The sequence below is a fragment of the Symphalangus syndactylus genome, chromosome X, assembly GCF_028878055.3.
Source record: "Symphalangus syndactylus isolate Jambi chromosome X, NHGRI_mSymSyn1-v2.1_pri, whole genome shotgun sequence".
Taxonomy (NCBI): Eukaryota; Metazoa; Chordata; class Mammalia; order Primates; family Hylobatidae; genus Symphalangus; species Symphalangus syndactylus.
In genome coordinates, this window is record NC_072447.2 from 21,891,159 (window position 1) to 23,044,591 (window position 1,153,433).

At 39.3% G+C, this 1,153,433-nt stretch overlaps 7 protein-coding genes and 2 pseudogenes across 19 annotated transcripts; 2 read left to right on the forward strand and 7 right to left on the reverse strand.

Annotated features, from left to right (window-relative positions):
- The first annotated feature begins 8,973 nt into the window (after positions 1–8,973).
- On the forward strand, positions 8,974–9,687 carry LOC129475731 (variable charge X-linked protein 3-like). Its single transcript, XM_055268006.2, has 2 exons — positions 8,974–9,090; positions 9,283–9,687. Exons 1-2 carry the CDS (start codon positions 8,989–8,991, stop codon positions 9,586–9,588), a joined length of 408 nt encoding a protein of 135 aa, XP_055123981.1. The 5' UTR covers positions 8,974–8,988; the 3' UTR covers positions 9,589–9,687.
- A 54,317-nt stretch (positions 9,688–64,004) lies between these two features.
- PNPLA4 (patatin like phospholipase domain containing 4) lies at positions 64,005–92,938 on the reverse strand. 6 transcript variants are annotated; one of them, XM_055267194.2, is made up of 7 exons: positions 92,874–92,938; positions 91,155–91,347; positions 87,233–87,327; positions 86,942–87,077; positions 77,268–77,333; positions 67,246–67,398; positions 64,005–65,947 (listed from the first exon to the last, which is right to left on the reverse strand). In XM_055267194.2, the coding sequence occupies exons 2-7, from the start codon at positions 91,332–91,334 to the stop codon at positions 65,816–65,818; spliced, it is 762 nt and encodes a 253-aa protein (XP_055123169.1). In that variant the 5' UTR covers positions 91,335–91,347; positions 92,874–92,938; the 3' UTR covers positions 64,005–65,815. The 6 variants fall into 6 exon arrangements, with proteins under 6 accessions (XP_055123169.1, XP_055123171.1, XP_055123170.1 ...); XM_055267196.2 differs by having other exon boundaries at positions 92,889–92,932; XM_055267195.2 differs by lacking the exon at positions 92,874–92,938 and adding an exon at positions 92,490–92,630.
- Positions 92,698–637,928, forward strand: LOC129475165 (variable charge X-linked protein 3-like). Of its 6 annotated transcripts, XM_063634964.1 has the most exons (6): positions 92,724–94,618; positions 391,394–391,468; positions 550,676–550,787; positions 600,127–600,232; positions 636,953–637,301; positions 637,494–637,928. In XM_063634964.1, the coding sequence occupies exons 5-6, from the start codon at positions 637,200–637,202 to the stop codon at positions 637,827–637,829; spliced, it is 438 nt and encodes a 145-aa protein (XP_063491034.1). In that variant the 5' UTR covers positions 92,724–94,618; positions 391,394–391,468; positions 550,676–550,787; positions 600,127–600,232; positions 636,953–637,199; the 3' UTR covers positions 637,830–637,928. The 6 variants fall into 6 exon arrangements, 5 of the variants coding, with proteins under 5 accessions (XP_055123175.1, XP_063491034.1, XP_063491032.1 ...); XM_063634963.1 differs by lacking the exon at positions 92,724–94,618 and adding an exon at positions 281,528–281,547 and having other exon boundaries at positions 636,953–637,928; XR_010119687.1 differs by lacking the exons at positions 600,127–600,232; positions 636,953–637,301; positions 637,494–637,928 and adding an exon at positions 553,405–557,538 and having other exon boundaries at positions 92,698–94,618.
- Positions 328,128–328,900, reverse strand: LOC129475166 (variable charge X-linked protein 3-like). Its single transcript, XM_055267204.2, has 2 exons — positions 328,725–328,900; positions 328,128–328,532 (listed from the first exon to the last, which is right to left on the reverse strand). The coding sequence occupies exons 1-2, from the start codon at positions 328,824–328,826 to the stop codon at positions 328,227–328,229; spliced, it is 408 nt and encodes a 135-aa protein (XP_055123179.1). The 5' UTR covers positions 328,827–328,900; the 3' UTR covers positions 328,128–328,226.
- A 70,964-nt stretch (positions 637,929–708,892) lies between the features above and the next one.
- Positions 708,893–912,285, reverse strand: ANOS1 (anosmin 1). 3 transcript variants are annotated; one of them, XM_055267192.2, is made up of 14 exons: positions 911,952–912,285; positions 879,050–879,097; positions 803,508–803,570; positions 777,006–777,228; positions 767,837–768,021; positions 765,358–765,487; positions 750,415–750,620; positions 748,091–748,235; positions 733,866–734,009; positions 719,619–719,713; positions 716,769–716,940; positions 715,591–715,811; positions 714,322–714,463; positions 708,893–713,064 (listed from the first exon to the last, which is right to left on the reverse strand). In XM_055267192.2, exons 1-14 carry the CDS (start codon positions 912,156–912,158, stop codon positions 713,006–713,008), a joined length of 2,040 nt encoding a protein of 679 aa, XP_055123167.1. In that variant the 5' UTR covers positions 912,159–912,285; the 3' UTR covers positions 708,893–713,005. The 3 variants fall into 3 exon arrangements, with proteins under 3 accessions (XP_055123167.1, XP_055123166.1, XP_055123168.1); XM_055267191.2 differs by having other exon boundaries at positions 733,866–734,012; XM_055267193.2 differs by lacking the exon at positions 733,866–734,009.
- A 28,510-nt stretch (positions 912,286–940,795) lies between these two features.
- LOC129475254 (draxin-like) lies at positions 940,796–945,303 on the reverse strand (annotated as a pseudogene).
- A 2,160-nt stretch (positions 945,304–947,463) lies between these two features.
- On the reverse strand, positions 947,464–957,574 carry FAM9A (family with sequence similarity 9 member A). The gene is made up of 11 exons (XM_063634957.1): positions 957,501–957,574; positions 957,302–957,399; positions 957,240–957,270; positions 956,124–956,252; positions 955,517–955,637; positions 955,307–955,338; positions 953,437–953,551; positions 952,234–952,594; positions 950,811–950,909; positions 948,438–948,537; positions 947,464–948,330 (listed from the first exon to the last, which is right to left on the reverse strand). Exons 2-10 carry the CDS (start codon positions 957,359–957,361, stop codon positions 948,469–948,471), a joined length of 1,017 nt encoding a protein of 338 aa, XP_063491027.1. The 5' UTR covers positions 957,362–957,399; positions 957,501–957,574; the 3' UTR covers positions 947,464–948,330; positions 948,438–948,468.
- A 52,061-nt stretch (positions 957,575–1,009,635) lies between these two features.
- Positions 1,009,636–1,010,310, reverse strand: LOC129475255 (anaphase-promoting complex subunit 15-like). The gene has a single exon (XM_055267412.2). It carries the CDS (start codon positions 1,010,178–1,010,180, stop codon positions 1,009,887–1,009,889), a length of 294 nt encoding a protein of 97 aa, XP_055123387.2. The 5' UTR covers positions 1,010,181–1,010,310; the 3' UTR covers positions 1,009,636–1,009,886.
- A 132,272-nt stretch (positions 1,010,311–1,142,582) lies between these two features.
- On the reverse strand, positions 1,142,583–1,144,673 carry LOC129476063 (nucleolar and coiled-body phosphoprotein 1-like; annotated as a pseudogene).
- Between the last annotated feature and the right edge of the window lie 8,760 nt (positions 1,144,674–1,153,433).

Below are 1,153,433 nucleotides of genomic sequence, written 5' to 3' on the forward strand. Positions count from 1 at the left end.
GCACACTCTGTAATGTTTGTACAATGACAAAATTGCCCAATTTCACATTTCTCAGAATGTATCCCCATCATTAATCAGTGCATGACTGTAAACATTTTTTGGGGGGAAATCAGTTTTTCACTTGTGAGCCATCTCCGATCAGCAGCAAAGTGTCCTGTTAGCTCCCATATGAAGGAGAGAAATGCTTGAGTGGCAAGCAGGAATGAAAGTGCATTTCACCTACCTGTCCCGTGTGCTCTCAGTCTCTCTTCCATCGGCAGCAAAGCCCTCCTCCCACACACACACACACACACACACAGAGTCATGCATGTACTCACACAAATTCACTCACATGCATACACACACAGGGTCATACACACACTCACACACACCTTCACTCACACATACCACCATGTACCAAGAGTCATACCTACCACCACCAAGGACACCACCCTCCTGGCAACATTAAAAAGAAAGAAGAGAGGTCTTGCAGCTCGCTAGAACTATTTCTTGATAGCCACACTTGGGCAATGCAGTATTTGACGTGTCTTCATAGAGGCATCACCTTTGCTGTTGTTATCTCATCCACATGGCCATAGTCATTGCTTCACAGAGGACTGGGTAAAAAGAAAAAAAAAAAAGCAAATAAATGACCACTCACAGGTTCTGAGTGGTGAGTGAGTAAATGTTGGTGCTGGCTCAGGATGGCTAACGGGAACTGCTAGCAAGTTAGCTGGGGCCAGACTGAAGGGCCTGGGGAGTGTGCTGCTGGCCGCAGTAGCCACTTCAGAGAAGCCTCTAACAGCAATGCCAGGAAGGGACAGATAACACTGGAGCAACTTCAGGGCATCAACTCCCAGATCGTAGCTTGGCTGCCTGTCTATTGTCCTGTTTCCTGAAAACACCAAGGAATGGAGTCATTCATTAACTCAACAAACACTTAAAGATTGCATTCTGGGTTCTGAGCAGTTTTAGGTGCTAAAAAGAGAATAATAAACAAAACCGCAAGGCTTTTTGTCTTCTGGAGCTGATACTTAAATTGGTGTGAGACAGATGGTACATAACACAAAAAACAGCTGTTATTGGTTAAAATTAGGAGCAATGAAGAAAATGAAAGAGGGTAATGGAACAGGAGATGACATTGGATGAGATGAGCCTCTATGAAGAAAAGGAGAGAGTAACAGGCCAACGGGTAAGTTGGGGGCAGGTACAGCTGCATAAGTTGGTGGATGCAACAAGTGAGCTGAAAATTGAGTGGCAAGAAGGAACTTACCATGAAAAATAAATGTGAGGAGTATGTATTTCTGGCAGTGCAACTAAGAACTGGCAAGGTGCTGAGATAAAGGTTCTAGAAAGGTGTGGTGTGTTCATGGCATAATGAACAGGAGGAGAGAGAGTTGTAAGAGGAAAACTCAGAAAGATAAAAGTGATGTGCCATGGGGAAAAGATGGGTTTAATTACATTTGGATGAAGAGCGATGGACAGGTTAGTAGCCTCTCAATAAGAAGGCCTGATTTACAATTTTATAGGACCATTCCAGTTACCAAGTAGAAGGTGGTGTGAAGGGGTAACGTGAGAAAAGCAGAATGACCTGGGAGCTCAGACAAGAGGTGAAAGCAGACATGGGCCAAAGCCATCAGATTCAGAGCACATTTGTAAGACACAGAATAAAACTTGCTGCTGGACGAGATGCAGGGTGTGAGCAGATTATTGAGGAAAACGCTCTTCCAAAAGAAGTAAACGATATAAATGATGGAACATATTACAAAACCCAACTCGAATTTATTGCCAGTATCAGAGCTAACAATTCTAACTTGAATGATCATCCATCTCCCTACCCCCTACAAAGAGTCATTCATGAGAGACCATGAGTCTAAAACATCACTATTGAATAGGACAAAGCCTGAGGTCTTTCTCAAAAAGGGTACTTATCCCAGACATGTTTCATAGCCTGCTTTGCTAAAATTGCCTCTTTGTTTAAAATTATAAAATCACATTTTGAACAAATGAATGAAATTGAAAATTCATATTCAATAACTCTATTGACACGGGAAAATAAAGTGTTTGTGTGAACATGATTCACTCACACTTCCTCTTCAGATATGAACAAATCATTTTGTAACATTGGTTTAATTCCATCTTTCTCTCCATATTGTAAAGATTATCTTTCCGACTTCACTTCAGAATAATGGTTTATTATTATTGTAAATTGTAGTTCTTCTCCCCTTTTTTCTTAGTCATTATATAGCAGTTGATTATCTCACTTTCTGCAGGGGTTGAGGTCCCCATTTTTGTTTCCAATTTGTGATTTCCAGCTCCGTATTTTACAATATTATATTTTGTGCACTTGGCTATTGTAAAATGATTTCCTATTGCCTTTTTTGGAGGCATAGATTTGTAGCAATTTAGCCTTTTTTATCCATTCTTCCCAGAAGGCAGTTTGCTGACATTTATGGAGTCTGAACTGTTACAGAGAGTGAGATGTGCTTTGCATGAGGACATTTCTGTCATTGTTCTTGAGGTTAATGCTATGTGGGCTCCAGTGGCCATGCTGAAATGGAGTGTGAGGTATGAATCATTTCATTTTGATTTTTTCAGTGTATCAGAAAAGGATAAAGATGTATTGCTATGCTGCTGATGGTACCAGAAACTCTTATCTGATGATAATGATGAAGATGATGATGATGATGATGATAATGTACTAATTATGTTCTGCGTTCAGAGACAGGGGAAGCTTTTGGGTGACTATCATTACTCTTCTAGCCCTGACAGAGACTATCAACAGGAATAAGGAAGCGTAGCCTCAGAGGAAGGAAGGAAGGCCCTCCTGCAATCATATGCAGTTGTCAGGAATAAGTCACCCCTCTAACTCTTTATATTGAGCCTCTCGATAGGGGATATGAAAACAGAAAGAGGTACTCAATGTCTACTCTGTCATCCTCCTTCCTCCCCGGCGAACTGCTTTCCCAAATACCAGATAGGGAAAGGTCTCAAAACAGCAGCAAGATTCATTGCAAAGTAAATGTGGTTCTCGAATCAATATAAATATCTGGAGACTCTGAAAAAGGCCAAGTGCTTTACTTCAGATTGTTGATGCTTGAGAGCAAACTGTATGCAGTCCTTTAGAAGTCAACAGTTTATCAGGGCATTACAGATACACACTTCTTGGGCCTTCGCGAATACACTCATTGAGAGGCAATTTGATGTTATATCCTTGTCTTCTCTAGAGAACGTATTACACAGATGTCGATTTGGGTAGTGTTTTTATAATTTTGCAAATGAATTATTGCACATTGCATCTACTGTCACTCATAAAAGCCCACACAATATTCCTTGAATTTTCATTCTAGAAGTATTAGGGGATCAGGGGAAGGAAGAGATTCATCCCTAGGAATAAATGTGTATGCTTTCTCTTATCAGCAAAAAGCATATCTATGTAGGTAAATAATGAAGAGAGAATTATACACTTTTTAAGAGTTATGTTTTTATTGTTGTTGTTGTCGTTGTTGGTTTTGAACACAGTCTCACTCCGTTACCCAGGCTGAAGTGCAGTGGCACTATCTCGGCTCACTGCAACCTCCGCCTCCTGGATTCAAGCTATTCTCCTGCCTCAGTCTTCCGAGTACCTGGGATTACAGGCGCATGCCAACACACCTGGCTAATATTTTGTATTTTAGTAGAGACAAGGTTTCACCATGTTGCCCAGGCTGGTCTCAAACTCCTGAGCTCAGGCAATCCGCCCGCCTCTACTTCCCAAACTGCTAGGATTACAGGCGTGAGCCACCACTCCTGGCTGAGTCATGTTTTCAACCCATAAGAGTTCATAGGTAAAGGATATATCTATATATATATAGCCATCAACAAATGTTGACCTAAATTTACAACCCAAGCTTCCCAAACTACTTAATATGAGCACTCAGGAGTACCAAATTCTTCAGGGTTTTCTGATGGACTTTGTCTTCATTTATTCTTTATGTTTTATGTTGTGCCTTGTCTTCATTTGAGCGTTGCCTCACAGTCTTTTGGTTTTCAGCTGATTCAAACATCAAATTAGTAAGAAGGAAAGTCTTTTGTTGGGGCTGTTTATGCCTTGTCTCTTTGAGAATCTTAAGTGTCCTGGGGTGTCCAGAAGCCATTTTCTCAGTTAGTTTCTCAGGACACAATTCTGAGACATAAGGAGGCCTAACTGCCAAACTCCTCTTTGGGCTTCCTGCCATGGATTGTATTTCATTTCTAGATAATACAGCGAAAAGAGAGCCATCCGTACATTGCAGTATCATAGGGCTCAATGACTCATTAGACCTATGAAGAAAAACGACACAAAAGGAAAAACGTAAATAAATGCAAAAACTATATTCTGAACCATTTGGTTCAGTGGATAACAATAATTAAAATGTGATCTCACTTGATGAATTTGGGGGAACAACCAAAAGATCATCAAAATTGTAGATGACTCAGAAACAGATTAAAAACAGACCTAACAGATCACAGAATCTGAATTTCTCCTCTCCAACTTCTAAACATGCCTCGCAATTTTCTTACCCACCAAATCTTTCTCCTGATCATAGACAACTCTCACCCAGATTGTCAACATATATAAAACTGGTTAAAATGATGAGAGGTCTTCAAATTTATTCAGAGTAAATGCTGCTTTAAAAATGGTCGGGCGAGGCCGGGCACAGTGGCTCATGCTTGTAATCCTAGCACTTTGGGAGGCCGAGGTGGGCGGATCACGAGTTCAGGAGATCGAGACCACGGTGAAACCCCGTCTCTACTAAAAATACAAAAAAAAAAAAAAAAAAAAAATAGCAGGGCGTGGTGGCGGGCGCCTTTAGTCCCAGCTACTCGGAGAGGCTGAGGCAGGAGAATGGCATGAACCCGGGAGGTGGAGCTTGCAGTGAGCCGAGATCGTGCCACTGCACTCCAGCCTGGGTGACAGAGCAAGACTCCATCTCAAAAAAAAATAAAAATAAAAATAAAAATGGTCGTGCGGCATTGAAAAACGATCATGTTGAAAAAACATACTTGGTCTGAAGTGAGACTATATAACCTGTCTGATTTGTGTACAAACCAGTCTCATTTCTTCCGTCTTGGTCACAGTGACAATGATAATATTATTATTTTATGGATTTTCTGGACATCTTCCATATGCACAGTTGGGTGGTTATTTGATGCACTTATTTTTCTGAGTAGCTGATATTAAGTCAATTCTTGTTCTTGCTACATGAAACTAAGAGCTTTTCTTGCACAATCACATACCACGGGCTCCGGCTAACCAGCATGCAGGGTCACAGTCATGTCAAAGAAGCATCCTAAACCCAATCGTGTTTTAAGTTTAGAAAATGGAAAAGATCAATACACTCCATGTAGAAGAATAGTGTATTAGTCTGTTTTCACACTGCTGATAAAGACATACCCGAGATTGGGAAGTAAAAGAGGTTTAATTGGACTTATAGTTCCACAAAGCTGGGGAAGCCTCAGAATCATGGTGAGAAGTGAAAGGCACTTCTTACATGGCAGTGGCAAGAGAAAAATGAGGAGAAGCAAAAGGAGAAACCTTGGATCTCACGTCAGATCTCATAAGACTTATTCACTATCATGAGAATAGCAAGGGAAAGACCGGCCCCCATGATTCAATTACCTCCCCCTGGGTTCCTCCCACAACACATGAGAATTCTGGGAGATACAATTCAAGTTGAGATTTGGGTCAGGACACAGCCAAACCATATCATTCCACTCCTAGCCCCTCCAAAATCTCACATTTCAAAACAAATCATGCCTTCCCAACAGCCCCACAAAGTCTTAACTCATTTCAGCATTAACCAAAAAGTCCACAGTCCAAAGTCTCATCTGAAACAAGGCAAGTCCCTTCTGCCTATAAGCCTGTAAAATCAAAAGTGAGCTAGTTACTTCCTAGATACAATGGGGGTACAGGCATTGGGTAAATACAGCCATTCCAAATGGGAGCAATTGGCCAAAACAAAGGGGTTACAGTGCCCATGCAAGTCCAAAATCCAGCGGGGCAGTCAAATTTTAAAGCTCCAAAATGATCTCCTTTGACTCCAGGTCTCACATCCAGGTCACGCTGATGCAAGAGGTGGGTTCCCATGGTCTTGGGTGGCTCCGTCCCTGTGACTTTGCAGGGCACAGCCTCCCTCCTGGCTTTCATGGGCTGATGTTGAGTGTCTGCGGCTTTTCCAGGTGCACAGTGCAAACTGTCAGTGGATCTACCGTGATGGGGTCTGGAGGATGATGGCCTTCTTCTTACAGCTCCACTAGGCAGTACCCCAGTAGGAACTCTGTGTGGGGGCTCCAACCTGACATTTCCGTTCCACACTACCCTAGCAGAGGTTCTCAATGAGGGTCCCACCCCTGCAGCAAACATTTACCTGGGCATCCAGGCATTTCCATACATCTTCTGAAATCTAGGTGAAACTTTCAAAACCTCAATTCTTGACTTCTGTGCACCTGCAGGCACAACACCACGTGGAAGCTGCCAAGGCTTGGAGCTTCCGCCCTCTGAAGCCACAGCCCAAGCTGTACGTTGGCTCCTTTCAGCCACAGCTGGAGTGGTTGGGACACAGGGCACCAAGTCCCTAGGCTGCACACAACACAGGGACCCTGGGCCTGGCCCATAAAATCACTTTTTCCTCCTGGGCTAGAGATGACTAGATGAAGCCAGTACCTGGAATAAACATATTCTTTGTCTTATTTTTTCTTATGTCTTAGTGACATAAAACTAGACATTTAGTGGTACCTAGGCAAACAGTTGAATAAACAACTAGCAATTAGTAGGAAAACTAGCTGAACATAGAAAGTTTAGTAACCATTCTAGTCAACTCTGTGTTCTTATTTTTTTAGGACTGTTTACTATGTACTGTGGATATGGTAACTAGAGTTACCTGGGTAAGAGTTAAATACAGAATCCTCCATAAAACTGGAATAACTGGTTGAAGATAAGAAGTATAAATTTTCATTCTTCTCAACATTTCTCATTTCTTGTTGGAATAATGAGTTAGTTCTGTTAATGTGTAGTAGTACCTAGGTTACTACAAATCAAGAACTAGGAAGAGATGACTAGACTAGGATAAGTATTTGACACCAGAATGGTGAAAAAAAAAAACAAAACAGTGTTTTCAAATAGAAACTCTTATTTCCTGTGTGATTAATGAGTTAGAATTAGTGCTGGAGATATCTCTATGAGATGTGGATTTCATTTTGGGGGGTGGTACATACTCAGCAGATGAACTATTGGGTCATATGGTAGATCTATTTTGATTTTCCAAGGAACCATTATACTGTTTTTCATAATGTACCAATAACATTTCTATCCTTTAAAGGTCCCCTTTTCTGCACACCCTAAAAGGGTTTCATTTTCTCCACACCTTTGCCATCATTACTTTTTATCTCTTGACTTTTTGATAATACCCTTCCTAACAGGTGTGAGGTGATAGTTCATTGTGGTTCATTTGCATTCTCTGATTATTAATGATGTTGAGCACATTTTCATAAACGTGTCGGCAAGTTGTGGGTTTTCTTTCGAGAAATGTCTATTCAAGTCCTTTACCTATTTGTAAACCAGACTATTTTTTTGCTATTGAGCTGTATGAGTTCTTTATATATTTTGTATTTTAACTCTTTATTAGATATATGGTTCACAAGTAGTTTCTCCCAAACCATAGCCTGCCTTTTCATTTTGTTGACTGTTGGCTGTGCAGAAGCTTTTAGTTTCCAGACTGCTCACTTGCCCTATATATTTCAGCTTCCCAGACTCCCACAATGTGTGAATGTGTGAGCCAATTGCTTAAAGCATATCATATATATTATTCATAAATAAATACCATACAATAGTAAATAGATGTTTATGACATATATTACACACACACACACACACACACACATACAAATATCCTGTTGGCTTAGTTTCTCCTTCTCTGAGGAACCCAGCCTGATACAAATACCCAGCTGAGCGAGTGTCTTTGCTGATCTTCACCGCCTGAAGCCAGTGCTTTAAACCATGAGAATGAAACATTGAGGGGCACTATGTGGACGCTGGGAGAAGGAAGTGAGATGGAAAAGTTCTTTGATTGCATCCAAGAAGTGAATGGTCCTCAAGGTGCAGCAGAGGAATTTGTAGGAGAAAGGGATGATTGAAGGATTTTTTTTTTATTTTTATTATTTATTTATTTATTTATTTATTTATTTATTTTTTTAGAGGCAGAGTTTTGCTCTTGTTGCCCAGGCTGGAGTGCAATGGCGCTATCTTGGCTCACTGCAACCTCTGCCTCCTGGGTTCAAGCAATTCTCCTGCCTCAGCCTCCCGAGTAGCTGGGATTATGGGCATGCGCCACCACGCCCGACTAATTTTGTATTTTTAGTAGAGACGGGGTTTCTCTATGTAGGTCAGGCTGGTCTCAAACTGCCGACCTCAGGTGATTCACCCACCTTGGTCTCCCAAAGTGCTGGGATTACAGGCGTGAGTCACTGTGCCTGGTCAATTGACATCTTCATATAGCCCTCCATTCATCCTAGTTAGCATGGAGGGATTTTAGGTAGGTCATAGAGAAACTGGGTAATGATGGCGGGTGTGGAGGAACAGAATGTACCACTGAATGGGAGGTCCGGGGAAAACATGTGGTGGAAATATCCTCCCTTGCCACATGATCTGCCAAAATTGAACATGGGGAGTTTAGGAGGGGTGACATGTCAGTTTGGGAACTATCTTTAGGGGTGCTAACCCAAATCTCCCTTTCTCCAACCAGAGCACCTTGCATTCCTCATCAGATGTCACCCCCACCCCGACTTCCTCCACCATGTCCTGATGGTGCTTTGTGACGTGTAAAGCCTTCCTTCCTGCCCAGGGCTACCATTGGCTGGGTAGTGGAGTGTTGACCAATCACAGCTCAGTGACGTGATCGCCTCATTGTCCTGGATCGCGGGAGGGGTATATATAGGGAGGCCAGGCAGCCTGGAGTTAGTCGACCGTTGGGAGACGTTGAGCGGCGGAAGATGAGTCCAAAGCCGAGAGCCTCCAGACCTCCGGCCACGGCCAAGGACTCACGAAAGAGCAAGTCCTCCCTCGAGCTGAGCCCCAGTCGCCCGAAGAAGAAGGTGAGTGACCCTCCCAAGCTCCTCCTCGTCTTCCCCTCGCCTCCTTCCTCACAAGAGTCCTCTCTGGTCCTCACCTGGCACAACCCCCCAACCCGGCCCGCACCGCTTCTGAGGACACGTCCCTGTTCCCAGCCTCCTCCACCCTCGTCCCTAAACCAGAGCCCTTCTGTGATCTCCCTGTTGTCCTTCCAGACTACCAAGGTGGCCACGAAGGGGAAAGCAGCCCGTGGAAGGAGAGGCGGGAAGAAAAGGGCCACAAAAAAGATGGCGGCTGTGACGGCACCTGAGGCGGGGAGCGGGCCAGTGACACCCGGCCCCAGTGACCAGCCCAGCCAGGAGTTCCTTCAGTACGAGCTGCCACTGGCAGAGCCAGTGAGCGAGGGGACCCAGCACGACCCACTGAGTCAGGAGACCAAGCTGGAGGAACCACTGAGTCAGGAGACCGAGCTGGAGGAACCACTGAGTGAGGGGTGGCCAACTACACCCCTAGCTCCCTGAGCAGCCACTAAGTTCAGGCCCAGCCGCCAGACCTCAGAAATCTCACCAGCAGGGTGCTTAGCTTGGTGAGAACAATAAAATGAATGTGTTGCAAACTGATCTGAGTGACTCCATGTTGTCTGGTGGTGGGGAGCGAGGGAGGGAGGAAGAGGAGGTGTGTGGGGAGGCAGGGAGGAAGAGGTGGTGTGTGGGGAGGGAGGGAGGGAGGAAGAGGTGGTGTGTGGGGAGGGAGGAAGAGGAGGTGTGTGGGGAGGGAGGGAGGGAGGAAGAGGTGGTGTGTGGGGAGGGAGGGAAGTGGGGTCCCGTGGGGTTTAGGTCAAAGGGACAGGTCACAGCCAGACAGGAGGATAAGGATTACGTCACAGCTGAGCACTGGAAACAAACTTCCCCTTCACAGGATGACTCCGCTTCTTGTAAGGTTTATTTCTTCATGCAATCTTGCTAGCACATACACCAAGTACCAAGAACTAGTTTCTACCTACTTAGGTTTCATTGTTAAAATATGTTTTCGTTTCTAGAAACCGATGGAAGAATCGTTTCCATCGTCTTTCAGCGTCCCCTCCCTACAACCTAATATAATTAAAAAGAAAAATTCAAAGTAGAGCAAAATCTATCTACTTGAAAAAAGTCTTTTTATTTTTGAAGTTGAGGAGACAGAAAGTACATTTCATATTTCCGTACATTAGAAATACACAGGTCTTTTCTATATGTAGTAGAATTTACTATATACAAATATATGTAAATTTTTATATAAATAAAATACACAACTATATTTACTATAGACAAACATACATTACATATTACATATAAAATGTATACATACAGACAAAATATGGAATATATATTATATATAAAATATATAAATATAAATATATGTAAACAGATTATATACACACATTAGAAATACACACCTTTTCTGTACATAGTAGAACCTACTATGTGTATTTATATATTAATATATCTATTATGTTTTTGTATTTATAGATTACATATATATTCTACATATAGTATATATAAAACACATTAAACATATATTTATATTTATAAATAATATATATAGACATCAAATCTATATATGAAACCTATCTATAAAGATAAATACATGAAAATAGATATATAAGTATAAATATATATAAAATATATATTCTATATGTGATCATTTATTTTAGAAGGTAAGGTGTTATGATTGTTGAAGCATCTTTCACAGATAAAAAGAGAAAGGAAATTATCATTTTAAGAAAAATAAAATAAACATAAAAAATAAAGTACAAAATTCCCAGTTGTCAATAATTACAATGTGAGAATAATATAGAACTTGCTATATATAGAAAAGACGGATATTACTAATGTGTATATATGTAATGTACATTTATATATATAATTATATAAAGGCACAGATCTTTTCTATATATAGTATAATTTACTGCTGTATTTCTAACCTGTATATATATAAAATCTATATATTTATATAAATACACAGATTATATATATTTATATAAATACACAGGTATTTCTATAAATACACAGGTCTTTTTTATATATAGTAGAATTTTATATAGTAGAATTTATGATACATTTAGAAAAGACCTGTGTATTTCTATATTTATATTTAGGAAAAAACTGTGTATTTCTAATGTGTATATATATAATTTGTATTTATATGTATATTTATAGATAAATATAAAATCTCTATATATATCTGGTTCTATGTATTTACATTTATATAGAGATCTATTTCACATATAGATTATACAAATATTTATATTCTATGTAAATAAATACATATATAAAATATGTAAGTATATTTATATTTATATATAATATGTAAGTATATTTATATTTATATATAATATGTAAATATATAAATATGTAATGCATAAAGATAAATATATAAGATATAAAATATATATTCTATATGTGATCATTTATTTTAGAAGGTAAGGTGTTATGATTGTTGAAGCATGGTTCATAGGCAAAAGGAGAAAGGAAATTATTATAAGAAGAATAAAGTACAAAATTATCACGATTTAATTTCCAGTTATTAGTAATTACTCTGACAGAATAACTCATGCCATTTAATCTTATAATGAATAACACGTTAAACTTATATGTGATGATGAAAATATGAATTTTCATATAATAAGGGTTTGAGATGTAAAGCACTAACTTTATAGGCAGTTTTCACTTGTTACATAGATTGTTCTGAAAGCTTTAAAGGTGTTAAAATTAATGGTGGCTTTGAAGAGATGGTAGCATCATTTGAGAAACAACAAATGAGTTCTGTTTCATCCTTTCCTTGGTGTGGTCAGGGCTTCACTTCATTAGCTTAGGAAGGGATTTCAGAGCTTTGCATGTTGAACTTGTAGCTTCCTCCTATGGAATCCTAAGAAACCTAGGACGCTATACCACAGAAACAGGGCATTGCCCATGTCCTGAACACCATCATTCTGTGGTATATTTCTTTTGTATTTCTTATATGGAAATACCGTATAAGGATGAGCATGCTTGGTATAACTCAAAGCCTGTTTATTTGCAAGGCTGTATTGACCCTGAACAATCAATATTTGTATGTTATGGATGGGAAACAAGTCAGAATGAAAAGCTCCTGCTGTCTTTTAGGAAAGCCTATTGGCTGTGGTTGTATATCTCTTTCCAAAGGGAAATTGGTGAACTTTCTGCTATGGTTTTTTCCATAATGACAGCATAAAACTAAAATAAACTCATCTTGTCAGTGGTCACTTTTGGGGTTGGTGTATATTAGGGAGCACTTTTGCAATGTGTTTCAAAATTACATTCAAGGATTAATTTCATGCACCTTATTTTAATGCCATATTTCCATTCAAGTGCTGCATGTCACAACAGTTTGTGATGATTCTTTTGGCATTGAAAAAATTATCCATGGCACTTAAACCGTGTTTCTTTCGTCATTTCATGGCAGTAGGAGCTTCAACTGTTATTTGTTGGGAACCCATCCTGACTAGCTCTTTCAATAGGGCTTCATGTTTTATTGCGGTGATTGGCAGACTTGTGTTTCAGGCATTTTCACATTTGGAAAGTTATTATGATTTTGAAATTATAGATGCAAAAATGTCATTGAATTTACTTTCACAAACTTTTAATTCATTATAGACAATAAGTGGTTTAATCAGAAATCAGGCCAGGTGCAGTGGGTCACACCTGTAATCCCAGCACTTTGGGAGGCCGACGCGGGCAGATCACTTGAGGTCAGGAGCTTGAAACCAGCCTGCCCAAAATGGTGAAACACTGTCTCTACTAAAAATACAAAAATTAGCCAGGCGTGGTGGTGTGCGCCTGTAATCCCAGTTACTTGGGAGGCTGAGGCAGGAGAATTGCTTGAGCCCTGGAGGTGGAGGTTGCAGTGAGCGGAGATTGCAAGATTGCACCCACTGCACTCCAGCCTGGGTGAGAGAGCAAGACTCCATCTCAAAAAAAAAAAAAAAAAATCAATAATTTAAGTAATCTTTTAATTTGTTGGAGCATTCATAAATACTACATCTTCCTTTAAGTCTTTCTTTATTCTACATGTTATATACACAGTTAAATTAGTTAATAAGAGTGTTAAATATTTTCCCTCCTTCTCCAACTACACACAAGCTCAGGCTTAAAATAAACAGTGGAATGAGTAAAGACCCAAAATAACATAACAGCAAAGGCGCAGTTGACTTTTATAATAAAATAATAGATATCAAAGCTTCCTGACGTTTTTAGGCAAATCTTCCTGTGTCCCTAAAGGGAGGATCCCCTTGACAGCAGTCATGAACAACAGGTGATCTTGAGATTCTCAGCTGTCAGAGACAGTTGGTGGGAGAATTTGAAAACACCTTGTACACATTAAAGAGCTAAGCATGAGATGATGTATACATACATATGTCTCTGTCTCATTAGACTACAGGAAATAGGACACATGGCAGGAAGGCCCATGTGGATTCCCCTTGACCATGCAGCTTCCTCTGCTCCTGACTCCTAAGAACTTTCTGACCTATTGGTCATTCCCAGCTTCAGATCCCCATGCATACAGATTGTTTTTGGCCCCACGTCAGTGATACTCAAGACATAGAATTGCTCTCAAAAAACACTCTGGAATTGAAAAATGACAGGGGAAGCTCAACGCCATGGCTGGGTACCAGAGGGAAGGCCTTCCGCTGTTTCGAACACTGATGCTAAGCTCTAGAATAACTGCAGCTGCAGCCTATTGGACCTGGGCATGTGTCAGGCAGGGTGTGAAATGCTCCCCATGCATGACCTCATTTCTCCCTCACATTATCCCTGTGGATTAATCGGGGCTCTGGAGAGACACCACCAACAGCCTATCAGCAAAGATAGATGAGAGGGGATTTATTAGGGGAATTAGAGGCTGAAAAGTCTCAGGGCAGACTGTTTGCAAGCTGGAGCCCCTGGAGGGCCAGGAGTGTGACTCAGGTCACAACCAAAAACCTCAGAACCAGGGAAGTGGGTAGTATAACTCTTAGTATAAAAAGAGCCTGAAGTTCTGATGTCCAAGGGCGGGAAAAGAATCCCAGCTCCAGCAGAGAAAGGGAGGAAAGTGCCTTCCCTCTGCCCTGTTTCTTCTATCTGGGCCCTCAGAGAATTGGACGGGGCCTGTCTCTATTGAAGGCATCTTCCCCACTGTCCAGCACCCCACGCCAATCTTCATGGGAGTATCTGCACAGGCTCACCTAGAAACAATGCTTTACCAATTCCTGACGTATTCCTTAAGGCAGTCACGTTGACACCTGAAATTAACCATCACACCCTGTAGAATGAGTAGTGTCCACACTGGACAAATGAAACAGACAGTTTGGGTACGTTTCTTATACTGCTTATAGGTTATAGAGCCAGGATTAAAACTCAGGTCTGCAAAGATCGAATTCTAAACTCCACCCTCTTAAGGACTGCTGCTCAACGCTGTGGAAGCAGCACTGTATTAGACACTGTACGAGGCATTCGAGACACATCCCCTGCTTAGGGACCACATCCTAGCCTGAATTCATGACAGGAGTCATGTTTCTGTGACTTTACTATAGACCCCGGAACCAAGTGTGAATTGGCACGCTTTAGGTGTGCATAAGCTCTGCAGAAATCCTAAGGAAGAGCAAGATAATTACAGGCTTAATTCATATAGGGAGGTTTTTATGAAACCAGCTTTTAGCCAATTCCTGAAAGAAAACATTTTTACTGGCAGAAAAATGTTCTGCTGGAGAATAACTAGTTGAAGGGCTTTGGGGGAAGGGGCTCTGGACACAGGTCCACGGAAGTGGGGAAAAAGGACACACAGAATAGAAACAGAATTGGGGGCCCTTCAGAAAGAGGAGTAAGGAAAAGTGCTAGCCCAGCAAGCTGATATGTAATTGTGAATCTTAACTAGATTGAGAATTTGGATACAACTCAAAACTAGATAAGAGTAATTGCACTAAAAAAAATGGCGCAGAGCAGGGTAAAATAAAATAAAAATTCATTAATAATGAATTAAATTATCATTCAACAAACATTTATTGGGCACCTACCATGGTCCAGGTAGAGGGCTAGATGCTAATCAAAAAACAATAATCGCTGCCATGACTGAGCAATGCCTATGAGTCATCCTTAGAATGGTGCTGGAAGATAGATGGGGCTGTCTTATTCCATCCTGAGTTTACAAGAGATGACCCTGAGGACCAGCCAGGCTAAGTAACCTGTTCCAGATCACCTAGTACTTGAACCGAAGCTTGTCTGACTCCAAAGCCCACACATTCTCTGATACACCATGCAGCCAGAAAAGGGCAGTGAAGTACTAAGGTTTGCTAAGGTGTTGAGTATATGGAATAAGATACTCAGGAGTATTTTTAAACTTGTGGTAAAACACACACGACACGACATATACACTCTTAACAAATGTTGAGGTGCATGGTACAGTATTGTTAACTATATGCCCATTGTGCTACAGTGGATCCTTACAACTTTCTGGGATGACTAAGATTGTCAACTTGATTGGATTGAAGGATGTAAAGTATTGTTCCCGGGTGTGTCTGTGAGGGTGTTGACAAAGGAGATTAACATTTGAGTCAGTGCAGTGGGAGAGGCAGACCAACCCTCAGTCTGGGTGGGCACCATCCAGTCAGCTGCCAGCGTGGCTGGAATAAAGCAGGCAGAAGGAGGTGGGAGAAGCCGACTTGCTGAGTCTTCCAGCCTCCATGTTTCTCCTGTGCCAGAAACTTCCTCGAACATCAGACTCCAAGTTCTTCAGCTTTTGGACTCTTGGACTTACACCAGTGTTTCACCAGGGGCTCTCTGGCCTTTGGCCACAGACAGACTGAAGGCTGTGCTGTGGGATTCCCTACTTTTGAGGTGTTAGGACTTGGACTGGCTTCCTGGCTCCTCAGCTTGTAGACGGGCTATCATGGGACCTCACCTTGTGATCATGTGAGTCAATACTCCTTAGTAAACTCCCTTCATATATGCATCTATCCTATTACTTCTGTCCCTCTAGAGAACACTAATACACTTTCTCATCTTGTATGACTGAAACTCCATGCCCATTGCACCTCAATTCCCCATTTTCCCCTCCCCCAGCCCCTAGCAATGACCATTCTACTTTCTGTGAGTTTAACTATTTTAGATAGTTCATAAAAGTAGAATTGGGCAGCGTTTGTCCTTCTGCAACTGGCTTGTTTCAACGAAGCATGATGTCCTCCGGTCCATCTATCCTGTAGGAGTGGTTTCTGACATCCTGCAAACTGAGAGGGTTTTGAAACTTGTCAGACATGCACAAAGGTGGAGAGACTACTATAGTGATCACCATGTTTTCATCATGCAGCTCCAACCACTACAAAAGTCAGCTAATCCCATTTCACCTGTTACCCTCTCCAAACCTGACCCGTCCCCTGCCCCACTCAGTTATTTTAGAGCAAATCCTAGATTACTTTTTAAGTAAACTGACTTGGGTGTGTTCAAGAATTTGCCTCAAGTCAGATGGTTTTGATTCTTCAATTTTTCCCTGGTGACCACAGTAATCCAAGATTGAGTAACAATTATTCAAGCCTTACAGAAGCACACAGAGAATAACATTTTTGGTAACCTCAGTGAGGATCTATATTAGCGATGTGATATATGCCACTGAAAAGCTCTTTCCCACCCTGTCCATGTGCAATGTTGACCTCACAATGGTGTGAGCTTCTGTTGCTCTCTAACGCTGTTCACTTAACAGTACAGCCAGACAATGATTTCATCATGGAACTGCAGCTGAAGATGCTGTTCCAACCTCTGCCTGTTACCCAGTTCCAATGTCGCTTCCACATTTTTCAGGTAACTATTCAGCAACTCCCCACTCTGTTGGTACCAATTTACCGTATTAGTCCATTCTCATGCTGCCGATAAAGACATACCCGAGACTGGGAAGAAAAAGAGATTTAATTGGATTTACAGTTCCACACAGCCGGGGAGGCCTCAGAATCATGGCAGGAGGTGAAAGGCACTTCTTACACGGTGGCAGCAAGAGAAAATGAGGAAGATGCAAGAGCAGAAACCCCTAATAAAACCATCAAATCTCATGAGACCTATTCACTATCATGAGAATAGCACGGGAAAGACTGGCCCCCATGATTCAATTACCTTCCTCTGGGTCCCTCCAACAACACGTGGGAATTCTGGGAGATGCAATTCAAGTTGAGATTTGGGTGGGGACACAACGAAACCATATCAGGTATTATAACATAATAAGAAATACATGTTTAGTCTGTGGCCCTCAGTTCCTTGCACAGGAACTTGCCAGGAATGCCTAACAACCTCTAGGTAGAGGTGCTAGGAGAATCTTTTGTTCTAATATTTTGTATTTGACCCTCAGTTCCTGACACAGAGCCTTTAAATCCCTAGGAATATTTTGGGTGATAGGAGCATCTTTTGTTCTCCTGGTGGGCTCCTGAACAGCCTCACGATGGAAGCAGATTGCCAGGGAAACCAATCATGTCATTAGAGGGTTAGAGCTCCCTCTAGGAAGGGGAGAGCAACTGAAGGTTGAGTTGATCACTTGTCTTAGTCCATTCAGGCTGGTATAACAAAATACCTTGCTGGTGGAGGAAGAAGATGAAGGAGGAGAAGGAGAAAAATAAGAAGAAAAGAGTGATGAGAAGGGAGAAGAAGAAAGAGAAGGATGAGGAGAAGGAAGCAGAAAAGGAAGAGTGGGAGAGGAAGGAGGATAAGATGAAGATGACAAGGAGGAGGAAAAATAGAATCTTAAGAGACATTAACAAATGACTATCTCTCAGTGACAACATTATAGTAACCTTTACTGTTTTTTATTTTCAAGATTTCCAAAATATCATTAACTATTATCTTAACTGGTACTTTATAAAATTAAGAGTGTGTAAGAAAGCTGAAACCCCAAATTTTGTGAAAAGCATGATGCATAGGAGTCAAAAGCTGCTATTAGGAAAAAAAAATTAGGGACAAGGCCCCAAGCATTACATGAGGTTAATGTTGGTTGTTTTCTGATGGACACAACACAGGAGAATGTGGGGATCAGGCTTGAGGCTCTACCCTTACTTTCAGTAATAGGGGACAAGAAAATGTCTGCATCGAAGAATCAAGGTTAAGGATAAAGAGATTTCCTTTTAAGCAATTCTGTGGGCTCACTGCATCCCCAGCAAGATCCCTTTATTTAGTCTCAAGGCATGGAAGTGTCAAACGGTAAGTTACCTATAGTGTAATACCACTCAGACTAAATTTAGACCAGGAAGCATAGTGCACTCAAAGCAAGTAAGCATTACTCTAAAAGTGATTGTCCTACCGACAGAAGACATGCTGTTTTGCTACCTTTTCCCCAGAAATTACTGTGGTCCTGTATATCAGTTGGGGAGAATGGCACTATTCGCTTAGGACAAGTATGAGGAAAATAATTGTTAAATTTTTAAATCCGTAGCTTTGGCACCCACCCAAAGAACTGTGCTTTTACACAAATGAACACGAATGAATACAACTTTTGAAAACAGCGTTCTTACTCCAAGGTAGTGTGTTAGTAGGAAACTTAGATGATCTTGATTGTACTTCAGCAAAGGCATGAGTGCCAGGCAGATGCCGTTCTGACTGCTCTGTGTGGTCTGACAGCTGGTCGAGGTGCCATTGGCACTCATTTGAGATGGTAGCCTGGGAAACCTAAATTAACATAAGATCCCTGAATCAGGTAATCATGCACCATCCTTTATCAGGTAGCCACTTTGGGTTTGAACCAAAGAAAGATGAGCTTGAAAGGTGTGGAGCCTGTAGTAGTGTTACTTGAAAAAGACCTTGTCCTTTATCTAGTTTTGTTGGCACAAGAAAATAAACATATTTCTTGTTAGATCTCTCTTTACACTAGCTATCAGGAGGATAGTTAAACTCCTCATGCAGCATGACAAAGATTTTTTTCAGACAAATTTCAGATAGCTGAGATTTCTTTATTTGACACACACACACACACACACACACAAACAAGTATACAAAGCATATACTTGTATATATTTTAATTTTATACTTTTGATTCCTATTATGTTAAATCTTGGAAATTTTTCAAAAAGCATTTTAAATTATTTAGCTGTTATTTTTGTTTTAATACTGTTATTAAACAATTTCTGTTATAAACACATTTTCTTATCTCCAAAGATAGCACACACTTAGTCAATGTTTCTTATCTTCTTGGTCATCTTCTCCTCTTCCAAATGTTGAACTCTCCCAAGACCCCATTCCTGACACCTGTTTTTCCTCCAGCTCTTCTGCCTCTGCAGACAATGTTATCCATTCCCATGGTTGTGTATAGCATTTATACCACGATGACCCCAAATTCTTATCTCCTGCTCTGACTTCTCCTCTAAAGTCCTAAATCCTAAATCTAACTGCCTAATTCGTATCTACATTAGGATGCCTACAAGGCAACCCAATATCAGCACTTCCAAAATAAAGCTATTGGTTCTAGATCCTACACAAACCCCAACTCTCTTCTTCAGTTTCTGTGTCTCAGTGAACAGCATGTGCACCCAGGCATATACACGTGATTCCTGTCTTTCCCTCATCTCACATCCATTAACAGGCCGTATTAATAACTCTTGTCAACTCTGCTTTTACTTTATATTCCACATCTGTTCAATTTTCTTCATTTCCACTAGTGTCACCTTATTCCATGCAGCCATCATCTTTCATCTTCATTCTTTCAAGAGTTTCCTAAATGGTCTTCCAGACACCATTAGCTGAAAATCCCCATACTTTGGGTTATAAAATATTATTCCTTGGATCAAAACTCTCCAGCACTTCCAAACATACTTTAAAATGGAAGTGAAACTCTTACCTAGCCTAGAAGTTCTTATGTGACTAGGGCTTATGCCCTTCTGCAACCTCATTCCCTCTCACTCTCCTCTCAATCATGATTGCTTCAGTTCTGTTAGCTCAATGTTTTAGTTCCTTAAACGCTCAAAGCTAACACTCAGACCTAAACACTCAGGCTAACCACTCAGGCGTACAGCCTGTTTTAGAAGCTGCTCCCTCTGCCTGGAATAATCTTCCCCAGTATCTTCACATGCCTGAGTTCTTCTCGTCTTTTAGATTGCAATTTATGTATCTACTCCAAAAAAAAAAAAAAAAAAAAAGAAGCCAGCCCTGACACTACAAAATGAAGCCATCTACCAGTCAGTCTTCCTAACATTTACCTGATGTATGTTTTTCATGTCACTTATTACTTACTATTTACTTGACTTTGAATAAGTCATCTTTTTACATTTCATATTCTCTGACTTTAAAAAGAGCATATTTCATAAAGTTGATTTCAGTATTAAAGAAGTTAATACACATCAAGTGCTGAGAGTAAATATTCACAGAAGCAATCAATTTATTCTTCCATACAGCAGTCAGTAGATGTTGGTGGACTAGTATTAACTATCATATTATTCAGGATATGAACTAACTTGTTTTAAATCGTAGATGATAATTAAGTATTAATTCTGCCATGAAGTGCCCTTATCCAATTTTCAAATCATCATTGCTACCTTCACACTCAAGCAGGTCAGATGGCAAAAGCCTTAAAAGTGTATAGCTAAAATTACTACACAATGACACTATAATCGTGCTTGCACGTGTCTTTGGTAAACACATGTACCCACTTATGTTGGATATTTACCTAGGAATGAAAAGACTGGGTCATAGAGCATGCATGTATTCAGCTTGTAGATACTTCTGAACAGTTTCCCAAAGTTCTTTTTCCAAAATACACATTTATACTATATTTTAGGTATAGTCAGAAGATTTTCAAATTAGCTATCATAAAAAAATTATCCGAGAATATAATCCATGTGACAAAACATATTCCTATTAGCTCAAAAGATTATTATAATTAGAAAGAAATGTATCAGCATAAAAATGATATAGGAATTACAAATTATATATCACTCTACATTTGTAATGCATATATCACTGTTTGGAATATCTCATTATTTTAATTGCAACCAATTACTCCAGTTGGAAGAGTCACAGCAAGCAGTATTATATATTTTAGGAATAAATTGAATATATCATCCAATATCTCATCCTAACATCCTACTTTTTCATTTATTAAAGTGTCAAAGTTCCCATTAATGCTCATAAGAATTTTGAATCCACATAAATATATAACTAAGCTGAAGGTGAATATCTTTCAGGTGGATTTACCAGCAAGTATGAATGTTAAAATGATAGCTAATATACATTTCTACTTTTAATTTATTCAGTGCAGTTATGATACTGCTACGATACTCATATTGTTGTGCCATCTATAAGGTTTAAAAATAATTAACATGAAGATGATGTTCTATAATTGTTTTATTGTTTTTTAATTGTGTGTGAATCTAATATTGCCTCACTATTGACTCCCTATATAAACAATTTTCCAATTTCTTACAGTAGACAAATATGCTTATTCAATAAGAGAAATCAATATATTGAAAACAATTTTGAATAATAATATCTTGTATCTTAAGACACAACTTCAAATATTGTGGCATAAAAATTGAATCTAATAATGTGCCTTTCTAGTGGACTTTGCTATCAAAATAAAAATTCTTAAAGTTAACCTTCTATGGTTTGGAGATAGCACTGTTATAAACTTTGTTACTTTGTTGTATTTTTTTAAGACTCTTTCCCCAGTCTATGGACACAACATATTTAATCTGAGTTGTATGTGATGTGTGGTGTGGTTAATTTATTGCCCCGGTTTATGTAAAGTGTGTTAATTATATTTAATTTGGCATTTCACTTTCACTGTCTAATCAGATTCTAACTATAGAAACTGACAACTTGTGGCTAAATTCATTCTCTTCTTGTGTTTCCAATTGTGTTTTCATTGGGCTCCTCCTTTGTGTCATTTTTTGTATGTCTTTTGATTTGCTCTTACTAATTTACCTAGATGAAGAAGTAAATCCTACAAAAGTACAAATACATTTATCACGGTCTTTATATGGGAGCACTAACCAACTGGGCTTCATTTTTTACAATTTGTGTTTTTCTTATTCAATGTGGATTTAGAAGTGGATAGAAAATAAACCCATTTGGAACATATACGAAGCCCAGTGTTGGTCTAAACTTCCTCGCAGGTTACTTGAGTCCTGATCCATCATAAATACAAACACATTTAAAAACATAAAGCATTATTTTGATGGAATCAAAATACCATGTCTAAATCCATTTTCCCATCACAATGTCATTTCTTAGATGAATACAAACAATGTTCATATTAAATAGCCATTTCTATCATGGATATGAGTTTCTGGTGTCTTGTCTTTGCATAATAAAAAGATCTCATTTTTACATAAGCAAAACGAACACCATAACTTTGCATAATTTATGTTTGTATCTTTGCTTTGCTGAGAGTTAGATACAATGGAAGGAACAAGGGCATCGAAACCAGGCAAATGTGAGTTCTAAACCAAGCTCTGACATGTGACTTCAAATTGATCATCATACCTTTCTGAACTGTGGTTCCATCTTATGTAGGATGGAGACAACAATACCTTGAAAAAACATTTGTAAGGCACTTAGCAGACCATAAGGTGAGTTGCCCCTCAAAATGCTTGTAGCAATTTACAACCTTCCATTACCATTTGATAATTCCACTGAATTCTCTACCCCACTGCCCATATCCAACCAGCTGTTAAGCTGTTGCTATTTGATCTGGAATAAAGTCAAGAGTGGCTGTATGGCTTTGAATGCCCAGGTGGCAAGGTGGTATATTAGTCAGTTAAGGCTGCTATAATGAAATATCATAAACTGGGTGGCTTATAAACAGCAGACATTTATTGCTCACAGTTTTGGAGGCTGGAACTCCAAGATCAAGGCATGGCAGATTCTGTGTCTGCTGGACGAAATTCCTGGTTCACAGAGATGGCGCCTTCTTGTTATACCCTCACAGGGTGGAAGGGGCAAGGGAGTTCTCTGGGGTCCCTTTTATAAAGGCACTAATCTCATTCATGACCTAATCACCTCTCAAAGCCCCCAACTCCTAATACCATCTGGTGGGAGTTAGGATTTCTTTTTCTTTTCTTTTTGTTTTTTTTTTTTTGTTGTTGTTTCTTTGAGACAGAGTCTCTTGGTTGCCCAGGTTGGAGTGCAGTGCCAAGATCATGGCTCACTGCAGCCTCGACCTCCCATGTTCAAGTGATCTTCCTGCCTCAGTTCCCCAAGTAGCTTGGACTGCAGGCACGCGCCTCCTCGCCTGGGTAATTTTTGTATTTTTAGTAGAGACAGAGTTTCATCATGTTGCTCAGGCTGGTCTCTAACTCCAGAGTTCAAGCGATCCACCTGCCTTGGCCTCCGAAAGTGTTAGGATTACAGACATGAGCCACTGCACCTAGCCAGAGGTTAGGATTTCAAGAAAGGAATTTTGGTGACATAAACATTCAGTCTGTTGCAGTGGGTGATAAAAGATGATGCTGACAGTCTTGCAGGGTCTATTTTATGGAGACCCCAAGTGTCGTATTTAATTAAAGCTAGTCTTTACTCTAAAGGGCAAAGGCCTTTGAATGTGCTCTTCCTTTGTCTGGATGTCCTGCTATTCTGCATTCATCCACTACCTCCCTATTCTCCTCTCTGGATTATCACATACGTAATGCCAACTCATATTTCAAGGAAACAACACATCTTTTCCAAGATGGAAGCTTTTTTAAAAAACATTTTCTGCCACATTTTATCTGCTCCCTTTCAAATTGCTGGTTCTTGATAGATGCCACTTTCTTCATAAAGTTTGACTTGCACCTGTAGCTGATTTAGGGACTGTATTAGTCCATTCTCACACTGCTATGAAGAACTACCTGAGACTTGGTAATTTATGAAGAAAAAAGGTTTAATTGACTCACAGTTCCACAGACTGTAAAGGAAGCATGGCTGGGAGCCCTCAGAAAACTTACAATCATGGCGGAAGGTGAAGGGGAAGCAAGCATGTCTTACCATGGCAGAGGAGGAGAGAGAGAGAGATAGAGTGAAGGTGGAAGTGCTACACAGTTTTAAACAACCAGATCTTGTGAGAACTCATCACTATCATGAGAACAGCAAGGGAAAATCCACTCTCATTGACCTTCCACAGGGTCCCTGTCCCCACATTGGGAATTACAATTCGACATGAGATTTGGGCAGGAATACAGAGCCAAACCATATCAGGGACCTTTCAGGTGAACTCACATGTACTTACGTCTTCAGATACTCATCATACGACGTTGTAGTAGCTTTTGAAAATGTGTCTGTTTCTCCCCATACGCCTGCCATCCCAATAAAGACAGGGATGGCTTTGCCATTGCTCACCATCATATTCCCATAATTCTACCATTCTCTCCAGTTAGTTCTCACCATTCTCACTTCCAAGACCCCAGTCCCACCAGCCTTGGACTTTCTCTTGACTAATTTACTCTCCTATTTGAGGACTCAAGTGTCATTCTTTATAGGTACAAGCCCTGACAAATACTGATTGGATGACACAAAAAATTGAGAAGTATTATATATAAAGGACGCAGAGGCGTTTTGGCCACACTTGGCACAAGCCCTGGTCACAACATAGTCTGTAGTTGTTTCTGTCATTGCTGCTTAGAATTCATTTCATTTTTCTTCCATTTCCTTTTCAGTGAGTTTTCTAGTTTCCCCCAAAAGACTTATTTAATCATGGACATTGGAGTACTTAATTAATTTCTATTGAGCATAGTTTCAAAATATCTAACACTTACATGCAGGTTCCACTGCTTTCTTTCACTGACTTCCCTGGTGAATATTGAGCTATTTACCCACAGAGCAGGAAATACACATGGTCTCATTAATCTCTGCTCTGCCTAACCCAAACCTACTCACCCACAAACTCAATGTGAAACAGATTGAGTATCCACTCTCATATATTATTTAGAGAGTACCATTGATTTATACAACTTTTCCTCGGTCAGAAGGGTAGTGATTCATTGGCCCAATACTCAATTTAACTGCAGGGAAAGTTTCTATTTGTTGAGAATACCATTTCCCAACGCATACAGCTGTCACAGGGGTGTTCATCTGGTTTAGCCACAAAAGGACTCTCTGCAGGTGTAACAATCTGAAACATAGGAGGACTATTTTGGGAATATTGTCTAGGAATAGGGTAATAGTTCAAAATAAATTGCAACAATTATTAAAGTGAAAACATTTACCCTAAGTCAGAAATTATGCTATTACCAATGTGAAGAAATTTAAAGGCAATATGGACCATATCTCCAGACTTTTCGACAATAATGATAAACAAAGACACATGATTAATTCAGAACTACCACCCAGTCTCTGTATAATTTTTCTATTAGACAAGTGCCTACTTCTTGCTAAGCAGTTCACAGCACACTTTTATTATTGTTTTCTTGTGTGCGTATCTTAAATATTGATATTAGCTCACCTAACTTCCTAAAATTATAGGAACACTCAAAATCTCTGCTCATATATTATGTTTTTTAAAGTTTAATTAAAAAATAAAATAAATATAGTTTAGAGAAAAAAATACCTTAGTGCCAAAATCTTAAAACCTTTGGTAAAAAAAGGGCTAAGGGCAGTTTAGGAATTCTTTTTCTTGTTTTACTGGGGACGCCAAGGAAAAGAAAGAAAGATGACTTGGGGAATTTACCTGTAAGCTTGCAAATGGCAGACCTCTTGGAAAACACTATAATTTTATCTCTTAGTGGGAGATACCATTACCAAGTTTTTATGATCCACTTCTAGCAGACTGTTGTAACTGGCCTGGTTAGTACTGTTTATAGACTTAGGGACATGGATTTCTGAAAAATGTTACATAAGCTACGTAACTGAGTCTAATTGGAAATGTCTCATGAAAGAAGCATCTCCCTTCTGCATAAAAGGTGCTCCCACAAGCACTACTTAGAGAACTCATAGTCGGAACCCAGAGGCAGAACGTGTCCTAATGAAAGAAGAGAAGATTCAAGGAGGAGTGTCGATGGTCCCAAACTTTGTTTTGGCTGTGTGAAATTATTAGTAGCATTTGACACTGGGCAAGATTTCAGAGTGAGGCTTATTTAATAGTCCAATATGTCTAAGCTCTATGCTGATTTTATTTTAGAAGATGTTCCTTACCTTTGTCCCTAAACATATGTATTTTATATTTTAATATTTTATGCCATAATATTCACTATCTTTGATATATTTGTTTGTAAAGATGGAAGTCTCAAAATTAATGTACTAAGCATCTAACATCAGAAGAAAAAAAGACAAAATAGTAGAGATATGCTCCTTTAAGGATAGTTTTCCTCTTTCTTCTGAGTCTCTTTTTTTTAATCTCTATTTTGTTTGCCTTAGTCTATATATCATGTTAAAACCTATGTCAACTATTTGGTCTTCCTGCACTGCTCATTCCACGTTGACAGAGACACACTAAAATGTCAATTGGTGGCTCCTGTTTTCTAATGGTGACCTTTACGGTACAATAACTCACTAGAAACCTTGCTATTTCACAAGATGACCATCACTCTCAGCATCTAATTTTTTTTCCTTTGGGTTGGTCAATTTCTTGAGAGAGGAATTCTGGCTGTCAGCAGTTGGTGAACAAGAGGAAAAAATCAATTAATGATTGTGTATAAAGAATTTAACCTAATTCAGACTTGCAAGGTTAAGAACGTTTACTTTGAAAAAAAATATTAATAATCGTGTTGATATGGAATTTTGCAATAAAAATGCTTGAGGGTGGGAGCCAATAAAGCAATTCCTTCAAAAAACTATGAGCAAGTTATTCTCCACCTAGAACATTATACAATGCCAGGTAAAGTTACCAATCAAATCTGAGCATAGAATACAAATATCTTCACATATTTAAAGTCTGAAAAATGTATCATCTTTTCTGAGGAAATTACTAAAGGGGCATGATTTACCAAAACAGAAAAGGACTGAGAGTAAAGAAGTTGTAGTGCCAACACAAGAGAGAAACTAAAGAAACTACAGGAGCAATGGTGGTAAGAAATTTCAATATCAAAGCTATGCAGCATGTCCAGAGGCAGTGAGTTCAGTGGTTCAAGAACATACAGATGTTTCTGGTTGTTTTGAAAACAGGTGTATATTTCTGTGGGAGAGGCAGAGACAATTCAAGAAAAGCGATATAAAAATTAGACAAGTAAACAAAAGGCAATTACTAACTCCAAGGAAAACCAAAGAGATGTACTAGAAGGGAATGCAATCATTGTTCATCATATGGTTTGACTGTGAATAATTGAAATATAGCCTTAATAACATAAACGAAGTATACTTGATTTAGCCAATTCCTGTGTTCATTATACGTGGAGAGGGAGTGAAAGAAGCAAAATGGTAGTGGAAGTGATAAGAGAGATAAATCAATAAGTAATAGGTGGATAATATCTAAATCCAAAAAAAAAAATACATAAGCTTGCTATTCAAAAAAAGGAAGTAAATATCTTGAGAAAACAACTAAAATAGTCAAAAATGCATGCGTTTGCAATGCCAGAAATGGAGAAGAGTGATGGAAAGAACTACTGGTTTTCATTATAGTCCAATTAGGACAATTTCATTAAAATATGCATACATAAATAATATTACATATATATATAATTTTGGTTATGTTGAAATTAAACATTTTTACAAAATTAAAGGTTGAGACTGCCCTGAGATTTTTTCCCCTATATTGCTAAAGGAATACACGCATTGTTACATGCAAATGTTGGTTTAATTTGCATAATCTTTAAACATTTTTCATCCTCTAAGCTTTCATATTATTGGGCAAGGCTGTGTCCTTTCATTCTAGCTAAACTTCTCCTTTGTAGAGAAAAGTGTCAAAATCTGGCCTTTTCTTTCTCAGATTTCATTCAACCATCTTCTCCCATTTCCTTCATCTTGGCCATGATGAAACCGCCCCCAATATTTTTTATGCTCTGCACCTTTTAATATCAAATTCCTTCACCTGCCCCCAGTAGAATAAAAAACTTGGAATAAGTTTTTTTTAAAGTTTTTAATTCTTCAAGACCAATGAAAACTAAGGCTCCTTTCAGATGAGGCAGTCAATTCCCCTATTACTTTCCTCTGCCCACAATACTTTATTTCCATTCTTTCTCCTTTCTCCTGAGAAAGAATACTTATTTATTCACACGACACTCTTTCTGAACCAAGATGTTCAAAGGTAGAGACCATGTCTTATTCCTCTTTACATCCTTTGGGCTGGACTAGAACACTAGCTGACTCCTAGCAGAAGTGCAGGCAATGAACACATTGTGAGTAAGTTAGTGGGGGAATGACCAGCAAAGCTGCAGTGTAAGTGTAAGTCATTCTTCCTCTTCTGCATGTAAAATCTGCCAGGAGCGACTGAATGCAGCGTCCCAAAACAAATATCAAAAACTAACCTACAACAATTCAAATCATTGTTTGAATACTACATTTTTATGAACTACAGAAGTGAATCAGCTCCTTTATCAATTTGCAAAACATTCAATTTTATGTACAAATATAATATCATTATAATGTGATAGTTTCACAGTAACTATGTCTCTCAGCAGAATAAAATTGTTGCTAGAAAGGAAATCAAACAAAATATTATAAGATGTGTGTTTGTTCACTCGGAATGAACTTTCTGAAATACTTCTCTTGAAATATCATTTATATCTCACATTTAATTTGTCTACACCATATCGTTACATACTATTCAGATGAAATATCAATAATAGAAGTTATTCCTGAATTTTACAGAGAAATTATGTGTAAAGTTCTTTGAGTTAGTTGTGAGCTATTTTTAAACTTTTGATTGGTAATGTCCAGAAGGGAATGCTAAGTGGCAGTATTTTCTAAACAGTGTCCACATGTTTACATGGAATTTTGGCTTCTCTTCACCTTATCACTCAATGCTGAATTGTTACCTTCTGTCTGTCCTCCAATGCTGAATTGTTACCCTTCTGTCTGTCTTCAGAAAAGATGAATGGAAAGAAAGGACAGAGAGCCCAATATTTCTGTGAAATCTCTGACCAGAAGGGCCAATTCTTCACTTATTTTATTTTTTATTTTTTTAGAGGCAAGGTGTTGCTCTGTCACCCAGGCTGGAGTGCAGTAGTGTGATTATAGTTCAGTGCAGCCTTGAACTCTTGGATTCAAGCAATCCTCCCACCTCACCCTCCCAAGTAGCTGGAACTACAGGTGCATGCCACCACACCCAGCTAATATTTTAAAATTTTTGTGGAGTTGAGGGTCTCACCATGTTTCCCATGCTGATCTCACACTCTGGGCCTTAAGTGATCCTCCTGCCTCAGCCTCCCAAAGCTCTGGGATTACAGACATGAGCTACTGCACCAATCCTCCCCTTATTTTTAGATACTCAGCATCCAATACAATACTTGTGTGTTGCATGGTATATCCTTGATACTTATTTTAATGAATAAATGCACTAAAGGAATGTGCAATCTCTACAGATGAAGAAAACCCAGTGATATTAAACATACTATTAGTTGTTATAAACTGTGTTTTATATCCCCATAAAATCATATGCTAAATCTCTAACCCCCAGTGGCTGATATTTGGAGGTGGGGCCTTTGGGAGATGATGAGATCATAAGGGTGGTGCCCTCAGGATGGGGTTAGTGCCCTTATAAGAAGAGACACAAAGTAGCTTCCTTCTTCTTTTCCTTCTTTCCAACAACTGAGGATAAATAGAGAAGACAGCCATCTACAAACCAGGAAGTGGGTTCTTTTCATCAGATCTTGAGTGTGCTGGCATCTCAGTCTTGGACTTCCCAGTCTCCAGAACTGTGAGGAAAAATAATTTGTTATTTAAGCCACTCTCTCTGTGACTTGTTATAGCAACCTGTACTGACCAAGACATACTAACAAATTATGAGTGGGTAAAACACAGATGATTTCTTTTTCTTCTTTTTACTTTTGGTATTTCTGTATATTACTAAAAGTTCTTGAAAATCCTCTGAGGACCCTCTACTCAAATTGTGGCAAAAAGACCAGCTGCATCATGGATATCACCTGGGCACGTGTTAGGAACACAAATCCTCAGCTGACTGTCCAGATCTACTGAATATGAATCTGCATTTTAACAAGATCCCATGGTGTTTTACATGCAAAATTCAGTTTGAGAAGTACTATTTTAAAAGAGTTTGTTGTAATAACTCGTAAAACGAATCTCTCCATTTTTTTAAAAAAGTACCTGATATTGCCATTAACTTTTTGTTTTCTTAATGTAAATTCCAAGTATTGAGAAATACTTGGGGAAGGATATTACTGCCAACTTGACTGACCCATTGAGAAGTTCACTTTTCATACAACCTTGATGATGGTGAAACGGCCAGCCATTTGGTTGTCTGGGGGAAGGGTATTCTGGGGACAGGAAGTGGAAGCAGGTATTGCCCTTGCCTTAGAAGGGCAATTGGAATGTTCAAGGATCAGCAAGAAGATTATTTTGGCTGGATTAGAATGATAAAGGGAGAAAGAGTAATAAAGCGGTGGGAGGGAAGTCATGTGGGGCCTTGCAGATCTTTGTAAGGACATTGATGTTTACTGCCAGGGAAATGGGGAATTCCTGGAAAGCTGGAGAAGACAGAGGCTGGCATGATCCAGTCTATCATAGAACAGTGTCTCTCTGCCTATGTGTTAATAGTAGTCTACAAGGGGAAACATTGGAATCAGGAATCCAGGTAAAATGTGAATGCAGTGCCTCCAGGGTACAATGGAAATGGCTTAGAGAAGGTAGGAGAGAAAGTGGGAAGAAGTGGCCAGATTCTGCTTGTACTTGGAAGACAGACTCTATAAGCTTTCCTGAAAGATCAGATATAGGTTGGGAAGGACAGAAAGAGCTCAAAAATAATTCCTGAGTCTTCAATTGAGTAATTGACATTAATCAACATGGAAAACACTGCAAGGGAAGAAGGGATTTTTACTTTCTTCTTTTTCCACTTTTGTTTTGTTTTGTTTTGTTTTAATTTTTGGTTGTGGTGATGATTTCTGGTTTTGACATGTTAGATTGAGGTGAATATTAGCATCTGTGTAGAACTATTAAGGAAGAGTTGGATGCACAAAATTAGAGTTCAGATGAGAGGTACAAATTGGAGATAAAAATTTTGTTATCAGCAGACAAATAGGATTGCAAATCATTAGTCTAGATGAGACCAGGATGGGAGTGTGTATGGATATGAAAATTGAAACATTCAAAGGGTAAGGCTGGACCACAATAACATTTAAAGGTTGTGTAGATAAGGATAAATCAATAAAGGAGGCCGGGAAGAAACAGCAGCGGAGGTAGAAGGAAAAGAATAGGAGTGTGAGGCATCCACACCAAGAAAGCTTCCTAAGGTAAGAAGAGCGATGATGACTCTGTCAAATAAATGATGCTGTAGGTCCAGTCAGCTGAGGTTTGAGGTTAGCATTGCATGCAGCAATGTGAAGATCATTGGTGATTGAGAAAAACAGCATATTCACTGGTCAGTTGTGAAGAAAACCTGGTTTAGAAGAAGAAATTGGGATAAGAAAGAAATTTATTTCCTTCCTTCCTTCCTTCCTTCCTTTCCTCCTTCCTTCTTCCTTTCCTTTCCTTTTCTTTCCTTTCCTTTCCTTTCCTTCCCTCCTTCCTTCCTTCTTCCTTTCTTTTCCTTTTTCCTTCCTTCTTCCTTTCCTTTCCTTTTTCCTTCCTTCTTCCTTTCCTTTCCTTTCCTTCCTTCCATCCCTCCCTCTCTCTTTCCCTCCCTCCTCCCCTCCTGCCCCCTTCCTCTCTCCCTTCCTCCTTTCCTCCCTTCCTCCCTTCCTCTCTTCCTTCCTTCCTTCCTGCCTGCCTGCCTGCCTTTCTTCCTGTTAGTATTGTAGAGTTCTGGCCTGCTTCCCAATGTAGTGATCTAGCCCTTGGTGAGGAGCTGATAATGACAGAGAGAGGGAGACTTGTCAAAGGGATAGAGAGGTCCACTCTGGTGTGAACATGGGGTGCTTTCATTAGATGGGAGCAAAGATAGTTTGAAATCACAAGAGTGAAGGGAAGAATGTGTGGGCATGATGGCATATAGGTGGGTAGAGTGGAGGTCAGAGCTTGTGTAATCTCCCTACTGATGGTTTGGATTGTCCTAGTAAAATGGGAAGCAAGGTCATGCATGGAAAGTGAGGATAGGAGAGAGAAGGTATTGCACTATTGGACATTTCTGAGGAGACAGGAACAGGTGAGAAATAAGACTTTAGATCTGTGCTATTCAGAATGTGGTCTATAGACCAGCAGCATCAGCCTGACTTGGGAGCTTGTTAGAAATGAAGAATCGCCCCAAAACAAACGAACCAGAATCTGCACTTTATTAAGATCTCCAAGTGATTTCAAAGCCAGCTTTTCTCAAATTTGCACCCTGGAATGAATCAGGACTATTCTAAAAATCTGCATGCCCAGGTCACACCCAAGACCAATTTCATAACAATATTTTGGGGGCTGAGACCCCAGCATCAGTAGTTTTTAAAACTACCTAGGTGATTTTAACATGAAATCAATTTTGATGACCGAATGCTCTGGGTATTTAAGCAAGTAAATAAACTCAGGATAGCCCCCTTGAGGATAATGATCCTTCTTTAAAGATACCAGTCTGCTAGGCTGTGAGTTTTTCTCCAGCTATATATGGCCGTTCAGGTGCAGGTGTGGAAGAGGCAATGAAGTGGATTTAATGAAGGTTGAGATTCTGCCAAGCAGCTGAGAACAGCAGATGATGTTCCACTTGCTGTCCCACCTTCTCTCCCACCCACAATTCTCCTTTCCAACTAGAACAGCTCCCTTTGTATCTGTTCTACATTTTAGCTTTCTGAAAAAGAGTTAAAAGCAAGTGTGCAAGAGTTAAATGCACTGAAATGTACGATGCCTGTCCCCTCTGTATTCATCAGATCAAGTGTCTGACAATACAATGGGTTCCCACTGCGTATGAGTGTGTGCACATGCAAGGCATAAGATTGATTTCTTTTATTTAAGCTAGAATATACTCATTAGTAAATCTGCGTGACCCCAGAGTCTTGAATATCATTTCCTTTTTTTTGTTTTGCCTTTCCATTTTTTCCTTTGTTGATTTATACACATTTCCAACTTTTCTTTAATTCTTCACTTAATTTTGATAATTTATATTTTCTAATGATATTTCTCTAAAATTTTCCAATTTGTCTTAGGGATTTGTACATAGTTTTGCCTTAAAATCCTTTAATATCTTTTCTCTGTCCTATTCAATTTATCATGTCTAATTTTTAAATTTTCTTTTTTTTGCCTTTTTGTTGTATTTTATAGAGTTTTGTCTATCTTGCTCATTGATTTAAAGACTAATTTTCTGGTCTTATGTATTTCAGTTTTCTCTTTTTATGAAATATAAACATACATAAAACTAACATTTATTATAGACAAATTAGACTGATCTGTAGGAAAAGGCAAAACTAGTCATCAGAGACAACCTAGGCATATTTTAAAATGTTAATTATATTTATTATTTTCTTTTTCAAAATTTGTTTTAAATTTTTGTAGATACATAGTAGGTGTATATATTCATGGGTACATGAGATATTTTGGTATAGGCATGCAATGCATCATAATCACATTATGGAAAATTAGGTATCCATCCCCTCAAGCATTTATCCTTTGTGTTACAAACAATCCAATTATATTATTTTAGTTATTTTAAAATGCACTATTAAATTATTGACTATAGTCACTCTGTTGTGCTGTCAAATACTAGGTCTTATTCATTTTTTCTTTTTCTTTTTTTTTTTTTTAAGACAGAGTCTTGCTCTGTCGCCCAGGCTGGAGTGCAGTGGCGCAATCTCGGCTCACTGAAAGCTCCGCCTCCCAGGTTCACGCCATTCTCCTGCCTCAGCCTCCCGAGTAGCTGGGACTACAGGCACCTGCCACCACGCCTGGCTAATTTTTTGTATTTTTAGTAGAGACGGGGTTCCACCATGATAGCCAGGATGTCTCGATCTCCTGACCTCGTGATCCGCCTGCCTTGGCCTCACAAAGTGCTGGGATTATTCATTTTTTCTAACCATTTTTTGGTACTCACTAAGCATCCCCATTTTCCCCTACCCCCCAACTACCCTTCCCAGCCTGTGGTAACCCTCCTTCTACTCTCTATCTCCATGAGTTCAATTGTTTTAATTTTCAGATCCCACAAATAAATAGGAACATGTGATAGTTATCTTTCTGTGCCTGGCTTGTTTCACTTAACATAATGACCTGCAGTTCCATCCATGTTGTTGCAAATGAAAAGATCTGATTCTTTTTTATAGCCAAATAGTACACCATTGTGAATAAATCCCACATTTTCTTTATCCTTGCATCTATTGGTGGACAGTTAGTCTATGCATATTCAATAGCTCTCTGTAAAGATGCTTCTATGCATTTATGTACAGACTCTGCCTGCCTATTTGTATTTAAAATGGTCTCATACGACAGTCTTGATTATATCCTTGACTCATTCTTTGTTTGACAGTATAGACAGTAATCAAGGTGGGGATGGAGTTACGGAGATTGGGATTCAAATGTTCACTCTGCTACTGCTTTGTGAGATTAAATGTAGAGTATTTTTTATCCACTCTGATGATCTTTCTTCTCATATATTTTCTGTAGAAAGCAGAGATGATCACACCTACCTCACGAGGATGATGAGAGTATTGTGATTGTAAGTACTTACCACCTCAAGAAATTTACACCACTGTCAATGGCCATGTTTTGATCTTTATTATCGTAAGCAAATTGTTTTTCAATCCCTCAGTATGGACTTTGTGTATTTATATCATACTTTTACATGTTTTGGAAGTACTTTCGGTGGATTAAAGGATTTAAAAGGATTTAAATAAATAACTCTCCTAAAATATAATAGTCGATATGATAAACAATACTCGATATTCTAATGTCACTTTTGCATAGATGAAAAATTCTATTGTTTTAATGTGAATTTACTTGAACCCTTTAGGGTTAAATGTTTATTCTTCAATGATATGGAAGAAGAATATACCCATGAAAAGTGGATAAGTCCATGTAGCTCCTTTCAACGCAGATTCTTGGAGAGAATTAATCCCTACGGCAATGACTTTTCTACTCTGCATCTGCCACTACTAGTTCTAAAAAAATTATTAAAATTATTTTTATATTATATGATTGAGGTAAAGACCCTTCATTAAGAAAGACTTAATGAGAAAAATTAATTCAACTTCATTCACTACATTTAAGATGAATTTTCCTTAAACATGTTTTTGGCAAATTTGGCAAACTGGGCATATGCAAAAGCAATAACTTGCCTTAGGAGAATTTGGCATTAGATGAACTGAATTGTGAAAAGTCAGTTATCCAATAAGTAGAGTTTATGCCACACGGTATAATATATAGTGATATTTATGATTTTCTTACATGTTCCTTGTTTATTTTTTGCTTTCTTGTGTCAGGAGCAGAGAAATAGGTTATATCTTCAGCTGTCACATTTATTTTAATTTGCGATTTATGGTTTCCTCTCAAAGATTCAGTTTTCTCCTAACTCATTAATTCACACATTTATTTATACTTAGTTCATTGTGCTTTTCAGTTTTGTCCAGTTTTCTTTTTCTATTTGTAACCAAGTAAGTTGAAAGAATAGTGAATGTATTTCTGTTTCTTTTTTTAATGTAGAAAACTTCTATGAGTATGAACTTGCCTCTGCATACACATTAACCATATTCTGTGCATTTCAATATTTAGTAATTTCTGATCATCAATGCCACCAAGTGCCACTGTCCTATTTGCCCAACACGCTCCAGTTTCAGCATGCTTCTAAATGGACATAGTTGCTATTTCCTTTTCCTCTTTAACCCTATTTATTTATTTAAAAATATTTATTTGTTGATGCACTGAACAAGATACAGTAGATAAGATTGGGGAACTAGTCAAAATCTAAATAAATACATGAATAAAAAGATGCTTTACAATTAAGACAGTGTGATATTAGCAAAAGAACAGACAAATCGATGAAGGAAACAGCACAGAGAGCTTAGAAATTGACCCCCATAGACACAGCCAAATGTTCTTTGACAAAGTAGCAAAGGCAATGCAATGGAGAAAAGATAGTCTTTCGACATTATGCATTCATCAAGACTCATAGAATGTACAACACCGAGAGTGAACCCTAATCCAAAGTGTGGGCTTTGGATGATAATAATGTGTCAATGTTGGGGTGGCTGTGCATGTGTCAGGGCAGGAGGTATAGGAAACTCTATTTCCTGCACAACTTTGCTGTGAACCTAAAACTATTCTAAACAATTTAAAACGATACTTCAAATAAGAGTTTTTGAAGGAAATGGCTGAGGGTAGTATAGTATGATACAAAAGAAGGAGAGGGGGCAAATTTTAATAGGCTCTGGTCTTCCTCTCTGAGGGTACTTAACATCCTCCTATTTGGGTAAGTGGGGCTAATTTCCCAGTTGTCAGAGTTTGCTGCTGCTCTTGTGGGGACAGTAATATCATTGCTACCAAATGTTATCAAATTTTGCCTATGTGTCTATTTCCATGTGTTTAGGTGAAAGAATATTTTCAAAATTATTATTATTATTTTAAAGCTTAGTATAAATTATTTATTGCGTAACATGATCCTTTTGGTGAAGCAACATGTATATACTTGCTAAAACGGAAAGAGCACTTTAATTAATTTGCATCTATTAACCAACATTATTGGTCATATTGCTCAAATTCTCCACATTTTTATTTATTTCTGCTGACTTGTTCTGTCAATTTCTGCTGACTTGTTCTGTCAATGACAGAAAAAGTATGTCAAACAATTTAGTATCTTTGTACTTCAAAAAACTTGTTGTGAGTGCATTTCAGATACATGTGGATGCTTTATCATTTGCCTCATAAATATTCATGATGGGAATAGCTCCATTGACATTTTATCTTAATTGAAGAGTGCTTTCAAATTTTGTCCTTGACATATTTTGGTATCAAATGTTTGAGCAAATCAAACTTTGTTCCATTTTAGAGGTTTTTGTTTTGTTTTGTCTTATTTTTAACTTTCTTTAGTCATATGAATTAGGCAAAGACTTGAAACATTCATTTTTATATGATTTCTATAAAGATGAAACTAAGTCAAATTACTTAAAACCAATTTCAGATTGTTAAAAAAAATATAAAGACTTCTTAGTAACCTTTCCTAGGGTGATTAAAACAATTCAAATATCAACCAAAACACTGAATGCAATTGTTATCATTCAATGTATATTAATTTTAACAGGAAGTTGATGAGATAATCCAGTTCAACTTTTAAAAAGAGAGAAAACTAGACAAAGAGAAAACATACTGGCATGCACATTCTTTGGTTGAAATACTGATATTTATTTTATATTCAAAGTGCTTTCAGTGTCTGATCAAATCATGGTTTCCATTTTACTATCTGATGCGCTTCAACCTTAGAGATCGTTGTATCATGACATGTCTTGTTTGGTTGTATCCATTTATGTATTTCATTTGGCACATTGGTAAGTGTTAATATTCATATTTTTAGAATCCACACAGCAACCTAGTAATGGGTGTGGTCAAGTAAAAAGAATAATTTTTTCAGGGTGGAATCACCACTTGTACAATGCAGCTGTATTGGAACTTCTTTGAAACCCACAGCACACAGTTGAGATAGTCCAATTTTTAAAAAGAAATTTACTATACCAATTTTGCAAGCTGAAGATTTTAGAATAATTTGAAAAGCTTTGAGTTCTACTCATTGCTTATTGTCATTGCTGGCTTAAATTTATTTCCCATCTAGATAGAAATAAAAGATAAAAAGCTTAATTATTTCGCATCATATTTCATTATTTTCTTTTGTTAGTGGTAATGAAATGAAACATGTCTGAAGTTCACAGAAAGACTCCTTGGTAATGACTTTTTTAGGCATCGTTGAGTTTTTTCATTTAATCAATAATTTTATTATTTTATGCAGTGCTTTGCAAAGCACTCCCTTCTGTGGGTTTACATATACATGGATACACAACCAGTCTGTTGTTTTAACACATTAGTTCCTGTCAAAACTATTTATGTAATTTTTAAATGTTATAAATCCCCATGTTTACTTCCTATTGGCATGCTGTCTTTATTATATTATGGAATATTATTATTTAGACCTGAAGTTTTGACAAATGACGCCAACAAATCTATTGATTCATTCCGTTACATTATAGGAAAAGTCCCTGTTGGTAGCAATGCTGCTGAGCTTCAAAACAGTGGCCTTGTCAGGTAATACAAACCGTGGCATTTTCTTCGCCTTTTTTGACACATGGTGTAGGATAGTATGCAAATTGGTACAAAATTGGCTGGAGGACAAAAGCAAAAATCAAGATTAAGCAGGGACATTTCCCGCATGTGTATTGCTAATACCCACCTAAAGGTAATACAAGACATTAACGGATTATGTGAAATCTCCACTTGTAAAATTTTTAAAAAATTTAAGGGAAAATGTGCTTTTACTTTCTCTGCCTTGTCAGAAACTTTTCACCTAAGTAAAGTTGCTCTTTTACTTCTTGAAATGTTTCTTGTATTTATGCTGAGTGAGTTTGACTAGTTTGCCAGCAGCTCCATCTACCTCCTGAAGCAACATTTGAAGACGTTTCTTGCTTTTATAAGAATATATGCTTATATACAAAGGTATGCTTTCTCTCTGTGATAATCCCTCATCCCTCATACCACTTGTAAATACATACATATATATACATATATTTTTTCTTTTTTTTTGAGACGGAGTCTCGCTCTGTCGCCCAGGCTGGAGTGCAGTGGCTCAATCTCTGCTCACTGCAAGCTCTGCCTCCCGGGTTCACGCCATTCTCCTGCCTCAGCCTCCCGAGCAGCTGGGACTACAGGCGCCCACCACCACGCCCAGCTAATTTTTTTACGGGGTTTCACTGTGTTAGCCAGGATGGTCTCAATCTCCTGACCTCGTGATCTGTTCGCCTCGGCCTCCCAAAGTGCTGGGATTACAGGCATGAGCCATCACGCCCGGCCTACATATATTTTTTCAAACAAACAAAGGCTTTAGAGTTTTTCAGGCTCACAAAAACCTCTGCTGTTATGAATCATGTTATATTTGAAAGAATTTTAAACCTATTTTTCAGTTCAGTTCTTCTCCTGTGGCTCTTATGCCAAGGTGACTTCAAGAGTAATATCTATAAGGCTAATCAAGTTCTGAAATAGAGATTGATTGGTGTTTTGGTCCCCACATGTTCACATGGCATTTTCCTTGACAAATCTACAAAGGCACTGATAGGATAATGGGTCGTGGATAAAGGAAACCAGGTCTATTGTGGTTGGTGTATCTGCTTGGGAGAAGAGCCTGAATCCAGTATTTTTGTAGGAAAGGAAACCGACATTTGCTATGCCACCATCATTCCCTGTGTAGGCAATCCTCTTAGTAACTTCAAGTAAGTTTTGTACTCATTTGAGTTCAGAAGGTTAAGTGACTTGTAAGTGGCTGAGATTAGGATTTGGTTTGTCTGGGCTCTCGTGACTGCTCCCTCTCTTATTTTCTATGGGAGAATAAATATGATTAATTGGGTAACCCATATGACCAGCCTGTTTGTAGCAACTGGCAGACAAGCCAATGAAACATATCTCTTCATATAGGAAAACTAGAGAGGATGGAGATAAAGACATAAAAATAGCATAGACATTTTAGAAATCTAGATGTAAAAGAGGAATAGACACACAAGGCGAGATGATGTTTGATTATGATACAGAACAGATTCCTAAAACACTTAAATGTAATTAAAGATATAAAAAGGATAGAACAGAACATAAAAAAGTTATGAATGTACAGCACTATAATTAGTTGCTTCTTTTTGAGACACAGCACTAGTTTCAGACTTGTCCATTAAAAAGTAAAAAAGAAAGAAGGCTGCTTATGAAGACAGAGATAATCTAAATGCAGAGCTTGGCAGGTGGCTGCCATTGAGGAAGGAAAAACACAGTTAGGATAGCCTTTGAGAAGATCCTCCAAGTGATAAAATATTGTCTAGAGTGCTAGGGAACTTTCACAATTTTATTGGCAATTTAATGTAATTCAATCGCAGTCTACATCATCAAGACTTAGTATATTCAGTTCTATTTTGCAGAGAGTAATGAATCTGAAATTTATGTTTGGCAGTACACTCCAGAAAGTAACATTTCCCTTGATGCATCTGCTCTGATAATTTGCTCATTTAACTGTACAAATGACACTGCAACTGACCTGGAAAGCCAGTTATACAAGATTCCAACACAGCAGAGACCCTGCAAGCTTCTAAGACTTTCTCCCACTTTCAAATGTCACAAAGACAGATTCTTAAGAGTGTTTCTGAAAAAAATAGCACCTTGGAATTGGTCCATCTTCAATTAAATGATGGTGGTGATCATCCCTATGAAGTTTTGAAAGTCACATCTCTTCTTCAGGAAGGCATTTTGTGAAAGGAAACCAGGATCATTGTATATGGTAAAAGAAAAAAAAAATCTTAAAGATAGACTCCTTTTCTTTTGAGAAAAAAGAAACATGCAATTTTAAATCTTACAAACACTACTGATTTGAACTTAATGTTGACTGTATTAAATTACATATTTTAAAATGTGGCTTCTTTTTTTTAATCAATTAATTTATGTTATTTATTTTGAGAGGGAGTTTCACTCTGTCGCCCGGGCTGGAGTGCAATGGCACGATATCGGCTCTCTGCAATCTCCTCCTCCCGGGTTCAAGCGATTCTCCTGCCTCAGCCTCCTAAGTAGCTGGGACTAAAGGCGCACGCCGCCACACCTGGCTAATTTTTTGTATGCTAATAGACACGGGTTTCACCGTGTTGTCCAGGCTGGTCTCAAACTCTTGAGCTCAGGCAATCTGTCTGCCTCGGCCTCCCAAAGTGCTGGGATTACAGGCATGAGCCACCACGCCCAGCCAAAATGTGGCTTCTTTTAGCCCCTTTAAATTAAACTTATAAATACTGTTTTTATTTATAAATCTAGAAAATCATATAAAATAAGAACGATTCTTTTCAAGGGATCATTTGAACAATATTTGTTAAATTCAAATTGAATAGTGTAAATAACAAAGCAGTGATACTATCTATATTATATGTGTGAGAGGGGTGTAATACCTACATGATGGGCTGATAGGTGCAGCAAACCACCACGGCACATGATTACTTGTGTAACAAACCTGCACATCATGTATATGTACCCCAGAACTTAAAAATAAAAATTAAAAAAGAGAGAAAGATCATTTACGTAAGTCAAGTGTGAAAGCAGAGTTTCTCCCACTCAGCACTACTGACATTTGTCTCTGGATAATTCTTTGTGGTGGGGGCTAACCTGTGCATTGGAGGATGTTGAGAAGGATCCCTGGTCTCTACTACCCACTGGAAGCCAGTGGTAGTCCGCTTCCAGGTATAACAACCAAAAATGACTCCAGACATTGTCAAATATCCCCCAGGGAGTGACACTGCCCCAGTTGAGAACCACTATGTTAGAATTTTTTCTTGTAATTCTGCCATTAGGAATATTTTTCCCCTTTTTTCATATTTTTTATCCTCTGAAATCTTCCTACCCTCACCTCTCAGAAAATGTAAGCTCCATGAGAACTTTGTTCATCTTGTTTAACACATGCAGACCCTAGCAACTTCAATACTTCTTGAATAAGTGAATACAAATATAATCAAATCTGCTCACTCTCTATTTGACTGGATAAAGGATGTGATTAGATTAATGATATATGTAAATCTTTGTGAGTTCTTCTTCAGCTGTGTATTAAATGGAATTTTATTTACCTTGGATAAGTGAACTTTACAAATAGTATCAATTGTTCACACTTGCCCTATCTCCCCTCTGCTTATTGGGTTACAAATTCAACTAATAGCCATTATAGGCAAGGTTGTGGAGAGATAAGTAAGAAACATATTATTTTATACTGTGACTGCTTTGTGGTTTATAAACTGGGAAAAACTACAGAATGTCAAGATCCCTTGTCAATTGAAAAGGAAAAACACAATTCACATAAACTGGTTGTTTGGCTTTGATTACTTTTCAATCGGATGTTCCAATAATGGAAATGATGTGTTCGTACTTGTGGGGAAAAATTGATGGTGGACAAGCTCATAGACTTCAAAAGAATGCAAATTAATTTAGGCAGGTTCAGGGCAGGCTATACCGGAAAACTGAAGAATGAAGCAAAATGAGGTATCTGCTTTTATTAAGGGAGGTGCTAGAGCGTGTGAGGATGTGAGTTCTAAGCTTGATCTGAAGCTAGACATGGGCCAGACTCAGCACAGAAGCAAAAATCTCAGCAACACCTGAAATCTAATGTGTTATTCAAGAAAGTGTGGATCCAGGGACTGGCAGAGATAAAAACACCAGGCAACTAGTGACAAAGGTCAGAGAAAGCAGGAGTCCAGTTCAGAGAAACTCTATCACTGGAGAACAGACATAGGGGTAGCAGGAATTCAGCCTGCTTGGATGCCAGAGCTTAAACCACCATCCAGATGTGGGAGCTAAGAGTCCAGCAGACTTAGAGAACTAGAAGGGGCTGCTGGTAATGTGTTCCTAGTCTTTTTGGTCCCGGTTTGAGGGACTTATTTCCTTGGAAGGCTCCTTCAACTGGGCTTCTAGTAGAGCCATCACATGAGAAATGTTTTGGGCTACAGTTGCTAGCAGGCATGCTCCAGCACCTCAGGCTGGACCATACCCTGTCCATCTCATTGTGGGGTTAGAGGAGGCATGTGCCGTCTGTTGCTACTAAGTGACTAACAGGAAACTTGGTCCTGTTGTACAGGAAGCAAGGTAGGGAGAGAAGGAGGCAAGCAGAGAGGGAGAGAAGAAAGGAGGGTGGGTGGGAGAATATGATGGGTAGTTATATAAAGATATTACATCATTCATGGATTTTATACAATATGCTTAAGTTAAAAGTATACTTTACAAAGCTGCAAATCCAGAGTGTGTGTAGAGTCCTTTCCTGTAATTGTTCTGTGGATGTCATCATGTTTTGAGATCTTCCCACAATTTTTCAGACAGACTTCCCTAGAACAAAGCATGCCCCCTCCGCCTGTTGCAATCAATACTCTAGTTCCTGGAACAGACAAAATGTGAGAAGCTGTAGCTCTTACAGAATGCTGTTTAATAAGAATGATTTCCAGTCTAAAAGTGTGAAATTTTGGGAAGCTTTCTATGCATGTAAGCTATTGCCAGTCTTCTTTGATGACAAACTGATATGGTTTAGCTGTGTCCCCACACAAAACTTACCTTGAATTGTAGCTCCCACAACCACATGTCATGGGAGGGACCTGGTGGGAGGTAATAGAATCATGGGGGCGAGACTTTCCCATGCTTTTCTCATAATAGTGAATGAGTCTCATGAGAATAATGGTTTTATAAAGGGCAGTTCCCCTGCACATGCTCTCTTGACTGCCACCATGTAAGGCGTGCCTTTGCTCGTCTTTTGCCTTCCACCATGATTGTGAGGCTTCCCCAGCCATGTGGAACTATGAGTCCATTAAATCTCTTTTTCTTTATAAATTACCCAGTCTTGGGTATGTTTTTATTAGCAGTGTGAGAATGGACTAATATACAAACATACTCAGGTGTCCTTTGTGGAGAACAATTCTTCCCAAAATCTCCCGTCAAGACAGAAATTTTGTGCCACTCCATTTCATGCTAAACAGTCCAATTGAAAGCTCTGTCTTGCTGTATCTATTTAAGAATTCTTACCATTTCTTTTGCCCCCCTTTTAAAGTCACTTTCTTCTCCCAGTGCTTTCCTGAAGCTGCTTTCTCTGAGGCGTCTTATGAATTTATGCTGCTTACATCATTCTCACATATTTGGTATCTCCAAGGAATTGATCATTCTGTTCCCTCCCCTTTGGCATCAAATGAGCCCACTCGATTTTCCTGCTACTTCCCTTATTATTTACCTGACACCATTGGTCTCTTTGTGTCCCATGAGCCCTGACTGTATTTCTGTGATTCCATTGCTGCAGCCTCCTCCTGATCAATCCCCTCATCTGGCAGTTGCTTGTCTCCTTTCCTTCCCTACTTGCCTCTTCATGATTTTGCCTGAGAAAGCTTCCTTGTTACATCCCTTGAACTTGAATCCCTGGGCTGGGGTGAGTTCTGCAAGAACCTGAGACAGACACCCTGTCTTCTTAGACCCCATCATTCCACCCATTATCACATCATTAGACTCTAGCTTTGCATTCACTATCACATCTTTAGGTCTATTTATTTCCTCCTGAACCACTCCCTTCTTCCTTGACCACCACCACCACTCCACTGGAAATCTGTTGCACTCTCATAGCCCTATCACCTCCAGGACAACACATACCAAATCGCCATCCTCAATGCTAACCTTTCTCCAAAGCTCCCAATTGGATTATTTTCAATGAAATGTCTACAATTCCCACATTTAATATACACAAAAGCAAATCCGTCTTCTCTAGGCCACACTGTCTCAAGGACTTGTTGTTGTTAATCATTTTCTTCCTCTTATCTTCTGCAAATAGGGTCAAAGCAGCCCTCTCCACAGTGCTGAGGTTGGAGCTGGGGGTAGAATGGCGACATTTAATTCTGGTTTGCATTCATGTAATGCCTATACTTAAAGTTATAGTGTCTCCCATAAGACCGCGATATTGGGGAGCTCTTGCACTCAGACATCTGTCCCCTTCACAGGGCAAGAGCTCCACCCAAATCCAAACCCATATTTGTGGTGTTAGCCAATCCTCTCTGAGCCAAAGCAGCTTGAAAGTCCCAATATTTACCTAATTCCTCTTGCTTTAGGTTTTTCTCCAAAACTACTGGTCTGGCAATTCTTCAGAGTCTTTGCAAACTCTTGAATCTTTTAAAGATACCTTAAAATGACATTTTATTCAGATTTTTAAAAATTACTTTCAGTCAGAAAGGAAATTGTTTTGAATGACCCAGCTAGCATTCCTGGAAATTCAATGATTTCTCTTTTCTCCACCATTACTTCAATTCAGAACCTTCTAATCCCATCAGAGAATGAGAAAATCATCTCTAAATATGATTTCTTAAGTCATTTCTTGTTCCCACTCAGTGAATTCATATTCGTCTTCCTGAAATACAGTTATGACACCTTCCTCCAATACAGTTCTAACACCTTCCTCCTTCCACGCTCAGAAATGGTCAATGTTGTTCCATCGCCAAAGGAGTCATTACAAATTCCTTTGTCACAGGAATGCAAGTTTGTTTCCAGGACATGCCCTCATCTAATCTCCCACTTTTCACCACTGTGCATTTAAAAGATGCTTCAAATAAATGAATTCCACATTAGCAAACCTTCTGTTTCTAAATATGTTTGTGCATACACCCCCTTTCTTTGGCACAGAGTGATCTTGATCTTCTCAGCTTCTTTACAAGGCATCTCATTGCACATAGTGCTTACCTGGCCTCCCATGAAGAGAAGCTCTCCTATTGCCTTGTCTCAAGACTCTTTTGCCTTCAATGATACTTGTATTACCACTTTGTATTCCAGGACTGTGTTTAATATAGCTCATCATTTTGAGTACTGGTATATCACTATTAGGGTACCCTCATCTCACCCAATTACACCTGATGTAGTGCATATTACATGTAGGGTAATCCATCCTTACCCTGAAGATTTATCTTTTTTAAATGTACACATGGCTTTTTAGCAATGAAGAAAATTTCAATACAGTTGGTGTCACTCTTACCCAAGTCAACTGGAAAAAGAAGTAACCAAGTCAGGTGTTGAATCACAAGAGGGGTAGGTAAAGAGTAAAAGAAAAGCCTGAACAGAAGTGGACTTTTAGAATAAAACTTGGAATAGGTATCACATGATAAGGTAAAGTAAATCCAGGTTTTAGAACTATCTTTCTATGCCTGGGAGAAGGGAAAGAGCTCAGACCCAAATAAGAGAGACTGAGAGTACATGTGTTCAGCACTAAATTGGCAGTGCTAAGCTAGGATTGCAGACTGAGTAGGTTAAATAAAGTTTCTGCTTGTTCATCCATTTTAAGCATCCACAGAACTCTTCTAGGACAATAGTAGGAATCAGCAGACCATAATTAACAACTGCAAGTCATAAAATCAGAAAGACAAGGAACATTTGGCTCAGGGGAAAACAGAAAAACAAACAAACAAAAACGTGTTCCACAGAAGAGCATCATTCCCCATTGATATGGTTTGGCTGTGTCCCCACCCAAATCTCATCTTGAATTGTAGCTCCCATAATCCCCACATGTTGTGGGAGGTACCTGGTGGGAGGTAAATGAATCATGGGCGTGGGTTTTTCCCATGCTGTTCTCATGATAGTGAATAAGTCTCATGAGATCCCACGGCTTTATAAAGGGTAGATCCCCTGCACATGCTCTCGTGCCTGCCACGATGAAAGATGTGCCTTTGCTCCTCATTTGCCTTCCACCATGATGGTGAGGCCTCCCCAGCCATGTGGGACTGTGAGTCTATTAAATCTCTTTGTCTTTATAAATGTCCCAGTCTCAGATATTTCTTCATAGCAGTGTGAAGATGGACTAATACACCCATAAAAGACACTAACTTCTAACCATTGACTTAAAGCTATAGGGAAAGAAAATTTGTAAATAGATCTAGTGAGCAAGAGAAGGCAATGATCATTGATTATAGAATTTTCTTAATTTCTAATTTAGTATCATTAACATGCTCTGAAGGAAGAAAGCTTATTTGTTGTATTTTAATGAAAAGAGTATAATTATCTAAGATTTTCTAAATTTGTGTGTGGCCTTGATCACTCTGTTTTCCCATCAGATCTTAAAAATTTGCACCCAAAACGTCCTCTACATGGTTATTAATTGCAGTTGGAATGCACTCCTGTGTTGGCCTTTCATTCATATATAGCAAGTGAGTGAATGAATGAATGAATGATTAGTGGAATATTATATGAATTTCTTGTTTGCCTTTCTGCCTCTTCAGATACTACCTTCACTTAGAATAATGCTTAAATTAGAAGTGAAACTGGGATTCTTATCTTCTCAGATACAGCATTGCTTTTCAATTTTGTTCATAATTTTCTCCATGAATTGTTCATTTTAGAAAAACCCTAAACAAATATCAAATTATTAGGCTGATTATTTATAATGTTGACTAATATTTAAATCCATATTGATAAAGTTTACTTGTGTGTGTACACCTGGCATATGGACTTTGCCTTCATTCTGAGTTGTGTGTTTTAGTATTATGCAGAGAGTGTAGCAAATTTACTGTAAGATTAGCCCATTCTGTGAGAAACATCTGTCTACATGGAAGTTTAGCATTCTTATCAAATGTTTGTCTTCAGATTTTACAAAAGCTTTGGAAACTTTGACAACTTTTCTGTTCCTTGTCATATAAAACTTATTCCTTATCCTCTTCATCTTAGAAATACAGTTCAAATTGGAAACGATAATTCAAATATCACATTGTACTTATAATTTTAGATTATATACATGATCTGTGAAGCAATGCTGCACACTTCCCCCCAGTCTGATATCCTTTGGAGAAGCAAAGAAATTCCATAAAGTAAAATTTACCAAGTCAAATTAATTTTACACAAACACACCAACTCTTTTTCTCAACACAAATAGTTTGAAGACTTGGAGTGCTACTTCAGCATATTTCTCTTCCTCTCTTAGTTACTTAGGCTCAGATGTAAGAACTCATGTAAAGATTTGCGTCAACTCTCTACCTACAAACTGTAGGTTGTGTTATGTGTTTGAGAATCAACTGGGCTTGAAAGGTCTTCTACCCTTGCAACTTCCCTTCTCCTCCATTTAGGCCCTAGAGTCCATCTTGGAGGAAATGGCACCAGCAAAGCAAGTTTCAACCCCAGTTAGCAAGCCGGACGCATGAAAAACTACAGCCTTCCTTTCATCTTTCATGAATAGAAAAGAAAACTGAAAGGAGGTAAGCCTTCTGTGCAAGAATTTTGAAGCCTCTGTTTGAACGCAAAATGAGATTCGAAGAGAAAGAAAGAACCAAGTCCAGGTCCAGGGCCATCTCGCGCATTGCCATCTACCTAGAGAACGCCACTGAGAAAACGTCCGCCTTCTCTCTTGCGTAGACGTGAATGAAGGAAGCAGAAAGATGTAGAGGGAGTCTTTTCCCAATGCTCATACCTCCTTAACCATGGAGAAGAGTTTTTCTTCTCTTGACGGGAAATGAGAAGAGGATTAATAAGACATAATTCTGGCGCCACTATCAAAGAAACATGTGAATAAGGACTCCAACTAATGGATATAGCTTAAGACATGAGTTTCTGAATATGGATGAAATCGATCCTTAAAATGATAAAAACCAACCCAACTTAAGATTAATATGTTTTCTAAATTAAACACGGTATATTTCTGTTTGTGTATTTCTGCCAACCTGTTCCTCAGAATTTGAAAATATTAACACTATCCACAGTTATTGAAGGTGTGGAGGAAAATGTTCTCAAAAAATGCTGAGGGAGTATATCTTGGTACAGCCTTATTTGAAGGGCAATTGCCTAGAATGTCTCAGAATTTTAATTGCGCATGCCTTTGGATTTATATTTGTAGGATATCCCTCTACAGCGATGCTACCTGTAGAGGGATATCCCGTGGAAATATTTGTAGTGTGCAAAGACAGATGCACAAAGATCAAAGAGAATCTAAGTGACCACATGTAGGAAATGATCATACGAGTTTTAGTGTACTCAGACATGGACAATCTATTAAAACTAATGGTTCCTGTGGTGTACTACCTAGTAGTAGGAAAAAACACAAGAGAAAGTTGCAAATGAATACATACCTTATAGAAAGTATGAACGAAATATATTTTTGTACTAGAAAGAAAAAAAGATATACTTTTGCATCTGTGTACCTACACACAAAGGAATACATACCAAACAAGAACAGTTAATACTCCTAACATGTGAATATGATGGACTGATTGGAAGGTGCTTTTTGTTTTTGTTTTTTAAGCACATATACACTTTGTTTTTCAATATGCATCACCATTTGGCATTAAAACATACACAGAATTTTTAAAATGTGCTGCCAGATGTGAAGTTTCTAAAAACATTCAGAATCCATGTAGTAGAAAATAGTTGAGTATTTGCCTGCCGCCCATTGAAAATCCAAATCTCAATGGGTGGCTTGACAGCCATATATAGACATATATATATCTAACTCTTGTCTTGCTTAGAAGAAGTAAACCCACCTGAAACCAATCTGCCCCATGTTGTCAGGCTCAAAAGCTTATTCATTCTAAAATAACCCTGAAAAGAAAATACTTCAGCTCAAATCACAATTTGGAAATGCTTTGCATGTAGAAAGCAATTGTAAAACGAAGTGACTTTTTCTGTATAAAATTTCAGGAATATAATATTTCTATGAATGTTGCTGCAGATTATTTGGTGTCATGAATGGTATAATAATAAGGCTGCTTATCTGACAAATCTGCCAAATGCAAACAGAGCTTTTAATAAGAGTATTCATCAAGAGTGGGGAGATATGTCAATTCTAAAAATGTCACCATAATCAAAAAACATTAGCAAGTACAAAAACTAAGTATAATATAAAAATTTAATGCCTATGTAGAGTAATTCAAGTCTTTGCATTAACTTCACTTCTATCATTATATATTCATTTATTTTCAACATTTCGTTATACACCATAAATAAAAGTTTGTTTCTTTCACTTCTCCATGCCTGTTTTCCCATAAATCACCTTCTACTGATTGTCGTAGATTATTCAGGAAGAACAAGATAATGGAGTCTTGTTTTCGAGTGTTTTTCTTTATTCTAAACATTCCATCTGTCTAACTATATTTATGGTATGTAAAACACCTGTTTTTATTTCCAAGGGACCAATATAGTTCTAAAGTCACAGCTGGTGATAGTCTGAGAGGGTGTTCAGATACTATTTCTCAAGCAGGGCAGATGGCTATCAAAAGAAACTTTGTAATTTTATTTTTTATCACCATCAAGAAATTTGGACAAACTCACAGAACTAGAACTGGGAATACTTCAACATGAACAGTACAGGACTACATGTGAGGAATAATCATAGGCATGTGACAGTGGAAGAGATCAAACACTAGGATTCCTAATCTCATAAGAATAATGGCAATAGAGTCAATACTTAGGACTAAATGGTGGATGAGCAATGATTTCCAAGAGCCATATGAACTAAACACTTAGATGTAACTAGCTTTGGCCAGCTCTCCTTCAGAACAAGCAATGGCAGAGAACACTCCCTCCAGTCTGAAAATGAAGGTAGGCATGAAACAGGTAAGTTTAGATTGATTTGTATTAGGATGAGATGTCCAGACCAATAGATGCTTTGGGATCAAAGGTAGGGCTACCAAAAAAAAAGAAAAAAAAAGATATTGACAAACTGTTGGAGACAGTGATATGGACAATTCCTTATGTAAAGGGCAAAGTTAACTCTAAAAGTAAGACTTCACCTGTTGTGTAACCAACTTGGGTAAAATCACCTTGGAAGGTGCAAAAAATTCTGATGACCCACACCATAAATTTGTTGGTAAACCAGATCTTTCAACCTTGGGCAATGTAAAATGCTTCTTCTTTGTCTCTAGGCTGCGTGAGTTTACTGAAACACTCCACACATGTAAAATTAGTAAAACTGATAAAAATGTACAAGAAAGAGAGCTCTAAAAATGAATGAGAGAGAATAAGAATATAGATAATGAAGAGACACCATGAAATTACAGGTATTAGCACTTTTGACCTCCTTAGCCTGAGTGAACCAATCTAATTATAACAATTGTAACATTACCTGTGCTTGTTTTGTCTGCTTTGTATGGAGCTTAAAGCATGAAGAAAATCAGATCTATCAGACTGTGATTTTAATGAAATGATTAAAATTATTTGATTAGGTGTGTACTCAATGTTTAAATGTCTATGGGAATCTAATTTGTTAAATTGATTAGCTTTTGCTTTATTGGCTACATAAATAAATATGGATATTTAAGAGAATGCTACATAAATAAAAATAAACCATATCAAAAAGTAAAAATGGTGGTGATCTTAATGCACATAAACTTTTGGGACATTAAGTAATTTCTCAACACTAAAAAGGGCAGATACCTCAGTATTTCACATTGTTTATAGCTTGCACAGATTAAACTCTGGAAATACTGGTAAAGGAAGGATGAAACTAAAGACGCAATGACCTCTGGAATACGGTAAATACATTATATAAATCTGAAGGATATAATCACTTGTTGAAAATATTGTGGTTTTAACATATTTAAATCGAGTGATAGGAAGCAAAGAAGATCACTCCATGGAAGCATTTATAGCTATTAGTAGAATTCATTCTTAAGAGAGATTTTGACACTGAAAGGAAAACTTGCAATATAACTCAGCAATTAAAGGAATAAGTTGAAAGAATTAAAAATCAAATGACAAAATGTAAAATGGGCAAATATATTATATATACTTATCATACATCTAGATGGGGTATGGGGCCACTTGAGAAAAAAACATTTTGAGGGTTTAAGAGATGGTGAGGATGAGATCAGTGTTTGGTTACAGATATGTCAAGTTTGAAGATGTTTCTGAGACACCCAACTTGAGGTATTTTGTGAGCAGTTGAATAAACCAGTCTGGGGCCATATGATGGTAAGTCTGGACCAGAGCTAGAAGTTGGGAGTCATCGACTGATGGATTGCACTTGATGCCTGCATTACTCAGCTTAGAAGAGTGAGTGGGAAAAGCAGAGGGTTCACAAGATCATCTGAAGAGCTCTGACATTGAGAGTTTGTGCAGAAGCAAGGAAGGTGACATTAGACACCTAAAAGAGCACCCAAGGACCTAGGAGGAAAATGGCAGGAGGGTGCAGGTGTTTGGAGACAGCATGCCAAATATTGCCAGGACATGAAGTAAGGTCAAGAATGAAAAATGTCCCCTGCATTTGTCAACTCACACCTCTTTGGTATCTCAGCAAGAGCAATCTTGATGGCATGTTGGGGGCATACCCTACACCAGGATGGAAGAAGTGTTCTAGGAAATGAGTAAACGGAGGTGGCAGTGGTACCACTCCTGAGAAGTTTGGCTCTGAAGGTGAGTAGAGAGATACGGTGGTGCCTTAAGAGGAAAGTGGGACCCTGGGAGGCTTTTATTTTTCACATGGGGGATATTGAAGCCTGTTAGTGGTGGAGGGTATGATGGAGAAAGGGAGAGGTTGATGATGCCGGAGAGGGTGTATACATGGTGGAAAGAGCTCCCTGAAAAGGTAAGAGGTGTTGGGCTACAAAGTCAACACACATTTCGGGCTTTGAGAGAGGGAGAGACATTTTCTCCATTTTGTAAAAGGGAAAAAGGGGAAGTTGGATATATTGACCATGAGAAGGTGATGGACTCCCCATTAGATGTGTTTCATTTCCTCCATGGTGTGGAAGATGAGGTAATATGCTGACTCTGAAAAGAATGGAGGTACCATGATAGATAAGGAGAAGAGAGGAAGAACAAAACTGTTATCCCAGTGGGGAAAGTGAAAGATGAATTTACTAGCAAGCACTGGTTACTGGCTCTTTTTAAGTGTTAAAATTAATAGAATTTGAAAAGTAAGATTTTTGCAAAATGTGGGTATAATAAAAATATAACCTATAAATTATTTTATAAAGCCTTAACCCTCAAATTATTAACAAACCCCTAAAATGATTCTATCATCTGAGGTAGAAAGACAAATATTATCATTACTTATCTTTTAAAAAGGTTACTACCGAATGCTCTATTAGTTATTAATAGTATTTTTCCTGGAATGGTAGTGGAATTTGTGTATTCATTTTCTATTAATGGCAATGGTAAAGCAATGTTCTCTAATGAGTTCAGAAACTTGCTCACCAACACTACCGTTCTATGTACAGAATCTTTCATAGAATTTCATACCGGAAATAAAACTTTTGATTGAGATATTTTCTGGTTTCTCTCCCAAACTCCCGCCCCTGATTTCTTCCATTTTCATCAACCTACCTAACCACAACCTAACCCAGGCAGCCATGGCACCAGCAGGCATTGTTGCCATCCTAGGTTTCTTCACTCCACAACCTTCCAGGCTCCCACCTGTCCGGCTCCCACTACCATCGTCCTTGTTCTCTGCTTGCAGTTGCAGACTATTTAAGTGTGGTAGGATGCTATAAAAACATGGTACTGTTTTCACTAATTGTCAAAATACATAATCTCAGCTAGTTTCTTGCATTTTCCCTGGTAGACCCCCACTTTTTCATAGCTGTTCCAAACTTAGATGATTTGCCTTTTATTCTGAAAGACAACAGACCTGCTCATGTTTCTCTTCTCCGTTCCCAAATCCCTTTGTTATAGCCAGCTTCTCTCTCTTACTAAGATTGTGCTTCTCTCGAAGAGTTCTGTCTCAGTCCTCCATCAGTGTTTTTGATCTGCCCTATGCCAACTTTCACCAGAAACTCGCTCAACAAATGGACGGCCTGTGTATTCTCTTCCTGTCTTCCATTCTCTGGCCCTTCTTTGTTTGCTGACAAATACGCCCCATTCTTTTTTTCCCATCATCCTACTGTCCCCAACCCAAACTAATTTCTATTCACACACCTAACTTTCAATTTTACAGCCCTCTCTGCATGTTTTTAGTATCACATATCTTGGGAAACGTTGGTTTATAAAATACAGCAGTTATCTGTATAATGTGTCACTTATTACACACTTAAAAATAAATTTGTATTCCCATCACCATAGAAACCACCATCTTAGCTTTGCTTCTCAAAACTTAATGTGCATACAAATCACATGGGATTGTAGTTAAAAACGTGGTTTTTGTTTAGTAGCTGGGAGATGGAGCCTGAGAGTCTTCATGTCTGATAAGCTCCCAAGGGATGCCCCAGGATTGGTTCACAGACCAGAATTTGAAATGCAAAGAGCCAGTGGATCATCACCCAAAGTCTTGTTAATTTTTTTTTTTTTTTACAGGCTGTCATTTGAAGATTAAACCTAAAATCGTGTCTATCTATTTTTATCTTTTCCCTCTTTAACTCATTGCTATTTGTCTTCCAAGTGCGTCTCTCCATACAATCCGTTCTCTTCAGTCATCTCCGCGGTGTCACATCCAATAGATTTTTCTTCATCATCTCACTGGTTGCCTCTGCTGAATTCAACACAGACTACTCATACAATGAAACAGTACAACTGTGGCTTCTATGGAGGAAGAGATTCCCCTTATAGCATTACTGGGTAACATTTATGTTGTGCTTTCGAAAAAACCAAGTCATAAAAAGGTTTAACTATTTACCTCTTTCCATGTTGCTTGAGCCACAGGCCAACAAACTGAACACATGATTTAAAACCGAACTGTCAGGATATCCAGCCCCTATGCCCACAGCAGGTCAGGGATGATACATGACTTAATCATGCCCAATCAGAATTCTCTCTTAGACTTTCTTTCAGGCCTATTTAAAAAACAAAACAAAACAAAAGAAAGCATATGCTCTGTGGCTGTTAATATGTTAGAATGTGAGCTTTGCTTTGAGAACAGCCATCTCACCCACCATCTGTAGATCTGTTGTGAAAACAGATGACATTTGAATGCCTTCATTTCAGCTGCTATGCCCAGGTGGCCAGGAGATAGCCCTAGACTGTACAGCTATATGTACTTGTAAATTCCTTTCTCTTTCTTTGATCTCTCTGTGGCTTGTGGTAATTTGTGTTGGGCTTCCTTCATATGCAACAAAAAGTTTTGACAATAATCCCTCATAAATAATCTCTTATCTATAGATTTTTATGAGAAAAAATAGCTGAGAAAATGACACATCTACAATAGATAGAAAAATTTGGATATAAACAATCTTAGTAACTGTTTTTAAGTTTTATAAATTACCAATTTATCAATTGGGAAAATAATAAGTTAGCTATGTTTTTATGGGGTTTTCTTCTGTTTGTTTGAGACAGGATCTCATTCTATCATAAAGGCTGGAGTGCAGGGGTGCAATCATAGCTCACTGCAGCCTAGAACTCCTTGGCTCAAGCAGTCCACCCACCTTAGACTCCTGAGTAGCTAGGACTACAGGTGCACGTCACCACCACACTCAGCTAATTTTAAAAAAACACATATTTTTTGTAAAAATAGGATCTCACTAGGTTGCTCAGGCTGGTCTTGAACTCCTGGCCTCAAGCAATCCTCCTGCTTTGGCCGAGTCACTAGGATTATAAGCCTGAGTCACCAGGCCTGGCCAGCTATGTTTTCAATGTCTGAAATGTTACTTAGTACTCTACATATATATAAGAATTAACACATTGGAAAAATTCAGCATTGTATTGCTCTTCCTGGAAAATTTTCAAATGGCTAAAATAAATGAAAAGAAAAAGAAAACGAAATTTCTCTTTACTCTGTTTTCCTAAAATAAAAATATCTCCAGCCAGGAGCAGTGGCTCATGGCTGTAATCCCAGCACTTTGGGAAGCTGAAGCAGGTGGATCACTTGAGCCCAGGAATTCAAGATCAGCCTGGGCAACATGCAGAAACCCCATCTCTACAAAAAAATAAAAATAAAAATTAGCAGGGTGTGGTGGCACACACCTTTCGTCCCAGCTACTTCTGAGGCTGAGGTGGGAGGATCACTTGAGCCTGGGAGGTAGAGGCTGCAGTGAGCTGTAATTGAGCCACTGAACTCCAGACTGGGTGACAGAGTGAAACCCTGACTCAAAGAAAAAACAAAAAACAAAAAACCTCTAATGCCTCTTTAGAAAAATAGGCAAAAGACAGTGAGAGAAAATTCACTGAAGAATTTAAGAAAGTGAATATTAAGAAATTACATATACAGCATGGAATAGTATACAGCCATTAAAAAGAAGGAAATCATGTTCACTGCAGCAATATGGATGCAGTTGGAGGCCATTATCCTAAGTGAATTAACACAGGAATAGAAAACCAAATACCGCATTTTCTCACTTACAAGTGGGAGCTAAGTACTGGGTACTCACTGACATAAAGATGGAGACAGTAGACACTGGGGATTACTAGAAGGGGGAGGGAGGAGAGGGGAAAGGGTTGAAAAACTGTTGGGTACTATGCTCAGCACCTAGGTTCTGGGATCACTTGTACCACAAACCTCAGTATCACACAATATACCCAGGTAAAAACCTGTACATGTACCCCCAGAATCTAAAATAAAAGTTCAAAAAAATTTTTTAAATAGATTTAAAAAATAGTTAATCTTTTTTGGCTATTACTGAGCATTTATTCTGTGAAATGAATTTTTTTTTTTTTTTTTTGAGATAGGGTCTCACTCTGTTTCCCAGGCTGGAGTGCAGTGGCATGATCAGGGCTTGCTGCAGCCTCTACGTCCCGGGCTCAGGTGATCCTCCCACCTCAACCTCCCAGGTAGCTGGGACTACAGGCCCACACCACCACACCCAGCTAATTTTTTGTATTTTCAGAAGAGCCGGGGTTCTGCCATGTTGCCCAGGCTGGTCTTGAACTCCTGGGCTCAGGCAATCCTCCCACCTTGGCCTCCCAAAGTTATGGGATTACAGGCATGAGCCAGCCCAGCACGCCTGGTCTGCCAGATGAACTTTAACATCTACTTGTCACATTTTGAAAACCAAGGTTCTGAGTGCGATTGGCATTTGTAAAATTTGTGGTTTAATATATGGATACTGAACACCAATACACAACATAATTTTCCCATTCAGCAACATAATATGTCTGATATCACATAAGCAGATTTAATGTGCAGAGTTTTTGAATGTATCTTGCACATTTTCTGTGTGTTGCCTTTTTTTGCTATTGTGATTTCATTTTTCTTACTTTTAAAATTTCTGCTGATATAAAGTATTATTAATTTCAATATATTCTCATAGACATTTGAGTGAATTCTTTAACTTCTCATATTACTTTTTCAGTTGATTATACTGAAATATTTAGGTATTCAGTTACTTATTTATTCCTCAATTATTGAGGACCAGTGGTGAGTTAGGTCATGTGCATAATGCTAGAGACAATTTACAAATATAATTGTTAGGTTATGAAGGGAAGGTGAGGGTTAAAAAAAGACACACACACAGAAAGAGGGTGGCTCAACAGCAAATGCAGGCTTTGTGTCCAGCATAAAACCTAAAGAAGTGGGGGACCAGCTTAATGCCAGAGCCCACCGCTGCTTACAGGCTGGGAGTACTTACAGGTATAGGCGGGAAGGGTTTGGGCAGTATGGCTTGCTGCCTGGCGGGATATTGATAAGATGTTCCCACGATAAGGTGGTTCTGGTCCTTGTTCTGGCGGGATGTCATCATGGTGTTCCTTGGATCTTTGCCCAGCAAGATATGACAAGGACGTTTCTCTAGTTGGGGCTTTGTCTGCCTTGTGATCAGGTGGTTAGGCAGGATGTTTCTCACAGCCCGAACCCCCATGAAATGTTTCACTTTGACCAATGTCAGCACAATAGTGGGGAGCTTACATAAACGTGCAGTTTGGACTCGCGTTCTTGAGAGGTTTGCAAAATAGCGGGGAGCTTACAAAATGATGAGTTTGGACCAACAATAATGATTCCAGTATTTTTTTTCATTTTATTGGTTTTTCTTTTTCTTTGTTGCTGCATTTTCCAAGTCTTGCAGAACGGTGTATGGAATAGCAGAGATGCCAGGCACACGAGCCTTATCCCTGATTTAATGGGAATGCTCCCATGCTTCATGACCCAGAATGAGGCTTGCCATTTGATTGCGAGTTTTTAAATGGTATTCTATTGAAACTTCTTTTTCTTCTTGAGTATAGCTATTTTATTAATCTATCATGCCCAGTGAAAGAAGAGAATTTTCAAAAGGATGGTCTGCTTTGACTGAATAAAACCAGAAAAGGGCAGTGTTCTACAAAAGAACTGTATGGGGATGATGCCAATCTCTCTGATACAGCACCTGGAGCATTACAAACAACCCTCACAACAACATCAAAAAAGACTTTTAAAATTTATTATTATTTTTATTATCTATGATTTTACATTATTTGTGCCAAAAGCATATTAAACTAATCCAAAAGGAAAAGCTAAAGATCAGTCCCAATGGCACTAGCACCATCAGACAAAACAAAACTACTGTGAGCTAATATCTCTAACAATGTCTTCAAAATAGCAGCTGGGCCATCATGGCACAATCCTGTAATCCCAGTACTTCGGGAGGCCAAGGTGGGACGACCCCTTGAATCCCTCCAGGAGTTTAAGGCCAACCTGGGAAACAGCAACACCCCATCTCTACGTTAATTAGCTGGGTGTAGTGGCATGCACCTATAATCCCAGCTACTCAGAAGGCTGAGGCAGGAGAATCGCTTGAGCTCAGGAGTTCAAGGTTACAGTGAGTTATGCATTCACTGCATAGTGTCACTGCACTCCAGCCTCAGTGATAGAGCAAGATCCTATTTCTAAAACTTAAAAAAAATAAGAAAAAAGGCAGCTGATTATGATTGAGCAGGTATCATTCATATCAAAGTCATTGAAGATGTGCATTACAATAGCAAAAATACAATAACTTCCCAGCAAATGGCAATAAATCTCTTGAGGAAATAAAGTCATTTTTTGAATTAATGCAAGGATACTATTGAGAGTAAGGATGGCACTGATCCTGCTACGCTTTTTGTGAGGCCACCTTCCCCATTAGTCTATAGCACCATAGACTATTTTATTCTATTTACTTTTGTAATTTAATAAAGTCCCCATTTTTAACCTTGTTTATTGATTCATTTACTTGTTACTGCTTTCTCACCCAGTAAAACAAATATTCCCTTAAGTCAGGAACCTACTTTATTTGTTCTCATCTACATTTCAAGTATGTAGCACAAATCCTGGCACATAGTAAATTCTCAATAAATATTTATGGAATAGACCAGAAAGCAATGATTAAATACCTTCTTTCTGACCCTTCTAATCCATAGAAATACTTTGCAAATCACTGATATTTTGAAATGTACATTAAAACTACATGGGTACCCTCTCAATCTTCCCAGTTATAGTCAATAATTTAATTACACCATTTAAGATGACATGGAGGCTGACCAGTAAATTGTAGCCACTAAGCAAATGTGATAGATCAAAATAGAACATGAATTGTAGAAAGATCTTTAAGCAAAGCATTTCACAATGTTGATTGCATATTCTAACTCTATATGCATTCTTTTTTTAACAGTAAGTTAATTATATTTCACTGACAGAGATAGTGAAGGTATTGTAAAACACAATTAAAAAGATAATATATTGTATATTGTTGTTATATAAAATAATAACAAATGAAAATGAAATCAATTGCACTTTTTCATGCCAGTGGCCTGGTGTACTAAATTGTTCAAGGACAATCTAGCCAACTGATTTTATGTTTATTGTTGCAAGGCGACAATGACCTATGTTAGATAAAAAGTATTTGCATACTTACAGGTATATTTACTTTATCTTAATGTCCACAATGTGGATAAAAAATAAGAATACTTTTTGGTTTATATAACTAATTGATTAAAGAATTTCATCATGGAATGACTATCACCATTTAAGTAGCTTTATATAGATGAAATACATAAACTAAGGAATTTTTATCCATAGCACTCATAGAAAATAATCATGCTTTTGAGCAGAAATAATTTCTATGAAATATTCTGTAGCCATAAAGTTAAATAAAACATATCTAAGACTTCAGAGGAGAAAGAAAAGGAAATTATTTTAAATAAAGTACTAATTATTTTTGGATGCCATATTTTTTGTAGTCTTTTAAACACAAGTTGAGAATTTCAGTGTCTGTGTTGTTCTAAGTTTGCATGAGAATGTTTTCAAACTGCAGATCGTGATCCATTAGTGATTGTGAAATTATTTAAGTGTAGCATGACAATTTTTACAAATCAAAATGGAATAAAAACCTCAAAAAACATTACACATAATAAAAGTGTTTCATAAAAATTATTTTTATTTATATGAGTAAATATTTACATATTTATATTTGCATATGTATACCTATATGCATATGGAAATATACGTGTAAAATATGTGCATATATGTATTGGATTACCTTATAAAACAGGTCATATTCAAGAAAGATTGGAAGTCATTGAAGAAAATGTTGTACCAAACATTAGAATACATAGGTGGCTATAACATGCAACCAAAATGTATTCAGTTCTTAGTGTGTGAGGAGGATTTTACAAAGACTGTCAGCTAAAAACAACTTCATGGTGAAATGTAAGGAATGATAATGTGATAAGCCATTTGATCTCCTTCAGCTCCTCCTCTCAGTTTCTGAGTGTTAAGGATGTTGTATTTGAAGGCGGACACTCCTACTCTTTTACCCCACACATAAGTTCCAGTTAAGCACCAGGTTCCTAGTTGGGAGACAGATGACAACCTCTCCTGTTTTAAAGACACATGTCAAAGCTGCACATTTGTAAATGACAACCTAATCAAAGCCCCTTTATGTTTCCTAACTTTTAATGCTTACTTTAGGAGGAAAGACCTAGGTACCCTAAAACAAGCACAACTGTGCTGCCCTACACAGGGATTTTTTAACATAAGAAATTAATAAAGAAATAATTAAGTTCTCATCTGCTTTTTCACCAGTTGTTGGGCAGGTATTTATACACAGTTCATCTTTGAACAATATGGGGGTTAGGGGTGCTGACTTCCCTGTCCACCACTCCTGTGGTCAAAAATTCACATGTAACTTTTGACTCTCCCAAAATGTAACTACTAAGAGCTTACTATTGACTGGAAGCTTTACCAATAACATAAAACAGTCAGTTAAGACATACCTTGTATGTTATATGAATTATACACTGTATTCTCACAATCAAGTAAGCTAGAGAAAAGAAAATATTAAGAAAATCATAAGGAAGATAAAATATACTCACTGTTTACTTAGTGAAAGTGGATCATCATAAGGGTTTTTGTCCTCGTCTTCACATTGACTGGGCTGAGGAGGTGGAGGAAGAGGAGGGGTTGGTCTTGCTGTCTCAGGGGTGGCAGAGGCAGAAGATGTAGAGGAAGTGGAAGGGGAGGCAGGCACACTTGGTGTAATTTTTACTGAAAAAATCCACATGAACCCTCATAGTTCAAACCCATTTTCTTCAAGGGTCAAGTGTACATTGACTCTAAGTGGGGTCCTTTAGCAGCAAGTAATAGACCCTGGCTGTGTTAAGTCACATAGAGCAGGTACTGGAAGGATATGATATGAACAGTTCCTACTATTGGCAGCTGGTAGGAGAACGGGCTTCTAAAACTCAGCTACTTGGCATCAGGTTGGCCATCCTAGGTCACTGTGGCTGCCACTGTTTCTGAGGTGACATTGACTTTCCTCAATTATTCTCTATTCCAGGTGGCTTCCTTTTCAGGCACAGGTCAGGTGATCAGAGTCCATTTTCCAGTGACATGACTCAAACCTTAGGTCCTCAGGGATGTGTACCCTTGCTTCTGCCATATAAGGTTGCAATGGTTTCCCACTAACTATTCCACTAGTGCTGGTTGTAGACTGGATAACCGGAGGGGTTACCCCAATTTCATGCACATTCCTCCCTATCCCCATCATATGGCAGCAAATCCATCTCCCCTTGACAAGTACAATAAGATCATCCATTACCATGATTCTGTTCAGCCAGTAGAAGGAGGAACCAGAAATGGCAAAGTAGAACAGATCATTTCCCTCACTGGGAGTGATTGGCACTAGTAACCCCCTTGGATTTGAAATTGTCAAGAGATAGTTGTGATTGAGGTTGATCAGTAGAGCTAAATTGCCTAGTATCATGACCTTGCCAGGAACCAAGTTTTGGGGTTGATGTGTCCACAATGTCAATAAGCCCAGTGATCACTCCTTCGAGCATTTTACCTTCTTCCTGGAGTAACTTCAGGATTTGAACATGTGTCATCCTGAGCCTTTCCTCTAGGGGGTCCTCTTGTGAGTGGTGGGTGTCCAGGTGAGTGGTGGGTGAGGGGGTAATAGTGAAGTCCGTGTCTTGGCTAGCAACAGACACCAGCACATCTCGCTGTTGGACAAAAGGAGAAGCAGCCACCATAAAACTTCCTCAAGCTTCCTGGCCCTTTCACATTGCTTGTGTGGCCTGAATTACCTACCTCACATGATTGTTTTCTTAGTTGCTCAGGTGAGCTCCGTGAAGGGAGGGATCCACAAAAGTGCCCAGTAGACTCATTGCACGGCCCAAGTCCAATCTTGCAAGGGACAGTTTATGAATCAAGGACCTACTTGCAGGGCCATGAGCTTGGCCATAGCTGGAAGGTCATGTTGCAAAGCCATTGAGCCCATCAAGGGAGGGCTGATATTCTTGGATTGGCTGGAGCTGTGGGGCTTTCCAAGAGTAGAGTACGCATACGCACTTTACTAGGTATGTCCACAAAAGTGAATCTGACTATATAAAGGTTAAAGAGCATTTATAAACTCAGTGAAATCGGGCATTACATAAATACTGCTTCATCTAGGCACAGTTAAAATGCAGCTGCTGTGACATGTTTTAGGTACGTGTATACGTGTATACATATATATGTGCAAGTATGTTTGTTCATATTCATGTTTTTCACAAATTATCTTATTTCAAGATTAAGTTGGATGTGATATTATGACTTGTACATGACTGTGTACTCAGACATGCATTCTAAAGTATGAATAAAGTTAAATCATATTTTTCCCCTCTAAGTCAGTCAAAATGGGGAAATTATACTGAGTTAGGGGATATGTGTGAGGAAAAATAAACATGTGTGTTAGCATTAAGTAAGCAGAGCTTTGAGTTGTGCAGTTAGAGAAAAATTGAAGTGCAGAACTAAGCAAATAAATGGCGAATTCTGCCCAAGGAAACTGTCAATTTGCAAATCAGAATCATGATAGCTGTCTAAAAATCTGTCCACTTTACATGAACTGCAATAACTGCCTTCCTTCCTACTTTGAGTTATTTAGATAATTACTTCAACTTCTGATTTTATTTTGCTATCATATAGACAAAATTTAGGCAAGAAAAATCCCAAAACACTGATCTTCCATAGTTAGGCTCCTCAATTGTAAAAGTAATAGACTGGATCCAAAAACTTTCTACAACTAATATTTATAAACATGTTTTTATGTAATTGTGTTTATCTTTTTTAATCCTCCAAAAAATTAAAAGCATAATCACTAATATCTGTGTATTTTGAGTGCTCATGTTTGTTTAGAATCAAAATTCAATGCCCAGAGTGGTGGGACTGTATCTTTGCAAGCTTCTGGTATACACACCCTGCACCTGATACTGAGAACCCAGAATTAAGTTTTTTTTCCTTTCTTTTTTTTAATATATGGCTTGTTCCTTTAGAGCACTACTTAACTTAAAAACCAAATCTATTTTCTCTAATTGTCAATGGAAGCAGTGGGTTACCACAGTTACAAAGTAAAGTGTGTTACTGAAAAGAAGAAAAGGAAGACTAATGACATTTTTAATGACAGATTCAAAGATATAAGGAAATTGCCCCCACCAGGAATTGGGAATTTATCAAGCTGCCAATCACAGTAATTACCCTGCAAACATATCAGTATCTGGGTCAGAAAGTCCTTTCAGATTTTCTATATGCCAGCTCTACAATGCCTCAAAATTTTGATCCCACAAGTGAGGCAGATCCTGTTGTGAATGCCTGTTTTCAATTAGTATGGCTGCATGAGCACACACTCCAGCAAAGGTAAGCAGAGCATGCTTGGTAGCGTGCTCACAGGAGAATTTGGTGCACCAGCCCCGGAGAGTGCCTAGTGTGTACCAAGTATGTGTTTCATTACACCGCTGTATTCCCCTCATGTAGGAAAGTTGCTGCAGACTGATATGTCAATGATCTTACAATGTTTTTAAAGAAAAGTACCAACACCTGGGTGATAAATTAATCTTTACAACAAACCCCCATGACACAAGTTTACCTATAACAAACCTGTACACATACCCCTGAACTTAAAATAAAAGTTAAAAAGAAAAGTACCATCCACCCACAGGGTCAAATATATATGTAGTCGACACAAGATACTTCAAAAAAGTCTTATACAATGAGATTTGGTTTTGCAGCTTAAATTTCTTCAATTTAAGCATACATCAACAAGGAATTTATTGAAATACAGTGTATCATACAAATAGAACATTCACATGAAACAGTCAAAGGAAGGGGTAAGGAGAAAAGTATTAAAGTTGAAAATTTACCTAGTGAATAAGTGGACATAACAATTGAGAATCTATCCACTTCATGTCGCTTATGGAAACAACACATTAAGATTAAACTACATGTTTGCTAGAGTAGGAGAAAGTACATACCACAGGGACCATCATTACTCTAGAGTGGGTCTGTGCAGAGCTCCTCAAAAAGAGGCCATCGTTGGTGTTTATGTGCTAAAAATTGTGTATTTTGGCTTCTGAGAACCATAAAATTGACTCAAAGAATAGTTTCAAAGGGTAAAAGAAGAAATGCGTGACAACTGAAGACATGGAATTAAATTGGTTTGTCTCTAACTGCCTCTTAGTAATCAAGAGTTCATGCTTGGCAAAATCTCATAAAAACAGATTTAGGATTTAAGACAGTGTGAGTAAATTAGTACAAGCCCATACACAAGTCCTCAAAGTGATGGACAACTCAGAAAGTAAAAGACCTGGGATCAGTACAACATGATTTAAAAATGAGAAGTGAATGATTATTCTGGATTTAATTCTTAGTTACTAGGCTACTTGGTTCTTTGTGTTCAGTAGTATTTTATCTGTTTAAGTTCCCATAATAGATGTATCCAGTATACAGAACAATAGCTAAATACTCAGAGAGGTATGGCCAGAGAGAGAGAGAGAGAGAGAGAGAGAGAGAGAGAGAGAGAATGAATGACAACCAGCTTGATAATCTCCTAAACTGGGGGGTGGGGTTTAGGGGAGGAAGATGAGAGGGGATAAGCCTCTTGAAAATCTCGTAGGCTTCTGGATATCTGCCCCTAACTGCACTGGGAGCAACTGCACACCCCTGTGGAAAGCAAACTGTTATGGTTGGGCTGTGTCCCCACCCAAACCTCATCCTGAAGTGTATGTAGCTCCCACAATTGCCACATGTTGTGGGAGGGACCCAGTGGGAGGTAAATGAATCATGGAAGCAGGTCTTTCCCATGCTATTCTCATGATAGTGAATAAGTCTCAAGAGATCTGATGGTTTTATAAAGGGGAGTTTTCCTGCACAAGTTTTCTTCTCTTGTCTGCTGCCATGTGAGACATGCCTTTCACCTTCCACCATGATTGTGAGGCCTCCTCAGTCATGTGGAACTGTGAGCCCATTAAACCTTTCTTTTGTAAATTGCCCAGTCTCGGGTATGTCTTTCTCAGCAGTGTGAAAATGGACTAATACATAAACCTTTGTTCCTCCAGTCCTGATCAAAGGTCTTTAACCATGAGTTGCCTATTTCTCAAATCCTTCCTCTCCTACCTAGTTCCCTCAGTTCCAGAGCTACAGGGACATAGCTAAGTCATGGAAACACCCATGTTTCATGTCAAGATCATGCCACATATTCTCCATGGCACCTAAGTGGTGGCTCTCCATTTTCCATGTTCCTCAATTTACCCAAAGAACCTATCCTCCTCCATTTTTTAAAGGACGCGACAATTCACCAAAAATGATTCCTTATCACCTAAGTGTGTCCTTCTTAATGACATTTTCAAATTCTAATAAAGTGCCTCTTATATCCTTGTGCTAAGTGATATTTCAAATATTAAAAATAAACACAAATATTGCAAGGAGTAATAAGATTGAGTCTTGATAGATTTTCTAAAAAGGATTTGATTAGAAACTTCCATCAAAAACTGTCTAAAATGTGTTTTGCATTATAAACTTTTAGGCATTTTATTCAAACCAATTTTCTTTAAGTAAAAACTTAACAGTGTCATCAAAACCACACTGATACAAAGATTCCATTTTCCTCTTGCTTGGGGGAAAAAGGGCTTGGTTGAGTCTCACCAGGTTTGCCAGGGACAACTAGAATAAAAAGACTGAAATTTAAGCTGTAGGATATTGCAGTACAGGTAAATATACATTATTTTTACAATCTAGGTTTTCTTATCACAGATACAATTAGTAGTAACAAAAAATCAGTAGGAAAAATTTAAACTTCAGAAGTTACCTCCACTGATACACTAAAGGAGGGTTTCTCAGCCTTGGTGCTGCTGACATTTGGGGCCGCGACATCTTAATTGTGGGACAGTCATGTGCACTGCAGGACGTTTAACATCATTCCTGGCCTCTACCCACTAGACGCCAGTAGCACCACTGGGACATGACAACCAAAAATGTCTAGGGACAATATCATCCCATGTGGAAAACTATTAGACTAGATAAAGGGAATCAGTATTTTTATGTCAATTATTCATTTGGGTCCCTAAGTTTTTCTCCACTATTTTTATATATTTCATTACCTCCATCTTTCTGAGCAAATAAATGATTTTATTTAAAATTGCTCTGGGCCAGGCGTGGTGGCTGAGGCCTGTAATCTCAGCACTTTGAGAGGCCAAGGCAGGTGGATCACTTGAGCCCAGGAGCTCGGGACCAGCCTAGGCAATACAGTGAGACGTTGTCTCTGCAAATAATTTTTTTAAAAAAGTAGTCGGGTGTGGTGGCATGTGCCTGCAGTCCCAGGTACTTGGGAGGCTGAGGTGGCAGGATTACCTGAGCCTGGGTGGTCGAGGCTGCAGTGAGACACGATCTTGCCACTGCACTCCAGCCTAGGGGATAGAGCAACACCCTCTCTCAAAGAAGAAAAAAATTGCTCTGATATCCTACCAAGTTTATTGATGTAAAAAAGAAGTGAAGAAAAAGAAGTGACAGTTAATAAGCATCAAAAATGGGTGGGCATGGTGCATGTCTGTAATCCTAGTGCTTTGGGCGGCCAAGGTGGAAGAATCACTTGAGCCAGGGAGTTTGAGACCAGCCTGGGCAACCTAGTGAAAACCTGTCTCTACAAAAGATAAAAAAATTAGCCCCGTGAGATGGTGCACACCTATAGTCCCAGCTACATGGGAGGCTAAGGTAGGAGGGGTGCTAAAAATAAAAAAAATAAAAATAAAAGCAGCAAAAAAGACTTAATGCTGACAGTCCATAGGAACCCAAGTTCCTATGGCTGATATATTTCGTAAAGTATTAAACAACACACTAAGGAGAAGATGCAACTTCTACCTACAATTATCAATGAACTTCCAGTGCTTGGGAAACACGTTGAATTCTGTGGGAATTTTTAGTAGATCAGAACTCTTCAAATATCACTGAACATAGTTACTCACCATGATATCCTGCTTGGCGATATTAACATACAGATCCAGCTGCCCTTTGTCCTGCGGGGAGATGTCCAGTCGTCCACTGAAGGGGGAGATGGTTACTGTCCGGCCGACGGGCAGGATGGGAAGAGCGTTGGTGAGGCCTCCATCCACCCACTTCTGTGGAAAGAAACATCTCACATCAGCACATGTCAACAACACATCCTGCACAAATAAAAGCAGCTTCTAATAATATGTGTGCCTTGGATATGCTTATAAATTGCTATTTTTGAGGACTAATCTCATTGGGGATCTGTTCTGGGGGTAAAACCAATCTTGGTACACATATTACTTACCAATATAAGAACAACTCTGGACAGAATTTCACTAGATTATTGTCTGTAAGACTTGAATTCTTACTGACTAGAGTGCATGCCTAAGAAGCCATGTGTAATTAGATTGGGGTTCATTATTTAATCAAGCTAAAAAGTCAAATTTACTGTGGATGCTGAACAAAACATCCCACCAGAGGAGGTTCCATTTTTATGATATGAATTGGAAACTGGCATTTTCTGTGGCAAACTTAAAAAGTAAATACAGCAACTAGAAATGCTTCTAATTCCAAAGTGGTTCCTGTGCTCTTGAAGCAAGGGGCATGTCCTGAAGCCATAAGGAATGGGAGTGCTGCATCAAAGCACACATTCCTCAGTAGGCACTCAGTGCTGTCAAGCCCACCCCAAAGGAGAGTGAGTGACGGAGAAGGCAGAGGACAGAAGCCTCCCAAGGAAGAAAATGAAACAGTCTTGGGGCAATGAGGACGGACAATGAGGTGCTCAAGGTGTGTGCAGCCTCAGCCCCTAGCTCTACAGAAGCGCACAATGAGAAATGGTGACTGAAGAGCCACACAGACAATATTCCTTCTGCTGTCTATTCCAAGGCCAAACAGTCTCAATGCAGCCATGATCTGATGTATTCACATGATAAGCTATAGCAATCAATAAACACAACACACATGGAAATAACGCCCAAATTGTCTAAGTTTATCTGTTATTAAAAATAGCCTTCAGATAATATACAAAAAAACAAAAAGTCTGGTAACAGTTGAAAGTCCTGTATGCAGGAATCTTTAGTGAAGTTTGTAAACTGAGTTTTACTTCAATGTGTAAAATGCAATGCAGATAAAACAAACCTTTGTTATTCAACATTAAGGTGGCAAGAGGAGGGAGAAACAGGCCAAAATAAAATGTTCTCAACTCACTTAAAACCATGCATTTATTTCTTCCAATGGGTCTTTTTCATGTTCTTCTTAATTGTGTTTATTTATTTATTTTTTTTTTTGAGACAGAGTCTCGCTCTGTCATCCAGGCTGGAGTGCAGTGGCGCGATCTTGGCTCACTGCAAGCTCCGCCTCCCGGGTTCACGGCATTCTCCTGCCTCAGCCTCCCAAGTAGCTGGGACTATAGGCGCATGCCACCATGCCTGGCTAATTTTTTGTATTTTTAGTAGAGACGGGGTTTCACCGGGTTAGCCAGGATGGTCTCAATCTCCTGACCTCGTGATCTGCCCGCCTTGGCTTCCCAAAGTGCTGGGATTACAGGCATGAGTCACCGTGCCCGGCCAATTGTGTTTATTTCTAAAGCTGATGACAAAATGAGTACTATCACATTATTCACAAAGGCTCTGGCCAGCCACAAACTCCTCCAAAGGAAATAAAAGTAAATAAATAAAAGATAAAAATGGGTTGAAAATTCCTTTTGAGAGAATTGCATTTTGGTGGAGGAGAGAGTATAAGTAGATTGGATTAAAATAAAACTGACCTGCATAATTTGCATATTGTCATTATTTTTAAAAGAATATAAAGATTATGATATATTATGTGTTATGTGTATTACACATACTTATTTATATGTGTAATACACATATTTATATGCATATGTGTATATGCATGTATACATGTGTTTGTGTGTGTTTATATATGTACCCATATGTATACATAAAATATAGCTGGTTATGTAATTGTATGATCTAAAAGGGAGGTTTGCAAAAAAAGGCTCCAAAATATCCGATTCTGTCCCAGAACTTGCTTTTTTTCCCTGATTGCTTTAGGTGTGAATATCAAATTCTGAAATAGGATAATACCCAGAAGGGAAAAGAAAGACAGCTTCCAAAATTATTTCATATTGTCAACAGAAGCTGTCATCAATGATGTAAAAATTCATATAGGTTTCATCAAGAAAAATTAAATATATGCAACTTTAAGTAACAGCTCTTGTGATTTATTCAACTTAATGAAAAGAAGGGCAATCTGGCTCATTAAATTGAAAAGTGTTCTAATTTACTGTGGGGTTAATGACTGCTGTTTCAGGGAATCGAAAATCCTTTTTCCAAATTTTGTTCACTCTTGTTAGCTTATTCTGATTAGATAAATGACAAGGGAAAATGTATAGCAGCTTATCAAATCACTTGATTAAACTTGCAATGATGCCAGCTCCTTCACAACCCTTGATGCTATAGCCCCACTGCTCAGACATGCTAAATGTGGTACCTCTTACTCCTGATTTATGCTCTCACAAGCTGTATCACTTAGGACAATCACGCATTCATTTGGGCATGCAGATTCCAGCAGTTTCTGGAAACAACCGTCACAACAACAAATATTCTTCAACCTCCAAATTAAAAGTAGAAACATTTTATATCTTGTGCTCTACTGATAATTTAAAATCTTGCATAGTAAACACTTCTGTCCATGAATTCTCTGGCTGTTCACAACATATGGCTGTGAGTCATTCCCACCTTCTTGCTTCATGGGCAGCATTCTACATGCTGGGAGCTACTTCCATGAGCTTCTGTGACTCCAAAATTGTCCTTAAGAAAAATAGCTGCTGGTCTACCCTGTTAGAGTTTTCTTGTGTGTTTGTCAGTTTTCATCACATATCACCATCATCCTCAAAGGAAAAGGGAGAGCAAGTACATAAAAATTCCAGGGCAAAATAGTTTCAAAATCATACTCATTACAGGCTGTACAGTGACCACCTCTCGGTCCCACTGCTAGGCCTACTATTCTTTTCTCTAATCTTTGGCCATATTCTAAGTGTGTTCCACATTCAAGTCAATGCCTGAGTCCTAAGACATAGAAATAAGCAACTGCTCAATAGAAAAACAAAAGCAAAACAAAAAAACTCATGCCCAATTGTGGGGCAGACATCTACTGTGATTGTTCTCTGGGTTATAGCACTGAAAACTAGAATTAATGGAATCACTTCTAAAGAAATAAGGCTACCCGTTACACCTAAACAGGCTAGAATATTCATCTGGCAGTACTTGTTAAACTTTGCTTTATACGTTGATGTGTTATGGGTACCTATTGAGAACATGCCTTATGAATTCAAGTAACTGCTATTATATAATGTAAGTGGAAAACTTAAGAAAGGACCTGATGAGTTAACCTCTACTGAAAGGGCCAGTTTATTCATTCAGCAAGTGATCCCTGAGCATCCAGTGTGTGTCTGGATGTGTGGTAGACTCTGGGGATATGTTTGTGATAGAACTTCAATGAAGGGCTCCATTTTCTTAAGGTATATTTTGCTCAAAAAACAAGTGAATAAAAAATACTTTGCTGGAAGAACGAATGTTGCTATCTATAATTATTATAAATACCATGGCACAGGGCCTAATAGTTTAAAAGTGATTTCACATGTATAATTTAATATGCAAACCCTATAAGGCAGAAAGGTCATGCTCGTATATTCAGTTCCCTCATGTTATAGAAGAGGAAACTGAGGCTTGCAGGTTTCCTTTCTATAGTTCACGGGGTGGTAAACTATGACCCACCATCTGCTTCAGTAAATACAATTTTATTGGCACATGACCAGGACCTTTTGTTGAGATATTGCCTGCGGCTGCTTCCCTCTACTATAGCACAGTTGAGTAGGTGTGTTGACAGAGGCAATGTTGAAAGTATTTGCTATCTGATACTTTACAGAGAATAAAACATCTATTGCTATAGAACATACAGGCAAGAAGGGATAGCTGTCTTTTCACTTCAGGTTTTTTTTCTCGCACACTGTAAAATTCAGGGATGCTCTACGGGGCAGGGCAAATTAGAACTGATTTCTGAGGGGTGAAAGAGAAGTAAATGTGCTTTGAACAATAATTTCTTATTTGCAAACATATCTGCATTGCTTTCATGAGATAGCCTACAGATAGCAATGCCCAACAATGCTTTTGATTAGCAATTCCTAAAATAGAAGGGAGAGGGAAAGAGACAAAGAGATACCCACCTCCTTAGACACAGGCGAGAATCTTCCATTTACGGTGGGAAGAAGAGACAGATGAGATTTTTTAATCAAAGAAAGACAAGTAAAAATACAATTCTAAAAGAGAGGCTGAGAAACCCGCCATACTAACCTCTACTAAGTATTGATTCTTGGTGCATTGCTTTCTTGGTTTTTGCATGTGTGAAGGATGATTAAAAATGATGACTCCAGATATCTACTTTTTGAGAAGGCTCTAAAGGGTTAACAGTTGACCATCTATAAACACCATATAGAAAATTTTTCCTAGAGGACCAACATGTTGTTTCAAAAATTAAACAGGCAGTGCAAAAAAATCTAAAAAGTGACTGAAGAATAAGAGCGTCTATTTCAGAATAACTAGAAATTGAGATCCAGGTTTCCATCCAGCCAAATCTAGCTGGTGGCAAGGCCAGCTACCACTGTTTGCTATGACAGTGACAGAGCTGCATTTCCATGTAAAAAGTCTAAGCCATGAGGAAATAGAAGCCTAAGGACCACAGTATCAACCTCATATAAAAGCACAGTTACATGGAGTATTCCACAATTCTCTTTCCGACACAAGTGTCAATAATGAAAGGATAAATGACCCATAATGCCAAATCCACACGGACTAGGGTAATACAAGGGTGCATTTTCACGTTCCTGTAATAGTATACACTTAATCTTAACCAAAAGGCCAAGAAGCGATCTTATAATACTACTCAGTCAAAATATTATTTGAATTCCAACTCAGATGAAAGGAAACAATGCAAAATCCTACAGCTTTTCTTTTCTTTTTTTTTTTTTTTAGACAGAGTTTCACTCTTGTTGCCCAAGCTGGAGTGCAATGGCATGATCTCTGCTCACTGCAACCTCTGCCTCCTGGGTTCAAGCAATTCTCCTGCTTCAGCCTCCCGAGTAGCTGGGATTACAGGCATGAGCCACCACGCCCGGCTAATTTTTTGTATTTTTAGTAGAAACAGGGTTTCACCATGTTAGCCAGGCCGGTCTTGAACTCCTGATCTCAGGTGATCCGCCCGCCTCAGCCTCCCAAAGTGCTAGGATTACAGGCGTGAGCCACCATGCCCAGCCAACCCTACAGCTTTTCTTCTGATCTGCATGTGCCAGTTCTGGAGATGATTTTATTCTGATATTTTAGTCACCTGCCAATGCTAATTCTATCTCTTAAAACAAATGAGTTAAGAATTCCTCTTGAAAATTTTCATTCTTATTCCAAATTGACAAGAATCTGTGAAAACATGGCCTAAATGTGTGAACATTCCTGTGGATTTATTCTACCATTGGAAAGAGTTCATATGTAGTAAAGAAAAATCATTAGTCAAAAATATAGGACTAAACTTCAATTTCTTTCCATTCATTTACTGACACATCTATTAATGAGTATGTACTATAAGTAAGGTACTAAAATAGTCATAAGATGAAGCCAGAGAAAGCTACAGAACTTTTTTAAATAATATTTTTTAAAAAGCAGTTTTTTTTTTTTTTGAAACAGGGTTTTGCTCTGTTGCCCAGGCTGGAGTACGGTGGTGTGATCATAGCTCACTGCAGCCTCAACCTCCCCAGGCTCAGGTGATCCTCCCACCTCAGTCTCCAAAGTCGCTGGGACTATAGGCACATGACACTATGCCTGGCTAATTTTTGTATTTTTTTTGTAGAGATGGGGTTTTGCCACGTTTCCCAAGTTAAAAGGAAAAAGCAATTTTCAAAGACATCATTCCACTTTAAACCACTGGTAGAGGGTTTTGAAAGGACTCATACTGGTATTTGCTGTGGTTGAAATTAATCTTAAGTCTTATTAAGGTATGATTCTTCTAAGCGATTAATAAAAACATTTTTTAATGCACATACTGGATCCACAGATATATCTTAATAAAATCCAGTAATACCCACAATGTAGAAATGAGGAGGTCTGTGTATTTAACAAAAGTCACAAGTGGAGAGAACAGACTCTGCCCCTGTTGGCTGAGTCCCACTTTCTCTGCCTTTCCTGACTCAGTGCCACAAATATAAGTAACACTAAGTCCCTTTTTCCCCTTCTGCCACCTCCACTTTTGTCACTTCAGAAAAATAACCAAAGACAACAAATACATCAAAACCTGAGCTGTATGAAAACATGAAAATCTAGAAAATGAGAGGTGTATTCAGCACAACTGAAATGTTTATGTAATTTAAATCACATAAAAAGCTTATACTCAAATTAAAACACTGCGTTTAAAGCAACATTCACGCTTCCCTGAAAATGGAAAGATTCTAGAAAACAACTGGGCATGGAAACCCTATTAGAATGTGGGAGGTGATCAGGCTTAAGGAGAGTTAGTGTTAAGCAGAGAATGGCACTTCTAAATTGTCGCTTTCTGGTGTTATAAACAATGCAAGGCCGCTGTGGCTCTCTGTCAGTCATGTGTATGAGGCCCCCTTATTGCGGACTCCATTAAACAACAGAGGAAAACTGAATGCTTTCAGGAGACATAAGGTTCAACTCTACAAGTAATTATGATGTGCCTCCTATGCACAGACACCACGTGGTCAGCAAGACACCATCCTGGGACATTGTCCAGGGTCAAGGGGCTTGGGTGGGTCGCTTTCCATCTTCCTCACAATTCTGGGCCTGTGCGTTCTCTGCTGTTTAATTATGGCTGTCACTCTGTGTTCATGTCCAAAGTACTCAATCACATCATGGAAAGTCCACTAGAAACTGATTCCTCACTCATGCCCTTTCAAACATTGTTAGTCTTCCTGTCACACACCCACGACATGGCTCTGGGGCTGGACAGGAAGAAAACAAGGAATGCATTGTTTGAAAAGAACTAAAGGGCAAAGCAGAGTAAGAGGCACAGCAAGACAGAAACATTAAGGACTACCTTGGGGAAGTTGCCCCCTTCCAAGCTCGGTGACTTCAGTGAAGCAGACTGACGTCTTTACATCTCAATTTCCTCACATGTAAAATTAGAAGTAAGAATCCCTACAGCAGATAGCACTGGATTCTGGTGTATACAATAATAACAAAAGTTTTAGGCTGGGCGCGGTGGCTCACGCCTGTAATCCCAGCACTTTCGGAAGCCAAGGCGGGTGGATCACGAGGTCAGGAGATAGAGACCATCCTGGCTAACATGGTGAAACCCCGTCTCTACTAAAAATACAAAAAATATGCCGGGCATGGTGGCATGCGCCTGTAGTCCCAGCTACTCAGGAGGCTGAGGCAGGAGAATGGCGTGAACCCGGGAGGTGGAGCTTCCAGTGAGCTGAGATCGCGCCACTGCACTCCAGCCTGGGTGACAGAGCGAGACTCCATCTCAAAAAAAAAGTTTTACTTCTTTTTTCTGGTAGGAATATCGAGGGCAAGCTGGCAAGGTAGACTCCTCAATCATTTAGGACCTGAGTATTTCCAGCTCACTATTTGGCCATCTTCAGGGTGTGATCCTTGACCTCATGATGAACAAGAGCTGCTGAAGCTCCAGTAATCATATCTAAGTTCTGGGCAACAGGAAAAATGGAAAGGTATACAACTTTCCTTGTACTGTAAGTCCCACAGTTATTCGGCTCACATGTCATTGCCCAACAATGAAATAAATGGCCACACCTAACTGCAAGGGAAGCTGCGATATATAACCTAGCTGCACAGCCATAGGTCCAGATAAAAATTGGGATTCTGTTACTAAGAAAGAAGAAGAAAGTGTATATTGGAAGAGAACCTGGAGCCTCTACCACCTGCCTCTCCTTCTAAGATAGAAACACTCTTAATTTGTAAGTGAGAGACTGGTGTAATAGGGACCTAGAGGAAAAATATTCTAATCTACTAAGTGGCAAAGTAATTTTACTTGTCAATTCAACATTTCATTAAGTATCTCAAATGACAGCATCTGAATATGTGGAATTTTACCACTCACTCTCAACCCATTACCTTCTGCTCTATCAAAACATACATTCTCCATATTACCTGAAGCCTATTATGATTTGCACCAGAGAGAAAAGAAAAAATTCCAAAGCTCAGCAAAGCTCAAGGAAAGACATTGATGAGGACCGATGATATCAGAACAGAGACATTGCCTCGATCCTATTAGCCAAAGGGTTTGTAAAACTCAGTTCTTTTGTTGAGAGACCATCAATTCCTTGAGCACAGGCCTGGTGCTGGGCCCTCAAGGTGAGTGGGTGAATGAATGAATGAAAGATGGTTAAAGCACTTTGTATGTACTCTTTTATTAATAAATAAATATATATTACATATATATAAAACAAATGTAATTTATTCATCCTGAATATATGCTTGATCTCTGATATATGCTAAATAGATACTTTATTAGATATATGCTAAATACTTTCTTTTATTATAAAATATGTATCTCTGATATGTATGAAATATCTACTCTATTTGATTATAAAACATATATCTCTGGCATGTGTTAAATAGGTACTATATTTGATTAAAAAATACATATCTCTGGTACGTGTTAGGCAGATACTCTGATTATAAAATACATATTGCTGGTATGTGCTAAACAGATACCCTATTTGATTATAAAATACATATCTCTGGTATGTGTTAGATATCTACTCTATTTAATTATAAATAGATATCTACTCTATTTAGATATCTAGTAGTTAGATATCTACTCTATTTAATTATAAAATATATATCTCTGGAATGTGTTAAACAGGTATAATATTTGATTAAAAGATACATATCTCTAGTACGTGTTAGATAACTCTGATTATAAAATACATATCTCTGGTATATGTGCTAAACAGATACTCTATTTGATTACAAAATATATATCTCTGCTATGTGTTAAATAGCTATTCCATTTGATTATAAGATGCATATTTCTGGTATGTGCTAAATAGATACTGCATTTGATTACAAAATGCATATCTCTGGTATGTGCTAAACAGATACTCTGATTATAAAATACATATCTCTGGTGTCTGTAAAATAGCTACTGTATTAATTATAAAATGCATGTTTCCAGTATACGTTAAATAAACACGTTAAACCAAATACTATATTTGGCTATAAAATACATATCTGTGACATGTGTGAAATAGACACCATATTTGAGAATAAAATGCTCATGTTGAACCTGTGTCCATGCGATGGAGGAGCTGCCTCGGTCGAATGGTGAATACTCAAAACAAACTCTGTGTAGATCACAGAAGGAAGCTGGGTCACAGTCAGCGCAGACTTTAGGTGGAAGCCCACGTCTAAATTTCCCTAAAAGAACTGGCATCCTGTCTTAAGTGCCAGCTCCAAGTGAGGAGCACTCTCCTCAAACAAAATGGGTTTTGGCCTTGCAGTGATCAACGTGTCTGGGTAAGTAGAGAGCCTTGGAGGGGAGTGGGTTGTCGCCTAGCAGAGGGGCTGAGGACAGGCTGGAAGGAACCTATGATGCGTTGTCTGGGGGAGGACAAGGTGTGGAGCCCTTAAGCCTTTTCTCACCCTGATGGTGGTACAACTCTGCTTAGAAGGGGCTGTAAGTAGGACTTTACTAGGTGGAAAAAAAATCGTTCACTGCTAACAACAACAACAGAATATATATATAAAGAGCATCACAGTCAATCATTCCCATTCACGAGATCTTGATGATAAGTTATCACTGGCCCTGTATTTTTTTTCCCTCTTAAAGAGAAACAAAGCTATTTAGGAGGAAAAAAACATAAACTGATTTGAAGCCACTAGAATAATTATAAAATTGGATGTTTCAAAATAAACATATTAATATAGGGAAGAGGGAAATTCCTCAGTTATAACAAGCTTACCTGCCCTTTGTATTCCACTGGCTTCAGTCCTGCATAAATGGGCACAAAACTGCTGGCTAGGAGGACCTACATGGATAAAATAAAGAAGCAGCTCATGACTACAGGCATGAACATTCAGACAATACAGTTGATGTAGTATTGACTAGCAAAATCTCAATAAATAAGCCCCACAGACTTCAAGTGCAGCACTGCACATAATTACATAAAAGATAACACTTTTAATATCGGAAAAGACTCTAAACAGATAGGTACAAGTTGACATACTCTGACTCAATCAACTTCACCTAGGTAAAAATCAGCATTTTAATAGTAGACACACAAGTTATTACAAAATGAAATTTAAGGTAAGTCTAACTTCCTGAGTATGTAAAGGTTACAGATAAATTATTTGTAATGTTCTATCATATACTGTAAAAATCATGTTACAGTTGCACTCCTGCTTTCTGGAGGAACAAAGCCCTCTGATTATGACAGGAGAGGTTAGTCCACAGCTCAGAGATGTTCTCATTTATGTCACCAGGATTTGCAAAGGGAATGACATATTTTATGTTCCAATGACGTGGTCAGGATATGTAATGGAACCCTGGCAAGCAGTGACATCAATTATGCTTTATCTCCCATTTAAACAGTTGAAAAAGATTGTCATTTAGGAAATTACCATTCCATACATCATAAGAAGCTGGGCTCTGATAGCTTTTCTGAAATGTAAATGTTTTATTTTGCAGTTTCCAAATCACTAGTGTTCTATTTGAAAACATACAGCATTAGATACTGAATATTTTTTAAGCTATAATCTTTCAACTGATAAGTGAAAGACTCTGGCTGTTTGTTGTCAAAGATTTCATGAGATTTTTTTTCATCATACATTATTCAGAAATGGATTATGGCTCAAATGCTGACTTGCAGATCATCCATTTACACTTATTTAGAACTCAAAAGGCATTTCCTCCAAAAATCAATGTTATAGGTATAGTTTTTGGGTCAGCTCTCAAAAGCCTATTTATTCTGAACTGCAAGTAAATTACAGACTCAGTCACCAGCATAACAGTTTCCATAGGAAAATCCTCTTTTGAGCTGTGACCCGACACAGCTGGAACCCACTCTTGCCATGTTTATTTCTGCACCAGGTACAGGGAACTTCCATAGCTTTCTTATGCAGTGGTTCTTCCTTGGACATGTCTCCTGTTTCCTCATTACCAAAAAACCCACTGAAAGGACAGGGACTTGTGTCTCTCCTGGTATGTCCAGCCCTGGCAGAGCTAGTACTCAACAAACATCTGTTGGGTATCTCTCTCCCTTCTCTGTGATGGGAATGGACCCAACACTCCTCCACCTACCTCAATAGTGGCACTAAAGAAGGTTGCCCAGTGCTGTTGGTGGCATGTTGGTTGCAAAGGCACAGGCCTGGTTCTAACAGCTCCTACAGCAACAGGCTCCTGACAAGTGCCCAAAGAAGCTTCTGGGGCCTCAGGTTTCAGCAGTGGCAAATTCAAGGGTAACAGCACAACATAGCGACTCCAGCAGGAAAGAAGGTAAGAAATAGCCATGTGTGAAAGGGTTCTATTGCACCATGCTGGCGCTAGGTGCCAGAATCAGTTATATAATTTCTGGGTCCTGTCCAAAATAAGATAAATGCAGGGCCCCCTGTTCAGAAAGTACGGAGAATATTAAGATGTTGACAGCAGAGCATTAAACCAACAGTGAGGCCCTTTGGATAGTGGAGCCACATGCAAATGCACAGGTCATACATTCATGAAGTAGACCTTGCCTCAAATATAATGTCTCATTTAATTATTTCTCGACCCTGTCTCAAAAAGATAAAGTTGCTCAAAGGTCTCTCTGCTAATACGTGGTTGAGACTGTCCCCAGAACCAATTTAATATAAAATGTATATTTTTACCAGAGCCAACAGACACATGTCAGATTTCTCACAATGGGTCTTTTTTTCATCTTTTGGTCAATTTTATGCACATCTATCTCAATCGCTTGTTTATTGAAATATTGAAAGCATGCTAATTTGCAGCACTGTTTCCCAAAGGAAAGCAGGCACTTCTATTTATTTTTTATGTGCTTGTTTATTTATTTATTACAAGGCATAATAATCTCATGCAAGGTCTGCCAATCTTCTACAAAATGTCAATGCGGACATGCCCGCACCACGACATTCTTCTCAAAATCTCAACTTTAAATGGCCCACATAATGCAATACTGTGACATTAGAGCAATCATGTCTCTTTCACAAAGAGGCAAAGCAGGAGTGAGTAGCACCTGGGGAGATTTGGTGAAGATCACTTAATAAATCAATAGGAGAGAGAGGACAGAAAGCAGGCATCTTCAACTCCAACCCTCTCAGCCCACCGGCAGCAATGACATCATTGGCTTCAGAGAAAGGTTGTTTACGGTTAAGGTAAGTGCATTCACCCTAACTAAACCTGGCCTTATCATCAATTGGCTACACTTTTAAAAAAATAATCACAGACCCTAGGTATGTTTCGCAAGCACAATGTAGCTATTTAATGAAGTTATTCAGCAAATGCAACACTGCAAAGCAATAACTAGAGCAATTTGTAGATAGCACACATATTGTGAAATTACAGTACTTAGAGGTCTTTAAAGAACCAAAGACACTACATAAATATAATGATTTATTTCATTATTCTGCAGAGAGACATGTGGACTGCAAAAAAATCACTAACCTTAGAATTATGTTTTTTTTTTTCTTTTCCCCCGTGTCAAAGTATAATGTAGAGTTCACAAGTTAATGCTTGGAACTATTTTGAGGTATTTGGATGAAAAATGCTATCCAATTACTTTCCTACAGATAACAACAGTAAGAATCCTCCTGAATGATATGAAAAGTGCAATGAACTGGAAAATACTTGTCACTCCTCCAAATCAATGTATTTGTTTTTGTCATAGCTGACTCTCCCTTTATATGGACTGATGATTTGTATAGCAAACCAAGTTTAGTTGGGAAATTAGCTTTAGATAGTTAAGAGCTAAGAAGCTTTTCTTATTTGTAGTCAGCTTACTGCCATTTTATTGCAGGCAAATAGGATTTCCTAAGAAAGGAGATAAACACTGACATTCTAAGGTCATGTAATAAAATATTATGCCTAAACATATGCTTTTAGTGTATCTCACCTCACAATATTCCCAGTGAAATTCACCTCGCCAATGAACCTCAATACATCTACAGTACTTGTTCTCAACTGGAGGTGATTTTACCCCCTAGGGACGTTTAGCAATGTGTCTGTCATAACCTGGGGTGGAGGGTGGGGGGCGTGTCCTGCTAGCATCTACTGAACAGAGACCAGGGATGCTGCTCAAATTCCTACAAAGGACAGACAGCTGTCACAAGAAATAACTATCTGGGTAATATTCTGGGCTCTTACTGCCAGGAGTGCAGTGTTTGTGGTTGAGAACGCTGATGTGGAAAGCAGGGGTGTACTTTTCACACCCTATCACTTGGTACAGCACTTTAAATGTTGGACATATGTGAAACCACTGATTTGTGTCCTTACTAAATACACAATGATAAAAATGAGAGCTAGTGTCTTCCTGTAGCAACAGTATAAAACATTGCCAGGTGCACATTCCCGAGACGTTCTGATTGACTCTCTTCATTTTGCATTTTATAGAAAAGAGGTGTTTAGAAAATTATGTGGCCTAGCTTCCTTAAGGATTAAATTCTCAGCAAGTTTCATTTATGCCTAAAGTTTACTGTGGACTTTAATGAGAATTAACTGTTTATACAGAACTTGCTGCTGTAGTTGAAATTCAAAGACAGGTTCAAATTTATCTTCCTCAGTTTTTCCAAGATAATGACCAATCTTAAATTCAGTTTTTATTTCACCTTCACAAGGCTAAATGTGAGAGGATCTTGTTAAGAGCATTCTCACACATGCAAAGAAATTCGGGACATCCCTGCAATAGAGACAGGGTAGAATTTTCTCAAGACGGCCAGGGACACTATGGTGCAGGAAAGGCTTCCTGGGTACCTCTACATTCACACGTGTCAAAAGACCCTTTCAGAAAACACTTGTGCATCAGTCTTAAACATGAAGAATTCAATGATTTGTACCAATTCAGGGAAGCAGTGGAACTCTGCCACGCCATTGCACTGTTAATTTACACATCATTTCAGCTCAGCCTTGGAGGTTGCATATGACTTTCTTTTAACCTAGGGGCTCACCTCCCTCGTTATGCTTTGCTGAAGGCTAACATTAAAATGTGTTTGGATTTCCTAGTTGCATGCATGCTTCTAAAGAAAAAGAGCCCACAATAAAATGTGGAACTCGAAATGAATGAGTTGGTATGCAAAATGCACACACTCGACACTCGGGGGATACTGTGTAGAGCGGCACACCAGGAGAGGAATCAGGAAGGAATCATGCTAAATAATGAACAGTATGAAGAGATGGATGTCTGGAGAGTGGAGGCACTTGAAGGTGACCATGCACATCTGGTGTGTACTTAAGAGTTGATGAAATACTTTCATACATACTTCATTTGACCTTGTTCTGAAGGTCTCCATCTTAAAGATAAAGAAACCAAGGCTCCAAGAAGTTGAGACTCACCAAGGGTCCCAGAGCCCACCAACGAAAGGGTTAGGTGGATGTGTACCACCCCTCCATGACTCTTTCCCATCCCCTAAATTATCTGTATTGGCAGGAACTGATCTCAGCTTGGTGTTGATCTGCTGGCGACCCACAGACATAAAGGGTCATCCTTGGAGGGAACATTTTTCTGGGTGTGGCACCTGGAAATAAATCTCTCAGATGGGAAATAAAGACATGATTTTGGAGGGGGCCTCCTGGGACTCTGGTTAACTCTATAAAGGGGTCTCCCCTCTGCAGGCTGCCTTCAAGCAGTTGAGTAGCAGACATCATCTATGTTTCCCTTTGTCAGTATAGTCACTCTAAGTGAGGAGGGGAATGGTTGGCACCAATAAATCCTGAAAAAAGGAATGCCTTAAGGCCTGCACCTGTCTTATAACAGTTTATAAAGTAGAAAAGACTGAGTTAAATCCTCATGAACATAAGATTCAAAATTCTGTGGAAATTCAACCCCAAATAAAATGAATAGTTGGACCACACAGTCCATAAGGGTTCCAAGAAAACAATCAACTAGCATTGCAGCTATCAAACGAGTGATTTTTCCATGCTACTAAAGGTGAAGCTCATTAAGATAAATTAAGTATGAATCATCACACAAAATTATTCATTTTAAAAAAGAAGGCTTATAATGATGAGCTGTAAAATCAAATGCCTAAAGGTGGCAAGAACTCAGTAGCAACCATTTCCTGAAGTATTACAGATACCGGTTAGCACATTGTTCATGAAGACAGGTAATAAGCAAGGGGTTAAAGAATAACATTGATAAGAAAAAGTAAGTCCTATCCAGCCTGAAGAAAAGAAAGTTGTGATTTAACATGGCTTTAAAATTTCATGACAGATTCATACAAGGGCGTTGAGCAGGGGTGTGTGTGGGTTATGATGTTATTCGTTCATTATTTATGAAATATTAGCTCCATTCAGCAGGCATAAAGGGCTTTATCATTTAAAACACACTTTCACATGCTTTATCTTATTTATTCTGCACAGTAACACTCGTTAGTATTACTGTGCAAATTACTCCATTTCAGAGATGAGAAAACTGAGACTCAAAAATAATCAGTCCAAGAGGACAAAGTCAGGAAACCACAGGCCTAGACATGATCACCAGGACACTCATAAAACAAGTAATCATTCTTGAAGAGATTCAAAAACACATCAAAATACACACATGGACACACGCACATAAGCACACACTCTCACATATTCTAAGCTACAGGTTTCTAGTTGGATTTTCAGGTACATAGGCACTCTGTAACAAACAGCATCAGTCAGCTAGTGGATAATGAAAAACTAGGCATTTTAAAAAAAATTCAACTATTAAGTAGCAGGAATAAATGAGTTAATGATAAAAACAGAAAATACAACATGGAGCAAAGTTTAAAGAAGGTGAAAATCACCAGTGTTTAGTATTTCATGCTCTCCCATGCTCTTTTACTCTAACTTGAGTTTTAATCAACCTCTCTCTTTCTCTCTGTCTCCCATCCCCTCCCATCTACAGAATATCCAGATACTGGGAAGTAGACCTGTATTAGTTCATTTTCACACTGCTGATAAAGACATACCTGAGACTGGGTAAATTATAAAGAAAAAGAGGTTTAATGGCCTCACAATTCCATGTGGCTGGGGAGGCCTCACAATCATGGTGGAAGGCAAAAGGCACGTTTTACATGGCAGCAGGCAAGAGAGAGAATGAGAGAGAAGCAAAAGCAGAAACCCCGTATAAAACCATCAGATGTTGTGAGACTTATTCATTACCAGGAGAACAGTATGGGATGGGGAAAACCATCCCCATAATTCAATTATCTCCCAATGGGTCTCTCCCACAATACATGGGAATTATGGGAACTACAATTCAAGGTGAGATTTGGGTGGGAACACAGGCAAACCATATCAAGACCCCAGGCTGTGTGTTCAGAGCCAGGTGTGCCAAGCCCTGGGAGACCCACAGCTACCCATCATCGAGCTGCTTCAATGCATGGCTTCAGAGCCTCCTGTCTCCACCTAAGGGGAGTGGGGTGACCTTTAGGCAGCCTCCCCAGTCCCAACCAAAAAGGTCAGAAGCACCATCCTCCCATGGCACCACCTCAGACAACATTCTCCCACCAGCCACTTCTTTCACCAGAACATATATACTTGATCATGTCCCTACCTGGCAGTGGGTTTACTTTACTTCCTCTTCACACTTCTTCCTTTGCTACACCATCCCTAGTCTTCCCGCACTCTCACTCTTTTCCACTAAATGCTTCATGAGTATTCCAGGCATAGGTTTCACAGTTTGATAATCACCATCTGCTATCAAGGAACTATTCATCCTTCCTTCTTTTTAGTTCTGAAAAATGTTAAAACATCCTCCTAAACATGTGGAATGTTTCTTGTAGAACCTAGAATAAATGTAAATTATTCCACATTCTCCTTAAAAAGTATTACACATTTGTGTCAATAATTTCTCTTCTGTTCAATGAACTCAAGTAATTACACGAATTCTCTGAATAGTTATTATCCAAAACAAAGGAACTAGAAAAACGTCATGTTTTCTTAACAGCAATAGTTTGCTACTGCCGTTATAACAAATTACTACAAATTTAACCGCTTCAAACAAGACACATGTATTGTCACACAGTCTGAGGGTCCAAAGTCTGGTATGGGTCTTACTGGGGAGAATCCAGGTGTCGGCAGGGCTGCATCTCTTTCTGGAGGCTCTGGGGGAGAATGTGTCTCCTTGCTCATTCAGATGTTAGGAGAATTCAGTTCCACAGGTTACAGGGTAGACGCCCCCTTTTCTTTGCTGGCTGTCAGTGAGGAGCTGCTTTCCTAGAAGCCTCTGTGCTCCCCGGCATGTGGTTGCTACATCTCCAAACCAGCCATGGTACACAGAATCCAGGAAAGGTGTCCATTTTTCAAGATTCATGTACTTAGTTTGGGTCCACTTGGATAATATGGCATCATCCTCCTATCTCAGACCTTTAACTTAATCACATCTACAGAATCCCTTTTGCCAGGTAAGGTTACATCTGGACAGGTTCTGGGGATTAGTGTAAGGACAGTTTCAAGTGTCATTCTTCTGTCTGCCACATAAAAGGGATGGATAGGGAGGATGAGCATTTTATCCAGCGTGGGGTATAGTTAGGGAAGAATGCTAGACACATGGACCACAGTCACAGCTGGGCCCCAGTCAGCTATGTGATTTTGCCCAGGTCATAGAGTATGGAGGGCCCAGCTTCTTTCTTTTCTTTTGTTTTAAATCGAGCCGGTGTAACAAATGCAACCTTGGTTCATATCCATTCGTTTCACACATATTACGGAGTGCCTACACAATGGCTGGCAGTGTGGCAGGTACTGGGCTGTGGCAGTGAGCAAACCAGAGAAACCCCTGCCTCTTGGAGCTTACATTCTGGTGAAGGAGGATGGACAATAAAAGCTAAACAGGACAGCAGTAAAAGAGGTAGCATGCTAAAGAGTGATATATAAATCAGGAGGGATGTGAGGAGGTCAGGGGCTGAGAGTTCTGTCATTGTAGACAGAAAAGCCAGGGATGGACTCCGTGAGAAAAAGAGAGCTGGGGGCAGAATCCCCCTCATTTTATGTCACAAGAGCACACAGTCTGTTCCTAGGTAAACAAGAAGACGCATGTCTGCCCACCGCAAGCCTTATCTGTCTGTACTGGACATTGATGACTTAGGACCACTTAGCATGGGTTGCCCAGCTCTTCCCTTGACACTGTCAAGTCTACATAATATTGTAATAAGATTATAGAATAATGTCATTTTATAAGATAGAAACTCTTGTAAGTGAGAGACTGACGTAATAGGGATATCGAGGAAAAATATTCTAATCTATTAAGTGGCAAAGTAATTTTACTTGTCAATTCAATATTTCATTAAGTATTTCAAATGACAGCATCAGAATATATGGAATCTTACCACTTACTCTCAACCCATTACTTTCTGCTGTATGAAAACATACATTCTCCATATTACCTGAAGCTTGTTATGATTTACACTAGAGGGAAAAACAAGAAAAAATTCCAAGAGAAGTACACCCTTTCCACCCGACAAATATTCATTGCATTACCACAGCAGGCACATTGGTATTTGGAAATCAACCAGCTGAAGTATTTCCCAGAGATAATGAATTCTCAACCAACCAACTTTCAAATGTGTTTGGATAGAAAGACATCAGAACAAAATGGAAGAAACAAAATGGAACATTAGATTGAAAAGTTAAGAGACCTGGGTACAAGAATTAGCTCCCACTGCCACGCAGGATAATCTTGGGTACATAGGTACATACATCACATAAAATCTTTCCTTTCACTTCTCTGTTAAAAACATAAAAGGGATCAGGTGTAGTGGTTCACACCTGTAATTCCAGCACTTTGGGGGGCTGAGGCGGGCAGATCATTTGAGGTCAGTAGTTCAAGACTGGCCTGGCCAACACAGTGAAACCCTGTCTCTGCTACAAATACAAAAATCAGGTGGACATGGTGGTACATGCCTGTAATCCTAGCTACTCAGGAGGCTGAGGCAGGAGAATTGCTTGAGAGACAGAGGTTGCAATGAGCCAAGATTGCACCACTGCGCTCCAGCCTAGGCAAAAGAGCAAGACTCCATCTCAAAACAAAAACAAAAACATAAAAGGGTCATAATAACACCTACCCTACCTGATTTACAGAAGGACTTGAAGGACTGAATAAGAGAGTACATGTTAAAAACCCTACATACACTCCAAAGTATTAGCCACATAAATTTCGGGAATTATTATTGCTACTAAACTGCATCAGCGACTTGCCTCACATCATCCTGAGAGATCCGAACATTGCAGGAAAACACTGAACAAGTACAGGGAGCTTTTGGATCACAGTGCATCACAAGGTGGCCTCAGGAGGGATCCTGGTGAATACTTTCATCAAACACGTAATTTACTGAGCACTCAACCATCTATCGGGCCTGATAAGAGACACAGGATCTAAAGAATGTGGTAATGCTCATTACTTTATATGAAGTATTGAAATCAGCACTTGCTGATTTCTTCAAATAGGAAACATGGCTTTGTTACCTTAATGAGGTCCTCCCTGGAGGAAAAAGTGGAGACTAAGTGATTTTCTCTGGTTTTGGTGTTGGTGATGGATACGTGCAGTCGGTTCTGGGCCAGCTCGTGAGCACTGGGAGGAAGAATCGACTCCATTCCACTTCTAAAGAAGAAAAAGCAATCTGAATTACTCACCTTTAATTATTGAACTCCCTGTAAATATTTTACAAGAGAGAATGCTGAGCTTGCCACAGTTTGTACAGAGAGTCGTCAACATTCTGTCTTCATGTACTTTTGGGCAAAATGTACTCTGTATACCTCAGTCGGGCCATGAAGTCATAACCGGGCGTTACTGCCCCGAAAGACTGCCTTCTGATTTCTTCGGCAAACTTGTAGGTAAATTGGTTACATTCCTAAAAAAAGAAAATTAAGAAGTGACCCTAGGTGTTGTAAAGAAAAAAATCATTCCACTTCTAAAACTTGGGATTCTATAGACCCAACAGCAAATGTAGGGTGTCACATTATTAAAGGTGTGCAAATTCCCCCCCTGGCTGGGGCCTCACCCACCACTCTCAGGCCCTTTGCAAGGTATACACTCTCAGAATCCTAATCTTTTTTTGTTTTTTCCTTTGTAAAGCACCTTAAATGGCCTTCGCCCCATCTGAAAATCCTTGAAGGCTCAATCTGAATTTTAATTGAGCACATTCTTCAAAAGGTTTCCTCAGCGCAATTAACCTTCTCTCCCACCCATATTTTGTGGTCTCAGCAGCAGTTTGATTACAAGCCTGCAACAAAGCTGATTACAAATGACAGCACCAGTGACAGAAATAGGAGTGGTGACGTCTACGGTTTGCACAGACTGAATCCGAGTCTTCGGAGATTCATCTTGGGCACTGGTATTTCATAAAGTCTTTCAGGGATGCTCGTGTCTACCCTGGACTGGGATCCACAGAGGTGACACTGTCAGTTCATCTTCACATCACCCTGCAGGGTGGGTATAACCATCCCACTTGACAGACAAGAAAACGGAGGATGGGAGAGTTTAAGTACCTATCCCAATATCTCATTAAAAATGAGTCTCAGAGCCAGGATTTACACCTAAGTCTGTTTTGTATTAAATAATGAATTAATTTGGCAACTAACTGGGCACCAGGTACTTGGCTAGGCACTGGGACTTGGAGAGGACAAGATAGAAAGAACTTGTGCTCATGAGATTCATAAGTACCTCCAACAGCAGGTCACAGAGGGCTATAAGAGCCCCCATGAGGATGTGTTTGGCTCCCATTTAGTGCAAAAAATAAATAACAACAAGTAAACTGTTTTGAGAATATGAGGACATCAAGTCTCAAATTCAGGTAAATCATTCAATGTCTTAACATTGCAGAATTGCAGTTAAGTGGCTATATTATTGCAGTAGTCTCTCCTCTCCCCACAAAGATGTCCACATTCTAGTCCCTGGAACCTATGACTAGGAGACCTTCTATGTTAAAAGGGACTTCGTAGATCCAATTAAGGACTTTGAGATGAGGAGATAATCCTGAATGACCTGGGTAGGCCCAATGTCATCACAAGGTTTCTTGTAAGGGAAGGAGGGAGGTAGGAGAGGCGGAGTTGGAGAGATTTGAAGATGCTGTGCTTATGGCTTTAGAAATCAAGGAAGGGGTCAGGAGCCAAGGAGTCTGGGCACCCTCCAGAAACTGGAAAAGGTAAGGAAATGGATTCTCTCCTGGAGCCTCTGGAGAGAGTGAGCATGGACATTTTGATTTTAGCTCAGTGAGACCCTTTTAGACTTAAGACCTCCAGAGCTGGAAGATGATAAACACATGCTGTTTTAAGCCACTAAGTTGAAGGTCCTTTGTCAAAGCAGCAACAGGAAATGAATACAGTGTGTGTCAACCTCCAACCTCGTGGGTTGCCAAAGGTTTCCCTCCAATTTGACACCCAGGCTGGGACTTAAATATAAACAGGAGTTGGGCAGAGGACGAAGGTGAAAGCAGAGGATAGTAAAAACAACAGCAAGAACAATTCTGAGAGGGGCACAGAGCTGAAATGTGTCCCTATGGCGAGCCACAAGTAGGGCTAAGTCACATGGAGCCTTGTGATACATGCTGAGAAACCTGGGTCACATTATCCTAAGTCCACAGACAGCCCTTGCCCCGGGGGTAATGAGGTGATCAGATGTGCCTTTGGGTGACATCACTCTAAGTGCTATGAGATAGGTGGATTGTAGGGAGCTTGAATTGATATAGGCTATGGGAAGCTCCTGGGTGAGAAATGGGGGTAGCCCCACAGTGTATGTTCATTCTACTGAGCTAGACTGACCATCTAGCCTATTTCTTTGTACTAATTTTAGTTATATTCAATACTCTCCATAGCCCGGACCAGACTGTAAACTTATTAAAGACGGACTTATTCATTTTTGAGTTCCCCACTGAGTCTAGCACCATGGCTTCCTCGCAAATTGTGAGGACTGAGGAAAGACTTGCAGCATTGAGCTCTTCCACATCAATGTCTAAATTTGCCTACCACTTAAAATATGCCCAGTATCAGGTGCTCCTCTTAATTATTTATGCATAAGCTCAGAAGATTAATTACACACGTATTTGTCACAACACTAAAAAGCTTGAGGAACTTACATCATCAGCGAGAACCGAGCGAATGCGAATCTGAGTAGGTAGAAACATTTGCTAAAAAAATCTCAAGGCTATCCTACAAGTGGATTATTTCAGATGCTAAAAATAAAGGAACTAAAATAACCTTAAGTCAAAGGGTTACTTTGGCTGGAAAATTATTTTGAAGAACAAATGAGGATGCCCTAAGGAAACTAAGAAAATTATTTTCTACCTTCCCATGGGAGCACCAGATAAAGACACACACCTTTTCATCATACCAGCACCATCAGACAACACAACCCAGTCTCTCATTTAGTGCAAAAAATAAATAACAACAGGTAAACTAATCTGAGAATATGATGACATCAAGTCTCCAATTCAGGTAAATTATTCAATGTCTTAACATGGCAGAATTTTAGTTAAGTATAAATGGCTGTACTATTGCAGTATTTCCAAATCAGGTTAATTCTAAATCATACAATACATTTTTTAATTTGCTGATAATTGGAAACCAAGTCTACATAACTCCAAAGCTTAGGATTTGCCACAGCTCAAGAAAAGACTGCAGTAAAAAGGAAGAAGTGACACCCTGAAAGTCCTCTGCTTCAAAAACGAAACACAGTTATGGGAAGGAGGTAGCTTGTAATTCAAAGCTTATGAATCTGCTAGTTTAGGGGGAATTTTCCCACCTTATTTATACCTTGCATGGCTTAAGGTTCTCATCCTGTTTAATCTCTGCAGTTTTTAAATCACTTTTCTAGCTCCCTGTAAATCAACCATATAAACACAGGAAGATAAGTGGATTTCTGAATGATTGGCCTCAAATCTAGCTTCCCTTTGATAAGCAGCTCACAAAAGATCTGAAATGAGATTCTGATGTTTAAAATAGCATAGTTTCGGAATTTTAAATGTGACTGAAATTCATTCTTGGGTATGAGGGTCTTAAATTGTTATTTCATTATTGTTCAAAGCTGCTAGAGTATGTAATGATTAACAAATATAATATTCTCCAACTACAGAATCCAGCTCTCACAGTCAGCAAATGATTGATCACTGTCTGGATAGCAGAAAACAGATTTTAAAACATAGATTGCATTAAATAAAATACTTAAGAATTATTTGTATTACTTCTGGATAAATTGCTTGGAACTCAGAGCTACCTCTTACTGTGAGAATTAAAAAAGAATTAAATTCCTATACCATTCCACTTAATAGAAACTGCATGCCCACATTTTAATTTATGTATCTATTTCTAAGTAGCAGTGAGTTAAGACTTGTTGCCCACATGTTCAAGGCCTTGAAAACAGGCCCCATGCTCTTCTCACGATCATAGAAAGAATATCCTTTGCTTGAAAGGAACAGAGCTGGAATCTTAAGGATAAATAAAAACTAAAGAGTAATATAAGTCATTTTATTTCCTTATTTCACTATCACCCAAAATAATCTTTTCCACAACCAGAGCACAGATCCCTAATAATTATATCTTAAGAGAAAAGTCCTAATCCTTTCTGTTTCCAAGCAAAGGATTATTTCTCTGCAGTGTTAACTTAGTATGAGTCAATGCTCATGTTTGCCTTTGGGTCTTAATTTCTTGATGACGAACACAGCCTAAGTTACTACTTAATTACCTCTATTTTTTCTGGTGCTGTTAGCAGAACAGAAGCAACCAAGGATCCCGCAGACGCCCCAGCGAAGGCTTTGACATCCTTCAGAAGTTTTTTGCCATGTCTGCAAAGTGCAGATGCTGCCCCCAAGTGGTAAATGCCCAGAAATCCACACGCTGCAAATGATAGGTTGATGTGCTTCATTCTAGCTGCAGCACTGGCAATACAAAAAACAAAAATGCTGTAAGTTGGAATAGTTTATTCCACGTACTGTGTAGTCTTATGTTGATCTTCGTTCCAAGGCTTTCTTCTAACATCATTGTCTGTTTTAAGCACAGTGGTTTCAATTCTACTTAAACACAAGAATCTTTCAAGAAAACCCTTTCCCTCCTCACCTTGACCCAAGTCTTATACATTAAAAAAAAAAAAAAAAAATTACAACATTCCACATTTATTCGGTACACAGATTATGCAATCTACGATTTAATTACTTGGCAGGAAACAGACGTATAAATTCCAGTTGACAAGGGCATTTGGTCTTTTCTCTTGACCCTTTGAAACGTTTTGCGGGTGGGGGCGGCACTACCATTATGAAACAGAAAATTATTAGAGACCGTATCAAATTCCAAATGAACAATACATTTGTTCTTGGTAAGTGTATCAGAAGATTTCAAATATAGTTCCCTACTCCCCTTCCCAATTTCTATTGTGAGCACCCATGCTTTTATGAACGCCAATTACTCAGTAACGCAATAAGCAATCACTCAACAATGCAATACATTTCTTTGCCAAGTATCTCAAGACAAACTGAGGTCATGACTGGTGAAGGCAATTCAAGGCTCCATGAAATGTCAGCCACGCCACTTTATACTCGCAACACATCTAAATACAAAATTACGTTTTCCTATGCCTCAGTGCGCGCAATTTGCCCACGTGAATGAAATCGTGCCTCCACAAGGCTGTCCATTCTGAAGGTCTCAGGGTTTCCTTGGGGCCCAAGGGCCCCATTCAGGTACCCCAAGATGAGGCACATTACAGGGCCTCGAATTTAGGGACCTAAGACCGCCTGTTCCTGATGCACCCGGCCAGGCCCTGTGAGGGCAGGAGGCTCGGCCGCCGCAGGCTGCGCTGGCGTCCCCGTAGACTGAGTCCCAGTCATCGATCCGGGGTCAAGCCCCAGTTTTGATTCCATTTCTGCAAATGAGGACGGGAAGGGGGTTGGGTGCTTAGCATCCAGGCGGCCAGGCCCAGCCAGCACAGGCTCAGTGCCCTCCGGCGGCTTGGAGGCCGGCGGGGCCGGGGTGGTCCCCGCATCAGTCCCGCAGGAGCACACCCTTGCTGGGCCCCAAGGCTCCGTACCAATGCAGCCCCGGGACACTTCCGTGTTGAACGAGTCCCTTTAACCAGATGGCGGGGCCGAACCGTCACTCAACACTATTCCACCACCAAGACCGCGCTACGCTCTCCGAGAGCCGGCCCAGGAAAGTCCCGCGGCATGGGTTGGTACCGCCTCCCGCGCAGGTATGTGACGTCATCGCCCGACGCAGGCGTCCGCTAGGCCCCGCCTGCTCTATTTAAACTTCTGGACTCAACCTGGCTGCTAGACCGGAGCGTCCTCCAGCGCAGGCAAGACTTACTCGTTTACAGTCATGTTATCTTCGAGTACCTAGAGAGACATTTTCACCCACACCCTAGAGCGGCGTTTTAATCCTTACGTGTCTTTTAACGCTACTTGGCCCTTACCTGCGAGCAACTGACCTTTAATAATCCTCATTTTTTTGTGCCCCGGAGGTGCCTTCCCGTCTTCGCGTCTGTTTCCCGGAAGTGGTTCTTCTCCCTCTCTACCCTTGCGCCCGCCTGGGCGGTCCAGCTGCCCCTAGGGGCCGACTCCAGCGGCTGTTTGGGGGCTGGGCATCCCGCAGCTTTTCAAGGCGTGCCTTTGGTTTTTTTAAGAAGTGCTATCTAAAGGAAAGACTGCATTATGGCTCTGGGGAACTTTCATATCCTCAGTTGACCTTAGGCTGTGTGACCTTGAGCAGGTAGCGTAACCTCTCTGAGTTTCCCGCGTGCCTTATGTGCAGATTGAGATGCTAAAATGAGAGAGCTAAATTGGAAAGCTTTCCACATAGGGGGCCGTGAGCAGGTGGCTGGTTTGTCTTCTGACACCAGTGGCTCAGACTTAACGCAGCTTCAACGACCGCCAAGATGCCTGCCATGCCCACCAAGATTTAAAGGACTCCGGTAATTCTTTCTCTCCCCAGTGTTTTCCCTATCCAATCCTAATAACCAAGCCTGAAGGAATCTCTGACTTGGTGATTGAAGGCTCTCCAGGTCCCCTAGTTTAAGGGCAGAGATTTACTTTTTCTCAGGCTACAAAGGAGCATCTGGGAGATGCGAGAATGTGTCTACCTTAGACAAAACAGGGAGGAGGGGTGGAGCTCTCCAAATTGCCTCTGGCTTGGGCTTTTTCTTTCTCTTTTGGTGTGTCGTCTCTGGCCAGCAACACCTGTGAGTCCTTGATGTGACGATTAGGGAAGATGTTTTTAATTCACATAACTATTCTTTAGAGAAAATTGATCCTGAAAACACCTTATTGCCTGTTCGTAGAATGACTGCATTACTCAGAATTCTTTACCTCCACCGGAATTTAGTGAAGGGAAGGCACAACGTACGTTAGGAAAATACAGGATACTCTCCAGTCCTTAAACCTTCCACAATCCTCTAACTCTTTAAGGTCGAGTGTGATCCTCCCCAGAACTGCATCTTCCAGGAAGCTCATGAGAAAGGAAGGATCCTAGGTGCCATCCCTGATCTCCTGAATCGGCATCTGCGTTTTAACAGAATCCTGAAGCAGTAGTCTAACTCCTTTGGTGGTGTTATGGTTTGAATGTATACCTCCAAAATTCACATATTGAAATACTGACCCCCAAGGTGATAGTATTAGGAGGCCTTTGGGAGGTAATTAAGTCGTGAGGGTGGAGCCCTCATGAATGGGATTAGTACTCTTAGAAAAGGGACCCCAGAGAGGTCTCTTTCCACCAAGTAAGGATAAAAGTACAAGGAGAAGATGGCAGTCTGCAAACTGGAAAAGGGCCCTCCTCAGAACCTGACCATCTTGGCACCTTGATCTCAGACTTCCATCTTCCAGAACTGTGAGAAATAAATTTCTTTTATAAACACTCAGTCATTGCTACTTTATTATAGCCGCCTGAATGGATTAAGACAGGTGGTCTGGTTTAAAGTGATGTAGTGGCATCACAAGTTTAAAGAGAGACTGGATTCACAGAACCAGAATCTGGGATGCTGTTTACAGAGCAAGTTATTTCCTGCATTTGGACACTGTCAGCAGGTCGATTCAGGAGACAGATGAAAACTTTATCACCAGGCAGCCTGGATGAACACCACAACTTTGAGATCTTTCACTTAAAGGAAAGATAAGGGCATCCACTATTTCTACACCTGGCTGGCAGAGTGAGAGCTCACCAAAGGTAAGTCTTTTTGGAGCAGCAAAATGCTCCATAATTTAACTCTTAAAATTTTAAACTTATTTCCTCCTTACTCCCTTCTATCTCGTATCATATCTGCATGTAACTAGTTAAAAGTTCGGCTCCCAGCTGGGTGAGGTGGCATGTGCTGTAGTCCCAGCCCCGCAGGAAGCTGAGGTGGGAGGATTGCTTGAACCTGGGAGTTCATCTTCAGCCAGGGCAATGTAGTGAGACCTCACCTCTAAAGAAAAAAAACAAAAAAAGTTCAGCTTTCTAATGTAAGGAAGAATATCATGTTATTCACATTTGTCTTTGTCATCTCATCGCCAAGCCTAGCACTTGGCACATAGTATGTGATAAAAAAATATTTGTTTTGGATGTTGGATTTATGTAAATTACCATTGTGATCTGAATATATAGTAATTTAATTGCCCTTTAAAACTTTTTTTCTGTAATTTGCTTATTTTTGCTCGTCTATTTTCCTTAGTAATTTAGTTTCAAATGGGTTTGTTTAGCCATTTATCATACAATTATTAATCATCTGTTGTATAGCAAGTGTTACATTGGTACAGGGCATACACAGTTGAAAGAATTCAGCACTTATCAGGGATGCAGAGTCCAGTGGGTAGGGAGACATCTGATACGTAATTATAGAAGTGTGATGATGTGGTATTGCAAAGCTATACACAGATGCCCTGGTTGTGCACACCAGCTATGGAGTAGGAAACCTTTAGCTTCGGGAGGTGCCTACAGTAGCACCCAGCACAGAAACAAAATGCCCTAGCTTGATGGCTCCTTTTCCTCTCCAGTGCTCCCTCTCAGGAATTTTATCCTTTATCCCATAAGGGAGGAGAAATGGACATGGATAAGGGATACTTGTCCACACCTCTGCTCCAGGGAAAGGACCGTATCTCAGAATCTTTGAGTCTAATCAGTTCTTTCAGACTACTCTCCTTGTGGTGTTATTTCATTTTCCAGTCTTGACATTTTTTTTTTTTTTTTTGAGTCAGAGTTTTGCTCTTGTTGCCCAGGCTGGAGTGCAATGGCGCCATCTCAGCTCACCGCAACCTTTTCCTCCCGGGTTTAAGTGATTCTCCTGCCTCAGCCTCCCGAGTAGCTGGGATTACAGGCATGTGCCACCACGCCCTGCTAATTTTGTATTTTTAGTAGAGACGGGGTTTCTCCATGTTGGTCAGGCTGGTCTCCAACTCCCGACCTCAGGTGATTTGCCCGCCTTGGCCTCCCAAAGTGTTGGAATTACAGGCGTGAGCCACCGTGCCCGGCCGGCATCTTAATACCTTAATACCTCTTGTCGGTCAATGTTACAAGCGCTTTGGTTTTTTAAAAAAACAATAAATCTCTTGTCATGTGTATTCAATACGCTTTGCTTATTCTGCCTCCTACTCGATAACTGCTCTTCTTTGTCACTTCCTCCCCAAATCTTGCAAACTGATCCCGATGAACTGTGGAGCTTAGATACACGCACTTTAATTTCAGGGGAGTGTGGCAACACTGCTGGAGCACTGCCCTTTCCATGGGGGCTTCAAAGTAATACTCATGGTAACATGCCCTCTGTGCCTAGTTTAAGCAATATCTTGTCTTGAGACCACCGTGGAGTTCAGAGAAAGGAACTTTTGCAATCTTGGAGTAGAACTCCCTATCCGAAACCATAGAAAGAGGGGCTACTTCCTTCCCATAGATCACCATCTCTAGGAACACAGTGAGGGAATAGATGAAGAAGGTCATGTGTGAATGCCACTATGTGGAGGGAGCCAGCCTGAAAACAAAGGCAGCTTAGACGGATCCAGAGCTGAGAATGAGGTAGAGAGAGAGAGAAAGAGAGAGAGAGAGAGACAGACAGACACAGATAGGCACCTAAGTGTGGTTGCCTCTCTTGAGCCTGTGGATGCAAATGTAATATTATACATTGAACTGAAAAATAGAGATGGTAAGGATTTCCTGAGTATTTCTGTTATTGTATTAGAATTCCTTAAGTACAGTGCTTGTAACTGGTATTCTAGATAAGATAGAGCAGGTAAGCTTTCAAAGGTTTCATGCATAAACAATATATTTTATATTCTTGACTCGCTTTCCCCACTGCACCTACCCTTTTCTATTTGTTAAGTTAGTTAGCATTGAGTTTCTAAAACTTGCAAACCAAGCCGTTCTTACTGATATAAGTGCTTTTTACATTGTGCATGGCTGTTTTCCATTAGAAATATGCTACAAAAACTGATTACTTAAAGGAAGACTGGGTAAATTCTTTCTAAATATAATATTTTCAAAAAATATGAATTTTATATATATACCATATTATATATATTACATTATTACATATTTCTGTTATATATATGTTTACATATTTATATAAAACAAAATAAGACTTTTCTTTGATAACATCTGTGTTTTAGGCTGTTCAGACTGCTATAACAAAATACTCAAAACTGGATGGCTTATAAACAATAGAAATGTGTTTCTCACAGTTCTAGAAGATGAACATTCCAAGATAAGTCACTAGCAGATGGTGTGTGTTGAGGTCCTATTTCCTGGTTCATAGATGGCACCTTTTTGCCCTGTCCTCACATGGTGGAAGGGGCAAGGGAGCTCTCTGGAGCCACTTTGATAAGGGCACTAAACCCATTCATGAGACTCCACCCTCAGGACCTCCTCCCCTCCCAAAGACCCCACATCCTAACACCATCACTGTGGGGGATAGGATTCAACAAATACATTTTTGGGATGGGACACAAACATTCAGACCAAGCAATCTGAAAACATAATTCAAAATAGCCATCCTTTGGAAATATAATTTATTTATGACTCAATATATCTGATAATATATGATAATCTTTAGATCTTTTAACATGCGGTGTTGAAACTAAATATCAAACTATTTCTATTAAAGAGAAACATTTTAAAAATGTGACATTTATTTTATAAGCTTCATTTTAATTTAATATGTGAAGAGTTCTGAATGTAATATTATGCATTGAGCTGAAAAACAGAGATAGTAAAGCAGGCAAGCTTTCAGAGTTTTTATACTTAAACGATATATTTTATAGAGAATGGGTTCAGATCCTTGATAGCCAGGTGGTGAGTATGTGGTACCAAATGTACACATAATCCTAAATATTTTTTAAAATCCCACTCAAAGAAAACTGGTATTCTCTGCTCTGTGTACTTCATCACAAAGCAACTATACAGTGGACATGCCTGCTAGGGGTCCACCAATTGTTCAGACATAAATAGTCCTTTCTAGCCTTCAAATATTTTTCTTATCATGGAGCCGATTACTGAGGAAATAATATCAATATCAAATAAGTAATATTGTTGGGTGACAGGTGGACAGCTTCAGTGCCTTATGCTCCATCAAATTCACCAAAATACTGTATTTTAATTTGGAGTACAAGATCTAGTCATTACTAGTGCTGTTATCAAACACCCTAACTACTAAAACATTTAATTATCTAATCACCTCATTTCAAAGAGACAAAATAAGGATTTTGGTCTATTCTTTGTTAGTAAAATGCCTTGCTTTCCTGAGCATCCACTCCTATTATTAGAATCTTATTATTAATATTTACTACACTTATTGTCTGCCCACGCCATGCCAGTCCTTTATATACATTGTCTCATATCACTTGTACAATGTTAAAAGATACAAATATATGGACCAGGTGTGGTAGCTCACGGCTGTAATCCCAGCACTTTGGGAGGCCAAGGCGGGTGGATCACCTGAGGTTGGGAGTTTGAGACCAGCCCGACCAACATGGAGAAACCCCGTCTCTACTAAAAATACAAAATTAGCCGGGCATGGTGGCACGTGTCTATAATCCCAGCTACTCAGGAGGCTGAGGCAGGAGAATCACTTGAACCCGGGAGGTGGAGCTTGCGGTGAGCTGAGATGGCGCCATTGCACTCTAGCCTGGGCAACAAGAGAAACTCTGTCTCAAAAAAAAAAAAAAAAAAATAGAAATATATAATAATATATAATAGATGACTCAAATAAAAAGAGAAATATATAATAGATGAAAGTTTAAGGTAGCCTCTCCATATCTGTGCAGAGGTTATAAGGCCAGGTCGCCCTGCTCTAAATCTTGTGCACAAATTAGTAAAATACTAAGCTCTTATGATGTGCCAAGCTTTGTGTTATTTGGCTACTCTGAGTCTCAGAATCTTTCTTCCTGTAATTCTTTCTCGGGTCAGAATTTGTGATTGGTTTCATATCTGGATATTTGTAATTTAAAAATGGCAAAACGCTTAATAGATGTTATATATGAGTTTATTTATAGCATTTAAAGAACTTGTTCACGTCTTGAAAAGAAAAATAAAGCAAGCCTAGCAATTAATTAAAACTACCCATCTCTATTGATCATTTGCAGCAGTAACTCTTTTTTATGTCTCCTTTTCCTGGAAGCTATGTCATAAAGTAGGTGATTGTAAAACAAACATAATTTCTATTAGGAGCAATGTTATAAAAGGGGATTAAGTTATCGGCTAAGGTCTTAACTACAAATAAATTATGTATCTATTCATTTGTCTTAACGCCTTTGCTCTCATTAGATAAATTTTTTGTCTAATATATGAAAAGAGCTGGGCTAGGCATTACAAATATATTTTAAAAGAATCTTAAGGTAAACTGTTCCTTTATTTCACTGTATTTTCTTGCTCAAATGTCCTTTCATACTTCTGTGTCCCATTAAGCCCTACTTTTTTTCAAGGCCTAAATCAAACTCTACTTGTGGAATACATTCAGCCACCTCTGTTAATCTTAGCCACACCGTCATCTTTGTTACTATGTGTACATTATTGCTGTAACATCTCTGACCTTTTATTTCAGTTAGAGATATGCTCGCCACCACTCTCTAGGTTCAGAGTTCATTTGGAGCAGGGACTATGACTTGTACTTTTTGGCTTTCTCCAGCACACAGAAGTTAGCTAAAGCATAGGAAATGAGTAAATGTTTATAATAAGAATCTTTAAACTGGGCTGGGTGCAGTGGCTCACGCCTGTAATCCCAGCACTTCAGGAGGCCAAGGTGGGGGATCACCTGAGGTCAGGAGTTCAAGACCAGCCTGGACAACATGGTGAAACCCCGTCTCTACCTAAAATACACAAATTAGCCAGGTGTGGTGGTAGGTGCCTGTCATCCCAGCTTCCCGGGAGGCTGAGGCAGGAGAATTGCTTGAATCCGGGAGGTGGAGGTTGCAGTGAGCCAAGATTGCGCCGTTGCGCTCCAGCCTGGGTGATGGAGTGAGACTCCATCTTAAAAAAAAAAAAAAAAAAAAATCTTTAAACTGCATGTTTCAGATATCTAACTAGCTTTAGCAGAGGAAAATATGCTACTTTAAATAATCAAGGAGCTAGAGGTAGTGCTAACTGCAGAATATGGCTCGGTCAGGCACTTAGTGAATGCTGTTAGGGCTATGTATTAGTGTGTTCTCACACTTCTATAAAGAAATACCTGAGACTGGGTAATTTATAAAGGAAAGAGGTTTAATTCACTTACAGTTCCCCATGGCTGGGAAGGCCTCAGAAAACTTGTAATCATGGCAGAAGGGGAAGCAGGCACCTTCTTCACAAGGCAGCAGGAGAGCAAGGAGTGAGCGAAGGGGGAAGAGCCCCTTATAAAACCATCAGATCTCATGGGAACTCACTTATAATCGTGAGGATAGCATGGGGGAAACTGCCCCTATGATCCAATCACCTCCCTTCCTTGACACATGGAGATTATGGGTCCCTCCCTCAACAGGTGGGAATTACAATTTGAGATAAGATTTGAGTGGGAACACAGAGCCAAACCATATCAGATCACCATTTTGCCACTTCCTCTCTATGTTTCTCTTCTTAGTCTCATTCTGCAGGCAGCCCCACATCTTCTTAGCTTATCAGTGGAAAAGTGCTTTTATCACTATCTCCCTCCCAAATTTAGAAAAAGACTCCTGTTGGTTCTGTTTTTATTACATGCATGTCCTTGCAATAATCAGTGTGAACAGCAAATTATGATACATGATGGTTTGAGCCCATGATGAGATGAGCATGGGCTGTGCAGACAGTGGGTAAATATGAATGGATGCACTGCAGGTCCAGAGACAGTTGGGTGGGAAAGCCCTCCTAGGAAGAGGCCTGGCAGACTCAATCTACCTGTCCACTGCAGTATTTGATAAATATTTGTTGAATTCAATGAAAGCAAAAAGGCAGCTGTAATCTCTGTATAAAATGGGACAATTTGCTTTACTCCTTTTGATACATAAAACTATATAGTACATATCTAATTGGCACACATTCCTCCAAGCAAATAGGAACACAAGTATGATGTTTAGTACAACCAAAAGTTAGTTGCAATATTAGATATGTTCAAATTAACAGCATGTTACTTGGCATCAATGTTGTCCAGCATTGAATTAACTATAGGGTTACTTGGCTTCTTTGAATTTTGTGGGCTATTTTGGATGTGAGAGGGGGCGTAAGACTTGCTCACCAAGTCAGTGTAAATGAATGATGTTTCACTGAGATAAATTTCCCCGTAGGGAGCCGTGCTACTTAGAGTGGTGGCAAGAATCTTATCTTACACATAGGATGACAGTAGATGCTAAGTAAATGTTTGTTTTTGACATCAGTGACAATAATGATAATGCTTTAATGCCAAAAATTTTTAAGGAGTAGGAGGAGATTCCAAGGTTCTCTCCATCATCTCTTACTTTAGAACATAGCATCATAAGGCATTTTGAAAAAGAGAATAGTCACCATTTAGTGGACATCCTTTAAGGTATCATATTTTGTGTTAAAGCCATAAATAAATATAGTATTGACATAAACTTTCAAAAATGTTCTTTACAACAACTTCACTAAATTTCTTTTTTTAAAATTTTATTATTATACTTTAAGTTTTAGGGTACATGTGCACAACGTGCAGGTTTGTTACATATGTATCCATGTGCCATGCTGGTGTGCTGCACCCATTAACTCGTCATTTAGCATTAGGTATATCTCCTAATGCTGTCCCTCCCCCCTCCCCCCACCCCACAACAGTCCCTGGAGTGTGATGTTCCCCTTCCTGTGTCCAAGAGTTCTCATTGTTCAGTTCCCACCTATGAGTGAGAACATGCGGTGTTTGGTTTTTTGTCCTTGCAATAGTTTGCTGAGAATGATGGTTTCCAGTTTCATCCATGTCTCTACAACTTCACTAAATTTCTAACAAAAGTAACATAATATCCCAAACTATACAGATGCATTCCCCATTTGGAAAACTACAAAAAGAATAGGTAAAAGTGGGCCAGGCGTCTGAGCTGGAAGTCACAGTGAAATTCCAGAAGGGCCCTGGCTGACATGTAGAAGGTGGCTGTAGTTTCAGGCTCTCTTATTATGACTTGAATTCTCAGAAAACCAGCAGAGAAGTAGGAGGCTAATAGAACCCAATAATATGTGGGACAATATTTGTTGAATTGTATGGATTGATTCTATTATTCCTGGTGAAAAAATTCCCAAGCTCTAATGAACTGTCATTGATTCCTGTAAGCAGCTAAATTTAAAATAATGAAAACACAGAATTCACCCTCTGTGAAGGAAAGAGATGGCAAGTTTAAAGTCATTCCAACAGCATTAATTACATGGGAAAGCCTATCCCCAGGTATACCTGCCTAAGATGTGTTTTGCATTTTTAAAATTCCCAGACGGAAGCTGGAGAGCCCTATTTATGTTGTCCTTTTAAGCATCAAGCTTTCTTTCCTATATTTTATTCTCTCTCCTCATCTTGAGGGAGCATGATCCCACTCTTAAGATGCACTAGAAATGTCATATTAAGACAGTAAACCTTTCATAATATAAACATTTGAGTAGCCACATAGCACCTTCACATCTCACTTAAAAAGCAACTGTAGAAGCCGGGCACGGTGACTCACGCCTGTAATCCCAGCACTTTGGAAGGCTGAGGCAGGCAGATCACTTGAGGTCAGGAGTTCAAGACCAGCCTGGCCATCATGGCGAAACCCCATCTCTACTAAAAATACAAAAAAATTAGCTGGGCGTAGTGGCAGGTGCCTGTAATCCCAGCTACTCGGGAGGCTGAGGCAGGAGAATCGCTTGAACCCGGGAGGCGGAGGTTGCAGTGAGCCAAGATCGCTCCACTGCACTTCAGCCCAAGTGACAGAGTGAGACTCCATCTCAAAAACAAAACAAAACAAGACAAAAAACAAAAAGCAACTGTAGAAAGCAGAACACACCATAAATATACCATAAGGTTAAGGTTCTTCAAAAGGCTCTTTATCATTCTGGAATTTAGTTTTCCTGTATCTTCATGTATATCTACACCAAAATTTAGAAAATTCACTGAGCACCAAAGATGAGGACATTTTTCTAGTTTTATCAGAGAAAATAATTCAGATTCTGTAGGATATAGAAACATTTATAAGATAATATTTTAAAGAGAACTGAGCTTCATTTCACCATTCTGTGAACCTAGGCAAAAGTTACATTCACTTCTGTTGGAAAAGAAACTGAAATGACATTTTTGCTTAATTGTTAAAAGAGAAGTACCTTCTGTTAATGCAGACAAACACATTGGTTCAATGACCCCAATTTTACTTACGCTTAACATCCACCCAAACTAAATTTTCATTAACTGTTGATGTGATTGTTGAAATTGCAGGTCATTTTCCATCACACATGTTTTCAAATATCTTTTCTTTTTTTACTTTCTATACTCATTTTGTTTTTTACTTTGTATACTAGAATGGCAAATTATTATGATACTGTATGCAACACAAAACCTCTCTGTATGTACTTTTAATTTACTTTATATTTTATATTGTTAGAGGAAAGAGTGTTAAGTTTATGTTTTTTTAATTTACTTAACACACACTTGCATGGTGTTTACTGTGTGTGTCTTCTAACCACCTTACAGATATCAATGCATTTAATCATCTTAATAACGCTGTGAGGTACGTACTGCGCTGGCACTAACATTTTAAGGGTGGCTAAATGATCTACAAAGAGACTAAGTAACTTTCTCAAGATCACACATTTGATCAGTAGCAGAGCCAGGATTCATTTCTTTACCATTTTGCCATGGTGCCTCCCCAATGCCAAAGTCAAAAGTAGCAAAGTAGAGCCATATTCACAGGTTGTTTATGGCAGGCATTTTCATAGACATTGATAAGTGAATTGAGAAAGGAGGCTGTCCAGCTGTACCCCAGCAGGATCTTGAGAGGCTCATCCTCCTCTACCAAGCTATTAAATGTCGAGTTATCAAGACTTAGACTTGGGGTCCATTTCCTTGTGCCAACTAGGGGACACCATTCCTGCCCAAAGCTTTGGTGTGGTCTCTCAGCCTCCGGCCTCCACATCAGGTAGTGTGGTAACACGAGGACTCCTAATTTGAACTGCCTACCTGTGCATAGGGGCCAACTCAGGATATAACTCAGGGAAAGCCCCTGCCTAGGTGAAGGGGGAAAGCCCATCCTGCCCACTAGCACAGTCGAGGTGTGGGAGAAGGAAAAAGGGCTACCGAGGCAGAAAATTAATGTGCTACTTCCCCCACCTTCATGGTTCTATGTTGGGAGTGCTCTTGTAGATGCACACGGGAGGGTAAAGGGCATGCCTGTTTTCCCACACATGGCCTTGGGGAGCTATAATACTCTAGTACAGTGGTTCTCAATTCTGCTGCTTTTGATGAGTTTAGAATGGAGCCCAGGCATCAATATTATTTTGGTGGTGGGGAGTCGGTGGGGTGGGGGTGGTGGGGGGAGTTGAGGGGACCTCTCAGGTGAATCTAATGTGTAGCTAGGGTTGAGAACCACTATTCTTAGAGAAGTTCTCTGGTTGGTCAACATGGCACCAGGGCTGTAATGCAGGTTTGGGAGAGGGATATGCCTAGATCCTGAGCTAACATAAGCCTCAGCCTGGTGATCAAGAGATCTGGAAGATTCTGCACACCCCAATGAGGAGTGACAGAATAGCTGAGCAAATCCAGGCCGGCCTGAGATGGAGATGCAGTCCTGGGGGTACAGAGAACAGAGTCAAAGACCAGGGCCATGGAGTCCAGCATCAGGAACATAGCTGGTGCCACACGTGTCAGGTGCAACCTCAGAGAACGCCAGTCCAGGAACCACCCAGACCAGCAGAGACAGCACAGAGCCTTCTGGTACTTGATCACACCTCCCATTTCTCCCCCGTTCACAAAGTCCTAGGAACAGTGCTTGATACACAATTTGCAGGGTCCAGTGCAAAAGGGAAATAAAGAACCTGTGCACAAAAAGCAGGAAAAAAAATTGCCATTACTAGCTTTTTCCTTATTTCTGTGGCCTATCTCCCTCAATTTGTTAAAGAGTTTTAAATTTGCTATTTGATGTCTAAGTAAAGAAAAAATGGTAAATAATTAGCATGAAACTTCACCATTCATGTTTATATTGCATGATGCCAGTTTTAAAGACAAATATCAGAGCATTTAAGTAGGATATGGGATTATCACAATCACACAACCCATGTTTTGTAGCCTACACGTGCACATGCGTTTCATTCTGGCCTGAATAGTGAGGATGCCGTGCAAGACTAGCCCAATTCTTCTGATTCCACTTCTTGATATGCACACATTGCACCAACACTCTCCACCTGCTGAGTGAGGAAAGCCTGAAAGGAAAAGAACTGTGGGCTCCTCTATCTTTTGCTTTCCTCTGTGTCATCATTTTGAGCTTAAGTGGGTGGCCAATCCAGGAGATGACATGGATAGATAGGAAAGGTTATAACAGGCTTCCTTGGTCACATGTGTTTCTTTAGTATACATTTGCATTCTCTCTGCTTTCAAAGAAAATTCTGGTTCAAATGGGAAAATGTGGCATCTGAGGCTGGCAGCGTTTCTCCTAACTCAGCCATGAGTATAACACTGTCCGTTTGTACTTGCTTTGAGACTGATCTCCCACGCATTGTGGGTCTATTGTTCTTCTGTGCTCATGAAGCATCACAGACCCTATGTGTACGAAGCAGGCAGCTGGGAACAGCAGACGTGCACATTGCCAGTATCTGCTCTGCTCATGTTTATACATCGGTGTCCCATCAGATGTCCCTTAGAAAACACAAGTTCAAACATAAAATTACTACAGATTTTAAGACGGCCACAGCAGAGCATTAATCCAAGTATGGGGTCCTTCTGAGCATGGGGCCCTGTTTGACTGGTGCCAGCTACCTCCCCATGAATCTGGTCCTGCTCAGGGATGCTTTCCAGTATTCCCAGTTAACATCTCACAGAAAATGGAGAGAGAAGAAACTTTCTGCTCTGCATGAAATGAGACTGTTGTAATTATTAGATACTAGTGATAACATGAAAGAACAAAGTAATTTACTCTTGGCTGTTTGTTTAAAATTTCTATTCCTGAGATTCATTGCCTTAGTTAAGACTGCTTTGGTTGCTGAGAGAAAAAGCAGAAATTATATGTGGATAAAGAAGATTACTGTTAGAATATACTTGCTAAAAAAAGTAGATTTCAAGTGTTCTCGTCACAAAAAAATGATATAGAGATAAGCCATGTTAATTAAGTTGATGTGGCATTCCACAATGTAAACATATTTCAAAGCATATTATACGTGATAGTTATGTAAAATTTTTGTCAATTTAAAAAATAATACAGAACCCAGGGAAGGGGGGATGTCTAGGGGATTGGCACTAGGAAGTGCAAAGCCACCGGAAACCATGTGTCCTCTTTGGATTTCCAGAGTCTTGTGGATTCTCACTTAGCATCTCTTGCTTCCATTCCAGGAGATCCACTTTCTCTGATTCTCAGTGTGCACACCATGACCAAACGTGGCAGCCTTCAGCTCTGGAGTTTACACAACCTCAGCTCAGGCAAACGGCACAGTGTAGAGTCTCATTTTTCCTAGTCCATATTTCTGGCAGAGAGAATGTGATTTGACAAATGTCCCTGGTCCTAGCAGTGATGAATGGTGAGGGCTGGGGGGCCAGGACTTAGAAGCTCATGGGATGGACAACATTCTTGAAGTTTTCTACTGCACCCTTTGTACTTGGTTAAATGTCCTGGTCATAAGTTAACTTTCTAATAGATAAATCATACATCTAGATCTAGATATCTGCTTTTTCTCTTACTATTGTTTACATTTCTTTTTTTGGTAACTGGATCAATACAGAAGATGAGCACAACATTTTATAAATAAAAGATAATAAAAATAATCTGGGAGCAGTTGCAGAGCCCACACTGTGTGCCAGTATCTTTGCTCATCGTGTTGTATTCATTGTGTCAGTGTCCACAATAAGCACCCTGGAGCTGGGTAAAGTCACTCACCCCAAAACGCCAAGGCACTTTCCCAGGGGCCTGGACAGGAAGGAAGCAGAGCCAGGAAAGAAATCCAGATTCAAATCAGTGCTCAGAGCCTGTACTCTTTTTACTAGAAAATAACAAACACGAGCTGGCTTGATGATATACTCTGTTGAGAAACTATCATCATTATCATTATAGCCCTCACTTTCTCCCTGGTTATTCATTGACTGCTGTCAGAGTTCAGAAAATTTCTGATGCTTGATTTTTTCAAGGAACTCAATTAAAAAGATAGTAGCAATTAAGCACAGCAGATTGTCAGAAATGTTTGCCCTTAGTTAATGAGTGACTTTCAGAATAGTGCTAGTGTGTCCTCCAAGATTACATGCATAATCCCACAAAAATTAATGCCAGGTGGGCCTGACCTGCGTGTGAAAGTAGATTTCTTGTGTCTTCGAGATGTTTTTCTATAACCGTTTCCAGTCTGCCCCCTGCTGGCTCATGAGAATTGGATATTGCAAATCACAGGCCCAGGCAAGTAAATGCCAGAGAGAAGCCTCAATTCCCTGGGTTGAAAGAGCCAGGGAGGTCTCAATCTCATAAGGCCTTAGTCCATTCAGAAACCAACTGACTCTCCCACTACCTGTATTTTACCCTTTCCCAAACCAACTCCAGGAAGGCGTCAGGAAGTTTTCAGATCAATGTTATCCTCTGCTTGCATTTACCTGTGCTGCATGGCAAAAGGCTGCTTTATGTTACTTATCTGAGTCATGATTGAAATCTCAGTGCAAAATTAAATTGATAAAGATTGAAAAGAGAATAACTTAGATTAGTGTTCATCATTTTTGTGTCTCTTGTTTCATGCATCCTTTACCTTGACTCTGCGGAGCTCTTACTGATTTTGAACATAGATGAATTTGATTTTGTCCAGAATTAAAAAATCAAACAGTCATAGAGTATAGCTACTTGTTCAGACTGTTTTTAATTTTTATTTTTATTTAAAATGTTCACTAGATTACCAAATAGTAATTACTTTATTAAGCCCACTTTATGGATTCATTTTATTTTTTTAGTGAGGCAAACTAAAGGTTAAAAGTGAACATAAGACAATTTCTACATTAAGTAGCATAATTATTCATTAGATCTTAAAATTAAAGCTACTGCTAATGTAACCTTTAGGATATGAAGCTAGGCTTTAGAATTATGTTTGTGTATGGATACACACAAACTCAATGGGGACTATTCATTTCACAAACCAAATATATGTTATTTCTGTTCTTGTTGGAATTTAGTTTTTAAAATTTTTTTTTTCTGATTTCCAAAGAAATGCATGTTCATCATAGAAAATTTAAAGAATACAAACAGGAATTAAAAGACTACCTATATAAAATCATATGTATGATATATTCACACACATATAGGTAAAAGCATTTTGTAATTTGCAGAAATTTCTATCTCAAATTTTAATACAAAACATTATATCAAAACCTACCAATATAAGTTATAACCTAATAAAAGATCTGCCAGTAATTTAAGTTCTTACATAGTAAGTTACCTAATATTATGAAATATACACGACTCCATTTTACATATTTTGTTTCCAGACATCAATAACCTAGACTCATGAATATCATTTTTGCACATAATAGTTATTGATAGGAGACCAAAGATTGTACTAGATGTTGGTGTTTGATTATTTACTAGGCTTTGCCACCACTGAAATGACTTCTCACCCACTGTTTTTAACAACGATGCTGGTGGAATTTGTGTCCTAATAAATTTATAAATTATGACATACCAGGGGCCTCAATACTAGAAACATTAAATGCACGAATGGCGAGGATGTCTATAAAGTAATAGGATATATTTTTTAACACATCTATCAGTACTCATACTTTCAAGCAAGTGTTTTCGTCAACATAGGTTAAGAGCTTACCAACTGTTTCCGTAATTGATGAATGTGTTTCCGTGAATCTATTTATTGATCAATATCAACTGAGAGTGCTCTGTGTTTTGCGATTTTCATAGGCACTGTGGACATAATAATGAATGACACAGGTAGTCCGCAGTCTAAGGAGAGGGGGAGATGATAGCCATTGCAATACAGGAATCTAAGCTGTAAGTGGAAGGTGGTACAAGACAATGTAGGATCTTACCCACTCCAGTCCCGGGGGTCAGGTCACATGTGAAAACAACATGATTCCTATGCTCAGTCTTGGCCATCGGAATTCCAGGGCATGGCTGAACAGTTGAGAAGGTACCTTAATCAGGATTGTATCATAGTCCCAGAAAAAGGAGAGAGCTCTTTTGGAATTGCCTTCAAAGGTTTAGGGTATTTTGTTGAATAGCCTATAGGGAAGTAAATGATAACATTTGATGTAATTTGTATTCTTTTTCTTTAAGCTAAAGTCTAACATGTAATACCTGCTGCTAGGTCAGTGTAGTATTAGAGTCACACTGACCTTTTAATAGCTCCAGGGTTTTAACAGAGGGCCAAGCATGCAGTAGATGCCCAATGGATGCTTATCAATAACTGACTACAAGACAGCTAACAAAATGATTGAAGCACAACTGGAAAATTCTAGTCTAAAACCAGATAGGTGTGAGTGCTGAGACAGATTTGCTTGTATAGCTTGCTAGTTGATTATATTGCTTCCAGGAACTCTCCTGCAGTAAGAGACTCATTTGAACAAGTGAGGGCAGGTTGCCAATCCGAGTATTGGCAGCCTGAATATGTCTTGACTATTCAAGTTGAGTACTTTGACAAGGGCTATAAGCATTTGGATTTTAACGTTCTGATACACTTTAAATCAAACAATTAAATATATATATGTAAATATATATATATATATAAAGTTCACTTTAAAATTACTCAGTTTGCAAGTGTGTTGATACCTTTACATATGTACACACATTCACAGACTGCAGGTTTAATTGATGTGACTTAAGATAAGTCAGCATTTGCTTTTCTTGATTCATGCAGATTACCTGGTTCAAATCCAGACTCTACCATCTATGTCTATGTTACCTTGGGAAGGTTACTTAACCTGTCTGTGCCTCAGTTTCTTTCTTTTCAAAATTTTTTTTATTTTCAATTTTTGTGGGTACATAGTAGGCATATATATTTATGGGGTACCTGAGATGTTTTCATACAGGCATGTAATGTGTAATAAGCACACCAGGAAAAATGGGATATCCATCCCCCCAAGCACTTATCCATTGAGTTGCAAACAATCCAATTACACTCTTTATTTTAAAACGTATGGTTATTATTGACTGTAGTCACCCTCTTGTGCCATCAAATATTAGATCTTATTCATTCTATTGGTTTGTACCCATTAACTATCCCCACCTATCTCCCACCCCACCCCCGCTAATTTTCCCAGCCTCTGGTAACCATCCTTCTACTCTCTATCTCCATGAATTCAATTGCTTTGATTTTTAGATCCACAAATAAGTGAGAACATGTGATGTTTCTGTGCCTGACTTATTTCACTTAACATAATTATCTCCATTTCCATCCATGTTGTTGCATATAACTGGATCTCATTTTTTTTTTATGGCTGAACAGTACCCCATTATGTATATGTACCACATTTTCTTTATCCATTCATCGGCTGTTGTTGGTGGACACTTAGGTACTTCCAAATGTTAGCTATTGTAAATAGTGCTGCAACATACATAGGGGTGCAGATACGTTTTCGATATACTGATTTCCTTTCTTTTGGGTATATATCCAGTAGTGGGATTGCTGGATCATGCAGTAGCCCAAATTTTAGTTTTTTTTAGACACCTCCAAACTGTTACTCATAGTGGTTGTACTAATTTACATTCCTGCCAATAGTGTACAAGCGTTCCCTTTTCTCCGCATCCTCCCCAGCATTTCTTATTGCCTGTTTTTTGGATATAAGCTATTTTAATTGGTGTGAGATGATATCTAATTGTAGTTTAATTTGCATTTCTCTGATGATCAGTGATGTTGAGCATCTTTTCATATGCCTGTTTGCCATGTGTATATCTTCTTTTGGGAAATGTCTATTTGAATTTTTTGCCCACCTTTTGATTGGATTATTAGATTTCTTTTCTTGAGAGTTATTTGAGCTCCTTATCTATTCTGGTTATTAATCTATTGTCAGATGGATAGTTTGCAAGTATTTTCTCCCATTCTGTGGATTGTCTCTTCACTTTGTTGATTGTATCCTTTGCTATGCAGAAGGTTTTAAACTTGATGTGGTCCCATTTGTTCATTTTTGCTTTTTTGCCTGTGCTTGTGGGGTATTGCTCAAAAAATTTTTGCCCAGACAATTGTCCTGGAGATGATGTTCCTCAACGTTTTCTTGTAGTAGTTTCACGAATTGAGGTCTTAGGTTTTGATTTGATTTTTATATATGGTAAGAGATAGGGGTCTAGTTTTATTCTTCTAAATATGAATATCCAGTTTTCCCAGCAACATTTATTGAAGAGACTATCTTTTCCCCAGTGTATATGCTTTGCACCTTTGTCAAAAATGAGTTCACTCTAAGTGTATGGATTTGTTTCTGGGTTCTCTATTCTGTTCCACTGGTCTGTGTGTCTGCTTTAATACCCGTACCATGCTGTTTGGGTTACCATAGCTGTGTAGTATAATTTGAAGTCAAGTAATGTGATTCCTCCAGCTTTGTTCTTTTTGCTTACTATAGCTTTGGCTATGCTGGGTCTTTTGTGGTTCCATATAAATTGTAGGATTGTTTTTTCTATTTTTGACAAGAATGTCATTGGCATATTGGTAGGAATTGAACTGAATCTGTAGGTTGCTTTGGGTAGTATGGACTTTTTAACAACATTGATTCTTCCAACCCATATACGTGGAATATTTTTCCATTTTTTTGTGTCCTGTTCAGTTTCTCTCATCAGTGTTTTATAGTTTTTATTATAGAGATCTTTCACTTCTTTTATTAATTCCTAGGTATTATATTTTATGTGTGGCTATTTTAAATTGGATTACTTCTTAAATTTCTTTTTCACCTTGTTCACTGTTGGCATATAGAAATGCTACTGATTTTTGTAGATTTTGTATCCTGCAACTTTACTGAATTTGTTTATCAGTTCTAATAGTTCTTTTGTACAGTCTTTAGGTTTTTCTAAATATGTTTATATCATCTGCAAATAAGGATAATTTGACATCTTCCTTTCCAATTTGGGTGCCCATTGTATCTTTCTCTTATCTGATTGCTCTAGCTAGGACTTCCAGTATTATGTTGAATTAACGGTGGTGACAGTGGTCTGATTTTCTTTTCTGCTGTAATAGAACAGCACTGAGTTCAGTGCCACTGCTGTGGGGCGTGGGGTGGGTGGCGTTGGTGATTCAGGACTGTTTTTTTCTCTCTCTTTAGTGCCTCTTTTAGTGATACGAAGTTAAAACCAGGCCCTATGAGTGCTCATCTGATATTTAGTTCTTATGAAGGTGTTTTTCTCCGTGTAAATATTTGTTAACTTGGTGTCCTTGCTGGGGGACAATCTGTAGAGCTTTCTGTTCTGCCCTCTTGTTCTACCTTGTGGAGTCCTGATAAGTAAGCAACAACAAGGAAGGGACTCCAGGTCGGGGAGGGCCCCTAGTGAGAGTGAGCAGTTAATTTGTATTGAGAGACAGCCAATCACAAACAACCCACTGACACAACTACTTCCCTGCACACATAACCCCAACAGCATGACCTCATTCCACCCATAGCCCCCTCCAGCACAACCCTGCAAGACTTCCCTCCACCCCCTGCCTCTTGGCAGACAGCCCCTTCTCTGCTGTGCTGCCTGTTGCACCCTTGCAATGTATTTTCATACTTTCTCTAATAAATCTACCTTTCTTTACCTACAGCTCTCTTGGTAAATTCCTTTACCTCATGCAACACTGGCCCCAGCCTATTGCACCCGCCACATGCCTCCCTCAGTTTCTTAATCTATGGACTGTGGATAATGATTATGCCTAAATTATAGAATGTTTATGAGGCTAAATGACTTAATATACATAAGGAGCACGTATTTGTCAAGTGTTCAGAACAGTTGAACTATTGTGTTGTTATCCTAAATCATGACAAGATTAACATTAAAAACATTTAACTTAGTAGATCAGAGTAATCAATAAAATGTGTGTTAAGAGGATAATGATTATACTTAAGCTTTAAAATGTATCTAAGGCTAAATGAGTTAATATATGCAAAGAGTATAGACTACTGTTTGTCACACAGCAACTATTTTGTTAACCTTAAAAATATTTATATTAAAAACATTTAGATTACCAGATCAAACTAATATTTTGAAATACTTTACTATATTTAGCATGAAGCTTTTTGATTATCTTTAATGTTTTAAATATGTTGAAAAATAAAAATTACTAAAACAAGAATGAAATTCAATGGTTAACATGAGCAGTAATTTAGAACACCTTTTCTCTCTCCAGATGAAAAATGTATCTTCAAGTAATCCAATTCCTTGGAACTAAATACATTTTGAAATTCTAATTCACTTTCCTATAATTTATAGCTCTAACATTATTAAAATATTCATGTCTTTGAGCTAATGTGGCTTAACAAATTTAATTTGCAAAACAAAGATGACATGAAAAGAGCATGATCCATAATCACTTTTTTCCTAAGCCATATGTGGTAGGCACTCCATTGAAAAGACAAGCTAGTCAACCTTATAACTCCATAGAACTGACAAAATAAACTATTAGAAAAGCAGGAAAAAACAGAATTTTGGAACAAAGTGTTTCCCTAGAATTTTTTTTCATTATTTCTCAAATAAGTAGAGTACAAACTTGGATAGGGTTGTTTAAGATGTGTGGAGATATTTGAGGCTGTTATTTTGCACCTGGGGGGCTTTTGACCACGATGCAGTCTGAAACCTGTGAAGGGAAGTGGGAGTGGAGGAAGATTGAATAAGAAGATCCTCAGGTGTCATTGCGTCTCTGAGGAAGGTTCAGGCAGCCCAGGGGTCTCCATGCGAAAATCATTCATAGGGTAGCAACACAGAAGACAGAAATGGGCATACCCTACTGTTGGTCACCATACTCCACCTTGGCTAGGAGCTCCCACAAGAAGAGTTTGACTTCCACATAAACACAGCAGCTGATCTTGAGGCATTGCAGCTGGAGGCTACCAGCCAACTGTAGTCCCTGAAGCTAGTAAATGACTTCTTTTCCAAAGAGAGCTTCTAGTGGCACATCTCCAAGGCTGCCAGTCATCTATGTTTCTAAATCCATTCAAGTATCTGTAGAGTCTGTTCCTGTGCTATAAATGCCAAGGATTGCCAGAGTTCGGTATTGCTACATTTCTGGGCGTTTGTTTCTCTACGGTGTCTTACTTGAAGACTGTTCATATGTGGTTTGTTTCGTTTAAGAGTGTGTGGGAGGAGGGTAAAGATGAGCACAAAGGGCTACATTGTAATTCAGCTTGTTTAGTTGAAGGGACACTTATTGATATTGTTTGGCTTTGTGTCCCCATGCAAATCTCATGTCAAATTGTAATCCCCAGGTATTAAGGGAGGGACCTGGTGGGAGGTGATTGGATCATGGAGGTGGTTCCCCCTATGCTGTTCTCATGATAGTGAGTGAGTTCTTAAGAGATATGATGATTTTATAAGGGGCTCTTCCCCCTTCACTCTCTTTCTCTTTCCTGCCACCTTGTGAAAAAGGTCCTTGCTTCTCCTTCTCCTTTTGCTGTGACTGTAAGTTTCCTGAGGCCTCCCCAGCCATGCAGAGCTGTGAGTCAATTAAACCTTTTCTTTATAAATTAGCCAGTCTTGAGTATTTCTTTTTTTTTTTTCGTTTTTCTTTCTTTTTTTTTTTTGGAGACAGAGTCTTGCTCTGTCACCCAGACTGGAATGCAGTGGCGTGATCTCGGCTCACTGTAACCTCCGCCTCCTGGGTTCAAGCAATTCTCATGCCTCAGCCTCTCAAGTAGCTGGGACTACAGGTGTATGCCATCATGCCTGGCTAATTTTTGTATTTTTAGTAGAGATGGGGTTTTGTCGTGTTGGTCAGGCTGGTCTCGAACTCCTGGACACAGGTGATCTGCCCGCCTTGGCCTCCCAAAGTGCTGGGATTTCAGGCGTCAGGTACTTATAGCAGTGTGAAAATGGACTAATACACTTATTCTGCCTATAATACTGTCTTCGTCTGTTCAAACTGCTATAACAAAATACCATAAAACTAGGTAGCTTATAAACAACAGAAATGTATTTTTTTTTTTTTTTTTTGGAGCTTTGGAGGCTGGAAGTCCAAGATTAAGGAGCCAGCAGATTTGGTGTCTGGTGAGGGCCTGTTGCTTGGTTCTGAGACAGCACTTTCTTGCTGTGTCCTCACATGGTAGATTGGGCAAGAGAGCTCTCTGAGGTCCCTTTTATAAGGACATTCATGCCATTTGTGAGGCCCAACCCTCATTACCTCATCACCTCCCAAAGACCCCATCACCTTGGTAGTGAGGATTTCAACATAGGAATTTAGAAGGAGTAGGGACACAAACATTCAGACCATAGCAAACAGGGATTATATTATGAGTTCTAATAGTAGTAGTAATGATAATAGTGTAGTAATTATGGTGGTAAAAGGAAGGAGAAAGAGTGGAGGAAGAGTAGTAATAGCACTAATAGCAGTGATTGTTAATATTTATTGGACATAGTACTAAGACCTTTCACGTAATACCTCATGAAATACTGGCATCACTGTGAAGCAAGGATTAATATTATTGTGACTTTAGAGATGTTTAGGTTAAATGACTTGAACCAATTTATTGAGCTAATAAAGAGAAGTAGAATTCAAACCCATACAGGAAGAGGGCCAGGCACCTTCTCTTATCTGCCACCATTTAGAATCAAGACATGGGCTTGATTATTCCATTTGCTCTTTGTATAACTTAAATCTGTATATTTACACTTTGTAAGCAATGATTTCCTCTCCTACAAAAAGTTGATAATAATAAACCAACCTGACTTTCTCACAGGGTTAAGGTTAGAACTTAAAAAAAAAAAAAAAAAAAGGATGACACTGAGAAAGTGTTTTTGCAAACTGCAAACTCTTCCTAAATGAATATTGGTTATTATCTTACTGGTATTCAGTAGTTATGTGTTCTAGATATGAGAATAGTTTGCAGTTACACAACTTTGCCAATAGCAAGTGCCATAAATTTATGCTCAGAAATTATGATCTCTGAATTTGAAAGCCAGAAAAGGTTTTAGAGATGATCCAGTTCAGTGTGTGTGTGTGTGTGTGTATGTATTCTCCCAAGATGATTTTAATGTATAGTCGGGGGACAAAAATGACTGAATTGGACCAACACACTTCTTTCTGATAATTACAGTAACCGTATATTTACCTAGGGCAGTCACAGTTGACACTTGTTGCTCAGTGTCCCATCTGATGGTCCTGCCCTCTTTCACTCTCAGGTGTCACAGTTTGGATGATAAATTGTGTAGTCCCTCTGCTGATAAGGAACTGAGGCTTAGAGAGGCCGTTTCCCTTCTAAAAAGGAACTAAATCTAGTGTCTGACCTGGGCTCTCAGAGACTCCTTTGGAGTCATGTTGAACACCATATGGGTATGCAGGATGTTTCTTGGTATTCTTAAGGTGAGAGAACTTCTTAATTTTTCTGTGACAATAAAACTGTTAAAAATAGAAATATGCTGTGTTTCCCTGTCACTCAACTAAGTAATGCAATACTGAGGTCTGTTATCTGACCCAATTCATTTATGAGGACATTTGATTATTGCTTACAATTGCTGGAAAAATCTTCTCATGCATGCTATCAATTGTTCTTTAGGAAATTCTGTTTAGAAAACAAATCAAGAGCTTTATCAACTGCCTTGACACTGGTTTTCTGAACATCATCATGCATAGCAATGTGGATCCTGCTGTATGTGACATGTCTAATGATGACATTTAATGAAACCTCTAATCAAAAGACTTGAACACGCAATTTGGACGTGGTGATGCAGTCTTCTTGGTTGAGAGTTTTGCAGCCAATGTCAAATTTAATTTTAGCATTTAGGTCATCATAATCCATTATGTGCATTTCTCAGAATAATGAAGATACTTTTAAGCTAGTATACAGGACGTTTGTATTCTGTATGCATCAAAATCTGTTGATATGGGCACATTTCTAGAGTAATAGTTAAGTGTTTCTTTTCATCATTGGGCATATTGTTCCAGTTTGACCCAATCAGAAATGTAGATCTTGAAAAGTGAAGGTTTGCCTCCAGAGGTGTTGCCATTGAAACCCATCAGAATGAAATTAAGGACAGAATAAGTTCTTTTCACCCAGCATTAATGACTTCACCTACTTGGAGAATCCAGGGATTGTATGATATTCCAAGGATCCAATGTGCATAACCCTGGTGAAGACTAGAGTATTCACCCATCTTGCTCATCGACGATTGTGGGTGAAAGTCAGAAACTGATTGAGTAGCAGAGATTCTTTCTATTACAAAGTCTCAAGAAAGCCTTTGCAAACTGCACTGAGACTTCCTTTGATGTAAACAGTTCCGTGGCCTCACTGTGAATGTTGGGAACTGTGTTATAGCTGTGCATATGGCCCCTCAACAAACTCTTGTTATTTGCCAAGTGTATTTTCTAATATTGAGATTTAGAGTCTAGGAAATCTATATTCATATAATTACCTAATTAAAAAAGAAAGATCAACACATTTCCCTAGACATAGAGGAAATGGGACCCTTGAAAGTGTTTTTCCTGGTTCATTCAAGCCTTGTTGAGTGCTTCTTCCCTGTATTCCTAGTGCAGTATGCACATCCCTTTATCATGATTCATAGCACATTGTACTGTAATTATTTGCGAGTCTTTCTCTGTTACTAGACTGGAGAGCAGAAATCAGGTCAGACGTATTTGCATCCCCCGCACTTAGCAACAAAATTGGAACACAATGGATATTCAAAAACTTTGAGTGAATTAATAACTGCTCACAAAATGAAGAGCACCTTGAGTATCCAGTCAAGCCGTGTGACCTCCTCCCACACACACTCAGGGAGCTATAATATTTAGGCTGAAGCCAAAATGGTAAAATGAAATTTCCTATGAATGAGACAGTTAAACTCATTCAATGTCTAGAGAGAATCACCGTCTTACCATACCTGCTTGGAAGAGCAAGGGAAGTAAGAAAAGCTTACCAAAATCTGTTTTTGCTCAAATGGATCAATTTATTTTAATAACTCTTCTGAGGATGCTGAAACAGTCATGCCCATCAAAATTCATTTTGAGTTAATCCAATCTGTGTGGAATGTCTTTCAACATGGAAATGCCCAAAGTTTCACTGATAAACTTTCTAGAACAATGTTATTATGAGATCAACTGAGGATGACCTAATGGGAAGATTTTAAGAAGGCTAGAAAATTCTGACTCACTATATGAGTGAAAATCACTGCATATATCAGAAACAAGGCTGGACACAGTGGCTCGCACCTATAATCCCAACACTTTTGGAGGCTGAGGCAGGCGGATTGCTTGAGCCCAGGAGTTTGAGACCAGCTTGAGCAACATGGTGAAAGCCTGTCTCTACCAAGAAAAAAATACAAACATTGGCCAGGCTGTGGTGGTACGAGCCTGTAGTCCCAGCTACACACGAGGGTGAGGTGGGAGGACTGCTTGAACCCGGGAGGGAGGCAGAAGTTGCAGTGACCGAAGATGACACCACTGTACTCTATCCTGACGGAGTGAGACCGGTCTCTGTCTCAAAAAAAGAAACAAAAGTGAGTTACTAATCCTACTATCACCTGCCTCATCAGTGACAGACCTTTCTAAAGAGGTGGTTCAGCTGTCAACTCCAAAATCTAAGAGCTCTGAGTCTGTTAGACTTTTGATGTGTTTTTCTTACATAAAGGTGCCACTTTTGAGCCACTGCATCCTCTACATGGTAAAGAAAAATTTTTAAAAAGTAGAGAGTTGGATTCCTGAACAGAAAGGTGCTTTTTGTAATGTCAAGCAGTTACTGATTTCCAAGTGTGTATTCAAGAGTATAAACCACCTGGCTGAGTTCAGTTGTGCCTATCCATAAAATGCCAGATGGCCCCGAGACACTAGTTTCGCTTACTAATCAAAAGCAATGTCATGTATATACTAGCATAATGTGTAGATTGATAAAGTTATGCAATTCTCCTGGGAGTAGGGGAGTTTTATAACCGAACCAGCTTCTACACCTTCACAATTTGTAATGTTTACAGGCTGCTTTGGGAATTTTTCTCCGAGGATAAGTCAGTCCGTTTAATATCGTTACCATCTATACATCACTGAGGTATTTTGCTCTGTGCTTTTGCCAGTTTGCAGGATGATGGGAACTCCTCCTTCTGGATGCCAAACCAGCTTATGTAAGGAACTACTGGGCAACCTCAGACTACTGGGAGCCACCTCACACACAGAGGTCTCTAATCCCCGAACCACCAACATTACAAAATAACAGGGATTTGGAACTGTATTGCTGTCCAGAAAACAGATTTAGAGAAAAATTTCCCTGAAATTAGCCCTAGCAGAGGTGGCAGAGTTGACTAATTCATCTCTCCTTTCTTCAAGTGTCCTTTGTTTGCCTGTTTGCTTGGGAAGGGTAGTTGATATTTGCTGCTAACCACCATCTGCTTTAAAGAAATCCTGCAAAATAATTAACTTCACAATTTACTGATGACAGAAACTATTTCATGTGACTTGGATAAAAGTGATTATGTTTCTGTTTTTCTAAAAACACAGGAGAGATGTTAAATTGTAATAACCTTGGACAGCAGTATTACTTTTAACAGGAATATATTATACATAAGCTGCAGTGAAAGAATAATTACCTCATATGTTCATATGAATATTGTTTGTCTCATTTCTATGTGTCAGTTCTTCATTTTTTTAATCTAATGAAATCATGTATTTTAGAACTAGGAGACTGTAGTTCTAATTTTCAGGACAGAGATTTCTGAAGATTATGAAAAAAATAATATTTTTTGGCTTTTTCATAAGCAATTGAATTACTCTTCCCAGGAATAAAACCTTTTTTCCATAAAATCTGCACTCTATAGTTGTGATAGTATTGATTCCAGTTTTCAAAATGATGAGGAAATCAGCATACTCAATTAATTTCTAAAGGTGTTACTATTAGAACTGCCTGCCACTGTATTAATTCTAACTGTGTGAACTCTTTCTGCAGTGGAGGTTAGATTCCATTTTTAAAATAGCTCGATAAGGGATCTAGGGCGAATGCAAGACCCAGAAATCCATTTATATTTTCAGCCTTTTAATACAGTTGTAGTAGAGAGATGCAGCTTCTCAGTCCTAGAGAACTAACTGTAAATGACCCAGAATACTTGTGTCTGCTTCATGCTTTTTCTTGCAATAATCATGAATATCCTTTTGTATTTTATAGACCTGCTTGCTCTGCTTAGTTTAAGATTTCAGACAGTGCCTAATAAAACTTTTTGCAGTATTTGGTGACTCACTGGGGCTACTGGCTTGTCCTTGTCCAAACTGTCAGGGAACCATCAGTGCCTCTTCAGATCAGAGCATTTCTGCCCATACTCCATGCAGGTGATGGCAGTTCCTGTCTGAGGTGGAGTCTGACTGGATTGCCACCCTTGTCTGGGAAGGTGATCTATCTGTTCTCAAATCTCATGAAGCCCAACATCCTAAAGAGAGCAAAATTCTGTAACTGCAAACACAGCTTCTTATCTCTCAAATATATCCAGATGTTTATGTTAAGCTGCAAGGAAACTCCATCAGTTAAAACTAGCAATTACATTCCAATGTAACATGACTGATGATTTCAAGAGATTAGGGCCGTACTTGATTGCATCTAAATGCAACTTAATTCTCTTCTTGTGCAAATATCCTATGTTCTCTATCTTGGTTTATTGCATAGTTCCTTTGCAGAAATTCTGACTCAAAGCCCTTATTTAATGTGTTATTTTGTGAAGCCACGCTGTATCCTAGGTTCAGACCCCTTTCTGTATGCTGGTATAGGGCAGTTATCTACAAGATGCCCTACCTTGCAGGCACTTATTTGAACTGATACTCCAGAATCCACTAGATCCCATATTTCTCTCTTTTTATCCAAATATGTGGAGTTTTAATAATTTTCTAAGTACCCACTATGTGGCAGGTATACACACTAGACAGCATTTTATCATTTATTCTACTCAAGAGCCTGAGTGAAAGATGGGCAGTCATTTGATCCCCATTTTAAGATCAGGCACTTAAAGTTTACTGAAGTTAAATGAATTTCTTACGGTGACATAGCTAGTGATTCGACCAACCAGAATCAAAGATCTGTATGATTCCAAAGTCAATACCCTTCACATCCACGATGTCTCCTGGTTAAGAACTTTGCTTCCATCACTTACTTTCTACCAGGTCTAATGAGGTCTGATTGGCTGGGGCACCTGGCCACATTTTCAGCAGCAGCACCCAGTGCCTCTCTCTCTGTGTGTCCTATGTTTCAGTCAGGATTGTGTTCTTTCATGCATTCCTTATATGCACACACAGCTCCCTGTGTTTTCCTGCCGGTTTCCCTCTGCCCTGACCATTTTGCTAACTCCTCCTCACCTGCATCACCCACATAAGCATTACGTACTGTGTATGACTTTCTTGACTTCCCTCCTGGCTTCATCATTCTAAGCTCCGTGGCATCCCTCCATATATTGAATTGTGGTGGCTTCGGGTGTGTATCTCTCTGTTCTACTATGAATTCCTTAAAAACAGTATCAGGTTTTAATCATCTTTGTGTTCTCAAGATCTCATACAGTGGTAAGACTGTAATAATGATGGAATATATACTTACTTATTTCATTTGAATTAACATTTCCTGCCACTTTGCTCCTACAGCCCTATTCTGACTCTGATTTTTAGTCACATTACCACAGGGTCTTACCAGCTAAGAGCATGCTTCCACTATATCTTCTCCACTCTTAAAATGGACCCATCAACATCTCATCCCTTCTGGCGTGGGGTGTGGGCATGTTATGAACAATCTGACCTCAAACTCTTGTTCACTTGATTTTCCTTGTCTAGAAACTCTTGTCCTCCTGTTTCACCCACCTCCATCAAATTCCACGTGTCCTACATTTACATCCATGTCTACCTTGACCTCATGTTTGCTTTGTGCTTCCCTGGGAATGGTTCTCAGTGATGCTTATGACTGCATGGTTAGTTTACTTGCATGGATGTAAGGCCTTATTACGCTTGACTTTCTGCTTTCCCAGAGGAATACAGGAGCTTTAAGAACAGAAACACCTGTGTGTTTTTCACCTCTTGGTGGAAGTCTTTATCAGGAATAATTATGTTCCCCATGCCACTCCTCAATAAGCCCCAATAACTGTGTATTCAGCACCTGGTTAGTTATTGTCAGATCTCTGTAATTCATCCTCTCTCCTTCTCTCCATCTCTGAGTCTCTTTCTCTTCATCTCTATATGTCTCTCTCTCCCCTTCTGTCTCTTTATCTCTCTTCCCCCATTCTTTCTTCTCTGTGTCTTCATTTTTCATTTTAAATGTTGATCTTACACCTTCAAATTAAGAGAAATGAGGAGGAGGAGGAGCAGGAGGCATTGCTGAGCACTTGTGAGAAGAGCTCCTTTTGTATGCCCCTCCCTGACTCTAGCACTGCCGAGACCAGCTTGGTCAGGGAGACCCTAACCCAGTGGTGCTGGAGGAATTAAAGACACACACATAGAAATATAGAGGTGTGAAGTGGGAAATCAGAGGTCTCACAGCCTTCAGAGCTGAGAGCCCCGAACAGAGATTTACCCACTTATTTATTAACAGCAAACCAGTCAGCATTGTTTCTATAGATATTAAATTAACTAAAAGTATCCCTTATGGGAAATGAAGGGATGGGCCAAATTAAAGGAATAGGTTGGGCTACTTAACTGCAGCAGGAACATGTCCTTAAGGCACAGATCGCTCATGCTATTGTTTGTGGCTTAAGAATGCCTTTAAGCGGTTTTCCTCACCCTGGGCGGACCAGGTGTTCCTTGCCCTCATTCCCGTAAACCCACAACCTTCCAGCTTGGGCGTTAGGGCCATTATGGACATGTTACAGTGCTGCAGAGATTTTGTTTATGGCCAGTTTTGGGGCCAGTTTATGGCCGGATTTTGGGGGGCTTGCTCCCAACATAGCACTATCTCTCTTCACCTGCCACCCTCCCATATGTCAAGTGCCTAATCAACCTATATTCTCAATTTGCAAGGATCATAAGTTTTCTTGTGCCTCTCTGCCTTTGTACAAGCTCTTCACCTCACTGAGGATGCCCTCATATTAGTCTGTTCTCACGTTTCTGATAAAGACATACCTGAGACTGGTAATTTATAAAGAAAAAGACATTTAATTGACTCACACACAGTTCCACGTGGCTGGGGAGGCCTCACAATCATGGTGGAAGGTGAAAGGCATGTCTTACATGGTGGCAGGCAAGAGAGAATAAGACCCAAGTGAAAGAGAAACCCCTTATAAAACCATCAGATCTCATGAGACTTATTCACTACCACGAGAACAGTATGGAGGAAACTGCCCCCATGGTTCCGTTATCTCCCACTGGGTCCCTCCTGCAACATGTGGGAATTATCGGAGCTACGATTCAAGATGCAATTTGGATGGGGATCCAGTCAAAGCATATCACTCTCCCTTCTCCCCTGTCTTGTTTGTTTGCCTGGAATCTCCCTACTGGTCCTTTGGACCAGCGAAATTTCTCTTTGTTTGAGTTGGCATTTCAAATTATGTCCTTCCTACATAAGGGAGAAATAGAAGTCTTCTTGATACTCTATTATAATGCTTATCAATTGGTTCATTACTGGTTATTTTCATATACATGATATTTATGTAAGTCACTACTGATTTGCATACATGAACCTGCCCAGATTTTGGATTTTATCTTGTTCCTCCTTGTGTCTTAATAGCATGCAGTGTACCTGGTACATCCTAACCACAAAATAATGATTGAAAGCACTTCCACTGCAGGCAGACTTCAGGGCCTTGACTATGTATTCAGCCTTGGGCTTCCTTTGATTCAAAGGAGGTGACCTTCCTTCATGAACAATAAGCACAGACATTAGCATCAATAATTTTTATTTTAATAATTGAATTGCTTATTTTTAAAATACGTCCTATTTTTATAAGCTTGTCGTATCTTGTAAACAAGCTAGTGGCTCTCATCCAGACTATCATGAGAGCACTGGTAATTTTCTTTAGGTGTGCTTTGAAAGCATTTCATTAGGATGGAGTTATACTGCTCTTTCAAAAGCAAGTATTATGAATGTGGAGTGCTGTGGAGGGTCCTGTTCTGAGCAGTTTCAGAGGGCCATGGTTTAGTGGAATCAGATTAGGCTAGTTTTGGGGCAACTGAAGTTGGAATCTCAGTTTTGTCTTTAACCCGATGTATAACCTGGTCATGTCCCTTGAATGTATAGTTCCCTCATTTGTATAATATAGTATCTCATGCCAGAATTTTACAAGAAATAATTTGAAAATGCTTAAGCATAAAGCAGAATAGAAACATAAGGGTTTAATATCAGGAGGTGGAGGTTGCAGTGAGCCGAGATCATGCCACGCACTGCAACCTGGGCAACAGAGCAAGACTCCATCTCAAAACAAAACAAAACAAAGAAACATAAGAGTTTAATAATATTGAGTTACTTAAATTTACTTCACTGTATTTTCTAATATATATGTACCTCTTCTTCTTATTATTGTCATCTTATTTTTGTTTCTTCTTCCTATTTCTTTTCACCACCTCCTCCTCTTCCCTTTTTTCTCTTCCTCTTCTCCTTCTTCTTTCTCTCTTCCTCCTTCTTCTCCTTGTCCTCTCATTTCTTTTTCTTTCTTTCCGCTTCTTCCTACTTCTTCTCCTCTCCATCTTCTTTTTTTACTCCTTTTCCTTCTTCCCTTCCTCCTCCTCCTCCTCTTCCTCTTGTCATTTAAGGTGATGCCTTGCATTGACCTGTGCTCCCTTGGATAGGAGGTTTCTGTTTGACAGCTCAGTAGTATGCTCCCTGCAATGAAGAACTTTAGGAATTTTTGTTTGAATACATTTTTCTCTAGAAAGGAAAAACAAAAGATAAAATAAAAGGCAAGCAGTGTTGATGGGGCAACTGTACGTCCCAGACACTGTTCCTGCTGCTTTCCACAGTGATTCATTCGATTCTGTCAATAGTCCTTATGGTAGACACAACCAATTTCCTTTTATAGGAAGTTATATAACCAGCCAGTGATGGGACAGGGTTTCCCCTATGCCTGTAAAACCAAGAGCCTGTGCAAAAGACTTTAATACATGCCTTTGATACACTTAACCATAGAGAGGTACTCAGAGAGCAGTTTGGGGGTCCTAGTTAAAGAAAACAAAATAAGACAGAACTCAGTCTGCACTTCTAACATCTGTACTTGGGATCTGTACCAATATATGACCTAGATGCACCCCTGGCTCTGCTGTATAATATTGGGTCCCAGTAATTTGTTCTGGCTCTCCATGTTGCCACCCCTGATAAGCTTAGTATTTAGTTAAAAGAAAATCCCTACCGAGAAAAGTATTACTGACAGTGGGTCTACTAATTTGTGTTCTTTCCTTTCTAATATCTTTGTTTTATTTTGACTGACATTTTCATGTGAAATATTCTTCTGTCTAAAGTAAAATATCTCTATTTAATTTCCTTCAAGATAATGAATTCTTTACAAGGAAATGCTGTTTTCTTTGGGGCCCTTTTTCTATTACTTTACCTTGCTGCTGCTTTGTAATTTATTTACAGTTCTGTTCTTTGTTTGAGAACATTGCTTTGCCATATGTTTCTTTGTTTTTCCTGCAGATGGCTTTTTCCCCTTCTGTTTAATTTCTCTGAGACAGTCGTGTCCTATATATTTTCACATGCACCTCATTGTTTTTTCATGGCACTTCATAAACCATGATTCATGTCACATTGAGCAGAATCACTACATGAATTTTCTAAATCTGTTTCTTGCATCACAAATGTGTGTATCCACTTGGGAATTCTGTGGAATGTCTGATACTGATAAGGTTGGTTGACACTTCAACAACACTGCTTTTCAATTTTTTTCCGTAAATGTTTACAAAAACTCATAAAAAACAATCATGCATAGCATAATATATTTTTATTTTTCTCCTTAAAAAGATTGTCTCGTCTACTGGATGTGACATGTACCCTCATGAGTCAGTTCCCTACGTTTAGGTCTTCTACAGCATTTGTTTTGAAAACAAAATCTACAGACTTTCAAAGATATTTAGTTGGGAAATAAAGCAGAGATATTGTGAAAATATGAGGATTTTAGCTATTGCAGATACTCAGCTACAAAGAGTAGTGGTTCTAAATTTTACCACTTTGCTGCTGCCCTGTTTTTCTCTGACTTCAAACTTTGTCCGTGCACCTCATTCTTCCCTAACGGCAGTCAATAAAGTGGGCAACTTTGAAAAAGTATTTGCTTTTCAGATAGGAGATGGGAAATACACACACATGCACATGCATGCACATATACATATACATGCACATGTGCACACACATATCCACAGATGAATGTTTCTGTGTATATACAAACATATATGTAGGATGGTAATGCATGGTTTGGCTGCAACTTGACTAATTTAGTTGACAGTAGGATCTGTGCAGAAGTGAAGAGAAACAGAAGAGCAGAAAAGTGAAGAAGCCTCTATCATCCCAGTTTTTGGCTAATTTGAGGGCAGGACCGAGCATGAACCTAGGGTGTTGGGCAGTGTGTAATAAGGGTTTTTTGGAAGCCTCAGTGGATAGAAGTTGCCATTGAAGGTTAGAGATTTCTATCAAGGTTTAGGCAGGAGAATAGAAATCAAGTCCTTCTGGGAGGTGGGAAGAATGCTAGCAGGATGAGTCCCCATGGTTTCCTTGCCGGAGCCATCTAGCCTGAAATTTGGGCTTATTTCCTATTTCCAGTAAGGAACTAAGTTGGAAAGCAGAAATTAAGGCAGAGCACGGCAGGAAGGCCCAATTGTAAGTGGCCCACAGCTCAGCAGTTTCTGAACTTTCTTGCTATCAAGGCAGTGCATATTCACTGAGAAAAACACATTTCTAAACAGATAATGAAATGGAAAATAAGTAACACTCAAGTAATTACCAAGATTTACATTCAAGTTTTATTTTTTCATTTATTAGAGACAAGTGGACATTTTCTCTTTGGGGTAATTTATAGATGTGCCATGTCAGAAAATCAGGGTTGTGTACCATTGAGGGAGAGCTACAGGATGCAGATGGACTCAGACCCAGGGACCAGCACATCATCAGCTAAAGTGTTTGGACTGGGCTTGTGAGCAGCAGGAGACATGTCACATGCATGAGGAAGGTGGGGATGAGGAGAGCTGAACTGGTAAAATGTTAATTGTGTGTGGAGGTGTCAAGGATTGTGTGAAGCAAAAGTACAGGGAGCTGACAAGTTAGCTGGTAGTTTGGGTCAGGGGGAGTTAAGAGCACCTGAACTAGAAAGATGAAGGTGGACATGAAGAGAAGAGAAGGACTTGAGAGCTCTCAGGAAGTAGAATGCAGGTAACGTGGCACCTGATGAGAGCTGTTGGGTGAAGGACAGACATTGCGAGAAATGAAGTTCTGTGTCCCATTGACCAAAATGAGTGGAAGCTGACAGTTCTCACATGGATTTGGCTGGGAGGCAATCATAGGCCTCAGTGTTGGGCATTCAGGGGAATGGAGAAGACATGGAAATAGGCTGTGGCAGGCTAAGGAACTGACTTCAGTTTGGAAATGGCTTCAAGGAAGGTGGCCCATAATATATTCCTATTGTTCATACAGGTACCATCGTTTATTTCATTTCTACCTACTCCTTATGATCAAAAATCAAGGCACAATGTCAAAATACTGACCTGGTTAATGAGATCTGTATTTTCACAGCTTTTCAGATTCCTTTGCCATCTTTCTTGGGTTCAGCATTCTTAGAGCAGTGTTCAAAAGTCTCAGGTTGGTAATTCCAGTTCATCAGGGAAAGCTGACATTACATCCACACTCCAGTCCAAGAAAGATGCTAGAGTTGAAAGCTATTATAAGAGAGTCAGAAAATGTCAAGAAGAACAGATCAATGTGCTTAAGTACAACATTAAGATGCATTCTGCATGGTGTTTCCAAGCAGCTCTTGGAAGTAACAGATGGCTTCTATAAGGGAATGATATAAGAAAAGTACCTAAGTCATTTTCACCTTTGGCATGCGGGGATTTTTGAGTCACTAAATATAAATTCTGTTACACTATGACAGATTATAATCTCTAACATCAAGCATGATGCTAGAAGGGAATTCGAAAGAAGGTCCTCCATTTCAACTCCTCTATTTTTAAATCCTAACCATACCTTTTAGACAGGATTTCAAAGGAACCTCTTAATTCAACCTGGTCTGTTATACAAGGCGCATTGAGAGAGTCATCCCCCAATTCTGTGGGGCAATGTAGAAAAGGGGTAGATCCTGAAATAACAGTGCTCGTTTGTTGGGTGTTTTATGCCCAGATTACACACAACACTACCCTGACAACTCATTCACCTCAGCCTTCTCCATCTTGCATTATGTTTATAATGTCTTTAGTTAGGCAAGCGTGGTAAATAGCCTAAATTTCTAAAGTCTCTGTAGGTGAAGATGAAAAAATTGGTAACTGGTTATAAAGTAGATTGCAAATATAATCAAGTACAAAATCATTACATCAAGTCCTTATGCTTTTAGCATTAAAATATAAGTGAACTAGCCATCATTTTTGAAGTTAATTCCAATAAACATTTTATGAATTTTAAAAATGATAGAAAAATGGGTACAATGATGGAGATAATTTGTCTCATGTATTTTCCACAAGAGAAATTTTTTGTAAGTTAATTTTTAAATGCTGTGTGAAAGGGCATAAAATTTTGAATTAGAGTCTTGGGTTTGTATTTTGGGTCTACCATTTAACTCTCATTCACAGAAAGTTCATTTCCATGTAGGACTTTCAGCTAAATCATCTGTAAAGAGGAACTGCTAATATAAACCCTTCTGTTGAGCCTTGCAGATAACTAATGTATATGAAAGAATGTAGTCAGCTGCAGAGCTCAGTGCAAATTTACAGATGTCATAAAAGTATATAGTCATTGCCTTAAATAGCAATATATATACATTTTTCTTTTAAAACTTTATTCATGAGAAATTAAGTACTCCATGAGTAGTAATTCTAACTCCTTGAATAGTAAAACTGAATGCACTTTCTTTTCCTGTAATACACCGTTTGATAGCAAGACAATAATATTTAAGACTTCCTAGGTTTAATGGATAATGGAGATTAGAGCTCTTTTTAAAAATGATCAAATTTGTCCTTGAATAGAAAGACATTGCAGCCAAATCACTATTCAGTTTGCTTGTCTTATTCCAACTTTCTAAGCTATTTCCTAGAGAATCATTGAATATTTGCCACCTCTTTTGAAATTCACAAATGATATTTAGGAAAGAATTTTCATTTTAGAAAGATAAATGGTAAGCAGCATTGAATGAGTACATCTGGTGTGCAGAATATCTAGATAATGCTATGTGACAGGAGGTCTGATGTGGCTGAAAATGAGAATAATAGAGAATTTTCAATGCTAGATAATGCTTTGACCTCCCCATCCACCTTCAATTAATTTGCATCAGCTGATTTATCTAAGGACCTAGGGACACTGGGGGCAGGACAGGAAGCCTCAGTTAGGGCCAACAATTGCAATACATAGACACATGTGTGGCGGCTTGCAGGGCAGGAGTCAAGGAGGGAGAAGATACCTTCAAGAGCCAAATCCCCACAGTGGAAGGTGTATGCCCTGAAGACACACTCATCCTACAAGGAGGAAGAACTCAGCAACACTGTAGGAGTGTTTTAAGGGAAACACAGGTTTACCCACTGTCCTGGCTTTTAGAAGAACTCAGGGAGTAAGAGATAAAACAGCTATTTCTGGTGCTAAGAGCCACTAGGAAGCAATTGTTCCTCTTCTCCTGGGTGATAGCCAGTCTGCCTGTGGTGTGTAGAATTGTGGTTGCTTCTCTTACACCATGAAAGATGAGGACGTCTCTGGGCTGCTGCAGTTGCTACAGCCTTTCCCAGGCATTTCCTGTTCTACAAAATTGTAATTTTCCTGACTTTGAAAGCTGTTTGGAGTTAAGATTTCTTGATATACAGTGGAAATCGTGCTGGATAATAAAAATCTCTCTTCTGGAGGAAGAGTCAGATATTAGAAGACCCAGGGAAAAACGACCAGGATCATTTAACATTGCTTGAATCATTTCCAGTGCTTTCTGTATTGAAGGAAAGATTGGGGGATAGAGGAGATAGGAATCATGGCATTGCTTCTCTTTGCCTTTCCTTTGGTCAGCCCCTATTCCTTGATTCTGTCTCATGTTCCCATTTTAAAGGTAAGCAATATTGGTTGCCTGAGGATAGTTTGTCCTATCACAAACCTTAGATAATTAATAATACATATGCAGAGAGAATCCATTGCGTGAAAGGTGAGACTCCAGATTCCTGGGAAGCCATAAATCAATGAGTAAATGTGACATCTTTTACCAAAAAGCTCAAAGGAAAAACAGAGAAATCTTATTGGGATGAGAATGTTCTTCTGAATGAATTTAATATTCTCAAAGGATTTTCTTGGAAGGATGGCTAGGGAAAGCATGCCGCATTGCTGGCACATGCTCAGAGGCATGGAAGAGATTTAAGAATCCTAGGAGAGGACAGGACTGGATTACTCTTAACATAATACTCATTCTGCAGGCCAGGAACTCATGCACATGCATCACATGAAAAATACAGACTGTCTCAAACACAAGATAAAACATTGCCAAGCATCCTAGGCCATCTTAGAATTTGCATGTCCTGGGAATGATTCCCTCCAGTTTCCATCCAGTGCTGCGATTCTCTGCTTGAACCTAGCTTTGGCAGAACTTTTTCTTATGCCCAGGGTGTCAGAATTAAGCTCAGGGCTGTGATGTTTGTCTTCCAGGAAGTCACTGGCACATGCCCACTCTTGGTTTGTTTTCAGATTTGTCGCTTGGCTGACGTGCAAGCCTGTCCATCAGCCAGAAATCAGGAAGCCTACAGGTCACAACTGGATCCATTGGTGAAACAAAGCTCAGCTGCCAGTCTCAGCAGAGAAAGCATGTTCTGCTCAGGAGTCACATTTAATTATGCAGAATTTATGCGTTTTATTTTTTTGTAACTCGTGAGTGTTAAACCATAAATGTGAGCTAATGAAAGATAATATGTGTGAAATACCTAGCAGGGTTTGGCAGAGAGGAGACACAAAATGAAATCCGTCTTGTTCGTTCCTCTTGTACTTCTCTCTCCCTTACTTTACAAGTAGAGTAATAACTTGTTAGAGGTGGTTAATTAATATAAACTTCCAAAAAAATGTATCAACACAAAATGGTGCACATATATTTGTGAATGAAGATAGATAGGAGGATACGATTAGAAAAATGTAATCTACTGTCCTCAAAAAAGCCAAGATGAATGTCCATTGGTACATTTTCTTTTTTATTATTTATTTGTTTATTTAATTATACTTTAAGTTCTAGGGTACATGTGCACAACGTGCAGGTTTGTTACATATGTATACGTGTGCCATGCTGGTGTGCTGCACCCATCAACTCGTCATTTACATTAGGTATATCTCCTAATGCTATCCCTCCCCCCTCCGCCCACCCCATGACAGGCCCCAGTGTGTGATGTTCCCCTTCCTGTGTCCATGTGTTCTCATTGTTCAAGTCCCACCTATGAGTGAGAACATGCGGTGTTTGGTTTTTTGTCCTTGCGATAGTTTGCTGAGAATGATGGTTTCCAGCTTCATCCATGTCCCTACAAAGGACATGAACTTGTCCTTTTTTATGGCTGCATAGTATTCCATGGTGTATATGTGCCACATTTTCTTAATCCAGTCTATCATGATGGACATTTGGGTTGGTTCCAAGTCTTTGCTATTGTGAATAGTGCTGCAATAAACATACGTGTGCATGAGTCTTTATAGCAGCATGATTTATAATCCTTTGGGTACATACCCAGTAATAGGATGGCTGGGTCAAATGGTATTTCTAGTTCTAGATCCTTGAGGAATCGCCACACTGTCTTCCACAATGGTTGAACTAGTTTACAGTCCCACCAACAGTGTAAAAGTGTTCCTATTTCTTTGCATCCTCTCCAGCACCTGTTGTTTCCTGACTTTTTAATGATCACCATTCTTACTGGTGTGAGATGGTATCTCACTGTGGTTTTGATTTGCATTTCTCTGATGACCAGTGATGATGAGCATTTTTTCATGTGTCTTTTGGCTGCATAAATGTCTTCTTTTGAGAAGTGTCTGTTCATATTCTTCACCCACTTTTTGATGGGTTTGTTTGTTTTTTTCTTGTAAATTTGTTTGAGTTCATTGTAGATTCTGGATATTAGCCCTTTGTGAGATGAGTAGATTGCAAAAATTTTCTCCCATTCGGTAGGTTGCCTGTTCACTCTGATGGGTAGTTTGTTTTGCTGTGCAGAAGCTCTTTAGTTTAATTAGATCCAATTTGTCAATTTTGGCTTTTGTTGCCATTGCTTTTGGTGTTTTAGACATGAAGTCCTTGCCCACGCCTATGTCCTGAATGGTATTGCCTAGGTTTTCTTCTAGGGTTTTTATGGTTTTAGGTCTAACATTTAAATCTTTAATCCATCTTGAATTAATTTTTGTGTAAGGTGTAAGGAAGGGATCCAGTTTCAGCTTTCTACATATGGCTGGCCAGTTTTCCCAGCACCACTTATTAAATAGGGAATCCTTTCCCCATTTCTTGTTTTTTGTCAGGTTTGTCAAAGATCAGATGGTTGTAGATGTGTGGTATTATTTCTGAGGGCTCTGTTCTGTTCCATTGGTCTGTATCTTTGTTTTGGTAACAGTACCATGCTGTTTTGGTTACTGTAGCCTTGTAGTATAGTTTGAAGTCAGATAGCGTGATGCCTCCAGCATTGCTCTTTTTGCTTACGATTGACTTGGCGATGCGGGCTCTTTTTTGGTTCCATATGAACTTTAAAGTAGTTTTTTCCAATTCTGAGAAGAAAGTCATTGGTAGCTTGATGGGGATGGCATTGAATCCATAAATTACCTTGGGCGGTATGGCCATTTTCATGATATTGATTCTTCTTATCCATGAGCATAAAGTGTTCTTCCATTCGTTTGTGTCCTCTTTTAGTTCGTTGAGCAGCGGTTTGTAGTTCTCCTTGAGGAGGTCCTTCACATCCCTTGTAAGTTGGATTCCTAGGTATTTTATTCTCTTTGAAGCAATTGTGAATGGGAGTTCACTCATGATTTGGCTTTCTGTTTGTCTGTTATTGGTGTATAAGAATGCTTGTGATTTTTGCACATTGATTTTGTATCCTGAGACTTTGCTGGGAAAGTACATTTTTCTCTAATAAAAAAAGACAAATCCCATTTTATCTGTGCATTCTTTTCTATTCATTCATTAGGTTAAAGAGGCAATTCCAAAGAAAGTATGACTTCAAAAAATTATATATAATCTATGGCCTTAATTATTAAAAGCACCTTAACATCTGTGTTCTTGAAAAGAAATAAACTATAAATGATTAACTGTGATGGTTAATACTGAGTGTCAACTTGATTGGATTGAGGGATACAAAGTATTAATCCTGGGTGTGTCTGTGTGGGTGTTGCCAAAAGAGATTAACATTTGAGTCAGTGGGCCGGGGAGGGCACATCCACTTTTAATCTGGTGTGCACAATCTAATCAGCTTCCATGGAATATCAAGCAGGCAGAAAAATGTGAAAAGAAGAGACAGGCCTAGCTTCCCAGCCTACATCTTTCTCCTGTGCTGGATGCTTCCTGCCCTCGAACACTGGACTCCAAGTTTTTCAGTTTTGAGACTCAGACTGGCTCTCCTTGCTCCTCAGTTTGGAGACAGCCTATTATGGGACCGTGTGATTGTATAAGTTAATGCTTCACACACACACATATATATGTATATATATGTGTATATGTGTGTGTGTGTGTGTGTGTGTGTATCTCCTATTAGTTCTGTCCCTCTAAGAGAACCCTAATACAGATTTTGGTACCAGGAGTGGTTCTAGAGGAACAGAATATTAAGGATGGAGTTCTTATGTTGGTTTTGGGGTTTCTGGAGTTGGCTGCCTAATATGATTAGACCCAAAAATGCAAAGGACTCTACTTCTAATAGTATGGAGAACACTGATAGTCCTTGGCATGAACTTTTTAGAGAGTTATGCAAAATAAATGCATTTGACACTCCTGATTCACTGCTCATGAGAGGCAAGGAGTTTAGTGACTCTATACATAATATCTTTGACCATATGTGGAGAACCAAGGAACATAATGAAGCTGGTTGGTTGCTCCTAAGTTCAGTGGACAAAGTGATGAAAGAGAATGGTGAACTTGGGGATTCTGTCTCCCGGCTTCAAAAGCAGATACTGAGCCTCAGATCTGCTAAGATTGCCCCAAGTGAAATTCTTACCTCCTGTAGAGAAAGAGCTGAAATTGTGGAAAAACGGACACAAGCTCTTATCATGCAAGGGGCTGACCTGCAATGGAAGATGCATGCACAGCCTCGCCAGGTGTCTACTGTTAAAGTGAGGGCATTGATTGGAAAAGAATGGGACCCTGCAACTTGGAATGGAGACGTGAGGGAGGACCGTGATGAAGCTGGGGACACTGAGTTTGTAAACTCCAGTGAACCTTTTTTGCCAGAAGGAACAGCTTCCCCATCCCCTGTAGTGGCATCATCCCTTCCCCGACCCATCTGCCATCAGCCATTCTACCTTTGTCTGAGGAGATAAACCCTGTGCTGCCTGAGGCAACAGTGATGGCCTCCCCCGAGGCAGTTGCCAGGCAAAATGTTGATTGTCCTCAGGAGAAATCTGGAGAACAGGCATGGGAATGGATATTAAGGGTATGGGATAATGGTGGAAGGAACATAGAGTTGGATCAGGCTGAATTTATTGATTTGGGCCCACTAAGTAGGGACTCTGCTTTTAATGTTGCAGCTGGGGAGTTAAAAAAAAAGGTTCTAATAGTTTATTTACTTGGTTAGCTGAAATATAGATTCAAAGATGGTGGTAAAGTCCAAATGGAAGCCATTAGAGCTGCTCCTACCTAGAAAAATAGTAAATAAAAACAATATCGAATCCCTGGAGGGATTGTGGAGATTAGTGCCACCATCAAGGACTTGAAAGATGCAGGGGTGCTGATTCCCAGCACATCCCCATTCAGCTCTCTTATTTGGCCTGTGCGGAAAACAGATGGATCTTGGAGAATGACAGTGGATTATCGTAAGCTTAACCAAGTGGTGATTTCAGTTGCAGCTGCGGTACCAGATGTGGTTTCATTGCTTGAGCAAATTAACACATCTTCTGGTAATTGGTATGCAGCCATTGACTTGGCAAATGCCTTTTTTTTCCATTCATGTCCATAAGGCCTACCAGAAGCAATTTGCCTTTAGTAGCAATATACCTTTACTCTCCTACCTCAGGGGTATATCACCTCTTCAGCTTTGTGTCATAATCTTGTTTGGAGAGACCTTGATTGCTTTTTGCTTCCACAAGACATCACACTGGTCTATTGCATTGATAATGTTATGCTGATTGGATCCAGTGAAAAGAAGTAGCAAACACCCTGGACTTATTGGTGAGACATTTGCGTGCCAGGGGATGGGAAATAAATCCGGCAAAAATTAATGGACCTTCTACCTCAGTAAAATTTTTAGGGGTTCAGTCGTGTGGGGCCTGTCGAGATATTTCTTCTAAGGTAAAGGATAAGTTGCTGCATTTGGCCCTTCCTACAACCAAGAAAGAGGCACAACGCCTAGTGGGACTATTTGGATTTTGGAGGAAACACGTTTTTCATTTGGGTGTATTATTGTGATTCATTTATCAAGTGACCTGAAAGGCTGCCAGTTTTGAGTGGGGGTCCAGAACAGGAGAAGACTCTGCAACAGGTCCAGGCTGCTGTGCAAGCTGCTCTGCCACTTGGGTCATATGATCCAGTGGTGCCTGAGGTGAGAGTGGCAGATAGGGATGCTGTTTGGAGCCTTTGGCAGGCCCCCATAGGTGAATCACAGTGGAGGCCTCTAGGATTTTGGAGCAAGGCCCTGCCATCTTCTGCAGTTTGACTACTCTCTTTTTGAGAGACAGCTCTTGGCCTGTTACTGGGCTTTGGTGGAAACTTAACCTTTACCTATGGGCCATCAAGTCACCATACAGCCTGAACTGCCTTTCATAAACTGGGTGCTTTCTGACCCACCTAGCCATAAAGTGGGTCATGCACAGCGGCATTCCATCATCAAATGGAATTGTATGTACAAGATCGGGCTCAAGCAGGTCCTGAAGGCACAAGTAAGTTACATGAGGAAGTGGCTCAAATGCCCATGGTCTCCATTCCTGCCACCCTGCCTTCTCTCCCCCAGCCTGCACCGACGGCCTCATGGGGAGTTCCCTATGATCAGTTGACAGAGGAAGAGAAGACTAGGGCTCGGTTCACAGATGGTTCTGCATGATATGCAGGCACCACCCGAAAGTAGACAGCTCAAGCACTACAGCCCCTTTCTAGGACATCCCTGAAGGACAGCGGTGAAGGGAAATCTTCCCAGTGGGCAGAACTTTGAGCAGTGCACCTGGTTGTGCACTTTGCATGGACAGAGAAATGGCCAGATGTGCAATTATATACTGATTCATAGGCTGCAGCCAGTGGTTTGACTGGATGGTCAGGGACTTGGAAGAAGCATGATTGGAAAATTGGTGACTAAGAAATTTGGGGAAGAAGTATGTCGATGGTCCTCTCTGAGTGGTTAAAAAACTGAAGATATTTGTATCCCACGTGAGTGCTCACCAACAGGCGAAGTCAGCAGAGAAGGAGTTCAGTTATCAAGTGGATAGGATGACCCATTCTGTGGACACCACTCAGCCTCTTTCCCCAGCCATCCCTGTCATTGCCCAATGGGCCTATGAACATAATGGCCATGGTGGCAGGGATGGAGGTTACGCACAAGCTCAGCAACATGAACTTCCACTTACCAAGGCTGACCTGGCTACAGCCACTGCTGAGTGCCCAATTTGCCAGCAACAGAAACCATCACTGAGCCCTCGATATGGCACCATTCCTCAGGGTGATCAGCTAGCCACCTGGTGTTGGATTGATTATATTGTACCTCTTCCGTCATTGAAAGGGCAGAAGTTTGTCCTCACTGGAATAGACACTTACTCCAGATACAGGTTTGCCTATCCTGCATGCAATGCTTCTGCCAAGGCTACCATCTGCGGACTCATGGAATGCCTTATCCACCATCATGGTATTTCGCACAGCATTGCCTTTGACCCAGGCACTCACTTTACGGCTAAAGAAATGCAGCATTGGGATCATGCTCATGGAATTCACTGGTCTTACCATGTTCCCCTTCATCCTAAAGCAGCTGGATTGACAGAATGGTGGAATGGCCTTTTGAAGTCTCAATTACAATGCCAACTAGGTGACAATACTTTGCAGGGCTGGGGCAAAGTTCTCCAGAAGGCCGTGTATACTCTGAATCAGCATCCAATATATGGTACTGTTTCTCCCATATCCAGGATTCATGGGTCCAGGAATCAAGGAGTAGAAGTGGAGGTGACACCACTCACCATCACCCCTAGTGATCCACTGGCAAAATTGTTGCTTCCTCTTCCTGCGACATTATGTTCTGCTGGCCTAGAGGTCTTAGTTCCAGAGAGAGGAATGCTGCCACAAGGAGACACAACAACGATCCCATTAAACTGGAAGTTCAGATTGCCAGGAGACTTTGGGCTCCTCCTACCTTTAAGTCAACAGGCTAAGAAGGGAGTTACAGTGTTGGCTGGGGTGATTGACCTGGACTATTAAGATGAAATCAGTCTACTACTCCGCAACGGAGGTCAGGAAGAGTATGCATGGACTATAGGAGATCCATTAGGGCATCTCTTAGTATTACCATGCCCTCTGATTAAGGTCAATGGGAAACTACAGCAGCCCAATCCAGACAGGACTACAAATGACCCAGGCCCTTCAGGAATGAAGGTTTGGGTCACTCCACCAGGAACAAAACCATGACCTGCTGAGGTGCTTGCTGAAGGCAAAGGGAATACAGAATGGGTAGTAGAAGAAGATAGTCATCAGTATCAGCTACTACCACGTGACCAGCTGCAGAAACAAGGACTGTAATTGTCATGAGTATTTCTTCTTTTTTTTTTTGTTAAAAACATGTTTGTGCATGTGTACACTTGTTCTAAGAAAATATCTTCATTTTTTCCCTTTCCTTTATCATGTGACACAAGATTTATTGACATTATATCAGCATTTAAGTATTGTTAACTTTACGTAATAGTATTTGGGTTGGGGATTGGTGTGTTTCCGGTTGTACAAAGAATAGTTGTATTGTGTTAGGCATAATTATGACCTCATTATTGTCTTTGTTTGAAGATTATGTATGATCTCAGGAGATGTGTTTGGGTTCAAGTTGACAAGGGGTGGACTTGTGATGGTTAATACTGAGTGTCACCTTGATTGGAGTGAAGGATACAAAGTATTGATCTTGAGTGTGTCTGTGTGGGTGTTGCCAAGAGATTAACATTACAGTCAGTGGGCTGGAGAAAGTAGATCCACCCTTAATCTGGTGGGCACAATCTAATCAGCTTCCAGTGAATATAAAGCAGGCAGAAAAACATGAAAAGGTAAGACAGGCTTAGCCTTCCAGCCTACATCTTTCTCCCGTGCTGGATGCTTCTTGCTCTTGAACATTGGACTCCAAGTTCTTCAGTTTTGGGACTCAGACTGGCTCTCCTTGCTCCTCAGCTTGCAGATGGCCTATTATGGGGCCTTGTGATCATGTAAGTTAATGCTTAATAAGCTCCCCTTTGTGTGTGTGTGTGTGTGTGTGTATATATACACACACATATATACATATATATATATATCCTATTAGTTCTGTCACTCTAAGAGAACCCTGACTAATACAACAACTGAGCAGGATATATTAATATCAGTGCTGGGCCACTGGTTTGTGGGTATGTCATTTCCACAAAGACATCAAAATGCCATTTAGTTTGTTTTGGTCCACCATTCAATGATACCTCCCTTTAGCATTGAATGAAAGTATTTTATTAACATTTATGTATGCTTACAATTATTTCACATCTTTGTCAAGGCAAATTATGCAGAGTGCTTTGTTTTTTAAGTTTAATATTTATAAAGTATGTGGAAGTTTAAATATACATGCATATAAAAACTTGAATGATGAATTCTCCTACCTTTCCTTTTGTAATGTGCAGTTTTTGCATGTAACAACATACAAAATGTTCATTTGGAAACACTTTAGTAAGTATGAAATTCAGAATATATTTAGAGTATGAAATTCAGAATATATTTAGAGTAAAGTCATTTAAATATATTCTTTTGCTGAGTTTCTGAAATTCCATTCATGGATCGTTCAAAACACCGTACTCCCATTGGGAGGAGAAGAGTGACTGCCTCTCATTTTTCCTTGTTCTTTTCATTTTAATTGGCTCCTATATACCACTCTTATCTTTTCAAGGTTTTCCACATTTAAGAAAAAAAACAAATTCATTCAGATTCTGTTTTTATGCCTGCAATCACCTATACAGGAATAAGTGAGTCCTTATGGGGAGCATTGAATTCCTAAAGCTTGCATTTTTCTAAAGGATTTTCCTTTTACCCAAAGCATGTGTTGATGTGTAAGTCTTAAGTACTACTTCAAGTTTCTAAGAAGATCCTTAATTGAGATCTCTTTCAGTAGTTACAGAGGCAAAATAAGCACTGCAGAGGTCCATGTGAGAGTTCTATTATACATACTGGGCTATATGACTATTTGTTCTATAGTGGAAGGAGGAGAAAGAGGCCATAATGTACTTAGTGATGAAACAGTTGATATTTATGCCACCCCTTACCTCAAGTGAGTAACTGTGTACTTGAAGTCACTTTGGCAGATATTATGAAGGGAAGAAAGTTTTTGCCCTTAAAAGTTATTAGGAGTGTGTGTATGTGTGTGTTTAAATGTGTGTATATGTATAAATGTGAGTGTGTATGTATGTGTATATGTGCATATACATGTATGTGTGTATACATATGCATACATGTATACTTCTGTGCATATATGTAATGTGAATATATGTAGACACATACATATATATGACTTTATTTTTTAGAGTTGTTTTTAGTTCACAAGAAATTGATCTGAAGGTCTAGAGCTTTCTCATTTACCACCTGTTCTTCCACCATGGCATTTCCCACTATCCATATCCCCCACCAGAGTGGTGCCCTTCTTACACCCCATGAACTTACATTGACACATCATTATCACCCCAAGTCCATAGATTATTTCAGGGTTCACTCTTGGTTCCTTTTTTTTTTTTTTTAGTGACTATTTTTCTCATGTCACTTGTGCTAGTAGTCCCTGTTTTATTTTTCATAAAGAGAACATTTTATTTATACTTTTTTGTGACCATGAAATGTTAGGTCAGAATATCAGAACAAGTCACACTAAAACAAATGTAAAGATTCACTTTTCTCCCGAAAATGGCAAGACAGATAACTTTTGTTTACATACATATGCTTGAAACATTGCAGTTAGTCCCTTTAAATTCTAGACCGAAGCACATATTTTCCTTTGTTCCATAATAAATATTCACTTTAAAGAATGGCTGTTATCAAGAGCATCATGTCTCGTAATATTGTCTCACTCAACAGCTGAATGTTGAAATGTACAGTCACAAAGCACTAAATATATCCTTAGAACAATGATGTACTGGGAAAATTCAGAGTTCAAACACAAAGACAGCTCCCAAGGAAGTTTACCCACAGACCAGTGGCAAGTCCTTTCCTTCAGCAACTGAAACCCAGGAGAAACAGAGTCTCTTGCCTCTGCCTCTTGGAGAGGGGTTCTCCTGACACCAGAGGGAAATGGCCGTCTTATCTTCCTGATGTTAGTTAAAATTTCGTCTTGGATTGACAGGTTCATATCTTTGTGAAAATATCTAAATTAAGGTGATCCAGTCAAATCACAAAATACTCGACTCACTCCTTAGGAGGAGCTTAACTCTGCCCTGATTTCTGTGTACACACCTCATTTATTGCACTCAGAGTACAAAAGCTCTGAGATGTAAAATTGAACCAGGCAGCACATTGCATTCTTATCCAAGTGAATCAGGGCTCTCTCAGTGCTACTCACCCAAAACACATTGAAATCAATTCTTCTTATTTATTTGTAAAACAGACAGTGATGATGGTATCTGTGTCAGAGGGTTACTGTGAGTGTCAGAGGAAACGATGGTGAGGTTAGACACATGGTACATGTTGAATAAATGTTAGCTATTAGTTACCAATATCTTCATGATTTTTATTGGTATGTAATAGTTGTAAATATATATGGGGTAAATGTGATATTTTGATTCATGAATATGTAAATATCAGATCAGGGTAGTTGGAATATTCATTATGTCAAACTTTTATCATTTTTTTGTGTTGAGAACATTTGCAAATCTCTTCTAGGTATTTTGAGATACAGGATAACTGTAGTTACTCGAGTGTGCTATTGAACACTTGAACTTATTTCTTCCCTCTAACTGTATGTTTGTACCCATTGTCCAGCATTTCTTTTTCCCTGACATGCCTCCTACCATTTCCAGCCTGTGGTAACCACCATTCTTCTCACTACCTCCCTGAGATCAATTGTGTCCAGGAATGAAAAGCAAATAAGTGGTAAAGATGGACTAGTTGATAGTTAATAACCATGACTGGTCTATTCTTTGCTACACTTTCTTTCATCTATGTGTGGCAAGTGCCTACTTACTCTTTTAAGGCTTGTGTCAAAGACCACCTAATTCTTCACCTTTTCTGGAATCTGTTAGTTCTCAAAGAAAATTGTGCCCCTTTTCCTCTCTTTTAGTGGTTCTGTACCTCTCAAACCCCGTATCGTGGCTGTTACTTAAACGTTACCCTTGAGAGTAAAACTTTTATCATAGTTTTGTTTTTGGAACCTTGCGTGTTTCCAGACATACAGGAGGTGCACAATACACATGTACTAAATAAATGAATGATTGGTTATTTGAAAGAGTAAATGTTGAATACACAGCAATTCTCCAATCTCTGTGTTTATGCAAACACAAGAATTAACTTTATTTGCCTAATTCAAACGTTATATTGAAATTTATTCAAACTTCCCATTTTCCATGAATTAAGCAGACATCCGTTATTACTAGATTTTCACTAATCAGTTAAATCTCTTTTGCCTTGTGTCATTTTAAAAGAGCATGTGGAACAAAATCAAACAGCTTAGGTAGTTTACATCTCTTGAGCTCACTATTTTAAGGAGTGAAGTTCACCCCGCCACTTGCCTACCTGTCTCAGTACTCACACAACACTTGCATCAATGTCCTGCTGATGTACATCAAGTCAAATATTCATACCTGCTTTTAAGTGTGCTACCATCAACAAACAGATCACTTGGTTAGTATTATCTTCCATCCAGGATCAAGATAAAATATGTGCCAGAGAAAGATGCCTTATAGAGATTCTCACAATGTACTAGTTACACATAAACAAATTAATTACTGGAGCAGACATTCCTACCTTTTAGAAAATGAAGACTTGTTAATAGGAGTTGAGAGTGAAGAAAATCAATCCTTGTTGAACTGATAAATGTTCCTTCTAGATAGTTTACATTGCCATTAAAGCATAAAGTTGCCATTTTTCTTTATCTGTCAGCTACTTATTGCACAAGCTATTCTGGCTTCTCAAATCATATCTTTTGGTCATTTGCCAAGTGCTTGGCAGTTGGGTACACACGGAATAAATTAGCCAGTAAAGGAATCTCAGAACTTTCCAGCTATTTTTGATCAGGTACACCTGTAAATCTTAAAAAGCCCATAAAGAAATACCTAACTAGCACATTGGATACAAGAAACAAAAATCTCACTTAGGAAAATAGTAACTGAAGTTCTGAATGTTGGCTCAACTTAGGAAATTGCAGGCATTAGGGAGAAAAATCCTTAAAGCTTAAAATTCTACTAGGTGGTAACCACTGTTAACACACACATGCATTTCCCTCTTCATATTTGGGAAACTGATGGTTGTGTTTTCTTTTTAGGGTGGAAGAAGGAATTTTCCCTTAAGGGAAGGAAAATATAGGAAAAAGAACCACTCTTTGAAGGCATCTGTTGTCCAAATCATGAGGAAGAGCTTGTAGTTCTGAGTTGCACAAATGTGCTTTAGTTGTTTTTCTGTAGGATACTTGGCGAGGTCACCTGTTTCACGTTAGCTGTGTCCTCAGACCCAGTGTAGGAGAAGGGTAAAAAAATGTTGATTGGATAAATATGTTACATTGCTAGTTCATACCTCTCTGAGCATCTCTTTTTTTAATTTTATTATTATATTTTAGGTTTTAGGGTACATGTGCACAATGTGCAGGTTTGTTACATATGTATCCATGTGCCATGTTGGTTTGCTGCACCCATTAACTCGTCATTTAGCATTAGGTATATCTCCTAATGCTGTCCCTCCCCCCTCCCCCCACCCCACAACAGTCCCTGGAGTTTGATGTTCCCCTTCCTGTGTCCATGAGTTCTCGTTGTTCAATTCCTACCTATGAGTGAGAACATGAGGTGTTTGGTTTTTTGTCCTTGTGATAGTTTACTGAGAATGATGTTTTCCAGTTTCATCCATGTCCCTACAAAGGACATGAACTCATCATTTTTTATGGCTGCATAGTATGCCATGGTGTATATGTGCCACATTTTCTTAATCCAGCCTGAGCATCTCTTGAAGCTGCCGCAGGGAAAATTCCTCTATCTTTTCTTCGTTCTGTCGCTTGCATATTGGGAGCCTTTCCTACTGCCCTTGTTATGTTGCTTTGGTTTGTGCATGAATTTTTTCCATTACATATGTTTATTTGTACTTCCAGGGTCTCACACATAACTGTGCTCAATAAATATCAAATGAATGTATGAATGACTGAACACATAAGTTTCAGATGTCCTTTGCAGCCTTTTCTCATTGAAGTATATGCTTGTTCTTTGCCTCTTAAAAAGGGGTAAAACTCAATGAAAATAGGGTTGCCAAATGTTGCAAAACTAAGCGTAGTCTTACAAAACTAAACATAGGCATGCCATACGATCTAGAAATTACACTCCCTGGTAATTACCCAAATGAAAACTTATGTCCACTCCAAAACTTGTATACAAATGTTTAATCAGCTTTATCTATCATTACCAAAATTTGGAAGCAATTAAGATGTCTTCAGTGGGCGAGTGCCTAAACAAATTGTGATACATTCATACAATGGAATACTGTTCAGCAATTGTAAGAAATGATCTAGCAAGCCATGAAATGATCGGAAGGAACCTGAAATGCATATTGCCGAAAGAAAAAAGCCAATCTGAAAAGGCTGCATGCTGTATGATTCCTGCTATATAGATGACATTATGGAAAAGGCAAAAGTATGGTGACAGTAAGATGATTAATGTTTACAGGGGCTGGGGACAGGGAAGGATCAACTGGTGGCGCACAGAGAATTTTTTAGGGCAGCCCAAATACTGTGTGTCATACTAAAATGATGGATACTTGTCATTATGCATTTGTTAATATAAAGAGTGAACCCTAATGGAAACTATGGACTTTAGGTTATAACGATGTATCATTATTGGCTCATCAGTGGTAACAAACCTATCAGTCTGATGTGGGATATTGAAAGCGTGCATGTAGATTTGTTGGGGAAGGAGGTACATGGGAACCTTGTGTACTTACTGCTCAATTTTGCTTTGAATCTAAACCCATACTAAAAAATAAAGTCAACCCAAAAAGTGTAGGGCACCCAAATAAATGCAAATTTCAGATACACAACAAATACTTTTTTAGTATAAGTGTGTCCCAGGTAGTCTTCAGGACATGATTATACAAAAAATGTTTCATTGTTTACCTGAAATTCATGTTAAACAGTCCCGTGTTTTATCTGGCAGCCCTACCTGAGAAAAGACATCTGATCTTACAGCTTCTTGGTGTTCACCACAATGTCAGGGGAGATGTTGGGGACTTGGGCTTTGCTTCTTGGAGAGCTGCATCAGATGACTTCAGGAGTACTTCTTCCAGCTCAAGAAACCACACTACTGAAAAAACTTAGATAAACTGAACACACTTTGAGGAGAGTAATGAGAAAGATGACTCAAAACCAAGTTTCAGGATGTGTGGTTGATGACACTGAGATTATTTAATCTGGAGAAGGGATGATCCAGGAGTAATGGGAAAGTTGTTGCTAAGGCATCTTTTTCATAAAGATTAATAAAGTCATTTTCTAAAGCTGCAAGGGGGTAACACCAGTGCCAGTGAATGAAGGCCGCAGCAAAACTTATTTCAGCTGGCTGGTGGGATTCTTTTCTAATAGCAAAAGTCATTCAACAATGGAAGGGGCTGCTTTGAAAGGTGGTGCCTTGCTCTATCCTGGGGGTATTTGTACATAATCTGGGTGATCCCATGGCAAGGGTGCTGATGTGAGCATTACCATATGAATGTGTAGACTGGCTGGTAACACGTGTGTGTGGGCACATGCACACAAAAGAACTTTAACATAGTACTGACCTTTTCGTTCATTTTTATTGAGATATTGCACATAGTACAAAATTTACCACTTTAAAGTATAACTATTCACTAGTTTTTAGTATATTCACAAGGGTGTACAGGTATCACCATCACCACTATCTAATTCCAGAACACTTCTGTCATCTCAAAAAGAAAGCCATTAGTAATCACCCTCCAATATTCCCTTATCCCAGCCCCTGGTAACCACTAATCTTTCTGTCTTTATGGATTTGGGACTGGTTAATATTTAAGGTAAGGTCCCCTGGAACTTGGAGATTCTGTCTCTATAAGGACGCCCTTGGGATCCACCACCCAAACACAAGGAGGTCATTCCCAAGGACAAAGGAATCTCAGCACACTGGAATCAGTGTTAAACTCAGACCCTCAAGAAGTTAGAATGCACCATCTTTAAATCCCACATTCTTATGGCGGCACTGTCTGTTCAAATAATGGGTATTTTTTTGTTGTTGTTCCATATAAACATGCACTAGTGAGCCTGAGACTTAAAGGAAATGCCGTGAAGTCAAAATAGTGAAAACTACATTTTACTTCGTCAACCTAAATAACAGAGAGTCTCTCCAAAAGAAAAGATGTTTATTTGTGAACAGGGTATTGCAATAGAAACACACATGCCATAGTAAACTATGCGCCTATTGAGGGAGGTAAAGGAAGATAAAAGTTTTTAAAGGGAAAAAGGAGGAGGATGATGTAATTGTTTTGAAATAATTATCTTTGACTACAAAAATCAGTAACAAAGGTGACACCAGTCCGAGTTTGGACAGGGAGTTGTTTGGCAGATATCCTTATAGAAGTATTTTTTCTGTAAGATTGCGATGACATTTGTGCGAGGTTGTGGTTTTTGCAGCCTTTTGTGATAGTTTTTGTTATCATACCTACAAGCATGTGAACCGTCTCCATGGTTTTCCCTGGCTCTGTGTGCCAGGATTTTCTTAACACTAGTCACCCCCACTTCATTCTCGCAACTTTCACAAATTGCAGCCTCGTTTGTGTGTACAATAAGCTTTCATTTCTATTCTTTTTTGAATATTCTACAGATGGGGTACAGTTGCTCTCTAGGGTTTTTTTCTTTTATTTCTTTTCTTCATTAGTAACTTGTGATTCTGAAAAGAGGAAGTAGGAAATTACAACATTGTGCTAAAACTTGACATAGCGTGATTAGAAAAACTGTCCTTGGGCACAATTGTGATGAAGACATGAGTGGGTTCTCTCTTGTTCCATCAGGACAGCTGGTAAACTCCCACACTTGTGCTTCTAGCCTTTCTTTTGGCGGGGCATGAAAAGCTCAGCTACAATAAATCATTGTCTAGCCTAAGACATTTATGAACAGATATGTTTTATGAGAGGAGCACATTCAGGATCTGATGAAGACATCTGCTTTTTATTCTCAATGTATCACATCTGGGTTAACTACTTTGCAAAAGTATAGAAATGTTATCATTAAAAATGAATTTGACGTCAATTGTGGCAAGAGCCACAGCTGAAAACATATGACAGGTTGACAGTTGGCTGAGAAAGCTGGGGCTTTTATTTATTTATTTTAAAGCTATGGCTAGGAGAGGGCTTAGGGGCCAAAGGAAAATACTCTACAGTGAGACTTGAACACTTTACTTAACTGTGATCCTGCTCCCGGGTCTGCTCAGGGCACTTTATAGGTATTTTGAGTTAGGGGGACGTTCACATGCTGTCAGTGTGTAAGGAAGGCTCTCTTTGATGAAATACAGTGTGGTGTTGACTTGATGAGCCCACTGTTTTTTCTTAAGGAAATACCTTTGTATTGAGTGCATTTGAGGACAAGTAGTGACTCATAAACCTGGAGCAATATGAGGATCTAATAAAATCAACCCCTTTACCTCATACATTCCTATCCACAAGAGTTCTGGGGCTACTCAGGGAAGGAAGCCATCCTCACAGGGTTCCCAAGAATTCCAGACAGAAACAGAGTCATCATTCAGCATTCCTCAGGCTGCACTTGCACCCACTTCCTTGTAACCACAAGTCCCATAGCACTAGATCCTGACCATTTGCATCCCCGTTGTTCCTATCGAAAGGATCTCTGATGTTAGAATCAGAGGCTTCTGTTTAAGAATTGCTTCAGCAGATCCTGAATTCCAGTGAAACAGCTGATGCCAACCAGTTTGAAGGCCCCCACAGAGGAACCCAATCAGCGTGAGAACACAGCTTCATCTCCCTGTCCCATGACTTCACCCTGCACTCTTCTACCAATCAGTGATCTCCATGCTTCCGCCCACTCCAAAACCCTTAAAGCCCCTAGCCCCAAACTCCTTGGAGAGATGGATTTAAGGTTTCCTCTCATCTCCTCATTTGGCAGCCCCATGGTTAAATCTCTTTCTCTGCTGCAACCCAGTGTCTCGGGGCAGTGACTTGCCACATGCATGGGGCAATGGACTTATTACGGTTACAGGAGAACCTTGACCTACAGAAATGTGGAAAAAGTTTACAAACCATTTAGGAACAGCAAAAGGGACTTGTGGCTACATCACTGGAAGGGCGTCCTATACAATCATATCCTCTCAAGTTGGCCTGACAACAGAACATCCATACCCCAATATACAGGCACCGGGGTCAGTTAACAGTGGAGGATGTGGAAGCAAAGGTGAAACCAAGCCAAGTGGCTGCACCACCCCTAAGCAGCACTGTGGCGGCCCCTGACAACTTGGCTTGCCATTGTCCCATGGATTTGGCTAGTAAAGAGATGATGAGCCAAGATAGATTCTGACAGTGTAGGACTTACACATACATGTGTCCTCCAAAGTTCATATGCTGGAACGTAGACCCCAAAGGGAATGTATTAAGAGATGGGGCCATTAGCAGGCGATTAGTGCCCTTATAAAAGGGCTCTGGGGACTAACTCATCCCTTTTGCCTTCTGCCATGTTGAGGACCCAGTCACAAGTTGCCATTTTGGAAGCAGAGAGCAGTTCTCACTAGATACTGACTCTACCAGTGCCTTAATCTTGGACTTTCCAGCCTCCAGAACTGTGAGAAATAATTGTTTGTTGTTTATAAATTACTACTCTCAGCTATTCTGTGACAGTATCACAAACAGATTAAGACATTCCCCCCTACCCACACTGCCAGTTATTTGCCACAGACAAACCATCCCTTTCTCTCTTTTGAGGGGAGTGTTGCATTGTTATCAACACCTAGGCACTTGGCAGCTCTCAGTTACTTGGGGACCAAGGTGAAAAAGACTTAAACTTGACAAGTGAGTGAGAAAGAGGGATGGAGAGATAACATCTCCCCACCATCTGGCTCAGCCAGCTGAAGAATAAGATAGAAGGTCTTATTGCAGCTGAACATCTGGTTGAGCTTGTGGACTCACCTGGAGATGGATGACTCTCCAGCAAGACCTGCATCAAAGCTGCTCTAATTGTTTTATTAGTTTTCTCTGGCTCAGCTTAGTGGGTTGGGTATTTTTTTATAATTGGGAAGCTCCTGCCTTAACTTCTGTGTCAGTCATAGTGATAAAATATGTTGAATATGCCTTACAATAATGATGTATACATGCTTAGGATGCAAATTGCATCTGTGTACATGAGATGGAGGTCAAACCCAAGGGTGTCCTCTCTTGAACTTCCACCATAAGATATCAGACCCCTAGGGCTTCCTCATGCTTGACCCCTGAGGGTTCACCAAATCATCGCAAGAAGGGTCTGCTTGGATTTTATCCTTACTTAGCTACTTGTAGATGCTTTATTATTGTTATTAGTTATTTATTAATCATTTTAGCATATTATTTTAATAATTTTTATATTGCTCCATTCTATTGCCATGTCTTCAAGAGATAAAGAGAGCATCAAAAGATAATTTGAATCTCTACATTGAAAAGGCACAGTGAGTAGCTATGAACATCAACCTCAACCCCAAACGATAAACACTGAGATATGCTGTGGCAATATTATAAGACTTTAAAGAAATTGAAACAAAAGTCCTCCCCTAAAGCCTCCAGAAAGGAATGCAGCCCCACCAACACTTTGATTTCAGTCCTGTGAAGATTGTTTTTGGACTTTTGACCTTCAGAACTAGAAGATAATTAATCTGATTTGTTTTCAGCCACTGAGTTTGTGGTCATTTGGTATAGCAGGAATAGGAAACCAACACAGTGTCCATTTTCTTTTCAGTTGCTTTGTGTAGTTTTGTGAAAAGATTTATAGAGATTTTTTTAAAAACCTCACCATTGTCATCTTGTTTTGTCTAGGATGTTTTCTAAATTACATTTTATTTGAGCTTTAGTGCACTGGACTAAGTTGACTGAAAATTATTAAATATATTTTCCTCCCCAAACTGTTATTGGAAGCAATATTTTATAGGAATGAACACAGGGTTCATGATGCTGGCTCTTAAACAAAATGTGTGTTTTTATAGAAAATATTCTGGGCTTGCTCATTGTTTATAGCAAGGGAAAAGGAAACTTGTGTTCCATTTTTCACTCCCTTTTACCGACACATTTTTTATGGATATTGAAGCTATTGCTGGTGTCTTCCCTGTAAGTGACACATTTGTACTTTTCAAAAACCGTTTTAGAGGTATCAAAGATATGAGCTAGTGAAAACCATCTGTTCATGAGCGAGAAGAAATGGAGCACATTTGCCTCCATTTTTTGGGATTGCAATGTATGGACCGTTCATTGAAACCATCTTAAGATGGGGATAAATATGGGGACTTCTGGAAAATGTCTTTTGCATGTAGTGACTGTGGATGCTCAATTGATGATGTAAAAAAATAGACTCATATAGTGAAATGAGCTAATTAAATATGTGACATTTATTGTGGCACAGATGTAATAGATAAAATCTTTTTTTTCCATGTTCTTCTTAACTTCTTTTCTTATGGTTAAGCCCGTTTTGCTTAAGGCTTAAAAATCAACACCTCTAAAACCTCTAGCCTGTCTTCTTATTTGCTGTAATAGGACACTGTCTTCACTACACCCTGTTAAAGTTCTGGTGCCTTAGAGAATTTTGGGGCAAGGATGGCCTGCTCTCTCTGACCTTCCCTTGTGACTCTCATGAAAAACATGTGGCTGACAGTGATGTCTGACCCATAGGAATAGTCATCTGGAACTGGGAAGTCTTCTGCACAATTCATGTCACTTTTCTAATTGTGATAGAAATCTCATATGTGCGTCAGAAAAATAACTTTAGGACATGGTGCTGAGCCTAGATTCTAAAATCATAACTCAAATCACACCAAATGCAGCTTGGGGACTAGAGTACAGATTGAACTCATGCCAGTAGAGCAAGCTTTGGGCATTGGGTTCACCACTGAAGATTCAATCACCATTGAAATGCTTACCCCTGAGTCTGGTCTCCAAAGTATTCTCAGATCTGAGACATTAACATGAAACATATTTCTCTCTCCCTCTCTCTTTCACTGCATATGTTTTTGCAGTGCTTTCTAAACTCATCCAAAGACTCTATCATTAATCCTTTTTCCATCAGTCCAATGGAGTAGGCATGCAAAGCCATCTTATTACAGTAGAGATTGGAGGAAGAAGGTCCAGGAAGGATTCAGAGTTATATTGTAGTCAATATATTGTGATATATGCATTCTCTCTCTCTCTCTCCCCCCCCCGTGTGTGTGTGTGTGTGTGTGTGCACGCATGTGTGTGTGTAATAGTAGTAGTAGAAGTAGTAGTAAATTAGTGATAGAATAATTGAAGCCATGCTGGGCTGATTCACCTCAATCCTCTGCAGAATGATACAGCCTTCCTTACCATAAAAAACATAACCCCTTTTTTTTGCCATACATTTAGGGCTCCATCAGTAATTATTAAGCAGCAAATAGACAATTGCCTGGAGAGCCCTCCCTAGAGCCCACCTTCCTGCCATTATTTCTCCCTCCCTTACTCCGTTCTCCATATGGGAAATGATCTGAGCTCTCCCAGCTAGCCTTCCTGGTTCCAGCTCTGTCCTCTGTCCCAACCACTACTTGTTGCTTCCCCTGCACATGCCAAGGCGTGCAGGCCCTGACTGCTTCTCTGTTCCCTTAGCACAAATCACTGACCCTCATCCAGTGTCTTTTGAGTTGAGATTTCATTTGCATAGGGCAAGTCCAGAAGGAAGCTCATTGTAAAATATTTGGGAGTCAGGTGTATGTGTCTCATACTTTGGTGCATCCTCATGGCATATCTGTTATGATACTTTGAATCTAGTAGATGTTTGAAGATTATGTATTAATTGGTCCCTTGAATTAGCACAACTAAGCAGTGAACACAAGAGGAAACCTCATCATTTCAAATATCGGCATTGTGGAGATCTTTTTGGGTTTTCTCTTGCTGCTTTGGCATGCTTACAGCTCACACTGCATGCCTTTGGACATGTACAACCCCTGAAACTGCTCACCAAGACATAATCAAACTGGTTGTGTGTTTAAGCACACAGCTGCCTAAATATCATGTGGATATTATTGAGATTTTATTATCCAGATGTAATGGGGAAATATCCTAATGGAAAACACTTCACTCATTTTCTGTGAAAGGTGTAACTGTTTTGAAGATTGATTGGGCTGACCAATAAGCTTAGAAGGGAATACAGAAAGGCAACCATTTGTAGAAACCCATACTGATAAGTACCAGGTGAACAACATGTTTATTAATCCCACTTTAAAAAAAAAAAAAACATGTAAACATGTATCCAGCTTTGGTCAGAGGTTTCCCAGTTTGTCTTCCCATCTGATGCTCAAAAGCACTATGTAAGATATAATTATAAAATAATTATAGTCACACTACAACTGGCAATGGTACACAGAATTGCCTTGCAGAAGGTCATGCAGTTAGTAATTCGTAGAACAAGATTATCACCAAGCCTTCTGACTCCAAATTCAGTGTCTGTTATATATCACCCTGGCTACCAAATTCCAGGACCCATGGAATCTCCCAGAACCTATGGATAGACATTAGGGAGGCTGTAAACACTCGGAAACTGTATGTGCACATCCATAATTACATTTTTCTCAGGGAACACACCTTGATATTTCAAATTTCTTAAAAGGTTTTATGACGTTTACGGACCATCAGAGATAAAAAGCATAGGAAATGAAAACTATAAAACTTAAAAGAGGCAGCTTTCCATCTTTTCTGTTAGAATACATGCTTATCACTCCCACAGAATTTACCCTCAGAAAAAATCTCTGTTTTACACTAGTGGCATATTGATATCTTTATTGATGGCAATAGGGGCAGTGATAATGAAAGGTGATGGAGTTTCTTTAGTTATATGCAAATATAATATATAAATTGTGTTGCATTTCCAGTAGCCAAATATTAGATAATGATTTGTCCTGATAAAAATCACTAATAAGATTCATTTGTCTGTCTCCAAACATCAGCTTCTCAATATGAAAAGGCATCTCTGAGCTACTGTTATTGACTTAGAGATATTCTTATTGTTCACTAGGGATGGCGTCATCATACTGCAACCAGTAAGAATGGCATCACTCCTAGAGGAACTGTTCATACAGAGGAATCCTGCACAAAGCGCACCCCTGGTATTGGGCAGTGCACAATTGCACAACTTCACACAGTGACCCTGACTCTGTGGGCAAAAATGGAAAACAATATCAGGGCAGGAATCTGAGAGCAGGCGAGCTCAGGAATAAGAAGCTAAACACTGGCTACATATCAGATAGAGACTGGACAATACACAAGTGTCAAAGGACAAGATAAATGAATGACTGACTAGACAGTTGTCAGGTTGCCTGTGAAGGTAGGATGCTCTCCTTCAGTGTGTGGTCTATACATTCAAAGATTGAATATGGTACCACGTCTCCAGTGAGAAGATTACATGGGTCATGAAGCGAAGAGATAAAAGTAGAAAGGTCCCCACTCACCATTGTTCCCAGTGACCCACTGAGGGACTTTGTGCTTCCTGTCCTTGCAACTCTTGGTTCTGCAGAATTAGAGGTACTACTAGTCCCCCAAAGGCAGCATGTATTTGCCAGGAGATAGGAAAGAACCCTGTTAATTTTATAAGCAACAGAGGCTGCTTGGGTACTTCAGGCTCATTGTTTCCAATACGCAAGTAGAAATGTTGCCATCTTGACCTTCATTATTAGAAGAGATCATGATGCTGTTACACAATGGAGCAGGGAAGAAGAAGGGTGTCACCTCAGGATTTACTGTGACCAAAATGAACAGGGACAACGACCCTGGATTTCAAAGAACATAGTGCCTGAGCTCAATGCCCCCCAGGAGTGAGGACTTGTGTCACTTCAAGTCATGACCAGCAGAAATGGTAGCCAAGGGTATGGGATCTAGAAGCATTTTGAGAGGAGACAGGAGATGAATGTCTGTTGTGATCCTGAGATGAGATGTTGCACTGGGGCTTCAGGTTTTTCTCTTAATCTTTTTGTACTGAGCTTTCCCCTAGAAGGAGAAGCCTGCTGGGATCCTGAAGAGAAGTGTTCCCCAAACAGAGATGGGTGCTTCGGATGGAGAGTGGTGGACTCATGACATGCCACCCAGATCATCCTTCAAGGATGGTCTAGGCCGGGCACTGTGGCTTACGTCTGTAATCCCAGCACTTTGGGAGGCCCAGGCAGGTGGATCACGAGGTTAGGAGTTTGAGACCAGCCTGACCAACATGGTGAAACCCCGTCTCTACTAAAAATACAAAAATTAACCAGGCGTGGTGGTGCATGCCTGTAATCCAAGCTACATAGGAGGCTGAGGCAGGAGAATCGCTTGAACCCGGGAGGCAGAGATTGCAGTTAGCCGAGATCGCACCACTGTACTCCAGCCTGGGTGACAGAGCAAGACTCTGTCACAAAAAACAAAAAACAAAAAACAAACAAACAAAAAAAAGATGGTCTTGCTGGCCAGCCACAGGTGTATGGTTAGGCGGCAAATCCTTTCGGGTTCCTTTGGCTGCAGAGAGACATGTGTTTCCCTGGGTGACCCACTTCCAAAGAAGGCATCATGCAGGGATGTAAAGCCCAGTCATTTGAATCCAGCATAGGACAACACTAACAGACATTTGCTCCCTAGCTCCTGTGGCTCAAGGCTGCACCACAGCTCATCTTTTCCCTGTACCCCATCCTATTTCCATCTCCTTTTCACGTGTTGATCCATAATAAATACCTTCCTCCAGGATCCATTTCAGTATTTGCAAGAATAAATACCTTGAGTGATTTTCAAAGTTTATATTGTCAATTTTTTAAAAGGCATACACTGTATAATTTTATTTGTATGTGGTATCTCGAGTGGGCAAACTCCTAGAAACAGAAAGTGGCCCCCTAGGGGGCTACTAGGGTGTGGGGCAGGGGAAATTTGGAATTGTTTAACGGGTACACAGTTTCATTTTTGCAAGATGAAAAAGTTGTAGAAATTGGATTTACAACAATATGAATATGCTAAATACTGAACTGTATACTTTTTTTTTTTGAGACAGAGTCTTGCTAATTTTTTGTATTTTTAGTAGAGGCGGGGTTTCACCATGTTGGCCAGGATGGTCTCGAATTCCTGACCTTGTGATCTGCCCGCCTCGGCTTCCCAAAGGCTAGGATTACAGGCGTGAGCCACCACGCCTGGCCTGAACTTATACTTAAAGATGGTTAAGAGGGTAAAAATGGTATGTTCATTTGTGATAAGATTAAATCAATTTAACAATAAAATAGAAACAAATGAATCAATAAATCGGTCTACATATTCGTTGTAGAGTTCCTGAAATATAAACTATTTATTATTCTTATGAGACCCAAAACCAGGTAAAATGGATTATATATACATATTAGTGTTATATAAATACGTATCATTGTAAGTTTTGTATATACATATAATTGTAAGTTTTGCACTAAGGTCACAGTTTCCTTGGAGGAATTTTTAATAATGTGGTTTAGTATTTTCTTAAGAAGAAACTAAAGATTTATTTTTGCACGTTACATGTCACCTGAATAAGTGTTGCAAATGTAATATGATTTCAACATGAAATAGCCTAACAGACTTCTCACCTGCCTATTACCTTAAAAATTAACCAAACAGAACACAAGAAAATTAGATTGCTGAAAACCTTCACTCTGAAGTGAAGAACCTGAGTTGTTCCTGCAGGTGGCACTGTCTGACAATAAAAAAGACCAATCTATGCCCTGCCCTGTTAGAAATTCAACACTAGCCTTCTTGAGCTAATGTTTAAACATATATTTTCTATAGTATAAAAATGAACTTTTGTGTTTGTGGTAATATTTATTAACAACTATTTTTGTCCTTTATTCAAATATAGATATTTAACTTTCACTATTGAACATTAGATTATTTTTAGTATTTTTAAAGGTATTCAATTAGTGAAATATCTTAGATTTCTGGAGTTTATATATTTATCATTATTATTAATTTTCACCAAACCAAAAAAATCCTGAATCATCCTGAATGCAGCTGAATTCTTCCTTTCTAGGTAAAGACGCTTGAGTGATACCTGACCACACATACTTGGTCACCCTGTGGGTGTGTCAGAAGCACCCCAGTCCTTCTCTTTGGACAGGCACTGGGGCTTTTCTTGAGTTAGATAAGAGGAAATTCCTTGGCAAATTGTTCACTTTTTAGCACCTCACAGGATTTAGGAGCTTAACTCTATGCCTGATACCTTGGCCCCTGTCCCCTTGGAAGAACCAAGGTGGAAATATTGTTGCCAAATTGACTATTCACTTCAAACAGAAAAATAATGCTTGTTACTGTCTCCTCTGTTGACATTCGTATTCAAAAATGACTTTTCCTGTTCAACTAAAGTAGGGAGAATGAGTTCTTCAGAGTTCCGAGATTCCACAAACTCAGGGAAAGCCTTCATTTTATTGACTCTTTTCAATTGTTTCTCAATGTCTTAATTCACTGGATCCATGCAAGGGTGTGTAATGTGCACTTTCAACAAAAAGCAGCCTGAGAAGCAGGCATCTGATGGCCTGGTGCTAGTGCTCCGTTGCGTTTTTACAACTGTGTCAACACAAGGCTTCCTCTACGCCCTCCAGCCTTCATTCTGAGCACCCAAGCCTTTGTGCTGGGTAGCTTGTTCTTTCCTCACTCAATATACATCACACAAATACTTCATGTGTCCAGGCCACTTTTGTGTTAAACTTACCCTCCCAATCCTCTTCTGCAATTTATTTCAAGATACAGACTCAATGAATTTAATGTATAGCATGCCTCCTGAACCTCATTTAAAACTCAGTCTTTTAAGAGTACTTGTGACTTGGTTTGACTCTTCTGAGCATTAGAATCTTGTCCCCCATTGTTGAGAAGGTTCATCTTTTCAGGTACTTCTCTCTATAATTAAAGAGCATTCTATAAAATCTAGCTTTACAAATACAACAAAATGTTGAGGATAATGAAGCCCACACTCTATAATAAAACTCAATAGCTCGCCAAATGGATATTCAGACACTTGTATCAATATTTTCTAGATATGCAACAGATTCTATAAGGTATACAACAACTTGAAATAAGACTCCAGGTTCCACTTACTGTTGAGATAGAGACAAACCCTGCCAAGCAACAAAAGTTTGTGCTTGCACTGCTTCCTGTTTGGTTGTGAATTAATATTGGTTAGGAGCAAACATTGGAGCACCTATTTGCACTGCATGAAGACATCGTAGGGAAACACCTTTAAAATTCCTCTAGAAATACTAGCTCTACTTTAATCAATTTATGCTTTTTCAATTTGCATTCAGTGCCCTCTGGCTTATAAAGGCAAATACTCAACAGCCATGCCTGTCATTTTCTAAATCATTTCCATGTAGAGGCTTTGGAAGGTACCAACCCACCCTCATTTATAACATGCAAGAAGGAAGTGTACCTCATATACCTTCCTGACCATATCTTTATGGACCCACAAAAAGGCCTTCATTGACCCAGAAATGGAAAAAAAATAATCAAACTAATAGCCATATATGGGTGCTTCAATTCAGACTCTAATAATGTGAACTTCTAGAACCATGTAGCATGTGAAGTGGGAAGTGTGGCATGGGTTAAGGATTAGAAAGGAAATAGACTCTCAGAAATAAAGCATTGTTATAGTCTGAATGTTTATGTCTTCTAAAATTTCTGTGTTGAAATCCTTATTCCCAGTATGATGGTTTCAAGAGGTGAGGCCTTTGAGGGTTGATTAGGTATAAGGGTGGGGCCCTCATGAATGGGATTAGTGCCTTCATATAACAGATCCCAGAGAGCTCCCTTACCCCTTCCACCATGTGAGGACACAGCAAGAAGGTGCTGTCAATGAATCAGGAAGTAGGTCCTCACCAGACACTGAATCTGCCAAGTCTCGATCTTGGACTTCCAGCCTCCAGAACTGTGAGCAATAAATGTCTTTTGTTTACAAGCCACCCAGTCTATAGTATTTTCTTATAGCAGACCTACTGACTAAAATAGGACCTTCCATCATTCTTTTTTTCCAGGACAGCAGATGGAAAAAAAAAAAAAAAGCCTATCAAAGAAATCCAAAAGATTAGAGATTATGTAATAGTTTGTGAAGACACTTCTGAAAGCATGGTCTGCATATGGCTGAGGTGCAGTGAGCTAAGTGTTTAACATGACTCTGACTGCCTTCTCTAGACTGCATTGACCCTGGGCCACCTGTAACCAGGGGACTTCTTCCCCTACCCTCTAGCAGGGAGCTGCATGCAAACTCAGCTGCCCATGACAGGAGGGCCTGTAACTACCCCTTGGGTTCCAGAGTCTCTAGGTGCCCAGCAGGTATAAATGGCTGCTGACCAGTTCCAGAAGACCAGACAGCCAAGAAGTTTGTGTGTCATTTCACTGATAAGGTTGCCCACATGCTTGTCCTATACACAAAGGAGAGCAATCAGGTGGCCGGGTGTCCAGCCTAGACCCTCATGGTGTGTCCAGCCATGCTGTCCTCTGCACACCTCTCTGAAGGATGAGGATAGACAGAAACAATGGTTTCTCTTCTCTCATTGACCTTGGATTTTGAATGTCCCCCAGTCTCCAATGAAAGCTATCCCTTCACCCATGCTGTGTCATTGTCGGATTTCTTGTAAATGCTGATGCAGCAGAGATACTGACCATGCAGTCACTCATCCTGCCCCAGTTACCTAAGTCAGAAGCAACCAGAGCTCTTCTAAAAGCACAAATTTCTAATGCTCAGGCACAACCTATTGAATCAGGATGGAGCCTGAATTTTTTTTTTTTTTAAGACGGAGTCTCGCTCTGTCGCCCAGGCTGGAGTGCAGTGGCGCAATCTCAGCTCACTGCAAGCTCCGCCTCCCGGGTTCACGCCATTCTCCTGCCTCAGCCTCTCCGAGTAGCTGGGACTACAGGCGCCCGCCACCACGCCCGGCTAATTTTTTTGTATTTTTAGTAGAGACGGGGTTTCACCGTGGTCTCGATCTCCTGACCTCGTGATCCGCCCACCTCGGCCTCCCAAAGTGCTGGGATTACAAGCGTGAGCCACCACGCCTGGCCTGGAGCCTGAATTTTTAAACAGGTTCTCAGGTGAGTTCTACACACAAAATGACTTTGAAAACTAGTGATCCAAGACATTGTTTCTCAAACCATTAAATGACCTGAAGGGCTTGTGAAACAGATTGCTGGGGCCTACACTCAGAGTTTCTGATTCCGTTGATCTGGGATGGAGTTCTGTAATTTGCATTTTATCCAAGCTTTGGGGTGATGCTTTTACTGCTGATCCTGGGGACTAAATTTAGATAACCACTAGCCTAAGTCTTAGACTCTAAGAGAAAAACAGTGCTAATGTAGTCACAGTAACCTTTGAGGAAGCTAAGAATTTTTTCTGGTGTCTACATTCTAAAATAAGAGAAGAAAAAAATGAAAATACATATTCTGAAGCAATATACTTCTGGCTTCCTTACCAATATATCTGGAAAATGGGGGAAAAGAGACAAAGATAGAATGGCACAGTCAACATTTTTTTGGGAGAATGTGACAATATGATACCGTAATCACCACAACTGAAAGTTTTGTACATGTGGCATAAACCAAGAACAAAGCAGTATTTAGTAGATTTCCAAATATTTCATACACTGGGAATGTGTAAATGCTATAAAACTGCAATCTAAAGGCACAAGTTATTTAGGAGTACACTACATTTTCCCCTTCAATAAAGATCTAAATACAAATGTAAATGTCAGAGTTATGTAATCCATGTACATAATTCCTTTTCCATTTATTAACTCATATTAATGAGGCTTGAGATGCATAACTTTTAAAAACATGGATAATGATGCAAAAATTAGCCAGGCATGGTGGCAGACACCTGTAAACCCAGCTACTCAGGAAGCTGAGGCAGGAGAATCTCTTGAACCTGGGAGGCAGAGGTTGCAGTGAGCCGAGATTGTACCATTGCACTCCGGCCTGGGTGGTGACAGAGCAAGACTCCATCTCCAAAACACAGACACACACACACACACACACACACACACACACAAACAAACCACACCTGGATAATGACATAGGAAGAGTTATTTAATAGCCACTTACCATGTCTGTTCCTACTTGTATTTAAGTTCAGTGACATTCAGTGGTAAGATATTTGTTCAATAAATGAACAAATGATTAACAGTGTACATTATGTAGTTTACAAAAATTGAAGGAATAAGGGGGAAGAAAAGGAGTACCCATCTCTCTTTTCTTCAAATGGTCTTATTGTGGTAGAGTGTATATGCCACTTAATTCACTCATTTAAATTGCACAATTCTATAGTTTTTGGTATTAGTCTGTTTTCACACTGCTATAAAGAAATATCCAAGACTGGGTAATTTATAAAGGAAAGAGGTTTAATTGACTCACAGTTCCGCACGACTGGGAAGCCCTTAGGAAACTTACCATCATGGTGGAAGATGAAGGGGAACTGAGTACCTTCTTCACATGGCAGCAGGGCAGAAAAGAGTGAGTGAAGGAGGAACTTGCCAAACACTTATAAAACCATCAGATCTTGTGATAACTCACTATCACGAGACCAGCATGGGGGAAACCATCCCCGTGATCCAATCACCTCCCACTATGTTCTCCCGCAATACCTGGGGATTATAATTCAAGATGAGATTTGGGTGGGGACACAAAGCCTAACCATATCAGGTATATTCACAGACATTGTGAATATTACCACGGTCAACTGTAGGATATTTTTATCCTGTCAGAAAGAAATCCCATCTCTTTTAGCCAACATCCTCAGTGATCCCAGCCTTCTCCCAGGCCCCGGCAACCACTAATTTACTTTGTTTCTATTAGTTTCTCTATTCAGGATATTTCATATGAATGTAATAATATACTATGTGGCATTTTTATGCCTTGCTTCTGTTAGGATAATGGTTTTAGGTCCATCCATGTTATAGCATCTATCAGTAGTTCATTCTTTTGTGGCTGAAAAGTGATGATTATGTAGTTACATGACATTTTGTTAATGGGCATTTGGGTTGTTTTCAATCATTAGCTGTTATGAAGTACCTCCCTTATTCAGTGGTAAGATATTTTTATGGTAATAATTTTAAATGAAAATATTTTCTATTAGTTTCTAAACTCTATAGTGTGGATAAATTGAACATCATTTTTTCTTGAGTCATGCGGTTTTATTGGGGTTGACTTGGTACCCCCTTAAAAATATATATGCATAACTTTGAAACAATAATTTATAAGTATATATATGTAATTTTGAAATGTCATACTATTCATATATTATTTTGAAGTAGTCACCAACTTACAAAAAATTTGAGTATAGAATACAAAGCTTTCTTTTTTCCTAAAACATCTGAGGGTAAGTTTCCACTCTGGTGCCTCATATCCTGAATATTTTAGCGTGCATTTCCCTAGAAGAGGATTATTATACACAGACACAGTCAAGACCTAAAAATTAGGAAATGGGCACTGATGTATTTCTACCTTCTAATGGTCAGACTGCCTTTAAATGCTTTGAGGCAGAAGGAGCCAGTTAGAATTATGCATTGCCGTGAGTTTTCATGTCTCTTAGTCTCCTTCAGTCTTATTTCTCATCTTTCTTTGACTTTCCTGGTCCTAGTGTGTCCGGAATTGGTGGGTTCTTGGTCTCACTTACTTCAAGAATGAAGCCGTGGACCCTTGCGGTGAGTCTTACAGTTCTTAAGGGCAGCGTGGCTAGAGTTTGTTCCTTCTGATGTTCGGATGTGTTCGGAGTTTCTTCCTTCTGGTGGGTTCGTGGTCTCGCTAGCTCAGGAGTGAAGCTGCAGACCTTCACAGTGAGTGTTACAGCTCTTAAGGCGGTGCATCTGGAGTTGTTCGTTCCTCCCGTCTGGAATTGTTCATTCATCCCAGTGGGTTCGTGGTCTCGCTGGCCTCAAGAGAGAAACTGCAGAGCTTCACGGTGAGTGTTACAGCTCATAAAGGCAGTGTGGACCCAAAAAGTGAGCAGCAGCAAGATTTACTGCAAAGAACGAAAGAACAAAGCTTCCACAGTGTGGAAGGGGACCCGAGCAGGTTGCCATTGCTGGCTCGGGCAGCCTGCTTTTATTCTCTTATCTGGCCCCACCCACATCCTGCTGATTGGTCCATTTTACAGAGAGCCGATTGGTCTGTTTTACAGAGAGCTGATTGGTTCATTTTGACAGGGTGCTGATTGGTGCATTTACAATCCCTGAGCTAGACACAAAAGTTCTCCACGTCCCCACCAGATTAACTAGATACAGAGTGCTGATTGGTGTATTCACAAACCCTGAGCTAGACACAGGGTGCTGATTGGTGTGTTTACAAACCTTGAGCTAGATACAGAGTGCTGATTGGTGTATTTACAATCCCTTAGCTAGACATAAAGGTTCTCCAAGTCCCCCACCAGATTAACTAGATACAGAGTGTCGATTGGTGTATTTACAAACCCTGAGCTAGACACAAGGTGCTGATTGGTGTGTTTACAAACCTTGAGCTAGATACAGGGTGCTGACGTAAAGATTATCCAAGTCCCCACCAGACTCAGGAGCCCAGCTGGCTTCACCCAGTGGATCCTGCACTGGGGCCGCAGGTGGAGCTGCCTGTCAGTCCCACGCCATGCGCCCGCGCTCCTCAGCCCTTGGGCGGTCGATGGGACTGGGCACCGTGGAGCAGGGGGTGGCGCTCATTGGGGAGACTCAGGCATGGCGGGCTGCAGATCCCGAGCCCTGCCCCACAGGGAGGCAGCTAAGGCCCGGTGAGAAATCAAGCGCCGGTGGGCCAGCACTGCTGGGGGACCCCGCACACCCTCCGCAGCTGCGGGCCCAGGTGCTAAGCCCCTCACTGCCCGGGGCCGGCAGGGCTGGCCGCTCCGAGTGCGGGGCCTGCCAAGACCACGCCCACCCAGAACTCTAGCTGGCCCGCAAGCGCCGCGCACATCCCCGGTTCCCACCCGTGCCTCTCCCTCCACACCTCTCTGGACGCCTAGGGAGGTGGCTCCGGCCTTGGCCAGCCCAGAGAATGGGCGCCGAGGCCGAGGAGGCACCGAGAGCGAGTGAGGGCTGCCAGGGCTGCCAGCACGCTGTCACCTCTCAGTAGCACAATTAAAACGTAGCAGCCAGTTATTTCACAGAATGTCCCTCCATTTGAGTTTGTCTGCCATTTCCTCCTGATTATATCTGGACTGCACATATTTGCCAGAATTATTGCAAGAGTGAGGCCCTGTTCTTTTCTTCACATTCTGCCACATTCTAAGCAAATGATTTTCAATTTGTCCTATTATTGATGAGGATTTGATTAAAATGTTCCCCAATTTTAACACTCTTATTTTAAACCATATGAAATCTTTACTTGATGCTAGCTCAATTAGCAACTAAGACTAGATTCTATAATAAAATAATTCTATCAAAATTTTAGACATGAGAAACATCAGTTCCTCTTTTAACATATGACAAGTACTCCTGATGTCTAGAATATAGAATGACCACTTATTCGTCTGTCATGTAGATTCCACTATTAATTTTGAAATCCATATGGCATTTTATAGGAAATTGAGTAAAACTCAAATGTTTCTGATTAAATTTTGCTTAACTCTTGAATCTTCTCTTTCCTGAAAACTCATCAAACTGAAATGCCTTTGTAAGAAACCCCGTCTCTACTAAAAAAAAATACAAAAAAATTAGCTGGGCGTGTTGGCGGGCGCCTGTAGTCCCAGCTACTCGGGAGGCTGAGGCAGGAGAATGGCATGAACCAGGGAGGCGGGGCTTGTGGTGAGCCGAGAGCGCGCCACTGCACTCTAGCCTGGGGGACAGAGCAAGACTCCGTCTCAAAAAAAAAAAAAAAAACAGCAAAAAAAAAAAAAACTTCTTGATTGTGTCTTTTGGAAAATAGCCACATTCTGTAAAAAGATATAAACAACATTACTTTCTCAAAAACTCTAATTCAATATATAAATAGTATATCTTCACATTCATGAATCCTACTGCGTTCAAAGTTTACTAGTTTTCTAGTTATTCTTATTCCTTTATTCATATTTATGTAGAATATTTCAGAATAAGTAATATTTAATTTTAAAGAATATATCTCACAAGGTATTTTCTGATGTTTTAAACTTGTTTTATCAACAGAAGATACATGCTCAGAGTAAACTGTGTGTTTTCAACCTCAGCACTACTGAAATGTGTGTTGGATTGTTTTTGTTGCGAGAGGGCTGTCCTTTGCATCACAGGATGTTTAGCAGAATCTCTGGCATCTACCCACTAAATGCTAGTCTCACCCCCACCCTCAATCCTGACAAACAAAAATATCTCCAAACATTGTCAAATGTTCCCTTCTGGGGTATGTGGGTGGGGTGTGTGTGTGTAAAATTGCCACTGGTTGAGAACAACTGAAGCAAATTTTAGAATATTTATGTAATTTTAAAGACTTCCAATTTAGTAACTATAGAAGTAATTATAGATTATAACAGATTTCTAGTGGAGTAGAATTGTCAACATTTACATTATTAGAAGTTAGAGTTGTTATAAATTTCAAAGAAAAGACCAGATAGGGTTACATTTTAAATATTTCTGAAGGTATGTTTTTACAGCATAATATATATTAAAATAGATGATATAGGACTAAGTGTTATTGTTAAATTCAATCATAGTTTGGACAAAATGTAGTCCTTTTTCATGTCAGTTAAGCAAGTTGACTTATCTATGAATAGATTTTGATAGGATTTCTTGTCAAATACAAGAATGAATCCTGGAACTGCAGTCATCAAAATTGCAGTTGTTATAACTGGTCAAAAAAGCATTCATTCCTGATAAGGATTTTTTTGTGGGAATATATATATATTTTTTACTCTAGGCAGTTTACAGTCAAATCAAGACCTGCTACAGCTATATTTTAATGTGCCAAGTTCATATATTTTTTCAATCCTTTTCTATTAGATTGCCACTGTGCATATTGAATTGTAAGTAACTGCAAATAATTTGATATGGGTTTATATTAACTACAAATATCCTCCTTTTGGCAAACAAAATATTTTTACTAAATTTTCTGTAGGTGGTAGGGAGAATTGGGAAACAAATAATTTCACACAATATCTACTGGGTTCTTGGTTAGGTCAAAAATTCAGCATAAGCAACACCAGTTGCTTAGAAAGGATTGCAAAAAACATATTTGATGTGTTTTTTTGTCCATTTTGCAGGTATTTGTTTTATTACCGCTATTGAAATGCTTTTAGAAATATTTTCTGGCAAAGCAAACATTTATTTTGGAAACATTTACTTGGCTTCTAAGGTTGCTATTATTCAATTGTTTGCTTAATCGAGGGGAAAAATGTTTGGGAGGTACCTGATGGTTCTTTTATTTCCTCTGAGAACAAATCTGTGGTCCGGGAATCAAATAAATATCTGAAGGAATTAGAATAAGCCAATCTGTTTGACACAGGAAGGGGAGAGGTCCTGGCAGAGGGTTAAGAATTTAAAAAAAAAAAAAGAATAAAAAGAAAACACAAAAAGCTTGAAGGTAAAAATTGGGTGACAACCACAGACAGAGACTAAAGGAAATTAGCAAGGGAATATGGAATTTCCCTTTGTTCTAGGTTTCTATTTTCTGCATTTTTTTTCCTCTGGCCCACCTTACTGTCAGAAGCTATCATGAAAATTCAGAAGCTAAGAGTGTGATGTAGGTCATGGTTAGGCATGAATATAAGTTTCTGCTAAACTGGATTTATGAATAAAGAAGAATTTGTCCTACAGACAAGAAAAAAATCAATTTAACAGATTCTATGGCGTGTCTGGAGAAAAGAAAATTTAGCAATTGCTATCTATCAATATATGGCAAGCTGAGTGTAAAAGCCAGGAGGTAAGGGGTAGTGAATTGAAACCCATGAGCAAGATACAAGTGTTGGTAGTCCCTGAAGGACAAGGAAAACAGCGTGATGAATTCTGAGTGACAAAGACTGGGAGGGTTTTCCATTTGGGGTTGGATTTCCTGTTTCTGCTGCTATGTAAATCAACACATATGGAATGACAAAACTCAGTACAGCAAAGGTCAGGAGAAAAAGAAATATTCCATCTAGAGACATATTGTAGAGACGTGGGGAAAAATACAAAGTTTTATTTTGTTAATAATCTTTATTGCTCACACAGTTGACTCAAAAAAAAAAAAATATCACCTTCTACCCACAGCATCTCAGCATCAATTTGTGGAGTCTGACAAGGAAACCCAGGTTATATACAAGTATGGATCTTAATACCTATATATTTTATTAGCTTTACTCAGAAAATTAACAAAACTTCCATTTTGAGAAGCTTCCATCTTATGACCTGGAGAGACATAAATATAATTAGTAAACTTTTGTTTCCAAAGCGAGATTGGTTGTGCTGTCCTTCCCTCCATCCTCTGAAAGAACAATCTGTTTACCCCCATTTTGCTTTCTTCCTTTTAATTTCCCTGCTCTTCTCTGGATGTCTCTAAACCTGAGTTCATCTGTATTCTCTTCTGATCCAGCTGGATGTCTTGGTTTCAGGGCCTTCTTATACTTTTGACCTTGTTTACAGCCCTCACTTGGCTGGATGTAATTAGCTTCTCGCCTGTGTCCAGGATTATTTTTTAACCCTTTTCCTGGTCAATTGCCATTTTGTTAGTTCTTTTTCCTTTGACCAGGATCGCAAATGCATGGCTGTGTTTAAGGGAGAGCTGCAGGAGAGAGAAGAGTTGACCTGAAGTCACGTTCTGTTCATTGTAGGAAAAGTAATATGACTGGGATGGTTAGGTCACACGATGTTTGAGAACCTAATGTTCCTCATTAGCATCAATTGGATGTTGACATTGGTTCAAGCTCCTTCTTGTTTCCAATCACATAACCACTGCCCCGAGCTAAAGACAACATTGCTAGGATACAGATGCTGTGTGAAAAGCCACATGCTGGAACAAAGTTCTGAATCTTTCAGCTGATATGAGTAATTAATCCAGCTTTTCATTGGACCATAAAACATGATTTTCCAGGAATACAGGAGAAAGCTCTTCTTTGCTCCTTTTGTTCCTTTATTCTCTTGATCAACCTGCCTCTTCTGTGGCTCATAAAAATGTTTTATTTTACACTCATTCAGTGGCTTGTGTTTTTCAGAGGTATTATGACAAGCCTAGGGGAAGGTACCAATCAAATGTGGCCATGATCATGAATACAAAGAAGTGATTTCTTCTCTTCTTTCTTATGCAACTCAGCAGAAGTACCCTCAGCTTACCTTTGAAAGATTTCTCCTTTTTTTCTGCCTGATGAGTGAAAATACTTTGATGACTCCTCATGAATAGCAATGTGCATGATCATTTCACATCCGTTTTTGTGTTTCCAGAGCCTTTGTGCAGTATGCACAGGGATAGTGCTAAAATGATAATGATTGAAATGAACTAAGCTGAGATTAAATTGCTCTCCATGAAGCTCATGGTGTAGCTAAAATTCAGGCTCTGAGAGAATGGATGGCATCTGTCATCATGGAGATTAGTATATCTAATAAAGTTTAAATTCTTGAGGGATTTGTCTTCATTCCAAGCCTTCTATTAGGACTTATTCATAGGTTGGGAGAAGTTGAGAAGTCTTGTCAACACCACATGAGGAGGGACACGGATGGGTCCTTTCTACCCTGAAATGTTATACATGGGCCCAGCAATAATAAATGGCTGTTGCTATCTAATAGCATTTGAAACCCCAGGTTAAGAAGGATCTATGCAATACAGGACTGATACAATCAGAATTTTATTACAGAATTTCCATCCTGGCAATACTATCACCTCAAGCAAGTAATGCAATAGTCACCTGTTTCTTAGATGAATGAGAACAAGTTCGTTCATATGAATAGCTCAGTGCTTTATGCCCATGGAACACAAAAAGCTAATGCTTTAAGTTTAACTTTTCTCATATGATGATTGAATATTCTGGCAATTCTGATATCTGGAATTATTAAATAATGTATTATGACACCAGATTATTTTAAAATGTCGTTGTTGTCTTTACCGTTTCACATTCAATAAACAATATATCTGAGCCTAACATTTCACATTTCTTTATACTTTCACCAGCTAAATTTCCTTTAATTCTTACCAAATCCATCAAACTAAATGCATGTTAACTTGGCTAATAAAAATGTCACTGATATTTCTTAAGAAAATGTAGCTATGTGTGTGTAGATGAAAATGGAGTTCGTTTGTAAATATTGACCCATACAAAGGTAAACACAGGTGTAGATGAAGGATTTATATGGGAGGAAATAAAAGCTGAGAGTGTGAACAGGTTGTGTTTCAGATGGTACAAATAAAGGAGAAAGAAAGATCAAAGGAAATAGCAACATTCTAAAATAGTGTTCAAGGACCTGGGAAGGAGTCAAAGGAGAACCAGTGGTTCTCAAATGGGGCTTCAGGGCTCCCTAAGCGGTATTTATATTGGGGTGGGGGCATGCTTGGTTGTCACAATTAGAGGGGGATTGCACAGGCAATGGTTGGGAGGGTTCTGTTCTACAGAGAAGTATCCATGTCACACATAAGTTTTGAATGACCCCCAGGAAATAGTTGTGTGTCATTCTCCAATGCTATCAACAAACTTCAGTTTATATAGAAACCCCAGGCATTCTATATATTGTTTTAACATATACTGCATATTCTAGCAGTGCAATGAGCAAGTAGCTTGAAGAAATTTGTTTGATTGCTTGTGCACTCCTGCCCTGTGACCCAGGCTGGAGTGCACTGGCACAATCATAGATTGCTGCAGCCTCGAACTCTTAAGCTAAAGTGATCCTCCCGCCTTAGCCTACCAAGTAGTAGCTGGGACTACAGGCAGGCATGTGCCACCAGGCCTGGCTAATGTTTTTTAAAAAAAATTTATAGAGATGGGCTCTCAGTATGTTGCTCAGGCTGGTCTTGAACTCCTGGTCTCAAGTGATCCCCCCACCTTGGCCTCTCAAAGTGCTGGGATTGCAGGTGTGAGCCATCATCCCCAGCCTATTTGTTTGTTTTTGAGATGGGGTCTTGCTCTATTGCCTGGGCTGGGTGCACAATCATAGCTCATTGCATCCTTCGACTCCTAGGCTCAAGTGATCCCCCAATCTCAGCCTCCCAAGTAGCTAGGACTACAGGCACACACCATCACGCCTGGCTAATATTTTTTATTTTTTGTAGAGATGGGGTCTCACTATGTTGCCCAGTCTAGGCTTGAACTCCTGGTGTCAGGTGATTCTCCCATCTTGTCCTCCCAAAGTGCTAGGATTACAGGCATGAACCACTGCACCTGGCCTTGAGGAAATATATTTCACTTTATTTTATTCAGTATGTCATTAAGAGTGTTTTTCTGCTTGAGAAAATCATATCACTTTTGACAGTGCCTCTTCTTGTTTGAATTGTTGGTCTATATTCATACATCAGGCTGCAGGTGAAGTTTATGTATTTATGGCACATTTACAACTATGCACAAGTACACTTTTGTTTTCAAAATATCCATTTTTTAAAAAAAATCATTATTCAGTTGAAGAGATTGTTCTTATTAATAGGAGCAAGCATATAACAACCTTATTCTGCATTTGAGTGCCATTGTGCCCTAACATTTACATATTTTAAAATGTAACTTATAAATCATATTGTCTTTATTTCTGCTTTATATTGCAATGGGCCTTATTTCCTGTAATGTTTATAATAGTATGTATAGGTCATCTATGCTCCCTATCGATTCCATTTCAAGAGTTAAGGAATGAGGAAATATTTTTGGTAAGGAGTAAAAGAGCCACTGATAAAAAGGCCTACAGGACTTGGGAGGAACTGCAGGGAGTGGAAAAGTCAGATCATTAGTGGTGCTCTAGAAAAAGCATTGGCGCTTAGGCTTCTTAAAAGATTCATATGCTGGTGTGGAGAGGAGGGCCTACTAACCAAGGCCTGAGAGAAAGAAGCAGGCTCCAGGAAAGCATAGGAATGGAGCTTCTCTGAGAGGGACTGTTAGCAAAACGTTAAGATAAATTTGAAACAAACAAACAAGAGATAAGGACTTTTTCTAAACCTAAACCGCAATTACTTTTGCACCAACCTAATAAAAATCACCTGTCAGGTACCAAGCTGTTTTTTTGCCTCAGATCCAAAGATGACCAAGACAGATCCCTCCAAGAAGGGTGTATATCCTAGTGTGAGTAAACTACACAAACATGACACAGGAAAAGACAACTGGTTCCCAAGGTTAAAAGTGCAATTCACTTTTGTGAAAAACATGCCTGAGAGTGTTGCTAGAGGTTCTTAACTCTGTTTTTTTTAATATTTTTAAAAAATCCACGTTTAAATTGACAGATAAAAATTGTATATATGTTGTCATGTACAACATGTTTCGAAATATGTATACAATGTGGAATGGCTAAATCAAGCTAAGATATGTATGATCTCACATACTTTTTTTTTGTGGTAAGAACACTTAAAATCTATTCTCTCAGTGATTTTCAAGTATGCAGTACATTGTTATATAGTGAGCATGATGTACAGTAGGTCTCTTATTCCTCCTACCTAACTGAAATTTTGAATCCTTTGACCAACATCTCCCCAACCCAAACCCTATCTTCCCCTTAACCACTAATAATGACCACTCTACTCTCTACTTCTATGAGTTCAACTTTTTAAAGATTCCATACATAAGTGAAACCATTCAGTATTTGTCCTTTTGTGCTTGGCTAATTTCACTTAGCAAAATGCCCTCCAGATTCATCCATATTGTTGCACATTACAGGAATTTCCTCTTTTTTTAAGGCTGAATCAGAATTTCATTACAGAATTATCCCATTGTGTATGTATACCACATTTTCCTTATATGTTCATTTCTGATGGACACATAAGTTGATTCTATATCTTGGTTATTGTGAAAAACGTGGAAATGAACATGGGAGGGCAGATATTTCTTTGACATACTGATTTTACCTCCTTTCAATATACATCCACTAGTGGGATTGCTGGTTAAGTTGCAAATTCTCAAAAGATTAAGATAACATTTATAAAGGTCTGGAAAACTTTACATATATTTATAATTACATATAAATATATGGGATAATTATATATAAGTATATAATTATGACAGAAAATGAATCTTTTTGTCCTATTTAAATGCTTAAAAATCATTCACCTCAAGAAGATCAGATACTTAACTATTTTTTTCTCCCATGGGTCATAGTTTTAATTAAATTCTGTAAACAATTTTGGGCTTAAAATTTGTGTTTGATATGATATAAAACTCTAAATCTGTTTATTTTACTCAAATTTTTAACCAAGTGTCCTGGTAACATCTATTGCAAAATTCTTTCTCTGTTGACTAAGGTAGTTTAATTAATCCCCACCTCCCACACTGAGTTATATTTAATGTATACTTCCAGTTTCACAGAGCCTAAACTTTATTCTTAATGAGAATCAGTGATTAACCTAGTATGATTCTACCAAGTAAGTTAGACTATTATGTTGCCTGCATGAAATACATTTTTTATGTTGAACACAGAATAATAGATTTATGCTATTTGCCTTAAAAGTATTTTCTCTGCTTCCATTTAATAAACAGTGGACAGATATTTAGATAACATATTTTGAAGGTACACCAAATTATTAGATTACCATGATAGCCACATGATTTCACTTGGCTTTGGGTTGATTGCACTGTTTTTTGTTTTTTCTTTTTAAAACCTCCATCATCCTTACTGTGAGTTGAAATTCTTCTTGCCTGCCCTGAGAATTGGAGTAGTCAAATCAAAAAGCTTTTATGAAAGAGGTTTTAGTGGTAGTGTGAGATTTTGTCTTTCTTATTTTTCAAAGACATTTTGCTAGGAGATAAGAAATTGCTGGAATCATTTCCAAGCCTGGCTACATTCTTTAGTAGCTCTGTAATTTTGGGCACATTGCTTTCTCAAACTTGTTTCCACATATGTAAATAAGAAATAGTGATATCTGCATTACATGGTTATTAGCACAGTTTCTAGCACTTGTAACCATTCAGTGAATAGTAGCAGCTATTTACAAAGTAGGGGAAAGTTGAATACAAAGTTAGTATCCAAAAGTATATTGGATACTAAAAGCCAGATGTTCTTTTCTGCAAGAATTCTCTCACAGATGACTTCAATAAGTTACTATTAAATGAATGATAAATGGATAAATGAGTGGATACCTTCATAAACAAACACAGATAACACATGGCAAGGCATGGATGGATCAGAACTGTCTACTTCCTTCCGGCCAATCCAACTTTTCTATGTGCCTTGCAACTTCTTGCCTATACAGGTGAATTTCAGATGTGCTGTCTTGTTGTCATCAGTTGCACTAGATGATTCCTCCTCTCCACCAATTCTCTTCCTTTAACCCCTTCTCAGGCAGTCCTTGAACCTCTGATCCAAAGTTCCCTGCCTTGAACCTGCATTGGGTCTTCAGGTTTGGAATTTTTACGGTAGTGTCTGTATTCTAACCTTTATTTTCCATGAAGGTCCTGGCCTTGGCTTAATCCTGGTTGTTCTCCATGATCTGAAATATAATAAATCATTCAGCAGAAATATTTGAGATCCAATTTGTCTCAAGGGAACAATATTTCTGAGTTAGATACTGTAAATTTTGGCAGATAAGCTATATTTAGTGCAGAATTATAGTATTGTAAGCAACATGTGATTTTTTTTTCTCTTCCGAGATGGAGTTTTGCTCTTTTGCCCACGCTAGAGTGCACTGTCACAATCTCGACTCACTGCAGTCTCCACCTCCAAGCTTCAAGTGATTCTCCTGCCTCAACCTCCTGAGTAGCTGAGATTACAGGTGCACACCACCAGGCCTGGCTAATTTTTGTATTTTTAGTAGAGAAGGGATTTTGCCATGTTGGCCAGGCTGGTCTTGAATTTCTGACCTCAGCTGATCTGCCTGTGTCGGCCTCCCAAGTGCTGGGAGTACAGGTGTGAGCCACCATGCCCGGCCAAATACGTGAATTTTTAAAGTGGCTATGCATCCAAAACCTATTATTTTGTACATGTTTAAGATAGAAATTAAATAATGGCAATATAATTTATTAGTTCATGTCAAGTAAAAACAGTTGGGGTTGCCTGAAGATGGGAAAATTAACACATTATAATAAAATCCTTACTATTTATTGAGAAATAAACAATGAACTAATTTTATTTATAAATTGTCCCTAAATTAGAATTTGCAACCCAAGTGCCTTTCCCAAACCTGTCAAAACAGAACCACCTTGCAATAATAACATCCAAAAAATTATCATTTACCCAGAAATCTTAGCTGATTTGCAGATGGAAGTAGCAAAGTCTCTTGTCCTCAGGATTGGTTGTCACAGGTTTACACTACCAAAGTGTCTTGGACAATGCCATCAGTGTTTTATGCCTTACTTTGCTGCCTTCTTTTCAAATGTTCTCTCCCTGCCTCGAAATGACTTCTGGTTCATGAAATGTATAGCATTTTCACAGCCTGAGAGACCTGGAGATCAGCATCACTCTGTTCACAGATTGTAGATTGTGCAGTTGTGGTGGCTTTGGCAGCCAAAACCCCAAAGATCACATTGTCAGTCACTGTGCGCAGTCCAGAAAATTAACTTTCCGTCATTATAGTTCTGTGGTTTTTGAAATTATATAAAAAATAATATCCTTTTAGAATACTTCTGTAGTATTCTGATTTTTTAACGGAATTCTTTATTCTCCTTTGAGTCACTTGGAATCTACTTCTAATCCAGTCGCTTGGACCATAGGATCCAGCACAGTGGGACCTGCCCATGCTAACCCTACCCCAAAGTGGGTGGTTTGCACAAGGACCAAGGTCAGTTGCCCTCAGCTGCAGCACTACTGACATTTGGAGCTGGATTCATCCTCTGTGGTGGGGTTGCCCTGTGCCTTGTGGATGTTTCGCAGCATCCTGGCCTCCACCCACTCGATGCCAGGAACATCACCCTCCGTGGTGACAACTAAAAATGCCTCCAGACATTGCCTAATATACCCTGGGGGACAATATCACCCCTGGGTGGGAACCACTGAGCTAGATTAATGCCCTCCTCATATCAAAGCTTACACCAACTCTTCAGTGTGGGAGACTTGGCAAATTATATCACAACAGTGTATCGAACCTGTGCGTAGAACAATCACTCTAACATAACTTTTATTGCCCAGTTAAAAATTCCTCCAGGGGTTGCTACAGATATGTATCTAGGCTGTTTGAACTCTACCTGATTAGGCACTCAAAATTAATGTGCCTCAACATGTTATGATCAAACCAACTTGTGTACTGATCATTGATGTAAAGCTATTTGGACTTGAATAACATGTGTTCCATACACATGCATGTCAATATTTTAAAATCTCCTTAATCAGATTAAACAATCTCACTCCGAAAAAATATTTTAAAGAAGATAATTGTCCCTGCAATATAGCTATTTATCCTTGCCTTTTTAAAAATAATGTAAAGAAAACGAGTAGTTTTTCCTGTGAGACAATATTTCTTTGTTCACACTCCTTAACAAATTCAATTTCTTTAAATAGTGAGTATTTTTTTTTTCTGCAGACATAAAGGTTTACTTATTTCCTAAGTTATTCCTAGTGACTATGAATGTGTATTTTCACCAATTTATTAACAAAATATTTCTAATTATTCAAAACTGATTAATCCCTGTATAATACATTTTTTAAAATTTTGAAATACTCTTAAGAATAATTTCAAAAAAATCCAAGAACTTTTATTTTTCCTAAGCTATTTGAAGACAGTTGTTGAAATACTTGTGTGTGTATTTTCTACAAAGAAGTACATTCTCTTATATAATCAGAGTACAGCCACCAAAATCAAGAACTTCAGCTTGGCATGTAGCTGCCACATATCCCCTTCAAAGTTTGCCAGTAGTCCTCATAATGTCCCTCACAGTGGAAAGATTCAATACAGAATCATGCATTGTGTTTAGTTTCATGTGTGTGTGTTTTTTGGGGGTGGGGGCTGCGGTCTCTTTCAATCTGAAATCATCCCTCAGCCTTTCTTGGACTGTCCTTTTTGGACCTTGATGTTTTTGAAGGTTTCATGCCAGTTAGTTTGCCTACTGGTTTTGTCTTATGTTTGCTCATGATTACATTTGGATTATGCATTTGTAGTAGGAACACTACAAATGTGACTCTGTGTTCTTCTCCCTGCATCCAATCTGGTGGTGGATTTTTCTCCTGGCTTGTTAACCTTGATCACTTGATTAAGGCAGAGTATTCCAAGTTTCTCTGTTGTAATCAATAAGAATTTTGTACAGAGGTACTTTGGTACTATGTAAATATTCCATTCCTCATCAAATTTATACCCACTGTTTTAAGCATTCATTGATACTTCTTTTTCTTTCTTTTCTTTTCTTTTCTTTTAAAGACAGGAACTTGCTCTCTTGCCCAGGCTGAAGTACTGTGGTACAATCATAGCTTATTGCAGCCTCCAACTCCTAGGATCAAGTGATCCTCCTACCTCAGCATCCCAAGTAGCTGGGGCTACAGGTACAGCCATCATGCCCAGCTAATTTTAAACTGTTTTTGCAGAGACCAGGTCTTGCTGTGTCAGGCTGGTCTTGAACTCCTGGCCTCAAGCAATTCTCCTGCCTCAGCCTCCAAAAGTGCTGGGCATTAATATTTCTTGAATGAATTATTACAGTTATCATTATGAAATAGTAATATTCTAATTCCACCATTTCTTCTACATTCTATCAATTGACAGTATACAGTAAGGAAGAGCTTTATGGTATCCCTATTCATTTATCTTAACCTGGACTCAGATTCATTTTTTATTAAACAGATTATAATCTATTTCTGTCATTATTTTTATTTGATGCTTATTTCCTGCTGAATCCATCCAACAATGTATTCATCCATCATTTCAGGCATTCACTCTTTTTTTAGGCAGTGCCTCTCTTAGATTTTTCCTGTCACTTTTTGGCCTTCACTTGTCTTTTCTAGATTTTAAACTTGTGTACCTTGCAAGATTAATGCAGTGCATCTCTTCTAATTCTGTGAGCCTTCCTTTATTCAGTGGGTGAATAAATGACCCATAGCCCCCCTGGGTTCTTCTGAGCAATGTGGTGCTGCCTTCAGAGCTGTTTCATGACCTGGCCACCCCAGCTTCAGCGTGTCACAAAAGTTCCAAGACATGAAGGAATCACATCACACGAAAGTTCTCACCTTGCCATATTCTAATTTTTTCTGCCACTTAAGCAACACAATGGTCACTACCAAGAGGCATCCAGTGTTCTGAGAAATCACCCCAGCCAGGCCAACCTTGGACTGCGTTGTCATGCTGTTAACGCAAAGATAAACGGGTGACAGCTGCCCTTCTTTTAACCTAGAGGTGTGCTTAAGTTCTATGTGTTTTTCTTTAAATGGTCGGAGGATTATCTAAAGCAAATACATTCCCATTCAGCTGCTATGTCTATGATTAAACTTTTTTTTTGATGACAAGCTTTTGAATAAAAGTGCTGCTAAGTTTCATGAAAACAGTTATGGTAACAGAGTTGGACATTTATTCACATTATTTCCAAATGTGCAAAAGAGAAGAGTAACTATCTATTCCTCTACCTCTCTTTGTAGCAGAGGAATTCACACTTATGTACCAATAATAGCTCATCATCCTCCCTGCTAAACTGTTGTATTCACTTAACTTGCATAGACTGGTTTTAAAAATATGACTTTTTAGTTTTCTGCCGAGAATCAAATCTTCTCTATAAACAGCACACAATAGCTAGGAAACCTAATTTCCAATTTAAAATATTTCAGTCTCTTGCTAAGCAAGTTCCTTTCAGTTTAGGTATCTGGTGTAGTAAAGTGGAATTGCTTATTACACCTGTTTTAAACAATCACTTATGGGCACCTTAGACCCTTTGGGTAGATGCTCAGCTGGTGAGAGCCCTACTCACCTTCCTCTTCCCCAAGATGGTGGATAAGTTCATGAGGGCATTACTTTGTACAATGGGATGGGGGCCCTGGGCTCTTGCTGGTCCCTGCATGTGCATGGCTCGCTTCCACTGGGTGGGGTTTGTCTAGATCGAGCCACAAAATCTCCACCATTTGATATGCAGTTTTGCCCCTGGAATATTTCCTGGTCTGGTCTCTTCCAGCTTGTTGGAGGCCTGCTGGTCTTTCCTATGGATTTTGCCCCACCTCAGCTCTTGCTGCTGCTAGATGTCTGGTGGGGACTCCTCTTCCATTCCTAGCCCCAGCATTCTGCTCTGCCTCCTGTTGCTAGTGGGCAACTCAGCCTGCAGCAACCCTGTGGGAAGTCCGCCAGCCTGTACTACCTTCCATCTGTACTCCTCCCCAGGGATCCAGGGAGTGGAATCTTCTGCTAATTCAGACATACATGCTGCCTCCACAGGTGGCCACCCTGGTTGCTCTGGGACACCTGTCTCCTCCTGCGTCCAAAAGAGCAAGAAGCACTAAACCCTGTCTTCTGTCAGCATGACTCTCAACCCATGTAAGCTCACCTTGGCTGTACCCCGAGGAGGGAGATCAAAGTATATGCTCCTACTGTCAGCTTTACTCACATCCACATCTTCTCCCTGCATGTCCTTGGGTTGGAAGGAACAGCTTATTTTTTGTCCTACATCAGTGGTTCTTAAACTTTACTGTACCAAGAAAGCTTTTAAAAAATGCTGATGATTGGGGCCTGCAGATTCTCAGTCACTGATCTGGATATGTCCTGCATGTAAGAGTGTTTTGCAGATCATTTCTAATGTGCAACCAGGATTACAAAACGTTATCTTGTATCCTGAGTTCTCTCTACTCTTGGCATAAAATTAAAATCTGTTATATCTTGTGTATGTGTGTGTCAGTGTATGTGCATGTAGAGAAAGAGATAGAGACTGTCCCGGTAGCCTCGTAATATGTTAAATGGTAACTGTTTCAATTTGGGAAATTTTGACTTAAGGAATCCTTTTGTCCCCTTCAACGAAGTATGGTCTGTACAGCTATTGTCTTGAAAGAAAGAAAAATCCCCTGTGCTTGTCAGTAGCTCAAAATGGCGTCTTTATTTCCCTTTGCACTTTGCTCAGTAGCTCAACATTTTGTATTTTGCAGCAGTAGTTCAAAAGCGCCCCTCTCTGCCTTAGGCCCCTGGATCCTTCAGAATGCTTCAGGATGCCTAGCGAGAAGGATATGTTCACAGAAAGGCAAAAATGGAAAGCACATTAGTAGAGTTTGCAAAATACAACCTTTGCATCACTGCTATTATCCACCCCACAGCAAATGAGGCACTTCTAGGTGAAGGGTACATTTATTTGAGCCATGTAAACCAAGAGTTATAAAGTTATGAAATATGAAAGCAATAGGGAAATAAATTTATTTTTAGAAAGACAAAGGGACTTGCCCAAGGTAGCACGATTATGTAAGGTTTTAACCAAAGGCACCATTTCTGTGGAAGCCAGGAAGAAGGTCTGCGGGAGTAGGGCCAGGAGGGTGAAATCCAAGTGGCTTAAAGGTGACATATGAGCTTTCAACAGAATATAGAAAGAATGAAGAGCTGGGCCTGTTTTCTCTCCTTCTTGATACTTCCATGAAGCCTATTATTTCACCAGCCTTCTGCAGCCTAATGATGCAGGGGGCATAAGAACAAGGGATGGAGTTTCTGCCAGTAGGTTCACCTGTGTTGTCATTATTTAGTCATTATTCACCAAAGTGCTGTTGATAACTATCTTTTGCAGCAATGGCTCAACAAACAACTAAAGCAGCCTGGGCGAGGTTGCTCATGCCTGTAATCCCAGTGCTTTGAGAGGCTGAGGTTGGAGGATCACTTGAGATCAGGAGTTCAAGATCAGTGTGGGCAACATAGTGAGACCTCATCTCTTAAAAAAAAAAAAAAAGGCCAGGTATGGTGGCACGTCTCAGCTACTTCTCAAGAGGCTGAGGTGGGAGGATTGCTTGAACCCAGAAATTCAAGGCTGCAGTGAGTCATGATTGCACCACTGCACTCCAGCCTGGGTGACAGAGCACGATCTGTCTCTAAACAAAAAACAAAGAACAAAAAAAAAGAAGAAAAAACAAATATAGACAGTTATAAGTATAAATGCTAATGATAAACTGACTTTTTAATATTTTGTTTCACATGAGCGATATTTTAACAGCCACTGGATTGCTTATCTATTAGTGATTCTAAACCAGAGGTGATTTTGCCCTTCCAGGGGGCATTTAGCAGTATCTGTAGACATTCTACATTTTATAGTACTTTTCATGTTTCCTAAAGCTTTTGAAAAACTGATCTTCTTAATTGATTACTTATGATGCTTTCAAGATTCGAATTGTTCTATGGTAATTCAACCTTCTCTATTTCATTGTTTATTTTCTCTTCTCGGACATTCACGATTTTGGCAAAGTTAAAAACTTATGTTGGGTCACAGACTACTGTGATAGAGGCCTGAGCCTAATTATTATCAGCTCAAGTTATAGAAACAGCTCTTGTATTGACACTAGCTGGATTTATTTTATTTAATTGTTTTGGAATGTGTAAATATTATGCAGTTGATTTGCCTCAGAGGCCATTTTCTTTCACTTTTTAAAGTACAACTAGAAGTTGATATTTTTAGCATTCAGTATTCTACACTTTGTGGACAGATGAACTTCATAATGAAGTATGAAGAGCAACTGTACCTTAAAAAAATAGCTACCTCAAAACTAGGTAAGAATGCTCTATAGTGGAATATTTTATGCTGCTCATTATATTTTACAAGTTACAGCAGTGCATTATGTGGAGAGATGTATCTTGCTGGAAATGCACTTTATGACTTATTTTGTTATTCCAAGAGGATATTCATACTTGATTATCTTCTACTCAATTGTGAAAACATTTATGCTTTCTGGTATGGTTTCACCCATCATGTGGGCTGGGCTGGTTTCACCATGCCTGGCTAATTTTTTTTGGATTTTTAGTAGAGATGGGGTTTCACCATGTTGGCCAGGCTGGTCTCGAACTCGTGACCTCAAGTGATTCACCTGTCTTGGCCTCCCAAAATGCTGGGATTACAGGCGTGAGCCACCGTACCCCACCAACAACTTACTCTCTTGTTCTTGTTTAAACGCTTGCCATAACTTGATCTTGAATTCCTTCCTGCAGACATTTAGAACAAACATCAATGTGAAATATTTGTCAATTACATCTGACCTTGTCAATCTTGAGCAGCTCAACAAATCTCATGCCAGGGTCCTGGCTGATATTTGAAGATGTTTGAGGTTCCAGTCATAGACTGTGAAAGAACATGGTGTCCATTAATACTTAGTTTTCCAAATACGTAAACAGTTCTTTGTATTTGCATACATTGATTTACATTTTATAAAATATGCTGTACCACCTCATTGGATTCTTCAAATAACCACAGTGCATTACAGTTATAATTTTAAACATGGATAAAATAGGGTGCAGCCATATTAAATCCAGTAGTTGGAAGTGGCCTTTTCCAGAATGTTGCCTAACATGTAGGGCATACTTAATAACTATTTTTTGAATGGATACATATTAGTGCTCGGAAGTAAGAAACATTGTATTGTTGTTGTTTTAATAATAGTTGTTTTTGCTTATGACGTAGACAGGTAGGCAAGATATATTAACTAGGTTTCAAAAGAGATTTAAATCCCAATTCTGTTGTTAACAACATTGTGACCCTGAAATTCTCTTAACTTTTTGGCACACACTTTACTTATTTTTGGAAAAACAATCTCGGGGAGGAAGTTTGAGTAGATACTGTGTAGGATCATTTTCTTTTCTAAATGTCCTGGATCTTACATTTCACTGAGTAGAACAAAGCTTTAATTCAAACAGTTTTGATAAAGATGTAGAAAGACAATGCAGTTTGTTTTTTGTTTGTTTGTTTGTTTGTTTTGAGACCGGATTTCTCTCTGTTGCCCAGGCTGGAGTGCAGTGGCACCATCACAGCTCACTGCAACCTCCACCTCTTGGACAGGCTCATGTCATCCTCCTGCCTCAGCCTCCTGGGTTGCTGGGACTACAGGTGCACACCACCACAGCCGGCTAATTTTTTTGTGGAGATGGGGTTTCACCACGTTGCCCAGGCTGGTCTTGAGTTCCTGAGCTCGAGTGATCCACCTGCCTCAGTCTCCCAAAGTGCTGGGATTACAGGTGTGAGCCACACAATGCAATTTTTTATTGGGTTTGTAAATTAGGCTTTCTTGTTCTTAACTAAAGTATTTACCTAACGATATCACCTGGCCGTGGAGCAGTTAGTGAAATTAAAAATAGTTATTATTCATCTAAAGCTCCCAGGATTACAATGTTCTGTCCTGGTATATGAAATATGTCAGATAATACAGATAATACAGCTTTATTGGGAACTCCCATTTATGTTATTTTTGGGAGTTCTGCTCATGGGCTTTTTATTTAAAGTGCAACATATTCACTTAGGTCTTACTGAAGGAGTTAATTATGGAAGAGCAAATGAGAATCTTATCATTTGATTCACAATTACTCAAAATTTAATTTATATTATTTATTAGACATCCCTTGAGTGCCTACTACAGATCTGACACTACATGAGGCCCTCGGACCTTAGAGACAAGCTAGACATGGCCCTTGACCTCAAGGAGTTACAAAGAGTGAAGAGGTCACTTCTACATGGTGCTTGAGATGATGTTTAGGAAAACCTTCACAGCAGAAATGATATTTGAACTGTGTCTTAACAGATAGATAAGGATATTCTAGGCAGCAAGGAAAAAAGTAATTTTGGTACAAGTTGCAATGTGAACACTGACATGGATGCATGAAATAATTGTGAATTTTGGCAAATGGAAATTGTCAGTATGTTACATGCACTAGTGAATAATGGTGCATCACAAAGGGAGGAGGTGGTGGAAGCTGGTGGGGAAAAACAGTAGAAAGCTGTGAAGACCGTGTTTTGTTCTTTGTCAAGTAGACACTTGAGAGCCATTGAAGAATTTGACTTGAGGAGACACATGGACAGTGCTAAATTTTGGAAAACCTCTATTGGCAATGTAGTGTGGTTGAGAGATAATATTTAGGGGATGATAGACAAGATTTTGAGAAGCTGAACAAACATGGTAACAGTAGGACTGGATTAAAGAGATGATGGAGGCACGTGTTAAGGAAAGTCAGTGGAACCCATTTGTTAATGGAGGTGAGGTTTAAGGAAAGGGAAGTGTGATGGTTTATTGTATGTGTCAACTTGATTAGATTAAGGAATGTCCAGATTGCTGGGAAAACATTGTTTCTGGGTGTGTCTGTGAGGCTTTCTCTGTAAGAGACTAACGTTTGAATCAGTGGACTGAGTAAAAAGCTGCCTTCCCCATGTGAGTGGGCATCTTCCAATCCATTGACTGCCTGCAAAAAGGGAGAGGAAGGAAAAGTTCTCTCTCTCTCTTCGTGAGCTGGGACATCCCTCTCAAGAATCCCTTGAGCTGGGACATTGGAGCCCCTGCTCAGGCCTTTGGACTTACACCAGTGTTCCACACCCTACTGCCCCGCCCCTCCTACCTAGTTCTCAGGCCTTCAGCTTCAGACTGAGAATTACACCATGGACTCCCTTGGTTCTGTTTCTCAGGCCTTTGGACTCCAGACTGAATTATACCTCAGGCTTTCCTGGTCCTCCAGCTTGCAGATGGCATATTGTGGCACTTCTCAACTTCTGTAATCTCATGAACCAATTAGTATAATCAGTCTCATCTATCATCTATCTATCTATCTATCTATCTATCTATCTATCTATCTACCTACCTACCTACCTACCTACCTATATCTATCCATCTATTTATCTATCATACATCTATCTGTCTGTCTGTCTGTCTGTCTGTCTATCTATCTATCTATCTATCTATCCATCCATCCTATTGGTTCTGGTTCTGTGGAGAACCCTGACTAATATAGGAAGACAAATGGCCAAGATTGTGATTTGAGTCACTGGGAAAAGAGAAGGAGAAGGATGTCACATGGAGGAAGTTAATGGTTTTAGTCTCATACCTCAGCTTGGGGTATTGCAGGACATTTCTTCGGGTAGATCTCGTGGGTAGTTGAACACAAAATTTGCACAGCACATGGAAACTTCCAGCTCTTCATATTTATGGAGCCATACTGAGATTCTAAAACCTTATTATGGAGGAATTAAGAAGGCACCAAGGATAGAGTGTTGGGCCGGACAGGATTGCAGGAGTACACAAAGGGAATTGAGTTTACTATTTAGAGCCCAGACTCTCACGCTATCAGGAAAAATCTTGGGATAAAATAGTACCTGGAACTAAAATTCCTGCTTTCCAGTTAAGTAAATTCAAATATAGTTTAGAAAAGGAAATGGCTGAAAGATAGGAAAGAATATGGTGGAAAGACCAACCTTGATTCTGGAACTGCTTTGGTTTTCTTCCTTCTGGTCTAGAAGTGGGCTGTGGCTTCCCGCTAGCCACAAAGTCAATACTTTCTGCATTCATGTCTCTGTCCTAGTGATATCTTACTTCCTGAGGGAGTAAGGGCTTGCCTTATCTTAATCCTGCTTCTTGTCCCATAAGTGTACCCAGTTATTCCATAAAGTCTATTCCACACTGTCCTAGAGCCAGGCTCCTCTCAGCTTGCACGTGGTCATGGTTTAGGCCACTGGCTGACCTGCCTGATATTGTGTGACTTCCCATGGGTTCACTTCTGCTAGTGTGAATTTACTGGATTATTTCTTACACTTCTCTTTTGGGTCTGGGCCTCCTTAGGTTGGTTTGTCCATTTCTAACTTTATACCCATGGCTTGCATTCTTTAGTCCTATAACACTCATAATCTGCATAGCTTCTTAGTATTTATCATATACATTATTATGCTATTCTTTTTTAAAAAGCTTTTGCCTTTAATTTCAAACACCTATTGTATTAGTCCATTTTCACACTGCTGATAAATACATACCTGAGACTGGACAATTTACAAAAGAAAGAAGTTTAATAGACTGTCAGTTCCACATGGCTGGAGAGTCCTCACAATCATGGCAGAAGGTGAAAGGCATGTCTTACATGGCAGCAGACAAGAGAAGAGAGCTTGTGCAGGGACCCCTCTCCCTTATAAAACCATCAGATCTCATGAGACTTATTCACTATCACAAGAATAGCACAGGAAAGACCTGCCGCCATGATTCAAGTATCTCCCACAGGGTCCCTCCCACAACACGTGGGAATTATGGGAGCTACAATTCAAGTTGAGGATTTGGGTTGGGGACATAGCCAAACCATATCACCTGTGAAGTCAGAGATGAGGTATTGCAATTCTGTTATCACTCTCTTCCCCAGTCCCCTGCATATATAGTATTTGCCAAGTACTAGTGAAGGTGGAGCTGATCTAAGTGCAGATCTAGGGGGATAAATTTATTTGTGGTCCCATCTGAAAGAGGAGTAGTAGCAAGATTCACTTCTGTATTAATTCATCAGGTGCTTTTGAGCTCCTAACATGAACAGGAGAGTGCTGGGCACTGTGGAAGATTCAGACTCGATCACATAGGAACACTGCCTTAAAGAAAGCTGTGGCCAAACCCATGGATTATTAGGGCTAGAAGTCATCCAAGAACATGATAAAACTTCACATTATTTTCTTTTTTTTTTAAATTAAATTAAAACCAAATTTGTGTTCATCCTTAGTTTAGACATGCAATTAAAGCAATAACTATAGGCTTCAAACAACAGTTACAAGAAAACCCCAAAAATAAAAGGACACGTGTGTACACTTGTGCTTGGAAATGGTAAGCACTCAGCCAGTGACTTACATTTTGTCATGTTGACATGGCAGAGGTCAGTAGTTACACAATGTTATAAAACATTAAAGATAAGCCTGTCTTTACTCTGAATTTCATCATCACAAAGTTGTAAGTCTGACTAAAAGAATGAAGGTAACGTTGAAAGATATTTTTCAGCATTTCCAAAGATCACTAACTCATAACCTTGATTCTAGAATATGCTTGTTATTGGCAATGACATCTTTTAGAATATTTGCTTTAGAAAACTATTTTTGTTTACTAAGATTTTGAAACACATTTGCTATAGGAGATGCAATTGCCCACTAACCTGAGAGATAATTAATTTTTGATAATCTTACTGATCTAGTTATACTCACAGTAAACATTTTTTTTTTTGGTAAAAAACAACTTTTTTTTTTGGTAAAAAAAAAAAACAACTTTTTTTGGTAAAAAAAACAACTTTTTTTTTTTAAATAAGTGACTGAAAAAGTAACTTGGAAATAAAATGCATTTTATTTATTCTTTCTTTCTTCCTTTCCTTTTCCTTTTCTTTTTCCTTTCTCCCTTTCTCCTCTCCTCTCCTTTTTTCTGACGGAGTTTCCCTCTTGTTGCCCAGGCTGGAGTGCAATGGCAGGGTCTCGGCCCACTGCAACCTCCGCCTCCCAGGTTCAAAGGATTCTCCTGCCTCAGCCTCCCAAATACCTGGGATTACAGGCACCCACCACCACGCACAGCTAATTTTTGTGTTTTTAATAGAGACAGGGTTTCACCATGTTGGCCAGGCTGATCTCGAACTCCTGACCTCAGGTGATCTGCCCGCCTTGGCCTCCCAAAGTGCTGGGATTATAGGTGTGAGCCACCGTGCCTGGCCCAGTTTCTTCCTTTTTTTAAAGTCAAGTCCCAAAACAAATGTGAAAAATTACATAAAAGGGAGTTTCCTGGCCAGAGGTAAAGTCAAAGCTGCATACAATCAGGTGTCCATTCATTGATTGGTTTATCCGTACATTCATTCATTTATCCATCTATCCAGTTGTCCTTCCGTCCATGTACCAACCCACACATTCATCCATCCATCCATCCATCCATCCACTCATCTTTCCATCTACCCACTCACTCATCCTTCCATCCATCCATCCACCCACCCACCCCCTCATCCTTTCACCCGTCCATCCACCCAGCCACTTACCCTTCTATCCCTCCATCCACCCACTCATCCATTCATCCATCTATTCACCCATTCCTCTTTTCATCTATCAACTCATCCATCCGTCCATCTACTCACCCATTCGTCTTTCCATTTATCCATCCATCCATCCACTCATCCATCCATGCATCTGTTCACCCACCCACTCATCCTTCCTTCCACCATCCATGCATCTACCAACCCATCCATCCATCCATCCATCCATCCATCTATCCATCCACCCACCCACTCATCTTTCCATCTACCCACTCACTCATCCTTCCAACCATCCACCCACCCCACCTACTCATCCTTCCACCCATCCATCCACCAACCCACTTATCCTATCCATCCACCCACCCACTCATCCATTCGTCCATCTATTCACCCATTCATCTTTTCATCTATCAACTCATCCATCCATCCATCTACTCACCCACTCGTCTTTCCATTTATCCATCTATTCACCCACCCATCCATCCATCCATCCATCCACCCACCCACTCATCCATCCATCCATCTGTTCACCCACCCACTCATCCTTCCTTCCACCATCCATGTATCTACCTACCCATCCACCCATCCATCCATCTATCCATCCACCCACCCACTCATCTTTCCATGTACCCACTCACTCATCCTTCCAACCATCCACCCTCCCACCTACTCATCCTTCCACCCATCCATCCACCAACCCACTTATCCTTCTATCCATCCACCCACCCACTCATCCATCCATCCATCCATCCATCTATTCACTCATTCATCCTTACATCTATCAACTCATCCATGCATCCATCCATCTACTCACCTATTCGTCTTTCCATTTATCCATCCATTCACCCACCCATTCTTCCATCTATCCATTTATCCACCCACTCATCCATCCATCCATCTGTCCACCCACCCACTCATCCTTCCATCCATCCATCCATCCATGCATCCACCCACCCACTCATCCATCCATCCATCCATCCATCCATCCATCCATTTATCCACCAGCCCACTCATCCTTCCTTCCTTCTGTCCATCTACCCACCCACTCATCCATCCATCCATCCATCCATCCATCCATCCATCCATCCATCTGTCCGTCCATCCATCCATCCATTCTTTCATTAGTTAATGAAAATTCTCGACCAAGAGCAGATATTATAACAGTGTGTCAGGAATTGTGTTAGTTTCTGGACATAGGAAAGATGCCTTTTTGGATCAATTGTTCTACAGGTAGGCTTTCAGAGGAGTTTCTGTATATAGCATAAAGAGTTCCTCAGTAGAATTTTTGAGACTTACGTATAATTCCACAGAGGCATTTACTAAATCTTCCTAAAGTATCTGGATTGCAAGGGTTAATCCACTCGCTCGTTTAAGGGTGTAACTGAAGATGGTAACTGCAAAAGTCATAAAATGAGCCTTTTTATGTCCTACTCTAAAAATTTTCACCCCTGGTCAGAGGCATCTGACCCAGTGAAGCCAGAGGCTCCTAAGTAACTGTTGGAATGATGTATTAACAGTTCATAGCTGCCAAATAGGAGACCCATATAAAAGGCCAAGCTTGAGGTTTGGGGCTCCCTAAGCCAAACATGTGACAGGAGTAATGAGGTGTTTAGCATTTGAAAGGGACTGACAGCCCTCTTCTGGGTAAGTGGAAGGAGAGGCACTGGATCCCATTCTTTAGGAGCTGTGCTTCTGTAAAATAGAAGTTGGAATCCAAAGCCAGTGAAATATGAATTAAAGAAGATGAGAGCTGCAGAAATTTTATGGGAAACAAAGATAATTTAATATTTGAAGTGAGTGGTGGCTTTTGGGAAAATGATGAACATTCATTAAATCGATAGTTCATTAAATTAACAGATTTGAATGTGTACTGGCATTTGTCCTTTTATTTATTTATTTTTAGAGATGGAGTCTTGCTCTGTTGCCCAGATTGGAGTGCAGTGGTGCAATCACAGCTTGCTGCAGCTTCAAACTCCTAGGCTCAAGTGATTCACCCACCTCAGCCTCCCAAGTAGCTGGGACTATAGGTACATGCCACCATGCCCAGTTATTTTGTTTTAATTTTTATATTTTATAGTGATAGGGTCCTGCTATGTTACCCAGGCTCATTTATCCTTTTAAGATGAGACATCTGTGTCTACATTTCTGTTCCTTTTACAACTTTCAAGAAAGATACAAGACTCCCTGTGTCTTTCAAATATGACAGCAAATATGTCCCAATATAAGGACTAAATAAGATGATAACTTTTAGAAAATTCGGTTTTCAGAGTAAACTTTTACGGATTTGTAAAATTTTCTTGCTCAGCAGTGTCAGTTCTCACATGAGTGGTTGGGAAATACTGTTGACTGATTTCCATGGTATTTTTAGGGCTGCTGGGGTGAGTTTATAAACTTATTCAACTCGTCTTATTGGAAACTCTCTTTTGATTGCTCTCAAATGTTTTAAGAAAACATTTCATGATTTTTAAAAAATAGATTTAAGGGGTAGAAGTATAGCTTTGTTCCATGGATATATTGAGTCGTGGTGAAGTCTGAGCTTTTAGTGTAACCATCACTTGAATAGAGTACATTGTACCCAAGAGGTAATTTCTCATCCCTCACCCCCCTCCCATCCTCCTACCCTTCTGAGTCTCCAGTGTTTATTATTCTGTTCTCTGTCTATGTATACTCATTGTTCAGCTCCCACTTATAAGTGAGAACATGCAGTATTGTACTTTCTGTTTCTGAGTTTTTCATTTAAGATAATGACCTCCAGTTCCATCCATGTTGCCGCAAAAGATATGACCTCATTCTTTTTTATGGCCAAATACTTTTCCAGGGTGTGTGTGTGTGTGTGTGTGTGTGTGTGTGTGTGTGTATCATTTTCTTTATCCATCAATGGATATTTTCTTTATCCATTGATGGACACTTGAGTTGATTCTATGACTTTGCTATTGTGAATAGTGCTGCGATAAACATAAGAGTACAGATGTCTTTTTGATATAATGATTTGTTTTCCTTTGGGTACATATCTAGTAGTGGGATTTCTATAGCAGTTCTAATTTTAGATTTTTTAATATTGAAAATTAAATTAGGCCAGGTGCGGTGGCTCATGCCTATAATCCCAGCACTTTGGGAGGCCTAGGTGGGCAGATCACGTGAGGTCAGGAGTTCAAGACCAGCCTGGCCAACATGATGAAACTCTGTCTCTACTAAAAAATAAAAAAATAAAATATAGCTGGGCATGGTGGTGGGTGCCTGCAATCCCAGCTACTCTGGAGGCTGAGGCAGGAGAATCACTTGAACCCGGGAGGCAGAGGTTGCAGTGAGCTGAGATCTCACCATTGCACTCCATCCAGGGGCAACAAGAGTGAAACTTTGTCTCAAAAAAAAAAAAAAAAAAAAAGAAAGAAAAGAAAAAAAGAAAATTAAATTAACTGGTTACTTCACCATATCTACTAGACTTTCTTTGTCCAGAATGATATTTAGTTGCATCAGAAAGTTAAATCCACCATAAAAGATTAAAGGGACACCACTTATCAGAGTTTTTAAAATGTCCTTCAGATGTAAGGACACTGAAGGAGGAGAGAATCCAAAAATGATGGAGGGAAGGGCAGCATTATTAAATAAGTAAAGCATTAAAGATGACTACTTGGATGGCTGTGACGGTACTCAATGTGTAAGATTCAGTGTGTTTGCCAAAAAAAAAATAACTGCCTCTTTCCTTAGATACACATATTGTAAATGATTTAATGTCTTGGGTTGTTTTGATGTCATGCTAGAGACATAAACAACAGCTTTTAAGAGGCAACACCCTCACTGACCATTTGCCAAGATTTATTCTCACCCTCTCCCATTCCTAGGTGCTCACTAAACTACCTTGAACAGCACCATGCACTTTCATGCCATTATCAATTGGGGAACATCTTCCCCAATCCTACGCCATTATCAGCTGGGGGAAGACCTACAATCAGTGCTTAAAGAGAAAAATACAAACATTTGCCAGACTGGAGAAATGTCCATTTAAATGTTACCGAACTAAACTAATTATGGAATGTTCTAACCATCCGATGCTGACATTCCCTACCTCAACATTATACAAATAAAGATTATGGTGTGTTTAATATGGTGCCTTGCAGCCAGGTGTTTAGTATTGCATTTGGTTTCTTGGTATTTGGAATTTTTATGATCGTCATTACAGTAGGAAATTTCAAGGGAATCATTTTATGGTATATATTTTACTTCTTACTCATTCCTTGGCTTCCAACTCTACAAGACTCACTTACCTTTACCTTTGTGAATTACGTGCAAATATTTTCAAACCCTTCTTTGTGTTCTAATTGTTTTTGGCTTCCATATGTTACAGCAGAGCCAAGCAGAATAGAAAAGTAAGTTTTAAATAAAAATCAGAAACTATTGGATTTGCCAAATGCTTTCTCCTTCATTTATTTGGGAAATAGTCTTGTATTTTGCCAATATTTGAAACAAAATTCTAATGACCTTTAATACATCTCCTTTTCATCACTTGGCTAAGTGTTCAACATTTTTCATGTGCATTCAAAGAGAGGGAAATGTTTTCATTATAAAAGTGGAGTTACTTACATACTCTGGTTTCTACACTTTCAAAGAGCTGTAACAACAGATTACGGAATTCTGTAAGTAGAAAAGCCGTGGATTCTCCTGGTCCATTCAGCCAGGGTATTCACTGTGCACAGACTAAAGTGGGGCCAGGATATTCACTGTGCACAGACTAAAGTGGGAGACAGGTGGTGAAAAGACGGAAAGAGAATAACACAAAAATTTAATTTTTAATCTTTGGAAATTTGGATCTCATAGAGGCAAAGATTACAGACTTTCGTACTTAGAAACGATGTAATTTTTCCAATTCATCCATCTGCCCCGTTCACAGACACTCTCACCAAAACCCCTACAGAGTCCTTCATTCAAGAATACAAGAACTCACTACCTTCTGAGATGGCCACTTCCATTTTTTAACAGCTTTAACGTTCCTGTTTGTTCTGAAATAAGATGCCTCTCTGGAATTATTCTTCTCTGTTTCTTGTGCTGACCTTTCCAGCAATAGTGAATATTTTTAAAAGGTTTCTGAATGAAACAGCTTCTGATGTTTTGGGTTTGTCATTGTGCCTCCACTCTTGGTTTTTCCTCTATTTTTCCAAATCCCTCTCTGAGTAGAGTGCTTCCCGTTCTCTCACAATTAGGCTTACCCTTTGGAACACCTACCCCGCTTGCCAATACTTATGCCAAGAGGCCCAGAACTGGATCCAGCACCCTAGGGGAAGTCTAAAGATGTAGAGTGGATTGGGTATACTTTTTTCCCTTGATGTTCATAGTTCCATAAGGAAGTCAGAATTGCAATAGCTTTTGAGACAATCATTCCACTGTTGAATTATATTGAACTTACAGTGATGTGTCTTTTCAGGTAATTTTTTATACCACTACCCCATATCTAGGATTTATGGATTTTTTTAAACCATAAATTTAAGACTTTATATATTTTGCTATTTTGTTAAAAATATCTATGGAAAATATCATGTTTATAAAAATCTAGTAAAAAAAAAAAAAATAGCCAGGCTTGGTGGCTCACACGTGTAATCCGAGCACTTTGGGATGCTGAGTGGGAGGATTACTTGAGGCCAGGAGTTCTAGACCAGCCAGGGCAACGTAGATCCCAGCTTTCAAATAAATTTTAAAAAAAAATAGCCAGGTGTGGTGGTGCATGCCTATAGTGCCAGCTGTGCTGGAGGCTGAGGCAGGAGGATTGATTGCTTGATCCTGGGAGTTCAAGGCTGTAGTGAGCTGTGATTCTGCCACACTTCAGCCTGGGTGACAGAGCAAGACCCTGACTCTTTAAAAAAAAAAAAGAAAAGAAACAAAAAGCGTAAAAAATAGTATGGTGTTAGCTGGGTGTGGTGGCTCATGCCTGTAATCCCAGCACTTTGGGAGGCTGAGGTGGGTGGATCACGAGGTCAGGAGTTCGAGATCAGCCTGGCCAAGATGGTGAAACCCCGTCTCTACTAAAAATACAAAAAAAATTAGCTGGGCATGGTGGTGGGCACCTGTAATCCCAGCTACTCGGGAGGCTGAGGCAGAGAATTGCTTAAACCCGGGAGGCGGAGGATGCAGTGAGCAGAGATCGCGCCACTGCACTCCAGCCTGGGCGACAGAGCGAAACTCTGTCTCAAATAAAAAAAATAAATTAAAATAAATTAAATAAATAAATAAATAAATAAATAAAATAGTATGGTGTTGGAGGATGGGGATAGGCTTCTTTATCCTTTTGTTGTTATTTTTGGGTATCTCAATGTTGATATAATAGTTATGCCCTTGCAGTAAGCCTTGCAGCCTTGAAGCCTTGAAGTCCTCGGCTTATTGCAATGCCTATTCTAGCTGCTGATATTCCAGGGAGCTCCTGATTTCATATTCTTGTTAGTCTTCGCCTGATTCCCCCTGTTTCAGGCTCTCCCTGCATTGTCTTTTCCCTTCTGTTTTTCCTCAGTCGGCACCTGCAGGTTTTTGCTTCTCTGAGGTTCCCATTCTCACACCAGATATTCTCTGTAAATATAGCCCATCTACTGCCAGGAGTGACTTCAGCTACCTCCCACCTGTGGCCAGTGGGACTCATGTGTCTAGCAGAGCTTCTTCTGGGATAAAACTTAACAATGGTCTCCTTCACCTGACTTCTGTGTATTCTCTCCGTGTGAATTAGTAACCTGAGACAAGAATTCCAGTACAAGTAGTTTATTTGGGATGGGTTCCTGGGGAAGAGTGGTGGGGGAGTGGGAACTGAGACACTAAAGAGGGTGGCCAGGAGGGTGTTTGTTATTCAGCAAGTTATCCTTCTGGGTAACTAGAGGGGAATCTTCCCTGGGAATTCTGGAAGGCAGAGTGGAAGATACCCCAGAATTAGCCTACCTGAGGGCACAGGGGATGGAGCATTTCTGCAGACTCAGCTTGCATCAGTCACCAGCTGAGAGCTCTTCTGGGTACATTCATTCCTCAGCAGGTCCACACAGGTATTACGGGCTCTGACACGGAACTAGCAACAAGCAGAGAAATTCAGTGCTGGCTGTTCAGTGAAGCTGAGAACTAATGAATGGGTTCTCACAGCTTGACCTCCTTTCCCATGTTTATTTATATCTCTTTCCAAATGTAATGACCTTTTGAAAGATGTTTATATGTGAGGTCTAAGTTTCCTTTCCCCTGTGGATCCTCTAGAAATTTCTGGAAAATTCTGAAGCTTGGGAGTAGGGCATGAATTAAATTCAAAAGACATTTCTGGAAAGTTTTGCGTCTTGGGGATTTGAATTGGATCCCAGGAAAATTTCTGAAAATGTCTGTGAGTCCAGGGTCTGAATCTTGTTCATGCACACATTTTGTTTTGTTTCTTAATCTGGTAATTTTGATGTGCTAGGAAACTTGACATGAGTTTCCCTGCCCCTGAATGATGAGCACTTCGCTTCTTCTTTGCTTTTAAATTTTGAATTCATTCTCTTTCCCATCACACACACACACACCCACACACAGAGACACACACACACACACAGCACAGCACACTCAACACTTCTCATGTGTTGGAAAGCCTTCCCTCCTCCTCTCTGATTTTGCTGCTCTCCCTGCCTCCTTTCCATTTCAGTTTCCCTACTTCACAATATGTTCTTGGACACATCTTGGGGTTAGTGGAAATGAGAACGAAGGGAACATTGAGCATGGGGAGTTTGAGACACTGTAAGACAGCAAGGGGTCAGGACCAGAAGAGCAAGCAGTGTGGGCTGGACACAGCTTCTCTGAATGAAAACCAGCGAGAACTGCATCAACAACCTAGTGGTGGGGACATTGCAGCTGTTTGCTCTGGACTCCACCACAGCATCAGAGCTCGAATAATTATGAAGCTCGGGTCTGTACCCAGCCCAGCACAAGCTCTGACGCCAGTTGTTCTTCTCAGCTTTAACAAATCCCTATGGACCCCTCCTGTGAAGACCCATCCTACAGAACCTCCCATCCCAACCCTCTTTGCTTGCCATTCATAGTGTCCCGCATTCTCCAAACTCGGGCTTCAATCCTTACGATTCCATTTGAATGGTTTTGGGTGGGGAGTTAACTAGAACTTCTCCATAACAACATTTAAATCTTTCCTTTCTGATATATATAGATATATATCAGAAAAGATTTAAGATATATATATATATATATATAGTAAGTGAACATTGTCACTTTGGGGACTTAGATTTTATATAAATTAATGTATAATATATAAATATATATTTATATATTATACATTAATATAAGTTAATAGAATGTATTAATATATAAATTAATATATGATTAATATAAATATATAATTATATATGTGTATGTATATATATTATCTAAGTGAACGTTGTCACATTGGGGGATACTGCATGGATGCAGTATAAACAACCAGAGTTGAATGGTTTGTTGAAAAGGAATGAGCTATGCTTTCTCCTTCACACTGTAGCACTACATTCCCGCATCTATCTTAATCTATTCATTATCACCACACATTCAGAGTTTAATGGGAAACATTTGGAGACATTTGGAAGCAGTAAGAATAACAGATATATATGAGCTAATAGTATATGCAAAATGTCCTTCACTACCCAAACTCTTGTTAACGCAATAGTTGCTATTTCAACTCATGAAACAGAATATTTGAGATAGGATTATTTGGAGATATAGGATCATATATATCTATATGCCTATATATATATCAGAAAGGAAAGATTTAAATTTTGTTATACTGAAGTTCTAGTATACATAAGTTTACATGTAAATGTTTACTTATAGTTAGTTAATTTTTGTTTATTTTATTTTTTTTATTTTTTTATTATTATACTTTAGGTTTTAGGGTACATGTGCACAATGTGCAGGTTTGTTACATATGTATCCATGTGCCATGTTGTTTTGCTGCACCCATTAACTCAACATTTAGCATTAGATATATCTCCTAATGCTGTCCCTCCCCCCTCCCCCCACCCCACAACAGTCCCCGGAGTGTGATGTTCCCCTTCCTGTGTCCATGAGTTCTCATTGTTCAGTTCCCACCTATGAGTGAGAACATGCGGTGTTTGGTTTTTTTGTCCTTGCGATAGTTTACTGAGAATGATGTTTTCCAGTTTCATCCATGTCCTTACAAAGGACATGAACTCATCATTTTTTATGGCTGCATAGTATTCCATGGTGTATATGTGCCACATTTTCTTAATCCAATCTATCGTTATTGGACATTTGGGTTGGTTCCAACTCTTTGCTATTGTGAATAGTGCCGCAATAAACATACATGTGCATGTGTCTTTATAGCAGCATGATTTATAGTCCTTTGGGTATATACCCAGTAATGGGATGGCTGGGTCAAATGGTATTTCTAGTTCTAGATCCCTGAGGAATCGCCACACTGACTTCCACAATAGTTGAACTAGTTTACAGTCCCACCAACAGTGTAAAAGTGTTCCTATTTCTCCACATCCCCTCCAGCACCTGTTGTTTCCTGACTTTTTAATGATGGCCATTCTAACTGGTGTGAGATGGTATCTCACTGTGGTTTTGATTTGCATTTCTCTGATGGCCAGTAATGATGAGCATTTTTGCATGTGTTTTTTGGCTGCATAAATGTCTTCTTTTGAGAAGTGTCTGTTCATGTCCTTCGCCCACTTTTTGATGGGGTTGTTTGTTTTTTTCTTGTAAATTTGTTTGAGTTCATTGTAGATTCTGGATATTAGCCCTTTGTCAGATGAGTAGGTTGCAAAAATTTTCTCCCATTCTGTAGGTTGCCCGTTCACTCTGATGGTAGTTTCTTTTGCTGTGCAGAAGCTCTTTAGTTTAATTAGATCCCATTTGTCAATTTTGGCTTTTGTTGCCATTGCTTTTGGTGTTTTAGACATGAAGTCCTTGCCCACGCCTATGTCCTGAATGGTATTGCCTAGGTTTTCTTGTAGGATTTTAATGGTTTTAGGTCTAACATTTAAGTCTTTAATCCATCTTGAATTAATTTTCGTATAAGGTGTAAGGAAGGGATCCAGTTTCAGCTTTCTACATATGGCTAGCCAGTTTTCCAAGCACCATTTATTAAATAGGGAATCCTTTCCGCATTTCTTGTTTTTGTCAGCTTTGTCAAAGATCAGATAGTTGTAGATATGCAGCATCATTTCTGAGGGCTCTGTTCTGTTCCATTGATCTATGTCTGTGTTGTGGTACCAGTACCATGCTGTTTTGGTTACTGTAGCCTTGTAGTATAGTTTGAAGTCAGGTAGTGTGATGCCTCCAGCTTTGTTCTTTTGGCTTAGGATTGACTTGGCGATGCGGGCTCTTTTTTGGTTCCATATGAACTTGAAAGTAGTTTTTTCCAATTCTGTGAAGAAAGTCATTGGTAGCTTGATGGGGATGGCATTGAATCTATAAATTACCTTGGTCAGTATGGCCATTTTCACAATATTGATTCTTCCAACCCATGAGCATGGAATGTTCTTCCATTTGTTTGTATCCTCTTTTATTTCATTGAGCAGTGGTTTGTAGTTCTCCTTGAAGAGGTCCTTCACATCCCTTGTGAGTTGGATTCCTAGGTATTTTATTCTCTTTGAAGCAATTGTGAATGGGAGTTCACTCATGATTTGGCTCTCTGTTTGTCTGTGATTGGTGTGGAAGAATGCTTGTGATTTTTGTACATTGATTTTGTATCCTGAGACTTTGCTGAAGTTGCTACTCAGCTTAAGGAGATTTTGGGCTGAGACAATGGGGTTTTCTAGATATACAATCATGTCATCTGCAAACAGGGACAATTTGACTTCCTCTTTTCCTAATTGAATACCCTTTATTTCCTTCTCCTGCCTGATTGGTCTGGCCAGAACTTCCAGCACTATGTTGAATAGGAGTGGTGAGAGAGGGCATCCCTGTCTTGTGCCAGTTTTCAAAGGGAATGCTTCCAGTTTTTGCCCATTCAGTATGATATTGGCTGTGGGTTTGTCATAGATAGCTCTTATTATTTTGAGATACGTCCCATCAATACCTAATTTATTGAGAGTTTTTAGCATGAAGTGTTGTTGAATTTTGTCAAAGGCCTTTTCTGCATCTATTGAGATAATCACGTGGTTTTTGTCTTTGGTTCTGTTTATATGCTGGATTACATTTATTGATTTGCATATGTTGAACCAGCCTTGCATCCCAGGGATGAAGCCCACTTGATCATGGTGTATAAGCTTTTTGATGTGCTGCTGGATTCGGTTTGCCAGTATTTTATTGAGGATTTTTGCATCAATGTTCATCAAGGATATTGGTCTGAAATACTCTTTTTTGGTTATGTCTCTGCCAGGCTTTGGTATCAGGACGATGCTGGCTTCATAAAATGTGTTGGAGAGGATTCCCTCTTTTTCTGTCGATTGGAATAGTTTCAGAAGGAATGGTACCAGTTCCTCCTGGTACCTCTGGTGGAATTCGGCTGTGAATCCATCAGGTCCTGGACTCTTTTTGGTTGGTAAGCTATTGATTATTGCCACAATTTCAGAACCTGTTATTGGTCTATTCAGAGATTCAACTTCTTCCTGGTTTAGTCTTGGGAGGGTGTATTTGTCGAGGAATTTATCTATTTCTTCTAGATTTTCTAGTTTATTTGCATAGAGGTGTTTGTAGTATTCTCTGATGGTAGATTGTATTTCTGTGGGATCGGTGGTGATATCCCCTTTTTCATTTTTTATTGCATCTATTTGATTCTTCTCTCTTTTCTTCTTTATTAGTCTTGCTAGCGGTCTATCAATTTTGTTGATCTTTTCAATAAACCAGCTCCTGGATTCATTAATTTTTTGAAGGGTTTTTTGTGTCTCTATTTTCTTCAGTTCTGCTCTGATTTTAGTTATTTCTAGCCTTCTGCTAGCTTTTGAATGTGTTTGCTCTTGCTTTTCTAGTTCTTTTAATTGTGATGTTAGGGTGTCAATTTTGGTTCTTTGTTTTTTTTTGTTTTTTTTTTGTTTTTTTTTTGTTTTTTTGAGACGGAGTCTTGCTCTGTCCCCCAGGCTGGAGTGCAGTGGCACAATCTTGGCTCACTGCAAGCTCTGCCTCCCGGGTTCACGCCATTCTCCTGCCTCAGCCTCCTGAGTAGCTGGGACTACAGGCGCTCGCCAACACGCCCGGCTAATTTTTTGTATTTTTAGTAGAGACGGGGTTTCACCGTGTTAGCCAGGATGGTCTCGATCTCCTGACCTCGTGAGCCGCCCGCCTTGGCCTCCCAAAGTGCTGGGATTACAGGCTTGAGCCACCGTGCCCGGCCATGCAATTTTGGTTCTTTCCTGCTTTCTCTTGTGGGCATTTAGTGCTATAAATTTCCCTCTACACACTGCTTTGAATGTGTCCCAGAGATTCTGGTATGTTGTGTCTTTGTTCTTGTTGGTTTCAAAGAACATCTTTATTTCTGCCTTCATTTCATTATGTACCCAATAGTCATTCAGGAGCAGGTTGTTCAGTTTCCATGTAGTTGAGCAGTTTTGAGTGAGTTTCTTAATCCTGAGTTCTAGTTTGATTGCACTGTGGCCTGAGAGACAGTTTGTTATAATTTCTGTTCTTTTACATTTGCTGAGGAGAGCTTTACTTCCAACTATGTGGTCAATTTTGGAATAGGTGTGGCATGGTGCTGAAAAAATGTATATTCTGTTGATTTGGGGTGGAGAGTTCTGTAGATGTCTATTAGGTCCACTTTGTGCAGAGCTGAGTTCAATTCCTGGATATCCTTGTTAACTTTCTGTCTCGTTGATCTGTCTAATGTTGACAGTGGGGTGTTAAAATCTCCCATTATTATTGTGTGGAAGTTTAAGTCCCTTTGTAGGTCACTCAGGACTTGCTTTATGAATCTGGGTGCTCCTGTGTTGGGTGCATGTATATTTAGGATAGTTAGCTCTTCTTGTTGAATTGATCCCTTTACCATTATGTAATGGCTTCTTTGTCTCTTTTGATCTTTGTTGGTTTAAAGTCTATTTTATCAGAGACTAGGATTGCAACCCCTGCCTTTTTTTGTTTTCTATTTGCTTGACAGATCTTCCTCCATCCCTTTATTTTGAGTCTATGTGTGTCTCTGCACGTGAGATGGGTTTCCTGAATACAGCACACTGATGGGTCCTGACTCCTTATCCAGTTTGCCAGTCTGTGTCTTTTAATTGGAGCATTTAGCCCATTTACATTTAAAGTTAATATTGTTATGTGTGAATCTGATCCTGTCATTATGTTGTTAGTTGGTTATTTTGCTCGTTAGTTGATTCAGTTTCTTCCTAGCTTCTATGGTCTTTACAATTTGGCATGTTTTTGCAGTGGCTGGTACCGGTTGTTCCTTTCCATGTTTAGTGCTTCCTTCAGGAGCTCTTTTAGGGCAGGCCTGGTGGTGACAAAATCACTCAGCGTTTGCTTGTCTGTAAAGTATTTTATTTCTCCTTCACTTATGAAGCTTAGTTTGGCTGGATATCAAATTCTGGGTTGAAAATTCTTTTCTTTAAGAATGTTGAATATCGGCCCCCACTCTCTTCTGGCTTGTAGAGTTTCTGCCGAGAGATCAGCTGTTAGTCTGATGGGCTTCCCTTTGTGGGTAACCCGACCTTTCTCTCTGGCTGCCCTTAACATTTTTTCCTTCATTTCAACTTTGGTGAATCTGACAATTATGTGTCTTGGAGTTGCTCTTCTCGAGGAGTATCTTTGTGGCGTTCTCTGTATTTCCTGAATCTGAATGTTCGCCTGCCTTGCTAGACTGGGGAAGTTCTCCTGGGTAATATCTTGCAGAGTGTTTTCCAACTTGGTTCCATTCTCCCCGTCATTTTCAGGTACACCAATCAGACGTAGGTTTGGTCTTTTCACATAGTCCCAAATTTCTTGGAGGCTTTGTTCATTTCTTTTTATTCTTTTTTCTCTAAACTTCCCTTCTCGCTTCATTTCATTCATTTCATCTTCCATCAGCGATACCCTTTCTTCCAGTTGTTCGCATCGGCTACTGAGGCTTCTGCAGTCTTCGTGTAGTTCTCGATACTTGGCTTTCAGCTCCATCAGCTCCTTTAAGCCCTTAGCTAATTTACTACTGACGCCAGTCAGTTAATCTGGGATTAATTCAGAACCATCCATTTTAATTATTCTTTGTTAAAAGCGTACAGTTCGGAGTAATAACTTGGGTTTTAATTTTCCACCCCCTTTCTGCAAATAAAACCTGATGATTTGAACACAGCTATCTTTCTTCAGTTGTCACATTATTATCCTGTTTTAATCAAGCTTAACTTGATTAAATCAAGTATTATTTGAAATACGCACACACACACACACACATACACACACATATATATATATACACACACACAATGCAATGGAGGATACTTAAATTGTATAGGCTGTGGTTTGTGATAATTCTAATGATTTCATTTATGACTAAGTTGATGGTATTTCAGCGCAGAGGTCAGCATGCATCCCATTGTTGTTAAGTGTGTTTGGTCTGTGTGTGTATGTGTGTTTGTGTGTATGTTTCTGAGTTTCTCTTGAGTTTACAGTCCAGTATATGGATCCATGCTGCAAATGCACGAGCCCATTCTCTCCTTTGTCTGCTTTCTCCTGTCAAGCCTAAGAAGTCTCCAGGGTGGTTGTGAAGCCATTCACTGAGCACCAGTCATGGGCCACTGCACCCATTGAGCCGGTTGCCTGCTCAGCAGGCACCAGTCTGGCTCAGAATACGGGGTGACAGGTGTGTGGTTGAGCACGCTTCCTCATTAGGTCCTGCAAGGACAGTGCCCCTTTATCGACAGCCGTTATCAGAGAGGGATCAGTAAACAGGCAGATCCCGTGGCTGAGCTGGGCAGCATTAAAGGCTCCATTGGGAGAGGACCGATGACACCTGCCCTCTTCTACAAAGAGCTCTTCTTGTGAAGGTGACAAAAGGATTGCATTTCAGGGGAATGAAGGCCTAGAGGGATGTCTTTCATCCCTTCCAAGCATTCTCTCCTGGCACATTCAGCAGTTCTTGAATATTGAGAGGAAACCATTGAAAATCATGAAAGAGCAAAGGGCCCCAAGGCCTCCTTCTGTCCTGTCCTGCCTTTGCTGATGAGACCTTCTAAGTTTCCATTGCTGACTCACTTGCAGTACCCATGTTCTCCTTAGGAGGCTGCATTCAGGAGAGGAAAAGAGGAAAAGGGTTAGTTCATAGCCCATCGAAGGAACAATAAACTCATCCACAGACAACTAGATTAAGCCCTGCACATAATATACCTGCTCTAATTTGGTACACAGTGAGTACAGTTCCTTATCCTAAACTAGAAAGAGCAGAATCAGAAAGGGCGCAGGGCCAAGTCATAAGGTGAAAAGAATGTAATACACAGGTTAAAATGAATAAGCCTAACTAGATTGCCAAAAACAATCTGGACCACTTAAGCTTCTGCGTTTGATAATGATGTATGGTTAATCTGGCAGTTTTGTCCACATATTGTGGCAAAATGTGCAATTTCTATAGTGAAGCTAAGTGAGATGGTTAACTTAATGACTGTCACTATTCAGAGATGTCATTTATTAGCTTCTGAACTCTTAGATGTTGGAGAACACAATTTGCAAAACAAGATATTGAGTTGATGGATGAAAGTGAACCTGAAGAAAATAGTCTAGAAAGGCTATATTCATTTAATTTCTTTTTACTTTTGATTTTCATAAGTTCTCATAGTTGAGGATGGAAAATTAAAAACATATGACACTGGTAACAATACACAGTTGTTGTGCAGCACCAAAATATTGTAGCATACCAGCTGTAACAGTATGAAGCCAGAGCTGCTTCAAGGAGTAGGGCTTTGATAGATTATTTTTTTTCTCACATAACAAGAACTCGGGATGTAAGTAGCCTGAGGCTGCTTTGCTGATCATGACTTGGGGCCTTAGAACTTTCCTACTCTGCCATTGGGAATTCTTGCATGATGACTCCTGTATCTCCGAGCTTAGGTATAAGATGTAGGTAGGTAGAAACTGGGTCTCAAGAAAAAAGACACACATCTGCAAGTCTGCCTTCATCTTCCTATGGCTACCCCCAGCTGCAAGGGAATCTGGGAAGCTGCATATTTTAATTGGGCACATTGTCATCCTCAACGTCATGGTTGTGAAATAAGGAGGAAGGGGAGGGTGGCTGTTGGGTGGCATACTAAATTCAAGTGCATTCAAGTACTATGGAGGGTAGTGCCATAGGATTTCAATAGGAGGACAGGAGAGTGTTCACCTAATCAGAAATGACACCCTCATGGAGTTGGAACTTAAAGGGCTTTGAAATATGTTTAGAGCTTCTGGAAACAAAACGATTTTTCAGAGCAGATGTTATGGGGACTAACGTGAGAGACAGGAAATTGCTTTATACCAAAGGCATGAGGCAACCTCTCTTCCCAGTATAAAAAGGAAGGATTGGCATTATAATGAGGAGAAAGCTGTCAATGGAATGGAAGGTACATTAAGGGAATCACAGGGAAATTATAAGAGCCCTTGAAAGACAAGCAGAAGTTCAGGGCTGGAGAGAAGAGGAAATGAAATAAGTTCTCATTCAAGCTTCCGGCATGAGTAGGTGGGGTAAGGCGGCAGCATCTCTAGACACAGGAAAAATGAATAGTCTGTTCAGAAAAATGGGAAAGAATCAATCAAAGGGATATTAGAATATCTTGCACCTTACTAGATAATGCAGCAAGTTTGTGCTCACGGAAGAAAAAGGAAATAGAACTATCAAAGATAGTCACACATTCTACGTTTCCTAGCAGCCCAGCAGAATTGTAGTGTGGCCGAGAACGTTGGAAAGAAGCAGCACATTTTTAGGAAAGAGGATGGTTCCATTGGCAATACACTCAAGTAGACAGAGTCAAGCAGCCTAGGAACTGAGGATCTAGGAGCAGCACACAGGGGAGGGCTGAGGTCTGCAGGTATTTGGATGGGATTTATTACTATTATTATCATTGTAGGTTGTTTTCTGATTACCTAGACATTTTTATTTGTTTATTTGTGATACATAATGTACATATTTATGTGGTGCATGTGCTATTTTGATACATGCATAGAATGTGTAATAATCAAATCAGGGTATTTAGGATATTCATCACCTTGGAAATTTGTCATTTTTTATGCTGCAAACATTTCAGATCTGCTCTTCTAAGTATTTTGACACATACAGTAGATTATTGTTACCTATACTTACCCTGCTATGGAGGTTGCCATCGCAGAAGGGACTGGATTTATTTGTAAAGGGATGAAGATGGAGAACCAGAGAGAAAACCAGAAACAGAGCCTCATAGACACTCAGCATTAAGGAATAAGATAGTGAGGAGAGAGAGCCATGATGCCAGGTCAGCAACACACAGCAAGAATGTGCTACCAGAGGTGCTGTCTTAGTCTGTTTTCACATTGCTGATAAAGACATACCCGAGACTGAGTAATTTATAAAGAAAAAGAGGTTTAATGGACTCACAGTTCCATGTGGCCGGGGGCTGGGGAGGCTTCACAATCATGGCAGAAGGTGAAAGGCATGTCTTACATGGTGGCAGGCAAGAGAGAGCATGTGCCGGGGAACTCCCCTTTATAAAACCATCAGCTCTTGTGAGACTTATTCAGTATCACGAGAACAGCATGCGAAAAACCTGCCTCCATGATTCAATTGCATTCCACCAGTTCCCTCCCATTACACGTGGGAATTGTGGGAGTTACAATTCAAGATAAGATTTGGATGGGGACACAGCCAAACCGTATCAGATGCCAAGAAAGCAAAAGCACAGGGTGGGCGGCCAACAGAGCTGAAAGAGAATGAAGAGGAAATGGCAGGAACAGGCCGCTAGATCTGAGCATGGAGCTTATCCTTAGCCCTGGGGAACTGGTGCCAGTGGGTAAGAGATGGAGCCATGCTGCAGGCCTCTGAAGAGGGAGGTGTGGGAGGGAAGGAGAGGTAACAGGCTCAGGACAAGAAAACAGAAAACATGCAGCCCAGCTGGAAGAAGTGGTAAGGTGGCAATTCTTTTTGTTTTGCTTTTCCCTTAAGGCAAATGTGATCTGAACACACCGAAGACAGACAAAAAGACCTGCACAGAGAAATTGAATAGACATATAGAGAAATGTACAATTTCTCCACATTTCCTACCAGCGAGGCAGATGGGTGATGTTTTGCATGTATGAATTATAGTGCCAGCCCTATGGAGCAGACAGTTCTTACTGCACTTTTTTAAAAAGTAAAGATGATTTTCCCCTTAAAGACAGGACACTATATATTTTTCAGAAATATGTTTTTGCTATTAAAAAAATTCCTCCTGAAGATTTTCATGGTTTTTCCTGTGTGCATAAATTAGGAGTAATGCCTTGTAAACTAGGAATATGGCATCATTTAAAAATGTGAGCAATTCATGGATACGTATTTAAGGGTGGCAAAACTCACTGTGAGCATGCCCATTCCTTTTTACCCCCAGTTGCATGCATGAGTATCATAGTGCAATTAGTTTTCCCACTAAGAAATGCAATTCTTCATAGATACTGTCTAATGCCATGGAGGCAGGTCAGGAATGGGCAGTATTTGAGGGTGTTTAGCAGCACAAGCATGTCCAGCAGGGTGTATTTGTGTGAAGTGTTTCTACATACAGAGAACGAAGCAAGTACTTTATCATTTTCAGAAGCTTTATTTTTGCTTATTAGTTTTATTGAGACAGGGTCTTGCTCTGTTGGCCAGGGTAGAGTGTAGTGGTGTGATCACAGTTCATTGTAGCCTCAACTTCCTAGGCTCAGGTGACTCTCCCACCTCAGCCTCCTGAGTAGCTGGGACTGCAGGTGCATGCCACCATGCCCAGCTAACTTTTTGTATTTTTTGTAGAGATGGGGCTTTACCATGTTGCTCAGGCTCATTTTCAGAAGCATTATGAAGGGAAAGGGAACATGTGAAATGGGAGAAGTTACCTTATCCCCTTTGCACGGCGTGGGACAGAGGTGTGGCTCACTTCTTCAGTGCCCCGACTCTCAAACCCCTTGGGAGAGCATGCAGACAGGCAGGTCCAGAGGTCATGGGGAGCGTTTTTGGGCTCCGACCCCGTGGCAGCATCTAGGGGTGAGTGTTTACAACTTCTGAAGCCCAAGTGGGTGTGTGTTACAGTGTGCTCTTTCAACATTGCTGTCTGCAGGCGGCTTGTGTTAATCAGCTCAATTAGACCCCCTGCCTTATTGCAAGGGCAGAGGGCTTTCTCTGTCCTGGGTTTTTGCCCTAGTGTACCGAAAAAAATTGGATCACAGGTGGGCATGGAGGATGAGTGCAAGGTTTTATTGAGTGGTGGATGTGGCTCTCAGCAAGATGAATGGGGAGCCAGAAAGGGTATGGAGTGGGAAGGCGGTCTTCCCCTGGAGTCTAGCTGCCCATTAGCTGTACTCTCCCCTGACTGCCCCCAGCTGATTTCCTCTCGGCATCCATGTCCTTCCACCATCCCTGGCCTACCGGTGTCTGCTAGTGTGTTCTTCTGCTCCTCTCGATGTCCAGCTGCTTATGTATGTGCCTGCTAAGGTCTCTTGGGTTTATATGGGTATAGGATGGGGGACATGGAAGGCCCGAGTAGTCTTGGAAAATGCAGCATTTGGGCGTGAAAACTGGAGTACCTGTTCTCACTTAGGCCTGAGGGCACAGACCTGAGGATGGAGCCATCACCAGGGACACTGCCTTCTTTACCAAGCACTTCCCTGTCCCCTCCTATATTAGATGTACCCAAATATTCATGTTTTTAAATATTTTTAGCTCTTAAGCATATATACTGTGGTTCACCAATACCAGTTAAATGGAAAAGAATAACTGAATCACTTAATTGTTCTGTTTAATTGGGGCCAAATCACATCTCTGGATTTTTTTATTGTTGTTGAAGCATCCTTCCTGTTGACTTTGCAAACAGCATTTTTATTTCACAGAACTGTAACACATAAACTTGACTGTGAAGTGGCATCAAACCTAGATGAGAATATAAGATGTACAGAGGTCTAGACTAGAACAAACGAACAAACAAGCAACAACAACAAATCCCAAGCTCCAAGACTGTAATTCAAATGAAAACAAATAAAAGCTGAAGAGGATCTAAACTTCATCAGAAAAAAGAATCGGGACCTGAAACATACATTTGAGTTTCTGCTTCATCACTAAAGGAATTTAGATTTTAGGATTTCATATATCTTCTGGGGACCTTTAGTGCTTTTTATCTGTAAAATAATGAGCTGGAGGAAACGATCTATAAAATCACTTCGAAGCAGCCCTAGAATTATGTGATGCTATGAAAATAAAGCCATCACTTGTTGAATGCTGCCTTTGGCAAGCTGTGTAGACATAAGAGAAAGATGTCAATCTGATGGATGAGAATATTAACTGGTAGATCTGCAGCCTTGATCTCTGTGAAACAAGTTCATATATGTAAGCAGCTAGAACATTATTTCTGGTTTCAACTTAGAACCATCACACAGCTGACTGGACACAGAACATTTGGGAATCAAAATCTCTGCCCATTTTCCACCTATCTTAATGAGCAGTTACATTTGATCCCAGTGAGCCTATAAATTGCTTCAATTTGGTCATAGTCCTAAAAACTCAAACTAGATATACTTATATCTAAATGTTTAATTCACTCACAATTCAAATATACTGACATTGCCTTCTGTAATGAAAGGCCATGTTGTTTGATAGTATAAACTTATGAAAGAAACTTACCTAATAGCAAGGCATGTTTGTGTAAATTCAGAAAAAGGAAAGTTAAGGGGTGACTATGCTGGCATTTTACATGGAGAAGATGTATCTTGTTCCCGGGTCAGGAGAGACCAATACCACGTTTGCTCCTTCAAATAGAAATGAGGCCTGTTTGGCAACTTGATGTGAGTGCTCTTCTTAACCTGGTTATTGTGTTCTTGCTGTTTGTATCTCAGCAGCAGTGGGCAGCTGGAGCCTCCTGGGAGAGGATTTCTCCTTAGCAATCTCTGAAGTTATACTTCCTACTAGCCAGGCATGAGGTTAGCAAAGGAAAATAGCTATAATGTTCTGGTAACTAGCTGAAGCATATGTGTTTATGTCCACATGGAGCTTATGTTGAGCAAAAGTCTCTTGCACATTTTTAAGGAACTTACAAATGGCTCAGCCAGGTTTGATTTGCAGAATATTCTGCTTGTTGTACACCACACTCTGAATTCTATGGTGACTATTTTTTTCACTGTGATATTTCAGTTCTTAACCATGTGTCTAGCACATTAGACCTGTGGTAAGTATCAATAAAAGGGAAAGGAGAAGAGAGAAAGAATACCACTTTCATGTGACTAGTCCTCTATATAGTCAACCACTTTTCTAGGACCTATACATGTCCACATCCCACCATGACTATTCCATTTCTCCCTTTGTTATTTCAGGCAGATGTAATAATTTCTGAGAAGTATCCATCTCCATTGCTGTTCAGGCCCTACAGTCCAGACTCTTCCCTCATTGCATATCCATGGCTCTGTTGTATTCTGATTAGCACCTGCACAAAAATATGCAATGCAGTATGTAAACAGGGGCGACCATCCATGTGTGCAGAATCAGAAACTCCAGCTACCTGCTGCAGCAAGGGAGTAGTTTCTTCTCTCTGTGCTCTGTTAGAAGGTGGAAGCAGAGGCTGAGATTAGGGAGATGAAGGATTTATAAAGCACCCTTCCTGTTCAGTGGGAAGAAGCAACTTAGAGGTTGAATGCCTCCTAAAAAAGCATTTCCTCATCGTATTTAAAAAATATATATGTTACAGCGTTGTTTGTGATGTCATCCCTTGCAAGTTGTCCTCTCTTTTCAACCCCAGTTGGTTTTATGAGCAGCAACCAGGGACACCTTTGTTGTTATTTTTGAAGAAAAAATGTAGAGAGTGGACTTGCAGCGCTCAGATGATGCATGGTTTGCATTCTTAATAGATATTAGAGCTTTTAACATTCAAATGCACTAAAGAATGGAGGCAAAGACCTTATCAGAATAATATATGTCTTATGTGCTCTTAAACATGACAAGTTTTTTTTATCATGGGGAGAAGAAAAAAAAGATGTATTTCTTAAACAAGATAATAGGTGCCATGTGGTTCATTTCCTCCTTAGCTTCCCAAGTCTCCAGTAATGATGGACAGGTAGCTTGTCAAAAAAAGCCTAATCAGTTTAATGTAACCAAGGCAGTCTACCCTACAGGATGACTTCTGCTGCGTCCATGAAGAATATAAATTTCTTTGGGGTTGGGAGAAAATAAAAATACCAATAACCATAACAAGGCTTAGAATATCTTATGAGAGTCACCCTTTCGTGAAGCAATTGCTTTCTCTTGTACTGGAAATTGACAGGAAATTTAGGGCTAAGTGCAAATGCCTATGGTGTGCAGATCTCTGCAAATATAAGCCTGACCGGAAGGACAAATTAGATAATTTTTTAAGGTAGTAGCTGAAGCTGGTGGATCAGAGCAGTGCACACAGACAGGTAGGGACGGGTAAAACTTAAGAACCTACAGCTAAGACAGGAGTACGCTGTGTTTATTTTGACTGCAGCTGTTGACCACCATACACACATTCAGAAGTACTGCCAACTCCTTAAAAAGTCCGGGAATGTGGCCAAAGACTATTCCTGTCTTGGCACAGATAGGTGATTGCTTGGGAAAATATCAGAAAAAGTCACCTCCAACATGTACCCTGTTGGGGGCCTTGTGATGTACAGGAGAGCTGGAGGGGGGTCCATGCTCTTGATGGGTGCTAACCGATGGATACTGTGCTGGTGCCAGAAAGCTCCTCCCAATCTGGGACTCACCTAATTTATATCCATCAGGAACAGAGTAGGGCAAATGCCCTATAACACAGAACTCCAAACCACACACTTTATTTTCCTTTCCTATATAGCGTTTACCCGTGAGGGCTTCTTTTGAGCCTATCTTGAAAAAAAATAAAAATTCAAGATAAATGTTTATTTATTTTTAAAAATATCTAAAACGCCATTCTAAGGCCCACTCTTAATATTTTGGAAGAAGGCTTTCTCTGTGCTAGTCCATGTAGTAGACTCTCTTAAATCCTGATTATTCTTGAATTTTGAGAACATCAGACACCAACTTTATGTGGCAGTGAAGTCTTTCCAAAATATATCTCTGTATATCTACACACACACGTGTGTGTGCGTGTGTGTATGTGTGTGTATAATGGTAGCAATGTTAATATAGAAGGAAAAGAAGGAGAAAAACCACATGGTTATCTTGGTGTATATTTAAAAAGCATAAGATAAAATTCAACATACATCATGATAGTAACTTTTTGTTAATTATAAACGTCAGAGGCTTGTTTTATTTATTGAAAATCGTTTATTGATGTCTCATCAATTTATTAAGAGACATCATAAAAAATAGAAGCAACCCACAGTTCTAAACTGTTTCTACTAAATATATTCTAAAAGAACATAATAGCTTGTAAACCCAGTGTTGTAGGAAACAAGAAAGAATATGCGTATGTGAGTCTAACAGACCTGGGAAAAATAGAATATATACAAAAGCATTGAGACTTAATAATATTCAATAAACGCTCCTTTACCTTATCTATCTCTATTCCTATCTATCTATCTATCTACCTACCTACCTACCTACCTACCTGTCTAGCTACTTATACTGTAATGAGCCACATAACCAGATTTTGGTCAATGATAGACCACATATTTGATAGTGGTCCCATAAGGTTGTAATGAAGCTGAAAAATTCCATTTTCAATGTCCATTGCTTGGTGACATTGTAGCTGTCTTAGTGCTGTAGCACAGTGTATTCTTCATGTGTTTGTAGTGATGCAAACAAACCTACTGCATGTAAACAAACTTAATGGTATAAACAAACCTACTGCATTGCCAGTCATATAAAATTATAGAACATATAATTATGTACAGGACATAATATTTGATAATACTATGTTATTGGTTTTGTATTTATTACACTCTGCTTTTAATCTTTGATAGTATATTCCATACACTTTTCTGAAAGTGAACTGTAAAACAGCCTCTGGCGGGTCCTTCAGGAGGTATCCAGAAGAAGGCCTTATTATCATAGGGGATGGCAGTTCCATGCATGATTATTGCCCCGGAAGACCTTCCAGTGGAATAAGATGTGAAGTTGGAAGACAGTGATATTGGTGATCCCAGCCCCGTGTAGAGCTAGCCTAAAGTGTGTGCTTGTGTCTTCATTTTTAATTAAAAGTTTAAAAGTAGTATATATTACACTGTACCATCTGGGTTTGTGTAAGTACACTCTGTAATTTTCACACAAGGACAAAATTGCCTAGGGACATATTTCTCAGAATGTATCCCCGTCATTAAGTGATGCATGACTCTTTGTGACATTTCTGAAGATACAATATGTTGTTAAAACCAAACTTCAGTAACAGAGGCACTGTCATATTTTATTTAATTTTTAATTTTTTAATTTTTGAGGGTCCATACTCGGTATATATATTTATGGGGTACATGAGATGTTTTGATATAGGCATGCAATGTGTAATACTCACATCATGGAGAATGTAGTATCATCCCCTCAAGCATTTGTCCTTTGTGTGATGAACAATCCAGTTATATTCTTTACTTATTTTAAATGTACAGTTCAGTTATTATTGACTACAGTCAACTTGTTGTGCTATCAAATAGTAGGTCTTATTCATTTTTCTATTCTTTTGTACGCATTAGCCATCCCCGCTTCCCCCTGACCCCGCACAGTCATATTTTAATGTCAGTTGGAAGTTATCCTTGAATTCCACAACTATTTAAAGAGTATCTATTTGAACAAAGCTCATAGCAGAGGTTACCAAATATTACCCCCAATTATCAAAGAATTACAGTGCACACATTTCCTAAAGTTATGCATCCAGAAAGCAACCCAGATTTTGTCATTGTTTTTCCTTGTTTTTTTTTTTTTACATAAATGTATTTTCTTTTTTAATGAACAATTGAACAAATGACTGAATTAAGGCAAGTATAAGAGTCACATAAAAATGGTATCATTGTTTTGGAGGAAAATCCATGCCCTAATCAGTCTCAAACGTGAGTCACATCACTATGGTTTTCAATAAAGACAGAGTCAGGATTTTTTTCTCACTGAATATGTTTGTTTGTTTTGTGTTAGTGTTCTATTTCACCTGTGTTGAGCAGCATGCTGTATTTTTCCCCACGTGGCATGATACTCCCGCTGTATGTAAAGACATCCAAGAGAACAACATAACCCTAAGTGTTTCTGTCTCCAGAGGGGCAAAGGTTTCTGCTAAATTAATCTCTTAAAGGCTGCTTTGGGAAGGTGAGCATGCCTTTTTAATCTGCATGCCCTGAACTCTGAGTTAAGGACTTCCAAACAGCTTCTTTGTGACAGTCAAGAGGGAGTGTAGCTTTGATTCCTCACTGGAGTAGAGAGCGAAGGGAGAGACCCGAGGAGGCTTGTTACAAGCTGCTGTGAGGTGAGGGTCAGCTGGGTCTCCCTAACAAGGTGACTGCCACGTTTCCAACAGGGCCCATCAATGCCAAAGTCTAATCAGAGCTGCTCAGCCTTTTAGGAATGCCTTTTAGATTTTTTATTTTAAAGAGAACTTTTGTATTAAAGGGACTTGACGTTCCCCAGGTAGCTTATAATTCAAGACAGTTTGATCCGTGAGATCATTGTGCGTTCTTTAATGGAGTTCAGTGAAGCATAACCTGGGAGAAAAGATGATAAAAATCACAGCTGGCTTTACTCAAATTCAGGGCTGGCATGACTACTTTCAGGAGAGTGCAAAAAAAATTTTTTTAATTTAATTTTGAAAATTGGCCTGGTGAGATGCTTATTTCATTGAATAAGTTGTGTTCCAGAAAGTACCATGAAGGGATCAAATATTAACTTACTGCAATACAGTAATTATCTCCTATTAACAGAAAGCATTCTGAGGAAATATGCAACAGTTTGTTCTCTGTATATGCCCCTCCTTCTGCACCTGGGCTCGGGAAACGATGGCCTGTGGGCCACATCTAGCATGCTGCCTGTTTATGTGAATAAAGCTTTATTGGAACGCAGCCATGGGCATTCATAGACAAGCTGTCTAGAACCTCTTTTGGATCACAACCACAGAGTTAAGTAATTGTGAGAGAGAGACTGGTCCACAAAGCCTGAAACATTTATTACCTAGTTCTTTATAGAAAAGTTTGCTGACATCTGAGGGACCTTCATACTAGCCAGGATCCCGACTGAGTTGTCTCTTCTGTTGAGTTCCTTCTTGGCAGAATCCCACCTGGTATCTCCTTCCCAAAATACCTTTTATTAGCCTCATGTGGCTATGGAGTCCTTGAAATGTGGCTAACATTACTAAAGAATGGAGTTTTAAGATTCTATTTAGTTTTAAATAATTTAAATGTAAATAGGTACATGTGGTTAGTGGCAACCATACTGAGTTAATGAAATTGTGCTTTGGTTGCACCACAAACCAAGGAACAAAGAAGTCTGGCAGTCTCTGATCACACGTGATATTTGTTTTCTAAATGTTTTATTGTGAAATAAAATACACACACACTACACAATGTACAGAAACACAATTATACCATTTTTATTCAATGTGTATCAGATTAAGGTTTCTATTTTTTGAATTTGTCTTAATGTTTTTAAAGAAATGTATATAATTTAAATTTTGAAATTTTTGACATAATGTAGTCACGTTCCCCAGTTTACTTCTAGTGTCAATTATGTGAGCTCTGTTTTTTCCTTTTTGCTGGATCCCCTTTTCTGATGGTTATCAATTTTATCTCTCTTTTAAAATAGTCAGTGTTTAGTTCTCTTCTGCTCTATTTTATTTCTTTGTTCTCTCTTGGAGTCATTTCCTTGAATTTATTCTATTTCTTTAACTGTTTGGTTTGAATTCATAGCACAAAAATCTTTAATGATTTTTCCCTAATATATGCATTTTAGACTGAAATTTCTGCTTCTTTTTCTTTGATATTATCAGCTTAACTAGCATGTAATGTGGCTTTCTTTTAACTATCCAGCTTGAAATAGGTTGATCTCTGTGATTCTATCAATTTATGTGTTTCATGAAAACTGAAAGATTCTAAACCATTTTATCTTTGAATATTATGTCTTGTGCATTCTCTTTTTAAAAATCTCCTTATATTTCATTCAAATATATTTTGCACTTTCTCATTCAATAGATTGAATATCAAACCTTTCTCTAATTTTTCTACATTTTTGTTGCTCTATAGTTATTCAGTGTTATTTCTACGTATCTATATTATAAATCACTAATATCCTCTAAGGCTATCTTAATCTGCCTTTAAACATTCCATTGATTTTTACATTTCAATTATCTTTTTTTTCTGTTTTAAAAGTTCATGCTGGTACTCTTTCAAAAATTTGCCTGGTCATTTTTATGGTATATTGCTTCTTACTCGTGTCACAAATTCCCTCTATTGTTGTTTAGACATTTAATAATACTTATTTTATATTCTGTATCTGATGATTCTAGTACATGATAGCTTTGTTCGTTTCTAATGACTATCACACATGGCAGGTAGAAGTCGTACATTTTGTAACTTTTTCGTTGTATTTTGTTTTCTATTTGGAGCTATCTCTCTGGAATTACTTGGAGGCTTGGATTGGGCCAATTTCCCCCAGGGACAATTATGTTTGCTGCAGATGCCTTGGAACATTTCAGAGTTGACACCCCTTTCAACACAATTTCTTCTTGATGCTTCTCTGGCCATTTGGAGAGTTTTCTGGCCACTCCCCCTTGGGGCCTGCTTGTCAGTTGTTTTCCTGGCAAAGCATGATGTTTATTTGTTCGAAATCCTGTGTGATTGCTGTGTCCCAGACTCAGGCACTGTGGGCACACAGACTCTAGGGAAAGCAGCTTGGGGCCAGAGCTGGAGTTTCTTCTGCTCATTGTCACTCCTGTCACTTAGTGGCAGAGTAACTTGGGGTAACCCTTGGAGTCTCATTTCCCTCTTCTGTAAAAATAAAGAAATGATTCCTACGTTATCATAATGTGGCGATATCAAAATAGAATAATTTGCAAAAATGCTTTCGTGGTGTTATAATAAGTACGCAAGACATGATAATGTCTCCCAGTGTTTATGTGAATATTGACATGATTTCTATGTCAGTGATTATGATTGTTATCATTAAAAGACATGGCAGTTGGCTGTGGGGATGACAGAATGGGGAAGAATATATTAAAAAGAAAATAAAATTCAATAGCATATTAGATGAAGCTTTTGTACTATGTACTGGGGTAGACAGCAAAGGGATTAATTTATGACACTGGAACCCATTGAACATCTTCTTTCCTCCCAGCAGAAACATTTTGTTATCACCCAACTTTGACATGTGTTAACCCATAACTTGCTCATCCTCAGTAACTAAATAATTTAGTAAACTAGGTTGATCAAGCTATTTAACCTTGTGTTTCAAAGAGATATTAAAAAGTTAATGACATAGCAACAGGAAAGACAAAAAGGTTTATTAACAAAATAATTAAGCATGCTAAAACTCTTATGTAAAAATGCATGAGAAAATACCCAAATTTGTCTTTTGCGTGTACCAGATAATATAGCATCAAAAACTGATTAAAAAATCAAGAGCAAACAAATGACATAAATAGTTTAAACACACATATGTAAAAACAATCAGATCACCCCACCTCTCTCGCGTGCTCTGTCTCTCTCTCTTTCTCACTCTGTCTCTCACACACACACATACCCACACACACACACACACAGTCTTACACTGTCTTTGATATAACATGAACTCAAAGAGACATGTGCACCAAAGTTCAGTGTTTATTTTTTTCACTTTTTTTGTGAAGGAGAAAAAAATAAACAGAAAAAAAAACTCAAATTCCTATTAATGGATAAGTGGTAAACTTGACGTATGTTCATTGTTTGTTACAATATAGCAGTCAAAAGCATATGAAAAAAAGCTCAACATCACTAATCATTAGAGAAATACAAATCAAAACCCCAATGAGATACCATCTCACACTAGTCAGAATGGCTATTATTAAAAAGTAAAAAAATAGCAGATGCTGGCAAGATTGTGGAGAAAAAGGAATGCGTATACACTTCTGATGGGAGTGTAAATTATTTAATTCAACCATTGTGGAAAGCAGTGTGGTAATTCCTCAAAACCGAAAAACAATACCATTTGACCCAGCAATCCCATTAACTGGGTATATACCCAAAGGAATATAAATTGTTCTCTTATAAACACACATGCACACATATGTTCATTGCAGCACTATGCACAACAGCAAAGACATGGAATCAACTTAAATGCCCATCAATGGAAGATTGAATTAAAAAATGTGGCACACATACACCATGGGATACTATGCAGCCATAAAAAAGATTGACATCATGTTCTTTGCAGGGACATGAATGGAGCTGGAGGCCATTATCCTTAGCAAACTAACAGAGGAGCAGAAAACCAAGTACCATATGTTCTCACTTATAAGTGGGAGCTGAATGATGAGAACACATGGACACATAAAGGGGAACAACACACACACCAGGACCTTTCAGAGGGTGGACGGTGGGAGGAGGGAGAGGATCAGGAAAAATAACTAATAAACACTAGGCTTCATACCTGGGTGATGAAATAATCTATACAACAAATCCTCATGACACACGTTTACCTATGTAACAAACCTGCACATGTACCCCTGAACTTAAAATTAAATTAAAGAACAAACAAAAAAACCAGTATAGCAGTTGAAATGAGGAAAGACCTGAAGAGCATCATGTAGAGGGATAAAAATGCAAGTTGCAAGACAGTATCTGCTGTCTACCAGTTGAGGTACATTCAAAAATGCAGAGAGCATTATAGTGTTCCTGGCAATTATTATTTAAGAAAACATTACTTCAGAGAAGTGATTGGTTGTGTATTACACGTTTGATAGTAGTCACAACTGGAGAAAGAGAAATAGTAATGAGACATGAGATGTTATCACAAATGGCTTCATCTTTACATGTTTAATGCTGTTTTAAAATATCCAAAACAAACGTGACTGTGCTATTGTTATTTTGGGATAACGTGTACATGAACTTTTGTCTTAATGTGTTTTATACTTTTATGTTTTCTTTCATTTAAAAATCATAAAGCAGATGAACAATAAATTTAGAATAGACTCCTAGAGCTAGGTGCAGTGGCTACCAGTGCATCTATAGTACCAGCTACTTGGGAGGCTGAGGTGGGAGAACTTGGTGAGCCCAGGAGGTCAAGGCTGCAGTGAGCTATAATCACACGACTGTACTCCAGCCTGAGTGACAGAACGAGATCCTGTCTCAAAAATAAATAAAGTAAAAGGTAGAATTAACTTAGATTTCAATTAATGCATTTCTGTTTATTTTTTTGCCTTATTTTGTCAATGTCTATAAATACAAAAATGAGAGCTGGGTGTTGTGGCTAATACCTGTAATCCCAGTGACTCAGGAGGCTGAGGCGGGAGGATTGCTTGAGGCCATGAGTTCAAGACCAGGCTGGGCAATATAGCAGGACCCCCATCTCTAAAGAAAAAGAAATTAAAAAAAAAAATAACCTCCAGAAGATAATGTTATTTAGAGGAACAGCTCCATTGTGCTATGAGAGAAAATCGTTTCAATTTGTTTAGACAATTTGGCTTTCTCTCTCTTTCTTTCTCTCTCTCTCTCTTTGTTTCTTTCGAGACAGGGCCTTGCTCTGTTGCCCAGGCTGAAGTACAGTGTTGCCAGTCACAGCTCACTGCAACCTCCACCTCCCCAGCTGAAGCAATCCTCCTGCCTCAGCCTCTCAAATAGCTGAGACTGTAGGCATGCACCACCATGCCTGGCTAATTTTTGTATTTTTTGTAGAGATGGGTTTCACCATGTTGCCTAGGCTGGCCTTAAACTCATGGACTCATGAGATCGGCCTGCCACGGCCTCCCAAAGTGCTGGGATTACAGGCACAAGCTACTGCCCCCAGCCTAAACTGATTTTCTTTTCTTTTCTTTTCCCTTCTCTTCTCTTCTCTTCTCTTCTTCTTTTCTTTTCTTTTCTTTTCTTTTCTTTTCTTTTCTTTTCTTTTCTTTTCTTTTCTTTTCTCTTTCTTTCTTTCTTTCTTTTTTTCTTTTCTTTTCTTTTCTTTCTTTCGTTCTTTCTTTATTTTTTTTTTTTTGAGACGGAGTCTCGCTCTGTCGCCCAGGCTGGAGTGCAGTGGTGCGATCTCGGCTCACTGCAAGCTCCACCTCCCGAGTTCACGCCATTGTCCTGCCTCAGCCTCCCGAGTAGCTGGGACTACAGGCACCCGCCACCACGCCCGGCTAATGTTTTGTATTTTTAGTAAAGACAGGTTTCACCATGTTAGCCAGGATGGCCTCAATCTCCTGACCTTGTGATCTGCCTGCCTCGGCCTCCCAAAGTGCTGGGATTACAGGCATGAGCCACTGCGCCCGGCCTAGACTTTATTTTTAATAATCTAGAGGGAATATATATCTTCTCATTCCCATACCATGTAAATACAATCAAAACACAACTAATTGAATTGTACAGGTGACTTTTTTTGCTGTAAAGGAATTGAACCATCAGAAATTTCCCAGCATATAGATTAGCAGCATGGGACCCTGAGCGTGGCTCCAGACTCCAGCAGGCTCCAGCAGCATTCGCAGAGTCGCAGGCATCTGCTCAATGCGCTTTGTTCCTATGCCCTGCCGTGATGTGAGTGCAGTCTGAAAGGAATGGGCACCTGGGAATACAGTTTTCCATCCCTCTTTACAATGAATAATCACTCAAAATTTTCACCAAACAGTAGGCAGTGTTATCCTAATATAAAATATCTCTTCATCTAGTCAGAGCAACAGGACTTGAATATTAAGAAAGGAGTAGAACTTTAACATTAGTATCATGAAAAACTTAAACTGGGCCGGGCACTGTGGCTCACGCCTGTAATCCCAGGACTTCGGTAGGCCAAGGTGGGTGGATCACTTTGGCTCATCAGTTTGAGGCCAGCCTGGACAACATGATGAAACCTTGTCTCTGCAAAAAATACAAAAATTAGCCAGCCATGATGGTGCGTGCTTGTAATTGCAGCTAGTTGGGAGACTGAGGTGGGAGGATTGTTTGACCCCAGGAGGAGGAGGTTCCAGTAAGCTGAGATTGCACCATTACACTCCAGCCTGGGCAACAGAGCCAGACCTTCTCTCAAAAAAAAAAAAAAGAATGAAAGAAAAAGAAAAATTTAAACTGAAAAAAAAGTTTAAATTAGCTTTGTTTTGAGATATTGCAAATTGTCATACGATGATGATATTGTGTCCAGGATAATCCCTTGATTTTCTTAGTTCTCTTTTTATTAGGAAGAATGATCACCAGCAACATATAATGTACAAAATAAAGTACACTCCTTTAGTCATTTACACGTTTATTTCATTGCAGTTGACATTTAATGTATAAGGCTATTTCGTTCCTTGGGGTCTTGCTCCTGAATCTCCATCTGCCTAGAGGGATTTAACCACATGTTTTGCATTTACTCAAGAGTCATCTCCTCTCTGCTGAGTTCAGGCACTCCACTCTACCCCCAGTTAAAATGGACCACTGAGTCCTACCATCGACTATGAGAAAGGAAACTTCATACTTAGTCACACACATCTACTGGGATATGCGCTTGTGTGCATGCCTGTGTGTACCTGTGCAGCCATTATCTGCTTGGGGACAGGAGTCATGTTGTATTACTTATTCTATCCACAGCACTTAGGACAGTGACAAACCCATGACAGATAATCAGTGTGAAATTCTAACATGCTGGAACAACACAATTAGTGTCATATACAAAACTTGACAGTGGAAATGGGCAACATCATCCAGGAAAAGTTCAACTTGTTGACTCAAGACATAAAAGCGTCACTAAATTTAGGTACAGGAGATACAAAAGGTTAGTAAAAAGGATGTGCTTGAATTTTGAAAAGGTTATTATTATGGTGAAAATATTTAAAGACATACAAAAGTAAGAAAATAGTGTAATAAACTTTCTATCGCCAGGCTTCAAAAAAGAAACATACTAATGGCCAATTTTATTTCATCTATACCTTTCCTCCTGCTACAGTTTAAATGATTGTGTTCCTTCCAAAATTCATGCTGTAACCTAATCTCAATGGGATGGTATTAGGGGGCGGAGCTTTGGGGAGGTGATGAGCTCATGAGGGTGGAGCCCTCCTGGATAGGATTAGTGCCCTTACAAAAGGGACACCAGAGAGCTCCCTTGCCTCTTCCACCACATGAGGACACAGAGAGAAGGTTCTGTCTATGAAGCAGTAAGCAGATCCTCACCAGCCACTGAATCTGCCGTGCCTTGATTTTGGACTTCCAGCCTCTGGAATTATGAGCAATAATTGTCTGTTGTTCATAAGCCACCCAGGTGATGGTATTTTTGTTACAACACACCAAGCAGACTGACTCCTTTTCCCCCTTTGGATTAGTTTGATACCAGCTGTGGAGCTCACATTATGTTTTCTGTAAATATTTCAGAATTTATCTTTAGAATGTAGGAATGCTTTGTTAAGAGTCATGTGAATGTGTGACTTTGGAGAGCACACTAGGGCTTTTGAGCGTTTATTTGAGAAGGGCACAGCATAACATGGTCAACAGACAGCAAATATGGCTCTTGAAAAGTATACCTTGAGTGGAAAGGTTGATCAGAGGAAAACAGTATATTGCGTTAATTAGCAGAACACGAAGTGCATCGTTTACTCTGTATTCCCTTGAAAGGCTTCTTCCCTTCTGGAGATACCTTTCTTAATGACACCAGACTTAGCTTGCAGGTGTGGTGGCTCATGCCTGTAATCCCAGCATTTTGGGAGGCTGAGGCAGGTGGATCACCTTAGGTCAGGAGTTTGAGACCAGACTGGCCAACATGGTGAAACCCTGTCTCTACTAAAAATACAAAAATTAGCTGGGCGTGGTGACACACACCTGTAATCCCAGATACTTGGGAGGCTGAGTCAGGAGAATTGCTTGAACCCAGGAGGTAGAGGTTGCAGTGAGCCAAGGCTGTCCCACTGCATTCCAGCCTGGGCGACAGAGCAAGACTCCATCTCAAAAACAAACAAACAAAAAGAACTTTTATTTTTCTGCTATTTCATCATTTCTGCCTCACTTCAGGAAACAGATATTTAGTAGATGCTTAGTAAAAATACTTCTAGATGACACACTCACTTAACTTTATGGGAACATATAACTGCGAAGTATTTTGAGTTTCTTTCAATACCCATCATGGTGCATTGAGTTTATCACATCAATTTATGATTTAGCTCAAAAGGTTTTATATTTATATATTCAGATCTCTCTATATGTCTGTAGACATTTATATGTATATTTCATATATGTATTTCAGGAATTTATAGTCCACACATTCATATATAGATACAGATATATATATATATATATCTGTATATCTATATCTATATATATATACACACACACACATACACACAGACACACACAGAGATACACAGAGATACAAAGAGTCTAGGGACATTTATTCCAGGAACACTCATGGAAAAGGAAAAATACCAGCCTTGTCAGATATTAGTATTAAAAAAAGAAAAACATGTTAATATGGAATTTCGTTATGGGAATTTTAAAAACACAAATATTTTCTGTCACTATCTCTGTACAAACACCCACCAAAAAAGAAAGCAATGAAAGCAAAGTCCAGCTTATATGCAAAATATGGTAAAAATCCTCTATACCAGAGGTCCCCAACCCAGAGATCCCCAACCCTCAATCCATCTGTGGCCTGTTAGGAACCAGCCCACACACCAGGAGGTGAGCAGCGGGCAAGTGAATGAAGCTTCATCTGTATTTACAACCACTCCCCATCCCTCTAATTACAGCCTGAGCTCCGCCTCCTGTCAGATGAGCAGCCACATTAGATTCTCATAGGAGCACAAACCACATTGTGAACTGCACATGTGAGGGATCTAGGTTGTGTGCTCCTTATGAGAATCTGATGCCTGATCTGTCACTTTCTCCCATCACCCCCAGATGGGACTGTCCAGTTGCAGGAAAACAAGCTCAGGGCTCCCACTGATTCTACATGATGGTGAGTTGTATAATTATTATATATTACAATGGAATAATAATACAAATAAAGTACACAATAAATGTAATGTGCTTGAATCATCCCAAAACTACCCCCACACCCCCTTGTCCACAGAAAAATTGTCTTCCACAAAACTAGTCCCTGGTGCCAAGAAGGTTGGGGATCACTGCTCTATACCCCAATAGGCAACATTTTCATTCTTCTGTGCTATGTACATTCTAAGAGCTTGCTCTGTAATCACAGTGGCCTGTGCCTAGATTTTTTTTTCTTTTTGAGTAAGAACTAGTAAGACAATGGCTAATACAGTGGAAGACTGTGATGAATTTTGTGTTTAATAAAGCAACAGATGGTTGAAATTCATTTTAATTCCTTAGCAAGAATGAGTAAAACCCAGGAAATTGTTAGTATTCACCTCTTTAATAGAAAGTCATAAAATTAGTCTTCTTCCTTCTGGATTTGGCCTCAATTACAGAGTGTGTTGGATTGGTGATGTAAAAGTTACTAAACACCATGGGATCGTGTAGGGTGCTTAATCAGTTATATTGTAGTCCTATAAAACAGCACTCCTGTGATAGAAATTAAGGCGATAAAATAGCTCAATTAGCTGTCTACGTATGGGTGTAGTAGAATGAAAAGTAGAGAGAGGATTCAGGCCAGACACAACCAGTGGACCTTCTTCAATCAGAAATGGAAGTTTGGGATGCTGGGGGGTCTTGGAGTCAAGCCAATTGTTTATGGTTCATGAGAGGAGATGGGGTGACATGAAAGAATCCTCAGAGCTTTTGGAAAATTCTTCAAAACAGTAAAAATTAGTGAACGTATCTGTAATATTTTACTAAGTCAAAGATGCATTCTTAGACTATGATTTTAAAGTAAAAGTGATCAAAGATGTTGATAAGTCACATATCCTTATTAGAAATAGAAGAGAACAATGTTTTAGGGAGAAAATAATGCGTGTCCAAGGTTATGTTGTTAGTTAATGAAACAAGGACTAGAAATAATTTTTTCCAGATTCTACTGAACATTCTGTACCATACCACCTCTTCTTTTTCTTTTTTTAAAAATAACTTTATAATGTTACTTTAAAAGGACTAAAGAAACAGTCACCTAGTCTCTATAATTTATTGCTTTTCAAACATCCACATATAAGTAAAATATGTTTTATAAGAAGAGTGAGCCGGGCGCGGTGGCTCACGCTTGTAATCCCAGCACTTTGGGAGGCTGAGGCGGGCGGATCACGAGGTCAGGAGATCGAGACCACGGTGAAACCCCGTCTCTACTAAAAATACAAAAAAAAAAAATTAGCCGGGCGTGGTGGCGGGCGCCTGTAGTCCCAGCTACTCGGAGAGGCTGAGGCAGGAGAATGGCGTGAACCCGGGAGGCGGAACTTGTAGTGAGCCGAGATTGCGCCACTGCACTCCAGCCTGGGCGACAGAGCGAGACTCCGTCTCAAAAAAAAAAAAAAAAAAAAAAAAAAAAAAAAAAAAAAGAAGAGTGTATTACTTTGAGTATATCAGCACACACTGTGGATCTCCTCACCATGTTGTCATGGCAAATGGTATAATTCATTCAACTCAACATAATTTAATGATGTCTTTAAACGTCTGGCCCTGTTCCTTACAGTAAGTGTGTTGAGCCGAGTTAAAAACATACATCTCAAATGTTTGGCAGTCTCTCTTTTCTCACAATTATTGAATAAATGAAGTATTTACAGATGCACAGTTTTTTCTACTCATTTTCTCTCTTATCCATTTCATCCAACAATTCTTGTTCATTCCATGATTTAATTGTATTGCCTGAAAGTAGTGACAACTTTGAATAATCATTCACACTCATGTTGAGATGAAAATACTATCTAGGAGTGAGTTTCATTAATCACAAATCTCTTTTTTAGTATACACTACTTTTTCTTTTCTACTTCTGTGTTAGGCCCATAATTCACACTCTCACTCAAAAGAGAGTAGAGCACCTTGGAAATTTCTGTTGGGTGGCATGGCAGGTCAACTTCTATTAATAGATGGTTCCTGTGACTTTCTCTCCCCAGTATTACTTTCAGAACTATGTTACATTTATGTACAAGGCAAAAGGGATTTTTGCAGATGTAGTTCAGGTTACTACTCAGTCAACCTTAAAATAGGGAGATTATCAGGCTGGAACTAATCCAACCATATGAGCCATATAAAAGCAGTGTTTTCTCCAGCTGGTGCCAGAAGCAGAAGTCAGAAAGATCTGAAGCATGAGAAGCTTTGGATGGGAGGGAGGCCTTCTGACACTAAAGGATGTGGACGGACCCAAGAGCAGCCACTAGGAGCTGAGAATGACCCCAGCCAACAGCCAGAAAGGATTTGAGGGCCTCTGCCGGGCACGGTGGCTCTCACCTATAATCCCAGCACTTAGGGGGGTCGAAGTGGGCAGATCACTTGAGGTCAGGAGTTCGAGACCAGCCTGGCCAACGTGGTGTAACCCCATCTCTACTAAAAATACAAAAGGTAGTCAGGCATGTAATGCACGCCTGTAATCCCAGATACTCAGGAGGCTGAGGCATGAGAATGGCTTGAACCCGGGAGGCGGAGGTTGCAGTCAGCCGAGATCGCACCATTGCACTCCAGATAGGGTGACAGAGCAAGATGCCATCCCCCCGCTCAAAAAAAATTGGGGGGACTTCAATCCTATAACCACAAAAAAATAGATTCTGCCAGCAATCCCAATGAATTTGAGCAAGATTTTTCCCCAAACCTGCCAGCACCTTCATTTTGGCCTTGTGAGATTCTGAGGAGAGAAATTTGCTCAAGTTGTAGTAATTGGTTATGCACCAAAAGAAAATTAATAGTTTTCTAGGGGGAGACAAGATTTTTACCATCATTTAAAATTTAAAAAAAAAAAAACAAAAGATGAAGAGGAGAAAGAGGGAGAGCGACTAAATGAAAATGTTCTACACTGTTAAGTTGTGCTATTGGAAAGCACTCTAATGGAGATGGGGGCTCCAAAAAGAAAAACGTGTTTGTGAGCAGGGGATAAAAAGGAAGAGAAACCTTTGGGAAGAAATAGGAGAGAACAAAGAGGCCCCTGCCCCCTGCCCAGGCCTTGCTGTAAGTCAGCTCTTGAAGACAAAGGAGGCCTACAGAAGAAGCCACGTCATCAGGGAAAAGCTAGGTTTGTGTCTGGGGGAGAAAGTGAAGAGAGTGTTCAGAGAAGGTTTCAGGGAGCAGAGGAGTTTGCTGAGGACACAAAGGAAGCCAGAGCAAAAACTCCCTGAAGGGTTTTAGAAGGGAGGACAGGGGAGGGGAATGGAGGCAGGTTAATGGTATGTACGAGTGGTATAAAGGTATAAATGATGTAAGTAAAGACGTGACCTGGCAGGCCCACTCCTGCTGGTGCCTGAGAGCACTTGTCCTGATGGCCCTTTACGATACAGTGAAGGAAGAGGGATTCTGAGAACACCTTAGTCCCTGCAGCTTCCGACAGTTGGGCTATAAAGTGCAGTTCGCTTAGATAATCACGAGTTCAACACCGCCCCCCTCCCACTCCAGTGTCAACTCCATGCAGGCAGATCACAGAACAATGTCTGGGACATCACGGGTGCCCAGGAGGTATTAGTTGAGTGAACTTCACGAAGACTTTCTTTTCTATGTCCTAATATTAACACTGCCTGCAGAGAGAGGAGTTTAGAAACTGCTTCTAGGCACGTTGAGTATGAACTAAATCAAATTACCAAGAAAGCCTCAAAAGCCCTGAATCCTGATGCTTAGATAAAACAGACATTTGGGTATATATTTTTATTTTTCTTTCTCTATAGAGAGCAACTGTTCATCTATGAGAATATTTTATTTCCATCCCTTCCCCATTCCTAGCCCCCAAAAAGAATCTCGACCCTCCTGCATCCTTCTGCATTTGATCAAATGCCATTTTTTTTCCAGTTGTTCAAACCAGATAGCTTGGATCTTTTTTTAGCTCTCTGTGGCCCTTACACTGTATAACTCCTGGACATATTTTCTAGGCTCTGTCTTTCAACTATATTCACAGTAAGCCAGTATTTAACACCTCTACGTTTACTCCCCCCCCCATATCAAGTTAGCAAACACACATCATAATGCATTGTGTGGGCTATGAAGTCTAACTGGTCTACCTGTTCCTACCCTAGTCTCCCCATATAGCAGCCACAGTGGTTCCATTAAAGTGTAAGTCATGACAGGGCCTTGCATTGCTTTCCTTCTCAATCCGAATGAAATCCAGTCCATGTCAGCATCTACTACATGATCTCGCTCCCGCTCTCTTCCAGGTGTCTTTTCCCATCTCTTTACCTGTTATTAAGAGATAGAGCCAGCCATGCTGTCCTCCAAGTATGACTGTGCTGGAGGGGGTTTCCACTTCCTGTTTCTCCTGTGTGGAATATTCTACCACCAGATATTTTCAGGGCTCACTTTTTTACTCCCACAACCAGAGAGATTTTTGTTTTCTTCTGATTGCTCTATTCAAAATCCCAACCACCTCATCATTCTTTATTCTTAAACATGGCATGCTTTTCTTCCTAGCTCTCATTATCACCTGCCATATTATATATATTTATCTCTTTGGTAGTTTTTTGTCTCTCCACTTTAGTGTGTAAGTTCCATGAGGGCAGAGGCTTTTTCCATTGTGTTCGTTGGTATTTTTCCAGCTTCTGAAACTCTGCCTGTTATTTAGTAGGTATTTAACAAACAGTAAATGAATGAATGGCTTTATTTCTTCCAATAAATAATGGCCATTAGAAACTTGGCTTAAAGATACAATCACACAGTAAAGAGTGAAGATTTTATTCATGAACAGGACCAATAAAACGGAGAAGAAACAAAGTGACCATGAAATAACCAAATGATAGGATGGGTAAAAAATCACCGAATATGGAGCTGATGTAGACCTTCAAGATGCAACTCCTCACTCTGAAGATGATGACAGTGAGACCACAGGATGTCTCATTTATGCCCTTTCAAGCTCAAACAACTACATTACCACCTGGCCATGACAAGAACAGTCTTTGAATTGTCCAACACAGAAGATTATCTCTAAAAATTAGAAGGAAAAGAGACGTGGAGGCAAATGAAGAGTAGAACTCTTTATTGATTGGCTATTTGCCAGTCACACAGTTATGCATTAGGTCTTTAAATGTGCTTATGCAAGAGAAGGTAAACACAAATATAGAGAATAGAGCAGATTATCAGTCCATTCTTATGGTTTTCATAACTGTTAAAGTATCTTTCTTTGGTTTTAACAAGGAATCCAGGGTTTGTTAATAGCTAAATTTGAAGAGGAAAAATACATTAATGTTTTCATAGCATAGTATTAAAGTAATAAACATAAATATTAAAAATAATAGCATAACATTAGGAAGAAAGGTTTATTTATTACAAAAAAAGAATAGCTAAAACACTGGATACACAGTGGCTAATTACTGCACCAGCACGGATAATACTTCATGAAGAAAGTTTTAAGTAAAGCTGAAGCAAACAAAAATACTTTAAGACTTACATCATAAAGCAGTAGAGAGAGAGATTAGTCAAGCCACCTTTTCAGCTAAGCCAGCCGCACTTGTGGTCACATCAGATGACATATTTACATTTGCTGGTCCGAAGCAAGGTGATTTATAGGGGTGAGTCATACTTGGCATCTCCTGACGATATATTGCCTCAGATTAAAATATAAACAGTTTTCACTGTAATTTTGAGGTATCTTGAGCTTCATCTAAAAACATATTTGGTGCTGAGCGAATGAAATCCCTACATGTTCTATTTAAACAATGTTTTAATAATATATCATGTTCAATGCATTCCCCTGGATCTAATTGTCAGATTGGATAAGCTAAACTAACTTTTGGGGCTTGGCCAGATCAAAGCTAAGTCTTCTATACATTAGAAAGATGTGTAGCTCCCATTACCACTGACATTTTGGACAGCTACTTGCTGTTCCAAACCTGCCTTATCTCTATCGCTGTCTCCACGCTCCACGAGCTTTAAATGGCCACTGGCTGGTCAGTGTCTCCCCATGTTGTCTACTTTTTCTTTTTCGAGTTTGAAGTAGTTACTTTGCTACTTGCCCCTCTCAAAACCTCAGAATTCTCTCAGTTCTCCTCTCCCTTACTCCCAATGCCTTCCAGTGGCAAAATCCTGGTAATTATATCTCTTAGATACATGTAAGGTATCTATAAAGAGATAACCTTCCTTCCACTTTTCCAAGTCACTGCCCGTGATGGTTAATATTAGGTGTCAACTTAATTGGATTGAAGGATGCCTAGATGGCTGGTAGAGTATTGTTTCTGGGTGTGTCTGTGAGAGTGTTGCAAGAGGAGATTGACATTTGAGTCGGTGGACTGGGAGGGGAAGACCCACCCTCAATGTGGGTGAGCACAATCTAATTTGCTGCCTGCATGGCTAGAAGAAAAGCAGGCTGGAGAAGGTGGGATAACCTTGCTTGCTGAGTCTTCTGGCTCTCTTTCTTCTTCCCACACTGGACCCTTGCTTCCACTCCTCTTGCCCTTGGACACCAGACTCCAGGTTCTTCCACCTTTCGACTCTGGGACTTGTACCAGTGGTTTCCAGGGGGTTCTGGTGCCTTCAGCCACAGACTGAAGGCTGCACTCTTGGCTTCCCTACTTTTGAGGCTGTTGGACTTGGACTGAGACACTGCTGGCTTCTTTCTTCCCCATCTTGCAGATGGCCTATCGTGGGACTTTGCCTTGTGATCATGGGAGCCAACTATCCCTAATGAACTCCCTTTTATATATACAGAGATACTATTGGTCCTGTCCCTCTGGAGAACCCTAGTATACTGTCCACACTTTATAACTTCTCTCTAGAGTAGTCACATCAATTTTCTGGCTGTTGTCTCCACTGCAGTCTTTCCCCACTCTAATCCACCTTGAATAGAACCCAAAGAGTGACCTTCAGAGAGCTCAGCCCTTTCATTGTTTCTCACTGCCTGGAGAGCAAGACTCAAAAGTTCAACTTGGCATTGATTCTGCAGACCAGCCTTAGTCTGTACTTTAGCCTCATTCTGCATCCTCCTGTCCCATCCCCAGCATACCAGCCCTATAGAAATCTGTCCACTCTCCAATTATACCTAACAAGTTCCTACTTAGGAGGCTTCCTTCCAGTAGGGCAACATCTTTTCAGGGCCTGCTCAAGCCCCATTCCTATATACAGTCATCAGTCAATCACAGTTCTTCCTCACTTTTTGCCTTTTTTTTTTTTTTTTTTTGGATGGAGTCTCACTGTGTCGCCCAGGTTGGAGTGCTGTGGCACTATCCCGGTTCACTGCAATCTCCGCCTCGCGGGTTCAAGTGATCCTCCTGTCTCAGCCTCTCAAGTAGCTGGGATTACAGGCACCTACCACCACACCTGGCTAATTTTTGTATTTTTAATAGAGATAGGGTTTCGCCATGTTGGCCAGGCTGGTCCCAAACTCCTGACCTCAAGTGATCTGCCTGCCTCAGCCTCCCAAAGTGCTGGCATTACAGGCGTGAGCCACCACACCTGGCCACCTTTTACCTTTAACTGAATTACAGCATCATCAAAATCTACCCTGTACCGTGTCCCATTATGTGTTCACCCGCATCTGCAGAGGGCTACTCTGTAATGTATTATTCATCATTGCAGTTTACCTGGTGTCTAACAAAATGCCCTGCACAAATGAGCTGCTCAATAAAAATATTTATGCTGTTTCTTTTTGATCCAGTGACTGAGGTTTATCCCAGAAAACAAAATGCCATATGTCTCTGTTCTGTCTGATGTTATCATGTCTTTAACTAATGACTAGTTTAATTTGGGACTAGCCACTCAGAGAAACCATTCATTCTAAACTCAACATCTGATAATGAATTCATATATTCTCTCTCAAATGGTTTAGTTCCATTCTAGTTGGTATTTTTACTAAATTAATTCAATAAGTTGCCAGTGAAAATATCAGACACTGAGACTGGGTGATGATGAGAAATTTGGGGTCTGGGGTACTTTTTGAAACCACCAAGCCACATCATATAGGTGGTTTCCATAGGTCGGGATAGCCATGAGTGACTGATAGTTTTCCACTTTTCATTCTCTTTGCTTCATGCTCTGAAAAAATGTATATATTGGTCACTTCTCTGACCCAGGTATACCCAAGGAGAGGCATATCTAAAACCTGCACAGATCTTAAGCACAGTTTTGAATACACAGTGAGTTCTTCTTGATTAATCAATTTTTGGCTGACATAATCTCAGTTAATCTTTGGGATCAAAGACCAGTCTTAGTCTTTGACAAGGCTAGTCTTTGACAAGTTAATTTACGAATCTTCACAATCAGTAATGCCCTGTTTTCATGAACCCAGGGACCACAGCTTTTACCTTGGTTTTAAAAGTCTTCCCAGTAAGGTACAATGTGACGTTTTGACATATGTAAGCAATGTGAAATGGTTAAATCAAGCTACTTAACATATCTATCACCTCTTCTAATGTTTTTTCATAATCACTTGTTCCTTAAATAGGGACTTGTATGAATGGCTTCACAGATGAGACATTTGAAATTTACTCTCTTAGTTATTTGGAATATATAATGCATTAGTACTGACTATAGTCACCCTGTGATGCCTTAGATCTCAAGCTATATTCCCCATGTCTTTCTGAAACATTGTACCCTTTGACTAACAACTCCCCATTCCCTCTCTCCTTATCCCCCCACACCATCATCTGGTACCCACAATTCTACTCTCCCTTTCTATGAGTTCCACTTTCATAGCTTCCACATATGAGATCATGCAGTAATTGTCTTCCTATGCCTGCCTTAATATTAATAAAAATAAAATTTTCAAAAGTCCTCCAAATGCACTAAAACCTATCACCTACTTTGAGCTTTCTTATAGCACCTTTTGTAAAAAGCCCATGTATTAGTTCATTTTCACACTACTATAAAGATACTACCTGAGACCAAGTAATTTATAAAGGAAAGGGGTTTAATTGACTCACAGTTCCACGTGGCTGGAGAGGCCTCGGGAAGCTTATAATCATGTCGGAAGGGAAAGCAGGCACATCTTACATGGCAGCAGGTGAGAGAGGGAGTGTGTGTAGGGAGTGTGTAGGAGGAAATGTCAAACACTTAGTGGCATGTGTACGTTTGATAAAGTAACTTAGTGGCATGAGTACCTTGGTAAAGTAACTTAGTGGCATGTGTACGTTTGATAAAGTAACTTAGTGGCATGAGTACCTTGGTAAAGTAACTTAGTGGCATGTGTACCTTTGATAAAGTAACTTAGTGACATGAGTACCTTGGTAAAGTAACTTAGTGGCATGTGTATGTTTGATAAAGTAACTTAGTGGCAGGAGTACCTTGGTAAAGTAACTTAGTGGCATGTGTACGTTTGATAAAGTAACTTAGTGGCATGAGTACCTTGGTAAAGTAACTTAGTGGCATGTGTACGTTTGATAAAGTAACTTAGTGGCATGAGTACCTTGGTAAAGTAACTTAGTGGCATGTGTACCTTTGATAAAGTAACTTAGTGACATGAGTACCTTGGTAAAGTAACTTAGTGGCATGTGTACATTTGATAAAGTAACTTAGTGGCAGGAGTACCTTTTTCTTCTTATCTCCTGCCTCCTGACTGTTCCTGGCAACTGTATTTGTTTAAGATGGTAAATACATAATTGAATAAAAATGTTAAAATATTGATGTTGGTAGAAAATATTCCCCATATATATGAAATAAAATAAAATGTTTATATTACATCTACCTTGATAAATACCTTTATCATGATTCAGTAATCCAATACCCTATAATTAGTGGTTGCTTTATGTTTAAGAAACTAAACTGCAGAAATTCAAGATAAGGGATTGGTCACTACATTGAGATTCTAGGTCCAAAGATTTAATTATCAAGAGTAGATTTGGGGACAGCATTTAAACTCTGCACAATTTCCCATCTCCAAACTTAGACAAAAAATGTATTAGAAAAAAAAGTATTAGTTTATCAAATTTTTATTCATATAATTCAGAGAGAAAAAAGTGGTTAATTTTAGATAACTGTTTTACCAAACATATTTTTTTCTTTGTAACAAAAATGTAAGGGAAATTTATTCTAAAATTATCTTGTATTAGTTTTCGATACCACATAACAGATTGTCACAAACTTACTGGTTGAAAATAGCACATGTGTATCATCTCATAGCTCTTGTGATCTGAGAATATGGGCGTGGCTTAGGGTCCACTGCACAGTCTTACTTGCTGTAATAGAGGTGTCACCTGGGCTGTATTTTCACCTTCGAGGCTTGACTGGTGGAATCAAGTTTAGGTTGTTGGCAGAACTCATCTTCTTGGGGCTGAGTGAACGAGGGCCCTGGCTTTCCACTGGCTCTTGGCTGGAGGCCACCTTTGGAACCTAGTGGCTGCCTCCAGCCCTCTGGGACATGCCTCTCTCCATCTGCAGTTCACACCATGTAAGTTTGCTGCCTCTGAGACTCTACGCAGTCTCAGTCACTCAGCTAAGTCTTACATAGTGTAGTCGACAGAGTGGTATTCCATCATCTTTGACTTATTCTTTGGGTTAGAAGCAAGTCAGGGATCCTGCCCACACTCAAGGGGAGAGGAATGCACAAGTCCTTACACCATGGGGGCCATCTTAGAATTCTGCCTAGGCCAAGTATATTATTAAGAAAGGTATCTCTCTCTCTCTCTCTCTCTCTCTGTCTCTCTCTCTCTCTCTGTGTCTTTTTCCATATATATACAATTGACCATTTAACACATGGGTTTGAACTGCATGAGGGTCCACTTATACACAGAGTTTCTTCCACCTCTAAGAACCCCTAAGAAAGCAAGACCAAACCTTTCTCTTCCTCCTCCTCCTCAGCCTCCTCAATGAGGATGAGGACCTTTATGATGAAGATCTTTATGATACATCATCTTTTTGATGATCTACTTCCACTTAATGAATAGTAAATATACTTTCTCTTCCACATGATTTTCTTAATAACATTTTCTTTTCTCTAGCTTACTTTATTGGAGGAATAATAATATGTATAATACATATAACATACAAATATGTGTTAATTTATCATTCATGTTATCAGTAAGGCTTCCTGTCAACAGTAGTCTGTTAGTAGTTAAGTTTTTGGGGGAATCAAAAGTTATATGCACACTTTCAACTGTACAAGGGGTCAGTGTCCCCAAACACCCATGTTGTTCAAGGGTCAACTGTGTGTATGTGTATGTGTGTGTGTATAAGATTATATATGTATATAATCTGTACTTACTATATATATATATATAATCTGAACTTCTTATACCTATATATAATCTGTATCATCCTCTTTTAAAATCTAGTAAAAACCTAGATTCTTCCTTGAGTCTTTTAGCATATTTCCTTTACCTATTTCCTATATCTATTACCTATACCTATGTGTAATGTGTATTACCCTATCTATCTTTAAAAAGTGATAAAAAATACATCTAATAAAAACCTTGCCTCTTCCTTGAGTTTTTCAGCCAGTAAATATTTCCCTGGCTAAATCTGTTGAAATCAAATTTATTCTCATAGTCAGTTTCATCTTTGGCTTTTCATTCCATGAGCAAGCCCCACATCAACCCTGCAATTTTGTGTATGGACTGCATATTACAAGAGCATTGTCAAATTACCTAGATGTTTAATGACTTAACAAGACAAAAGCAAACTTACAGAACAAAACAAAAATGATAACCCCCCTCCCAAAAAAGAGTTAGTAATTCAAACTACTACTGATAATTTCCTTATATGACAAAAACATTTGTGAGAGTTGAGCAGAATTGATTATTCATCTTGAAATCCAGACATTTCACAGGAATGAGCTGCATTAATCTAAATGAAAACACAAAGGAGGTTTTTGGTTTTAAGTTGACTGCATCTAGCCATAACAAACCCATGGAAAGTTCTTATGTGGAATAGTTCTTCTCAGTCAGACACTCCATTTATGGGCACAAGGTTTTAGATGTGATTTGGACCTGATGAGAAATGTGAAGTGATGTATATATGTTTGCCATGGGAGGATAACATGTTTTTTACAATATACACATAAAAAAGAGATAGGAATGTTGTATGTATCTTAGCTATAACTCAAAATTAGGAGACATTATCTCCAGGGCTCTTTGAACACTATTTTCAAAATATTGGGAATTTTTCAGGAACAGATTTTTCCCCAGCTTAAAACCAGGACTCACATCTTCGATGTTACACCACATCTTACTTCTGCTACTTGCTTCTGGCTCCTTTTTCTCCACCAATCACTCTTTCTCACTTTCTTTGTAGAATCCTCTTCCTCCTGCACCCTAAACATTCATCCAGAAACACTGTCTATATTCCCCTCATTATTCTGGGCAGTCTTGGTTTCTGCATCATTTTTGTTATGCATAATATGCTGTGGAGCTTCAAATTTGATGTCCGAGCCCTCATAGCTACCCCATGTTTCAGATACTCTGGTAGGCAGAATAATGACGTCCTCCCCAGAGATGTCCACATGCTAATTCCTGGAATCTGTGAAGATGTTACTTTAGATAGCAAAGGGGAAGGAAGGTTACCAGTGGCATTGAGACTGTAAATCAGCCAACTGCAAAATAAGGAGCTTATTCTGGATTATTAAAATGGACACAATGTAATTATAAAGATCTTTAAATGTGGATGAGAGGGTCAGAAAGGGGCTCAGAGTGATGCAATATGAGACGAAATTGACAAGCCATTGCCGCTATTGAAGACAGAAGAAGGGGTCGTGAGCCAGGGAAGGTAGACAGTCTTAAGAAGCTGGAAAGGCAAGGAAATGGATTCTCCCTTAGAGCCTCCCTAAAGGAACACAGCCCTGCTGGCACCACCATCCTGGCCCCATGAGGCCCATTTGGACTTTTCATTTCTAGACCTTTGTGTTGTGCTAAGACACTAACTTTGTGATGATTTGCTGCAACTGCCATCAGAACCTAGTACAGATGTCAGCTCTCTGATGGACACAGGTATCTGTTGCATTTCAGGCATCCAGTGAATTCTTCCATTACCTAAATTAAAAGCACTCTGTTGCCTTTGTGTCTGATCTAGAAAACACAGTTGTTCTTTCTTCCCTGGACCTCCACATCCAATCAGCCATCCATTGTGATGCTTTTTACCTCTTAACTGTTTCCCAGATCTGATTTGACTCATAGCGCCTCTTGCCTTGCTTTAGTATAAGTCATTATCATCTTTCATCTGGAGGCACTTATTAGACTAGCAGGCTTCACTGAATATACTTTTGACTGCCTTAAACCCATGCTGTATGTAGTGATTAGTAATCTGTCCCAATGTGTTGGTTCTCATCAACTAGAGAATAAAGAGCAGGCCCCTAGCTTGCATCTGAGGTGTTTAGTGATGCACAGAGCTCCATCTGTCTTCCCTTTTCTGCTTCTTAATGTTCTCCATGGCTGTCTCCATGTTTCGAAGAAAACAGTTTTTAATTCTCCTCATAGAATAGGCTATTTGAAATCTCCATTCAGTTTCCCAAATGGTTCCATTTTCTTTGAAATTCCCTTCTCATCCTTCCTCAACTGGATGATCCCCGTGATCCTTCAAGTAGCCCAGGCACTATTATCCTCAGGGAAACGCTCTTAACTCTACCACTCTGAGCTAGTATCCCTTATTTGAATTCTGGTGGCACCCTTTATGTGTCCTATCATCACATTTGCCATTTCAAATTAAAACTATTCTGAGAAAATGAAAAAGGTGTTGCCTTTGTGGATCAGAATTCGGAATCATTAAACTAAATTCATTTGCTAATAAAACTTCCTGACATTTCGAGAGGTTAGGGGGCACTTCAAGAGCATTAATGTATTGGAATAATAGCAGAGCAATATATATATACCTTTGTCCAGATAGCAGTTGACTTCATCTAAGAAGGGTCTCTTGAAGTTCGCAGCTTCCAACAATGGTTCTCAACCCTTGGGGAACATTGGAATCACATGGGTGGACCAATTAAAGCAAAATGACTGGAGATGAGAGACCCAGGTAGCAGAATTATTTCAAAGTACCTAGATGAATCTCATATGCAGCCAAAATTGAGAAGCACTGCAGGAGGGAAATGCTCGTTAAGTGGTAAGAGATGAAAGGAATTCCATCTAACTGGATTTAACACTCAAAATGTAGAAGGAGGTTATACTGTAGCCATAACGTCTTCCTTCCAGCTTTTGTGTGTGGTTTGCCTGTCTAAGCCAGTGTTCTCTTTGTTCCTGCTATCTTTTTGTAAGCTAGCTCATTCATTCTTCTCACATTAAGTGACAATTATGACTTAATAATGTCTGTGTTTATTGTTAGGATGGGTATCTCCTTTGAGCTCATATCTATCTTTTTTGACATTTTCGCTTAGTTGTGTCCCAAATTTGTGTCACAAACTGATCACTTAATTTTACCTAAAACAAAAACAACTCTTTTCACAGTTTCCCAGATCTTAACAAATGGTACCACTTTCCACCCAGGTTCTCAAGCCAAACATTTCAGAGTCATCCTGTCATCTTCTTCCTTCAACCCCCCAAGTGCTGTTTGCCCCCATCTCTCAAGTGTATCCCAGTAGACACAGTTTTTTCTTTTGTTGTTGTTGTTGTTGTTTGTTTGTTTGTTTGAGACGGAGTCTCTCTCTGTAGCCTAGGCTGGAGTGCAGTGGTGCTATCTCAGCTCACTGCAACCTCTTCCTCCCTGGTCTCGGTTCAAGCAATTCTCCTGCCTCAGCCTCCCAAGTAGCTAGGATTACAGGAACGTGCCACCAAGCCCAGCTAATTTTTGTATTTTTAGTAGAGACAGGGTTTCACCATATTGGCCAAGATGGTCTCGAACTCCTGACCTCGTGATTTGTCCACCTCAGCCTCTCAAAGTGCTGAGATTACAGGCGTGAGCCACTGCGCCTGGCCAACTTAGTTTTCATAATCTTTACCATATCTAATTCACACCTCCATCATTTGTTGCATAGACCCAGTGACAACTTCCTAACGTGCCCCCCAATTTCCTCCTGCTTCCCTACAATTCATTTTCCAACCAGCAGGCAAAGCAGTCCCTAAAATAAATAAATAACTACATTGGATAAAAAGCTCACCTCTTTTTAAAGCCTTTGAGGACTTTCTTTGGCCCTTGGAATAAATTAAGGCGGTTTAACCTGGCTTGCAGGACTGCAAATTCCAGTGCCTGCTGAGACATTCAAACCCATCTTGAGCTGCACTACTCAAGTAACTTATTTTTGTATTTATTGTAGATTTCTCTCATTGGCAGATATACTATGAGCACAAGGACCTTGTCTTTTCCAATGTTGTACCTCTTTCTGGGAAATAGCATTCAACATGACTTGTTTTTATGAAAAAGGAGAAGATGGCTCCTAGGTGCACCATGTGAGATCTGATGTATTTTTTTAGACTATGACACTGGCAAGTAGTTAATGAGCTTTAGAAAAACATGGAATCTTTCTAAACATTTCCATGAGGGAAAAATAACACAGTATGAAACTCTGAGAAGTACATTTTGATAATTTAGGAAATATATTAGAAATGTAAAGATGAAAGTTATCTGTCTTTTGCTTAAGAATTTACATAAGGGATAAGATTCTTCAAAAAAGAAAAGCACAATAACTGAAAATACTTAAGTGTTCTTAATCAAGTCAAAATCAAGGCAGGCTTCAGTCACAGCAAAAACTGAAGCTCAGGTGGAAGCTGCAGGTGGTCTCTCCCTGAGCAACCACCTAACTGGTTTTGCCAAATAAGATACACTGGCGGAAAGTTAGAACTGACATGTGGGTAAATGATAAGGTTTATTGAGAAGCTGTCTATAAGGAGGAGCTCTTCAAGAAGGAGATCTGGAAATATGTCAATCTAGGTGATATGGTTTGGCTCTGTGTTCTTACCCAAATCTCATCTCAAATAGTAATCCCCATGTATGGGGAGAGAGCAGGTAGGAGGTGATTGGATCCTCTGGGAAGTTTCCCCCATGCTGTTCCCGTTGTAGTGAGTTCTCACGAGATCTGATAGTTTTATGCGGCAGTTTTTCCTGCTTTTGCTCACTCCCCCCTCTCCTCCCACCATGTAAGATGTGCCTGCTTTGCCTTCCACCATGATTGCAAGTTTCTTGAGGCCTACTCAGCCATGTGGAACTGTGAGTCAATTAAACCTCTTTCCTTTATAAATTACCCAGTGCCAGGAAGTTATTCATAGCAGCATGAAAACAGACTAATATACTAGGATAAAAGAAGAAATTTCTATGTAGTGTAACTTTCCTCATCTCCCTATGAAACTCAGTAAACTCCATATTGTTGGTTTTATTTGAGAGAATCCTATGAAATGATGAATTTGCCTTAATGGAATTCCTTAAGGGAGCTCTAGTATTTAAAAAAATTCCATTTGGGAAGAGTTTCTCTTTTTTTAAAATATGGATTTTTTTTTTTTTTTTTTTGTAATGTGGACTTTTGAATGAGCGCAATGGAACGGATTTTGGGAATGTTACCCAACAAACTCCCAGCAGGAGGCAAACATCAAACCAGTAATCCAGAAATTTGAAGAGGGGAAATTAAACAAACAGAATTACTAACTACTGACAAAGACTACTACTAAGAAGAGATCAAAAAGGACTCTAAAGAATACCATAGAACTGGGGAAAAATACTGAAGGAGGAAATAAACTTGGAATGGTGGCCCTGCCCCAGGGATGGGATTTAGACCTCATTGGAGAGGCTGAGGTTGCAGTCTGCCAAGGAAATGGGTGGAATGAGGGGAAGGGGTTAGGTTTACTGGGATGTCCCAGAGGAGAACTGGTCCAGTTAGTGGGTTGAGGCTGGTACACAGAGATCCAAAACACAAAAGCCGCTGGAGGGGGGACTATTGGGTGTCCCACGCACACCCCCTTGAAGTCATATCACAGGAACAAAGGAAGAACCAGAACCAGGAGAGGAAGCCCCTTTCTTCCTGGGAAAGCCCTCTCATACTGTCTGCTGACAAAACTTGACATGTGCCTGATGCCAAAGGAGAAATGTTTAAAGGTTTCAGCTCTGAGCATGGGGAAGCAGAGCAAAGAAGGGTGCATTTGGAATTGAAAGACAAAACCTTGAGAACTGACACAGGGAGCAACCTACCTTCCGCTTCCAGGTGCAGCGCCTTTTAATGTCAGGAAGATCTCTTATGTTGTAGGGAGCTGCCTGAAATACATCCTCCTGTGTTGAGGTACTTGGGGTCATTGTTAAAATGTAAATATTTGGGGAGAGGTAGCATTAGCACTTCGTACTTTATAGTCAAAAGGGAATAATTAGTGATGCCACACCCCCATATGATGATTTTTAAAGATTCTTTTCATATAACCTATCTGCAGGTTTTCTGATGATCTCAAAGATGAGCATGGGGCAAATGGTGTAAGCATAATTTAAGGGTTCCACACTGCTATGCAAGTTATAAGGTAAAGGCAAAGGTTCCCTATGCTACAATTGCTTTCCTTTTGGGATTACTTGCAGCTTTTCTTTAGTATTTTTGCTACAATAAACCTTCTGATTGAACCTACTGGCATAGTTTTACCCCAGAAGGAGGGATTTTGGATTCTAAAACAGTATCCATATATTTATATACTTAAACCCCATAAAATTATTTGTCCCAATTATAAGTATTTTTAGGACACAAGTTTATAAATCTGAGAAGAACCAAATGCTCAAAATGAAATAAACATAAGCCAAATATTGGCCCATCTCAATCATTTTTGTCATGAAGTATTTAGTCTTGGAAAGGATGCATGAGACAGTTTGCTGTTGATATTGTTGTACTTATAGCTTAACTGTAGCTAGCTAGCTAGAGACATAGATACATTTTATATGTATATGTATCAGCATATGTCAATATTTATACATATGTAACCATAATATGTAACCATTATATATGTGTAGCTGTAACTGATAGAACATATTTAAATATATTTTGTATAGATGTCAATCTCTCATTTTTACATATAAAATTTAGTTTGGAACTAGTATGGTCAGGCCAAAACAGACTTGTTTCTTTTAGTGTTAAAGATTGCCAGCTGGGCACAGTGGCTCACGCCTGTAATCCCAGCACTTTGGGAGGCTGAGGCGGGCAGATACCTGAGGTCAGGAGTTCGAGACCAGCCTGACCTACATGGAGAAACCCTGTCTCTACTAACAGTACAGAATTAGCCGGGTGTGGTGGCACCTGCCTATAATCCCAGCTACTCAGGAGGCTGAGTCAGGAGAATTGCTGGAACCCAGGAGGTGGAGGTTGTGTTGAGCCAAGATCGCGCCATTGCACTCCAGTCTGGGCAACAAGAGCAAAACTGTGTCTCAAAAAAAAAAAAAGATTGCCATAACTTGTACATATTTTATTTCAGATCATGTGAAGGATCAGATTTGCAGGTGAATATTTATTAAATGCAACCAAATTAACATTAATGCAAAATAATGATATGTCTTTTAATATAGACTCCAAATTCTTGGACTTCAGAGTCAGGAAAAAAAAAAAGACCTTTTAAATTCCAAGTTTATAGGAAAAAATAACATTGCAGACACATCAAAGATTGGTAATTTGTTAACCTGAGTAAATTCTTTCTGCTTCTCAAGGATCAAAAACCCACACATTTTGCCAAAAACATGAGCTTCAGCTTCACCAGTCTTGTCAGCTCTTTAAGCAAAGAAATGCTGCTTCCTTCCTCTCCAGTTTCATAAGGGATTTAATAGCTGTTCTTATGACCTGCACCCCATTCTCATATATAACATTTTCTAATTCAAAGATTCTGGTAGACGTTTCTCTCTACCTGCATGTTCTAGAAGTTCATCTCTGTGCTTTGAAAATCTACACACTGTGCCCCTGTGCTTCACATTTCGCAAACATAATTATGTAGAAAAAAAAGAGGACTCTTTATTTTTCAGGCCATAAGTCTCCAGTATAACTCACACTTAAGAGGGGCTTCTCAGATTAGAATTCTCTCAAATGGGCTCTTGTCACCAATTTTACAGGACAGCTAATGAAAACATCCTAGTAATTTTCAGAACAAATAAAGAAAGCAAATGAATACCCTGTCAATGTTCTAATTGAATAGTTCCAACTGCGCCTGTATCTCTGGGCCATTCAAACTTTCTCAGTTGGACTTTTGTTTCTGTTCCCCCCACCCCGCCACCCCCACTCTTGTAGAGATTCAATGCCCGCCACACACGGTTTCTTTGCTGTCTGCCCGTAGGGTGGGTCTTCACAGTACGGACTTTGATCTGGCAAGGACTGGAAAATAAAAGCTTCTATCAAAGGTGACTTTACCTAGAGTGAGCTTCCTTTTACAGTAGAAGAATAGCTGCCCTTTGTTATGAACAAAACTCAGAATGAAAAATAGCTGTCACCTCCAACTCTGCACACTTGGAGGCTTTTTCTGAGAAATGATGTTCCTCTTAGTCTACTCCTAAGGACAGTGACAAGCAGCTGGGAAAGTGTACATTATTCATCGTTCCGCCTTCCTCACTGGAAGGAACCTGGGTATAGGATAAATAACATTATTCCCAGTGTCTAGGCCAATTTGGGATGCTTTGCATATTTTATTAATCCCCTGCTATTGAGAAAGATAATTCATTTGGACTCATGAGCACTGAACTATGAAAAGCCAAGATTTTCCTTTTGTTGGAAATTTTCCTGTATGTCAAAGAAACAAAGTAATAGAACTAAAGACATCATATATCTAGGAGGGTTGGATTCAGGTCTCAATTTATTTGAAGAAAGATTAGACAAGTGTCAACTACAGTATTGTTTTTTTCAGCAAACGTTTAAAAATAAGTGTGCCCATTTAGGCTGTTGGGGTCCTTTGGGAATGCTATAATGGTTCAATTCAGGAAGGAGCAACTAATGACACCCTGTAGTTCTCCGCACCCCAACCCCCGCCCCAGTTCCCGAATATTTACAATTAGTTAATCTTCCCTACAGGAAACCAAAAGTTTAATGATTCCTTACAGGTAATTCGGCATGGGGCATGAGTGAATAGGTGAGTTGAAATGAAGCACAAAATAGAAAACAGTGGATTCCCAGAAAATCCCACCACAGGCAAGGCACACAGCAGCATCTCACATCCCCAGGATGGGAGGAGTTATCAGGTTAATGTGTTTCTTGGGTCTATTTTTGTAACAGCAGCCTGCCATACTCAGCATGCATTCCACCTCTGAAATATAATTACCAGGATGTGAAAAATGATAGAATTCACTGAAATGATAATATAGCATCTGTTAAGATAACTTTTGGCAGGGTTCCCAGCTTTTCGTTACTTAAGAAAAATAATGATGTGTTAGTCACTGTGAGAAAAAGAAAACTCTGAGAAAATGTTAATAATGCCTACAGTGGAAACCATCATATACATCTGAGAATATCCAGTGACGAATTTTTTTGGCCTTTATCAGTTATTGCTTGTTCCTCTAAGGAACAATTTTACAGTGGACAAAAAAAAAAAAAAAAAAAAAGCTTTCTTGAGTACCTAGTACCTAGTTCACTGTTAGCCAGTAAATACCTTTATGGTTGACTCCTTATCATGTAGGGATACAACTCAGGGAAATCAATAAAAAGAATTTAAAAACTGGCAAAATTATATATTTTAAAGTAATGTGTACATAAAGGGCACAGTGGAATTAAACTAGGGGCTAAGAATAGGTAGGTAAATTTTCAAAATGTTGCTGATGTGCGGGCATCTGTCTACACCAACTCAAGATGTTAAGTTTCTATTATCATGCACTGAATGACATGGCCCTTTCATCGTTTCTTCGAAAATGTTTAGGATTACCACATACAATGCAGGATGCCCAGTTAAATTTGAACTCCAGATAAACTGGACATACATTTAGCAAAGAGAGATCTGTCATTTACCTGAATTTTAAATTACCGTGACATTCTCTATTTTTACTTGTGAAATCTGGTAACCCTAGAAGTGTTACATATTTATATGTATATGAAGCTTTTTGGTCAATAAAAACAAAGGAAGTTGAAGGATATCACAGCCTATCAACTGCTCAACATGCCAGAAAACAGTACAATGTAATGTTTGGGAGAAAAAAAAAAACATCATATAAGATTGGGAAACCGTGTATACTTTATTCTGTCCTTGATGATTCCAAATTCAACTTAGTATATTAAAATCTCTAAGAATCCCTACACTGGGAAAACTTTAATAAGTTGTCTTTAGCCCAGAATTGCATAACACTATTTTGCTAGAAACTAGAGAACCAAGTTCATTTGGGAGAGCGTGAACAGTACTTCTTCTGTGTGTCTGTGTGTGTGTACATATTATACCTCTAGGAAAGATTAGGAAATATAAATATGAATTTGAAGATTATAATTTCTGCACAGTTAATTTCAGCATAGCATTGAAAAATATCTCCTGCATTTTATTTCTGTTTAACCAAGTGTCTTCTGAAATATCTTAGCATTTATTATTGGTGAAAGGGAAGGAATTATTTCATCTACATTTTGAGTTATTCTCAGGACTCATACAAAATAATATTATTTTTAAATATTTTACTGGTAAATATTGAACCTTTCTGAAGATCATGCACAATATCTACAGTGAGAAATGTTACTATTGATAACTTAGGCAACCTTGAAGGTGATTCAAAATAGCAAGAAAGTGTCAACTTGAAGACTCAACTCAACCTTGCAATTTCACTAGTGCCTTAGACTTTTTGGTGTTATCATCTACACCTGTATATGTGCTGTATAATTCCAAGCTGTTGTAAATAAGTTTGCTCAAATAGCTTTCTCTACTTCTTCAGTGGAGTTTGAAGTTCAACAATTCTGAGCGTATCCTGTCTGGTTTCATTTTTGATGCTATAGTAGTTAAGGATTTGAATTCTGATTCTGACCTACATTCACAATTTGGTTTTGACGTGTGTTTGCTATGTGACCTTGAGCAACATATGAGATTGCTCTAACCCTTCAGCTCATCTGTGAACTGTATATAATAATGATACCTCTTCTCAGAGGCTTCTGTGAGGGTTCAGTGAAAAAAATACATTTAAAGCATTCAGCCTTAATAAAAAGACAGTATCATTATTATTGTGTTGCTAATTACTACTTTATTTTGCTTGTGTTGTTGCTGCTGCAGTTGGAGCTGTAGCAATTCAAACACTCTGTGGGAACAGCACTTTGGGACCTGAGGCATTTTTTCCAAGGGTTGCTCCAAGAATTAAATGAGGTGATGTAACACAAGAATATGCTGTGCTTTGACATCAAAGGTAGAATTCTTCCAAAGAATGCCTTTGTCCTGTATTCTCTCAAGTACAGGTTGTGGAAGGCATGGAGTTTAGAAGAGGGAGGACGGATGATAATATCATCCAAGGATAAGGAAAGGAAATGTGAAGACCCCTGAGGACAGACATTTTCTATGTGATTGTGCCAAGAAACAATTTTGCCTCCATGTAAGCTTTCATTTTCAGAAACCCTTATGAGAAGGTGTATTAGTCTGTTTTCACACTGCTATAAAGATACTACCTGAGACTGGGTAATTTATAAAGGAAAGAGGTTTAATTGACTCACAGTTCCACATGGCTGAGGAGGCCTCAGGAAACTTATAATCATGGCAGAAGGTGAAGGAGAAGCAAACTTGGACCCGCTCACATGGCAGCAGGAGAGAGAGAAGTGCCAAGAGAAGGGGGAAGAGCCTCTTGTAAAACTATCAGATCTCATGAGAACTCACTATCACGAGAACAGCATGGGGGAACTACCCTCATGATTCAATTACCTCTACCTAGTCTCTCCCTTGACACATGGGAATTATGGGTAGTATGGGGATTACAATTCAAGATGAGATTTGGGTGGGGACACAAGGCCTAATATCAGAAGGGGATGTCAACAGTCTCGGTTTAGTCCACCCAACATTTCATTTATAGCATCTACCCCTCAGCACCTGCCTGTCTGATACACTTCAGTACAGCAACCCATCTTGCCTTACCTTGTTTTATATTTTTCTTCTTCAGAGCATTTGTCGCTGTGTGGTTGTAGATTTCCCTCACAAGACTAAGTCCAATTTATGAGGTCCTTTGTTTTGTCCCTTTGCTATGCCCCCTTTACAATCATAGTGACTTGTACACAGTGGGCACTCAAGAAATAATTGTTGAATAAAAGATCAAATGAATGAATAATGACTGTATTGAACATTGGACTCAATTTACACATGAGTATTAGTGGAATAATTTAACCAAGAATATTCTATCATTTCTGAATCTGCACTTTTAAGTTTCTAGGGAAAAAGAAATTCATCTATTTGCCCGTGTATCTATCAACTATCTACCTACCTACCTATGTATCTACCTATCTACCTACCTGTCTATGAATCATCTATCATGTATCTACCTATTTATCTTTCATATCTATATCCATATTTGTATCTATACCTACTTCTACATATATATCTTATTTATATCCACATATGATATGTAAAACAGAATGAATACAGAGCAATTTATGGGCAATAGCCTTCAAAGAGTACCATTTTAAATTACTTGGGCACTTCATATTTACCTGTAAAATACTTAATTCTGTATGGCCTTGCCTGTTGTTTGGGTTGTGAAATAGGTTGAAACATAGCCTTAAGAGATACATAGAGTCCAATCCAGGGTCATTTATTTGGTTCTAAGAGTGGTAGTTTCTCTAACAGAAACTATCTGCAAAGATTTGAGAATAAAATTAAACAGTAAATCCATGAGTCAGATTATCCTAGTGAATCAACCAGAAAGGGGAGCTATAAATTCAAGTCAAGAGTTGGGAGATTTGCTAATTTGTAACTTGGATAAAGTAATCTGCAGACTGTGTGATCTCAAGATGTGGAGAATATGTACTTGGTCTTTAATTCCAGGAAGGATTAAAAAGAGAATAATTGCTCTGTATATCTGTACACCAGTTCTCAGATAAAACACCTGCTTGCCGGGAAGCTACACTGATTTGCTTAGGAAGATCAGTCCATTGTTTGAGTAAGCATGATTCCTTTTACAGTGGGTGTCCCTTACCCAGCAAAGCTGAATATCAAGAATATAGATGATGAATTATAAGAACCCATGGTACTCAGATGCATTGTGTTAATTTTGCTAATCAAAGCAATATTTAAGAGAATGATGCATGATTAAAAGCTTAGCACATTAGCTCTGTCATTCCGATGTAAAATATATTAGGTTGCTGCAAAAGTAATTGCAGTTTTTGCCATTACTTAATGTTGTATTAGGTTGTATTAGTTGTATTAGGTTGCTGCAAAGGAAATTGCAGTTTTTGCGATTACTTCTAATGTTGTATTAGGTTGTATTAATTGTATTAAGTTGGTGCAAAAGTCATTGTGGTTTTTGTCATTAATGGCAAAATGACTTTTTCACCAACCTAATACAACTGGGTAATGGATTTAAGATGAAAGATATAAAAGTATTTTACCAAGTTCATTAAAAAAATTGTAATGAGGGCAAACCTGACACTTCATAGGTTTATAAATTCTATTTAATTTATTAAGACGTTTAACTTTTAAGAGTTTTTCTTTCGTAAGGATATCAGTAATTCGAATGATTCAAATATTAATTTTGTAAATGTCGAAAATATTTTGGAGGTTTTTTTTTTTTTTTTTTTTTTTGGTTCAGAGAAAGCTGGCCCCTGACTCCTCAGATTCACATCAACAATCCCCATCCAGACTCTTTTTCTTTTCAAGGTTATCCGAGGTCACCATCTGCATCTTGCCAAAGCCAGGACAGGAAGATGCATTCTTGCCTGGTTCTTTCTTCCCCTTCACCCTTTCCCAACACACACCCATTAATTATCCTTCATTGTCCCATAGTAATTTCTCAGGGATCTAGTCCCATCTCTTTATTCCTTTACTCGTTCCCTGGGATATAATTACAGCCTGATAACCAGACTACAGACTTATCCTCTTCCCATTCATTGAGAAGCAGAGACAGGCAAGGCTTTCTGAAATACAGGTTAGACAGATCATAGGATCCCCAGTTTAAGAGCCCTCAGCAGCTTCCCATGAGAACACCAAAGACATCCAAATCTCCAAATGCCAGCCTGACCCTTCTGCAGTGGAAGCCTGGGTGTTCAACATTTGCTGTCTTTCCTATTCCAGTAAACTGTATGCCTTTTATGGGCTGGGGAGGGAAAATGTCTTGTTCACTTTTATACCATCTGTTCTTTGCACAGTGCCTGGCCCATGAAATGGGCTCAGGAAAAGTTGAATAAATTAATGAACTACTAACTAATTATTTGCCTAGCTGATAGATTTCCAACTTTGATCTTCCAGTTGTTTGTTTATTCAAATAGGCCAGTAGTTTTCAGCTGGAGGCGATTTTGCACCCCTGAGAGATATTTGGCAATATCTGGAAACGTTTCGGGCTGTCATGTCTGGGAGGAGGCACGCTACTGTCATCTTCTGTGTAGAGGCCAAGGACACTGCTAAACATTTTGCAGTGCACAGGACACTCCCAACAAAGAATTATTTGGTGCAAAATACCAGTACTACCAATGGGGGGAAACCCTGATGCAGACTAAATTGTAAAATAAAAACATATTTAGTATTTAGCAGATTATGTTCAATGGTTATTCCCAACAAAATATTTTATTGTGAGTTACTCAAGCCTGCTCCATATTTTATAAAATGATTGTTTAGTGGGACTTCCTTTGTGTAATGCATTTTTATGTCTAGTGGTGAGTGTAGATAATATAAGTTTTATGTCAATGTTCCAATTAGCTCCCCTTTAAACATTGAAATACAACTTGTGTTCTGCATTTATTCTCTAGATTTATAAGCAAAATAGATTTCATTTCTTTTTCATTTGTGATGTACATTAAAATTAAACCCGTGCAGAAATATTGTCATCCTCATAGTTTTCCTCTTTGATGAACATATGTATTTGAGGATTGTGAGTTCGCTTACAAAGCTTGAGGGGAGTTCAGCAATAACACCACTAAAATAAGCAAAAAACAACAACAACCAAAAAAACATGGTCGCTATCACCTTGGAATGTAGTGTTCAGTATAAATCCCTAAACCAACAGGTTAATTTGAAGTAATTGTTTTGCTTTCAGAAATGGTGTTCAGCAGCTTCTATCTATTTATCTGGTGCAAGTGATTGAGAATGAATGGGCTTGGAGAATGAACAGGTTCACATGTACCAGGTGATGGATGGAGAATCAGTTATTATTCAAACAGCATGTAGGTGACTTATCCCAGTTGATCCAAGATGTGTCTATATATATATAGATATATAGATATATATCGATACATATCGATATATATAGATATATATAGATATATAGATATATAGATATATATAGATATATAGATATATATAGATAGATATATAGATTTATATAGATATATATAGATATATAGATATATAGAGATATATAGATATATAGATATATATAGATATATAGATATATAGATATATATAGATATATAGATATATAGATATATATAGATATATAGATATATAGATATATATAGATATATAGATATATATAGATATATAGATATATATAGATATATAGATATAGATAGATATATATATAGAGATAGAGATATCTATATAGATATAGAGATATAGAGATATAGAGATATATAGATATATAGAGATATATAGATATATAGAGATATATAGATGTATATAGATATATAGATATATATAGATATATAGATATATATAGATATATATAGATATATAGATATATAGAGATATATATAGATATATAGATATCTATAGATATATAGATATATAGATATCTATAGATATATAGATATATAGATATCTATAGATATATAGATATATATATAGATTAGATATATAGATATCTATATATATATAGATTAGATATATAGATATCTATAGATATATAGATATATATATAGATTAGATATATAGATATCTATAGATATATAGATATATATATAGATTAGATATATAGATATCTATAGATATATATGTGAACCAGGAACATCTAACCAATAGTTCTCCTGGAAACAGAGGCATGCCTTACAAGGGTCACCCATTCAAATAAATGGGCTAGAGTGATTGATTTGGGATTTCTTTTCTATGAGAGCTAAACAAAACACAACTACTTTGTGATTTGTAAATTCCAAGTACAGATTTAGGCAGAACCCAGTTCTTGCTTAGAGCAGTCACTGTCAGGAGTATTAAAGTACTACTTGTGAGTAGAGGCCTTTGTCCATGATTTAATTATTTAGGCCTCCATTGGTATAAATTGATGCTTCTGGACTTTTCATGGTTTCTTCTCTTTGATTACTAAACCTCTGTTAAATCAGTAGAATAATTGCAGCCATTAGCCAGTCTTATAGCTAATATTGTTACCCAAGACATGAGTAATTAACAAGTTGAAACATTTCCATGGCATTGACTCATAAGTGATGAGAATACCACTGGTTAGCTCAGTGCATTGCTTTATATGCAGCAAAGTGGAATTCTGTAGATAGAGGCATATATAGGTGATAAAGTTTGGCTGTGTCCCCACCCAAATCTCATCTTGAATTGTAGCTCCCATAATTCCCACATGTTGTGGGAGGCACCCAGTGGAGGTAATTGAATCATGGGGGTGGGTCTTTCCTGTGCTGTTCTCATGATAGTGAATAAGTCTCATGAGATCTAATGGTTATATAAAGGGGAGTTCCCTTACACAAGCTCTCTTTCCTGCCACCATGTAGGATGTGACTTTGTTCCTCCTTTGCCTTCTAGCATGCTTATGAGGCCTCCCCAGCCTGTGGAACTGTGAGTCAATTAAACATCTTTCTTTTATAAATTACCCAGTATTGGGTATGTCTTTATTAGCAGCATGAGAACAGACTAATACAATAGGTATGCAGATACATATTTATAGAGGAGGTGGATTTACATTTCCTTTCTGTTGCCGATTTTTGTGAACTAGCCTAAACTCAACTAATGTTTTCCCTGTGTTATATACCCATATATATAAATACACACACACACACACACACACACACACACACACACACACACACATACACAACAGTGTTAACCTGACCTATCAACAAAGTAAGGCAGTCTACTGTTCAGGTTGTGGTTTTGCTGTCACTGTTCTTCTAGATATGTTATACTTTAAAAAAAAAATAAAAGTTTCGGCTGAGCGCCATCACTCCTGTGTTCATTAGTTTTAGAGAAAAGATAGATGATCTTCATTGGATCATGTAGGTTAATGTGCAGTGACTGTGGGTGGTAGGGTAATTACAACTTATGAACGCTGCACCATTTGGGAATTCATTAGACAAAACTATGTGGATGAGATCTTTTCATGCCTAATTCCTACAACTATTTTTGAATTTATCTAAGGAAATTGTCTTCCAACTTTAGGAAAAGGTCAGAAAGAATTAAGCCTCTGGAAGTCTCAGGGTGTGGTTTATCCCTGCCTTTTAGAAGTGAGATAAATCCCACTACTTCTCAGATGGAGTGAGAGCCAAAGTACGCAAACCAGAAAACATGGCACCAGATTATCTGAAAGGAGCCGGGTGCATACCAACTTTTTTTTTTTTTTGACATCACCATACATTTTTAGTTGCTTGTAAGTATCAAAGAGAGTTTTGGGAGAAAATCAACTGCTGAGGGTTAAGGACTGAATCCAGATTGAAGACTTCATCTAATCACCAGCACCTTGGATTACCAAATTTGTGTGCATCCTTTGGAGTTGAAAGTACTATGAATAAAGGCAAGAAAAAAGAAGGCAGTCAAATAAATAGCAATTGGAGATCATGTAGCCAAAGGTCCTCAAACCTATGTACATTTGGACTTCGAATTGTCAATGGGCACACCAAGATTTTTGAAGCTTTGACTGTCTATAAGGCTTGGTGGCCTCACCAGCATGCCTAGTTGCACTGCATGTTATAGATATACGGCAGCTGGGGCCATTCTCCTAAGCATGATGCAGAAGCATACATTTGTGTGAAGTGGTTTTTTAAGCAAAGCCCACACATGGGACATCTCTCCTTGTGGCTTTAAGCACTGATTTCCCTGCCACAGTCTTAGTCACAGGGCACGTCAGTGCTTATGTTGCGCATCTCCATCTTTATGTGTATTAAGATCATGTAGACATCTTCAAATGTAGACTCTGATTCCAGCAGTCTGCTACATTTCTCGGCAACTCTCAAATGTGCTGATGGTAGTAATTTTGTAACCAAAATGGGGTAGCCAGGCTCTACCCAGCCTGCATAGGGCTTTTGATTTAACCTAGGTTTAGCTGTTCATCTGCTATATTTCCTCTTTGCCTACATTCTAAAAGATCTCAGATGAGAATTTCTCCTACGCTAGTCAAGACTGTAGTTTAGGTTTTGCCATCAGTATTTAGGTTTCCCATACCACCCACAGTCACCCCACATTGGCCTACATCATCCAACAAAGATCATGTGTACACTCTACACATTTGCTAATAATTCATTTACAAAATGTTTTGTTATATAAAAATTGGGAGAAACTAAATTTACTTATACAGACCATCTGGCAATGCAGCAGTTTTGTAATTCTATTTCTCATAGCATGCTCAAATTAAGGATTAATTTGAGAGCGTTTCTTGCTATCACACTGCCACATCTCACTGCTAAAGGTAGAGCTACCGATTTCTGGAATTTTACTGCTATGTTTTTATTTATGTTGGACAGCAGAAGCAGATTTCTAAAGAGGTTATGATAACACATAAATTGGCCACCAGGATGCTCCCATGAATGCCTGGCACCTCATGATGCAAAGAAGCAGTGCATTTCTTTCTTTTGTTGTCTGTTTCCCTCTCCTTTTTTACATCACATAATTAACAATTACTATGCATCTAGTGCCTGCCAGTGACTATGATTGATATAAAGACAAAAAGACATAGTAATATCTTCCATGCCCTCAAAAAGCTCACTGTTTATGAGAAATTAAGACACATATAAACAAAAGCACAAAAGTGATACAGCATGATGAGGATTAGGATAGATATAATATTAGCTGACAGATACAAAAGAGAAAAAGGGAGGGAATAAAAGGGAGAGAAAGAGAGAGACAGGGCACTGATTCTATTGCAGGCACTGTGTCTCATTCTTTATGTGCTGAATGTTTTTATCCTTACAACAGCCCTACACGATAGGTCTGATTGCTTTCAGTTTTTATCACGTTTCATAAAAGAGGGAACTTGCTTTTATAGTCACACAGCAAAACAACAGAAATGCCGGAATTCAAATCCAGGCCTGTCTGATTTACAAGTCAGGTTTTTAATTGCTCAGGAACCTTACCTCCTATCATAAAAATCAGAACTCAAGGCAGGATGCCTGAATCTGCTTGGAGATGTCACGAAGGTTGGGTGAGGGTACAGAGATCACACTAGGAGGAAAACTGGTTAAGCCAACAGGACTCCAGTTGGACAGGAAGGGAGAGCTGAAAAGCTTTTCACCTTCAGAGAGGAGCCTGCAGCTTGCTGTGGTGTGGCGTTCGTTGATTCTACAGTATGATGTGATGTAGGGTGGACAGATCCAGGTATGCTTACAGGTCCACACCAGAACATTCCTTGAATCCTTTGCTGAGGAGCATGAACTTAGTCCCCCAGCAGGACACCTTAGGAGGTTTCACAATGAGAGATGCCATTGAAAGCTGAGTGTGGGAGTACAGTGAAAGGTTGAAGCTGCACAGACACAGTGCAGTTAAGCAGTGACCGCCACAGCCAGGCAAGTGCCGGGGAGGACTTGTACAAGGAGGGCTCTGGGTCCGATACAGCAATGCATGGAGAGACATGAAAGCCTATATATTTGTGACATTGATAGCAGATTCCAGTAGACTTAGGAGTTAATGAGGGTCAATGGATTGTTGTGGTCAATACATGAATGAGCGAAGTGAATTAGTGAATCCTTAATTTTTTTCCTGTTCTGAAATTGTAAATATATATTTAAAAACCCTAAACTAACTTGTAAAATGTGGGAAAAGAAGAGTTGATGAAATTGTTTACTTTTATCTGCATTTAGCTAAAAAGCATTAGGAATAAACAACATGTATTTTTGGAGAAAATATCTACAGAAATTAAAATGCAGAATTTTATGAAATTGTTGGAAACATTAAGATTGCATTTTTTTTTTTTTTTTTTTTTTTTTGAGACGGAGTTTCGCTCTTGTTGCCCAGGCTGGAGTGCAGTGGCACGATCTCGGCTCACAGCAACCTCCACCTCCCGGGTTCAAGCCATTCTCCTGCCTCAGCCTCCAGAGTAGCTGGGATCACAGGCGTGCACCACCAAGCCCGGCTAATTTTGTATTTTTAGTAGAGACGGGGTTTCTCCATGTTGGTCAGGTGCATTTTTTGTTTTACATTTAATCTAGACATTATTATCAGGTAGATATCTCATTGATACACAGCATTGAACATTTTTAGTAGTAAAATAAATAATTTTAAAAGTTGATATATATGGTATTACTGTATTTTATTGGTTTAGACATATTTGAATGCTGCTGTCAGAATATCTGAATAATTGGTGGATGGTAGTCAACATTTGATAAGACAGACTGTGGTCGGTTGTCGTTTCTAACATAAATCTGAGCCCAAAGTCTGTCATATGTAAGTTTTATAGTGCTACAAAGGAGCAACAACAAATGCTTGAAAGCATTTTTTATAATTTTTTTGGGAAAAATATTTAAGCAAAGGCCTATTCATGAAAGAAAAAAAATACCCCAATGAATCAAGAAATGTAAAATTAAAATAAAAATTTATTTGGTGATTTCAGTTTTGCTAAGAAAAATGGTATTAGCTTCAAGTTTAGGCTTAAAAGAGTTTCCAAAGTGCTGGAGTGGTAAAGAGGAGGCAGGCCAGTTCTCCAGACAGCCAAATTATTTTTCCAAATTAAAAAAGTCACAATTGGGGGTATTTTTACTCACTATAACGTAAAGTCTAGAAGTATTTCTCATGTATTTGTGCTTTTAATTACAGATGCTCCTTGACTTATGATGAGGTTATGTCCCAATAAACTCATTATAAGTTGAAAATGTCTTAAGCCGAAAGAATATATAATACAGTTCACCTACAGAACATCATAGCTTTGTCTAGCCTTCCTTAAACATGCTCAGGACACTTACAGTAGCCTACGGTTATGGTTGGGCAAAGTCATCTGACACAGTGCCTATTTTATTAAAGTGTTGAATGCTGAAAATCTCATGTAATTTACTGAATACTGTACTGAAAGTGCAAAACAGAATGGTCGTATGGGTGTGCAGAGGGTTTCTACTGAATGTGTGTCACATTGTAAAGTCAAAAATTTGTAAGTTCAATCACCATAAGTTGGGACCATTTATAATTATTTAGTGCTAAAATATTTATGAGAGAGCCACTCTGATAAATAGCACACAGAGTGTCTCTGTGTGCTTTCTCAGCATCTCAATTCTTAGAAACAGTGTTGCTAGAAATACGTGTGTGTGTGTGTATGTGTCTGTGTTCTCACATTTATATTCATAGATAGCCCAAATTCATTCCCAGCAGTTCTGCCAGTTTGAGGTCCAACCAGGACAGTGTGAGAGTGTACCAGTTAAGTGTATGTGTTGCTAAACTTCTAAAGATTTTTGCCAATATGATAGGTAAGAAATGGTGTTTAAATGCAGTTCATGTATTTTGCTCATTTCAAAAATTCATTTATTTGCAACTTGTTTTCTCTGTTTTCAGTGTTCTTTCCCCGTAGAGTTTTTTTTTTTTTTTAACATGTGAGGAATATTAACCTTTTATCTTTTATGTTGCAAATAATTTCACTCAGTCTGTTTTTTCTTGACTTACGGATATTTTTTTACCCTGAAAAATATTTCTTATCAAAAAATGTACCGTCAAGTTTATTGACTTTTCATTGCATTTGTATATTGAGTCATACTTAGAAACCATTTCCCCACACCAAGTTTAGAGAAGAATTAATTTCCTTTTTAGTATGATTGTATGCATATAGATATGTGTTTATGTATATGTGAATATATGTTTATATGCCTGATTCATTTGGGGTTTATTCTCATGTATGGTTTGAAGTATGGATCTAAATTCATCATTTTTCCAGATGGCTACTCATTTACACCATTCATTAAAACATCCAATGATTTCAGTTGTCACTTTTATCATATACTAAATTTTCTTAGGTACTTGAATCTATTTCTAGATGTTCAATTCTATTTCACTAGTTTTACTGTGTTTTCGTGCACCCATAATGCATTAGGTTCTTTATCAATGCTTTACTGTGTATTTAAAATCTAAAACAGCTTGACCCCTACCTGAGTTACCCAAACTCTGAGGTTAAGGGCACAGACCTTGACAATGCCAAGTCTTCCCAATATTTCTGACACCAGCTGCGAGTGTGAGGGTTTCCTGAAATCATCCTCAGGTTTGACGTTTGCTAGAAAGAGTCACAGAATTCACTGAGACCTTTTATAATCATGGTTACATGTAGCATGTTAAGGATACAAATTAGAACCAGCCAAAGGAAGAGACATGTGGGGCAAAGTCTGAGGTATGCAAACAGAGATCCTGGTAATCTTTCCCTGTGGAATCATCCACCTTGTTATCTCCTCTTGGCCACAATGTGTAACAACACATATAGAATACTGCCATCCTGGGAAGCCCACGGGCACTTCACAGTCCAGGGGTGTGTGTGTGTGTGTGTATTTTTTTTTTTTTTTTTTTTGAGACAGGGTCTTGTCTGTCACCCAAACTTCAGGGCAGTGGTGCAATCACAGCTCACCGCCATCTTGACCTCCCAGGCTCCATCAGTCCTTCCACCTCAGCCTCCTGAGTAGCTGGGATTACAGGTGCTTGCCACCACTCTCAGCTAATTTTTGCTTTTTTGTTGAGATTGGGTTTTGCCATGATGTACAGGCTAGTATCAAGTTCCTGGATGTCCAAAGTTTGTATTGGAGCTTATTGATTAATTGGCCAACTGGTTGAACTGAGTTTCACCTTCTCCTCACCCTAGAGATCAGGCCGATTACACATGATATGAAGGGTCCACTATGAAAAACAAAGACACTCTTATCACTTGAGAAATTCCAAGTGTTTAGAGTTTATGTCCCAGGAGCCAGAACTGTCTGAGGATGAGGTTGATTTCTTCCTTCACAGCCCCTTCTAGCTGTCCACACACTTTCTGCCAGGGGTTTTTATTGCTCTTCTTGAACATTGATTACTCCATATGAACTTCAGTCAGCTAATCTAACTCCCTAAAATATTTTGTTAGCCGGGTGCAGCGGCTCACACCTGCAATCCCAGCACTTTGGGAGGCCAAGGTGGGCACATCACGAAGTCAGGAGTTCGAGACCAGCCTGGCCAATATGGTAAAACCCCATCTCTACTAAAGATACAAAAATTAGCCAGGCATGGTGGCACGTGCCTATAGTTCCAGCTACTCAGGAGGCTGAGGCTGAAGAATTGCTTGAACCCAGGAGGCAGAGGTTGCAGTGAGCCGAGATCATGCCACTGCACTCCAGTCTGGGCGACAGAGCAAGAGTCCGTCTCAAAAAAAAAAAAAGGTTTTGTTGAGCCATCCTACTCAAGAAAGGGGATACTTTTTCATTTCTTAAATCTGTGTTTGTGTCTTTCAGGAGGATTTTTAGGTTGACCCATTATAGGTTTTACACATTTCTTGTTACATTTATTCCTAAGTATGTTACCTTCTTTGGTGTTATTGTATGTGGCACTTTTTCTAACATTATATACACTAAATTATTTCTTTAAGGATATATTAAGGCTCTTGATTTCTGTATGTTATTTTATTTTATTTTATTTTTGTATTTTTAATAGAGACGGGGTTTTGCCATGTTGGCCAGGCTGGTCTCGAACTCCAGACCTCAAGTGATCCGCCTGCCTCGGCCTCCCAAAGTGCTGGGATTACAGGCGTGAGCCACTGCACCTGGCCAATTGTATGTTAATTTCTTCCAGCTCCTTTATTGAATTATTTTATTGTTTTAAGTAATTGTGTTATTTGCTAAGGATTATTGTTTCTCTAAGGTTTTTCAGATTTAATCTACAAAATAATGGAAATGTTATTTCTCTATTTAATTTTTATGCCTATAGTTGGTTTATTTGTTCTGCTTTCAATAGCAAACACTTCTAGTTTAAGATTAAATAGCAATGGAGATATTTTGTATCCATACTTGCATTTATGGAATGAATCCTACTTGGCCATGGCATATTATTTTCTTAATGTGGTGTTGGATTATGTTTGATACTATTTTATTTAGTATTTAAACACCAATATTTATAGCTGATATTGGTCTGAAAAATTATTTTATTATTCACTGGCATACTATTTAGTTGGCATCTAAATTCTTTCATACGCCTATAGATGTATTCAATTATACCTTCATATGATAGTAACTTGAAACTGTTATCCATGTAGATGACCAAAGTCTCCTTTGGCATTTGGCCATTTGACATTATTGTTCTTTCCTGCTTGAATTAATATTTCCTTTTACTTTTGTCAAATAATGTTCATTTTAATATAATAAATATTTTGAAAATGTTTTTATGATATCAATATCCCTCTAAAATCATATATGGTTATAAACTGAAAATTAAATTTTTTCTAATTCCTAAAACAACATGTTCTTATATGTTAACCTTTTCCTATGACTTATTTAGAATTATATATTTTTTAATTATATTTAGTAAAAACGTAACTATATAATATGTCCTGAGACATACGTTTTTATGGAGGAAAATTGGGGACAGGAAAATAACAGGAAACGGCATAGGCCTCTAAATACCCAATATTCTCATGGTCCAATCATCTATTGTTTTACTAATCAATTGGGGACCAATCTATTGTGTGCCTCCTGGAATCAATGCTACTATGTCAGCCAGTCACTTGATCCAGAAATTCCACCACTGTTAATTAATCTGCAGTAGATAAGTACCATCTGGTAATTGCAACTCATAGGAGTTGAAGTCATAGATGCTTTTACTGAAGTCTAGTTCACTCATGCTTGCCTGGGACAAATGAGCTTACCTCATTTAAGCTCTGAATAACATGCTCCTACCACACCCAATTCATATATTTGATTTTTAAAATTCTGACTGCATTATAGTGCAGTTTTACTCATTCCCAGGAATAAATACATATATAATGAAATATGTTCTTTATATAGAAAAATATAGATTGTTGGAATGGATTTTAAAGTTTCACATGTGTTTTATTTTTGTGTGTATGCTTATATATGCATGTAATATACACCTAAAAGATTACAATATACACCTAATATGATTTAATATACAACTGAAATTATGGATCTATTAATATAAAAAGAAAGAACATTAGAGGAGAAATAATTGAAGGTAAAAATAACTTTGAAATTACTCTTAATTGATTCAATAGATAACTGCTCAAAATAATAATATCAACAGTATATTAAATTATCATAGCTTATGGGTAAGTGAAACGAATGATAGCAATATTATAAAGGATGGGAGGAAGGAATTGCAAATCCTCTTCTGAACTACCCATGAAATGGGATAATATGATTTTCAGGTATATTACTGATACCAGATTACTGTAACTCTGGTATAAATTCATGGTCAACCACTGCAGTTGTTTAAAAAGAAGAATAATTGGACTGGGTGCAGTGGCTCACGCCTGTAATCCCAGCACTTTGGAAGGCCAAGGCAGGTGGATCACCTGAGGTTGGGAGATCAAGACCAGCCTGACCAACATGGGGAAACCCTGTCTCTACTGAAAATACAAAATTAGCCAGGCGTGGAGGCGCATGCCTGTAATCCCAGCTACTCAGGAGGCTGAGTCAGTAGAATCCCTTGAACCCGGCAGGCGGAGGTTGTGGTGAGCCAAGATCACGCCATTGCACTCCAGCCTGGACAACAAGAGCAAAACTCTGTCTCAAAAAAAAAAAAAAGAAAAAGAAAAATTGATATATTCAGAGAGGAGAGAAAAATGGAAATATATAAAATGCTCAGTTTAAACCAGAGAAGAGAGAAAATGAGGGAGGATTAGAAACAACAACAAAGAACAAGTACTACAGATGCAAAACAGTTACAAATTTGGTAGATTTTAATCTCACTATATCATTAGTTGTTTTAAATGCAAATGGTCTAGATATAGCAATTAAATTCAGACACTGTCAGAATGGGTTTAAAAAAAAGAAGATCCAACCATATGGTGTCTACAAAACCCATTTTAAATATAGAGACAGATTGAAAATAAAGGGACAGAGAAAGATATGCTAATACTAATCAAAAGAAAGCAGGAGTAGCTAGCTATACATTAATTACAGACAGAACAGATTTCAGAGAAAGAAAAATTATCAGTGATGAAGAAGAACGTTACATTAAGATAAAGCGGCCAATTCATCAAGGAGGCATAACATGCTTAATATACATGGACCTAACTCACAATACATGAGACAAAATCTGAAAGCTGAAAAATATCAAAATATTTGCAGATTAAACACCACACTGGTAAATAACACATGGCTCAAAAAAGAAGTCTGAAGAGAAATTTAAAAATACTTTTAAGTATATGAAAATGAAAGTAAAACATCAAAATTTTTGACATATAGCAAAAGCACTATTTATAGGGAAAAATCATAGCATTGAAATACATATATTAGACCAGGCGTGGTGGCTCATACCTGTAATCCAAGCACTTTGGGAGGCTGAAGCAGGCAGATCACAAGGTCAGGAGTTTGAGACCAGCCTGGTCAATATGGTGAAACCTCGTCTCTACTAAAAATACAAAAATTAGCTGGGCACAGTGGTGCATGCCTGTAATCCCAGCTACTCGGGAGGCTGAGGCAGGAGAATCGCTTGAACCTGGGAGGTGGAGGTTGCAGTGAGCTGAGATCACGCCACTGCACTCCAGCCTGGGCGACAGAGCAAGACTCTGTCTCAAAAAAAAAAAAAAAAAAAAAAAAAAAAAAAAATATATATATATATATATGTATATATATATATATATATGTATATACATTAGAAAAGAAGACTCGAGTAGCTGAAGCTCTATTTTACGAAACTTAAAAAAAAAGCAGAAGAAAAAAGAGCATAAAAAATGAGAGCAGAACACACTGAAATTAAAATTTTAAAAAAAATAGAGAAAACCAAATGAAGGCAAAAGCTGGTTCTTTGAATGGATCAATACAATCGATAAGCCTCTAGCTAGTCTAACCAACGAAAACACAAAGAAGACACAAATTATCAATGTCAGAAATGAAAGGAAAGAATTACTACTAACTCCACAGACATTAAAAGAATAATGAAGGAATATTATGAACAACTCTATGCCCACAAATTTGGTAATTTGGATAAAATGGGCCAACTCCTTGAAAGGCAAAATCTACCAAAACCTGTACAAAGAGAAATAGATAATTTGAATAGGCTTATATATATATATTAAAGTAGTTGAATCAATAATTAATAACTTCCCAAAAATTACTGGTTTCCAAGTGTTCACAGTTGAATTCTACTCAACATTTAAAGAAGAAATATTTCAGTTTTCTACAGTCTCTTTAAAAAAGGGCAAGCAGAAGGAAATCTTTTTAACTCATTCTCTGAGGCCAGCATTATCCTGACACCAAAACCAAGTAAAGACATTACAAGAAAAGAAAACCAGATATCTATATTTTTCAAAGGCATAGATGCAGAAATTTCTAAACAAAGTATTAGGAAATTGAGTCCAATATTAGGAAATTGAATCCATTCATGTATTAACAGAATTATACATCGTGATTACCAAATGGAACTTATTCTAGGTATACAAGAATGGCTCAACATTTAAAAATTCATTAATGAAAAGAAAAATATCATATGATTATGTCAATATATGCACAAAAATTGACAAAATCCAAAACCCATTTGGGATAAATATCCTCAGCAAACTAGGAATAGAAGGGAACTTTCTCAATTTGATAAAGGGTATCTTAAAAAAAGAAAAACTTTTAGCTAACATCATGCTTAATGGTGAGAAAATATATTTACTCTTAAGATCGAAGCAAGCAAGATGTCTCCTCTTCTATTCAACAATGTACTGGAAGTTCTAGTTAATGCAGTAATACAAGGAAAGGAAATATAACATGTACAGATTAAGGGGGAAGAAATAAAACTGTCTTCACAAATGATACGATTATGTATAAAATCTGAAATTCGATGTAATCTTGTAACTAATAAGTTATGGCAAGGCCACAGACTACAAGGTTAAAATGCAAAAGCCAGTCAGTTTCCTATAGGCCAACAATAATTATTGGAATTATTGAAATTTGGAATTAAAAACCCAATTAGCACCACACAAGTGAAATATTTAGGAAAAAAACTAACAAAATATGTGTAAGAGCTACACAAGAAAAATACAAAACTCTAATGAAAATAAGAAGTCTAAATAAATGGAATGATATTCCATATTCATGGATAGAATGACTCAATGTTGTTGTCAGTTCTTCCAAAATTGATCTAGAGATTCAACACAATTTCCTTGATAATTACTGAGCTAATTGCTTCATAAGTCAAAGGTAGTGTTGGGGTGCAGAGAATAATACCCCAAAGTATGGGGTGCTTTGGCATGCTGAACATTTTTGAAATAAAGGAAATTGGAAGGCCTTAGAAGCTGCCTTAGAACCAAGGACTTTCTAACCCTCCCTGTTTCTCCCCACATCCTCAAGTGCAGGGAGGGGTTCTCTCTCGAAGCTCCTTCCTCTGACTGAGGAAAACTTCTTCTGAAAGAAATGCAGTTGTCTTAAGATGCCCTCCCTAGGAATCTCATCAACTAACTGGGAAAGTTTAATACTGGAGAAGAGAAAAAAACAAATGTAGTCACCATGCCAGACAGACTTTTCCTCTATTTTTCAGAGGACAGCTCCTAGAGATTACCTAAGAAACTTTATCTGCATAATAAAACAATCTTTGTTCACAGTGGATTTCTACCCCATACCTTCTGTCATAACTTATAGGTCCCATTTAGCTTCCAAAGACAATCATTTACAAACTGTTTTCTGCTCTTTGGGCTCATTCAATTCCCCAAAATTATTATTTACTACTACTGAAAATTGCCTACACCTCCCATTTCTGTCTCCTCATAAATAGGATATTTAAGCCTCAACCATCTGGCCCTTCTTTGAGTCTTATATTTTATATGGCTCCCATGCTTGTGTACATTAATACATGTGTATGCCTTTTCTCTTGTTAATCTGTATATTGTCAGTTGTTTAGCACCTTAGAGGGAAGGGAAAATTCCTTTTGCCCCTACAGTAGTTTCTTATCCCAAATGATGTGACCAAAAAAAAAAAAAAATTTTCACACAAAATCACTGCATCTTACAAGAGTCCACTGGGAAGAGAAATGGAAATGCAAAAGGCACTTGCTCCATTGGACAAAAAAATTGTCAGTTTCATCTCTTTGTCTACACATTTTGAATTTGTTCTCATGTTGAAGTAACAATATAGTAATTATTCGCTCTCATATTTATGCTATCATGTTCAGTCTTTTGAATATGACAGATGTCAGCAAATGGCAGCCCGTTGCCAAATTCAGTTTGATTCCTGTTTTTGTAAATAAAGTTTTATTGGATCATATCCCAGGATATTGATTTGTGTATCATCTGTGGATGCTTTTGTGCTAGTGGCAAGTTGAGTAGCTCCAACCGTGACCACGTGGCCTGCAAAGCCAAATACATTTACTATCTGACTCTTTATGGAAGATGTTTGCAGGTCCCTGGCATTTATAATTTTTAGAAAACCTTCAGCACTCACAGGAAATGTGTAAGAGAAGTACAGCTGGTTTGTTAAGTTCAGGACTGCCCTAACAGGGATACTATAGCTTTGTTTTAAGCTCTTCTAAAGAAAGTACAAAAAGTATATTTATGGTTGGCTGTGAAGAAGACTCAAAGTAAAACATTTTTATGCAATACATATCAATGTCCATTTCACAATGGTTTAATTTATGCTGTAACAGTGTGTGGTGCTAAAGTTGTTTCATAAAAATCATTTTATTGCAATTATAATTATATTATACTTAATGGATGGTTGTGCCAGCCAAAAAACCTACTCTACTAAAAATAGAGTTTTAAAGATAGAATGGATCTTAGACATAATTGGATTCTTTTTTCAAGAGGGAAAATCATACTATAGAAATTAAGATTTTTTCTAATGACCATACTGTGAATGAATATCACTTTACCTCTGAACCTGCCTGAACATATTCCTGAAAGAAATATGAAAGTAGTTCAATATTGGACCCAGTGTCATTGAACCCAACCTGAGGGTCTACAGGCAATTTTTTGATATTTGACTGATTGCCTACTATATTTTTCCTTGTTATTTTTCTTCTTCGTTTTGATGGTAATCTAATAAATAATGAAGCATGCCCTGCATCATCAAGATGGCTAACTTTCCATGTGACCCATTATGAGGTCTGCTACCTTTGTCTGTGTTTCCAATTGTTTGGTGCCAAGTAATGCCCTTTAATTGTTGAAGGTAGTAAAAAAAAGAACAATGGATGAGGGGTGCCAGACTATGCCACCTCAAAATATGCCTCTTTGATGTATGGATTATTTTGAGCTAAAGATCATTGAGAATCAGCAGACACAGGAAAACCTTTAGAAACAGGGCACAAGATTTCGTTTCGTATGTAAATTTACATGGATAAAGAAAATATCCATTTGTCAAAGATACCTCCTTCTCCCACTATCAGCAAGAGAATAATTCTTTTTTTTCTTTCTTTCTTTTTTTCGAGATGGAGTCTCGCTCTGTAGCCAGGCTGGAGTGCAGTGGCACGCGATCTTGGCTCACTGCAACCTCTGCCTCCCAGGTTCAAACGATTCTCCTGCCTCAGTCTCCCGAGTAGCTGGGACTACAGGCACGCGCCACCATGCCCAGCTAATTTTTGTATTTTTAGTAGAGATAGGGTTCCACTATGTTGGTCAGGATGGTCTCGATCTTTTGACCTTGTGATCTTCCCCACCTCAGTCTCCCAAAGTGCTGGGATTACAGGTATGAGCCACTGCTCCCTGCGGGCAAGAGAATAATTCTAAACAACTGTTATTTAAATGATTTAAATCTGCATAAGAAGCCTTACTAATCAACCCTTGCTTACCACACTTTACTTGATCATCTTTCCACAACTTGCCTCCCCTACTGGGAAACCCAAAGTCCTGTTTCTTTTGTTTAGCCTAAGGTGGTATATCAGCCCAAATCCGACCACACCTTAGAGTTAATCATCCCTGTGTGCTCCCTTGTATACATGTGTAAACTAGAAATACAATCTTAAGTGCTCCACCAATTGAATGGACCCCTTTTGGCCAAGAGGACCCCAGCAAAACCTTAAAAACTGAATTACTGGCCATGACAGGAAGGGAAGTCAACACACCTCATCATAACCCCTCCATTTTGGAGTTTAGGCACAGCAACTGACCAGGACTGATATTAAAATAGAGATCATAAGACTGACAAAGCAGACTCATTGTGGCAATAAGATACCAAATTATAAATAAGACCTATGGCCAGGCCAGACAATGGTTAAGTCATGCCTGTAGGGCATCAACCTTGTTACACAGCATCCTTATCTTAAAGATGCCTTTCTGCTGACTCCAAGTTTGAGACAGAGCCTTGCTCTTTAACCAATTACAAATTAAAGAATCTCTGAATCCATCTATGATCTGTAAGCCCCCTCTGTAAGCTATCTCACCTTTTGGGGCTGGAACAATGTATACCTTCTATGTACTGATTTATATTTTTCCCTTTAATTTATGTCTCCCTGAAGTGTTAAGTTGGTGCAAAAGTAATTGTACTTTTCGCCATTAAAGGTAACTGCAAAAATCATGATTACTTTTGCATCAACCTAATATAAAACCAAACTGTTACTCTGCCTCCCGGGTTTTTCTCAGGATTCCTTGAGACGGTTGCCTTGGACTGAATTCACTCATTGGCACAGAATAAACATCTTTAAAACATTTTAGTGTTTTCTTTTTCTGTTAACACATGCACAAGCCATGTGGTAATGAACTTTTGTTTTTCTCTTGTTAATCTGTCTTTTGCCAGTTCATTTTACAGGGCCCCACCCAGAGTTCCTAAGATGAGTAGAGAAAGAAGGTATTATTTTCTCCCCTACTCTGTCCAGGTACATAAATGATGCATTTATTTTCGTGAACACCAAATGGCCTCAACCCAGGTTGCTTGGGTGAACTTCACTGCGTGTATGATGAGCAGAGGTGGCCCCGATGGTTTTGTGCAACACTCTGCTGTTGGCTATGCCAGAACCAGAACACTTGCATGCGGTAGCTGCTTCCACAGTTATGTTCTGAGCAACCATTTAGTCTCAGCAAAGCAGCAGCTTCCATCATGTTCAATTACTGCTAATTTAGATTTTATTGTTCTGTAGTTTTGTTTGCTTTTAACTGACAAAATTGCTTTGATTTCATTGTCTTATAAAAGCTAAAGATGTATGAGTTAATCAATTTGTATTTGTATCTATATATATTATGTATATAAATGTATCTACATATATACATTATGTATATAAATGTATCTACATATATACATTCTGTATATAAATGTATCTACATATACACATTCTGTATATAAATGTATCTACATATACATTATATAGAAATACAAATATATATACATTATATAGAGATACAAATATATATATACATTATATAGAGATAGATGCAGATATATATGTTTTTATACATATGTACATATCAAGAAGGTAATTTAAGTCAACACTAGAAGTCAAGGAGAATGTTCCTTTTATCATTTTTTGATGTTTGATTTATTTTACAAAATTGTAGAACATATACATGACATAAAATCTACCATTATAACTATTTTTAAGTGTACAGTTCAGTCGTATTAAGTACATTCACATTACTGTGCAACTATCACTAGCATCCATCTCTAGAACTTTTTTCATCTTCCCAAATTGAAACTCTATACCCATTAAATACTACCTTCTGATTCTCCCCTCTCTCCAGCCCTGGCAAATATCATTCTGCTTTCTGACTCTGTGAATTTAATGTCTCGAAGTACCTAATATGAGTGGAATCATACAAGTACAGCATTTGTCCTTTTCTGACAGGTTTATTTTTCTTAGCATGCCTTAACCTTTGCAGGACATCAAAGCAATGCACATGTTTGAGAAAGTCTGTGGTCTCCTATAAAGCATTTACACCTGGCTCTTCTAAGTTACCTTTTGTCAAACATGCACAGGAATGTGTGACTGCCTGAGGAGGTGGATTGCAGATCACACTGGCGGTAAATAGTGGGAGTATTTCCATAGCCTAGCAATTTGTGGGGACACATCAAGTGAAGTAGCCCTGCCTTGCTGTTTTTACTTAATTTAGCAGGAGAGGTGGGGCTGCTGAAATTTAGCCCCTCTCAGGGTGGGCTATCAGGTCAGATTTCATATTTGTGTCATGTGTCTCTTTGTTCTATAAGCCTTTAGTTGGGTTTGGCTCTGGAAGCTCAGTTGCAGGCAGACTGTCTACTCCAGCTGCCAAAAATGAGCAGGCTCCCTTGTGTTGTAGCCTGGGCTCCTTACAGAATCTTGGTGTGATGTGCTGCCAGGGCTGTCCTGCTGAGAGACAATGGTGAATGCTTCCAGGGCACGATGTCTCATAATGTTCTAGACTCTCATTTCTGCTGACCTTCTATTACATATGATAATAATGATGGTGTTGCCTACAATAGTGATTGATACTTTCTAGAAGAAGTAATACACGTGGACTTATTCCTCCAGCCACAGAAGCATGCTTTCCTCTTTTTAGACTACTAGAGTTCACTCAAACAACATGTGATTGGGTCATGTATTGTGCACCAGTATAAACACAGCACTTATATACTCCGATTGCCTCTCTTCTTTTCTGGTTGCCTTGAGACAATTGAAAGAAACTACCTGGTACCAGGGCCATTGTAAACACTGGTAATGGCCAGGTACTGATTGATCATGATGGACCTTGCATAAGCTGTTATTACTTCTATAAACCTTAATTAAGAAGGGGGTGTATTAGTCTGTTTTCACACTGCTAATAAAGACATACCTAAGACTGGGTAATTTACACAGGAAAAAGGTTTAATGGACTTACAGTTCCACATGGCTGGGAAGCCTCACAATAATGGCAGAAGGCAAGGAGGAGCAAATCATGTCTTACATGGATGGCAGCAGGCAAAAAGAGAGAGCTTGTGCAGGGAAACTCCCATTTCTAAAACCATTAAAATCCTACAAGAAAACCTAGGCAATACCATTCAGGACATAGGCGTGGGCAAGGACTTCATGTCTAAAACACCAAAAGCAATGGCAACAAAAGCCAAAATTGACAAATGGGATCTAATTAAACTAAAGAGCTTCTGCACAGCAAAAGAAACTACCATCAGTGTGAACAGGCAACCTACAGAATGGGAGAAAATTTTTGCAACCTACTCATCTGACAAAGGGCTAATATCCAGAATCTACAATGAACTCAAACAAATTTACAAGAAAAAAATGAACAACCCCATCAAAAAGTGGGCAAAGGACATGAACAGACACTTCTCAAAAGAAGACATTTATGCAGCCAAAAAACACATGAAGAAATGCTCATCATCACTGGCCATCAGAGAAATGCAAATCAAAACCACAGTGAGATACCATCTCACACCAGTTAGAATGGCCATCATTAAAAAAGCAGGAAACAACAGGTGCTGGAGAGGATGTGGAGAAATAGGAACACTTTTACACTGTTGGAGGGACTGTAAACTAGTTCAACCATTGTGGAAGTCAGTGTGGCGATTCCTCAGGGATCTAGAACTAGAAATACCATTTGACCCAGCCATCCCATTACTGGGTATATACCCAAAGGACTATAAATCATGCTGCTATAAAGACACATGCACACGTATGTTTATTGCGGCACTATTCACAATAGCAAAGAGTTGGAACCAACCCAAATGTCCAACAACGATAGACTGGATTAAGAAAATGTGGCACATATACACCATGGAATACTATGCTGCCATAAAAAATGATGAGTTCGTGTCCTTTGTAGGGACATGGATGAAACTGGAAAACATCATTCTCAGTAAACTATCGCAAGGACAAAAAAACCAAACACCGCATGTTCTCACTCATAGGTGGGAATTGAACAATGAGAACTCATGGACACAGGAAGGAGAACATCACACTCCGGGGACTGTTGTGGGGTGGGGGGAGGGGGGAGGGACAGCATTAGGAGATATACCTAATGCTAAATGACGAGTTAATGGGTGCAGGAAATCAACATGGCACATGGATACATATGTAACAAACCTGCACATTGTGCACATGTACCCTAAAACCTAAAGTATAATAAAAAAAAATAAAACCATCAGATCTCATGAGACTTACTCACTATCATGAGTACAGCATGGGAAAGACCTGTCCCCATGATTCAATTACCTCCCACCAAGTTCCTCCCACAACACGTGGGAATTGTGGGAGTTACAATTCAAGTTGAGATGTAGGTGGGGACACAGCCAAAACATATCAGGGGGAATAAAAAGTCTCTTCTTTGTTGCATTTTTTTTTTTTTCTGCTCTAAGCTGATTTTGCTCTGAGCACTATGAGACTCATCATTTATTTCCCATTGATGCACATATAATATTTTGGAGTAACTTCTGACCGTTTTTCTCCTTGACCTCTCTTCTCCAGTTATTCACCAAGTCCAAAAGAGTCTTCCTGCTAAGTGCATCTTGTAGTGATCACTCTTTTCCTTCTCCTTACCTGTAGGCTAATCTTTTCATTAGGGTTTGGCAGTAGCTTCCTAGCTCATATTGTGTTCCACCTTCACCCTCCTCATTATACAACTAATGGGGTTATCTTCCTAGATTCAACTCTGCTCAAAACTTCCATTGGTCAGATATTGTAACATGTAATATTCAAGGCCCTATAAAATGTGGCCATTATGAGAATTTCTGTTACTTGCCACAAGAACACACTTACGTGATCTTTCTACTTCAAACCTCTCATAGCAAACTGTCATCTTATGTACATATATTGTCTGCTGATTCATAGAACCTCAAAGTTCTGTATGAAGCAGTCCTCCCTGCCTCCCTGCTTCCTCCTTTCCTTCCTTTTCAATCTTACCCCTCATTCTCTATGCACCAACAACACTATCTTCCTTTGTATCTTAATACACCAAGCCTTTCACTGCTCAGCATCCTTTGTAGACAGTGTTCCCTCTTCTGGCAAATGCTTCTCTAAACCTCTTCACATGGCTCCATGGCTACTGCCTTTTTATCTTTCCATTTGCAGATGAAATGTCCTTTCTGTAGAGAATTCATGGATTCTGTTTCTTGCAATGCCTTGGTAAAAGCAGCCTCCGAGAAGTTTCATGCAACAATTCTGTCTACAGCCCACTTGTAAACACAAGAACCTTCAGGCTTTTTCTGCTCATGTATAGCAAAAATTACATACTCCACATTTTTTGTCTACTACGTGTGACAAATTTACCAAATGTTTTTAAGGTCATCAGGTATCTAGCCTAAAATACCAGTTTATTTGCTGCCTGCTCCTAATATAAGCAATGCCACATTTTTGTTGTAATTGTTATTGTTATTTAGCACCATACTTCTGTTATCATTTTCCATAGAGGTTAGGACATAAGCTAAATTGCTGTAAAACTGAGATCCAAAAACATGGTAGCACAAACAAGATAAGAATTTTATTTCTTTCTGACCCAATTCAGCCCCAACTCTGTATATAGTTAGGCTTTGTTCTAGGAAGCCATCGAGAGATAGAGTTTTTTGGCTTGTTTTCTTCCTCACCAATAGGCTGCCTGCTGCAGAGTGGGTATTTTATTTCTCATTCAGCCTCATCTCACCTAGTATTTGTTGGTGCTTGTCCCCAGCCAGGGAGACTTTTGCATCCAACTTGACATATCCTGCCTGCACTGATTTCAACAAGAGCTCATTGTTTTAGCCCTTCATGGAGGACCTTCAGTTTTGGGGAGCTGATCTGTGCTGACTTAGCTGAGACCTGCAGATGCAGATGCCTTCTCTAGGCACGTTCCTACCACCCATTGACAGTTACTCCATATGATAGCCTTTCATTACACATTGCATTTTGATGTTACACATTTTTCCCTTCGTTTTACCAAAGATGAAATTTGTGTTTCTGCTTCTTATTTTCCTAATTTTTAAGGGGTGATTTCCAAGGAGCTCTCTGGAAGTCAGGTGATGGGGGTGTAAATAATGTGAAGTGCATTATTTCTCTGACATAAGGTAACTTTAAACATTGAACTCATTGGGGCACTGAGGCCATAATGTATAAAAGTTTAAGCTAAACAGGAACAGAGTACACATCCTAACAAATAATTTTAATTTTTCTTATTTCTACATATGGTGTAAGGAGCATCAATTATGCACCATTTTAGATGTGACCTGTTATTTAATCTGCTCCAGATATGAAAGACAAAAGGAAAAATGGTGACTTAGCAAAGTTAAGTAACTGCGATGGTTAATTTTATGTGTCAACTTGACTGAGCCACAGGGCTTCCAGACATTTGGCCTAACACGATTCTGCATATGTCTGTGAGGGTGTTTCTGGATGAGATTCTCACTTGGATCCACAGAGTGAGTAAAGCAGATTGTCCTCCTTGCTATAGGTAGGGCCTCATCTGGTCAGTTGAAGACCTGAGTAGAACACAAGGGCTGAGTAAGAGGGAACTCCTTCTGACTCACTACCTGAGCTGGAACATGGATCTGGAACATTAGTTTCTGGAGTTTAGACTCATAATGAAATATTGGCTGTTTGGGGTCTTGAACCTGTCACCTTGTGGACTAGAAATTACACCATTGGCTCTCTCAATTGTCTGGACTTGGACTTGAACTGGGCTCTCCTGAGCCTCAAGCTTGCTGACTGCAGATCTTGGAACTTCTAGCCTCCATAATTCCATGAGCTAATTCCTCATAATAAATGTCTTCATGTATAGGAATGGGATAGATAGGGGTGTAAAGGAATATCTTAAGGAATTGAAATGTCCAATATTTGTATCTGAGTGTTGGTTGCCCTGGTAGAAGCATTTGCCAGAATTGATTGAGTTCTACTGTAAGAGTCCTGTATTTTGTTGGATTCAAATTATGCCCCAGTAAAGCCTTAGTAACATATCAAGAAAATCACACAACTAGTTAATGGTAGAGATTGCATTACAGCAGATTTCTGTGTAATCTCCAAGTGCATACTCTGACCTGCACAGTGGGAGGTATATGCAGTGACTAATAGGGATTACCAATATGCTACTTAGAAACCTTTCAGGGTTCATGTTTTCTACTCCAGCATTTCTTATTAATTTGAATTATGAGTTCGTATTTAATTAGACAGGATGATCGATTGAGATTGGTGTTTTTCAGTGCATTACATTTATTACATTCCATCAAGGAGTAAGGAGATGGCACACAACCGAATTCTCCAGGTAACTTAAACTCCAGTGTAACTTTTTCATTGATCAAATAAATGAGCTGTTAGACTGGTGTCATGGGAAATCTTTTAACAAGAGTGATGTATATCCCCTCCTTCAGGGTATAATGATTATTATGGAGCCCTTTGCTTGACTGCCAGTGCTGTGAACTTCAGCTCTTCCCTTCTGCTGTGTGTCTTCGTATAGGCAGACAGATAGCTATACCATTACAGGCTTACATTCAGAGTCATAAGGAGGCAAATTTCTTTTTGTTCCCACACAAAATGGCAATGAGATAGCTGAGTTTTTTTTTTCCCCTCTGTTTTTTAACTGGCGGAACATCACTTCTCAGTTTTCAACACTGCCCATTTTTCTGACCTCCCTGCTTAGTTCTCCTTTCTACCCAGTTTATTATCTCTTATAGTTGCCTGTATAATATCAATGCATGCCATTACGGAAAATGCTCAGCAGTCATAATTAGAAGACATACACTGATGGAAGTCCTTGAATGGTGAGCATTCCTTTCTAAATTTGTAACAGCTATTTTACTTGAATGCATCATACGTTTTTGAGAACCAATAGGTTTGTTGGAGATCATAAATTTACCATGTATATCTAGTGGAAAATGGAGACGTGCAAGCGAATTACGGCATGCATCAGCTGAAAAAGCTTTTTGTATTTTGTGTGGCATGTTTTATTTTGTGTGTGGCATTTGGTGGTTTCCTATATGACTCTAAGCCAGATTCCCACTGGCTTTCAGACCCTTTAGGCAGGCTTGGTACGCAGTGGGGTCTTTTCCAGGAACAAGGTTGCATGATGGACTGATCTATAGGAACCTCAGAGAATGCAAAAATCAGAAAGAAATTGGGACCAATTCAAAGCCATAGTCTTTCAAGAGAGGGTAGTCCTCAGTAAATTAATGTTTCCTGATTCAAATCTGTCCTCAATCCGGGGAACTTGGACTTATTTCTTTGATTTTTAATTTTAATTTTAATTATTTCTTTTATTTTTTTTTTTAGAGGTTGGGTCTCACTTTGTTGCCCAGCCTGGAGTGCAATGGGGCCCCTGTAGCTCACTACAGCCTCTAACTTCAGAGCTCTAGCAATCCTCCCACCTCAACCTCCCAACTAGCTGAGACTACCTGTGTGCACCACCATGCCTGGCTAATTTTTAAATCTTTTCTGTAGAAACAGGGATCCACTATGCCAGCCAGGCTGGTCTCGAGCTCCTGGCCTCAAGTGATCCTTTTGCCTTGGCCTCCCAAAGTGCTGAAATTACAGGCATGAGCCATTGTGCCTGGCCCATGAACTTGTTTCTATGGAAGAGAAAGAATACAAGTCTAAACAAAACAACAGCAAAGTAAAGCAAAGCCTAGCATGGAAAGAACAAGGATCCTCGTTCCATTTCAGGGCAGAGTGAAGCTAGGCACCCCATTTCAAAGCCTCAGGGTGTGGTGCAAGTGCTCACTTGAACATGCTGCATAGTAGTGCCTGAGTCAGAGGTGTCTGCTATGGTGTTAGGAAGACCAGCATCACACCTTTGCAATGGAATATTTTAGTGTGTACAGCAGCATGAAGTGCCATAATGATAACCCATATTTATTTTTTGAAGATGATGGTGCTTTCTCTTGGTTTTACTAACTTCTTACAGAGTTGCATGCTGTGATTTCAATCAACACCATGAAATCTACACATTTTTAAGAAAGTTATTGTAAAATACTGGACTAATTGTTGGGAAAAGTTGGGAAAATCCTGCTGATTCCACCAAATACTGTTGACCTTTAGCAAATAGCTGGTTCACTTTAGATTTGAAATCATATCCTGCCAGCATAACTGAAAGTTTGTTGAAGGAGGCCAACACATTTGGCCAAAGAATCAGAAACCACTAGTGTAGCAGAAACAGAATGAAAGGCCTAAGAGTTAATTCCAAATGCTTGGCAACAGCACTACCAAAGTTGTAGAATGATGGCCAGAGTGTCTTGTTCTTGCTCTGAGGAATGGTTTAATTGAGGTATGAAGGCAGAGGCACAATTTCTTCAGGCACAAGGAATTGGGGGTACAATGCTCCGTTTTGTTTTTTTTTTTCCCTCTTTCCCTTCACTTATTGGAGGCAGCGTGCCTAGCGAGAGCATGTGTTCTAGTCTGACCCTCTATGCTCTAAGTTTTACAGGGTCACATTCCCATTTAATATGCAGGGTCTGGGATGGTTTAACACCGCTCTTGATTGGGTGGGAATATAAATTCTTCTGGGATTTGGATGTATTCTGTCATCGATAAGATACAATAGCAATAAAATGTCTATGTCTTCTTCTGTAAAAGGGTGTGAGAAGAGGGCTGCTCCCTGCATAAGTTTCAGATTTGTTAAACCTTCTTTAGTGGAGATGCTGTGTACATTGTTTACTTTTGGTTGTTGAAATAGAAAGTAATCATAGGCATATGATTTCCAATGTGAATTTCAAATAATTTTAAAGGTGAGTCATAAAAGGAATTTTGTTACTTTGTGGTAACTGGAGTGATCTAACAACAAGCAAACATTTGCTAAATGAAAAATGCATCCATTCATTTTGCCCAATGGGAATAATTTATTTATACAATAAGCAAAGATACTGCTTTTCTTGTTTTTAAATTTTGATATTAGGCTGATTTATTTTTTCGTCTTTGGTGTCTAAAAGTCTCAGAAGTTGACTGTAGTATTTATTTCAAAGGTCATTATGGTGGTTGTCTAGCCAATTTGGCATCTCTTGTTTCTTGTATATTCCCAGTTGACTCTATGATGTGAATTTGATTCTATGATGTGAATTTCTGGCTTATTTATATGGTTTTGGACAGTTTTTTTTAACAATGGTAATTCAAACTTATTTTTAACTGTGGATTTTGGTTTTGGAAATTTCCCATCCTGTCTTGACATTTGGAGATGGATTTTAATAATTTACATGTGTAAACAGTAGAAAATATAACCCATTTGTGACCACCAAGAATAATTCCAGGCACCAAGGAGACATTGGTGGGAATATGGAGTCTCCTGTGCACTCTCTTTGCATTTCCACAAGAACACCTATTAGCACAAAACTCCTGGTCACTCTGCTTTGCACTCACTAGCCCCCAGGTGGACAGACTCCTCGTACCTACTGTGAGCTTGGGACAAGCAATTTGGAGTACATAGCTCTTTCTTCCCTCTTAACCTTCACTTCCGGGATGCAGGCTGCCCAGCAAGATCATGTGTTCTCATCTGATCCTCTATGATCTATGTTTTACAGGGTCATATCCCCATATAATATGGGGTGGCTGGGATCATATAGCACTGCCCTTATTTGGGTAGGGAAATGAAATCTCAGATTTGGTTTTAGCCCATCATTGATAAGCATCCCATGCATATCTTCTAATCTAGCCTTCATCGGCAATAAAGGTGATAGTTAACCTTTATTGCCGATGAAGGCTAGATTAGAAGATATAGTTTAGATATATAATTTCTTAGTCATTTCCCCAACTGCTTTGCAGAAGACAAAGAAGTGTGATTTGAGAAGGGTCAAATACTAAATTCTAGCACTTTATCTGTGAGCCTTGAGGAATAGACATGGATTGGAATTTGGGACCACACCATGAAGAATTGAGGGAGGTTTTGAGTAGGGGTTCAGCTCATGGCTTCAGGCCTTGGGATGACCAAGTGGCCCGGCTAGAGTTGAACTTTTTTCCCTTCGGTGAGTCACTCCAGTTTTGGTCATACTGATCGTAGACAAATGTTTTCACAGTGACAGGTTACCTTAGGCAGACCTTCTAGAGAAAAAGAAGAGACTAGCCTGAGCATGCATGTATGGGATTCAGCAAAGATGTGAGTCTTAGGGTGCAGGTGGAGGCAGCTTCACAATGGATCACACAGGCCTTAAACATACAAATGTCTCCACAGCTACTGGGAGGCTTGAAGACTTCCAAGACATCATATATGAAGAAAGGACTTGATTCCAATAAATTATATATTTTTTTCATATACTGAATTCTCAGATCTTACGGGGTGAAAATTGGCAATCTTTTTTGTGTGTTTGTTTGTTTTTATTGAGGCAGGGTCTTGCTCTGTTGCCCAGGCTGAAGTGCAGTGGCATGATCAAGGCCCACTGCAGCCTCAACCACCCTAGCTCAAGTGATCCTCCTGCCTCAGCTTCCTGAGTAGCTGGGACTACAGATGCACACTGCCATGCTCAGCGATTTTTTTTTTAATTTTCTTGTACAGATGGAGTTTCCCTATGTTGCCAAGGCTGGTATCAAGCAATTTTCCCACCTTGACCTCCCAAAATACTGGGATTATAGGTGTGAGCCCCTGTACCTGGCCTCTTTTGCCTTTTTTTCTTTAAAAAAATAAGGTGTTTTATAGTCAGAATCTCCTGTCAGGACTTGAAATTGCATTGAGTTCAATTGTGGGACTGTCTGTGTTTGGAACCACATAAATATGTGAACTTTAAGGTTTCCTGAAATTTATTTTTTTGTCTTGATTTCTTAATTTTTAAATTGATATATAATAATTGTACATATTTATGGGGTACATAGTGATATATATGTTATGTACATATTATGTATAGTGATCAGATCAGAGTAATTAGCATATCCATCATCTCAAACATTTATCATTTTTTTGTGTTGAGAGCATTCAATGTCCTCTTCCTGGCTATTTTTAGAAACTATTAATAACAAGCTGTCATTAGCAGAAGAATAAAAAATAGCTGATCAACTCTACTGCATTTGAAGTTGTTAACTGCAGTTACCCAAGTAAAGTATGGAGGGAAAGTCTCTTGAATCATTTTCTTCAGGTTATTAAGAGCCTCTCAGCACCATATGGACTAAGTTAGTTTTAGGTTTGAATATTATTTCAGCTTATAAAATGTCTCTAGGTGTCAAAACCCAATTGTAGCATGACCTGTGGCAGAGTGGTAGATTTTAATAAGTGAATGCATGAATTGAAATGAAAGGACATGTCATTTCTATAAAATTACTATGTTATCATCTTGATTGAAGGAAATAAGAGAAATTATTCAACTTGGTCATTGCAAACCAGAATAAGGCAAATTACAGGTCTTTGTCTGAACAGTTCTCTGGGAATCAGATTTGCTCAGGAAACGAGGGAGTAACTGGAGAGTTCCAAAATGCATGCTTCTGTGGAAACTCTGGAAAACTCCTCAAAAATACATTCTAGAACACCTTAGACAGGTGGAAGCTGGGTCAGAAAGCACAAGAGAATAAAGGAACTCCAGTTCAGCACTTAATAATAGTTCCTTCTTGAAGGAAGATGGATTTCCATGCAAGCTGAGCTTTTAAAAACTCAGCCAACTTTTCAGAAAGGACATAGAAAGAGTAGAGGAGAATAAAACATTAGAATCTTATCCCACTAGCCGGGCGCGGTGGCTCACGCTTGTAATCCCAGCACTTTGGGAGGCTGAGGCGGGCGGATCACGAGGTCAGGAGATCGAGACCATGGTGAAACCCCGTCTCTACTAAAAATACAAAAAATTAGCCGGGCGTGGTGGCGGGCGCCTGTAGTCCCAGCTACTCGGAGAGGCTGAGGCAGGAGAATGGCCTGAACCCAGGAGGCGGAGCTTGCAGTGAGCCGAGATCGCGCCACTGCACTCCAGCCTGGGCGACAGAGCGAGACTCCATCTCAAAAAAAAAAAAAAAAAGAATCTTATCCCACTAATGGAGAAAAAGGTAAAGCCCAAAGAATTGCTACTCATGGTTTAGAACATTCAAATGCAGAAAAAAGTCAGTTATGAGTAGAACAAGACAGAGGATGCGGTTGTCCACAGACTGCTAGCAAAATAGCTCAAAAATGATTATCACTGGAGCCTATTTAGAATTCTGCTGAGAGTGATTCTCCAGTATGCAGTACAAGAAACGTGAGTCCAGGTTTGGGTGGGCTGAACTCTAAAACTTTTGGAGCCCACAATATGAAATTATTACAAATTTATATTTATTTATTTAGTTAGTTTTTTGAGACGGAGTCTCGCATTGTCACTCAGGCTGGAATGTAGTGGCAGGATCTCGGCTCACTGCAACCTCCACCTCCTGGGTTCAAGTGATTCTCCTGCATCAGCTTCCCTAGTAGCTAGGATTACAGGCATGTGCCACCACTCCCAGCTAATTTTTGTATTTTTACTAGATACGGGGTTTCATCATGTTGGCCAGCCTGGTTTCTAAGTCCTGACCTCAAGTGATCCACCTGCCTCAGCCTCCCAAAGTGCTAGGATTGCAGGCATAAGCCACTGCGCCCGGCCAGAAAATATTACAAATTTAAATACAGAAAATGAAGTAAGAAAATTGCACAGCTATGTAGACTCAGAAAAGAAATCACAATAAAACGCAAATTTTAGAAATCTGACAAATATCAGAAACATCAAATATCCAGAAAAAAAGAGACAATAATTTCTTAGTTAACTGCTAAACTTCCTTGTGTAACACTTTTTCATTTTATTGCTTCCTCATATGACAGAATAACATTTATAGTACCACCGTTCGTAAAGAGACTTGAACAAAAATTTATTCTTTCTTCTAGCATGGCTACTAACATTTAATAATTTATGGCTGCGTGTGGTGGCTTACGCCTGTAATCCCAGCACTTTGGGAGGCTGAGGCTGATGGATCACCTGAGGTCAGGAGTTCAAGACCAGGCTGGCCAACATGGCGAAATCTCGTCCCTGCTAAAAATACAAAAAAAAAAAAAAAAAAAATAGTTGGGTATGGTGGTGCACACCTGTAATCCCAGCTACTCAGGAGGCTGAGGCAGGAGAATTGCTTGAACACAGGAGGCAGAGGTTGCAGTGAGCTGAGATCACGCCATTGCACTCCAGCCTGGGCATCAGAGCGAGACTCTGTCCCAGTATACATATATATATATTATTTATAGCTTTAAATAGTTTCTTTTCTCTTCAAAAGTCATTATGAGTAAAGCTATTTAAATTTCAGAGATTGTGTCAAATTTAGGAAAACATGTAGCAAATTTCTTTTTCAACTGTGCTGTAAGAGTAGAAGAAACTTCCACAGATTAGATTCTAGTTTTATCCATTTCAAGTCTTGTTTCTTTTGTATTTCAAACCTACTTGCTGGAAACCATAGAACATTTTCACGTAGAGATGATGCAACACACTTTCATGTCATGTCCCCAAGAAAGTCAGCATAGTGGGTGACAAGAGGATTCCTGGAAGCCTCTCCTATTCTAGAATGTTGCTGTGGATAGAATAGTGTTCATCCATGTTCACCTGTCCTAGGCCTCAGAACCTGCAAATATGCTAACTTCCACAGCAAAAGGGCCTTTGTAAGATGTGATTAGGAATCTTGAAATGGGGAGGCTATTCTAGATTATCCAGGTGGGCCCAATATAATCACAAGGTCCTTATAAGGGGATCAGAGAAGGAGACATAAGGGTGAAAGCTGAGATTGCAATGATATGGGCCCACAAGCCAAGGAATGCAGGAAGTCACTAGATGGTGAAAAACGAAAGGAAACAGATTCTCCCCTAGAGCCTCTAGAAGGAAGATCAGCTTTGATAACCCAATTTGGACTTCTGAAATCCAGAAGATAATAAATTTGTGTTATGTGGAGTCATGACATTTGTGGTAATTTGTTACAGCAGTGTATTAGTTTGTTCTCATGCTGCTATAAATAACTACCTGAGACTGGGTAATTTATGAGGAAGAGAGGTTTGATTGGCTCACACTTCCACAGGTTGTATAGGGAGCTTGACGGGGAGGCCTCAGGAAACTTTCAATCATGGCAGAAGGTGAAGGGGAAGCCAACATGTCTTACATGGTGGGAGCAGGAAGAGAGAGAGTAAAGGGAGAGGTACTACATACCTTTAAACAAGCAGATCTCATGAGAACTCACTCATGAGACAGCACTGGGGGGATGAACTAAACCATTAGAAACCACCCCCACAATCCAATTACTTCCCACCAGGCCCCACCTCCAACACTGGGGATTACAATTCAACATGAGATTTGGGTGGGGATACAGAGCCAAACCATATCAAGCCTTAATAGGAAACTTATATAGCTGACTAGCATTACCTTAAGTATAGAAAAAATGTTGAGATCTAACAAAAATGTTCCACTAAATGGAAATTAAATATTATCCCAACTCATTCAACTCTTAACATGATTCTCAAAATGTACTTGGATAGTCTCCCCAACCTAATTTGAAGGGTAATACAATGGGAGAGATTTTGACAGCAAAGACACATAGAGGTCTTAATTGATTGCAGTGAAAGTCTCTTACTTTTGCAATTACTGCAGTAATATTGGCCAGGTAAACTGGACCAACCAATTATTAGTGCTCCTAGCCAGGATTACAATTAGGCATGTGAAGTGATTCACTCAAGTGCAAGGTTCCTATCCTTACTTAATATTTTAATATTTTGTTCATTGTGGGACTTTCTTGCATTAATTTAGATTTTTATTTTATTTTATTTTTATTTTTTTCTGAGACAGAGTCTGGCTGTTGTCCAGGCTGGAGTGCAGTGGCACGCTCTCGGCTCACTGCAACCTCCGTCTCCAGCGTTCAAGAGATTTTCCTGCTTCAGCCTCCCGAGTAGCTGGGATTACAGGTGCCCACCACCGTGCCCAGCTAATTTTTGTATTTCTAGTAGAGACGGGGTTTCACCATGTTGGCCAGGCTGGTCTCGAACTCCTGACCTCAGATGATATGCCCACCTCAGCTTCCCAAAGTGCTGGGATTACAGGCATGAGCCACTGCGCCCAGCCAGATTTTTAAAATAATGCATTAAAATAATACTTATTCAGGTTACTTTCCTTCTGAGCATGCTCTTAAATTTTGTGCTCAAAACAAGTGCCTCCTTTACTTCAGTTTTGCCCCAACTATAGAAGCGAAACCAGAGCTTCAGGTTTATTTAGCTGTACCATAAATCTGCCTGTGCACCAGTTAAAGAAATATGGGAAGAAAGCAGAATCTGTCCATAACAGGCAGGTTTTGAGGCCTCGGCATAGTGAGAGGCAACAACAGCAGCTACTGGGACAAAAGATTCAACTGGTGGACTCGCAACACAACGCGGGGTCCCATCACAATACAGAACCCATCCCAAAGGCAGCCTTGTCGTTCCAGAAACACAGGGCTCGGAGGGCAAAGTGGAAATGGAAAGGTAGTGAATGTGTTCACACGGAAGGGCCTCATGCCTGCCTTGACATCTCCATCAATTTGCAAGTTTTAGAAAACAGATCTCCTAAGATATGTACCCTTGAGAGAAAAAGCACATCAAGATTTTGAATATGATTAGAGATTCTTGCATTTGTACATCAGTGTGTGTTCCTGCACCCATGTTTGGATTCCTGGATCTTATGAAACACACACTCATACATATCACATGTGGCACATCCTTAGGAGCCAAGTTAAACTTTTTTTGTTGTTTGTTTTTGTAGACATAGGTTCTCGCTCTGTCACCCAGGCTGCAGTGCAGTGGTGCGATCATAGCTCACTGCAGCTTCGACCTCCCAAGCTCAAAGCGTCCTCCTGCCTCAGCCTCCCAAAGCTTTGAGATTACAGGTGTGAGCCACCACCCTCACCCCAAATTAAACTCTTGATGCTGTCACTATTAGGCATGCTGATCATGGGAAAGAGACAATAGTCTCTCAGCCTCCTTGGGATCTCCGAGGAGGCCAGACATATTGTCTCTTCCCTGCCCCTTCTCTCTGACATCTCCTTGTCCCTGCTGTGATACAGCATCCGTATCTGATGAGTGGTCACACAGTTGTTGTGGCACGTAGTCTGAGAAGAGGAGTAATGCGCATGCTGATTGCTTTGAAATAGAGAATTGGGTCTGTTTAGAGTTTTCCCTTCCTCCACTTTTGGATGCAGCCTTTTTACAAGACAGTAGGCATTGTGGACTCCTCTTCCTTACCATGGTATCAGGGGGCGTTCCTCACCCAGAGAGGCTGGAAGCAGAGGTCTCATGGGGGTGGGGGGCTATGAGGACGTCCATTTTCCTGCACATCGAATCTATATCTTTCAATCCCAATTTGCCAGGCACAAATTGTAAATTTTGATTTCCAACTGCTTGACTTCTCTCCCTATCTCTCAATTGTTTCCAAATTCAGGTAAGGGAAAGCTGATGTTAACAGGTTCCCTTGAGAGGTGACAGCATGCTGGCAGCCTTTGCTCGCTCTTGGCGCCTCCTCGGCCTTGGTGCCCACTCTGGCCGTGCTTGAGGAGCTCTTCAGCCCGCCACTGCACTGTGGGAGCCCCTTTCTGGGCTGGCCAAGGCCGGAGCCGGCTCCCTCAGCTTGCCGGGAGGTGTGGAGGGAGAGCCGCGGGCGGGAACCGGGGCTGCGCGCGGGGCTTGTGGGCCAGTGCAAGTTCTGGGTGGGCGTGGGCTCAGCGGGTCCCCCACTCAGAGCGGCTGGCGGCCTGCAAGCCCCGGGCAGTGAGGGGCTTAGCACCTGGGCCAGCAGCTGCTGGGCTTGATTTCTTGCCGGGCCTTAGCTGCCTCCCTGCAGAGCACGGGACCTGCAGCCCGCCATGCCTGAGCCTCCCCCGCCCCCACCGCCTCTGCCCCCCTACCCCTGCCACCCCCACCCCACCCCCGCCATGGGCTCCTGCACAGCGGATGAGCACTGCTCCCTGCTCAATGGCGCCCAGTCCCATAGACCGCCCAAGGGCTGAGAAGTGTGGGTGCAGGGTGTGGGACTGGCAGGCAGCTCCACCTGCGGCCCTGGTGCGGGATCCACTGGGTGAAGCCAGCTGGGCTTCTGAGTCTGGTGGGGACTTGGAGAACCTTTATGTCTAGCTAAGGGATTGTAAATGCACCAATAGGCACTCTGTATCTAGCTCAAGGTTTGTAAACACACCAATCAGCACCCTGTGTCTAGCTCAGGGTTTGTGAATGCACCAATCCTCACTCTGTATCTAGCTAATCTAGTGGGGACATGGAGAACTTTTGTGTCTAGCTCAGGGATTGTAAACGCACCAATCAGCACCCTGTCAAAACGGACCAATCAGCTCTCTGTAAAACAGACCAATCGGCTCTCTGTAAAATGGACCAATCGGCAGGATGTGAGTGGGGCCAGATAAGAGAATAAAAGCAGGCTGCCAGAGCCAACAGTGGCAACCCGCTCAGCTCCGCTTCCAGACTGTTCTTTCGCTCTTTGCAATAAATCTTGCTGCTGCTGCTCACTCTGTGGGTCCACACTGCCTTTATGAGCTGTAACACTCACTGCGAAGGTCTGCAGCTTTACTCCTGAGCCAGCGAGGCCACGAATCCACCAGAAGGAAGAAACTCCGAACATCAGAAGGAACAAACTCCAGACACGCCGCCTTTAAGAACTGTAAGACTCACCGTGAGGGTCGGCGGCTTCATTCTTGAAGTCAGTGAGATCAAGAACCCACCAATTCCGGACACACCCTTAATCTCCAATATTGGAAGGTCAGTGAGTCTTTGCTGAATCCATAAACAGCCTCATGTTTATGACTGCCCTTCCTTTTATGCATTTGGTTAGTTTCAAGAAAATATGAATCATTTAGCTAAGATTACCATAGGAGAGAAGGCTAAGAGTACTCACTAAAGTATATTTTACATTTGAATTTGATTAACTTTATTTTTTGGTGACTGCCATAAAACCACTTATGCATCGTATCCCTCTTCTTAAGAAACGTAATTTTCATTTAAAGCATCCCAGTGTATTTTGTGTGTATATGTGTGTTGGTAGGAGGAGAAGTGTGTGTGTGTGTGTGTGTGTGTGTGTGTGTGTGTAAATAAGGGCTTTAAGCATGTACTTTAGTTTGATTTGAATTCATCTGTTTTAAATTCAGGGTGAAATAAAATCCAAGTTTGACAAAGAAAGAGAACAAAAAGCATTATAAAAGTCACCAATTTTCAAACACGTCCTTCATTTGGAAACAAACTCTCAACCAACAATGATTCAAGCAGACAGATCTGAATTGATTGGTTTGGTTTTAGATTCCACCAGATTTTCCAGACTGGGAGCTCTTTGCTTATGAAGCCGCCTGTGTGCTAAGTGGCCAGGATATCAGACACGTTGAAAACCAGAAATGCTTTCACACTGTCCAGTTCAATCAGTGTGACAGAGCCATGTTCCATATGTGTAGGTCAATAGTTTTAACCTGGCATCCGTGGCTAAAATTTGAACCGAAGACCCAAGTGTTTTCCATTAATGCATTTCTAGTTCAGATATATCTTAAAAGTCTCTCTTCTGAGGCATTCTTCGGCCTCTGTCCACTCACAGCCAGTCCCCTAACCATTTGTCTGGGTCTTATCTGGCATGTGTGTGTAGTTCTCACTTCAACATCTTTAAGGGCTTCTGCATTTTTTAAAAAACAAGGATTTTTTTTCTTCAAAACATTCAGAACATTTAAACAGCTGTGAATCATCCAAATAACAATCACAGTTTATTTGAAAAGGTACAATTAAGATATTGAATGTTGTTATAAGATTGTGTGTGCTGACTGGTATGTTAAAGACCAAAGAGTGATACTATATTCATTTTAGTTTAGTGCCTCTTTCTGCCCCAATTCCTTGGCCAGGATTTACAGAAATTTTTACTAAGGACAGTGTCTGTGTGGCTAGCATACCATCCTGTTGTGTACAGGCAGAAATCAGACTTGTGACCCACCCAAATCCCCACCACCCTTCTTCTCAATACTCATCAAAAACCCCATTGCAACCATCTCCTGGGTGATACTGAGGCTTCTGCAAAACACACAAAAACAAATGCCTCTTATCCAAAAAAAGTGTTTGTGTTTCTGTGTGTGTGTGTATGTATTTTTCTCATCTTAACTTTTTCTTTTTTTTTTTTTTTTTTTGAGACAAGGTCTCACTCTGTTGCCCAGGCTGGAGTGCAGTGGTACAGTCACGGCTCACTGCAGCCTCTGTCTCCCAGGATCCAGCAATTCTCCCACCTCAGCCTCCCCAGTAGTTGGGATGACAGGTGTGCACCACCACGCCCAGCTAATTTTTGTATTTTTTATAGAGACGGGGTTTTGCCATGTTGCCCGGGCTGGTCTTGAACTCCTGGGCTCAAGCAATCCACCCACCTTGGCCTCCCAAAGTGCTGGGATTACAGGCATGAGCCACCGCACCTGGCCAGCATCTTAATTTTCACTGTAGCATTTCCAGTGTTTGTTTCATCATATCGTTCAGAATGTTTCCCTTTTTCTCTGTGATGTATGAGAAGTTGTGCCCCACCTCATATTGTCAAGTACAACACGCGATGAGGAATATTAGAACTATAACATCCTTCAGGCTGAAAGATAACTTGTTAGTGCCAACCACTGCTGTTATTATTCCTGCTGCCATTTTACTGTTGGGAAAACTGGCAATTAGTGTCTTTTCCCAATGTGCATAATCCCTTCTGAGAATGGGTTTTGAGAAAAATGAGGTTTGCATGGGATGTGGGAGGTGGAATGAAGTGGAAGCCATTATTTTCCAGAGGCCCAGGCTACTGGAAGCAGCTCTTTCAAAGACCTCTACCCCGTCTCCCACGTCATGGTTGTGATGAAACCCCAAATGCTGCCACACTTTTAGTGATTTTCCTTTCTGGTTTGAACCCAGATTCATCCACATGCTCGCAAAGCTCTGACGGTTAATTCAGTCACAGTCAGCCAAACTGTGGCCTCAAAGCTCATGAACCTTCTCCCTCAGAAAGGCAAACAAGAGCAAAACCCCTGCCTAAATAGTATTCTTAGTTCTCAAATTCTTTAGTAACCATCCTCACCCTCAAATGCACAATGGTATACATTTATTTGTTGGTTTACATGTATGCCCTTTGTCTGTCTACCTTACTGGACTAAAGTTGCAGAGGTGGCTGGCCAACAGCCCCATTTAGTCTAACAGTGCTATAAGGAGTAAGTCAGGTAGCCCCTGGGACAAGGTTGCCTGATAGGATACAGGTTTACCCATTGAATTTGTATTCCAGAAAAGCAATAAATGTGTTAAGTATAAGTATGTCCCATGCAATATTTGGGATATGCTTAAACTAAAAGTTATTTGTTATTTATTTGACATTCAAATTTAACTGGGTAACCTGTCATTTTACCAAGTCAGGCAGCCCTATCCCAGGAGCATTGTGACTGATTGCCAAGAGCACCAGTCATTTATCTTCTTGCTTCCAGCTTCCTTCCTACTTTCTGCTGCTATCCCCTGTGTCGTGGGGTGCTGGGATCCTACAAATACATTTCCCAGTCTCGAGCCTCTGAGTATGGGTGTTGGATTAGTGATTACCAAAGAGAAGAACTTGCCTGATTTTTGAAAGGGTCGGGGTGGGGATGAACTACGTGAGATTGGAATATGGGGCTCTTCCAGTGGGAAGCACAGGCAGGAACTGGAAGGCTTTTGGGTTCCCTCCCTTTGTCCAGAGCCTCCATAAGGGAAAGACTGGCTCCCACGTGGTTCCCAGGCAGTGTGGTCGCAGTGAGGCAGCAGCATCGAGCACAAGTGCAGCAGCCTGTGGGGCACGGCAGGTGCAGGCTCTGGCTCAAGCCATGGTGGTGATGGGCTGGCAGCTTCAGGCTCCCAGAGTCCTGAGACAGCATCAGGGCCCTGGGCTCGTGCATTCCTGCAAGGTGGTGGTCTTGGTTCTAAGGCTACCATGAATACTCTCAGAGCCTCAGTGGTGGGGGATTACGGGCTCTTGGTAAAACCGTTTTCTCTTTCACTCTTCAGCACAGAAGTGGTAGAAGCTTTCTGCAGTTCTTAACCTCTTGACCATCTTACCTTCCCTTTCTACCTTCTTCTGGATCTCCTACCCCTTTCTAAATGATTCATTTTCAATAGATTCCTTCTGTTGGAATGCATAGGGTGGTAATGACTTCTTACCAGACCCTGCCAGAAATAGTGAGCTAAGTCTTTTATTCTTATCCTCTGCAATCAACAAGAGCCTCTCATGCATCATTACATTCATCATTTCATCACCAAACACATCATTACATAATCAGACACATCATTACATCATCACACACATCATTACCTCATATGTGCACCTCCCACTCTCCACCTAGACACAGGGAAGAGAGGAAGGCACCAGAAAATCAGAGTGGTAAAGAAAACTTTTGGAAATCAGGTGGTTTAAGACCCTTTATTATGACTTAAATAAATTCTGAAATTAGTTTCTTTAAGGAAGGCCCCTAAACTGGGAATGAGCATGAATAAGAATTATAGTCATTTTAGCGACCATAGTTTCCCCAGGAATTATTGCACTAAGGCATTTAAATTTTTTTTCCAAATGCTAAAATATTTTGTCAGCTTTATTGACCATTCTTTCTAACCCCTCAGTAAATTATATCTCTATCTGAAGTGGAACATAGGAGATGCCCTAAGCTTCTCAAAGATGTTTTGTAACGATCTAGGTAAGAACTGTGTCTAATAGAAATGACAGGCATAATTTATTTGTGAAAGCAGAAATGAAATTCAACCTTGACGACAGATTGGGCATTTTTCCATAATGCCATGGAACTGAAATTCTTGTGATATAGATTAAATCATGGAATTTGACTTATTGTTCAAAAACATTAGTTCAACTCTAAACAGTTGAATTACTCAGCAGCTGTGTACAAATGTATGATACAGATAACAAAATATATTAACAATTCCCTAGATCTACAGAAATCTATCACTGCTTTTTAGGATAAGCTTGACTTTTGTTCAAATAAAAATGCAAAAGGAAAGTGTATCCTAAAAGGCAATGACAGTTTAATGTGTTTCTGACATGCAACCTTCAAGAGATCCATATATGAACCATTTTGTGTGGATGGTACCACTCTAAACATAATGATATGTGGAAATTTGTATACAGAATATTTGGCAAAGAAGAGTCAGGATGAATAAAGTGAAAGGAAAGACATTCCCAATGTTATTTTTTAATTGATATGAGATGCATCAAGTGAGATGTGTTTTACAAAACTTTATTCAACGTTGATCCTGACAGAAAAGAAGCAGGAAAAAACAATTAATACACATCCTATGTCTTGAAAAGTAGCAATTTTAATTTGATTGTGCATTTTGCTTGATAATTTTATATATGACTTCCAGTCAATATTTCATCTGGAGGACTGAGCAAGTATTATGATTCCCATTTTATGGGTGAGGAAAGGGCAGATTGGAAGGTGAATGTCACCTGCTCATCAGCGCATACATGGCCAGGGGCCACGTCTTCCAGATTCCAGCCCACACAGCATGGGTGCCAGCATCTCCCTGTTGCTCTTCTCCTCACACTGATATTAATGAAGCACATCTACTTTTAGTCAATAACCACTTTTACGTTACAGACACATAACAACTGGGAAATAAACATCTATATAATTAATCTCAACTAAGCCAGTTAACCCTTACTTTTTACCTAGGCTGTATGCTGAAATGTGTGCCTTTTCTATAAAGGGGTTCGTATTCATCTCATTATATTGTATCAGGAGGAATCACTCTAAGATAAAACAGTTTATCTCCAAAAGTCTGCAGAAAATGTTGATAACAACCTGCAACTCTGTTAAAGGACTGTGAAATGCAAAACAAACCAAACCAAGCCCCAAGACCTACTAATGTAAGATGATGCTATGATACACTGCATTCATCTTTAGCTCTTTAGCTGTCTAAATTGTGTTCTGTGAGAGTCTTAAATATTTTCCCCTTATCTCCTTAAGAAAGTCCTAAATTCTTAGCCCTTTTTTTTTTTTTTTTTTTTTTTTTTTAGAAAGGGTCTCGCTTTGTTGCCCATTCTGGAGTGCAGTGGCACAATCTCGGCTCACTGCAGCCTCCGCCTCCTGGGTTCAAGCAATTTTCTGCCTCAGCCTCTCGAGTAGCTGGGACTACAGGACTACAGGTGTGTGCCACCATGCCCAGCTAATTTTTGTATTTTTAGTAGAGACGGGATTTCACCATGTTGGCCAGGCAGGTCTCAAACTCCTGATCTCAAGTGATCTTTCTGCCTTGGCCTCCCAAAGTGCTGGGATTACAGGTGTTAGCCACTGTGCCCAGCCCTTAGCTGGTCTTTGAGGATGCAATACTGTCCTGTGCATTCTTTCCCAGACATGGCCTTACATCAACTGGAATCCCCAGCCAGTCACTGTCTTGCATTGTTTCTTAAATACATTATAGTTTCCACTTTCTGGTACTGGTTCTCTTCCTTCTAGTTGCAAGTACCTGATACCTCTGTCTATCGCAGCCTTTCTTCATGGCCCTGCTCAAATGCTCCATCCTCCATAAAGCATTCATTCATTCATTGCACCAGCCAGAAGTGAAGTCTGCATCCTAAGATTACATAACAGCTCTTTCTTCAAGCCCTTTATTCCAATCATATCCAGACTGCTTTGGATTGTTTTCATGAATGTCCTTATCTAATCTCTCCTGAGAGACCCTAAATTCCCTTGGGAGAGGGACATTATTTTAGAGCTAAGGCTGCCTTCAATCTTCTTTTAGTTATAGCTGCTATAAACCTTCTTTAACATTAGGAAAAGCACAGCAATATCTACCAATATTTAGTATTTATTAAGTTCCTGTTATATGCCAGGAATTCTGCAAAGGATTTTACATATGCTATTTCCATTTGCCTTGAGAATTCTGCAAGATAGTGTAAACCAAGAGGTATCTGAGACAGGTCTCAATCAATTTAGAAGTTTATTTTGCCACTGAGAAGGAAATAATCGTGAAGAAGGTTTGTGCCTTTCTCCAAAGATAATGTTGAGGACTTCAGTATTTAAAGAGGAATAGCTGGCTGGAGGGGAAAAAGGGAGGATATGGTCACATTACTGAATCCACATGCTGCAAGTGAAAGGAAGCAGGTTGGGGAATAGTCAATAATATATTTATCTCTTGCTCCATAAATCAGCACTTTACATAAGATAAGGTGAACACAGAGTAGCTACCTATGGAGACATTTAACCTTTTATCTTAGCTGTCTGCAGAGGAACAAGAGGAAAGGCAGTTTCTTGCACGACTCAATTTTCAGCTTAGTTTGTTTTCTTCTGGCATAGTGAGTTGGGGCCCCAAGTTTTTATTTTCCTTTCAGAATAGATATTACTATTCATATAAAAGGTCCCATAACTTATAAAAGAGTGTCATTGCTGGTGTAAGTCAAATCTGACCTAACTCTAGCCTACCGTACTGATATTACACTGTTGTGCAATCATGGTCTGCTATGATTTGAGTGTTTGTCCCTTCCAAAATTCATGTTGAAACTTAATCCCTGATGTTGAGAGGTGGGGTCTTTAAGCGGAGCCTGGGTTATAAAGGCTCTGCTGTCAAGAATGGATTAATCCACTTATTAATTAATGGATTAATCAGTTTAAGAATTAATGTATTGATGGGTTGTAACAAGAGTGGGACTGGTGGCTTTATAAGAAGAGCAAGAGAGACCTGAGCTAACACACTCAGCTTCCTCACCATGCGATGCTCTGTGCCTCCTGAGAACGCTGCAGGCTGCAGAGAGGTCTCCTCCAAACCCCAACTAGCAAGAAGGCCCTCACCAGATACAGCCTGTTGACCTTGGACTTCTCAACCTCCATAAGTGTAAGAAATAAATTCATTTTCTTTATAAATTACCTAGTTTCCAGTATTCTGTTATCAGCAACGGAACAGGGACTAAGACATGGTCTCAATAATAATCTCAAAAACTATTTCTGTCCTTAGAGGTCATCATTGCATTGAAGACTTAGGTTCCAAGCAGGGACATACCATAAAGTGGGACACTACACATAATAGAAGTAAAATTGCTCTTCTTTCAACCACAGAGGCAGAGCTCATTAATTCTGACTGCGGAGAGGGGTTTGAGGTAGGCTTAATAAAAGAGAGAATATTTGAGCTAAGCCTTGAAGGAGAAGGGTGATGTTGACAGAGGAGAAGATGGAAGGGCATTTTAGAGAGAGAGAACAGGTATGATTAAAGCCACAAGCTCCGTGAACAGGGATGAGTTGTTGGAAGAAAGGGGTGTAGGTTTGGAACAGGGAGTAAGTTATGAAGCTGCAACAAAGACTAAAGTCCAACTTGGAACAACGCTGAATGCAACAGAAAGGGAGTCAGCATTTTATCTTTTAAGAAGTGAGAAAGCATGGAGTGGGAAACTGACATGCTCAGAAATTTATTTTGAGCAGATGGATCTGTGAACAGCATGAGAGGATATATCTAAGTGTATCTTTTAACTGAGATACATATCTAGAAATGTGCATTTTTTAAAAATTCCTGACTTACTACCTAAAAGTCTACACATGTCTTCATTTGTACGTCCATACTGACCAAGTTGGAGGTAAAATATTTATATTGTAGAACATCCAGACTCATCTCACAGCCAAACTGCTGTGAGCTACTTTCTGTTTTATTTTTTCTAGTTACATTTTTTTTTTCAAAAATAAACCTTGTATTAAGGTGTTGGGGTTGATTTAGGGGAAAAAATAATCTCACATGTTTTCTGAAAATTACAACTTAATGTAAAATAAATAGAAAATATTTTCCATTAACCTGTTAGTTTCCTAGCTGAATATTTTTACTATCTTTTGCTTGCCTGTCTACTGCACAAATATTTTATCTTTTAACATGTCAAATGTCAAGGAAGTTATGACAGACAGGCCACATCCCCACTTCCATAAAGAAGAATCATAATTGTCCCTCTTAGTGCCTTGTGCATTTTAACAATTTGAGAGGAAACTCAATCTTTATGTAAAGAAGGTGCCAATTTAAGCATTTTGTCTCACCCATCTGCCCTCTGATGGCCTCTGTTTATAGATGATCTGCCTTTTAAGAATAAATTAGGCCAAGTGCAGTGGCTCATGCCTGTAATCCTAGCACTTTGGGAGGTTGAGGAGGGAGGATTGCTTGAGTCCATGAGTTCAAGACCAGCCTGGGCAACATAGGAAGACTCCACCTACACGGATCATCAAAAAATTAACGGGGCATGGTGGCATGCACTTGTAGTCCCAGCTACCTGGGAGGTGGAGGCAGGAGGATCAGTTGAGCCTGGAAGGTTGAGGCTACAGTGAGCTATGATGGCTCCACTGCACTCCTTGAATAAATCAGATCCATGAACACTTTATCCATTACTGGGGGAAAAAAGAAGTCTTATGCTATACTATACATTGTTATACATTGTTTCTTGACCAAATGAATCCATGTGACGCTTGTAAGAGCTCATATATATTAAAATAATTATTAAAATCTGGAGAGGTTCATGCCTGATATAATTAGGCTTTGTGTCCCCACCCAAATCTCATTTTTAATTGTAATCCCCATAATCTCCATGTGTTAAGGGAGAGACCATGTGGGGGTAATCGGATCATGGGGGCCGTTTTCCTCATGCTATTCTCGTGATGGTGAGTGAGTTCTCAGGAGATCTCATGGTTTTATAAGGGGCTCTTTACCCTTCACTTGGCGCTTCTCCTTCCTGCTGCCTTGTGAAGAAGGTGTCTGCTTCCCCTTTACCTACTGCCATGATTGTAAGTTTCCTGAGGCCTCCCCAGCCATGCTAAACGGTGAGTCAAAACTTCAGGTTTCCTATTCTTCCCTAAAATTGATAAATGTTCAACTGATTTAATGTAGCTAAAGGTCTAGCAATTAAGGGAATGATGCAAAAATTAAAGAACAGGAACAAAAAGGCTCTTCTTCTTGGTAAAATTATTTCCAAGATAAAATAGGTCAGAGTTCTTTTTAGTATTAGGTTGTCTTTATGTTTGGTGGTATGGCTGCAATAGAGTTCATAGCGTCAGGCCACTGTGGAACCATTCTTTCCTGCAAGTTCTGTATCATTAATATCTTTCTCTGAAATGATTTAACTTCTAAACTGGTAGAGATCTCAGTACTTACATGTGAAGGGGCTAGGCATGGTGGCTCATGCCTGTAATCGCAGCACTTTTGGAGGCCAAAGTGGGCTGATCGCTTAATCTCAGAAGTTCAAGACCAGCAAGAGCAACATGGCGAAACTTCATTTTTACAAAAAACACAAAATTTAGCTGGATGTGGGGGCACATGCTTGTCATCCCACCTACTTGGGAGGCTGAGGTGGGAGGATTACTTGAGCCTAGTTGGCCAAGGCTGCAGGGAATGAGCCTTGATCATGCCACTGTACTCCAGCCTGGGTGACAGAACAAGACCCTGTCTCAAAAATAAAAATAATACATGTGAAGGGTGAACTTAACATAAATAGACTGTGCTAGGGACAAAAAATGTTTAAAAACTCTAATCCAAAAGCTTTTGACGTTATTTTTTTCTTTTTTGAATGATTAGAAGTGTGAGACATTGAAAACATCAAGGATCACATGTAAGGCAATTAGAAAACATTCCACCAAAGGCTCTGGGGGAGCATGAAGTATCTATCAGTGAACCAGCAGGCAGGAGAGCTGATGTTTGCAAGAATGCAGCAGAAACTATAATGCACATTGCTATGCTAAGTTAGCTTGTTCTTACTCAAATCATTAAAACAATAACCTCATTTTCTGTCTCAATAGAATCCTTCTATTAAGAGTGTTATACGTTTTATAGATGTAGAAAGAACTTAACCTCATCTTCAGTGCTCCACCTGGGTGGGTGTGGCTGATGCATTTGCTTCATTTCAAACTCCGAAAAGCATATTGGTTTATATTCATTAGCTTTACTGGTTCCTTTTCTCTAAAGAACCCAAGGTGCTCTTGAGAGCTGCTTCATATAATGAGCATGTAGTGCCTCTTAAATCAGGAGAACAAAGAGGCAGTCAAGGAGAAAGACAAGTAAATGAGGAATGAAAGACCTTGGACATGAAAGTGGGTTGAGTTTGATGATGCCATACATTTGGCATTGCTTATGCAGTTTTCAGTAAACTAAAATCATTTTTTCGATGCTATTGGCTGATCAATAAGACCAAGAGGTGATAGAGAACACCAGGTATTCAATTCCTGTGACTTCAGAACATCAGTTATCTCCAAGTGCTGATAACATGATTGATAATGTAAATGATTTCTCAGGTGTTTAAATCTAGTGTTGACTTTCTTGAATCTGAAACAGTTTAGAATGTTTTCTCAACAATTAATGCCCTTTATTCCATCTTTCCATTCAGGTCCCTTCCCCACCGCCATGCTCACACTTGATTCTTGCCTGACCACTTCCCTGTTTTCTTTCTCTTCATAACCATTTTACTTTTTCAGTCTGCATTTTCAAAGCCACATCCTTCTGGTTTCTTGTATTCGCTTGCCTTTTGACCCCAGCCCCTTTTCATTCCTACAATTTCCTTTCTTTTTATCCTGCTTTTTCTCCAGAATGTGGCTTTTCTTCCACCTGTCTCTTTCTGCTTTGCATGTCCTGCTGAAGATTCCTCTCTCTGTCCTCTGTGTGTGCTAACTCCATGGAAGCCCTTTCTCCATATTATACTTTACACCAAATTGTTTGTTATCCCCCCAGGAAGGTTTTTTATTCCTTTACACTTTCCCCACTTTCCACGTCTAGGTGACCACATTGGACATACTTGATTCCAGTTCCGTCCCATTGGCGGGTGCTCAGCTGAAAGTGGCAGCTCTGTCTCCCTTCCCTGTCACTGGGACTCTTCTCTCCAAGGTAAAGGACCATCTGAAGTTTTGTTTATGGAATTATCAGGGGTCCTGAATAAAGACTGCCTTCCTTATTCAGGCACAATTCCCTGATTTCCAACCAGACACCAGGGAAGCTGAGGACTGAATTGTGCCACCCCCACCACCAAAAAGTCCATATGTTGAAGCCCTAACCTCCAATATGATGGTATTGGAGATGGGGCCATTGAGAGGTGATAAGGGTTAGATGAGTTCATGAGGACCTGTATTAGGGTTCTCTAGAGGAACAGAACTAATAGGATAGATATATACATAAAGGGGAGTTCATTAAGTATTAACTTAAACGATCACAAGGTCCCTTACATGATCGCGAGGCCATCTGCGAGCCGAGGAGAAAGGAGAGCCAATCCAAGTCCCATGCTTGAGGGCAGGAAGCATCCATCACGGGAGAAAGATGTAGGCTGGGAGGCTAAGCCAGGCTAGTCTTTTCACGTTTTTCTGCCTGCTTTATATTCTAGGCATGGTGGCAGCTGATTAGATGGTGCCCACTCAGATTAAGGATGAGTCTGCCTCTCCCAGCCCACTGACTCAAATCTTATTCTCCTTTGGCAACACCCTCACAAACACACCCAGGATCAATACTTTGCATCCTTCAATCCAGTCCAGTTAACACTCAGTATTAACCATCACAATGGGAGTGTAAGTTACTTCAATCGTTCTGGAAGACAGTGTGGTGACTCCTCAAAGACAAAGATAGAAATACCATTTGCCCCAGGAATCCCATTACTGGGTATATATGCAAAGGAATATAAATTGTTCTGTTATAAAGACACATGCACACATATGTTCATTGCAGCACTATTCACAATAACAAAGACGTAGAATCAACCTAAATGCCCATCAGTGATAGACTGGATAATGAAAATGTGGTACATATACATGATGGAATATTATGCAGCCATAAAAAAGAAAAAGATCATGTCCTTTGCAGTAACATGGATGGAGCTGGAGGCCATTACCCTTAGCAAACTAATGCAGGAACAGAAAACAAATTCCACATGTTCTCACTTATAAGTGGGAGCTAAATGATGAAAACATATGGACACAAAGAGGGGAACAACAGACACTGGGGCTTCTCAGAGGGTCGAGGGTTGGAGGAGGAAGGGGATCAGGAAAAATAACTAATGGGTACTAGGCTTAGTACCTGGGTGATGAAACAACCTGTACAACAAAGCCCCATGACAAAAGTTTACCTATGTAACACACCTGTACATGTACCTCTAAACTTAAAAGTTAAAAAAAGAATGCAGAGTATCTCCACTGCTATTCAATATGATGCTAAAGGTGTTTTTCTAAACAAGAAAAATAAGTAAACCAGTTAGAGGCATAAAAACTAGGAAAAATATTAATTCCTATTATTTTTAGATGATACCTGGAAAGCTTTAGATAATTAGTGATCAAACTAATTCACAAAGTACAATAATTCGTAAATTAGCAGTAAAAATAACATACAGAAGTCATTAGTATACATCCAAAACAAAAATTCATAGAGTATTCAGTATTAGAGAAAACTCTATGTACAATTACAGCAAGATGCATACCCTTAGAAATAAAGATAAAAAGAAATGTGCAAAGTGTATAATTTAAAAAACCTTTAAAATCTCCTGAAAGGAAAAAAACGTAGATTAAACAAAAGGCCAAACATCCTTGAACAAGATGGCTCAAAAACATAATGAAGTCAATTCTAAATGGGTGAATTTATAAAATTAATGTCACAATTTTTGAAAATTACGAATTGTCTTATGGATTAAGATTAGTTGACATGGAAGTTCATGTAGAATAACCAGCAGGCAAGAATAGCCAGAAAAACCCTTAGTAGAGTCAAGCCCTTTCAGATTTTAAACACATTATTAAGCATCTATAATGAAAATAATGTGTTACAGGTGCATGAGAAGACAGAAAGACTAGAGGAATAGAGGAGAACATCTAGAAACAGGTAGAAGTACAGAAGAAGTCAGTTTCGTATTTAATAAGGATGATATCTCAAACCACTGGGCAATAATAAACTTTTTTCTTGAGACAGGGTCACACCCTGTTGTCCAGGCTAGAGGGCAGTGGCTCAATCAAGCCTCACTGCAGCCTCAGCCTCCAGGCTCAAACAATCGTCCTGGCTCAGCCTCCCAAGTATCTGGGACTACAGGCATGCACCACCATGCCTGGCTACTGTATTATGTTTATTCTTAATTTAGAGACAGGGTCTCAATATGTTGCTTAGATGGGTCTTGAACTCCTGGGGTCAAGCCATTCTTCTGCCACAGCCTCCAGGAATAATGGATTTTTAAGCAAATGTTGGGACAAGCTGGAAAATGATGAATTTAGATCCATACTTCATTTGTATACAGGAGTAAACTCCAAATGAATCCAGTATCTAAACATACATGCACATACACATGCTTAGGTGTATGCATACCTACATAATACAGCCATGTAAGTACTAGAAGAAAAATGAATTAATTCTTCTATAATCTCGGTGTGGGGAAAGGGCTAAGTATCACTCAAAATCAAATGCAATCAAATATATATAACATTTGAATATGTAATTTTCTAAAAATTTGCTGGGCAAAAAATGCAATTAAAAAGTCATGAGAAATATAGACCTGCACCACATAAGAATATTTCAGTCAATGACAGACCACATATTTGATGGTGGTCCCATGAGATTACACCGTATTTGTAGCATACTTTACCTAAGTGTGGATAGGTTTAGGTACACAAATACCATGTGTAACATATGTTACAGTTGTCTACATTATTCAATGTGGTTGCAGGGTACACAGGTGTGTAGCCCAGGAGCAATGGGCTACAATATACAGCCCAGGTGTGTAGTGTGGGCTGTTCCTTCTGGGTTTGAGTATGTTCACTCTAAGATGATTGCACAAGGACCAAACAACCTAAAGATGCATTTCTCAGGAAGTATTCCCAGCACAGAATTGTATAAGTAGCCTCATAAAGGAGCTAATGTTAATCCATTTTTAAAAATTGAAAATTGAAGGAAAGAAATTTTTTTAAAAAAATATATGCTATGGGTACAGTCATATTTCTATTTAGGTACTTTCCATCATGAAAATATTATCCAAATATAAATATAAGATTAAAAGGTTTCTAAACTGAGTTTAAAATTCAATCAGATTTTAAAGGTAAGTGATATTCCTCTAGGCAAGGCCATGGGTCAAAGAGACCTTTAAACAGCACACTGGGCCTACAATGTAACCAATTTAAAAATAAACTTAATCTTTGTAGGGACATGGATGAAACTGGAAAACATCATTCTCAGTAAACTATCGCAAGGACAAAAAACCAAACACCGCATGTTCTCACTCATAGGTAGGAATTGAACAGTGAAAACTCATGGACACAGGAAGGGGAACATCACACTCGGGACTGTTGTGGGGTGGGGGGAGCGGGGAGGGACAGCATTAGGAGATATACCTAATGCTAAATGACGAGTTAATGGGTGCAGCAAAACAACATGGCACATGGATACATATGTAACAAACCTGCACATTGTGCACATGTACCCTAAAACTTAAAGTATAATAATAATAAATAAAAAATAAACTTAATTTACGTTTAGAATTTATCTGATAAGGCTTTCACTCAGGGCAATCTTAGCAAATTTGAGGCTCAGTATCTGCTTCGGAAGCCGGGAGACAGAATCCCTGAGTTCATCATTTTCTTTCATCACTTTGTCCACTGAACTTAGGAGCAACCAACCAACTTCATTATGTTCCTTGGTTCTCCACATATGGTCAAAGGTATTATGTATAGAGTCACTAAACTCCTTGCCTCTCACAAGTAGTGAATCAGGAGTGTCAAATGCATTTATTTTGCATAACTCTCTAAACATTTCACACCAAAGACTATCAGTGTTCTCTGTACTATTAGAAATAGAGTCTTTAACATTTTGGGGTCTGATCATATTAAGCAACCAACTCCAGAAACCCCAAAACTAATGAAAGAACTCCATCCTTAATATTGTATTCCTCTAGAACCACTCCTGGTACCAAAATCTGTATTACTTGGGGTTCCCTAGAGGAACAGAACTAATAGGATATATATATATATATGTATATGAAGGGGAGTTTATTAAGTATTAACTCACATGATCACAAGGTTCCACAACAGGCCGTCTGCAAGCTGAAGAGCAAGGAGAGCCAGTCCAGTCTCAAAACTAAAGAACTTGGAGTCTGATGTTCGAGGGCAGGAAGCATTCAGCATGGGAGAAAGTTGTAGGCTGGGAGGCTAGGCCAGTCTAGTCTTTTCATGGTTTTTTTTTTTTTTTTTTTGCCTGCTTTATATTCTAGCCGTGCTGGCAGCTGATTAGATTGTGCCCACTAGATTAAGGGTGGGTCTGCTTCCCCAGCCCACTGACTCAAATGTTAATCTCCTTTGGCAACACCCTCACAGACACACCCAGGATCAATACTTTGCATCCTTCAAGCCAATCAAAATGACACTCAATATTAACCATAACAGGGCCCAAGCTTCATGATGGGATTAGTGGCTGATACGTAGAGGAAGAAGATTTCTCTCTCTCTCTCTGTCTCTTTCTTTCTTTCTTTCCCCACCCCACACTAACCATTTGAGAACACATAGAGAAGTGGCTGTCTGCAAACTGGGAAGACAGCACTCACTGGGAACTGATTTAGGTGAAATCTTGATTTTGGACTTTCAGATGTCTGTTGTTTATGCCACCCAGTCTACAGTAGATTTGTTGTTGTTGTTGTTGTTGTTGTTTTAGTCATTCGTTTTTTTGTTTTTTTTTATAGCAGCCCTAGCTGACTAAGACAGATACCTCAAAGCCTCTGACCTACGCCTACTACCGTGGCAATACAAAGTCACTGTTTCGTAACACTGTGACCCAGGATAATATTTTCAGTTCCATAAACACATGTTTATAAACTGAAACCCCTTAGGTCTTTCTTTTCACAATATTCTAAAAACCAAGTGGATATGTTCTCAAATTATTTATGGTCAAAAGGGAAAAAATAGGAAGTGATTTATATTGTAAGGGACAGAAAACAGTACAGTGCAGGTTTACTGAGTAGTGTTGGTGTTTGAAAGATATTTTGTTGTTGTTGTTGTTGTTTTTGAGACAGAGTCTTGCTCTGTTGCCCAGGCTGTAGTGCAGTGGCGCAATCTAGGCTTACTGCAACCTCTGCCTCCCAGGTTCAAGTGATTCTCCTGCCTCAGCCTCCTGAGTAGCTGGGACTAAAGGCATGACCCACTGTGCCTGGCTGTAATTTTTTTGTATTTCTTAAATTTTTTTCAAGTTGTTAACAAAGTGAACTTAAGAATGAGGACACCATCATTTGTAAATACTGACTAATTCCATAGGCTGTAACAGAACAATTTATGCTAGACTGGTTTCCACATTTTTCAAGTCTGTCTTTAAGGCAGTGAAAACAGGCAGGACTCTACAATTAGCTTTTTAGTCATATGATTAAACAAAGAATGCATTGGGCCTGGTGATACAGGGAGACCTTTCCATTAGTGGTAGTAAAAAAATTAAATTCGTTTTTCATTTTTAAAAAAGTGATCATAATTGTTTGGTTTTCTGGTAGATTGAAAGATCCAAAAAGAGGATTGTGGTGCCACTGCCTGGTATTTGTTTTAAATTAATTTTAATACAAGTTGAAATTGTGATCAAAGATTTAGCTTTATCCAAGAAAAACAGTTCTGTATTCCTAATGCATTTCATTTCACTCCAACCAATTAAACCTGGCAAAGAGACAAGGGCATTAGCCGTTGATTAAACAGGGGAGCCCCAGAATGCAAAATTTAATGCATTCTACCTCTGTTCTACGCTCCCAAGTTACCACCACATTTTTATTCATAAACTCTTATAATCCCATAGGACATTTGGCATTCCCAGATATTTCTCCTTAAAAGTACTTGATGGGATTTTAAATATCAGTCAAATATTCGTAATTTTAAAATTGTATTTAGAAAAGCAGGAATGAATCCTAAAGTCCATTAGATTTCAGTAACTGTAGTTGTCTCTAAAAATACAAAACCATTTTCTTGACTTCTATTTCAGACAAATTAGAGTGACATATAACTTATTGTAATTATGTCTGAAGTTTGGCTCAACCATAGATAAGCTAAGAAAATAATTATTTTTAAACGTTAAAGTTAATGGAAGGCCGAATGACATTTGTTTAAAAGCCATTTTTAAAACTTCAGCTAAAATTCTCAAGGACTTAAGGAGAGTTGCTGCACAAACTTTCCTTGTGAAAGGAATTGAGAAAGATTCCAACCAACTCCTCTGGGTGCCATGAGTCATACTGTGTAAATGCAAAATATTTCAGACTCAAGTCAACCGATTTTGAAGTGCTTTTGAAGTTTAAAGTGTTTTACCAATGAGTACCAAACATCAAATGAAATCTTCCGGGCAAATCAAATCATATGTTCAAAACCAAATGCTTAGGAGAGCTCTCTGAGGTATTAGCATCTCAGATGTTAAGAAGAAAAAAAAAATTCATCAAAAAATGTTTCATCTGATGCATCTCCTACTTGCAAATAGCTATCACTGATACTTTTCAAAGGTGTTAGTCTTTTCTAAAAACCCAGTTGGGGATGAAAGTGAAAATGTATGTCTTAGACAGTATTCAAGTCATGTCTAAAGTGCTTTAGTCAAGTATACAAATAAATGCTACTCCCGTTCTGGGTGAAAACATCATGTCGGGCAAAAGATGAGGACAGAATAGGCCTTTTTAAAAAGATTTTTTTCCAGGTGTTTTTGGGCCAGTTATCAGAGAGCAATGAGGTTCACTTTCCATGACAGTATTATCCATGACAATACAACCTCCCCAGAAGGCATTTAGCAAAGCAATCTCATGCCTTTGAACTGTGAAGGCCAAGATCTTTGACCCCAAAGGTCTGCTGAAAAATCACTGCCATGCGGCAAATTGATTAGTAGGAGAAAAGGCATACAAATATATTTAATGTGTACAGACAAGAGTCTTCACAATGAAGACCCAACCTCTCAATGAGGTCGAAGCTTACGCACTATCCTGAGGTTACAGAAAGAGTGGGGGCTTGGATCCTTGTGAAATAGGTGATGGGAGGGGGAGAAGAAGAATTCTATTGTGGGGCAATAAATGATTACTAGGGAGAATGAATACATGGGAAACAGGGATTAACTTGTAAATAGTTTTCTTTGGAATTTAACTGATTCTTAGAGACAGTCATCTGGAAAAAGGGTCTGTTCAGGTGTGGTAATATGTTGGTCATCTTTCCAGCAATGGGTAAGGAGATAATAGGAGAGGAACAAGAACAATTGTTCTCCTTGGTGGGTGAGTCCTAGCCTTATGTAGATAGGAAAGAAGTTTTTTTGCAGCACTTGTTGATCTCTAAGGGCTTTTCGTTCAAAATACTCATTATATCAGGGAGCCCTATTTTTGGGTGAAATATTTTGATTTCCTTCAGAACCATAGTATCATGTGGCTGCACTTGTTGCAAGTTGATGAACTGGAAGAAAATGCCTGGGTGCTGAGTCTGATACCTGTAGGCTATGGGAGGTCCCCAAAAGCAGGTGGGACCTCAATCCTGGCCGGTGTCCAGGCTCTTGATACCATCAGGAGAAGAAATTCAAGGAAGAGTCAAAAAAATAGTGTAAGTGTGGAGATTTTTTGCATACCAGAAGTACACACTGAAGAAGGGTGAGTGCAGGTGTACTCAAGAAAGTGAGTCATACACAACAGAGTTTGGGGCTGCTGCCTTTATGGCTTTCTTAAACCAAGAGGTGGAATATTAATGAAGTTTTCTGGAAAAAGGTGAGATTTCTCAGAACTGTGGTGCTGCCCAGTTTTACACCAAATATGGGTGTTCCCAGATCTGTCATGGTGCTCGTGGGTGTATGGTGTAGTATGTTAATGAGTGTATAATGAGGTCCTATGTGAAACCGAGGTCAAATCCAGCATCATGTTGGGCCTAGGTGGTTTTAGCCAGCTTGGTCCACATCCTATTTTGTAGGTTCTTATCAGCCCCTAGCTTATGCAGCTATTTCAGCGGTTTCATTTTGCTAATCATGTGGGACTGCTGCCTGAAATTTCCTTTTCTCCTGCCACCACCCTGTATCATTCCTGTCTCAGGTCCATCAACTTTTCCACACTGCTTAGCCTCAAAGAGGTTACCTTCAAGAAGAGGAAAGGACCTGCACAAACAAATGCAGGAGAGACATAGGTGGGAATTGAGAGTCATAAATTGGAGGTCATGGGCTCCCTATGCAAGCAGAATCTGAATCCTGACGGTGTCAGTTTCTGCTTAGAGGGATCTATGCCAACTCGCTTGACCTCACTGGATTTCAGTGTGCTCACTATACAACAGGGATAGTAATAACCACCTAAAACTAATGGCATTTATTCATGCACAAGGGTGGAGGCACAGCATAGAGTGGTGGTTAGGATTATAGGGTCTGGAGGCTGACTGGGTGGGAATCCTCAGGCCTCCCCTCTAAGGCTCTGTGCTTTAGCATCTCTGCTCTAGAGGGTACATATAAATGGGGACAGTGACTGTTGTTACCCTGTGGGCCTTACTAAATCATGTGCCTGAAATATTTAGCATAGCAAGTCTCCCACTCTAAATTTGCAATGTATTTGATCTGAATGACAAATAAAAATGATTTCTGGCCGAGTGCAGTGGCTCACACCTGTAATACCAGCACTTTGGGAGCCTGAGGCCGGGAGATCACTTGAGGCCAGGAGTTTGAGACCAGCCTGGCCAACATGGTGAAACCCTGTCTCTACTAAAAATCCAAAAATTATCCAGGCAAATAAAAAATAAAAATAAACAAAAAATAAAAATGATTTCTGAAGGGCCATAAGGAAATGATGAGTAAGGTTTAAGGACATTCACAGGAACCCCCAATGTATTTCTCTATCAATATTCCAGAAGGAATTTATAATCAAAGGACTAAGAAATTCAGAGATGCTACCATTTTCAACAGATGGAGAAGTGGGAATAGTAAAAACAGACAACTGCAATAGATGCTATATGTTTAACTGTTTTAAAATGCTACCAGTATTTATTCAAGTGATTAGAGTTAGTAATGGAAGCATGTTCCATTAATTTAGGAAATGTAGATTAAGGACCTGCTTTGTGCTTCACCATTTGTGTATCTGTGTTAGAAACTAGGGTTATAAAAATAATGTGTTCTCTGTAAGGGAATGTATTTTAAATTGTAAGGGTGTTAAGACATTCAGAATAGTAGGGCAGGAGTCAAAGGAGAGCTGTATATTGACCTCTTAATAGATGCTCCAAGGTGGACTCTTCTGTCCTCTCTGCCAGCTCCCTGACTCCTTCCCTAGGCTGGAGGACATGGATAGGACGGGGTCACAGGCAAGGCTATGGCAGGGGTAAGGGGGAGCTGGAAGGCAAGGGTGCTCTCAGCCTTTGCTCTTCTCTTTCTGCTCTTGGCTTGTTTTTTTCTTGTCTTTTCTCCCAGTTGAATGAGGTGAGTATAAAGGCCTGTGGGGCAGAGAGAGCCCTCATAGGTGTCTGTGTCAGCCAAATGGTGTCCTCTCCATGTTACAGCCTAAATGAGCAGACAATGGATAGGATGATAAATCCAAACTCTTCTTCTCTTCCCAGACTCCTGTGTCCTTTTTGCTCTGATACAGCAAAGCAAGAAAGCTGATCTTGTAGTGTAGGTTATTCTGAGTTATAAAGGTTACTGTATTCATTTACTAGGGCTGCCTTGACCAAGTAACACAACAGAAATGTATTGTCTCACAGTTCTTGAGGCTTGAAATCTCCAGTGTTGGCAGGGGCTGGTTCCTTCTGAGGGGGATGAGAATGAATATGTTTCCCAACTCTCTCCTAGCTTCTCATGGTTTGCTTGCAATGTTTGACATTCCTTGGCTGGTACATGCATCAACTTCATGTCTGTCTTCATCTGCACATGGCGTTCTTCCTATCCCTTCACATCCTCTTGCCTCATGCATGTCTGTCTCAGTGACGAGATTTCCCCCTCTTAGAAGGACATCAGTCCCGGTGGATTAGGGCTCACCCTAATGACCTCTTTTTAACCTGATTGCCTCTGTCATGACCCTGTCTCCAAATAAGGTTACATTCTGAGCTAATATGAATTAGGACTCCAACATGTGGATTTTTGATGTGCACAGTTTAACTCATAACAGCAACCAATAGTAAAAGTCTAAATAGTGATATAATTATTTTTAAAAATGGGATAAGAAGAGAGGGAGGTACTGTGAGTACTTTCATGTATCATAACAGCAGATCATTATATGGAGTTGATAAAATTTTGAAAAGTATCAGTGGAAAGGTATCATTTGGTAATATGAAGGTAATTACTAAAGAAAACAGAAATGGTGGTGAGTTTTGCACTTGAGAATTGGTTGAGTTAAAAAAACCTTTGGATCTGACTCTAAAATCTGCATTATAGAGTTTATATTAGTGGACCTCATATATCTCTTCTCAAATTGTATGTGCCTTCTTGTTCAGAGAAATTTCATTTTTAATGAGAACTTAGACAAAAACTAAATCAATCAATTCATCAATTGAAAGTCTAAGGAAATTTATAGGAAAAGCAGCATGTTCAACTCTATAGCTAGCAGTGCCCAGTGTATCAGTGTCTCATTGTGTCCAGAATTGGTGGGTTCTTGGTCTCACTAACTTCAAGAATGAAGCCGTGGACCCTCGCGGTGAGTGTTACAGTTCTTAAAGATGGCGTGTCCGGAGTTTGTTCCTTCTGCTGTTCGGATGTGTTCGGAGTTTCTTCCTTCTGATGGGGTTCGTGGTCTTGCTGGCTTCAAGAGTGAAGCTGCAGACCTTCGCGGTGAGTGTTACAGCTCATAAAGGCAGTGTGGACCCAAAGAGTGAGCAGCAGCAAGATTTATTGCAAAGAGCAAAAGAACAAAGCTTCCACAGTGTGGAAGGGGACCTGAACGGGTTGCCACTGCTGGCTCAGGCAGCCTGCTTTTATTCTCTTATCTGGCCCCACCCACATCCTGCTGATTGGTCCATTTTACAGAGAGCCAAGTGGTCTGTTTTGACAGGGTGCTGATTGGTGTATTTACAATCCCTTAGCTAGACATAAAGGTTCTCCAAGTCCCCCCCCAGAGTCAGGAGCCTAGCTGGCTTCACCCAGTGGATCCTGCACCAGGGCCAGAGGTGGGAGCTGCCTGCCAGTCCCGTGCCATGCGCCCGCACTCCTCAGCCCTTGGGTGGTCAATGGGACTGGGCACCATGGAGCAGGGGGTGGCGCTCGTCGGGGAGGCTCGGGCCACACAGGAGCCCACGGAGGTGGGGGTGGAGGCTTAGGCATGGCGGGCTGCAGGTCCTGAGCCCTGCCCCGCAGGAAGGCAGCTAAGGCCTGGCAAGAAACTGAACACAGCAGCTGCTGGCCCAGGTGCTGAGCCCCTCACTGCCCGGGGCCGGTGGGGCCAGCCGAGCCCATGCCCACCTGGAACTCGCGCTGGCCCGCAAGCACCGCGTGCAGCCCCGGTTCCCGCCTGCGCCTCTCCCTCCACACCTCCCCGCAAGCTGAGGGAGCTGGCTCCGGCCTTGGCCAGCCCAGAAAGGGGCTCCTACAGTGCAGCGGCGGGCTGAAGGGCTCCTCAAGTGCCACCAAAGTGGGAGCCCAGGCAGAGGAGGCGCTAAGAGTGAGGGAGGGCTGTGAGGGCTGCCAGCATGCTGTCACCTCTCATCATCACTGCTGTAACAAAGTATCACAAGCTTAGTGGCTTAAAATAACACAAAGTCATTATCTTATGTTGCTGGAGGTGAAAACTCTCACTGTGCTAAAATCAAGGTGTCTGCCGGGTATAATTTCTTCTGGAGGCTCAAAGGGAGATTTCGTTTCCTTGCTTTTTCCAGCTTCTATAGCCATTTGCATCCCCTGGCTTGCGGCTCCTTCCTCTATCAAAGTAAGCAGAATAGCATCTTCAAATCTGTCTCTGACTTTCACCCTTTCCTGCCTCCTTCATTCACTTACAAGGACCTTATGATTACATTGGCACAATGGGCTAATCTAAGATCATCTCCTCTCTCAGGATCCTTAACTTAATCACATCTGCATGCTCCCCTTTGTCATGTAAGAAAACATACTTGCAGGATATAGGGATTAGGATGGGGACATATTTAGGGGTCTTTATTCTGCCTACCATACTCAGTAAAAGACAAAGGCTGTTTTAGTTTGGATGTACAACAGACAAAGACAATAGAGAACAGCAGATATTCTGGTAAAGAAAAGCCATGGTTCCCATAATTCCCCCAGCAATGCTAGTGAGCACCTTTTCCAGTGGGGACTATCAAGTCTCTTGACAAAAGCAAATAGGATGTGGCAAGGTTGAACTACTGATCAGTATGCCCTTGAAACTCTTGGAGGGTTATGCTCAAGTAATGTTAGAACAAGGTGGGAAGAGAATAATTATTTCTCTAAGCCAGAGGATGAATGGTAATTTGTAAAATTCCAAAAAGAAATTGTGAGCATGTGTAATTCGATTCGTTATTTTTAACTTTGCAAAACATTATTTATCTAACTTTGCAAACTTATAACTTTGCAAAACCTTACAAGGAAAATCTTTGAGTTTTAGTTTCCAATGCTATTAAAATTGAATAAAACGCAGACTCTGACAGAATAATTTAAGTGAAAGAAAAATAAAGTTATACAGAATTTATTTAATCAATAGATTTGAGAAGACAGGAAAATTTAATGTTGAGGGTATCAAATAGGCACCCAGTGGACAGAATTATCTATGTGGTGGAATGAGATATAGCACCACTGACACTTCCACCTGGAGGAATGCTTATTTAGACGGTAATACAAAGTCAGTGATTTTTCCTACTATTTTCAATGCTATCCTCAGGCTATAGATTTAAACTTTATGATAAGTTCAATTAAAAAGGCGATATCTAGTAATTTCTCAATTAAATGGCCTTTATGTGAGTCTTATATAGACACAGGGACAATTACATACAACTTGATATGAAAATAAGGCAAATCAAGAAGTTAAGTCTTATGGTTCATGTTTGTAAAATAATACATTGGAACATTTTTCCTAATTGAGATTTAAACAGAAAAATTATATGTGCTGACTTACTGCTTGCATATTTATTTCTGCAAGAGATAAAAACCTTAGGATTAATAATTAAAACCATTCTGGAGTTTTATATCAGCAGGTACCAAAGCTGTCAGTTGCATGATCTTAACCACAATTAAATTCAGGCATAACATTCCCTGATTATACCAATATAGGAAGAAAAAGATTTCTTCTCGCCCAGGTCAGTTTTTATAGATAACAAACATTTAACCATAAAAGAAAACATGCTCTCTATAGAGGGCTAATTAAACACCATAGTAATAAGGTAGGAAAGGTTGTTTCAGGTGAGTGAACCCAACTCCAGTCATGGAAGAAAGAAAAAGAAGCCCTTGATTTCCATGGTTGGGAGAGGCACAGGTGGCAGCAGGAATCCTCAGGATGTCCTAAGGAAAGGTTTCCTCTCCAGCTTTTAAGTCAGCCATGTTGGCTTCATATGTTAAAGCCCTTGCTGTTTACACAGTGCTGTTTACACTATTTATTCCTGAATGCTTTGCCTTGCGTTTATCCCCCTGAGAAAGGATCAGCCCTTCCAATCGAATGAGCCCCAATTCCTTGGTGGTTGGTCATCCTTTAGTGCCTCGTTAGCCAGAATTACTGAATGTCATTCATCAGCCTTGCAGAACTCACGTGGCATTTACTTGGCTAGCAATTTTATTGGAACTTAAATATTAGCAAGAAAAAAATAGAAACATTAAAATGGTGCAAATCTATAGCAATGAAATGCTTAGCATGCTGTTAATGCTGCAGAGAATCTTAAAACTAAATTGAATCTGGCCTTATGGCACTTAGGTTGTGAGAAGCACTGCTTGCATTTAAATATTTTGCTACACATACATACAGGAAACATGATTTTGATGTTTGTTAAATAAGAATTAATTTTTCTTATATAACAGAAAAAGCCCTCCCTATTTTTTTCACAATCAAGTTGTGTATTTCTAATTAGACTAAATATAAGGTGAAATGTATTCAACATATCTAAAACCCTATTTTAATAAATTGAGCAAATTGTCAAGATCCATATATTTATTTCAGACTTTTTAAAAGTTAAGACAATTTTAATTTATTATTCTATAAAATTCAGTTTGTCAGTTTAGTTTTGAAATTCAGAAGTCAGTTTGGAAAATTGAAATGTTTATCATTAGTTGCATTTTGTCCTGATCTCAGAAAATTATGTATATGTTTTCCTGTATATACTTCCATATTTATCATTCGATGAGCAAATGATAAAAACACACTGAATTTATGTAATTTATCTCTAATCCCTTTAATAAAACATTTCATAATTTTCAGAGAATTCAGAATTCTTAATGAGTATTCTTCTTCATGAAACAGTGTCTTCTGTTCATATTGAATGCAGCAGACTCAGGCATAACTATGATTTATCAATGGCATATTTTTAGGGCTAACACCAATAGTAGACTCTTGAATTCAATCATGTCAGCACAATTTCAAAGGGTTGCCTTTGCTGAGTACAAAGAATCTACATGGTTAGATAAAAATGGGGCAAACTTAAGCATTGTATAAAGGAAAGATCTATTGATTTTCTGTGTTTCTAATTGGTGTTAGGCACCACATTAGATCAACTCATCACTTACCTGCCATTTCTCCCTCTTTTCACTTTTTTTGTGTTGAAGAGTTTGGAAATCTTATGACTAGCCTACTTGTTCTGTGCCCATGAAGCAAATTGGGTATCATGAATAAAAGATCTGGGTCACCACACATGTAGCCTTACTCTCTCTGTTTATCTAAAGACCTAAGCCTGTTCACATCTCCAACACCCTTTGCATGAAGGGGAAACCAGGTGACCCAAACCAGGTATCTGAGATGACACTGCATGCCTGAATTACAAATCCTCCTCCTAGCTTTACACCAAAGGGCTGGCAGTACTGACCTGGGTGTCTGAGAACTACAAGAGGACAATATACTGAATTTTCAGTTCCTTCTGGGTCAGTTCTAACTATTGGACCCCAGAATGCAGTCAGTCATGGATTCTAAGAATCAGGTTAAAAAATGGAGTTTAGGGGTCAGTCCATTGGGCATATCTGAAAACGCACCCTGTCGTTATTTTCCAAAGACCTTGGAACATAGATGATACAGTCAGCAACTGGGAATATTTGACCCCATCACGCATGCAGTAAAGATTTTTATAATAGAAATAATTAAGTAGAAGTCTAAAGACCTGGCTTCCCTACTAAGATACTTGAACAAATTTAATATTGCATTCCTGGGGAGAATTGCAGAGATCAGTGTTACCATTAAAACTTGAAAATTTCAAGTGTGTTGTTTTCCATCACAACTCCATTGGACTTCCCCGTTTGAGATGTGTAGTTGACGGAAGACACTTGAAGAATGATATAGTTTAGTAAACTCAACAAGATGCTGAATCTATTTGCAGCTTTGGTTCAGATGCCATCTTTTTATTGGAATGAATAACACACAGCCTACCACCAGACATTCAGTTAAAGGTTTGGTCGATTTTGACCAGTATTTATTCTCCCAGTATCCACTCTCTTCTAGATACTTTTATTCATATAAGCTGTGCCAGGTTTTAGCAAGTATATGGACATCTGATTAGTCCCTACACTGCCCTGACTACTTTGTAGCTGTACGTGGTCATGTGACCAAGTCCAGGCCAGAGGACTTAGTCACATGACCACATACAGCTGCAAAGTAATCATGACCAATGATGATGACATGAACAAGTTCTGTCTCTCATCCTTGAGAAATAAAGACAAATGCATTCCATTATTTCTTCCTTCATGTTGGCTAAGTGGAACAATTGACTTAAACCCAGTGGTCTTAAGCCATGTATTAAAGATAACAAGGCTATCCTTTCCATCCTTGGCCATCTGCTTCCATCTGTTGAACGAAAGAGAAGAAAACTTCTCTCCTATTTGAACCATTATATTTTAGGGTCTTTTTGTTACAGCAGCTTAACATGTTTCCCAACTAATACAGCATGTAACTCTCTGTCCACTTAATGCACTATTCCACATTGATCTCAGGATACTTCTTCAATCCCAAAATAGATGCTTCTCTTTTCTTGGTCATTCCAAGTTTCTCCTCCTTGGGCATGTTTGATTTCTCTGTGTTTATCCTCTCACTGTTCTATGCAATCCCAATATAAACTTGAAGGTGTGCTCCCTCATTTGCCCAAATGAGAACTCACACAACACATGTGTAGATGTAGAAAATTTCACAGGTTATTCAGATAACCTAAAATTAATACTTACTTACTGTTAAAAAATGTCCTTCAAAAATAAAAGAAAAAGAGTAATGTTTATAGTAGAGAAACTTGACAAACACTCGATCAACCAGATGATCAGGTCAACATCAAAAGTGACAAGTCATATTGACAGTATGTACCCATGGCATGATGTGATGAGAAGGAAACACCACCTCTGTGGTCTTCTTCCCAAATAGCCATAAGCCCAGTCTAGTCATGAGGAAAACACTCGAAAAACCCAAATGGAGGGACAGTCTACCGACCAGTATTCCTCAAAGCCCTTGAGGTCATCAAAAACAGAAGGTCTGAGAAACCGTCATGGTCTAAAGGAGACTTAAAAAACATGACTGTTAAATATAATGTTCAGCAGAACATTGAAAACAAAAGATGAAAAAAAATGAATGTAATGTGATATCCTGGATGAAATCCTCAATCAAGGGATATTAGGAAAAAAGTATGTAAATTCAAGTAAATGATGGACTTTAGTTAATGATAATGTATCACTATCAGTTCATTATTTGTGGCAACTGTACCTGACTAATGTAAGATGTTAACAATAGGAAAGTCTGGTTATGTGGTATAGGACTTTCTGTAATGTTCTTGCAACTTTTTTGTAAATCCAGAACTATTTATAATAAAAAGTTTATTAAGTATGACCCAGGAATGGACTTTCGATGGGAAGTTGGTATGGTAAACACTGGACCTCACTATTTGAACACATTAGCTGGATACCTGAAGAAATGGAGATAGGAGATAGATGATATGTAAGGCAGAAGATATGGGGTTAAGGAGCTAGAGACTAGCTGTGGTGGTACATACCCGTAGTCCCAGCTACTGGGAAGGCTGAGATGGGAGGATCACCTCAGCCAGGGGAGTTCAAGGCTGCAGTGAGCTGTGATTGTGCCATTGCACTCCAGTCTGGGCAAAAGAGTGAGACAGTGTCTCAAAAACAAACAAAAAAAGGTGAAGATGGTGCATGAGGACATGAACTAGAGCAAAAGGAGCACTCATGGCCGGAGACAGGAACATTTGATGTTAAGATGTGTGAGATGAAGGCATCCCAAGTGATGACAAAAACAAAGGTAGGAAATGTGTGGAGCAGTCAATGTTTGGAGATACCAATGGTCAAAGCAGTAAAGTTATCATAGGTTATTTATTATGTAAAGGAAAATGTTAGAAGAAGTGGGAAGATGGAAAGAGGAGCATGACCGAGAGCCAGGAACTGATGAACAAACAGGGGAGATTAAGGAAGGGTAAGAGGTCAGCTGGTGGCTGGAGAGGAGAAATGATACCAATTAGATATGAGAAGTATAATCAATATGGCATGATCATATTTCAATAGTGTTGAAAATAAATGAAATTTACTTAATATAGCACCATATCAAACGAAATACTTTTTCTGAACTGGTTTGGTTCCAGATTCTTATTGAAGTAAAACATAAATCTACTTATGGGTGTTAAGGGATAACGTATGATTGTGTGGATCATATGTTTGTCAGATACATTTTGGCTGACAAGTAACGTGAACGATGATTGTGATTTCTGGAAACTGGCATACTGCATCTGAAGGTCAGTGTGCTCATTTCCCCTTGGATGCATACATTGGAATGTCATTGTAATTCAGAAGGTTCTTTCTCAGCTGCATTGCATTTCCATCAGGGAAAATGCCAACCCTAGGAATAAGAGCATGTGTTATAGAGACATGATGTAGTTGCTAAAGCAAAGTGATTTTAATTGAATTGTGATTCTTTCTCCTGTAACTTGAGTTGTGGTGATGTGATAAAATCTGAATTCTTTGTTAAGTGATGGCTTCAACATGCACAGGTCATATGACATTTTAAATATTTCATTGTATTTTCAGTTTTTACTTTTAGCCAACTGAACTTGACCCTAGAAATACTATTTTTCTTTTAATTCTTTTTTTTTTTTTAAAGACAGCAAGCAAATGTGCTTGTCTTTTAAGGGACATATATGTCAAGAGTTTTGAAGGATGCTACAGTAACTAATTTGGATGGCACTGGAATTAAAATCCAGCATGTATTTTTGCTGGATGTGACTTTCAGGAAAAGATCTTATAACTTGTTATGGTTCCAAAGCCATTACACAATATACAGTCATATGTCACTTAATGATGGGGTAAGTTCTGAGAACTATTTCCTTAGGTGATTGCATTGTTATTCAAATATCATAGGTTGTAGGTAAACAAACCTAGATGGTATAACCTACCACACATCTAGGCTACATGGTATATAGCCTGTTGTAACAAAGCTGTAAACTTCTACAGCGTGATATTGTACTGATACTATAGGAAGTACTGAATACTAACTCAACATAAGTATTTATGTATCTAAGTAAATTTAAACAGGGAAATGGTACAATAAAAATACAGTATAAAAGATAAAAAATGGTATACTTGTATAGGGCACTGACCATGAAACCATGAATGGAGCTTGCAGACGTGGAAGTTGCTCTGGGTGAGTTAGTGAGTGAGTGGTGAGTGAATGTGAAGGTCATTACTGTACACTACTGCAGACTTTATAAACACTGTACACTTAGGCCCCACTAAATTTATTTTTAAATGTCTTTATTTAATTAATTAACCTCAGCTTACTGTAACTTTTTTTACTTTATAAGCTTTTAGATTTTTGAAAACTTTTTGACTCTTGTAATAGCACTTAGCTTAAAACATACATTGTATGGTTGTACAAAAATGTTTTTTTCTTTATATCCTTATTCTATCATACAAGTTTTTTTCTACTTTTAAATTTATTTTTTTACTTTTCAAATTTTTTTGTGAAAAAATGAAGACACAAATACACTCAGTAGCCTAGGCCTACACTAGAGTCAGGGTCATCAATATCACTGCCTTCCACCTTCACATATGGTCCCACTGGAAGGTCTTCAGGGACAATAACACGCATGGAGCTGTCACCTCCAATGATAACATTGCCTTTTTCTGCAACACCTTCTGAAGGACCTGCCTGCGGCTGTTTTACAGTTATATACATACATATATAGATAGATATATAGATATATATAGATATACACACACATATATACATATATATGTATATATATGTATATATGTAGAAGCAAAACACTTTAAAATATTAGTAAAATATACAGTATAAATATATAAACTAGTAATGTAGTTGTTTATTATCAAGTATTATGTGCTACACATAATTATATGCATTGTTTTATAAGACTGGCAGCACAGTCAATTTTATTTTATTTTATTTTCTGAGATGGAGTCTCACTCTTTCGCCAGGCTGGAGTGCACTGGCACGATCTTGGCTCACTGCAACCTCCACCTCCTGGGTTCAAGTGATTCTGCTGCCTCAGCCTCCCGAGTAGCTGGGATTATGGGCATGCGCCACCATGCCTGGATAATTTTTGTGTGTTTAGTAAAGGCAAGGTTTCCCCATGTTGGTCAGGCTGGTCTCAAACTCCTGCGCTCAAGTGATCCGCCTGCCTCGGCCTCCCAAAGTGCTGGGATTACAGGCATGAGCCTTTGCGTCCGGTTGCAGTCGACTTTTTTACACCCCCATCACCATAAATATATTAGTAATGCCTTGTGCTATCACATTACAAAGGCTATGATATCATTAGGCAACAGTCATTTTTCAGCTCCATTATGATCTTATGGGACCACCTCTGTAGGGAGACCCCCTGAAACTATTGCTATGGAATAAAAGATGAAATGCTCCTGATTATTGTAAATACAAAATTGCATGCAGGATTGTGTAAAGACAATGCCAGGTTGGGCTGCCAGAATGAGCCAACAGCACGTGATGTGCTTCCCCCTGCAGAGAGCCTATGAATGGATGTGCAGTCAGGGAGGTTTCACATCACCAAGATTCCTATCCCAGAAAAGCAGATGTTCATAGCTCTGGGAATGGAATGCGACCCTTGTGGAGAGCCTATAAACGGACGCATGGGGGGTGCCTGTCCATATGGATAAGATAGGGCTATAAGCACCCTCATCTTGCCGTGGCTCTTCTAGGCCTCTTTAGGGTTAAGGCATACTCCCTTCTGAGAATTTCTGGTCTAACTGGTTGTCTAGCTTCACGTCCTGTTTCCATGGATTGTTTATAACCGGCTTTTGTTGCAATTGTTACTGCTGATTAATATCTTGCTAATCATAGGTTACGGAAAGATTGTGTTTGTTTTAAGGCTCTGTTAGAAATTACTGACGCACACATTATATTGTAAATTCTTATCTCTGTATACTGTACTTCTACATACAAATATACTGTACTTCTACATACAAATGTTATGTTAAGGAATTACTTCATCCCCATGTGACCATCTCACCTCATAATCAAATGACCCTAAATCCCTCACTAACCTACCCCCACTCTCACTAAACTTAATAATAAATGCTGGTATATCCAGTGCATTGTTGGCACTGCGGGACCAGAAGACGGTGACCCCCCTGGACCCAGCTTTCACTATCTTGTGTGTGTCTATTAATTCTCAACCTGCCAATCCACCTGGAAACAAAGAGAGCCCCATTGCATTGTGGGCTGCTGGCCAGATCCCGCAATCACCTCCATATATGCAGTCTGCCATTAACCAAAATTTTGCTATGCAGCATATGATTGTAATTGATTCAAGATCAGTTATTTGAAAATGTAACCCCTTCCTACTAATAGAATAACCTTTATAACACTGGGATTGAAAATCCTTTTCTGGCTGGGCACAGTGGCTCATGCCTGTAATCCCAGCACTTTGGGAGGCCAAGGTGGGCGGATCATGAGGTCAGGAGATCGAGCCTGGCTAACATGGTGAAACCTGTCTCTACTAAAAAATACAACAAAAATTAGCTGGGCATGGTGGTGGGCGCCTATAGTCCCAGCTACTGGGGAGGCTGAGGCAGGAGAATGACGTGAATCCGGGAGGCAGAGCTTGTAGTGAGCCGAGATCGCACCACTGCACTCCAGCCTGGGCGACGACAGAGCAAGACTCTGTCTCAAAAAAGATAAAAAAGAAAATCCTTTTCCAAATGATGGAGTATAGTAACAGAAAACAGAATCCCTACTTTAGTGCTAGAGAGAGAGTTTATTTTTCAAGGTCATGTGACCCTTACTGAATACTCTTAAAATTGTAAGCAAATAGCATCTAGATTTTGCTGAGAGCTCCAACTTTGCAAATGTGCATAAAAAGCCTCTGTTTCTTCCTAAGTCAAAGAATGGAAGACAGAGCCCTGGAGTGTCTGGGAGATACTTATTCTACATGTGCCAGGTGCTTAGTGCCCAGGCAAGTGGTTAGAAGCAAGTTAACCTCAATTCGTTTTCCATCAAGTGATTCTGGAATTTCTATGAAAACAATTGACCTGGAGACCCCAGTAGTTACTGAAGAAATCTGGGCTTTCAATCATCTCCTACTTTTGACTCCAGTCTATTCCAGAACTAGGCATTTAGCCTCTATTATGAATACTTCCCTCACTGGCAAAGAAAAGGAGGTGGGTAATGATTACCTAAACTTCAGAGCTAACTATAAGCATAATTTGTGGCCAGGTGTGGTGGCTCACACCTGTAATCCCAGCACTTTGGGAGGCTGAGGCGGGCAGATCACTTCTGGCCAGGAGTTCTAGACCAGCCTGGCCAACATGGTGAAACCCTGTCTCTACTAAAAATACGAAAATTAGCCGGTTGTGATGGTGGACACCTGTAATCCCAGCTATTTGGGAGGCTGAGGCAGGAGAATTGCTTGAACACAGGAGGTGGAGGTTGCTGTGAGCCAAGACGACGCCACTGCACTCCAGCCTGGGTGATAGAGCAAGACTCCATCTCAAAAAAAAAAAAAAAAAACGATGAATTTGTGATAGATAATGCTTAGTAAAGATGCAATGGAAATTGCTAATTCAGCAACATATAAGCCGTTTTATGGTATCATTAGGCAGAGAAAATCGATATACCTAAGGTGAATAATGTTTCTACCTGTACCACATCCCTGATAGTCTAAACTAGGGATTCTCAAAGTGTGGTGTTTGAACCAGCAACATCAGCATCTCTTAGAAACTGGATAGAACTGCAAATTCTTTTTTTTTTTTTTTTTTTTTTTGAGACACGTCTTGCTCTGTCGCCCAGGCTGGAGTGCAGTGGCGCGATCTCTGCTCACTGCAACCTCCGCCTCCCAGGTTCATGCCATTCTCCTGCCTCAGCCTCCAGAGTAGCTGGGACTAGACGCCCGCCACCATGCCCAGCTAATTTTGTGTATTTTTAGTAGAGACAGTGTTTCACCATGTTAGCCAGGATGGTCTGGATCTCCTGACCTTGTGATCCGCCCGTCTTGGCCTCCCAAAATGCTGGGATTACAGGCATGAGCCACCACGTCTGGCCTAGAACTGCAAATTCTTAGGCCCCACCCAAGACCTATTGAACAGAAACTCTACTGGTGGAGTTCAGCTATCTGCATGGACAAACCTCCAAGAATGATGATGCATAGTCAAGTTTGAGATTCATGACTCTAATCCAGAGGTCAGCAAACTTTTTCTGTAAAAGGCTAGATGGTAAATACTGTCAGCTTTGCAGGCAGTATGTTCTTCACCTCAACTACTCAACTCTGCTGTTTTAGCCTGAAAACAGCTATAGACAGGACGTAAGTTAATTGGGTTTGGCTGTGTTCCGGCAAAACTTTATGAAAAAAGCAGCTGGATTTGGTCAATGAGACATAATTTGCTGACACCTACTCCAAAATACTTCTTACTAATTTTAGACCAGTGGGGCTTGTTTTATATGAGTTGATTGAAAGCATTCATCTATGTATGTTATTTTTTAAAATAGATTCTCTTTATATAAAACGTATGTCTGTCTATTCCTGAGTACACATTAAAAACATCATTTTTAATTATCTGAATTTGTAAGTTTCGTGGGTAAATAGAAAAGGAGATGCTTATGATAAAGTTAATTTAATCATTAAAATTATCACATAATATGTTAAGATATTCACATAACAAAATGTTAATATTCTCTTTAAATATCATTACTAACACATAATCAACAAAATCTTACCTTGGATTTTATGACATAGTTTAGAACTTTTATTGCATGTCATAATCCTTGTAGTATAATAAACAAATTTTAACATCTCTTCTAAGCACAGGAGATCATATATGTCATTGCCCTTATCTTACAGCTAATAAATAGTTCATTTCAGAAATCGGGCAGTTGAAGCTGTGTGAACATGAACCATTCATCATTACAGATGATCCTGATCACATAGATACATGGTATCCAGCAATTCCAACTTACAAAGTGTTATCAGCCCAAGATCTGATTGGTTCTGCAAATTTAGATGACTTATTTTCTAATATTTTCAAGTTGCAGCCCCATGTTTTCATACATGTCATTTCTGATTTACCATTAAGCATGATCTGGTAAATTGTTTCTTTCGACTGCTCATGCAGTGTTTTGAACTGGTGCCATAGTAGATTTATTTTCTTCCCTTCAGTATAGACAGATACATGTGCTTACTTCTAAACCTCATCACCTGACACTGAGGACCAGGAAGCAAAACCTAAGTGACTGAAAGTCGTTTCAAGTTATTCTTTGATTGGCTTTTGGAGTGAGTTTGATGCAATCTCCTCACTTTTCTAGCCAAGGCGATTTGGCCAAGTTATCTGCTCTCAACCTTTCGGCTGCAATACTGTTTTGCCAAACACAGAAACACTAATGTAGATAGCTCACACTTACGGTTTCAGAAATTTTTTTCATACAAGGAAGTTTTCTTAAAATGTGTAAATCTTTTTTTTTCTAAATCTACAAACAAGATTTAATAACACATATACATTGTAATACATTTTGTAAATATTTGCATATGAATATGCACAATATATAGTAAATGTAAACCATTTTATATTTCCTTGCATTTCTTAAAATCAAAGCCAATGAAAAACATTTTAAGTACAATCATATAATTTACTCATCAAAGAAAATTTTTTCCCACTCTTTTATAAACTTACAGAGCCTGAGATTTTTATCAAATAAATCTTGGATACCTTCTAGCACTCGCGTAGTACTTTTTTTTTAATATATTTTTTAAATTTAGCTTTTATTTTCAGTAGAGACAGAGTCTTACTATGTTGCCCAGGCTAGTTTCCAACTCCCTGGGCTGAAGTGATTCTCCCACCTCCCACCTCGGCCTCCCAAAGTGCTGGGATTACAAGCAATGAGCCACTGTGCTGGCCTAGCATAGTCCTTTACTGAAAAAAAAAAAAAAAAGCCACTATAAATATTTGCTGAGATACTGAGTGAATGGATGGATTAACAAATGAATTAACTAATGAAGCAGTGTCTGAATTTCTGAATTTAGGAGAAATTCTTTTTTTTTTTTTTAGGAACATTATTTAAATGTATTTAACAGTTCCATGCAACTTCTCCAGAATGATGGACATTGCCCTATGGACATACATGAAAAATGTATATATTTATTTACAGCATATATATATAGCTTCCTTGATTAGTGTATTCACTTTATGTTGTATGTTTTTTTCTAAAAATGACTGTAAAAGCCTGTTTGGTTATGATACAATTTCTGTAAGCACTAAAACAAACTAAAACAAACTAATAGTCCCATCCCTATTAGTGTTGAATATTTGAAAGGTGTTATTTTTGGGTCATTTTTAACCATGTTCATATCTCTTTTTCCAAATTTGACTTTGTAATACTTTTTTATTTTTTAATTTATTTTTAATTTTTTTTATTTCCATAGGTTATTGGGGAACAGGTGGTGTTTGGTTACATGAGTAAGTTCTTTAGTGGTGATTTGTGAGATTTTGGGGCATCCATCACCAAGCAGTATCTACTGCACTCAACTTGTAGTCTTTTATCCCTCACCGCCTTCTGACCCTTTCCCCAAGTCCCCTAAGTTCATTGCATCATTCTTATGCCTTTGCATCCGTGTAGCTTAGCTCCCACTTATGAGTGAGAAAATACGATGTTTGGTTTTCCATTCCTGAATTACTTCACTTAGAATAATAGTCTCCAGTCTCATCCAGGTTCTTGCGAATGCCATTAATTCATTCCTTTTTATGGCTGAGTAGTATTTCCTCATATATATATATATATATATATATATATATATATATATATATATATATATATATATATATACCACAGTTTCTTTATCCACTCGTTGATTGGTGGGCATTTGGGTTGGTTCCACATTCTTAAAATTGCAAATCGTGCCGCTATAAACATGCCTGTGCAAGTATCTTTTTTGTATAATGACTTCTTTTCCTCTGGGTAGATGTCCAGTAGTTGGGATTGCTGGATCAAATAGTAGTTATACTTTTAATTATTTAAGGAATCTCCACACTGTTTTCCATAGTGGCTGTACTACTTACATTCCCACCAGCAGGGTAGAAGTGTTCCCTGATCACAGCATCCATGTCAACATCTACTGTTTGATTTTTTTTGATTATGGCCATTCTTGCAGGAGTAAGTTGGTATTGCATTGTGGTTTTGATTTGCATGTTCCTGATCATTAGTGATGTTGATGCATATATTTATTATAACATACATATTACTTTCTTGATTAGTGTATTCACTTAAGTTGTACTTTTATATTTTTCTATGAATAACTTTAAAAGCCTGTTTGGTTATAATACAATTTCTATAGGCACTAAAACAAACAAATAGCCCCATTGCTATTTGTGTTCACAATTTGAAAGTTGTTATTTTTGGGTCATTTTTAACCATGTTTGTATCTCTTTTTCTAAATTTGACTTTGTAATGCTTTCTTATTTTTTAAATTTATTTTAATTTATTTTAATTTTTTTATTTCTATAGGTTATTAGGGAGCAGGTGGCGTTTAGTCACATGGTATTTGGTTACACAAGAAAGTTCTTTAGTGATGATTTGTGAAATTTTGGTGCACTCATCACCTAAGAAGTATACACTGAACCCAATTTGTAGTCTTTTATCTCTCACCCCCTTTTCACTCTTTCCCCGAGTCCCCAAAGTCCATTTTGTCATTCTTATGCTTATGCAGCCTCATAGCTTAGCTCCTACTTACAAGTGAGAACATGTGATGTTTGGTTTTCCATTCCTGAGTTACTTCACTTAGAATAATAGTCTGCAGTCTCAGCCAGGTTGTTGCAAATGCCATTAATTCATTCCTTTTTATAGCTGAGTAGTTTTCTGTCTTATATATATACCGCAGTTTCTTTATCCACTAGTTGACTGATGGGCATTTGAGTTGGTTCCACATTTTCGCAATTGCGAATTGTGCTGCTATAAACATGCGTGTGTAAGTATCTTTTTCGTACAATGATTTCTTTAACTCTGGGTAGATACCCAACAGTGGGATTGCTCGATCAAATGGTAGTTCTACTTTTAGTTCTTCAGGGAATCTCCACACTGTAATGTTCTTTTAAAATATGTGCTTTTTATTTCTTGCTTGTATTTTTTTGTATTTTGAAATTGATTTAGGAAGTATATATAATCCATAGAGACTTCAGCCCATTTTTAAAGATTCATGTTGCAAACACTCCAATAGCTTCCTGTGGGTTCGGCATGGTAGGAAGTACAGGTGAAAGAAGACAAATAAAACAGAACTGGTATTCTGGAGCTTGAGAAAATGAAGAACCCTGGCAATCACAATGCAGTGTGAGAAGTGTTATGAGACATGCATTTGTGGGACCCCTAGGGGCACGTGTCTGTCTCCTAGTGCAGCCCAGGAGGTATTGTCATGGAAGGCATTCCTCTTAAATCATCTCCCAGAGGATGGCATCTGATGAAGTAGGACGCATATTCCAGGTAAAGGAGGCAAAGGCACTGAGTTATTAAAGTACTGCAAATAACTCCTGCACACTTTTGGTACAAGTATAAATTGGTACGATCCCCGAGGAGAAATATTTGGTAATATCTACCAGTATTAAAATGTATTAATGATCAGATACGGGACCCAGCTCTCCCAGCTGTTCCATTTTTGAGAATGTTTCCTGCAGAGACACTTGCACATGGATGACGTGGCATATGCACAGTTTTGTTCACGGCAGCCCTAGCCTTCGCACAGAGTTACAAACACCCTAGATGTTCCTCAGGAGAGGAAGGATTCAATAAAATACTGTGTGTCCAAATGATGGGAATGCCACTACAAGTAAATGATAAGGAAGACTTTCTGAGATGTGATGTTAGCTGAAAAAAGTGGGTTGTAAATGGATGTGTACGATATACTATATATTATGTGAACAAGGGAAAATACGTATATGCCTTTACTTGTTTCTTGTAAATGTATAAAGTCATCTCAACGTGTATGTAAGAAGCTGACAAAAATATTTGTCTTAGTGTGTGGTGTTATCTGGGACTAGATACAGGACTCGTTGGGGTGAAGGATGAGAGGGAGAGAATGGTCCAAGAAACAGCTACAGACCTTCTCCAAGCTTCCGCAGTCATCAACTCATGGCCAATTCTATTTCATCCCAACTCCTAGACATTTCTGCCTGCCCCAGAGTAGAATATCTTGTATATATATATAGATACACACAGACACACACATGCACGCGCACACAGACACACACACACACATATATATTCATGTGCTTGGCTTATGGCCCAAATATGATCCATGGATAACAATTAAAGGTAAAAGTTTTCTTTTAAATATGTACTTTGTCAAACTTTTGCAATAATTATGAAAGCCTTAAGTTATGGAGTAAATTAAGTTTGTTATTATTATCAAAGTCTCCTAGACACAGTTTTATTTTTATTATGCCTTTTCTTTTAACTCACAGAGATCTTTATGTGTCTTTTTACATTTTTAAATATACAGGGCCATTGAAGGCTTTCTTTTGATATTAAATTTTAAATTTTTATATTATAGTTAGAAAATTTCAGATTCTTTGAAATTTGAGAAGACATACGTTATGTCAAGTGGGTAACCAAGTTTTAGAAAATTTTCTGGAATGCTTGAAAAGAATGTGTGTTTTCCAATATTTGGTGCAGTTTTCTATAAATATCTATTTCAAGGAGCTTATTAAATGATTAAATCTTTTATATTTATGTTAGTTTGGTCTCTGTGCCAGTCATAGACCATTCTTACAGCTGGTGAGAGTATGCTGAATTATCCCAGTATAATGGTGGATTCATTCATTTCTATTTTTGTTCGATTAATTTTTCTTTTATGTATATCATAGATATTAATGCCATTTAATTAGATGCATGTAGATTTAAATTGTTATAGCTCTCTGAGAACTTAACAGATTTTCTCATATGGATGACTGTTTTATCCATAAGGATGACTTTTGCATTAATATTTAATTTATCTGATATTGATACAGTTAAACCTCTTTTTCTTGGGTTAATATATATTTGGTCTTTTGTTTCCCATCTTTTTCTTTTCAAACCTTTTGTGTCTTTATCTTTTCATTATAGTTTAATCTGTTTGTATTGATTGTGTTTATGGATTCATTTCTATCATCTTATATTGTACTTTCTGTTAGTATACTTGATGTTCATATCACTTTTATTCTATCTTGTTTGTGTTTGTTTTATTTTAGCTTGATTATTACCATTTTATTTTCTCCTTTATTTGGTCAGAAGTTACATCCTCTAATTTTATCCTTTTATTGGATATTATAGAAATGTTAAAATATATATTTTTTGAAGTGTGTACACAAATAAAGTGAATGAGTAACCTGACTCTTCTTCAGAAAAATATAAAGACCACACAAAGTGGGCACGTAGCTGTGGAGGGACAAAGGTGATGCTGTGGCACACAGACTGACCACACAGAGCTGGGTCTCTTCAACAATGACGTATGTCTATGTGAAGAAGGATGCCAAGGCACACTCTAAGATAATGTGTGTGTGGGAGGGAGGGGGCGTGTGTGTGAAAGTGCACGTGCACACCTGATGCATGCTCACGAGTATATGTGTATCTATGTGCACCATTGTTTTTAATTCAAAAAGTGCATAGCTTTCATTTTCACAGGAAGTTATGATGCCTCATACAGCAAGTACCTTTGGCACCTTTGGATAGACTTTTTTATTTATTTATTTATTTTGAGACAGAGTTTTGCTCTGTCGCCAGGCTGGAGTGCAGTGGCGTGATCTCGGCTCACTACAACCTCTGCCTCCCGGGTTCAAGCGGTTCTCCTGCTTCAGCCTCCCGAGTAGCTGGGACTACAGGCACGCACCACCATGCCCAGCTAATTTTTGTATTAGTAGAGATGGGGTTTTGCCATGTTGGCCAGCCTGGTCTTGAACTCCTGACCTCAGGTGATCCACCTGCCTTGGCCTCCCAAAGTGCTGGGATTGCAGGCGTGAGCCATCGTGCCCAGCCTGGATAGATATTTTAAGGTAGCATCTCATTTTTGCCATGAATTTGGCAGCTGTCTACATCCTAAAAAGCTAGATTCAACTTTGAAATTTCCCCAGTCTAGGAGAGTATGGTGTAAACAGATCCATCACCATAGAAGGGGGATTAAACAGACATATTCTGAGCAGGCAACTGGAACATGAAACCACTTTAAGTAGCGGAATTGGGCCTGTTGTGTTTAAAAGCACGAAAGGAACTGTGAAATATCTAAAATCCAATAGCTAAGATAAATTTCACATGGAGAGACTGAGAAACTTCTGCAATAATTATGAAAGCCTTAAGTCATGAATGCAAAAAGACAGCGTTGCAGATGTTTCTGGAGAAATCTACAAAAATGAATCTGTTGCCCACCAAAACTCAGGACAGTAAGGAAGCAGAAAGTTATGGCAAGACTGGGCTAATTCTAATTCCAGTGGCCATGCCTGGCTAAGCATTTCATTAATTCTTTACTGAGAAGAGATTTGAATTACAGTTGACATCAAGAAGTAGTTACATCTCTATTTGCCAAGATCAATCATTCAGCAAAATTTAATAATTGATTCAGTGATATAGTCAGTCATTCCTAAATGTTTTGTTTGCTTTATACATTTCTGAAGCAAAAGGACAAAACAATTATTTTTAAAAACGAAAGGTCAGTACCAAAAAGGCAAAGTCAAAATTCTGCAAGTTTTGGTGCTGATCATGGGTTGGCCAGATATACTTTATTGCTTTTGGAAATGGTTCTTGAGTGATTCGTGTAGGAAATATTCTGGAAGGGCTTTCTCTGCCTTTGTGTGAAGATTTCCAGTTCCCAGGAGCCACGGAGCCTGATTCATTTGTTTACACACAATTATTATTATTATTATTATTATTATTATTATTACTACTATTCTGAGTTGTTTGAGCTCTCTCTCTTTCTCTCTCTCTCTCTATCTATATATATACACACACACACAAACATATATATATTCTGGTTATTAATCTCTCATTAAATGTATAGTTTGCAAATATTTTCTTCCATTCTTTAGGTTGTCTCTTCATTGAAAGTTTATTATACCATGCAGAAGCTTTTGAGCTTCATGTTATTCCATTTGTCTGCTTTGCTTTTACTGCCTGTGCTTTGGACATCTTACTCAAAAAGTCTTTGCCCAGACCAGTGTCCTCAAGCATTTCCCCATAGCTTTCTTCTAGTAGTTTCATAGTTTCTGGTGATAAACTATGAGCATGCAGTTTTGACTGCATTTGCCAGTGTTGTGGACTAAAGTTGTGAGGACAGAATGGTTTGTGTTTTCATAAATTTTCTTAGACAAAGTTGATTTGATGACAGTGGCCTCCTAAGAATGAACTTTCATCAAAACATCGAGGTCTCCAACCAAACAGACACAAAAGCACTCCTTAATGTGGGAGTCTTCAGTACCATATAAAATGTGCAAATTAGCAACATTTCTGAGTATTGAGCTACGGGATTCAACTCTGGAATATTTTATGGTTTTCTTCGTTTTAATACTTAATGGAGGAGACACATTTTTGCTTGTAAAGGAATAAACTCATGTCTAATTATGTATTAGGAAAATGAGGTCATTTCCTTCTATGTGGTAATATATTCACATATAGGGGGAAATGCCATAATATATGGGACAATAAGATGGATAATACTATACTAACAAATATAATAAAAATATAATAAAATGAATAATATGAAAGAAACATCAAGAGATGGAATTTAAATACACGGCAGATATATTTTTATCAGCTTGCTGGGCTAGCACTTTTCCTTACTTCTTTCCCTGAAGGGTCCTCAATTCTGTTTCTTTTCTATGTGTCTTCTTTCCCACTTCTGTGAACATGTGTCCAGGACCCCTTGCCCCCAAAAGCCCTTCAACTAGTTATTCTCCAGCAGAACATTTTTCCTCCAGTAAAAATATTTTCTTTCAGGAATTGGCTAAAAGCTGGTTTCATAAAAACTTCCCTATATGAATTGAGCCTGTAATTATCTTGCTCTTCCTTAGGATTTCTGCAGAGCTTATGCACACCTAAAGCGTGCCAATTCACACTTGGTTCCGGAGTCTATAGAACAGTCACAGAAACATGACTCCTGTCATGAATGCAAGCTAGGATGTGGTCCCTAAAGCAGGGGATGTGTCTCGAATGCGTCTTCAGTCCTCGTACAGTGTCTAATACAGTGCTGCTTCCACAGCGTTGAGCAGCAGTCCTTAAGAGGGTGGAGTTTAGAATTTGATCTTTGCAGACCTGAGTTTTAATCCTGGCTCTATAACCTATAAGCAGTATAATAAAGTTACCCAAACTGTTTCATTTGTCCAGTGGGGACACTACTCATTTCATAGGGTGTAATGGTTAATTTCAGGTGTCAATGTGACTGCCTTAAGGAATACGTCAGGAATTGGTAAAGCATTGTTTCTAGGTGAGCCTGTGCAGATACTCCCATGAAGATTGGCGTGGGGTGCTGGACAGTGGGGAAGATGCCTTCAATAGAGTCAGGCCCCATCCAATTCTCTGAGGGCCCAGATAGAAGAAACAGGGCAGAGGAAAGGCACTTTCGTCCCTTTCTCTCCTGGAGCTGGGATTCTTCTTTTCCTGCCCTTGGACATCAGAACTTCAGGCTCTTTTTATACTAAGAGTTATACTATCCACTTACCTGGTTCTGAAGTTTTTGGGTGTGGACTGAGTCACACTCCTGGCATCCCAGGGGCTCCAGCTTGCAAACAGTCTGCCCTGAGACTTTTCAGCCTCTAATTTCCCTAATAATCCCCTCTCATCTTTGCTGATAGGCTGTTGGTGGTGTCTCTCCAGAGCCCCGATTAATCCACAGGGATAATGTGAGGGAGAAATGAGGTCGTGCATGGGGAGCATTTCACACCCTGCCTGACACATGCTCAGGTCCAATAGGCTGCAGCTGCAGTTATTCTAGAGCTTAGCATCAGTGTTCAAAACAGCGGAAGGCCTTCCCTCTGGTACCCAGCCATGGCGTTGAGCTTCTCCTGTCATTTTTCAATTCCAGAGTGTTTTTTGAGAGCAATTCTGTGTCCTGTGTATCACTGACTTGGGCCAAAAACAATCCGTATGCTTGGGGATCTGAAACTGGGAATGACCAATAGGTCAGAAAGTTCTTAGGAGTCAGGAGCAGAGGAAGCTGCATGGTCAAGGGGAATCCACATGAGCCTTCCTGCCATGTGTCCTATTTCCTGCAGTCTAATGAGACAGAGACATATGTATGTATACATCAGCTCATGCTTAGCTCTTTAATGTGTACAAGGTGTTTTCAAATTCTCCCACCAACTGTCTCTGACAGCTGAGAATCTCAAGATCACCTGTTGTTCATGACTGCTGTCAAGGGGATCCTCCCTTTAGGGACACAGGAAGATCTGCCTAAAAACGTCAGGAAGCTTTGATATCTATTATTTTATTATAAAAATCAGCTACAGCTTTGCTGCTATATTACTTTGGGTCTTTACTCATTCCACTGTTTATTTTAAGCCTGAGCTTGTGTGTAGTTGGAGAAAGAGGGAAAATACGTAACACTCTTATTAACTAATTTAACTGTGTATATAACATGTAGAATAAAGAAAGACTTAAAGGAAGATGTAGTATTTGTGAATGCTCCAACAAATTTAAAGATTATTTAAATTATGGATTTCTAATTAAACCACTTATTGTCTATAATGAATTAAAAGTTTGTGAAAGTAAATTCATTGATATTTTTGCATTTATAATTTGAAAATCATAGTAACTTTCCAAATCTGAAAATGCCTGAAACACAAGACTGCCAATCATCACAATAAAACATGAAGCCCTAGTGAAAGAGCTAGTCAGAATGGGTTCCCAACAAACAGCAGTTGAAGCTCCTACTGCCATGAAATGATGAAAGAAACACGGTTTAAGTGCCATGGATAATTTTTTCAATGCCAAAAGAATCATCACAGACTGTTGTGACATGCAGAGCTTGAATGAAAATATGGCATTAAAATAAGGTGCACAAAATTAATTCTTGAATGTAATTTTGAAACACATTGCAAAATTGCTCCCTAATATACACCAACCCCAAAAGTGACCACTGACAAGATGAGTTTATTTCAGTTTTTATGCTGTCATTATGGAAAAAACTATAGCAGAAAGTTCACCAATTTCCCTTTGGAAAGAGACCTACAACCACAGCCAATAGGCTTTCCTAAAAGACAGCAAGAGCTTTTCATGGGGACTTGTTTCCCATCCATAACATACAAATATTTATTGTTCAGGGTCAATACAGCCTTGCAAATAAACAGGCTTTGAGTTATACCAAGCATGCTCATTCTTATGTGGTATTTCCATATAAGAAATACAAAAGAAATATACCACAAAATGATGGTGTTCAGGACATGAGCAACACCCCGTTTCTGTGGTATAGCGTCCTAGGTTTCGTCAGATTCCATAGGAGGCAGCTACAAGTTCAACTTGCAAAGCTCTGAAATCTCTTCCTAAGCTAATGAAGTGAAGCCATGACTAAACCAAGAAAAGGATGAAACAGAACTCATTTATTGTTTCTCAAATGATGCTACCATCTCTTCAAAGCCACCATTAATTTTAACATCTTTAAAGCTATAAGAACAATCTATGTAACAAGTGAAAACTGCCTATAAAATTAGTGCTTTACATCTCAAACCCTTATTATATGGAAATTCATATTTTCATCATCACATAAAAGTTTAACGTGCTATTCATTATAAGATTAAAGGGCATGAGTTATTCTGCCTGTGTAATTATTAACAACTGAAAATTAAATCGTGATAATTTTGTACTCTTCTTAAAATGATAATTTCCTCTCTCCTTTTGCCTGAGAACCATGCTTGAACAATATCAACGTCTTACCCTCTAAAATAAATGATTATGTATAATATATAAATGTTTTATATATGTATTTATACATATGTAAATATTTCTATATATAATCTACAAATCATATACAAATACATATATTAATATATACATATATAGTAGGTTCTAGTATATATAGAAAAGACCTGTGTATTTCTAACAGGTATATATATATATATATAATCTATATATTTATATTATATATAAATATATAATCCATATTTCTATATTTGTATTTATATATTTTATATATAAATATATATAATCTAGGTTTGTATATAGTAAATATAGTTGTATATTACATTTTATTTACATATGTTCCTATATTTTTGTATACAGTAAATTCTACTATATATAGAAAGGACCTGTGTATTTCTAATGCATGGAAATATGAAATGTACTTTTTGTCTCCTCAGTTGCAAAAATAAAAAAAAAGGCTTTTTTCAAGTAGAAAGATTTTGCTCTACTTTGAATTTTTATTCTTAATTATATTAGATTGTAGGGAGGAAACGCTGAAAGAGATGGAAACGATTCTTCCATCAGTTTCTATAAACAAAAAGGTATTTTAACAATGAAACCTAAGTAGGTAGAATCCAGTTCTTGGTACTTGGTGTATGTGCTAGCAAGATTGCATGAAGAAACAAACCTTACAAAAAGTGGAGTCATCCTGTGAAGGGGAAATTTGTCTCCAATGCTCAGCCATGACGCAATCCTTATCCTCCTGTCTAGCTGTGACCTGTGCCTCTGACCTCAAGCCCGCTGGACCCCACTTCCCTCCCTCCCCACACACCACCTATTCCTTCCTTCTTTCCTTTCTCCCTCCCCACACACCACCTCTTCTTCCCTCCCTCCCTCCCTCCCCACACACAACCTCTTCCTCCCTCCCTCCCCACACACCACCTCTTCCTCCCTCCCTCCCTCCCCACACACCACCTCTTCCTCCCTCCCTCCCTCCCCACCACCAGACAACATGGAGTCACTCAGATCAGTTTGCAACACATTCATTTTATTGTTCTCACCAAGCTAAGCACCCTGCTGGTGAGATTTCTGAGGTCTGGCGGCTGGGCCTGAACTTAGTGGCTGCTCAGGGAGCTAGGGGTGTAGTTGGCCACCCCTCACTCAGTGGTTCCTCCAGCTCGGTCTCCTGACTCAGTGGTTCCTCCAGCTTGGTCTCCTGACTCAGTGGGTCGTGCTGGGTCCCCTCGCTCACTGGCTCTGCCAGTGGCAGCTCGTACTGAAGGAACTCCTGGCTGGGCTGGTCACTGGGGCCGGGTGTCACTGGCCCGCTCCCCGCCTCAGGTGCCGTCACAGCCGCCATCTTTTTTGTGGCCCTTTTCTTCCCGCCTCTCCTTCCACGGGCTGCTTTCCCCTTCGTGGCCACCTTGGTAGTCTGGAAGGACAACAGGGAGATCACAGAAGGGCTCTGGTTTAGGGACGAGGGTGGAGGAGGCTGGGAACAGGGACGTGTCCTCAGAAGTGGTGCGGGCCGGGTTGGGGGGTTGTGCCAGGTGAGGACCAGAGAGGATTCTTGTGAGGAAGGAGGCGAGGGGAAGACGAGGAGGAGCTTGGGAGGGTCACTCACCTTCTTCTTCGGGCTACTGGGGCTCAGCTGGAGGGAGGACTTGCTCTTTCGTGAGTCCTTGGCCGTGGCCGGAGGTCCGGAGGCTCTCGGCTTTGGACTCATCTTCCGCCGCTCAACGTCTCCCAACGGTCGACTAACTCCAGGCTGCCTGGCCTCCCTATATATACCCCTCCCGCGATCCAGGACAATGAGGCGATCACGTCGCTGAGCTGTGATTGGTCAACACTCCACTACCCAGCCAATGGTAGCCCTGGGCAGGAAGGAAGGCTTTACACGTCACAAAGCACCATCGGGACGTGGCAGAGGAAGTCGGGGTGGGGGTGACATCTGATGAGGAATGCAAGGTGCTCTGGTTGGAGAAAGGGAGATTTGGGTTAGCACCCCTAAAGATAGTTCCCAAACTGACATGTCACCCCTCCTAAACTCCCCATGTTCAATTTTGGCAGATCATGTGGCAAGGGAGGATATTTCCGCCACATGTTTCCCCTGGAACCCCCATTCAGTGGTACATTCTGTTCCTCCACACCTGCCATCATTACCCAGTTTCTCTATGACCTACCTAAAATCTCTCCATGCTAACTAGAATGGATGGAGGGCTATATGAAGACATCAATCATCCCTCTCTCCTACAGATTCCTCTGCTACACGTTGAGGATCATTCACTTCTTGGATGCCACGAAACAACTTTTCCATCTCACATACTTCTCCCAGCATCCACATAGTGCCTCACAATTTTTCATTCTCATGGTTTAAAGCACTGGCTTCCAGAGGTCAAGATCAGCAAACACACTCGCTCCAGCTGGGTATCTGTATCAGGCTGGGTTCCTCAGAGAAGGAGAAACTAAACCAACAGGATATTGTGTGTGTGTGCGTGTGTGTGTGCGTGTGTGTAATATTGTATATCGTAAATATATATTTACTATCATGTAGTATTTATGAATTTTGTTATATATATGATACAGTTTATTCTAAGCAATTGGCTCACACATTCACACAATGTGGGGGTCTAGGAAGCTGAAATATATAGGGCAAGTGAGCAGGCTGGAAACTAAAAGCTTCTGCACAGCCAACAGTCAACAAAATGAAAAGGCAGGCTATGGTTTGGGAGAAGCTATTTGCGAACCGTATATCTAATAATGAGTTAATATCCACAATATATAAAGAACTCACACAGCTCAATAGCAAATCAATAAATAGTCTGGTTAACAAATAGGCAAAGGACTTGAATAGGCATTTCTAGACAGAAAACACACAACTGGCCAACAGGTATATGAAAATGTGCTCAACATCATTAATAATCAGAGAATGCAAATGAAAACCACAATGAACTATCACCTCACTGTTACACGCTGTTGACAGACGTGTAATTGGTACAGCCGTTATAAAAAACAGTATAATCGTTCCTTGGAAAATCAAAATAGATCTACCATATGACCCAGCAGTTCATCTGTTGAGTATGTACCCCACCCCCAAAATGAAGTCCACATCTCATATAGATATCTCCAGTACTAACTAATTGTAACTCATTAATTACACAGGTAATTAGAGTTTCTGTTTGAAAAGAATGTTTTTTTCACCATTCTGGTATCAAATATTTATTCTAGTCATCTCTTCTTATTTCTTGCTTTGTAATAACCTAGATACTCACTACCCATTGACAGAACCAACTTATTATTCCAACAAGAAATGAGAAATACTGAGGAGAATGCAATGTTATACTTCTGTCTTCAACCAGTTATTCCAGTTTTATGGAGGATTCTGTATTTAACTCTTACCCAGGTAACTCTAGTTACCATATCCATAGTACCTAGTCAACAGCCCTAAAAAAGTAAGAACACAGAATTGACTGGAATGGTTACTAAACTTTCTATGTTCAACCAGTTTTCCTAGTAATTGCTAGTTGTTTATTCAGCTAGTACTGAGAAGAATTTGTTTATTCCAGGTACTGGCTTCATGTAGTTATCTCTAGTTAGTTACTCACTTGGATAAAGTAGATATCTACTGTATTAGGTAATATTTCTAACATGAGGTTGGAATTTTGCATTCAGGAAAATGGTTATTGAACTCCCTGGCATAGGCCAGTTATCTTCAGCTTCCTGGGATCAATTACCTGGTCTGGCTAATTCTAGCTATCTTTAGGTTGCTACTTACATGTTTACCACCAGATGTCTATGGTAATTTATTATTCCAACAAAAAATAGTAGAATGATTAGGAAGGATTTTGCTTTTTCCAGCCATCACATAGATATTCAAATTATCTCCTGTTATCCTTTGGACCTTTTTTTCCTGGGTAACACTCAGCACCTGTCCGTATAAGTTCTTATCCCAACTAAAACAAATAATTGAGACTTGCAAAGAACATGGTTTTCAGGATCAGGTTCACTTGGTATTGCAATGATTGTTAGCTGTTTCTGTGTAACATGTTTCATGGGAAAGCCCAGTTAAGTAGAACTTATATATTAACTCAACACCAACAAAATTTTATCTGACCTGACTAGATTCCCTGTGTTCTACATTCCACTGAACTATTCTTGTTGTCTCTATTTTACTACTTACTTAGGTACATGACTTATCTGTAGTACTAATTCATTATTCCAACAATAACTCAGCAGTAAGTGGTGAGAAGAACGTGATTTTATTTTTAAAATTTATTTTTACTGAGGTAAGATATACATATATAATGCACCCTCTTTACCACTTGTAAGTGTGCAGTTCAGTGGTAGTAAATACATTTATATTCTTTATTTCCCCTTCATCCTCCGGTTCCCCTTCTGGCCTCTGGTAACCATTGCTGTAGTCACTATCTTCATGAGAACCACTTTTTTAGTTCCATATGTGAGTGAAAACATGCAATCTTTGTTTTTCTGTGCCTGGCTTATTTCCTTTAACATAATATCCAGTCATTCTTTTTATGCCTGGATAATATTCCATTGTGTACATATGCCATGTTTGCCTAATCCATTCATCCATCGATGGGCACTTAGGCTAAATCCATATTTTGGCTATTGTGACTTGTGCTGCAATACACATGAGTATGCAGATATATCTCTTTGATGTACAGATAAAGTTATTTATCTATCCATCTCTCTCTCTCTCTCTGTCTCTCTTTCCCAAGCAGTGGAATACTTGGATCATATACTAGTTCTATTTTTAGGATTTTCAGGAACTCCATACTGTTCTCCATAGTGACTGTAGTAACTTACATTCCCACCAACAGTGTACACAGGTTCCCCTTTCTCCACCTCCTTGCTAGCATCTGTTCATGCCCGTCTTTTGATAAAAGCCAATTTAACTGGGGTGAGATGATATTGCATTGTGGTTTTGATTTGTATTTCTCTGATGATTCATAATAAGCATATTTTCATATGCCTTGCTGGTCATTTTTGTGTCTTCTTTTGAGAAATATTTATTCAGATTATTTGTCCATTTTTAAGTCAGATTGTTTGTTATTAAATTTTTTGAGCTCCTTATGTATTCTGGTTATGAATCCCTTATCAGATGGATAAGTTTGCAAATATTTTCTGCCATTCTGTGGATTGTCTCTTCACTTGGTTGATAATTTCCTTTGCTATGCAGAAGCTTTTTAACTTGATGTAATCCCAATAGTTTATTTTTGCTTTGGTTCTTGTGCTTTTGAGGTCTTACTCAAGAAGTCTTTGCCCAGGCCAATGTCCTGGAGCATTTCCCCAATGTTTTTTGGTGGTTTCAGTTACAGGTCATGAATTCAAGTCTTTTTTTCTTTTCTTTTTTTTTTTTTTGACAAAGTCTCATCTCACTCTGTTGTTCAGGCCCAGGCTGGAGTGCAGTGTCACCATCTCAGTTCACTATAACATCCACCTCCTCGGTTCAGGTGATTCTCGTGCCCCAGCCTCCCGAGTAGCTGGGATTACAGGTGTGCGCCACCACAGCTGACTAAGTTTTGTAGTTTTTGTAGAGATGGGGTTTCACCATACTGGCCAGGCTGGTCTCGAACCCCTGACCTCAAGTGACCCACTCACCTCGACCTCCCAAAGTGCTAGGATTACAGGCGTGAGTCACCACTCCCAGCCAGATTCAAGTCTTTAACCCATTTTTGATTTGCTTTTTGTGTGTGGTGAAAGATAGGAATCTAGTTTCATTCTTCTGCATATACTTATCCAGCTTTCCTAGTACTATTTATTGAAATGTTGGTCTTTTCAGCATCATATGTTCTTTTTGTCTTTGTTGAAGTTGAGTTGGTTGTAAGCATGTGGCTTTATATCTGGGTTCTCTATTCTGCTCCATTTGTCTCTGTGTCTGTTTTTAAGCCAGTACCATGCTGCTTGGTTTACAATAGCTTTGTAGTAAATTTTGAAGTCAGGTAGTGTGATGCTTCCAGCTTTTCACTTTGTGCTCAGGATTGCTTTGGCTATTTGAGGTATTTTATGGTTTCCTATGAATATTATAAGTTTTTTCCTATTTCTGTGAAGAATGTCATTGGTATTTTGATAGGACTTGCATTTAATCTGTTAATTGCTTTGGTGAGTATTGTGATTTATACAATATTAATCCTGTCAATCTATGAGCTTGGACTATCTCCATGTTTTTGTGTCCTGAGAAGGCAGTGTTTTTTAAATTTCTGTATTTAAGTAGTTTTTCTAGCTATTATTACTTATTCCTAGTAAACTAATTACCTGGGTACTGGCAGGTACAGGTCGACCTCGTTTTATTGTGATGTACTTTACTGTGTTTATAGATATTGTGTGTTTTTTATAAATTGAAGGTTTCTGGCAACTGTCAAGCATGTCAGTGTCATTTTTCCAACAGCATGTGCCCACTTCATGTCCCTGTGTCACATTTTGGTAATTTTCACAGTATTTCCAACTTTTCCATCATTATTATATCTGTTATGATGATTTCTGATCAGTGATCTTTGATGTTATTATTGTAATTGCTTTAGGACTCCAGAAACTGGGCCCATATAAGAACACACAAGGAGGCATCACACTGACTTCAAAATATACTACAAAGGTATATTTCAAGATATACTACAAAGGTATATTTCAAAATATACTACAGATCTACAGGAGGAGAAAGATGGCAGAATAGAATGCTTCACTGATTGTCCCCCTGACCCCCCACCAAGGACACCAATTTAACAACTATCTACACAGAAAAAAACATCTTCATGAGAACCAAAAATCAAGTGAACACCCATAGTACCTGGTTTTAACTTCATATAGCTTTATATGGTTTGGCTGTGTCGCCACCGAAATCTCAACTTGACTTGTATCTCCCAGAATTCCAACGTGTTATGGGAGGGACCTAGGGGGAGGTAATTGAATCATGGGGGCCGGTCTTTCCTGTGCTAATCTCGTGATAGTGAATAAGTCTCACGAGATCTGATGGGTTTATCAGGGGTTTCTGCTTTTGCTTCTTCTAAGTATTAAGATGGATATTGCCTGAGTTTGAGTCCCTCCTGAACAACAGACAAACATCTCCAACTGGTTCGCAGGTGTAGGTGGTGCGTTCTTTGTCGAGTGCTGGTGCCACCTTTACCCTGGAGCAGTAAATCCACATGGAGAGGCTTTTGAGTTGAACAGCTGTCGGGGTCATAAGGAGAATTTGGTATGGTCCAGTTCAAACTGGCTCCAGTGGCTTTTTGTCCTGTGGGAGAGTTTTAAGATATACCTAGTCTTCAAGCATAAGGTTAGGGTGAGTGTTTCCTGAAAAAGAGGGGCCAGGTGTTGGGCTATGAAGACTTTGATAGTGATTGATGGCCTTGATGGTTTGTCCCAGGGACATAACATATTGCATGAGATAATGTCTCTTTGGGTCTAACAAAAGGTCTATTTGGAAGAAAGATCTTCTGCAGAGAATCTCAAAAGGGCTAGATGGGTTTCAGATTTTGGGGTGATACAGGCTCTTAAGAGTACAATGGGGAGCAAAGTTGACGATAACTGTTGGGTTTCATGTATTAACTTTGTGAAGTGCTTTTTCTGGTTTGCTTGGCTCTCTCCACCTTCCCAGAAGATTGTGGACGCCAAGACACATGCAGATAATATTTGATCTGGAGAGCTTCACTGATTCTCTGCGTTATTTAAGAAATGAAAGTGGGGCCATTGTCTGACTGTAGGGCATGAGGGAGTCTAAAACAAGGAAGAATGTGGTCTAAAAGGGCTGAGGTGACTTCTGAGGCCCATTCAGTTTTAGTGGGAAGGGCCTTTATCCATCCAGTGAAGATGTCTACAAAGACTAACAAATACGTGACTAACAAATACACACATTGCATGATGTGTGTGTGTAAAATGTATTTGCCAGTCTCCTCCTGGTAGGGTTCCTCATCTTAGAATGGGTTGAAGGATTTGGGGAGGTTTGTGTGCTCCCCCTGGGTTTATTTGGCAGCAGGTGGGACATGCCTGTGAGATGGCCCGTAGAGCTTGGGTTATCCCCGTGCTGGTGAACAGCGACTTTATTAGATCTTGGATGGCCTTAGCCCCTAGATGAGTTGATTGGTGTACGCTATTTAGAAACTTCCATTGTGAGGCTCCTGGGAGCAAGAGTTTGCCATTAGGACTTTTTAGCCAACCCTCTGAGGTATGGGAGAAATCTCTTTCTAGAGCTTTTTGGGCTTCCCCCTCTGTATAGTGTGGAGACAGGGAAGTTAGGCTAGGAATGAAGACAGCCTGAAAGGGTGACCTGGCAGCCACTTTTACTTATTTGTCAGCCCAGGTGTTCCTGATAGAGATTTCATCATTGCTTCTGTGATGGGCTTTGCAGTGAATGATAGTTACCTGTGGGGGAAGCGTAACTGCCTCCAACAGGGCCGTGATTTCAGGAACATGTTTAATTGAAGTATTTCAGGCCATTAAAAGTCCTCTTTCCTGCCAAATGGCTGCATGGGCATGCACTGCATGAAAGACATAGGCTGAGTCTGTGTAAATATTAAGCCTCACGCCTGCCCCTAATTGTAAGGCACAGGTAAGAGCAATGAGCTCAGCCTTTTGGGCTGAGGTGCTACTTCCTGGCAGAGGTCCAGATTCTGTGATTTCAGTTAGGTTAATAGTAGCATACCCTGACAGTTGGGTTCCACCTATCATGAAGCTACTGCCATCTGTGTACCATGTGGCCTCTGAATCTATAAGGGGAGTATCCTGGAGGTCTGGCCTAACATTACAGGTTAGATCTATGGTTTCCAAGCAAGAATGTTTAAGTGGTCCCTACACATTTGGGTTTGGTAACAGCATGCCAGGATTAAGGGTTGGCAGAGCCTAATACTCAATTCTGGTACCTGTAGAAGGAGTGTTGGAAATTTGCTTATATGGCTCTGTGAGATCCAGTGGAAGGCCTTTGAGTTTAGGACATTCATTACTTGATGTGGGGTGTAGACAGTTATTCCTTGGCCCACAGTTAGCTCGGAGGCCTCCACAGCCAGGAGAGCCACACACATTAGCACTCAGAGGCATGGCAGCCATCCCCATGCTACTGGGTCAAGGGTTTTTGACAAGTAACTAATTGGCCACTGGGAGGGTCCCAGTGGCTGAGTGAGGACTCCAAGGGCTGTATACCTTCTCTCAACTACAGACAAGTAAAGATGCTTTGTAAGATCTGGCAAGGCCAGGGCGGGGGCTTGTTTGAGGGTTTTTAGAACATTGTCCATTTCAAGGCTCCAATTTAAGAGTTCCTCCCCTGATCCTTGTAGTGCCTCATAAAGAGGTTTTGCTATAACTCCTAACTGGGTTATCCAAATGTGACAGAAACATACCATTCGAAGAAAGGACTACAACTGATGTTTAGTGGATGGAATGTCCATGTTTAGGATAAGATTTTTGCGGTGGTCTGAGAGACCCTTGGGCCCTGGGATTAATGTTAGTCTCGAGAATCAAACCTCCTGAGAGAAGATTTGAGCTTTGGAAGGAGAGACTTAATAACCACAAGGGGCCAATGTCTAAAGAGTTGTAATAGTATTTAGAACTGAGGCATTTTTGGTTGGATTGCAAATAAGCAGGTTATCAACATATTGAAGGACTGCTTGAAGTGAGACCCCTTCTCTACAAAAAAAGTATTATAAGCTGTGGGTGGATGCACATACCTTTGGTCCCAGCTTCTTGGCAGGCTAAGGCAGGAATGTCGCTTGGGCCCAGGAAGTAGAAGCTGCAGTGAGCTATGACCATGCCACTGCCCTCCAGCCTGGATGGCAGAGTGAGACCTTGTGTCAAAACAAACAAACAAACAAAAACCTTCGAGCCCTGTGCTAGCCACTTTATGGATATATAAATGTATATGCATAGGGTAGATAATCTTCACAACAAAGGGAGTAGGTAGGAACTTTTTTATATTTCAAGTAAAGAATAATCTCATTTCACATAAAGATACTTGAATTTCAGGAGCTTAAAGAGCTTGCTGAAAGTTACAAATTAATTATGTTACAAGGTTGGAATCTGAACTTATCTTTCACCACTACTACTATATAGCTTCCCAGGTTTGTAATAGTAATTAAACCGAGGAGGGAAATAAGTAAAATTGGCCAATGAAAGGGAAGCAGCACAGGTATAAATAAACTTACCTGTCATAAAGACCTCCTTCTTATCATGCAATGTCCTGCTTAATATGTAGATATAAATAAGATCCATGTCCATTATTAGCTCAACAAGTAAAATGATTCATTTTATTTTCCTTTGAGGGTTTTTTCAAAAGGAAAAAAAGTGGGCTAGCTCAGAATGTGTTCTAATCATGAGTATAGAATCGGAGATTCTTTGTTTTAGTTTTTTTGAGACGGCATCTCACTCTGTCGCCCAGGCTGGAGTGCAGTGGCGCGATCACAGCTCACTGCAAGCTCTGCCTCCCGGGTTCACACCATTCTCCTGCCTCAGCTTCCTGAGTAGCTGGGACTACAGGCGCCCGCCACCACGCCCAGCTAATATTTTTATATTTTTAGTAGAGACAGGGTTTCACCGTGTTAGCCAGGATGGTCTCAATCTCCTGACCTCGTGATCCGCCCGCCTCGGCCTCCCAAAGTGCTGCGATTACAGGCGTGAGCCACCGCACCCAGCCAGAATAGGAGATTCTTTGTAAATGAGTATATGTGTTTAAGAAATATATTCATATGGTTATGTTGAGGCAGATGCCACATATCCACACAAACCACATTAGCATCTGCAGTTTTCAAATTTCAGAAATAATTTTCATGCATACATGTAAAAATATAAAAGCATTCATGAACACATTACCTATTTCGGTAATACATATTTTAATACATAAATGATTTAGTTTATCAATAAATTAATTTATGAGTGTGATAAAGAACAGAGGACACAAGAATTTATGAAGCATTGAAAGTCTTTGGCCACTGGGTGTCATGATTTTCCCCTGTAATGATTAACCTTTCGGCAATAAAACATCCTGAATTTTTGGAGCGGAACACTTCAGTGTTACATGGATTAGTGTTGTAAATAGAAAGTTTTATTAAAATATGCCACAGTTTTTTCTCAGATTATTATGTCATATTTAAACCACATTATTAGTGTAGCTTTTTACCTGAAACTGACCAAGAAATATTAAATGTTCAGATATTTAAATAACAAAGGAATACACAATTCTGTTGGTCATCTTTGAGTTTTATTATATCCAGGTTAAATCTGAAGAATTTGTACAGTGTATTGATGTGTGTGCCTGGGTACATTTTTGGAAGAGCTCTTAGTTATACAGAATTTCCATTGTACAGAAGTTAGCCCTAGATATAATTATTGTGTCTTAGTGTCCAACTGCTTTTACCCATGCCTTGTGTGTGCATATATGTTGGCAGATGTATTCTAAAACTGCACCACTAATCAGAACCAGATACCTATGTTTTTTCTCTATGAATATGCTCCACTCTGCCAAGTTCGATGGAAGTGAGTGGTTGTGACAATTCAAAACAGTTGTGCCTGTTTTACAACACAAATGCTGCTGAACTTGTAGAAAAGACCTGTGCAGACAGAATGAGAAGACTTAGTCAGTTGCTCTAAGAACATCATTGGAAACTTTCTTTTATTTTCTTTTCTTTATATTTATTTTGAAGACTCGTTATTGCCTAAGTTGTAAAGGTGAATCTGATAAAGTGGCTGACTAGTTTAGAGGTCAATATTTAAGCCATGTGATTGAATCTGTAGAGGGCAAGAGTTGGAAAGATGAAAATGGGTTCATGGGACAGTTATATTTTATTTTTGTTGTTTTTGAAACTGAATCTGGAAAATATCCAAGTTATGTTTCAATATATAACACTACATCTTTAAATGACAATTTTGGTGTATATTGTTATGGCCATTTAATAAATTGCTTTTTATTAAACTGGTGCAAAAGTAATTGTGGTTTTTGCCATTACTTTCAGACCTCAATTACTTTTGCACCAACCTCTTACTAGTCATAAGAACATCCTTGCTTTTAACATAAAGGGATTGGTGATGTTACCATGATTCTCACTTAAGAATTACTGAGAAAAATGCAGCAGTAGGGGTTAGCAAAAACTAGTAGTTAATTGAAGGCGTGTGTTTATTTGAATGAAAGGATTTTTCATTTAAATTATAAAAACAGAGCAAGTGCCCAGTTATATCCAATCCATGTTCAATTTTATTCACAGAGATGGTGACCAAAGAAGAGTAAATGAACAATGTCAGAATCAAAAGATACTCTGCCTGCTAAGAACTTGCAGTGGAATTTCTTAAAAATGAGATTAAAACAAATAAAAATGTTTAAAATTCATTAAATATTTTTAAAGTACTTGCTGTTTTAATGAAACTGAACAACAAAGACCCTGTCCTTAGTGAGCCTGCAAGCTAGTGGGGGACTCCGATAATAATCAAACTATCACAAAAACATGCCTTTAAAACACATCACATTCTGTGAGACGACCTGCTAGGTGTTGGGGTTCAGAAAAGGTTTCTCTGCTGAATCGATATTTGGCAATCAGGCCAATGGGAATGGGGCTTGGGGCGAGGATGACGTCAGTTTTCCAGGTAGCACTCTTGAGTGGAAGGTGCGTGGATGGTTTGGGGACTGAGAGAATGTTACTGCAGTTAGAACTTAAAGGATGAGGGTGGGGTTCTGGGCATTGCAGGATGGAGACATAACACATGATACATCAGGAGAGAAAAGGAAAGAAGGGCTGTCTTGCACAATTTTTTAAAGATACACTGAGAACCTTGGCCACTCCTTAAGAGCTCACACTGGAGAGCATAAGAGCAGTTAGAAGACTGTCACGGTTACCCAGAGTAGAGATGATGATAGCTTGCATAACAGTGGTGTTGGTGAAAATGGAAAAAAACAGATAAAATGAGAGATGTGTGTGTGTGTGTGTGTGTATATATATATAATATGTATATATACATATATATGTATTCTAATACTCAAGTTGATTCTGTTTCTCTGGAGAACACCGACTAATAAGATGATAATTGAGTTATTGATGTCATGGGTATAATTAAGTTGCTTAGGTAGAGTATACAGTGAGAAGACAGGAGGTCAAGGAAGGACCTTTGAGAAATTCCAGCACATAAAAGCTCATATAGCAAAGGTTTAGTATTGGGTTTACTCAGCACTCCTACTCCTCTCCCTTCATTGCAGAAAATTACTCCTGCACACACACATCTGCTTGGAAATGGACTTACACGTGTAGTTTTCTTGTCGTCTTCTGTTTTCTTCCTGGACTCCACCATGCTGGTCACATTTGTTGGGTTCAGCTGTCCAATATGATCCAAATAGACAATTTGATTTTCTCCTGGAAAGAACAAAATATACAACCTGATACTGAGGACCTCTCAAGTCATTGAAAGGTCTTCTGAATTATTTGAGTTCAGCAAGGGCACTTCATTGAACCTTGAACTGAAATAATTATCTCTCTAATAGCAACAAACTCATGCTAAATATAGACTATGTACAAACCTAGAATACATGTGGAATCATCAGTTATTGAAAGATAAGGCCGGGTGTGGTGGCTCATGCCTGTAATCCCAGTACTTTGGAAGGCCAAGGTGGGTGGATAACCTGAAGTCAGGAGTTTAAGACCAGCCTGATCAACACAGTGAAACCCCATCTCTACTAAAAGTATAAAATCAGCCGGGTGTGGTTGCACATGCCTGTAATCCCAGCTGCTTGGGAGGTTGAGGCAGGAGAATCACTTGAACCCAGGAGACAGAGGTTGCAGTGAGCTGAGATCATGCCATTGCATTCCAGCCTGGGCTACAAGAGTGAAATTCCACATCCCCCTCCCCCCCAACAAAAAAAAAAGAAAAATAAGTCATTACTTTAATGACTGTGGTAGAGTTCACATCTCATTTACCCTCACCAGCAGGTGGGTGGGTATGAAGGCCAATACCAATTTATAAATATATTATTTTTACTTATCCAATTTCCCGGTTGTGTATTTTCCCCTCAAAATAATTATAGCCTTACTATGCAATTTGTCACATAAAGTTTGTTTTCAAGAAATGTCTTTAGGTAAAATCTTGTATGCATGTGCTAAAAATTATTGTCCCTGCCTAGTGGCCTTTAAAAATTTATTATGTATATTTGAGGTTTACAGAATAATGTTATGGGATATGTGTATCTCATTCATGGTCTTGAAAGCAAATATACCAATTATTTTCTTCTTTTGGAATTCTAAGTGTCCAGCTACAATGAAGTCATCCACTGAGGAGTGAAAGAGTTTCACTCCACTGAGTTATTGTAAATGTGTTTGGGGCTTCCAACTGAGAAGTAACCTCATCAGACAGTTTCTACAGGCTCCTATTCTATATTTCATTGCTACACAATGAATCAAAAGTAAAGACCCCAAGAATGTCTCTCCTTTCTTAGGTCATAACACCACAGGGGCAATTGCACGATTTCAAAAGGCAGACCATTCTAGTTTCTGTTCTCAGGGTTTGTTTCTGTTGAGGCAGAGCTAAGGCGTTTTACAGCCCAGAAATAAATTCTAATGACAAATTAATTCATGTATTTCTTTACAACAGTGTCTCCATGAATTGAAATAAAAACCCATTGGCACAGTAGGAAGGATGATCTTTATCAGGGAGGGTCACACTAGTGACTATTACTTCTGCTGCATATCCCTTTGAAAACCAGAAGTGCAAAGTTGTTTAGATTACACCTAAATCGATTCCGCAGAGGGTATGTGTAGAGAAATGAGGATCACCTGTGTGACAGGCCGTTTATCACTATACATATACATTTATAAAATGCATGTTTTAGAACTGTCAGCTTTCCTTTTATATCATCATCGTCAAGTATTTTAAAGAGTGAAATAAAATTTATTGAAATGCACTTGACAATGATCAAGGCACAGCTTAAAGCCTGGAAAGCTGTAGTTTGCAGTGAGCCTGGGATTTTGAAGTGCTGTACTAAGCAGCCATACCGATTGACATGTTTTAGTCCTGTGAGGTTTACCTGTTGTCTTTCCCAAATTTCCCAGAATTTTATCCTGGAAGGCTCTGGCTGATCCTGAATTCATATTTGGGTGTACCTTGAGTCTTTCTTCCATGTCATCTAAAGTCTAGCCTCTGGAACCCAGCTGGGAAGGGCTCAGTCTGCCTAGCCCAGGCAAGGCCTGGAAGCAGACCTCAGGGAGGGCCAAACTACCCCTGGATGGCCAGGAGAACCTGGGCTGTATGGGGCCATGCTGTGAGGGTGTACTGCTTTACTGGGAGAGAGCAGACCAGGACAGACCTTCAGAATCCAGGCATTCAACCATGTAGAAGGGAATTAGAGAAAAAAAAAAATAGGGAGACAGTGAAGCATACAGAGCAGGCCGCTTCAGTGAAGAACTGTGATGAGAATTACAAGGATTTGCTGAGGAGAGTAAAACAGTAAAAAAAAATAACAAGGAAACAGTGCAAGAGAAAGTGAGGGAGAAGCAGACAGAGAGAGAAGATGCAGCTATGCACACATGCAGAGGCAGAGAAAGAAAAAGATACGCTTGTGTATGTGTATATAAGGAGAGAGAGAAATAGAGACAGAGACAAAAAGAAGGGGTTTATGTCAGCCATGCACCAAAATATTCTTAATCCCAACACTCAAGGCTTCATTGGGAGATATTAAAAAGTTGAAAGTCTTACAGTGATACTATCCATCATATAAACACTGAGTGGCATCTGATTATAAAATTATAATAGCAGTAATTTTTAATTTTTAATTTTTCTTCTGTGGTATTATCCTATAGCAATTGTAAGCGTGCATAAAGTTAATAGTTTTTTGTTATTTTATTAATTTAAAATTAAAGCGAGTTTCAAGGAGTTATTTTGGTGCTTAAATGAAATGTAATTCCAAACGTGTTGATTGAATGCCTGAAATGTGCAAGGCACAGATTGATGCTGAAGTGTAAGACCCAGGGGGATCTATGAACTTCTAAGGTAATTGGACCTATAAGGCAGGTTTACTAATCATTGAAATGCAAAGGAGAATAAGCCACATGCACTTAAATGAATTCATTCAATGATTCAGGGGTTGAAATTGGGAAAATCACACTTGACTCTAAAGAAACAGGTAAATACTCTGTTAAGAAGAGAAAGCTGAAGGAGATAGGAAAGGAAGCAAAATTTCTATTGGCCTAGTAGGAGCAAGGACTAAAAGCCAGACATGGGCCATGTCTGGAAAAGAGTGAACGATCCCATGTGGCTAGAGCAAGGGTGAATGCAGAATGAGGATGGAAGACTAATGCTGGAGGTGGGGATTGCAAACATCTGAGGAAGACTCACAATGCCAGTTGGAGGAATGTTCAGGTATTCAGTGGGTCAGGGGAGCTGCTGAATGGTTAGAACTGACGAAGAATGTTGCAATGCATTGCAGAAATATGTTTGCATACACATTACAGAGATTGTTACTAACTTGATAGAAGGTAATCAGAGGCTCACCCCACACAGCAGAAACCCAAATTTTGAGACTTATCCTCAGGTATGATTCCATCCTATGTAGCAGCACTGCCCAACAGAACTTTCTGTGATGATCAAGAATCTGCGTATCTGTACTGTCCAATATGGTGGCCAAATGGGATTACTGACCACTTCACATGGGGCCAGTGAGACTGAGAAATTAATTGTAATTTTATCTAATTTTAACGTATTTAAATATAAATATAAATCACCTTAGGTTGCTGCTACTGATTACTGTATGAGACAGAAGATACAGCTATATAAGGATGTAGCATGAAAAGAAAAAAAGCTTATAAAACATGTTAAATAATATAAGATTTTGGTCCATTGAGGTCCAGAACTTTCTCCTATTTCCACTTCCAATACACTGTCAGGTTAATTATCAGAAAATTTCTGCCTCATTATGAAACTGGATGTTTAGAACATTGTCAAGGATACCCTAAAGGGTATTATGGACCGAGAGTCTAAGGTCTAATCTAATTTAACAAATCCCCAGTTTCTGTTTTCCTGTCTGTTACAGTCACTTGACCAATTTTAATTGAATGTTCTCATGTAGTGTTTATCAAATACCTTCAACCTTTTAAAACGCTTTGCTCAGTGGCAGCTCATTTTTGAGGGTGGATTTCTTTTGGTGGCTGAGAGAAAAGCAACTCCAAAAACTCATTTCATGCTCGGAGATTCGTGCAGCTATAATTGATTTAGGTGTTGGGCAAAACAGTCAAGGTGAGAAAACACATGCACAAAGAGAAGTCATTACTGTAAATGAGAGGAAATATCTTCCTTGAAATACTATAGACAAGAACAGAAAAAAACAGAAGAAGTACTTTTCAAGGAAAATCGGATCAGATCAAGAAATTCTTAATAGCTAAGTGAAGTCTTTCAAAATTATGCTCATAGCAATGAACTGAACTATTATTAATAGTCTTTGAGATGAGAGTGAAAGTGATGGCTAATGGATCCAGAGATGGATTTGACTCCTTTTGTCTCCAAATTCCACTCTTTATTGGCTTTGAGGCACCTTAATGAAGCCCAAGGTCTAGAGAAAACAGAGTTGAAAAAAAATGTGTGCCTTAAATTAGATTAAATGGCCTCAATGCTATGGTGGAATAATACAACAGTTCCTATTCTCATCACAGTTACCCAAAATAGAGAAGGAACTGACAAAGGCCACTTGAAGATGGTAAAACAAACAAACATGCAACAACAAAAACCCAGCAACGTGGTTTGTGGATGAAAACCCAAAAGTATCCAATTGCAGTTTGAGACCTGTATGGGTTAGGTTGGCATTTGATTTCCAGGTCAAAAAAATAAAAGGAATTAAGCTCTTATAGATCAAAGAAGAATGAGAATTTTTTGTCAAAACTACTTTGCTATATCAACAAAAATTTAAATATCTCCCAAACAGAGAACACTACAAACAAAGAACAACCCATCCATTTCTAATTCTAATTTAATTCTATCACAAATGGGAACTGAACTCTGATATACGGGGTTTATATTTGGGACATGTGTTTAAGCTAATGGAAGAGCTTTGACAGGAACAAATTGTGAATTCAGTTCTGTATTAATCTTAGAGCTTCAGTTAGTTATATAACAGTTCCTTCTCCCAGAAGCATATTAAGAAAAAGGAACACTCAGAATGTTTCAGTGTACTTTAAATGAAAATATAATTTTGCTATTTCCACTCATTTAGTCTTGGTGCTTTGTGGTACTCAGAAAAAAAGATTATTATTTTTTCCTTTGGAAACTGTTTTAAAATGTTGACTTTTGTTGATGAAATTCTGAGAATATAGTCGTCGGTTGCATGCCTGCTAGAGAGATAACAGGAGCATTTCAAGACTTAATGCACACACAGTGTCAGAAAAAAGAAAGGCTGTCTCATTGTGTGGTTCTGCTTAAGCAGTTAAGACACTTCCCTTAGAATACATCATGCAATGTCTTATTCTCGTTAGCCTGAATGGGTCTCATGACATTCTGGAACCAATTGCTTTCAAAGGCAGTAGACCCAGGTTTCTTCAGTTGCTTTTAAGACTTTTTAGGCGTCTGCTGCATGTGGAGAATGACATCTGTGTGGCCCACTGTGGCGATCTCCAGAGATTGTTCCCAACCTCTAGCCAAAAAACCCAGAGCATCTGGCTATCCATTGCCCTTCCCAGCTGAAATGCTGGCCTGCACCAGTCCTTTTACTGATTAGACTCATGGGTAAGCCCGGGATCTCATACACTGAAGTCCAGGATTGAGTAGAGCAAGGGTAGATATCGCTGAACACACAGAAGAAATGGGGTCAATGGGGAACAGCAGAGAAGTCAAGGGTAGGTGACGGAGTATCCATTAAATGGTTTTCCTTAGGGACTCCCTGATTTCTTTTTTCTCCCACAGTCCAAATATTATCTTTTTTCACACAAAATATAATTATGCAAATATAATTTCCTTTGCAATATTAGCTACTGTCTATATCTTACTAAAATGCATCGAGCTAGAAACAACATCATTTTGTATATAATGTGGCTGGCATCTATAAAGAAGGGAGTGAGGAAGGAGAAGGAGTGGGAAGATGGCGAGTGAAAGTGCTGCTATCTTTGGGAATTTGGTTGACAAACATTCACTAACATTATCTATAAACCATAGAACATTTAATATTTAAAGACATATTGGAAAGGATAGTGCTTGTGAGTTGTTATCCTGTAAAACACTTTCAGTTATTTGAGTCATTTACGACTGCAAAACATTTGAAGATTTCTACTTTGTTCAAATGCATTATTGTCCTACTATGAAAGTGCCTGGTGACCACAATGTCTTGGAATTGAGGATGTTTTACTTCTTTAGGGAGCCTGATACCTAACTCTGCCTGAAATGTAACAGAATTCTTTTTAGTTTATAAGGAAACATAATACCCCAATGTTCTTAAGTAATATCATCATTAACATGTGTATTAAAACATACTGAATGTTTTCTTATGCAACATTAGATAACAACATAATTGTTCTACCTGGATACTGGATTATATCAGCACATGTTATAAACAGATCATTTTCTAGAAACACAAAAACGTTTGAGATGAACTTCAGTGCCCCTACTTTAATCACCAGGGACCAAAATTGCCTTACTTCAAACTCTTGAAATCTAGTAAAAATGGCTACTCGTGTGCTTAGAGAGTTATTTGTTCTAGATTTAATCTTACAGCTACTTAGGGGAAAAAAGTTGAACTTAAAGGTAAAATGTCACTAGATGCATTTTCTAATCATTCTCAAAGCATGACTACTCTGCTTATGTTTAGTTATCTTGAGAATAAAGTTTTAATGCGTACCTCATGTTCCCCGAAAATTTCCCATATATTTTTCTGAGATGACCATTCTGGGTGAAAAGGCATATTTCTATTTGTCTTACAGCTAGAAAGTCAGAAATAGGCAATGGGATGATTGAAGTTGAGGTGGACAGTTGCTCCTCCAGACATCACTTTATGACGTATAGGCCATAAAATATTAAGGTTAATCCATCAGGTGTCTACACTACAATGCATGTCCCAGGCATAACTAAGCAGCCCCATTAATGTGAAAAATTGTCACACATCATAAACAACTGCACAAACGTCACCAGTGTCCTTTACAGCAAAGAATGTAGTTATAACACAAGATGTTGAAAACCCCATGAGGTATTAGCCGGGGGAGATCAAGTGTTCCTCCATGAGTGTTTCAAACGAATTTAATGGCACAGTGTTCTCAGTAACCTCTAAGCATTCGTCTTATAATAAATGATTCGAATTATTTTTCCTTTTGAGTTGAATTGGGCACATTCCTGTACATAGTCCTGTGCATGGATGATAAAATATGAATAAAACACATTCTGTGCTCTTAAGGAGAATGCAAGTGAGAACAGAGACAAAATATTCATATGAAAATGAGGTGGCAATATCAGGTTGCATATAATACTTGACAGATGGGGGGTGCCCTAAGTATCATGTAGTTCAGAGCAAGCAGGCACAAGTTGGAGGGGGTAATTAAGACTTCCTGGGAGCTGAAGAGAAAGTGAGAACTCAAAGGACCCCAAGGCAGGCAGAGGAATTAGTGAGTTATGGCCTGGGGAGAGAATTTCATATTTTATTTTGAGTTAGAAATTGGAGGAAAGTCAATACCTTTTCTTTTTATGAGTGGTTTCCATGATAATGAAACTAACATTTTACCAAAGTAGGTTTTCTACCCTGACTTCTAAATAAATAAAGGTATAAAGCAAGGGTTTGACAGGTATTTTAAGTGGTATTCTCTACCCTTGGAAAAATGGTCTTTAGCATATTAGTTCACCTTTGCACACTGCAACAAGTAGCTCTGTGGAATCTTTCCCCGTGAGAATAGTTTCCTAAACTGATAATATCTCTGGGCTTCCAGACAACTCAAGGGCTAGAGCGGGAGGAGACTAATTATGAACAAAATTGAATTGGTTTTAAATATATTTGTAATAGATTTTCAGATGAAGATGCTTACTCAAATTACCAATAAAAAAAAGAGTATTGGGATTTCGGAAATGTTGAGACTCAGCAGTTGACCATTTGACCCAGTAAGTGATAATAAGACTTTGGTTTATGGAGCTGCTTCCTGCAACAGGGCGTGCCTTAGTGCTACTGATTAAAATGGCAAGAACTGAAGGAAAATAGGGCTCGTTACAGGGATACCTAAGACCAACAATGAAATATGCCCTTTGTCTACAGAGTATGCTAATAGGATGTGGGGGCCATATTCAGAATGAGGTTTTTTGCATTGTGAATTTTTGGTATTTGTAAAAGTAATCTTTTAACCCATCTTTTATCAGGTCTTCATCTATCTTCTCAATTAAGATTCTGAGGCATAGCTTGAGGTCAGTCAGTTGAAGCGGACACTCTAGTTCATTTGATAAAATGGTGCACTGAGGCATGAATCAGCCGCAATCTGCCCACAGTTCCTCATCCCCGCAAGGGAAAAGAAGGCCATTTCACGAGACTGTATTTATACAGGTATTTCCAAAATATGAACTCAGTGTGACCTTGGCACTTACCAGATAATTTGAACCATTATAGAAATGAGAACATGTTGTAAAAGCATACAGAAGACAGACAAGTCATAACTTCTGCAAAAGCTAATTGCTTCATCATAGCAGCATTTTTCTCATTATTTGCTGGGATAAATAAATACTGAAGCCAAGAATAACTCACTTATTTAAAATTGGTTAAATGGGCAAGTGCCATAACTAATAAGTCTTACAATTAGGAGCTAGGTTGAAAGCTCTACATCATGCGCTGAAGTTAAGAAACAGAACACTGGAGTAACCTTTAGGCAAAAAATACCACTACTGCTACTAATATTGTAACATGTCTCATGTTTGTCATAGCTCTGCCATTTTTCCCATGGAGACCACATGTTTGTGAGCAGAGGGCTGTTAGGTGTTTTTATCTCTCGTAGGCTGAGTTCATTGCAGGCACTGGAGCATGGGGAGGCTGAAGAGCAGGGAATGCCTGAGGGAGGTGAGTCACAGAGCAAACAGGTGGTACATCTGCAGGGCGGGGGCAAGGGTGCAGTAGAAATACTCATCCAATGGCAGGACAGTTTTGTACAGGATCCTGGAAAGTTTGCGAGACTGCACGGAAACTCACTCTCCTTGCCTCCAAGAAAGCTAGAATGCCCTGTCTGGGCCAGACCTCAAGTCCATGTGTGCTCTTAGCTTCTGGGACCTATGCTATGATCCTTGGGAAGCCCTAGGGGCTACTACCCTGGGTTTTAGGTTATTGGTCAGGAAAGTCTAGTACTCTGCAAGGCAGACCGATACTCATTTGAATATAAAGGCCAGACACTCCCTTGAAAGATAATGCATGTGTATTTTTTTTACAGCCAGCTGTAAAACTGGAGACTCCTAGAAAAACTGGAATTCAAACAAATTTGTCTTTCTTTCAAATGCTACCTTCCTTTTAAATGAGAAGTGGTTTTGCTTGTTGCCCCCTCCTCCTCCATTAACATGCTGGGATATTTAGAAGAAATATGTAAAGATTAGCTAAAGTATCCTAATGTTTATATAGGCATACCCAGAATCCTAAAAAATTTCCTGAATTGTATCTGAAAGTTTTCTGTGAAAATTAGAACCAGTACTTGAAATGGTGCTTGAAAATTTTCTATGGTTCTTCCAAATCATCTTCGTGGAATAGAATTACAACATAAGTCAAAATTGGATGTATCTATATAATTTTAAAATGTCTAGTAGCCACATTGAAATAGGAAAAAGAAACTAATGAAATTATTTTTATAGTATATTTTATTGAACCCAGTATATCCCCAATATTATAATTTCAACATGCAGTCAATACAAAAATACTAATGAGATACTTTACATTCCACTTTTTAAATGTTTAGTCTTTGAGATCAGTGTGCATTTTACATTTGCAGCACATTTGGAAGTGCCACACTTCAAATGTTGAATAGCCACATGTGGCTACTGGCTACTGTATACAGACAGTGTAGCTCTACTTATAGTTGGTGTGGTTAAGCAACGTTGACAGAATGAGATTTCCTGGGCCTCTGCATCCACCCAATATCACCATTAATATAATTGATTCTCTCTAAAATCTTAGGATTTTATACCACAGATGTAGTGCTGGTCTGGAATAGCAGGTACTTACCTAAACTAACCTTAACTAGAGACCACAAGATCTTCACCCCAAATCCCCAGTCACCTTGATCATTTCTCAGAACTACTTGGGAAGTCAAAGTTTTCAATAAACAAATGTGTACACTGAATGAATTTAACCTCAAAGACAAAGGCTGTGGTTTAGGATGAGTTGACTTGAAGTCAGTCTTCTTCGGCATGACTTCAGGTCAGCTAAGGACAAACCACAATGAAGCTTTTAATCCAAACTTTGGTGCCAACCTCCCTGGAAATAGAGTCGGCAGGAACCTAATATATTATGTAACAAATCCTCATCTTCTTATAGGTGAAAAAAACTGGGGTTTGGTAAATGTACTGAAGTCACCTAGGACTTTGAAAAAAACATTTTTAAATAAAACAAGGTCTTCTCATCATTAGAAATATTCATTGTGATAAGATGAGGCAAAATGCATAAATAAAGTAAGGACTTCAAAGTTTACCACTATCATGCTTTCCCCTATCTTTTCAGATCTCCTTAGATTTGTATGAGACATTCTAAAATTAATTCAGACTTTTCACTTCATGCCTATAAACAGACTGATTACAAATTTTGGATAGGACCAAACTACATGTACTCATGCTGTTTTGTCAGGTACAGAATTCGTATATGATCACTTTGTCCTTCTAAAATATCCAAATACTGCAGAAACATACAGAGTGAAATGGATGAATTTCCTCTCACCCTCCATCCTTCTGGCCCAAGTCCTATTTCCCTTTCCAAAGGCAAACATTCCCAGTTTGATGTATAACCTATGATGTTTTTCTTAAATTCATACACACATAACACTTATTTTAAATAAGTATTTTATATTAGGAGAGTTTTAGATTTACAAGGCAGATGTGAAGATAACACAGAGAATTCCCACCTATTTCCTACCCCATTTCCACTATTCCTTTTGTTTTAACTTTTACTTTAGGTTCAGGGGTGCGTGTGCAGGTTTGTTACATAGGTAAACTTGTGTCATGGGGGGTTGTTGTACAGATTATTTTGCCTCCTAGGTATTAAGACCGGTACCCATTAGCTATTCTTCCCGATCCTCTCCCTACTCCCACCCTGCACCCTGTAGTAGGTTCCAGTGTGTGTTGTTCTCCTCTATATGTCCAACTGTTCTCATCATTTAGCTCCCACTAACAAGTGAGAATATGCAGCATTTGGTTTCCTGTTCCTGCATTAGTTTGCTAAGGATAATGGCCTCCAGCTCCATCCATGTCCCTACAAAGGACATGATATTGTTCTTTTTTATGGCTGCATAGTATTCCATGGTGTGTATGTACCACATTTTCTTTATCCATTCTATTGGGCATTTAGGTTGAATCTCTGTCTTTGCTATTTTGAATTTCACTATTCTTAATATCTTACATTAATATAGTATATTTGCCACCAATAATAACCCAATATGCATACGTTCTTATTTATTGAAGTCCAAACTTGTTTTAGATTTTCCTCCTTTTTTTCTAATGTATTTTATCTGGTCCAGGATAACACATTAGATGTAAGCATCATGTCTTCTTAGGATTCTCTAGACTTGTAATTGTTTCCGAGATTTTCCTTATTTTGGATGACCTTGACAGTTTTGAGAAGTACTGCGTGGGTATTTTAAAGAGTTGATGTTTTTCTCATGACTAGGGTGGGATTATGAGTTTCAGGGAGGAAGACCCCAGATGTGAAATGCCATTTTTAATATGTGGCTCTCTTTTTAATTGTTTAGCAGCAACTCATAAATTTTCTCTAATGGAAAACTGACATAAATATCACCACATAAAAACAAAGTTTTTCCTTCTATGTGGTCTTTTTCTTCAAATATTTTTAGTCGTAATAGTGGAAAGATTATCTCAAAACATGGGAGTTAAGTTAAACTTCTTGGTGATGCTTCCAGGAATTTCTCAACCATTTTCTTCCCATGCATAAGTGATGGCTGTCACCCTAGCTGATGTCCAGGGAGGTTTATTATGTGTCAAGCATGAGTTTGTCCCAGGCTGTTTCTAAAAAACAAACTTGTCACCTGCAGAATGACATTTTCATTTTCCCTTCAGTGTCCTGTGTGATTGGCATCCCAACCAATAATAATGCTGACATCTACTGTTTGTACACACACCATTGATACTGACTCACTAAATAGCCCAAGGCACCTCTTCTCAATGCCACAAGCACTTACCCTCTGAGTTAATGAAAAGGGTAAAGGGGAAAAGAAAGATGGTAAGGCAGAATATATGGTTAACAAAATTTATAATAAAGGAATCTAAGAGTACAAAAGTAAATATAAAAAAAGTATTGGGGAGAGGAAGATCAGAAACCTAACCTTTGTATAAATCATGCATCATTGGAATGTGTTCATGGAGTGTCTTAGCTCTGTGCTTCCCCTGGTGAGAGGTAAAAACTCAGTTTGGTCCACTCTACATCCCCAGAGTGATGTCTTCTGGGGAAGCCATTCCATTCTAAGATAGAGCAGGCTCAGTGAAGTTTTTCTGTAAAAGGCCATGGAGTAAACACTTTCAGCTTTGTGAACCACATGGCCTCTGTTTCAGCCACTCAACTCTACAGATGTAGTGTGAAAGCAGCCTGGGCAATATGCAAATGAGTGGGTGTGGGTGTGTTCTAATAAAACTTTATTTACAAAAACAGGCAGTGGATCCATAAGCCAACCTCTGATATAGAGACAAGAATGCTAAAAAAGAGTACGTCTTTCTGGTTCAAATAGGGAAAGAAAGAAAAAAAATGACAGATTGAAAAATAAATTGAAAGAGAAAAGGACAATTATTGCCTGCATCTCATTTTCCTGATATGTCAGTCCATTCTGTGTCACTATAAATAAGTACCTGAGGTTGGGTAATTTATTAAGAAAAGAGGATTAATTGGGTCAGGGTGCTGCAGGCTGTACAAGCATGGCTCCAGCTTCTGCTGCTGGTGAGGCCTCAGGACACTTACAGTTATGGCGGAAGGCAAAGGAGAGCAGGCAATGTCACATGGCAAGAACGGGAGTGGGAGGGGTGGGAGGTGCCACACTCTTAAACCACCAGATCTTGCATGAACTCAGAGCAGGAACTCACTCATTATCTTCAGGACAGCACCAAGGCATTCATGAAGTATCCGCTCCCATGATCCAAACACCTCCCACCAGGCCCCACCTCCAACATTGGAGATTACATTTCAACACCAGATTTAGAGGGGACACCATCCAAACTATATCACCTGATTTCTATGGTATTCACTTTTTGTTACTGCTTAACGGATCACTACAAAGGTAGCAGCTTGAAACAATACCCATCTAATAGGTCACATAGTTCAGTAGGTCAGAAATCAGGTGGGCTCACCTAGTTCTAGGTAGGGTCTCAAGGGTGAAATCAAGGTGCTGGCTGGCTGGCCTCTTAGCTGAAGGCTCCGGGAAAAAAATCCACTTCTAGGCTCATTCAGGTTGTTGGTAGACTCCATTTCCTTGTAGTTGCATGGCCCAGGTCCTTGTGTCTTTGCTGGCTGTGATTCCAGGGCGTTTCTCAACACATTAAGGTTGCTACATTACTTCTCATGTGGCTTCTTACATGTTCAAGCTACCAACAGAGAGTTGAATCCTTCTCAGGCTACACATTTCCATGACTTCTTTTTTTCTTTTTTTTTTTTTGGTCGAGGGCGGGATGGAGTCTCTCTCTGTCACCCAGGCTGGAATGTAGTGGCGTGATCTCGGCTCACTGCAAACGCCACCTCCCCAGTTAAAGCAATTCTCTGGCCTCAGCCTCCTGAGTAGCTGGGATTACAGGCACGCGCCACCATGCCCAGCTAATTTTTGTATTTTTAGTAGAGACAGGGTTTCACCATGTTGGTCAGGCTGGTCTCAAACTCCTGACCTGTGATCCACCTGCCTCGGCCTCCCAAAGTGCTGGGATTACATGAGTGAGCCACTGTGCCCGGCGCACAAATCTCCATGACTTCTTATGTCACTTGCCAGAGAAAGTTGTCTTCTAACAAGGGCTCATGTGATTAGGTCAGCCCACCCAGGTAATCTCCCTATTTCAGAATCAGCTGTGCCATATAACACAAGGCAATCATGGGAATGGTATCACATCACATTCACAGGCTCCAGAGATTTGGGTGAAAGCTTTTGGGGGCCAGCTTTAGAATCTGCCTACCACATCTACCTTACAACTTTGTCATCAGAATTAAATAAAATAAACCAAATAAAATGTCCTAGCACTGAGTCTGGAAGCAGAAAGATGGCCAAAAACATTAAACGTGTCTCAAAATTTGCAACATTTAGAATTTTGTTTTGTATCTCTTGCCTGTATTTTTAAATTCTTGCTTACGTAAAATCTTATGTCCCCAAGTAAAGAGGAACTATGAATGTCATCAGCACTAAACCATTGACCATTCTTGATTTTGTTTTCCGCAGTAGTAACAAAACTCAAAAATTCCAAGCAGACCAAGGAACTTATGCCATTCCTTTATAAATGGGTTTAAAGCACATTGTATCTATTACACGAGGACTCCTATGGAGTCAGACTTGCAGCTTGTTGAAGTCCAAATATATTCATTTACTCCTTGGTCCCAAGTCTTTGACACATTTTACAGATGTTGGCTCCAGCGGGGTAGCACTCACTGGCTCTCACAGGCTGACATCCTAGGACCTCGTGGCAGAGAGCACTGGCCATCTGTCAGTCATATCACAGCATCCTCGACGGGTGGCCAGCCCGACACTCCATCAACCAGACATCTGTGGGCTGAAATGTCTTTCTGCTTGCTTTATGATAAACAGAGGTCCTTTTGTGAGCTCAGCCTGTAAACTCTTCCTTTTACCAGGCTCATGTTTAATAATATAATAGAACTGAAATGATAACATATCAGGCCTCATCATGACAATATCGATCCTGGCAGTAGCTTTGTGATGTGAGTTCTTGAGCCTGCATGGTAACTCCATGGGAGGCTGTGGGTCTCTGTCAATACGGATGTAGAATCCTCTACCAGAGGGATGATGGAGTATGTTTCTCCCAGCAGAGTTCGGGGATTCTGGGGTGACAACATGTAGGCTGTGTAAGATTCCCATCTTGGGGACTTGTACTGCCCACCCAAATTAGTCAAGGTGTATGCATAAGAGGCTTCCCGGGCTTGCTCTGAGAAAGAGGTTGAATAAACAGGTAGCAGCAGACTAAGGTGGTATATTCTCTGATTCCATGTGTCTGTTACCACCCAGAAGTTTCATAGCATACCAGAAAAATAGCCAGGATTTTTGAAGGGACAGTGGATACTGTAGGACATATAAATTATATAGCCTGTTGTTCACTAATATGGACACAATGGGTATTAATCTCTGCATAGAAATATCTGTGCGTGAGGAATTCTGCATTGCAAGTTTCTTTAAGATTATTAAACTCGGCCGGGCGCGGTGGCTCATGCCTGTAATCCCAGCACTTTGGGAGGCCGAGGTGGGCAGATCATGAGGTCAGGAGTTTGAGACCAGCTTGGCCAACATGGTGAAACCCTGTCTCTACTAAAGATACAAAAAAATAGCTGGGCGTGGTGGCATGCGCCTGTAATCTTAGCTACTTGGGAGGCTGAGGCAGGAGAATTGCTTGAACCCGGGAAGCGGAGGTTGCAGTGAGTCAAGATTGCACCGTTGCACTCCAGCCTGGGCAACAGGGCGAGACTCGTCTCAAAAAAAAACCAAATGATTATTGAACTCTGTCTCTGAGATACTCACTCCCTTCCCACCACCATTGACTCAACCTTCCCCCGTCATAGAAATAAAAAATCCTATTTAGTCATAACTGGGACACTATCATCTCCAGGACTGTGCCAGGGTCCAATGGCTTTACCCAGCATCGGCACATAGGGGTGGCTCTTGATGCCGTGAGTCACACTGGTGGCCATGGAGGGGTCCCCTATTTCCCCTACACTGGGGTTCTCTGATCTTTCACCTGTCCATTCCTCATCGTGGGGTGACCTTCAGGGTCCTCGTGACACACTCAACACTCCTCTCTTCCTACAATTTGGAGCAATTCAGATTGTCTTCTCTTGGAGCTCACACTTTGACACTGGACGTACAGAGCACTCCCACCTCAAGCAACACCTGGTTTCTCCTCTGCTCTGAGTCAAAAAAGACCCAGCAACCTCCGGAGAATGGCAGGAGGCGGGCAGGAAATAGAGAGGGCTCACACTTTAACATCTCTATAGAGTATCTTGTCACATAGTTAGGTGAAGGTGTTTTCCTTATTAATAGTCCTGGGAAAAGATAGGTCACACTCCTGGATCAATAAAATGGCAGTGATTCAGCATCAACTGAGGAAGCAGAAAAAATATGAGGCATTGTAGAAACATTAGCAAGCAGTTTGCACATATATTAATACTTTTTTGTTTCTTTTTTATGCTAGCATAAAGCATTTATTTAATAACCTAATTTAAAAATAGAATTTTTCATCATTATGTATAAAATGATGGAGACATTTTATGATAGGAAAGAGATTGGGCTGCTGTAACGAATGAGAAAATAGCACTCAGGGAAGTGTAGATTGTTATAAATTTCCAAATTCTCAAGTCTACTGACACGCTACTTAATTTTCCCCAGTCTAAAATTCTCCAAATGCTTGGACCGTCATACTAAAGGGATTCCTAATAACCACATGGAAACTACTCTTCCCAAGTTATTACATTGTTAGCCATTTGCATATCATTTCCTGCAGTCAAGATGAAGGAAGTGTTATAGTCCTCATGTCTTTGTGCCTTTCTTTCCCCAAACAGTGCCTCTCAGAGAAAACTACAGTTGACTATGGACAGGTACATTTCTTATTGTTCTAGCTCTCCCATGAAGCATAAGAGAGCAAGATGGGAAGTTATGTGTTTGAAGACTTGTTGAGAAAATAGATTTTATTTGGAAGAGGAGAAGGCCTGCCCCAGTTCAGGAGGCTCAGGGAAAGCTTTCTTGGTCATTAAGTTTTGAACCAGGACCTGGAGATGGGAAGAACCGGAACACATTCTGGTCACTTGCAAGGAAACACCCACTGTTAGGAAGTGGGTCCTAAACTGGCAGTGCCTGCTGGAAGAACAGGGACAGAGTGAGAACTGAGCAAGGAAAGCTTGGCAGAGCCCAATAAAAGTGTCCATGGAGATGGCAGGGAAGGCCTCGTGTTATTGAAATTCAAGACTAATTTGTCAGTTAAGGTTTGTGTTTTTGTTTTGTTGGGTTTTTTTTTTTTTTTAGAAATAGGGTCTGGCTGTGTCACCCAGGCTGGAGTGGAGTGCAGTGGCACAATTATAGCTCAATGCAGCTTCCTTGACCTCCCAGGCTCAAGCTACCCTCCCACCTCAGCCTTCTGGTAGCTGTGACTTAAGGTGTGCACCACCATGCGCAGCTAATGTTTTGATTTTTTGTAGAGATGGGGTCTCACTATGGTACTCATGCTGGTCTTGAACTCCTAGGCTCAAGCAATCCTCCTGCCTTGGCCTCCCAAAGTGCTGGGATTACAGGTGTGAAGCCACTGCACCTAGCCAATTTTTTCTTTAATCTACCCAATAAAACAAATAGTGGGCTCCCTTGAGACACATCTTTAAAAAGTAATAAAATACACAAGACATATTACAGCATATATTTAATTTTTTGTTAACACTAGGGACAGGGGACATTGGAATGTTGTGATTGTGAAGTTTTACATACTCTAGTTTTGTTGGGTTTTTTTTTTTCCTATTTGAATTGGATTTTACACCTATGCATCTTACACTGTGGAAACTTATCAAAGGGACACAATTCTAAGAATATAGAAATGGACAGCATTTTTAAAAAATTTAAATAATGTATTTTCTTTAATTCAAAATATGAAAATATATTATTTCAATGTGTAATAAATGTGGATATAACAACATTAAATGGGTTATTTTACTTTTTTATTACTAAGTCTTTAAATTGAACTAGCTACATTTATTTTTTATTTTTTTCTTCAACTTTTAAGTTCTGGGGTATGTGTACAAGATGTGTAGGTTTGTTAAACAGGTAAACATGTGCCATGGTGGTTTGCTGCACCTATCAACCCATCACCTAGGTATTAAGCCCAGCATGCATTAGCTATTCTTCCTGATGCTCTCCCTCTCCCCATTACACCCAAGACCCCAGTGTGTGTTGTTCCCCCCTATGTGTCCATGTGTTCTCATCATTCAACTCTCACTTCTAAGTGAGAACATGCAGTGTCTGGTTTTCTGTTCCTGCATTAGTTTGCTGAGGATGACAGCTTCCAGCTCCATCCATGTCTCTGCAAAGGACATGGTCTAATTCCCTTTTATAGCTGCATAGTATTCCATGGTGTATATGTACCACATTTTCTTTATCCGATCTGTCATTGATGGGCATTTGGGTTGATTCCATGTCTTTGCTATTGTGCATAGTGCTACAATGAACATATGCGTGCATGTATCTTTATAATAGAATGATTTATATTTCTTTGGGTATATACCCAGTAATAGGATTGCTGGGTCAAATTGTATTTCTGCCTCTAGATCGTTGAGGAATTGCCACACTGTCTTACACAATGGTTAACCTAGTTTACACTCCCACCAACAGTGTAAAAGCGTTCCTTTTTTTCCGCAACCACGCCAGCATCTGTTGTTTTTTGACTTATAAATAATCGCCATTCTGACTGGCATGAGATGCTATCTCCTTGGAAGTGACCTGCATAGGTGTTTATTCTATTGTTTTCCTGGAATTTTCCGTAATGAAAGTACTTTGTGATAGTGTTTAGGGCCAAATTGCGTGGGAGAATAATTCAAGAATAAGTTGATAACTCTTTTGAGAAGGATTACTATGAATTGGTTAGGGAGATGCTGGGGAAGTTTGAGGGGGGATGTGGGGTGATGTGGGTTCAAGTGTGTGTGTGTGTGTGTGTGGTGACAATATGGGAGATAAAGGAGTTTGTTTGTAATCTTGGGGGAATGTTCTAGAAGTGAGGAGAACCATGATATATGTGAGCGAAAATGAAGAGCTCAGGCTCAAATCCAGCAGGTACCTTTAGGGTTACAAATAGAGTATTCAGGATTGCATCTGGATACAGATCATCTTAATGATGCTTATAGTAGGTACAGGAAGGAGCCCCAGGCTGATGGCTTTATATGTTCCAACTGAAGTAAGAGGCAAGGACTTCATTTGAAAATAGGTTTTAAGGAGTGTTAAAGACAAATCATTCAAAAGGATTCCAAGAGTCTCAGAAAGGGATAGGATACAGGGACAAAACAGATTGGGGCAACTGGAAAAGAAAAGGCCGAGGGATATCCACTAAATCCCTTCAGGAAATACGCATGTTTGAGGAATTGTAGAGAGATCCGCAAGTAGCTACAGGCTTAACTCAAGGTGAGCCAGGAAACCTGTTCCTATTTTGGTAAAACCAATGAGGCAACTGTTCCAATTCTGTGAATGGATTTCGGCCCAGGAGAAAGATAACTCTTAAGTTGTTTTTCTTTTCTTTTTCCTATTTGGTTTTTATTTGAAGACATGGCTGCATACTTTTATCGTTAAACCAACCCAGAGTGCTTTGCAGCTTTATGCATTTATTTGCCTGGATGATAGCGCTATTTTCTTTGGTTTGGTTGGAGTCACTGGCCTTGGCTAATGCCTTCATTTCAAGCTCTTCTTCATTTTCCAGCCTTCCCTGACTACTTGGCCCCACAGTGCATTGTTTCAGCGCCAGTCCCATTCATCAGGCTTTTGCTAAATCTTTACAGCTTGGGAAGAATTTTTACTCAAAACATTCAAAACCAGCATTTCACGGAATTCAGCTGTGGCTAACAATAGGAAGCCTTGTTGGTGGAGACCACATTCAAAGTTAATGGGCTTGAAGGAGCATTTTGGAGCCTATTTGAAGGCCTGGGAGCCGAGCCCAGCCTGCCCAGTTATCAGCAGCTCCCGGTGTAATTACGATGCTCGGGGCTGACTCAGGAGCCTTGCAGACAGCTCTGCCAGCTCTGAAATGGGGAAAACGCCATGCATCTTCATACAGACTATTCTGAACACTCCCCTGTAAGATGCACAGTTGGACATGAAAATAACATCAGGGATTGTGTGGCTGGGGCTTTGTACTGCCCTCAAACTGGGGTCATACTGGCCAGGTTTTCCCCCTTACCACAGACCAAATGCATGCCAATAAATTTATTAAGTCTAGGTTATTTGCAAGTCATGTGCTCTTTGCAAATCAAGAGTAGATTATGAGGATGATGCCTTCTTTACACAAGGGATTTGAAGCTTAAGGGGGAACCCAAGACAGCAAAATTGAGGACAAGGTGCCCTTCCAAATATCTTAAAAGCACTTCTGGGAGGTGTTTATTGCAGACCATGTATAACACCCACTTTGTCTTCACATTTTAAAAAAACTATATATTTTTGAACCTTCTGATTGTTCAACTCAAAGTTATATTTTACACTCCATGAAATACTCTGTCACTAATGTAGAATAGCTCAGCAATCTGTTGAATAAGGCATAAATTACATTTTTCTAACATCATGAACATTTCATTTTCTGAATTCTACAGATTGAATATTTTAAATTAGTAGACTTTATTTCTTAGAGAGGTTTTCAGTTTACAGAAAAATTGAACAGGAAGTACAGAGTTCCCATGTACTCTCCATCCCCACTACCCCTCCCCAACACCAGTTTCCACTATTATTAACATCTTGCGGAAGTATTATCCATTTGTCACAATTGATGAACCAATTTTGATGCATTATTATTAATTAAAGTTTACAGTTTATATGAAGATTCACTTTTTTGTTGTCATTTTCTAAGAGTATATTTAAGTACATAATATCTTGAATCAATTATTACAATGTCTTACAGAATAGTTTCACTGTCCTAGAAATCCTCTGAGATCCGCCTATTCATCCCTCCTCATCTTTCCCCAATCTCTGGAGACCACTGATTTTTAGTGTCACTATAGTTTTTAAATTTTTAAATATTATACAATTGGCCCTTGAACAGCATGGGTTTGATCTGTGCATATCCAGTTACACACGGATGTTTTTTCAACCAAATTCAGGATGAAAATACAGTATTTGCAGATGTGAAACCTGGTACATGGAGGGATGAATCCACATGGATTTGGGTATAGGCGGGGGACCCGAAACCAACCCCCTACTTATGCCGAGGGACTACTGTACATTTTGCCTCTGAGTATCTTCTTTTATCAAACCTCTATTTTTCTCCTGAAATTGGCCAATGCCAAGAGATTGTGGCAGTAGTTTTAGATTCAAATATTGTCATATTTAACATAGTTTTTTTTTTTAAAAAAATCAATTTCATCAAATGTTAATGGACTCCTTTGCTTTTGTATTAATAACAAAAATTATTAAATATCACTGGAAAAAATGAAAAGAAATATGTAACGAGTATTCTAGAAATAAAATATATGTTATAGGGTTGTGATTTAAATTTAAAGAAATATATTCCAAAGCACTTCAGTGAAGTATGATTTGAATTATCTGTATAAACTGTCATATAAGTGTAAAACACACAATTCTAATCTACCTGAAATTTTTTTAAAAAATTATATTCGGGCACTTACAATTGACTCACAAAATGCATCATTACTTTTAAAAGTAAATATTGGCCAGGTATAGTGGCTGACACCTGTAATCTCAACATTTTGGTACACTGAGGTGGGAAAATTACCTGAGCCCTGGTGTTTGAGACCAGCCTGGGAAACATGGTGAGACCCCATTTCTGCAGAAAATTTTAAAAATTATCCGAGCGTGGTTGTGTATGCCTGTAGTCCCAGCTACTCGGCCGGCTGAGGTGGGAGAATCACTTGACCCCAGGAGGTCAAGGCTGCAGTGAGCTATGATCACACCATTGCACTCCAGCCTGGGTGAAAGAGCGAGGCTCTGTCTCAAAGAAGAAAAAATAAATAATTTAAAAATAAAAATTTAAAAAGTAAGTATTTATATACTCTTGCCTTTCCTGAGGCCATAGGTACGGGCTGAAGGCGGGTGACTAAGTCTCACAGTTGGCTCGTTGGGAGTGAAGTTGTCTTCTTCCCCAGACATCCTTATCACAATCTTCCAATCTTGTTCTTTTGAAGACAGTGAGCAGCAGTCAAACCAGCAGGCACTTCCCATGGGCCACTTCTGGTCCATGTCTCAGGCCATCTTTCCTTCAAAGAAAAAGGGACAACTGAATGCATTGCTTCAAGTCCTGCTCACTTGGAAGTTCCTCTTCACCTTCCTATTTCACTGTTCCCATTTCATAGGGAAACCCTGCTATGCATGTCCAATGTCAAGATTTGTGGGATGGGGTGTTTTAAAATACAGGTTTGATCATTATTCAGGTATGGTGAGGCTAACAAGTCTCAGGAGATTATTTCCATTGAAAAGATAGCTTGTTACTCACAGTTCCCAGAGGACAGAGCAAGCCCAGCCATGCAGAGCCACACAAGGAAGCACTGGGGCCAGTCAGGAGGCAGAGGGAGCCATGGGAAAATGTGGATAAGAGCCTTTACTATGGTTTTCCTGGGAAGGAATGGACAAGACAGGGAAAGCAGGCTAGGCAGGTTTACAATGGACCAGTTTGAATAATTTCAGCGAGCCCTGGGGAGTATAGACTCCCCCTAGTTTTCTGATTCCTGGCTCTGCGGTGATTAGTGGGGAGCAGGGGGTGGGGGATGGTGGGGGAATAATGGTGCAGAGTGTAAGAGCCCAACTGGTGAGTTTGCCTATGAAAGACATGCTCCCTGGGGAGCCATATGATATATGCAGGAATTGGCTAGTCTTGGGAGGGGCAGTCCCACAAAAATCAGTAAGGCCCCAGGTGTCAAGGCCTCATGATACAGAATTAAAGGCACGATTAACATATGGGAGTCAGATGGCACACAGTTCATGATGAACCGTTTGCGTTTCATACTCACTTGCTGTAGCGAGCCAGGGAGTGGTTCTCAGATGGAAAACTTTAGGCAGAAGAGGACATGAGTTGGCTCTGGAACACCACTGGGCTTCTCCAGAAGCTTCATTCTGCATCCTTATGTACTGAATTGCAGAGTAGGATGGAATACATTCTGCAGAAGAGGAGGAGTGGTGCAGCCAGAGAGTGCCAGGAGAGGCATTCATGCAGCCAGGGCACCTTTCAGGCTTGGTGTCCCTCCAGGTCAGTCTGATATTATCTGGAGAGGCAGTGTGATCCACTCCACTCGGGTCACTTACCTCCTCCTGCACCTATTAAGTGTGGCCATGAGGTCATGATGATGGAACACAAAATGCTGGCCCAGAGTGGGAAGTGTTTTATTTTTTTCAGTGATTCAGCAGAGTGTATATGTTTGTGTGTGTGTGTGTGTGTGTGCAATGCATATCGTGTATCATGAGAATTAGCCTTTCCTTATATGTTAGATTTTTAAGTACATAACAATGTCAGTATTCCACTCAGCAGTCTTCCCTTCCCATCCTCCAATATAGTACCCATGGGTGGACCCCTGTGCTCACTTCCACCTTGGCATGGAGCACCTATGTGTAGTTTGGAAAAGGCTGTGCACAGTGTCCACCACACCAGTTCTGACTCCAGGGCACAGATTCCCCATCCTCCCTTTGCTGTTACATCAGAGCACATGACTACATTCTGATCCATGGAATAGAAAGAAGGATATAGCTGCTTCCAGGCCTGCCCCATAATCTTGTCCCACAGAATGCATTAGGTCTCTTATCCCCTGCTGGATGACATGGGAGGTCAACCTGTTCTACACCCCACAGCTGGTGGATACAGGAGGACACCCTGACTATGGTATAGGTGATAAATTAATCTTTCTTAGGTAAAGTCATTGAAATGTGTAAGCATGTTGGTAGCCATGTCAGTCTATTCTATCCTGACTAATCTTATGATTAGTATATATATATAGTTGGTATATTTTGAAGGGGTTTTTTTGGTATATATTTTGTTTTTGTTTTTGTTTTGCTCCTCTACTGTGAGTAACTTGAGGTTACGTTTTTGGGTCCCAGGAACTTGTAAAGTGCTTTTTTGCTTTTCACATTGTAAGGTCTCAGCAATCAATTAGTGAATAAAGCTAACAAGAGAAGGGTGATGATTAAATATGTAATATAAATGTAGATAGAGAAAGATATTTCAATAAATGTGTGTGAGAGAGAGATCTGTATCTCACAAAGTAGGAAATATATATATATATATCACAAAGTAAAATATATGTTTTTTATATATATAATAAAATGGATAGAAGTAGTAGATTATATGTCTTTTTATTCATTGATTTGCTTTTCCCTCTTCTGTGTTTTCAATTATTTATTTCTAGCTCTTAGAAAAAGTTTAGATTAAATTGAACTAAATTTTAGATTACATTCCTGTTTTTACAGAAACAATTTTAACTGTAATAGATTCTTACAAAGGTAATAAACAGCAAATTGAAAATATATTGCCATGTGCATTGAAACTCAGTCTGCGGCCTTGACGTCTCATGCAACCCATATGGGTTATCAAATTGTGGTAATGAGATGCAGAGTAAAGCAAGTTATTCATGGGGGAAGCATGGAAATGTAACAGGCATAATGTAATCTTTTATAAGGCATTTATTTTTGCATCACATCTGTGATGAGACACTTTTTAGCAACAGTAGGATCATCAACAATTGTCTTTTCTGGGGACAGTGGCAGAAGCGGAACCTCTGCTGGTGAAAGGAAAGCTCATCACTAAAGACCAAGACTGACCTTGTCCACTTTTTCTTTACCTTAATTCTATCACAAAAGCAGGGCTCATCTTATTTGGGAAGGACATCCCCATGATGAGATAGAAAATGTCACTAACTTGACAAGGAGAAGAACAAGTTAATGAGATTTCACCTATTCACACTCTATATCTCTGGGTGAAAGACTGTATGAAAATCAGATATTATAAAGATGTAGCCTCCTGTCAACTCTATTGGGTAGATATGATTAGACCAATTTACAAGTCAGAAAATAGCATGCCCCGAGAGTCGAAGAACTGTCCTGAATTTACACTGTTAAAAAAACTTACTGAATATTCTCCTTATTACTAAGGAAACAAAAATCAGAAGGAAAAACACAGACATACACCAAACTCTACAAAACAAAACAACAACTCGCAACACACAAGATGGCACAATTTAATCTCACTATCTCATGACTGTAAATGTAAATAGGTGCAGAGAAAAGAGGAGGAGCGAATGGACCTGAATCCTAACCTCTCATTCTTAAACCCAGTGCTCAGCACCCTCCTGATCCTGGGGTTCTGTTTAGCATGGGTGTGCCTGATGATGGGTGCAGATGTGATGTTTTCTCTTGGGCTGTAGCTGGGCACTAACTTCAGACCCATATTCATGGAAATTCTGAGAGCAGTCAGGTCTCAAATCATCATCTAAGCAAGCCAAAAAACATTGCAGGAGCCTTCGTTCTGCAAAGAGTTCCATGTTTGCTTGTTTGTTTTCTTGGTTCTTGCCATTAGGTGTGAGAAGTTGCTTCTCCCTGGCTTATTCCGTGATGAAGTTGCCGCATTAGATTCAGTGATTGCTTCACGTTGGTTCCAATAAATTTACAATAAACCAAGCATAGCAGGCAGTTTCGAATGAGGACAAGATTTATTTTGGCTGTTTTAGAACTGAAAACAAACTTAGTGCTTACTCTGAGGCTCTTATTTCCTTAGCCAGGGTGCTTACCACAGAACTTGGAGAAAGTTCTGTGCACACTAGTCTAAGCAAGGGGAAATGACAGGAGGAATGGGAGAACATGGGAGAAGGGAGGGAGGGAGACAGAAACAGTAAGTTTATATTTGATAAGCATAAGTGGAAATATAAAATTGCTGTAGATAGGAAAAACAACAGAATGTTGATAAGTGAGTATGAGGTGCATCTTTTTCTTGGTAAAATTTTAAGAAACTATAAATAGACTGATAGTCGTCTTCTCAATTTAAAAAAAATTGCCAACTGGGCACGGTGGCTCACGCCTGTAATCCCAGCACTTTGGGAGGCCGAGGCCGGCAGATCACCTGAAGTCAGGAGTTCGAGACCAGCTTGGCCAACATGGTGAAGCCCCGTCTCTACTAAAAACACAAAAAAATAGCTGGGCGTGGTGGCAGGCGCCTGTAATCCCAGCTACTCAGGAGGCTGAGTCAGGAGAATTGCTTAAACCCAGGAGGCAGAGGTTGCAGTGAGCCAATATCATGCCATTGCACTACAGCTTGGGCAACAAGAGCGAAACTCTGTCTCAAAAAAAACAAAAACAAAAACAAAAAACTTGCAAAAGACTCTCCCCACTCCCTGACTATCCACAAAGTGAAAGATGAAGGTTATTTCTTAGGTGATTTTTTCCATCATATAAGGAAAGTGAAATTTCTATGCTATTTAACTTTAAGGGAACTATTAATCCCAGTGGTATTAAACTGATGAAGGTAATATAAAAAGAAGGGATACTTATATTACATATTATAAAGGTAGATTAACTTTGATATTAAAATCTGAGAGAGATTAGGAAGTAAAAAAGTTATATGCATACATAGGTGTCTTCTCAACTATATAAATATTGATGCAAGGTCTTTATTTAAGTGAACATTTAAACCAAAAGTGTATTAAAAACTAATACCCCATGATGAAATGGTATCTATTTCAGGAATATCAGAATGATTTAATACTAGGAAATACAGGCCGGGCGTGGTGGCTCACGCTTGTAATCCCAGCACTTTGGGAGGCCGAGGCGGGCGGATCACGAGGTCAGGAAATCGAGACCACGGTGAAACTCCGTCTCTACTAAAAAATACAAAAAAAAAAAAATTAGCCGGGCGTGGTGGCGGGCGCCTGTAGTCCCAGCTACTCGGAGAGGCTGAGGCAGGAGAATGGCGTGAACCCGGGAGGCGGAGCTTGCAGTGAGCCCAGACTGCGCCACTGCACTCCAGCCTGGGTGACAGAGCGAGACTCCGTCTCAAAAAAAAAAAAAAAAAAAAAAAAATACTAGGAAATATATTAATGTAATTTGTGAAATGATTAGGTTAAATGAAAAAGAAACAACTTTATTATTTCAATAAGTGCCAAAAAAGAATTATAAAATTCAGCCATTACTTCTGATAAAACTTCTAAGTAACAAAGAAACAAAAGTAATTAAAATAATTTCAGCCAAATGGTCAAATATGTCTTGAGAATGATGCCATCAAGAGACGTTCTGATGGCGTCAGTAAGAAGAAAGGGGTGCCTGCTATCATTTTTTCTTACAAACATCAATGTGGAAGTGCTATTTAATACAATTATTAAAATTTTGAAGTGACTTAAACTTTGAAAGGCAAAATTAACATTTTGTAAGATGGTAAAGCCAAAAGAATTAATAATAACAATAAACTAGTAGAAAACATAGAAATGTTTACTAAAGTAGCCAGTTACAAAATCAGCATACACATGTATTTCTCCAATAGTCAAACCACATTGAATTTATAACAGAATTAAAAATTTCATTTGTAATAGCACAAACTGTTAGCAACATTCAAGAACTCAAGCAACATTGTTCCCATAAGTCTTTCCTAACCAATGTGCTAGCAAACAACCTTTAAAGAACACAAATTACAAAATACGTCAGCTAAAGAATAATGCTATTAATACATTAGGTACCAAGTGACTGGTAGAACTAAGACAAAATATGGGTTTAAAAGGGAGAGAATAGATTTAATTGTCATATAATCTTACACTATAGATGTAGTATAATGATTAAAGTGTGAGAGAAAGGCAATAGCTTATGCGAAAAAAATTAACTTTTTCTTTGCTATGGTAATTGGTCTTAATACTGTCTTACTGATATTGTTTTGTTTGTAATATAGGATAAAGTACGTGAGTAATTATGAGACATTTAAATTCTCTCATCCCCTGTATCCTTGACTTTTAATGTAGATGTTCAATGTGGAGCAAGGATGTGATTCAAGAGGTTAAGTAAAAACCTTGCACTCCTAAATTTGCATTGGAAACATTAGTATGAACCCTCAACGTTTTATATGTTCTTTTCAACTACACCAAAAGCTTTTGAAATAACGACCAATGCAGTAGAAATGACATTCCTAGCTCCCAGATTTTGATCTTGATTCACATTTTCTACTTTAAAAAAACAGGGTTTCTCGGAAAAATGACTGACTCTTGGTCAGGAGCAGGGATGTACAAGATGAGACTAATACAACTGGACAAATTGAAGCAAGAAAAATATCAAAGGCTTCTAGAGTCATGGAGCCAGCTTGAAGGAATTCACACTGGTCAAAGCTGTGCCAGCTTGAACTTCAGTATAGATAAGATTTGAAATGGATTTAAACCATCAAATATGTTAAGATCTATGAATTACAAAGATATTTTGAAGTAACACGAATTGTTTCCATTGTGAAGATGAGAGATAATCAATTTATTACCTTGAGAACTTACACTTCATTTTTCCGTATAAGCCACAGAATACTAGATGAGAGTTATAAAGTTATTAAAGTTAAATAAGTGAATAAACAAATGATCAAATTCGAACATTACCATTTTGCAGCCCTCAATAAATTAAAAAATACAGTCATTGAGCACCAGAGACTGATGACATAAACGAGTGAGAGTGAAAGCCAGAAAATATGTGTCTTTTGATGAGAAATTTCAACTCCAGCTATGGTCGTGCCAAATGAATCATATCTGATTTTGATCAGGCCAATGAATTCAGCTGCTGATTATCAGGAAATGCAGAAAACAGAGCAACCTATTTAACCACAATATAAATGTGCAATAAGTAATATGCAGACTGTGGGAAACACTACAGTTTAAACAACTCAGGTTCTTCAACAGATACATTGTAATTGGAAAAGGGAATAGAACATGTAATACTGAAATTATAAGACACACAAACCAAACACTAACCATCTGACTCCTGAACACCAGCAGCATTCAAAGAAAGAGACTTATGATCAGCATGTTATTTATCCTGACATTTCCAAGTGTCTGCAGAGCTTAGCTTGATGCAATTCCTTCTAGCTTGTTATTCCTTTCTTTTTGGAATCTCTATGGGAGATATTAGTAAATATAAATATTCTCAATGATCAGCAGTTACCTGCAACGTTTAAGAGTGGCCTTAGGATAGACAATGGATTTGGCCCAGGATGGAGTGAGGAAAATTTTCCAAGAAGACAAGCCCCTTTCTGAAGATCCAGGTGATATGGAAGCCATGAAGAAAGGCCAGAAGAGTACACAGGAAGAGGAGAAAATGGGAGAGGAATGTAACTACATTTCTTTAATTTTCCTTCCTTTTCTAAATATAGTGAATTTAGAGAAAAGAAAGACTAAACAGAAATCAAATCCTTCAAGATCTTTCATGAGGGCCCACTTCCCCATCCTTGGAAACTTAAAGCTGGGACCAGATAGCAATTATTACGTGCCTTTTCGTTTTCTGCTAAAGTGTGTGGAAATGGCTTAGGTGAAGCAATTGAGTCCCCCAAAAAAACCAAGCTGGCTCTGTGATGCAAGTAAAGCTGCTAAGGTTTTCATCTGAATTCTGAGAACAACCAGATGCCCGAGAGAAGCATTGCTGTGGGGTAGAAAACATCTATGGAAAAGGGGGAAGAGCAGAATTCTGCTACCCTCCAAAATGACATGCTCTGGAGAGCACAAACCAGCCTTTCTAAAATCCAAAAGCTCAAGAAAATTTAGTGTTTCAGCCACATCCATAGCAAATCCAAGGGGAAAGATGTCTAGAAAAATTTGTATATGCCATATCAGTGAAAGCAAAATCTCCAGACAAGGCTCTCTGGAGGTTTTACTTTTACTGGACCATAGATAGAACAGTAAACCTGGAATCTGTGAAAATGTAAGAGGCTACATAAAGGAGTATTAAGGAAACTTATGTGAGGCTGAAAGAAAATTTGTGACCCATGTTATGTAGTCACAACATACTTGGTAAAACTGTGTCCTGTGATAACTTTGGAAAATAGAAAAGGTACCTAACAAATTGCTGCACTAGGACAAAGAGATATTCATGTAAAATACTTCAGGCGTTGTCCCACCCATAACACATATACATGAGAAGGTGCTGCAATAAGGCCGGGCATGGGGTTCACGCCTGTAATCCCAGCACTTTGGGCGGCCGAGGTGGAAGGATCACTTGAGGTCAGGAGTCTGAGACCAGCCTGGCCAACATGGTGAAACCTCATGTCTAGTAAAACTACAAAAATTAGCCAGGCGTGGTGGCAGGTGCCTGTAGTCCTAGCTATTTGGGAGGCTGAGGCAGGAGAATCCGTGGAATGTGGGAGGCAGAGGTTGCAGCAAGCCAACATCGCACGACTGCACTCCAGCCTGGGCTACAGAATGAGATTCTGTCTCAAAACAAGAACAACAACAAAAAAAAAAAAAAGAGAGAGAGAGAAGGCACTGCAATAAAAGGAGTGAATGCAGGAAGGGTCAGTCAATTTGCAGACTGAACTTAGAAAAAACATAGAAATTCTGAGAATGGGAGGTTTGGAAAACGAGCATGTGTCTTAACCCCAGGCTCTTTAAAGATGATTTGCAAAATAAGTTAAAATCTTGGGGAAAAGATCAGATCTAGTTCACTACCAGAAGTATATGGGTAAAGATCAAAGCAAGGGGGTTGCAGTAATGCTCTATATTAAGACTTCTGAAATAGTTAAGATAGAGCCTGGTAGAACCTCTCTGCTGAATGCTAAGGCATTATTCTAGAACACCTTACACGCCCAAAGAAGCAATGACCAAGTCTACAGATGAAGGCATGTCTCAAAAAGAAGTGCTATTAATAATTTGATTCCAGGACTAACATAGAATTAAATTCATAGAAGACCCTTGGAAATTTTGAGACAGTTGTATGACAAAAGTGTTAGTTCAAACTGGAAATGTGATTATCTTGAGTTTCCAATTAAGTGTGGACAAGAAGCAGACTGAGAAATCTGTTTGAAGGGCATGTTTTCTTCTTATTGAGCAGCTAAAGAGAATGGTAGAAAGAGATGATAGCTTGGAAAGTGGAGCCAAGACCCTTCAAGAACAATAGACTAGGAAGTCACTCCCAGGAAACTGACTTAATCTAGGGATAGGTCCCACACCTAGAGTGGTGCTTTCAATCTTCACAGTCATCTGAGTAATGAGTTGGATTTTCATAGGCTCATATTGAGGGAGGAGACCACCCCTCATATTGTCTTATGCCCAATTTCTGCCTCCAAAGAAAAAAAGAAGTAAAACTAAAAGGCAGAAATGAAACCCACAGGCAGACAGCCTGGCACCACACCCTGGGCCTAGTAGTTAAAGATCGACCCCTGACCTAATCGGTTATGTTATCTATAGATTCCAGACATTGTTTGGAAAAGCACTGTGAAAATCCCTGTCCTGTTCTGTTCCGTTCTAATTACCGGTGCAGGTGCATGCAGCCCCCAGTCACGTACCCCCTGCTTGCTCAATAGATCACGATGCTGTCACACGGACACCCTTAGAATTGTAAGCCCTTAAAAGGGACAGGAATTGCTCACTCAGGGAGCTCGGTTTTTGGAGACGTGAGTCTGCCGATGCTCCCAGCTGAATAAAGCCCTTTCCTTCTACAATTTGGTGTCTGAGGAGTTCTTGTCTTGTCTGCGGCTCATCCTGCTACAATATGGCCAACTCTTCAATCTGTGTAGTTTGTGAAACAGAAAACAAGATGGTTATAATTTGCCATTTTGTATTTTCTAGTGCTTTATGAATTTTGTAAACATATGTCTATTTTTTTAAGTATCAATGTTATCTGGATAGGGATATTAAAAATCATTTTTTATTTTCTTCATTGTGCTTTTGCATCTCAAAAAGTAAATTCAAGTTATTATTGATATAGGAGCTAAAAAGAAATTATGAGGCAGATAGTGAGGGTAACAGAGCTCTTGGTAAGATTTTCCTTTTAATAAAAAGCAGCCCCAAATCATTGCTTTTCCAAAAAAAAAAAAAGCAGCCTGAAAAATCAAGCTGCAAGCATAGATAAGCAAGCTGGAAGCTTGTATAGATGAATGCCAGCAGCTGTGCCAATAGAAAAGGGATACCTAGAAGCCAGGTATACTCAACATAGACGTTCCCTCTTCCCTTTTCTTTGTGTGCCACGTGTGCTGTAAAAGAAGCAGGCAACATGGCTTCCACCAGGTGGAGACCCAATTTGCATAATAAAAGATTAGGGTGGGATGGCCAGCTTCTTCTCACACTATGTAAATGGCAAACCTCGTCCAACCAATCTTCTGTGCCCTATGTAAATCAGATACTGCCTCCTCAAGCTTATCTATAAAACCAACATCTGGCTGCATGAGGGGAGATCCATCCGGAACCCATTCCCTCTGCACGAAAGAGCTTTTCTATTAAACTCCCACTCTTAAACTCACTCCTTGTGTGCCCACATCCTCAATTTCCTTGGTGTGAGGCAACAAACCTCGGGTATTACCCCAGACAAATGATGCCACTTCATCATTAAAGAGCATAACTAATGTACAAGAAATTCTAATTCTAGATCTTCTATTGAAACATTTCAGACAACTAGGTAGATTAAAGGAAAAATATCTGACATAACATTTTGGAAAAAAAAAATCCTTTATTGCCTCAAAGTTGAGGACCAGAACTTTTGAATTTAAAGACTAGATATACAAACTACTCTGTAGTCACTACAGTGATCTCAATGCATTATTATTGTCATGAGTATAGGTTTCTAGTATCATACTAAGTAGTAAAAAGGAAGTTTATCCATTAGTACATGTAACTGTGATCCAGTTTTTGAATTGTATATGTTTATAGATATGTAACTACCCAGGAAATAATTTGGATTCACAGAAAAATGTGTAAAATCTTAAGAAGTGGTTCACTCTCAAAGAAGAAACTGTGGCCATTTACATTTTCACTTTTGGTTTTGCATATCTGTGTTTTCTTTTATTTTATTTATTTTAATTTTTTTTTAATTTTTATACTTTAGGTTTTAGAGTACATGTGCACAATGTGCAGGTTTGTTACATATGTATCCATGTGCCATGTTGATTTGCTGCACCCATTAACTCCTCATTTAGCGTTAGGTATATCTCCTAATGCTGTCCCTCCCTGCTCCCCCCACCCCACAACAGTCCCCAGAGTGCGATGTTCCCTTTCCTGTGTCCATGAGTTCTCATTGTTCAATTCCCACCTATGAGTGAGAACATGCGGTGTTTGGTTTTTTGTCCTTGCGATAGTTTACTGAGAATGATGTTTTCCAGTTTCATCCATGTCCCTACAAAGGACATGAACTCGTCATTTTCTATGGCTGCATAGTATTCCATGGTGTATATGTGCCACATTTTCTTAATCCAGTCTATTGTTATTGGACATTTGGGTTGGTTCCCACTCTTTGCTATTGTGAATAGTGCCGCAATAAACATACGTGTGCATGTGTCTTTATAGCAGCATGATTTATAGTCCTTTGGGTATATACCCAGTAATGGGATGGCTGGGTCAAATGGTATTTCTAGTTCTAGATCCCTGAGGAATCGCCACACTGACTTCCACAATGGTTGAACTAGTTTACAGTCCCACCAACAGTGTAAAAGTGTTCCTATTTCTCCACATCCTCTCCAGCACCTGTTGTTTCCTGCTTTTTTAATGATGGCCATTCTAACTGGTGTGAGATGATATCTCACTGTGGTTTTGATTTGCATTTCTCTGATGGCCAGTGATGATGAGCATCTCTTCATGTGTTTTTTGGCTGCATAAATGTCTTCTTTTGAGAAGTGTCTATTCATGTCCTTTGCCCACTTTTTGATGGGGTTGTTTTTTTCTTGTAAATTTGTTTGAGTTCATTGTAGATTCTGGATATTAGCCCTTTGTCAGATGAGTAGGTTGCAAAAATTTTCTCCCATTCTGTAGGTTGCCTGTTCACTCTGATGGTAGTTTCTTTTGCTGTGCAGAAGCTCTTTAGTTTAATGAGATCCCATTTGTCAATTTTGGCTTTTGTTGCCATTGCTTTTGGTGTTTTAGACATGAAGTCCTTGCCCACGCCTATGTCCTGAATGGTATTGCCTAGGTTTTCTTGTAGGATTTTAATGGTTTTAGGTCTAACATTTAAGTCTTTAATCCATCTTGAATTAATTTTTGTATAAGGTGTAAGGAAGGGATCCAGTTTCAGCTTTCTGCATATGGCTAGCCAGTTTTCCCAGCACCATTTATTAAACAGGGAATCCTTTCCCCATTTCTTGTTTTTATCAGGTTTGTCAAAGATGAGATAGTTGTAGATATGCGGCATCATTTCTGAGGGCTCTGTTCTGTTCCATTGATCTATGTCTCTGTTGTGGTACCAGTACCATGCTGTTTTGGTTACTGTAGCCTTGTAGTATAGTTTGAAGTCAGGTAGCGTGATGCCTCCAGCTTTGTTCTTTTGGCTTAGGAATGACTTGGCGATGCGGGCTCTTTTTTGGTTCCATATGAACTTGAAAGTAGTTTTTTCCAATTCTGTGAAGAAAGTCATTGGTAGCTTGATGGGGATGGCATTGAATCTATAAATTACCTTGGTCAGTATGGCCATTTTCACGATATTGATTCTTCCAACCCATGAGCATGGAATGTTCTTCCATTTGTTTGTATCCTCTTTTATTTCATTGAGCAGTGGTTTGTAGTTCTCCTTGAAGAGGTCCTTCACATCCCTTGTAAGTTGGATTCCTAGGTATTTTATTCTCTTTGAAGCAATTGTGAATGGGAGTTCACTCATGATTTGGCTCTCTGTCTGTGATTGGTGTACAAGAATGCTTGTGATTTTTGTACATTGGTTTTTGTATCCTGAGACTTTGTTGAAGTTGCTAATCAGCTTAAGGAGATTTTGGGCTGAGACAATGGGGTTTTCTAGATATACAATCATGTCATCTGCAAACAGGGACAATTTGACTTCCTCGTTTCCTAATTGAATACCCTTTATTTCCTTCTCCTGCCTGATTGCTCTGGCCAGAACTTCCAGCACTATGTTGAATAGGAGTGGTGAGAGAGGGCATCCCTGTCTTGTGCCAGTTTTCAAAGGGAATGCTTCCAGTTTTTGCCCATTCAGTATAATATTGGCTGTGGGTTTGTCATAGATAGCTCTTATTATTTGAGATACCTAATTTATTGAGAGTTTTTAACATGAAGGGTTGTTGAATTTTGTCAAAGGCCTTTTCTGCATCTATTGAGATAATCATGTGGTTTTTGTCTTTGGTTCTGTTTATATGCTGGATTACATTTATTGATTTGCATATGTTGAACCAGCCTTGCATCCCAGGGATGAAGCCCACTTGATCATGGTGTATAAACTTTTTGATGTGCTGCTGGATTCAGTTTGCCAGTATTTTATTGAGGATTTTTGCATCAATGTTCATCAAGGATATTGGTCTGAAATTCTTTTTTTTTGGTTATGTCTCTGCCAGGCTTTGGTATCAGGACGATGCTGGCTTCATAAAATGTGTTAGGGAGGATTCCCTCTTTTTCTATCGATTGGAATAGTTTCAGGAGGAATGGTACCAGTTCCTCCTGGTACCTCTGGTGGAATTCGGCTGTGAATCCATCAGGTCCTGGACTCTTTTTGGTTGGTAAGCTATTGATTATTGCCACAATTTCAGAACCTGTTATTGGTCTATTCAGAGATTCAACTTCTTCCTGGTTTAGTCTTGGGAGGGTGTATTTGTCGAGGAATTTATCCATTTCTTCTAGATTTTCTAGTTTATTTGCATAGAGGTGTTTGTAGTATTCTCTGATGGTAGATTGTATTTCTGTGGGATCAGTGGTGATATCCCCTTTCTCATTTTTTATTGCATCTATTTGATTCTTCTCTCTTTTCTTCTTTATTAGTCTTGCTAGCGGTCTATCAATTTTGTTGATCTTTTCAATAAACCAGCTCCTGGATTCATTAATTTTTTGAAGGGTTTTTTGTGTCTCTATTTCCTTCAGTTCTGCTCTGATTTTAGTTATTTCTAGCCTTCTGCTAGCTTTTGAATGTGTTTGCTCTTGCTTTTCTAGTTCTTTTAATTGTGATGTTAGGGTGTCAATTTTGGATCTTTCCTGCTTTCTCTTGTGGGTATTTAGTGCCATAAATTTCCCTCTGCACACTGCTTTGAATGTGTCCCAGAGATTCTGGTATGTTGTGTCTTTGTTCTCGTTGGTTTCAAAGAACATCTTTATTTCTGCCTTCATTTCATTATGAACCCAGTAGTCATTCAGGAGCAGGTTGTTCAGTTTCCATGTAGTTGAGCAGTTTTGAGTGAGTTTCTTCATCCTGAGTTCTAGTTTGATTGCACTGTGGTCTGAGAGACAGTTTGTTATAATTTCTGTTCTTTTACATTTGCTGAGGAGAGCTTTACTTCCAACTATGTGGTCAGTTTTGGAATAGGTGTGGCGTGGTGCTGAAAAAAATGTATATTCTGTTGATTTGGGATGGAGAGTTCTGTAGATGTCTATTAGGTCCACTTTGTGCAGAGCTGAGTTCAATTCCTGGATGTCCTTGTTAACTTTCTGTCTCGTTGATCTGTCTAATGTTGACAGTGGGGTGTTAAAATCTCCCATTATTATTGTGTGGGAGTTTAAGTCCCTTTGTAGGTCACTCAGGACTTGCTTTATGAATCTGAGTGCTCCTGTGTTGGGTGCATATATATTTAGGATACTTAGCTCTTCTTCTTGAATTGATTCCTTTACCATTATGTAATGGCCTTCTTTGTCTCTTTTGATCTTTGTTGGTTTAAAGTCTATTTTATCAGAGACTAGGATTGCAACCCCTGCCTTTTTTTGTTTTCCATTTGCTTGATAGATCTTCCTCCATCCCTTTATTTTGAGTCTGTGTGTGTCTCTGCACGTGAGATGGGTTTCCTGAATACAGCACACTGATGGGTCCTGACTCCTTATCCAGTTTGCCAGTCTGTGTCTTTTAATTGGAGCATTTAGCCCATTTACATTTAAAGTTAATATTGTTATGTGTGAATCTGATCCTGTCATTATGATGTTACTTGGTTATTTTGCTCGTTAGTTGATGCAGTTTCTTCCTAGCCTCGATGGTCTTTACAATTTGGCATGTTTTTGCAGTGGCTGGTACCGGTTGTTGCTTTCCATGTTTAGTGCTTCCTTCAGGAGCTCTTTTAGGGCAGGCCTGGTGGTGACAAAATCACTCAGCGTTTGCTTGTCTGTAAAGTATTTTATTTCTCTTTCACTTATGAAGCTTAGTTTGGCTGGATATGAAATTCTGGGTTGAAAATTCTTTTCTTTAAGAATGTTGAATATCGGCCCCCACTCTCTTCTGGCTTGTAGAGTTTCTGCCGAGAGACCAGCTGTTAGTCTGATGGGCTTCCCTTTGTGGGTAATCCGACCTTTCTATCTGGCTGCCCTTAACATTTTTTCCTTCATTTCAACTTTGGTGAATCTGACAATTATGTGTCTTGGAGTTGCTCTTCTCGAGGAGTATCTTTGTGGCGTTCTCTGTATTTCCTGAATCTGAATGTTGGCCTGCCTTGCTAGATTGGGGAAGTTCTCCTGGATTATACCTTGCAGAGTGTTTTCCAACTTGGTTCCATTCTCCCCGTCATTTTCAGGTACACCAATCAGACGTAGGTTTGGTCTTTTCACATAGTCCCAAATTTCTTGGAGGCTTTGTTCATTTCTTTTTATTCTTTTTTCTCTAAACTTCCCTTCTTGCTTCATTTCATTCATTTCATCTTCCATCAGCGATACCCTTTCTTCCAGTTGATCGCATCTGCTACCGAGGCTTCTGCAATCTTCGCGTAGTTCTCGATACTTGGCTTTCAGCTCCATCAGCTCCTTTAAGCCCTTCTCTCCATTGGTTATTCTAGTTATCCATTCTTCTAATTTTTTTTCAAAGTTTTTAACTTCTTTGCTATTGTTTTGAATTTCCTCCTGTAGCTCAGAGTAGTTTGATCGTCTGAAGCCTTCTTCTCTCAACTCGTCAAAGTCATCCTCTGTCCAGCTTTGTTCCGTTGCTGGTGAGGAACTACGTTCCTTTGGAGGAGGAGGGGTGCTCTGCTTTTTAGAGTTTCCAGTTTTTCTGCTCTGTTTTTTCCCCATCTTTGTGGTTTTATCTACTTTTGGTCTTTGATGATGGTGATGTACAGATGGGTTTTTGGTGTGGGTGTCCTTTCTGTTTGTTAGTTTTCCTTCTACCAGACAGGACCCTCAGCTGCAGGTCTGTTGGAGTTTACTAGAGGTCCACTCCAGACCCTGTTTGGCTGGGTGTCAGCAGCGGTGGCTCAAACAGAAATGCAGAAATCACCCATCTTCTGTGTCGCTCAGGCTGGGAGCTGTAGACCGGAGCTGTTCCTATTCGGCCATCTTGGCTCCAGAGCATATCTGTGTTTTCTAATTTTGTTACAAAACATGTAGAAACAAATGAGAAGTCTTTTGTAAAGCCCCTACATATACTTCTTAGTTAATTACATTTTATAAAAATAAATTGATGAGATGAAATGTGTTATGATGTTAGACACATTCAGCAAAAGTAAAACAAATCTAATTAAATTAACTCAATCTTGAACTCTGCATATAATTAGAAACCAATAGGAATATTTAATATTAAATAAATTAGAAAAAGGGGCCAGGCACAACGGCTGACGCCTGTAATCCCAGCACTTTGGGAGGCCAAGGTGGACGGATCACCCGAGGTTAGGAGTTCAAGACCAGCCTGGTCAACATGGGAAAGCCCTATCTCTACTAAAGATACAAAAAATTAGCCAGGCATGGTGGTGGGTGCCTGTAATCCCAGCTACTTGGGAGGCTGAGGCAGGAGAATCGCTTCAACTCAGGAGGTGGAGGTTTCAGTGAGCTGAGATTGTGCCACTACACTCCAGCCTGGGTGACAGTGAGACTCCATCTCAAAAAAAAAAGAAAAAAGAAATAATTTACATATTAATTCTACAGAAGAAAATGAAAAAGAGCATTATTTGAAAATATAAAATTTAGTGTTAGACACAATGAGTTATTAAGTAAAGGGTTTGTTGTATCTGCGCGTTTATTAAAATGATTAAAGTTGTCATCTAAGTGAAGTGATTATTCATCAGACAGTGACTAATTGGTTGGGATTTTATTTGCTGCAATGTAGACTCTCCGTACGTAAAGATACATGGAAACACATTTACCTATGTGAGGATATATAGCTACACATGAAAGCATATCTAAGTTTATCAAGACACAAGGAAATATGTCTCCATACATGAAAATACGTCTCCATAAATAGACATACATTATAGTTATATTGCTGCACATTGAGATATGCCTCCATAAATAAACACACAGATTTATATTCATCCATCAACATATATGCGTATACATCTCCATATATGAAAATATGATTCTGTAAATATACATGAAGATATATGTCTTCATGCAGGAAGACATAACTTGCTGGAGAGAACAACAGCTCCATCCATTAGCTCCCATCTTAAAATTATTGAAAGATCCCTGGAACCAAAGTTAATTAAGTGGTTTCTTATTTAGAGTCTCAAAGGTAAAGCAAAACCAAATCTGTCATCTTAGTGTAGTGCCATCTCCCTCCAGGATAAAGGATTCCTTTTTTCTTCTAAGGGCTTGGAGAAAGAGAAAGAAAAGTGCAGATTGACATGGCCTTTGATAACCGGGATCCGGAGTGATGCTGACATCCTGACCTCCCCATCTGGCAGGGATGTGGTTTCATAGCTTTGCCTGATAACAAAATGTTGTCTCATCCATAGGCACAGAAAGCAGGCCAAAGCCTGAATGAGGTTGGTGTAAAGCAGTCATTTTCACTTGAGGAGATCCAATGACCTGCAATTTAGTGAACTGTGATAAGTTGTCTGAATTTTAAGTATTTGTGTTTCTGAGCATCAGTTCATTCTTGAAACTAACTGGGCAAACCTGTGATCAAGCAGGATTCTCTTATAGGGTATAAAAATAGCTTGACACTCTTAGGGGATGGCGAGCAATGCTCGCTGCAATGATTATTGTTCACCTTTAACCGAATCATGAGTAAGAAACAATCCATAAACGTCCACAATTACACTGCTCTCTCTCTTCTCTTGAGCAAGTCCTACATCTTCACCATCACCTCCTCCTCCTCCCCTTAGCATCCACTTGCTGCTTCTTCTTACATCAATATGATTATCATCACAATTAGTGGCTGCCTACTATTTAGATGTAATTGTGCAAATGTGCTGTAACCTGGAAACATCCATAACAAAACCGACCTTTAATTCTTAGCCCAACTTAAGGCTCTGTTTGCATGAATGGGATCCTTTGAGCTCCCCAATCACCACAGGATTGATGAGCAGTTTGGCTTCCACCAAGATTATTCCAAGAGAACAGAACAGAAAGAACCCAGAATGACATCTGGTGTAGTTTCGTGATTCTGTCCCTTTGACCCCCACCATTTCCCATTCTCCTCCAAAAAAGAAATTTATTTTTATGATGATATTGGCTTTTCTTTACTTTTTTACTTTTTTATATTTTATTTTTTCTTGAGACAGGGTCTTGCTATCTCCCAGGCTGGAGTACAGTGGTGCAGTCATAGCTCACTGTATCTCAACCTCCTAGGCTCAAGCAATTCTCCTGTACCAGCCCGCTGAGTACCTGGGACTATAAGTGTGTGCCACCACACCTAGCTAATTTTTGTTTATTTTTCATAGAGAGGAGGTCTCACTATGTTTCCCCGGTTTATCTAGAATTTCCTGGACTCAATCTTCGTGACTTATCCTCCCAGAGTCCTGGGATTACAGGTGTGAGCCACTGTTCCTAGCACATGGCCACACTCCTTAGCTACTCACAAAGATTTCTAAGTCAAATAAGGCTGTGAGCGAGTTACATAGACCCATACATCCAAAGAGCTGCAGGAAGAAGCAACTGTGCTTTGTGGATATGAGGGTGAAATCCATCCACTGTATTGATCCTTATGATCTCAAACAAAAGCAACAATTCACTTCTTAGTTTTCGAAGAATTGCCAACCTATTATTATAATTCATCAAATAAAATAGCACTGTTTCTACTGATGTAGCAGATACATAAAAGTCAGATAAACGTGCCTTCTTACTGTCAAATGCATCCATTTATTTCTCTGCACTGAATTGTGTAAAGAAGACTTTTTTTGGAACAAACAGGAAGTATTGATTGTCTTAAAGGAGCTCTGTTGATAAGCTGGCACAGTCGAATGCAGACCAACAAGAAAGATTAAATTAAATAACTGTCAAAGTGTTCCTTGGAGAACCAAAGGGCAGAATGAAAGCTTGTGTTTGTGAAGAGCTGCGTGGAGAGATGCAGACCACCAGGACGGCCAAATAGAAGGCGCCCTGCACACTGCACGTGACTTCCCACCCAAGTGTTAGCTGACAGTCAGGCTAGCTCACAATGGTGCTGCTGACAGCAGCGAGGCTTATGTGATCATCCATTGTTAAGTACCAGGCTTCTGAGGCAGGATAGGTAGTCAAGAAAGTGTCCATGTTCTCGGGATACAGCAACGGTGGTGACCGTACAATCAACACAATAAACTTCAGCATTCTCATTGTCATTGAGTTCATTCAAGCTAAGCTATCTTCAATAGGGACTTTCCCTTCTAGAGAGCATGTGCATTTTGACTTTACCTGTCCTCAAACTGATCCTTTGCTCATTTTAATAGTAAAAAGCATACCCCTGGGTAGAGATATAAGATGCTAATGAGACATGCAATGTATGAACAAGCATGCACAGCTACTGCGCATGTGGACCCAGAGGACTACCGAGAACATGCTTATTTGTAACACCTCTCCCAACTCCTGATGAATAATCATGGAAGACTCCCTTACAGGGAGTCGCCCTAGTGCCAGTCTTTGCTGTCTCATCCTTCGAGCAGCCCACCCTGAATCCTGTCTCTCTCAGGGTGTACTGTCCATTCTGCCCCTAACTTTCAACATATTATTTTTCTTTTACAATAAATTACTCTATGCTACACCTCCTTTGTTGTGTGTCTCTTGTTTAAATTCTTTCAAACTAAGAAGAACCAAGGTATCACATCAGCCATCAACACCTCCTTTCCTGAGATACAGGATTCTTGTAGGGGCTTTAGTATCCATCACCCTACCCATCACCACATTACAAAAGGATTGGTGAAGCTTTTGTTTTCCTACTGATGAATGTTATCCCATGGTTTCCAAAGCATCAATATATAATAGAACCATAGTATGTAACACAAAGGTAGGCATGTTGCTTATTTGGCCATTCTTGACAGGGATAGCCGCTGGCTTGGTAAAGACTTTTTAGCTTTGCCCATGATGTTCCTCATACTGATATTCTTGGCCATGGTAATCTGCTGATGTGCTCCACACATGAATGAGTTTCACTGTCTCCTGACATGTGATAGTTCTACAATGCTGGCTTGGACAGGCCTACCTGCCTTCACTGAATACAAAGAAAGCCTGGGCCCTCATGAAGAGAAGTTAATGACGGAGAACAGGCAAGGCCTGTTTTCCTTTTTCGATTGAAAATCATCTTCAGAGAAATTTATGTGTGCCATTGCTGTAGTCAGTACACGCTGCTGTAACAAACTGCCATGGACTGGGTGGCTCAAATGCTAGACATTTATTTCTCACACATCTGGAGCTGGAAAGTCCAGTATCAAGGCCCCACCATATGCAGTGCCTGGTGAAGACCCACTTTGTTTGCACATCATGCTCTTCTTACTGCGTTCTCATGTGGCAGAGAGTAGAAAGCAGAAAGCAAACCATTTCATATTACTTTTTAAGGCACTCATCCCTTTCATGGAACTCCACCCTGATGACCTCATCACCTCCCAAAGGCCCCACCTTCTAATACCATCACCTCGGAGGTTAGGATTTCCACGTTTGGATTTGGTGGGGGACTCAGACGTTTAGACCAGAGCAGCCATGCAGGGCCGTCTCCACACGCTGCCTCGCGTTTCTAGACTTATTGACTTGTGGTGTCTCTGACCTATCCCTGGACTCTTCTGATCTTCACTCAGCTCAGACTGTAATGAAAGCAATCTTCTACTCAGATGACAGGAGAAAGAGCAACCCATTTCATCTGGTGGGTGAAAACAAGCACACTCCTAGGTCATGGAACTTTGAGACACTCAACATCAAAGTTCAGTTGCAGTGCTCAGAACTCCTGGTTCCTTCTGTCAACCCATTTTCCTAATATTCTGGCAGTATAATTCCACATGGGTTGAGCCTGAATATTTTAGTGGTTTCAGCCAACTGATATTTTTTCAAATAATTTTTATCCCAATTATGTAAACCTATATTTAACGATTGTGTATAATAGTTCTCTTAATGAAAATTATTTCTTTTCCTAGTTTTATTCCACTCCTTTTTAAAAAGCACATTAAAGCACAGTAGCCCTCTATGCTTTGTTTTTTGTTGTTGTTGTTGTTGTTGTTTTGTTTTGTTTTGTTTTTGAGAGAGTCTGTCGCTGGAGTACAGTGGCACCATCTGAGCTCACTGTAACCTCGCCCTCTTGGGCTCAAGTGATTCTCCTGCCTCAGCCTCCCAGGTACCTGGGACTACAGGTGTGCATCACCATGCCCAGCTAATTTTTATATTTTTAGTAGAGATGGGGTTTCACCATGTTGGCCAGGCTGGTCTCAAACTCCTGACCTCAAGTGATCCACCTGCCTCGGCCTCCCAAAGTGCTGGGATTACAGGCATGAGTTACCATGCCTACCTTTCCTGTACTGAGTCACCATGCCTACCTTTCCTGTACTGCTTAATCAAGCAAAACAGTCTGAACATTGGGTAGATGGAACCAGAAATTTTATTTTATACATTTTATTTATGAAGTGTATTTTATATAAATTTTATATATGAAAAAGAGTATATTGTTTTTGAGCTCACAAAATAAAGAACTAATGAGAAAACCTATATTTAAAAATTTACCTCCGGAGTCAATTATGTTTTAATTTTCTGTCCTAGCAAATTTAATCCAATCTAGCCCCTACCACTAGCTGCCGCTTTAGCCAATACCATACATGAACTGCCTAGTTAAGCTCAATTAACCCATAAAATCATGAAATAATAAAATTATTGTTTCAATAGAATGCGACTATAGTTAATAAAAATGTATCATATCATTAAAAAATGCTAAGAGAGTAGATCTGAAATGTTTTCACCACAAGAATTTGATAGGTATGTGAGATAACACATATGTAATTTAGCCATCCCACAATGTACACACATTTCAAAGCAACATGTTGTACACCACAAATATATACAATTTTTGTCAGTTAGAAAAAAATAATTTTTAAAAAAGAAGGAAGAAACTTAGAAAATAATAAACACCAAGTGTTGGCCTGGGTTGCAACACCACAGTTAACAAGCAAAACTTATCTTGGTTGTCTTTACTACCAAGTTATGCATGCCTAACCTCAAGCAAGACAGTATCTAAGTAGCTTTGCAGATGCTGTTTCCTCTGCCGGAAATATACTTCCATGGTTTTTTGTTTGTTTGTTTGTTTGGTTTGGTTTGGTTCTGAGATGGAGTCTCGCTCTGTCGCCCAGGCTGGAGTGCAGTGGTGCGATCTCGGCTCACTGCGAGCTCCGCCTCCCAGGTTCACGCCATTCTCCTGCCTCAGCCTCCCGAGTAGCTGGGACTACAGGCACACGCCACCACGCCCAGCTAATTTTTTTGTATTTTTAGTAGAGACGGGGTTTCACCATGTGTTAGCCAGGATGATCTCGATCTCCTGACCTCGTGATCCGCCTGTCTCGGCCTTCCAAAGTACTGGGATTACAGGCATGAGCCACCGCGCCCGGCCTACTTCCATCTTTATCTGCATGGAAAAAGCCTGTTTGTCACTAGCATGCTGAAGCCTAACCTGACTCCCCTCTGTGCCTTTACAATCTTGATATATATAGGTAGCTAGACAGATAGGTAGGTGGGTAGGTAGATAGCTATGGATGGATGGATTGATAGATAAAATGGATGGATAGATGATAGATTTATAGATAAAGATGGATGGATACATAATACATACAGTTACAGATAGATGATAGATAGGATAGATTAGATGGATAGATAGGATATATAGATGATAGATTAGATAGATTGATAGGGTAAGTCGATGATAGATTAGATAGAGACAGATAGATAGATGATAGAGATATAGAGAAAGATGGATCAGTAGTAGAACTTTCTGTTGAGAATGCAGTGATCTGTTTATAGGTCCAGATGTGTTCATTTTTAACCTTTTTATCCCCACTGCTCAACAACCTTTGGTGATTAAATAAACAAACTTTGTTTTTAGAATTTTTCAGAGCCTTCATGTGGATTTATTTTGTAACAAGAAACATGCAACCTGTATTATAGAATCACTTACTATCAAATATATGTTACAAATAGTTTAAATGTATGCTACCCATTCATTAAATATGTTTCACATCCATTTGCGGTGCCTATGAATGGAGGTGGGAATCGGTGAGGGACTTGACACAGATGTATAACCAGCTTTAACATTTAATTTAGTTGTTAAAGTCAGTTAAGTTTTTACCATCCATTTTAGTTATTTTTGGGGATAAAACATTTAAAATTAAATTAAGTCATTAATGATTTAAGTTACTAAATTAAGTAATTAATGATTCATCATTGAGGAGGTGCTGGCTCATTTCTGTGATCTGAGTAAATGTTACAGTAACATACAGAATCACTTCCCATCAAATGTGTGTTATACGTACAGGGTAACTTTAAAACATTCTCCCTATGATGTTTCGATCCCTGATAAAATCAGTCTGTGTATGTGTGTGTGTCCCTCTGTCTCTGTGTGTCTCTCTTTCCATCTTTCCTTTTCATCTCTCATTCCCTTTCTCTGTTTCTCTCCTTCTCTCTCCATCTTACTTCTTCTCTCCCTCCACACCGTCTTTCATCTTGACAATCAGAGAGATAGGATAGGTAACTGTTTTTACCATATTACTAAGGGGCCAGTATTTTAGGTCTAAATTGTGATTCCTTTGAAACTTGCTATTTTTTGTTTATTTATTTAGACTTCCTATCTATTTTTGACCATTGAAACTCACTTGTTTCTCCAAAGATGTTTGGATTTTCTGAATATGAGAAACCACACATTTTCTTAACTTACATGCTCTGAAGACAGAGTGCTGACTACTAATTTGTTATCCTCAGCTTGCACCCTGGCTAGCTGCAATGTATTGCATAAGAGATAAAGTTATTCTTAAGAAATTCATAAGAAAAATTTATAAGAACTAACAAAGTTACTCTACTACATAACATTGAGATATTTTAGTAACAAATCTTGAGAAATTACGAAGAGAGGTACTAAATATCATCTGCTTGCCTTTGACCTCTTTGTAAAAACAAAATTCCTACATTTTCCACATAAGCAGGATCATTGTTAAAAACAAACAAGTAATTAAGTGGAAAATTATCAGCCTTTTAAATAAATCTGTTTGTATAGATGTGCACTAACTGTGCAGAAGGTAATTCTATCAGTAAAATATCAGTAAAATCTCTAAGTCCTCAGTTTTTTATTTATTGGATCCCTAAAGATAAAGGGGAGAACTTTTGTTCTCAAAGAAGACTCACAATGTAAATCAAGCAAAAACACAAATTCTTAGACTCACAGAACTTTAGAACATATGAACACTTGAAGAAAAGTTAAAAATTTTCTAAACTAAATCAATGACTTTGTTTGGAAATTTTCTGTTATATCCCTGTTATATGTGTATCCAACTTTGAACAGTTCCAGGAATGAGGACCTTCAAATTCCTGGAAAGTTATAACTTTAAGTGGCTAAAGAATAGAATTACTTTTCAACATATAACTGGTATTGGAAAAACAGCATCTTGTCTCACAGTTTTCAGACACAAATATGTCAGAAAATAAATTACACAAACTTTATATAAATTAGTGCAAATTATGTTTTCATAATCATTTATTTGAAATTCATAACGGCTACAATAAGAGAGTCAATATTAATCCAACACTAATAGTGAAATTTTCATGATATTTGAAAAAGTTCAAGAAACCACTCAGACTCCAGAAGTGTAATGATTGATAACTTGGACAATAAATCCTTTGTAGACTAGTCAGTTGAAAACTGCACTGAGAATACTGTCTCTAAAGATGAAAATAAGAAAAACTAAAGTTATATCAAAGATAAAGTCATGAGGCCATCAGTTGCAAAGAGAATGGGACATAAATTCTTGTATAAAACTATGTAATAGAAGACTATTAGGGATGGCCATAAGGGAAGATTTGGAAGTCTTGAATGCATATACTTTAAGCATGTTCTTGTCTGAAAACTTGAGAATAAATTAAATCTTTACAGTTATTTTTAAAAAATTGTATGCCTGTGTCACCACCATAATACACTTATTTTAGCTCAGAGAAAGACACATACTATGCACTCAGAGAATATTTATTGAGACATTGAATGAAATGGATATTTACATGGTGGCAACCTCAAGGTAGATAAAATGAAGATAATATAATAAATATTGAACTGAAATGAAAGGGTTGAGTGTCATGGTTTGATATTTTAAAAGTGGTCTTTGTTGGAAGACCTACATGCAATATAATCAGTGTCCCTAAGAAGGCAAATTGAGGTAAGAGTTTGTAATTGAAGGTATCTGCTGTCAGAGAGCTTGAGGCTACTAATATAGAAGACCTATTTAGTTTTCAAATATAATTGAGGATATTAAAAATCATACCATGCTCTTCAAACTGTTAATGTGAAACTCATGTAAGTTACCCTGTTATAAATGTATTTCTCAGCCTCTTAGTTATTTCCTGTTATTTTAGTCTTCAGACAAGATGAAATTCAATCATTTAAAAATAAATTTACATCTAGGCCACTACACAAACTCAAAATTCTGAAATTACTTTTCAGAATGCTGAAAACACTTATTCTTGGCTTCTGTTGAAAATGTGTCAAGATAATTCCTTCATGTAGGGCAAGATATTAGAATTATTTTTTACTATTATTTAGGACCTCTCAATATTACACTGAGAGGTATGGGCACCAACTTAGCCTGCACAGTTTGTAAACCATCAAGGTGAGAAGGGAAAATTTAACTCTCATCCAATACCAAAAAGAGTTGATTAATTCAGCAGGATACATGTGGATTGTGGCCACTAAAATGGTACCCTTAGAAGCTGTGATGTTAGCATCAGGCACACCCTTTGGCCACACAGAATCATATTAGATGCCTTAAGTGTCTATATAAGCTGTGGTTGTAACAGGTGAACATAAAAAAAAGTATTCAGAAGAGAATGATGCTGCTTATAGATAAGTTAAATCTATCACTTGGTGTTTCTGCTTGGCATGAATATCATGAACTTGACTTGCATATTTAGTTAATGTGCAACTTGAACACAGGTGCATAGGCTATGGACTGTTCCCTTTTTAGTGTTTGCATATGTAACAACTGACTACAAAAAAGGGGTTTAACACAGCAAAGGGGGTTTGGAAAAATTCATCCTGGATGATACATCTCCATCCGTAATGTCGTACCACACTTTTCTGGTCACTGTGTGTGCATATGCATACATCTATATATTGCATTTATTAAATTTGCAAGAATAGTTTAAGTGTCTGAGAAAGTACGTTTAGTAATCAAAAGTTGAAGGAAACTTAACATATTAAGTGAGGCTTAAAACATTTAATGCATGTTAAATAATTACACTTGTTAATGTAGACATAATTGAAAATTTCTTTTAAAGGTAATTATAAAATTTCCTAGATTTCTATTTAAAATAATATTTGTGATACAAATTAAAAGCATAAGGATGCTTAAGGCAAACCGGTATTTTGAATTTATAACCATAATAAATTGAATATTAATATTTAAAATCAAAGTAACTTCTGTATAATCCATGTAAAAAATCCACCCCCCGGGGCACCAAAAACTCATTATCATCTTTTCCTTTCAGTGCCTGATTTTAAGTTGCAAAGGGCCAGGGAACCTACCTACTAGTAAAAGTTTCTGTTGACATAGATTAAGATGATTTTGCAATAGCTGTGGAAGTTCGTTGTGGACATGCAATTGACATGTCCATTAGCAAATTTTCATATTTATAGGAATTTATAGTGCTTAAAGATATTTGTCTTCTGGAATATAAAATAAGTTTTGTGATTGTCATTTTAAATGGGGAGCTAAGTAATTTTACATGCTTATAATTTCAGCTGAATTATTACTGTAGTTATAGTGGAATTATAAGACAATCTGAACAGAATCAACAGTATCAAATACTGCTAAGTAAGTAAGTGAAGATTGAGAAGTGACCAAAAAATTAATGATGTGGAAGTTGTCAGTGACCTGGAAAAAGACAGTTTTGATGGAGTATTTGGTGGAAAGCCTGAAAAAAAATAGTTTTAAAAAAGAGTGGGAAGAAAAGAATGGAAATAGTGAGTCCACACAACTTTTTAATTTTTATTTTCTGAAAAAGAGTAGAAATAAGGAATGGTGCTTGGTAGGGATGTGTGAATAAATTAAAAATTAACCATCATCAGCTTTAAGTAGAATCTACCAGATAAGCAATCATATTGCAAAGTAAATAATTCACTTTTGTAATTAAAGAAAAACTGGATAAATACCTGAAATGACTTTCCTATAAGACCTAACTAGTGCCTTTCTGATATCTTCAAGGTAAATATTTTCTCGTCTTTAACATTTGACCTTTATAGAAAGGTCTCTTATCAATTAATTCATAAAAATTCTAAATTGACTATTAACAATTTCTAGGAATTACAAATGCTATTTCTGTACCTCTGTTGGCTTGTTTTATTTGCTTTTCCTTTCCTTGGAAACCAAGCAGGATTTTCTTTTATTTTTTTCTTTTTTTTTCTTTAATTTCCATGGTTTTTGGAGAACAGGTAGTATTTGGTTACATGGATAAGTTCTTTAGTGGTGATTTGTGAGATTTTGGTGCAGCCATCATCCGAGCAGTATACACTGAACCCAATTAGTAGTCCTTTATCCCTCACCCCCTTCCCACTATTTCCCCCTGAATCCCCACAGTCCATTGTATCATTCTTTTGCGTTTGCATCTTCAAAACTTAACTCCCACTTATGGGAACATACGATGTTTGGTTTTCCATTTCTGAGTTACTTCGCTTAGGATAATACTATCCAATCCCATCCAGGTTGCTGTGAATGCCATTAATCCATTCCTTTTTATGGCTGAGTAGTATTCGATTATATACATACACACACACACACATATATGTACACATATAAACACACACACACACACATATATATATATCACAATTTATCCATTCATTCATTGATGGGCTCTGGGCTGGTTCCATGTTTTTGCAATTTGCGAACTGTGCTGCTATAAACGTTCTCGTGCAAGCATCTTTTTTCAATGCTACTTTCTTTACTTCCTCTCTTCTTTCCTTCTGCCCCTTCCTCCCTCCTCTCCTTCATTCCTCTCTCCCTTCCCCTGCTCGCCTTTCCTTTCCTTCCTTCCTTCCTTCCTTCCTTCCTTCCTTCCTTCCTTCTCTTCCTTTTCCTCTTCCTCTCTCTTTCTCTCTCTCTCTCTCTTCATAATAACTTAGGTCAAGCACCCTGACTCGAGACTCAAGATAAACCTCCTCAGCAAGAGGTCACTTGAAACATGAAGACAGGGTTTATATGTTTCAATCAGACAGCAGGCATCTTCTGACCAAATACGTTCTGAGGACTAACTTATGTAGGGCAAAACTTATGTGGGTAAAGGAAAAACTTGAGCACCTAGAGTCCTGGATGGGATGTTATGATAAGAGTGGATCCTACGGAAGGGAGGGGAGAGATGGCGAAGTGAAGGGCAATAGAAGGAGGCATTGAAAGAGAGCTGAAAAGATGACCACTGAGAGCATTCTTAATTTATTTGGCCACATATTGAGGAGAGGTTAGCAGTGCTTCATGGGAGTTATCTGCACATCACCTTTTCCACACATACCAGGCCACCTGCAAGCCCCATCTCTTTTTTGTGGAGGTGAGAGTTCATAGAGTCTATAAGAGTTCCCCTTGGAAGCAATCTATGCCATTAATCCATCACTAATGGGCTGAAAATTTAGTCCTAATAATCACCTGTTTAAAATGCTGCATATATCACAAAATTGATAGCTTGGCTACTTCATTTTACTATATAGATCTATAGAAAGATACTTAATTTATCTGTAGCTGAAATTTTCCAATTTCAATGTTTTTTTGATGATGTCAGTTATCATTCTGAAACTATCCTCGTATTATCACCCATAGTGCCATGCCAATGAATTTACTTCTTATTTTCTATTTTCTTTCTAGCACTTACAAATTCATAGACTATTACCACTGAAGACAAGTTAAGAGATTGTGTTCTCCAAACTCATCATTTTTCAGGTAAGAGATATTACCCTGACAGCTCCAAGAATGTAAAGGTTGTTTATAGCAGAAGATAGCTCACACTTTCTCTAGGCCATGTCAAATGGAAAAATCGTATATGAATGACGTTATATTTTTTCCATTATATGATTGCAGACTGAATGGATCTCTGTTGTTTTTAAATCACATCTAAATTATAGCCTTCGAAGATTTTCATTAAGTCCAAACTGCACACAATTCATGGTAGTAAGTTCAATGTCAAAGTTATAGAATATTTAAATTTAAAAACATCATTGTTCTCACACCCTAAGATAACTTTTTAATGTTTTTTTTTTTATTATACTTTAGGTTTTAGAGTACATGTGCACAATATGCAGGTTTGTTACATATGTATCCATATGCCATGTTGATTTCCTGCACCCATTAACTCGTCATTTAGCATTAGGTATATCTCCTAATGCTATCCCTCCCCCCTCCCCCAACCCCACAACAGTCCCCGGAGTGTGATGTTCCCCTTCCTGTGTCCATGAGTTCTCATTGTTCAGTTCCCACCTATGAGTGAGAACATGCGGTGTTTGGTTTTTTGTCCTTGCGATAGTTTACTGAGAATGATGTTTTCCAATTTCATCCATGTCCCTACAAAGGACATGAACTCATCATTTTTATGGCTGCATAGTATTCCATGGTGTATATGTGCCACATTTTCTTAATCCAGTCTATTGTTGTTGGACATTTGGGTTGGTTCCAACTCTTTGCTATTGTGAATAGTGCCGCAATAAATATACGTGTGCATGTGTCTTTATAGCAGCATGATTTATAGTCCTTTGGGTATATACCCAGTAATGGGATGGCTGGGTCAAATGGTATTTCTAGTTCTAGATCCCTGAGGAATCGCCACACTGACTTCCACAATGGTTGAACCAGTTTACAGTCCCACCAACAGTGTAAAAGTGTTCCTATTTCTCCACATCCTCTCCAGCACCTCTTGTTTCCTGATTTTTTTAATGATGGCCATTCTAACTGGTGTAAGATGATATCTCACTGTGGTTTTGATTTGCATTTCTCTGATGGCCAGTGATGATGAGCATTTCTTCATGTGTTTTTTGGCTGCATAAATGTCTTCTTTTGAGAAGTGTCTGTTCATGTCCTTCGCCCACTTTTTGATGGGGTTGTTTGTTTTTTTCTTGTAAATTTGTTTGAGTTCATTGTAGATTCTGGATATTAGCCCTTTGTCAGATGAGTAGGTTGCAAAAATTTTCTCCCATTCTGTAGGTTGCCTGTTCACTCTGATGGTAGTTTCTTTTGCTGTGCAGAAGCTCTTTAGTTTAATGAGATCCCATTTGTCAATTTTGGCTTTTGTTGCCATTGCTTTTGGTGTTTTAGACATGAAGTCCTTGCCCACGCCTATGTCCTGAATGGTATTGCCTAGGTTTTCTTGTAGGATTTTAATGGTTTTAGGTCTAACATTTAAGTCTTTAATCCATCTTGAATTAATTTTTGTATAAGGTGTAAGGAAGGGATCCAGCTTCAGCTTTCTACATATGGCTAGCCAGTTTTCCCAGCACCATTTATTAAATAGGGAATCCTTTCCCCATTTCTTGTTTTTGTAAGGTTTGTCAAATGTTTTTTAAATATTAACTTGGAATTATGTTTTATATACTAGAAATTATATTCTTTATGAAATATTTTTGCCTGCATCTTCATTTAACACTATGTTGGCATCATTTTCCATAATGACAAATAGGCTTCAGAATGTTAAATTATAAATTAATCCTTGTATTTTGATCAACCTTCCAGAACCTTTTCTATGAATCTCTTTTGTATGCACTTTGTAATTTTTACTGTCACAAATATATTCATACACATATCTTCTGGTTAGTTGAAATGATTTCTTTTTGAGAAAGGCTTAGAAAGGAGATTTCTGTGATTAATGTTTCAAAACCATGGCTAGAACAGCATGGTTTAGGACAGAGGAGCCCATCAATAAGGAAAGGCCCTCCTTTCAGCTTCATCTCATCCCTCCACCAACGTGTGACCTCAACTAATTATTTAGCTTTTTCAACTTCAGTGTTCTTCTTATTAAAGTGGGTGCAGACACACCTCTCTAATAGGAATGTTATTAGGACAGTTTATAAATAAAATATTTGGTTTAGTGTCAATATATGGTAAGTGCCCAATTGATTTTGTTCAATGTTTTCTTTATGGTTCTTAAAATATGGTTCTTTCCAAAACTGCTATGGCATTTTCCTCTCCCACTATCCCCCTGAAATATATCTCTTTTTAAAGTATTTGGACCATTTATTGGATCTAAAATGATACTTTCAGTTTGCTTTGATTTTTGATTTCTCTAATTTTCTTTGAATTCTTTTTAAGGTAAGTTGATCAGCTGTGATGTTATTTTTTAAAAATGTAATGCATAAGAAGACTGACCATTCTATTAATTAATCAAAACACCAGAATAATATTTTTATTCTTATTTATGAAACTTAAATGGTCCATTATAATCTCTAGCTGATATTTCTGTAAGAATATGAAGTATACACATATGATATTGGATCTTAGACATTTGGAATTCAGAAAAACAAAAGAAAAACAAAAACCTGAATTGAAAAACGCAGAGAATCTGAAGACATCATAGAACTTTCTCCCCTTGCATTTGGAAAAAGTTAGCGATACTATCAGATAATGGGTCAATAGTGTACTGTATCCATGTGGGGATATTTAGGTCACCTATGTATAATGGCAATTTCAAGAGTCATGGCTCAATTTTGTGAACTAGACAATTCTGGTAATTATAATAGCAGTAGATGAAGCTGACGTCTCACATGCTGAACATATGCTACTTAAACACATAGCCATCATTCCTGGTGCTTTCTACAAAAATAGTTCATCTCATTAAAAATGACTGTTGGCCGAGCACAGTGGCTCACACGTGTAATTCCTGCACTTTGGGAGGCTGAGTGAGGCAGGCAGATCACCTGAGTTTGGGAGTTCGAGACCAGCCTGGCCAACATGGTGAAACCCCATCTCTACTAAAAATACAAAAATTAGCTGGGTGTGGTGGCAGGTGCTTGTAATCCCAGCTACTCGGGAGGCTGAGGTGAGAGAATCGCTTGAACGCAGGAGGCAGAGGTTGCAGTGAGCCGAGATGGCGTCGCTGTACTCCAGCCTGGGCGACAGAGCAAGACTCTGTCTCAAAAAATCAAAAATAAAAGTTACCCCTGATAGTTAAATAAAGATAAGGAGAGGAATCAGAAAATCATCCATGCCCTGCCATAATTAAGGTTTGTGAACATTTAGATGTCTTTCTCTTCTATTTTAAAATATGCATAGGTTTTACCAAATGGGCTCCTGTTTTACATTGTGTGGTCATAGTTATTTGTACTTCTTGGATCAGCAAAAGATGGGCATTTACAGGAACCACCATTGAGGCAAATAATGTCTGATGTGGAGAGAATACAATGCCAAGTATTGTAATTGGTTTATTTTTCGTTATTTTTTATACATTTTCTTATAAGAATATAAGGCAAAATGTGTCTCTGTATTTAGTTGGAGATGTGTATGCAGCAGTAAGACACATACATAGTTGCTGATTCTACTCTTCAGATATCTGAGTGTAATTTGTAATCCTTCCCATGGTCAACTGAGAGTGTTTTGTACTTTAATATGTTTAACGCAATGTCGCCGTTTCACAGATTTATTTTATTTTGAAAAGATACACAGACTTCAGTATATTGTAGTAAACAAAAGTAGAAAAATTAAGGCAGCAACTGGAGAAATAATTACGTATTCTTTCCCTGGGATGTAAGCATGCAAAATACATGAAGATATATGCTTTTCATTCGAAATAAGAAAAATAAAAGACTCTGCCTCATGATGCTCATGAAAACAATCATTTTTTTCTTTTTGGCAATGGCTTTGGAGTGGAAGCACGTTACTGTCATCTCCTGAAAGAATTAAATATAAAGTGGAAACCCAATGAAGAGGAATAAAATGCCATATAAATTTCAAATGAAGATTTGGAACTGGATTATGATGAACAATGTTGCTAAACCTTATGATCTCTACCTTCTTTAGTCCCCCCTTGGGAATAGCATAACAGTGGACCCAGCCATCTAGGATTATTTGAAGTAACTTTGGGTGGTACAGTTCAGAAGAATCAACCTGAGAGCCTTAAATAACAACACCGGAATGGGACATATTGCCATTAAATCTGTCCCTAACTTAAAAATGTTTAACTAGATGCTGCAAAAAAAAGTAATACTTTGCTAATACTTTCCAGAAAGAAAGATGGAGGGGAGAAAATAAATACACATAAAAAAGACTCCTTTGATCTTTTCCAGTTATGTAGAATGTTCACTTTAATGGAACTATGATTCAAACTGCACCTATAAGAACCAGGATCAAGATCTACATGTTCAAATGTTTGGAAATTTTCTGAAAACATCTAATTAGGTCTTGAAAATTTTCAAACATATGATTAGCTCTTGTTCCCAATTCTTATAGGTACAGTTTAATTATAGTACCATTAAGTCAGTATATACGAAAGTTCAGTTAGAAGGAATAAGTTCAAGAGATCTATTGGAAAACAGGGTGACTATAGTTAATAACAGGGTGTTGCATTCTTGAAAGTTGTTAAGAGAGTAGATTCTAAATGTTCTGGCAACAAAGAATAAGTTATATTTTATATAATAAAATATATATTCATAATAATACATATGTTAATTACCCCAATTGAACCATTCCATAATGTATCCATGTTTCAAAATATATTGTATGCAATATAAACAAATTTTATTTGGTTGGTGCAAAAGCAATTGTGGTTTTTGCCATTAAAAGTAATGGTAAATATTACTTTTTTGTAATAAAGTAATATTTAATTAAAGGATAAATAATTAAAAGACAAATTGTTTTTTAGAATTTAAATAATCTGAAATTATGCCAATGCTGAGAGAGATTAGGAAGACATGAGAAAGTCACCCAATTAAATAAGAAACCCACACTGAAATGTCTGCAAAATACAGCACTGTCAAGATGATTTTATCATGGAGAAAAATATTCCAAAATCCAGAAAGTAATTACCTATTCGGAGAAGACAGATGAAAATGGGGAAACATTAGGTTGAAACACATTTTTACAAGTCCCTATAATTGAAAATAAACTTTACTTCTCTGTAATACTTGTTCAATTCTATTGATTCAAGAGAAGGCCCAATTGATTTGGAAAATGAAATTTAAAAGGAATCCAGATAGTTTCATGAGTTTTTAACTGAACAGAATATTTGAAAACCCTTGCACTACAAAGAAATTTTAACAACATTGACGTGTATGCCTGATTTTAGCTTTGCTGTGGTTTTAGGGTGGTCCAATCTTAACAATTTTAAATAGGCCCAGAGATATTCATTATGTGATTATGAATCACTTCCAAGGGTAAATTTTAGAGTAGGATTTAGTCATATCTATAACAACACTGATGGAGCATGTGTCAAGTTAAAGGCAAAATATTAAGAATAAGGGACAGTTCTCAGCTGACAGGAGTGAGGCAAACATCAACAGTATTTCAGATATCATGAACCAGTTGGCCAGATAGTCCGGTATTCATTGAATAACACGTCACATGTGTAGGATCTCAATAGCTGAGCTGCCTAAGGACAATTTTTCTTTAGCTGGGTTCCCCATTGGAATAAACTAAAAGAAGTTGTTCTTAGAAATGCTATTGGTGGAGCACCATCCCCAGAGATTCTAATTCAATGCAGGCAGAGGGTGGAAGAGTTTGGGGAAGATGATGTCTGCTTTTCCTAAAGCTTCCCCAGTTGATTTCAATATGAATCTACAGCTAAAACTACTGTCGTGGGTCATAACTAGAATTGTATTTGATACTTGTGTCTTTTTCTATTTCAGTTTTTATGAGACTAGCAACACCCAGTTTATAAGGTAGAATCTGCAACTACTATACAATATATTTGAAAAACTTCTTTGAATATTGAAGTTTAACATCACAGCATATCTGGTGCATTCTAAATGAGCATCTTCCCAGGGAATTGACCCACAGTCATGGTCTTAAAATGTTTCCGTCACCCCCATTTTAAATTAATAAAAGGTGGCTGTGGAACTGCCAAAAAACTGGTATTGGCTTTCAACTAGAGATGTCAACTGGCTGGCTCTTGTTTCTTGTAAAGTGGCCAATATGTGGTTTGGAGCTCTGATTAGGGGAAATTCTGGTAATATTAAGAAAACATTCTCCTGCTATGTAACGGGCCAGGAATGTATACTCAAAATCCAAAAATCATACAATAAAATGTTTTAAAACAAGTACCAAGAGGAGAATCTTCTCTTTGTTGCCTTCAGCTAGTTTAAATGAATGTATACCACGTATACCAAGGTATTCAGGCATACCTTGGAGAGATTGCAGGTTCAGTTCCAGACCACAACAATAAAGTGACTCTTGCAATTAAAGCAAGTCACATGAATTTTTTGGTTTCTCAGTACATATAAAATTTATGTACCGTAGCCTATTGTACAATAGCATTAGGTCTAAATAACAATGTACATACCGTAATTAAAAATATTTTATTGCCCAAAATGCTAATGATTATCTGAGCCTTCAGCAAGTCACGTAATCTTTTTGCAGGAAAGATTTCTCTGTTGCTTAATATTATTTTACCCACAGTAGAACTTCTTTCACAATTGGAGTCAGTTCTCTCAAATTCTGCCTCTGCTTTATCAACTTAATTCATGTCATATTCTGAATCCTTTATTGTTGTTTCAACAATGTTCACAGCATGTTCACCATCTGAAGAGATCACTTTCTTTGCTCATCCATAAGAAGCAACTCCTACTTCATTCAGGATTGATATGAGATTGCAGCAATTCAGTCCCATCTTCAGGCTCCACTTCTAATTCTAGTTCTCTTGCGATTTCTGCCACACCTACCATTACTTCCTCCACTGAAGCTTTGAACCCCCAAAATCACCCATGAGGGTTGGAATCAATTTTTTCCAAACTTCTGTTGATGTTGGTAGGCTGACCTCCTCCCATGAATCACAAATGTTCTCAATAGCATCTAGAATGGTAAATCTTTTCCAGAAGGTGTTCAATTTACTTTGACCAGATCCAACAGATGAATCACTGTCTATGGTAGCTATAGCCTTATAAGTTATATTTCTTAAATAATATGAATTAAAAGCCAAAATTACTCCATAAGCTATGGACTGCAGAATTGATGTTGTGTTAGTAGGCATGAAAACAACATAAATCTCCTTGTTCATCTCCATCAGAGCTCTTGGGTCACCAAGTGAATTGTCAATGAGCAGAGGTACTTTGAAATAAATCTTTTTTTTTTCTGATTGGTATGTCTCAACAGAGGGCTTAAAATATTCAGTAAACCATGCTGTAAACAGATGTCCAGTGCTGTTGTCCAGGCTTTGTTCTTCCATGTACAGAGCACAGGTAGAGTAGATTTAGCATAATTCTGAAGGACCCCAAGATTTTCAAAATGGTAAATGAGCATTGGCTTCAACTTAAAGTCACCAGCTGCCTATCAAGAGAGTCAGCCTGTCCTTTGAAACTTTGAAGCCACACATTGACTTCTCTGTAGCTGCAAAAGTCCTAGGTACATCTTATTCCAATTGAAGGCTGTTTCTCCTACACTGAAAATCTTTTGTTTAGTGTAGCCACCTTCATGAGTGATTTTAGCTAGGTCTTCTGGATAATGTGCTGCAGTTTCTCATCAGCACTTGCTGCTGCACCTTGTACGTTTATGTTGTAGAGACAGCTTCTTTTTTTAAACCTCATGAACCCGTATCTTCTAGCTTCAAACTTTTCTTCTGCAGTTTCCTCACTTCTCTCAGCCTTCATGGAATTTGAGAAAATTAGAACTTTGCCCTGGACTAGGCTTGGTTTAAGGGAATGTTGTATGGGTTTGATCTATCCTTACCTCTTGAACTATCTTCATTTCAACAATAAGGCTGTTTCACTTTCTTATCATTCATGTGTTCACTGGAGTAGCACTTTTAAATTCCTTCAATAACTTTTTATTTTCATTAACAACTTGGATAACTGTGTTTCTCAAGAGGCCTAGCTTTTGGCCTATCTTGGCTTTCAATGTGCCTTAATCACTAAGCTTAATCATGTCTAGCTTTTGATTTAAAGTGAGAAACATGAGACTCTTCTTTTTCTTTTTTTTTTTTTTACTAAGAACTTGAGCTTTTATTAGAAAGAATAAAAACACAATTAATTGAACAATAAATGGTGACAACAGAGTTAGCATTTTTTTCTTTTATTTATTTATTTTTTATTATTATACTTTAGGTTTTAGGGTACATGTGCACAATGTGCAGGTTTGTTACATATGTATCCATGTGCCATGTTGGTTTGCTGCACCCATTAACTCGTCATTTAGCATTAGGTATATCTCCTAATGCCGTCCCTCCCCCCTCCCCCCAACCCACAACAGTCCCCGGAGTGTGATGTTCCCCTTCCTGTGTCCATGAGTTCTCATTGTTCAATTCCCACCTATGAGTGAGAACATGCAGTGTTTGGTTTTTTGTCCTTGCGATAGTTTACTGAGAATGATGTTTTCCAGTTTCATCCATGTCCCTACAAAGGACATGAACTCATCATTTTTTATGGCTGCATAGTATTCCATGGTGTATATGTGCCACATTTTCTTAATCCAGTCTATCGTTGTTGGACATTTGGGTTGGTTCCAATTGTTTGCTATTGTGAATAGTGCCGCAATAAACATACGTGTGCATGTGTCTTTATAGCAGCATGATTTATAGTCCTTTGGGTATCTACCCAGTAATGGGATGGCTGGGTCAAATGGTATTTCTAGTTCTAGATCCCTGAGGAATCGCCACACTGACTTCCACAATGGTTGAACTAGTTTACAGTCCCACCAACAGTGTAAAAGTGTTCCTATTTCTCCACATCCTCTCCAGCACCTCTTGTTTCCTGCTTTTTTAATGATGGCCATTCTAACTGGTGTGAGATGGTATCTCATTGTGGTTTTGATTTGCATTTCTCTGATGGCCAGTGATGATGAGCATTTCTTCATGTGTTTTTTGGCTGCATAAATGTCTTCTTTTGAGAAGTGTCTGTTCATGTCCTTTGCCCACTTTTTGATGGGGTTGTTTGTTTTTTTCTTGTAAATTTGTTTGAGTTCATTGTAGATTCTGGATATTAGCCCTTTGTCAGATGAGTAGGTTGCAAAAATTTTCTCCCATTTTGGAGGTTGCCTGTTCACTCTGATGGTAGTTTCTTTTTCTGTGCAGAAGCTCTTTAGTTTTTAATAAGATTCCATTTGTCAATTTTGGCTTTTGTTGCCATTGCTTTTGGTGTTTTAGACATGAAGACTCTTCTTTTTCACTTGAACACTCAGAGGCCATTACGGGGTTACTAACTGGCCTGGTTTCAACATTGTTGTGTCTCAGGGAACAGGGAAGACTGAGGAGAAAGAGAGATAGGGTAACAGCTGGTAGGTGGATCAGTCAGAACACACACAACATTTATTGATTAAGTTTGCCATCATATATGAACATGGTTCATGGTGCCCCAAAACAATTATAATAGTAACATAAAAGATCGTTTATCACAGATCACCATAGTAGATAGAATAATAATGAAAAAGTTTGAAATATTGCAGGAATTACCTAAATATGACACAGAGACACAAAGTGAGCCCATGCTGTTGGAAAAATGGTACCTATAGACCTGCTGGACGCAGGGTTGCCACAAACCTTCAATATATAAAAAAGGCAGTGTCTGTGAAGCACAGTAAAGCAAAGCATAATAAAGTGAGGTACACTTATACACGGTGATGATTAAGTACATTAACATGCAGAAAAAGAGGGCAAGAAGCAAGTTATCAACTGAACAAAACAATAGATGTATAAAACACATCATTACAGAAACCTAGCAACTTGGTGGTACTAGTCCTTGTTTATGGACACACCCTTCATAATCAGCTCTGTATATGCATCCACTCATTCATTTATTCAGCCATTCATTAATTCATGCATATATTTTATTAGTTTTATATTCCTGCTATAACAAATAACCATATACTTAGTGGCTTAAATCAACACAAATGTATTATCTTACTGTTCTGCTGGTCTGAAGTTTGGAATGAATCTCACTGGGCTAAATGCAGTTGTCATAGCTGCATTCCTTCTGAAGGTTCCAAGGGAAAGTCTCTTTCTGTCCCTTTTTCAGCTTCTAGATGACAACTGCATTCCTTTGTTCCTGGCCCCTTCCTCTACCTTCAAAATGCACCACTGCAAACTAAGCTTCCTTCCTCATGTCACTTTTTCCCCCTAAACCTCCTGTCTCTCTCATAGGGACCCATGGGATGATAGTTCCACCTCAAAATCCTTGACTTAAGGCACCTTCAAAGTCCCTTTTGCCATGTAAGCTAATATAGTCACAATGTTGGGGGGATTCGAACAAGGACATATTTGGAGGGGGATTGTTTTCTCTACTGCAGTATTCTAAAGGTACTTATTAAGCTTTACTGATTAACTTTTGAACTCAAAATAATATATGTTTACATTTGAAAAATTTTTTGATTGTCCACTAAGGTGAATTTTAGCACTCTTATGATTTTGCCAGATCTTATCTCACCTTCAACCTCTTCACCATATATATATTTATATTAAATGTATTCATTAAATTAACATATTTAATAGAATTATAGTATTATATATTATATATGTATAATAATTGTATACATTATATGCTTATATTAATTGTATATTATAATTAATATATAATATAAAATATGTATATATATTAATTACATGTAATTATGATATACTATAACATATAATATTATACATGACATTATATATTATAATATATATTGCTTCATATATAATATAAAATATTTGTCATATTTTATATTATATATGATATATAATTATATATTTTGTATATTATTATATATGTCATATATACATTATATGATTATATAATATACAGTATATATTTTATATATTATATTATATATTATATAACAATATAATATACCATATATAATCATATATAACAGATGATAAATATTATATATTGTATGATATATAATTATATGTTACATTATAGTATATATTATACATTTCATTATATATAAGTATCATATATAACTATATATCATATGTAATATAATGTATGATAAATATTATATGCTTCCTTCCTCACATCACTTTTTCCCTTTGATCTTTTCTCCCTTGAATATATGATAAATATTATCTATCATATTATATTATATATTATAATTATATATAATGAAATATATGATATATGTAAATATTATATAATCTGTCACACATATAAATAATATAATCCATATTAATGTAATATATAATAATCATATATAATATATTCATATCAATTATTATATAATCATGCCATAGCTATGCATTACAATAATTATATATAAACATATATAATCATATATGTTATGTATTTTATTATATAACAATGTAGTCAATTTTAATACATAACATACAATTGTATAAGATAATATACAATATATATGATTGTAACAGATAATATATCTATTATCTGTTATATAGATATGTATTATATAATTATGTATCATGTATATATTGCATTGTTTATGAAACTTAAATTTGTTTCTGGAAATACCATTAAATCTTTTTCTATGACTTGATTCTGAAGTGTGGAAAAGCAGAAGGAAAAGAGAACCGTTCTTCAGAGCATGGCCTGACTTAGCTGGGACCCCGGCCCCTTGCCCTGCTGAGTGCCTCCCACCATTCATATATTTCATTCATCCTAAAAATTTCGTATTTACTGATATGAAAAAAACAATTAGAACATTTTATTGACTCTAAAGTTGTGGGTTTTTTCTTTTGATTTTAAATAAATCCACGCATTTTCATGGGCCCCTGAGCGTCCTGCAGGCTTCAAGCACTGTGCTGACCATCAACTCTGCCATTCATACCACCTTAGCTACAGAGACCTACAAAGCTTCATGCTTCAGAGTACATCCTCCATGGTTCTAATGTACCGTGCCCAGAAAGAGAGCCTTATCAGAGTTAAAGTCCGCCTGGTGGCTTTCTAGTTTCCTTCGGTTATCATGCCACTGTTTAGGTCACTTCGTATTTGAAACTTACACGTGTACCCTCACAATGTCTTTAGTTGTAAACAGGCCCTTTTCCAGAAAATGCAATTGTCTTTGCTTCTTGTGGTAAAAATAAACATATGCTTCCTAAAACATGCACTAAATCATTTATTTTTCTCATTCATTGTATGAATTTTGTGGAAGTCATTCCATTTTTCTTTGCCTTTTTTTCTTAAAGGTCAGTGAATTTATTTAGTCCTAATTCAGACTGCTTTCTTCTAGGATGACTTCTCAGTCAATAATTTTTTTAAGACTCCTGAGTTAGTTCAACCAGTCCTTAAAACTCACACCTTCTTACCTTTTTACTGTCTTGTTTCCTTGAAGTATGTCTTTAAGTGATGTCATCAGAGTATGTAGGACATAAATTTAATGAAGTCACAATATATTCATGTTTTGCCTGAAACTTGATTGATAGTTTAACTGGTATCATTTCCTTTTTTTAAGAACTTGGAGACATTATTCTTTATTTTCTGCAACCACAATCATCCAAGAAATATCTAAAGCAAATCTTAATCTCTCTCAATTTGTAGATCATCCACATTGACAATCTAGCTCCACCTTTAATAAGGTTAATTTTATTCATGGTGTTCTCATTTCACAAGGACATGAAATATTTTTCATTCATCTTAACTTTGACTAAAATCATGTGTTTCTCATTTTATATTCTTTGAAATAATTAATTCATTTTGTTTTCTCTTTGTAAACGTCCTACTGGTGTGTCTGAAGCTTCTGGATTGAGAAACTAAATCTCTCATCTCTAGTTGCATGTATTTGTCTTTTCGCTTTATATTCTAGGATTTCCTTCTTTTGTCTTCCAGTCCTCAAATAAATTATGAATTTTGATCCTCATATTTTAAATTTTTAAGGGTTTTTCTGGCTTTCTCATTATTTCCTTTTTATATAAGTTTGATCTATGTTAATGGATGCTAAATGATTGATGCTGAGGGTGTGTGTGTGTGTGTCTGAGTCTTTCTGTGTCTGTTTTACATTCTCTTTTCTTCATCATCTCTATTTCTGTTGAGATAAGTTTTATGTTTAACATAGTATTTCCCTTACTCTCACCCTGATTTCTTTTTGACTGACGACTTGGTTTGCAGAAAGTGGAGGTGATTATACACGATGGTTTGTGTGAGTTTCTTTCACTATAATTTCATATTCCATTAGTTTTCTCAGGTGAAATTGAAAGCTCTACAGGTATTCAGTGTAAATGAGTAGAGTTGTTGACTGTCAGGCTTTGCTGGATTGCATTTTCAAGGATTGCATTAAATGTTATAGATTTCCCAAATGTTAGATTAAAGGTATCCTTTATTTTGGGACAACAAAACTTGTCCGCTTACCAGTTTTCTCTAGATTGTTTGGCTTTTAGGGAGAAAAGCCCACTGTTTTTTGTCTCTTTGTTTTATTTTGTTTTCTATGCAGGCATGAACAAGGCAGGTGGAGAAGCTAAACTGGAAATCTAATAATCACCCAGCTCCTTTCTGGGTCCTTCTTCCTCTCACAGTGTTAGTCTGAGTGATGACTGGATAATGGACACACATCCTGGAAGGTGGTTTGCATTGTTCAGTTTCTCACATTAATATCCCTTCCAGAAACTTATTAAAATCTGTTGTTCAGAGTTGACCTTCTACATTTCCTTACCATGACAGTTCCTATTTATTTAATTTTTTAAATGGGCATCTGGAAGGGAGGAAAGATTTATTTTTTTAATCTACAATATTAAACCAGACAATAAATAATTGTTTAAAGAATTGTTTGAATAATTAAAATAATTATTTAATTTGAATAATTGTAAATCATTTAACTTAAATGTGTTGTGATTCCATCAGCATATTTGCATATATGCAACAGAGTTTGGTGCTTCAAACCTAAGATGCAGAGAACACAATTTGCACAATAACCCCAGATTTCACTGAGTTTTGTTTATTGTTCTGTAAAATGAAGAGATTGGATAAATGATTAGTAATGTTTCTTCTATTATAGTATTTGGTATCCTCCCACTCTACTATATTATAATACAAGAAAAAAAGTTTAAACATTCAATAAAATACATGTCATTTTAATAATTTTATTCACAAATAATGAAGTATAATTAGCCCATTCCTATGAATTTTTTCCATTTTTACATACCATTTTTACTAATTACTTGTATTATGACTTTATTTTGTTGAAAATAAATTCAAAAATAAAAAATATAAAATGCTTCTGAAAGGACAGAGTAAATATTTTTATAGACGTTAAGAAAAATATTTTGATTTTATGAATGTGAAACCACATCTCACACAACTACTTTTTCAACAGTTTTATTTTATTTTATTTTATTTTATTTATTTATTTATTTTCTTTTTGAGACGGATCTTGCTCTGTTGCCCAGGCTGGAGTACAGTGACACTGTCTCGGCTCACTGCAACCTGTACCTCCTGAGTTCAAGCGGTTCTCCTGCCTCGACCTCTCAAGTAGCTGGGATTACAGGCACGTGCCACCACACCAGACTAGTTTTTGTATTTTTAGTGGAGATGGGGTTTCACCACCTTGGCCAGACTGATCTCGAACTCCTGACCTCAGTTGATCTGCCTGCCTCGGCCTCCCAAAGTGCTGGGATTACTGGTGTGAGCCACCAATGCCTGGCCTCAACAGTTTTATTTTAAATGCCAATTGTTTTTACTGTCTTCTGTAATTATCTACATGGAAGGTTAGATCCTGCCTAATAAATTCAAGACCATGGAATTATATAATATCTCCTTTTAAGCGGAAGCAAAGAAAGCCCTTTCCAAACAAAGATTCTTACAGTTTGGAATTTGTATTCACTCTACGTTCATCAACTTTGTTTCACATCTGACCCCTACTGTTTGCCTAAATTGGATTGGAAATTAAAGAGCAAAGGATGCCTGTGGCAATGAACAACACATTTTTGGAAGTTTGAGAATAACAGCAGAGAAAACGTCAGCCGGTCATTTTGACTTAGAGGTCATTAAATTAGCCTTAGGATTGCTAAAAGAAATAGGCTTAATATGTAAAATAAGAAGAAAGACTTAATTATGAAATATGTGCAACATAAAAATAAGATACAGTTAACCCTTGAACAACATGAGAAGTAGAGGTACCAACTCTCCACAGTCAAAAATCTGCATGTAACTTTTGACTCTCCAAATAATTAACTACAAATAGCCTATTGTTAACTTGAAGCCTTATGAATAACATAGTCAGTGTTTTGTATGTTATATGTATTATATACTTATTTTTTCAATAAAATAAGGTAGAGAAAAAATATCATTAAGAAAATTATAAGGAAGAGAACATGTATTTACTATTCAGTCAGTGGAAGTGAATCATCAGAAAGGTCTTCATCCTCATCATCTTCCTGTTGAGGCTGAGGAGGAGGAGGGGCTTGGTCTTGCTGTCTCGGGGTGGCAGAGGCAGAAGAAAATCTATGTATGAGTGGACCTGTGAAGTTCAAACTTGTGTTGTTCAAGGGTGGACTGTATTTTATATTTTGTGTCTTCCCACTAACAGGAAGTATCCATATTTAGTATTTGATATTTCTATACCACATGGGTCCAATCTTCCTTTATACTTTTCTCCTTTCTTCTAAAAATGAACAAATGAACAAACAACAACCATAACAACAAAAACTCAGATCATCTTGTGCATTTTTTTGTTATCTAGCATGTTTTTACTTAAATGTACATGGTTTATGTATTTTGAGGAACGCATATATCATTAGCTATTCTTTACTGCTTGGACAACTTCATCATTTTTGGAAATCCACGAAGCATAAAACATTGAAACAAGTGCTTTAAGGAATACAATGATGAATATAAGACAGATGTAATCTTGTAGAAGCTCATAGGGGCTACAAAAGATGTGTATTACTAGCTCAATCAGGAGACACAGACTTCCAAGGGCCATATCCTTGCACCATTGACATTTAAAGTAGAAAAAGACACTCATACCATGCAAGAGGGCCTCAGATGGTTGGTAACATCTAACTAAGCTGTGAAGGTTGACTCACATCTTGGCATGTATACCAGAAACATACCTGTGCAGAGGCACAGGTTAGAACATGCTGTAAAAAGGGCAAATGCAATCAGTTTGATGGGAAAAACAGTGTGTAATGTCAAGAGAAGGGAAATAATGCTAGAGGGATAGACTGGAGAAAGCCTTAGAGAACTTGAATTCCAACAGGAAGGTTTTTACTTCATGAAGTAGATACTGGTGAGTCATTCGTAGCTTTTGGTTAGCAGAATAACATGGTCTCCGCTGTGTTTCTGGGGGATGAATCTAGCCATACAGTGGAAGAAAGAGCTCAAAGAATATGTGGAAGGGTGGGGAGGTTGGAGATCAGGAGAAGGAGGTGAGGACTCTTACAGAAGTTCAAATGAAAGTCACTAGGCTGAAAATAGGAGAGGGGTGGATTTCAGAAGTATTTAGTGGGCAGAAGCAGTTTGACTTGCTACCCTGAGAGAAAGTATACTGAATCAGTCCCTAAATGGACATTTATAGCCCCAAATAATCTCAAAATAGCAGATCCTAAGTTGCCATAGAAGACCTCAGTATTACTTTTGTATTTCTGTGTAACAAAGTAGCATACATGTGAAGACTTAAAACACACTTCCGTAAGACAGAAATCCAGTAAGACATTGCTGAATTCTCTGTTTAAGGTCTCACGTGGCCAAAGTCAGGATGACAGACAACTAGGCTCTTTTCAGGACTCTGGAGAAGAATCTGTGGTTGGAAGATTTTAGTTTCTTGCAATTGTAGGGTGGAGGTCTTTGTTTTATTGCTGTTTGACCAGGGGCCAGTCTCAGATCTCTCATTTATCCTTGCTTACCATCTCTCTATCTCCAGAGCCATCAAAGATGCATGGACTCCTTCTCCTGCTTCTAGCATTTCTGACTTCCCCTTCTCTTATCAGACAGAGAAAACACCGTGTTTTTAAAGGTCTCGTGTAACAGGTTTAGACCCACTAGGATAATCTTCCTTTTTACTAACTCAAAATCAAATAATTGGTAACCTTATTTACATCTTCAGATTAACCCTTTTGCCCTGGAAGGTGTATTAGTCAGGGTTCTCTAGAGGGGCAGAACTAATAGGATAGATGTATATATAAAGGGGAATTTATTAAGAAGTATTGACTCACAGGATCACAAAGTGAGGCCCCTCAATAGGCCGTCTGCAAGCTGAGGAGCAAGGAAGCCAGTCCGAGTCCCAAAGCTAAAGAACTTGGAGTCTGATGTTCAAGGGCAGGAAGCATCCCACACAGGAGAAAGATGTAGGCCAGAAGACTAAACCAGTCTAGTATTTCCACCTTCTTCTGCCTGCTTTTATTCTGGCCATGCTGGCAGCTGATTAGATGGTGCCCACCCAGATTGAGGGTGAATCTGCCTTTCCCAGTCCACTGACTCAAATGTTAATCTCCTTTGGCAGCATCCTCACAGACACACCCAGGAACAATACTTTGCATCCTTCAGTCCAATCAAGTTGACACTCAATATTCACCATCACAGGAGGAACATAAGTACGGTGTGAAATCTTATATTCATATTTCTGACCATCGGGGCAAGGAATTGTGGGATTGGACATTCCAGATTCTGCTTATCACAGCATCTCTTAAGGAATTACTCTAATTCAGGAGTAACCTAACATTTCTGACACTTCCTCCTTCACATCATCTACTCAGTTGGTAGTTGGTTGCCTTTTACATTTTAATTCAAGAAACAAAGGCAAAGAAAATGCACAGGTGAGGAGATAAATAAAAGGGATGCGGTGACGGCAAATCAGTTTCTTAAAATAATTCTGTCTTTGAAAAATGTGGGATAAGCACATATGCTGTGAGGTGGTGCAGAGTGGAGATTGTTTGGGGCTTGGAAGATATTCAAATATGAAGAAATCTGTCAGCACTCAAGTCATGCGAACAAAAACTTCAGACCACATCAGCAACGCGTGTGTATGAATTTAGTGGCAATAACATGATAAAAATAGAGAATTATAAATGTGGTAGCAGATTTTAAAATTGGCTAGATCTACAACTTGAGAGTTACAGTGTTTGCTTTATGGCTACAAGATGAAAAAGACAGTCATTTCAAATTTACAAAAGTAGCAAGAGTAAAACTGTAACTCTTTTTTGGTTATCGTAGAATCCTCCCTCTCTTTGAGCTCGATTAAAATCCACAGACTACCTACCTCCATCTGCCTGGGTTTGTGCTGGTTGTGCTGCAGAATCATTGCATTTCATTGAATCCTCATTTTGTCACTTTTACTTTCTTGCTGCTTACATTAAGAAAAATTGTTGAACTGAATTCTATGGTGGAGAATCAACTTGACTCCATATTTAGAAAAGCAAAAGGATTGGAGAGTCAAAACCAGAATTCATATTGAATGGAAATGGAATTTCTAGTGGGATTTGTTCCATGGCATTATTATTGTTTCTTTAATAGTATAACACCACATTGCAAAGGTGAGGCATGATGTTAGAGCTAACACTGTAAAGACAGCTATCTGGCAAGCAGCTTACAGGACAGTCAAGTGGGACTCCCCAGTGACGTGGGTGAAATCAGAAAGCAGATATTCCTTGTTTATAATTCACTCTTATTCTCTCTCTGCTCCTCTTTCTCACTTCCTCTCCCTCCATGTTCTGCTATTGCAGGACTACACTTTATCATTTAATTGTTTATATTTTCTTATAATTTTCAAAAAATCTCACAGAAGTTTCAGTTCTTTCCTTTGTTACAGAGTTATATAAAATATACTATAGTTCTCCTTTTGAACAGCATGGCTAGCTTTATTCTCAACATATTTCTTCTGGGGCCCTGAATTTCATAGCAATCTATGGCTTACGTGACTACTGGTTATAATAATTTCAACTGTGATGCAACAATACAACTACCTGGTTTCAAATCAGCCCAAAACGTTATAAAATTCCAGGTATGATATTAATAATATGCCTGTTCATCATGACAGTACCATTATTTATGCACTTAATTTACTAGAAAATAAAAATCTTTAAAGACTGAGAGAGTTATGTTAACCCAAGACACTTCTTAGATGTGTGAATTTTTCCTTATGGGAAAATAAACCTTGCAGATATAGACAATGGAGTTAGGACATTTTTTAAATAAAATATAGCTTTATGTTCCACACTTTTTAATATGAGAATATGGTACAATTGACAGAATTATGACACTTTAAAATTAAGTAACATTGTTTTTTCTCATCTTAAATTACCTTTTATGCATTAAATATTTTATTGAATGAGTCCAGAAGAAAATTATTTAAATATAAATACTTTCCCTATAGTCCCTAAGTAATTCATAGATGGCATAAAAGTGATATTTTTAGATACTATAAATATTCTACTATACCACACAATATTTCTTAGTTATCATGAATTTGGTTTTAGAATAAAATTCCAGCATCAAAGTTGAAATAATTTCCATGCTTTCTTCCACATTTTCTTCTTGGCCCAAGGGAAAATGACATTGAAGTGCAGTTTTGTACTTGTGCAAATGGGGAAGATATGTGCAAGGATATTTGCCTACATTTTTTCAAAGTAAATTTTAAGACCACAAATGTAGCCTCCAGCTAGTGGCTGTGTCAGTTTTCTAGAACTAAAGCACAGATAAATTGTGAACTCAAGAAGGATTTCTTCATGCCCAGAGATGGGCTGGCTCAACAGCTTGGGAATGCCCTGGAATCCATGCTTAGATGCCTATGGTCGGTTGACGGAACATGAAAGTGAGAACAGAGAAGAGAAAATTGCAGCCCATTGAACAACCAGCATGGGATGACCAATTAAAAGTCAACGTTTTGTCTGAGAAGTGATTTTACCACAGAGAAAAATGGAATCTCTTTTGTCTCCACACTCCACAGAACATCAAAGGGCTATGTACCATTTTCCAATTCCAGAGACAATTTTTTTTTCTTCAAATGACATGACATTTGTCTTTGTATTATTCAAGGTTCTCTAGAGGGACAGAACTAATAGTATATATATATATATCCCATGTGGGACTATATATATCCTATTAGTTCTGATATATGTATATCCCTATATGGGATATACATATAGGATATATATATCATATGTGATATATATATCAGATATATAGCATATATCCCATATAGGGATATATATATCAGAACTAATATATATACTAATATCAGAACTAATATTTAATAAACTCCCATATATATCATATATGATATATATGATATATATATGATATATATATAAGATATATATGATATATATATGATATATATATAAGATATATATGATATATATATGATATATATATAAGATATATATGATATATATATGATATATATATAAGATATATATGATATATATATGATATATATATAAGATATATATGATATATATATATATATGGGAGTTTATTAAGTAGTATTAACTCACATGATCACAAGGTCCCACGATAGGCTGTCTGCAAGCTGAGGAGCAAGGAAGCCAGTCTAAGTCCTATATATATATCTGATCTATATCTCAGATTATATATCTCAGATATATATCCTGAGATATATATGATATATATATATATGGGAGTTTATTAAGTAGTATTAACTCACATGATCACAAGGTCCCACGATAGGCTGTCTGCAAGCTGAGGAGCAAGGAAGCCAGTCTAAGTCCCAAGGCTGAAGAACTTGGAGTCCAATGGTCCAGGGCAGGAGTCATCCAGCACGGGAGAAAGATGTAGGTTGGGAGGCTAAGCCAGTCTAGCCTTTTCATGTTTTTCTGCCTGCTTTATATTCTGACTGAGCTGGCAGTTGATTAGATGGTGCCCATCCAGATTAAGGGTGGATCTGCCTTTCCCAGCCCACTGGCTCAGATGTTAATCTCCTTTGGCAACACCCTCACAGACACACCCAGGATCAATACTTTGCATCCTTCAATCCAATCAAGTTGACACTCAGTATTAACCATCACAGTCTTGGTAGAGATGAGAATGAAATTATGCTTTTACTGTGAAGAGAGGAGCCCACATCTAACCTCCTAGCAAAGAGGACAGACAGCACTTGGAAATCCAAGAGGCATGAGAAAGGGTGGCTGTCTCATGGAGGATCAGCACCACAGATGCTGGACAGAGCCCAGGATTTGCTTAGATCCTGAAATGATGATGGCATCTAAGATGTCAACAAGAGAGACTCAGACATACAGGAAACATAGGCACAACATAACCCAACAGGTATGCTATGTAAATAGAAATCACCCACTTAGAATTTTGAGGCATGGTCCTAACGTTGATGCACAAGTAAATTACATGAATAATTCTACACCGTGTGTGGGCTTAAAATCATTTTTACCCTCAATGATTGTAGATTACTGAAATATTTTTGTTTGTGATGTCTCAGTTTGGTGCTAAAAATTTCAAAGTGTTGTCTATTCAAGAATGAACAACTGGATGTGACCAGTGTCTCATAAATAATATTGAAGTTTCATGCATTTTAAGAGAGATAACATGAATTTTAAATACAATCTTTGAAAGATACTTTTTTTTTTTGAGACAGAGTCTCGCTCTGTCGCCCAGGCTGGAGTGCAGTGGCGCAATCTCGGCTCACTGTAAGCTCCGCCTCCCAGGTTCACGCCATTCTCCTGCCTCAGCCTCTCCGAGTAGCTGGGACTACAGGCGCCCGCCACCACGCCCGGCTAATTTTTTTGTATTTTTAGTAGAGACGGGGTTTCACTGTGGTCTCGATCTCCTGACCTCGTGATTCGCCCGCCTCGGCCTCGCAAAGTGCTGGGATTACAAGTGTGAGCAACCGCGCCCGGCTGAAAGATACTTTATAACCTGAATATTTAGTAACATATACCTCAGATTATGTAATGCCACCACCTTTTATGGACTCAAAATTAAGCCGAGGATAAATTGTGTAGATGTTGGCTCTCTTCTTGGTTCTTGAATGTGCTTCTGGCCTTATAATTCTCCTGGGTACCTCTGACATAAGCAACATGTGTTTTATACTATTTTTCCCACTTTGTTTCTCCATATATTTGATTCGATATTTTTCTTACCTTTCATTAATCTTTCAAAATGTCTAACCTCTTGATACCTCTCTGTTTTTTTCAAAGCTGATAGTGCTTTTTCTTAAAAAAAAATAACTGCTCAACTTTTTTGTTGTTTTATTTTGGCAGAGTGGGTTGATGAGTGTGTTTAGCCTATCAACATTATCCAAGCTCAGAAGAGACCACTGTAGCTCTTATTCTTTATTCCTGTGCTGTAATATCTCATTCACTTGCCTGTATTACTCATAGTATTAGTTATCAATGACTGCATAAAAAATCACCACACAACTTAGTGACTTAAAACAACACCTTATTTTATCTCACATTTTCTGCAGGTCAGGATTCTGGGTGTGGCATAAATGGGTCCTTTGTTTCAAGGTCTCCCACAGGTAGCCATCAAGGTGTTTGCCAGAGCTAAGTCATCTCAAGGCGTGACTGGGGAGGATCTGTGTCCAGGCACAAATGGCTGTTGGTAGGATTCAATTTCTACCAGGGTGTTGGGATATCAGCTTCACTTCCATGCTAATGTTGGCTGAAGGTTGCCATCAGTGCCTTGCCATGTGAAGCCCTCCAGCATGGCAGCCCACTCTATCACTGCCTGCAGCCATGTGGGGCCCTCCAGAATGGCAATCCACTTTATCACTGGCTGAAGCCCTAGAATGTAATACAGAGCATCTGCTGGCAAGGTGGAAGTCACAATGTCTCACAGCCTGACCACAGAAATCATATCCGATCACCATTGCCACATCTTATTCATTCGAATCAAGTCACCAGGCCAAACCCACACTCAAGGGCATGAATATCAGAAGATGGGAATATTCAGGGGTCATGTACCTGTTGGCCAGCCACATTTCTATTATGCCGCCTTGCATTTCATGTTATGGTTTTACAGTAGACATCTTTTGTCATGTAAGCAAATGGAATGCTTTCTTAAAGTAGGTTGGGCATAAATAATAAATGCCCAAAACAAATGAGAGCACTCAATTCTAAATACCCTTGCATGTCCCTGAATCAGGACCTCTCTCCCCCTTCAAGGCCATGTGACTCTGCACAACTCAGCACGTGCTCCGTAGTTTACCAAGGAGCCTGTGAAGATACAGAATCGCAGGTTCTACTCCAAAATGACAATCCACAGTTTACCAAGTTGCCCAGATTACTTGTGTGCACCTTAAAGTTTGAGAGACAGTGATCTTTCAAGAAGAACCCAAGGTTCTCAGCCTTGGCTGCACATTGGACTTACCTGAGAAGCTTTAAAAGTAGAGATGCCCGGGTTATATCCCCTGAGGGTTTTTGCTATTTTCGTCGAGGGTGTGTCTTGGGCACGTTCCGCCCTGCGATTCTAATATGTCGCCATTATTGAAAAGTGCCAGTGTATCCCAGTGTGTTTAGGAACAACCTGTGATGGAAAGGAAAATGTCAAAACAATTTTGTTTATATGACTTTTCATTTTTATTTATACAAATAAGATTATTTTCAAAACTATGGTCTGTTTTGCCACATAAAACAGTGGAGAGTGCCTTATCACAGTCTGATATAATTATAATTATTAATCTCAATAAAACATGAATGCAACAAGGATCTCCTGAAATCTTTGATAATTTGGCAATTTATTAAAGATTGTAAAATTCTAAGAGATACTGCCAATCACTTTGAGGAGGCACGTTTTCACTTCTTATTGTTGATATTACCTAGGGAGTGCAGAAAACCAAAAAATTGAATGTATTTTTACTGGTCCCATTCCATAAGAATTATAAGTTCAATTTTAACTTGTTCCAAGGAACATGTAAATTCAAGACTGAATTTCACTCAGTGTGAAGGAATGGAGTTGCCGTAAACTTATTTTATACAATTAATTATATAAATTGATATTATACACATCGATATCCAATTAGATAAAAATGAATACCTACTACACATCAGTGACTGAGGATTCAAAATAAAAACATAGAGAAGAACTGTATCTACTTATATAGAGCTAACAGTCAGTTTGGGGAGAGAGACATGAATTGTTATTCAATTCTGTGTATAGTGGCACATGGTGATAAACACTGAAAGGGAGAGGTACACAAGTACACAGACCAGGTGAACACAAAGGGGGACACAGCCCACTGGTGATGGGAAAGACTGACATGAGGCACAAAGGATCAGTAGATGCCTCCCTGGTGACACAGGTGTGCAGAGAGGTGGGTCCAGCAAGAAAGAAGAGTGATTGCCTTCACTGGCTTTTTGGGATGGAAAGGGGCTAGGGTGAAAGGGATCCACAACAGATGAGAAAGGAGAGAGAAGAGGCGGCCAGACCACAAAGAGTCCTTTTGGCCACTGGTGGAAATTTGGACTTTTTGTACATGGGATTAGAAACTAAGATCCCATGAAGCAAACAACCAAGGAAAGAAGGGAATAAGATATGATTCCCGTTTTGGATAACCTCAGATTTAGGAGCAGGCAAGTCATATAAATATGTAACTCTAAAGTGAGGGGAATCATAGTCCAATAAATGCATATGTAAAAGGAGTTGGGGACAAAGAGAAAGATGTGATAAGATGCCTCAATGGCATTTGTCCTGCAAGCATCCACTGCAAATGCACCGCCTTTTTCAGTAATCAAAAGAAAAGTCAGGCCTGATGACATCTCAAGAAATGTTGAAAGCAACCAGAATCTCACATTTTTTGGAGAGAACTCTTGTCTTTTGGGGATTTATATCAACTTTCAGCTTATTTTTATAACTCTCAACTTGATTCTTATTATTCTAATTTTAAAATTAGTGTTTTACCTGCCTTGCCTTTGAATTATTATTATTATTTTTGTTCCTAACATTTTAATTTTGGAAATAAAAGAAGTGGTGAGGTCCAGGAGAAAACCGTTTCTTAGAGGTAAGGTTCTTCATGAAGCAATGTCATCAGATAGAGACCGGGGAGGACTCCAAGCCACATCTGCAAGGAGGCATTACTTTGGGCCTTGTCCTCATCATTTTCATGTGCCTTGGACTCAGTAATTCAACTAGAACACAGTAGCCTTAGACAGTTTTAGTCATGAGTGGCCTTGCACTGTAGTTGTTGCCTGAACACATAAATCTCTTTGTGGATAGAGGCTGTCTGTTATTTCTTGGTGTGCCAAATTCCTGGGCATATGGCAGCCTCTCTGCAAATACTTGTCAATCAAATTTGGCCTCAGCCATGGGAACGCAGAAACAAAACTCTATCCAACTCACTGGAGACTCCTTGGAAACCTGAGAAAAAACATCAAAATCCCAGCACAACCGCACAAACCAGAAGGGGTGGCCCAGAATGATTCTGCTCCAAATTGTCCAGAATTTTAGGGAAGTCTCAGATATTCTTAATTGGAAAAACACACTATAATGGATATGTACACACTGATTGACCTTCGGCTAAAAGATTATTTTCCCATCTCTCTTGTACTAGCTCAAGTTGGCTCAATATAACAAATAGCCAGAAAGAAGACCAAACTTTGACTTGTACACTTTTTAAATTAAAGAAACGAAATTCACATCATTAATGTTAAATTAGCCCACAATTTCCACATTCTATTACTTGAAATTGGAATTATTTTTAAGTCTTTATCTTTGTAGGGCTTTTTTTTTTCAGGGCCATGTATGCAAATGTTGCTGCCTCACTAATTAGGAGAAGATGGTCTCTTTTCAAATCTCACTTGGGAAGAGAAAAAAGTCTATTAAGTTTAAAAACCTTAGCATGACTTGGTTGGTTATACATACCAAGATAAATATATAGCATTTATTTATCAAAGGAGAAATAAATAAAGTTATTTGTCTCACATCACTCATGTCTGTCTTGAGAAAGAAATCACATATTAGAATATAAAAAAGATAGAGTATGAGTAGATGGATAATTTTTAAATAATGCAAAAAATAAAACTAAAAGTAACGAACAAAGATATCACCAGTCACTCACCTTAGAATCTAACAGAGGGCTATTTGAAAATACAGATTCCTAAGCCATAACCCTGAGTATTCCAATTCAGACGGTCTGAGATAGAGCCTAGGAATCTATATTTTAAGGAAAAAATCACACATCTGCCCTCATGGAACCTTGGCATACTGATAAATTTAGGTGCCACTAATGTGATTCCGAATTCTTCCTTTACAGAATAGGAAACTGAAGCCATACAGGGTCCGTGCCTTGTTCAAGATCACTGACATTGTTTTTCACAAAGCACAAGACAGGGTGTTGGAATCCTAATGTTTCCAGTTCTTCCAGCAGAATTCACTGAGCAAACATGTGATCACCTATTCTGAGAATAACATTGTGCTAACTGCTATGAAGGATATAAAAGCAATAAAGGCATGGCCCTAACAACTCTACATAACAGCAAATGGAACAGGCATGTATGCAAAAATGTATAAGAAAATAAGTATGAAATTAAATCAATCAAATAATTAAATTAAATATGAATTTATTCACAATTAAATGTGAAATTAAACTGCTGTAGGAACAGAGGATGAAGGAAGTATTGACAAGCATGGGAATTAGGTCAGTATTGTGAGAAAATGGGTTTAGCTGATCCTTGAAGAAAAAAGATATCTATAAAGGAAGAATTAGAATGGAAATATCCAACTATGACCAGAGGAAGGTATCTGATTCTCCCTGCATTCAGGAAGATATGAATTCTAGCATACAGCAATGGGAGTTGAAACAAACAACGTTGGATGCCATACATTGGAACAACTGGGCTATGAAGATTGAAAGCAAAGGTTGAAATTCAAGTGCCTACAGGGACCAAGGCGATAACAAAAAGAGAGGAAGTAGTCAACTTGGGGATAAGACTGGAAATTATGGAGATTCTGGTAAACTAGAGACAGCATGGCCCATCCAAAACTGACCCAAATCCTCCATTTTTATAATGCCCTGCTGAACAAAGAGAACACATCTGTGAGGCATATGTAGCCCCCAGATGCCATTTTGACCTCCTGAAAGCAAAGCTCAGGGCCAGAGCTCTCTTCCATCCTGCATTCTCTTCAGGGCAATGTCCACCATGCCCCAGGGGCTTCAACTGCCATCTAAACGTCAATGTCCCCCACAGGCATTATCTCCTTTCCTAACCTGTCTCTTGACCCTCAGAATCGTATTTGCCATCTCTACTTGAATATCTCAGTGAACATCTCAATGGTACTTGGAACTTAAACAGAACTGAATGAACTGATAATTCCCCTTAAATAAGTCTCTTCCAGCTCATCCCCCTTCTACCAGTCACATTACATCTCTTGCCTAGTCCCGTCAATTTTCCCTCCTAACTATGTCTCAAACCCATGGACTGTACACATTGCAAACACTGAATGCCAAGTTGCTATCAACTCTTTTCTGGGAGGAGCCTACTCTGGTCACAGAAAATGAATCCCTTCTCATTACTTCAGAAATAGTCATCCTTTCAGAAGTGACTATGCCCCACCGTTCTCCTCCATCATCTCAAAGATCTAGCTCTAGGCTACTTTCCTAGGCTCACCTGGAACTGATTTCCTGATCTTTCTGTCTGAGCAACAACACTGACATTTTCAGTTTCCTGAGCACATCATGCTTCCTCTGGGCAAATCTCTTTGTAAACACTATTCCTTCTTCTGAAATCTCCCCTTTCTTCTCCAAGTTTAGCTGTATCCATCCATCTGGTCTAAGTTTTAAGGTCAGGTTCCCAGAAAAATACTTCCTTGACTCCTAGATTTAGCCACTAGGCTACAGGCTTTTTGTCAGTACTTTTTAGTTTCCTTTCTGCTATTTAACAGAATCTATGGGTGCTTTTTTATGGTATTTTATTTATTGTTTTCCTTAGCATCTGACCTGATTATCATTATTCTATGATGGTAGTGATTGTGCCTGTAGCCACGCAAACATTTTATTTGAATGAGTTAATGAATGAATAAACAAATAAGTAAGTTACAAGGTATTGAATATTAAGCTAAAGAGTTTATATTTTATTCTTGAAGTAAAGTTTTTTGTCGTCTCTGCTGCTGTTTGTTTGTTTGCTTGTTTGTTTGGTTGTTTTTTTTTTAACAGACAGGATGATGGCTTGATGTGAACCTTGGGAGGAGAACTGGGACGATGTCTTTTAAAGGATAGAGCAGAGGCTGTGGGTGTCAGGAAGTCCAGGCAGAGTCTGTTGTAGGATAGATCCACAGCAATGAGCTTAAAGACAGCAGGAGAGGACAGGCTTCACTGAAATTATGTAATTATGGTTGGTTACTGTCACTGCCACTAATAACATTTATAACAACAATGGGAGGGCTATTGTCTCCATAGGCCAGGATGTAAGTATTATGATGGGCTTTAGTCTTTCTAACAGTTTAACCAAAGAGTATGTAGAATTCTTCAGTTAATTGTTTTTCATTACTTGCAAGGCTTATTTTGGACATAATGCATATTTTATTTTCAAATTCCCATGTCCCAGCAAAAATGTATTCATTTGTGAATTTCTTGCAATTTATTTTGTAATGTTTGGTAAAATCATAAGTAATATGTCCATGATTATTCCATGATCATCTCCATGATTATTAGAGATCTATAGATTATTATTAGCTGGCAGGAAAATCAAAACAAAATAGCACTTTATTCTAAATGTTTTATCACCGAGGTGAACATTCACTATGAACTGTACAAAATAATATTAATTGTTGCAAAAATGTATACCAGTAATAATGGGACGAATGGATCTGATTCCTAGTATTGAGACTGGCAAAGCTGAAAATGAGAATAGCAACATTGCTTCTTACCTACTGTTTCCACCCTCAATTTCAACGTATTGGAAAGGCTCTTTCCAAGGCATTTTGCAATACATTTTACATAGTAAGTATTCACATTTTTCATGTACTTTCACAGGTTGAGAAGAAGGAAAGAAAAGGATGGTCAAACAAATCTTATGCAGTTCCCAAAAGGCACTGAGTCTGCAGTTACTTTTCTTACTCGTTTTAACTCCTTTATTTAATTAGGTTTAGTCAGCTTACCTCACTCTAAAACAATTAGTGGTAACTTGCAGAAACATTTACAATAGTCTAGGGGAAATAGATGTAATTATAGCAAAGGCAAGTAAGGTTAGGATAATAAGCCCACGAATGAGCTAAATGCATGTTATCACAAAAGCCATGCTGTCGGATTCCCTTTCTAAAAGCAAGAACCAAGGGTAACCCTCAGAGACAGATAGTTTGCATAGACTTCCATAAATCCTTCATGAATATTAATATTCACTGTCTAGTTTTGGTGAGAATTAGACAGCAGAAAGCATAATGTTAGCTACTCGTGAAAAAATAGTTTGGAGTATTTTATGCTAACAGTTTATCATTTAAGTTGGTCAAAAGAATACCAATCTGTATGGCTTGCCTAACTTTGACACAGAGGGCCACATTGGCACATCCTAAAGAAAATTTATGAGCCTAGTTATAAAAACATACAACTTTAAATAAATGTCTAAGGATCATCAGATGTATTCACGTCGGAGAAATTGTTACTTACAATTGAATAATTTTATAATTTATTTCTCAATTACTTAAATTCATATTATAAATTATTTTCCCAATTACATGTATACATATATGTAAATAATTATTACAATTGTTTTCTATATTTTAAGAATTGTTATCCCTAATAAGGATATTCAGAAACAGCTGAAAATAAAAGTGAATTCTATGGCCTTGGATCAAAGCCAAGTTAACCACCCACTTCAGGGACTTAACCTTGACCTTGACCTTGTTAGCACAGTGTTAGAATTGACCTGCCTAATCGGCAGCAGACAGGAGATTCAGCGTGGCCTTGTCATTCGAGCTCTTTTTATAACTTATCTCTCAATCTCATTTATATACCAGTCAGGACTTCTCTTTCAAACAAAGCAATCACTTTGATAATTTGGGTTGAATTTTATTTTTCCCATTAACTAGATAATTACCTTCTTTTCTGTTCTAACCAGCGGTCAAGTGTAGATGCTGGACTCCAGAACTAATAGACCTCGGGCCACCTCCACGAAGATTTATGTGCAGAGATTGTTAGTGCAAGCAAAAGACTGCCTAAGGGTAAAGGAAAAACAGGAACTTATTTACTGTTTTTGCAAAATTTAAAAAGTGACAGTGGAGTCCATGAAGTTAAAGTTACATTAAAATATGACATTTTGGTACCTCAGAAGATGGTGTCTAACTCACTAGCTTAAATTTTAAAACCACATGATTTAAAACTTCAAGCTTATAACATTTCTAAACATGTAAATTGAAACTAGCAATTTCTTCTTAAGAAAGGAAAGCATTGCTTTTAATATACATATCACCAAATTGGCTGGTAAGTTTAATGAGAAGTCATTCATCATGTTAACATTCAGGAATGTTGCTTTAAAGGGCATCCAAGATAAAACTACTGACTCAGAAAGATGCATACCACGTACTGGAGTTATAAATGCCATTTCTTTAAGGATCAAAAGTGTGAATAGTTAGTAAATGTTTCTTCAAGCTATGGTGATCTTTTCCAAGGGATGATGATATTTAAAAACAAAATCATAGTTTAATTCAACAATAAATATTTTCCCACATTAGTAGAAATAGCTATTTTTGAAAGCAAATTACCTTGTTTTGGGGTTAATTTCTATCTATCTTGGGCAGACTTAGTTGACTTTGCCAAAATTACTTGAGCACCCAAAATCATGTAGTTTAAAGGGTTTTTAAAATTTCAATAGGTTTTTGGGGAACAGGTGGTGTTTAGTTACATGAATAAGTTCTTTAGTGGTGGTTTCTGAGATTTTGGTGCACTCATCACCCGAGCAGTGTACACTGTATACATTGTGTAGTCTTTTATCTCTCACCCACCCCCCACCCTTTCCCCCGAGTCCCCAAAGTCCATTGTATCATTCTTATGCTCTTGCATCCTCATAGATTAGTTCCCACTTATGGGTGAGAACGTACAATGTTTGGTTCTCCATTCTAAAGGAATATGTTTTGAAGATGCAAGGTGTAACCAGGAACCTTGTAAATACAATTATGAAACCCTACTCTTAAAAAAATAGAAAACATATTTTCCTAAGCAGTAAGGTATGGTGTGCATGTTAATCATAATAAATTTTATATGTATAAATAACAATTTATTTTGTAGAATAAACGTCAGCAAATTTCTGGTTGAGACACTTCCGTAAACACTGTCATTTGTGACATTTTATTTATCTGAGAACTTTCAGTGTGGATTCCACTAAATTCACATTAATCACATGAATTGAAATAATTTTCACTTCTACTTTGTACCACATCAAGAACTAGTGTTTGTGTCTGCTTTGCCACTGGTTGCTCTGTGACTTTATGCAAATAACTTTTGACCTTGGTTTTGTCTGTAAAATGAGCTTTTGGAACTGAAGAAGCTCCAAGATCCTTTGACTCTTAAAATTTCTACAATTCTAAATGAGAGAGGGAATTGAATTCTTAGAACAATTGCCGTTAAGACAATAAAAGTCACAATAATTATTTATGGAGTGCAAAAGCAAACCTTTCAGAGTCCAGTGGGACACAGAGAAACACAAATAAATATGCCCCAGTATAATGTGGATTATAGAATTGCTATTGCAAGGACAGGGTCCCACTGGCAGTGACAAAGAAGAGAAGAAAGGAAGAGATGGATTCGAACTAAGGAGATTCATGATTGCTTTTTGGAAGACATGAGAATTGGTTGGGGCCCAGTAATGAGGAGCTTTGAATATTGAGGTCCAGGGTTCAAATTTCACCCATCCCCATAACTTTATGGGAACAATCTCGCTGAATAGCATGACAGAATAAAAGACAGACCCCATACTTTTTATGAGAATCCGAATTGTGTAGACTGAATTGGGGTAGAGAATGGTTGGGAATATTGGGATAGATTATTTTATTTTTAATTCACACACAAAAAAATTGTGAAGATACTGTAAGCTATTGCCTGTTCTCGTAGCTCCCAATAGCATGTACACACCAATGCCCGATAGCTCTCGAATTTCTAACTCCGTCACGGAGGCCTCTAACTTCTTCATCGTGATAGCCCACAAACAGTTAGACTTTTTCTCTGGTCGTAAGCAAAAACCTCTTGAAATAAAGATGCTTAAAATTCAATTTATTTTTTCTTTCTGATCTTCACCTTCTTCCACTTCCCTTCCTCAATGGAAGGCACCACCATTCATCCACATAATGGGTTCGGCCTCAAATCTTGCCTATACCTTCCATCCTACCCCTTGCATTTAATAAATTGACACTTAATCCTATGTCAAGTTCTGAATATTCAACTTGCTTATTATCTCTCAAAGACATACCTTTGTTCCACCAGCTTCTGGCTTTTTTTTATTAAGACAAAATCCAAAATATTTCTTCCTATACTCTTAAACTGCCTCCACACCAAGTGATACTCCAGACAACTGTTGGGGTGAACAACACGAAGAGAAATTGATGACATAAATCCCATCTGTTAGGTTCTTTCAATGGCTCTTTATTAACTTTAAGACAAAATCTAACTTCTTCAGCCCAGTAGAGAAGAGATTTTTATCATCTGGTCTCTGCCAGCCTCTAAACTCCCACCTCTCCCCACTATTCTCTATAGCCCTGTGCTCTGGCCATTCTAATGACCTGCAGTTCCCTCAGTCTGTCTATGGTAATTCTCAAATTTCCTCTTAAATCTCACCTCCCGTTGTTAACTTTCTCAGGTATCTAGATAGTCATACTTGCACCCGTATCGTCATGCACATAGCTCCACCAAGCATTTACAATAATGCTTTATAATTGACTTGTTTTATAATATACAGGCATCTTTTCTGGCCTGTTTCTCCTCCTTTCTCATGTATCCTAAAGCTCTCCTGTATCTAGAACCCTCACTAATACTGGGCATATGCTAAGCTCCCAATTAATAGTTGACAGTGAATAAATATGTAAATAAGGAGTAGTCCAACAGCGTCGAGATAGATCCTGAACAGGCGCTGTTAGAATAGATACAACCTAGCCGGGCACGTGGCTTACGCCTGTAATCCCAACACTTTGGGAGGCTGAGGTGGTTGGATCACCTGAGGTCAGGAGTTCGAGACTAGCTTGGTGAAAACCTGTCTCTACTAAAAATACAAAAATTAGCCAGGCGTGGTGGTGCACGCCTGTAGTCCCAGCTAGTCGAGAGGCTGATACAGGAGAATCGCATGAACTCAGAAGGCGGAGGTAGTAGTGAGCTGAGATTGCACCACTGCACTCCAGCCTGGGTGACAGAGCGAGACTCCATTTCAAAAAATAATAATAACAATAAATAAAAGAATAGATACAACTCCAAATGGAGTATTTCAACCAAGTACTAATAACTTGTGTAATTTAACTAGCTAGTCAAGCTAATTAGAAGTTGAAGGAGACGAGTAAAATTGATCCAAGCTTTTATCTTTTATGAGGAGTATTCAGTGGTGCTTGCAACCGAGGCATGCACCAGAAGGAATAATATGTTTGGACAAACAAATACGGAATTCTCTCTTCAATAAAATGCATTTCAGTTCTCTATGGGACATCAATATGGAAATGCCCAGGAGGCACTTGCAAAGAAAGAGAAGTCTGGGAAAAAAAGTAAGAGATTTATAAGAGAAGACACTGGCCTGGAGATGTAGTTGAAGCCATGGAAGTAGATGATCCTGCCAAGAGTTTAGAAATAAAAGATGATGACTGATTATGAAACCTGAATAAATGTCACCATAAAGGGGCAGGTGGAGGAAGAAGAAGGAACGTCCAGCTGGAAAGATTTAGAAAGTGCAATCACAGAGAGAGATAGAGAGCCAGGGAGGTAAAGAATAACAGAAATCTGAAAGAAGAGTAGTCTGTGATTTCAAATGCTGCAAAGCTAAGCAGATTACAAACATTAAAGAAGATCACATGGTGAAGAAAATGACAGAAAGACTTTCAATTTAATAATAGAGTTTGAATCTGTATTGCAAGAAGCTGAAAGAAGTATGAGGAAGAAAAAAGAGGAATTATTGATATGAGAATGTTATTTCATAATATTATTTTTCCTTGAAGAGAAAAAGATGGAATGCAAACATTTAATTTAAAAAATGAAATTGAGGCAGTGTCTTTGAATCAGAAAAAGATGTTCAATGTTTCAGTTTTTGAAAAAGTAGTAAAGAAATTGATTTTATTTTGTTGTTACAAAATCTGTCATTCTTAAGTCATTCCATCAAATGATAATAGCATATTTTGGTTCATTGTTATTAGTTTGCAGAAATAATTGTGACTTAGGACAATGAGATTCAATCCCTCATTATAAAGAAAATCAATAACTTCCTATGCCATGTAAACCTAACATGGAAAAAAGCAATTAGTAACAACACAGCCTGGTGCACTCTCAGAGAGAAGAGTGCTATATGTATCAGCATTCTGAAAAGGAAAAATAAAAATGCATCAAAGTAAATATTTTATGATTTAGAAAGAGCAACTTCACAGTACAGGAACTTGCATCAGCAAAACACATTTCTATAAAAAATCAGAGGAAAATAAGTAGGGTCCTTATTGTTTCTAAGTAGGAGGCTACCAATTTCTATCAAAACACCCCACTTTATAGCACATGGAATAATTTTATTCATCTAAAATATTCCCTCCATGGTAGCTGCCATTTTTTTTTTTGACAGAGTCTTGCTCTGTTGCCCAGGCTATAGTACAGTGGAGTGATCTCAGCTCACTGCACCTCTGCCTCCGGGGTTCAAGCAATTCTCTGCCCCAGCCTCCCAAGCAGCTGGGATTACAGGCGCCCACCACCACGCCCGGGTAATTTTTGTATTTTTAGTAGAGACGGGGTTTCACCGTCTTGGCCAGGCTGGTCTTGAACTCCTGACCTCGTGATCCACCCATCTCGGCCTCCCAAAGTGTTGAGATTTACAGGCATGAGCCACTGTGCCCGGCCTCATTTCTAAAATTATCTGTGTGATTATATTACAAGACAAAATGCTATACCTGTTATACTTTCATTCATGAACAAAGAAATATATTATATACTTTCTCAACTTATCAGATCAGAAAATCCAAAAAATGTAGAAATCCACATTATATTAAAGACATTATAATCCAACATCTGCATTTTAGAAATGTCGAGTGAGACCCATTCAACTAAAGGGACTTGTCAAATGTTATAATTCAACAATCAAGATGGGATTCGAATCTGTGTCTAGTTTTGAAGTATACCAGTTGACTCGTGCATATTATATCATTTCCATGCTAAGATGTAGTACATTCACTCGTTTTTTTAATTCATTGAGGCAGTGTTTTTATATCTCCTTCTCTTTTTAAATGTGGTGTCACATTAGACATAATATGAACAGTTGGTGGGAATGTGCTTCCATATTATCTTGAGTATTCCAACTTGGGTGGATATGATTCCCTTATTAAAATCTGCCTGATTAAATCTTGTAGGAAGGGAAAAGTCACTAATATTTATTGAGCCCCTACTGTGTGCCTTTCAATCCTATTCTTTCAATTATGCAATTAAATATTGTGTCCCAATTTTACACATCAGAAGATCCAGGCTCATGGAAGGTATGCTGTTTACCAAACTTTATAGCCAAGAAAAGATGCAGCTAGGATTAAAATCAAGATAGTCTGATTTCATAGCAATCTTCTTTCTACTATACTAATTAGGCTATTAAATTTTAACTATCTTAAAAGATAAAAGTGTATGAGATTAGAACAATTCAGGTGTCAGGAGAGTGAAGATGATGAATAGTTCCAGGCTTTATTAAAATAAACATGCAAGATAATTCTCATAAAATAACCACTAAAATAATATAAATATAATATAATTAAATATCACAGACGCAAGAAAAAAGGAGAAAAAAGTCATAAACAATAATATAGTTTTAAGCCCATTGATAAATAATATATTGATAATTGATATTAATTATCAAACTAAATGTATGGATCTACACAAAGAAATGAAAAACTCTGGAAATAGTAACCATGCAAGTAAATATGTAATATTGTTCTTAGAGCTGACTGTTTTAACCAAAATAATAAGGATGTATTGTGAGGATTTCAATTATTGTAAAAGGGAAATGTATGACAACAACAGCATAATTCCAGGATAGGAAATGGAAGTTAACCACTGCAAGGTTCTTACACTAAATGTGAAGTGGTCTCATATCATCGAAACTAGACTATAATAAGTTAATGATGCATAATATGAACACTAAAGCAATCACTGCAATAAAAAAAGTTATAGCTAATACACCAAAAAGGAGGTAAAATGGAACCATAAAAATAATTAAGCCAACATGCTATTATTAAAAAGTCAAAAAACAACAGATGTTGGCAGTGATGCAGAGGAAAGGGAATGCTTATACCTTGTTGGTGGGAATGTAAATTAGTACAGCCTCTATGGAAAACAATATGGAGAATTCTCCAAGAACTAAAAAGAGAACTATCCTTCAATCCAACAATCTCACTGCTGGGTGTCTGTCCAAAGGAGAACAGATCATTTTATTAAAAAGACACCTGCATTTGTATGTCCATCGCAGCACTATTCACAATAGCAGAGTTATGGAGTCAACTAAGTGTCTAACAATTGATTGCGTAAAGAAAATGTGATATATGCCATGGAATACTATAAGGCCATAGCACAGAGTGAAATCATGTCCTTTGAAGCAACCTGGATGGAACTGGAGGCCATAAGCTTAAGCGAAACAACTCAGAAACAGAAAACTAAATACTACATGTCCTCATTTGCAAGTGGGAGCTGGGCACACATGGAAATAATAGACACAGTGGACTCTAGAAGTGGGGAGGATGTGGCGGGGATGAAGTTTGAAAAATTAGCTGCTGGGTACGATGTTCACTATTTGGGTGAAGGGTATACTAGAAACCCAAACCTTACCATGAAGCAATATATCCACCATGTGACAAGCCTGCACATGTGTCCCTGAATCTAAAATAATAATAATAGTAATAATGATAATTAAGCCAAAATGAAGTAGAACATGAGGAAAAGGGAACAAAGAATGGATAGAACAAGTAGACACCAAATAGCAAGATGGTAGCCTTATACCTCAACATAGCAATAATCACATTAAGTATAAATGGCTACATGGTTGTATGTATTTGTCAAAATTCTTTGAGCTTTGCACTTCATTCAGATGTGTAAATTTTATTGTATGCGATATATGACTTAATTAACAAATGATACACACAAAAAAGCAAGCCACAAGCTGAGGAAATATTTGCTATCTATATTGCCAACAAAAGGATTATTCTTCAAAAATGGGTAAATAACATCTACAAATCAAAACAGAAAATTGAAACAAACCAAGGGGAAAACAGGGAAAATACATGAGAAAGTATTTCATAGAGGAGACACAAATTGCCAGTAAATATATGAAGAGATACCCATTCTCATTATTAGTGGAAGAAACATAAATTAAAACTATCATGAGATACCATTTTATACTCCTGTGATTGGCCAAACTCTAAGTGTTTGATGAGTGTAAAAGAGGATGTGGAATGATGGGTCATCACTTTTGGGGGAGTAAATTATTAATAGTATTTTGGAAAACATCTGAGTTACCTAGTAAATTTGAATAGCACATGATGTACAACAAAGTTTTATTCTACTACTTACATAATCACTGTATATGTGCATGAAAGGCATTTGTACACATTTTGTAGCATTATTTGTAACAGATAAACATAGGAAAAACCCAGATAGTCACTGGCAAAGAGAGTGGATGAATTGTGGTGCTTCCATAAAATGGGTATTATACAGCTATACAGATCAACATGGACAAACCTCAGAAACATCAAAATGAGTGAAAACCAAGTCAGAAGCATATATTTAATATGATCCCATTTATACAAATTTTGAAAACACACAGAGCTAAATAAAATGTTAGTAATGCATGCATTTATTGCAAAATAATTTTTTAAAATATAAGAACTGTGAGTAAAAATTTTTGAAAAATCAGTTTAATCACTACTCCTAAGGAACAGGAATAAAATGATTATTTTATTTTCTATATCATTCCATTTTTGCTTCTGTGTTTGCATACACACGCGTGTCTGTGCATGTTTGAGTGAGTGCTCATGCGTTCAAGACTCAGATCAGTTGTTAACATAGATAAAAAAGCATAGTGAAATGAAAAATTATTTAAATATTTAGCATAAAACTTTAAAAATTTCAAGTAACTGAAAATTCTAAACATGCCACAGTTATAAACTTTATAGGTGGGGCCTGTATTACAATAAACTTTAATACAGTGTATATTTGTTTACTAAATATGTTTCTTTCTTGAAAATATACATTTAATACTTTTTATTATAAAAACACAGGAATAATTATTTAATGGTGAGCAATGTTTAGTGTGTAGAATTCATATGCTTTCTATGGTACATGCTATGGTATAATGGTAATAAAGCTCGATTAATGCACCAGGTGTAATATCAAGCGGATTTGATTCAAGGGATAAAAGAAAAAAGATTACATGTTCAAGGTGCAGGTTTGGTTATATGAAATGTCTCAGGGCTGAAGACAGCAGTCTAGAATAGAGTTTCATGTGACAACCTGCTTGTACTCGTGTGGCAGTTAGTCTTGATGATTACCTGTTGCACTACGGGAGGGGCTTGTCATAACATAGTGAAAAGAACAATCTGGCCTCACTGGTATTTGCCTACTACTGTTTTCTGTTTTATCAAAATAAATAAATTATATTTTAATCTGAGTTGATAAGATTTGCTGCACAAAATGACTTCACATACACACACACAACCTTCAATCCACAATGCTTTTATGGCATAATCAATCGTTCCTTTTCTTGACTTGGATGTCTAGTACTTTACTTGGCAGAAAAATTGAGTACATATTTAACTCATTATTGAATTTTTTAATAAGGAGGTGAAACCTTAGGCTTATATGCAATGAAACCTTTATGGATTTAAGGAAAATAAAGTCATCATGTTTCGCCTTAAAAATTCCTTGGTTTTGAAATATATTCACTTTATGGATTACAACATAATAAAAGCATTTTAAAATGTAACTTTGAATTGCTAACTAGTAATACAGAGAACTCGTACTGACTAGCATTGTGGTTTTTTTTGCCTATTCTGAAGTATATTAATTATATGTTATAGTACATATTCTATTAATTGATTACATTTTTCATTGCACTCCATTTTATCTAAGTACATCTTATGTTATATAAGCACTGTCACTTTCTAGCTGTGATAATGTCACTTCCCTACTCAAAAAGGAAAAAAAATCCATTGCGTATAAAATGAAATCAAACTCTGTACCCAAATTCTGATCCTGTCGTGTTTTTGCATCCTCATTTTCCAAGATTGACTTAATATACTTTCAGTTCAGATTAATCAATGTGCCTCGCACACACCCAGCAATTACCTGCCTTTGCATGTTTAGCTTGTGCTCTTTACCTGGCATACCTTTACCTACACCTTTGCCCACATTCCAGAAGCAGACTGTGCAAATGGCCAGCCATCTGTTAAGATTTAATACACTCACTAATTCATTTCCATCAGCTTGCTTCTTCCATCCTTGCCTTGTAAGCTGGCAACTAACACCTTGTAATGTTTAATTTTATGTGTCAGCTGCTCTAGGCACAGTTTTTGGTTAGACACCAGTCTAGATGTTGCCTTGAATTTATTTTTTAGATATTTTTAACATTTAAATCAGTAGAATTTGAAGAAAGTTGATTACCCTCCATAATGTGGGTGAGTCTCATCTAATCAGTTGAAGGCCTTATAAGAAAACACTGAGGCTCTCCAAGGAGCAAGGAATTCTGCTTCCTCACAGCCACTGGACTTCAGACAGTAGCACAAATTCTTCTCTGGGTCTCCAGCCTGCCAGTCTGTCTTGCTGATTTCAAACGTGCTATATATACTGCTGTTCATCTATACACACACACACACACACACACACACACACACACACAGACACACACACACACAAACCCTGTTCATTCTGCTTCTCTGGGAAATGCTGGTTAATAAAAATGTACCTGAGACTGTACTGTAATTTGTAAAGGAAAAGGATTTAACAGACTCACAGTTCCACATGGCTAAGGAGGTCTCACAATCATGGTGGAAGACAAAGAAGAAGCAGAGGCACGTCTTAAATGGCGGCAGACAAGAGAGCTTGTGCAGGGGAACACCTATTTATAAAACCATCAGATCTTATGAGACTTATTTACTACCACAAGAACAATACGGGAGAAACCACCCCCATGATTCAACCCATGATTCAATTATCTCCACCTGGCTCCACCCTTGACACATGGGGATTATTACAATTCAAGGTGAGATTTGGATGGGGACACAGCCAAGCCCTATCATTTACCCTTGTCCTTCTCTCCTTTCTGCCCATATTCAATTCCCAGTCTCACAGTAGGTCTAAAATGAGTGTCGCTCTCTAAGTGGATGCTCCTCACACAGCCCTGACCAGGGCATATCCTTCCATTACATTCTACCAAAGTACCTTGGACCTCCCACTACAGGAAATTCATGACTGTAACTTCATATTTGTAAGATGGTTTTATTAATGCCTGCTTTCTCTATTACACTGTAGGATCTACAAGGGGGGTGATCCATGTCTGAATTTTTAGAACTGTATCTGCCGTGTAGTAGGTGCTATATATCTTTATAAGTGTGTGTGTGTGTGTGTGTGTGTGTGTGTGTGTAATAATGAACCCTTTATTGGCATATATATTTTATTTCCTTTATAAAACAATATGCTTTATGAGTTCAATATTCATGTCTGATTTATCTCGATTCCTGGTAACATACTGTCTTTTAACACACTATATTTTACCAAGTAGGATTGGTTAACAAACATAAAAATTAGAAAGGTAGGCATTCAGTAAATACTTAGTAATGTAAATATTTTAGATCTAAATACTTAGATGAATGGAGGATTAATCACTTAAGGCTTTGACTTGACATTACGTTCTGAAGTGGAAGGTGATGTCACACTACTTGTAGAGACGATTATTGAATTATTCATTAAAGGTCATCCTTATGGGGAACAAGAACATGTTTGTCAGCCTTCATTCAACTCAACAGTGAAGAGGTTAAAGGCATTCTGAACACACCCACAACAAACCTTAATATTTCCAAATTATTCATGAAGATTTCACCCCAAAACATGGAGACAGGAGAGAGGATTTTTTAAGAAGGTAATAGTGGTCAGCAGAGATGAATCCTGCTGAGGAAATACACAAAATAACTGGGAAATGTTCTTTAAATTCAGTGAAGTGAAAGACACAGATGACTTTGAGAAGACCTGTATTGGCCTAGGCATGGAACTTGAAATCAGGTTAGGATGGGAGGTGGAAGGGAGTGCAGGAGGGCCCTGGACTGTATATACAGTTTTTAGTAATGTAGGGGTGAAGAATGAGAGTACGTGTTAGTTGGAAAAAGATGAAGCTCTTTGTGGGGCTTTACTGATGCTTTGGCTTTAATTGGAACCACCACAGTGAGTTTAATTGTTCCTGTGCAGTGAGGGGATGGGGAGCAGGGAGGTTCTGGCTTATGTACCACTTTGTGACACTGGGGATAATAGGATAGGTTGTCAGAAATATGTCAGAGGAAAGATGTTGAGGTTCACCCTGGGAAATCGATAATCTTACGTAATCTTATGATGTTTTCACAAATGTGAAGAAACATTTTGAAAAGCTATGTGTAAATATTCTTTATTTTATTTATTTATTTATTTATGCTCACAATGGCCAGGCCACAAGATAAAGCTGACATTTTGGTGAATTAATCAGTGTGTATACCTCTCCAAAGACATCAGCATTTAAAACATGGCCTCACTATGTTTGCTCAATATGCACAAGCAAGTTTAAGATAATAGGAGAGAAGCAGATATACCTTGGAAATCTCATGAAATCTCTCTATAAATGAAAGGGATGGTCTCAAAATATCAAAATATCATTATCATGAAGAAATTGAGTGGATGAGCAGTTAAGCCAGCTGAAAAGGACATGTCAGCAGAAGCTGCATAATAAATTGCATATTCGCTGTATCATCACCTGAAACTGAATTATAAAGCATTGCAGTATTTGCCTGAAGAACAAATGGAGTTGAAGTTTTAAAGAAGGAAATCATAATTGATAAAAGACTATATTGTCACAACTTATCACTGTTTTATTTTTGTGAAAAATCTTTAGAGTCTTACTTTTGCCTACAAATAAATACCAAATACTGAATTCAAATAGCTTTAAGATTTCTGAAGCTGCTTAATTTCATGCAGTTGTTCCACTCCCTTAGATAATGTCAAAGCACTATTTTCATCAGAAAGCTGAGTCTAGCACTTGGATTAAAAAAAGGTAAACAATGTTATAAAGATGTGAATTTAAAAAGCCCCCATCTGACTTTCTTTCATATTTTTTATCATTTTCACTTTCTATCAAAAATAATGCAAAAACATTCTTGAATGATGACTTGTACAAATTTATGTTATCTGGAAAATATATTTTCACAAAAATCCTAAGGTCAGTGAAATATTGTTGATAACAAAAATAACTAAAATATATTTATGATTAAAAAATGGGCATGATGCAATAAGAATTATTCATTAGTAGTCATATTCTGGTAGCTATGGTTTTATAACAACGTTTATGTAAGTTTCAATTTAATTTAAATTATTTATTTATTTATTTATTTTGAGATAGGGTGTCACTCTGTCACCCAGGCTGGAGTGCAGTAGCACGATCATGGCTCACTGCAACTAGGAACTCCTGGGCTCAATCGATCCTCCACCCCTCAGCCTCCCTAGTACCTAGGACTACAGGCACAAAACACTGCACCCAGATGCACTTTTGAAAATATTAAAATTTTGAAGCATTCCAAAGTCATGCATAGTATTTATCTTTTCAGGTTATTGTAGTTAACTGAATGTGACACAGGGCAAAGGAACTGTCATATCTACTTGAACTTTGATAATTAAAACTCCCAGCTTAAATCAGTAAATGTCCCTTTATAAGTCATCCCAGTTAAGTATAAATTCAAACCACTCTATAAAAAACATAAAGGAAAAGATTAAAATTTCACCTTTTTAAAAATTTTTATGCCAACATATAATTTTATTTTTCAATCCTTCCAATCCACCTGTCAATGAGGATTGTCCTAATAGAATGGGTAAAGAGTTGAATGCCCATACCTTTTGAATGTTTATAAGCCATTCATATGGTATACATTTTTCAATTAAAAATAATGACAAATTCAAACATTTTTATAACACACATGTTTCATTTAAATATTATAGAATTATGCTTATTTCTGTGAATTGCAGAATGAAATTGAGTGGCTTGGACTTTAAGAAAATCCTAATGAGTTCATGAGAAGTAATGCAAGACAGAGTAAAATTTAAAATGTTTCAAATTGAACATAGCTACTAATATGTATAATCTGTCTACTAGGTATCTATCTGTCTTTCTAGATAGGTAAATAGATAGATGGACAGAGAGAACACTTTACAATTGGAATATTCAGTGGTAGAAAGAGAATTGGAAAAATATACCTGGTCTCATGAGTACTGATGTAATACTTCCATGCAAAAGAAAACAAGCCTGATCTATAGCCAGAAGTACAGGGTTAAAGACTCCAGAAGGTGCTGGAAGAGATAAGGTTTTCCTAACAGTCCACATGATAGCAGATAATAAACCTGATTTCCTAAGGGTCCATGTGATAGCAGGTAATAAACCTGAGGCTGAAGGAGAGGTGAAGAAGTGTAACCTGTGAGCTCCGTGCTTCGGCCAACACGTAGAGAGAAGAGGGAAGCTGGCCAAGGGTGCATCACTCCCTGACTACAGGAGAAACAAGCACTTCCACATTATGCCTGTGAGTCCTAATGATTATGGTCAACACTGAGTGCACAGTCAGAGATTATTGGGCACCTATGAAGGAAAGCCACTATCGTGGGCATCCAGAGATACAGCAAAGAGCACACTGTGTATGGATTTTTGGAACCTTCAGATGGAGAATATAGAATGGATGAGTATAAAATGCTTAAATAAGAGTCAGTTCACAAAAATAGGCATGCAATTACAGGCTATTAGAAATGAAGACAGATGTCTGGAAATTGTTAAAAAAGCTCCTAGCAATATAAAGGATGATTGCTGAAAGTTTTTTAAGAAGCAATAGCTCGGTCATAGGTTGAAAGCAGACTTGCAACAGCTAAAGAGAAAAGACGTACACTGGAGACGATATCTAGGAAAATTCCTTCAGAATATATCTCTAAGAGAAGAGGAAATGGAAAACATAAAACACAATTAGAGATTCTGAGAATTAAATGCGAAAATCTAGCATATATAGACTTAGAGGCCCCAGAAGGAAGAAGTAGAGGGGAAACAATATTTTAAAATATAAAGCTATAAATTTTCCAGAACTTACTCTACAGATACAATTTATGAAGAAATTAGTAACAGAAAGATACATTCAGAAGCACACTTATATTTGGAAATTAAATACATCTACACACATGCATAGACACACACACACACACACACACACGCATGTACACACACACCCCTAAGTTAAACAAATACCAAAAACTGTATCTACAAGGCATCACTAAATATTCTACAGGGGTTAATAAGTATATTATTTTTAAAATACATCATGCTAATACAATTTTCATCTTTGCTGATACAAAGAAAATCCTAAAAAATATAGCTTACTGAAACTAAGGGAAAGGGAAAATCAGAAGCTCTGAATATTGTTCTATCTGTTAAATGAATTGAATTTTAAAATTAGGGGATAAACCCCTCAGTTTAAAAATCCAGGTCCAGTCTTCAGAATTCTTTCTTAATGCTTAAGAAAATGATAATAGCAATAATACACACATTATTTAAAAAAATAAAGAGTAATAACTTCCTAACTTGCTTTATGAAACTAATTAAAACTTGATACCAAAACTTAGCAACAATTTTGCAGGAAAAAATAAGTTATAGACCAATACCTTTTGTGAATTTAAATGTAAACATCTTAATAAAACAACAGAAAAATGAATTCAGTGATAAATATAAAAGGACATATCAAGACCAACTGGGCTTTATCTCAGGGATGTAAGGTTGGTATAGCACTTGAAAATCAATCAGGCTGGGCGCAGTGGCTCATGCCTGTAATCCCAACATTTTGGGAGGCCGAGGCAGGTGGATCACCTGAGGTTAGGAGTTCGAGACCAGCCTGGGCAACATGGTGAAAACCCGTCTCTACTAAAAATACAAAAAATTAGCCGGGCATGGTGGCAGGTGCCTGTAATCCCAGGTACTCGGGAGGCTGAGGCAGGAGAATCACTTGAACCCGGGAAGCAGATGTTCAGTGAGCCGAGATCACGCCACCACACTCCAGCCTGGGCAACAAGAGCAAAAGAAAGAAAGAGCGAGAGAGCAAGAGAGAGAGAGAAAGGAAGGAAGAGAGAGAGAGAGGAAGGAAGGAAGGAAGGGAGGGAGGGAAGGAAGGAGAGAGAGAAAGTCATTAAGAAGAAAATTATTGATAGATGAAAAAAGCAATTGATAAAAATAACAACTATTTATGGTATACATTCTCAAAAAACTAGGAACAGAAGATAATTTCATCAGTCTGACAAAAGATATGTCAAAAAGCTAGGCATATGTAATGTTTAAATATTAAACATTTTACGCTTTATTCAGAGAAGAAGACAAGATGTCTACTCTCACCATTGCTAGACAGCATTTTACTGAAAGTCCTCACCAGTGGATAAAGCAAGGAAAAAGAAATGAAAGATTAGATTTATGAAATAAATAAAATTGTCTTAACTGTCATTACTCACAGGCATGCCATTATATCCATAAAATCCTATGAAATCTATTTTTAAAACTATTCGAAATAATTTGCAAGGTCACAGGATACATGATCAATAGAAAATATCAATTGCTTGCCTATAGGACAGCCACAAACTGTTGGAAAATGGCTCTAAAATGGTATTCATAAACAATACCATTCACCATAGCATTAGAAAACATTAAGTATTAAGGATGCAATTTCAATGGAAGATGGCAGAATTTTTTTTTTTTTTTTTTGAGACGGAGTCTCGCTGTCGCCCAGGCTGGAGTGCAGTGGCATGATCTCGGCTCACTGCAAGCTCCGCCTCCCAGGTTCACGCCATTCTCCTGCCTCAGCCTCCCGAGTAGCTGGGACTACAGGCGCCCGCCACCACACCCGGCTAATGTTTTGTATTTTTAGTAGAGACGGGGTTTCATCGTGGTCTCCATCTCCTGACCTCATGATCCACCTGCCTCGGCCTCCCAAAGTGCTGGAATTACAGGCATGAGCCACTGCGCCCAGCTGATGGCAGGATTTTTACACCAAAAAATATAAAATGTTTTAGGGCTTAGAGAAGATTGAAATAAATGGAGACATATTAGAATACTCATCATTTTATAATGCAATTTCTCTTTCAGTTGATATAAAAATTCAATCCAATTCCAATACAAATTCCAAAAATTTTACTAAAATTAACAAGTTGTTGCTCAAATGTATATAGAAGTGCAAAGGAATTATTTCAACCAAGACAAGGATGGAAGATAAGGAATAAAATTAGAATATTTACATTATCTAATTTCAGGACTTACTATGAAGCTACAGTAATAAACATAGTGTGGTGTTAACCTAAGGACCAAAAATAAATCAAAGCAACAGAGTAGAGTCCAGAAATACAACTAGTCATAAATGATAATTAGTTTTTTTTCAAAGGTGCTACCAAAATTCAATGGGGATTGCAAGGTCTTTTCACCAATTATACTATAAAAACTAGATACCTATATGGAAAGAGTATACTCTGACCAAAATTCACAATAATTGATTTGAGATGTAACCGAGAGCAAAATGCAGGAGCTAACACTATAAAGCTTCTGGAAGGATATAGGAATGTATGTTGTTAACATCAGCATTAGTGATAATTTCTTGGTCAGGATGAAAATTGCACTATTTAATAAGTAATAAAAAGAGTAAATTGGACTACATGGAAATGAAAAACGTACCCTCAAAAAATACACAATTAAGAAAGTTGTATAATTCTCATATGGTGAGAAAATATGTACAATTCATATATCAAACAAAAGACCTTTAATCGACATTTATAATAAACTTACAAATCAAGAAAAAGACAAACAACCCTGTTTTTAGATGGGCTAATTTTTTAAAAAAATGGATAAAAGTTTTCATTAGGCAATTAATATGAGAGGATAACCAAATTTCCATTAACATAGGAAAAGATATTCAACAGAAATATAAATTAAAATCACAATGAGATATCAGAACCTATGTAGCAGAATAGGTAAATTTTTAAAAACTGACAATATGAAGTGATAGCAAAGTGACTGGATAACTGAAACTCATATTTTGCTGGTGAGAATATAAAATGATACTTGTCGAAAAATTATTTGATGGTCTCTAATATGATGAAACATATGCCTACTAAATTGATCCAGCAATTCCACTCCTAAATGTATACCCAAAATAAATGAGTACCTTTCTATACAAAGAGTTGACAAAAAATCTATAGAGAGAAACTTAATGGGTAATAGAAAGAAACAAAAACTATTGAAATATCCATTACCTGGGCAATGAATTTAAAAACTTTCAGATAGCCATACAATTAAATACCACCTAGAAATAAAGAGGAACAAACAAGCAATACATGTGACAACATTCATAAATACCAAAAATCTTATACTGAGTAAAAGAAGACAGACACAGAACACTACATACTGATGATAGACATTTACATCAGAAACTGCAACAGTCAAAACTAATTTATGGTGACAAAATTAAGAATAGTGGTTATCATAAAAACCCTAGAAGTAAACCTAGGCAACACCATTCAGGACATAGGCATGGGCAAGGACTTCATGTCTAAAACACCAAAAGCAATGGCAACAAAAGCCAAAATTGACAAATGGGATCTAATTAAACTAAAGAGCTTCTGCACAGCAAAAGAAACTACCATCAGAGTGAACAGGCAACCTACAGAATGGGAGAAAATTTTTGCAATCTACTCATCTCACACAGGGCTAATATCCAGAATCTACAATGAACTCAAACAAATTTACAAGAAAAAACAACCCCATCAAAAAGTGGGTGAAGGATATGAACAGACACTTCTCAAAAGAAGACATTTATGCAGCCAACAGACACATGAAAAAATGCTCATCATCACTGGCCATCAGAGAAATGCAAATCAAAACCACAATGAGATACCATCTCACACCAGTTAGAATGGCAGTCATTAAAAAGTCAGGAAACAACAGGTGCTGGAGAGGATGTGGAGAAATAGGAACACTTTTACACTGTTGGTGGGACTGTAAACTAGTTCAACCATTGTGGAAGACAGCGTGGTGATTCCTCAAGGATCTAGAACTGGACACACCATTTGACCCAGCCATCCTGTTACTGGGTATATACCCAAAGGATTATAAATCATGCTGCTATAAAGGCACATTCACATGTATGTTTATTGCGGCACTACTCACAATAGCAAAGACTTGGAACCAACCCAAATGTCCAACAACAATAGACTGGATTAAGAAAATGTGGCACATATACACCATGGAATACTATGCAGCCATAAAAAAGGATGAGTTCATGTCCTTTGTAGGAACATGGATGAAGCTGGAAACCATCATTCTCAGCAAACTATTGCAAGAACAAAAAACCAAACTCCGCATGTTCTCACTCATAGATGGGAATTGAACAATGAGAACTCATGGACACAGGAAGGGGAACATCACACTCCAGGGACTGTCATGGGGTGGGGGTAGGGGGGAGGGATAGCATTAGGAGATATACCTAATGTAAATGACGAGTTAATGGGTGCAGCACACTAACGTGGCACGTGTATACATATATAACAAACCTGCACGTTGTGCACATGTACCCTAGAACTTAAAGTATAATTAAAAAAAAAAGAATAGTGGTTATCTTAGGGAAGGGATTGTCAACTGGGTAGGAGCATGAGAAACCTTTTTTGGTAATGGAAATGTCCTATATATCTTGATCTGGGTGATAGTTGCCTGCATATGCTCCTATGTAAAAAAAAAAAAATTGCTGAACATCATACTCAAAATTTGTGTTTTACCTTTCGGAAATTGTACCTCAATAACAATGCACACATTTAATAAATGTAAAATAAGATGAAAGAAATACAAAGAAACATATCAGCTATCATTCTAAAAGTAAACAGAATGAAATTTTCAAAGGCAAAGGCAATTAACTAGCTTAATATACTAAGTCCAGCAATGTTTTTTCTACCAAAACTATCACATGTAACACCAAATGAGAAAGAAAGGCTAAATAGAGGGGCATGGACCAGATTGTATCAGGCAAAGGCAAAAACAAAACAAAACAAAACAAAAAACCCAAAAGAATCAATATCAGCTGAAGCAAAACCAAGCCCAAAACACTATGAAAAACAAGGAAAGAGACTGATGAAATAAAAGTAGTGTCAAAATTGATTCAAGAAGTTAAATCCCCGAATAAATCTATAACAATAAAAGAAACAAAGGCCGGATAAGGAACTCTCTTCCAAGCAACTGCATGTCCAGTGTTAATGAAAAGATAATCTCTATATATATAACTTGTTCTGGGAAGGTAATTAAAGTGACAAAATGTTACATATGAATTCTATAACCATCTCACATAAAAACAATCGAGCCATTTCACATATGAACATTTAAATTTTAACAGCCCATTAGTGAACTCAGGCTCCCAAACCTCCCATTCTCTCAACAATCTTCTACAAATCCTGTCTCTTGAGAGAGCATTGAGGAGTCCCCTAGGCATATCTGTTTTCCTTTCCCTTATGTAATACATGGAATTGCCTGAGCAAGGAACTCCTACAATTTATATGTCTTCTACAAAATAGAGTAATAAAGAAAGAGAATTGCACAACAAGGGAAGAATGTGTGTTGCAGAATTTCTCTGGGACGTGTCTTCTTGTCAAAAGAGCATGGGTAGTTGATGTTCACTGATTCTATTGGAGAATATAAATTTTAGTTCTTCAGTGTTAGAAGGATTCTAGCTGCTTAGAGGAATTAGAAGTAGGTTTCCAGTCTTGCCAATGGAGAGCATATGGATACCTGCAGATGAACGCTGCACAAAACATTCCTGACTTGGGTCCAGGAATACATCAATAGCAGCCTCCCACCTTCAACAGGGATGTGGAAGTGGCACAGATACCAGTTCTTAATTCCCAAACATAAAAAGCTTTGGATTATTTTTTCACTGTGGGTATCCAGATACCTCAGTCTCAAAACACTGCAGCCTGTCTAGGAAGGGAAGGCATTCCTAATTTTGGTAGGTCCTTAAACCTCCTCATTCCTAGACTATTTCAGGTGAGTAACAATTAGAACCAGCAGAAGGGACTGACCTCTCACAGACTTCCCTTTGAATGTCATAAATACCAATCCCTAGTCAGCCCCATATCTACAGACGAGGTATCTGGAATGCAATCTACCTCACGTGACAACTATTGAAAAAATAAGGTGAGAACTTACACATGCAAATGAGTATTTTCCTTCAAACTGGTCCCTGTGAGTGGCGACACAGGTATTTCAAAAATGTTACCACAGCCCCAACGAGTGTCAAAACCTTTTTTGTTTGTTTTAAGTGATATCAGAACTAGTTTATGAGTCACATCAAGGAAAAGATGACTGATATTCACTGGAAAAATATGTCCCAGACACCACCAAAATACTTTCACATAGAATATACCAGACAAAGTAAATATTATTTTTGTTTTCTATGAATGAAGAAAATGGGTCCTGAGACTTTAAATAAATTGTCCAAAAATTCAAATAGAAATATTTCAGTTATTCCTTTTCTGTTAGCAAAGTCACCAGGTAAAATCGTTTTCTTCAATACCAAATGGACTCACTTACATGTGGAATCTAAAAACATCAAGCTCATAGAAGCCAAGAGTAGAAAGGTGGTTGACAGGGGCTGGAGGGAGGGAGGTAAGATAAGTGACATGTTGGCCGAAGGATATAAAATTCAGTTTGACATAAGGAATAAGTTCAAGAGACCTGTTGTACAATATATGGTGGCTATAATTAATACAATGTACCATATACTTAAAATTGCTAAAAGTAGATTTTAAGCATTTTCATCACAAACACATGATAAGTATGTGAGGTAATGCACATGTGAATTGACTTCATCTAGCCATTTCACAATGGATACGTATTTCCAAACATCATGTCATACACCATAAACTTACACAATTTCATTTGTCAATAAATTTTTTAATTTCTTTTTTTACTGACCTGATTGATGCCAAATTAGCTATGACTCTTTTGTAAATTTAAGATTGCCTTAAAGGACGAAGATTTTCATGGCTTTGAGAGTCAAAAAGACTATGCCTCATATACTTCAATCATTATATTTTGCATAACCAGATATAACTTTTTTAATAATTATACTGAGAGCAGAAAATGGAATAAGGGTACAATCAGGGAAGTCTTTCTAGAGATTATGAATTTTGAGGATGAACAGAATTTATACAGAAGGAGAATGATGGAAACATTATAGTCCAGATTCTACATGAACAATTTACTGATCATTCTTAGTTTGGAGTAATTCTTTATGTCTGGACTATATAGAATGTCAGATGCGGATGTAGGAAATGATGACTAAAAGATATCTAGGGTCCATATGTTATTCCGAGCCTGGGACTTATTCACAGGCAGTGGGAACCATTGAAGGATACAGGCAAGAGAGCAAGATGTGCAGTTTGATATTTCAGAAAGATGGTTCTATAGGCAAAACATGTCAACAGGATGTAAATGAGAGAGAAAGTGTTGTATTTAAGAAGTGTGTTTAGGAGGCTGTTACATTAATGCAAGGAGAAGACAGTGGAAGTGCAAACTAGGGCTGTGCCTAGTAGGTTGACAATGGAGAGGAGCGTAGATTTAAGCTATAATAGAATTATCTGGGGAATGGGTGTGAGAGAACAAAAATGGTGGAGGATGACATTTACCTTTTATACAAAGTGAAAGAGAAGGTTAAAAAGGTGGGCTTGTAAAAGGTACATGTGAAACAATGGAAGTTAGATGTTAAAACCTCTAGTGACTGTAATAAAAGAAAATAGACAAAATGTATTAGTTTTGTATCTTTGAACTTTTAATGAAAACGTAGTCACTTAGACAACCACCATGTGTTTTCTTATAATTATTTGGATCAACAATTAGGGCTGTGCTCACCTGCAGTGGTTCTGTGGATGGCCCAATATATTGCTGTTAGGCTCTAGGCTCACGCGTGTTTGGGCCTCTGCTGAGATAGCTGGGACAGGAGCCATATGGGATGGCTGGAGACTTGCTCCATGTGGTCTCTCAAACCCCAGGAAGCTGGTGTCTGTTCACATAGTGGCAGATGACTTCCTGGTGTGAGAGGAAGTAGCAAGGGCTGAAAATAGGCTCCGTCTATGATAAAGGAGCTGCAAAGCTGTGTGGCCATTTTGCAATCTGTAACAGTTCTAAATCTACTAACTGAGAATATTTCGAGGTTATCACCAAAAAATGACACTGATGGAGATATCCATCACTGGTGTTTTTTTTAACCCACCTAATTCTATTCTATTCTGTGGGAAAAACAAAACAAAACCAAAAACAAGGTTAAAATAATCTCCTTTATTTGGGTCATACTGAGACTAAACTATCAAGTTTCCCTAGCCTTACATAGCATAATCATAAAACTAAAGCTATTCTAAGCATATAAAAAAGAAAATCCAAATATAAATTTTGTACAGATGTACAACATTTTCAACTAAGATAAAGTAAGTTGTATGCTCTGGTATAGTTCATCAGTTTGGAAGAATGTCATATTTTGAGCCTTTAAATCCAAACCAATGGAATAATTGAAAGGAAGCCAACTAAATACCTTGACAAAAACAAGAAACTAACAGCCATTTATCTTTGATGCTTTCAAATCCCTTAAGATTACTTATGTTGTTTCAGATTTATTTTGAATCATGAATACCACTTTAAACAAAACTTAGCACTCACTTTTCAGAAATATTATTCCCTCAAATAGCTTAATATATGGAAATATTTTGTGGGATTCAAACTTTATCCAGTGATAGCACTTGTATTACAATTTTTAATCCAAATTTCACATGCATGTAAAATGACAAGTGATTAAATTTTTTTTTGTTTCCTCCCCAATCAGCAATTTGAAAAAAAAAAGTGAAAGGTGAAAAAAATATTTATTTTTATCAGTGACTAAAAATTACTTTTAAAAAATTTAAAAGGGAGAACCAAACTGCAAAACCCTTTTGTTCTCTTATTATCCCTATATAGAAGGGTTTGGGGAAAAAATGCTGCCCTTAAATCATTTATGATATACTTCTTTTTTTCTACTGTGGAAGATGAAGTAGTTAATCTTCAGTCATGAATGTATTTATTTTCATAATTATTGGGCATATAGCATAACTGAATACATTCATATATTCTAAAAACATTAGCAACAATGTGTCAGGCAGAATTCTAGGATCACCTCCAAGATTCCTGCCCTCTGTTGCACACAAACCTTCTCCTCTCCTAGTTATTCAATCTAGGTGCTGTCATGAAGGGACTTTGCAGACATAACGGATGTCCCAAATTAGTTGATTTTATGCCAGGGAAATAGCGTGGGTGGGTCTGACCCAAACAGATGTGCCCTAAACAAGAATGTAAGTCGTAAGTCTTCCTGGTGAGAAAAATTGTAAGTGTGAGAGGCCCAATGGTGATAGCCACATGGGAAGAACCTGAGAGTAGGCCCTGGAGGCTGAGAGTGGCCCCAAGGTGATGAGCTTCAGGACAATATAAACATAGTTCCTAAATAGATAACAGAGACTGGGAAGAGAGAGAAGTGGGAGGATGAAGATAAATGGGATAACAGGTACAAACATGCAGTAAGATAGAAGGAATCAATTCAATGTTTGATAGCAGAGTAGAATGACTAGACAAAAATTTATTGTGCTCAGGTGATGGAGACTATAGATACCGTGATTTGACCACTATGTAGTATGTAGATGTAACAAAATTTCTCATGTTCCCCATAAACATGCACAAATAAAAAAATTTAAACCAAAATAAAATAAAACAGGGTTCCTACAATTATGGGGAAAAAATATTATGCCAACAAGTTGAGAGAGCTTGGGATTACAGCCTTCCCCACTTTAGACATCTGATGAGGACACAGCCCTGGCCAGCATTTTTATTTCAGTGCAATGAAATGCTAGACAGAAGACCTACTCATTCCATGCCCTGATTTTTGACTTACAGAAAAACTATGAGTTAATGTATGGGTGTTTTAAGCTGCTAAGTTTGTGATGATTTGAGGGCTGATAAGAGGGCTACATAAAATGATAGCTGTATGCATCTAAAAATTAATCAACTGACTGGGTGTCACTGACTAAGAGCTACCTTAAACTACTAAGATTCTAGTGCTTTCTTAGAATTTCTCCATGGTGAAGATATGTCATGGACAGGAAGATTTGTTTCAGAAGAGCAATCTATGAAATACAGTAATAATTCTTTTTTTGGATTTTCAGGGCTCAATATATATATATATATATATCCTTAGAAATTCTCCTAACTTAAGTCTGCTTCCAAAAGTTAGGCAGGAAGAAAGCTGTGGTGATGAACAGTGTAGCACTTTTCTAGCTATGAGTTTTGGTGTTGGAACTTGAAATCTAGGAGACATGTGTACTTTTCATTCTTGATGGTGGTTGACTGCACAGTTTCCTCGTGTTCTAGGATTGCTTCAGGACCATGTTACTATCAAGTACACTTATAAAACATTTTGGCATAACATTCAGTATCATTTCCCAATGTCAGGTCGTAGAATAGAACTACCTTGAGGTCAGAGAAACTCTCCTAAAACAACACTTGTGGACTCCTCAGCCAGGGTTGCATTATGTTCTGGCTTCTGAAGAGGAAGGTACAATTTGCCATATACATGCCCTATCCAGGAAAAAGTAGCAGCTTTCCCCCTGCTGGTCCTGAGAATTCTTTTCTTTTTCTTTTTTTTTTTTTTTTTTTTAGAACTGGGGATTAGAATCTTTCCCATCAGGTTTTGTTCTTTACAGTTTTAGTTTTTCCTACATTCATTCAACTAGAAACCCTTTCAGACTGAAATTTAGTTTGAGATCTCAAACTTCCTCTGAGTGCCCAAGAAATCATGTAGGTGCGATAATTTACAATTTCTTGTAACAAAAATCTGCCCTGAGTACTGAATGTGCCTTCTCTGGACAGGGGTTTAGTCCAGTGCTGCAAAGGATTCAATCTACATTTTACAAAAGACACTTCAGGTACTTTCCAAGATGATGATTTCTTTAATCTTCAAAATCACTGAGGGCTGGTTTGGACTGGGTTACACAGATCCTAAGTGGTAGAGTTGGGTTTTACTTCCTGTTTTGTCAGCACCAAAGTTGGAGTTCTTTCATCCATTGTTTAAGAGGATTTGGCTAATTCTGCATACCAGGGGAAAATCAATGATTAAGTGGAAGTTCAGGAATGTAGTGGTGAAGAGAGGAGTTTGTTGAGGACGGGTGTGGTAGGTATTACACAATAGGCACTATCATCGGTAAGCTCCATTTTCTCTGGTTCGTTAGGGTTCTCTCTATAAACTTTCTGTTTTCCCCATCTTCCATTCAGTGTACTAAGGGGTAATCGATTGCTCCTACTCCTGTCAGTTCTACTCAGCAGGACACAATATCAAACCCAAGATACAGAAATTGATCTCTGCCTGCATTGGAAACATGAATGCCTCACTGTCTTATCCCATTTAGTGTCACAAAAAGTTCCCCCCAAAAACGTCATTGATTGCATTTCAGAAGTCATATTTCATAGGATAAAACAAGTTGTGACCTCCCAAAATAATGAGAAGAAAAATAATAGGAAATTAGAGGAAAAAAATATAAAATCTTTTGCAGATAATTAGGACCATTTATTATATTTTCCTAATTTTTTCTCCCCGGGAAAATTATATTTTATTTTAAAGTTAGTTTTTAAAATTTTTCATTGGTTCACATTTGTAATGTGAAGGAGCTGGAAAAGGTCACTCTCAATTTTCAGTTTGCATAATTTATTGAATTGAAGATTTATAAATAGTAACTGAATATGAAAGTACTATAATGTTTTCTTTTTCTCCTAAAATGTCTTCTCTGGAAATTTTTACTTTCATATTATTTTTCCTGATTTTGTTATCTTCTTAAAAAAGTTTTAATACCAGCAAATATCATTGAAATCATTAACATGTTTCCAAAAATAGTAAAATTGAAAGTCGCACTTGCGTTGACAGGGAGAGTGGGTAGGTAATGAGTAACGAAAAGAAAACAAAGGTTTCTATTTACATCAAAGAACACCATATGGGATGACTTCTTCATTCTAATTTTATATGTTTTCTTCATTAAATGCTAAATTGTGCTTTCCAGACACCATTATTTTATGTTCCATTTTAAGTTATACATACTTAATTTCAGGGAGTTTTAAGATTAAGCCAAAGCCACAATGTGCTGTTTTTTTTTTTATTACTAATGATATTCTATAGGAGTTCCTTATGAAGATATGAGACTCATTGATTTTCATACACTTGAGAAAAATGTGCATAAAATGTACTTTACAGCTATTTCAGGAAGATCATGGAAAGCCATGAATATTCCAAAATAAATTTAATTTTTGGATCAATGGGTGTGAGAACCGGTCTTCACATTTAAAAATTATCCCACTGATTGATTGCAGTTTCCAAAATTTGTAAGGGAATGCATTTTTGACCCTACTGATGAGAAAAGATAAGCTTCCTCTAGTCTCCTATGCTAAGGAAAGTAAAATTGACCCTGTGATTCCTGGATTTGAAAAACAACATACCAGTGTTTTAAGTAAAAATTAATTACAGCATTGTGAATATCAAGTGCCCTGATTTCAACAACAATCAAAATTTTATTGTGGGAAACTTTGCCTGGCATAATAATTGACTCTAAGGTTCATAGCCAAACTTTACTCTAGAAATACTAGGTGCTGCAATATAATCATCAGCTTATTTTTTGCATCTTAATCTACTTTACCTTTATACATTATTGCAGTTCAAATGTGGACTCTATGAAAAAGGAATCCTATTAATTTAACATGCTTACATTTACTTTCCAAAAAAGGGAAAAAAGTACACTTAGTAATAATCTGGTGACTCGAGTGGGAAATATAAATTGATGTGTAGTATGCAAGTCTGTGTGTGTGTGTTGTGTGATGTATGTGGGTATGTGTATGTGTTTGACACTAAGGTTACAAGTTTGGTAAGGGCCCTCAAAACTCTTCTGAAACAACCAAGTAATAGCATTCCTTGATTTCATAGTTCATAGTCCGTAGACTACTTTAAAAATATAGCATATATATATATATACATATATATATACATATATATGTATATATATATCGAGAGAGAGAGAACACACATATATATAGCACAATAGAGAATTCTTTCCCTTTTACAAATAAAGACAAAAGGAGAGCTTCATGTCCCATGGCAATGAAATAATAATTTCTTAAGTAGACAAATCTTAGCCTGTGATTGAGATTTAAGGGCCATTTAGGGGAAAACACCATCATTTTGTGAATTACTCAAAGCCTCTATACATAGATATTTTGCTTATTTCGTGTAAGAAATGTATTGATTTTGAAAATGCTTTGGATTCAACATATGCAAGTCTCTTTCCTTGACAAATTCGTCTTTGGCATTTAGTTGCAGAATCAGCCAGAAAATGTGAATATGCCACAAACAATCACTCCAGTGTTTCACTCATTGATAATCCTGTGCAGATTATAATTTTTCTTTCCCACAAGTGGGAGGCAAACATTTGAAGTGTTACAATCTTTAAGAAGTGCAAGAATAACTAACTTCTTTTTTTCAAAAGTGAGTTGCCTCTGTTAAATATATCAGGGAATAAAGGCAGAGTGGATACTTGGTGTTTGCTTATTAGTAAATATACACTATAAGGAGAGCTAGTTTGCATCATATAACCCCAGCTGACCTCAGTATGACTTTGATTGCCTATCAGGTACAGTTGATGTGCACACTCTGCTCCTGAAATTAGTTGTTACTAAGTACTCGAATATAAAATTCTGTATAAGATAAGATAGTTTTTGATACAGATGGACGATATAACTTCTTTACTCCTCAATAGTCAGTAACTTTGCCCTGCCTATTCAAAAGAAAAAACTCTGAATAGACAGGGCAGAGAGGACTTTCAGGGCAGCAAAACTATTTTCTGTGTCCTGTTGCATAATAATCATTCACTCATCCCTTCACTTTTTCATTCATCCATTCAGCAAAATCTAAATTATTCAATACACTTTTCTATCTTTGATGAAAATTACAAAAATAAAGATGAAGTGCTGCTTGCCTTAAAAAATTCTTGTTTTGATACAAGATATATAATATTTAAATAAATATTGTATAATACCATACCTGGCCAAAAAAGTAGGCCCTCAGTGGTTTTGTGATTCATATTATGAGTGAGTGCACACAGTGCTATAGTAGAGAAGTGTCTAGATATTGTATGCTTTCTTCTTGGCTACTAATTAGTTTATCTATGCCATGCATTCTCAACAGAAGGAATATTGCCTCTAAGGGGATGGAAATTGGCTTTTACAGTTTTTGTTGATTTTAACCAAATTAACATTTGTCATATATAAAACACAGATATACAATAGAATGCAGAGATATACAAAATGTCTGAGGTATTAAAATTTCATTGGAAATGGCAATTAGGAAAAATAATGCCTAAAATCCTCCTTAGGTGAATGATAATGAAAAAAAAAAGAAGGCCGAAAAATACCAAGTTAGGCACTCTCTACCTAGAATCTAAAGGTTCATTCAAAATAATATACATGAGCTAATCAAGGGTAGCCACCATGATTGTTCTAGATAAAATTGTCTTTAGGCTGGGCATGGTGGTTCACGCCTTTAATCCCAGCACTTTGGGAGGCCGAGGTGGGTGGATCACTTGAGGCCAGGAGTTTGAGACCAGCCTGGCCAGCATGGTGAAATCCCATCTCTACTAAAAATACAAAAATTAGCCAGGCATGGTGATGCATCCTTTAGTTCTAGCTACTCGAGAGGCTGAGGTATGAGAATTGCTTGAACCCAGGAGGCAGAGGTTGCAGTGAGCCAAGATCATGCCACTGCACTCCAGTTTGGGTGACAGGACAAGACTCCGTCTCAAAAAAAAAAAAAAATTGTCTTTAATAATTTTCTTCATCTGGATAATGGAATAAATAATTTAGCACTGCACTGGTTTTCATGATTAATAATTGTCTGATGAGTTAATCCTGCCGAAAACTTAATTGCTTTGCCTGAAAGACATGACCAGTAAAAGGGAATGCATACACTGGACAACCATGGGCCAGAAAGATGGGAGAGGATTTATGATTTCATGGGGGTGATAGTTCCAAGACCCATTTCGTGATTATACTTATAGTTGTATTAAATTAGTTTAGTAGCTGGCATTAGTCCTGTTAATTGGAGGCACCCAAGTTTCAAGTCTTGCTGAGTACTACCTACTAAGGGAAAAATAGTTCTTATTTCAACAGTTAGCATATTTTATTTAAAGTTCGGCATACTTCAATGAAATACGTATTTACTTATGTGTTGTCTTTGATCTCTAAGAGCAAGGACTGTACTCAGCTACAAGTTCCAGTTTTCTCGTTTTCCTATTTTCCATGTTTCTTACATAGTGTTCACTTAGTGAATTTTAGTTGAGCTGGCTATGCATAACCAATTAGCTACAGTTTAATCCAACCCTGTTATTAACTCCATGCTTGAAGTGAAATTATTTTCATGTAACTAATTCTGTCTTTAAGTCAAATCCATCTTGAGTGTGATATATAGTTTAAGGCCTTGAGGGAATATGGTGTCTTTAATATTTGCCATCATTAAACTTGATTGAATTGACTGGCCACACCTTCTAGAGGTGGGGTCACCTTCCTCCTGCGACTGCTATGGAAGAGTGAGGCCTATAACCCTGAATTGCTGACAGCTTGTCACAAGGGTTCCTTTGAATTTCACAGAATTAGAGCTAATAACGAATAACTTACAGGAGACTTCAGAAACCTAATCCATATTATTTTCAAAATTCTATAGATCAGAGAGATTTTCCCATTTGCAAATACATTCATAATATCTCTGCAGGAAGCAAAGGGATAATTTAATTTGACCTCTCATTTTACAGTTGAGGAAACTGAGATCTAACAAGGTTTTAAAAAATAATGTAGGAGATAATATTCAAAATGGAATAACTTTGAATAGGCAGGGCAGGGAGGACTTTTAGGGCAGCAAAACTATTCTGTTTGATATTTTAATGGTGGGAACATGTCATTATACATTTATCCAAACCCATAGAATGTGCAACACCAAAAGAGAATCTTAATATAGATACAGACATCATTAGGTGATGGTGATGTGTCAATGTTGATTCATTGATTGTAACAAATGGACCACTGTGGTGCTGGTTATTGATAGTGGGTGAGGTTGTGTGTAGAAGCAGGGGTACACAGCAACTCTCCGTATTTTCTACTCAATTTTGCATTATTAGATAACCTAATACTGCTTTAAAAAATAGTGTATGGAGCATCTCATAAATTTCAAGTATTTTATACTTACAATTGTTAAGAGTTAAAAGGTAGCTGGATTTGTTGCAGACAATGAGTTAAGGAATCCTTTCACCTTTTTCCCAACTTTAAAATTAAGGATTCTCAGGGCCCTGTGTAGAGCAGTGAAAATAAGACCTCGTGTGTGTGTGTGTGTGTGTGTGTGTGTGTGTGTGCCTGGAGGAGAATTGGTGTTCCGCTTGGGTGAGAGGATTGGCTATGAGCTTCAGACCAGGAAATTCGTCATCTTGCCAAGCACCTGACTGAGTGTGCTGGAGTGAGGATCTTGAACAGAAACTTCCTTTTCTGTTATTATTAACTACAAAGCTAAAATGGCCAAATATATACTGTGAAAATTGGGTTCTTTTAACAAAAGATCAGATCCCTCCTTTAGCTGTACACATTTTTAAATAAAATCATATTGAACTAAAAAAAAGTATTTTCTAGAAAAGAAAATAATTCTTATTATAATTCATAGTTGTTTATCATCATTAGCTTCCATTAAAATAAAATTAGCTGACTTACTCTCTTTGGGTTCTTCTGAATACTAGCTGTCAAAGTTGGTTGTTGTGTGATTGTAAGTTTCTTAATTTCTCTGAGCCTCTATTTTCTCATCTATACAATGGGAACCTGGCTTGCAGAGGTGTAACGTGAATAGTAAATAATAAACATCAAACCATTTTGAATACACATGGAAGGCACTTTTGCATAAATAGCAGTCATTTTAATTGCTATGTTTTGGATTAAATATTTATGCTAAAAATGCTAACTTTCATATCATTATTATTTATAATTCCTTTATAAAATATTTAATGCCTAAAATTTGATTCTAATGCATACTCATGTTTTCTAATGTTATGTTATTAAAAGTGTTTGATATTTAGTATTCAGGCTGCACTATATGCCCCATTATATTTTTAAATTTATAATAGCAATCTTATCACACAGTGCAGAACAAAAACTATAACAGTCTCACACCTTTGCCTTAAGGGTATGTGTGTGGAGCGGGGGGTGTCCAATCATGAACTGTGTGTCTGGTTATTTTTTCTTTAATATTCATGATAAGAGCCTGTTGATGCATTAATAAGACCTTCCACATGATTCTGTGGGGACAGGATGAGGAAGATATGGCTACTATGCCAGAGTCCTTTGGTAATATTACTGCCATCTCTTTCCTCCCGTCTTCGCCAAGTTGGATTCGTAGGAACTCCTGAGAGCATGACCCCATCATTACAGAGTGTCACAGTTAAACAAATCTCAGATCTGCTGGGTCCCTGCTCTTTCTTTTTAACCAACTAGACCAGAACAAAGGAAGGAGAAGTAAGAAATCATCTGACGAATGTTCAGAGGCTTTTTATTAAATACTGAAGTATGAACTACCAGTAAGGAATTATTTTGCACATTCTTCTTTCACCAAAATAGCATAAAGGAAGAAAAGACAAAAAGAAAAGGATGAAAACCAGGGAGTCAAACGCTGTGCTTCCTTTCCCTTCCTGTGAGAAGATAAAACAATGTAATGATTTCTGTTCTGGGGATTTTGTTGTTGATGATGATGATACTTTGCACAAAAAATGGAATCTTGAACTTTCTAGGACTGAATGAAAACCTGAGAATTAATGAATTTAAACATCTCTCCTTACCATGCCTTGAACATACTAAACGCTTTAACAATGTTAACTATACATTTGCAACAGTCTTACAATAATTATTCATTTTTACAGAATAAATATATTTAAGTAATCAATTCCATTTACAAATACCTAAACATCTTAAAAGACATTCATCAATTTTAAATATTCAGTATTTGTGTGAGTTACATCAGTTGCCCATGCCAGAAAATATAATACCCTAACAAGCAAAAAACCTTTCCCAAATTTTTGCATCACCTTTGAAAACTTATTTAGTTACACACAGGGCAGTAGCAAATGTATCAATCTAGCAAAATCTCATATTGTTGATCTATTTAATAACATTATATTACATGTTTCAAAATATAGTTACATTTTAATTTGGTATCACAAGGCTAATTTGCCAGACTGTAAAGTCATCCTAGTCTCTTAAATATAACAAACAAGTGAAACACAAAATATACAGAGATTGTCTCATTAATAAACATTTTTATTCACAAAGCTGAAAGCGTTAGTGCTCTAACTTTGATGACTCTCACTCTCCTTGTGCTGTCAAAATCCATTTCTGTTCACTTTCTGTTATTTCTGTTATTTCTTTCTTGCCATCTCACCTATCCTTCTAAAATTCTGTCCCTGTTATGTTGTGTTGGACGGTACTTTTTGGGTATCCTTCCTGTGTTCTAGAAGAAGATCTAGATGCTGTCTTCTTCATAACCCATTCCCTGCTGGAACATTACGTGTTTCTCCGCACTGTTTCAGTAGTTTCCTACCTGTTTCAGTAGCTTCAGTGACTCCCCATCCCCAATTTATGGAGTCCAAATTCTGTATTCTCTGACTGACGTCATTGGACTGTCTTCTCTGCTAAATCCTTCACGTGAATTCTATGTTTCCTTCACACTGGACAAATGCATCGTGCCTGTATAGTCATACTCTTCCCCATCTATCCATCCTGTATTTGTTTGAGTAATGTTAACTGTTGTGACAAAGAAATCCCAAAGTATATAATGGCTCAAACACAACAGCAGTTCACTTGTGGATCATATCATGGTGTTGACCAGATGAACAGACCAACACAGCAATTCTCATAGACCCTGGGTAGGTGCTTAAAGACCCTGGCTGGCAGACAGGGCGCCGTCTTTGACATGTGGCTTCTAAGGTGCCCTGGAAGTTGTCTCCAGCCAGCTACACAGAAAACAAAAAGAGCTTGGAGGAATAGGCAATAGGGAATTTTATGAGCCATGCCTGGGAGTAGTTACTACTTCCACTCACGTACTTGATTGTGAAGACACACCACCCTGCAAGAGGACTGGCTCAGGGTATGAGGAACAGCTAGAGTTCTCTGCTATATCTTTCTGCATCTTTGAATGCTTTTCCTCTCCTTGGCTCTGCTGAACTCTGAACTGTTACCTATGACTTGGATCCAGTGCTAGACTTTCTTTAATTCTTGCTTGCTAACGCCAATTATAAATGATCTTTTCATAGATAGATAAAGATTCTCCATGTGTATATATACATATTTAGATGTGTGTGTGTATATATATATGTATGTATGTATGTATATGTGCATGTGTACATATATTTGAGTTTTATTTATTTGGCACTTAACTTCTCTTACACACACACACATACACACCTGCAAACACACTACGTCTCCTAAAGCTTGTAACTTATAAGGGTAGGGGATGGAAGTCATCCATCTCTGTCTTCCTCACATTGCATAATCTAGCAATGCATACTGTTAACTATTTTGTAAATAGTTGCTGCGATGGTTAATTCTATGTGTCAACTTGACTGGGCCACAGGGTGCCCTTTGCTTAAACATTATTTTGGTGACTGTGAGGGTGTTTCTAGATGAGAGTAACATTTGAATCTATAGACTGAGTAAAGAAGAGCATCCTCCCCAATGTGGGTGGGCCTCATCCAATGCACAAAGAATAGAACAAAAAAGCATTTGAAGGCCTGAATAGAAGAAAAGGTCAAGTAAGAGAGAATTTAGTCTGCCTGACTGGCTTTGAACTGGGGCATCAGTATTTTCCTGCCCTCAGACCCTAACTGAAACATAGGCTCTTCCTGGGTCTCAACTCTGCCTGCCTTTAGACTTGAACTATATTGTTGGCTCTCCTGGTCCTCAGGCCATTGAACTCAGACTACCATTGGCTCTCCTGGGTCTCTAGCTTTCCAACTATGGGTGTTGAGACTGGCAAATCCCAAATTCCATAATCACATGACTCAATACCTTATTATATATATATGTATATATAATGTATATAGGCATCTATTTATCAATATCCCAATATCTATCTATCTAGATAGACTATGATAGAATATCTAGATAGATAGTAGATAGATGATTGATTGATTGATTGATTGATAAATGGGTGATAGATAGATAGGTAGATAAATATCCTATTTATTCTGTTTCTCTGGAGAACCCTTACTAATATAGTTGTTGAACAAATAATTAAGTAACTGAAGGCTGGCACAACTTTTTGTTCTTTTTTTAAAAAATATATTCAGACTTTTGCTTCCTCATTTGATATTAGCAAATGCACTATAAAATGAAAGGCAAAGCTTTGTTCATGAGTGATTATTCCAGACTAAAGACATCCCCTATCATCTTGGTTGCATAAATTGTAAAAGAAAGGGAAGGAACAAAACTAAGTGAGCTGCTGGGTTTCCAACAACCACCATCTTCTGAGTGAGTAATGAAGAGAAGGTGGGCTTTGTCATCACTCATTACAGATGGCCCTTCTTTTACTGAATCCTGCAAATATGGAGGACACCAGCGTATCAAATCTTCATGTGGTGAGGTAGAGCCAGGGAATATTCAGAAAGCCTTATCTCTCTGCTCATTCCTTTGAAAGTATAGACTATGTCTGCTCCTTGGTGATGACAGACAAAGACATAATAAACAAGGTAATAGTCCCCATCACGTCCTTTCAGTCACTTTGATATACGATCACTTCCCCTGCCACCAGGAACTTAAATGATGACATGCATCTTTGAAGTATTTCATTATAAAGATGACTAGTCATTCTCATCCTGTCCTCCACAGACGTGATCAGCCTTCTGGGAAACTCTATGAGTCACCATTGCAGGTATATGAGGACAGTAATCATCCCATAAATAGTTGAGAGAAAAAATAAGTGAGACTCAAAAATGATTATTATTCTTAAAGATATTGAAAATAAGTTTCTCATCCCCCAAGACCTTAATGGGAATTCAAAAACAACTTTTCAAAGAGCAAGAGCCCACTTTTAAATTAGCTTTGTCAACATCATTACAGAACTCATTTTTACCCATTCACCTTTATGCTGTTGACAGAGCTATCTATAACTATACTATAAAAATGTCATCACGTTGGATTGTTCTTTGTTGCCTAAAACATTCCAAATGACATTATGACTGGGAAGAAAAAGAAGGAAAGGAAAATGAGGCTAAGCTGATGGCTAGCAGAAATGCAGAATCTGCCATAGGCATATTATGGGGTAAACCATGGTGCACATTTGCTGTCTCGTCACCATACAAATGTCACAGGCATTCAAACGGTTCTTGATAATCTAGTCCCATCCTATTATGTCAATTCAGATCAGGGAAGACCCTACATCAACATAAACTCAGTCCCAAGACAGAAGACATCATGTCTTTACAACCACCTTTGCCCTTGCCGTCCTCTCTGACTTGCATTCTCTTTCCCAGAGCTGTAACTAGGAATTTAGGGCAAGCACCAGGAAGCTTGTCTTCAAATAAAATTTGTTACCCATGAAGTGGCTACTCACCACTAACAAGGCACTAAACTTCAAAGTTCATTGAGCAGGGGATTAAGATGGCAGATAGGCGGCAGGACTAGCTTGCAGTTCCTGCTCCCACAGATAGCAGCATGTGGAGATTCATGTTGTGAACTTTTGCTCCAAGAACTACCACAGGAATATAACAGGAAAGCTAAGAGAATCCACAGACCCTCTGAAGGAACTGGATCACTACTGCAGGCTCCCTGAAAAACTGTGAGTCAGCTTGCTTTCTCAATGAGGAGGCTTGTGGTCTGGGGCCAGCTTTCCCCCACTTTCCTGGTAACCTGTATTACTCAGCAGAGGCAACCATAATCCCCCTGGGAATATAACTCCACTGGACTGGGACCCACATACACATCCCCCACAGCAGCCACAGCAAGCCCCACCCAAGGAGAAGCTGAGCTCAGACATGCTTATCTTTGCCCCCACCTGGTGGTCTTTCTCTACCCACTCTGCTAGCAGAAGACAATGGTCATCTGTTGGGAGCTCTATGGCCCTGGCTACCACCTGAGAAACCTGAATACTTAACCAGGTGTCCCTAGGGCAAGTTTGAATCTTCCCTATAGGACTGCAACTGATGCATTCTTGAAAGCACCATCTCCTTGCTGGAGGCCAACCAGCACAAAACCAACACACTAAACAAAAACACAACCAAAAACTCTCACAGAATCCACCTCACTACCCTGTTAACTCCACTGGAGCAGGTACTGGTATTCATGGCTGCAAGATCTGCAAATGGATCACATCATGGGACTTTTTGCAGACACTCCCCAGTACCAGTCTGGAGCTTGGTAGTTCTGCTGGGTGGCGAGACCCAGAAGAGCAAAAACAGTCACTACAGTTTGGCTCTCAGGAAGCCCCATTCCTAGGGGAAGGGGAAGAACACCACTTCAAGGGAGCACCCCATGAAACAAAAGAATTTGAACAGCAGCCCTTGAATCCCAGATTTCTCCTCTGACATAGTCTACTCAAATGAGAAAGAACCAGAACAACAATTTTAGTAATATGACAAGATGAGATTCTTTAACACCCCCAAAAGATTATACCAGCTCACCAACAATGGAACTGAACCAAGATGAAATCTCTGAGTTGCTAGAACAAGAATTGAGAAGGTAGATTATTAAGCTAATCAAGGAGGCATCAGAGAAAGGTGAAGTCCAATTTAAGGAAATCAAAAAAGTAATAATAATACAAGAAATGAGAGGATAAATCTTCAGTGAAATACATAGCATAAGTAAAAAACAATCACAACTTCAGGAAATAAAAGACACACTTAGAAAATGCAAAATGTTTTGGAAAGCCTCAGCAATAGAATTGAACAAGCAGAAGAAAGAACTTCAGAGCTCGAAAACAAGGTTTTCAAATTAACTCAATCCAAAAAAGAGTAAAAAATAAATGAATAATCAAGGCCTCCAAGAATTTTGGGATTATGTTAAACAACCAAACCTAAGAATAATTGGCATTCCTGAGGAAGAAGAGAAATCTAAAGGTTTGGAAAACATATTTGGGGGAATAATCAAGGAACTCTTCCCCGGCCTTGCTAGAGGCATAGATATCCAAATAAAAGAAGCTCAAAGCACACCTGGGAAATTCATTGCAAAAAAGATCATCACCTAGGGACATTGTCATTATGTTATCTAAAGTCAAGGTGAAGGAAACAATCTTAAGAGCTGTGAGGCAAAAGCACCAGATAACCTGTAAAAGAAAACCTATCAGATTAACAGCAGATTTCTCGGCAGAAACCCTACAAGCAAGAAGGATCTAAACCCCTATCTTCAGCCTCTTTAAACAAAACAATTGGCCAGGCGCAGTGGCTCACACCTGTAATCCCAGCACTTTGGGAGGCCAAGGTAAGTGGATCATGAGGTCAGGAGATTGAGATCATCCTGACCAACATGGTGAAACCCTGTCTCTACTAAAAATACAAAAAATTAGCTGGGTGTGGTGGTGCATGCCTGTAGTCCCAGCTACTCGGGAGGCTGAGGCAGGAGAATCACTTGAACCCAGGAAGCAGAGGTTGCAGTGAGACAAGATCACACCACTGTACTCCAGCCTGGTGACAGAGTGAGACTCTGTCTCAAAAAAAAAAATAAAACAAAAAACAAAAAAACAATTATCAGCCAAGAATTTTGAATCCAGTGAATTTCCTTCATAAAGGAAAGATACAGTCTTTTTCAGACAAACAAATGCTGAGAGAATTTGCTACTACCAAGCCAGCACCATAAGAACTGCTAAAAAGAGCTCTAAATCTTGAAACAAATCCTGGAAATACATCAAAACAGAATCTCTTTAAAGCATAAATCTCACAGGACCTATAAAACAAAAATACAATTTAAAAAGCCAAGGTATACAGGCAACAAATAGCATGATGAATGTTATAGTACCTCACATCTCAATACTAATGTTGAATGTAAATGGCCTAAATGCTCCACTTAAAAGATACAGAATTGCAGAATGGATAAGAATTCACCAACCAACTATCTGTTGCCTTCAGGAGACTCAACTAACACATGAGAACTCATGTAAACTTAAGGTAAAAGGATGGAAAAAGATATTCTATGCAAATGGACACCGAAAGTGAGTGGGAGTAGCTATTCTTATATCAGACAAAACAAACTTTAAAGCAACAGCAGTTAAAAAAGACAAAGAGGGATGTCATATAATGTTAAAACGTCTAGTCCAACAGGAAAATATCATAATTCAAAACATATATGCACCCAACACTGGACCTCCCAAATTTGTAAAATAATTACTACTAGGCCTAAGAAATGAGATAGATGGCAACAAAATAGTCGTGGGGGACATTAATACTCCAATGACAGCACTAGACAGGTCATCAAGACAGAAAGTCAACAAAGAAACAATGGACTTAAACTATACCCTACAACAAATGGACTTAACAGATATTTACAGAACATTCTACCCAATAACTGCAGAATATACATTCTATTCATCAGGACATAGAAAATTCTCCAAGATAGACCATATGATGAGCCACAAAACAAGTCTCAGTAAATTTAAGAAAATTGAAATTATATCAAGTACTCTCTGAGGCCACAGTGGAATAAAATTGGAAATCAACTCCAAAAGGAACCCTCCAATCCATGGAAATACATGGAAATTAAATAATCTACTCCTGAATGATCATTGAGTCAACACTGAAGTCAAGATGGAAATTAAGAAATTCTTTGAACTGAACAATAATAGTGACACAACCTATCAAAACCTCTGGGATACAGCAAAGGCAGTTCTAAGAGGAAAGTTCATAGCATTTATGTATTAAAGGCAAGTTTATCTGAATCAGTAAAAGCAGATCATTTCTAATCAATAATTTTTCCTTTAGTGATGAAAGACCAAGTTTCTCTGTATTTGAGGGAAGATGACATGGTTGTTGTAATAGGAAAATTTGAATAAGGTCAGGAACAGAAAGTACATGATAGAGCCTCTTTAACATATAAATCAGATTACAAATATGGTGTGTGCCTGTTGTTTTTTTAAGAAAAGATACAAAAAAAGCACAATAATATAAAGTACATTCTCTACCCTACCTCATTCTGATAATCTGCTCTCTATCGTTAGTGAGCTACGTAAATACATTTCTCGATTTCCTAGTCTTATTTTCATAACAATAGCACTATAACTTGCTGCTTGTTTTTTCATTTAGCAATATCCAGGAGATACCTTTTTTATTTGATTTTTCTTCCAGTCATGAACTGCTTATTATAGCTGTTATATGCATGGAACATCAGCCAAGTCTAGCTCAAATTAGATCACCCTTGGCATTTCCCTACGTTAAATGTTATGTCTATAAGTCCAGCAAGGAATAGTATCCAGTCTTATACTATGAGCATACATTCCTGGCTTAATCATCTCTAGAGATTTGTCACTCTTGCTTAACAATGATGGGGCAGGCAATTCCAGTGCATGAAATCATCCAGCATAAATCCATGTCCAAACTCTAGCCAGTAACCTCTGGGAAAGGTGAGGTATAGAAGAGATGTTCCATTTGGAACTGCTTCTACTCTACAAGCTATTTCATCAAAACATTCATTCAGCCTGTGCTGAGTGTCTTTGAAACAGATTCACTAGAGTGGCCTTCAGAGGGCCACAGGCAGCTATGGGCAATGTCTTCTAATACTCCCTCTCAGTCAATGTGGACAAACCCTAACAAGGAGAAACACTGGAGGCATCAGAGTTTAAACGTAAATAAGTTGATGTATTGACGTTATTTGCTTGATAATGGATGATTCCCAAATCTTGAATTTTAACTCTTTCCTTTTGTGTGGGCAACTGGGAGGGCTCAGCATTTCAAGTAATCTGGCTGTGAATCTTCCCATATAACAAAAATTCATTCTCTGAAGTATCAATATCTTTATGTGTAAACTTTGCTTTTGTTCTCCTGCATATTATTTTCTTGAAGAAGTGCCACTTCAATAATCAGTCTGATTTTAATAATCTCAAAGAACCATTTTTCATATTGGAAGAACTGTAAGTTTTGGCTTGCTATATATCTCAAAGAAATAAAAAAATCTCTATTTCAGCAAAGAGAGTATAATTTTAAAGATAACTAAGTTGATAGGTTTTGGTAATCATCCAAGTAATAGAGCTTGTAGGATTCCCTACCCAAGAGGCATTCACTCCCAACCTGACCCCGCCAGGCCTGGATCATGCCTGCAATTTGAAAATGTGCACATGGATACTTTAATATGGCATTATTTTGGAAGTATGAAATAAATACATAGTTATCAGCAATGATAGCACAAATGCTAGGAACTTTTCAACACAGAGTACAGTATTCATGTTGAAATCGGATTTACAAAAATAATGAGATATGTGTTTTTGGGACAGTATGTATCAAAGGCAATGTCCTGACATGGGTGTAGCAGAGCTCATATGCCACACTTTGTTTATTAAAATCAAAACTCTGGCACAAACTCTAGAGCAAAACCTCTCTTTCTCTCTGTCTCATCATAACAAAATAAGTTTACAGCTCATTCATCCATTGCGTTCATGTGGATTCAGTTCAGAACTTGGTTCAACAGAGAATACACTTGACAGCTGTCTGACCTGAGATGTGTAGCTTGCTTGATCTTTTTTATTTTATTTTATTTTCCATTCTGCCATTTTGAAATCTCTTCAGGACTGTGTCTGAAGCTATTCTCCTGAAGATTCTCTGCTGTGATATTTTTACATTTCACTGTTCTTGTTTGGGATTAAAATATTATATAGGTTAATTCCGAACTTGAAATCTCTCACCCAAAGACATTTATCCATAAATAAAAATAGCATAATATCGTTACTTTTCAATCATAGGTAGAGATATAGATATCCTCCATATATTGATTTATACTTACATCTATATGTATGTATCAGTGCTCCAAAAAATATTTAAATATCTGAACAATTTCAAGTGGCTTTATTATGAGTGGAACTAAATCATATTGTTTTACATGGACATCGGCTAATTCAATTCTGTAGCAAGAACTTCTGAATAATACTGATTCTGGGACATAAGACTAGCCAAACCTAGCTTTGGTCCCATCAGATTACTGACTTTTCTACTGTTTATACACTCTGTGCTTTGTAGGGAACAACACCTCTCTTTTCTGCTTAAAACTCCCAGGGCCTCACCATCATATACAGGGTAAATCTAAAACACAGCATCATATAAGAAGTCGTATAAGAAACCACTAATAAGAAACCTAGTAGTGGTTTCTTGTCTCTGTGAGCCTGCTTTCATCTCCCCCTCTTTCTTACCATACATCATATCAGTTTTCCCAAAGAATCCAAGAACTAGATGGAAATACCATACACTATAAGACTCCTGGGACATTTTATTTGAGTTATTTCCTGCATCTGGAATATTATTCCATTCCCTTCTTACCAAGAATCTTCAAAACCCAGCTCAAAAGTCACCTGATCCTGTCACTAGAACCTCTTAGACTGAATTAACCACTCTTTCCTGTTTCCCCACAATATTTCATACATTAATGAGGGAATAAATCTCTCCCTATTTAACACCTCCTCACAACAGGGCAAGAATTTAAGTTGGGCTTATAGCATGTATCTATATGTACAGTTCTGTTGGTTTTGCATCAAACCTAATAGTGTGATTGATTGGATTATCATACTGCAAACCATACAAACTGAAAAAGTGATAAAAGTTAATACAGTATTGACCTCTTATATAACATTTTTCTCACCATGAAATGAGACCCAAATATATCATAATCAGATTTTACAGTGGTAGTATTTTAATTTCAATGAGCCCTCTAATAATGCATTGAATAAAATGTCATGAGGTACAAAATATCTACCAACTATATTATAGGTTTTGTTTTTTTCCTAAAAAATATAAAGCTATAAACATATATCATTGGCAGGACTGTCCCATGAACTAATGGAGTAGATTTTATCAGCAAACTATCAGTGGGTTGATTTGAAAGACACAGAGGAAAATCCCATAAAAATACATTTTCCCCCTTTGCTGGAATTCCACAAATATTTGAGTTTTCCTGAGTACATAGTCACCTTTCTGTTAAAATTCCAATATTCATTATGGCATTATTAACCACAAAGCTAGAATCTGAAAATGTGGGGGACATTCAGGTGTATGGATACAAGAAAATTTTTCCCCTTTTTTCACTAAACCATTTTTATGAACTGTCATATTGCACAGAACCCTAATACAGAGATATATTAAAACAGCTGTTCAGGCTGCATTAGAAGGGCCACTCCGTGGTATTTATGTAGAACCCAGTGTGGATGGTGGCCCTTCTGGGTGAGAGCAATATGGCACTCGCACTGGTGCCCACCCCCTTCTCACCCTTACCCCTTGGGCGTTCATGGGAACAACTCTCTGTGCCGTAAGAGTTCCTCCATATGTAGTATGGAAAACCATTGACTCGACTCACTTCGTTATTTTACCTGAGGCAGATGGAGTAAGTGAATTACCAAAGGCATGCATTCTCAAAAAATGCTCTCGGTGGGAAGAGGCAAAAAAAATTGTACTATATTTATATATCAAGTAAGATACAGTACAGTACATAAACAGATGTATATCTGTGATGTTAAAACTTTATGTCGGCTTGATTAGGAAAAAATGGTCTCAAAAGCCTCCTTGGAAGGCGATAATGAAAAAAAAACAAAGAGGTTCTTTCTTCTACATCTTAGCGGATGTTGTAAGGCTTGAAATTGCACAGAAGGGGAAGTGAAATGAGAACTCTGGCTGCTTGGAGAAGTTGGACTAATGGAGATACCAGAGAGAAGAAATGTACCCAAGGATCTACTCGAATAAAAATGGATCTAGTGAATTTCACAATTCTGAACTGAGTGACCAACACAGAGGAGAAGGCTTTATTTTTCTTTAACACTGCCCTCAAACATACTGCATCTTAGGGACCTTTTTCCAACTCCCAAAGACGTCTTGACCATTCCTATAGCTTTCCAGACATTTCCAACGATGCGGGAAAGTCTCCTTGTTGTAATTAAGTCTTATTTTCTTGTATTAAAATGTCCTTTCCAGTTTAAATTTTGATTTCAAATTTGGATCCAATACTGAGCTTCTCTTTTTACCCCAAGCTGAGGCTTAGGGACATGTAGAAGAACAGAGATGGTTCCACTCTTTCCTCTGCCTCCTTTTCCCACTTCGCCTCTTCCAGATTTGGGGCAAGAAAAAGAGAGGGGAGTTCGTTCTCCGAACTAGTCTTGTTATTAATATTTCAGGGTTCTCTTGGCTAAGGCTGGTTGGCGACCAGTGTGGACTCTATGGCATGTGTATGAGGGTGGAACGTTGGTCTTTCCGTGGGTTGGCCCAGGAGCTCTTTGGGAGGCCCACGGGGTTCTGAGCATTGCACAGCTGCCTGCTATGGCAGTGTTCTCTAGATTGCCTCCCTCTGACCTTCCAGCCTCCTTCCCCAAGGGTTACAGACCCAGGCTCCTACGGCTGAAGTTCTCCAGGGCTGTACCACTTTTACATACTAACTTGAACATACTAACTTTAAGATAGACCTCAGCCTGGTGTCCTTTTCCATTGTCCATGTAACTAAGGAAAAACATACTCTGGCAGGGCATGGTGGATGGCTCACACCTGTAACCCCAGCACTTGGGAGGCCGAAGCAGGCAGATCACTTGACGTTAGGAGTTTAAGACCAACCTGGCCAACGTGGCGAAACCCCATCTCTACAAAAAATAAAAAAAAAATTAGCCAGGCATGGTGGTGGGCACCTGTAGTCCCAGCTACTAAGAAGGCTGAGGCAGGAAAATCTCTTGAACCGGGGAGGCGAGGTTGCAGTGAGCCGAGATTGTGCCACTGTACTCCAGCCTGGGTGACAGAGTGAGACTCCTCCATCAAAAAAACATATGGCCACACCCAAAAGGCAGGAAAGTAAGTCAAGTTCTGCAAATCAGTAAGCATTCAGGTAAGTAACATGCCTGTCTGTCGTGCTTGATCCCTTGGAATGGCTCTTTTGAACTGCCCATTCCCTAGCATGAAATACAGGGAGCCCTCACTTTCACCCTTAATGGCGTAAGTCTTCTATTTGGATGATAACCTATTATAAGCACACATTCACTATTTTTGATCAAATTCTCTTGAATTTGTACCCTTCTTTATGGGCCACAGATAGGTGATTGGGAGGTTGTCACAGGACATGATGTGTCATCTTTATTCTAAGTAATAAAATAATGTGTCCAGAAATTCTTTTTATGAATATAGGAATAGTTAGAGACTACTGTCTTCAGCCCCTATTTAACCTCATGGTACTATATGTTGCCAAGGTCTGTGTTTCACTCTGAGGTTTAGCAAAACGTACTTAACTCTGCATTATATAAAATATTAGCTATGAGAAAAAAAAATACCACTTTGATGTATAAACTTTTTCACTCTCTTCTGTATAATTATTTAGGGCAAATGACTTCAGTATAAATTTTCAAATTTAGTTTTTAAAAATGTTCATCATGCCACCTGGAAACATTTAAGTCCACAGGGCCAAGAAATTATAAATGGGTGTAATAAAATAGCTCAAGTATGCCACAGCTAAGTAAACTTCTCTTTTAAATTGTTGAATCTAACATATCACTGAGTCTTTTTGAGTGAAAATAAAAATGTTCTGTTCATCAAGCAAAACAGCTTAGGTTTCCATCCTGAAATGGCCAGTAGTGCCGCTACAGGGCATAAATAAGACCGTAAAGTCTGTCTTCTCTGATCCTAGAACTCTGGATCCATACTTTTTTTTTCTTCTAGCCAGCATCTGCTCAAGAACCCAATGCCTTTCAGCCAGGTTCTCCAATCAAGTCAGCTACCTCAGGCAGGCAGTACTCAGCCTTCATTCCCCGAATACTTCAAACAAAACTATCCTAAATAGGACTTGTCCTCTCAGAACCACCATTTATCTATCATTTGCAAAATATCCTTTAAACTTCTGCACAGAGGTTATTACTGTTTATTGCATTGCTTCTTCCAAAAGCCAGTATGTTCCAATATCTGCAGAACTGCATCTGAGAGACCCCCATCCCAATGGAAGGAAGGATATCTGAGCATGAAATTTCAGGCATCCTACCGGGGGATATTTGGGGAGCACTTTCTTCAGGGATCTTCAAATTGCATCAAAGAGTGAAACCCTGAGTCTTTCTCTGAGCACATCTCCTCCAAGAAGCTCCTTTTCCTTTCTCTGTGTTCCTGGAATGTTTTGCTTTGTTCTGTTTCTTGATCTAATTATTGAGTTTATTGATTATGCAGCAGGGTGCAATTTTCTTCTGTGCATAACATTACTTGTTTATTTTGAAAGAAATAAGCTTATGCTTTTGGTAGCCTGAAAAACCCCAGAGAAAGTAATGGATTGAGTTTGGTTCACTGCTCAGCTTTCCCAGCTGTAGCATAAAGGAGAGATGAGTTTAAGGTGCAGCTAAATGAAGACATCATGACTTCAGGCAGGGCTTTCATCCTAGATACGGTTCTCTGAAATGGAACTGGTTCTCTTAGATATGTGTTCTTTTTCTCCTCTGTAAACACAGCAGGTTATCCAAGATCCAGGAAGCAGACATTCTTTTGCTCTGATTTATGGTGTACGGGAATTCGTGTAGCTGCTGCAGAATTGTTGCACACTGAGTAGGAGACTATCACCCATTGCATCATTCATTCCAATAACAAGAGGAGAAATCATTTGCCCTTATTTCTGTTTCTTGATCTCTGTTGCAACACGTTGTATGCCATCTGAGGTGTTTCATAAGCTTATTCCATTTGGAATCTACCACAAAGCTTCATTGTGGGGAATCACTTCTTGAATTCACAGGATTATTTTGGGAATATGGAAGCATGGATCTTTTCTCATGGAGATCCAGATACTGAAAGCAAGTCTATGACTCTTATTTGAGGAGGTCTGATAGAGTACGATGAATCAGAGGAAGAGGATTTGCGTGTGTTCCTGCTTTTACACAATTTGTTATTTCATATTAAACTCTGTATTATTCTGTCTCTGTAAGAAAATAAAAAGGCTACAAAAGTGTCTAATTTTAAGGAGATACAAACGAGTTGTTATAGATGGGCCAATCTATAACTATTTAAAACAGACATTTTCTTTAGAGGAAAAGTATTTTACTTTCAAGTAAAAAGTGGTTTCTTTTTTGTGTGTGATGAAAAAGAGAAAAACAAGAAATGCAGACAGAAGAGCCAAACCACTGTCACCCACCTCGTCCTTGGAGAATGCCTTCCAGTACTGAGAGTGAGGCCAGGGAGGCCGCCACACAGCAACAAGATCAGCGTGAGGCACAACAGAAGGGGAGCACTTGGCGGACCCTGAATATGCTGTCTTCAGAGTCCTCATAAATCAAACCAGGTCTGTCTGAGATCGTGGCATGGGAGAGGCCAAGCTCAAACAGACCTAACTGAAAGTGTGTTTTATAGAACTGAATCACTGCAGCTTGACCGTACATCTAAATGTAAAAGTCAGACAGAAGCTGCTTTAAATTGTCCTAATGAGCAACCTGCCAAGTCTAACTGTTGATGGGATAAATGTAAGTTTTATTACAGTTTTGCTTTTTTTAATGAGCAAACAACTCATTTATAGCTCCTTAAAATTAGACTTTTTTTAGCCACTTTTTTCCTTGAGTTTAATATGAAATAATAAATTGTGAAAAATCAGGAACATATATAGGTTCTGTTTGTGAATCTGGATCTCCGTGAGAAAAGGTCCACTCTTCTATATTCCTAAAACAAGCCTGCTAGTTTATTTATTTGACCCAACTAGAGGTCTCCCAATGGGCCAGAGATGGAGTCACCTGCATGGTGGGGTGTGTGTGTGTGTGTGCACACATGCTCGCGCATGTGTTCTTACTGTTATTTTATTTTTTAATCTCTTAAATGTTTATGGCCAAGCGTGTTGCCTCCAAATTGCAAATAGTTTCCATCAGCAGATTCTCTGCTAATTTGAGAGCTCTTCTTCCAAGTAACTATTGAAAGAGGTAAATTTCCATTTGCAGGAAAAGGCTTTTCCACTAGTCTTGGTTATTGACCTAAACATACATAGATGTAAACTGCTACTAAGTCTTTTTCATTTTTCTATTATTCAGATATTCTGGCATCAATAAAAGTATCCTTTTTTTCTCCCTTACTTTGGAAAGTTAACATTCTGGGAACCTCCTTTCCTCATCCAACAATGATCTTTTGTATCTTCATCCCAGTTGAAGAGTCTGGCACACAAACAGCCTAGCCTATTCATCCTGAGAGCAATTTTACTTATGCAAAACTGAAGCCAAGATTAATGTCTTCATCCAGACATGCTCACTCAAATACATTCTGGTTACGTTCAAACTCTGAGATCATTAAGATGAGAACATGTTCCTGATCAATACATCTGCTCTGGCTCTCATTGCCACCCCTTTGTTGCAACTCAATCATCCAAATGGATTTTTAGTAGAATGACATTTATTTGGCCCAACTAGAGGTTTCCCAATGGGCCAGAGATGGCGTCACCTGCACGGGTGGTCATATTGGCTCTCTGTCGGGGCAGGGATCCAGCCAAGCTTGAGAAAATCCCTCACAGTGACTCCCAGACTGCCCAGGAGGCAACTTCAGACTGACATCCCATTGGAAAGGAAACTCTAGAACTCCACACTTTTACTGGCTAGATACTGAGAATAAACTCTATGTCCTTGGTGCTGGCAATTCTTCACAGCATTCATTCTTTGAGATTTTTGCATAGCAGTGCTGGAGAAATGCCCCCTTTCGTTGGCCACAAAGATGAGGCTTACACAAATGAATATCATTAAAGGTGTATAGGTGGAACCAGAAACAACATTAAATGTGACAGATGAGAACCGAAGAAGAGCGAGCTAGGAGAAACAGTTGGGTTCCATCCATAAGGCTAGAGGTGACTTTATGAAGTGTGCTAGAGATGTACCAAAGACGGGGCCATCTTCTGGGTGGGGATGTGCAGACACAGGAGCCCAAGAGAAATCACAAAGGGCAAGGGTGACAATCACAGATGTTTTTGGATTGAGTTTATGCAAGACTGCTTTTATTTTTTTCTTTGTTTTTGCAGATAATTAACTGTACTATACAGTCATGCATAGTTCACAAATACTAAAGTTCACGTGTACACAAATAATACTCGTAAAGTACAAAACGACATAATATATCTCATTTGGCCCTCTCTGCTCCATGCCCAGGCAGATCTTCAAGTACTTAGAGCACCCACTTGCCTGGATCAGCAACCTGAGATGCCCCAAGAACACTTTTAAAAGAACAGGTAGTTATAAGCCAAAAGACAGGCGATAACAGATACTGGTGAGGATGTGGAAAAAGGGAACCCTCCTACACTGTTGGTGGGAATGTAAATTAGTACAACCACTATGGAAAACAGTTTGGAGGTTCATCAAAAAGCTAAAAATTGAACTAATATACAATCCAGCAATCCCTCTGCTGGGAATATACCCCTCAAAAGAGAAGTCAGTATATAGAAGACATATCTGCACTCCCATGTTTGTTGCAGCACTGTTTACAATAGCTAACATTTGGAAGCAACCTCAGTGTCCATCAACAGATGAATGGATAAAGAAAATGTGCTACATATACACAATGAAATACTAGTCAGCCATAAAAAAGAATGAGATCCAGTGATTTGCAACAACATGGATGGAACTGGAAGGTCATCACGCTAAGTGAAATAAGCCAGGCACAGAAAGACAAACATTTCATGTTCTCACTTATTTGTGGTAACTATAAATCAAAACAATTGAATTCATAGACATAGAGAGTAGAAGGATGGTTACCAGAAGTTGGAAAGGGTAGTGTAGGCCTCGGGGAGGGGGAGGTGGGGATGGTTAATGGGTACATAAAAATAGTTAGAAAGAATGAATAAGACCTGCTATTTGATAGCAAAGCAGGTTGACTACAGTCAATAATAATTTTATATTTTAAAATAACCAAAAGAGTGTAATTGGATTGTTTGTAACTCAAGGGATAAATGCTTGAGGGCATGGATACCCCATTTTTCCTGATGTGCTTATTTCACGTTACACACCTGTATTAGTCCATTTTCATGCTGCTGATAAAGACATACCCAAGACTGGGTAACTTATAAGGAAAAAGAGGTTTAATGGACTCACAGTTCTACCTGGTTGGGGAGGCCTCACAAACATGGTGGAAGGCGAAAGGCACGTCTTACATGGCAGCAGGCAAGAGAGAGAATGAGCACCAAGCAAAAGGGGTTTCCTCTTATAAAATCATCAGATCTCATAAGACTTACTCATTACCATAAGAACAGTAGGGGGAACTGCCACCATGATTCATTTATCTCCCACTGGGTCCTTCCCACAACAAGTGGGACTTATGGGAGCTACAATTCAAGATGAGATTTGAGTGGGGTCACAGCCAAGCCATATCAACGCCTGTATCAAAAATCTCATGTACCCCGTAAATGTATACACCTACTATGTACCCAAAAAAATTTGTTTAAGAAAGAACGTGGTTCTTCAGTTTCTTTTGCCTGGGGTAGTATAAAATAAAAGTCAAATTCAATACTTAACACATATTTATTTCATGTTTGTTTTTCCTTGCCAATTTATTTTGTGGTGATTTAGTCATTTTCTCTGTAATTTCCCTTTGTTCCAAGAAACAGTGCCACCTTTATTCTATTTAAATTTTACTTTATTATATAACTTCAAAGATAAAATTCACAGGATACGCTAACCATGGCATTATTCTCTGCATCCCATTCACCTGAAGATATTAATAGTAGGTTATCCAAGTTAGTTTTCCATTGTGTCTTTATCTATTTTGGTGATCTAATTTGGAATAAACTTTCTTCTCCAAAAATTATCAGAAAATGTATATGTCTGCTGATGGCATAAAATATGAAACAAAATCATAGTTGGGGAATGTTCAGCAGAGCCTTTAATTGGTGAATATTACGTTAAAAATATGTAGTTGAGCCACACAGAAATGCACTGACTGATAACAGATTTTGCTGTGCACTTTTCTCTGACATAACACTCATTAAAAATGGGAGATGTGAAAACAAAATGTTTTGCTTCTTTAACAAATTACTTACTTACATAAGGGATGAGAAAATAATTGTCATTTGATGGACAACATTGATGCCATGGGCTAAATCTTGCTCTACCAATATGAATCCAATCAACAATATCAAAAGTACAGGTTGCAATTACTACCTGGAGTTTGGATCTTTCATTGGTTCCAAAATCAGTGTTCTCTACCTGCTGTGCAGGGGTCAGTGTGCTTTTTTGGTAAAGGGCCAGATCGTAAATATACTTGGCTTTGTGAACCATAGGGTCTCCATTATAACTGCTCAACTCAGCTGTCGTAGGAGGAAATCAGTTGGAGATGTGATATGTAATATGTAAATAAATAGGCCAGGCATGGTGGCTCACACCTGTAATCCCAGCACTTTTGGAGGCTGAGGCGGGTGGATCACCTGAGATCAAGAGTTCGAGACCAGCCTGGACAATGTGGTGAAACCACGTCACTACTAAAAATACAAAAAAAAAATTAGCTGGGCCTGGTGGCACGTGCGTGTAGTCCAAGCTACTCGGGGAGGCTGATGCAGGAGAATCGCTTGAACCCAGGAGGCAGAGGTTGCAGTGAGCCAAGATCGCACCACTGCACTCCAGCCTGGGCCACAGAGGGAGACTCCATCTCAAAAAAAAAAAAAAAAAGGTAAATGAATAGGTGTGCTTATGCTCCAATAAACTTTATTTACAAAACTAGGTGGTGGGTCATATTTGGCCCAAGGGCCACAGTTATCTGTCCCCGAATTATACCATTGTTTCTCCTTAAAACAATAAACATCTCCCCCCACCCCGATAGATCCACATGTTGCATTTTTGCCATATGCCACGCTATGACTCTTCCCTCCCATGCTGTACCTCATAAATTCCAAAATAGAAAACCACCCTCATAAGTAAGTTTCTGCTGTCATCCTACTTCATTACAAGGTTAGTCTTGTTATGTCAGAAAGTTTTAATCCTGTTCAAAATTGCCTGTTAAACAGAATGTGTTGTGTGTTTATGTGGGGAAGAAGGCCTTGAGGCATGATTCCTGGAGAGATTAGAAAACTGGAAAACTCATGAAAAAGTGTGTTTATTGGAAGTACAGGGTGAGCTCATCATACCCAAAAGTCAGAGTAATGGAAGGTGGCTACCGTTTGAGCAAAGTTTCTGAAAGATAGATAAAGATGAAGAAGTTTTCATGGCGCCAGGAGTTGAGAAAGAGGAAAGATGATCTTTCTTGTCCCCAGTCACTAAGTGAAATGTGCTGCATATGCAGCCATTTTTTATCTGAATAAACACAATTTTGTAAATCCACATAATTCAGGGGGGAATTCCAATTGGCCATATTCCACTGCTTACAAGTTTTGCATTGCGAGGTAGTTTTAAGCTTTTGCAATAAAATAAACGTTCTCTACTAAAGTAACAAGTGACCAAAAAGGTTGAACTTGAAATTTCTGCCTGTACAGTCATGTGTCCCTTAACGACAGAGATTTATTGTGGGAAATGCACCATTAGATGATGATTTTGTTATTGGGTGAACATCTTAGAGTACACTTACGGAAACCTAGATGGTGCAGCCTGCTACACAATTAGGCTGTATGGCAGAGCCCAGGGCTCCTAGGCTACAAACCTGCACAACATCTTACTGTACTGAGTACTGTAGGCAATTATAACACAATGGTAAGTATTTGTGTATCTAAACATATATAAACGTTAATATAATTTGATTGTGTTCCCACCCAAATCTCATCTTGAATTGTAGCTCCCACAATTCCCATATGTTGTGGGAGGGACTTGGTGGGAGGTAATTGAATCATGCAGGCAGGTTTTTCCTGTGCCTTTCTCCTGATAGTGAATAAGTCTCATGAGATCTGATGGTTTTATAAGGGAGAGTTTCCCTGCACAAATTCTCTCGGCATGTAAGACATCCCTTGGTCTTCCGCCAGGATTGTGAGGCCTCCCCAGCCACATGGAACCATGAGTCCATTAAACCTCTTTTTCTTTATAACTTTTACCCAATCTTGGGTATGTCTTTATCAGCAGCATGAAAACCGACTACTACAAACATAGAAAGGTACAGTAATACAAAAATAGAGTATGCCTGTATAGGGCATTTACCATGAATGGCACTTGTAGGATTGAAAGTTGTCTGGGTGGAGTCAGCGAATGAGTGGTGAGTGAATGTGAAGGCCTAGGACATTACTATGCAACTGTAGCACTTATAAACACTGTACACTTATGCTACACTAAGATTCTTAAAAAGTAAAATAATTGCCCTGTGAAATTATGACAGCTACAATGTTACTAGGTGATACGAATTTTTTAGCTTTATTATAATATTATAGGACCACCATCGTATATGTAGTCCATCATTGACTGGTGAATGGCTGTATATCTCTGTTCTGTCCCCAGTGCTAGGAGAATATTCTACTTGATGAAACTTGATGCTACAGAGTCCTAATATTAAAGATGAAGAAATCTAATATTCAAATAGATTTGATATCAAGAACAGAAAATCAAATATCACATGTTCTCACTTATAAGTCAGAGCTAAACACTGAGTACACATGGACACAAAGAAAGGAACAAGAGACACCAGTGCCTACTTGAGGATGGAGGGTGGGAGGAGGGTGAGGACTGGAAAACCACCTGTCAGATAATATGCTTATTGTCTGGGTGACAAAATAATTTGTACACCAAACCCCATATCATGCAATTTATCTAGATAAAAAACCCAAACATGTACTCCAAGAACCTAAAAGTTAAGAAGAATAAATAAATAAAAATAAAGAAATCGGGTGGAAACAAAATACAATCATCCTTTGTGTCCAAAAATGGAATAGCTTATATGTTCCTTTAGTTGCCTTCAGTTGATCTCCTAATTGGTATGAAATACTGCTGCTGTTTCTTTTAACTTATTCTTGTTAGCTTTTATATTCATCTGCTAAGAACCATGTGCTCTCTATAGCACAGAAATTCCTTTTATAAAATGTAGGTCAGCAGCAGTAACTTAATAGTAATATTCTGTGAGCACTTAAGTCCTGGGTGATACTCTGAACATGTCCATGAATTAACTTATTTAATCCTTTTTTTATATAAATATGGGATGGATAGTATATAATCCTCATTCTATGCAAGAAGAAACAATAGCAGCAAGTTGCCCAAGGTCACTGATTTGAATCCAGGATTAATCAAGACAGTTTAACATCTTGAACCCAGAGCTGTAAAGCTTAACACCAACCGCAAAGAGATGCTGAGCCTGTATTTCAGAAGTCAATGGATCAGAGAGTAGCCAAGGACAAGAGAAGCAAAGAGCTTATTTGTCTTGGGAATAAAGGGTGAGCTTTGTGCAGTGACAAAGCCATTACTGGGGATGATATTGGCTACCTATTGCTGTGTAACAAATTGCCACAAATTTAGCCGCTTAAAATGCATGTATCATCTCAAAGCTTTCAAGGGTCAGGAGTCAGGACATGGCTTGGCTGGATCCTCTGCACAGTCTTACAAGGCTAGCGTTAAGGAGTCAGGCAGGACTGCTTCTCATCTGAAGGCTTGGCCAGGGAAGGACCCACTTCCGAACTCCCTTGAATTGTTAGTAGGATCCAGTTTCTTGCAGCTGTCAACATCATGAAAGAACTGAAAAAGAGCAAAACAAAAACACCAAAGTAACAAAAAGATTGTAATTTCAGGAAGAAATCACCATTCTTGGCTGGACAACTATAGGGCAGAGGTTGGGATCATCATTTTAAGCCACTCAATTGGTGGCAATTTGTGACTCCACAAATTGGTGGTAATAGATAACTAATACACATTTTCTTTAGTGGATTAAAAATTAAACATGGATTAAAGATCAAAAGCATAGTTTGGAGTGAAAATATAAACACATAATGGGACATATGCCAATATTATTTAGGTAAACATGAAACGCACACATAAAACAATACACATTTCATAAGGTCAGATAAGCAAATATCTCATAATAAGTGTATTACATAGTTTCCAATGAGGCAGGAAGGGGAGTCTGGATGGAAAATGGGCCCATCACATGGACCAACTGTGATGTTGTACCATAACTGCAGCAGTGTGGGGTATCACTAACTCAATCTTCTGTGCCAGAGATCCATAATGGAGGAAATGGGTGTCTTTTAAAGTATTAATCAATTTATTTTCCTCCAAAAATTGATTAAAGTAAAAATAGACAAAAAATAATTCTCCCTTCCAACAGATTAGTCTGTTAGAATAGAATGATTTTCATGTCCAAAATGCTTATTATATGGAAGTTTGCAGACCCTAGGAATTTTCGTTAAAAAAATACTGAGTTTACCTTCATTTTACTCTTCGACACAGCCAGACAAGCTTACCGCTTCTCATAGCTGAGTATTTACTTTCTTCCATATTAGTGGTACAATCATGGTGCAATCAGATTTCTCTGCTGTTCGTCTGGGCAGAAAAAGGCATAGAAAAACAATTTCCTTATGATAAAGCTTAATTTACAAAAAAATGAAGCCATAAAAATAAAACAATGAAAAATAAGAGAAACCATTTCCTTATAAACTGAAAGTAAAGGAAAATGAATGTGTGTCAGCTAATTATGAGAGGAACTTACTATCAGGAATTCCATACTCTGAAATTCAATTCTCTGTCTGGGCTTAATTATCCTCACATATTAAAGTCACGGAAACCAAATATGTTTATGCATTTGTTATGTTGACTAAGGTTCTCTGCTCCTTCCACTATAGAGGGGGAAGCCAGAGGAAGTAAAAGCAAACTCTGTCAGGAATCCCACTTTGGTGATAAATACATTCTTCAAGTAGATGTTCATAGTTTTCATTTTCTACTTGCAGTAAGTTCCCAGGCACCACAACCCTTGTACCCATGATGGTAGAACATTATCCTCCACCCATGACCTCAAGACCGGAAGACATTTGGGAAAATGGGTGAAAAACACACACATGTGTGTTGAACATATTGTGACCAGAGGCTGCTGTGTGTGTGTTATGTGTATATGTGTGATATTCCTTTTATGGCTGAATAATACTCCATTGTGTGCAAGCACTACATTTTCTTTATTTATTCATCTGTTGATTGATAGACACTTAGGTTGCTTCCAAATCCAAAAGTTATTTTTAATAAATGATAGGGTGATTACCTATTTCTTGATTTAAAAATCTCCTATTACCGTGTCCTTCATGTAGCATCTTTGCTATTTCCTCCTGATTCTAAACCTCTCATAAACATTTTCCTCTTCCCTTTACCACTACTCTCTCTTAACTGGCTAAAACGTGACTAGTATATGCTCCCAAAAGAATGATCAGAGAAGGCAGAGAGGTGGAAATAGCAAAGAAATGATGCAGAGAATCGTCTGAGAACTGCAGAGATACATCTTCAACCTGAAAACCCATTGAGTGTTGAGCACAAGGAATAAAACACTTAACTAAGGTGCACTGTTGTGAAGTTTCTGAGCACTAAGAATGAAGAAAGCATACATTTGTCTTCATTATTCATGACTTTCTTATTTGCAAATTCACCTATTTGTCAGTAAACATGAAAATCAATCCTTGGAGTACTTTCAAGATCATTTGTGGACATGCACACAGTGGTAAAAAGTTTGAGCCACCAGCACACACATTTCCAGGTGAGGTTGAACAGGGTGATCATCTGCCTTGTTTCAGCTTTCAGACTGTAAACAACTGTTCTTTTTTTTGCAGTTTATTTTCTGTCACATTTTTAAATTTTTGTCTTTAATTTCAGTGATTTCACTCTCAAGTGCATTGTTCAAGTGCTGTCTAGGGTCCCTAAGAGCCAGAAGGCAGTGATGTTCCTATGAAAGAAATACAAGCATTCTATGGGCTTTGTTGAGGCATGAGTTATAGTGCTGTTGGTGATGAGTTCACTGTTAATGGATCAGCAGTATATATCAACTAAGATGTCTTTATATAGAACTACACATAAAACAAAATTATGCATTCATTGGTTGATGAATGTATTGTGACCAGAGGCTGGTGGGAACCTAACCCTGCATTTTCCTTTGCAGGTGCAGTTTAGTATTTGCAAATTCAGTATTTGCAGAGACTTTAATAGAACATGACTACTGGGAATGATGAGAATTGCCTCTCTCTCTCTCTCTCTCTCTCTCTCTCTATATATATATATATATATATAAATATGTCATATATATGAGAGTGTACAACAGAACATGACTTCTGTGAATGAGAATTGCCTATGTGTGTATATATACATATGTATGTATATATACACACACTGCAGAGACACATCTTCAACCTGAAAACCCGTTGTATACATGTATATATATGTGTGTGTATATGTATACATATACATATATGTATACACACATATATGTATTTTTTATTATATGTATTTATTATATGTATACACACATATATTTTTTTTATTATTCTACTTTAGGTTTTAGGGTACATGTGCACAATGTGCAGGTTTCTTACATATGTATCCATGTGCCATGTTGGTTTGCTGCACCCATTAACTCGTCATTTAGCATTAGGTATATCTCCTAATGCCGTCCCTCCCCCCTCCCCCCAACCCACAACAGTCCCCGGAGTGTGATGTTCCCCTTCCTGTGTCCATGAGTTCTCATTGTTCATTTCCCACCTATGAGTGAGAACATGCGGTGTTTGGTTTTTTGTCCTCGCGATAGTTTACTGAGAATGATGTTTTCCAGTTTCATCCATGTCCTTACAAAGGACATGAACTCATCATTTTTTATGGCTGCATAGTATTCCATGGTGTATATGTGCCACATTTTCTTAATCCAGTCTATCGTTGTTGGACATTTGGGTTGGTTCCAACTCTTTGCTATTGTGAATAGTGCTGCAACAAACATACGTGTGCATGTGTCTTTATAGCAGCATGATTTATAGTCCTTTGGGTATATACCCAGTAATGGGATGGCTGGGTCAAATGGTATTTCTAGTTCTAGATCCCTGAGGCATCGCCACACTGACTTCCACAATGGTTGAACTAGTTTACAGTCCCACCAACAGTGTAAAAGTGTTCCTATTTCCCACATCCTCTCCAGCACCTGTTGTTTCCTGACTTTTGAATGATGGCCATTCTAACTGGTGTGAGATGGTATCTCACTGTGGTTTTGATTTGCATTTCTCTGATGGCCAGTGATGATGAGCATTTCTTCATGTGTTTTTTGGCTGCATAAATGTCTTCTTTTGAGAAGTGTCTGTTCATGTCCTTTGCCCACTTTTTGATGGAGTTGTTTTTTTCTTGTAAATGTGTTTGAGTTCATTGTAGATTCTGGATATTAGCCCTTTGTCAGATGAGTAGGTTGCAAAAATTTTCTCCCATTTTGTAGGTTGCCTGTTCACTCTGATGGTAGTTTCTTTTGCTGTGCAGAAGCTCTTTAGTTTAATTAGATCCCATTTGTCAATTTTGGCTTTTGTTGCCATTGCTTTTGGTGTTTTAGACATGAAGTCCTTGCCCACGCCTATGTCCTGAATGAATGGTATTGCCTAGGCTTTCTTCTAGGGTTTTTATGGTTTTAGGTCTAACATGTAAGTCTTTAATGCATCTTGAATTAATTTTTGTATAAGATATACACACATGTGTGTATACATACGTATACACACTGTACATACGTATACACACTGTGTACATACGTATACGCACTGTGTGTACATACGTATACGCACGTGTGTGCATATATATGCACGTGTGTATATATGCGTGTATACACGCATATATGTGTATACATATACATACACACATGTGTATGTATACATATGTATACACACATAAATGCATGTAAACATGTGTATACATACACGTGTGTATACATATATAGACACAAATATGTGTGTATACATATGTATACACACCACACATATATATTTTTTATTATTATACATTAGGTTTTAGGGTACACAATGTGCAGGTTTGTTATATATGTATCCATGTGCCGTGTTGGTTTGCTGCACCCATTAACTCACTCGTCATTTAGCATTAGGTATATCTCCTAATGCCGTCTCTCCCCCCTCCCCACAACCCACAACAGTCCCCGGAGTGTGATGTTCCCCTTCCTGTGTCCATGAGTTCTCATTATTCATTTCCCACCTATGAGTGAGAACATGCGGTGTTTGGTTTTTTGTCCTCGCGATAGTTTACTGAGAATGATGTTTTCCAGTTTCATCCATGTCCCTACAAAGGACATGAATTCATCATTTTTTATGGCTGCATAGTATTCTATGGTGTATATGTGCCACATTTTCTTAATCCAGTCTATCATTGTTGGACATTTGGGTTGGATCCAACTCTTTGCTATTCTGAATAGTGCCGCAACAAACATACGTGTGCATGTGTCTTTATAGCAGCATGATTTATAGTCCTTTGGGTATATACCCAGTAATGGGATGGCTGGGTCAAGTGGTATTTCTAGTTCTAGATCCCTGAGGCATCGCCACACTGACTTCCACAATGGTTGAACTAGTTTACAGTCCCACCAACAGTGTAAAAAAGTGTTCCTATTTCTCCACATCCTCTCCAGCACCTGTTGTTTCCTGACTTTTGAATGATGGCCATTCTAACTGGTGTGAGATGGTATCTCATTGTGGTTTTGATTTGCATTTCTCTGATGGCCAGTGATGATGAGCATTTTTTCATGTGTTTTTTGGCTGCATAAATGTCTTCTTTTGAGAAGTGTCTGTTCATGTCCTTTGCCCACTTTTTGATGGGGTTGTTTTTTTCTTTCTTGTAAATGTGTTTGAGTTCATTGTAGATTCTGGATATTAGCCCTTTGTCAGATGAGTAGGTTGCAAAAATTTTCTCCCATTCTGTAGGTTGCCTGTTCACTCTGATGGTATTTTCTTTTGCTGTGCAGAAGCTCTTTAGTTTAATTAGATCCCATTTGTCAATTTTGGCTTTTGTTGCCATTGCTTTTGGTGTTTTAGACATGAAGTCCTTGCCCACGCCTGTCTTGAATGGTATTGCCTAGGCTTTCTTCTAGGGTTTTTATGGTTTTAGGTCTAACATGTCTTTAATCCATCTTGAATTAATTTTTGTATAAGGTATACACACACATATGTGTGTATGTGTATACATATGTATACACACACGTGTGTGTATACTCACATATACGTGTGTATACACATGTACACACGTGTGTATACATATGTATACACATACATATATGTGTGTATACATATATACACACATATATGTGTGTATACATACATATACACATATATGTGTATACATATACACATATATGTGTATACATATACACACATGTGTGTATGCATATATACACATATATACACACATATATGTGTATACATATATACACATATACACATGTGTGTATACATATGTACATATACACACATATGTGTATATACGTATATACACACATATATGTGTATATATGTATAGGTGTATACATATACATATATACACATATGTGTGTATACATATACATATATACACATACATATGTGTGTATACATATATATACACATATATACGTGTGTACACATATATGTGTGTACACATATATACACATATATGTGTGTACACATATATACACATATATGTGTGTACACATATATACACATATGTGTGTACACATATATATATACACACTGCAGAGATACATCTTCAACCTGAAAACCCATTGAGTTTTGAGCACAAGGAATAAAACACCTAACTTAGGTGCTTAGTCATGAATAATGAAGATAAATGTATGCTTTCTTCATCCTTAGTGCTCAGAAATTTCACATATATATGTATATACACACACATAAAAGATATATGTAGAGACAATTGTATATGTGTGTGTATTTTTGTGTGTGTGTATGTATTTATATGTTTTAAATCTAGACAAGAAGAGATCAAAACAAAACAAAAATCCTTGCTTCTTCCAACAGAAAACAAAAGCTAAGCTTTTCACAGCCAAGACTTTAATCACAAAACAAAATGGATTAATACCTAAAATATTCTGAATGAAAAATGGTATTTGAATTATAATGTGATACCCACTGACGCTCCTTATTAAGAACAAGGAAAGAATAATGAAATCTGTGGTTCATTAAAATTATGTTCACATATTCACTGAGACTTTTTTTTTTTTTAATGGAAACAAGGTCTCATTCTATTGCCGAGGCTAGAGTGCAGTGGTGTAGTGGTAGCTCACTGTAGCCTCAAACTCCTGGGCTCTAGTGATCCTCCTGTCTAAGCCTCTTGAGTATCTGGGACTACAGGGTCTCACTGTGTTGCCAAGGCTGGTCTCAAACTCATGGCCTCAAGCTATCCTCCCATCTCGGTCTCCCAAAGCATTCTGATTACAAGCATGAGCCACCATACCCAACCTCACTGATACTTCTTTCTTCAAAAAGTAGACCCTAGTTCCCTTTACCTTGAGTATGTGATGGACTTAGCTACTCATAATGAGTCAAGGCAGAGGCAATGGTGTGTGAATTCTGAATATAGGTCATGTAGAGGAACTGCATCTTCCATCTTGGACTTTTTGATTGTCTTAGAGCCCTTGCTTGGAGGGACACCAAATGCCAGGACATGAGGCAGCCATGTGGAGGGCCCTCATAGTGAATAACGAAAGCCTTCTGTGGGCAGCCAGCCAGGGACTGAGGTCTCCAGTTATCTTACCCATGAGTGAGCCCTCTCAGAAATGGACCCCGTATCCCCAATCAGTCCTTCAGATAACCGCAGCCCTGGCCACCAGCTTCAGTGCAACCCCATCAGACACCCTGTGCCACAACTACCCAGCTAGGCTACTCCCATATTCCCACCCCTCTGAAGCTGTGTGAGATAAATGCATGTTGTTTTAAGCAGCTAAAATGTGCAGGTCGCTTGTTATGCAATGATAGGAAGCTAAAACACTTCCCATGAATCCTTCACAAATACATGCTTCAGTAAAATGAGTACACTGGGAAAAAGGAAGCCCCATAATCTAAGAAAACTTAAACATATTAGAGTAGTGGAGGAAAATTCTGGGATGCTAAATCACTGCCAAGCAGTTCTGATTGGAGCAGAAAGCAGTGGTCTCCAGGAGGAAGAGCTTTTGTTTATTTTAAAAAGATAACTCCTTATCCCTTAGCATATAATGAGAAGACATGGAAGGATATTGACATACAAGGAAACCAAGCATATCTCGAGGCACATGCCAGAAACAAAACAAGAAAACCAAGAAGTAAAGGAAAACATGTATGAACCTAGGAATATAAAATACATTCTACACACACACACACACACACAGACACATACACAATCAAATATATTGTCTGATGCAGAAGTAGTATTTATAATGCTAATGTTAAACAAGATTACAGATTTTTAAAAATATATAGAATTAACCTATATATATTAAGCAGAGAAAATACAGTTATAGTTCCAGAAATACACATAAATGCTATATCATCATTGACAATATTCAAGTCAACAGAGAGACAATACAGTTTTTAAGTGGGATTGAGAGGAGTTCAGGGAAAGGGAGCATAGAGTAGGGGCATTAATATCCATGTCTTCTGAAAAGGGAGAGTCAGAGGCCCCCACTTCAGATCTCTATATGGATTTGGGTACTGGCCAAAATTTAAAGCTCTACCAATAACCAAAGAGTTACTAAAATTATTGATGTAGCTAACTTGTGAGGGCTTTTGGAGGAAAGAGGGAATGACATCAGGCAGCTAGGAAAGCTGGAAGTTAATAGCCTGTATCTCAAGCTCATGGATCAAGACATGGCAATATAAACATATTTAGAATTAGGGATACAGAATCCTAGCTTAACTAAAAATACTCACTTTTAACAGTATTTGATTGCTGGAGTGGCATCTGTAATGGGAGGTGGAGAGCATGAGCAAGCCCACTTTACAAAGTGATTTTTTTAGAGATATCCTGGTTCCTGATGCAGCAGATTCTGTTAGATTAAAGGCCATTAACTTCTCCAGTCTGTCAAAATCAGTAAACAATTCAATGAATTCCAAGTTTAACCAAGTTAAATACTTCCTTCCATAGATGCATGAAGCTCTATGAAATGCTGATAATTTTTGTCTGTGCAATTCCTATCATTGTATCTGTAACCACTTGAAAGAATTAAAATATGTATCAAAATCATACATTTTCCAACATAATGTGTAAGCTGCCATTGCAGTGCTGAAATTCCCATTGTTTTGTGTTATCTTAAAAGTACATGTTTTACTCCCTCAAGGAGTCAGCCAGTCTTCAATGGTATCAATGTAATGTTGCTGTTTTTTTTGTAGTTCAATGTACACAGTGGAATAAATGCCAGAGACACTTAGTTTAGAGCTGTGTATGCTTCCAGCAAGGTAAAAAAAAAAAATCATTTTTACATGTAAAGTCTATCAGAGCTCATAGAGAATTCCCTTTTGAGATCTCTTTTTTCTCAATTAATTTCTAAATGAAGCGTAGCCTAGAAATGGATTTAAATTATTAATGCATGTGTTAAACAAACATTTTATGAAAGAAAACATTTTCTTTTTGATCATACATACAAACGAACCTAAAAATAATCAATATTTTTATCCTTTCTCTAAAATCTCAAGGATGATCAAAAAGTCTAGAGGGGAAAAATAGTGTTTTTAACAAAGAAGGAAAGACTGCTTTTATTGGGGAAATCTTTAAATTTCCTGTTGTGATTCTTGTCTCTACTGTTTGCGCACCTTCTTTGTCTGATGTCACAATTGCTCTTGCTTTTTCTGGCTTCTTGTTTTAGCCCTGTGGAACCTCAGACAGGCTCTGTAACACCACCATCTTCAACATACACATATATGTTGCACTTGCACGCACACACACACACATACACATGCACACACACACTATCTCCACCTTATGACCATGGCCTTGGAGAAGAAAGTCATCCTACTCACATTCTAAAACCTCTGTCATCTTTTATAAGTTAGGGTAGCATTCCAGAAAATACATTTTAATAATTTCTGAGGGCCCTGAATTTCCTCCCATCTCTAGCTTGGAGATTTATGAATACAGACTTCTTGCTTGCCTTCTTGTCATCAATGATTTAGAGAAGACAAAGGACTATTTTTTTTTTTCCATGTATGATGTCCATTTCCCTCCTCCCATTTTCCATAACTACGCATTGGCAACACTTACCAAGATGAATTTTAACTGCGCCGTCAAATTGAATGCCAAAAAGGCTTTGAAATTACGGATGCCACAACACTATTATGATAATCACCATTATCATAATAAAGACGAGAAGCAGTGCTCCTGGGAAAAGACTTTTTAAACTTTGGATTGCCTGAGAAGCACTATCTCAGCCCACTTGCTGCTACTGCCTGTTGCCCCAAGAGACCAGGAAGGAGATGCTGCAGTGGGACCTACCTGCTCTGTGCCTGCCGACGGGGAAGGGCTATTGCTGCTCTGCTGACTGCGCACCCCCAGCCTGGGATCAGTGCTCCTGTAGAAGGTGTCTAAGGGCTGAGATCAGAAGCTCACAAAATTCCCATAAACCTGTGTTGCCTGCCTGTTTATTCCTCTCCATGCTGGGCAGGGAAGAGGGGCCCTCATCTTTCACCAGGAACAATAATAACTGTCTATACTGGCGTCTGAAATGCAGGTCAATATAAGTTAACATGTTCGGGTCTAGACAGCTGTCTCCATTTGGGGCTAGTTATTTTTCTTCACATATTAAGGATGCTTTTATTTGGAATTATAGAGCAAATTTGAGCATGGCCAATTGGGGGTCACAAGGTAAAAATACCTTCGGTCATTCACTTGATTTATTTTTCTATTTATAATATAGAGTCATTAAAATATTGAAAAGTGAAACTGAAACAATCCCTTGTACTAATTTTAATCAATTTCTTAATGTGTTCCAAAAGTCAAAGGAAAACAAAAATATTAGGGTGGAATCTAACCCAATCTGAGCCAATCGGACCAATCAGAAACTCAAAATGCTGAAATTTTCCTGAAAGTTCTTTTGCAAATGTAAGACATCCATTAACCACTTGGGATAGAAAGACAAATTGTCTGCATCCTGCAGACTCCCTGACACCAGCCCAAGATGACATGGGCTGCCTTCGTTCATTGTCTCCCTTTTCTGAGTTTTTCTTCCCATCGCTACATCACCAATAATAAAAGCTGCAGCCCCTGCCACTCCTCAACAGGGTAAAGCCATCCCCACCACATTCTTGGACATTCTTTCTGTGATTATTCCAACAGCCCCAAATCAGAATTACCCCCAGATTTGGGTGCTATGCAGATGAACATGTATCTTATTTAAACTTCCTTTAAACTAGACCCAACACCTGAAGTCATCCTTACTTTGACCCATAATCCACAATGACTTACATTTTATAACCAACTGAGACTCTGGCATTTTGCAGAAATGGGACTTATTTAAATTTTACAATTTAGACCCATCAGAAACCTCAGAAGTCACTGCCTGGAACTCTTACTTGCAAGTAAAGATGATTCCAGAAAAATCAAGTAACATGCTCTAGCTATGCCATTAATGACTCAGCACCTCATGCACTGCTGTTTTCTTAATTCCTGTAGTAGACATTTTAAAACACATATTCAGCATCAAGGATCATATTAAATATTATTAAGAAGTAAATCAGAAGAGATTCTGAAACATTAATGTTCCTTTAGCTATTCAGATGAAATATATTGAAGACACCTGTAAAAATGAAAGACCTCTTTTAAAAATATGGGAGCATTTAAGTCTGATTCTCTATAAAAAAGTATCATCATTAAAGTTTCATTATTTTTCTTTTACCTGACTCAGAAAAAAAACATACAATGGGTTCAATGAAGCATAATGTTATGCTACATGAATTTTATATTTAGGGAATTTTAGGCTAGAAGAGGAATTTAAGCAGAACAATCTGATGGTATAACACTTCAACTCTCATAACACAAAAGCAGGTGATGAGCCATCATGATAGAGGAAACAATTTGAAGTTCTGTCAAAGACAATGAAGTTGTGTCCTGAATTTCTGACATAGAACATTTCAAATTGTCTTGGGGGTAAAAAGTCAGAACCTTCTCTTGGAAAATCTATTATGCTCATCTTGGCATAGTGATAAGAAACTTAAAAAAAAAAGCCAGTCTTTCTGCTCTGTTTTTTCCCCATCTTTGTGGTTTTATCTGCTTTTGGTCTTTGATGATGGTGATGTACAGATGGGTTTTTGGTGTGGATGTCCTTTCTGTTTGTTAGTTTTCCTTCTACCAGACAGGACCCTCAGCTGCAGGTCTGTTGGAGTTTGCTAGAGGTCCACTCCAGACCCTGTTTGGCTAGGTATCAGCAGCGGTGGCTGCAGAACAGCAGTTTTTCGTGAGACCACAAATTCAGCTGTCTGGTAGTTCCTCTGGAAGTTTTGTCTCAGAGGAGTACCCGGCCAAGTGAGGTGTCAGTCTGTCCCTACTAGGGGGTGCCTCCCAGTTAGGCTGCTTGGGGGTCAGGGACCCACTTTAGGAGACAGTCTGTCCGTTCTCAGATCTCCAGCTGCGTGCTGGGAGAACCACTACTCTCTTCAAAGCTGTCAGTGAGACAGGGACATTTAAGTCTGCAGAGGTTCCTGCTGAATTTTTGTTTGTCTGTGCCCTGCCCCCAGAGGTGGAGCCTACAGAGGCAGGCAGGCCTCCTTGAGCTGTGGTGGGCTCCACCCAGTTGGAGCTTCCTGGCTGCTTTGTTTACCTAAGCAAGCCTGGGCAATGGCAGGCGCCCCTCCCCCAGCCTCGCTGCCACCTTGCAGTTTGATCTCAGACTGCTGTGCTAGCAATCAGCGAGACTCCGTGGGCATAGGACCCTCCGAGCCAGGTGCGGGACACAGTCTCCTGGTGTGCCGTTTTCCAGGCCCGTTGGAAAAGCGCAGTATTAGGGTGGGACTGACCCGATTTTCCAGGTGCTGTCTATTACTCCTTTCTTTGACTAGGAAAGGGAACTCCCTGACCCCTTATGCTTCCCGAGTGAGGCAATGCCTCGCCCTGCTTCGGCTCACGCACAGTGCGCTGCACCGACTGTCCTGCACCCACTGTTTGGCACTCCCTAGTGAGATGAACCCGGTACCTCAAACAGAAATGCAGAAATCACCCGTCTTCTGTGTCGCTCAGGCTGGGAGCTGTAGACCGGAGCTGTTCCTATTTGGCCATCTTGGCTCCACCCAAAGTTAACAAGCACCTTTCCTCCTCCAAAGGAACGCAGTTCCTCACCAGCAACGGAACAAAGCTGGACAGAGAATGACTTTGACGAGCTGAGAGAAGAAGGCTTCAGACGATCAAACTACTCCGAGCTACGGGAGGAAATTCAAAACAATAGCAAAGAAGTTAAAAACTTTGAAAAAAAAATTAGACGAATGGATAACTAGAATAACCAATGGAGAGAAGGGCTTAAAGGAGCTGATGGAGCTGAAAGCCAAGTATCGAGAACTACGTGAAGATTGCAGAAGCCTCGGTAGCCGATGCGATCAACTGGAAGAAAGGGTATCGCTGATGGAAGATGAAATGAATGAAATGAAGCGAGAAGGGAAGTTTAGAGAAAAAAGAATAAAAAGAAATGAACAAAGCCTCCAAGAAATTTGGGACTATGTGAAAAGACCAAACCTACGTCTGATTGATGTACCTGAAAATGACAGGGAGAATGGAACCAAGTTGGAAAACACTCTGCAAGATATTATCCAGGAGAACTTCCCCAATCTAGCAAGGCAGGCGAACATTCAGATTCAGGAAATACAGAGAACGCCACAAAGATACTCCTCGAGAAGAGCAACTCCAAGACACATAATTGTCAGATTCACCAAAGTTGAAATGAAGGAAAAAATGTTAAGGGCAGCCAGAGAGAAAGGTCGGGTTACCCACAAAGGGAAGCCCATCAGACTAACAGCTGATCTCTCAGCAGAAACTCTACAAGCCAGAAGAGAGTGGGGGCCGATATTCAACATTCTTAAAGAAAAGAATTTTCAACCCAGAATTTTGTATCCAGCCAAACTAAGCTTCATAAGTGAAGGAGAAATAAAATACTTTACAGACAAGCAAATGCTGAGTGATTTTGTCACCACCAGGCCTGCCCTAAAAGAGCTCCTGAAGGAAGCACTAAACATGGAAAGCAACAACCGGTACCAGCCCCTGCAAAAACATGCCAAATTGTAAAGACCATGAAGGCTAGGAAGAAACTGCATCAACTAACGAGCAAAATAACCAAGTAACATCATAATGACAGGATCAGATTCACACATAACAATATTAACTTTAAATGTAAATGAGCTAAATGCTCCAATTAAAAGACACAGACTGGCAAACTGGATAAGGAGTCAGGACCCATCACTGTGCTATATTCAGGAAACCCATCTCACGTGCAGAGACACACATAGACTCAAAATAAAGGGATGGAGGAAGATCTATCAAGCAAATGGAAAACAAAAAAGGCACGGGTTGCAATCCTAGTCTCTGATAAAATAGACTTTAAACCAACAAAGATCAAAAGAGACAAAGAAGGCCATTACATAATGGTAAAGGGATCAATTCAACAAGAAGAGCTAACTGTCCTAAATATATATGCACCCAACACAGGAGCACCCAGATTCATAAAGCAAGTCCTGAGTGACCTACAAAGTGACTTAAACTCCCACACAATAATAATGGGAGATTTTAACACCCCACTGTCAACATTAGACAGATCAACGAGACAGAAAGTTAACAAGGATATCCAGGAATTGAACTCAGCTCTGCACAAAGTGGACCTAATAGACATCTACAGAACTCTCCACCCCAAATCAACAGAATATACATTTTTTTCAGCACCACGCCACACCTATTCCAAAATTGACCACATAGTTGGAAGTAAAGCTCTCCTCAGCAAATGTAAAACAACAGAAATTATAACAAACTGTCTCTCAGACCACAGTGCAATCAAACTAGAACTCAGGATTAAGAAACTCAGTCAAAACCGCTCAACTACATGGAAACTGAACAACCTGCTCCTGAATGACTACTGGGTACATAATGAAATGAAGGCAGAAATAAAGATGTTCTTTGAAACCAACGAGAACAAAGACACAACATACCAGAATCTCTGGGACACATTCAAAGCAGTGTGTAGAGGGAAATTTATAGCACTAAATGCCCACAAGAGAAAGCAGGAAAGATCCAAAATTGACACCCTAACATCACAATTAAAAGAACTAGAAAAGCAAGAGCAAACACATTCAAAAGCTAGCAGAAGGCTAGAAATAACTAAAATCAGAGCAGAACTGAAGGAAATAGAGACACAAAAAACCCTTCAAAAAATTAATGAATCCAGGAACTGGTTTATTGAAAAGATCAACAAAATTGATAGACCGCTAGCAAGACTAATAAAGAAGAAAAGAGAGAAGAATCAAATAGATGCAATAAAAAATGAAAAAGGGGATATCACCACTGATCCCACAGAAATACAATCTACCATCAGAGAATACTACAAACACCTCTATGCAAATAAACTAGAAAATCTAGAAGAAATAGATAAATTCCTCGACAAATACACCCTCCCAAGACTAAACCAGGAAGAAGTTGAATCTCTGAATAGACCAATAACAGGCTCTGGAATTGTGGCAATAATCAATAGCTTACCAACCAAAAAGAGTCCAGGACCTGATGGATTCACAGCCGAATTCTACCAGAGGTACAAGGAGGAACTGGTACCATTCCTTCTGAAACTATTCCAATCGATAGAAAAGGAGGGAATCCTCCCTAGCACATTTTATGAAGCCAGCATCATCCTGATACCAAAGCCTGGCAGAGACATAACCAAAAAAGAGAATTTCAGACCAATATCCTTGATGAGCATTGATGCAAAAATCCTCAATAAAATACTGGCAAACTGAATCCAGCAGCACATCAAAAAGCTTATACACCATGATCAAGTGGGCTTCATCCCTGGGATGCAAGGCTGGTTCAACATACGCAAATCAATAAATGCAATCCAGCATATAAACAGAACCAAACACAAAAACCACATGATTATCTCAATAGATGCAGAAAAGGCCTTTGACAAAATTCAACAACCCTTCATGATAAAAACTCTCAATAAATTAGGTATTGATGGGACGTATCTCAAAATAATAAGAGCTATCTATGACAAACCCACAGCCAATATCATACTGAGTGGGCAAAAACTGGAAGCATTCCCTTTGAAAACTGGCACAAGACAGGGATGCCCTCTCTCACCACTCCTATTCGACAAATAGTGCTGGAAGTTCTGGCCAGGGCAATCAGGCAGGAGAAGGAAATAAAGGGTATTCAATTAGGAAAAGAGGAAGTCAAATTGTCCCTGTTTGCAGATGATATGATTGTATATCTAGAAAACCCCATTGTCTCAGCCCAAAATCTCCTTAAGCTGATTAGCAACTTCAGCAAAGTCTCAGGATACAAAACCAATGTACAAAAATTACAAGCATTCTTGTACACCAATCACAGACAAACAGAGAGCCAAATCATGAGTGAACTCCCATTCACAATTGCTTCAAAGAGAATAAAATACCTAGGAATCCAACTCACAAGGGATGTGAAGGACCTCTTCAAGGAGAACTACAAACCACTGCTCAATGAAATAAAAGAGGATACAAACAAATGGAAGAACATTCCATGCTCATGGGTTGGAAGAATCAATATCATGAAAATGGCCATACTGCCCAAGCTAATTTATAGATTCAATGCCATCCCCATCAAGCTACCAATGACTTTCTTCACAGAATTGGAAAAAACTACTTTCAAGTTCATATGGAACCAAAAAAGAGCCCGCATCACCAAGTCAATCCTAAGCCAAAAGAACAAAGCTGGAGGCATCACGCTACCTGACTTCAAACTATACTACAAGGCTATAGTAACCAAAACAGCATGGTACTGGTACCACAACAGAGACATAGATCAATGGAACAGAACAGAGCCCTCAGAAATGATGCCGCATATCTACAACTATCTGATCTTTGACAAACCTGACAAAAACAAGCAATGGGGAAAGGATTCCCTATTTAATAAATGGTGCTGGGAAAACTGGCTAGCCATATGCAGAAAGCTGAAACTGGATCCCTTCCTTACACCTTATACAAAAATTAATTCAAGATGGATTAAAGACTTAAATGTTAGACCTAAAACCATTAAAGTCCTACAAGAAAACCTAGGCAATACCATTCAGGACATAGGCATGGGCAAGGACTTCATGTCTAAAACACCAAAAGCAATGGCAACAAAAGCCAAAATTGACAAATGGGATCTAATTAAACTAAAGAGCTTCTGCACAGCAAAAGAAGCTACCATCAGAGTGAACAGGCAACCTACAGAATGGGAGAAAATTTTTGCAACCTACTCATCTGACAAAGGGCTAATATCCAGAATCTACAATGAACTCAAACAAATTTACAAGAAAAAAACAAACAACCCCATCAAAAAGTGGGTGAAGGACATGAACAGACACTTCTCAAAAGAAGACATTTATGCAGCCAAGAAACACATGAAAAAATGCTCCTCATCACTGGCCATCAGAGAAATGCAAATCAAAACCACAGTGAGATACCATCTCACACTAGTTAGAATAGCCATCATTAAAAAGTCAGGAAACAAGAGGTGCTGGAGAGGATGTAGAGAAATAGGAACACTTTTACACTGTTGGTGGGACTGTAAGCTAGTTCAACCATTGTGGAAGTCAGTGTGGGGATTCCTCAGGGATCTAGAACTAGAAATACCATTTGACCCAGCCATCCCATTACTGGTTATATACCCAAAGGATTATAAATCATGCTGCTATAAAGACACATGCACACTTATGTTTGTTGCAGCACTATTCACAATAGCAAAGAGTTGGAACCAACCCAAATGTCCAACAACGATAGACTGGGTTAAGAAAATGTGGCACATATACACCATGGAATACTATGCAGCCATAAAAAATGATGAGTTCATGTCCTTTGTAGGGACATGGATGAAACTGGAAAACATCATTCTCAGTAAACTATCACAAGGACAAAAAACCAAACACCGCATGTTCTCACTCATAGGTGGGAATTGAACAGTGAGAACTCATGGACACAGGAAGGGGAACATCACACTCCGGGGACTGTTGTGGGGTGGGGGGAGGGGGGAGGGACAGCATTAGGAGATATACCTAATGCTAAATGACGAGTTAATGGGTGCAGCAAACCAACATGGCACATGGATACATATGTAAGAAACCTGCACATTGTGCACATGTACCCTAAAACCTAAAGTATAATAATAAAAAAAAAAATTAAAAAAAAAAAAGCCTTAAAAGAGAAGCCCTCGCTTGAATCATGAAGTTGATTCTTACAGACTTGGAGATATTTTCTAAATCTGATTTCTTCCTGAAATCTTTGTGGATTATTTCCAAAAGCACAAGCTAATGCTTCTGTCTTCTGTAAGTAAAAGAAGTGATTCACAATCATAGACGTCTGCATTAAAAAAAGAGAGAGAGAAATGCAAATATGCAAATTATTTATCTTTTCAAATAGTTTGTAAGGTTTTCTTGCAGTTCTTTTTTAAGCTGTGTTTTATTTTTAATTGACAAATAGTAATTGTATATACTTGTAGTACAAAGTGGTATTTTGATACTTGTACACATTGTGGAATGACCAAATTAGAATGAGTAGCATACCCATAACCTCAAATTTTTAGCATTTCTTCATGGTAAGAACATTTAAAATCCTGTTTTATGTATTTTGAAATATATAATACATTATTATTAACCTTAGTAAGCTTGCTGTGCAATAGAACACGAGAATTTATTCTGCTTATCTGATACCATATGATCCAGCAATCCCACTTCTCGGTATCTACCAAAGGAAATCAAATCAGTATGCTAAAGGGATGTCTGCACACCCGTGTTTATTGCAACATTATTCATGACAGCCAAGATGTGGAAACAACCTAAATGTTCATCAAAGATGAGTGGATTTTAAAATGTGGTACATATACACAATGGAATACTATTCAACTTAAAAAAAAAAAAAAACAGTTAATACTGTCATTTGTGACAAGATGGATGAGCCTGGAGGACATTTTGTTAAGTCAAATAAAACAGTTGAACTTCTTGAAGTAGAAAGTAGATGGTGGTTACCAGGGGCTGGGGAAGGTAGAGGAGGATGGAGAAAGGGAAGATACTTTTCTTGCAATTTTTTGGAGTGATTTTTTTTTTTTTTTTTTTTTTTTTTTTGCTTTTGTTGAGTAGTACAAAGGTGCACTATCAGCTTTTTGTACTAAAGATATCTCTGGGACATTCTTTTTATTATGATTGTCAAATCTCTATTCAAAAAATATAGTAAAATTTTTGCTAAAGGGTGAAAACTAAAACATAAAAATAGCAATACATGTAAATGAAAAAAATAAAGTTGACCAATATGAGAGTTAGGGGCACTGACCTCCTGTTCAGTCAAATCCATTTATAATTTTTGACTCCCCAAAAGCTTAACTACTAATACCCTGCTGTTGACAGGAAGCCTTATCAATAATATAAACAGCAGACTAACACATATTTTATATGTTCTACGTATTATATACTGTATTCATAAAGTAAGCCAGAACAAAGAAAATGTTATTAAGAAAGTCATAAGGGGCCTGGGTCCGGTGGCTCATGCCTGTAATCCCAGCACTTGGGAGGCCAAGGCAGGCGGATCACAAGGTCAGGGGATCGAGACCATCCTGGCTAACACGGTGAAAGCCTGTCTCTACTAAAAATACAAAAAAATTAGCTGGGCGTGGTGGCTGGTGCCTGTAGTCCCAGCTACTCGGGAGGCTGAGGCAGGAGAATGGCGTGAACCCATGAGACAGAGCTTGCAGTGAGCCGAGATCACACCACTGCACTCCAGCCTGGGCAACAGAGCGAGACTCCATCTCAAAAAAAAAGAAAAGAAAAGAAAGTCATAAGGAAGAGAAAATATAAAAATATTACTATTCATTGAGTGGAAGTGGATCCACATAAAGGTCTTCATCCTCATCGTCTTCACATTGAGGCTGAGGAGGAGAAGGAAGAGGAGGGGTTGATCTTGCTGTCTTGGTGATAGTGACAGGAGGCAGCCAAATGCCTAGGCAGATAAGGGCAGGTCCCCAGTGAAACCCCACCTCCAAGCTCAAGACAGTTTAAAGTCTGAAAGCCAAGCTACAAGTTAAATCCCTGGAGTGGATTGAGAACTCATCTTCCTGTTTGGCACTCTTTCCTCTGATTGATCCCCACCCTTCACCTATTTTACATATACCTACCCTTCCTTAATTGGTTTTCTATACTGTCATGCCCATTTTTGAGTGGTGTCTTCATTTTAACCTTTTTTGCATACTCACAAACCAGTCAGCGTGCACTCCCCATCCTGTGCCTGTAAAGAACCCAGACTCATCTGACTTTGGGGAAGATGACCTTCCCTTCCTGTCCCCTCTTTAGCTCCCCTCCCATTTTCATAGCTCAATAAAATTCTCTGCCTTCACCATCCTTCAATTGTCTGTGCAACTTCATTCTTCTTGGACACCAGACAAGAGCTTGGGACCTATTGACTGCAGGTACCCAGAAAGGCTGTCACACTGACCCTTTGCCCTCACCAGCAGAGGGCACCACCACCAGGGACCAACTGAGCTGCTAACATTGCTGTCCATGGATGACAGAACTAAGAGAGCACTGTAACACCCTCTCTGGGGCTTAGGGTTCATGGGCACCCTCACCTGGGTGCTGCCACATTCACCTCAAGGTGATATACCTGGTCTAGCCACGGGCCCTGCACAGAGCTTGCTCCTGTGTCGGTGCCCAGAGTGGCTGGCTGGATCCTGCACTTGCGCACTCACGTGCCCTCTCCTGCAAGGAGTTGAGCATGGTGAGCTGAGTAGATGGAGCGCTCCTTCTACAAGTCCTGCCAAGAGGCAGAGAAAAATCCTGCATCATCAGGAGTGGCAGTCATGAGAAAAATCCCTGTTTAAGTAGACCTGCACAGATCATACCCATGTTGTTCAAGGGTCAACTGTGTTATAATAGTCTCCAATGGGTATTTGCCTCCTGCTAAGGATGAAAGTCATAGAGATGCTGAGTCATTAACATTAAGCGTTTCCAAACATCAATGTAGAAGGATTTGAAATTCATACTAAAATACCATGGTCAAGAATATAAGTTAATTGTATAGTCAAGTCCATTTGGGGAACATGATATAGTTTATATATTTTCACTTGAACCTACTTCTTTTCCACATAAAATCTTGAATTAGAAAATTCACCAGATATTACTAGAAAAAAAAAGTATCAGAATTTCCCAACTGATTATTCCAGTCAATGTTCTGCTACATTTATTCATAACCTATCCAGTAATTAAAGAAAAACTAATCCTAATTTCCTTGTACCTAGTACAGGCACAGCAGCCCTTTCTCTTTATGCTAAATTATTTAACTGACCCAATAAACTCATTAGTTAGATGTGCTTATTGTTATTTTACAGATAAGAAGGAAAAAAAAAACACTAGGGGGTTAAATAAAATACCCGTCAAACAATAATTTTACTTGCCACATTGCTGGCAGTCATCTCTCAAAACATTATACAAAAACTAAAGGTTTGGACACAAGCATATCATAAAGTACTGATCGCTTTCCCATAGTTCTATGATATTTTCAAACACAATCATAGGTCAGCCTCCCTGGGAGCAGAGCCTGAGATGAGGATGTTGCAGCAGGTGATTGACAGTGCATGCGTTTTGGAACAAGAGGGATGAGGAGAGCAGCCTAGGACAAGGATGTAGTCTCAGCTGGAGAATGGATCACCTAGGTCCCATGGGTGCTCTGGAAAACCCACTGGAGCCTTGTCTGAAGGTCAGTGGAAATTTAGCAGAGAGAGAGGTACAGTTGTGAGAAATTAACATATGTTACAGCAGCTGGAGGAGCAGACCAATAACTAAAGTTCAATGGTCTGGTGTCATGGACAGCACTATTTAGTGGTCCAGTATCACCAGATGTTTAGATCAGTTCACAGCACAAAATAAATTTTAATCACTCTTACATTTCTGCCAATTTAACCCACGAATTCATCTCAAGTAATGATTAAAAGTATTTTGGATATGTTAATCAGCTTGATTGAATCTTTCTGCAATATATACATAGATCAAAACATTGCATTGTACCCCATAGCTATGCAAAATTATTTGTCACTTGAAAATAATTTTTTGAAAGCTAAACATAAAATTAAATTTTAAAGCATAACCATAAACATGGTTACAAATTGAAATAGAAAATTTATAACAGTTATTAAAAATAAAAATATATGAAGCAAAAAGTAAAAGAATAATAAACTTTTCTAAAATTTTTTTTAAGTATTACTACTTGGTCTTGAATTGTTTATTACTTATTAGTTTGAGAGGAAAAATAGTATTTTATCTCGGAAAGCGTGAAAAAATGAAATACTGTACTCAAATGAAGAGTTTACTTGTGTTTTGAAATGAAAGTAAAAAATACATTATCTATTGGGATATTTATGCAAATATTTAATTTCCAAAACTTTGAAATATGTAAGACTGCCAGAAGAAAGGATGAAGAAAAAAGTAGAGTAAGCATTTCGCAAATAATTTTTATAAAAATGGTAAATAATAAAGAAAAAAAGCTCATGCTGAAAGTAATGAAAAAGAAGCCTGTGGACTTTTTTTTTTGGAGATTGTGTCATAATAAGTGAAATGAAAGCGACGCAGTAATGAGGGATGGGAAAGGGGGACAACAGCAAATGCATTACAGATATTTCACTTCTCCCTTATGGCCAAATTGCCCGATAAACAGGTATTTCGCTCAGTTTTGCACACTAATTTTAGTAATTGCAGAATTTTGGACATAGAAAATGAGCACCGCCTTTCATGTTTCACCATCTTTTCATGCCCACTATTTACCATCAGGATGTTTTCCAAATACAAAGTGCATTTGCAAAAGTATTTTTATAGAATTTATTGTATGAAAGGATCATGATAAATATGTTTCTGAAAAATTTCTCCTGTGGGTCTCAATGCCATCTATATTGCCCAAATAAAGTGGATTTAAAAAACAGATGCAGACAGAAAATGAAAGTGTGTTTATATTAGGTGGGTGATGTAGATGTACTGTCATTTATTCAATCAAGAAACGGGTCTTGAAAGCCAACCTGAGCTGAGAAATGTCAGGTACTAGAGATTCAGCAATTAGTTAGTCAGAAACTGAGACCCTGTTCTTGAGGGACCCCAGGCTAGCATTTGAGGAGAAATATCAAATAAGTAAACAAATATAAGTAAACAAATATATATACACACACATACACAATTGCAATAAAGACAACCACAAAGAAGAAAAAGTACAGGACTCTAAGAACATCTTATAGGGTGGGCGTGGGGACTCACGCCTGTAATCCCAGCACATTGGGAGGCCCAAGCAGAGGGATCACTTGACCCCAGGAGTTCAAGACCAGCCTAGGCAACATGGAAAAACCCCATCTCTACAAAAAATACAAAAATCAGCCCAGCGTAGTGGTACATGCCTGTAGTCCTAGCTACTTGGGAGTCTGAAGTGGGAGAATCAATTGAGCCCAAGAGGCAGAGGAGGTTGTGGTGATCACATCACTGCACTCCAGCTTGGGTGACAAAGCAGGACCCTATCTCAAAATACTACTACTACTAATGTATAATAGGGCATTTAATTGGGAAATTATATCCAGCAGAACATTCAAGGAAGGTTTTCTTGAGAGGATAATAAACCCCTGAAGCAATGTCTGGATGTAAGAGACAAGGCTGCAAAGTCCCGAAAACTTTGCAGAAAGGAAAACAAACTTATTTAACATAAAAATGTATGGAGGACCTCACTCCCACCCTCTACTCTTTTCTCCATTCAGCCCAACCCTACCCACTATAAATAACTACTTTTATTAGTTTCTTTATGCTAATATAAACCATTAAACACTACTTTCTCTCCAAACTGATTAATAACAATCTTACACTTTTTTGTTTCGTTTTGTTTTGGTGCAGTTGTATAATGTTTTATCATGTAGTCCACCATAGTTTATTTAGCAATCTCTGTTAAGGGATACTTGAATTGTTTCCAACCATTTACAAATTTCAAAATTCACCTATATCTAGCTATATGACATATCAAGCATTGATGACAGCTGGTAAGAAAAATGATGCCATCTCTTTTCCTTTGTCTCTAGTTGAATATAAGAGATCCATTTCTCTACCTAGAGTAACTTTCTGTTTTGCATGTATATGTGAGCATTTGTTCAATTCATGAGTATCATTGCTGAACTCACTACAGATTGTCTGCATGTGTCAAGTCTCCCGCCACCAGAGAAATGGTCACAAAATGAAAACACAAATAAAGCTGTGCTAACGTCTCAAAAGTTTGATGCTGAGTTTGTTATTAATAAATACCTTTGATGATTTTTAAGCCCTTGCCAGCTGTTTAGAAATCACTGAGGATGTGCAACGTGAAAGGCTGTTTTGGTTCCCAAGCAAACTGAATTTTGTTGATGGTATATACATTTCTCTCACTCTTATTTTTAGATGTGAATCTACTGAAGCAAATTAACACATTTAAATTCATCTCAATCCAATTTGGAAACAGGAAACATCTATGGTCCACATTTTCTATTGAAGTCATAAACTATTAATTTGAACCCCACTGCCTCCTTGGATTTTGTGAAATTTGCTATCAGATAAAGAATCCCTAGATATATTTAATTCCACCTGAATGCACCAGTCTGTGTATATCTGCTCATAGAAAATGTCATTCCGAACTAGGCAGTTCCATTCTGATCACTGCATACCTTTATGCCACTATTCAATATTTGAAATCACCCTTGCCTACTAGCACCCATTTTTGTGAACTAAACTTTCTGAACTAAGCCAGGTGTGCCCTCTGAGTCCAGAATAAATAATCGTTTGGCCGAACAAGTACCTTGAGATGGAAAAGTCTTGGAATTGGCTAACTCCTCTGAGGTGCCCACTGTTTACCATCAGGATGTTTATTTTAAACAAATCAAGGAAGTTTATCATATAAATAGTTTGACTTGGTGGCTGCCATAAAATTGGCTTATGAAATAAAAATTTATTCATACCCGTGACTAAGTACACGCTGTGACATAATGGGATTTGGGAAGCCACAGTATTTAGAAAGAAGGCTGTTCGGCATCAACTTTGTCCAAAGCAAATGGGCCAGGTCAGTGGGAACCAGCAGTTTGTAAGTACTGTTTCTCCCTGCACCATCCCTGTGGAAGCACCAAGGCTCCCAAAACACAAGCAAACTTCAGTTGAAATGTGTACCCATCATTAATCTGCTTTTCAAAATAAATAATATCAGATTAAAATGATTCATAATCTAGCTCTTTTGTAATTGTTTCTAATTGTTTACATTTAGTAACGACAGGCAGTCTCCTAATTTTAAAAAAAATCTTGACTAATATGACAAATTGAGTAGTATGCTATCTTAAAATTACCAACGAGCTCTAGAAATATTTCAAAAGAAGAGGAAATGTTGACTTGAGGCTAAATCTTGCATTCTCCATTATCACTATGATTTTGGAAAAGTTTCAAAGTTAAAGGAAAGCAGAAATAACAATATGTAATATATGATTACAGATATATATTGCATCTCTCCATTGTTACAAATGATCTAATATGAGTTACTGTGTTTTCAGTACCCAAAGGCCATAGCATAAAGAACACAATAGATGGAACTAGACTTGCCTGCAGGTCTTGGCTCTTCCGTTCACTAGATGATTGACTTTAGGCAGGACATTTGGTTCCCTGGAAACTTGAGTTCCTCATCTGCACAACGAAGACATGTGGGGTTCAAAATAAATATATCACACCTTGAAAAAAGCACAGACTCAACACAAGTATTATCTGACTCAATTCCCTTGGCTCCTACTAAATATCATAATGAATTATTCCTTTCTGTGGGTTGGCCTTTTATTTATCATTTGTAATCCAGGCCCTTTTTCTTTTAGTTCTGAAATGGATTTGAGACAATATCTAAGACACTTGAAGGGATGAAAAATCTAGAAAATTCAGGATAAAATCTCGACATTACTATGGTGATGAAATAATTACAAAAGAAATGCAAAGGGAAGGTAAGTTACTGAAGGGCAGCTGAAAACTTGATTTCCTAGGAGCCCTAGCAAGGAGAGAAACACAATGAGTTGAAGGTGCTTGTTTTCTAACGAGATGATGACTGCTCTGTCCTCAGAGGAGACTGCTGTGTTCCTGAGTCTGCAAGGTGTTTATGGCACATACTTTTATATTAAACTGTGCAAAGACAATATTGTTTCCCAGCACTTTGGGAGACCAAGGCAGGTGGATCACCTGAGGTCACAAGTTTGAGACCAGCCTGGCCAACATGGTGAAACCCTGTCTCTACCAAAAATGCAAAAATTAGCCAGGTATGGTGGTGCATGCCTGTAATCCCAGCTACTCGGGAGGCTGAGGCAGGAGAATCTCTTGAACTGGAAGGCAGAGGTTACAGTGAGCCGAGACTGCGCTACTGCACTCTAGCCTGGGCAACAGAGCAAGGCTGTGTCTCAAAAAAAAATAATAAAATAAAGACAATATTGTAATTATGGTTTTCCAAAAAGCAGGATAATATTGACTTCTATTGTCTGATAACAGATCTTTTAATGCCACATGACTTCAGCTGCATAGCTCAGGTTCTGGAATGCTGATGTATAGTTTGCTCAGGCTTGAGTAGCTCTTGTATTCACAGAAGCTAGCTTCACTGGAGCTTGGTCCAGCCTGGGCAGTCATGACCAGGAAATACAGAGTAGATAGCTCCCCTGAAGCAACCCTCAGAGGCAAACACTCCCCAATAGATCAATGCCTCCACTTCTGCATTATTTGGTTGGACAATTCTGAGGATTCTCAGTCTTCAGTTGGAAGAAGCTCTATATACTCACGGTGAGAATCTATTCTAGGTTTTCTTCATTTCTTTTTAGAAACTTCATATTTCCTCAGTTGTTCTTTCTAGGATGCCTTCCCAAATAAACAACCTGCCTTTAAATCCTTCACTCACGATTTCCTTTGAAGGAATCCAAACGAAGATATCTCACTAAAAGTCATGGCGCATTGTTAAGTTATAGCTTTGCAAAGACCTTTCTGTGTGGGAAAAGATGTGACCAATATAGTATGTTCCACTGTAGCCGTGTATGATGCACTGTACTGCAGAAATACAGTTTCAATAATTTCAGATAATGAATTCATAGCATGCACTGTGTTCTGGCGTAATTCAGTTAACTCAACAAGGCTTATGTCAAATGTTCTAGAGGAGTGAGTAGAAAGAGACATGAATGTAGCTTAAGTGGGGCTGATAGTATAACTGCCCATGCCTGCTTTCTGAAATTCATGAATTTACACCATTAATTTGTTGTGAGATTCATGACTTAAAGGCCTCGATTTAAATCAGAGTTCCTTGAAGACCAATGGAGAAAATGTAATGATTTTACAGACAAGAATTGCTATAAAATCTGCTCATAACGTAGTGGTGTTTTCATCCTTAGATTCCTTACAACATCTCACTTTGAGCACAGCCCACAGTCCCTTCATGGTGAATCTTTCTTTTCATCATAAATTGAATGTATAGATTTCTGAGCTTCATCGAGCCATAGCTATTGAATTCAACTATTAAACTAATCAATGGTATCTTTTATAGTTTTCATCTGTCCTCAAACCCTCATGTTTTAAATGACTGTTTTTTGAAACTTGGGCACTCAGTAGACTCAAATAGGAAACATTTACTAACTCATAAAAGCCTGTGGGGTTCTGTCTCAAGATGTGTGTGATATGACTGAGACTTTACTGCATTCCACCTATAATTTTGAAACAAAACCTAGTTTGGAAAAGACAGATTTTAATACTTGAATTTTCAATGCTGCAATCAAGAATCATGTATTTTGATTACATGTATACATTCACACATAACATATGTAATGTAATAATATATGTATAATATAAATATACGTGTGTATATATATAATATGTCACTGAACAACATTTTCCTCCAATGAACAACAGAACACTTGAATAATTTGGCCTGATCACTGGATTTAGAAGGAGGGGAGACCTTTCTTTAATTTTCCTCTAGATCATATACACAATGAACAAGAAATTTAGCCAAATCACAGCAAAGGGAAATGCCTGGCTGTGCATTACACATAGTTGGTGCATTCAACCCCATGAGCTTTTTAGTGAATCTCTCCACAATGGATCAGATTCTTGCAGAGGTACGAAAAGACATAGCACAAGGAAGGAGGCTGAGTGAGCATATTACCAACAGCATGCCTAGATAGACCATCTGATCTTGCAGAGAAGGAGTGTTAGAAGGAAACTCTACTGGAGGTCAGGAAGGTCATTGCAGGCCAGAGTGGTTGAGAATGCTTCACCAAGACAGAACTGCCCCTGAAAGGGAGGTTATGTTTGAATCTTGATGAGTGGTCTAACGTTGGGAGGATTCTTTATAAAGCAGGAGCACAACTTGAATAAAAATATGGAGCACATGAGAGAGCACATTGTGACAAATCGTTGGAGGATTGTGGAAGTCAGGGAGCAGAAACCAGTTTGCTTGAATAGAGACTTCTTAGATTGGCAAAGAGGCATGAGGACTTAAGGGGCTTGAGGGCTGTGGATTCCAGTTTAGAAAAAGTTTACAGCAGTGGATTCTTGACAGGGGGGATTGCCATTCATTGACCACATCTCCTTGGCTCCTAGACCTCAGACTGGCAAAAAGCAGGCCCTTAGTACAAGTTTTGTGACTGAATGCATGAAATCTAATTTAATAATTTATGGGATGCTGTTGCACTTAGTGGCAACAAATGATGCAAAATAGCAACAATTAAACTAATAATTAAAAACACATTAGATAAGACTGAATGCAGAAAAACTGAGCGGACAAGGGAAAAGGACAGAGAAAAAGTTGTTAGGAGACAAGAGGGATGGATAAGGACTGAGCATTGGATCAGGAATACAAATAAAAAATGACAGAGTGAATGACAGTGAGAGAGAGAGAGAGGAAGAAGAGGAAGAAGTAGTAGCTGTATAAAATCACAAAAGCTTCCCTAGGAGGTAAACTCTGGAATGGTGCTATTTCCCACAGTAAGACTTTCTGGAAAAAACTCAAGGGATGTGTCAGTCCCAGGAGACATTTTAGAGCTAGAGTTCATCTTGAAAATCATCAAGCTCACTTTGCATACTGTATTCAGGAAATCAACTTAGAGATAAAATAGGATGGGAGCCTTTTTTTCTCAAGTCTACCACTGGACGAATTTTATTTTCTGCAATCCATGTGATTTACATGTCTTCCCAAAGATCAGAAAAATTATTGTATTATTTTGTAATGGGGCAATATTTGGGGGAACTATATAAGTGCATTTATTCTGAAGAATTTTTATTTTGATAGTATCATTTATATAACAAAAATATGATAAGGGTATCTGGAAATCTGTTTTATTTTTAAACAAGAGCAAAGCTTACAAATTAGCATTTTGGAAAGACTCTAAAATTAATAGTACCCAGTATTCATTAAGCATTTATTACATACCAGACTAGATGATATGTAAGGGTGATTTCATCTAATCCTATCAACACTATCAGGGAAATATCAAGCTTTATTTTTCCAACTTTACAGAGAAGGAAACTGAGGCTTCCATGGTTTAAATAATCTACTCCAGAATAGCCAGCCAAAAAGGTTGAAGTTTGAAATCAGGGAATCTTTCTCCAGTACCCAAAATGTTATATACCAAATACTAAAGGGCCTTCTAGATTCAATAAGTGAACAGAATTGCGAACATTTGAATGACAGTTCATAATTAATCATTGCGATCTTTGGGTCTTTGCTGACCATACATCTGTTTCTGTTTACAAGGCTTGGGGATTTCCCATCTAAATTGGTTTCAGAACATCTTATCATATGCAGCTTAGTTACAGTATTTGATTATTGATTCTCTCATAATATGTTCCCTGTAAACCAAGTAGCATATTTTCATAGAGATGGTCTAACTGTCTTTATCCATAACACAGATTTTTTTTAAGTTGGCATTTAGTTGTCTCCTTCATTGGAATCTGGTTAATTTTTTTCCTACATAAACTTTCGATGGAAGTGGGAACTTGGTGAAATCTTCCCTCAGTTTCCTGCCACATGACTCTTTTTGGTTTTTCAAAAGGAAAAGCAAACTCGTCTTCCTCTCTGAAATGTATTTTTTTGACTGGTTCTCAGATTTCCTCTTGCCCTTTTCTTTTGCCACTCTGGGTAGCCAGGGATATGTTTGGTCTGAGGCATCTTAAGAAGAAAGCTTTTGCCTTGGAAACAGGGAAGTTTTGTACTTTCATAAAAACACAAGTAAGAATACAGAATCCTTTGTATTGAAGCACTATAATATAGAGACATCATTTCAAAAAAGAAAAATACTTCTCAGTGGGTGTTTTGTTTTGTTTGTCTCTTTCCTTTTGTTTGTGTTTTCTTGTCTGCCTTTGTTAATTGCTTAGGTATTTTTAGGTGTTTTTAAAAACAAGCAAAAAAATTGTTGTGTTTAAATCATTGTCCAAATTTTGAGTTAAAAATTTACTCATTCACAGGACTCTCCTAGGTGATTCTAAAAATGACCTTCAAAATGTAGGATAACTGTATTTTTAGTAATAAGATTGTGGTTCTGATGACTGAATGCATTGGTTCATATCCTGGCTTTGTCCCTTGAGAACTGCATGACTTTGAGCAAATTAATGGACTTTTCTGTGCCTAAGATTGTCCATCTGGAAAAGGGAAATAATGTTAGCACTTGCTCCATGGTGTTATAAGGGTATATGACTTAAGTTCCTAGCATGTAATAAGTACTCAATAAATACTAGCTGCTTCTATTAAAATTCAGGGAGAATTCCTTAGAGAACTTCAAATATTAGAGCAATTATATGGCTTCTGTCTAGAAGATGGAAGATAACTCATTTACATAAGAGAACCAGTTAGGCTACCCATTCAGTCAGCATTGTGGTTCAAGTGGGATTACCAGTTAGGGACCTAGGACGTCAAGCGTTTTGCTATTTTGGCCATCTCAGCTCTTTAGCTATAGATGATAAAATATTCTTCTTAGTACAGAAGATTGGTTATAATTTGCCCAGTCAAACTCATGGAAAAGCTACTTCCATTAAGGAAGAGTGTACCAAGAGGAAACACTTCATGATTTAGGTGAGATTTGAGAAAGTTGTCATATACAGGTAGTGCATATAGTGCAAAAATCAGACAGCTAGGTCTTTCTTGGGTGGCCCAGAAAGTCTTCAGGATAGAAATGGGTAGCAAGCTACTCTTAATAACAACAAAGACTGGGAGGGATATGATGGATTATAATATTCTTGCTATCTTTAGAAACTGAAAAAATAATAAATGGGAGAGTCATCTGGTCAATCTTATCTTGCTAAAGGCATCACTGGAATCTGGCATCATTGAAGTTGCTGAGTCAACGGGTGAGCCTGGAACAATCTCATGTACTACTGACTGCAGAATCCAAGGATACCTACAAGGCAATGTGCCTACTTTATGATGGGGCAACACTCCTCTCCTGTGGCATGGCTGTCCTACCTTAAACCAGTTCAGTAGGTCTGAGGAAATCTTAACAAGATGGCAGAACGCCGTGTCAGCATGGGCTTTACCAAAGTACGTATAGTGTTTACTACACCCTGCTTTCCAGGTGCTATCAGTATGATATCATTAATAGCGGATCATGGGTTGATCCTTGCTCAAGGATGGAAGATATAGAAGTAACAAAGGACCTTGTAGACCAAAGTGTGGCACAAGATCATAGACGGTGAAAGTGTATTGCTATTATACCTGAAGAGAAGGCTAAACCTGGTGATGGCATACATCTCTTAAAAGGACACCAGGGTTGTGGGTAGTGTGAATTTACCATTTGGGTGGTAAGAGAGAGTGACAGGGGCTCATTGGACTTTTAGCATCAGGAAGTCCATGTGGGGCTTGCATACCCAGGTTAAAATGATCTATTCCAGATACACAATTAAGAAATGGAGAAATAGACACGGGAGGCAATACTGGTCATATCTGACTTCTTGTAAAGTAGACTCATGTCAGACCTCTAGTATCAACTAACCCCATAATGTCATGCTCTGACAGTGCTGCTTCTCAGATGTAGCATCTAATAAACCTTAAAAAACTCAGGTCTATCCATTTCCTTGGTGCACAATAACTCTTTCCAGGAGGAAGATCATAGTACATACATATTTGAGATATTATTGAAAGACATCTTTTCGAGGACTTTCAGCCTCCCATTCAGTCCAGGGGCTCTGAATCTAAGGACTGACACAGGTCTTGAAATTAGTGAAGGATGAGAACTCTTATGTCAGTCCACACGAGGACTCTATTTGCCAGTTTGGGATTTTTTTGTTTATTTCTTTATACAAAGCAATGAAGAGTTTGGTGCACTATGCATCTTCTTTGCTGGTAGGGATTTTTCAGTCATTTGCCACCTCCCTGTATCCTGTGGGGCAGACTCTTTCTAATTCTCATGCCTGCTCTGCTGCTACTCTGATAACCAGGTTATCTTGCTGTGGATGTCTAAGATACTTATTCCCTTAAAAGCAGGGGCCCTATTTCCAGCTCTCCCACCAGCCTCTCCGTTCTGCATAAAACAAGTCGTTACAGAACTATTCATGGATGATGCCACTTTCCTCGACAATTTACAAAAGGAACCTACCCTACTGGTCATCTCAGGAAAGATAATTACAGGGTAGGTGGCAGTTGCTTATGATCAATCCACTCCAACAGGCATGGTCGCTACAGGCTCTCTCCCCAAAGTGGAAATGAGTGGCTGCCTTGGCTCCAAGGAGAGGCTGCAGCTTAGTGTACTCTCAACTCCCCAAACCTCCTCATAGGCCTTGATTTAAATTCTGAGGGCCCCTCATTTTCCTCTGTCAGGAGTCTTACTTTCTCATAAGAAAACCAGTTAAGCTACCCATTCAATCAACATGGTTATTCAACTAAGATTGCCATTTTGTGACCTAGGAGGTCAAGCCCTTTGCTCTTTGGCCATCTCAGCATTATAGCTGCAGAGGATAAGATATTCTTCTCAGTACGGGCACAGAAACTCCCTGATAATTGACCATGCCTATGTGATAAATTCTCCATAAAAATATGAAAAGTATGGGGTTAAGTTTCTTCCACCATGACGAACAGATCCATGTGCCAGGAGGGTGGCTCATCTCAGCTGCACAGGACAGAAGCATCTGTGCTGGGGACCCTCACCCTATGTCTTTTTCTGGCTCTTCACGTGTATCCTTCATCGTATCCTTTATTAATATATTAAACTGGTAAACATAAATGTTTCCCTGAGTTCTGTGAGTCACTCTTGCAAATGTATTGAACCTGAGTAGAGGGTCATGGGAATTCTGATTTATAGGTGGTTACTCAGAAGCACAGAGGAACAACCATTGGCCTGTAATTGGTGTCTAAAGTGGGGGTGGAGGGAGCAGTTTTGTGGGACTGAGCCCTTAACCTCTGAGACTGATACTATTTCCAGGTAGTGTCAGAATTGAGTTACATTGTAGGATGCCCTGCTGATGTCGCAGAATTGCTTCACATTTTGGTGACCAGAAGTGTGTTGTATTGGGACTATAGTAAGAGAAACAGTTGGTTATTTTTTACCTTACCCACATATACATATATAAATTAAAATTATTAACTCAAATGTTTTCCTTTTCTCTGGTTACCACTGTCCCTGTGGCAGAAGAAAAAAAAAAGCTTTCTCCATCAAGAGAGCATTTATTAAACTGGTAAAATATTTTAACCTTCGTTGTAATTCTGAGTACTGAAGGGATTGCCTCAATACCGGAAGCTTTTAATCTGAATGCTTTGTTTTATGATAACCACATCTAATAATACTTCTGAAACTTTTATGGATTTTCTAAAGTCTGATTATTTTTAAAAAATGGATTGATGAACTTGAACGTTTTTCTCATTTTCCCACTCATATGCTAACAGTTGATGCATCCGGCACAGGGGTAACCAGCAAAGCAATAAACAGATAGAAGGAAGGATGGTTCTTTGACTTTCCATTTAAAAGGAAAAAAAGATCTCTTATAACAAGAAAGCGCATTCATGTTCTTTACCTTATCAGTGGTGGCTGCTGTGTTTGGTTGGTTGGTTTGATAGAATGCTCCGTAAGTACTGTTTTGAGATCTACCAAAATATGCATGAATCCATCCACATCTCTTCATCCACTTCTGCCCCACAGAAGTCATTATCCTCATTTGCCTTGACTATTCCAATAGCTTCTTCACAAATGACTCTTCTCTTGCAGCACTGCAAATCATCTTCCTCATGCCTTTCAGCATGCTTTTTAAAGCATAAATATGATCATGGCATTCCCTGTTTAAGCCCCTTTACAGGCATCTACTGTGTGCAGAATAAGGTCAGTACATCATCACACAGCTTTTCTGGTCTCTGACCTCATTGTGTACCGTGCTCTCCTTTGCGTATGAAGCACATGATCTTCATTCTGCTCCTGCAACATGAACTGCCAAGTGCTCTCATGCCTCAGGAACGTTGCATCTGCTGTTTGTTCCTTCAGGGAAGCTCTTCCTCCAGACCTTCACCTATAATACCTGGCTCCTTTATCACTAAGTTTCAATTCCAATATCCTCTCCTCAGGGAGGGGTTCCCTGAGCATCCCATCTTAAGAGGTTCACACTCACTGTTGCATGACCCTGTCTTATTTCCTCCACAGCATTTATCCCCCTCTGAAATCAATCATTTTTCTTTATTGACATACACAATGTGTCTGCAGGGATGCAGGCTGGAGTGCAGTGGTGCCATCATAGCTCACAGCAGCCTCGAACTCCTGGGCTCAAGGGATCCTCCTGCTTCAGCCTCCTAAGTAGCTGGTACTATAGGCATGTGCCACCATACCCAGCTACTTTTTAATTTTTATTTTTGTAGAGACAAAGTCTCACTATGTTGCCCAGGCTGGTCTTGAACTCCTGACCTCAAGTGATCTTCCTCCCTTGACCTCTCAAAGTGCTGGGATTATAGGTGTGACCAACTGTGCCCGGCCAGTAATGCAATATTGATAAAAGGTTAGGAATTATTGCCTTTTTCTGTAAATCACCAGGATCTAGAATATTGTTTCATACATAGTCAAACTTCAACAAGTATCCGTTGAGCTGAATTTCTTTGAGATGATTTAATAGAGCCATTCACTCTCTGAACATTTGTAAAATATCTCAGACTTACCCTACTGAGTAACTGTGAGGAATAAATATACAATGTTTTGAGGGAACTTGGTGCACAACGGCTATTCAGTAAATAATTAACGTATGCAGATTTCAAGGATATCTTTTGGCGCTCTCTTTTCCATCATTTCAGTTGAGACAGAGATGATTTGCATCTTTCATATTAGTTTCAGTCTCCAGTAAGAAGGAAAAAAAATGACCGAGCTCTATCTATAGTCCCCACAGATGAGCAAACATGACTCAGATGGCTGTCTAAGGTGGGACGAAAAGCAGAATAAGGGAGGAATGCACAATTGAAGAAAACCAAAATGAACGTTTGGTCATTCATAAGATTTTCCTAGACAATTCTGGCTTTTCTTTACCATTTACCTTGAAGTATTGAGATGTGACAATTGGCAGGGAAGAGTTCACAGGTTCACTCATGGTTAACTCTCAATAGCCTTCTATTCTGTTTGCCAAGTTAATTTGATTTCCCCATCTCCTGACTAAACAGAATTGGATTAGAGCAGGAAAATGGGTAGATATGGAACATGGAATCCCACGTATGGGTCTCCAAATGAAGGCTGGGCAGGGAGTGGGCAGTGTGAGGGCAAGTGAATTTGGGGAGGAGAGAAGAGCACCCCAAAGTACAAGGCTATGTTTACAAGTCTCAAGTTTACCAATGAGATTGAGGAACAATGAAAACCAAATGACCTGCATCTGCATTTCTCCCCATGAGGACCATGAGCCCAGTGGTCCATGGAGGAGCCAGAAGTCCTAGAGACCATGGTCCTGCTCTGTGCTCACTGGCCCAGCCCCTACCACCATGCTCAGACGTCCAGTCGCTAGTGCATCCTGAGACATAGGGCAGATCACAGACCCCAGTGTCCGCCTCTAGGAAAATGCTCAGCAGATTATCCATGGAGAAATAATCCTGACATAAACTGGAAGAAGAACAAATAGCTTGTTCTGTGACAGAAATTGGTGACAGCCAAGGGCTGGAAGGAGTTTATTTGGTGAGCAACCACCCCAGCTTGCCTGGGATTGAGGGGTTTCCTGAAACCCAGGACAAAATTGAGCTAGTCACCCTTAAGCCCAAAGTAGATTTTTGAAGGGAGGTAGTGTAATTTTCTGGTAACACTTGTATAAAGTATGAGGCTAATTAGAAAGCTAACATAAAGCAGGTAAACCTGTATTTAGCATTTAAAAAAAAAAAAAAAAAACAACTCTGCACTGTCCTGGATTGAATAATGCCACCCAAAATTTGTGTCTACCCAGAACCTGTGAATGGGACCTTATTTGGAAATAGGTGTTTACTAATGTAATCAAGGCAGGTTGAGGTCATGCTAATGTAGGGTGGGACCTAAATTCAATGACTGATATCCTTATAAGAAGTGGGAAATATCCTTGTAAGATATCAATGATTGATACCCTTATAAGAAGTGGGTCAGGTGCAGTGGCTCATGCCTGTAATGCCAGCACATTGGGAGGCCAAGGCAGGAGGATGGCTTAAACCCAGGAGTTGGAGACCAGCTGGAGCAGCATGATGAAACCCAATCTCCACAATAAATAATTTTTTAAAAAATTAGCCAGGCATGGTGGCGTGTGCCTTTGGTCCCAGCTACTGGAGAGGCTGAGGCAGGAGGATCACCTGAGCCCAGGAGTTGAAAGCCACAGTGAGTCGTGTTCCACCGCACTCCAGCCTGGGCAAAATTTGAGCAAGAGCCTGTCAAAAAAAAAAAAAAAAGAAAAGAAAAGAAAGAAGAGGGAAATATGGACACAGAGATACAGACGGAGGAAAATGCCTTATAATAATAGACACAGAGATTGAAGTGATACATCTACAAACCAATGAATGTCAAGGACTTCTAGCAACCACTAAGATTTAGAAGAGGCAAGGAAGGATTGTCCCAAAAGCCTTCAGAGAGAGCACAGCTCTGCTGACACCTTGACTTTAGACTTCTAGCCTCCAGAAATGTGAGAGAACACATTTAGTTTGCTTTAAGTCACCCCATTCGTGATAATGTATTACAGCAGCCACTGGAAACGAATACAAATACAAAAGAAGTTTTCACTCCTGTGCCTCTAACAGGGACATCAAATATAAGAAGCAAGGGATCTGGACTATTCTGTCATCGTTCACAGTGCCCTGTCTTCTGGGCATCCATGGAGCGTAATGTGCTGTTGCTTAATTAAATGCCACATCCAGGCACTGTCGAGATGACAAGTGTATTAGTCAGTTCTTGCATTGCTATAAAGAAATACCAGAGACTGGGTAATTTATAAAGAAGGGGGCTTTAATTGGCTCATGGTTCCGCAAGCTGTACAGGAAGCATGGCAGCTTCTGCTCAGCTTCTGGGGAGGCCTCAGGGTACCACTGATCATGGCAGAAGGCGAAGGGGAAAAAGGAGCGTCTTACATGGCTGGAGCAGGAGCAAGTTGTGGGACATTGCCACACACTTTTAAAAAACAAGATCTCATGAGAATTCACTCTTTATCACAAGAACAGCACCAAGGGGGAAATGCGCCCCTATGACCCAGTCCCCTCCCACCAGGCCCCACCTCCAATATTGGGGATTACAAAGGGACATCAAATTTGGGTGGGGGGACACAGATCCAAACCATATCAATAAGTTACTTTCTCTAGAAGTCTTACTAATTTCTTTTTTTGCAACAAAGTCTTGCTTTGTCGCCCATGCTGGAGTGCAGTGGCATGATCTCGGCTCACTGCAACCTCCACTTCCCGAGTTCAAGTGATTCTCCTGCCTCAGCCTCCCAAGTAGCTGGGATTACAGGCACGCGCCATCACACCTGGCTAATTTTTGTATTTTTAGTAGAGATGAGGGTTTCACCATGTTGGGCAGGCTGGTCTCAAACCCCTGATCTCAGGTGATTTGTCCGCCTCGGCCTCCCAAAGTGCTGGGACTACAGGTGTGAGCCACTGGTGACTGGCCTTAGAAGTCTTGCTAACTTCTTGATTCCATTCTATTAGCTCTGCTAGAAGCCCAGGCCCTTCTGAATCCAATGAGGTAACATGGACTCATATAAACAAGAACTAATTTGAGTTGATGCTATATCCTTGAATGATACCTACTTTTTTTTTTAAGTGACCTTAATCAAAATATAGAACTTTTCAGGCAAAATACACAGTATCAAAACGACTGGGGCACATCTTGGGGTGAGACATATACACAGTGTAAAGTTTTTGAAAACTGGATCCTCTAACACTGGACATCTGAGAAAGATGCTCTTTTCAAAGATCATGATTTACATCCAACTATGGGCAGGAACCATTTCCTGTTCGTTTTTGCAAGTCGATGCCATCTATTAGGATCTCAAGGGTTATTTGAAATGAATGCATATGTGGTCAAAAATGACTTCGGAGAGTTTAGCAAAGCCATTGTGATAGCGACCTCTATCGGGAGCTGTCCCTGATACCCCAGATGGGTTCCTATGTCTGTAAGTCTCTCTATACCTAGAGCATAACATGGTATAATTTTTTGTGTGGTTCTTTGAAGACTTCTAAAGGGCGGGAACTACGTCTTTCTTTCTCTTTCTTTCTTTCCTTCTTTCTTTCACCCCCAGTGCCTAACAGTATCAAGGATGTAGAATGTGATTTATATAACCATTTGTTGAATAAATCAACTAATAAATGAATAAATAAATGAAGCCCACAATTTTGACTCTGCATCATCCTTACGTGCCAAGATTATGAGTGCAAAGAACAAGTTCTAAGTCTTGCTTGTTCTTTTGTTATTTCCAAATTGGACAAGAGTGTTGGTAACTCTGCATAGAAATAAATATCTAAGCTGGAAATGTTTCTAACAACTCAGCATGCTGCATACATTTAGCCATGGGACTTCTCGTCTTCTTCATTTCAGGAAACCATAAATAACCCAGGAGAGAGGGGTATCACTGCTCTGCACCCATAGGATGCCAAATTGTGTTGTCTGACTTGAATAGCTGCTTGCAAGCAAATTGCCTTGAATCATTGCCTCCCTCCTGCTGCTTTTCCTCCTCCCCTTCCTCTTCCTCCTCTTTTTCTTTTAATTCCTTGAATCTCTTGCACCAGCACTACCTCCACCTCCGTGATTTCTTCAATTCCTCCATTTCCTGATTTCCTGTCTGCTTTCAGGCTTTCTAATTAATGTCCCAAGATGGCTTCCATGCCACCCTGGATGGAGTTTAGGTTTTCTCCCTGTGCTTTCACAGTCCGTGCCAGGTCTTTGTGACTCATCAGACTTCCCTTTTCCATCTACGTATGTGTGTCCTCGGTACACATTACTCAAGCAAATTATCCTGTAGTTAGCTAATCCTCCTGCCCTCTCCAGAGTTTCCCTCTGGGGTTACACCTACCCAAGGCTGGAACAGGCTCCAGCATATTATGATTGTTATTTAGTTACCTGAGATGTGTAGGCTCCAGTGGAAGCTCTGATGCTACTGCAGCAGGAGTATGGTACATGTCCTGGCTTGTCTGGGCTGCCCCAGCAGCACTGGGGACCAGATTCTAAACAGAGAATACATTTCTGGGGATATCTTAACACATGCCCTGCCTTGGACTGAATAAATAGCATGACTCTATTTGATGGAACCTAGGAAGGTAAATAAAGATCCAAAGCAATTCATTTATTTATACAATTAATGTCTAGCAAGTGCCTACTATTTGCCAGGCAGCAGGCCCTGTACTAGGTATACTGCAGTAACCCTGAGATTTGCTATTTCTTCTTTCCTTGTGCTTATAACTTACCCAGAGTCGAAATGTAACTATTTAAACAGGCTGGGCACAGTGGTTTATGCCTGTAATCACAGCACCGTGGGAGGCCAAGTTGGGAGGATCACTTGAGCCCAAGAGTTCAAGACCAGCTGGGGCAACATAATGAGATCCCGGGCTACAAAAACTAATTAAAAATAGCAAGCTGTGATGATACCTGCCTTTCTTTGGTCTCAGCTACTTGGGGGGCTAAAGTGGGAGGATAATGGGCCCAGGAGGTCGAGGCTGCAGTGAGCAGTGATCATGCCACTGCCACTGCACTTCAACCTGGGCGATAGAGGAAGACCCTGTTTCAAAAAAAAAGAAAAAAGAAAGAAAAAGAAAACTGTATAAAAAACTATTTAAACAAATACACAAGTACAAATGGGATAAAGCTAATCGTTGAAGGACAAGGAAGGAGCCATGCTAAGATAGAGAGAGAGCATTTCAGGTAGAGGTTAAAAGCATATGCAAGGGCCCTGTGGTAAGAGAGTCATTTTATATATTTTATTTGAAGCAAAGGAAAATATGGTGGTTGGGTTGAGAGACAATAGGTTGGGGAAGGGGACCAGCTTGAATTCCATAAATTACTTATTTTCTCAGACTCATTCAATGACCATTCATATTTTAATTTGAAGTTATCTGTGTTGACATACCCTTAAAGTAACTGATTACAACAAACATGTCTGCTCCAAAGGGTTTTTTTTTTTTTTTTCTTGTGTCTTACTTTGGTTTGATTTTCATCTATTTATTTACTTATTTACTTTGAGACAAGGTCTCCCTCTATTCCCCAGGCTGGAATGCAGTGATGTGATCATAACTCACTGCAGCCTCAAACACCTAGGCTCAAACCCATCCTCTTGCCTCAGCCTTGCAAGTAGCTGGGACTATAAGCATGTGCCACCACACCCAGGTGATTCTTGAATTCTTTGTAAAGATTGGGTATCACCATGTTGCCCGGGTTGGTCTCAAACTCCTGGGCTCAAGCTGTCCTCCCTCCTTGGCCTTCCAAGGTGCTGGAATTACAGGAGTGAGCCACTGCACCTAAACTATCTTGTTTTGTTTTTACATGAGATAGTTGAACAACTAATTTTCAATATTCCTTCCATCCATAAAGTTATACAAAGACTCCTGTCTCAATAGAAAAGGAAAGACAACTAATGCTATTGTAAACCTTCTGTATATCAGGCATAGGAATCAGTGATTTACATGGGATTCATCAAACTCGCCACAGAAATTGTTCATTCAAAATCAGGGCAAGGCTGGGCACAGTGGCTCACGCCTATAATCCCAGCACTCTAGGAGGCTGAGGCGGGCGGATCACTTGAGGTCAGGGGTTTGAGATCAGTCTGCCCAACATGGCGAAACCCCATCTCTACTAAAAATACAAAAATTAGCCAAGCATGGTGGTGGGCACCTGTAATCCCAGCTACTTGGGAGCCTGAGGCAGGAGAATCACTTGAGGCAGGAGAATTGCTTGAGCCCAGGAAGTAGAGGTTGCAGTGAGCCAAGATCACACCACTGTGCTCCACCCTGGGAGACAGAGTGAGACTCTGTCTCAAACAAAAGAAAACAAAACAAACCAAATCAGGACAAGCTCAGGTGTGCTTGTTTAACACACAAGTAATTCGTTTCAAGATAGGTAGGTAGATAGATAGATATTAGATAGATTAATAGATAATACACAGATGATAGATAAGAGATAAATGGATAGATTGGTGGGCTCTGCATACAAAATTTTGGGGAAGGCAGATAGTTCATTCTTATCTCTTATTTCCCTATGCATGAATAAGTCTATCTGATTTGGCATGCTCTGGTTTGCTGAAATAGTAAAATTGTATAATGTGTAAATTCACCATAAATTAAGGTCCCCAGGAAGTTAGAAATATGTCCCCCAAGGGATGGAATTTTGTTCCAATTTTTCCAGCTATCCAATTCATCTTCCAAGATACTTGAGGCTTATCAGCAAATTTGATGTTATACTCTTCTCTATGCAAGAGATGACATTCAGGAATAAAGTTTTTTTAAAAAAATATCTTTGGCCTTTAGACAACTAAGCATTTTGAAAGCTGTAAAATTCTTTACCCCTCCTCATACAATTTGCCGAGTACCTCACCCAAACTTCGTGATGTACGGCGAATAGTACTAATTTCATGTTGGTCGAATTATTCATGCATTTTAGTGATTCATTTTATTCCTCAAAATGGAGGCACATAAGGGAAATTCCCAGTCTTCTGAAGGGGGCATTTGTGCTCCCCAGATTCAGCAGAAAATGTGTAGGTTTTTCATCCATAATTCATCATTATAAGGTGGCCTCCTGCCCAGGCATATTCGAGCACTGTGACTCGCTCACGCAAGATCAGACAAGGTTGTTAAATCATGGTTTATTTTTCTGTGAACCAAAATCATCCTTCAGGCTAATCCAGGCTGCAGTTGGTTTATTTGTACCTTCCACATCTAAGCTTCTAACTTGGAGGATATTTTAAAGATGTCGGTGGACCCCAAGGTTTGCAATGGCTTAAGTTTAACAGACCAAAGAAGCACGGGAAATTAATGAGAGTCTTTCATGGCAGGAAATATTTCTGTGATTAATACTGTGTAATGGGAATGTAAACACAATCGAGAAAATGAACTAGATCCTGAGGGCTGGTATGAAAATACCAGCTGGGAAAGTTTAATTTGGGGCCAGACTCCAACTAAAGGCTCTTCACTGTGCTCTCTGTGGTTTTTATTGGCTCCTGGAGGAGAAGGAAGGAGCACTGGATTCCCCATTGAGAAATCAGGGACCCAGTCCTGGCCAGAACCAACTGTGTGACCCTAAGAAAGCCCCATGACTCACCTGGAACTCAGATGCACCATCAGTGAGATGAGTCATCTGGTGAGACCCTTTGATCTCCTCTGCGTGACTTGATGCGTAGCTTAGCCTGCAACGGTTAAGCAGTGTCCACCTCTTCATGCTCGGCACCCACAGGCACCTAAAAGGTATTGAATTAATGGATTTTAACTGAAGACAAGCTGGCCAGTCCATACACCAACACACTCAGTTCCTGTTTCAGGATTAAGGGCTTCTCCATCACCCCACATAGCCTCTGCCATTTGGGATGTGAGGCGGAAGTCAGTAGACCAGGATCTGACAACTCAGTAAGCTAAATCTAGGGCCAGACCAGACCTCCCAGTATCTCAACATGTTTCTCCCAATAAAGGTCTAGCTGTTTCCCATGGAGAGTCACCTCAACATTCCACTCCACCATCTGTATTTATAGATCTTTATTGGTGCAGAAGGATGGTATAGAAATGGCTAGGCCAAAAACCTCAGGTTAGGACCCTGCTACTGAAAGTGAGGTCCCCAGACCCCACTGCATCAGCATCTCCCGGAAGCATGCTAGAAATACAGTGACTCAGACTTCACTCATACCTGCTGAATCAGCATGCCCCTTTTATTACCACAGTGCTTAACTTCATGTGTCAACCTGACTGGGCCACTTTATGCCTGCATAAATGGTTAAACATTATTTCTGGGTGTGTCTGTGAGGGTAGTTCCACAGTACATTAGCATTTGACATGGTAGGCTGATAAAGAACACACACCCTCCCCAATATGGGGGTGGGCGCCATCCAATCCACTGATGGCCTCTAGAACAGAAAGGCAGAGAATGGTTGGATTCTCCTTCTCTTTCCCTGGCTGCTTGAGCTGGGACATCAGTCTTCGAATCTTTGAGCCCTGGGTGCTCCTGGTTCTCAGGCCTTCAGACCCAGACTGGAATCTACACCATTGGCTCTTGGGTTGTCAGACCTTCGAACTGCATCACCAGCTTTCCTGGGTCTCCAGGCTGCAGAAGGCAGATTGTGGGCCTTCTCAGCCTCCATAATTGCATGAGCCAATATCTTATAATAACTCTCTTTATGTGTGTGTGTATTCTAAATATATGTACACACGTGCATGCGCACACACACACACACACATTAGGCATCTAAAATATGTAGATATAGATACGTAGATCGTATTAGCTCTGTTTCTCTGAAGAACACCAAGTGGTTCGAGTTTGAGAAACACTACCTTAGATCACTCCATTGGTTCATTAGGGGAGGGTCATTGCCTAGCTTACCACCAATTTTTGTGATTACGATCAATTTGTTGCAACCAATTTTTATGATTACAGTTACTTTGGGATCAACTTGCATAAACTTCTCAGTCCAGCTCTCCCTCCTACTTAACTTGGAGGAGAGTAACTGTATGGGGGAGGAGTGCGCATGTGCCTCTGTGCACATGGGTGTGTCCATGTATACACATGCCAGAGCAGGGGAGGCTGGGATCAGTAACTGCTTTCTTCCAAGTAGCTTAACAGACTTCTTAGCCATTTGCAAAGGTGCCCACATTGTCCACCTTACAGCAGACACCCCAAATGAATCCTTCTCACACAGCGAAGACAGGCTTACCTGGCAGATGGGAGGGTTGCCCATACTGACGCAGCACTGCACTTTAATGATGCTGCCTGAGGCTGCGTGTTTTTATAACTTGCATGCAGAAAAACCTGCTTCCTCATAACACCCCTGTTTCTCAGAAATACCTTGCTTGCCTACAGTAAACGCAGTTCTAGTGTAGTATAACAATTCTAGCATAACATGCTAACTATTTTAACAAGTAGGTATGGAGGAGAGGAAGCCTGTCCCGAAACTGCAAGATGGTTATGGGTCCCTGTTAAATATCCCAAAACACATTTTTTACTTCACCCTTTTTTCTACTCAAAAAAATCTTGTTATTCTCTTTTTGTGTTCCTGTTAAATCTATAATATGATGAAGTCTGGGAAGGCAGAGGTTATGCCAGCTTCTTGTTACAAATCTAGCATTGTCAGATTTGGCAAATAGAAGTACAGGGTTGAGTTAAATTTGAATTTCGGGAAACAATGATTTTATTTTTTAGTATAGGTATACCCCATACAGTATTTGAACCATGCTTATATTTTAAATATGTTCATTGTTTCTCTGAAGTTCTAATTTAATATAGCATCTTGTATTTAATCTGGCAACCTTATCCAGATGTCAGCATTCAACGTAGTAGCCAGTCGAGATTAGATGTTCTATAAATCGGAACATTTGTGTTATCACTGTACATACAAGGCAGAGGACTGAATATGAGAAATATATAAAGGAAACAGTTAATGGGGGAGAAAAGTACACTGAGCAATGAGAAATCAGGACATAGCTCGTTTTAACCAACCTGGGAAACCATTAGGAAAAGCTTATAAAAGGACAGCATTAATGGATGAGTTACTCCAGTGAGATAAAAGGGGGCAGGCACCCTTAGGGAAGTTAAACTGTGGCTTTGAGCTCCTACAAGAGTCAACCTTACTTAAGGGGGATTTCTGCAAATAAATCATACAGAGTGAATTAGCTCATAAAATGTTTTGGTGGCTTCTTAGGTGATGTATGACATTGTTTACTGGCAAAACTGAAGATACTAATAATATATACCTGTTTCTTCAGGAAATTCAGTCAATTTAGACATACAAAGAGTGAAGATAGATGTCTTAGTCTGTTCAGGCTGCTGTAACAAAATACCATAGCCTGAGTGGCTTATAAACAGCAGACATTTCTCACAGTTCTGGAGGCTGGAAGTCCAAGATCAAAGTGTGGCAGATTTAATGTCTGGTGAAGACCCGCTTCCTGGTTCATAGTGCCTTTTCTCTGTGTCTTCACATGGTGGAAGGGGTGAGGGAGCTCTCTGGGGTCTCTTTTATAAGGGCACTAATCCCATTCGTGAGGCTCTACCCTCATGATCTCATCACCTCCCAAAGGACCAACTCCTAGTGCCATCACTTTGGGGGTTAGGATTTCAATATATGCATTTTGGTGGGAGAGACATAGACATTTAGACCATAGCAATAGAGATAAAACAAATGTCAAGAAATAACTTTCATGTTAAAACAGAAAGATGGCTGTAAATGAATGTATTAAATAATGTAATAAATATATTTAATAACAAATAATGTAATTTATTACATTAGGTAATATAAGCAACTATTAAATTCAGGGAAACTAACCATCCAATCCAGTGTAATATTTAATATTTAACCCACAGGTAGTAGGTTGCTTCCTTATCCCCAACTTCTCACCCTTCCCTATGTCCTTGTCTTTATCATGTAGCTATGTGGCTCTACTCTGCGGTCATGGTGTTCTTTCTAACTCTGGTCTCTACCACGTGACTTACTTTGGCAAATGAGATGTTACCAGCCCCTGTGCAAGTGGAACATTGGGAAGTTCTTGCCTGATCAGGCTGGAGTTCTCTTTTGTATCTCTGCAAATGGTCTAAGAATATGTGCAACCTAGTAAAAGATGTATTAGCCCATTTTCATATTGCCATGAAGAAATATCCAAGACTGGGTAATTTATAAAGAAAAAGAGGTTTAATGGACTCACGGTTCCATATGGTCCCTTACAATCATGGCGGAAGGTGAAGGAGGAGCAAAGGCACATCTTACATGGTGGCAGGCAAGAGAGCATGTACAGGGGAACTGCCCTTTATAAAACCATCAGCTCTCATGAGACTTATTCACTATCATGAGAACAGCATGGGAAAAACCTGCCCCCATAATTCAGTTACCTCCCATGAGGTCCCTCCTGTGACATGTGGGGATTGTGGGAGTTACAATTCAAGATAAAGTTTGGGTGGGAACACAGCCAAACCATAACAAAGGGCTAAGAAAATATTTTCCCTTTGCCCTCTGAAGCTTTACTGAAAAAAATCACTGACAAGAGGCATACTAATAGAAAAGAAAAACATACAAAGTTATTAATGTGTACACAGGAGCCTTTAGAATGAAGACCCAAAGATACAGGGGAAGTTGACCATTTTTATGCTTAGGTTCAACAAAGTATGGACAGCCATGTAGAAATAGGATTGGACCAAAAGGATCTAACCTAGTGCTAATCAGCTGAGTGGGAAAACCCAGCAAGGCCTGTCTGTCTGAATTCTTCTTGGCCTCTCTGAGCAACACTTCTTCCTTCTGGGTATGGGGTGGGACCCTCTCTGGAATGGGGATCTTAGGACCTGCAGTCAAACCAGGTAGCTCAGATCATTCTTTGTGACCTATTTCTACACAAACAGGTGAAACAAAAGTAGAGTCCTATTTTTAGGTTTTATGGCTGGCTGTTGGGAAAGAAGGTTCTGGTTTCTAGGACCTGCCTTGTGGAAGAGAAATTCTAGTTTTTATGACGCCTGTCAGGAGGATGGAACTGAGAGATAGGAGGGCAAGAGGAGGTCAGAGAGAAACTTTTGCTTTTGAGGCTGCCTCTGAGGCCTTTGTTTTGGGGTATCGTTTTCTGAGTCCCAATACTGGTCTACTCAAGGATAAGAGGAACCTGCAGCAGTGCAAAGCCAGTAAACAAGGAAACCTCTCTATGGTTATGAGTAAGCTCAGCTGACCTCCACAGAACCACCTCGCTGACTCCCTGCTGGCTCCAGATAGGTAAGTAATACTCTTGTCTTCCTCTGAGCCATGTGGTTGGTTGTTATGCAGCAGCATGGCAATAGATAACTGATACTAGAACAGAACAAACTGGAAATAAACTTAGGAACACAATTAGAGTTACAACATCCTATTTCTCTGCTCCTCCCCCTCCCACACTGTAGGAAATCTAATTCCTGTTGCCTATCACCCAATAATTCTTGTCATCCTGAGTAAAGTGTTCCTGTGTGATTGGTAAGCTAGTCCTACTGGCTTTTAGAGCACATCCACTTTGATCCTCCTCCTTGAGTTAGCTGTGGTGAAGTTTCCTAATGCTGAAAATACTGAGGTTCCTTCTCTGTAACCGATACCTCCCCAAAGATCCTCAGTACTTCCCAATGACGATACCATCACCACTGATGCCAATGTCCATGATGACACTGCCCTTGCCTGTTTCCAAGAGCACAGAGGCCACTTTGCCTAACAAAGGTCTCCCCATCACCTGTGATGCCCATTAGTGTCCACGTAGATTTTACTAAAGCTCACAAACAACTCCCCACTTAGATTTTTCTGCTTAGCCTTATCAAGAATAAAGTGGGCTAGGCATGGTGGCACATGCCCATAGTTCCAGCTGCTTGAGAGGCTTGTTTGAGCCAGGAGTTCAAGACCAGACTGAACAACACAGCTAGACCATATCTTTAAAAAATGTATTTTTAATTAGATGGGTGTGGTCGATGCACCTATCGTCCTGGCTACTTAGGCTGGAGAATCACCCGAGCCCAAGAACTTGAGGCTGCAGTGAGCTATGATCATACTACTGCACTCCAGCTTGGGCAACAGAGCAAGAACCTGTCTCAAAAAAAAAGAAGAATGAAGAGGTGGTATGCTTCAACTTTCTTACATGCCTTGAGATAATATATTCAACATACATTTAATAACCTTGTATGATGGTGGCTGCTGTTACATATTAGCACAGATTCAGTGGCTTAAAACAAGACACATTTATTCCCTCCAGTTCTGAAGTTTACAAGTACAAAATCAGCATCACTGAGCTGAAATCAAGCTGCTGGCAGGGCCGCCCTCCCCTCTAAGGCTGTAGGGGGAGAATCTGTTCCTTGCCTGTTCCAGAGTCTTGTGGCTGATGGAATTCCTTGGCTTGTGCCACATGACTTCAATCTCTGCCTCTGGCATTACATTACCTTTCTCCTCTTCTGTGTGTGCCCAACCTTGCTCTACCTCTCTCCTTGGTGTAGCCATTGCTAATATCCATTTTAAGTTGCTCCCCCCTTACATTCAGTCATGGCATGATTCACTTCTTGTATCAGGTATCTATTGCCACATTGCTGCTGTGTAACAACCAATGTCTCCCTGTTGTAGCTTTATTCTTCAGCATTTATCTGTAATTAATGCTCAAATCAGTATGTTTTTAAAGGGAAAAATAAATGGTTCCTGGTGAATGAACTGGATTTAATCCTTTTATTCTCTGAATTAGTATGTCTCTATTGCATTCACATGTACCTTGGCTATGCAAAGCTCTTTCATCAAAGTCCTGTGCATTGACGTTTTTATTCTGATATTTTTGCTGTTTATGGATTACAGGGAGAGGCCAGCTTCATTTCATATTGTCATAAACCTGTTTATTTTACTTGACATTTGAGGCATTGCCTTTCTTTATACTTCAATTTTTGAAAAGATTCAGAGAATGTGCATCTATTTTTGTTAATTTTGTCAAGAATTCAATGGACCTACTAATTGTATATATACTTTTCATGTTTAAGCACAGGAATTTTTTAAAATTACAGTACTGATATTTTCTTTCATTCCCATTGCTCTCATCTTTCATTAAGAACACTGTTGATTCTTGCCAGGGATAGTGGTGTGCACCTGTAGTCCCAGCTGCTCCAGAGGCTGAGGCAAGAGCATGGCTTTAGCCCAGGAGTTCGAGACCAGCTCAGGCAACATAGTGAGACGTGTTTCTAAAACAAAAACCAAAAATCACGAAAGAACACTATTGATTCTTAGACTCAGTCCTTAGGATGAGAATACACACAAACAAAGACACATGCACACACGCAGTGCAGCTTAAACTTGTCCTCTGTTGAAGCGGTTTGAAAGCTGGATGTAGTATTTTCTGGCTTTATCCAATCCTGTGTGTGTGTTGCTCAGGGAGGGGTTGTGGCAGGAGGGAGACTCCTTTGGGTCAATATGTGACTTTTTTTTTTTTTTTTAAGAATCTGGGATTTACTCTCTCCTCTGAGATTTTCTTAAAAGCCCTACTAGATTCATCCATCTGTCCAAACATTGAAGACTGTCATTTCCTGTTATAGAGGAGATAACTTCCAATTTCAGAGCATCATTCTCTCGATTTTTTTTTTTTTTTTTTTTTTTTTTTTTTTGAGACAGGGTCTCACTCTGTTGCCCAGGCCGGAGCAAAGTGGTGCAATCACAGCTCACTGCACCCTGCCTCCTGGGCTCAGGTGATTCTCCCACCTCAGCCTCCCAAGTAGCTGGGATTACAGGTGCTTGTCACCACGCCTGGCTAATTTTTGTACTTTTTGTAAAGACAGGGTTTCTCCATGTTGCCCAGGCTGGCCTCGAACTCCTGGACTCAAGCAATCCACCCACCTGGGTCTCCAAAAGTGCATTATCTTGATTTAGCAAGTCCTGAAAAGTGGCAAGCCCTAATAATTTTTATTGCTTATGCTTCAGAGACAGGTAACCTCCGCCACTCTTCATTGTTTTTTTAATGATTTTTTAAATTTAATTCACCTACTTACTCTTTCTGTACAATCCTCTACAAGCTGGTAAAATTCCCAGGACCTTTGCCAATGCAAAACTATTAGGGCTTGACACTTTCCCTTTTTACTGTCTGAAGTTTTGGAATGTGTGTTCATATTTTTTGTTTATCAGCACTCATTCTGCTGGTTTTCACTTTCGTTTGCTTTCTGTTTATGGTGCTCAATATTGGCTTTCTTCTCCTAAACATCTCCCATATTTAACCTAAATAATGCATGATTAAAATAACAAGATGTTCCTTACTCTAATAAAATAAATAATGAAATAGATAACATAAAAGAAGGCCATGCAAGCAATAATTATATACTTACACTAGTCACACACTTATATTTTATAACTCTATACAAGCATATGTACTTATATCATTATAAGTCTGTTAACTGTATACTTACATCATTAATGGTAGTTACATAATGATAGTCCTTTGGGAACAAAGAGTATAATTATTCTGGTGTGTGCTCTTAAGACTCAAGAAGATGTGAATCTTGCTTAGTATACTGTTAACAAAATGTTGTCTCAGAGATACATTTAAATACTGTCTAGCCAGCCCATCACTCAGATTTAATATAATTATTCATCTCTCATTTTTATTGTAGTTGGAGTATACAAGATTCATACAAAACTGACATACAATGAGTGGTAATTTCCCTTCCACTGAAGTCATAACTAAGAATGTATGATAAGCACATGCATTGTGAAGATAGAGCATTACACTAAGTAATTAGCAAGCAAGCTAGCCAGAGTGAAGAGACTGCATCCTGAAATGACACAGAACCTACTTAGCACTATACTTTATTCTTATGCCCTACTTTGCGCTGTTTGAATTTATTCCTGGCCTATAAGTATAATGACTAAAAATCATTAATCAAATTATTAAAATCATAATTTCATGCTTACTAAGGAGGAATTGTTTCTTAAACAGACCCTAAGTTCTTTTTGGTTGACCTTGCCGTGAAATCAGAAGAGCTCACATTTTCTGGCCAAATCAAATCCAGCTTCATGACCTACCCGTATCTCTTACTAATTTGCTTAACTTTGGGATTTTTTCTTTTTTTGTTTCTTTTTTTTTTTTTTGAGACAGAGTCTCGCTCTATTGCCCTGGCTGGAGTTTAGTGATGAAATCCTGACTTACTACATCCTCAAACTCCTGAATTCAAGTGATCCTCCCAGCTCAGCCTCCTGAGTAGCTGGGACTACAGGTGTGCACCACCACAACTGGCTAATTTATGTTAAATTTTATTTTGTAGAGATGGGGTCTCACTATGTTGCCCAGGCTAATCTCAAACTCCTGAGCTCAGGTGATCCTCCTACCTTGGCCTCCCAAAGTTCTGGGATTACAGGCATGAACCACTGTGCCTGGCTGACTTTCGGGATATTTTTTAGGATCTCTTGAATTCGAAGTTCTTATCTGTAGAATGGTCGTGAAATCAGACGACCAGTGGTTCTAGATCTTAAGTGTGCACTAAGGGCTTGTGAAACACAGAATTCCTAGACTCCACACTGATCCGCAAGCCTCGGCTGGGGCTCAAGGTTTGTCTTTCTACTGAGTATCCAGGCAATGATGAGGTTGCTGGTAGAGAGACCACACTTCCAATCAATGGCCTATGTTTTAGGATGGTTGGAACATTAGAAGAGATAACCTTTTAGTGGTTTTGAAGCCTGATGGGGAGCTTTAAATTATAACCCTACCCATGTGGCTAGTGCATTAATATGCCACAGGCTGGAAACCCATCAGTTATGTAAAGCTTTTAGCTCAGTGTGTGGTGATGTGGGTCACTCAATACATTTTAGTTCTATTTCTTTGTGCATGCATTTGGTTTTATTCTATTTTTTATAGTTGACATATTCTAAGTCCCTGAATGACCCAAATTTGTCAACAGGTGTTTGCTTATTTGTTTAATGATTGCATACATTTGAGTCTTGACTAATTCAATTTAAATTTAGGTTCCATCTCCCTGTAGAGTTCAGTGTAATTGTCTAAGTCAATGGACTGTTCTGTTTTTTTTTTTTTCCCCACACCTGCTGTCTGTATGGGCCCACTTTTGTGGGTCAGTATAGTGCTGGAATTGGATAAAGGCAGTTTTTAGGCAAAATTCACTTTTAAAAAGCCTTTTATTATGATTTTAGTTGGGATTTCAGGATAATCAGTTTCTACTTAAGATTTTATCTTTTACATGTTTCATATTTATAATCAATCCAAGTTCTGTGGGTCTGATCATCATTTGCATAAGCATTAAAGTGCACTCAAATACTTATGCAAATAGACCACCAGAAGGGCTTTGAAAAGGGAAAACAAACAAGCAAACAAGCTTCCCAAGTCATTATCCACTTTTGAAATTGCAAACAATTCTCCCAAGGCTGACCTAGTCCTATTTTCTTAAAATGTAAAGAAATCTCCAGGTAAACAACCCTTTAGGAAATAAAGACTTCATATTTCTTTTGGCATTAACAAATTTTGGAGAAAGTTTTTTTCTTATAATTAATAATAATGGGGGGTTGGATTTCTAAAAAGAAGAATATTACATTGTTTTCAAAGATACTCATGATGGCTCTTGAATATTAACTCAACATGCTTTTCTTCAATAAACATGTAATAGATGCTGATGTTGTAGGTACTACTGTGTTAGATTTGGGTTACAAAAATCAAGAAAACACTGACTCTTGACTCAAAACTGAAAAGTGACTTGAAAACAGTTATTTAGTTTGGGCTAATGAGTGGGACACTGAAAAGGTAGGGTGGAAACAAAGTTGATGGTGTTGTAGGATAGTAGTTGAAATATTTAGGAAGAATCCAGACATTTAGAGCTTAAGAAATCTCAAAAATCATTTAGAACACTTTTTCTATGGATGACAGGATTAGGTGAAAATGGTTTTATTAAATTCATACATAATAGTTATATTCAAATGGTTGACAAACTGTCCTGTTTGTCATGCGCGTCCATGTGACGAGACCACCAAACAGGCTTTGTGTGAGCAACAGGGCTGTTTATTTCACCTGCGTGCAGGCGGGCTGAGTCCGAAAAGAGTCAGCAAAGGGAGATGGGGTGGGGCCGTTTTATAGGATTTGGGTAGGTAGTGGAAAATTACAGTCAAAGGGGGTTGTTCTCTTGCAGGCAGGGGCGGGGGGTCACAAGGTGCTCAGTGGGGGAGCTTCTGAGCCAGGAGAAGGAATTTCACAAGGTTAATCGCTCAGTTAAGGTGGGGCAGGAACAAATCACAATGGTGGAATGTCATCAGTTAAGGCAGGAACAGGCCATTTTCACTTCTTTTGTGATTCTTGCTTCAGGCCATCTGGATGTATACGTGCAGATCACAGGGGATATGATGGCTTGGCTTGGGCTTAGAGGCCTGACACTGTTGACAAAGATTATACCATAGCTGGTGAGGATTCTAAAGTTTAACTTGGCTGGGCGCAGTGGCTCACACCTGTAATCCCAACACTTTCGGAGGCCGAGGCAGGAGAATCACTTGAAGCCAGGAGTTTGAGACCAGCCTGAGCAATACAGTGACATCCCATCTCCACAAGAAAATTAAAAAATTATCCATTTGTGGTGGTGCACGCCTGTAGTCCCAGCTACTCAGGAGGCTGAGGTGGGAGGATCACTTGTGCCCATGAGGTCAAGGTTGCAGTGAGCTATGTTTGCACCACTGCACCGTGGCCTGTGCAACAGAGTGAGACCCTGCCTCAAATAGAAGATAGATAGATAGATAGATAGATAGATAGATAGATAGATAGATAGATAGCTAATAGATAAAGTTTAACTTCCATCATGATGGGAGGGACCAGATTTTGCAATTAAGTTAAACTGCTTTAATGATAGGGAAGGAAACCTAGTCTAGTTCTTCAGAGACAACAGGGCCTCATATTTCCATAGGAAAATAATAGGCAGTAGATGATTACATTGAGAGGTTATTGCCTGAAAAAAGTGAGGCATCATGAAACCAGTAAAGCAAAGCTAAAGCCAAGAAATGGGCAACAGACAGTTGTAAGCTAGGCAGAAGTTAACCCCAGTGAAACATTTTAGCAGGATGCAGGGTTCAATTTTCTGTGATAGACTCATAGCTGGCATGCCAGGCCCTGTATGGTGACTGAGCAGAGCAAATTGATCAGCAATACTAAGCAGACTATGATGTCAGGTGGCTGTCAGGGCCAATGCAGCAACTAAGCAACTTGGTGGAGACCTCGGAGCATTGAACAGGTGCTCCTTAAACCCCTTAGATCTGAGGTCTACATTAGTGCTAGACACTAGGATAGCTAGGCCTGCACCTAGACATCAAGATTTCCAGGCTGGGCGCGGTGGCTCACGCTTGTAATCCCAGCACTTTGGGAGGCCGAGGCGGGCGGATCACGAGGTCAGGAGATCGAGACCACGGTGAAACCCCGTCTCTACTACAAATACAAAAAATTAGCCGGGCGTGGTGGCGGGCGCCTGTAGTCCCAGCTACTCGGAGAGGCTGAGGCAGGAGAATGGCGTGAACCCGGGAGGCGGAGCTTGCAGTGAGCCGAGATCGCGCCACTGCACTCCAGCCTGGGCGACAGAGCGAGACTCCGTCTCAAAAAAAAAAAAAAAAAAAAAAAAAAAAAAAAAAAAAGATTTCCAATAAGAGCGTGGAAGTAGCATATAGGAACCAGACAAGGGCACAGGGGTTTTTCTGATTGTTATGTGCCTCTGTAAAGATCCAAAACTGAAGTGGACAAGTTGCAGACCTTTATTTTGACTCAATATAAGCTATTTTCTTATATATTGGTTCTAAAAATACCTACTAACCTCACTGAGTAGTAAAGTCATAATAATTTTCCATGTAAAAAAAATCACAGGAGTGCGATCTCATGCATGAATTTCATCTCAGGGGGCTCAGGGACACCTGTAGTTTATGTATATATTTCAGCAGAATCCAAGGGCCCCAGGATAAACAACCCTGTTCTAAAATTTAGAGCAGGCTCACATTATCCACGGAGCTAGTGTCAGAGGTAGATGCCCTCTAGCACCATATTTAAGTACAGGCTGAGTGACCTCTGGAAGGAATGGTGGAGAGAATTTCCAAGCATCTGGAGGAGGCACTGGGCTCATTTACCTCCAAAAGACCTTTTAAGCCTGAAATTGTCTATGATTCAAGTAATGTGAAGCATTAAAAACAGACATCTGCCTCTTCAGAACCAACCAGTCACTTTTTACAGCCCAAACTCCTCTTGAGCTTAAAGAGAAAAAGGATAGCATATCTCAGACATCTTAGATGGAACCACATAAATAGGATAGCAAGTATTTCAGTGGAAAAATCAACAGGAGAAAGTAAGTAAGTGACTTAGCAACAGGGAACAAGTTTGAGGGTTGTTTTTCTTGAAAAATAAAAGTAATTTGTAGGATGATTCTTATCACATAAAGTGTGACTGCAATAGTTATCTATTAATATGTAACAAACGATCCTGCTACTTCACAGTTTAAAGCAATAAAGATATACCATTTTTTCATGAGTCTGGGATTTTTGGAGTGGCTTAGTTGGGAGGTTCAGGCTCAAAGTCCCTCATGAGCTTGAAGTCAGGTGGTCCATCAGGGCTTTAGTCTCGAAAGGTTCTATGTGGCTGGAAGATCTGCTGGCAAGATGGCTCAGCCACATGGCTACTGGCCTGCCTTCTCAGTTACTCATCACATGGATCTCTCCACAGGGCTGCTTGAGTATCCTTACAACATGGTGCTGGCTTTCTCCCAAGTGAGTTAGCCAAAAGAATGCAGGAAGGAAACTCAAATGTCTCTTATGACCTACGCTTCAATGTCACATGCCATCATTACTTCAGTATCCTATTGCTTATACAAGTCAGCCCAGTCATTAGGGGCCATCTTGGAGGCTGGATACCATACTGATATTATAGCTAAGGGGGAAAGGATTTCAGCTCACTTTTAGGCTATGGCAGTGACTTTGAAAATAAGTACACAAAGCAATTGTATATTTTGAAAGACAATAAAGCCTATGCCATTCAGAGTCTTCACACATAAAGCATATCGGCCAAAGAACTTTGGAGAATGTCACCAATAAAAAACCACATGCAGCATTAACTTGACTTTGGACTTTGCTAGCTCGGATGCTTATATACGTATCATTTCTAACTTAGAACTGGCTTTTCAAAGTATGAAAGTCAAACTTGGTGTTATCCAACTAGGATTTGAAAAGTAAGTTATTGTGTAAGTTTTAAAATCTTTACATTACATGTCATCAAGAAAATTCGAAATGGATTAAGCCAGTGTTTTCTAATAGAACTACATCCAGGGCCACAGATGCAAGCCGATCATGTAATTTCATGTTTTCTTGGAGAAATGGGTGAAAGTAATTTTAATAGCATAGTTATTGACCCAAAGCTATGGCTTGAATGTGTCCCCTTGGAAATTCAGGTGTTAAAGCTAAATGACCAATATGATAGTGCTAGGAGGTAGAGTTATATAAAAAGCTTCACCCAGCACTCAGCTAACTTGCTCTTCCACCTACTGCCCTGTGAAGATACAGTGTTCCTCCCCTCCTGGGGTTGCAGCAAAAGATGTCAACTTGGAAGCAGAGAGTAGCCCTCACCAGATAAGCAAACCTGTCATGCCTTGATCTTGAACTTTCCAGCTACCAGAACTGTAAAAAAATTCATTTCTGTTCTTTGTAAACTACCCAGTCTCAATATTTTATTATAAGAATGCAAATTGACAAATACACCCGCTATGTCTAAATTCAACATTACAATTTCAACATGAGGTCAATATAAAAATGTTCGTTGTACTAAGTTTGAAATCCAGTGCGTATTTTATATTTATGGCGCATCTCAGTTGGAGGAGCCATATTTCAAATGTCCAATATGCACATGAGATTAGTGGCTACTGTACTGGATAACAAAGGTAATTTACTGGGTTCATTGGGAAAAAAAATCCACTGGGCTAGACCTGATCAAGAAACTTGCTCAAATCAAGTAACCAAGGACCTATTGCTGTCTCACTGCTGTCTTCTCCAGGCCTGACTCAAACCACAGGCTCCAACAGGCAGCTCCTCAGTAGATGGGGCTCTACATTGTCATCACTGAATAGTTAATGTCTAGTACCAGCCTCAAGTCCTCATCCGGGTCATGGAAGAAATGAGCATCTCTTGTAGCTAATGGCTGGTAGATGCACTGTGATGTTCATATTCTCCCAGTGCCCTGAATTGGGTAAGCTGACCATTCCAAGACTGGTCATTGTGCTTAGTATCACAAGATCTCTTGATCATACAAGGCAATTAAAATCTCCTAGAATACAGTAGTGGCTCAAGATTCCCATACCACATTCTTAAGCAAGGGAGAGTAATTAATTGCACACAGGAAAATCAGGGTACTTTTAGCAAGAGATGAAGAGGGGAGCAGATGAAAACAGACAAAAGCAAACACATGTCCACAACCCACTTGTCCATAATGAAGTGTATAGGCAGATGTCTTGAATTCCATCTTTGATTTCCCAACCACAAAAGGAGAGGCAAATCAAAGGCCATGACTAGCTCTGGATCTTCATAACTCATGGCTGGGGTTCATCCAATTATTTGTAGTTTCAATCATCTGTGACCCACTTGTAATTCACTAATGCTGTGCCAGTGGCCAACTTGAATTTCTACAGACAGCAGTAGCACCTTGAATTAACAGAATAATTGAAAATGGACACACTACTATGTGACAAGAAAATAATTTTAAATGGAACGTATAATGTATGTTCGTCCACGAAAGCATTACTCAGACTTTTGTATTAAGTTTGAAATGCTTACTATAACCTTAAAACGGTTTCTGTTTTTAAGACAGAATACAAATTCATTTTTTTCCTGATGTTTAAGTTAAATAATCTTTTTAGGGAGTATTAAATCAATATTATTAGATTTGATAGATCTAACAAAATTATTTGAGTAAAATTTTCAGTTCTGCACAAGGGCAAATCAAGTAAAATAATTCCGTCCTCAAAATAGTTTGTACTACATGTTTTACTATAATTGAACCATTAAAAAAAATATCTACTCATATGGGCAAGAACACAGAAGGGACATTTTTAAAAAATTAAAGAAGGAAGATGCTAAGGTTGAAACATTTGGGGTGTTATTTTTTCCTCAGAAGGCTTATGTGGATGTATAACAGCATTTGTGCACGTTCTAAAATAAATTGTGTTTCTAAAATGAATGACTCACAACATATTTTAGCAGCCTGCACAGAGCATTTGAGACTGAAAAGGAAGGTGTTTACACAGAGATAGGGAGGAGAAAGACTGTTTTCCTCCACTGTCTTACCATATCAAGTGAGTCCTTACCCAGAACTTTCTCAGGAAACAGAGTAAACTCATCCAAAGATGTCTGCAGCAAGGAATAGCATAGAAACATCAACCATATGGGAGAATTGAGGGTCTTCTAATCCAAAGGAAATAGGAGGTCTTACTCGTATACAAGTGATTGTTATTTGAGCTTTAAATTGGTAGCTGAAATGTTCTTCATCTCTTAAATATATTCTAAGTTCCCAAATTCTTTTTCCTAAAGCAACTTTTCTCTAAAAGAGATTAAAAAAAATCATCTTTCTATTTCAGCAACAGGACTAGATTCTCATACTGCTAGTAACTCAACCAAAACTTTCCCAAGCAGGGCCAAAATAGCTCCCATAAAATTTCTAAAGATGAGAATCAGCCCCAGATGGTCCAGACTGAAATGTTAAATATGATGCTAATACTATGGTCAAGTGAAATGACATATTTGCATTTTTCTGAATCTATCTAAAATTAGTCATTTAGAGAGGTCCATCTGCGTCAAAATATCTTTTCCACGGCCCTTCTTGTACATGATGTTTCCACCCCAAGTCAAGCAACTAGGTAAAGAAGTATCTTTAGAAGGCCTGTGTTAAATAACAAACGTATCTGTGGAGTAGATGTCACAGTAACCAAAAAGGGCCCAGCACTACATCCACATGAAGTGTTTACTGGATGGGCAAGAGGTACTGAGAGAACAGCGTTTGCATAGTCTATTTAGGTAGACTTGGAAAGAAAAGAAAAGGGACAGACCTCTCCACTTTTCATGAGTCCTGATTTTCTGGTGCTAAAATAGCAGGTAAGTTATATGTCTGCTTCCTTCTCAGTCTACTCTGGGTTTGTTCTTGATAATGAGCAGTCCTCTGTTTTTCTAAAGCCTAGTCAGGCCAGCGGGGTATTTGTCTTTTACTTGAGTCATAAGCTTTGCACCCTGTGTATCTGAGTTTCCAGGTATCTTCTCATATCATCTTCTTTGCATCAGAACAATCTTTCTACAAGTCTTTCTCAAATCTCAGTTTTTCTTACTGTATGTCTGAATTTTGGCCCTCTAAACAAAGATTCCATGCTCACATTCCAAGGTTGCTAATCTAATTGCCCAAGACATAGACAAAACCCTCCCTGTTCTTCTTCAACTTAGAAATGGAAGGATGACTGTGGATCCAAGTCTCTTTATTTTTTCCCTTCTCTTGGTGAATTTCAAACAATAAGATGTTTTGCTGGCTGCAGAGGCAGAGGAGAGAGTGGAAATAAAATGAGTCTACTGTGCTCCAAGAGGTGACCTCTGGACATGAGTTCTGACCCAGGACAGACCTGGTGACTTCAGTAACATCCTTCTTTCCCAGGCACAATGCACAGCAGATGGCCTCCTAAATGAAGTGCCATGCTAATAATTCTCCTCTCACCTTGGTTCATAATAGGGAAATGGATTTTTGACCCATTAACATCTTACCCCCGTTCATTTTGTGCTCTTTATTCACAAAATCAGCATCCCGTGTCTGCAGTGATTAAAAGACCAAACAGAAGTACTTCACATGGTTACAGGCAGCCTAGCTAGCCTTAATAAGCTACTCCTGCAAAATGGAAATGAAGAAATCTATTATGGGAATTAGAAACACATCACAATTCTGTGTGGCAAAACAGAGGTTTAATATTGAAAAATGTAAGAATCCAATAATATATAGCAGGTGTGATGCATGGTCTATCTGTCCCTGTCCTCTTTATCTGCATATCAGGCCACACTGCTGCAAAATTTAGACTGTACACACCAGAACATGTGCATCTGATTGGATTTGGGTTTGTTGCAGGATGGAATTGGAGCAGTCACTCCTGTGGGTCAGTTTTTATTAATTACAGCGAACCTCCCTTCTCCTAGTCTAACGTGGCCCTTTGCAGTTGTCAGTCGATGTAAAGCCTTTCTTCTGCCTGTAAATAGGATATGATGGAAAGACTAAGCTCACACCTAAGTGAAAAAGGATGGATAAAAGGCAGGAGACTGGCCTTTTACTGTTGCCACTCCACATGCCAACCCTTTTACTTCAGGAACACTCTCAAAACGAGTTACAGATTTAGATTTCTCCTATTTTCAGTGTGTACTATTAAGCTAGGGAGAAAAGATCCAGAAGAGGAAAGATGACTTAATGGAAATTAATATATTGAGTCCAGAGTTTTGTACCATATAAATATCTAACTATTAAAAAGAGGTAACAGCAAAAAAAAAAAAAAAAAAGAACAGAAATAAAATTAGAATTTAGTCACATTGCAAGCAAATAAATGTAGAGTCATCATGACTTCTAAAACTATTATAATTACCCAAGTCTAGCTGACACAAAATTCTGAACACTAAATAATTTTTCTCGATGCTACCAACTCCTCTCTTCTTTGGGTTAAGAGCAACACAACATGGTCAATTCAAACACAGCGGTGTCTCATAAAAAGTTTTGTTTTTTTTTTCCAAAGGCTCAGCGTCACTAATCATCAGAGAAGTGCAAATTAAAACTACAATGAAATACCATCTTACACCAGTCAGAATGGCTATTATTAAAAAGTAAAGAAACAGCAGATGTTGGTGTGGGTGCAGAGAAAAGGGAACACTTATACACTATTGGTGGGAATGTAAATTAATACAACCTCTATGGAAAATAGTATGGAGATTTCTCAAACAGCTAACAATAAAACTACCATTTGACCCAGCAATCCCACTACTGGGTATCTACCCAAAATAAATCATTATATAAAAAGACATCTGCACTCATATGTTTATTGCAGCACTATTCACAATAGCAAAGTCACAGAATCAACCTACCTGCCTTTTAACAGATGATTGGATAAAGAAAATGTAGTACATAGACACCTTGGAATACTGCTCAGCCATAAAATGAATGGAATTATATATTTTGCAGCAACAGGGATGGAACTGGAGGCCATTTTCCCAAGTGAAATGACTCAAAAAGTCAAATGCTGCACGTTCTCACAAGTGGGAGCTAAATAATGGTGCACATGGACATACAAAATGAAGTAATAGACGTTGGAGACTCCAAAGGGAGGGTAGGAAAGGGGTTAAGGGATGAAATTCTACCTATTTGGTACAATTTACACTATTTGGATGATGGTTACAGTAAAAGCCCAGACTTTACCACTACACAATATATCAATGTAACAAAATTGCACTTGTACCCTCAAATCTGCAAAAATGAAAATAAATATTTAAAAATAAAAAATTTTATATAGTGAATTCGTCTAACAGCTTTATCAAGATGTAACTTATATACCATCAAATTCAGCCCTTTGAAGAGTACATTTCAATGTTTTTTCAGTATATTTAGAGTTGTGCAACCGTCACCATAATCTACTTTTAAAGTATTTTCATCACTCCAAAAAGAAACCCTGCACCCTTTATTACTCACACCCTATTCTTTCTCCCTCCAGCCCCTGGCAAACACTCATCTACTCTCTGCCTTCATGCATTTGCTTATTCTGGACATTTTGCATAAATCGGATCCTACAGGATGTGGTTTTATGTGACTGGCTTCTTTCGCTCAGGATCCTGCTTTGGTTTCATCCATGTTGTAGGAGGTGCCAGTACTTTTTTCCTTTTTTATAAATTGCTGGATAGAATTTTTCTGTTATCAATGTGTTGATAACACATTGATATCAGCTCCCCATGCACCCCTTAATATATTTTCAGATAAACAAGGGAATCCCTTGAAGCTCTGCTCCTTTAACGTGAGCACCACGTTAAGCTTCCCCAGCAGAGGGTGCTGGAGAGATAGTGCAAAAGAAAGGCTGCAATTTTCGGCTCAGGGGGGAAATCGGAAGTGCGCTTATGATGACATCTGGTGGCACCTCTTCCAGCCATAGGCCCAGGTTGCAGCCTTTCAGCAACTCTGACACCTAAGCCTGGCAATATTATTTCCCCAGCTGTCTCAGCTGAGAAACCAGAGTTCCCTTCCGAGTCTGACACATCAAGCTGTTGTCCTTCTTCAAACTTCCCACATGGCTGTGTCCCTTTGAACCTTCTGTCCACTCCAATGCACAGACTCCCTGCCCTCGCACCTACATTCTAGAATGTGGCCCACAGTTTGCCCAGCAACTCAAGACCAACTCTGGCCTGGCCAAATCTCCAAACATCTCCACTGTTTTTTTTTTGTTGTTTTTTTTTGAGACGGAGTCTCGCTCTGTCACCCAGGCTGGAGTGCAGTGGCGCAGTCTCCGCTCACTGCAAGCTCCACCTCCCGGATTTATGCCATTCTCCTGCCTCAGCCTCCTGAGCAGCTGGGACTACAGGCGTCTGCCACCATGCCCTGCTAATTTTTTGTATTTTTTGGTAGAGATGGGGTTTCACTGTGTTATCCAGGATGGTCTCGATCTCCTGACCTCGTGATTCGCCCACCTCGGCCTCCCAAAGTGCTAGGATTACAAGCGTAAGCCACTGCGCCTGGCCAAACATCTCCACTCTTAGGTGGCAGTGCCATATACCTTTCCCAGGAAAGTCTAAACCCTTTCCTAGTGTGTCTCTCCCTGAGCTCTAAAATACCAAACGGAGTTGAGTCTCTGCATGTCTTATAGTTACTCTTTCATAACTCTTCATAATCCTTCACATTAAACTCTCCCTATTTAATCCCACTGCATGGTTTGTCTCTTGCCTGGACTCAGACTTCCACAGTATTTCATTGTACAGGTGTACCACATATTACCACATATTGTTCATCCATGCGGCAACTGATGGTCATTTGGGTTGTTTCCATTTGTTTGGCTCTTAGCAATAATGCTGCTGTGAACATTTATGTGCAAGTCACATGTTTTATTTCTCCAGGGTAGCTACGTAGGAGTTGAATTGCTGGAGCACATGGTACATTTGTCTTTAACTTTGTAAGAAACTGCCAAACTATTTTCCAAAGTGGCTGCACCATTTGTCCTTCCCATTAGCAATGTGTGAAGGTTCCAATTTGTCTACATCCACATCGACACTTATTATGTTCTATCTTTTATGATTATAGCCATTCTAGTATATTTTATACTACAAATTCAAGTTATTGAAGCCAAAAATGAAGGTGGAGTAAAAAAAAAAAAAAAAATCAGAATTGTGTCCAGTACTCAAGAAAAAATAGGAAAGTGATGTCTATTATTTTGTTCTTATCAAAAGTTAAGGGACCAATTCTTTCTGGGCTGCAATCATGGTAACGTGTTCTTTCTTGGATGCTGTGACAGCAGGGTAAATGAAAGGAAACTCACAGTTTTTGGAACAAAAGCCATAGAACATTTCATTTCAAGAAAAAGTTAATACAAACTTCAATAAAATAATGTGAAGAAAATGTTAAGCCAAAAAGACAATTTGATTTTGTGAGTTTTTATATGTAGGTAATTTTCTTTTTTTTTTCTGGTAGAAACTTTAAAACTAACTCAACAGTTGGTCCAAAAACAACATTTAACCATTATTTTCTAGGCTACACATTTGGGTCCAGTACAACTCCACGAAATGGAGAAATGCTCTGTTTCCGTTTGGAATTCAGAGAATCTTTCTGGCTGTGGTACATATTTCCTGTGTTTTGCTCCAGGATGGTTGAAATTTGGGCAGCTCAATCAGGTTCAAATTATGTTAGAATAGCATTTGCATTCTAGTTACAAAGCAAGGCTTTGAATTCCCACCCACACTTTCTTGGCTTGAATCACCATCCTCATCAGTCTAAAGAAATTGAAATCTTTTAAACAAGACAGGATGAAAGAAAAGTTGGGCTGAAAAAGAAAAACTTAGAAACTTTCCTGATTAAGTTAGCTCTTCCTAAAGTGTTCAGATCACAAGCCACCTCCTGGCACCTCGTTTGAGATTCCACTGAGTAAAGTACAGACCTTCAAGGTGATTAGAATGAGTTAGCAAACATCACGGATTAAAAAAAAACACTTTGGAAGCTGTTTGTTAAATCTTGCAGAATTTTTAGCTGGTTTAAATATCAGACACCAAGTCCAGATATGAAGACATATGAGGTTTTGTGGTGGTGGAAACTACACAATCCACTGATATCTCCGGTTCCATGAAGAGCCACGTTAGTCTGTGGTATTAAAGTATGATGTCAATTCTTTGAGCCTTTTGGGCTTCAATATGTATATTTAACAATACAGGGGCTTCAGCATAGGGTACACTACCTTATGAATGTATGGGACTTTGGTTTTATGACACATAAAAAAGACAGTGCATATATAACTGGTTAGTCCAGTATATGTACATTTTAAATAATTATGATTCTAACAGTATGGTCTCCGCTGTTTGAATATATTGTTTAAGCAAAAATAGTCCTTGGAAAGGTTGCAACATGATAGAGGAAGAGACACAGGAACTCTATTTTGGAGACAAATTTCTATTCAGGGAAGAACTTTTATAGATACTCACTGAAGAGTATCTAAAAGCATCATGCTTGCACCTATTTATCTGTTTTTTTTCCCCAGATCTCTATTGCCAAATGATGTCATCAACCAATCTTTGTATAAACAGAAAATGATAGAGACCTATAATTTCTATATTTTGTCTTTTGATTCCAACAGCATTATTATTTTAGGAGAGAGGTCTAGATGAATAGCTCTAAAATGACACCAACAGAAGGGCAGTGAAGAAGGCATTCTCAGAGGCTGCACATTTCTGGAAGACAGCATGACAATGTGTCTCAAGTGCAAACAAATATTTGGTTTGGACTTAGCAATTCTATTTCAAAGAATTTGGCCCTACACAATAAAAAAAAAGCCAAGATTTAAATGCAGATATTACCTACATAAAAATTTATAACTAAAAAAAGCCAAGCAAAATATCTAACATCATAGAACTCATTAACTAAATTATAGAAATGACTTTATTGTGTAAAGAAAAATTATTCAATTCTACAAAATTTAAAGTACTTGGGGGAAAAGGCATTGAAATGACATACCCAAAGTTCACCTCAAATGTAACCAGTCTAGAGGACATGATTGCAGACTTTTGATATATGGATACCAGGATATGCAGATAGACAGAGATTCAGATAGAAATATTTTAAGGACCATGTGTTTAAAGTAAGAACTAGTAAATGTATTTTTCTTAAATTTAGCTATAGAAAAAAAAAACAGAAGTGATACCAAAGGGATTGCTGATCTTCAAATATTTGAGGCTGGAGTGTCTAGGAATACAGTAGGACATGAATCCTTAAAAAGTGAGATAGGGTCAACTGCATAAGTAATGTGTTGCAAATTCACTTTACATATATAGCATTTTAACTATACTATTTGGTAAAAACCAAGAGTAGCTGATAAAATGCAGTCTGTTCCTGGATTAAAATAGAAACTCTGTTGTCTTTCTATCTGCACTTCTGACACTTTTCGATATTCTCATTTGTTATGCTCTCAAGCCATCTCAACCTAACTTGTCCTTCCCTCACCCCCAAAAATTGGCTGGGAAAGAGGAGAAATTAGGGCATCCTCAAACTATACCTCCTAGACTAGAGGAATCGTACAATACTAAGGCTAATTTTCCCAGTTAGAAAAAGTGAACAGAAACTGAATGACTGGCTGCCTGCCAGCCAAAGAGGGAAACGTCCAAAGCCTAAGAATGAACCAGGCCAGGCGCAGTGGCTCACGCTTGTAATTCCAGAACTTTGGGAGGCTGAGGCAGGCAGATCACTTGAGGCCAGGAGTTTGAGACCAGCCTGGGCAATATGGTGAAACCTCATCTCTATAAATAAATAAATACATAAATACATAAATAAGCTCCTAGTTCAACTCCTGAACCAGATAAAGAATAAATGACAGGCCGAGCACGGTGGCTCATGCCTGTAATCCCAGCACTTTGGAAGGCCAAGGAGGGTGGATCACTTGAGGTCAGGAGTTCAAGACCAGCCTGGCCAACATGGTGAAACCCCGTCTCTAGTAAAAATACAAAAATTAGCTGGATGTGGTGGGAGACACTTGTAATACCAGCTATTTGGGAGGCTGAGGCACGAGAATCGCTTGAACCCCAGAGGTGGAGGTTGCAGTGAGCCGAGATCCCACCACTGCACTCCAGCCTGGGTGACAGGGTGAGACTCCATCTCAAAAAATATTAATAATTATAAAATAAAAATTAAGAATGAACCAGCCTGGAGCCATTCCTGAAGGGCTATTTATGGCATTAAAACAAACAACTACAAAAAGTTGATATGAATCGTATGATACATGATTACCAGGATATGCAGGTTATATTATAGCCCTGAAATCAAGATCAGTAACTGTAACCTGAAACTGGGATCCACAACTTATTAATTCCGGTGAGTCACTCATGTTCACTCATATTTATTGATGAATTCAATATTTATTCATAACTAATAATTATGAAAATATTTGGTGAATAAGACTCTTCTTCACCAAGAAAATTGTATCCTGGAATAGAAATGTTAGAAACTTTTTTATACTGAAAACAATTTTTTAAGTATTTCTTTTGGTACTTAGCTCCACATTTAAAAAAATTTTTTTCTTTTCTTCTTTTTTAAAAAATAGACAAATAATTATACTTATTCATTGGGTATATAGTGATGTATGCCAAGAAGTGAATTTCCAAATTCTTAAGAAGAACAACAACGAAAAAGACAAAGTGAGAATCCTATCCCCAAAGTAACTCCTTAGAAGTTTTCCAAAGAAGTGAAATATGTATATGAAAATTTGAAATTAACACAGGTAATTCTACTTCAGTATATCCATCTATACATAATAAAACTAAAGAAGATAAAGCTGTTTTTGTTCCTTGGGACAGTCTAAGAATAAATAAATGATAAAACATTTTTAAAAAGGAAGAAAAAGGTGAGCCACGATTTTTGTTTTTGAAATAAAATTTATTATTTTGTTACAATAAAAAGTTGGACTTCCATTTCCCCTCAAAATATAATGTTTTAAACATGTCTTCTGCAGTTAAATACTGAAATACCAGTATTCTCAGTTGACTCTGTTATTGCAATCATTAAATGTCACCATTGGCATGTGGGCCTGTGGAATGGTGATGTGAATAACATGACACTTCCTTTCCTTCATTTCCCTACAATACAGTATTGTGAAGCAAACTTTAGTGGAAGTTGAAGAATATCTAGAGCTAATTTTAGTGACCAAAAAGTAAACCTTCCCCACAACTGAATGTCAAATATTACTGTCCAGGGAAAATGAAAAAAAAAAATTCACATGGCATCAGCACTTAATATATTCCAGTTGTAGCCATGTGCAGTGATCCGGAAGACTACTCACTTTTTTCTTTGAATTGGGGGCAGAGAGAGACAAAGGTACAGTTAATGTAAAAACAAAAGCTGGAAACCAGTGAGAGAAAGAGAAAGAGACAGAATAACAGTACTCAGCCCTCTACCCACCCAACCATCAACTCAAAGTCAAGACAACATTACCTCCAACTTGCCAAACTTGCTTCCACCTCCAAATTGACCATTATTTCTTCAGGAGTGAAATTCATATAACATAAGGTTTTGAAACTTTGCCTTTTCTAAAATCTGAGTTATGGTCATTCAGGTATTAGCAGAAGGGGCTTGGTAACCCTACTCTTGAGAACAGTTCAGAAACATGACATTCATCATCTTTCTGCCATGGTGGCAAAGCTCCATGACCCTGTGCTTTCCAATATGGTAGTCCTAGCCTCACATGGATATGAACACTTGAAATGTGCTGAGACAGAGGAACTGAATTTCTCATTTTATTGATTTCTAACTAGTTTGAATTTAAGCTGCTGCATGTGGCAAGTGGCTACTGTATGTATTGAGCAGAAGAATTCCAGTTGAAATAAATAAATACTCTATGGTTAAGTCCCTTCCAGGTCGCCTTGTCACTGTGAGGTGAAGTTTTATCTCCTCAATCTTTTTGGTCTTTAACCAGATAATTATTAGAAAACTTAATATCAGGCCGGGCGCGGTGGCTCATGCTTGTAATCCCAGCACTTTGGGAGGCCGAGGCGGGCGGATCACGAGGTCAGGAGATCGAGACCATGGTGAAACCCCGCCTCTACTAAAAAAATACAAAAAATTAGCCGGGCGTGGTGGCGGGCGCCTGTAGTCCCAGCTACTCAGAGAGGCTGAGGCAGGAGAATGGCGTGAACCCGGGAGGGGGAGCTTGCAGTGAGCCGAGATTGCGCCACTGCACTCCAGCCTTGGCGACAGAGCGAGACTCCGTCTCAAAAAAAATAAATAAATAAATAAATAAAAATAAAAAAAAAATTTAAAAAAACTTAATATCAAGTGCGCGCACACACACACACGCACACACACACATACACACACACAAACACGTGCATCCTTTCAAAGATTAACAACAAGCTAATGCAACCTAAATCATGGTCGAAAAGAGAAATTGTTCCCTAAGTGGAGCATAACCCCCTAAGAAAGCATTGCCAATTTCTTTTTAAGCTCTTCTTTTGTTTCCATGCCAAGCCTCTACCTCTACCAATGCTTAAGGAACAAACCTATCCCTGTGCATTTTCAAATTACTGACCCACCTTTTGCTCCAATAGACATTAAACTTGCTAAAACTTTGCATTTACTCACCTTCTTTATTTTATGCCAAATTACACGCTTAAACTAAGCAAGCCTTATAAGCCTTTACTGTTCACCTCTAGTCAGAGCAGGATTCCAGGGAGTTTAGACATTTGTTCAGTCACAAAGATACTTTTAGAAGAAAATATTTTGATTATATAAAAACTAACTCATTAGCTATTGCTCAATGGCATTGGAAATATTTTAAAGTAGAATAAAGTGAAACTAAAGGCCTCAAGTACAAAAAGAAATAAAATTAAGATATTTTTCTTCCTCTGTACAAGGGCCAAATTTTCATTTTCTTGGCAATTAGGATATTTTGTCAAAATATAATAGAACTCTTTTGAGTTGTATGCATATTAATGTATAATAAAAGCAAACACCATAAATATATATCAGATTTAAAAGAAAAAATACTCAACACAGATTCTTAAAACTATAGAGTAGATAAGGGGTAAGCAATTTATTTTTTCTTAACGGTCAAAAGTGATGTTTTAGGCTTTGCATACTGTATGTTCTTTGTCACAGCTACTCTGCCCTTTTAACACAAAAGTAGCCATAGACAGTACATAAACAAATGAGCATGACTGTGTTCCAATAAAACTTTACTTACAAAAACTAACCAGTGGGCCTCAATTTGGCCTGAAGGGGTGGGTGCTGTAGTTTGCTGAGCAATGAAGTAGATAAAAAATATGAACCAATACTTTTGGTAAATACTGACTGCACAGCAACTAGAAAAATAAACATATAGATATCTCATTGATCAAGTTGAAAACCCATTACTGTGAACAATGGTGTATTAATTCGTTCTCACGCTGCTATAAAGAACTGCTTGAAACTGGGTAATTTATAAAGGAAAGAGGTTTAATTGACTCACAGTTCTGCGTGACTGGGAAGGCCTCAGAAAACTTATAATCATGGCAGAAGGGGAAGCAAACATGTCCTTCTTAATTTAATACTGGCAGGAGAGAAGTGCTAGCAGGGGAAATGCAAGACACTTATAAAACCATCAGATCTTGTGAGAACTCACTATCATGAGAACAGCATGGGGGAACCGCCCCCATAATCCAATCACTTTCTGCTGGGACCCTCCCATGACACCTGGGGATTATGGGAACTACAATTCAAGATGAGATTTGGGCGGGGACACAGTCAAACCATATCAAATGGGAAAAATGAAAGATTTTAAAGGAAATAAGCAACATTTTTTGAACTCTGTTCTTGGCAGGAAACAGTAACTATGCCAAGGTGGAACTGAAGAACTAAGAAAGGAATCAAGACAGACACTAGTAGTTTGCAGGACATTCAGCACCACATCAGGACAAGACAACAGCTGGCTTTGCAATATGACACCTTATTGCAAAGGTGCACCTTAACATCCAGAACCCTCCAATTATCTTAATAGCCCACAAAATGCTGTGTCTACCTCCCTCACTTATAAATGATGAGTGTCATTTATATAAATGTGACACATATATATCCTTAAAGGCCACTTTTACAAATATGATGAGATGAATTTGGGACACATCTAAAACAGACCAAATCGTATATTGGGAGTCTTTGCTCGCATCACTTTGCCTCAGACTGTCAGTCCTGCCACAGCCTCATCCTATCCCCATCACAGTAGGTGGAAGAGATTCTCAGACATCACATCATTTCATCTGTAAATATTTCCACCGGAGTCACTCTAAGATAAGGATCAAAACAACAACAACACCTGTTTATTTAGGGACACTGTTGTATGTCTAGGCATTTGACTAAAATCTATCCTTTTACCCCATGCATTAAAATAATTAGAGAACATTTTCGTTGGATGGAAGTTAAAGTGGTATAAAGGAAGAAAACAGATTGCTTCCTTTGAAGAACATTTTCATCATGAAAATAAATGTGATTTTCTGTTACATCTCTTATTATTAGGTTAGATTTCTTGGGAGAAAAGCTGATGCAGGGCTTGCATGTCTGACATAATGTAAAAGAGTCTTGGAAGATGTCCGGGGTCCAGGGCCTAAAACCCCTCATGGCCTTTGGAACACCAGGCTCTGTGCCAAAGGGTTGAAGGCTGCCCTGCCACACCATAGTCTAAGCCCAGGGCATAAAACTCCTCATAGCTTGGACAGAATCCAGGGCTCAGGGCATAAAGCCCCTCGTGGCCTCTGGAATGTGTCTAGACTTGCTGGCTCCTTGCTTCTAGCACTCCCAGGCTCATAAAACAATTGTATCTTAAACTAGAACATGTTCCCCATTATCTCAAGTAGCAGAACACGTTCCATATGCTTCAACGGAAATGCCAAACCATCACAGCTATAGATCATGTGCTTGATGCACCACTTCCTTTTAACCCCCACATCCTCACCACCTGCTTCTTTGTTTGGTTTTGTTTTTTTTTTGTTTGTTTGTTTGTTTGTTTGTTTTTTGACACAGAGTCTCGCTCTTTTTGCCCAGGCTGGACTGCAGTAGCAAGATCTCTGCTCACTGCAAGCTCCGCCTCCCGGGTTGACGCCATTCTCCTGCCTCAGCCTCCCAAGTAGCTGGGACTACAGGCACCCGCCACCACACGCAGCTAATTTTTTGTATTTTTTTAGTAGAGACAGGGTTTCACCGTGTTAGCCAAGATGGTCTTGATCTCCTGACCTCGTGATCCACCCGCCTCGGCCTCCCAACGTGCTGGGATTACAGGCATGAGCCACCGCACCCGGCTTCTTTGTTTGATTACCAATTAGTAGTGTGGGCTCCCGGAGCTCAGGGCCTTCACAGCTTCCATACTAGCATTGGCCCCCTAGACCCACTTTATGCACTGTTAAACTTGTTTTTTCTCATTCCTTTGACTCTGCCGGACTTCATAGCCCCCACGGCCTGGTGTTGGGTCTGGCCGCCCCAACAAGATTTTATATGATCAAGGAGCAGTAGTGGTTGCCATAGCATGAAGAAACCTGTGGCAAAGTTCCCTAACTCTTAGAAAGTGCAGCATGGGCTGGGTGTGGTGGCTTATGTCTGTAATCTCAACATTTTGGGGGGCCAAGGTGGGCGGATTGCCTGAGGTCAGGAGATCAAGATCAGCCTGGCCAATATGGCGAAACCCCATCTCTACTAAAAATACAAGAATTAGCTGGGTGTGGTGGTGCACACCTGTAGTCTCAGATACTCAGGAGGCTGAGGCAGAAGAATTGCTCTAACCCCGGAGGCGGAGGTTGCAGTGAGCGGAGATCATGCCAATGCACTCCAGCCTGGGTGAAAGAGCGAGACTCCGTCTCAAGAAAAAAAAAAAAAAGAAAAAAGATAAAAAGAAAGTGCAGCATGTGTTCAATGAAAAAGCATTATCATGACTCATCTTCCTACACTCTCTCAGGAATTTTGAGCTGATCCAAATAACAGAGGAGAAGAAAATAACCTGTGAATGCAATCTGATGAAGCATTGCCGCATCCTGCATTCAACAAATAAAAATAATCTTGTCGTACCTTTGCATCTTCAGAAAAACATAGCAAGCAACTTCAAAAAAATGGGCTTGAGTTCAAGCCACATGAATTATTACAGATATCAGAAAATAAAGCAATTAAAAATAAAGTATACTTACATTGCCCCATTTATGTGTGATTAGCCACTCATTCATAAGACAGTGCAATCAATACTAATTTTTTCAGACAGGAGGGTAAAGTTTCTAACAGGATTGCAGTAAAATATGTTAACTTTTCTAGAAGTAGAGCTTTAGTCATCTGCACTGGGCTCACCTTGGTGTCAATGTGTTGGTCTGTTGTCTTCACTGAGAACTGTGCAGAGATCATCAGCAAAGCATGCATAGCATTTCTAGGACTAGGGTAATTGGCCAGAACAAATTGAATGGGGAAAAAAACTGAAAATACGGATACCAACCCTATAAATCTTATAAAATTAAGCAGGGAAGGAGGGAAGAGGAGAAATGAAAATAAACCAAGCTTGCAGCTCACTCAGCATTAATGACTAGGTCAGCCTGCTCTCCAACACCCTTCTTTATAGGTGTTTGCTGCCTATGGCCCGTGGATCACATATACCCTTTAAGACATTATAGCTCCCCTTGACTGCTCTATAGGTAACATCTTAAGTATTGTGAAGTGTTACATTTTGCATTTGAGATACTCTTTCAGGTCTTAAGTACCAATGAAACCACTGACATCAGCTAGTCTAAAGAACCCCATGTGGAGCTGACTCACCAAGGAATGCAGCTTCCACACTCCCATGATTTAATTCCTCTTGATCAATCAACAATCCCAATTTTCCAGCCCCTTACCCTCCAAGATCCCCTTAAAACTCCAGTCAAGAAGTCCTCAGGGAGATGGAATTGAGGGTCCCTCTCATCATTTGTCATCCTTACTCAGCTGCCCCGTAATAATTGAACTCTCTCTGCTGCAAACCCTGTTGTCTTGGTGGATTGGTCTGTTACTAGGCAGTAGGCATATGGACCTATTGGTCCTGTAACAACACAAAATAAGAAATAATGCAAAATATCCAAGATGCTTTAAAAAAACAAAAACTATTGGTAAAATAGGTTAAAAAACTTTTTTTGAAAGGTAAGGATTATTTTGGGTGTGTGTGGTGTTTTTTCTTTACTTTGGGTGGAGTTTCTCATCTTTGTCACTACAGAATTTGGGGGACCAGATGACTCTTTTGTATGAGGGCCTGCCCTGTACATTGTATGGGGTTTTGCAGCATCCCCACTCTCTATCCACTGGATGCCAGCAGCACCCTTATCCCCCAGTGGTGGCAACTGAAATTGCTTCTAGACATGTTATAGAAATGAGGGAGGAGACCTAACTCATAATCTCGCCCTGGTTGAGAGCTATCACTTTAGGAGACCAAAAGGAATGGAAATGTGCATTTGTGTACACATGTGTGCATTTGTGTGCACATGTGTGCGTGTGTGTGTGTGTGTTTCAGAAGAGATTATCTCAAGCATACCTTACATTTAGATATCATAACTTTACCTCATATGCATAGCCTTAAGATAAGTTTCAACCAAGAGGATTCTTATTTTTAGTCATTAGTTAGAAAAGTCATATTAATAACTAGTTTGTGTAATGTTAACCAAAAAATTAAGTGTCATAAATCAAGGGGTGGTGATAAGTTTTCTAATAAAGCAGGCTATGTGGTTTGGTGGTGCACCTGTAGTCTCAGCTACTCAGGAAGCTGAGGCAGGAGGATAGCTTCAGCCAAGGAGTTCAAGGCTGCAGTAAGCTGTGATTGCACCACCGCATTCCAGCCTGGGTGACAGGACCCAACTCTGAAAGTAAAAAAGGCGGCAATTCCAGTGAGTGATATAGTCCATTGTGAATAACAATGACTGGAATTTACGGATGATCTTACACTAGCAAAAAGAAATTCTCAACACAGTCCCATGACACATAATGGTTGACTGCGCATACAATGGCAGTCCCATGAAATTATAATGTAGCTGAAAAATTCTTATCAGTTAGTGACACTGTAGCTGTCAATAGTGTCACAGTGCAATGCATTACCTTTTCTATGTTTAGCTATATTTAGATATACAAATACTTATCATTATGTTACAATTTCCTACAATATTCAGTACAATCACATGCTACACCATCTTGCCTAGATGTGGAGTAGGCTGTACCACCTAAGTTTGTGAAAGTCCACTCTATCATCTTTGTATACCAACAAAGTCACCTGATGAAGCATTTCTCACAAGTGTTCCTGTCATTAAGTGACACATGGCTCTATGACTTGAAGTTAAATTCCTGCTTTAGAAAAGACAAAGCATTTCTTCCTCATTTGAAAAACATAAATACATGCCAACTTTGGACAGACTCAATGACCAGCCAGGAAGATGATGGGTCCTAAAGCTCAGTAGAGTATCTGTGGGCAGCTGTAGTGATGATTCAGTGGCCACAGTGACTTTCGGTAATCTAGGCAGGAATTGCACAGGATGAAGACATGTCTACTTTATTTATTTTTTAATGCTAGAGTCAAAAATCCAAAAAAGTTTAATATCCTGTGGATAAAGTATAGTTTTCTTAACCTCTTTTTTCCATGTATATTTAGCTTTTGACATCATGGACCTATAGCTATTTTTGTTTGTTTACTTAATGAGGTTTTTATTTTTTATTCTCCTGACCATTATAATGGAATTACTAATAACTGTATAGCAGCATAAAAGACTGTCCCATGGTCACAGTAGACATCTTGAAACCTGTATTAAATTAACACAGATGTGGTGCTACTTGAAGTTAAGCAGAAAAATTTTATTGGCATACAATAAACTGAAAGTAGACCTGCACAAGATTGGAAGGAAATCTGGTCCAAATGGTTCCTCTTATAGATGAAGCAGCTGAAATATACGGAAGTGACGGAGAGCATCCAAGATAGTTCAACTAGGCAGTAACATTCCTACATTCTTATTCTTAAATCATCTTTGCATTGAAATTGCTTTAACCTTTGCCAGACAAATTGTAAAATTGTATAATTCATATGATTGCAAAAAGAAACAATGCTTGAATCACTGTTGTAATTCAAGCTAAAGAAAACATATGGAAAATAATATAATTCTTTCTAATTTTTCCCCCAAATTCAGAGTCCTACCTCTTTTCAGCAAGTGCAGGACAATAGAAAGAAAAACCAGAGGCCAGGTTGGGAGGAGATATGAAAAGATTTTCCCGGAAAATGAAGTAGAAGATCCTATGAAGGTACACATTTTGTTACTTTCTTTCCAGTCATTGAGGTGGTAATGACAGTGTTCTGAGGACCAAGAGGGACGAGGGGAGGCAAACTGTGGAAAACCAGAACCAGTGCCAATGACTTAAAGTCTCAGTTGAGCTTGTTATATATAAAGCACAGGCCAGATGCAACAAGACTAATGAAAACATGCTGTGTCCAGCTTACCATCAATGAGAAAAATGGGAGGCATTGAATCTGCTCTAAATTGGGGCCATCTCAAATGATATGTAAAATACAGAGTTATGGCCTACCATTCCTGAGTGACAATTCTTGACTCTGTGCTGAATATTTTGGTGGGATTTGTGTTGTATTTGTGTTGAGCTGCCCTAGATGGTCTCACCATATATTCATTCATGACACAAACATTTACTGGGTGCCCATGATGTGCATGGAACTACTGTAGAAGCTCAGAGTTAGTCCTTAGCCCTAGAGAGTGAAGGGGTGACAAAGAAGAAATACATACATCTTGTAGCGACACAAACTACACAAGTCAAAATAGGCTGGCTTGAGAAGGATGGAGGTAGGGACATGAGGATGGGGAAATCGAAGGTTTTCCAGGAATGGCAAGGAGGTAAGCCAGGATACAGGGGTGCCAGGGAAAAGAAAAGGAGAACCCATCAGAGAGTATAGAGGGACAGATTGTGTAGGGGCAGGGGCCATATTAGGGGATTTGGCTTTTACACTGAATTGGTTGAGAAGTCACTGAGAGGTTTTGAACAGGGAAGGAATAAGATTTGACTTGTATTTTAATAAGTTTACTCTGACTTCGGGGTGGGGATAAGTTGAAAGGGGCGAGAATGGGAGGAGAGTTAAGAGCCTGTTGCCTTAGACCGGGTGAATGATTTGGCCAGCGTGGACTCATCTTGCCAGGCAACCCTTCCAGTGGTATAGGAATTTCTGTTAAAAACCAGAAAATTAACAATCCAGGTTAACTTGAAAGCAGGAGATCAACGTTCCTTGAGCAGGCTTGAGATATTAAGACAGAAGGTTAAAAATTCTAATGATTTACATTCCTGCTGTATCTCCTCTTATATAAGAGACACATACACACACATAGATTAAACATAACCTATGTTTCTATATAATTTAAACTATCAATAGTCTTAACCTAAGCTATGAAAACCAACATGCCTACAAATGTCTTGAGTTCCATCATTTGAATTCATTTAACTCTTTATTAACTATTATACATCCTGTGTGTGGCTCTTTTGGCTTCCAGAATAAACTTTTGTTGAGTAGATGCTGAGATTAAGGTGCTAGCAGACTGCTTATGAGAAGTGACATCTTAGGCCCGGCACAGTTACAGTGGCTCATGCCTGTAACTCCAACACTTTGAGAGGCAGAGGCAGGTGGATCGCTTGAGGCCAGGAGTTTGAGACCAGCCTGGCCAACATGGCGAAACCTCGTCTCTACAAAAAATACAAAAATTAGTCGGGCATGGTGTCACGCGCCTGTAGTCCCAGCTCCTCAGGAGGCTGAGGCACAAGAAGCACTCAAACCCAGGAGGCGGAGGTTGCAGTGAGCCGAGATCGCACCACTGCACTCCAGCGTGAGCGACTGAGTGAAACGCCATCTCAAAGAAAAAAAAAAAAAAAGAGAGACAGAGAGAAATGACATCTTAGAAGAGATACCATTCCACCCAGAGTCATATTCCTAGCTACTGGGCTTAGATGAGCATGGTTAAAGCGAGATTGGTGTAAAAATATTGTCTCCATCACACACACTGGAGGGGGAGGCCACACTTTCCATCCTCACCTAGCTCTCTTCTCCCCACACACAGTCCTACACTGAACAACTGATAAGAAGCTTCATTGTAATTTCACTCATGGTGGTTTATCTACATGCCCTTACATCAGAGCATGGACAATAAAGCTGATTTCTTGCAAAAAAGAATTTTCAACTCTAATTAAAAAGAACACAGGTGGAGTTATTTTAATGAATGAGGCAGCCACAGAGGGGAAAAGTATGGGCTTTGTGGTTCGGGGATATTAGATGCTGCTTCCCTAACCATGGCCCCTTCAGTAAGATATTTAATCACTTTGAAATTCAGTTTTCTTCTAGGTCAAGTGCAGATGTCATGAGTGTCCCTCACATAGGTTTGTTGTGAGGTTTAAATGAAATAACCCATACTCAGCATTTAGCATGCCATAGATCAAGTGTGCGTCCATTAAATTGCATCACTCATGCTATTTTTCCAAGACAGTGCCATTCTTTTTCATTGTTTCCTCATTTTTTGGGTTATTTAAGCCTTCAAAGAAGAGAAAGTTGTATAGGTCATCATACATTGATATTATCAGATAACCTAAAGCATATTACTATTTGTAAATATGCATTAATCAATGAGCCATAATATTTTAAAAAAATATCAAGTTTTTTTTTTTTTAACAGTAAAAGGGCTTAACTGTGAAATATAAATATAGGCATAGCACTGTGCTACACTGGAAATACATAGGAGTGTTCTTTTTTGAAGTATGCTGGTATTTCTGATTAACATCTGGAATAGTGGCTCATAAACATCATCACACATTACAATCACACATTAGAATCGCCTTGCTAACCATCTAAAACTGTGTGCCCACCTTACAGGAACCGAATAATTTATTTTTAAGAGATCCCCAGGGGATGCTGATGCTACTCGTCTGGAAACCACATTTTGAGAACCATTCATTAATCTAGAGAAATCTGTTTTACTCCCATCACTGTGTATCAACGTTGGTAGTTATTGAAAGAAAAACTAAATTCAATCAAATACAGAAAATTATTATTGCCATCGAAAGTGTATTTTTTCATTTATTTTGTTGTCTGCATTTCCTAAAACGTGCAAGGAAAAAAAAATTAAGAGGAAGGTCAAAGGGAGATGGGAACATCAGATAAAGAATGCACCTGACTTCCAGTAAGCCAGTCCACTCAATACCACCGTGGGCATCGAACTTGAAGGGAACACGTATTTTGACACCAGTAGCACATTGGAGGCTCAAGATGTGCAGAAATCTCTAAATTGTGAACTTTCCTTCTTGGGCAGAAGTGGAAGGAATGTCTGTTTTCATGACTGTGGTTTACTAATATCTCACAGCAAACATGAGAAGTAATGAAGTAACCGAGCGCTGCTTCATTCAAGGGGATTTATCTGCCTCCAGAAACGAGCGGGAAAATCCCAATTGCTTTGGAAGTATTTGATGCTCTTTAGTAAAGATATAGCTTTAAGATTCCTCTGGAAATTAGCCAAATTTAAAGAGATTGAAATGCCTCTGTTCTATATTAAAGAGCCTCTCGCTATAGACACACTTCTTCATGAATGTGTTTACTTTCGAAGCGGAGTGAATCCTCCACTGACAGAGATGGAAATGGTTCCTAATTTGCTAACAGTTTAGAAACTGGAAAATAACAGAGAAGGTACACATCCGCCTGACACTGGGGACACATTTATCTTGTATTCATTATTTTTCATAATTTTACATGCCCCTGGCGGCCACTTGAGATGAAATTATTAGAGAATCATTTTAACTGCCTCATGAACTGATTTGTTTTGTATTTGTTTTTCTGTTGCTATTTTCTAATTTCTAATTATTTACTGCTATTTAAGCAATTTTATTTGTACCTGATTGAACAGCTGCGGTTGGATTCATCTACCTCAGAACTTTCTGTCTGAATCTTTGAGAGAGCAGATCTGCAGTCCTCTCACTGCTATTTGATGTCCACTTTGTATGTATTAAAGACAAGCTGGTTTCTTGTGTCCTTGGATTGATTGCACTAACAATGATATTTGGTGAATGGGCATGTATATATGTATTTACATGTGGGTGATTTATTACAAATGGGATGATAGGGCATTTTGGTCAGTTCAACTAGTACAATTAGGGGATATTGATAAAACTCTGTCAACCAATTTTAATCCTGATAGAAAAGTAGTTATTTGTCCCTTTTCTGAAAAATCCATAGAAAAAAATATTTTTTTCATAGATATTTTCACATGTTAATTAAATTTTTCCACTGGAACATCCATCTAATTTCTTCCTGTTTACTTAATTTCCACCCATATGTAATCCTCAACTCTGAATCTCAACTTCTCTAAAAATGATTTTTCTCTGAACTCATGTGAATCTCTCTCTCCACCCCCCAACTTTCTTCTCTTCTCTTTATGTCCTTATACAAGTTAGTCTTAAACACCATTTTAAGTTAATTTGTAATCATCCCATGGGTTTGTCCTGCCCACTGCACAGACAAAATCAATTCACTGAGATCGTGGTATTGCAGTAAAGAAAGACTTTAATTGACTGGAGGCTGGCCACGCAGGAGACGGAGTCATTACTCAAATCAGTCTCCCTGAAGGCTGGGAGGGTTTTTAAGGAAAATTTGGTGGGCAAAGAGCTAGGGAGTGAGGAGTGCTGATTAGTTGGGTTGGGGATTAAATCATGGTGGGTGGAGGTGGAAGGGGGTTCTTCTGCGTGCCTTCTGTTCCTGGGTGGGGTTGCAGACCTAGGTGGGCCAGTTTACTGGTGTTGGTGGCGCCAGCTGGTTCATCAGGATACAGGGTCTGAAAAATACCCTGAACACCAATTATAGGTTTTACGATAGTGATGTTATCCCTAGGAGCAATTGGGGAGGTTAGGAATCTTGTGGCCTCTGGCTACATGATTCCTGAGCCATAATTTCTACTCTTGTGGCAAACTCTTTAGTTTTACTAAGGAGGTCTGATCCTCAGTCAAGGAGGGGGTTTGTTTCAGGAAGGGGTTGTTATCATCTTTGTTCCAAAGTTAAAGTATAAACTAAATTCCTCCTAAAGTTAGATTTCCCTATGCCAAGGAATGAAAAAGGGCAGGTTGGAGGTTAAAAGCAAGACAGAGTCAGTTAGGTCAGATCTCTTTCACTGCCACAGTTTTCTTGTCAGATTTTTCTCACTCTCATAATTTTTGTAAAGGTGATTTCACTTTTACTACTTGCACCCAGCAAAAATGTAAATGTCTGGAGGAAAAAAAATCTCCATTTTACTTTTTTATAATCTGCCCCAATTCTGCACAGAAGAAAAACCAGTGGTATGTAGTGTATTATATATTAATAGAAAAAAAGAAAGTTAAAAACATTGTAACACATACATTGTAAAAAAGTTCAAAAAGGTACTCCTTTTAAATATGTACTATTCTGAGATTTTTGTCTCAATAGATTTTGGTCATCCTCTTTCTTTCACTCTATATTTAGTTATTCCTTCTGTTTTGCAGCTAAAAATCATACCATTTTATGAATATGTCCTAATGTACTTAACCATGGCATTTATGTTATTACCAGTGTTCAGCTATGACAACCAGTAATGGAAATATCAGAATACACTCAGGTGGGAAGTCCTGTAAAATAGATGTAAAGAGGTGGGAGAGTGCCTTCCAAGTGTTTAACACATTTAAATTTTGATTGCTAAGTTTTAAATCACCCATTGTAGAAACAGAGAATGTCCACTTGAATACACAGTAATTTCTAGATCTACTCACACCAACGATTTTAGAACTATGTGTATATTATGGAATCCGGAAATATTATTATCTGAGATTTTCTGTTAAAAAAAAAATACAATCACGCTACGTACATGTGTGTGCAAGTCAACCCCACTCTACACCTCAGGGGTGGTGAATTAGCATTGAAAGTATTTTTATCAGGAATTCCCAATTCAGGGGTGATTTCTAATGGAAGCCCCCCACTGGGAATCCACAGTCCAGAGGTGGCTACTTAGCCCTACAAATACTGTTGTTTTATATTGTACCAGTTAATTTGTCAAATGGCTTCAGTGATATTGAAAACTAATTGTGAAATCAATTATGTTCGTTTAGAAAATCTGTATGGGTCCAATTGCCCCTGAATGCATGCATTGCTGTGGGTGGAGGAGGAGGAGGCAGGGTTGCAAGCGACTGTTTAAGCAAAGAAATTAATTCTCTTCTCCGTGCCTAATTGCAGCCAAATGGCCTAGCATGTATGGGGTCATCTGTGCTAATAAAGGTAAAGATCTGAGATATGTTGCTGGAATTCCAAAACACAAGGGTGTCCAACATCGACCATTTCTCAAGATGCCTTTTGGATTAGTTACATAACCTCAAAAAAGAAAAAAAAAAAGCCAGAGAATAAAATAAACAAGCTGATTGTGCCTATACCATTTGCCTTCTTAGAGAGCTTGGATTTTTTTTTTCTTTCTAAGTCTAGCTCTGTTGCCCAGGCTGGAGTGCAGTGGCAGTGGCTGGATGTCGGCTTACTGCAACCTCCGCCTCCCAGGTTCAAGCAATTCTCCTGCCTCCACCTCCTGAGTAGCTGGGATTACAGGTGCGCACCACTATGCCCGGGTAATTTTTTTTTTTTTTTTTTTTTGGATTTTTAGTAGAGACAGGGTTTCACCATGTTGGCCAGGCTGGTCTCGAACTGCTGACCTCAGGTGATACACCCGCCTCAGCCTCCCAAAGTGTTGGGATTACAGGCGTGAGCCACCGTGCCCAGCCAAAGTGCTCGGATTTTAAAGGAACAACTCATTTGTGGATTAGATAGGGAAGAGGCTACCAGCATTAAGAGTGGGCAGACTAGTCAAAATAGACATTTCTCTGGAACAGCCTTCAGGGGAATTCATTTTTATTCTTAAGGAAGTTAAAGTAATCTCACGTTTAAAGAATAGGGGACTGTATTCTTTGTAAAGAATCTTCTGAATCATATAGTCAGCTACTAACCTGGCAGCTTGAGCTCAGTTTTCTCTGTGCTCTGTTTTCCTAAGAAGCGCACAACTTGATAAAAGGTAGATTGTTAGGAGATTAGTCTTGGTTCCTGGATCACCAGGATCATATTTGATCACTTTCAAAGTCTACATCATCAGAAAAATATTTACATATCCTTTGCTGGTTTGAGAAATGTTTCTCATTATTTTTAAAATTATCCCTGTGAACATCTTTTATCTTATTTTTTAAAAAGGTGAGGCAGTTTGGTTGATCTTGAGTTACAATCAAAATTTTTCAAAGCAAGGAACAAAAGCAACATAGAAATTAGGGTTTTTTTCCCCCCCTTGGAATGAGTTGTTTCAGGTAAAACTGTTCTAATTTCCAATTTATCTTCTTGGCGGGGGTGGGAATATGTTTTTTACTCCTTGATAGGCGTATTCTTAAAATGAGCACATTTCTTTTTAATTTCATTTCCACATCAGTAAACATAAATCCCATGTATGTTAAGGTGTATTAAAATATGTAATTATGTTCTTAAATCTGTATTTAAAACGAGGAGAATATGAATCCTATAGATATGGTTTTTATTTTAATAGAAATTGCTATCAAACCCAGGGTAGGTTGATACAATATTGGAGTTGAACCTATAGCTTAATGAAAGAGAGTGGGCAATTATGTTTTTCCTTTTGTTTAGAAATCAGGATTTATTTGACTTTTTCTTTCTTTTTTTCTCCCAGTGCATGTTTGGCAATGTAGGGAGGCCTTTTTGGTTTTGGTAGGGAGTTCCCACTGGCATCTGTGGGTAGAGGCTGCAAAAGCCTGGACCAGGGGTAGGCTGGTTTTCGACCTTACGAAACTTTGAAATTTTTGTTGGCAAGGCGTCCTTCCAGCTGGGACACAATGCTTCAGTCTTCCCAGGAAAGAGACCTGTGTGAACCCAGCCCTACCTGCTTTTCCGCTGAACCACAGCATGAAATGCCCTGCTGGAATGCTCCACTGTAACTAGTGTCTGATGTCACACCAGTTTAGCCCTAGAAATCTGTGCCAGGAAGCCCACCTGAGCAGAGCTGCCTTCTGCACGGGCATGCCTGGCCAGACACTGTGTTGTACAGTTGTATTTTCACTCAGTTCTTTTGTTCTCAGTCATTGGCCACTTGTAAAATCACTCCAAAAGATGGAAAAATACTTAGGTGTGTAGAAATGCAATGGGATCTGGTATTACTATATAATTTTTATACAGAAGGACATTGTTGCTGAAAAAATGGGCTTTCCTGGCAGACCAGATTTGAGTTTTTTTTGTGTTTTTTTTTTTTTTTAGTAAGGATGATTGACAGTCCTTTCCAATGTGTCATGAATGTTGAGGATCTAGGGCAAAATAAGGAATTTCTTTCTGCCTTCTGCAGACACTACCCTCTAGTACTTTTGTACAAGCATGCAGCATAGTTTATTGGAAATCTATTGCTGTATAATGAGTTATCACAAATTTCTAAAAATTGCTGAGACTCACGGTTGATTAAATAATTCACCTATGGATTTGGGTTTGGAACCTAGCTCCTTGGACAGGAAATTCTGTGTCTTTCCAGGTTACTGTTGTGGTAGTCAGAATCCCCACTGCTGCCACACATGCCCCATAAGAGTCCTTTCTCCTGAGTTGGTTGGGACCTATGATTATGATGGAATGACACTTCCTCCATTAGGTTACTTTGTATGACGAAGGTAATGGGGTGGACATGATTCCATTATATTCTATATACCTGTATTGTAGCTGTCAGAAGGAAGGTCCTCCTACTGGCTTTGAGTAAGTCAGTCATCATGTTGAGAGAGGACCCTGTGGCTAGGCCCTAAGGACAGACTCCAGGAGCTGACAGCAATCCCTGGCCAACAGCCAGCAAGCAAAGGGAGACCCCAGTCCCATAATCACAAGGACCTGGGTGCTGCCAACAGCCCAAGTGAGCCTAGGAAAGGACTTCAAGCCCAGAAAAGACCGCATCCCAGCCAACATCTTGAAGGATGTGTCATTACACTCTGTGAGCCTCCGTAACCTGGTTTCTACACTGATGCTTAACTCTAAGGGTTGTTGTGAACACTCAATGAAATGATGCCTAAAGAGATTGACAGATTGGACACTCAGTAAATGCTAATTCCTTGCTGCCCCCAATTCTCTTTACTTCTGTGTCCCTCATAAAGGGGAAAGGGAGAGGGAGAGCAATGGAAGTGATGGGCTAGGGAAGTAGTTGATGCAATTTGTTTTCCAAGCCTTAAAAGTGCTGCAATGTGCACAGATCACAAGGACTGGCTTAAGTGCCAACACATGGGGCATTATTTTTTTTTTGTAGAGGATTCCAGGTTTACAGGATATCTGAAGTGCTGACTTGGCAGCAAAATCCCATTTGTAACACGTTAGATATTTATTAAATTTACTTATTGACTACCTCCTAGAGCACCTCTATAATGGGATTTAAAAATAGAACAGCATTCAAGTGAGTATCATGATCTTCTGGACCTCACAACCTAAGCAGAGAACTCCATCGGTCAGCAGGCAGTGGCTGTAGAGTGGGTGGAATATGATGAACATTACACAGATGACATAAAAGGAGAAGCCATTCACTAGGTTTATGTGGGTTGGTGACAGCTTCCTATATAAGCTGAGGTTTGAAGATGGAGAAAGTTGGCAGAAGAAAGGGGTGGAGGGATAGACAGAGGAAGGCATTTAGGCAGAAGGAACAACCAGTGCAGAACCTTGTGGGTGGGGGAGAGAGATGGTGCTTTTTTTGGCAACTGTAAATAGATCCATCTCATAGATGATGAGATTTTATGAAAGAAACCTAGATGAGGTAAACCATTAAAGATGAGAATCAAGCAGCGGCCATGTCATAGAGTGCTTTGCAAGCCATGCTTTAGATTGTGCACTTTATCCTAAGGACATTGAAAGATGTTGAGATCTGAAGGTATTTGCATGGCATTGGACAGCTTGAACTTTAATGTAATCACTCTGGTTGCATTTGGACTAATGAATGTTTAAAGCAAATGTTTGCAAGGCAAGATATACTTTAGGAAGCTGTTGCACTTATAGAATGCACAGAGGATGCTAAAGAAAAATGGTAGAGGTGTGGAGAAAGAGAGAAAAAGCTCTGTGTTAAGGAAATGGAATCTAAGAGACTTGATGCGGGAGTAGATGTGGGGTAAGGGAGGCACCCATGTCCTACCTTGAGAAATATCATGGAAGATGGTGCTATTTATTGAGGTCAGAAATCTCAGAGAACAAACAGACAAGTTATCAGTAGAAAACAAGTTTCAGCGTGGGGAATGGTAAACTTATCTTCCTGTGCTTTTAGGACAGCTCCATGGAATTATCAAACAGGATTGAAGAATCTGGTATGGAGGAGAAAGGCCTAGGCTGATGATATAAACACCAAAATGCTTAGTTATGGATTGTAGTGTTGATACTAATGAAAGGGATAGAGAGTGTGTAAACAGTGGAACTCAATCAGGGGTGTTTTTCCTCCCAGGGGACACTTGGTGATATAGTTGGGATGTTTGTTCTTGCCAAATCTCATGTTGAAGTATGATCCCCAGTGTCAGAGGTGGGGCCTGGTGGGAGGTGATTGGGTATCCGGGGTGGATCCCTCATGAATGGCTTGGTGTTGGCGATAGTGAGTCAGTTATCTTGAGATCTGGCTGTTTAAAAGAGTACAACACCTCCCTTCACTCTCTCTTGCTCCCGGTCTCACCATGTGACATGCTGGCTCCCTGTCACCTTCCACCATGATTGGAAGCTTCCTGAAGCCTCACCAGAAGCAGATGCCAGCACCATGCTTCCTGTACAGCCTGCAGAACCCCAAGCCAATTAAACCTCTTTTCTTTAAAAGTACCCAGTCTCAGGTTATTTCTTTATAGCAATGCAAAAATTCCTGACACACTTGGCAATGCCGGGGGACATTGTTAGTCTTACAGTCAGAGGGAAGGATGTTGCTAGCATGTAGTGAGTGCAGGTCGGGGATGCTGCTAAACATCCTACAATGCACCCAGCACAACTCCACAACAAAGAATTAAAGAATTACACAGTTTGAAAAGGTCAATAATATTAAGGTTGAGAAACCATGATACAGAGCAATCAGAGGAGAGGACTGAGGTTCAAGAACAACATCTTGTTATGTGCCAGCATTGAAAGGAAAAGTATTAGGAAAGGAGCCCACAAAACAGTCTGTGGAGAAACAACCAGAGACATAGAAAATCAAGACATTGAGGTGTCAGAGAAGCTAAGGAAAGAGACATCGACAACAGGGGAAAATGTCACAGGGATATCAAGTACAAAAAGACCAAGAAAGCGTTCGCTGGGTCACACAAGTGGAAGGTCAAGGGGACTTTAGCAGGAACAACTGTATCAATGTCATGGTGACAGTGTCATGCTGCAGTGGGTTTACTACTGAACAGGATGTGAGAAAGGAGAGATGGAAAATGAAGACACATCTTTTAAGAAATGTGACCCTGAGCTGGGCGTGGTGGCTCACGCCTATAATCCCAGAACTTTGGGAGGCAGAGGAGGGAGTATTGCCTAAGCCCAGGAGTTGGAAACCAGCCTGGGCAACACGGTGTGACCTCATATCAAAAAAAAAAGAGAGAGAGAAAATAAATAGAAATGTGACCCTGAAAGGAAGGTGAGGCATTAATTGGTTGATCCAAGGAGAGACAGAGTTGAGGGAAGACTTTGCAGAAAATACTTGACATGTGGATGTTCATGGAAAGAGACCAGAAGAGGGGAGAGGTTGAAGATACAGGAAAAGCAACCTGGTCACTAAAGTCCTAAAGTGGGTTAAACAGGTTAGAGTCATGAGCCCTGGTGGGAGAGCTGTCTTCTAAAAGAAGTGGTGTGTCTTCTCTGTTGGAGAAGGAGGGAAGTTACAAAGAGAATGCACTGACAGCTTTAAGTTAAGGAAACACTCAGGGTTTCAAGTTCCGGCTCCACCCATTTCAAGATGCCTACCCTGGAGCAGGGGATTTAACCTCCGTCATCCTCCCTTCCTTTAGCTATGAAATGAAAAAATAAGAGGGGCCTGTCGCAGTGGCTTACTCTTATGATCCCAGCATGGGAAGCGGGGATGGGAGGATTGTTTGAGCCCAGGAGATTGAGATCTGCCTGGGCAAGGTAGTGAAATGCTACCGCTACAAATAATAATCATTATCATCATTAAAAAATTAGCCAAGCATGGTGGTGTGTGCCTGTAGTCCCAGCTACTCGGGAGGCTAAAGTGGGAGGATCACCTGAGCCTGGGAGGTTAAGGCTGCAACGAGCCATGATCACACCACTGCCCTCCAGCTTGGGTGACAGAGTGAGACCCAGGCTTAGGTTGATGATATAAACATGAAAATGCTTAGTTATGGATTGTAGTGTGGACACTAATTAAAGGGATGAAGAGTGTGTAAACAGTGGAACTCAGTCAGGGGTGTTTTTACTCCCAGGTATAGTTTGAATGTTTCTTCCTATCAAATGTTCCTGTCTCAAAAACAAACGAACAAACAACAACAGAAAACCACCAGAGTAATCAATTCATACAATTACTGTGATGATTGAATAAGTAAATTTATGAAAAGTGCTTAGACTGGCTCTTAACATTTCGTAAGAACTCAGTAAACATTTGCTCATTCTCTCGACTCAGACTGAGAAAGTTTAAACATAATAATAGAAAGTTTAAAGAGAGTAGAACAGTTTTAAAACGGCCTCTGGTGAATAGAGGAGATATGTAAACAGGGAAAGTAAATAACCGGGTGGCTATGGGTTTAGTTTTGGCTTCACTCAACCGGAAACTGGCAGACAGACACTAAACCCATAGCATCAGCTCCATTAATTGAATGTTCTTTCTTGTTCTCTCTCTAATTTCCTTCCTGGTATTTCTGTTCACTTTCTCCTGGTTCTGAAGTCAAGCAGATAGATTCTAGATCACAATCACCCACTTCTAAAAAGAAGATACGATTTGAAGTTGGAGGCTTGGGTTTGCCAGCTTACGTAAATGGCTTCCTGCCAGGCACATTCCTTCTTGGAACAAATAGCTTTGATGCACCTAGAATGTACCAGGCAGAGGGAGGAGAACAGCCATCAATACAGACAACTTTTCTGATAACAAGCATCTTACCATCTAGTAGCCATGGCAGAGGAATGGAGAGTGGAAAACAGACAATGAAAACGTAAGGAGGAAAGAAGTTACAGGTTGTGAGGATGGGTGATTTGCATCTGGGCTCAGGGAAATGGTTGCCGCCCTACTGACCCTGAAGGGATTTGAGGAGAATCCTATCACATGATGTCTGTATGAGAGCTTTGCAAATGATAAGGCATCATAGGAATGAGAGTGTTCAGGATTCCCCTCAGTGAAGCATCAGGGTCACTCCGACTGCCCTCAGTTCCTCTCCCCAGCACACGTTAATCTCAGCCATTCACTAGTCTGAAGGATGCTGGACCTGCCATTCCATAAACTCCAAGACTTGGCCAATCACAAGAATATCTAACCTACCCTAGACCTATTTTAATTTAGGTAAAGCCCGATTAAGGAGGGCATGGATTAGGAATTGGGGCTTTCTCCTGGAAGAACAGTGGTATAGGATGTGAATTTGTAGGGGCATTTAAGAAACAGGACACTACTGTGATTGAGAGAATTGGGTTGCCACTCTCTGATTTTACACTACCTGAACAGATATGGCCATTTATATTTACCACTTTCTGACATTAAATATTTAAAAGATAGACATTTGGCATCTGATAGAAAAAGACTAGTGATATGAAGTTAAAAGAAATAAATAAAGGAAAGTCATGAATTTGACTATTGTTTTGCCTCCAACATAAGCATATAGATAACTATTGAATTTTTGTATGCAGCGACCTCGTGGGCAGTCAATGAATACTGCTTTCCTGACAGCTTACATAATTCTTACAATCATAATAACAATTGCAAATCTGCACCATGAAGTCGACTTTCATCATGAACATATTTTCTCTTTTGCAACACATATCAGTATTTTGTTGGCAAATTAGGATGATATATTGATACTGATGTCATGGTCTGAAAGTTGAATCCAGACTCAATATATAAAGTAATAGTATATACTCAGGGGTGAAAGGAGCAGATTTTTAAAAATTATTTATTATTATTATGTTTATGACTGTTAGAGTGGTCCAAGTCTCTGGATTTTGCTGGCAACAATCACCAAAAAATCAGGCTTCATACTGAGATGGTCAGGGCTATTTATTTAGTTTACTTATAGCTCTCAATTATATTCAAGCTCTTTTCCTTCTGCTGGTTGATCTCAACAGATGTTGGGTTCACTCCTCTGGAGGAAGCATTCTTTCAGTGTTCAGTGCTTTCAAGGGGAGGGAACAATTAAATCACCCCAGGGTCCAATTTAATAAAACCTCATTCACAACAATTCATCAAAGGTGGAATGGACACACATGGACCTCCATTTAAATAGGATGGAGAGAGTTGCAACATTTGCCATTGTGTCCTGCAGACCCTGACCTCAAGCGTCAACTCTTTCTCCATCTCTTCAGGAAAGGCAACGTTTCAGCTCAAGGCTGCCATTTTTCATTGCTGCTGGTTTCAACACAGACTGACATTTTAAAAAACATATGCTCTTACCTCAACTTTTTTTTTTTTTTTGGTCTGAGGCTGAATGCTAGACATTGAGAAACACCATCAAGAGCTTAACAGGGACACTGATGTTAATCTCTTTGTTTACCTCTAAAACAGAGCTTTGCCCTAAAGTAGTAACATTCAATTAAATGTCATTTCTGTTATTCCTGGTGCAATGTGGATTAAGGGCCATCAAGAGGACTTCACAGAAAGCCCAGAATTGTCCTTACTTTGCAGAAAGTAATCCTCAGGGGAAAAAATGATAATAAAACTATCATAAAGTTATGAAAAACACAAGGAAAAAATTAAAGGATATTTTCAAGCTTTAACATACAATATTCTTCCTTATGAAATATATGCCATTATTTCTTGTATTACTCAGAAAAAAAAATTTTAACTACCAAATGGGTAAACCACAAACGTTTAGATAATTTAGGCTGGAGAGACAGTATGTTGTTTTTCACTTGATTAGACTCACTTGTAACCTCTAGCATTATTAGTGTGAAATGTTACATCAGAATAATTAGTTCTTATATAAAAGTGTCATTCAAAATTTATAAAACACTGTATAATCTCCACAGCACTTATCTACAAAAGGCAAAACGTGTTTTTACTTGCACTGCTCTAATTGCATTGGTCTGTCTACTCTTTGACTTTCTTTAATTGAAAACACTTGTTTATTTGTTTGTTGTCCATTTGTTTTGGAAGTTTGACTCCCTCTTTAAGAAAAGGCAACTTTCACAAAACTTTCTGAATTTCTGTTACCTAAAGTAACAAAGAAGTGTCTGTTCATGCCCTTTGACTACTTTTCAATGGGGTTATTTGTTGCTCTCTTGTAAATTTGTTTAAGTTCCTTATAGATTCTGGATATTTGACCTTTGTCAGGTGGATAGATTGCAAAAATTTATGCAGCCAACAAACATGAAAAAAAGCTCAACATCACTAATCATTAGAGAAATGCAAATCAAAGCCACAATGAGATACCATCTCATGCCAGTCAGAATGGTGATTATTAAAAAGTCAAGAAATAACAGATGCTAATGAGGTTGTGGAGAAATGGGAACACTTTTACACTACTGGCAGGAGTGTAAATTAGTTCAACCACTGTGGAAGATGGTGTGGCGATTCCTCAAAGACCTAGAACCAGGAATAGCATTTGACCCAGCAATCCCATTACCAAGTATATACCCAAAGGAATATAAATTATTCTGTTATAAAATATGTGCATGTGTATGTTCACTGCAGCACTATTCACAATAGCAAAGACATGCAATCAACCCAAATATCCATCAATGATAGACTGGATAAAGAAAATGTGGTACATATACACCAGGGAATACTATGCAGCCATAAAAGGAATGAGATCATGTCCTTTGCAGAGACATGGATGGAGTTGGAAGCCGTTATCCTCAGCGAACTAACCCACGAACAGAAAATCAAACACTGCATGTTCTCACTCATAAGTGGGAACTGAACAATGAGAACACATGGACACAGACAGGGGAACAACGGACACCAGGGCCAATCGGGGGAAGGTGGAGGGGGAGCATCAGGAAAAATAGCTAATGCATGTGGGGCTTAATACCTAGGTGATGGGATGATAGGTGCAGCAAACCACCATGGCACATGTTTACCAATGAAACAAACCTGCAGGTCCTGCACATGTATCCCAGAACTTAAAATGAAATATTTTTTTTTTTTAAAGTAACAGGCTATTACGCTTTCTCTTTTACATTTGTATGGCATTCTGGCACGTGTGATGCTGTTTAACAAGAAGAGATGTAGGTACAAAATTTGGACACATGTATAGGTTTAGGTCTAGGTATAGGCATATAGACATACACATAGACATTGTTATATATAAAAAATCATATTTGACTGTTTCGCCTTTAAGAAAGGAAGAAACTGTCCCCTGTCCACATAGTTTACTGTATTTAGCACTCAAACTTCCTTCCCTATGTTAGCTCTCCAGAAACTCTGCTCTAGATTTAAAGGAGAGGCAACAGTGCAGCAGGTCAGAGCACAGATTGTGGGATAAGATTCACATCTCATTTGCTGTGTGACCTCAGGCAAGTTTCTTAACCTTTCCGTGTATCTGTTTCTCATTTGTAAGATGGGGGTGACAACAGTACCCTGCATGTGAGATTGATGTGAAAATTACACACCAATAAAATAAAAGTTAATGGAACAATTCATGACGCTTAATAAGTGCAATGGAAGTGTGAGCTATTACTATTATTATATTCATCAATATGGAAAGCAGTATTCTAAGGCATTAATTTATGTTACAGAGGCCACAACAGATTGGTGGTTTAAATGCAGGTCTAGCTTCAAGCCTCTCTCTCCTAAGGACAGCATTGCTGGTGGGACTTTGAGTCCGATGCCCTGAGTTATTTCCCCAGCTTTCTGGAGCTCCAATCCCATGAAGTAGGACATGTTCCTCTCAGGTCTCAGTCCCCCTTTGTGCACTCTGACAATAGGGACCTCTTCCTAATATAATTCCTATGCTTCTCATACTTACGGTAAGAAGCAGATAATTTAAAAGTGGGTTAAAATTATGGAGAACCAAAAAGGGTTCAGTGGTATTGTAGACTTTCAATTTTAAGTAAAAATTCCTCATTCTAAAGATGAAAATAGATAATGGAAACATTGCCCAACATTGAGGTCCTGAAAAATACTGATTCATTTTTTATTCCTTACATTTATTTTTATAGGAATTTATATTTCTAGATTGATTTGTGTATTCTTTTTATGGTTTTATTTTGATTGTGTTTTACTTATGTTATAACTAATGAACAGACATCTAGGTATTTAGGAAGAGTCTTCAAAGGAAGTAGAATTAATTTTTTAAAATGTTGAACCAACATCATATTTTCCAAGCGGGTAGAAAACGTAAACCATACTCCAAACTGCAGACATGTAACTTAATATACTCCTGGTAAACATGGCTTCCTGTCCCTAAGAAATGAGGCAGGAACAACTTTTGGACATTAAGTAGCTTATAAAAGAAATATTTAATGAGTTGAATAAAAGAATGAACAATGCCACATGACTTAAATTTGTAAACGTTCTCTAGATTTTAAAGTAAAAGGTATTTTGACCTTGGCACAATGTACCTCAGAGTTGGCTGAATCAAACGTATTTCAAAGACAGTTTGAACTTTCAGTTGAGCTTAAAACGTTTCTTGTTTCCACAAGCCTTAAAACCATGCATTATTTTATCCAGAAATGTTGTATCGTTATATTAGAAGAAAAAAATAAAAATTTGGATATGTGTGAGAATAAATAAGAGGTTTTACATGTAGGTGATCTGTTAAGATATGTTTATAAACTGGGGTAGCTTGTCTTCAAGACATCCCCAGTGAACTTTGCCTCCTGTTAGTCATGCTGTTATGTAGTTCCCTCTCTCAGTGCACCACAGAATGGTCTGTGTCACCAAAACTAATGACAGTATGTGTCCGCTTCCATGTTTCTCTATTAGAGAGTGGCTTGTTTCCAGACAAGAGGGACAAGTGTTTCCAGATCAACCACCTCGAAGTATCAAGTTCTTTTACATTTTTTAAACTGGTGTGTACATATAGACAAAGCAATACAAAGAGAAACCATATTTTTTTTAAATAAATAATATATCAGTTTGGCAGTCTTATTCTTGTGTGGACTTTGCGAAGTTCCAATATTTTAAGAATTCACACATTGGGAGGCCGAGGTGGGAGGATAGCTTGAGCCCAGGAGGTTGAGACCAGCCTAGGCAATATGGTGAGACCCCATCTCTACAAAAAAGTTAAAAAATTAGCCAGGTGTGGTGGCACATGTCTGTCATCTCAGCTACTCAGGAGGCTGAGGCAGGAGGATCACTTGAGCACAGGTCAAGGCTTCTGTGAGCGATGGTCTTACCACTGAATTCCATCCCAGGTAACAGAGTAAGACCCTGTCTCAAAAAAACAAAACAAAACAGAAAACAAACAAAAAAACCTCAATCCACCTGTACCTTTTGCTTCTGTTTTGTAAATATTAGAAAATACTGTCTCTCAAAATGGATACTCCTTTTTGTATTTTATGTTTATGAAACTGGGGAAGATGTAAAAGATGTAGCTGGCCAGACACAGTGGCTCAAGCCTGTAATCTCAGAATTTTGGGAGGCCAAGATGGGCGGATCACCTGAAGTCAGGAGTTCGAGACCAGCCTGACCAACATGGTGAAACCCCATCTCTACGAAAAATACAAAAATTAGCTGGGCGTGGTGGCGGGCGCCTGTAATCCCAGATACTCGGAAGGCTGAGGCATGAGAATCGCTTGAACCTGAAAGGCAGAGGTTGCAGTGTGCCGAGATCATGCCACTGCACTCCACCCTGGGTGACAGACTGAGACTCTGTCTCAAAAAAAAAAATAAAAAATAAAAAATAGAAGTTAGGTTTCTGCCTATAAATATTCCCTATATATCTCCTATATCTCCTAAATCCCCAGTTTGAAACAACCTTTCAAGGAAATCTTTCATTGGCCATAACTTTGCATAAACATAATATACAATCCTAATCCACAGCATTGGAATTGGGATCACATTCTTGTTAGGCGGTTGAACATTTTGAAATCACTGGATGGCAGCAAGAAGAAAAAGTAACAGCTTAACTTAAATGACTACTTTGTAGAAATGAATATATTCATTGTCTTCTTGACTTCAAACACATGACATAGTTGTTCTGTACCTTTGAAGTCAGATTAATCTTTGGCACCATTTATAAGGTAGCCACTGGGAAGGTTTACGTGGTCATGTAGACACAACTGTAATACTCAAAATTATGGTTTTTGCCAGACAGGGTTTCCTCAGAAATATGCATGCCCCCACCACTTCAAGGAAGGACCGTGAACACTTGCCCCTCTTTAATTTTATATCCAAAGTTTTCTCTGTTTGCCTTTGTTTCTGTTAGCTCTTTGGCAAGCATCTGTTGTTTTTTGTTTCCTCATTTGGAAGGGCATTTTGTTGATGCTATTCATTAATGAAATTCGTGTTTTTCACTTTTACTATGGAAAATTACATTCACCCAACTTGCTCATCATAAAGCTTACGTTAAAGAAAATCTCATTTAAGATAGTAAAAGGTTACGTACATTTTCAGAGACTGGAAGGCAGAATTTAACACAGAACTAAGTCTCAGTACTGCAAACATACTAACTTTTAAGTGGCTGCTTTATTTGCTTATTAAGGGAATAATTGAAACTCTCTCCTACTCAATTTTATTACCCTATGGGATATGAGAAGACTTTCCAGCTCCGTGTGATGCTGCATTTTTAACACTAAGAATATATTTCCCAGCAGGTGAAATCTACTCAACTTTACATATTCAGGAGCTTTATTTTCATCATCAAGCAAATAGCTTATATCCCATCAGTATAAAATATGCATGCAAGGTAATTTAACTAATATGTATTGGCATCATTTTTATATGAAGTTCCCATTGTGGATTATAAAACCTATCCGGCTGAAAATGATACCCACCAACCAAATAATAAGGAAATAATTTATGTTGCTCTTTAGACAACATTATCCTGAATTGCCGATTTTTGGCCATCAAGTCGAACTTTATAATGTCACTATTCTTAACATCTGTTGAACTCTAGGCAGAAAAATTACTCCTGAAAACACAGTAAAGCTCTGGAAAAGTGGATATTGAATGTCCTTTCACTGGCTATTTCCCATCTGACATGTTAGAAATATATTTTTAAGGTTTGGGTTTTCATCTTTCAGTTTTATTCATGCAAATACACATTTTAAGTATATATTTACTTTCATAAATCAGTCTTTTCTTTTTATTCAGTGTCTCACTTTGTCACCCAGGCTGGAGTGCAGTGGTAAGATCATAGCTCACTGCAGCCTTGAACTCCTGGGCTCAAGTTCCTCCCATCTTGGCTTCCCAAAGCACTGGGATTACAAGTCTGAGTTACTGTGTCCAGCCAGTCTTTTTTTTTTTTTTTTTTTTTTTTTTTTTTTTTTTTTAACATCACTTGAAACACTTCTCTCTGCTGCCTCCTTGACATCTAGCTTATTTGCAAATACAAGGAAGGGTGAGTTCGTTTGTCTGTTGCCTATACCCAGCTTCCACAGCTCCAGAGTCGAGAGGAACACAATATCATAGTATCTATTTTGACCACTGCATATCAGACCTATCTAGTTGAGGGTGTTTTACACTTTTGTTTTGAGGGTATCACTGTTCCCTCAAGGACAACTTCAATTTATATCATTTAATCAGAACTATACTGATATTTATGGCTTTTTACCAGCAAAGCATTTTTTAGAAAAGCTGTACAGAGAAACTGTACTACAATTCTTAGACTCTTTTGTGGTGCATATCCAACATGCAGTGGAATCCCTTGATCAATTTTCTATAAAATATGATTAAACTGGTTCCATTGTTTACTTTTCATTTTTATTTCAATGATTATTTAAGACATATCAAATTTTCCTAATTATTATTTTTACTTTTTAAGCAAATATTATTGTGTATACTAAGGTATACAGCACAATGTTATGAGATAGTAAAAAGGTTACTATAGTGAAACAAATTAACACATTCATCATCTCACACAGATATCCACTCCCCAACTATCCCATGGCAACAGCAGCTAAAATCTGTTCATTTAGCATGAATCCTCAATACAACACAATTTTTTACCCATAGTTATAGAATCTAATGTTGTACATTAAATTGTAGACATGTTCACGCCATATTTTGCTACTTTGTATCTTCTGATCAATTATTAATTCTAATTTTTTGGATGTTCATTTGTGTCAACTGTTTCTACTGGGTTCAATTTCCTTTGTCAATATTTTTCAGATCTAAATTTTGTCAAGAAGATGGAATATGTCTGTCAATTTTTAGTCTGTTACAACTTTGACATTAGGCGGTTTTAGCCAGTATGAATAAACAGGTATGTAGATAGGTAGGTAGATACACACAGAGAGGAGGATAGATAGAAAGACAGACGGATGGATAGTTGGATAGATGGATATCCTATATATGTCCTAAATCCCCAGTTTGAAACAACCTTCCAAGGAAATAAAAAGTTGAATAAATCATTTCAAATTGTAAGAATTGTTTGATTTCATGGCATTTGGAATATCTTTTCTGCAAAGAGCAGAAGTTACTGAGAGAAAGGTAGAATTCTTAAAGAATCTTAAGATTCAGGTTCATTGCATTCTTGATATTTGTTGTAAGGCAGAGATGGAGCCAACTGACCTCTCCCAGTCCCTCCTGATGCTTCCTAGAATATTTGTAATTTTGTGAAATGTTTTTCTTCACCGTGTGCTTTTTCAATTAACCACCAGCATGTTAAAGGCAAGCATGAATAAAGAAAATTGCACTTTGCCCGTCCTCTGTTTGCTTCTTATAATATACTGGGGTTGAAATGTACATTTCTTAACACACTTCCATTCAGCATTAGCAACTGATGAACAAAAAATCCAAACAGAATCATATACTACCATTGCATTTCACAAAACTACAATCAGTAAAACTTTATCCTTATTCACTTAGTTTATTATCAAATTGGCTACTTTCAAATTCCCAGTGAGCTTTATAACTAGTAACCATGACCATAAATGCATATGCTTAGGAGGACAGGAAGTGGGATTTATTTCAATTTACACACTTGCCTTCTCTTTACTCACGGCGTAAGAGTCACTGGGCCGTAACTTCAAACTCAGCTTAAGCATAGACATTTGTGCTGTGTTCACTCCCTTGGCACAGTGCCTTCTTTAAAACTGAAGGGGTCTGGTAAGAAAAAAAATTGTAAGGTCCTCATTTACAAAATAAAAAGTGCCAACTTCCTTAGAAAGTTCCAGATTTCATCCGAAAAGTCCTCAGACATAGGTCACTAAGCCAAGGTCGGAGAGAACAGAATGGACTAAAGACTGGGGAACTGAAAGTTCAAGTTTGAAAGATTCACTTGAACATCTGGAAGAGATGACTGGAGTAATAGAACTCAATAAATGACAGTCTTAGGTGGAGACCAAAATGTGCATGCTCCCAAAATCTGTGGATGGAAATTCCTGACGGTATGATTGACTTTGGAAGGAAAAATGAAAATGTTATGGCAGGGTGTGGACTTTGAGAAACTTCTTTTTCTTGTAATAATTTGACCCTTGATTCAAAACCACTTTGTTAGGCAAATAAAGTTTTTGGGAAAAAATACATTTTTTATAACTAGATGGAATTCTACAATATGCAAAGCTCATATTTTAATATTATTCTCCTCCTTTTGAGCCAAGCATTGTGGTCTTTATAGAGAAAGTTCTGAATTAATTATTTTTGACTGTTAGAAGTTTCTCATCACTCACATTCCTTCAGAGAAGAAGGCAAAAGGAAGCCCTAAATGAATGGGTTTTCCAAAATGTCATATGTTCCCTGCTATTGTTCTAAGAAATATATAAAATTAATGTCCAAAATAAAATATTATCTGGTTCCTGGTCATTATTTTTGTCGTTTAGCTGTCAAATCTGAACCCTAAATCTCATAACAACATAAGACAGAAATGACTGTTACGAATTCATAGAATGACCTAGAAGCCTAGCCAATAGGTTTTAAAGGAAATTAAGCATTTTGTAAAGCTTGATAGGGGAAGATAAGGCATATTGCATGAGAGGTATTTTAAAATTATATCCTAGCCTCAGCAAATTCCATCAACTTTAATTCTAGAATATCTTCTCAAATCCACCTCCTTCTATTCAACTTTTTCTCTACCATTCACCCCAAGTGCAGACTACAGTAGATCCCTAAAAGTTTCTGATTGTACTTCACTCAGTCACTGTTTAGCAGCCCTAGTGATCTTTTAAAACATAAATCAGATTATGTGACCACCACCTTCCGTTTTAAATAAATTATTGACTTCCCCTGAAAACTTCTTAGTAGGTCCTTAGTATGTCCTCAAAATCATATAACGTTTTCTCTGAACAGTCTTGTCCTATCAGACCAGACCCTGAGATTACAGACCACCACAATGTATCCCACGTTGAAAAGATGTGGGATTTTTTTTAAGTGACTTGGAATTTGCCCATGTATGAGATTCTAACTCAAGCACTAAGAGCATGTTTTTATAAGTAGAATTTATTATGTACTGTTTTATGTATCCAAATAACATATGTATGCATAAATTATGAAACATAATAAAATTAACCCCATGGACCCTCCAAATACCTATGAAGCTAAATATATCTCTATACTCCTTTGTAACGGGGTTTAGGACATGCTACCCCAATATAGGCACCTGGGCATTTGAGGAAACAGTAGAAGCAGGAAGCAGGAAGGTCACCTTCCCTTCACCCTTCTCCCCTGATGCAGCTCATAAAAGAAGTCTCTGACCTTTCTCTGACATAGGTCATGAGACCTTCATTTCAGAGATATCCTCCTTATATCTGGAGAAAATGAACATCCATATCCTTCAAGACACAGAGAGGCCAAGAGTCTGAATAAACAGGACTTGCTGAGTTGCCCCCAGTTTATCACCATTAGCCCAAACCTTTGTATCCTCCAATTATACTCTTCTACGACTTCCCATAAAAATAGTGTTCTTGTTTCTTTGAGTCTTCATTTATGAAGGCCCCCATGTCACATAAAGCTTATGTTGAACTGTAAACTAGTTCAACCTTGTGGAAGTCAGTGTGGCGATTCCTCAGGGATCTAGAACTAGAAATACCATTTGACCCAGCCATCCCATTACTGGGTATATACCCAAAGGATTATAAATCATGCTGCTGTAAAGACACATGCACATGTGTGTTTATTGCGGCACTATTCACAATAGCAAAGACTTGGAACCAACCCAAATGTCCAACAATGATAGACTGAATTAAGAAAATGTGGCACATATACACCATGGAATACTATGCAGCCATAAAAAATGATAAGTTCATGTCCTTTGTAGGGACATGGATGAAGCTGGAAACCATCATTCTCAGCAAACTATCACAAGGACAAAAAACCAAAACACCACATGTTCTCACTCATAGGTGGGAATTGAACAGTGAGAATACTTGGACACAGGAAGGGGAACATCACACACTGGGGCCTGTTGTGGGGTTGGGGGAGGGGGAGGGATAGCATTAGGAGATATACCTAATGTTAAATGACGAGTTGATGGGTGCAGCACACTGACATGGCACATATATACATGTGTAACAAGCCTGCACGTTGTGCACATGTACCCTAAAACTTAAAAGTATAATAATAAATAAATAAGCTTATATTAAATAAATTAGTGTGCTTTTCTCTTGTTAGTCTCTGTTTTATGGTCTGTGTTTCCATCATAAACCCTGTGATGGTTAAGAAATCTTTTCTCTCCTACTTTCTTTTATCTTATCACTTTTTCTCTTTCCAGAAGCAACCACTACTCTGAAATTTGTGCTCTTCATTCTCTTGATTTTAAGTAAATAGATATATATTTTTATTATATATATAATTTTATTACATGCATATTTGTCCCTAACTATGTTTTGCTTGGTGGGGTTTTCAAATCAACTTAGCATATTTATATTTGTTTTGTTGAGGTTATTTTATGGACAGTTATGGGCATCTATTTTTCTTGATTTTATACTCATATAACAATCACCATCATAAGATGGAGAATATTTTCATCACCCTAAAATATTATTTAATCCCCCTTTAGACTTAATGGCTGCCATTCCTCTATATCTCAAGGCAACTATTGACAGAGAATTCTCATTATTATTAATCATCAGAAAAATGCAAATTGAAACCACGGCAAAACATCAATACACACTGAGCAAAATGATGAAAATGGAAAAGGCTGATCATACCAAGTGTGGATGAAGTTATGGAGCAACTGGAATGCTCACATAGCTGTGGGGGGATGAAAGTGGCACAACTACTTTGCAAAACAATTTAGCATTTTTTTTAAAAGTCAAATGTACCACCTGGAGTACTATGCAGCAATTTCGCTTATAGGATTTACCCCAAAGAAATGATAACTTATGTCCATAAAGCAATGTTTGCACAAAAGTTCCTAGCAACTTTATTAATGAAAGTCCCAAACTAGAAGCAACAACAATGTCGAACAACAGGAGAATAGATTAACAAACTGTGGTGTATTGATAGACTAATACTCAGCAATAAAAATGAAACTATCATTACATGCAACAGTATGGATACATCTCAAAATTATGACTTTAAGGAAAAGAAACAAGATGAAAAAGAGAAAAAAACTACATGATTTCATTTCTTTTTAATTACAACAGGCAAGACTAACGTATGGTAACACCAAAGCACATCAATTTTATTTGCTTCTGTGCTTATGAAAAGTGATATTGTAGTAGCTTTATTTTTTCAGTTAGTGTCAAGTTTCTAGCATATTGTTAGGTGCTGATATAGTTTGCTGTAGTTTGTTTACTCTGCTTGTTGTGTAACGTTTCACTGGATAAACTGCTAAGACTAGGTCAGCAGGACAGATATGGCCCACCATCTGTAGTTTGCTAACCCCTGCTTTAAGCTATTACCCCAAAGCTACTGACCCCTGGCTCTGCACATCTGGACTACATCAGCTTCTAGAGGGGTCAGCAAACTGATAGCAAAAAAAAAAAAAAATAGTCTATGGGTCAATCTGGCCTAGCACCTGTTTTTATAAATAAAGTTTTATTGGAACACAGCCACATTAGTTTTTATGTTGTCTATGTCTGTTTCCACACTACAAAGACAGAGTTGAGTACTCACATCAGAGACCCTGAGGCCTGCAAAGCCTGAACTATTTACTATCTACAACTTTACAAAAAAAAAAAATTTTTTTTCTTCCAAGCCCTGCACCAGAGTATGAACAAAGTTCTTAACCTAAAAGTCTGAGCTGAGCAAATACAAGCAAAGCTACCTTTCAAGATGATAGCTGAGAAAAATAAAGGAAAAATAAATTACTTAAAAATATTCCGAACTGAGACTACTGTTCACACTGAAAAACATTCCATTGCTTTCAAAATAGTTAGAATTTTTTTTAGCCCGCATGCACAGTGTAAGTCTCAGGGGCTTTGTGACAGTCATACCCTTTATTGCCTAGATAGCCTTCTTGGCCCCCACTACAGCTTGTAATGATTTAGCCTATCTTCTCAGGAATGTTCAAGGATTGAATGAAGTCAGAAGAACCCAAATAGACCCTCATCTGTCCTGAGGTTGGCATTCAAGAAGAGATTGTGTCCCAGGCGAAGGCAAGGAAGATGTGTCCTCCATTCATAATGTGTTTCTGTTCTAAACATTGAATTTATTTGCAGAAAACTAACCTATCCAGGACTTTGTTTTCTTTCTCTTTTTTTTCCCTTTAATTTTACACAGACAAACTTTTATTCATACCAGTGAATATTTCCATTTTCTAAGCCATCTTCCGGGAATAGGAAGCTGTCTACGTTTGTCAAGGTGTAAAGAGGATTTACTTTCAGCACCACAAACACTTCTTCCCTTAAACCTTTGAAATAAACTATTAGCTAACGTTATCCTTAAAACACCTCCCTTTTTATCCCCTGGCTTAATAGCAAAACCACCTACTACCCACTCTCTTTCTATGGCCCCAAAAGAGGCATTCTCTAAGAAAGGAGGTGGCTGGCATTTGGCCAGAAAAGTCCCAAGATGAGAGGAAACATACTCCGAGGCATTTCTGTCAAGATCACAGACTCATGGTCGAGTCCCTCCTGGGAAATTTTCAAGATGAGGGTTTTCCTATTCACAAACCCCTTTCTTAAACATAACCTAAAAGGCAGCCTCTGAAACAAATATTATTTAGGAAAGAAAAGACCCAGGTTCTTGTTTGAAAACTCTCATTTTCAGTCTGCCAGCCTACAGTGTACAACAATGTGTATCTTAACTTGATCTCCACCCAGTGATTTGTGCAGCCCCGCGTGATCTGCAGAGTCTTAGAACCAGGCAAAGTCTCTATTGAAGCTGCTGGCTGTGTTTGCTGAACTGAAAGGGAATCCAGATTAAGAGGTGAAACTATTCCAAGCTCTGTGCCAAGAAGACACCGAAGAATGTGCCCAAGTTTCCTGAGCCTCCTGATAACACAGGCTTGGAGCTGGCAGTGCTGTGCATGTAAACTGAGACTGCAAGCTCTGACACAGAAGGAAAACATGCTCATTGTTGCTGCCTGCCATTTGGATCACAATAACAAAAGTTGCTGGCGGTTGTTGACATTCTTAAATTACAGGCCACAGCTTTATACGTTTGTATTAACCACCTTTTTCAAGTTCCAAGGGTTACGCCAAAGAAAATAAGAATTTTCCTGTTCTGTTTGGATAGAGCTTTCTAGGTTGACATTTTGGCTCCCAAAAAAACTCACAATTCACCTGCGAGGTAGGTAGAAAGTATATCCCTGCTTCCAGAGGAGGAAAGGCAGACTCGGAGAAAAGGAGGTTTGTGCCTGCTATTGAGAGCTTCAGAATAAAGATCATCTACCTTCCAGCTCAAAATGTAATTAGCCAAGCAAATCCAAGCCTCTTATTTGACAGGAAGTTTTCTGCTTCTTGTGTGTGCTAAGAAAAGGTTGTGAAATGCTAGTTTGGCTGCTGGAAGAAAGAGCAGTGCAGAATGATCTTTCCCCTTGGTTAAAGCTGAGGTACGGAATATCTGAACTGTTATTTCTCTAAACAGCCTGAGTAAGGGAGCTGGAATCTTGATCAAACAAGGAGGATTGATTCACAGGGTAGATGGGGGAGCCCAGGGGACATAGTTGGAAGAAGTCCAATATATGTTGTATTAAAGCCTAAAGGTTATTATTGATTCTGTTCTGTCAACACTTTATTTTTCTTCACTAGAGTTTCTCCTAGAAATATGGACTCCTTGGTCGCTATAGTTCCATTTAAACCATTAAAGCATAAGCCTGGCTTGTATAGTTTCTGTACTTGCTTTAATAATTATGTTATGACTGTGAAACTTTTCTATAAAGAGAGTATCTGCTCTTCCTTTTTTCTGTTTATTGGACAGCAAGCCAACCTACCTCCCACCTTTCTCATCTACAACACAGAAGACACGATCGCTTTATTTACCTGGACATGAGCATACCATGTTGATTTAGGAATCTACGTAGGGTGGAGGTAGGCAGGAACAGGCTGCCCACATCCTTTGGCTCGACCTTGAGCTCCCTCAGAATGCAATTCACACTATTTCACCAGGAAGTGGTTAACATGGCTTGTCTTAAACATGAAACCACCAGAGAAGTGTCGCTAATACTCAACATTATGTATAACTTCCTCTGGGCATGAGACCCTGGTAGGATGTGGTTCTGTTTCCCGGCTCCAAAGTATGTGGCTGTGATTCTGCTTCTCACCTCTCATTAGGAAGGAAAATTACTATAGAGCCACCCTCTGTCTGCAGGAGACCATTAGTCTCTCAACTAGAGAGGAAGCCATCACCTACGCCCTACAAATGTCTGTCCACCTTTTTTATGCAATTTATTACAACCTAAGACTGCCTTAATGTGGGGGATGTTTCTTAGGTCATTCTTTTTTATTCCTATGTCATTTTCAGGAAATTTCCTGCTGAGCAGGCAAATAAAACCTTACATATGTGTGTGCATGTGTGTATGTGTGTATAGTCATGTGTGGATACTTATGTGTGTATGTGTGTGTACTTATGTGTGTTCGCATGTGTGTGTGTGTGTGTGCATGCATGCATTCCTTTTGGTTAATAGAATTTATTCTGCACTCTGAATACAATCTGATACTGTCTCTTAAAATATTTTTTGTTGCTTGAATGGTCCCCATTCTGATTTGGAGTTTTGAAACAAAATGAAATCAAATAGTGTGAAATATTCTTCACTACCTTCTCATTTACATTTGCCCCCAGTTAACAAATTTATTGGATTTATGTTTTGTTATTTCAAGGTCCAAAATTGGATTGTGACATAATTAAATAATTAAAAAATAGAAAAGTATAGATCACAATGGGAGATGCTTGAGGCATTTAGGTGTGAGGAGTCATAGTGAGTCCTATGACTCCAAATTCCGGTGACTGTTCACCTTTGCAGAGAATCCCTTTCAACGAGATATTGACTGCTGGTTAATTGAAAGGAATTTCAGCATCTTAAAAGACTCACACCTGTCCTAAAAATGATCTGAGCTGAGTGCCAACAGTAATTAGGCTCCCGGGGAGTTTGGGCAAATTTTGACACATTGAATTTTTAGGGACTTAAAAGGTGAGTGTTAAAAAACTTACTTCTAATTCAAAGTAGTAAATTTTTAGAGAGTTGTGTCAATATAAACTTGAATCAAAATTTTACAAAGGGTTATGTGTATGATAAAATTGCACTGAAGTACACACAAACATATGCACTAACACACAAATGAGGACATGAAAAACCAGGGAAATGTGAATGAGGTTGGCGGATGTCAGCTTCCTGGTTGTGACATTGTACTGTAGTTCTTTCTTCAAGAGGTTACTCTTGGGGAAAACTGGATGAAGGATACTTGAGATCTCTTTGTATTATTTCTTACACCTACATGTAAAACTAAAATTATCTCAAAATTTTTTTTAATTACTTAAAGAAACCATATGAAGAAAGGCAGAAAAATAGCAGGAAGAAAGCATTTGTAATATTCCAAGGAGGGAAGGCAGGCAGAGAGGACAGGTACAATCTTTAGGGTCCAGGAAATAAAGCATAGCAGGGTGAAGGAAGGTTGAAAAAGTTTATGCATTCCTGCAGAGAGAAATTGAATACAAAGTACCTGATCATACCAAGGAAAATTGTACCTCCAGGGTTTTCGTTTCTCGATGCAAACACCCAGACATAGAATGTTGTGCCTGGATTGAGTAGAAGCCACCAGCAGTTGTCTCAGCTACCAGAGAAGCCATCAAAATGGAATCATAACTCTCCTTTGTTGCTTTCCTTTATAACCATGAAAGCTGAAATCTGGCTTCTAGACTTATCAAAACTAAATTGAAAAATTGTGGTTTGCTCCTCCTTTGGAAAAACCAACCCTTAGGTTAAAATGCTAATTAGGCTTCATTTTAAATCATGAAGAGCAGGGGGAAAAAAGACACAGTCACCACAGACAAGCTGACCAATTTATGTTCCATCATATTTCACAGCCTGGCGTCACTATTTTGCCCTTCCATAGGGAATCTGACATCTTTCATTTCTTTTCCCTAAAGATCTTTCTTCTGCAGGCAAGGCTGGAGTGCTGGAGAACTTCCATCTGCCCTCTAGACGTACTTTCCACCCAGGACTCTTTCCCCTTATGGGCTACAAGAACAGGCTCTTTTTCTCAACATGACGTTTTGGAGATCCAGTCATATTTGTGCTTCTGTCTGTCATATGTGCTTTTTGTTTGTTGGTACCAACATGTGTACACTCCATTCTATGAGCATGCCATATTGTGTTCATCCATTTTCCTTCGAATGGATATTTACATTGAAATTCAACTCCTAGATATAGACCTAAGAGAAATGAGTGCATATATACACAAAAGACTTGTACAAACATGTTCACAGCAGCTTTATACACATATATAATATATGTGTGTGTGTGTGTATATATATATATATATATATAGTCTTGCTCTAACAACATGTCCACAACAGACCGCATATACAACAGTGCTCCCATGAGATTATAATGCCATATTTTTACTCTACTGTGCCTTTTCCATATTTAGATACCCAACTTCTTATCATTGGGCTACAGTTGCCTACAGTATGTAGTACAGGATCAGGCTGTTCAGGTTTGTAGCCAGGAGCAATAGGTTATACCATATAGTCCAGGTATATAGTGGGCTATACCATCTAAGTTTGTGTAAATTCACTCTGTGATAATCACATGATGACACAATCATCTAAGGACACATTTCTCAGAACCTCTCACTATTGCTAAGCAACCCATGACTGTGTATGATAGAAAAACATGAGGATACATGCAGATATTAAGGAAAGAAGAGAGCATCTTTGGAAAGTGAGGGGTAGGAATTGCAGGAGGATGAACCAAAAATTTTGAAGCATAGGTCCAAAAGGCAATTTTAGTGTTAGGAGGCATTTTGCATTCTGCAGCCTCAGTTCAAATTCTACATAACTTCATTTCTGCCTCCCTTAGTTCACAGCTCTCTGATTCTATAAAAACATCAATATTCCTAATATCAAGGGCACTTAACTTCAGCAATGCAAGTGTCTGAGTTAAAGAGGATTAAAATAAGCTGACTCCAAGTTTCTCTAGTTGAATTACAGCCCATTCTACAATATTGGGGCTTAAAGATCAGATTCCTCACCTCATCTTCCAAAACACTGATAACATGGACACCAAATAGCAAATTACTAGAAGCAATGCAGTTTAGTAGACATGCCATTGGAATCATAACGCCTAGATTTTTACTGTAGTACTGCTACATGAGCGCTGAATCCACTTAAATAAACCCTTGTCATAGCACTTTTCACTATAAAACAATAGCATTTGCTGGCATGACTGTAAGATTGTCTCACTTTCACTAACCTACAAGGTATTTGAAGTCCTCTTATTTCCTAAATTAGTAGTTTCACATCTCCCTTTAGTTCTCTATTTTCCCTCATGTCTCTTGAAGAGCATCTCCAAGGCTCATTCATTTTCCTTTTCAGGATTACGCACTTCACACAGAATCAAGGGGCTGGTTTCCCTGCACATGGAGCAGCTTTTCTCTGTATTTGTTTGTAAAAGACCCCAAAAAAGCAACCACATTTTCTTTCCATAAATCAAAGCCAAAAGGTAGCTGCCAACACCTGACTTCATGGGTACCAACAAGCTGCAGTTACGTACCAAGAGGAAATTTAATGAGTCATCTCCTTAAGATGACGTGCTGGTTGTTTAGAGTGAGTTCTCAATGATTCCGTAGTGAAATCATCACTTTCCTGCTGTCATTTTTTTTGTTTGTTTGTTTTAGAGACAGAGTCTCACTGTCGCCCAGGCTGGAGTGCAGTAGCGTGATCTCGGCTCACTGCAACCTCTGCCTCCTGGGTTCAAGTGCATCTCCTGACTCAGCCTCCCCAGTAGCTGGGGTTACAGGCACGTGCCCCCACTCCCGGCTAATTTTTTGTATTTTCTGTAGAGACGTGGTTTCACCATGTTGGCCAGTCTGGTCTCAAACGCCTGGCCTCAAGTGATCCACTCGCCTCAGCCTCCCAAAGTGCTGGAATTACAGGCGTGAGCCACCGCACCTGGACCCTGGAGTCATTTTATGAACATGAACAGTGTCAATGTTGCCCAGATTTCCCACACAATATCATATCTGTGTAAAACATGACGCAGGCAGGGAAGCAGAACTGCAAAGATAGCTAAAGCTATAGATATAAATGTAGACATGGATACAGATAGATATACACATATATATCCTCTTTATACATGTATGATTGATAAGAATATATGAAATCTATCTTTCTAGAGGAAGCAAGAGAGAAAAAGCTAGAGAGCTATCATCTATCTGTATATGTGTTTATTCCATCCATCCATCCATCCACCCACCTATTCACCTATCCATGTGCATTATTAGTCCATTTTCACACTGCTATAAAGAACTGCCCGAGAATGGGTAATTTATAAAAAAAAAAAAAAAAAAAGGTTTAATTGACTCACAGTTCCACATAGTTGGGGAGGCTTCAGGAAACTTATAATCATGGCAGAAGGTGAAAGGGAAGCAAGGCACCTTCTTCACAAGGTGGCAGGAAGGAGAAATGCCCAGGGAAGGGGGAAGAGGCCCTTATAAAACCATTAGATCTCAGGAGAACTCACTATCATGAGAACAGCATGGGGGAAACCAATGCAATGATGCAATTACCTCCACCTGGTCTCTCCCTTGACGTGGGAATTATGGTGATTACAATTCAAGATGAGATTTGGGTGGGGACACAAAGCCTAACCATATCACCATCTATCTATCTAGATCTATTCCATCCATTTATCTATCCATCTCTCCACTCATTCATCCATCCATCTATATCTCTTCCAGCTATCTTTCTGTCCATCCATCTACCTATTCATCTGTTCATCTATCTACCTAGATCTATTCTGTCTATGTATTCATCTATCTATATCTATTCCAGCTATCTATCTTTCTGTCCATCCATACATATATTCATCTATCCATCTATCTAGATCTATTCCACCTATCATCTATCTATCCATCTATCTATTCATCTATCCATCCATCCATTTATATCTATTCCAGCTATCTATCTTTCTGTTCACCTATACATTCCATACATCTATTCATCTATCCATCTATCTAGAACTATTTCAGGTAGCTCTCTATTTATTTGAGAGAGAGAGAGAGAGAAAGAGAGAGAGAAGCAGTTCCAAATCCCACAGGGCAAGCTAGCAGGAAGTACAGCCTGGAACTCACCACATAGACTGAGGCTGCTCCCCAGAGGCAGAGTTTCTTCTTCTCTACATGTTTTTAAGCATCGGCCCTGCTTTGAAAGCCTTCCCCCAGAATAAACAAGGACTGCAAGGTTAACGGGATAATCTGCCTTACTTAAAGTCAACTGATTATGGACTTTAATTACATATCTTTATGACAATGCCTACGTTAGTTTAAATAACTGGACACCATAGCTTAGCAAAGCTGGCATGTCAAAAAGATCATCACAGAATTGGAAAAAGGTGGAAAAGGTCAAGGGAGTCAGAAATAACAAGTAATGACAAGAATCTTGTGTGCGTAAAGGTGTGCTGGGTGCTACTGCACAAATCATGTTCTCCCTGGTCCTGTGTACTCATCTGTAAAAAGCAGACAGTATGTCGCCCTTGGAGTATTGTCAGAAACATAATAAGATAATGTGCATAATGCACCTTACACTCTTGGCAATCATCTGTTACTTAATTGCTCCCCCCCTTACTTATAAAACGTTGTTCAGAGGAATTTTATTTCACAGGGATATTGTTTTATGTGCAGATTTGGGGGTCCTCTCTTTAGTGATTCTGCTGTATTAGGTCTTTTTTAGGAAGGGGTGAACATGTGCATGTTTAACCAGCATTTAAATAATACTGGGCTGATGGAAAGGAACTACAACCTTTGAAATTAAGCCATAGAGAAAGTCAAAAGAACTTAAGTGCTTATTATATTTTTAAAGGTCTTCAAAGAAAGACAGTAGTCAGGTTAGTGAGGAACTATAATTAGTGAAAGAAGACTTTCTATTGATTAATCTATATTATAATTACAAATGAATATGGTATCTCTAGGATTGCAATAAACATTTCCATTCTAAAGATAAAGGGCTGGGCACGGTGGCTCACACCTGTAATCCCAGCACTTTGGGAGGCTAAGGTGGGCGGATCACGAGGTCAGGAGATCGCGACCATCCTGGCTAACATGGTGAAAGCCCGTCTCTACTAAAAATACAAAAAAAATTAGCCGGGTGTGGTGGCAGGTGCCTGTAGTCCCAGCTACTCGGGAGGCTGAGGCAGGAGAATGGCGTGAACCCGGGAGGCGGAGCTTGCAGTGAGCGGAGATGGTGCCACTGCACTCCAGCTTGGGAGACAGAGCGAGACTCCGTCTCCAAAAAAAAAAAAAAGTAATGGATTGCCAGTCATGGTGGCTCATGCCTGTAACCCCAACGCTTTGGGAGGTCAAGGCAGGCAGATTGTTTGGGCAATAAGCCAAAACCCTGTCTCTACAAAAACTACAAAAATTGCCAGGCATGGTGGTATATGTCTGTAGTCTCAGCTACTCAGGAGGCTGAGGTGGGAGGATCACCTGAGTCCAGGGAGGTAGAGGCTGCAGTAAGTTATGTTCACACCACTGCACTCCAGCCTGGGCGACAGAGCACAACCCTGTCTCAAAAAATAATAATAAAATAATGACTTTCTTCTATCAAGTTTTAAAATGAATAAGATGTGCTTTCAAATTAGTAACTTTTAAGTATTTTAAAATGCATTCATAAAGTTTAATAAATGAAACATTAATTTGCCAAGCCCTAAAAGGCAAGAGAGTAAATAGTCAACTGATAAGCATCATGCCTCCTGAAGCTATATAAGACTGCTCCAGAAAATAAAATGTATTCAATATTAGAAATGGTCTCTTCTTTCAAAAGTTTAAAACTTGAAACATCCTGTTACCTGCACATTGATGATGTGAAGGAGATGTTTATTACTGGGTGTGTACAACTGCCAATGTGGAAAATCGCAAAGGTGGTGTGGGCACCAACACTAAAAATCAACCCGAAGAATCTTTGTTCCTCAAGAAATAAGTAACTGTACAAGTGGTGGGTTCTCTCAACACCTGGAAAGGCCCAGCCAGGATTCATGACAAGTGCCCTTCTAAGTGGAGTACATGTTTGTAAAGCTTGATTTTAAATTCCTAAATTTGAACTCACAAAATTGCTAGCATATTTCTTCTCAGCCCTGAGTATTCTTGCTAGGCAAAGTTCAGTAGCACAAGCACACCCACATTTCATCTGGGCCACATCCCTAGCCTACCCTCAGCTAAATCTTGGCATTCCATTGCATCGCTCTCTACAGGCCAGGCCTGAGGTACAAAAAACATCTGCTAAGGCAATGAGGAATGATGAGACTTGCCACATGTCCCTCCTCCAGCTTCCCAAAACCCCACCTTAGACTCTGACTTAAATTGAAATCCACAATGTATACTTTAAAAATATGCACTTTGGCCTGAGCCAAGTGACTCATGCCTCTAATCCCAGCACTTCTGGAGGCTGAGGCAGGCGGATCACCTGAGGTCAGGAGTTCGAGATCAGCCTGGCCAACATGGTAAAACCCCGTCTCTACTAAAAACACATAAAAAAATTAGCCAGGCATGGTGGTGGGTGCCTGTTGTCCCAGCTACCAGGGAGGCTGAGGCAGAAGAATCGCTTGAACCCAGGTGGTGGAGGTTGCAGTGAGCCGAAATCGCGCCACTGCACTCCAGCCTGGGTGGCAGAGTGAGACTTCATCTCAAAAAAAAAAAAAAAAAAAAAAGCACATTGAAAAAGAAAAGATGTTTCCTCCTGCTTCCTCAGTCTTCTCTGAATGTGTATTATCCAAAACACTTTTTTTTTGTTATGTTTTGTCTTGTCTTGTTTTCACGTTTAGTGAAGTGACTTCATTGGAAGGCACAAGAGTGAGAAGAATTTTAAGCAACAGAATGAAGGTAGATGTCATAGAATTGTTCTGAGAGGCCACTGCAGTCCCAGGGCCAGGATGGAGTGCCCGGTAAGAGCCTTGGTCTTGGTACAGAAGAAAGACAGCGTGTCACACATGCTTGAGTGTCCAGGTCCCCAGAGGAGGATTGGGGGAATAAGCTCCCTGTGCCATGAACATTGCCAGGGGTCCACGCAGACCTGCGTGGAGCAAGAACGAGGAGACATTGACCAACACTATTGAATGCCTATTGCATACCAAACACTGTAGATAGGCTTGCAATAGAGAAAAATGAGAAAGTGGGGAAGGAACATGTCAATGATTAGACACAGACCTTGTTTCTTAATTGCTGATTGTTTAAGAGACCAGCAGGGGGAAATGCACTCAGAACAAGTGACTACACTGTTATACACTATTGGTGGGAATATAAATTAGTTCAACCTCAATAGAAATCAGTATGGAGATTTCCCAAAGAACTAAAAATAGAACTACCATCCAACCCAACAATCCCACTACTGGGTATCTACTCAAAGGAAAACAAATCATTATATAAAAAATACATTTGCACTAGGATGTTCATTGTAGCACAATTCACAGTAGCAAAGTCAGGGAACCAATCTAACTGCTCATCAAGGGTTGACTGGATAAAGAAAATGTGATACATATAATCTATGGAATACTACACAGCCATAAAAAAGAATGAAACCATGTCCTTTGAAGCAACATAAATGGAGCTGGAGGCCATAATCCTAAGAAAATTCAAGCAGAAACAGAAAATCAAATATTTCGTGTTCTCACTGATAAGTGGGAGTTAAACAATGGGTACACATGGACATAAAGATGGAAATAATAGAACACCATGAGACATGCTCAGTGTCATGACTGAAATACATGCAAAGTGCTGGGAGACTGTGGAGAACTCACGACTGATAACGGAGGAATGGTGGAGGAATGGTGGAGGAATGGCGAACATGTGCAGCCAGGATCTGGTGTAGCTCAAACAAGGAGAGATGCAGACTTTAAAATTTAGAATTGAAAGTCTCTGACCTGGTGCTTCCCCACAGCTCTGAGGATAAGGCTTGGTTAGAGATCTTTGTCCTCCAAGGACTGTTTTTCTTTCGTAACATATAAAAAATATAACTAGTTCTATATTCTTTTTCAAAAGACATTGTTTTTATTAGCGTGAACCTCCCAAGCTTGGGAGCATTACCTGAAGTTTTAAAAATACAGCCTTTCCGGCCGGGCGCGGTGGCTCACGCTTGTAATCCCAGCACTTTGGGAGGCCGAGGCGGGCGGATCACGAGGTCAGGAGATCGAGACCACGGTGAAACCCCGTGTCTACTAAAAATACAAAAAATTAGCCAGGCGTGGTGGCAGGCGCCTGTAGTCCCAGCTACTCGGAGAGGCTGAGGCAGGAGAATGGCGTGAACCCGGGAGGCGGAGTTTGCAGTGAGCCGAGATTGCGCCACTGCACTCCAGCCTGGGCGACACAGCGAGATTCCATCTCAAAAAAAAAAAAAAAAAAAAAAAAAAAAATACAGGCTTTCCTTTCAGATGACTTCCTGCGACTTTAAAATAGCCACAAAGGAAAAGATTCATATTAATTACAAGCTCCCATTGTGCTGAATATCCAAAATAAACACCCAGGCATCTTTCTTTCTTTAATTGCATGAAGCGGCAAGAGATAGGCCCTTTTTTTGTGACTGAAGAGGCAGAAAGTAGATATTCTGTTTATGCCAGTGAATAGTGTAGGTCCTTCTGATTCCTCTCCAAGTATTAAGCTTTTTGCTTCAAAATATGTAAATACACATGGCAATATTTCCTTCTCTTGCTAGCTAAAGTGGCCATTAAAAGTCTTAAAATTGTTACTTATAAATAGATATATAAACATGCATTCAGCAGGGTTTTTTTTGTTTTTTTTGTTTTTTTTGTTTTTTTGAGACGGAGTCTCGCTCTGTCTCCCAGGCTGGAGTGCAGTGGCGCAATCTCGGCTCACTGCAAGCTCCGCCTGCCGGGTTCACGCCATTCTCCTGCCTCAGCCTCTCCGAGCAGCTGGGACTACAGGCGCCCGCCACCACGCCCGGCTAATTTTTTGTATTTTTAGTAGAGACGGGGTTTCACCGTGGTCTCGATCTCCTGACCCCGTGATCCGCCCGCCTCGGCCTCCCAAAGTGCTGGGATTACAAGCGTGAGCCACCGTGCCCGGCCTCAGCAGGGTTTTAAAATTCTTTTTCTTAAATTATAACTGAAAACTTTTAGATGCCTGATTCTTTGTGGATGAGGTTTTTTGTCAACTGATCCCCAAACCTTAAAAGTTGGTTCTGAAATGAGTTTAATTTTTCATAGTTTAATCATTCTAATCCTAGAATTCCCTTTTAGGATGAGGTATTCCTTTCCTACTGTTCCTTTGCCATTAATCACAAATTTAGTTTCTTAAAACAATGTAAACACTATTTTTTATTTCTGCATGTTAGGAGTCCAAAATCAGTCTCGGAAGTCTCAAACTGATATTTTGACAACGTTGTGTCTCCTCTGAAGGCTCCTGGGGAGAATTCATTTTCTTGCCTTTTCCAGCTTCTAGAGGCCACCTGCCTTCCTTAGCTTGTGGCTTCCTCCTCCATCACTCCAACCTCTGCTTCCCTTGTCCCATCTCCTTCTCTGATTCTGATTCTCCTGCCTCTCTCTTAAAGGACATTAATGATTATTTTGAACACAGGCAGATAATCCAAGATCATCTCCCCTTCTGAAAGTCCTTAACGTAATCACAACAGCAAAGTCCCTTTTGCCATATAAGGTGACACAGGCATGGGCTCTGGTGATTAAGGACGTGGACATATTTGGAAAGCCATTCATTATTCACTCAGCATAGCTGAAAACACTTATGCATATTGATATGGTTTGGTTGTGTCCCCACTCAAATCTCATCTTGAATTGTACCTCCCACAATTCCCACTTGTGGGAGGGACAGGGTGGGAGGTAATTGGATCATGGGGGCAGGTCTTTCCTGTGCTGTTCTTGCGATAGTGAATAAGTCTCATGAGATCTGATGGTTTTACAAAGGGGAGTTTCCCTGCACACGTTCTCTTCTCTTGTCTGTCACCATGTGAGACGTGCCTTTCACCTTATATCCAGCCATGTGGAACTGTGAGTCCATTAAATGTCTTTCTTTTGTAAATTGTCCAGTCTCGGGTATGTCTCTATCAGCAGCGTGAAAATAAACTAATACATATATATGCCTGTGAATGTATAATTTTCACATGCGAGAAAACTTAGTTGATAATTCTTGTAATAGTACTATTCTGTTTATACAAATCTGTTCAGGCTATCTTAACAAAACACTACAAACTACATGGCTTAAGCCACAGAATTCCGTTTCTCACAGTACTAGAGGATGGGAAGTTTAGGTTGAAGGTCTAGCAAGGTGAAGGTTCTGGTAAAGGCTCTCTTGCTGGCTTCAGGCAGCCACATTCTAACATGGTAGAGAGAGAGTGCTGGTGTCTCTTCCCCTTCTTATAAGAGCACCAGATCTATTGAGTGAGGGCCCACTCTTATGACTTCATTTTAGTATTTCCTCAAAGGCCCTGTCTTCAGACACACTCATATTGGTGGTTAGGGTTCCAAATTATTAATTTTGAGGGACACAATTCAGTCCATAGCAGTGTTTATATCCATTTAGGTTGTTGGGTGCAAGAGTGCACATCCAAAGATTGAAAACCACAGATTTGAAAACTGTGAAACTTAGTAAAGAAATGAATCTAAGATTTGAAAAGTTTTCAAACTAGAAGTCCAAGGACCAAACTACCCCACTCATGGCTGTAAGAACTTTGCCTAACTGTATAATCTGTCTGATTATATTTTGTTTGCAAATATGGAGATAATAACATCTGTTTTTCCTTCTTTAAGGGGTCATTTCGAGGATAAAGTAGGACAACCATTGTCAAAGTGCTTCAAGGGCTCTGAAGTGCTTTATGAAAGTCTGTTGTTTATCCATATCGTTTGAAAGAGCAATGAACAGAGTGAGTGCTGAGAAATGCTTGTCCACTGTGGAAAGAATCCATGGAGGGCATGAGAACCATATATTACAGATTTGCAGAGGTATTGCTGTTTTCATTGTTCCATAATATTTTTAAGGAAAGGCAGGCCAGACATGGTGGTTCATGCCTGTAACCCCAGCATTTGGGGAGGCCAAGGTGGGAGGATCTCTTGAGCCCAAGAGTGTGAGACCAGCCTGGGCAACATAGTGAGACATTGTCTCTACAAAAAAATCTAAAAAGTAGCCAGGCATGGTGGTGCATGCCCATAGTCCCAGCTACTTGGAGGCTGAGGTGGGAGGATTGCTTGAGGCCAGGAGTTTCAGGCTGCGGTAAGCTAGGGTCACACCACTGCACTTTAGCCTGAGGGACAGAGTGAGATTGTGTCTCAAATAAGTGAATAAAGTATAGGCAAAAAAAGAGAAAAAAAATAGTTACTAAATACAAATAAATTGTTCTCCTTTATAGAGAAAGCCCTAGAAAACTTGGGTGGGAACCACCTATGATATAGGTTAATGGTTAATCAGAAGAAGAAAAGAAAACCAGAATAAAGAATGAGTTATAAAAATTTGAATTTGGCTAATTTTCCCTATATGTAGGTACATAAATGTGTTTTTTCCTCACTTTGCATATGCCCAGCAAATACAGGGTTTAGGTATTTTATTTTATCCTGTCATCTTAATAAAAAATAATTTTTGTAGGAAGCACATGATCAGCTAACCCTGGTGCGAAATTTCCAGGAACAACCTGAGGAGGTCAGAGAAACCCATGGCCAGTGCTGTTGCTCCTCCAATGACAGCTACTGAAATTATTAAAGACAAGTTCTAGGGAAAGAACCAGTTCCTTAAAGGGTGATCCTTAAAACCCTAAGCCTATGAAATATGAGTTAATGTCACAGCCTATATTTTATTAAAAGTTGGATCTGTGAACTATCTTCTTAAACACTTTACTACGGGTGATGCCTCTTAAAATGTGTCTGTACATTGTCTCACAAAATCCAGATTTAGATGAGAAAGGAATCTTAATGTCATCGTAATCTTGTTAGGAGGAACCATGATATTGCGTGACATGGAACAAGTTTAAGCTTTATTTCATTATTGTCCCCTATTCCAACAGCTTAGCCTTTTCCAATATGTGTCAAAACACACAGCTTTTAATCAGCTTAATCAGAGTAACATTATATTAGTTCAACAGTCTGCCATGTCAGCATACAATGTGCACTCCGAGAAACATTTTGCAAACACAATGAAACCCGAAATTTTCACGAGTCTCTAAAACATAATCGGGGTGGCTAATATACTGTGTCAGCAACAGCAGAGCAAATCTGGGAACTGTAATTAAAAAGATGATATTTTTTTCTCTCAAATGAATTCTGTAGAAAATTCTTACAAGACAATTGCATTATGCTGCACTGTGTGTGTGTGTGTGTGTGTGTGTGTGTGTGTGTGTGTGGTGGCTATGTTGAACCTTGATTTAGTATCTCTTCTTCAAGATTTTTTATTCCTGCTGCTCAAAACAATTGAGCCTAATCTCCACTAGGTTAAATAGTATGGTCAAAGCAAGCCTAGAGAATTGTGGTTCTGTATGAATTGGCTACCAAACCACTGTATGAAAAGAATAATGACTCAATAACAAAATCATCGTGGAAAACACTATTTATCTGAGTAAACTATAGCTCTCTATAAAGTATCTATTATAGTGTCAATCTGTCTTGCACTTTGGGAAAAAACTCTTAAATTGACATTTATCAGGTTTCCAATAATGCCATCCTGTCATTCAAATCTCTTGTAAACAGCACACAGCAGTAACAATTTATGGCTTGGTGATTTAGGTTTTATTTTGCAGATTACAGATAAATCATACATTGGGTTGCAAAAATGGCAGGCTTTCTACATTTGCCTACCATGATGAAGTGATTAGCTGTCACATTCAGAATACATATTGGAAAATGGCATGGTATGAAGGTTGTTGGCAGATCCAACAGTTTTAACTTGTCTGGTCAAAACAAGGAAAGCTACAGAGATGACAGAAAGAAAATATGATGGTGGCTTCAAGTAAAGGCTTGGTTTCCTCTACATGCTCTTCCATATCAGAAAGATCATACAGCCCTTCTCCTCCTGACACTTACAGGCTCCAATGAGCACCCATTAGGTTGGTGCCTCCACCGTGGTCTGAAGTCACAAGGAAGCCATAGCCACCTGCTGCCTGAGGAGCGATGGCAGTATCATCCCATGATCTGACGTAGACATTCTCTCAAATCCTGAGAGATTCAGCTCTACTTTGAAAATATATCTTCGATATATCCTCAACTTCTCCCAGGTCTAGGCTCAAATGTCATTTGATCAGAAGGGCTTTCCTGGCTGCACTCTGTTAAGGAGACTGTCCTCTTCTCTACAAAAGTTGCTGTTCTCTTACCTGTTGCAATTTTTCTCCTTGGTTTTCTTCACTATCTCTGTGGGGTGTGTGTGTGTCCCCTCCCTATTGCATCTTTCTTTGTGATACTTTTACAAAATACTTGAACTATCATCTCCGAGTGTTGGGCTATATCATTGTAATAAAGTACAAGTTGAATCTGTTCAAAACAGCGCAGCACAAACTCATTTAATTTATTGGCAATACGAGGACACTATTATTTACCTCCCCACATTTTCTTACTGATTTCATAATATCCTATCTGTGAAATGCTCAGGAAGTATTTGCCATGTAACTGGCGGTTAAGATTTTATTATTCAGCATTAGCAAAAGCATTCAGTGTGCTTCTCTCAACATCTAAGAATAGGTCAGGCACGGTGGCTCACGCCTGTAATCCCAGCACTTTGGGAGGCTGAGGTGAGAGGATTGCTTGATTCCAGGAATTCAAGACCAGCCTGGGCAACATAGTGAGACCCCATCTGTACAAAACAAATTGAGAATTAGCCAGGCATGGTTGTTTGTGCCTGTAGTTCCAGCTACTCAGGAAATGGAAGCGGAAAGATTGCTTCAGCCTAGGAGGTCAAGGCTATAGTGAGCTATGATTGTACCACTTTACTCCAGCCTAGGTGACGGAATAAGACTCCATCTCAAAAGTAAAAACCTAATGATAAACTGTTAAGATGATCTACAGACAGATAAAGAGGCAGCTTACATCTCCAGTGTCTCACCAGCCATTCAGCATGGTCACATGAGCTTGTAACAACTCAACTACAGGATGTGCCCAAGTTTAGAGAAACCCAGAATTGTTATGACAGTCAAATCTGCCCCACAACTCCTCATTGCAAACGTGGTTGGGTCATAAATATGACTTACTTTTATAGAGCCCTCACTGCTATGGTTTGAATGTTAGTGTCCCTCCAAAATTTATGGCTGATACTTAATCTCCAATGCAATAGTATTAGGAGGATTTGAGGGATGATTAGGTCATGAGAGCTCCAGCCTCCTGAATGGGATGAGTACCCTTATGAAAGAAATTGAGAGGATCGCTTTGGCCCTTTCACCCTTTATCCAGATGAGGACACAATGAGAGGCACCATCTACAAAGCAGAGAGCAGACTTCACCATATACCAAATCTGTCTGTGCCTTGATCTTGGATTTCTCAGCCTCCAGAATTGAGAGAAATAAATTTATATTATGTATAAATTATACCATCTAAGATGTTTGCTTATAGCCGTAGATAGGGATTGAGACTCTCACCATTGGCAGGGCACTGCACCCTGGACTTGTCACATATCATGATGTCTGATTTTTGTGATAACTGAGTGAGGTTGGCATTGATGTTGGCCAATCAACCGTTGACCAACTAATTTGAGTCTGCTCAAGGTCCCCAGAGTGAGTGAGTGGCAGAACTGTGAAGGAAACCCATTTTCCTTCATTCCATAGTCTGGGATCTTGGTAGCCATGCCATTTTGCCCTCTGATATTATTTGGAAACAGGAGAAGATCATAGGTTTTAGACCCAGAAAGAGATGTGTTTGAATCTTGGCTCTGCTTCTAATGCAAATTCTGACCCAAACTCACTACATCTGAAGTGCTTGCACATGGGAAGCACCCCATTACCATGTGTTTCTTTGAATATCAAATTATATTTGTTTCGACATTAAGAGGTGGTGTTTATGTATGGCAAGATATTTGTGTAATATATTTATTCAAAATACAAAATATTTCCAGGACCCAGAAGGCTCATTCATTTTATACTAAAAACTACTAACCAATGGAGATATTCCAAATACACAATTGCATCTCACATCATGACTTATATGCTTTAAATGAGTTAAACTTAAATCACTTTAGAATATGAACATTTTGATCAGCCAGTGAAACTTTCCATAAATGCTATCAGATGCTAGACTGGAGAAAAGGTATAGACATTAGAGTGAATATTGGCCTATATACTTGAAATGTATTATGTTATTATGAATTTATTCTCATCAAAATTACCCCTCTTTGCAAATTCAGCACATGATGTCACATATATTACCAGAAGGCCATTTTCTTTCCAGAGATAACTATAAGTTAGATCAGAAATAAAATGAGAGTTGTGAGCGGTCAGGTACAGTATAATTCTATTGGGTAACATTTCTTTTGAAACACGAGTATATAATATGATCAGGGCAATCATTTTTATAAACGAAGATAGTTTCATTTTTATGCTTCCAATCATTGCTATGCTTAATAGGCTTGGGGTTTTTTCTTTCTAAAGTGAAGAAAATGTATTTCTTCTCCATTGTTTTACTGAAATGCATAATATGTGGAAATGTGTAGGTCAATAAGATTCTGGGAAAAAATTAACGTAATAGATTTTTGCCTCATTTCTTAAAAATGCCTTTACAATTGTTTTGTTGTTGCTAAAATGGAACATTTTACAACATTCTACATAAAGGATAAAGTAAGTTTTCAAAATTATCATCATGTTTTAGACATAGCATGCATATACTGTACAAATCTTTTAAGTAAAATTCTTTTTATTGCTGCTTCAATAAAGCTGTTTTCTTCTACCCTACCACTGGCTTACCTTTGAATCCTTGGCAAAGCCAAAAATCCTGAAAGGCTAAACCCCACTTTGGGACTCGCCTGTCCTGCATCAAATTCACTCTCCCAGTAGCCATATATGAGAATTTCAGTCACTCCACAGACATGTGCAAATACTTGGGATTGTCAATCGTTTCACAATTTCATTCATTCTGGTAGCTGGGCTGTAGCATGTCGTTATGGCTTTTTTTTTTTTTTTAGTGTTTTTTTTTTATTATACTTTAGGTTTTAGGGTACATGTGCACAATGTGCAGGTTTGTTACATATGTATCCATGTGCCATGTTGATTTCCTGCACCCATTAACTCGTCATTTAGCATTAGGTATGTCGTTATGGCTTTAACTTATATTTTCCTGATAAAGAATGCTGTTGAGTAACTTTCCATATGCTTATGGGCCAGTCAGAAATCCTTATTTGGAAATGGTCTGTCTAAATCTTCTGAAAATGTTTAATTGAGTTGTCTTTTTTGTACTGATTTATAGGATTTCTTAATATATTCTAAATATCAGTCCTCTGGAGACCATAATGTCTCATTCTTTATCATATCCTTGAACTCTCTTAGTGATGTCTAGTGATGAGCAAAATTTTTTAATTTTAATAACCAATTTATCAGTTTTTTATGCCTAGTAATTTTTGTGTTCTCTTTAAAAACTGTTGTATATCCCAAGCTCATAAACATACTCTTCTTGTTTTTGTCTATAAGTCTTATAATTCATATTTTACAGATCATCTGTGACCTATTTCATATTAATGTATTTGAGGTAGAGGTAAAACTTTATTTTTAAAATATTGAAATCCAATGGAACCAACATCACCTATCCTAAGTAACCATTCTTTCCCGCCAATGAATTGCTGTAATACTTTTTCATAAATATGTCGACTGCATATATGGGATGTACCCTAGATTCTAGACTCTGTTTTCTATGTATCTTTTAGTGTATTCTTGTGCTACTATCTTGATTACCATAGCTTCATTGTAATTCTTGATATCTGGTAAATTAAGTATTTGGCCTTTGTTTTTACCTTAGCTACTTTTTAGGTATTTTGGCTTTGGATATAAATCTTACAAGTCAGTTTCACAATTTCCACAAAATCTTTGGTAAAATATTGATAGGGATTGCACAAGCTTGGAAAAATGGGTATCTTAAAAATATTGAGTCCTCCAGACTATAAACATGATATATTTCTGTATGTAGGCCTTTAATTTCTCTGAGCATTTTTGTTATCGTTTCCTGTGTAGAAGTGTTCACATAATTAACTAGATTGATTTATGTGTACATGTGAATTCATTTATTTACTTGTTCCCTTACATTTAAATTTCTAACTCATTGTTCCTTGTATCATTGTCAGGTTTTACTAAATTATGAAAGAACTTTTGACCCCAATCCTTGGTCAAGCCAATAATAGCAGAAGTAATTTTTAAACTATTTCCTCACTCCACAAACACTTACCAACGTATATAGATAATATTCTACATCCATCTTCTTTTCCATTCTTACATGTTTTCCCATGCATTTCAGATACAACTGTTTCTCAGCAATTTTTTACCATACTCCCATGATGGAACTTCAGTCATATCCCTCACCAATTCAACCATACACCATTTCAGGATTAACCATTATTAAATATCACCTTCAGCATAGCATTTTCTTACCAGATCTTCATCTCTTCCTCATATTTTCCATCAATTATGTGTCAAGGCTGCACTCTTTCCAGCCCTGCATCTTTCTCTTCCTCTTCCTCTTCCTCTATGTGTACTTTGGACATCAAGTCAAACCAGCCACCTTAACAGACCTTAAACATTACCTTTGCTTAGGCTGCTTAGTGCCTCTGGACTCCCCCTTCTCCCTTGATTCCTATCTCTTCCCGTATCCATCCCTCAAGAAACATGGAAGTCAAAATTGGGTTTTAAATAAGATCATTTACTAGCCCTCAACCAAACACAATCAATTGATTCTTTGAAACCATATTGTTCTTTTGAGGGCACATTTTTTTAGTATACCCTGGTAGGCTACTATTTGAGGAGATATTTCCCTTCAACCTTCTTCTGACATTGTTTGGTTTATCTTTGTATCCCTAAAAGCATTCAGCACAGTCTTTGGTTCATGGTTGATACTTAATAAATATATGTTGACTTAAATCTAATTTCAATAGATCCAAGTAGAAAAGCATAATGCAGTCATGCTATCTTTTCTGCTTGAGTTATGTCAGCCATGGGATCCTGAGAAGACCTTTTGAAGTGCTAAAATGAAAAATAGGCAAAACTCCATTCTGCCCTAGCTAGAGGATCATTAAAAAATTCAGACCCTTCACTTTTTTAAAGCATATAATTTATGTGCATTATAAAGCAACCCTTTGTTTTCACAAGTCAACATTCTTAATGCAGTCTGTCAAAGTGCATTCTCAGTAAATTGCTTTGATAAATATGCCAGCTCAGTCCATTTCTTTTAACCTGAAGAGAGAAAGATTTTAAAAAAGACTTTTGCAGCAGCAAAAAAGAAAATAAATAAAACAGATCTAGACTTTGCTGTATATTTTTATGTCCAAGCTTGCAAATAATTTCCCTTAACACTCTCATGAGCCAGAACTCTGCCTCCAAATTTGTAATTCAAAAGCCTTGTTTTTGTTTTAGAACAGATAGAGAGTGCCAGTTTCTCCTTCTGCCCCACACACTCACCCATGAACAGGTCGGTCCTGAACATGCACAAACTTGATATGGTTTTTAAAACACAGACGAGAAAACCATCCTCAGGTTCACACACCTAAGCTCCAGCACTTCAAGGTAGTAAGTAAGCAATTCTTTCTTTTCTAGAGACCCTCACTGCAAAATCTCACCCGGAAGACTTCAAGGACTGGATATTGGTTAGTTTGGAACTGACTTTTTTTCTATGTAGCAGTTGGTGTAGCTAATACAATGTGATAACACTTCCTGCACATATTTTCCTTGAATATTTAAAATAGATTTCTTAGTTTTCCTCCCCCACCAGGGGTGGTGGAGTTTTATGTAATGATGTAGGAAAACAGAGTAGTAGAGAGACACTTTTTGTCTTAATGGGAGCTTTTGATGAAGTGAGACTTAATCCAAAACATGTTGATTCAAACACAATGTAACCACATTGTCTTGTTACAGATCTTTATAAATATGTGTCTGTGTGCAAATATTCACTCTCAAACACACACTCTTTTAGGGAAAACAACTTGTATCTCACTTTGAAACGTATTCAACTACAGAAAGGCTGCTACTTCATTCAATTAACGCCAAACTCTCCACAGAATTTGATCAGGTTTAGGGGGAGATGCTCTCTTTTGGATTTCCTCACACTTCCCTTGAGTCATAACTATTGTTTCCTTGGGCAGAAAGATGAAAGTAGGGTTTACTACAGAAAGCTACCAAATTCTTCTAAAACATAATGTCAAATAAATAATAAAAGAAAATAACCTGTGAATACTGTATTTCTTATTGTGTATACACAATTTGTCACTGTGATTTTTTTCTACTTTATGACTGGGTATCAATACCAACCAGACATTCATTTTCCTCAGGTATTATCTGGGTAAAAAACGCCCCCCTGGTAAATCAGCTGTCAGAGTGTCCTCGGTCTCAAAGACAGTACTCAGGATTCCTTTCAAAAGCTTAGGAAATGGCCTCAGATTGACACTCCTGACTTGTTGAGAGTCAACAGGAAATGTGGCAGGGAAAGAGTAAGAGCTTGGGACCCAGGCAGTGGAGGGCTAAGAGGATGCGGCTTATATGGAAGAGCTTGGGACCCAAGCATTTGGAGAGATAAGAGGATGTGGCTTGTAAGTGTCCTTCCTGGAAACCCCACAGGTGACAAACCGCACAAGTGCATTCCGCCTATGCTGATGCTCTGACCACTTCTGAGTTATCATTTATGTCTCCCCAGTATCCCCAGAAGAAACTCGCCAACCTCAAGTTGGAAGTCAAGGCTTCTGAAACCGACGTGGGAGAGGGGAGAAGTAGATAGAGTCTAACTCTCAACACTTACACAGGTGGGCTAAACCAGTTATCCACTCTCTCCTCCCACTACCCTTCACCAGGAACTCACTTTCCTGGTGTTGATTCCCTGGAGCAGCCTTTCTGAACTCCAAGGTCATGGTCACCCTATTCCACTTCCCAAGCATGTCCTTCTCCAGCCCTATGACACACAGAAGCCTATGGACTTCTCATCATACATCATAAGGGCTTCTTCTTTGAGTCCTGGGTCACCCCTTCTCATATTAGTAAACTAAGACAACCAAGTATCTTTAATCACCCTGGGTTTTTTTTGGTGGGGGAAGAGAAGGGACAAAAAAATGTGGAATGTCTAAGTCTTACGTTTCTGAAGATTCTGTTAGTTCCAATAGAGGAAGGGACTTGCACGGCTCATAGTGATTTTTCAAAGTAGCAACTCGAAGGCAGCACATAGGAGCATTTCACAGCTGCATCCCTGCTTGACAATCCTGCCTCTTCTACAAAGCTAAGAATACTCCTCAGCTAACCCTCAGTCCTTGAGGAGTAGAAGCCTGAGAACATAGAATTTGATCCCGCAGAATAAATGGCAGGAATTCGTTGAGTCACAGCTATGTCTCTCTGAAATGTGTGGTTTTTTTTTTCATGAGGATGTTGCTTTTCTCAACATGAATATAAAATACAGTCCAGGAACAGTGGCTCACACATGTAATCCCAGCACTTTTAGAGGACTGCTTGATGCGAGGAGTTCCAGACTAGCCTGGACAACATAGCAAGACTCTGTCTCTACAACAACAACAACAAATGTAAAAATAAGCCAGGTGTCATGGTGTGCACCTGTAGTCCCAGCTACTTGGGAGGCTGAGGCAGGAGAATTTCTTGAGACCATGGGTTCAAGGCTGCAGCGAACTATGATTACACCACTGCACTCCCACACTGGTGACAGAGCAAGACCCTGTCTCCAAATATATATATACACACACACACACTCACATATATGTATGTATATGTATATGTATATATGGCAATTAAAAAATACTTGGTTGTCTTACTTCAGTCGTGTTTATCCTTGTGTGTGTGAGCAGATATTTTGAAAGATGAAGACCTAAGATGGATGTACAGGACCCTAAAGTTTTGGCCCAGAACATATGCAGCTATTTAAGCCTGGATGAGCCCAACTTTACACCTTGGAATGAGTAGTGATGTGCAAAATACCTGAGGGCAGGAACCAGGCCTGTCTAGTTCAGCACTGTACTTGCAAGACCCAGTGTTGGAATTGAGCTTTTCCACTCAAATATTTAGTAAATACTCGAATAAATGAATGGATATGAATCAACAGATGAGGAAACTATGATGTTGTGATGAGATTATTCTGTAGGAACCAGAAGCAAAGGTGACCCACTGGTGTGTAGCAGGAGGCATTTCTCCTAAGGAGAGGGGCGACTCCCATTTCCAACTGCCCATGAGAGGTGTAGATCCAGGAGCAGAGATTGGGAGGCAGAGGAGGAGCCTTTGGCTCAGGTGAGCAGAGGATTTCCCTCTACTTTTAGCTTTAGAGAATTGAGATTGAAGGGCACTCCTGTTGGTGACTTTAACATGTTCTTGACAATGGACTGCCATTGAGTTGCTACCTTAAAAAATCATTACCAGCTATGCAAGTTTCTTCCCCGATTGAGACTAACTTAATCTTCAGAAAGGGAAGATTTAGATGCTCTACATTTCTTGCTCCGTGCCCCAAGCCTCAAGAGATTGAACTCAAGGCTGTCTGTTGTGTCAATTCCCAGCTTGTTATTTAAAGCCTATGTGGTGAATGTGAGGTCCATTCTGGTTGGGCGTGATAGCTCACACCTGTAATCCCAGCCACGAGGCAGGTGGACCATTTGAGGTCAGGAGTTCGAGACCAGCCTGGCCAACATGGCAAAACTCTGTCTCTACTAAAAATACAAAAATTAGCTGGAAGTGGTAGTGCACACCTGTAGTTCCAGCTACTCAGGAGGCTGAGGCAGGAGAATTGTTTGAACCCGGGAGGCGGAGGTTGCAGTGAGCCGAGATCTCACCATTGCACTCCAGCCCGGGAGACAGAGCAATTCTGTCTCAAAAAAAAAAAACAAAAAATGAGGTCCATTCTTTCTATTTAGAGGCAAACTCCTAAAGACAAGAGTCATGGTTAATTCTTTATCGTCCATAATGCGTAACAAAGATAGGCCTTATTCCCATACATATTCAGATGTACAGTTGACCTTGAACAACACAGGGGTTAGGGGTGTCAGCCCCCATGCACTTAAAAAATCTATGTACAACTTTTGATTCCCTAAAAACTTAACTACTAATAGCCTACTGTTGACTGGAAGCCTTACTGGTAACATAAATAGCCAACTGACACATATTTTGTATGTTATATATATATTATATGCTGTATTCTTACAGTAAAGTAAGCTAGAGAAAAGAAAATGTTATTAAGAAAACTATGAGGAAGAGAAAATATATTTAGTATTCATTAAGTAGAAGTGGATCATCATAAAGGTCTTCATCCTTGTCTTCATGTTGAGGAGGTTGAGGAACAGGAGGAAGAGGAGGGGTTGGTCTTGCTGTCTCAAGGGTGACAGAGGTGGAAGAAAATCCTCATATAAGTGGAGCTTCACAGTGCAAGCTCATGTTGTTCAAGGATCAATTGTATTCATTTTACTGTATTTGTTTAGGTTTCATAGTTTGCTTGTGATGGGCCCCCTATTCCAGGAAATTAAGAGAGTTGGACTCTGCATCTGTATTAATTTTCACAAACAACATCTGAACATATGAGTATGTGGCTCCTTGTTATCAATTTCTGAAGACAGACTCAGGCAGGATTTTACTGAAAGTCGATCTATAATCTTAATAGTTATTTGACAACTCAATTCTAAGTAAGTTGAACTTAATAGTTATTTGACTTCTCAGGATACAAAATCAATGTACAAAAATCACAAGCATTCTTGTACACCAATCACAGACGAACAGAGAGCCAAATCATGAGTGAACTCCCATTCACAATTGCTTCAAAGAGAATAAAATACCTAGGAATCCAACTCACAAGGGATGTGAAGGACCTGTTCAAGGAGAACTACAAACCACTGCTCAATGAAATAAAAGAGGATACAAACAAATGGAAGAACATTCCATGCTCATGGGTTGGAAGAATCAATATTGTGAAAATGGCCATACTGCCCAAGCTAATTTATAGATTCAATGCCATCCCCATCAAGCTACCAATGACTTTCTTCACAGAATTGGAAAAAACTACTTTAAAGTTCATATGGAACCAAAAAAGAGCCCGCATCGCCAAGTCAATCCTAAGCCAAAAGAACAAAGCTGGAGGCATCACGCTACCTGACTTCAAACTATACTACAAGGCTACAGTAACCAAAACAGCATGGTACTGGTACCACAACAGAGACATAGATCAATGGAACAGAACAGAGCCCTCAGAAATGATGCCGCATATCTACAACCATCTGATCTTTGACAAACCTGACAAAAACAAGAAATGGGGAAAGGATTCCCTATTTAATAAATGGTGCTGGGAAAACTGGCTAGCCATATGTAGAAAGCTGAAACTGGATCCCTTCCTTACACCTTATACAAAAATTAATTCAAGATGGATTAAAGACTTACATGTTGGACCTAAAACCATTAAAATCCTACAAGAAAACCTAGGCAATACCATTCAGGACATAGGCATGGGCAAGGACTTCATGTCTAAAACACCAAAAGCAATGGCAACAAAAGCCAAAATTGACAAATGGGATCTAATTAAACTAAAGAGCTTCTGCACAGCAAAAGAAACTACCATCAGAGTGAACAGGCAACCTACAGAATGGGAGAAAATTTTTGCAACCTACTCATCTGACAAAGGGCTAATATCCAGAATCTACAATGAACTCAAACAAATTTACAAGAAAAAAACAAACAACCCCATCAAAAAGTGGGTGAAGGACATGAACAGACACTTCTCAGAAGAAGACATTTATGCAGCCAAAAAACACATGAAAAAATGCTCATCATCACTGGCCATCAGAGAAATGCAAATCAAAACCACAGTGAGATACCATCTCACACCAGTTAGAATGGCCATCATTAAAAAGTCAGGAAACAACAGGTGCTGGAGAGGATGTGGAGAAATAGGAACGCTTCTACATTGTTGGTGGGACTGTGAACTAGTTCAACCATTGTGGAAGTAGTGTGGCAATTCCTCAGGGATCTAGAACTAGAAATACCATTTGACCAAGCCATCCCATTACTAGGTATATACCCAAAGGACTATAAATCATGCTACTATAAAGACACATGCACACGTATGTTTATTGCGGCACTATTCACAATAGCAAAGACGGAACCAACCCAAATGTCCAATAACGATAGACTGGATTAAGAAAATGTGGCATATATACACCATGGAATACTATGCAGCCATAAAAAGTGATGAGTTCATGTCCTTTGTAGGGACATGGATGAAACTGGAAAACATCATTCTCAGTAAACTATCACAAGGACAAAAAACCAAACACCGCATGTTCTCACTCATAGGTGAGAATTGAACAATGAGAACTCATGGACACAGGAAGGGGAACATCACACTCGGGGGACTGTTGTGGGGTGGGGGGAGGGGGGAGGGACAGCATTAGGAGATATACCTAATGCTAAATGACGAGTTAATGGGTGCAGCAAAACAACATGGCACATGGATACATATGTGACAAACCTGCACGTTGTGCACATGTACCCTAAAACCTAAAGTATAATAAAAAAAAAAGTTATTTGACTTCTCAATTCTAAGTAACTTATTACAGTTACCTAGCACTTTGTACAGTACTGAAATAGAGCTTTGCCATAATTATTTTCACAAGCTAATGAGGAAAGCCAGCAACATTGTGAATCTAGTTGATAAAGGCATGTCGGTGCCACCACCCAGTTCCAGAGATCTGGCATAAGCATGGGCAGCCTCTACCTCTTATTTGACATCACAATCAAGTGGGGCTAATATTTATCTTCCTCAAGTTTGCTCTCTTACATGCTTCACATACTTCATGTAATTAGTGTTTGCCACATCCTTTAAGTTCCTGAGATTCCTGTGAAAATCAGAAGTACGTCAAAGAATAGTTTGAATACAGTGAGTGTGGAGGGCTTTGTAAATTTGCAACCCATGGACGCTTCAAAGGCATAGCTTCAAAGGCATATTAGCAATAGCAGGCATCCAAGATGATTTAAAAGCTTTTGCATATAGCTTTTACATCCTTTTATTGGAACACGAATAAACTCAAGGAGTCTCAGGTCCTTAAAATTAAAGGGATGGAATGATATTTCCTTTATTATTTCTCCCAGTTTATGGATACATGACTTATTTGTGAACAGTAAAAAAGCCTAAATGTTATCTGCTTTGGAATACAAAACATCTATTCTTATCAGATAATACAACTCTCCTTATAAACCCCATGGTTTCAGGAAATAAGCTGAATTTTTCTCCTTTCATAGAATATTTGAAAACTACATATGACCTTAGCAGATCCTAAATAGCTGACATTTGACTCTACTGTAACACTGAGACCTAAAGATACAGTATTTTAATGTTTCCATTTAAATTATTATTTTTCCAGGCATTTAGATATAAGTGGTACTATAAGGTAAGTAAATACAGGTTCACAAACATTATGTTGTCTTGGATTTTCTGCTACTTCACAAGATGACTCACATAAAGTTAACTATGGGCTTGAGTAAATATTCTTATTAAACAGAATATATTATTGTGTAGATTTGTATTGAGTGCCTAAAATTGTATTAGTTATGAATACAACAAACACTAAACACTTACATACTTATACCATGAAAAATTCTCTCTCTTAGACTAGGGCAAGTGAATTGCTGGGGAGCTTCACCGCGTTCCCAGGGACATACACGCTGGGGCAAGTGAATTGCTGGGGAGTTTCACTGCATTCCTGGGGACGGCGCACATCATGGTTTCATTCAAATGGGTTTTGTTTCTTCAAAACATTGCAAGCAAAACTCAAGTAAACAAGAAAAAAGACTTTCACCGTGTTCACATTTCTTGCATGAATTTTGCAGACCATCAAAAGATAGATGTGTGCTATAAGCAGGCAGATACAGATAGATAGATACATACAGGGATGAATAGATAGAAATAGATGACAGGTAGATAGATAGATACATACATACATGATGCATACATACATACATAGATGATGGATGGATAGAGATCAATGATAGAAGATAAATAGATAGATACATACATACCTGAAAACATATGATAGATGGATAGCTAGGTAGATATATAGATGATAGATAGATACATACATAGATACATAGAGATTAATGATGGATAGATAGATACATAGATGGATGGATATAGATGATAGATTGATAGATATAGAGATTAGATATAAATAGATGATAGATGATAGACAGATTAGATAGATATGATAGATATGTAGATAGTGAGAGAGATAAATAGAAATGGATGATAGATGATGGATAGATACATCCATACATGGATGAATAGATAGATACACACAGAGATTAGATAGATGATAGATAGATGATAGATAGATAGATAGATAGATGATAGAATTTTATTTCTGGTAACCAGCAAGATAGATAGACAAAAGAAAAGATCAATGATTATTAAAAGCCAAGTGTATTTTCATCTGCCATGACTTGCTGAAAGATAAGTTGTTTCTTGGCATTAGAACATCTGCAAAGTTTAACTTTTCTGTAATCCTGGATTCCTTGCTACAGGTTCAACCCTCAAATTTTAGGTCACATCCCTTCCATTGAATAGCATGATGCATTTCTTTACAGCAAGTAGTTTAGCTTATCTCCACTCTTTGTGGACAGAGGCTGTAGCACCAGAGAAACACAACCATTTCTATGTGAAATGTGATCTAAGTTAATGAGACTTTAGCCATCTCTTCATGTGAAAATAGAATCTCTCCAAAATACATGCTTATCCAGAGAATGGAAGCCAACGAGAAGCTGAATGCTTTATATAATGTTGGAATCCTGGTTGTAGGTAACAGAACTACAAGATAGGAAACATGTTCTTGTTTCCTGATATTTACCATAAACACGAGAAAAAGGTTCCTGAAGTTTACACAGAGCACTTTTCATTGTGGGTTTATGGGAGATGAGCAGATGAAAGAATTCGGTGATCCTCTCTCATGGAGTCACATTGTTTAGGTCAGCATTTCTCCCAGAACATTAGATTTGTGAAAGGGAATGGTGTGCTCCAGGCAGCTTCTGGGGCCATTGGGTCTATGGGAACCCTTTCTCATGCAGCCCTTATAGCAAAGAAAAGCTGAGCTGGCAGACATATGTGAACTCTTGGCTACATCACCCCGATTCTCTGCCAGGACCAGGGACTAAATATGTTGAAAACTTCATTTAGTTAGTGTTGACACAGATTAAGGTCTAATTTTGCTTCATTTTACATTATCAAACCTCAAGCATTTAAACACAGTCCTCTTGTAACTCCACACAGGGGTGAGTTATAAGATAAAAATGTGTGGAAAGCCCTCTCAAAGACCTCCTACATGGATAATTACGTCAGTGGCAGAGCTTGGTGTAGGTCTCCTTAAATCACGCATCTGAACTGATTATGGGGGCTCATTCCTCCCTAATAAGGCTCCATATATAGCAGAGATTATTACTTCCAGGACACTATGTTACCAAATGATTCCTGATAGGAAAAGGGCATTTGAGATCCTGACTGGACAATTTACAATTTGTGGTGAAATCGTCATTTCAATACCAGCTGTTATATATTAGACATGTTCACACTGCAAAGAGCTCAGGAATTACATGAAACTAAGAATTATGAGTGATGTTTTCTAGGAGAGGTAACATCATTGAGTTTATCATAAGAGTGCCTGGGAAGTGAGACAGCTTCGAGTAAAGAAAAATGCACTCAACTAGGATCCTAGATCCGAAAAGCATCATTTCTAGAGGCTTGTAATTACCTGCTTGTAATATAATCTCTTGCAATTCACTTTACCTGCCCAAAGGACAAGGTGAATGACAAAATATCAAGCAGAGGAAATCTACTATTATCTATTTTATTTGAATTTATCTATTTTACTTGCATTTCAAGTTGAAAAAAACTCTATAATTTAAAAAAAATGTAAGAACAGCTTAGTCTGTAGATTACCCAGTGCTAGGCATTATGCTGTTTCCATTGGAACAAGGATGAGAAATATCTGTGTCCTACACTGAGACGCTCACAGTCTATTGCAGATGACACACTCACATTCTCAGCATGTGTTTGACTTCCATATTTGCAAGTTTGCTTACTTACTAAAATTGATTTGTAATCTAGCACTTCCGTAGTCATCCAGAGACATGCACAGAGTGGTGACAATTTTCAATAACTGACACCCACATTGCTCACATTTTTGTGCTTTTTGTTGGTGATGTCACTCTCAAATGGCACCCAAGCCTGGTGCTGAAGTGCTGTCTAATGTTGCTAAGCACAAAAAAGCTCTGATGTGTCCTACAGAGAAGATGGGTGTGTTCAATTAGCTTTTCTCAGGCATGAGTCATAGTGTTGTTGGCTGCGCATTCAACATGAATGAATCAACTATATATATTAAATACAGTGTCTTTAAACAGAGATACACAAACCAAGGTCAGTTGATGAAAATGTTGTGACCAGAGACTTCATAGACTCCCTAAGCCTGTGTTTCTCCTAAGAGCAATGGTATTATGGTAATTCAGCATTCACAGTGGCTTTATAGAACATTACTATCATAAATAACAAGAATCAACTGTGTGTGTGTGTGTATGTATGTATATGTGTATATATATATATGGTGTGTGTGTATGTATATGTATGTACGTACATTACTGTGCTGCAGGAAGTATGCACAGGTGTCACAAGAGCCCATAAAACAGCCACACCTAGAAAAGGAAGAGCACTGTGAAAACCCCAATATAGTTCTACATAGACAATGAAAAAGAGGTTAAAGGGGTTCTCTTGGATACTCTGGTGCCAAAGATCTTAATGGACAGTTTTGTTTTGGCAAAAAGGCTGAAAATTCCAACTTTCAAAAGATTTTTAAAATGCCAAATCTGACAAAATTCAGAAGAGTTTACTACTTTCTTGATCTGAAAGACGACATAAGACAAATACCATCTTCATGCTAAGCACTGAAGCAATGAAAATCTTTTTAAGCACAATCAGAATAAATAAATATGTTCTGCTATCATAAAAATGATTAAATAATCTCATGAAGGTGCTTGTTTTTAAAAAACCTTATAGGAGAGTTTGAAAAGAATTCGACAAAACACATGAATTCAGAAGAATTCAGAAAGATACTTACATAAAAACGTTTCTACATCCAAATGACACTCAGAAAATATTATGTGAGAAAAATAACATTCTTAGTAGCAAACAAAATAATTACATTCTCGGGAGCCAATTTAGTAAGTAGCAGGAATGAAAAATGTGAAGAAAAGCATAAAGCTTAAGAAAAAGTGCTTCAGAAAATTGAAACATAAATTGCCAGTAAGTGAGATGACACAATATTGTAGAAATGTTGAAGCTGCCTAAATTAATTAATAAAAACTCAAAATGACTCCGAACAAACTCCCTTTGTTGACTTCTAAAATTCACCTGTAGTGAAAAACATAGCCAGAAAAATAATGAAATGGGAAATCATGGCAGGGAGGGGGCACTGGAACATGTAGGGTTTTAAAAATTAAAACAAAAGGCAGAATACACAGAATCTGGAATAAACCGAGAACTCAAAAGTCAGGAAACTGTATCAGATAGATAGACCGCAGTAGCTCGTAAAGCTAGTATGCTAAATCAGTTGTGAAAAGATTAATTATTCCAATGAAAATCAGACTCCTACCTCACCCAGCACAGCAAACTATAATTTAGGTACACATAAGAAATTCATGTGTAGCAAACAAGAATATAACTGTACAAAAAATGAGTGACTTTTTTTGTAATATTCTGGTTGTGAAAGGCATTTTTAGGTACGATAATAAGAAAACTGTGAAGAAAAATCTTGACCTGTCACTCATTTTCTATGGAAAATGCACTATATACAAGCCAAAATGACACTATTATCTGGAAACAAATGGTCATACTATGTCCATAAGCAAGAAGTTAACATCTGTTCCTTACCCTCAAAATAGCCTTTACGGTTAAAACAATAGTGGGTAAAGTTATAAACAGGCAATTTCCAGAAGAGAGAAAAATAGTTCGTAAACATAAAAATGTTTCAACCTCACTACTATCCCTCCACACACATACACAAAAAAGATCCAGGGAGGTTCTCATTTTTTCCCTATGATTTTGGCATATATTTGACAAAGTGATAATTCATGTTTATTTAAAGGGGCTGAAATGGAAACCTATATATAATCTTAGTGGTATTATAAATGTGTAAATTTATACAAATTTTCACAATATACTTATTCACTCTATAAATGTAATTTTAAAGAGTATATATCTCTTGTCAATGTAATTTTCAAATAAACTAGTCTAAGAAAAATGTTGGAGATAATGTACAAAGATATGGCTATTTAGAAAATATGAACAGAGGCCAAGCAAGGTGGCTCAAGTCTGTAATCCCAGAACTTTGGGAGGCCGAGGCAGGTGGACCACTTGAGCACAAGAGTTCAAGACCAGCCTGGGAAACATGGCAAAATCCCATGGCAAAACATTGGCAAAATTACCAAAAAAAATACAAAAATTAGCCAGTGTGGTGGTGTACACCTGTGGCCCCAGCTACTTGGGAGGCTGAGGTGGGAGGATCACCTGAGCCCAGGAGGTCTAGGCTACAGTGAGCCATGATCATGCCACTGCACTCCAGCCTGGGTGACAAAGTGAGACCCTGTCTCAAAAAATAAAAAAACAAACAAAAAAGAATGAGTAGATATAAACATATAGATACACCAATCCAAGTGTTCATTTTCATATAGTGTAAAATGAAAACATAATTGCTCATCGAATATAAAATGATTAAATAACTTAGCGTGCATTATTTTACAAAGGAATAGCACTTTGAAGTATTGCTATAGAAATGAAAATGTTAGGAAAGAGGGTAATAATATATTGCTAGGCGATTGTATAATAAGATCCAGTGTTTCCAGATAGATATCTCCAACACGTCCTGTGGCTCAGTTATTATAAAATGTGCAGTTAAACAAAAGCAACTTAATAACAAAAAAAAAAATCATTATAGAAGTATGGTTTTGGAGGTAGGATATATCTGAGCAAAATGGACAATTAATACTGAGACTAAGCATTTTGCTTTCAAATTTCAAGCATTTTACATGATTTCTCTAGGTCAAATGTGAGATGCCTCCTTCACAGAGGGAGAGTCAAGCTCAATGGTTTAGGGGCTTACAACTCCATCTCTCCGAATGTGTTAAGATGCGCGTGCTTGTGCATCTGGAGAACAGCAATAAGTACGCCCCACTAGGCCACACCCTTTCCCCAATTCAAATCAAGAGAAGGGGTATTCACACCCATCAAGACTTAATTAATTGCATTATGGGATAAGGAGTTGACATCTTTTTTCTGAATAAATGCTGTTTTATATTCATATTCTTGCCATAAAACAATGGCATGCCTGGGGAATGTCTTTAAGAACTGTCATAATTTTTTGATGGTGTGAACCAAGTCTCTAAGATCTCACATCTCACTCAAAAGTTGGCCCGTGGTATGGCTGAGTAACGTTTGCTTGAGGACGCTGTGCTTGTAAATCAACTTTGTGAAAGCTGCCCATCGGGAAGAAATATCACCGGTCTCAGAGTTGAGGTTTGAAAGATAACAGCAGATGAGTGACTACATATTTTATTATGTTAGCAGCGGCAAATCCATATAGGTCTGCAGCAACCTCAATTCTTGCTTCTTCGGAAGAAAGAATTCAGCCAAGGGGGCATAAAGCACATGAGAGACTGAGGCAAGCTTGAAACCAGTAGTGAAAGTTTATTAAAAGTTTTAGAGCAGGAATGAAAAGGAGTAAATTACACTTGGAAGAGGGTCAAGCGGGCAACTTGAGAGATTCAAGTGTACAGTTGACCTTTGACTCGGGGTTTTACAATGGCATGGTTCAGGGGTCTTGTGTCTCTTCTCCTCTGATTCTTCCCTTGGGGTGGGCTGTCTGCATGTGCAGTGGCATTGCTAGCACTTGGGAGGGGCTGCATGTGCAGCGTGTTTACTGAAGTTGTTCATATGCTCACTTGAGGTGCTTTTCCCCTTACCAGTCTAGCATTCCTAGAGGAAGGTCACAGACCAGTTAAACTCCACCATTTCACCTTGCACTGCACATCCTTGAGCCCACTCATCCAACTCCTGAGATCTTATTGGGAAGCTGCTAATCACCAGATTCTATCTATTAGGAGACTGACCTTTCCCTGGATTTGGCTGTGACCAATTACTATTTTAGAGAGACAGTTTAACAACCTCCTGAACATCACCTGATGGTCTTCTGACATTCCTTGGGAGGTGAGAGGGCCGTCTCCCATCCTGCTCATGTCTGCCTAACTATCTACTGTAACAGTTAGGTGCCTACATTTCCTAAGTACTGGTTACTCAGTTTCTCCCAGATTCCCATGAAATTGAGAGCTAGATTGATGTGGCTTCCATTCCTTGAAACCAAAAGAATTCTCACCATTCATTTTCACATGTCTACAGCAAGGCAGAAATACTCCATTCCAGGACAGATGGATAACAAATCTCAGTAAATGAGTCAGGCCAAAATCAAACCATTCACTTGGCTGTGGGTCAATTTTATTATGTACCAAATATTCTAGGTACGGTGGGAGCAAATAAAGCATTGCAAGCAACTTGTAATGCTACATAAGGAAATGGTAGCTGCATGGCAGCCGAAGGATGTAGGTTCTATTGTTTGTGGCTAAATAACATTCATTCTGTTTTGCAATTTTTAACGGTTGAGAATATTTTTCAAAGCATGACTACCCAAAAGTATTTATGCAGGGAAATTCAGAACAAGCCAGTGATTAAAAGTCCACCTCTATAACCCCAGCTTGATTTGTTTTATTATTTTATGCATGATGGGGTATTGCAAAGCATGGGTTACTACTATGCATCGAATCACCACTCTAAATGTGTTTGGAGTTCTCTGTTGTACAGTTACAGGAAACTGGAAAAATGGAAAACTTTTCTCATTTTTGTTTTGTTTTGTTTTGTTTCCCTCTTCGACTCAATTCAATGTGGATCAGTCAGATCAGACCCCAAAACAATGTTGGGTGTTCTTGTAGGTGTCTCAGTTTTGGGAATGGCTAGATGCCTCTACATTGTGCTCAAACAGATGTCTGGGAATATGGACCTGACATTATGCAAGGAATGTAACAGGCAGGGTTACAAGAAGTGACTTCTATCACAGCAAAAATACATTCTTTTCTTGTTCCTTGAAAATGATACTTACAAGTTGCTTTCCAATGGTAGATAAACTAAGAGAGGGCCCACAGAAATGACAGATGACATAAAAACACTTCTTGACATAGAAAACATCTCCTCTTGCTAAATATAAGAGGATGACAGCAAGTCAGATTTCTTTAGATGTCAAGCAGAAGAAGTACTAAGGCATTCTGCAAAGTGTATTATGCTCAGGTTAGGTGTTACTAATGTCAGTATGCATATTGGAAGTATTAATTTCATTACCTACTGTATTCGTTTGTTTTCACACTGCTATAAAGAACTACGTGAGACTGGGTAATTTATGAAGAAAAGAGATTTAATTAACTCACAGTTCCACAAGCTTAACAAGAAGCTTGACTGGGAGGCCTCAGGAAATTTACCATCATGGCAGAAGGCGAAGGGGAAGCAAGCACCTTCTTCATATGATGGCAGGAGAGAGAGAGAGAGAGAGAGAGCAAGGGGGGAGGTGCCACACACTTTTAAACCATCAGATCTTGTGAGAACTCACTCACTATCATGAGAACAGCAAGGGGGAAATCTGCCTCCATGATCCAATCACCTCCCACCTGGCCCCTCCTCCAATTCGACATGAGATTTGGGCAGAGACACAAATCCAAACTCTATCACCTATGTATTGTTTGGTCAGTTTTATTTTTAAAAATGTATCCTCAACTACACCTACTTCTTATGATACCACCAGTGTCAGTTTAGAATGTGGGAAAACGTAGGAAGGTAGTTCTGTCTGCACTAAAAATAGCGTGTTTGTTTTGGGAGGCCAAGGCGGGCGGATCACAAGGTCAGGAGATCGAGACCACGGTGAAACCCCGTCTCTACTGAAAATACAAAAAAAATTAGCCGGGCGTGGTGGCGGGCGCCTGTAGTCCCAGCTACTCGGACAGGCTGAGGCAGGAGAATGGCGTGAACCCGGGAGGCGGAGCTTGCAGTGAGCCGAGATCGCGCCACCGCACTCCAGCCTGGGTGACAGAGCGAGACTCCGTCTCAAAAAAAAAAAAAAAAAAAAAAAAAAAAAAAACCAAAGAAATTTGTATCTCATATGAGTTGACAGTTACCCATAGGTGAGACAGGACACTAGACAATACTTATCCTCCGTTTACCTGCAAGTCCCCCATGTGAGATTTGAGAACCGTATCTTAACTGGAGTCTTTGAAATTTTCTTTCATCATTCTATAAATTTGACTTGTTGTATTTCAGGTAAAAATACATAAAAATTCAACACTTTTCTCCACTCCTAACAATGATGTGGACACAAGGGATAAGCAATGTAGATTATAAAATTAAATATAAAATTTATAATTATTCTTACTTATACAATTATGTAAAAAAAACTCATAGATCCATAGGAAAGCCACAAACTCAGCAGGAAAAAGGAATAAGGAATATAACAGACAATTCTGAGAATTATACATTGTGTGTAGAATGCTTGTAGAAGAAATACTTAATATATAAAAAGATACCATTTGAATCTATCAGACTACAGATAAATTAGCAAAGGTAATATAAAATATTGGAAATAGTGTGAAGAAACTTGTATTTTTGTACAACCACTAGTGAAAGTGCAAAGTACAATTTGAGAGAATATGAATTTAACATTTTCATAACTGGAACCAAAAAATTCCATCATATTTTTTCAGAAATTGTATCACAGTCCTACAAGATAAATGCACAAGATAATTCTCCAAATCATTGAGAGTATAATCTATAATCTTCCTAAGCAACGAACAGTATAGCACTAGTTAAGGAAATCATATATCAGCACAAAGAAATGTCAACAAGAACTAAGAAGAAGGGTATGTATCTCCATTGTTTTATAAAGTTTTTTAATATATGTTTTTAAATGAAAAAAGTGAGTAGTACAGAAAATGTGTGTACTTAATGCAGTCATTTGTATTTCGACATGCATGCCATGTGTATTTTGACATGTACCAAAAATAATATGTACGAGGCTGTACACATTGGTTACCATCAGGAGAGTAGAGGGATAGAAGGATAGGGTAGGAAGAGCTATTTTCCCTTTATTCTCTATTTCATATTCATTGAACTTGTGGATTAATAAAAATGTGTTATTTTCAATATTTTATGAAGAACACAAAATTGTACAAACCTTTTATTTAACTCTTCAGCCCTCCTCTAACCTATGAAAATATGATAAATACAGTCCAACCTCACTACATTATTGGGAAAATTAGATAACATAATTAGGCAATGATTTTTTGATTTCTAAGATGCAATACAAATTTCACTCCATATGACTTTAGGTATTAATTCTTGTTACTATCTACTTATAATAATGCTAACAAGCTTCAAAAATAGCCTATTACATAAAACTTGATGTTGTTGCTGCTCAAAATATTTTGAAGAAACATCTTAGGGACATGATTTTAAAGACTAGAACTAAAGTGCTCACAAAAATGCATATTTATCTTCGCATAAGATTGTGCCTATTAGGCACGTGTCAGTCAACAGTAACCTATCATCTTCCTATTTTTACTCCCCTTCCTTTGTCACAGGAGTCAATGGCATGTTTCCCTATTAGTGGTCTCATTATTTGGGCTCTAAGCAGTCTTCATCTGATATTACCCATGGGAACAGATTACAATTGCAGAGTCTCTTACTGGTGTGGTACTGCACAACCCAACAACCACAATTCTATCACCAACACCAAAGGGAGTCATCCACAAAGATTACCTGGGTTCACTCCATTCCACGAACTAGACTCTTTTAAAAATGTGTAGGATTGGTCAATCCATTGGGTGAATTGACCTAAGTCTATCTGGCTAACAGGTGATTTTAAAGTAATTTGCCAAAACCTTGTCCACTTACATTGGACTGCTTATTCTGGGTGACTTTTGTGTTCTCATGCTGGCTTCTTAAGGCAAATTCATATATCTCCTTTAAAAATGAATGGATAGAAACAAATTTAGTAAAGATCTAGAGTTTGGCTCAAAGCTAGTGTATACATTAGCTTGAATTATGGATAGCATTAGTTTTGAAAGCAGATTTGAGAACAAGTTCTCAGCCATGCTAAAAACCTAAATGAATGTTGGAAAGACAAATATGGTTTTGTAATGCCTGTTTTTAAACAAAATGAATTTAATTTTATTACATTATAAAATTAATACCTATTACTTATAAGCAATTTAAAAATATATGTGTAGTCCTCTAGCTATTGGCAATTATTATCTACTGTATGGCCTTCCCATATATTATCTTGTATGAGCCCATATTTACCAATGGTACTGCTTTCTATTTGTCCTGTATTTATTAAAACGTATTAGCCCATTTTTCATTTTATGTTTTCATACTCACGTCAAACATTTTAACAATTGTATGGTGTGCCATCTTATTTTTTACTTACACACTTTTCTGTCGCTGGTTTTGGCTATTTTGACTAAGATTTGACAAATATTGTTTCAATTTTGTTGACATTCATTAATATTTGATTCTTTGATAGCTGCTTATGTTCAATATCTTTAGGATAAATTTTCAGATATGAAATTGCCAAATAAAGAGTATACATATGTTTTAGATATGTGATACATATTGTCAAAAAGCTCACCAAATGACAATTTACATCCACTGCACACACTCTCACAAACCATGGGTAATCTTCTCAAATGTTTTATGAATTTAACAAATTGGAAGCCTGGTAATTTTTTTTTACAAGGTGTGTTTCTTTTGATAGTGAGGTTGAATATTTTCCCATACATTTTTAACCACATCCACTTCTCACTTTCTGTGACAGATTTATTTGAACAAATAGAACCAGTTATTTTCTCCATAGTTGTCTGAAGATAAACAATGTATTTGCTACTCTCAGCTAGACATTTTGCCAAATATTGCTGCCTAAGAATATGGAAATATATGACAATCAAACATTACTACATTATCGTCCCCCAGTGTAATAAATGCTAAGCTAATAAGACATAAGGGTGCATTGTACACACAAGAAGATGTCAACTAATTGGATTGGAGCAGTGGATGGTAGAGCTTTTAGTTTAAGTTATGCAATTATTTCTATGATACTTAGATGACCCACAATGTCTCTTGGGTCTTGTCTTAGAATTTTCTTCAAAAATCAAGACACATTTATTACAATAAACATTTTATAAATAAACATTCTTATAAAGATGGGTTCAGAATCTGAAAACTGCCATAAGTTGTCTGGAGACCATTTCAGTAGGGAAATATGGTGAGAATTATCACCCAGAAAATATAAGTTTTCAGTATCACAAAATAGGGCTTTTATATTTCATCAGGAGAAATCTTTGGTACACATTAACCATTGAATTACCTAGTTAGCAAAGCTAAACTCCCAGGATAACATCTGAGTGTTAGGAGGCCACCTATAATTACAAAATTCTTGATAGTGAGAATTGAAAAGAACCATAAAAACAATCTATAGCTCTAGTTCCTCACTTTAGATGAAGGAATGGAATGCATTTATTAGGTTGGTGCAAAAGTAATTGCGATTTTGCCATTACAGTAAAAACCGCAAAATACAAAGGCCCAAACTAAGTCATTGTTGTCAGGTGAAACTAAAATCTTCAGTCTCTCAATTCAGTCTTTCATGGAAACGTGGAGGCTATTTCCATAGTAAAGAAATGGATATGCACAGTAATGAACTAAAATGAAATACCCTAACCATCAATCCTGAGGGATGTATAGTTTATATATCTTTGAGTTTCAAATGTCAGGCAAAGTGCCCAGCTCATGAAAAGTTCTCAAAACTGTAGTTGAAAAACTGCCTAACAATTTCGTGAATTGTTAATAAACTATCAGGATGAGTTGCCATAATCGTTTTTCTTCTTCAAAAGTAGAAACCGAGGGAGGTGGGTACCAGCCATATTGGGCAGCGTGGGCTTAAATCTGCAAATACAGCTGGAGTATTTGAAATGCCAGGACTGCCAACAAATTCTCGTATAGCAACATGAATTGTACTGAAAAAAAACACTTCTATTCAACATTATATAACTTCCAATCAGGAAAATTACCTTTGATCAAATACAAGAAGAGAGAAATTTGGAGATTCATAGGCAGACCCAAAACATTTGGAATCCTTTTTGTACATGTCATATAGATTAAGTGTAGGTCCCACTCAAAGTTGAACTTTTTTGTTCTCATAGAATTTCCTGGTCAAAAGCTCAGGTGTCCCTGAAGTATATGTCTAGGTAGTGCTGGTCCTAATGGCAGTTTTGCGGCAATCAGCTGATTATTTTGTACATGTCTGATACATCCCAGATCTCCTCGAGGTTCCTGCATTGTTCACTTTCAGGAACCAGGGAGCTGAGCTTTCCATTCCTGGTGACAGCTTTCATGTGTTTTCAGTAAGAGAAACCAGATGCAGGTGCAGTTGTCTTTTGCAGCCCATAAATTTCATAAAGAATACATTCTATTTTTCTCTTCCCCAGAAAGCGCTGCCGAGGTTTGCCAGGCATCCAAGACCTTGCTGTTGAAGCATAACCTCTGACCCCGTGCAACCCACAGCAAGACAACCGAAACCCACCCCCCCCAAACAGTGCACCTGTTTAAACCATCTGCAGAGCCCTGATTGAATAAATTTCCCTTGCACTTCATTTATACCAACAGAATTCTCATGGCTGAAGCTAAATTCTGCAATGAAGGCATCTATGGAAATATTGCTGGTTCCACCCCAACTTATCTAGGCAGGTAGTGCTAATGAACATCTATACATTACGTGGAAATGCTTTAGAAATCTGTTGATTAGTTCATTTCAGAAATGAAGAAATCCAAGCATCTGATTGGATAAATGATCTGTCTAAGATCACTGAAATACTGGCAGGCACAACCGAAAACAAGGTTTTCTTTCTTTCACTCCAAGGTCCCTTGTAAAGCTCATTCAGAACACTCAAGTTTGATTCTGTTCAATGCAGTTTTCACCTGTTATACATGTTCATTTGGAGAAGGAATATTAGATATTGCTTGAGGAGATGCACAGTTTGTTTTTAAGGATCTTTTTCAGTGCAAAAAAAAAAAAAAAAAAAAAAAAAATGAACCGACCCGTGGTTGAAAACACTATGATGGCCGGGCGCAGTGGCTCACGCCTGTAATCCCAGCACTTTGGGAGGCCGAGGTGGGTGGATCACCTGAGGTTGGGAGTTCGAGACCAGCCTGAGTAACATGGAGAAACCTCATCTCTACTAAAAATACAAAATTAGCCGGGCGTGGTGGTGCGTGCCTGTAATCCCAGCTTCTCGGGGGGCTGAGGCAGGAGAATCGCTTGAAGCCGGGAGGCGGAGGTTGCGGTGAGCCGAGATCGTGCCATTGCACTCCAGCCTGGGCAACAAGAGCAAAACTCCGTCTCAAAAAAAAAAAGAAAACACTATGATGATGGTGTGCCATTGTGTAACTGCTGTTAAAATATCAGCCAACTTTTCTAAACATTCATTTATAAAGTCAAGTCATATATTTGAGTTCTTTTTTGGACAAATGTATTCACTCCTTCATTCATATATTCCTACTTATTGTGCTCTTTCCTATTTACAGATTTTCTGTCCACGGGCAACAAAAAATATGAGCTACAATTCAGGTTCTCACACAAGCAGCAGTCATATTCATCTTTCCAGCAAGGCATACTCCATCCCTTCTGTCAGCTGCCTCCTTCCTTCTTGTGTTTGAGGCAATTTTACCAATTTAACCCTTGCAGAAAGCCATGTGTGCATCCTCAAGCTGTTTTTTCCCTCTTTGGAGGGGAAATAAGTACATGAATTTTAAAATATTAATAATCGGTGACTTTTTTTTTTTTTTTTTTTTACTGGATTTCACTTTTTTAACCTCACTTTCTGTATGGGTTTTACATGCTCTACATACCAAAAAACGTAAATTATGTTCCGTCTTGCTTTATAAGTTGAAGCATTATACTGTTTAATGCCTGTATTAGTAATTCACTAATGTGTAGTTTAAAAATGAAAATGGATGTGCACCCATCAACATGAACACCTTTCCAAAAGAGTCATCCAGAAATAAATATTTAATATTTCTTCAAGGGACAGGTAATTTAATTTCATCTAATAACTGATCATATGCATTTTTCTTTTGTTTCTATTTTTAAAATTCGCTTGTGAAGTAGAAGAACATGGCCTGAAGGACAGCACTCCTGAAATTGAGATATTATTTAATATTTTATTGGGCTTCAATAATGTAATTTGGCTTAGATGATGCAGGTGTACACTTTTCGTTTGACTCTGAACTCATTAATTTGACATTGATTTCTAAAGCACAGAAGTGTCTGTCACCTGCTATAGTTTCGAAAATAATGATATCAGCACTCATGGCTTATTTATTGATAAGGCAGGCCTCTTTGGGGAATTTCTGACCCAGGTCATGCCAGCCCACTGAGGTTGATGGGGCAATAAGGTCAAGCCATGCTTTAATTAACCTGAAATCATTTGAGCATCACTTCTGATTTACAATAATTGCTGTCTCCCTAAATTGACTCATGGGCTCTACTGTTTCTCAAAGGTTTAATGTAATCATGTCATTTTTATTTCTCAACTGTATTTCAAAATGCAAATTTTTCTATTTTAAAATTAAATGTCATTCTTTTCAGGCCCGCAGGTTTGCATATGAGCACATACATTCACACCCACAAATTAATTATGATTAATCTGGAAAGTGTAATGTGTCCTAGTTGATGAGAAATAAAGCCCTACAGCACAACAACGTATGTTGTTGTCCCTGATGGTTTAAAAAAGACCATTTAAGTGGAAATACCTTATAAACCCACAGAGCTCTGTAAGTGTGTGCTTAAAATGGAGCCTTGATTTTTGCAAGGGATATGTTTTTAAATCTTTGCAAATTTCAAAATTAATGGGATCCAACAGAGTGCATACTCTAACCCATACAGATGGTAGAGATGGCTATCAGTATCTTTTGTCAGTATCTAGACAGCAAAGATAAAGTGAGGATGTCCCATAGGAAAAACAGCCTTTGCCATGATGAGTAGAGAACAACAAAAAACCTGTAGACTTCCAAACCACGGAAGTCCAGAGTTACTGCTCATATCACCATGAAGCTATGGAATGTGTTTCTGCAGACCATACTTGCCCAGAATTTGAATCAATGCCTTGGCAAAATTCATACTCATTCCTTGCTGTGGAATTTGAAGGTCACTTATGAATAGACCAAAAGGAGGACTCGAGTCCGGGAATGCCATGAGCCCACTGTGTTGTTTGTACAATCTAGAAGGGAAGTCAGCCTTCCAACACATGGCACAGGACCAACTACACACACCTTTCCTGTGTTCAATATAAGAACTGTAAACTTAAAGAATTAATAAGGAGTGGAATTCATGGATACAGCAAGTCTCTAGGGAATCAAAATAGCATGTCTCCCTATCTTGAACATGGCTCTGTTTTGGGTTTCCCAATATGGGAGAGAGAGTTTCTTCCATGTGAAAAATGTTAAGTATTTTACTATCAGTCAATAATCTTTTGATGTGGCAGAAAAATGGTGCCATTAAAAAAATTCCAAGAACATGTCAAATATGGAAAGGTCAATGGGTCGATGTCTGCGTATCCCTTTAGCTTCAAAATTATTTGATTCTGACATGGATAATGAAAACATTCAATCATTTGTCAAACAGACATAAGGTTAGGGAGGTTAAGCATATTATTTTGAAACATGTAGTAACCACCATCATGCAAGCAAGCCCTCAATAAATGTGTTTGTCCACCTCAATTCTTTTATTTTTATTTTTAGTTCTGGGGTACATGTGCAGGATGTGCAAGTATGTTACATAGGTAAATATGTGCCATGGTGGTTTACTGCACCTATCAACCTATCACCTAGGTATTAAGCTCAGCAATTATTTATTGGAAATACATGATGCACATATCCTAAAGTGGGGGAAAATGTTTTCTGACCACTAAAGGAAACAAGCTACTCATTTCCTGATTTATTTTGACTTGTGTATTTTTCAAGTATTAGTTTCTACTCAACTTATGTGTGGAACATTATTAGAAAGATCATTTGTCAGTGGTTTAGAGGGTTAGTAATGTACTTAAATTAATAAAATATGTAATATCCCCAAAAGGAATCCATTTCTGAAAATTCAGTACTTGGTTTTGATCCTTTAAGTTCCCTCAATATTTTTTGTGTATGTAAATTTTATTTACACAGTAAAATACTGCCCTCAGATACATATCAGGATATATATATGAGAGAGAGAGAGAGAGAGAATTTTTGCTATCCAAATATTATGCCTTGGTTTTGTTGTCTTTAAAATATTTAAATTTAATATTAGCATTTGAGTTACATGGAAATCAATTGGATTTTAATAGTCTGATCTACCCCTTATTTCTACCTATTTGAAAGACTCAAATCTCTTTTTACTTGAAGATCTTCACTTTAAGACTTTAAAAAATTAACTGAATATTTGTCTCAATTCTCCACTTTATCATTTGTAGACAGCCAAATGTGAGCAATGCACAGATTTCAACAACAGTTAAAATCGGAGCCTTCTGCTGTAAGATGTCTCTTGTGATGGATGCGTTTAGACAAGGCATTCACACTTGGGACATCACATTGGCTCAGCTCAGAACTAAAAGACTATTAAATTGCAGGATATGTCCATCTGACAGGAAGTTGTATGATGGCTACTAAGGTCAGGCGTCATTTTGTCTTTTGAGTGACAGAATTTTTCTCCCAAAGCAAACAACATGAATTTAGCTGCTATCTTATTTTAGACATGTCTGTATGATACAAAATGACACATATGAATTGAAGATTTATAGGAGATGAAGCCAGGAAAAGCACTGGGAGAAAAGTGGAAGAGTCACTCAAAATAGAGTCAATATTTAACATGTGTAATCCTTTAAATAATGAAATTCATTATTTAATCATTAAGTGTGAATGATCACATTTAGAATAAACATGATCACGACTTCTACTTCCAGAGAGCCCAATGTCTAGTTCAGGCATGAAGAAAACAGTTGAAGAATGCTCAAAATGTTGTTTGTATATTTTCTGTGTTTGATTATGAGAAACAAAATTGGGAATGTCTCTGGTAATTTTAATAGTTAATGGAGCTATTGCAAGAAATGCACCAATGGGAAGACGGGAGGGAGAGAAGGTTTCCCAGAAAGCAGATTTCTATTAAACCCTGCCATTTCTCTTGAAAACTCTCAAAGCCGCAAAAGAACAATAAACAAATTGATATTTTCCATGGGGTACCACTGTGAGTGCAAAGACGATGGAGAAATTGACTAGTCAGACAGCAAATATGTACTGAGAGACAGACTTGGAGCTAAGACTGTATCCTAAACTTATTTTATAAAAGGTGTGTTTTGTAGCCAGGATAACATGTTTTAGGAGAAGAAACATTTTATAATGACTCTGTGTGGGTTTCATTTTGAAAAAGTAGCTTACTGTGCTTAAGCAAAGGGCCAATGTGTGTTTTTCAGGTCTTCTTACCTAAAAGAAGTGTAGCTGTTGGTATTTCTTTGTGAAAACTCAAGACTAGCACCTTGTGCTGTAAGTAAAGTGAAGACATGTGGCTGTAAGCACTCACAAAATATACTGATATAGAGTCGTCACTTGTTGATGTCATTCATACCCAGAGACAGGAAGCACAGGAACAGTGTGAATTATATGAGGTGTCCCATTTATAAGTGACAAGCAAAAATAGTCACTGTGTAAATGTGCAATGCTAAATAGCAGTAGTCAATGAGGCAGCAGTCAAAGGGGGAACACAGGAACAGATTCTGTAAGATTTCTATGGAAGGGCTGGGCGTGGTGCCTCATGCCTGTAATCCCAGCACTTTGGGAGGCCAAGGTGGGTGGATTACCTAAGGTCAGGAGTTCAAGACCAGCCTGGCCAACATGATGAAACCCCGTCTCTACCAAAAATACAAAAATTAGACAGGCGTGGTGGCACATGCCTGTAATCCCAGCTACTCGGGAGGCTGAGGCAGGAGAATTGCTTGAGCCCAGGAGGTGGAGGTTGCAGTGAGCTGAGATCATGCCACTGCACTCCAGCCTGGCCGACAGAGCGAGACACTGTCTAAAAATAAAAAAAGATTTCTATGGAAGAAGAGATTGATTTCCAACAAGAATAGTGAGGAAAGCCTTTCTGGAAGATCCCAGGCCGTACCTGGCTCTGCAGATGCATTGCTGAGTTTTTGCTATGCTGCCTTCAGTGTTTGCTAACTCCTATTTGTATATATAAACTGCTCTTCACTGCTCTCCTAAAACAGGCATTCATTTTCTTGGCATGAATTTTTCAAAAAGGAACACACACCTATATATTGTGCATCTGCCAAGCGTTCAGAACTGTGCTGCATTTGGGAGTCCTTGTATGTGCCCAGCTTTGCAACCGGAAGTATTTCAACATTGTTTTAATTAAGCCCACATTAGTCTTGCTTTGGTGCAAGAAATATGATATTGTGTGTGAGGATGTAAACATCAGCTGTCAATGAATGACTCCTTCATTCCCTTGGCAAATATCATTTGAGTGTGTCTTGTCACGGTTTTGGACTAGACAGAACTAATTCAGCAAGCAATCCAGGAGCCAAAAAGGAATGATCAGAGTAACACAAAACACTGATGTGAAATGCAAGGCAAAATAAATACATAAATTAGAGATGTGGTCTGAGATGAAGGGAAGCACACATCTCTGAAATATTCTGGGTACCAGTAGAATTTAGTTTCTGAGTGTTTTTGATAAATAATAAGAGAATTTCATCAAAGAGAAATCAGAGTGCCCTACAGACAAAGTAGCTTTTGAGCCCTTCAGATAGAATTTGAATTAAAGAAAGCATAAATGTGCTCTGGGTGGAATTTAAAAAAAAGAATTGGAAGCATTTTAAAATTGCTAAGAGTGTAAATTTCAGATGTTCTCACTACCAAAAAAATGGTAAGTATTTGAGGTGATGGATATGTGAATTAGCTCAGTTTAATTATTCCATATTGTATTCATAAATCATAACATCACTTGCTACCCCATAAATATATACAACTATATTTTATTAATTTTCAATTAAAAGTAAACATTGAAAAACAGAATTAGAAATAAACTTGCCTAAGTATATCGAATGTCTTCCTTCCCTCACCTTTCAGTGTGGGCTGGACTTAATGACTGGCTTCCAAAAATTAGCATATGAGAAGGGGGAGATGGTAGCTTCAAGGTGGAGAAGCCAGGCAAGCATTACCTTAGCCAGTGACTTCATGTTGATAGCATGCACTTGTGATTAAATATCAGGAAAAGGACACCTCCCCTCTGAGGTCTTCTTCTCCAAGAGAGAAGAAACACCACAGTCTTATCAGCTCAGTCATCCCAGTCTAATCATGAGAAAAACATCAGGTAAATTCAAACTCAGGGCATTCTTCAAAATGCCTGACCAGGGCTCCTCGAATCTGTCAAGGTTCGAAACAACAACAAACAACAACAACAACAACAACAACAACAAGAAGACAGTCTGAGAAATTTTCACACCCGGCCTTGACTATGGAGAAATGGCTATATGCAATGATAAATCCAGGACTGAGTCCTAGAAGAGAACATGGACTTTGAAAGGAAAACTAGCAAAACCCAAATAAAACCTTGTGTTTAGTTAAGAGTAACGTACCAACATGGATTCATTAGTTGTGACAAAGGAACCACAGTGATAGAAAACTTTAACACTAACAGTAGCTGAGTGAGCAGTAGATGGAACTCTCTGGACTATCTTTGCATCTTTTTTGCAATCATGAAACTGTTATATATATATATATATACATGTATATATACACACATATCTATTACATATATATTTAATGCATGTATATATACATATATGTATACATATACATATGTAACACATTTAATATATGTATATATACATATATACACATACGTATGTAATATATTTAATATATGTATATATACATATACATATGTAATATATTTAATATATGCACATATACATATATGTGTATATATATATATTAAATACATATATTAAATATATATTAAATATATATTTATATATATATTTCTGGACTATCTATATATATATCTCTGGACTATCTTTGCATCTTTTTTGTAATCCTGAAACTGTTCTATATATATATGTATATATACACACATATATATTAAATATATATACATATGTGTATATATACATATATACTAAACATGTATATATGTATAAATATTTATATATGTATATATACATACATGTATGTATATATATGTGTATATATACACTATATATGTATATATGTATATATATACACCCTATATATGTGTATATATGTATATATATATACCCTATGTGTATATATGTATATACATACCCTATGTGTATATATATATATACCCTATGTGTATATATGTATATATATACCCTATGTGTATATATGTATATATATACCCTGAGTATATGTGTATATATATACCCTATGTGTATATGTGTATATATATACCCTATGTGTATATGTGTATATATATACCCTATGTGTATATGTGTATATATATACCCTATGTGTATATGTGTATATATATACCCTATGTGTATATGTGTATATATATACCCTATGTGTATATGTGTATATATATACCCTATGCGTGTGTATATATATATATACCCTATGCGTGTGTATATATATATACCCTATGCGTGTGTATATATATATACCCTATGCGTGTGTATATATATATATACCCTATGCGTGTGTATATATGTATATATATACCCTATGCGTGTGTATATATGTATATATATACCCTATGCCTGTGTATGTATGTATATATATACCCTATGCCTGTGTATATATGTATATATATACACCCTATGCCTGTGTATATATGTATATATATATACCCTATGCGTGTGTATATATGTATATATATACCCTATGCGTGTGTATATATGTATATATATACCCTATGCGTGTGTATATATGTATATATATACCCTATGTGTGTGTATATATGTATATATATTTAATATATATTTAATAAATTAAATAATATATACATACACATATATATATATATATATATATATAAACTAGAGGGAATCATTGCCAGGGGAGGAGGCAGTGAAATGAGGAATGAAAGGCAGGAATTGGGGTTTGTGCTGTCACAGTAGGAAGATGGCCCATTGTTGAGGGTGAGCTGATCAAGGATGAGGGGGTAGTTATGAGGTTGGTGAACCAAAGACTAAAAGGTTATAAAGGAGAACCCTGTGCAAAGCTGAAGAGGCAGGAAAGAAATAACTACAGAAGGAGTTTGGTAGAAAGAACTGGTAAATTTTGTACTGGAGAATGGATGATGAATTTGATAGAGAATCACTGAAAGATGAAGGTTTGAGCCTGGCTGCCTGGGGAAATTGCAGTGTCATTTGCAGAAATGAAGTCATGCCAGGGAAAATCGAGGCAAGAGGAGGAAGGATTCAGTTTGGGACATATTGACTTAGGAAAGGAGAGGACATCCAAGTGCAGGTAGATGTAATGACTTGATAAGTAATTTTAAAGAGATGTCAGATGTAATAAAACAAAACAATGTAACCTAAGAAAAATGTGGGGAGAAATACACGTTGGAACTCTGAGCTGGAGTCATAGGCTTGGGAGAAGGAACTCGCTGAACTCCAGCAAGAATATAAAGGGAGGTTTGGAGGAAAGAGCTGAGGGCAGTCTTGGGGAGGCAAAGAATGGAGTTCCAAGAGGATCACAGGTCAGGCACAGTGGCTCATGCCTGCAATCCCAGCACTTTGGGAGGCCAAGGCTGCCGAATCACTTGGGGTCAGGAGTTTATGGAGAAACCCTATCTCTACCAAAAATACAAAAATTAGCCAAATGTGGTGGTGAGTACCTTTAATCCCAGCTACTTTGGGAGGCTGAGGCAGGGGAATCACTTGAACCCGGGAGGCAGAAGTTGTTCCAGCCTGGGTGACAAATCAAGACTTCATCTTTAAAAAAAGTGGGGGGAGGGGGGAATTGCAGGACCGCTGCAGAGTCACAGGCTCCACTAGCAGCAGAGAGAGGAAGCAGTGCAAGGAGAAGATTGTTCAGCCTTGACACTGTTGACATTTGGGGCTGAATGATTCTCTGTGGCGGGGCCCGTCTTGTACATTGTAAGATGCTTACTTAGCAGCATCCCTGACCTCTGCCTACTAGATGCCAATCCACCCCTCCTCTAATACGGACAATGTGAAATTTCTCCAGACACTGCCAACTCTCCCCTTGGGGATGCAGTCAACTTAATCGAGGACCACTGATTTTGGGTTAAACTTTGGTTTGTGAGAAAGAGAAAAGTAGAGTAAAAAAAGAGAGAGAGAGAGAGAAGGAAGGAAGAGAGATCATTACATCTATTTCTGCTTTGTAAAAATCTCAAAATCCAGCCACCAGCATGGGTACATTTAAAAATATCTCCTCATAGTATCTGTGGGATGAATTTTGTAGACAGGAAATCTGTGCATTGTGTGTGTCCTTTCAACAAAGCTAAAATTTCACAAGGACTAATTTCCTGTGCGAGTGGAAAGAATGATTCTATTTTTGCAGGCCCAAATCCCAGGCTGAGCTGCCTCCCAGGCCACACACAGAGCCACAAATGCCCAGGAAAATTTATTCTCTCTGTGCATGAGGTGGCACTGTTTGCAGAAGGGTACAGCTGTTTATAACAGATGTTAGAAAAACAGGTTGACGATGGCAGCCAACAGAGCAAGGCAGCATTTTCCAAAGTGTACATTGCCCACCTGGTTTTTTGTTTGTTTGCTTGCATGTTTGCCTAATAGCTCAATTCTTACAAGCTCCTTTTCTGCTCAAGCATCTCATTGGGAGTGTATGACATCCCATGATCCCAGTGCAGCCAAGAATGTTATGTGTGATAAGACATCGGAGCCAAGGCATTCCAAAAAAAGGGTAGCTATTTCTAGAAGCTTCACTGACTCTTTCTAAACAAGTTGCTCACTATTAGCAAATTATTGCTTTGAGTCTCCTAAAACGGGCACCCTCATCCTGTACCCCTGGAATGGTGTGAGGAGAAGAGCTCTTCACCTCTATGATATTCTGCCCAGTAACCCAGAACCACAGTATAATGTTCACAAAAGCATCCGGTAAACCCAGTCCAATCAAGGGACATTCTACAAAATATCTGAGGAGTACTCCTCAAAATTGTCAAGGTCATGCAGACAAGGAAAGACTAATTAATTGCCACACATGGGAGGAAGCCAGTGAACCATAATGACATGATCTCAACATGGGATTCTGAATGGAATCTTGGAACAGAGAAAGGGAGCCCATGGAAACACAGAGGAATTCCCAATGAAGTCTGGAGTTTAGCTCATAGTAACTTACCAATGTTAATATCTTCATTTTGACAGATGTTCTGTGGTTCCATAATATGTTAACATTAGGGGAATATGGGCGAGTGGTTCGTGGGATCTCTCTGCACTGTCTTTCCAACTTTTCTCTATATCTAAAATTATTCAAAAATTAAAAGCTGATGCAAAGGAAACAGAACCCCTGAAAGAGACTGGAAACGTAAACATTTTATATTCAAAATGTATTAACTGAAAATCTGTTACAGATCCAGTTCTGAATCTCGTTAGCAAGTTCAAAGCAAGGCCGAGAAGATGCAATTCCCACTGGAAATCTTAGGAGACAGTTAGAAGGGAAGGGGAGCGAATGTTCACCAGGTGAGCACTGGAACACAGCCACTGCACAAATGCAACCCTATTCTATTCTCACAGCAATCTTCCATGAGAAGTATTTATTATTATACATGAAGAAACTCAAGCTCTCCATCATTAAGTCACTGTCCAATATCACATAGCTGCATATAACAGGTTTGAATTCAATTTCCTCTGTGTCCAACTGAAAATCCCAGAATTTCCACTCACGGCATCCTCCCACCCAGTGCAGGTTTGGTGCAAAAACGTAGGACACAGGAGAGGAAATTGAGTTTAGGTAAGACTGAGAAAACTTCTGACGAGTTTTCAAATTAGGAGAGGCATGAAATGAAGAGGAGAAGGAGCAGCTGGGAGCATGGAGAAGCATAAACTCCGAAATAACTGGCTAAGGAAAATGGGGATGCACAGACTGTGGCATAGAAGCACTGAAGAGGAGAGGCATGGATTGGAATGATACAGGCTGTGTCAATATAGGGTCCGTCACAAACAAGCTATGTAAATGTGAGAAAATTAACCACTCTAACTTCATTTTCCCCCTATGGAAAAAAAAGGGGGGGGGGCGAGGGGGTAAGGATGTCTATTTCAAACCATGTGGCAATTAAATAAAACAATCTATGTAACTCTAGTAGCCTCATGGTTGGCACATAACATGCATCAAAATGCACGTTTCTCTCCCTTTCATGGAATCCCCTGATGCATCCCCGAACCTTTCTCGGTAGGAATTGCAATGTGCATGCACAGATTGTGGATAGATAGACTGCCACTCTCTTTTGTGAAAGAACCCCTGAAGAGTTTCTAACAGGAGCCTAGGATTGAGATAAGCCCCTCCTCTAGAGAAACTCTTGCATTTGCTGGACAAGGAATAATGCACATGAATGTGTATTGTGCCATATTCTAGAGCAGTGATTCTCATGTACAATCACGGCAGAGAACTTCTGTTCTAGAATATAAGCATGGTAATGGCATTTTCAGGTGTTTCAGGTGTTAGGGATACATACATCTTTAACTTTCCTCAATATTGTTAATTGCCCACCAAAGAAAAGATCGATTATATGTTTCCATCAACACACGGCATTACCACTGTTTGCAAATGGAAGTGCATTCCTTTGTGATATTTTGTAATCCCTTGACTCTCAGTGACACCAGACTTTTTGTGATTACTATCCATTTGGGTATTGTCTTCAATACATTTTATTCCATATAATTTGCCCATCTTTAAATGTCTTGAGGATTTTTTTAAATTACTAATTTGTTGGGTATAAATATGTGTATATCATCTAGAAACTATCCAAGTCAATAAATTGAAGTTACATGTGTGCTCTTCTGTTCTGTATCTTAATTTTTACCTTATTTATGATGCTTTCCATTGTGCAAAAGGAAATAATGTCCCTGTATTTGTCCATTTTCATGCTGCTGATAAAGACATATCCAAGACTGGGAAGAAAAAGAGGTTTCATTGGACTTACAGTTCCACGTGGCTGGGGAGGCCTCAGAATCATGGCAGGAGGCAAAAGGTACTTCTTAACATGGTAGCAGCAAGAAAAAATGAGGAAGAAGCAAAAGCAGAGACCCCTGATAAACCCTACAGATCTCGTGAGACTTATTCACTATCACGAGAATAGCACAGGAAAAACCAGCCCCCATGATTCAATTACCTCCCCCTAGTTCCTTCCCACAATACATAGGAATTCTGGGAAATACAATTCAAGTTGAGATTTCAGTGGGGACACAGCCAAACCATATCAAGCTATGTGAAGTTAAAACCAGGTACTATGGGTGTTCACTCGATTTCTGGTTCTCATGAAGGTGTTTTCTTTCTGTGTAAACATTTGTTAAATTAGTGTCTTTGCAAGAGGGCCAGGGGAACAATCGGTGAAGCCTTCTATTCTGCCATCTTGCTCCTACTGTAGATCTGTAGTATATTTTGAAATACACCTTTGTAGTATATTTTGAAGTCAGATAGTGTGATGCCTCTTGGTGTGTTCTTATATGGGCCTGGTTTGTAGAGTCCTAAAGCAATTATAATAATAACATCAAAGATCATTGATCAGAAATCACCATAACAGATATAATAATGATGGAAAAGTTTGAAATATTGTGAGAATTAATTACCAAAATGTGACACAGGGACATGAAGTGGGCACATGCTGTTGGAAAAATGACACTGACATGCTCAACAGACAGTTGCCAGAAACACTATCTATAAACACAATAAAGTGCATCACAATAAAACAAGGTCGACCTGTACCTGCCAGTACCCGGGTAACTAGTTTACTATAAATAAGTAATAATAGCTAGAAAAACTAATTAAACACGAAAATTTTTAAAACACTGTCTTCTCAAGACACAAAAAAATGGAAAGATAGTCCATGCTCATAGATTGACAGGATTAATATCATTAAATTGACAATATTCCCCAAAGTGATTTGCAGATTCAATGCAATCCCTATCAAAGTACCAATGACATATTTCACAGAAATAGGAAAATATGTATAATATTCATATGAAACCATAAAAGACCTCAAATAGCCAAAGCAACCCTGAACAAAAAGCAGAAAGCTAGAGGCATCACACTACCTGACTTCAAAATTTACTACAAAGCTATAGTAAACCAAGCAGCATGGTACTGGCATAAAAACAGAAACAGAGACAAATGGAACAGAATACAGAACCCAGATATAAAGCCACATGCTTAAAACCAACTCAACTTCAACAAAGACACCAAGAACATACAATGCTGCAAAGACAGATATTTCAATAAACAGTGGTAGGAAAGCTGGATAAGTATATGCAGAAGAATAAAATTAGATTTCTATCTCTCACCACACATAAAAAGCAAATAAAAAATGGATTAAAGACTTGAATCTGGTTGGGCATGGTGACTCAAGCCTGTAATCCCAGCACTTTGGGAGGCTGAGGCGGATGGACCACTTGAGGTCAGGGGTTTGAGACCAGCCTGGTCAACATGGTAAAGCCCCATTTCTACTAAAAATACAACAATTAGCCAGGCATGGTGGTGCATATCTGTAATCCCAGCTACTCAGGAGGCTGAGGCATGAGAATTGCTTGAACCCAGGAGGTGGGGGTTACAGTGAACCAAGATTGTGCCATTGCACTCCAGCCTGGGCCTGGGCGACAGAATGAGACTCTGCCTCGACAAAAAACAAGAACAAAAAAAAGGACTCAAAACTATGACCTGAAACTGAAACCACCAGAAGAAAACATTGGGGAAATGCTCCAGGACATCGGTCTCGGCAAAGATTTCTTGAGTAAGACTTCAAAAGCACAGGAACCAAAGCAAAAGTAAACCACTGGGATTACATCAAGTTAAAAAGCTTCTTCATAGCACAGGAAATTATCAACCAAGTGAAGAGACAACCCACAGAATGGCAGAAAATATTTGCAAACTATACATCTGATAAGTGATTCATAACCAGAATATATAAGGAGCTCGAAAAACTTAATAACAAATAATTTGATTTAAAAATGGACAAATAATCTGAATAGGCGTTTCTCAAAAGAAGACACACAAATGGCCAGCAGGCATATGAAAATATACTCATCACGAATCATCAGAGAAATACAAATCAAAACCACAATGCCATATCATCTCACCTGAGTTAAAATGGCTTTGATCAAAAGGACGGGCATGAAAGGATGCTAGCAAGGAGGTGGAGAAAGGGGAACCCACTTTGTACACTGTTGGTGGGAATACATATTACTGTAGCCACTATGGAGAAGAGTATGGAGTTCCTCAGAATCCTAAAAATAGAACTACTATATGATCCGAGTATTCCACTGCTGGAATACTTGCTCACGTGTATTGCAGCACAAGTCACAATAGCCAAAATATGGATTTAGCCTAAGTGCCCATCAATGGACAAATGGATAAGGAAAATGTGGTATATGTACACAATGGAATATTATCCAGCCATAAGAAGAATGACATACTGTCATTTGCAGCAGTATGGATGGAACTGGAGGCCATTATGTTAAACAAAATAAGCCAGGCACAGAAAAACAAATATTGCATGTTTTCACTCATACATGGGAGCTAAAAAAGTGATTCTAATGAAAATAGCAACTATAGTGATGGCTACCAGAGGCCAGAAGGGGAATGGGGGGCATGAAGGGGAAATAAGAGTATAAATGTATTTATTACCACTGAACTCCACACTTACAAGTGGTAAAGAAGGTACATTATATATGTATATTTTACTTCAATAAAAATAAATATTAAAAATAAAATCACTTTCTTCTCACCACTTACTGCTGAATTATTGCTGGAATAATGAATTAGTACTACAGGTAAGTCATGTACCTAAGTAAGTAGTAAAATAGAGACAACAAGAATAGTTCAGTGGAATGTAGAACATAGGGAATCTAGTCTGGTCAGATAAAATTTTGTTGGTGTTGAGTTAATATATAAGTTTTACTTAACTGGGCTTTCCCATGAAACTCGTTACATAGAAACAGCTAACAATCATTACAATACCAAATGAACCTGATTCTGAAAATCATGTTCTTTGCAACTCTCAATTAACGCTTTTAGTTGAGATAAGAACTTACAAGGGTAGGTGCTGAATGTTACCCAGGAAAAAAAGCTACAAAGAATAACTGGAGATAACTTGAATATCTATGTGATGCCAAGAAAAAGGAAAATCCTTCCTTATCATTCTACTATTTTTTGTTGAAATAATAAATTACCACAGACATCTGGTGGTAAACATGTAATTAGCAACCTAAAGATAGCTAGAATTCGCCAGACCAAGTAATTGATCCCAGGAAGCTGAAGATAACTGGCCTATGCCAGAGAGTTCAATAACCATTTTCCTCAATGCAAAATTCCAACCTCGTGTTAGAAATATTACCCCGTACAATAGATATCTACTTTATCCAAGTGAGTAATTAACTAGAGATAACTACATGAAGCCAGTACTTGTAATAAACAAATTCTTCTCAGTACTACTTCTATGTCTTTGTGACATAAAACTAAACATTTAGTGGTATCTAGGCAAACAGCTGAATAAACAACCAGCAATTACTAGGAAAACTGGTTGAATATAGAAAGTTTAGTAAGCATTCTAGTAAATTCTGTGTTCTTACATTTTTAAGATTGTTTACTATGTACTGTGGATATGGTAACTAGAGTTACCTGGGTAAGAGTTAAATACAGAATCCTCCATAAAACTAGAATAACTGATTGAAGACAAGAAGTGTAACATTGCATTCTTCTCAACATTTCTCATTTCTTGTTGGAATAATGAGTTAGTTCTGTCAATGGGTAGTAGTACCTAGATTATTACAAAGCAAGAAATAAGAAGAGATGTCTAGAATAAATATTTGATACCAGAATGGTGAAAAAAAACATATTCTTTTCAAATAGAAACTCTAATTTCCTGTGTGATTAATGAGTTAAAATTAGTACTGGAGATATCTGTATAAGATGTGGACTTCGTTTTGGGAGTGGGGTACCTACTCAACAGATGAACTGCTGGGTCATATGGTAGATCTATTTTGATTTTCCAAGGAACCATTACACTGTTTTTCATAACGGCTGTACCAATTACATGTCTGTCAACAGCGTTTAAAGGTTCCCTTTTCTGCACACCCTAAAAGGGTTTCACTTTCTCCACACCTTTGCCATCATTATCTTTTATCTCTTGACTTTTTGATAATAGCCATCCTAACAGGTGTGAGGTGATAGTTCATTGTGGTTTTCATTTACATTCTCTGATTATTAATGATGTTGAGCACATTTTCATATACCTGTTGGCCAGTTGTGTGTTTTCTTTCTAGAAACGCCTATTCAAGTCCTCTGCTTATTTGTTAACCAGACTATTTATTGATTTGCTATTGAGCTGTGTGAGTTCTTTATATATTGTGGATATTAACTCATTATTAGATATACGGTTCGCAAATAGCTTCTCCCAAACCATAGCCTGCCTTTTCATTTTGTTGACTGTTGGCTGTGCAGAAGCTTTTAGTTTCCAGCCTGCTCACTTGCCCTATATATTTCAGCTTCCTAGACCCCCACATTGTGTGAATGTGTGAGCCAATTGCTTAGAATAAACTGTATCATATATATAATAAAATTCATAAATACATGATAGTAAATATATATTTACGATATACAATATTACACACACACACACACACAATATCCTGTTGGTTTAGTTTCTCCTTCTCTGAGGAACCCAGCCTGATACAGATACCCAGCTGAGCGAGTGTGTTTGCTGATCTTGACCTCTGGAAGCCAGTGCTTTAAACCATGAGAATAAAAAATTGTGAGGCACTATGTGGATGCTGGGAGAAGTATGTGAGATGGAAAAGTTGTTTCATGGCATCCAAGAAGTGAATGATCCTCAAGGTGTAGCAGAGGAATTTGTAGGAGAGAGGGATGATTGACGTCTTCATATAGCCCTCCATCCATCCTAGTTAGCATGGAGAGATTTTAGGTAGGTCATAGAGAAACTGGGTAATGATGGCAGGTGTGGAGGAACAGAATGTACCACTGAATGGGAGGTCCGGGGGAAACATGTGGCGGAAATATCCTCCCTTGCCATGTGATCTGCCAAAATTGAACATGGGGAGTTTAGGAGGGGTGACATGTCAGTTTGGGAACTATCTTTAGGGGTGCTAACCCAAATCTCCCTTTCTCCAACCAGAGCACCTTGCATTCCTCATCAGATGTCACCCCCACCCCGACTTCCTCCGCCACGTCCCGATGGTGCTTTGTGACGTGTAAAGCCTTCCTTCCTGGCCAGGGCTACCATTGGCTGGGTAGTGGAGTGTTGACCAATCACAGCTCAGCGACGTGATCGCCTCATTGTCCTGGATCGCAGGAGGGGTATATACAGGGAGGCCAGGCAGCCTGGAGTTAGTCGACCGTTGGGAGACGTTGAGCGGCGGAAGATGAGTCCAAAGCCGAGAGCCTCCGGACCTCTGGCCACGGCCAAGGACTCACGAAAGAGCAAGTCCTCCCTCGAGCTGAGCCCCAGTCGCCCGAAGAAGAAGGTGAGTGACCCTCCCAAGCTCCTCCTCGTCTTCCCCTCGCCTCCTTCCTCACAAGAATCCTCTCCGGTCCTCACCTGGCACAACCCCCCAACCCGGCCCGCACCACTTCGGAGGACACGTCCCTGTTCCCAGCCTCCTCCACCCTCGTCCCTAAACCAGAGCCCTTCTGTGATCTCCCTGTTGTCCTTCCAGACTACCAAGGTGGCCACGAAGGGGAAAGCAGCCCGTGGAAGGAGAGGCGGGAAGAAAAGGGCCACAAAAAAGATGGCGGCTGTGACGGCACCTGAGGCGGGGAGTGGGCCAGTGACACCCGGCCCCAGTGACCAGCCCAGCCAGGAGTTCCTTCAGTACGAGCTGCCACTGGCAGAGCCAGTGAGCGAGGGGACCCAGCACGACCCACTGAGTCAGGAGACCAAGCTGGAGCAACCACTGAGTCAGGAGACCGAGCTGGAGGAACCACTGAGTCAGGAGACCGAGCTGGAGGAACCACTGAGTGAGGGGTGGCCAACTACACCCCTAGCTCCCTGAGCAGCCACTAAGTTCAGGCCCAGCCGCCAGACCTCAGAAATCTCACCAGCAGGGTGCTTAGCTTGGTGAGAACAATAAAATGAATGTGTTGCAAACTGATCTGAGTGACTCCATGTTGTCTGGTGGTGGGGAGCGAGGGAGGGAGGAAGAGGAGGTGTGTGGGGAGGGAGGGAGGGAGGAAGAGGTGGTGTGTGGAGAGGGAGGGAGGGAGGAAGAGGAGGTGTGTGGAGAGGGAGGAAGAGGAGGTGTGTGGAGAGGGAGGGGAGGGAGGAAGAGGTGGTGTGTGGGGAGGGAGGGAGGAAGAGGTGGTGCGTGGGGAAGGAGGGAGGGAGGAAGAGGTGGTGTGTGGGGAGGGAGGGAGGGAGGAAGAGGTGGTGTTTGCGGAGGGAGGGAGGAAGAGGTGGTGCGTGGGGAAGGAGGGAGGGAGGAAGAGGTGGTGTGTGGGGAGGGAGGGAAGTGGGGTCCCGCGGGGTTGAGGTCAGAGGAACAGATCACAGTTAGCTAGACAGGAGGATAAGGATTGCGTCATGACTGAGCACTGGAGAAAAATTTCCCCATCACAGGATGACTCCGCTTCTTGTAAGGTTTGTTTCTTCATGCAATCTTGCTAGCACATACACCAAGTACCAAGAACTGGATTCTACCTGCTTAGGTTTCATTGTTAAAATACGTTTTCGTTTATAGAAATCGATGGAAGAATCGTTTCCATCCTCTTTCCTTTCAGCGTTCCCTCCCTACAACCTAATATAATTAAGAAGAAAAATTCAAAGTAGAGCAAAATCTATCTACTTGAAAAGAGTCTTTTTATTTTTGCAACTGAGGAGACAAAAAGTATATTTCATATTTCCATGCATTAGAAATACACAGGTCTTTTCTGAATATAGTAGAATTTAGAGAAATATACATAAATATATGTAAATAAAATTTACAACTATATTTACTGTATACAAACACGTTAGAAATACACAGGTCTTTTCTATATATACTAGAACCTACCATATATATTTATATATTAACATGTATTTTTATATTTTTATATTTATATATAGATTGTATATAGAAATATTTATATATAAATATATATTTTATATAGAAATACCTATAGAAAACATTTATATGTATATATTATATATAATCATTTATTTTAGAAGGTAAGGTTTTATGCTTGTTGAAGCATGGTTCACAGGCAAAAAGAGAAAGGAAATTATCAGTTTCAGAAGAATAAAGCACAAAATTATCATGATTCAATACCCAGCTGTCAATAATTGCAGTGAGAGTATAATATAGTAGAACTTTCTATTTATAGAAAAGACCTGTGTATTTCTAATGTGTATATATGTAATCTACATTTATATATAATTATATAAATGCACAGGTCTTTTCTATATATGGTATAATTTACTACTGTATTCCTAATGTGTGTATATATATATAATCTGTATTTATAAATATTTATATAAATACACAGGTTTTTATATAAACACACAGGTCTTTATACAGAAAAGATTGATGTGTTTCTAATGTGTATCTGTATATATAATTCGTATTTGTCTATATATTATATACATATCTATATATATATTTATGTATTATAACTATATTCATATAGATTTAATATATAGATTTTTATATATAAATATATTCTGTATAAATATTTAGACATCTATAAAATATATAAGCATTTTTATATTTATAATAAAATAATGTATAAATATAAATATATATTATATATAAAATACCCTATATGTGATCATTTATTTTAGAAGGTAAGCTGTTAGTATTGTTGAAGCATGTTTCTCAGGAAAAAGAGAAAGGAAGTTATTTTAAGAATAAAGTACAAAATTATCACAATTTCCAGTTGTTAGTAATTACATGTACAGAATAACGCATGTCCTTTAATCTTACAATGAATAGCACGTTAAACTTTTATGTGATTCTGAAAATATGAATTTCCATATAATAAGGGTTTGTCATGTAAAGCACTAATTTTATAGGCAGTTTTCACTTGTTACATAGATTGTTCTTATAGCTTTAAAGGTGTTAAAATTAATGGTGGCTTTGAAGAGATGATAGCATCATTTGAGAAACAATAAATGGGTTCTGTTTCATCCTTTCCTTGGTGCAGTCAGGGCTTCACTTCATTAGCTTAGGAAGGGATTTCAGAGCTTTGCATGTTGAACTTGTAGCTGCCTCCTATGGAATCCTAAGAAACCTAGGACGCTATACCACAGAAACAGGGCGTTGCCCATGTCCTGAACACCATCATTTTGTGGTATATTTCTTCTGTATTTCTTATATGGAAATACCATATAAGGATGAGCATGCTTGGTATAACTCAAAGCCTGTTTATTTGCAAGGCTGTATTGACCCTGAACAATAAATACTTGTGTCTTATGGATGGGAAACAAGTCAGAACGAAAAGCTGCTGTCTTTTAGGAAAGCCTATTGGCTGTGGTTGTATATCTCCTTCCAAAGGGAAATTTGTGAACTTCCTGCTCTAGTTTTTTTTTTACATAATGACAGCATAAAAACTGGAATAAACTGAATCTTGTCAGTGGTCACTTCTGGGTTTGATGAATATTATGGAGCAATGTTGCAGTGTATTTTAAAATTACACTCAAGAATTCATTTTGTGCACCTTATTTTAATGCCGTATTTCCATTCAAGCTCTGCAAGCCAAAACAGTCTGTGATGATTCTTTTGGCATTGAAAAATTTATCCATGGCTCTTACATCGTGTTTCTTTCATGATTTCATGGCAGTTGGAGCTTCAATTGTTATTTGTTGGGAACCCATCCTGACTAGCTATTTCACTGGGGCTTCATGTTTTATTGTGATGATTGGCAGACTTGTGTTTCAGGAATTTTTGGCTTTGGAAAGTTACTATGATTTTGAGATTATAGATGCAAAAATGTCACTGAATTTATTTTCACAAACTGTTCTAATTCATTATAGACAATAAGTGGTTTAATCAGAAATCAATAATTTAAATAATCTTTAAATTTGTTGGAGCATTCACAAATACTACATCTTCCTTTAAGTCTTTCTTTATTCTACATGTTATATACATAGTTAAATTAGTTAATAAGAGTGTTAAATATTTTCCCTCCTCCAACTATCCACAAGCTGAGGCTTAAAATAAACAGTGGAATGAGTAAAGACCCGAAGTAATATAGCAGCAAAGCTGTAGTTGATTTTTATAAAAAAATAATAGATATCAAAGTTTCCTGACATTTTTAGGCAAATCTTCCTGTGTCCCCAAAGGGAGGATCCCCTTGACAGCAGTCATGAACAACAGGTGATCTTGAGATTCTCAGCTGTCAGAGACAGTTGGTGGGAGAATTTGAAAACACCTTGTACACATTAAAGAGCTAAGCATGAGCTGATGTATACATACATATGTCTCTGTCTCATTAGACTGCAGGAAATAGGACACATGGCAGGAAGGCTCACGTGGATTCCCCTTGACCATGCAGCTTCCTCTGCTCCTGACTCCTAAGAACTTTCTGACCTATTGGTCATTTCCAGCTTCAGATCCCCAAGCGTACGGATTGTTTTTGGCCCCACGTCAGTGATACACAGGACACAGAATTGCTCTCAAAAAACACTCTAGAATTGAAAAATGACAGGAGAAGCACAACGCCATGGCTGGGTACCAGAGGGAAGGCCTTCCGCTGTTTTGAACACTGATGCTAAGCTCTAGAATAACTGCAGCTGCAGCCTATTGGACCTGAGCATGTGTCAGGCAGGGTGTGAAATGCTCCCCATGCACGACCTCATTTCTCCCTCACATTACCCCTGTGGATTAATCGGGGCTCTGGAGAGACACCACCAACAGCCTATCAGCAAAGATAGATGAGAGGGGATTTATTAGGGGAATTAGAGGCTGAAAAGTCTCAGGGCAGACTGTTTGCAAGCTGGAGCCCCTGGGATGCCAGGAGTGTGACTCAGTCCACACCCAAAAACTTCAGAACCAGGGAAGTGGATAGTATAACTCTCAGTATAAAAAGAGCCTGAAGTTCTGATGTCCAAGGGCAGGAAATAAGAGTCTGAGCTCCAGGAGAGAAAGGGAGGAAAGTGCCTTTCCTCTGCCCTGTTTCTTCTATCTGGGCCCTCAGAGAATTGGATGGGGCCTGACTCTATTGAAGACATCTTTCCCACTCTGTCCACCAGCTCACGCCAATCTTCCTGGGAATAAGTGTGCAGGCTCACCCAGAAACAATGCTTTACCAATTCCTGACGTATTCCTTAAGGCAGTCACGTTGACACCTGAAATTAACCATCACAGCCTGTGAAATGAGTAGTGTCCCCACTGGACAAATGAAACAGACAGTTTGGGTACCTTTCTTATACTGCTTATAGGTTATAGAGCCAGGATTAAAACTCAGGTCTGCAAAGATCAAATTCTAAACTCCGCCCTCCTAAGGACTGCTGCTCAACGCTGTGGAAGCAGCACTGTATTAGACACTGTACGAGGATTGAAGACGCATTCGAGACACATCCCCTGCTTAGGGACCACATCCTAGCTTGCATTCATGACAGGAGTCATGTTTCTGTGACTTTACTATAGACCCCGGAACCAAGTGTGAATTGGCACGCTTTAGGTGTGCATAAGCTCTGCAGAAATCCTAAGGAAGAGCAAGATAATTACAGGCTCAATTCATATAGGGAAGTTTTTATGAAAACAGCTTTTAGCCAATTCCTGAAAGAAAATATTTTTACTGGCAGAAAAATGTTCTGCTGGAGAATAACTAGTTGAAGGGCTTTGGGGGAAGGGGCTCTGGACACAGGTCCACAGAAGTGGGAAAAAAGACACACAGAAAAGAAACAGAATTGAGGACCCTTCAGGGAGAGAAGTAAGAAAAAGTGCTAGCCCAGCAAGCTGATATGTAATTGTGAATCTTAACTAGATTGAGAATTTGGATACAACTCAAAACTAGATAAGAGTAATTGCACTAAAAAAAAAATGGCGCAGAGCAGGGTAAAATAAAATAAAAATTCATTAATAATGAATTAAATTATCATTCAACAAACATTTATTGGGCACCTACCATGGTCCAGGTAGAGGGCTAGATGCCAATCAAAAAACAATAATCGCTGCCATGACTGAGCAATGCCTATGAGTCATCCTTAGAATGGTGCTGGAAGATAGATGGGGCTGTCTTATTCCATCCTGAGTTTACAAGAGATGACCCTGAGGACCAGCCAGGCTAAGTAACCTGTTCCAGATCACCTAGTACTTGAACCGAAGCTTGTCTGACTCCAAAGCCCACACATTCTCTGATACACCATGCAGCCAGAAAAGGGCAGTGAAGTACTAAGGTTTGCTAAGGTGTTGAGTATATGGAATAAGATACTCAGGAGTATTTTTAAACTTGTGGTAAAACACACACGACATATACACTCTTAACAAATGTTGAGGTGCATGGTACAGTATTGTTAACTATATGCCCATTGTGCTACAGTGGATCCTTACAACTTTCTGGGATGGCTAAGATTGTCAACTTGATTGGATTGAAGGATGTAAAGTATTGTTCCCGGGTGTGTCTGTGAGGGTGTTGACAAAGGAGATTAACATTTGAGTCGGTGCAGTGGGAGAGGCAGACCAACCCTCAGTCTGGGTGGGCACCATCCAGTCAGCTGCCAGCGTGGCTAGAATAAAGCAGGCAGAAGGAGGTGGGAGAAGCCGACTTGCTGAGTCTTCCAGCCTCCATGTTTCTCCTGTGCCAGAAACTTCCTCGAACATCAGACTCCAAGTTCTTCAGCTTTTGGACTCTTGGACTTACACCAGTGTTTCACCAGGGGCTCTCTGGCCTTTGGCCACAGACAGACTGAAGGCTGTGCTGTGGGATTCCCTACTTTTGAGGTGTTAGGACTTGGACTGGCTTCCTGGCTCCTCAGCTTGTAGACGGGCTATCATGGGACCTCACCTTGTGATCATGTGAGTCAATACTCCTTAGTAAACTCCCTTCATATATGCATCTATCCTATTACTTCTGTCCCTCTAGAGAACACTAATACACTTTCTCATCTTGTATGACTGAAACTCCATGCCCATTGCACCTCAATTCCCCATTTTCCCCTCCCCCAGCCCCTAGCAATGACCATTCTACTTTCTGTGAGTTTAACTATTTTAGATAGTTCATAAAAGTAGAATTGGGCAGCGTTTGTCCTTCTGTGACTGGCTTGTTTCACTGAAGCATGATGTCCTCCGGTCCATCTATCCTGTAGGAGTGGTTTCTGACATCCTACAAACTGAGAGGGTTTTGAAACTTGTCAGACATGCACAAAGGTGGAGAGACTACTATAGTGATCACCATGTTTTCATCATGCAGCTCCAACCACTACAAAAGTCAGCTAATCCCATTTCACCTGTTACCCTCTCCAAACCTGACCCGTCCCCTGCCCCACTCAGTTATTTTAGAGCAAATCCTAGATTACTTTTTAAGTAAACTGACTTGGGTGTGTTCAAGAATTTGCCTCAAGTCAGACGGTTTTGATTCTTCAATTTTTTCCTGGTGACAACAGTAATCCAAGATTGAGTAACAATTATTCAAGCCTTACAGAAGCACACAGAGAATAATATTTTTGGTAACCTCAGTGAGGATCTATATTAGCGATGTGATATATGCTACTGAAAAGCTCTTTCCCACCCTGTCCATGTGCAATGTTGACCTCACAATGGTGTGAGCTTCTGTTGCTCTCTAACGCTGTTCACTTAACAGTACAGCCAGACAATGATTTCATCATGGAACTGCAGCTGAAGATGCTGTTCCAACCTCTGCCTGTTACCCAGTTCCAATGTCGCTTCCACGTTTTTCAGGTAACTATTCAGCAACTCCCCACTCTGTTGGTACCAATTTACCGTATTAGTCCATTCTCATGCTGCTGATAAAGACATACCCGAGATTGGGAAGAAAAAGAGATTTAATTGGATTTACAGTTCCACACGGCCGGGGAGGCCTCAGAATCATGGCAGGAGGTGAAAGGCACTTCTTACACGGTGGCAGCAAGAGAAAATGAGGAAGAAGAAAAAGCAGAAACCCCTAATAAAACCATCAGATCCCGTGAGACTTATTCACTATCACAAGAATAGCATAGGAAAGACTGGCCCCCATGATTCAATTACCTCCCCCTGAGCCCCTCCCACAAAACGTAGGACTTCTGGGAGATGCAATTCAAGTTGAGATTTGGGTGGGGGTGCAGCCAAACCATATCAGTCCCATTTTCAATGTTTCTACTTTTTTTTTATTGACATAGTGCTATCATTTGGGAAATTCTATCAAATGCATATACCTGTGCTAAACACACTCATGTCAAAACACAGAACACTCCATCACCTCGGAAGTTTCCCTTGTGCACCTGCCTAATTAATTTCTCCTTACCCCTTGCCCCAGAGTCAACAACTGATATAGATTCTTTCACCATAGGTTAATGTTTCCTGTTGTTGAATATCCAGGAAACATACTCTCACAGCAGGTTCTCTTTTGTGTTTGCCTTCTTTCCCTCAAGCACAGTGATCTTGAGACTCACCCATGCCACGGTATGTATCCGTGGTTCATTGCTTCCTACTCCTGAGAAGCAGTTAGTACACAGATGTACCTCCCTTTGCTCATGCAGCCTCCTGTGGATGGATGTTACGTTGTATACAGTGTGTGGCTGTTATGAAAAAGACCTGCAAGAACAAGCCTTTGTGTGGACATAGATTTTCCTTTCTCTTACGTCACTACTTACGAATGGAATTGCTGGATCATAGTGTGTGTATGTTTAACTTTATAGGAAACTGTCAAAATGTTTTGGAAAGCATGGACCCCATATATGAACCCCACCAACAACATAGGAGAGTTGTGGACATTCCACAGCTTTGCCAACATTTGATCATCTCAGTCTCTTTAATTTTTGTCATTGTGATGAGTGTTAAGAAGTATCTCTCTGGTATTTAAATTTGCACTTCTTTAATGAATAACAATGGTAAGTACTTTCTCTTGACCATTGTGATATCTTTCCCTGTGAGGTGTCTGAGTAAGCCCTTCTCTCATTTTTTTCTTAAATTATAGAAATTATTTATATATAATTATAAGGCAAGACGTGGGTCAGTTGTATGTAGTGTGGTATTTTCCTGCTATTCATGTGTTATTTTTTATTTTTAGAGACATATTTTAATGAGTAAAAGTTAGTTTTTTTATTTTTTAAGACAGAATTTATTAACCATTCCTTTGTAATTAATGCATTTTGTCCCCAATCTGAGAAATCTTCGACAACCTCAGGATCACATCATATTCTTTTGTTTTGCTCTAGAAGTTTTATGACTTCAGATATTCTGTTTTCATATCTGATGCTTTCAGGTGTATTATTTTTCTATGTAGATATCCACTTGTTATTCCATCACCAATTATTTTAAATCCGTGTTTGAATTGCCATACAATCAGTTAGGTTCAGACCTACATTTGTTCCTGCATTCTGTGTATGGCAGCTCCAATGACAAATCAGTTTCTAAAGCCCTTGCTGGGCTGTTTGAGATGGCCTGGCACACGTATTCTTTGGAGGTTAGGCTGGAAGTTGGGGGATGGCTGAAATGGCAGTGAAGTTCTCAAAGCCTTTGCTCTGCTTCCTTGGGACTCTCCATGCATGCACAGCTCTGGAGTGAGACCAGGCTCAAGTGAGTTTGTCCACAGAAATGGGGGACACCCTTCTCTAGCACTTTCCTCTCTGGAATTAACCCCATATGGAATCACCAGATAAAATACAAGATGCCCAGTTCAGATAAATAATGAATAAATTTTTAGTGTATATGTATGTATGTATATATATATATATATTCTAAATATTGCATGGAAAATACATTAAAAAGTTTAAAAATATAACAAGGTTTATCTGAAATTCTGATTTTACTTAGAATCCTTTATTTTTGTTTCCAAAATCTGCCAAGCCTACCCTACAGTCTGGCTCCCAAGTGCCCTTTTACCTGACCCTTCTGGTCAGAAAGACAGGTTTCTCCTAGAGGTTCACTCGCCATTAGTACATGTGGTTCTGTGTGACCAGGGCTACCTTGGGGTAAAGCAGCAAAAGATAAAAGAGAGGGGGCTGGGAACGGTAGGGGAGGGAGGGGGATAGGGAGAGATTTGTTAAAGAATACAAAATTATGGCTAGTTAGGAGGAATACATTCTCCTGTTCTGTACCACTGTAGGATGACTATAGTTAACAATAATAAATTATACAGTTTCAGATGGTTAGAAGAAAGGATATTAAATGTTCCCAATACACAGAAATGATACCTGTTTGAGATGATGGATGTTCTAATCACCCTGATCTGATCACTACACGTTGTGTGTGTGCCAACATTGCTACCTACCCCATATGCCTGTGCAATTATTTGTCAACTTAAAAAATTTAACTCGATTTTAAAAATAAAGAAAATGAGAGGAAAAAAGGAGAAAATGACAACAGGTATTCCCTCAGACTCTATAGGAAATGGGGCCCTTTTCCTCATTCCTCCGACCAGAGGGAGGGCTGGAGAGATGGTGCCTTGGAGTTGAGCTGACTGCCCTATAGTTGCCCCACTGCCTCCATCGCTATGCAGCTGCTGAACTTGGACTAGCCAGGAGAGAGGAGAGCAAGGAAAAGCAAAGGGGGAAGAAATGTGGATTTCCCTCCACACTCTGGCGCATGGGAGGCCCTTCCTTTGGCTGTAAGCAGGGGGTTTCTCCCGAGGTGATGTTGTCAGCACTCACTGCTCAGTTCCAAGCCAGGGTCTGCCTTCTGCTCAATGCTGGGAGACCAAGCATGGAAAAATGGGAAACTCAGTCCTCTTATGGGGCGTTAATGACGTTTTGATTTCAGTCCCCAGTGTGCTTGCTATTGCGTGCTCCTTAAAGGGCTCGCGTTTTGGTTTTTTGTATTTTGTCCAGAAATTTTACTGTAATTGAGAGACAGCAGTTGCAGTTGGCTTACTCCATCTCGGCCCCATTATTATTTTTTTGGAAGGTCTTTCCTTCTCCCCATAAAATTACTTTGGCACTGTTCCATTTCCCCATATGTACATATGTGGGTGTGAGTCTGTTTCCGAACACTCAGTTTTGTTCCCTGAGTCTATTATCAGGTCCTGCCACTGACTCCACACGGTCCTGGTTCAGTCTTGATGGCTGTAGCTTTATAACAACTCTTGAAAACAACTAATGTGACTTCTCTTAACAACAACAAGGGTTGTTTTGGCTGTCCTAGGTCCTTTGCAACTCCATGTAAATTTCAGGAATGTTTTGTCAACTTTTCCTGGAAATACGATTAGAATTGCAGTCTCTCTCTGCATAATAGGTGAAGACGAGATTTAATAATAGTCTTCTAATCCATGAGCATGATAGATCATTTTATTTACCTAAGTATACTTTATTTTCCTTTAGAAATGTTTTAAAGTTTCAGAGTAGAGGTTTTGCTCAACTTTTATTAAATATATCCTGAATATTTTATATGTTATGATATTATGGTAGATATGGTAGACGGTATTTTTTTTTAATTTTTGTGGGTACACAGTAGGTGTATATATTCATGGGGTATGAGATGTTTTGATACAGGCATGTAATGTGAAATAAGCACATCATGAAGAATGGGGTATCCACCCCTCGAGCATTTATCCTTTGAGTTGCAAACAATCCAATTATGCTCTATAAGTTATTTTAAAATATACGGTTAAATTATTATTGACTATAGTAACCAGTAGATAGTATGTTGGTCTTTAGAATTCTGTTTGTTTATAACTAGTATATTGAGATAGCACTAACACTGGTAATTGATCTTGTATTCTGTATCTAAGCTAAGTTCACTAATTAAGACTGATATGGTTTGGATCTATGTCCCCATGAAATCTCGTGTCAAATTGTGATCCCCAGTGTTGGAGGTGGAGCCTGGGGGGAGGTGATTAAATCATGGGAGTAGAGTTCTCATTAATGGTTTAACACCATTCCCCTGGGTGCTGTTCTCATGATAATGAGTTCTTGTGAGATCTGGTTATTTAGAAGAATGTAGCATCTCCCCTCCCTCTCTCTCTTCCTCCTGCTCCGGCCATGTAAGATAAGCCTGCTTCACCTTCACATTCTGCTCTGATTGTAAGTTTCCTGAGGCCTCCCCAGAAGCCAAGCAGATGTCAGCATCATGCTTCCTGTACAACCTGCCAAACCATGAGCCAATTAAACCTCTTTTCATTATAAATTACTCAGTCTCAGGTGTTTCTTTATAGCAATGCAAGAACAGACTAATTCAAAGACCAATAGCTGTTTATATACCTAAGCATTTTCTACATGATTTGCAAGTATGGAATCTTACCTCTATCAATTTAATATTCTCACCTTATCTTACATAATAGAATTTGTTGCATTACTGCACTGTGACCTCCAATACAACATTGGATAAAAATGAGGGTGAATAGTCTTTTTATCCCTTGTTTTAGTGGAAACTATTTGGTCTTTCACAATAAGAATTCCAAAATCATAACTGGGTCTTGAATTTTATCAGAAGCCCTTTCTACCTCTACTGAAATTACTATCTTTTTTCTTTTCTATTAATAATACAACAAATTAAACAGATTGATCTTGTTAGTATTAATCTAACCTTGCATTTGTGGAATAAAGAATAAATCTCTCACTTGGCCAAATATATTACTTCTTTATTCTTCATTAATGCTGAATACAATTTTGTTAAGGATTTTTGTGTTTATGTTTCATTTCATAAACTATTCTTGTCTGTTTGGGGTATTAGACTCATGCCACTTTTATTAAAATATATAGTGTTTTCTCTTATTTTCTGAAAGAGTTCGTGTAAGTTTCATATTATTTCTTCTCTTGATATTTCTTAGAATGTATCAATGAGGTTATTTGGTCTTAAATTTTCTTTGGAAGAAGGTTCTAATTACAAATTCAATTTCAGGGCTTTTCTGGTTTGGTAACATCTGTTTTGGTAATTTGCTAATGTCCATTGTATCTAAGTGTTTAATTTTATTGGCATGAATTTCTTATATCATGCCCTTAATATTATGTAATAACTTTAGATATGTCTTCCATTCTTTTCTTAATACCATAAATCACTCAATCTCTCTCTCCCCCTCCTTCCCTTCCTCTTCCTTCCTCCCCTGCCCCATATTGGATCAGTCTAGCTAAAGGATTTATCAATTTTATTAATCTTTTTCAATGTACCACATTTGGTTTGGTTGATTTTGCCATTATTTGTTCTTTTTCTATTTCTATGGTTTTTAATATTATCTTTATTATTTACTCTCTTTCACTTTATTTGTGTTTAATTTGTCATTATTTTTCTAGCTTCTTGGGTGCAATTGCCAGTTGTTGATTTTGGACCTTTCTTATTTTCTAATCTGAGCCACTAATGCTATAAGTTTTCCTCTAAGCATGCTTTAGCTGCACCTCACACATTTTGATGGATTGAGCCTTTTATCCAGTTTTAAACATTTTCTAATTTCCCTTGTCATTTCTTTTTTGTCTTATAAGTTTTTAGCAGCATGTTGCTTATATTAGGATTTCTGATACTTTTTGTTGTTTATTTCTATTTTTTTAAAATCAGTGAATATATTGTGTATATTTTCAATCATTTTAAAATAATTGAGACTTTTTTACTGAGAACATATCATCTCTTGATAAGTGTTTTATTTGTTCTTTGGAAAAAAATATCTATTTTACTATTGGGTAGAGCAGTGGTCCCCAAACTTTTTGGCACCAAGAACCAGTTTCATGGAAGACAATTTTTCCACAGACAGGGTTGAGGTTGGGTGGGGTGGGAAACTGTTTCAGGATGAAACTGTTCCACCTCAGATCATCAGGCATTAGTTAAATTATCATAAGGAGTGTGCAACCTAGATCTCTCATGCGTATAGTTCACAATAGGGTTTGTGCTCCTATGAGAATCTAATGCCACTGCTAATCTGACAGGAGTTGGAGCTCAGGTGGTAAGTCTTGCTTGCAGGCTGCTCACCTCCTGCTGTGCCCAGTGCCTAACAGGCCACAGACCAGGACGAGTCCACAGCCTGGGGGTTGAGGACCCCTGGGCTAGAGTATTCAATTAAGTCACCAATTAAGTTGTTTGAGTACGTTGTTCAAATCTTCTATGCCCTTAGTGATTTTTTAAAAACCTATTTGTTCTAACAATTTCTGAGAGGAGACAGATATTTTCCATTTCCATTACCTTCTGGCATTATTTTTGCAAATGAGAAATCTGCTGCACTGTAATTGCAATTCATTTCAGGTAAACTGCTTTTTACCTGGTACATTGTATCATTTGATCTTTATCCTTGACATTGTGCAGTTTCACCATGATTGTCTAGGATTTAGTTGTTTTTTATTTATCCTGCTTGATAGTTGATTGCAGTTTTGACTGGACTGATTTTGCTTTTCTTAATTTCAATATAGTAACCAGTTATCATTTTCTAAAATATTGATTTTCTTCTGGAACTTTAACTAAATGTATGTGGTAGTTTTTCAGTCTATTCTCCAGATTGCTTAACTCCTGTTTCATACTTTTTATTTTATTCTACCTCTGTGCTAGGCTCTGAGTAATTTTTGCACACTTCTATCCTGGTCACAAATTCTGTATTTGGATTTGCCCAGTTTAGTATTTGTATAGTTGTTTTAAAAATTATTATTGCTATAAGGAATATATTGCTTATATTCAATATTTCCAGTGGTGTCTTCTTCAAATCCATCTTTATTCCATGCTTGGCCCCCAATTACTTTTTTTTTTTTTGCTTTTTACACACAGGGTCTCGCTCCTCTGTCACCCAGGCTGGAGTGCAGTGACACGATCACATCTCATGTCTTACCGCAGCCTTGAAACCCTGAGCTCAAGTGATCCTCCCACCTCAACCTCCCAAGTAGCTGGGACTATAGGCATGCACCACTGTATCTAGCTGATTTACTTTTCCTTACTTAGGGACAGGGTCTATGTTATCTAGGCTGGTCTCAAACTCCTGGCCTCAAGCAATCCTCATGCCTCAGCTTCTCAAAGTGCTGGGATTACAGGCATAAGCCACTGTGCCAGGCCTCTTATCCTTTTGTTTTAATAGTGTACTACTTTCATATATCCATTTGGACATAAACAATGGTTATTTATTTGAGACAGGTTCTGGCTCTGTCGTTGACGCTTAAGTGCAGTGGCATGATCTCGGCTCACTAAAACCCCCACCTTCCAGGCTCAAGCCATCCTCCCACCTCAGACTCCTGAGCAGCTCAGACTACAGCCACATACCACCATGCCTGGCTAATTTTTCTATTTTTTGTAGAGATGGGGTTTCACCGTCTTGCCCAGGCTGGTCTCCAACTTGGGAGCTCAAGTGATCCATCTGCCTCAGCCTCCCAAAGCGCTGGGATTGCAGGTGTGAGACACCACACCCAGCCAAAAATAGTTATTTTTAAATCTTAGTTGCATTTCTAATTTTTTTTAGTTTCCTGTGGACTATATTTATCCTGCAATCACTGGTTTTATTGGCTGTCCTTCATATTCTTATATTTCTCTACATGCTTGTGAATTTGTATTTTCAGCTTCGCTTAAAGAAGGAAATATACTTTCACACATTAAATCTTCCAGTCTTTAGGTTCCTTAACTCCCTTCACCATGTTCCAGAGTCCTCAGTCCAAAGGGACATCAGGTATCAAGGCTCAGTATTCCCTGCCCATGATGAGAGTAGGAAGATGGCTGATCCTCTTCTCACTAAGCCAGGGAAGCAGATATTTTAGTTCCTGGTTATGTGTCCCAACCCTAAGCCTACATGCTTAAAATAAGCTAAACACCAAGCAGCATAAGAAACCTGCTTCTCTCAGCTTGCTTTCCTCTGGATTTATTTGGGTAAATCTAATTCCAATTCTCCCACCTAGGTAAGGAAGATGAAGTCTTGGTTATTTCAGAAGAAAACTCTTGGTGAATGTTGAGACCTGTTAGCAGACCCCTGACTTTGTCCTATCTGTATCTAAATTTTCTCCATAGCATTTACCTGCATTGCTGCCTGTTTAAAATGGAAGGGTTTCAACATGCTGAGCTATCTTGATTGGAAATCATTATTTTTTTGTGGAGGGGGGAGGGCAAGGAGTATTTTTTTTTTTTTTACTCCAATAAAAAGGCTCATCATAAAGGAATTGTCACATAGAAACTCTTGCCCTTAGAAATTGTTTCCTTTGGGTGTCTACCCATTAATGGGATTTCTGGGTCAAATGGGAGTTCTAGTTTTCTTTCTTAGTTCTAGTTTTAGTTCTAGTTTTGCTCTTTGATGTGGCTCTAAATGGATAATTGGAATGAGAGAGAACTCCTCTAAGAAGGAAAAGAAAATAGAGGTATTGGTAGACACAGAGGTTCTTTTCGTTCCATTTACAAAATTGGCAGGCGGCAAGGAGCAGTGCTGCTAGAGGTCTTGCTCTGCCCAGATGCATAAATTCTTCTCCTACTAATAAGCACTGCTTGATGTCAACTTCACTGCATCCTATTACTCATTGTAGGCATGTAGCATGACAATTACCCCCTACCCCTCTTCCTACTTCTGGTCGCAAACATCATGACTCAGAATCAACCCAGGTGCCCAACAGTGGTGGATTTTTTTTTGGATTGAACTTTTTTAAATGTGGTGCATATACACCATGAGGTACTGTGCAGCAACAAAAAAAGAAATCCATATACACCATGGAATACTGTGCAGCCATAAAAAAAAAAAATGAAATCCTGTCCTTTGCAGCAACATAGATGCAGCTGGCCATTGTCCTAAAGAAATTAGCACAGAACAGAAAATCAAATATCACATTTTCTCATTTACAAGTGGGAGCTAAACCCTGGATCCACATGGACATAAAGATGGTAACAAAAGCCCCTGAGGACTTCAAAACAGGGGAGAGAAGCAGTGGGCTACGGGCTGAAAAACCTTCCTTTCAGGTACACTATATTGACTATCTGGGTGATGGGATCGGTAGAAGCCCAGACTTCAGCAACAGGCAAAATATCCTTATAACAAATCTGTACGTGTGCTCCCTGAATCTAAAATAAAATAGAAATGTAAAAAAATAAACTGTTTCCTATTTAGAACTCTTAGTAACATCTCGGGTTGGTGTCTCTTCTGGATAGAAAAAGGTGTAGTGTTTTTATTCTTTTTCCATTCCTGGGCACTATCAAGTCACCATGCCTTGAGGATGGACACAAAGGCTTCCTCTAGAGCAGCAGGAATTACAAATTGAATTTTAATTTGATACAAATTTAATTTTAATTTGATACAAATTTAATTTTAATTTGATACAAATCGAATCCTGCTAAATTTACAGTAAAAGGCATGGATGAACCAGCTGTAAAGATCTATGATGCTGTTGATGAACTATCTTTTCTCTGTGGTTGCCGAACCTAAGATCACAGGGGTGCTTATTTGGGTCTTTACCAGGAGCAGATTCTAGTTGCCTGCCCAACTTTTGGCCTCAGATGAAAAGCATTCTTTGGTCTGGTCTTTCCTAGCCATGGGCATGGACTGAACAGCATCTCTCAAGAAGCACAATTGATCTTCAGATGAAAATACTAAAAAAAAAAAAAAAAAAAAAAAAAAAAAAAAAAAAAAAAAAAAAAAAAAAAAAAGAGGAGGCGTTGTGGAGAAAACTGATTTGGTGTAATCTGCCAACAATTCTTCCTTTAGTTCCTCTGTACTGGTGTGCAGAGGTGCATAAGAAAGGGATTTTTTGCTCAGAATTATTTAGTCTATGATTAGTTACTTATAGTCAAGAGTCATGGAACTTGTTAGTTATGCGAAATTGGACCAAATATACTTCTTTAAGCCTCATGACTAATTTTTGTACGATAATAATTAGCATATTTTGAGCATTTGAAAGGAGCCAGAGGTTCAATGCTTTACATGTGGGGTTACATTTGATCTTCATAGGCTCCTGAGAGGGCAGGTGCAGTTGCTAATTCTCTTTTACTAAATGCCCAACATCACACATAGATGACAGCTATTCCTGAGACTTACACAATGCCAGCTCATGACATTATGCTATGCTGCCTCACGTACATCACACGGGAGTAATTGTCTCTGCCTTACTAGTTAACTCAGAAAAGTAAATGAGGCTTGGAAAGGCCCTAGCTCAAAGCACATACTCAAAAGTATTAGTTTATCTGCAACGTGGAGGTGATATCTACCCATTGAGATGCCAATCAAACTCTCCTGGGATTTTTTGTCATCACCTGCTTTCCCTAAACTAGCATTGTCCTTGACACAGCTCTATTTGTGGTGTTTTTTCCCTCTGTTTGTAGGCATTTTTGTAGCACTACTTATTTGCTGACTCAAGGGCTCAGCTTAAGACCTTAAACGCTTCAGGGGAAATGTTTTCTTTCCAAATCTAATGCTGTGGTTTACATCAAGTCCTATAGTATGACACGGGGCAGGGTTGAGACAATATTCTGGCTATGTGAATGAAGTGCAGGAGACTGTATTAAGAATAAGGATTAATTTATGTCTTGTATCCCATGTAAGTCATGACGTTTGGGACCAGAAGCAGAGAGAGGGGTGTCGGGCGTAATTATCATGCTACATGCCTACAGTGAGTAATAGGATGCAGTGAAGTTGATATCAAGCAGTGCTTATTAGTAGGAGAAGAATTTTTGCATCTGAGGCAGAGCAAGACCTCTAGCAGCAACTCCCCCCTACCCCCCGCTTCCAATTTGGTAAACGGAACAAAAAGCATCTCTGTGTCTACTAAGACCTCTATTTTCTTTTTCTTGCTAGAAGAGTTCTCTCTCATTCCAATTATCCATTTAGAGCCACATCAAAGAGCAAAGATGTGGGAATAAAATCTGTAACCTACACTTCTCTGTGTCTCTAAAGACCTTTAGAGTAATTGCAGATGAGACCAAAAGACGTTTTTAAAAAAGAAGGGTCAGCTTCAATCACAAGATCAGAAAAACCTGACAAACCTTAAGTTTCTTTGCAAAATAAAAGCACTTTTCTACTTTAATGAGAAATGATCAGAAAATAGTCTTCCCTGTACTTGAGCACAGTCATGTCTCCCAATGTAATTGGTAGAAAATAGCTAAAAGCATGAAGCAAGCCCGTGGAAACATCACAAGATCATGTAAATGGATTAAAAGTGAATCCAGTTTCTTTCGTTTCAACCCTTGAATATTTTCCCTTTTCCTTTCTCTTTTTCCCTTTTTCTTTGTTTCTACTACCTTGCCCTCTTCTGAACTTGCAAGGTTCACAAAAACTATTCTCAAAAGTACCCTTCTGACAGTTTTCAGAACAAGATCCCCTCAGCGATTCCAATTAAAGGGCATGAAAAACAGTAACAATCACCAATCATTCCAATGGCAAGTTTTACCGCACTGCTACCTGGGCCAGGCCACAGGATCACGGAGTTTTCTCTTCTCCTGGCCCCGTTTAACTCCAATCTTGCTTTGGTTTAGAGGCTACCCTATCTTCAGGTGCTCCCTAATACATATCAGGAAAGTAAAGCCTCTCACCTTGAGTCACCTTCACTAGGTTGTGTCATGATCTTTGTAACTATTGGCCTTACCAACACCCTGAAAAAGGCTTAATAGCAAACAGGCTATGAAAAGAAAGACAAGAGTGTGTTTTCACCTTCCCATCTCATCTCCTTATTTCTTTCTGACTCTTTTCACTGATATCCCCCACCCCACCACAGCCATCCCATTGCTACCTGTGATAATCCCCACAGCAGGAAGTGGTCTCTCCTTCTTTGAACTATCTTACCACTATCACCAGACACTGGCTTCTGACATAATCACACATACATGTGGATTTTTACACTTCTTAGAGGGATAATAGCCTATTCAAGGGTGAGGACCGTACCTTATGTCTCAGTATCTATGGCTTATTTAGGGTAGGTGTGTATAAACTAATTTTTATTGCTGAAATTTATAACTAGCAGTGAATTGGATTTTTTGTGTGAAGATTTCCTCACTAAAATATTTCATTTATGACTATGTTCATTTGAAATACAAGGTGAAAATGAGGTGAGGTGTATGATATTTCAATGCAAATGTAAAAACAAAGGAAGGCATGAGGGGAAGAGATCCATTTTTTAAAATATGTGGTTAAAGTAGTAAAATGACTCAAATAGGTTTCTCTGCCCCAAAATGCCAGCCTTCTCTCTCTCTCTTAGAAATATGTCCTGTGCATACCCAGCTCTATATCCTTCCCACGTAATTTCCAGCATGATGTTCTTCCCTCTCCTTATTTTCTGCTAAACTCCATCATCTTAAGCCCAACTGAAGACCCACTTTCTCCAAGAAAATTTCTGGACTCACACTCCATACAATAGAGATCTCATTTTTTATCATTTAAATTGGAATGGACAGGCCAGGCACGGTGGCTCACGCCTGTAATCCCAGCACTTTGGGAGGCCGATGCGGGTGGATCACTTGAGGTCAGGAGTTCGAGACCAGCCTAGCCAACATGGTGAAACCCTGTCTCCACTAGAAATACAAAAATTAGTTGGGTGTGGTGGTTCGTGCCTGTAGCAGGAGAATCACTTGAACCTGGGAGGTGGAGCTTGCCATGAGCAGAAACTGTGCCACTTCACTGCAGCCTGGGCAACAGAGTGAGACTCAGTCTCAAAAAAAAAAAAAAAAAAAAAAATTGGAATAGACAATAAGAAATGAAGCTTATATATGTCACTAGTTACTGTGCTCCTCATATATAATAATAATTTGTATATCTTCTACTAGTTTGTTTTTTAAATAAGTTAAGAGCAAGGACTACACTTTTTTCTTCCCTTGAAATTTCCATTTCACCAGGCATCAAACTTTGGTCACATTTTCAGGATCAATATTTCATTGTTGATTTTTGATTCATTAACTTACTTTTGAAATAACTTGGTTCCTGGTTTTTATCAGGATATCCCTTTCAAAACTTGTATTATTCTGGAACATTAATATTGCAGGCTGGACATCAAAAGTAACAGAGGGTCCACTCTCTGTGCTTTTTTTTTTCTTTTTCTTTTTTTTTTGAGACAGAGTCTCACTCTGTTGCCCAGGCTGGAGTGCTGTGGCACAACCTCAGCTCACTGCAACCTCCACCTCCCGGGTTCAAGCAATTCTCCTGCCTCAGCCTCCTTAGTAGCTGGGATTACAGGCGTGCACCACCATGCCCAGCTAAAAGTTTCACCATGTTGGTAAGGCTGGTCTCAAACTCCTGACCTCATGATCTGCCCTCCTCAGCCTCCCAAAGTGCTGGGATTACAGGTGTGAGCCACCGTGCCCGGCCATCTCTGTGCTCTTAAATGGTAAGTCATTGACTCATCCTAGAGAGAAGTGTACATAGGCTCTCATATAGATTATTGGAGCCCTGGATCTGGTTTTCTGCAATTCTCTTGGTTTTTCCAAATTTCTTCCCTTCATTCTGGCATCCTTCTTGATCCCTTGTCTACCACACCACTTAAATCTCTGTCTAGGAATGTTCAGGCATTGTGTTGAGGCATTGGTGTTGATGGTGTTATCTCTGAATCCATCCCACGGCCTGGGAACAACACACCCTTGGTTTCCTATGTGGGAGGTAACTCAAGCAGTCACTATGGAAAGCAGGCAGCATTCACATTTTTGGTGGTTGCTGTGGACTTATGCAAATCAGGACCCCTCACCCCCACTCCCCAAAAAAAATCCCTGATCCAAATGCTAATCTCTCTGGAAATACCATTACAGAGACAGCCAGAAATAAGTATTTTTCCAGCTATCTGGGCATCCCTTAGCCCGGTCAAGGTCACCTATTAAATTCATCATCATAATTTGTATTAGAGTGGGGCAAAAGTAATTGCAGTCTTTGCCATTGAAAATGATGGCCAAAACCGCAATGACTTTTGCACCAACCTAATATTAGAACTAAAATAGCAATTTCAGAGAAATAAAGGTAAAAGTTTGTGTGTATATGTACAAAATAAAAATTAATTTTGTGGAATCTCATTTATCTCCACCATAGAATTATTTGATATACCTTCTTTTAATTTAAAAAAGTATAGTGTTTATGGCCAGGCGTGGTGGCTCATGCCTGTAATCCCAGCACTTTGGGAGGCCGAGGTGGGCGGATCACCTGAAATCAGGAGTTCGAGACCAGCCTGATCCACGTGGAGAAACCCCGTCTCTACCAAAAATAGAAAATTAGCTGGGCGTGGTGGCTCATGCCTGTAATCCCAGCTACTCAGGAGGCTGAGGCAGGAGAATTGCTTGAACCTGGGAGGTAGAGGTTGCGGTGAGCTGAGATTGTGCCCCTGCACTCCAGTCTGGGCAACAGGAACAAAACTCCGTCTCAAAAAAAAAAAAATTATAGTGTTTATAATAAATTTTTAACATCTTCAAATAATAATATACCACTTCATGTGTGATGTAAGACACTCACAGCCATATCCCTACTCTCCCTGACCATTGTGCTATTTTTAAAACACATTTCACTTTGATGTGTGTGGTAAACTCGTAATTATTAAATTTTGCTTTAAATTGTTAATTATCTTTTAAAGAAACTTTAAAGTGAGCAAATAAGTATTTTATACCCTCTCACATATTTCACACTGTGTCTGTCACAGTTTGTATGGATTCAGTGTTCCATCTCGTACCAGTCCCATCCTACCTGAAGAGCTTTGTTTAGCATTTCTTGAAGTGCAGGTCTGATGGAGAAAAATGCCCTCAGCTTTTGTGCATCTTAAAAAGCCTTCATTTCCCCCCCATTTAAAAATGATATCTTCAGTGTATATAGAACTGTGAACTAACAGTTGTTTTTCCCCCTTTTTCACACTTCGTGGGTGCCATTCCATTACCTTCTGGCTAGCACAGTTCCTGTGGATTTAAGAGTATGTGTGTCTTAATTCACAGAAAGAGAAAAAGGCTACATAGCAGTTAACAGATTGGCTAAAATTGATTTATATACTCTGCTCAAGTGGAATCTAGGTCTGCTAATTCCTACCCAAGTTTGCCTCACCAAGATATATCTCCATTATTCACCTGGGTATATTTATTGGGGTGATAGATAACAAAGTACCTACAGTAAACTCATCCAATTTTGAGGAAAGAAAATGTTTAATTGACTAATTCCTCACAGTAACCAAAGGGTTTCCAAAATGTAGGTGTCCACATTGCTTCTTTAAGTTTATGCTACACTTATTGGCATTGATATGCCATTGTGTGAATGCTCCTGGAAACCACAACTATGGAAGGAGTGAATAGAGGGTGTTTCTTCTAGTCAAAGTTTTAACTTCCTAATTTATCTACTTGATAGTTGAATGTATGGAACTAACAAGTTTCCTGACTCTTGACTATAAGCAACTAATCGTAGCCTAAATAATTCCGGGCAGCGAGTCCCCACGCTTTGTTTTTAGACGGAGTCTCGCTCTGTCACCCAGGCTGGAGTGCAGTGGCGCGATCTCCACTCACTGCAACCTCTGGTCTCCTGGGTTCAAGCGATTCTCCTGCCTCAGCCTCCCGAGTAGCTGGGACTACAGCCCCCCTACCCCCCACCGCCACGCCCGGCTAATTTTTTGTATTTTTAGTAGAGACGGGGTTTCACAGTGTTAGCCAGGATTGTCTCGATCTCCTGACCTCGTGATCCACCCGCCTTAGCCTCCCAAAGTCCCAGAGTGCTGGGATTACAGGCGTGAGCCACCGCGCCAGGCCATGAATCCCTTTCTTATGCACCTCTGTACACGAGTATACAGTAGGAACTAAAAGAAATGTTGACAGATAACACCAAACCAGTTTTCTTCACAATACCTCCTCTTTCTTTTACTATTATCATCTGAAGATCAATTGTGCTTCCTGAGAGATGCTGTTCAGTCCATGCCCATGGCTAGGAAAGACCAGACCAAAGAATGCTTTTCGTCTGAGGCCAAAAGTTGGGCAGGGACTTGACAGTGCCCAGGAATGGAAGAAGAATAAAAACACTACACCTTTTTCTATAGGGAAGAGGCACCAATGCGACATTACTAAGAACTCTAAATTGGAAATCGTTTTTTTTTTTAAATACTTATCAGGAGTGATTGATTTTATTATTTTTTTCTTTAACTGGGTAAACAATTAATTTGACTACAATCAGCCAATTTATTTTTTAGCATTCTGTATACACACTCTTAAAAATTGTGTTTCATTGAATAGATGTTTTATTGTTCAGATATTCCCAGATGTTAAAATAAGTCTTCCTTCCGTCCCCATTGGGCAAGAAAGAGTTGGGGAGTGTTGACTTTGAGTTGTGCCTAGAGAGGAAAATGTGCATTATTCTACCAGCTTGGATCATTATTTTTTTTAAGTAAAATAGTTCTGCCTCTTAGCTTTTCTTTTACAGAGAACACTGATATTTCAAGTAATATGTGAAATGTATTGAAACGCTCACAAATGAATTATAGATTAAACTGAAATCACTTGCTTTGGTTTTTCTTCTGTTGTCATTGTCAAGAGCTCCCAAATGATCAAGGGTGAAAGATAAAAATATAAAAAACTAAAACAAAAAATATGGGATGGAAAAATAAACCAAAAACTATTAAAAAGTAAAGTCTGGTTGATTATGAAGCAATGACAAGGTCCTTAGATATACAGAAATTGTGTATTCCTTTCAGAAAAAGAAAGCGAGCTTGAAAAATACCTATTACTACCCAAAATACTACTTACAATGTCTAATTGCCCAACAACATGTTACCGTGAATACAGAATAGAACATGGTTTGTTCCAAATTGAGTGCAATGAATTTGAAGGGTAGGTCAGAAGGATATTACTGGTTTGTAATTAGTTGTAAATGGCCTGGTTTCAGCTTATAGCTATCACAAACCTTTTTGCCAGTAGGGATCTTAGATATTAGAATTCCTGAAATTCTAATTCTTGCAATGCCCATTATCTTAACTAAATTCATCAAACCACACATAAAAATAATAAAAATGAAAGCATAGCATCACAAGTGAATTTACTTGGGAAACTTCATCTCTTTAAACACCTGATATGAAGTGACCTACTAACCATTACATGCTATTACCAAAAATGTCACAAAGAAACAAAGGTATATACAATTTACAGCAATCATTCATTATTGATTTAAGAACACTAATTGAACTTCCAGTATAAGCCAGGCAATGAGTAATGCTATAAACAAATAAAGATAAGGAAGACAAGTTCCCTTTCTAGCGAAGGAATCAGATGGAAACATACAATAATTCTAGTTCAATGCAATCACTGATATGCTCTCTGAGAATCATTTTCTAAACATCTTAGCAGATGATGTATTAGAATAATCATTACCTATAGGTAGATACCTTGATTATAACAGAATAAGTAGTTATCAATAGATAAGTTAAAAATAATTTGTATATTGCATACTGGAATGATTTATTTGCAAACCATCTTCATTATCTTAAACTGAAAGTTGTACCTGTGGTCTTCCAGAAAAGGTCGTAACTCAAAAGTGTCTAGGCTTAGTGAAAAAGGGATGTGGCGAATAGATAAATAGGCAAAAAGACAATGCATCAGAAAAGAGCATAGATACTCTATTCTCAGAACAATGGCCTTAATTTTACCAATTTCTGAAAGCAATGTCATAATTTCAAACAAAACCAAATATTTATGGCATAGCAACTTCACTTTGATGTGACAGTCACATGATTCTTCACAAGATTTTATTGGCTCATTTCTCTATTTATAAAATTTTTCCTCTATGCAACTGTATGTTATTTTGAAAATTATCTATTCATGATGTATTACATAAAAATAAGCTTAATTAACCATTCAAAATTATCTATTCATTATCTATTACATAAAAATAACCTTGTCTCCTGCTTTGTATTATACAAATGCTAGAATTTTAGCATGGAAATCAGCCTAGGCCTGCACTTCTGAAACTTTCCAGTGCCCATAAACACCTGAGCATCCTGCTAAAATGCAAATGCTGATTCACCAGGGATGGGGTGGGCCTGAGATGCCGTGTTTCTCACAAGCTCCCAGGTGATGCTGGTCCATGAACCACACCTGGAGCAGATAAATCAGTCCACTACATCTGACCCATTTTGTTTAAATCATCACTGAAAGTGGTCCTGATCACTTAACTACAATATTCAATCCTGGGGACTTCCCTATACCCTTTCAATTTACAAGGCAATTAGTTGTCATGCCTGTCAAGAGATCCACAAAATCAAACTGGCTTTCACTTACTCCCTTGCACAGGTTTCTTTAAAGAGATTTCCTAATTTGAGAAATTTTGGGCAAATTGGAGTGGTTTACCATGCATTGTTGTGGTCTCTATGACTGCCATTACAAAATGATGAGTCTAAAATTAACACTACTCCTGAGGATAAATTAGAACCATTTGCTGTTTGTTTCGTTTTGTTTTAGTGTAATAATGGTTGTAGGCTAATCAGGAAAGACGCTGGACACACGTGATTCTCATCTCATCTAATTAAATTGTAACACTTAACCATTAAAGTGAATAAGCTGCATCATACTTTTATTTTTCCTAACAATTATAATTTCAGCAATAATATTATCTACAACTTATTGAAGGCTTGCTATGTGCTATTTTCTGTATAAAATTTAGGCATTATTTCACTATTTTGCTGCGTGGAAACCCACTTTTGAGAGGTTAATGCATTTTTTTTTCTACCACTTACAGCAAGTTAAAAATGAAATGTCTCTGACTATAGCTTAGCTCTCAAGCTGTCATTTGACTGTACCCTTTATTTTGCCAATAGAAGGAAAGCTATTGCTATCACATCTTGGAGGCAGATATGTCTACGCATTTTCACCTTCTCCTTTCCTTTCCCTAGGGGAAGTCCAATTTTTCATGAGGTTATCTGTTGTTCATTGCAGCTGAGTTGCCAGGGGCATCTTGGGCATGGAAGCCCAGGGTTGAGACTCCCTAAAGCTCCCCAATACTTTTCTGAGGTCCCAGAGGAATCAGGACACTGTCTGCATCCCTTTTTCCTTTTTTTAATTGTATTTTTTTTGGAGTTGGAGTCTTGGTTAGTAGCCCAGGCTGGAGTGCAGTGGTGCAATCATAGGTTACTGCAGCCTGGACCTCCTGGGCTCAAGCGATCCTCCTGTCTCAGCCTCTGGAGTATCTGGGACTACAGGAGCATGACACCATATCCAATTAATTGTTTTTTTTTTTATGTTTTTAGACATGATATCTGGCTATATTGCCCAGGCTGGTGTCCAACTCCTGGCCCCAAGTAATCCTCCTGCCTCAGCCTCCCAAAGTGTTGGGATTACGGGCATGAGCAACTCTGCCCAACTCCAATCCCTTTCTCTGTCATTTTTTACTCTCCCATAGCCGCTTCATACACAGCTATGTTTCCTTCTGAAGGACGAGACTGCCTATTCTAAGAGTTTCAGATGAGAAAAAAAAAGAAAAAGCCTAAATGGTATTTTATTGTTCTATCTGCCTCCTGGGAAAGAATGCACTTTCCTACCCCACCAACACAGACAGTGCAGTGACATCCCTTCCCCACTGCTCCTTTCTGTTGCAGCTCCCATCTCCTTTGCTTGGGAGGTGTTTATTTCATTGCGTATTTCTCTCACTTGAGAGTTAAAGATATAACCTTAATGTTTTGAGCTCTCTGGGCCTTGCCTCTTGATATTTCAATGCAGAATTTGGAATAAAAAGAATACTTTCTCAAGCACTAATTTCTTATTTTAAAAAAGCCTTGCTTGCAAGATCAATATTTCTGCTATGAGCTGAAAGAGAAGTCCTAACTTTGCTACTCAAAGTCACAGATTTGACTCTGATCTTGCTAGGTTCTGTTGAGCCTGTCCATTTCTGGGGCAATACTCTTCTGCCCAAATGCTGATTTTAATGGTGAGGATTTGCAGAAAATAAAGAAGAAAAAAAATGCATCAGATATTATTTCAAAAAAAATTGTATGATAGGGCACATTCATGAGATTAGAAATAAGAGTGCAAATCTGAACAAGATGGTTTCGGACAGTGGTCATTCCAAAAATAATTAAGCAACTGACAGGTTTTGGTTTTTTCTTTACATGTACAGTTGCAGCTTTAGAGGTTGAATCAACAATCTGATTTGTTTATTTAATTAATTTTTTGACAGGGTCTTACTCTGTCGCCAAGACTGGAGTGCAGTGGCACAGTCAAGGCTCACTGCAACCTCGACCTCCTGGGCTCACGCCATCCTCTCACCTCAGCCCCCTGAGTAGCTGGAACTACAGACTACAGGTGCGCACCATCACACCGGCTAATCTTTGTATTTTTAGTAGAGATGGGGTTTCACCATATTGCCCAGGCTGGTCACGAACTCCTGAACTCAAGTGACCTACCCGCCTCTGCCTCCCAAAGTGCTGGAATTACAGGTATGAGTCACCATGCCTGGCCAGAATCCAAATTTGTAGGAGATATATATACACATATATGGATATATATATATCAGGATACATATATATTAATATATATATACGCTTCTATAACTTTATTTGAAGTCCAAAAGAGAAGTGATTTATTTGAGGTAAAATATCACCAAGGTTTTATAGAAGTCATGAATGAGACTCTTGAAACAATTTGGAAGTGTTAATATAATAAATCAAAATTTGTTTTCCATTTGTTTTGTTTTTGTTTCCTATTCTCTTTTATGAAGAAGCATTTATTATCTAGATATTGCCTCCCAAGTCTAGAATGAATCTTTTTCTTGTCATTTTGAATTGCTGCTGAAGGAAAATTTCCATTTTAAAAAACCTAAAGCATTTTCGAGATATTCTTATAATTCCAAGCCAGGCAAACTGATATAATTTATATTAATAGCATAAACATTGACAACCATAATGTATTTTTTTTCCACAAGAGCATATGGTTTGGTTTTTTCACCAAAGTTACAAGTGATTGAAAGCAGATATTTTGCTAAAATGGATAGGTACACATGCTTGGATTCACACTGAAGTGTTTGCAGAGTGTTTAACATGAAGCTGGGGACAGGAGCCTGCTGGTGTTGCACTGGGTTATCATGGTAGGAAAATGGTATCGTGTGACTTGTGGCACTCCTAGAATACCTCTGTGAGCTATTGCATATGTACGCCTGATGGAGAAAGCTGACCAGCAGGACACTGGCTTCTCATGAAGTCCCCGCACTAGCATTTTTAACATGCTCAAGATTTATGGCTCATGAATCCAGAGACAGAAATACAAATCTTATGACTCTAGTTACTTATGTAAGACAATACCAAGTAATCCATCTCTGCAGTATATACAGGCACTGAAGGGTGCTGGGTCTTGAATTTTAAAGTGCTCACCCTTGCATTTGAGGAAGTATGGAAAATCGCTTAGCAATCTCCATTCTCCACTGTCTCCTAGGGATGCTTCTAACTAACGCACACAAGGAAACAGGGACAACAAATAAACTCGCAGGCTTAGGAAAATAAAAGTTCCACTTGGAATGTTTTAATTTGGTCGTTTCTACATCACGAAATGTATACTGCTTTTCTAATGGAGCCACACTGTGGTGTTATTCAATGATGTATGTCTCCTCATCTCCTCAGGGGTTTTTTTCTGAAGAATAAAACATTCTCAGCTCTTCTATTTTACCAAAATATATAGTTACACGGTGACTTAAATATGCACAACTCCATTTCTCCATCTTAGCATTATTCTTATTTTAGGTGAAAAAAATTCATAGTAATTTAGAAACAGGCAAGATGCAAATAACGTCATGGATAGTATATGAGGTTTCCAGTGAACATCATACAAAGTAAGATCTCTGTGTCACTAATTGACCTCATGGGAAACGTTAAGTAGTATAGAATCAAGATCAAGTGGGGATGTATCATCTATGTTCAAGATACTTCTCATGTTCATTTTAAATGGCTTCGATTTGGGGTATAATGAATTTAGTTGGAGAGTGGACAGCATACATGAGATAAGGCCTTCATGGGCAATTAAGGTTCATAACTTAAAAAAAAAAAAACTGCTCCATGATGTATTACTTTTAAAATTTGGCCCTCATTCACAGAACGGAGCAGGAGTGTGGAGCAGTGACCTGGGATCAGGTGTCACATGAAAAGCAGATGTGTTGAAGCTGGCTTCCACTGTACTTGACATAAGATTGACACATGGGCAGCTGTGAGTAACAAATAATGGATGGAGCAGGGGATGATAGTGATTAGCTTTCCATTGAAGAAGCCATTTGTGTCATCTCTGTGAGGGCCACACACTGTACTGAGTTCATTTTCTAAGAACAAGGTTTTCACTCTAACGTGATATCATTTGGGTTTGAGAGGCATCAGGAGCTTGTAGTTGAAAGAAGAAGCATCTCCTCTGCTTTAGCTACCGAAAGTAAAATGTTGAAACATACGAAAAAGTTATCTGCCTAGCCATTCCTGGGGGTGGTGATTCATGTGAGAGCTGCCACCAGCAAAGCTCTTTCATGATGTTCTTTTCAGCCTTGAAGAGGCTCTACCATAGTGGGATTTCAAAACTCTAAGAAGAGTAAAGCACTAATATAATGCTTCAGTTTTAATTATCTTGGCTAATCGCTTTCTGCCCATTTACTGTCTAAGTCCCTGAGTGTATGATTCAGGGGTTAGTGCAGACAGGACCCTACACTTCTTTTAGGACAGAAGGAGAAGAAATCATTTCAGACTACGTTACAGGTATTATATTCATTGACTCCTAAATATTTTGACATCTTTTCATTGAGTAGATAAAACTGCATATAATGTTCTCAAACCTCATCTGAAAATACAAATAAGAAAATTGGCCAGGTGCCGTGGCTCACGCCTGTAATCCCAACACTTTAGGAGGCCGAGGCAGGCGGATCACAAGGTCAGGAGTTCAATACCAGCCTGGCTAAGATGGTGAAACCCCATCTCTACTAAAAATACAAAAAAAATTAGCTGGGCATGGTGGTGGGCACCTGTAGTCCCAGCTACTCGGGAGGCTGACTTTGGAGAATAGCTTGAACTGGGGAGACGGAGGTTGCAGTGAGCCGAAATCGCGCCACTGCACTCCAGCCTGGGCAACAAAGCGAGACTCCGTCTCAAAAAAAAAATAAGGAAGGAAGGAAGGAAGGAAGGAAGGAAGGAAGGAAGGAAGGAAGGAAGGAAGGAACTCATTGGCCATTTATATTATTCAAACCTATTTCCTGCTTCTAACGGTTCCACTGCCTCTGTGGTTTCCCTTCAGACAGCGGGACTAAAGGATGCATTTTTCCCATATACAGAAAGATTATTGGCACCTAGGATTCCTGGCCTAAATTCCTCAAAATGTAAGTCATGCCGATACTATTCCTGAAAAATCAATAACGACATTGAACTTGATGAATAACATGAGCAACTGATGTCCATGCAATTAAACGTGAATTCTGTTACTGAAAGCCAAGATTGAATGTATTATTTTTTCACATTTCATTTATTTGATAATGCTACTTCTGTGAACATTTTGTGGAAAATTTGGAATAACCACAGAATGAGGTTTGCATCACATTATATTATGGTTCAGCATATATAAATAAGCTCATTGTCAAATGTATATTATTAAAGTTTGAATCGAGAAAGGCATAACAGTTTCCAGCTTTTACATTTTGGTATTGGGCTTTGCAAAAAAATTTGCAATTGGCTGTTAAGAAGGCATCCTAGACATTATGCAGGCACAAGTGGTGCAATCCCAAACAGCTTAAGAAACCTAAATATTGTTAGGTATGGTTCTGCTTAAGGTAAGTTTCCCTGCAGTTCATGCTGCAAGGTACTGGGCTGTATTCTTGTTAAATATTTACCATAAGTTACTGTACTTCATTTCTGTTTCCCACAACCTGAGTTCCGTGTATCAGATAGCCTAACAGGACAGCACAAATCTTTCAGAAAGTGAGATCCACTGCTGAAGTCAATTCAGCCAAAAATTTCATCAGAATGAGCTAAAAAACTGACTACCCAGAGATGCATCATTTTTTTTGATTATTCCAACTTTCGTCTCTGGTTCTCTTTTTATTTTTATAAATTTTTATTTTATATATTTTCAAGCACACAGAAAATATCAAAGTACAGTATAAAATTTGCTATAAACATTCCACCAGATTTAGGACATGTTTAAAATTTGCCACAGTGGCTTTGCTCTATCTATGTTTGTGGTTTTTTGTTTTTTTGACAGAGTCTCACTCAGGCTGGAGTGCAGTAGCACAATCTTGGCTCACTGCAACCTCTGCCTCCCAGGTTCAAGCAGTTCTTCCTGCCTCAGCCTCCCAAGTAGCTGGGATTACAGGCACCCGCCACCACACCTGGCTAATTTTTATATTTCTAGTAGAGATGGGGTTTCGCCATGTTGGCCAGACTGGTCTTGAACTCCTGACCTCAGGTCCGCCCACCTCAGCCTCCCAAAGTGCTGGGATTATAGGCATGAACCATCGCGCCCGACTGCTTTGCTCTATCTATCCATCTATTTGTATCTATCTATCTATATCTATCTGTCTCTCTGTCTATCTATCTGTCTCTATTTGTCTGGCTGGCTTGCTGGCTGGCTATCGTTTGTCTATCTATCTGTGGATCTGTCTGTCTAACTATCTTTCTATCTGTCTGTTTATCTATCTGTCTGCCTATCTGTCTGTTTGTCTGACTGGCTGGCTGGCTGGCTGGCTATCTATCTACCTACCTACCTATCTACTTATCTATCTGCCTGTCTGTCTACCTGTCTGTCTACCTTTCAGTCTGTCTGTCTTTCTGTCTGTTTTTCTGCCTATCTGTCCATCCATCTGTCTGTATGTCTTTTTTCCATCTGTCCATCTATCTGTCTTTCTTTCTGTCCATCTATCTGTCTAAGGGACCCGTCTGCCTGTCTTTCTGTCTATCTATCTGTCTCTCTCTCTAGCTACCTATCTACCTATCATCTATCCGTCTTCTCTCCCCTAAGTGTTTTCATGCACACAAATACATAACACACACACTTCTATATATCTATATATGTATATCTATATATGCATATACTTTTCTGAACTACTTGAAATTAAGTTGTAGATATCATATTCACCTAACACCAAATATTTTGGTATGAATTTCCCAAGGATAAAAACTGCATGAACCTGATACAATTAACAAAATCAAGAAATTTAACATTGGTACAATACTATCTAATTCATTGATAGTATTGGTATCATTGATAACATTGACACAGTACTATCTAATTCACAGTGATACTGAAAATTTCTTCATTATTGCTATACCGTCCTTTTTAGCTATATTTTTTCTGGTCCAGTATCCAATTCACAATCATGAATGACATCACATTGTCTCATAACTTTACTTTCCCTCAGTCTGGAACATTCTCTCAGTTTCTTGTTTGTTCATGAAGCTGATATATCTGAAGACATAAGCCAGTTATTTTGTTGAACATCCTTCGATATGAGCTTGTTTAATGATTCCTGATAACTGGATTCAATTTATTTATTTTTGGCAGGAATACCATCAAAATAAGGTGTGTTTTCTCTAGTACCTTATGTCTAGATGCACATGATGCCTCTGTCTCATTATTGGTGATGAGAAACTTCATCATTTAGTTAAAATGGTGTCTCTTGGATATCCCTGTACAAAGTTATTAATTTTACCTTTGCAATTTATAAGACATGTGGTATTGATAAGAAATCAGTGGGCTATTTCAGACTACGTATATATCATATCTTGTTCATCAAATTAGTTTTGTCATCTAGTTGGCCTTGATGCCAATATGGTGGTTACAATACAAAGATTTCCCAACTCCATCATTCTTTCTGTGTTTCTCACTTGGCTGTGAGGAAGTGCTTTGCATTGTCTTCTATCATTCTATTCACTATCAGTATGAATTCCTGGCTATCACAAGTGCACTTTTCTGAAGTTACTCCTTTCAAGATGGCACCTGTGTAATTTTGACACTTTCCAAGCATTTATTCAGCACTTTCTGACATAACATTACCATAATTCCTCAGATGTCAAAATGAAGATAAAAGTAAATCTAGAATGATGATCTCCATCTATTAACTTATTAAGAGAATACATTGACATACATGATGATAAATACTTTTATCTCTAATAATGCTTCTAATTGTTTGTGACATTCAAAATTAATGCAGATAATATTGCAGAGCACGTTGAGTCTAAGGCCACTTTAGTGTTTGCCCAAAGAGCTTTCAACAAGAGAGATGTCCACAGTCTTTGAATATATAAATCATGTCTGCAAATCAAACTCACTAATTATGCTGTGCTAAAATATTTGCATAAAATATTTGAATATAATCAGACATAATCTGGTATAAATGGTGGCAAAATAATTATTTTTATGAAAATCCAAGGGTGTTTCAATGTCATAATTTAGCCTCTGGTTACTAATTTATTGGTCACCTATTTCACTGTTACCAAAGTCTTCTCAATGATTAATGCCTCAGCCACTTTCAAATAGTTCTAGGGGTTGAGAGTAACTGTAGCATTTTAAGAGCACTTATTTCACTAATTGACATTTTCTGTTATAAGCAGAGCTCCTACAGTTCTCTGCCTTGTTCTTTGTTTTGACTTCAGGAGCTGTAACAAATAGTGAATCTACTTCCTTTTCCATACACCACTCCTTTAAATATTTGAAGAGAGCTCCCATGTTCTGTTGGATACTGTCATTCTTTGCTAAATATTACCAGTTCCCAATTCCATTTTTCAAAGGTGCTTTCAATGATAATTTGCTCTACTCTGGATACTGCTGAGTCTGTCACAAATGGTAACAATGCTGATTAATTAGTATAGTGACCTGAACTACCATAGTTGAGAAGAAAATAAGAGGTTACATTCTGGCTTGTTCAGAAAGAGTGCAGCTATTTGATGTCTGTCAAAATATTATAGGAGGCAGGGCACAATGGCTTGTGCCCTTAATCCTAGCATTTTGGGAGGCAAAGGTAGGAGGATCTCTTCAGTCTGGGAGTTCAAAGCCTGGGGAACATAGCGGGACCCCATTTCTACAAAAAAAAAAAATACAAAAATTAGCCAGAGGTGGTGATGCATGCCTGGAGTCCCAGGTATTCAGGAGGCTAAGGCAGGAGGATCTCTTGCATCCATGAAGTGGAGGCTGCAGTGAGACATGATTATGTCCCTGCATTCCAGCCTGGATGACAGAGCAAGACCCTATCTCAAAAAAAAAAAAAAAAAAAAAAAAAAAAGACATTGTAGTAGACAGTGGTGTTTATTTCATATCCTATATTGTAAATTAAGATAATGGCTTAGATATAATAGCTAGATGTGGTCTAGCCTGGGTAGCACATATGTGACATTTTATAAGAAATTATTCTAATAAGCTGATTTCTAAAATCAGTTAGAATTTATCATACTGTTCGCTCAGAACAAATTTGTAGTCAACTAAAATGTCAAGATTGTTTTTCCTGTAACATGCTTTTGGGATCATGGTTTATTATATAATGTTATTATTGCTAGAAGGCTTGGAAAGTCTCTTGGTTGGACAAATTAAGAAAAAAATATATAATGAGATGACACTAAATAAATAGATGTCATCTTGCCATTCACCTTTAGCAAAATCTTCATACAGAACTGCAGAATGTGTGAGAACTTATTTCACTTTTGTTTATATAAAAATTATTTTTAATGTTTCAAAACATGAAAGGGTTACATCAAAGTTTTCAAGAGAAAAGTTGTATATCCGTATTTAATCTTCACCTATGTTCACCTAACTAAAAACATGAAGCAGTTATACTGCACTAACATTTTTTCACAACGTTTTGCTATCCTAAACTATATTTATATTTATTTTTCATTTACTATGTGCTTGTCCATCCTATTGTGTGAATAGCAGCAATTTTTAGGGAGGAAATAGTAAACCATAAGGCTATACAAAACCTAATAGAAAAGATCTTTCAGGGGTTTATTTTGACTAAAGACAGGTGTGACAGATGTTATGAAGTCTTTTAAAATTTTTCAGGAAGTACAATAAGTGATATCCATAGCAGTTCTGCAGTCTAAAATGATAACTTTTGAAAACAGAAAAGTTTTGGCAAACTGTAAAATAGAGGTAGACATTGCCAAAGGGAAAAAAATTGCTTTGGTTTCCACATATCAAAACACTGTTTTTCAACACATCAGGTCAAAGGCATGACAAAACGTGCCTTACTAAGTATCCAGAAGGCCTTATAATGCTGCTTTACACCAAGGAAGTGGTTGCTACAGCCCTTCTTTTGCAACACTCAGAGTGTGAGGCCCAGTTATTCTGTTGCAAAAAGCTACTGGCCGTAAATGAGTGGTTTAAAAGCTGCATTTGATTCTACTCTATTTAAGATTACGGTACAGCAGTAGACGAGAAAACAAAAAACCACAAAGGTAAATGTTTCCACTGTATATGTGCAAGGGATTTTGCTGGAATATACATGTGCAAATATGTGTGTGTGGGTGTGTGTGTGTGTGTGTAGACAGAGAGAGAAAGAAAACACCAGAAGATGAGAAACTCAAACTACTCAGTGTGGTTGTAGAAATGCAGCTCAAAAAAAAAAAAGGTAATTAAACATTAAAACAAAGCTGTTTGCAGTAAGACATTTTCATGAGCTATTTTTGCCTTATCTAAATTCTCATTTCTTGAAAGTAAGACCAAAGAAATGTTTAATGAACCTTTCTGTATTATGCAGACCTGTCATTTATTATCAGAGACTGTGCACTGTACAAGGAAGTAGAGCCAGCCATTCATTAGGTAAGGTGCGTGTATATACACATGTTTTTTTAAATAAACTCTTTGCATTGCATGTAGTTGAATTACAGATCAAGTCTGCATGTTCTCTTCCTTCCAACATGACTTAAGAAGACCCGTAAGTAATTGATAAGGCTGGCCATGCTTTCAAAACTAGCTAGTGAAGACTTGCTAAGGGGAAAAATCACTATCGTCCTGTTCATTTTTATTTTCCTCTGTTAAGAGGCAACTAACTGAAAATGTTAACATTTAGAGAAATAAGTGATGCTCTTTAGTGTGTCTCCCTGCTGCACACTGAATTCACCTCTGTTTCCACATGCGCCCTATTTGCCACAATCATTTCTGCCTTCCTTCTTAAATTAAGAGCTCCTTGGTGACTGGTGAAACAAAAATAATATTTGTGGTGGATTAAGATCCCTCTAAATGTCAGCTCTTCCACAGACATTATTTTATTCTCACAAAAGTGCTGCAAGATAGGTGTTTGTTTGTTTGTTTGTTTTTGAGACGGACTCTTGCTCTGTTGCCCAGGCTGGAGTGCAGTGGTGTGATCTTGGCTCACCGCAAGCTCCGCCTCCCGGGTTCACGCCATTTTCCTGCCTCAGCCTCCCGAGTAGCTGGGACTACAGGCACCCACCACCAAGCCCGGCTGATGTTTTTGCATTTTTAGTAGAGACGGGGTTTTGCCGTGTTAGCCAGGATGATCTCGATCTCCTGACCTCCTGATCCGCCCGCCTCAGCCTCCCAAAGTGCTGGGATTACAGGTGTGAGCTACCGCGCCCGGCCAAGATAGGTTTTATTATTTCCAATTTAGTTAATCAGACAATAGGCTCAAAGAGGCCAATGAACCCCCTCAAGATCACATACCAAATCAATTTGTTGGTCAAATTGATCAAGTGGTCAATTTTGGGCTTTAAACCAACTCTGCCAAAAATTACTATCGGAGACATTTCAACCATCACCATAGATCATGTGTATTAATCTTAGTATTCTCAGGAACTGATTGTGCTTAATCTATAATTAAGGTAATTTCAGCCAATATTTAGTAAATACCTAGTTAGCGATTTCCAGGTGCCAAAAGGTAGAACACAGTACTTTCTATTTACTGAGAAATTACCTAGCCAAGTAGTTTTCTGGAGTTGCTCACATTCAGAGATGAAGTATAGTGAATGCATTACAGCAGTCCCCTTATCCACAGTTTCTCTGTCTGCAGTTTCAGTTACCTGCAGACAACTGCAGCTGGAAAATATTGCATGGAAAGCTCCAAAAATAAACAATTTGTAAGTTTTCAATTGTGTGCCATTCTTCATAACATGATGAAATCTCACACTGTCCTGCTCCATCCTGCCTGGGATGTAAATTATCCCTTTGTCCAGCATCTCCACGCTGGGCACATAACTCGCTACCCACCAAAGCTGGGCACATAACTCGCTACCCACTCAAGAGTCATGGGCATCATCTGCTCCTGACATTCACCCATAGACATCAGCACAGCTCAAAGATCTGAGATCACCCAAAGCAGATGACCCTCCTGTGCCACAATACCTATGTCATTCACCTCGTTTCATCTCATAAGGCAGACATATTATCATCTCACACCATCACAAGAAGAAGAGTGATGTATTAGTCCATTTTCATACTGCTATAAAGAACTGCCAAGACTGGGTAATTTATAAAGGAAAGAGGTTTAATTGACTCACAGTCTCGCATGGCTGGGGAGGCCTCAGGAAACTTGCAATCATGGTGGAAGGTGAAAGGGAAGCAAGGCACCTTCTTCACAGGCTGCAGGAAGGAGAAGTGCTGAGTGAGGTGGGAATAGTCCCTTATAAAACCGTCTGATCTCGTGAGAACTCACTATCACGAGAACAGCATGAGGGAAACCAGGCCCATGATTCAATTACCTCCACCTGGTCTCTCCCTTGACACGTGGGGATTATGCGGATTACAATTCAAGATGAGATTTAGGTGGGGACACAAAGCCTAACCATATCAGGTGAGTACAGTACAATAAGATATTTTGAGAGAAAGAAGGTGATACCACTTAACTTCACAAGATACTATTATTATTGTTTAATTTTATTATTAGTTATTGTTGTTCATCTCTTACTGTGCCTTATTTATAAATTAAACTTTATCATACGTATGTAATGTATGTAGGTATAAGAAAAAGCAGCGTATATAGGGTTCAGTACTATCCTCAGTTTCAGGCATCTACTCCGGATCTTGGAACATCTCTCTCATGGACAAGAGGGGGACTACTATAGGTGCCTATTGCCGTGTAACAAAACATCTCAAAATATAATGGTGAGAAACATTAACATGTATTACCTCACAGTTTCTGTGGGTGAGGAATTTTGGCATTGCTTAGCTGAGCCCTCTTATGAGCCTGTAGTCAGCCAGGACATCAGTCGTGTCAAGCCTAGGTGGATCCTTTTCCAAGCTCCCTTGCAAGGTGATTGGTGGGATTCAGATCCTCATGGGCTGCTGCACGGAGGCCCTCCATTCTTTGTTGGCTGTTGACCAGTTCCCTGTCATATAGGCCTCTCCATGGGGCAGCTCACAACTTCCTTCATGAAAACAGGTGAGAAGGCCCAGAAAGAGAAAGAAGACCACAAAGTTCGAGTCTTTGTGGCTTAGTCTCAGTAACGTCATCCCAACACTGGGCAGGGCTCCATTCCTCAGAAGCCAGTTGCTCTTTCCAGCCCACTCTCAACAGGATGCGATTATGCAAGGCGTGAAGATGAGGGAGCAGGTATCATGGTGTGCCATCTCGGAAGGCTGCTGACAGCAATAAATAATAAAAGCTAGGCCTTGGAAGTGTTTATCTGCAACAGGACAATCACAGTTCACCATATATGAAAGAGTTAAGTGAATTTTTTTCAGGCATAATAACTCCAGCTGACATCCAAATTGGGAACATCAAAAGTCACTTTCTAAGCAGAATCATATCAGTAGCTTTAAATATCAGGCAAGCATATTCCTTACAAGATTTTTTTTGTAACATTTATTATAACCTCTTTAGAGCCCTGGATATTATGCAAATTAAGTGAGCATTGTGTATGTTTTCTTGGCTGGCACTCTTGAGATATCAAAAGTGTGAAAGAGCTGGCACTAAATCTTGGCCTTCAGCTCTGAAAGCTCTAAATGTAAGTAAGGGGAAAAAAGTGTGCATGTGTTTATACAGAATAGAATATGAAAAAGAGCCTAGTTTTCTTTCTTAACAGGATTACACAATTTAAACCTTGTTTTCAGCCACATGAAGACGTCCTTTTTCTTGAATGACACTATTAGACTGGAAAGTTTTAAAATATATTCCCTTGAGGTTTTCTGTAAGATCAGCCTAGACACTACACACTAATGATGACAGGATCAAGGCTTATAAAACTTTAGAATATTCTGATTTTTAGTCGCATTACGAAGACAAGAGCCTCATTATCTTTCATTATTTGTACTTCTGAAATACTAATGTATGCGTTGCTCTTCTATACATTATTAAATTTCATTTTAAATGGAAAATGTTAGTATTTAACTCAATAGTTTAAACACTATTAATACTAATGTTGTCTTTCTAATTTCTAGAGGGAAAACTTTTCAACTTCAATTTGAATCCTCTTAACTTTTATTTTTTCACTGTTCGGAAAGCATACTCTAGTGGCATGGATTATCCTGAAAGCAAGATAATGAAAACGAATTTATATCTAACCCGAACATGTTTGGGGATTTGAGTATGCATCCCTAATATGGGAGAAATTCACAACAATTGAAATAGTTCTGAAATGGAGCTGTAAAGACTGGACTCAAGACAAGCAGACATTTTCCATCCTCCTGGTCTATCCCTTATCTGCAATGCTCTTCCTATTTCTCTCTTTCTTATCAAGATATCCTCATCTCTGAAATGGACAGAAGGGTCTTTCATAGGAAGAGTTGCTTTGAGCTCCTTTTAGGGATTTTGAACTTGTGGACATTGACTCTAAGAATGCACACATAAATGCACTATAGTAAACAAGTGAGTGAATGAGGAAACTTGGGCACTCTTCTTTTTTCCTTTAATTCATAAACGGGCATTTCAAGGCAGTTATTTAAAGCTCATGTGAATTTCAGGAAGCAGTTGCTGTGCCTATGCTCCGTGGTTCCATAGCACCCACTATAAACATTTAATAGACTGCATTGAAGCTATCTTTGTATATATCTATATGCCCAACTGGATTCCTAGAGGAAGAGATTCAGCATTTTTCTTCCCTAGTACATAATATAATGTCTGGCATCAACCAAACACCATAAAACCATCACCAATCATAAAAATAAGAGCACACACGACGCCCAGATCTCTAAAGTGTCTGGAGTGGTGTTTTGGACTTGCAGTGTAGATATTTTCTAATATAAGCATTAATACAGGGAAAGCCAACAGCACCTTGACAAAGGAAATAATTCAGCCTCCTCTTGACAAACATATGTACTGGATTTTCCCAGTTTCAAAGCCAGAAAATCATTCCATTTACCTCAAACAATGAGGATACATGTGAAAATAAGAAACCGGGGAAATCACCATCAAGATGCCACCTTGAGGAAGAGAGGCAGCTGGAATCACTAAGACTCCCTCCCTGCAAGAACACAAACCCAAGTATAGGCAGAATAATGGACAGAAGAAAGCTCGAAAGACAACTTTGATCACCTGTCATCACTTTGTTGCTCTCCTATTCTCAGAACTTTAGTATTTTTCACTACTACTTCCTCCTCTCTGTTACATTTTCTCTTCTGTTTCTACCACCAGGGAAGTGTTTTTCTCTCTTTTTTTAATTTTAATTAATTTATTTATGTATTTATTTATTTTTGAGGGAGTTTCACTCTTGCCCAGGCTGGAGTGCAATGGCACGATCTCAGCTCACCACAACCTCAGCCTCCCAGGTTCAAACAATTCTGCCTCAGCCTTCTGAGTAGCTGGGATTACGGACATGCACCACCACGCCTGCCTAATTTTGTGTTTTTAGTAGAGACAGGGTTTCTCCATGTTGGTCAGGCTGGTCTCAAACTCCCGACCTCAGATGATCCACCCGCCTCGGCCTCCCAAAGTGCTGGGATTACAGGTGTGAGCCACCTCGCCCAGCTGCGTCTCTCCTTTTGTTGAAGGTTTTCAAAATATTGATAAGAAATTTATGTGTAAGAAGCCACCTAGATCTTTTCTCTCAATGGGGAACTGTGGGTGATGGAGCTTTCCCCAAAATGGGATGTGGTTGTGTGCAGACTCCTGGAATTTTGCAAAATCCTTATTTTGTTTGAACTGTTTGCTTTTAGTCAAATGACTTTCAGGCCAGTTTTCATTATATGGACAGACCAGAGTTAGGTCATCTACTGTGCCGCAATTGCTACAATAATGCTGAGCAAAAGGGATCATCCCAAAACCCAGAAAACACTTGAACATTCATGGCTCTGCAGGGGAGCTGGGGCCACTTTGCTTCAAGCAGCAGTTGGTATTCATTTAAGGTTCATGTGCCATTCCATTCTTTTTTTATTGATGGCTCTGTGGACATGCTGTCCTGACAGCAGATCACAGGAATACTGGAGTGGGAGGGGAAACATGAGGCTTCCTGAGACTTTGGCCCCAGGCCGGATCCTTATGCCATCACTCAATTCCCACTGGCCAATCCAAATCCTCTCACCAAGCCCAGTACCACCATGGCAGGAAGCAAAGTCGGCTCCCTGCTGCAGTGGACAGCATTGCAGAGCCGCTATCCTGCATGGGTGCATCATTCTTGGAGCAGGAAGGCTGGAAGAATTGAGAACAGTAATTCAACCTTCCCATAATGATGACTTAGCTCTGTTCTCCATAAGCCTGTAGAGCAAGCTTGTCCAACCTACTGCCCACATGCAGCCCAAGACAGCCTTCCATGCTGCCCAACATGAATTTGTAAACTTTCTTAAATTATTACCAGATTTTTTTTTTCTCATCTGCTGTTGCTAGTGTTTGTGTATTTTATGTGTGGCCCAAAACAATTATTTTTCTTCTAATGTGGCCCAGGGAAGCCAAAAGATTGGACACCCCTGCTCTAGAACTTCAGGGATATGGTTATTCATTGTTTTATTCTCCCCAGGTATATTAAGAGCATAACAAAAAAAGAAAAGGAAAGGAAAGAGGGGGAGGGGAGAGTGGGGAGGGGAGATTTGGGGGGGGAGGGACAAAGGAAGAAAGGGGGGAAGGAAAGAAAGACAGAGAAAAGAAAGAAAAGAGAGGAGAGGAAGAAATGAAGAAAAGAAAAAATGAAGAAGAAGAAAAAAGAAAGAAAGAAAGAAGAGAGGGGGAGGGAGAGAGGGAAGGAAAGGAAAAATGAAGAAAGAGAGCAAAGAAGGAAAGAAAGACAGAGAGAAGGAAAGAAAGAGAAAAGAAAGGAAAGAAAGAAAGAGAAAGAGAGAAAGAAAGAAAAAGAAAGAGAGAAAGAAAGAAAAAGAAAGAAAAGAAAGAAAGAAAAAGTCTTGAGTTAAACTAAATTTCATTGGGGAAAAAGCAAAACATTGTTATCTCACTTTATAGAGATAAGTAATTATAATTGCTTACATATATGTGTATCCAGGGTCTTTCCTCACCAACATTTTGGTAACAAAAAATGTAGCATTATCATGACTACCCAACATTTAAAACCAAGATAATTGATTGTCTTTCAGATTATCTACACCACCAACTGAATAGAGAGGTGTTCAGTTGAAAATGCAAAATACTTTAAATATTTAAATATTATATCCACATGATCCCAAAATGTGACATTAATTATTTTGAGTAGTTTTTTATTAAATCAAAAGAATTCACTGAATGAATTTGTCTCGGTACACACTTTGACACTCAAGTGAACTCAACCTCTGAAATCATTCTTGATTAAGAACTCCTGAAAAAAACTCATCTCTACCAGATGGCTAGATAAGCCGGAAAGAGGCTTTGGTGATTTTAAGTAGAAATGCTCTCATTATTCTTCTAAATACCATTTGAGAAAAAAACCAGATAGTATAATATGGGTTTCATCTAAATTCATATCTATTTCCTTTCTAAGCATTTAATCTCTGATGGCAATTCAGGCATTACAGGACTTATGATCTGTGTAAGTAGATCATGTGGAGGAGGCATAGGGATAATTTACCCATCTTTTATTAAACTGCCTTGGCATATTACAGCAGGGGCCCTAAACACTTATTTAAGAACTTTAAAAAGGGTTACATTCCAGGAATCCCCCAATTCCCATTGGCTTGAATGCTACAGAGATATGAACCACTTAGGCTTTCCAACCTCAGCTGCATCCAGTCTAAAACTACTACAGACTGTAATTCAGCAGCACATAATATCTTTCCTTGCTTTGTTTTGGTTGGATTTTTTTCAAATCAGAAAATACGTGTAGATTCAGACCAAGTCATACCACCTATCATGAGGTAGGTCAAACTTCTCAGCTTACTTTTTTCTCTCAAGATAGAAATGTCTTAGGTTCTGATTTAGATTGTCCCAAGCTGGATTTCTGTTATTGTTGTTGAAGAAGATACTGACCTGAGATAACAGTCTCTAGCTGGGTCTGAATAAGACTCAACTTGGAGATGAGGAATCCTAACACCTGTCAGCTATAGCCTTGAGAAACATTATTGGACAAAAATAAGAGCTGAGTAATGCCATTTGCAGCTGCGTACTTCACAGGCGGGGCAAAGCCTCTTTGCCCACAGCAAGCTGAGCTGGATGTCGTGTCACTTTGTTCAAGATAATGGGTTGCAACTTGAATCAGAATACAGATTTTAAGTTCTGTAATATAGACAATACTCGCCAAAGACTGTTACAAGAACAATACAGATTTTTCTATTTTGGCCAAATTATGTAATAGCATTACCTGCCTCCAGCCATTAGAATAGCAAGAGAGAAAACTGTGTTTTGTTTTTCAATATGAGAGAGGGAGACAGAAAGCTAGTTTATGTTTCTTAGGAGCAGATATTGAGACCAAGATTTTAATGTGATCACTTTTAGGAGGGGATGTGAGCCTAGGAAATATCAGAGGGAGAAGAGAAGACAAAAGAAGGAGCTTGGAAAGGGTGTGCTGTCCTATAATACAAGTGACTGCTGGGGCAGTTGTAGCTTCATTCTGAGGAGTGCCTCTGAGAGGTAGAGCAGAGCACACACCTCAGCATTCTCATTCCCAAAAACAAGAGGGAGCTGGAGCTGCTGGTCACCAACACCCTTCAGCCATTGCTGGAGGCCAGTGTAGGACGCAGTGTCTCCTGGCATGTCCTGTATGCTTTGTGCTTTGCCGGAGCTGAACCTGGTGGCCAGAAAAGGCCCTTGGGCAAGAAGATACAGGTGCTGGGAGGTGGAAGACTGGAAGACCAGAGCAGTGTCCATGATACAAATCAAGGAGATATGGGCAGGATATCTATACATCTATATCATCTACCTCTACAACTATAATTGTATCTATATCTATGTCTATAATTATATTTCTATCTATGCATTTGTATTTATTTATTTAATTTTTAAATGGAGTCTTGCTCTGTTGCCCAGGCTGGAGTGGAGTGGTGCAATCTCAATTCACTGCTGCCTCTACTTCTCGGGTTCAAGCAATTCTCCTGCCTCAACCTCCTGAGTAGCTGGGACTACAGGCGCATGCCACCACGCCCAGGCAATTTATGTATCTTTTTAGTAGAGTGGGGGTTTCACCATGTTGGCCAGGCTGGTCTCAAACTCCTGACCTCAAGTGATCCTCCTGCCTCAGCCTCCCAAAGTGCTAGGATTACAGGCATGAGCCACTGTGCCTGACCTGCATTTGTATTTATGGATACATGTGTGTGTGCATATATTTATACACATGCTGGCTGTGACTTAACCAAAACAAAATCCTATAAAGTAAAATATCCAGATTTTACAAAACACTTTCATAAACAACGGAAGCTTGGTATCAACAATACAAAATGACCTCAAAAACCCGATCATTCGTAAATTGAGTGATCTACTTGTAAATTTAATAAAAACATGGTATTAAACAATATTCAGATCAAAGGGAACATCATAACAGATATGTCAGTTATCTAGGAAGTAATGAAAAGGCTAATTCTGTATGCCAAAATCTATGATAAACCTGTTTATATTTACAAGCTTTCATTATTAAAATGAAAAAAGACTGAACATAAATGAAATAATTATTCAATATAAGAAACTAGAAAAAACAATTAAAATAGTAAAATAAAAGAGAATAAAGATAAAAACAGAAATTACTAAAATAATATAAATAGTAGCCAACAGAAATATATCCAAACATCATTTCTCTGAAAATAACTATAAAACAGAAAAAGTACTAGCATATTAGATTAAGAAAAAAATAAGATGGCACGAAGAAATGAATGAGATTATGAATAAAAAGGCAATAAAATCAGATTTAAGAGATTAAAAGAAATATTGTAAGTGCATAGTCTATGTACTTCTATGGCAATAAATATGAGAATTCTGAAGCGAATGGCTAGTTTCTTGCAAAAATATTCAAACTGGCTTCCCAAAGAGGCAGAAAACTGAATCTACAAATAAAGGAGGTGTTGAAAAGGTAATTAAAGAGACGCCAGGTTAAAAAATAATATACATCAGACCCAGATGGTTTCACAGTTGTGTTCTTTTGGCGCTTTAAAGAACAAATCATTTCTATGTAACATAAACTTTTCTAGGCTAAAGGAAAAGCTGGAAAATTGCCCGATTTCATGATGTTAGTGTAACTTTTAAGCTATAACTTGCTAAGGTGAGTAGAAAATAGTGGAAAAAATTGTAGGATAATTCTATATGTTTATTGTGCATGATTGGATGCAAACATTCTAAATTATAACTCGACAGATTCTACTATATTCAAGCGAATGACCAATATTTTTAATATTGGATGAAAGCATGAATGAATGGCTTAAGATCATTTATTTTATTAAATTAAAGGAGAAAACCATCTGTTTATATTCATGGGAGGTGATGATGGAAAGGCATTTGGTAAATTGCCTAAAAATGTGAGGCTATTCCTAAAAAATCTCTAGGTAAGATAACACTAGAAGAACATGACCATTACTTAACAGCAAATATCACTGGAAAGAAAAAAGCAATTATATATTTCTTTTAAAAATCAAGGGAAAAAATACAGAACGAACACCAGTACCACCCTTACTTAACATGGCTTTGAAGATTCTTGATAAAGCAGAAAGATAAAGCAATTGTTAAATTATTAACATATATTTTAAAGCTACAACAATGTTTAGTTTGCAGATGCTGACACTAAATATCTAGAAAATTGAAAAAACAATTAAAGGTACTTAAGAATTAGTGAGGCAGAGTAGTAAGATGAATGATATAAGCTGTATATGTCAAAATTGGCTTGCATTTTATGCCAATAGAATAAATTTTAAAATTAGATTATATTTTTATTCATAATAGCAGCTAAAACTACAGAATAATAAAATAGATTTTAATATACATAGATTATATACACACCTATATATGTTTTTTCTTTTCTTAGTCAATCGTGTGTGTGTGTGTGTGTGTGTGTGTGTGTACAAACATATATTTCCAAGAACTTTGTGCTCATAGTGAAGGAAAAAGCCACATCCTCAATGAATGAAGAAATATAAAATAGTCCTTGTTGGGGAGATGAGAAAGAGTGGTGCAACCGATTAATTTAATACAATTCCAAGCAGCATCCTTTGATACAAAGAATGTAATGAAAGACAGCAACATGAATACTCTATCCCACTTCCCAGGTCAATGGTAACATAGCTAGAAAATGGAAAAGTGCTTAACGTGCTGGTGTTCAGTAAGCAAAATGTAACCCTTTCTTATTTCCTTTGTTCCCACACCTACAGGACCATGAGGCCACGACAGAGAAGCAAGAGGGCGCATTGCACTGAGAACAAGCAGCTTGTCCTCTTTCTCCCAGAATAGCTCACCAGGACTGAACTATTTCTACTTAAAATATTATACTTCTGGGAAGTTGATAGATAAGCATGGAATGTTGAGAAAACTAAGGCAACTGACCATGTATCTCAAAGAGGGCAGCCCCATAAACTTCTGCGAGGCATTATTAAGATGCTCTCACTCTTGTTGCTGCTTTTATACACTACTCTTCTGTGTTTATAGCTGCAACATCAATGGGCAGGTGAATTTCTATTTCTCTTGTCCAGTTGCTAGAGGAACGCAGAAAGTTGCACACATAACTGATGGTTCAGTCAGTCCATGAAACTCCAGACATCATTCCCCGGGGTTATGTGGAGGTTAGTCAGACTGCAACCCTTTTTCATTGTCTTTCCTTAATCCTGATGAAAAGTTGCACTTTTCTTTTGTCGTTAGTGCTGATTTAGAAATTGTAATTTATGTTTTGTTAGTATTCATTTTTGTCAACATGATTATTGTTTTTTAAGGAAATATTTATTGCATCGACTTATTATTTGGCATTGACCATGAGATGATGTGATTCGGGAAACCTTGATAATAAATTTTCCCTCTGGAATTGCAAACTCTATCCTTCTGACTCTGAACTGCAGTTTCTCTCAATTCTTTGCAATTTCATGCATCCCAAGGAGGTGAAAAATACTCCTTTCTTACTGGAGATAACTTTAAATTAAATCCCTGATCTGTTACATTATTTTCTATGACAAAAGGGCTTTCTTAAGATATTATTCTGGATTTTGTACATCAGCAAAGCCTGTTGTTTCCAGCCTGTTAGTGTGCATATATCAAAAATGCACACAGACGTATAAATTTCTGATCAATTATTTTGAAAAGTCTAACCCATATGAAACTTTAACCAATATGCATATTTTTAAGTTACTAGTTTTTAATAGCCACACAATAATTCCTTCTTCCTGAAATATTTCATAGACATAATGTAACCCTAGGAAACCCAGTTGCCCTTTGCATGGCTGTGGAGAACTTCTCAATACTTGATTGTTTCACATAAGGGAAATTAGATTTTTAATAAAAAGATCACAGTTGTCTTTGCCAGACATTTAAATACCTGCGTTAAGTACTCACTGAAAATATACTTTTTAAATACAAAGTTTCAAAGGTATACCCATGAAGCTAAAAAGACTGCAAGAAACAAAAGCCAAAAAGACTGCAAGAAACACCACAAAGCAAATACCAGCTCTGAAAGATGTCACGTGGCATCTGCTGAAACACGAATGGAGGTTTTATTAATGTTCAACTGTATTGTGTGCAATAGCAATGGATGATTAGCAATGGGAGTGGAAGATTCTGACCTTACTCTTCCCCATCATTGTTTCTCTAGCTGCTAATTAAAATATCTCAGAAATTTTACACATCTTTTTATAACTCATTGTAATATTGGTTCTCCCTCAAATCTACTCCATACAATTCCATATGCCTTTTCTGACTTACATAATTCTGCTTTGACATAAATGATTAACACAGTTTGAGATGAAAAAGAATACAAGTGTAAATAAAAACTCCCTAATACTGCAAAATTTTATTTTCTTTTTATTTTTATTTTATTTTTGAGACACAGCTTCACTCTGTCGCCCATGCTGGAACACAGTGGTGCAATCGAGGCTCACTGCAACCTCCACCTCCCAAGCTGAAGCGATTCTCTTGCCTAAGCCTCCCAAGTAGCTGGGACTATAGGCACGTGACACCACGCATGGCTAATTTTTGTATTATCAGAGATGAGGTTTTGCCATGTTGGCCAGGCTTGTCTTGAACTCCTGAACTGAAGTGATCTGCCCATCTCGGCCTCCCCAAGTGCTGCGATTAGAGGTGTGAGTCTCCATGCCCGGCTGTAATGCAAAATTTGAAAATGCCTTTGTTTTGTATAAAAACCTAGTTGTTCAAATGATTTCAAATAAACTATATATTTGCACAAAGGATCACAGTTATACTTTGATTCCTTAAAAAAAGGGAAAATAACCATGCTTAGAAAATGCATCTATACTTTTCACACAGCAAATGTACTAAAAGATCTTCATTTGATTAAATATTTTTTCATGTTTGAATGGAAACCACAAGATCTGTATAACAGACATGTTCTTAGAGTCTAAGAATGCTTCCTTGATACCAGCCAGTTTCAGCTGACATCTAGCAATTCTAGTATTCATGTGAACTTGCTATAACAACATCAGGATACTTCATAAAACAATTGTTGAGAAAAAATGTCAAACTCTGTAAAATATTTGAAGAAATTTATTCTGAGCCAAATATGAGCGATCAATGTCCCATGACACAGCCCTCAGGATGTCCTAAGAACATGTGCCCAAGGTGGTCAACTTGGTTTTGTACATTTTAGGGAGACATAAGACATTAATCATAACATAATATAACATAAGATATATACATCTTATATGTATTTTGGTACATTGGCTCAGTCTGGAAAGGCAAGACAACTAGAAGGTTGGGGGGCTTCCAGGTCATAGGCAGATTCAAAAATGCACTGATTGGCAATTGGTTGAAAGAGTTATTAACTAAAGACCTGGAATCAATAGAAAGGAATGTCTGGGTTAAGATAACAGGCTACGGAGACTGAGGTTTTATCATGCAGTTGAAGCCTCCAGGTAGCAGGCTTCAGAGAGAATAGATTGTAAATGTTTCACAACAGACTTAAAGAGTCTGTTCTATCAGTCTTAAGGTCAGCTGTGTCTGAATTGTAGAAGGGAAGAGGGAATAATGAAGCATGTCCAACTCCCCCTTCTTATCATTGCCTGAACTAGTTCTCCAGGTAAATTTTGGAATTTCCTGGGCCATGAACTGGGGTCCATTCAGATGGTTGGGGGGCTTAAATTTTTATTTTTTGTTTACACTATATTGTAGCCCGGTATGCCGGCTCATTCCTTTAATCCCAGCACTTTGGGATGCTGAGGCAGGAGGATCACTTGAGGCCAGGGGTCAAGACCAGCCTGGGCAACATGGTGAGACTCCCGTCTCTACAAAAATATTTGAAAATTAGGCAAGCACAGTGGCATGTACCTGTAGCCCTAGCTACTTGGGAAGCTAAGGTGGGAGGATTGCTTGAGCCCAGAAGTTTGAGGCTGCAGTGATCTATGATTATATCACTTCACTCCAATCTGGGCAACACAGTGAGACCCTGTCCAAAAAAAAAAGATAGAAGAAGAAAGAAAAGAAAGAAAGAAGAAAAAAAGGAAGGAAGGAAGGAAGGAAGGAAGGAAGGGAGGGAAAGAAAGAAGGAAGGAAGGAAAGGAAGGAAGGAAGGAAGGAAGGAAGGAAGGAAGGAAGGAAGGAAGGAAGGAAGGAAGGAAGGGAAAGAAAGAAGGAAGGAAGGAAAGAAAAGAAAAAGAAAGAAAGGAAGGAAGGGAAAGAAAGAAGGAAAGAAAGAAAGAAAAGGAAAAGAAAAGAAAAAGCTGTATTGCCTCAGAGCTTATATGTTAATAAGTTTTATGTTCTGAAAATAAAAAAAAAAAAAATCTGTCCTAAAAGTTATGCCTGCCAAAATCAGGATTAAAAAGATCCTGAAGAAAGACATCTCACTTTGCTAATATGTGCAGAGTTTGCATTTTATTAGTTCTATTTCATTCATTTACGTGGTTAATCAGTGATTTATGGTTGGCCAATGATTTCAAGATGAGATGAAATTTATTAAAGTCATGAAAAGGCAAGCCATCAAACTTCGAGGGACTTCCATCCACACAGCCCCTGAACATTGTCTTGATCGCTTGGTGTTGCAAATGCCCTTTTGGTGGAGCTTAAATAAGATCAGTTGGACTGAGAAAGATTGCTTGATATAGAGCCATTGAAGCAAGCTGAGTGTCTTCCAAGACAGGACATCCAATCCATCTCAGATGATAACCTTTTGCAAGGCAGGATGTCCAGTCCATCTCAGAAGATAACCCTTCAGGCATCTGTCCTGGTGAGCATTGTTTACCCTTCCCCTGTGGTCACAGTGCAAGCTAATACTGCTAGCTGCAAAGCTCCATAGAGGTTGTTGTAATGCAGAGACTCCCAGGAATTGAGGGATGAGATGAAAGTGGGTTCTGCATCATGGCCTGGGCAGTAATGCTGTTGTGAGAAACTCCACTAAACTTCAGGAGGAGAACAGAGCCAGTGTTCAGCGACCTTCTTCCACAAAAGCTGGTGAAAAGTCCTTTTTCTGTTTGTTTGTTTTCTTTTTCATGCTACAGATTCATTTTGCGTTCAATTCCAACCTCTGTGTTTGTTGGATATCTCTTGTCTACATCTATGGTTATTTCCAAAATAAAAAGTAACATGTTTAAACAATAAGCCACTTTCAAGGAAAAGCATTTATTTCTACGAAATAAAAATTGCTCCCAGTAACAACCACGCCTAAAGAAGTTCTAAATCTGTCTTTAATTTTACAATGATAAATGAAAAATGTTGACTTTTTCAATCAAACAGGGAATCAAGATTGTTTATTGTTGTTGGTTGTGTTAAACAATGAATGCAAAAAGTAGTTTGCTGTAATATACAGATAACACTTAAATAAATGTGCCATTAACGGAGAAAAGATGACTTTTTCCCAGGACCAACGTCTTGCCCTCTTCATTTCCATCTGATGTTGTTCAAAACAGTCCACCAGCAAATACAGTTGTTTTGTTGGTGGTGGTTTTTAGAGACTGCCCATGCATATATACCTGTTACTATATGGACAGTTAAAAAAAATAGGGAGAGAGAAATCAATACTTGTCATTCAAAATAAGCTCTCATTATATTCTCCGGTAGCGTATCTCTTGTTCTTTCACTGCATTTCATAAACCTTCCTGCATGACCATCTTTACATTGGCGTAATTCTTGCTCTCTGTCTTTCCTCCTCTTCTGGCTTTCCTGGGCCACAGTGAGAATCAGCATCTTCAATATGGATTAATGCATGTGTCCCTGATTCCATCAGGAGGCATAGTGAGAGCTGCAGGAAAGGCCAGTGGTCTCTCTCATTCTGAATTAGTTTTTAGGTCCCCCACAATAGTCACTAAGAAATCTATCTCTTTAGCAGGCACTCCATAATAGTGCAGAATAGAAGAGTTTAAAAAAAAAAAAGAAAAGAAAAGGAGGAAAAGATGAGTGAGGATCCAAAGCTTTCTGAACAGGACATCAGTTTTTGCTGCCATGCAGTGTCCAGGAAACAGCTAAATGTTACAGCAGGACCAACCTCAGCCCAAACCTGGTTCCATTCCTTAGGGCAGGTCTGGTGCCTGCCATCTTGAAGGTCAGAACACCCCATCTGGATTAAGTAAGATTTCAGGCAAAATTATTTTATCTCCTTATAAATCATTGAGTCATTCAACATTTATTTATTTGTTAGTTCATGAATCTGACATTTCTGAAATGCTTATTTCCTTGGAGAAAAGGCTGGAGAATTGCTTAACAAACAGATACACTGCCCTAGATCATTCTCAGCTCTGTATACTGGAGTTTGGATACTCTGTGGAAATGGAAATGCTACTGAGAGAAATTTCGCTTCCTAAAGAAGTATCTCCTCACACAGGCCTCACCTATCCACAAAGTGAGCTGGAAAATGCTCAAGAGTTGTTTTTATCACCCCCTGGAGGTAATTCCATAGGCAGTCCTAACCTGGCTGTACTCCAGTGATTGTTGTCTCATTTGATGGTCTTCAGTGTAGAGTGAGGTTTATAAGAAAACAAATTAGATGTAAGAAGATAGTTCTGGAACTTCCACTCATATTTATTTCTACCTAAATAGTTAAGGGAGTGATTAAGACATGCTATGCTGATTTGTAACAGTTGGCTTGACGTTGACTGCCCACTTGGTACTATGACAGTCAGGATGCATAATTTTCTTGAAATTCGAAGCATCCTAAGGGCACACTTGTAGTCTGTGAACCACAGAGCAGCCTTGACTGGGCTTTTAATTTACTTAGCCCTCAACTTTCAGTGTCCTGTGACATATGCATAGTTAGGCAGGTTTGTGCATTATTTCATCTAGGTTTAACTGATCTTGCCCACACAAAATGAACATGTAGCTTACAATTTTCCTGGGAAAGAACTATGGATTCAAAATATTTCTCCATATTTCAAGTCCAAGAGAGAAAGATAATAGCTCAGTTGATCCTTGGATTTAATTCTAATAGGAGATTTTCACTATCCATAGTATGAGGTGAACACAGCACCCATGTAACAAGATGGGCCGAGCAATTGCCTGCGGAATCTGAAGTTATCAAGAGCATTATTTGAAATGGAAATTTGCATCAATGATTGATAGCCATGAACCTTATACCTTGAGATCATCTCAAACTGTATTATTAAGCCATCATAATTAGCAAGACAATTAGAAGTCAGCCCTCCTGGACAACATCAATGCTAATATATATTTTTAATGAAAACAAAAGGGAATATGTACCATTTGTAAATAAAAACATATGAAATAATATTTCCACATTATAATTTCATCTCTTAACCTCATCTTTTTTTCTACTTCTGTGTTGGTTTTACAGTGTAAATTATATGTGAGTACAGTAATGCATACCTATACTTTGTAAAGTAAGAAATGCCAACCAATTGAGAATGAATGCCCTAAACATTTCTAGTGATGGGAGTAAATGAACAAAAACTTTGGAGTCCAAGGATCTGCTTGCTGGGAAACAGTCTGGGCAGAGAAGGCCACCTCCCTTAGTGTTGCAGGCAACATTGTGCTCCGCCAGTCCTGCTCTGTGAAGCTACTGTAGTTTGCTTCAAGAGAGCTCTTTTTGGGTTTTTTTGTAAAGGAATGTAGAAGCCAAGAAATTCCCGCAGATGAACCAAAATAATTATTAACATCCTGTACCAAGATTTTCCAAAATCCCCAAAATAATTCCCTCTAATGGTACATAAGTATTACCAATGCTAGGAATGCATCCTATTAGATAGGAAAACTAATCTGAGCATAATGTTGCATCCTCTTGTAATAAAATTAGGCTTTAGATACCTTAAGAACCTTCACCCACATCTATCCGGCCTCATTTGAAAATGGGAAGTTGCTGAAAAAATGGTTAAAAAGACAGTCTCTATTTTTCAGGTATTAAATTATTCAACCAAAAATAGAAATAGAAACAGGAACTCCCTTTGTTCAATCTTAGATCTCTCCCTCTGTTCCCACTGCAGCAATCCCAATTCCATTACATAATACACATATCTGCCCCATACAGAGCCACCTAAATTTGACCTTCACACTCATTCCAGTGCCTGGGAATTAGAATGCATCCATCCTTGAAGCAAAAAGCAATGAACAGCCGGGCACGGTGGCTCACGCCTATAATCCCAGCACTTTGGGAGGCCAAGGCGGGCGGATCACAAGGTCAGGAGTTTGAGACCAGCATGGCCAACATGGTGAAACCCCATCTCTACTAAAAATACAAAAAAAAAAAAAAAAGTAGTCGGGCACAGTGGTGCATGCCTGTAATCCCAGCTACTCAGGAGGCTGAAGCAGAAGAATCACTTTAACCTGGGAGGTGGAAGTTGCAGTGAGCCGAGATTATGCCACTGCACTCCAGCCTGGGCGACAGAGTGAGACTCTGTCAAAAAAAAAAAAAAGCAATGACGAATGACCAGCATCTCTTTTTATGCACCTTGGTCTTTGCTACAGGACCTAAGTAATAAAAGCGGAAAGGCTCTCCCCACAGTCTCACTATCCCTTTTTAAAAATAAGAATCTTTGGAAAACTTCAAGAGGACATTGCACTGGGGTTGGAAATTGGAAAGCAATGAAGAACTGTGTGGCTTCAGTTGTGTTCAGTCTTGGACCAGTGAGGAGAGATGGGCCTGAAGCTCCCCATGGAAAACCTGTGAGGTTTTCTAACAACTATGGAAGCGCCCAAAACAAAGATGACACCAAGGGTAATACTGCTGGGAATTCCATTTCCCAAGCTCTCCAGTGCTCCCCTCTTATGCGCCAGCCAGTCTCCTAACCACTATTTATAAGGATGCGGTACAGAGAATTGTAAACAGCAGACCTATAGACAGACACTGGTGAGCTATCATTTGAAAGTGTATAATAATCACCTACATTAGTAATTCAACAGCTCAATCGTAATACTTCAATGCACTATTTTTCAGTTGCAAATCAAAACAAAATCATCATTACTGGCTAATAATAGGTGATTCTGTTGATTAAACAAACTTGGATTGTTTTGTTGGTTAATAGACATGGGCATCTCACCACCCACACCTCATGTAATATTTTCTAAACAACATCTAATTAAAAGATCATATGAACAATATGTCTTATATCTAACACCATGATTCATTTGTTACAAAAATATGCATGAGACAAGGAAAGACATAAAACTCTGCAAGTAGTTTTCAAGGTTTGATTTTAAAACAAACAAACAAAACTTTTACTGTTGCTTCCATTGTCAAATTGTTGTTTTCTTTCTTTTTTTTTTGCACATTGGAATGTTTTCCACTGGGGGTGATAATGCAGCACAGCCATATTTGGAATGTCTGAGGGATGTGTCTGTCTTTTGTGAAATACAAGAAGAGTAATTTTGATAAGTGAAGTAGAAAAATAGATGAAGAATGATGTCTACAACATGTTGCATGTTTCAATAAAGAATGTTTTTCATCCTGGAGAAACACCTGCACTCTAGATTGACAATTGCCAACTTTGATACTCACACCCAGAGGCAACTTGGCTTTATGTTAAAGACCACACTCTGAAGTCACCATGCAGCTTTGTCACTTGTCGGCTGGAGGAGCTCAGAGAAGCACTCAGCCTCTCTATCCCTCTTGCTTGTCTGTAAAACAAGAATGATGCTGAGACTTACTACATGTGGTGTTACGAGAATTAAATGATGATGCATTTAAAAGAATCACTTTAGCCCAATGTCTGCCACATTAAAAACCACAAGGAATTGTTGCGGGAAGTCAGGGACCCCAAACGGAGGGATCAGCTGAAGCCATGGCAGAAGAATGTGGATTGTGAAGATTTCATGGACATTTATTAGTTCCCCAAATTAATACTTTTATAATTTCTTATACCTGTCTTTACTGCAATCTCTAAACATAAATTGTGAAGATTTCATGGACACTTATCACTTCCCCAATCAATACCCTTGTGATTTCCCAGGCCTGTCTTTACTTTAATCTCTTAATCCTGTCATCTCATAAGCCGAGGAAGATGTATGTTGCCTCAGGACCACGTGATAATTGTGTTAACTGCACAAATTGTACAGCATGTGTGTTTAAACAATATGAAATCTGGGCACCTTGAAAAAAGAACAAGATAACAGCAATTGTTCAGGGAATAAGAGACATAACCTTAAACTCTGACCGCCGGTGAGCCAGGAGGAACAGAGCCGTATTTCTCTTCTTTCAAAAGAAAATGGGAGAAATGGTGCTGAATTCTTTTTCTCAACAAGGAACATCCCTGGGAAAGAGAATATGCACCTGAGGGTAGGTCTATAGACGGGCCCCTGGGCGTGGTTGTCTTTTATGGTCTGTAGACTGTAGGGGTGAAATAGACCCCAGTCTCCCATAGCACTCCCAGGCTTATTAGGAACAAGAAATTCCTGCCTAATAAATTTTGGTCAGACCGGTTGCTCTCAAAACCCTGTCTCCTGATAAGATGTTATCAATGACAATGGTGCCTGAAACTTCATTAGCAATTTTAATTTCACCCCAGTCCTGTGGTCCTGTGATCTCGCCCTGCCTCCATTTGCCTTATAATATTCTATTACCTTGTGAAGTACGTGATCTCTGTGACCCACACCTATTTGCACAGTCCCTCTCCTTTTGAAAGTCCCTAATAAAAACTTGCTGGTTTTACAGCTTGTGGGGCATCACGGAACCTACTGACATGTGATGTCTCCCCTGGACGCCCAGCTTTAAAATTTCTCTCTTTTGTACTCTGTCCCTTTATTTCTCAAACCGGCTGATACTTAGGGAAAATAGAAAAGAACCTACATGACTATCAGAGCAGGTTCCCCAATAAGGAATATTAGCTCTTGTTTGTGTTAGGATTGCTGTCATTAATATTATGATCCTGTAAGGTATCAACAAGAACATCAGGTACACACAGAGACACTGTTAATTAGAATTTGTTGTTTGAAAGAAGGCATTTCCCAAAGCAACTTTGGGGAATTAGACATAAGCATGGGTCTTCTGGTACCTAGATACTTTTTTGTTATGTGCAGGAGGAGTCAGTATGAGTTAAAGAAAACTATCCATTATTTACGATGAAACCAATGTACAAGTGCAGACTTATGATAATAGTGAATTAAGGTTGCAAATGGAATTCAAGTTGCTAATGAGCTGACTTTACAGTAGGGAAAGGAAATTATTCCAGAGTATTTGGGTGGGCCCACTGTAATCACAAAAAGCCTTAAAAGTGGAAGAGGGAGGCAGAAGGGAAGATCAGAATGATTCAGTATAAGAAGGACTCAACCTGTCAAGTCGGCTTGGAAGATGGAGGAGGCTCCTTGAGCCAAGGAGAGCAGGTTGCCTCTACAAGCTGGAAAAATCAAAGAAATGGAATTTCCCCTTAAGCCTCCAAAGGGAGGGCAGCCCTGCCAGGTGAGCTTGTCGGACTGTGTTCAGAAATGTAAGATGATAAAATTGTGTTGTATTAACTCACTGTTAGTGGTGATTTGTTACTGCAGTGTTAGGAAACAGATGTTAGCACTCATGATGTAATTAAAATCATTGTCTTTGCTGCATGCGGTAATGAAGCTGCAAATGATGTAGATCACCTTGGGCTCCCTACTTTTAAGTTCTCACCCATCAGACAGTACACACTACTCCTGGGTTTTGTGATAGCTATTTGTATGTATCACCTACGAGCCCCATATCTAGTCTTGGTAAGTCAAGGACTATCTTTTCAGACAGTATCTCACCCCACCATTTATTAAAAGTATTGAAGAGCCACTATGGAGAACAGTATGGAGGTTCTTCAAAAAACTAAAAATACAACTACCTATGATCCAGCAATCCCACTGTTGTGAATATATGCAAAAGAAAGGAAATCAGTATGTTGAGGAGATGTTTGCACTCTGAAGTTTATTGCAACACTACTCATGATAGCCAAGATAAGGAAGCAGCCTAAGTGTGCATCAATAGATGAATGGATAAAGAAAATGTGATACCTATAGGCTGGGCGTGGTGGCTCATGCCTGTAATCCCAGCACTTTGGGAGGCCGAGGCAGGTGGATCACGAGGTCAGGAGATTGAAACCATCCTGGCTAACATGGTGAAACCCCGTCTCTACTAAAAATACAAAAAAAAAATTAGCCGGGCGTGCGTGGTGGCGGGCGCCTGTAGTCCCAGCTACTCGGGAAGCTGAGGCAGGAGAATGGCGTGAACCCGGGAGGCAGAGCTTGCAGTGAGCCGAGATTGCGCCACTGCACTCCAGACTGGGTGACAGAGAGAGACTCCATCTAAAAAAAAAAAAGTGATACCTATACACAATGGAGTACTATTCAGCCCTTAAAAAGAGTGAGATCCTGTCATTTGCAACAATGTGAATGAAACTGAAGGTCACTATATTAAGTGAAATAAGCCAGGCACAGAAAGACAAGCTTCTCATGTTCTGACTTATTTGTTGGAGCTAAAAATTAAGACAATTGAACTCATGGAGATAGAGAGTAGAAGGATCATTACCAGAAGCTAGGAAGGGTAGTTGGGGGGTGTGAGGGGAGTGAGGATGTTCAATAGGTACAAAAAATAGTTTAAAAGAATGAATAAGATCTAGTATTTAATAGCACAACAGGGTGACTATAGTCAATAATAATTTAATTGTACATTTTAAAATAACTAAAAGAGTATAATTGGATTGTTTGTAACACAAAGGATAAATGCTTGAGAGGATGAATGCCCCATTTTACATAATATGATTATTACACATTGTATGCCTGTATCAAAACCTCTTATGTACCCCATAAATATATACACCTATGATGTACCCACAAAAATTAAAAATTAACAAAAAAGAATGAGATCCTATCACTTACAACAACATGGATGGAACTTGAGGACATTTACATTAAGTGAAATAAGCCAGGCACAGAAAGACAAATTTTGCATGTTCTCACTCACATGTGGAAGCTAAAAATTAAAACAATGGAACTCCTAAAGATAGGGAGTAGAAGGATGGTTAGCAAAGGCTGAGAAGGGGAGTGGGCGTGGGGGGTGGGGATAATTTGGAATGATTAATGGGTGCAAAAGAGAGAAGGAATAAGATCTAGTATTGATACCACAACAAGGTGACTATGTCAACAATAATTCCTTGTATATTTTTAAATAACTAAGAGAGTGGAATTGGAATATTCGTAACACAAAGAAAGGATTAATGCTTGAGGCAATGGGTACCTGGATTACCCTGGTTTGATTGTTACACGTTGCATGCGCATATCAAAACATCACATGTACCCCATAAACATATTCACCTATAATGTACCCATAACAATTAAAAATTTAAAAAAATAAAATAATTTAGGTATCAAATATGGACACAATTTTATGTCTCCCTTTTTAAAAACTTTTGTGTGATCTCTCCTTTTTTGAGCTAGCTTTTGCTTCCTGCATTTATATTCTACCCATGATCCTGCAATTCTACTACTCTAAATCATATTTCTCTGCTATCCACAGCCTTTTCTGGAATTGACTTACTACTCAATTCTGGATAATACTATCAGCGAGCAAAATGAAGTGAAGGAAAGTTTTCAATGACCAACATTAATGTGACTGAAACAGGTTCAGAGAATCTGCTCAGATCCTCGTCAAATCCCAGGAAAATCTCACAGACCTGGATTCCCCAGCACTGGCCTCAAATCCCTCAGGCTTTCTGGGCTTATTGAATCAAGGGCATTGGTTGTCCTTGAATAAAGTGTATAGCATGTCAACTACCAAATGTTTTGCTGCAGTTAAAAAAAATGAAAAGAGAAAGGGAGAAGTAACTGCAAAAATCCTCTACAATGCCATTCTTGGTATAGAAAAATCTAGAAGAGCATGAAGATGTTAGGGGGTGGCAAATATCCAAACTACTGATGGGTCTGATCTGTTAAAATAAAAACTCCAGCCAAATTAAATTTAAAGAAGTTCAATTGAGCAATGAACGAGTCTTCAGGGATGCCTTGTGTTCAGAACCAATTTATAGACAAAAAAGGGAAGCAACGTACAGAAATCAGAAGTGAGATACAAAAATAACTGGATTGGTTACAGCTCAGTGTTTGCCTTATTTGAACACAGTTTGAGCACTTAACAGTCTGTAAGTGGTTGAAGTATGGCCGTTCAGATTGGCCAAGACTCACCTATTGTTACAGGTCGGTACTCCTAAGTTAGGTTTTCAATCTTGTCGACCTACTAAGTTAGGTTGCAGTTCATCCACAAGGACTGAAATATAGAAGTACCAAGTCCTTCTCAGGTCATATTTAGTTTGCTTTAACAGTGGCAACCTCAATTCTTGCCTCCTCAGAAGAAAGAAGAAATTCAACTGAGGGGCATAAGGCAGAAAAAGAGACTGAGGCAAGTTTCAGAGAAGGAGTGGAAGTTTATTAAAAAGCTTTAGAGCAGGAAAGAAAGAAAAGTACACCTAGAAGAGATCCAAGCGGGTGACTTGAAGGACAAGTGCCCCGTTTAACCTAGACTCTAGGACTTTATTTGCTGGCCTGCTTCTGGCATCTCATACCCCTTTTCCCTCATTCTTCCTTAAGGGTGAGCCACGCACACACTTGCCTTGGGAAGTGAGCATGGGCAGTGTGTTTAGGAAGTTGTGGGCATGCCCACCTGAGGCTTTCTTCCTTTTTCCAGTGGAATGCCCCCAGAAGGTCATATTCTGCCATTTTGTCTCCTAAGGAGAATGCCCAAACTCACTCCCAACTCCTGAGATTTTATTGGAAGCTGCAGATTACCAATCTCAACTGTTTAGCAAGTTGCCTATCCCTGGGGCCTGCGATCAATTATCACTTTAGTGTGACAACTGTGAATTATCAGGAAATGGTCTCTCCATGGCGGGGCGCTGGCTGCCAATTATCATTTTAAGAGAGGCATTGTGATCACTGCCCAACCATCACCTGATGGTTGCCTGACATTTCCTGATGGGAAGCACTCTCCCGCCACACTCATGCCTGGCTAACTACCTGTAGCAAAATTGTTTAGAACATTCATTCTTAAGAAAGTTAAGAGGGAGTCCATACAAATTATAAATGGAGTGATACACTAGACACTAATGGAGACACATGGACTCTGACTTCCTAAAAGTGTCACTTGGGGAATTATTATAGGATTGGATGCCAAGCTCTATTTCCAGATTTACCCCCATGGCCCTGAATGCCAGCTGAATTTTTAGTAAGCTAGGCCTTCAGGATAAATATGCATCAGTCATTCCACCTACAATCCCTGGCCAGTCAACCACTCATCAATAAGCATGGTGGTGAGGACTGAACTTTGACCTTTTTTTCGTCTTTTGCCCAAATTCCTATCTAAGGGGCCTAAAGAGTCCACCCTACAAACCTTAATATCTCATCAGAGGGGTTTTGTTTAACCCTATATAACATGGCCTGCTTTCCAACCTGACTCTGGCATAGCATCACATGACAGATAAGAAAGGAAATCCAAGTATTTTAACCCCAAATGTGTTTATTTGTCATATCTTGAAATAGCCATGCAAAGTTGTTTCTGGGGAAGATCTACATTCTATAGAGAATCCCTTTCCCTTTTCAAGGTCTTTCTCCTGATCCAGGAGAGAATCAACTAAGAAGTTGACACCTTTCTAAGTCTGATAAGAAACATTTACTAACATTTATGATCTACTCTCTCTGATGCTTGCTACCTGGAGGCTTCATCTGCCTAATAGGAACCTTGGTCTCCACAACCCCTTCTCTCTCTCTCTCTTTTTTTTTTTTTGACAAAGGGTCTCACTCTGTTGCCCAGGCTAGAGTGCAGTGGTGCAATCATAGCTCACTGCAGCCTCTTATCTTAACCCCGACATTTCCTTTCTATTGATTCCAGGTCTTTAGACAAACTCTTTTAACCAATTGCCAGTCAGAAAAATCTTTGCATCTGCCTATAACCTGGACCCACCCCTAGCCCTCCACTTCCAGTTGTCTCACCTTTCCAAATGGAAACAATGTACATCTTACATGGATTGATTTATGTCTTATGTCCCCCTAAAATGCATAAAACCTAGTTGTATAGTTGTGGCCTGACCACCTTGGGCACGTGTTCTCAGGGTCTCTGGAGGGCTGTGTCATAGACCTTGGTCTCTCATATTTGGTTCAGATTAAATTTCTTCAAATATTTTACAGAGCTGGACTCTTTTCATCAACAGTGGTCGGCCCTAAGTGCATCCCTAGGTTGGCAAAGCTTTGCTTATGGGCCCAGATAAGTCTCCTCCCTTATGGCAGAAGTGAGGGGAAGGCCCCCTCCCAGCCCCAAAGCTCAGGCTTTGTTTCCTGTGACTAAAGCCTCCCAGCCTAAGGATCCTGGACACACATCAAGAGAGCTCCCTCGGAGCCAAGTCCTAAATGTCCTGTGGGGGGCGGGGAGAAAAGACAATAACCCTACAACAAAAAGCAAGCCTAGCAAATGATTTCTTAAGCCAGTAAAAAGTCATGCAAAAGATTGTATAGACTCCACAGGACATGTCATCCACCTCCCTAAAATACGCATTTCAAGTTCTCCATTGTGGTTTTGTACTGTAAAATGTATGTTGATTTAAGCTGTTCTCATGTTACACAGTGGGGTTGCTTTTGGCCTCTGTGAGATGACAAGCACCTTGGCAGGACTCAGAATCCACTCCCTATGCGACTCCTCAGTGTCTTCACTTGGCATAGGTGCTGTGGTTGTCAGCAACTGAATGAAGCTGATGTTTTGGCTTTGGGCATTGCTAGAGAAAGCTGACATTTGCCCAAATGACAATACAGCACCTGTAAAGGAACAGAGATGAAGGTACAAAGACGTCGCTATCTGCACAGTGGTGAAGCACCCACACCTGCACTTTGGAGACAGCTGTAGGGCTGGGATTTGCAAATCCTGGCATGTGCACAGAATTGGGCTTTGGCTTGGGTTTGGTAACACTTCTGTTAGAATGCTAGGGGAAAGTCTCTTTGATAATGTGGGGTGGGGCATGACAACTCATTGGCATCTTCTCTCAAGCTTGGAACCAGAGTCACAAACCCAGATGTTTTGGTTGAAGGAAGTGTGGTAAGTGGATTTGATAATAAGGAAGGCATCAAAATGCTTTGCATGGCTGGTATGGGAATACTGGGGTGCCTTTTATCAACACTTACCTGTAACCTGACTAGCTTTGGGAATACTTTAGTAGTAAATAATTATTGTCTTAAACCATGGCATGCAATTAATTTGGGGAAACAGAAAATTATCTTCATGTGGAAAAACAATAATAGCATGTCTTCAAACTACTCAGTCAATAAACATTTCTTATGTTGACAATAATTATATATATATATATTTCACATTTAAGATAGTTCATTCGATAATCACTTATTTCTATACAAAATGTGGTAAGAATATTGGGAAACATTTGCCCATGAAAAATACCCACAACATGCATCTTCAATTTATAGCCTAATTTGACTTGGCAGACATTTTGCACTCAAAAGCGTGGGATTGAGCCAAATCTAACCTCATCACTTTTATTTTATCAAAACCTGGAATACTTCGTCATAGCAAACCTGCAAAAGGGGTTTCTTTTTAATTATCTTCTTAAAACATTTAGCATTACAAATTCATCATTCGATTGGCTATTTGCCTGGAAGTTATCACACATGGGAAAAATGCCAATATTTGCAAACCCCAGGGTGGTGAATCACTGCAAACAAAACTGATGACTATATAGAATAATTGTTGTCAAGTCTTTGACAAAGTCCCAAAAAGTGTGTCTCCTGATGTTTTCAAAATTTACTCTGAAATTAGAAAGTAGGGTTAATGTCCTTTGTAAAATGAAAATGATTATAAATTATCCCATTACCTACAGAAGGAAGAGAGGAGAGAACAATGAATAGCTTTTGTAAAAGAACTTCAGGGTTAGCTATATTCATTAATATACATCAGTGGTCAAACCTAAGGAGGCTTGCAAGAAAGTTAGGCGCAGCCAAATCGCAAGTCTTCAGTTCTGCACGGAGAGTCTGGACAACTACACATGGTAGCGATTATCTCTCCAGGCGCATATTAGAATCAATTCAAAATCTTTCAGAACATCCTGCTGTTCCGATTCTGATGGAATCAGTAAAGCGTAGCTCAAAAAACAAAAACAAAACGGAACAAAAAAACACCTCGAACATATCAAGTCACATTGACATTTAACTTGCTCTCCACTTCTACGTAGATAATATATTTAGTATCCTATACATTTACTATCATATACATTTCATATGTATATCAAATTTCATACTTATATGCATAGTATTCCATACATATATACACAGTATTTATACATACATACAACGTATTTTATGATATATAATATTCTAATATATATAGTATCTCATGCATATGTATAATACATAGTACTCTGCATATAAATGGTATTTCATGCAGAAGTACAGCGTATTTCACACATATATAGTCTATGCATATATACAGAGTATTTCATACACATATGCATATTTACCCATACATTTATATACACATATATAAAACCATGTGCTTACTTGCTACAAGCTATGTAGTATCTTTTGCAACTTGCCCTTATGGGAGGACAGTCTGACAGGCAGAAAAGATTAGTGGTTAACTACAAGCACAGTGGAACTCAATGGCCTGGGATTACTTTCTGGCTCTGCCACTCGGTAGCTATATGACTTTGGGCTTTTTTTTTTTTTTTTTTTTGATGGAGTCTCGCTCTGTCACCCAGTCTGCAGTGGTGCGATCTTGGCTCACTGCAACCTCCGCCTCCTGGGTTCAAGGGATTCTCCTGCCTCAGCTTCCCTAGTAGCTGGGATTACAGGCCATGCCACTATGCCCAGCTAATTTTTGGATTTTTAGTAGAGAGGGGGTTTCACCATGTTGGCCAGGCTGGTCTCCAACTCCTGCCTCAGCCTCCCAGAGGGCTGGGATTACAGGTGTGAGCCACCGCGCCCAGTCTGGGCTACTGGTTTAAATGATCTTTGCCTCACTGTCCTCAGCTTTAAAATATGGCCAGCCATAGGGTGGCTGTAGAAATGAATGAAGGAATGTCAGTAATACACTTACCTTACAATTAGTGGTTCCTCAGTAAATGTTAGCTGCAGAGGTTAATTCTATTAGTGGTCTCTCAAGTAAACTACAAAAAGCTACAGGCAGGGCCTTGTGAACCATCCTGTGCCATACCGAGGTGGACCACTCTACAAAGGAATGTAAGATGCTTCCCATTATTCATAATGAAGCCAATTGCGTATGATTGGCTGCTGTTTGAGATGGGGAAGGAAATATAGGGGATGAAAAGGTCAAGTCGGCATCAGTTTTGTATTGCATGATAGTCAGGTGCTATAAGTATAATGACTGATCAATGCTAATTGGCTGTCTCTGTGACTGCTCTTAAATCACTACCAGCTGCCCCTTGAAAGCTATTTCACAAGGCTCGGAAAAGAGAAGTCGTTTCTACTAATAACACTCTACAGCATCCCAAATTATATTTGCCTAGCCCTATATTTTATCAGTATTTCTCAGGATAAATTCCCAGTTATACTCAAAAGAAGATTGAAAGGAAGACGCCTGTGATAGCTATACCTATATTTATCTACATGTGTGTATTTGCATGCATTTTCATGCCTGTATCTACGTCTTTATATATAACTTAATCCAGGGAATTTGAGGAGAAAAACTTCAGTATATTCTGGTGCACTGAGATAAAAATGCGACGCTTCAATATGACTTTTTGCTTCTTCAGCTCTGCAAGCAGGAATGTTTCTAACACTTATCATTCAATAACTTCTCAGGGTCTGGAAGAGTGGTTTGCAGCACTGGGCACATATTAGAATCACCTGGGGACCCTTTAAACTAGCACTAATGTGCAGTGTCCATACTTCTCTCCTGATCTTTAGGTGCCAGAGGACACTGGACTTCTTAAAAGCTCCCCTAGGAGTTCTAATAGGCAGCCAGTTTTGAAAGCCTCTGACCCAGGGTCAGAGTCATGCTAATAATCAGAGTCAATTGTGCAAAACTCAATCTTTAAGTATTACCTTAATCTGAAACTCGATTATTCTTTCTACTTTGGGCAATCTTTAGTTTTCTAGCCAATAAAGGATTTCACTGTTCTTTTTCTTTTCTCAAATCCATGTCTAGACTATAAATGTGCACCAGGATTTCTCTCAGTGAAATGATTTTTCAAATCTATAGATTTTTACGTACTCAAACATTTTGTTTCCTTGGACAAGATGGATTTTTCTAAACAGACTTGTTATGTGCTCGGCCACTTTATGAAAACAATTCACTGACAGAAATTGAAGACGGCATCACATGCATATTGAGTCGATCATTCCTAGAATGTTAAAGTTAAAATCAGCACAAAGTACATTGCACTCAGCCCTAGGGAAATGTGCAAAAATATGCCATACCTCCTTAAAACTAATTTCTTTAAGTCATTGTGTGTCCCTTAGATGTTTATCTACTTAAAACACAATGACTCATTTGTGTAAACAGATTGCAAATAATTAGCGCGTAAAATTGAATAGAACCAAGTACATACAAACACCCACACACGCACAAAACTGTGTGTATATAAAACCTATGAGATCTGAATAAAGGATATGGTTTGTATCAATGTCAATTTCCTGGTTGTGATACTATACTGTAGTTTTGAAAGATGTCACCATTGTGGGAAACTAAATGAAGGGTTCAGGATAATTCATAATCTCTATTATTTCTTACAATTGCATGTGAATCTACAATTTTCTCAAAATACAAAGTAAAAAAAAAAAAAAGAGAGAGGGAGAGAGACTCCTTTAAAGAAGATTGGCAAATGACATAAGGCTTGGATTTGAATTTAAATTTCACAAAACACAGGGAGCCCTGGACTCCACATTGTTCCTTATCAGTTCTAGTTCTCCCAACTACTTCAATTTCATACATAGAATATATGTAACATTTACTCAGTAACATTTACTCTACAGTGTTCCCATTTCAAACTTTGCTGTGGCATCTAAATCAGACCTCTGGCCCTTAGTTATGATGCAAAAGAACTATAGTCTTCAGTACTTATGTCTTTGGTTTCACGGTCTCTCCTTCTCTCCCCACCCTTATCTTATTCTTCCTTTGCCTTACTTTCTAAATGCCCTCTTAATTCTATTTTGTTTCCATTCTTAGATTTTCCTTTTCCAAATTCTTCTTACTGTGTTCTCTGTAGATTAGAACCTTCTATTACACAGATCTTACATAAACTGCTCACTTTCCTCATCTTATTCTAAATTTCATTCCATCACTGCCAGGGATTGAATATCAAGAAGTGTTGGTACAAATACAACCAACTCAATTTTCTATTAGTTGCTCCAAATTGTTTGAGGGATTACAAACCTTCCACCCCCCACCTTAGTGATTTGGCATTTTAATTTTTTTATATGATTAATTCAATTTTCTTTTTCTTCTTTTAACTTTTATTTTAGGCTCAGGGGTACATGTGCAAATTTGCTGTATGGGTAAACTCTTGTCACAGAGGTTTGTTGTACAGATTATTCCATCACCCAGGTACTAAGCCTAGTACTCATTAGTTATTTTTTCGATCCTCTCCCTCCTCCCACCTTCCACCCTCAAGTAGGTCCCAGTATCTGTTGTTCCCCTCTTTGTGTTCATGTGTTCTCATCATTTAGCTCCCACTTACGTGAGAACATGTGGTATTGGCTTTTCTGTTCCTGTGTTGGTTTCCTAAGGATGATGGCCTCCAGCTCCATCTATGTTCCTGCAAAGGAGATTTTCTTTTTTTGTGGCTGTATAGTATTCCATGGTGTGTATGTACCATATTTTCCTTATACAGTCTACCAGTGATGAGCATTTAGGTTGATTCTATGTTTTTGTTATTGTGAATAGTGCTGCAATGAACATTTGCATGCACGTGTCTTTATTGTAGAATGATGTATATTTCTTTGGGAATATATCCAGTAATGGGATTGCTGGGTCAAATGATATTTCTGTTTTTAGCTCTTTGAGGAATTGCCACACTGCTGTTCACAATGGTTGAACTAATTTACACCCCCACCAACAGTGTATAAGTATTCCCTTTTCTCTGCAATCTTGCCAGTACCTGCTATTTTTTTCTTTTTAATAAAATACCCATTCTGCCTGGTGTGAGATGATATTTCATTGTGGTTTTGATTTGCATTTCTCTAATGATCAGTGATATTGGGCTTTGTTTTATATGCTTGTTGGCCACATATATGTCTTCTTTTGAAAAAGCGTCTGTTCATGTCCTTTGCCCACTTTTTAATGAGATTTTTTTCTTGTATATTTGTTTAAGTTCCTTATCGGTGCTGGATACTGGATATAAGACCTTTGTTAGATGCATAATTTGCAAATATTTTCTCCCATTCTCTAGTTTGTCTATTTACTCTGTTGACAGTTTCTTTTGCTATGAAGAAGCTCTTAAGTTTAATTAGATCCTATTTGCCAATTTTTGCTTTTGTTGTGATTGCTTTTGGTGTCTTCGATCTGACATTTTTAGACACACACACACACACACACACACACTTGGATTTTTCCAAGCACTGTTACATGATCATCTTCACAGTAACCATGAAGTGAGTGGCAAAATTCTTACTTTGGGTGGGAATACCAAGGCAGAGAAAGGATAGGCAGGCACACTCTCTGTGTTTCTGCACAAGAGAGGGCACAATTTTTATTTTTATTTTTTTTTAGACAGAGTCTCATTCTGTCATCCAGGCTGGAGCTCAATCATGTGATCATAGCTCACTGCAGCCAATACCCCGTGAGCTCAAGCAATTCTCCTGCCTCAGCCACCCAAGTAGCTGGGACTACAGGTGTGCACTACCATGTCCAGCTAATTTTCCTTTTTTTTTTTTTGCAGTGATGGGATCTCTATATGTTGCCCAGGCGGGCACCAAGTGATCCTCCCGCCTCAGCCTCCCAAAGTGCTGGGATTGCAGGTGTGAGCCATCATCATGCCTGGCCTCTTACTCTTTTTAAAAATTTTTCTTGGCCGGGCGCGGTGGCTCATGCCTGTAATCCCAGAACTTTGGGAGGCCGAGGCAGGCAGATCACGAGGTCAGGAGATCGAGACCATCCTGGCTAACACGGTGAAACCCGTCTCTACTAAAAATACAAAAAATTAGCCGGGCGTGGTGGCAGGTTCCTGTAGCCCCAGCTACTCAGGAGGCTGAGGCAGGAGAATGGCGTGAACCTGGTAGGCGGAGCTTGCAGTGAGCTATCGCGCCACTGCACTCCAGCCTGGGCGACAGAGCGAGACTCCGTCTCAAAAAAAAAAAAAAAAAAAATTTTTTTTCTTGTATCCCCTACAGCTTTTTCTCCTTTGATACCAGGCTCCATCAATGGGTGGTATATGTAAAAGTCGTCTCCAATTTACAACAAAGCTGTATTCTCAGGACTCATTTGTGTAAAAAAATACCTCCCCAATGGAAACAATACTAAAAATATTTCTTGGGTTTTCAGTCCCTGCCAGGACACTCCACTGGCCCTAGGAACCTGTTTACCCTGTGGTGTAGCTCAAGAAGTAAAAGAATGTGAAGGAAGTTGGATTCTTATTGCAACCTTCAAGCCCGATCTCTGGGTCAGTAGCCCCAGCCTCTCGGATCTTTGATGAAGAATGGAGGTTGGAGACCAGTGTGAGGTGCCCAAGCTGTGCAGCTGATTGGCTGGGTGAAGCCTCAGACAATGAGTGGATAAGAACTCCCAGGAAAACTCCCAGGAAATTAAGGCCTCAGGGACTGGGGAGAGTCAAGCCTGGGGCCACTTGCATGGGTGCTCATGCTGTAAGGTGGTGGCAGCAGCCATTGAAAGAGATCAAAATATTTCACTCCCAAATAACCCTTCTTTGACATATTTAGAGATGGCTGTTCAGAGGTCCTGCAAATAACAGCCCTACAAAGCTGTCTTTTGTGGGGGAAATTTGCATCTGTAGATGTAGAGAAAATCTGGATTGATGCATTGCTGCAGCCAGGCTTTCTCTGACACCCACTCCCTGCCCCCGTGTCTGGATCTAGGAAAAATTAACTAAAAGCCTGACACCTTTAAGGTCTGAAAGAAACAGTCACCATCTATTCTCTCTAAAGGCTGTAACCTGGGAGGGTTCATCTGCATAACAAGACCACCTTTGCTAGTCAGGACTTCTCTTCTCTCCCTCCCATAAATTGTGTTGCCAAGATCCGAGCCCCCATTCTTTCTGTAACCTCAAGATGCCATAAAAGCATCAAGCAATCCTCGATAGGCTGCTTCCGTATCTCTACTATTGTGAACAGTGCTGTGATAAACATGTATCTTTTTCATATGATTACTTTTTCTCTGGGTAGATACCCAGTAGTGGGACTGCTAGGCCAAATGGTAGTTCTATTTTTAGTTCTTTGAGAAATCTCCATACTGTCTTCCACAGAGGTCATGTTAATTTACATTATGACCAACAGCATATAAGTGGTCCCTATATACACAATGGAATATTATTCAGCCATAAACAAGAATGCAATCATGTCTTTTGCAGCAACATGGATGGAATGGAGGCCATTATCTTAATTGAAATGGATGCAGACACAAAAAGACAAATGCCGCATGTTCTCATTTATAATTGGGAACTAAATAATGTGTACACATGTACATAGAATGTAGAATAATTGACAATAAACACTTGGAAGGGTGGGAGGGTCAGAGGGTGGGAGAGTGGGAGGAAAGAGAAATTACTTAATGGGTACAATATATATTATTTCGGTGAATACCCTAAAAGCCTTTACTTCTTACGCTTTTTTTTCCTTAGGCATTTTTTCCAATTCATCAGCAGTTATGGGTCAATTGCATGTCAAAGTGGGGATGTACAAGCCTCTCAAAACTCTGCTTAGATAATGGAGATTTAAAGGCTTATAGTATAGTACATAGTATTGAAAAACAATTGAGTAGTATTGAAATACAGGTGAATGCTTATTGGCATTGCATATATCTACAATTTTAGGAGTAAATATTGGTGGCAAAAGAAAAACAGCTTAAAATTGTATATCCTTGACTTAACATACCACTAAAACCATCAGGAGTTACAGTTGTAAACATGATGATAGAAATCCAAAGCGTTGCTTGTCAAACTCCAAGATACTTTCATTAGGATGAAGTGCTGTCTTGTTAACATTTACCAGACCTCAAATTCCATTAACATTGACGTGGAAAGAGACTTTTTGAATCTCCTTGGCAGCAGGAACTGTCTATTTTTCTTCTTAAATTCAATAAAGTTTCTTTTCTTTTTTTTAATTTTGGAGACAGGGGCTTGCTATGTTGCCCAGGCTGGTCTCAAACATTCAGGACTCAAGTGATCCTTCAAATTCAGCCTCCTGAGTAGCTGAGACTACAAGTGCATGCCACTGTGCCCAGCAAAAATGTTTCTTTTAAGAAATAAATGAGTCGACTCCTTGGTCTGGTTTAAGGATACTTTATTATTGAACCAGTATGTACAAACTCTAACATGAAAATAATGAGTCACAGAATATCAAGACTATTTACAATACTTTTTTGTTTTTTACAAAACATTTTTACAAGATTACTTCTCTCTAAATAACATGACAGACATACACCAAAATCCAACTTTTTTTTATTACATACATAAATAAATATTGACTTTAAATGACCACTGTAAGGGACATGAATTCTACAGACCACTTGGATGAGAAGGTAGCAGTTTTGTTATCTGCACACTACAATATAATTAAGTAAAGGGGAAAAGTAACTTTATATAGACCTCTGTTAATCACTCCGTAAATCATATAACTTGCTAAAATATTCAGTAGAGGTAAGACAGTCATGAGAATCCTCTCCGTACCTGACACCGAGTCTGGCCATGCAAAATCACAGGTAAGAGTCAACATCTTTATATATCTGTTTATATCTTATAATAAACTTTAAAGTACATGCAACAGATATTTAACCATTGTGTTCTGCCTATAATATGAAAGTTTATATAAGTTTTAGAGTTATTTGCAACCATAGAAATGAGTAAACTTGAAAACCCACAGCATAAGAAAGGGCATTAAATAAATAAGTCAATATCACAAATGACATTTACGGATACATAGGGCAAAATTAGTATTTGTACTTGTATGATACAGATATGAGTCAAAATTCCACCTTTTAATCAGTTGTTTACTGGACATAAAAGACACAGTTTAGGCCTTTGAAGTCAACCATAATAACTTCTTAGCTGTCCCTTAGTTTTTGGGACTTGCTCTAGAAATTTACTGGGTTTCTTATAAAGGGCAAATTCAGTAAAGATCATTCTCTAGCAATGGTTCTCAACCAGAGGTACTGTCCCTCAAGGGGTAGCTGGCAATATCTGGAGACATTTTTGGTTGTCTCAACTTGGGGGAGGGTGCAACTGGCATCTGGTGAGGAGAAAGTGTGGATGCCACTAAAAACCTACAGTGCACAAGACAAACCCCCACAACAGAGAACTATTCAGCCCCAAAAGTCAATAGTGTTGATGTTGAGATGAACCTCTGTATACAGTTGGCTATGTATCTAAGGTTTTCAGGACACAGATGTATTTATCTAATCTTTGAACTTCGTTTAATACACATTACAAAAAATTACCTGCCATAAACCTTATCTTCTCTACCATGTCATATTAAAACAATGAATGACTGAAAAGAGCACATGTTGGTTTGCAAATATCCTTCTATGGAGTTCCAGGTAGAAAAACAGGGTAACACGGATAAATTCATCATTAACGAGCAAATGTTGTAAATAAAAATAATGCATGTAACTGCAATGTATGTCAAATTAACCAGCTGTATTTGATGACAATATTTTTGATGAGCTCAATTTTTTAAACAGTCAATACTATTACTGGATATATTTTTCTCACATTAGAGAAATGAATCTAACTTCAATAAAACATATTACAGAATTAGGCACCAAAACTATGTTTGTTAAAAAGCATAGATTTTATCCTTTATTAGAGCAATCACATTTCTAAAATTCAAAAAATTGTAGCTATATTTTTGATCATTTGAATAAGACTGGAGCTTATTAAAATCCATAAGAGAAACACGTTTTTTATTAGCCCATTAATAGCATTTTTCTTCCAATAACACCAATAAAATTTAAATTCTTCATTTATACCAAAATTAGAAGCTCATAAGAGCAGCTTTAGATTTTTTTAAGGGAGATGTAAGCTTCAGAATCACCATCTGAACTAAAAATATCTGTCCAATGTCTATTACCCAGACAAAAGCATAATTAAATTTTATAAAATTAAATTTATGTAATAATTTAATAATATTTTGTATCTATGTATAGACTCCCAGCATTTTTAACTATGCAACAGTACAAAAATTTGCTGGCATAAACATTTGGATTTGTTCATGACAAGTTCGTGTAAAAGATAAATGGATAGCTAATAATAAAAAATTTTAATTTTTGAAATTTTAATAACTTGAAATTCAGACGCTGGTAATGACACCAGAATAAAAAAGAGAAGCTATCTATGGTATCCATTTATTCAAGCTTAGGGATGTTTTCAGATGAAGACTGTTTTCTATTTTTGCCACTCAAAAATTCTTAGAACCAGGTAATTTCATAACTCAGTGTGATAAATCCATCCCAGCCTGTGACAGGAGCTGCAGCGAACCATTCAGAACCAACATGAACTTTCATTCTGAGGTGTCCAATTTATGTTACTTGTACAAAGCTGTAAAACATTCCTGGAATATCCACTTTTTAAATATTTTAACACACAGGAAATGGGCTGCAATATCTATTATCAGGTATTCATGTTTATAAATGTGTTTCCTAAAGACATGCATCAACATCAGAAAAATTATTTTCTCTGCGTTTTAATTTGCATCTGCCTTTAGACACTGCAGTGAGGCCCCGTGGAGTACGGTGACTTCTGAGTTATCCACTCTTCCCAGGAATGGCCAGGCATCTGCATGAATTCAGGAAACAGTAAAACAACAAGAAGCAAGTACCATTGTCAAAACTTAAGGATAATGTTACTGATTTTCTTCCTGTTTTACTTAGGTAGGTAAAGACATGCGGACACCTTTCTTTTACAGTGTTTTATTTTGATAAATTGCTCTGTTCTCAGAATCAGCATTGATGGGGAAAATATATTATCCTTATGACCTTTAAAAGAGCTGTATCTTTACTCACCATTGGTGAGCTATGAAAACGATTTCTCCAGGGATTCATGCTCAAGGTATATTCATGTATATGCATGTGTCTCTGTGTCTATATATGTATATGTGCATATATTTGCATATATACACACATGCATTTATAATTACCTAGACATGCATATCTATGCACATTTCAAACCATGTATGTGAGTATTCCTTCAAGAAAAAACAGTATTAAATTAAACATCTCTTCGTTTTAGGTTGTTACAATATACACTGCAACACTCTATATTGATAACACGTTTTGACTTAAGTTCATGCTACAAGGCACTAATTTGTAGCATAAAAATTTTCCAAAAAGTAAGATATACTAGATTTGAAAACATATGGGTTAATTAAATGCAAATAACTGTCCTTCTCTATCGATCAAAGGTCTTTTTAAAACATTACCAATAATATTCTAGCATACGAAGACCTTTCTTTGATTAAGAAAAGGCAAATCTCTGCAAAAATTTAAACATGCTCAATAGTTGAGATTTTTTCATTTGAAGCAAGAAGTTTTGTGAATTTTCAGTTGGTGAAACAAAAGTGCACCAAAAGCTATTATCTGCATTGAGGAAAATAAGAGAAAATATAAATAAGATAACATATCAGGAAAATCTCTCACATAATAGGATCAAATATTAAAAGGCATCCCCAAGAAATAGTTTTCATTTCTCCAAGGTAAAATCCGATTAGCAGCTTATTTCATTGAGTTCCTCTGGCTTGGGTGTCTTTTGTAAATCATAATTTATAGAGGGAACTTTGATTTACCTTTGCATAAAGAGCAGCATAAGGTACTTAAAGTAGGAGCATTTTTAGATTTAAATTCGCTGGTATATTTTAGATTACACATTTTCATTTAAAAATCACCTAGGATAAAAATGATCTTAGGAAAGATTCGAATAAACAAAGCTGTATAATCTTAGTTGATTTTTCATATCGAATCAATAATTTAGTCAAAAATATATTTTATTGATTAGATTTATGCTTAGTGTTAAGTGTGAATTGTGTATTTGTTACTCTCCTTTTTGGGGTGGAGTTTGGTGCTCCAAATTCAGGGAAAACTGAGTTCTGTTGTAATTCAATAGAAATGAGCGACACCATACAAGAAAACAAAATTTAGCGTTAAACAGGCCTATTCTTCATTTTCTCCATGCTTGTAGGGAACTGGTGTCTGTCTTCACCAATCTACTGTTTCTCACTTGTCTCCAGATGCATCCGTGATTGACAGAAGTTCTTCCTGCACTAAAGTCACATACGAGAGTCCAGGCCTCTGAGCAGTTCCCACTGCCTCTGGAAGTGTGCATGTCTCGTGGCCGAAGTTCAACAAGTTGACACATCTGTGCAATTTCAAAAAATCTTTTTGAACAGTTTAGTATCTTTCTGGAGAAGGCTTGTAATGATGTGGATGACGATGCTTAAGATGAGATCCTAAAAAGTGACAAAATATGTCAGTCACATCCATTTATATGTATGAAATAAATGATAGAATTACTTTTATTTGTAGAAAAAGCACGAGACCCTGGCAAATGTTCCTTCCTATGACCATGTCTTTCCTACTCTGAATCTGAATGTACAACCACACTCTTTCTCTCCTTTTCCTGTTTTTCTCTTCCTCTTTGATATCTTCCCAAACCATAAAATAACAAGAAAAAGAAGACAAGCTCCTTTCCTTAAGCTCACACTTATCCAATCAAACCATAATCCTTTTTATTTGCTCAAAGCAGTTTAAAAATTATCAAATACTTCTGTTAAATGGAATTTCTATGAAGGAATATCAGAAAAGCATTTATCCGACAAAAATTTTAGAGGCTATCAAGCTCTCCCATTGTGATAGTTTTTGTTTTTCTTCAAATTATAAGCATACCAAGTTATCAATTATAAGCATACCAATCTATCATTTAAAAAAATCAGAGTTAAAACTATGACTAATTCTCAATGTTTTATCCACACACTAATCATCAGACACTTTTTTTTAAATTTAAGCTAGAAACTAAACGAAGTACATAATTTAAAAATCAGCAAGAGGCTGTTTTGAAAATCTAGGTGACAATTTTCTTTTTAAATTTTACTTGATTTAGCAATAAATGAAGTAGGTGGACTTGGGTCATATCATGAAGAAAATTCATGACATTTATTACAGTAATATCTATGTAACAAGAACATAAGTTCCTTAGTAAAATATTATTTCCTATATTGTGATATATGAAAATCTTGATTTAAAAATCTTTCAGATTGGTATGAGACTACAGATTTTTTCCCATATGTATTTATGGTTTAAAAGAGAAGGAAAAAAGCATGCATTATATAGGGGAAAATGCAAGGAAGGAAATAAAAACAAAGGAAAGATAGAGGAAAGGAGAAAAGAAGAGAGGGAAGGAAGGAGGGAGGGAGAGAGGATGGAGAAAGGAAACAAGGAAGGAGTAAAGAAAGGGAGAAAAGCGGGGAAGAGGAAGGGAGGGAGAAAAAGAACAATTAAGCATCAACTATGCAATGTATGCTACAGGTGCCTGGAATAGAATCTAGTAAGTCCGTACAAACAGGGAGAAAGAATCTCAGATGATGACAATTTCCCTAACTCATAGAAACCTGTAATAGTGTATTTATTTGTTTTCATTTTCCAGCAAGATTTTTCTCTATGTCCACAAGACCTGACAGGATGGCTTAATGCGCTGGCACCCCACTCACTGTGCGCTGAAGAGGGTGGGAGCTCCGGCGTCCGGAACGTCTTGATGGTGGCCGGCCCCTCCCCTCCTGGGGTCAGCACTTGCACTTCCAGTCGGTAAAGAGTAGATGGTCTCAGATTGGGCACTGTTAGGACATAGTGATCCTAAGGGGACAACATAAAAGACGATGCTCACCGACAACCTTTCAGAGACAACGCGCAATGCACAGAGAGCCTAGAACAGTTTTTCCCCCACTGGAGAATATCATACACGGGCAAGTTTGGTTGCTTTGTAAAGGCACAGTTTAATTGATAGGCTATTTCTCATTTGTGGGGGTTCTCTGCCATATGGTTTCTTTGCACCTCACTCAATTCTTGGCAGCCTAAGGCACTTGGCAGAGTTAAAATATGCTGAGGTGCCAGGTCTCAGGGCTCGCTCCTGGGATTTTTTTTTTTTTTAATTCCTGAACATAAGACTTTCCCATGGTTTAAAGTCTTCAGCTGCACATCTTGTGATGTGAACTCTTGATAATCCAAATTTCAGTGAATGAGCCAACTGTTTTTCTTAAAACACAATATCTGTCAATGCCTATAACTGAAAATGTTTATTTTTATGCCAACACATTCTTCTCAAAACTCAATAAAACCTAGTACATTTATAGGATAACTACTCTCTAATTCCATGGAATTTTTCCTTCTGAGATTTAAGTTGTTTCTTTCCCTCTCTTCCCCCCTTTTTGGATTTTGTAACGGTAGTTGGCTATTCTAAGGGCATTTTCAGAGAGGGTAAAATCCCACACATGATTTTTTTTTTTTTTTTTGTGAAGCCAAGGAATTAAGTGGCCTGGAAGACAGGCCAACTCATTACAGCCTCGGGCCAAATTTGAAGTTGGGGGGAAGACAGACAAACAACAAGCTTCTTTTAGCTATTCCTGCCCTCCCCAATTCAACACTTCAAACAGGGCATGTCCGCTTGGACCAGAGAGACATGAGGTTAACAAAGATAGAAGAAAATGGCTCAATCACTTACATACAAGATAGGGTAAGGTCTTTTCATGAGTTGGCTCTAGCCATCAAACTTTATCTAGGTGGCAGCTTATGCTACTTCTTAGCTATGCAGTCACATTTGTGATGTATTGACGCTTGCAAAAGATACACTCAGAAAAAGAAAATGCAAAAATAAGACTCAATAGTACAGCACACAGAATGACAGAGGTAGCCACCTCTGAAGGTCAGTAAAAAGGAGCAGTAGATACCAATGACACGGACATAGTACAAGAGGTGGGACCTACGGAAGGCAGGATCTGGGACTGTGAAATAATGCTGTTGGGTAGGCTGTTCTGTCTGCTTTCCGTAGTGACCTCAGCCCAAGTCACTTGAAACCCAGTCATGGGCTGATAGAGATTGGCCTTGGCCATCTTCCAAGAAAAGTGACCGGTGATGTTCACATCCTGGACGATGAATGAAGCAGAAAGGTTCTCAGGCTTAGCTAGCACCTTAGAAAGAACATGACCTGCAGCAATGCAAGAAGGAAAACCAGGATTAGGCGACTGGAGAGGGTGTGCCCAAGGGATCCATTGTAGGAATTTTCAGCGGCCAGTCTATGGGATGATATTAATAGAAGCAACGTGACCTCATTCTTTAAACATGGGTTCAGGCAGTCACCCCTTTGACATATGGGGATAGGTTGAGTAGGAATCTCCTCACTCCGACTTTGTACTAAATGCTTCTTCCAGTCTTTTGGGGATCATTTTTAGAATGCTCTTTAGAAGATAGAAGCAGGAGAGCAGTTTAGACCCTGGCAAGACTTAACTATTTCTTAAAGAATAGCGTTGACTGCAGTGAGAAGGTAAATATTAAAGCTGTTAGAAGAGTTATTAAATCCAAGGCTTTTTTTTTTTTTTTTTTTTTTTTTTAGAGGCAGGATCTTGCTATGTTGCCCATTGCTGGTCTGGAACTCCAGGGCTCAAGTGATTCTCCCATCTCAGCCTCTCAAAGTACTGGGATTTCAGGCATGAGCCACCATGCCTGGCCAAATCCAGGGCATTTAAAAGAGTTTTTCCCACTGCAAGACAGGGACATTGGCAAGGAGATGGGATGGAAGGTACAGATGTGAGGTTTGCTAGGTTGGCATGGAAAGTGTGTGAGTATAACCCACACAGCAAAGGGGTGGGAAAACAATGAAATAATTATATCAAGCTTTCCCAAAACACAAGTGGTATCTAGATGTTTGCCTTCATTTCCAAAGGGATAACATTACTATCAAAGGACATCTTTCCAAGCCTGTTAGGCTTTAAAGTAACACATTTATTCCTACATATCTTCCCTCCACATTGGGCCATCATAACACAACTTAGAAAGAGAGGCACTTTTGGTTTTTACGGTCTTTTGAAACGCAATTTGGCAAGGTTTGCAAAGCGCTGCTGACACCTTAGACCTAGATGTAGAAGGCCTTCAGGTGAAAACGTACCTGCTTCGCCAGAGCAGCCAACAGGCTTGTGGCTCTTCCCCTTAAGAGCAGAGCATGGTGGAGTAGTGAAGAAAACAGCTTCTGCCTTGGAGTGACTTTTTGGCCGTATTGGTTGGACAGTCACCTTATACTTGCAGGAAAATGACAGATCTTGAAGAATTATATAATTTTCCTAGAGCAAGAGAAAGAGAATTATGCTAGCAATAAATCTCATTAGGGATTAAAAAACACTGGCAAGAATTGAAATCATGTTCCATCCAACAAGGATGTTTTCCTATACAGTGTGTGCAATATGGCTTTTATAAAAAGTACAAAGCACATACTGTCCACATTTTGATTAATGACAATTGTGAAACACTCCCATGGCTGCGGGATATGCCTTCTAGAATTAAACAGTATCATAATAATTCCTCATCAAAGCAGGCTACTTCTAAGGTCACAATCAGCATTTTTGAGTTGGTAGCAGTGCAGGTAGTGGTGTAAAGCTGTAAATACAAATCTAACTTTTTTCAGTTAAAAAAAACTAATGCAGGCTTCTCTGAGACATAGAATTAGTTTATATGTAAGTTTTCCTGTTAAAAAATGATGATATTCTTTAGCAATGTAATTTTTCCCCTTTTTGGAGTGCTGTTACTGTTTTCTGCCATAATGTTGTGATTAAACATAAATAAAAGAAAGAGGCTAAATGGTAAGGAGTCAGGGGCTAAGAATATAACTTTATGATAATGTCAAAAGATGACATTTCCTGTGATAACAGGTGTGTATCTCTGTTTCTTTCATATTTGGCTAAGTGGCACTTATCCATTCTGTTTTGTATTTACCAATTCTTAATGTATATGTATAAAAGTGCAGATGGATAGCTGGGCATGGTGACTCGTGTCACAGTCCTAGCTACTTGAGAGGCTGAGGTGGGAGGATCGCTTTAACTCAGGAGTTTGTGACCAGCTTGGACAACATAGTGAGACTCCATGGTTTGTGTTTGTGTGTGTGTGTGTGTGTGTGTTTAATTATTTTAAGAGAGAAAAAAAGTACAGATGGAATATCTCTGGTACTCATTGGATGATGGGTAGGGGATCTTGCTAGAAAGCAGCAGGGATGACGGGAAAAACATGAGACAAGAATTAAAATAAAAACTGAGGCTTGAGTGATTTACTTAAGTGAGGAGTGGAAGTGGCTGCAGGTGACAGAGCACTGAATGCTCAAAAGAGACCCGGAGTGACCTCCAGGTGTGCTGGCCCTTCATCCAGATGGTGACAGGAGATGGGGTGCACCCAACTCTGCAGCCAGTTAGCACAAACAGTGAATAGGAAACAAATCAATCTGGACAACGCAAGCCCAAGCCAAGGCCGCCATGTCTCTTTGGGAGTCTGAATTGCATTTCTTTGGAAATAAATCTGCTCTTTATATGGGACTGTATTGGAATCCAAAGTTAGCTATTAAGGATCCTGTTTCACAGATATTTCAAGATTGCTTTCATGTTGCATAGGAGGCCGACATCTGCAGCAGTAAGTGAATTAGTGGATGCTCCATTGTAGCATAAAAACAAATTATAATAATTGGATCTAAAGGTTTAAAACTAAATACAGAGAAGTTCTAAGCCCCTAGAAGGATAATTTTTCAGGAGTTTGATTTTTATTTCTACTGGATACATTACATCTGCTCAGCAAATAGTTGTTACCACTTTCAGAGTTCCTAAAGATGATAAGCCTAGGATTGGGGAATTGCATTGACATAAGCCCAGTTCTGTGGGGTTCTGAGGCACACACATACAAGTAAAACAAAAACCTCACCTCTCTGCCCACAAAAATATTAATAATTCCCACTTCTGTTTATTTCTTTCTCCGCTTTTCAAATCGACTTCCCTATTTAGAATGTCTGTTTAATTATTTGACTGAAGGTCACAAACATTGGAGCTAATTTAAGGATAAATAAAAGGAGAAACTTTGGTGAACATGAGACAAATCAAATCCAGTAAAAAAGAAAAAGAAGCTGTGTATTTTTGAAAATCCAGTGACTTTTTTTATCTCACTCTCTTAAAATTATGCCAGCAGGTATGGTTCTTAAAATATTGTGCTTGCTTTAGAAAATGTTCAAAACAAAAATATTCTAGTTACATATCACAAACCAAAACATTCTATGTTTGGGGCCATGTTTTTGGATTTTTTAAACTGTCCTGAGGTATCACATATAAATTGCCATAAGTGTATTATACACTGTATAGTACAATGACCTCTTAAATATTTTGTGTTGGTTTGTTGATTCTAATCTATAATGTATGTATTAACCCCAAAATATTTAGAATAACATTTTGAGCAATATTGACAGAGTTGCTATCCTCAGAGAGTTTAATGTTCTCTTAAAGTTAAAAGTCAAAATATTGGTGCATGCTATACAGGACAGGGAGATTATTTCACTAACTGAGCGGATGGCCGTTAGGGCTATGGTGCTAAATGATAGAGTCACATAGAAATTCACTTGTACAATTACACCTTTAGATCACGGTGACATGTCAAAATTCAGAAAATAATTAAAAGGTTTTGTCCAGTTAAGATGAAGTACACAGGTACTCAGACATATTTCCCCCTGAAATATGGGAGTTCTTTAAGAACTGTGTCTTTAGTCTCTGCACTTTAGGTTTTGCTCCATGTTGATAACAGAGTAAGCTCCCAGTGCAATGGTGTGAATGGATAAAAGAATGAGTGAATGTAATGACCATTCTGTTTTCCGCTTCCATCAAGTCATTACTCACTAGCTGATTTGTGAGAATGAGTTATCTGTTTGACCTGTCTAGTTTGTACATCCTCCTGTCCATGTTCACAGATCAAGTTGGCCTAGAGATCATGTCCTTACGTGGGTCATGCCAGATGATGCCTCTGATCCGGTTGTTCTGTTGTGGGCACACGCTTCAGGAAACCACCGCACATGATATCGGTTGACAGTAGGATCTATAATGCCAAAACACACAAACAAAAATAATAGGCTGGATGTTACATTCCATGTAGCCTGGGGTTCTTGAACTTGAGAAAAGGAGAGGAAATGAAACTCTACAGGTGACCAATAAATGCACAGGTGAGCCAAAGGAGGTGAGATTCTCATTACTTAATAATTATAATAATTAATAATTCTGAATACTTAATCATTAAGAACAAAGTAAGGGAAAAAAGTAATATACTGCCAAGGGAAAACCTGTGTTGAAGTGCAAGTACTAAGTAGAAAAAAAAAAATTAGTAAAGTCATAGCAAAATGATTCCAAAGATGTCTTGAGAATAACCTAGCCATGGTTTTTACAGTAAGCAAAGCCCTACAATGAAAGGTAACACCTAGCAACAGCTCTCGTAATTCCTGTTGTAAAAGAGAATCATCAGAAGTTTCTCAATCCTACATTTTTTTTATAAAGATGAGATACTGTTGAATCCACACAAGAACAAAAACATTGCCTTCACACTTGCAGACTTGGCTATCCACGTTTATTTCCTGTTATGTATTGCCATAAAGAAGTTCTTTTGTCAAAAGGATAGGGACGTATGCTTCCCACTCTCCCTTAACCAAGTGCATCGTGGCATTTCTGTATGGCTGATCCCTACTGAAATATGACTTGGTGTTCTCAAACACAGGCCAAAAGACTGACCCTTTGAACATGCTTATTCCCAGGGCAAGAGGCATATTTTCTGTACATTTCTTTACTTTGGACAATAAAGTGGGGGGGAAAAAAGAGAAAATAATGGCAAGCAACTCAATGAGTGTGGGAAAGCAGACCTTGACAGTCTTGGGTTTATTAATCACCCCAGTGTGTCCGAGGGGTGTGAAATGGCACCAAACAGCACCATTTTGCAGGTGATTTAACATCTTGTCCCCCAACATCATGCCAAGTGTTTGATGGGGGTTTTCAGAGGAGAAAACTCTTTGATGAAATTGGGTTGATCTAGTGGGAACTTCACTTTGAGCACTTTGGAACCAGAAAAGAAGAACTTTAAATCCGAGAAAGCAAACAGATATAAAAGTGGGCACTCCGGGCATTTAGTTAAAAGAGAAATCATGTACTAGAGGTTTTAATTTTTACATAGCAGACATCAAGCGTTTATTTTTTAAAAAAAGAATTATAGGCTATGCACAAGGCTGAAGTCAATCACTGAGTGTGTTCATGTTCTTCCATTCAACAGCAGTGAAATAATCACACAGGAGTGGCTGCTGCCCTCCTGAACTTTACATAGTAATGGGGCCAATAATAACAGAGAATAAATACAATACACAGATAAGATAGATACTATGTTAGAAGGTAATAAGTCTACATATAAATACAGAAGGTGGCTGGGCACGGTGGCTCACGCCTGTAATCCCAGCACTTTGGGAGGCCGAGGCAGGCAGATCACGAGGTCAGGAGTTCGAGACCAGCCTGGCCAACATGGTGAAACCCCCTCTCTACTAAAAATACCAAAATTAGCCGGGCGTGGTGGCAGGCGCCTATAATCCCAGCTACTCAGGAGGCTGAGGCCAAAGAATCTCTTGAAACTGGAAGGTGGATGTTTCAGTGAGCCGAGATCACGCCACTGCACTCCAGCCTGGGCAACAAGAGCGAAACTCCGTCCCCCACCCACCCCCCCGGAAAAAAAAAAAAAAAAAACAGAAGGTAAGGGCAGTAGGGTGGATTGACAAAAAGTGCTGATTTTATATAAGGCGGCTGGCATGTGTTCAATTCTGAGTCAGGACTTGAAGAAGGTGTAGCAGTGGGTAGTGGCACTGCAGAGACCTGTGGGAGGGCGTTCTCAACCAGCCCTGTCCAACAGAACTGGCAGTTGTGATGGAAATGTTCTGTCTGTGGTAAACAATAGTCACCTGTGCCTATAAAGCACTTCACATGTCCTCTGTTTAACAGAGGAATTAAATTCTTTATTCTGTTTCATTTTAATTAATTTAAATTTAAACAGCTGCAGATGGCCATGGTTACAATATTGGGCAGCTTAAAAGCTCTACCAGCAGGGAATACACAGCACATGTCAAAGTGCTGACATGAGAACGGAGCATGACGGATGACTGAGGGTCTTTGGTGAAGAGCAGTCAGGAGACTTGGGGTGGCTACATTACAGCAATATGAGGAGGCTTGGCTGCCCTGGGGATCCTCCATATCTTAAAAATCCTTTACATATTTTATAATGCAATTATATTTTCATAGGAGGCAGCATCAAGAGTGACACATGGGGCACTCCTTTTGGGTTCCCTCCCTTTTGTTAGCCCTAAATCTCGCCATGTCTGGGTTCACTGCACTTTCATCTTCTCTCTGTGTCACCTCCATGAATCACTTCATTGATTCCCATGGTTTGAAAAATTTTTCTGCTGACAGCTCCCAAATGTCTACTTCCACCTGAGCTAGTCCCTTGAAGAGCTGATGCTCCCTCCTTCCTCTCCCATGTGGAGGCTTTCCAAACTCCACTTTGCTGTAGCTACCATGTTGATTTCTGCACCTCAACTGCTCCTTGCATTCACGCTTTTCTTTCTGGCTGTAGGATGCAGAATTTTGACCCTACACATGACCTTCGAGGAAGGTGGGCTTCAGCAAGCAACTCCAGCAGCCTCAGTGAGCCTCATTCCCTTTATCTGAGAATAAGGATACTAATTCAGCCAATGCAATAGGTTTGGTGTGAGTTTTAAATCAGTTCATGTACTGGTTTTCTACAGCTGCTGTGACAAATTACCATGAGTGTAGTTGCTTAAAACAATATAAATGTCATCTCTTCTGGAGGTCTGAAATGGGTGTCACTGGTCTAAAATCAAGGCAGGCCTGTACTCCTTTCTGGAGGCTCCAGGGAAGAATGTATTTTCATGACTTTTCAGGTTTCTAGAGGCTTCTGGCATTCTTTGGCTGGTGGTGCCCTTCCACCAGCTTCAAAGTCAACAACACTGGGCTGAGTCCTTCGCACCATGCCATCTCTCTGACTCTTGCACTCTGCTTCCCTATTCTACTTTTAAGGACTTTTGTGATTGTATTCGTTTCCACCCAAATAATTAAGGGTAATGTCCCCATCTCAAGGTTGGCTTTGAGTCATTGAATGGCTTTTCTCTGCCCTCTGAATAAAGATACTAATACTCCTTAGCCTGGCTTCCAGGTCTCCACTGCCTCTGCATATTCATCTCATGCAGAGACTCCTCTCGTTCCAAATGTTTTGTTTGATTCTGTGGTTACTTCATGAATCCCTGTCAACCCCATTTGGTTAGAGCTCCATAACTATAAAGATAATGCCTATTTGCTGTCACTGTTGCATAAACAAAGATGAGCATGGTGCCTGGCAGGTGATAAACAGACAGTAAACATTTAATGAATAAATAAGTGAACAAAGGTATACCAGTTCAAATTCACTTTTATTTCTCTACTCATTCTGGCAACAGTGAAAATAATTCCTTATAATCTAAGGTATGGAAGAAAGTGTGAAAAGACATGATATTACATAAGGTAATTAAAAGCAATCTGAGAAAGTAAAATATAAATTAAACTTAGATTAAAAATGCCCTGAAAGTATTGTAAATGGCACCCCCAAATGACCAGTATGGGGACATTTATTTTTTAAAAGCAAGCCCTAACAATGCCCACACTCATTTACGTGACTTGAGCTCAATTTTAACAGATCAATTCATAGACATTTGCTTTGATGGAAGTCATTTATACAAACATCATGTCCTTAGCTTTATCTTGCCAATTACTAAAATCCTAAGAGCTTGTATTTTAGGTTATGACTGCAGGTCTCAATCTGTAACTAGAATATTAAAAATAGCATAGTTCAGGCTGGGCGTGGTGGCTCATGCCTGTAATCCCAGCACTTTGGGAGGCTTAGGTGGGTGGATTGTCTGAGGTCAGGAGCTCAAGGGCAGCCTGGCCAGCATGGTGAAACCGTCTCTACTAAAAATACAAAAATTAGCCAGGTATGGTGGCACATGCTTGTAATCCCAGCTACTCGGGAGGCTGAGGCAGGAGAATCGCTTGAACCCGGGAAGTGGATGTTGCGGTGAGCTGAGATCGTGCCATTGCACTCCAGCCTGGGCAACAAGAGTAAAACTCTGTCTTAAAAAAATAATAATAAAATAAAATAAATAGCCAAACACTTCCTGAAGGGCTGCATGTGAAAATTCTGTGCTAAATACCCGATTGATCTGGTTCCTTAGCTTAATTCCTTCCACAAATAAATGACATTACAAATAAAGTACTTGAAAAGTATTTTTAAATGATAAAAAATTTACTTGTAATACGCTTCAACTATGGATCAAAAATTAGATGGGTCTAATTTTCTTTTCAAATAGATGTAACTCACAGTGTCTGGCATAAATAAAGGGCTCTAAAATTTTTCATTAAATGTGAATTCCTCAGTTTGCAAAAGTCTAATGACCAAGAATGATAGGGTTATTGACATTAGAGCTCTGAGAAAGAGGCAATCCTTGGGTTCTCCAGAATAATATTGCTGTAAAAAGAATTGTAAGTCACAGCACTAGGGAAGGGGGCACACACTTAGAGAGGTGTCACAGAATGCCGTTTCCATCAGGGTAGGGATTTCTGTCTGCCTCTTTGCAGTGTTTTGGCATCGGAAATGGTGCATTGCATAGAGTAGGCGCTCAATAAAGGTTAGTTGAATGAAGTCCTCTCATGGATCAATGCCTCATACTCTATCGGTAAAAATGATTTGGTGAAACAGAACTTTCTGATGTTGTACAACTAAAATAAGAATTTTTGAGTATCACATAGGCATTTCTACTTAAAATAGAAGCATGAAGGTTTCCTCTATGTCTGAGCTAACTTTTCACATTCATGTTGTAAAAACACAAAGTCTAGAGCCAGAAAACCATCAAGATGCAGTGGCTCATGCCTTCAACCCCAGCGTTTTGGGAGGCTGAGGCTGAAGGATCACCTGAGGCCAGGAGTTTGAGACCATCCTGGGCAACATAGCAAGACCACATCTCTACAAAAAATACATTTAAAAAAAAATTAGCTGGGCAGCCAGGCACTGTGGGTCACGCCTGTAATCTCAGCACTTTGGGAGGCCGAGGTGGGTGGATCTCCTGAGGTTGGGAGTTCGAGACCAGCCTGACCAACATGGAGAAACCCCGTCTCTACTAAAAATACAAAATTAGCTGAGCGTGGTGGCGCATGCCTGTAATCCCAGCTACTTGGGAGGCTGAGACAGGAGAATCACTTGAACCCAGAAGGCAGAGGTTGCGGTAAGCCAAGATTGTGACATTGCACTCCAGCCTGGGCAACAAGAGAGAAACTCCAAAAAAAAAAAAAAAAAAAAAAAGAAAAAGAAAAGAAAATTAGCTGGGCATGGTGGTGCGTGTCTGTAGTTCCAGCTTCTCGTGAGGCTGAGGCAGGAGGATTGCTTGAGGCCAGGAGTTTCAGGATGCAGTGAGCCATGATCATGCCACTGCACTCCAGCCTGGGTGACAGAGCAAGACCCTGTCTCTATGACAAAAAAAAAAAAAAAAAAAAGAAAGGAAAGAAAGAAAGAAAGAAAGAGAGAGAGAGAGAGAGAGAAAGGAAAGGAAAGGAAAGGCAGAAAGCTTAAAACAATTGTTTATTCTATTATTACACAGTAAAAATGAACTAATATCAACGGAATAATAAAATTACTAACAAAATTAGCTAAGTGAAATTGTTTTAAAATAATGTTTGTTCTACAAATGCAATGTTGAAAATATTTATTTTCTCCCAGAGCATTCACTATTATAACCCAACTACTATGTGTATTAAGTAAAGAAAGCTAATATTTGACGTTTAATTCATTTATCTATGAAACTACATGCTACATCCTAATAACTGAAACTGTCTCTGAAAAATTTTGAGTGAAATGAATAGATTTGGGCTTTTAGGTCCCTAACTCCAAGTCCAAAAGCAATATTTTGCCCACCATCACTTTTAGGAAATGTGACGTAAGAACCCATTTCTGTTTATGATTGAGTTTTGATTAATGAACAAGATTCTTTTCTTCCCTTATTTGCCAAAAGCATTAAGTCTTTTTAGGTTTTCAACTCAGTGTGTCCACAATTGGAAATAAATTATGATTCAAAAATATTCAGCTACTTGTCAAGGAGTTTGAAACCACTTTAGATGGGTCTAGTGAGTTTCATACAGAGGAGATAATTTCTCATTTTACAAAGTCAAAAAAATCCAGAAAATCCAGCCAAAGTGTCCTTTCCCATGACAGAAACTGTGCTGATAGTCACATTCCGTACAGGGCTCCTATGCTAGTAATACTGAGTCCATTTCAAAGGCCTCCTTTCCTACATGTGTGATAATTATGAATAAGAACATGTTTTATGAATGTCTGGGGAAACTTTGGTTTGGGATTCTGTAGATCATGTGGTGAGTACATAAAAGGTTTCTGTAAGGAGGAAAAATGTGGAATAAGTTTGAAACACATACTTTCCTCTTCATTATTCTTTGGACTTCCCAAAGCTTTCTACCACTCCCTTCTATCATGTGTTCAACATCATGAGCTCTGCTACAATTTATATGTTCATTTGGCTTTCAGATTTAAAATAACAAGGGAAGTGGGAACAGATAAAATTTAAGAAAAAGGACTTTTTGGAAAAATACGAAACTCTAATTAGAGCATGAGCTGTTCTCAGCTCCTAATAGTAAGTGGGTGTGTGATCCAATGGAAATTAACTAACATTTGCAGATCCCCTGACAGTATAGTCAGTGGATTGACCATAGCTCCAGTCAAACCCACAATACTATCACAGAGCTACCTCCTGAGCTACCAGTATGTATTTCTGACTGCCTACGACATTTTCTGGCAATCATGCAGTTATCTCAAATTCGACACACCAAAACCAAATTCTCCATATCATGGAGACATATCCCAGGAAACATATCATAATTCTACTGCTCACAATCTTTGTTAGTCGAAGTACTGTTAGTCATTCAAGCTAGAAGGTAAACCCTCCATTTAGATTCATTTCTCTTTTTCTCCTCAGCCAGGTCTTAATATCCAAGTGGCCATACATCCTGGCTTTCCTGGGAGAGTTACAGTCTATGTCTGTTGGTGGGGAATAATGTTTACAAATGCCACCTTTTATTCTCAAATAAATCCCAGTTCAGACGATAAATTATGTGGTCACTTGTGTAATACTCTTCCATAACTCACCAACCTTCTTCCTCCTACTGCTGTCTTTAATTCATGATCTGATTATTTCTTGTCTTGGCTACTGAAATTAACCGACATGCTCGCTCTGAACTTTTCCAATCCATATTCCTTGCACACTTGCTTTTGCTAACATCTCCAAGTCCTGCTCAGAACTTCCCCTGCTACTTCACATCCCTCTCCTCCATGTAGAACAAAATCCAAGCTTCCTGGCATAACATATAAGCTTCTCCATCACTCGACATTGATCTGTCTCTCCAGCCTCACACAGTCACTTCCTCAACCTCACCAATACTTGACATTCCCGATCTTTCTCCCAGCTGCACCTCTTCATTTCCTGGGCCAGAAGTGTTCATCTTCCCTGGCCAAAAAAAGTAATCCAGCCTTTAAAGTGTACCTTAAACTTTACCTCCTCTGTGAAAATTCCTCTGCACACAACATCAAAATCTCTCTGCTCTCAACTACTTCAGCTGTTTATCCAGACTGCTATGAAGAATAATGTCTTATTATGTGGCAACTGCCTAACTGCCTAAGCCTCAGAACTGCAGGTTCCTTAAAGGTAGGAAATCTCTCTTATCCATTATTGTATTCCCATCACGCGGCACACAGCCTGGCATAAAGTCGGTAATTCGTGTCCATTTGCAAAAGAAGACAAAAAGTGAACGGAAATGCATTCATTGATATCTAAGTTAATTCAAAGGTGGTCTTTTTTTTTTTTTTTTTTTTTTTGACGGAGTCTCACTCTGTCACCCAGGCTGGAGTCAGTGGCGCGGTCTCGGCTCACTGCAACCTCCGCCTCCCGGGTTCAAACGATTCTCCTGCCTCAGCCTCCCAAGTAGCTGGGACTACAGGCGCGCATCACCATGGCCGGCTAATTTTTGTATTTTTAGTAGAGACGGGGTTTCACCATATTGGCCAGACTGGTCTCGAACTCCTAACCTCATGATCTGCCCGCCTCGGCCTCCCAAAGTGCTGGGATTACAGGCATGAGCCACCATGCGTGGCCAATTCAAAGTTTTAAAACTTCACATTTTCAAATGAAAGTTGAACATATCATTTTTGGATGTATTAAAATACTCATCTAAAGACTCTTATTACTGTTTGCAATGTTTACTATATATCTAAAGGATTAACTTAAAAGAACAACCAGACCTTTCTTCCCTTTCTTTTTTTCTATATTTCCTTTGTCACTTTAATTGAAAATGAAAAGATTCTGCCACCAGCTGTCAGACACAAGATTTGTGTAGGAAAATTAAGCTCTATTTGTTTTTATACCCTATTATTTTGGTAAAGGGCTTAGCGTACTAAGTAGAGTCATAAGTATTCTGTCTAGATATTTTTACACAATGTTCTTTTTAGAATCCAAACTCTTGAGAGGATCTTCCTAAACAAGGTAAAAGCAAAATGCCAAATTCCATATTTCTGCCATTCTTTTGAAGGGAATCCATACCAAGTGTTTTCAAGAACTTCCTGTCACTTCAAAGAAAGTTTTAGCGTGAATACGTAGAGAGGGCATGAGTTGAAACGTCAAGGAGCAGACACATGGTCTACAAAAAAATCCACAGAACAAATCCTGACATGTCACTAAAGATGTAGAATGAATCTCTGTCTCTTGAGTAAGCAGTAACACTGTAACCACAATAGTTTTGACTGGAGGCTACAGTGTCAACTGTTGAAGGCCACTGCACAGAACATTCTCTTTTAGAAATATATTTGACATCAGTTATATCTTTGGAATCAAGGTTTTGGCCAGCCACAAAGAGTGTTCTCTGGCCAGCATGGATATGTACTTATTAGATGATGGCTTAATGTTGGTCTGCAGTAGGTAGCATTCCTGGAGGTTAATGGAGCTCAAAGGCTGGAAATGGGTATGAAGAAAACAGTTTGAACACTGACTGCGAGGCATTTCCATTCAGGAAACAAGTCATTACTGACAAATAGAGGCTAGTTTACCCCCATCACAGGAGCTCATCACTCCCAGCTTCTCCTTTGTGGCCCAGGGTCCAAGTCAGTAAACATCAATCAAGTCAGCATCACTTTTGGAACCCAAATTAAGGTCAGTCCTTGCCTTTGGATCTTGTCTCTTTATCATCAAGTCCACAATTTCATGCATCATAAATTGGATAATACTATGGACTCTAATATTGATTAATAAATATTGACACAATTCTCTGCTTATGGTTTCTTTAAAGATTTCAGTATTTGAGAAAACCACTGATATTCTTCACATTTATTTCTAACTTCGAGTTATTCAAAGTAATGCGTGTGTATATATGCGTATATGTGTGTATATGGGTACGTATCTATGCCAACAACCATGTTTCCTATTTGTCATGCACTGAAATCATTATTGTATGGGAATATTGGTCATATTACTGCTTGCTGATACAGTGCAGTGAAGGTGAATCTCTTTTCTTCTGCCAAATTTAATAAGATGCTTAAGTTTTGTAGCACTTGTATTGCAAATTGGACAATTAAATCATGTCTTAAAGCACTGCTCTTTGTTGTTCACAAAGGAGAAAACATTGAGAGTCAGTCCTAAAGCAACACCAAACCTTAAAAGGCTGGGCTCAGAGGCTCTTTATGTCTGTCCTGACATCCTGTCCTCTCTCTGCACTATAAGCAGTGCCGTAAGAATCTTCACACTGAAACACCTAAGGTATCTCCTTTGTGTCAGGCACCGGTCGAACCAATCTGGATGTGTAATCTCATTTATTCCTCATAGCAGACCTAGGAGGTGATCTATAATGTTTCCTCTAGTTCATCATGTTAATAGAACAAAGAAGAAAAATGTGTGATCATTTCACTAGATGAAGAAAGAATATTTGATAAAAACCAGTATCCATTAACAACAAAAAGTTTGCAAGTGGGAAGAGTAGAGGATTGTATTAATCTGACCAGGGATGTCTTCAAAAACCTTACACTTAACCATCATGCCTAATATCATCACTTTTAGTCACCACTGTACTGAAACTCTCAGCCAGTTTTAAGGCAAGGGAAAACTAAAACGTCAAAGATATGGAAAGGAAAATATAAAATTCTCATTATTAACAAACTAGATGATGGTTTTTGTAGAAAAAATGCACACAAATCATCAGAGAAAATGTTATAATTAACAAAGTGCTAAAACAATATTGCTGGATTCACAGTCAATATATGAATATAAAATATATTTGTAATATACCAACAACAAAAATCAGAAAGTAAAATTGAGGGAAAAAGTATGCCATCTATAATAGGATAAAAATAAACACAAATACCTTGGAAAAAATCTTATTAAAAAGTATCATACTTTCTATCCAATATATTATAAAACATTGTTGAGACAAAAATTTTAAACCTGAATACAGTGACATACCACATTTGTAGATTGGAAGACTCAGTATTTTTAAGATGCGAATTCTTCAAAATCATTGACATGTGGATGAATTCAATCACTATAAATATCTCAGGAGGTTTTTGTGGAAATTGAAAAATTAATTCAAATATGTATATAAAAATGCAAAAGGCCAAGAATAGTTGAGACGATTTGATAAAGAAGTAAAAACTAGAGGACTATCATTAGAAATATTTATAAATCTATGGTAGTTAAGACAGTAAGGTATTGTCACAACATTGGAAAAATATGCCAAAGACTCTATAGAAAGCCCAAAAATTAACTTGCACATATATGCATTATTTAGGGCAAATGAGGCACTGTAGAGCTTTGGGGAAAACAGTCATTTAAAAAATATATCATGATGTATCAGAGAAGGAGATCAGAAGAAAAAAAAAAAAAGAACACTGACCCTCTACAACAAAAATCAATTCTGGGTAAAAGAGCTTAAGAATAAAAGGTGATATGATTTGGCTATGTCCCCACCCAAATCTCATCTTGAATTGTAGCTCCCATAATCCCCACATGTCATGGGAGGAACCTGGTGGGAGGTAACTGAATCATGGGGACGAGGTTTTCCCATGTTGTTCTCGTGATGGTGAGTAAGTCTCATGAGATCTGATGGTTTTATAAATTGCAGTTCTCCTGCACATGCTCTTTTGCCTACCGCCACATAAGGTATGCCTTTGCTCCTCCTTCACCTTCCGCCATGATTGTGAGGTCTCCCCAGCCATGTGGAACTGTGTGTCCATTAAACCTCTTTTTCCTTATAAATTACCCAGTCTCAGGTATTTCTTCATAGCAGTATGAAAGTGGACTAATACAAAAGGTGAAACAGTGGACAAGAAGACAAGAAAGGAGAATATCTTTGTGACCTTTGTATGAAAAAGGATTTCCTAACCAGGACATAGAGAATACTAAACCTAAAGGAAACAAAATGATGAACTGCTTATCTCTAAAATTAAGAACCACTAAGGGCTGGGAGCGGTGCGCCTGTAATCCCAGCACTTTGGGAGGCTGAGGCAGGGAGATCACCTGAGGTCAGGAGTTCAAGACCAGCCTGGTCAACATGGTGAAACCCTGTCTCTACTGAAAATACAAAAAATTAGCCGGGCATGGCGGCAGCCACCTTTAATCACAGCTATTCTGGAGGCTAAGACAGGAGAATCGCTTGAACCCAGGATGTGGACCAGCCTGGGCAACAAGAGTGAAACTCCATCAAAAGAAAAAAAAAAACCCACTAAGAAGAAAGTTAAAAATGCAAGAGTGGATCAGAGTGGAAGAAAATACTTACATGAAAACAAATGATGGCTGGACACAGTGGCTCATGCCTATAATCCTAGCACTTTGGGAGGCCAAGGCGGGCAGATCACTTGAGATTAGGAGTTCGTGACCAGCCTGACCAACATGGTGAAACCCTGTCTCTACTAAAAATACAAAAATTAGCTGGGCATGGTGGCACATGCCTATAATCCCAGCTACTCAGGAGGCTGAGGCGGGAGAATCGCTTGAACCTGGGAGGCGGAGGTTGCAGTGAGCTGAGATCGCGCCACTGCACCCCAGACTGGGCGACAGAGCAAGACTGTGTCTCAACAAACTAACAAACACCAAATGACTTGTATATACTATATTAAAAGCACTCTTGCAGGACAGAGTAGCTAAAGAGTTGAAAAAGTCCTTCAAAAAAGAGAAATCCAATTGTTAGTTAACTTACAAAAAGGTGCTCAACTTCTTGGACATCAGAAAAATGCGAATTCAAATAACAATGAGGTATCACTATGAACAAACCAGAAAGGGTAAACTTACAAAGATGGAAAATACCACATGACAGAGAGAACGTGGAGCACCTGGAACCATCATTATGCCCTACTGGTGAGAATGTAAACTGGTACAACCATTTTGGAAAACTATTAATGTTCTCTAAAGCTTGACATACTCTACGGCCTAAGAATCCCGCCTCTATGGAAGAGTATGCGTCAAACAACATGTGCTCATAGGTCATTCACACTGGTACTATTCTTAATAGCTCCACATCTAAATAAGTAAATCTCCATCCACAGCTGAAAGGATACAGAGATTGACGTATACTAAGGACATCCAGGCAGCAATATAAATGAATGAATTGTTTCATGCAACAGAATGCATTGGTTTCTCATAAAATGCTCATGGCAAGAAGCCAAATACAAATAGAAATCGAGTGATTCCATTCTGATAAATTTCAAATACAGGCAAAACAAATATTGAGTTTTAAAAGTCAGGATGGTGGTGGTTACTCTTGTATGCTTGAGATACTTACATTTTCAATAGTAGATGTTTACATTTTCATTTTATTACATTATTTTTAAAATTTTAATATTAATAAAATGTTATTTTTTAAAATATGAATATGTTGATATTTTAATTAATCAATATAATAGATCAAATACTTTTCTTATTTAATATTTATTATAAAATTATTAATTGTAATATAGACATATAATATAATCGTAATACAATAAATGTTGAATAAAGAAACTTTCATTTTAATTAACATTATAGAAATAAAATATGTGAATATTAATAATAATATTATTTTACTTGCAGAATGGATTTCAGCAGCTTGAAAGAAAATCCTGGAATAGGAACCACTCCAACACCAATATCGCTTATGGCACATGGCCCATCAATACCTTGAGTAAAAGTGAATTTCAGAAGAATGAGGAGAATTTTAAAAACCTAACTCTTGAAACAATCTATTCTGCTTATATTTTTAAGAGGCATAAGAATGATAAAGATAAAAGACTGTATGTTGAATAAATTCCAAAAGTACTACCTTGATAATAGAAAAACAAATATTCTAAGACTAAAAAAAATAAACAAAAAGAATTTATGCTAAAGATAAATGTTCAAACAAATGAAATGAATCTATCCTAAGGATAAATGTATTGCACCCTTAATTAGAAAATAGAAATTCTAAAGGAACTGAAATGTTTCATTGTACTGGAATAATGACATGTATTATGATATTAAGATATACCCATACAAAGTAGCATTTATAGAATGTTATGAAAAATGCATGACAATATAGCAGCTCAAATAATGTTACACAGAAATATGTGTGTATGTTTTATAAACACACTCACACACACACACACCCTGAGTGAAAGACAGATGCATAGAAAATTTCTGAAAGGAAACCTACCAAAGTGCTGTTTCAGGAAGTGATATTGAGATAATAGGTGACTTCCCCCGCTACTTTCTAAATTATTTGTATTATGGATCTTTAAAAAATAATAATAAATAATTTATAACAAAAATTACAGCTCAAAATAATGAACATTTTGAGTGTTTTGGATATAACATCAGCCAATCAGCCCTCTGGGAAAGAAATAAAGACAAGCTAATATCCCTGAAATGAAAATATTTAAGCAATTGACTGTTGTAGATTTCAAGATGTTAGATAACCGTCAACTCATTCAGACTTACAGTATTTCAGTGTTTTGTTCAACAACCGTTTGCCTTAGTATCAATACTGTGGCTTGACATTTACTTCTTCAAAACTATATATTACTGTGTTGTTTACAGCAGGTAAGAAATAAGTAAGTAATGTTTATATACCTTCTGTCTTCTTCCAGTAGACTTTAACTTGCAGTTGGCCATCCTGATAGAAGGGAGCTCCGACTTCCAGCGGGTGAGTGGGTCGTCGTCTTTGAAAAGGGAGTTGTGTTTGAATTCCACCTTTTCTAGTTTTCACAAGCTGTTCTTCTATAACAAAGTACAACATTCTAAGTTACTTGTTAAAAGTAATTATAGATTCCTGGGCAAGATGGCCAAATAGGAACAGCTCCAGTATGCAGCTTCCAGCGAGACCAACACAGAAGGTGGGTGATTTCTCTATTTCCAACTGAGGTACCTGGCTCATCTCATTAGGACTGGTTAGACAGTGGGTGTAGCCCATGGAGGGTGAGCAGAAGCAGGGTGGGGCGTCGCCTCACCCAGGAAGCACAAGTGGTTGGAGAACTCCCTCCCCTAGCCAAGGGAAGCCGTGAGTGAGGGACAGTGCTATCCGGCAGACACTATGCTTTTCCCACTGTCTTCGCAACCTGCAGACCAGGAGATTCCCTAGGATGCCTACACCACCAGGGCCCTGAGTTTCAAGTGCAAAACTGGGAGGCCATCTGGGCAGACACAGTGCTGGCCGCAGGAGTTTTTGTTGGTGTTGTTGTTGTTGTTTTAGATGGAGTCTTGCTCTGTCGCCCAACAAAGATCAAAAGAGACAAAGAAGGGGAATATATAATGGTAAAGGGTTCAATGCAACAAGAAGAGCTAAAATAAATATATATGCAACCAATACAGGAGCACCCAGATTCATAAAGCAAGTTCTTAGAGACCTACAAAGACACTTAGACTCCCACACAATAATAGTGGGAGGTTTTAACACCCCATTGTCAATATTAGACAGATCAATGAGACAGAAAATTAACAAGAACATTCAGGACTTGAACTCAGCTCTGGACCAAGTGCACCTAAAAGACATCTACAGAACTCTCCACCACAAATCAACAGAATATACATTCTTCTCAGCACCATATAGCACTTATTCTAAAATTGACCACATAATTGGAAGTAAAATATTCCTCAGCAAATGCAAAAGAATGGAAATCATAGCAAACAGTCTCTCAGACCACAGTGCAATCAAATTATAACTCAGGATTAAGAAAGCCACTCAAAACCATACAACTACATGGAAACTGAACAATATGCTCCTGAATGACTACCGGGTAAATAACGAAATTCAGGCAGAAATAAATAAGTTCTTTGAAACCAATGAGAACAAAGACACAATGTACCAGAATCTCTGGGACACAGCTAAAGCAGTGTTTAGAGGGAAATTTATAGCACTAAATGCCCACAGGAGAAAGCGGGGAAGATCTAAAATCGACACTCTAACATCACAATTAAAAGAACTGGAGAAGCAAGAGCAAACCAATTCAAAAGCCAGCAGAAGACAAGAAATAAGTAAGATCAGAGGAGAACTGAAGGAGATAGAGACATAAAAAGCCCTTCAAAAAATCAATGAATCCAGAAGCTGGTTTTTTGAAAACATTAACAAAATAGATAGACTACTAGCCAGACTAATAAAGAAGAAAAGAGAGAAGAATCAAATACACACAATATTAAATGATAAAGGGGATATCACCACTGATTCCACAGAAGTACAAACTACCATCAGAGAATACTACAAACACCTCTGTGCAAATAAACTAGAAAATCTAGAAGAAATGGATAAATTCCTGGACACATACACCCTCCCAATACTAAACCAGGAAGAAGCTGAATCTCTGAATAATTGCCTACCAACCAAAAAAAGCCCAGGACCAGACAGATTCACAGTCGAATTGTACCAGAGATACAAACAGGAGCTGGTATCATTCCTTCTAAAACTATTCCAAAAAATAGAAAAAGAGGGACTCCTCCCTAACTCATTTTATGAGGCCAGCATCATGCTGATACCAAAACCTGGCAGAGATACAACAAAAAAAGAAAATTTCAGGCCGATATCCCTGATGAACATTGATGTGAAAATCGTCAATAAAATACTGGCAAACCGAATCCAGCAGCACATCAGAAAGTTTATCCATCACGATCAAGTTGGCTTCATCCTTGGGATGCAAGGCTGGTTCAACATACACAATCCATCACATAAACAGAACCAATGACAAAAAACACATGATTATCTCAATAGATGCAGAAAAGGCCTTCAATAAAATTCAGCACCTCTTCATGTCTAAAAACTCTCAATAAACTAGGTATTGATGGAACATATCTCAAAATAATAAGAGCTATTTATGACAAACCCACAGCCAATATCATACTGAATGGGCAAAAGCCAGAAGCATTCCCTTTGAAAACTGGCACAAGACAAGGATGCCCTCTCTCACCACTCCTATTAAACATAGTATTGGAAATTCTGGCCAGGGCAATCAGGCAAGAGAAAGAAATAAAGGTATTCAAATAGGAAAAGAGGAAGTCAAATTGTCTCTGTTTGCAGATGACATGGCTGTATATTTAGAAAACCCTATCGTCTCAGCCCAAAATCTCCTTAAGCTGATAAGCAAATTCAGCAAAGTCTCAGGATACAAAATCAATGTGCAAAAATCACAAGCATTCCTATACACCAATAACAGACAGAGAGCCAAATCATGAGTGAACTCCCATTCACAGTTGCTACAAAGATAATAAAATACCTAGGAATCCAACTTACAAGGGATGTGAAGGACCTCTTCAGGAAGAACTACAAACCACTGCTCAAGGAAATAAGAGAGGACACAAACAAATGGAAAAACATTCCATGCTCATGGATAGGAAGAATTAGTATCGTGAAAATGAACATACTGCCCAAAGTAATTTATAGATTCAATGTTATTCCCATCAAGCTACTATTGACTTTCTTTACAGAATTAGAAAAAACTACTTTAAATTTTATATGGAACCACAAAAGAGTCCATATAGCCAAGACAATCCTAAGCAAAAAGAACAAAGTTGGAGGCATCATGCTACCTGATTTCAAACTACACTACAAGGCTACAGTAACCAACACAGCATGGTACTGGTACCAAAACAGATATATAGACCAATGGAACAGAACAGAGGCCTCAGAAATAACACCACACCTCTACAACCATCTGATCTTTGACAAACCTGACAAAAGCAATGAGGAAAGGATTCCCTATTTAATAAATGGTGCTGGGAAAACTGACTAGCCATATGTAGAAAGCTGAAACTGGATCCCTTCCTTTCACCTTATACAAAAATTAACTCAAGATGGATTAAAGATTTAAATGTTAGACCTAAAACCATAAAAACCCTAGAAGAAAACCTAGGCAATACCATTCAGGACATAGGCATGGGCAAAGACTTCATGACTAAAACACCAAAAGCAATTGCAACAAAAGCCAAAATTGACAAATGGGATCTAATTAAATAAAAGAGCTTCTGCACAGCAAAAGAAACTAGCATCAGAGTGAATAGGCAACTACAGAATGGGAGAAAATTTTTGCAATCTATCCATCTGTCAAAGGGCTAATAATATCCAGAATCTACAGGAAACAAATAAATTTACAAGAAAAAAACAAACACCTCCATCAAAAAGCGGGCAAAAGATATGAACAGACACTTCTCAAAAGAAGACATTTATGCGGCCAACAAACGTATGCAAAAAAGCTCACCATCACTGGTCATTAGAGAAATGCAAATCAAAACCACAATGAGATACCATCTCATGCCAGTTAGAATGGCGATCATTCAAAAGTCAGGAAACAACAGATGCTGGAGAGGATGTGGAGAAACAGGAAGGCTTTTGCACTGTTGGTGGGAGTGTAAATTAGTTCAACCATTGTGGAAGACAGTGTGGCAATTTCTCAAGGATCTAGAACTAGAAATACCATTTGACCCAGCAATCCCATTATTGGAGATGTATACCCAAAGGATTTTAAATCATTCTACTATAAAACACATGCACACATATGTTTATTGCAGCACTATTCACAATAGCAAAGACTTGGTGCCAACCCAAATTCCCATCGATGATAGACTGGATAAAGAAAATGTGGCATATACACCATGGAATACTATGCAGCCATATAAAAGAATGAGTTCATGTCTTTTGCAGGGACATGGATGAAGCTGGAAACCACAAGTCTCAGCAAACTAACGCAGGAACAGAAAACTAAACACCGCATGTTCTCACTCATAAGTGGGAGTTGAACAATGAGAACACATGAGCACAGGGAGGGGAACACAGGGCCTGTTGCGGGTGGGGAGCAAGGGGAGGCATAGGGTTAGGAGAAATACCTAATGTAGATGACGAGTTGGTGGGTGCAGCAAACCACCATGGCACATGTATACCTATGTTAACAAACCTGCATGTTCTGCACATGTATCCCAGAACTTAAAGTATAATAAAAATAATAATAATCATTATTATATAACCTGATATTAGTCCCAGTGTACTTCATTTCATCCTGTTATTTAGTCATATTGTCTGTTTTTTTTTTAAGTAAAAGATGGTGTAACTGCATCTTCTTTCATGTTCAAGTTAATGAACCCCCCCTTCAAAATCCACTGGAATACGAAAAGTATATTACATGTAATCCCCAGTATTTAATTTGCTAAGTAACATATATTCACCAGGCTTGAAAGATGCTCCAATGTAAATAATAAGTATAAATAATATTTCTCATTATAGATTTTTTTATAGTTATGAGGAAAATAAAATAATACTACAATACCGTTTCGTGAAAACAGTAGATAGGTTTTCGTGGAAAACCTATATGTAAGGTGGAAGTATGAGCATTATACATCAATACTTGGTGCAGGGCTCTAAACGGAAATATGGTTCAGCTTTGTCAAATAAATAATAAGGAGCAAATTGCACCTACTCAGTTGGCAATGCCAACTTCAGCTTCAACACTCAGCAACCAATCTGTGTGCCATTCAGATTAGTGACAGACGTCCAAATTCTGACAGACATTAAAGTGAAACTTTAAAATATTCAGCAAATGAAATGAAATGCAAAGGCAACAGTACATCAGGTTGGGCAATGGAATACAAGAACCCATTCAGTAATTAGCTCTTTCTGTCAGCAATTCTGAGCACTTCCCAAGAGCCAGGCATTGAGCTAGGAGTTGCAGAGATAAAGTTTTTGTACCTGAGGGGCTCCCGAAATACCATCAGACAAATCTGCTCTAATGACGGTGCGCTGGCAGTGAGCTTGACCAAAGGCACCTGCCCAGTGGAAGAGCATCAGTCTGACCAGCCACTGTTTCTGTTCTTCGAAAAAGTGGCCACAAGTTTTCTGAGGAATCGAGCCATGGGAATATAACTGCTGCCATGTGACATGGTATTTTGTGAAGAAACCAGGACACTTTAGGAAAGACGAGGCGAGAGTATGTTCACATGTTCATTATTGGTTGCTTTTTAAAAGCATGAACTTTTTTTTTCCCTATTGTCCATTTAAAAGTGTATTCAACACATATTCGTTGCAACACTAGGACACCATAAAACTGAACAAGACAGATTCCAAGCCCTATGTATCCCACATCCAGTGGGAGATAGAGACATGCTACTATAAATCAAAACACCATTAAATATATCTTTGAATCAGGTAGTTCAAGATTTCATTCTTAGCCTAGGTCATTTCTTACTGTGTTGTTGTGTAGAGTCATGATCTGACTCTAGTTTTAGTTTGCTTTTTATTATTCTGTTTTAATTTAGCTGTATCCTTCTCTCTTGTGCCATTCCTAATTCCCCAAATCTGCTGGTTTTCTTTGTATCTATACTTCTGATTGCTTTAGCTCAGAATGGACCAGCACTACTTGTTTTTGTCAACCTTCTTTGCCCATGAAAACTTCTCAGAGGCTCTCCCTGGTGAAGATTTTCCAGAGTAAATCAAAACACACCACTCTTTTGTGTTCCTGTATTTTTTCAGTTTTAAGTAATTTTTTTCTTCTTTAATTTGTTCCTCAAACTCAACCCAGAAGTCCTCTACAAAACAGAGCTCATCCTAATCTTCCTTGGATGGCAACTGCCTAGCTCAGAAACATGCACACGGTAGCTGCCTAATATGTATTGGATGAAATGAAATAAATAAAATTATGAATTGATGGCTGTTTATACCAAATATATTACCAAATACTCATTTGCCTGGGGCTATTTGGGGTGTTTTATTTATGTCAATACAGTAATCCTTTAACATGAGATTCAAACATGTTGCAGGAAGGGCAATAAACCTAATATATTTTTTTTCTTTGGAAACAGGGTTTCACACCATTGCCCAGGTTGGTCTCCAACTTCTGGCTCAAGTGATCCTCCCACCTGAGCCCCCTAAGTAGTTAGGAGTATAGGTACATGTCACTGAACCTCACTTTTGACTCCAGGTGTGTTCCCGGGGGGCTTGGTTGGGGTGGTAAATTTTGACACTAATTTATATTCATAGAGCCGTCCTATGAAATTAAGCAGGGGTCAGTAAACTTTTCCTAAATGGCCAGATAGTAAATATTTTTGGTTCTGTGCATCATATGGTAAATGTTTTTGGTTTTGCAGACCGGTCTCTCTCCCAACTACTCAATTACCGTTGTACCCCCTAAACAGCCGGACATGATATGTAAATTATATGTAAGCAAATGTGACCCTGTGCCAATAAAATCTTATTTACAAAACCAGGAGGGGGCTGGATTTGGTCTGTGGACCATAGTTTGCAGACCCCTGAGAAAGAGGAATTAGCGTATACCGAAGATGAAAAAAGCAGCACCCAAAAATACTAAGTGTATCCAGTTTCACATAATTCAAAGAGTGAAGGTGAAATTTAATCCCAGGGCCATCCCATGCCAAACTTCTGTTTCCATCACCATGTACTGAGTCTTACAGAGTACCCATTTATATGGTTTAATAATTAAGACACCAAAAATTTCCCTAGGCCCCAAATTTCTCCGTCACCCACTCACTGAATTTAGAGGTTGCATACATAGAAATTCTGCCCTTTGATGCAAGACTTTTCTGCTTTCTGAATTCAAATAGCCCTCTGAGAGATAAAAGGGTAAGCTATATTGGTTTTATGCCTATAAACAATGTGTTATCGAAACTCTTCTAATAAAAGCAGTGAGGTTTGCATTCTTGGGCAGGTGGGAGGAAGACAGAAAGATGAGATGGAGAGAACACGCCCAACCTGGGGTAAGACAAGATCAGTCAAGGAAAGCTGTGGACCCCAGAAGATAATCTACATCAACTCAATTTTTCCTGACACTGGCATGCCCAATGAATTGTCTATCCAACGGATCAGATGAAAGGAAAATAAAAACGCACATTTGTTAGATTCGCATTCAGGCTATTTTAGCTTAAAGAGTTCAAATCAACGTGTGGATAACTGAGAATCATTTATTTTATCTTATTTTAATTTTTTTTGAGACGGAGTCTTGCTTTGTCACCCAGGCTCGAGTGCAGTGGCGCAATCTCGGCTCACTGCAAGGTCTGCCTCCCGGGTTCACGCCATTCTCCTGCCTCAGCCTCCAGAGTAGCTGGGACTACAGGCGCTCACCACCATGCCCGGCTAATTTTTTTTTTTTGTATTTTTAGTAGAGACGGGATTTCACCATGTTAGCCAGGATGGTCTCGATCTCCTGACCTTGTGATCCGCCTGCCTCGGCCTCCCAAAGTGCTGGGATTACAGGCATGAGCCACCGCGCCCGGCCGGCTAATTTTTTTTAAGAGACACAGTCTCACTATGTTGCCCAGCCTGGCCTCAAGCAATCCTCCCACCTTGACCTCCCAAATTGCTGGGATTATAGGCATGAGCTACTGTGCCCAGCCAGGCTAAGGTTTTCACAAACCCATTTATGTTTCTAATAATCTGTGATAATATTGAGAACTCACCAGCAGAAAACTAGAACAGATAATAGGTTTAGATAGGCACTATGTTTAGATACTAGGTTTAAGTTCAATGTCAATCTTGTCTTCCTACTTGCTTTACATCCTAGGCAAACTTTTTCTTTCTTTCTTTCTTTCTTTTTTTTTTTAAACAGAGTCTCACTGTGTCACCCAGGCTGTAGTGGAGTGCACTGGCATGATCTGAGCTCACTGCAACCTCTGCCTCCCGGGTTCAAGCCATTCTCGTGTCTCAGCCTCCTGAGTAGCTGGGACTACAGGCGCGCATCACCATGGCCAGCTAATTTTTGTATTTTTAGTAGAGATGGGGTTTTACCATGTTGGCCAGGCTGGTCTTGAACTCCTGACCTCAAGTGATCTGCCCATCTTGGCCTCCCAAAGTGCTGGGACTACAGGCGTGAGCTACCACACCCAGCCCTAGGCAAACTTTGGTATTTAATTATAGATGTAAAAACATATTTTTATATATCTTCAGATTGAACCATTGTTGCTTTATTAAAATGATTCAAGAAGAGAAATCCACCAACAATTAGTGTTGCTGACACATGCCATGGGTAAAAAACAGTAAGGTGCATACTACAATGCTAGCAGTATGACCCTGACTTTATAAGAATGTCTCCTCCACTTTCAGTAATAAGCAAAAATGGAATATCATATCTACAACATTCTGAAAAAGTTATGATGTCTGATTTACACTCTTCGATAGTCATAGAAATTAAGAAAATAAAATATGTACACTATTTTTCAAACATCCAAGTTTTGATTAATTTTATAGATCATCAAGAGATTCAGAGTATTTTCTCTCCCATCTATTCTTGTTCTGGAGAGCCAGAAAATAATTCCAGTTCCATGAGGCAACTATAAAACATTTGGAACCTGTCAAACTTGAAAATATTCCTCCTGCCTTCAAAGAAACAAGCTACCTTTCCATTAAAGACAATGTTATATCATACTTCCTTCAAGGGACTCTTTCATAAAACTGCATGAACATTCAGCCTTCACTTGAATAGAAATGTTTATCATTAAAACACCTAGCAGCCCGCAGACCTGGAAAAATCTAATTCAAAAAGTAATTTATATACTGACATTTACTACTCTCCTTCCTATAAAATGTAATTTCCCTTGCTTATACTATAACGTTGTAATTATTCTTTACTTCTAGTTGGTTCATGATGAAATATATAATGTTCTTATAAAAGTCACAGACTAGTGTTTATGAGATTATATATCAACATTGGGATATAAAATCCTGACAAACATTCAACTGTATCCTACATAATCCGTTGAAAAGTCAATCTCTTCTGTGGAATCACCTGAGACCCAAACAATGTGTGTTACTATAGGTACTTTGCACTATGACTTCTTTTTTCTTACTTTTCTTTTATTCCTTTTCTAATCTATGTAAGAGGAATCAGTCCTGAGAATAAAGTGGTCTTTGATAGGTTAACTACCATATGTCTTAATTAACTACCATATCCCTTAACTGGTCAGCTAAAGTATTACCTACTTTTAAAAGATAATTTAGCAAAGGACCTTAACACAGGGAATCAATCGGTCAAACAGATTTCTTTCATTTAACTGCCTGTTTTGTTCATTTAACTGCCATAATTCTAGTGTCTTCCCACCTGGCTAAAAACTCTCACCGGTAAAGATAATTCCTTTGGAATAGTCAGCCAAGTGAAAACACAAACTCTTGGAGGACACAGTTAAAATATGCAAATGGCTTGTAAAAGATGTCCAACCTTGGTTGTTCCAAGATGACACCAAAAGCCATTTCTTTCTCTCTTCCCCTTTAGTATTTATGACCGTAGCAGATGAAAGCTTAAGAAAGCTGTAGTGTTAGAGTATGGCACAGAGCTGGTGGAATGGAAAGACAGTTGCATTCAGCTGAGTTGCAATTAATTTACTGAGCTCTTACTATGTTCCTGGAAAATTCAAGAGACCTGTGGGTCCTGAAATAATTGCAGGACCTAGAAACAAACTGAAGTGAACAGGAAGTGGTAAAAGGAAGTCTCCCAAGTTTCTGGTCAGTAGTAACCTCAATGGAGACCAGAGATACATGGGAACATCAAGCTTTGTAAGTGGAGGGAGTGAGTTCAACGTGGAGTATGTTGAGGTTGAGATGCCTGTGTGACATTCAGATACAGGGAATGACAGGCTAGAGACATCTGGTATTAGTGGAGAAATTAAGGCTGGAGCTGAGTCATTGAGAACGGACCATGAGTAGGTAGTGACTAAGCTGTCAGAGCAGATAAGGCAGAACCCTGGAGAGCTCCAATGTCCAAGAGCTGGATGGAGGCAGGAGATCCTACAAGTAAGCTGAGGTATGAGAAAAATTAAGACATCTGGGAGTCAAACATACAAAGGTCAAGATGTAACAATAGGGAAAGTGTAGTTAAACAAGGACAAACTCATCAGAAATGGTCAATAAAATTACAATGGAAAACATCCACCAGACTTAGAAGACTTAGAAATTAGCAGGGGCAGATTTGGTGGAAAAGTGAGATTGAAAAATAGATTGCAGAAACTTGAGAAAAAATGTGGAAAGGAGAAAGATAAGATGGTAGCTAGAATGAAACCAGCATCAATGAAAGGTTTGCTTTAGAACTGGAAGCTGAGCAGATCAAGCCAGTGGAGAGGAATAGGTTGAGGTTGTAGGCAAATGAGGGAATAACTAATTAACTTGGTTTCAAAAATATTTTTGTTGCCATGTTTATATGCCAGGGATTATGACGGATACTGTGACCACATATATAGATAATCCATGGTCTCTGACGTAGATGAGATTTGACTTCAGTGGATGCAGCTATCTGAGTTGGGAAGGAATGGGTCTAGAAACTACATGGTGAAGTCCACCACATACAGAAGGAAGGATGCCTCCACTTTAGAATACAGAAGACAGGAGAAGATAAACATGGACATGAGAATAGATATGTTTATATTTATGGGGAACTGCATGGCTTACTGAGAGGAAGGGATTTAGACTAGACTGTGTACTCCATGTAATAGATATATTTATGGGGAACTGCATGGCTCACTGAAAGGAAGGGATTTAGGGACTGTGCACTCCATGTGCAATGTGGCTCAAAGGAGAGAAAAAGGTTTATAATCATACTTGAGAGGGTAGCAGAAGGACCTAATTAAAGAATATCTCCCTGAGTTACAGGGTTGTGTGGGGATGCCCCAGGAAGGGTGAAGAAGCTGTGGATATGCTACAGAGATCCAGGGTTCCATAAAAGTTTTGTCTGTGGGCTGGACCATGACAAGGCTCTAGATAATGTAACCTCAACAAGGACAAGTTGAAGTTGGACTTTTTTTCTCCTTGCTTTTGGTCTGGAAATTAACAGATATTAAATTATGGGAATTTGCAATCCCATACCAGTTTCTAATGGGGAAAGAATGTTGTTTATTGGAAGAACCAGGAGACTAAAAGACATGCTTATTTTATACAATAGATGAAATCTCCACCACCAGTAGAGAAAGACAGCTCTTGCATGAAGCTGAAGTTTAAAGGATTTTGGCCTGAGAAGGGGGTTGGTAAGGAATATAGAAGAATATAGTGAAGGATGAAGTTTTGGGGACAGAATTGAAGATAACTAGGTAGCTGTCTTGAGAGTGGAATTCCAAAAAGAGAGAGATCTGTAACTACATTGATATTTTCTAAAGAAAACTTTGACTGCTCTTTATAAAGAATAGATATTTAAGAAAGAGCAGAAACATAATACTAATTAGGAGACTATTTCAATTTATAGGAAAGAAAAGACAATAGCGTGAACAAGGGAAAGAACTGGACAGATTCCATATGGAATTTAAAATTAGAGACAAAAGGACTTTCTGAAGAATTGAATTTCTGGAGAGAAAAAAACAGAGAAAAATGAAGAATGACTTCTGTGTGTTTGGCTTGAGCAAAAGGGTGAATGTTGGTGCCGTTTATTGAGACAGGCGAGCCCAGGAGAGGAACAGGTATGGGCGAAAATCCAGAGCTCGTGTTTGAACATTTTATTTGAAATATCTGCAGGCCATCCAAGTGGAGGTGCTAAGTGGGTGGCTGAATGTAGGACTCCGGAGTTCAAAGAGTGGTCAGGGTGGGAGGGCAGGGAGTCATTAGCACACAGACGGTGGTTAAATCCTTGCAACTCAATGAGACCTCCAGGGGAGAAACCAGCGGCCCATCCACCTTCATTCTTTCCTCACGCTGAGTTCTCTGCCCATGCAATGCGCTTCTCTAACTCTCTACACTCATCCACACTGCTGCGTTTGTGTGGAATGATGTCCACTCCTTGTGGGCCTGCAGACGGCTCACTCTTCAGGACTTCATGAGGGATGATATGACTCTCATTCCCCACCTCCATGTTGCTCATTTCTGCTTCCACTGTTTCCTGTAGTTCTGTCTCTATGCAACACACAGATCTTTGTTATTATTTTACATATTTATCTCCCAAATTCAAAATTAGGCACTTTTAAGGCAGAAACCAAAATTCATCATCGTGCTAGGAATACCGTATGTATGTGTATATATGTGTGTGTGTGTGTGTATGAGTATGTATGTGTGTATAGTTATGTGCGTGTTTGTGTGTATTTGTAGACACATGTATATGTGTGCATATGTGTACATATATACCTATGTGCACTCTATTTATAGAAAATTATGGAACATATTGCTATATAGTGTGTATATATAGTATATATAGTGTATTACAGCATACAGTGTGTATATAAGTATAATATAGTATTCCTGGCATTAGACAGTGATGTCATAATTCATAGGCATACAATTTCAATGTGGTGAGTAGATGGATGAACGGATTAAAAATGAATGAGGTTACTAAACACATTTCCATGAGAACTTTTAGGTAAAATTTATATTGTACTGAGACTCACATAAAAATTGACCATTTCAAGTCCATTTAATCTCCAAAGAGACTATTTCTCAAACAGATATAAATCTGTTTCTGGACCATTTTTTGAAGCATTATTTCAAACAAACCTGCCCATTTGGATCCTATGTTTTCCCAGGGGTGGAAGGTAATTATGAGCAACCCCTGTGTCTCACTCTGCAGGGCCAGCATTGCCTTTCCTAAATTCAGACAAATGTTTAACACATTCTTCTTCTCCTTCTGAATGAGGCCCACTGCCCTGATCAAAGGCAGCTATGATGACGGGGTCCTGCTAGCCTAAAAAATCAACACTGAAGGAGCCCCTGAGACAAAGGCCTCCTTCCTCCTACTCTCATTTAATTTGTCCCAGTTTCCTGAAACCTTGCTAGGAGCACCTACATGGCAGTTCTAACCGGTATCGACGTTTGAACAAAGCCAGAAACATCAAGTAACTTATTCTCTGACTCAGATATGAGTGTCATATAAGACTCTTCTATTGTTTTGCTCAGTTCCTAGCAAACATACTAACATACTAGGTAAGAAAAAAAGAAACAAGGAAAAGCAATATGAGAATGATTTAGTAATTTCACTCAATGGAGTATTAGGTAAACTTTCAAGGAGTAATTATGGCCACTGTGTAGTACTAAGAAAAACAGGCATGCCACACCACTTTTTGTGCCCCCCATCCACTCGTGTACATACACACACATTATTCTCAGTACTATGATATATTTTGGTCTCTGCCTTCAAAGTGCCCAACTTTGATTTGGGAGACAAATATGTAAAATAATTGCCCAAAAATAAGTGTATTGTATACAGAACTAAAGAAACACTGTAATCCCAGCACTTAGGGAGGCCGAGGCAGGTGGACTACCTGAGGTCAGGAGTTCGAGGCCAGCCTGGCCAACATGGTGAAACCCTGTCTCTACTAAAAATACAGAAATTAGCCAGGCATGGTGGTGCGTGCCTGTAATCCCAGCTACTCAGGAGACTGAGGCAGGAGAACAACTTGAACCCGGGAGGCAAAGGTTGCAGTGAGCTGAGATCACGCCATTGCACTCCAGCCCTGAGTGACAGAGCTAGACTCTGTCTCAAAAAAACAAAACAAAACAAAACAACAACAACGACAACAAAAAACTACAGAAACAGTGGAAGCAGAAATAACATCAAGTTATAACAGTTTAACTGTACATATTCTCCTGAAAAACAAGTATGCAGTAAGCATATGTGCACATCATGTAAACATAAAAATAGTCAATCTGTTAAAATGAGACATAATAAGTTTTCTTAAATTTCCATTACAACACCAAAATTGCACCTACAATAGATAAAAACCATAAGAATTCAAAAGTCAAACTGTTTTGTACGTCGTAGTTCAAATACTATAGTAACATGCATGTGGGTAAGAAGATTTGCCATATAATTATTCCAAATCAAAAACTCACTCTCCCTCCATTGTGACTTGTTGTGATATGGCACCTATCATGTCACAATCATCTTGAAAAACATGACACAGTCACTTACTGTTGCTGGCTGCATGTGTGGATGTGAAGTGAAGGGACACCTTTGCACTCTTCAGCCGTATCTGTCCCCAGTATGTTATGGCTTGCAATTCCACAACATAGTCACAGTCTGGCTGGAGTTTCTCCAGGATCACAGAATTTTGAAACTAGAAATTAAGAGAATATACCCAAAACGCATTATAAACCTTCCACGTCTCTCATCTTCATTGCAAAATCTCATGTGTCATTATGAAGCATACCAACTTCTGATTTCTTTTACCAACTTTTCTATATCTTTGGGATCTGAAAATTCAGTTTTACTACTGATCAAAATAAACTTCAGGCCAGGTGCAGTGGCTCCTGACTGCAATCCCAGCACTTTGGGAGCCCGAGGTGGGAGGATCGCTTGAGCCCAGGAGTTTGAGACTACCTGGGCAACATAGCAAGACTGTCTCTACCAAAAAATTAATTGGGCATGGTGGTGTGCACCTGTAGTTCCAGCTACTCAGGAGGCTGAGGTGAGAAGGTTGAGCCCAGGAGGTTGTGCCTGCAGTGAGCTGTGATCACACCACTGCACTCCAGCCTGGGCAACAGAGTGAGACCCTGTCTCAAAAAATATAATAAAATAAAAAATAAAAATAAACTTCATAGAAAGGCCAAATGTATTTTGAAAATACTGTTTCTAAGCCAATTATTAGTCTCAGATCATGGAAATAAATCATTCTGAGCCCTCTCCACTCTGAGACACCACCTCTCGAAGGAAACGGAGCTGTTTATAATAAAGTAACATAGATTTATGTTGCCACATACCTGAAAAATTATGAATTGGCACTAATTGTAATTCTTTGATATCTGTTCTAAATTTTCTAGGAGCAAATTTCTACCAAAAGCTATATGAAAGAAAAATTAACTTGACAAAATGCTTCAAGGTGCTTCATTATTTTCTGTCATAATGTGTTAGGCAGGGGGCTGGAGGGCGGGACCTGTCAGCATTTCATCACATCCCTTTTTGCTCTAGATTCCTAAGTGATTCCCCAATTTCAGCCCTTCCAGAGATTTCAGCTCTTATCATGAGATAAGTGTGCACTATCATTACCATTTGTAGCAAAATCCTTCAATATAAACAATGGAACTGTCATAAAATTTCATAAAGATAAAGTGAGGCTGGGCGCGGTGGCTCACGCCTGTAATCCCAGCACTTTGGGAGGCCGAGGTGGGCGGATCACGAGGTCAGGAGATCGAGACCATCCTGGCTAACACGGTGAAACCCCATCTCTACTAAAAATACAAAAAATTAGCCAGGCGTGGTGGCGGGCGCCTGTAGTCCCAGCTACTCGGGAGGCTGAGGCAGGAGAATGGTGTGAACCCGGGAGGCGGAGCTTGCAGTGAGCCGAGATTGCGCCACCGCACTCCAGCCTGGGCGACAGAGCGAGACTCCGTCTCAAAATAAATAAATAAATAAATAAATAAATAAATAAATAAATAAATAAATAAAGTTAAAATAGTATAGTGGCTAAATATCAATGATACAGACTTTTTGAGGCATGTTTTATAATTCTGAAGAGCACAGATATTGAAATCTTTAGCCTTGCTATCTTTTCATTTCTAAACATTTATTTATCTATGGAATTCAACTTTATAAGTGACAGGAGAAGGTATTTATGTAAATTTTATGACAACAAGATAAAGGAACGTATACTAAAAGGAATACAAATAACTATTTTTATGCAGTAAGCATTTCAAATAATACAAGATGCTTGCTATCATAAGAATCTCATTGCAGAAAATGGTTCAGTGAAGATTTTATTTCTTGGCATCTGATGAATAAATCACTCCAGATCCTTTTAATCAATGAGAAGAACATATTGTGAGACGTGCCCTTCCTAAGCTGTTACTGCTCAGTGATTAGATTACAGACGGAAACATTTCGCAACAGAAAAGCCATGAACATTCACTCTTCCATTTACAAGGATCTCTCTCTCTCAAAAAAAAAAAAAAAAAAAATACTTAAAAGTAAAGCACATTTTGCATAATATCATTTTCTATGGCCAGACAGGTAAGATGGGGATCATTTAAACTGTTCCTTTGATTTCCAGAGTTGTGACTGACATTTAGATAGGAGTAGGTCAATGGTCTAAATGCAAATACTTCTGCCTAAAATATAAAAGGCAAAACAGCTGGCATGCCCCTGCATTCTGTGAACTTCCTCGGTAGAAATGAATGGGAGGGAAGCTTTCCTGCATCCGTGGCATCTCTCAGTTTAGCAGAGGCCTCTTTTCAGGCCAGTTGCCTTGAGTTGAAATACCCTCTGTGGGAAGAACAATCCTTCCTCCAGTTCCCACTCACCCCATCCGTAGTCTTTCTCCGCTTCTTCTTTGTTGGGACAAGAGACTTACTGCTGACCGTCCAGCTCCAAAAGACCTTGTAGTGATGCACAGGGATGTCTGGCTCCTCGGGGAGATCCCAAACTATAGTGACGGTCACACTCCCATCACTGTTGATGGTGGAGTTGGCCAGCCGGAGGTTAGCGGGCGCTGGTGGGGCAGATGGATCTGAAATCCCAGTACAAAGACACATCATATGACTTCACAAAACTAACATCTTTGGACATGTAATGACTACACGGTCAACACGTGAAGCATTGCTTTTTATAGATAGGAAAGCTGAAAATGGGGGTGGAGGGGCATGGTGGCTCATGTCTGTAATCCCAGCACTTTGCAAGGCTGAGGCTGGCAGATCTCTTGAGCTCAGGAGTTTGAGGTCAGCCTGAGCAACATAGTGAAACCCTGTCTCTACAAAATATAAAAAATTAGCTGGGCAGGGTGGTGCATGCCTGTGGTCCCAGTTACTCAGTAAGCTGAGGCGGAAGGATCGCTTGAACCCGGGAGGTCAAGGCTGCAGTGAGCCGTGATTAGCACCACTGCATACCAGCCTGCGCAAGAGAATGAGACACTGTCTCCCTCCCCCCAAAAAAAAAAAAAAAGTAAAAGAAAAGCAAAGCTGAAAACAAGCAGTTAAGTAAGATCTCCTTGTTAAGCCTCAAATTAAAAGATAGTGTATTCAACAGCAAGATAAATGTGTTTGGTCCAAATTTGTAATACAGAAGGATCGTTGTGGGCATTTCCATACCACGACAACCCAGCCAAATTTTTACTGTGCTGAAATTGATACACTTTGGTAAAATATAGTACAATTCAATGTGGGTGAATTGACATTAAATAGGTAAGCAACAAAGAATCACCTTTTAACACTCTGAAAAGAAAAAGAAATTCAGCTCATAAAAGCAATTGTTTTCATCTTCGTGCCCTGTAGCTAGCGATTCTTGCATCAGTTAAGAGCAATAAAGGGAAATCAGAAAAGAAAAAAAAAATTAAAACCTGCACCATTTTTTATCCACATTGCACACTAGATGACTTACGGATAGCATTCATTTTTGTGATTGTACCATTTCTGGTTTGTCTTATTAACGAAAACCTTCTCAGCTGTCAAGAGAAAGATGAGGTGCTGGAATTACCACCTCACAAATCTCCACTGAAAATACATACGTGAAGAAGATTAAATATAGCAAAGCTGGAGGGTCTTTACTTCATTTTCTGTTACAAATTGAGCAAATGGAGATGCTGGTCACCACCAGTGGAGGGTTTCATTTCAAGATGCCATCACGGGAAGATGCTGTCAATAATTCTAATTATAGCACCATCTGTGTTGGAAGCTCAAAAAAGTCATATCTAACTTGATATAAATGAAGAAGAGTGGAGAAAAAAACATCCATGTTTTTACTTTCAGTCATTTGTGGTTTTGGAATGATGGAAGCATAAGTTATTTTTTGAAATTTTTTTTGTTTTTTGAGACGGAGTCTCGCTCTGTCACCCAGGTTGGAGTGCAGTGGCGTGATCTCGGCTCACTGCAAGCTCCACCTCCTGGGTTCACGCCATTCTCCCGCCTCAGCCTCTCCGAGTAGCTGGGACTACAGGCGCCTGCCACCACGCCCGGCTAATTTTTTGTATTTTTAGTAGAGACGGGGTTTCACCGTGGTCTCGATCTCCTGACCTCGTGATCCGCCCACCTCGGCCTCCCAAAGTGCTGGGATTACAAGCGTGAGCCACCGTGCTCGGCCTTTTTGAAATTTCTTGCTTTCCTAATATACCATGATATATCATATCTGGACATTTAGTTAGGTTAGTTCCTTTATTTTCTAAAATAAGAAAGCTTCATAGTATTTTTTAGGTAAGAAGCTAATTGAAAGCATATTATGTGATACTGCTAGTCATTTTTTTTTTAAATTAACTTTTATTTTCAGTTCCAGGGTACATGTGCAGGCTTGTTACAGAGGTAAATATGTGCCATGGTGGTTTGCTGCACAAATCAACCCATCACCTAGGTATTAAGCCCAGCAACCATTTAGCTGTTCTTCCTGATGTTCTACCTCCCCACCTCCCCCAAGCAGGCCCTGGTGTGTGCTGCTCCCCTCCATGCATCCATGTGTTCTCATCCTTCAGCTCCCACTTAGAACTGAGAGCATGCAGTCTTTCGTTTTCTGTTCCTGCATTAGTTTGCTGAGGATAATGGCTTCCAGCTCCATCCATGTCCCTGCAAAGGACATGATCTTGTTCCTTTTCATGGCTGCATAGTATTCCATGGTGGATACGTTCCACATTTTCTTTATCTAGTCTACTGTTGATGGGCATTTGGGTTGGTTCCATGTCTTTGCTATTGTGAATAGCGCTACAATGTACACAAGTGTGCATGCATCTTTATAATAGAATGATTTCTATTCCTTTGGGTATATACCCAGTAATGAGATTGCTGGATCAAATGGTATTTCTGAGTCAAGCCATTCTCAATCAACATCAGGAATCTCTGGAATGTCCAAGACTTATACTGGGATATGCTGATTCCCTGAGTGCAGGTGGGACCCAGGATTATGTATGTCTTACATGAAACACACAGGTAATATGAGGTAGATGACCTGCAGGTCAAAAGTACTGCATCAGGTGGCTCCTATGAGGTCTGAACATCACATATGTAAGGAGGAAATGTTTTTTTCCTGTCGTTATTGGAATGGGAAGCACCCCAATATGGAGGTTTGGCAGAGCCATCTGAGGACTCCCCCAGTCATCAATATTCACAACACTGCTGATCACTTCCTTCTCTTAGAAATGCAGGCTTCATTTGGTGTTCAGGACACTACTCTACTGGATTTTTTTTTTTTTTTTTTTTTTTTTTGAGACAGAGTCTCGCCCTGTCACCCAGGCTGGAGTGCAATGGTGTGATCTTGGCTCACTGCAACCTCTGCCCGCCTGCCTGGCTTAAAAGATTCTCTCACCTCAGCCTCCCAAGTAGCTGGCATTACAGGCACCTGCCATCATGCCTGGCTAATTTTTGTATTTTTGTAGACATGGGGTTTCACCATGTTTGCCAGGCTGGTCTTGAACTCCTGACCTCAGGTGATCCACTCGCCTTGGCCTCCCAAAGTGCTGGGATTACAGGTGTGAGCCACCACGCCCGGTCTCTACTGGATTTTCATTCAGTTTCAACAGAAGCTGTTTTTCAGCCCCATGCTCCATGATCCTTAACATCCCATAATCTCTAGACAGTTCTGCATCTGAATTCAGGGGCCTCTCTCTTCTCTCTTCTCATCTACACTCACTCTCTAGGGATCTCATCAGGTGTCACAGTTTTAAAAAAATCTTTGTGCTGATAACTTTCAAATTGATGTCTTTAACATAGACTATGCTCCTGAATGCAGATCCAATCATTCAAATATCAATACTCAAAAAAACACCTTCCAGTAGCTCCACCTGGAGGTCTCAGAGGCATTTCAAAACTAATGTGTCCCAAAGCAAAATCGTGATCCCTACGCATAGCCCACCACCAACGCATATCCCAACGCACAGCCCACCACTGACACCCCCATCTCAGTACATGGGAATTGCTCTTTCCAGTTGCTCTGGCCCCAACCCTTGAAGTCATACATTTATTTTCCACTCATATCTCTTGAGCAAATTGTGTTAGCACTACCTTCAAAGTGTAACAGGAATTTAACTGCCTTTCACCACTTCCAATGCCCTGGGCCAAGTGCCAAGGGCTCTCCACTGCCTCCCTAGAGGTTTTTCTGAATACAGCAGTCTGATTATACCGCCAGACCATGTCACTCCTGTGCGCAGAATCTCCTTACTTAGGGTAAAAACCTAGGAGTCTCCTGAATGGCTTGCAACCCGTGCCTCAGTTACCTCCCAGGGCACCTTTCGTTTTATCACCTCTGCCCCCTCAGCCCAGCCACACTGGTTCCCATGCTATTTCTTGGAGAGGAAAACCGTGATGCTACTGAGGCTTTTCCTCTCCCTTTGCCTAAACGCTTTCCCTGATGTCTCCATGGCTGGCTCCTTTCCTGCTGCAGGCCTACTAAATGTGACCCTATTTAAAATAGCTACATATGCTTTGCTCCATTTACCAAAAAAAAAGTCACCATGATGATGCCTTGCTTTATTTTTCTCCAAGCCCTTATTACTAACTGTTATGGTAAATAGTGAGTGTCAACTTCATTGGATTGAAGGATGCAAAGTGTTGATCTTGGGTATGTCTGTGAGGGGGCTGCCATGGAGATTAACATTTGAGTCACTGGACTGGAAAAGGCAGACCCTCCGTCAGTCTGGGTGGGCACCATTCTAATCAGCTGCCAGTGCAGCCAGAATAAAAGCAGGGAGAAGAACATGGAAACTTTAGACTGGTTTAGTCTTCTGGCCTACATCTTCCTCCCGTGCTGGATGCTTCCTGCCCTCGAACATCAGACTCCAAGTTCTTCAGCTTTGGGACTCGGACCTTTGAACACAGACTGAAGGCTGCACTGTCGGCTTCCCTACTTTTGAGGTTTGGGGACTTGGACTGGCTTCCTTGCTCCTTAGCTTGCAGATGGCCTATTATGGGAACTCATCTTGTGATTGTGTGAGTCAATACTCCTTAGTAAACTCCCCTTTATATATACATCTATCCTATTAGTTCTGTCCCTCTAGAGAACCGTGACTAATACACAAACTGACTTATTAGGTACCTTGTTTGCTGTCTGCTTCTACTCACGATAGTGAAAGCTCCCTGAGAGGAGGAATGTTTGCCTGTTTTTTCACATCTGTATCTCCAGAGTCCAGAAGAGCACCTAGCACACAGTATGTGCTCAGTAAGCAATTGCTGAATGAATAAATGAAGGACGGGCTTCTAAACGTTAGCTTTGATTTGTAATGTGATATTTCAGTTTCAGGTTCAAACCCTGTCAATCAGAATTGCTAAATCACAAGATCCTAAAGTGAATTGCAAAATCAAAGGAGTGTTCTTCCCAGTTTGAAATAAAATAATTAAAGCAACACCTCTTCCTCTGGTGTAGGAATCAATCCTTAACCCACAAAAGGGAGTTACCAACCTTTCTGGGAGGGAACCTAGTTTACAACTGAATCATCACTTCAAGGCAAGAGAAGAATTAAAATGTGTGAAGATAATAACAGCCGTTCATGTTCTCGGCAATGCACCTGAATGTCTATATGCTGAAAATAAGTAGTCACATGAATTTTGCAGATATTCTAGGCTCATAAGGAAAAGCTCAAAATAATCTCCTCTTCTAAAGAAACTAACATTTAAGAAGGTCACTGAATTTGATCATCTTCTTTAATTTATGTTATTCATTATATCATTTCCTGCCCTGGAAAATTTTTCTTAGATGTTATCATAATAATCTAGAATAACATCATCTATTTTATGAAACATTATGAAACATGAAACAACAAAATTTATGAAAACAACATTTGAGAAAATAATGCTTTAAAAGATATGAATTAATAATATTTTCTTTACATTTTCTCAAAAGGAAGGCCCATTTTGAGTTTACAATACCCAAATGGCACACTTCCATTACCAAGATGAGGTACTCTCATCTCTTTCTCCCCCAAAATAATCACCATAAAATTGTAAAACCAGGTCAGGCATGGTGACTCATGCCTGTAATCTCAGTGCTTTGGGAAGCTGAGGCAGGAGGACTGTTTGAGGCCAGGAGCTCAAGACCAGCCTAGGTAATAGAGAAAGACCCTGTCTCTACAGAAAAAAATATAAAATTAGCTGGGGCATGATGTTGTGTGCCTGTTGTCCTAGCTACTCAGGAGGCTGAGGCAGGAGAATTGCTTTAGTCTGGGAGTTCAAGGCTACAGTGAGGTATGACTGCACCACTGCATTCCAGCCTGGATGACAGAGTGAGATTCTGTCTCTTAAAAAATCAAGAACAAAAAGAAAACAAAACCAAAAGAGAATGGCAGAGATCACCTGTTTATTGCCGTGATTCTCCTCTGTAAACCAGCCATTCATTTATCCATTTATTCACTATGGGGTTCAGGTGAGACAGGGTCAATCCAGTTTCTCTAATCTGAAGCATTTTACTCAGTCCTAACAAGTTTCTATATTGAAGCCATTCTCTGCCTTGAGAATTGGTTCCCCACGTTATGAAACAAGGTGTATTCATTCGGCTGAATTATACAGAATGTTTTCTTTCATTATGCATGATGTTTTAATTGTTTTAGAATTTTGAAACGTAGTTGGAGATTTCCATGTGAAATACACACACACACACACACACATATATAGATACACATATGCATAAATAGACAGTGGCTGATGAGAGCCAGAGAGTCAGAGACGGAAACTCTATACTCTACGTTATTATAAAGCCCTAAGGAATTTTACAACTTATTTCACATTTTTTTAACTGGTGAGGATTTTAGGGGTCAGAGAGGTAAAGATATATGTCCAAGGTCATTCACATCATTGATGGCAGAACAAGGGGTGTGAGAACAAAAAGGAGAGGAGAAAAATGGGGTTGAAGGTCTAACAATACACACCTCTACATGCCACACTCTACATATATATTCCACCATCATAATGAGGGACAATATCCCTGCAGAATGTAAAAATTCAAAGCCTTCTAACGGGAAAAGTGTCCGTTACAATAGTCTAGTGCAGGCATTGATAGGCCTATTCTGGAAAGGGCCAGAGAGTAAAGATTTTAGGCTTTGTGGACCATATGGTCTCCGTTACAATCACTCAACTCTGCCCTCATAGCTCAAAAGCAGCCACAGACAATATGTAAACAAATGAGTGTGGCTATGTTCCAATAAAACTTTATTTGCAAAACTAGGTTGCAGGCCAAATTTGGACCCTGGGCCACAGACTGCTCTCCCCTGGTTGGGAGAATTTCAAAAAGTGTGATACCATTAGGTTTAGGAAACTCGACGTGAGCACTGTTTATCCCTAATTTTACAAACATACAGCTGTATTTTGTCTATTAAATGTTAACATTATTGTTCTCATTTTAGACATGGGGAAATTGAGGATCACAGTCTGATTCACTACTTCAAGAGCAGAGTTTGATTTACTACCTCTTCAAGTGAGAGGATGGGAGTCACACCACAAGACCAGTGCTCCCCTAACCCTTCCTCTGAGTCTCAAATCCGGGCATTTTCCCCCAGCTCACTTCTCTTTCTGTTTGATGCCAACTCCCTCCTTATGATCTTCACAATTATCTGCAGAAACACACTGCAGAGAGCAAGCACATTTTCAGAGATAACTGAAATAGGAAGGCTGTATGAGCTCCTTCTACGCTATACAATTAGTGTGATTACCAACGTAAAATATGCTAAATATTTAGCATGTATACCCAATTTCAGCCTTGGGGAAAAATAGTTCCTTTTATTGATGATCACATGTGGTGCTTTCAGGAGAGAAAGATGGAACATTTGGATTTCAGAAAGATAAATTTCAGGTTTCGTCACTTAACCTCTTGTGTTTCATGCCACAAACAGGCAAAGTAACAAGCACGAAGGTTTGACACAATGGAAAGACTTTGAGCCTATGTTGGGTAAAGTGACAATAAAATCACTTATCACCCTTGGAGAAATGCAGGCCTATTATTGCACTGACATGAATCTCATGGGAAAAGACCACTTCTGCTTGTCCCAGCAGAAATGCCATCACTTTTTCTGAGGCAGGCTCCTCTAGGTTTAAGACAACACTATTTGTTAAATACAGACACCCATGAGGCTATAAAGAGAGCAACGATTATAGATCATCATAAAGAAACATGCACATGTGCACATGGAGAACAATACCTATTTCAAGAAAATGAATGTTGATTTTACTCATTTCATTTCTACCAATAATGTCTATAGATTAAACTTCACACTGAAATGCATCATAAGAATACCTCATAAGGTATACTTATGGTATATACTTGATGTAACTTTGGTCAAGTGCAGTTATATTTTAAAAACAATAATATAACTGTGTCACAAAGTTTTCAACTAAATAGAAGTTTGATTCTAATAATATATAAACCTTTTTTTTCTCTTTCCAGACTTGGCAGTTGGGGTAGTGTTCCTTCTCCCTTAAAAAACAAAAATCTTAGCAAAGCTGCTGACGCTACAGTGCAGGCAAATTTCCAACTATTAAATAGTTTCAAGACATATGTACAGCCAAGCCTTTTGCCCATTGGAAATGGCACATCCCGAGCAGCTGTGGAACAGAGTAAAAAGTCATGGGTCCCCACGGGGCAACAGGGAACTTTATTACCATCAGTGATGTCTGCTCTAGTTTTACTGACACTCTGTAATGCATGCATGGAATAACATCCAGTGTGATACTTATATGCTGTGAAAACAATGCTGTCTGCTTCCTTTTCCTTTGTAATGTATCCTATGCACATGGGGAAATAAGGAGAAAAAGATGGATGAAGAACTTGGAATTTAGAGGGAAATGAATATAATAACTAAAAGATAATATGCTAGGTTAAGGATAATTTAAGTTGGATTTTTATGTTTCTTCATAAGATCCCTTAAAAGTGTGTTATTTTGTGATATCAAATTGATATTGACTAATTTCAAATGAACAAACATATGCTTGCCCGCTTTTGGCAACATATCAGAAAAATGAATTTGGATTTTGCCTTACACAATCCACAAAATCAGAACTCTTCCTTCTTTTACTACCTATACTGACACATAGATGTAGTCACAGTAGCCAGAAACAAACACGTTATTTCCCAAATTCAGCAAACTGGTAAATACTATTTTGTAATAGGTAGTAGCTACTTAGTAATATATATTTCCAATCCTAAGCATGCAATATTTTGTATTTTTGTATTTTGTAATTTTGTATTTACTTTATTTGTAAAAATACAAATGTTTATTTGTAAAATAACTATTTTTACTCATTTGATAAATATCAGCAATATCAAGGAAAGGTTAAATACCAATTTACTGAAAAAGATAAGCAACCACAACATGGAACCCAAAGGTGTTTTTATATTTGTAACCCTGACTCCAAATTGGTCATTCCCAAAATCTGGGCTCTCTGTTGGTTAGACATTAGTGGTCTTCTCATTCCAAGAAGTGAACAATAATGTAAAGCTTGTCAGATTTTGGGAAATGAGAGAGGTGAAAATAAAAGAAACTAGAAAGGGATGCCTGTGTCTGATTATTAACTTTGTGCCATAGAGGAAGATTAGGAATATTTAGTAATGTGGTAATATCCTTTCATGATTTCACCACATTTTATTCACGAAACTATTAATATATTTATTTTAAACCATAATTCAAAATGTATTAGATCCACTCTGTAATAGGAATCACGCTGATGTTGAGTTAAACAAGAGGTAAACAACAGATGTTTTCAGGGTCCCACCCTGACTTTCTTGTGCTATGCTGTTTCAGGGCACATCAGCTCAACTTCTGAATGCCCTCCCACGCCTCCTCACCTAAGGCTGTGTCTGGGCTCAGAGCAAGCTCTGCCAGCATGCAGACCAGAAACGCTAGGAACAGCTGCAGACAAAGACTGACTTGAACACCCTTAACCCCCCTCCAGTGAGGAGTTCTGAGGTGTGTGAGCTTCACGCTAGCTCCCTGAGTGCCCCGTGGAGAGGAAGCTTAGGTTGCCTATGGAAATAATTCCCCTTTATTGTATTCCTTCTACACCCTGTCCTACTTCCCTTCTTACCTACCACATTCCTGGATCACTTCCTAAGTAAACTGCTCACACTCAAAGCCTTCACTTGGATCAGGTTCTGAAGGTGTCTGATCTTTGATGGGCAATCTCTATTTGTTGAAATCTGTGTTTCAAAGCAGCAAATATCAACTTATTTATGTAGGAATATGCAGACATATCAACATCTTGTGCTCAGAGGTTTCATGTTGTTTGTTCCAAATGGAATGGGATAGAAACTTTAGGAATGGCCTGTGAAGGTAACTTACTACGTGCAAAGATGCAGTTCCACATTCTAAATAGAGACAAAAAGTAGAAATGAGCACTAGGCATTAATCTATTAAACTATTACTCATCTTTAATTTCAAAGCCAATTTCCCGTCTCAAGTACCAGGAAGAAATACAGTATAAACAATTTAAGTAGGCAAATATAAAAATTATCCAAAACTCTTGAAACATTAAAGATTTTGCCCATCCTATATTTATGCATTTTTTTCTGGGAGAGGTAAGAGTTAGCAATAAAAATATTCAGAAATGGTATTCACCAGGAAAAGGAAAAGCATGAAACTAATTTACTAATCTATGAATAACTTAGAATTTTCTATAAAAATAGATATGTTGAGTTAGGTCTAAGTTATGGGAAAATAAATGAGTTAAGAAGAAATTAAATAGTAGTCCATCCATTTTGCCAAACACGGACTAATTTTGTGTTTTAAAATAACTATAAAGAAGATAAGGATGAGAAGTTTGGCTTTTCCATGAAAATCAGCTTTATAGTCCATAAATCCCATGCAGTGAGCCTAAACTAACTGGAACTCATTTTATCTATTTTTGCTGTTTAATTTTACTTTTATTTGCTGAGATATTCATGGTAGATGAAAAAAATAAAAATAAAAACCCTTCCTGCTTTCCTTGACCCAGCCTTAAGTTAACAACACTGTCTCTCTACCCAAACCACATACAATAGATAATTGCTTACTTCTTGCACAGACTACTACCTTGGAAGTAGTGACTGCTTTTTAAAAGTAATTTTAAACCACTGGAAGACTGGCACAGTTTCAGTTCTGGAGCAAACAGGGATAAATGGGCATTTATGGAATGAAAATGCACCATTTTTTTGAAACACCACGGTCATTGCAGTTATTATTAAAATGTTGTTCTATCTCTCACTTTGACAAATACACCTGATACGGTTTGGCTGTGTCCCCACCGAAATCTCAACTTGAATTGTATCTCCCAGAATTCCCACATGTTGTGGGAGGGACCCAGGGGGAGGTAATTGAATCATGGGGGCAGGTCTTTCTCGTGCTATTCTAGTGATAGTGAATAAGTCTCATGAGATCTGATGGGTTTATCAGGGGTTTCTGCTTTTGCTTCTTCCTCATTTTCTCTTGCTGCCACCATGTAAGAAGAGTCTTTTGCCTCCCACCATGATTCGGAGGCCTCCCCAGCCATGTGGAACTCTAAGTCCAATTAAGCCTTTTTTGTTCCCAGTTTTGGGTACGTCTTTATCAGCAGCATGAAAACAGACTAACACAACACCCAAAATTTACATTTCCGTATGTCTCAATTTGAGGTGCATCCCAAATGTTAGTTCTTGCAGTCTTACAAACCAAAAATGTAAGCACTGAATTCATAGTAGATTCCATTATGTTTTCCGTAAAGATGCATCACAGAATTACGGGAGTTTAACAAATCAGTAAAACGGTGGAAGACACTTCCTCCAGGATATGTCTAAAGGAGACTTAACCAGTACACTAACAAGATGCTGCCACATCTTTCCCTACCTTCCTCAAGCTCATCAAATGTAGAAAAGAGCCTCACTGGGAAAAAATGTCTTTAACGACTTTTTTGAAATATATAATTTCCATACCATAAAATTCTCTCATCTTAAGTGCTCACTGACATTCTTATATTTACTGTGTTGTGTAACTATCACCATCACTGGGTTCTAGAATGAGTCCACCAACCCAAAAAGATTGATCCTTCATCCCTTACTGAGAAAATGTAAAGGTAGAAACAACAACACAACATTTTCTGTCTTTACCTTCTCGTTTTATTACTCATGTCTCATTTCCTCATATATTGAACAAGGATTTGTTGAGCAGCTACTATGTGTCAGGTACTGTTCTAGGCAGTGGGAATAATAAGTAAAAAAGAAAACATATCTGGTCTTATGAAACACAGAAACAGACACACACATTCATCCTAATTGGATGCAAGGAGAAACAGTGGACAAGATTAACAAGCAAAATACTAAGGCAAGGTAGACAGTCAGAAAATAAGAACAAAAATACAACACGGGCAACGTGGATTTGTTTGCTTGTTTGCTTATACATATAAGTAGCATGGCTAAAGATGGTTTTGCTGTATAAAGAAGGTGAGCCAGCCAGCCTTTCAACAATCTGAAGGAAGATCATATTCCCGGTCCAGGACCAGGTAAATGTCAATATCCTGAAGCAAGGGAAAGATTATAGTATTCAGAGAACACAGAGGAGCCTAGCGTGTTGAGCAGGAAAACAGGGAGGGTAGCGATGAAGTCTAAGAGGAAGGAGAAACGGGGGTCAACTGAGTCTTAAAATCCATTGTAAAGAACATGGCTTCTACTCTGAATCAGATGGGGGAAGCTGCTGGGACACGTTGAGCAAAAAACTGTCGGGAAGTGGCTCAGATTTTAGTAGGATCACTCAAGTGGCTGTGTTGAGAGAGGACTAAAAAGGAGGGGATCCAGAAGTGGAAATCCGGAAGCAGGAATGAGAGGCCAGGGTCTGAAACCCAGGATCCGGAAGTGGGGATCCGAAAGCAGGAATGAGGGGCCAGGATCAGGAAACAGGAATCCAGAAGCCTTAAGGCAGAAGCCAGGAGGCAGAAGTGGGGATGCGATTAGGAAGCTAATACAATTTCCAGTTAAAGACAGAACTGAGCTGATTAGGGGAAACACAGGGAAAGGTGAATCAAGGCAGATCTGAGGATTTGTGGTGGCTTGCAGAAAATGTTTAGAGTCGAGAATGACTGCAGGCCTCTTTTGCCACAAACTGCTGCAAGAGCAGCATTGCCGATTACTCAAATGGAGGTTATTGAGAGAAAGAGTGCTTAAGGGGAAAGTCCTTAATTTCCTTGGGGATGCTCGTATTTCCAGAAAGACAGTAATCATTTATCGATCACTGTGACTGCTATGCTTTTGGCCTTTTTTTTTTTTTTTTTTCCAAATAGGCTTTTCTAAGGAATAGATTAAGTACCAAGCTGCATGATACTCCCACTCTATAGGACTGCAGTTCAGATACATGGGTAATAAAAGAGGCAAAAGATACAGAATTAACTTTATTTCTACCTTTAAATTTTCCTGGTAAGCCATGAAGGATCTTATTGGGGTGATACACTCATTCTAAAACTAGATGATGGTGATGGTTGCACAAGTCAGTAAATACTAAAAATCACTCAACTGTACACTTAAAATAAGTGATTTTTATGGTATAGAAATTATATTTCAAAAAAGTTCTTTAAAACGTTTTTCCCAGTGAGGCTCTTTTCAACATTTGGTGAGAATGAGAAAAGTGTGGAAAGATGTTGTCCACCTTGTTAGTGATTAAGTCTGCTTTAAAGATATCATAGAGGGAATGTCTACCACCTTTTGGCTGATATGTTAAACTCCCGTCATTCTAGGACTCGTCTTCACTGAAAATATAATGGAATCTTCCATGAATTCTGTACAGACAGTTTTGGTTTGTAAAATTACAAGAACTAAAGTTGGGGATGCTCCTCACAATGAGACATATGGAATGTGAATTTTGGGTATATTTGTAACAGTGACAGAACAACATTCTAATGAAAACTGCAATAGTTGCATTTTCATTCAATAAAAGTCCACTTAAATTTGGGAGATGCAGCTCCCATTCTAGATTATAAATTGCTCCGATATACTAGGAAGTGTCAGGACAGCTTGGCCTTCCTACTTTCAGTTAGCACCCTCATGACCCTGGGGCTGTCAAAGGATCTCTGCCCAGATCCTGAGGATCTTGTGATAGTAAGGCTCTGTAAGAAATCATGAAAGCAAAACCACCTTGCTCACCTCCACTACGCAGGAGGTGCCACTGCAACTCTTACAGGAAATTAATTCAGCATCTGTCTCTAGAGGCTGAGAACCACTTCTGTCTGAGGTCTGATTTTGCAGTCTTATTCACAGCACCAGCCCAAATCCTGCAGGCAACTGAACAGATGGTAATACATTTTGACCAGAACATCTCTGGATCACATTTGAACCATGAAACTCAAGGTGAAGCATTCTGAGGCTTTTTATTGATAACTACCTCCTAACCCACAATTATTTATTTCACTTGCCTCTCTAAATTTTCAAATCACTTGGAGACATAGTCTTAAGACAAGGTCTGATGTCTTTATTTACAATTTCACTTTAAAGTTTACTTAGTTCATGAATTTGCCTCCCTGGGGAGAAAAAAAAAAAGTGTTTTTGTTTTTTTTTTTAGAGGCTTTTAAATGTAAAGGGTTACAGTATTCGTTAATGTCACAATAAATAAATTTACTTGAAATAAAATAAATTTAAATTAGCTTCTGTGTAAGAAGATGACTTGTATTTATGAAACCAGATCCTTATAATTAGTCAAGCAGATGTCTAATTAATTTGGAAGGTACACAGCCATATGGATGCAACTAGAAAAATAAACCTGAAGATATTATTAATAGCTGGTCAAATTATGTCCTTCAACCATCACAGATTAACCACAAATGTAGCACACTGTTCATCTGATTCCACAGAGGTTTTAAAATATCAAGGCAGTCAGAACTGAACAAAATTATAGCAATGATTAAATGACTGGGGAGGGGTTTAAATTCTAGATGTTATGAAGCAAACGTAGGAGTCAAATTCACTTTCAATTTAACAATCATTTCAAGAAAGGCTGTTTTGTCTAGAATAGCAAAAATTCAGTCTTTCTCATTGAATATCAATTGAATGGTGCTTGATACAGAATATCTTAAAGCAAAAACTCAACAGATGTTGATAATGAAAACCCCCCACCACTTCAAAGTTTAAAAAAAATCCCTTATGTTATCTTCTATGATATACTGCAGGTAAAATTCCAACTTTGTCCTTAGCCATAAATGTTCATGGTACCTTCAAACACATCTGGTCCCATTCTCTAAAACAGCAAAGCCACCTGTTGACTAACTATAAATATGAACATAGAGACAGTGAATCTGCATTCCATGTGTGCCTGGGAGCAAGGATAGTATTCTGTGTCTGGGAAGAAAAGGAAGACTGACCTTTGGAAGAACGGAAGTGTTTGCTGGGGGCAGTGAAGCCTCGAGTTCCATGCACATTCACAGCAGCCACTCGAAACTGGTACCATCGGCTGGGTCTTATGTCAGTCAGTTGAACTCGCTCATCTGTGGTCTGAGGGGACATGTCACAGAGCACAGGGAACATGTCAATTTTTATTCCGACATGTTGGTTGGATCTGTTTAGAAAAATACACTAACCCATCAACCAATGCAACTCAGTCTGTCTTCCTCCTGATAAGAGGGGCTTATCATGCCCAGTTATGAAGAGAGCTGTCAGGGAACAAAGAACCACTGATAATTCACCCCAAAGAATTAAACATCTCTTGAAGTCAAAACCTTATGACAAGAGCTTGGGCTATTTTTAAATCTGGTGACTAATTACAGCATTTGAGATATTCAATCAATAGAGAATATTCATGTATAGTAATTGTTACATTACAGCAAGATGAAATCATCTTCAGATTATAGAAAGAAAATGTCTTTTTAACTCACATGCCAAATATAACTGTAAAATAGGTATAACAACCCACATGCAACCCACTAGCAATTTCTGGAAGTAAATTATAACCCAAGCCACTGTTTAAAAACCTCTTAAGTCACATAACATCTATGAAGAACCAGTCCTGATCTAAAAGGGTGAGATGTGTTAGCATATATTTGTTCAATAAAATGCCCAAAAGGAAAAAAATAGACACTGGGGAAGATCAGAAGGTTTTTCTGTCTCTAGTGCTACAATTTTAAGATATCAAATAACTTTAACAGTCTTCATACTATATGTTTCCATTGGTAGATCTGAAAACCTTTGCCTTGAATTCCAACAAATAACCATCTACAGTCTATGCCCTCATCTACACCAGGTGCCGAACTCAACTTGGATCTGTGGATGAAACTAAGGAAACAGGATTGGATTTGAACACTCCCAAACTTCAGGTTATAATAACCTCAGCTTAAAATAACTTAATGTGAAAATGTCATGTTTACATCAATATCTAAAAGAAGCTGAACATTTTTGAGATCAAAGGAAGAATATGAACCCTTACATGTGGCTTTCTACCTGATTTGGCAGACTTTGAGAAAACACTTTCAACTTCATCATTTAGAGTTTCAGCTGTGAATTTAAAACGCTTAAAGTCAGCATGGTATCCACAGCGTTCAGCAGAGAAGGAAGTATTACATGTAGCATTAACAGTAAAAAATAATACCAGCAACAATAATAAAAGAGCTTTTCACTTTCCAAAAATCTTTTGGAGATAAAAGAGATGATCTTATTGCCAGTTACTTTCATAAATCTTTAAGTGATTTGGAAAAATTACAAATGAATCTATACCATGATTTATGAAAGCACGCCGTGTAAATCAAATGGAATTTCAGGCTATATTCTGATTAGCTTTATGTTTTACTGAAGCAAATTTTTTTATATAAAATATAGGTATAGAATAGAATTACTAAATTTATTTGACCAGGTTTTTTTTTTTTCTAATTTAATGTTGTATTTTTACATCAAACTTCTTATTTATTTTGGGGTCTTTACATTGTTTTATTTTAGTGCTTAACCCCTCTGAGATACTGCTATTTAGAAGATATTCTTCTTCCAAACATCTAAATATTGACATTTATTTTACATTTACTGAAAAAAAAATAGGAATCTAGTCCTTGGAAAAAATGATCTAATCAACATACGGTGAGATTTTTTTTCCTATAGACACAGATGTGGAGAAGGCATTTTAGTTGTCTAAAGGCATGAAACAGTTTCACATTCAGAATCTGTTACTTTTTATATCTATGTAGGGTTTTCTTTTGTGTGTGTGGGGGGGGTAGCAGCTGGTACTGGATTTAACAGCTCTTAAAAAGAAAGAAAATATTTTGCTTTTCTCATCAACAAGACAGAAGAGGAGGAAGCACTCTGTGGGAGTGTTGCCATGCAGGTGGTATATATTTAAGTTGACTAAGACAAAGAAGAAAGCACTTAGTGAAGATTTATGGGCTGCTGGCTCTGTCCTACTAAGTAATTTTGTGATACAAATCTTATCCCATGCTCCTAAAGTCTGTGGGTGGAATAAAGGTGTAAATGCAGGAGAAACAGAAGAGAAGGCATTTAGATGATTAAATGTCAAATTAGTCCTTACAATGTTGCATTTCCCTTACTCTAGTTGGCTTTGAGTTTAGCTAAGGAAAACGTGGTTCTTGGAGAAAATACATGTGAATAATCAGGTTATAAAATTATCTCCCTTCCATGTGTATTTGAACAAATTAAGCCAATGGTCGAGTTTCTGAGCACATTCGTTTGTATCTATGAACCTCATCCTCTCTTTAGAAGACCCCTATGATGTTCATTTCATATCTGAGTAATTTATTTCTGTAGTCAAGCTATTTTGAGGCATAGCAAGTTAATTTTATGTGCGTAGGTATGTAGCAGACACTACCTCCAGGATGAAAATCAAAGTCTATATGAGGTTCTTACCTGGGCCACTGTCTGCCAGTCAGTGGCATCATCTTCGCTAGGATGGATTCCATAATTCCATCTTCTTTGTACCACATAGATCACAGGCTCAATAGAAATATTGAATTTCGAGGACCATTTAACCTCCAGCTGTCCAGACTGCAGTTCTGTAAATCGTAACTCTTTTCTGGGCTTCAGGGGGACACCTGAAACAGGACCGTATCAATTAAAACAATCTGCGTGTGACTCAAATTGAAGTAAAAGTTGAGGAAGAACAAATATGGAAGAGATGAATCTGATCTGATGACAACTGAGATTTCCTTTCATAAAAGTGGCCTCTCCATACAAGGTTTCACATCTGAAGTCTTCTGACACTCAGTTCACCTATTTGCTCCTTTTTCTTTTAACTTGTTTTTTTTTTTTAATAAGACAGACTAAATTGATTCCTGATTCTGAACAAGTGGCTTATTCCCTAGTAATCTCTAGAGCAATCATTTCATGTGCATTCTTTTGAATAAATCATGTTACAAGGTTGTTTCACTTGAGGTTAACATGGAATTCACACTAGGAGATCATTATAAAGAGTTTCAAGTCATTTTCCCATTTTTTATCATGCTCTGTGTCTATTGATATATCCTAAGGTCATTATAACATGGTTTCCAGATTTGATCTTCCTTCTTTCTCAGGGAGTTTTTCATTTAAGGAAAACACTGCAAAGCAAAATCTCTTCATGTGAAATCTCCTAAGAGTGATTTCCAAAGTTCAAGTCTTTTGGATTCCTCAATCAATTGCTCAAGCATTCCCCTATAGTATTAATGGCTTAACATTGGAAAATAATGAATTTATAATGTTTGGTTTTGGCATGAGTGAGTGCGCTGCTTCAAAAGTTTCTCACAGGTGTTTCATTTTAAAGTAGTTAATCATTCTGATTTCTTTCTCGCCTTCTGTACATGCAAGTTGTCTGGCAACTGATATATTGAAGAACCACAGTTCAAAATAGCAGGCATTTCAGAAAGGGAATTTGTAAAGAAATTTGTAATACTAATAGAATACGCAAAACTAACTGAATGAAATAGAATCTATGGCTCCATGATGGTGAATGCCATCAACACCAAGAACACCAATTACCATTAATAGAATTTTCTGTCCACAATGGTCGTTTGCTGAAAGCATTGAAAACTCATTTCAAAAGCTAGTTAAGAATGCTCTATTTCTTCTTCCATTTTGTAAGTTTAAACACAGAAGAAACTGGAAAATGTGCAAACAACAAATGCAAATAAGGTTTGATGCACGTTGACATGATTGAATTTCAACTCCTATTTCATTTGGATCTTAATTCATGGTAAGTCTTGTTTAAGAAAATTTTAAAGTCATCAAAGATTTGGATGGATGGAATTGAATAATTTTTTAAAGCATATTTATATATGGTCAAAAGTAATTAATCTAAAAAAAACTATTTTCTGGAGAAAATGTTTGCCATACCTATTGCAGTCTCCTTTATTACTGATGGGTCATGGCTGAGTAGTGACCTTTAGTTTACAATAAATTTGTCTCATCTGATCCTCACTGTGAGTTTGTGAAGTGGGTAAAGGGTTAATTATCTACATGTTGAATAGGAGATAATTGAATCTAAGGAATATTAAATTAGTTGCCTGGGACTACAATCTGATCTCAGGTTTCTCTCTGAATTATCTGCTGCTTTCTACATTTCATATTAGAAAAGGCCACATAGAGAGAGAGAGAAAAGAGGTGGTTTTGATAGATATGCAAATCCCTTGGACATTCTAAGATCCTCAGCTTTCCTGGTGGATCTGGAACTTCACCAAGTCAGTCTTTGACTCCTGTTCTGCCATGACATGCATTTATTTCAAGCTTGTATTGTAAACTTTTCATCTCAGTGCATAACCATAGCAATGGGGGTAACTTGACTTGGATGATTAGCATATTGCTGCCAAGCAAATGTTTTTCCAATCTATCTCTAATCCCTGGCTAAACTGCAGATCATCTTTTCCACCTGCCTGCTGAATTTCTCTGTCCCAGATATGTCCCTTCTCCTGGGATATCTATCTTTATGACAACTTTATCCTTTAGGATGTCTAAGGGATTTTAGAACCTTTTTGATATGTTCTTGCAGCTAACAACATTTAGTTGTCTTACTGCATAGTACATTTCCAAGAATTATCAAATCATTCTGTCTCCATGATGGCCACCTGACTTTACTCCCTTCCTTGTTCTGACCTTTCAACCTATTTCCCTGCATCTCAATCTCTTTTTCTACTGTCCCCTTATTGGTACTTTGGGGTTATTTTTCTGAAGTAGAAGCGAGGTTCTCTCCTTCAGCTTCCCAAACTCTTTAATTGCATCTCATTCTCTATAGAATGAAGGGGAACTTCTTGGCATCCCCTTCAAGGCACCCTTCTTCATAATTGGCTACCATTTATTTGTCAATCTATCTCCTGGTACATCTTTAATTTTTTGTCACAGATATTATCTTTAAACCCAGCTTTCCTACAAACACACTGCCAGGTACTTAATAATACCATGGCCTGTTTATGGTTTTTTTGTTTGTTTGTTTTCATTCTGAAATGTCTTGCCTTCTGCTTTCTAACTGTAGACCCTTGAATATTTCCAGGCTCGGACCAAATGCCACCCCTCTGTGACACTTCCCCTAAACTTCTCAATTGGAAATAAAGGCTTTATTATTTTGCCCCCCTTCAATGTTGAGCCTGTAACTGTCAAGACATGCATTTAACTGCCTCTTGCTACAGCAAATTCATTTAATGATGCCTGTCTTCCCATTAAGCCACAGCCCCCAGAGGTCAAAAACCATGTCTCCTTCATTCCCGCACCTCACAATGTCCCAGAAGAGAACATTCTGCAATAGCAAATGTTCAATGAACAGTCAATGTTTGCTGAACGAATAGCCAAACCCACTTTCTTATTCTTCACTCAAGAATATGTCTGTGGAAATAAGAGACTAGTGCAACATTTATGCAAACCACTGCAACAATGGTAATCCCTACTCTGTTTGAAAGTCACCTAGGGAAGGGTGAAGATTTATCATAAGTATTCTGTACTGCCATCTTTATCATATATTGTTTCAAGCAACTCAGATCTCTTTTCCAGCATGGTCTTATTGCTCACATGTACATTCACTCTGTTTTTTAAAAAGATAAATACCAGAAAATAAAGCAATGCCAAAATGTTTACAAGATAGAACGTTTTTATTACATTGACCACAGGACTTTCCCATTAAAAAGAAAAAAAAAAAGACCAATTCCTGATCGGACAGAAATCCCAAAGTTAATTGATTTTAATAGAAGCAGCTCTGGATGTTTTGTGTCAAGAAAAAAGCCACCAAAATTTGTTCAGAGTGATGAAAAACCAATCTCAACAAGGTGATCATTTAGTATCATTCTTGCATTGAAGGTTGGCCTGCATATGCCAGACGAATAGTTCTACCGAAGGGGATAAGGCGAGAGAGAGTAGCCGCAGAGAACATTTCATGATTTACTTGATTCCTTGGTGCATAGTAAAAAAAATGATGACCAATTCTTCAAACTCATAGAGCACATTCTCCGAGACTTCTGAATCTACCTTTCTCTTTGGCTTTCCAATGTATAATCTTCTAGAGTAAATACAGCTACAGTAAATAGCCTCCGAAGTAACCTGAGCTCACCAGAAGCCAATCCAAGCAGCCCAGTGCCCTCGCTGTAAGGTTTTAATCTTGAATAGCATTCAAGGACCAACAGCCTTAATCAAATGTAATGAGCATCAGGGCGATGTCAGTTCAAATTTCTTCATTTAAAAATCTCTTTAATTATGATGAAGCATGACCCTGCAATTTGCATGTTAAGAAATAGTCCATCTGCTTTCCATTAAAGTCAGTTGGCTCCTTTGATTGGAAGTAACTCCAGCGCTCTACTGTAATTGTGTGCAGATGGGGCTCAGCCCCCCTCAAGACCTCCAGCCCTCACTGCCGGTGCGCACAGTCCTCACTGGCTGAACCAGCATCCCAACTGCATAACCAGATGTATAGACTGGATCTCTTCTCAATGTGTTTTTTATTATGTAAATGATTAGCATTTTTCTCTTTAAAATTGTTTTTGAACAAATTAGTCATCTGAAATCTAAATGATTCTGTTGAAAAATTTACAAATGTTATCATATGGCAACCTGCAATATGTGACGTCCAGTTTTTTTCTTTGAAATGCAAGAAATATTCTGCTGAAATCAAAGGAACAGAAACCCAATGCTTTTTAAAAATGTTGAAAATATATGGATAGAAAAATCAATTAGGATAAGCAATCTACAGTTGCATACTCATTGTGAGATTTTATTATTACTATTAATTTTTATCATGAATCTAAATGATATAAAAATGTAGCAAGATGTATTGTTCTAGTGATTTAATCACTACTTGATATTTCTCATAAAGGTAATTAGAACTCTAGAATTTGTATTTACATCACATTAAGGCATTGGGCTACTGGATGCAAAATGTTGAAAATTTATTTGTGAGAAGTTGTATACATCTATTTCCAGAGGTCTGAAGTTTAAATATTTTATATATTAATTATTTGTGGAAATATTAAATCAACTCTATGATCGGGTCTTTTTGAAAAGAAACAGACTGACGTACAATTAATTCTTGGTTTATCCATGGCAAAGGGAAACTATAAGTCACAAATTAGTCTGAATCTTTACGTTTGTAAAATTTTTTAACTTTTCTTTCTCCCTGCCCAAACCATTTTTGCTACAGTTGGAAGCCAAGAGAGGCAGTGGGATTTGGCAACAAAATAGTAAAATATATCACCCTCTGGAGGAAAGATTGTCTCACCAAGCCATAAAATAGACTTAGAAAGGAAATAGAAATAGAAAGGAGAAAGGAAGTGCCCCCAAATGCACTCATTTGTGTTCTACCTGTAGACTTCTACAACTATATGAAGTTTTGCATTTCATAGAACTAGTACCAGCAGGCATCTCCAATCATGTTAATATTTCCAAGCCTTCATTTTGATGCTAATAACTTTATTTAAAAAGTAAAAGAAAGGATCTCTGATGTTTGTTTTAAACTATAGTCTATGAAGGTTAACTTACTTCCAGGCATCAGTTAAGTGCAGTTCTTACAGCATAGCCCAAAATCATATTTTCAAGACACCCATCGCTTTTAAAAACTCAAGTGACCAGTATAAAAAGCTCTTGAAGCTATAAAACCAGTACTTTCTATCTTCCCTTCCACAAACACAGCAGACCAAACAGAAAGTATCTATGGGTTTTTATAATTTAAAAATATTTTTAAAAATTAATTCATTAATAAAATAAAATATATACACAGGTTGGTAAATGTCCATTTATTTAAAGGTTAGAAAAACAATTTGCCCATTTAAAGAGTATGGTGAGCATGACAATCTCAGTAATAAACTACTGGACCATGTGGGGGGGTTAGTGTCACATGGATCCTTGCACCCCAATGCCCATTATAGATGACAGCAAATAGTAGGCACTCCATAAATGTGTATTCAACTGAAATGTGTCAATACTTCTCCATCCAAGTGACAGCAGCCCCTTATAAAGGTAAACTGGGGAAAATATTAAGAAAATGTTATTTCGGATTTCCAAACAGCACTATGCAACACTTTAATACATAAAAAATGAATGAATGAGGAACTTCAGGTTTTCAATATTTATCCCATAGAATTTGGTTCTCCATATAGCACACTCTGTATCTAGTTTTATACGCTTCAACTCTACAATGTAAAACAATCCCATGTTATTCGTTAGCCTAAAACGATTCATAAAGTAGTAATTTTGTTAGATTAAAAATATTCTATATTGACAAATCTTTTAGTTGGCCTATTAGATAGACAGGTAGATAATAGATTTAGATACATTTTGGGACAGGGTCTCACTCTGTTGCCCGGACTGGAGTGCAGTGGCATGATCGTGGCTCATTGTAACCTCGAATTCCTGTGCTCAAATGATCCTCCCACCTCAGCCTCCCTAGTAGCTATGACTACAGGCACATGCCACCATGCCTAGCTAATTTTATTATGTTTGTAGAGATAGGGATATCTTGCCGTCTTGCCCAGGCTACTCTTGAACTCCTGCCTCAGCCTCCCAAACTGCCAGGATTAAAGGGGTGAGCCACTGTGCCAGGCCTTAGTTAGCCTATTATATCATAACACAACCATGCCCAATGAGTGTTTCCATTAGAGATCCATACATTCAAAATAAAAATGACAGGAGAGCTAGCTCAGGTGGGAGCAGATGTTAGATCTATTTCTGCTACCTACTACCAAATCACTTAGGCATAGCCTGCAACCTCAGTTTCAGCAGCTGAGAATGGAGAGCAGGACTAGATAATCTCAACCCATCATGACTCCCACTCTTATTAAGGAAAACAACTACACAGACCTAGCAGAGACAGAGAGAGGGAGGCAATCTTATTTCACATTAGTTTGTTTGGGGCAATAAGAAGGCATCTTGGAGGTAGGAAAGACAGTGATCACGACTATCCTAAGATTGCAGGTTGGTTTGTGCACTGACTGGGCACATGGTTTTCTCCTTGCAAAGCCAAGGGATGGGTTGGAACGGACACTTTCCCTGGGGCTTGTGTACATCAGCCCCCCTCTCCTCTTTTGAGAGTGAAGAAGCAGCTGGACTCCAGGTTGGGAATGCCAAAAGGGACTTCAAATGGCTCATTAGCTAAGATGATGAAGGAGTTGCTACAGGCTCTATTTTCCCTCCTTTTACACACACTAACATATTCAGAGGCACTGTCAAAGTTCCCAGGACATGAAAACCAGCCTTCCTTGAGGGACTACTGAAGAAAGCAAGAAAAAATATCTACCTGCATATATATATACACATATATATGTGTGTGTATATATATATATGTGTATATACATATATACATATATATATCATTTTTTGCAAAATAATCTATTAACTTGACTGTCTTCATTACACAAAAGTCATTGTCAGGTTAACAGGGTCTGTTTATTCTATTTGTAGTTGATTCCCATTGATTCTGTCTCTCCACAAAAATCTACGTTAAGAGCTAATTTGTAGTAGACGAGTGACTTCAGTACTTTAACAAAAGTTCACCTGGTTTCGTTAAACGTAGTTTTACATTGAAAGTGTCCTTGCATACTTAATCATTTATTCTTGCCCTTTCTACAATATTCCCCTTATTCTCAAGTGAAACAGGCATATTTGAAATGCATACTAACTCTTCAGTCCTTTTATAAAAGTGTATATTTTAATTTATATTATCTCTTTAAAACACTATAGGTTTTACAAAAGGGTTTAAAAAGACCATTCCCAAAGCATCCTATTTTTATGGTGAATGCTACTCATACATAGCCTATTATCTTTAATGACAGATAAGATTTCATAATAACAGATGCTTTAAAAGTTAGATGGTTTTAAATTCGCAAAAGTGACTTGCTATAGTTTAAAATAAGAGGCATGAACACAATAAAAGTTTAAAACTATTAAAGAAACATTACTTGGTAAGAAGAGAAAAGCAGCGATTATTTTGAATGTAAGACATAGTACTTACGGTGTGTTTCCAACGATAAAGAAAAAAAAAACGGTTGAATTACATAGATTTCAGAGGAAAGTATTCCCAAGTGGGAGCTAAAGAAAGATGGGACAGATACTTAACTTCTGGGAGATGTGAATTGTTGTAAGTGTTAGAGTAACATGGACTTCCAAAAAGAGGCAGCCAGCACATAAATCAAAACTGGCATTGATGGTGAATACTGCTTTATACACATTTTTTTTTAAGTACCAGTATTTAGAAACAATATGGATTTGGCATGTGTGTGTGAAAGACACAGAGAGAGAAAGGCATCTGTTACTCTCTCTGTACTTTAATGAATACTGCCTACTGACTGACTCTATATTAGGGGTCCCCAGCTCCCGGGCCACTGACTGGTAGCAGTCTGTGGCCTGTTAGGAACTGGGTCACACAGCAGGAGGTAAGTGGTGGGTGAGTGGACAAAGCTTCATCCGTATTTACAGCCACTCCTCATCACTCACATTACCACCTGAACCTCCTGTCAGATCATCAGCAGCTGTAGATTCTCATAGAAGCATGAACCCTATTGTGAACTGCACAAGGGAGGGATCTAGGTTGTATGCTCTTTATGAGAATCCAATGCCTGATGATCTGTCACTGTCTCCCATCACCCCCAGATGGGATGATCCAGTTGCAGGAAAACAAGCCCAGGGTTCCCACCAATTCTACATGATGGTGAGTTGTATAATTATTTCATTACATATTACAACGTTATAATAATAGAAATAAAGTGCACAATAAAGGTAATGTGCTTGAATCATCCAAAAACCATCCCCTGCCCCCTCCCCCAACATGGAAAAATTGTCTTCCATGAAACCAGCCCCTATTGCCAAAAAAGGCTGGGGACTGCTGCTCTATATTACTCTTCAATGAGACCCCCAAAATTAACAAAATGTTATATGTCACAGTGTATTTTGATGGTATCCCAAACTATACATAATATAATGGATTCATCTTGGCTTTAAAAGAGCTTAGTCCCATTTACAGAAAATGATCAGCAGCACTTGATATTAAGGAGCTAAGTGCTCTAGAAATGGCTTCTGAATGCAAACTATTGCATTTGCTAAACTGTTTGATAAATTGAACCTCCATGTTTTGAGGAAGGGAAATCCTTTGTCTAGAATCTCAAGGCACTAATGAAAATATTTAAGATCTGCACAACGACACTAATGTTCTTGGGTCATATCGGCAGAAAAAGCACAATATCAGTATATTTCTTATGCATTTTTCAAGTGTGCTTCATCTCCCAGCCTATTTTCTAAGGATTTAAATCAATTTATTCCAGTGTACCTAGTAGAGCTTACTTGAATCAGTCTGACTGGAGAAAAAGACAAAAATGTTCCTGAATTGTTGCTGTCCATCACATATGTCAAATTAAAAAGAATTAATATGAATGACTTGCTCTGCCCCAAGTCGAGTTAATATGGCTAATCTTTATGGGTCCGTGAATATGTTAAGATGTCCGTATGTGGTATAAAATAAATTTTCTTAAGATTTTCTGTTTTTTAGACTTTTCACACCTATGATGGACACCCTTCCCTAGGCACACACAGATACATGTGACACTGCACGCCTCTTCACACTCCCAGTGCTGCCCCTTACCTTTGTACAGAGTCTTGGGTACTTGACAGGTATGTCCACACCCATTCGAACAACATTTCTTCACCCCAGAGCACTCATTGTCAACTTCGCAGCTTTCAACACAGGCGGCCGCAAATCCACTGGCTTTCTCAGGAGCCGGACAGTCCCCCTGCTTCACCAACAGGATGTATTTGAGGAACTCACAGCTGGTCAGGCATTCGTAGCTCTTCTTGGGGAAGAGAGGCTAAGTCAAAGAAGAATTTTTAAAAATATTCCATTAAAGACACATGAAGTCTGATTTCCAAGACATCTGAAAGGAAGTTCAACATTTTTTCCCCACCAAACCTTTGCTTGAATATTTGACAAAATGCATGTATTTGTTTTCTTTTCTCCTACCCAAGTGACATTTTGTGCTGATTTCTCAAAGGAACATAATCCATAAGTGATTATTTTATATTGCATGCAACAGACAAACACCATGTATATGCGCCCACGTTCACAGATCATATATTCTATCTTGGTCAAAGATGTTTGTCAAAAAAACTGATTACAAATAGTCACAAAACCTGTTCAGTAGAATTTGAGGGCCCTTTTTGGATTATATACATTACACTTATAACACATCATGGTCTTTAATTTTTTCTTTCTCCATTTTTTTTTTTTTACAGTTAAGGTCTCACTTTGTCACCCCAGGCTGGAGTGCAGTGGTGCAATCATAGTTCACTGAAGCCTTGAACTCCCAACCTCAGGCAATCCTCCTGCCTCAGCCTCCCAAGTAACTAGAACTACAGACACACACCACCATCCCTGACTAATTTTTATTTTTTGTAGAGATGAGGTCTTGCTATGTTGCCCAGGGTGCTATTAAGTTCTGGCCTCCAGCAGTCCTCCCACCCTTAGCCTCCCAAAGCACTGGGATTGCAGGCATGAGCCATTGCATCTGGCTATTTTCTCATATATCATAAATACTCATCAAAATAGCAAGAGCTCTATAAAACTTAATAATTCTCACAATGTTAACATATTTATTGGTATTATATAGCACAGTTGTCTAAGCCTGCTAATTGAACATATTTCAATAATTTCCAGCCTTTATTATTAATATGGAATTGTCAATGAGTTGTGCAGTAGAAGAATGTGAATCTTCTTTAAAAATCAGCCCACACCTATGTTATCTGTGACATAGTTGGGGTCTGAACAGCATCTTGCTGAGGACATTTTGGTTGAGCCCAGAATCAATCAACCATTAGTGAGAATAGGAAGCCCTGGACTTATTAGAGGAATACATTATTGAAAAAGCCTGAGTAATGTGAAAGAGCCATTTATCAAATGCCTATTTTTCCTTACGAAAAAATGGTTCAGGACAGCACTCGGTCATCCCTAAGACAGGAGCTGCAATTGGAAGATAATGGCTTTTTTCTGCCACTGAACAGAGGAGTTGCTGAGACTTCTAAAAGCTGTCCCACCCAGGGAAAGAAAGGGAAGGATGCTCTCTGTGCTCTTGCCCTCCTTTTCCTATGGAAGAGAATGGCCAAGACAGCCCCACCAGCCCCAGCCCTCCACCCAGTCCTATCCCTAACCCTCTTTTTGTTTTATAGAAGATGGCTGAAAAGATGATCACCATAACCCTAACTTTTGCACCAAGCCTCCTTTTATCCTTATGGGAGATGGTTTCCATGATAACTACTACTCCGTTAAAGACACATGAAGTCTGCTTGAATGTTTAACAAAATAGATGTATTTGTTTTCTTTTCTCCTATCAAAGTGACATTTTCTTTTATCAAAATGCATTTTCGCCTGGAATGCCTGTGCATAGCCAGGTTAAATTTCACTGTCTCTTTTACCTGGGGGTGGCTATGTTGTTGTGAATGGAACATAATCAGCAAAGTTCTGTGCCACTGTGGACCGAGGCTTGCAGATGGTGGGGGATGGTGCCCCCATGTTCTTCTTTATTAGCTGGATGTAGGTGGCACCGCAGCTGTAGGGAATGAAGGAATGGTGGGGCCACAGGAGGAGAGACGCCAGAATGCTGTCTGCCCATATGGAGGACAGCACCCTGCCAGAAACAGCTGCCTTGAACTGCTCCATGGGTATAAAGCAAGTACACACGTGTTTGAAGTCTTGTACATGTCAAGTTCCGTTTGCTACAACCATTCAGGCTACCTAAACCAATGCAAAGGCCATCCAGTGAAGGGCTGCCATGGTTCCTCAACGTTGGAAGTGGAAGATGAACAAGGAGGACACTTTCTGTTTATCTGATGTCACAACAGGGTTAGGAATATAAGAAATGTGGTAGCTTTGGTGAACAGAAGTCTACAGGGAGACTAGGAACATCATGCGGCTCAGCACCAGCATGCTGCTTGATGCTCCAGTGATCCCTAACCAGGGCTCATTACTGGTAACATCTGGAAACACGTGGGTTACACTTGAACAATACCTGGGAACACCCGCTTGTGTGCTGCCTGCTGCTCCTCCCTGATGACTAAATATGGCTCTGCACCATCGTGACACCTGGGTAACACCGGGTCATCCCTACCATTGCCTGGTAATGCCTGGGCAACACCTGGATAACACCTGGTAAGACCAGCCCATGTGCTGCTGTTGCTTCTCAATACTGATTGAATATGGCTCCCTACCACGAGGTAACACCTGCCAAACTTGCCAGCATGCTGCTGGCTACTCCTCGCTGTTAAACAACCATGACCCTTTAGTCAGATAGGTGTCTGGTAGCACCTAGATACCCTGGAGACAGGAGGTTATCTAGGCAGGAGACTGAATGGTTTGGGCTATTAACCAGAGAGTATTTCACCAATAGCAGAGGTATGTTATAAAACAAACAAACAAACAAACAAAAAAAACCGCCATTATCAAAGTCTCTAGTGGGAGGTGGAAGGTTGGTGGGAGGAATGTCTCTCTTTTCCAACAGTTAGTTCATTAATTTTAGCCTATGATTCTCAGGTTGATGATGACTAGAAATTCCACTGAAGACTCAAAACATAACTTCAGCAAGGAATATCTTAGTAATCCCAGGATAAACTACAATTTCAACGTAAATTATTCTCCACTGTCTCACCTGCTTCTTTTCCCCAAACAATGTTCAATTAAACTATGCATAAGAGTTGACGGCAAATGTTATATTATGTGCATTTTACCACAATTTTAAAAAAACAGTGTGAAAGAGACAGACAATTTTTATACCATGAGAATGTGTGCAGCACCAAATTGTATTGTTTCATAGTGACAATAATCTTTCTGATATTGTAAATTTAGTGGATGACAAAGCATTAGTACATTACAAGTTAAATACGATTAAATGCCTGTTCTTTTCTTAGATTAATTAACAAAAGGAAAACAGTGGAAACACTAGCTAGAAAAACTATAATTTCAAGGTTTGAATTAGAATTGTAGATGTCATATAAAATTGTTTGTTAGTAATTAATCATACATAAAACGTGAAAAATAACATGAGTTGACTGAACTAAAATTATTTCTCAATTTAAGAACTTTAAGGTAAAACTTAGAAGGGCCATGGTGTCAATATTGAATTATGACAAATTTACAGCTAATTTAATTAAAAAGAAACTTTATAAGTATTTAAAGCATTATTAACTCTCAAGGCTTTTCTCTCTTACTCTTATTTCGCAGTTCATTTTTCTGTTAGCTGTTACATGTGTTTTACTTCATTGAGTTTTGAAGCTCTAAGTTTAGTTTCAAACCTAAGTTAATAATCAAGGAAGTATGCTAACAGATCTGTAACAATTATATAGTGTTTGCCAACTTTCTTCTTTCAACAATTCATATACATTACACACACTGAAAGAAAATACTTAGTTACCAAAATCATTGGCCAGTGTCTCATGGGCTGAGATTTCCAAGTAGAAATACTTGTATTAGGCTGGGCATGGTGGCTCACGCCTGTAATCCCAGCACTTTGGGAGGCTGAGGTGGGTGGATCACGAGGTCAGGAGATCAAGACCATCCTGGCTAACATGGTGAAACCCTGTCTCTACTTAAAAAAATATAAAAATTAGCCGGGTGTGGTGGCAGGCACCTGTAGTCCCAGTTACTCGGGAGGCTGAGGCAGGAGAATGGCGTGAACCTGGGAGGCGGAGCTTGCAGTGAGCTGAGATCGCACCACTGCACTCCAGCCTGGGAAACCAAAGCGAGACTTTGTCTCAAAAAAAAAAAAAAAAAAAAAAAAAAAAGAAATACTTGTATTAAATCTGGCAAGTGCTTCCTGTTTGGTAACTTGGAAATCACAGTGACTTAGTTTGCACCATGATATAATGAAATCAACTCAGTTCATACTCTTCATCTATGAAAACAGAGTATGAGTCAAGAATCAGATAAAGTTTGGATCCTCTATTCGTATATTATTCTAATTATCTATATGCCAACTGCCACACATTTGAACTACGAGGGACAGGAAAACAGAGGCTATGTCTCCTTATCTTCATTATTTACTGAACTATCGGGGCAGACATAAAAACAAATAAACAAAGACAGTGACCTAGAACAGTTATGAAGCATGTGTTCCCAATGACTATAAAAGGGGAATGATCATAATTAGCCCAACAATTTAGATCTTTCCATTGATATGAGAGTTATTCTGTATGGATATTCAATGTTTTCCTTTTTGGTAAGGACATAGAAACACATACGTTCATCTTTGCACTCATAGTTTCTAGACTGGTTTATAATCTTGAAATAATACAGGTAACATTATGAATATTACATGAGGCAACACACACAAAGAACTAAGCACTATTGTGCCTAGTTGGCCCACAATACATATGCAATAAGAATTAAGTAATTTGTGTCTTTTTTTCTTTTACCACTGCTACAAGTTCACTCTTTAACATTTCAAAATTCTTCTGGTGTGCTGATGAAAATTTTGTAAGATCCAAAGACAGAAGGAAGTCTGTATTTTTCTACAGTGTGTCCAGCCACTAGATTCCAACCCACTACTTCCAGATTAAGCACTGAAATCTGCATCTAAGGAATTGTACCCTGTACTTAAATGAAGTTCATCTTAGAGCAGTGTGGATTTGGTGCAACAGTCTTACAGAGGAGCTTTATTTAACTGTTCTATTAAAGGCAGATTTATCAAAGGGAGGTTTTGATGCTGTCTATTAATTTTCTTTCATAATTCTCTTGGATTAGGTTGAAAAAATATTATTTGTTTGAATATAAATTAGAGAACATATGGTATGTGTACATAAGGTCTCTCTCCAGGTCATTAATCATAGTTTAATGACAATTTACTAATTGAATGGAATAAGGAGAAAAATGTATACAGGTCAGAGAAAATGCTGTGTGAATATTAATACTCTAGACATAAACAAAATGTGCAAATTGGTCTCCAGTAGGAAATCCTGTGAACAAAGGTAATTTGAGTGTCACAAAAGTATAATAACTTCTGATCATTAAGCATGTAAAATTTCATGTGATAATACAAATTACTCGGAGATTTGTTAAAAGGAATGAGAAAATAATAGAAAAAGACTTAATCAAACCAGTATGCATGTAATACCCATCAATTTTATGGTGAAGAAACACGTGTGACAACATAGATTCTATGTTCTATTTCCTGTTTCTACAATTATATGCAGGCAATGAAGGCAAACTGTTAACGGTAAATTTAGTTTTTATAACTATAATTCATTTTTATAAAACAATTCATATGATTAATTTCACAAATCACACAAATGCCACTCTAAAATTATTATTATTATTATTATTTTGAGAGAGTCTCACTCTGTCGCCAGGCTAGAGTACAGTTGCACTATCTCAGCTCATTGCAACCTCCAACTCCCTGGCTCAAGCGATTCCCCTGCCTCAGCCTCCCAAGTAGCTGGGATTACAGGCATGCGCCACCATGTCCAGCTAATTTTTGTATTTTTAGTAGAGACGCGGTTTCACCATGTTGGCCAGGATGGTCTCGATCTCCTGACCTCAAGTGATCTGCCTGCCTCAGCCTCCCAAAGTGCTGGGATTACAGGCGTGAGCCACCGCACCCAGCCAAATGTCATTCTACTGCCAGGTCATTGGCTCCAATTTAAAATTTGAAAAGAATATGGTCATTATGCCCATTAATTTTGTTTATCTTGCCCTTAATGTCCCCAAAACTAAGAAAGATTTAGTCTGCAAAGATTATGTATTTTTTCTAGATTAGTGATTAATAGTATCTAACGGATGTCGTTATGCCTCCAAAGAAGAGATAAAGCAAAGTGTTAAAGAAAAATATGTTTGAGGTGCATTGGATTAAGTAAAAAATCCTTCATCTGTTAATAGATATATGTCATCCTATATATTAATATGCAGTATTAATGAATTCTTATATATCCCTCCTACATGTCATCTCCTAAGAGCAAAAAACTAAAATGCGGTTTTTAGTGCCTTACCTGGGTAATATGCTAAGCTCCACTAAGAAGAAAATGAATAAAACATTAATTTATCCACCTGTGGCAAGTGGCTAAAAATAAAATTAAATACTAACAAAAGTAGGCAACATTTCTTGAATGCTTTCAAAAAAAGAGATAGTACTATCTTTGTTTAGTTTGGTATAAAAAATAATCTGTTCAGCAATCATGGAATGATAAAGACATCCAATTCAGTAAATTACCTTAATGTGTTTAAAATCACATAAATACAAGGCTTCAGCTATGAGGAGAACATTGCATTTGGCTATTTGGTTCAATTCAACAGACCTGTACCATATGTCAATTCTCTAGGATTATAATTGCCTTTGCAAAGAGTCAGGGAATGGGGGGCTTCACTTCCTGCTCCTAGCCAACAACCAGGACTGCTGAATACAATGAAACCTCAAATATACAATTTCCTAAAGTGAGTGCTCCATCATTATCATCACTGTCATAACCACCACCATCACCATCATTACCATCATCATTAGCAGTGGCAGTTGGTCACCAAGAGATGCTGATGTCTACCACATCCCTCACTCTACCCCAGCTGCTTTACTTTCTCATTTCGCCTATTCTTCCCCAGTTCCCACAACTGTTATTATTTCCATTTTACAAATGGGGAAACAGCAGCTCAGGGAGATCATAACATAGCCCAAATCACAAAACACATAAGAGTCTGGGCAACGATGAGAGCTAGTGTTTTCTGAGGGCCCCGCCACATCTCAGGGTAAAATAAGAAGACTGGGCTCACCCAGTGGCTCTCAGCTTACTTCCCTACTAGAATTTCCCAGGGAGCTTCTAAAACTGATGTCCTGGGTGAACTTCTGACCCGTTTCTTCAGCATTCCAGGCATGGACCCTGGAAACTGCACTTTGGAAAGAACCGCAGATGGTCCCAATGTCTGGCCAAGACTAGAAATCTGCTGGATGAATAGCTCTCTAATTTGTGTTCAGTTATTAGACTTCCTGATTCTACATGTTTAGAAATAACCTGAATATTCAAAAATGCAATCTTACACTTCCTGGGAAGAGACAGTAGGGTGATTTCAAATTTCTTTCTTTTTTTATTCCTTTTCTTTAGCAAACAAATTTTTAATCTTAATTCTATGCTGAGTAATTGAATAGCTCCATTTACCTAGATACAGAAAAGCTAAATGCATCTATAAACAGAAAATCTAAGTGTACATAAACTCCTAGAGACCACTGAGGGTAACTAAATTAAAGTACTTCAAACTATAATCCAGGGGTTACTGAAAATCTGATTCTGATACATCCGTCTCTGTATGTACAAAAGATACATTTCAGGATGCTCAAAATTAAAGCACTGACATTCTAAACACCAAGCAATCACCGAATTAAAGTATGTTGGTAATTCTTTGAACACAATGTCTCTGAAGTCAGTGATATCAAAAAAATAGCACATGCTCTTCCTTTTGTATTTTCACTGTATTAAAAAGCAACAGTACAAATGCTGTGGTGTTAAAAAGGATCCTTATTTTTTAACGAATGAACTTTTACAAACAATTCTGTAATGAAAGGAAAATAGTATCTTAATACACAAAAGTTTTTGTTAAACAAGATTTTACAATTTTTAAATCAGAAAATGTTAAGTTTAAATTCTTTCAAAGGTTCAAACAAAAAAGCAACCTACACAATTTCCATTAAATGTGTCTTTGTACACATGTCCTGGGCACTTTAAAAATGTTAAAATCGTTAAAGTTTGACTTCCGCTGCTGCTGCCCCCATCTCAGCATTGCCCCCTCCCTAACCTGGCCAAAGGGTCTGATTCCAAATTTCTGAAAACTTCACTCCCAAAACACACAGTGAGATGAACAGAACATGAATACAAGAGCATGAAGACAAGGTAGTGAGACAATGAAATGAGATGAAAAGGGTTAGAAAAGAGTTAAACAAAAATATAAAATGTGAAATAAGACAAAAACATAAAGTTAAGAAATAAACTAGAAATATCAAGATCATCTGAGGTCAGGAGTTTGAGACCAGCCTGGCCAACATGGAGAAACCCTGTCTCTCCTAAAAATACAAAAATTAGCCGGGTGAGGTGGCAGCTACTCGGGAGGTTGAGATGGGAGAATCCCTTGAACCCAGGAGGCAGAGGTTGCAGTGAGCCGAGATTGAACCACTGCACTCTAGACTGGGCAACAGAAGGAGACTCTGTCTCAAAAAAACAAAGGAAAGAAAGAAAAGAAAAGAAAGAAAGATAGATCAAGGAATGAATAGAAAAAAATTATAAATCAAAGGGCAGGTTATGTTCCAGGAATAACTGAAAAGAACAAGCAACACTGGAATATAGCTTCTGCTTCTGAACACCAAAGGGAAAACTTTAATTTTTCAGGCATTCAGGTAAAAAAGGCAAGCTGATTATGAGGAAGAAAATATAATTGCTACCAAATGTCTCTCTACTAAATTTAGTATGTGAAGCTAACAAAGCAATGTCTATATAATTCTAAGGAAAATAAACTCTGTATGAGTGTATGTGTCTTGCGGGGGGGTTGTGTTGGGGGCAAGGGGCATGATGTGCCATGCAATGGCAAAACCTAGCCATCCTATCATAAACAGAAAACCAGAACAAATGGGCTAGTACAATATTCGGTACCCAGATAAAATAAAGTAATACTTATAGAAGAAAAAAAAGTTGTCCAATCCAAGTGTACTTTAGATATAACTGTAGGTAAAATTTCTCATGCATAAACTTAAAGAAAACACCATCCATAGACCCCTGTTTAAAAACAAAGATACGAATTAAATTTACAAAATTAAGCATACAGTGGAAAAAAAGTATCAGTAAAATTAATCATTTTTCTATGTACATAAGTACAAAACTAAAATTAAATAAAATAATGATAGGAGGGAGAATTTGCTGTGATAAAACTAAGAATTTTCAAATAATAATATGTTAGAAAAACTGGTAGATGGGAGGAGTGGTGGAGAAAACCTATGAGTGTGACTTATCTTGAACTTAATATTAGAACATCAGTAAATAAAAAAACAAATATGGAATTGAAAGAGTAACAATTCCAACCACATAATATCTTGTATAATCTTTTCTTTATAATATTTTGGGATCTCTTTGTCTTCTCTTGCCTTCAAGTAATATTAAACTTTAAGCATTTATTTGCAACTAGTATGCACAGAGCTTCCAGGTGCTGGCCTGTGGCCAGCCATTTGAGTAGGCATTGGGAGAGCAGTCTTGGCCTTACTGTGTTAACGCTTTTCTGCACAGTAAACCATGGCTGTTTCTACGTGGTAAATCTGGAATGACAGTCTGGTTTTACTTTTCTGTGCGGTTTATTAATTTTTAATGGGCATGTATAGTTTCTATTAAAAATAAATAGTATACTTGGCTGAGTGTGGTGGCTCACACCTGTAATCCCAGCACTTTGGGAGGCCAAGGCAGACAGATCACTTGAGGTCATGAGTTTGAGACCAGCCTGGCCAACATGGCAAAACCTCACCTCTACTAAAAATCCAAAAAATTAGCCAGGTGTGGTGGCACACAACTGTAATCCCAGCGACTTGGACAACTGAGGCAGGAGAATCTTCAAAGTAGGAGACGGAGGTTGCAGTGAGCCAAGATTGCACAATTGCACGCCAGCCTGGGCAACAGAGTGAGATTCCATCTCAAAAAAGAAAATAGAGTGTACTTTTAAAACATTAGGCAAAACTGCCAAGTGTGTCTTTCAAAGAAGACATCTAAACACTATGCATGAAATAAGAAAAATAACTCTCCATTCAAATGTTACTAATTTATGCTTGGAAGTATTATTATAATTTGCTTGGAAGCCCAATTATAAATACTAATTTGTTAGATGTGATTGCAATTAATTGGATTCCCAGGCAAATTATAGACATTGGCCATGGAAAATATAAAATTAGGAGAAAAGCAGAAACATGCATATTAGGGAAGTCACTTTTCTACAAGTACACACTCTCTTCTTTCAATTACAGTAATCTTTACTTATGTTTATCTTGGCTTCCTTCTTCCTGGCCTGGCTCTTCTATTTATTTTGAAAACATTTAAATGTGTCACCTTGTATGAGTCAGCAACATTTCAGAATCTTGCTGCAATATTTCTGGAAGATCAGGAGGCACATAAATAGCTCGAGAAGTTCACAAATCCATAGAGAATTAGGGATGGTTCAGGTACCACATTTAAACTATGATTTCTTTCCCTCTCCTACTTCTGCATTTGTTAGTAGTGAATACCAAGAATGCCAATGCAATGTTCAGCCCACTAAGCCATTTGTATACTGATTTATAGACCAAACTGGCATTCTAGGTACTAGGAATTTAATGGTGAACAGGTGAAACTGTGAAAATGATGACCCACTATGCTTATAGTTTACATGTTTACTAACGAACAGGTAAAAATCATTAAACAGCTTAGTTTGCATTATAATAAAGGTAGACACAGGAAGTTACAGACATAAGCACGAGATCAACAAATAATTAGACGAGGACAAAACTTTAAAGACAAGTCGTCAATACTGATGATTTAAGCAAGTAAAAGTGATGTGGAAAACAGAAGAAAAAGAGAGAGGGAACAGAAACAAATACAGCCTGTCCCCTTCAGAGCATGACAAATACATAAGTAAGATAACTGCTATACAATTTGGGGGGCAAAATTAATCTGGCAAGTGTCAGTTTCTTCAAAATATTAAAGGAGGATAAAATATTATCCTAAGCCTTAAATAAGGCTTCCAAAACACTTAGCACGGATCCTAGCACATAATAAAGGTGCAATCAGCGCTAGCCACCTTTATTAGCATCAGAATTTTTTAACGCAGTTCTAGAAATTTTACAAGAAACAATAGGAATCCATATACATTAATTATAGATGGCCTAAAATCCTCATATAAATAATTTCTTTTAAAGAGGAACAAATTAGAAAGTTGTCAAATACAGTTGTTTACTCTTTGATTTATATTGTTCAGTTTCTTTGCTCATCTCATTTTGCAAACACTGTCGAATTCTACAAACTCATCACATCCATCCAAGATACAAGAAAAAAAATCTCATATTTTACCTCTTAGAGATCTTCCTTGAAATTTCGTATTTCTTTGTTTATACACTACTATATTATACCACTTCTGGACTGGGTAGATCATCACAAAATGAAATAGAAACTAACTGATATGATTAGGCTTTGTGTCCCCACCCAAATCTCATCTTGAATTGTAGTCCCCATAATCTCCATGTGTCAAAGAAGAGACCAGGTGGAAGTAATTGAATCATGGGGGCAGTTTCCCCCATGCTGTTCTTGTGATAGTGAGTGAGTTCTCACGAGATCTGATGGTTTTACAAGGAACTCTTCCCCCTTCACTAGGCACTTCTCCTTCCCGCTGCCTTGTGAAGATGCCTTGCTTCCCCTTCACCTTCTACCATGATTATAAGTTTCCTGAGGTCTCTCCAGCCATGCTGAAAAGTGAGTCAATTAAACCTTTTTCCTTTATAAATTACCCAGTCTCTGGCAGTTCTTTATAGCAGTATGAAAACAGACCAATACACTAATGTACATACATACTTTCCTCGTTATGAACAAGTAAGAGAAAGTGCAAATTCCATAAGTTAAGGGACTGGTTCCCAGGGGACATTAGGTACTATCTGGAGATATTTTTCTTCCTCACAACTGGAAGGTGCTATTGGCATCTAGTGGGTATGATCTGAGAGACCAAAATGGATGCCCCTTTATCAACTAAGAGGTATGCTAAGGTTCTTGGTTGGCATGGCACATTTCTAAATTCCTATAGCTAAACTTGTTAACAATAGGAGCTATTGACTCTGATTTACAACCCAGACCTCTACAACTCTGATTGGACAGAAGACTGGCCTTACAAAGATTATTTTCTGATAAGCAACTGCAGACCACAAGCCAGTTGCAGCTAGATTATAGAGGCTGTGCACAAATTCTGTGTCCTGTAGTTCACTTTTCGATGTAAAGAACCAAATTCCACCTCATTTTAATGCTAAAACCCTGCCCCAAAGTGAACATTGAATGTTATGTTATTACGAGGGTATTTTAAGAAAGTTAACCAAAGATTTAGCAGAAAAATGCCTGAGAAAGCTTCATCAGAGAGCCTTTCTCCACCACAACAATGGCCCTGCTCATTCCTCTCATCAAATAACAGTAATTTTGCCAGAGTTTCAATGGGAAATCATTAGGCATCCACCTTACAGTCCCGATTTGTCTCCTGGCTTGTTCTTGTTTCCTGTTCTTGTAAGAATCTTTAGGCCGGGCACGGTGGCTCACACCTGTAATCCCAGCACTTTGGGAGCCCAAGGCGGGCAGATCACGAGGTCAGGAGATCGAGACCATCCTGGCTAACGTGGTGAAATCCCATCTCTACTAAAAATACAAAAAATTAGCTGGACATGGTGGCAGGCGCCTGTAGTCCCAGCTACTTGGGAGGCTGAGGCAGGAGAATGGTGTGAACCCGAGAGGTGGAGCTTGCAGTGAGCCCAGATCGCACCACTGCACTCCAGCCTGGGCGACAGAGCAAGACTCCATCTCAAAAAAAAAAAAAAAAAAAAAAATCTTTAAAGAGCATCCATTTTTCTTCAGTGAATAATATTTTTCAAAACCTACATTGACATGGTTTAATTCCCAGGACCCTCAATTCTTTAGAGATGGACTAAGTGGCTGATAACATCACTTACAAAAGTGTCTTAAGCTTGATGGAGCTTATGTTAGGAAACAAAGCTTACATGTTTTATTTTTAGCTTTTGATTCCATTTTTCCATGAACTTTCTGAAGTCCTCTTGTGTATGCAACCACGTTATTCAGACATTGGACAATAGGTAGCACAAGACAAGAAAATCTATAAGGACACAAATGAGATGAGCTCCAATTTTGCCAAAAAAATGATTTGACGTAGTTTCAAATCCACAGTGCAAGGAAGGCTAATCCCAAGATAGCTCTGCAATTTTTCCAAGTTGTGGAGAAAGAGATTAAAGCTTGAGGCTGAGATGGCCGGATCCTGTGGGCAGACTGTCAAGCAGGATGAAACTGCATGAAGAGAGAAACCTACAGGGATTCAGAGGGATCCTTTGATTTCTGGCTGAATACTGACTTGAATGTGCATGGCTTCAAACTGCATAAGTCTGGGGAAAGAATAATCAGACAGCAATAAAGGAAACCATTCTAGCAAAAACTCACATTTCAACCAGTCAGAGTGCAAAGAATGCACAATTCATGAAGCATTGGCTAGAGTCCTCAGAAGGATATCACCTAGTAATGGGATAAATTGGGCCTGGTCTAAAGGCTACTCTGAACCCTCCCCCAAAAAAGCTTAAAAGAAACTTTTAAAAATAAGAAAAAATAAGAAAATGGATCTCAAAAGGAACTTAACTACACGCCAGAACAAAGTCTAACACTTTCTAGAAAGATACAGCAAAATTCAAAACACAAAAATTTGACATCCAATCAAAAATAATCCAGTGTGCAAAGAAGCAGGAAATTGTGGCACACAAAATGGGAAAAAAGGGATCTACAGAAGCAGGACCAGAAATTATAGAAATGATAGAATTAACAGCAAAGGACATTTAAGAACTAATATAAATATGTTCCATATGCCCAGGAATGTAGAGGAAAACATGGACATAGGGAGGACAGGAATGAAAGCTACAGAACAGAGCTGAATAGAAACTCCAGAAGTAAAAAGGAAGAAATGAAAAATATGTCAAACAGGATTTTTAAAATGTTAGCCACCACAGAAGATAAGATTACTTAAAAGGAAAGCAAAGACACAATGATTTAAAATAAATAAATAAATAAATAAACTATTAAAATGAAGCAGAGGGTGGGAAATGACCAAAAGGAAAAAAAAAAAAAGATCATAGACTCATTGACCCATGAGACAAAATAAGCTGGTCTAATATGTGTAATTAGAGTCTCAGAACAAGAGAAGAGAGAAGATGGGAGAAATCAATAAATAATATTGAACAACAAATTAAAAATTTGATTAAAATTGTATGGCCTAAGTTAGAGGAATCTCAATTACCCCTAAGCAGAAGAAACAAAGATAATTAAATCAAAGTATACTTAACCGTATTGCTTCATATGCCAGATACTGAAGGAAAATCTTCAAAGCAGATAGAAAAATTAAAACACTTTATATATAGTAAAACAAGGATAAGAATCTCAAAGGTTTTTCAGAAAATATGCATGCCAGAAGAAAATAAAGCAATATCTTTAAAATGCTATTTTAAAAAAAATCAACTTAGAATTTTATACCCATGAAATACCTTTGAAAAGTGAAGATGCCTTAAAGACTACCACAGGTATACAAAAGGTGAACTCATAACCAGCAACCCAGCATTATAAGAAATGTTAAAAGCAAAAGGAAAATGATAACAGATGAACATTGGGGTCTACACAAAGAATGAAGAGTTCTAGAAATAATAAATACATGATTATATTTAAAAGATGATTTTTCTTATTTGTATATCTCTGGAAGAAGATAAGTTTAAAGCAAAAACCATAAAAATGTGATGTGGAGCTTGCAACAAATGTAGAAGTATGACTTAGGACACTAAGAATACAAATGAAGGGAGTAAACAATGAAAGTATATTGTTATGACGTTTTCATATTATACATGAAGTCATTCAAGATGAAACATACTGTGTTCCAAAAAGCAATTCTCAAAAAATTTAAAAGGATAGAAATCCTAAGTTTTGTCTTAACTAGAAATCAGTAAGAAGATATATGTAAAATTCTCAAAAATTTACAAAATAAACCATACACTCATATGAAATTCAAAAATGGAATCACAGAAGTAATTAGAAAATACCTGTGTAAAAATAAAAACATGCTATAACACAAAATGTGGGTTGTAGCTAAAGTAGTGCATAGGGCAAAATTTATAGCATAAAGCTCTTATATATGAAAGGAAAATAAGGTCTCTAATTAATTATCTAAGCTCCTACAATAGGAAATTATATAAAGAGAGTCAAACTGATCAAAATTAAGCAAAAGTAAGGAAATAATAAAGGACAGAAATCAATAGCATAGGAAATGACAAAAAAATAAAGAAAAACAATAAAATAAGAAGGTTTTTTTTAAAGGAGCACTAAAATTGACAAAATTCTATTGGGATGAATCAAGAAAAAGGTAGAGAATACATAACTTACCAATGTCAGTATTGCAAAGAGGGGTCAACACTACAAACCTAACAGACATCAAAATGCTAACAATAAAGGTGAATTAGGCAATAATATGATCTATGCTATTTTTATCAATGTGATAACTTGGATGAAATAGTTCACTTCCTACAAAGACACAGGTTATAAATGCTACTAAAGAAGAAACAGACAACGTGAATAGTCCTATGTCTACTAAAAAATGGAAATAACATATAAAAGTCTCAATAAGTAAATAAATAAACTTTAAGCTCATACAGGAGCTTCTACTCCTTAGAGAAGATAAATATCAGAATTCTTCCTAAATTCCTCCATGAAAGCTCTACCAACTCACATAAAAGGAGACTCTCTTCATTGATTGATTTATCCTGAGTACATCATTCTGCTAGTTACATGAGATGGGAAGGCTAAACTTTATTCCTGCTATCATGTTTACACTGCATTGGGGAATAAACATAAATCAACGATTATAATTCTGTATCTTGAATAATAAAAAAGTGGTTTTTGTTTTTATTTATAAAGAACCATTTTCATCTGCTGATTTTTTCTTTTTCCTTTTTTTTTTTTTTTTTTTTTTTTTTTGAAACAGGGTCTCATTCTGTCACCCAGGCTGGAGCGCAGTGGCACGAACATGGCTCACTACAGCCTCGACCTCCTGGGCTCAAGCAATCCTCCTGCCTCAGCTTCCTGTCTAGCTGGGACCACAGGCGACCACAAGCATGTGACACCATGCTTGGCTGATTTTTTATTTTTTATTTTTTGAGGAGATTGGGTCTGCCTTTGTTGTCCAGGCTGGTCTTAAACTCCTGGGCTCAAGTGATCCTCCTGTCTTGGCCTCCCAAAATGCTGGTATTACAGGTGTGAGCCACTGAACCTAGCCTCATCTGCTGGTTTTCAATCATTTTAAGCAATTACACATTTTCTCCCCATAGACTATCACTGCACAAATCACAGAAGGTTTCACAGAATTGGTAGAAAACTTCAAGTGAGTGCTTTTTTGTTGTTTGTTTTTTAAAACAGGGTCTCACTCTGTCACCCTGGCTAGAGTGCAGTGGCACAAACATGGCTCACTGCAGTCTCAGCCTCCTGGGCTCAAGCAATCCTCCTGTCCCAGCCTCCTGCGTAGCTGGGACCACACACATGTGCCACCACAGGCACAAACATGGCTATCCCTAAAATAGGGAGCCCCAGTATCCAAGAAGTACATCCACATACTTGCTACTCAAAGGCTAGGCCTTGGTTCAGCAGCATTAGCATCACTTGAGAGCTTGCTGGAAATGCAGACTCTCCTGGCCACACCATATACCTACTGAATACCATATACCTACTTAATACCATATACCTACTTAATCAGAATCTGCGTTAAAGCAGATTCCTAGATGATTCGTGTGCGTGACCAAGTCTGAGAAGACCAGTTCTGGATCATGCTGGACACTGGAGTTGGCATCTTCAGATGCATGAGTTTCTCCCTCTCCATATTTAAATTTCTTTCACCCCTACTTCCTTACTCCAGAAATCAAGTTATCCAATTTGCGCTCCATGTAACTCTGACTTCACACTCCTGACAGCATTCATTTCCCCTGACATATGAATGTATTCCAGTCTTTCCAAGGTAAAACACAAACATCACTTTCTCAACTGTGAATTCCCCCTAACCACAGCCTCTTCTCTCTCCTCTATGCTCTAGAGACAGTGTTAGGGAAAGACTTTAAACTTATAGAAAAAGTTGCATGTATTTGGTCTGAATTTCCTCCTTACATTTTATTCCATAACCCAGAGTTGTATCTGTTACCTACTATTGATCCACAGAAAGTCTCCCACGCAGATTTCCAGTGACTTCCTGACTACAAAACTCAGTGAGCCCTTTTAGTCCGCATCTCACTGACCTCCAGTAGAATTAAAAAGTGTTGACCTTGTCTCCTTGTCTTCCTCCTTTATAGTAAAAGTAGCTAATATATATGTAATGTGTGTTATCTTCAGATACTGGTTAAGTGCTTTACATGCATTCAAAAAAATTTTTTTTACTTAAATTTAGTGCTTTTGCAATTTTCATGATACTCCCCTAACTCATGTGCCTATTTGCCTAGCCCTTCTTTTCAGACTTAAGTCTTTAAATCATTCTGAATAATCTCCAGTCTTGGTCCCATAAATTTTCAAAACTCATCAATTCTCCTACAGCTGAGTCTAGAATAATTTGATACTCCCCTGAGTAATATAAAAATCCAATGAAAATTGAGTCTCAGTGCTTAAAAAAGGAAAAAAAGTTTATGTTCCAGAACTATAAAATTTGATACAATGCAGATTGTACCCATCATATGGTGGTTGGCAAAGAATATCTCATAATAATTATAAAAATTCATAAGCATTCTTCAAAACATTTCCACTCTACTACTACTACATTCCCTAAGTTGAAAAGAAGACTTAGATGAATTCTGCATCTCTTCATTGGTGCCCAAGTAACACCATCCAGAAATACAAGTAACACTTTTATGTGTTACAAACATGTAAAAGGCCAATGTTAATCATTTCTAAAAATAAAAGCCTATTATTTATAATACCAAAAACTTTTTGAAAATTGTCTATGTGGCTGAGCACAGTGGCTCACGCCTGTAATCCCAACACTTTCGGAGGCTGAGGCGGGTGGATCACGAGGTCAGGAGTTCAAGACCAGCCTGGCCAAGATGGTGAAACCCTGTCTCTACTAAAAATACAAAAATTAGCTGGGTGTGGTGGCAGGTACCTGTAATCCCAGCTACTCAGGAGGCTGAGGCAGGAGAATCGCTTGAACCTGGGGGGCAGAGGCTGCAGTGAGCTGAGATCGTGCCATTGCACTCCAGCCTGGGCGACAGAGCAAGACCCCGTCTCAAAAAAAAAAAAGAAAAGAAAATTAAATTGTCTATGTGTCAGTCAGTCACTCTAGCCTCCATCCCTTTGTCTGGTCCTTACTCTCAGCTGGTCACCCTGATTCCTATTTCACTGAGAAAAGTAAAGCATTCAAAAGAGAAGTTCCATAGATGCCATTTTCATGCCCACCAATGCACCTGCATCTGGTGCATTAAAATCTCATGCATCCATGGATTCTCATGCATCCATGAATTCTCATGCATCTCCTGTCCCAGGACGTAGAAGCTTGCTCCCATTTCAAACCTGCCTCCACACACACACAATGATAGACATTGCCATTTAAGGTCATGTGCTTCAGCAATTCCCCCTTTCTCCTCTAACATCAAATAACCCCTCTCTTCTGAATAATTTCCATCTGCTTGTAAAATATAATTATTTCTCTACTCTAAAAACAATTAAATGTTTGATTACCTTGTTCACACCTCTTCCCACAATCTCATTTGCGCCCCTCATCACTTTTTTTTTTTACAGTAATGCTCACTGAATGTTTCTATACTCCCTCTCTGTTTCCTCCAACCATTTATCTGAAATTCATGCCAATTAGGCATTTTCTTCTGCCACCCAATAACACTGCTCTTGTCAAAGTCCACAGTGAGCTCCCTGTCGCAGAATCCGATGAATAAATTTCAAGTCTCCATGCTCTTGCAGCACTTGACGCAACTGATTACCTCTTCCTTGTTGAAAAGCTTTCATCGTTTGGCTATCGGAACACCACACTCCCCTGTGTTTTCTCCCAACTTATTGGCCTCTCTTAAATCTCCTTCTTCATCTCCCCATTCCTCTTATGTTGCTGTGATTCAGTTTAACTCATAGACCTGTTTTCTTTCTGTCACCTCATTGAGCTTCATGACTTTAAACAGTACCTTCAGGCATGGCATTTGTTCTTCCAGCCTAGAACTCTCACCTAAATTACAAACTCCTATGCCTATTTCCCTACAGCACATCTCATATGGATTTCCATTTGCATCTGAAACATACCATGCTCAACACCAAACTTCTGGTCTATTCTTTCTCCCACCCCACCCCCAAAACTATCTGTGCCTGACACATATCCCACATCACGTACATTCCAGCTTTCTTACCCTAGTTTTTAAGGACAAAAGCCCTGGCGACACCACTGACTCAACTCTTTCTCCCGTTCCTCATGTTGAATCTCTCACCATGACCACTCTAGATTGAGCCACCACTATCTCTCATTTGCTCAGTGGATCAGATTGTACTAAGTAAAAGAAAAAGCCTGAGTGTCTCACCCGGTAGACACACTACTGCAGGTCCCATTCTAGTGTCTCCCAAGAATTGACAACTTCCTTAAAAGGAAGTACTCAGGAGCCATACTATAATGCTCTTAGGAAAATATTTCCAAATAGAAAATACTTGTAATAAAAATTGAGTCTTTCAGTTTGGACATATATCTGTTTAAAAAGAATAGCAACAAAGTTAATCTTTATTTACCTTTCACAAGTATATTCTAATTGGGGAAGCTATTGTTCTGATATGTTAAAGCAAAACATTGCTAAATGGTACTAAATTCTATGTGCTTCTCCTTTTGCAGCCAACACACATCTGGGGCATATTATATCACTTTCACGTTTAGCTCTCATCAGCTTCTTTCAAGACCTTTAACTATTTTACAGACATATCCAGACAGGTACAGGTTCTGTTCCAATCCCTACAGGGATGCATTTAATTATCACTCTAAATTTTAAGACATAAAACCGGTTGTAGAGCAGTGAAGAGATAAAAAGTTTTGAGTGCAAGAAATCCCCACAGGAGAGGCATGTTAACCCTTTTACTTTCTGAGGTCTCTTTTCAGTAGTGTTAGAATATTTCTTTCAGAGCCACGTGAAGGGGCAAGGAGCCCTGTCCTCCTTCTCTCCTTGAGGTGCCATTAATTAACTATGATTTGGCCAGGCACAGTGGCTCACGCCTGTAATCCCAGCACTTTGGGAGGTCGAGATGGGTGGATCACCTGAAGTTAGCAGTTCAAGACCAGCCTGGCCAACATGGTGAAACCCCGTCTCTACTAAAAATACAAAAATTAGCTCGGCGTGGTGGCAGGTGCCTGTAATCCCAGCTACTCGGGAGGCTGAGTCAGGAGAATCACTTGAACCTGGGAGGCAGACGTTGCAGTGAGCTGAGACCGAGCCACTGCACTCCAGCCTAGGCGACAGAGTGAGACTCTGTCTCAAAAAGAAAAAAAAAAATTAACTATGATTTTAAACCACTAAAACTTCCTTCTCATTTAAGGATAAGCCTGTCCAAGCAGGGATGACTGGGCCAAGAACTTTACATTCGACACAGGCTCATCTTTCATTCCCTGATGAGGGAAGTAAAACTTCATCCTCTGCTCTGTGTGCTGTGACACAGAATAGGTTTAGGAGGGAAACCCTACAATACAGCAGGGAAGAAACGTAACTAGAAGCTGCACCACCTGGATTTTAGATCTTATACTCCACTAACCAACCATGTGATCTTGGACAAATAAATCTCTTCTCCTTGTGTATCAGTTTCCTTGTCCATCAAGCTTACCTAATGAAATTCACATCTAACTTCTTCTAAGGACTGTTAGGGGAATCAAATCTATAAGCCTGAAAGACATTTCAAAATGCAAAATCGCAAAGAAATTACTTGATAATTATATATGTAGTAAAGTGAAAACCTCCTTTTCCTTCCCATTTCCAAGCTGAGAAAGACTACATATCTCAGGATGCATATTGATCCAAAACAACTTATATTTTTAGCCTTGATTGATCCCTGAAGCCAATAAGGTTTCAGCTTTCTATGACGTTAACACGTACTGCATACTTCCAATGTTGACATCCACTGAGCTCTTACCTAGTGTTGAGATTTCATGAATCAGAAACATCAAAGTCAAAGATGGCAGCTGTTTTACCAGCTGTTTTATCCAATGCTGACATCCATTGAGTTCTCACTTAGGGTTGAGATGCCATGAATCAGAAACGTCAAAATCAAAGATGGGAGCTGTTTCATCCAGCAAGGAGGCAAGTCATAAACAATGATATATCAAGTTTCACCAAAACTAAGATCATTAAGAATGAGAAAGAAATAATGCCATTTAAAATTTAAGATTCCATTGATTGTGAGAAAGGAATGTTTCAATCTAGGAAAATGTACATTTTGTATTTGGTTAAAAAAATAGTTTGTCATGGTTTTTAAGATTTTTGAAAATAAGAGAACAGGCCGGGTGCGGTGGCTCACGCCTGTAATCCCAGCATTTTGGAAGGCTGAGGTGGGCGGATCACCTGAGGTCAGGAGTTCGAGACCAGCCTGGACAAGAGGGGGAAACCCCATCTCTACTAAAAATACAAAAAATAAGCTGGGAGTGGTGAGTCATGCCAGTAATACCAGCTTCTCAAGAGGCTGAGGCAGGAGAATCGCTCGAACCAGGGAGGCAGAGGTTGCAGTGAGCCGAGATCACGCCACTGCACTCCAGCCTGGGCGACAGAGCAAACCTCAAGAAAGAAAAGAAAAGAAAAGAAAAGAAAAGAAAAGAAAAGAAAAGAAAAGAGAAAAGAAGGAAGGAAGGAAGGAAGGAAGGAAGGAAGAGAAAAGTAGAGAACAGTGATAATGGTTAGTTAATAAACTGAACCCACAAAACAATCTATTTGCCTATCTATGTATCTATGATTACGTGCCATGTTCCAAAAACTTGATACATGAAAATAAAATCTCATATAATCCAGAGGACTGCTGAAATATCTCAATTTTTTTCCTGTTTTGATACAAACATTTAACTTCTTCATTTAAAAAAATGACATTTATTGGCCGGGCACGGTGGCTCACGCCTGTAATCCCAGCACTTTGGGAGGCCAAGGTGGGCGGATCACAAGGTCAAGAGATGGAGACCATCCTGGCCAACATGGTGAAACCCCGTCTCTACTAAAAATACAAAAATTAGCCGGGCGTGGTGATGCATGCCTGTAGTCCCAGCTACTCGGGAGTCTGAGACAGGAGAATTGCTGGAACCTGGGAGGCAGAGGGTGCAGTAAGCTGAGATTGCGCCACTGCACTCCAGCCTGGCAACAGAGCAAGACTCCGTCTCAAAAAAAAAAAAAAAAAAAAAAAAAAAAGAAGAAGACATTATTACCTCTGACATTGGCCTAAAAGTAGCAAAAGTTACCGTGCAAATTATAACAAAATCGGTAATCAAATGAGAAGTGAGAGAGATCAGGATATGAGAATGAAATGAACCAATTCTAGGTATGTTGTTATTAATATGCCTCCAAAAGTCTCCTCCCTGTAGGAAAATTTATTTTGTGATTAAAATTACCAAGAACAATGTTTTATGTCTAGAAATGGGTGCTGGTAATACAGATTAAGAAGTAACAATACTCTAAATGGTAAGATGAGTTTTGTGATATAATTATGACTGTTCTTTGTTTTATTGTTTTTTTGTTTTGACACAGGCTCTTACTCTGTTGCCCAGTCTGGACTGCAACGGCATGATCATAGCTCATTGCAACCTTGAACTCCTGGCCTCAAGCAATCCTCCTGCCTCAGCTTCCCAAAGTGCTGATATTACAGGCATTAGCCACTGCGCCCAGCCTGTTCTTTTTCTTGAAGCAGGAATTTAAAAACTTTCTCTATAAAGGGCCAGATAATAGATATTTTCAGCTATAAGGGCCATATAATGTTACAACTACTCAATTCTGTTGTTGTAGCACAAAAGCAGCCATGGACAATATGTAAACAAACCACTGTGGCTGTGTTCCAATAAAGTTTTATTTATAAAACAAGAGGCAGACCAGTTTGCCTTGCGAGTCATGGTTTGCAAACCTATGCCTTAGAAGACAAATAAGCTGAGACTGCCCTGCAAGTAAACATACTGGGCCAAACATGTCTAACAGTGTAATTGTTTCAGTTGAAGAATAATGTAACCTAGAGTTCCTTTTGGGTCTGAACTTTTACAAAGGGAAAGCTTGGAGTCATGACAATATGGACTTTGTGTGCATTCTTAACAAATAATGTGAGAATGGGGAGGATGAACGGGATTGTTTTAGGCCTGTCTCCACAAGTGACTAGGCTTAAAAATGCTGAAACAGTCATCAGTGTTTTCAAGTTTCAGCCTACTTCAACACAATAGTGAGATACTTACCGCAAAATAAAACAGATGCAAAAAACACACAGGGACGTAAAAACAATCAAAGCCACCAAAATGGAACATCAAGTCTTGAGTTATTTAACCGTTGGGCTGAAGCAACTCATCAAAGCTCCTCACATTAAATGGCGTCTGTTTTCCCCACCTTTCAAGTTTCAATTAACCTTTCCTGCCAGAAAGGATCACATTCAAACACCTGAGTCCCATTTTAATAAACTGGATTTGGTTCAGAACACCTCACAGTTACCTCAGAGAATGGCAGTTACAGAAACCTGCTCTTGAATTTGAAATTTACAGGAAGAAAGGTTTCAAATGACCTTCAATTATATCTTCCTTCTCAGAGATCAGATGTAAAAATATCAGCCCAGAGTCACTGATATTTAGGGATAATAAATTTATAAAACAAACACCTTGTTCCTCAAGATTCTATAAACAAGTCAGGAGCAGTGGCTCATGCCTATAATACCAGCAATTTGGGAGGCCGAGGCAGGCAGATCACTTGAGGCCAAGAGTTTGAGAGCTGCCTGGCTAACACACAAAACCCCCGTCTCTACTAAAAATACAAAAATCAGCTGAGCATGGTGGTGCACGCCTGTAATTCCAGGTATTTGGGAGGCTGAGGCACGAGAATCACTTGAACCCAGGAGGTGGAGGGTGCAGTGAGCTGAGATCACGCCACTGCACTCCAGCATGGGCAACCGAAAAAAAAATTCTATAAATATCTATTTTTGTGTCTATAGATGTATAGTTTGTGTATGGAATAGGATAGAAAATTAAAGTTAAGAGCACAACAGTCACTCCACTAGACAGTGTGCTCTAATTGTGTTGACAAGGATTACCAATGCGGGTAAAAGTTCAGAATCAATAGTTGATTCAGATACCTCACAGAGCTGTGACCCACAAGCCTATAACACATAATACAAAGTAAATATCATTGTGTTACTTTTGTACAGCTTGATAAGCTCTGTACCATGCATTTACATTCATTATCTATTTTAATAAATACCGTGTAAGATCAATAGGATAAATCCCTCATATGAAAATGAGGTTGAAGACACAGGTTAATTGATTTAACTGAATTCATAGAGTAAGTTGGTTTTGCAGTTAGGATTAGAATCAAGTTACCATCATTCACAGCTGAGATCTTTCATCCAGGAGAAAATAAGCCCCACAAAGGCTGGAATTTTTCCATGATTTATTTACTGCCACATCTCTACCAAACTGCAGGGCACATTATAGGTATTCAAAAAGTTCATGTTGAATAAATGAATGAATAGATATTTTTAAAATAGTTAAAGTAGGAACACAGAAAAGGTAAAAGCAGAACACAAAGACATGGGATGGCCTCACTCTCCTTATGCTTGCAGCAAATCATCAGTTTTATTTCTGCTGCGTCTTTTCTATATCTCAAGGGGCCCAAACCCACTATGACCCCTGGTGACTGGCCAAGCGGAGTTGACCAGGAACAACACTTAGATAATCAGTGAGAGGGATCAAAAGAGGATCAAAATCAAGGAGTTTTAGACCCAGCCTTTCTACCTGGAGGGTTGACTGTGGGCAAGCCATTCCTTTGAGGAGCCTCAACTTCCCAGTCCTTCCTGGCTTCCACATGTAACTCTTGGGGACTTACTATCTGCCTTGCTTAACTACAGGAGTATGGGAAAGGTCAAGTAAGATTATGAAGATATTTTACACACAATACATATTGATGAAGCCATTATTGTCCTAATTCTGCAGTCATTTTCTCAGAATAAGATCCAGAGTGAAACACAGGCAATGGGATTACACTAGCATTTATTTGCTGCAGTGGATGAAGAACAGACCAATCTCTCTGGATTGTTGGAAGAGTTCCCTTTCACCCCCCAGTTCTGTTCAAAGATAATCCATAACATCATTTCATTCCGATGTCGGGGGCACCTCTTCTGGCCAAGACCCTGAACTGAGCTTTCCTGACTGCCAAAATGGACTCTTTTGACTCATTCTCTACTGTTCTCCCCAAACCTTCGGATTCTCCTACTTCTCAAGTCCACTGTCCTTGGAATCCTTGGAACCAGGCAGTGTGCTTGGCCTTGTGTCTGGTTACTTCTCAGCAGAATCCAGGCTGGTACAGGGCCTGTGCCCCCTGTATTCCGTAGGGAAGACAGTCCAGTAAAGCAGATCTCCTTTTTTGCACTATTGGTGATTTTATACAGTGGTCCTCTAGGACAATATTACACATTCTCCTAATAAGGATGATAGAGAGATGAATGGGTAGATACAAGGGTGAATGGCTGGATGGATGAATGGATGGATAGATAGATAAATAGATATAGATAGGTAATAGATAGATGGACAGCTGATGGATGGATAGATGGATAGATGGATGGATAGATAGATGGATGGATGGATAGATGGCCAGCTGGATAGATGAACAGATAGATACTAATCTAATAGTTAGGTGAAGTAAGATGCCTCTCTCCTGTACAGTTAAAAGCAGGCAAGCATTCTACCCAGGATATGAGGAGGAACCCCGAGGGGAACAAAGAGATGAAGATATTTGAGAAACACCATTAGCAATAATATGAGTCTCTTCTCCCAAATGGCATGAATACTTCAAAAGCATGTAAAAACTACTCAGAATAGCTATGACGTAAGGTGGGAAGGTGGTGACAATCTATACCTTTAGAAAGCTTGTAGTCTTCCATCTACACATCATATTTTTTTTTTATCTGGTTAGCCAATAATGCAATCAGTGGGTAGCCAGGTTTTAAGAAGGCTCTATATTTTTTACATGAATTTACATATATCCATACACACCTGCAGTTAATGATCTCCCCAAGCTGCAGAAGAATAAGAGGGCCCATTCATTCCCATGACCCCACATAAGCATAGTCAGATTTGGGTCAAGTGTTTTAAGTACCACTGACGTTCTCCTACCTCACAAAAGCTTTGGCACTGGTGTTTCCTCAGGTCCCCTGATTCCTTGCAGGGCTCCAGGCACTGGAAGAGAAGAACAATAAAAATAAATAAAACATGGAAACAAACAAAGCTGAGAGGAAAAAAGAATTCACCTGTGATTGTTGCTTTTCAATGCTTGTTTATTCTAGTTAGTTTAGAAAACCAAATAATCAGCTGCTCTTTTTAACTGGGTATAACACGAATCTGAGCAAAAGCATCATTACAGAACACGGACCAAAAAATGTATGTCAACACAATTGGAAAGGAAAAGTTACAGCACCTGGCAGTGACTTACAGGAAAAGTAATGATCGTCACCATCAGCTGGAGGAATTGGGGTAAGACATTTTATATTCAGTAAGAAATATTTTCTTTTCTTTTTTTTTTTGTTTTTTGAGACAAAGTCTCGTTCTTGTCCCCAGGCTGGAGTGCGATGGCGCAATCTCGGCTCACTGCAACCTCCACCTCCCAGGTTCAAGTGATTCTTCTACCTCAGCCTCCCCAGTAGCTGGGATTACAGGCGCCTGCCACTACACTGGGCTATTTTTGTATTTTTAGTAGAGACAGGGTTTCACCATGTTGGCCAGGCTGGTCTCAAACCCCTGACCTCAGGTGATCCGCCCGCCTCAGCCTCCCAAACTGCTGGGATTACAGGCATGAGCCACTGCGCCCAGCCAAGAAATACTTTCTAAAGGTTGTTGTTTCATAGGATTTTTTTCCTCATAAAAGTTAATATTACATTTCTTTTAAATTGGCAGCATAGGGCTATTTTTTGTACACTCTTCTACAAGTGAAAATGCATTGTATTAAATTTATTTCCGTATGTATGTACACATATGTATTGTTGTTAACTTGTGTCCTTATCTCAATGAATCCAACAGCATTCAGATACATCGAGTTTAATCACTCCATTAAAATACATTGGATAAATCTGTTAGATTATGACATGAGAGTCTCATAACAGAAAATATGGTTTGCTTAAACATACATGCATATAACTTATTACTATATACATTCTAATAAATCAAAGACACTAGCCAGACTCCATTGTTCAAGAACGATTGTAATAATAAATAGTAAGATTGTTGGATAAACAAATTATATGCACATATAATATAGTTTATTACTAATATATACTATATGTATTATATATACACACATGATATAAAAATATATATAGTCTGAGGCCAGGTGTGGTGGCTCAAGCCTGTAATCCCAGCACTTTGGGAGGCTGAGGTGGGCAGATCACTTGAGGCCAGGAGTTCGAGACCAGTCTGGCCAACAAAGTGAAACCCTGTCTCTACCAAAAAATACAAAAATTAGCCTGGCGCTGTGGCGCCCACCTGTAGTCCAGCTACTCGGAAGACTGAGGCAGGAGAATTGCTTGAACCTAGGAGGTAGAGGTTGCAGTGAGCCGAGATCAGGCCACTGCACTGCAGCCTGGGCAACAGAGCAAAACTCTGTCTCAAAAATAAAAATAAAAATAAAAATAAAGTATATATAGTGTCTACATACGGGATGTCTGCGTGTGCCTGATTGATAGTAGCCAGGCCTCATGGTTGAAAAAATGTTACATTCATATGCATGGAAATTTGATCCTCAAAATTATATTTAATGCAAGTTGTAATTTTAAACATTAATAGTCATATATAGTCAGAGGTCAGTCATCTAAATATAGGCATAGCCCTAGCTCTCATACATTCATGGTTATTTTATCTATATTATTTCTATTTCATTATTGATGAGTTTTCAAATGACAGTAGAAATTCTCAGTTAAATTTCAGATGTATAATGTAGAATTCTGGATATATGGTGAAGCAATACTACTTTTTCACTCTATTTTCTAGTAATCTCCATGTTTTAAAATACAGATACAGTTAGAAGATACACTGGAAGACTCTATGAAGAAACTTAATTTTCAATATTTGTTGACATTTTTTAATCAAATATATGTATGAAATCAACTGCCCCTGTGCCAACTGTCAATTCTTTATAACAATAATGCTCAAAGTGTGATCAATTACTGATATTATGGGCATCCTTTGGAGTTTGTGTGAAATGAAAACTCATGGGCTTCATTCTCAACCTACAGTCCGAATCTCTGGGACCAGGGCCCAGGAATCTATTTTAACAAGTTCTACTGAAAATTCTGATGCTTAGTAAACTTTAAAAAGCACTGCTATCAGCCGGGCACGGTGGCTCACACCTGTAATCCCAGCACTTTGGGAGGCCGAGGCGGGCGGATCACGAGGTCAGGAGATCGAGACCATCCTGGGTAACACGGTGAAAACCCGTCTCTACTAAAAATACAAAAAATTAGCCGGGCGTGGTGGCAGGCGCCTGTAGTCCCAGCTACTCGGGAGGCCAAGGCAGGAAAATCACTTGAACCCAGGAGGCAGAGGTTGCAGTGAGCTGAGATCACGCCACTGCACTCCAGCCTGGATGACAGGGCAAGACTCTGTCTCAAAAAAAAAAAAAAAAAAAGAACTGCCATCAAATTTGATGTTTGCATTTAACAGTGTCTTTATGGAATAAACGTTTGTTGGATGTTTCTTGAGTGAAATGACAAAGACTTACCTTGCAAGTAGCTGAATCTCTGCCCGTGAACAATCCCCAGACCATTACTCTTTGGAGTAATGTCTCTTTCTTGCTTCATATAAGTGCCATTAAGAACACATATTTCTCATAAAAAATTTTTAGATTTCATAGTAATGTTGCATATGAACAGTTTTAATTATTTTAATTTTTTTTAAAAAACTTGAGCTCTTTAATAATTCTTTTCTAAGACATATATGAGCCTGCCCCAAGTTACAGTGCTTACTTCTCTCAAGAATGTTCAAAAACAAATTTTTCATCAATATAGCAATTCTAAAAGAAAAACAATTTTAATAGTAATGAAACATTGTTTAAAAACTTATCTAAAGGCCGGGCGCGGTGACTCACGCCTGTAATCCCAGCACTTTGGAAGGCCGAGGCGGGAGGATCACAAGGTCAGGAGATCAAGACCATCCTGGCTAACACGGTGAAACCCCGTCTCTACTAAAAATACAAAAAAAATTAGCTGGGTGTGGTGGCAGGCGCCTGTAGTCCCAGCTTCTCAGGAGGCTGAGGCAGGAGAATGGCATGAGCCCGGGAGGCGGAGCTTGCAGTGAGCCGAGATCGCGCCACTGCACTCCAGCCTGGGCGACAGAGCGAGACTCCGTCTCAAAAAAAAAAAAAGAAAAGAAAAGAAAAGAAAAAACTTATCTAACTTACTTATGATTTCCTTAAATAACTAGTTTTTTGTTTCCTACGGCTACATCAATGCTTTGTCCTCAGAGCTCTTGTTACTTATTTTTTCTAGACATTTGCTTCAAGGCAAAAATGTTTAGTAGTTATTTAATAAGTACGCTAAGACCTAATTCTTCCTCAAGACCATTTGAAATGAATACATGACACTCTTGACACTACAAGATAAGCCTTTATCATTTCACTCAAGAAACACCCAACAAACATTTATTCCATAAAGACACTGTTAAATGCTATGTGGCTAACAATGTCTGAAAATAAGCATGTGATTTTTGTTTTCTCTCATTGCTAAAAATATAAATTATAAAACTATGCTGCTACATGTGTACACAAGTTGCATTTTCACAACTATAGACATCGGTGCACAAAAAGTCTCAAGCCTTTGAAATCTCCATAATCCCACATAACCATGGTCCTGAGAGGCTTGTGGAATTGTCAAATACCTTATACAAAACAAATACCATTTACAAAAACAGGCATATTTCTGGAATGCTAATCAAAGCAATACACAACACACTTGTTTTGCTATTAATCCAGAAGCTCTGCCAAGTCTAGCATCAGTATATGTAATTCATTTAAAGCTCTATTTTAACATTCCTGCTTCAGATCCAGTAACTAGCAATCAGCAGTATCTAAAGACATTTTTCAAAATGTTATTAATGACAGCCAACATTTTCTTTTAATAATCCTCCATGAAATCTCTCTGACAAGCACAACCTATATACAATCATCTGAGTAAATGTTTGCAGGATAAGTTTGCCAAAAGTCTACTTCTTTATAATACTCTGGCCAGTAAAAAAAAAAAAAAAGATTTCAACAAAAGCTAAAGTGTTGCAGGAGAAAACAACGACACGCTTTCTCTCATACTTCACATAGAACAAAAAACTTCCTGTTTCTGCAAGCAATTTTTTAAAAAAGGTATGTCAAAAGACTGCAGCCCTGCCAGAGGTGTTAGAACCCGAAGGACTCTATCTTGAACAGGGGCTGGGTAAAATGAGGCCAAGAAGTGCTAGGGCTGCATTATCAGGAGGTTAGGCCTTCTTAGTCACAGGATGAGATAGGAGGTTGGCAGGACTAGTTTCACAAGATCCAGGTCACAAAGACCCCACTGATGACACAGGATGCAGTAAAGAAGCCAGTCAAAACCCACCAAACCAAGATGGCAAATGAAAGCAACCTCTGGTTGTCCATGTGCTCATTATGCACTAATTATAAGGCATTAGCATGTTAAAAGACACTCCCACCAGCGCCATGACAGTTTACAAGTGCCATGGCAATGTCCAGAAGGTACCCTATATGGTCTAAAAGGGGGAGGAAACCTCAGTTCCAGGAACTCCCCACCCTTTTCCCAGAAAACTCATAAACATCCACTCCTTATTTAGCATATGATCTAGAAATAATGATAAGTTTACTCAGTCAAGCAGCCCATGCCATTGCTCTGCCTATGGCACAGCCACCCTTTTATTCCTTTACTTTCTTAATAAACTTGCTTTCACTTTACTCTGCAGCCTTGCTCTTGAATTCCTTCCTGCATGAAGCCAAGAACCCATGTGGCCTCCCAGACTGAACTCCAATTTGGGGGTTTACCCTGTGACAACCCCACATCTCTCTTCCACAAGAGGGGTGATTATGAGAGAAATACCACTACCAGGAGACAATTGCTTTAGAATTTATTACATAAACTCCTATAGGCGCCATGATCATGTACTACCTAAAACTATCCAAAACAGTAACCAAAGTTTATATTTTTAGCAAAGGTTTTAGGCTTTCAAGTTTTAGGATGATAGACGAAAATCATTTCTTCCGAGGTTACTGCTTCAATTCCAATGAAGAAACACTTTAAATGGCAAAGAAAAATATGTAGATTGAGAGAGCTAATCGCATATGTCATCGTTTGGCAGGTAGATACTAAGTATGTTTCTACTTAACCTAGAAACTTTACGGATTACAGACCACTTTTAAAACTATTTGTCTAATGGAGCCTCATCACAACACATCTATAGAAGTATGTAAAATTATGCACTATTGGCTGGGAATGGTGACTCACGTCTGTAACCCCAGCACTTTGGGAGGGTGAGACAAGATGATCTCTTGAGCCCAGAAGTTCAAGAACAGACTGGGCAACATAGTGAGACTTTGTCTCCACTAAAAATAAAAAAATTAGCTGGGCATGGTTGTGTGCACCTGTAGTCCCAGCTATTCGGGAGGCTGAGGTGGGAGGATCACTTAAGCCTGGAAGTTTGAGACTGCAGAATGCACCACTGCACTCTGCAGCCTGGGTAACAGAGTAAGACTCTGTCTCAAAAAAAAAAAAAGGCACAATTATTCTTACATTTTAGAGAGGAAACACTGAAGTTAAGAGAGGTTAAGGAAACAAATCTAGTGACTCTGGGAGAGATTGGGGCAATTGGGATTGAACCCATGCTTTAGCACACTCAAAGAAAGGGTATTTTCCATGATAAAGCACTTTATGCCACTTGCTACAGGGGATTCATGAGACAATGTATATAAAAGATATCTGTACACTGAAAAATACTTTGCAAATCCATGGGATTAGTAAACTATGATGCTCCCAGACCTCTCTGGGATTCAGTTCCAGAATGCCCTAGGTGTTATGCATTCCAAGATCTTCATATAAGCACAACCAATAAGACTATTTCATGTCACAGAGAAAGACCTCCAACTCATGAGTAGAAGTACTGATCAACAAGGAAATTGTGGATACTACTTTGGTGAATCACCATCTGGCCAGTTTACCACCAAATTCCATACTTTACATTTAACCAAACACTTTCATAAAAGGACAGCAGAAGAAATGTTCTTACCAAAACAGCCATCACAATAAATTCTAAAGCAAAAAAGGGTCACACAAAATTCAAAATTTTACATTATCCAATAATCAACAAGTGGAACTCATGATTAGGTTATGCTAAATGAATAGAACCCATGCTAAAACAAAGCAAGCAGCAGGTCCATAGATTTCAATCTGTTCCAATTAGCAACAAACTAGCTAAATCAACAAATATGGATTAATATTTCTTATGTGCAAAGTACTTATCTAGTCACCAAGACAGGGGGAAATGTGGCATGATTCATTCTGCCCTGAGGGAGTGTGGAATCTCTTATGGGAGAAAAGTATGTAGATAAATAAGTCTGCATCGGTGAATCATAAAATAAATGAGTTAAGAACAACATGCCGGCCAGGCGTGGTGGCTCATGCCTGTAATCCCAACACTTTGGGAGGGTGAGGCGGGCAGATCACTTGAGGTCGAGAGCTCGAGACCAGCCTGACCAACATGATGAAACCCTGTCTCTACCAAAAAATACAAAAATTAGCCAGGTGTGGTGGCAAGCGCCTGTAATCCCAGCTACTTGGGAGGCTGAGGTGGGAGAATTGCTTGAACCTGGGAGCTGGAAGTTGCAGTGAGCTGAAATTGTGCCACTGCACTACAGCCTGGGTGACAGAGTGAGCCTCCATCTCATAAATAAATAAATAAATAAATAAATAAGCAAATCCCAAAAAAAGTCATAAGAAATGAAAAAAAAAAGGATATGTATTTTCATAGGGGATCATTGAAAAGAACTTCACAGAACTAGGGACCCATAAATCAGCTTAGAAGGGTGACTGTGACTAGAATTTGACCAGCTGTAAGTAAATTTGGGATAAGGATAATATTCAATGTATGGAGTGGGAGTATGGTGTGTGATTGCTAGTGGGAGAAGACACATAGCAGAAAACAAGGCTGGAAGGATAGCCCTTGGATTCAATGAGGAGCCACTGACACACTCAGAGCTAATTGTTTGTTCCAACTTGTGTTTATGAAGACTTGGGTGTTGGAACAGAAGATGGATTAGAGAGGTGAGACATTGCAGTGAATGAAACCAGAGCAAAAGTCTTTACAACGTCTTCCAATCTTCTCTCTGCCATTTCTAGTGTCAATATGCCACCAGGGTGTCAGAGGTCATTGGGTGAAAGGAGGAAAAGGATGTTAACCTATGAAAGGGAATATGGAAGTGCAATCTCATCAACATGGTTACCAATTTGTTTTGAGAAGTGGGGATGAGAGAAATCAAATGGGAAAAGGCACCAAAGTTTCCAATCTAGATCTCAAGGGAACTGATGGTGTCACCAAGACGAAGGAAGAAGGAGAAACAAGCATGGGGAAAGATACGGAACTGAGTGCTTAACACAGCGAGTTAGAGGTGTCCAGGGAACGTGCAAGGAGTGTTGTCCGACAAGCTATTGAAATTGTGGATATGCAGTTTAGGATAAAGGTTAAAGTTAATGATGGCATTTATAAGTTTCTTTTGTCTTTCTCTCTCATCATTAATTTATTCCTTTTACAACCATTTCCTGAGTTCTAACTATAACCACAGTATCATGCTAAGTGATGGGTCTACTGCTAAATCTATGAACTACACAAGGGACTGCCTTCAAGGACCTTACAGTCTCTAGAAACATCATAGCATGTACATTTACAAGCAAACATCAAAGATACTGATAGAGAAGAGGTACAGAAAAAATTAAATTGGAGTGTCAAAAATTTTAGGAGTTTGGCTATGCGAAAACTAGAATGGCAACCTGTATGAGATTTCATGGTTTAGTAAAGTTTTTTTTTTTCTTTAACCTGTTTTGTTCTCTCTTTATGTGTTTGTGCTTCAAAATGAGGTGATTGGAACATGTTAATAGGCAGGAAAAAAAAGGATCAAATGGAGGAGGTCTGACTAAAGATCAGGATGATTGAAGATGTAGAAGAAGTAGGAAATTATCAATTGATCAAGGTCCCAGAGACTGTTGTAGGGGTTACAATATGAAAACAATGAATTTTAGAGAGGCAACGTATCACTCATATCATTGAACCCAACCCTATACAGCTTCCAGATTTGAAAACTGAAAAACATTTTCACAGAGGCAATGGCCAAGTGGTAGGGTTTAGATCCATGGCTCTGCCTAGGACTGGACATGAACGTACAGTTTCACTCCAGCTTAGAGGATGTAAGAGTTTGGATGTAGGGAAATGTGACAATGATCATGTGGCATGTTGATAACCTGTGTGAATGAGCCACGGGTTTCCAATATGGTGGGAAGGCACTGATGTTTAGATGTGTGTGCCTTCGTGGATGCAATTCTGGTGGCTGGGCTTTAGTAGTCTTGAATGGATAGATAAGTCAGGCCACTTCCCAGGTGAGGGACTCTGAAACTCATGATTCTAGCCAAGTCTGAAGGCAACCCAAAGAGCACTGAGTTTTAGATTTGGACTGACCCAGAGGAGAATCCCTCATCTACCTCAAGCTAAATGATTTTTTCCCATTCAAGTTTTATTTTTACCTCTCTAAACTATAGGTTTCTGATACATAAAAGAGTGAAAAAATATTTGCTCAGGTGGACTTTTTTCAAATGAAATTTATAAAGACCACCTTTTAAGGTGTCTACACATAGTAGGTACTTAGTGAATCTAGTTCTCTTCCATCTCTAGGGGACCAATAAGGAGACGTTATTTTATAGTTCTTTCATATTTCCCTAATGCCTACCTACATTTTCCCTTTTAATTGGAAAAGAAATTCAAATTCCTCTTAATTCCAGTCTCTCAAGCACGTTCTAATAATTGTTTTTAAAGTGCCAAATTTCTTGCCCACATTTGCAAAAGCTAAGATTGAATGGGGTGGTAATATTCTGTGTGTGGCCAGAACATGGAATGAGAAGGGATATCCTGAGACCAGAGCACAGTATCTTTTCTTTCACAAAAGTATTTTCTGTTGAATAATTAAAAAATCAAATAATGCTTTACACTTAATTTTGTCTGGAGTATTGCCTGGATATAAAGAATAAGCCTTGGGGTTCTTAAAAAAAAAACCTCCAACTTTTTATTTTATATGGGTATACATTCGTATCATATAACAATGCTATCTACAAAAGTTTGCAAAGACCATTTCTGTTTTCTGAATTAATGGCAGCAAGTTTCTCTAAAAAGCTGTGGACCTGCTTTTTAGATGAAAGCTGTTTTTTTCTCCCAAATATATTTCCTAAAATATGTGCACCCTACTGCCTTTAGAAGTATTCATGGCCTCCCTCCAGCTCTAAATTGGTACTGTATAGAAATTGTTACAATCCTGTGTGTCGAAAAGTGCACTGTGTCTTGCCAAAATAATGAAATCTTTTGGCAGACAGCCCTCTGAAGTGCAGTTGAACAATCATTGCAGCCTCAACCACAGAGGATTAGCATGCCAGCCCAGCACAACTACAACAGCATCGGGCCTGAGACGTTCACATCACAAATCAACTTGCTCTGAAACATCCGAAGGGTAATGACTCTCTCACTGCGAAGCTTATCAGGAAACACGGGCCTCATTTTATCACAACTACTTTTTCACAACAAAGGGAGTCCTTTCAGTTTCGGGGTAAGTGTTTAGAAACTACATAAGTAAATGAGAGGAAAGCAATTACTCAAGGTAGTTATTATCAGAAAACCATACTCTCAGTGTAATTCTTTTCCACTTAATTAAGTTTCTCGAAGTAGACAAAGTCATGGAATTCTCTTACCTGGAAGACAAAGCACACCTTCTTTGCATTCCTATTTTTCAACCACAATCTTCTAATATGGCATTTTTGGTACAGTACTGAAGCTTCAAATAGTATTCCCATGGTCACTGCTCAAATTTAAAAGATATTAATTATGAAGAGAAAGTGCTAACTTTCCAGTGTAGAAACCTAGCAGAGTGCACCTTAACTAAAGGATCAAAGATATTGCCTCCAAGAATGGGAGAAAAAAGCAAAACGAAACTCAGGTGTCTCCTGAAAGGATGCACTAGCAAGGACTCAGCATCTCACAGCGGCGGGATTCCTGCCCATTATAGAGAACCTGAATCTAACCAAGAGGAAATACCAAACAATCTACAAAGCAATTAGCCTCTAGTCTTCAAAAATATCAATGTCCTGCAAGACAAAGAAAGACTGAGGAACGGTTCCAGACCAAAGGAGACTAAAGATACATGACAACAAATGCCACATATAATGATGAATTGAATCCTGAATCAGACAAAATAAGGCTATAAAGAACATTATCGGGACAATCAGTGAAGTTTAAATATAAACCGTAGATTAAATGTTGGTGTTACATCAATGTTAAATCACCTACACTTGATAATTTTATTATCAAATAATGTTGGTATTATATCAGTGTTATCACTTACATTTGATAGTTCCATTCTCTTAGTAGTTACTAAGAGAATGCACTTGTTCTTAAGAAGTGCATGCTTAATTACTTGGAGGTAAAGAATCATGATGGCTGCATCTTCTTTTCAAATGATTGGAAAAAAATCATTACAAGTGTATGTGTGTGTATATATACACATAGTATATATGTATACGTTATACATTTGTGTATATATACATATATGTATATGCAGAGAGAGAGAATATGATGAAGCAAATATAGGCAAAAAAAAAAAAAAGAAGAAAAAGAAAAGGAAAAAAAGGAAAGGTAACGACTGGTAAGTCTAGATTGGGTCAAGCAACTAGAAACCAGGGACCAAATGTGGCCCACCTCTTGTTTTTGTAAATAAAGTTTTATTGGAACAGAGCCATGTCTGTTCATTTGCATATTGCCTGTGGCTGCTTTTGCACTACAGCAGCAGAGTTGAGTAGTTGCGACAGATGACCAAGCCAGCAAAGAATATTTACAAATCTTTGACAGAGAGCTTGCAATACCCTGATTTAGATGAAAAGTATACAGAAGTTCTTTGCAGTGTTCTCATAACTTTCTTAAGTGTGTTTTTTAAAGTTAAAATAAAAAATAAATTCATAAAATAATCTTAAAATTATTTAAAATCTCAAATCACAAGTTTTCTCTAGCTGGCATTATTAAAAAGCTATTATGGATATAAATCAATGGGCAAAGAGTATTAAAAAATTTAAGTTCCTATCAATGGGCTTATAGGAATAAACAGATTTAAAGACAAATGCTTCAGATCTGAAACCTCATACTAACTAGATGATATATCTTCCCAAGCAACTGTTCAAGAAGAAAGAGACAAAACCTAGAATCTTTTAGGCTCTGTAAAGTCAGTTCTAATAGGCTGTATAAACTGGTGGTTTAACCACAGCCTCAGAAACCCTAAAGTAGAGGACCCAGCATAGCCTCAGTCACCTTGGAAGTCCCAGGTAAGCTCCAGGGTGACTCTGTAAGGATCCCAATTGTCCTTCCTCTCTGCCATCACTTCTAATTACAAAACACAGGAAACAAGGTCACTCAGCACTGTGGTCCAATTTGCCTCTTGGACCCTCTTTGTCCCTCCCTCCTTTATACTAGATAAGTCCTTCTTACAGCATCCAAGCACAATGTTACTCACAAGGAAGATAGGATATGGATAGAACCTACTTCTTTTGCAGTTGCAAACTACTGCATGGCATGTCCTAGGTAAGTATTAGTTTTCAGTAGTATGTTCACTCCCTGGCTACATTCATACATGAATTCTAAAATCAGCAGAATCAGTCTGTGTTTATTAAAAGTCCAATGAAGGAAAACTGATGTTGGTGTTTTGCCAAGACAGAGCAGTAAAGGAGGGGTAGGTGTCCTTTCCTCACAGGAGGAAGCTTACATCCTCACATGAACATTTTCCTAAAGACACAAAAAAACTCACCCTCAGTGGGAAGTTTACTGGCGCACAGACAGCTTAATAAAATGATATACATAACAAGACAGCCTTTTCTCTGGGAAAATAAAAATGCATATTTAATCAAAGTGCTAAAAAATCAGTAAGGGCTAGAAAATATTATCTGTACATGTAATTTCCAACCCAGAAAGTGTAACACACACACACACACACACACACAAATTTTTTAAAATTATAATCTGATTATAGGACATCTGTGTATCCTTTGGCAGACTACCAAATCCATCGCTCAGCTTTCTCCAATACTGATGCCCAGGTAATCAAAATAACTCAAGAATCCTGGCAGAGCCATTAGCCAGGTTTTACAGGCTGAATTAAGGGGACCCATGTTGTGCGTCCAGGATCTCGAGTGTTCATTAGATCAGATTTTGCGTAACTCAACTAGAATCACTAGTCACAGCATTCCAAGGACTTAAACAGCCAGTCTCCCCAGTGAAAGTCAGAATTGAATCTGCACAGCATGATTCTGACATCACTGTGCTGCAAGGTTAAAAAAAAAACTCCTCTGTGACAAGTTGAATGGAGATTAGGATTTCCCTCACTTAGTGCTATGTTTAAAAGCTTATGCTCATCTAGCTCTGATCCTTATCTCCATATATATTTTTTTTCTACACATTTTCTTGACAACACACATCTCCTAAGAAAACATTTCATTGGTAGTTCTGGAGAACCATGTCAATCGTATTCCCAAGTTGGGTGGCCTGGTGTCCTTTTTTCCTGTGCTAATGACCTTATAAAATGCGGCATACATCACAGGAGGAATGGGATTTTGCTCTTTGTCCCTGTGTTAAATCTCACAGAGCTACTTATAAGCCTGTCTTATTTATAATATCTGCTTCTTGCTTAACAAGATTGTTTATATCAGTAATATATAAGAATGCCATGGGTAACTATATGCTGTTGGCTTATTGTTTCCAATAAATGCATCTCTTTGTCTGAGAGGTGAGTGATTATAGTAGGTTCTAAGAGAGAACCTAAAATGAAGCATGTCTGTGCAGTGAGACCAATCAACAACAGTGTCAACACTAATCCTCTTCTGATAGAAGGAGCTTGTAACACTGACAGCTTAATATCTATCTGTGTGGCTTGGTTGTCTGATATGTCAAACTCAAGGAAGGCATGGTGTGCTCTTGAAAAGACTGGGGAGCCAAATCTCATGGGGACTTTCATGTTTCCTGTCTCCCTTGCCAGATCAAATCACCCCAGCTTTGTCAACATGAAAGCTCCTCTAAGACATTAGTGCATCCCTGAGCAAACTCATTCAATTTGGCATTATGTGGTAGGTCTGCTCCAGATTAATGAGTTAGACATCATATTCATAACTTTTCAGATGCTTAAAAGGAAACACCATGGTGGACAATGTATGTTAGTTATGGATGGAAAACTCCATTTATAATAGAACCTGTTTGGCCTTTAATCCAAACTTGAAATTTGTACAACCTCACTTGAATATTTAATCTTATTCTCTCTTCACCCCAAAAAGAGTGATGTTGAAGTTCTTGTGGCCAATGGAATTCCATCATAATACAGTAACAATTAAAGCTATTTGTGAACTCAACCAAAACGAGCAGCAAGCACTAACTCAGTAAGTTTGGATCATGAAGGTTTGTTTAACTATTGCAGTCTTTCAAGAGATTTTTGCACAGGGTTTAGAAGAGCCTCCTTCATACTGTGGGCAATGCAAATGTCAATTTCTTGTGCTTGTTTTCCCTCGTTATCCCCTTGACTGAAATACACATTTAAGGACTCAACCAAAGATGTCTCTTCCTCTTGTTGTTTTGCATTTTACAACTTAGCTAACTGAACACTGTTTTGATTAACTCTAAGCTTACCTTCATTACCCCTTTACCCATTCATTCATCAGTTGCTCTGCTGAACCAAAAAAATGCAGAAAAAAGAAAAAAGGAGTAGCTCACATTATCTAGACCAGTGGTGTCCAACATAATGCAAGAATGGAATTGTTCTATATATACACCATCCAATATGGCAGCCAGCAGCCACATGGGGCTACTAAGCACTTGAAATGTGGCCAATGAGGCTGAAAGATGAAATATTTAATTTTAATAAATTTAAATCTGTAAAGCTATATGTGGCTGGTAGCTACCATACTGGAGAGAAGAAACTGAAAAAAGTTAAAAGGAAAGTACAAAAGTATGCATTCGGTATCCATCACACCCACCTTCTAGTGGAAGAGGAAGTAGAAGCTGCATTTCCCAGATGATCATGCCACTAAAATTCTGAATTCAATTAGGTTATGCTCATCGACATATTTACGCAGCATTTGAAGGCAAAAAGAAAACAGAAGGTATTTTCTTGCTTGTGCCTTGTTCACTATTTCTGTGGTTTAGAACCCTTGTGAAAGTGTGAAGGTTTTCTGCTGCAGTCTTCAAGTCTTCATTCTCCAGCTTCCTGGGTATCTGTAGAGGCTTCATCAGGGGATGGCTCTTGACTCTCACATTGTTACTCCAGAGAGGGCTCTGAGCAAGCAGGAGAGTCAGCTCTCTATTGTTTTAGAGTCACTTCTGGAGGCTGAGCCTAGAGTCCATTCCTTCAACACCTCTAATCATTTTAGAAGCATCTAATCCCTTGTATTAAGTTCCTTCCAGTTTATGTACCTAGAGTAGTTTGTTTTCTTCACTGATACTACCTGATGAAAGCAACTAAGATGATACATGTGAACTGACATTTTTTAACCCTTGTGACATCAAAAATGCAAAGAATGTAGCCACAATTTTTCTGATTATCTATTGTGTCACCAATATTCATTTCTAATCTTACAAGAGTCTCCCTTTACTTTGTAACCTCCCTCTCTACCTTCTCTGCATATGTATTTATTGATTCACATCTATGTGTTGGGCAATCCGAGAGATATTGGGAGCACGTGGATGCACCACACACACAGTCTGCATGCTTTGACCTTAGAGTATGATGGAGAACAAAATTAAGCCATTACAATACAGTGGGATCAAAGCCATGACACAAAGGTGTACAGAAGTACAGATGGGGAGAACTTAACCCAAGTGACAACTATGCAAAATTCCCTGGGCAAAGGGATATGTCTATGCAGAAAACAAAATAATGAGTAGGATTAACCAGGCAAAAGCAGGTGGGATGAGAGAAGAGTATGTTCCAGATAGATTTGATCTTTTTAAGCATAAAAACTGTAAATTTTAGCAACATAGAGGCACTCCAGAGGTTTCTGCTGTGTTCTGAGATGAAGACAAATGATCTATAATTCACAGGCTATTTAGAGTCAACTTTAGCTTTGGGGCAAGTGGGAGCTTGGATCTTAGCAATGCTTAGAGTGACTGCTGGATATGTTTTTAGAAGTATAGCAGGCTTTATGTAGACCAGTAGAACAAAGAAAAGAAAATGATTCTTATTGAAGACATGTACGTTTCCTTTATCAGAGAGAAAGGACCTAGCTTTCCTTTCCCCAAAGCATGCTTACCATTGGTAAAATGAGTAATTTAATTACTTTGAAAAGACAGCACTCGAAGGTCTACTTTATCAAATGATAAGATTCCCTAAGTGAAATTCTAATGCACCTGAAAATAACTTATATAAGAACATCATTTTTATAACAGACATGTGATATTTACAACATAGATGATGCCATTCATGCCTGCTTTCTTCCACTTGGGGGGAGCTTAAAAAGAATCTCACTCACACATGAAATCATTTTGGAGATTTACAATGAAGTGTACAAATCCCACAAATTTGAATAGGCAGCTTAATGAAATTTAATGCCGATACATGTAGCAGTTTAACTGGACAAGAACACACAGAAGGAAGAGTAATTGTTTTCCATGTTTTATTAGTTTCTTCCCAACTCATTCAGATTGTTATACATGTATCAATTCATAAGAGTAACTTAAATGCCCTGTATCCTCAGAAAACGGTTTCACCAAGATGCTGCTGATAATGTACCCTCACTTCACCAAGAGGAAACAGATTTGCTTTATTTCTAATGTCACTGAATGCACGTTTATAATTTACAGAATGCTTCTCTTCTGCTTCTTTACTATAATAGAAATGTATTCATGTTTATAGAAAAACAAGAAACTCATATCCAACTTACTCATTTTAAAGAGGAAATGTGATGGACTAACATGCAAAGAATATATTACAAAGAGAATACAAGGCAAAAATATCAGAGGGTACTAAATATTTTTGAGGGTTACACATCTGTCAGATAACGCAAGTCCTTCCCATGAAGTGATAAGCTTCTCTCTTTCTTTGGGAAATGTACTTGCTGTTGCTCTTTGTTAATGAGCAAAATCAGTGACCCCTCTAGCTCAGAAAAGACTCCTGATCACTGCCTCCACTGCATCCCCACCCAGAGGACTAAATGAACCAGTGACAACAAAATGCTCTTGTGCCCTAGGCCCTCTATTTCTCGGAGTTTATAGACCACCTAACAATCAAAGCAGGGCAGTGGGGGGAGGCCGCCTTTGTCCCTGCTGTTACTTTGTGTTTTTTCTCGCTGGCTTCCCAGTCCCCTCCGGGCACCATCATCACCATATCCCTCATGGCTAAACAGCCAGAGGCATGGGGCTTTCACTCCAAATTTCACGGCGTGATAAAATGCAGGGGCTGCCTCGCTGGGGATCTCAAAGCCCTCCTTTGTGGGCCTGGTTGAGGGTCAGGTTAAGTAGCGCATTTTGGCAGCAGGCATCTGTTTGTCTTCACACCATGATCTTCCTAACAAGGGGGAGGGAGAAGAAGGGAAGTGGGAAGAGGAGACAGTTTCAGAAAACCACCTTCACAGTGGCAAGCAAATTCCCTTCTGCCGCTTGACAGACTATGAGGCCAATGTAAATCCAATGCCTACCACACTGATGGCCCCACCGAATCAATTCGATTGAGCCGTGAGACAGGGAGCTTTTCCTTTCTTACAGGCTGAGGCCTCGCTTATTGCTCTAAAGAGAAAAAACAAAGCAAGACCCTTTCTTGCTCAGACTTTTTATAAAGAAAATGAACCTGTACAAAGAAAAAAAAACTGTTGGAAAGGTCGCATTTCTTGTTTTTTTTTCCTCTTGTAATATAATCATAGAATTTTAAAATTAATTCTTCTCAATACAGAAACCCTGTTGCTATAATTGGGAGACATTTGCTAGTCAAGGCAAATAAAGAGCTCATTCTATTTAAAGAAAGCCTTTATGTAGAAAAGCTTTACAAGACATGATTAATATTAATTATTTCTACAACTCATAGATACAATTTCTACTCTGGAAAGAAACCAGTGGGTAGGGACTGTTCCCTAAAAACTCAAACCACTGAATATGACCAAAGTCAGTAGTTCAAAAGTAGAGTTGGTTTTCTAATATAATTAAAACCCACATATCAATGTTTTCTCAGAAAACAGAATTATACTTCGTTCCCTGTGTCATTCTCTAAGAATAGACACTTACTTCCTCATGTCAGCCTATATGCAAGAAGAATAAGCCTTTTAAAATGATGAGAAAATTAGTAGGAAATGATAAATGAGAAATAAGTAAGTCAGTCAGATTTATGGAGTATCCAGAAGAGTAAGGAATATCACAGGAGATTCGAAAGCAATACAAAATAACATACTTCATGAATCTGAAGAATCATTGTAAAAATCATCAGATGCAGACAGACACATACATGCATGCACATACACACAGCACAAAAAAACTAAAGCATAAATTGCCAACTATCTAGCTCACCCTTGGTAAAGGAGGGAAAAATTAGATGTGCAGAAAGAGGGAAAAGGAGGTATCACATGATATAAAATAGCGTTCCTCACATTCATCTTCTCATTAAACCATTATTTATTTCTGTGATCCCTTTTTTCTTCAGCAAAGTGGATATTATTCCATCAATATTTTAAAGAGAAAAATAGTGTCCATTGGAGAATCAGCTTCTTTAGCAATTGTCACCATTGCTCCATTACACTATCACACACACAAAAATTCAAGACCTGCACATCAGCAGATGGAAATGCAAATTACACTGGTGTGCATACACACACAAATACAAAGGCTATCTTATTGGAAGTCTTCATGGATTTCTTAAAGCGCATGGGAATATTATGTCAAGTACTAAATACACACCATAGTCAGTTCAGCACATTAAAGTCATTCCAAGGTAATGATTTAAAATTGTGTGGCGTTTAGGTAGTCTGCTCATCTTTTCTAAAAAGTATTCATCAAAATTCCCTGAAAACTGATTTAAGATTAATGCTTAGAGTTCTAGATAGGCATCCATTCTGCCGGGGTTTTTTCCCCTTTTGTCAGGGATTTTATTTTATTAGGTCGGGGTTTGCAATAGGGGCAAAGGAAGAAACACAGAGTTTATTTTAATATTGTAATGTAATTCTAGAGTAAATTAGTAAAGTTTTATGTATAAAATCTCAGAATAAAATAAATACAACATATTTATAATTCTATCCATACCGTTAAGACTTGTACACAAATGCTCCTTACAGCATTATTCATAATAGCCAAAAAGTGGAAACAAATTTCATATATAATTACTGATGAATGAATGAATAAATAAAATGAAAAAAGAATACATGGAAATATTGTTTGGCAATGAAAAGAAATGGAATACTAAAGCATGCTACAGCATCAATGAGCCTTTATAATATTATGCTAAGTAAAATAAAAAGCCAGATAAAAAGATCACATGCTGTATGATTCCATCATTTATATGAAATGTCTAGAATGAGTCAATCTATGTAGGGAAAGAAGATAGATTAGTGGATACGTAGGACTGAAGGAATTGGAGGGAAAGGGAAGCGACTGCCAATGGCTGTGGGATTTTTTGGGGGTAGCGATAAAAATATTCTATAATTCTGCTGATAATTGCAGGACTATAAATACATGAAAAACCAATGAACTGTTTAAACGAGTAAATTGTACAGCATGTGAATTATATTTCAAGAATGCTATTAGGCAAAAAAAAAAAAAAGTTTCTAAATTCACCAGTATATATATGTAATTTATATTGAACAATGATTTAAAATGTACTGAATTTCCCTATCAAATAGATTGTAAGTTAAAAATTCAGTGATCTTCAACTATCCCATTTTGAATAGATTCATATTGCCAAACATGTCTATTCCATTCAATGGACTAAGCATGTGGATCGGTATCTCTTAAAGTGTGGATTTGGTCCTCCCCTCTGCCACACTCCACCAAGATTAGGATTGAGTAGGTTTGAAGTTGCAGCCAGAAAAATGCATCCATGGGCACTCCAGGTGATCCTGATGCAGGCTGAATTTGAGAGTCATGAGCCATATAGCAGCAATTACTTCAAATTACATGAAGTCTGAGAATAGATCATGAACACATAAAAATGGGAAACTTTATAAAGAACTTTCAATGCCTCCTCTTTTGTGTTAATTTTTGAATAATAATTTTTCATGCAACATAACCATTCAAAAGCAATAATTCTAGAAAATGTTAGACAGCAATTACATTATCTTAAGCTTTATGAGACAATTGAAACACATTTTTTTCTAGGTGTTGATGACCTAGAGGAAAATGACCACTTGAAAAATTAAAAACTGAGAGACATACCAATGCAAGAATTGGCACTCAATGAACTCCTAATAATGCATATAGAAGGTCTTTATTGAATAAAATAGAAGTGTTTGCAACTCAGAATCATCTACCCTTTTTAAATGTCAATTTAACAAAATAATGTATCATTTAAAGATACTGGTGACTAAAATTTTCAGTACAAATCATGTGTTGCATTAATAAATTGGGCCCTTTCATTTTGTGTTATGCTGTTGTTCCATTCTACTTGAGGACTAAGCTCTGATTCTTTCATGTTGTCCAAATTCCTATCTAAGGGGTCTAGGGAGTCATGCCCTACAAACCATAAGTTCTCATTAGATGGGCTTTATTTAACTCTATATATCGTGACTTATTTTCCAACCTGACTCTGGCATAACATTACGAGACAAGGAAGAAAATCAAAATATTTTACCCCCAAAATATATTTTTTGTTACATTTTGAAACGGTCCTGCAAGCCATCCTTTGTGAGGAAAAATGCACATCTGTAAAGAATCCCTATTAACATAGCTAGACGTTTTCCTTCCAGTCTACCACCTTTTAAAGGGTCTGAATAGGAAACATTTGGCATCTATTGTTTCTAACGGCAGCCACTGTGAGACTTCAGAAGAACTTTGGTCTCCTCAATCTTTTATCTTAACCTGAACATTTCCTTTCCATTGATCCCAGGTCTTTAGACAAAAACTCAACCAACTGTCCATCAGAAAATGTTTAAATTTACCTATAACCTAGAAGTGCCACCCCCCCAACCCCACCTCCACTTTGAGTTGTTCCGCCTTTCTGAACCAAACCAATGTCTTTCTTAAATGTATTTGATTGATATCTCATGCCTCCCTAAAATGTATAAAACCAAGCTGTGCCCCGACCACCTCGGACACATATTCTCAGGACCTTCTGAGGGCTGTGTCATGGGCCATGGTCACTCATATTTGACTCTTCAAATATTCTACAGAGTTTGACTCTTTTCGTCGACATACTTGTGTTTAAGATTTAGCTTGACGAAAATACCGTTATGCAGAGGACCATTCAGCCTGTAAAGTAAAAATAAACGAATAAAGTTCTAAGCCTCCGCTCAATGGACCCCATCTTAGCCAAGGGGTCCCAAATAAACCTGAAAAAAATAGTTCAAGTCATGACAGGAAAGAGGGGACAGACATGCCTCCTTCCTTTGGAGTTTAAGCACAACTGACCAGCATTCACATTAGCACAGGGATCTTAAGACTGACAAAACAGACTCTTTGTAGCAATAAGATACCCAACTCCAACCTGACCCTAGTATAGCATCACATGACAGATAGCAGGCCCTGAAAAAAATAAAAGTATTTTACCTCAAAATATATTTCTTTGACATATTCTGGAATAGCCTTGCAAAGCCATCTCTTGTGGGGAAAATTTGCATTCTGTAGAGAATCTCCTTCCCTTATTAGTTCTTTTCCAGAGAATCTGACACCTTTTAAGGTCCAGTAAGAGGTATTTATCATCTATTCTCTCTGAAGCCTGCTACCTGGAGGTTTCCGCTACATGACAAGAACCTCGGCTTCTTCAACCCCACTGTCCTTATCTTAACTCACGCATTTCTTTCTGCTGACTTCAACATTTCAGGCAGAGCTTAACTCTTTCAACCAATCGCTGATGAGGAAATCTTTGAACCCACCTATGACCTGGAAGCCCTCTGCTTTGAAATGTCCTGCCCTTTCAGGCTGAACCAATGTATATCTTCCATGTATTCATTTACATCTTTGCTTGTAACTTCTTTTTCCCTAAAATGTATTGAGAAGCTGCAACCCAGCCACCTTGGGCACATGTTCTCAGGACCTTCTGAGGCCATGTCATAGGCCACAGTCCTTAACTTTGGCACAATAAACCTCTACATTGATTGAGACCTGTCTCCGATACTTACTGGTTTACAAACCTTAACATTATATTAGATGGGTTTCCCATGTGTAATTTCAAAATGCAATGCTTTCACTGTAAAAGAACTCAGCTGCAAACACATGCCCCTCAATAGGCAGCTCAGAGTTCCTCCAGGGAGAAGCACTGAGCCAGAGGTGAAGCTGGGAGCTGAGTGCAACATCGACGAAGGGAGTCCAGGCATCCTGTTGTCCAGCAGGAGGGGAAATGGCCATGTCTCAGGAGAAAGAGGAACCGAAGAGCTTTCTGCAGGTGTCAACAGAATGTGAATTGACAAAGATTCTCAACTTCACCTTTCTGAAGAAATACTTCTCGTGTGGCCCCTCAGACCCCATGCTCAAAACATATGCACCTTTCAGTCAACCTGATTTCAGTAAATATCCTACCCTAACATAGCAGTAGATTTACCTGTCTGGACTTTGTGTTTTTACTATTACTTTCCCTCTTCATATTTCTCCACTCTTCTTCTGAATGTGTTCTCTTTAAGCTTTGTTGTTGTTGCTGTTGTTTCCACTTATTTTTATTTTTAGTTTCAGTTTAGTTTAGTTTTGTTTTGAGACAGGGTTTCACTCCTGTCACCCATGCTGAGGTTCAGTGGTGCAATCTTGGCCCACTGCAGCCTCAACTTCCCAGGCTCAAGTGATCCTCCCACCTCAGCCTCCTGAGGAACTGGGACTACAGGTGCAGGCCACCATGCCCGGCTAATTTTTTTTGTAGTTGTGGTAGAGACGAGGTTTCGCCACATTGCCCAGCTGGTCTCAAACTCCTGGGCTCAAGCAATCTGCCTGCCTCCAACTCCCAAAGTACTGTTATTACAGGTGCGAGCCACTGCACCTGGCCTGTTTCAATTTATTTTGAAGCCCAACTTTCACTTCTTAGTGCAGAAATGTGAGCTCAAACCCTGTCTCAGTCCACACAATTGGGTCCACCCAATACAGTTTTTCATGTCTTTCCTCTGATACAAGAAGATTTTCGGGGGGTGGGGTGGGGTGGGGAGTGTTATATACAGATGAATTCCTCAGTAATAAACTTGTCTAAGAAGATTGGAAACCCCATGACAAAAAATCCACTGAATCCTTCAGGGCAAAATAATCTTGGTAGATAAGAAGACTGGTGGCTACAACACTTTATGAGAAATGTCTGTAACAGAATTTCAGCTTCATCGACGGACTTGATCCCAAAGCCACGTGCTCAAACATACCACCTGATATTGGCAAATCTACCAAAGCAGTCTACCCCTTGCACAGCAAATGAACAATGTGAGTTTCTCTATGCAGTGGATTCCCAGAAAGATCCTTCCATCTGATTCTGGAAGGATGATAGCTTGTTTTCAAACTCCCCATAATTTATTTTTTCAGAAGAGGTAAGAATGTATATCTAAGTATATCTAAGCATTTACCCTTATGAGAATTTTTGCCTAGGGGAGAAAAGTTGAGCAATATGACACAAGGTGTCTGCCATAGTTTTGTTCTTTTTTGTTGTTGTTGAGACGGAGTCTCACTCTGTTGCCCACGCTGGAGTGCAGTGGTGCAATCTCAGCTCACTGAAACCTCTGCCTCCCGGGCTCAAGCAGTTCTCCCACCTCAGCCTCCTGAGTAACTGGGATTACAGGCACCCGTCATCATGTCCAGGTAATTTTATTTTTATTTATTTATTTTTTTTGAGACAGAGTCTGGCTCTGTTGCCCAGGCTGGAGTGCAATGGCGTGATCTCGGCTCACTGCAAGCTCTGCCTTCCGGGTTCACGCCATTCTCCCGCCTGAGCCTCCCGAGTAGCTGGGACTACAGGCGCCTGCCACCACGCCCAGCTAATTTTTTTGTATTTTTAGTAGAGACAGGGTTTCACCGTGGTCTCGATCTCCTGACCTCATGATCCGCCCGCCTCGGCCTCCCAAAGTGCTGGGATTACAGGCGTGAGCCACCATGCCCAGCTGTGTCCGGGTAATTTTTGTATTTTTGTAGAGATGGGGGTTTCACCATGTTGGCCAGGCTGGTCTTGAACTCCTGACCTCAGGTGATCCACACCCCCTGCCCCCAGCCTCCCACAGTGCTGGGATTACAGGCGTCAGCCACCGTGCTGGGCCAATTTTATTCTTTTAGGTTAATAATAAAGAGCAAAAGGACAGATGGTGAGTCTAGCAACAGGGCAATAAACATAGGACAGTCAAGGAAGACATCTTTTTTTGAGACATGGTTTTACTGCTGTCACCCAGGCTGGAGTTCAGTGGCACGATCTCAGCTCACTGCAGCCTTCACCTGCCAGGCTCAAGTGATTCTCCCACCTCAGCCTCCTGAGTAGCTGGGACTACCAGTGCGTGCCACCACCTGTAATAGGCATGCCATCACCTGTAGTAGCCACCACCTGTAGTAGGCAGATAAAGTAGGATTTTGTGGGCCTAGTAATTTTGGAAACCATGACTAGGCCTTTAAAGTCCTTTGAGAATTGCTACATTGAAGTGATACTGTATTTCTCAGCATGAAAATAAATGCGAAGGCTAGCACTCATTTTCCATCTTTTCATGGCTACAGTAGAAAGCTTCATATATTTTGTAGATTACAATTATAAGTAAAGGCTAATCCCCTTCCCTGCCAAAAGGGGGAAGGCTTGAGAATAAAATCCTGTTTCAAAAGAAGATTTCTGGCTGGGCGTGGTGGCTCACGTCTGTAACCCCAGCACTTTGGGAGGCTGAGGCGGGCGGATCGCTTTGAGGTCAGGAGTTCAAGAGGAGCTTGGCCAACATGATGAAACCCCACCTCTACTAAAAATACAAAAATTAGCTGGCCGTGGTGGTACACATCTGTAATCCCAGCTACTTGGGAGGCTGAGGCAGGAGGATTACTTGAACCCAGGAGGTGGAGGTTATAGTGAGTTGACATCGCACCACTGCACTCCACCCTGGGCTACAGAGTGTGACCCTGTCTAAAAAAAAAAAAAAAAAAAGAAAAAAAGATTTCATAGGGCATTTGCATGGTACCAATGAGATCGAGGTGGAGGGTTCGATCCTTGTCTAGGGTACAATTTGTCGTGGGCATAGAACGCTTTGTTCTACCATCGAAGGCAGAAGTGTACTATTCATCTTGTATAGGCAGGGTGTCTCAGCCTCTATGCTTCTGACACACAGGGCTTATCCATAAGGCTTTGTTGTTGGGGGCAGTTCTGTGCATTGGAGGATATTAGCAACTTCCTTGACCTCTACGAGCACGATGCTAGTAGCACTTCCATCCTCAGGTGTGAAAGCCCGAAATGTCTCAAAACATTGCCAAATGCCCCCCAGGGACAAGAACTGCCCCTGGGTTGAGAACGAGTGATATAGGGTACATGCTTATAAATAAATAAGCACAAAACCACCACCACCGTGGGGAAAGGCATTCAGAACAAGTCTTTCTGGTTATGACTCAAAATCCTCATCTCCACAATATTGATTTCCCAATAACACAATCCAGATGGAAATTCTAAGAAAGGGCTAACTCAAGTAGGCTAGGAGAGAAGAAATTCACTGTCACCACAATTCAAAGGATGATAGAAAAGAGCAAGCAAAATATATAGCAAGTCGCACTAACACTTGAAAATAACTTGAGAGCTTTCAAACAATTCCCACAAATCCACACTGCTTTGAAGCGTATTTGTGTGGTAATTCTGGAATCCTTATGTAAAAAAAAAAGTGAACTCTTAGCTTTTGAGTGAGTTGAGTATATTGCCAGCTTAGAAGCTATTTTAGAGACATGTTTCCTCTTAGCTACAAGCAGTAAGCAAGTGCAGTTCCTATGTTCAATCTCCTTAAGAAAAGACCTGGGACTTCATTAGGGTGAATGACAGAGGAGAAAATGAATCGTTTGAGCCAAAAAAGCATCTTAAACCTACACCTCTTAATAATTTCTCATTTCAACACCCTGACATGCTCTATGCAGCTTGGGCATCTCATTAGGGGCAAATAATATTATCAGAACTTCCCATCTCCACAAAGCATTTGAAATCCAATGAGTTTATTAAATGGCATATGTGTTATAAATTGATAAATATTATAAATTGATAAACTGTATACATGTTATAAATTGATAAACTGTACAAACATTATAAATTGATAAACAAAACAATTAAAATAATGCTTCCAGGATGAACTAATCTTCGTAGTGGAAAACAATCTGTATGCCTCCAAAGTGGACCAATATGATATATTAAAATAGAACAATGGCCAGGGGTAGTTGCTCACGCCTGTAATCCCAGCACTTTGGGAGGCCGAGGCGGGTGGATCACCTGAAGTCAGGAGTTCGAGACAAGCCTGGCCAACATGATGAAACCCTGTCTTTACTAAAAATACAAAAATTAGCCGGGCATGGTGGTGGGTGCTTGTAATCCCAGCTACTCAGGAGGCTGAGGCACGAAAATTGCTTGAACCTGGGAGGCCGAGGTTGCAGTGAGCTGGAATTGCGCCACTGTACTCCAGCCTGGGGGACAAGGCAAAACTCCGTCAAAAAAAAAAAAAAGAACAATTACATGGAAATTATTGTGTAACTGAGGAAACAAATTTAACTGCATCAAGTAAATGCCACAAAAATGCAATAAACATTCAAACTAATAACTATTTGCCATAAATCTAGTCTAAAATAATGACAATAATTTAAAAATTGCTGTATCTAAGTTAAGGAGTTAAAAATTGTTTGTGTTAATTTTTAATTATATTTGGACTATTGTTCATAAAAGTAATATCATAAAAATAACACTTATTATCAAGTAACAATATTATTTTAACAATGTTTTCATGAATCTCCAAAAGGTCCAGATATGCTATTAAATAGCCAGTTTTGACATATATACTTTCTATCTTTCTATAATTTCGTTGATGTCTTTGTTCAGTAAATGCAAAGATTAGTCCTGTGGGATGTTAAAGAACACTACCACTATCAGGTGCACTCTAGGTGTTTAGTAAAGAAAAATTGAATCCGAGAGAATAGCCACTTAGACACCTTTTCTTTGATATAAAGGACCAATAAACGGACAGTCTCCCCAGTCAGCAGCTCCTTTATTAGCCTCCATTAAAATGGTTCCAATACAGAAAGGTGTTAAGAAGTGAAAATCCGCTAGACATACGCTTCACTACCCTCGTCTACAGCTCCCCCAGGAACGACACCCAAATTCCTTTAGTGCCCAGAGTATTCACAAAAGGGCCAGTCTTGATCTCCAAGATGTTTCATAAAATATAAAGTCAAATCTATTGTCTACATCTCTGATGGTGAGAGGCAGGTATGGATGGAAGCACTGAGAGAAAACAAAATGTCAGGGTTTATTAACCCCAAGTAAGAGCGAGAAGAGTCCCATTTTTACTGCTGAGGATTTTATGACCCAGGGAGTTGACATACGTGACTACCTCTAGGGCAATATATCTTGATAGTGACAAAGCTAGAACTTGAAGATATGTCTCATCACGGCCAGCCCACCATCATCCCCAGGGATTCACCAATGAGCCATCTTACCAACATGGTCTACAGAGGTGGGACCTACTATTCCCATTCCATCTCCTCCTCTGCTTTATTTGTTGCCGTATGGCAACAAAGACAAGACTTTTGTCTTTGTCCATATCAGTATCCCCAAGAATACTTTGCATAAGCAATAAGTACTCAGTGAATGAATACAATAATAAAATTGCATCAACCTGAGTCTTAACATGTCCAAGTTCCCCAATTTAAAATTTCTCAACAATGGTAACAGCCATCTCAAATTTTTCCTGCACAAAATGGTGCTCCAACAAGTCCCATCCACTTCTGAGCTACACCTTCTGGGTGCAGCAGCCTGCTGAGCCCCAATCTGGGGGTTACAGTGGATTTCCCAGGAAGCCAATCAAGTTCAAGGTGGCCCCTCACTTGTAGGAGCCCCTTCCATGGCACTGGAAGAGACCCATGAAATGTGTTCACATGCAAATTATAAAATTCGCAAAATTAACCTATTTTCTTTTTTTTAAACTACATAAGCTTTCATCTCACACACCTAAATCCTGTAGAAGTGACAGGCTTTATATTTGACAATGACTTGCACAGTGTTACTTGTGTCTACTGCTTATGATAGTTTCCTGGGGGACCCATAAGTAGTGTAATCCTCTTGAGACTTGCAACTTTTTCTGGAGGTTCCAGTTCTCCTGGGTCCCTCCTGGCATTTCCAGGCAGCTGCAGAACAGCACAGTGTCCCTGAGCTTTGCTAAACCATTGCTTTGGAATGTGCTGATAAACACATCTGCTGGTGCATTTCCCATTTTCTGTTTCTGAGGACATCCTGAAGCCTTCTTGGATAATCAGGAGGAGAATCTGAACATGTCAAATCATATGTATTTGTAAATGAGAACAGCATGGCCAGAAATCAGAGCTGGAAGATAGGTTAAATAGAACAACAGTAGGCATTTCAAGAGGATAGCAAAAAAAGGGAGGGTTGAAGATATCCTACTATAAAATATCATCTGAAAAAGATAAACAGGCTAGGCCCAGGTGGGCAGATCACTTGAAGTCAGGAGTTCGAGACTAGCCTGGCCAACATGGTGAAATCTCATCTCTACTAGAAATACAAAAATGAGCTGGGAATGGTGGCGGACGTCTGTAATCCCAGCTACTCCGGAAGCTGAGGCAGGAGAATCTTTTGAGCCCGGGAGGTGGTGGTGGCAGTGAGCTGAGATAGCACCACTGCACTCTAGCCTGAGTGAGACTCCATCTCAAAAAAAAAAAAAAAAAAAAAAAAAAAGATACAGGGGCTGATGAGAATGAATTATCGCCCACAGGAGGCTGTCCTTTTGACCACACTGCTGAATCAAAGTCAAAGGAGAGGTGTAGACAGGGGGAAAAAAATCCAATTTGTAGTCACAGAGGGAGTACTGGGTGAAAAACATTTTGAAAAGGAGCCGGGGCTCAACAGAACTAGTTTATCAATGAAAGACATTTCAAAGCCTTGAAAGAAAAATTACTAATGCCCATTGCTAATTAATCATTCTACAGATTCTCATGCAAATGTTCTTTGGATGGCTTTGATCTGCACTGACACCTGAAAGAAAGCACACAGTGTCTCCGGACGGGAGCGATGCCTGGGAGGCGATGGCATGTGTGGGTACACAGCCCCCTGTATGATCCCCTAATACCCTGGGAACTCTGGTGCCGCTGAGGGCGGCCAAGCCACAGAAAGCAGGGCTCCAGCCCAGCCCATGCTAGGACCTTGGAGATGGCTCCACTGTGGCCCTTTACCTCCCAAACCACAAAACACACACCCTGATCAAAAGCAGATGGCCTTCCCATGCCCTCGTCCTTAACACCAATGCAAATCGCCTCCCAGAACTGTTCAATACTCCCATACGCACTGAAAGGAGAACTGAATACGTTAAGGTCTTGAAGAATTGGGAAGAAAAATGTTAAATAAAATTAACTAGATATTGGCAAAGTAACAAAACTGTTACCTCATCGATGAAAAAAAAGACTACTTGGGGAAAATTAAAGAGAAATCCTTTTTCAAAGCTATGTTCTCACCAATGGGTAGCCAAGTGTCTTCAATTTCATAGTTTTACCTGATTTATAACAGGGGTTTGTCTGAGAGATAGACCTCATTTAAAATTTAAAATTATGTGAAATCAAGAAACAATTTCCCAAGTTGAGATCTCTCCACTGGCTTCCACAAGGTCACTCAATAATAAAACATTTTGGAGTGGGAAATTGCTTGTACAAAACTAGGCAGATTGCCGCCTTCCTACCCACGTGGAATAAATTCCTGTCTGCCTAGTAGTTTAGCTGACATTTCGTTTACTTTCCTAAAGTTTCAGCCACAATTAGTGATCAAAGACATCTGGGGTCCTGTCTCCTTAGGGTGTACTCCCAGGGAACATTCATTTTAGACAGCAGGTAAAGAAAACAAGGAAGTCGTTGGCACTGGCCTGATGTGCATTTATTTTTTATTTACTTGGTTTTTTGTTTTGTTTTGTTTTTGTTTTTTGACAGAGTCTCACGGTGTCACCCAGGCTACAGTGTAGTGGTACAATCACAGCTCAGTGACACCTACATCTCCTGGGCTCAAGCAATCCTCTACCTCAGCCTCCCGAGTAGCTGGGACTACAAGCATGCACCACCATGCCTGGCTAATTTTTTTTTCCTCACTAATTTTTGAAAGATTTTGTAGAGTTAGGGTTGCTATGTTGACCAGGTTGGTCACCAACACCTGGGTTCAGGCGATCCTCCCACCTCTGGCTCCCAAAGCGCTGAGATTACAGGTGTGACCCCTGCACCTGGCCTCCCATGTACATTTAGTTTCTGATTTTTGTTTTTAGGAATGATTCAACATGATACACATATTCATAAGAAATAGCAGAATAACCTAAAATGGAAGTTAGCAAGAAGAAATAAGAGGGAATGAGGACATCAAGTGGAATCTATAAAGAGTTTGATACCAAACTACACTCTACTGAGTCCTCAACACCCACTGAATGTAGGCCACAAATTTGGATTTCAGCTTCCTAATTCCCAACAGGAGAAGAAGAACTTGATCAATTCCTACAATGCAAGTATTCACATAAGTTAAAAGCATGCAAGGAACCTGGAAGAACAATTATTCCCAATATAAAATCTAAAAAGAATTTTCTTCTGAAGTTAAGAAATACCACATTCTAACAATAGAAGGTACTCAAGTATCCTCACCACGGCAAGGTTGAGGAGTTTCATAGAGCTCTTCTTCATGGCATGCCTCACACAAGGATAGCACCTCGCCAAAGCAAAGTCAGTATCATCAATTCTACAGGGTCCAACAAATTGCGTGAACATAACCAGTCCTCTGTCCACCTGGACCAAACCAGTCTTTGTGCTTACTTAATTAAATTTATTTGTTTATTTTTATTTTTGAGGCACAGTCTTGCTCTGTCACCCAGGTTGTAGAGCAGAGGCACAATCTCTGCTCACTGCAACCTCTGTCTCCCGGGTTCAAGCAATCCTCCTGCCTCAGCCTCCCGAGTAGCTGAGACTACAGGCATGCAGCACCACACTCGGCTAATTTTTGTATTTTTAGTAGAGAGAGTTTCAGCATGTTGGACAGGCTGGTCTCAAACTCCTGGTCTCAAGTGATCCACCCGCCTCGGCCTCCCAAAATGCTGCGATTATAGGCATGAGCCACTGTGCCCAGCTGTCATGCTTACTTAGAACACTGAGTATAATTCAGTGTTATTATACTCACACTCACTCACACTAAGAACTGTTTCTTTTGTTCTTGCTTTTATCATCTGCTCACCTCTTCATTGCAGTTGTTTTAGATTTGGTCATTTTGGGGTGAAAGAAGAAATAGGGCACAACCTGTAGCTATTGGAGCAGGTCTACATGAACCCACCGTCATTTTGCTTGGATGCTCTCCTAGATGGAATGCTTTCCTGGACTGAGAGCCTAATAACCAGATAGTGGATTCTTGTTATCTACTCCAGTAAGTGAAGTGGTGCCTCCATCCTTGGAGTCATCCTGGACCTCCCTCCTCCCAATTTCAATCCTTCAGCAGATCCTGTAGGCTCCACCTTGAAAATACTTCCCCACATACCTACAATCTCTGCCTTCCTCCAGATTTCTGCTCAAGTGTACAAATACACACGACCTTTTTACCTTACTTGTTGGAAAATAAACACCCTCCTCAAACCCTAGTTCCCCTTATCTGGCTCAATTTTTCTCCCTTGTTCTCCTTACTAACCACTGTACTTGAATTGGCTCATTACGTTTTTTGTCTGTCTCACGCTAGAAGGGAGTTTCATGTGGGCATGGGATGTGTCTGTCTTTTCACTCTATGGTCCAGAGTCCATAAAAGCTTTCAGCACACAGTAGGCAGTCAATAAATATCCAGTGCATGAGTGAAGAAGGAGACAGCATGACATGGGGTCGCAGATAGAAGCCAATGACTTTGTTTTCCTGTTAAATTGTATTGAGTAGCAAGCATGATGCCACATGTGAGGGATTCAGTAGTGACCAGAACTGAAATGGCTGTAGCCCTCCAGCCAGCTAAATCCCTTGGCACTGATCCTGAAAAGCACAAAATTCATGGCTGTGAATATCAGCTTGAGCCTCAGATCCTTCTCTGTCCTTACTCTCAACTCCAAGCCATCCAGCACCAGGGCTAGAGCTGACACCGCCTTTGTTAAGCCTGTTCCCCTGGTTCTTGAAGCCAAATTTGGTCTTACGTCTCCCATAGGTCTGTATCAGGAGGGCAGATGATTCTGGCACAATACTTCAGTATAAACAAACCACATGTGTAACCAAAAAGCAACTAATAAAATTAAGTACAAATGTCCCCCAGCAAAGACAATCTGTGCTCTGCTACTAAGGAATAGAATTCCATAAAAGAAAAAAAAAAGCTGTGGTTTTCTTGAAGGTCTATCTCTATTCCATTCACCTGTACAGATATTTATCTCAGTAACCAAATATGTTTTTGACCTACTGCTAAAAATTCACCACCATGGGAACTAAAATAAAACAAGTCTTTTTACAACAAGCACAGATTTTACAAATCTCGATTCTTGCTTTCATCTCCGTTTTATTCACCAAGTGTAGAAGCAGTACACTTTCTAAAGAATTAAACATAAAGAGCCTTTAATGTCTCCAAGAAGCAAAGTTCATAAAGAGCCCACCTTGTGATTCCTGTCCCATGACTACTGCCCTCAGTACGGTGTGTTGACATGATTTCCCATCTGTTCACTGCTCTAGAATAGTCTATCAGCTCCTTAAAATCAGGGGCTGTGTGTCTCATTCAAAGTTTGGCAAGCTAAGCCCATTGGGAAATGAATCCACTCTGACATTTGCTTTTGTACAGCCTCACGGTGATATTTAATTTTCAAACGGTTGAAAAAAATATTTTGTAACACTTGATAATTATATGAAAATCAAACATCAGTGTCCAAACATGAAGTTTCATTGGGTTGTAGCCATGCCCATTCATTGCCAGATTGTCTATGGCTGCTTTCACGCTATGTCAGCTACATTAGCAGTCCCCAACCTTTTTGGCACCAAGATCTGGTTTTGTGGAATATATATTTTTTCCATGGACTGGGTGAGGAGGAGGAGGATGGTATCTGGATGATTCAAGAGCATTACATTTACTGTGTACTTTATTTCTATTATTATTACATTATAATATATAATGAAATAATTATAAAACTCACCATGATGTAGAATCAGTGGGAGCCCTGAGCTTGTTTTCCTGAAACTAGATGGTCCCATCTGGGGGTGATGGGAGACAGGGACAGATCATCAGGCATTAGATTCTCATAAGGAGCCTGCAACCTAGATCCCTCACATGTGCAGTTCACAACAGGGTTTGTTTGCACTCCTATGAGAACCTAATGTTGCCACTGATCTGACAGGAGGCGGAGCTCAGGTGGTGATGTGAGCCATGGTGAGTAGCTGTAAATACAGAATAAGCTTTGCTTGCTCACTCAGCACTCACCTCCTGCTGTGCAGCCTGGTTCCTAACAAGCCATGGACCATTAGGTGTCCGAGGCCCTAGGATTGGGGACACTTGAGACACATCACCACAATCATGCTACATCGTCACATTGAGTAGTTGCAACAGAGACAACTCTGTCCCAGGAAGCCCAAAACACTTGTCATCTGGCCCTTTAGAGAAAGAATTTGCCAGCCCCTGGTCTAATTTATCTCCTCCTCCCCACAGTGCAGCAAGGACCTAGAACATAGCTGATGTTCATCAATGCTTATTAAAATGAACTGAAATTGTCAGCAAAACTCTGACCTCTGGAAATAGTCTGAGATCCCCCAAATTATTACTTTTTTATCTTATAAAGCACTCCTAATACAATTAGCAAAGGCTCTAGCAATTACAAAGCAAGCTCATCTCTCATAGAAAGTTCCCCGGCTAGGAAAAACTGGAGAAGGTAATTTTATCTGATGGTATGTCATTCAGTCCAAGCCCCCCAAAACATCAGTGGAGTAAGCAGAACTGTGGAATGGTTTCTTTGATTCCAGGAATCCTAGAATCAATACCCAACACCATTATCACACACACAAGCATTAGGCCTTGCCAAGGGTAGCAGCCGGTAAATATCAGGAACGGAGCTAAGGAATCAGAAAATTGAAAGAGGCCCCAATTTTTATGCCTACAATATCTGACCCAGCCACTACCTACACATCTCCGCTTCATAAGACATCTTTTTGCATTCCCGCAAATGTGTCAAATTGGGAGAAAATCCTTCCTCATATCAAAGCAGGGCTAAACCTATTGCCTCTCTACCTTTGATCCAGCAGTCATGGTTAAAAGCACAGGTTGATGCATTAGAATGCCTTGTTGTGAAATGTCCTAGGAGCTTGGCAAATTGTGTAGCCTTTCTCTGCCTCAGTTTTCTTGTCAATACCATGGGGACAAAAACATACCTGTGAGTCTTGCCCAACAATATTTAAGGCACCTACCTTTCTTGGTTCCTTTCATGGTACGAGTCAGCCATACCCTGTCCACCCAGCTGCTCGGAACCTTTACTGCCCTCATCCTTTGGGGCAGGCTTTCCATTTTCCTTTATGCCCTGAGCCGCTCATTCATCCTCGTCTAAGTTGCTAAGCTTTTCTACTGAAGTTATTGCAATTATTGCCAATATCTTCTTACCCATCTCCCTGCCTCCTGAGTCTCTACAAATTGGTTCTTCCCATGGAAGCCGGTACCTTTCTGCATGGCATGGATCCCTGTTCTGCAAAGTCCAGGCTCTTTGGAACACAGTTCTCAAAGTCATACATGACTTGAAAAGCTCACCTCCTGATGTGAGGCTCTTTGGCGTTCACCCCCAGATGACTGTATGTTCCCCCAATGAGCCAGTACCTCAGGTTCCCCAGACACATGCTGAGGGAGTCTGTGCAGTAAGAAATCTGATCTCACCCAAAGAGAGGTCTGTTGTCCCTATCCCTGGGAGGCAATCTCTAAACTTGGGATGTCCTGAGTGGTAGGTGTCTTTGTTATTCATGGTGCCCCTAGGACCATGCCTGTTAGTTTTTGCTAGTTAGGAGACACCTGGTAGAGCCCCTCCAGGCCAACTGGTATGAGCCCAATCTCCAGAGAAGTGGGAAGGTGGCAGGCAGAGATTGATTTTAACCACATGAGTCATAGCTCGATCAATCATGCCTACGGCATGAAGCCTCAGTAAAAACTCGGGACACTTGAGCTCAGGTGACTTCCCATGTTGGTGATATTTCATGCATCCTACCATGTGTGGAAATGCATCCTGAAAACAATGGAAGCTTTGCATTGGGAACTCCCCTGGACTCCATCCTGTGAACTCCTCTTTTGGCTGGTTCAGATTCAGATCATATCCCTGTAATAGACATGAGCCTTAGCATAACAGCCTGCAGTGAATCCTGGGTGTATTTCTAGCAAATTGCAAAACCTGAGGGTGGTTTTGAGAAACACTGAACTTGTGGTTGGGCAGACATCTTGAACATACTTGGCAATTTGGAGGACTGTGCTTGCTTTTTTTTTTTTTTTTGACCGAGTCTTGCTCTGTCGCCCAGGCTGGAGTGCAGTGGCACGATACTGGCTCACTGCAACCTCCGCCTCCTGGGTTCAAGCAACTCTCCTGCCTCAGCCTCTTGAGTAGCTGGGATTACAGGCACGCGCCACCATGCCAAGCTGATTTTTGTATTTTTAGTAGAGATGGGGTTTTACCATGTTGGTCAGGCTGGTCTTGATCTCCTGACCTTGTGATCCACCTGCCTCAGCCTCCCAAAGTGCTGGGATTACAGGCGTGAGCCACCGCACCCAGCCAGGACTGTGCTCTTAACCTCAGAGCTTGGCACAGTCTGGGTTTACATGATCCTAAGATGGAGAATAAGGAAGAAGGGGAGTGAGGCAGGGGATGGGAGGGAGTCCAGGGTACATTAAGGTAATGCTTTATGCTCTGAGTACCTGGGGGTCACCTGCACTGGGAACCACTGGGAGTCTGTTCTCCTTCTCAAGTGACAGGGAAGCCATGGTATTTCTCATCTACTGCCTCCTGTCTATTGGCACTTGGGGGCGGTTCCCAAGGGCATTAACTCCCAGTACCTCTAGCCCACTTCTCAGTCAGAATAGGGAAGTTTCCACACTATGGGCAAGTTCTCAGGTAGAGAGTGGCAGATGCAGCAGAAAGAGCTGTGGGTGCTCAATGTATTGGCAAGCACCATGGAAGGGACATGGTTAATGCCCTACTGCATGAGCTCAGCTATTTCCAATGCCTCAGATATGCCCTGGTGCCTCTTGCTTTCTTGTAACATGCTGTCCAACCTCCCTGTTGGACACTGCCAAACCCCTCCACCTCCCACACTTCCAATTAGCTAGTTCTTCCTCAGAGGTCAGCTTTAATTTGTCCCAGGGTTATGGGTCCTTCTCCTATTTTCCCTGTCAGTTCACTTACAGCATTTTCAAGCTGTTAAAATTTCCTCTTTATTGCTTGTTTTCCTTCCTAAGACTATGTACTGCTTAAAGGTTGGAATCATCTGTTGTTTTTTTTTCTCCATGCCAAAGATACTTACAAATTGTTCAATGAATATCTATCTGTTGGATGGATGAATTCATTCTGGGACTGAATGTATGAATGAATTTAATACTTGCTCTCAGGAGCAGTCTCATCTTAGAGGGGGTCACAAAAATTCGAATGGAATAATTGTAGCCATGGAACAACCTCCTTGATGAAGATATGCTGGAAAATATCTTCACAAGCCCTCAGATTACACCACCTAGGTTAGAAGACTACCTCTTCTGCTCTCACTTTGCAGGTAAAGAGGTATGCACCAGAATGTTGTGGAAACATGATCAAGAGTGGATGGCAGGCTGGGCACAGTGGCTCACACCTGTAATCCCAGCACTTTGGGAGGCTGAAGTGGGAGGATTGCTTGAGGCCAGAAGTTTGTGACCAGCTTGGGCAACACAGCAAGACTTTGTCTCTACAAAAATAAAAAATTAGCAGGGAGGCCAGGCACGGTGGCTCACGTCTGTAATCCCAGCAGTTTGGGAGGCCGAGGCCAGCGGATCACGAGGTCAGGAGATCGAGACCATCCTGGCTAACATGGTGAAACCCCGTCTCCACTAAAAATACAAAAAATTAGCCGGGCGAGGTGGCGGGTGCCTGTAGTCCCAGCTACGCGGGAGGCTGAGGCAGGAGAATGGCGTGAACCCCGGGGGGCAGAGCCTGCAGTGAGCCGAGATTGCGCCACTGCACTCCAGCCTGAGTGAAAGAGCAAGACTCCGTCTCAAAAAAAAAAAAAAAAAAAAAGAGAGAGATGCATATAGACTTTAACCCAAAACTATGATATAATCTTGTTGAGAATACAAACTCTGCTTCATGCTTCCTATGCATACATGCCCTAAAGAATGTATAGAGTATCCTATAAGTAGCGTGTCTTTGATATATATTTATCATAATAAATAAAACTTTAATGGCCCAGAGAGTGCTACAAGCCAGGGCAGGCCTAGAAGCTGAACAGCAAACAGGAGGACAAGAGAACCACAGCAGTGCAAAGTAGAAGACATTTTTAAGTAATACACTACACATTACAGCAGTACACAGAGCAGCCAGGTGAGAAATTATGAGGATCTAGGTGGATGGGTCAGTTTTCTAGAAATGCCACAATAAAGTCCCATAGACTGGGCAGCCTAAACAACAGACTATTTATTTTCCCACAACCCTGGAGGCTGGAAGTGCAAAATCAAGGTGTGGGCAGGGCTGGTTCCTCCAGAAGCCTCTCTCCTTGGCTTGTAGATGCTGTCTTCTCCTTGTGTCCTCATGTGGTCGTCCCTCTGTGTGTGTCTATGTCCTCATCTCCTCTTCTTATGAGATGTCTTAGTTCATTTCGGGCTGCTATCACAGAATACCATAGACCGGGCAGCTTATAAACAACAGACATTTACTCTCCCACAGTCCTGAAGGCTGAAAGTCCAAGATCAAGGTGTGGGCAGGGCTGGTTCCTCCTGAGGCCCCTCTCCTGGGCTTGTAGATGTTGTCTTCTCCCTGTGTCCTCACCAGGTCATCCCTCTGTACATGTCTGTGTCCTCATCTTCTTACAAGGACACCGGTCCTGTAGGATCAGGGCCCTCCCTAATGACTTCATTTTACCTTAATTACCCCTTTAAAGACCCTAACTCCAAATACAGTCACATTCTGAGCAACTGGGAGTTAGGACTTCAACATCTAAATTTGCAGAGAAGACAGAATATAGCCTGTTAACAGTAGACTTTTTGGAATGCTACTGCCTGTTTGATTTTAATGAAGGATTACATTTGACTACAAGTCCAAACACTATAGCTAGCCTAGAAAGGTTGCAGCCGTAAAAAGGATAATAAAGAACCACCTTCCCCATGACCCCCATGTGGTCCTTGCCCCCTGATGGTCCTGGGCAAGCACAGTTGATCACAATCCCAATTAGCACTGTTACTTCTAAGAGCTTAAAAACAACAGCATCGCATTTCAACTAGCCCTTCTGCCAGAGTGCATGTGCTACAATCACATACTGTAAGGACGGACATCAAACAGAAGCACATCCTCTCGGGGAAGCTGCAAGAAAGAGGGTTTAAAACACTCAAGTGAAATGGAGCAAGCTGCAATGACCATTAAGGACACGCTGAGCACAGAAAACTCAACAAAGATGAAAGAAGAAAGACGAACTAAACCAACACTAGTCCTTGGTAAATTACATGAACCTCGTTTCTTGGTATCTTTTGATCACTCTCAGGCCTGAGGCATCTGTAGTCCTGCATCAGGCTGATGCCCCTGAAGCCCAAGATCTCACTCCCAGCTCTGCTCTTAATGCAGGACCCACAATTTTTGTTTTCTTCTGTAAATGACCAGATAGTGGATATTTTAGGCAGGGATGGCTTCATGGGTGAGCAAACTACAGTCACGCAGGGCCCCACATTTAGAAGGGGCCCAACCTTGGTTTAATGCTTTGCCATCACTGTCTTCAGATTCTTAATTTTTCAAAGGGGCCTTGCATTCTCATTTTTCACTGGGTTCTGGATATAACACCACAGGTCCTGGTTTTCATCTTCGCGGGCCATGCAGTTTCCACTGAAATTATTTGACTCTGCCAGTGTAGTGCAAAATCAGCCATAGACCATAAGAAAATGAGTAAGTGTGGCTGTGCTCCAATAACATTTCATGTGGGATGCTGTCATGGGTTGGACTGTGTTCCCCCCAAAATTGATATGTTGGACCCCCAGTACCCTGGAATGTGACCTTATTTAGAAATAGAGTCTTTGCAAATATAATTGCTTAAGATGAGGTGTTTAGGGTGGGCCCTCACCCAATGACTGGTCTCCTTATAACAAGGAAAAATTTGTACATAGACAGAGATACACATAGAGGGAAAAAGATGCGGAGAAGGCCAGGTGCCATGGCTCACGCCTGTAATCCAGCACTTTGGGAGGCCGAGGCAGGCGGATCATCTGAGGTCAGGAGTTCGAGACCAGTCTGGCCAACATGGTGAAACCCAGTCTCTACTAAAAAAATACAAAAATTAGCCAGGCGTGGTGGCAGGCACCTGTAATTTCAGCTCCTCAGGAGGGTGAGGCAGGAGAATTGCTTGAACCCGGGAAGCTGAGGTTGCGGTGAGCCAAGATCGTGCTACTGCACTCCAGCCTGGGCAACAAGAGTGAAACTCCGTCTCAAAATAAATAAATAAATACATTAATTAATTAATTAAATAAAATAAAGATGTGGAGACATAGGAAGAACATCTATAAGCCAAGGAGAGAAGCCTGGAACTCATCCTTCCCTCATAGCCCTCTCAGAAGGAACCAACCCTGCTGACACCTTGGTTCACACTTCCAGTCTCCAAAATTGTGAGACAATAAATTTCTGTTGTTTAAGCAAAGCTGTTTGCGATACTTTATCACAGCAGCCTGAGCAAACTGATAAGAGATACGGCAATTTAAACTACATATAATTTTCATGTGTCAAAAAACGTTCTGTTTCTTTGGATTTTTTTTTTCACCATTTAAAAATGCAAAACCCATTCTTAGCTCATGAGCCATACAAAAATAGGTAGCAGGGCAGATGTGGGCTGCAGGCAGTAGTTTGCTGACTCCTATTGAAATTGTGCCCCAAGGAGTTAAAGAAACCAATGACTAACAGAAATTCTTGAGTTTGCAGGATGGTAGATAAGAAAAGAAACAACCTGCTGAAATGCTGAAACTCCCTATGCTTGTAAGATAACAAAACTGGCTGAAATCAGTTGGAACCAACAGAGCCAACTGGAGCCTGTCCAGAACAAAGCTTGCTGACATCATGGCCCAAATTTCTATCTTGTGTTTCCTACTAACTCCCTCTGAATGTGATCCATGAGGTACTGTGAAGAGGTAACTTATGCCTGCCCAAGGACTTTCCATACCTTCCCTTTCCTTCTACCAATCACCCACTAATCCCAGGATCCACCTTTTCTAACAAAATTATTATATTACATGGAATCAATCCAATGCCCATCAATGATAAACTGGAAAAAGAAAATGTAGTACATATGCACCATAGAATACTATGTAGTCATAAAAAGAGATCATGTCCTTTGCAGGGACATGGATGGAGCTGGGAGCCTCAGCAAACTAACACAGGAGCAGAAAACAAAACCCTGCATGTTCTCACTTATAAGTGAGAGCTGAACAATGAGAACACATGGACACAGGGAGGGGAACACACACTGGGGCCTGTCAAGGGGGCGGGGGAAGGGAGAACGTCAGGATAAATAGCTAATGCATAGCTGATGGGTTGATAGGTGCGACAAACCATCATGGCACACGTTTACCTATGTAACAAACCTGCACATCCTGCAGGTGTATCCCAGAACATAAAATAAACTTTTTGTTTGTTTGTTTGTTTGTTTTTTGAGATGGAGTCTCGCTCTATCGCCCAGGCTGGAGTGCAGTGGCGCAATCTCGGCTCACTGCAAGCTCTGCTTCCCGGGTTCACGCCATTCTCCTGCCTCAGCCTCCCGAGTAGCTGGGACTACAGGAGCGCGCCACCACGCCCGGCTAATTTTTTGTATTTTTTTAGTAGAGATGGGGTTTCACCGTGTTAGCCAGGATGGTCTCGATGTCCTGACCTCGTGATCCACCTGCCTTGGCCTCCCAAAGTGCTGGGATTACAGGTGTGAGCCACCGCGCCCGGCCAGGCATTTTTTTTTTAATGTGGTACTTTGTAGCCTCTGGAACAGCAATACAGAAATTCCAGCAACTACAAAATAAACGTATGCGTGCATACACACACACACACACACACACACACACACACACACACACACACCTTTACCCTTTCAGTTGAGCCTTTTCCATAAACAAATTCACCCTCCCTTGATGAACTTGATTTGCAAGGCTAAAACCAAATAAGGTGTAAGTTAAGAGGAGAGCCTGCTGACACAAGGGTACCCCATGGTCTCTGCAGATAGGTTTCTCCTCCTGGTCAAATCTCAACAGGCACAGAGGGCAAAAAAGAAGGGCAGCCACGGCGGTGTCTCTGCCTCCATCACAGGCTCTTCTGCATTCTTTCTCTAGCACCGTTTCTCTTTTTGAAGAACTCAGTGCTTATGGCTTTTGGGGCACATTTTCACAGGTCCGCATAAGCAGATGTTTTTATGTATACCGTCTCCCCCAGGGCTCTCTTGTGAACACTGTATAAGCAGGCACACAAAATGATGAACAAAGTGTCCCCAGGACCCCTCTGAGATAGAGCTGATCTCAGGCATGAGCTCTTAAGAGATCGACAAGACAAGCCTGAAGCATCCCGTCATGCTGCAAAGGCGGGACGTGCTCCCAGAATGACAGGCACGCATCCAACGGATGCAGCAGCGTGCTTCAAAATTCCCCACAAGGCAAACCTTGACAAACTGGATATCAAAACAAATAATGGCGGGAATGGATTCCAACCCGTTTCCATACTTCAGAACCCATGAGTCCATAGTGACAACACACAAATAAGAAGATAAAGCTCTGCCTTAAAACAGAAAGTAAATTACTAAATGTATAAAGAAAGAAGTGCCCAGCAGTGCCCAGGCTGATCTGTCACAGAGTTGTACTTCAGAGGTGAGATACTGCACTCCCTAACTCAATCACTAGTCAAAAGGTCTTGTTAAACAAACAAAAGACTTTTCTAATCTTGGAAAAAAATAGTGGAAGGTAATACTGTCCAATGCTAATAGCTGAGTGGTAGATATATGGGTAACATTTTTTCCCTCCAACTATTTCCATTCTTTACATATTTTGAATGGGTGTGTACTGCTTTTCTCATGCTCATAAAGACAATTGTTGAACCCGAAAACATCAAAATATTTCATTATTAAGACTACTCAATATGGATGTAAATATTACAGGTGCTGAGATGTTGGCGACCCAATTCACTGAAACATTTTTTAAATTCTCCTTTTATATAAGTTACTAGTATTGGAAAATAAAACAATCAGTTAAGTTGACCTTCAATAACTTAAGAGATAATGGTGGCAATATCCACCATGATTATTTTAGCAAAGCAAATTACTTTGGATGATATTCTTTAACATTTAAAACGTTGGCATTTCTTTACTCCAAGTCCTCCATGCCCCGTTTTTTAAAAAGAAAGAGAAGAGAAAGACCAGACTTGGTGGCTAACACCTATGATGCTTGAACTTTGGGAGGCTGAGGCAGGAGGATTGCTTGACCCCAGGGGTTCAAGACCAGCCTGGGCGATATAGCAAGATCTTGTCTCTTCAAAAAAAAAAATTAATTAGCTGGACATGGTGGTATGCACCTGTAGTCCCAAGGCTGAGGCAGGAGGATCGCTTGAGGCCAGGAGTTCAAGGCTGCAGTGAGCTATGATCACACCACTGGACTCTAGCCCAGGTGACAGAGCAACAACCTGTCTCTAAAAACAAATATGATACTAATAAAAGAAAAGAAAAATAATCCCAAATTTTAACCTTATTATATAATCTTTGATGTATATTTACCAGTATGAAGAGTCCCCTTGGTTGTATTTAACAAATTCTAAAGAATAACATGGTTATAGGGAAAATAAAGGAAATAGAAAGAGGTTAAGAATGTTTACATTTTCACTATTAGCAATTCAACAATTCCCCAACCAGTATTAGATTATTTTCCCTATATCATAAATGTTATAATAAAAAATGAAAGAAGGTTCCTGGAGCCTGAGAGAAAATGTATACATATACACACACAATGAAGTCATAAAATCTGCAAAATTGTAAGTTTTCCTGTTGTAACTTTCAATGTGTTGAAGCATCTTCTTAGTTGGTTACAATGAACACTGAAAAAGCTAAATTGATATAGCCCCAAAGTCACGAAATGGTATCTCAGACACAGGGATGACCTTCAGAGGAAAAATGCTCCACATTCCCCACATGCTCAAGAAGCAAAAATGGACAGACTGTTTTTGTACTAAATGAAACTGTGGCATCCATCCAAAATGTGGAGATTGACATCGGCGCTGATAAGTCCCCTTCAACTTTGCATTTCCTCCTCGTCTCCAGGCTTCTTCATAACTGGAAATTTTGACTCTTACACAACTCACTTCACCTTGTGTGCCCCAGGATGAGGTTGAGGGGGGCCCAGACAACATCACCCCATGATGGGAAACTGCCCCAAACAAATACACCAAGTATCAGCAGTAGGAATAGCCAGGGAGAAAATATACCCTGCTCTAGGCTAATTTGACTATGAAAAAGTTTCATTTTTAGGCCAGCCGTTACCCATGGCTTGGGCTGAATAGTATAGAACTCCACAGGTGCTAGAAATTATAAACTCTGTCCTCCTGATGCTTTCATCCAAGGCTGTCCCATCAGGTGCTCAGAGCTGCTGAAATTTCTCCTTAAAATTCTAGCACCACAACATTCAAGTCTAAAAAGTGGAGGAATTGAGTTTACATTGGTTTGACTGGATATTCAAGCCTTCCTGTACTGGACAAATGAAACTCTTCTCTAATTTCCATAAAGTTTTTTTGTTTGTTTGTTTTTTGCGGGGGGATGGGGGTGGGGAGTTGGTTGTTTTCTTGAGACACAGCCTTGCTATGTTGGCCAGCATAGACTCAAACTCCTGGGCTTAAGCAACCCTCCTGCTTCAGCCTCCAGAGTACCGGGGATTAAAGGTGTGCACCACTGTGTGAGCTTCATTCAAGTTTTAGAATTTCATCCTTAATTTTAGACAAAAACAGAGGAAACCATCTCATCAAATCACTTCAATTTTAAATAGAAAAGCAGAGTTCCAGAGAATGAAAACGACCATGGGCCAGGGCTTGCACAGCGGGCAAGAGACGAAGTGTTGACTGTGATGTGGGTCACACGCCCTTTGTTCATTTCAGACCCTGTGAGGTCTACTGGAGATAAAATATCATCAGCCATATGGGGGTTGCTTCTTAGAAGGAGTAAGGTAAGGTAGAGTAAGGTAAGGGATTTAGTAAGAGAGTAAGGTAAGGGATTTAGTGGCCCAATACCAGAAAGGAGCAATGTGTTTTTAGAAGGCATTCTCCCAAATCCTGCCTGGCCGAGAAGGGTAATTAGGAGAGTGGGGGAGCTGAGAGCATGAACTGTAGAGCCAGATGGACTGGATTAGAATCTTGTCACTCCTGCCTTCCCCATATGTATAATGAGAAAAGAAGAATAACTATTTTGTAGAAGTGCAATGAGGTCTGAGTGACTGCAAAATGCTGACGAGTGTCAAGCGTCAGGCGCATTTAAGGCCTTTAAAAAAATTTTTTTTTATTTCTATAGGTCATTGGGGAACAGGTGGTATTTGGTTACATGAGTAAGTTCTTTAGTGGTGATTTGTGAGATTTTGGTGCACCCATCACTGGATCAGTATACAGTGAAACCAACTTGTAGCCTTTTATCCCTCACCCCCTTCTCACCCTTTCCCCGAGTCCACAAAGTCCATTATGTCATTATTATGCTTTTGCATCCTCATAGCTTAGCTCCCACTTAGGAGTGAGAATATATGATGTTTAGTTTTCCATTCCTGAATTACTTCACTTAGAATAATAGTTTCTAATCTCATCCAGGTTGCTGCAAATGCCATTAATTCATTCCTTTTTATGGCTGAATAGTATTCCATCATATATATATATATATATATATATATACACATATATACATATATATGTATGTGTATATATATACGTATATATACACGTATATATACGTGTATATATACGTGTATATATACGTATATATATACGTATATATACACGTATATATACGTATATATGTATATATACGTATATACGTGTATATATACGTATATTATACGTATATATACGTATAATATACGTATAATATATATAGTACTCCATCATATTATATATATCATATATATATCATAATTTCTTTATCCACTCATTGATTGATGATCATTTGGGTTGATTCCACATTTTTACAATTGTGAATTGAGGCACACATAAGGTCTACTAAGTTAAAACAATAGCAATGATAACCTCCACGTCTATAGTACCAGAATTGGGATTATCAACAAAGGTGCAGGGTGCCAGCTTCCAGAATACCACCGACCCAAGAGAGGCAAATCAACCTGTGGGAGCCATTAACCTTCCACTGTTCTAGCCACAAACCCATTGTTTGATTGATCAACTTTGAGTCAAAAGGTTTGGGATGAGAAAGGGGAGTCACAGTATCAAAACGATCAAGTCTCCAGAGCCTGGTAGGAGTTCTGAGTCACTCTCCTTTTCAACTTCCTCCTTGCTTATCTGCAGCTGCTCTCTGCCGCCTGACAGCCTTTTGCCCAGGAGGTCAGAGAAGGCAAAGCTCTTTCTCAGTAATTGGAGATGTCTGGCTCTGTGTGTGGGAAGTTGAACGGACACTTGGTGGTGCCTTCCTCTCTCAAAGCATCACAGCAAGTCCTTTCATTGCAGCTAAGTGGAAATAGCCAAAAGAGAAAGGGAAAAAATCGTCTCTTATGAAGACAACAAGAAGACCAGGGGTGTGGAATGGGAGAAGGATGACCAGGCACAGCACAGGGTATTTCTAGGACTAGGAAATCATGGTATAAGATACTGTAAAGGTGGATGCATGACTTTATGCGTTTGTCAAACACCACAGCATATACAACAGCAAGAGTAAACCCCAATGTACACTATGGATTATAGTTAATAGTAATGTATCGATATTAGTCTATCAGTTGTCACAAATGTATCACACCAATGCAAGATAACAGTAGGGGAAATACCAGGGAGGAGGAAGGGAGGATATGGGAACTCTTCATTTTCCACTCCAAATCATCGTATGGCTGATGATATTCAGCATCCAATAGACTTCACAGGGTCTGAAATGGAATGCCTTATCAGGCCCAAAACGGCTATAAAAAAAAAATAGCCTATTATTTTCTAAATCCCAGATTGCTTAATATTCTTATATACATGATTAATAATATATGTACTATTATGTATGTACATCATAATATAGGTAATCTCATGCATAATATTTAACTAAGGATGATACGTGTAAGAATTTATCACTTAATTACAAAGGCTGTGTTGAAATTAACAGTCCTTCAAAGAAGGTGGACGGGTTGAGATGATGTGGTAGATCAGAAATAAAGTACAATTTAGAATCCTATATAGAAGTTTTCTGAAAAACAGACAAACAGAACCGATTGCTTTAATTATCTTACCATCATTTGCATAGGGTAAACACACCAGTTTGCATATACTATTAAGTAACTTCCATCCAAGTACAGCTGACATGAAGGTAGCTTGCCCAATAGATAAACAACGAGAGAAAAGTAGAGAAAACATTTACTATCTTTTTTATTCATAAAGTCTAACCCTCCCCCACAAAATGTGTTGGAACTATGTGATTACAAATTCAAAGTATGCTCGTTCTGTCTGTAAATCTGTGGAGTAAAAAAAAAAAAAAATTCAGGAGTGGTTCCCCATCATCAGAATCCGGGCTCATCATTTCCTTCTTCCCCTGAGTTTATAAAGTATCTGTCAGCACAGCGCCTAAGATGTACTAGAACATTTACACAAATCATGACTTCCTTATGTTTTTGAAGCCTCATGGACCTGCAAGGTAAAGTTTTATTTTTCTAATCATTATTTTGGAGAAGAAAAGGGCAGGGAGATAATGATGATGGATGCAGCCGAGAGTTGGGATTGGAATTGGCGTTGGCTCATTCCTCAGCCTCTGATTCCAATTGGCTGTACCACCTAACATCCATCATGTCGCCCTCTCACCGAGGCCAACATTTCAGAAAATGCCAGTCCTCATCTCTCCAACCACGCTTGTTAAATTGCCGTTGAGGGAGGCAACTACAAATACTCCTAGGGCCAAACCCTGGAAGAATCCCAGCAACGCACAGAAATATTGAACTTACCCAAGAATTTTCCTAGATGGCCATAAATACCATGCAATTCTAGACAACTCAAATTTACATCTCTAGTCCTGACTGTTTCTGGGCCAGAGACTTCAGATGTCCACCTGCCTGTTTAGTAGCTCCCCTTGATATAATCTCACAGGCTTAAACTTATTATGCCCAAAATGAATTTTAATAGGGCTTCCCTTTTTCACACGAGGAAAAGCCCGGCTGCTCCTCTTCCAGTCGCCTTCACCTAAGTAACTGGCCTTTCTCCCCACTTTCCTAAGAAACTGGCATCAGAACGGATGTTTCCATCTCCCTCGCTTCTTGTATCCAACCCTGGCCAATTTTGCCTCCCGTCTCCTGAAATCCATCCACCTCACCCTGCCTTCACTGCAGCCTCACCTGAGTGAGCTACCCACCTCTACTGCCTAAATTAGTGTGTTTGTTTTGGAACCAGACTCCTGCTTTCCATTCTCAGCCTTCTTCATCGTTCCCCAAAATATCTTGTGTCAAATCATTCCCCTACTTATAGCCTCTCTGGCTTCCATCACTGCACTTTATATAGAATATAAAAGACTTGATCCTCTAAGGCCCTGTGGCCAGGTGTCTTGTCATGATACAGCAGCTTCTTTGTTTTTTTTTTTTTTTTTTTTTTTTTTTTTTTTTTTTTTGAGACGGAGTCTTGCTCTGTCCCCCAGGCTGGAGTGCAGTGGCGCAATCTCGGCTCACTGCAAGCTCTGCCTCCCGGGTTCACGCCATTCTCCTGCCTCAGCCTCCTGAGTAGCTGGGACTACAGGCGCCCGCCAACACGCCCGGCTAATTTTTTTGTATTTTTAGAAGAGACAGGGTTTCACCGTGTTAGCCAGGATGGTCTCGATCTCCTGACCTCGTGATCCGCCCGCCTCGGCCTCCCGAAGTGCTGGGATTACAGGCTTGAGCCACCGCGCCCGGCCAATACAGCAGCTTCTTAAACTTCTCTAAAGGTACCAAATAATTTTTCACCTCAGTGCCATTGTACGTGCTCTTCTCTTTACCTAGAAAACCCTACTCTTCAGAAGTTCATATCCTCACAGAACTTTTGCAATAATTCATATCTCCTATCTTTCTTAGCATAGTACCCTATTTTCTCAAAATCATGTAATACCATGTGTATTAACTGAGCAAACGCTGACTTCCTTACTTTCTTAAGACCTTCTGTGTTTAGTGTACTAATTCTGCTCCATGAAGGCAGGGTCTATATCTGTATGAGTAGTACCTTGCAATCTTTTGTCAAATAAATCAACATTTATATATAACTTACATGATAATGCTGCATATTATGTGTATGAGTACATATATATATATATGTGGTCTTGTATACTACATTATATATATACTATATATATATATGCTGCATAGTATATATATGTACCATATACATAGTATACTATAGTATAGTATATATACAAGACCAGTATACAAGTATACAAGACCATAAGTGAAAAAATTCCAATGACAGGAATTAATTTGCTTTCTTTTTTAACTTTTAAAAAAAATTATTATTTAATTGGCAAATAAAAACTGTATATAATTATTGTGCAGAACATGCTTTAAAATATGTACACATCGTGGAATAGTTAACTCAAGATAGTTAACGTATGCATTACTTCACATATTAATTTTTTTGTGGTGAGAACACTCAAGATCTACTCTTTCAGCGATTTTCCGGAATACAATACATTATTAACTATGGCCACCATGTTGTACAACAGATTTCTTGACCTGACTCCTCCTAACTGAAATTTTGTATCATTTGACCAACATGTCCCCAAACTACCTCCTTCCCAATCTTCTTAAATTGCATTCAAAAATCTCTTCCTGGAAGAAATCACAGTAGTAGACTGATGTCTGGCTTTACATACACACACATGCACACACACACACACACACAGACACAAACACACCCCAGTCATGTTTACACCACCCCACTCCTCTGAGGTCAGATTGAGTTAAAACTGGAGCCCACTCTGCATGCAATGGGAGCTTGCAAACCCACCTTTATGGCAGGGAGCATCAGGCCTTCAGCGGCCCCTGCATGTGAACTGCCTCCATGGCCTGATGCTGAGGACACCCTGCTGGTAATGCAGAGAGCTGTGCATATAAATCCCTAATCTGCCCGTCCAGTCCCCCCTGAATTGGCTTGAAGCAGTGGGAAGTCAAACCACACAAGAGAGTTTCCTTGTCAAGTGACCGGAGGTCAGTGCTATTATCTCTGTCAGCAGCCAGGGGTGCACTGGTTCCCAGCATATGAGTCTTTCATTGCTAACAAGCTCCACTGCATTTGAGAGAGCCCCCGGGATAGGAGAGCAGGGAGGCTTATCTCCTGTCTCCTGGATGAGGTATTGAGAAAGAGACAGCCTCTGCACTCTGCACCTCACTGACCAATGAAGGGACTCACGAATCTGTTAATTTATCAACTGGGGTGTTCGACCTGAACACTAGTGATATCCTGACTGTAACAGGAAATCTCATCAATCAGAGGATGCCTGATCTAACAGGGCAGGAGACCATAACTGTTACTTGTATTCTTTCAGGGAGCAAAAAACAAGAGTGAAAGAAAGCATTAACAAGAAAGCATTTTCTTAATTTCTCCAGAGAAAATAAAACCCAGGAAAATAATAAAAGCAATAAGGAAATTAAAACTTTATCCAGTAGCATATAACTAAATAATACTAATAAACTAAATAACTAATATAATATAACTAAATAACTAAATAAATGCCATCTAATATTGGGCATCATCAATGTACTTTCAATTTTATGTCCGCACATCATAGTATAAAAGAGAACTGTAAAAAAAGACAATTAAGTTTTACATTGAAATCATTTGTCATATCAGATGTTTTTAAATATAAACATATGAAGGTGATATAACAGGATATTAAGATGAAACCTGTATTTTAACATTGTTACTGTGTCACCATAAATTTACCTTTTGGCATTATTTTGGTAAACAGTACTGAATGCTTCATGCACAGCAAACAACAACTAATTTAATGTAGTTTTTAAATTGGCAGGCCAAACTAAAATTTAGCTATTTTCTTTGCTTACTGATGTCATCTAGAATGATGCTTTTATTGTTCTTTTCCAGAGACTTACAAGCAATTTTATGCAACATGACGCTGCTTTCAAAGCATCCAGAACTATGGAACTTGGCAGGTTTACCAGTTTCTGCTCACCCCAACTACAACCTTCATGGAAAAGGAAAGCCTCTGTCAGACAGAACTGGAGAGTTTTTCCAAATGCCCTCAAAAAAATGTACCCTGGCTTGAACAGGAGAGCCAGAACAGCCTGGTGGGACGTCAGCCTTCTAGATTCAGCATGACATGGGCAGCAGTGCAGTTCTGAAGAACTCCCCTGCAGCACACACAGCTCCTGATTTCTGTCTGTGCTCACTGGCCTGGATTTTGAGAGTTTTGAGAAATGAATTGTGCATCCTGTTATGCCTCGAAACGTTAACACAACTCATATTTTTAAGCGGTCACGTTAGGTAAGTATCCCCTCATCGGAACAGAGACAATGCTTGATTCGTTTTCCAGGTTAAGTTGTGGTTAACACGTGAGTGGGATCAAACCACCATAGGTACAGATGCTTAGAGAACAGGAACAACAGAGAAAGGACAGAGAGAGTGAAGGAGGCTGTATTGTCTTCACACCTTTACAGGCAGGGCGGCTTCAGCAAGAAGTAATTTACCACCCACGCTAAGCTCTTTATCCCAGATTTGCTTTACTGTCTCTCTCTACCCAAGGTGTCAAACACTCACTCTGTCATCGTGTTCCAAATGGCACTAGTAAAGGAAACTTCCTCAGCTCCCAAGAAGGGCCTTATAAACCAAGTGTAACAACCTTTTGGCTTCTTTCTTTATAATGAGAAACTCATTAGCTGGATTTTTTTTTTTCTTTTTGACATAGAAATAATCTGGGACTCCTTTCACTTTTATGTGATAGAAAGATAAGACGCAGAATCAACATACAAATCTGCTATAAAGAGTGCAGAAAGCACTTCCTCAAAGTCTCAACTAACTTTTCCCCAAAAAATTATGCTTGATAAATTCATGTTTTTTAGAAATGGGTAAAAAAACGCCTACTTAGTCTGTTTTGCTGTTTATGTTAGCGATTCTGTGATCCAGTGAAGTCAGACTTATAAAATCAACAAGTTTCACAAACAGAATAAGAATCACTCCTTAAAATAACAAATGTTACCCGTTGAGTGATGTGATTGCTTTATCGTCTCTTTAAGGCAGGGGTGTCCAATCTTTTGGCTTTCCTGGGCCACACTGGAAGAAGAAGAATTGTCTTTGGCCACACATAAAATAGACTAACACTAATCATAGCTGATGAGCTTTAAAAAAATTGCAAAAAAACTCACAACGTTTTAAGAAAGTTTACAAATTTGTGTTGGGCCTCATTCAAAGCCGTCCTGGGCCTCATTCGACCCGAGGGCCATGGGTTGGACACGCTTGCTTTAAGATCTTAGAGAAACAGAAGGTTAAAATGATAAGCATGGAACTGAAAACTTCATAAGAAAATGCACATGTCCCATTCATGTGAAATTCGTAATTCACACATGTAACTTCCTGACTCACCCCTAAAATGTGGGGGACCCCAGGAACCACAGAGAAGCTCCAAATGGATTTTCTCAAACTGTAATATACAAATATATATTTTACTTCCTAACCAGGTCTTCTCTGCCCTGCATTCTGCCCTGTCTTCTTTCCACACAATCAACCTCATGTAGTATAACAGCAAATCCTCATTTCCACAGCCCACTTTTGGTGAGAGAGTCATTTTTCCCAAATATGATCAAAAATGCATTATGTGAGCCAGTGAAGGAAGTCCAGAAATAGGGTCTAGTTCGTCTGGGCTCCTGTACATCCTATACAAGAAATGAACTTTGCAAAATCCCAAAGCTGTGAATTTGGCACCTCTCAACTAGCACAAATTTCCTTTCAAACGTTAGGAAGAGAAAGAGAACAAGAGACTCCAAAGTATTTTGTAACATAATGTATTCCACATTTCCATAGGCATCATTTTTAGGCCAAAACATATGGTAATACATAAACTGATCATATGCTGCCTGCCACGCTCAGCAGAGAAAGGCAGCATCTCAAAGGATTTCCTCAAATCCTTTACTCTAAGAAAGGCATGGAAACCATTTCATCAGAAATCATTCCCTCCGTGGTAGTGTGCAAAGATAGTCCGCCCAGATGCATAATAAAGCCTCAGGAAATAATGACAACAGCAGCCTCTACTGCAAGTGGAGCTGAAAAAAGCGGTGGGTCTTAACCACTGATGCAATGCAATCATTAAGATACTTAAATATAAGAAGACCATTTCATGGGTCTCTAAAGCTTAATGCTTCTATCTCAACAATCCAGTGTAGAAATTGTTAAGAGGGGTCTCTCTTTGGGTGCCTTAATTTATATTTCTTTTTTTTATTTTTATTCTAAGTTCCAGGGTACATGTGCAGGATGTGCAGGTTTGTTACATAGGTAAATCTGTACCATGGTGATTTGCTGTACGTATCGACCCATCACCTAGGTATTAAGCCCAGCATGCATTAGCTATTTGTTTGGATGCTCTCTCTCCCCCCACCCCACCCCTCAACAGGCCCCAGTGTGTGTTATTCCCTTCCCTGTGCCCATGTGTTCTCATCGTTCAGCTCCCACTTATGACTGAGAATATGAGGTGTTTGGTTTTCTGTTCCTGCATTAGTTTGCTGAGGATAATGGCTTCCAGCTCCATTCGTGTCCCTGCAAAGGACATGATTTTTTCATTTTTATGGCTGCATAGTATTCTATGATATACATGTACATTTTCTTTATCCAGTGTGTATTTTTTACTTCTGTAAGCAAAATGTTGTTTTGACTGTTTCTCTTTTATCTAACCCAAATGGCCAACTAGCCACCTTTATTTGTAGGGCCAGCGAAAAACTAAATTTTAGTATTGGGTTCCTATATGTCTCATTTAATATTATATACTTTGATTTTCTCTCCAAATTACCTCATTTGGCCAAGATAACATAACTAATGTGCAACTACTTAAGCACATCCCTGAGTTTTCTTTTTAAAGTGGAAGCTAAAGGAAAACTAAGACACAAGCATTATGTTATCTTTATTTGTATAAGCTAATCTGAGTAAAATGGTCTTCCCAAATATGAAAAATAAAATGACTTGATACATGTCAAAAAAGGGCGCATCACCTGTCAATAAGTCCTGTTGAAGTGTGAGGGGAAGGGAGTGAAGTTCTGCTTTTCTTTAATGAGATGTCCCCATAAAAATATGATTTGTGAATTTGTAAGGATCCCTAACTGTCACATAAAGACCTGGACTCCACCCATGTAACACGGTCATGGTTTAGCCAGTTTTCTTTTTCAAATATATTCATTTTTTATTGCAAGGGTTCATCCTACACATTGTTATAACAGACAAATCACTTCACTCTTCTCACCTGTAATAAACAGAGAGCTTCTCTGTTTTACAGTTTTGCAAAATTAAATGAGACAATTTATGACAAACCATTTGTCGATCATGGAGTACTCCACAGACAGCCGAGTACCGTTGCTAATAGTATGACTTCAGTGACAATCATAACCTCAGAAACTTAAGACAGAGCCTGTCTATGGCAAAGACATCTAGAATCTGTGGTGTCTCATTCAAAGAAATGTATTTTCATGAGAATATCACTTCCCTGCTCCCAGTCCTCCTTAACTTTTCCCTCTCGCCTGAGACCACGCTGCCTGATAGAGCCAAATGTCAGCAGTGACAGTGGGGAATGCTCTAAGTTGGTGCTGCCCAATATTGCAGTTTCTAGCTACCTAGGACACTCAGCACGTGAAATGTGACTAGTGCAGTTTCTCACTCTCGCCACTGTTGACATATTGGGCCGATGGTTCCTTGCGATGGTGGCTGTTCCGTGCATGGTAACGCTACCATGCAGCGTGTTGAGCTGCATCCCTGATCCCCCGACTAGATACCAGTAGCACCTCTTCCCTGGTAGTGATAAATAAAAATGTCTCTCGACATTGCCAGATATCCCCTTGGGGACAAAATCACCTCTGGTTGAAAACCACTAGGCTACAGAGATGGAGAATTTTCATTGTATTCAATTTAAGTAAATGTAAACTTAGTAAATGTGGCTGATGTCTACCACACTGAATAGAATTGCTTTAAAATTTACTGAGATTCAAAAGATAAATGCTCGAGGGATGGATACCCCCTTCTTCCTGATGTATTTATTTCACATTGCATGACTGTATCAGAACATCTCATGTACCCCATAAATATATACACCTACTATGTACCCACACAAAGTTAAGGAAATTAAAATTTAAAAAGAAAATTTACTGAGATTATTTTTCCAAAACAGATACAACAGTTAAGAAATACATTGGAAAGTTTAGATTACATATATATATTTTTTTTTCCTCTGAAAGGGCTAAGGATAAGTTAAACAATGTAAGCTTTCATTTTATTTACACATAATTATTTATGTGCTGTCTTTAACTCAGAGCAGTAAGAGAGCTCATAACCTAGCAAGGCATAAAAAGGTACAAAAGTAATAATAAAATGGAGGAGGGGGGAACTACCACAGCAGTTTTATATCCATTCCTGCCACCCAGGGAGGGAATAATGAGATGAACAGATATCGATGGGTTGTAGGGTCCAGAACTAAATTAAAAAATTAACAGCCATAACCACCCCAAGCTGTTCCTGCTGGGCTCGCCATGCTCGCCCCACCCAGGCAAGGTCTGGATTGTTCACAAGCAGCAGGAATGACCTGACCTGCAAGCTCTCTACAGACCTGCGCTGATGGTTTCTCATTTCCCTCATTGGACACTGAGCCAAGGCAAAGAAACTTTTAAAAAAGTGTTTGCAAGGGTTCATCCTACACATTGAACAGTTTAGTAACTATCACTTTCATTTGAGGAGTGAAAACAATTTCCTATCATAATTGGACAACTGTGTTAGGTTAGGGAATCCTATAAGTTACTTAAAATCCCAAAGTGAATCCAAGTTCAAAGGGAATATTGTGTAAAACAAACGATATCCCTGAGCATTTCAAAGGAGATTGAACCCCAAGTGCCTAGAGACTCCAATGTCTTCATTTCTGGTTCTACATGTAGGGAGATTATCTGAAAGAAGAAATATTCAGTATGATGAAAAAATTAAATTTTATATTTCCTTTCCAAATACTTGGAGAGAGAATCTACTCAGTTGCTGATGCCAAGAACACAAATTTAAAGTATGAAGAAAGAACATGGGCTTTAAAAACAAAAAGTCCTGCAATGTAGCCCCCAAATGACAAATTTTGGGAACCTTGTCCATTATTCCATCTGACCCTCAGTTGTCTACACTGTACAATGAGGAAAATGACAGCTACTTCCTTGGGTTATTGGGAGAACTCGAAAGGGCCCCTAGACCAACCTGCATATGTCGCCCATTTCACATTCTCTAAACTTCAATTCCCTTTACTGAGCATGGCCAATCTTGGTGCTCAAAGGCACAGAAAAGAATAAAAGCTTGCTCTGCCTTTTAAGGAGTTCACATGAGCCCCAACACTTGTAATCCACAGCCTCTTTTCCCAAGGAGACGCCAAACAATCTGGGGAGACAGACACATAAACAAGTTACCCAAACACTGGAGCAGATAAAAGAAGTCCATCATGGAAACACACACCACTTACTGTGAGAGCACCCGTACTCCACGGCTCATATAATCTACAGAGAAAATGTTCCCCTAAGTGAACAACCACCCAAAGAGAGCAAAGTAAACAACTCTAATTACAAAACAGAAACTGTCAGGCATCTGTTAGGTTCAAGGGGCCTTTCCAATGGATAAACAGTTCCAAAATCATAGGTTCATATATGTAGTTATTCAACTGAAGAAACCAAGAGACTGAGGATGATACCGTGCCGCCAACCTTCAGTTCAACAACTCAGAGTGAAAATAATAATAATAATAATAATAATAATAAAATTAAAAATCGGCTTTAAGAGGTAAAGCATGCTAAGAGAAATAAGGCAGACACAGAAGGATAAATATCCTATGATTCCATTTGTATGAGGTTCTCAGAGTACTTGAATTCATAGAGACGGAAATTAGAATGATGGTTGTGGAATGGGGGAATCAACTAATAATTATACTGATTTTCTTTACAAGAGTCCCTGTAAGTAGGCATATTGAGATCCTTAGGCCTCTGGAGACATAGAGTCAAATGTTTCACACTTTTAAATTATTTATGCTTATAATATCCACCTTTAGGGATTTTTTGCAAAAAAAAAAAAAAAAGTCTTATCCTTCAAAAAGGTTATTTCTACAGTCAAATTCATAAAAACAGAAAGTAGACTGGTGGTTGCCGGGGGCTGAGGGAGGGGGAAATGAGAAGTTGTTATTTCATGAGTATGGAGTTTCAGTTTGGTAAGATGAAAAACTTCTGGAGATCTGCTGCACAACAATGTGAATATACTTAACACTACTTAACTATACACACAAAAATGGCTCTCAGGCTGGGCGCAGTGGCTCACCAGTTGCATTTCCAACAATGTCTCAGGTGATCTGAGGCTGCAGGGTCCATAAACCACACTTTGGGTAGCAAGAGTCTAACCAACTAAATTGCGAATACTGAAGCTCAGTAATCCCAGCACATTGGGAGGCCAAGGTGGGCGGATCACCTGAGGTCAGGAGTTCGAGACCAGCCTGGCCAATGTGGTGAAACCCCGTCTGTACTAAAAATACAAAAATTAGCCTGGCGTGGTGGTGTGTGCCTGTAATCCCAACTACTCGGGAGGCTGAGGCAGGAGAAAGAATTGCTTGAACCCAGGAGGCGGAGGTTGCAGTGAGGCAAGATGGCGCCACTGCACTCCAGCCTGGGTGACAGAGTGAGACTCCATCAAAAAAAAAAAAAAAAAAAAAAAAAAAAAAAAAAAAAAAAAGGCTTTCGTGGTAAATTTTTAACTTTTAAATTATTTATTTATTTATTCTTAGAGACAGGGTCTCACTCTGTCACCCAGGCTGGGCTGCAATGATGTGATCATAGCTCTCAGTGGTAAATTTTATGTTGTGTGTGTGTGTGTGGGGGGGGGGGGGTTGTGGCTTTTTTACCACAATAAAAAATAAAAATGTTACTTTTATAATAAAAGAAAAGCTGTTTGAAGAAGTAGTAGTCATAAAACACTAACTTTCTTCAACATACTTCAATGATATTTCTTCAAATTAAATTTCCAAACAGACAACTGTAATAAAAATTTTGAACCAGGGTGTTTTTGTTGGTGAGAAGAAGTTTCAGAGTTGTCAATTAGATGATATCCCAGGAAGACATAAGGCAATCTAATCAACTGTGCTTATTTCTCCTATTTTTTACAACTTAAGTGACATGGAGGCACCTGCTCATTTCACCTTCCACACTGAGAACATTGCCTTCAGCTCATGTCCAGTAATCTCCTCCTTCCCGTCATTCTCTCACTCTAGCACTGAGCACTAATCAACTCTCAGAATATGTGATCAGGTTATGTATGGTACAGATTCCCTAGTTAAGAGTATCAGAATATGCCATCCCAAAATATGCTACTTTGGCATAAGGATTATTTTGAGCTGAGAGCAATTGAGAAGCAGTAGATGCAAGGGAAGAACTCTCTGCCTTCCCCATTTCTGCTTAAAAGCAGACATGAATTTCCCCTTTGTAAAGGCAATGTACGTTTCCATTTGTAAAAAGGTTCCCTTCTTCCATACCAGGAAGAGAAAAATAACTCATATTATCTGCATAACAAAGCCTTAGTAAACAAGCCTTATCTACCATACATTTCTAGGTCACTTTCCCACAATTTACTGCCCGGAGCCCAAAACCCCCTTTTCTTTGTCTATTCTCTTCTCCACAATGTATTGCCCTTCATTAAAATGGTATATAAACTTCTAGGTCTAACCACTTCTTTGAGTTTTTGTTTCTTTTCTGTGAAGTCCCTGTGCATGTGAAAATATTATCATCAAATAAGCTTTGTTTGCCTTGTTTTCCTGTTAATGTCTTTTGTGCATTAAATTTATAGGCCCTAATAACAGAACCCTACGAGGGTAAAAGGAGAGTTTTTCCATTGCTATACTAGTGTATTTACCTAGCAATTTTATATAGGACAAAGAAAATTAGTATCAATACAAACCAGTAAAATGTGAAGATGAATATTTATGTGCTTTCAAGAGAATATAGCTACATCTCTTGTTTGAGAGATTGTCCAGCCTCTCAAAACCTGACTTCCCTCTTTTTTCTCTTCCTCATGGCCACACTACCAAAAGAAAGGAGAACCATACCCAGAATGAAATTTCTCCCTTTCCACACTTTCCTCAAGTAACATGCAGTCTGCCCCATGTCTTCCAGGCTTTCCTAAGACTCCTCTTTCAAAGTCTCCAAGGACATCAAGGCCCATTCTATGGTCCCCACATCTTATTAGCCACAGGACTTTGAGAGGGTCACTCTATCCAGCATTTTGCATAATAATCAAGGAAAGTTAATACTTTCCATTCCCATCTCAGAAAGATGCGTTAAAAGCAAATGGTATTCATTTATGCGACAATTCTTTGCAAACTGTAAATCCTAACCAAATGTAAGATATCAAGATAATGACCAAAGATCAAGCCAAAGTTACTATCAACATATTTGGTGAGAAATCCAGAAGTAATAAAAATGTCAAATTACTCCTAATGTAAGATAAGGAAGTGAAAGAATCACATTGATTGGGGGTACACTTCTGAGAGCACAGAACTTAAGATTTCTGATTCAGATGACTGAATTTATATCCAATCCACTCCCCACACAGCACTCCATCACCCAAATGAACCCTTCGCAAGCGCGGGGTCAGGCACGTGGATGGCATATATTTAAAACGTAACAAATGAAAAGTGAGCTAAGAAGGAGGAATGGGGGTAATGAGTTTCCAAGACTCAAGAATTTCAGGCTCTACCTGCAAAAAATATGTAAGCAAAAAACTACAAGACAATGAATGCAAGCATCAACATGGCTAACAGGCAGGAAGGATTAATCAATTGGTCCTGGGACTAAAGGAAGATAAACGTCAGAGAAAGCTACAGAGAAAAAAAAAAAAAAAAAGTAAGATCTGGCTTTTTTCGGAAAACGAGAATTTCACAACACACACACACAAACACACACACACAAAAGGGACTGGAGCAACAGGTAATGTAATAAGTATAAAGAGAACAACAAAGAGAGTTAACACATGCTATATGGCTGTTCAAGACCCGTGGGATGCATTAGGCCGTTTAATCATCACAAGAATCTATACAGTGGCCCCTATTATTATCTGCCCCATTTTTCTTCAGATGACAAAACTGAGGTACACAAAACAAAATCACTTGCTCAAGATCACATAGCCCCTAAGTAGAGAGGCCATAATGTGCTGATTAATTCCTGAACTAAATTTTAGTAGTCACAGGCTTGCCACTTGCTCTTCATCCCCACGCTGTATTACCTCTCCAAAGTACTACAAGCAAAAGCAAAGAGGTATGAAAGAATGTGGCATGCTGAGGAGTCTGGGAAAATTGTCTAATGAGAAAGAAAAAAACGAACCCTGAGAAAATACACACACACAAAAAAGCAGAGTCATCTGGAAAGTTAGATAGAGACTCAATATAAAGGATGCTGAAAAATGTGCCAAAAATTTGGTGTGATCCTGTAGGTTAGGGCTACCACGGACCAACATCTACTGGAATCCTCTTAGAAATGCAGACTCTCAGGCCCCAGCCCAGACACACTACATCAGAATCTATGGAGGTGGGGCCCGGGAATCTGCATTTGGGCAAGCCCGCCAAGGGGTTCTTGAGCATGCTAAAGTTTTAGAAGCACAACTTTTAAGTTGTGAAGAGCAAAAATGGGGAGAAAAATTGGGGCCATGGGATTACCACATTTTAGGGACAGTAAATGCTTCAGTGGTATCAGAGGGGATAGCAAAACAGTTTGAGAGATTTATCAGAAGGACTTTGCAGGCAGCTAGATAGAAAGGTAAAGGACGAGAAGCGATGAAGGAGGATTTTGAGTTTTTTAGCTTGGGTGCTTAAGATATATTAATCTTTTAATTAATATTAATAATTCCAGAGAGAAATACAGGTTTGGGGAGCACTAATAAGTAACTCGGCCCAGCTGACGGAGCTAGTGAATCCCTTCAGCCTTTAACACTTGTGCCCAAAGACCAAACTCTATTGTGCCTCTCACTCAAACGGCACAAGATGTCCATTTAAATCAGGACACATCAATGTCAAGGATTTAGATAGGATCTTAAATCAGAAATAGCCAGTAAAAAGTTGAATCTAGAAGGACAGGAATACTGCAACAGTCTACATGCGTTACAGAAACAAGGCAAGTAAAGAAGAGGTATTTCCTTGGCCAAAAATAGAATTCTTGCTCTGCCTCCCAAATATCAGAGAGCAACGCCATTACCCCCATTTCCTTTAGATTATGGTGATTGTGAAAGAGAGGCTTCAATTCTATTCTTTAAATCATCTTAGGGCTTGATTTATGCTGCTGCTACGAATGCACGACTGACATTATCCTGCAAGTCCAAGCAGAATGCAGGCAAACTAGTGTCGCCTTTGTCCAGATCAGGAGGTAACCTCTCAGCAGAGTGACAGCTAATGTTATAACACTGGAGGTTTCAGCACGGTGCACACAAAGGCTGGGAGATGTCACCCTTCCGATCTATGCTACTTTTTCCTGACAAATACTATGCTAGGACTGCGCAGAAAATGACTCAGAAGAAAGATAGAAAATCCTCCCCATGTACTTATTCTATCTGAGCTCATGTCTGCTTATAACATGGCCATTACCAACCAGAAAACAAAAGTTCTAAGGAAGGTTATTGCCTTTCTGCCTCAAAACAAAATAGGGAGACAGGCAGAGGATGCACAGGACACATGTGGGGAATAGGGCAACATTCAGAAACGTGAAAACACAGCAGACAATTGCACTTGCGGCAAATTTGCCTTGGGTCTTGGAACTGCTGTCTTTGAAGGGCCTCCGCAACAGGGCTTCCCGGTCATCAGGGGACTTTTCGGTCCTGCTTCATCCAAGAGGGCTAAGATTTACAGTTGATTAGCCTGCATAGTTCAGTTGCTTTTTCAAAAGATTCTAGGAAGGGATTATTTCTGTGCCCAAAGAGCCCCTAGAGAATAGAGAAGGCTGCTTGCCGGCCGTAATGTGAATTCCCCAGAGTCGGTACACTGTGCTCACTGAAGCAGATGAAGTAAAGTTAAAGAAGCATTTAGTTCTTCAGAATGCCGGCCTTAATAAGTATCTTTTTGTGGAAGGATTTAGGAGGAGGGGAGGGTTATCCTTAGTGCAGGCATTATTTCCTCATACAAAAAGGGAAAATGTGCATACAGTTGGATGTAAAAAGCCAACCTCGAATGCCTGCCCCCCCACCCCCTGCCTTCCCCGAGGAAAAGTTGCTGAACACACACTCCCAAACACGAAAGCATGAATCTTCACAGCTTAATAGTCCTGAAGCCATTGTGAAGTTTCTCTTGGGAAACGCTGTTCATTCATCTGCGACTGACCAAGTTCAACCATTCAGCTGTGAGAACTCGGAGACTTGCAGCCATCAAAAGACCCACCTTCCTCAGCAAGCGGAAGCCAGAGGAGCTGCGGCCCCAAGGAAGATCTAGGGAACTCGCTTCTCCTCTCCACAAGGACTCATTCCAGCCCCGTGAGAGAAGTCTGCAGAAGGCCTAATCTGGGTGCATCTGCAGGCAGCTGAACTCTTAAATGATCTCCGCTTGCACATTTCAGGGCTTGTCCTGGCCCCTGCGGCTCTCACAGTTCTCCCTGCAAACAGTGCTCCTTATGTGGAATTTGACGCAGAATTAGTCACTTGCAATAAGTTAAAATGAGTATGATTTAATTAGACAGTTTCGCATAAGCCCAATTTTCTAACTAACAGCAACTTTTTCCTATTTAAACCCTGCATTTTCTTCAACCTGTCATCACACAGGAATATACACATTGACACCAACTGAGCTACTGCTATTAATATAATGAACACAGCATCGACAGAGTGGCCATTCCATTATCGTTAAATAAGCCAGAAGCCATTCATTATACCTCTCTATGCTTAAAATTTTCAGCTGGCGTTCCCATAACTTAAGGAGAGAGAAAGTCTTTCATGGAAATCAACATAAACATTTGCCACCCATAAGAATAGAGAGAAAAAGGGACAGAGAGGAAGGGATGGAACGAATCAACAGAAGAAAGAAAAGAAAAGAAAAAAGAAGAGAAAAGAGAGAGAAAGAGAGGAGAAGGGGAAGAAGGAAGGAAGGAAGGAAGGGAGGGAGGGAAGGAAGGAAAAAGAAAGGCAGGAGGGAAGAAGAGAAAGAGTGCACGAGCAAGATTTACAAAGTGCACACTTTAAGTCATTTTCCCCCACACAAATGGAAAATGAACTTACCCACATTGGTAGCTATGCTCTGAAAAGACCCGGTTGAGAGAAGTCCTTTCTTTATTGTGTAGTTTTAAAGACGATTCTTTGACCTCTGCTATTTATGACTTGAGATCTGTGAAGACAGGGCCAAACCCCTCTGGCTCCCATGGCCCACACAAACAAAAGCGCCCCACCTTTGTTCCACTACCACATTTCCCATCAGGACAAGTTTCTACCGCACTCCCTGTTTTCATAATTTAAGTTATGTTCTCTTAAATTTTTCTTGCTCAGTTACAGCCATTACCTAATGTACAAGAGGCTCTCATTGCTCTCTTCCAGTAAATCTTTTCCCATAATCATCACTTCTCAGCTGAAAGAACTTTGGTATGAATATAGATGTCTTGTCACTTCATTTTGTTTAACCATGAAATTCTGGATAAAAGGGTTCAAGAGACTAAACAACTCATCAGGCAACACGCGCAGCCACAATATGATATCCTCCTACCGATTTATTATTTTATGGATGTGTGCACTTATCTATGGCCTTTCTCACTCTTAAAATAATTCAAGACAATTTACAAAGCTACATATGATTACAGCTGGAAAGCACATCTTAAGTGAGTGAAAAAAAAAATGAGATAAAGGGAAATTAAAATGAGGAGAAAATAAATACTGTCAGGGATAAAGCAAGTTTCCTAAATACATATGATCAATTTCAGCACACTTGTTAAAGACAGGCTGTTTGATTTAAGTTTTAGCTTTCTAAAGACCAATTGTAAGAGGAAAACACTATTGACTGCAAAATCCACAGTATCCATAGGCCAAAAGTATCTACCCATTTCTCAAGGAGGCACAATTTGTACTGATAATGCAATCAGAATGAATGTCTCTAGGCCAGGCGTGGTGGCTCAGGCCTGTAATCCCAACGCTTTGGGAGGCCAAGGTGGGCAGATCACCTCAGGTCAGGAGTTCCAGACCAGCCTGGCCAACATAGCGAAACCTCCTCTCTAAAAAAAAAAACAAAAATTAGCCGGGCGTGGTGGCAAGCATCTGTAATCCCAACTACTCAGAAGGCTGAGACAGGAGAATTGCTTGAACCCAGGAAGTGGAGGTTGCAGTGAGCCAAGATCGCGCCACTGCGTTCCACCCTGGGAGACAGAGCCAGACTTCATCTCAAAAAAAATTAAATAATTAATTAATTAATATATCTCCAAGTTTCCTCCCCAAAATGGCATGACATAAGAGACCAATGTCCTCAACAACTTTCTTAGAGCAGCCCCAACGACTAGGTTTGTAGGACAATTTCTGAGGTTATCATCCATATTGCATTGCAGCAACATACCATTCAGCAAAAGACATTTGTTAAAGGAAGATTTGAAATGGCAAAGACATAGTTTAGTCGTGTAATCAAGGCATAGATTCTAGAGCACCTGAAAGTGATACAGCCATCAGGCAGGTATAAATACTGTCTCTCTCCAGTGGCTTTTGGTACCACCAGGATACAATGAGTTTCATAGTCTACTCCTTGGAAAGTTCCAGATGCCTGGTGGCTTTGCTTATACTTCATTGTCACTTCATAGCTAGCAAAACTTTCATTAACTCTGACATTCACTGTGAAATTAAAGGTCCTAACAGACATTTGTCTAAAATAAATAAACAAATACACAAATATTAAAAAAAAAGCAACCCACTTCCTGCATAGATATGCATCAAATAGGGAGAAGGGAGTATTTGACAAAAATCCTCCTCAGAAAACGTGATTTCATTTTCCAACCCATAAGAAAACAGAAGGTGTAATCCAGTAAACACACACACACACACACACACACACACACACACACACTGATTACCCAAAGAACATCATGTTTTGAGTAGTGAATCTTACAAGGACATTCTTAGACCTAAATTAGTTGCAAAATAAATATGCCAAGGTGGTTGAATGTCATTATTTATGGTGCAAGGCAGGTTCTTCCCCATTGAATAGATAAAAGATCTTTTGAGAAAGGCAAATTTTTTTAGTTTGAAACAATTAGTCTATATTCTCCTTTTCAGGCAAGTGAGACAGCAAGAGTGTCTATGTTTACCCAGTTGGTAAAATAGAGTTTAAATTAAAACCTCCATTTATTTTCCTACAATGACTGCTCTTTCAGAAACACAGAGAAATGAAAAGTTTCCAAAGTAGACTACGCACAAACACAAATTAGGTTTTCTAAGAGAAACTCCTGTGTGTGATTCGGGAGACAAGTAGACTTGAACCTCATTCCAACGATTACCTATAAGGTGGAGTCAAAATTATGAACAAAGAAAAGCAAATGTGGACCCCCCCTTAAATTCAGGTGAGAGTTTTCTACCCCAGTAGAGAATATTTTGACAGTGACTGTCACGGCAGAGATAAAGCAACATGATACAATCTCATGTTCAATGCCCACAAATGCTGATCTACCAGAGATTGAAATCCAATTGTCTTCTTTCTCAAATATAAGGGTCCCCAAACTTCAATCAGCATTGGTGCATTTTTCCAGTTGCCAGAATAAACCTCAACATCTTCAAACAAGCGGCGCTCATCCCTGCTCTGCGTGCTTTCTGATGAACACATTACAACTTCAAAACATCTGTCAGACTGTAATCACCATGTAATGCATCTTGACTCAGATGGTTTTCATATGTTCAAAACAGATTCCCTTTCTAAAGGCAGCTTTATGGAACTCGTCTTCAACTGTGAACCAAATAAGAGATTTCGTTTGCATTTTCTTTCATCAGATGGAAGAAGAAATTAATCGTAAGAGATTAGGAAAAGACTTACACAGAGGTGCATTTCCCCTTCCACATGTCTTTCCTTTGAAGTTTATAGCAGGTGGAAGAGTCTTTCACACCCGTAAAATTGACATGGAAAAGCAGAAACACACTGAGCTATTAACTTGTCACATATTGGATTTAAATCTAAATAGGAGCCCGTTCTTTCCCTTATATTTTGATTGTGTGCCAGCTTAGCAGGAAGCTTTGCATGTTCTTTCAGCAGACAGGCTAGTTTCTAGGCTAAAATAACCTGGAATGTTTCAGCTACCGCAGGCTAATGATCACCCAAATGCACACTAATATGTTTGATAAAAGTTCTCAGCGTGAGGGCAGAAAACGCTTACCATGAGAATGACAGTGGTCAGGGGAAGCAAATCAGTGACACCAACTCATGCCGCCTTCAATGCTGGAGGCTCCAATTAGAACTGTGAGTCTGCATTCCAGGGGGCAGTGACAGATGGAAGTTTGCAGCAAATCTCTAATTGTTTAAATCATTAACTCATCCATCCACCTGCATTATCACTGAAGGGACCCTGCTGGAAGCCTTCAGTGGTTTCTCAAAAATCTCAGGACTATTTCCTGGCCATTTAAGAAATGGTGTTTTGAAACTAGTTGTTTATGTAGCTATTTGTGAGTTCTTTTTTTATCTTTTTCCCATGCTTGTTTTTTTCTCTCTTTTCTTTCCATTTCTGCCTTTGCATCAGAGATGATATCCACTTTAATGTCCTTCTAGAGCAACAATGGATGAATTACATATAAATCATGCCACACGTCCAGCCCTAACTTAATTTTCAATTGCATCAACTCCCTTAAGACAGACTTCAGGCCCGGGTCCATGGCTCACGCCTGTAATCCCAGCACTTTGGGAAGGCCGAGGTGCGCAAGTGGCTTGAGCTCAGGAGTTCAAACCAGCCTGGACAACATAGTGAGATCTTGTCTCTACAAACAATAATAATAATAATAATAAATTATCCAGGCATGGTGGCACATGCCTGTAGTCCCAGCCACTCAGGAGGCTAAGGCAAGAGGATTATTTGAGCCTGTGAAGTCAAGGATCCAGTGAGCCGAGATGGTGCCACTGCACTTCAGCCTGGGCAACAGAGCAAGACCCTGTTGTCACACACATCCATGTGAAGAGACTACCAAACAGGCTCTGTGTGAGCAATAAAGCTTTAAAAAAAAAAAGAGAGAGAGAAAGAAAGAGAGAGAGACTTCATGTCTTACTAAGCACAAACGGCCAAGGCTACTTATAATCATCTTGTGGCATCATGCTATAGGACAGGTGGAGAAATTTACATCCAGTGGTTTATATTAATCATGCTAATGTAATATTGTACATAAGATGGCTTTTTCAAAAGAACACTAGTTGAAACCTCACACACACTAACAATTTCTTTTCGCATGCACTCTACACAAATGTTAAGTCCAAAATGTTGGTTTAAGGAAATAATAGAATATTTCTCTTATCTCTTCTAATGTTTATTCTGACATCATATTTATTTTCTCCTGAAAAATAAAGACATGATCTCATGTAAGTAAAGACATGTACTTGTGGAAATAATAACATTAATATCCAAAATGAAGGGGAATTAATTATACCCGACTTGAGACATTTTCTGCATAAATCTCTCTCTTTGAATTACACAAGCCTGCACTTCTCCTGAAGTCATTGTCAAACGTGATTTGGCTGTGAAGTCATTGTTTGCTCCAAAGGAGATCAATAAGTTGGACAACAGATGCTTGGTGAGCAGCAACATTATTCTTGAAATGTATCATATATAAAGTCAAGAGATATTGTATAAGAATCAGTAAATACTGCAACAGGTCTAAAGTATCTAAACATTTAAAATTTTGATCCACTGCATATTAGAATTGCAATCAGATAAAAAACGTTCACCTTTGGTTCTTGGGTACTTGGGCATAGTGCATTTTCATGTATGTCCGAGTTTTCATTTTGCTCCTAAGAAATGTCTTCCTTGGGCTCTACGGATTTACAGTCATTACCACATAAATCACAGAAAGCATCTCATACAAAACAAAAATTTCCACAGTCATATTCAGATGTGTTTCAGAGGTTTGGCCCTCAGTCAATAAATTTCACAGATGGCAAATGAAGCCGTCCAGATTTTTATACAAGCAAAACCAATCTTCCTCACCTCTAAACTTGGTTCTGAATAAAGCTGGAAAATCACTAACAGTTAGGAGTTGTAGCCCTTATAAGAACTGAACTCCCACTGAGATCAAAGCTGTAAGCCAAGGCACCAAGATTGGGCCCTAAATTACCGCTTTTCAACACATACACTCCAAACCAAATGGGGAACAAAAGTCAAGCCAGTGAGTTCCGGCACCCAAAGGCAGAAAGATAAGCATGCAGGCTCCCCACAGATAGGTGGTTGTTACTAAGTGGCATGCCATTGTTTGTTAGATGCAAGGTTTTGAAACATAACTCTGAGCTGAAGGTTAAAGGAGAAATCTTTTTTTTTTTTTTTTTTTTGAGACAGAGTCTCAATCTGTTGCCCAGGCTGGAGTGCAGTGGAGCGATCTCAGCTCACTGCAACCTCCACTTCCTGGGTTCAAGTGATTCTCCTGCCTCAGCCTCCTGAGTAGCTGGGATTACAGGCGTGCACCACCACACCCAGCTAATTTTTGTATTTTTAATAGAGATGGGGTTTCACCATGTTGGCCAGGCTGGTCTTGAACTCTTGACCTCGTGATCCACCTGCCTTGGCCTCCCAAAGTGGAGAAATATTTTATAAAGTGAAGACAAGACTCATGCAAATATCAGATGAAAATGTACCAAAGATTTTATTTAACTCAAGAAATAGTCATATGTTACATTTGATTCAAAGGAAAAATCCCATAGATAAATAGACAATAGACAGATAAATGATAGATTAAGATGGATGGATGGATGGATGGGTGGATGGATGAATGGATGGATGAATAGGGTCAATAAGGAATACTGGTGCTGAAATGGATTTACAAATATATGCAAAATGTTGTATTCCCGGATGAAGCATCAAGTGCATTCCACTAGACAAAATTTATTTGCATTTTCATGGACAAGAGTTATTTTCATTATCAATATTCTACCATTTGCAGAGTGGGAAAATAGTTCAAAGCACTGAACACTGGACAGAACTTGGAGAAGCGTAATAGAGAGAAAAATAATCTTTACTTTTGCCAATTTTCAAGTCTTTCACAATTTTTCTTGACTGATCATCACATTTTAACACTGGATTTTCAAAAATTAGCTGTGATTTATTTGAAGTTTTTTTTTCACTATTGTTTACTATTCATTATTTCAAATCCCTGCAGTTTGACAAACAATGTTCTATAAGCAATGTCAGAAACTGTCCATTTTTGTTTGACTTTAAATATTTTAAGATATGTCTTTGTATTGTCAGAAGAATGCATTTTTATTGTTTTGTTTGGGTTTAGTTTTGTCTGTGTGAATGTAATGTCATAGAAGAGGGGTTGACAAACTACAACAGCAGGCCAAATCCAGGTTGCCACCTGTTTTTGTAGAACCAGTGAGCTAAGAATGGTTCTTTCATTTTCAATGGTTGGAAAAAAATAAGTAAAATATTATAATGTGAAAATTACAGGAAATTCAAATTTTAGTATCTACAAATAATGTTTTATTGGAACATAGCCACTCTTCTTGGTCTATGTATTTTCTACTATTGCTTTTGTGCTGCAACAGCAGAGTTGAGTAGTTGCAACAGATACTTTATGGGCTGCAAAGACAAAGATGGTTACTATCTGGTGTTTTTATATAAGTCATTTGCTAACCCCTATCCTAGAACACTGCATTTAATGAAAAGTTACATTGAAAAGGATGATGGGATTCAGGACACACTGCTCAAAATATGGCACCTTGGCATATTAAAAAAACAGAAGCAGGAAAGTCTCTCTGACCTCCCCTCCTCACCCACACATATGCTTCTCCCCAGTGCAGGGCATACAGCTTAGGAAAGCTTTTCCAACATTCCCAAGAAGCAGGTCAGAAGACACTCATGTGAGGGCCTCCCGATCCCTGGAAGAAAGGAACATGCTCATCTCTGAAGACGAAGGGTCACAGAGAGGAACCTGAACAAACAGGCCTTGCTAAATTCCCCAGTTTATCTCCACTAGATCACACCCTTTTTGTCCTATCACATTTCTCCATCAGTATTCAGTCTTCATCAAAGCTACTATAAAAATACATAGAATTAACCATTTACTGGAGTCTTCATTTCTTTAGGAAGGCTCCCACAGCATGTAAATCTTACTAAATAAATTTGCAAGTTTTTCTCTTCTTAATCTGTCTTGTGTTAAAAGGACCTAAGTCACGAACATAGGATGGGTAGAGAGAAGGAAATTTGTCCTCCTCTACCAGAAAAAGCCACTGGGAAACACAGATGTTAACATGGCTCATTACAATATTTTGACTCTGTGCTATGACTAAACACCAGGGCATCTTGCCCATGAATTTGAATTTCCTGTCAAATGCTCCAAATCATTCCTAAGTGGGCTTTTAGGGAAATTACATACAATGAAAAATAGAATGTAAGAATAAGCATTTCCTCTGAGCTGGAGGCTGTCTTTGGCTGGATATATCATTGCTTCAGGCCTCAGGTTCCTGAAGTGCACAATGAAAGAATTGCACTGGATATTCCTAAATATTCTCTCTAGCTTTAGAATTCTTCTCTCCATCCTTCATGCAAACGATGATCTCAGTGGTCTATATCACCTATGTTCCCTTACTGAGAGGAGCCATCTAACTCTTAACATAGTCAGTCCTAGGATCCATGTGTCTGTGGCTCACTCAAATAGTTTTCTCGCCGGGCGCGGTGGCTCACGCTTGTAATCCCAGCACTTTGGGAGGCCGAGGCAGGCGGATCACGAGGTCAGGAGATCGAGACCACGGTGAAACCCCATCTCTACTAAAAATACAAAAAATTAGCCGGGCGTGGTGGCGGACGCCTGTAGTCCCAGCTACTCGGAGAGGCTGAGGCAGGAGAATGGCGTGAACCCGGGAGGCGGAGCTTGCAGTGAGCCGAGATTGCGCCACTGCACTCCAGCCTGGGTGACAGAGCGTGACTCCGTCTCAAAAAAAAAAAAAAAAAAAAAAATAGTTTTCTCTTTCTTCATCAAATATTTCCATCCCAGAGTACCAAATAAGTTACGAACATGAGAATTGAGCCTTAAGACCATGAGCAGAGCCTAATAGAGACTGGGTAATTCACACATTAACCGTTAATGGGTGAGTACAGAGGAACTTCAGAATGATGGAAAAGAGTTAGAATTGTGAGATTAGCAAAGAGAAAAAGCAGAAATGGATTCTAAAGGTACACAAATGCTTTAATGGGCAAAGTAAGTGGGAGAAGGTGGTTATGTCCCCATTGGTACAGTAATGGGGACTCATAAGGAATATTGCATGAATTTTTTTTTTTTTTTTTTAGACAGAGTCTCACTCTGTCACCAGGCTGGATCTCGGCTCACTGCAAACTCCACCTCCAAGGTTCAAGTGACTCTCCTGCCGCAGCCTCCCAAGTAGCTGGGACTACAGGCGTGCACCACCATGCCCAGATAATTTTTGTATTTTTAGTAGAGACGGGGTTTTACCATGTTGGCCAGGATGGTCTCCATCTCCTGCCCTTGTCATCTGCCCACCTCAGCCTCCCAAAGTGCTGGGATTACAGGTGTGGGCCACTGCCCCAGGCTGGAATATTGCATGAATTTTTAAGAATTGATGAAGTAACGATATCTGGGAATTTTCTCAGTGAGCAAAAATGTAAAAAATTAATGCAAAGACCAAGTTCACCCTTTGTATCACTTTATCACTAGGGCCTAAGGCATAGTAGATGCTCAGTGAGTATCTATTGAAATGGGATTAATCAGACTCTATTGGAACAAGCAAATGAAATGTATTTAAAGAAAATGTTAAACTAGAAACATAAATAAAAGGGCTGAACAGCCACAACATTATAATATATGGGAAAAAATAGGATCTGATTTACATTATATTTGGCATGGAGTAATTGGTTATTTAAGAGAAAGGTTAATGAAAATAGGTTCTTAAAGTAATAGGTCGGGCGTGGTGGCTCACGCCTGTAATCCCAGCACTTTGGGAGGCCAAGGTAGGCAAATCACTTGAGGCCAGGAGTTTGATGCCAGCCTGGCCAACATGGAGAAACCCTGTCTGTACTAAAAATACAAAAATTAGCCAGCATGGTGGGGGGCACCTGTAATCCCAGTTACTCAGGAGGCTGAGGCTGGAGAATCACTTGAGCCTGGAAGGCAGAGTTGCAGTGAGCCAAGGCTGTGCCACTGCACTACAGCCTGGGCAACAAGAGCAAAATTCCATCTCAAATAAAATAAAATAAAGTAAAATAAAATAAAATAAAATAAAATAAAAGTAATGTACATTGTTAAGATTGGACCAACTTAAAAATATTATTAGAATGGAAATATATCACGTTTTATCAGTATGTTTTACATTACTACAGTAATATTTCATTCCAAAAAGTATTTAGTGTGGCTTGGACTAAAAAAAAAGAAATTAAGATAAAAATTGTTTGCAAAACATATTTAGATAGAATTTTTAAAATACATTATTTTTTACGCCAAAGGTGTATATTTACTTTCTTGATTAGAAATAGGTGATCTTATTATTTACTTACTACTAAAATTGAAGTACTAAAAATAAGTTATTGTAAAGGCATCGTTTTAGGATAGATTTGATATATTTTAAAAGGCTTGGGGCCAGGCATGGTGACTCACGCCTGTAATCCCAGCATTTTGGGAGGCTGAGGGGGGCAGATCACTTGAGGCCAGGAGTTTGAGACCAGCCTGGCCAACATGTCAAAACCCCATCTCTACTAAAAATACAAAAATTAGCTGGGCATGGTGGCAGGTGCCTGTAATCCCAGCTACTGGGGAGGCTGAGGCACAAGAATTGCTTGACCCCAGGAGGCGGAGGTTGCAGTGAGCCGAGATCATGCCACTGCACTCCAGCCTGGCACACAGAGCGAGACTCCATCTCTAAATTAATAAATAAATGGTTTGCCCTGAATCATCCGAGACTGAAACTGTGTTTAGATGTCAGTTTTGCGAACAGTTTATTCTGGAGTGGCCAAAGGCATACTGCATTCTTATGGGTTAAATGTTCTCTCAACATAAAAAAAAAAAAAGAAAAGAAAAGAAAAATCACCTTAATGGAGGAATTTCTAAGGAATCTATTTCTCCAGGAATCTACCGTGCATCCCTAAATGAAGCTGAATCAGAAGAGTTGGCCATCTTTAGCCTGTATCTTTCTGACTTCCCACCAGACAACAGGAACATAAAAGCAAGAAAGAGAAAATATGGCTCATTTGCTAGAATTGGGTCGCAGTTTTGCCAAGAAGTTACACTATTCACAGTAGCTATAAGGGTGAAAAAAAAAAAAACAACTTAGTGCATCAAGAGAATCAACCACTAAATTGAGCAAGAGATCTTTCATAACTTTTAAGAAGTTATTCTATAATACTTCATACGTGTGAGGTATACAATGAGAAAATCACTGGCTTTTAATTCCACCGGAACTCAGTTCAAATCCTGTGTAGGGGATTTACTGGTACTTATTAGTAAAGTGACTTTGTAAGAAAGTCACTCACCTTCTCTAAGCATCTATGACATGAAGGTGGTCATTCCAAGATGAAGCCGAGATTAATTTCACTCACACACAATTCCATCTTCATAGAACAAAAGAAATGTAAAGTAACAATAACTTAAGCAAGATAGAAAGGTATTTCCTCTTCATGTGCAAGGCTGGTATGGGGCCTCACAGTATCAAAGAGCCAGGTTCCTTCTATCTTTCTTGTCAGTTATTCTCAGCCTGGACTCCATCCTCAAAAGTACCCCATGGCCCAAGAGAGCTGCTGGGGCCCCTGCCATTGGTATGCCCTCTAAGAAGCAGGGAAAGACAAGGGAAAGAGAACAAATGAGTGCATTTTCTAGCTAAATCAGTTCCCTTTAAAAGAGGCATTTTGAAATTTCTTCACAATGACTCCACTTGGGCAAGAAATTACTTACTGGCCATATTTAGAAGCAATGGAGCTTGGGGAAATACAGATGTTTAACCCAAGGTGACAATGTGCTCAGGTGAGGAATGAGCTTTCGATTAGCAGAGAAGAGGAGAAACCAGATTAGTAGGCAAAGAGCAATCTCTCTCACCAGTGTTAGAGAGTACATGATGACAATCAGAATTCCTAGACATAATGAGCCTCTAAAAAGGTGCTTGGCACATACCTTGTGCTCAGTAAACTACCCATTTATTTTCTTTCATATAATAAAGTAAAACTGCTGAGGACTATGCTCTTAATTTCTTTTATAACTTCACAGACGTGTAGACCAGAGTTTGTCAATCTCAGCATTACTAATATTTGGAGCCAGATAGTCTTTGCTTGGGAGGGCGTTTCTGTGCAGTATAGGTTCTTTATTAGCATCCCTGGCCTTGACCCACTAGATGCCAGTAACTCCTCACTCCCAGCTGTGACAATCAAAAATATTTCCAGCCATTGGCAATTGTTTCTGGGGGAGGAAATTGCCCTTGGTTGAGAACCACTGGCCTAGACCTGTGCTGGACAATAGGCACTCTTCTATATTCTCTAGGGTTGAGTGGTGCAGGGGCTAAAGACCCTTGAGCTCATAGTGCTGCTTCCATTCTGTCGAACCCAGCATACTCTTGAAGTCAGATGAAGCACAGAGACGAATCTCTACAGTTAAAATGTTTTCTTCCAGCCTGGCCAACATGGAGAAACCCCATCTCTACTAAAAAATACAAAAATTAGCCGGTCATGGTGGCAGGCGCCTGTAATCCCAGCTACTTGGGAGGCTGAGGCAGGAGAATTGCTTGAATCCGGGAGGCAGAGGTTGCAGTGACCCAAGATTGCACCACTGCACTCCAGCCTGGGTGACAGAACAAGACTCCATCTCGAAAAACCAACAGACAACAAAAACAACAACAAAGTTGGGGACAGAGCACAGGCAGTCAAGAGACAGCCAGTGAGAATCAGAATAGGGCTTTGGATTTTAGTCTGAGTGAGATGTAAATGAATCATTAGGTTTAAGGTAGACAGCAGTGTGATGCCACTTATATTTTTGAAGGGTCTTTCCAGCAGCCATGAGGAAATGTGATTGTTTGGGGTCAGAGTGGAAGCTAGGAGACCCATCGGGATGCTCTTGGATTCATCCCAGACAGAGAGAATGGCAGGTTGGAGGTAGGAAGAGTGGTTAGATGAGATCTATTCCACAGGGGCTCTGAAGGAGGAGCTGACAGGCTTTGCAGATGGTCACCAGAAGTGATTAAAAAGTGTGCGGTTTCTAGAAAACATTGTGCAAACCTAATCTTTTAAAATATATCATCAGAAAATTATATCATTAACACTGCTTCTGACTTTTCTGAGTTTTCTGACTTTTCTCTCCCTATATTTGTACAAACTGGTTTCTAGAGTTGTTGGCCTGTAAGAAACACAATGTAGAAGACATGGATCTGTATGTCTCTACTGGTTTGTTGAGTGATTACAGAACCATCATCAATATGTACATGCCTGAATTTTCCCATCTGTAAAACTGATGACTAGGTGACTACGGATTACCAGTAACCTCATTAACCTACGCATTAAGAGAAAAAGGCCACCTAGTACTTCATGAATCCCAAAAGAAATGCAAATTGTAATTATCTGCACAGGTATCCAGTCGTGATAACATCCAAAGGAGTCAAACTTTGATTAATAAGCAAGATTCATTCCCAAAGATTCCCAAGGATCCCAAGTTAAAGACAACCCTTAAATTTCTGTCAGCTTTGTAATATATTCCAGAGTTTCAGTTGGGCTTAATTGTGACTTATTGATTGATTCTTGCTTTCTGACAAAAAGGATTGCTTTCTTTCCTTGTGAAATTCAAAGTCTCTCATGGCAGCCTTGATTAATCATTTGCAAAATATGGTTTAACCATCTATGATCCCTAGTGTACAAATTTCTTTCACTGCAATAATTTTAAAGTAATTCAAATAAGCCTGTTCTAATCAAATTCCTTGTAAGTCTGCAAACGATAATTTCTTGATGGGATATGGAAAAAATGAGTGCTTAAATAAGAAGTATTACCAATGTAACAAATTATCATTCCTATAATACACAATTAATACGACACTGGACAAAAAGAATACTTATGAAATTTAATCAACCTCATAGCATTATGTGCTTTATCTGGAATGATGTCATGAAAAAGTTATCTAAAATTCCAGTTGAAGACCAATTAATATAATCAATACCAGAAAATGTCTGGACAGAACAAATGCGTAGGACATTACATAAAAAGAGTAAGTGGACTGTAACCAGGCATTTCATTCCTGCCTAGTATCTAGACAGTCAGAGATAAGCAAAGCTTATCTTCATCAAATTATTTAACATTCACGTGGGAACTCTGTTCTATTTTAAAGTAACACTCGTCTATTCAGTGAGCATGATTGTGGAAATGCATCACTAGAACAAAGTTTTTTGCACCATTCATACAGGTATAGGAAACGTACCTTAGAACATTGCTTGTGATTCTGGCACCAAACCAGGGAACCATTGTTCTGCAAAAAGAAAAAGGAAAAATATTGATCCATTAGAAAGCTACACACACACAGATTTCTAATTTAAAATTATAATTTATCCACATAATTTTTGAATATTTGCATTTTAACAAATGCCCAATCTTGCAAAACCTGCTGTCCTTCCCTTCCAATGATAGAAAATGTGTTTGTAATGTAAGTTTCATTTTGTTGTTGATTTCATGATGTAAACAAAGACATATAAAATACTAAAGATTCCAAGCTGTCTGAAATGAAAAAGGGTCTGAGGCAACTTTGATGGTGTGTTGAGCAGTGAAGCAGGTAAATGAACACTAGACATTCCGCCAACAGTCAGCAGTTTTGAGAAATTTACAACTTAAGCATTGTGGATGCTTTTGATCTCAACCAATTTACAGAAATAAGAGTTTGGGATTGGGAGAAAGATCTTGTATTAGTTTGTTCTTACACTTCTATAAAGAACTACCTGAAACTGTGTAATTTATGAAGAAAAGAGTCTTCATTGACTCACAGTTCTGCAGGCTTAACAGGAAGTATGGCTGGGGAGACTCAGGAAACTTACAATCATGGCGGAAGGCAAAGGGGAAGCAAGCACATCTTACTATGGCAGAGCAGGAGAGAGAGAGAGAGCAAAAAGGGAAGTGCCACACACTTTTAAGCCATCAGATCTTGTGAGAACTCACTCACTGTCATGAGAACAGCCAGGAGGAAATCCACCTCTATGATCCAATTACCTCTCACCTGGCCCATCCTTCCAATTCGACATAAGATTTGGGCAGGCACACAAATCCAAACCACACCAGATCCCACGTGAAAAGCCTTCTCTTACTCTTTCACCAAACATATGATCACAGACAAGAGACTTAACATCCCCATGCCTCAGTTTATCCATCAGTAAAGCAAGCCTAACAGCAATATCTCATGCATCAGGCCGCTGGGGTAACTAAATGAAACAATAGATACACTCAATATATAACAAATATTTGGGGCTGGGAGTGGTGGCTCACGCCTGTAATCCCAGCACTTTGGGAGGCCAAGACGGGTGGATCGCCTGAGGTCAGGAGTTCAAGACCAGCCTGGCCAATATGGTGAAACCCCGTCTCTACTAAAAAATATAAAATTAGCTGGGTGTGGTGGCACATGCCTGTAATCCCAGCTACTGGGGAGGCTAAGGCAGGAGAATCGCTTGAACCTAGGAGGAGGAACTTGCAGTGAGCTGAAATCACACCATTGCACTCCAGCCTGGGCAACAAGAGGAAAACTCCATCTCAAAAAAATAAATAAATAAATAAAATTGTACTATGATTTATTATCCTGAACATTAGACTTTCTGTATTCCACATAACTAAGATTTGGGTGATGTTTTTTTCTCTGGTTGGGATCTTTTAAGTCAGGTTATGCTAGGCTGGAATAGGTAGCAAAGCTAGCAGAAACCATCACCCAATAGCTAAAATGTCATGGCCTCTAGTTCTCTGAAGTTCAAGGTGGAGATGAGACAAAATCTCCCATTTCCTATGTTTGAACGTCTAAACTTTTAATATGAAGGATATCAGTATCGATAGAGCAAGATGATATATGTTTGCAGTTATGAGAAAAGAAAATTGAACCAAAAAATATCTTTTAGAAAATACTTTTTTTTTTTTTTTAGAAAATACTTTTATAACAAGTTTATTGAGACATAATTCACAAAATTCACTCATTTAAATTGTACAATTTGAGTATATTCAGAAGGCTATGCAACCATCACCACTATTTAATTGTAGAACATTTTCACCAGCGCAAAAAGAAACCTGGACCTATTTGTAATCACTCCCATTCTGTCTTCGCCACTACTTGCCTTACCCAGGCAAACACTAAATCTGCTTCTGTCTTTATCTATTTGCCTATTCTGGACATTTTATATAAATAGAATCATACAATATGTGTCTGGCTTCTTGATGCTAAATGCTACAGCAATCTTGCTTCATGTACATTGTAGTATATATTGGTACTTCATCTTTTTTTGTTTTTTTTTTTTTTTTTGAGACAGAGTCTCGCTCTGTCGCCCAGGTTGGAGTGCAGTGGTGCAATCTCGGCTCACTGCAAGCTCCGCCTCCCGGGTTCACGCCATTCTCCTGCCTCAGCCTCTCCGAGTAGCTGGGACTACAGGCGCTGTCGCCCAGGTTGGAGTGCAGTGGTGCAATCTCGGCTCACTGCAAGCTCCGCCTCCCGGGTTCACGCCATTCTCCTGCCTCAGCCTCTCCGAGTAGCTGGGACTACAGGCGCCCGCCACCACGCCCGGCTAATTTTTTGTATTTTTTAGTAGAGACGGGGTTTCACCGTGGTCTCGATCTCCTGACCTCGTGATCCGCCTGCCTTGGCCTCCCAAAGTGCTGGGATTACAAGCATGAGCCACCGCGCCCGGCCGGTACTTCATCTTTTTGACTGTCAGTTTCAGCTACATGGATATACCACATTTTGCCCATCTACTGCCAATAATATATCTGAATATGTCCCTTCCCAATAATAGCTTAATTATAGGATCCCCCCCAAACCACTAAATAAATCTCAGCTGTACAGGATTGGCAATCTTCTTCTTCAATGTGAAGATTATTGGCTTAAAAGATCTCGGTCCCATATGAATGCTTTAACTATGAAACCTCTCTAGCATATAGCCCTACTTTTTACTTCTTCTCAGCCTTAACTCCCAATAATTCCTACACATTCTTAGGATTTTAGCCAATCTCCTATGAACCTACCTACCACCTACTGAGTTCCGTACATCCACACCTGGGCCCTCATCTCTCCCCCATCTATGCCCCCCATAGAGACAGCAAGGTCTGAAGCTGGAGACGCATACGAACAGCCTAGGGTGAAGTTCGGTATGATTTTTGGCAGGGATTACATCAGATAAATAATTAGATTGGGCAGAGGCCAGTGCTGGACAAATGATGGGCGTGGTTGAATTACTGGAAAATGAGATGTTAGGAGAAAGCGTGTAAGAGGGCATAACATACCCTTTTATAAAACTGAGGTTTTATAAAGGGAGCCATTGGCTTGGTTATAAGCTAAAAGTTCAGAGGGGCCAGGCTGAGTAGGGGATGGTCATAAACAGCGTGACAACTGCAAAAAGCAGGGGCCGGGCATTGAGCATGCAGAAGCTGGGGGCTGGGGCAGGGCAGCTTTGAAGAACTTCCTACATGACAGCCAGCCTCAGCATGTTGTGCGGCGTGTAGGTTCATATGGGATGGGCTAAAATCCTAGGTATGTGAAGGAATTATTGGGAGTTAAGGCTGAGAAGAAGTAAATATTAGGGCTATATGCTAGAGGGGTTTCATAGTTAAAGCTCCCCCTGCTTCCCCTGTGCAGAGTTGGCTCCTGCCAGGACTTCCAAGGACGACACTTGCCTGAGCACATCCTGGACTCAGCTTGAGTGTTCCAAGCTCCTCCCCAACCAGTGATGGGAAGCAATGAGGCACCTTCTAAAGAGACTCAGGGCTGAAGTGGACAGCCTCAGACCTTGGAGACTAGGTCAAAGCCAGTTCCTGAAGGTCTTTTTCAGCACCATCTTGGTTTGAAGGTTTATGAGTCTTCTTGAGTCAGGTCAGCGGGGTCCTGTTCCTTGGACTAGAATCCTTGACATGGGCACAGGTGAGACCTCCTTCCCTTCCGGATGTTTCTTTTCCTAGGCAGATGGGCAGGACCTTATCGCTGGATGAGATCAGGGGACCCTCAGCTATTTCTGCACTTGCTGGATTCCTCTTTGGAGTTTTATCACACCCTCTCCTGCTGAATGATATGCTTTATTTTGTCTGTGTCTTGGTTGCTCAACTAGATTTTTCCCTGGGGACAGGACTCCATGTTTCCTCTTTACCTGTCTGTATCACGTTACCAAGGGAGGGCAGCTCTTGATCCTCACAGAGAAGGCACATTTCTGAGGCCATGCAAGAGTGACTGGGGTTCCAAAAGTGGGCACGGCAACTGTTGCTGGGGTTCCAAAAGTAGGCACAGCAACTGTTGTCAACAGGTTGACAAAAATATCACTAACGCGGCAATACACCTTTGACTATTATTATTATTATAGTGGCCAAATCTATGTGGCAGAAATGTGCCTTGATGTTTTAATACTCACCCCATGTAATCATCCCACAAAATGACATAAGCTTCATTTATTCATTTTACAGTTAAGAAACCTGTAGTCAGGGAAACCAAGTAAAATATGCAGAGTGACAAAGCCAGTGATTAACCTCAATGGTAAACAACACAACAGGTAAAGCCACAGGTGAAGAAAGGATCAAGATGCACACTCGATTTTAAAGGAATTTCCAGATTTATAACCTTGAAAGGAGAGATGAAGATTGGTCCAACAGTCCTAAATACCATACGCTGAGGTAGCAGCAGTTCAGATGGATGGAGTGGAGCAGAGAATAGGAGGGGAGATCAGGTAAATAGAAAGTAGATTGCAGGATTTTCGTTACAGAAGATTTTATCTCTGGAAATAATGTTTTTAATTTAGCAAATATCAGAGAGTTAATTAAAACAAAAGTAAAGGATTAGAGTCCTGAGAAGCCCTGTGCAGGACACACCTTGATATGGTTTGGCTGTGTCCCCACCCAAATCTCATCTTGAATTGTAGCTCCCACAATTCCCATGTGATGTGAGAGGGACCCTAGGAGAGGTAATTGAATCATGGGGGCGGGTTTTTCCCATGTTATTCCTGTGATAGTAAGTCTCACGAGATCTGATGGTTTTATAAAGCGCAGTTCCCCCGCACATGCTCTCTTGCCTGCCACCATTTAAGACATGCCTTTGCTCCTCCTTTGTCTTCCACCATGATTGTGAGGCCTCCCCAGCCATGTGGAACTGTGAGTCCATTAAATCTCTTTTTCTTTGTAAATTACCCAGTCTCAGGTATGTCGTTATTAGCAGCATGAGAACAGACTAATACACAACTTGATTAGTTTTCTTTTGTTCCCTTCTACTGTATATGTTGAATGGCCAAACTTCAACAACAAAAGCACAAAGGATGCAGCAGAGATTGTCTTCAGCTCCCCAACCTCCCGTTCCCAAGTGTAAACCCTCCTGCCCTGCCCCACACCAACTCTCCTTCTTTCCTGCAATTCAATGCTCCCCATACCATTGGCTTATACACACCCATCAAAATGAGAAGGAAGCCAATAGCCACAGAGCCTATTTTGAACTGGGAATTAATATCAATGCATTGTGTTGAGCAAGGCATTTTCATTTCAAGCAAAATTTTCTACTAATCACAAAATGAAAAACTCTGTCATTACAAAGAAATATTTGGGGCAATGGCAAGTATGCATAAACGATTATTATGATTAGAATGATTTTTTTTTAAATTAGTGAGGACAGCATGTCATAGGCTGCTTGGGATGATTAAAAAGATAATCCTTGTATTTATCAAAATGTTTGGCTCAGGATTTTTAAAAAATCCTTTATTATTGATGTGGTTTTGTTGTCATTTGCCATTATATTGTCTTTAGCAGTTTGAGAGTAATCCTAGACTTAATATCTCCCAGCTCACAATGGATAATACTCACCCTAGACTAACTGATTCAGTCTTATTATAGTGAGACTCAAAAGTATTTAGTATTAAAAATACTAAGATACAGTATTTTAGCAATACTAAAATACAAATAAAACTTGCAGTAAAAGGATGCCTTTCCATTCTGTTTTTTCCTTGGGTGGAAGCAATTTTTCCACATTTGCCAACAGGATGAGTGGGCAATGGTATTGGCATTTTTACTTTAATTTCCTGACTGGCCATTTATTTTCCTTTACCGTGGATAGTCTGTCTCTTTTACCTTATCTAATTGTGGATTGTTCACCATTTTTAAAATCAATTTTAGCAACTACTAGTATCACTTAGGTTCAATGATCATTTGTCTATTGCAAAAATTCTCAAGCCCCTCATTCATCTTTTGCATTTATTTGTGAGGTTTTTCCACAAGGAAATTTTATATTCATGCACACACACAGATGCACACACGCATGCATTCACATATATATATTTGCCCTCAAAATGCATCCCTAGTTCCTTTTTGGATTTTGGGTTTCCTGTTTTTCTTAAAACAATTGCCCCCATGCCAAGGTTTTGCAGCTGTTCTGTGCTTTTACCTGTATCAGTCATCGTGTGCTATGCTATTTATCTCTACTAAGAACTTCTAAGAACCCTGCCCACTAGCATCAAGGATGCCAATAAACCCCCGATTAATGCTGGCCACTTTGTTTGGGCCAGGTGCTACCCCATCACGATCCACCTATGTTGCTTACACATAGTACTCTTTGAGCAGAAGAGCAATAAAAAAATACAAGAATCCAGTATATTTCAATACCCTGCCCCAGCGGAAGTCCTTCGTCAGATTACAATAGCCTTCACCAGTTAAGCCATTTGACAACAAAGATAAAATAACAGTATTTGCAATAAAGTCTTGTTCTGGCTTAAAGCCAACAAAGATAAAGAGTCAAAGTACATTAGGCTAGAAACACATTTGCCTCTAGAACCATCATTGTAACCTCCAGGTAGGATTAGACAGTGGGACTTTTGTAATTATATAAAGATTACATCCTGTATTTTATTGGTTTAACTAGATCAAACATGAATGCTAGTCAATCCAACTTTCAAAGAGTTTATATAAGTTCAATCAACTGCACCCGGCCATTATTTCAATGACATTTTCCAAGTCTTTTCATTTCTAGCCTTTTGATTTTTCCTTAAAGAAAGATAATTCTTCAAAAGCTTCAAGCAAAGAAAACACATCATTCATGCAAAGACAACACACACGGGAAGAATAAAGATAAATGAAAACTAGTTCTCTAGATACAGCCATATGAAAAGAGAAGACAGGAACAGATCTCACTCATTTCCTTCAACATAACCAGGTGTCGGCATGGAACAGCTAAAGAACTAGTCAGTCTACAATTTCCAAAATACATACCAAACTAGTGTCTAACAATGGAACTGAACATTTGAAATAGAAATCAGTCAGGAAACCCACCATAGACCTTAACTTTACCAATCAATGCTTTGACACTACAAATAATTAGCTGTGACCCTGAATGGACAATTTTGTGTCCATGCTTGGTGTAAGTTATTTTAAAGCAATAGATGAAACTATGGATACAAGTCATTACATATTTGTCCAAACCCATAGACCATACAACACCAAGAGTGAAGCATATGTAAACTATGGACCCTGATGATGATGATGTGTCAACGTAGGTTCATCCCTTGTCACAAATGTCCCACTCTGGTGGGAGATGTTGGTAATGGGAGAGGCTGTGCACGGTGGGGGCAGAGAGCATGTGGATATTCTCTGTACCTTCTGCTCAATTGCTGTGAACCTAAAACTGCTCTACAAAATAAAAAGTCTATTTAAAAGGTTCAGGAAGAAGGCTTTCTTTATATATTTGTTGCTCATAAGTAAAATTTCTTTCAAATGTTATGGAATATCCTCAGCAGTCTTTTCATTAACCAAGAAAAAAGTCTCTCTGTATTCTACAACTATTTCACATTTAATGGAATTCTACAGGAAACAAATATTTGACCATATAGAAAGAAATACACCTGCCTCCAGACACCCAGCCTTCCCATACTGTCCTTTCTTCATAGAAAATGTGACTTCAACCAGGAAGCCTTCCCTGACCCCCACGCCCTGACTACCACAGCTCTCTCTCTCTCTGTTGCTTGCTCTTATAACATTCTGCACTTCTCCTCCCAGGCACTCTATCACACAGTGGACAAGTGTAAATTATGTGTGTTGTTTTAATTTAACGATCATCTGCCCCCCAGCCTGGAAAAGCTTTGGCGGTAGTGTCTACCCCTAGCACATGTTTGCCATTGGCTCTCTGGCACATAGCAGCGTGCCTGACACAGAGTAAATGGTCTTCACAAATGGTACTGCTTGAAGAAATAAATGAATGGAGTAGGAGGTCATACAAAGGAATTTAAGCTTTAGTTATTAGGTCCTGAGGAGCTAGAAAGAATGATATAAATAGATTGAGCTGATGAAATGTTTCATCTTCTCTGGATGGAGCTTTTAGCAAGTAGGCTCATTATTTTGTTTCCTATGATGTAAATGTCCAAGAGATTTGGCATGATAACACCGAAAACTGAACAAAGACTTGCATTTGGGATCAAATATACGTTATTTAATAAATAAAAATACTAATTATCTTTTTATAGCATGTAGATAAAGTATCTAAAGAAAATATATAGAACAGCAAATGCCAGACTTCTCTTCTTCTCATCATTCCCTAAACAATACAGTGTAACAGCTATTTACATAGCACTTACACGGTATTAGGTATTATAACTAATGTACAGATGATTTTAAATATATAGGAGGATATTTGCAGGTTATATACAAATACCACACCATTTTATTTCAATAACTTGAGCATCTTCAGATGTAGGTGTCTGCTGGGGTGGGGAGGGGAGGCAGATCCTGAAACCCTTAGGGTGCATTATAACTTCATTCCAGGTTGACATACTTTTCCTGAAACTAATAGAATTGTGTTCTTCAAGTATATTCATCCAAGAACACATTGTTGTTTCAATGTAACCAGCAGTTATTTTCCACCTGTACTTTTAAAAACAACTGGCCAGGCATGGTGGCACATGCCTGTAATCCCAGCACTTTGGGAGGCTGAGGCGGGCGGACCACGAGGTCAGGATTTCAAGACCAGCCTGGCCAACATGGTGAGACCCCATCTCTACTAAAAATACAAAAATAATCTGGGCGTGCCAGCACATGCCTGTAATCCCAGCTACTCGGGAGGCTGTGGCAGGAGAATTGCTTGAATCCAGGAGGCGGAGGTTGCAGTGAGCTGAGATCACACCACTGCATTGCAGCCTGGGGGGCAGAGAGAGACTATGCCTCAAAACAAAAACAAAACCAAAAAACTTTAGTGGGAAGCTGAGTGCCAGACAGTTTAAAGGAACAACAGAAATGTCTAAGAAACTATCATCAGAGTGAACAGGCAACCTACACAATGGGAGAAAAATTTTGCAATCTATCCATCTGACAAAGGGCTAGTATCCAGAATCTACAAGGAACTTAAACAAAGTTACGAGAAAAAAATCAGACAACCCCATCAAAAAGTGGGTGAAGGATATGAACAGCACTTCTCAAAAGAAGACATTTATGCAGCCAACAAGCATATGAAAAAGGCTGATCATCACTGGTCATTAGAGAAACGCAAATCAAAACCACAATGAGATACCATCTCACACCAGTTAGAATGGTGATCATTAAAAAGTCAGGAAACAACAGATGCTGGAGAGGATGTGGAGAAATAGGAATCCTTTTACACTGTTGGTGGGAGTGTAAATTAGTTCAACCATTGTGGAAGACAGTGTGGCAATTCCTCAAGCATCTAGAACCAGAAATACCATTTGACCCAGCAATCCCATTACTGAGTATATACCCAAAGGATTATAAATCATTCTATTATAAAGATACCTTCACACATATGTTTATTGTGGCACTATTCACAATATCAAAGACTTGGAACCAACCCAAATGCCCATCAGTGATAGACTGGATAAAGAAAATGTGGCACATATACACCATGGAATACTATGCAGCCATAAAAATGGATGAGTTCATGTCCTCTGCAGGGACATGGATGAAGCTGGAAACAATCATTCTCAGCAAACTAACACAGGAACGGAAAACCAAACACCGCAAGTTCTCACTCATAAGTGGGAGTTGAACAATGAGAACACATGGACATAGGGAAGGGAACATTACACACCAGAGCCTGTCAGGGGGTGGGGAGCGAGGGGAGGGACAGCATTAGGAGAAATACCTAATATAGATGATGGGTTGATGGGTGCAGCAAACCACCATGGCATGTGTATACCTATGTAACAAAACTGCATGTTCTGCATATGTACCCCAGAACTTAAAGTATAATTAAAAAAAAAAAGAAAGAAAAGAAAAAGCAGTACATATACACAGTGGAGTATTTTTCAACCATAAAAAAAGAAAAGTCTTTAAGAAAACAAATGTCAATTTCATTTCAAAGTTCTTGTGAATAATGAAAATCATCAAAGAAGAAAATTATGCAAGACCAATACAGAGAGAAAACAATATTAAATAACTTTACATGACTTTGAATTACATTGTTTTCTTTTCTTTTCTTTCTTGAGACAGAGTCTCACTCTGTCATCCAGGCTGGAGTGCAGTGGTGAGATCACAGCTCACTGCAACCTTCACCTCCAGGAACATTCTTCACCATGGTTATCTGCAAAGAGTATGACATGATGCGAATTTTTAACTGGCTAGTGTACTTTAGGTGATACATAATAACTAGAAGTGTTTTGAAGCCTTCTTAGGTCTTTTATTTCCTTAACTGTTGTAGGTGTTGTGTTCTTAATATAGGATGTTTTATAAATAAATAACTAAAAATTCATCAAGAAAAATTTTAGCAGAAACTAAAGTTGCATAGACTAAAACTATGACTTGCGACATTTCTTAGCTACATCAGGATTCAACCTTGTCCACCTTGGGAAAGGCAGTGTGCAATAGCTGCTCTTATGCACAAATGATTGAAAACCATTATTTGTGTTATCTTATATTTTTTTTTCTTTTTTTGAGATGGAGTCTCACTCTGTCGCCCAGGCTGGAGTGCAGCAGTGCAATCTCCGCTCACTGCAAGCTCCGCCTCCTGGGTTCATGCCATTCTCATGCCTCAGCCTCTCCAAGTAGCTGGGACTGCAGGCGCCCGCCACCACGCCCGGCTAATTTTTTGTATTTTTAGTAGAGACGGGGTTTCACCGTGTTAGCCGGGATGGTCTCGATCTCCTGACCTCGTGATCCACCTGCCTCGGCCTCCCAAAGTGCTGGGATTACAAACGTGAGCCACTACGCCCGGCCGTGTTATCTTATAAATTTATTGAGGGCTTTTGAAATTCCAATTTTATAGTTAGTCACATGAGCCACATAGGACTCCAGAGCTCTCTAAGAACTTCTACCTCACCAGCAGTCCTTCTGTGCAAAGTATTTTCATCAATGGGCATTCCAGTCTCTGTCAAAGTATAAGATCTATTTGAATCTGACCAAGCCTGTTCTCTAAACACAACCAGGATAAGAAAAGGACCCAACAAGTGATTCCAAATACCCACTCAAAATGTTTGTAAACGGTAGCATTCTGACTCAGATGATACCATATCATTACAACTCAGAGAAGATCTTTGAGGTCCATTCAATCCATCTTCTTGGTGAAAACAAGACAAATGTAACTCGTTAATGACATGTCATTGTCTCATAATACAGGGAACTTTCCAAGGGAAAGAGGTTACAGTGTCCCTGTAACATGTTACCCCGCTACGCTGACTTTTCCATCCTGAATTCCTGGCGAAATCTCTCAAAGCCGTTCAAGGGAAAAGGGGTGAGGAGTTGCAAGTGATCAACTTTCAGATTTTCTGCCTGCTAATATTTTATCCTCTGATTAACTAATTCGTCTAGTAACTCTCTCCAAAACATTTACCATGCCAAAGGAAAACATCAAAACCAGAAGAGAAAAACACAATGCAGGGACCATCCAGCCTGAGTGTGAAGAAGGAAGATCACACACATATTACTGAATTCCATAATACTCAAGGGCAGGACCAAGACGATGACACAAACCACATCATGGAAATGATCATATAGTGGGGAACTTAGAATTTCCACTAATGTCTGAGGAGAAAGGAAAAGTAAAGAATGGGGTTGGAGGAGAAATCTAAGTGTCCAATAAACCTCAAAATTACCATGCTGAAGAGGAATCTAAGTGTCCAATGATAGCTCTAAACCTCAAAATTACCACGCCTAAGACTGTCCCGAATCATCAGGTTAGTCATTGTCATACATTTGAATAACATGTGAAAGCCATTGGCAACAGTGGCAACACAAGAGTCAGAGGAAAATTCTACATCCTGAGAATTGCAAGTTAATAGCAATTCAAGTTCAACAGTCTCCCTTTGTAGATGAGTCAATTGGGGCCCAGGAAGGCTAAAAGTGTACGAATTATTACTGATTCAAACACAAAGAATATTTTAATAGTAAGCACACCTTACTTAACGTCAAAGGCTTTATTTCACATGCCAGGCTACTACTCATCCATCATGGATAGTAAGCTCTCAGAAAAATTAATGTCTTCTTTTCTCAAATGAGATGAATAATGTCTTTACAACATAATCACAGAGATGTCTATGAAAACCACCTGTGCCCATCCAAGGTCAAGGCTGTAGTCTAGCTGGCAAGATGCCAAGTTCAGTGATCTGACCACTTTGCACACAAGGAGTGACTTTCAATAACGTAGGAGAAGGTCTCAGAGAGATCTGGGGCCCCACCTAGAGGTTGATTAATCCCAATTAATCATGCGATTAGCCATGGAGAAGTCAGAATTCTAAAATCCCTCAGTAAGTTTTGATACAACAATAAAGAAAATGGTTTCCAGTTGCTTATAAATAAGAGCAGCCTAATTAATTTCTACATTGTATGGTTGTTTCAAGTCTTTGCAAAGGCATCATATGCATGTAAAGAATAGAATCTATACAGTTGTTTAATGCAAGGTTACACTAAATTAGATTCACATGTCAAAACCCCACTTGGGAGAACATGAAAATGCAATACTGTCAAGCGCTATTCTTAGTATAATTCCAAATTCAAATTGAAATATATGACTTTGTTTCCTATGGCTGCCATGACAAAGTACCACAACCTAGGGGGGCTGAAACAGCAGAAATTTATTGTCTCTCGGTTCTGGAGGCTGGAAGTATGAGACCAAGTTATTGCAAGACCATGCTCTCTCAGAAAGGCCATAGGGGAAGATTGGCTCCATGACTTTCTTTGAGCTTCTGGTAGTTCCTTGGCTTGTGGCAGCATTCCAACCTTCACATCCGTGTCCTCACATCTCTGCATGTCTGTGTTAAAATTTCTCCTTTCTGTAAGGACACCAGTCATATTGGATTAGGGGCCCACCCTCCTCCAGAATGACTCATCGTAATTAATCATATCTCCAACGACGTTATTTCCAAATAAGGCCACTTTGCCACTTCCTGAGGAACTGGGGGTTAGGACATCAACATATGGAGTTAGAGGTGCATTATTCAATCCAGAAAAGTGACTAAAATAAATTAAAGCCATGGGACAAATACTACATTGTTTCAGCCACACTTCAACCTGCACCTCAGTTAATAATCTATATGTTAATATGTTCACGTATTATTTTTTCAATTTGCTTCAACTCACTATCAATGTTTATTTCTTCACTTTGGCCTCCTTGCCACCTCCCAGCAAATGTCGGAACATGGTGTTTTGCAACAACCCATCTGTCCATCTCGCTGACAATGGTTTTTCCTTTCATAAAGTACTTCAATCTGACAGCATGTGGGTGCATCATAAGAAGGTATTTGTAATCCATAATGTAAACTGTTTAGAATCAAGTAGTCCAGTTTTGGTGAAAATTGATTGCTTGAATAAACATGGAAGAACCACACAGTCATAATGAGGTGATTTGGCCAAGCACACAATTCTCCCCAGGTGTAACCAATCTACTTTTAAAATGTTGCACCCTCTGGTGAGACCTTCAGCTTTATGTTCCTGATCTTTGTTCCATACCCGGACCTTGATTACTAATGACCCATTCTCTCCCCGGAGACCCATTCTCTCTCCCTGAACACATATGTTCAGATGAATTGACAATGGCCTCTTCATCCGTCAACAAGGTGGAATCAAAACTCATGTTTCAAAAGACATGGCAGCCAAACAGTGATTCCAGCCCTCTCATTTGACAAATGAGTCTCCTGATTCTAAGTGAGCCTACAATGATGTTTCTGCTGAGGACACCACCACTGACTTCTACTTACTAAGCTCACACTTAATCAATTGTACATAACCTGAATCAAAAAGGGCTGCCCAGAAGAATGTCCAAGCTGGAGGATGGAGAATGGACAGTTCCAAAGCTAGAACTTGGCACCTCTTATCAAGCAAAGAAAGGTATCAGAGGCCGGGTGTGGTGGCTCACACTTGTAATCTCAGCACTTTGGGAGGCCGAGGCGGGCGGATCACGAGGTCAGGAGATCGAGACCACGGTGAAACCCCGTCTCTACTAAAAATACAAAAAATTAGCCAGGCGTGGTGGCGGGCACCTGTAGTCCCAGCTACTTGGGAGGCTGAGGCAGGAGAATGGCGTGAACCCCGGAGGCGGAGCTTGCAGTGAGCCAAGATTGCACCACTGCACTCCAGCCTGGGCGACAGAGCAAGACTCCGTCTCAAAAAAAAAAAAAAAAAAAAAAAAAAAAGAAAGGTACCAGAGAGAAGCCCGACAGCATGACTAACTGAAGCAGTGGCTTTCAAAGTGTGGTATTGGAACCAGTGATATCAGCCTCACCTGGAAGCTTTTGCAAATTCTGGTGATACACCTTACACTCATAGAATCAAAACTCCTGGGGCTGGAGAGCAGTGAGCTGTTTTACAAGTCATCCAAATATGGCTGATCCCCACGAAAGCCTGAGATGCTTACTCTTCCCTTGCTTTATGTGACTTCACGAAATACACTCCAAATGTCTTTCTTTCTTTCTTCTTTTTTTTTTTTTTTTTTGAGATGGAGTCTCACTCTGTCACCCAGGCTGGAGTGCAACGATACGATCTCGGCTCACTGCAACCTCCGCCTCCAGGGCTCAAGTGATTCTCCTGCCTCAGCCTCCCGAGGAGCTGGGATTAAAGGCGCCCATCACCACGCCTGGCTAATTTTTGTATCTTTGGTAGAGACAGGGTTTCACCACATTGGCCAGGCTGGTCTTGAACTCCTGACCTCAGTTGATCCACCTGCCTCGGCCTCCCAAAGTGCTGGGATTACAGGCGTGAGCCACCACGCCCGGCCCAAATGTCTCTCTCTCTTCTCTCCCTTCCAAGTGTCCCAATTAAATGACCGAGACCCTTACTCAGCTCTTACAGGTCTCTTATAGGATTCTTGTCATTGAAAAAGAACAACCCTCTTTGTAAAGCAATAAGTTGATCTTTGCATGTGCTGGTTTCTTTTTCTGCAAGACCGAGACTCAAGGTAACATCATTCAGGGCGGTCTAGACCTCTCTGGCCTCTGCGGTCTTGGCCTCATCTCAGTCTCTGGCCATTTTCACATAGAACAACTGTAGAAACATGTAATTTCTTGCTGGGGATGACTGTGTGGCAAAAGCACAAAGCAGACTTTAAAGGCACTCTCAAATCACCCTATTATTTTTCAAAATAGATGCTTGGCAGCTGCAAAGCTTGACAGGTGCAATATGTTATGCATAATAAGTCATTCCCACAAGGCGCATTACTGCCTGGAATCTGGAATGTTGACCAGCAGAGGTTAAGGATTAATGTTAAGTTATCAAGCTAATTACTCACATGCATTAAGAGTAGCCGGAGAGGATATGCTTCCGGGTAACATGAACTGGGAACTATTGCTATTATCACTATAACCATTAAAAAAAAATCTAACTGAAAAAACGTACCGTGCCCCAGAGATAAAAACTATTATTTCCATGTGCTTCCCTACTGAGTATTTTAGCATCACATTTTGGAATATGCCTGGTAAATCCTAGAAGTTGTTGTTTTAATGGTAAAGCAAAACCTCCATCTTGCTATACACATGTAAACTGGGAGATGCAGGACTTAGTTGAGCTTCATTTGTAGTAGGGAACACCCAAGAAGGGGAAAAAAATGACTAAAAATACATGTTTTCCCCTTCTAATTGACTTTACTAAGTGTCAGATTTTTGTCACATTGTTTTCTTCTGATATATGCTTTTTCATTATGCTAATTTATGTTATTCATTAAAGAGTGCAGAATAATTCATCAAACTAAAATAGAGCACCTCGTAGTCTATTACGCCCTGACTTATATTCTAACTCATTCATCATGATTCTGGGTTATTTTAATATAAACTTCAAAAGACAGTGTGTTTTAATGAGGGACCACTTGAGAAAACATGATTAATTAAATGTGATGCAAGCACAAAGAGCAATAACCCCAAGAAAAAACTGCTTTGCAAAAAAATAAAACTCATTCCAAGAAAAATGTGTTCATTGCAGAATTAGAAGCATGTCTGAAAAGTCAGGTATGTTTTCCCAATTGAATAGATGACTTGGAATTAAACGACTTCTTTTCCTTACACAATATTTATCCAGGATTTCAAATTTCAATTTAAAAATCTACTTAATCTTATCCTATGCATCATATGGAAAAGGGAAATATTTCTCTTTATTCAGAGACAGGTTCTGTCTGTCACCTAGGCTGGAGTGCAGTGGCTCAATCATAGCTCACTGTAGCCTCAACATCCTGAGCTCAAGCAATCCTTCTACCTCAGACTCCCAAGTAGCAAGGACAAGAGGTATGCACCACGCCTGGCTTTTTTTTTTTTTTTTTTTTTTTGGTAGAGATGGGGTCTCACTCTGATGCCCAGGCTGGTCTCAAATTCCCGACCTCAAGTGATCCTCCCATCTCAGCCTCCCAAAGCACTGGGATGACAGGCCCACCATGACCACCCAGAATGGGAAATCTTTAAGTAACAAAAGCACACATGAGAGATCTGCATGTCATGCTCTACTGATTGAACTAGATACTTCAAAACAAACTGGAAAGAGTCTCTTAAATTAAAAAATTAAGTTTTTAAATCTCTTTTTTTGGAAGTGGAGGGGTCTCTCAGACCAGACTGTAGAGCACTGGGGATCCAGGGTTACATACTATTCATTTTATTTTAGCGATGGGGTCTCACCGTGTTGCCCAGGCTAGACTAGAACTCCTGGGCTGTGATCATCCCTCCTCAGCCTCTCAAGAGGCTGGGGCTACAGGCGTGCACCACACTATTTTTGAATCCCAGGATCATCAGCACCAGTCACTCCCTCTGGGCCTAACTCATCTTGATGACAGCCAGCGCATCTGTAGAGCCAAGTAAGAGGCTCTGTTCTGAGTAAAATGCATGGCACCCCAGAAAACTCAGTGAAGCAGCACCACCATCAAAATGGAGGCAAAGGGCAGTCGACGGTCTGAGAGAGAGGGCAGAGACAACAGTCCTCAGAAAGGAAAAGAAGTTTACTTGCAAAGAAGTCCCAAAAACAGGAGATCTTAGGACCAGCTCACCAACAGACATAATGATAATGTGAATTTAAAGAAGAAGATGCAGCATAACTAAGTTTGCATGAGTCTGCTCATAGGTAAAACCATCCATCTACTTATACGATCATGCTCACATGCCATGACACATCTTCACAATCAGGGTTGCCAAAGACGCAAGGAAAGTGAGGTTTTCGTTTAGGAGAGAGAAACTTAACAGAACGCTACAAGGTCTCATTTATTCAGAAGATGAAAACTTGTCAGGCTAACCCTGTCCTTCTGTGGTGATCTCAGGGCCCAAACCTTCTCCTCTGTGAATGGGGATGTCCGTGTCTCCCCGTAAGCGAGAGACTTCACAGCATCAGTTTTGATTCCAGAATTACTTACAGCAGAGATGTAAGCATAGGAAGAGACAGAACCAGGGTAGGGCACCAGCGATCTGGATCCACAGTGCACTCTGGATCACCCCGTAACCCCTCCTCTTGTGGCCTCCCATCTCTGAGCTAGTGCCACCTGACGCCTCATCTGTGTCTGTGCACCCCAGTTCTCTGACACAGTCCTTTGGGAATGAAGGCGCGTGCCTTGGTCATCTTGGCACACCAGCGCTTAGCAAAGAGCCTGACACAGCACAGACCCTTAGTGTTTCCTGAGAACAAGAAGCTAAGCCATGTCATGACTGCCAGGATGTCTGCCACAGAGTGGAAGCAAAATATATACAGAGATAGAGACAGACACAGAGATAGAGACCCAGAGACAGAGACAGACGGAATAGATATGGATATCTCAGTACAAATATTCACAAGTTGCTATGTTTGGAAACATCAGTTTTGTCATGACTGAAGGTGGGAGGGATGGTACTGGCATTGAGTAGCGAGAGGCCAGGGATGCTGTGGAACCATTAAAATGCACCAGACAGCTCCTCCACTCAACAAAGAAGAATCTGCTCCAAAACGTCCACAGTGCCATGGTTGACAAACCCTGAACTAGACATGCATGCATAATATACACACAGACAAATATAGGGAAATTAAATTCTAGCCCTAATTTCATGAGGTTATGTAAAAAAGCAACCTCCATCTTTTTTTCAAAACTGTGGAGTAATAAATTGAACTAGAGTATGCAAATCTTGCCCTATTAAAAACAGGTTTAAAACATTGCAGAAATCTATGGCTCCTGGATAATAGAAAAATGAAAATACAGATGGTCGACTAGTCTATATTTGTTTTTCTGGTGATTGTGATACTTAACCAGAGAATATATTCTATCCAGATTTAAAAAAAAAAAAATTTCTTTGCAGCTGTGAAGGCATTAGCTCATAACTCCGGATACAAAAATGTGGAAACAACAAAAACAACCAAAAGATGTTCTCCACTTTCTTTTAAATTCTGGCCCAATGGGAAAAAAAAAATACTTCCCAGATGAAGGCCATTTCTGGAATGATGACCACGAGGTTTGGCTGTACCGCTTTCAAAATGGTACAGCCAAATGTCAAAATAGAAAGAAAGGGAGAGGGAAGAGGGGGAAAGAAAAGACAGAACAGGAGAGGGCGAGAAGAGAGAGACAATGCATTTCTACTCAAAGATATGATGGGCTGGCCTGACACAGTGGCTCACACCTGTAATCCCAGCACTTTGGGAAGCCCAGATGGGAGGATCTCTTGTGGCCAGAAGTTCAAGACCAGCCTGGGCAACATAGTGAGACCGTGTCTCTATTTTCAAAAAATAAAAACTCAAGCCTAGGCAATATAGTGAGAACTTGTCTCTACAAACTGTTAAAAAATTAGCCAAGTGTGGTGGTACATGCCTGTATACCAGCTATTTGAAAGGCCAAGGTGGAGGGATCCTTGAGCCAGGGAGTTTGAGGCTGCAGTGAGCCATGATTGCACCACTGCACTCCAGCCTGAGTGACAGAGTGAGACCCTGTCTCAAAACATAAATAAATAAAATAAATAAAAATTCAAAATTTAAAAAATAAATGATTTTAAGCAAAAGATATGATGGCACTATCCATCAAGGATATATGGGACACATATTTTAGATTTTAAAGGCAAAGTTCTAGTTCCAAATGACTTTTCTGTTTTGAGGACACAGTCTCACTCTTGTCACCCAACTGGAGTGCAGTGGTGCCACTGGAGCTCATTGCAGTCTCGAACTCCTGGACTCAAGCGATTCTCCCACCTCAGCCTCCCAAAGCGCTGGGAATACAGGTGTGAGCTACCATGCCTGGCCCCAAACAGCTTTAATAGCCCAAAACATGGAAAAGAAAATGGGGAACAAAGTGCCCACCTTCAAACAATGACTGTTTTTAATAGTGGATACCAACCTAGGTGACGTCTTTGTCCCTTCTTGCCACAGATGAAATTTAAAAGAACCACAGTTGTCAAAACATGTTCACAACAACTGGCCTCCCATTTTCTTCTCATTCTATCTGAAAGGAGTCAGTAACTTCTGCATGAACTTGGCATTCATGGCATCAACAGGATTGGTTTCAACTCTAGGGGCCAGGCACCAGTGCTGTGGTGTGGTTTGTAATTCTGCCTTTATGTGGGTCATTCATATGGCAGGACTGTTGGGCAGGAATAGGTAATCTCTGATGTCTGGTTGCCATAGCATCTCCTTACAGCTACGTGGTTCTCTGCTCCTTGTTTTAGGCACAATTACGCCTCTAGGTGAGCAGAACTCTGTCCACTGGGGAGAAATGACCATCAAGCAAGGGATAAAACAGCAGTTGGCAGAGACAAAAGTAAGTATCTGGCCATGAAGAAGAAAAAGTGGAAATCTCAGTGCTGCATCAGAAATTGTTGGTGCACAGTTCTCAGAAAACATTTGTATACTTCCAATTGTGGGGATGATTCTATTATCACTATTCCTTATGATTGTAAAGGATCTTGCAATTTGCATTCTGCGGGAGCCCTCTCAGTTAGAAAGCAAACTAATGACCCTGAAATGTAAACCTCCTTGGCATACTGGATTTGTTATAACAACACTCAGGATCTGTCCAGTTGATGCGGTGACACATGTCAATATAAGCTGTGTATTCTGTTAAAAATCTCTCTCCCGTATTTTAAGTTTACAGGTTTTGGTCAACTTTCTTTCTGGTATACACAGTATAACAAGGAGTCCACACTTCAGAAGAGTGTCGTTACTTCCAACAGTGTAGGCGTTCAAAGACAAGGACTGGGATATTTGTGTAAGTCTAGATGGACTGTCTCTTGCAATAATGCCCTATTAGAGATTTAAACAAGAGTTAATCAACTTTCCTTGAATGAACCCTTCAAAGAACTCAACAGGTTCTTTGTCACCCAGGCTGGAGTACAGTGGCACAATCTCGGCTCACTGCAACCTCTGCCTCCCAAGTTCCAGGGATTCTTCTGCCTCAGCCTCCCTAGTAGCTGGGACTACAGGTGCGCACTACCACGCCTGGCGAATTTTTGTATTTTTAGTAGAGACGGGGTTTTGCCATGTTGGCCAGGCTGGTCTCAAACTCCTGACCTCAGGCGACCTGCCCACCTTGGCCTCCCAAAATGCTGGGATTACAGGCGAGAGCCACCGCGCCTGGCCCATTATGTGACTTTTTAAATGGTAACAACATATCTGCCTTATCTTTATAAGAATCAGGGTAATGTGAAACACAAAATTATATATTTTTGAGCTCACTAAGAAAATATTTTCTGAAGTATTAACAACTTGAAAAGCAAAAAAAAACCCTTATGAAATAAAAAAGTTATAATTCAAAACAAAAGGGTAAACAGAATGTGAATTAAGAGGCTTGATTTGTTGCTGGATTCTTTTCAAGCCTTTTGATGGGGTATTGTTTCTCAGACTCCCCTGAGGAGAGGTTTTAAAGCTTCGGGGATTAAAGAACCCCAAAACTTCACATCTTTACCATCTTGTTCTCATGTGCAGCCTTGAGAATTTTCAAAATTCTTTTTTTGAAAGATTTCCTCATTGCCTAACTTTTATATTTTGCAGAGATGACGGAAAGAATTATAAAGTGTAAACACACACACACACGTAACCAAAACCCAAACAAAAGGCAGTGAAGCAAGCATGTCAGGCACACTGAGCTTGTGGAAATGGCTGTCACATACATGCAAGCTACAATTACCATGCACAATGACTCCACACATGTCCCACCAACATACACAACAGCAACACAGCCAAGAATGAGGACACTGCAACTTTTGTTATTCGCAGACAGCAAACATCCCCTGTGATGTCCAGGACTCCAGCTGCTTGGAACGCTTCCCCAAGAATCTCGATAAAACTCTGCTGTTTCATTACACGCAAGGAAAATTGGATGGGCCTAAAAAAAAGCAATTGACAAAAACCAAAAAAGACATTCTTCGTCTGAAAAATATCAATACCCATGATCATGAGTTAAATTACTATATGTAAGGATTTAAAAGATGATTCATGGTTTTAATAGTTTCTTTCTTCACGTCAACAACTTGCAGCAATTTTATTAAATGTTTGTCCTTCTCTCCAGCAGAAAATAATTCTCTTGGCCAGGTATGGTGGCTCACACCTGTAATCTCAGTACTTTGGGAGGCTGATGCAACAGAATCACTGGAGGCCAGGAGTTTGAAACTAGCGTGATCAACATAGCAAGACCCCATCTCTGGGGGGAAAAAAAAAAAACTTAAAAAAAAATTAGCCAGGTACAGGGGTGTAACACACCTGTAGTCCCAGTTACTCAGGAGGTTGAGGGAGGATTTCTTGAGCCTAGGAGTGCAGAGCTACACTGAGATATGATCATGGCACTGCACTCCAGCCTAGGTGACAGAGGGAGACCTTGTGTAAACAACAAACAAAAAATTTGTAAAGAAAGTAATTGTTTTTGAGGCAAGAAGCACATCTCACATATGCTGGGGCCTCACAATCTAAGATACCTGAAAGACAGTTGTGTTTTGCAGATTCTTATTGGTTAGAAGAATGAATTGGGTGAGTACGTGCACCAACACTCGGGATGATGTCGATGGACTGATATTTTTCAAGCCATTTTCTATCACACCAGCAACCTTTCAATTGTCCTCACCTGTGCAACTGTGGTGCAAAACTGCCTCCAGAAGCCAGTAAGTAAGTGAGAAATGCCGTCCTAGTTCCCTCACAACTGAGTGTCTCTGGATCATAATATAGGTGCTGTTTCCCCTCTGTCTTCTCTCACTGTTAACATACTAAGAAGTGGAGTCATTCAGTACAGATATCTAGGAATGTGACAGTGAGGGCTTGAGTTTCTGCTATGGATCCTTGGTTATCTCATTTTCAGGCCTTCAGTTATCTGTAAAGAAAAATAACATTCCTGACCTCACAGAGTAGTTGTGATGGTCAAATAGATATTTTATGTGAAACAATTGTGTCAACTCCAAAACACTGTAAAATGCAATGCTAAATGCCTTCTGTCCTGTGGCTCAGGAATTCTGGAGAGCTTCTAATTCAGAGCCACTAATTCAGAAGCTGTGTCCAACCACAAGCCAAGAGATAGCCTCCTTTTCCTCCCTTCTTCTTTCTTAGGCTCTTTCTTAGGGGTGCGGCCAAGGATCTCCATAGAGATCAACTGAAAAGCATTAGGAGTTGAAATTCAACCAGATTAGCAAGAACCAGCAAGACACAAACCCCTAAGTGTTGTGGCTTGAATGTGGCATCAGGTTACAATGGGCATGCTCTTAACCTGCCTTGCAGAACAAAGCACTTGAGCTTTGTGGCTATTTATTCCTCCTCTAACAAGTTCCCAAAGTCTGGCTGCTAGCTGGGAGGCTGATGCTATATCATGGCCATTTAGGTTATGGTCCCCAACAGACAGACCACACTGTTGCAAGACTCTGTATTTATACACATGCTGTTCCAAGCTGGAATAACTCAGCTAGCAGTTATGAGACTTTCCCTAAAAAGATAAACACCCTCCCTCCTCTGAGATCTCATACAAAAAACTCCATCTATTGGGCTGAACTTGTCTGTTTACAAACAAGTCTTAGCCTCAAATAGACCCTAAGTTCCTCGTGTACAGAGGTTTTAGCTCATCTTTGGAATTGTAACAATCCACTGATATTAGCTGAAATAAATGGAACTTATTAAATCAGTACTTTTTAAAAAAATACATTTCTATAGGTTTTTGGGGAGCAGGTGGCATTTGGTTACACAAGTAAGTTCTTTAGTGGTGATTTGTGAGATTTTGGTGCACCTATCACCTGAGCAGTATACACTGAACCCAGTGTGTAGTCTTTTATCACTCACCCCCTTCCCACCCTTTCCCCCAGAGTCCCCAAAGTCCATTGTATCACTCTTACGCCTTTGCATCCTCATAGCTTAGTTCCCACTTACGAGTGAGAGCATACGATGCTTGGTTTTCCATTCCTGAGTTACTTCACTTACAATAATGGTCTTCAATATCATCCAGGTTGCTGCGAATACCATTAGTTCATTCCTTTTTATGTCTGAGTGGTATTCCATTATGTGTGTACACACACACACACACACACACACACGTACACACCACAGTTTCTTTACCCACTCATTGATTGATGGGAATTTGGGCTGGTTCCACATTTTTGCAATTGCGTGTGCAAGTATCTTTTTCATATAATGACTTCTTTTTCTCCGGGTAGATATCCAGTAGTGGGATTGCTGGATCAAACGGTAGTTCTACTTTTAGTTCTTTGAGGAATCTCCACACCGTTTTCCACAGTGGTTTTACTAGTTTACATTCCCACCAGTGGTGTAGAAGTGTTCCCTTTTCACTGCATCCACGTCAACATCTATTATTTTTTGATTTTTTGATAATGGCCATTCTTGCGGGAGTAAGGTGGTACCACACTGTGGTTCGACAAAGCAAGCAAAAACATAAAGTGGGGAAAGGACACCCTATTCAACAAACGGTGCTGGGATAATTGGCAAGCCACATGTGGGAGAATGAAACTGGATCCTCGTCTCTCATTTATACAAAAATCAACTCAAGATGGATCAAGGACTTAAATCTAGGACCTGAAACTATAAAAATTCTAGAAGATAACATTGGAATAACCCTTTGAGACACTGACTTAGGCAAAGATTTCATGACCAAATACCCAAAACCAAACACAACAAAAACAAAGATAAATAGGTGGGACTTAATTAAACTGAAGAGCTTTTACGCGGCAAAAAGAACAGTCAGCAGAGTAAACACACAACCCACAGAGTGGGAGAAAACCTTCACAACCTATACATCTGACAAATAACTAATATCCAGAATCTACAAGGAACTCAAACAAATCAGCAAGAAGAAAAAACAAGCAATCCCATCAAAAAGTGGGCTAAGGACATGAATAAACAATTCTCAAAAGAAGATATACAACTGGCCAACAAACATGAAAAAAAATGCTCAACATCACTAGTGATCAGGAAAATGCAAATAAATCAGTACTTTTTAAAGAAAGAAACAGATCCAGCACCTATGCAGACAGTGATTCACATGAAAACAATCTACAAATGCTACATTTGTTCCTTTCTGGGCATTTTTTTACATATTGGCTAATAAGGATAAGTATTTTTATCCAACCCTCTTTACCATCAGGGAAAATGTCTCCCCTCACCTCTTTGAAACCATACATAAATTACATTTTTAAAATATACAAAGGATTGCAGGTCCTGGAGGATGTAGCTTTTTTGGGGTGTAGCTCCACTGGTTGCATGCTGAGTAAATCCAATGTTGGCTAATACCTGAACTATTGGGGCTCCCTTGCCTTCTTCCTAGACCTGCCATGTAGTACTGTCGTTAATGATGTCCTCTCACTCCAGCTACTGCCCACCTACCCTACAGCTATTTCAAGCTTTCCTGAACAGTGCATATTTTCACATTTCATTGAACTCTCAACAATGAGGGAGCATGATGTGCTTACCTACTAGGTCCAAGAATTGAAATCTTTTTACTGAAGTCATCAGGAGCTAGAAACTAAATTCAAGTAACAGAAAATCTTCTGAATCTGTTTATTTAAAATTATGTTTAAACTTTGTATACCCTCTCAATTTTTTGAAGGATAGTAAATGAAGTCTTAGCTGAGAGTGTAAATGCTAAGTTATATTTTTACTTCTTCTACCTACTAGCTTGAACAGGTCATTTCTATAAGAATAGAGTTGTCTGATCAGTAAAAACAAAAGTGTTGAATGGAACCAAGTGTTTCTGAAGGGAGGTGTCTTAGACTGGGTTTCCTAGAAGCAGAGATTGAAATGGGGTTTCTCGCACATGGGGTAATATTGGGGCGGGGAGAGAAGCTGTCAGTAGAAGAGGGAAGAGAGGAAGCAGGAGAAGGCAGAGATAAGACCTGTGTGGGGATGGGATCTCAGCCAGAGCCCTGCATGAGCCTGATCCCATGCGATGCTTTTGGGCATGAATTGCATTACAGAGCTGATTCCAGCAGGGGGCTGACCTCCTATATCCCCTGAGCAGAGAGCCAATTGCCATGGTCTGCCCACATCAAGGGAGGAGGATGCATGACCTTGCAAGCAAGATGGTGTCCATCGGCCAAAGGTTAGTCCCTTAAAAGGAAGCAGCTGTAAGCTATTAGCAGCTGATACAGGAGCCGGGGGATGGTGGGGTAAGAGGCAAGAGGTCAACAACTGCATCGACTGGAGAAGGGATTGGTGTATATCACCTCTTTTAAAATATTTCAGAAAACTCCCCAAAATGACACATGTTCCTAAGATGATAGTGCAAAGAGAACTAAAATGTCATAACTATCCATTTTATCAATCAGCTCTGGTCATGGGGGCAACCTAATGCTAATCTAAAGCTTGAAAGAGTTATGGGTATCTTTGATTAATGTAAAGAGGAAAAACCAGGTCATACTTAATAAACGCCATATGTTGATAGACAACCTGCTTTCAAAATATGGAGCCCAGGGTAGGTTAAATGGAAAGGTTGAAAGGTAGCTGACTTCAGAACCCTAAGGCTCTGTGAGCTTAGATGATGCCCAGAAATTATGTTATTCTATACTTTACACAAGGCATTGCAAAGAGGCATTTTCAGTTATTTCTATTCCTATTTCATAAATAAAAATGCCTTCTGATAATATGGATATGCTTCATTAATTGCTGTCCCAAACCTCCCTTCCCCCCAAAATGGTATGAGAGTCAGGTTTCTGGACAGCAATACCAAGTAATCCATTGGAACTTCTCCATTTCTGACTTAATACAAGCAGTACCCCCTAACACTTTCATAAGTCTCTCTACCTTAACCCCAACATTTTATACTCACTCACTGAAACATACCTGGTAGGTTAGAACATGAAAGGTGGTGAATTTATTTTGAATAAATATGATAACCTCCAAATTTATGATTACATTTTTAAAAGTGGGAACAGGCCGGGCGCGGTGGCTCACGCTTGTAATCCCAGCACTTTGGGAGGCCGAGGCAGGCGGATCACGAGGTCAGGAGATCAAGACCACGGTGAAACCCCGTCTCTACTAAAAATACAAAAAATTAGCCGGGCGTGGTGGCGGGCGCCTGTAGTCCCAGCTACTCGGAGAGGCTGAGGCAGGAGAATGGCGTGAACCCAGGAGGTGGAGCTTGCAGTGAGCCGAGATCACGCCACTGCACTCCAGCCTGGGTGACAGAGCGAGACTCCGTCTCAAAAAAAAAAAAAAAAAGTGGGAACACTTGCACCAACAATATTACCTTTTAAATTTAGGTGTCCAAATACACACATGTGGATAAATAATAATATTATACATATATATATACATATATACATATTTGATATACTGCATAAAGAAATAAACAAGTTAATAAGTATATTTTCTATTGTTTTTTAAACGTTCTATTACAGTCACAATAAGGTAGAGTTTTAAATCATGTTCAAAGAGAAATACCATATTAAAAACACAAAAAATTGCAATGAATAGCAAAAGGTTTCTTTTGGGTCAAATTCAGAACATGTTAGAAACGCAGCCAGACAGCCAATAACTCAGACCAGGAAACACCAAGACCAAACTGCATCGAGTCGTGTCTCTCCCAGCGGCTCTCTAAATGCCTGGCCATCCTGCAATATAACTGAAAACTCAGCACAGAGCAAAGGGACACATCGTAGGTTGGGTATGAGCACCACAAAATCCGTTCCTCTGAAATCTGTGAGCCTGGGGCTGATTTGTAGCTGCTGGGGTTTTGATGTGCTAATTGTTTGTTTACTTTGCCTTGGAGGAGAGGCTGGCCCTCTAAGTGGAATGATCTCATCACCAGCTTCATTCTCCTTTTTGCCAAAACAAACAGCTTCCAATTACTGCTAGGAAGAGCCTCTGATCTCTAATCAGCTACCGAAGGGAGCCTATCAATGGTACTTTATAGGGCAAATAACGTCCCATTAAGGAAGAATCTCTTAACATCAGTACAATTCTGGAACCCTAGGGCCAAGCTGCCAGCAACCTGCTATTAGTCTTCCAGCAGGATCCCATCCACTTTCTCCCCGGGCATTCTGAAATCTGGCAAAGACACAGATACACATAAACACACACCCCGCCTCACTTGCCCATGGACTACTACTTTTCCTCAAACCCTACTCTCTGGAGCCTCCGTTGAGAAAACACAGGCAGACAAAGAGCAGGTCCCAGGCCTGCTAATGCTGAGATTGCCAATGGCAGGTCCCAAGCCTGCCCATGCTTAGGGAACTTATTATGTTTAGAGCTTAAGACTCAGCTACACCTGTGCCATCATGGGCAGACCCAGAGGAGGTCAGAGGAGCAGGAGTGTCCAAGATGAAGCATAGGGCATGAAGTCACTCTCAAATGCATCAAGAGTCACCTATAAAGAGACAGGGCTTATCTCAGACACCACCTCCCTCCTTTCCTTCTTCTTTAATCTTCTAGAGAAGTCGAGAACATAAGAGGAGAGATGTTTCTCCCTAAGTGAGCATATGTCAGCATCGTACCCTTTAACATTACAGGTGACCCTATGAGGAACCGCCACGCTAAAGTAGGTTTAAACTTTCCCAGATGGCTGAATCTTTGACATACAAACAAAGCAAACTAGGTCAGTTTCACAGACGTATGAACAGTGCAGTCCACTACATGCTCACAAGAGGACCTAGGCTTGGGGAATGCTCTGCAATGGCTATGCTGAAATTCTTTGAGTTTGAGTTTTGTATGTAAGAGTCAATAGCACACTGCAGTACTCACCGGAGAGTGGACATGTCAGCTCACAACCGATCCTGACTCCCACCACACCCTCACCTCTCCAGGACAGGTTCTCACCGCCCATTCCCCCATCACCTGGCACCCCAGGCCCCACTGGCCTTCTGCTCCCCACCTCCCATCACATGATCCCTGCCCACTATGATCCCTGCAGGGACCTGGGCATGGGTGTAGGGAAGATCAGGGTTGGCCATATGCATGTCGTACAGTGTCCCATGTTATGGTTGTGTCTGTCCCCATTGGATGATGGTGTGTTTGGTGGGTGGCCAGCCCGATTCTGAGACACTGGAATGGCACATCCACTGAGGAGGTTGCGATACACCTGGGAGCTGTCCATCTGCTGGGAGCAGGAGCAGCTGGCCTACGAATGGGAGGCACCTGGCTCAATTTCCAGAGGACCTGTGCCAGGCAAGAGTACAATCCCTGGGTGCAGCAGCAGGCAAAAGAGGGGACCTGGCCAGCATCATGCCTGAGCACATGTGTCTGAGCCCAAGGCCCTAGGTGCCTGCGAGACATAAGTGTTCCCTGCGCACACCCCAAAGCCTTGGGGGAGCCTTCTCTTCCTCCTTCCACCATTTCTGAGTCTGGCCTGTTGGACCCTCTGTCCATTTCAGGGCTCCCTCCAGGAATTAAGTGCTCTGATATTTGCGTGTAAAGCTGGCATTGCACAATATAAAGAAGAAGAGTTAGCGTCATGCTAATAATTAAACTTTTAAATTTTCTTTACTGAGAACAACATGGAATAGGAAATTTAAAACACCATGACAAGTTAAGAGAAGCAAGTGGCAGAAGAAAGGAAAACGTTTTATATCTTATATTATTTCCTTTAACAAACACTTTTTTTCTTGCTAAGAGGCCCCACGTTTTTAGGGATGCACCAGGCCCTGAAAATTAGGTAGTCAGTCCGAAGTAAATTATCCAGCTAACCAACAAAATCTTAAAAATAGAAACAAAACCAAAAGCTAGAAGCCATCCTCACTGATAACCCAGCTAAATCGTCAATGAACTGTGTGATGAGCCAACTTTTCAAGACCTCTGAGTTCTTCTCTAATTTAGTAGCTGCCTCCTAGGAGTGTTGTGGGGATTAAAAGAGTCGTACTAGAAGAGTGGCTGCTCCTTAGTAATCTTCCGGGTAGTGCTAGCTGCTGTATTACCATCACCTGCATTATCCCAACATGTTTTGCATCCTGATTGCATCTTGCAGGGCAGGTGCTTCTCTCCCCCACTGGGCATATGAAGGGTTAACATTCAGGAAGGTGATGTGATGCACCCAAGCTACCTATTTGCGAAGCAACAGAGCCTGGGTGTAGAGCAGGTCTGCCTAGCCCCAAAGCCCACTTCCCTGTTCCATACCTCACAGACCCATAGCTCCTCTTCACTCTACTAACTGCACATATGTATTCTATTTGTGAGCCTGAAATAGCTCCATGCCAAATGCCCTGGACAAAGCATCCTGGAGCCAGATACTAACATTTCAGGAGGTGCTAACATGCACTGTTTCTTTCGTGAATGAAGGGCAGCATTCAGTAGTGAAATGATGGGGTTTCCATCTCATCTTCCTTTCTTCCTTTCCAGGTCGGAGCAGTGTTGGATTACTCAGGTATCCCTGGTCTGCATTCCCACCTCCATGCCTCAGTACTGAGTCCCTTGTGTTTTTGGGCGTGGTTGACAGCCACTTTGTGCAGGTGGGGCAGAAACAGCCTGCAGACCTGGAGGTGTCAGGTGTGCACATCTACCCACTGCTTTTCTGTCTTGCTGCTGAAGGGCTGGGCAGTGGAGGACAGTGGGGACAACTGGGGCACAGACTATGAGACCACAGCTTCCTCTGCAGGCTGACGACAGCAGGTCACTGCCCCAGGGAATCTGCGTCACTGCCTATACCATGAGTGCATAGGTTGCGCTCTCCTGAGGCAAGGCCTGACAGCTTTCACACTTGAGAGTCCACATACCTGGCGGGCATCCAGGCTGGAGGCCAGGCAAGCTTCTCCCATCCTTAAACATGGCCTGAAACTGTGCAAGAGAAAATGGAAACAGGCACCTGCTCCAGAGACAGCTTTATGGGTGGGCTCATTTGCAGGAGTTGGCAGGGGTTGGGGGGGTGACCCTGTAGGAAAAGGATCTTCCTAAGACTTCCTGTAGCCCAGTCATGAGTTGTCTGCAGACTGATTGCTCCACCTTCCTTTTTTTTTTTTTTTTTTTTTTGAGACAGTCTTGCTCTGTCACCCAGGCTGGAGTGCAGTGGTATGATCTCGGCTCACTGCAACAGCTGCCTCCCGGGTTCAAAGATTCTCCTGCCTCAGCCTCCTGAGTAGCTGGGACTACAGCATGCACCACTACACCGGGCTAATTTTTGTATTTTTTGTAGAGACGGGATTTCATGTTGGCCAGGCTGGTCTCGAACTCCTGACCTCAAATGATCCGTCCGCCTTGGCCTCCCAAAGTGAAGGGATTACAGGCATGAGCCACTCCGCCCGGCCCATCTTCCTTCTAATTATTTAAAAAAAAAAAAAAAAAAAGGGGGGCAAGCGGTGGGGAACAGGGAAGCTTGGGGTTTTATAAGGAGAATGTATTGCTGGCTTTTCAGATCTTAAAAACGCTTAATCCCTGCAATTTAGATAAATCAGATAGGCATTACCAGGTTAGGGTTAAGGCTCCCAGAATGGCTTTGCAATTGATTACAAACACAGCACTTATTAAGTCTTAACTGAGTAATTTGCAGCTTATTTCACCCCCAGCTAATTAAAATGTAATCAGGATTGTCTAGCAATGTGCATTCTGTCAGCAGTTTTTCTTCCAAAGAGAAATCATGCCAAGGAGACCACAAGAAAAGCCTTTCACGGGAACTGGCTTCATCTAAGCTGCTGCTTTAGCCACTAGAAACAGTAAAACAAATAAATTACAGCACTGACAATTCAATAAAAAGAAAAAAAAAAAAGGTACTCTTTCTCCCTGGGAATAGGCTGCTCCGTTTTGTTTGGTTTTCTGTTGTTTCAAACAATAGTGTGGCATCTTAGGAGAGTGACTTTTAGGGTAGGACTCGGAGGGCTGGAAACCTGGTGCCTGGGGACCGGCCCTCTCCTGGCTCTGTCCAGGATGTCTGGGTAATTTCACCACAGGAGGTGAGCACTGGGTCTTCCATTCCCTGAAGACGCAGGAGGACTACATACAGAGCGTGCCCATTTCTCTGACACCCACGAGATGCTGCTTCTACGACTTCGAATAAACTCAACTGCACACTCGCGAACGCGCCAGCTTCACCAGCCGGTTCAAGATCATCCCCGAGGGCTAAGAGGAATCACTTCCACACTCCACCCTTATTAATATGGCCTCCTCTGGCAGCTTAATTCCCAGTGCCTCTAGGGGGACCCCCCCCCCCCACCCCTTGACCAGCTCCGGCAGGAAGGGCGCCCAGTTCAAGAGCCAAGAGTTTGGCTTCCAGTTCCCGCCCAGACAGGGGGACCCCCTCCCCCCAGCCCCCATTTCTCCTTTTGGTGCCTCCAGAGTTTCCCCGAGGCGAGAAATTGGAAACTTGGAACAGGTGGGCACCTAGGGATAGAGGCGAGAAGAATGAGAGAAGAGAAAAAAAAGCGGAGGATTTCAGAGCTCGCACGCCCGACAGGGCTGGTACAGGCAGGAGCTGCACTCGCTCCCGCTGAGTCCGGAACCTGCTCTCTGGCGCCCACCCGCACCCAGAGCCTCCGCGCAAGTCCCGCGGGGGTCCGCGCCACAGGGCAGAGTCCCGGCAACCCGCTTGAGCCAAGCGCGCGGCTCCCGGAGCCTCTCACACAAGCGCGCGCGCACACACACACTCCCCACCCTCAGGCTGAAAGAACCTACGTACGGGGTTTGGGGGACGGTGCCCTCGGGACTCGTTGAGGAGTATCCAAATACCGCCCCGCCAAATCCCCTGTCCCCGGCACTTCTTCCCTGACGCTCTACGCTAGTCCAGGGCAAGACCTTGAATCTTTGGGGTTCCGAATTGAGGCGCGCACAGCCACCCGCACCCCCAACACGCGCATACACGCACCCTGGAACACGACTTGGCACAAGTACCCTGGCTGGGACTCCAAGGGTGGGCAGCGAGCTCTGAGCCCTCAGAGAGTGAAAACCATCTTTCAAAAGAGACAAAGTGTCGGCCCGCGGGCACCTGCGGGGCTGGGGCTAGAGGTGAGGTCCCCGGGCGCAGCCGGACGCGCCTCCCGGACTCCCTCCCAGTGCCCCGGAGCGCCTGGGACTTTGCGGGAGTCGCCGCCCGCCCGGAGTCTTGCGCACTCAATTCCCGGGAAACCGCCACATCCACACACCCACTCCCAGCATCCACGACTCTCCCTCCCCAGGGAAATCGCCTTTGGTTTCCTGCTGGGAAGGAGGGAGTTGGAGCAAGATGTCTCGGGCTTCTTTTTCGTTTCAGGAGCCGGGAAGAGGCTGGAAAGGAGAGTTCCAGCACCCCGACTGTAAGATCCACGCCCAGGGGAAGCCAGGATCAGCCTGCGGCGCTGGCCGAGAACTTTGCGCGCCCAGGCTGGGAGGCGCGCACCCCGGTGAGCCCACGCCGCAGCCGCAGCCCCAGAAACCAGAAAGAACCCGGGGCGGGGGCCTCCCCGTACCTGGAAGTGCTGGAAGAAGGCGGAGATGCGAGTGATCTGCAGGCTCAGGCACCTGGAGGCGCAGCGGGCGCGCTGGACGCTCCCGGTAGACAGCGACTCGTCCAGCCGCCGCGCAGCAGCCGCGCCGGGGCCGGCCGCCAGGCAGCCGCTGGAGGCCGCCAGCCAGAGGCAGAGGGTCAGGACCGCGCCGGGCACCCCGGGCACCATGGCTGCGGGTCGAGGGCGAGGGCGCCGGGCGCTGGCCGAGGCTCCCTGGTCCGCGCCGGGGCTGCACTGCTGGGGACCAGGCAGCCGCCGCGACTGAGCCGGAAAGTTGAATCCTTCAACTCCGGCCGGACCCTCCCCGCCGACCTCCCTCCCAGCTCGCCCTCGAGGGGTGGGGTGAGGGGGACAGGAGGCCGCACCATTGGCTGGAAGGCGTGTGAGTGACAGGGGGGCCGGGCGCAGGGCCCGTGGGCCGGTCTCGGGAGCTGCGAGCCCGGGCGCTCCGGGGGAGGGCGACGCCGAGCGGCTTTCCACGCCGCGCAGGTCTCGAGGGGCCCGGCTCCCACGCAGGCGCCTCTCTCGTCCTCACCAACCGCTTCCTGCCCCTCCCACCTCCCCCCTCCGTCCAGGTAAACGTCGGTGTGAGCAGGTCCAGGCCTGCCAGGAAGAGTGTTCCCTTCAGCAGGAGGGAAGAGGCCTCAGGACCCCCAGGGACGTCCTACCTGCCTGGGGATTGACCCCGCGCCCCTAAGTGGCTTGCTTTCTCCCCGCCCTCCCCTGGGTCCGGGCTTTTCCCACGCTTTCACGTATTCGAATTCCCTTTGCCCAGGCAGTGGAAAGAAGGGAAGAAAACAAATGTCAGTAAGACAGACGGGGAGGGGAGCGTGGACATTTGCCCTACAGTGTCCCGGAGACATCTTCCTCCTTCTCTCCCTCCTGCATTTCTTCCGTCCTTCCCGCATCCCTCCCTCCCTCCCTCCCTCCCGCACTATTTTCCCTGGAGACAGTCTCCGTGCATAGCTAACCACCTTTAGGTCCACACGCCTTGTTTCCTCAGGTGTCTGTTTTTCTAGTAAGCCTTGCACGCCCAAAGTGAGTGCTTTATTCTAAATAGACTTGCGTCTTAATCTCTTTCTTTCCCCACGATTTGCCCCGAGCCTCTTGACTCGGGCTTTTTAGCTTTGGAATGGCTGCTCCGGCCTCTCCTGTCGTTTTGTCTAGTGTTCTCTCAGCACACGAGTTCTCCCTCCCCAGCCAGCATCCTGCCACAGAAAGACAGGAGGCACTGATAAGACACAACTTGTAACAAAGCTCTACACTCCCCTGAGCCCCATCAGGAAGTGACAGTCTCCTTGCAGGTAGGAGAGCCCAGAGAAAAAAGACCCAGGCACACTCCTGTTCGAATGGACAACAACTGACTGCTGTTCCTTTGCTCTGACATCTCCACCCTCTCCTACCCAATTGCACTTTCACCTTCGAAAACATAGGATCTCCATAAGCACCCAGCTAAGCACAGTCAGGGTATCTAGATGCACTCGCTCTACTCAAAGCTACATCAGAAGGCTGGAATCCTCTTTGCACAAAGCCTGTATAGTTGTTTTGCAATTTCCCACCCTTTTCCCTATTCTTATACACAGGTTCCACTCTGCAATTTTGAGATCTGCCTGTTAACAAATTACAATGACAGCCATCTGCAGCTATCCTATTATGAGTGCTTTTCAAATACATCATCTTACATGTGTATTTATTCACATAGCTTAAATCAGGAAGGCCAGTCAAATTAATTGGCCTTGGTGTGTTTCTCAGCAAATTAGAAAATCAGGGTCATCTTGTTCAAAAGGTTCTATAGGCAAAGCCAGTTTCATGGACATGCAAGCTGTACAATGGTACAGTCGCGCTCTCAGAAGGCGTGTTCTGCCATCACCATCCTGAAACTCTTCACAAGTTTTGAACAAGTTTCCCTGAATTTTCATTTTGCATGGAGCCTCACAAATTATGTAGCTGACCCTATCTGTAGGTTTTAGCCATGACAATCCTTTACTTCAGGGGTCCTCAACCCCAAGGCCTTGGACCAGTACCTGTCAGTGGCCTGTTAGGAACTGGGCTGCGGCAGGCCAGGGAACATTACTGCGTGAGCTGCGCCTCAGGTCAGATCAGTGGCAGCATTAGATTCTGATAGGAGCTTCAATCCTATAGTGAGCTATGCATGCGAGATACCTAGGTAGCGCACTCCTTATGAGAATCTAATGTCGATCTGAGACAGAGCTATTTCATCCCCAAGCCATCACTTGGTACCCCCAGGTCCATGGAAAAATTGTCTTCCATGAAACCAGTCCCTGGTGCCAAAAAGGTTGGGGCCACTCTTTACTTGGGCTGGGAACCTAGTAATTTTGGCATAAGCTTACACGACTTCAATGATTTGTTTTAAAATTGCTCAGAATTGCAAATGGAAATATTTTTTAAGTATGTTAAACATAATATTAACGAAGAGTAAAGAAGCTAACTATAATGACCCCAAGCAGGCATGTGTATAAAGCCAAGTGTCAATAAATAATGATGTCTGAATACCGAGATTGTCTTCTAAATGTTGTCACTTTCATTTGTGAATTACTAAAAACATTTCCAAAAGCTGTAGGGGATCCTTTCCTAGTGTTTGTTTGGAGTTGTTTTGTTTTGTTTTGAGACGGAGTCTCGCTCTGTCACCCAGCCTGGAGTGCAGTGGCACAATCTCTGCTCACTGCAACCTTCGCCTCCCAGGTTCATGCCATTCTCCTGCCTCAGCCTCCCGAGTTGCTGGGACCACAGGTGCCCACCACCACGCCCGGCTAATTTTTTGTATTTTTAGTGGAGACGGGGTTTCACCGTGTTAGCCAGGATGGTCTCGATCTCCTGACCTCGTGATCCGCCTGCCTCGGCCTCCCAAAGTGCTGGGATTACGGGCGTGAGCCACCGCGCCTGGCGTGTTTGGAGTTTTAAAGTTAAGCAAATACGTGGTCTTGGTGAAGGCAAAGATATTATGTACACCGACATTTTCTTAGATGACTTGGATTTATAATTTTGCATGTCATATCATGAAATGCATATTCTAGAAAGTGAAATCACAAGGACAAACATGCTGAGCTTTTAAAAACAGCCTTTGGATGTTCACAGGGGTTGCCGTATTTTTTTTGAAAAGCAATGTATGTGCTACTTATATGGGTTCCATAGCATATTCATTTCTATGAATAAATGCATTTTATAATAAACCACAAAGGAGAACAGTCAGTTTAACAGAAAACTTGGGTTTAAACATATAGAGCCACCTTATTATAAATATGTTAAAATGATATTTGCAGTTATATTGCTTTCTTCCTTTAGAATAATCACAGACATCCTCTGTGGTTATGCAGGCCTTTCTCATATTATTTACTTTAATTGCAGCTTAAAGTAACTTTTAAAAGGAAAGCATTCTAGTAAAGTCAGAATAACAGTCAAATTTCGGTGTTTTTTTGTTTTGTTTTGTTTTCATTCTGCCCATGTATGCCCAACTTATTATGCAGCTCACCTTGCAAATTGAAACATGGAAGCTCTCTGACTTTTGACATAACTGGGTAAGCCACAACCTAAGTTCATGAAAGCCAACCACAGGGGAGGAGAACCCTAAGAGTATGCTGAGGAAATGATGGATAAAGGGGTAGGACCCTCGGGTACAGCTAGTAAGACGGTGCTTAGTATGTCTTTCTCCAAATCTCCTTGACCCCCATGATCCGAATTTGTCTAGAGAAGAATTTAACCTCACATTGACTTTGGTTTGACTTAAATAGACAAACACATTAACAAAGAGAGTAGAAAAGCACCTTAATTATCTCTTATTTATATCTACGTGAACAAAGATAAACCAAAATGTGTGGTTGTCTTGGTCAGTTGTGGAGGAATCACACAAAATAAAGCCCTCTTTCACAGTTTCCAAAAGTTATTATTTTCCTTGTGTTTTCTTTAGTTACTGGTTTTTCTTTTCTTTCTTTTTTTTTTCCTGTTTTTTCTGCAGAGAATGAGAAACACCTGAAATCTTTACTAAAGATAGACTCCAGGGCCCTAAATTGAGAGATTCTGAGTCAGTATGTCTGGGGTGGAGGGTTGAAATGTCAGCTTTTAAATAATACCCCAAGTGATTCCATACAAATTCAAACAGGGACTACACTTTGAGGGATAATTGATTTTAAAAGTACATCTGAAGCCTGGCTCGGTGGCTCATGCCTATAATCCCAGCACTTTGGGAGGCCAAGGCAGGAGGATCACTTGAGCTCAGGAGTTTGAGACCAGCCTGGGCAACACGGTGAAACTCCATCTCTACAAAAAGTACAAAAATTAGCCAGGCATGGTGGTAGGTGGTAAACATCTGTGGTCCCAGCTACTCAGGAAACCTAGGTGGGAGGACTGCTTGAGCCCAGGAGGTTGAGGCTGCAGTGCACCCAGATCATGCCATTGAGTTCCAGCTTCAGTGACAGGGCCAGACCCTGTCTCAAAACAAACAAACAAAAAATTACATAACCATTAAAAATGGTACAAAAAAATCTTATTTAAATAGCATCTATGATTTAATGTTGTTTAAAGTATCTTTTCTTAGATGTGTGTTTATATGGATTGGACATACTAGTCTATTTCTTAACAATCAAATGGACATATTTTTCCAATACATTTAGCCAAGACTCTCTTAGACTCATTGTTTTTTTTCAGACAGCAACTTGCCTTTTTAAAGGGCTTCCAGCTACATTGGATAAGGATAAAGTTTGAGGGTAGCAAATAATCCAATATAATCTTTAGCTGACATGCCTCTCTTGGAAAAGCAAAATGAGAACTCACTCAAAACTTGGAGAACAAATACTTAAATATGACAGCATTTAGGAGTCATGAACAAAACGACATCGTCCCTCATTTTCGTTCTTGGGGAAAGTAAAGTGAGGGGAAGAAAGTCACACATGAGGTCTAGTTTCCTTTCTAATTGCCTCCATTTGATGATGCAAGAGTGTGCATCTTCCCTTAGAAACTGCAGTTCACTTCAGGAAAAGCAACAGTGGCAAGATGAAGGAGTGTGCCCTGCAAGCTCACTGGCCATGACCCATACTTCCACCCTCTCAGGCAATGTTCTCAGGCTTTGCTAGCTCAGTTCCGCTAAAGCTCTTCTTTAACTGCTTTCCTTCTCCTCCAGACTTAACTTCTCTTCTGCACAGCACAGGATACAATTAAGAACTGAATGGATAAATGTCAGATTTGCATCTTTCGCAATGCGGTTTCAGGCAGGAATGAGGTGTACCTTTATGGTACTGTACCCATCTGTTCCCGATGGCCAATTTAATGATTTTACAAATAACAATGATTGCTTTTGACATAGGGTCTTTGAATATACACTCTACACAAAAGACCACCGCATCCATTTACAGTCTTCTGCTTTCTTTTATCACCTCGCAAGGCTAGATACCCTATTTGGGAATAACTTTAGCATATAACACATTTTTCACCTTCGACGAGATTATAAAAATTTAGTTGCAGTCCATGCAGTTTAAAGAGATCACTTTTATTAGTCATCTTGATGTTTCCTAAGATTTTACAAAGTTTCAGAATTGTGTTTCCTATTACTTTTGTGCACTAAAGACTATTTTAATGACATTTAAACTGCCTTTGCAAAATATACAAAAAAATGTCAAATACTATGATTTCTAACTACCACCACTTCTCAATAATTTGTCTCTTTGCCCTTTCATATTGTCATGTCACCATCAATCAGTGTTAAATTTGTTTGCTGCCTGTTCTACACTTGTGCTGAGAGTCTAGACTAAGAAATTGCTAAGGTATTTTTCCTGGCTGCAATCGTTACTAAAGTTAAAATAATTAGTAAAAAATAGGCCAGGTGCGGTGGCTCACGCCTGTAATCCCAGCACTTCGGGAGGCCGAGGCAGGTGGATCATGAGGTCAGGAGATCGAGATGATCCTGGGCAACATGGTGAAACCTCGTCTCTACTAAAATTTTAAAAAAAAAAAAAATTAGCCAGCCTCGGGAGGCTGAGGCAGGGGAATCACTTGAACCTGGGAGGCGAAGGTTGCAGTGAGCCGAGATCGCGCCACTGCACTTCAGCCTGGTGACAGAGCGAGACTCCATCTCAAAATAAAATAAAATAAAAATAAATAAAGTATGTCAGAGGACGCATTTTCATGTGTCAAGAGCAATTGTCTGGCGATGGGAATGGTGGTGTGCAATGGTGATGTTCGGCTGTGGGTGCACTTTCCCTCCCAGAGCCCCACCGTGAATCTGTCTCTCTAACACATGTGATGGCCTCTGTTGATTCTGGTGTCTTACACAGCAGAACAGATGCTGCACCCAGCAAGGAGGGTGGGTTTTTGAAACCCAGTGGTTTCACAGGCTGCTTGACGCCCGTAAAACTGAATGCTTGCCCCAGTGACAAGGCAGTTAGCTAATTCTACCCTACTTCTAACCTCACCATTATAAGCAACCATAAATACTTAGGGCTCTCATGTCAAATTCTCCGTACAAGCCGTAGATATTGAAAAACATACAAATAGTTAGAAATACTTAAAGTCAAATGTGGGAGGCTATTAAAAATGTAAACAATAACTATTGTATTTCAAAAATGTATGACAAAAATGTTACTGGCTTGCCCCAAAAATATTTGGAGAAGCATAAACAAATTAATAGAAGCATGAATTTAGTGAAGTCTTAAATGATATAACTTTAATTAAAAATGATATTTCTCACTTTTGAGTGGCCTATTTTTCATGTCAAGGGCATAATGTACTTTTCAGTAAAATTTGTACTTAAAATTTTGTAAAATCAGACTTTTTTGAAGCAGTTTTTTTAAACAAAGCTCAAATAAATAATCATGTTTATTCTGAATTTCATGTTTAAACATGAAAATAAATCTAAGGGTGCTCTTCAGAATTACTGAAACTCTATTCTGTTAAAAGTCTTAAGTGGGTTTTTGTTCTCTGATGTTTTCAAGCCTATTGAAATTGACATTGAGCCACATAAATACCAGGGGATTTGGAGAGAAGCCGCTGCAAAGTACAAAAGCAGCTTTTTAACAGGAGACAGCGCCACACGCTGGCCATTTAAATAAAACGGGAAGGAAAGCACAGAACCGTCTGTGTGATAACCTAATTTTAGGACAAAGCTGTCCACTCTACAGCATATATCTGACTGGGGTAATCATGCCACATTCTCACTTAGCACTAACTCAATTACTTTCAGTGTGGGTTTAAATATTGCAAGGCGTTCCTGCATCTCTACAGTCACACTGACCTAAATTAGGGAGATTAGTATAGCAGTTTCAAACAATTTTTTTCCTAACTTTTAAACACTTTCCAAATATTCCCTACAAAATTAACTGACAAAGGTGGACTGTGAATTACATCTATGGAAGCGTCTGTTTGGAAACACTTTTTTTGCAGCTCTTTCATGGCTTGCTTTTTAAGATTTTGTAAAAAATGTGAGAACACATGAATAAAATTTGACGCCAGGGAAAACAAGAGCAAAAAAAGTTGACAGGCCTTATCTGCTGCCTTAGAGAACATGAAGAAGACCCAGAAACTACCTTTCAACACTCACCAGCCACTCTGCACAAGATGAGACAACAGCCAAGAGATGAACATAAACATGTTTGGGAACCTGGGGGAAGCCCTGCATTGTTCCGAGACCAAGTGGGCAGGGCCTGTGAATGTAACTAAGGCATGAACTAACTGTTTCCTCTTCTGTATCCACTGGAGCTAATAAAAAGCATCTCCTAGGACCACAAATAAAACAAAGAGACATATTTTGTTTATTTCCAGGATTTTCTATAGTGGCTAGCATGAACCAACTGGAGAATATTCTGCTCTAAGATTGAATTTTGGGTGTTTCAGAGTCAGAGAGCAAAGCTGACTCCCTTCTGGTCTCTTCTCCTCATTGTTTCTGGGCCTCTGAATGCCCAGCCCTCCCCGGCACTATGTAGCACATCAAAGATCAACTTTGAGTTCCATGGAGTGCCAAGGCCAAGAGTTTACTTTGCCTTTTGTTTTCTTAGCAATCTGTGTTCCGCTGGGACACAGATGGACAACAGTTGAATATCAAACATGGTAAATGGAGCCTGGGCAACATAACAAGACCTTGTCTCTACCAATAAGTAAGTAAGTAAATAAATAAATAAATAAATAAATAAATAAATAAATAAAATAATCAGGGAGAGTGGCACACACCCCTAGTCCCAGAGAGGCTGAAGTAAGATCACCTGAGCCTAGGAGGTTGAGGCTGCAGTGAACTGTGATTGCACCACTGCACTCCATGCTGGGTGACAAAGCGAGACCCTGTTTTCTAAAATCATAAGAAAACAGAAAAGAAAAAAAGATGGCGAATGGGATTCACTTGATGTTTAAATGGTGATTCCTAATGGGAATGTTTCTCCCTGGCCTTTCTGGACATTGCCTGAGATAGCTAAGGTAGTTAGCAACATGATAACAACTTCTGTGCTCAAAAAGAAACTGAAGGGGAGGTGTCCATATGTATTCAACAAGTTTCTTTTTCCTCTCCTGCAAATAATTAGTAGCTACCATTCTGAATTGATGAGAGTTCAGGTGGTATTTATCCCTGAGGAGTTTATTTCCAAGATCTCAATGTTCATAATGCTTTTCATATATGGAGGAGGACGGTGCTAGGAAAAGCATTCAGTTGAGAGCATTCATACAGGCAGAAATGCTCCTGAATTATTGATACAGAGGAAGCCAGTGAAGACCAGTGGAGTGATTGGAGAAATGGTCAACTCATTCATATTAGTAGGATGTCGCCCAGTGAATTACTGCTTCCTGGCAATATGCACAAAGAAAGAAATGAAAAGAGATCTAAACCCTTTTCTGTTTTCAGAGGATTAGATGCACATCTTCATTGTTTATTTAATATCAAAAGACTTTTTATCATTGTCTGCAAAAACTTTAAAGTTATGACTATCATAACTGCCTACTCAGATATTAAGGGATTGTAAGACATCATACATAGATGATAGATAGATAGATACAATTTTGTATGTATATATACACAAAATTTCCATAAGTACAAGGACTATTTGTAGACTCTATTTTTATTTGTCAGTTTGTGCATTTTAATTCTAATTATATAATTTAAATTTTACAAGCCTTATTATTTTTGTTTTATACACTCAATATTCATTATGATTTAATATTTATTTATCCTTTACATTGCTTCTTCTTTCTTATATTTCCATGTTTCCATATGGGATCATTCAATCATTCCTTCTGCTGGAAGAAGTTAAATATATGCAACTATATATATATTAGTATGGTTCTACTGGAAACAGATTTTCTCAGATTTTTTTTTTTTTTTTTTTTTGGGGACGGAGTTTCGCTCTTTTTGCCCAGGCTGGAGTGCAATGGCGTGATCTCGGCTCACCGCAACCTCCACCTCCTGGGTTCAAGCGATTCTTCTGCCTCAGCCTCCCGAGTAGCTGGGATTACAGGCATGCGCCACCACGCCCGGCTAATTTTGTGTTTTTTAGTAGAGACAGGGTTTCTCCATGTCGGCCAGGCTGGTCTTGAACTCCAGACTTCAGGTGATTTGCCCACCTCGGCCTCCCAAAGTGCTGGGATTACAGGCGTGAGCCACCGTGCCCGGCCTCAGATTTCTTTTTGAGGGGATGTATTGCCATGTCTTTGTTTCATTTTTATTTTTGGAGAATACTTTTTCTACAATAGAATTCTAGATTGGCAGTTATATCCTTTCCTCATTATCGTTGTTCGTTTTTTCAAAGTAGAACACTGGTCTTTTCTGTCATCTTAGACCAGAAGATTTCCCACTCAGTGGTCTTCAAGCCACTCAGCAGACCAGGGAATTACTTCTTGCTGAGGATACAAAAATCTCCCCATCTGCTTTGCTCTGACCTTGTTGAGCTTATGGGGCTGACTTATTCCCAAGACCCCTTCCTTTGAAACTCCTGTTCGTAAACAGCACATAACCCTAGCTTTCCCATGTCTCTTCCCCAGTTTTTTTCCCTGGAGCCTCTTTTTGCATCCTTCTGGATTCGTCATTGTTCTTGAAATAATTCTGTTCCATGTGATAGAATCGAAGGGCAAGTTGGACAAGGAGGCTTTGCATGGGAAAGAAGCCCATGTAGCAGGAATTGGGGACACTCTTGCTCTACCTTACAGAGCCCAGTCAGTACTGGGGCTCTGTCTTCTTTCTATGCTGTAAAAAACAGAATCTCGTTTGCCCAGTCCTGACTTGGTGTCCACTTGAGTGAGGGGCTCTGGCCCAGGTGTGGGTCATTTATTTTCGACCGGGGCCCACCACAGACCCTGAGTTTCCTTCTCAGAGATGAAGACTCTGCTTTGGGTCAAGCAGCTATGCAAACAGGCAGCGTCTACGAGTGGCTCCTTGGGGGCCTTTCCCTAGTTGCTCTGCAGAGCTGTAAGATTTGCACGTGTCTCTCTCAACCACCTCTGCCCTGAGCTTTCACTACGCTACTTAAGACCAACTCCCTGTTGGGCGTTTCCAAAGGGCGAGACACACGCACAATCCTGCCTCAGGAACCCAGCCCCCATTGCCCAGTGCAGGAAGCGTGCCTGGCCTATTGCAAAAGTACCCAAGACGGTCAGTTAAATAAAAGCTACTGAAAGCATAGAGCCTGCAAAAGACTGCCTGGGTATGAACCCCAGTCAACCCTGTGGAAGCTTTTAGAAGTGCGGACTTGGGGATATTATTTATGTTCTCTGTAGCTCAGTGTTCTCAAATGGAAAATGGGAAGAACATACCAACTTTGCGGTGTTGTCATAAGTATTCACCGAGTTAATATCGGTGAACACCACCGGAAGTGTTAGCTCTTATCACGTCTTTCTAAAATTAGGATATGCTATTATTGTTGCCCTCTTTAAAAATCATGGCTGGATCCCCCTTGCTGATGTGACAGTTGTTTATCATGCAGTAAGAGTTGCTTTATAATGTCTTCCCTCCTCAAAGCTCATCTTTCCCCAGACCCATCAGTGTCAGCCACGCTACGGAAGAACTAAACAGCTGGCACCTTCACGCTGTCACTCCATGACCATGCCAGTAGTGGATGTTGCTCTCTCCCCTGAAATGGCCGTCTCTCCTCTTGGCCTGCCAACCCTGGTGCACTGAGAAATGTATTATTGTCCCCACCTTAGGTAACTGTATTGTCCTATGGGCAGCCTTTTCTGACATTCTGAGATGACGCCTCCTGAGTATTTTCTTCATGCTGTTCATTTGTATTATGTTCGTCACGCCTTATCAAGTCTTTGTTTACATGTCCATGTCCATCTCCACTTCTTATGGCCGATGGCTACTTCTGACAGGCGCTCAACAAATTATTTGCCTGGAACTGGAAACACTCGACACTCCTCAGTATGCGGCCTCTTTTTTTCTTACAACTTCTTAATTGTTGTATTCGACATGTAATTTTTACTCTAGGCGTTCAGAAGTATGATATAAGAGTTTACGAATAGCATAAACGTTATCTGAAATTATGGAGGCCTAAACCCAAAATTCATCAGAACGCATTCTCTCTGCTTCCCAGAATGTATTAGTAGTCTGGCTGATTTAATGCTGGATGTCCTGGTTACACTTGCCAGCAGGGGGCACCAAAGGGCTGCACTGGGAGAACGCCCCAGAACTTGCTTCCAAAGTCAGAGTTGACACTGGAGCCTGAAGTTCTCTCACAGACAAGACACCTTCAAAGACAAAGCTTAAGATGGCAATAATGAATTATCCTCCAGCAAAGCCTGAAGAGGACCAGCGAAGCAAGGAAGGAAATCCTCAAACCATTACCTGAGACACAAATCAGGTGTCAGTCAGATCAAAGATGAATTTAGTATTAGAGAGATACTTCTTAAGTAAAGCACAAAATGCATTAACTAAAAAAAGAGAGAGAGGCCGGGCGCAGTGGCTCACACCTGTAATCTCAGCACTTTGGGAGGCCGAGGCGGGCGGATTGCCTGAGGTCAGGAGTTCGAGACCAGTCTGGCCAACATGGTGAAACCTCGTCTCTACTAAAAATACAAAAAATAAATAAATAAATAAATTAGCCGGGCATGGTGGCATGTGCCTGTAATCCCAGCTATCTGGGAGGCTGAGGCAGGGGAATTGCTTGAACCAGGGAGGTGGAGGTTGCAGTGAGCTGAGATCGTGCCACTGCACTCCAGCCTGGTGACAGAGCGAGACTCTGTCAAAAAAAAAAAAAAAAAAAAACAGAGAGAAAATTTCGATCCACTTGGTCATGTTAAAATTAAGGCATATTGTTTACCAAAGACATCCTAAAGAAAGAAAAGAGACTAATTACAATGTGGTAGAAACTGCCTTCACAATACACACTGGACAAAGTGTTGGAATAAAGAATATGGAATTAATTCTTACACATGCAAAGAAAAGAGCACAAACAGAACAAAAAATGAAAGAGAAAATCTTATAAACAGGCATGGACAGAGGAAGAAACGTATTTCTAAAAGACATGTTTAGAATCATTGGTGATTGGAAAAAATATAAAATAAGCCCACACTCTATGTTATTTTTTACTTTGGCAACAATTTGATAAAAGCCTGACCATGCTAATTCAGCTGCAATTTAGAAGTCTGACCATGCTAACTTCTTGGAAAGTGTATGGCTCTACAGCATCTTTTATTTTTAAGAAATTAGAGATGGGGTATTACTATTGCCCATGCTGGTCTCAAACTCCTGGATTCAAGCGATCTTCCTGTCTCAGCCTTCCGAGTAGCTGGGACTACAGGCATGAACCGCTGCACCTGGCTTCAAAGCATCTTTGATACTTTGCTGGTGCGAGTATGGATTAATGCAGTGACTCTGGAAAAGAGTTGGACATCACCACCAAAAAACCGACCACCCACATAGATGACGATCCCTCATTTTCACTCCTGGTGCAACCCAACTGAAGCTACCGCATATATATTATCAAAGTCTTGACCAAGCAACTTTACATCAGCACAGCTCACATTATCAAAACCCTGAAACCAATAAAGTGTCCATCGATAGGACAACAGCTGCATAAACTCTTGCACATTCACATACTGAAATATTGTACAGCTGTTAAAATTAACTACAGAGATGCATATGTTAAACAAAAACCTTAATAGTATGTGAAAAAAATGCCAACAGACTACACATGGTAAGATATACTATCTCTTTATAAAATTAAAGGTAACTAGAATAAAAAAAGATGCTTATTAGTAGCATATATATGCAATAGGGCAGGCACCATGGCTCATGCCTGTAATCTCAGCACTTTGGGAGGCCAAGGTGTGTGGATCACTTGAGGTCAGGAGTTCGAGACCAGCCTGGCCAACATGGCAAAACCCTGTCTACAAAAATAGAAAAATTAGCCGGGCATGATGGCATGTTGTGCTGTAGTACCAACTACTCAGGAGGCTGAGGCAGGAGAATAGCTTAAACCCAGGAGGCAAAGGTTGCAGTGAGCTGAGATTGCACCACTGCACCCCAGCCTGGGTGAGAGAGGGAGGCTCTGTCTAAAAAAAAAAAAAAAAAAAAAAAAAAAAAAAAAAAAACACAAACATATGCAATAAATGTATATGAAAAGGGAAGAAGCGATCATCGTAGGCATAGATTATAAGATAATAGTGGGTAAAACACGAGGATTTGTTGATTGTATAAGGCCTAGCTTTTGTTAGCGGCAGTGGGATTTTCTGGTGTCCATTACACTGTTAACAATACCTAATTAAATAGCTAGCTAAATAGGTAAAATGGGCTATACGTGGAACAATGCTGCAAATGTCATGGACCAGGAGTTATAATTTATCTAACTCAGTGTTCCTGAAATTTAAAAATATAATGAAGTCAAAATAACAGTGCCAGACACTACATGGTGACTTAAGCAGCAACACAGGGTCCTAAGCTTCTGTTGCAATATTAAATGCATCATTTGTTAAAAGAATGGGTCAGAAAGCAATGGTTTGTTTTGTTTTCTTTTCTTTCTGGATGGAAAGTCAGAGAAGAATAAGGCTTAGTAATCGAGTGTTATTCTTAGGAATAATAAGGAACCAAAAGGTAGCGTTCAGATGACCGAAAAGTGTTAGCCTTGGGGATGAAAGAGCCCTAGACTTTTGTAGAGCTGTCTCAAGTACCCAGTGAAACAATATGTCACTGTCAGAAAAAATGAGAAAGTAAAGAGTCCAAGACAGGGAACTGACACATGAGGAGAAGATGAGAACTCCGTGGTTTAAACAACCCATGCTTGCAATGGCACTGGTCTTCTTTTTTTATTACTATTTTTATTTTTCCATAAGTTATTGGGGTACAGGTTGTATTTGGTTACATGCGTAAATTCTTCAGTGGTGATTAGTGGGATTTTGGTGCACCTATCACCTGAGCAGTGTACACTGCCCCAGATTTGTAGATTTTTTTTTTTTTGTCTCTCGTCCCCCTCCTGCTCTTCTCCCCAAGTCTCCAGTCTTTGGCGTGGATGCGGTGAACAGGGAACACTTCTACACTGCTGGTGGGAATGTAAACTAGTACAGCCGCTATGGAAAACAGTGTGGAGATTCCTTAAAAAACTAAAAGTAGAACTACCATTTGATCCAGGAATCCTGCTACTGGATATCTACCCGGAGGAAAAGAAGTCATTATTCGAAAAAGACGCTTGCACACACATGTTTATAGCAGCACCATTCACAATTGCAAAATTGTGGAACCAACCCAAATCAATCAATAAGTGGATAAAGAAACTGTGATATGTATATGATGGAATACTACACAGCCATAAAAGCAATGAATTAACAGCATTTGCAGTGCCCTGGATGAGACTGGAGACTATTATTCTAAGTGAAGTAACTCAGGAATGGAAAACCAAACATTGTATGTTCTCACTGATATGTGGGAGCTAAGCTATGAGGACGCAAAGGCATAAGAATGAGACTGGCCTTCTGTGGAGCTCACTGTGCCTGTCTGCAGGGAGGGAATGCCTTTCTTTATAGCTTTTCACTCTCCTGGGAGACACGGATTTCAGGATCAGCATTATACGCATAATGTTCAAAATAAAATGGGCCAAATGAGATCACATAGGAGTAAGCGTGGGTATGAAAGAACTACAGGGAGATTTCAGAGGATTTTAAAAGGCATCACAAGCTAGAAAAATAGTTACTACAATAATATGTCTTTCCTTATATCTACGGGTTGGTGAGCTCTGGAATGTGCAGACGGGTAATTTGGGCAAATTTTAAGTAATGCAATATTGGGAAGTAATATGTGGGAAATCTCTATCCGTGTCAGTCATTTGAGGTTTTCTGCTACTTTTATTGAATTGTATTCTCTTATCTCTGTTAAGACTCATTTACTTTCCAATTACTTGGGTGAGTTTCAGGAGAGACTCCTGTTAAATGTGCTTTTTAAATGCTATTGGGAGACTATTCAGTAATATGATAAGTCAACTTCTGTTTCTATCTCTAACCTCGTAACTAATTCCGGGAAAGTTCTGGGCACATGGTGGGGAGAGACGGAGAGAGACGGAGAGAGAGAGAGAAAGAGAGAAAGAGACGGGGGTGGAGAGAGAGAGAGAGATAATACTTGCACCACTGTAATTAAAGTGAAGGGAAGTGAATAAGAATCCAAGTAAAAAAGCAGACTGTTTAAGTTCAAACCACAGCTAATTATTCTAAAAGCTATTTTAAAATTCTCAATCCATAGGCATTTTTATGTGCTGAGTTTTGTTGTTGTTGTTGTTGTTCTTTGTTTGTTTTTTGAGATGCAGTCTCGCTCTGTCATCCAGGCTGGAGCACAGTGGCGTGATCTCAGCTCACTGCAGCCTCCACCTCCTGGGTTCAAGCGATTCTCCTGCCTCAGCCTCCTGAGCAGCTGAGATTACAGGCAGGTGCTACCACACCCGGCTAATTTTTGTATTTTTTGGTAGAGATGGGATTTTGCCATCTTGGCTAGGCCGGTCTTGAACTCCCAGACTCAAGTGATTCACCTGCCTCAGCCTCCCAAAGTGGTGAGATTACAAGCACCTTGACCGGCAAGTGCTGGTTTCTAATTACAGAGAAATTTTAATGGCTTTGATTTAGATTTGCAATCTCACACACTAACAGCATGAAATACTACATAAGGTGAACTATTATTATTATTATTATTAGCTTGCCTCTCTGATGAGTCACTGAAATATTCACTATAAAGAAATGGACTTAGAAATTGAAGGTTGCCACAAAGTTGTCAAAACAAAGAAGGAAATACTTTGGTTATATTCCAAAACTTTCTTTCTGTTTTTTAATGTGGATTTTTCTTTAAGTGAAAGAAAATCTTCTTTTACAAAATATAAACAAGTACATAGGAAGTTATGGAGTAATGACAGCTGTTAAATTCTGGTTTGAGTTGGAGAATTGTGTCATTTTATTTGTGGATACTTTTAGTGTGGATAAGATAAATCTACTGTGGGTGGTTTTGAGTTCCTGCATTATTTTATTTATTTATTTATTTTGAGACGGAGTCTTGCTCTGTCGCCCAGGCTGGAGTGCAGTGGCGCGATCTCTGCTCACTGCAAGCTCCGCCTCCCGGGTTCACGCCATTCTCCTGCCTCAGCCTCCCGAGTAGCTGGCACTGCAGGCACCCGCCACCATGCCCGGCTAATTTTTTGTATTTTTAGTTGAGACGGGTTTTCACCGTGTTAGCTAGGATGGTCTCGATGTCCTGACCTCGTGATCCGCCCGCCTCGGCCTCCCAAAGTGCTGGGATTACAGGCGTGAGCCACCGCGCCCGGCCTGCATTATATCATTTAAATGGGTGCTGCTCCATGCTAAAAACTATTAGGAATTTTAAAATGCAGAGGCCTAGGCCCTACTGCGAGACATCCACATTTAATTGGTCTGGGGTGGCTTTGGTGTCAGTATTGTTTAAAGCACCTTGGTGATTTGAATGCCTCCAGGTTAGAGAATCAACAAGAAGAATACTTTTCCCTAAATTCAAATAGTAGATTTCAGAAAAGTCCTGATAATTGGATTAAAATGATGGGAAACTCATGGTTTCTCAACAACAACCCCATTGACGTTTTAGACAGGATCCCTCTTTGTCTTGGAGACTGTCTCCTGTGAGGGATTTTTAGCAACATCCCTGGCCTTTCACCACTAGATGGTAGTAGAACCTCTTACCACTTAAAACACAAAGGGAACCTGGTGAGGCAAAATCGCCCCGCTCCCCAATTGAGAAGCACGGACATAACCAATCCCACGTTTTTCAAATCATTCATTAGTTCTAGGAAAACCAACCAAATAAATAAACACATCCTTCAACTAAAACAGCATTATATAACAACACACACACAGAGACACACAGACATGAACACGTTAACACACACACACACGTATGCACACAGATACACACAACACAGGACACAATATTTTAATAAAGATGTTAAACAACCCACAGCACAGAATGTTTCATTCAAAACATTTTGGGTGATGTTTCGAAGGAAAAATTAACCAATGTGGATGTTTTCCATTTCTTCTACTGTTCCACTACTCCATGCCCCACCCAAACCCTGCCTTCTTGCCGTTCGTATTCAAATAGTCTCAATGGAACTTCTTATAGAGATGAAAACCTTTCAATCTTCCTCTCTCTAACTAGAGAAAGGCTGGAAATAGCACCTGCGAGAGCTCCTTCCCAATAAACTGCAATTTACTGACAGTTTATCGTCTATCAGCTGTCAAAGGTGTCCACAGGAAGAACAATGAGAAGCATTTATTTTGTTCCATTTGTTTGCTCTTATTCTCCTTTTTCTCTTCATGGTGGAAGAAAAGTAAGCTTAAATAGCTTTGTTTCTAATTTGATCTCCCCTCTCCTAGTAATTTTGTGTTTCACGTCTCTGGCAGCAAGTTCGATATTATTTATTCACCCAGTAACTCTTTGAGCCTCTTTCTATGTTTCAAGTCCTGGTCTAGACGGGGTGATATAATAGCACGCTACATAAAGTCTCCACCCTCTTGAAGGTTACTTATTAACAGCTTATGGGGCCCCCAAAACACTAGCAATTTTGCACCTATGGTTCTCCATGATTGGAAGTCCCTGCCCCTGCCCCCAACAATCACAGGACAAGAAACAGACTACAATGCAACAATTTCTAATACTTATTTACAAGTAGAAGCAATGTAAACAGTATGCTGAATTGCCTCCGAAAGGCCCCACCCACACAAGGGCATTCAACATGCCATAGGGAACCTTATTCCCCCAAATTAGCTGAACTTGGATGTTCACTCACCACATGGAACCCGGTAGGGTGGTGACTTGGAAGCCCGTATTCAACAAAGCCGTAATAATTTGAATCACTTCTCTGCACAAAGTTCCCCAGCACAATTGCAGAGATGCACATGGTACTCAATTCAGCCTGGCGGCAGAGAGACCTTAGCCCTAGCCTTCCTATCTAAAGCAGCTGAGGTTGGTTGGAGGTTGAAGGAGGGAGGGAAATGTGTGGGGGTGGGGAGAGTGCATCTGCTCAGCACTTTTATTTCTGCTTTCAAGTGATCTGCAGAGGCTTGCTTGTGTGATTAAACACGTAGCATTTTTTGTTTTGTTTTGTTTTTGTTTTCCTCGTCAATTCAATCAGCTGCCCCTGGAAGTTAAGAAATGTGTATTAGAAATCAGCCTGACGTTTCTTACAAATTGAGGTCTGAGGCCTTCACGGCAGCTCTGGGAGATGCCTGGGTCAGCTACAATAGCCTCCCATAGTTTGAAATAGATTTCTTTGATTTTCAGAGAGGTGACAATTCCTCCTGCTGTCAATGGCATCTGCTGGGCATATAGAATTGCCACTTGTAGCAACAACAGCTCACAAAACTCGTTTGAAGTGACTATGGCCAGGCCCAGCACATGCATGTGCAGGTAGAGATGACCATCCTGCTCGCTCTCTGGCCAAGAGTGACTACAAGACACTGTTGATTATGCTGTGAGATACACTTCAATTTCAATGATGTTAATATAGGTAAACGGTAGGTGTTTCCACCAGTCACGGTGGCTCGGGCCTGTAATGCCAGTGCGTTCAGAAGCTGAGGAGGGAGGATCACTCGAGCCCAGGAGTTTGAGACCAGCCTGGGGAACGAAGTCTCTACAAAAAAAATAGAAAGATTGGCCGGGCATGGTGGCAAGTGTCTGTGGTCTCACATACTCACAAAACTGATGTGAGAAAATCATGTCAGCACAGGAGGTTGAGGCTACAGTGAGCTGTGATCACACCACTGCACTTCAGCCTGAGCAACAGAGACCCTGTCTCAAAATAAATAAAATAAAAAATAAAAAACAAATAAAGGACCCTGTCTCAAAATAAATAAAATAAAAAATAAAAAATAAATAAATAAATAAAAATAGGTCTTGTGAAATAGGCAGCTCTAGCTCACATCTCATAGCTTGGTTATGAGGCTGAAGCACCCCAATCCTGATTCTGTGTGCATAAGCATGGGACATGGTAGCATGCACTCAGCTTAGGTCTCCTTTAAACTGGTACGTGGTTTGCTTTGTTCCACGGGCCAGCTAATTGGCCTATACTCGTTCTTTCCATGAAGACAAAAGTGAACATGAGAGAGAAGAACCCACATTTTTCTCATGTAATGTTAAAACCGCATTTTGGATGAAGAATAGAACAAATAGCTCTGTAGAGTAAAGCTAAGAAAATGAATTAAATGGTCAAATGCCTTCAAGATCCTTAAACTGAGTCTATGATTTCTACTGAGGTGCTAAAATGCTCCTCAACTCTGCTGTACCCAGTCAAGATCACGACTCCCGCCATACCGAGTTACAACCAGGCTGGGTTTTCTTTCTACGTTCTAAATGTGTGTGACCAATATTTATTTCCAGTATTACAGGATTTCTAGGAGATATATTAAAAGCAATTCTAGAACTATCATCTCAGATTTTAAAATTACATTCACTAACTGTATTGATTTTTATTTTTCATGCTAAATGGCTAGTCTAGTAAACAGGAAATGTCAGTAAAAAAGAGATTTTTGGTTCCTAATAAAGTCATAAAACCAGTGACATAAAGATGTTGGTAGATTATTACTAGCTGGCTTTCTAAGACGAGCACGCACATTAACATGACCCTCTAGGAATGAATAAGATAAAATGCGTGGTGCTTTTTATGAGATTACTATAATGTGCAGCTTATAACTGCAAAATGTGAGATCTGTCTTTATAGTATTTATGAAGTGATGGCTTAGAACATGTTTAGTTTTTTGACCATGACCAATGTTGCTACATTAACGAGCTCTGCTCTTACAACACTATTCACTATTTTTGCTGCCATAAATTGATAGGACATTTTAACAAACAGGTGTGTGGGGTTTTTTTTTTTCTGTATGTTGTATTTTTTAAGAATAACTAAACATTGCATTATCTCTTGTAAATATATGCTCATATTTTATGTGCTTTGTTTTCCATTTGTCCTTCCATCGTCATTTAAGGCACCCTTTCCTTCTACACTTGCCCTCTACACTATTTGCCCATGTTAGCCAGCGGCAGCTTTTTTTTATTTTTTGTGTTTTATTTTTAGAGATGGGATCTTGCTACATCATCCAGGATGGAGTTGAACTCCTGGGCTCAAGTCATCCTCCCGCCTCAGCCTCCCAAAGTACTGGTACTGCAGGTGCAGGCCACCATGCTCTGCTGAGAGTGAGCTTGTAAAGTGCAAAACACACGACAGCCTGCCTTGTCCTCCACCCCCTCGTGATTTCCCTTCCTTCAGAGATGAGAACCAACCTCTTCTGCCTGGCCTGCTCAACCCCTTCTCATCTGCACTGCCCTTCTTGGGTCTTGTCTCACCCACTCCTCTGCCCACTCCAGCCCCAGTAGAATTTCTTACTGCACTGAAGCTTATGCCTTCTTCAGAAGATTAGCAAATGCTCTTCCCTATGCCAAAGACATTTTCACATCAATCTTCCTAGGTCCTCCAGTCTCTGCTCAAACATCACTGTCTCATTCTTCACCAAGAGGAAAACACTTCTACTACGTCTAACAGAAATAGACATAGCCTTTATGAGTATCAACGTGCATGTCAAATGGGATTAAACAATACTTAAAATACAGCATTTAAGTAGATTTTTATTTATAGCCCTATATAACCGAAACCAAAAATAGATCACATATAAAAGTTATATAATAGCCATTGTACAGAAATAAAATATGTAAGTGGATGTATTGCATTATCACATATATGTACACCTATTATATATTGATGAAAATAATTTTAAAAATAAAATGGATTATCATAAGCTGAGAAAGGTGTTTATGTGAAGACTCTCTGATTTCTCCATCTATATATACCCTCTACCGCATTATTCACTAAACCCTTATTCCCCTTCATTTTTCTTCCTAACGCTTCCTCTCCCTCAAGTTGTGTTATTTATTTTTACGTTCACTTGCTTATTTTATTTACTTGCGTGTTATGTATCTCTCCAACTGGAATGTAAGCTCCATGGAGGCAGGGCTTTGTCTACCAAATTTGCCACTATCGACACATAACAAACATTCAATAAGTCTTTACTGAATAATGAATGAATTATTCATGTTTACAGATCAAATACTATTTTATAATAAACGCATCTTGCTGTTGCTTTGATATGATTTACGCGCTTAGGGCCCGACTGAAGGAAGATTCTACTTTTCAGCTGCCTGCTTCTCTCCTTGGTGTGGAATCCGGGGCAGCCTCTCCTTTCTGACTTTAAGTGATTCTGCTCTCAGTTTGCATGCTTTTCTTTCTGTTTTGTTGCAGACTTTGGAACATTTCTAGCCTGCTTGCCTTTAGGATCTGCGTTCTTGTTGTTTCCTCTGCCTGAAAAACACCGGGGGAAATTTTGCACAACTAACACCTTACTGCTGTTGAAAACTTGCTCCAGTGACACCTTAGTAAAGCCTCCTCTTGACCTAAATCTTTCAACCTGGAAACTGGCCCTCATCCTGGACACACTGGCTCCTCTTGCTCTGGCTTTACTTTTCCTCCCTGCCATGTGACTCAACAACAACAACAACAAATGTAGAATGAAAGTATCATTATGTAAAATACAAAAATAGCGTAAGATCTTATTATAAGTAATATTTAATGCTTATTGTTTATTATGTCCCTGTGAGAGTACACATCTCTGTCCATCTGCTACTTTCCTTGTATCTGCCCTCACTGTTCCCGGGCTACACCTTCAAGCTCTGGCCTCAGGCTCTCTTCCAAGCAGGCATCCAGCTGGTTGGGCCAATGGGAGGCAGTGGCAGGTGTCTCCGGGTGTCCGTATCCTTTGTGTATTTCCAGCATCTCTGGATATGCCTGTTTGGGTTTCAGCTTCCACCAGGTGGTGCCACCTTGGGCTTGCTAGTAACTTCCTGCCACCTAGGATCCTCCCTCTAGGGGTCTTAGTAGCTTCCGGAGTTTGCTCTTTCATCACTTCCTGAATTGCATTTCCTCTTTTAAATACTCAGAGGAGTTTTCCTGGCAGATCTTGAAAGATTTTTATATTTCTTCTGGTTTTTAAGTTGTCTGGAAAGTCAGGTCAGAGATAGCAAATCAACGCAATGGGCCTTAAGTTCTTGTCCCACCACATAATAAAACCAAATAATTTTGTAGCTCAATAAGTTCAGCAGAAGTACTCTCATTTTATAGGTTTTCTTCACTATTAGAAGAGAGCTAGCTGCATCATCAATCACCACGTGTGGACAAGAGCTATAATCTGATGTACAGCATAAAAGCAGTTGTATATGACAAAGTAATTTATCATAAGCTTTTAATGATACAAAGAGGCACATTACATTTATCTCTGTGTCCTTATCATTCAGCTCGATGCCTGGAATGTAACAGTTACCTGATAAATGCTTATTTAATGGTGAAAAGAATGAACTGAAAGTATTAAAACATTATACACAGGATGGCTATGTGTTACACATTACAATATAAGACAGCACAAGAATTCTGGCAACCCATGAGCACATGAATGAAGAACGATATCCCTGGTTTGCAACACAAAAATGCTAAGGATGAAGGTGTGCAGACAGACATGCTGTGAATCATAAGAGGGGGACATTTCCAGGGAGTTCTCAGGATACCTGGGCAGGAAAACCTGCTGTAACCACATCTCTTATTATTGGCTTCTCAACAGTGTCTTGGACCAGGCAATGGTGATTGATGTTCAAGAGAGAAAAAGAAGCACTCAGAACTCAGACCTCTGAGGGGAAGGTCATTCCCATGAGGTTTTGGGCCTACTTCTTAAAGGCCCTGGTGTTTAATGGACAAACAGTGAAACAGATGCAAGACGACAGAGCAGGGACAGAGACAAACTTGGATTATTGTGCCATCTTGCACACAGGACTACAGAACAGAAGACGGAGGACACAGAAGACAAACTTGGATGATTCTATCCTATTGCCCAAGATATAATCAACAGGCTTGAATGCTCAGCAAAAGAAACTATTATCGGAGTGAACAGGCAACCTACAGAATGGGAGAAAAAAAGTGGGCAAAGGCTGTAAACAGACACTTCTCAAATGAAGACATTTATGCGGCCAATAAACATATGAAAAAAAGCTCATAATCACTGGTCATTAGAGGAATGCAAATAAATAAAAACCACAATGAGATGCCATCTCACACCAGTTAAAATGGCAATCATTAAAAAGTCTGGAAACAACAGATGCTGGCGAGGATGCAGAGAAATACGAACACTTTTACACTGTTGGTGGGAGTGTAAATTAGTTCAACTATTGTGGAAGACAGTGTGGCGATTCCTCAAGGAACCAGAAATACCATTTGATCCAGCAATCCCATTATTGGGTATATACCCAAAGGATTACAAATCATTCTACTATAAAGACACACGCACACGTATGTTTATTGCAGCACTATTTACAATAGCAAAGACTTGGAACTAACCCAAATGCCCATCAATGATAGATCGGATAAAGAAAATGTGGCACATAGACACCATGGAATATTAGGCAGCCATAAAAAAGAACGAGTTTATGTCCTTTGCAGGAACATGGATGAAGCTGGAAACGATCATCCTCGGCAAACTAACACAGGAACAGACAACCAAACACTGCATGTTCTCACTCATAAGTGGGAGTCGAACAATGAGAACACATGGACACAGGGAGGGGAACATCACACACCAGGGCCTGTCAGGGGGTGGGGGGAAAGGGAGAGAGAGCATTAGGACAAATACCTAATACATGCGGGGTTTAAAACCTAGATGATGGGTTGATAGGCGCAGCAAACCACCATGGCACATGTATACCTGTGTAATAAACCTTCACATTCAGCACATGTATCCCAGATCTTAAAATAAAATAAATAAGTAAATAAAATAAAATAACCAAAAGAGTAAAAACAAAAAAAAATTAATGAAATGCTTAGCTAGGCATGGCCAATGGAATTAGAATTAGCCCAGTCTTGCTATAACTTTCTGCTTCCTTATTGTCCTGAGTTTCAGTGGACAACAGATTCATCTTTGGAGATTACTACAGAAATCTCTGCAACACCGTCTTTTTCCATTCATAACTTAAGGCTTTCATAATTATTGCAGAAGTTTCTCAGTCTCTCCACATGAAATTTCTCTTAGCTATTGGATTTTAGATATTTCACAGTTCCTTTTGTGCTTTTAAACACACAGGCCCAATTCCGCTACTTAAAGTGGTTTCATGTTCCATTCGCCTGCTCAAAATATGCCTGTTAAATCCCTCTTCTATGGTGATGGATCTGTTTACACTATACTATACTAGACTGGGGAAGTTTTCAAGTTGACAAGCTTTTTAGGATGTAGATAGCAGCTAAATTCATGACAAAAATGAGATGCTACCTTAAAAAGTCTATCCAAATGTACCAAAGATATTTGCTGTATAGGTCATGTTCTTTGCATCATAACTTCCTTTGAAAATGAAAGCTATGTACTTTTTGAATTAATAATAACGATTTACATAGACCAACACATACTCCTGTCCATGCACACAGGCGACTGCAGGTGTACACACACACACACACGCCCCCCCACAGACATACATTATCTTAGAGTGTGCCTTGGCATCCTTCACACAGACATACATCATTGTTGAAGAGACCCAGCTCTGTGTGGTCAGTCTGTATGCCCAGCATCACCTTTGTCCCTCCACAGCTATGTGCCCACTTTGTGTGGTCTTTATATTTTTCTGAAGAAGAGTCAGGTTATTCATTCACTTTATTTGTGTACACACTTCAAAAAGTATATATTTTAACATTTCTATAATATCCAATAAAAGGACAAAATTGGAGGATATAACTTCTGACCCAATAAAGGAGAAAATAAAATGGTAATACTCAATCAAGCTAAAATAAAACAAACACAAACAAGGTAGACAGAATAAAAGTGATATGAACAGCAAGTATACTAACAGAAAGTACAATATAAGATGATAGAAATGAGTCCATAAACACAATGGATACAAACAGATTAAACTCTATAATGAAAAAATAAAGACACAAAAGGTTTGAAAAGAAGATGATGGAAAACCAAAGACCAAATATATATTAACCCAAGGAAAAGAGGCTTAACTGTATCAACATCAGATGAATTAAATATTAATGCTAAAGTCATCCTTATGGATAAAACAGTCATCAATATGAGAAAATCTGTTAAGTTCTCAGATAGCTATAATAATTTAAATTACGTGCATCTAGTTAAATGGCATTAATATATATAATATACATAAAAGAAAAATTAATAGAACAAAAATAGAAATGAATGAATCCACCATTATACTGGGATAATTCAGCATATTCTCACCAGCTGTAAGAATGGTCTATGACTGGCACAGAGACCAAACTAACATAAATATAAAAGATTTAATCGTTTAATAAGCTCCTTATAATGGATACATACAGAAAACTACACCAAATAATTGGAGAACACACAATCTTTTCAAGCATTCCAGAAAATTTTCTAAAACTTGGTTACCCACTTGACATAAAGTATATCTTCTCAAATTTCAAAGAATCTGAAATTTTCTGGCTCTAATACAAAAATTTAAAAATTAATATCAAAAGAAAGCCTTCAATGGCCCTGAATATTTAAAAATGTAAAAAGACACATAAAGATCTCTGTGAGTTAAAAGAAAAGTCATAATAAAAATAAAACTGTGTCTAGGAGACTTTGATAATAATAACAAACTTAATTTACTCCATTCATAACTTAAGGCTTTCATAATTATTGCACAAGTTTGACGAAGTATGTATTTAAAAGAAAAATTTTACCTTTAATTTTTATCCATGGACCATATTTGGGCCATAAGCCAAGCACATGAATATATATATGTGTGTGTGTGTGTGTGTGTGTGTGTGCATCTGTATATATACAAGATATTCTACTCTGGGGCAGGCAGAAATGTCTAGAAGTTGGGATGAAATGGAATTGGCCATGAGTTGATGACTGCAGAAGCTTGGAGAAGGTCTGTAGCTGTTTCTTGGACTATTCTCTCCCTCTCATCCTTCACCCCAACGAGTCCTGTATCTAGTCCCAGATAACAACACCACACACTAAGACAAATATTTTTGCCAGCTTCTTACATACACGTTGAGATGACTTTATACATTTACAAGAAACAAGTAAAGGCATATATGTATTTTCCCTTGTTCACATAATATATACTATTATTGTACACATCCATTTACAACCCACTTTTTTCACCTAACATCACATCTCAGAAAGTCTTCCTTATCATTTGACTGTAGTGGCATTCCTACCATTTGGACACACAGTATTTTATTGAATCCTTCCTCTCCTGAGGTACATCTAGGGTGTTTGTAACTCTGTGCGAAGGCTAGGGCTGCCGTGAACAAAACTGTGCATATGCCACGTCATCCATGTGCAAGTGTCTCTGCAGGAAACATTCTCAAAAATGGAACAGCTGGGAGAGCTGGGTCCCGTATCTGATCATTAATACATTTTATTACTGGTAGATATTACCAAATATTTCTCCTCGGGGATTGTACCAATTTATACTTGTACCAAAAGTGTGCAGGAGTTATTTTCAGTACTTTAATAACCCAGTGCATTTGCCTCCTTTACCTGGAATATGCGTCCTACTTCATCAGATGCCATCCTCTGGGAGATGATTTAAGAGGAATGCCTTCCATGACAATACCTCCTGGGCTGCACTAGGAGACAGACACGTGCCCCTAGGGGTCCCGCAAATGCATGTCTCATAACACTTCTCACACTGCATTATGATTGCCAGGGTTCTTCATTTTCTCAAGCTCCAGAATACCAGTTCTGTTTTATTTGTCTTCTTTCACCTGTACTTCCTACCATGCCGAACCCACAGGAAGCTATTGGAGTGTTTGCAACATGAATCTTTAAAAATGGGCTGAGGTCTCTATGGATTATATATACTTCCTAAATCAATTTCAAAATACAAGAAATACAAGCAAGAAATAGAAAGCACATATTTTATTTTTATTTATTTATTTATTTATTTATTTATTTACTTACTTATTGTGAGCAACAAGGCTGTTTATTTCACCTGGGTGCAGGCGGGCTGAGTCCGAAAAGACAGTCAGTGAAGGGAGATAGGGGTGGGGCCGTTTTATAGGATTTGGGTAGGTAAAGGAAAATTACCGTCAAAGGGGGTTGTTATCTGGTGGGCAGGGGCGGGGGTCACAAGGTGCTCAGTGGGGGAGCTTTTGAGCCAGGATGAGCCAGGAGGAGGAATTTCACAAAGTAATGTCATCAGTTAAGGCAGGAACAGGCCATTTTCACTTCTTTTGTGGTGGAATGTCATCAGTTAAGGCAGGAACCGGCCATCTGGATGTGTACCTGCAGGTCACAGGGGATATGATGGCTTAACTTGGGCTCAGCGAAAAAGCACATATTTTAAAAAAGCATTACAGTGTGGAGATTCCTTGAAGAACTAAAAGTAGAACTAGCATTTTTTTTTCTTGGTTACTTTTGCATTTTGTTTTGTTTTTAAACATGATACGCCATTGTCCAGGGAAGGCAGAGAACAGTGAAGTTATTCCAGCCACAGAGAAAGGGAATGCCAGGGTGCAAGCCTCTCTTGCCAAAAGCCTTGGAGAATCTAGAAGAAATTTTTGGTCGTGGAGAGGCAAGAACGTGGATCTTGGGGCTGGACAGCCTTGGCCCAGGTTCAGGTCCTTGCTCTGCCATGTACTTTCCCGGACCTCTCAGTGGGGTCCCTGGGCCAGCAGCATCGCATGCCCTGGGAGTTTGTTAGAGCAGAGCCCACTGAGTCAGATGTGCATTTTCAACTAGACCGCCAGGCGATTCTTGGCATGTTAAGGTTTGAAGAACATTGACCTGGGATTCTGGGCAAGCCAAAGCACTCCAGTGTGCCTCAGGGTCCTTATCTGTCGCATGGTGATAATGCCCACTTGAAGAGGTCGTGGTGATAATTCAATGAGATAAGGCAGTCCAGCGCCGAGCATAGTGCCTGGTCCATAGGAGGTGTTCCATATTTATCTCCAGCCCGTGGACCTTCTTTCGGGAAGTTTAAATTTCTTTTCCACTCTCAAAAAGGCCTCTTGGTTTTGAACTTGAAGCTGTTGTAGTGCTGCAGTCGGACAGTAGAGGGCAATCTCGGTACTGCCATCGCGGAGAGCGGGACGCCGGGCTGTGTGGGTCCGGACTGAGAGTGCGCCGGTGCTGCCAGCTAGCACCTGGGTACCCGGCCAGCACCTGGGTACCACCCAGCTCGCTTACTTAGCAGCTCCCCTTCCGGGGTTGAGAGTCCTGGGCCTGAGCCTGCAGCCTCGGCCATCTGGTCCCTCACTTGATCTCCCACTGCTAGTTATAAACAAATCTTGTGCAAACCTCCAGAGCTCATCCCCAGTCCCGCGGAGCGGCTAGACGTTGATGAAGGATCCCTGGTTGCCTTTGGCCGTCTCGGGCTCCAGGCAACGCCCCTTCCTCTGTGTGACGTGAGGTTCTGGTGGAATTTGGCAAAGCAGCGCAGCCCTCCCGGAAGTCTTGGTGATGGTCGCACGGTTCCCCTTCTGCTGATGATGTTTCGTTACTGTCACTGGAGAGTTTACCCTGGTTTGTCTTTCTTCTTTGCAGAGGGCCCGCCATCAGGTTTTAAGTCTTCATAATCGGTCCAGTCGAACAAGGCCACGTCCAGTGTGGGTATCACCTCCCCGTCGGGCCTGCGCTGTGCCTAGGGCCGCAGGGGGGCGATGAGCAGCATCAGGGACTCTTCTGTGGCAGGTGCTGCCTCAAAGGTGTGAGGAAGAGCACGGTGGGGGCCAGACTGGCGGAAGATTCCTCCATGGTCGCATCCAGCGCCTTGGCTTCGGAGAGCTCCGCCTTCATCAGGGCGCTGGGACCTCCGACCAAGGCTCGGCCTCGGTGCAGCCTCAGCCTGTCCCTGCGTCTCTTGTACTCCCTGCTGCGTTTCCTGGCCCTCTCCCACCCTGGACACCCATTCTCCTTCTTGGGGTAGGGCAACTCGAGCCCCAGGAGCAGGTCCTTGACTCGCAGCAGGCCTGCAGGACTCTGCTCAGGCAGCGGCCCCTCGGGCCCTGGCGGCCTGGAAACCTGCCTGGTGGCAGTGAGTACAGCCCTATCCTGGGCCTCCCTGGGCAGGCCTGAGCCCCACTCCTTCTTGCCCGAGCCACGCTGGTGGTGGTGGCTGGCCTGAGGCAACCACAGCGGTGGGCCTGGGAGGTCGATGTGATTCTCGGGTAGATTCTGAGCAGGGGTCCCAGGATCAAGGGCGTTTGCCAGGCTCAGCTCCAGGGGCAGCAGGAGGACTAGGACTAGGGTCGGCAGGGAGGAGGCGGAGGGGCGCTGTGCCGAGCACCCGTGGGAGTCTAGCGCAGCAGAGGGTGAGCTGCAGAGCGGAGACTGCGGGGTGGAGAGGTGCGCGGGCGGCGGGAGAACGTCAGAACTACCATTTGATCCAGCAATCCCACTACTGGGTATCTACCCAGAAGAAAAGAAAGCAAAAGAAGTCATTATACGAAAAAGATACTTGCACAAGCATGTTTGCAGTAGCACAATTCGCAATTGCAAAAACGGGGAACCAACCCAAATGCCCATCAATCAAGGAGTGGATAAAGAAACTGATATATGTATATAGATATATACATATATCAGTTTCTTATATATATATGATAAAAAAAAAACTATGCAGTCATAAAAAGGAATGAATTAATGGCATTCCTAGTGACCTGGATGAGACTAGAGACTATTATTCTAAGTGAAGTAACTCAGGAATTGAAAACCAAACATCGTTATGTTCTCACTCCTAAGTGGAAGCTAAGCTATGAGGATGCAAAGGCATAAGAATGATGCAATGGACTTTGGGGACTCATGGGGGAAGGGTGAGAAGGGGGTGAGGGAATAAAAGACTGCAAATTGGTTCAGTGTATACTGCTCAGGTGATGGGTGCACCAGAATCTCACAAATCACCACTAAAGAACTTACTCATGTGACCAAACACCATCTGCTCCTCAATAACCCATGGAAATAAAATTAAAATAAATAAAAAGAAATTTAAAAAAATAAAAAAGCATTACGAAGTCAAATTCAGAAAAAGAGATACAAACATGGTTTAAAATGACCCAAAAATAACAACTTCCAAATTCTGAACACAAATAGGGATGGGGCTATTTGTTTGTTTTAGTGCCTATAGAAATTGTATTATAACCAGGCTTTTATAGTCATTTGTTGAAAAAAAAGTACAACATAGAGTGAATACACTAATCAAGGAAGCTATATATATGCTATAAATATATACATTTTTCATATATGTCCATAGGGCAATGTCCATCATTCTGGAGAAGTTGCATGGAGCTGTTTAGCACATTTTAACTAATGTTCCTAAAAAAAAAAAAAAGAATTTCTCCTAAATTCAGACACTGCTTCATTGGTTAATTCATTTTTTAATCCATCCATTCACTCAATATCTCAGCAAATATTTATGGTGGCTTTTTGCTTTTTCCTTTTAGTAAAGGACTATGCTAGGCCAGGCACAGTGGCTCATTGCTTGTAATCCTAGCACTTTGGGAGGCCGAGGTGGGAGAATCACTTGAGCCAGGAGTTGGAAACCAGCCTAGGCTCTGTCTCTACTAAGAATAATAGCTAAATTTAAAAAATATATTTTAAAAGAAGACTATGCTAGTTCTTTAAGGTATCCAAAGCTTATTTGATAAAAATCCCAGGCTCTGTAAATTTATAGGAGTGGGAAATAATTTTATCAGTAAATTATTTCATTGTACTTAAAATGTTTCGATTTGGCTTTGATTTTAAGAAATGCAAGGAAATATAAAATGGTTTACATTAATTATATATTGTATATATTCATATGCAAATATTTAAATATGTATTAAAATGTATATGTGGTATATTATTCAACCTTGTTTGTGAATTTAGGAAAAAAGAGATTTATACATTTTAAAACTTCTTTGTATGAAAAAAATTCTGGAAACTGTAAGTGCAAGCTATCTACATTAGTGTTTCTGTGTTTGCCAAAACAGTATTGCAGCCCAAAGGGAAATGGTTGAGGACAGATAACTTGGCCAAATGGCCCTGGCTAAAAAAAGCGAGGAGATTGCATCAAACTCACTCCAAAAGCGAATCAAAGAATAACTTGAAACTGCTGTCACTCACTTAGATTTTGCTTCCTGGTCCTTAGTGGTAGCTGATGAGGTTTAGAAGTAAGCACATGTATCTGTCTATACTGATGGGAAGAAAATAAATCTACTATGGCACCAGTTCCAAACACTGCATGAGCAGTCGAGAGAAACAATTTACCAGATCATGCTTAATGGTAAATCAGAAATGACACGTATGAAAACATGGGGCTGCAACTTGAAAATACTGGAAAATGAGTCATCTATGTTTGCAGAACCAATCAAATCTTGGACTGATAACACTTTGTAAGTTGTAATTGCTGGATACCATGTATCTATGTGATCAGGACCATCTGTAATGACGAATGGTTCATGTTCACACAGCTTCAAATGCCTGATTTCTGAAATGATCAACTATTTATTAGATGTAAGGTAAGGGCAATGATGCATATGATCTTCTCTTGTGCTTAGAGATGTTAAAATTCACTTATGGAACTACGAAGATTATGGTATGCAATAAAACTTCTAAACTATGTAGTAACATCCAAGGCAGGATTTTGTGGATTATGTGTTAGTAATGATATTTAAAGAGAATATTAACATTTTGTTAAGCAAATATATTAATATATTAATGTGATAATTTTAATTTTAATTACAAAAAATTAATTTTATCATAAGCATCTTCCTTTCTATTTACACATAAAACTCCTACAAATTCAAATAATAAAAAATGTTTTTAAGCTGTACTCAAGAATAGAGAGTCATATGTTTTATATAAAGAGAGTCTATTTCAACACGGCAAAACCCCTTCTCTACTAAAAATACAAAAATTACCTGGGCATGGTGATGCGTGCCTGTGGTCCTAGCTCCTCGGGAGTCTGAAATGGGAGGATGACTTGAGGCCAGGAGACAGAGGTTGCAGTGATCTATGATTACATCACTGCCCTCCAGCATGGATGATAGAGCAAGACCCTGTCTCAAAATAAAATAAAATATAACATAACATAATAAAATAAAATAAAATAATAAAATAAAAAACAAAGTGTATAGGTCAGCTGGATGCAGTGGCTCATGCCTGCAATCCCAGCACTTTGGGAGGCTGAGGCAGGAGGATCACTTGAGGCTAGGAGCTCAAGACCAGCCTGGGCAACACACTGAGACCACGTCTCTACAAAACACACACAAAAAAATTAGCCAGCATGGTGGCACACGCCTGTATTCCCAGGTACTCGGGAGGCCTGAAGTGAGAGGATCCCTTGAGCCATCGCATACAATTTGCAGCCAGGTGGAAGACAGTACAGACCTCAAAGCCTCCATTAACTCAACGAATCCCTTCCCCAGCACATGGACACATACACAGAGACTTACACTCATGTCACTTGCTTATGGGAGCCGGTGTTTCTCCTTAGGGGTAGCAAGGATGAGCTTTTTATTGTCACTGTGGCTTCTCAGTTTATGCAAGTCAACACCTTTGGACAAGGGCTGAGAAGAGGATGGAATCCATCCTACCTCCCTCTTTATAATGGTGCCATTTAAAAAATTATTTTGTAGAGATTAGATCTTGCTATATTGGCCAGGGTGGTCTCAAACTCCTGGCCTCAAGTGATTCTCTCATCCCTGCCTCCCAAAGCACTGGAATTATAGGCATGAGCTACTGTGCTCACCTAAAACAATGCCATTTTTAAGATGAGGTGCATTTAAAGAAAGGGCGCATTTGGTAGGCAAAATAAGTACCCTCCAAAGATGTCCAGGAACTCATCCCTGGAACCTGTGAACATGTGAGACGACAAGGCAAGGGAGGAAATGAGTTGGAAGGTGCTAATGACAGGTACCAATCAGCTGACCTGAAACATGGATATTATCCTGGGTTATCCCTGGGGGAGTTCAGTGGAATCCCAAGGGTCTTTCTAAGTGTAAAAGAGGCAGGAGAAAGGAACCAGACAGCCACATGAGAAAGCTCTGACCCCCCAAAATGCTAGCTTTTAAGATGAAGAAAGAGGCCGTGAGACAAGGAATGGTGGGAGCTTTCAGAATCTGAAAAACACAAGAAAACACCTTCTCCCCTACAACCCCCAGAAGGGACACTGCCCCACTGCCATCTTGATTTTTAACACAAAGACACTCAGTCCAGACTTTACATTGAAACTACAGAACTGCAGGGTAATGAATGTATGTTTTTATTTTTAATTCCTAACATTTCACTAACTTATTTTAATTGACAAACTTAAATGGTATATACCATCTACAACAGGTTGCTTTGAAATAGGTATACACTGTGAAATAGCTACATCGAGCTAGTTGAAATTTGCATTACTTCACCTAAGTATAATTTTCTTTGTGGTGAGAACTCTTAAAATCTACCCTCTTAGCAATCCTTAAAAATATAATACTATCATTATCTGTTGTCACCATGTTTTACAATAGAGCTCTTGAACTTCTCCTGTCTAACTGAACTCTTGTACCCTTTGGCCAACAACTCCCCAGCCTTCCACCTCCCCCAGCTCCTGGTAACCATCATTCTATTCTCTGTTTCTGTGAGTTCAACTGTTTTAGATTCCATATAGAAGTGAGATAATACAGCCAGGCTCAGTGGCTCGTGCTTGTAATCCCAGCAATTTGGGAGGCTGAGGTGGAAGTATCACTTGAAGCCAGGAATTTGAGATCAGCCTGGGCAATACAGGGAGACTTCGTCTCTGAAAAGAATATATATTTTAGCTGGGCATGGTGTGCACACCTGTGTTATCAGACACTCTGAAGGCTGAGGTGCAAGGATCGCTTGAGCCCAAAAGGTCAAGGTTGCAGTGAGCTATGATCACACCACTGCACTCTGGCTGGGCCAGAGCAAGACAATGTCGTTAAAGAAAAAAAAAAAAATGTGACTTCTAGTACACAGTTACTCACTTGATAGTAAGGGGTGACATAAATATCAACTATTCCACCACTAAGTACATTTTGGCCTCTTTCTCATCCTTCCACTATAGAAGAAATAGTCAGGTAGCCCAGGATGTACAACAGAACTCACACATGGACCTCTGTGGTGCTTATTTTGCCTCTGTAACTACCGAAAGAGATCTCAAATAAGGATCTTCTTAGAAACTTGAAGTAGTACTTAGGAGTACTTATTAGTACCAACACACGCTTTGGGTAAAAGGAAAATCCTTTACGAAAATGCAAACTTTAGGAATTAAATGCTCCCAACAGGGACTCACTTATTCCTGCATAAGTGATTATAGGCAGAAAAACAGTATCTGAATGAACTTGCTTTTTTTCTTAAAGTTGGAAAACCTAGAAAAAATAAGAGTGGTATATAGGGGCCAATTAAAATAAAAAGCACAAGGAAAAATGAGAGGAAGTCACTCCTCTCCTTCCAATGGGAGTATTGTGTTTTGAACAATTCATGAATGGAATTTCAGAAACTCAGCAAAAGAATACATTTAACTGACTTACTCCAAATATATTCTGAATTTCATATTTACTAAATAAAGTGTTTCCAAATGAACATTTTTTACATGCTGTTACATGTAAAATTCCTTTTACATGTAAAAACGTGTACATCTTAACATGTTTTTACATGCAAAAATTATTTTTAAGCATGTTGTTACATGTTATATGTTGTTACATGTGAAAACATTAACATTAAAAAAAGGAAAGGTAGGCGAATTCATCATTCAAGTTTTTAGATGCAGGTATACTTAAACTTCCACATAATCCATGAATATTAAACTGGAAAAACAAAGCACTCTACATAATTTACCTTGCCACAGATGTGAAATAATTGTAAGCATACATAAATGTTAACAAAATATTTTCAATCAATGCTAAGGGGAGATATCATTGAATGATGGACCAAAACAAACTAAATGGCATTTTGATGTCTGTGGAAATGACATACCCACAAACCAGTGGCTCAGCACTGATATTAGTGTATCTTGCTCAGTTGCCTTAATTATTTATAGTAGTTTAATTTTTTCAAGAACACAGATGTTAAGGTATTTTTAATAATTTTGATACGGCCATAGAGTGTATCTATTTTTTGAATTCCTACTTTCATTGGAATTGCCTCTTTATCCTAATGAGTAAATACAAAAGAATGCATAGATAGGATAGCTTTTGTCGTCGTCTTCTTGTTTTCTGAGACACAGTCTTGCTCTGTCCCCCAGGCTGGAGTGCAGTGGCACAATCTTGGCTCACTGCAACCTCCGACTCCCGGGTTCAAGAGATCCTCCTGCCTCAGCCTCCTGAGTAGCTGGAACTACAGGTGCATGCAAGCATGCCTGGCTAATTTTTGTATTTTTAGTAGAGATGGGGTTTCACCATGTTGGCCAGGCTGGTCTCAAACTCCTGACCTCAAGTGATCCACTCCCCTCGGCCTCCCAAAGTGCTGGGATTACAGGCGTGAGCCACCACACCCAGCAGGTTTTGTCTTCTTTTATTAGAGAAAAATGTACTTTCTATGCCTATGCTTTCTACATTTTTGGAACTGATACAGATCCACAGAGGCCAAATCGAAATCTAAATTATCTTTAATGTTAAAATTAAATTGACCGTGTACATAACTATGCAATCCCTGCTTTCTCATAGAAGTGTCTAGGATTCATTCAACAGATCATAGAAACGAGGTCTGGCATTTAACAGACAAATGACAGAGGAGCTATACTGATTTATACAACAATTATCAAAACACTGTCATGTAGTTTACTGTACTCAAGCTGTGCTTGTATCATATAACATAGGTTCAAGTTCTTTCTTCAGTCATCAGAATAACAGAGGCTGAAGAGACAATGAAGCGCCAACTCTTCCAAAAGCTGTTTCAAAAAAAAATTTAAGTAACTGTGACACACATTTCTACAAATAAAATATTCCAGTGCTTACATCAATCCTGAGTTTTTAATCTTAAATATGCACTACTTACAGTTCTGACACGATTTTATTTAAAAACACGGCTAGTTATCAAGTTCACTTTCTTCATCGGAAGAAATGATGTAATAATTGTCTTTGGCATCCTTGGTAGCCTAAAAGAAAAAGTCTATTTCACTGACAAACCACCACTTTACATCTCACGTTTTAAACAGGGTTAATCAGATGTCAAAAGGAAACAGCTTTTAATATTCAAAGGATGCTGGTTATTTATTTCATTTTGAAAAAAAACTGTAACCAATACATGGAGCTCCAAATACCCACTCAAATTTTTTAATGCCAGATTTCAGTGAAATATTATTTTAGCAGGTCCAATGGTCATGTACTTTGCTTGAATAAAATGGGTTGATGAGCATCTTAAGGTCAAGATGGAGCAAAGACAGAAAAAGTCAGGCAGGCTTACCATGAAATATATTTTTTCAGCAGGTAGTGACCCATGTATTATCAGCAATAGTCTACGTAAAGTGGTTTCCATTGAAGGGATAAAATGGTTGGTGATATGACCTCATCAAGTTAGAGAAAAATGTAACTATGTTTGAAATATATACTATTCCCTCAACAAATAGTTCAACAGTTCCTACTCCTGAAAATGTTGTATGTTAATGCTGAGGAAGATCTAAAAAATGTAAGCACAATCTCTTCCGTAATCCTGTGACATGAGCAAATGCACAAATAAAAAAAAAAATACAAAAATTGTGTAACTGCTATGGAAGGGCAACTCACTCAGACATGTAGCCAACAGTGGAGACTGACGTTGACTTAGTTGGCAAAAGGTTTAAATTGGTCAAAAAAAATTTTTTTTAAAGCATTGTGAGGGAAGAACATGAGAAAAGCATAAGAGTAACAGTGAATTCCTTCAGGGAAAGCTGTCAACCTGGATAGGCAGGAGCAAAGACAGAGGGCGGCAAGCCTAAGAGGGCGGTCATGTAAAGGGGAGAGTCTCTGAATATCTAAGAACTGAGACGGGGTATCACTGACAGGCTGGGAAGAGGGAAGGGCTGGGAAGCATTTTAGGAAGGGGAGGGTTTTAGGAAGATAATATTGCCGATCAATGAAGGATGGCTCAGAAGAGAAGAGAGAACTCAGAAAAGAGTTTAATAGTACAAGCAAGGAAGAATGAGGTCTTGAGCTAGGGCAGCTGCAGTGGGAATTTTAAAAAAAAGAAATTTAAGGGCCATTACAGAGGTAAAACTTGCCTCGTGATAACTGCATGGGAAGGATAAGGGACTTAGAATGAGTCCAAGATGATACCAAAGTTCCTACCCTAAGTGGTAACATGTAGCATTAACACTGACAGGAAAACTTCTAGTCTCATGTTCATACCAATTAATAAATGGTTTCTGGGGAACATTATAGCAACATTTTCTCTACTTGTGACTTCTATTTAAATAACTGTTTTGTGTATAGATCATTCTCAAGTTGCTTGAAAATTTTATTTTCAAACTCTTCTCAGTTTATTTAACACATCTCAGTTAGTGTAGAAGAGTGAAATATGAACATGTATTTTCACAAGGTTATTAAAAAGAATACCTTACCTCCCAGAAAGGAATTCCATTGTTACCTAAATAATGTACATCTACATGAAGAAGAGGTCATTGATGACAATTTGCTAATGTGCTATACGACAGCAGATAATTCACAATTCACAACGTGTTAATAATCTGCTGGCTTTCCCATTCTGTTATACATCTGAACCATCTCTTATGACTACAAATCGTCATGTAAAACCATTACTAGTCACTAATAATTTTGAAAGTGAATATGCCATAAAATACTCCTGTATTAAAGCAGGAAATAAAAGAGACACTCAGTAGTTACACTTGCCTACTTCCTATTTAACTAAAACTCTTGAAACAACACAAGTAAAAAAGACATCCAGAAAGGATTTATGGTCTTCTTGCCTTCCACCATAGATTTGTCATTGATGTCCTGAAAACTGAAAATAAAATCTTCATTAAAACCCATTTATGCCTAGTGTTCCATTATTGGAACGCTAAGCTTGTGGGAGTCATGTATATCCTACCGCTCAAGATCATCGCCAAGGTCTGTTTATTCACACCCAAAAAAAGTGCAGCCTCCGGCATAAATGTGTCAATGAGTTAACAATATACACAAGATGTATATTTCCAGGTAAAATTTCCAATTTACCTTTTCCTGTTCTAAATAACTCCCACAAAACTATTCATGAATCCTAAAAATACATTTACCAATTATGTTAAATTTGGAACAATACATTCAAAGTGAAAATGGTAAGTAATTTAAAATGCGTAACCAAAATGTCTTTCCATACATTCAGAAACAAACAGACTTTCTTCTGTTATGCACGTGTTGTATTTTATAATGTATTATGCTACCAAATAGAACAGACCTTTATGAATTGCTCAAGTGGCGGCTTCATCTCTTTCAGCCTCCAGCTCCTAATACTTGTAGGTTGTTGCCACCTCTTCTGTTTTTCTTGAAATGCTTTCTAGGAGCACAAAACAATAGTGATGAAAATTGGGTAATATTTCATACTTACAAAACATAATTCTGCATTAGCTTTATAGGAATACTCTTTAAATCTATACTTCTTAACACTTTCTTTTAAACAAGGTTTATGACCAATTTTAAACAACTGTGTTCACCACCCATATGCTAAAATGATATAATAACCTTTTTCATCAGTCATTGAGTAAGGAATTTTCTTTCTTCTACATACATATTCAACACATATGTCTTAATTCTTGATTTTGAATGTAGAGTATTTGACGACTCTTCCTATAATTTGTTGACCACAGATGGGTAAGAGCTATACAGAAATTAACTAAGAAACATTCTTTCTTACTAAGATTTTAAACACGTAATAAATTTTGGTCATTTCAGTATGCACACAGATGAACCTTCCAATAATGATTGCCTTTCTGCACCTTCACCTAATCTCCAACAACAGTGTTCTCCTCTCCTCTACGTGGCACTCACTCACACAGTCATCCCCTAGATTTTGTCATTCCCAATGACTGCAACATCTGCATAATATTAATAATAGCAATGATAAAGAGCAGTCATGGATCAGATCACATCCTGAAAAATTTAAATAAACCCATTACACAGGAACCTTTCAATCCTCCGAATACCTCTGACGTAGGTACTCTTACCATGTCTCCTTTTGTAGATAAGGAAATTTCGGCACAGAGATAAATAATTTGCCCATGGTTCCCGAGCTAGCAATCGTCAAGCTGGAGTTGAATCACAAGCAGTGGGGCTGCAGTGTCCCAGCCCTTGACCACTGCACTCAGCTGTTTCTCCATCTTCCCAACACACAGCCACTAGCTTCCTGCCACTGTAGGTCACTCACTTCAGTACTACAGCTCAGGAGTCTGTTGGGACCTGACACCCACTGAATGGAACACTTTTCACTGCCCATCGCCCACCCCCATGTGCTCAGGTAACTCAGTTCCAGCTGAAATTCCACAGCCAGTCATCATATCCCTATCCCTGCGTCTATGCCCTGCCCAACTCTCCTTCTATCAACGTGCGCAGCTACACCCCAACCCAGGAAATTCCAACCCTACAGCTGCTTTTGAAAAATATGCCAACCGGGCTCACTTTAACTTCTTAATCACTATGATGCTGACCTCAGTTGGACCACTAATGCTGCGTGGCAATCATATTCCCCCAGTACGTGAGTCCACTTATGGGCCCCCCTCTCTGGGCTCATGCTCTCTTCCTTCTTTGCTGGATTTCTGCATGAACTATTACTACCTGAGACATTGATACAATAGGTTAATCATAAAGCTAAGCCTGATACCAACAATTAGTTCTTCTTCTTCTTCCTCTTCCTCCTCCTCTTCTTCTCCTTCTCCTTCTTCTTCTTCTTCAATTAGTTCTTCTTCTTCCTCTTCCTCTTCTTCTTCAATTAGTTCTTCTTCCTCTTCCTCTTCTTCTTCTGTTTCTTCTCCTCCTCCTCCTTCTTCTTCTCCTTCTTCTTCTCCTTTCTCCTCCTCCTCCTTCTCTTCCTCCTCTTCCTCTTCTACTATTGCTTCTGCTGCTGCTGCTGCTGCTGCAGCTTCTGCTGCTTCTGCTTCTTCTGCTTCATCATCTTTCTGCTTCTCTGCGATGTATTCTTTAAGGACATTCAGCAACTTCTGAGTATGTCTATAATCACGTTTCTGCCTGTAACACATAATAAGTAATACGGCCATATGTCGTAGAGAGATGAAAAATTAATCCTATTCAAACTAAAACTGACTTGACATAATTTATACTATAAAGTAGCAAGGGAGTAATAGCAGCTGAAATCTTCTTTTTGGGAAAAGGTGAAATGGGTTACTCTCATTCTGAAAGGATTCCTTCCTAACTGACTACTAGAGCAGCTGTCTTACATTCTTTACCTGCTGAAGACAAAGGAGGGTTTACTGCACTATAACTTTCCCAGAAACAATCATTTTCTCTAACAGCAGTTTACTTTTCATTTCCTCAAACTAAATAACATATGGGTTCTCATAAGTAGGTTCAAGAATATCATAGCCATTCATCCCGTAAGATTTCCCAAAAGAAATACTTAACTATTTCTCCACTTTGGTACAACAATGATTTTCTAAAAGGAATAGTGAAAACAATTTAACTAAAATAGATAACCTATTTATAACATAAGGTTGTCCCTTTCCACATAACTTAATATTGTTAAGGATCTACAGACTAAACGTTGAAGACATTTATCTTATATGCAGCTGCCGTATTTCTAGAAATGGGTAAAAATTAATTTTACAGGAAGACTATTTTTATCTGGAAGGCAAAAAGAGGTCATCTTCATTGGCTTTCTAGATAATATACCTCAATTCTGTTAAACTGAGGTTATAAAACAAAAGAAACTTACCTGCTTAGGGAACGATCGAGTAAAATATGTTGCTCCCTAGAGACGCCAATATGTACAGGATAGTTTTTGAAATTATTTGCACCAACAAATACAAAGAAATGATATAAATATCATTATGCAAAAAAGCCAACAATCATACCTTTTTAGTTGTTTTTTTCTCAAAGCACGTTCAATTGTGTTCTTGGTTTTCCTGTAAGCTGCTTTATCTATTTTTATCGTTTTTCTTTTTGCAGCAAGGTCCTTTTTAATGTCAGCTAGATAGTAAATGAAAATGCATTAAAAGTTAATGTTGAAAAGTAGTTTCTTCGCATATATTGAAATCAATGTGAGACATGATGGTTCAGCAATATCGGAAGGACATTTACATTGTAAAATGCAAAGATCATTTCAAAAAGCAAGACTTACTTGTTTTCTGTAAAACCTTTTACGTATTAATATTAGTACTGTAATTCCAATTGGTATAACTGCAAATCACTTAATTTATGGAGGATAAAAAAAGCAGGTAATTTTCTATTTTTTAAATGTGCAGAAAGCATTACAAACACAGACTCTAATTTCTACATTTATAAAATGTCCTGTAATTCAAAGGACATGTTTCCATGAAATACTGTCACAATTCATTATGTAAAACATACAAAAAAGTATCTTATTTAATAAGACCATCAAAAGGGTAGAAATAACTTAATACACAATAAGAAAAGCATTTTTTAAGCAATCTAGTGATTGATGCTATTAACTGTATTTTAATAAAAGAAGCACTGTTCACGGGCATAAAAATTTACGCTTAAGTAAAGAAATACATTCAAAAACACTTTTGAAATATTTTCTTGGAGCTTTTTATATGACATTTTTGTCCACAGTGCTGTGTTTCAGAAAACTGTCCTACTGCAAGGAATGCTTTCCTAAACATGGTTTCACATCAGAGATCTACCATCAATTGCTAAAAATAGTTTTCAGCAATCATAAAAGATCTGCACCATAATACAAATATTTTTTACAGTCTCCATCTATAATGCAGTTAGGCAGCTCACAAAACCAGCACTTAGTCACCAAGCAGAGCAAAGCTTTCCAAATATACTGCTGGTATGAATTATCGCTAGAGAAGAGCTGAAAACTGAATTGAGCGTTTTAAAAATAAGAGTATTGTCTCCGCAGTCTCTACACAAATTTTCTCAATTTGTTTTGAAAATATGGTCCTATAACAGTCAGTGCAACTAACAGTTCACATGGCAATACAAAATGTATGAGTTTTTGGATCCAATTACATGTTTCTCACTGGGTAGAAAACTTGTCTTTCCTTTTCTAGTACACAGTTGATTACTGGAATAATAATAGAATATCATCATTTTAGATAATTCAATTTTCTCTTGTACTTTAAAGAAAAAATCAGAAAGCTGTGACAATAGAATAGCTAAATTAGGAACATAAAAACTCATATTAAAAACTCTGAGTACTTACGGACAGGAAGAGAGGAACAACAGACACCTGGGCCTACTTGAGGGCGGAGGGTAGGAGGAGGGTGAGGATGAAAACCACCCATCAGGTGCTACGCTTATAACCTGGGTAATAAATAATCTGTATACCAAACCCCTGTGACACGCAATTATCTATATAACAAACCTGCACACATACCCTCAAACCTAAAATAAAAGATAAAAAAACCTGATATATATACTTAATCTATGTACACTAAAAGGAATGAATAGAGCTGTTTCTCCTCCAGTGTCCTCTAATATCTCCCAAATAATTAAATTTCCATGTGAATGAAAGAAAAGCCATCCCTCTCATTTCACCATTGTTAGAAGCATTCTCACATTCCACATCAACAATCAAAAAGGTAAGTATGAAAATGTATTAAACGCATTACATTAAATACATATGTTAAATGCTATATATGAGAAGAAGGTATGTTAAGACAGTCTTGTCGTCCACTAATTCATATAACCTACTATAACAGTTGTATGGTTGAAAATAATTATCAGAGACAACGAATAGCTCCTAAAACATACCTGCAATATATTCTAGCTCCATGGTATGAATCCTGTAAAAAAAGTTACATCAAAATTTTAACATAATGCTACACAAAATGCCATGCTTGTTGGAAAGATATGTCTTATGTGAAATGTTCTGTGTAGAATAGAATAGTGATGACATGAACCAAAGCTGACTTTTCCTAAAAGACCCTATCCGACAGGCAAAAGTGACTTAAAACAGTTTACCCCGTGTGCTCATCTGTTTCAGCAAAAGGTTCTCTTTCCCCATGCTCATCAGTTACATCTTCCTCCCTTGTTTCTGTAAAAGGGTTTCTTTCCTCACATTCATCACTGACTGGATCCTTTCCTGCATTAAAATTTAAAAGACAAACCATGTTTAGAGGAAGACGCTGTTGTGGACATTTTTTGTAGAGAAACATATTATTTGTGGACATTTTTGGTTCTCTACCAATTAAAGCTTTAAAGCAGAGCTATGCATGGAATCACTGGGCTCCTGACAACTTTACAGAGGCATTTTTGGTAGCCCTTCGGGTTCAAGTCCCAGTAAACAACACTCACAGGTCAGATCCCTTGGATGTTAGGACCACACCCATGGAGAAGAGCTGCTCTGCGAGCATCCGTAACCCTGCTATGAGGAAGAGCCTTCCACCGGAAGCCTAAGGCCCTCGATCCTGCTTTGAAACCCTAGGGCCTCTTAGCACATGCACAATGGACTCCAAAGCCACGAAGGGGCCAGGGGTCTCGGGCTGCCCAGGTGCCCCCCGTGCAGAGAGCAGACAGACCATCTCCTTGGCAGTGCACCTTCTTTCGTGGCCCCTTGGGCTGTGTTTACCTGTATGCTTCTTCGCCGAGGCGGCCCTAACTTGAGCCTCTGACTGAGCCTCGGCAGCCCTCCTGTTGCACTTCCTGCCCACGGGCTCCATGGTTGGCTGTCCTGGGAAGTTAGAGGCGACCCCTGAACCTGGTTGAGTGCAAAGTCAAACTAAGTAAGCTAAGGAAACAGGGTATGTGAAAGGAGAGCCAACCGGATCGCGGATTCAAGAAAACGTGGGGCTGGCCCACCCCGTGTATCCTGTGGGAGCAGGAGGGGACGGAGAAGATGCCAGTGTCCCCTCCTATTCTTCCTGGCCTGTCCAGCCCGTCCCTGGGGCTGGCTGCAGAAGTCACAGCTGCCTCGCACACCTGAATGGCCCCTGCAGGATCCTTGCGGTGTCCCTGGGACAGAGCTCAGCCCTGCCCCTGTGTCCCCCAGAGACCTGCGTGGCCCGGAGGACCACGGGTGACACAGGACCTCCCCAGCCATCTCTGGGGAAATGTCAGGGGCTGCACTGCCACTTGCCTGCCTGGATGCCCAGGTGACCCCTCGTGACCCCAAGTGTCCTGTCCTGACAGGCGGCCGGGCTGGAGGGACCCACTCGGACTGTCCCCCACAACACCCCTGCTAGTCGCCTCCCCACACACTCCGCCCCTCCTCCTCCCCTCCCCCCATCCCCTCACCCTACGAACTCCACACCCCTCCCCTCCCCTGCCCCCATCCCTGGCCCCACACCTGGCCCCTGCGTGTCTGCCACTCCCCCGACCCTCCCCCCTCTGCCACCACCCCTCCCTTGCTCCCCTCTCCACCCCCTCCATTCCCCCACGCCCCCCTCCCCTGCCCCACCCCTCCCCACTGCACACAGGCACAAGCCCCCCGGGACACTCCCGGGCCCTGGGGATCACTCAGGTGTCTCCAGCTCCCTCCCTGCCCTGGCCCATCCCAGCCCACCCTCAGGGCCTCGCCCCGACCCAGGCCCTAGGCAACGATGCCAGGGCCATTTCCTGCTTTGATAACCTGGGGCCTCTTAGCACATGCACAATGGACTCCAAGGCCACGAAGGGGCCAGGGGTCTCGGGCTACCCATGTGCCCCCCGCGCAGAGAGCAGACAGACCATCTCCTTGGCAGTGCACTTTCTTTCGTGGCCCCTTGGGCTGTGTTTACCTGTATGCTTCTTCGCCGGGGCGGCCCTAACTTGAGCCTCCGACTGAGCCTCGGCAGCCTTCCTGCTGCGCTTCCTGCCCACGGGCTCCATGGTTGGCTGTCCTGGGAAGTTAGAGGCGACCCCTGAACCTGGTTGAGTGCAAAGTCAAACTAAGTAAGCTAAGGAAACAGGATATGTGAAAGGAGAACCAACGGGACCGCGGATTCAAGAAAGGGTGGGGCTGGCCCACCCCGTGTATCCTGTGGGAGCAGGAGGGGACGGAGAAGATGCCAGTGTCCCCTCCTATCCTTCCTGGCCCGTCCAGCCCTGGGGCCTCTTAGCACGTGCATGGTGGACTCCAAAGCCAAGAAGGGGTCAGGGGTCTCGGGCTGCCCGTGTGCAGGTCAGCTGGCTGCTCAGCGCTTCACACCCTGGTTGCCAGAGGGCCGCATGCTCGCCTTCCTGCCTCCCCACCGCGAGCGCTTCACCTGAGGGACCCGGATGCGGCTTCCTCACACAACCTGCAGACACTGGCACCACAAGGCTCTCTTAGAAAAATGGGTCCTCAGTTGTCGCGAGAGCAGCTGACCTGGCTATCAACGCTCCTCTCTGATTGGTCAGCTCAGTGCGCATGCGCATACGGGTGAAGGCCCTTGGGAGCCACACCCCCTGCTGGCACGCCTTCCCCCTCTCCATAAGGGACCACCCATGGTTGCTGTGGACTGGAATGGGGGTGGCTCTTTGGGGCTTCTGTCCCCAGAACCTTTCAGCGCCTCCTCCTGGGGAGGGATGCAAGGATTCGGGATGGAGGCCAGGTGGACTGGGCCTAGGACCTCACCCCGAGCTCGTTCCAGCCACCCCTGCCCCTTTGGCTAGAATGGCCTTCGCCTTGCAGGTGGAGCCCAGGCTCCCTCCCATGCCCTGTGTGTTTCCAACACGTCCAGCTGCACCCTTTTTATCAATGGATTGTGCTTTTGTGTTTTTTGCTTGCTTGTTTGTTTGTTTTGGAAACAGAGTCTCTCTCTGTTGCCCAGGCTGGAGTGCAGTGGCATGATCTTGGCTCACTGCAACCTCCACCTCTCGAGTTCAAGCGATTCTCCCACCTCAGCCTCCCAAGGAGCTGGGATTACAGGTGTGTGCCACCATTCTCGGCTAATTTTTGTATTTTTAGTAGAGACGGGGTTTCGTCATGTTGGCCAGGCTGGTCTGGAACTCCTGACATCAAAGTGATCCACCTGCCTCAGCCTCCCAAAGTGCTGGGATTACAGGCATGAGCCACTGAGCCCATACCCAAAGTCGTGTTTTTAAAGGCATCAACTGTATGATGTATAGTTGTTTCCAAGAAATGATGACTAAAAGGTACTGATTGAGAAACTTTTGTCGTTTCTTTCTTCAAAAAAAGTCAACTAGTTTCCTGCTAGTTCTTGCCACTTAAGTTGGCCATAGAAATCCCAGGAGTGACCCTCAGGTTGTCAAAGGCCTTTCTTCTTGTTGCTGTAAGGTTGACCTGCTGATAGTAACAGATACACCCCACTCTCGGTTATTTCAGGATCAAGTAGATCCATTGGCCATGGAGTGATGGTCTTTTCAAGTCAGGCTATTTTGAGAGGTAATAAAATATTCGTGTACTTTATTTCTCTTTTGTACTTGCTTGTTTTAAAATACAGTTCTGCACATAAATATTTTTGACAAGATGAACGATATAGATCTATTTTGTCACATTACAAAACAAACAAATTATTAAGATAAGTCAACAATGACTGTAAGTAGAATATTCTATTTCGTTATTAATTTTCATTAGATTTTCAAAACATTTTTCTGTGTAACATATTCAGATATTTTGAATTCAGCAATGCAGTCAGATGTTTCATGTAAGTGGCTGGGTGCAGTGGCTCATGCCTGTAATCTCAGCACCTTAGGAGGCTGAGACGGACTGGAGGCCAGGAGTTCGACACCACCCTGGCCAACATGGTGAAACCCCGTCTCTACCAAAATTACAAAAAAAATTGGATGGCAACACGCCTGTAATCCCAGATACTTGGGTGGCTGAGGCGCGAGAATCGTTTGAACCCAGGAGACGGAGGTTGCAGTGAGCCAAGATCGCACCACGGCCCTCCAGCCTGGGTGACACAACAAGACTCTGTCTCGACAAGATAAGATAAGATAAGATGGTAAGATAAGATAAGATGGGGTAAGATAAGATAAGGTGAGATAAGATAAAATAAGACATATAAGTGTTCTTATGTGATGATTATCTGAATTGTTTCTTTTTTCTTTGCTTTTATTCTACATGGGTGTTACTTCACTTGTTTTAAAGAGTTGTGTGTTCATAATAAAGGCTGCCTTTTCTACATAGTTGGTCTTCCCTTCTTCCCTCAACATTTTAAAAAAATTCTACAAAATCTAGACAATCAAGATTCTTCCTTTTGATTTAAGCTGAATTATTAATTTATCCCCAACGTTACAGTTTTTCAGCAGCTGGGAAATGGAACCAAATGATGTTTAATTCTCCCAGCAGTGATGTGAGGAAACCTGCAGAGAACATTGCTGCCCAGGGAGCTCCCCCAAGCCTGACATCCCGTGTGGTTTTGGGAGCATGAAGGCATGGCAGACTGTCTGCATGACCGAAATTAGTCACCAGCCCCTCCAGAGGTCAAGACTGATACAGGTGGCCCAAAGCCCCCACTATAAATCATCAGCATTAACTGTCTAGCATGACTCAAAGCTCCAGGTAAAGAAACACGTTATGATCAGGCAGGATATTCCAAGAGTTTAGAGGTTATCTCCTGGAAGGCTGTCAAAGAACAGACCTTTCTTTGGAAAGTGCAGGGTTTGGACAACACAGACCTGCTGAGCTAATCTACTACTGCACTCTCAATGAGTGGCTCATTCAGCTCTTATTCTGAGTTCTCTCTCTCTCTTCCTAAAAAGTTCAGATCCTTATGGATGGAAAATCTGGGAAAAACAGCACTCATTGTAAACACACCATTTCTAAAATTCGGCTCCTCTTCAACAACCCGAGCTTTTGAACTGGGTCAAAGTCACTATGCCAGGATGACATTTTTTTACCTTAGAATGAATTCCCCCCAGGTGGCTCCTCATCATCCAGGTATACAAGGCTCCTGGATGACCCATGGCATCCACGGGGCACACCAGAGTCTGAATCACAGCTTATTTTCTGGATTGCCCTTGGACTCAGCAGGATGATTCCACATCTTCCAAATTCTAGATATCCTGATATCGCAATATTTTTTATCCCTGTTTCTTAATGAAAGGATAAATGGAGGTAGAGGTGTTTCTCAACAACCTGCAACAACACATTTTTCTTTCAATTATTCAGTACTTAATTGGAAATCAAAGCCCCTTTCTAATGTATCGATAACATTGGGAATTGATGACTATTGTGTAGTTGTACTTAATCTACACCATGCTAATTCCTAACATGGGCTATGGAGGCAGCAGAGTGGCAGGTGACAACATATGCACTTCTCTCCCCCTCTGCCCAAAGCTCCTGGTAACTGTCAAATGAGCAGAGGACAGGGGAAACAATAGGAATATTTTAAAACTGTGGTTTTCAGGATGGGAATGTATTAATATCATACAACCTAATTATTTCCTTACTTTGTTTGTATTGTTGTATATTACCCAAGCTTCAGAGCTGTCAGAGCAAATCTCAAAGATGAGGAGCCAGCCACCAGGTAAAAAGCAAAACAAAAACAGCCTGTTTCTCAATGACTGAGATTTTTAGTTCAATTACATTTCCTTGCCATCTAAATAGCCAGATGCAATGACCCATAGATAGAGCCAGTGTATAAAATAGTTCAATCTAACATAATAATGTCTAAAGGGGTTAGTAATTGTTCTACTCAATTTGTTTCAGTCATTCTATTGGAATTCCTATTAATTGGAATTGATGGTAAATATATGGAATGTCATGTAGTGAAATAAGCAACCTATTTAGAACACACCAAGTTTCACGGACAACAAGTAACAAATCACTTTTCAAAAATCAGTACCAACCAGGCCAGGTGTGGTGACTCACACCTGTAATCCTAACACTTTGGAGGCTGAGGTGGGAGGATTGCTTGAGGTCAGGAGTTCAAGACCAACCTGGCCAACATAGTGAGACCGCCATATCTAAAAAAAAAGAAAGAAAAGAAAAGAAGAAGAAAAAAATGAATAACAACGTGTACAGTGAGATCAAAGAACACTAGCTACCATCTAACCTTGGTTTAATACTCTTAAGTCCTTGAGAAGGCTGGCATACATGGAGTCTCTCCAGGAAGACATTTGAGGCAGAAAACTGGAATAGGAGCAGGCAATGTGTCATTTCATCATCTGAAATGGGGACTGTATTAACTTGTCTGAGTATGAAGTCAAGAAAGAAGGTATTTTTCAGGACTGTTTAATTAAATGTCATTCTGTTTATCAAAACAGGGAAATCTGGCAGCAATTTCTAACCATATGGGATTTTTGAAAGTATATGAGAAACATGTGATTATGTGTTTAGCTGAGTATTATTTAAAATGTATGCAAAATCCTGAGAGGGCTTTTAACTAAGTTCCTAAAATCATCCTCTGGTGCATTCTATTTGATATGCTGTTGTGTGCATAAAATTGTTCCAATAGAAATAAAGCAGAGCCTTAATAAAACCAACCCGACCCGCTTTAATGACCTGCTTCCTGTAATTGCAAATTCCATAATTGTTTCTTTTGGCTGTAGGCAACATAACAAGACAAAACCTATAATTTTCTAAAGGAATAGAATAAATACAAAAACAAAGGTGTTTCATACTACTTACAGAAGATAAATGTATCCTGCAAGCTGAATGATGGCAGATCAGCTTGTGCTCTTCTAAATCATCTAAATATCATCAGTGCCTTTGATTACAGCCTCGTGCCCAGTGCTTAAAAAGTCAAAGTTCGCTTTCAAGGAATGTCATTTAAAAACTGCTGATCATCTAAGCCTTGGGAGGTCAAGGACACTCTGATTTCCTTTATACTTACAAGTTTAATTTGATGTTTGCCAAAATAGACTTAGGTACAAATTTTACATCAAGATGCTAAGCAGAGCCCCACACAAAATATTTATAAGTGGGATTTGTTAAATATAAGATTATTTTTATGACTGGGACATTAGAGATGCAACCATCAATGAATTAAAAAAATAAATTTTAACAACTTTCTCTAGCATCAAGTTGAAACTCAAGTCTCAATAGAGCAAGTTTCAGGAAGAGGTGGGATTTCAGATAACACGGAGAACAGCAGCTCAGATCCTCTTCTTAAAGGGGGATTCCCTCTTGACATGAAGCCAGCAACTCACGCTGCATGCAGAACATGCAACATATTTCCATGCCGGGGAGAGAAGGATGTGATCTCATTCATTCAATCATTCAGTCATTCCCTTATTCGTCTATCTAATAGCTGTCAAGACTCCTAGTATGTTTTGGGCATTGTACTACATGCTAAGTATATAGAATCTCTTTTCTAAACTCAAAAAGTTGTAAGTAGGTGGCAGTAGTGGTCAGGTTAAAACATTTGTGAAAAGAAGATATTACAGTGAAAAGTGCTACAATAGATAGTGAGTGATGTAGGATCCATAAGGAAGAAGGACAAATTATTTATGGTGTTAATAGGGAAGATTTTACAACAGGAGAAATTATCTGAGGTTAGTTTGGAAGGATAAGGACAAAAAGGTATTCCAGTAGAAAATGGGGACAAAAAGTAGAAAAATGGGGCACTTTAGTCTGGGAGTCATCGAAGGTGGGGTATACTTGGAAAAAGTAAATTTTTTGTAGAACTATAAGAGATTTCAGGGTCTGTGTGAGTTATAGTTTTAGGAGATAAAGCTGAAGATATTTGGGTACAATAGCTTGGGGTATATTATAAGCCAAGAGATAATATAGGTTTTATTTTTGCAGGTCAGTGATTCTCAGTCAGGGGCAACTTTGTGCCCCCTCCCTGGGATTTTGGCAAGGTCTAGTTTTTGCTGTTACAACTGGGGAAGGGGACAGGCTACTGGCATCTGGCAGGTGGAGACCAGGGATCCACTAAGCATCCTACACTGTACAAAGTCGCTACAGCAAAGACTCTGTCCCAAATGTCGACAGTGCTAGGGTGAGCAACCTTGCTCTAGATAATGGAGAGTAACTGAAAGATTTTACATATGGGAAAGAAGTAAAGAGGTACTTTCTAGGAAGGTGATGCGACATCTTCTAGAAGGTTTGCCACATCACGATGGTCATCAAAACGCTGGGAGGCAATAAGAGAAACAATATTCGCCTGCAGGGAGAAAGATCAACTAACTTCTTGAGTATCTACTCTGTGCTGGATATTCAATGTGTTAATATCAATCCCCCCATGATATTGGCAACTGCTACTTTCTGCAGCAGTGGGGACCGTCAGATGAAACAGGATGAGACTAGAGGCTGGGAGACCATATAGATCAAAATTCACTCTCACAGGGAAACACTGGAGGTCTGGACTGTAGCAGTGTCTGTGGAGATGGAGATGTGAGAGCAAAGAGGAAGGTCGAATCAAAAGGAGTTTTTTTTACCAATTACATGTGAGAAGGGTTTAGCCACCAAATGGAAGGTTTACAGAGAGAGCATCTTTTCTATGCCTTAGCAGATTGTCGCATTCTTTTCTGTTTGATTCGCCTTCGAAATTTAATTCTTTGTGCTGATATATCAGGATATATTTGAGAGTTTCTTTAGTGTGAGAGTTTTTGCCAGCATCGCTTCCTCTGGGACATCTCGATCCTTTTCCCCACAGCCACGTCATTTCTGTTGACAGAGTCTCTCAAATGATGGCAATACTCCCACAGTCAGCTATTTCTTCAACGACTCCTTTATGTTTGATTCTAGCTTTACCACTCTTCATTTCTTTGCTTTGTTAGCCAAATCCCTCTGTTGAAACCCTGCTTTGTTAAATGTTGTGTGTGTGTTTTTCATGGGAGATAAGGAGGCAACACAACCACATGCTTTGCTGTCTTTGCACAAACGGATATGTGATCATGATGCACATCGTTTTTAATGCAGTGATGTGTGGATGGAAGAGCTAGCAGCAAAGTTTGTCTTGTGTGCAATTCCTTACAGTTAACATAACATGGTAACTGAAACTTGAAGTGTGCTGTAAGGAGACTGATGTTATTTGACTAAACTGGGGTAACTGAAATTCAGGAGTATTAGAATCTTACTAATTAAGGACTGCTTCTGTTTGTTTATGTGTGTATGCAAAATCATTGATTTATCTTGCACATTGCAAGCTCTATTATTAAAACTAATTTACATAAGGGAAACGGAGGCACAGGTTGATAAAGAACCCACAGCTAACAAGGAATGGGGCTGGGATTTGTGTCCAGGTGGTCAGCTCTGGAATCCAAGTACTTAACCTCTCCAACACACTGCATTTTTTTTTTTTTTTTTTGAGACAGATTCTCCCTTTGTCACCCAGGCTGGAGTGCAGTGGTGCAATCTCAGCTCACTGCAACCTCCGCCTCCCGGTTTCAAGAGATTCTCGTGCCTCAGCCTCCGGAGTAGCTGGGATTACAGGCGCCCACTACCACGCCCGGCTAATTTTTGTAGTTTTAGTAGAGACAAGATTTCAGCATGTTGTTCAGGCTGGTCTCGAACTCCTGACCTCAAGTGATCCACCTGCGTTGGCCTCCCAAAGTGCTGGGATTACAGGCTTGAACCACCGCACCCGGGCCACACTGCATTCCTCAGTTGGCCCAGTATAATTTACATTTTTTAATGTAAAAAATCTATTTTCTTAAATACTTGGATGATAAAATCTTTCCCCCCCCCTTAATATTTCTTGGAGAATGGCCTGGTAAGAAACTGTGTTGGACACTCATGGTTAGGAACACGAAAGATTAGAAAGGGGAGAACAAAAACTAGATGGGGCTAGTTATACAGCAAAAGTGTGCATGAACTAGCGTAGCTGCAACATAGCTCTTCGTTTTACTTTGTGGCAATTTCAGCATACACCTACATCTATTGTTTTTCCTTCCATGGGTATCTGCTGTTCAGACACCTTCAACAAATATTTATTCAACTCTTACTTGATGCCAGGTTCAATGTTAATCTCCTGCCTTTAGACCATGGGTCCTTTCCTTGTTTTGCCTCAGTGTGTGTAATATTTAATCAATCTAGGTTACAGCATAATTCTTTTCCAATAAGGAGCCAACTACTTTAAAGAAAGAGGAAAGAAACACGAAATGTGACTTAGTAATCAAGGACAGGTTTGTTTTAGAGAAATAAACTTGAGAGGGTCTTCTGGCCAATTTTGGTCAGGAGCCTTCTCTCTTACAGACTGAGGATATTTAAGGGCTTTGGAAGGAGGGGCTTATCGTAGGTCTGGAATGTTTCTATGTGAGGAAAACTTAATTGCGGGGTTGGAATGTCTCTGGTTGGAGGGGAGGCTGTCTCGGGGTTGGCATGTTTCTGGTTGGAGAGGGGTTTATCTTAGGGTTGGAATGTTTCTGGTTATGCTGACATTAGCTATTAGGCTGATGTTTTAGGGCTGGATTTAGGCGGTTTTTTAATCAAGGGGAACTTAGAATGGTGGTGTTTGTTCAAGATGGAGATGTTCCCGCTCTGTCAACTACTGTCTGCACAAATCTGTTGCTTCGAAGGTTGGTATTAGTAAACACAATGGCATGCATTTATAAAAGTGGGTTTTCAGTTCTTCATTTCAAGTTTACCTGTCATCTTTGGAGTATGTCCCTAGAGCTCTGCTTCCCTAGAAAATAGACACATTATAAATGTAAATCATAAATAGTTTTGGCAGATGAAACACAAGACATCCCATTAAATTTGAATTTTTTTCCATTAGACAAAATTGCACTAAAAATGTATCTGTTGTTTATCTGAAATTCAGCTGTAACGATAGGCATCCTGTATTTTTATTTGCTAAAAGTTTGGCAGTGCTAACCTTATATGAACATTGTACATGTCCATAAAAGAGCAAGTATTTGATGAGAATGCATTAATATTTGTTTACATTCCCTGAATAATATAACAAAATACAAATAGGATACAAGTCAATAATGCAACTCATTTTCACTCAAGGAACACGTAGGTGGAAAATTCCCTTAATCAAAGCAAACCTTTGATCAGCTGCAAAATAAAAGACTTACTCTCATATGCCAGACATGTGTTAATGTGCATAGCTAAAATAAAGCATGGGAGGCATATTAGACTCAGAAACATCCTCTAAAACCATAACTGTAGTATCTGAAATCTCCCACAAATAATGAATGCAAGTCGGCACAGACTAACCCAACAGCAGCAAGTTGGGTAACATACATTATGTGATAATCTAAGGCACTGTTCAGCAAACGTTTTCTGTAAAGAGAAAGATAGCAAACATTTTCACCTGTGCAGACATACAGCCTATCACATCTACCCAACTCAGCCACTGTAGCTCGAGAGCAGGCATAGACACAGACACCCACAGTGGAATGTGTGTGCCAGTGTCCCAGTAAAACTTTATTTACAGAAACAGGAAATGGGCCAGAATTGTCCCACAGGCTCTAGTTTGCAAGCCCTACCTAAAAGGAGTTTGTTGGTACCTTCTTACTCTGTTGATAAGCTTTTTTTTTCTCTCAAAGGAAGAAACAATTGTAAGAATTATTAAATGCTGTCAATCTCCTGTCATAGAATAACTAGGAAACTGAAAAGGCTTAGGTAGGTGAGTGAGATTATAAAAATTCAAGCTATTCTAAGAGCAGTTAAGGGCAGATAGTTATGAATGAAATCAACTAGATTTTTAAATAACATCTAAATTGTGAGAGTCAAAAAGATGAAGAGGTCTGCTTATGTGGTGGACTAACCACATATATGATTTCCTCTCCTTTTCGAAGTTCACGATGATAACATTAAATCAATGTATTAATGCCTAGGAACAAACAGAATGGGGAAGACATGAGTAGAGGAAATTTCAGCAAATTTTGGAAACTGGAAAGTGTATATAAAAGCACTACCTGGTTTGGAAACTAAGTATAATTAAAATGTGGGCTCTGTACACAGGTCCTGTCCTGTTTTGGGGGACGGGTATAGGCGGAAATGAGGAATTTGGGCCCTGACCGAGAGTTTTTGAATTGAGATACGGTACAGAATATGAGCAGTGAGCCTGATGGTGAGTTTGCTTCACAAATCTCAACCTCAGCTTTTCCGTCATCCTCAATCATCTCACCAGAGTCCAGTAATAAAGCAAAAAGAGCTACATGAAGAAATGTTGAACTAGAAAAGTCATTTTCCTTATGGATTGCAATGTAAATAATTCTTTTCAGGTCTCAACATACAGTCCAATGGTGTCATTTATTGGGAAGAAGAATACCTTTAGCCATATAATAATAGAAACAAAGCACCTTCAAGCCCTGAACTAGTATGGGTTAATAATCCTAATTTGATCAAATGCAACTGATGATGTATGGATCCACGAGACCTTCATGTTACTTTGGATTAAAATATGCAGAATAAAAATATTCTACATGATTTCTTTTGGATTTCATGTGTTGTTCAATGCCAATGGGAACCTAATTTACCAAAACACATAACACTATATATACTTAAATTATAGTCAATCCCATGTTATTTCATCTTATGAAATGTTTAATATTCTCCCATTAATAGCACATAAAATTATATGGGCTACTGGGCTGATTAACTTTTAGTTTTGTATTCTTTGTTTTTTTTATGCAACAAAGAGGAAAAGTAAGATCATGACGCCTAACAGAATTACTGTAGTTAAGTCTGATTATTATAGATGGTCCTTAATTAATTATTCCCAAAAGCCTAACACCAACACCCACATTTACCAAAAGAGTATTATGCCATTTATCATATTCCCTGCTTAATAAGAACTTGTGGTTTTATACATCACACTACAATACTGCAAATTTAAAAATGCGGAACAACATACAGATTTATTCTTGTTTATATAGCCTAAAATAAAAAGTGGATAGATTCATTTTATTAGCTCTTGATGGCTTTTGGTAATCAGTCTTATAAAAATGTCTATTGTAGTCTATTTCTCAGTAGGTCTTATGATGTTTTATGAAAGGCATAGTAGCTTATTTATTTGAATTGAACTATTTAGCCTGGCTGTTTTGACAAAAGGAGGTCTGATATGGTTAAGTACTTTGTTTTGTTTTTGTTTTTGTTTTGTCACTCTATCATCCAGGTTGGAGTGCAGTGGTGCTATCATAGCTCACTGCAGCCTCGACCTCCCAGGCTCAGTCAATTCTCCCACCTCAGCCTCCTGAGAAGCTGGGACTACAGCACCACCAAGCCTGGCTCACTTCTTAATTTTAATTTTTTTTTTTTTTTTTGTGGAGACAGAATCTCACTGTGTTGCTCAGGCTGATCTCGAACTCCTGGCAGCAAGGATTCCTCTCCCCTTGGCCTCCCAAAGTACAAAGATTAAAGGCGTGAGCCATGCCTGGCCTGAGTACTTTGAAAAGAGGACTGATTTGCTAATTGAAAAGTGGACTAATTTGAAATTTCCCATATATTGGAAAGCCTTCCACATAGATCTAAGATTTTGACAAAAACATGCATAAAGTAGATTTTTATTTTAAAAAATGTCATCTTGGGAAAGGCTTATTATAATTCAACAATATTACAATTGTTCTCAACCCTGTGTTTATTGGAATAAAAAAATCCCTCTATGGGAAAGATTAATATGTAAAATTAATAGTCATAGTAATGAGTAATAAATCCCTTTGAAATTCAGTGTTTCCAAATCTTTGTGTTCTCAAAATTGAAGGGATGGTCAATAGTGGTTCTCATGAGGAGGGAGATTGTTTCCCAGGGAAGATTTTGGCAGTGTGGAGGTACTTTTGGTCACCACAACTAGGAATATACTACTGACATCTAGTGGTAGAATCCAGGAATGCAGCAAAACATCCTACAATGAATACACAGGCCAGTCCCCCCTCCCCACAGGAATTATCCAGTCCCCAGTGTCAATAGTGCCAAAGTTGAGAGACCATTATATAAATAATAATAGAAAAATGGAGGAAACCTCCACTGGTCCCATTAAGAGATTCATGTCAATGAATTTTCTTGAACAATGATCAATGTTTATGTTTTAATCATATATAATTATATTTTAAATGCTGTATCTTTATGTTGTTTTGATTAACTATGCGATAATAATAAACGTATTAATAACACAAGCTACAGGAAAGTCTTTGAACTCTTAGAGTCTTGTGGTTGCAAGAATTTTTGAAAAGTAAATATTTACGATATGATGCAGTTTTGTTTTAGGTAAGTAAAATAAGTTATCAATAAAAGATTTTCAAACATCAAATAATATGACTTTAAGATAAAATTGTCTGAGGAGAGCGGAATAGAAATTAAACTTCAAGGAATAAAACAAATGACTGAAAATTCTCCCCTGTTAAAGAAGAGCATTTTTAGGGATTTTAATTAACTATAACAGGTATCAAACTGTTATGATAATTAGCTTACATTGGAAAGGTTTAAAAGCATGACGTTGCAGCTCTGTCTTTAAATATTTATATTTATAATATGCTAGAAATTTCATTCTTTCCATCTAGTTAAAATTACGATGTAAAATTGTAGCTGTAACTAAAATGTGCCAGGAGATGCACAGGTTAGCAAGGTTCTTTTAGAGAGTATTCAGGTAAAAATGTTTGAATATCACTGTTGTACAGAGCTGATCCAATTCCCTAAAATCGAACTCTCAGGAAGTTAAGGTTCCCCCTTTAGCCACAGGGGCCTGCAGACACGTGGGTGATAAATCCCTTCCCTTTTGAAGGTCATAGCCCTTTTCTGTCTCTTGTAGCCTAAAAGCATTTTGAACACCAACTTTACAAATCCAAATAGTCATTCATGATATTAAAAGCTTTTAAATAATAATTTCAAAATTATCGGGCTAACTGAATAACATTTCCATGCAATGAGATCAAAGCAAAAATATTTTTGCATTGTCAGACTTAAAGAAGGATCCTTTTGTACGAAGAGAAATGATCCTGTAACTGCTTTGTTGGATTCTTAATTTAAATATTCATTAAGTGAATTTAACATATACAGTTCATAAGCCTCTTCCTTTGAGAAAGAAAAGAGGTCATTTATCTGAGACTAAGAGCTTTCCCTACTTAACAAAACCCAAGGGCTAGAAATCTGAAGATTTATTTCAAATTTTGTGAAGGGCAGTTGAATAATGTATAAGACATACAACACCAGATGGCAGTATTTCCATGTTCTAGGGCGTACACACACACACACACACACACACATATATATATCTATATACAAGTAGACAAAAAATGGTGTTTCTATAGTGACCAATATCGGGCAGGGAGACTTTAAAATCAGTATTGACAATAGGCACAGATATTTACATCAGAAATTTCTCTTTACACTTGAGATATGTGACTCATTTTTCCCATATAGTTCCCTTAAAAACAGTTTACAATTATTATTTTTTTCTTATTTACTGAGGCAGCAACACATAGGTGGGTAATCCATATAAATATTGACAAACAATGAAAAGAAAAATGAGGGAAAAAAATTACCGAAATTGCCAAACTAGCATATAATATCAGCAAATTATGGCTTAATTTAAAGGTTTTCTTTCTTTAAACAACAAACTATGTAGCTTTACCTGAGCCTAATATACTTACATGAAAGACTAATATCTAGATAAGGAGATGTAGTCATATACAAGTTACATGAAAAATGTACATACACGTTACAGAGAGGAAAACAATTTTTCTTTTCATGTATATTCCATAATTGGTTGCAAAAATACAATTAGTTAACTTTTCAGAATTAACTTGAAAAAGTTTGTGTCTGTGAATCCAGTGAGATCTGTTACTTTGAAGTTGCATAAACTTTATAGGCTCTTTAAAAAAAAAAAAACCTCAATGTCTTATTCAATTGCTTCCTTTCTAAGAAAAGGAATTATTCACCCACCTGGCTCTCAGTACTAAAAGAGGAAACCAGCATGAAATTGCCTAATCTAGCACATATTAAGCATAATAGGCGCTTATTAAAACAATAATCATTGATTAGTTGTTATTGCTTGTTAATTAGGATTATCTTTAAAATGAGGATGTGGTGTACGAATCATTCAAGAAGAAGCCCAACTCTAAGGAAATTAGGAATTTTCTAGCTCCCAAGCCCCCTCTTATGCTTTGCTGCTCCCTCAGGTGGAATATCAAGCCAATTACACCGTGGGTTTTTTTTTTTTTTTTTTTTTTTTTGCCAATTTTGTACCCACTATTACTCTCACCAAGATTAGATTTTATACATTACTATTAACTCAAAAGAAAAAGAAAGTATTCTTTTAACACATATATAGATGCCTTTTTTATCCCATTTAGTTTACAAGGCAAACATATACATTTTATTCCACTGTGCTCATCTGACAATCCAAAAACAGAGGATTCGACTAGGAAGTTTTGTGACTTAGGTCCCAGAGCAAATAAAGTGTACACTCTGGGGGTTTCAGCAAAGGTCTGTCTCATCCCTTGGTCCATGCACTCAGTAACGCTCCAGGCTACCCTGGACAAATCTTTCCTTGTTAGAAGAAACACAAGCACCAGCAGAGCAGGGAAGTTTTGTAGAAGGCACACCCCACTGCAGCAGTCAGGGGCCCTGAAAAAAAAGCCACCATAATCCAATACACTCCCACTCCTCTTCTGGCCTTCTCCATCCTACTCAGGCTTCAAACATGCATCTTTTCACTGTCCCTGGAGCATATTTTCAAATCATTTGGACAGATGGGTTGCTTAGGCTTTGAGTTCCCTATTTATTTGGAGTGTTCAGAATGGAGTATTGGCATGGAATTTACAGGCACTGATTTCTTCTAGCCCTTGTCATCACCATCATCACCATCACCATCATCATCACCATCATCATCATCATCACCATCATCATCATCATCATCATCAGGATTTCAGATTGTTTCCTCCCTGTAAGTTTCTTCTCAATTTCTGACACTAACTCCAAAGATCATGCATGTGCCAGACTGCCCTGATGATGGTTGTACAGGGTTGATCCAATTCCCTTAAAATGGACTCTCAGGCAATTCAGATTCCCACTTTAGCCATAGGGGCCTGCAGACGCATGGGTGATAAATCCCTGCCCTTTTGAAGGCCACAGCCCTTTTCTGTCTCTTGTAGCTGAAAAGCATTTTGAACACCAACTTTACAAATGCAAATAGTCATTCATGATATTAAAAGCTTTTAAATAATAATTTCAAAATTATTGGGCTAACTGAATAACATTTTCATGCAATGAGATCAAAGCAAAAACATTTTTGCAGTGTCAGACTTAAAGAAGGATCCTTTTGTATGAAGAGAAATGATCCTGTAACTGCTTTGTTGGATTCTTAATTCAAATATTCATTAATTGAATGTAACATATACGGTATTTAGAATCCTCTTCCTTTGAGAAACAAAAGAACACATTTATCTGAGACTAAGAGCTTTCCCTACTTAGCAAAACCCGAGGGCTAGAAATCTGAAGATTTATTTCAAATTTCCTCAAGGGCAGTTGAATAATGTTCAAGATATATAACACCAGATGGCAGTATTTCCATGTTCTAGGGCGTACACACACACACACACACACACACACACACACACACACACACACGTATCTCTTTACACTTGAGATACGTGACTCACTTTTCCCATATAGTTCACTTAAAAAACCGTTCACAATTATTATTATTTTTCTTATTTACTGAAGCAGCAACACATAGGTAGGTAACCCATATAAATATTGATAAACAATGAAAAGAAAAAATGAGCAAAATTTGGCGAAATTGCCAAACTAGCATATAATATCAGCAAATTATGGCTCAATTTAAAGGCTTTCTTTATTTAAATAAAAAACTATGTAGCTTTACCTGAGCCTAATATACTTACATGAATGACTAATATATACATAAGGACATGTAGTCATATACATATTACATGAAAAATGTACATACAAGTTTAAGAAAGGAAAACAAATTTTCTTTTCATATATACTCCATAATTCGTTGCAAAAATACAATTAGTTAACTTTTCAGAATTAATCTGAAAAAGTTTGTATCTGTGAAGCCAGTGAGGTCTGTTACTTTGAAGTTGTAGAAACTTTATAGGCTCTTTAAAAAAAACCCTCAGTGCCTCATTCAATTGCTTCTTTTCTAAGAAAAGGTATAACTTCACCCACTTGGTTCTCAGTAGTGAAAGAGGAAGCCAGCATGAAATTGCCTAATCTTACACATATGAAGCATAGTAGGTGCTTATTTAAAAAATCATTGATTAGTTATATTTGCTTGTTAATTAAGATTATCTTAAAATGAGGATGTGGTGTATGTATCATTCAAGAAGAAGCCCAACCCTAAGGAAATTAGGAACTTTCTAGCTCCCAAGTCCCCTCTTCCTATGCTTTGCTGCTCCGTCAGATGGAATATCAAGCCAATTACACCTTTTTTTTTTTTTTTTGCCAATTTTGTACTGTTAGTCTCATCAAGATTAGATTTCATACATTACTATTAACTTAAATAAAAGAAAAAGAAAGTATTCTTTTAACACACATATATTGATGCCTGTTGTATCCCATTTAGTTTACAAAGCAAACATACACATTTTATTCCATTGTGCTTATCTGACAATCCAAAAACAGAGGATTTGACTACGAAGTTTTGTGACTTAGGTCCCAGAGCAAATAAAGTGTAGATTCTGGGGGTTTCAGCAAAGGTCTGTCTCTTCCCTTGGTCCATGCACTCAGTAATGCTCCAGGCTACCCTGGACAAATCTTTCCTTGTTGGAAGAAACACAAACACCAGCTGAGCAGAGAAGTTTTGTAGAAGGCACACCCCACTGCAGCAGTCAGGGGCCCTGAAAAGATGAGACCATAATCCAATACATTCACTCTCCTCTTCTGGGCTTCTGCGTCCTACTCAGGCTTCAAACCTGCATCCTTTCACTGTCCCTGGAGCACATTCTCAATTCATTTGGAGAGATGGGTTGGTTAGGCTTTGAGTTCCCTATTTATTTGGGGTGTTTAGAATGGAGTATTGGCATGGAATTTACAGGCACTGACTCTTCTAGTCTTTGTCATCACCATCATCACCATCACCATCATCATGGTCATCATCATCATCATTATCATCACCATCATCATTGTCATCATCCCATCATTACCATCATTATCACCATCATCATCACCATCACCATTATCATTGTCATCAGGATCTCAGATTAAGTGTTCCCTCCATGTAAGTTTCTTCCCAATTCCTGACACTAACTCCAAAGATCATGTATGTCCCAGAGTGCCCTAGTGATGGCGCTGCAGATATTTAAACCCCAAAACCGGCCTTCAGCAGGCAGAGCCCACTCCTCTAGCCTTTGGAACACATGGTATGTTCCTTTAAATGCAGACTTGTCTGCTGAGCTCCCACAAGGTAAATCTCAGCGGCACTCACCCAAATGCCATCCTAGACAAAGGGTCATATTTTATCCCTTTTATCAGACGCTCAAGGAGTCTAGAGTCAGTCAAATAAAGCCAAGCTGGCTGCTTCCAATCAATGACCCAGAATCCCAGCACTTCCTCACCCACGGCACTGTTGGGAGCTTTAGATAAAAAGCCCACATCACTCCCCTCTGCTGCTACTCGGTTCTTCGGTGATGTTTTGTGGTTTCCTGCACCTGAGATAGTTTTGGTGTCCTAGTTAGTGTGTGGATTTTTGGATGAGCACGTATAGAGCACATGCTCGTGAGTACACACAGCCTATAATGACTGAGTTCTGAGATTGTTCTGCAGAGACCAGAGGGCCCAGCCAGTCCTTTCTGCTTCTGCTACTGAGAACTTCAGGAACTGCTTGCAGGACTGAGTGGAGAACTGACGGCCTCTCTGAGACCCTAATTCTGGACAAGGCATCATATACCGACCGCAAGGAAGCTCTGGCCCTGGGCTGCAGGCAATGGATGTCTCCTCCAGACTTCCCTCGCCTTCCTACTTGACTTCTGTAGCTTTCAGGTACCTTTGCTATTTTCCCTTGGCAGCTTCCCATTCTCTTTATTTAAGGACATCTTAAAGGATTTATCGAAATCAATACAATGTCAATGTATATACAATAAGAGAGTAAAATTATTTGGGGTAGACTGTAATCTCCTGACACCATTTTATTTGACTTCGTTAGCATGATACCGGCAACCTGGCATTTGACAGCCTCCTTTAGAATGAATCACCTAAACACTTGTCAAACATTGACCTGAAAGTTGCCCAAACATTTGTCTAAACATTGCCAAATATTAGATTACGTGACAGGGGTCTCTGTTTCCCTTCCGAATTGTGCCATTAAACTGCCATTTGAACTGGAAAGTTCCAGTTCAGTGTCTCAGAAAATGTCTGTTTGCTGCCTACTTCAGGTTTAGCAGCACAGAATTAATTTGCTGTTGATAGTATTCCTTGGGGAAAGATGCTGTATAAGCGTATCGGCCGTGTAATTCCAACGTGAGCCTATACCAAGTCTCAGATTCAAATAATGTCCTCTGTAAATAAGCTCTTTCTTGAGTTTGCCATTGTCTAGCCTTTAAGTAAATTACTGGCGTCATGTCTCCAGTGGGTTTGAATACATACAGTGAACTAGAAGGACGTTTCTTCACTTTCATGCATCTTTGTGAGAAGTTCTCACCATAACAAACTGTGTGGTCTGTGTCATTCCCAAAAATTCCTGGAGATTCCTTCTTATATTGTCTCACATTTGATTCTCACTCTTCCCTTCATCACCAGAGGATGATAAAACGGAGAAAACATGATCTTAGAATTCAGAAGCAAGTGCAAGCCATTATTAAAAGTGGAAACATATTTTTTAAAGAAACTGTATTGTTATGGAAATTCTCAAACGTAGCCCCACATAGAAAGGACAGGGTAACAAACCTCCTGGTAACATTCTTCATATGTCCTACCCATCTAGTTTCCCTTTAGTGGGGCATTTTATTATTTATTTATATGTATTTATTTATTTATTTTTGAGACAGAGTCTTGCTCCGTCGCCCAGGCTGGCATGCAGTGGCACAATCTCTGTCGCCTGCAACCTCTGCTTCCCAGGTTCAAGCGATTCTCCCACTTCAGCCTCCCAAGTAGCTGGGATTATAGGCACACAGCGCCATGCCCTGCTAATTGTTGGATTTTTAGTAGAGACAAGGTTTCACCATGTGGACCAGGCTGGTCTCCAACTCCTGACCTCAGGTGATCTGCCTGCCTCGGCCTCCCAAAGTGCTGGGACTACAGGTGTGAGCCACCGTGCCCAGGCCTAGTGGAGTATTCTAAAACAAATCTCAGAAATCAAGTGATCCACTGTCCCAATTTGTCCAGGACTATTCCGATCTTAGCACTGAAACTCCCACATCTCAGGAATCCCTTGGTTCTGGGATGGCAGCCACCCATATCATTATTCATTTTTAATTTTTTTCACTGTCTATAATTAATAAGGGATTAAAGAAACACAATACCAATATCACATCAAACAAAATTAACAATTATTTCTTAACATTACCTAATGCCAATCGTGTTCATTTTTTCTTGACTTTCAGCAAAAAGTACAGTTTTTACAATTAATTTGTTTTAATAAAAATTCATTTGGTGAAAACATCACCTAAACTTATTTTCATCGATAGCAGTTCCCCCTGCCTTTTTCTTTCTGTGTCATTTATTTCTGTAAGAATCTGAGTCATTTTTTCTATAAAAATGTTCCACATTTTAAATTTTGCAGGTTATATTTTTGTGGTGATGTTTTACATACTTTTTTATGGAATAAATTGTCTATATATTCCCAATTACCTCTAGAAACTTGATTAGATACCAGGACAATTTGTGTTGGCATTCATACTTATTGGTAGTGCTAGGTACTTCTCATTGTAACCCAACAGGAAGAAGATTAATAATTACCAAGAAGACCTGTGGTTCTGCAGGGGTCACCCTGATGGAACTATTTCAAAGCTCTTTATCAACCTATCACCTAAAGATTTTAGCAGACTTTGATGATCATTGCCTTGATCTAAATAAATATATCATGACACCATAATATATAATCATGAATATATCAATGACACCCTAAAATAACATGGCAAGTACCCAAGTACAATTTTCTCTGTCGAATATTCATTCTTCACTTATTAGTATGATTCTTCTAAAACAAATAAAGTTCCACCATTGACCATCAGGTTATCTTGCAGAAAAATCCAAACAAAAAAGTCAGGATAAATGTGTATTTCTTTTAAAAAATATTCATTTTCAGAGTAAATGGCTGGTACCCAAATAACTTCCAAAGATGACAAAGATTTTTGGGGAGGCATACGGGTAGATAGGGGGAGAAGTAGCATTTTGAACTCTCTGGTGCCTGTTCTTTGATGCATTTCCATCATTCCCTTGGCTGCTGTACACAAGCAAATGTATTTGATGCTCTACCATAATTTCCTTAACAGATGTGCACACGGAAATTTGCAAGACAAATTTGCACTTGGCACAGTATCTTTCTATTCTCCTCACCAGGAAACCTTTACCCATTTCAGGAGCAATCATGATGACCATGACAAGCAAGAGGCAAAGTTATTAAACAGGTAAGAGATACCTGAATACTTTTGTCTCAGCATTGTTATTATTCTTCCCAACCCTGGCCCCTTGACTTCCTGGAGGGTGACATTTATGTCCATTGCAATCATCTAGCCTTGCAATCACCAAAACACACATTATACTTCAAAAGCCCTCCTTCCTGATGCATCCCACCACTCTTTTCCTTTAAATTCTCCTTCTCCCATTTGCCTGAGATCTCGGCCCACAGGAGAAGAGCAGTATCATAAACTAATGTACAGTGAGCTACGTGCTCCTAACCACGTAGCTCCAATATGTTCCATCTCTTCTTAATCCACTCAGCTAGTCCCAGAATTTACATTTTAAAATAAATTAATCCTTGGATCCAAGGAAACATTGGTTTAATTGCACTTTTCTAGAATGTCTTGAGTTTTTCTCCTTTGAGATTTTGTTCATGCTTTCCAAAACTCCTAGAATACCTCTCCCACTTTCAGCAATTCAACCCTTTCCCTCCCTTCAAATCTGTTCAAATTCTATCTCCTTTGTTATAACAGTCATGTATCTTTGGAACTCATGGGATTACTATTATCAAATCCCTTGTAAAAATGCTTTTACTCTTGTCATGAATGCTTATTTCCTATAATGTTGTTTAACCATTTTATGGACTTAAAGTAAGATTTTCCTACTAAATTGCACACTTTGAGTGAAGGGATGGTGTGTTGTATTTTAAACATAGTACCTAGAAAGGTGTAAGAACAGCATCAATATTTGTATCAATAGTAAATTACTGGTAAGTGCTTTAGAAGAGAATGGGGTCATCGGGGACAATTCTACAACATTCCATTTACTACTAGGCTGATAAGTATTTACAATGCCTGTAGCTCAGCATGATATTTCCTCCAAATCATTCTACTATTGTTTAAAGTTTCTATTTTTCATCTCTACTACTAGAAAATTATGTATTTCTGTATAGATAATGTGGCTGGTGTATTTTAGGATACATGTAATTCCCAGTATAACCTATGCTAGCTGACTTGACAGAGAACTTTTTCTAGACCACCAGCATGAGTCGAGGTTCAGTGAAATATTGATTCATTACATTTCATACACTTTTAATATGAGACATAAACTGATATCTCCTTCTAGGGGCAGTGTGGAAATATATGCCAAAAACCTCAAGACTGATGTTAACCTTAGTCCCAGCAATTCCACCTTTACGAAGTAATTCTAAGAAAACAATCAAAGGTATATACTACAAAGACAGATGCACATTAATTCGCATCATTGCTGTCTAAAACAGTAGAAAATTGGAAATGACCTGAATGTCTAAAAATAGGAAAATAAACCATGGTAGATATGTATAATGGAATAACTACTGAACCATTAAAATATTTTCTAAAGGAAAAGCTATAAAACAAAATTCACTATTAAGTAAAGGCAAAATGGTTTAGATGCAGTGACTAAAATGTGTATGTAAAAAATTGGCTAGAATATCTTGAAACCCTAATAGTGGCTCTCTCTGAATGTGAGCATTATGGGCAATTTTGATTCTTTATGGTTTTCTACCTTATGTTTTTATATGCTTTCCAAATTGGCTAAAATGAATAAATATTATTTTTAAACCCAAAAGGTGTTATCCTATAAAATATCTAAGCTACATGGCAGTTTTATGATAGCTATTTAAAAATATACCCATAGTTATGACCCAGCAATTGCATTGCCAAGTACATACACAACAGAAATGCATACATACATCCACCAAAGACATCCACAAGGGTATTCAGAACCTTCTGGGGTGGCGAAAATATTTTGGACCTGGATAAAGGTGACAGGTGAACAATTTTGAATGTACTAAATGCCACTAAATTGTACATTTTACAATAAATACTTTCATGTTAAGTGAATTTCACTTCCAAAATAAAGTTTTTAAGGCATATTCAGAGTAGCACTATTTGTAATAGAGAAAAAAGGGGCAATAATCCAAATATCTTACAATAGCAGAATGGGCCAATAAATGGTGGTATAATGAAAACAACCAACTGCTACAACAACGGTGAAAATCAAGGAACTACTTCTGCATCCAGGTGCATGAAAGAACCTCAACATTTACCACCAAGTGAAAGAAGGTAGAAAAAGAACACACTATGATTTCATGCACATAAAATTCGGAAGAGATTCAAGTCACGTATAGTGTCAGAAGTCAGTTTCATGGTTACCTGCAGGGAGGGAAGTAGTGACAAGGAGTAAGCATGGGGTGGGGGTCCCGTGTGGATGGGCATATTCTGTGGGCTTATCTCAATAGTGGTTGCATAAATACATTACCCATAGTGAGAATTCATCAAATTGTACCATTACATTTGCATTATTTAAACATCTTATTGCTTTCATTTTTACCTGGCTGCCTGCAAATTCTCTAGCCCCTAGTGACCACCTGCTGCTAAATTTCTTCTTCAGTTAATGAGATAATTCTCTCTCTTCAATTATAAACTTGGATTCTATTTTCATCATTTCCAAGTTTTGACATTCCACCCATTCACTCCGCATGCATTGAATTCTAGTATGTTCTAGGTGCAAGGTGGGGTGATGGGGAGACAGAGGTGGTCTCAGCACTGGCAACCCAGAAAGAGGACACACATTAGATCAAGTTTTTAACATCCATCTAGGTGTGGAACTTTTTCTAGAACATGCATGTTAAAATTTGCATATATTTTAAAGGGCTCAGGATCCCCCTGGAGACTCTTCCCCAGTTCAGATCAAGAGCCTGGCTTTATAGACAATGCTTCATAAGAATTCATCGACATTTGTCTCCTGTTTTTATTAGGTAATAAATGAATGTTTGCTTTTCTAAATAATTAAATTTACACGTTCTTATAAATTGGTATTTTTAGATCACTTTATTTGGCTATGGTGTTATATGATTATTCTCCCCTAAATTGGTAGCACATCTTCACACTTTCCGAAATTCAAGAATTCTTCTGAAAAGAAGTCCTATCAAGTGTCCTAATCTCTTTAAGTGCATCAGTTAAGAAGCTATTTTTAAAGACCCACACATTACACTGTACTTAATCAACACAGTGATTTTTATCTGCTCAAGATAAACCTGATACCATTGTAATTAATTGTTTCCAAAATATTTTGACATGTATATTTTTCATTAGACTAAGATAACTAATAATAAGGCTGCTGTTCATAGCTAAATTACACAGGCTAACAAAATTTAAAAATCAATTTCTAAATTCTTAACACTATGTAGCCAAATATTTCGCTACATGGAAAATAGTTCCTGGCACTTAGATTTTGGTAACCGGTAAGGATGATAAGAATGAAACTGGGCTGGGAGCGGTGGCTCACGCCTGTAATCTCAGTACTTTGGGACGCTGAGGAGGGCGGATCATCTGAAGTCAGGAGTTCAAGACCAGCCTGGCCAACATGGTGAAACCCCGTCTGTACTAAAAATACAAAAATTAGCCGGGTGTGGTGGTGGGCGCCTGTAATCCCAGCTACTGGGGAGGCTGAGGCAGGAGAATTGCTTGAACCCGAGAGGGGAAGGCTGCAGTGAGCCAAGATTGCGCCATTGCACTCTAGCCTGGGCGACAAGAATGAAACTCCATCTCAAAATTAATTAATTAATTAAAGAAACGGATGATTAATGCTGCAAAAGAACAAAGCCATATTTTAATTTGTAGTGCTAATTAAACCAAAGAAGTTTATACCAATTTCCCCAACCATGCAAAGGAAAAAGAAATATGAAGGAACTGGCCCAGAGGAATAGGCAAAAAGGTGGCGTGCTCTCACTTAATGTCATTCGAAATTGCAAAATAAAAACAAAGAAACTTCAATTTAGGAGGTGTGTTCACAAATTTTATATATATCACGTGTGTGTGTGTGTGTGTATGTATATATACGTGTGTGTGTGTCTGTGTATGTATCTCTCTTTTTCCAAGAAATCTGATGTGCTCCCTTAGAAGACATCAACCATCCTCCATTCCAGGATGAGAAATACCTTCATAATCTTGTCATAAATCAATCATTTTCCAGATTTTGTCTAGTTAAATGTTTTGTTTTTCATTTTCTTAGAGTTTTCACATATCTTACGAGCATGGCCTTTGTGTTCCTGTCTTGTGCTAAGCGTGTACCACAAATTGCATCTGATTGTGCATCTTCTAGCTTTCTTAGCAAGAAGTGCATCTAATCCTGTGCTTTTTAGGAAAATGGACACCTCATTCCTTTTCAGAGTTAAATAAATTGTATGTTCTCAGCTGCAGCAAGAGTATATCTATCTTCTAGGTGAAAAGATGCCCTGGCTGTGAAGAATTATCTAAGGCTTCTGGAATTTCAAAAGGTGAACTCTTTATTGCCTCATTTTATGCAAGATCCCTTCCCTACTTCCTTCAAAAAATGTTCTATTCATTCATGGAACATTATTGCATTGGGCTAAGACTTTGGCATAATTATAAACAGTACTTTCTCAGCAAACTTTGAGCAGAAATATGAACAATTGGCTGTTGGTGACAAAATCCCTCGGGCTATTCTCCTTACTTAACCTGAGTTTCAGAGGTCGGGGATAGTATAGATACAGAGGCAAGACAGGGGCAACAATATTCTGGAGTAAGAGAGAAATTTCTGTCAACTTCAACCTCTCCCTCTATTTCACACCATCAATCATAGGTTACACGGTCCACTCAATTCTATTCTACAGTGTTTATCCATGCAATTTGTCCTCGAAATTATTGCCCGACTCTACATAGATACAAGTTGTGTCTTGCCTGAATTATGTCCATAATCTGTCTTTGGCTTGCTAAATGTGGGCTCTTCTCACTTAGTATATAATGGCTTCCCACTACATAAAACTAAAAGCACAGCCTCAAGAACATTTAAACTCAGATCATATCCTTTCATTTCATTTAATGTAGAGCCACCCCATTTTCAAATCTTGGGTTTAAACTATGACAGACACTTCATTGTTGCCTGATGAAGCCATTCACACTCAGGTTTCCATGCATTTGCTCTGTGGAAAGCTGCCTCCTTTCCTCCCTTCTCTCATTGATGAACTTACATCCACCTTTCAAACTCAGTTCTAATTTGGCATCATGGACCACCTCAAGCCCCAAGGTAGAATTCATGGCTTTCCCTTCTCTATTTCTGTTTGTAATTTGTAAACTATAATTTATAAGGCACAGGTATGATGCTAAGCTGTTTATGAGGCTGGTTACGCCTCACAGTGTGAATTCCTTGAGACTAGCATCCATTCGTTTTAGCGTCCAATATATAACAAGAACACGTTTTTTACTCAACCAGCAGCCCCACAATGAACCAGTTATGGTGCCCTGATGCAAGGCATTTGGGATGCAAAGGTGAACAAGCACAGTCCTTGCTTTTAAGGAACTTCCAGTCCAGTGACTCAGTGGTCAATAAATGCGTATTGAGTTTAATTAGCATTTACTTATGTCATGTTTGCACAATGACCTATGGGGTCGCTTAAATGATGACAGACAGCGTATCTCAACTCAATCTTCATTTGTGACTACAGATGGATTCTAATCTTGTGAAGTGGCTACTCATTTTGTTCTACTGATTACAGCCTAATTGGTTCTCTAATGGTGATTGAAAACTTCTACATCATATGCAGTTGGGATGAGGGAACCCTGCCTCTGGGGTTCTCTAGGAAGATGAAGTGTCCCACCCAGTGTCCCCTTCTTAATTCCCATCAGGCCTTAAAATCATTATCAGTCCATTGGAAAAGCATAAAGAAAAGTCTCATCCATGTGGGTGCCTATGACATCACTGAGCTCTGAAGTCTGAGGTTGTCAAAGAAGGTGCCCTTTGGGAAGCTCTTTCCTTCATGAAAGGGTCATATATTCATTGTTTCACAAACCCTATTTGAGAATGACTGTAACCATCCCTTTTAGCTGTCCTTGCTGAATTGGCAAATAGGATTTTCATTACATGGGATACTATTTTTCCCAAACCAGGTCAATTCCAGCTGTTAGAGCTAATAAGAGACATCTTCACTTGAGAGTTGGTGCTCAAAACAATGCTTCATTATTAGAGAACAGTACTGTACAGGCAACATCCAGTGCCCACGGAAACTAATTCTCTCCTCCCCAAGAACACCTCTCTTTATGGTACGGCTGCATTCCTGAAAATTTTAAGGCACGTTTAAAAATAAACACATACCCTGAAAGCATAAAGAGTACAGACCCCGTAAGATACTCATTTTCAAGACCCATAAAACAGCCACATATTTACTTCTGTAATTTAAAGTTTTCCACTTGGGGATTATATATCCCTACACTCACATTCTACTTATTTCTACAAATAGTAACCCTGCACGCTGTATCAGAAAGGACAAGAAGTACTGAATATGTCTCTTGTCCTTAAAAGGAAAGGCTGTTGTTTGGCAAAGGATGAATAAACCCTTCCCTTTAGGGGCCTGAATTCAGTTCGCATTCAATTGCTTTGATTAGATACTAAACCTAGCAAATTAAGTTCCCCATTCCAGGTGACCTCCGGAAGCATTATTAGGAAAAAGAGTGGGAGAGGAAAAAGAATGACACTTAAATTCAGTTAATAATTAGGATTTGATTCAATAACTAGTCACATTCAATTGCAATAATATAAAGTTTTAAATTAGCCAAGGGTACAAGAGTGTGAAAAGAGCCTTTGAATATTAGAAAGACATTTTTCTATTCAAATGAACAGATTAGAAGATGTCGACAGCTTGCCTACTTTACCCAAAAGAATGCTCGTGATAAGGGTATGTTGATAAAAAAATAAAAATGATGGTGATAGCAATGAGAGGAAGAAATCACAGGGAGAAAATTTCTGAGAACTTGGGGGAGTCAATTCTTCCTCCCTGTCTTTTTATAGATTAATATCCTTGCTCCCTGGGGCAAGTCAGAATAGCCCAATTTTACCATTGCAAAATATGCAATAAAAATATGGAGTCAGGGCCGGATGTGGTGGCTCACACCTGTAATCCCAGCACTTTGAGAAGCCGAGGTGGGCAGGTCACCTGAGGTCAGGAGTTCAAGACCAGCCTGGACAATATGGTGAAACCCCGTCTCTACTAAAAATAAAAAATTAGCTGGGTGTGGTGGTGGGCGCCTGTAGTCCCACCTACTCGGGAGGCTGAGGCAGGAGAATCGCTTGGACCCGGGAGACGGAGGTTGCAGTGAGCTGAGATTGTGCCACTGCACTCCAGCCTGGGCGACAGAGTGAGACTCTGTCTCAAAAAAAATAAAATGAAAAAAAAATACATATAGTCAGATGCTAGAGGAAAACAGGAAATACAAAATGACATTATTAATATGCAACACAAACTGTCCAAAGGATGAAATCTTGAAAGCAGAGCAAGATTTGCTTTGATGAAGCCATTCTCCCTTGTCACGAGATTATTACCTTTAGCTTTCGCATCTGACAGCAGAACTCCATCTCAGGTACAAACAGTTAAACTGCTGAACCTTTATATGCTGGAAATGGATTATGGGCTTCCAAGAAGTGAATATTAAAAAAGAATCTTATCTCTGCTTCTCTGAGAGATGTCATACAGTTTGTTAAGACAGGAGAAGCTGAAGGTAACAGGGTGGATAATTAAATGGGGATAATTAGGTCTCCCAGCTGCAGGCTTGCTCTGGAATGGAGAACATTGCTTATATATAGCTTAGTACTGATGGCTTGGTGGGTGTCTTATTGTCCATAATTATCTTTAAAGTTAGACGTTAGCAAAGAAGTGATTTTGCTATTAACGTATTTTTATATACCAAAGACTCTGATAGAAGATAGTTCATTCTACCATGTATACCACACACACACACACACACACACACACTCACATACACATACTCACATACACATACTCACACAAACTCACATGCACACATATATGAATTGACAGAGCAATGTACTGGGAAAATAAATACAACCCCTTAAGATGAGAAAATATGTTATTTTCTCTCCTGGAAATGTTAGTGTTTCATGACAAAGTAATTCAATTATTCATCAAAATGTCTATGTTGACAGAGTGGGGAACAAAAAGACCTTAATTTGGGCATCTTCAACCAAGGGCATTGAAGTGAACCTTGACTTCTAAGAAATTGATATCTCCTATAAACCACATCAAAAATGACTGTTGCTATTTGCAGAGACAGAAAGGAGATGAGAGGCTCTCAGGGGCTGGGGCAAGTGGGGGATGGGAGTTATTGCTTAATGGGTACAGAGTTTTCCGTTTGGGATGATGAAAGAGCTTTAGAAACAGTGGTGATGTTTGCACAACAGTGTGAACGTCATTAATGTCACGAATTGTACACTTAAAAGGTTAAATAAATGACATGTTTTCTGTTACAATGATTTTATGATAATATTTTTTTAAATGTTGCTACAACCAGTCATAATGGAAGTAGACTCCCATCCACATGAGAATAATGATGGTTGAGCTGTGGATGCATCCACTATTAGATGTTTCCTTTCATTGGACCCATTTGGATGTAAATATTTTACTACCAAAATGGGACAAAGAAAACCTCACAGAAATAGCTTTGTGACTATGTGTGCTCTAGACCATAGGGTAAAGTAACTCACCTTTATCACAGGCACTCCACTCTCAGGCTGCATCGTCAGGGCAGCATCTTTCCTGCAAACTGTTGCATAGCACGGTATGTTCTTATTGGTGAACTCTGACTTTATCTGGTGTAAGTATTCTTTTCCTTCTGCTGGGTGATCCAGGACAACTGTTTGCTTGGGGTGTGACCATTGAGAAAATAGAGCTGATCACACAATGTTCAGGGATGTTCTGAGCACCAGAGTTTCTGTATTTAAATCACTTGGCACATGATATCAAAATATGTTCTACTTTCCAGATGACACTCTGAGGCTTCAGAAGGCATGGTGGCTCCACTGGGCTAGGAAGACCCCAAAGAAATAATTCTCACATCACTACCCTGAGTTTTCCCTGTGAGGGAGGTTTCAGAAAGAAGCATCCATGGCTGGGATTTCTCTCTGATGAGCTCAGCTGGCAAAAGAAGCTGGTCTAAGCTGATTTTTGCACATGGGGAGATGGAACCTATGCGCCAGCCCTTGCATTTTTTTCCCCATCGTGTTTTATATATCGAAGAAGAATTTACAAGCACTCAAGTACAACCTTCACTGTTTAGTGCATCATGGTTTTTTACATTTGTAAATAGCCACATAACACCACCAAGAAACACAAATAGAAACATTTTGCTGCCTCAGTTCCTGCTCCTCTCCCCTTCCCTGATCTGATCTCTACTGTGACATCCCTCACCATGGCTGCGTTTGACTATTCTTGAATTCTGCGTCAATGGAATCATGCAGTACATAACTCTTGTGTCTGTCTCCTTGTCCTCCACATAATGATTTTGAGATTCAGCCATGTTGAATCTCTCTGCAGTTTGTTTTTCATATGACTGACTAGTATTTCATTGCATGAAGAGACCAAAATGTGTTTATAAATTATCCTATTAATGAACATTTGGGTCTTTTCCAGTTTCAGGCTATTATGAATAAAGTGATCGTGAACTTTTTGCATACGTTTCTTTGTAGATGTGAACATTCTTTTCTTTTGAATGTGTACCTATAAGTAGGATTTCTGGGTCACATGGAAATTTTATTAGAAACTAACACTTTTCCAAAGTGATTGTACCACTGCACATTCCAAACAGCAATTAATGAGGGTAGACTTAATCTATATTACCTATTACCTATAATACCATATCTTCAAGTAATTTTACTTTTAATATTACAATAATAAAGTATGGAAAATAAAACATCACAGAATTTTCTCAGGAATTCCTTCTTTCCTTAAAAATATCTCAAGTTCTTAGGAACCACACACAGTTTTAGGTGCCAAGGTTAAGTGAAGAAAGAAAGAAAAGAGAACAAGTTTCCAGATATTGCAAGGGTTACATTGCAGAGGGAGAATCAGGTCAATAAAGAAGAAAATTAATAACAATATAATTTCTACTAAGTGTTATAAAAATAAAGCACATTACAAGGACAAAAATAATAAAGGCTCATTGTGCTTTTATAATAAAAAGAATAAAGGCTACTTAGTGTGTGTGATGAATGCTCTTGTAGGAGGTAATATTGAAGCTGCCCTACTGGCTGGGAGAGATAGTATCAAATACTTCCAGCCCCGTGAACCTGAAGATGCAGGCATTTTTCTTATTCTCTTGAATGGGAGGCAGAGACTTGTGAAGGAGTTGGTTGGATTTATACACCATTCCGGAACTACTGGCTGTGGCCGGTGTGATGGGCTCCAGGAATGGCTAGCTCGTGCAGTGAAATGGAACTTTAGGACATTTCAGCCTGTGAAGGACATAAACTTCAGCTGTTGTATGTGAATATTTGAATAATTGCTTAGGACAGAGTTTGGAACAACCAGCCAAGTGGATAGTTCTGATTCCCTATGCATTTCCTGATTATCCCAAAAACTAATGTTGTGTAGCTTTCTTTCAAAAATGAACATAGAATCAGTGCAATTAATCCCACTGACAATGATTATAGCTCACTCTGTGCAAACCATTTCTGGTAACGTTACAGGTAATAATTCAATTAATTTGATCCGTTATGTATAATGGTTTTACCTTGTGAGTCTGGGGAATAGAAAACGATCTTTTGATTTAAGATACATCTCTATTATTCATGAAACGTATGGTCCTGGAAAGGGACGATCAATTCATGTAATTGATTTCATATCCTTGTTGTGAGTAGAAGTGTTGAACGTTATTTGACAGGAGGATATGAGAATTAAGTGATTCTATGCAGGATAGATTTAGCTTCTAGTTTCTCTGTTGCTTGTTCCTGTTTTTGTCATCATAATGGACTCAGGATCATTCATTTGCAATAAGAAAATGTCATGCAGGAATGATGACTTATAGCAGTTTTCTTAGATGACTTTCTTTATTGGTTTTTGTTTTCCTTAGAATCAGCATCCTCTTGCCATCTCTAATCTCATTTGCCCCATGATAAAAGGTTGGACCGGGAAGTACAGAGGATGCTTTATTGGGATTCAACACACCAGGTGCTTCATGGGAGAAGAAAGACACATAAAGGTTTGGGTTAGGCTTCTTGAGATGGATACGACTTTTAACTCATCGAGGGGCGTGAGGAACAGGGTATATCTGGGAATGTCTGCCCACTTCTGGCTGGGTGTGCAGGGTGTGCGTGCAAAGGGTCAAAGACTTCCATCCTCCCCCATGTTCGCCTGCCTCCCTGGGCAAAGCTCTGGCTTATCTTTCACTACAGGTGTGACAACGCTCTTCTTTCATGACACGTCTCCCTGAGAGCAAGGGTGGCGTTCAGTTGGTCTTTGCGTCCTCAGCTTGTGGTAGCCAGGCACACAATGAGCACGCCATGCATATTTTTATACTGAATGAATGAAAGCGAAAACCACCCAGAAGAGGATAATAAACGGCTCATCCGAGGCATTAGACCTGAGTCTGGGCGCAGAGCCCTGCCCGCAAACCCTCCTCTTTCCATCTCGCTTTATTCTCCCACTGTCTGCAGCAGAACCTCCTCATTCTCTTTGGGGCCACCAGCCCAGGACCCACCCCGCTTACCCTCAGCAGATGAAAAGAAGTCCTGCTTGTGGGAACAATAGAAGTCATCAATTGGAATGACTTTATCTTCTTACCTCTAAATTTACCAGCATCTGCACACTTTACTTTTATTCTCTTTTTATAAGTATGCTTTTTCCCATGAAAGCCAAAATGTGACCTTATCAGCATCCCTTCTGTCTCTCCTGCATTGCTCAAATCTCCTCTCTACTGACTTTTTTAAAAAAAATTTTTGAGACAGTCTCACTCTGTCACCCAGGCTGCATGGCAGTGGAGCAATCATGACTCACCACAGCCTCAAACTCCTGGGCTCAAGCAATCCTCCCAGTCCAGCCTCTTCTGTACCTGGGAGTATAGGAGTGAGCCATGAGACCTGGCTAATTAATAAAAATAAATTGTAGAGGCAAGGTCTTGGTTTGTTTCCCAGGCTGGTCTCGAATTCTTGGCCTCATGCAATCCTCCCGCCTGAGCTTCCCAAAACATGGGATTACAGGTGTGCACCACCACACCCAGCCTCTACTCACTTCTGGTCATGAGCACTTAAATATGGCAGTGTCTCTCCTATGTTAAACAAAAATTCCTGGCTCTCCTATTCCAATTAAAAACCATGTTTCTTCTCCCCTTATTTAAAAGCTGTTTAAGTCACTATTTTCCATCTCCATTTCCCCTGTGCTCCATAACCACTGTAGGCCTATTTCTGCACCCACTGCTTAATCGAAGCTTTCTTCTTGCTATAGCCAGTGGGCATGGTGTCATCCATATCGTACTTGGCAGTTTAAGGGTGCTGGATACAGCTGAACCCCTTCAACCTGGCTTCCAGGAAGGCCCTTCTCCAATTTTCCTTTCTGCTCATGTTCTCTGTCCGTCCCCTAAATTCAAGCTGGTCTGTGTGTTCTCCTGCACTGAAGCAGATGTAGGGGTTGGAAATCTCTGCATATGAAACAAGTTCCCAGGAGATTCTTATACTCTGACCTCTCAGAAGCATGTTTGCAAGTACTCATATTCCTCAGAGATCTGCCCATATCTTCAATGCATGTTTTATGAAAGACATTGGCAATCCACAACCCATTGGCCAGATCTAGATCACCGCCTGTTTCTGTAAGTCAACTTGTATTGGAACACCACCACCCTCTGCCCACACACTGAAGTATTGCTGTGGCTGCTTTCAGGCCACCACGGCAGAGCCGGGTAGAAGCTGCAACACAGACCATACAGCCCACAAACCCTGAAAGATTTTCTATCAGACCTTTTGGAGGAAAAGTTTCCTGGCCCCTGGTTTAGAATCTCCCAGCTGCTTCTGGACATCAATAGCCTTCTTCATGTGTGTCTCTTGTGCTTCAGACCCGGAGAACCAACAGCTCATTGGAACCTCATGTGAACATGACACAGACCCTTCAAACCAAACATGCTCAGTTGAATTTTCCATCTTCTTCCCAATTTGCCCCTCCTCTGGGTGTTATAACCCAGGAGAAACTATCCCCACCCACGCCAGGGTTGAATCCCAAACACCCTTTCTCTCAGTCCCCCGTTCTAAAAGCACAGAAGCCTGATCATTCTGAACCACCTGCTCTGCACTCTGATCCAGGCCATTCCTCTGGAATTCCTGGAAATGCTCCTCACTTGTTGCCCCCATTTTTAACCACTCTCCTCAGAGCAGCACGAGCCTTCTCTTTAAATGGTGATCTTAACCATGTTTACTCTTCTGCCTGAAACAGAAACCTTTCGGTGGCTTCCCTTTGCCTTAAGGATAAAGCCCTAGCTCTTAGACGTGACCTACAATGTCCTTCAGGATCCACCCTCCAGCTTTCTCCTTGTGATGCTCTGCTCCACATCCACTCCACAATCATTAAGCCCCAGAATTAAAAGTGTGGCTTCCATTCACTAAAAACGCTGTGTGTATGCTTGCCTCTGGGTTTTTGCAGGTGCTGTTCCTTCTGCCTGGAGCACCTTTTCAGCCTGCCCCCTTTCCACAATGTAACTCTCCTTGCTTCTCACCCTCAGGCCAGATATCACAGCTAGATGGGGTTCCATGCCGTCATGGGGGTCTCTTAACATCATGCATACTCCAAGGCACCCATCATGCATTGTTGGGTGTTGCCTATGGCTATTCTTAAAAGGAAGCTTCCTTAAAAATCTGAATTCAAGGTTCTTTGCTGATCATAGAACTGGCTGGACATATGGAAATGATATGATAAATATGCCTTAAAAATATAGATTATTTCATGAATGCGTAATGCAGACCTTTTGATATTTTAAAATTTATTTTCCTTAGAAAGAGAGCTTGGAGGAAACATGAAATCAATTAGGCAGCTGTGAAAGTAGCCCAGAGCACAGCTCAAAGCCTGATTTTATGGAAAATAGAAAGGAGGGGTGAATCAGTGTAAAGGCTGTATCAGCCCACTCAATGGAAAATTATTTTCAGATATATTTAAGACAACATATGGTATTAAACAGTTATACTTTACTTAAATAATTGCTTACATATGCTTCAAAAAATCACCTGATTGTAGACCAAATTGTAGAAGGAAATTTTAAAAACACACTAATTTTCTATTTAAAAATTTTATTAAAAATCGCAAAATGCAGAAATTTGACAACTTCAGTTTTTATGATAATGTGAAATTGAAATCATAGAAGAATATGTATAACTAGTAATTAAACTATGTAATCTTTTATGTTACATATAATACTGGGTATACCATGTAAAAACAGAAAAATATATATATAATAATAAAAGCATTCTCTAAATTCTAAATGTTTGTTCAGTGCTGTAGAGTAATAATATAGTTCTTCAGTTGTCTTGCACTGTAGTGTAAAGGAACAGAGGCCAATTTAATACATAAGCAATGGCTATGCACCAACAGAAGGCTAATGATGTCATTATGTAATGTACAAATGAAGACTTTGCAGCAATTTTAATAGGACAAGCCAGACTAGGCTTCAGTCATCTCAGCAGATGGAGTGATATGGGCATGCCGACCTGGCAGCACCCTGCACCTGTCTCCCTCCAGTCAGCAGAAGTCCTGCTGGATCTGATCCTTACTCATGCAAGCCTTCATTGGCAGAAAGTGTAGTCATTTCAAAAGCACATGGAAAAATACTTCCTTAAATTAAGATTTTTAATTTGTTAATTTATCTCATGGTGACCTCTTACATTGATTATGCCTTCAGATACTACATTGATGATTGAGTGCATTTACCGTTCAGAAAGAAAATGTAATCATGGCAGAGACCACAGTTCAAATGACGGTTCATGATGCTCAAAGTCAAAGCCAAGTCAATGGCAGTAAAACTTTATATCATCTTCTTACTCCCCAAACCAATTGTGGCAACTTCATCACTTGAAATTAATGTTGTCAGCTTTATTTAATTTATGAGTTATGCACCCTCTAAATACACAAAATTGTTTTAAATTTAAGCCTAACACACTATTATAAACTCATTAATAAAATTTAAAAAAATTTACATACTTTAGAATTTGGTTTATGCTTAATTTGGATGTTTACTTTTATGGCTTATATAGGTTAGAAACATATGGCACACACATAAAATATACCTACCTACTTATATGTTTATATACATTTAAATATAGTGCTGCTAAAAGATAATTTTCAGAAAGTGTAGAATCATGACTCCGTACATATATAAAAGTTAACATGTGTTCATGACTTTATTTGAGTCATTAATCAATGAGGGAACTAGACAGATGTTAGAACTCATTCACCGGAAAAGTCAAAACAGCACAAACGTACCTGGAACAAAAGAATTGAATCACAAAATGGCAGCAAAGCTGGCTTTTCCAAAGGTGGAAAGGGAAGTCAATGGAACCTGTCTGGCCAAGGCAGAATTTGCACACCTGCTTGTACTTGCAATTTACAAGAGATGCAAAGATTCAGGGCTGGATCCCACTGCTTGGAAAGGGATGCTTAGTGGCAATGCTTAGGTGTTCACCTAAACAAAATTTTCTCTACAATAAAAATAATTGAATGCTGGACTGAAGTTCAATGAGGAAATTCTTTTTTAAATTTCAAATGAGATCCATACATTACTCAGGTATGAATAATTTGATCCCAAGCACCTAAAGAAGACTGCTTAAATATGAGTATTTCTCAGACGGGTTCTTTCTGATAAGACATTATATATATATTTGTTGTATCATTACTTTTTTCTGAGATGGGGGTCTGGCTCTGTCACCCAGGCTGTAGTTCAGTGACATGATCATAGCTTACTGCAGCCTCCAACTCCTGGGCTCAGGTGATTCTCCCACTGTAGCCTCCCAAGTAGCTGGGACCAGGCATGCGCCACCATGCCCAGCTATTTTAAAAATATATATTGAAGTTATACATTCATATGTGTAGATATGTATACATATGCACGTGTACATGATTATAAGGGAGAATCCTGCCTGTAGGGAAAATGAGAGAAAACAATCAGCCTGAGAAGTCAGGGATTGAAAGGAAAATGCATTTCTAACCATAAGCAGAGAGGAAACCCACACAGAACTGAGAGGTTTAAATTTCATGGCAGCCTGGCCAGCACGTGATCAGAGAGATTTGCATCACATATGCAAATGCAATAAAAATAGGTGTCAGTATTGATTATCTTTCATCTGAAGAATTCAGGAATCATATTTCCCAATAGCAGGTGCTGAGAACTTTTATGCCTGCACTCTTGTTAGGTGAACAATTTAGTCACTTGACCAAGTCATGGTACCTATAGAAATACAATAATCTCCGCTTAAATTTTCTTGTAATGAGGTGGGATGGAGAGACTATTGTTATACTTTTTAAGCTGCATAATGTAAATAATATTATTTTTGGTCCTGTAAAATTTTTTGAAGGATTTTCAATGAAAATGAAAATGACTCTCCGAAGACTGGGGAAATTGTTGAAAGGCAGGATTTTCTTACTTTTGGCCTCTTGCTCAATTCAGCTGAAAATCACAGCTTGTCTTCTGAAATAGCCAGTGCCATTTGAAATACTCAGTTGAAATGGTGTTCAATTGTAATGAGCTTAAATGATTGAAAAAGTGAATTTAAGCAGGTTTAAGTAGATGGAGGCTTTCAATAAGTGTTGTAGTCATTTATTCAAAGTCTTTCACTTAAGGAGGTAATAGCTGACTCATTCACATAACTAATATACCTCGTGTAAAATAATGTATGCTATTTGCGAATCTGAGTTATAAAAAATGCTTTCGTGTTTCTAGTGCATAGCCCGTAAAGCCAGGTATGTGGAAATTTACAATCCAGTTTTCCTCATAGGAATCAGCTCCTGCCGCTATCAAACAGATATTTCTTCTTCCATTTTCTTTGGTTCTTATGGAGTCATAGAATGGCCTTTAAACTAAATATGCTGCCCCATGGAGCCCCATCCACCACGCCAATATTGAAGAAAAAATGATATAGCTCATTAAAACAGTGGTATTTTCTGTAAAATGGAAATAACGGTAGTATTTCCAAAAGATTATTAGATTTCAGAACTTTATTACACTCCACTGACCCAACAAGGAGCTACATTTTTGTGCCAATTATTTAATGAAAGGGTCATAAAAGAATGTTCAATTGTCTGGAAATATGTCCCGATCTCCCTCCAGAAAATTAGTATTTTGTTGTTGTTAAATGAAGTGAAAGTTAGGGAATAACTTGCTGAGGGGCTTCACTAGAAAGCCAGTAAGGCATTTTCACTACATACTAGAGCCAATTCCATCAACTATTAACAGGTGCCCATAAAATGCCAGATGTAGAGCAGTCCGAATTTCTTTATTTGTAGCATTAGCATGCATTCTTTCAATATGCAGAAATCCTCTTTATGGCCATATGCACAGGTGTGTCTACCGCGTGTTTAAAAGAGTGACAGTATTTCTCCCTATAACAAGGTCAAAAACCTCTTTCCAAAGCCAACCCGCACAAACACTGGCTGTTTCACTGTTGTGTATAGTGGCTTTCACCGCCTGCTGTTCTGGCTCCACACTGGGGCTTTGGAGGCCTTTAGTTCATACGAGATGAACTGTGGTTTGTGGTCAGCAGAATAATAGCTCCAAATATGTCCAAGTCCTAATTCTTGGACCTAGGAATACACTAGGTTACATGACCAAAGGGACTTTGCAGACGTGATTAAATTAAGGATCTTGAGACGGGGGGGATTATCCTGGATTATTGGATGGGCCCAAATTAATCACGTGAGCCCTTAAAAAGCAGAGAACCTTTCCTAGCTGGGGTCACAAAGATGCAGCAGAAGAGAGTCAGAGAGATGAAAGATGAAAAGGACACACCTCACCGTTGCTAGCTTTGAAGATGGAAGGGACCATGAGCCAGGGAATGAGGGTGGCCTCTAGAAGCTGAGAACGACCGGGTCTGATAGTCAATAAGGAGACAGAGGCCTCAGACCTCATCAAAGAACTGAATTCTGCCACCCACTTGCACAAGCCTGAAAGTGAATTCTTCTCTAGAGTCTTTAGAAAGGAGCTTAGCTCAGCCAATACCTTGATTTTACTGAGATCCACATCAAACTCCTCTCTCACAGAACTGTGAGACAATATACGTGAGATAATACATGTGTTATGTACAAGTGCTACATTTGTGGTAATTATTTATAACAGCAATAGGCCACTGATACATAATTCTCAGCATAGCTCTCAACATCCCCTGCACCCCATTAATTCTGAGACATCATTCTTCATAAATCATAGCAAAAACCTAGTAATGAAGATTTTTAGGAAGAAGAAATACCACTCCCTTAATCTGAAGGTAACATGCATTCTGGTTTTTAAAATAATAAAATGTAGACAGAAAATAAGATAAAATAAAGTCTTTATCTTTGATTTAAGGACATATGGTATTTATTGGTGGCTAAACATAGGGAGTTTCCAATGGTGGCCAAATATAGGGAGCATCCAAGTTCATATCAAAACATCTGTTTTCCTAGTTCTTTTTAAAATATGTCTCACATCTATTCATATTCTGTTCCCCGAAATTTCCCCCTTTCTGATATGCAGACAGAATTAGAAGACAGTTAATATTGGCTCCCTTCCCTCTGTGTGCACTAGCGTTAAATGTTCAGAGCCCAACAAGGTTTACTACTGTGCGTTTCATTCCATAATACATTCCTTACCCACAGGAAGAACACTGGTGACTTAAAACAGAGTTAACACATTCTAAAGAATTTCAAGATTATTAAAAGGAATGGCCCTCTTGTGATTAGCAGTAATTCTCGAAATTATACCTTGTAACCATGTCAGACTAGCACAAGAGCTGTTATTGTACAAATGCATTGGTTGTGGTTCTAGCAAAGAAATGAAATAGACAATTCGTCTAGTCATTTTAGCAAGAGTTGCCAGAACAAACTTCTTCAAAGTCAAACCTTCTACAATTGGAGTTTGAAGTGTCAACTCTTACCATAAGCTGGTAATGATTGATTTTAATCTGGTGTGTGTGTGTGTGTGTGTGCCTGCGCACGCATGCACGCTTGCATCTGTGTGTTTACTGTGTATGCCTTGTATGCCTGGCAAGAATCTGCAAAAGTTGCATGGTGGAAAATGTGAAGAAAATGGAGGAAGGGCTTTATCTTCTCTTGCCAGCAAAATTGTAACTGAGTTAGGTTTAAGATTTTGCAATATGGTTTCAAGAAGACATTCTTAAGGGCCCCTGCTGAATGATATAAGTTCAGATGCCACTTCAATATGACCTTTTTTTCTTCAATAAATGAGAAAAAGAAGAATAGATATTCTTTTCTGTTGGTTTCAGAAGTCAGCTTGATCTGAAGCCACCTCATTTACATTAAATAGTGGAATCTGGGTTGTTTAATAGAGTGTGGAACAGTGCAGATGGTAGAATTCCAGAAAGTTTTTGCTCCCACTGCTGATGGGTCTAGTTAGACTTCCTAGAGAAACATCAGGTGGTTTATTTTTGACATACTGCCTTTTAAGAATCTCTCTTTTTTTCACTCTTTGCTGTCCTAGCTCTAAGAGACCAGCCTCATTACAATATGTGCTCTCTAACCTGTCTTCTGTGTCTTTAAGATTAAGATACCTGAAGAAATAAATCTCTAAAAGTCTTAGCACAGTGCTGCCACGGCTTCAGATTTTGTTTAACATAGAGCCATCTGTGTGGCCCACCCATAATGCCAGCTCTGAGTTAATGGGAGAGTTACAAAGGGTAGATTAGACTCTTCAGGGGGACTGTGGTAGTTCACACATTGGACATCCAGAATTTCAACTATTTGTAGAAAGCTTGTTTTTTCTGTTATGCCTGATGAGCAAGATGCCCAGTGTTTACACAAGCATTTCAAGCACCTATAAAAATGTTTATATCCTGGAACAAAGTATTGCCTCCAAAATACAAAAAGGGAACTATAAAATTTAAATGAATAATCATCTTAAAATCAAGACGTACATAATCTTTGTGCAAGTGGATTTTATTTTTTAAAAATTAATGTGCTAATCCCAGCTACTCAGGAGGCTGAGGCAGGAGAATCGCTTGAACCCGGGAGGTGGAGGTTGCAGTGAGCCAAGATTGTGCCACTGCACTCCAGCCTGGGTGACAGAGCAAAACTCTATCTCAAAAAAAAAAAAAAAAAAAAAGATAATAACAAGAATGAGCTATGTGGGTATGTCCAAGTTCAGATTTCCAGAAGCTAGCCTTGAGATGAGAACTGGCATGCAAGTTACTTAATAAAGAAGTATGCTGGCTGGGCGTCGTGGCTCACTCCTATAATCCTAGCACTTTGAGAGGCCGAGGGGGGCGGATGACTTGAGGTCAGAAGTCCAAGACCAGCCTGGCCAACATGGTGAAACCCCATCTCTACTAAAGATACAAAAATTAGCCGGGCGTGTTGGCACACGCCTGTAATCCCAGCTACGGGAGGCTGAGACAGGAGAATCGCTTGAACCCAGGAGGCAGAGGTTGCAGTGAGCCGAGATTGCGCCCCTGCACTCCAGCCCGGGCGACAGAGCAAGACTCCGTCTCAAAAACAAAAAACAAAAAACAAAAACCACCAAAGAAGTATGCGGATAACTCCGTAAGGCAGTGGGTGAAGCAGGTGAGGGAAACCAAGCAAGGGTGTAGTTTCAGATACAGTCCTGCAGAGGCTGACTCTGGAGTGTGAGTTGGGCTTCAGAGTTGGCCCCACCCAAAGCAAAAGAGCTGGATTCCATCCATCCCTCTCAACTCGGTGCAGCTGTGCTCACTGGTCAAGGGTCCTCCCTAGGGGTGGAGGGGAACTAAATTCCAAGGCACGGCAGTGTTTCTGAACCACAAGCATCGGGTTTTTAGCAGCCACATTGGCAAGAGGAGAATCTTCGGGGCTCCTGTGAGAGGACCTAGCATTGTCCTCTAAAGACTGCTCCCGGGAGGCTGAGGCAGGAGAATTGCTTGAACCCAGGAGACGAAGGTTGCAGTGAGCTGAGATCGCGACGTTGCACTCCAGCCTGGGTAACAAGAGCGAAACTCCGTCTTTAAAAACAAAAAGTCTGTTCTTGATGGTCATTCCTTGCAACGCGTTAGAGCACGCTCTTAATCCATCACTCCAGCCACTGGATAGAGACACAGTCACTCCTGATTGGTTCCATAGCCATTCCTTTGGAGTTCTGCTGTCTGTGTCTTCCCTGCCTCAAAGCTTGGCTCTGTCCATTGGTAAAAGGATGACTTTACCTCCTACGAATGCAAATTGTTTTCATCCATAAGATGTAAATAAGAATAGTTGCCTTACAAGATTATAAGAGGATTAAATTAGATGCTTCAGTAAAGTCATCTGCATATAGTAAATCTTCAAGGAGTATTAAATACCTTCTGTCTTATCAAAGATTTTAAGGGAACTAAAAATTGCATACCTGCCTTAAGGAGTTCTTTTTTATTATGGCTCGAAAGACGATACTGTTTCTTGGTTGTAGTTGGATCTCTCTTGCCATAAGTTAATGTTACTTCTCCTCTTCCTCCTCCTCCTCCTCCTTCTTCTTCCTCTTCCTTCTCCTTTCTCCCTTTCCTCTTTCTCTGCTCATTCCAATTTTTCTCCTTATACTCCTTTTCTTTCTTTTTTTCTAATTCTTCTTCATCATCTTTGTCTTCTTGTAATTCTAATTTTTTTCTAATTCCAATTTTTCTTCTTCAATCTCTCTGCCTTCTCCTATTCCTGCTCCTTCTCCCCTTTTTTTCTGTAGATACATGCAAACATTTTCCATAGCCTTTAGGAGAAACTTAGCTGCGTTGCAGCCTGTCTGAAAATTCCTTAAGTGTAGCCAGACGGATCTCCCACATGACTGCATTCGTCACACATAGCAGGCAACTGGGAAGTGTTGAGTCTGGAGGTGGAGGAAAGTGGTTGGATTGAGATCCCTCTTTGCCAAGTGCCAGCCTGTTTGACTCTCATGAACATTTCTGAATGTCAACCTCTCCATCTGTAACATTTTAACAATGATGCCAACCAACATTGTAGAGCTGTTGCAACGTAAGGGAGATGTATGGAAAACTGGCTGGCTTACCATGTGACACTGATTAATAAATAATGAATCATGGAAGGAATTACACTTGTGCCACCAGTGTACAAGGAACACCTGTTATATGCCAGGCAATTTGCCAAGTACTGGCTGTACCAAGAAAGCCATCTTCGCCTGTAATCCCAGCACTTTAGGAGGCCAAGATGGGCGTATCACCTGAGGTCGGGAGTTTGAAGCCAGCCTGACCAACATGGAGAAACCCCGTCTCTACTAAAAATACAAAAATTAGCTGGGTGTGGTGGTGCATGCCTGTAATCCCAGCTACTTGGGAGGCTGAGGAAGGAGAATCACTTGAACCCAGGAGGCAGAGGTTGTGGTGAGCTGAGATCACGCCATTGCACTCCAGCCTGGGCAATAAGAGTGAAACTCAGTCTCAAAAATAAATAAATAAATAAATAACCATCTTCTCTGATGAGCCTTTTACATCTTTTATGAAGAAAATGTTTCAGTGTAGCCTCAGAATTATCTGGTAGATTTGTTTTCTACCAGAGAGTGATGAGATAACCTGAAAGTTTTTGCATCTTAAACCGCAGCCACCAAAATACATATTCTCTTTCCTTTTGGGGGACCTGAAATAGATTTGTGTTATTATGTCATTCTCATTCTTGTCATGTTATGCACAAAATCAGCCTCTTGATGCACTCACTCTTTTCTTACGGTTTTAGAACACATCTAGACATCTTTGATCCATAGACACCATCTTTGTCATAATTTTTTCCTGCTTATGTTTTCAGAACAACTATTCTAGACAACTTATTTTCTTTTGCCATATTTTTGAACATTCAGAACGAGTATACTCACATTTCTTCTCTTGCTTCTGGTAACCCAGATCTTGCCCTCAGCTGGAAAGCTGTCATGCCCTGTGTTTCTGTTTTGAAATATGTACCTTGTTTACTGGATCATATTTGTCAGAGAAAGTGTATCAGCACAAACATTTCAAAATCTGCACTCATTATTCTGTAGAACTGAGATAACTTTTGTCTGCTTCATTCATTTGTTGATGACTCAAACTCATTTATTGGCAAACATTATTTGAATGAGTTTCCTATTAGTCTCTCTTAAAGAATATTAACAATAATGATATGCAAAAGTCAATATTCTTTAATACTCGAACAAACTGAATTTCTCAACCCACTTGACAGTTTAAAATTGCCATTAGGAAGAATTTGACTTTCAAGGAGAATTAAATGGCATTTATTGTGGTGACTGATTATCAGCATAAGAACCATGCATTTTTCTGCTACAGTAGAGGAAATAATTTAATTAGTCTGTTATTGTAAATGTTCTGATTTTAATACATTAACTTGTGGCCTGCAGCTGATAGAAAAGAAATTAACACTGACTCTTTTTGATTGTGGAATGAATTGGACTTTCCAGGGCAAGAAAATTAATTATAAATGCTCTCTATTTAAGATTGCCAGATTTTTTATGATAAATGATGTAATTATGAGATGTCAAGTATACAAATAGTCATGCATCGACATTTCAGCTTATTAATTCCAGCATTCACCATTGCGTATGACATATTCATCACATTTAATTGCTCAGTAGAGGGGAGGCAAAATCATTGTTCTCCTCATTTTCCTTGTGATTTTCAGGCAGTACATTTCAGAAGACGTTGAATGCTAATGCATTAAATTTCTGATGACAGCCTCATGTTGCATTTTGAGCTAAGACCAAAATAAATAAAATTCAGGGTAAAGTAGGATAAGGCAACAGAAGGAGGAGCAAAGCTTTACAAAATGGCAAGTTGAGTGAAGTTTGTCTTCAGCTCCCTCTCATCTCTCTGTTTCCCTTCCTCTCTTCTACCCATCCTGGGGTGTGTGAATGAGTCCTCGGTGCCTTGATGGCGAATCCTAGGGTCTCAGGAGCTTCCGCCTTTCCCGGAAATGCTCTCCTTCTCTCATTGATCAGTGTCCCTATTCATTCTGTTACAGCATGAATACAATTGAATAGCATTGGAAGAATTCAGGGCCACTCCTCCGTGGCCACAGTTATAACAGTCACAGTTGATAAGGCACATAATCTTAAAAATCCCACAATACCTTTAAAAATAAGTTTGTATTTTGTTCATCCCGTCTGTGATGTTCAGTTTTACAAGTCAATGCAGTTAGGCTACAGTTCCCAGTTATCCAATCAAACACCAATCTAGGTGTTGCTATTTTAGTATAGCAAAAGGTATTTTGTAGTGGTGGTTAAAGTCTGTAATCAGCTGACTTTAAGTAAGGGAGGTGATCCTGGACTATTTGCATGGAACAGTATAATCACAGGGGTCCTCATTAGAGGGAGGCAAGTGGGTCAGAGTCAGAAAAAGAAGACATAATGATGGGGGCGGAGATTGAAGTGATGCCCTTTGTGAAAATAAATTCATCAAATTGAAGCTGTTGGAATGTTAAATTATTTTGAGGCTTGAAGGAATGTGATTGTGAGATCTGAGTCATGCAGCCAGCAGCTATAACCTTTGCTTCACCGATGATAAATTAACCCTCTTCCTAAATTTTCCTTGTTTTGTAAAATGTTGTGAAAGTGTAAATGGCACCAAAGAGAAGACCCCTTCACTCTTAATTACTAACCTTTTATTATAGATTAACTGCCTTCTTTCTTTTCTTGCACACAACTCAGACCAGATGGTGCAAAAGATCCCATGGCTATCAAATTGCTTAAGATAGAATCTTTTAAAATTAAAAAATTATTTTTTTAGAGACAGGGTCTCATTCTGTAGCTCAGTGCAGGGGTGTGATCACAGCTCACTGCAACCTTGAACACCTAGACTCAAGTAATCCTACTTCAGCCTCTCGAGTAGCTGGGACTACAGGCACAAGCCACCATGTCTGGCTTAATGTGGACTGTTAAATATACCTTTCCTTAAAAGGAATAAGCTGTAACAAATCAAAATTACTGCAACTCATAACCCAGTCTTATGTGAAAGTGTTGTAATCATGGTAAACTTCTTTGTATTTATCTAAATGAGTGTGAAACCCTGACCTCTTCACCTCTGAGCACTGACTCCATTCCTTTGGAGTTTGTATTTCCCAAGAGGACAAATTCAAACTTTGCTCTTGAATAAACTCTTTAAATTTGGATTCTGATCCCTTTGATTATTTCAGGTTAACACCTTTGATGGTGGAGGAAGGAGCTGCCGGGCAAGGAATGCAGGTAGTCCCTAGTGGTTGGAAAGACATGGAAAAGCAGAATCTTACCTGGAGCCTCCAGGAAGAACCAGCCCTGCCAAAGTTAGGTTTCAACTCATTGAGATCCATTTCAGACCTCTTACCCCCAGAATTGTAGAGTGATAAATTTGAGTTGTTTTGAGCCACTACGTGTGTGGTAATTTGTTACTGCAGCAATAGAAAACTCATATACCATAAGATACCTCTGAAAATTATGCAAGTGTGTAAAATCTACTATTTATTCAATCTACAAAAACTGCTTTGATGCCTATATGCATGCAAATCCTTCTTGCAATAACTCTGCTACACCTCTAGAGGCATAGTCCATAGGTTGATACCATTGACCAAAACAGACAAGTCTGGGCCAGGTAACACCTCTCATCAGTCCCTGCTGCACTTTCTCTTCTAGCCCTTGGTATAGTCTCACGATCCTTCTCCAGGCAGCCATGTCCAGGCTTTCAAGATGAAACCTATCAGCTTTCCCCATCAGACTCGTATCTCATTTTCCCCCTTTTTGTTACCTGAGGCAGGCAGAATTCTAAGATGCACCCTAAGATTCCCAGCCCCTGGTATATATACCCTATGTAATCCCCTTTCCTTGAGGATAGGCAGTACCAGTAAATATGATGGATGCCACTCCAGTGATTCCATCCCTAATCAGCTTGCACTGAGTTAATCAAAAGGAAGATCATCTAGGTGGGACTGATCAAGCCAGCTGAGCCCTTAAAAGTGACAAGAAGTAGCAGCAGAAGCTGTTCTACTTAGCAAAGAAAGCAAACAGCCATGTTGTAAACTGCCTGTTGGGACCACGTGGCAAGAAGATTTAGGCAGCTACTAGCTGAACAAGGCCTTGGGAGATGACCAGCAGGAAAGGAGAAACCTGAAACACACAGCTAGAGGGAAATGCATTCTGCCAACAACCCTGTGAGCTGAGAATGAAACTGTGAGCATGACTATGAGAAAGGGACACAGTCCAGCTGACACCTTGGTTTCAACCTGGTGAGAAGTGAACAGAGAGCCCAGGTAACCCACTCCCAGATGCCTGACTCGTGGAAACTGTGAGACAGCAATTGGTGTTGCTGTAAGCCACTAAGTTAGTGGTCATTTGTCATGCAGCAATAGCAAATAATACACCATCTTGCAAAAAGCATATACTTCAGTTTGCAACCACCAAATACACAAAATTAATGTAAACTATGTTATTAATTTTTTATAACCATACACGTGCTACAGAAGAAGAGAAATGCTTTTCTAAAATGAAAAGAAGTTATAGTCTGAACAGAATGGGTGGTTGGAAGAGATGCTTCCCTTCAAAGTAACCTTCCCTTCCAATCCCCTCCCATAATTCCTACTTGCTCACTTGGAATGCAAGATCAGCTCAGGTAGCAAGGAGATATTCCAGGCTTTCTAGATTACTGCTATTCATGCTGGCTTCCAAATCCTGTCGTTTCCACGACCTTGGGGGTCTTAGTCACTCACTGGATCTTGTGAACAATGGCAAATGGAACTTTTGCTTTATCCTCCTAAATCGTAATCCTATTGCATATTTCCACAGTTTTTTTTTTTTCCTCCTCACTCCAAAGCGTATACCAGATGGTAAATCCCAGGAAACATTTAGCAAGTTTGGCAAAAATTTTGTGAGCAAAACTATTTTGAAAGCTATATATGAAGCAGAAAAAGTGGAGCAAAGGAGCTAGAGATAGATTCAGTGCTTGGGGCTGATGAAATAGTGTTAAATGAAGCACAAAGAAAGCTTTACAGTTCTTTATTATTGTGTCTTGAATGTGTAGGTGAATAATCCTCAGAGTGGATATAGAGGAAAACATGAGTCAGAGGAAACTAAAGTCCACTAGGAGTGAGCGTGAAGGAGTATTAGATTGCTTCAAAGAAATTACGCCTATGCTCAGACTGAGTCTATCACAGCTTATCGGGAAGATTTGAAGACATGAACATAGCCACACCCTCAGGAAACCAGAGGGAGGCTGGGCATAGTGGCTCACACTTGTAATCCCAACACTTTGGGAGGACAAGGCAGGAGAATTGCTTGAGCCCAAGAGTTCAATACCAGCCTGGGCAACATGGCGAGACTCTGCCACTACAGAAAATACAAAAGAAAAAAAACAGAAAGAAAAACTGAGAGAGATAGATAGGGGTGAAACTGTAGACTCAGGCAAACACCCCAGTTTTCCAAAAGGGGATGAAGAAGGTTAGTTCAAGAAACTACCTACTTTTTTACATCACACTAATTCCTAGTTACATTTAAATAAATAATGGAAGTGTACCATCATGTCCTTAATTACTATGCTACCAGAAAGAAAGATCCTAGTAGAACCATCCACGTAGCCAAATACGCATCCATTCATTCAGAAATTACCTAGATAGCATATAAGTACTATAAGTACTCATACAGCAATTACTACCAAAGACAGGGACTATGATAGGCACCTATTAGATGATGGTAAATAAAAGAGGATGCTTTGACATTTATCTCTCTCACAGAGCCTTCTAGTTAGGGTATGTGTGCAAAAGTTGTGTTCGTTACTATTACAGAAAAGCAAGCAGGATAATTAGAAGATTCCAGATCAGAGATATATTTCCTTGTCTGAGAACACTGTAGAAGGCTTCCTCAAGTGTTAGGAGGTCCTCCTACTCTTTAGGATTCCTTAAAAGAACTGGTTTCCAAATGAGAATAAAATATATATATATATTTTTTGGTGGCCAAGCCAGTGCTTAATAATCTATAGAATTCATGCTTCTCTGGTGAAAGCTAGATTGGAGACATGGCCTAGGATGGTTGCCCAAGTGTGACCCCCAAGCCCTCTCTCCTGAATTGAATATGAGTTGGACCATCGAGCACCACTAACCTGCAGAGCCCAGTCAAGCAGGCTGGATATGCTGGAAGAGGGAGCTCTGGGGCTGACGGGGATGCTCCTCCAAGCCCAGCTCTGGGCACTTCTCTAGGAGGCCCTTCTGCTCCCCTTTCTGGGAACAAGGAATAGAGGAAAGCCTGGCCCTTATACAGAACCATGAAGAAAGAAAAAGGGAATGTGAAGAAAAGATAAAACAGAACAAGCCCGCCCTTGGCACATATGGTCCCATGCTGCAGAAGGGCTCCCCTCCTCTCCCTTGCCCCATCTGTTGCTCACTGCTCTATGTCTATATTCATTGGAGACTGCAGCTTTGGGAAGGCAATGAATGCGGCAGGGAGAATCCTGACAGATCATGCACATCTAGTATGGATCTGCATCTGGTGTGGGCCTCATTGATGGAAGTAAGGAGAGGGTGTCAGAGACAAAAGCAGGACCTTCACAGTGCAGGCTGGGGACATGCTATTTCATGTATTCCATCAATATATGTATAAAAGTTATCTGTAGAAACAGAACCAATAATAGATAGGTAGGTAGGTAGGTAGACAGATGATAGGTAGATAGATAGGATACAGGGATAGATAAATGATTGATAGACAGATGACAGATACATAGATGATAGATATAGATATATTGATTGATTTTAAAGAATTGGTTCATCCAGCTTGAGGGGATGATAAGTTGGAAATCTCCAGGGCAAGTTGGCAGTCTGGAGACTCAGGTAAGATTGGATGTTGCAGTCGTGAGTTTGAAAAGTTAGAAACTCTGCAGAATTTCCCTGTTGCAGCAGAATTCCTTTTTCTTTGGGAGACCTCAGTCTTTGCTCTTAAGGCCTTCAACCAAATGAATAAGGTCTACCTACATATTGGAGGGTAATCTGATTCACTTAAAGTCGAATGCTTTAAATGTAATCATGTCTAAAAAACACCTTCACAGCAACATCTAGACTAGTGTTTGGCCAAACAGCTGGTCAAGCCCAGTCGACATATGCTACTGGCCATTGCAATACAACCAAAGTCAGCCACAAGGGGAAAGACAGACCCTACCCTGAGATATTTCAGCAGTTCCACACAAGATGATGGAGGAAATAGGGCCAGGGGAAGTGCACGTTCCCTCTTCTAGCTACTCATCATAAAATAATAATTCAGCTGCTCAATCAGTATTTACTGAGGTCTAAGATGAGCTAGGAACTGTCCTGGGTGCTTCAGACACATAAGTGAACGAAACAGAAAAGCTCCTTTGCCTTCAAGGAGTTGACAGTCAAGACCGGGGGTCAGTGAACTATAATCGAGAGCAGGTCTGGCCTGTTGCTTGCTTTTGCAAATAAAGTTTTATCTGGATAGAGCCATGCCCACTCCTTTACATGTTTTGGTTGTTTTTATGCTACATCAGCAGAGTTGAATAACCACAACAGCAAAGCCTAAAATATTTCCTCTCTGGCCCTTTACAGATAAAGTTTTCCAATCCCTGGTGCAGGCCTTTGTATAGCAGGTCAGTGAAGCCTAAGAGACTCCCTTTTTTCATTCTGTTGACAAATACCAAAGGTAGATTGATTGCTTCTTCCGAAATAAGAAAAGAGAAAATGAACATGGAGCTTTTAAAATCTCAAGAAAGGAAACTTCTAGTAGCAAAAGTGTTTACTATAGAAACTAGAACAAAACGTTTAAGAATTACATCTCCTACTAGAATCAAGAAGGGAGGCTCCTGGGACAAACAGGCAGAAAGTCCCCAAGAAGAGAACAAGTGAAAATGGAAAACATAACAGAATGAGATGCAAATACCAGTGGAAGTGAAAACATAAACTCAGAGATACAGGCCATATCGCTTTCAAGGAAACCAAAATTACAAAAGCAGAATTAAAACCTGCACTGGATAGCAAAAGATCCAAACTGGCATAGAGAAAAAGCTAAATCAATGAAATAGATATGGAGATACTCTAAGGATTCAGAGAAAAAGAACAAAATACATGAAAAATACAGGATAGGAACAGAGATTGGGTATAAAGAAATTGATTTTCTCTGGAAGCTACCAGAATAATTGAAAAAGAAGCAATTACAGCTTTTATTATGTAACTATTATGCCCTAGATATTGCGGTAAGCACTTTACATTCATTATCAATTTTCTTCATTGCAACAATCCTTTGAGACACAAACTAATTTATCCATTTTTTAAGTAAAAAGTGTAAAGAGTATGGGAAGCCTGTAAATTACCCATAGTTAGCTACTCAACAGATAAACCAGAAATCAAATCCTGGGCTGACTAAACTTAACACCTGACATTCCGTACCCTTAATGAAAGAAACAAATAGTGAAAATTTTACTGAAGGAAAAAAAATGATCCAACTTTGTAGATCAGTGTGATTGACCCTCATCGTGTACCAAGCAAAGTAATGATGAGTGATTTAGGTGCACAAACATGTCACTGTTTTGCAAAACAAGTAAAGGTCCTCTACATTTAGGGATGATTACAGACACCCTAGAAGACAATACTATGGCGAGCAAAACCCACAAATGCATTTTCAGGCTACACCAACAAGAATGAATTGTTTTGTTGAAAGAAAGGCAATGATATTCTACACCTGTCAAGCCACATCTAGAATAAGGTCCAGTCTAGGAGCCATTTTTAAGGACTTTCATAAGCCTTCAAACTTAGAAGGCAACCAGCTGGACTCATCTTTGGGAAGTGTTCAAGGGAAGCGTGCAGGCAGATGCTGATCACACCTCGAGAGGAGAAAACCACCCAGGCAGTGGTGGCGGATACGTGAGCAGGTGAGGGCTCAGGTGCCTTTCACTGAAGACATTCCAGGAACTTACTGCTCCAACCGATGTTTGACTTGGGCTATACACGCACAAAGCAGGATTCAATCATCTTTTATTGTTGCATAAACAAGGTTCAAATGACTTCCTGGGCAGTGAAAGCAAGCTCGTGCTTGACATATTGGAGGAAGTACTGTTTCATTGTTTTTGTTTTATCACAGTTCTGTGGCTTATAGAATAGCTGGGCTATTGCAATCATTATTGTCATTTGGGAATTATTATTTTACAAACTCGACAGAAAAACATGATCACAGTCTAAAGATAGCTGTCTAAAGCCACTCTGAATTGTCCCTTGAAGGGTTTTTGGATGCTTATGACAGCTGAGTAAAAGCTTAGTCCCAATAAAAATGAGCTCTTAAGAGGACAAGAGTAGCCAAAAGAAACAAATAAATATGCAGGACACAGTTTCATAATTTGTGCTGCTCTTGAATTAGTAATACAGAATAATTGAATGGAATACATTGTAAGTTTTATTCAGAACATGCTAAAATAATAACTATTTTATGAGTACCCATTAATGTCAATTATTATTCATTATTAATACTTCACCACCAAATTAAAAAGATATGTCTGTGCTGCATTCTCCTACACTTGTTTCTTTCTCGGGTATTATGATAAGACTCAATTGCTTTATAACTAATTAATGATCTAATGCAACTTGGAAATAAAAATTGAAATCTAAATACCAGATATTAAAGTTGATATGGGAAGACATTCTTTTGTGCTCTCAGGTTGTTTATCAAATTTTCATTAGTGGTAAATATTTGATACTCTTCCTAAGACCTTCTTTCAAGTTCCAAGTCGTTTTTTTTTTTTTTTTTTTTTTTTTGCGGGGGGCTGTGGACATTGGGGGGAAATCACTGCTTTGTCTTTATTAAAGAAACTTAGAAAGAGACCAGACCTGGCAACCAAGGGGTGAGGTACTGGCCAGGAAGGTAGAGTGGGCTCAGGCTTTGTGGATTTCAAGTGCAGACTGATGGCCTGGGAGAGGCCAAGGAGACCAGATCCTCGCAGCAGCTGAGGAGGTGCCCAAGGGCACTTTCAGGCACTGGGGCCATCAGTTTGTTCTGTGGGCAAGGGTTGGGGGTTGGGATGCAGGGTAGATTGGGCTGGCCTGGAATCTCCCTGAGGGCACCCTGCCTTGTCTACCTAGATCATCCACTGGTCCTGATCCTGTTCATTGCCTTCCATGTCCACCTCATTGACCTCTCCGTCATCAGGTGACTCATTGTAGTCATTCATCTTGTCCATGTCCTGCATGTCCTCATCATCCTCTAAGTCCTCTTCACTATCCTCATTGTCTTCATCATCCTCCTCTTCCTCGTCATCATGGTGCTCTGAGGCTGGCTTGCCAATAGGAACCAGATTGTTGTCTTTCTCTGTGATGCTTTCGAGCCAGGTCTGATGCTGCTCTTCCTGCTGCTGCAGCTCTGTCTCTTCCATACAAGGTCGATCCAGATTAAACCACAATGTCTCGGTCCCACAAAGGAAGAGTGAGGGAAACAAAGTGGACAGGATTCCTAGACTGGGTTTGAGTCCTAGCTCCACTACTTACTAGCTGTTTGACCTTGGCCGAGTCGCTTAACCTCTCTGGGCCTCAGTGTCCTCATCGCACCAGGGTCTGCAGCCAGCGGAGACCCGGAAGCGCTTCACCAAGCCTGAGTGGAAGAACCCACCAGAATCCGGGACTCACCCCCAAGCAGTTTTATGTGATCATCTAACCCTGTTATTCTGATTTTGAAAAAGAGAGACAACTCAGCAGAGCCGTTAATGTCAAAGCTTTTGCTTATTTCAATATATTAATCTAACGGGAAATGCCCTAGAAAGTTGTAGATATTCATGTCCCTGCAAACAGTTGCATCACATCTAAGATCTTTCTCAGGAGAACGTGAATTTCTTATTAAAGTATTTCCTCTTGAAACCTAGAGGGTAGAAGTTCTATATATTTGGATACATAGATTTTAAAAAGTGTTGGTATTCTCTCTTAAACCTCACAAAAGTCCTACATAGTAGCTACCTTTCATTCCCTTATTAGAGATAAGAAAATTGAGACTTGAACATTTAGTGAGTTTTCCAAAGGCTAACAGTTTTCAAATTGCAGATCCGGGCCCGAAAACACTGGCAAGATTCACTTCACTCCACCCTGCTGAAGCTGTTACCCAACAGAAGGATTAGAAGATCTAACCCCACCCAAATGATTTCTTAGCTTCCTTCTCAGAAGTAAGCATGGAGAGTAACACTCAAGTTGATTAGGAAATTTAAGATGTGCTTTATGTAATTTTCATTTGGAAGGCTATCTTTTCCCAGCCTCACAAACATGAGAAGATTATTTGATAGGTTATGCTGGGTGAATATGGGACTTGTGTCTGAAATGGCTTTGTTCCTTTCTCAGAAGGTAACATAGTGCATTGCATGAAATAGACATTTGATAATACAGGTTATGTGGACTAATTTTTGTAGTTGAACCTCTATTTACGGGATGTGTTGACGATTGTTGAGTGTCCTTCTATGGACTCTTAGCTGTACAGTGCTAACAAATAAAATTTGTCCATCTAATCCATTTAGTTTAGCAAGTGATCAATGGAATGAAAAAAGTCAAACTGATTGACTAATTTTATAAGTAACCAAACTAACTTCTCTTTTCAGTTCAGCAACCAGTCAGTTCACTTTAACCCTTTGGCTCCTGAGTGATGCAGACATGAGTCTTTTCTCTACAGACAAGGACTTAGTCTAACAGCACACTCTGCTTTAGGGCCCAGGCTTGCAATGGAAAAACAGCAATTTACCCTCCTTCGGACATTTTGATAAATGATAAACATATTCATCCCCAAACCTCGAAATTATTGCTGGAATTTTTTTTAAGCTAGCAACACAAAATTCGAGTCCTACATTCATCAAATTCAAGGCACAAAACCTCATAGAATTATAAAGTCCACCCAATCAATGGAATTCAGAGCTAAGAATTCAGCCACTAAATGGCATGATTGCTGTAATTAGTCGAATGGTATAATTATAGTAAACACATGATAAGTTGCCACTGAAGCACATAATTGCACAGTATAATGGTATTATTATGATTTCTGATGATATAATATGATTTGGATGTATAACAAATTCCCGTAACAATATTAAAACATTTTTCATTTGTGCATATTCTTAGTACCTGATTTGGATTTTTTACATTATGGGGTTTAAGTCGAAGACAGGAAATCAGACCATGTTTTCAACGAAAGAAAAAGAAGTTATTATTCAACATAATATCTTGTTGAGAATGTGGTTAGAAAGAGATAAAGGACTTAAAGTATGAAGTCAGTCATCAGGATAACCCTAAACAGGTATTATAGTTAATGGTCATAATTCAAGAAAACACCTTTACAAACATGAATGTTATTTCATATCTATTCTACGTTCCAGGAATCAATTATTTTACTTTGAGTTTACCATGAAAATAAGCTTTCCCAGGACACAACACTGTCCACACTATCTTTGTTGGTTTTTGTTTTGTTTTGTTTGTTTGTTTTTGAGATGGAGTTTCACTCTTGTTGCCCAGGCTGGAGTGCAATGGTGCTATCGTGGCTCACTGCAACCTCCGCCTCCCGGGTTCAAGCGATTCTCCTGCCTCAGCCTCCCAAGTAGCTGGAATTACAGGTGCCCGCCACCACACCCAGCTAATATTTTTTATTTTTAGTAGAGACGGGGTTTCACCACGTTGGCCAGGCTGGTCTTGAGCTCCAGACCTCAGATGATCCACCTGCCTCGGCCTCCCAAAGTGCTGGGATTACAGATGTGAGCCACTGAGCCCAGCCTATCTTTGGTTTTAACATCCCTAGGAGAAGACAATGTTTTCAAGCCATGTGCACATTGGTTATATATGTACTGTTGTCCCAAATTCTTTTTAGATGTAGATTTTGTATGATCAAAAACATTTTTATTTCATAGAATTTGGGAATTGGAAGAATTCTTAGAGAGTTGAGATGCATAGTTCAGGAATTTGTGGACTTATTTCATTGAAGGTGCTGGGTGTATAAGTGGAAGTACATTCTTCTTGGAAAGGGATTTTTATCATGGTCATTAGTGGAGCTGTGAAGCCAGAAAGGTCTACCCGTGAGATTCTACCATCCGTCTCTACTGGGGCTGAAATCTTCTCCACAAATGCCCATCAGGTCTTTATTTCACTTCAGCTTCAACCTTCATAGTAAGGAGGCTCTAACTAATCTGCATGAGTTCCCTGCCTACCAACCTGCTAATACAGTTTAACTTTCCTTTTTAAACAATGAACCGTAATGCTTCTTTCTATTAAGGATACAGTTTACAAAACCTCCTAGCCACACCTTGTCTAACAGAACTTCCCATGATAATGGAAAATTCTCTACCTGCACTGTTCAGTAAAGTAGCCACTAGCCATATGTGGCTGTGGAGCACCTGAAATGTGGATGATGCAACTTAGGGACCGAATCTTTTATTTAACTTAATGGTAATTAATTTATATTTAAATTTAAATAACCATAAGAGTGGTTACCGTATTGAACAGCACAGCCCTGCACATTGTTTTTCTATGCAGGCTCCTCTTCGACACTGTCTTACTCACGTATGGCACTGTACATTACGTTTTATCAATTTACACATGCAGTATTGTATTATCACCTAAGCAAATATACAGCTTTAAGCATCATAAAAGTTCAATAAATATTAATGGTGATCAATAAATGGAATCATTACAGACAGTGAAATAGCATGACAAAATATAAGAGGTAATTAGAATCAGTCTTGCTTTTATTGACAAAGACAGTCCATGGAACTGGGAGCCATGATCACATCATGGTATAGGTTTTCATGATTTCAAATTATTTTGATGAATTTCACACTTGATATTTATCCAAAGTTAATTCAAGATTTTCCTATTTGACCTTTCCCTGCCATGAATATTGATGGGTTTCCAAGTGTCTTTCTTTTCTTGGACCCTGAAGATTCAGATTTTAGGATGCATTGTTTATTGCTTAATTTCATTGCACCTCTAGAGAAAGGAGGAGAGATCATTTCATCCTAAAGCTTGCTATGAGAAAGATAAGACACAGAATACAGAACCACAAAGGAATTAAGAATTCCATCCTGCTAGAAAGTAAGGTCCATGAACTTGGAACTCAATTATTATTTTGAATAACAGTTCAAAATTTGCATAGGAAATGCATATTTTGAATGCATTTTTTCCAACAAAAACTGCTCTTGACTTAGAGATACAAGAATTAACTAAAACGCAGATCCTGCCCCACGTAAGACCAGGCAGGAGAGGTGTTCAGAGCTGGAGCTTAGAGTTAATGATAGAGAGCTAATCTCTATCCCAAGAGCAATAGGAACCAACAGTAGGACTATCAAGGACAGGGTGGGGAAGTGGAGGTAGAACATGACTCACTCGGCATGTTGAAAATGATCTTTCTAGCTGTATGGGGACAGGGGCTGGAGGGCCAAACGTTTTCATGCTTTCTGCTCATTGTCCAGCCAGGAAGGAACTGCACATTGCCCCAGAGAGATCAGAGCGCAGGCGAAAGACTTGGTTGTACTTGAGGAATATTCAGAAGGTAAAGTTGGCAGGGCTTGGAGAAGGAATGTGAGTAACGAGGAAGATGCTCACCACGGATGCCACCAGGTTTCTGGTGTGAACTGTGCTGTGGAGCTGCCACTCGCTGTGAGCAGAGCCGTTGGCATTCTCGACAGGGCAGAGATGAGTGCTCAAGGGAGCTGGAAGTTGCAGAACCAAGCCAGCGCTGGAGAACCAAGTGTTCATTGTTGTGGAGTAAAGCAATCTTTCCAGAATCACAAAGGTGTCAAAAATACAGGAAGAGCTTCATTTAGTTTTGGGGTGTGTGTGTGCGTGTGTGTGTGTGTGTGTATTAAACACAAGACACACGATAAATCCTAATCATTCATTTTCTGCTTTTTGGGGGTCTGTTCAGTTTGCTGATGGCACTTAGCCTGTGCCTCTCTCTGAGAAACTACGTTGTCCATGGCTTACACAATTATCAAGTTCACGATAGAAGCTGCCTGGCAGACATGCCTCCAACTGTGTCCCATGGCATACAGCGAGTGCTTCGCAAATGCTCCCAGATGAACATAAGCAATGCCTCCACAGACTCTACAATCTCTGTTGCCTTGTAATGAAAACAGCACACAACTGCATTCCCTGGGTTCCAAGTGTTTTGCTTTTTCATAGAGGATGTCCTCAATCCCTCACCCTGAGCCAAGTCAATGTGACTTAACCATGTGGATGAGCTTCCTAGGACTGCCATAACAAAGGGCCACAAATTGGGTGGCTTCAAACAACAGAAATGTATTGTCTTGTAGTTCTGGAGGCTAGGAGTCCAAAATTAAGGTGTCGGTGGGACCACATTGCCTCTGAAAGCCTTGAGGAAGCCTCCTTCCTTGCCTCTTCCAGCTCCTGGAAGTGACCATCAATCTTTGGCATCCCTTGGCTTGAAACTGCTTTGATTCACACCCTACCTCCACTGTCCATGGCATTCTCCCTTTGTGTCTCTGTGGCTAAATGACCCTCATCAATTACATACACCAGTCATTGGATTACAGCCCATTTTAATTACCTCATCTTAGCATGATGGTGTCTGCAAAGACGCTCTTTCTAAATAAGACACATGTACCAGGGGTTAGGACCTGAACATTGCTTTTTGGGAGACACAATTCCACACTGCGCATTAAAATTTTCTAACTGGACTATTTGTGGATATTTCCTCTCTACTGTCTTCCCTATAAGTCTTGGTATGAAAGAAGGAAAAATAGGGAGACATATTCAGCCTAATTCTGGCCACCTCTAGTGCTTTGTCCATGATTTTATCAGCACTTATCTGATTATAACAATTATTTGATTATGTGTCTGCCCCCACCCCTGTCTTGGAAATGAGATCTTTCAGGACACGGGTCAGTAAATAAGACCTGTGTGTCATTTATTAAATAAGACACGTAAGACATAGGTCTTATTCTAACTTAGTGCCTAATACCTGTCACACTGAGGGACCTCAGTAAGCATTTGTCAAATGAGAGAAGGAGAGAGAAGAGGAGAGAAGAAGGGAAGAGAACTTGAGTGATTTTCTGGTTTCATGTCGAGTCTTCACTCTTAACCAGATTAACTCACCTTCCTCATCAGCCCTTTCTAATTGGCTCCATTAATTTCCCTCAGTAGCCTTGCAAAGATTGAAACTCATTATCAGACATTACTGAGAAGCCATGAAGGGAGTGATAAAGAGTAATGGTTTAGATATTAATCTGGCTCAAATCTGCAGATAAGACAGATCAACTTTGGGGGACTCTTTCATGACCCATGATGCTGTGGACTGCTAATAAAGATTTCTGCGGTGGGAGTTTCTGTGCTGTTACCATGGTCAGGAGCTTTACTTTATGTAGAACTGCCAGTGTTAGGTGTCACTCAAAAGTATTGTAATTTAGATTCAATTGCCCAAATATTGTATCCCAAAAATGTCCTCACTTGCAGTAAAGGATTCTGTTTGGACACTCTCCATAACCCATTCACTTCCTATATTAGTTATCTACATAGCACAAATTTAGCACCTTAAAACAACACACACTCATTACTTCCCAGTTTCTGTAGGTCATAAGCCTGGGCACAGTTAGCTGGGTCCTCTTTTCAAGCTTTCTCAGAAGGCTGCAATTAAGGAGTCAGCCAGAGGTAGGGTCTCAACTAATGTTCAACTGGGGAAGGATCTGCTTCCAAGATCACATGGTGGTTGGAAGAATTCAGTTCCTTGTGGGTATAGTACTGAGGGCTTCCTTTTCTTGTCAGCTGTTGGCCAGAAACCACTCTCAACTCCTATGGGCTGCCCCTAGTTTCTGGCCACCCAAGCCCCACAGCGTGGCTACTCACTTTATCAAAGCCAGCAGGTGGGAAAATCTCTTCCCAAGGTGGAGGTCAGAGTCCAGTGTAATGCAACCATGGCAATGACAAACACCAACCTTGCCATAATCTATTGGTTAGACACAAGTCACAGGGTCCACCCACACTCCTGGGGAGGGGATTCCACAGGGTGTGAGCACCAGGAGCAGAGATCACTAGGGCCATCCTAAGAGTCTCCACTATACCTACTGACCTAGACGAGGCTTCCTCATTAAAACCGGAGTCAGGCAGGCTTTTATGGATATCATGTTGCCAGGATATATACATGGCTAGTGTCATGTAACTATCCAGACATCTTTATTGGTTGTTACAGACTGAATGTCTGTGTCCCCCTTGTTCTGCAGTGAGCAGAACATGAAAACCTACCTACAAGTCTGAGGGAGCTGAGAGGCAGAAGAAAGAGGCTGACATATCCATTTTCTCTGAAAGAAACATTTAACAGGGACTTAGGAACAGAAGCCATGTCTCAGGTGGCCACAAGAGGAGATGGTGAATCCCAGGCCATTAGCGCTGAGACCCAGGGCTTCTATACCATAGAGAAGTAATGCGTAGGACAATTGGAGTCAACTCCTCAGGGAAAGGCAAGAAGGCTATGTGAGTCTGCCTATCAGTCTGTCATTCCAGCCTGGGTGACAGAGTGAGACCATGTCTGAAAAAAAAAAAAAAAAAAAAAGACATTTTCAATTATCAAATAAAGAAAGCAAATTTGTATAACTTAAACCAAAATAAGGGACTTCCATTTCCAGAGACCACTTTTGGTAAAAATCATCTACATGTTCTAGATAAATGTATTTTTAAATATCGTTAGAATAAATTCTGCATGAGAATAAACTAAAGGGGACCACTGGAGGCCAGGAACAACAAAACAGCGTCACCAGGGAAACGTAAGCCAGGCTGGAGCCAGGGTCACTGAGAACCGCTGCTGCATCCTGCTGGCCTTAAGCCAGTGTTCTCAGTACCCAGAATATGATGGCAAAGCTGTGACCAAGCTGGGAGGAAAATTGGTTTTCAGACTTCCGCATAAAACCTGAGCCTGTAAGGACAGGAACCTCAGGGAGGAAAACATGCAGAGGAGGGTGATAAGTGTGTTTGTCTGACCTGACTTTAGTGGAGTGAGGGAAAGCAGGAAATAGTTTCCCCAAATTCCTAAACCTTAAATTCTCGTTTGTACACTTTCAGATTTGAAGACACATTATTGGTGAAGCCTATAAAACCTTAAGCCAACATTTTAATTAATAGTGTCCTGTGTTTTTAATTCTTTACTTGCCTTACAAAAGTATGTGCAGAAAATTATTGCATGTCATTTTTTGATAATTATTATGTGCTATGTATATGTGGTTAAATAACCTTTATTGCTGCTGCATAGAAATTAAATTTCTACATATCGTTCTTCTTTTTGACACTCTGCTGAAGTGTCTTATTCGCTTTAATATTTTCTTGGATTCTCTAGTTTTTCCTGTATAGATAATTTATCATTTACGAATACAGTCATGCACCACATAATGACATTTCAGTCAACAATGGACCACATATGCAATGGTGGTTCCATAAGATTTAAAAATTATATATTTACTATTACTTCTCTATGTTTTAGACATGTTTAGATACATAATACTTATCACTGTGTTACAGTTGCCAACAGTATTCAGTATAGTCACATGCTGTCCAGGTTTGCAGCCCAGGAGCAATAGGCTCTACTATCCAGCATAGGTCCATAGTAGGGTACACTGTCTAGATTTGTGTCAGTCACTCTGTGATGTTCCCACAATGATGAAATCACCACCTAGCAATGCATTTCTTAGAACATATCCCTATCATTAAGTGGCAGTTGTTTGTTTCTTTCCATCTTTTAGATTTTTTTCTCTTTATTTTTCTGCTGGCTATGACAGATACCAGATACTATAGTGTGGTACACGTGGTAGCAGGCTTCTTTTTTTCCCCTTGTGATTTGAAAGGAAGAGTCTTTGAGTATGACTTTTGCCACAAACTTTTTAAAGCTATTTATCAACTTAAGGATAGTCTACTCTATTCCTAGTTTTTTCAGAGGATGTTTTTTAAGATCATAGATTAACATTATTAATTTTTTCTGCATTCTGATAGATGTATATACGGTTTCCTCCATAAGTCTATTAACGAAGCCAATTAAACGGATAGATAGTCTTACCTTGAACAAAAGAATTATCCCATAACCATTAATGGTTAAAAATCTTCCCACAGAGAAATGGTAGTCACAACAATTATATAGATGACTTTCTCTAACTATTTAAAGAACAAATATTTCAATCTTATAAAATACCTTTTAGCGAAAAATAAGGACAACACACTAACAAACTACATCAGGCTAAGATAACCTTGGTATCTAAAGCAAACAAAAATATTGAAAAAAATTAGCATCTATGAGCCCATTTATATGAAATATCAAGAATAGATAAATCCACAGAGATAGCAAAATAGTGGTTGCCAGGCATTGAGAAGATAGTGACTGCTAATGGGTATAAGGTTTCTTTTGGGGGTGATGAAAATGCTCTAAAATTGATTAGAGTAAGGCTTGAGTAACTGTGAATACACTAACAACTATTGCATTGTATACTTTATTTTTACAAATTATTATTTTTTATTATTACTTTTTTAGGGACAGGGTCTTGCTCTGTCCCCCAGGTTGGAGTATGGTGATAGAATGATAACTTACTGTAACATTAAACTCCTGGCCTTAAGCAAATCTCCTGCCATGGGCTCCCAAAGCACTAGGATTACAGATGCAAGCCACTGTGCTTGGCCACCTTGTACACTTTAAATGGACGACTAATGTTGTATATGGGTAATATCTCAATAAAACTGCTTTAAAAGTGTTATCCAAAATAGCTCATGAACATAGGTGCAAAAATCTTAAATACAATATTTTAAAAACTTATCAGCAATATATAATGAAAGGTAACACATCAATATCAAGGATGCTTCAAAGTTAGAATGTCAGTTACTCTAATCTACTCCATTAACAGATTTATGGAGGAAACCCTATATATTCTTTATGTAGAAAATTACAGACAGATGGTGAAAAACACTGAAGAACAGAATTTAGGGACAAAACAATATGTTCTTCATTAGAAAACTTAATATCATAGATCTGTCAATTCTCACCCAGTTGGTCTACAGATTCAATGTAATTCCAATAAAAATTTTGACAGATTTTCTGAGTCGTGCATGCCATACTTATTAAAAACTTACATGGATGTTTTCTTCTTTTCTTATTTTTCCTTTCCTTTCCCTTCTTTCCTCACAGGGGTAGCATGGCCAGTGCCCAAAGTATGATGATGACAATAAATACAGACAAATATTTGCATATACACATGGAGATCAAGTAACAAATCCTAATTGTGGAGTAGGTGACAAGGTAGTTCACAAAATAGAAGACACAAATGGCCAATAAGCCAAAGAAAAGGTGCCAGGTTTCATTAGTAAACAGAAAAACAAAATGCAAAATGCAGTTTAAATTTACAATGAGCCATCATTTTATACCCAGTAGAGCATGAAAAGTTAAGAAGTCTATCAACATCATCTATGGGTGAGGATGTGAAGTCATAGAAACTCCCACAGCCTGTTGGTAGGGGTAACAACGACTTGGAAAGTGATTTGATATTACCCAGCAAATTGAGTTTGTGTATACTCTACAATGTAGCCATCCCAGCTATTCCACTTCACCTCTTGCCCCTCCATGGGGTATCATACCCCAGAAAAGGAACTTTGGTATTTCTGCACCAAGACACTAATTGCAAATGTTTGTGAGAGTAAAATTGTTAATAGCGATGTTCTTAAGATTCTTAGAAATTCTTTTGTCTAGCTGAAAGAATCTATTTATTCTGCAGCACATTAAATCTTTCAGTGATTTTAACAAAGTTTCCTAGAAACACAGTCTTGATTTTATTTTTATTGCCAGGCCACTTTTTTTTTTTTTTTTTTTTTTTGAAAATCTGTTACTAGTCGAAGAAGCTGGATGTCTTAGTTTGTTTTGCGTTGCTATAAAAGAATGCTTGAAACTGTGTAATTTATAAAGAAAAGAGGTTTACTTGGCTCATGATTCTGCTGGCTGGATCACTGGGCATCTGGTGAGGGCTTCAGGATGCTTCTACTCATGTGCAGAGATCACACAGAAACAGAGGAAGCAAGAGAGAGAGAGAGAGAGACAGAGGAGAGAAGTGCCAGGCTGTTTGTAACAATCAGTTCCCATGGGAACTAATAGAATGAGAAGTCACCCACCCCCAACCACTGAGGGCACTAATCTATTCATGAGGGATCTATCCCATGACCCAAACAACTCCCAATAGGCTTCAACAACAACATTGGGATCAAATCTCAACATAAGGTTTGGGGGACAAACATCTAAACTATAGTACTGGAGATGAAAAACAGATTTATTTTCCGAGTGAAGCCTAGCCCCTACACTGTCTTTTAAAATTCTGCTTGGAAAGTATCTGGTTCCTTCTCTACCTTGACTCTTCTATCATACTCAGTTAAAATGAACCAACAGACGCTTTCAACAATCTTTTTGCTTTTCAGGAAAGGAGGTATTTCAATGACTTGGGGCTATCACATCATTAGGATTTTTAATGAGCAGACACATAAGTAGAGTATTTCAGTGAAGTGTTAAAAAATAAACAATGCATGCTCCTGTGAAGGGGATGGCTGCTGTACCTCCAGTGCTGATCACACAGGCTTTTCTGAAGCATAGTCTGAGCAAAGACCAGAATGGTGACTTGAGTGCAGGCATATGAAACCAGCAGGGCCAGCACCCCATGTGATGGGAGCAGTAAGTCCAAAGGTCTTGTGATGGGAACACACTGCTGTGCTGAGCAGCAGAATAAGGGCTGGCGGGTCAGAGTGCGGAGGTCAGACAGGAGAGCTGTGAAAAAAACGGACTGTTGCCCATTAACTTTGTAAACTCTGGAAAACAGGATATTAGGTTGCATTTGCAAGGCTGCATGTAAGTTAGGTACTTCTTAAATGGTTTTGGTGTGTTATGTGCACCAAAATAATAATAATACTGGGGATGACTCATACTAAACAAGGCTGGGTTATGCTGACCCTAGATCAAAATGATGAGGTGAGTAAAGTTTGTGTTGACAACGCCTCTCCTGCACTTTCCGCTCCCCATTTCCCCGTGCGTCATACCTTGCAAGATACTCCTGCATTTCCTGTTGTGCTTCTCACGTCCGCCAGCCTTATACAGATAGTGGCATCCCCCAAAGATTAATCCACTCCTATCCAACACACTCAGCTGTGAATCACTACTGTCTGTGGTGGTCAGAAACACCATAGACATGTGAGTTCATACAACAATCTTCCCTTTCTGTTCCCCATCAGACATTTGTTCTTTGAAAGAGAACTCCAGGATGGAAAATGTCTCAGTTACATGATAGATTTAAACTTTATAGCATCAATGGAGATTGTCCCCGCTGCCCCCACTGCCCACCTCCAACCCCTGCTATGGTTAGAGATCCTAACTGAGCATACATCCATGAGGTTGTTCATTAGTGCTAATTAAGGAAAGGAAGAGAATGGTCGTTCAGCAAAAGGAGAGTTGTTTCTCAGTATTACTCATTATGTTCTTTGGGAAATTGCATGAGATGGTGACTAACCTATGTGTTGTCTCTAATTTTTCTCTGCTTCCTACACTAGATGTCACTGTGCAGCTCATTATTAATATAAGTAGCCTAAGGAAACTCCTCATAGAGAAATGGAAACTTTTTAAAATTTTTTAAATCACAAAGGATCCCTAACATGGCAGCACCTGAAATGCAAGCGTTCTGCTCAGCTGGCTGTCACTCTGCATGGAGACAGCTCATTTCCTCTACATGAATTACCATTAGTCTACCCCAGTGTAACGCTAAGAAGACTTATCAACAACTTGAAATATGTTTTTATGTCTTTTTCTCATTTGCATACCTGTCAACCTGATACAAAGTGAGAATTTGGGAAATGCAAATAGCCTACTCATGAAATTTAATGATGTGCACATATGCTCTATTCTGATACATTGTAAAAATACACCATTCCCTGGATGCTTAAAGAATAATGTCCTCCCCTGAAGATAATGAAGCTTGGAATAGAGTAAGGACCCCCATCTCACCTACTTTGCCTTTTCTTTCCTCCTGTTTTAGTTGCATCATAAACCTTGAAGTCAGAAATGTGTTTAGTGTGTTTTCAATAGGTAGGATGGCCAACAACTTCAGTTTGCACCAGACTGAGAAGGTTTTAAAACCAGGAGGAGTTGGTCAACCCGCTAACTATGGACACCACAGAGATTGGCTTGCTTGTATTATTACAACCCATTACCCCCATTTGAGAACACCTCTGCACACACAGTCTGAACCCTGAGTTATTTTTGCTTAAGAACCAAGCACAAGATAAGGAGTGTTATTCAGCCTATGAGGATTTTTAAATTCTACCAGAACTACAGGTTTGAGTCACTAGTAGGCACCCAGAAGAAAAAAATATTTTCCAGGATGCTCTCCAGAAGCAGAGCAATTTGGCTATGTCCAAAGTTTTAACAAAAGTGACTACAAAAATGGAATGACTTGCATAATTTCTAAAGGGCATACTGTAAAAATTTTTCAGAGACTCTGATAAGATAAATATGGTGCCATCCTGGCAAAGTAGATGTTCCTGTATTAGATAAGAGGGTTAAGTTTTCTGGAAAAAAAAGCAAAGGAATAATGAGATGCATTGATCTAAGATAGCAACTCTGTAGTATATAATGCAAGCAATTACACTGATTCCAAAGGTATTGTTTTGATGTGGATCTAAAAACAGATTCAAAATAAGGTTATATTATTTTTCTCAAATGAAGAGCAAATCAACAAACTGCTTTATTAGAGTATCAGGAGAGGATGAGGAGGAGGAAAAGGAGAATAAGAAGGAGGAGAGGAAGAAGAAGAGGAGGAAAAAGAAGAAGAGATGGAGGAGGACGTGGAGGAGGAGGAGAGGAAGAGGAGAAGAGGGGAGAAGGGAGGGGGAGAAAGAGAAGAAGAAGAAAATGATGACACCTCTAATCTTCTTTAATCTTCACAACTGCCCTATGAGGAACGAATTTTTGTCTCCATTTTATAGACAAGCAATTCTGTTCTTATACTTGCTCAACTTTGCACAGGCAAGGAAGCCAGAAAAGTTTTGAAAGCAACTCTCTCTGCCACAGGAAATGGGACATTTCACCCCCGCTCCTTACCATATCTAGAGTAGCAGTCAGGCGGTTCTCACTCAGGAATTAGGTCCTGCTCCAGGACCGTTATCCTTGGGAGTCATTTACCTGACTACTGATTACGAGTACCTGGAGGATCACTCTGCTTCAGTAACACAGCTGTCATCTTTCATCTGAAAGTTCTTTCATCTGAAGAGTTTGTTAAAAAAAATAGTAAGTTGAAAAGAATAGAGTTCACACTATAGAGTAGTTTCTACAGATTTTATAAAGCAGATAAGAGAAGAAAATAAAAATAATGTAGAAAAATCCCACCAGAAGAAAACGATGCCAAGGAGAGTCTAATGCACTGACTCTGTGCAAAGATACTGGAGAGGGATGTTGAAGCTCCCTGGGGCTAGGACCTCTGGTAAACAGTTCCTATGTCCAGAGGTGAAGCGGCCACGGATAGCAGCGTTTACCAGATCCATGCAGCACCTGTGTCCCAAAGGCAGTCTCCCGCCTCCTGCCAATCTCCTCCTAGAAGCCAACAGGAAGTCAGCCAGCCAAGGCCCACAGATGCAGTCCACTGGAGTCATTTTCTGAGGGTACAGAGAGGATGGAGAAGGGTGGAGGCACATCTGGCAGGCTATGGAAATACAATCATGACCAGCTTGGCCTAACCTCCTTTACTGATTCTGTTGGGTTCTCTGATTTGCTTATATTCCATCTGGCTCTAAATGACTTTTGTCACTGGGGCTGCTATGCTCCTTGAAAGACCTAGTTGCTCATTCTGCTTACAGAGTCTCATAGTTCTACCTCACATACACAAGTTTCATCAACACAACACCAAACACCTCCATCCTAATTACAGCAGATTCAGGAACTGAAGAAAGTCTGACAATTCTGAAAAACGTATTTTAAAACATTCTATTTTGGCCTGTGAACTCAGCTACATAATTACTTCTGAAAATGCTGTGTTGGCACCGTGGTGGAAGGGAGTTTATATAATCCATTGGCTCTAGGCTGGAAAAGATATCTTTGAGGTTAGCATTTTCTGAAAGACGCTCCCAAGATACTCAAAAGCAATTTCCTCTAGAGCTGTTCCCAGTCTCCCACTTTTCAATGTTCATATGGTTAGAGGAGATGAGTTAAAAGTCATCTGCCCACCACTCTGCAGCACCACAGTTTAACCCTTCCATTCCCACGCACCAGTGGGAGATCCAAGAGTTGCAGAGTGGGCTGAGCTGTCCAATGGCGTCAGGCAGGTGCATTTGGAATGAGATCCCTTACCAAGCATCACACCTCCATAACAAAAGGTAACTTAGCAGTCTGGTCTTCCCTGTCACTTAGAAGGAAATATCTTTTTTCAATAGCTGGTGTTTTAAGAAACTGGTGAAGAACTAATGTGGATTAATGATGGCTGCACAGTTTTGTATTATCGTTATAGTTTTGAGTGACACTGTGCTCTAGGCGTGCTTTCTTCACAAACTGAGAAATTAAGAAGCAATGGAGAGGAGTGCATTACAAACATGCAGAGACTGCTATACTACAGCTATGCCGTGCTTAATAAAGCAGGAAACTATCAGATAGGCACAGTCCTTTCTCTGCAAAATAAGCAGCGTGTCTGAGGACATGCTACTCTAACTCAAGGATTACATATGACCGAGGGCCCAGGCACTTTGTGCTCTACAGTCACATCTGCACCAGACCTCTTGCAGCTGAATGCAGCAGGGGTGCTGGGCAAGCCGAATAATGCCTCCCTGCCAAGATATTCATATCCTAATCCCCAAAACCTAAGACTATGTTACCTTACACAACAAAGGGGCTTTGCAGATGTGATTAAGCGAAGGCTCTTATAATGGGAAGATGACCCTGCGTTGTCCGGGTGAGCCCAATGTCATCACAAGGGCCCTTGTGGAGAGAGGCAGAAGGGTGAGAATGAGAGATGGAGATGTGAGGATGAAAGCAGAGGCCAGAGAGAGACAGAGAAATGGGAAGACGCCATGCTACTGACCTTGAAAATGGAACAAGGGAGCCGAGAAGTAGAGCATGCAGGCAGCCCCTAGAAATTAGAATAGACAAAGGAATGGATTGTCCTCTAAATGTCCAGAAAGAACATAGCCCTTGATTGTAGCCCAGTGAGACCCGTTCCAGACATGTGACCTCCAGAACTGTAAGATAATAAGTTTGTCTTGTTTTAAGCCACCAAGTGAGAGAATTCGTTATAGCAGCAGCAGGAGGCCAAGACAGATGTTTTTCTCAATCTCCTTCATTCTGCCCCTTTCTAAAATACCATGAATCCCCTCCTCCTTTTCCTCTTCCTTAGATATTTCTTCCTGGCATAAAGCTCTATGATCTGGCTCATCAAGCACAGTTCTTGAAATACTAAACATGTAAATAAGGAATTCGGAGTTTTTATTGTTTGTGTCACAAGGCTGCTTTCTAGTTGCAAACCCCTAAAACCTAACATTACCCTGATACCACTCCTTTCCTTTCTTCTATAAGAGAATGAACCTTCACTCACACCATCATCCCTACCCAAACAGAGGATTCCCCTGAGAGAGCTACAGGAAAGGCTGCTCAAAAATGAAAAAGAGAACCAAAGAGGGAAAAAATGGAATATTTTTACAGTATAATCCCTGTTACAAAACTACCACCTGCCATATATTATTGCTGTGTCAGTAGTAAATTAAAGTCTTTGTCCTTAAGGAACTTATAGCTGAGGTCAGCACTTTGAAAACTTGAGTTCAGCATCAGAATCACAGGGAGAGCTTGTTAAATGGACAGATTATCAGGCCCCACTCCCAGAGTTTGCGATTCAATAGGTGATATGGCTTGGCTGTGTCCCCACCCAAAACTCATCTTGAATTGAAGCTTCCCTAATTCCCACATGTTGTGAGAGGAACCTGGTGGGACATAATTAAATCATGGGGGCAGTTTCCCCCATACTGTTCTCATGGTAATGAGTAAGTCTCATGAGATCTTATGGTTTTACAAGGGGAAACCTCTTTTGTTTGGTTCTTATTCTATCTTGCCTGCTGCCATGTAAGACATGCCTTTCACTTTCTGCCATGATTGTGAGACCTCCCCAGCCACGTAGAACTGTGAGTCCATTAAACCTCTTTTTCTTTATGAATTACCCAGTCTCGGGCATGTCTTTATCAGCAGTGTGAAAATGGACTAATACAGTAGGTCTGAGGTGGGGCTAACAATCTGCATTTGCAAGATGCTCCCTGGAGATATTGGTGCCGCCTAGTGGGAGAGGCAAAAGGCAAGCCCAACGATCAAAATCACAACATAATGCATGGAAGCTCTATTGGAGAGGTACAAGCAGGCAGTTCCAGGCAGGGAGAACAGGGAGAATCCCTCACAGCTGGAGACTGAGACAGTGGGGAGGGAGACAGGGCATTGTGGCATTATGACATTGCAGATGACCCTTAAGAGATTCTGAGAAAGGAGACAATTCCAGCTCCAGCAAAGGGCACACCTGGCAAAGCAGAGGCAGGCCGTGTGCAGAATCTGGCTGGGAAAGAGCCCACAGACCTGTCAGCTGGCCACAAGGTGTGTGAAAGAGGTTCCAAGTCTGGGAACCCTGAGGAGTTGAGGCCTGGTTAATTCACTTGAGCTCCAGTTCCGTGTAACTTCATCCAACAATCCCTTATAACAGGCTGTGTGCAAGATGCTAAGAGGACTGGGAGCAAGAACTGGTCCCGTGAGAGTTTGGAATCTGCTTGTGAAGAAGAGGAATGGCTTGGAAGATTTCATTCAGGAAAAGATAGGATGGAGACATTGCTTTTGGCAGCAGTCAGAATTGGGGCCAGGGCCCAAGGTGAGGTCACACACACCGGGATGAGAGACTAGCACAGAGCAGCGGCAAGAAAAGATATCAAAAGTTTCATGACAGATGGTACAGCCCAGGTCAGAAAGACGGTGTTTGAGTAGGTGGAGGGGCTGGGAGGGCCAGGGTTGAGGATGGGCCGCTGGGCCCGGCAGCGCCAGTGAGTCAGCTCATCGACTCCATGGATGCAGCCTGAGGGAGCTGTGGGTAGGGCTATAGCAGGTGCTTTGTCTTTTCCAATTGATCCTGGCTCCATTATTTCATTTTATTTTTAAGTGGCAGGGCCTTGTTCTGTTGCTGAAGCGCAGTGGTGTGATCCTACCTCACTGCAGCCTTGGAATCCTGGGCTCAAGCAATCCTCCAGCATCAGCCTCCCAAAGTGCTGAGAATACAGGCATAAACCACCACACCTAGCTAATTTTTGTAGAGATGAGGGTTTCACTATGTTGCCCAGGCTGGTCTCAAACTCCTCATCTCAAGAGATCCACCTATCTTGGCCTCCCAAAGTGCTGGAATTACAGGCATGAGCCACTGCACCCAGCCCACGATTCCATTTCTGAAAGCCCTGCCTGACGGCATCCAGGATGCACCCCAAGAGTGGACTTAAATTAGAGAACATTTTGATGATGTTTTACTAGGAACAATGGAAAATATTATATATTTCTTTCTAGGGCCAGACCCCAATATTCCTGGAAGCTCAATCATTAGAAGTAGATAAACAGCTGTTGGCATTTTTCTTTATTCTATCAGGAGAGGCAAACCTCATTTTTGGAGAAAGATAGAGTTTCCATATCAGGGAAACAAAATATCTGAATGGACCATTTGGGTATGTAAAGGGAAAGCCTAAATGCTATTCTCAAATGGAGAAATGCAGAATAACAAGGAGTTGAGCAACTTTGCATATTGACATGAGTAATTTTAGCCGCTGTGGGCCAACGTGTGGCTCCAGAGAGACTATTAAGAGGCTGAGAGTAGAGAGGGGAGGATTCTTTGCTCTCTCTAAGGAAGACTGAAAAGGGATCCTGAATTCCTACTGGTGGCATAAGATGAGGCTCTGGAAAATGGTGGCAGGTCAGGGAGTAGGAGGGAGAAGGATGGAGCAGATGGGCCTGGGAAGCCTTGGTTCATGACACATGACATATACATTGTTTGTAATTCCCTTAGGCCAGCCTCACAGCTCAGGGAAGTTCATCTAGAACATGGATGAGTATACCAAGATATAGACTTAGATGTACACAATATAGGTGCAAGTGCAGGTGCAGGTATAGTTATAGATAGGTTAGTAGATGGAGATATATGAATAGTTACAATTGTAGCTGTGGGCATTGACATAGCCATAGGTTTAGGTGCATGTATAGAGGTAGATGTAAACATACATGTAGTTAAAAATATAATGTTAAATGTAGGTATAGGTGTATGCTACGGCCTGAAGGTTTGTGAACCTCCCCAAAATTTAAATGTTGAAATCCTAACCCCTAAGGCTATAGTATTGGGGGGGGGGGGGAAGCCTTTGGAGGGTGATGAGATCATGAGAGTACAGCCCCATGAATGGAATGAGTGCCCTTATAAAAGGGACCCTAGAGAGCTCCCTCACCCCTTCCACCACGTGAGGACACAGGGAGAAGGTGCTATCTATGAGCCAATAAGTGGGGCCTCACCAGACACCAAATAAATGTCTGTTGCTTATAAGCCACCTAGTCTATGGCATTTTGTTATAACAGCCTGGACAAACTAAGACAGTACAGGTGTAGGAGTAAATGCAGGTATAGTTGAAGTTATAGTCATAGTCACAGACAAGGAAAAATAAAGTTTTAGAAATAGATCTAGAAGTGAGTATAGACATAGACAGATATAGATAGAAATAAAGACACCAAGTGTTTCCCGTTTTCCCTTTTCTCCCTGAGCAGGCTCACCCTGGGACACATGTTGAGCACTGTTACAGGGTTCCTTTGACCCACATAATGTAATGGTGAAGAAGGACAAGATGAGTGTTGTGGCCTACCTGGCGTCCATACACCTACACGCTTCGTTAGCAAACACAGCCTTGTTTTCACAGACATGAAATAAATATTTATTTTAAAGCACAACATATGCCCCAAATTCGTTTTGGTCCCAATTCTATCGGCCAGCTCTAACTAGTAATGATGTTCATTAAAGGTGAAAATTGTCTCTTGTCTAACTTTCCAAGAATATTGAACTATAAGTTATTTAAAGGCATATTAAAAATCAGGTAGCCATGGCAACCAGCTGTCATGACACAATGCCTTTGCTTACACAGTACCTCAACAAAGAGTTGTAGAGTGATCTTGGCTTATTAAACAATTTCACAATGAGCCGTGTTGGTCATTGTCTGTTCAGTTCAAAAGCGAAAAGCAAATTTTGAATTTTCTGAGTGTATATATATATATATATATGAGATAATTAATGCTACCACCACTTTAGGAAATAAAATCTGTGGCTACATGTTTACTCTATACCTTCTATTGTAAGAGTAAATAGACTTAGAATAATATTCACGTTAATGTCAATTTTAAATTCTAAAAAAATATAAATAATTCATATTTCTAAGACCTGGTAAAAATTATTTCTCTAGCTTATTTTGCTTACATAAATATAATTGATGATGTGGACTCTCAGATATCATATATACTATATACACTGACTATTTTATCAACCTATGTTCCCCAATTCATTCCAATAAAATTAAATGGGACACTTAATTTACGTTTTAAACACTGGGTACCTACTATGGCCGGAATGTGCCCTATAAAATTCATGGTCAATGTCATATTGTTAAGAAGTGGGCCTTTAGGATGTGATTGAGCCACGAGGGTGGATCCTCATAAGACAACCTTATAAAAGGGCTAGAGGGAATTAGCACTGGTTTCTTTTTCCCTTCCACCTTCCACCACATAAAAACACAGCATTTGTGCCCTCTGCAGGATGCAGTGACAAGGCACCATCTTGGAAGCACAGAGTCGCCCTTATCAGACAACTGAATCTGTCAGTGCCTTGATCTTTGACTTCCCAGCCTCCAGAACTGTGAGGAAATGCACATTTCTTCTTTATAAATTACCAAGTTTCAGGTATTTTGTTCCAGCAGCAGCAACGGACTAAGGCAGCACTCGATTTTAAAAAATTGAAATTCACCTACAAAAAGTTTATTTTCTGTTTTTATGTGTTTTTATTATTGTTTTGAATTTTTGTTTTTATTTCAATAGCTTTTGAGATACAGGTGGTTTGTGGTTACATGGATAAGTCCTTAGCGGTGATTTCTGAGATTTTAGTGCACATGTCATCCAAGCAGTGTACACTGTACCCAATATATAGTCTTTTATCCCTCACACCCTCCCAACCTTCTCCCCTGGGTCCCCAAAGTCCATTATATTATTCTCAGGCATTTGCATCCTCATAGTTTAGCTCCCACTTATAAGTGAGAACATACAACATTTGGTTTTTCATCCCTGAGTTACTTCACTTAGAATAATGACCTCCAGTTCCATCCAAGTTGCTGCAAAATACATTATTTCGTTCCTTTTTATGGTTGAGTAGTATTCCATGGTGTATATATATATATATATATATATATATATATATATATATATACTGCATTTTCTTTATCCACTCATTTGTTGATGGGCACTTAGGTTGGTTCTACATCTTTGCAATTGTGAATTGTACTGCTATAAACATGCGTGTGCAAGTGTCTTTTTCATATAACGACTTCTTTTCCTTTGGGTAGACATCCAGTAGTGGCATTGCTAGATAGAATGGTAGTTCTACTTTTAGTTCTCTAAGGAATCTCTATACTGTTTTCCATAGTGGTTGTACTAATTTACATTCCCACCAACAGTGCAAAAGTGTTCCCTCAAAAATTTATTTTCTTAGGTGCTTTGCAAACAAGTCTTCCTTCTCTTGAGGACACATGTATAACCTCAGATTTGGGCCTTCGAGGAAAGGAAGGGGTCATGGTGTTGGACCTGAGTCCAGTACCCAGGTATAGAGCTCAGCTGTCAATATGGAGATGCAACTGCAATAAGGACACTATAAGGACACTAGAGGAGGTCAGGCTGAAGGCTTGGTTCAAAAACCTAGCCCTCGTACATGAGCTAAAATCAAGGCAAAATGTAGACAAGAGTTGGAATCTGGGTCCACTTATTGAATGCAAAATGGAATGAAGGCATGGATTTGAAAGCATAGATACATCCTAGGTGAAGATCCCCAAGGCCTTGACCAGTCCCCCAAGCTGGGAAACAGCACAGAACATGCTAGTTGAAGAAATCTTCACCTAAGTATTACCCAAGTGCAATGGGGTTTCTCTAGAAGATCATGGCTTTGGAAGGCCAGACTAGATCTTGAAGTTTAGAGAAGAACTGGAGGAAAAGTTGTATTAATAAGGAGCAAGTATTTTTTAGTATCTTTCCTTAAGAAAATAATCCAAAACCAAAAAATATCAAGTGCAGAGACTCATCTCAGAATATTACTAATGATGGCAAAGAATTAGAAACAATCTAAACATAGAAAATAAAGATATCACCGAACAAATTGTGGTTAATCCACTTGACAGGCAAGTATATAGAAAATAAATTCGAGTTTTAATAATAACAATATTAGCATCAATAAAAGTTATCTAAGAAAACAGCCACTGATAAAGGAAGCTAGTTAAAATCTCCCAAACATTGAATAAAATGTTTGTCTATTAAGATAATTTTTTAGACTTAATCCTATCTTTTGTTTTCAGGGGAAGGGATCCCAGTCTCTGGATTTTTCCTGAAGTTTTTCTGGAAGGATCCTAAGTCTCCTAAAAGCAATGACACCGGGGTTTTAAGCTGGCCATGTGAGCCACCACTGCAGCACTTTTTCTAGCTGTGGGTTTACTTTGGCTTTCAGCGCATTCCCCTTAGATTCATGGGCAAATCTTCAGGTGAGAGTCAGCAAAAAGAATGCAATAATGCGACTCAGAAGCAGGGAGCCTGATGGTTCTCATTTATTCTTTCCTCCTGAAGCCTTCATTCTAAAGACTTTCTTTTGTGATTTTCTCCCTCCCCCAAGAATGGGAAATATTAACACCTTGGTTTGCCACCTTCTGTTTCTGATTTGCTTTCTCAGGACTCATTTAGTCTTCGAGCTCATAGGTTGTGCCCACTGGGATTTAGTGAACACAGCTTTCACTAAATTCATTGATGAATCTTTAAAATAAATATTTATTGTGCATCTACATTTGCCAAGCCTTATGTGAACTAGACGGACACAAGGTACTTCATCCAGGGCACCTACCACATAGCAAAGGAGACAGATGTGAAATACACAAATAACTACACCATCACAATTGAGCTAGGTGCTACTAGAGAAATAAACAGACTGCCCGAAGGGATCAAGATGGACCTGTTTAAAGTGGGGCTCTCACAGAAAGAGATCCTGAACCTCAGTGGTATATTTGGAGGTGCAGGCCCCCTGGTGGGGAAGAGGGGAAGTGAAACCGGGAAGGGGCCCTGTTAAGCCAGCTACCATGGGAAGCAACTGGTGCTGAACCCCACAGGCAAAATGTAGAGAATAATGCAAGGTGCAAGTTCTGGAATTATCTCACTGAAGTAACAAGGAAGTTGGAGTATTGTATACCAACTTGCAGCACTCATCCACGGAAAACTGCACAGGCGGGTGTCAGTTACCCGAGGGCACACAGGCAGATAAGCTTTCTATGGTTCTGGAAGTTATTGGCAAAATGAAATGGTTAAGGTTCCAGTGATACGAACGGTGCACTGACAGCATTGGCTACAGGGCATAATCTTATTGCACAAGCACTGTATTGACTAAAGATGGCTTGGATGGAATGGAATGTCTCAACAGAAATAAATTCAAGTGAATACAACTGGGGTTACTCTTTTAAAAGAACAGAGAGATGTCAGTGCAGCCAGAATACACAGCAGAGCGATCAGCACAGGTAATGTGCTTCTAAATCCACAGGGAAGGGAGAGATGGGCAAGGAACGGGTAGTCTGCCCAGGGCATAGCTGTGCATGATGGTATTGAGTGAGGGAGGGTCCCCTGAGCCCCCTCCATGTACATGAAGCTGAAGAAATTCTGCATGTCGGCCAGTCTGAGTACATATTTTGTAGCATCTCACCCAGCTAACAACACTTCATTAGTCCTGGGATTAACTGACATACAACCCGATCCCAGGGTAGGGTATAGGAGTACCTACTTCTCCAGCATGCACAAAGCCTGTATTTATCATCCTCTGATTCTCTCAGCAAGCACAGCCTGGTCCACATACATTCCTGAATTCAATGCTGGGGAATTAAATCAGACACATGCTTGTACGACATCTCTGTAATTCAAGACGTCTTGTGATTCCAGCTATAGTGTCTATTTTGATTCATTAAGGATCCAAGACTGTGGTGCCTTTCCAGGCATACCTTAAATTTATTTTAAATATTTGTATCATTTTATTAATAATATCTTAAATGTATTTTATACGTAAATTAATAGTATGTTAAATTTATTTAAAATATTTGTATTCAGATGCGCCAAAATTGCATTTACGGGAATAGTAAAAGGAACCTTAAAAGAATACCAACCTTTAAAATAATTACTGTTAAAACAGAGATAACAGTTATTTGGAAAATAGTGTGAAGTGCATATTCTTTGACATATGTTACAAAATTGCATTCCTTACACATACATAATAGAACTGTGACTTTAAACAAGTTATGTGCTTAAGTCTCACGTTCTTGATCTCTAAAGGTTCTCATAATAGGATTATAAAAGATTAAGTGAGTTAATTGCTTAGCAACAGTACTTGGCAAAAAGAAAGTAGTTAATAAGTGTTAGCGAGTGTTGTGGTTAATTTCTAAAGGATAACCATAAATTTATTGCTCAGACCTGGCCTTTTGTATTATGAAAAGGGAAAATTATTAGAGTCAAAGACATAAACCTGCACTATCTCAGGTAAGAAGAAACATACAGTCTCTGTGTATAAAACCAACATGTTGTAGGTCTAAGTAGTGAACACATCATATCAGCTGAAACTGACTATGCTTCATCCTCAGAAAGTTTGCTCTTTTGATTTACATAGTTGTTTCAATGACATATGGAGGTGGGTAGCTAGAAAACAACTTTGGAGAGAGGACAATTGAGAACTTTATTCCACAAATAATTTACTGAAGATTCAGTGGTGAGTAAAACAGGCTGTTTTGCAGTTAACCTTCAAATTTTTTTCTACATAATACCTTGCTTCCCCATAGACACACATTGGAAGATTATTAGTTGGCTAACCACCAATTATGGCAACATTTCTTAATTGCATGAATTTGTACAACAGCAATAACACAAGCATGGAAACTGGAAGGTTGTCCTACAGTAAAGAAAGGCCCATAGCTACTGATAAAGTCATCTCTTTGAGTGAGGAAGTCCTTTTACTTTAAAGGTTTTATTTTAAATACAGTAAGACAAAAACAAAGCATTTTTAAAAAAACATTTCTAATTATAAAACTTTCATATGTCACCTTTTTATTAAAGAAGGATTTCAAAATCTTTGCATGAGTTCATCATCTACTTTGAAAATGTGCCCTTGGGTTTCACCCCTGACTTGGGTGTCTGACATCTGTCTTCTGTGAGTTTTGACCCAAACTTCAAAATGACCCTCTTGTTATACATATCAGCAAATAATTGCAGAACATGATAAAATCTTTATTGGATGCATAAGCCAGACATGATGAGGGCAAAGATTATGGACTCCATCTACTTTGAAATGCAATGTAATTCTCAGATATTTCCTCCTCGGATGAATCTTTGTATATGTCAGCTTCTCTAGGGCATATCCTAGGCATGAAACTGCCGGGACATAGAGAAGGTACATTTGCCACTTTACCAAATATTTGCCAACTACTCACACATACTGTCCTTGCCAATACAATATGGTCAGATTCAGAAATTTTGCCAATCAGGATGAATACAAAAGTGTATCTTATTTTTATTTCAATTTGCATTTTCCCAAATACATGCATGTCCCAAATTCAAACTGTTGTTGCTATTCCATATAATTGTTGTTAGTACTAATTTACATATGTTGGTGAATTTTTCATCCAAAGCCTCTATTCATTTTTCTTTTGATCGCTTTGTCTTTTTTTCCAATTGGCTTATTAGATTTTTATATTTTAAACAATACTATCTTGGTCTGATATAGATAGATAGATGATTACGACAGATGATATATAGATTAGATAGATAGATAGATTGATAGATAGACAGACAGATAGATAGATCGATCTTCATCTGTTCTGATATGTACCTTTAACTTTTAAATGTGTGGTGACTCATATCATGAAGACATTTTAGATTTTGATACAAACATATTTATCCATCTTTTGTTTATGAGTTTCATTTTTACATATGACTTCTAAAATTTACTTCTTACCCTGAAACTATAAAATATTAGCCATTTTTATCCAAATGTTTTCAAAGCTCTGTTTTTTGTCTTTAGGTCTTAATCTATCCCTGTCTATGCTATGAGATAGAAATTTATTTTTTACTGAATTCAAATATATGAAAATATGAAAGGGCATATATTTGTGGATCAGCTTCTGGACTCCTCATTCTATGATTTTATTATAGCACATCCTGATTTTAAGTTATGAAAGAACCCCTCCTTTATGTTCTTTTCTCAGAATTTTCAAGATTATTCTGGTATTTGGGGGAAATTATTGTTATTCATAAATTTAAATGTTTTCCAAATACCAACAAAGCAAAACTTGTTAGGACTTTCACTGGATACCGTTTGCAAATATTCATTGTTTTCTGGATAATCAATACCATTATTAGCAAGTCTACCTATCAAACAATTTATGTTATTTCTTTTATTGGGTCTTTCTACATCATTTAATATTATTTTGTAGCTTTTATCTATACAGAATTTAAACCTCCTTTATTAGGTGTATCCCTAGGTACTTGAGATACTTTGTTGTTACAGTAAATGAGGTCATTTTCCTTTTACATTTACAAATTTGTCTAATGATGATGTAACAGACCACTAGAGCTTTCTGTGTGTTGATCTTTATCCAGAGACATTGCTGAATTTCTTAATAATGTAGACACTTGATCTGTGTATCCACTGGGTTTACTGTGGAAGATATTATACAGCTACAAATAATGACAAGTTTTCCTCATCATTTTTCATTTTTTTCTTGTCTTGCTGCTTTAGCTAGAGCTCCCAGTACAATGTTTGAATAATATTGGTGACAATGAATGCCTTTGCATTGTTTTTGACTTTCAAATTACTGCTTCTAAAATATTTTCATAAATTACAATGCTTGATGAGTATTTGTGGTAGGTAGTCTTTATTGGATTTTTAAAATCCTTTTTATCACGAGTTGTTAAATAGTGTTACCCTACCTCTGACTTGAATATTATCAAATCTCCTTTTCCCCATCTATTGATTATCACTATCTTACTTTAATTTGTGTACCACTCATTTTTTAACCCTCTGAAAGTGGCTTCTGTTTCTATGGATTCCCGAAAATATGCCTTTAAATGTCATCAGTGGTTGATATTCCCAATCAAATGGTCACTCTCCTTAGCCCATGCTGCTCAAACTCTCTGTAGCATCTCACACAGCTGATTATTTCTCTCTCTCTCTCTCTCTCTTTTTTTGAAATGTTTTCTTCTCTTGGCTGCTGATATCCTACAACCTCCTGGTGCTCCTCTGGCTGCACAGGTGGTTTCTTCACTTTATTTATTTTTTTACTATTTTTCTGTACCAAACTCTTAAATGCTGATTGATTGAGGACTCAGTTTTCAGCCCTCTTCTCAATTTAGCCTTATATTCATGTTCAATCCATATAAAATTCTTATATAGCCAACCTCTAAAATACATCAGAAGACTATTCACTTTCTCTGCAAACTGTAACTGCCGTAATCCTAGTCCAAGACACTCTCGTTCTCACTTGGGATGATCTCAATGAATTCCTTCACTCCTTCTCCTCTCCCTCTTCCCCACCCAAATACTCTCTCCACATAGCATTCAAAGCAATGCAATAAGACACTCCAGATTATGCCACGTACCTGTTTAAAATGCCCAAAGGTTTCCCATTGACCTGCTTATTATTTTGCTCTCTAGTTCAGTAAACATTGAATTACTGAATAAAATAATAAATCAGTGAATAGGAATAAATGAGTGAATACATTTTGACATTTGAGACATCTTTTAAAAGATGAATTGCATGAATTATGGCCTCAGAGTAAAAAAATCCGTGCCAACGCAGAAAATAGCTGTGACAGAGATGCAGAGTCAAGGAAGAGTGAGATGTTTAAGGAAGCCAAGGAACCACCATGTCTAGACACAAGGAAAGGTGAGCATGATTTGAGCCTGCTGGTAGGAGGCAGGTTAGAGGCTAAACAGGAAAAGATTTTACACCTTCCACTAGAGATTGTAGTTTTTTTCTTAGATGTCTCTCTCACATATACACATACATTAACATGCAGTATTTAATGTATACAGTATTTGGTATTTGTATGATTTGATATGTAGACGTGTGTTCACGTGACTGCATGCATTGTGCGTACCTGTGTTAGTCATCCGTCACATAACGAATACCATGAAACTTAGTTACCAAGGCAACAAACATTATCTCACAATTTCTGTACGTCACATGGTGGAAGGGCAAACATGCTCCCTTGTGCCCCTTTTATAAGGGCACTAATCCCATTCAGGAGGACTCTGCCCTCATGTCTTAATCACCTCCCAAAAGACCCCACCTCTTAATAATATTGCATTGGAGATTCATCTTCAACATGGATTTTGGCAGGAACACAAATATTCAGACCATCATAACTCCTTGCCCTTCCTTTCTCAGGACACTTACTTTAGGAAATCATAAATGCAAATTCTTTCTCTACCCCTTTGAGGTTTAAATCTTGTTCCAGCCCCTTGCTGATTTTACAACCAAGGAATGTCTTTCTCAAGAACCTAGGAGCCACATCTTTGAAATATAACCATCAAAGGAGGAAGAGTAACTATCTCTCAGTTTCTGTGGGAGAGTCCTACCAGTTAGCAAACACGGATGTCCCATCATATTGGGCAACCACCCCTCTAATATCCTCCAATACTTTTTCCTAGCACTTAAAGTCTCTCCCACTTTTTTTGTTTTGTTTTTTGTTTTTTTTTTTTTTTTAGAAGCAGGGTCTTACTCTGTTGCCCAGACTGGACTGCAGTGGTATGATCATAGCTCACTGCAGCCTCACACTCCTGGATCGTCCTGACACTCCTGGATCACCCTGCCTCAACCTCCCAAGTAGCAGGGCCTACAGGTGCACCACCACAAGAGACAAGGTCTCACTGTTGCCCAGGCTGATCTTGAACTCCTGGCCTCAAATGATCTTCCCACCTCAGCCTCCCGAGTTGCTGGGATTACAGACATGAGCCATCTCACCTGGCCAAGGAGTCCACTTCTTGTGTCTGCAGAGTTGAGTTCAGTTTATCTCCCCTATTAAAATTGTCTTGACTCATATTGCAATAGTCTTATATAAGGCCTTCCTTGCTGTTTCTAGCAAGTGTCTGGGGCAATATTTTTTTTTTGCAATACCAACAGATGAGGATCCCTGGAGGACATCTTAGAAGCGGCCTGCCACAGTGTGTGTGTGTGTGTATATGTGTGTGTGTCTCCAAGGTAAACTATGTAGTAAGCCTGCATGTAGAGCATTGAATATGTGAATTCTTTTTAACTGATACCTGTTGGTCTAGCTACATATTAAGGAAACATATTTAGTATTTCAAAGATGTAAATTCTGTGTTTATACCCTTCAAAGGATGAGTGCTGATCAAAAGACCTACAGAATTGTCCAGAAACATCCCCATTTGGTCCAACCGGGGCATCATCTCTCAGGGGAATCCTCTCCAAAAGGAAAAAATAAATGAATTTCCCACTGGTAACCAGTAATCTGTGCCCATTAGACCTAGAATTATTCCTGGTCTCAATTATTAATACTCACCAAATGAAAACAAACACAGTTTAGGAGGAGGAACAAAAACCCTTCGATTGCCTTCATTGAGTACTTTACTGCGGCCAGACTTGACATTAACATCTTAATAGCTCTGACAGAATCACTTAGGAGCTTCACTTCATGTAAATAGAGAAAATGTTAACGAGGAGAAAATGTGGGTGATTAATAAATGTGATTGAAATGAAATGACCTTTACTTATCCACTGCGTAATTAAAGTAATCAAGGGATGCCCAGCTGTGATGAGAAATGTCATAGAATAGACCGAAATGCAATTAGCTATCATCTTTGTTAAAAAAAAAAAAAATCAACATTCAGTGTGTTTTATAGAGGAAGGGATACTTTTAAAAATTACTTTTAGAGTCAATCGAGTTTTTCCCGACTGCTTGGAAAAATATTCCTACTTCAGGGCAGCTGCAGCATTATAAATACACCACACTGAAAAATACAATCCCTATGGAATAAAAAAAGTAGCATGCAAAGATTTATCTTATCTGCCTTCTGATATCCTCTGAATTCCAATTAGAAGTTCCCCACAGCACACAATATCAATCAGAAAACAGTAGCTCAGAGGCACCAGATCACTTTAAGTCTTCTGATGTTACTCTTGGGGAAGGAGAGAATGAGGATACATTGTCCCTAAAAAGCCTTGTCCTCTTTCTTTTGGCAGCAAAACAAGCAACTCGGTCCAAAAAGCTGAGAAAGAAATCAATCGGCATTCAAGGGTCAGCGATAAAGTTTTCCGGAATTAAACTGACTAAGGATATTTTGGACATTTGCACACTCCTGCCTTTATTCCGGCTGATTAATAAGTGCAGTACAACCCACTGTCATCACTAAACTTTCTTTTTCCACTTCTTTCCTCAAAAACACCAACCCTGAACTCAGTCAAAACCCTGAACACCACCCCCTATTTTAGATCAGGAAACTTCAATAGCCTATTGGAGGCAGAGTCCTTGGAGCCAAATGCAAGCCCCACTCTCTGTGGCTTTGTGAGCTTAGTCAACTTACTTAGCCCCTCTATGCCTCAGTTCTCTAATTCCATTACTAATGTGCTGGGTGGGGGTGGGTCTATTTCCAGGAAGTTTGAGGATAATTGCTATGTAAAAACTCTGAACATGTGAGAATGGTTGCTAAGATTTTACATAGCTAATTCCTTGGCATGTCCTAAATGCCTAGGAAAAGTAACTTTACACTTTCTCATTATCAGTTTCCCCATCTCTATAACGGGGATAATAATAATAATCGTAACACTTCCTAATTGGTTGCTGTAGGAATTAAATAGGTTCATAAATGCAAAACATTTAGTGCCTACCAAGTAATGAACTCCATATAAATGTAGCTACTATTCTGACATATTTGCTGTAAACTCTGGATCATTGAAACTAGGCCAAAAGAACAAAAGCTACACAATGATGTTATTGTTGCCATCAATGATCAGAGACGGTACCTTTCGGCTTCCTAGTAGCCATGTCAAAACAAAATACAGAACAAAGCTCTCTCTTATTTTATAATACAAGAAAAATTGTCCAATTTCCTTGGGACTAAATCTAGTGGAATTCCTTGCATGGAACTTTCTGTAAGGGATGTTAAAATGTATAATTGGCAGAGACTTCAACAAGCTAGCAAAAGAAGAAAGCTAAAATAATTCGTCTGTATCCTATTGATGTGGCAGTTGGACTCATCTCATAGCTATGTCAGTTCTGCATTTTACTTCAACTCATGGTAAGGTAAGGTACAAACCTAGGGGAGCTGCCTGGCTCAAGGATGGCAGTCTACAAACCTAAGTGTAGAGAAAACCAGCCATGTCGCAGAATGAAGAAAAGAAGAATGAAAACTGAACAGAAAGAATTAGCTCTCTGCTTTCCTAGAGATAGCCTTCTGACAAGATGGAGGTAACTTCCTGTATGCAGTGAAGGTAAAGAATTACATGTAATTAAACAGTCTAAAAACTCACATACTTCAGTGATGTATTTTGTTATTAGTGAAGTAAATTTAGCAAGTATTTACTGAGTGCACAGGTGCAGAATTCTTGAGGAGTTGTGAAGATGAAAGCTCAATTTTTGCCCTCAGGTAACATACAGCTTAGAGGGAGAAAAATAGGTATGAGAAAATGAATGCAAACTTTTGGGAAGAACTGAGGATGTGGTTTGAAATAGCTTAACTCGTGCATGAATTGGGGCCATCAGTAGGCAGACTTCTGTTTTAACTTTGGTTTTTGGCCTATTTTTGAATGAAATATGCATGGTAATTTTAACGTAAAACTAAAAATCAATTTTTTTTTCAAATCATCAAGCACAAGTAGATTTGGTATGGTTAAGTCACAGCTTCTCATTTCCAGAAACACCTAGGCTTCTTGGGCTATGATGTCCCTGGGAAAATAGTACACAGGAGTAACATTCTTGGCATTAGACAAACTCATGTGGCACTCTGGCTTTTTTGCCTAGCTGCTTTGTCTTGGATATGATACTAATGTCCTAATCTCAGTTCTCTCATCTGTGATATTAGATCCATTCACCTCTTTCTCTTTAGGGCCCTTGACCTCCAAGAGCCTTGAAAATGCTAGATTCACTCTTCTCTCACTTGAGGATTTTCTCTGAACTCACTTTTTGAAGGTGAAGAAAGGGGGAAGTTTTGTTTGTTCTGACCAAAATTAAGACGTTTTATCATGCATCCATTTCCTACCTCTAAAAAAAAAAAAAAAAAACCCAAAAACAAACAAAAAAAACACATTTAATTCTACATTCACAGGCAACTGTGTTGCCTGAGGTGACTCAGCCTGTCTCTGACATTTCTGAAGTTTTGGGTGTCCACTTGCAAGTGATCTGGAGACATTGTTGCATGGCATTCCAAGTGTTTGTCCTTCTGTTAGATTGGCAAACTGCAGTACACATTAGATCTAGGAGTCTCCAGGTCTCCACTTGTATGATGAATCTTTGGAAGAAAGTAGACTTTAAGAAGACTCTTAAATAGGTTTTCCTACTTTGAGGAAAAACCTGACTGACAAGAAGAAACAAGGACTAAAAGTCACATCATACACTTGCAATTGAATTTCTAGGCTTTTGTTGATGGTGGTGGTGGTGTGTGCTTGTTGTGTGTGTGTGTTTCTGTGTATGTATATTCTTACTTACTGTCCTTACCTACACCAGAAGGTGAATAAAAAGCTTGTGGAAGGCTTTTTTTTTTTTTTTTTTTTTTAGTTGGTTGATCATTTTGGAAATGTTTACATATGGACCCATAAATCTGAAAAACAAAATTGTTTTAGCATACTTGATTGAAGTCATCGTGTTTATCAAATACACATTAATGTGCTTGATAATGTTGGAATCTCCTATCTGTATTTTCTCTGTTATTTTGAAAGAATTGGAAATGTGTTAACCTCAGAGCTACAGATCCACACATGAGTTGTTTCAGAATCTTCTGTGTCCCCCAAATCCTCTTCATCATATTTAACTGGAGAAAGGGTGGTCAGACCAGCAGAAACATTGCACAGAGCACTGTGCTGGAAAGTTAGAAGAAGGGGTTGTTTTCCTAGACTCCCTAGACTATCTTCTAAAAGGCAATGATCATTCTATTTTTAACCATTTCATTTTGGCTTATCTTCTTATCTTCCCTTTCTGTTCCTTTTTAAAATTTTTTTTATACTCTTCCACTTTTATCTGCCTGCCTGCATTTTATTTCTCCCTTCTACTGAGATGTTAGATGCTTTCTCTTCCCCATCTTCTGCAATTTGGTAGCTGCTTTTCTTGTATTTTTATTCCTCTGTCTTTTTATAGTTCTTCCTCCCCCTGCTTCATTCTTTTCTTTCAAGTCCTCTTTTCCTTTCTATTTTTGATGTGTTGACTTGAATTTATCACAGTTACTTAAATACTTGTGTGACATGCACAGAGTGAGCCAAAGAGGCCAGAAGCAAATTGGGATTCCATGGGCAGTTGACTAAATCATAAGGAATAGCCCAGTTGCAGCAAACACAGAGAAAGGCTGTGCCTGTTTCAATGAAGAGAGACTGAGCAGCTGCATAAAAAGATAGACAGTTAGGGCAAATTAGGCACAGGCCAGGATGGAAGTGGATAGAAAAAAAAACCCTGCCAATTCCTACAATGATCTAATTTTATGCATTCAGTATTCAAGCAATAAATGGTATGATATTCAAATTGGATTGGAGCCTCTAATTTTAAGTCCTAAGAATTCTCCTTCCTTGGTATGAATTTCCATGCCATCAATGGTTAATCCTGAACATCATGTCAGTATTTTCCATGTAAATTCTTGTGCAAACCAAAGACCCATTACTATGGAGATATAGCCAGTAGGCTTATGGATGGGTCACCAGCGCGACTGGATTGAGTTCAAGGGCTATTCTAAAACTTCAGTTTAAAATTGTAATGGTTAATTTTATGTGTCAACTTGACTGTGCCATGAGGTGCCCAGATATTTGGTCAAAGGTTATTCTTTGTGAGATGGGTTTTGGATGAGATTAACATTTAAATTGGTAGACCGAGTAAAACATATTTCCCTACATAATGTGGGTGGGCCTCATTTAATCAGTTGAAGGCCTGAATAGAACAAAAAGGGCTGACCCTCTCCCGAGTAGGAGGAAATTCCTCCTACTTGAGTGCCTTCAAACCGAAACATTGGCTTTTTTCTCTGTCTTAGGGTTCATGTTGAAGCACTGGCTCTTCCTGGGTCTCAAGCCTCCTAGCTTTCAGACTGGAACCACACCATTGACTCTCCTCCTTCTTAGGCTTTCAGACTCAGAGTGGAACTAAACCATCAGCTCTCCTGGGTCTCCAGCTTGCAGACTCGCCCTGCAAATCTTGGGTTTTGTAAGCCTTCATAATGGCATGAGCCAATTTCTTATACTAAATCTCTCTCTATATACACACACAGGCTGTTGATTCTGTTGCTCTGGAGAACCATGACTAACACAAAAATCTTACCATGGTAAGAAACCTTAGTCACTTATCACAGCATCACATTTTTACACAAAAGGCAAATAAAGTCCAGAAAGACTAAGGAATCTGATGAAACTTAAACAGCAAATTAGTGTTACTACTAACTCTGTCCTTTCTCAGTCCTCATTAGGATTTTGGGGCAGTAGCGGGATTATTTGTGACATTGGGCAGATTTGAATCCAAATATTTAGCCTTCTGATGTCCGAGTAGCTGAAACAGTGAAACAGGTACAAGAAGAGACAATGATTATTTCAATATTAGCAAGTTCACTTCCCTCCAGCAAAGACTTTTCTAGACAATTTCTGTAATTATTCTCATTAACTTAACTTTTTCAAAATGTCTGTAGCACTGCCCAACTGCCAAGGGAAAAAAAACCTATCTCTGGTTTCCACTGTTAGTTTAGTGATGCTGGAATTGTAGCACTGCAAAGAACTCAAGAGAAACAGCATGCCTACTTCCTAATGCTATGAACTTGTGACCTTACATGGCAAAAGGGACTTTGCAGATGTGATTCAGTTAAAGATCTTGAGACGGGGCATGACTCTGGGCTATCTAGGTGAGCCCAGTGTCATCACAGGGGTCCCTATAAGAGAGAGGCAGGAAAGTCAGAGTCAGAGAAGGAGATATAAAGATGGAAACAGGGGTCAGAGAGAGAGAAAGAGAAGTCTGACAATGTCACACTGCAAGCTTTAAATATGGAGGAAGGGGCCACAAGCCAAGGAATGCAGGTGGTGTTTCAAATCTGGAAAAGGCAAAAACACAGATTCTCCTCTGGAGCATCCAGAAGGAATGCAGCCCCTCAACTCTAGCATGGCCCATTTTGTGCTCTGACCTCTAGAACTCTGAGATAATATACTGAGTTATTCTAAGACACAAAGTTTATGAAAATTTATTACAGCAGCATTAAGAAACTAATATACTGAGGCTTGCAAAAATCAGTATCTGGGACCAACCTTCAGTAATTCCAATTCACAACTTCTTCCACAAATCAAATTTTATATTTTACAAATTTGTCAATTACCAGAGGTACAACAAAAACTGAGTCACAGCTCCTCTCCAAGGACCTTACAGTCTGAAGGAAAAGAGAGTTTTCTCAAAATAAAACATACCTCTTTCCTGATTAAGAAGCTTAACAACCACCCACAGATAGTGTCTATTCATAGACTCATGGTGTGATCTGTAACCCTTTGCTAAACAACGAAATTGCATTCATTTTGCTTTATGTAAGTCAGCTTGCCTAAGGAGATAAGTTGTCAGTGGACCTCAAATTTTTTTTTTTTTTGCCATCTTTCACATTTCTTCTGAACAGTTGTCCCTGAGAACCCAGATGGTATTTTCTCTTCATGTCCACCCAAATCTAAAAGTTGTGGGGTTAGGATGATAATCACTTTTGCAATGTTGGGTGGTTAGCCACTTTCTGGAACACCATCCTGTCAGGCTGAAAGCTCACTAGGATTTGGAGTCGATGAGTACATGCTCAAGAAGGTGGTGGTTCTCTCTGCAGGGCAGCTGAATCTCTAGGTACAATTGCATGTTGAGACCTATAGACTGGTCCATAATGGGACACTGAGTTGGAATCCTTTTCTATCCACCAGTCTTCTCCAAAGAACAAGACAGCCAGATTCTCCTTACATTTCTTTAAAGCTCTGACCCTCCCACATTGATCTACAATGCATTAACTGAGGAATACAATTCAATAACTGCCATGTTGATTAAATTTTGTTCTTGATCTTTCAACCCCCCTAGCAGCCCCATCCTTTGTCATGTGACTTTTCCCATTACCAGTGAGTCAATTTCCCTGCTGCATTGATGCTGAGCTTGGTGACTGTATTAGTTTCCTCATTGCTGCTGTAACAAATTATCACAACTTAGTGATTTTAAATAACACTAACATTTTATAGCTCTGGAGGTTAGAAGTCCACACATGGTTCTTTCAGGGCTAAAGTCAGGATGTTTTCTTCCTGCTGGAGTGTCTAGGGCAGAATCAGTTCCTTGCTGTTCAGGTTTTAGTGGCTGCCCTCATTACTTGGTTCATACCCCAGCCCCAACACTGGCATTACTCTGACCTCTGCTTCCACGATTATATCTCCTTCTTACTCTGATCCTCCTGCCCATTTAGGTAATCCAGAATAATCTCCCATCTCAAATCCTTAACCGAATCACATCTGCAAAGTCCCTTTTGCCATGTAAGGTAATATATTAATTAACAGCTGCTGGGGATTGAAACAGATCTATCATTGGGGGACCATCATTCTGCCCACACAGCAAAGTTACTTGCTTTGGTCAAAGAAGCAAAGGCGGAGGTGATGGTTTGCTAGTCAAGTCCAGGCCTGAAAAGACAACACGTGTTTCCACTCATCTCTCCTATGGTTCTGTCATTACCATGGGAAGAACCCATTCTAGATAGCTTGCTGTACTAAGGAAGATGAGAGGCATATAAAGTAGACCTGATTCCAACCGACAGCTCTAGCCAGGCCAAACCCCATCAGCCATGCCCAGGTGACCTTGAGTCAACCCATACACAGATGCCTGATTGAGAAGAAAAAAAGGGTTTGTTGATTTATTAAAATAAACTTTCGGGCATTTTGTTATGTGGCAATATCGTGGTAATGACTAGCTGATACAGCTGTACTTGGTTCAAAGCTTGAAGTAAAAAGTCTCAGGCTGTGTGAGGCTTCCATGACATGTATATCTATTGCCCTGACACAGTGAAGAATTACAATTCTGCTTGAAGTTTTGCTCTGACATCTGTTTAATCTACACATAACACTTACTGCACATCCTACTCTCTTGGACATTGGTGGACCCAGTTATATGTGAAGAATTTCCAGAGATTTTGAAAGAACATATTCTAATCTCAGCTTCTTCCAGGAACTTAGATATTTCCTCAAACATGACTCCAAAGAAAATTTAACTCAACTCCATTACACAGACTTTACTCCTCTTGTTACAGATATGAAATGGTCAATAATACAGGTCTGATTAAAATGACAGTGACATGTCTGTCCAATTTTCTTCTTGAACTGGGTTGTAATAATAACTGATGAAAATTCCCAATAAGCTCATTGCCAACATATTTTCCTGTGCCATGTGTATCTCAGTGACGTTAATTGATGATGGTGGTATGAATTTGATATCACTAGATATTGCAGATATGAGTAAAATACCTGTTTTACAAAACTGCCTGCATTTGGAAGATGTGGTTGAGGAAGGAGTTTGAAGACTTAAGATTAAGATGACACTCACTCTTGACATACAGGGACAGTCCCAGTTTCAAATATTCCATTCAGCATTTCAGATGACTTGACAGCCAACATGATCTGATTTGAGGATCAAAATATAAAGGGAAGGTGCTTTCATGGCTCTTAGCAGATTTTTAACCATTTATTATCCACTCCAGGAGGCAAACAACTGACCTTATTTCCCCTCAAAAAAATCCGTAAAATGTTTTAAGGTGTTTTCCATGCAGAGACAATTAATCTAGAAAGGGACTAACTCTAAAATATGCACATTTTTCTGAAAGTTGGATATAATTTTTACTTGCAAAAGAACATTCAACACATAAATGGAAAATATTCAATATAAAAATATCAGCTTCTTTAGAATTGTAATTTTAATTGCTAAGATGAATGTTGAAGCTGATTTAGCACCAGAATCATAATTGACCATAAATTTTCTCTTGCTTTTATAACCATTCCTGCAAGATTGAATTTTTTTCAGAGCTGAAGTGAAGCATCCCTGTAAAATGTTATAGATTGAATTGTGTCCCCCGAGAAGATGTTGAAGTCCTAATGCCCAGTACCATGATTATGACCTTATTTGGAAATGGGGTCTTTGCAGCAAGTCCAGTTAAGATGAGGTCATTAGGTGGGGAGTAATCCAATATGATTAATGTCCTTATAAAAAGGGGAAATTTCAACAAAGACTCAGACGTCCAGAGAAGGAAAATGATGTGAAGACATAAGAAGCCATCATCCTCAGCAAATTAACACAGGAACAGAAAACCAAACACCACATGTTCTCACTCATAAGTGGGAGTTGAACACTGAGAACACATGGACACAGAGAGGGGAGAAACACACCACGGCCTGTTGGGGGGTGGGGTTGAGGGGAGGGAACTTAGAGGACGGGTCAATAGGTGCAGCAAACCACCATGACACACATATGCCTATGTAACTAACCTGCACTTTCCACACATGTGTCCCATTTTTTAGAAGAAATAAAGAAAAAAATAAACAATAAAATAAAAAAGAACGTCATCTACAAACCAAAGCACGCCTGAGGATATCAGAACCTAAGAGAGAGGCATAGAATAGATTCCTTCTTACAGTCTCAGAAGAAATCAACCCTGCTGACAACACCTTGATCTTGGACTTCTTAGCTTCCAGAGCTATGAGACAATTTCTGTGGTATACGCCACACCATCACACAGTTTGTGGTGCTTTGTTATGGCAGACCTAAGAAACTAATATGGTTGTCAAACTTGCTCTGGTTCCTTTGACATATTACAGATTAGAAGCTATTCATTACAGTATTCCAAGAATAACCCACAAAAGATGCATTATTCTATTCTCCGGTGTATGTGTGTTAGTAAACAAATAGCCATTGCTCAAGCCCCAGGCTGAAATTCTTGACCCATTCAAACCTACTGAAATAAATATAGTAATGCATCACTTAAGGATGGGGACATGTTCTGAAAAGTGCATCATTAGGCAATTTTGTCATTGTGCAAACATCAGAGAATGTGTGTACACAATTTTAGATGGTATAGCCCACTCCATTATATAGCCCAATTATAATCTCTTGGGATCACCCTGCTATAGGAAGTCATTCACTCATTAAAACATCATTATGAGGAGTGACTGTAGTCTTGTTTTATTAAATTAAAATTCCTCATGAAATATGCAGTGAGCTCCAAATAGTTCCAGATTCAAAGTCTAGAAAAATAATCAGTATTTAAAAAATAAGACAGCATTTAGTGCAAGTTTATTTATATTTTTTCATGGCTCTTTAAGATATTTAAATATCAGTCACACATTCAAGACAATCTAAAGCAAACTAATGGTTACTTTTAGTGCTACTGGAATATTGGTTTAGAATAGCTGCAATGTGCTCAGGTTTTCAGTGATGGTGTAAATAATGTCAAATCAGTGGGCTAACCCTCTTAGAGAGCCAACATTTCTACCCCCACTTCCTGCATTTATTTGGCAACTTCAGGATGCCTCCCTCACTTATATTTTACCTCCCTCTCTTGTCAACTCTTGCCTTCAGGAATGCCTCTGTAGTCTTTCACACCACAATGCTAATAAATTTAAGCAAACGTGTTAACTCTACCAGGACCAGCCTGCACCTGTTTTTATAAATAAAGTTGTTTTGTCAGGCTGCCAATTTACGTATTATCTATAGCTGCTTTCCAGCCATGTTGGCCATGCTAAGCAGCTACAGCAGAGTCTGGTGGCCTGCAAAGCCAAAAATATTTACTCTCTGGTCCTTTACAGAAAAAAAAAAAAAAAAAATCTGCCAAATTCTATTTTATGGCTTCTTTCTCAGTAAAAGCAAAAACAAACAAAATATCCCCCACATAATGTTTAAGTTACATTTGAAATCTGCAGGACATAGGAGAGTAAATAACATGGTTATGGGAGATGTCAATAGACATAGGTTTCACATCAAACATGCCACAAGCCCACTTTAAATTTTAGTCCAACACAAGTAACATAAAAAGGATAGGGAGGCCACATTTCCATAGCTATATTGTATATGGGCAGCAACTACCTATGTATATTATATGTATACATTTAATAGCTATGTGGTCTATAAACATTTGTGTTGTCTATCTTGGTCTCATTCATTTCTGTTCTTATAATCTGAGCTGCTGATTTGTTTCTGGACATACAAAATATCAGCATATTCCCAAGCCTTCAAGTAGAGGAGATATCTTTTAGTAAATATTAATGAAAGTTTCAATTTCAAAGTTAGTGCTTGCCTGATTTGGTGGTCTACCATGTGTCAGCTTCCTGAGTCATACTCCCAGATTGCTATTGTTTGCCAGGGAACAATCTGGACTCTAGTGCCACTGAATCCAAACCTACAAGTTGGAGTGTTATCAACAGAGGGATTTGTTCCACGGTCTCCAATTAATCTCTCTCTGTTCCAACTCCAGCAGCTGTTCCTGCTTTTAGGATGATTGAAATAAAACGCCTATTACATAACCAAAACAATATGCTATTATTGCTTTTAATACATATTATTGCTTTTGATAATTCACCATCTGATTATCCCGTCTGAATTATGCACTTGCCACTCCATCTATGTACAACACCTTTTGGTTGGTTATTAGCATCACAATGACAAAGGGAAACAAATGATGAAGAAAGCCAACTGAAAGTGTCTCCATTACATTTCTGAAGAAGTTTTGGAGTCTGGGTACTCGAGAGATCATTTCCAAGCACTTTCTTACAATGTGAGCTTCGGGGCCTGGAGCATTCTCCTTGGAAAGTGTAAAATTCCTAATGAGCGAATGGGAAACATCTTGAGTCTGATGCTGAGGACTCCTGGGTTGGCCTATTTCCAGTAGGTTAACTTTTCTAAACATAATGTGCCAAACAAACAATTTGTATTAGTACATGTGATGTCTACGATCGAGGTTCAGCCAGTTGCAATTTGCTCATTCATTTAACCAATATGTATTGCATGCCTACTATGTGCTGAGCACTGTTCTAAGTTCTCAGAATATAGTTGCCACCAACATAGCAAAACATCCCTGCAGAAGTGGAACTTCAATTCTAACGAACTTGTCTCTCTAATGTGGGTCACCATGATACAGGGAAAGTCTTAACGGAAAATTAGGAATATCACATTACTGTTTGTTAAAGCTCTTTTTATAGGTATCACAGAACTGCTGGCCTTTTAACAGTGTTATTAGTATATATTTTTCTTGTCATTTTTTCCTTCCTTTTTTTTTTAGATTTTTACCATTATTTCTCCATTGTCTAAGTGTTTTTCCAAGTGCTGCAAATAATTCAAAGCCATCCTGCTATCCTAATTATAGACTTTTAACAATATTGATTTCCCAGGTCACTCACTCAAGAGATGTTTACTGAGCAGTGTTCTATTATTTTGTTGCTGCACAACAACCACCCCCAAACATCAAGGTCTCAAAACATTATACTCATGTATTGGGACAGGGCTTGGTAGGGATGCCTCATCTTCCTTCCCTGTAGTATTAGGTGGAGAAGTTCAACGGGGGGCTATAGTATCCACACACCGGCAGACAAGTGGGTGCTGGCTGTTGACTGGGAACTTAGCTGGGGCTGTTGACTTGGGGACTCAGTTCATCTACACGTTGACCTTTCCATGGGGTTGCTTAGACTTCCTCTACACATGGCAGAGAAATGGATACACATTCCCCAGCATGAAGACTGAAAGAACATTGCACTCATGGACATGCCTTTGAAACAATCCTGGATGACCGATTCCAGGGAATAAAAGAAAAATCAAAGCAAATAACTCAGGAATGAAGAAAGAATGGTGAAAAAGAAAAAGACTGAGGTTAAGAACCAAATCCTTTTAGATCCAGGAATGCAATTATGATTGAAAACAAAGAAAAAATATTAAAATAATAATTGAGGGTCATTGGGAAAGGTGCAAAGAGGATTATACTGTAATAAGTAGCCTCGTTTTTATAACAGATAGAGAATAGATAATGGCTAACACTGAAACACGTAGCTAAAAACAGCATGACTCCAACTTTTAACGTTTTATGCTCCTTCAACATAACTTATGAGCTGTGTATAACTCTTAGGACATGATATAACTTATAAAAAGAAGCATTCATCTAACATTTAACAATTTCTTCACTTTTAATTTACTTTTTTGATTAAAGTGAAGCTCAACATGATCTTTGTTATTAAAAATAACATGTAAATTTGATCTATTTTAGTCTATTTTTCTTTTTAGCTACCATCATTACAGATGGTTCCCGACTTAGGATGATTGGACTTTGGATTTTCAGGGTTATGATGGTGCAAAAACAATAGGCATTCAGTAGAAACTGTACTTCCGTACTTGAGTACCCACACGACCATTCTGTTTTCCATCTTCAGTGCAGTATTCAATATAGTGCTGAAGAGATAATTAGCACTTAGGCTTTTTTTTCTTTTTCTCTTTCTTTCCTTTTTTTTTTTTCTTTTTCAGGGTCTTGCTGTGCTCACCCAGGCTAGAGTGTAATGGTACAGTCATAGCTCACTGCAGCCTCCAACTCCTAGGCTCAAGCAATCCTCTCACTTCAGCCTCCCCAATAGTTGGGACTATGGCATGTGCCACTATGCCTGGCTCAGCACTTAAGCTTTAAAATAGGCTTTGTGTTAGATAACTGTGCCCAATGGTAGGCTAAATGTTCGATAGGTTAGCTGTATTAAATGTTTAAGGTTGGCTAGGCTACGCTATGATGTTTAATAGGTTAGCTGTATTAAATGTGCTTTCAACTTACAATATTTTCAACTCACAATAGGTTTATCGGGACACAGCCCTAACATAAGTCAAGGAGCGTCTTTCAATCTGAAGAGAGATGTCTACCACGATCATCAGGTGTTGGCCGGAATGATTCCTGGGTGGTAGGCTTTGCTGTGATTTTCTTTTATTTGTACTTTTAAATATTGCATTATTGTTTTTATAATAAAAGTCTATCTTTTTAAAGCAAAAAAGTCAGTATCATTTACAAAAAAAAGTCAGCATTGAGTAGATGCGACAGAGACTGCCTGCCCCACAAAGCCTGAAATAGTACTGGGCCTTTAGAAAATTTTTGCCAGCCCTGCTCTAACGCTTTACCTACTAAAAGGCACCACCAGTCCATCCAAAGCCCAACCAGGCAGATTGGAAGTGTGGAGCTGCCTGTTCTCATGCAACGTGCCTGTCTCTTTCCGACTTGCCTACCATGATCAGTAAGCAACGTTTCCTCACAAATTTGGTGTTTTTATAATTAGGGAAGAAAGGGCTTGTGTACACCAGAGCTAGGATACGTCATCAGCCTCTTCTCAAATGTCACCAAGCCAATAGTCACTGTTATAATGGAGCTGTCAAGACAAACTACAACTCTCTTAAACCACCTGATGGGAAGGCTAAAAAGACAAATAGAGAAAGGATGGCAATTTGACCTAAAAAGAATTTGAGATGGACTCACTAAGATAGAAAATGCTAACAATTCTGTGTAAAGAACAATTTAAAAGGCTCTCTTTTCTAGGATGCCTGATTATAAGGAGGTATCAGTCTCATTTCTTTTCAGAAACAAGACCAGACAAGAAGGTGTTTTGGGTGGTGTGGACACGACACTGTCCTCTGAGGACTTTTTTCATCTCTTTGTGAAATAACTGAGAGTTACTCTAAAGTATGGGGAAGAAAGAAAATGAGACAGCAAGATGTATTAAAGACTTCAGACTTTAAAAGAAAACATATTTATTTTAGAAAGCCAAATAATGTAGAATAGTGGAGTGATTCTAAAGATAATTCAGTAGCAATGTGGCCCAACAAGAAAGCGGAGAACAGGAGTTCTTTACTATTGCGTTTCCAAATCAAAGCTCATGTTATTCAAGGATTTAGTTTCTCAATCAGTGCCTCTTCCTACACCTTTTGTCATTGCATAAAGCAAGCTCTGGCCACAGAGGATTCCTTGTGCTGCTAAGTGGAAAAGTCTCAATGCCTCTGAGGTCCATCAGAAGCTGGAGCACCTTCCAAACAGCTCTGTCCTTTCAGTCCTCATAGGAAATTGTCTGCAGCCAAGTTCATCTCTCCATCCTTCCATGAAAGAAGCAAACACCTCCATCATGATAAGTTGTCCTCCCCTCTCTGTTGTTGCTTTAAGAATTAAAAGCAATTTATGCTTCAGTTCTTTATTCTCTAAGGTGGGGAATCTCTCCTATTACTGATTACTAGCTTCCTTTTGATTCTGTCACGTGCCCACTACAACCTTATAAACCTGGTTTTTAAAATAAAATGAGACTTTGGACGACACTCAGCAATGGCATGGAAATCCACAGCACAGCAGGAGATAAGAACAGAACACTCAGTAACTCTGCAGGCAGCCCCACTGAGAGAAAAATCTGCAATCTAGCAACACACAGGATTTAAATATCATTAGTAATAGTTGTATATAAAAATCTTATATAATACATCAAAGTCAATGATTGCAAATATCTATCTATCATAGTGGGTCTTTCAGAAATGGTTCTTCAGGGCATAATTGTTTGTCTTAAGAGTGAAAATGAACGCATGGAAACTAATTCAATACAGCATCTAAATCTAAATGGAATGGATTTACATTTTAACTCTTAATGTTAGCCATTCTTCCTACTCTCTGTATTGAAAGGACAATCATGAGAGCAGTCATTGACTGAGTAGATAACAAGAGAAGCAATAATCCATCACACAATCAATTGAAAATTGGAGCTATTTTTCTTCTTTACTTGGAAAACAATTATCTCTTTCCTTCTATGAAACCACTTTGCTAAAGAAATGTTTTTACAGGCAACCATATTTATATCGCTATATGACATATATCTTCAGAGTTTACTCGTCTTGTCATGGTATTCTTCAGTTTTGTGAAAAGCTAAGCAGGGAATATTTTCACCAAGAAACTGACACCAAGTAGTAAAGAAGGTAGCAGGTAAAATATGGATTATTAGGAAACGCCTGTAGTGGGAAAACCAAAAAAGGTGACATGTGGATTTAGATTTCTTTTTATTATGCTACACATTTGGTTACCTAGAATTATTTCCATCATGTAAATTTGGGCATAAGAGAGATGAAGGCCACACTATTGCCCTATAGTTTTTATTACTTAATCATGAAACTATGCAACCCTTTAGGGTAAAAACACTGTCACTGGTTCAAGGACGGCAATGGATGGAACCACTGTTAGAGGCTAGATACTACCTGATTACTCCTATTAGTACCTAATTCCTCCTGAAACTTACCCAATAAACTATCTTCTATAAAGGACCAAAAACTCAGTTAATAGGTTAACAAACTGGCCACAGAAATGTTCAGAATCCCAAAAGCATATTGGTGGAGGATACAGGTTTGTGAGTCAGACATGCCTATATTTCAGTCCCAGATGCTCTTCTTACAACTCAGAGGTTAACGTCTTTGGACTTCAATATTCTCCTCTGTGATTTGGAAATAGTAACAGTCTACCACAAAGGGTCATAGTTGAAGAACACACACATACACAAACTAATCAAGATCTAAAACATACTAAGGATCCCTGCTATGGTAGCTATAATTATTATTGACATTACTGGACTGAGTCTTACTTGGGATCATACTCCAAGTAAATGCATCTCAGTTCCTGTCAATCTGTAAAGTGGAGTTTTGAAAGGAAGAGATAGACAGTGGGAAATAGCTATGTAGGAAGTGGAACCATAAACTGGCATAGGTAATTATAATATGGTGTCTTGGCAACACTAAGGGTGATTCTTTGAGGTCATAGTTTTCAACAGAGACCAGGCTGTAGTATTTCTACAGGCAGCCATATTTCACAGGGCTGCAGTATATTCAGCTCTATGTTAATCTAGAGGAGGCAGAGGCTTTAATTTAATCAGCATTGTCATTTCGCCAAGCACATAGAAAAAAGTTGAGGATAAATGCAAAGGTGAAGATTCATATGGATTTTAAACCAGGTATGGAGGGGAAAGAAGTCATTAGAGAGCTGAGCGCCAAAGAAAGGAGATAAGATTAATGAGATGGAACTCCCATTGAGGTCAAATAAATACTGGCTAGTGTTACTAGAAGGCATATGTTGGCAAGATGGAAGGTGGCGATAAGGGAGTAAGACTCATGAAAGTGTGACTTTGAAAGTGAATAGTTATTAACAATAAGAAGGAGAGGAGTAAGTGGCTTAGAGTAGAGGACTTAGCAGTTGAAGATGAATTTAAGGAAAAGTAATTATATACATGAAAATTCACTGATATAGCTAATTAAATGACCAAGGATTAAGACAGAAATGATGTTAAAGAAAATGACAGAAAGCCAGGAGCTAAAATCATCCAGAAATGAGCACAAATGACCCAGGAGTTGTGAAATGAAAGCAATGGTGATGGGATACTGGTAATATAACATGAAGATGTGACCTTCAAATCTGGGGATTTAGACAAGCGAGAGGAAAAGATCTGGAAACTGAAATGGCAACAAAATTTGAAACTTGAATGAAGACCACTAATCCTAGGATTATGGGAGCCAATCAAAGAGATTTATACAGAAGAAATTAATAACTTCCTCATGTTTCTCTCCCATTTCAACCACTTGAACAAATATGATAGCTTGACATGAATTTTTCAGCATTCACTGAGTCTTTTGACATTTAATTTTTCAAAAATTATTCTGTTAGTAGTAAGAAGTAATCATCCTCTGCTCTCTATTGAAAAGGGCTTTGAAGAGTATATCTCTGAAGAAAAGGGAGTAACTAGTTGACCCTTTCGGCATATGGCACAAATGACTTGATTTCTCAGCAAATACCCTCAACAAAAACTTCTCCAATGTGACCTAAAAGTGTTGCACAGTCTGCTTCAGAATTTTTGAAAATTTGTACTGCTTTCCTCAGAGAGTATCCTGACAAGTGGTAAAGCATAAATTAATATTTTCATTTGTATATGATATTTATGTGACTTTTCTTTTTGCTGTAACACTGAGACAAAGAAGAGAAATTGCTGTTGTAACAGCTGATATGCAGTGTTACCACTCGCCACTCCTCACATCAGCCCAATTTTCCAAAAACTGATGGACTGCATGACACAGTATTTCTAACAATAACCAAGAGCTAGGCAAGACATTTTCTGGTGAAAAATAACTTGAAATATCACTTTATAGTTAAAACATTATGATGCAGAAGAGAAAATATGCAATAATTTTCAAGATTAAGAACAGACTTGAAGAATCTTGACAATTTGAACACGTGACTGATGATATTAGGTTGTTTTCATCAGTGGGCCCTGCCACCCACACCTCTGCTCCCAATCTTGGCGGTCTACTTTCCTTTGCTGTAGGGTACATTATGGGAAAGATGGAGAAGCAATGTTTTAAATCAACTCATCATTGGCCTGAAAATTGCTCCAACCTCCTCCTCTTTTCCTTTGATTTTTCCTTCCTATTCTTCCCTTCTCTGTTTCTGGAAAAAGAGTGACTCTACAGGTGAGGCTTAAACTAAGGATCTTAACAATAGACCAGGTGAAAGGTGGGGATGAAGCTATGGGTTAAGCTGACAGGAAAAGGAGGAGGATCCTATGCAGAGTGGCTCCAGAAAATTCCAACCAGCTGTCTGCTGACTATGGATACCTTATAAGTATAATTGATTGAGAGCTGCAGGCATACATTACTGCAAGTCATTTTGACACAGGTCACCTCTCTGTATAAACAAGGATACATTTCAGAATGACCTACTTTAAACGGCAACTATACAGCTACTAATAATAATTTACATCTTGATACTTCTTTACAGCTTTCAAGCCCTCATCACATACAGAGGCAATGTGCAATGATCCAAAGTCTATTTACAAATTTGTGGGCTTTGCAGACTATTTGCATTTCCCCATCTTCCTGCATCTCACTGCTTTTTAGCGCTGTGGAGAAAGAGGAGATCCTCCAGGGTCAAGTTTACTATGTATTAGCAGCCACCACAATGACGACAGTTGGAGGAGGTTTAACCAATAACCTCAGTGGCGATTCCGGGTTTGTGGACTACCACCCTCTTTGTGCATCCCTCTTATCATTTAACCATAAGGGAAGAAATAATTTCTAATATGTTTCTCCTTTATACCAGAGTCATACCAAAAGTGAGTCATTTCAAAAATCGCCATGTTTCTAACTGTTCCAATTCCAGTCTCTGCTGGAATAGCAGATGTCCTAAGGAACAGTACATGTCTCAAAGTTTCTGCTGTGTCAACCTCCAAATAGTGCCTCCATTCTCTCTTGTTTTCACCTTCCATAATAGCTTTGCCACCCAAGCCTCTCCTACAGAGAAGTTCTAGAATTTTCACTCAGGTGTTGGCAGACACATCCACCCAAGAGAGGAACGAAGAAGAGACATGAAAGAAAGAACAGACATGAAACCAGGTCACCTTATGATGAGGATTGCATGTTCAATGTGAGAAGTAGTTTTTTTTTCTTGTCCATTATCTTTGGCAGGCAAGCACTTGTTTTTTCAATTTTTTTCCTGTTAATAATTTTTTAGGTTGAAGCAGGAGGAGCACTTGTAAGAACAGAATGAGGCTGTTTAGAAATCTCAATTCTGTTGGCTGTTTCAAATGCACATCCACCTCAGGGTGCTTTGACCTCCTAATTCCATATGCTTTATAAAGATTACAAAGGTGAGCACTCTGTGAGACTTCAGAAACAGGGCCCAATTTTTATACATTTATGAAGTACAAAGAGGTTATAAATTAGCACTAGATGCCTTCCTATTATCACAATCACTCTTGAAGTCAGTATTTTTTTGATCCCCAATTTAAAGACAAGAAAATCGTGGCTCAGAGAAGTACAGTAACTTGTTCTAAGTTCACAGCTGGCAAGTGGGGGATTCTGAAACAGATCTGTGACACTCCAAAGCCCAGATTTTACTTAGCAATTTTAGGAACTTGGCTTTCCATATGAGTGCAACAGCATTCCTAAATGTAGGATGTTGTCCACAAGTCTAAGATTAGACAGACATCTGGATGTCCTATCTCCCAGGACCACTGTGTAGAGCGGCATTGCAAAGTGGCTGATACCCTCTGCTTCCAAGGCCGGTAGACATAATTATTCACCCTACCGCGAGGCTCAGTCCTCACACGACCTCCACAGGTACCGTGAAGAATCTGCTCAGGGCTGGGTTTCTCTTTCGTGTTTCTCTCTTCTGGTCTTGCTTCTTGTGCTGCTTTAATTTAACACCTGATCCCACTCCACCTTTGGCCCCTGCAGAGTGCTCCATCTCACTCCTGCATCTAGATCTCAGCCTCCCAGCTCTTCAAAATCAACCTCTTGCCCTGCAATTGTCCAGCTTCAGTATTGGAGCACTCACTCCAGCTCAGTCTTGGACTCTGTTTAGGGATTGCCTAATCACACTCTATTTCATGTACCACATTCCCACATGTGTTACATATTCTGTTTCATGTCTAATGCTTGAATTCAGAGCGACAGCCCCAGAACAATGGACCATATGTAGTCTTCACATTTTACATGTGAGTCTTCCACACAGCCCTTCAGGCTTGCCTGGATACCCTCCTCCAGTCTTGTCCTCTATGCTTTTCCAGCCAAACATGCAGTTCCCGATGCAGCTGCATCTAAAAGTGTAACCAGAGCAGCAGAACAGATCAGGCACGTGCATGCCAACTATGACATTCAAGCTTATGTGGGTGGTGGAGAAGGCTAGAGAGAGTTCTTGTTTCAATCCTTGTATACTCAAGATGGGAGATGCTGACTGGCCTTCCAAGTAGTTGGAGCACATAGTGCTTCTTCAGCCTCACACAAGAGGCTTCATTCTCAAGAAACTCATTTGGAGTGCAGTGAGAGTTATCGCACACAGACATCTTCTAAGAACACAGAGTGAGGTAGGCTGGCAAGAGGTGATTTGGAAGGTAGCCTCTTGCAGCGAGTTTAAATTGTTCTCTAGACCAGCTGCATCTCTCTTCTCTTGAGGCTTCACAGAAAATTGTCCTATGAAAGGAGGAAGTAGGATAATCCCAAACTATAATCGCAAAGAAGACAACCAGAGGAGACCTCTAACCCTGGAAGTCTTGGGCAGAGGGTAGAGTTCTCTAAGAATGGGCAAAAACTCTGGCGGGACAAAGCAGCAAGGCCAAGCATACAGGTGGGGTATGGGATGGCTTTTGTTCATTTATTGAGTGACTGATTGACAACAAAGAGTGTCAAGCAATGTAAAAATGAACAAGAAAATATGAAAGCACCCCATATGTGCAGGAAGTAGGCTGCCACTGTAGGGCAGAGGAGAAGGGTGTCCAGCGGTTCTGCAGCTCAGTAGCCCTTGGTCAGCTGAAGACAAATGCATATGAAATGGTCATGCAATTGGCCTGTGACACAGGAGTTCCCAAGCTGGAAATACTTTCTGCTTTCTCTGGGTACAAAGCTATGCTTCTGGGAAGAGTGCTGGTGAGGGATGTTCTTAGGAACCTACATTAAAGGTGAGCTGCCCCATTGCCACTCTTTTTTTCCCCACATAGTATTTCTCCAAAGAGGCAGCATAAAATAATGAACTTTTCCACAAATATGAATGATAAGAGAAAGTCATTTACATTCACATGAATCCACACATATTTATGGCAAAAAAAAAAAAAAAAAAAAGGTAGAGGGAAGATTCACACACACACACACACACACACTCACACACCCCACCCCCACCCCACACCAACAAATCTCCTAAGCTCTGAAGTTATTTCTCATTCAAATCCAGCTACACTGGATGCCTTTTTATTCCTCAAACGCATGCTGCGTATCCCTGCCTTAGGGCATTGCCCAAATGACGATTCCTTCTTTCTGACATCCTGCAGGTCTCTGGGCAGCCTCCTTCAAGTGTTTGCTTAAATATCAACAAGATCAATCAAGATGGACTTTATGAGTTTTATCTGAACAACTGAGAGAAAGGAGCTTTTGTTAACTGCAGTGTTGTTAAAAAAAAAAGAGGATGAATTTGGAGATGCATTATGATAGCTATGTATTTACAATGGGAAGGAGAACTGGAGAAGTGGAGCATTTCAAAGTCAAAATCGCAGAAATGAGGACTCCGATGTGCCCTTTGCACATTCATGCTACATAAGATACACCCATCTTTATTGTGCATAAATCAGGGGTGACCGATTTAAATGCTCACCTGCAGGAGCAAATCTAAGAAAACACCTAGGCATAAAGTGAATGATCACTGTACTGGGTATTTCACTCAGTGTCCACAAGATGATTTGGAGCATATATATATATATATATATGCAAGACCAGTATTACCAAGTTCTTCGTTTCTCAGGAGAAGCTGAAAATTCATATTTTTAATATAAAATATTCTTATTTTTAAATGTTGGCAGGCAATTCAAGAATTTTTTAATATTGCAATCCAAACAAAAGATTATGTGTTAAAGTTATATTTTTATATTCCAGTGCAGAAATAATTTAAAGTTTAGTTACATCATAGATATTATGATTTGCTGGAATTTAATAAACACTATTCCAAAACTTTATTTCATAAAGTTGAAATAGAATGCTCACTGTCCAGAAACTTGTGGTCTTGTCAGTTGAAATTATTTTTGTTTTGTTTTTAACGTTCCTTGAGCTAGGTTGATTGGAATAATTTGTTGTTGCTAAGAAAATCTTATTTAATTTAATTTTGACTGACAAGGCTTTATTAAAAGTACCAGCATGTAGTCTTTTGACTTGTTCTCATTGGTGAGTGTGTCTTTGTGTATGTATTTGTGTGCATGTATGCATGGTGGGTGCAGGGATGGACAGGATGGAAGGGAAGGAAACACCTGTGTCTCAGTCCTTTCAGGCTGCTCTAACTGAATACTATAGACTGGGTCACTTATAAACAACAGACATTTATTTCTTACAGCTCTGGAGGCTGACAGTCCAAGATCAAGGTGTGGCAGCTTCAGCGTCTGGTGAGAACCTGCTTACTGGTTCATAGACAGCACCTTCTTGCTGTGTCTTCACATGGTGGAAGGGACGAGGGTGCTCCCTCTCTGGGGTCTCTTTTATAAGGAAACTAATCCCATTCATGGGGCTCCACCTTCGTGACCTCATCACCTCCCAAAGGCTCCACCTAACATCATCTCCATGGGGAGGTTAGAACCTCAACATATGAATGTTGAGGGGACCCAAACATTCATTCAGCCCAACTTACTCAGTTTTCTCTGTCTCAGGTTATTACCAAGGAGGCACTACACATCACCTCATTATACAGCCAGAATATTCACACATGGGAGTTGTTCCCAGAAGAGTGCATATAACATGCCCCATTTGCACGAGCAACGCACGATATACACACACATATTTCTCCTTGAATATACATTTATATTTCCAGAAAGCACTCGTAAGCGGCTAACAATTTCTGAGGAGGGTGGATCTAGATTACTTTTGATTGTCTTGTTTTACTATTAGTTTTATTGGTTTATTTATTTATTTTAGAGACAGGCTCTCACTCCACTAGGCTGGAGTGCAGTGGTGTGATAATAGGGGCAGCCTCGAACTCCTGGGCCCAGGCAATCATCCCGCCTCAGCCTCCTGAGTAGCTGGGACTATGAGGTCTTTATATGTTGCCCAGGCTGATCTCAAATTCCTGGCCTCAAGCAGTCCTCCCACCTCAGCCTCCCAAAGTGCTGGGTTACAGATGTGAGCCACCATGCCCAGCCCCACTATTTTTTTTAAGTATGTACATGTAAGGCTTTTTCCAATAAATCATAATTAATAAAAAAATTTAAAAACCAGAATAAAATAAATAAATGGGAGGAGGGAAGGAAGCTGGGAGGTATCATTAGAGTTCTATTTTCTCTTGTGTTGATCCCCAGCTGTGCTGGTCCCTTCAATCATCAAAAGTCAGAAAGCGTGAAAGCTCCCGAGAGGGTTATTTATGTCCACAGCACTTTCATAGCATGTGAGTGAGGAGGCGTCTGCCAGGTAAGCACACTGCTGGGTAATAAGTATCGCCGAGCAACAACACTCTTGCAGAAATTGTCCAGGGAATAGGTTTACGTGGAAATAGAATTAGATGCGTCCATGGGAGACTGCTGGGGAAAGGCACATGTATGCAATAATATGCAAATGTGGTTCTAAAACTCTCAATTTGGGCAGATTTTCATTGGACTGACAAGCTCTTCTATGTTGTCTGAGGTTGTTTCAATTGTGGGTTAAGGCCATCTTCCCGTGGACTGTTCAGAAGCACCTCCTCAATGGTCACTTGTAGGGTCCCTGAGCAATGATCACCTGTAGAGTCCCTGAACGATGTCACTTGTAGGGTCCCTGAACAATGCCCACCTAAGAGAAACGTCATCTGCCATTGGGTGGATCCCCACTCACACAACCATAAATTACCAGGGATGGCTAATTTAAGCACACACATCTTTCCCTTCTCCAAGGATTATCTTTTCAAGCTACCTAAGAAGCCTTTTTCTGCAGTCTGATTGCCCCTGGCTGGGCACTACTCAATACTTTATGAGGTGGACCTCTAGGCACATGAGGCACCTAGAGATCATTTAAGAACCTGATTGCATTGGGAAGTGCATTTGCTACTTATAGCAGCACATTATAAATACTCTTTGGCAAAACAGAACAAATCGTGAATAGAAAACTCAGGCAAATACTGGAGGAGATCATGAGCTCTCCAGGAATGTTTGTGTTTTCCTTCTTTGCTCATAGCTCAGGGGAATGAGACTGGAAATGGTTGAAGCATCTCTACCCACAGCCAACCCATCATTCTTCCAGCCGGCCTGTCCAATTGGGAACTCGGACGTCCCTGTCACTTGAAAGCAGTGCTTTAAATCACCCCTCCCTTCTCAAAGAGTGCAATGTAAACATTCTCAGGTGAAAAGCTAGTCCTAGAGATAAAGTGCTGATCAACAGCCCACGACAAGCCTGGCACAGTGGCTGATGCCTGTAATTCCAGCACTTTAGGGGGCCAAGGAAGGAGGATTGCTTGAGCCTAGGAGTTCAAGGCCAGCCTGGGCAACATAGTACGACCCCATGTCCACAAAAAAAGAAAGAAAGAGGGAGAGAGAGAGAAAAGAAGGAAGGAAGGAAGGAAGGAAGGAAGGAAGGAAGGAAGGAAGGAAGGAAGGAAAGAGGGAGGGAGGGAGGGAGGGAGGGAGGGAAGGAAGGAGGGAAGGAAGGAAGGAAGGAAGGAAGGAAGGAAGGAAGGAAGGAGAAAAGAAAAAGAAAGAAAGAAAGAGAAAGAGAGAAAGGATAGCGTCCATCAGGATAGCGGGGTATCCAGGCCACTGCTCTTGGGTTCTAAATGACTTCAGCATGAGTGACTGGGGAAATTTAGGATCCTTGAATTCTATCTCCTACCATTTGACTTAAAGATAATGACACTTAACTACTTAATCTTTCCTTCCAAGGCACTCTGAAAGCAACTACAGCACTTAGTGTATCTTTTCTCTGCCAAATTATTCTCCATTATGTAACCCATGTCTGTTCGCCTCCTAAACTTGGGATAGTGCGTGTTATCAAAATCCACTGGACCTTGCAGGGTGAGCTCTCCCAGCTGAGCAACTGCTAGTGTCGGAGCGGTGATGGTGGTGTGTCTACAGAATAATTCTTCTCATTGCAATGGAGCAGAAGGAGGAGTCAGTCAGAATTTTCCACTGTGTTGTATTCTGCTCACATTTAGACAAAACCCAGGGTAGAATCTGCATAGCCAGAGTCTCAGTGATTTTGGATCCTTTTGACATATATTTAAGACAGAATACACACACACACACACACACACACACACACACACACACATATATTTTTGTTGTTGTTGTTGTTTTGAGACAGAGTCTCATTCTGTCACCCAGGCTGGAGTGCAGAGGCACGATCTCAGCTCACCGCAACCTCCGCCTCCCGGTTTCAAGCGATTCTCCTGCCTCAGCATCCGGAGTAGAGTAGCTGGGATTACAGGCGCACACCACCATGCCTGGCTAATTTTTGTATTTTTTAGTAGAGACGGGGTTTCGCCATGCTGCCCAGGCTGGTCTTGAACTCCTGACCTCAGGTGATTCACCTGCCTCTGCCTCCCAAAGTGCTGGGATTACAGATGTGAGTCACCGCACCCGGCCAGAATATATCTATTGAAAACACACAACGACACTGTCTACCATAAGCAATGATGTCCATATGCAAAACTGACCTCTAAAAAGATCTTTGGTTGTGGACATCAGTGCTTAATAAACAAGGTTTTTATAACTCAAAACTCCTCAGTCCTCTTATCCAAAGAAAGTATTTGAATATACCCAAAACAATGTGTCTATAATATGACCGCAGTCTGTTTCCTGCTACAAGTAAATGCACCTTTAAATGTATAACTATGTCTTTCATTGGCTAACATTTCCCCACATTGATAAATACTACATTTCAAATTAAATGCATTTTTAGGACTTTGTTGTCCATTCCTCAATTGAAAATATTTCATTTCCTCTCTAAAGATGCAATGCTAACAAAAATGGCCAAGAGCTAAAATATATAAACATCAATAATTAGTCTTTTCAAGGAAAAATCAATGTGCAAACCCATGTTACAAAGCAATGATTTGATTTTAATAAAGTTAATGGCTATGTAAGCAACCATATCATATTGTTTAGGATGAAATACTTCGTGTGGACAAAGAACTGGAGTACTTTAAAGAGCAACCGGTGACTGCTGTTTGGCCATCACTTTTGAGGACTGGAGTGAGCTGACCTCACATAGACTAATGTGGAGAGCTCAGAAACTCCCCACCAGGTCTCCTATTCATCACTCCATTGGGTTAACCACTTTCTTCAAAAGTGCCTGATAATGGGGAACCCTCTTTTGCATTGAACTTTAGCAGTACGAGTATTCCGAATCCCAGTGTTAATTTCAGATAAAATCAAAGTCCCTCTGCTTGTCCGCTGTATAAGCCAGGAGGTGCACAGTGGAGCCAGCTGTTTAAGCTGTAAACTCATTTTCCAGGACAGAAAGGTAGGCTGCTCTCAGCTGTGCACGAAGGGGCCAGGAGGAGGGTTGGGGAATAGCATGGAAGCTGTCCACTCTGAGAGCTGGAATATTATATCACTGACATTGTACAGAATTGCCGGTGCATGGTGATAATATGAAGAAGATGGACTTTGAGTCTGTTTCATCATTGTGTTTAGTTCTCCAGAGCTCCTTCTCATGGCGCTCCAGCCTGATTGTGATCTTCCCTCCTATGGGCACTACTTTAGTGCCTGCGCGCTGGGGGCTCACTCCCACTACTGCCCAGCCCTAAACATCAGCAGCTCCCACCCAGGCATGCCACATCACTGCTACGTGATAGGTATCACTGCACATGGTGGGAATCACTGCTGGCACTTTAAAGTGAAGACATCGGGTCTCACAGCAGCTAGATGACTTACTTGAGAGTTCTAGGAACTGGAGGTCAAGTGTTTTAAGTCAGTCACACTCAGTTCACCACACCAGATTTTTCCCTATTCTGATAAAGTATTCTGGTAATCTATATTCATGACTGTTTCAACAGCAGAGTATTTTTGTTATGTAAAATAGTATCCAGAATCCCAATGTTCATTTCAATTCAAAACCAAAGTCCCTCTGTTGTATGACTTGGAGGACCCCACAGAAGCCTTGAGAAAAGGATTGTGGTTGGACACTGGGGAATGGGGCTCCAGAGATCATCCAGGGCACGCTGAGAAACCACAGACCAGGATTCTGGGCAGTCAAAAACTCCAAGAAGGGCTTAAGATACTTGGCAACAAAAGAGAGGCTGAGTCTGGCAGGCGAGCATACTAGCCTTGGCTTTATTTGCAACTTTGACTCATTTCAGGCCTATATTGGGAAATGATTCTCTTTCCAAAGAGAGCTGGACTTTATTCTCTCGGTTGAGTACTCCCTTCGGGCCAATTCCAAACTTTCTTTATAAAATGTGCTTACATTTCCCTGCCTTTGAATTTCTGTGGCCAGAGTTGACCTTTCTATGAAACTAGGAAGGGAAAAATAATTTTCAAGCCCAAGTTAAATTCTCATGTGTTTGACCCTATAATTACTGTCCCTGCAAATTTTAGCTTAACCTTAGGACATTGGCAAGCCCCTATGTTACTAATATATGGGTTTCTCCCTGGGATTGTGAGGGAGTTCTGGGAAGCCAGAGAGAGCTTGAACTCTCTCCAGGTCTTCCCTGTTGCCTCACACTGTGGCCTTTTTTAATCTCTCCATCTTTGTTCCTACAGTGCAGACAGAATTGCTTTTGCTGCCCAGCTGTCGCTTTCTGTGGTTCTCTGTTGCAGCTGTCCACTGCATAAGTTAGGAGGTGCTTTGGCTTGCACAGTGGAGCCAGCTGTCCAAGCTGTAAACTCATTTCCCAGGACAGAAAGGTAGGCTACTCTCTTCTTCAACAAGTAGGATGCGTTTACCAGCTCCGGAGATTTGTGCAAGTCGTTCTGTCCACCCAGGAAGGGCATAGACAGTGAAAATAAATGAAATTGCCAATCTTTTCAAATCCTCTGGAATTGCGACTCCTCTAGGAAATTAGAAATCTCTTCCCAGTCATTCTTCTCGTATTATATAAATCTACGGATGCTCTTGCAGGAAGGACTTCCCTGGGAAACATTGGTGGAATGTTACCTTTGCTGTAGCTTTCTGGCTTTGTCAAAATAGGTCCCTTGGAGCTTTTTTCCAGTTTTTATCATCACAAGATTTTTTAAATGAACTAGATGTTGGACAATTGAGATAATCCCTTTTTTGGAATTTCTTTCATTTTGGAATCCACAGATACTGGCACATTATCATTACACGTCAGCATAAGGCAACTCACATGTGTGTGTGTTGGGCTTCTTACTCTTTTTCCACTCAACACTGTGCTTTCTGGATCTATCCATGATGCACACATAGTGTGTGGCTTCTGACTGCAGGATACTGCCTCCAAGCGTGCATGTATGTGGGTTCTCTTTTGTTTACATTCTGCCTCCTGTTAGCCTTCAAAGCAGACATCCTAACATATACCTGTTGAACATGTTCATTTAAAATGTGTATCATGGTTTTCAGCTCTAGATGCACGTCTACATAATATATTTTTGTTGTATGTGTTCTTTATAATGGGTAAAGTTGTTCTGTGTAATAGATTACATTCTGCTTCTCACTCCTTTTTCGGTCAACCCTATGCTTTCTGGATCTATCCATGATGCACACACAGTGCACACATGTAGCAAGTGGCTTCTGACTGCAGGATAATGTTTCCAAGCATTCTGCACATCCCCACTCCCAATGGTGTCTCCAGTTCCCAGCCAGAGCACACACCACCACGGTGAATCCTCTTGTATGTGCGTCTCCTAGTGGACCTGTTGTAGGAATTTATTTGGTTATATGCCCAGAGTAAAAATTTGGGTCATTGGCTATTTTTATACTTAATTTGATTGAACACTATGCATTTTTGCATTGCTCTCACATGGGTCTTTCTGTGGTGTCCCATGCCAATACAAATACACAGATATCTGTCCTTATATCAAAACTATGCTGTCTTGATTACTATGGCTTCTCTGTGTCTTAATATCTATTGCAGCAAGTCTTCTCTTTTTTTTTTTTTTTTTTTTTTTGAGACAGAGCCTCACTCTGTGGCCCAGGCTGGAGTGCAGTGGTGTGATCTCTGCTCACTGCAACCTCTGCCTCCTGGGTTCATGTCATTCTCCTGCCTCAGCCTCCTGAGCAGCTGGGACTACAGGCGCCCGCCACCACGCCCGGCTAATTTTGTTTTTGTATTTTTAGTAGAAACGGAGTTTCACCGTGTTAGCCAGGATGGTCTTGATCTCCTGATCTTGTGATCCACCCGCCTTGGCCTCCTAAAGTGCTGGGATTACAGGCGTGAGCCACTGCACCCGGCCGCAAGTCTTCTCTTTTTTGCTATTTCCATCATATTTTTGTCATTTTCATAGAAATTTATTCTTAAATACAAATTTTAGATTAGGTCCATCAAGTTTCTAAAAGAAATCCAACTGAAATACTGAATTTACAGATTAGAAGAATTAACATCTCTGTATTAAAATTGCCCCACCTCAGGAAAAAAAATATCTCTACCTTGTATGTCTTTAATAAGATCTTTATGTGTTTCTCCATAGACATTATACATAAAGATACTTGAAAGATTTTGTTGCTCCTGTGAATGGTACCATGTTTGGCTATATAGCCAAATTCCTGGTGTACAGAATTGTTTCTGCTTTTTGTAAGTTTACATTGCTTCCAGTAACCTTGTTGAACTCTTTCTCATTATAATATTTTGCCTATTGATTTAGTTGGGTTTTGTGGGTAAAAGATTGTTTCATCTGAAATTAGGTAGTACAAGAAGTCCTATACCTTACTATAAAGAAAGTAAAAGAAATGAGAAGTGTAAAGATCAAGCTACTTTGGCATATGCTGTGAGTTTGCAATGCATATTGTTAGCTGGTTGTAGCGTTCTATCTAACTATAATGTCTCAAGCTTAATCATTATATCATTCAGAACTTTTACAATGTTGCTTTTTTATCAGTTTGATATAACCATTTCTTAGAGGAATATGTTACCTTTTCAAACAACTATTGTTCATAAATCTATTTCTCCTTGAATATATGCTCACAATGATTGAGTCTTCTTATAGTATTTTTCCTTCTATAATATCATATTTTTGTGCCTTTTAATACTTATGCCTTGAATTCTATTGTGTCAGAGTTTAAGTTTGTGACTCCTGCATTCATTGGTTCATAATTGACACTCTCCTATTTTCATGCTGTCTCTATCTTTTGATAAACATGCTTCTTATAAGAACAGCATACATTGTTGAATCTTATTTTGTGATTCAGTCACTTAACCTCCATCTTTTAACTGATGACTATAGCATATTTAAATTTTCATATTGATTTGTTTCTTCCATCTTATTTCATGTTTGCCATTTGCTGTACTTTATGTTCGTTTTTATTTTTCTTTCCTGCTTTCTATTAGACAGGTGAAGGGGTTTTTCCCTCCTCCTGCTCATTTAAATATAATACATTATATTTTTCTTCCGTTCATGGCCATCCTTTATTAAGATCTATATTTACTTTGATTTCTTAAGTTATTTAGAATCTAGATCTTTCTTCTATCAAGACACACATTTGAGCAAGTTATCATATCTTTTTGATCTCCCCACTGTGTTGCCCACTGTTTGGTATTGCCTAGAATTTGAGTTCTGAGTTGTTGAGATACACTATGCCTGTTTCTTTCTTTTCTTATCCTGGTTTTTGTTAGACAATAATTAATGTACCCAACATAGATTACCACCTTTCTTCTATATTTGGTACAACCTTCTCCTGAAGTTGAGCTCTTCTTCCCAGCCTATTTTGAAAGTGGATTTTTGTCTGGAAAACCTTTTGAAGACTGTCAAGCCTGAAAATATTTTTATTACACTCTCCCATTTAAGTGACAATTTGGCTGGATACACAGTCTTTAGGTTCAAAGTGATTTTAAAATATTACCCTGGCTTAGCATTCATGTTGAGAATTATGTTACCCGTTTGATTCTTGTTCTTTGGAAGTCTGCTGCTTTCTCCCTAGACCTTCTGAAATTCCCTTTGTTTTCGCATTTTTGATTTTCACTCTTGCTATGGTTTGAATGTCCCCTCCAAAGCTCATGTTGAAACTTAATTCCCAATACAGCAGTATTGAGAGGTGGGGCTTTTAGGAGATGATTGGGTCATGAGGGCTCTGCCTTCATGAATGGGTTAATCCATTCACGGATTATCAGATTAAGAGGCTTATGGATTAATGGGTTATCATGGGGACTGGTGGCTCCATAAGAATAGAAAGAGAGACCTGAGCTAGCAAGCGCACATACTCAGCCCCATTACCATGCAATGCCCTGTGCCAGCTCAGGACTTTGCAGAGCGTCCCCACCAGGAAGAAGGCTCTCACCAGATGTGGCCTCTTGACCTTGGACTTCTCAGCCTCCATAACTGTAAGAGAGAAATCTCTTTTCTTTATAAATTACCCAGTTTCAGATATTCTGTTATAAGCAACAGAAAATGCACTAAGACAGCTATAATATGCCTAGGTGTGAAGTTTTTTCTTATTTATCATGTTGGGAGCTCTGAATCATTTCCATCTAAGACCTAAGATCTCTTTCTTTTCTTTCTTTTTTTAAAATAATGGAGACTTTTCTTCATTATTTTTTTTCAAACAATGTCTCCCTTCCAATTTTTCTCAGACTTTCTGGGTCTCCTCTATTTGTTGCTAGTTACATTTGTATTCCCCACATCCTTGACATTTCTATTATAATTCTTTCTTTTTTAGTTTTTCATGGCATTTTATAGGTAGTACAAGAAGTCCTATACCTTACTATAAAGAAAGTAAAAGAAATGAGAAGTGTAAGGATCAAGCTACTTTGGCACCTACCTCGCAGCCCACCCATTCGTTCTTCAGCAGGATTCATTCTGCAGTTCAGCCAAACACCTGTGTGCTTTATTTGAAGTATTACGAATTCATAACTACATATTTCTACTTGGCTTATTTGCATGACTTACAATTGTGTGCTTTATATTGCCACACTCACTGAGCTTATTCATTATGTTTACATTTTTGGGCCATCTCTTTCTGTCATTATGCTTCGATGGGTATATGTTTTTCAGTTTGCTTTCTTAGTGCTTCTGCGTTTTGGGTGTCTAGTTATTTTAGTCAGTGTGTGTATGCTATGTAAGCACAGGGTTCTCACCTGGAGGTAATGCTTCCCTGCAGGGGACATTTGGCAATCCTGGAGTTATTTTTGGTTGTCACAACTGGGTGAAGGGAGATGCTACTGGCATCTAGTGTGCGGAGGCCAAGGATGCTGCTCAACACCCAGTGACACAAAAGACAGTCCCCACCACACACACACACACACACGCACACGCACACGAAAGAATTATCTGGCCCCAAATGTCACTACTGCTGAGGCTGAGAAACCCTGAGCTAGCAGCCTCAGCTGCTCTCTATGACGAGAGGCTGAGTCCCAAGGGAGAAAGCCCCTAGCAGCACAGAACCACCTTGAACCCTTCCTTTCCCTCAGCAATACAGGGCAACCCTCTGGTCAGTTTTCCGTAATGCTCCTGTCTACATTTTGTCTCCCTGAGTCTGAGGTTCATCGGGGCAGAGTTTTGGAAGGGGTGCTGGCAGGAGGAAATGTCTAAGGAGGGCAGGTCAGCCCCTGGGAACAAGCTTTTCGGAAATTCCTCACTCCAGTGAGGATCCTGTGCTGCCCTGATCTGACAAGCCCCCACAGAGAACAGTGTCCTGGGCTCTTGCAATCAATTCCTTAGAGTAGAGGGGCAGACAGTGACTCCCCCAGAGCAAATCAGGGGAGAGGTAAGAGGAGAAATTCATTCTTTCCGCCCATTCTCTCACTGTATCTTCAACTGCCTGGCCCTAGCTTCATGAAGCATCTTGCCCTCTTCCATCATTTGCAGTCCATGGTTGTTGTTGAAGGCAGGAAGCAGCAGCCCGGGCTGCTTTGCCAGTTTCACAGGAATCTCATCAACTTAAAAAAATATATATGGGTGCCTTATGAAAACTAAGAGATTCTGAGTGTTTCTATAACTTCTAGTCTTCATAAATGGATGAGATCATCAATTCTTGGAAATAAGTTTCAATCAATGATATGAAATATATTTATCAGTTGTTATTTTCCCCCATTGGGACAGAAAATTATGTTTCTCTTGACTCTGACACTTACCATATATAAATATCTAAATGATAAGAAAAACTAAATGCTCTTTTTCTTTCCCAGTTTCTACTGGAGACTGTTTAACATCATGGCCTCCACTTTTTTTTTAATCTTGGTAAACAGAATCTTATTCTTAGCTACTAATAACATTAATCAATTTATTCATCATTTATTTAAATGTCTTTTGTAACATTTAAATAAATGCATTTCTTCACAGATGCAAGGACAATATACATGATTTTTAGCGACGGGCTATTTCCCACAGGATATTCCTATTATTGCACTGCCATTATGTAATCATTGATTCAGTGAAGCAAACTGCTCAGGATATCAAATTATCTTGATGGCAGAATAAAAAGAGAAAAACTTATAAAATTCAAAGATTGCTTTCAAGGGCCACTTCCTACTTTATTTTGAGAGATTACTTATACGGCTTATACTCATACTTGGAGTTCAGATTTAACATTAATAACATTTTCATATGAGAAAGCAATTTTTTACATGTATGTATGATACACAATTCAAATAACACATTACAGAAAAAATAAAAATAGGATTAAATTTACTTTCTTAAAACTAGGTGTGTTGGTTGAAACTAAATGTCAACTTGATTGGATTGAAAGATGCAAAGTATTGATCCTGGGTGTGTCTGTGAGGGTGTTGCCAAAGGAGATTAACATTTGAGTCGGTGGGCTGGGGAAGGCAGACCCACCCTTAATTTGGTGGGCACAATCTAATCAGCTGTCAGCACCACTAGAATATAAAGCAGGCAGAAAAACGTGAAAAGACTAGACTGGCCTATCCTCCCAGCCTACCCCGTGCTAGATGCTTCCTGCCCTGGAACATCGGACCCCAAGCTTTTCAGTTTTGGGACTTGGACTGGCTCTCCTTGCTCCTCGGCTTGCAGATGGCCTATTGTGGGACCTTGTGATCATGTGAGTTAAACTTAATACATTCATATATATATATATATATATATATATATATACACACACACACACACACACACACATATATGTATATATATATGTATATATATACACAGACACCCATATACATATATGTATCCTATTAGTTCTGCCCCTCTAGAGAACCCTGACTAATACACTAGGTTTGTGTATATTCAAATGTCTAAAAGAAAAAAATGACTGTTTTTTATTTACCTCCATATCTGTTTATTGTATATTTTGGTGGTTTGATACATAATCATTTTTATCTTATTGAGATCAAAGGGCCAACTCATTATCAAAATCTGAGAATAGTAACTGAATGCAAATTTTTTGTGAATTCTACTATATCATAAGCACTACTGAGCAGGAAAAATACAAATATGATACAGCACAAAAATAATCTCATAGGGTGGAGCCAAGATGGCCGAATAGGAACAGCTCTGGTCTACAGCTCCCAGCCTGAGCGACACAGAAGACGGGTGATTTCTGCATTTCCGTTTGAGGTACCGGGTTCATCTCACTAGGGAGTGCCAAACAGTGGATGCAGGGCAGTTGGTGCGGTGCACTGTGCGCGAGCCGAAGCAGGGCGAGGCATTGCCTCACTCGGGAAGCACAAGGGGTCAGGGAGTTCCCTTTCCTAGTCAAAGAAAGGAGTAACAGATGGCACCTGGAAAATCGGGTCAGTCCCACCCTAACACTGCGCTTTTCCAACGGGCCTGGAAAACGGCACACCAGGAGACTGTGTCCCGCACCTGGCTCAGAGGGTCCTATGCCCACGGAGTCTCGCTGATTGCTAGCACAGCAGTCTGAGATCAAACTGCAAGGCGGCAGCAAGGCTGGGGGAGGGGCGCCCGCAATTGCCCAGGCTTGCTTAGGTAAACAAAGCAGCCAGGAAGCTCGAACTGGGTGGAGCCCACCACAGCTCAAGGAGGCCTGCCTGCCTCTGTAGGCTCCACCTCTAGGGGCAGGGCACAGACAAACAAAAACTCAGCAGGAACCTCTGCAGACTTAAATGTCCCTGACTGACTGACAGCTTTGAAGAGAGTAGTGGTTCTCCCAGCACGCAGCTAGAGATCTGAGAACGGATAGACTGCCTCCTAAAGTGGGTCTCTGACCCCTGAGCAGCCTAACTGGGAGGCACCCTCCAGTAGGGACAGACTGACACCTCACTCGGCCGGGTACTCCTCTGAGACAAAACTTCCAGAGGAACTATCAGACAGCTGAATTTGTGGTCTCACGAAAATCCGCTGTTCTGCAGCCACCGCTGCTGACACCTAGCCAAACAGGGTCTGGAGTGGACCTCTAGCAAACTCCAACAGACCTGCAGCTGAGGGTCCTGTCTGGTAGAAGGAAAACTAACAAACAGAAAGGACATCCACACCAAAAACCCATCTGTACATCACCATCATCAAAGACCAAAAGTAGATAAAACCACAAAGATGGGGAAAAAACAGAGCAGAAAAACTGGAAACTCTAAAAAGCAGAGCACCTCTCCTCCTCCAAAGGAACACAGTTCCTCACCAGCAACAGAACAAAAGCTGGACGGAGAATGACTTTGACGAGTTGAGAGAAGAAGGCTTCAGATGATCAAACTACTCCGAGCTACGGGAGGAAATTCAAAACAATAGCAAAGAAGTTAAAAACTTTGAAAAAAAATTAGACGAATGGATAACTAGAATAACCAATGGACAGAAGGGCTTAAAGGAGCTGATGGAGCTGGAAGCCAAGTATCGAGAACTACGAGAAGATTGCAGAAGCCTCGGTAGCCAATGCGATCAACTGGAAGAAAGGGTATCGCTGATGGAAGATGAAATGAATGAAATGAAGTGAGAAGGGAAGTGTAGAGAAAAAAGAATAAAAAGAAACGAACAAAGCCTCCAAGAAATTTGGGACTATGTGAAAAGACCAAACCTACGTCTGATTGGTGTACCTGAAAATGACGGGGAGAATGGAACCAAGTTGGAAAACACTCTGCAAGATATTATCCAGGAGAACTTCCCCAATCTAGCAAGGCAGGCCAACATTCAGATCCAGGAAATACAGAGAATGCCACAAAGATACTACTCGAGAAGAGCAACTCCAAGACACATAATTGTCAGATTCACCAAAGTTGAAATGAAGGAAAAAATGTTAAGGGCAGCCAGAGAGAAAGGTCGGGTTACCCACAAAGAGAAGCCCATCAGACTAACAGCTGATCTCTTGGCAGAAACTCTACAAGCCAGAAGAGAGTGGGGGCTGATATTCAATATTCTGAAAGAAAAGAATTTTCAACCCAGAATTTCATATCCAGCCAAACTAAGCTTCATAAGTGAAGGAGAAATAAAATACTTTACAGACAAGCAAACGCTGAGTGATTTTGTCACCACCAGGCCTGCCCCAAAAGAGCTCCTGAAGGAAGCACTAAACATGGAAAGGAACAACCGGTACCAGCCCCTGCAAAAACATGCCAAATTGTAAAGACCATCGAGGCTAGGAAGAAACTGCATCAACTAACGAGCAAAATAACCAACTAACATCATAATGACAGGATCAGATTCACACATAACAATATTAACTTTAAATGTAAATGGGCTAAATGCTCCAATTAAAAGACACAGACTGGCAAACTGGATAAGGAGTCAAGACCCATCAGTCTGCTGTATTCAGGAAACCCATCTCACGTGCAGAGACACACATAGACTCAAAATAAAGGGATGGAGGAAGATCTATCAAGCAAATGGAAAACAAAAAAAGGCAGGGGTTGCAATCCTAGTCTCTGATAAAATAGACTTTAAACCAACAAAGATCAAAAGAGACAAAGAAGGCCATTACATAATGGTAAAGGGATCAATTCAACAAGAAGAGCTAACTATCCTAAATATATATGCACCCAACACAGGAGCACCCAGATTCATAAAGCAAGTCCTGAGTGACCTACAAAGGGATTTAAACTCCCACACAATAATAATGGGAGATTTTAACACCCCACTGTCAACACTAGACAGATCAACAAGACAGAAAGTTAACAAGGATATCCAGGAATTGAACTCAGCTCTGCACAAAGTGGACCTAATAGACATCTACAGAACTCTCCACCCCAAATCAACAGAATATACATTTTTTTCAGCACCACACCACACCTATTCCAAAATTGGCCACATAGTTGGAAGTAAAGCTCTCCTCAGCAAATGTAAAAGAACAGAAATTATAACAAACTGTCTCTCAGACCACAGTGCAATCAAACTAGAACTCAGGATTAAGAAACTCACTCAAAACCGCTCAACTACATGGAAACTGAACAACCTGCTCCTGAATGACTATTGGGTACATAATGAAATGAAGGCAGAAATAAAGATGTTCTTTGAAACCAACAAGAAAAAAGACACAACATACCAGAATCTCTGGGACACATTCAAAGCAGTGTGTAGAGGGAAATTAATAGCACTAAATGCCCACAAGAGAAAGCAGGAAAGATCCAAAATTGACACCCTAACATCACAATTAAAAGAACTAGAAAAGCAAGAGCAAACACATTCAAAAGCTAGCAGAAGGCTAGAAATAACTAAAATCAGAGCAGAACTGAAGGAAATAGAGACACAAAAAACCCTTCAAAAAATTAATGAATCCAGGAGCTGGTTTTTTGAAAAGATCAACAAAATTGATAGACCGCTAGCAAGACTAATAAAGAAGAAAAGAGAGAAGAATCAAATAGATGCAATAAAAAATGAAAAAGGGGATATCACCACCGATCCCACAGAAATACAATCTACCATCAGAGAATACTACAAACACCTCTACGCAAAGAAACTAGAAAATCTAGAAGAAATGGATAAATTCCTTGACAAATACACCCTCCCAAGACTAAACCAGGAAGAAGTTGAATCTCTGAATAGACCAATAACAGGTTCTGAAATTGTGGCAATAATCAATAGCTTACTAACCAAAAAGACTCCAGGACCTGATGGATTCACAGCCGAATTCTACCAGAGGTACAAGGAGGAACTGGTACCATTCCTCCTGAAACTATTCCAATCGATAGAAAAAGAGGGAATCCTCCCTAACACATTTTATGAAGCCAGCATCGTCCTGATACCAAAGCCTGGCAGAGACACAACCAAAAAAGAGAATTTCAGACCAATATCCTTGATGAACACTGATGCAAAAATCCTCAGTAAAATACTGGCAAACCCAATCCAGCAGCACATCAAAAAGCTTATACACCATGATCAAGTGGGCTTAATCCCTGGGATGCAAGGCTGGTTCAACATACGCAAATCAATAAATGTAATCCAGCATATAAACAGAACCAAAGACAAAAAGCACATGATTATCTCAATAGATACAGAAAAGGCCTTTGACAAAATTCAACAACCCTTCATGCTAAAAACTCTCAATAAATTAGGTATTGATGGGATGTATCTCAAAATAATAAGAGCTATCTATGACAAACCCACAGCCAATATCATACTGAAGGGACAAAAACTGGAAGCATTCCCTTTGAAAACTGGCACAAGACAGGGATGCCCTCTCCCACCACTCCTATTCAACGTAGTGCTGGAAGTTCTGGCCAGGGCAATCAGGCAGGAGAAGGAAATAAAGGGTATTCAATTAGGAAAAGAGGAAGTCAAATTGTCCCTGTTTGCAGATGACATGATTGTATATCTAGAAAACTCCATTGTCTCAGCCCAAAATCTCCTTAAACTGATTAGCAACTTCAGCAAAGTCTCAGGATACAAAATCAATGTACAAAAATCACAAGCATTCTTGTACACCAATCACAGACAGAGAGCCAAATCGTGAGTGAACTCCCATTCACAATTGCTTCAAAGAGATAAAATACCTAGGAATCCAACTTACAAGGGATGTGAAGGACCTCTTCAAAGAGAACTACAAACCACTGCTCAATGAAATAAAAGAGGATACAAACAAATGGAAGAACATTCCACGCTCATGGGTTGGAAGAATCAATATCGTGAAAATGGCCATACTGCCCAAGGTAATTTATAGATTCAATGCCATCCCCATCAAGCTACCAATGACTTTCTTCACAGAATTGGAAAAAACTACTTTAAAGTTCATATGGAACCAAAAAAGAGCCCACATCACCAAGTCAATCCTAAGCCAAAAGAACAAAGCTGGAGGCATCATGCTACCTGACTTCAAACTATACTACAAGGCTACAGTAACCAAAACAGCATGGTACTGGTACCACAACAGAGACATAGATCAATGGAACAGAACAGAGCCCTCAGAAATGATGCCACATATCTACAACTATCTGATCTTCGACAAACCTGACAAAAACAAGAAATGGGGAAAGGATTCCCTATTTAATAAATGGTGCTGGGAAAACTGGCTAGCCATATGTAGAAAGCCGAAACTGGATCCCTTCCTTACACCTTATACAAAAATTAATTCAAGATGGATTAAAGACTTAAATGTTAGACCTAAAACCATTAAAAGCCTACAAGAAAACCTAGGCAATACCATTCAGGACATAGGTGTGGGCAAGGACTTCATGTCTAAAACACCAAAAGCAATGGCAACAAAAGCCAAAATTGACAAATGGGATCTAATTAAACTAAGGAGTTTCTGTACAGCAAAAGAAACTACTATCAGAGTGAACAGGCAACCTACAGAATGGGAGAAAATTTTTGCAACCTACTCATCTGACAAAGGGCTAATATCCAGAATCTACAATGAACTCAAACAAATTTACAAGAAAAAAACAAACAACCCCATCAAAAAGTGGGCAAAGGACATGAACAGACACTTCTCAAAAGAAGACATTTATGCAGCCAAAAAACACATGAAGAAATGCTCATCATCACTGGCCATCAGAGAAATACAAATCAAAACCACAGTGAGATACCATCTCACACCAGTTAGAATGGCCATCATTAAAAAATCAGGAAACAACAGGTGCTGGAGAGGATGTGGAGAAATAGGAACACTTTTACACTGTTGGTGGGACTGTAAACTAGTTCAACCATTGTGGAAGTCAGTGTGGAGATTCCTCAGGGATCTAGAACTAGAAATACCATTTGACCCAGCCATCCCATTACTGGGTATATACCCAAAGGACTATAAATCATGCTGCTATAAAGACACATGCACACATGTTTATTGCGGCATTATTCACAATAGCAAAGAGTTGGAACCAACCCAAATGTCCAACAACGATAGACTGGATTAAGAAAATGTGGCACATATACACCATGGAATACTATGCAGCCATAAAAAATGATGAGTTCATGTCCTTTGTAGGGACATGGATGAAACTGGAAAACATCATTCTCAGTAAACTATCGCAAGGACAAAAAACCAAACACCGCATGTTCTCACTCATAGGTGGGAATTGAACAATGAGAACTCATGGACACAGGAAGGGGAACGTCACACTCCGGGGACTGTTGTGGGGTGGGGGGAGGGGGGAGGGACAGCATTAGGAGATATACCTAATGCTAAATGACGAGTTAATGGGTGCAGGAAATCAACATGGCACATGGATACATATGTAACAAACCTGCACATTGTGCACATGTACCCTAAAACCTAAAGTATAATTAAAAAAAAAAAAAGAAAAAGAAACTACCATCAGAGTGAACAGGCAACCTACAGAATGGGAGAAAATTTTTGCAACCTACTCATCTGACAAAGGGCTAATATCCAGAATCTACAATGAACTCAAACAAATTTACAATAAAAAAAAAACAACTCCATCAAAAAGTGGGCAAAGGACATGAACAGACACTTCTCAAAAGAAGACATTTATGCAGCCAAAAAACACATGAAAAAATGCTCATCATCACTGGCCATCAGAGAAATGCAAATCAAAACCACAGTGAGATACCATCTCACACCAGTTAGAATGGCCATCATTAAAAAAGCAGGAAACAACAGGTGCTGGAGAGGATGTGGAGAAATAGGAACACTTTTACACTGTTGGTGGGACTGTAAGCTAGTTCAACCATTGTGGAAGTCAGTGTGGGGATTCCTCAGGGATCTAGAACTAGAAATACCATTTGACCCAGCCATCCCATTACTGGGTATATACCCAAAGGACTATAAATCATGCTGCTATAAAGACACATGCACACCTATGTTTATTGTGGCACTATTCACAATAGCAAAGAGTTGGAACCAACCCAAATGTCCAACAACGATAGACTGGATTAAGAAAATGTGGCACATATACACCATGGAATACTATGCAGCCATAAAAAATGATGAGTTCATGTCCTTTGTAGGGACATGGATGAAACTGGAAAACATCATTCTCAGTAAACTATCGCAAGGACAAAAAACCAAACACCGCATGTTCTCACTCATAGGTGGGAATTGAACAATGAGAACTCATGGACACAGGAAGGGGAACGTCACACTCCGGGGACTGTTGTGGGGTGGGGGGAGGGGGGAGGGACAGCATTAGGAGATATACCTAATGCTAAATGACGAGTTAATGGGTGCAGCAAATCAACATGGCACATGGATACATATGTAACAAACCTGCACATTGTGCACATGTACCCTAAAACCTAAAGTATAATTAAAAAAAAAAAAAAGAAAAAGAAACTACCGTCAGAGTGAACAGGCAACCTACAGAATGGGAGAAAATTTTTGCAACCTACTCATCTGACAAAGGGCTAATATCCAGAATCTACAATGAACTCAAACAAATTTACAAGAAAAAAACAAACAACCCCATCAAAAAGTGGGCAAAGGACATGAACAGACACTTCTCAAAAGAAGACATTTATGCAGCCAAAAAACACATGAAGAAATGCTCATCATCACTGGCCATCAGAGAAATACAAATCAAAACCACAGTGAGATACCATCTCACACCAGTTAGAATGGCCATCATTAAAAAATCAGGAAACAACAGGTGCTGGAGAGGATGTGGAGAAATAGGAACACTTTTACACTGTTGGTGGGACTGTAAACTAGTTCAACCATTGTGGAAGTCAGTGTGGAGATTCCTCAGGGATCTAGAACTAGAAATACCATTTGACCCAGCCATCCCATTACTGGGTATATACCCAAAGGACTATAAATCATGCTGCTATAAAGACACATGCACACATGTTTATTGCGGCATTATTCACAATAGCAAAGAGTTGGAACCAACCCAAATGTCCAACAACGATAGACTGGATTAAGAAAATGTGGCATATATACACCATGGAATACTATGCAGCCATAAAAAATGATGAGTTCATGTCCTTTGTAGGGACATGGATGAAACTGGAAAACATCATTCTCAGTAAACTATCGCAAGGACAAAAAACCAAACACCGCATGTTCTCACTCATAGGTGGGAATTGAACAATGAGAACTCATGGACACAGGAAGGGGAACGTCACACTCCGGGGACTGTTGTGGGGTGGGGGGAGGGGAGAGGGACAGCATTAGGAGATATACCTAATGCTAAATGACGAGTTAATGGGTGCAGCAAAACAACATGGCACATGGATACATATGTAATAAACCTGCACATTGTGCACATGTACCCTAAAACCTAAAGTATAATAATAATAAAAAAAATAAATAAATAAAATAAAAAAAAAATCTCATAATAAACTCAAGGGTAACCTGAATAACTTAAGATTTTATGCAAATAAATGTAATGTACAGTCAGCCCTCCATATGAGCAGATTCTACATCCAAGGTTTCAATCAACCATGGATCAAAAATATTCAGAAAAAAATTGCTTCTGTACTGAACATGTATAACCTCTTTTTTCCTTGTCATTATTCCCTAAACAATGCAGTATAACAATTATGTACATGGCATTTGCATTGTATTAGATATTCTAAGTAGCCTAGAGATGATTTAAAGTATACAGGAGAATGTGCATAAATTATATGCGAATACTACACCATTTCATTTCAGGAACCTAAGCATACACAGACTTTGGTATCCACAAAAGGTCCTGGAACCAATCCTGCATGGATACTGGACCGTATTTTCACAAAGTATATTTTATAATGAAAATAAGTATGCAAGAATGCAAAATAAGTATGCAAAAATGAGTCAAGATAAAACAGTTGCTTCCCAGTTTTGGTTTTCCAGTCTTGCCTTTTGTTTTAGATCAAGGGGTCAGCACAGGACTGCTAACCTTGAGCTAAATCTGCCCCACCACTTGTTTTGTAAATAAAGTTTCATTGGAACACAACCATGCCCATTAGTTCATGAATTGAGACCATCTGACTCATAACGCCTAAAACATTTGCTACCTGGCCCTTTACAAAAAAGCTTTTTGTATCTCTGTTATAGCCCATGAATAAACAAACACATAGTAAAGTTACTGCCATGTTTGCCATTGCTACATTATCAAGTGGTAGTTGGAATAGTCTCCCTATCCTAGCTGGGCTATCTTGGGGATTTTCCCCATATCCCTTAAAGGATGAACCTTGTCATAAAGCCATGGTTTTTCTCTTGCTGGGGTCTGGAAGGTGCGGTTTTCCCTACCATTGGAGCTGGTTACAACAGTTTCCAAATGATATTATAATTTCAGTACTCACTTTTTGTAAAATGATCTGCACAAATATTCCCTTTGTTCCAAGTTTGGATAAACAGTGATTCACACTTCTGTTGACAAAATGAGAACTTTGATTAGAATCAATAATATCAAATAGCTGCCATCAAGTAAAAATGCTTCCAACAAGCCCTTTGTAGCAGGGTTGTGTAAATGGATATGGTCTTGATTTCTTAGGGAATGGATGGGTGCATAATAAAAAGCATTGATTTTTCAGAGGTTTTTTTTCCCAGATACTGGTAGCCTGCAATTGATTTAGAGTACCATTAGTGTTGTTATGGTTCTAAGCATTTTTTAATTGCCATTGTTATTTCTCCTATAACCCATGAGCTATTGAGGAGTACATTTTTAAATTCCCAGACACGTGGGGTTTTATTAAGTTTTTTTTTTATTGTTTGTTTCCAGTTTATTGCCTTGTGATCATTCTCTATATCAGGGGTACAAATTTATGTATGCATAATGTATCAGGCTTCATAATATCATTTCTTAAGTCTTCTGTCTACTTTCTAATACTCTATTATCTTGATCTACTGATTTCTGATTAAAGGATGTTAAAACCTTGAAACTGCTGATGAATGTGTCCATTTGTCTTAGTAATTCTGTTCATTTTCCTTTCTGGAGTTCAAGGTGTGTACAATTTCATATTGTTTTATTTTCTTGGTAAGCTTGCCGTGTTGCGTATATTAGATACCATTTATTTTACTAAAAATAATTTGTGCATTAAATTCTATATTGTGGGATATTATTATTACTAACTTCTCTTTTTATTAGTATTCTGCTTGACTTTCTTTTAGCTGTGTCATTTTATGTGGATTTTTAGTAGCTAAATCCATTCACACTGATGGTAGTTACTAATATATTGGGACTTTTTTCACCGTTTTATTTTGTGTGGTCTATATTACCATTGTTTTTCTTTCTTTTATTTTTTTCTCTCTTTCTATTTATTTGTAATTTTTAAAATTTTTTCATTTCCTCTGGATTTTGGCTATGTATCATGTTCCTATACTTGTAATGGTTATTTTAATTGTTATATATACTAAATATTAATTTGCCTAATAAAATCTGAAGTTATCTGGAAATTATATTCTTGATAAAAACACTGCATTCCTGTCTTGTTATTGTTGCCTAAATTTTTTATTTAAAATTTTTAATACAAAAATGCTATCATTACATTCAGTATTTAGATAAATTGATTGATATTATTTCATCCTCTTCTGTGTACACTAATGTTTCTTGAATTCCACTCAACTCTTCTCTCTTTCCTTGTCCCTTAACTTCTCGATGAAGAACACCTTTGAATATTTATTTAACCAGTAGTTTTATAGTCTGTTTATGTGAACTCTGTGTCTGAAAAAATGTCTTTATTTTATGTTAGCTGTTGCATGTTAGGTTGGCAATTGCTTTCCTTCTAACCTGGATTGCTATAAATGAGAAGCCCACCGTTAGTTGAATTGTCATCCCCTGGTAGGTAATCCAGTGTTTCTCTGTGGTATCTTAAGAATTTCTCTTCATTCTGAATGGTTTGCAGCCAACTATTATATGCCATGGAGTGGATTTATATTTATTTATCTTTTCAAATCATAGAGTGTACTTTTGATACAAAGACTTCAATTCTGAATCATGTTGAATATTATTTTTCTGAAAAAAATACATTAACCATGATCTTTTCTAATGTTGTTTATTTACAACCCCCATCCATTCTCTAGCCACTTATCTTTTATGAAACTCCTATTAAAGTAATATGATAGTGTCTCACTCTGGCCTCCAAATCTCACAGCTCCTCTTTTATATTTTTATATTTCTTTTTAAATCACTTTTCTTGTTATTCTGTTTGTTTGAATGTTGTACGAATATATTCAAAGAACATTCTTTAAAAAGTTTTCCATAGAGGAACTTTTATAATAATAAAATCATAGTTTCTACAAAAGCAATCTGCCATGTGAGTTGAGATTAAAAGATGATGTGATGAACTACACAGAACTGGCATGGATATAAAGAAAGAACTGGAGAAAAATAAGGAAAATCTCTGGCACGATAGAATTTCAAGGGTAGAATTTCCAGCCCTCAATGCAGGAAGTCAGATAGTTCCATTTTCTTGAGAAATTGACACTGTGGAAGATCAAGTTGGTGACATGAAGAAAAATAGTTCTTTCCCATGACCTGAAGCAAAGAACAGGGGCTAAATCCCAATGGGTGAATATGAGTAAGAGGACAGAGGCCCAACATGAGAATTACGAACGCTTCCTTCACCAGAGTCAAGTCAACGGCAAGAATAATTGGAGCAAATGTAGTCATTAATTGGAGACTGATTGATGAATTGCAAACTAGAATGTACAACTTGAATTCAGAGGTCAAAAAGCCTATCATTGTCGAGATAAAATTAAGGAAGTGAGGGAGTGCTAACAACATGTCTGAATTAGAGGAATAAAAAGTATCTACTGGCATCCAAGCAAATACATGTGTTTGTTTACTAAGAAATAAATACCAAGCTAATTACAGACATTTCCACCAAAAAGTAAATTCCCAAGGATAAAGACTTAAACATATTCAAATTTTGGAGGGAAACAATGTTAATATTATAAACCTTGAATTTTATAATCAAGGTTTCATTCAAATGTAGTGGCAAAATAACTTGTTCTCATGCATGTGTGCATTCAAACACCATCTAGAAGAAGCTCTTTGTAAACATTTCTTGAAGATGGACTCCAGCCGATGGAAGAGAGAATCAAAATTAAAGCACTCAATAATGTAAGAGTCCTTGTCTAACTTAGCCACATAATAACCAAGAAACCACACAATAGATTTTTAAATGTTTTGCAAGCAATATAAGGAAAATATGAGGAAAAAATAATAGTAAAATGTCTTTTACATGGAGGCAAAGTTGGCAATGCAGATGTTAATTGTCAAAGAAATATAACAGCAAGGCACCTCAGAGTCCTTGGAGATATTCTTTTTCATATATATTCACTTCTTTTTTTTTTTTTTTTTTTTTTTTTTTTTGAGACGGAGTCTCGCTCTGTCGCCCAGGCTGGAGTGCGGTGGCGCAATCTCGGCTCACTGCAAGCTCCGCCTCCCGGGTTCACGCCATTCTCCTGCCTCAGCCTCCGAGTAGCTGGGACTACAGGCGCCCGCCACCACGCCCGGCTAATTTTTTTTTGTATTTTTAGTAGAGACGGGGTTTCACCGTGGTCTCGATCTCCTGACCTTGTGATCCGCCCGCCTCGGCCTCCCAAAGTGCTGGGATTACAAGCGTGAGCCACCGCGCCCGGCCTATATTCACTTCTTAAGTGACCCCCTCCATTATCCACCACTTTATATACAATAAACAGTTAACCTTTGAATAACACAAGTGTTAGGGACACCGACTCCTTGGGTAGTCGAAAAATCCAAATATAACTTGACTCCCCCAAAACTTGACTACTGATAGCCTACTGTTGAGTGGAAGACTTACCAATAACAAAAACAGCCAATTAACCACATTTTGTATGTTTTACATATTATATATATTGTGTTCTTATAACAAAGTAAGCTAGAGCAAAGAAAATGTCATAAAGAAAATCATAAGGAAGAAAAGACATACTTACTATTCATTAAGTGGAAGTGGATCATCATAAAAGTCTTCATCCTCCTTGTCTTCATGTTGAGTAGCCTAAAGAGGAAGAGGAGGGGTTGGTTTTGCTGTCTCGGGGTCGCAGAGGCAGAAGAAAATCCACGTATAAGTGGACTCACACAGTTCCAATTCTTGTTGTTCAAGGGTCAACTGTATAGTATGATGATATGTCCTCAGCCTCAAGTTCTTGCCTAATCATCAGACGTCTCTTATTTTCTCTGGATGCCTACAAAGCTCAGACTTGAAATGAACAAACAGACCCTTGATTCTAAGAGCCTCCACACCTGCTCCCTTCCCTAGTCCCCCTAAAATGAAGGAACAGCACTACTATTCACCCGATTGCCTGAGACCCTATTCCAGGTGTCATCTTCAATTTTTCACTTTCCATCATCCCCATGAATAAGGTGAAGTCCCGTGTGCTCAAAAACATTCCAAAATTTTCAAGAATTTTGGCTGCATAAGCAAGAAGAGAGATTACGTAGGAGCTGGAAGGCGACGTGGCATCAACAAATGGATTTTTGCTGGTTTGGTTTTCGGTGATGGTGATGGTGGGTTTTTTTGTTTGTTTCTTTTTAGTTTTTAGAGACAAGGCCTCTCTCTGACAGCCAGGCTGGAGTGCAGTAGTGTAATCATAAGTTACTGCAGCCTCGAACTCCTGGGCTCAAGCAGTCCTCCCAACTCAGCTTCCCAAGTAGCTGGAACTACAGGCATGAGCCACCATGCCCAGCTAGGTTTGTTTTTAAAGAGAGGGAAAACTTGACCTCGTTTCAAAGGAGCAAGTAGATTAGAAAAAGCAGAAAGTACAGGAGAAGTTGGAGAAATCACTTAAGCATGAATCCACAGAAGGCAAGGAAGAGGAAATGAAATCCAGTGTGTCGAGGTCAGGGTTAGTCTTGCAAGTGAAAGGGAGCTGGTGGGTGAAAGAATTTATTCTGTTAGAAGGTATGATAAGAAGGAAACAACAGGTGTCGATCCTTATATCTATAGTTTTGCAGCAGGAAGTTGATTGAATCTCCTTCCATTTTGAAGGTTGTGGGATGACCTGCTTCAAACTGGTAGAAATTGGACGGTGGGCCGGGTAGGGAGTGGCAAGAGATATGAGAAACAGGAAGAAGGCAGAAGCCCATAGAGATTAGTTGAAAGATGATCACGGAAACAGGAACGGTGTATATGGAACTCTGCATGCCCTCCAGAGAGTGGAAATCAATAATCTATAATGGAATCCAAATGCATGTTTTTATAACATTCTACAGACACAGGCTTGTATTAAATGGGGGCATCCAGGACTGAAGTACTATTGCCAAGCAGGTTGGACAGAAGAACAAATGTTAAAAATATTGATAAAATATTTGAAGAGATGGAACACATAATCTAAGCCCAATAGGGAAGGATGGAGAACCATAAATAAATTGATAAATAAGAAAAAAAAACAGTGTCCCCAAGACATCAGTGACCATTCCTTCTCAGTAAATGGCAACTACATCAGAAATTTCCAAAGTCTATCTATATTAGCTCCCTAGGGTTGCTATAACAACCATACTCACCTTTTCTCCGGCAAGCTTGCATCTTGTTACACTTGGAAAACTGCAAATGTCTTAGACATCATCCACACTCCTAACTCCACATTTTGACCAGGAGGATCTTTGAAAATGCAAATTCGATGTTATCTATGCCCAGCTGATACTGCTCAATGGCTTTTCATTGTTGTAAGAGTGAGAACAGAGAGATTTTAGATGGAAAATTGATTCTAAGCAAGGCTACAGCCATGTCAAAGCACTATCAGCCTCTCAGCAGGTGCCATGTTTCCTTTAGACTTGGTGTCTTCCCATGTACTGTCTCTTCTCTATGAAACGCCCCTCTCCCTGTCTCAGTTGGGCCCCCCTTTGGGATCTCAGATTAGACATTTCTTCTCCTTTGTCTTTCTCAGACTCCTCCCTCCTCCTCTGTCCATCACCTTAACTGGGTTAATTTCTCTTCTACTTGCTCCTATAACCCCTGGGATTTACCCAAGTGGCACACTCCATTAGGGTATTGTGTCATCATTTCTTGTTTATGATCACGGTCTCCCATAATGAAACGCAAATCTTTTAAGGACTGTACCTTTGTCTCTCTTATGGATATATGAGTGTTGGCCATGCCCAGACTGTGCTTAGCACATCATTAAACCCCACTAAATATTTGTTGAATGGTTTACTGGCTTCTGTTCATTTGGAATAGCCTTGCTACTCCCTGGGCATTTATCACCTACATACAAAACTATACCTGTGAGACTTTGTAGCTCCATAGTATGTTTCACAATAAACATTTGATTGACTGAAACATTCCTCCTTCTTTTCTTTCTTCCTTTCTCCCTCTCTCTCTCCCCCCGCCACTGCTGTCTCCCTCTCTCTCTCTCCCACTTTCTTTTATTTATTTAAAAAATTTTTTGGCTGCATGTAAAGTCTGTATATAGAGCAACAACTGTTGTCTCCCACTGCAGACCCCGCAGTACTCTCCCTGGTGGTGGAGACTCCACGCAGCCTTCTGTGCTGTTCTGTGCCAGCCGTCAGAGGTCTAATGTTAGTGATTTATTTTCTCCTTTCCTTTTCTACAGAGGGTGGCACAAATCCAGGGAGAATTCCAGCCTTAAAAAAAGAAAAGTCTCAGCCTTTTTGAATCTTACTTGGCTCTGAAACAAATTATAAATGTTACCAGCATTTAAGAAAAACATCACTTCATCTCACTAGACATTTGAACACATGATTATAGGAAAGCAAATTTAAAATATAAGCACTATTTGAAAACTTTTCTCCTACTTGCTCAAATCAGAAAGTCAGTAGATCTGGGAGGAGTGAGTAGTCTGCTGCGATTGAAGAAAGTTTTGAACCGATGACAGCATTCAGGCACCAGCATCCTCCAACTGCCTTTGTAGGAAGCAGGACCTCCAGCGGGCATGGTCACCGCTCTCAGGTCAGTCGCATGATGAGGCCATTATGCAATAATTGAGAGGGGTCCTGGAAGAAAGATACCCCACTCTCTCACGTCTTCACAAATTAACCACTGAAAAACTCTTCAAAACCCACCCATCACTTCAAAAAGCATTAGGGAGGAGGGACGCCATGCAGAACAGGGCTTACATAACCAGCACCTGATTAGATGTGTGGAATAAGAAATGAAGAAACGGGGAACCGACTCCAGGCAAACATTTCTTCTTCCTCTGATTCAAACGTGTTGATGTTTAGTTTTTCAGATGTGTGCAGTAGAAAGTCATGGTGATATACACATCTGTACATCTCAAGGAAAACAATAAATTCTCAAAATAAATTGTAAGAGATACTTTTCTCTCTTAAATTTTCAATAATTTATCAAATAATTCACAGGACTATGAATTTGTGTTAAAGTGAGCATAAACGTTCTAAGCCCTAAGCAGTAGAGGTAAAAGAAGTTGCTTTCAAATACCTTTATTTTATTTTTAATTTCAATAGGTTTTTAGGGAGCAGGTGATGTTTGGCTACATGAATAAGTTCTTTAGTGGTGATTTCTGAGATTTTGGTGCACCCATCACTGACTAGTGTACACTGTACCCAATGTGTAGGCTTTTATCCCTCACCACCACCCCACCATTTACCCCGAGTCCCCAAAGTCCAATGTATCACTCTTATGCCTTTGCATTCTCATAGCTCCCACTTATGAGAGAAAACGTACAATGTTTGGTTTTCCATTTCTGGGTTACTTCACTTAGAGTAATAGCCTCCGATTCCATCCAGTTGCTGCAAATGTCATTATTTCGTTCCTTTTCACAGCTGAGTAGTATTCCATGGTATATATGTACACCACATTTTCTTTATCCACTTGTTGATTGATGGGCATTTGGGCCCAGCAATCCCACTACTAGTTATCTACCCAGAGGAAAATAAGTCGTTATATGAAAAAGATACTTGCGGTGACAGAGCGAGACTCCATCTCAAAAAAAAAAAAAAAAAGAAAAAAGATACTCGCACATGGATGTTTATAGCAGCACACTTTGCAATTGCAAAAATATGGAACCAGGTCAAATATCTTATTAAATGTTTTTAATGTAAAAGAGAAAAGGCTAACTGAAACAGTGGTAACATCAACAGAGAAGGGAGATTAGGGGGTTGGCTGATAAGAAAATGCTAAAAAGCTTTAATGCCATGTTAAGTAACATTTTCTCTGATTGTAATTTCTCCTACACAGAATTGCAAACCTGTGTTCTATCATGTCCAACTTGAGTCACCCCTTCTGTTTTTTTGTTTTGTTTCTGTTTTTTAGATGGAGCCTCACTCTGTCACCAGGCCAGAGTGCAGTGGCGCGATCTGGGCGCACTGCAATCTCCGCCTCCCAGGTTCAAGTGATTCTCCTGCCTCAGTCTCCTGAGTAGCTGGGACTACAGGAGCACGCCACCACGCTCAGCTAATTTTCTTTTTTTTCTTCTTTTTTTTTTTCTTTGAGACAGAGTCTCGCCTTGTTGCCCAGGCTGGAGTGCAAGGGTGCAATCTCAGCTCACTGCAACCTCTGCCTCCCAAGTTCAAGCAATTCTCCTGCCTCAGCCTCCCCAGTAGCTGAGATTACAGGTGAGCACCACCACACCCAGCTAATTTTTTGTATCTTTGGTGGAGACGGTGTTTCACCATGTTGGCCAGGTTGGTCTGGAACTCCTGACCTCATGATCCACCCGCCTCGGCCTCCAAAACTGCTGGGATTACAGGTGTGAGCCACCGCACCGTGCCAGTTTTTGTATTTTTAGTAGAGACGGGGTTTCACTATGTTGGCCAGGATGGTCTCCATCTCTTGACCTCGAGATCTGCCTGCCTGCCTTGGCCTCCCAAAGTGCTGGGACTATAGGCGTTAGCCACCACGCCCGGCCGAGTCACCCCTTCTAACTTAGCAAACTGAACCCAGGGCCCTGGAGAAGGAGATACAGAACTTCTCTCTTCCCCCACTCAGGCCTTTGACAAACACCAGCCCTTCCACTTACCCCTGGTATCACAGCCATTGGCCAATTTACATAGATATCATTAATAGTCCCAAATATCAGAAAGGTAACCACAAAAAGTCCTTTTCTAAGTGAAATGCATTTGGAACCTCCCATCGAATGAGGATGGCTTATTGGCAGATGACAACACCAAGAGCCCCTTTGAGGGGACAGTTCATCCAGATTGGTGTTCTGTACTCATTATAGGACGTAAAGGGTGATAGGGAAGAGCTGGATCTGACAAAGCCAGTGGCCAAGCACAGGGGTTCCCCTGAGCAGCCACCTTGGGGACAATGATTGGGCAAGTGGGGATGAGGTAAAAGGCTGTAAGTTGGAGACCTAAAACTGTGGATTGGAACCTCTTCCCTGAGTCCAGACAGTGATCCATCTTCCTGCAGAGACGCTGAGGACAGGCCACCTGTGTTAACCAGCAAAAGCACATCAGGTGCACTGGTGCCAGGTCTCGGCAGCAACCCCATGAGGAAGCAACAGCAGCCCAAAGGTTTCTACAGCCTTGGGTCTGTGAAGCATTCAGAAACATGACTGAAATCAGTGGCTTCTCCCTGAAACCTAGCACGTCATTATCTGCTCGGAAGGATATGCCGTAAGCATCCTCTGTGCACATGTGAATGCCATCAGTCCAGGGAATTTAAAGCCTCATCTGTTCAGTTTTCCTTTTTTGGCTATCTGGTCACTCTCAACAAAAATAATAGCAAAAATGGTTGAGATGCCATTACCAAATGGCACCTATTTTCATTAATAGACAAAATCCTTTGGAAGCCACTTAATGTTTGTCTGCAAATATTAGCTCTGCCACCCTGGCTTAAGATGCTTAAGAAGGCTGAGCTGTGCTAACACAATTAATTTGCTGAGTACATACATCCTCATCAGCAGGACAAAGGTAAGTCCCAGGCCAGCCAGAGATTGCATTAAAAATTCCCAATGAGTGGGTTTTACAGCAATGAGTATTGAACATGGTCAGTTGCTTTTTTCTCTTCCAGTGCCACTGATGTTAACTTAATTCATAGTCAATGCGCTATTTCCTGTGCCCATGTTGACAATATGACCCTTGTGTAATCCCTTAACATAATGAGATTACTACCTTGTTAGGAAATGGAGCAGTTCACAGTTGAGTTTCTGGGTCTGGCCACAGTTAGGAGGCTGGGAAAGTTGTAGGACACAGTCATGTATGAATGCTTTCTCTCCTGCTCAAGGCTCTGTCCATGATATCATGTAAAGTTGGGGTCTCTCTACCTCTGGTTCCTCCCATCCTCTTTAATGTCTCCCCTAAATGTTTGTTATCTCTACTACCAAATTTGCACTTTGAGTCTTTGTCTTTGTGCAGAGGTCTATGTGCTGCTCTCTGGCCTAGAAGATAACAATTTCTACATGTTGAGAGTTTACTCCTCCCATAATTCCATCTCTAAAGCCACGACCTCCATGCATGCTTTTCTGATACACTGAATCCCAGGATTCTTTACATGGCCTTCTAACGATATTTATAAACTTCTGTTTTGCTATATATTTGTTTTTTGTATTGAAATTTCGTTTCTCCAATTCCATTTAAGAGCAGAGAACGAATCTTTTTTGTGATTCTAAATTCACTTTTTTAAAGTTCTGATTCATATGGTTTTTAATTACAATGTAATTTTTAAACTATTTGGGCTGTTGAGCCCTACAAGGAAGTCTTTTGAATTATTATCTTTAGAAAATGGACATACTATTTAGAAGTTTTTCTGTTTTAAGTCCAAATGATAACTAGTTCTAAGTAATGGAATGTTCTTAATGCTGTATATATACATATATTTTTGGTGGGGGGGGTTGAAAATTTTTTTTTTTAAATTCTTATACTTTAAGTTCTGGGATATATGTGCAGAACATGCAGGTTTGTTGCATAGGTATACACGTGCCATGGTGGTTTGCTGCACCCATCAACCCATCATCTACATTAGGTATTTCTCCTAATGCTATCCCTCCCCTAGCCCCCAACTTCCCTACAGGCCCCAGTGTGTGCTGTTCCCCTCCCTGTGTCCATGTGTTCTCACTGTTCAACTCCTACTTACGACTGACAACATCTGGTGTTTGGCTTTCTGTTCCTGTGCAGTTTGCTGAGAATGATTGTTTCCAGCTTCATCCATGTCCCTGCAAAGGACATGAACTCATCCTTTTTTATGGCTGCATAATATTCTGTGGCATATATGTGCCACATTTTCTTTATCCAGTCTATCATTGATGGGCATTTGGGTTGGTTCCAAGCCTTTGCTGTTGCGAATAGTGCTGCAATCAACATATGTGTGCATGTGTCCTTATAGTAGAATGATTTATAATCCTTTGGGTATATATCCAGTAATGGAATTGCTGGATCAAATGGTATTTCTGGTTCTAGACTTTGAGGAATCACCAGACTGTCTTCCACAATGGTTGAACTAATTTACACTTCCACCAATAGTGTAAAAGCATTCCTATTTCTCCACATCCTCTCCAGCATCTGTTGTTTCCTGACTTTTTAATGATCACCATTCTAACTAGCATGAGATGGTATCTCATTGTGGTTTTGATTTGCATTTCTCTAATGACTGGTGATGACCAGCTTTTTTCTCATATGTTTGTTTGCCACATAAATGTCTTTTTTTGAGAAATGTCTGTTCATATCCTTTGCCCATTTTTGATGGGGTTGTTTGTTTTTTCTTGTAAATTTATTTAAGTTTCTTGTAGATTCTGGATATTACTCCTTTGTCAGATGGGTAGATTGCAAAAACTTTCTCCCATTCTCTAGGTTACCTGTTCACTCTGATGACAGTTTCTTTTGCTGTGCAGAGGCTCTTTAGTTTAATTAGATCGCATTTTATCAATTTTGGCTTTTGTTGCCATTGCTTTTGGTGTTTTAGTATTGAAGTCTTTGCCCATGCCTATGTCCTGAATGGTACTGCCCAGGTTTTCTTCTAGGGTTTTTATGGTTTTAGGTCTTATGTTTAAGCCATTAAAACATCTTGAGTTAATTTTTGTGTAAGGTGTAAAGAAGGGGTCCAGTTTCAGTTTTCTGCATATGGCTAGCCAGTTTTCCCAACACCATTTATTAAATAGGGAATCCTTTCCCCATTGCTTGTTTTTGTCACATTTGTCAAAGATCTGATGGTTGTAGATGCGTGGCATTATTTCTGAGGCCTCTGTTGTGTTCCATTGGTCTATATGTCTGTTTTGGTACCAGTATCATGCTGTTTTGATTACTGTAGCCTTGTAGTATAGCTTGAAGTCAGGTAGCGTGATGCCTCCAGCTTTGCTCTTTTTGCTTAGGATTGTCTTAGCTATACAGGCTCTTTTTTGGTTCCATATGAAATTTAAAGTAGTTTTTTCTAATTCTGTGAAGAAAGTCAGTGGTAGCTTGATGAGGATAGTGTTGAATCTATAAATTACTTTGGGCAGTATGGCCATTTTCACGATATTGATTCTTCCTATCCATGAGCATGGAATGTTTTTCCATTTGTTTGTGTCCTCTCTTATTTCCTTGAGCAGTGGTTTGTAGTTCTCCTTGAAGAGGTCCTTCACATCCCATTTAAGTTGTATTCCTAGGTATTTTATTCTCATTGTGGGAATTGTGAATAGGATTTCACTCATGATTTGGCTCCCTGTTTGTCTATTATTGGTGTATAGGAATGCTTGTGATTTTTGCACATGGATTTTGTATCTTGAGACTTTGCTGAATTTGCTTATCAGCTTAAGGAGATTTTGGGCTGAGACAATGGTGTTTTCTAAATATACAATCATGTCATCTGCAGAAACAATTTGACTTCCTCTCTTCCTATTTGAATACCCTTTATTTGTTTCTCTTGCCTGCTTGCCCTGGCCAGAACTTCCAATACTATGTTTAATAGGAGTGGTGAGAGAGGGCATCCTTGTCTTGTGCTGGTTTTCAAAGGGAATGCTTCCAGTTTTGCCCATTCAGTATGATATTGGCTGTGGGTTTGTCATAAATAGGTCTTATTATTTTGAGATACATTCCATCAATACCTAGTTTATTAAGAGTTTTTAGCGTAAAGGGGTGTTGAATTTTATCAAAGGCCTTTTCTGCATCTATTGAAATAATCATGTGGTTTTTGTCATTGGTTCTGTTTCTGTGATGGATTACATTTATTGATTTGCATATGTTGAATCAGCCTTGCATCCCAGGGATGAAGCTGACTTGATCGTGGTGGATAAGCTTTTTGATGTGCTGCTGGATTCCATTTGCCAGTATTTAATTGAGGATTTTCACATCAATGTTCATCAGGGATATTGGCCTGAAATTTTCTTTTTTTGTCGTGTCTCTACCAGGTTTTGTTATCAGGATGATGCTGGCCTCATAAAATGAATTAGGGAGGGGTCCCTCTTTTTCTATTGTTTGAAATAGTTTCAGAAGGAATGGTACCATCTCCTCTTTGTACCTCTGGTAGAATTCAGCTGTGAATCCATCTGGTCCTGGGCTTTTTTTGGTTGGTAGGCTATTAATTACTGCCTCAATTTCAGAACTTGTTATTGGTATATTCCGGGATTCAAATTCTTCCTGGTTGAGACTTGGGAGGGTGTATGTGTCCAGGAATTTATCCGTTTCTTCTAGATTTTCTAGTTTATTTGCATAGAGGTGTTTACAGTATTCTCTTATGGTAGTTTGTATTTCTGTGGGATCAGTGGTGATATCCCCTTTATCATTTTTTATTGTGTCTATTTTATTCTTCTCTCTTTTCTCCTTTATTATTCTGGCTAGCAGTCTATCTATTTTGTTTATCTTTTCAAAAAACCAGCTCCCGGATTCAGTTATTTTTTGAAGGGTTTTTCGTGTCTCTATATCCTTCAGTTCTACTCGGATCTTAGTTATTTCTTGTCTTCTGCTAGGTTTTGAGTTTGTTTGTTCTTGCTTCTCCAGTTCTTTTAATTGTGATGTTAGGGTGTCAATTTTAGATCTTTCCCGCTTTCTCCTGTGGGCATTTAGTGCTATAAATTTCCCTCTAAACACTGCATTAGCTGTGTCCCAGAGATTCTGGTACATTGTGTCTTTGTTCTCATTGGTTTCAAAGAACTTATTTAATTTTGCCTTAATTTCATTATTTACCCAGTAGTCATTCAGGAGCATATTGTTCAGTTTCCATGTAGTTGTGTGGTTTTGAGTGAGTTTCTTAATCCTGAGTTCTAATTTGATTGCCCTGTGGTCTGAGAGACTGTTTGTTATGATTTCAGTTATTTTGCATTTGTTGAGGAGTGTTTTACTTCCAATTATGTGGTCGGTTTTAGAATAAGTGAGATGTGGTGCTGAGAAGAATGCATATTCTGTTGATTTGGGGTGGAGAGTTCTGTAGATGTCTGTTAGGTTTGCTTGGTCCAGAGCTGAGTTCAAGTCCTTAATATCCTCATTAATTTTCTGTCTGTTGATCTGTCTAATATTGACAGTGGGGTGTTAAAGTCTCCCACTGTTATTGTGTGGGAATCTAAGTCTCTTTGTAGGCCTCTAAGAACTTGCTTTATGAATCTGGCTGCTCCTGTATTGGGTGCATGTACATTTAGGATAGTTAGCTCTTCTTGTTGCATTGATCACTTTACCATTACATAATGCACTTCTTTGTCCTTTTTGATCTTTGTTGGTTTAAAGTCTGTTTTATCAGAGACTCGGATTGCAACCCCTGCTTTTTTTTTTGCTTTCCATTTGCTTGATAAATATTCCTCCATCCCTTTATTTTGAGCCTATGTGTTTCTTTGCACGTGAGATGGGTCTCCTGAATACAGCACACCAATGGATCTTGACTCTTTATCCAATTTGCCGGTCTGTGTCTTTTAATTGGAGCATTGAATGTTGAATGTTGGTCTGTCTTGCTAGGTTGGAGAAGTTCTCCTGGATAATAACCTGAAAAGTGTTTTCCAACTTGGTTCCATTCTCCCTGTCACTTTCAAGTACACCAATCAAATGTAGATTTGGTCTTCTCCCATATTCCCATATTTCTTGGAGGCTTTGTTGGTTCCTTTTTATTTTTTTTCTCTAATCTTGTCTTCTCACTTTATTTCATAAAGTTGATCTTCAATCTCTGATATCTTTTCTTCCCCTTGATCAATTCGGCTATTAATACTTGTGAATGCTTCACAAAGTTCTCATGTTGTGCTTTTCAGCTCCATCAAGTCATTTATGTTCCTCTCTAAACTGGTTATTCTAGTTAGTAATTCATCTAACCTTTTTCCAAGGTTCTTAGCTTCCTTGCGTAGGGTTGGAACATGCTCCTTTAGCTTGGAGGAGTTTGTTATTACCCACTTTCTGAAGCCTACTTCTGTCAATTCGTCAAACTCATTCTCTGTCCAGTTTTGTTCCCTTGCTGGTGAGGAGTTGTGATCCTTTGGAGGAGAGGAGGTGTTCTGGTTTTTGGAATTTTCAGCGTTTTTTTTGTTTTTTTTTTTTTGCACTGGATTCTCCCCATCTTTGTGGATTTATCTACCTTTGGTCTTTGATGTTGGTGACCTTCGGATGGGGTCTCTGAGTGGATGTGCTCTTCCTTTCTGTTTGTTAGTTTTCCTTCTAACAGTCAGGCCCCTCTTCTGCAGGTCTGCTGGAGTTTGCTAGAGGTCCACTCCAGATCCTTTTTGCCTGGGTGTCACCAGCGGAGGCTGCAGAACAGCAAAGATTGCTGCCTGTTCCTTCCTTTGCAAACTTTGTCCCAGAGGGGCACCTGCCAGATGCCAGCTGGAGCTCTCCTGTATGAGGTGTCTTTTGACACCTGCTTGAAGGTGTCTCCCCATCAGGAGGCATGGGAGTCAGGGATCTACTTGAGGAGGCAGTCTGTCCCTTAGCAGAGCTCAAGCACTGTGCTGGGAGATCCGCTACTCTCTTCAGAGCTGGCAGGCAGGAACGTTTAAGTCTGCTGAAGCTGCGCCCACTGCCACCCCTTCCACCAGGTGCTCTGTCCCAGGGAGATGGGAGTTTTATCTATAAGCCCCTGAAAGGGGCTGCTGCCTTTCTTTCAGAGACGCCCTGCCCAGATAGGAGGAATCTAGAGAGGCAGTCTGGCTACAGCAGCTTTGCCAAGCTATGGTGGGCTCCACCCAGTTTGAACTTCCCAGTGGCTTTGTTTACACTGTGAGGGGAAAACCACCTACTCAAGCCTCAGTAATGGCAGATGCCCCTCCCCCCACCAAGCTGGAGCATCCCAGGTCTACTTCAGACTGCTATACTGGCAGTGAGAATTTCAAACCAGTGGATCATTGCTTGCTGGCCTCCATGGGGGTGGGATCTACTGAGCTAGACCACTTGGCTCCCTGGCTTCAGCCCCCTTTCCAGGGGAGTGAACAGTTCTGTCTCACTGGCGTTCCAGGCACCACTGAGGTATGAAAAAACTCCTGCAGCTAGCTCGGTGTCTGCCCAAACAGCTGCCCAGTTTTGTGCTTGAAACCCCGGGCCCTGGTGGTGTAGGCCTCCAAGAGAATCTCCTGGTCTACAGGTTGCAAAGACCATGGGAAAAGCGTACTATCTGGGTTGGAATGCACTGTTCCTCACAGCACAGTCTCTCATGGCTTGTCTTGGATAGGGGAGGGAGTTCCCCGACTCTTTGTTGCTTCCTGGGTGAGATGATGCCCCACCCTGCTTTGGCTCACCCTCCGTGGGCTGCACCCACTGTCTAACCAGTCCCAGTGAGATGAGCCGGGTACCTCAGTTGGAAATGCAGAAATCACTCACCTTCTGCTCGTTGATCTTGCTGGTAGCTGCAGACCGGAGCTGTTCCTATTTGGCCATCTTGCCAGCCACCAATTCTGAATTCATTTTTCCACTGACCTGTAACAGGCATTGAATCACAAAGCATTGATTGCATCCCTATTAATGGCTTGCCCAGCAAAAGCAGGAGCACCTCCAAGGAATAGGATTTTTTTTTATGTTCAATGGCAGGATTTGAGGTTCCCTACACAGAAATTGATGCCCCTCTTGCTGCACCAGAAGCTGGAAATTTTACGGATATAAATAATTTTCTTTTTTTCCATTGAGCATTGGCCTCTCCAAATGATGATTGTTTTGAGAAAGGTAAGGCAGTGTGGTTTGCACATTTTGTTTATAAGAATTTTTTATGGGCCAAAAAGAGTTGTGGAATAGCAAGAAAGGATTGGCTACTTACTGAAGAAAGAGCAAAAAGAAATAGGTCAGAAGTGAAAATGGAAGGATCTAAAACTAAGTTAAGTAACTGATGTCACACTTTTCCTTGGGCTAGCTCTGCAGGTGACAATGGCTGTCTTAGAAAGTTACTTCTCTACTAGGCTGGTCATCTTTGCAAAAAATCTGATATTGTTGTGCCTTTTATTTGAATGTGAAGCCCCCAGTAGCACATTTGATTTCAACTACTAAATTTTGTCATAGGTAGTGACTATCTGTGGCTGGTGGCATAGGTGGTAAAGGAATTTACCAAGGTGGGTAAAGAAAGTCAGATTTATTAGAAAAAGTATGAAAATATGTTGCAAGGCAGCAAAGCAGAGAAGGCACTGTCTGCAAAGAGACAGAGGCTGGAGGGAAGTTTTATAAGGTTGTGCTGGAAGGGGCTGTCTGCTGAACAAGGTCATTGTGCCCACAGAACAAGGTCATTGTGCCTGTGGAACCCTGTTCTTACTGTTCTTATGCCTGGGGAACAAGGTTGTTGTGCCTGCAGGTTATTTCTCAGAACAATTGTTCATTGCTCTTCCCCATCTGGGGCCGCATTGTTGCTTACTTATTTTATTAGGACTCCACAAATTTGTTCTTTCCATCCAAATTGGATTTCCAGATCCAAAATAAGTAGGCTGAGTATCCATCCATTACTAATTCTCCACATGATCATAATGATAATTAGAAAATGATGTAACTGCCTGTTTTAGGTATGGGAAACAAATATGACAACCCAAACTGTACCTTAGGCCACATTTTCAAAGAGCCCAGTGGACTTGCTTACAACCTGAAAATATAAAAGATACACACATCCTGATGTGCCAAGGAAAAGACAAGAGCAGGCATAACTCAGGTAAGGGTGTGTGCAAATGTCTAGTGAAACACACCATTATCCAGTGGGTTTGCACAGACAAGGAGCACCTTATGCTACTGTGGGTTTTTCCTGGCTGAGCAGATGCAAGCAGCATATCTTAAAATTTTCCACTGTGTGTTTTTCCATTTGAGACAGGCGTCAATTTAATAGCTGTAACAAGAGATAGAAGCTTCTCAAAGTTCAGTGACTCACTCATTTTTGGACAATTAGGGCAAAAGAGAAATAATTCTACATAACAATCTTTGGTGCATGCACAGCAGAAGCTAACCCATGTGTAACAGCACATAATTCGCTCCTTTTAAAGTAATTAAATGTCACAGGGAAGCAAAACATAAGACCAGATTAAAAACCTTTTGATACCTCTAACTCCGATCATATTGAAGAAGCACAGGCGTCCCAGAAAGGGTGAGTCATCAATATGGGACAGGTGAGAAATGTCCGGCAGCAGTCTTTCCTGCAAAGCTGGAGAACGAGTGCACCTGGCTTTGAGGCTTACAGTTCCACTGCTAATTACTCTCTGATCACAGTGTCACTATCCTGTCCCTTTCTTTTCTCGCTTATCACATGGAAATAATAATTTGTGGAGAACTGTGAGGGAATTTGTGGAGTTTTAACAAATAAATAGACATAAATAAAAAGATCTTTGAAAACTAACACTAAAAATAAAACATCCTCATTGTTATTTATCCAAAATTCATTTTTGCACATTTTCACACTTCATTCCTGTTGCTGTAACAAAATACCTTAGATGGGGTAATTTATATAAACAGAAGTCTATTGCTCACAGCTCTGGAAGCTGTGAAGTCCAAGATCAAGGCGCTGGCAGATTGAGTGTCTGGTGAGGGCTGCCCTCTGTTCCAAGATAGCACCTTCTTGCTGTGTCTTCAGTGGTGGAAGAGGCCCTTGTAAGGGCATAATCCCTTCATGAGGGCAGTGCCTTCATGATCTAATCACATACTGAAGAGCCCACCTCTTAATACTGTCAGCTTGGGGTTTAGCTTCCAACTTATGAATTTTGGAGAGATGCACACATTCAAACTACAGCACATGTAACAGCTGCTTAACTAAAAGTTGATGCTTCTGTTGGGGATGCTACTGACTTCCTACTTGCTAAATGCAATGAATTCTTTGCAGCCCTCATCCATCTTTGCCTCTCTAGCTTTTTCACGGCTTTTGTTAGTCTTTCTGTACAAAACCTCTGTTTATTCAACTATTACTCTATCACTTTCTTCTAATTCAAATCCAAATTACAACTCCATGCAAACTCACAATGAGTTGTCCTCCACTTGCTCTGAAAGACCACAGCTCTCCAGGAGTCCTAGTCCTGTCATCTTCATCTGCTCTCATGTGTTCCAATCATACCTATCTTTGTTCCTCCCTCTCATGTCTCAATCTCCAGCCCCATCTTCTCCTCTAGACTCCAAACTATATTTTGGCACCTTCCTAGGTATCTCCATGTGGAGCTTCTTCCCTCATCATCTCCCTAAAACTACATGAGTCATTTCCTCAGCCCCTCACCAATGGGCATCCCCAGCCACCATCTTCATCCCTTGCTCTCCTCCAGTGGATCACAAGCCACACAAATTTTCCTTGGACATATTTCTGGAATCGTTCACCTCGGCACATACAAGGAAGATCCTTTTTATACCCTCATGGAATCATTGCAAATAACCACTCTGCTGACTCCCATGACCTCTAGATTTTCTCTTTCCAATCTACCCTCAATGTAGCTACAGACTGATCTTTGTAAAGCAGTCATCTGGTTGTGTCACTGCTTAACATCTCACAGTGGCTCTGCTTTGCTCTCGGGAGAAGCCAAGCACTTGAACATTATATGCCAGCTTGAGGGTGCTTCTCGGCCCTGTCTCAAGGCAGAGAGCGTAAGGGGCCAAGAACCCCTGCTTTAGAATCCCCGTGTTTGCAGTGAAGTAATGCCTCCTGTGAGCAGCTCTCGCTGATGATTAGACTTAGTGGCAGCAGTGACACAGACCCATTCTGGGAGACACGGGACGTCTTCATCTGCACACTTTGGTTCAAGGACTCCCAATGGCTTGACTGAAACTTCCTGAGAGTTCAAGGCAGTCTGGAATGTTTCCACTCGACTTTCTCTTTCTCCTCCATTCTGGGTCAGATTTTAGTGGGATCAGAACCCTCTGATGGCCTTCTCTGGCTCTTTCCTTTTTTCCTGTCACAAGAGTATTTATCTCCCCTAGTGAAATTCTTGAGAGTTTAATGTACGAATCACTCATCTTCCCTGAGCCCTTATCTCTTCTCTGAAATGCGTCTACCACACATGTACAGTTGTATTACTGAGCTTATACATGTAAGGAACCGACTGCCAAGTCTTGTATGGGATCGGTGCTCAATTGGTGTTATTTCTGTAGTCTCTAAGCCTGTGGTTATAAAGGTGTAAGATCTTTAATGCTAAAAGTCTATACCTTATGTGTTCAATGTGTTTTAAATCTGAGTCGATGTGTTTTGTCTTTTATTTTTAAACAAAGAGGGGAGGAAATGACATGAGAAAGACCACAGGAAAAACATTGTTCTAATCCAGTATCAGAAGTGAAAAATGCTTCCACGTAGACTCTGCGTGTTGGCTTGAAAGTGACTCGCAATTGGCCCTTCGAGGTAGCAGGGCCACACTCTGTCAGGACTCTAAGGCCATCAGGAAAAAAATCAAGGACAATCTTTGTTTCTTTTTCTATACTACATTGACTGATAAAGGTCATAGAGAAAGAATTGTCATTTGTTAGCATGTTAGGAAATCATAAACACTTATAATAACTTTGCACACCATGGAGACAAATAAAAAATCAAAATCAAAATATAAAACAAGTAAATAATGCTGCTCCTGCTGGCCTTTCAGAAGAATAACAAAAAAGACATTTTGAATGCAAGAACAAAAACATAAATATTGTGCAAATGTCAATAAACTCTAGTCTCGTATACTAAACAATGCTGATCTGTTTACCAATCACCGCCGTCACTAGTTTATTCCATTTTTCTTCTTCCTACTAAGAAGCATTTGACTCGTCCCCCCAAAAATGAAAGATTGTGCCAGATATGAGCCTGATGAGAAGAGAATTATGAAATTAAAGTAGCTCATTTTTGTATGTAGGATTTTCTTCCCAATTTGTGAATAGCTTGAAAAGAGCTGAGATATGTTTCAAGATCATGTTTAGATTACATGAATTTATGTGTTCTCTCACCTCCTTACAGTGGTCGTTACAAATTATGCAGTTGCAAAAAAATGTATGATATCAATGAGTACAGCCATTTTAAAAGAAAATTAACATCTATGAAAGAAAGGAGAGGACACTCCGATTATTTGGGGATGTAAAGTATACAAGGTATAGAACTTGGTGTAAAATCATACTATTATTTTTAAATCTTCTTTTACTAAACAAGTCAAGTGTATGGTTTTGACCATATTGAAATGATACGGGCCAGGCACACTGACTCATACCTGTAATCCCAGCATTTTGGGAGGCCAAGGCAGGAGGATTGCTTGAGCCCTGGAGTTCAAGGCCAACCTGGTAAGTACAGGAAGACCCTATCTCTGCAAAAAAAATAAAAATTAACCAGGCATGGTGGCATGCACCTGTAGTCCTAGGTGCTTGGGAGGCTGAGGTGGGAGGATTGGTTGAGCCCAGGAGGTCAAGGTTGCAGTATACTATAGATCAAGGGTGAGAAAACTTTTTGTGTAAAGGGCTGGATAGTAAATATTTTGCTCTGCTCTTGTAGCACAAAAGTAGCCATAGACTACACATACATGAATGAATGTGGCTGTGTCCCAATAAAATTGTATTTACAAAAACATGTAGCAGGCCAAATTTGGTCCATTGGTGGTTGTTTGCCGACCCCTGCTACAGAATAGCATAAATCTATGCTTCTCAAAACAGATACAACTATAGAAGTGAGAAAAATAAACTAAAATGCATGTGCACAGCCTGAGGGAGCTAAGAAAAAGTCACTTTAAATAAAATTTAAGTTTAGCTGCATTTTTCATTAGCTACCAAAGACAGAAGCAATTTCCATTTGTCATAAAAGCTATCTTAAAATTCTAGACACCTGCTTGCCAGCAAGGTCCACCCACACGATGAGGAAATTCACAATATCTATATGCCAGCACTTTCTCTTCATCAGGGTTCACTGCTGCATTCTGCTATCCCATGCCTTTAAAAAGCCTGGCTTTTAAAACAGAAGTCCAAAACATAACTCTCAAGGGTATTAGCAGAACGGCTGTAACACAGAATTCTGAATTACCAGCAGCAAAAATGGCTGTTCAACTCCTTCAAACCATGAGATTGCTGTCCTAGTGGGTAGGAAAGCAAAAAGAAGGTTGGCTCCTCATTAAGGCAGAAAATCTTGAAGGAGAAGAGGGAAGAAAGAACATTAAGAGACTAATTGAAAACACTTGAAGATGGAAGCCAACAATGAGGTGGAAGAAAAAGTAAACATGATTCAACTATCATTGAAGGAATCTCAACAAAGAAAGATGGAAACTTGCTTTGATCACTGAAGTTTTAAAATTGTACTAGTTATGTAATTTTCAATATCCTATTTGTAATGAACCAGTAATCTCCACTACTCACTTTTTGACGCCTGAGATTTGGCCTCTTACAAAGTTGGGCAGGGAGCAGGCAATGCTTGGCTTTTGGCCAAGGTGCAAACTCTTTCAGGGCCAGAAACAAGATGGTACCAGGAGCAGAAGCAAGATGTCTCCCCAGGAAGCATTTGAGACTGAAGATCAGTCTCTTCTATCTTCCAAAATTCCACTGGGCAATCTCCTCTATGGATTTTTTAGATCTTCAAATTTTTTCTTATATAAAATCAACTATTCTTTTGGTGTACAGTTCCATAAATTTTAACATATATAGTCTTTTTTTTTTTTTTTTTCAAGAGACAGGGTCTCACTCTGTCACCCAGGCTGACATGCAGTGCTGTGATCCCAGTTCACTGCAGCCTTGACCTCCCAGGTTCAACCAATCCTCCTGCCTCAGCCTCTCAAGTAGCTAGGACTACAGGCACATGCCACCATGCCTGGCTAATGTATTATTTTTTGTAGAGATAGGGTCTCACTGTGTTGCCCAGGCTGGTCTTAGATTCCTGGCCACAAGCGATCCTCCCGCCTCAGCCTCCCAAAGTCCTAAGCTTACAGGAGTGAGCAACTACACCTGGCCTAAAGAGTCTTATAACCACCATCATAACCAGGATACAGAACAGTTCTATCACCCCTCAAAACTCTCTCATGCCATCATAGTCATCCTCCAACTCTAACCCATGGCAACCACCAATCTGTTCATTGCAGTGGTTTGTTTTTGAGAATGTCAAATAAACGGAACCATACAGTATGTAATTCTTTGAAACTAGCTTCTTGCACATGTAGGTATATGTCTTTAAGACTCATCCCGTCTCTACTAAAAATACAAAAAATTAGCCGGGCGTGGTGGCAGGCACCTGTAGTCTCAGCTACTCGGAGAGGCTGAGGCAGGAGAATGGCGTGAACCCGGGAGGCGGAGCTTGCAGTGAGCCGAGATTGCGCCACTGCACTCCAGCCTGGGCGACAGAGCAAGACTCCGTCTCAAAAAAAAAAAAAAAAAAAAAAAAAAAGACTCATCCAAGTTGTGTGTATGTATATATATATATGTGTATATATATACACACACATACACATATGTATGTATATATATACACACACATACATATGCATATACATATGTGTGTGTGTGTGTGTGTGTATATATATATATATATATATATATATATATTTTTTTTTTTAAGAGATAAGGTCTCACTTGCCATCCAGACTGAAGTGCAGTAGGGCAACCCTAGCACACTGCAGCCCCAACCTCCTGGGCCCAAGCGATTCTCTCACCTCAGCCTCCTGAGTAGCTGGGACTACAGGTGCGCACCACCATGCCTGACTAATTTTTTTTATTTTTTGTAGAGACAGGGTCTCCCGATGTTGCCCATACTGGTCTCGCACTCCAGGGCTCAAGCCATCTTTCCTCCTCAGTCTCCCTAAGTGCTGGGATTATAGGCATGAGCCACAGTGCCTGGCCCTGTTGTATATATTAATAGTTTGTTTCCTTTTATTGCTGAATAATAGATGACTATATAAAGTAGCAATTTTTAAGTCCATCTACTCATTAGAGGATTTTAGATTGTTTCTAGCTTTTGACTATCACAAATAAAGTTCTGAACATTCATGTATAGGTTTTCATGGGAACATTAAGTTTTCATTTCTCTAGAGTAAATATAGAGAAATGGCAGTGCTCTGTCTTATGGTAAGTGTATGTTTTATTTTATACAATACCGCCAATCTGTTCTCTGTGGTTTAAATTTTCTAATCATTATACTTACTATTTTCTCATATTAAGAGATAGCACACACCCAGTGAAGCTCCCCTACGTACTGGCTGAGCTCAAGCTCTTTAAGCGCTTTAAGACTATTTCCTACTTTTAAGTATGGAGGCAATGATAGTTCTTATTTTATATGTCTCATGAAGCCTAAATGAGGTGATGCTATCAAAGCTCTCAGGCCAGCATAGATGCACAAGCAGTCCTCAACCAGGGCAATTCTATCCCCAGGGGAGCTTGGCAGTATCTGCAGACATTTTCTATTGTCACAACCTGAGGAGAGCAGTGCACCCACATCAAGGGGAGAGGCCAGCTATGATGCTAAACATCCTACAATGCACCCAACAACTCCCTACCACAGAGAAGTATCCAGCCACAAATGTCACTGGGGCCAACCCCAATCTACACATAGAAAGCACTCCACAAATACCTAGTCTCATCAGCAACGTCGTTATTAAAAGGAATATTCATTGAAACTCAGCCTTGAGTTAGTCAAGAATTCGAAACAAGTAAACCCCTCAAACAAAATTCTGTCTTTAAAAGAGTAATTACAATATCAAAGTCGAGAAAGCAAGCGTATAATTAAAATAAATCATTAATAATTGTTTTACTTCAAATTTCCCAAGAAAGTGTTAATATCTAAAGATTTTCTGAAGTGCCCTTGACAATCCCACATATATGTAGGGTCCTAAAACAGTTATCATCAATACTGAAAACTACAAAGAGCAAACGTGTCCACGTTTTTCACCACAACATTTTTCTTTTCAAATTTTAAAAGGCACTGAAAATGAGACATTTAAATGCATGTTAGTCATCCATTCAAATCAGTTCAGCTGAAAAAGACTTTATTTAGCAGTGTTAGAGAATTGCTATAGATGTAACCTAAGATGAAGACGAATTAACAAAAGGAATAGACTAGTCTCGTCTATTGACTTGAATCAGACTGGAATAGTCTTGTCTAAGTGAAATGCAGCACCACGTAAGCTTGGCCATCATATTTTCACAACCAGCTGTGTGACTCTGGGCCTCTCAGACATGTGGTTTCCTCATCTGCAAATAGCCACTGTGCACCACCAAGGCCCCTTCCAGGTTGAATGTTCCCTAGGGAAGTTCCATTGCCTGTCACTTTGAGTCACAGCCCTAGGGAAGAGGCTGGAGAGGGGCTTTGAGCTTCTCCGCCCCTTCTCCTGCAAGTCCCAGATCTAGAGTAAAAATCTATCTCAAGCTCTAGCCGACCCAGGCTTTCCAGGTAAATCAGGTATGTGGAGGGCTGGCAGAGGGGTAAGTGTGCAGGGAAGAATAAATATTGAGTATGCTTGGCATTTAATTTTTAATGCATTTAGAATGTATTCAGAGTACATGGAGCAATCCTTGAAAGAATGCTAACGTGATGTGATTTGCATTTATTCTTTGTTTTGTTTTGGGTTTGTGACATCTTTATTAAGACATAATTCACATACCAAAGAATTCACCCATTTAAAGTGTACAATTCAGTGGGTCTTAGTGCATTCAAAGGATTGTGCAGCCATCACCACAATCCATTTTCAGGCATTTCATAATCCCCCAAAGCACCCCCCGTGCTCCTCCTAATCCTATCACCCCACCCTTCATCAAGTTTACCCCTGTGGATAGCTGGTCAAAGCAAATTCCACAAATCCTTTAAAGCTGCTCTATGTCCACTTTTGCTTTTTAAAGTCATTCACTGCCTTTTTTTTTTTTTTTTAGTTCTGACTCGTGGCATTGATTGCAAGGTTAGGACTAGGTGAGAAGAATGCTTGGTCTCTGGCACAATGTCTAAAGGGTGCCAAATACTCCATCACCAAGAAAATTAATATTACGGTGCAATGCAATATCATAAAAAATAAAATGAGAGTGCCAGAATTTAAAATAAAGACAGGATCCACTTCCACTAGCCAGACCCAGCCCCTGACCTTCCCCTAATCCTGCCATGTGATAAAGGTTATTTACAAAAACAAGCAGCTGGGCTGGGCGCGGTGGCTTATGCCTGTAATCTCAGCACTTTGGGAGGCCGAGGCAGGTGGATCACTTGAAGTCAGGAGTTCGAGACCAGCCTGGCCAACCTGGTGAAACCCAATCTCTACTAAAAATACAAAAATTAGCTGGGCGTGGTGGCAGGCGCCTGTAATCCCAGCTACTCAGGAGGCTAAGGCAGGAGAATCACTTGAACCTGGGAAGGGGAGGTTGCAGTGAGCTGAGATCATGCCATTGGACTCCAGCCTGGGCAACAGAGCGAGACTCCGTCTCAAACAAACAAACAAACAAACAAACAAACAAGACCAGCCAGCTGGCACGTGGACTATCATTTTCCAACTTCATCTTTTAAACTATTGCATGTCAATGTCACATATCTTGATTACTGAAGTGTTTTGCTGCCTCCTTAAATTTCATGCTTCAGGCAATTGATCACTCACCTCACCCTTGTCCTAGTCCTGATGCTATTTTCATTTTCTTTTTTTTTTTTCCTTTCCCTGATGAACTCATTAAAAAAGAAAATGATTTTGGAAGCCTAGGGAGGGTGGTAGAAGGGAAGTGAGAAAATTACGTAATCCACAGACTGGGTCCTAAGCCCATGTGTAATCGAGATGTTTGATGTAAACATTTGGACGGAGTCACCTCCTCTACCAGAACTCAGAATTTCCAGCAGCACGATGCCCGCCAGGTGCACAGAATCAAAACGCTGGAAGGTGTATTTTTTCATGATCTTAGGGGTAAGATAAGGAGAGTGCTAGTAAAATTTACTGATGCAAATTTATTTCACTAATAAAGATTATGGAGGAACATGAAAAACAGCATTATCTAATGCGGTTCTGTGATGGAGCCAGTGGTATAATTTAACTCAGGAATAATTTAAGGACTAAAACTCAGAGGTATTCAGGAAAAAACGTGAATGATAAATAACCCTAGAAGCCGTTGGGTGTGGCATCTAAAAAAGTTGAATTCCTAGAAGTAGAGTAGTAGAACGTTGACCAAGAGTGTTGGTGGCAGGGAGGGTTGGGGAGATGTTGATCCCAGGATACAAAATGTCAGACAGGAGGCATAAGTTCAAGGGATGTATTGTACAACATGGTGACTATAGCTCATAACAATATATCGCACACTTGAAAATTGCTAAGAGAGCAGATTTTGTGTTCTTGTCACAAAAGAATGGTAAGTATGCAAAGTGATGCATATAATAATTAACTCGATCTAGCCATTCCACAATGCATACATGTTTCCAAACATCACCTTTTTGCACCATAAATACATGTAATTTTTATATATTGATTAAAAAAGGAATTAACTTTAAGAAAAGAAGCCGTTGGTCTGGCCAGATGCGAAATGTATACAAGATATTGGAATATATAAACAAAAGGATATGGGAAAATTCAAAGAGCTATGATAGCTGTACACCCAGTGCTTGACTGAACCCCCTCCTGGCAGAGCGGGAGAAACTATCCCCGTGGAGAGTTTCTGTCATCAAGCTCTCAGGTACATTTGATGAAGGAGCCCCAGATCAGGGTAAGAAGCGTCCAGAACCCAGTCATAGCTCCAATAAGAGGTTCACTTAGGTGGATAAAGCTCAGAAGTACAGAGCTTCGTGAGACAAGTGCAGATGAAACACGTCAGCACGTGAATCTTTCTTCTCAGAGAGGAGCAGAACACTGCAGATTATTTTGGTGAATGTGGAGCAGGAAAAGAGTAAGGAACAATGGGAAGCTGGGGTCTCCTATCTTCATTCGTCATGAGAGACAAGGGCTAGATGCGGAAAAACAAGCAGATGGCTCTGGACAAGAGAGAACAGGAAATGCTTCCAACTTCAGGCACAATGGATAGGAGTTGTTGGCATCTGGCAGTGAGCGAGTGCTTGGGATTTTGAAGCAGGGGGCCATTCAGAGACCGTGGCGAGGCACAGGCAGAGAGCAGCACGTGGGCAGGGTGCTCCGAGCTCTGCAGCTGCAGGGAAGTTGTGAAGCCATGCTGAGTGTGGCTCACGTCTCTGCTCACGTGGCTACTGGGAAGGGGCAAGAACTGGAAAGCGACCCTATGTGTCTGTTTGTGTTGGATGTTTTCTGTTTGCATCTGGCAAACAGACTCTATGTCTCTGTCTCTTAAAAAATAAAAAATAAATTACTTTTATTAATTAAATTAATTACTAATTGCATCTGGCTCCCCTTTCTACCTTTCTTACCCTACTTCTGCTCCAGGAGTCCGACCTCGATGGTTGCATCCACGGCTTCCTGTGCCTTTGGCTTGTACTTCTTCAGATGGCAGAGGGAAGGAGCACCAGAAGATCTCAGCTTGGCTTGAGCAGGGATGTTTGGGGACAGGGCAGCCCCAGCAGCAGTCATGACAAAGCCTCACTCCTCACCTTCATAATCTGCAGCCCCAGGCCAGAGACGGGGAGTACCTCTGAGCCCTCACGATGTTGACAGCATCATCCACATGGCCCTGGGATTTCCCAAAATAGCCAGGCCATGCACGATGTCCCACCAATATCCCCAGCCCAGTGCTGAAGCTTCTGCCTTCTGTGCCAGTATAATTAATCCCAGTTTTCAGACAAGGGCCCTGTGCTAAAGAATAGCTCTGTATGATGAGCCATGGGCCACCTTCCTCCATAGGAGGTTTTGGTTTAATTTTTAATTTTAATTTATGTTTTATTTTTTTAAGGACAGAGACACTGAGAGAGGGATAAACAGACTTTGTCTTATTATGATAAGATACATATAAAATATGCCATTTTAGCCATTTTAATTGTACAATTCAGTGGCTTCATATTTTCACAATTGTGCAGTCATCAGCACTATATATTTCCATAACATTTTCATCACCCCAATCTTCAATCTCTTTTTATTACGACTTTTTTTGGTGAAATATCAGGAACATTAAGAACTTGCCACCATAACCATTTTGAAGTGTGCAGCTCAGTGTCATTAAGTACATTCACACTGTTGCACAGCCATCACCAGCACTCATCCCCACAACTTGTTCATTATCCTAGGCTAAAACTACACACACTGTATAATCACTCCCGGTCCCCTCCCCTCAGCCCCTGGCAACCAGGATTCCACTTTCTGCTTTTATGAATTCAACTACTCCAAGAACTTCATAAAAGTGGAATCATAACGTATTGTCCTTTTATGTCTGGCTTATTTCACTTAGCACAATGTCCTCAGGGTTCACCCATGTACCATATATCAGAACATTCCTGTTTAAGGCTGAATAAGAGGTCACTGCATGTACATGTACATTTGTTTATCCATTCATCTGTTGACCCACATTTGAGTTATTTCCACCTTTTGGCTATTGTGAATAATGCTGCTATGAACACTGACATACAAGTACCTGAGTCCCAGTTTTCAATTCTTTGAGGTATATACCTGCAAGTAGAATCATGGGATTGTACGGCAATTTTATGTTTAGCTTTTTTAGCATCTCCATATAAGCTTCACCCCTTTTTTCAATAATACAAAAGGTTGAAATCCTTGGCCTATATTTCCATTATTATGTAATTTTAACAGATACCAAACCTATAAGAATTTCCAGTGGAACATTTTAAAGAGCTTTTAAAAACATATACAGCCCCTGGGGGAGAACAGAATTAGAGTCAAATTCTCGGTTCCTGACTGACCAATACTCATTCCTTATGCCATTGTTGATAATTCAGTAAAACAATAGATGTGTCTTTATTCTTGTGAAATTGAAGTTTCTGAGACATCTTGTTCAACCTTCCTTCTTTTGGCGAAGTAGTCAGTTTTATACTACTATTTTGGGGGATATAATTGTGTGAAAAACTTCTTCTCTTGAGCATGAAAGCCCTGCCACACCCACACAGGAAGATGAGATGGGAGACAGACAAGACCTGTAGCATTCCTCCATTCTTTTAGCCCACACCTGCACTAAAATAACCTCCGTCAGAGCCTCACCCGGAGCAGCTCTCTTTCTTTTTCCCCATGAAGCCTAATAAAGCACCCTGGATAACTGTGTACTTCCTGTCTCACAAATAAGAAAGGAATTATTTATCATCTGGCTAGACAGGTGCAGAATCTTAGAAGCCCTGATTCCTATTGAAACCCGGGGCCAGGGCACAAAGTCAGCCGTGCCTCCCTGTCTGGGACCCGCACCAGTGGTGAGGTGAGCGGTGCTGGGAGTACACAGCCTGTCTAGTTCTTTCTCAAGACTGACATGTCAGCTCCATGAAACTCGGCATTGCTCTCATAAACATCATCTCCTAAGCTCATCTTGGCATCAGAGCTGTACGATGGCAGGAGTGCTGGGGAGGCTGGCACACCCATACGAATTTGTTTGGAGCCGGGAGAGACCTGTCGGGGGCACTGGGTTATGCCTTAGATAGTAGCGCTTTGCGAACACCTGGGATATTGAGTCTGGAACTCCCATGGGACACAGCTGCCCTGGTCCCAACTTGGAATCAGATGCTTCCAAAGAGAATAAAGAAATGTCAGCTCCTTTCACTAAAATAGTCAAATCCACTGCATACAAACTGAATGCGGTTATAATGCTGGACAAAATCTTTTTCTTCCTTTTTTTCCCCCTGATTTCAGGGGGAAAAATGCTTAGAGTTTTAGAAAGATTTTTTTTCAGAAATCTTTTGCCTTCAGAGGTGGAGGATTCTTTGTAACAGTCACACAGGAAAACTGCCCTTGAGACACACACACAATGGTTCTCAGATTTTAGATGGCCCCAATCCCCTTCTGTGTGCCAGTTTAAAATGCAGATTCTTGGGTTCCACCTCCAGAAGATTCTGATCCTTTAGGTTGGAGCACAGCCTAAGAATCTGGGTTTGTAGCCCACTCCAGGGCATTCTGATGGAGGTGGTATAATTGCTCTACTATTGCTGCTACAACAAATTACTACAAACCCAATGGCCTCCAACATCATGAATTTATTATCTCACAGTTTGGCAGGTCAGAAGTCTGATAAGAGCCTTGCTGCACTAAGATCAAGGTGTCAATAGGGCTGTTTTCCTTCTAGAGGCGAGAATCTGCTTTCAAGCCACCTGCATTCCTTGTCTGATGGCCCCTTCATCTGTCTTCAAAGCAGGCAGCCTTATCTCTTGCACCCTGCTTTCTTCCTCATATCTGTTTCTTTCTCTCTAACCTCAGTTGGGCAGGTTCTCTGATGTTAAGAATACTTTAAGGAAATAACATCAGGCCCTCTAGATGATTCAAAATACTCTCATCCCAGGGTCTCTAATCTTACTTACATCTGCAAAAATCCCTTTTGTGGTCTAAAGCAACATATTCACAGGTTCTGGGCTGTGGGCATCTTTCCAGGGCAAAGGATTGGGCATTATTCTGTCTACCACGGGGAATCTGCAGGCCAGATTTAGAAAAACCTGCAAGCGACAGCGTGTATTCCATTTTTCTGGTCACCCACAATACCCATAAACCAGTGGTTCTCCACTGGGGAAGAGGGGTAATTTTTTAGCCCCAGGAATATTTGGCGATGGCTGGAGGTATTTTAGGGTTGTTACAGCTGGGAAATGGGGGTGCTCCTGGCATAGAGTGAGTAGAGGCCAGGGCTGCTGCTCAACAGCCCACACAGCAGGGTGGCCCCCACCATAAAAAAGAATTATCTGACCCGAATATCAATAGTGCCCAATTTGGAAAACTCTGCCATTAACAAAGATGAGGAATTAAGGACATATTAATAAGCAAATTTATGCCTTTATATTCATCAATAGCTTTGCTCTGTCTAACCTGACATTACATCGACAGAGTTCCCTTTAAGCCAATCAGATCTATATTTACCATCTTAAAACTACAGGTTTACTTGGAGCTTTCTGATCTACACTACTCCCTTCAAATTCCATTCCTTTCATAAGTTTTGAAACACTTTAAACACCATGTCAGATCAGTGCAATCGTTTGCTAGGGCTGCCTTTGGGGGACTTAACAGAAATTGTTCTCTTGCCTTCCTGGAGGCTGGAAGTCCGAGATCCAGCTGTGGGCAGGGCTGGTTCCTCTTGAGACCTCTCTCCTTGGCTTGGAGGTGCCCTCTTTCACTGTGTTCCCAAGTGGTTGTCCTTCTGTGTTTGTCTTCGTCCTAATCTCTTCTTATAAGGACACAAGTCCCGCTGGATCAGGGCTCACCCAAATGACTTTATTTTACCTTAATCATTTCTTTAAAAGCTCTATCTCCAAATACAGTCACATACTGAGGTCCTGGGGGTTAGGACTCCAACATCTGAATTTAGAGGAGCACAATTCAGCCCATAACAATACATGTAAATACTTTCTCTTTAAAAAACAGAATTGGGAATGATTAAGATAATGATTATAAAAGACATTCAAAAATCTTAAGATACTAATCAATATATAGAACTAAGCTGAGCATTTTTTTTCTTAATAGTTTTGAAGAAAACAGTATACCTCTTACCTGTGAAGCTATGATACACATTCACAAACAAGGCAGGCTTCTTGATCACAAGGCACAAAAATTGAATCGATTTGCTAATTTTAAAGCCAGGCTAATAATTTCTACTCTTAACTTTGGATTTATTTGTTTCTTTGTTTGTTTTTGCTATAAAAGCACACAAGGAGACTCAATTTTAGATACGGTGACCCATTTGTCACCGTATGCAAAATTATCTGAAATCAAATTAAGAACATCACCCAGAGTTCAAAAGCACCCAGTGGAGATGAGTTTGCAATGACGCGGAGAAGGTAGTCTTGCGCTCCATTTTACAATTTCCTTTAACTCCCCGGTATTATCTTTGGCATCTCGATGAAATTTCATTGTGTGTTGTAGGGTAATTCCAGATAAAAAAGTGCCCAATATGGATTTTTCTGTTTTATTTTATTGATTGATTTTTTTTTTTTTTTTAGAGACAGGGTTTCTCTCTGTCTCCCAGGCTAGAGTGCAGTGGCATGATCAAAGCTTACTGCAGCCTCGAACTCCTGGGCTCAAGTGATCCTCTCAACTCAGCCTCCTGAGTAGCTGGGATCACGGGCTTGCCCCACCACATCTGGCTAATTTTTAAATTTTTTATTTGTAGAGATGGAGTGTCATTATGTTTCCCAGGCTCTTGAACTCCTGGGCTCAAGCAATCCTCGTGCCTCAGCCTCCTGAGTAGCTGGGACTACAGATATGCACCAACATGCCCAGCTAATTTTTTGTAGAGACAGGGTCTCACTATGTGGCCAGGCCTGGTCTCAAATTCCTGGCCTCAAGCAATCCTTCTGCCTCTCAAAGTGCTGGGAATACAGGTGTGAGTCATCTTACCCAGACAATGTGGATTTTTCAAGCCCTTTCCTAAAGATAAAGAAGGAGAGAGGAAAAATGCACCCTGTGTTGCTTTTGACCAGGGAAAGGTAAAATACCTGCTTCTTACCTTGATGAACAGGCCACAGACAGGACCCCCCTGGTGGGTACCATGATCTGAGATGTCAGTGACTATGAGTTTCCATGGGAACACATCTCACATGAATGCAGGCAAATCCTTTCTGCCTGCATGTGGGGACAGCGGATGGCAGCACCATGGTCATGCCAGGCGCAAACTGTTGCACCGGCCTCTGCAGCAGGTTGTCCCACAGCCAGGCTGCATTTCAGCTAGGGGATGCTCACCTGCTCCTGTTTCTTTCCACAAACAGGACCTGGTAGGAGATACGTGGAGGCTCAGTTGGATTTATTTTGCTTTAACAAGACTCAGTGACAGAAGCCAGTGCAGGTGAAGTGTACTACGTACGGCTCCACTCTGTGGCACCCACGTCACCTTGGCTTGGAGAGGCTGTCTCTGTGGTAGACAATCCCATCGGCAAGCTCCATGGCATTCGTGCTGAGGTCTCCTTTCCATCTAGAAAGGACTCAGACTCATTTCCCCTTAGTTTATCTTTTATGTATTTTTCACAGCCAGATTCCTTTTTAAAGGTCTTTGGTTGGACATCTGCCATTTGTGTTTGCGACCGTCACTTGGTGTGCACTGCTTGGAGAATCGGATGGGTAATATGCCCAACAGCTCCACAAGCTTGGGTGACTTTCCAGACATCCCTTCCCTAATTGCAGTTTGCTTATGTCTAATGTGTGAACAACACTTGGCCTTATAGTCCAGGCAAAGCTGCTTCTTTGCTTATTTTTTATTTATTTATTTTTTTTGCTTTGATCTGACCACGAGGGGTTAGATATAAGCATGCAGCTCTAGTAGGTCTGGGTGTTTCTAATGCAATGTTAAATAATCCAAAGTCCCTGCCTTCTTGGAGCAGCATCTGAGCAGGATGCAAATAGGCACACATTACGCAGTGGTTAGAGAACTAACCAGTGACGGGTATGTTGGCTGCATCACGTACAGGGCTCATCTCACCCTCTGAAGGGCCTACCACTTGTCACTTTACAGTTGAGGAGATGGAGGCTCATGAGAATTCATGAAACATGCTCCAGATCACATCCAGACAAAGTAACAGCAGAGCTGGAAGACAGCCCAGTTCAGCTGACCACATATGGCACGTGAAGGCTATGAGAGCTGCTCCACGGAGGGGAGAATGCACAGAAATTAGCACAGTTGCTCTTCCGTTGTTTAGATCTATCAGTTGCCATCCTGCTTCTCTGCCCATAAGCTCCTCCTTCCCTCTTTCCTCCATCTCATGAGAACTAGGTCACAGACTCTGGCTGATTGGCATTTTGTGGCCTCCCACTGCGTGGTGAGCACAGGCACAAATGATGCAAACCTCTCATCTAGAAGACACATTTCATGGCACAGCTGACCTGCTGGGAGACCCAGCTCTATTTCAGACCAAGCAGCTCCCTTCAACAGCCATTGAGCTCCATACTGTTTACATTTACTGTATGGTGCTCAGGTTGGTGTATAATCCTCCTAGTAGCCAAACTGCAGGGCTTCTTCTCAACCCTGCAATTATATCTTATGGCTTCCAAAGGCTGCCCTTTTAGTTCAGCCTTTGGTGTTTCAGGGAACTGAGTACCTTTCTCTATCCGCCAGTCTCTTTTGTAAGGCACAGTCTCTTTCATCGACTTGTTTTTTGTTGTTGTTGTTTTTTCCTTTTTGTGGAGAACCGGATCTTGCTATGTTGCCCAGGCTAGTCTCGAATTCCTGAGCTCAAGCAATCCTCCCACCTTTGTCTGCCTAAGTGCTGGGATTACAGGCATGAGCTACCATACCAGGCCAGTCTCTTTTTTATAGCCAATGCTGGCAATGACATTTAATAGTTATTAATGCCCCAAATTGCATCTTACTTTATTGTTGTCCAATAAGCTTCATTACAGCTGATTATCTCAAATTACCCAGGTTCGCTTAGCACTCATATAAAAACACCTCCACCTTCTCCTTAACAAAAACAAACAAACAAACAAAAAAACTTTAAGATGAAATTTTCTTCTGATTTTGTCCAAAAGTACAGCCTATGCTTTTATGCATTGTTTCCTAGTTTTCTAGTGTACAATTAGAAAGATGTTTAATCTGAAGGAATGCGGGCTTGCCCTAGCTTTGAATTTGGTCTCTCATTTGGCAACTTTGAACTGTCTCACTGAGCCTGCAATTGCCTGCAGCTGAAATTCTTCCACGTGCCCACAGAGAGGGAAGCACATAGATGTTTTCTACAGCACTGCTTGGTGTAGAAAACAACAAGTCAAATGAACAAATACCTAAGATACAGCAATAGGGAAATGGATCGATGCTCATACATTCACAAAATGAAATCCCCATGGCAATTAAAACAAATACGCTGGAGTTGTTCGTGTAGACATGGGTCAACTTGAAAACACCATGTGGAATGGAAAAAAAAAGAAGCTGAAAAGTCTTTGGTAAAATAAATCATTTATGTGAATTTTTAAAAATTTAGAAAAACCTTTATACAGTAAAGGCCTAAGAAAGATCACGTAAACAGCATTGACCGGCTCTGGGAGAAAGGGAAGGAATGGCGGCTGGAGAACCATGTCTGGGCTACTGTGTTTCTTTTAAAATGTTCTAGTGCAACTACGACAAAATGTAAAATTGTGTTAAAGCTTTTTGTCGAGTACCTGTATACATTAGATTGTGTACTATTCAAGGAGTTATTAGTAATAATAACTTGGAGGGGAGAAGAATGTAGGGAACATAGGGAACATCACTGTTCCTTACTATTTGGAAATTTTGCTAAAAAATCATCATAATGTCAACTGGATTGCCAAAGGAGCAGTACAACTCTTCAAAATTAATAATGTTCTCATATTATTAAGGATTTCTTTGTTATTCTGAAGAATTGTGACCTCAAGTTCTACTCAAGTAATCTTATGTTCATCTTCAAAAAATAATGAGTACTCTATTGACCAGAGAAAGCATTTCTTAGTGTTTTACCTGAGACCCTGTTACTAACAACAGTAGTTCTGTATTATCAATTATTTAAAAGAACATAGAAATTTCTTTACAGCATATATATTGCAGTCTCTGAAAATAAAGGAAAACACTAGAAAAAAATTGCAAAAACAGACCGGATTAGTCTAGGAATTTGCTTATTGCTGTTTAATTAATATTATGCACTACACTGGTGAGCACAAGTGAGCTACTATTATCACAGATGGTAAGAAAATTTTTCTTTTCCTCTTCCTCAAATGACCTCGTAACTGTAAATACAGAAATATTGAGTTTCAAAGTTGGTAAATAAAAACTGGAGTCTGTAGCAACAATGGGAAATAAGGACCATCAATAGTTACTATTTATTTTTCCCAAACATATCATTAGCAGAAGCAACATTTCTAATAACAAGAGATTTCTATTTACAGCCATCGGGATAATATATGAAAATATTCACTACTAGTTCAATAATTGTCTATTTAAAATTTTGCAGAGTGCCTCTACTGATCTCATTTTGGGGATGGTTGTTGATCATTATGCTCACTTACAATAAATGATGGGGAAAGTCTGTCATAAAGCATTTTATATTTGTAGCTTCTACCCTTCTCTTGCTCTGTCTTCAGACGATTCCTTTGGCCCCATAAATACTGGATGATATAGTACTTGCTGGGTGCAGAATCATTCTCCTCCAAATATTTGTTCACAAATAGAAAGAAAGAAGGGAAAACAGACTGGTTCCTTAGCAAATATTAAGAGCAAATGCCTTCACATTGACAATATTCATCCAGATGAGAATGGCCATTAACCTCACTGTCCAGAGATTCAGAGGATCGGAGGAAAAAAACCCATGGGAACTTAGGAAGATGAATACGTGAAACTCTATTAATTAAAATTGCCCTTAGTAGTTTTCTTTCATCTAAACAGCTGCTCCCCAGTGAGAATTCCCATTGTTCTATTGGGTAATAGATACTGAAAGAGACTCATTCTTGCTTAATCCTATAACAAGCAAGCTACTCCTTGAGATATAGAGGGTTTACCCAAGTGAACCAAGTTAACTCTTTCAAAACGACAACTGCCACTTCTGAGTGTGCCCCGCAAAGTTCTTACACCTCATAACAGGTGATTCTCTGAGGTGTTCATGCACATAAATATTTGATTAAACTGTTGCCTTATTTCATTTCTTAGGAAATCCTCACATTTTTCACTTATTGGTTTAATATCATGATATTTAAATTCAGGTCAATGTCACAGAGCTCATAATAACCCTAAACTTTGGCACATAGCATAGAAAATTTTGGTAGATGAAAGTTCCACTGTGGTTTCCTAGTTTGCAATTGAAGCATTTCTTCTTCATACACCGCTGGAGCAGGAAATACCTCATTTTCCCAACCTGCATGTAAAACCAAATGCAGAGATTGCTACTGATCACCTTCCCTTTGTTCACTCATTCATTTGCCATGCATGTGTTAGAGCTCCTACGGGGCTGTACCGGTAGTAGATGCTGGGGATTGTGCAGTGAACAGAATTAGAGCTGCTGTCATCAAAAGCACAGATATCCATGGGGAAAACAAGCACATGGCACGAGGAAAGACAGGCAGAGCGCTGAGCAACAGTGACATTTTACACAGGTTGAGCAGGAAACGCAGAGACTGAAAGGAGCATAATGCCGTGGGGAGAATGCTTCTACAGAGCGCAAGGCACTGGCACTGGCCCTGGGACCAGAGAGGGCTTCAGGTGCTTCAGGATGTGCAAGAGGCCAATATGGGTGAGACAGGGATGGGGTAGCAAGGAGGACTTGCTGGAACGAAGAACCCAGTAGCAGCAGGGGCCAGCCACAGACCACCCTAGCAGGCATCGTAAGAACATTCCTGAGTGCATCGAATGAGGTGGGAAGCTGTTAGAACGTTTTGAGGACAGGGTAGCCATGAACTAACTTATATTCTGAAAGAATCACCCTGCATCGAAAAGAGAAAAGAAAAAGTTTACAGGGAAGAAACCCGGCAGGCACCACCTGAACCAAGCGATCAAGGTCAACGTCACCAGGGCGAAGCCACATGGCTATCGCGTGCCCTCGAATACAGTGAGGAGAAGGGCACCTCTCCTCAGTCATGTCCTTCCCCAAATCCCAAAACCCCAGTCTAATTGTGACAAAACATCAGTCAGAATCAAATTGAGAGACTTTCTATAAAACACCAGACAAGGACTCCTTAACACTGTCAAGGTCATGAAAGACAAGGAAAGTACAATAAATTGTGATAGATCAGAGAGGACTAGAGGATATGATCATGACCAAATGCAGTGTGGGATCTGGACTTGATGCTGGAACAGAGGTGATTAGTGGAAAAACTTGGAAAATCCAAATACAGTCTCCAATATCGTTAACAGTATTGTAGCAATGTTAAATTCTTCGTTTTGACAGATGTACTATATCTTTGTTTGTGCTGCAATAACAGAATACCACAGCCTGGGTAATTTATAAGTTTGTTTCTCATAGTTCTTGAGGCTGGGAAGTCAGTGTCTGGTGAGGTCTGATCTCTGTTTCCAAGATGATGCCTTGAAAGCTGTGTCCCCCAAAGTCCTATTTTTTTGCTTCATAAATGACAAGTTGAACTGCTTCCCTATTGACCAATGGAAAAAAATGCTTGTGAATCAAACTTTGTGTAAGCTTCTCCTTTTCCCATGGGTACCTGAACTTCGACCCCACCCTCAGCTTGTGCCAGCAGACTGCCCCTCCTAAGAACAGGCTGGGCTAAGGGTAAGGCATTCTCTGACTGTCCTATAACATCATCCTGCCTCTGACTCCCCAACACCTGGCTCTTACTCTTGTTTACTTCTTATAAAAGCAAAACACTTTTTGCCTAACTCTTGAGACATATGCCCATAAGCAATCTCCCTACTGCAAATACTTCCCCTCCCCTAATTGCAATCCTCCCTCCCTTGCAATTACCTGTAAAATAAAGTCTCTCCTTGCTAAGCCCTTTGTTTCCTACTTCACAGTATCCTTTAAGAACAGTAAGACTTGAACCACTTTCTGCAACCTCCCCTTGAATTCATGCCTCACTTTGGAGAGTGGAATGGTGCCCTACAGAAAGGACAGATGATGGATCTTTATAAGGCCTTGTGATGTGCTCTCCCCAGCAGTAAGTTTCCATTCAAATTAGAGTCCTGAAAGCCTCAGGAAATAGCCGGGAGAAGGACTACATAAAAAAAAAGGTTAAGAACCAAAGAAAAGTCTAAGTGAAATAATGCAGCCCTTTTGTTTCTGTCTTATTTAACAGTTCAAAAAAGACCCCCTTAAAACATTAATGTAAATTATGTACCCTCAGATTTAATTTGAGTTATAGTCTGCCAATAAGAGAATCACAGGGACACTGTGGCTTGGAGCTTTCCAGCCTCGTAAACTATTTATGTAAATCTCTCTCTACAGGACTCAAGAATGCTATGTTAAGGCTAGAAAGAAAAGGAAAAAAATTCTCATTGACTATACTAAATCCCTGTGAACTTTGCCTTTGGGGGTAGATTTGGTTTATTCAGTTGATTATTTTCTTGAGCCAAAAGAGCTTTTTCCAGAATCTCCAACCCCTGTTTTTATTTTGGCGGTAATAATGTCCAGATTGAGCCCTTTGGCATGGAACGCTTCCCCTTTGTGGCCTGTGGTTTACTATGCAAATGGGTTGTAAGTGAACAGATGTAGCTGATGGGGCAAAATCTCAGAATCACCAAGGATCTTGGAAAGGAACCCTGTTTTAAGGAAATACAATGGGCAGTGTGAAATATGTACATATGTGTATGGGTGTGTACACACTTTATACATTTATATATACACACACACACACACACACATATATATATGCAGATGCATATACATATGCATATTCCATGACAGATTCCCAGCTCAGTAGCCCTGGTTATTCAACATTATGTCTACTAAGACCAAGCCTGGTCTTGCCCTCAGTAAACAAGGGGGCATCTATGAGTCTTATCTAAGTCATACAGGGAAAGGTAGCTGTTTGCAGTAAGCTATTTCCAGAACTCCAAGAGTGGGGGGGTCTCTTTACTATCACTGTTTCCAAGGATACTAGGGCTTGGGTAAAGTTTGACAAAGTCAGTTGCAATGAAATAAAAGTCAAACGTATGTGATCAAATGATAAGATGGGACCTTTAGAGGTGACAGATGAGTATCTAAGCAACCAGGAAAGCCTGCTCTTAATTCACTCCCAGAAAAACACACAAAGGAGAGAAAAACCATTTTGCAACTTCTCAAAGTCAAATAATTGCTGTCATCTCATGCCCCAAGAATGAGAAGTCCTGTCTGTGGCTGGAAATTTTACTAACTGAAAAGTGACGATCAAAATGCCAATGCCACCCTGGCATTTGGAGCCTCCAAGACATTAAAATGTGTAAGAATATCAAATACTCAACCCCATAAGTCTTTTGACCTTTCTTGGAGATGAAATTTGAGGGAGCTGACCACAGAGATGAAAGCTGCCCTTATTTCCCATCAGAGTAGACTCATTTTATTTTACTCTCAATTAAAAAATATATTTTACAGTTCTTCTTTAAAAGGTCAATGCTTCTGGGAGAGACTTCAAGATGGGAGCTGATCAGAAATTAGCAGGACCCAGCAACCCCACTTCTGGGTTCCATTCAAAGGAAAAGAAATTTTGTGTCAAGAAAACCCAGACAGACTCACATGTTCATCACAGCACTATTCACAATACCAAAGTCATAGAATCAACCTTAGTGTCCATCAATGACAGCTGGATAAAGAATGTGTGATACATATGCACCATGGAATGCTATGCAGCCACAAAAAAAGAATGAAATCATGTCCTTTGCAGTAACATGGATAGAGTTGGAGGCTATTATCCTACATGAAGTAACTCAGAAAGTCAAATACCACATGTTCTCACTTATAAGTAGGAGTTAAACAATGGGTGCACATTGACATAAAGATGGAAACAATAGATACTGAGAACTCCAAAAGGGAGAAGGGTGGGAAGGGGGTCAGGGTTTTTAAAATTATCTATTGGGTATCCTTGATGAACACAGATGCAAAAATCCTCAACAGAATACTAGCACACCAAATCCAGCAGCACATGAAAAAACTAATCCACCACAATCAAGTAGTTTTTATTCCTGGGATGCAAGGTTGGCTCAACATATGCAAATCAATAAATGTGATTCATCATATAAACCAAACTACACATGAAAACCACATGATCATCTCAATAGATGCAGAAAGGCTTTCAATAAAATTCAATATCCCTTCATGTTAAAAATCTTCAAGCATTGAAGGAACATACCTCAAAATAATAAAAGCCATCTATGACAAACCCACAGCCAACATCATACTGAACAGACAAAAGGTAGAAGCATTCCCTTTGAGAACCAGAAAAAGACATCTGTTTATAGATGATATGATACTATACATAGAAAACTCCATAGTCTCTGCCCAAAAGCTCCTAGATCTGATAAACAGCTTCAGCAAAGCTTCAAGATACAAAATCAATGTACAAAAATAAGTAGCATTTCTATACATCAACAATATCCAAGCTGACAGCCAAATCAAGAATGCAATCCCATTCACAATAGCCACAAAAGGAATAAAATACCTAGGAATATAGCTAACTAGGGAGGTGAAAGATCTCTACAATGAGAATTACAAAACACTGCTCAAAGAAATCAGAGATGACATAAACAAATGGAAAAGTATTCCATGCACATGGATAGGAGAAATCAATATTGTTAAAATGGCCATACTGTCCAAAGCAATTTACAGATTCAATACTATTCCTATGAAACTACCAGTAACATTCTTCACAGAAATAGAAAAAATTATTTTAAAATTCATATGGAACCAAAAGAGAGCCTGAATAGCCAAGGCAATTCTAATAAAAAAGAACAAAGCTGGAGGCAACATGCTACCTGACTTCAAACTACCCTATAAGGCTGCAGTAATCAAAACAGCATGGTACTAGTTCAAAAATAGACATGTAGACCAGTGAAACAGAATAGAGAGCCCAGAAATAATGCCACACACCTACAAACATTGGTCTTTGACAAAGCTTGACACAAACAAGCAATGGGGAAAAGATTCCCTATTCAATAAATGGTGCTGGAATAACTGGCTAGTCATATGAAGAAGATTTAAACTAGACCCTTCCTTACACCATATACAAAAATCAACTCAAGATGGATTGAAGACGGCCGGGCGCGGTGGCTCACGCTTGTAATCCCAGCACTTTGGGAGGCCGAGGCAGGCGGATCACAAGGTCAGGAGATCGAGACCACGGTGAAACCCCGTCTCCACTAAAAAATACAAAAAATTAGCCGGGTGTGGTGGCGGGCGCCTGTAGTCCCAGCTACTCGGAGAGGCTGAGGCAGGAGAATGGCGTGAACCCGGGAGGCGGAGCTTGCAGTGAGCCGAGACTGCACCACTGCACTCCAGCCTGGGCGAAAGAGCAAGACTCCGTCTCAAAAAAAAAAAAAAAAAAAAAATATGGATTGAAGACTTAACCGTAAAACCTAAAACTCTAAAAAACCTGGAAGATAACCTAGGAAATACCATTTGAGACACAGACCCTGGCAAAGATTTCATGACAAAGATGCCAAAAACAACTGCAATGAAAACAAAAAATGATGAATAGGATCTAATTAAATGAAAGAGCTTGTGCACAGCAAAAGAAACTATCAACAGAGTAAAGGGACAACCTACAGAATGGGAGAAACATTTTGCAAACTATGTATGCAACAAAGGTCTGTTACCAAGCATCTATAAGGAATTTGAACAAATTAACAAGCCTAAAACAACCCCATTAAAAAGTGGGCAAAGGACATGAACAGACACTTTTCAAAAGAAGACATACATGTGGCCAACAAGCATATTTTAAAAATGCCCAACATCACTAATTGTATTAATTCATTTTCACACTGCTGTAAAGAAATATCTGAGACTGGGTCATTTATAAAGAAAAGAGTTTAAATTGACTCACAGTTCCACATGGCTTGGGAGGCCTCAGGAAACTTACAATCATGGCAGAAGGCACCTCTTCACAGGGTGGCAGGAGAGAGAAGAGAGAGCAAAAGGTAAATAACTCCTTATAAAACCATCAGATATCATGAGAACTCACTCACCATCATGAGAACAGCATGCGGGAAACTGCTCCCATGATCCAGTCACCTCCATCCCTTGACACATGGGGATTATAATTCAAGATGAGATTTCAGTGGGGACACAGGGCCAAACTATATCATTCTGTCCCTGGCTCCTCCCAAATCTCATGTCTTTTCACATTTCAAAACCAATCATGCCTTCCCAAAAACAGTCCCCCAAAGTCTTAACTAATTTCAGTATTAACTCAAAAGTCCACAGTCCAAAGTCTCATCTGAGACAAGGCAAGTCCCTTTTTCCTAGGAGCCTGTAAAATCAAAAGCAAACTAGTTACTTCCAAGATACAATGTGAGTACAGGCATTGGACAAATGCTCCCATTCCAAATAGGAGAAATTGGCTAAAACAAAGGGGCTACAGGCCCCGATCGAGTGCAAAATCCAGTGGGGCAGTCATTAGATCTTAAAGCTCCAAAATGATCTCCCTTGACTCCATTTCTCACATCTGGGCATGTTGGGAGCAAGAGGTGGGCTCCCATGGCCTTGTGCAGCTCCTTCGTGGATTGGTGTTGAGTGCCTGTGGCTTTTCCAGGTGCACAGTGTAAGCTGTCAGTGTATCTACCATTCTGGGGTTTGGAGGACGATGGCCCTCTTCTCACAGCTCCACTAGGCAGTCCTCCAGTGGGGAATCTGTGTGGGGACTCCAACCCCACATTTCCCTTCCACACTGCCCTAGCAGAGGTTCTCCATAAGGACTCTGCCCCTGCAGCAGACTTCTGCCTGGGCATCCAGGCATTTCAATACATCCTCTGAAATCCAGGCTCCCCGATTAGGTTCCCAAGTCTCAGTTATTGACTTCTGTACACCCTCAGTCCCAACATCATGTGGAAGCCACCAAGGCTTGGGGCTTGCACCCTCTGAAGTAATGACTCATGTTGTACCTTGACCCTTTTTAGCCACAGCTGGAGATGGAGCAGCTGGGATACAGGGTACCAAGTCCCAAGGCTGCACAGAGCAGTGGGGGCCCTGGGCCTGGCCCAGGAACCATTATTCCCTGCTAGGCCTCCAAGCCTGTGATGGGAGAGGCTGCTGTGAAGACCTCTGGCGTGCCCTGGAGATATTTTCCCCATTGTCTTGGCTATTAACATTCGGCTCCTTGTTACTTATGCAAATTTCTGCAGCCAGCTTGAATTTCTCCCCAGAAAATGAGCTTTTCTTTTCTACCTCATGGCCAGCTGGAAATTTTCCAAACCTTTATGCTCTGCTTCCTTTTTAAACATAAGTTCCAATTTCAGATCATCTCTCTCAAGTTCAAAGTTCCACAGATCTCCAGGGCAGTGGCAAAATGCTGCCAGTCTCTTTGCTAAAGCATAGTAAGAGTGACCTTTGCTCCAGTACCCAACAAGTTCCTCAGCTCTGTCCAAGACTACCTCAACTTGGACTTCATTGTCCATATCACTATCAGTATTTTGGCCAAAACCATTCAACAAGTCTCTAGGAAGCTCCAAACTTTCCCACATCTTCCTGTCTTCTTCTGAACCCTGAAAACTTTTCCAACCTCTGCCCATTAAAGTTCCAAAGTCACTTCCACATTTTCAAGTATCTTTATAGTAGTACCCTACTCTCTGCAGTACCAGTTTGTTACCAGTGGAAGAGATCCAAGTTACCCAGGTTACCAGCAGTAATCCGTACTCACCCACAGCAACTTCAGTCCTTGCCTCTTCAGAAGAAAGAATTTGACCGAAAGGCATAAAGCAGAAAAGGAGACCAAGGTAAGTTTCAGAGCAGGAGTGGAAGTTTATTTAAAAGGCTTTAGAACAGGAAAGAAAGGAAAATTCACTTGAAAGAGACCCAGAGACCCAAACGGGCACCTGAAGGTCCAAGAGAGAATAGAGAGCAAAAGAAAACAGCAAAAAAGGGGCCTTTAACCTGGATCCTAGGCTCACCTCTTTGCCACGATTCTTCCCTTGGGGCAGCCCACATGCGCAGTGTCTTCCTTACCTTTTATAGCTCTGCACACACGCAGGGTGTGTAGGGAGTTGCTGTGCATGCCCATCTGAGGCTTTCTTCCCTTTTCCAGTGGAATATACCTGGAAGATCATACTTTGCCATTTTTGTTTGTTTATTTTTGAGACAGAGTCTTGCTCTGTCACCGAGGCTGGAGTGCAGTGGCACCATTTCGGCTCACTGCAACCTCCGCCTCCCAGGTTCAAGTGATTCTCCTGCCTCAGCCTCCCAAGTAGCTGAGACTATAGGCGCATGCCACCACGTCCGGCTAATTTTTCGTATTTTTAGTAGAGACGGGGTTTCACTGTGTTAACCAGGATGGTCTTATCTCCTGGCCTCGTGATCCGCCCACCTCGGCCTCCCAAAGTGCTGGGATTACAGGCCATTTTTGTCTCTTAACACGCATGCCCAGGAAGTTGCTTCTCTGTGGGGCCTGCATTCAATTAACAGTTTGATGTTAACAGGTGTGGACCATCAGGAAATGATCTCTCCTTAGCACTGCCAAATTATCATTTTTAGAGAGGCAATGCGATAATTGCCAAACCATCACCTGACATGTATAATGGGTGGGGAGAGAGCCCTCTCCTGCCCCACTCATACCTAACTACCTATAACAAATTTACTGTATTAGTCCATTTTCACACTGCTGTAAAGATACTACTGAGACTGGGTAATTTATAAACAAAGGAGGTTGCCAGCAAGATGTCAGAGCCCTGGCAGTGGGAAGTGGTCAACTCACAGGTTGGTAAAAAGAATTTACCAACAACAGTATAGGTTTGGAAAAGGAAAGTTTATTAGGAAGGAAGAACACTACATTGGGCACCTCAGCAAGAGGACTGAGCATGCCTCGGTGGATTTTTCCTTAGCGGTATCAACAGACCTTAAGGCAGGAGCTCAGGGTTGTAAAATGAGTTTCAGCACAGCATTCCAGAGATGTAGAGAAATTGTAGTTACTTATAAAAGTTGAAAGAGGCCTGGAACCAGATGCCAACTTAGATACCAGGGAAGTTTAGTTACTTCTAAATTCCCAGGTAAGAAGTTTTGCCTCCAGGCCTGTTTGATGGTCACCAGGAGGTCTTTGTTCCCTTCTAAATTTTTCAGATAAGGAGTTTTGCCTCTGGATGATCTGTTTGATGGTCACCAAGCGGTCTTTGCTCCCTTCTAAGTTCCTCAGATAAGGACTTTTTTTTTTTTTTTTTTTTTTGCCTCCAGGGCCTGTTCAATGGTCACCAGGTGATTTTTCACAGTTCCACGTGGCTGGGGAGGCCTCAGGAAACTTACCATAATGGCAGAAGACAAAGGAGAAGCAAGTAGCTTTTCACAAGGTGGCAGGAGAGAGAAGAGAGAGTCAAAGGGGAAGAGCCCCTTATAAAACCATCAGATCTCATGAGAACTCACTCGCTATCAAGAAAACAGCATGGGGGAAACCACCACATGATCCAATCACCTCCCTCCCTCGAGGGATTACGAGTCCCTCCCTTGATCCACGGGGAATACAATTTGAGCTGAGATTTGGGTGGGAACAGAGATCCAAACCATATCACTAATCATTAGAGAAATGCAAATCAAAACCACAGTGAGACACCATCTCACACCAGTCAGAATGGCTACTATTAAAAACTCAAGAAACAAATGCTGATGAGGTTGTAGAGAAAAGGGAATGCTTATGCTCATGCACTGCTGGTGGGAATGTAAATTAGTTCAGTCATTGTAGAAAATAGCGTGGTCATTTCTGAAAGAACTTATAACAGAATTATCATTTGACCCAGCAATTCCATCACTGGGTATATACCTGAAGGAATATAAATCATTCTACCATAAAGACACTTGCACGTGTATGTTCATTGCAGCACTATTCACAATAGCAAACACATGGAATCAACCTAAATACCCACCAATGGTAGACTGGATAAAGAAAATGTGGTACATATACACCACGGACTGCTATGTAGCCATAAAAAGAAGGTGATCACGTCCTTTGCAGCGACATGGATGGAGCTGGAGGCCATTATCCTAAGCAAACTAACAGGAACAAAAAATCAAATACCACGTGTTTTCACTTATCAGTGGGAGCTAAACATTGAGAACACATGGACATAAAGAAACGAATAAACACCAGGACCTACCTGAGGGTGGAGGGTGGGGAGAGGCTGAGAATCAAAAAACAACCTATTGAGTACTATGTTTAATGCCTGGGTGACGAGGTAATATGTACACCAAATCCCCCGTGACATGTAATTTACCTATATAACAGCCCTGCACATGTACCCATGAATTTAAAATAAAAGTTGGGGTGTAAAAAGAAGTAAATAAAGAGTAATGAAATTACCCAAGACCACAGCTAGGAAGGGGTATAGCGTGAATCAGAATCTGATAGATTTGCTGAAATCTCCAGCTGAAAAATAGCACATCCACTCTAATAGATGCAATATAATTTTTGATTGGTTGATACCAGTGCCATACTGATTGTAAAATGTCTTTAGTATCACTTCTATTCATTCATTACTTCACGATATATGAAGTATCCTAAGTAATCAGAATTTTTTTGGTGGCAATTGGGATAAGCCACGTACTAGGTAATTTTCAGGATAAAAGGGCCAGGTTGACTTATTTTAATAGGTACCTGGGCTTTGCATGGCTTTTTAGAGCTTCAATCTAGATAATCTCTGAAACAAATTTATGATCAACCGTCCTCCTGGGTTCCACGAACAAAGATGTGAAGCTGAGGTGTGTGTATTCTATGTTAAAATTAAAAAGTAAAATAAAAAGTAATTGTCTTAAAAAGAAATAAATTCTATTAACTTTTAAAAATGTCTAACATTAAAATTATTTTGAAACTTAAATATTTGACTCATGCATAGACCCAGGCCTAGTATATTTTCAGAAATTAAATTCTCATTTGAATAGTTAAAAAATAATTCAATAAGCTCCAAACTTCTTTTCAGTGCTTTTATTACCCATGGAAATATGGCTCATAGTTGTTTTTTTTTTTTTTCTGTAATAGAATGTGCAAGGATTCATTTTATATTTGCTCATCAATTTGTAATATTCAGACTGCTTTCATATGTATTTTTTCAGTTATCAGACAGGCCAGATAATATAGTGATTAAAACCATGGACTCTGTAGTCAGACTGCCAGAGGGTTAAATCCCAGTTTCCCCACTTAGTAGCAGTGTGATCTTGAGCAAGTTACTTTTTTGTGCTTTAATCTTATTCCTTATAATAGGGACAATTATTGTGCCTAACTGGTAGACCTGTTGTTGAATTAATACCATAAAATACTTAGAAGAGTAAACAGTGTTAGCTATTGTTATTATAGTTATATACTGAAATTTTCAGAACTAATGGCAAAGTATCTGAGAGTCTGAAGGGATTCATGGTAAGTGAAAGAATCAAGGCAGGATCCTTGACATTAAAGTAATTTGTTTTTTATTTTTTTGTTTTTGAGACGGAGTTTCCCTCTTGTTGCCCAGGCTGGCGTGCAATGGCGCGATCTCTGCTCACTGCAACCTCCGCCTCTCAGGTTCAAGTGATTCTTCTGCCTCAGCCTGCTGAGTAGCTGGGATTACAAGCATGCGCCACCACGCCTGGCTAATTTTGTATTTTTAGTAGAGATGGGGTTTCTCCACATTGGTCGGGCTGGTCTCGAACTCCCGACCTCAGGTGATCCACCCGCCTCGGCCTCCCAAAGTGCTGGGATTACAGGCGTGAGCCACCACACTGGGCCTAAAGTAATTTGTCAACAAAATTACTGTTTGTTAGAGTGAGCTGAACCTAGATTTTCCTGAGCCCTTCAGTGCAAGACCTTTTTCATTTTACAGGAGGCTATTTCCAGAAGATTCCAAAGCCAGATCTGGTCTTGTTTCAATAGGTGAATAAAGCAGATTATTAAAAAGGGCTTAACGATGCAATATATGACATACTCCATATGATCTTGACCATTAACACGAAGTATCAAATATACTAGAGAAAAGATAACAAGCAAATATGCTAAAATATCAGAGGATTTTTCACTGAAGGTGGAATTGTAGGTGACTCTTTGTGCTTCTTTACAATTATCTGTCAAATGTTCTTTTTTGAGCAATGTTCTGTTTTGATAGAGAGGAGAAGTAGAAAACCAAAATAAGTTCAGTAACAATTGAGATTTGCTCCATTAGACTGAAGTGGAATAATGGAACCAAAAGAGGAGTAGGTGAGAAATATTTAAAATTTAAATGCTCATTTTAGAAGGATTTTTCTACCTGAATTAAAACAAGAACTGCCAGATCCATTGATATGGTTTGGATCTGTGTCCCCATCCAAATATCATGTTCAATTTTAATCTCCAATGTTGGAGGTGGGGCCTGGTGGGAAGTGATTGGATCTTGGGAGCGGATTTCCCTCTCAGTGCTGCTGTTGTGATAGTGAGTGAGCGCTCGCAAGATCTGGTTGTTTAAAAGTGTGTAGCATCTCCCCCCACCCCGTTCTTCCTGCTCTAGCCGTGTAAGATGTGCCAGCTTCCCCCTTCACCTTCCACTATTATTGTAAGTTTCCTGAGGCCTCCCCAGAAGCCACGCAGATACTGCCATGCTTTCGGTACAGTCTGCAAAACTGTGAGCCAATTAAACTTTTATTCTTTATAAATTACCCAGTCTTGTGTATTTCTTTATAGCAATGCAAGAACAGACTAATACACTCATACTTTATGAATCTGGCTTTTCAGATAAAAATTAAACAAAGACAGCCTTAGTGAGGAAATAAAGTACAGTACTAAACACAACAAGGCAGCCTTGTCTTCTCTAGACAGAGAGAGTGAAACACCACTAAATGTTTCCCACAAGAGGGAGATAGTTGGTCAGAGTTTCATTAAACAGGACTATCAACACACTGTAAGTGAAGAAGCAATGCAAGTAAAATGCCTGGTGTTTATTCTCACCAAAGAATAAGGAGCTGCAAATATGAGGCACTTGGAAAGACCAACACAGACACACACATGCACACTCAAGTCAGAAGCAACAAGTCTTAGCAGAATACAAAGAAGATCTAGTTTACAGAGTCTTTTAAATACTATGTTCAATAAATGTTACACAGAAAAAATATATGGAAAGATAGATAGGTATATAGATGAAAGATAGGTAAGTAGATGAATTATTGAGTCTGAGGAGCTGTATTAGTGAGAGTTCTTAGGTTCTCAGGAGAATTCTGAGTAATAATAATTTATCTACTAATTTTAAATGCAATGTATACACATTTGCTGATTCTTCTGCTTGTTGAAGTCTGCTGTTGATCCTCTCTAGTAAATTTTTCCATTCAGTTATTATATTTTCTGCTTCAGAATTTCTATTTGGTTTCTTCTTGTAGTTTCTGTCTCTGTTGATATTCTCGTCTTGTTCATATATCGTTTTAAAATTTCCTTTAATTTGTCTGTTTTTATTTAAGTTATTTGAACATACTTAAGGAAGTTATATTAAAGATTTTGTTTAATATGTCTAAAAACTGTTGTTTGCTCAGAGGTGATTTTGCCACTTTTCTTTCATCCTTTGAATGGGCCTTTTCTTTTTCTTTGAAAATACTGTGGGTTTTTTTTTTTTACATTAAAAAATTGGGTATTTGATGCAACAAACAAACAAAAAATGTGCATTTGAAAAAGCAACCACTATAGCCAGTCTTTGCTGACTGGTTCTTTGCCAAGAAAGGCCTTCACTATTCAGCATGCATGTCCCGAGCAGGGGTGAAGTCTTGAAGTTTTCTCAGGTCTTCCTTGAGCATGTATCTCACCTAGGACTTCGTGTGTGTGTGTGTGTGTGTGTACACATATGTTTGCTTAAATGCTTTAATTTCCAAAAGAGTCCTAGCCCAGCTTCTTAGTGTGTCTTACTTGTCCTGTTGCAATCCTTAATTAGTAATCTCTAGCTCCCAGTATCAATGGGTCTGTAGTCCCCTTGAAGCTTTTAAAAACCATTTTCACTGACAATTTCTATGGCTTTTTGTTTTTCAGTCTGAGGCCTGGCATACGCTGTTTTTCTTCTCTGAACTCCAGGACAGGAAAATTAGAGGGCAGAATACTAGGTAGTTCCCAGACAGTTCAGAATGTTGCAAGTAAGGATTTTTCTCCTTCCTCTCGCCCAAGGGAGAAATTCCTTGATTAGAAACGGGGCTGCTTTATATCTACCACATCTCACTGCATCATGGAAAGAGCGGGGCCAAGGTCAGTAGAAGCAAAATAAAAATCGTGTACCAATTTGAAGGTAGCTTTTTCTCCATTGGGTGATTACAGAGCAGACCTATGTACACCAGACCATTAAGTGTTTTTCAGAAATCCCATAACATTACTTTAACTAGTCTAATTTCTTCTAGTGTTTCTGTAGAAGAATAAAGGCCTGGAGCTTCCTAGTTTACTATCTTGTTATCAAAAGTATTAATTTTGGAATATATCGAATCACTTGTCTAAATAATTTTTAATATAAAAATAAACAGATTACTGTGCTTTTATTTTCACAAGCTCTTTTGATATTCTGCTCTACTCATTCTCTGATCCTACAATATGAAGTATTTCAGGTAAATTTTGATGCAAGTTTAAATTAAATAGAGCTGTGAAAATGTCTTAGAAGATTTCTACTTACATGGAGATAAGGTGGAACATAAGCCAAAGAAACATATCTGGATTCCAATTTTATTTTAAAATATTTCTACAAGAGTCATTAAAATTGTGTATGAAAAACAAAGATAAGGTTCAATAAGAGCTTAATTTAAATACGACACAAATATACAGCAAGATTTAACAGAAGTTTAATATCACAATAGACTGAAGATAAATGGTTTGCTTCTAAAGAGTCAAACATGATGCTGACTTCAGCTTGTTCTTATCCATCCTTTGCTTGTTCCTTCCTGATCACATTTGCTGCCTTGAAAAATGTTCTCTTTGCCCGAAACATTATTCCCTCTCTCTTCCCTTCTTCAGTTTATGTTCATACTTGTCAAGAGTATGTTTGAGAGCTGCCCTGTTCTGAAAATTATTCCCAATTCCTTAAACTAGATTTGGTGTATTTTTTTCTTTGTGACCATAGCATATTATACATAGCATGTTATAGCTAGCCTCTCTTTTTTTTGTTTTTGTTTTTTTTTGTTTTTGTTTTTGTTTTTGTTTTTTTGTATTTTTAGTAGAGGCGAGGTTTCACTGTGTTAGCCAGGATGGTCTCGATCTCCTGACCTCCTGATCTGCCCACCTCGGCCTCCCAAAGTGCTGGGATTGAATTATTATACTACACTCATCTGTGATCTCCTTCCCTATAAAATTGTGTTTTCATCTCTATAGTCAACAGTGTCATAAAAGTTTATTGAATAAATGAGTCTTCTATCTGAAAATCTTTCTTTTCTACTTGATAATATTTGTAACTCATTTGATTCATTTGAACAACTGACATAAATCCATATATAGTCTTTATCTTATCCAGTGTGAACATTCATTTAGCTGTAGACATACTAATTTGCTTGATTATAAGGTGCTATTCTGGACTCTCATTGGTGGGCTACATAATATATAGTCTATGCAATACTCACCTTTCTAAATCAGAAGAAAAATGATAATTTTGCATGCATATGACCCTAAGAGTTTCAGATAGAGGATGGTGGACTTTTCCATATTATGCAGCCAGATCCCTTGAATAGTACCTGAAATTTAGAGAGTAAACATTTTCATGGCTATGTGCTACATGCTGTAACAAAAATTGAGAGACAACCACCTTCACCATATGGTTTCTAACAATTTATTTAAGGTGTATCACAAAATTGAACTAAGGACATATTGGAAGTATAGGAGTTTCTCAGGAAGCATAAACCAATATTATTTATGAGAAGCTTGAATTTGAAATGTTAAAAAAGAGTATAATACTGAGGAAAAAAAAGAAAAAATAATCCTAGAAGCATATTTACTTTTTCTAATAATTTTACATGTTCATCAAATAGAAGCTTAATTAAAAATATATACTAGGACACTACAAAAGAAAATTACAGACAAATATATTTGATGAACAGAAATGTAAAAATCCTCAACAAAGCATTAGCAAACCAAATTCAACAGCATAGTGAAAAAAATTATTCACAATGACCAAGGGAGATTTATCTTTGGAATGCAAGAATAATTCAACGTATGTTGAATGTTGCAAATATAAGAACATGATAGATCACATTAACAGAACGAAGGACAAAAACCATATGATTATCTCAACAGATGGGGCAAAGGCATTTGACAAAATTCAACATCCTTTTACAAGGAAAACTCTCAATATATTATATAGAGAGGGAATGATAAAGGCCATACTAATAAGCCCATAGCTAACATTACTCTACTCTCACCCCTTTTGTTCAACATAGTTTTGGGAATCATAGCCAGAGCACTTAGGCAAGATAAAGAAAGAAAAAGTATACAAACATAAAAGGAAGAAGCGAATTTGTCTTTATGTGCTGATGTCATGATCTTACATATAGAAAACCCTAAAAACTCTGCCAAAAACTTTTAGAATGATAAATGAATTCAGTAAACTTGCAGATCACAAAGCCAACATACATAAATCAATAATATTTTTAGTACTAATAATAAACTATCTAAAGAAAATTAAGATATGATTTTATTTACAAGAGCAAAAAACTTAGGTATAAATGTATTAAAGGAGACAGAAAACCTTTATACTGAAAAATAAAAGGCATCAATAAAAAAAATTGAAGAAAACACAAATAAATAGAAAGATATCCCATGTAGAAAGATATCCCACATTCATGGATTTGAAGAAATAATACTGTGAAAATTGCCATGCTACCCAAAGCAATCTACAGATTCACCATAATCCCTATCATAATTCAGATGTCATTTTTTTTCACAGAGGTAGATTAAATCATCTTTAAATTTGTATGGAACTATGGAAGACCTTGAATAGCCAACGATCTTGGACAGAAACAAGAAAGCTGGAGGCACCAAACTCCCTGATTTAAAAAAAAAATTATAAAATAATTGTAATTAAAACAGCATGATACATGATACTGCCATAAAAATAGACCCATTGACTAATGGATTAGAATAGAAAGCCCAGATATAAACCCATGCATTAGTGGCCAATTGATTTTTTACAAAGATGCTGAGAACACATGATGTGGGAAAAGCCCCTTTTTTGTGACAGGTGTTTGAATAACTGGATATCTACATGCAGAAGAATGAAATTTAAATACACAAATATTTATCATTGTGTTACATTTGTCTACAGTGTTTAGTACAGTGACATATTGTATAAGTTTGTAGCCTAGAGACCATAGGCTATACCATATAGCTGAGGTTTGTAGTAGACTATCCCATCTAGGTTTGTGTAAGTACACTATATGATGTTCTCGAAATCACCTGACACATTTCTCAGAACATATTTTCATCATTAAGCAATGCATGACTGTATATTTAAAATGCTCAGCATCACTAATCCATAGAAAAATTTAAATTGAAACCACAATGAGTTATCACTTCACACCTATTAGAATAGCTTTTCTCATTGGTGAGAAAACAATATGCAGATTCCTCAAAAAAATAAAAATAAATCTATTCTATGATCCAGTAATTCCACTTCTGAGTATAGATTCAAAGAAACTGAAATCAATGTGTCAAAAGGATAGCTGCAATCTCATGTTAATTGTAGCATTATTCATAATAGACAATAAATGGAATCAACCTATGTGTTCACCTACAGATGAATGGGTAAAGAAAATATGATACCTACACAACAGAATACTATTCAACCTCAAAAGAAGGGAAACTTCTGTCATTTGCTACAAAATGGATGAATCTAGAAGGGATTGTGCTAAGTGAATTAAGCCAAGCACAAAAAAATAAATACCACATGATCTCACTTATATGTGGAATCTAAAAGAGCTGAACTACGAAATAGAGAGTAGAATGATGGTTATGAGAGACTGGGAATAGGGTGGGAAAGAGGACACGGTGAGTTGCTGATTAAAGGGTACAAAGTTTCAGATAGACAATAGGAATAAGTTTTGAGGTCTATTACACAACAAGATAACTATAGTCAATAATAATGTATATTTCAAAATTACCAAGAATTTCAAATGTCTTACCATAGAAAAAATGATAAATAAGTGAGGTGGTAAATAAGTTAATTATCTTGATTTAATCATTCCACCTGGTGTACATACATCAGAGCATCACATTATGCCTTATAAATTTATACAATTATGACTTCTGAATAAAAATGAAATTAATAATGAAAAGTAAATAAATAAAATATAGAAAAGAGATAGCTTAAACCAAGTAGAATAAAGACAATCTAGAGAAAGAGGGACTATTCAAATGTGTACTTACTACTCAGATACGTTATGAATATGATGAAGTACCGATTTAGGAAAACAATGATATCACACCATCCTCTTCTGCCAAGAGTCCCTGAAACATAAAGAAACAAACTTTGTTTTAAAAATTAAGCTTTTATTTATTTATTTATTTATTTATCACCTTGTATTTTAGTTTCTGGATGTACATGTGCAGGTTTGTTACATGGGTAAATTTTGTATCATTGAATTTCAGTGTATGAATAATCTTGTCACTCAGGTAGTGAGCATAGTATCCAATAGGTAGTTTTTTAACACTTACCCTCTCCCACTCTCCCCCTTCTTGTATTTCCCAGTGTCTATTGTTCTCATTTTTATCTCCATGTGTACTCAATGTTTATTTAGCTCCTACTTATAAGTGAGAACATGCAGTGTTTGAGTTTCTATTCCTGCATAAATTTGCTTAGGATAATGGCTTCTAGCTGCATCCATGTTGCTGCAAATAACATGACTTTGTTCATTTTTATAGCTGCATAGTATTCCATGGTGTGTCCGTACCATACTTGCTTTATCCAGTCCATAGTCTATGAGCATCTAGGTTGATTCATTGTCTTTGCTATTGTGAATAGTGCTGCGATGAACATATGAGCTCATATGTCTTTTGATAGGATAATTTTTTTTTCTGTTGGGTATGTACCCAGTAATGGGACTGTTGGGTTGAATGGTAGCTCTGTTTTAAGTTCTTCGATAAATATCCAGTCTGCTTAACACAGTGGATGGACGAATTTGCATTTTCGCCAACAGCGTATAATCAATCCCTTTTCTCTGCAGCCTCACCAGCATCTGTTATTTTTGACTTTTTAATCATCACAATTCTGACTGGTGTGAGATGATTTCTCATTGAGATTTTGATTTGCATTTCTCTGGGGATTAGTGATGTTGAACACTTTTTCATATATTTGTTGGCCGCATGTATGTCTTCTTTTGAAAAATGTCTATTCGTGTCCTTTGACCCATGTTTTAATGGAGATACTTGTTTTTATCTTGTTGAATTGTTTAAATTCCTTATAGAGTCTAGATATTATACCTTTATCAGATGCATAGTTTCTGAATATTTTCTCCCATTCTGTAGATGGTCTGTTTATTCTGTTGATAGTTCTTTTGTTATGCAGAGCCTCTTTAATTAGGTTCCACTTGTCAATTTTTGTCTCAGTTGCAATTGCTTTTGGAGATTTAGTCATAAATTTTTCACCAAGGCTGTGTCCAGAATATTTTCTAGGTTTTCTTCTAGGATTCTTATGGTGTGTGGTCTTACCTTTAAATCTTTAATGCATTTTGAAATAATTTTTGTATATTGCGTAAAGCAGGGGTGCAGTTTCATTATTCTACATATGGCTAGCCAGCTATCTCAGTAGCATTTATTGAATAGGGAATGCTTTCTACATTGCTTGTTATTGTCAACTTTGTCTAAGATCAGATAGTTGTAGGTGTGTGCCTTTATTTCTTGGTTCTCTATTTTGTTCTATTGGCCTATATGTCTATTTTTGTACCAATATCATGCTGTTACTGTTACTGTAGTCTTGTAATATAGTTTGAAGTGGGGTATTGTGATGTTTCTGGCTTTGGTCTTTTTCCTTGCAATTATCTATTCAGGCTTTTTTTTTTTTTTAGTTTCATATACATTTAAGAATCGGATTTTTTCCAGCTCTATGAAAAATGACATTGGTATCTTGATAGGAATAGCACTGAATCTGTAGATTGCCTTGGGCAATTGCAATGATATTGATTGTTCCAATCCATGAACATAAAATGATTTTCCATTTGCTTGTGTCATCCTTGAATATTTTCAGCAGTGTTTTGTAGCTGCCCCTGTAGAGATCTTTCACCTTCTTGGTCATATGCATTTCTAGGTATTCTATATTTTTTGGCTGTTATAAATAGAATTGCATTATAAATTTGACTTTCAGTGTGAATGTTATTTGTGAATAGAAATGTTACTGAATTTTGTACATTGATTTTATATCCTGAAACTACTGAAGTTATTTATCAACTCTAGGCACCTTTTGGTGGTGTCTTTAGGGTCTCTAGAAATAGAATTATATTATCAGTGAAGAGAGATAATTTGACTTCCTCTCTTCCTATTTGAATGCCTCTTATTAGGTTGGTGCAAAAGTAATTGGTTTTGCCATTAAAAGTAATGGTGAACTCCACTATTACTTTTGCACCAACCTAATATTTCTTTCTCTTGCCTGATTGCTCTGGCTAGGGCTTCCACAACTATGCTGAATAGGAATGATGAGAGTTTGTATCCTTGCCTTGTTCTAGTCCTCAAGTAAAATGCTTCCAGCTTTTGCCCATTCAGTATGATGTGGGTTTTGGGTTTGTCATACATGGCTGTTATTATTTCGAGGTACGTTACTTCTATGCCTAGTTTGTTGAACATTTTTATCATGAAAGGTTACTGGATTTAATTGAAAGCTTTTGCTGTATCTAATAAGATAATGATTTTTTGTTTTTAATTCTGTTTATGGAGTGAATCACATTTATTGATTTGCATATGTAGAACAAGCCCTGCATCCCAGGAATAAAGCTTTCTTGAGTTTTGTGTTATTTTGCTCTGTATAATGTGAAAATAAGAAGATGCAGTCCTCAACTTAGTATTCAATACTAGTAAGGGTCAAGTCATCAAACTCTGTGTTTCAACAGTAGAAAAGCTTGCCTTCACATTAAAAAACAAAGCACGTATTGCAAACATTATTTAATAGTGATAAAATTACAGAAGAAAATATATTCAGACTGACCCATGGCATTCACACCACACCAGAATTTTGCCTGGAACAAAACAGTGAATTTTATCCCAAAAAGTAGGTTAGGTCCATGCTCGCTAAAAACTTCAGTCTCAGACCCAGTGAAGGAGGATAAAATACATAGTGCATGTATAACATACATTACGTGTACATTAACCTTCTTTAATGCCCCCCACTAGGGTTTTGAGGGAAGGAGAGATGAAATGTGGACTTGTGCACTCACAAAGGCAGAATTTTCTTCCAATTATAAAAGGTCATACATGTGACCCTTTATGTCTGTGGGAATCCACCTTTGAAAATCACAACAAAAATCAAAAGGAAATGATTTAATATAAAATATTCCAATTTCTCAGTATGAAGACTTCCACAGAACAGGAAGAAGGAGACAATGAAAATAAATTTTCTTTAAAAATAAAATTCCCCTCATTTTATCCCTGATACTCAACACTCAAAAACAAGTCTGTATAAAACTAGGAATACAGAAAAGGACCACAGAGGACGTTACATTTCAAAGTCTTAGGACCTACTCTCAACTTCTGTCCTCATCAAGACCCTTGCCTATAGAGATGAGGGCTCCCTGGTCCACTGGAGAAAGTGAGTGGTCTCAGATCTTCACCCCTGCTTCAGCAAAGATATCCCAAGTCACTCACTGTCAAAATTAATAGAATTGACCTGGACAGAGATTGAGCCTCCCCAGGAGATGCCCTGCTTCTTCTTGGTTTTCTCATGCCAGAAAGATTTGCCTTTGGTGAACCTCAAAACCTCATTGGCTCGTTCCCCCAGTCTCCGGCTGCGCCTCAGTTGGCATCAATGGAGTTGTCTGCCACCTCAATTTCCTCCTCCCTGACCCTTAAGAATGTGGATCATGCCCTTTTTTCTTCTTTCTTCCTTTTTGGAAATGTGTTAGGGGTCTGAAGCTTTATTTTCTCGGCTGGAGGAGTCTCTGCCTCTTTGGCAGTCTCAGCTGCTTCCACTTCTTTCCTGAACCCAGCTTGGAAACTACCACTGCTGCCTTTTTCTTTTCTTCTTCCTCCTCTTCCTCCTCCTCACTGTTCTTAGCTGCTTTTCCATTCTGGGCAGTCAGTGCAGAGGTGCCATTGGCCTTGGGGACTTGTGGTCTTGGAGAGTCCTTGCCCTTGGGCTTCGCTTCCTCTTCCTCACTGGAGTCATCAGAGGAAGAACTGCTGCTGCTCTCGACCTTTCCTTTCTTTGTGGAGGCTGGCTTGGAAGGGGCTGTCCCTCCTGCTGCCTTCTGCAACTTCTTAACTGGGGATTTAGATGTCTTCTCTTCCTCCTCCTCCTCCTCCTCCTCACTGCTGGAGCTGTCTGAATGAGAGCTGCTGTCCTTACCACCCTCAGGAGCCTGCTTGGCAGGCAGATATGGAGCTGCTTTGTCAGTTATCTTGGGCTTAAGGGGGACCACAGTCATCTTTTGTCTTCTCCTCCTCACTGGAACTGCTCTCTTTCTCACTGGAGCTGCTGTCAGCCTTTCTCGTCAGAGGCTTCTGGCCACTGCTTGCAGGTTGCTTGAGAGTTGCAGCTGGCTCCGCTGCAGGTGACTTGGTAGTGGCAGCTGGCTTATTTGAGGAATTCTTGCTGGTACTGGCTAGCTTGGAAGGAGCTTCATCATCCTCGGAACTGTTGGAATATGAGATGTCTGAAGAGCGAGCTCTCTGCTGCTTTCTTTGCTGGAGGTTGTTTAGTATTTGCTTTAGAGATGACTGACTTAGCAAGAGTTCATCCTCTTCCTCCAAACTTCAGTCAGACTCATCGCTGCTGTCTTCAATGCTTTCGGAAGGCTGTTTCTTCTCCACAGCTTTCTTGGGAGGCTGGGTTCACAAGGACTTCTTTGATAGAGGAGCGGGAGGGGGGCACTGAACTTTACGGACCTGGGTTTTTGTTTTTGTATTTTTTTTTTTTCCTACTACTCTTCCTCCCCACCAGAGTCCTCACTGCTGGAATTTTTGGGTAGGGGTGGCAGCTGCTTTCACTGGGACCTTGACCACAACTTGCTTTTAAGATGCAGTCTTCTTGGGGATGGCTGCTGCCATCTCTTCCTTTGAGTCACCACTGCTGCTGCTGCTGCTGCTGTTGCAGCTGGCTGCTTTGCCGTTGGCTACTTTAGGTGCTGCTTGAGCTGGAGTACCTGGTGTGGCTGGGACTTTAGCCCCAGCTTTAGCTGCTACAAATGTTGTCTTTGGTTTCTGTTTCTTTGGTGCCTCATCCTCAGAGCTTGAGTCAGAATCAGAATCAGAATCAGAGCTCTTAGCCTTCTTAAGAGGAGCTTTGGCTGTCTTGGCTTGGGGCTTAACTCCCTTCTGGACAGACTTTTTCTTTTTGTCGTCCTCCTCATCATCACTGGATGCTTCACTGCTGCTGCCCTCTGATGCTTTGGCGATAGCCTTTCCAGGAGGCTGAGACAAACTTGCTCACAGCCTTCTTACCTGGAGGCCCTTGAGCTTCTTCCTCCTCCTTGCTGCTGTCCTCACTACTGTCACTGGATGAAGTCTTCTTCTTAGCTTTCGTAGTCACTGATCCATTTATTTGCCTGGAACTTTTGCTTTGGGGCCTTAGCAGACTTGAGACAGAAGCTATAGACATCCAAGAGGGAAGAAGCATTGGCATCCTGCTGTGTAGCTCCTATGGGTTGGGCGAATATATTGGCTATCACACAGGAAGTCGAGCACAAGGGGATACAGGTCTGTGGGAACCACACAAGCCAGCGTCTGCCATCCTCTGGGCAATACATGTGACTACCGTTGTCTATTGGTGCTATTTTTAAGTTGCCTACTTAACAATTACTTAGGGCAACGCAGCGGGTAATCAAGAGATTGACAGTCTAAAGTGTGGGAGACAAACTATTTGAAGACTAGCAAATAAAAATCTTACAAACTACAAGACATGCTTCTGTCTATGTTTCTACTTGCTTAACTTGTCTATAAACTTATGTCTTTAGATTTCAGCCTTTGGGGGCCATGACAAGACTTAGCTTCAAGCATTGTTTGCCTTGGTCTCTGCATCTAATACATAACTAAAATTGTTTACCTCTTAAGTTTTTCACTAAAAATAAAGGCCACTAAGAGTTGACATTGTCATTAATACATGTAATTAAAACTACTAGATATAGTGAAAATTCTATATGCATTGTGCACACAAAACGTACAATGCGTTTTGGGATTTTTGTAAAAGTGTTCTAAAAAGGCACACGAATGTGGTTTCTCTTAGAGAGAAAGCAATTTTGCCTAGTTTAGAGAGTTTAAGAATTGTAAATTAAACTAATAAGACATAATGGCTAAAATTAAACAGATGCAGAAAGTTGGAAAAGAAAGTAAATTTTGTCCTAAAGTAAAGTGGTAGAACAAAACTGAAGGTTTAAGCAATTTGTAGAAGGTTTATGAAAAATTGATCTTGTGAAAGGAGTTCTGTGTGTCATCGAGTTGGCTACAGTTTAAAGGGGATTATTTAGTTTTCCTATAAACTGAACATTAACGTCAAAATCACACTTACACAGCGCCAGTCTGTGCCCCTGTGTCAGAATAACAAGGTTTTCCTGTAAAATTGATCTGTTCTTCAATAAAAAAAAATAAAAACTTATAAAAGGCTTATGGAAATCTTACCTTATGATCACACTGATTGAGATTAGATATATTTGTCTATAAAATTTTATTAAAATTAACTTCAGCATTAATAATACACTAATGCAAAGGTAAAATTTAGTTTTCTCTCTTGAAAAAGATTTTCATGTAGTATTAAAAGATAGTGAAATATTTCTTTTTACCTTTTGAGTAAACTGCAGAGAAAGAGGGGAGAGAGAGAGACAGATTAAACTGGCATCAAGCTGTTTTTATCATGTCTTATGGTTTGGAAATTGGAGTCTCCTCTCCATTAAAGAGTAAAGGTTTTTGCTTTTGAAAATCTTTGAATTATCATTTTGGCTAAATGGCTAAATGAGTTACTTTACAGTGACCTATGATCCTATTTTGTGACATCAGGTGTTTTAAATCTTTGATATTTGACAAACTTTGCAAAATCATACTCTACATTCAGCCTTTAGCTTTGGATGTCAGGATCCCTAAAATTCACGAGAGACATATTTGGCTTATGTGGTGTATTAAAATTATACAGGACGCTTTATCAAATATGAAATGATGTTTAACTTTCTTTGAGTTATAGTTTATATAAATGTGCTATTAATGTGTTCCAAATTGTATGAGATTTCTCTAATTCTGATGTCTTAATGTTATCAGTAATAATTATGACTATTATTGTAATTGCTGTATTCCATAGCAATAACCAAATTTCCTTGTTAAAATTGTGTCTTCAACAACAGCTGTTCTAATATTTTTGTCATGCACACACAATTGTTTTACTTTGATTTTTCTAAAAAAAAATCAGTTTGTGGTCTGCTACAGTCCAAAAGCTTCTTTAGGAAAGTTCATGAAAAGCACTCTGATGCTCGTGAATGCAGGTTTCTGATAATGTTAAAGGGTTTGTGTGTCTCGACTAGAGAGAAAACTTCCAGGACTCTCAATGGAGAGCTGATGTGTTCATGAGGCCTGCTGGCCCAATATCATGTAACACAGGAGTTAATTGCATGGGTCTAAACTAGTAAATACCAGAAAGTTTTTAAATAACTTTTTGGTTTGAAACATTGCCGATTCTTTTGGTGTTTCTTTCCAGAGTTAAGAAAACTTTTCCTGTTAAGCTATTTATAGCTGACCACAAATTGAAAAAGTATATATATATTCTTGTGAGCAAAAGTTAAAGCATATTTCTTTGTACCTGATTTCTCCAGAATTGGGAAACTATTTGCAAGTTTTCTTATTTTACAACAATATAGTTATTTGCATATGTTCAATAAGAATTTGTTTTCCTGGCTGGGCGCGGTGGCTCACACCTGGAAATCCCAGCACTTTGGCAGATCATGAGGTCAGGAGTTCGAGACCAGCCTGACCAACATGGTGAAACCCTATCTCTACTAAAAATACAAAAATTAGCCGGGTGTGGTGGCATGCACCTGTAATCCCAGCTACTCAGGAGACTGAGGCAGGAGAATTGCTTGAACCTGGGAGGCAGAGGTTGCAGTGAGCCAAGATCATGCCACTGCACTCCAGCCTGGGTGACAGAGGGAGACTCTGTCTCAAAAAAAAAAAAAAATCTGTTTTCTTTTGTTAACAGGACATAGTTGAAGACATTGGTTACTTTACCAAGGTTTTGTCTGGAATGGCATGTTTTCAGATATGACCAGACTGCTTTGAGGGGTGGAGGTTGACTTGAGAGAGAGACAGTAAAATATCCTTAGAAAGACTGGCCTGGTATCTTTTCTATGTGATTCCTTTACAAGTTTTTGACCTGTTATAAGTAAAAATGTCACTTTTTGACAGAGTCAAGAAACCCAGGTAATTTTGGTACCTTGAGATGGGAGAAATGTCCCCAGTTCGTGGACATCTGCAGGTACAGAAAAATCACTGGCTTGGCTAAGCTGAGGAGGCATTTAACAAGTCTAAACTGAAATTCATTATTTAAAAAATTTCCAGCAAAGCCAAGTTAAAAGAGCGTATATGGCCAGTAATTATTCCTGTAGCACTTTATGCAAATCATTGGTCAAGTATGAATCTTCTTAAACTTGTTTTCAAATAAATTTGTCCCACTATGATTTGTCTTTTGTAGAAATGGGGGACCTAGAGAGAAAAAAATATTGTAAAATTATAGCTAGCTACCCCGCTGGCTAGATAGATAGATAGATAGATAGATAGATAGATAGATAGATAGAGATATCCAACACTTTTATGCCTGCCTACTGATGTATGGATTCCTCAAAAAATTCTTTTAAACACCTGATTAAAACTACAGTCCAGAAAAATCTATAAGGTTGCTGCTGAAATTTGAAAATGCTTCTAAGACTAAAAGAAACTAATGTGTAGACTGCTCCAGACATACAACAGAGTCAATGTACAACTAAAAGAGTTAAAATAATGATTGCCTAAATAACTGCTTGGATTGAGAAGGTGGTGGTATAGCCTGAATCAGTTTCCAGGAGTACTTTCTGTTTGTTGCTATAATATAATTTGGCCTTGTTTTTTCCCTTCTTTTTCTTTCTTTTTTTGTCACCATTTTTCTCTATTGGACACAAGACTTTACAACTTCTTAGTAATGAGCCTTCCTAAATATGTGGGAACTAACTTTCAAGTAATAAATCATCAACAACAAGGGAATTAATGAAACAATAACCAGAGACTCACTTTTTAAGTGATGTTTTCTTGCAAGGATTTTGAAGAATAGGGGGAAATATGAAAGATAATAGAATCTCAGGACCGCAAACTCACTTAGCCAAAGGGAAAGTTAAAAGCTTAGAAACTGAGTCACCTATGGTGATTTCCTTTTGTTCCCAGATATCTGTAATTTTACAACCCTGTATCATAATCTCATTTTCTCTATTTCCTCTTTTCACTTGTTTATCTTATGTAAAATGCAGATTTACTGAGCAAGAGATAATGCATAATTGACCTTTTCCTCTACTCCTCTTTTTACATATGAAGTGTAGACTTACTGAGGCTAAGCAGAGTCTCATAAGAATGCAACTATCTGTCTCACTGCCCACCCTTCATCTCCTTTTTTCTGCTCCTGCATGCCTTTTCCTCTTTAAAAACAGAAGTGGCCAATATCCCTTTTAGGAAAAGTATGGGTCAAAAATGCTCCTACGACTTGATTTATTTCCCATGCGCACTCTCAATCTTGGTTAAATAAACCTGCCTCAGTCACTTTTTGTTCACACCTCTGACAAGAGGAAACACTAAATACAGCTTAACCTCTAGTCAGATATAACATAAGGCTTCACTTTTAAGGTCTATTTACTTCAGCTCCCTTTACATAGTACACCACATCTGGTTTGCAACACAAAGTTACAAGGCACGCCAAGAGAGAAAGAAACACAGCTTGGAAGACAAGCCTCACAGTTGGACTCATATAATGATAGCAATGTTGGAATTAGTATACTAAAAATTTTAAATGACTATAATACAATAAAGGCTGTAATGAAAAATGTTTGAAAATGTGCAGAAACAAATTGTAACTTAGCAGAAAAGTGAAAACTCTATAATTGAAAAGAAAACAGAAATTTTTAAACAGTAAATAACAGAAATAAAAATGCATTTGATAGACTCAGCAACAGATGAGACAACAACAACAAAAAGAATTACTAAGCTTGAAGAACTCAACAGAAATTTCTCACCCTAAACAACAAAAAGGAAAAAAAAATACGAAAAAAATAGAATGGAGTATCTAAAAACTGTAGGAAAATTTAAAAATTGTAACATATGAATAGTGGAAAGATTGAGAGAGAAGAAAGAGATGAAGAAACGGAAAAAATGCATATATTTGAAGCCAGAATGACTTTCCCAAAATTAATAACAAGTATATCAAATCTAAATAACAAACAGATCAAGTAAGCTCAGAAAACGCCAATCAAAGACCAAAACCTTTAAGCCTACCTGTATTATATTCAAATTAAATCATATAAACAGAAAATTTCAAAAAAGCTACAGGCAGAAAACAACTTATTAATAAAGGAGCAAAAATAATCATTACATACATAATTTTCAGAAATCATGCAAGGTCTCTGCAGTGGGCTGTCTGGTCCTCTTCTGCAGGGTTGGTGGGACACCACTGAGCAGATCTGGAGGCCCTGGCTTGCCCACGAATATCCCAATGATGAGTGCAGGCACCAGTAGTGATAGGGGTGGCTGGGAGGAGCCCCTGGTGAAGTGTGTTGAGGTCTCTGCAGGGAGGTGAGGGGGCTGTACTGGCTCTTTCTCCTAAATAAGCAGAAATGTGATTTGTTTCCTTATCACACCCCTGTTTCAGGGCTCATGACTCCTAGTTCAGATGCACACTCTATCTCCAGACTGCAATGTGGTTGAGAGCCATGGCGGAACACTTGTTTTGCAACTCTCCATGGGAGCAGTTTCAGGTCATAACCTTGTCACTCAACCTAACACAGACAGCTTTAAGGCTCACCTGTTCTCTGACGTGGCAGTACTGCTGCTTCCTGTAAACAGGAGACACCACTTTTAGGCTTGTGCATGTACGTATTTGTTGTGGTGATGCCACTTTGGGGCCCACGTGAGTGGGTGTTGGTCATGGTGTTGTCAGCTGGTTGGATCGGCCTGAGCTTAGGCCCTGGGGGAAGTGGTCAGGTGCCAGAAAAGTTGGAACAGGGTAGGTAGTTCCCCAGCTCCCAAGCCCCGAGATGGCCTACTGGACAGCATGTGTGACTCCTAAGGGTCAGGACCAGAGTCAGGGTAGCCCAGAATTCAGGTGCTGGCTGTGATGGAGTGGGCTGGTCCCTAGGTCACCAGGCAAACTCTTAGGCAGGGTAGGTGGAATGCTTCAGTGACGAGAGCCTGAGGGAATATTACAGGCGTGTCAGAGTTGGGTTTTCATAAGGGCTCTGGGCCATAGGTGAACTGTTCAGTGGGGACAAGAGAGCTGTGCTGTGAGCCTTTCACTGGAGAGGGCAGGACCCCTCAGCTGGGGCAATAGAGACTGGAAGCTGTTGGGCACAGGGCACACTTGCACTTCCCTCCCACCCAAATAATGCTGAACTTCACAGCTGCAGGCATGCAAAGGTACTAAGCATATTCTGTTACCACTAGGAGTTTTCCCCTGATGAAAGCAGAGCCACGATCCACCACGGTGTTCAGGTGGGGGCAAGGTCCCTGCACCGGAAGCCCAAGCTGAGGCTTGCCTGGCTTAGAGCGGTGAGGGTGGGTGGGGTGAGTCACATGGTTTACGACCTGAGTAGTTCCAAGAGAAGGGCAGAGCTGTGCCTGTGTGAAGAGTTCAGGCTGGGGCAGAGTTGCTGTGCTGGAAGCCCTGATGGGAACTTTGCCCGTGGAGGAGGAGCACAGCCTTCTGACGACACGATGGCTGCAGCCTCTAGCAGGATTATTGCACTGAACTGAGCTGCTCAGGGATCCAGGACCTGTGGGGCTCCATGTCGGCTTGAGCAGCACCTCTGCAAAGACTCCCAGAAGCTCTCTGTGTTGGTCTAGAGGCCCGGGGCTGGAGTTAGGGGGATTCTGCCATGCCCAGGGCTGCAAAGGTCCCTGTTGGAAGTGTGAATCTCCCAGGCACTCTCCCTCACTCACCTTTTCCCCATGGTAGGGAGTTTCTCATGGGTGCGTGCTAGTCCTGGGTGGGTGGCTGCCCAGCTTCAGTCCTTTCTGTTCTCCGTGGGTGCCTTGCTTCCTTGGTAAATCCTGACATGGTCTCAGACGATTCCCTTGAAGAGCTAGTATTTACTCACCATTATGTTTCCTCTTCATGAGATGGCTACACACTAGCTGCTTCTAGTAAGCCATTTTGGACCAACCTCCAAATATTAAGCTTTTAAAAAGAATAAAAAGCCATCTTAGCTGGTACTCTTGAAATACAAATTTTGAATTTTGAAATTATGTTTCGTTTGAGCAGGAGGCTTGCTGGCATGACTTGGCCTGCAAAATTGACCTACTTTGATCTTTGTAATTAAATGAGACTTTTGAACTTCTTCTCTGTAAATGAATTCTTCAAAATGGTCATTAATGATACTCCTCGCATGTCTTTCTTCATATTTTTTGTTTTAAATAAAGATTGACTTGCCATCAGTAACAAACGTAAAACTAATACAAAAGCACTATGTAGAGTAGGCCGTAAATGTACTGGTCTGTGTATACCCGGAATCTAGGAAGTAAATAATAATAATTATGGCACTTATTATTACATGGGATAGCAAAGCATTTATTGACACCCAAAGCTTCAGGTGAAACACAGAATTAAGTGGCTTCTCTAATTAGATGGCTCCACTAGAAAGGAAGGTGCAAAATATTACAGAAGAGCATTGATCGCAGTGCATTGGCCCATTATTACCCAAATCCTGAACAATAAAGGATGTGTTTTAATTAATTCTCTATCTCCCCATTGAATTATTGGACTCCTCACCACGTTTTCCATTGCTTGAATTACATATGGGAGTGATCACCTGTCTGCTGCTATAGGTGTGGAATATGGGAATCAGTTCTTTTCCTAGGTTTGTTCTTAAGCAGGCAGATTTGATTTTGTGTCTGGACAGCAATTCCAAGACAGTCAGCACCATTACTCCCAGAATTGTATTTCTAATCACAGGACAATAAATTTCTAATTAGACACCAACTCATGTAAAATAAACATGTAGCAGAAGAGCCAGGAAAAATTAAGTTAGGTTAGAAGTTAAAAGTAGCTGGGCGTGATGGTGTACACCTGTAGTCCCAGCTACTTTGGAAGCTGAGATAGGAGGATCATTTGAGCCCAGGAGTTCAAAGTCAGCCTCAGCAATACAATGAGACCCCCCCCATTCCCTTCCAAAAAAGTAGCCAAACATAATTATTAATTCTTCCTTATCTAAACCTCAGATTTTTTTGTTTGTTTTTTTGGAGGCAGAATCTCACTCTGTCACCCGGGCTGGAGTGCAGTGGTGCAATCTCGGCTCACTGCAACCTCCACCTCGTGGGTTCAAGCGATTCCCCTGCCTCAGCCTCCCGAGTAGCTGGGACTACAGGTGCGTGCTACCACGCCTGGCTAATTTTTTGTATTTTTAGTAGAGACAGGGTTTCACCAAGCCACGATGGTCTCGATCTCCTGACCATGTGATCCACTCGCCTCGGCCTCCCGAAGTGCTGGGATTACAGGTGTGAGCCACCATGCCCAGCCCTAAATCTCAATTTTTAAATCAGCAATGTGAGTGCAACAATATTTGATAATTTAGATTTGCTGCTTGTGTTTTGCTTGTATATTATGTCTGGGAAGTTGACATAAAATATGGCCACACTTAAGGGGCCATGAAATGCTCAGTTAATATGGTATATATTAGGTGCTCAATAAGTAATTGTTAAACAAAATTTTAAAAATTGGAAACTGAAGAAAGAATTTCCTGAGAAATGTCATCAGACAATTATCAAGCAGTCACTATGCATCTCATGGTATTAGGCCTTGGGGATGCAAGGCTGAATCTTGCATGCTCACATTTTTCAAAACTAGAGAGATAGAGTTTGGAACATGTAGAGTTGTTGATATATTTATTAACTTCCACAGTAGAATACATTATAGTTGTTCCACAAACAGAGTAGGGGATTATATTAATCATGTTTTAATTTTTTTTTCTGTATTTTGTGATGCTTTGGCATCTCGGGGCCTTTTTGGACTAGGGAAAGAAATGCCTCCTCGAGAGTTACCTAATTCCCAAAGACAGCAAACAATTTGCTTGCAAGAATTTTTTTATAAGTAAACTCATCAGTCACAAGACCATATCCTATCCACCTCCTTTTATCAGTTTCCTGCAGTCTGTGACACTATTCCCCTGCCCAGGTCTAGGTTCTGGACAACTAGGGATCAACCCTGTAGCCCAGAGTTTGCCAAAATTATTCAAACTATCCAATTCTAAGCCTGCTTAGCTTTCTTATCCTGCCTTTCCCGCTCTTT

Bases quoted from the DNA above. Each gene is read 5' to 3' on its own strand.
- LOC129475166 (XM_055267204.2), bottom strand. From the start codon at position 328,826: ATGAGTCCAAAGCCGAGAGCCTCCGGACCTCCGGCCACGGCCAAGGAC. The intron at 328,533-328,724 runs GTGAGTGACCCT...TTGTCCTTCCAG, and splicing joins CCAGTAGCCCGAAGAAGAAG to ACTACCAAGGTGGCCACGAA.
- LOC129475255 (XM_055267412.2), bottom strand. From the start codon at position 1,010,180: ATGGAAGAGACAGAGCTGCAGCAGCAGGAAGAGCAGCATCAGACCTGG.
- ANOS1 (XM_055267191.2), bottom strand. From the start codon at position 912,158: ATGGTGCCCGGGGTGCCCGGCGCGGTCCTGACCCTCTGCCTCTGGCTG. The intron at 748,236-750,414 runs GTGAGTGGGAAC...CTTAATTTCTAG, and splicing joins GGAGAAAGACTACGGATGGG to TTTCAAAATTCTGTGATCCT. The intron at 719,714-733,865 runs GTATATAAACAT...TTGGCATTATAG, and splicing joins CTACTGGAAGAAGACAGAAG to ATCCTACTGTCAACCGATAT.
- FAM9A (XM_063634957.1), bottom strand. From the start codon at position 957,361: ATGGAGCCCGTGGGCAGGAAGCGCAGCAGGAAGGCTGCCGAGGCTCAG. The intron at 955,638-956,123 runs GTAAACACAGCC...ATTTTAATGCAG, and splicing joins CTCGGCGAAGAAGCATACAG to GAAAGGATCCAGTCAGTGAT. The intron at 953,552-955,306 runs GTATGTTTTAGG...TTTACTATCTAG, and splicing joins GGAGCTAGAATATATTGCAG to CTGACATTAAAAAGGACCTT.
- PNPLA4 (XM_063634959.1), bottom strand. From the start codon at position 91,719: ATGGTAGTGCCGCCCCCACCCGCAAAACGTTTCAAAGGGTCAAGAGAA. The intron at 67,399-77,267 runs GTAAGCTTGTTA...TTCTTTCCACAG, and splicing joins CAGTGGAATACAAAGGGCAG to AAGTGGGTGGATGGAGGCCT. The intron at 65,948-67,245 runs GTGAGTAACTAT...TTTTTATTCTAG, and splicing joins TCGCCAAGCAGGATATCATG to TTGTCCCTGGCAAACCTGGT.
- LOC129475731 (XM_055268006.2), top strand. From the start codon at position 8,989: ATGAGTCCAAAGCCGAGAGCCTCCAGACCTCCGGCCACGGCCAAGGAC. The intron at 9,091-9,282 runs GTGAGTGACCCT...TTGTCCTTCCAG, and splicing joins CCAGTCGCCCGAAGAAGAAG to ACTACCAAGGTGGCCACGAA.
- LOC129475165 (XM_055267200.2), top strand. From the start codon at position 637,200: ATGAGTCCAAAGCCGAGAGCCTCCGGACCTCTGGCCACGGCCAAGGAC.